The sequence below is a fragment of the Falco peregrinus genome, chromosome 2 (assembly GCF_023634155.1).
Source record: "Falco peregrinus isolate bFalPer1 chromosome 2, bFalPer1.pri, whole genome shotgun sequence".
In the NCBI taxonomy this organism is placed as follows: domain Eukaryota; kingdom Metazoa; phylum Chordata; class Aves; order Falconiformes; family Falconidae; genus Falco; species Falco peregrinus.
Window position 1 is genome coordinate 86,353,327 of NC_073722.1, and position 1,129,082 is coordinate 87,482,408.

Genomic DNA, 1,129,082 nt, shown 5'->3' on the forward strand with positions numbered 1-1,129,082 from the left:
ATCCTGTGGTCTCATTTACAAGGGGATAATACAGCAACTGTTTATTTTGTGAGATGTTGGAGTGAGGCAGGAGAAAATTACAGCCCCTATATAATATTAATAATAATCATCATCATAAAAATACTTTTAATAGGAAACACCGATGGTTGTTTTGCTCCATTAACTTGCACTATTGTTTCAGCCTGCCTGGCTGTCGACTCAGCAGGGCAGGAGGTGTTGATTCCCCAGGGGTAAAACTGCCTTCACAGCCACAACATCTCACAGCAGCTTCATGCTGTGGTTCGAGAGTTTAATAATCACCATGGCTGCAGCATGGCAGCATCCATGGGAGGATGTGCAGGGCCAGATGATAATTTACAGGGTCATGGAATGGGAAGAGCTCCAGGGGAGGAAGGAGATGCCAGGGTGCCTGGAAGCTGCTGGGAGATGTCATGGCTGATGTCCCCAGCCCAGAGGGGACAGGCTGGGGAGGGAGGTGGTGGGAGCAGCAGCTCTGCACTTTTTGGAAGATGCACAAGCTGCACCCTTTATGAAGTCAGCATGGTGCCGAGGGGGTGGAGGTGCAAGATCAGCCTGGTGTGTGCCCCAGCACCCACCAGCAGCCATGCTCCCGAGGAGAGAGAGCCCAGCAGATCCAAGGCTGTGCAGGGCTGTGTTGCCGCTGCTCCGATGTGTGCCCCAGAAAGACCCCACTGACAATTTGCATCAGCGCATGGCCCAGCGGGCAGGCAGCTCTGCTTCTGCACCACACCTGGACAGAGGTCCCTGTGCCATGACGCTGCCAGGGCAGGAGAAGGAGCCTCTCAGGCTGGCGATGACTGTAAGCCCAGCACTGCAGGCACTGGCATGGGCTCTAACATCACAAGCCAGTGACCAAGCGAAGCAGGTGGCGAAGTCTGTGCTGAGCGTGGCTCATTTCAGACTTTCAGCCAATTTTTAGCCATTGCAATAGAAGCCCTGGCTGCATCTTCCCTCATTCATGGGCTGCCCAGTGCTAGGGCTCCCATGGAGCTCTGGCACCCCATTCCCTCCAGCCATGGGTTCTAGGGAGGTAGGGGTTTGCAAGAGGGGCTTTGGGATGAGGGAAGGTCCTAAATACAGGAAAAATGCCGTAACTGACTATTTTTTCTGCAAAATAGATGAGGCCCATAGGAAGCACAGCAGCTGGGCGAACGGCTGTGTCGCCAAAGGCAGCTGAATGGGAAGGCAAGAGGGGGAAAAATAAATAAATACGTCCATACATCCCCATGAAATGAATCCCTCCCCATTCAGCCATTTCCCTTCATTTCTTCCTTTTAGAAGCAAGGTTATCAGGTCTAACATCACATCCAAACATTTCAGCACTAGCATTATACGGGATGCTCCAAGGTCAGCGCCTGCAGCTGTAAACTCATTAGTCTTGTCTTTTGTGACAGAAGAAAGCCTCTTCATTCCTCTCTCGCCCCCTTCCCCCCTAATTAAAATTAAAGTATTTCCTGGCCAAAAGTCATTTCTGCATTCATTCATCTCTATTCTTTTCTGTTTGGATAAACCACCCTCTGGTACTCCGAGGGTGTTATGTATACAAACTATAAACTCTTAATGGTCCTGCAGTGTGTTATGACTGGCCTAAAGAGCTAAAGCAGGCTCTGAAAAAAGTGGTTCTTGGCAACGCTGTATATGGAGTTCAGGCTCATCAGTCATATGCAATTAGAGATTAAAAGTGCTTGATGGACTAGAGGGGAGACCAGCACGGAGGGAGATTAGGAATGTAGGAAAGAAAAGGCAAACAAAAGCTTTTATCTTGGCACAGCAGTTGCTACTACAAAAGCAGCGATGGAGAACAGTCCTGGTTTTCCAGAGACACACACAGCCTTTCCAGGCTCTAGGGCCCAGGCGTTCGGATCACAGTGCCCCATCTCCATCACGATGACCACCCACATCTCAAGCAGGGCAATGTGAGTCCTCAGGGACCACAGGGGCCAGTTGCTCAGGGAGGGCACAGGAAGGCCAGGCTCAGGAGGAGGCTCGGGCCACAGCCCAGGCTTTCAGGATCCCGTTGCCAGCTGCCCACAGACAGTGCCTGGCAAACCCCCGCAGCTGCAGGCAAGGGCCAATCTGCCCAAAACAGAGGCACCTGGGAGGCATCAGCAGCCTGAAAGGTTTACAGGATGGGGAAGGAACAGTGCTTATTCTTTCTAGAGCAAAAGGATGTTTCCCAGTTGGGGTCCTGCTGCTTTGAAGGGGAGTATGTAAATGAAGTGGTATGTAAATGCTTTTGAAATGTTTGTGACCATTTATTTCCTATGTCTTGCTGAGCATGGGGGCTTACGACATAATGAAATGGGCCGTTGAAGCAAGGCAGCTCCCTGCTGACCACCTTGCTGCCTGGGTGCACCCAAGCACAGGCAGGAGCACAACACAAGAGGTGAAATAAGCAGCTGGGATTGGCAGGGACTGTTCTCCCCTCTTCTCTCCTTTCATACCTTCAGTCTATGCAGCCTCTCCAATTTTGGGCATGCTTAAAACATTGGGCTAATGTCGGCTACAGGGGAACACAGATACGCTTTTTTTGCCAGTACAAAAATTTGTGGGTTTGCAGTCTGGAAGAATGCAAACTTTTTTAGGTTATGCAGAGAGAGCTCAGCTGATCCAATGTTCAATACACTTTGGATGGGCCCACAAGACAATGCATTTCTCCTTGCAGTGAAACACAGTTGTTTTGTTAACAAGTGTTTGAGCTAAGAAAATGCTTGGCCCTCACTGGAAGGGATAAGCATAAATGAGGTGGGTAGGGTATCCTTGACCCCAAGCTGAAATGCAGACCAGTCACCAAGGATTAAGCACCCTCCACGCCACCGCAATAGCTGCTGGAGGCTTTTCTGCTCACCATCAGGACCTCAGGGGTTCAGAGCCCTTTGCTGGATCACTGACTCAGTGGCAAATTAGGGGAAGGGCTCCATCAGCTGAGCTGCCAGTGTGCCCTGGCAGGTCTCCTGTGGAATCACACATAAATGCCTCTTTATCTAGGGGCTGGATACTATCAATTGCTATCTGTAATTGTAATTGTTGGTATAATATGCAGAAGTTGAATTTGGTATAACATAGCAGTGCAATACAAGTTACGATCTACACCTAAAACTTTTTACAGTAATGTCAGACTGTAGTTTTCAAGACGCAGCCCATAGTGAGGTGGGGGTAGGTCTTTTCTCCCAAGTAACAAGTGACAGGACAAGAAGAAATGGCCTCAAGTTGGGCCAGGTGAGGTTTACATTGGATATTAGGAAAACTTTCTTCACCAAAAGGGTTGCCAAGTATTGGAACTGGCTGCCCAGGGATGTGGCTGAATCATTGTCACCGAAGGCATTTAAAAGATGTGCAGATGTGGTGCTTAGGGACAGGGTTTAGTGGTAGATTTGGCAGTGCTGGGTTAACAGTTGGACTTGATGATCTTAAAGGGGTCTTCCAACCTAAACAATTCTATGATTCTGTGAAACAAGGACTAAGAAACAGCTTAGTCTGCAAAATTGCATGAGACTTCAGCCCTTCTTCTCTGCATCTTCAAACACCTTTGTGCTTTGTGTAGGAGGAAGCTGTGAGACAGCTTTTCTGTGCACCATGGTCACTGTAGTCCAATAAAATGTTTCCTATAGTCTTGGGAGACACAGGTGAGACTTAGCACTTTGTGACCTTCTTGGTGATGTTGGCTGAGAGTGTCAACCCTTGAAAAACCAGGAGGTTTCCTTCCTTTCTCACCACAGCACACCTGTCCTTCCATTCATTTGCTTTTCCTACCCACAACTGGCAAGAGAGCCAGGGAGGCACTTTGCTGGCCCAGTCTGAAGGAAGGAGCTGACTCTTTATGGAGTTTTGTTACAGAAGTCTCAATCAGCCATTAGAGGTTCATTTAAATGTTTTTTCTTGAGCATTAATAGGCTACGGTAGTGCATTCATAGCCAGCTTTCCTCAGGTTTTGCAGAAAGTGGTATAAGTGGGTTTCTTCAAGTATATGTGATTGCTTATAGCTGCTGAAGTTGATTTGAATCACTTGCTGCCAGGCTCACCAATTTAGCCTGATAAATTGTGCGTTATTAAATGGGGGAAGGGAACAAAGCTGTGTTCTCCCAGAGAAGAAAATGGAGGATTTTTTATCAGTGAAGAATGATTCCTCTCATCAGCATAGCCTGAGAAAAGCCATAATGAACCATTTGCACTTGAGAGGAAAAGCCTTCAGTCTACCATATTCCTGATCAGCCCTCATGCTCAGAGATTCAGATATGAAGGGTTCTTCCCAGAGCCAGCCGTGAGGACAGGTAAATCCGATCAGCAGCACTACATGTGTAGCTAAGAGTATGCTTGTATCAGTGCTCCTTTGCCACTCATTAGACATCAGTCCTACCCTCTGTACAGCTGATGGTGGCTCTGCCTTTCTATACAGGAGCACTTGCTGACTGCAGACTGTGCATGGAGGAGGGATTCAACCCCTTGCCCCAAGCATTAGTGCTTGCTGAAGAAACAAACGTATTTGGAAAGCTTTCCTCTTTGTGTTGGATAAAAAGCATCTGCCATGCAGGAAATAACTGTCTGACTCTTTGAGAAGCTGGTCTTGCTCTCGCCCACACAAGCTGCTTGCCAGTCAACAGGCTCACTGGTGATCATGCATGAGGTCATGGAGTCAGTGCTGGAAAAGGGACTGGTCTCCATTACTGCAGTAACGAGAATACGGGTTTGGACTGATATTCTGAAATGCATTTTAGGTGATTTCAGTCCAGACAGCCCAGCCTCTGACCTCAGCTGCAACAGTGACTGGGTATGCAAATAGCCCACTCTGTTTGGATGACACTGAAGTATAATTAGTGTTTTTAATATACTGCATAAGTATGAGGCTTGCTGGATCCCACTGATCCATCAAGACTAGCATCCTGCTTAAGTGTCCCAGCATGCATGGGGCTGTATAATCAGGTACTACACTGAGTCTTCACGTAAGCACCATGGTTATTAATGCATTGCCATGTGACAGCCAAGTCCTGTGCACAGGCTGCGTGCTTTGTCCCACGGGACTGTGGGCACCGTGCATCTTGCTTTCAGCCTCATGGCCTGATGGATGGACCTGTGTTAATGAGCTCCGAAGGGAACCACATGGAGCCCTCCTTGCTGGAAGCACAAACCTCTAAGGGAGGGAGTTAAAAGGGGGCAAAAAAAGAACAGTAGAGAAAAGGAATAGACTCCAGATAGCTCCTTTGGGGATGTGAAGGTTGTGCTTGATTAAAAGCAGTGCTTTATGAAAATGTTATTTGTTATGCTTGGAAGATGACATTCAGTGCAATAAGGGTGTACAGCAAACCTAATGTGCTCCCTGTGGAAAGTGCTGGGGTGTGTGCCTGTGAATGCATCTTATCCTCTTGTCTTTGATCCCTTCTCTTCAGTAGCTCAGTTTTTCCTCCTGGTACTGGGAGGTTCCACTTTCTTCCAAATATGTAGGCATCCTTCCTCCATGGCAATGTGCAAGCAGTGGTGCAGAAGAGGTCTTTGATGAGAAGATTCACAAGAGCAGAGAGCTGCAACTGCCTCTCTGGGACACATGGATGACTGGTATCAAAATCTCAACCCTCAAATCCCATCCTGAACTCTCAGGGTGTATTTGTTTTGGATGCTGTCAGCTTGGCTACACCAGCACAGCTGGAATGAGCCTTTCAGAAGGTGATGCACAGATCTATTTCCAAGTAGTTTGCACTAGACTTTGTCTGGACGTGTTTGGTTTTTAATGCTTTCCCAGAACACTTGTAAATTTTTATTTCTGCTGAGAGCAGGAGAAACTAGCTGCTGTGCACAGAATAAAGTTGATTGTCTACAAAGTTTAATGCTGTTTTCTTGCTCTATTATTTGGCCATTCTGTGTGCAAAACTCTGTTTTAAAGCTCACTCAGAGCTCCTGGGCTGTGCAAGGAAGAGAAGGGGGAAAAGCTATTTCTCTGCTTTGCCAAAATATACAAAATTTTATGTACCATGATGGAAAGTTAAGGTGAAAAGGGCTGGATCTGAGACAAGAAACATTTCTTTAATTTTCTCTACTTTTTTTAACAGGATTTGCTGTTGCTTTGAAAGCCTCCTGCTATTTTACAGGCAATAAAAAAGAGAGACTGAAAACATTTATTTCCTGAGACTTGCTCATTTCTTGAGCTCTGTTAAACTGAGCATGCCTAGCAAAGGGAAGGGGCGGCATGAGCCCAGTGGACCCTTCATCCAGTGGGGGAGACCAAAATTTGCCTGCCTGGCCTGAATAACTGAAAGCTTTGTTCTGCTTTGCAGCCCTTGTCCTATGCCCTGTCCTGTGCAGCCCTGGGATCCCCCAAGAATGGGACCTGCCTCTTCAAAGCCACACAAGCTCCTGGGTGCTAAGAGGGCCATGCAGGTGAAGAGGCTGCCACTTCATTTTCTACACTGGTGACTGATCTTGGCTCACAGGTAAGCCAAAAGGTTTTACACAGCCAGGTGCTGGCTGACAGCAATAACATCCCCTTGCTTGGCCAACAATGTCATCTAGTGCCCCTCCCATGGCCTGATAGGGGCTACAGGTACAGGTAGCAACAGATCCTTAGGCCTGGCCCATCTCCCCAGCCCAGGGAGGCACAGGGGCTTTCTCCTGTGGCACAGTCTGTGTCCAGGGCTCCAGTGGGATGGTGACCCTGTGCTTGGCTTCTCCTGGTGAGTCTCAACTGTGGCAAATCCAGGATATGGATGTGGAGGTCAAAACCTGCAGCTGCACGTTAGGGTTCACTGACCATTTCAAAAGTATGTGCTGTAAATGAGAGGATGTGTGAAATAAAAAATATTTTCACATGATTCTCATACAGTTTAGCCTTCCTTTGACCTACAGCTTTATTTTTACTTACTGCCATTGTTTTTGGCTGAAAATTACAAAGCTGAAAGAGCATCTGTTCCAAATAATGCCGGTCAGGCTTCTGGATAACAGCTCAGCAGCTTCCTGCCAGGAGCAGTTGCTGTGGCTTCTCAATTACTCTTGAGATGTATTCAATATTTTGGGGAGGATAAGGGAGTATCATGAGGAAGATAGGAAATATTTGTTTGTAGAAAGCCTAGATACCAAAGGCCCAAACATCTGAACTAGGGCATGTTTAAAAACTATATAGTTCAGGTTAAATTTTGCAAGGGGAAAGAACATAATACAGTATTTAAAGAGCACTAAACAAAGATTAATTTTTTTTAAAGAAAAATTGGCTTTTGAATACTAAATGAGTATAAACTAGGTAAACAACTAGGAGGCATGTATACTTCAGGAATCCAGATCTTTTAATGTCTAATGATACCCTCTTAAGTTGCTGGTTTTCAGATGTGAGCCAACTTCTTTATTTGGTTTTGATAGGGAAATGTCCAAAAGTGAGTTTTCTTCAGCTCATACCAGGGCAGATATTAAAAAATTTCTGAGTTGTCTTCAGTTAGGAAGGTAATCCTGCTTGCCTGCACACCTGAACCTCAGAGGTGTTTTTTTAAATATCCTGTAAAGCCTTGGGAAAATGCCCTCACTGCAGCTGATGCTTTCAAGCCTGCCTGCTGAGCAGCAGGGCAGCTGACCTCAGTCTGCAGAGCTAGCCAGCAGGTTTGGCTCTTCCAAGATAGGCCTGGCTTGGCTTTGGTTGCACTGGTCCATTTGCCTGCCACACAGCCCTTCCCTCAGCAGAGGTGGGCAGGGTTTCTCAGGCAGCAGGAGGAGTGCTGGCTGGCACAAGCAGCCCAGCTACTTGTTCTGGTATCTCACTTGCTCACGAGGTCACTTCAACAGCAATACACTTCTAACTCCTGTCTGTTTAGGCTAGCCAGAGTGGGACCTCTGGTGGCTTCATTCTCCTTCTGGCAGTGCTGCAGGGCAGCTGCTGGGTTCCTGCCAGCCCCTGCCCTCTCCCTCCGCAGCCCTCCTGTGCTGAGCTTTCCTTCCTGGCCAGGGTCCAGCAGCATGTCTCATGTTCAGCCAACCCAAATCCCCCCGGATGCTTTGCTATGATGTTTTTGTTCACCTGTCCTCCTAAAATGATTGAAGGCTCAACCTTGTCTGTACCATTCCTCATGAATCCATCGGTGTTGACCTGTGCCCACCAGAGGCACGGGGCTCCATGTAGACCTTGTGTACCATCTGCCTTTCCTTTTAATTAAGTTTTATTTTGGGCAGAGGACAGGGAGGCAATCCCAGTGGCTGGGCAACTGCACCACTTCATGCAAGTGGAGGAGGTAAGTTCAGCTCCTGAGAGGCAGCTCAGACTGGCACATGCTTACTGTCCTGATGCTAGTGAACATCTTGTCCCCCTAAGCTGCACATCAGTTTTACTAGAGGCAAAACCAAAGCTTCCCATATCCTTATCTTCATATTCTTTTGACAGCAAATTCTATATCGTAGCAACTTCAGAAATTACATGATGGAAATTTTCTGTTTGCATGTGAGCAGGTGCCCTTTCACACAAGCAGGGCAGCGATGAGATGCATGCTACCATGTACACCTGAGCCTATTATTTTTTTCAGTCCTGAGTTTCAACAGTTTTAGTGTCTTGAAATTTCTAAAAATACAGAACAAAGCCACACCCTGACTTGGGGGAGGGGGTGGTAAAAATTAGCTGCCTGGGTTTTTTTCCCCCTTATCCACTCCAAGATATTTATTAGCAAAGATGACAGATGAGTACAGCCACAAGTTGTACAAAAGTTAAAATACTAACATTTAAACAGAATAAATGGGTTGTCAAAGCATGTCTGGCCATGCTCCTGCTAAGGTTCTTGGCTTCAAGTGACACAATCCTAAACTGAAACTTCCCTTTTAAGTAAGAAGGGACAATGGCAACAGCTGCACCTTTGTCATAGCCCAGTGTCTCATTGCTGAGTTTATGACTTGAACTCTCCAGCAGCAATAGCTGGAGGTTACCGAGCCTGCAAGCCCAGGGATTTACTGCTGGGATCTTGTGTACATAGATCCTGTGCTGGTCTGTGTTGCTGCCAGATGGAAATACACAGCAGGTTCCTTGTGTTTCCTGGGATAGGGTAGAAAGATCTGGGTTTGTTCTGATTTACTTGCCTCCTGGTTTCTCTGGTATCTTGGATGACTGTTGCTTGTGAACATGCCTGCAGGTTTCTGAGCATTATTTCTCTGCTTTAATTTAGTTCTGATTATTCCCTATCTCACAGTACTTTTCTGTTAACTGTTCAGATAGTTAAACAGGAGATTAAATGGAGTAAGAAGTTATTACACTGAAAAAAATGAAACTTCTAATTTTTTTGGCTGAATTCCCTTGACTAAATTATGTGGGTTTTTAATTTGCTATAGCAGGTCCCCAGGCTCTCAACTAACGTTGCAAAATGTTAATGGTTTCTCTCACTTCCCTGCATTCTCCCACCCACCCCCACAACCAATATCATGGTCTGTCCATCCTGAGTGGTTTGGGGTTTTTGTGTTTTTGTTGGTTTGGGTTTTTTTCTTTAAAGGCTCTGCTTTCCCACTGTAATAATATTAGTGCAGCTCCATTAGTACTAGCACACATGGGCCCTACGGTTACCTCTAGGCCCTCTGAATCTGTACCCTAAACTTCACAGCATGCAGATCATCAAAGAGGTGATAAGATTAAGTCAGCCAGATGGGCACACTTCGCTCAGAGAAGGTCACTAATTTACACTTATGTGTAAAGAATAAATATTTTCTTGCAATCATATTACTAAGCCTGAAGGTAGACAACTGAGTCTGTCAAGGATAAAACTGATATTGCAGTATTGGGCTATGGAACAGTACTACGAGAAGTGAATTCCTGGGATTGGGGGGTGGGGGGGGGTGGGGTGGGGGGTGCAGGCTGAGGCATGCCAAAAGGTTTTGTCCAAGGTGGATGCCTCTCATCTGGAGTGTTTGAAGTACAGGAATAAACAAAGCTTCCCTGGCAGAGACCAGTCGCGAGTTAGGGACAGGCTCAGGGTGGGAGAAATGCTTCAGAAGTTGCTTGCCCAAAGTACAATCCCCCATTAATTAACAGGAAGGTTTCCATGTGCTATACATTCCAAGAGGCTTTGCTTGGCAGCCCTGTCAATCATTCCCAATGCACTCTGAGAAGGGAAATTTGGGCAGTTTATAATTCTTCGTTGCCTGCTGTGTACTGAGCACAGACTTCTGCATCTGCCCTGCTGCTAGCATACCAAGCAAATGCTTTAGTGGGGCTATTTTGCTTTGTGAAGTGGGCACGTGAACAGCTGGCAAAGCTAAGCCATATTCCTCCCACTCCCATGTGCTGTAGAGGCCAAAACCTTGCTGAAATGTTCATTTTTCTAACATCCTGCAAGACACGACACAGCCCTGTGTTCTGGGGCCCATCATGCACAAGCCAGCTGCAGGTGCTGAGAGGGCAGATTACAACAGGATCAGTTCAAATCTTTGGGTTTATTCCCATACCAAAAAGCTGACAAACAATTCTCCCCTGGGTTTTCCATGAAATGAAGCTCAATGTTCACAAGGCAGTGAAAAGCAAAAAAAATTTTTAAAAAAGGGGGGAGGGGGAATGGTGACAACTTGTTATTCCTCAAACCATGCATTATAAATGTAGTAAACCCACAATTAGAGTTGCACTTTCAAGGCACTGCTCAGAAAAGCCTAAGAAGAGTACACACATAAAAAAGGTGATTGCATGGGTTTGACATCCAAAGCAACCTTAACCTGACCCTGTAGTGACCTATATCACGACGACAAATTTGTGATTTAGGCCTGATTACTTCAAACTGAGCTTTAAAGAGCTAATGGAGCAGTGGGGGGATTTTTTGTTTTGTTTCCTTGTCCCTTTGCTGCGCTGCTGTGGGCAGTTTCTGTGTGAGGCAGCTGGACAAAGTGGCCTGGAGGTGCCCTGCAGCCATGGAACATTTCCACGGGGACACGGAAGTTATCAGAGCTAAAAGCAGGAGCTCGCTACCACTGTCACAGGGTCAGCTTCTGCATGCTGTGCCGCTCCTGCAGTGTATATGGTACTGGGGTAAGGGCGTGCCTGATGTAACTGGGATGCATTGCTGAACATAGAGCTAAATCTGCAGTTAATTCAGTGATTTATAGGCTGTGCCAGACCCTGCACCAAAGGCTTCTGTGCTTTAAAGGAGCTGCATTCCTGCCTCAGTTTCTCCCCCACTAGTGCTACACTAAAGCTGAACAAATGACGCAATTGCAACCTTTACTCTTCAGGTTTTGGGCACAAATGTGAACTTCAAGAGGGGGCAGCTGAGCCAGCTCAGCTACCAAAGCATCTCCTGCTGCTGTAAGCACTGCCTCGTCCCAGAGAACAGCCTTCTCCCCATGCAGACCTCAGTTGTGCGAAGGTGGTGAGTGGCTGAATTCTTGTGTCACAATAACTCCACTTTTGTTACTTGAGCTTGTTTGTAGCCTATATAATCATAGCAATTAGATACAACCACTTTTAGCTTCATAGCTTAATTACAACTAATGCACATAATTTCAATTAATTTTAATTATATGGAAAATATGAAGAGTCTGTTACTCCATTGTTAAAATCATTTGGGACAAACAAGACTAAAGTACTAAATTTCGTAAAGGACCTAGTTATTAATTTTAACTCACTAATGAATGGATGTGTCTCTAAATTCTCCAAAGATGTAGTCTCTTCTTGAAGAGTCAGTGCTGTCAATTTATGGATATTACTGACTTGTACAGAGAGATTCCGTCCCAGCTTTAAATGCAAAATGGAAACACCCCATACTGCTGTCTCAAGCACTACTTTTACAGAAGTTATTTCATACTAATCAAAAGTAACCACCTTCAAATTAACATCCACTGCTGCTGAAATATCACTGTATTGACACTCTTCTGACAAAAGTAAATGTAGGCATGACCACTTACTTGGAATAATTTTAGCTTCTAATTAATCCAACAATTTTCTAAGGCACTGAAATCTACCTCATACTAGCTCATTTCTATTTAGTCTTTGAAATAAAATGTTTAATGCTCCTTGGGCAAGTTTGGAAAGTCTTATTTATGATATGTACTATTTTTATCTGCTCTTATAAATACCACTCCCTTAGAAATAAAATGTTTCTGGAGTTTGCTACATTAAAAGGAAAAGAAAACATAGCACAAACTTTGAGTCGTGTTTTAAAGCATAAAAGGGTTTATCTTATCTAGAGCAACCGGTACAGGATAACCAGTGTTATCTTATCAGCACATATTGATGTCAGGGTTTAAAAGGACTTGAGGCTGTTATGCTACACGGAGCAGAACTCCTACACTGATAAACACTGATAAAGCTGCAGTGCTCTAATCTAAACTACACCTTCTTTCTGCCCCAAATACACATGAGAAGAGCCAGAAGCTTTTTTCCTAGCACAGCACAATCCTCTGAGTAAGGGTGGGCTCCTTGGCCCACTAGTGCTGCTGGGGAAAGGTCCCTGAGTGTAGCCAAGGCTCACACCAGCCTCAAGGAAAAGACACAAAATCCGTCTCCAGGCTGAGCTTTGCCCATGGCTATTGCCAGACTCCAGCCTTCTGGGAATAGCCTGAACCAAAGGTTTTTGTCATAGGGTTTTGTCAAAGGGTGATGTTCATGTGAGATGGCAATGAATGGGCTTAAAACCAATTACCTTCTCTACGTGGTAGCAGCCCACACTTGCACTGATGACTGTACCAGCTTCAACGCTTCAGCAGCCTGGCTGGCATCATGTGTAATTTCTTCAGGAAGGGATGTGCAGCCCTAAGGCCTTTGCTTGCAGAAAAAGAGACACCCACAAAGTGAATCAAGTCCTGCAAAGTGAGAGCTTGTCAGGCGTCGGATGCAGGCTGCGAATCCAGGTTGCATACATGGTTTCTTCTTGCTCGAATAATGTGGATGCCAGTGACTGATGTTAACATAATCTTCCTGTGTTAAGCCATTGAATCAGCCTTCTGGAGGAACAGTGTGGATCCCAATTAACAACACACTGACCTAAGAGTGCCCATGCTTGTTAGAAGCATGTTAACAACCACAGGGCCCCCACTGTGCCCTGCACAGCCAGCTGCTGCACTCCAGTATTGCTCACCCACAAGAACACCAGGCTTCGGACGTTGCCTGCCGTTGGCCTAGGTTTGCCTGAGGGAACGGGCTTCTCTCCAGGCTGTGGTAAGGGCAGGGGCATGACACTGACAACATTGAGTATGTTGGAGCCAAGGGGAAACCAAGTCATGGGCAAGGCCCCTGCATCACTTCTGTCTGTGCACACACCTTCAATGGGAGCGGTGCAGTGCAATGAGGCAAAGGGCAGAAGGATGTACAACAGAAATAAGGATGTACAATACTGTTAACCAACATGAAAGCTTATAGCAAGGACCAAAGTACAAGGCTGAGATAGTCACGCTGCAGATGTTCAAAATGTAGTACATAGGGCACCCGCATAATCTATGCATGAACTCGGAGCTTGACACCTCTTGCCTGCCTGTACAATTCCAATTAAATTTGGGTGCATTAATCTCTCTGTTCTTAATAGAAACTCACTTGCTTGCTCTCTCTCACCTCCGTTTTCTGCCAGCTGCAGATAAAACACCCAGTCAGCCCTCTGCTTATTTGATCCTAAGGTGAAGTGATCAAACAAACTTGCAACCTCACTAAAGGATCACACAGAATGAGAAAGCGGGCTGCAAGGCAGACTAGTGAAATCGCTTCCATTACAGCTCCAAGCATGGGCATATGCTGTCTTGGCAAGTTTCTTTTACAACAAGCCTAACTTTCCTCCCTTTTCCTTCAGTTTTGCTGTGGTGTTTATGTCCCTTTCTCTAGGAACTCAGGATAAAACCCGACACTTTGGAAACATGGCAGACTTTAAAGGCCTGGTGTTGCACTCTACCACAAGCTGCACCAGCTTCTTTTATTTTGGTAGAGCTGCTCCATCCAGCTGTAGATGTCATGACACATACGGTACAACATACATCCTCTCTGTGTTACCTTGAGCTGACAGTGTGTGATTCCCAGCCATGTGGCAGCAAAGCAGTGGCTCTACAGTCCTAGGGACTAAGATTCTGCTCACTCTTGCCGCACTTTTTAATAAACAATAGGTGGCAATTTTACCAATTAAGCGTGTGGGGAAGCTAAGAGTTTGGATCAGATGCACACAGCAGCTGCCACAGCATGACTAGGCAGCACAAAGAGGCTTCAAGCACTTAAGCAAGACAGAATTATCATAGCACAAGATTAGTTCAGATATCATAAAGCACTGTTCCGCTTCCAACAGCTCTCCACCAGGAAATCTCCACCCATCCCTGCAGTTAAGATCTGTATCTGTCTTGCAGTGTTAATTGTGCTGGCCTGCCACTTTGCCATGGTTTATGCAGGCAGCCCAACTTAACAAACCTGGACAGTAAGGGCATTCCAGTGCTGGGGTGGATAGTCCAAAAATGAATAAATGTTAGTCATGTAGTTCTACTGAACCTGTGTTTTAAAGCTTCTAATTGCTAACTTTCATCTTTTACCAGCATAAATAATAAACGCGGCATGTTCCCCATTTTCCATCACCACCACATTATTAAAGCAATAAAACAATTTCAAAGGTGTGGTTATCATAAGCTAATGGCACCTCTAGGGGATTAGTAACACCCCAGGAGACTTCTTAGTCTTAAAAAAACCCAATACCCCCTGTCAGTCTCTATTAGCTCAGTTGTGTGAGAGTGTGTGCACAGAGCTCCCTGCTCATGCAATGCCACTCAGCACACAGGCCAAGTTAAGTGACACAACTGCAAGCATAATTAGGTCAGAGTATGCTTCCAAGCAGGCAATTAAATAAAAGAGAGCAACCCTGCAGTCACACACAGCTCAGATTATGTATACACACAGGTAACCCAGCTGCAGCTTTTTTCAGCCCAATTCAGAGCAAAGGGAGAGTCTCCCCTCTTATAGGAAGAAGTGGGGAGCAAGTGCTGCCATGCACCACCAATAGCATGAATGCAAAGAGCTCTCCTTGCCATGCACCTGAGAGCATCTCCTCAAGATCAGGCTGGTTGGGAGGGAGTAGGTGACTTTGAGAGAACCATTTGCCTGCCTGGAAGCATCACTCCATGGAGTTCTGCAAACCTGTGCTGACAGCAGAGGGGTCTGTGAAGATGAGTCTAATGCCTGCCATACCAGGTGATTTGGGAGTACTCCCTACACATAACTACTTTGTGGATACTCCTCCCCTACCTCCTGCCTCCCCACAGTCTCTGTAATCTTGGTGGGACATCGCTGAGAATTACAGTAGTTAGTTTAGTTTTAGTATCTGCTGGGGCGTTAAGACCAAGCCATTTAGCACATCAAAACAAAGGTATTAGCAAACAGACCTTCATTTAAGGTAATTATGCACCAAGGAGATTGCCTTATCTTTCATCTCCTGTTTATTTTGCTAACAGTCACCGAGATTCTTTAAGTAATACCTTCCCTGCTATCAGTTATCAAAGCAATGATGGAGGTGGAAGACAGCTGAATGCACTAAGCTCTAACACAGCAAAAGCTTCACAGGGAGGAGGAGGAGGGACAGCTGAATAAGGGTGAGAGAGGAGGGCTGTCTATCTCTGTCTTTGTCTGTCTGTCGACAATGCCAAGCTGGAAGCCCTGATCCTACAAGATTTTGCGCAGCCTCGAGCAGGGATGGGATTTGAAAGACGTGCTGCACTCTGTCACACCATGGAGGCTTCAGGTGAGCACAGGCATTTGCTAATTGCTATTGCAAATGATCACAGTGAATCTTCAACTCCCACTGTGCCCACACTTTGCTATCATCCTCAGTAAAGATAAAGGGGGCAAGGGTGGGATGATCTAGAGAATGGGTGTAAGCCAAAATGCAATGGTTTCAAAGATCAGTACCGGGCTAAGCAAGGTCTTTAGATAGACATTTCCATCCTCCCCCACGTGAAGGTTGTATTCAAAGTCTGTGGCTGCCAGCAGAAGGTACCAGTGTGACTAGTGCCTTAACCACATCATCCAAAAACCATGCTAGGAACTGAGCTTCTTGGTCCCACACTCGGCTTTAAAATAACAATGGACAAAGGAATCTTAGGAACATTTAAATGTCTCTTTCCACCACAGAATGGCTTAGTGGCCAAAAAAAAAAAAAAAAAAAGTCATGTCAAAGTAACACTGAAGCAATGGAGTGCTTGAGTTTGGGGAGAGGTATTGCAAACTGGATCAAACTGGATAGTCTTTGTTGTGATTGCTGTGAGGACCTAATTGGTCAATAGGGTAATTGTAGAGGTAAAAGTCCTCTTACTGTGACTCATCAGAAGGATATGCTACCTGGGTCCTGGTTCTCAAGTGTGTTCAAAAGAAAAGGGTGATGAAATGTCTTGAGAGAACAAGACCTCAGAGTAAATCATACTGCAGTGCTCAAATTGCAAACCTATCAGGAATAAGAGTGAACAGAACATGTAGAATTTGTCTCTCTACTAAGAAAAGAGAAGAGCAGAGGGAAATGGAAGTAGCTCTCACTGAAAGCAATGCTGGGATATGAAAAAAAATAATGTGTGCTATATAGCTATCATTGCTTTACCAGCAGGGAGCATCGCAAGTTAGCACTAAACATCCTTCCTCACTTCTTGGCCAAGCGAAGGTGTACAGACCAGAAACGTGGTTTCTCCTGCAGTCATTGGGATGCACTGGCTAGGCACTCTGGGCAGTTTTGCCATCTGTATGTCCTTCAGTGTAAGCTTTCTCATACACTTTAAAGAAAGTGAACTTTAGGGCTGTGGTAGCCCCAGCTGCTGGCACAGCCTCCAGCTCTGCTATCTGTTCAAGACAGTTTGCACAGCATTTGACCTCAGCATCAGGGTCAAAAAAGCAGCATACGTGGATGCTGATGAGGGGAAGTGTGTTTTGGGGACACAGTCTACACATGCTTTCACCCTGAATTCAATACACAGATAAAATGAGGGGCAGAAAACTAAACCCTTTAAAATTAATTCACCATCTCCTTTCATTCTGTTGTCAGACACAATTGTTGTCATTCAAAATTTATTCCTTTTATGGGCATATTTATAGTGTTATGTCCATGAATTAAAGGACAAGAAACATTTTCTGCCAGTTACAGCTCAGCAATGGAAAACTGATATTATATAGGCAGAAAACGGGGTGAAAATTAAATATCCAAACAGTTTTCAAACAGGAATCAATAGTGGTCTGGAAGTTATTGTAAGCTTACATTTAGTAAAATAAAAGAGACACTAAGGGGAAAGTCTCTTAACATTCAGAAGTTAATGTAACTGTGGCTGATAAGCAGAACAATTGGGGAAGTTATTTTGGTTTTTTATAGCTTTTTCATATGTGTCTGATGGAAATGGCAATTTAAATCCTTCTGGATATTGGCACAATCATGCAGATGACAAAAGCATGAACTGTAAACAAAGGACTGCAAGAAGTGAATGCACTGCGTTACAGAAGGACATCTAAGAATGTGTAATTCATTCATGGTCTAATACAAAGAGTAAATTGGGATACCAGAGCACTTTGCTGACTGCACTAAATGGGGAGATTTTGAATGCACCTGGAGGAATAATACCAAAAAAGGACCTAGATAGACTAGAAAGCAACAAAATATGGAGATTTAATGTGGAAAACCTGTAAGTAAATCTGTCTAGGGAAAACTAATCCAAAACACAGATGTTCTCCTGGAGAGAGAAATCTTGAAAGCAATCACATCAAGGCAGACAAGGAATGACAACAGAGTTAATGGTAAGTCCCTGATGCAACAGGCAGCACAAATCAGGATCGGGAGTTTACTTGCGTGTACTGACAGCCCACTGTTAGCCACTGCTCACTCCTGGGTAGCGCTGCTGTAATCTCTTGCTTGTGAAATGCTCAATCTAGCAGTGTGATCAGTGGAGAGATAACAAATTGGAGGCAACTCTAAGTACAACAGAATTATGACAAGCGTGGAGGAAAAAACCTCATATAACACATACCACCGCTGGGGTAAGGTGTAAGATAGGAGATAAGCCCATTAAAACTGAAATATTAAATGTTCCATTGCGTGGTGGATTTAAAAACTAAACAGAAAACCAGAAACCTAGCAGCAGATCATCTCTGTGTTGCAAAGTTTAGGGTGTCCTTTATCATTCGTCTTAAAATTTTCTCTTAAAAACCTGCCCATGACTGATAGACAAAACTCCATCCAAAGGCAACAACAGAAAAGGCTCTGTCTGTGCCTTTTTCTTAAGAAAAACACTCTCTTCTTAAGAAAAAGTCACTTAAGGGTAATTAATAAAATGTCCAGATACAAACCTTCAGAAATTTTATTCTGTACTCAGAAAAGGAAATGTTAACCTTTTCCAGGCAGAAAGGCTGCAGAAGACAGCTGGTGTTGGCAGTTCCTGGTGATGACGAGGCCAGTGCTTTGCTACCAGTACTGCATGCAGAACTGCAGGTGCATGTGGCCTGACAATAGCTTGGGCACAAATGCAACTCTAACATATTTTGCTGCCTGCAGATGAGTTTTCCTGTCCCATATTGTCTCCCACGGATACTATGGGTACCAGGAATGAGCAGGTTACGCTGGGCAGCAATGTACTGCTTCCCATCCGCAGGAATACGTGTTGCGGTCAGCACTAACCAGCCCTGCTGCTAGCTGCAGCTTTTATTTCCAGAGATGGATAAAATCCAATTTGGGAAAAGAGGTACTTGGAGGCACAGGTCAACGACAGCCACCGAGGAGCATTTCTTTCCACGTTTTGACTAGGGGACCGCCTGAGGTCTTACAGGGGTTACAGGGAAGGATGCAGAGAGGCGTGCAAGGATGCCGAGCGGTGCTCAGGGGTACCCACCCCCCGGGCTCCCCAAAGGCTGCCTTCCCACAGCTGCTGAAGACCCACATTGCCATCTAGTGCCAGAGGAGCACAAGCACAGCTGGGAGGCATTGCCTCCGCGCCGCGGGGCCAGCAGCGCCGAGCCCGGGACTGAGCCACTGCTCGCTCTGGGACCCGTAACTCCTCTCGCTGCGGCAGCTTAAGACGGAGAAGTGAATCTTCCGCTATTCTGCCAAACCCAGTAAGTCCTGTGCAACCCTGCCATAGGTCCCGCTTTGCCCCACGGGTGCTGAAGGGCATAAGAAACATGCAAATAGCTTTGCTTCAGCTCAAAACATTATAGCTACTAATGATCTCATCGTAAAAACGGTGCAGCTGAAGTGAGGTTCAGCAGTGATTTAAGTATCTAATATTTATATATTTCCATTGGGGTTTACATGCTGAGATACCTCCTACCTACATAACCTTCAGCCTGGCTGCTGCAGGTGCTAAGCAGGGCCGGCTGAGGTGCAGGCTTGGTGCCCACAGGAGCACAGAGATGCTGCAGAGGGCTTTGGTTAGGTATTAATAAACTGTGACTGTTCCGGTGAGAATCGGGGTGTTAACCTTATTGTCCTGGTCAAGATCCAGCTGGGATAGCTCAGCTCTGCCAGCTGTGGTTTGCCTGCAGGGAGAGGGCAAAGGGAAGGAGCAAGGCTGAGCAGGTTGGGTCCTGCCCATGTTCCTGCTGCAGACACTGTGTGTCAGTCCTGGTGGCATGCGGCTGTTCCTGAGCGGCCTGGAACAGCTGTTGCTCTCCACCCAGAGGTGATCACATTACAGTAGTAAATAGCTACCTCCAAAAGAATAAATTGTAATTGCAGTATTTTCTGTGGCATCTTTTCATGCCAAGCACTTTTATATATACAAAGGCATGTACTCGGTATTTTTCATGGGACTTCCCATTGTAAGAGATTGAACTTCAATCAATCAAGTGTTATTATATGTGCTACAAGAATACCTAGAAGCCGCAAGTGAGACAAGGGCTTTACTGTGCTCAGTAGAGTATACACATTTAATAAAACTCAGCCTTGTCTGTACAGAGCCAGCAATATGATTGGGATGGGACATAGAAGTGAGCAAGCAAAGTCATTTGCTCCACATCATAAAGCAGTTCCGTAGCTGACCCAGGTCTCCCAGCTTTCAGCTTGCCAGCCAGTCTTTTCAATGTAATGTTGTACTGTACATGGTGGAGTTTGTTTATTTTTCAGGCTGTGGTTATGCCCTTCTAACAAAGGACTCCCAGAAAAAAACAGCCCCTTCATGGTTTCATGGGTTCATTGATAGAAGAGAGACCCTGCTCACTTGCTTTCCCTTCTCATGCCAATTTACAGCACCATTTGGCAAGGACGCAGAGAGCTGGCACACTGGGCTGGAAAGATTCATTAGTGGATCCTGAAAACTATACCAAGCAACTTGTTGACAGAATACAGTTAGTAGACTTTGACAGTGAAGTGGCAAACTATGACCAGTAAGAGCTCATGGCTTTCCAGCAACGTAGATACAACTGAGCTTTGCCATGGCAAAGATGAGGTGTAGAGGAAGGTCAGCCTGCTCTTGCCACAGGAAGGGTGGCTGGAAAACCAATGTTTGAGGGCAAGTGTCCTCTTTGCAAATCTTGGTATTCTTTCAAGATACCTCATAAAGAAAAAGCCACGCAGAATCACTAACCTCAGTTAGTGTACTAACCTCACTGAAGTGTACATTGCTCTGAAAGTCACCTGTCAGGCAATGGGCAGCAAATGTGCTGCTTTGGTAGCTGAAAGTTTGTGTATGTTCAGAGGACTGGAAGAGCATTTAACCTATAGCCCCTTAAAATGCTGCTGCCTGGCAAGACAATATCCACTGCATCAAACTGAGGGCTTGTAAGCAGAACATCCTTCCATGGAGAGACCCAGTCACTGTAAGACCTTTCCCCCCCTAATACTAGTATCTCAGTGAAATCTCTCTTTTAGGCCCGCTGTGGCATAACAGATCCAAGGAGCTGCATTTTCTCTTGGAAAGAGGCAAGGTTTTGTTTAGAAATACTAAATCTTCATGACATTTAGTCTCAATTTCTGTACAAGCTTTTGAACTCTGTCTTTCTGATGCAGATGAAGGACCAGCTTCTTCCTCAGTATAATTCTGCCTAAGCCCATGCATTTACACTGGGGGTGAATTTTTTCCATAAGATTTGTGATTCTCAGGCAGAGGCTTATTGACAAGCACTGTGCTGAAGATATTTACATTCAGCAAGGCTCATAAGCCACTGAACATCTGTTCTCTCGTTAGCAGCCTCCTCAGCATTTGCCCTGTAGGCAATAATCTACAGGACAAGTTTCCCAGCACCTAAACTACTATAGGATAATTCTTTAACTAAATGGAAAGCAAAGCCCAAGGCCCTGGGAATTCGCTTTTGTACAATAATCTTTTGTGTGCGTACAGTGGAAACCAGAGGATTATGGAGTCAAATGATGAGAATTCAGGTCAAGTGAGATTTGGGGCGGGGGGGTAGGGAGGAGAAGATGACAGAAGCACCAGTGGGAAGGTAGTGATCCCAGGGGAAGTAACGTGACGCTTGCAGATAAGCCTGTTCTGCTGTCACGGTTTAATTTTATACATCGGTATTAAAATTTCTGAGCATTGCTGAACACCAGCTCTCCCTTTACTGCATAAGGTTCTTTTCTGTTGTGGTTTTTTTTTTTTCCTCTAGCAGCTGCATTATTTTGGAGTATCTCTGTGTCTCAGTTATTTTCTTGTGCCTTGCCTCCATTTTCTAGCTCTTTATTACTTTTTTGCAACCTGAGAGTTTGTGTGTTTAAATCTCCTTCCTCAATTCAGCTCCCTGTTATTTTTCTCATTCTTGCACACTTAACCTGGATCAAGGATTTCAAAGATCCTCTAGATACACAATGCAATTCATTTATCTCCCCTGGACATTTGCTTAATGAATGGAAGGAAGGAAGGAAGGAAGGAAGGAAGGAAATGTCATTAAAGAAAAGCACTATGAAAAATGTGATGCTGCTTTTTCTCTTTCTGGCAAGGGATTGATCTGGATATCCCCACCAACACCCAGAAACTGTATTCAAATGCCTGCCTGCTCTTCCTACAATGCAGAAAGACCCAGCTGAATCCAATCAACTGTTTAACATGATCATGGCTGGCGTAGGTTGTTAAGCTGAATGGAGGATGTGCTGTTGGGTAGTGACTGCTGAGAAAATAGTGGAATAGAAGATGTTAAATTAGACATAGGTGGAAGCAAAGGAGAAAACAGCATCCAGGAAAACTCGCAACTCTTCTGCAAAACGAGCAGCTGCACAGCTCATCTGAACGTATGGACTTTTCTTATCTTTTTAAGAAGATAGGCAATATGGCAGAAAGTTTATGTTCTACCTGCGGCAGAAAATCTTGTCTCAATTACCATGTATAAGACCTGGAAAAAAAATACCTTCTCTACTGCCTTTGTGAAGTCTAACATGCTAAGCAAGACAGGAGTAAGCCACTGCACAAAGCAGCTCTGCTTTCTGCTCTGCAGTAGTGGTGGGAGCAAGAGTTTCAGTCTGTAGGTATTTGGACCATGAAACTGCTGCAGGCTGGGAAATGCAGGGGTCTTTGTTGGGTTTGGGTGGTTCGTTTTTTTGTCACAGCATTTTAACACTTCCAGGAAAAGAGTATAAGAATCTGTCTGGATAGGAAATCTTCATTTTATGAGAGCCACGTGTGATTTTAATTATGAATTTATTCTACTTATCATACCATACATTTACTCACTGTCATGTTACTTGCATAGGTGCTAAGTCCTGTCTAAGTCAGCTCTATGCACAGGCTGTATCACTTAAGAAGAAGAGGAGATACAAGCACTTTTCTTCCCAGTCATCCTCAACAAGAGAATATAAACTTAAAACCTCTCATGGGCAAAAGCAGAAAATACTTTGTTAGTGCTTGTTTGGTTGAGAGAATGATGAACTTCTAGTCTAATAAATAATGTATATTATTGTCCTAAAGAATGACACAATCCTGACTGTTGCAAAGTCATATGTGTCAGTAAAGGCCAGAACTAAGGCTGTCCAAGGAATCATAATTCAGTCTTCCTCTGTGTGTGTTATGAAAGTTCTGAGCTGTGTGCCTACATACGTTTTTCTTAATACCTTTGAGAGAGTCCATGTTCTTGCTCTTTTTCCATTGCATCCCATTTTCAGTTGGTTAGTTCATATGTTCCAGATGAGTACAGACTGCATGATAGGCCAGGGAGGGAGGCAAGAGGGATAATATAAGTCTTTGTGGGGAGTAACCTACAGTTTGGACATCATATTTAAAAAGTGCAGTACAGAGTACAGATGTTATGGGTTGTATTAGCTTAGTCTGCAGGGAACTATATCCTGTATTGGATGAAATGGTTTGACCTCTTCTATTGAAATGCTAATGTTTGACCATTTCCTCCAGCAAAGTGAGTCTCATTATTTTTCATTGTAGCCTACATTTACCCTTCCTCCAGTCTATACCACCCTGACCCCAGTTTCTGCTTTTCAAATATGTGCTTAAAATTTGTCTGCTATGTGATCGTTTTATGAGGTGATACCATGAAGTATAAGTATGTGTTCCAGCTGTGTTAGTGACCCTGCCTATAAACCAAGGAGGTTGGCTAAACACACTCTTGCCCTCCCGCTTAATGTGACTCAAGACAAGAAGATGCAGTGATCCAGAGTGCAAAAGTGAGAGAGAGTGAAAAATCCAGATTAGACCCTGCAAAAAGGAAACTCTAAGTGATACTGACTTTTTATCTCCTTGTGTCTTCGTGTTGACACTACATTAGGAAGGCTGACATCAGATATCCCTAGAGGCCCAAATCCAATTTTGAATCAAATGTAAAAGACCAGCTTGTAAAGGCCAAGAATGAATTGGTTCTGCCAGAAGAAAAATTAGCACAGAAACAAGCTTATTTCCAGACAATCTACTGAAATAACTACATGATGCCTTAATAGGGATTGTCCTTGTCTGTTGTTTGTGGTTTTTTTTAAACTTAGTGAAAGTTCAGGCTTTGAAATGACTGATCTGTATAAGGAACACATCCATCTCCAGATTTGTTGCATACAGTAATCTGTAGTCAAGATTGCTAACTTTAGTTAGCATTGAGATGGGATGCCCTTTTTATTCTCTCAGTCTGTTTTAACACTAATCCCTGAACAAATACTTACAAGAGCTAAACAGATATGTCTGTCCTACTTGCTTCTATTTACATCTGTGAGAAGCTGCAGAGATTTTGTGCCGCTAAGCTGTCATGCTATTTCTTAGTGCCAAGTTCTCATATTGCTGCAGTTCTAGGCCATTTGCTCTTGCAGGAGAAGATTTAGGTCAGTGGTTTTTCAACCTTTTTGGACTTGTTAACCCCTAAAAAATTTACCAGCAGTAGTTAGTGCAGGCTCCTTTAGGAATTTCACATATGTAGGTTGCTGTCTGGCACATATGAATTTGGTTTTTCTCAATCACTTTTTTCAAAGTCTTTATAAGTTTTCCATGGGCTTGCCAGGCTCTGCAGACCGTAAGCTGGAAAGCAATGATTTAGGTGAGCTCTTGAACCATTACTCCTCCACATATATGCTGCTGTAGAAGATGAGAATGCCATAAAATGAGTAACATCAAGGCCAATGTTTTGGGGGTGTTGTGACTTTCAGTACTTTAGTCTGTCAAATCTGAATGCAGGGTGTTTAAGAAACCAGTGTTCACATATGAAAAAACATATGGTGATGGTGTACCAACACCCACATTGTCCCAGTGGCTTTGGATGCTGAGCTGTGGGTGTTCAAACAACCCCATAAATCATAATTGGTTGCCTCCAGAGCTTTAGCTGTCAAATTATATATGCTTTTTGGCTTCTCCATGCCTAGCCCAAATAAGCAATATAATTTCTTTAGATTGCAATCAGGCTTAGGAGGAAATGTGGGATAAAGTCCATGCATAAATCAACTGCGCTGCTTTATGCACCATATCATGAGCACTAGTACTTCTTCAGAACCCATCAAACCCTCTTTCCTGGCTGAGGGACTGCTAATAGTAAGCAACACCATCTTTACTGCAGTGGACTGAGCTCCTTAGCCTTTCTAGCCCCACTATTTCTACAATAGCAGAGTACTGCATCTTCTTCCACTCATCACTTTGCTGCTGGTGCACTGGAGGAGAACAACATCCATCAGCTTAGAAGTGAGGAAAGACTGGTGTTAATTTGCACTGCTATAGTCCCTCCATGCTTAAAGTATTGACCAGGTCTCTGCTATATGAGGTTTAGCACATGTGAAACAGGAACAGGAATAGTACAAACAAGATAGTGTATTAGCCTATGGTCTTGGCATGCCATCTAGTCACCCAGTAATAGGTGCTTTTGTAGGTATCACAGGGGAAAAAAAAAAAACTTTGAAGGATGATTATTAACTTCCATAGCTGTTACAGAACATTCCTTTGATGGAGGAATGGCAGTTTGGGAGAAAAAAAGCATATAGTAGTTGTGGGGGAAATGTAGCAAAGAGGTGATACAGACTGGTAATGTGACTAATCAGAGGTGATCTCTGACTCCCAAAATTGAATTTAAGACAATAGGCTGGATGGACATAGGTCAAAATGGGTCTTGGAAATTAAATAGTTTTTTTCCTTGCTGCAACAGAGAATGATAAATCTAAGGAGGGATGTAAATAGAATGTGATCTGGTCAAAGCAGGGCACTAGCTAGGAAAAAGAATGGGTCAAGAAATCTAATGACAAAAACAGAGGAGAAAATAATGCAGCAGAGGAGATGCAAAGAGAACCTAGTTAAGAGTTCCAGCTGCATGGAGAGAGAGAAAATATTATACATCTGTTCTGTCATACCGTAAGAAACTCTAAATGTGGATATTTTTTGACCAGGAGGGCCCAGAACAAGGTCCAAGTTGATGACATCTGACTTGTATTTCCTCTTCCTCTCCTTTACTTGGCATCTGTTGAAAACCTACTGTTCCCTAGCCTGAGATTGATCTCAAGGTCATTGTTTTGATTCTACTCTTATCCCTCCTGCCAAGAGGTTTATAGAGCTTGGTGTTCTTTATAATGAAACTATAGTGCCCATCAGCTGATACTTCCAGATTTTCAATTTTCTTTTTGGCCTCCTAAGGATTTAATATGAAATCTTCCATCTCACTGTCCATCAGAACTACTGCTCCTGAATTATGGCAGATTTCCTCTTAATATCCACAGCAGGGATTTTTAATAAATCAAATACAAAATAAAAAATGCTACCCCATCCCCCAGGGTTGATGGATCTGACTCCCTGCCAATAATAAGCCAGACAAGATGTTATGGGACCTTTTGCTTTTGTACAGGATGTAGAAAACAGACTTTTCCTTTTCTCAGGAGGCAATTCATTGTAAACCAGGTTAGTGTGCAAGCTTGCATCTCCAAAAGTAAAGCGAAATAAAAATAATAATGTGTCTCTAGAATGTGGCATTGAGAGAAAGCAAGGAACAAGATGAAATGTTCCATTAATCCCAGTGTCTAGTCTGAAGATGATGCAATTTAGGGCATGCTATCATTTACAAAAACAATGACTAGACTTCCAGGTATGTACTACAGGTGGTATCTAATTCTTATAATTACACAGTGCAATATGTAAAATAAAAATAAATCTCATTAAACATCTTGACTGTATGTTGCTTAGGCTGCTGTTCTATCAAACTGTGATTTAAAGACCTACCTCAACAGCTTGGGAGGAGGAACTGTACTCAGCCTATTGTTCCCATTTCCTTCAGTTACCTTTTCTGCCTCTGCATTCCCTTTCTCCATATTCAGCTTCAAAAAGGATTTGCCCCCTTTGTACCAGGGCCAGTACTTCCTGGTGTTGTTGTATAGCAAATGTACAACCCATTACAAAGAGATTCAGCTGAGAGGGGATCTGCAAGGCAGAGTATCTGGACGGGTGAGCTGCTTCCCCCTGAACTCCATCAAAGTGTGCTCTGCTTCCCGCAGAAGAGCTGAAAATTTCCAGCACCTACTCTCCAGCAGGAAGACTAGGAAAGTCTTCCCACTGCAGCCCATTGCTACAGCTCCCTACATGGTCACAGACATCACTACCAGCATTCAAGGTTTTGATCATTAATTCATTTTGCTTCCACAGGAATTCAATGTTCTGCCTGATCTAGACAAGTGATCATATTTTCAGCTGATGCAAAGTTGTTTATCAGTGATTGCAGTGGTACTCCACTGCTACATGCAAATGAGAATTTAGTGAGGTGATTTTTTTGCAATAACAAGCATCCCTTCTGCATCTCGGTACAGTGTTAACTGACAGCCCTGGATCTGAGATTGCCCAAATAATGATCAATATAATATTTAGGGTTTTTTTTCATTCTGACAGTGTCCACACTTACATGATGTTACAGATTAATTATGCTGGTTTTCACTGCTAGCGTTGGTTTCTGTTGCTAATCTCAAAGTAAGAAAAATAAACTTGCATTTTGAAATAAGAGGACAAATTAGGTATATAGTAGGGATTTCATCTTTTATTATTTGAAGTCCTACAGAAGTTTTAAATAACTATCCAGCAGAGATGTTACTGTCACACAGAGGATAATGAGGCACTCTTTCAGTAATATTTCTAATGTGGCGCGTGAAGGATCCAGAATAGCCAGACTGTGTGATTATTTTAACTGCTGTGTAGATAAGAGAAAAACATGAGCAGTGAATTGTGGAAAAGGTATATATATTATTATATTACTTCTCAACAATTTCCTTTTTCTCTTGCTCCTTTGACTGGGAACAGTGATTAAATTGATTTTTCTCATGGAGTAAATAGACTTCCCTAAGAGTAAAGTGGTCACTTGTCCAAAGCAAGGTTTCTGTTTTAAGTGCCAGTGAAACTTCTCCTCTGCTATAATGATGTTTACAGATATGCTACTTGGGGCTGACATTCCCTGCAGACCTGTAGAAGACCTGACGATATTCCTGACCATCTTTTCTTCAGCTTTTCTGCATCATTTTAGTTCTTGTGTCCAGGTTTCTGCCCTTAATCATAAGCTGGTTGAAGCTACATATCAGTGTCACTGCATTTGTAACTTTTTCCCTCCCCAAGATCTCTTTCTTTCAAAGGCTGAGATGGATGTATTCTTCCACTCAGACACTATTAAAGCTCTTTTCCAAGGGATGTGTCCTATCTGAACTCGGCAGAGAATGTGCATGACATTAATTGTAGGACCAGTCAGCACTGCTTCTGACTTCAAGAGAGACTCACAAGTGAACAGCTGAGAAGTTTCATTTTAAACACTGGTGCCTTTGGCTCAAGCTGAAGGTACAGTGAAATGTACAGTATGGACAGTTGTTATGTCCTTGACGTGGATAATTCATAATTTTTTTACTTTCCAGTGGTGTTAACTTGGCACCCCCTGGAGGAAATACGTTTTAAAACACTTAAAGGAAAGAAATATTTTAAAAATCCCTTTTGATGCAATTGATTCTCTAAGTAGACTTTAAATCTTCCCAATTATCTATGGAGAAGAAATCTTTGCAGAAATATTCATGTAATTTTTCTGTAGGCAGTTTTTCATCCTGAGATAATACAGGCAATTTTTTTTCTTCCTCAGACTAAACATGTCAATCTAAGATTGTGACTAGGGAAGTACTAGAGAGTTTCTCCAACATCATGAATTAAATGATCAAAAAGAAAACTCGGAATATCACCTACAAATGACAAGAAGAACCATTAAAGGGATCCATTTGAATCTGGCCCAAGATATATAAGAATCAATATATATACCAGGGTGGGCTCATGCCACATAAAATGGGGGAAGACCTTACTGTAGGACTGTGCCTAGATAAAGAAAACAAATCTATGTCTTAGGAAACCTAAGGCTATTAGAAATACTTCCATTTTGCTAATCAAGTGGAATTGCTTTCTTTGTTAGACAGAAATTACCATCTGCTGGGCTTGCAAGCTAGCTAAAGTGTTTGATGCTCAGAAACTAAAGTATGCCAAAGGCAAAAATTTAAACTGCTTTGCCCCTCCAGGCTGCAAGAAAAGAAGGATGTAAAAAATGCCCGAATGTGTATTTTAAAATTATATTTGAATGTAAGAAAATAACTGTATGTCAGTCATTTCTAAAAAGAAATGTCAACAGGTTTTTCCATTTTTATCATTTGTTAGGTCTCTGGGAAATACCTGGCTGCATTTACAAAGGGGTTTCAAAGAGAACTGAGAATGTTGTTTAACAGTTGCATCCAGTGAAGCTAACTTGTGAAGTGTGAACAATAATTGCATTATTTTTTATCTATGTTTGTCAGCTGAGTGCAGAGCAATCTCTTCATTGTTCCTTCTACCTCAGCAACAAGTTCAGCTGGGGTCGCTGCTGAAAGGAACTTCTTCCTGGGAACTGCATTGTTTGATTAACTCCTGTGTGCATGACTTTGGTGAGTTGGTTTTGTTCGTTTTCCTGGGAGATCCTCTGAATTTCCCAGGGAGTCCTTTCTTTTGACGTACTTAAACCCATTGCTGCTTAACCTTGTAACTCATGGGCAATTCAAAGGCTTTGCAGCAGACTAACGAGGAGAGTCACAACACAGGAACTGCTATGCTACTTTCCCCTAGATTAAAAGTTTTCCAAACACTAGCAGTGGTCAGTAATGGATGCCTGTATAAACAGCATAAGAAAAAGGACATAAATGATACTTTTCCTCTTCTATTCCTATGTGATGTCCCTGGCTGTCTTCCCTTCTCTACCACTTAATAAGGAGGAGATCTGGGGCTGGCTGCCTAACTCAGAATATCCTTCATGTTAGTAGTGCATTCTCATTTACAGCATGGCAGGACTGGGATATCAGTATTTAGAAAAATGCTTGACTAAAAGGCTGTCCTTGGTATGTTTTCTTTTGCACTACAAAGTTGTTTTTCCTTACCCACAGACAAGCAGCCTGCAATAGGAAACCACAACTGAAGATGACTGTATGATAACATTACTCTTGCTGGCTTAGGATGATTTTTAAATACTTTTCTTTCCAGGCAGAACACATAATTATTAGTTTTATCATGAAGCATGTTTTCCATGTTGTATTTGCTCGATCTAATATTAAGAACTTAATATTACTTTCACCAGAGGTGAAAAAAATTGCAGAGAAAATTAAGCAGCATCAGTCTTCCCAAACATTACCTATCACAGGGTCATAGAGAGCTCCAGACAGTAATGCAATACAAAAACATTTGAAATTTTATAGTAGGATTTGAGTAGCTGCCTTCAGGTCCTTTTCAATTGGATTGATTTCTATGTTGTTTTTTACCAGGAACTCCTAAATTTCTTTTGCTAGAACTGGTATCAGAGGTGGCAGTTTCTGGCTTGTATCCATCTGCATCATGGAGTATTTTGAAACCACTGGTATGTATACTGCTGTTGGTAGGGAAAAAAATAATATTTGTAGCTTCTTTTTCTCCTGAATCTAATATACGTATACCTACACAATTCAAAGCCTGAAAACTAATTCCATCTAGAATGACCTAGATTCTAGAAAGAAAGAAGAGGGGAGGTATACTGCTGAAGAAACATTAACTGATGGAACAGATGCGAATGACAGACTCTAGAAAAAGATCCTGTCCATTCTGCCCAGCTCAGGAGGGTGACAAATACAAAACAGCCCTGTTGAGGGATGGTTCTCTTGAAATGTCATATAAAACTACCTTGAGCTAGGAGGGAAGTGCTGTCGGTTTAACACTGAAAGCAGTTGCAGCAGTCTGCTGTTCCACTGCACATAGCAGCAGATCAGTACATCTCTAATTATTATTTGTCTGGCTGGCTAAGCAGCGCAGCATTTAAAACCTAATTTGTTGTATAATTTAATTTTAATTGAGTCTCCTATCCACACAGGACTCGTTAAGCTAGCTGTATGTTTCACTTGCTGTCTTTTTACATGGATACTGTGGGAGAGCTGCAAGAGCTGAACCAATCATTTGCTTGCACTGTGCTATCACCGAGGTGCAGTAATTCCTTGGTGCGATTGCAGAGGGATCTCTTGGCAGGAATATTTGGAAAATATGTTTTCTCAATGCCACAATATAACAAAACAACTTCCTCCCTCAGCTAATGCTACGGTTTACACAAAAGATTTGGTTGTCAGGCTTTTAGTTGCATTTCCCATGTGCTGATATTTTCCTCTGCCACTCAGAGATAACAATTACTAGACACTGTGAGCAGTAATAAAAATGAAGCACCATGACAATGCTTTTGAGTGATTGTAACTTCCACTGAAGCATCTCTCTTTGAATGTATAAAAGGCACTAGTCCTCAGTGAGGACAAAGTTGAAAGTAAGCTGGGTATTTTACAGACAAATCCTTTTGGAGGAATGCAGACACTCAGGCCTTGAACCATTTTTTGGTAGTATATTACTAAGGGAAGAGTTATAGACTAAGGTCAATAATGCAAAGCTCTTAAGTACATGCATCAGTTTTGACTTACATGTCTACTTAGGTTTTCTGCTCAACTAGGGCCCATGCAGCTGACAACTGTGAAGCAATACTGTGCATTAAGTATCAGTTAAAACTGCAGATCCACAACACTTTTGTATTTGAGTATTTTTGCTTGTACCAGTAGTCCCGTGCAGCTCTCCTGCGCAGGCTGGTACTGGTGTGAGATTAATGTGGGCAAGGGGATCTAGAGGGTTTCCAGGAAAGGTTAAGACAAAAGCAAAATCTGAGAGCTTAAGCCTGTGAACCAAGTAGGAGTATCAAAGCAAAGAATTGCAAATTATTTTGTTTTCAGTGTTTTGGTTCTGGTTTCATACCTTCTGATTTAATCCAAAATTCAAAATCATTTGAGTGAAGGGAGGGGGAAGAGGCTTACTGCCCCCATAGATGTTATATGACTAATTAAAAAAGCTAACCAGCAACCAGAAGGGAGATCCAGGATAGCTCGGCTTCTTCCTCCTGTTTTAATGAACATAAAATTGTTCAAGTCCTTCAGATGAATGTGCTAAATGAGCAAGTATAGGGTTGCTACTGATGTTGTGCAAAAGGCCTACAATACTTTTGCCTAAGAAGCCACTTCATATGGGGTGCTAACTGGCCTAAAAAGATTATGGTACAAGTGGTACAAATGCCCCAGGAAAAAAAAAACAAGTATAGAGAAACAGGCAGCTTGACAAGGGGTTAGCAGTGATAACATTTTACACAGAGAGAAAAGGCTACCAAATTTCAGGTACTGGCTTTCTCCATAGCTTTTTGGGGGCCCGGTTATGTTACCTGGTTTGGATTAGGCTGTGGAATCCTTGAAGGCTCAGATAGAGGGAAGATGCATATGAGAAGTTCTTCAGCAGGCTGTGAAGAAGCTCCAACTCTCTGGCAGTGTCTGGAAAATGGCCGGGCCCAGCCGAGCGGCCACAAGGGGCAGCTGCTTGAGGTGAGCTGGCCGTGAGGCAAAGGCCGCCTGAGGAGAGCTGGCCGTGAGGCGGCATGGAGGCAGGTGAAGGCAGCCTGAGGAGAGCTGTCCGTGCGGTGGCACAGAGGTGGGCGATGGTTGCCTGAGGTGAGCTGGCTGTGGGGCGATGGCTGCCAGAGGTGAGCTGGCCATAAGGCGGCTTGGAGGTGGGCGATGGCTGCCTGAGGAGAGCTGGCCGTGAGGCGGCATGGAGGTGGGCAATGGCTGCCTGAGGAGAGCTGGCCGTGAGGCGGCATGGAGGTGGGCAATGGCTGCCTGAGGAGAGCTGTCCGTGCGGTGGCACAGAGGTGGGCGATGGTTGCCTGAGGTGAGCTGGCTGTGGGGCGATGGCTGCCAGAGGTGAGCTGGCCATAAGGCGGCTTGGAGGTGGGCGATGGCTGCCTGAGGAGAGCTGGCCGTGAGGCGGCATGGAGGTGGGCAATGGCTGCCTGAGGAGAGCTGGCCGTGAGGCGGCACGGAGGTGGGCAATGGCTGCCTGAGGAGAGCTGGCCATGAGGTGAACGCCACCTGAGAAGAGCTTGCCAATGAGGTGGTGCGGAGGCAGGCAAAGGCAGCATGGAGCACGCGATGGGGGGACGGGGCCGCTCCGCGGGACTTCACACCGGCCTAAGGTGGGAGCAGGATGAAAGCAAGGGAGAGGTGATTTGTTTTCAGTTATTTTGGTGCTCTGAGGTGGCTCCCAGTGAGATGGCAGTGAGAAGACCAAGTGGGGAGCCAGGGAAGCGAGGGCAAGCATGATGGCCCCTCAGAGGCTGGGTTAGCGCCATGGGGCTGGGAGCATGGGCCCCAGGGCCACAGGAGATGGGGCTGCCATTTGGGAACCGATGAGATCTTTCCACTTGCAGTTTCAGGGGGTTTGTTGCTGTTTTGGGTTTGGGGTGGTGGTGTTGTTTGGTTTTGTGGGGTTTTTTTTAGCTAGTTTCTGTGTATTGTAGAAGAGGATATTGAAATGAGGTGGTTGGTGGGGCACAAAGAGTAAACTGACCATTCTTAAGGTGCAGAAAGCTCCACTGCTCTCTTCTGGCCCCAGTAACTGCAGGTTTTGGTTTGTAAGAGCCTTCCAATTACAGCTGGGGCTGCCCGCTCCGGGTGCCAGCTAGCCACCCACAGGCACTGATCCCGCCTCAGCGTGGCAGGAGCTTTCTTGCTAAAGCATGTTCCTGGAACAGCAAGTATGTGTTTTTATTTAGCCGCTGCTTGCAAACTAATAACTCTTCAACGTCGCAGAGTTAAACGACAATAATTTTTCCCTGTATGTGACCGATTAAACGACCTCAGCCGGCGGCCGGCACGCGCAACTCGCTATGAGGCGCTCGACCCGCCCGCAACAAAGATGGCGGGGAGCGCCTTGTTCCGCTGGTGAGCCGGCCCGTACCCAACATGTCCGCCGAGGCGCCTCCGGCGCCCAGGCCTCGTTACAGCACTCTTTTTCCCTATGTAGGGCGGCTCGGCGCGGCCTCGCCGGGAAATGCGGCGCTCTAGCTTGCGTGGCTCGGTGGCGGAGGCCGGAAGACCCGCCTCTTCCCCGGTGCGTTCCCTATGGCCGCCGTGCGCCGCCTCCAATGGCAGGCCTGGCCCTGCCCAGCCCTGATCAGCTGATGGTGGCAATGTCTGTTGACAGGAGCCGCCTCGGCCGCGGGACTGGGTGTAAGGGCTGGCGCCGGGGGGCGGGGGCGCCGGGCCGGAGGGGGGCGGGCGGAGGCGGCCGGGGGGGTGCGGGGGCGGTGGCGGCGGGCTGGCCGCCCTCCTCCGCCGCCGGGGAGAGAAGTGAGGGGAGGGAGGGGGCAAGGCCGCCCCAGCCCGCTCCCCCTCTGGCAGGGAGCGGCCCGTGGGGTGGGGGCGAGGAGAAGCGGGTGGGCTGGCAGCGGGGTGCCGAGTGGCCTAGGGGGAGGGTTCTGCGACTCCACACAAAAGGAAGCGGGCAGGGCAGAGGCCGGGGGAGCCCCAGGGGAGTAGGGGGCTACGGCGCGCAGGGCCCGGCCCCCGTGAGGGGGAGGGGGCTGCCGGCTCCGAGCGGGCCCTCTCCCCGCCGGGTGCTGTGTGATGGGGTTTGGGTTCGCTTTGTTTTTGTCAGATGTGAATCCAAATGGAGCACTCGGAAGGAGGCGAGCAGAGCCAGCAGCAGCAGCAGCCCTGGGGGAAGCTGATCCGGCTGGGTGCTGATGAGGCAGAGCCGCACGTCTTGCTGCTGAAAAGAGAATGGACAATTGGTCGGAAGAAAGGTGGGACAGGGACACGCTGCGCTGGCGCAGGGCGGTGGCCGGGGGACAGCAGCGATTCCCCCCTCCAGGCCTTTAAAATTGGATGTTGGACTGGAACTAGTTGGGTTTGGTGCTTTCAGCTGCTGGAGTCGCTTGCCAGGCCATCCCTTATTCCTAATTTACCTCTTGGCTCTGTGTTCTGTGATGACAAAGTTTTACACTGACGTTTTCTTTTTTACCAACTTGTGATACATGCACGTTTAAAAGTGAATATGCCTTTCAGGTTGTCTGTAAGAGTTTGTACAAACAAGAAAAAACGATTGTTGATTTAGAAGAGTTTCTGTGTATCAGTCCTGTTTACATTCTCATTTTGTTTCTGTGGTTAAAATAAATTGGAACTGCAATGCAAAATGCTTGTACTTCACAGAAAAGAAAACGCCCACATAGAGCCCTTAATTCTTCTGGCCGCATAAAGATTGCCAGCAAGTACTGAAAGTTGCTCTAAGAGTGAATTTGAAAGTGTTATTCCCAGAGTCTAGGGCTTTTACTACTTGCCTTTATTTTAAAAGTTTTCATGCTTACTATTTAAAATAATCATTGCAATATTTTAATTTTTTTACTTTGCCCTGACACCACTCATTTTTAGTTTCCTGTTCATCAGGTCAAGCTATTTGACTGACCAGTCACATTCTGTAAATGGTCAAACCCCAGTTTTATGAGAAATTCAGGTAATGTGTTGTAGGAAAAATATGTTGCTTGTTTACATTTAGATTGCTTATCATTATCTAAGCTGTAGGTAAATTCTTCAAACTGAGGTCTAATTGAGGATTATCTTGCAGAAAATAGATGAATTTTTGCATGTTCTGTTGCTTCCATAACTGTTTGCTAATGGATTAATAGAATGAGCGGTTACAAGAGTATCAAGCTTTGGGTCATAAGTATTAGTTAGAAAATCGTGAGGAGTTTTAGAAATGCTGATTGACAGCATTTTGTCCTTCCTGCTCCCATGTGAAAGTCTAGCTCCACAGAATAGAATGGAAATGTTGGCATGTTCCTGAATAAAATTTAGCCTACTTACTTTCAGTGGGCTTCCGAGCATGACAAGTTTTGTGGCAACAGTTAACTCTGTAGCTGTTGATTGCTTCTTGAGTAGTAGTAGACTAGTGATAAACTGTTGCCAGCATGGTAGTGGCTACTAGTTTACTTCTGGATAAGTTGCTTGCAGACTGAGATAGAGTGCACCCATAGTGTGAATAGGTGGAAGTGAAGCATGTTTGTTAATTATAACTTTTGTGTAAGCAAGTGCTTTGAGTCATTTGCGAGAGAGGTTAGTGGGGAACCTTGAGCGTTCCCTTGAACGTTCAATGTTAAAATGAAGTAAAACCACTAGATTTGCTCAGAGCCCTGGCATCATAGGTAGGAAGGTTTCTGTCATGTCAACACTGTCATTACACTTCTGCATATCCCTAAATCTTAGTCCAGGATTTTTAATCCCCTTTCAGCTTTATTAATGTAATAGTGCTGTCAGCAGAGATGAGGAAAATTCTCCTATGTAAAAACAATCAAAAGAAGAAGACTTAAAGGTAGAACAGTGATACTCTTATTTATTAACCATTGGTTCCTACTACTTTCCCCCAATATACCAGAATCAAGCAGAAGTTAAATCCGATGAAACAATATTACACTGATGTGGAAAAAGAGCTGGATGCTCAGTGGTGTATGCCTCTAGGATTTAGATTGAGCTTCAAGTACGTGTAAATTTATCTCTGTACCACTCTAGAACAAGTCATTGTGATTTGATTTCCATCTGTAAGGTCTAGGATTGCAGGGGGAATAAGGGAACTAAAACATCTTGAAGTGGTTGAAACAAGCTTATATCAGCACAAGGGGCTATCTCACTGCTTGTATTTATGTATCACATACTAGACTGTGTTGCTGCCTGTATACCAGTAGAAGTTTTGAACTATTGCAGATGTACATGAGTCATTTTGTTGTGCATTTATAGCCATGTAGAATGCTGATCTGTCTGTGTAATGTGTATTTTTAAGCACACTGGAAATTTATTTATTTTTTTTTAGGTTGTGACTTATCTTTCCCTGGCAACAAGTTGGTGTCTGGAGATCACTGTAAAATCATAGTGGATGAAGAATCTGGTCAAGTGTCATTGGAAGATACAAGGTTGGTTCTTCTATGAACTTCTACACTTACCTTTTTTTATAGTCTGTGAAGTAAAATCTTGTGTATTGCTCAAGGCATCAGTGGTAAATCCTCTTTTTTTTTTTTTTGTTTTGTTTCTTACACACACCCCCACCCCCCCCCCGCTTTTTCATTTTAGGTTGGGGTGGTGGGTGGCGGTGGCTCTTTCTAAACACTTTTTTTCCTCTACAAAGGATTTCATAGTCTACTGGATGAAAAATGCTGTTGATGTAGTAGTTTTGTAGCATATTTCTTTAGACTTGTGAAAAAAGTGATGCCAGCATTCTGAAAAACTCTAAGCACAAGTATGCTTCATTTCAGGCACTTATGTAGGGAAGAAAATACCTGCAGTGATGATCTCAAAGCATGGAATAGATGTGGAGTAAAAATCTGTACTTGTTATACATCTTTCTGGTATTCAGAATATCTGTAGCCCATATAGCATAAGTACTGTAGTAGTCTAGCAGTTGTGGTGGGCATATCAGATGGAGATTAGAGCCTATTCATTCTAGTTTAATAATATAAGGTGTTTGCCAGATTTCTACTATTGATACTTCAGGTTTTGTTTCTTTTTTTTAAACCATAATAATTATTTTCTGGTGTTTCTGTGTTAAGTTGGGTGTGAGAACTAAAGGTCTTCAACATAGAAAGGTAGAAGCACATACTTCACTGGAACTAGTGTTGAAACGCTAAGTAGTGGAACTTCTTCTAGTATATGAAGTTTAATTATGTACTACTTCATATACTGAAGGCCAGTGAACTTGCTATACTGGTGAGGCTATTTCCTATAGAACTCTAAGGCTACTGTGGGAATACAGATAGCACTGCAGGGGTTCTGGGTAGTTTCCAATGGATTTTAGTTTGTTTTCTAGTTTCCTTTATAAAATTTGAGATGGGAATTTGAATGCAAGAATATTTCTTAGGAGGAGACTGTAACCTTCTTCAAATTTCCGTCTGCTTAATTTTTGACAGGGGTTTTTTTTTTTTTTTGTCTAAGATTACCAAAAGCTTCTGGTTTATTAGATTTCAGGAACTCCATGCATGACATTTTAAAATGCTTCTGTAAACCACATTCTTTTTCTGCCAGGTTATTGCAGTCAGTAGAGAAACAAATAACACTTTTCTGCCAGCTCCCCCCCAATTTCTCATGTCTGGAAAGCATTTTACCCAAAGATGAAGAAGGCACTTCAAAATACATTCATGTATGTACATAAAGAGGAAATTTCATGTTTGAGGTTTTGAAGGTTATCATGCCCAATTCCTATTCCAACATACCAGAAGGCAAATATATTGTTCTGGTAGGGTTAGTATCAAACACCTGCTGAGCTTTTGACAAAAATCCCCCCAAGAATATTTTGGAAAACCTTTGAACTGTCTGAGTGGTGTGCACATTCTAGAGGGGCACTGGCAGAATGTATGAGCTTCAGCTGATGTTTTTCTTTCAGCAGAATTTTGGCACCTCTGTTCCTTTTCTGTCTCTTCATCAGTTAGTAGGTATGTTGATATTAAAAGGAGTCTTTTTTGAGGGTGAGGAACTCCCAGGTATTTACATGAGCTTTGAATTTCTTTTTATTTCCTCAAGTAAAATAGAACATACAGAATTATTCAGGTTGGAAGAGACCTCAGGAGGTCACTTTGTTCAAACTCTGTGAAAGACTGACCACCAGCGGGTTTGGACTAGGTTGTTCAGGCTTTCCTTAGTCAGGTCTCGAAAACCTCCAAGGACAGAGATTCTGTAGGCTATCAGGGCCCTTATTCCAGATCTTAATTATCCTCATGGTGATTTTTTTTTTTTTTCCCCTTGCATCCATTTGAATCTTCCTAGTTTCAATATATGAGCTTTGTCATCTCAGTAAAGAACTTATGAGAAAGTTACCAAGACGACAGAGATAAGTACTGGAAGGCTGCTATTGGGTCCCCTGCTGACCAGGCCTCCTTCTCCCAGGCAAAACAAACCCAGTTCCCTTAGCTCATAGGTCTTGTGCTGCAGCTCTCTGGCCATGTCAGTGGCTACCTGCTGGACTTACTTGAGTTTGTTCAGATCTTCTTTGTACTAGGTGATCCAGAACTAGATGTAATATTTTAATGTGGACTAATGAGTTCCCAGTAAACGGGAATCACTTCATATTCAAATAATCACTTCACTTGAGTTTCTGACTACACCCCTGTTAATACAGCCAAGTGTGCTGTAGACCTTAATCACTGCCAGGGCATGCTGCTGGCTTAAGTCTAGGCATAAGTCCAAGGAGTGTGATCTTATACTTAGTCATAAAATCCACCAAGAATCCTCGCTGGTTGGTCTCTAGCCCGTACTCTTGCAGATGGTTATTCCATCCCAGGTGTAGAACTTGGGGTTTGTCCTTGTTAAATGTCATGACATTGAGGCAGCCCAGGTCTGCCCCTGCCAGCTTGTTGAGAGTGTATTTCCTCTCCACTTCTAGGTTATAGCTAGAGAAAATAACCAGGATAGGTCCTTGGATCAGTCCCTGGGAGGCTTATACTCCCAGAAGCTGTGGAATGGAATGCTGAATGTTAGGGAAAAATACCATGTTCAGCTAGGAAATTGCTTATAATTGTCATTCTCCAATGTTATCCCAAAGTTCAAGATGCTTCAAGTGACAAACCAGGCCATGTTTGCCTACCATGGCAGTCTCAAGAGTGTAGCCGTAAATCTAAGCTTGAGAAACCATCCCTAGTTTCAGTTGCATGTAGCTGGTAGAGTTGGTTTAGACTGATGTCCTGATAATACAAGCTAGAGAAACGGTGAGTGATGCAGAAACATTGCTGCTTTTTTTTTTTTTTTTTCCTACCTCCCACCTCCCCCAAGGCAGAAGGTGCAGCCAGCAGAAAACTAGCAAAGCCAAATTAAAGTTCATTTTCTATATGATATATTCATGAAAAGGTGCGGCTTGTTACAGTGGTAGTGTAATAGAAGGGCTGCACCTGTGGACTACTACCAATTAGCTGCTTATACATGTTACGCTTCTATGTATCTCACAAAAAAGATTAAGATTCTTTTAAGTGTTCTGCTTGCCTGTGAGTCAGTATGAAGTGTGGTTACTGTTTGCTGAATCAAGAGGCTCAATGGTTGATACAACTACTTGCAGAAGACTGTTCTTCTGGGTCTTCCAATGTCTGTGCCAAATACCAGATGAACTCCAAAAAATCGTGCAGGCTGAAAGAAAATTTTTGAATGTTTCAGTTGGCAGTACAGATGTCCAGAGTCCCAGAAAAATACTGCAGTGTCAGCTTTTTCTTCTCTGAAGTGGAAAATAGTTTGGAAACATTGCTGTGGTCAAGCTCAGATTTTTCTGGTGAAGAGGAATGCATTGAAGGAGGCAGCTAGTGTGGGACAGCTGAACTGAGTGGACTTTGTTTCTGTATTGTAGCTAAACCAAAGAATATAATCAGATATGTATAGACAGCTAACATTGGGGTTTTTTATTTCCCTGGTAGCATAGTGAGTTCTTGGATTTACTTTTGGGAAGAATTACCATAAATTTTCAGGTGGAAGCAAATGTGTAGATAACTCAAAATTATTGAGTAAATAGAAGTTTGGATGTGACAAAAGCCAAGAGTTAGCAAATAGTACAATAAAATATTCACAGACTTGCCCTTTTTTGGGGTATGTTTCGGCTCAATTTTCCAAACCATGGGCTAGTTGCTTTATACTGCTTGAAAGAAAACAAATTATACAAGCTGACCCAACACAGTGGAGGCAGTAGTTGGCTTGCCCGAAGTAAAAGCAATTGTAAGATTCTCCAATTTTAAAACTAAATTTTAAATGCAACTAAGGTGATTTTTTTAAGACCTCCTCTTGTTGTCTTCTACGTAATTTTTTTTAGGGATTCTAAGTAGTAAGTGATGTTTCAGAGCAGGAAATTATTTACACAAGGCTGATACTCATGTGACAGGCAAGCAGATATTCCCTTTCCATGGGTAAATCGGAGGCTGATCTTCAGCTGGTGCTGGTGTCCTTTCTGTTATTAAATTCTCCGGACCCTACCAGTGAAAATTATTTCTGTGAACATTAAAAGAATGGAGGATGATACAGTACAGGAGGGATTCTGTAACTTAATAGCATTCAAAACTCACTTCTGTTTACAGTGTTTTTGGGATAATATGCATTTAAATAGCAGATAACTGTTAAAACTGTTAACCCAGAAGCTTTACCATAAATTACATTCTTTTCCTGGATGGATGCTAGTGATTTCTATAAAGTAACAGACCAGCATTTTTCTAGGAAGTATACCAAAGTATCTTAAAACACATAGATCATTCACTCACTTCAAAAGTAAGTCTGTTCTGAGTGAAATGTAGCTATTCACATCAATTCTGCACAGCAGTTGGGATTGGCAAGTAAAGGTAATATATGATTCATTAATCAAACTGTAGGGTCATCGACCATATTGGAAATGAGTCAAGGCCTGACTTTTTTTTTCTTCCACTCTTCAGAAAAGTGACATTGGGACATTTTGTAACATCGTGTTACAACACAGACAATTTATATCTGATAGCACTGTTTTTCTGCACCACAAAAATTATACAGCCAGTTGGTATCAATTCAATATTAAGTCCTAATGAATGGCCTTCATGTTTGGGATTCTCACTGTACTTTTAACTTACTTTATGGGGACCCTACTTTAATTGGAAGCATCAGAGGAACGTACAAATGTCAGAATTTATCATGTGTGTCTGGTTAAAAAATACCCACAACATTAATCTGTTATGTCACCGTATCTGTTAAATGCCTAACTTTTTTTCCTCTTTGATTATTGGCTTCAGTTTGCTAATGGATTTAAGAAAAGCTTATGGTTTTCTGTGTTAAGTGGTATCAGTTTATTCCTACTTCATTTGGGTCCATGGATGCCAAGTAATTCATCAGTCAGCTCTCACTGAAGTCTGTATAACTGTGCAGAACTGAAAAGATGTGGCTATTTGTAGTCAACTTGACAATTAGGGTCTTGGGTATCTATTTCTGCAGCTTATCTTGTGAGACCAAGCTTGAGTAGTTACTAGATGTGTGATGATTCTGGGTTTTTCCCTTTTTCAAAGAATACCTCACTTGAGTTACTGCCCTTATAGCCATCTTGGAACTTGGCAGTTGGGACAGAACAGCTTCATAAAATGACCATAATATGACTGACCAAAATTGTTTTTTCCTCTGAATTGCTAAATTTTGACATTCTCTTAATGATGTCTCTGTTCTGCTGGTTCTTTCGTGCTTATGTCTTTCAAGTTAGTCATTATCTATATGCCTGAGGTAAAAAGGCAAGCTTTAAATAGTGTTCTTGCTTATAGGAGAAGCTTGAAGATTCTTTAATTGAGCAAATACCAATGTGACCCAAAGATTTTTGTTTGTTTCTTGATGTTTAAGTAGCATTTTTATTTTTTTGTATTTTGTTATTTATGTTGGATTAGTTGATTAAACCATATAGATAGGGAAAGCAGTTGCAGAGGTGAGAGCAAGAACTGATACGTTGATGAAGACTTGCTGTAGTGATTCAAAAGGGCTTGCTTTTCCTTTTGACTTTTTGATGTAATGCTTTTGACTCTGTCCAAAAAGGTCACCAGTATGAAGTTCTAGTTTTCTTTCTCTGTGCATGTTACTAATGGCAGGAAATTTTCACAGGCTGCTTTTTATAAGAAAAATTACAAGAAGGAAAGGCGCTTTTTTCTAAAATAACCATCCCTTTCTAGACTCTAGAGACTAGAGAGAAACTGGGCTGTTTGAGGGAAGGCTGTGTTGTGTCCTGGGCACAAGTGGTGGCCTCCGGGAGGTGGCAGCAGAGGTTTGCTGTTACTTCATGCAGCAGCATGCTCTGCTGAGGGGAAAAAGCAGATTTTCATTATATATTTGGTACTAATTGCTGAGATTTTGAATGGCACAAGTCTGAAATGCTAGAATGCTGCAGCCCTGAAAGAGGCTTATTGCAACAGAGCTGGACTTATTCAGTACTTGAACAACCTGACTCAGTTACAAAACACTAATAGCTTGTGTATAAAACATCACCCATAGTGAAGGAGATACCTCCATTAATCAGCAATGCTCTGCATTTTCCTCTTCCCCAATTTATTTTCTTCCATGAATCTTGGAGTTTTTATCAATATCAAAATAATTAATTCCAACTCATCTTTTAATTATGTATAACTGGTTTTCCACCTTACTGACTTCTCACTTTTGAGTTACAAACAGTCCAACTAACCTCAGAATTTTAGTTTTTTTACTATTTGAAGCAAGAGGAGAAAAATTAATGCTGCATGTCATCCCTGACTGTACAAGAAAAGTTGCATTGTCGCAGAAAGTCTTAGGAGGTTCCCAGTGTTAATTGCAAAAATGTAACCTTGAACTTTTTGAATAGGACTTCTATTGTCCTTTCCTGTTTTATACTTAAAAGGTGGACATTATCATACAGAAACAATAATCTAAGTGTTCTGAGACACTGGCCAAAGGTCAGGGATCTTTTGTCTATCTGTTTGTCGGCTACCATCTCTTTACCAGTAACTACAAAGGAGAGCTTTGAAGTCCTAGTAGCTCTGTACTTCTGTCTTTGGGAGAAATTTGTTGTTTCTGGACTTTTTTATGAGTCAATAGTTTTTCTTCATCAAAAGTATCTTGTGTTTTCTCTTCCTTCTAATTATGAAAACATTTGTGGTAAGTTATCTTCTCTTTCTCTTTACAGTACTAATGGAACAGTAATTAATAAACTGAAAGTGGTTAAGAAGCAGACATACCCTTTACAGACTGGCGATGTGATCTATGTTGTTTACAGAAAAAATGAGCCAGAGAACAGTGAGTAAATGGTATTTTTAAATGGCATGCTTAGTAACATTTTGAGTTATGCGAGAAAAGAAATATCAGTACAATTAAAACAGAATTACTCAATTTTAAGGCAAATAATTTGCTAATGTTTAAAAATGAGTCTCTCTAGAGGAAGTCATGGATGTGCCACTTTTTACAGGGACAAGTCTGAGCAACTGTCTGAAATTAAAATGTGCCTGGAAGTAATTTTGGAGGAACTAATGCATGGAATGGTAACTAATGATGACCTGATCACATACCCGATGTTTCTTTTAGAAGTCACATTGCTGGGGTAGTTAGTGATACTTCGTGTATCAAATTGAAGCCATTTTTGGCACCAGAAGGAAAGGCTGCAAAAGGGTTTTGCATTGGTGATTTTTTTCTTTTAAAAGACGGAAGAGACAAAATGGAGTGGGAAGATGGGGAAAGCCCTATAGTGAAAGTAGAATTAGTAAACCTGGAATGATATTTGCATGGTCTTAAAGAAGAATCATGCCTCACGTGCCTAGAATTCTTTTCAGGAATTCCTTTCAGGGTGATGCAATTGAAATAACATAATCGGGGATTTTTTGGTTTTGTTTTGTTGTTTGTTTTTTTTTTTTCACATTATTTGTATCCTTCCTTAAAGATTTTTAATAAACCAAGCTACTGTTGAGCAGGAAGTAATGTTCTTTCATGTGTTAACTTGGTAGAAGTCAGGGACAAAGGTCCAGATGTAAGTGCTCAGTTTTTGCAATGGAACAAAATTAATGAATGATCTCATTAATGATCTGTGTCGTCTGTCTTAAAGATGTTCATGAATGATTTGGAAATAACTATTCAGGCGGCAGAATTTTCATTTCATGCCATTTCATTCAGTTATACAGGATGATTAAATCCAATGCTGGCCGAAAAAAATTTACAGAAAGAATTTAGTTACTCATTATTGCAAAATAACAGATGGAGTTCAACTTTGATAAACGAGGGGGAGAGAGAGAATGGACAAGCTCTTTTTATATATGTATTGTTGTGGCCCAGCTGACTGCTCTGTCCGTTAGCATGCAATTCTTCTAATAAGTGTGAAGTGTTGTAATATTTAAACTCTAGTAGAGAGCACTCACTTCCTGGGAACGACTTTTGATGAAAGAGACATTTGAAATGTTTGTTCTCATTACTGTATTGATAGCTCTGAAGCGGAACTTTAAGGTGGACAGGCTTTGTATAGTCATAAGCTCCCCTATTATTGTGAAGATAATTGGATGTACTGGGAGATGGGAGAGTGTAGTATTAGGTATGTTTAGAGCATGATATTTATGCTGTCTGATGTAATTGTTGCAAGAAGCAGTGATAAGCTATATTTGTCTGTCTGTATGGCTTGTTTATCTCACAGATCTTTTCTAAGATGATACTATTGCAATCAATGCTACTTGGAAGAATTTGCGAATGTTCTGGGTACTTTGTAATGAACTGAATCGCTGATTTCTATTTGGGTTAACAAGTATCTGAACTGCCAAGCCTCCAGTTTTGCTTTTTCAGCTTCTCCATCTTCAAAGATAAGAGTTTAGATTGGGCATGCTTACTTGGCTATTCTGAGTAGTTCCAAAGGAGACAGTACTCTAACTTTTGATCAGAAAAAGGGTTGCTACGAACGAAGAGAGTCTTACTTGCTTCTAGGTGACTGGAGCTGAGAAGTAGCATTAGAGGAATCTTTGGAACAGCATTAGGTTGAAGTAAGATGGAGAGGAAAGGAATATGATCCTGTTGGATTTATTAATAAATACAATTAGTCTCTGGATGAACCTTATGGCATGTCTTAATCTGTATTTTTGAGAGTTCATGTATCTTACAAAGAAATGAAATAAAATTGATTGAAGAAGTTGAGAAGTGAGCTCAGAAATAATAACCTTCTTCGAAGAACTATCATTCAAGTATCAGTAAAAATACAGTTTGTTCTGACACGGAGCAGATTTTAAGTTTAAGAAATTATTAAGCCTCCAGTTCTATGGCTGGCACAAGTTAAACTTCAAACAAAAGCTGCTCTGCCTGGTTTCCTGAGAAGAAAAGATCTTGCTGTGCTGTTCCTAATTGCCTCCTAAATAGGAGTATTAACATTGTACTATAGAGGTGACCCTTCCTTTGCCTCTTCCATTGTCAGATACTTTGGGGAGGCAGCCGCTTGTGAATGGAAGTTGTTTATGTGAGATTAAGCTTAGTGAATTTTTGTTTATGGGTTCTGATCAATATTTTTTTTAAATCTTTTTCAGATGTTGCTTATCTTTATGAATCCTTAAACACAAAACATGATGCAACTCAAGAACCAGTAGGTAAGGAAATAATTCAAGATCCTTGAAGAGGAGCTAAGCTCCAGTGACTAATTTAACCCTCTTGAGAGAGTTTGATTCCTTGGAAATTTGAAGTCGTGATGTGGCGACTGTCACAGTTTTTTCTTTGCTTTTCCCCCTTCCAACTGTAGAAGTTAATGTAGAAAACCAATGCCATGTGACCAAAGATACCTCAAGTACAGGAAGAAGTAATGATGAGACCCAAATTACCTCATCGCCATCAGTTACTCAGTCTTGCTATGAGGAACCACAGCCATCTACTTCTACATCTAACCTCTTTAATGCTTCTTCTACCTCTCTTATTGAGTCTGCATCTGTTCAGCAGGATAATCCTTCTACATCTGGTAAGAATTGTGTCAAGTATTTAGAGTTTGATATCCCATCATCTGTTACTGCAGATGAATTTTAACAGATTTATCTCTTATCCCTGTCTGGGTCTTTAGCATTTGTTTTGTAAAGTTCTAGTGAAAATACCAGGTGGATATGTGCATTTTAACTTTTTCCCTATGAGCAGGCAGGGTAAATCCTGGTGGATGAGTAAGGCAATTGTGAGAATTGCTTATGCTCAGAGGAGCAGAAAATGCACGCAAATCCCAAACTGTTCTATCTTTACAATATGGTTTTGTAGTGGAGCACTGGTTAAAACTTAGCAAATCTATGTGGTGCATATAACAAAGTAAGTAGGTATGAGTGCTTGTGTTTATGCAGTCACTCCAAGAAACTACTCTTAATTGTTGCTGTTACTGCTGCCAGTCACCCATCCCCTTTCCCTTGCTTAGAACTCCAAGGATGAAATGCACCACATGCGTCCCTAGTCTAGTATCTTGTATTATGTTGGCAAGTGTAATACCATAATGCTGTGTAAGTCTTAAAATAGAACTGGAACAAGAACGGCTATCTAGAAGATGGCATTTGTCAACAGTTCATTGGGACTTTAAACATGCTCCTATGAAAACAAAGTTTTGCCCTCTGCTGTGATTCTGACCTGTTACATATGATCAGTATTGCATAAATCCTCTGCCTGACATCTTTGTCAGGAAGACCTGGTATGGATAATAGCCTTATGAATAAATACTCTACAACTGAAAGAGGAATGGGAATTTTAAGTAGGGTTACACAACTAATAACTTGTTTTCTCCCAGGTCTTCCAATTAGATTAGCTTAGAATGCATTTAGTATATTTATGCAGACATTGCTTTTTTGCTCCGCTTTTTCCTGTTCAGATGTTTGGATTGTTGTGTGTGCATCATCAGTGTTTGAGTACCTTCTTGTTTTCACATGTCCCATATCTGTATGCAGTTACGTTCACGTTTCTGTTTTTATTTTGCAGGATCACAATCCTCAGTTTTCCCTCCTGTGCCTGCTTTCCCAGTCTTAGAATCTGTGTGTCTAAGAGCACTGCATGATGAACATGAAAAGCTGGATACAAATACTGAAACTTCCGCAATCCCTTCAGAAATCACCGACAGAGAAAAAGCAGAATCAGATTCTCAGACAACAGGGGAGGAGGAAGGTTTGGAACCTGCTAAGAAGAAACTAAAAGGAGGCTAGTATACTACAGTATTGTGCAATCTTCCCTGCACGCTTTTATTTCAATGTTATTGTTGAAAGTTAGTTTAAAAACTTTATTAGAAACTTAAAGCTATGTCTGTTTTTCATAGAAACTCAGTGAGATTAACAGAAACTTAAGGATCTGTGCTTTTTTTATTTATTAATGTGAAATAAATCCAAAATGCACACACGTCAAACCTAGAAGGTCTCAAAAGGTTATGTTAGTAGGGGATAAGTAACTTTTCCTCCTCACAATGTTATTTTATGTTTGTTAAATAAGAAAAGTGACACTTTCCTCTCATTCTGCCACACCCTCTCCCCCAAGTTGCGTCACGTCAGCTGTCATCAGTTCTTCTTCAGTTTTCTCCTATTGACTTGATTTCTGGTCCAGTAGAAATAATGTCTCCAGTAGCAGAAGCTGTCACATGTAAAACAAGAACCTTCAGTGGGATCATTGCCAGTGAACAGTGAATCAGTGTATATGTTTCTGGTCTTTTTTTAACACTTAAATAAAACCAAATTTTAAAAAGCTTCAAAAACGACATACTGTGGAATCTTCTGTCTTTGTAGATGAAGATGCTTGTCCAAATCTTTCACCAGCAGCTCCAAGTGAATGTGTAATTAAAATTGGATCTGAAGATGCAAAAACATCAAATGTGAAACCGGATAAGATGGAAGAAACATTAACTTGCATTATCTGCCAAGAACTGCTGCATGACTGCGTAAGGTATGTATGATTGACAAAAGCTCTAATCGTGGTAATAATATAAGAAGTTCAGCGACAACTGTTTCAGAAGGCCAGGATATTTAGGGTTTTCACAAGCCCTTTTGAGTCCCCTTCCACCCCACCCCCCAAAACTATGTAGTCATATCAATGCTAAAGAGTTTGAGTGTTATGATTGTATCTGAAAAATGAAAGATTTGTGTTTTGACTCCATTTCTTTCATTGTTTTCACGTTTGTATTTTCCAGCTTGCAGCCTTGTATGCATACTTTTTGTGCTGCCTGCTACTCGGGATGGATGGAAAGATCTTCTCTGTGTCCAACTTGTCGTTGTCCGGTAGAACGTATTTGTAAAAATCACATATTGAACAACTTGGTTGAAGCTTATCTGATTCAGCATCCAGGCAAGTTGAACAGTGTGTGTAACAGAATCTGATGTATTTCACACAAGCTGCATAATTGATATATGCACAAATTGTTGTCTATTAAATTCCTGTTTTCTCTGACATGGCTGTAAGAAAATAAATGCATTTAATAAGACAGCATATCTTGTAATGTTTCAAATACCAAGGGTGATTTAATGCTATAACTGAGTATGCTAAGAATTCTTAATTTTATTTTGCTACTTAATCATGAGAAGGATATCAGCTTTATCAAATAGGTCACACTGACTGATTAGGCCATCTAAATTCAAATACTTTTGAAAAATATACTTGAATATGGATTTAATTAACTTTGATCATGGCCTCTTGAAAACAGAACCTAAGTTGCCTGATACTACACTTCCATTAACAGAGAGGGGAATTTAACTAAGATCTTATAGAACTCTTACCCGAAAATAAGTTTTATGGAAACGAAAACACAATAATCATAACTGTGTTAATAAAGTAGGGTGGAGATAAGGGATATGAGGTGTTCTTTTGTCTTGAAATTTCAAATGTGGTTCTCATGCCAGATAAATGTCGTAATGAAGATGATGTACGTAGCATGGATGCTAGAAACAAAATTACTCAAGACATGTTGCAGCCCAAGGTGCGGAGATCTTTTTCAGATGAGGAAGGAAGTTCTGAAGATTTATTGGAATTGTCAGATGTAGATAGTGAATCTTCAGATATCAGGTATGTCTATTTAAGTTGTACACTGAATTAGATTTACTTATGTTTGAATGCACAAACTGACAAACTGAGCTAGTTTCAGAAACACTGTTACTGCTGATAGTGTTCCCATGATCATTGCCAGAATTATTCTTATTTTTGTCTTCAGGTAATCTTATCCTTAAAGTAATTATCTTGGCAATTCTGCTGGTGATCCTACTGAACCTTGAGCAGTCAACAAAAAATAATTGAAATCAGGAGTTCCTAGAAGTCCAGCAAGATTCACTTTATGACCAACAGTTCTATCCTGAGTTGTGCAACAGCTTCATGTGAGATATGTGGAATTATCTTTTCAAATTACAAGTTGGCTGTTGCTTTAGAGAAAACAGGGTCCTGGCTAAGATCTTGTCAGGAGATAAACAGTCCATGACCCTATGAGCTGTGATGATTGTGCTTGCTTATGTGTCTGGAATGCTGCTTTCACCAGGTTTATGGTACTGAAGCAGCTGATGCTTGGCTTAGGGATTCCCAGGCACCGAAATATCTCATCTTTATTTCCAGCAGCAAATGTTTTTTTTACTGTACGTCTAGAGGGAAACAGAAGAACTCTTTGTGTAGATAATTATTCCAGCTTTGTTCCTCTTTCTTGTTCCTCTTTCTTTGTTCCTCTTTCTTCCAGTCACGCTGCACTTTCTTTCTTTTTTTTTTCCCCAACTACTTGGGGAATACTATGAGTTACGAAGTTTTTATCTTAAAACTCCAGCAGTCCTCAAAACTGTGAGGTACTGAGTTATGTAAACTTCCATATGTTACTGGATGAAGAATTTCCAAACTTAAAGTTTGAAAGTATGACCAACCCTGTCTAGCACAGGGATATGAGTTATATTTGCATCTGTTGGGTGTGATTTCGTATGACCTTATTTTACTCTTTCAGTCAACCATATATAGTATGCAGGCAGTGCCCAGGGTATCGAAGACACTCTGTTCCAGCTCTGCCTGGCACAGGCCAAGAGACAGAAGCAGGAGGAATGCAAGCACTGGGAGATGCGCCATCTACATCTGCCAATTTCCCTGCAGGTCAGTGTCATGAAGTCTTCTCAGTAGTGTGATACCAAAATACTATAACTAATACACCCGTTATGAATTAAGCAAGCTTACTCTCATAGTACTGCAAGAGTAACACCACTTCACATAGGTGCTTTGCAGGTAACATGAGATTTGACCATGTTTTTTCTGTAGTTTTCCAAAACAGACTGCTAATGCTTGTTAGTTCTTAAGCTGTTCTACATATTGAAATATTTTACACGTGTACATAGTTTAGAAGTCCAAATGCCATTTTTCTGTGCTCTCTTGATCTTTATAAAAACAATACTGCTTGCTTGTTACTTTCAGATTTTTATGTTGCTAATATTCGCTACGATTCCTTGCCCAGATTGCAATTGTGTACATTGTTCAGTCTACCTTTTTTTTTTTTTTTTTTTTTTTTTTTCCTCCTGTTTGTAACTCATCTAGCTGTCCAGGAATATGTATGTCCTGCTCAAGGAAGTCATGTAATATGCACCTGCTGCTTTCAACCAATGCCTGACCGAAGAGCAGAGCATGAACAGAATCCTCATGTTGCTCCTCAGCAATGTGCGTACATTTTATTTTTTTTTTCCCCTCAATCTTGGTTTCAGAAATAAATCTCTCTTTTTTATTAAACTTAAGTTTAGTTTGAAATTTCTTTATTTCAATGTTCTTATCTGGACTCTTGTAGTGACAGCATGAAAGATTCTTCCTTTACAAAATTTATTATTTTTCTAGAGAATATATTTTAAATGAGAAATTTGTACTTTTTTTTAACCAAGTTTATAAGGGCTGTATTGCTACTGATTTATACGGAAAATAACTGTTGACTTTCATTGTATGCAGGTCCTTACAGGGATTTTCTTTGTTATTTTACAGGTACAGTTTGTCTGCAACCCTTCTGTCACTTATACTGGGGCTGCACTCGGATGGCATGTTTTGGCTGTTTGGCACCATTCTGTGGTATTGTGGAATAATCTATTTCTTATGAGCCTGTTCACTTTGCAATAATGTCTGTCTGTCTTGAACTTTAGGTAATTTAGAGAAATATAATAATAGTTTGTAGCACAGTTGTGCAGAAGGAAACAAAGGATATGTCCTCACATCACAAACATTAAAAATTCTTGAGTGGTATGTGTCTTAACTCTGAGAGGAGTTAAAAACTTGTCTTCATACCATATTGGGCCTGAAAACTAAGCTTGTTGAGCACAATGTTCTCCCTTACAAAAAGAATTACGGTGTATTTCAGCCTAGTTGTATAAATCAGTGCAAGAGCACTGAACATCTGAAGTTAACTGATTGGAAAAGGACGTTACTCTCTTAAACACGCAGACTTCTGAATCTCAGATTTCAGAACCTTTCAGAAGGTTTTAGATACATCTTTTTAATAAATTAGAACAGTTGAAATTACTTGCTGCAGTTTGCAGATAATCGAACATGCTTTAATAGCACTGTTAATTTGTGCAGCTTAGTAGTAGTGTTTGTGGACTAAAGGTGAAATTGTAAAATCTCAGTATCTTGCCTTGGATTGCCATGGGAACCTACATATCACATGATTTAGTATATGTTGAATGCAGTCATTTACTTGGTGCTCACGCAAGTTTGTGCGCATTATTTCAGGAAACAGAAGAACCTTCAAAAACGTGCTAGGGGCATGGGGCTGGGGAAAGAAATAGTAACTTTTCTTCTTGTTCTGATTAGAAATAAATCTTGGTGATAAGTGTTTAGATGGAGTCCTAAATAACAACCACTACGAGTCAGATATCCTCAAGGTATGTTTAAAAGTCATTATGTATGATGTGTAATAATAAATGTACAAATTTTAAGATGTACTCACTCATGAAATGGTAGTGATGTGCTGCCTAACAGTTACAGTGGCAGCATTATGAAACTTGCAGCACCTGATTCTAAACGGCAAATTTAATGAGCCCCAGATGTTCAGCTGGACCAAAGTTACAGTTACTGTGTCTAGATTGGGAGTATTTTGGGGCGGTAATTTAACTCTTTCAGTCTCTGGGCATCATATTCTAGAGGTGCATTCCATTTAGTATTGGCTATTCCCATACCACGCAAGTTAACAACAACAACAACCACTTTCACGCAATCCCAACGTTTAACATGTATGTCTGACAGGTGCCAAGAAGGCCTAAATTCTAGACATAACTTCTGAATTTCAGTTTAAACAACTGATAGACACAGTATAGAATTCAGATATGTTTGGCTCTTAAATCATAAAGGAATTATACTAGTATAAAGTATTTGTTAGGGAAGCCAGTTTCTACAATCTAAAGTGTAACATTCAAAATATTAATTAAGAGAAAAATAATTCACTAAAAAAATATTAGGAAAACACAGCTTGTTAAATATTTGTTCTTAGACAAGTTAAATTTCATGCTAAGTTGTATGGAGAATATTTTTCCCCATACCATAACTGGGTTATCTATATTAGGTAAACTGGGTGAAATCTTGATTTAAGGTAAATGAGAGTGTGAAAAGAATCGATTTGCATTCTTTAGGCAAAAGCGGGGATCTTCTGAAAAAAAGATACTGAGTGGAAGGTTTTATTGGTGATCTGAAAGTATCATGCTAATTAAGTTAAATATATTTTAGTTTTTACTTATAATCATCATCATCCCATTTTTAAAACCTAGTTAGATCTAAATTTGGAAATATTTGAGAGTAAATGGCTTGGTTACTCTGTAATGATGGACGTATTTCTAGATTAAACTCTGAAATTTGTCTTTTCAGGATTACCTGGCATCCAGGGGTTTGACGTGGAAAAATATGTTAAACGAAAGTCTTTTAGCTCTTCAAAGAGGAGTTTTTATGTTGTCAGGTATGTGATATGTATGTTCATGTATAACTCTTCATATATGACTCAGTAATTTTATCAAGAGGTTTGAAGTTTTGTGTACATAACCAGTACTATCATGACATTTTTGTTAAATCTGATTTCTCAAGCCCTATAATGTTATTATATATTGACATTATGTACAAACTGGTTTTCTCCCCAGATTACAGAGTTACTGGGAACACAGTGCTTTGCTACTGTTGTGGCCTTCGCAGCTTTCGAGAACTTGCCTACCAGTACAGGCAGAATATTCCTGTTGCTGAATTGCCAGGTGGGAATTGCTTCGCCCAGTAAAGGGGAAAAGATATTTAATGTTACAGTCAGTTTTATCCTTGATTTTTTTAGCACCTTCGTGCAGCCCAGTACAAATCTCTTTGCAAGATATAATATGCCAATTGCTTTACTTCTTGAAAAGAGGAATTCAGTAAAATCCAGAGTTAAGTCAACAGGAACTTGCTGTAATTTAATTTATTTTCCCATTTAAATACATAAAATTATGCACCTTCTGAACAATTTCACTTTTTACCAGCTCTTACCTAGAAAGAAGAATGTTTTCATAAATTAATTGTAAATCTGTTTGCATTTACAGGTTTAATATAAAATAACATGCAAGCAACTGTGCCTCCTTCAGTCCTAAATCTGTCGGGAACAGAAGCGCTTCCAACAGTGTACTTTCAAATGTGGCTTTTGTCCCTCTAGTTCCTGTTGTTAGCAACAGCTTCCCTATCTTTAACTGTTGAGAACGCTGCTGCTGCTGTGCATAAAGAGAGACCATCTGTCTACCTTGTTTCTCCTTAGTATTGGTTTTCATTTTAGTGTAACATTGCCTGCTGGGCAGCTGAGTTATAATGCATGTATAAGTGGGGGGAAACCAACAAACTCTATGCAAATTAATCCATTTTTCTTTCGTATGGAAACATATCTAGACATATACCCACTGTCTTAAACTGTAAAGTCCAGCTTTATTAAACTAAATGGTAAAATTTCACTTGATAGCACTGAGAACCAAATCCTTTCATCATAAGTTTATGTTAGCCTGATATTCAGAATTAATTTTTTGTCCTTCATTGTTTGCTTTGTTTCTAGAAAGGTAAACCAATATATTTTACAGTCATTTCTTGCCAGTCGTGTTTTGCTGCTCTGCAAAGCCTGCTTTGATGAGTAACTGCCGTTAGCAGTGACTTAATCTACACCACCCTATTTAATGACTTCTGTAATAAACATAGTATTTAATTTCCTCTTTTTCTAGTGACTGTCACATCACGTCCTGATTGCTACTGGGGGCGCAACTGTCGAACTCAGGTCAAAGCACATCATGCCATGTAAGTTAAACAATTTAGAAAGTGGTTTTCGGTTTTGTTTCTTTAAAAAAACAAACAAAACCCAACAAAGATAAAACCACCAAAAAAAGCCCAACCTTTGAAAGTGCCAGAAATTGCATGAGTAACACTGTTGCAGCATAGGCAACATTGGGTGAGTTTTGGGGTGTTTTTGTTACTTTTGGTTTTAATGCAACTTTGAAATGAGCCCTTTGTGCTTATCAGAAGGGCACCACTAGCACTTACAAATTGACGCAACCCATTGCTGACACTTCTTGAGTCTCGTTTTCCACCCCCAACTCCCCCTTCATTCCTGTTCTTCTCCCACTGAAGCAGCTTCTCATTTGCTTGTGTCTGGGTGCTGCTGAACGCTGTATATACAATAATTAGCCCTGTGTGATTTCCACTTGAAACTGCAACAGACTTTTCTAGTGAAGTGCAACATACTTTGAAGGGATAAATTGGTGGGAACAGTTCACAACAAGAGAAGCAAGAGAAGTTTGGAACGTGTAACATTAGAAACCTGCTGTGGCTTAGCAGTTCCTCATGTTTTGGAGGATTTTCTAGGCCTTATTTATACCTCTGACCCAAGCAATCTGGCATATGGTGAAAATCAAATACCGAGTCTGAAAAGAGATTAACCCGCTACTTTACAAGTGTTCTGATACATCTATGGGACATGGACTCCTGGTATCTGGTCATTCATGAGAAATGTCCATCCAAAATAAATCAAGGTTCTTGATTTAAAAAAAAAAATCACCCCACTGATACCCAATGCAATTTCATTCTTATGAAAAGATGCATGTGTGGTAAGACAAATACTAAAGACTGGTAAGACAAATACTAAAGACTGGTAAGACAAATACTAAAGACTGGTAAGACAAAACAAAAATTATCTACCTAAGAGCTAACTGATTCCAGGGAGCTTATAAAAATGCTTCTTGCTTTAAGAGCAATTCTCTAAATTCTCAGTGCAATTTAAGATGGAGGAGCTGTTACACCTTATTGAGAAATGGCTTTAATGAATAGTAGGTTCTGCAGTAACTTTCTAATGCTGCAATGAACATACACACTTAGCATAAATTCCTTTAATATTTCAGGTACTATGGGTTGAAAATAACCAGTCTGTACAGCTCAGGCAGGCAGATTGTAAAAAAGACTTGTAAAATATTCATGCTCAGTCTCTTTGGAAGTTGTTTTGTAAAATTTGTAAAATAATTCGGGATTTAAGTTGGAGATGTAAGTCAAAGTACCACTGCTGTCTGTAACTTCACATTACAGGACTGTCTATGTTTCCAGGGGAGATTTTGTTTTGCAATGTTAAAGAGTTAATTCAGTATCAAAGTACCGAACAGTTGTCTTTGTTCATATTGTGGTGGATAATTCCATCTAGAGCAGAAATGACTCGGGGGGGTGGGGGGGTGTGTGTCCTTTTTGTCGTCTGCATTTTTCTTTTTTTTTCTCTTTTCTTTTTTCTTTCAAGCATTAGCTCTTCCTAGAACATTACTGGCTGCTGGTGTAGTTCCTAAAATTCATAAAAGCAAACAATTCTGTCATACCACTCCTAAAATGTCTTATTACCTTTTTTTTTTATTATTGAGCTAAATTGTTTTGCTAAGTAGTTTGGTTATGTAAGCAAGGTTTCTTTCTAATCTTTGTTCTAATTCAGCAAGAGGGAGAAAATTTATGGTCTCACATCATCTCTTCCACATGTATATGTACGTACACACTCAATACCCCAACTCCTGTTTCAGTTACGTATTGAGGGATGCATAACACAAGTAAGAGAAAAAACAAATAATGAATAATGAGATGTTTCTGAGAACTGGAAGGAGGTGCCTCCTACATAATTGTGTTGACTATTTAACTCATGAAGACAGGCTTGCCTTTCCCATAAAACCTAAATATACAGAATGAGGAAAAATTCTTTTTCTTTCCAGAAGAAGATTCTAAGCCAGTAAAAGAACATGTTTATGTTGAAATGTATTATTAGCCTGGTTAATTCTAATTTCTGATGACTTATGTACTGCTGTCTTCTAAAAATTACTAATGTCTCACAGGGCAAAATTAGTTCACTGATTCCTGTTTTAATTGCCTTCTGGATTTGAAGTATGCAGAATTACAGAGAATTGCTTTTAATAACAGGTTTTCTGTGTGCATAATAAAACTGACAAGGGTTAGGCAGGAGAGATGTTGAAAATCCTGCTACAGATAACATGGTAGTAGAGTATGATCTAAACAGGTTCTGAAAAACAGAGATGCTGGTGTGTTAATACTGTGCTTTAGACTGTTTAACATTTAAAATACTGTGTGAAAGGTGCTGACTTTTTTTTTTTGTTGTTGACTGACTTCTGGGAACTTTGTTACATTTTAATACTTTTTGGTTTTTTTATTTCAGGAAATTCAATCACATTTGTGAACAAACACGATTCAAGAACTGAATACTTGTAGTCTGTAGAGAGGGGACAAAAACCTGTTACACTGCTTGTACAGTTTAAGGTTTCAGGGGATCTTCTCTGTTCCCCATAGCAGGGAGTCAGTAACTTTTGCATCAGGTAATCTGGTGTGAACTTTTTAATTTGTAGAATTTTACAGCTGTACATGAATAAGGTAGATTATTACTTTTTTTTCAAAGAAAGTCCAGCAAGCATTGCATTCCGTTCTCATGACTACAGTGTCCCTGTATCACTTCAGTGAAGAACACAAACGGGAATCACACACACAAAAACCAGCCATATCTTGGGAAGACCTAAGAATAAGGAGTGTATTTGCACTACTTGTGAAGAAACTAAGAAAAATCCTTAGACTTAAAATAGAAATGTTTTGTAAAAGTATCTGATGGATATTTCAAGAGCCATTAATATTTAAGAAGGAAATTGTCAGTGTATATTTGTAACTGCATTTTGCGGTAGTCTGATATTTTGTCGCTACCCATTGCATTTGGGCTAGAAACCACATTAATATTCACTTTAAAAAAAATATCCGTCCATTAAACAGCTGTTTCAACTTAAAGTTTCTTCCATATGTGCCGTGTTATAGTGGAAGTAGTTACAGTTTCTTTTCTTAGTTTAGTTGTGTTGATGTTTTCATTCACATTAAATTACAAAAATAATTGCACAAAAATTTGAAAATCAAATTCAAAGTTGGGGTAGTACTTGAAGCAGAAGAGACTTCTGCTAATATTACTTCTGTAGTGTTTTATATCAGGAGACCAAACAGTGCTTTTGAGATAGAGCAGCCAGTAGGACACACTGGTTCATTTTTTGTATTTCTTTCTTGGTTCAATACCATATGCTAAATATGTACCTCTGCCATGCAGCTGTTCTCTAGCATGCATACACTGGTGAAAATGTAGAAAAAGCTATAATTTAAAACAGAATATAGCAGCTTTACTGGAAGGAACAATCTTACAGAAAATAATTCAGTTTGGACAAATTGTAGCAATATGGAGGCATTTCTGAGTAGGAATAGGGATGATGAAGGGGAACATTGGTGTCACTGACATAAACGTAGATTTTATTTTCATGCCTTCTGCAGAGCTCCTTCAGAAAATGCCCCAAGCATCATTCACAAAAAAGAAAAAATGCCAACACGACCACCCACTCACACAAATTGATCTGATCTGATCTGTTTCTTCATAATCTGGTAGCTAATGTTGGCAAACCTCAACTGGGACCAATTTTTCTTTTTCATCATAGCTAGAAGAGCAAGACAGAATGAGAAGAAAGCATACCAAGTTACCTCTGTAGATACCATGTTTTTAAGTATGCCTTATTTTGTGAGGAGGATTTATACTTTGATGTTAGAAAGTGTGCACACAATATCTTGTGATATAATGGAGCACAAATGATGCAGCACATCGTGTCTACTGGTGTCAGTGAATTAAACAACTATTTCCAGTAATGCACATCTTAATATGAATGCTAATTAGAATGATGTATTTCTGTTTAGATTTTTATTTTTTAAAATAGCTGTCGCAAGGATGGGTCTGTTGACCATGCCCGTATGCTATTAAAAATACACTTTGGTGTGGACTTCTCTTCTTAATCTCTGGGCATTTTCTCCTGTGAGTAGGATTGAAATTGGATCTGGAATAATACTTGAAACTTCTTTTAACAACAACAGTGTGTTTCTGTCTTTTAGTATTATTAACAATGTTCTGTTGCTTCTGTATTTGTATTTTATGTTTTGATTTTTTTTTTTTTTAATGGTTATTGTATCTTCTCAGGACAACCATTCCCAGTTGTTTTTGATCTCATTTTCATCTCTGGCTGTGCATGTAGCAAATTGAGTGCAGTTGTGGAGATCAAGCCTTTGCACATTATATGCAGAAATGTGCTTTGCATTCTCATTCACCACTTCCCACACCCCAGATGGGCTTTCACCATAAACTTGTCACTGTGCTAGTGTTCAAGCCTCTTCTGCTGAATTTTTTTTGTTGGTCAAGAATAACATGTCTACAGTACTATGTACAACCTCGCTTGCACTTACTCAAGTTATGTTTGTATAGGGATGTATTATGTGACTTTAAGGAAAAAAAGAACAGGGGGCAGGGGAAAAAACAAACAACAAAACTCATCTATTTAACATCTAAACTACCTGTGCAGTAGAAGTTCTTCAAATTCCTTTTATAAACCCTTCAAATTCCTTTTATAAACTCCTCTTCCTTTTCCCTGTTACAGATAATTAATCTGCCTTTCTATGCATATAGGGTTGCGGTAGTGCAATGGAATGAAGGGATTTTTTTGTCATTTATGTTACCAGGAAGAGATGAGAAATTAACTTGCAGATGGGGAGGGTGAATAAATCCTGATCTTTATATGCTCTTAAGTAAGTAAGAGTATCTGTCATGGGTATTACATACTCTATACATTAGACCTTTTTAAATGTATGGTTACCAGGTGATAGTTAATGTGATAAATGTATGAACTATGCTTGGTGTTATTGTTTAAATACTGTAAAGGTGCAGCATATTTTTAACCTGTCTAAAGCACGCCCCCACCTCCTTTATAAGAGACGTTTGGAAGCTGAGCATGAAATGTGGTAGAATAGATGTTGTGAAAACCAAGGTGATTATGATAGGGTTTGATGTAGTGGTGACCAAGGTTTATAGTGTCTCTCTTGGAGAAAATTCTTTTATAAAGAAGGTGGAGAGTAGTTCTTCCAGTTCTCTTTTGTGACTTATTTTTTCCCTGAACTAAGAAGTTATTAATTAAAAAAAAAAAACAAAAAACAAAACCAACAAAAAAAACCTCACTGAACTTGTCTGTTTCTGTTTCTTCTGTGGCATGCTCTCATACCACAGAAATGCTTGTATGCAACACTTGCTAATGCTTGGTGAAACTATTAGCTATTTGAATGTTGAGATTTTACAACTAAGTATCATCCCTGAACTTGCAGTAATTGAGAATGACATGAGGTTTTGTATCTTTCCAAGAAATTCTCTTGAACTTTCTTAGAAGTGTCAGATGATAGGATTATCAGTATCTCTACAGGATTTATAACAAATAGAATTCATTTTTGTCAACAAGACGACTTTGAGATGCTAGTAAATAAAAGTTTTTTTTTAAAAAGAGGATACTATTTTAATTTCTTGCAGTATTATAAACACTGAAGTGACAAACACACAGCAGGCTAGAGAAAATGATTGTCATATTGTGTTCATCTTGACAATGATCTGGTTTGTGTAAATGATAGGTATTCAAATGGCTACTACTAATAGAACTTATTTGGAATAGAACTTTTCCCTTGCTGAGTAAATAGAACGGGGCACAGACAAGTCCTCCTATCTGAGGTGGAGTACAGTGATGGCAGAGTTGTTAAGCTTCAAACTCCAGTTTAACATCCTAGGATTTTTGCACTGCTGCTGTTCCCATACTTGAAGCTGGATATCCTTTAATGTTGTAGCTAATCTATATTGCTGTTCTTAAACCAGCTGTCATTTAAAAGATATTCAGACTCAAGTTATGTAATGTATAAGTGAAAATGCAGTGTTCTTCTGTATGCCATAAAGCTGATAGACCTCAAAAGTTGTAATGGTTTTGGCTTGCCCTGCACCTAACATTGGTGGAATTAAGTGTTTTATCCTCCATTATGTCAACAAATGACTTGTAACTAATTTAGTTTTAGGAAGCTGCTGATTTTGGATGTATGTGATAAGTGATAAGATCTGACACAGCATGAGCTCTTTTGAGCACTTCCTCTGTAAAGAATAAAGAAAGGTGGTAGCATGATTGTGAGAAAGAGTGCAATGTATGGCCTTTTGCAGCTGGTATAGCTGACAGCATACTAACCTGAACAGTCAAGTGTTTATCTGAGAGCCCACAGTGTATCTCCAGTATTTGAATCCATAACTGTGCAGGATAATTTGTGTTTAAGCTCTGATACTGTTTTCCCTTATTTAATAGAAAAATCTTGATATTTGATATTCAAAGATCAATCATGAGCTCATTCATTCTGCAAAAGCAACCCCATCCATTTTGTATCAATTTCTAGTCTTCAGTACAACTGTGTAGTGCAGATGGCTTAGCCTACAGCAAGAGCTTAGGGAAATAAGTTGATTCAAGTAAAAGGAGTTAGGTATTTGAGAGGAGAATGCTTAATTCTAAATTATGCTCTGAAAATCTGGTTTCTTACAGCCTCTTAGAAATTTCTGCTGGAAGGGGGCCTTATTTTGTACAGTCTGCCCTCTAAAAATAAACCCACAGCCCTGTGTTACTGGAAATAGGGAAAGGATCTCTTGATTTTTAAAAAGAATGTGTGGGGATTTTGCATTTTTTCCACATATTTTATCTAACATTCTTTCTGCGTGATGTTTGGAGGCTGAAATACCACTTACACAATTCCAAGGAATAACTTCTGAAGAAAACTAATTATACTATTTCCCACAGCAATGCTTAATATGCAAAGATTGCTTCTAAATCTGCTTTTCAGGTCATCCTTCTTTTCTTCACACTTCACCATTTTGACTTTCAATGAGGTAATTTCACCCTTAAGCTCATTTTATAATTCATTTCCTATGGAAACTAAAATGCTAAGTGTGCCATAGGAGGTTTAACATCAAAGACATTTCTAGACAGACCATGAATATATGTTGAAGCCCTATTTGGTCTCTGTTGGGTATTCTTTTCAGTGCTGCCAAGTTTCAGTTGCTTGCTTTCGTTAGGTAAGTGTTGGCTTAGGACTTGTTCTTTTTTTTTCTTTCCAATCCAAATTAATCTTGTTTAGAATAAAATCTAGTAACTGACTGGACTATTTGAGTCAAATGTGTTTTGTTATGGCTCATGTGCCCTCCTCATGAGGGAGGAAAAAAAAAGCACCAAACAATTGTGAGCTGGATGCTTTGTAACAATTGCTCATAAAGAAAAGTTAGACTTCTGAAAGGAAATTTCAGTTCATGTTTCTGCTAAGAAGTTATAAATGGATTTTTCCTGCTAAATGTTACTCTGAATCCTCAAAGTGAGGATGCATTAGCTGCATGTTAAATCATTTGGATTGTTTTTCCATTGAGCCTCAGTTTTCAAACATTTTAATTACCTGACAGTAAGAAACCTAGCACACAGCGTTCTTGTCAGCTTGTATAGCTTCAAGCTATTATTTTAAAGCTCTGTTTTATTTTAAAGCTCTGTTTCAATGATGACAAAATAGGGAATGCCCACATATTTTTGTCCTATTCAATCTACCTAACACATTGGTTAGAAGGATTGCCTAGTGTATTCCACAATATTAATTTTCAAAAAGTGAACGTTATTCAAATTCACATTTACTGAAAAGAATACTCCTGTTTGTTAGCTCCATAAGATTTTTGGACCTTTTTTTTTTCCCATGCAATTGTGATTGAAAGTGTTTTCCTCCTCTTCAGCAAGTGTTTAGCATGCTTATCCCATTTGCTGCTTAGTTACAGTATGCAAAATAGCACGGTGAACTGACTGCCTTACTGCAAAGGTAACACTAACTCCCAAGCCCATGCATGAGTTATGAGGTTTTCTGTCATTAAAAAGTGGTAGCATAACTCTCACAAGTAATATAGCTGCTAGAAACAAAATAAATGCCATAAGTAATACGACTTAAAAACTAATCCTAGTCAATATTTACAGCTGAGAGTATTAGAGCACTTCATTCCACCCAGAGCTTTCAGAATTTCTGAAATTTGTGTTATGGGTTATTTGAAGAGTATGGATAGAAGCTGTTTCTGTTCCTGGGGAGGTGGGGGGGGAGAATTTCAAAACTGCTCCTTCAGCTGTGAGAGGAAGAAAATACTTCATAAATTCTTTCAAGGTACAAAATAAAACACAAATACCTCTTTAGCAGTTAATTTTAGTGATCTGCCAAAAAAAAAATCACCACCAAAAAACCCCCCAAAACAAACAAACAAACAAAAAACCCCAAACAGGTCAGGAACTGAAGTCTCCTGTATGTCATACACGCGGCTCTTCAGGGCTGAGCGAGCGCTTTGTGTACCTGCAGCACGCACCGGCTGGCGTTGGGCTTCAGGGTCTTCTAGTGGCAGAACACATCACATTGGAAGAGTTTGGTGCGTCAGGCACATCTGCTGGGAAGGAGCAGCACTGTTCAAGATGGATGTATTCTTCAAGAGGCGGGCCTTTCTCAACATATATATGTATATAGTCCATGCTGAACATATGATACCTGATTTAGTGTTGCATGTATAACTGGTTATATACTGCTACAGCAGGCGATGCTGGAAGAGGTGCATGGTGTTAGGATAAGCAGTATATATATGAAAGGAAATGCAGATTCCCACGGAAATCAGCCTCTGGCAGCAGTCTTCACAGGTTTCAAAAAATCTGTTCTTTGGTTGCACAGCTAGGTGGTAGAGGGAGTCTGTAAACAACCACCTCATTATCTCAGTGGGTTACTGAGGAGGAATCAAACGGGATTTAACCTTTGGGGTTTGCTGACTGAATGATGCAGCAGCTTTAGTGCTCTTCCCATCACAGCGACTGCTAGGGAGGTTGTACTGGTGTGCACCACACCGTGTACTAGGGCTCTGAGGCAATCCCCATACAACTTAGTCTTTCAGCAAAATAAATAAAACAAATGTCATTACATTGTAGAAATGAATAGTTAAACATGCTTTTATTGAAAAAGCCACTTTTTCCAGCCCTTCAAATGTAGCTATTGTCAATAATTGGACACAAGTACTTTTCGAAAGTAGATTTTAGTGCTTAAATCTTCAGCAATGTAGTAAGTAACAGAACATTGACTCTGAATTACAAAGTATCTGAATTTAATGCAGTGGAAGTTATTATTAGAGTACTAAAGACTTCCAAATATTTTCTTAAATTATAAATATATTAACTCTTCCCTTTGAATCATGTAGCATTAATTTAAAAAAAAAAAAAAACAAAAAAAACCCAACAACAAACTTGGCTCCAGACTCTTGTGCTTCAAAATTACTCAACACGGTCTGGTAATGACAAATGCAGAGACTTGTTTGCTGTGCGTGTTTGAGTCAACTGCTAAAGGGCATATGTGGTTTTGCTTTCACTGGTGCCAGATGCAAGGCTTGTATGTCTACGTAGACATGTAAACACACACGAAATAGAAGGCAAAACCTACAATCTTGTGTTGCATATCAGACATTAATAGGTGGCAAATGGAAGCTGTAATAGCAGGTGAAATCATAAAAAAATCAGTTAAATATTTCAGGAATCAGACTTAAATGCGTTCATATAGAAGGATTAAGATAACTTAATGCAACACTGTAGCTAATACAGGGGAAGACTTGTACAGAAGATTTCTTTCTGACACCTGTTTTGTGACCTACTATTGCTTTAAAACATTGTGCTGTGTCATCTGCAAAATACAGCTTCACAGAGAATTTTTTTCATTTAAGAAAGCAAAACAATTCTAAGTTGTGGGCTGAACATGCAGGAGTCTCTTGCAAAGATAGGAAAATAGCCAGGAGGCAATTAAAATACTAATGGGGTTATTAAAGGCAATAGGACTAGCAGGCTTCCCTTTGGTTCAGTGTTCCATTGAATGCTCTGGATTTGTAATCAGGGAGGCACAGCCACTTAGTAGTTGATTTCTAAAGAAAATGAGCACTCAGAGTTTGCCCCAGTTAATTTTGTCTTCAAAGTCTTGCCTGCTAAAGGAAGGGAAATAGTTCTCTAGTCAATGTGCGTTACCAGCAATAAATAGCTGGTGGATAGAGGATCAGAGCAGCTGCAAATATCCAAGTGTTGGGTGCTGAAGACTATTCCTAGTATTTCAGTGTTTTTGTACACATGCTCCTGTTGCCATGAGGAGTCACTTAAAAATGTAGTGAACTGGGGTGTGTTAAGCCTATGTAGATCTAGCAAAGACAAAGCTACATTAGACCTTTACAGAACTAGCATCCTGTATTGGGTTGCCTAGCTTGTCTGTACACTTCTTTCTCTAAAGAGTTAGGATAAGAGATAATCATGGTCTTTAATATTAGAGATGCTAATGCTTGGTAAACTTTGTGCTAGAGTGCAGAAGTTATGAAATGCTTAAAGTTCAAAAAGCTGTATGCAGACATGCATGATTGAATTCTTACCCTTGGCTTGGTAAGGCTTGGATTGTACAGGCATAGCTATAAACAGAATTGAACTCATATCTCCCAACAGAAAGGCTCAAGTGATAGCACAGTGACAGAGGATTTACACTTCAGATATAAGCCGTGACGTAACCATCTCAGATGAATTTCACTTCTCATGCCAGAAAAGGTTTTCTGCAGGCTGAAGTACAATTTCAGAGGATGCTTTCTTGTATAAATCACAACAGAATTTCATGCAAAAGAATGAGGTTAGCAAGCATAAGGGAAGATAGTATTTCTGCTGTGTTATGTATCCTCGTAATCTCAATCCCAACGGGTGGGAAGTAAAGACCACTGCTAAGAAAGTTGCATCCATCTGTGACTGCCACGCTCAACTACTTGGCACAGCTTCTGCTCTGGTCACACCCTTGTTGCCTCTGTTTTTGTGAACTGATGTTTCAGTCTTTCTGAGGACATCACTGGACTGAAGCTTGGCACAGCATAGGAGCAGCGAGAGTATCACAGTTCTGTGAGGTCTCAGTAGTATTAACATTTATGGCTGACGAGCTCTGCTGGTCCCTGGAAGAGCTAGGGGCCTTCATGTGAGCTTTGTATAAACTAGGGGATTTCGCCCAAAGGGGAAGATTTGAGGTGAAGCTGGCAGAACTGCACCCCTCGGCAGGCAAAGCCACCAGCTGTTTGTCTGGCACAGCTGGAGCATACACAGCATTTTGCTCCGACAGATGATCTCCGCATTGACTGAGATGTTCTGCTAGGACCAGAGGCTGCTGATCATCCCCTTCTTCAGAAATAACAAAAACCGGTTTGTTTTTATCTGTTTCTACCATAAGCTCCTTTGTTCTTGAACTGTTGACCAAGTTGATTTTCATTGGGTTGGAGCTCTCTAGGTTTTTGGGGCTTTGGCTGTTAACTGGAGATGCTGCCCCTAGATGTCTTGAAGGATCCAAGGACCTCACATGTTTGCTGTCAGGGGAACTGGCTAAAAATCCAAAATAAGGATTCCCGAACCTGGATTTCTTCAAATTGCAGGAGCTTAGCTTCCGCTGCCTTTGTGCAGACAAGCTGAGGGGGTATGAGGCATTGCTGACAGATGAACCAGAATAAACTGTCTCTGATGCTCCCTCTATCTCAGTGGCTGAGATTACCTTTCTGGTTGGGACACCTTGGGATCTTGCAGCTGCAGGAAAACCCTGCACAAAGTAATAATGCATTAGTAGACGTGCCATGAAAAGCAGCTGAGAGACTTTGATCCCAAGGGAATTACAAGTTAAAATGCCTGGTGATGTTAGAGGTGAGATGCGTTCTTTAGCAAAAACCTATGTTATTTCCTTGAAAAAGAAGAAACGTCTTCTATTAGCTTTGTAACAAGCCGTTGGTTTGATGATTACAGTCAGTGAGACCTAGGTATCCCTCCCACACCTACGGATTCCTCGCAATGCAATAGTAATATGTCAGTTCAAATAAATTTTAAGGCATAACCAGGGGAAAAAAGGGAAGGTACCTGTCAGAGCACTCAATGAGATAATCTAGTCTGAAGGCACTTTTTAATGTTTTTTCTGGACAAGGGATCATTTCTTAACCAGGTGCTAACTGCTGGGAAATACAACTGCTTAGCACTTCAGGAAAGCCTGAATAAATGACAATGTATTTAGGCAAAAGAGCTTCCCACACACCAGGCGAGCTGGACTGACACGTGTATCGCATTGCGACTTGGAGAGGCAAAGAAACAGGCTGAGGGGGAAGCATGTCCTGCCAGCGGGCAGCTGGGTGCTGGGTGCAGACCTGAGCCACCATGTCCTCCCCCGCCTTGCAAGACTTACGCTGTTATCAACCAGCTTGGTGAAGGGACTGTTGGTGGTCCAGCTGCACCATTTTTTCTGTAGCTGCGGTATCGGAGCCAGGAAGTCGTGGAAAGTGCGGGCACTCCACGTGCGTTGTCTGGGACAGTGATTTTCCAGCTGGACATTCCCCTTCTCAGCAGCGTCTGCTCCTGCAGCCATGCAGTCAGGGGTCAGCCACTCGGACACAGAGGCTGGGCTTGTGACACTTCTTTTTAGGTTTTTGTCCTGAGAAGAGTAGAGAACGTTTACAGCATCTTTCGTGGAAAGGTTTTAAGAACACTTTTAAAAATACACTGTTAGTGCAAGAGACCAATTTCTTCAGTGGTTGTCTTCTCAGGACAAGACACAGGAATGCAGCTGCTCCTCACTGCTCCTCCAGCATGCTGCCTGAAGTCTGCTGGCATCCCTGAATGAAAGCTTTACCTGGCTTCCCTAGCTCCAGGTTTAATGCTGAACTGGGAAGTTTCAGTTACTTAAGAAATACAGTCCCACCATGCTCACTAATAAAATACGTCAAATATCTACAGCTTTGTTTTACTGGAGATAGCTGGCAGATCATAGTAAACCTCACTCTGAAATATAATTCTTCCACTCCCCTTGGCTCTTGGAAGGTCCAGATGTGTCTGTCCGGGGAAACAAAACTTCAAGGGGGATGGGACTTGCTGAAAGCAAACCAGAAGCAAGCAACAAGAGAATCGAAGTCTCAAAAATGCACAATTCAGGAGGGAAGACTGAAGTAAGTGGTGCTCTTTATCCTATGTTAGGGAAAAATTAAGGAAATCAAAAGAATTAAAAACAAAGGGACTAATCTGTTCTTGGTGTCTGTGGTGAACAGAACAAGAAGCATGAGACCCAGATTGGAGCCAAGATTTTCATTTCACATAAGATAGTGCTTTTCAGGTGGAAAATGTGCTTTAGCAGTAGAACAAGACATCCAGACAGGTGTAAACTTGGCATGGTTGGAAGGTGAGCCCATGTTAAACCATTGTTACCAGCCCTGTGTACAAGCAGAGTTGACCTAACATGGGAATGAACTATAGATGACTTCTAGAGATCTCTTCCATACTGACTATATGTTCTGATGTTGCATTTAAAATCACAAATTTTGTCCTTAATATAGATGTGGGTTTAGAGCCTGCAAAGTTAAGGGATCCCTGACTGTCCTATGAATCTCCTTTCATTCTTACTAATACTTCACCTGTTATTTATATAAGCCTCCTGTTCCACAACTCCATGTATATTTTTAATTTACAGCTGTGCCAATATGGTTGTCACGAGAAGAATGCAAAACCCACGTTCCCAAAGTTTCCATAGCCCTTAAAGACTTAAAAGTCTGAAATAAATCCAGTGTCCTGGATTTAAAAGTCCTGAGAAACCAGAAACTTGTCATTTGTTATTTCTGAGAAACTGAATCTCTCAAGTTTCTGCAAATCAAAGAAACTATTTAGTTAAAATGTCATATTGGAAACAAACGGGCAGAGAGGCAAGAAATTAGCTACTACAGCAGAAAAAAAATCTCAGTAGGAAGCCAGGCGAAGCTTCAGGCTCTGCGTAAATTTGTTTCAATATTAAGTTCTTAGTCTCAGATTTGATTAAAGTAACGATCTTTGTTTATAAGCCAGCTGTCTTCTCGTCAAAAGCCTCTGCAGGCTGCCTTAGGGTTTATTATTCTAGTAGTATTATGAGGACCTCCAAACTGGTGCAAAAGATAGCCACTGGTTTTGAGATCGATATACTGGGGGTAACCATGAAGGTGAATAATATATTTTCTAGATTTTTGGAAATGTTTTAGTAAAAAAATGTTTCTAAAACCTCCATGACAATACTCAAACCTTTGCATCTGAAACTTGTAATTTCTGAATAGAGGTCAGAGGTCATAGTCATAAGTTAGGCAAAGGCTGAATGATGGCTTAAACCAAAGAGGACTTAGAAAGCCACGACCCTCCTGTGGCCCTCCTGGAGGACACCCCAGAAGCCACCCGAAAGCCACCCTGCCCTCCACTGCCTCACGCTAGCCCACACACAGACACGTGTGTTTGCTCTCCTGGCTCTCGGTTCTTGACCGGGCGATCGGTTTCTCCAAATGGCTTTTAGAAGCTAAAAAGCAAAAGCCAGTTTATCACTGGCTGCCGCCCAGCAGAGCTGAGGCTCATGCTCCCCAAGAGCACAGGACCAAGTGACCAGCCACCATTTCTCAGCAAAAAAATGCAGATAATTTTTTTAATGAAAGCTCCTTATAGCTTGCTTTGTCTAGTCAAGCATTTTGGGCGAGGTGAGTCTGATGGTGTTACTGTACCATAAAGGCTCGGGATTTCACACATCTTTTCACATGAGGATAACTTATTAGCTCCTGCCAAGAGAGCGGCTACGCTCCAGTGGGCAACTCATCCCCTGGCCTAGTGCTGGCCACAAGAGCTACGCACCCTGCCCTCTGCGGGCTCAGGCTAAAGACAGGAGCTTTCTGGCCAGCTGCATTTTAGACCCTAAAAATACACATTTAGGAATTAAACTGTAAACATGTTTGTTTCTAACATCCAGTCACCCTGAGCAGCAAGTGGCCTGAGGAGATCAGCTGGAGGGCAGGTTTGTAATTAGCCTGCTGTGCTCAATTTCCACCCAACTTGGAGATGGGGGTGGAAGGACCCAGTGGTCCTTCAGCTGTGGGGAAGGACCCAGTGCTTTTAAAGAGGCCCTGCCACCCTTTCTAGGGGTTCTGCTCTTTAGGAAGATGGGTTGAGAGTATTGTCTTGTGTGTGTGCAGTACAGCCATCACCAAGAAGGAGATGCCTCCTGAGTTAATAATATGCTAAATTACTTTAATTCTTTGAGTTGCCTTCACTTAGAACTGTTTTAACATGGTGTTTTATTTATGTATATGCAGACATCTCCTCTGATAGGTTGCTTGCCTAAGGGGTGGCACAACAGAAGTCTTTTCTTTTAAGTGTATTTGTTTATTCTGACTAGAGCGGGAGAAAGAGGAAGGAAAATGAGTTTCCCTCCTGCCTAGAAGCTGTATTTGTATGTGACTGCCACGAGGTGAAGCTCTCTCCACTGGAAAGAAGGACAAAAGGAGTGCAGGTGTTCCAGGGTGCCCCATGCCGCAGGAGGTAACACCTTTGGGCAAGGGCACCACAACCGCTTTCCCTTCTTTCTTTAACTGTCTGTGAATCCGTGTGGCTGGCTGGAGGAGAAGCTCAGTGTATGTCTTGCACTAGTGTAGAAAAATCCTGAGTAGCCTGGCCTCCTGGCTGATTTCCTAGTGGAGTGCAGGGATATGGAATGCTGCTGTTTTGGAACAGTTACCAGAAGTGCTACATGGCCTGTCCTGGGGCACCTGAGCTCCTTGCACTGGTTATGTGTTCCTACTCTTGCAGGGGAAAAAGAGCGGGCACTGGCGAGGACAGTACTGACCTGGAAAAGGCCTTTGCATGAACATGTAATGGATGTGCCTGGCCAGGTACCGGGCTGGGGGGGGGGGGGGGGGGAGCCAGACCTGAGCCCTCCCAGCTGTCCTGTTTCTAAATGACTGGCTGCCCGGGGGGCGTGGGGGGATGGAGCTGAAGAGAGAACTTAAAGAGCTGACTGCAGTTTCTGTGTGCGTTGGAAAGGACACCGGTGCTTTCACTTGAAGTGCTTGGGTTTTTTGCAGCATACACTGTTAATTTTCATAGCAGCCTAGTGAGTTAAATAGTTAATGAACTTTCTGACCAGTTGAGAGGCTGAGTAACTTCCCTGTAGCACAGGTGGTAGTGGGCAGGAGCAGGTCCAGTTCCCCAGGTCCTCCCATTGCTACACATGGTGGTTTTAATGGAACGTCACCTTTGCCAGTTACCATGTCTCTGAGGGCCAGTCCTACTGCCTGCTGGCAGGCTCTGCATTGTCAGCTAGCAGAGCCAAGGTGGGCTTCTGCACTTGCTCTTCCCAAAGCTGGGAAGATACCAGCTGGGGGATCACAGCCCACATCATTCGATGGCAGCGCAGCTCAAGTGTTAGGAGAATTACCTGGCTCAGTCACTAACCTTTCTGGTGAAGGGGGCAGTAAGTGTCAATGGACAGATGTGACAAGTGCTGTCCAAAGAGGATGTCCCATAGCCTGCTAGAGATGCTGAAGAGCATTCCTACCTGTAATCTATAGGTGGTAAAGCTCAGGCCACTGGCCCCAGGTCCAGCAGAAATAATGAACACCTCATCGCTTCCGGTCTCGGTGGTCACTGCGGATATGGAGGAGGGCACATCTGGGTCCGTGTCCTGAGGAGAACGTTCTGTGCTGCCTCCGTAGGAAGTGACTGAGGGGGGGAAAAGGAAAATCAATGAAGACTGCTTGCAAGAGTCCCAAACATCTGTTCCTAACTCCTCCATGAAAAACCCTCCCCAGGCAAACCAGAGTAAGCTTTGGCTGTCCTGTCGCACCAGCCAGAACACAAAGCAAGCCAACAGCTTGCTCTCCTGCAATGGCAAGCTTCTGAAAAGAAACCGAAGGGGAGGAATGCCCTTGGGTCTGCTTTCTAGTAAAGACAGACCCAAACTGAAATCCCTTCTACTAAACACACACAGTTGTGCTTCAGATCAGAAATTTGCAGATTTGTTCAACTGCTTCCTTATTTGTATTTAATCATCTCCATTAATACTGGGAGCTGTGCTTTTTGCTTGAGCCCTAGAGATGCTGCTCCTGTCGGCAGCCTTGTGCTCTGGGACTGCCACTGGGGTGTGTGCCTGTGTGTCCCCCCAGGGCCTGTACACCTGGTCCAGGCTAGGAGAGCTCTGGCCACAACCTGCTCAATGATTTTTCTAAAGGAGGAGATGGGAAACTGTCATGGTTGGGAGAACAGAATGAGCTTTTGCGAAGAGATCCTTGTGAGAGCTTTGTGTGTAATGGCTGATGGTTTAGTGGGAAACTGATGGTGTGGAGCAGCTCCCTGTTGGCCTCCACCAGCCAAAAGGGACACTGATATGACTTGCGTGTTGTGACTCAGAATTGCAGTGAGGGACATCACCTGCAGCTTGGCTGGGGCTCCCTTGTTCTGGAAACACACTGTGATGTAAACATCATCTAAAACAGTCCCATCCATAAAACCCTTCAGAAAAAGTTAGCTCTGGGAGTCAAAGCTGACCAAAGCCAATGAAAGCATTATAAAACCCATCCTTTCTGGGCAAGGTCAGGCACAGGGCAGGTGAAACTCTTCCACAATTGATGGAGCTTTGTAAGTTGTTTGTAGCAGCCTGAACCTGACACATTTGCTCTGCTAACCCAGTGTCGCTGCAATGCCATGTGCTATGACAGCTTTTGTTGGCAGCGTCGTGGAGCTGTGCTTTTGCCCACTCCTTGCCAGGGGGATCACCCTACCAGCAAGGGGGGAGAGCCACAAGGGATAGCTCCCACAACAAGGGCTCTCTGCTGTGAAATGGCTCCCCAGCTGTGCATGGGTGAGATGGCGATGAGGACCGCAAGGAAGGAATGATCTGATTAACTGGCCCGGGGCTACGGGGTGCCCTGACCTACTGCGATGGTGCTCCTGCTGATGCCCCGTGCTTACCCGCCTGCTCCCGGCTGACAGAGTGGTTGTTGTTTTCATTCTCCCGACTTGGCACCACCAGCTGGAGCTCATTGATATCAGCGGCTGAGTTCTGGATCCTGTTCTACAACTCAGAACATGCCCCAGTAAACATTGTCAGATAAACAGTGCAACAGCCAATATGAAAGAGAGAAACAGAAATTGCTGAAGCCATTAGCACTAACCTCCTGGTCACTGCATGCGTTGGATGAGCTCCTTTTGGGGCACGTTCTCTGCCTGAAAAGGAGAGACAGCAACAACAACAAGCCCACGAGTGAGTCAAAGATCCACAGAAGGGAAGGTCTCAGCTGTGCTCATTCTGCAAGGGGCACCCAGCAGGTTGTGAGCTCTCCTGCCTGCAGGAGCATTGATAATACTTGCCAAGGCTCAGGGCAACAAGGCCTGAAGGCCAGGGGAGAAAATTACGTGCTTATGTAGTGGGAAGTCAGCTGAAGAAGGGAAGAACCTGCTATCTTCTTCCCATGATCACTGCAAAAGCAGGAACAGAGTTCAGACCTCTGCAAAGCCCCCCCAGGCTCCCCCCTGCCGGCTGCTCCCTCACGGCAGTAACCCAACAGCAAGACCAAAATCCTGCCTTTGGTCTGGGCAGTGGCACCATCCTTACCCTGTCAGGCAGAATGTTTCGTCTGCAGAGCCAATATTGTGTGCTGGGTTATATTTAGCAAGGAGAGAGCATCAGATGTTGTTCGTTTGTATGAATGTTTTATTAAAAGACAGTGCTAGAGTAGATGATGGCTGGGCAGATGTACCCCTTGGCTGAAGGGAGGTGAAAGCACGTTCTTAACCCATTTTTTCACATTTTTACGAAAACTGACGTTATGAAACAACTAGTGTTGTTTAGTGTTGTTTACTTTTGGATGAATAAGATTTAAATATGTCACAAAGAAAGGCTGGCGGCAATGAATGCAATGATGACTGAAGCGTGTGTGTTTTGTCTTTGTGTGCAGCAGTTCTCCACGGGACAGTGTAGGGACACATGGAGCATTAAGGTACTGGCCAGCAAGGATGTGACCCGTATTACTGGTCTCCCTACTATCTGTGCTGGTGGCTCGCATTTTTCCTCTTCTTGTTGGAGGGGTTGGCTTGTTTTAAGGCATTTAATTTCCTCTGTACAAGTTTGGGGTTTTTTTTGTAGTCATGTGTTGAAGCCAAGATTTCAAGTTTTCAGTCACCATTTCATTCCTGTTTGTTTTTAAGAATGGGGTCTCAGAGGCCACCTGATGAGGCTGGCCAGGAGCCGGTGTCTGCTCCCTCTCAGGCACAGTGGGTTTCATTCCTTCACCGTATCATTGGATCTCTTAAAAAAATGCTTGTTGGTTGACAAGGGAATTGAGGGAGGAAAAAAGACCCCATGATGCACTCACAGCGCTATTCCCAGTGAATAGAGAGAAGAGTACAGAAAAAGGGGAGAGCGAGTTGGCACTTGCAAATTTAATCCAAAAGCGGTCCAGACAGATCGCTGTTACCCCAGGAGGCACAGTGGCATCTGACACTGCCTGGGCTTCTCAGGGGAACGCGGGGCTAAAGTCGGGGAGACCCTTCCTTAACGCACTGGTTCAGGAAAGGGAAGCAGGGAAAGGCTCCCAGATAGGAGTGGTGTTGCCATCTCAAGCAAGATCAGACAGAGTAGGAAATTCTTCAGAATGGAAAATGTGTATGTAACAACTTCCCCCACACACCCCAGGAGCTCTCATTGGGCACCAGAACCATTTCAGCAGGAGTGACCTGACAAAACATGCCTCAAAATAATGAATTGGCATGGCGATCAAGGTATTCAGGTAGATGGCGGGAGGACCATCTGTAATTCCCTGATTTCTCCACATGGCATTCATATTTTTTTTAATCTCTTCCCCTCCTCCCAGATCTTTCCTGCCAAAACCCATGAGAAAAACTTAATCAAATCTGATATATTCCTGTGAAATACTCTTGTTTCAAATAACTGGCATGTTACAAGCAAATTTGTTTAAAATATTCCCACCCAGGGATTAAAAAGCACAAAGGAAATGTTCTTCTCTAAGAAAACACAATTTAGCACATACTTCTTCCACACTGAACATCAGGCACTAGCAGCCCAGTCTTTTTAGTTATCTGGATGGTCTCACTTTGGGGTTTATTTGAACTTTTAGCATGACTTAAATGTTTGAGTTCTCAGAAACACAAAAATATGTTCCTGGGATTCTTGTATACAGCTGTCCCACTTACAAGATATTCATATTCTCTGGGACAAAGCTGGAAAGATAAAAGATCCTTTTTAAAAGTATCAGCAACTGACAGCTATGGATAGACAGGGCAAGTTTTGCATTAAGAAACTGAGATGCCTTATGTTCGTTTGGCTCCTTTCCTTGTCATTCTTTATAAACATTGTGCTCTACAATATCTGCATAGGACACACCACAACTGCCTTGAAATCCGCGCTGCAGTTTGGCAGCATGAACCGAAGGGAGAGTAAGGTACCCCTGGCAAAGATGCTTTCTGTGCGAGTGTGGTAGAATAAACGTGAATACAAGAAGGAAGAGTCCTGTTCCTCCAAGGTTTAAATTAGGATTAAAAAAGGGTAACTGGTTGAAATCACCGTTTTAACTTTTTCTTCCCTCATCACACTTTGGGTATTGAATATCTGGTTTCCACTGAACAATTTAATTTACTGTTAAAAACTAAGACATGCAAAGGATAAGAGTTTCTAGATTTGGCCAACAATTTTGATGGGAACTTGAGGGTTTGGTTGGGTTTTTTTCTTCTATTCAGAGCTGCTGTCACAGTGCCTGGAGAAATGTGCTAGCTTGCAGGACTGGGGATCTTAGTCTTTTTTTAGCTCATTCTGTAGTTGGACTGCCTCTCCCGTGGCACGCTGCAGCACCTTGCCACCAAGGGGACCAGTGGTTCATATTGGTGTGCAGCTCACGGGTACAAAACAGCCAACATGCAACCACACCAGTTTCCACCATTTAAAACAAGTTGTAATTTTTTTTAGAAAATATTGCTTCAAACTTCTCAAGTAAACAAAAACACTCAAGTCTGTTGGCAGCTTTGTGAGGGTGATCCTGTGCTCCCTGGCAGACAGCTCCAGCTGGGTCTGGCTGTCTTGGGTTTCCAACCAAACCAGCCTGACATGCAGAGGGACAGAAACGGAGGACACAGATAGAACAGGCAGGGAATGGTTTCTGGGTTGTGTCTAATGTGAGGATGGCAGAGGAGAGGTCTGGTTTTAGCCCAGAAGTGATGAGGATTCTCTAGAAGGGCATTATATGACAAAGGATGAGCTTCACCCCCAGGTGATGGTCGGGCTGCAGGCAGTGACTGGCAGGGCAGCTTGCATGGAGAGAGGTGGCAGCACGTGACAGCTTGATGAAATAGCTGCACGTGGAGGGGGTTGTAATTGGAAACAGGTCATTGGCAGGCTGTGCAGATGTAAAATGCAGTTGCAATCCATGGGTTGCAACCATCGAGCAAAAGTCTGACTGCATGGGACAGGACTAAAATTAAATAAGGTGGACATGTCTGTTGTTCTTGGGTCTTGGGAAAGAAAATAAAAAATACCCCATTACTTGAGCCAGGCCTCATGGCCAAAAGTAATTAGAATTATTGGCCAACTAACAACTGAATCTTTCATTCCCTCCCCAAGCAGCAAACAAAAGCTGCAGTGTGGCAGAGACTTGGAGTTTCCCCAGCGAGCTTTGCCCTGGCTGAATGCAATGAGCCTGAGCAGACACTGCTGACGACTTGGTGCATTGGAGTGGCAGTAGGTGCCAAGCCCATCCCGGGCCATTTCTACCCCTGGCAAGGCAAAGCCTGCTACTTTTAGCTGAGCAAGAGCAGCAGATAGAAATGGGAGGGAGGGAATACAGCTACACCTGGTACCAGAGAAACAAATAGAGTACGAAGAGAAAAGGAAGGCAAATTTACAAGGCTGAGAGATTGGTTACTATTAGCATCCTTTGCAATGGCACGCTTCAGCCAGGATGAGGTTTGCCATGCCTCAGAGAGCTGGTCCCACTTCTGACCATGCTGCATTGGTAAAGCATCTTCCTTTCTCCCCTCAGCCCGCTCCTCACCACCCTGATGCTTTCCGTGGTGAGGACAGGCTGTGGCTAACACACATCTGGCACGTGATTTCAAGCCCGTATTCAGGGCAAGAAGCATAAAATAGAGCTTGGTGGGCTCAAACTAAAAGAAGTTTAGATGTGCTTAACAAACACTGCAGTCTTTTTCTGAGCTGTATTAAAACCCCATAGCTGGGAAGTATAGGCAAGCTCCGACCAGCGCCAGCAGTTCTGGGGCCAGAGACCAATATCCTCAAAGCAGTTAGTGCAGTAAAGAGGGGGGGAAAAGATGCTTCCAGTGCAATACAAGTGAGGTTACTTGGCACAGATCATGGCATGGCTTCCACATGTGTCAGATCTCACTTAAATGCTTCAAGTCTGACAAGAAATAAGGTATTGTAATCAAGGCCTCCCTGGGATAGCATGCAGGCAATGTAGGCATACAGCAGGAGAGTAATGCTCTGTCAAGAGGCTACAGGACTAGGGATAGTCTCCATTTATACACAGTCAATAGTTGACGGAGGTACGTCTTCCTTTTTTTTTTTTTTAAAAAAAAAAAAGTTCACAGAGCAATGAAAAGGCATGAATGCCACTGTAAAAAGGAGTGAGTGTAATCCTGGTCCTGCACCGTAGGACCCCTGGTAGGATGTGTTCACAGTGACCAGCACATAAAGATGTGTATTGGGGGAAAAAATATGTTCCTTTTTTTCTGTTGGTTGGCAAGAGCAGAATATTACTTTATTTTGTAAACATGTGACAAGCAAAAAGACAAACTGTGCATGTGAGCAGCATTGTCTGACTTTCTAAACAGGCTGTGCAGAGTAAACTTCAGCTAGTAGAATCTCAGATTGCCGGTGTACTTTTTGGTTTGAATAATACTCTGCTTCATGGATAGTTACAGTGAAATTAAATAGGGGTAATGGAGCAAGAACAGCCTACTCAATTTGTGTATCAGCCTAGACTGCTGCCATAGTGCAGGGAGCATGTTTCTGTCTCTCTTGAAGATTGGCGAGGGTATAAAAATAAAGTATTTGGTATCTGGAAGACATTTTCCACCAGACGTTTTCCTTTAGAGCTAGCAAAAAATTGTTGTCTAAATTAGTGTTCTGCAAGCTCTTTAAAAAGAAAAAAGGCTAGTTAGATGTAACACATCCAAGTTTAACTCTTACAGCTATGAAAAGCTCAGACCCTGAAAGCAGGAATTTCTATATACTGCAAGAGAGATTATATTTAAGCTTCACCACCTTGCCCACATTCTCTTGTACCCAGTGTGATGGCCTATATTTTGCATTTATTCATCAAGAGCTAGAAATGCAGCTTCCAAAAGGCCAAGGAAAACAAAGTTCCTCTACCGAACCAGCCTTCAGGGTTGGAGGATGTGCAATAGCTGAGGCAGGGGATGCAGGAGGGGAGCAGACAGACCAGTTGCACACTGCCACGGGGAAATGAAGGCCACTACTAACACCCAGTCGCCACAGTGGAGCCCTGCAAGGGACAGCATTGGTTTACCTGATATTTTCATTGAAGTCAAAACATTTGAAAAATAGTTTCTTTTGACAAAAGCCCAGGGAGCTTGGGCTCTGTTTTGAATTGGTTGGAAGGGGAAAAAAATAATAGTTTTCTACAAAAAAATTTCACTAAGGAGTTTGTAAGAAAAATGTGAATGTATGCTGAGGGGTGGAGAAGCTGTCTCCTGGTAGATATAGAGAAAAGAAACATACAAAATAAAAGCAACTGCCTGGAGAGGTATGATTTTGTCACTGGCTGGGTTTGGCTATTTAAGCAGTTAGCTTCAGGACCTGGCAAGCAGCAGCCCAGCTTGTGAGCTCTCTTGACTGTGACATTCAGATGACATTTGGGGACAGTCACAGGTACTGCAGCATGGCTCTGCCCTAGCAGTCAGAGATGTGCAGATGACTGCTTAACACATGAAGTGCATTGACATTAAAATGTCGGCACAGTCTCCTGGATAAAACATGCTACAGACTGGAAAATATTTCTTAATCTTAATTCTAACTGGTAATACTTTTGTTGTTATTTACTATTCTGCAGAGCATTAGCGATGGTTAGAGTCAGACTGTGGAATGCCTGTGAAAAGCCGCAGTGGCTGCCAGCTCAGCTGGGGACACTTGGGGAAGGGTGACCTTTCTGGTCTGCATTTATCCATTGGCCAGGCAGTGTCCCAAAACTGAGGTTCAAAGGCACCACTGCCATTGAAACAAAATACTGCCTGAGAAAGTCCTCACCCCTCAGGTATACCTGCAGGAAAAAGAAAATAAAGTGGTGGCACAAGGGCTGTCAAACTAGGAAAGGAAACTAAGGAGCCCAGGGCAGGAGTAGTGGCTAGCATTGATCCTCTGGTTCAACAAACTTCACTGCATTCAAAGGACACCAAGCATGACCAGAGCAGAGCAAACATAACTTTGTTTTCCCATCATTTTCCTGTATGGATAATACCACGCGCTTCAAAGGCTCAGATACATGTCATCTTACCTGCAAGCTATGCAGAGGGCAGAGAGCAAAGCAAGTGCAAGGAAGACGATCCCTGTTACAACTGCCAGCATCGTCACATTTTCTTTTCTTTCCTGCCTCACAGCATCTACAGTGTTAGGTTCGGAGATGTTCTTGTATTCGAAGAGCATTGCAAAGCCTCTGCCCCGGTCCGTGGTGGTGATCAGTTCCATGATAACCTCAACCATTTCCAGAGATGAACCGAAGACCATGGTCTTGTTTAAAGGTGAATTTGGTCCACAGAAGCGAGAGGAAAATGTGATGAGATCAGAAACATACAGCACATCATGGGGACAGACATCCACCGCTGACTGCGGGCTGGAGGAGATTTCCATGGGCAATACTGTTGTGGGAAGAGTCCAGCTCTCTACTGTAACTTCATCTCTCTCACTAGCAGCTAGGTGGGCGAGCAAGACTTTCCCCTTCAAATCTTCTTCTGTTTCCAGGCCACTGGTGTTTTGCCTCCACATTGTGGCACTACCAGCTACAGGGAACGGCAGTTCTGGTTGAGCCTTGATACTCGCCTTGGGTTCCTTCATCTGCTTCGACTGGTTTTCTTCAGATGCTTGTTTGGCTTCATCTTTTTTCGAGGCAGTTCCTGGAAGTCCGTCCAGGTGACTAGCAAGGTCCTTTGAGTCATCTCTGGTGCTACTCAGGTTCTGAACCACCTTTGACATCCAGGTCTGGAGAGAAGGTTTTGTAGTGTGGAGAGCAAAGTCCAGGTTTTCCTCAAGAGAAGGCATGTCCATATTTCCTGTTTTAGCAGGTGCTAGAAGGCCATCCCAGGGGGTTGGGCTTTCACTAGAGCTCTCAAAAATGTCAAAGTCAAAAATCTCCAAGATAAGATGGGTTCTCACGGGAATGAAAAACTGCCAGACACAGTGTGTCCCTGGGTAGTAGTTATTTGGAAAACCTGGTGATAAAATCAGGCCTCTTTCCATGGATTCCACCACTGCACCACAGGAATAATACACCTGGGAAATAAAACAAATAAGCATACATCTTGCCAGAGATTATATACAGGATGCAGCCTGCTGGACCTACTGAAGGTCCTATTCTTTTCTTTCCCTTCAAGGAGGTAATATGAGATAGTCTTAAGGAAGGGGAATTCATTAAGCTTGTATAAGTCCATCTTCTGCTTTCCCACTTGGAGTATTAATCGAGTATATTTAACATAGAAAGCCAATCTTAGAGACTACGGGAGCATGTGCTGAATGATCAGCCTCCACAGAAATTAACCCAGACAACTAATTCACATAATTCTCACTTTCTACTACTGATCATAGTAGCATCCATTTCTGCTGTTGGCTAACATACCACTTTTTGATGGCACAAACACATTGTCCTGAACAGCTGGTTGCATGATAAAAATCTTAAGAAGCTAAAGGAAAATCTGTCACCCTGGCATCTTGAACTCTGTGTTATTTTCATTGCAAAAACATATTTTTTTTTAATTTAAAAAAGCCCCTTGCATTGATGATTACCCATGATTCATCCATCCAACTCATCTTCTCTTTTGAAGACATTCAGCTTTATTTACCTCAATAAGCAGCAAAATCTAGGTGGTTTTGATTGGGTAAATTGTTTTCTCTTCAAATGCAAAGTCTCTCAAAATAGTGATAGCAGACACCAGCTCTCACTAGCAAACTAGCAATCAACATGCATTTTACCTAACAGCAACAGTCCCATGTGAAAGCTGCTGTTTCTTCCCTCCCTTTAAATAGCCTTCAGGCTCCGAAGAGGAGGGAAGCCCGTAAACGGTGGCACTAATGTGCCACTGCTTCTCGAAAGGTACATGGGGCTGCTTTCACACACTGTATTTACAACTACCTTCTCCCAAAGATGCTCTCACAGCCTTTTCTCAAGATTCTTTCATAAATTTGGAGAGCGCGGAGCCCTGTCTGCACCTCAGGCAATTGTTTTTGAAAAGGGGGAAAAAATAACTCAGAAGTGCTTAGGTCACAAGCCCTGTCTAGGAGCATGAGTTTACAAGCATTAATTGGAAAAGAAAGGGAATGCTTTGGGTTTGGTGGGGTCTTATTATTGGAAATGATTAGTCGTCTTGGTCTGTTATCTATTTAAACACAAAGGAAGCCTGGCAGTAGAACAAACAAAGCTTATGAAGTCCATATAAAGCCACAAAGATCAAAATACTCCAGATTTTTTTTTCCCTCTAAGTCCCTCCCCTTGGCTCATATTGAAATGGAAAGGGGAAAAAAAAATACAGTGTTAAATGTTAAACACCCTTAAATAAAACCAAAAAGCCAGACTTGTTCTGCAAGGCATGACCTCTATGTTTCAGCAGGTGCTGTTCATATTCTGAGTGATTTTGGGGTGAGTGGCAGGATGGCAGTAGAAGAGGACCAAAAGAGCAGTGTGGGTGGAAATTGTATTCTGTGTTCAACTTGAAATCCAGTCTGACTTTCAAAAATGTTGTTTTTGAAAAAGCTTATGTTATAGTGGAATGAACTATAGGCTTCTCATTTAAGGGACCTGGGATGGAGGACTTGAAGGTAGCAAATCTTCAAAAAAAAGTGTGAAGTCTCAAGTGGAAAAGAAACTACATTAATGTGTCAAATACATATTATTCTCTGTGTAATGCCTTAGGAGCTCCACAGCATGTAATACCAAAATAAATTAACAGAAATATACTGATCTTTTCTCTAGGAGGTAAAGTTTTGGGGTTTAGTCTGAATTAGCTAAGTCATGGTAAAAATCCAGGTGAAAGTAGCAAAACTTTATGTCCATTTAAGGGGCTACAGATCCTAACATTTAGATCTGTTTGCTAATACACATCAGAATTACATATTCATTTGTTGTCACTTGGATTTTACTGAAAACTAGCTGATTTCCAGTGAATACGCTCCTCTTCCCTCAGGGAGAGGGATAGCTACTATGGTTAGAAGAAGGGAAGAGGGCTTTTTTGTGACTTTTCTCATATTCCTTTCCTCTGTTCCAGAATACTGGTGCAGACTTGCCTTTGTCACATGCTAGTCTTTTAAGCTCACTTTTAAGTAAGATATTTGCATAGCAAGAAACAGTAAATAATGCCTAACATTTTGACTAAAATATATACCCAGTTTTGGAGCCAGAATGTGCACCAGAGCTTCTGCTATTGCGGGGTGGTACTCCTGGGTGTGGGAGGATTACAGATTGGCCCAAACCTCCCTAAATTGGCAATGATGGAGGGTTGAGATTTTATTTTGAGGAATATGTGAACTGATCTAGTTGCCTTTTTTCAGACACTGAGAAGGCACTTGGAGGCGTTCGCAGCTCACCTCTACTACCATAAGACTTTGTTAACACCCAAAAGCAGCAACCATCAGTTCAGTGGATCCCGTGGGATTAATCAACGAAGTGCTGAATGGGTAGGTGCATCCCCCCCCATAAATCCCTCAGCCCTGCTCTCAGGATAGGCTCTCTTTTCTGCCTTAATTTTCACTGGAACCTGTCATCATCTGAAGAGAGTTATCTTTCAGACCCTGTGTACATCCAAGGAGTCTCAGATCCAAACTCAAATACCTCTTGTTCCCCTACAAGCCACGTAGCCACCAGTTGGCTGCAATATCCAGCTGAATCCCAACAGGTACCTTGCATCCTCAGGCCCAGATGGGAATAGAGCGGGGGGGGAATTTGTGCAACATGTGCATTCCAGAAATACGGCTGAAAGGTCACGGCAGTGGGGGAATTATTCATTTATTATGGCTTGGGAGACCAAAAAGATTCAAGACTTGCTCCGAGACCAGGGGGAGAAACCCACAAGGGACAGGAAATGCAAGACAGATCCAAGGAAAGGGAGGGGAAAGGATTTCTGATGAATTTATAATCCACAACTGAATGACTGAAAAAAATGTTTAGTTCATTTGAATCTCCCATTATGAAGGCTGAGTTTCATCAATTAGACACAGATGTTCCCCTCTGCAGCAAGTTACAGACTTGTGGGCTTTTGACAGAGGCATGCAAAAAATCTGGCACATTTTTAATCTTTGCAAATGGTAGGTGGTTGGCTTTTTAAAAAACAACACTTGATACATGCCCACACCAATTAGGTCAATTATGAGCAGGGATAACAAGATTACCAGTCCTGTTCATCTGCTTTTCAGTACTTCCCACTCCGGCTAGGAGTCCCAAACATTTAAAACAGTTGTGTTGGTCTGAACCTGCAGCCCGGTGGGGTCAGACTGCCTTCTGATTTGGAGTAACTGGGGAAGAGCATCTAGTAGGTTGCAGAGAAGTAGTAACCCAAATCTCAGCTGTTGCTTCTTGCCCAGAAACACAATGGCTGGGTATTTCAGAACACATCAAGGCATTGCATTTCCCCTTTTCACACTACATAGCCAGCTCAGAAGCTTTAATCTGTGCCTGTTACTAAAAAAACACCCTATTGCCATGCACTCACTCACCCTCTCCTGTGCTGGCATTTGGACTCTCTAGATATGAGTAGTTAAGAATGTTACCAGCTTTGAGCTACTTATTTAAGATATGCATATGTAAGGAGTTATAAGGCCCCTACACCAGGAACCACAAGGCTAACGAGGACCCTGCATTAGTCCCTCATAGGGGATTCTGGCAGTGGTGCCCTAATGGTGGGACTAAGTGTTCTGCTGCCCTCTGAAGCACAGGTCTGCAACAAATCAGTGTCCAATGCAGTTGTAGAGAGCCTGGGAGTTTTGCTGAAACATAAAGCTGTGCTGGGTTGGAACAGATGTGGCCACCAGTGGCTGCAAGCCATCACTCAGAGATCTCACTGCAGGCACCAGCGCCTGCTTCCCAAGGAGCATCGTCTCTCAAGGAAAGAGCAAGCCCTTGATATGCAGGGGTGAGCATAAAGCCAGCATGGGATTTCTTCAAACTGGACATTATACACCAAACAGCAGTTTGGTTTGAGAAGTTTGAGAATCAGGTGGCACTGGTAAAAAGCAGAATTCTCATGCAGGAAAGGGGGAAAAGAATTCTTTTGGCCAGATGGGAGTTCATTATAAGGCCCAGCCAAGTATATGAACAGAAAGGATCGGAATAATGTAATCCTCAGCTCTGTTCTGTGCTTGCACAACACCTACAAATGTAGCCCCCCATAATTCTAGTAGAAACATTGTCAGGGAATCAATGCATTCTGAGGGAATCCTGCTCGCTATGAGAATAATTTAATTAACACCCTTTCTTTAATCACAGTTACTGCCAAAGAAGGCACCAGACTAGAGCTAGATCAGAGGCAGGTGTGGAAGCAAGCTCTTCATTTTGCCAGGGCAGGACAAGTTATTGTGGCAACTTACATCGATGCCAGGAGACCCTCCTCACTGCTTCCACCCAAGCCATGAACAACAAGTCATGGCAGCCTTCAGCTGGCCCACGAGCGCTCCTCAATGATGGCGACCAGCCTCTGTCCCAGTCACTAGAAGCAGGCAGGGCTGAGCTTCTCTGGCTTCTCTGTCCTGCCTCCAAGAGGGAAATGCTTCTGGCATGAGGTGACGCTGGGGGCCCTGGGGAGTGTGGGGAAGATGCTGTGACATGTAGCTGGTAAGAGGAGGTGATGTGGCCAGGTGGTTTAGCTTGTAAAGACATAAACCCTGCTGGAAAGAAGTGGGAACGAAGTGATGCAAGGTCCTGGCTAGGGAAATCCTCAGCCCATTTGTGCTCATAGGTTTTGCTGATGCTCAGAAAGTAGTAGTCACGACAAATCTTCTTCGTTCATGTTAATGCTGGTTACAAGGAGCTGGTGTTTGCCGCATCCTGGAGGACGCTGTCTTGCTTTCATCCTAAAGACTGTTTGTTTATAAAGTGTATTTATTTCAAAGAAGAGGAAGGAGGACATCCTGTCCTGATGTTTGTCATTCCTCCGTGAGCACAATCTCAGATTTTCTGGTTGGGACCTGTCCAATGTAGTTTGTTTTCTTTTATAACGTACTCACCCAAGAAATAGCAAATTCTCTTGGTGTGTACCCAGAGTCAGAGCGAAAGCCTCAGCAAAGGAAACTGGGAGGCACACAGCTGAGCCACTACGTTTCCAAGACATCCTCAGAGGCCAGGCCACACTTCCTAGAGATACCCGGTTGCAGGCTCATATGGAAATGATGTGCAAAGATCATAACCTACTTTGCCCCCTTATTAACGTCTGGTGCACGTAGTTCCTGTGCATTTCTCACACGTATTTCCAGTTTCAGGCAGACTTAAAAAGATCACTTCCACTTCTTTCTGGAAATGACACAGACTGAATGATGCACTACAGTTTAAACTGACTGAACATTTAAGAGGTGCTGCATTTATTTGTCTTTTCAGGAACAGATATGTATTGTCTCCTCATCCAAGTTAAAGGGCTTTTTGGTCTTTGCTTGAAGACCGTACTATAAAGATTTAATACTAGAATTATACGTGAAGGTGAGGATGGAAGCTGTTTATGCAGACCTTAGGCTCTTAAAAAAAAAAAAATCACTCTGAAGCCAAAATACTTGGTTACGACCCCGTGCTTTTGACCAAAAGATTATTTTGTTTTGTCCCTTCCTGTAAAATATCCCCACTATATAAATGATCCTTTACTATTTTTTTTTTTTTTAAGAGTAGGGAAGCGAGAACCTCTCCCCAGGTAGATCTTTTCTGCTTCCTTTAAAAAACAAAACACACTGCAGCTGCCTGGTGCCAGAGCAGGACTGCCGGTGGCATATGGCAGTTCTACAGTAGCCTTATCTTGTCTGCCTACAGCTGATTCAACAGCAGCCACAGAGGTACGCAATTAGTTTCTGGACAGAGGTGGATGCAGTCTTAGAATCCAAGGTTGTTCAGTCTGGATGACTAAATTTAGTCATGAGCTCACCATAGTATCGGTGGAGTGAAAATCCAGCAAGCTTTATTTAGGATCTCTCGCCCCTCCAAAATTAAAAACATCTTATGTGCACACATGCACACACATGTGTGTTTCTTTCAAAGAGCTGGCAATGCTTTGAGACTACCTCGCCAGCTCCTTCACATTTTATTCTGCCCCAGGGACCTCTTTAAAGCTCTGGCTCCACCAACAGCTTTGCAATCACTCAAAACACGCAGGGTGAGGTATGGTATCTCGCTTACTTCCTCCTGCTCCCCTCCAAGCATCAGAGGTTCATTCTGAGTTAAAGTTCACTTAGACTCACGAGGAGACTTGAACAGAGCCAGCCACCTGGGATGAGATACAAAGTGGCCCAAACATTCAGCCAAAGCAGAAAAAAAAGCTCAACTTTGGGTTTTAAAAAGAGAATGAGAATGAAAAAGGGAAAGTGGTCATTCCACGATCCCAGCTTAAGGGGGTAAAACAAAATACAAAGTCTTTGCTTGCTGACGTGGCTGGAACTAGCTGCCAAGCTCCCAGAAATACAATTCTTGTGGTTCCCAGTGAAAGCCCCAAGTTCTCCTCTCACAGTATTTCCAAGTTAGGGAAGCCTGAGCTTTTTGGATGCTTGTCAAATACAGGATCTGAGGAAAGACTATCCCAAGAGTAAGCTACAAAGCTCCAGTCTGCTAGCTTAAGAAGTGACCACACTTACTTCACTGGCTGACTGATCTAGAGATCAAAGCTGGTAGGACTTTTTCCAAGTGGAGGACAAAGTTAATCGGAAACTTTATAAAATTAGCCCTCTGCTTAATTTTGCATTTTCAACTCATCTTTGCACAGAAGGTTTATTTTCTTTCATTAGCGTGAGCTAGATACAGCAGCAGTATGTTGAACTTATTTTTCCCCCTGGCAGTACAAGAATTCCTGGAAGTGCCTTGGAATCACTGTTTCCCCCTCCGCCAAATTGCCTTTGCTGTTAAAAGCACAAGGCAACAGCAAAAAGGGAGACTTGCTTATCCTGTGTTAGGGCAGCTCTTCAAGTAGCTCTGGATGGTTGAAAGTAGCAGACGGGGCAGAAGTAGATCAGGACATTGGATTGACAGAGTATAAAAAAAGTTGCCAACATTTTGCTTAGTTATTAGGAGAGAGTTTTCCCTGTTGTCTTTCTCCAGTCCTGCACACGTGCTTTGTATTCCCTCCTTGCTCCCTGAACACATTCACATTCACAAGCACTGATCAGGGTCCAGTTGTGGGACTCCCAAACTGGCCCAAACATACATTTGTTTTTAATATCTTGCACTCATGCTTTTAAACAAAGGTCTAATATTTCTTGAAGTGCAACCTGCTGGATTTAAGTAAAACCAAACCTGCCTTTTTTTAGCAGATGCTCTGTTATTTCAGTGGTGGGTAACAGCATTTCCACCACATGAAAGTGATTATGGATATGACATTTCCATGCTACAAGTCCTGTTTTCAGGAAAGAACCTGACGTCTTATATTTCTTCTTGGCACGCCTCAGACAGCTTCACAGGGCTCCGTTTTCACAGCTATCACCAAGTTTTCTGATGTTTTTAATGGTTTACAGGACATTCGGAGAGAACAAATATGCAGGTGGGAAGGGAAGTAGGCTATCAAAGCCTGTTGATGCAGGAGACAAGGAAAATAAAAATACTGTCACAAGAGTAGGGGAGGGAAGCAGGAATGCAGTGTAGCAATTAGAGCAAAGAATGCAAAGTCTGAATGAGCCTTGAGGACTTGGAGGCCCAAATATGCCTCAGACTGCGGGCATGCTATTTTCACTTATTCTTCCCATATGTGACTTTGCTGCAGCTGAGCCCTGAGCTCAAGCGTCACAACAAGAGTGCTTGGAAGGTGCTGCTGTATTTCACTGGAGAACAGACAACTCCCTCCTCACTTATTTGGAAAAAAACAAAACAAAAAATGATCAGGGAGGATGGTCATGTTTGCATACCCTCGGACAAAGGCAAGTAGGCTCAGTCAGTATGACAGAAGGCTGGCAGGGCTCAGGGTATCCTCACCTGCTCTGGTCCCTGAGGCCAGCTCCCAACGCCTGCCAGTAGCTGCCACAGCTTGAGCAGCAGCCTGCCAAAGTGCGGCAGCCCATTGCCACAGCAAACCTCCGCAAATCAAAGCAGCTGCAGAAGAAGTGGCAGAAGAAGGTCAGCGAGCTCATTAGAGCCAGGAGGCCGGGGCCCCTGGCCACACAAGGTCCCAGCTTCACAGCTGCAGTGTGTTTTGATACCTGGCCTCAAGCAGATTGCATAATTGCACCATGAGGTCACCATCCCTCCTCCTTGATCCTCTCCGAGAACAGGATGCCGGGCAAAGGAAAACTACAAGAAAACAAACATGGGCGCTCGGACAACCACCAGGCACAGTGACGCGCTCCAGCTTCTGCGGAGAACAACAGAGCTCCTCATGGATCTCCAGAGATGCAATGCCTTTTTCTCCTTACAAAAAAATGCTTGTTCCCAGCGACACAAACAGGGGCTGTTTTCCAAACAATCACCCATGGAACAGCACAGCTTTCCATAGCATGATCAGCAGTATATGCTGTCTGGGCATACATTGTAACTTGACATTTTGTACTTGCCTTTGGAGCACCTGGAGGAAAGGCAACCTAATGCTCTGCTGCTTTGGGGAGGTTCAGGTGAGAAGCAAAACCAGTTTATTCTTATTCAGCCAGAGATGCCAGCCTACACTGTAGTTACAAGCAACGGGCAGAATTTTCTGCAGTGGCCGCAAATATTCTGAGTACCTGATGCAAGACTCCTGTGTAAGGCCATGAAGGAAGATCACCCAGCTCTGGATGTGGGGCTTTGCTAGCTAATCTGGCTCACCTGCCTCTGCAGACAAAAGCCAGAGTTGTGTCCTGTAGAGGGAAATTCAGAGCAGGAGTTAGAGATGGTCTTAAAAGCCCTCTGAAAGATTATCTCCCCCTCTCAGCAAAGGTGGGACTTTAGGAGGCTTACTGGCTAACTCAGCTTTCTAAAGGTTCATAGCTGAAATCTCAGGATACTGAAAAGACAATAAAACCATTCTTGCTCTTTTTTTCCCTGTGTCCTAAACAGGCAAAAGTTTTAGTTCTCCCCTTTCAGTTCTTAAGACTGAGTTGGGTTCACCTACGAGAGGTCTCACAAGATACAGCTACATTAAGTCTGGCTAAGCAAAGTTCTCTCTCCTCAGTCAGTTCTTTCTTTGATTTAGATTTTTAAGGCTAGAAAATTTTATGATTAATAGTTTTTCCTCTGGGCTTGGCAGCAGCCTGGCAGCTTATGGGTACGTTTGCTATCTGACAGCTTCCCGGGCTGAAGTTACCACCCCAGGAGTAACGCTGGCATTCGCTGATTACTTGGTAATTGCTGTATGCCAAGGTGTAGACACGCTCGTTAAGTGGACAAAATACTGGTAGGAGTGTGAAATACAGATAGAAATGCTCTGGGAGAGACCTAGGCCAAGGCATAGGACATTTCCTATATTTTCTTTGATTTCATTGACACACTTAGTTTCTAGTAGAAGCACTTGGATGTAAGTGACAGGTCTTATTCTTCATCCTTCACTGCAGCCCCCCACTGCAATAATAATTTCTTCATCATCATCTCAGTCTGAAAGGGACAAAAGCCAGATTGTTTCTTTATGAAGTGATTTGAAAAATCTATTTAAAACATGCAAATCCAGTGCTTGGAAAGACCCACTTGACTAGGCAGTGTTCCCTTGGGGACTATAACTATTGCAGTCATCAATTAGAACTATTTTAAGCAGAAACCTGTCACTAGTATCTCATAAATTTATCCTGTAACAAATGCAAGTGAGACATCATTATGAGAACAGTCTGAACATTGGTTTTCCCTTTTCATCCCAACATTAGCCTTTACGGCTAAGGAAGCACACAACATATCTAAGGTAACATCCACCAGGGAGTGCTAGAATTCACATTCACAACCAGCTTTTTTTCATGGACTTTTCAGTAATCCTTGCAGAGGACGGAAAAAGAAAAGAGCTGACTCTTGTGACTGGACACTCAGGAGACAAATAGATTTTCCAAGATGTAAGCTGCCATATCAAACAAGATCCTTCATCTATACAAAGCTGCTACCCCTGTTCTAGGGTTGTTGGTTGGTTGGTTGGTTTGGGGGGTTTTTTGGTGGGTTTTTTCCCCCCAAAAAATACCCTCATTCAAACATACAAAAAAATGTAAAGCTTTAGAAAGAGGAACAAAGGCATCATTTAGAGTGTCTCCTCAGGCAAATAATTGTGAATATGATGGGACCATCATAAATAAAAGTAAGGCAGTGTAATGAAGAGTTCAAGATGCCACGGCCATTTGCTTCAGGGTTTTAATAGGTCAGCATAGGTCTTTTTTCCGCTAGTGCAAAATCTCATTAACAAAGTGTACACAACATACCATAGAAAAAATTAACAGTAAACGATAGGGCTGGTGGGAACTAACAAGGGTGATGAAGGAATTTCCAGAAGATCAATCTGGTTTTCATTTTCTATAAATTGAACAGGCCAAAGCAGCTCAAATTAAAGACTAGAAAACATGGTCAGATTGTTTGAACTGCTTGGTAACCAGACGAAACATATAACAAAACAAAAGCTATAGCACGGCAGTAAAAGTTTGCTTGTAGAGTTCAGTATAAAAGTCCATTGAGCAACTTATGTATGTTCGTAGGCATCTGTAAAACTAGTGTTCCCAAATTAACTTTATGTATATAACCTCCCAAATACGTGGGGGAGACTTAGATGATGAAATCCATATGCAGCTTAGGTGCCCAAAACCACTTTGTTTTGTTTTGAAAGTACCAGAAACAGGAGAAAAGGGAACTGAAAGGCAATCACATGGAAATTTTGCTGGCCACTTCCCAGGAAATAAATCTGGATCTTTAAAAGCAAACAAAACACACACATATACGTGTAAACTGGCCTTGCAAAAAAGCAAGCTGTTTGCGCTTGGATTTCCAGCTGCATGACTCTATTGTTTCATCCAGACACTTCAAATGTTTCACATGTTGGAAGTCAATTGTACAAAACATATGGGGAAGGAAACATTCCACATGGGAAAGCCAAAACCTGCGAATATTCTGTACTGCCACTGGCATGCTGCAGAGCTGTTTGTTACTGCAGCTCTTCGAGACCCCGGTCCTTGTTTCACTACATGTCACTAGCAGGTGAGAGGGCTTATGCAGAAGACCCAGACAGTGATCCTTACAAAGCAGAAGGAAAGAAAGCACAGAAAACCCCTCCCCCTTTCATGCAATATTAGTAACCAGGCTTCTAAACGAGCCATTGCTCCTGCTGAGGCAGGCCATTCAGAGGTCTGTTACGGTCTGAATGCATATCCTTAGCTTTGGATGGTACACAAACAGCAGCTCTTTTCCCCACCTCGTTATTCCGGGATTAGTCTCCTCCTGTGCACTCTGCAAAGGGAAATTTCCAAGGCTCCACCTTTGCCAGGATTTCAGAGAGCAGGATGCTTGTAAATTTTACTTTACTGCCTGCATAAGGAGAGACCATGAGGGCACAGCAGGGAGGGTGTGGGAGAAAGCAGAAAAAAGTATCACAGATACTGCAGCCAGAGATAAAACTAAGCGCTGGGTTTGTTGTTACAGGGTCCCAACCGGTGAGCAGTTTATTTTTCCAAATAAATCTGCTTCGCAGACATCCTTTCTTCTTCCCCATTCAAGTTTCAACCAGAAAACCTGGAACAAGTTACTGTTGATTTTAGAGGCAAATCAAAGTGTTCAGCCTGCTAGGCTTGCATTTAAAGTTAGTCTTGATGAGCAGCTCCTTGGGGCTCTTGTATTCAAATAGTGAGCTCTGGGATTCACCTGAGCTGCCCACCCATGCAGGTCTGTAATATAGGCTCAGGACAAGGGGGTGCGCAGCCTGGGCTTCCAGCCTCAGTTCTGACAGTAAAGGCTCCACATTTTAAGTCAATTCCAGAAAAAAAAAAAAAATCCCTTTAATAAGAATTTAAACAGCCATTCATAACAGTGGAACGTTTACTAACTAAGACCAGGAAAGGGCTGGATTTAGGTAGAACAAGTGGATTAGATTTCCCATTGCTAATCCCAAATTAAGTACAGTACAGAGGAGGCGCACCCTCCTCGGAAAGGCTGAGCAACTGACTTTCTGGGATTGGTGTCAGGTTGGACTTTCAGAGGCATTTCATCCCGGCTCTCCTGTAACCAGGACACTGTCCTTACTGGCACCTCGCCCTTGCTACAGTCCCGCTGCTCCTTAACACAGTAACGAAAGGCAAACACTACGGGAACAGATCAGTAAGAGATCAGCAAACTTCCAGAAGTCCCTTCTCCAGAGCTGACGGTAGTTGTGAACGGAGGCTTCTACCAGCCCATTTTGTTTGGCTGGTTTGATGTTGCAACCTGGCTGCTAATATAAAGAAACGAGAACAAAACACTGGATGAAAAGGAGATAGCACAGCAGGTTATGGCTTGCATGTGGCAAATTTGCTTTTGTTCTGCCACTTTGAACACCACCCAGCCCTGCTTTATATTGAAGCATAATGGGACTGCCTGTACTCCCCCAGGACCAGGGATTTCACATAACTTAATAGTTTCTGTAATTAGATATTTGTGAAACTCTGAAATCCTCTGATGAAAGATGCTGTAGAGGTATTGTCTACTCTTCTACCATGAAAGGACTCCACCCAAACCCAAATACAGATGTTGTCCTCAATGTACAGCATTACTAATCCAAGCCAGTAGTACTTGTGGCCTGATTTAAATTCTCCTGGAGTCCCAGATGACTTCTGTAAATGCCAGTAGGCCCCAAGAATTCTAGAAAGGAAATACTGGCAAATTAGCCTTCTCTTCTCCCAAAATTGGAACCTCCTTTTCACTGGCAATGATGTGAGTAAGGATACTCTAAACAAACCAGAAGGTCATTTGCTGCTGAGAGCTTGTAATAGGAATTGCGATGTTCTTAACGCTGAGTTTGAGCGCCAAAGCTGCCGGTAAGGCTTTTTGCTACTGCTGTATAATTGTTCCACATACTAATGCAAGACCCTGTAGTGCCCCATCCCTACTCCACCCTCCTCCTGCCATGGATTTGTACAAGTAGAAGAGGATTATTTTTCTATTTAGTACTTCCCATACTCAAGGAAGTATTTGAATGCCAATTTGAATATTTATTATTTATAGGCCTGAGATATCAGTGCATAGTAATATATTGTAATAATAATAGTGTGTAATGGTAAGAGTTGCTACACCAGACCTGGTCTAGCTACACTACTGCTGGGTAGCCACTCTCTGGTACCAAACTTGCCATGAGTTTGGGGTCTTTTAAGAGAAAAGGGAGGCAGGAAGAGAGAGACTTGAACATTTTACCACCATTCCTGGTCTGTCATGCAAAGATGCAGATGGGGAGAATAGTAATTGTTTGTTGGTTACCACAGGAAAGTTTGTTTGCTGGGTCCTTCTAAACCAGTGCAACAGGACTGTTTGCTTCAACCTACTTAGATAGTAAAGAAACAAAAATGACTTCAGCATTCTCATCCCAAGGATCGTTGGCATCTCTAGTGGTACTGCACTCTTTTAGCTCCTTCCCATAAAGATGACCCACATTGTTCCAGAAATCTTCTGCCACTGGCTTACTTCTCTTACCTTGGCTGCTGCTTCCATTGCTGGCCTTGGCAAATGAGAGAATCATGGTTCAGCTCTACAAAGAGAGAGTCCCGTGTGCTGTGCAGGACTTGAGGCCAGCCTTGTCCATCTTCTCAGCTTTCAGCTTCTTCAGTAATTAGAATTATCAGGACTAAAACACTGTGGACATTATTGCTGCTTAGCGTGAAGCTAACAAGAGAGCGCCAGATTTACGACATTCTGGCCAGACAGAGGATTAAAAAAAAGTTACAAATCATTGCCCAGTTCCAGGATACGTACTCCAGGATCTTATTTCGCCAGAGACTCCACGTGAACTTTAGCCTCTAGGAGAAATCCGCCTGCATTTTTCTAATTGAAATACCAGTCAGACCAGTGGCGGGATGCAAACTAACATGCATGAAAAATAAAGGTTCAATGACCCAAATCAATTATGTTTTAGGGGCACTGCTCTGGACTGAGTAGGAAATATTTCAAACAGGAAAAAGAGCTAAATAGGATCATTCATTGAACTGACCTGGAAATGAGAGAGAATTTTGGTAAATAAGAAGTTCAATGTAAGCCAGTTTTATGTGCCAGCTGTAGTGGATTAAAAACAAACCAAAACCCAAGCCCAGATATTTCTTAGACTCAACTAATGTTTCAGATTTCACTGAAGTGAACAGTGCAGTAAAACAACGCAATTCTTATCCCTTCCTTGAGCACAGGCAGTGTAACAGTTTACTTCCTGACGTTAAAAAAGAAAAAAAAAGCAGTTTATGGAAATCCTGAAACTGCATCTTTATTGAAACAGGACAACCTGCAGGTCTTCTCTATAAACTAGAAATAATAACTTCAAGCAAAAACAACTTCTGAAGGTCAGAACCAGCTACTATGGTTGGATTTTTAAAGCACATACACTCAAGCCAGGGAGAAACAGCCCCAATACTGCTTCAGAATATATGAATGTAGCTGCTCCCCAGGTTGGCCAAATGTCCAAACCCTCCACACAATAAATATCTGCCAAGGTACATTGTAAACACATAGGATGCAGCTATGGCAATTAATGAAGAGACAAAGAAAATAGGAAAGACCTATCGTTTCTCTACTCCCAAAGGACACAGTACTTCCACAAACAGCAAAGAGATTAATAGATATTAAGCTCATTGCCATCAGAAGTTTCAGATTCTTTGAAGCTGCCTTATTTGTCTTTACCAGCTTTGTTTCTTGAGAAAGAAAGGCAGCCTGGGGTGCACTTACAGTGCTTCACAGGGAGTGACCTATAAAACAAAAGCTACCTGGACCTAAAAATCCCATTAAAGTCTTACTAAAATAACCCACACACCTGGCAGCAGCTGGAATTGGAACCAGATGTGCAGTACATCTGGTAAGAATGGGGCTGCTGCTAGCAGACACTGAGCCATTTGAGTTACATACTTTTCTAGTCCAGCAATTCTCTGGAAAGACTTGGTAAAAGTTAGATATTTTGCCTCCACTTTTAAGACGGAGGTTGACCACTAACAGTCCTATTGTGTGTCAACGTAAAACGTTTCAGAACTTCCATAGCCTCCCCCTGCAATCAGAAGTGCATATTTTGCTGCTCCAGTTGCATAATTTACTGATTCAGCTGCATGCTTGGTTGATCTGGTAGGAGACCAGTACAGTAGCTGAGATTCTGGATACATTGCCAATTGTGCAGCATGCTTTGTTGATCAGGGCCGTAGAATTTAATAGCTGAAATTTCATACACTTTACTAATCAGGCCACATTCTTTGCTAATTGAGGTGCATATTTTAGTAGTTGAATATTTTTTTTAATCCTTCACTGATCTTGGGAAGGATCCTCCTCCCTCTGAAACCAGCGGGAATCTTGCCATTGTCCTCTCTGGGAGCAGGACTAAGACTTTGACTGGAGGGTCTAGGATCACTGAGATTTCTTCTCTTAAAAGGAACTGGAAAGGCTTGATTTTTTTTCTTTAAGCCAGCAAGTGAACAGAAGAATAGCAGATGAAGGATGGCACTGGCATAGAGACCTCCTCCGTAGGGATCTGATTAAAGGGATAATATTTTAGGGACATTACAGAGACATAACTTTGACTACATTATTCTTTCATCAGGCTTACATTCTTCCTTCAGGATAAACAAGCCACTTATCTACATATCTTGTTCCATCTGATACAGACATGCAGGAGGAAACATCATACACCTTATCTTCAAATTTTCTTTCATTTGATCTAACTCCTGTTTTTATATTGCTGTAGTACTCAGTGAAGGATTCCAGAGAGAGCTCTGCTTTGCCACAAAACACATTTCAGGCATCCACACTACCTCAAAGTATCCCAAAGTTCCTCAACTCTTGAGTGGCAGAGACCACCTTCCTGGATGAAAAGAACAACTCCGTTTCCTATACCGCATGCAGATTTTGCCCTTGCCAAGGGAGTTTCTGTTATGCTTTTATATTGTTAACGCTATGCCACAAAGACAATGCATTTCTTCTAAGCCTTTGAATACCTTTTTTCAACTGCCAAATTGAGCTACATTTGAACCATCAACTTAGAGTGGGATGTGTATTTTTTTACTAGCATAGCAACACTATCAGAATGTAGTCAAAAAAGATAAAAGTAATGAAGCCTACGCAGCGTAGTGCAGTCCCTGATGAGTGAGGAGCAAGTGCAACTTACTGAAAAAAAAAACCAAAACAAAAACAGGGAGCAAAAAATGTACACACACATCTGTTTGCACACACAGATTTCACTGCCACATTTAGGAGGGTAAGCAATAGGAAATGCCTTAAGTTTCATTCTGCAAAAGAAATTGTCCAGTATGTTAAAAGGCTACAGACATCATGTGATCAAAAGAATAATTGACACAGCAAGAAGTCAAGTCTGGGAAAGTATATAGGATGCTGTTGGTTCTTCATTAAGGACGCAGTTTCTTTTCTTATAGTGCTGTTGGTCAATGCTTTAGTTCAGTTACTGCCTGATGGGAAATCAAACAGCCCTGCTTTCAGAGTTACGAGAACAACAGAAGTTGGGTAGGAATCATAGAAAAGAGAAAAATCAAGCAAAAATTATACAGCTTGCTGATGTATTCAGTGTCCCACCATGGCCAGGTGCACCCAAAGGCACACCACACAGCCAACACTCGGTCCATCTCCTGACTATATGGGCAAAGATGGAACAAAACTAGCACAGGAAGGATGTAATAGCTCAGGGCAGCAAGCAAGTTATGTAGATGAATAAGAGAAGTATGCAGCTGTGTGAGGGTAGGTTTGCAGGTTCCGCAATGCAATTCTGAGTTAAAAGAGAAACCAAAGACAGAACCTCACAACTCAATAGATTTGAGTGTGCAGTTAATATGTAGTACTAAAGTGCCAGCAACATGGCTTAAGACGTTCTCACTGTAGCTATCTTCACTAGGATGCCAGAGTGAGAGAAAACATCTTCGTTTCAACCACAGAGTTCTTGCTGTGTTCGTATGTGCTGTAGCAGGGACTGGTGTATCAGGCAGAGTTACAACGCTGTTTTCCACCAGGGAAAGCAACCCTCCACCTTTTTTATTTATATATATATATATACACACACGCATTAACAAAAGACAAGAGTGTATGGAATACTATTTTCTTATACTGTAGTGGCTCATGTTTTATAGATCTGAGAATCCGTATCAGAAGTGTCAAACCTTGCTGCTCTCAGGGTCCACGGGAAGAGTCCCGCTCACTTCGGCGGGGCCGGGGCTGCTCACCCTTCCCAGAGCAGAGCCACCGTTCGCTCCGCAGCTGCTCCTAGTAGTGGGGTACCCCGTGCTTCCTCCTCTGCCTTTCCATCCCCGCCCTGCTTCCCCCAGTGCTCCCCCAGCGGCTCCCAGGCGGTGCCAAGAGCCCTGCCCTCCGAGCTGGAGCTGTCACCGGCACCGTTTACCTGCTCTCCGTACCACGGGCAAGGTGCACGGGCCCGGCGAGCGCGGGGACCGTAACACCACGCACGGTGGCTGGGTCGCCCTCCGTGTGCCGGGCTGCCCGCCGCTAGGGATGCCTCCGGGCGAGTGCTCAGACTGCTGCTGGCTGGCCCGTTCTGTCGGTTTGCACCGGCCCTGCCCCGGGTTTCGGGTCTGGCTGTGCGGGAGGGGAGAGGGTGATCCAGGGACGGGCGCCTGCAGCATCCTGCCCCCGGTACCTGCAGGGCTCCGCGGCGGCTCGGCAGCCAGCCCTAAGGGGCCGCGCAGCGCCGGCCGCCGAGCGGGCAGGGGCCGGGGGATGCCCGCAGCGCCGGGCAACGAGGCAGCGCAGCCGCCCCCGCCCCGGCGGTCCCGCTGCATCCCCCCTCCCGGGGGCCCCGGCGCATTCCTCGGCCCGGGAATCCCGGGAGCCCCGGTACCTCCCGTGGTCCCGGCGGATCTCCCCCGCGACGCGCCGAGCCGCGGGGCACTCGCTCCCCGCCGCGTTTGCCGCTGCCCGCCGCCGCCGTGCCCGGGGCGGGCGGGGCGGGCGGAGGCCGCCGGGGTTACTTTGCCTCCCGCCCCGCCGGGGTTACCTTGCCTCCCGCCCCGCCGAGGCAGAGCGCCGCGGCCGCCGCCAGGACGAGCCCCGCGCCGGGGACGCCGCGCACCATAGCGCGGGCGCTGCGCCGAGCCGTGCCGTGCCGAGCCGAGCCGAGCGGAGCTTTGCGCTGCTGAGCCGCGCCGTGCCCCGAGCGGGCGCCGCTGACAGCGACCCCCCGAGCCCGGCCTCCCCGCCCCTCGCCCCCTCCCCCGGCCGCTCCCGGCCCCTGCCCTCCCCCGGGGGGTCACCTGCGGCGCGGAGCTCGGCGGGGCCCGGGCCGGGCGCTGGGGGGGGTGCACGGGCTGCAGGGGGGTGGCGAGGCCCTGCCCGAGCCCCCCCGCCGCAGGCAGGGCCGGAGCTGGGTGCCCAGGGCTGTACCCGCTCCGGGCGCGGGGGCCGGGGGCAGCGCCAGCCCGCCAGGCAGCTGCTCGGGGGGGCTCCTGCTGCTGGTGGGGGGCAGCTGGCCCGGGCAGCCCACCCGGCCGGGGCTCCTGCCTCCCGCCGGGCCCCGCCGCCCCCCGTCAGTGGAGCGAATTATCGGAGGAATGGGAAATAGGAAAAGGGCTCTGGTCTTTCTAGCAGGAAAAACCACCCCAGTGTCATCCGAGCACGAAGCAAAGGGCAGGGAAGGAACATTCCCGGGCATTCTAGGAGCCCAAGGAGAAGGAGCTGTACGTAAACTAGCAGCCAGGGTACGGCAGCCACTTCACCCTTTTGGAGAGCATGGGAGGACAGGGGACGCGCCTTGTTTCTGAGGCAGCTTTCTGGTTTCTGAAGTGAGACCCCCACCCACCCACCCCCAGTTGCAGCGCATGCTGCAATGACTGCGGGCACCCCACCAGCCCCAGCAACCAAAAATGATCCTGTCCTTGCAGGTGGTGGTAAACTTACATTGCTAGCTGCAATTCATTATTCTGTAGGAAGAGTTGCTATTACCTGTTTTAAAAGTATTTGACAAAGTACTGTGGTTTTACACTTGGAGCTGCTTTTTGGGTGCTCAGGTGCCCCCTCACAGTAAGCAGCACAAGCAGCCCTCCAGCTGTCTGGCACAGGAGGGGAGTCTGCCAGACAGCAGGTTGTTTGTAACAGGGTTTCTTACACCTTTCCCCCAAAATTCTTGTGCTGGTCACTACTGGACAAGGGATGATGGGCTAGCCAGGCTGTTGGACATTGCTGGCACCCCAGCTCCTGAATTCCTCTTTCCCAAAGAGCAGAGATTAACCCGGTTTTCAGAGAGCAATGTAATCAATGGAAAAAAAACTGGATAATGCCTTCAGCTGGTATCCAGGTGGGTGCATACATAAGCATGAAGTTGGAGGACTGGTGGCAAAGAAAACTTTTTTTTCTTTTTCTTCACAAATGCACCAATGTACTTTGTGTTTGGCTTTCCATATTGTCATGTCATTGTAAAATTTATGTAAATTGGATGTAACATCTTGAATTTATACCTTGTAATGAGAGCGGGAGAGGCTGGGCACAGGCACCAAGGCAGCAGCCTTGCACTGAATGCATGCTGGCGCTGAGCTCACGTGTCAGCCAGGGCTGCTCACCTACTCTGGTGAGCAGTTTGATGTCCTGTCTATAGAAAATAATGCTTGACTCCTAAAGAGATGACACACACATCCATATATTCCTTGCAGTGCTTGTGAGATGAGGCTGCCTGTTACCTTTTATTATACAAACAGGGGACACCTGGAAAATGATTAGCCCAAGGCTGAGAGGGAACCAGGGGCAGGACTCTAATGGCTCGCTGCCCTCTTGGACCATGCTGCCACCCTGGAAATCTGCATTTGCTAATGTAGAACTAGCCCTTCGATGGAACGGCACGTAAGGAGTATCTTGATAGCTTAATTGGGTTGTTTATACTTCTTGCACTGAAGGCAGAAGATGCAAATAATTCTTTGTGTGGCCAATTCTTATTTCAGCCTTCTCTTTTCAGGGCAGATTCTGTGTAAATGTTGTTCCGGGGCTATGACCTTGTCAGTTATTTACTGTGATTGTTCATGTTCACATTTACATTTTGCTCCTCCTGGGTAATATTTCTTGGAGTTACCTGTCAATTGAAAAAGTATATATCATAGAATATATAACCACATTGCATCTATTCTGAATAAATGCACAACCCAGGACACTTGGCATCTCTGGCAGGAGGGCTTTTTGAGAGTGAAGGGATTTTTCCAAGCAGAACACTTCTGCCTGAAGGGCAGTCTGGTCTCTGTAGCATAGTGCTGTGGTGCATTGCTTTTCTTAACACAGTAAAATCTCAGGGCGATATCACCATAAATGTATGTTAAGCTTTGAAAAATCCCTAAAACAAGAAATCCATTTTTTTTCCACGAGTCTCTGTGTGACAGAAGTAAATACAGAGATTCCATCTGCTGTTTCCTTATGTTAATGCACAGTTGTTGAGGACATAAGTCAAGAACTTGCTGGCAGAAAAGGGTATTCAAAAAGTGACTTTTTCTTCACTTGGACAGGGCTGGAATAGTAATATAAAAATATCTAAACGAAAGAGAGAGAACATGCCCAAGTCTAGCAATACAGCGCTCTTTTTTTTTTTTTTTTTTAAGGATCTTACATCCCTGTTATTTGGATTCCTTTCCAGGGGTCATCTGCGTGCAGGCACCCGTAATCCTTTCGAGCCAAAGAGGCCGCTGTGTGGACTATGTTGCTGTTCCAAGCTGTAGACCTTGAGCATGTAGCACAGACACAAATGTATGCTGATTTCTCATGTTGTGTTTGTTCTTGGCCTCACAAATTCTGTCAGTGTGTCTTTGTTCCCTTATCTCCGCTAGCAGGACCTGTCCACACAGCACTTCATCCCTATGGCTTAGCAGTGACATAGCATCTAGAATTAAGGATCAAACTTAACAGTAGTCTGCTCATAAGTATTTTCAGCTCAGCTTGGTGACCCTTTCAAACCAAAGTTCTTACGAAGATTACGTTTTGTATTCATGAGCTCCCTCTGTGAGCAGGTAGTGGGACTTTGTATGGGCATGGACAACTTCCTGCACCACACAGCATGGAAGACCAGGTCTCAAAGGTGTCTTAACTGCCCACAGAAGGTAACAGCCATGAAGACAGGCTTGCAAGTGGTGCACTGAGCCTGCAAGCAGGGCTTCTAATGCCCCTTTCCAGGGAACACTTAGCTGGTGAGCTACCCTCCCCCAGTGTCTGGCCCAGCTGCCCATCAGACAGCTGTGCAAGGCAGCTGAAGGTAGACCAGTGATAGGTTTACTGGAAGGCTCAAGAAAGGACAGAATGGCAAAAAGGACTTCGCTTCCTGCTTACTCTTTATTCCCTATTTTACACTCTCTACAGCCCCACCTCTTGCACAGGTCCCCCACAGCCCAGACCAGGGTTGTACCCCATGCCTACCATGCATCAGGAAAGGGAGACGCAGGTGCAGCTGTGCACATCCCTGAGAAGGCAAGGCCAAGCTTCTTCCACAGTTGTTGAGATGTCTTTAAGAAAGTAAATGTCCTGTTCTCTGTGTTGAGCTTCCTGTTGAAAAATTCAAGGTTTCCATGTTCTTTTGGCAAGTTCTTCCAAGGGCTGGCCGATGTTACCTACTGTTGTGTGCCGCTTTGAAGGCTCTTGAAAAGCTGAAGCAAGCACTATGTTTCAGTGGAACAGTGACATTTATGAAGTTAGTGGATAGGACTTTTGTGTGTGTAATGGCAGCACTTTCTTAACCAGTAGCCCTGGGCTGGGAAAGTAATTTCCAGGAAAAAAAAGAAGTAGAAACTTACTGATTCCAGGCTGGCAGCAAAAATCTTTTATTGTGGGAAAGCTAAGCTTGAAACCACTAATAGCCAGTAATTTCTATCCACTCTCTCTCTCTCTTTCACACACAGATACATGCAAAGAGAACTTTCTTAATTAATTTCCTTAAATATGTGAGGCATCCTGGTACCAAAAGTAACCCTCCTCGCCCAGGGAGACTATAGCGGAATGCCCCCCAGAAATGAATGCAGCTCTTAGCAGTTTCTGTTTTTCAAAACAGCTGGTGTGACCAAACTGAATCCATCTTTGAACAGGAGGAGGGCACTGGCAAGATACTTTCAGTAACAAGGCCTTAAATCTCGGTTTATTCTCTGTATGCCAGAGCTCTCATCTGCAAACCTTCTGGTTACACAACACAGCTTTTTATGCTTTCCCAGCGTTCTTTTACATAGAGGTTGATTAAGTCCATTCTGAGCTACGTTGTTATATCAGACATGCCACAGTTACATCTGAGTGTCTCCCCAGTTTATAGAAATGAGTCAGGAAAGTAACGTACCCCTGCTAGAATACACACACTAAAAATTGCTTAGGTGGAACACTGTATGTATGTTTCACATAGATAAAATTTGTAAGTAAATAAAATATATAAGCAAAATACTAAGGCAGTCTTCAATATTCACATTTCTGGAGACCTAAATTCTAGTTCCATAGTCGGTATTTCATATAAAGTTATTTTTTTCCTCAGTGGCTGTGAGAGGAGAACTGGATGCCTGAGCCTGATTACAGTCTGCCAGTAATAGAGCTATTTATATGTGGTTAGCACAGGTTTCTTTTTTAATGACATTTGTGTAGACTGAGTGACACCAAATAATAGAAATACGTAAGCAGAAAAACAGGCAATAAGCACAGGGAATTGGCACATGCTGTTGTCAGTGGTTAGAGAACAAGATCTCTGCTAAGGAAATATTTAGAAAAACATGTTTGTAGCTATAATAGTTGTAACTGGAAAGCACCACACACAGGCTCTCTGCTGTGCAGAGAGTGCCACCCTCTGCTTCTGCAGAGTATGGAGCTTTTCTCTCTTATCCGACTCCTTCTCCTACTAGTGCAAATCTCACACACACAGGGTGACTTACAAGAATACCCTGCTGTAGGTAACCCTGCAAATGGTCGTCATTCCCTGTTAATTTGAATTGTTAGCTCAGCTCTTTAATTTGGCATTATATGGGTTTGTTTTTTTTTTTTCGTTTTGTCAGAGCAAAGATTCATAAATTTTCCTTCCCCTTCTAGGGGCAAGGCCCCGTGGGTTCCTGGAAAAGGCAATTCCTATTTAGGTCTGAGAGAGCTTACTTGAAGAGAAGGCGGCATAGCAGCTCCTGCATGCAGCCTAGTTGCAGGGTAAAAGAATGCTATGGCTTGCTGTGGTTAAAGGACTCATGGTACCTTCTGATTTTTATATTTGAAGAATAAAAGAGTGCTCTGCAAAAGGAACTTGAATAGACTTTGGCATAAGCCATGGGCTCTTTCACTGCTGGAGACAGAGACTGCAGCTTACACAAACAAGTCTCCTGTGAATTTACAGGAACCCTTGCACTTAAAGGCCTCATTTGTGTCAGTGTTTGACAATTTTTCTGGCTTTTTAAACAACTGCTATGACATTCTCCTGTTGTGCTAAAACTTATGTTACTAATAACAGATATTTTTTGGTATGAAGGATTCTCTTTCTCATTCAGGCAGCCTGTTTAAGCCTGCTGCAGCTTTGTGGCATGCTTGGGCGGCAGTCTCTAAAGAAGTGGTTATTCTTACAGCTGTGGGGCTTGGTGCCATGTTGCAAACTAGTAAGTAAAAAAGAGATACTTTGGAGCTTTACCCAAGCAATAAATTGGCCTAAAGAGACAGGATCAAGGTCAAGAAGCAAAGATAGACAGATACTCCAACTGAACAGCTACATTAGTGACTCAACAGTTCTTGAGTTCTCTCTGAGAGGCCAAACTCCAACTTCTCACATTCTTAAAAGAAAATCAAAGCAACAGATTGAAAGAAGAGCAGGCATTCAAGTCTTCTTCACCATATTGTCCTTGACATCTTCTGTGGAAGAGTATCCAGCGAAGATCACTGCTAAAGAATGTGAAACACTGGTTCATACGCACAAGTTCTGAGGGGTTCCTCTCAAATCTCAGCAGAGGCCCATTCGGTTGGCGTCCCTCTCACTCAGTGCTCCTGCACCCATACACACCCTACGTATGGTTTATAAGCACAATGCCAAACACGTGCATCCAGCCAAGAAGGTCAAACTTCAGTTCACGTTGGTGCTGAGCCACAGCCTGGCATTGCCCGCTCGTACAGGCACCTGGCTCAGGCAGTGGAACAGCAGGGGGCTGCTGTCCTCGGAATCCAAATATACTTCTCCAGACCCTTGTGCAGATCCCTTACTGAGACTGTTTGTGAATTTGTGAAGAGCAAAAGGTGTTTCAGTCAGTAGAGTCTCTAAGAAGACAGTGCTGAGGTGCATGCTATGTAGTCCTACTTGATCGAGGTCATTTAGTGTCTGATCATCAGGCTTGCTAGCCTCTCATGTCATGCATTTGCACTTGAGAATAGCTCTCTTCCTGCATTAGTCTGTCATGTTCTCTTCCAAATCATGTCTTAAGGGCCACCTCTTCGTGCTGCGTGCAGGAAAACAGGTATGTCATTAGCAACATGCCAGGACCTTGTTAACAGGTGTGTCATTTAAACACTTCAGACTGGCTGATGCCTTGGGTTTAACTGACTTGTGGAACAGCCTCATGTCCTTCTAGAGAAACAGGTTCAGGTTCATATTAAGGGTAATTTGGACAGGTTGATAAAAGAGGAATACCTGGGAAAGCAGACTAAGTAAGTTTACCTGGCAGTTATATTTAGGGTAACAATATGATGTTAGAAGGCATTTTCATTATGAAAATAAAAAAGTTCAGAGTATGCTGAACAGGCGAGGGGCAGCGATCCTGTCACAGAGCCGTCTGGTTTCCCATGCCCGTTTACTAACCGGCGTTCTTATCTATGGAGACTCTAGCAAGGCTGGGAGTAAAACCTACCACCTGTAAACTCTCCAGCAACACTAAGTAATGGCAGTGTAACAAGATAAGCCGCTATACTAATGGAAACCAAACCAAACCAAACCAAACCAAAAAACCTAGAAAAGCAAAAACCACCCATATAGGTGTAGAAGCAAACAGCTGTGTGAGGTACCAGTGTGGTGGCCCTCTGGGAGCCCGGAGCCAGAAACACACTGAAAAAAAATTATTCTAAGGGCCGACTTATGAGGGAAAGGGCATCGGGAGCACTGGAAATTGGCACTAGCAGAACACGCCACTGAACCCCGCTGGCTGTAACCCAGCAAACGGTGGCCTTGATGCAGGAACCTGAGTGACCCAGATAACGAGGGCTGCGAGGGGGGCACCGCCTTTACGCACAGATTTAGTTTTTAATTTACGCACAGGTTTCATTTTCCATTATGCAGGTCGGCCGGCGGCCCCGCCCGGCCCGGGACGCCCCCGGCCCCCCGCGCGGCGGGCTCCCCTCATGGGCACAGGCCCCGCGCCGGCGTGACGGTGGCCCGGCCGGGCGGCGGCCCCGGCGCGGAGAGCGGCTCCTCCCCCCCGCGCCCGGAAGGGTCCGTCTGCAAAAGCCGCCGCTCACCCGCGGGCCGGGCGGCACCGGCTGCCTCTCGGCCCGCGTCAGCCCGCCGCGGCTGCCCGCCGAGGGGCGCGGGGCCGGGCGGGGCGGGGGCGGCGGGGGGGCCGCGGCGGGCCCGCGGCGGGCCCGGTCCTCGGCGGCGGTGGCGCCCGGCCGGCGGGGGAGGGAGAACCGCGTTGCACCGCCGCGCCCTCCCCGCCCCTTCCCGGCGAAGGCAGCGCCACGTCTCGGGCAGGAGCCGGGCGCCAGGCGGGCGGCCCCAGGTCTGCGGGGGTCTGGCCGGGCAGGGGGCGGCGGGGCGGGCTAGGGGGTGGCCGGGCGCTGCTTCAGGGCGGGGAGCGCGGCCGGGGCTGCCCACCCTTTCCACGGCCTAGCCGAGGTGCGGGGAGCCGCCCGGGCTGGCCCGCTGCGGCCCCGGGCCTGCGGGTGCCTCTGCCGGTGCCCCCCGGAGCCCTGGGCCGCGGCTGGCCGGGCGGCTTCTGGGCTGTGGCCGGGCGCCGTTGCCCTCCTGGTTGTTGGTGTTTTAGGTAAAATCGGTTGTTTTCCTACAGCTCCTTTCCTTGTGAGGCTGCTGCTGGGTTCCCGTGGGGGGTGTGTGTGTGTGTTTGTGCCTGTGCTCAGCTCAGAGGTACAGAGAGACTTTGACGCCAAGGTGCGCCAACCTGTAATGTCTGGGGATGGCTTGCACAGGGAAGGCCGTGGCTGGGTGTCGGCAGGGGTGCTGTGGCAGGGATCACAAGCCGTCCACAGGCTGGCCAGCTGCGCCGAGGTGCCAGCAGTCCCAGCCCTACTTGCCTTTTGTCTGCAGTTCCTCTTTGTGGCTTGTCAGGTAGCAGCTACTTGCAGTCTCTTCTGCCAGGAGCCTTGCTGTAAGCTTTATTATCCAGAAAAGCTTTTAAAATCAGTAAGAAATCACAGCGAAGGTATTAATCTTTCTGTTTGGTGGAGGTTTCTTTTTTAGAAATGTGACCCAGGTTTCAGGTTCCCTGCACGGCCGAGCTGCTGGCAGCCTTGCGCTGCTCAGGAGGTGCCTGGTGCTGCTGGGTGGCTGGCCCTTTGGTACAGCAGTAGTCCCACAAGTTCTTTGGGGATGTGGAAGGGATATCGCTCAAAATGTTTGTGTTCATATAAAAATGCAATGAAAATATTCCTGACTTGACATTCTCCCTGCAGCCCCCTCCTTTTTTTAATTGGGGATTTCTTTATCTACTACAGAAATCAAAACTGGGGTTTCTGTAGTAAAGAGGAGCCATAACGTTTTGTAGTCTGTTCATTCAGCTGTCGGTAGCTATTGGAACAAAATTTAAATGCTGGAAGTGACAACAGCTTCTGCCAGATTGGCTGGGTCTGTAACCAAAGGTAGGATCTGAATGCCTGGAGAATCATTTGTAAACTCTGTCTGCTGTGTTTGGAAATCCTCTTCTTGACGCACCATAGGACAAGGCTGCATTAAACTGCAGCCCAGGCCACATTCTAACTGCCAACACATGCTGTAATTAGTAGCTCAGGCTCTGTACAGTGATCCGTACTCATTGTTTTGCAGATAAGTAAATGGTAATGATGTCACTTAATTTAAAAAAAAATTAATTTTGAATTCCATACTGCATTCTAACTTAAGCTAGTGAAACTTAGATGGGGGTAGGTCCTTGAATTGGGAATATATGGTATGAAAGCCCAGGCTGTAATTTACAGAGCAAAATGTTTCTCTGAATTCTGGTTCACTTACTAAAGCAGAGGCCTAAGAGGCGTTTCCATAAAGGGGACAGTGATCTTAAATCAGTTGTCTTGCTGAATATTATCTTGTTGAATTATTACACTGGTGTATCAATGCTACTAAAAAAAAAAAATGATAAAAAAAGCTCTTAAACAGATCACTCCCTATACACGAAAGCCAGATACTTGGTTGTGTTTCGTCTTCTCTGTTATTACCCCGTGTCCTGGTTCTGTGTGTCGAAGTTGGGCTGGTGGGTGATCTGTGAGCACTGCTTTCTTTTTAACTCATGTTTTCAAAGCCCTAAGAAATGTTTGTAAATTTGCTACGTTTTGTTTCTAGAGGATGCGGCTCTGTGGTGACAGCTTTGGCTGTGAGCTGTTTTCATGATCTCCTGGAATTAGCGGCTGCCTGCTGCACACCAACAGCTGTAACACTCAGAACGGTGCTCCTGTGTAACATCTTGATGCTGTTGTTGCTGATGGAGAGAAACAGGACTTGGTAGTTCACCTGGTGGCAAATTATTCAGAAGAAAAACTTCCCAGGGATCTGGATTGTTTTTACCATGGACTCCTCGTCTGTCCAGCAGGACATTCAGTTGGAGAACAAAAGCAGCAATGTGGCCCCTAGCAGCTCTGGAGGACACTTGGATTGTAAAGCCAAGTCAGAATTGCCGGATACAACAGATGAAATGAACAGTAAGTTATATCATATGCACCATATAATTTCCTAGTCTTACCCAGGCTTCTCTACAACTATCTATTTTGTTGTTCAGGTGATGCTGAAGTACTTTTTTCCCAGAGGTCAGGAACTTCTTGTACAGCAGTTTAAAGCAAGTTTGGTGAAGGCTGTTGTTCTGTGTATGGGAAAACTGTCGTCTTTTGTTGCTTTTTTTTAAACTTATTCTTTCAGAACAAAACCATGCTATTAGCTTAGGTACTATTGGCTGTCAGTGGAGTGTGTGTTGTTCAGGGTGTTACCCTCTCTTCTGATAGCGTTTCCAAGAGTGTATACCTGATATTTTCTGGAACTACAAGTTATTATGGAGTAAGCTCATGACTGGAGTACTTTATTCTAGAGAAAGAAGTTTTCCTAATAAATTAAATTACTTAGGCAAAACCCAAAATGTACTTTAAAAGTCTCTTTAAACTTCCATTTATGGAAGAGAGATGCTGGTATGTACTCCCCAGATTATCTCAAAATAACTTTTATATGTAGATGAGCTCTATAATAAAATAATCATGCAGCTGTTTACAAGAAAGTTAAGAGGCTGATCTGAGTAGATTATAGAATTAAACTTAGCTTGGAAGGGGCCTTTGTGGGTCATCGAGTCCAACCTCATGCAGAGAGCACTGCACCTGAAGCTAGGTCAGGTTGCTCAGGGCCTTGTCCTGTTGAATTCTGTAAGTCTCCAGGGAGGGAGGTTCAACAGCCTCTCTACCTATTTAAGTGTTTAACTGCTTTCATTGTGAAAATCTTCTGAGGATATGTTGGTGTATAAGAATACGGTAGTAGATGGGTGGAGGAGGTGTATATGTTGCAGCTGCGTAGATACACTAAAGTACAGAGGTTCCTAACGTAAAAGGAGGTGATCACGTGATGGAAGTTGTTGGCCTTCCACCCTCCTCTTGTACCGCAGATTTGTCATCTTGTCACAGGCAAGAAAGCGGAGGCCTGAGACTTTATTTGCGTTTCTTATGCTGCCCATTATCAGACTGGCAGAGTGTAGTTATATGATGATTCATTCATCTTTTATGAAGTTGGAGATCACACCTTCCTGTCTTCCCCTGGGTTGGATATTGTCCAAACAATTGAATTGTGACTTAGAAATAAGTAGTGTGTCTTTCTACTGTTTTCAATCTAATTGCATCTCCTCCCGCACTGTTCTGAAAAGACCACAGTTGTATTGACACTACTACAATTAAATTACTTTAGTTAAGGCATTGTTTAGAGTCCGAGTGGCTTGTGGCCTCAGGAAGTTGCTGGGAAACCATTCCTCCAGAATTTTGCTCCAGCATCTCTTTTGTATATGTATACCGCTCGTGGTTGTGAGGATAAAAGTGTAAATAAAGTATAAACCTGGTGCAGTAATAGGTACGTTTCCTGAAAGATGGACAGAAACAGTATTTCTGAATGTGTGAAGTATCTTCTTACTTTGGCTTCCTGTGGCTATTTGTAGCACTGACATCTATTTTAAGTTTGTTTTTTACAAACTTTTGGTCTTAAAATACCTTAAACTCTAATGACTGGTTAGCCATTAAAAAGGCTGCCCTGTCTTTGCTCCTCCTTTGCATCCTTGTTTGCCCCCATCCCTGCCTGCAAGTGTGTTTGTGACCACACGGTGAACTGAATCAGGCTAAAATGGCCTGAAAATGTTCTCTGCGTGACAAATAAGATACTCGGAAGTGGTTTAATTCAAATCTTTAGAGAGCTGATGGGTTTTGGCAACCTAAGGCTGAAAACTTTTGATTTTTACCCACATTCAGTTTTCTCTGAGCTGGTTCATTGTACAAACATCTGTGCTGGGTGAAAGGAGGATGCACCACAGAGGTGGGAACAGATGGTTAGGGGTGGAAATTTGTCTTTCCCTCTTTAAATCACTCTGAAGTGAAATTTGACTGCACTTGAAAGGAAATCTCTTGCTTTCTTCAATAACAAAAGGGAAAACAATTAAGAAGTTCTACCTTCCTACCTGTGACACTTTCCTATATGGCTTATTTAATTTCAGGGTGCACTTTAATGTTCTCCATATACATGAAGGATAATAGCTTTATTTTTTAATTGTTTTGCTTTCAGAAATTTGTAGTGATTCATTATATGAGAGGGGGTGTAATAGCAGTATATTAATGAGCTGGTCTAAATCAGTAAATAAAGTTCTATTGAATTCTTGTAATCAAGTTCCTGGCTACAGAATATTTCTGCATATGCATCTTTAGAAACACTTGGCTTTGGGAGGATCTGTTTCTCAGTTCTGGTTTGTTTGGTGTGCCCCCCCCCCACCGCCATCATCTTTGAGCAGACTTCAAAAATACCAAACTGCTTATTCAAGTCTGTAGCTCTGAGAGGAGGAAAAAGTAGAAAGATGAAGCTTGATTTTTCCAGTTGCAAATGCTTTGTGATTACAATTGTTAAATATTTTCAAATATCTTTAGGAAAAAATAATGAAACTTTCTATATTATTCCAATGAGTTCGTTACTCCAGTGATACGTGGTACTGGAGTGAACAGAGAGACAGTGGCTATTTTAGTATCCTGCTCATTTGAGATCTATAATAATGCATTTAAACTTAAATACACAGTTTTGTTGCAACAGTAGTTTCATAAATATAAGTATTCCCCTGCTGAGTGACGTAGAAATATGTGAGAAAACCTCTGAAGTGTTAAACTGGTTTTGAGATGCGTGTTTTTTTTGTTTTTTTTTTTTCCTGATGGAAAAGAAAAATCCAGTATTAGTAAGCAGGGATTAGATTGGTATTAAAGTGGTTCTTGAGTTACCTTTTAATTGGTAGAATTATTATTTTGATACATGTGACCTTTGCTACTATATTTTTGATAAAGGCATCCTATTTGAAAAAATGTAACCTCTCTTTAAAATGGAGAAACTCTGCTTGGCCCAGGCTGGAAGTGGGGGTGACGGATGCTTTCTCCCCAGTGCCCAGCAGCATACCAAATAGCTGAATTATTCAGCATGGCCCGCAGTTGGTGAGTCTTATTTGTAGTAGGTTGCCACTCAGTGTGACACAGATCATGTTACTTACACTCAGTGTTTCATGCTTCTAAACCTAACAAGAGTTAAAAAAACATGTGAGGTTTTGAAAGTATTTTATGATCGCTTTTGAGGTCCTGCTTGAAGGCAACATAGTAAAGCAAATGAAAGATACTTATTCTGGTCTTTTTAAATGAAGAATCAAAAGTCCTTTATGAAGTTCCTCTTGCCAGTTGCTGCTGTTAGCAATTTTCATATTCTTACAGTCTAAAGGCAATAGTGGGTAGCATTGTATTTGGGTGGAGGCGTGAAGATTAATGGTGCGGCTTAAAGCAAGGCTCAGTGAAACTTTCTTTTCCAGCTACCGGAATTAACATCAATGAAGTGCCAAATGAAGTGGGAAGTCTGGAGATAAACAGTGAAGTGGATGCCTGCCAGAATGGGCCAGAGTTGCTCTTCCCTGACTCTCCTGTACCTTTTGACCCCACCAGCAGTGCGCAGGGTCAAGAGTTGTCCCCAGGTGTGACTGGTTTCCATGACAGCCTAAGGAAGTCTCAGGGAACTAGTGCTGAGGGCATAGTTCTTAGAAAAGAAGCTTTGCAGTCTCTCAAAATAAGTCTTCCCATGCAAGAAACTGAATTGTGTAAGCATCTGTTTATGGTGGTGCCCCTGCTTTCTCTTGCTGCATAAAGCTTTTTACTCTGAGCCTGGCTCTAGAATCCTATAACATCATTTAAGCTTGGACTAAACTTCGTTTTTGCAGTAAGCTTTTACTTCAGAACTACAATTAATTTTCTTTCAGTAAATCACCCTCTGCTGCAGCTAAGGCATGTGCCTTACCATTTAAAAATTTTTCTTACGCTGGAGGGGACACTTATGCTTTCTGGGACTGAAGCTATTCTAATCTTCTTGATTATTAGCAGTAACAGGTGACAAAAAAAAGCAGGTGATTTTAAGCTAAGTAATAAAGGGTGTTATAGGAGAGCAATAAAGAGGAGAGAAGGGGTAAGCTTTTATATTAAGGTGTCTAATGCTACAGGAGTTTTCTGAAATAATGTTTTTTTAAAATCCTTACTATGGGAAAGATTTGACGTGACTTAACAAAAAGAAAGGAAATGTCTCGAGGGAGCATCTTGCTCTGACCTGTAGGAAATGAGTGGACTGTGTAGGTCTTACTTAGTTTTATAATTTTAGTGCTGTCATGAGTGCAGGACAAGTGAGATTAAATGACAGCAATAGTTCTAGTCTTGCTGTGTAATCTCTGGTCATGTATATGTGGAGGAGCTACAGCATTTGCAAACTGAGTGACAGAAATACGCAGGCTTTATCAATGCTTACACAAGGATATATTAGAAGAGGGTATTCTGAGGTGCATGCCGATGGGCTTTCCTTGCATTCCTTGCTTAAGCATGAAGCATGTTGCTGATGGTAGAAGGGGCTTTTTCCTTTTGCATCAGATTTGCCTGTGTTGGAGCTTCCTGTTTGACTGTAAAGATACCTTTCGCTTACAGGCTCAGTGGAGTCTTCACTCCCATTAGAGAAAGAGGAACAAATAAGACTACAAGCAAGAAGACGGCTAGAAGAACAGCTCAAACAATACAGAGTGAAGAGACATCAAGAAAGGGTAAGTGTCTTGTTGAGAAGCTTGAAAACTTTATCCTTTCTTTGCACTAAATTATTATTTTCTCTGCTCTAAATGTTCAGTAGTTTTCTCAAATGTGAGAAAACATTTTTTTCTTCTGGATGTGCAAAATTTGGTTCTCTGTTACTTCATCGGTAATGTACCGGTTTGTGCTGCTTAAAATGCAGGGGGTGGGGTTGTGGAGCGGGGGGGTTGATCAAACGCAAAACTTAAAGTAACCTAAATGTTTAATTTTTCCTATATTTTTCAGTTAGCTTTTAGAGTCTACCTTGATCATTTCAACATGCATGTACTGAGCCTTGATAGGGTTGATTGCTGATGTAATTTACCTTATTTATAAAATGATGTATATATTTAAATATTAATGTAAAAATGTAGACCTTTACATATTAAGTTCTAAAGCAAAATAAGTCTTTGATGCTAGTCCAAATATAAAGTTCTGGAATTTATCATTGACTCTTTGCTTCTTTTAGTCGAATCAGTCTATGTCCAAAACCCGACCCTCCAGCACCCTAGATCCTGAGCTGATGTTAAATCCAGAAATCTTGCCAAGAGCTAGCACTGTAGCAATGACAAAAGAATACTCCTTTTTACGGACCAGTGTCCCCAGGGGGCCAAAACTGGGTAGCTTGGGGCTTCCGGCATCCTCAAAAGAGAGAAGAAATTCAAAATCTAGGCCCAGCAAGATCCGGTCCTTGGCTGACTACAGAACTGAAGATTCAGGCTCTAGAAACACTATTGGGAATTTTGTGGCTACTGATTTATCTTGTGGGACTCTGAAGCAAAGCAGGAGTGGTCCAACATCGATTGTTTCTGAAATTAGTCTACCATCTGACCTGGATGATCGAATAGAAAATTCCTCCTTAGCAGGAGACAGTGTTTCAGAGATTGATGGGAGTGAAGTGGGAACGAGGCTGGATGGAAATGAGAGTGACAGCTCTAACTACAGCAGTGTGTCAGGGCTGTATAACAGCTTACAGAATGCAGAAGGCAAACAGGGTGTTCCATATACAATAAACGGTCAGAAGATACATCCAGATGCAATGGGACAATTTCCTTCCATCAGCGAGGTGCTGCAGGCTGCAGCAGTGGAGCATCAAGCCCAAGAGCAAGAAGTTAATGGGGAAGTGCGGAGCAGGAGAGACAGTATTTCTAGCAGGTAAGAAAGATCACCCTACAGTGAGGCTGTTCCTAGGCATTACGGAATAAGCAGCCTATTACTCCTCCCTTCTACTAATTTTGCATCCAGTTTTAACTTAAATTCATTGTGATCAAATCTGTTTTTAACTTGCAGATTCTAAAAGAAACTGAAAGGTCCCTTTGCTTGCGTGCCTCTTTACTAAGTATATCTTTAGAGAAAGATATTCTTGCCACTGGCAGTGTGTTTTAAACAAGCTGCTAGCAGTTGCTTCTGTTTGTATTTACTTGTGAAGCAGACATTTGTTCACTGAATCCCTGATGTGGCATTGGTCTTTAAAGTCTGAAAGTGTGGAGTTAACAGACTCAGCAATATTTATTACTGTCCTTTTCCAGATCTATGCATGTGCCTTTCAGGCCTCAAATAGTGATGAAATGCCAAGGGTCTTGTCTATACTCCTCAGCCCTTTGGAATGAGATTTACTTAGTCTCACAAGCTTTTGTGTATGTGGTAGGTATTAAAGTGTGATTCGGTAAGCAAGTGGATGAGTGGTAAAGCCCTTAACAATGCAGTTGTGTTTTTTATCAGTTGTCTGTGGATGCATGTTTTATACATGCTAATTTTGAAATAACTTTTTTTCCCACCTTTGGAATAGAGTGTAACGGCCCAAGGTGTTAAGCTAAAATCAATTGTCAAAAATTATTCTAGCTTAGTCTTAATTCTTAAGGTAATGAGAGATGAAAGATCTTTTTTTCTGGACTCCTTGGCTGTACATCAGGGAAGGAGCATGAGGAATCCCTTATATCAAATACCTGTTCTTCCTTCTTTTGTAGCATCTGTTGGTATTTCTCAGGCAGTTTCACATTAAAGCAGACAGTTGCAGACAATAGTTGTAGAGGTTTTGTGCTCCCATTATATCTGTTTGTCTGCTTATAATGGGATATGCAGATACAGAACATAATGAAGTCAACCATTACGCTTTGTAAAATAACAAATAAATGGGTGCCACAGTAGATTCTAGTTGCTGTAAGTATAGGAAACTAACGTATAAAAATCTTAGTGTGAACATAATTTCTGGATCCATCATAAAGCCAGAAAAAACGTCCTAAATTCTAGGTCACACGTGGAGTCAGAGTACCTCTTCATTTCAGCCTCACTGTTTCACTAGATGAGTGTTGTATTCTAACCCTTCAGCTGTGTGTGCTGTCTCTGTCTCCAGTGTCTCTATGGAAAGCTCTATCGCAGGAACGCATGACGAAATGTTGCAGGTTCTGAAAGAGAAGATGCGACTCGAAGGGCAACTAGAAACACTCTCACTAGAAGCTAATCAGGTAGAAAATTCATTTGAATTTCTGTATTTAGCAAATTATAGTAATATGTTAATTTTCAAGAGTCTTCAATTCACTAGTCATTAAAACTGGGAATTGTGTTTTGTAAAGACCATTGTAGAATAAGGTACTTTACAAGGATGCTGTGGTGGGTTGACCCTGGCTGGAGGCCAGGTGCCCATCAAAGCTACTCTATCACTCCCCACCTCAGCTGGACAGGGGAGAGGAAACACAACAAAAGGCTTGTAGGTCGAGACAAGGACAGGGAGAGATCACTCGCCAATTACTGTCATGGGCAAAACAGTCTTGACTCAGGGAAATTAATTTATTACCAATCAAATCAGCGTAGGGTAATGAGAAATAAAACGAAATCTTCAAGCACCTTCCCCCCACCCCTCCTTTCTCCCCAGGCTCAGCTTCACTCCCGAGTTCTCTCCCTCCTCCCCACCAGTAGCGCAGGGAAACTGGGAATGGGGCTGGGGTCAGTCCCTCATATGCTGTCTCTGCCGCTCCTCCCTCTGCAGGCAGAGGGTCCTCACACTGTGCCCTGCTCCAGGGTGGGGTCCCTCCCATGGGGGATGGTCCTCCATGAACTTCTCTGGCATGGGTCCCTCCCATGGGCACAACCCCCAGGCACAGCCTGCTCCAGCACAGACCCCCGCGGGGTCCCCAGCTCGGGCTCCTCTCCATGGGGCCACAAGGTCCTGCCAGGAGCTCCTCCAGTGTGGGCTGCCCATGGGTCACAGCCCCCTGTGGGCACCCCGTGCCCCGGCGTGGGGTCCTCCCGGGGCTGCGGGTGGGGGTCTGCTCCCCCGTGGGCTCCGTGGGCTGGGGCACAGCCTGCCTCACCGTGGTCTTCCCCGCGGGCTGCGGGGGCATCTCTGCTCCGGCGCCTGGAGCCCCTCCTGCCCCCTGCCCTGCCCGGGTCTCTGCAGAGCTGCTCCTCTCGCGTATCCCCGCTCCTCTCCCCGCTGTTGTTCTCCCACGGGTGTTCCCCCTTCTCAAACACGCTCTCCCCGGGGTGCTGCCACCATGGCTGCCGGGCTGGGCCGTGGCCAGTGGCGGGGCCAGCTGGCGTGGGCTCTGTCGGACCTGGGGGAACCTTCTGGCAGCTTCGCACAGAAGCCACCTCTGTAGCCCCCTGGCTACCAAACCCTTGCTGTGCACACCCACAGCTGCTGAAGAGGATAAATAAAAAGTTAATGAAGTCCTCAAAGGCCTTTTTTAAAAAAAAGGTCTGGGTTGTTTTTTAATTAAAGTAAAATTGAGAGAGATGATAAATCCTGAGTAATGCTAGCACTGTCTATATAGCTGTATTTCCACTTTGTATTGATTGACGGTATAACACACATAATAGAAAGCATTCTTCCTCAAAATATGGAAATACATGTCTTATTGAAAATCCTGACATGGTTACTGAATTATAATCCTATATGTCTTGTCTGTGCTTTCTTCTGTATTTTCTTTGATATTTGAAATACCTGCTAGGTCACTTTGAAAGAGTTTTTTACAAGCTAGTGGTCTTTGCCTTAGCAAAGCCATTTTGTTGGGCATCTTCTTTAGTCAGCCATTTAATGTATTTTTCTCTTGAGACTTGTGCATTTTGATTTTTTTTTTTTCTGGATACTTTCAGGCTCTCAAAGAGAAGACTGAGCTACAAGCCCAACTTGCAGCTTTGAACATGAAGCTTCAGGCACAGATGGAGCACAGCCAAAACAGCCAGCAGAAGCAGGAATCTCTGAGTTCTGAAGTGGCCACATTAAAGCAGTCTTGCTGGGATCTGGAACGAGCGATGGCTGACCTGCAAAATACATTGGAAGCAAAGAATGCTAGTTTGGCTTCTTCAAATAATGATTTGCAGTTAGCAGAGGAGCAGTACCAAAGACTCCTGCTGAAGGTTGAAGATATGCAAAAAAATGTTCTCACCAGGGACAGCACAGGTGGGATTATGTAAATGTCAATCTTGAAGATTTGTTATGACATAAATCATTTAATTTCAACATAATTCTGAAGTCCAGGAGGAAGAAGGAATTTTGTTTCCTTGATGTCATACTAATAAAATGGTCTGAATTTTAAGATGATTGGTTTTTATTTTGTGTCACAGAAGTGCCGCTATTTACAAGCTGCCACTGCCAGCTTGGAGAGGGAGGCATAAATATTTAATCTAGTAACTGTTTGACAGTGGACTAATGTTTTTTAGAAAATTGTACAAATATTGGTTTGTAATGATGACTCTACGTGTCAGGATACCTGCTTCCTCTTTTTTAATTAGTTCGTATTTTCTCCCTCTAAGGAGCTATGAATGTTTACAGAAATTATTTATTTAATTTTGCTTATGACCTGATACTTTGAATTCTGGCTCTTCCCCTCACTTTTGCATGAAAAGCCAATCTTTATGTAATTAGGCATATATGGTTTTTGTTCCAAAAGAAAGAAAAGAGGGGGGGAAAAAAAAAAAAGAAAAAGCTACAAATATAGCAATAATCCTTGAAAAAAACGTGTGCATAAAAGTAGAACAATTAAGTGCACTGTCTGAATTCTTTATTTTTCTAGTTCATGATCTACGACAGCAGTTGGCTTCCTTACAGAGCCAGCTTCAGAAGGTGCAGCTGGAACGGACCGCGCTGACCAACAAGCTGAAGGCATCTGAAACGGAAATCACATCACTCCAAAACGTGCGGCAGTGGTACCAGCAGCAGCTTGTGCTAGCGCAGGAGGCCCGTGTCAGGCTGCAGAGTGAGATGGCCAATATACAGGTATTATGACTTACTTGCCTATAGGGCTGAGAATCTGTTCTTTATGTTAGTTGTATCCAGGGGACATTGTTCATAAGCTCAGACAAGGGAGCCGGTCTCACTTGTTCATTCTTCAAGTGGAAAGCAGGAGTGAATGGTGTTTTGCTTTTCATCATGAGGTGTTAGTTCGCATTAATGCTGAGCCATAAATGTAATCAAAGCACTTGCCTTCTGTGGAGGAAGATCTGCAGTGCCATGAAAGTAGTAGCTGAGATAAGGGAGAGATAGATTCAATGTGATTGTTTTGTTTTTTTTCTGAAACTCTAAAATTTGTTGGCCAGATTTTGACTGTTGATATTAATCTGTGATTTATTTTTTTTCCCTTCCTTTTAGGCTGGGCAAATGACCCAAGCAGGTATGTTGGAACATCTCAAACTAGAGAATGTGGCGCTGTCTCAGCAGCTGACCGAAACCCAGCACAGATCCATTAAAGAAAAGGAACGTATTGCAGCACAGCTGCAAAATATTGAGGTAAAGTTGTAGGTATCTTCATGAATTATGTTGTGCCTAGGTTTTGTATTTAAGTTTTGCAAACTCAAGGCTATTCCAGCAAAGTAACATAAAATTCTTATGAATTGATTCAAATGCTGCATTATAAAAACAGTAACTATTTCAGAGCAAATAAATTTGCATGACATGACAAGCAGTAAGAGGGAGCAAGGCCGTATGTCTCCCATTCCAAGGTGATAATTGCATTTTCAGCTTTGGTATTTGTTTTTCAAGGTGGATATGAATTTTCTCCCTTGTCCGTTTATGAACTTTTTCAAGAGAAAACTTAATTGGAAGTTAAACTAAGTCAGTAAAGTGCCGCTTAGGTGTGTAAAATTGCTCAGTACTCAGTTTGTCCTTCCTGCCCTCCATTAAGAATAGATGGGTGAAATCTGAAGTGCAGTATATTCACTTTCAAAGCACTTGGAACCTTAATTCCCATTGAATTTTAGTGACATTCCTGCTTCTAAGTCTGAAAGGGCAGTAAAGCAGCAGGTTAGTGGAAGCATCCCATCGCTGGTGTTACTAATAGCAGTTGTATAAATGACAGAAATTGCTGTTTCCTTGAGTAGCTACAGCATCCAAGGAATCTTTTGTTTTAGAATTTTTCCAAAGAGCTTAATTTTAATAAAGATTTTTTTTCTTTATGTCTGTCTTCATCAATTTAGAAAGGATATGATATGATTTAAGAGGAATTCAGATTGTAATAAATATACAGGACATTCACTGTTATTCTAAGGTGTCTGAAGTGTATGAATGGGTGGCTTCAGTAAAGACATACAGATGCGTAAGGCAGGCATCAGAATTATTTTTGCTTGTGTCTTTTTCCCTAGAAATTTTCTAACTTACGTTTTCCTCCCCCCCCCCCCCCTTCCCTCCTGCCCCTCCTCCTCCATGGAAATTGTAAAAGTTGATTCCTTGGTTTTTCTGTGCAGGCTGACATGTTAGATCAAGAAGCTGCCTTCATGCAGATCCAGGAAGCTAAAACCATGGTGGAAGAAGACTTGCAGAGAAAACTAGAGGAGTTTGAGGATGAGAAAGAACAGCTTCAGAAAATGGCTGATTCTGCAGCAACATTGGGGCAAGAATTGGAACAGGTAGACTATTGTTAGGCAACTTCCCCAGGGTTTCAAGTGGCATACTTATTTGGCTGAAAAGACAATAGTAAATAGATACTGAGCTTAAACTTTTTCTAGAACCTGAAAGATTGTTGCAAAAATGAAGTCCGTGTCAAAGTCGCTCTGTCCCAGGTGAAAAGGCTCCTTCTTTTTCACCCGTCTCAGCAACAGTATTCTGAAACTTCAGAACTACTGCCTTATAGATGTTGGGGGGTTTTAGTGAATTCAGGGTGTGATTATTCTAAGTATAAACAAGAAGTGTAGATCCACGTTCAAAGCTGTTAGGCAGTCAGGACATCGTTATATAACTTAAAGCGTAATATATCTGCACTTTGCTACAAGAGTCTTGCTTTAACCTTGTAACATTACGAAGGCAGCAAGTCAAGGACTGGAATGAGATGAAGTGTGTGGTAGCTCGGTATCATATTCCATGTAATTATATGGCATTATCATTATTAACACTGAATTTACCTGGTATAGCTAGTGTGGACGCATTTTTCAAATAAAAACGTAGAATACTGCGAATCTTAAGAGTATTTTAGGTTTGTCATTCTAATCATTGCTTAGCCTGTAAAATTACAGATGCTGCAGAAGGCAATCAATGCTATTAATACAGCAAATAGAGGTGGCCAAGGAAAGTTATTTTCACCTTCTGCTGTTTTCTCCTAGAAACTAAAACACTAGTTAAAATATTTTGATGGGAGTGAATTTTTAAGGATAACTTTTGTTTTGTACGAATTTAATCTTAAAATACTTCTTCTCAGGTCAGGTTGACTTTGCATCAGCGAGATCTGCAGCTTGAATCTTTACAGCAAGAACACCTAGACCTAATGAAGCAATTCACTCTGACCCAAGAGACGTTGCACACTAAAGAGCAGTCCCTGGATGACCTGCAAACACAGTATGATGAACTGAAGGCCAGGTTAGAAGAGTTCCAAAGTGACGCTACTTCTAAAGATGACATGATCCAGTATTTGCAGAATGAGAAGATTGTCTTGGAAGTAGCTTTGCAGGCAGCAAAAGCAAGCAAAGAACAACTTGATGAGGGAACAGTGCGCCTTGGAGAAGATAGAGAAGTAGCATCAGAAGTCTTGGAACAACTGAGGCAAGAAATGGCAATCAAGTCAAGCCAGGTAATGAATCTCTAAAAGTATCTTCTTTAAAGTAGCTGTTGCAGGGAAGTATTGCCACAGGCGCATGACAGAGGCAATTACCATGAGGGGAGGTTGGTACACAAGTTTGTATACACGTGTAGTTGCAAGATTCAGCTAGTGGGAATATTTTAATCAATTCTGTCACTTTTCCCTGTTGGTGAACTATCTGACACTTTACATCCTGTTACATAATTGGTGAGCTTACAGCTTAATATCCCTTGGAATCTGTATGTGCTTATGCATTTGTGTGGGATGGAATGGGAAGCTGGGGTTAATTGATCTTGTTCTGTCTGTTTCCAAGAGCCACCATCTTTCAAAAACTTACCACTTTTAAAACACAATAATTTTGAGTAGATCACATGTTTGAAGTAATTTTTCAGCACGCTGCTTTTCTATAGCGTTGTGGCCCCAACATCTTCCTTATGCCATAATTTGGTCTTGTTTAATTGTGCCTTTCTTCTGGAAACAATATACCAGGGTTTGCTTTTGTGTAGTGCTGTGTACCAGTTGAAGCTTTTTTTCTAGTCACATTAGGCTTGTTGTTGTAAAATAGTTCAGTATGTCCTTAATGTTTTTGTAGCTGCTGCTTTAATTTAAGGTGACTCTTCTTTCACACTTTCATTTCATAGTCATGTATGCTGTCTGTCTTTTAAAGCATCCAAGCTCCATAAGAAGAGCTTTCTTACTGAATACTGGTAACGATGAGTTTGTGGTAATCTTTAGAGATTTCTTTTGAAGATAATAATGGGACTTGATAGTATTACCAATAGAAGTACTGATGAATTATGGAAGTATATTTAACATAAAGATTGGGTTTTTTTCCTTCAAAGAACCAGCTGGTTTCTTCACTTGATCATGTATGTGTGAACAGGTGCCAGTGGGATACAAAATGTTTACGCTAATGGCATGTACTAAAACAATGGCAGGATAAGGGGACTTGATGCATTCCTGAGAGGGTTGACAAAGCTTGCTACATGGTGACCTGTGTGAATGTATTTCTGTATAAAATGTTGTGTTATGTAACAGAGCCGTTGAGATGCCTAGTCAGAAATGGGATCCTCATTAGGTTAAGCAATTGGTGCAGGCATAGCAAAAGATACTGTCACTGCTTGAAGTAACGTAGAATATGACATTTGACATGTACTGCCACTTGTTTGCTTTTTTTCCTTCTGGCAGGTAGAGAATCTACAACAAGAAAATGCCAGCTTTAAAAAACAGGTTCAAAAAGTGAAGGAACAGTTCCTGCAGCAGAAAGTAAGCAAAAGCAGACTATTTCAAAGAAACAAAACCAAGGAATATACTTCTTTCGTTTACAGTGAAGGCATGTACTTCTGAGGGGTTTGTGAGGACACGAATCAATTTTCTGTATCAAAGAACTTTGACATAATTATATAGTTTCTATATTTTGTACAGTTGATTTTTTTTATCTGTAATGTAAAAGCAGATCCACCAACAAATTCATGCTTTCATTGGACTTCAAGGAGTTTGGCAAATGATCCACCATATAAAATCTCTCTCTGGTTTGTTGATTAGATGTGCTGTTGCAAAAGCACTCGTGAAAATTTTCAAGTGTTGTCATTTTCCTGCAGCTTTGCAAAGTGGTAGTTGCTTCAGTAATTAGATTGAAAATAAGCGCTTTATTGCAAATTTTATACTGAATTACAGTTCTGAAACATTAACTTGAAATTGATATGCCATCAGTGTTGCATAGATTGACTTATGTATAGGGTGGCACCATTAATTTGCTGCTTGATTGCTTATTAACCTGATGCCAAAGGTGGTTTTAGCTTGTTAGGTTTAAGTTTGGGAAGGCTGTTTGAACTGTCAGCCATGGTTAAGCCCTCTTGTCATGGCAAAAGTTATTAACTGTGTATGGAATAACCGGTTAACTTTTTACATTTAGTTTGGTTAAAAAAAAGGCACATAATTAGTGCAGTTCCATAAAGAATGTGACAAGTATCTCATACTGCTATAAATGCTCTTACTCAAGAATGTCTTTTAATGAACTGCTGATACATAGCGGTATTTGATGTCTGAGTTTACATAAAAATCTTTGAATCAGAGTAAATATGTTACAGAAGATGATGCTGGTTTGTATTCTTTGACATGTGACATGCCCCCCTCCCCTCCCCCCCAAATCAAATAATATCAGTAAATATTTTATCATAAATTACTCTTACGCTTAGAAAGTTGTAACAGAGTTGACGTTGTCCTCTTGAAACTCTTGTGTCCAAGGTAATGGTGGAAGCTTATCGAAGAGATGCAAGTTCTAAGGACCAGCTGATTAGCGAACTGAAAGCTACAAAAAAGCGGCTGGACTCAGAAGTGAAAGAGATAAAACGAGAGCTACTGAAAATTCAAGCTGAAAAACAGTCACTTGAATCTGAACATTCAAAACTACAGAAGGAGGTATCTCGGGTTCAGCAGCAGATGGTGGAAATAGAAAATCATCTTCAGTCAGTGCAGAAAGAACGAGACGATATGGAAACACGTCTACAGGTACGGAAGGTGTTAAGCTTTGAGCTTTTAGTGTGCTACATCCAGGATGCATTGCTATTTCTATTAACTTTGGAAATAAACAGAATGACCACCTGCAAATCAAGGTTCTTCGTTACATATTTAATATTGTCTATAGATTTGAGCATATACCTACCAAAATTCCGTAAATACATGGCCGCTTATTAGCGTCTCAAAGTAAGTGGGAAGAAGCACACTGCAGAAGCGCTAGAGGTGTGATGTGGAAGCAGTTTCCATGGTCCCAAAGCGAACTCCATCTGAGAACAAAGACTAAGCTAGAACTCCAGTCATACATGTTACGGTGGTGGGCACAGAGGGAAGAATTAAAGAAGGGAAACGGAAAGGAGATGGAGAACGTTGGAACAGTTTATATTTTGAGATGGAAGTTATTTTGAAATTTTATGCTTACTCTTTTATAATCCAACATGCAGCAAACGTGCTTTTGTTCTTACACTCATGGGTGCTTTTTCCCTTCCTATTAAGTACTTGCAGTTCGATAAGGAACAAATGGCATCTCTTGCTGAGGCAAATCAGGCACTAAAACAACAAGTAGAACAAATGCAAGAAGAAGCAAAAACGTAAGTGTTCTTTTAGCACAAGCAAAGAACTACAGCATTTGGTTTTCATATTAATCTTTTTAGCAATACTTTCCTATTCCCTGGTCTTTTCTTTGGGAAATTTAGGTAGTCAGTGTCATATCCATGGCAAAGTGTTGGTCACATGCTACACAGGAATTGCAGCTTTTTCTGTGATTCATTTATGCTTGTAATCAACAGTCTCTGCCATATAACATACATACTGGAGCTAATCCTAATTACCATTCACTGAATTTTAGCCTTCAGTGGCTAGAATGCTGGCATTAATGAGAACCTGGGGTTTGGGGTATTTTTTCCCCACTGATGGTCACAGGGTTTTTATTTTACCTGACATATCCACTAAAGTTCTCGGGTTAGATTGGATACTTACTCTGAATTCTGTGTTATTTTAGAGAAAGTAGTATATCTTCTTTCATGCTAGAGTTTTAGTAATTCTGACAAAGACCTCTTAATTACCCTATTTTCTTAGAATGTTATCAAGTCTTCAAGAGGGCCTCGAGAGTCATACAGAGGGCCAAATTGTACCTTACCAACTGATGTCTTTCTCTGATGAGATGGGTGACTCTGGGACAAGGAGAGAGAAGTGGATGTTGTCTTTTCTGGGGCAATGTGAAAAACTAATTTTTTAGTCATGTGTTCAGACGGTTTTTGGTTTTACCTGATGTTTTCTTTTTCTTTCACTCCAGGGCCATTACTGAGCAGAAACAGAAAATGAAGCGTCTAGGGTCAGATCTGACAAGTGCTCAGAAAGAGATGAAAGCAAAACATAAAGCCTATGAGAATGCAGTTGGCATTCTTAGTCGTCGGCTACAGGAATCTCTCGCTGCAAAGGAATCTGCTGAAGCAGAGTTGAGCAAACTAAAAGCACAAATCACTGATGGTGGAAATGACCAGATTGCTCAGGTATGCAGATGTCTTTTAACGCTGTTCGTACAAGGGCAGAGCTATCTTGTTATTAATATAAGTCTTGAAATACTCTTTTACACTGAAGTGATCAAAATATTCAGAACATAAAGCTAGATAAGAACATGTTGTCAGTGTTCTGAGCAGAGAGAAGTTCCTTTTGCAAAAAGGCAAACCAGACTTCCGTTTGGTTGGTGGCTTTTTTTGGTTTTATTTTACTTGCATCTTTCAGGTCACCAGTTGTAGTCCAAGGTCAAGAGGATGATCAGCCTTTGTGCTAAATTTTCTGATTAATCGTTATTGTTGGTTTGGTTTTTTGTTTCGTTTTGGGGTTTTTGTTGTTTGGTTGGTTTTTTTAAAGGCTCAGCATCTGAAGATTTTTCCAAAATTCAAACTCTTACTGCATTTTTCTCATTGACAGTTCTTCAGGGTAGCCATAACTTACTCATACATGTTATGCCTGTGATAAGAAAATTAATTTACTAGGGGAAGCTCCAATTCTTTGGACCAATGGAGCAAGGTATCAAATATACTAACAGCAGTAGCTGCATGCAAGGGTGGAAAGAACCTCATTTAATACTTTCTAGAGAAGTAGGTGTTTTTAAAAAAAACAACTAAATTACTTCTGTAAGACAGGTGATATATTAATCACACTCGTGATCCCTTTGTCTTTAGGAAAGGATTCAGGCTCTGGAGACAGAATTGCAAGCCGTTAGCAGCAGTAAGTTGATGCTGGAAAAAGAGTTGCAAGAAGTGATTTCACTTACCAGCCAGGAGCTTGAAGAATACAAAGAGAAAGTGCTGGAACTTGAGGATGAGGTGATTGCTTGAATTTGCATGGTAGATCAGAAGGTGACAGTTATAAGTGCCCAAGAGGCAGGGAGAAATTTTAGTACTGTAATTTTATTCCAGCAATGCAGGAAATCAGAATCTTACATAGGAAATGTAATGTCAGTGACACTTGCTAATTTTGCTGCTCAGTGCCAGTTCTTCATGGTTTCATGAATCATTGTCATATAGGGGGAGAGAAAAGTAATTCCTGTGTTAGATTCCACACTGTCATGAGACAGTGAGAATGTTTGAGTCATTACCTTCTGAAAGTTTTTGGAGTCATGGATGCTCAGTGATTTTTTTTTGAGGGCAGAGTGCTGGTGTTCAGTTGTAGAGTTGCACAAAAAAATTACATGTATCAGCTACTCTTGATCTGCACGTGAACAGTGCTCCTGGATTCTGCTTTCTAACAAGCATTTTAGTCTTCCAAAAGGAAAAAGTACCCAACTGAATCAATTTTAGAATGTCCATTTAAAAAAGAAAAGAAAGAAATCACACTCTGGGAAAGCAAGACCTTTAATGAGTTTAGCTCACAGCTTTTTTTGTGGTAGTAAGCTGGAGTTGTTTGGGTTTGATTGTTTGATTTGGTTTTTTTTCTTCGGCTATAGCTTCAGGAATCTAGAGGCTTCAGGAAGAAGATAAAACGTTTAGAAGAAATTAATAAGAAGTTGGCGCTTGAACTGGAGCATGAACGTGGAAAACTTACAGGTCTTAGTCAGTCCAATGCCGCTTTGCGGGAGCACAACAATATCCTTGAAACAGCATTAGCAAAAAGAGAGGCAGATTTGGTACAACTGAATCTACAGGTATTTGACCTTTTGATAGAATATTTTCAGAAAGGAATTAGCTCATATTTCTGATAACAGGATGTACGCATCTTCCTCATGATAGAAAGTTGGTGCATTTTCTCCAGAACCAGGTCTCCCATGTGTTGTGTAACAGCAGTAATATAGGGGGCTAAACAAGAGACCAGAAATGAGACTTTGCTCTAAACGGAGCTCACTCTTTTGGAAAAACACAAATCACACTAAAATATTTGCAGTAGTGAAAGTGTGGCTCACTGAAGTTGGTTGGAACATGCAAACTGTTACATGTGGATTCATTGAGATGAAAGATTTTTATGCCAGTAGTAATATGTTCATGGGAATAATAGCAGTGAGCTACCATTTAACTGCAGCTACTTGGGTACCGTGAGGAAGGAGTTACCGGTGAACAGCAGAGGGAAGTTTTGCAATCCCTGCATAGGCTTGTGTTTGTATTTCCTCTGCTGGCAATTCTGGTCTTCCAGTGAGCTCGCACAAAATGTGTGTTTTTGTGTGATGTGATGCAGGTACAGGCAGTCCTGAAGCGGAAAGAGGAAGAGGATCAGCAAATGCAACAACTTATTCAAGCTTTACAGGCTTCCTTAGAGAAAGAAAAGTCAAAAGTTAAAGACCTGAAGAAGCAGGTAATGGCTCATCTTTTGTTCTATTTTCTTAAAAGGGGATTTAAATATAAGTATTTGAAAAGTAACTTGAAACAAAATCTACGCTTTATAACATCCTGCTTCCTGCAGGGTGTCTGTCATGATGGCCAGTAGCTGAAAGATCAGTTGATGTCGGTCTCTCCTGTTGTTCCCGGTGTTAAGCATACTCATTGACTACCAGGAATATCTCATTATGACTTATAATGCATGGGACACATCCTGAAGTGATGACACTTCATCCAGAAATTCACAATGAAGAAGCAGTCTGGCGAACATACTTCTTCCGTTATATATAGTTACTAACTGCCATTGGCATTAATAAGGATCACAACACTAATAATTTTTTTAGACAAAAAGAGGTGTTAACAGTTGCAGAACCTCCTTCTTGATTTCTTTTGTACCCCTTTAGTCTAGTTCCCTTTATGATTCACCTACAGTGATGAAACAAAGAAAAATTGCTTTTTTTTTCTTGTAGGAAGCAGCAGCCAAAGCAGATGCAGCACATAACCGCCGTCATTACAGAGCTGCTGTGCTTGAGCTCAGTGAAATCAAGAAAGAACTACATGCCAAAGAACTGCTTGTGCAAGCCCTTCAGGCTGAAGTGGACAAACTGCAGTAAGTAAATGTCCAAGTTCTTAGAGAATAGTAAATAAAACAAATCATCTGAAAAAGGCATACATTAGTGAATTTTTGGTTTTGTCAGTCTGGAATGGATTATGTTGAAATGTACTCCAGCTGAGCATGAACATAAGATGCATGTTAGGATTCTATGTGAATACTTGCAATTTTCTGTCTCTTCAAAATTGAGATCTGAAGTGCCCTGTGTTTAGGTTTCACCATCTGCTGTTTTTACCATTTCAACATAGATTTCTACTACTTCATGTTACTAGTAAAGATTAACACTTCATATATATACTATTATTCTTCTCTCTTTCACATCCCTGGGGAGCTACAAAGAGAATGATTTTTGATTGTTGAATATATTCCCTGGCACATTCAAATTAAATTTATTTTCTTTTATAGAAGATAATTTCTTGTAGTTTAAGAAAATATCAGATGTACATGAGCATGGATATAAGGTTAACGGATATAGAGGTTAACCCTGTTCCTCCTAAAAGAAAAGCAAAATTGCGAACAGGTTTTTTGATTTGGTGTGTTGATATTTTTGGGGTGTTTTTTTTTACTACATAATCTATTGTTTGTAACTGGACTATTACCAGTGCTCAAGGAATTTTACACCACCCCCCTCCCCCCAATATTTAATGATCTATTCACGCATCTGTTTCCTATAAAATCTTCTTGTGATTTAACTCTTGCTGTGAATGTGTTGGCAGAGCCTTCAGTAAAAGCTATAACAAACCAGGTTCCATGCACTGTCCTGTCGTTTATGGTTACACAGCTAACCCAGTGAGGTACTTCTTTTAAAGGACAGATTGAGTAACTGCTGTGTCTGTTAATTCTGCTGTGCAGGGTAGAAGATGAAAAACATTCCCAGGAGGTATCACAGTTTCAGGAAGAGCTGGCAGAAGCCAGGTCTCAGCTCCAGCTTCTGCAGAAGCAGCTGGATGACAAGCTTAGTGAACAGCCTGTAGTAAGCCAAGAGGTAAAACCTGCACATTTACTGTGTTCATCCTTATTTGTGATGCATTGTTTGACTTCATTTGTCTTTAATTCAGCATTTTTTGATGAAGTTTTGCTAGGTTTTCTTAGAATCAGGAAAGGTTCATGAGACAGTAATATATTTCTGATTTTGTGGCTGATTGCAGCTATATATAATTCTAAAGACACTTTCCCCCTTCAACGTGGTAGGTGGAAGACCTCAAGTGGGAAGTAGAACGAAGAGAAAGAGAAATTGAAACGCTTAAGCAGCAGCTGGATATGAGTGAACAGCGCAGTCACAAGGAGTTAGAAGGCATGCAAGTTGTCTTGCAGGTATTTAATCTAGTCAGTGGATGTTCTGATGGATAATGGTTATTGCTGTAGGGGGGTAATTAAAACAATATTTATATTGTTAGAAGCATAGATATACTTTCTGATACTTTTAAAAATACATTTTTATTCATAAAAACTTATTCACAACATGTTCTGCAGTGTCTCTACTTTTCTCAGTTTTACTTTGACTGTGGTGTTAGTGCCTTATTTCCTTGACCTTATGCCATTAAAATAGGCTGCTGCCTTTTTTTTTTAAAAAAAAATAATTTCTGTTTTCCACCAGGGCAAATTGGTTTCAAATAACAGTGTTTCTATTGTTTCTTTTTCTAATTTCTGCTGGAAATGATAAAAAATGATAAAAACATTAGTTGGCTGGAACTCTTGTACAGTTTTCCTTGTTTCATGGTGATTCCCTTCTTTTCCCATTCAGAATATCAAGACTGAGTTGGAAATGGTGAGGGAAGACCTGTCAGTGACTCAGAAGGATAAGTTTATGCTGCAAGCTAAAGTGACTGAACTGAAGAATAGCATGAAGTCGCTGCTGCAGCAGAACCAGCAACTGAAGTTGGACCTGAAGCACGGCAAGATGAAGAAGGTATTTAAATAGGAAGAATGCATGTTGTACGGTACTGGAAAATACTCCAATAATGCTCTAAAACTGAAGTACCAGAAAACACTCTGCTGCAGTAAACCTGGTGAAAACTCTGAAGTGAAATGCCTGCTTGTGATACAGACTTGCTGATGTTCTGGTATTTAAATGATAAATATAGGAACATTTGCAGGTAAAAGTAACTGCACTGATCGTGACTTCCCACCTTTTACTTCAGAAATCTTTGTGTTTAGCGTATTCTCTTACATTTACATTTTGACATAATAAAGCAAAAAAGGTAGCACTTAAATAATGAATCATGGGCGAATACGGAGTTAATATCTTCTTATAGTTTAATACCTTCTTAATGGTCATGTGTCTGTTCTCTCCATACTGTCTAGTTTTTCATCCTTCCACAGTTCCAAAGGGTAACTATTAGTGGTTTGAATTTTCTGATTTGCTGCTAGTACACAGAAAATGAAGCAATAGTAGATCTTTTGCTTTTTCCCTCCCTGAAGTAATTCTGTCACTTAGTGAGACAGATATGGAAGCCTCCATTTCATTCTTTCAAACGTTGGCCCTGATACCTCATCCGACAGGTTCCAGAATTTTCAAAAGTATTCCTTTGATTGTACTTAACTGATACTTCTTTTCCCTGAACTGTTCCCTTAACTATACTGAAAGAATTTTATTAAAATTTGTTGTGAAAATCCAACTAATTTTCTTTAAATCATTCCTGGTTTATTTCTTTAGTAGAGAGTTCTTGAGTAGATCCTTCTAGATGCTGTTTGTTTACTAAAGAGCATGTCTAGCAGATGACATGAGGTTAGGAACTTCTGCTTGTGATCCATGAGACTTAACAAGAATGTGCTTCTGATTCCAGCTCTCTAATGCATATATGTACCAGTAGTATGATGTGAGATACTTTCTATATGGTGAAAATTACACTGATGAAATAATTGAATTTCTGGCTCTTTTTTTTTTTTTTTCTCCTTTAAACAGAGGAAGGAACTGAAAGGAGAGAATAACTCTTCAAATCCTGTGACTCCAGTCAAGATTCCTGATTGTCCAGTGCCTGCTGCCTTGCTGGAAGAACTGTTGAAACCATCGACAGCTGTGAGCAAGGAGCCTTTGAAAAATCTGAACAGCTGTCTCCAGCAATTAAAGTATGACCTGTTATTTTCAACCATATCAAATAATGCTAAAAATGTTTCCAAGAAACCAGCTGCCAGCTTAAGGAAAAAAGGATTTGTAAAATGAATTCTTTTCCTTTTATTGGGACTATATTTAGGAAAGTAGGATGCTCTGTCATTTTAAGTGCTTGCTTATATGGTAATGAAATAGGGAAAGAAGCCTTTAAGCTAAACTAGGCAAAATGTCCATCCTAAGTCACACGCAGGAGAACAAACCAGAAACAGCTATTTCTAGTTGTTCTTGCTGGTGGAGAAGCTGTTGTTTCTCTCTTCACAGCATCAGAAAGGCTGCTCGTGATTGGAGCCCAGGCAGTGTGTTAATAAGAACTCTCCACAGAGGAAGTTCATTCTGCCAAAAATAGATTTTCAGATTTGCCCTTAAAAGGTCGCACATGAGATTCTTAACAGGAAAGCCACAACTTCAGGAAGATGGGGAACTCTGGTTATTGGGAGAACTGAGCTGCTATTACCACCTCAGTTGATGTTTGAGGGGGAGTGAGCCTGGGATGTTCTGTGATCCTGTACTACCAGGCTGGTCACTTTGTTAAGCTGGTGTCTGACTAAAGTCATAATGTGTTTATCTAGTTATTTTTCTGTGCTGTTTTCCTCGTCTCTAACTCCCATGTCGTCTTTTATACCTGCTTGTGTACCACATCCATCAGGTTGCAGTCACTCAGTGCCTTTACTGAGGAAACAGTGCTGCATCATCCCTGGCAATAAGTATGTGCAGCAAAGGAGTTTCTGCATTGTTGCCCCTTATTTTTGAGTTAAGCATATTGTGTTTGTTTTGCTTTTAAAGACAGTTCCTAAGGTTCCTGCAGACTACTTTCTTTTGTATGCAGCTATAGCTTAGATAGTCTTGGAGCGTCAAGGATCAGAAAAGTAATTCTCTTATCTTGCATTTAGCAGTTAGCTTTCTGCTTGTTAATTTTTGCTTTTTTGTTCCCAATACTTTCAAAAGGCAAGAGATGGACAGCCTTCAGCGTCAGATGGAGGAACACACCATTACAGTACATGAATCAATGTCTTCGTGGACTCGGATTGAAGGGCAGCTAATGGACCTTACTTCTGCCAGCCCTGCAACCGCATCAGAGCAGCAGGAGATTCCTACTGTAGATGAAAAGAAACAGAATTACAGTGTTAGTGACAAGGAAGCTTTGACACTATAACCTCCTTACCAGTTGTCTTTCTTCCTATTGCTTTAAGTATGTAAACAAATCTTTATCAAAATTATTTATTTATTTCATTTTTAAAAATGGTGTTCAGAGTTGTGCTTTTGCCTGTAGAAGCAAAGGGCATGGTTTTGAGAAACTGGTGTAATATTAAATGAGGAACATGTTGTTCCAAGGGTTGATTTGAAACGTTACCATAATGATTCTGTCATGTTGGGTGCCAAGTGGTAAATCTAGCTCATTTGGGGGTTTAGTAAGAGATTCAGATGAAGGTTTAAAATGAGGTCAAAAGGAGCATCTGGTTCCAGGTCTGTATTTGTTCAATCTGATTGAGTTTGTTAAGGAATGACTGTTAATTATGTAACATCTGGGTTGTGGTGAGTTGGGGTTTTTTTGGGGTGCGTGGTTTTTTTTTTTTGTGTTTTTGTTTTTTTTTAAATGGGTGGGGGCGATGGTGTGTTCTACCATCTTGGGTTGTATCCAAATCGCAGGGAAAAGTTCTGCTCATGTTCAGCCATTAGCAGTGGTTGAGAACTGGATATTCTGAGCATTCTTTCTCCTCCCTCCTATAATCTCTTATTCTTGAAGTTCAGATTACAGATACCTGTATTTAAAGAGGAAAATTTATTTGAAGCCATTTCTTGTTATGAAGGTGACCTCTAACCTATAGCAAAAGAAACAAGACTGTAAAGATGAGCAATGAAGAGCAGTATGTATCTTTGGCAGACTTGCCTGGGATGTTTTGTGAAGTATCAGTTTTTCTCTTACAGTCGCAAGCCAGTAGGGAGCTTTGCTTCACTGCACAAACACTTCTTGCACCTTTTTTAGGTCAACTTTTGAAGTAGACACCCTTGAAAAAGGTATGTGTGTAAAATAAATATATATATATATGAAAAAAATCATAATTTTCTGACTTTGAATATCTGTTTTAATATGCTTATATACTGTAAGCTAAGGCTGACATGAGGGTGTTTTTGTTACTGTCATTGTTTTAACGTTACATTTAAGTTCGCTTGTTTTTGACATACTGTACAAGTGGCTTAGGGAAATCATCCCCTAAAGCCAGAGCTTTTAGAAATGTAATTATTTTTACTTTAAAAGACAAAGTATAATGCCTATAAAATTATTATTTTTATTAGCTTTATCTTCTCCTACATACTTCCCCTAATTTTTGCACCCCCTATTACAAGGTGTCCACCATGAATGGAAATGTTGGTACTGTGGCAGCCCCTCTGCAGAGCACCTTGACTAGATTACTATTAAAGCAGCCCACTTTAGATTCCTTCACCTTTGGTCTCATTGCTCCATGTGGCTTGTAGTGCAGCGATAAGCCCGCCTTCTCCTCATGCAAAGATTCAGCGTGGAGGTACTGCTTCACCTAATGTGCTAAGTGCTAAAGCGCAAATCAAAATGTATGTGATATTATTTAGAAGATTTAGTGGCAACTCCTGTATTAGCATGTTTTTTGTCTTTAAAACACAAAGCAAGTCAATTATATCTGCTCTTGTTTGGCATTTTTTAAAAATCTACTAAGTACAGCTAGATTTAAGTGGCTGGGGAAAAAACCAAAAATACTAGTTTGTGTATTTTTTCCAAAGAGACTGTTGCTGCTTTTGGATGGGTTTGGTTGTTGGGGGGTGGGGGGGATTATTGCAGTTTTCTTAGCAGCAAGGCAAAAAATAAGCAAATAAACAAAAAAACCCAAACCCACCCACATTTTATCCTAAGTCTGATTTATCATAATTGCCAATTCAAGCCTTAGTCTAGTTGAACACTTTGCAGTTAGTCTCTATACTGACTGATTTCATGCCCCTCAGCTACTGGATTTTAACTTACATTTTATTTGGATCAAAGTCAAGTGATGCCAAAAGTCAAGGTTTTGAAATCTGTGAAGGAAGAAATGTGTCAGCGTCGCACTAGGTGCTGGTGTCCATCATACAGAATGACCAAACAATTCAAAGAGAAGTCAAAAGCTTTACAGACTACCTTAGACACATTAATGTCTGCATACTCCCGCAGTCTACTTTGCAGAGTAAATTGTACTGATTATCTCGCTGCTGTCATGTTCTTGAACTTGCCTGTATGTTAAGTTCAAAGAAGAAAAAAATATGCAGTATTGTTAAAGAACAAAATTAAAACTATGTAATGAATAATATAATTAGTACAAAAAATCCTGAACATTTGATAACTTTTTAAATGAAGTAACACTTGTGCAGTGTTAATGTTGCTGTTCATTTTAGTAAATACATTGCCTAGTTAAGAATCCATTATGTTTTAATCTCTTAAATTTGGCAGTGTTGTATAGATAAAGGTTTTATCTAGTATCAAAGAAGCCAGAGTTGTTAGAAACCTTCATAGTTCTTCAGAATGTGTGCTCTCCTCTTCTCTTGTATCAATCGTTATACTTCATTCCGTTTTCAGTGCAGTGCTGCATTTTCTCACTGGCTCCTTAAGACATCTGAGCTTGTACAGTGAAGTAGCTTTAGATGCACATTTCTCCTTTTTAAAGAAGAGGGAGCTGTTGTGAAGTGCTCGGATTACATTTCCCCATAGACCCACCTGTCTCTTTCTGAAAGTACCTGGGCCCTAGGTGTTTTCATGGTATATTCACCATGTGTTTTTTCTATAAGCAGAAGCACCTGCCATTTACTTAAATGAAGGACAGACGGTGAGACTTGAGGGTCTAAATCTGGTGAGGTACTAAGTCAATTCAGCTGTGCAAGTCACTGAGGAAGCCTTCTAGAAGGAGCATGCAGCATGTGATGAAAACAAAGTGCTTTTTTTTTTTAAGCTCATCAGCTGCACTTCTTAATTATCAAGAGAAATCGTTGCTGGTTTATTAAACAGCTTCACCCTGAGGCTGAGCATGCTCACTCTATGAAGCTTCAGGTCTCTCCTGTCCAGGCAAAAAACCAAATGAGCTGTAGGAATGAAAACTGCCTCCCTTTGCCTGTCACAGCACTGCCAAATACATCTGAGGAAAATCTAAAGAATAATCTCTTAAAATATTTTTATTTTCTTTTCCTTTTTCAAGCACTGCAACAGAATGTATTTTCTATGTCTTGTTTCTTCAGTGGTTGCTACCTACTAAACCAAGTCTTGTTGATGAAGGAGAAATGTCATTCTAATGTGAGAATGTTTCCCAAGCGATGGAAGCTGGTAAATGCTGCAGCATTACTGTTTCAGATGCTGCTGGGGTTTTTTGAGGACTCTTGAATAATTGTGCATTTAAAAAAAAAAAACCACAAAAAAACAACAACAAAAGCAACCAAAAATGCAACAAAAACCAGCAAACCCTACAGCGGAAAAAAAAAAAACCCCAAAGTTATTGAGTCTCTGGTGTTGATGAACATTGCATAATGCTCCATTCTGTTGTCTTCCAGATTTCTTGGAAATACTTGTGCACTGTATTGGGATCAGCTGAGCCCTTTATCTACTTATGCAATGGGAGAATCTGGTCCCATACTGTTTATTCAGGCAATATCCTAGCTGAAATCTGTGGAAATTTCACATATGTAAAAAGTAGAGTAATATCCAGAATGAAAGTTCTAGTGCTCATATTTTCACAGATTAGATATTCTCTCTTAGGGGAGTGAACTGCAGTGGCATAAGTGTGTTAGTGTTAGCTATGACAACATTAAAGGTGCGCTGGGGGCAGATAGTATTATTAATACCAATTTAACTTAAAGATGACATTCAGTCCTGGTGATGCAAAAGCTCGTGATTATACATTTTATTAACTTTGCCAGGGAAGTGTGAATAGTTGCATGTGACTTACTGTGACCAGAGCCTTTAAATATTTTCATGTGAAAGCAATTACAGTCCAAAGTAATTACTAATGCTCATCAGCTGGCATCTGATCACTCTTGTCTCCTAATAATATGTAACACTTCAGTCATGGGCAGTAGGGCAGCCTAATTTCCAGTACAGATGCACAGATTTCTAGGGGAGGGAAGGATGTTCTGGATATTATGAATGAAATCTTGTTATGTTTTCCACATGACATTCAGTAATGTCTGCTTAGGTGGTACTTGTAAAAATAGAAGTTAATAATTTCATGTTCTTGAGTGGATAACCCAGGGGATGGAGGAGTTACACTATGTACAATTAATGTTTATGATCATACATAGCATGTTGATTATAAAAATAATGTGCATAGGGGTTACTTTAAAAGTTTTGTGCAATAAACTATTTTTGGTAAAGGGCTCAATCTTGTTTCTGCTTTCAAAAAGAAATTGCTATAACAGTCTCTTGAGTTTTGAACATGCTGTGTAACCACCTTCAAGGAAAAAACCCTCACTTTAGGAGAGACTATGTTATTGCATATTGATTTTTCACACATCTAAAATTGATTGTGCTTGTGTTTCCATTATGCTTTTTCTCATGTTTGGTGGACAGGTCCGGAACAGCATAATGAGTGTCTCACTGCCAGCCCCTGCAGCCCGAGCGCTCAGAGGGGGCTGGATTCCGAATTAGCCAGCTGCGGTGATGAGGAGACATCACTGTCCCCTGCTTGTCACACTGAACAGGGTGAGTGAAGGGCCGCTGCCACCTCTCCCGGGGGCCGCCGTTTTGTCTCATCATGTGAAGCAGCTGGCGGCGCAGGTGTGCTGCTCCCGGGAGGCAGGGCGCTCGTAGCCTAGGGGCGGGCTGGCCTGCAGCTGGGAGCGGGCCCGAGCGCCCTGGGGGCTGCCTCCTGCGTGTCTCCCTTCTCTGCCAGCTCGGCCAAGGCCGCTGTGGTGTTTTGAGATTAATGCTTGGAGCGAGCCTTCCTTCGTGCAGGGCTTGTGCGACCTCCCCCGGCTGAGGGGGGCGGCAAGATCCCGCCTGCCTCGTCCCGGTGGCTGCAAAACGTCCCGCCGGCAGCGGGGAGCGGTACCCGGCGGGTAACGGCAAGCCGCTGGGGGGCGCCGAGTGGGCGGCCCTTCGCGCGCCATCGCCCCCTCCCGCCAGGCGCCGGCAGCGGCCCCCCCTTCCCGCCAGCGAGCGCCGCGCGCGGGGCGGTGCCATCCCGTCAGGCAGCGGGGCGGGGCAGCCGCGCCCGCCCGTCAGGCGGCGGCGGGGCGGAGGGACGGAAGCCGGGAGGCCGCTGAGGTACCGTCCCTGCAGGGCGGGCGGGAAGTGCCGGCGTGCGGGACGTGGGCCGGGGCATGGAGCGGTGGGTCGGGGCCGCCGGGGGCTGGGGCTCCCTGTGGGAAGCCGGCTGCGGCCGCTGGCTGGGCTGGGAGCTCTTGGCCGCCTGCGCCGTCATCGGCGCCGTGGGCTGGCTGCTGCGGCTGCTGGAGAGGAGGCCGGGCGGCCGTGAGGCGCCCGCCGCCATCTGCTCCCCGGCCCCGCTCTCCTCCTCGCCGCCGCTCTCTGCGGGGAGCCGGCGCCGCCGTGGGAGCCGCTCAGGTGAGAGACGCGGGGGGCGGCGGGGGGATGCCTCTGGCCCTGCGGGGGGCCCGATCAGCAGCGGGCAGCGGGCCCCGCCCGGCGAGGCCTGCGGCCGCTCGGCCTCCCGCCCCTCCTGCCGCCGCGGCCCGGGCATCTCCCGCGGGCGGAGCTCGGGGCCGGGCCCCGCCACCCCGGGCCCCTTTGTCATGGGCGCCCCCGCGCTCTCCCGCGGCTGCGAACGCGCGGTCGCCCCGTTCCTGAGGGATCGGCCTGGTTTCCCCCGCCCTTGCCGCGGCTTTCCCGTAGGTTATTCCGGGTCCGCCTTGCTGGCCCTTCAGCCGCGCAGTCCCTAGCCGTTGGCTAGTTTGGCAACAGGCAGCACAGAGCACCCGATGGCATAGCCACGGCGGCGCTGCCACGGGCAAATCCTGGCAGTCGGGGCACAACCAAAGGCGGGATGCTCTCTCACTTAATTCCTCTCTCGAAAAGAAAAAAAAAAACCAAAAAGAAGTCTCTTTTGTTACATCACATATTTACTGGAGGATTTAATGAGTAGTGGAATAAAATAACATCACGATCCTTAAAAGTCAGTTGTTCGTTCTCTCGTGGTGGTAGTCTTAATTTTTTTGGAAACAGATTCTGCTGTTTCATGCTGATGTGGTAAGACAAGGGAAAATGCATCTCTTACCCATTCTTCCAGATGTTGATTTGGAAGAAGTCTCAAAAGTGTAGTTGTGAAAGCACTTACTGATGTTTATAAAGCCACTAAAGAAGGTAACTTGTTAGACCTTGTGTGCTGAACCAGAAAAGGTAACTGCATCAGTGGTGGCTGTGCTCTGCATCACTTGAAGTTACATAAAATGCATTTTAAGGTTCAAATAATCAGTTTCTGCACCTGCATGCAGCACATGATTGAAGGACTATCTTAAGACTGGCAGTTGCTCTTTGTCAGGTTTGCAAGCCCTGCCTTTTGTTTTGGACAGATCAGGATAGGTGATGTGGTTAAAAATTAATAAATTTTTATTATCTGTGTCAGCTGAAAACTTGATGTCAGAACACACACATGTTTTGTGAAAATTCTATGTTGTTATTCCAACATTTTCCCTGTTTCTACAGCAAGGTTATTTTAGAAAACGCTCGGCGATAACAGTAGCTCCTAAATCAAAGATTGATTTCTTCACTGTTGGTCTGCTTTGTCGTTTCAGTTGTTGATTTAGTTGTGCCTGAGTTACAACGGACACATGAAATAAGTGCTTTTTCTTACATAGATGAGGAAGAAAATCTTAGGTGCTAAGTTCTATCAAAACATGATACCAGAGAAAGCACACTGTCCCGACATTTTTGACTTGACCACAAGCTAAGAAGAAAGATTCTGTGTGTGCCTGCGTATTCTTATGTATGTGAATTACACATATGTAAGGGTCTGCTCTTCGGCAGAATGATGGTGCTGGTTCTGAACCCTAAAAACAGGAGCATGTCCTGAGTTAATTCTTTAAGGTCTTATGTTATGTTGACTCTTGAAGTGTTTTCAGTGGGTTGTTTCTGAAATAAACTCCCTTGCCTCTGATTTTTTTCATCTTTGTTATGTTTTTTTAGTTAAGCAGTCTCAAAGAAAATCCTTACAATAGCAAATTTTGATATTTTTATAATTGACCTCAGGGCCACGTTTTATCCCTTGATTACAACATGCTGGCACCAAATCTATTTTAAAAAAACAGAGGATTAAGAATCCAAAATATGTGAGGAGATCTTTCACATCTCTCTCTGTGGTCTTGTGAGCAAGTCAGATAGTTGTAACAGTGAGGTTGCTTGGAGGTTCAGGAATCATAAGGGAACTAGAATACTCTGGGGAGGTAGCTCAGCAGCATCAGCTGTGGCTTTACTGCAGGTTTTTTTTGTTTTTTTAAGCTGCAATACTCTTCATTTCCCATCATTTCAGTAAGGTTCCTGTTAATATTCGTGAAATATTCAGTGACTGAGGTATGTTCTCTAACCACAAGATGTTTAAAATCGGACAGTCATAAAAAAGAAACAACTCTCAAAGGAAGCAGCCCTCCAAGAAAACAAACCTCCAACTCATGTAACTGTCAAGTTGTAATAATGTTTGAAAACCTACTTGAAGCTTGGTATTAACATATTTTTCCATAGTATTAGAAATGTAATATTTTTGAAGTTAGATTCTAATGAAGATTTTACTTGGTTATATTGACTGTTGCTCAAAGTTATTAAAACTGCTCTTTTACTACTGTATAATAATGTATAAAACTGCTCTGTGTGTTTGGTTTTTTTAATATGTGAAAAATTTAGTTCTTTACCAGCTTGATCCTTGCGTAATTTAAAAGGCAAAATTGTCATGTCTGTTTTGTTGATGTATTTTAGCAATACGTGTGGAAAAATAAAGGATTTTGACTATTTGTGAGGCTATGATGAAGATGCAATTTTGGAATTATTTCTGAGTTTGTACACTGAGACAAAATGAGTAATTAGGATTCAGTACTTGGAACGCTGCATCCCTGCTGTGTTAAGGTGCAGCCATTCACTGTCCAAGCCTCACATTAGTGTCCAAGACCAAGGTTCTTGCCCATCAGAGTGGGTGTTCTGACGTGTTAATGACTGCTCGCACACCCTGCTCATAAAGCAGGAGAGCTCATAAATTATGGTCATTCCTCATAACTGCCAGTGCATCCACAAATGATCTTCTGAGGAAATTTGACTTAAAATTACAGGTGATAATGACTTCCTACCTGGGAGATTGCTTCCTCCCTAACGGAGTAAGATTAGGAGTTCTGTTATTCCAAATCTAACGTGATTAAAAAAATAGAAATCGGTTCATGTGGAAAAGCTGCAAATGTGTGTTCTGGTAGTCTTAAGTCTCATAAACTGAGGCTGGAACCTGGAATTGAAAATAAAGTACTAAAAATGCCATATAAGCCTATCCAAACCAGTATAACCCAGAAAAAGGCTGGTGAGGAAGGAAGGGTCAGTTTAAGGAGGGGGTGAAAGCAGGCTGAAGGAATGTGACAGCCTAGTCGTTCCTGGCCTGAGGCTGTTCTTTCAAACTGGTGTACAGCAGGAAAAAGTCACAGCCTTTGTGGAGACACATGGATGCAGTATCTGATGGAATAACGTTAAAGCTTCCTATGTTCTTGAGCTGCCCAAATCCTGTATTTTTCAGTTGTGTTTTTCACAGTAAGAAATTTTGTGTTGGCATCGCATTGGTTTTAGTATCTTCTTGCTGACCAGTGCACAAGCTGTTAGTGTGTGGATTAGGTGACCTGGGGGACTTCTGGTATCATACCAGGGAGAAGGATTTTCCTTTGAAAATGGAGAAATACTTCTAGCTCCCACTTGTTGTGGGAGAGGGAACTGTGAAAAGATCAGCTGTTCTCGTCTTCTGGTGTTTGCTCTCAGAATGGGGGCTGGGAAACAACATGTTGTGTAAATAGTTCCAGCTTTGTATCATAGCCAGAGGTAGACTCCCATGGTTGCTGCATCATACTTATGCCTTATACTTTTGTCAGGTAGAAGTTCTTACGGAAATAATAGAAAGAGTGTTGTGCTTTTAGCTGTAGGTGTTGCCTAACTGGAATCTCTTACTGGGGCTACCTAGTCGGCATGTTCTTGTATTCCGTGATGTGGACAGATCGTGCCTTTCTTGGCAGGAATCAAGTATTTCTCAGCCTGTCATACATTTTCATGCGTAAATATTCTGGATTGATTTTTGACTTTAAAAGAAATTTGTAAAGGACAAATGAGAATAAAATGTAAACTGTACATATCTTTCAAGTAGTTGTGAGAGGAGGAAAGTAACTCTTGGTGTAAGCCTTACAGCTTAAAAATGTTTTTAATGTGTTGGTTTGAAAAGTATTTTGTCTTCTCTGCAACTGCAATAATCTATTCAGAATCAGAGAAATTGTTATGAGACACTTTTTTCCTTGTTTTTAACACAGTTTTTAAATAGCAGAAAAAAGTAGTGTTGTTCTTTACAGTTTTTCTCTCTGTCTTTAACCTTTCCTATAGGTGAAATAACAATGGATGCAATATTATCCCGATTGAAGCAGCTCACCCCTGATGAGCTTAGAGAAGAAATTGTAAGAGCAGGACTGAAATGTGGGCCTATTACCTCAACCACTAGGTTTATTTTTGAAAAAAAATTGGCTCAGTCATTGTTGGAGCAGCAAGGAGCGTTGGAGGAAAAAGGATCTGCTGTATCAGAGGAGGCTTCTGGAAATGTCCCATCTGATAGCAGCCAGGCAGAAGCACAAACGGGTTTGAAAACTGTGGCAGTGAATCACAACGGTCATGGAAGCGTTTCCGAAGATGTAGACTTTGGGTACTGTGTAGGTCTGAACCCTCCAGAAGAAGACTCCGTGATGCACACAAACTGTTCAGCTCCGGTCTGTGGAGCAGGATGTATTGATTCACAAATTAGTACTCGGAGCCTGTCCAAAGATCCTCCACTGTTCTATGGTGTTTGTCCGGTTTATGATGACATATTGGCAAGGAATGGTAAATATTCATTTGCTTTATTTCCAACGATAAACATTTTACAATCATGTCTAAATGGGTCTTCTGAGGTGTAGAAACAGTTAAAGACATTCCAGGTGTTCTGCAATAATAGTTGATAGACATGAGGATCCCCTGCTCCGTGTAGCTCAGCTGGAGAAAATTATTTCCTACTGCTACTCTCATAGACAATCCTGTGCCTTTAATCCCTCTCATGAATAAAAAGTAATCCTACAAATAAACAACGGAAGACCTATTTATACTGTCATCAGTTGAAGCTTAAATGATCTTTTCTAACAGATTTTGTACTTTCTTTTCTATCTTCATGTCAAATGCTATCTAGAGGCATCAGTCATTCTTCACATATTGATGAGTACTGCAATAAGGAATTACTAAATTACCTAGTGTCAGTATTACAGTAGTGCATAAAGGATCTTTTACTCTGAGGCAGTGGTAAATATTCTTTCTGATAAAAAGTATATTCAGATATCTTAATTTGAACAAGTTAACATTAATGCAAAAGGAGAGGAAGGAGAAGGATTTGATTAATATCTAAGGTTCTGTGTGGAGGTCTTAATGTTGTGACAGTGGATCACTTACACAGTTGACTGTGGGCGGTAGAACATGGAGAGTAATGCAGGGTGAATAAGCTCTGAGTTTGCATTTCAGTCGGGATGTTAAACACGTGCTTGTTGGAGCTGGCCCATCTGTTCAAAAGGGACATTCAGATACTGATGGGTACAAACAGCCAAACACTGTACACACGTACCACCTGATGTTAGCTGGAGTGTGTAAAATTCTTCTATCCGAGAGAGAAATTTTAGAAGGAGTTTTGATTCTTTTGCCATGTTTGGTAGAGAAACAGTTTGTTGAGGCCAAAGCTGAAAGAATTTTGTAGTCTCTTTCTAGGACCAAATCTGAGATTGTTGGAATAGCTTAACTTTGATTGTACTTTGTTGCAGAGAGAATACATGTTTATGAAGATAAAAAGGAAGCTCTCCAAGCAGTTAAGATGATTAAGGGTTCCCGTTTCAAAGCTTTTTCAAACAGAGAGGATGCTGAGAAATTTGCTAAAGGAATCTGTGATTATTTCCCATCTCCAAGCAAGTCCTCTTTATGTTTGTCTCCAGTGAAAATGGGACCATTTAACAGAGGTAAGTGAGGGTGGTCGTCTGTGTACAGTAGGTGCGATATACAGTCTGTTAACTTTTTCTGAGAGAAGCAGCAACAACTTAATAACTAACACACTAGTAACAGCAAAAAATTGCAAGGGTGAAGCATCTTAATAAATGAAGTCCCTTTAGAGTGGTGGTGTTTAAGATAAGCTGTGAACAGATGTTAGATCATAGCTCTAGAGCTTACTCACCACATAAAATTGCTGTATAAATAGATAGGACAACCAATACTTAATTATATTTTTTCTGTGAAATAAGTTAGAAACAGGCAATAAAAAGCATATCTTAATTTTTTTAATTCAGATCTGGTTCTGTTTCTGTATAAAATGATACTGTCACTGGAGAAGTCATCCTTAATGTTAATTGATGTGCTTTTCCAAGAAAGGAGCACCAAAGTCTAGATACAGAAATAAAAAAAAGAAGTAAAGTATGTTGGAGCCCTGCTATTTCCTTTGTAAAGAACTTCCACAGAAGTAAGTCAGAGCCCCAGCAACCTATGGAAAGACTGCTTTTTGTGTTTTAAAGCATAAGGTTTGGCCTTCAGTGTATGGTTTCTATGGTCTGTGTTACGATGAACTGGTTACTTTTATAAGCAGTTGTCATTGTTCTGGTTTGCATGAATTCTACACAAAAAGATGTTGCTATTCTTCTAAAACTGAAATATTGGTAATGGCCTGCATAGATGTGTTGCTTAGTAGTCCATGATTATATTTGGTAGGATTTGATTTTACTCATGGACTTCAGGTTTTTCAGGTTTAGTAAGACACTGATAAAATTGCACAGTATATTAAAACTGTACTTAATTGTTAAGTCAGTTCGTGAGTTCAGAAGTAAAATGGTAAACACTGATCATATTTCACAGTGTTCCCAGTAGCTAAAAGGACTCAGTAGTCATAGAACTGCAAAAGCAGTTTTAATATTCAGAAAATTCTTATTTCTTGTTGAATTTTGCTTTTAAGTTTGGATGGAAGCAAGTTGGTAACTAAAATTCACTAGTCCTTACTGAAGTCTGAAACAGTTTTACAAGATGATTAAGTTATATTCTCCTCCCTCCCTATTACTAACTACTAGTATTTTTAAATGTCTTGTCATTGGCCTCAATTTTTTTTACCTCTGTACATTAAAGAGCCCAAAGTTAATACATATTTTAGATTAAAAGCTTATTTTTTGTCTGGGCATGAAAATAGTGATCACTGAGAAGAATGTATCTAGAAACATGTTACTTGTGTTTTGATAGATGGCTTGTGCTCCCCCGAGACTGAAACTGCTAACAAGGAGAGAGCCAACAGTTACAAAAGTCCACGTACTCAAGATCTTACTGCTAAACTTCGGAAAGCTGTCGAGAAAGGAGATATAGCAACGTTTTCAGAACTTATTTGGAGTAACCCGCGCTATCTGATTGGGTCGGGAGACAATCCAACAGTTGTACAGGTAAAAAAACTAAAATGGAAAACCCCAGTTTCTGGTTTAGTGACTCAGCTTTGAGGCCTGACAAGCAGAACTGGAAGGAATGTTGTTTCCTACTCTTCCTTCGGGATACCTTGTCTCCCCTAGTGCAAAGTTTCTGACTGTTCATTGATAGTAGGTGAAAGCTAAGAGAAACACGGCAGTTATCTGTCTTGGGTAAGTCACCCATCATAACTGAGAGCTGGCTTTGCCTCAGAAGAGCTAAAGACTCTAAGTATGCAATTCTTTAGGGGAAGAATAGTTTTATCCAGTAGTGAAAGAATACTCTTGTCTTTATGCAGTATTGATCTCCTCCAATAAACAGAATAATTGTAAGGAACGGGGCAGTGCCTAGGCTGTAACGAGGTGTTCCTACAGCACTGCCTACCTAAGCACCACCGTTCCACTTCAAAACGTGCTCTGCATCTGCAGTCCACCTGTAAGGTATTGGTCCGTAGACGCTGGCGATCTTACTTTGACAAATGACTTCTATCAGACCAGCTTTGTGAAGTTGTTGGAATTTTGTATGCAGTATGTTACAGCAAACTGGATTTGATGTATACACACCCATTTTCCTGCTGTTTTTGCACATTGAACTTCTGATCTCCTTTTATTCTGCGCTATTTTAATATAGCTTTTTTGCCACATTTTTTTCCCAAGATGTGAAAAAAAGGACTATAGCTGCGTGTAAAAATAATTTTGTTAATTGTAAGAATAATGTAGGTATAAAAATGCATGTCTTTACGATATCATATAATTCACTGTTATGTGAATAGTTCTGAACGTAGTTTTGTAAATATCTTTTCCTGATAAAATATTAAGAAACAAAAATGTAAATGAAAGACTCATTGTGGGAACCTTTGTATTTTCACTGTTAAATCAGTTAAGCGTATGGGTGTAAGAAAGCTGTTTAGATTTCAGTTCATTCTAATGTTTGCCTTTTTTTTTTTTTTTTTTCCAGGAAGGGTGTCGGTACAATGTCATGCATGTTGCTGCCAAGGAGAATCAACCTGGTATCTGCCAGTTATTACTGGACACTTTGGAAAATCCTGAATTTATGCGACTTATGTATCCAGATGATAATGACACTATGTTGAAGAATCGCATCCAGTATATTGTTGACCTTTACCTTAATACACCAGATAAAATGGTAAGATTTGAATATTTGCCAGTTTATTAATATTATGGAAACAACTGGAAGGTGTTAAGGATGCGTAAGGGAGAAGAAAAGAGAATAGAAGGGGACATTTCATTTATGAGTTTTGTGGGTCTCAAAATAAAATACGTGGGATTGACTTTATCATGATTCCAAGTGCATGTGAATTTCTCCCTTTTTCCCCTCTGCAGGGATTTGATACTCCACTGCATTTTGCCTGCAAGTTTGGGAATTTGGACGTTGTTAATGTGCTTACCTCACACCCCGCTATTGTAAAAAATCCAAGAAACAAGTATGATCAAACTCCAGCAGAAGTAAGTCTCTCCATGTCCACAACAACCCCCCAAATGTTATGCCTAATCAATATTTTTCAAGTTCAAACATACTGCCTGTTGTTGATAGAAGGCTTGTAGTAAGACACTAGTGTCATCATTAGACTGTAAATCTTTGATTAACATTAAAAATATTTTATGTTAATTGTGTCTGGAGAGAAGTTCTAGATTTTATGATTCACTGCCTTTTCTTGACAGCATACATTTTATGGATGTGGATATATATTAGTGGTTTGTTCTGCTGCACATTAGAAGTACTGGGTAGGGGCCAGTAACGGGACTATTCAAAAAGAACACACATTGCAATTGATTTGAGATTGATGTCTTATGCTTTTTTAACAAACAAATTATATTAACAGGTCGTTTGTGAAAGAAGCAAGAATAAATCTGCAGAATTGAAAGAAAAACTAAGAGAATACTTGAAAGGTCTGTATTCAGTGTGTTGTACTGTATCAGGCCTGTATTTTGCTCTTGGCTGTCTTCTGTTTGCTTTCTGTAGTGTTCCTGGCTGTAAATGGTGCTACTGTACAGTGCTGTGAAAACCAAAGAGGAGCTCTAAAACTGACAAGGGACCTAAAACTTTTTGTCTTGTAAACTACGTGGCCAGAGCCCTTCCTGTGTGGTCACGAGGTTATCCTCATGGTTCTGTGGTGTAGGCACGGCCCTTATTTTGTTCCGCCAGCCTGAAGCAGAAAGTTCAATCTAAAAGCAAACAAAAGACCTTTACAGAGCACGAGATTTATTTGCCCACGCTGGGGAGTCGTGTAATTTCTGTGACACAGAACTTCTCGCTGTTTTGTCATGTGTGGGTTTAGGCATTTGCAAAAGCAGGTTTTGAAATTTGTTGAAGACCCTTAGCGAAGGGATATATGGATCACTGCAGGTATTTTTGTATTTGAGAGGGAAGGGAGATGTACTAAAATACAGTCTGTAAGCAAGCAAGCAATATTGAAACAGTGAGTTTGAATTACAAGTAGTTTTATTCATGAAATAAAGTCAGATGCTTAAGCGCACGGTGTATTGATATTCTAGGAAGAAGCAGCAGGCTAATGTAGCAAAGTTCTTAAGAAAGTTTTGTATTATTTATTTTAGGTCGATACTACGTACCACTGTTGAGAGCAGAGGACAATTCCTCAGCTCCTGTAATAGGTGCGCCGTGGTCACCCGATCAGATAGATGACAGCCCCCAGAGAACTTTACCTAAATATACTGGCAGCCCCAAAGACCCAGTGTTGTCGATAAGAGCTTTCGCAGGCCCCATGAGCCCCTCAAAGGTAAGGAGAGAGCTTTGTACGACTCTTAATGCCTATTTTTATCCTTTTTATTAATGAAGAACCATTAGAAGATCCACGCATGGTTCATTGTGTGGTGTAGTTTGCTCCTGTTACAGATTTTGGAGCCCTTTTTCTTGAAGAGGTGGATCTTCCTATAGAGAAGGAGACACACAGAAACGTGTAAATATATTTTATTGCTGAAAACAGAAACCTCTGGTATCAAAAAGAAAGTTGTTTTCTTTTTCCTATTGGAATCTATTCAAAGAGCACTCTTTGACAGACCTTTCATTGTCTTACAGATAATTGCTCTAACTTGCTAATCTGAAACAAAGGCTTTCCATGTGGCTACGAAACGGGTTTAAAAAATTCTTGACTATGTCTTTATCTCATTTCTAGAAATTGACATTGGATGTTAGAAGCAGTTTATCACCTCTGTTTGTTGAATTAATATATTTTTCTAAATGGGAAAACTGATGACCAGGTAGTAGGTGTTGGGGTGGTTTTGGAAAAGTATTGATTCTGTAGTAGAAAAGCAAACCCTTCCATTTTTAGGAAGGATACTTAGATACCAGTTAAATCCATTATAAACTTACAGGCATTCTTTGACTCCTTTGTTTAATATGAACATGCGGGAAGTATGACAGCTTTAGAAAAGGTGAATAAATGCAGTTGAGGACTTCCGATCGACTGATGCTTGAATTCTTCAGGACTGAGTTTTACCAAATTGCTTAATGCTTTTTCTTCTAAATGAGCTTGTTTGTCAATTCTCTGTTCACCTGACAGAAGTGTAAATAAATTTTATGCTCTGAAAAATTTTACTTAGGATGCAAACAGTGCATGATTTTGATTGCTGACAGATACTTTTAATGTCTGAATGTAATTCTTAGTCATTATTGCTGATTCTTGTCATAGAGAGTTTGGGAGTTTGCAAAAATCCATTAGTTGACTCCCTTTAGGAGGTCAAATTCAAACTTGGAAATAGCCAGAAAAAAAATTCTAATAATGGCAGTAAGCCTGTGGAATTAAATATATACATATAAAAATAATACCTTTGCATCCTAGAAACCAGTGACCATGGCAAAATTACAAGACATACTTCTGTTTTCTGCTGTACACAAATTAAAACCAGGCAGCATTGGCATCTGTACAGTTTACTTTAAGATGGCTTTACGTTATGGTATTACTCTTTTAATAAGTAGTTATGAGATCAAAGTAACCAGTAATACTGGGAGGAGTAACTTTAGATCCAAGATGAGATTTTTCATAGCTAGAGTTGAGCAATACTTGTGGCAGAACTTCAGTTGTTTAGATGAGGATGGCACACAGCTATATGTCTTCTAGACCTATAGGCAGACATTTAGCCAGCACTGAGTTAACTTCATATTCTGTGGGGGTAGGTTTTTTTAATTATTTCTGGTTTTTTTAAAGGCTGAAGAATTTCGCAGGCTTTGGAAGACTCCACCTCGAGAGAGAGCTGGCTTCTTTCATAATGTCAAGAAATCTGATCTGGAGAGGGGTGTCGAAAGAGTTGGAAGGTATCTAAAAGAGTATCAGTATGAAAAATTAGCAACAGTGCAATTGCAAAGACAAATTGCAGTGCAAGAGCAAAAGACTTGTGCTGAGAGTACAGTTACTGCTTACCGATCAGTATCTTGGGGCAAAAGTTACTGGCAGAAATACTTTATGAAGTATATTATAGTTGGATTTTAACTGTGTTTTTGTGTAAACCAAATGGCTACAATGTGAGACCTAGCTTTATTTCCAAAGCTGAGAAAGCTATTTTAACTGTTACTGATGGTGGGTATAGATAGCTTTTCTCAAACATGGACTTGTAAAATGATGCATAGCCTACTTTTGCTGTCAAATCGAGAGGTTGTCAAAAAGTGCAGAACAAAAAGATCCTAATACCAGTGTGCTGGTCTGTGAAGCTGTGTGTTGTGGTATGTGTCCTTGCTGTTAAAATACCGTGTATCAGCAAGACACAGAAAAAACATACTTTCTTAAAAGCAGATTAGAGTTCTTCCTTTAAAAGAACTGCTCATGTCTTCCTACCTTCTCCCATTCCCACATAGAAAAAGCTACCGAATGGAGAATCGGTCACATTACGCCTGCATCAGTGGGGGTTCATCTCCAGCTGATGTTTAGATAGTCAGCTTGAAAATAGCAATATGTGTGGTGTTAAGTGTAAGAATAGTAGATTAAATTTGAGCAATGTTCTAGAAGGAACCAGATGATACTGTGTTTGCTAAGGATGTGTACATGGCTTTTGTAGACTGTTGATTGTTGCGAAATTGTGTTGCCTAGTTGCACGTTTGTACTCCTATTAATAGCCGATAATATGTGTTCAGAAAAGTTATTGTCAAACTAATAATTATGTCTTCACAAATGATTTGTTTTATTTTATTTATTGCAGGGAGTTAGCTCATGAACTGGGGTTCCCGTGGGTTGAATACTGGGAATTTCTGGGCTGTTTTGTTGATCTGTCTTCCCAGGAGGGGTTGCGAAAATTAGAAGAGTACCTGAGTCATCGGGAAATGAGCGAAAAGGCTCAGCAAGAAACAGGGGAAAATGAAACCTGCAATAGATATAAAACTCCACATCCTTCTGGTAAGGAAAGGAAAAATGCTATAAACAACAGGTTGTACCTAGGGAGAAGAGGGAGCAAAAAAGCACGGTGCCCAGGGGAAGTAGTATTTCCCTGTTGTGGTTGCTGTTATTAATGTTATCCAAACAGCCTGATTGTGCTATTGAAAAAGTAGCTAACAACACTGCGAATGCAGGAGGATTAGAACAGACCTCGTTAGATGTTCTTTATCTTTCATACAAAGTACTTCATTTGACTGTAGCCCCCAGATGAAATTTCTGTAAGGAAGCCTCTGTCTTCAGTATGTCTTTACTCAGAGCACTTGGGAATTTGTCTTGAGTATAGAATTTTGTAATCCACAAATATGGAATAAATAACTTGTTAAAATAAAAGAGTAATTCTTTATAGCTGAGGGTGAAAGACACACTGAACAAAATCCAGGAAAGCTTTTTAGGCCACTGCTTGCCATGTGTTTATGGAAGGCACACGCTAGTCCCCAATCTTTGTGCTCCTTCTCTCCTGTGCGATTCTGGATCTGAAGGGGCTCTGGTTCCGGGATAAACCTGGCCTGCCAGGACCCTGAAGGATAGTCATCGGGCTCGTCGTCAGCCTTTGTGCTTTGAACGAGATACAAACTTAAGCTGTTCTGGACTAGTACCATTTTCCTGCTCTATTCTGCTTCATCATGACTTTGTCCTTTGTTGCTGGTGAAGGACTGAGGTGGGGAGTGTAGGAAATACAGTTCTCAGATGGATATAAAAGGTTATTTGCAAAAAAGGTAGAGCCGTAATGCTGTCATTTTGCATTTGTAGCTTTAGTTAGGTTAGTTCATGCTGTTGTGTAAAAAATGTAGAAAGGGCTTCAAGAAATAGCGTAAAGCGTCCTACTTTATTTGATTGGCGTTCTGTTGAAAGTCTTTTTATGTGTTGCTCTTCTTAAAATTGTTTACAGGCAAGAGTAAAAAGTGCTGCAATTCTATTTCTGTTGGCGCATTTTTGGATGAGGAGGATGATGACATGAGCTTAGAAGAAATTAAAAACAGACAAAATGCAGCACGGAATATCAGCCAACCTATTGTGTCCAAAGAACCCAGCATTGACGCTATTGGAGATGCTGAGTGCGATATCTTGTCGATGGAGCGTACAGCAAACATCATAGAGACGTCGGACCACCCCAGGCACTATGAAAAGGCAGCTTCTTCCAGCAAAAATGGATTTTGTAATCCTGTGTCCAGTGAAAGGGTAATTAGTGACAGAACGAATTTGCATGATGGAGATGAATGCTGTGTGTTACCTGTTTGCAATTTAATGTCAGAATTTCAAAGCCTGTCGTTCCAAGAACAAGAGGGTGCTGGAGAAGCCAATAAAATGGCTGGAAAAACTGAGCACAAGAGAATTCTGGCTGAAGGAATGAGTCAGGTGAGAATGCCCAAGGACCATCTGGATAAGACCTGCTATGCAGTTTCTCTGGCAAGTTCTGAGCCAAGTGTTACAGGTGAACCTGGAGAGACCAAGCTAAGGACAGAACAGAGAATACCACTAGAGGAGAGACTGTCCGTGGAATCTGGAATTCGGACTAACGAGGCACAACAACGTCAAGAACTTTCTTCCCAGAAATTTATTTTGAAGGTTTCATCCACAAATGACAATCCTAAGCAGTCATTCCTGCTCGGGTAAGAATTGTCTTCCTTAACATTTATTTGCCTTTTGGTTTCTGTATGCAAAACACAATGTTTTTTATATCATTAACAGCAAGGTTGAGATGATGGGATACTAAGCAACACTAGGTGCGCTCAGCCTTGAATGATCATCTTAAATGCTTCACTGCTTGTACAGTGGCTTGTACAGTTCTCTTGCAACTAGGTAACTGAATACATTCTCTAAAACAGGAGAAGAAAAGTCTTTGTTACCAAACAGTTTCAGTTAGCTTTGCTGTTTACCGTTCATCCGACAGGCTAGTGACTTCGGGATGAGCCTGACTTAGAGTAACAAAGTGTTTACTACACTCTTGGGATATCCTCAGATTAAATTTTCAGAACTTCTATTTTATGAGACTGCTGTCTAATAACGGAGAGTCATTTATGTGTGGGCCTGCAGGAAAAAGTTCATAGAGAAACTGCTTATGGAGGAGCACAGGCAATTTGTTTGCTTGTATCAAAAATAAATGTTTTGGGTTTGGGATGTTTTTATGGCCTGAACAAATCCATAGTTCTCTTTATATTCTAGGGAGTGGCCGTCGAAGCTGGACAGCGATGTCTTCGCAGCCATAGAAGCAGTAGAGATCGATCCACAGAAATACCCGACCATTTTCAAATGGAAACAAGCAGTGGAGTCGTACTCCTCCTCTGACAGGCAAAGGTATTTCCGCAAATTCAGTCGAATGAGTTGAAATAAAATCTTCAGCGGGTCAGCTGCAGAACGTTGCTCACAAACCCCTTGTTTTAAATATTCAACTCTTGTTAGCTATTCGTGGTGCCAAGGCTTGCTCGGTCAGGCCCCGTACGCTGTCAGTGCTACCTCTGCCACAGGCAAAGTGACACCCGAGAGTGCTCCGTGTGTCAGGTTTTGACTGCAAAAGTGAGATCTAACAGTAGATACCAGCAAGTCTCTCAAGAGACAGTTATTTTCAAAAGCTTTTCAATAAGCTGTGTGAGTGCGTGTCTTTCATAGCTGGGGGTGGGGTGGGGTTTTTTTACCTATTTTTAAAACCCTTGTAAAATATCTTCAGTTTATAGCATGTTTTCTGTGGTGGCTCGTCTTAAGAAATTGCCTCACTTATAAAAGAAAGAACTGATGCTAGAATCAGCCTTTGGTTATTCTGCATTCTTTATTGTCTTAGTTGTCTTGTTCAAGATAAGATTTAGAGAAAAAGGAAAGTTTTTTACAGAAAAGTGTTTTTAATTTAACAAAGGAAATACTTTGCTTTTGAATAAATTTTAGATACTATTTCTCATTGACTTAAGAAAAGCCTGACACAATATACAGAAAAATGGTATTACTGCTGTGGCACCCGAACACCGATACTATTTTTAAAAGGCGAGGGGAAGTCGCACTCAGCCACAGCAGCAGCTGCACGCGGACCCAGGTCAGGTCAGCTTCGGCCGTGATGCCCTTTTCTAAAGGGGGCGGTGGACTAAAATTGACCCGTTGCTTCACAAGCGCCCCTTCTTTTCTTAACAGTTATTTTGGGGCAAATGACATCTTACTGACGAGGGAGCATGTCTGCATGTAACACCGTGCGCTGTCGCTGGTTCTTCTTGGACCCGTCTCTTATCAGTTAAGATTTTCCCCTGCTGGTGCATTATTTCTGAGGTCCACCAGCGGTACTGAGCAAAAGCACTGCTCTCCTTATTGCAGCTTTCTTATCAAAACACAAAACGGCTTCTCGTTTCTTTCAGTTGGCCAAGTCCAGCGCTGAAGGCAAGATTTAAGTCCCAAACCATGGCTGCTGGCCTTCCACATGCTTCAGGAAGAAACAGCCCCGTACCAGGAAGTCCAGGAAAATACAGCAGTGCCGCCTCGTTCTCTGCAGACCCTGGGAGTCCCGGGCGCTACAGTCCGGCTTGTGTCAACCACAGGCTGTTAAAACTGCGCCATTTTTCAGAGCCTCCTGCCCACTGAAATACAATTTATCTTCCTGGAACTTCAATTATATTTTCATTGTTAGAGTGGAGGAAAAAACGACAATGTTACTGAAGTGACATGAGGTTTGTATTTGGCTATTTATTTTTCCTCAATTGAGGACAACTGTATGTTAAAAAAAAAAAAAAAAAAAGAATATATGTCTTTATGCCATATTCAGGATAGATTACTGGTGATACGCAAGAAGTTAGTGACAGTCAGTGCAGTTGTCCAGTAGCTATGAATTAACCCTTGTTGCCAGTAAGGCAACCTTTCCCTAGAAATGGTGGTATTTACTGTCACCAGTTGTCATTATCGTGATGAACCCGTTAGCCCTCAATTGTGTTTCTTCTGCTTGGACAGTCTGGAGGGAGCACCGCACCAGCGCAGGGAGATCCTACGGAGGGAGCTGAGGGCAAGAAGTAAAATGTTCTTCCACTTGCAGGGGGAATGCTCAAGGTGAAAAGCCTGAAACAAAGCCTGGGCGAGGAGGTGACCCATTTCCAGTGCTGAGTGCGAGTGTGAAAACCTGTGTGTAAACAAGGGCAGTGGTCAGAGCCAGCAGGGCGGGCAGACAGTGGAATACACACACACACACACACGCAGTTACATACATGTGTGTACATATGCATATATTTACACAGAAATCCTTCAGTCTTTGCTTGTTCTGAGGATGTTAAAAATGCCGTGATATACTGAGTGCTTTAGTAAAGGGGCACTATAGAAATGACTAGTATTCCTTTAAATGTTAGTTTGAAGATTAAAAAATATGTAAAAATTAGCTGGTCTTTTTCCCACAGAAGCTTTTAACATTAGCAGATTTTAATAGTTATTACACAGAAGCACATCAGCAATAATTTCAGTGAATTTACCAGCAAGATACCTTAACGGTCCTTTGTAATATCTTAGTGGTAGTGACCCATGATGTGGGTCCTTATTTCCTGGCTGTAAAGAGAGAGAGGAGTAAGGACTAAAAATATTTTTATTGAAATCTAAGCTTTTACTATGTCTCTAGTCTTGATGTGGTAATGAGTTTTTGTTACAGCAGTCAATAATTTTATTCTTTAGCCTTCTGTAAGAATGACTTGTTTCGACAGCACGATGCTGAGAGTGAGGAACTCGTTTCAAAACTCAAAGAGTTTTCCATGGCAAGCATTGCTTGCAAGGCAGCTGCCAGAAACAGAGGTCTCGGGTGTTGATAGCTCTTTAGTAAAAAAAAAAAAAAAAAAAAAAGAATGAAACAAAAAAAAAAAAAAAAAAAAAGAAAAACCTATCAATGGTTACAAGGTAAATCTGAGGAGAAAATGAGAATGTGCCGAGGCTGTGCTGGTAAGAAGGGCTGGGTTTGCAGTCGGGGCTGGCACACGGTACGCGAGGGAGCCCGCAGCCGCCCTGGGTGCCGCTGGGGCAGTGGGGCAGGCGGCCCGCTCCCAGCGCTGATGGCCTGATGGCCGTTGCATGCTGCAGTGACTCTCCTACACAAACTGCACACCATTCAGTAGGTTCCTGATTTGGTACAAACCGAAAAAACTGCACTTAATGCTTTTGCAGGCTTAATAGTGCCTTTTGTAACATAATTTTTTAATTAGATTTTTGTTCTTTTCAAAGTTTTTTAGAAAAAAAAAAGTGGCATCCACTTACTAAGGGCACATAAAATAGTTTTTCTCTGGGCTTTCTGAACGGAATGTATTTTCATGTGTGTGTCTCTCTCTCTAAGTTTGATTATTTGGTGCGATAGCTCTCCGCTGTGGGAGAGCATTCCTATTTTAGAAATTATTCTTTTTAAAAAAGGCTTACTTAGCTCTTTATAATTAAGCCTATTTCCAATGAGCTGGACATTAGAAAGAGCTCCTTTACACAAATGACTGTCATTCAGTGATATTCCAGACAACTGGCTGGGGGTGCAGGGGAGGGGGGGGGGGGTGTCATTCTTTAAGAGAAAAACAACCAGCCCAACCGTAACTGCTGTGTTACCAAGTGTATGGGCTTTTTCGTAAGGGTTTATTTGGTCAGGGGTTTTTGATGCAGCAGGTGCTGTAGTCTCGAACAACTTTTTTAGCTCCCAAATTCCTACAGTTTTACTTTAAAGGGTTCGTGGTTTTTTTCCTTTGGTTTTGGGGATATTTTTTTTTTAGTTTAGTTTCGTGATTTTTAATAATTTAATGTAAATTATATTTTTGTCATTCTGGAGAAATCAGTCCTATGATGAATAATTGCCTAATACCATGTTAAAGCCAAATCCGTGTGGTAGGGAAGTTGCTGTGCATGCAGCTGCCGTTTTCCACCTGGGTCCCTCAGCTGTCACACGGCACCTTTGCCCTTTTGATTGAAGTTTGTTACAGAGCCGGGAGCCTGATATTAGCACTCTAGTACTTTGTCCTTTTTTACCTTTATTATGCTTTGCTTTCTTTTTTTAATATTTAAATGTATAATACTGGTATGTACATGGACAGACACACACAACCCCACCCCTCCACCCCCCCAGCACCACCACCAGGCCCTTGCCTTTCACTTTGTAAAAAAACTTTGGTTTTGGTTTGGTCAAGGAATTATTTTTTTTTTTTAGCTGTGTTATATAACGTGCATTAGTCCAGCTGTACTGCATCCTAACAATAGATTTACTTCAGCTATTAAAAAAACCCCAGCAATTTATGTAGCTATTTGATTGTTCATGATTGCAAAGAAAGCTCTTCCAGGCCGAGCCTGTGGAGAAACTAAATCACATTGATATTGCCTGAATTGTTTTCTTGGCCAAAAGCTCACTTACAAAGGTGCAGGAGGTTAGTTGCGTTGGGGTTTTTTTTAGTTAGCTAAGTGTCATGTTAAAAATACAGAGTTACCCTGCTTTCTATTAAAAAATAAATTAGTAGCTAAAAGTGGCACACTGGTTAGTGTATAGGCGTGGTGCTAAGTAGTTGGGTTGACACCATGACTCTAATTTGTCAAATCACTAATTTGCCCAGGCCTTACTGACACAAATGCAGCGTGTGTGTGTGTGCACAGTGATTATGCCACTGAAGAATAGTCTCAATATGTTTGAGATGGGAAGTCACAATACTGTAAAAGTTATGTATGTACTTAATTTTACATTTCATACTTCCCTCCTACAACTGAAGTGTCACGGGAAGTGTTGTTAATGTCTGTACATGTGCAAAGAAGTGTCGTGTCCCCTCCGGCTACCCACTGATAACCTACCTGCTGGGGGGTGGGGAGTAGAGGGCTGTGTATGTGAGCAGATATGTGTATGCACACACACAAATAAAAATGCACAGAATTTTCATCTTACTATCTTTGGCGCGCCTGTTGCACGGGGTGGTAAGTGACACAGGCCTGTAACTCCTCTCTTGTACAGGTTTTCTGTAGATGCTGCTGAACTCTGAGCTGGCTACTACCTCACGTTTACATTTCAGGTACTTGGGAGCTGAAAGGACAAAGCTGGTAAATGACCGGTGGGCTGCCAAGGCCCTGGGCCAGCACTTCAGCCGTATGTTCTATAGGTGACAGTCACACAACTGAAGAGACAAGAAAGAGCAACCAGTTATTTTATTCAAAACTTTTAAAAAGTTAATAGACAAAAACTGGTAAATTACTCTCATTGTGTCAATGAGAGAGACATCACAATGGTTTCCTCTTGCCCCCCCAACTTGCACTAGACAAGGATCATGTTTTGTTCCCCTACTCACCCCAGTTCCCTTGAAATCATCCTGATGTAGCAGTCCGGTATTCAACTGTGTCACCAGGTTGTGTGCCACAGTTGTGCTTCATCCAGCTCTGACAGGAGCAAGTTTAGGGTCTCATCAGCATTCTTGGTGGTGAGAGAACCTAACAAGTTACACTTGCTATCCTACACAGTATGTGCTCTATCACCAAGGCACACTATGCATACAGGGTGACATTTTTCAGCGTTCCAGGTATGATGTGAGGCAGCTAGGTTACGCCGCCAGTTCAGGGGCCCAGCAGGCACCCTAAGGTGAAATGCACGCAGGCCCTCCCTGGTTCCTGGCCACCCGCTTTTTCCCTAGCACCAGTCCAGCAGTGTCAGAGCTGTGCAAAGGAGCCACCTGAGGTGTCCTGCCCAGCACCTGCACTATGCACCTGGCCTGGACAAGCCACCCCACCAGTATTTTTTTCACCATTCAGGCACCAGTAGGTTTAAGCAGCAGTTTGCCCCAACACCGCAGAAGCTCTGACACAAAGTACCACTACATTGAATTCAGTGGCTAAAAGCAAGGTATCAGCAAGTACAGATCACTGGGAGAAAGCACTCCAAAACTGTCAGCCAGTCAGGGACTGGCAGCACTTTCAGAAGATCGCTGCTTTCCTTTCCTTCTGTCTTAATGCTACAAACACCTCCCTACATCCTGGTACAGACCACATTTTAGTTAAAGGCTTTATGAGACCGAATAACATTGTTCAGAACAGCTTAAAAGTACTTCCTGAGGATGGAGGAACACTTAATAGAAGCAGCAGTTAATTCTAGCACCACAGCTCTGAGGCAAATGGGTTTTGACCCTCTTTGCTTTATGCTGGCAACCTCCTGTCAAGAGTTTACATGTGCTTTTGGGGGCAGAGGGGAACAACAACACAACATAAACACACCCTCAACAGCTGACAAAAACTGAAGCCTTATCCCTTTGTCCTTTGAACAGCAGAACGCCCTGTTCGTCACTCCTTCTGCAGGAGCTGAAACAAGCTGTCTCGCCTTCAGTTTTAGCCGCAGTGTGACACGAGGCTGTTCCGTCCAGTTCCCACACCAATTGCTTTCCTGCACAAGAAAAACATCCACAGGCGCAAGCTTTGGTTACAGAAATTCATGGTGGGGTGGGGGGACAGTCAGTGCTCTTGCAACAGCTGAGCAAACATTCAATCTCTTTGTATTCCACAGCTCAGCTTTGAGTTTTGGGGAATACTTGAGGACCGGACAGCTTCACGCTTACAAAGATTTCTTCTTTTCTGGACTGAGAGGCAGATATGAATACGTATGAAGGAGGCAAGGGGCTAAAGGACATTTTAAGACAGGATCACACCCCAACATAACAGATAAAAATCTAGTGGTACCATAGCTGAATGTACTAGTGCAAAGAGACTAGAGGCAGCTCCTGGACAGCCGTCAGTTTTGCTCATTCAGGTGCGTGTGATTTTATCTGGAGGCATGAAACCTGTGTCACCCAGTGTTCGAAGTGCCACTCTTCCATTCGGACGTATCACCAAGTGAGTTATACTGCCATTGTTAAGGGACATTCGCAGCCAGCCTTCCGGGGGGAACTGCAATGCTCTATTGAAAAAACCCACAAACATATTATTCATTCATGAACAGTTATATTAAAATGAGCTCACAGCATCACCACCTGTTCCACATAAGGGGAAGGAAAGAAAGAAAAAAATGAGATTGTTGGTCATTCTGCTGCTTGCATGCAAATGCTCCACAGTCAGCCTTGGAAAAAATATTCCCTTGTGCAACTGACATGAAAACAACAGCGCTGGACGGGACCAGTGCCAGCAGCGCCCTTGCATAAGCAGAGTCCAGCAGATGGGTATGATTATTGTAGCCAGGATTAATTCAGATCAACAGAAGGTAGAAGCTGTAACATAGTCAGGTTGCTGGGAGCGCTCTGAGCAACCTTGTAACAAACAGGACTAGACAGCATAGGTTTAAGTGAGTCACGGACACTGCAGCAACGCACACCCGCGTGCTGTTCCTGACAGGTAGGGAAGGGCTCACCGCCCCAGTGGCTGCCTCCACGCGCCAGCAGCGCAGGGGCAAACAGCACCTTTTATGCACTACTTTGGCCTCATCAACACGGGTAGGTACAGAACAGCAGCAGAGACAAGGATTCATTCTAGCTGTTCACATCGCCTATGGAAGAAATTTACCGCAGCTACCTTCCATCAGCTGTGTTGTTCCCCAGAAGTGGTGAGAAAAAGCGCCTTGTGCTTTTTTTGTAGAAATACAGTATCGTAGCTAGTCTCCAGCTATTCTAAAATTCCTAAACGAACAGCCTCAGGAGCTCAACCAATTGTAGTAAACAGCTGTAAAAAAATCATGTTGTCTCAAACATCTTTTGCCTCAGATACTGAGGAATAACTCCTTTTTGGCTCTTACGAGAGTCTTTTAAAAAGGCTAAGAAATGAAGTAACAGCTACAGTCAAGCTCTAGAGTCAAAGGGAATGCTACACAGACTGTGTTCAATTGTGCTGTCAGACAGCCTGGAATAGAAGGCACAGAAGTGAAGTTAAAAAGAAGAGGGAAGAAACTGCAAAGAGAAAAAACGTATTTCAGAAAAAAAGTATTTCAGGAAAAGCATAGGCAGCAGCAAGATGATCTTTTTTGGCACAGAAAAGAGTATTCTTTTTACCTGATCAATAACTTTAAGTATAGCAATTGTGAAGAGCTCTAAAGCAGTCCACTGAGCAGACAGGCTAGCATTTAACTAGCTCAGCTAAATAAAGCCAATTGAAATTGTTGTAGGTATTGATCAGATTAAAGTTTAATCACATCTGTCCTGCTCAAGACAAATTATCTTACAGACAGTGCTTTGTTGATAGGGAAGAGGAATAAAGCAGACTCGGCTGACTAGATACAGAGACAGGCAAAGATCCAGAACTATTTTCTCCTTTGTGAACAACCTTGATGTTAGCAGAAAGATCCGCTCTCCCCTTAATCCAATACTGGATGTATTAGTGTGTTTTTGCAGTAACAACTTGAACATAATATAAAAATTTCCGTTAGTAAAGAATTCCCTAAACTAAATCAATCTTTCATTATGTAAGATCAAATTCGTATCACCTCAAAAAGACGCATCCAGTCAGACGCTCTATTTGTTGCCTTTTCCAACAGCCTACACAGGCATTGTCCTCGGGTTTATGGGAAGCACAAGCGTATGGTATTAAAGAGACTGTTCAGACATACAAAAAGGTTTTGAGTCTCACCGATTCAGCCATTTTCACTTTGGAACTAGAATCAAAAGTGTTCTAATTCTCAAATGTGTCCTGTACCTGCAAATTAATCCTGTGCTGAAGCTGCAGAACCAGCTGCTCACAATACAGGCACCGATCTCCAGCTGCTTCAAACCAGCCAAATCACATCTTCTAGCTCAGCAGTGCCATAACCCAACACAATTTCAGTAAAACTATGACCTCTTAAACACCACCAACTGACATGCAGCCCAACACATACCTGCACACAATATAGCGGATCACGTTGGCATGGCAGACAAAGATCTCATAGCTGTCTTCTTCCTGCTTTGCGTCAGCTCTATGAATGAAGTTTCGAAAAGCAGCCTCAATTCGAGCTCCATCTTCGTAGTACTGCTAACAGCACAGAGTTCAGAATTAAATACAGCTCAGAGCAACACGTGCCACTGCCTGCCTTTGCAGATGGGCTGCCACCTTCTACAGAGTTCTTCTTTACAGAGATGCACACCTGAGGCTGAACTAATACTTAGGGACTGTCAAGTTATTTTAACTGTCCTGTACACTTACTGGGGAGGAGAAAAGTATGCAGTTATCTAAGGTGTGTGATAAAAAGCATCAGGTACAGACACTGCAAGTTATTACTACTGTCAACATGAAGTATACTTAAAAAAAAAAACCCCAAAACATAATAACTGAAGGAAAAAAAATAAAATATCTTAAAGTTACCACAGCTTCTGGTTTCCAGTGAGAGACCGGAGGGTCTGGTTCTATGGGTGCTCCCTCTCTCAGCAGATCAGTACTAATTTTTTTGACTCCTGAAATATTAAATACACATTCAGAAAGGACTTATTACTTCACATGCCACTGCAAACAGGCTCACAACTCTACAATTAATACATTTTTCATATTCTATCTTCAAGGAAGTCTTCCTCTCCACCCTAAAGACCATTTTAGTCTACACACATCCTATCAAGGGGTGTGAATCTCTCCAACACAGCTATTCTGTCATCAGCAAAACAAAGTTTATTCCAACTGAGAACAGCCAAACCAGCTTGGCAAAGCAAGCTGAGTCTTCCCAGCCTGCTGCACTTTGCAGAAACGCATTAGCAAGGATGTTAATCTAAAGATGTATGTCAGTTAACGCTTACTGCTAATTAATGTTAATGCTACACTTTTGATATTTAATATTTATTATTATTTAGGCCGGGGGGGTTGGTTTGTTTGGTTGTTTTTTTTTTTGTTTTGCTGGTTTGGGGAGTTTTTTTGAAGCAGCACATTTAAGAAAACAAACACAGAATGATAAGAGAACTGACATTCAGCCAGTCATACCTGAACATCTACTAAAATACCAGACAGAATTATGCATAGTCAAATACCTTTAGTTCAGATTCTGGTATGTCTGAACAGCAGGAGAAAAAAAACAAAATGAAAACCAACCAGTAAAACAAAACAAGACGACCAGAAAACCACAACCACCCAAACCCCCTTATAAACAAAGCCCTCGCGTTAAAAAAATCCCTACACCTTTTTGAGTGTGCTACATCTTCCCCTGCACACAGGACAGCGCAGCACACAGGAAGGGCCAGTTAACTAGCCCAGCAAGAAGCATCACCACCAGAACTGGTGTTTACGACACCCTTCTCTCCTGTGCTGCTGCCCACAGAGGCTGAGGACTGAGCCAATCCTGACGACCTGTGACAGACTGCTTTACAAAAGGTGTAAAGTGAAGAGCAACCAGCAGAGCTCCCCTACACAGCAGCACATGCAGGTAGCAGCTAGTCACTCAGAGGGGCAGGCCCCTCTGTATTTTTAAAGATGAACTGTAAACAAGCAGAATTAGGGTTGTTAGTTTCACACAGGGCTGGAGGTTGGCTAAATAACATCTTGACTTTAAGGACAAAATCAAATTTTTACTGGAAGCAGTTTTAAGGATCAGAAGACAATGCAAAATTAAGGGAAGTCACTCACCTGGGAGATGTTTGCTTATAATTTCAGTTGTTTCAGTTGCTCTAGTCATGGAGGAGTGGATAATCTGATCAAATTTTAATCCTAAGCTTGCCAGTCTGCGTCCAGTCAGTTCAGCCTGCTCTCGACCTTAAAAACGATACTCATTATATAAATTGGTGACACTCACATAAGCGCCTCACACAAACTACCAGAAAAGTTGTGCAGTAGACGTAAAAGGTCTCATCAATGTCAGGTTTTCTTCTTTTCAAAAAGTAATTGGAAAAATTTTTCACCATTCATTTACTTATTCAGACCAAATTTATTGGCTGGACAATTTCTAGTTGTATTTCCATAAGCAGGAAAAACTCAGTTTGTTGTTTGTTTTTTTTTTTAATTAAAAACCCCCACCCAAATACACATCAAAACTTTATTCAGAGACTTTCACTAAAGTATTCAGTATCCCTGCTAGCCCCATCCCAAGGGGGTCATTTCCAGTTAAGAGAGAGCGCTGACCCAAGCCAGCTGCCACCGCTGTTCAGGACAGTGCTGAACAGATCCACTCAGACCTGACGGTGCATTTTTCATCAAGGCCACATTGGCTTGGGAAGTTCAGAACCACAGTACGTGGGTATCCTAGGGAAGGCTTTACTCCATCTTTCAGGTAGGTAGGTGAAAAGACAAGAGTCAGTAATTGACCCAAGGCACAGGATGAGACAGGATTAAGATTATACCTTGTTACCAGTTTAAAATAGCACCTTAGTCCTGAAATTAGCATTTCACTCCTGTTTGCACACTGGTGCTTAGGACTGGGGGGAGGAATGTGTTTACACTAAACATTTGGCACCAGATTTCCAAAGCATCAAGCAGCACAGCGCAATAATAATTCTTCCCCCCTAGAAACTGTTAGCATACATCTCATCAAGAAAGTGTCTGATTAAGCAGGACTGATGAGCAGTATTCCCAGAAACAGTGCTTATTAGCAAGAGTGAGATATATTTTAATAATTAACACTCCAACTGAAAAGAAAGTCCAAGGTACTTTTTTTCCCCTTTATAAATCAGCAAACTAACAGAAACCTTTTAAGAGAAAGCTATCCCAAAGTCAGTTATGGAGCTAAGTTTACAAGCCTTAGCCCTGCGGAATTATGTCAGCCGGCATGAAAATCTGCTCAAGCAACCTTAAGATAACTGGAATTTTCCTTTGCAAAGCTCCTTTACAACTGAGTGTGTTTAGAACTCTATAAAGCACATTTTAAGGTTTGGATTTAGAGGATCAAAAATGGAAAAAACAAACTTATTCATGACATCTTTCTGCCACAAAGGATCCAGAAAGTGGATTAAATTTTGGCAGTGAGACCCAGAGCAGAGATTAATTACTGACCCATACTCATCAGGATGGCAGCATGTGAAAAGCAATTTTCCCAAAATGCAAAGTACAATGCTTCTAGTAATACGTACCAAGTGGGGTCAGAGTTCTGTCTTTATCAGCCCGGCCATCCAGATTATACTGAGAATGACGGATAAGGAATATGTGCCTGGTGGCTTTTGCCTTGCAGTGATCTAAGCGCGAGGCAAGTTCTTCTTCCCCAGTTTCCTCATTTTTCTTTTTGAGATTGATAAGAGCCAGTGGTTCACGTCTAAACAAACACAGTTAAAATGTCGGTTTTAGATAGGTGAAACTAAAAGGCAGAGGAATTTTACAGATGGGTAGTCTTGCCTTATTTCGGGATATAGTTGAAGTACTAAAATTGACTATTTAGCCATCTATATCGCAAAACTGATTCAAATCATTGTGCTAGAGCTATAAATAAAAGCCTGCGTTAAAAAAAAGTTAAAAGGTGTAACTGCCACAAATAAATTTGCTGTTTAGCAACAGCTATCTCTCAGTTGATTCTTGGAAGAAAAGAAGAAAGCAACAAATGCAACAGAAAAAGTTAAATCCTGATACACAGAGATGGTGTACACTAAAACATAGAAAGCTACTGTCTGTCCATCTGTCTGGATGAGATTATAAACACTAGCACACTTTATACTCAAATTCCTTTGATTCAGTAGTTGTTCTTGGGATTTTCACTGATTTTCAAGCATATGGGATTTCATGATTTCCAGGTATAAGGGTAGGCTTTTGATGAGAAAAATCTAACCATGAATGATACCCAGGAAAAGAGGAACAGGTTTTGACCAATCACAAAGGAAAGAAAATGTTCTATATCTAAAAGGCCCTGTGACAACACCTATAAAATTTGCAGTTTATCAATCATGTTTACATCAAATAATTAAAACACACTCCCCCCATCCAACAATATCTTAGAAAGGCTCCAACTTCCTTCAGCACACATTGAGAATTATTCTGTGCTTTAAACTAGGTCATATCAGGTCTCTCCAGTAACATTTTTTTATCTTTCAGCTTTATTTTTATCCTTTCATCTTTGCTACCACTCTCCCCACATGCCACTTTAATCTTTCTTCCCCTTTGTCACGCTGCACACCAGTATCCCTTTCCTGCATACCACAACTGTTCCTCTTGCACATCACCCAGACAGTCGACCCGGTTCCTCAAAACAACACCTGTCACAGTGGATCTTCACCTCCCTCCCCAGTGTCACAGATTAGTGCTACAGACTTCCCGCTGCTGACACCAGCACTGCACTGTCATCATCCACCCTGTCCAAACCTTCCACAGATCAGTCTTCTGGTCCCCTCTCTGCACTGATCCTCTACCCCATTAATATAAATCCTTTTGCTACAGTCTCTCCGCCTCAGAACTTTTCCCTTGTTCTCCTACCTAAAGAACAGTCAATTTATTTAATTCATACCAGACCTCACTTCTTCCATTATTATAATTAAACTTTTTTTTTTTTTACATAGATTTTTTTTAAACCAAGAGTATAATTTTTGTTCAGTTTGAGACGAGGTAATCTGGTCATAGAAAACCGCTGCTTCACATACCTATTCCTACAGTTCACAAGAAGACTGGCTTTACAAAGCCCTGCATCCATCTTGCCTTAGTAAAGACATGATTTCCATTAAACACTGAGGCTCAACACATTCCTTAAGCTCTTAACAAGGTTCAGCAAGACAACTGATTTGAAGAATCAGTCAGCAATATAGAGGCGAGCGGAGGTTATCGTTACTCGGCAGCGCTGGGTGCATGGGGATCGCTCCACCAAAGTCATGCACACTGAGGGGACTTTTCAGTCCTCCCTTTATACAAGCTACTCATGTCTATTCATTAGTTTTCCAAGAAATTGTTTACATATTCATTACAATTCTGAGAATTCATTTACATATCTTGTGCCTGTGCAGTGTCCTTGAGGAGTTGTCTCTGCGCAGACTCTATTCCTTAGCAGCCGTGTTTAAAGTCTCCATCTTCACCACGTTGCATGTACAACAGGAATCTAAGAAACAAAATGTCCCTTCTAAAGATAACCAACCCAAGGACTTAGCAGTCTGTACATCCGTCATGTGGCAATAAGGGTCCTTGGACATTGATTTAAAGAATCAATCACCAATATTTGAGTGAGTGGAGGTTATCTTTATTCGGCAGCGCTGGGTGCATGGGGGATCGCTCCACCAAAGTCATGCACACTGAGGGAACCTTTCAGCCCCCTCTTTATACAAGTCACTCATGTCTATTCATTAACTCATTAACATATCTCACACCTGGACAATTAGCATATTCCCATTCAAGGACCTGGTATATCTTCAAGTTAACAACATTAACATATCTCCTGCCTGGACAATTTGCACACTCCCTATGTCATCCATTCAAGGATTTAGTACATCCTCAAGTCAACAATAAGGGTCTCCTCAGATAAACATGAGCACACCGTTCTTTAAATAAATCATATATGGCCCCTTTTTCTAACAACTATTGTAAATTCTTTTACAACTATAAAAAATCACTATGCCCTATGATCATTCTTTGACAGCACCAAACAAAACGTTGAAGTAACACACATATTAGTATTCCTAAAACTATTACAATAAGTATTATAACAAAAGCATGTTTAACCATCATGTAAAATCTGAAACCTGTTCCATATCTTATGGATATCTGTTTCAATTTGATTACTTTGGTCTATGTATACATCCAGTAATCATTCCACCCATCAGATTGGGAACAAGTGTTTTGCCCTGGGTTTCCAGGACATGCTCCCCCTGTCTTGCTTTGAGCTTTCCAACGACAGTTATTATCACTTTTCATAAATATTGTGGTGGTTAGGCTTAATATTTGTAAATCAAATCTGGGACCCAAGTCATATGTTTTATCATCAAATAAGCAATATCCTCCACCATCGTCTGGCTTTTTCCAAAAGTCTGGCCAGGTAGGCCATTTGTCATCAAGATAATTCCAGTTTTGAGAGGCCATCCCGTACAGGGGTGTTGCCAGGCTTCCTTTAGGAAGAGAGGTACATATCCAGCATTCCTTAGCTTTGGTAGCATTAACAATCATTTGCAATGTTTGAAGACAGGTATTGTTTACCCACGCTTCAGTTTCTTAGATTCCTGTTGTACATGCAACGTGGCGAAGATGGGAGACTTTAAACACGGCCGCTAAGGAATAGAGTCTGCGCAGAGACAACTCCTCAAGGACACTGCACAGGCACAAGATATGTAAATGAATTCTCAGAATTGTAATGAATATGTAAACAATTTCTTGGAAAACTAATGAATAGGTATGAGTAGCTTGTATAAAGGGAGGACTGAAAAGTCCCCTCGGTGTACATGACTTTGGTGGAGCGATCCCCCATGCACCCAGCGCTGCCGAGTAACGATAACCTCCGCTCGCCTCTATATTGCTGACTGATTCTTCAAATCACATTAAAATTTAAGCAACAGTCTAATAACAAGAAGTTCCATTGCTCTTTCACAGGATACTTCTTTTGATTCAGTAAAAACTATACTGCTGGAAAGACACATTAGGAAAATAGAAAAAACACCTGAAAACTTAAAGTACATCTGTCAAGTAACATAGGGATTAATTCGTCCTATGGCAGAAACACACAAGAAACACCTGACTGCAAGTCCTGCTCTCTCCCTTCCAGCACCTCTGAAGTTACCTGATGGTAACATACTTGGAAAAGCAACAGATGCTTTAACAAGTCATGAGAAGTTAATCAAGCTTAACAATATTTTTAGCATAAGCTAGTTCTAGAAAGTTTAAGAGCAGGAAAACTTCTAATACTGCTAAGACTAAGTAGGTTCGTTTAGGCCACTGGAACTCATAAGCTGACAAATGCAGTTTTCTGCATTCTCTTACCACAAAAACCCAACCCACCCAAGACCATAGCTGGTCAGAACTTGCCAAAAAGCAACAGCAATGGCAGGGACCATCTTTAAACCAAATTAAAACAAAAGTATCACTTAATCCATGACAGTGCCCTCTTCACCTTTTTTCCAGGAAGCCCTGCAGTCACTGAAATGTAGTCAGCCTGACAAATGTCTGAATTCTTGCAACATACTTCGAAATCCAGATATTTCTAATAAACCTATCTGCAAGCACCACTCAGAAAATATAGGAAATTACCTGAAGCCCAGAAATTTTGTCAATAATTCAAAGCTTGTTTTTCTTCCCCTCCCACACCAAGCTTCCCAGTTAACAGAAGCTTAGTTAAGAACAGCTTTCAGATAAAGTATTTTACATGAATGAACCTATACCTAGCCTTCTCCAAGAACTGAGCTGTACAATTCCTGTGCAAGCGGCATACACCAATTCAGCATCCTAGGTGTAACATCATATCAGACCAACAGGGAGTCTGAAAACAAGACACTTGCATTCTTTTGTTTCAAACTTGAAAAGCCACCAGTTGTTAAGAATACTGCAATATCTGGTTATTCACTTGACTTTGTAAATCATTCCCTGCCCCCAAAGAGAAGCAGTCAGACGCTCTGTGTATAAGCCATTTAAAAACTTTACATGTTACAGGTTTTTGCCAACGTCATCCGAAAATCAAAATTAAGATTTCAATGAGGTGTAGCCAAAGCCATATCACACCAAACGGTAGACACTAAGCACTAACTGACCTGTGATAATACACTTCTACTGTTTGCACACTATGATGAAAAGTGGCATTAACTGCTATTAGCTATATTTGTTCAGGCAATTGTGACAGCTACATCCGTTACAGTACAACCCCTATTTCCTGGTTTGGGAAAAAAAAAAAATGTTACAGGAGTCCAAAAGTACTTTATAATCCCTGAAGAAAATCTGCCTTTCAGCAGAACCAGACAGGGAAGGATCAACAAAGTTAAGCCTGTTAAAAAAATAGCTTTAGTACTTCCCTCAATATAACTGTGTACCCAGATGTAAACTTGTTTAATTAAAAGTTACGTTTTTATGATCTGAGTGTACATGGCCCTGTTTATATGAGCATTTGATTCTGTAGCAGCATTGCAAAAATCAAAACGGGATGCACCATACAACAGAAATCTGTTGGCGCTTAAGTTTGGATTTACTGTGATTAAACCGGAGCCTGACATAAATCTCCCTGGGGAGGTAATTCTACCAGACGGAAGCTAAATGAGCCAAAGCTCAATACAGATATTTGCACATTCTAATTAATCAGAAAAAAAATGTAGTTAACCCTTCGGGGAATGCGTTTCAACACTATGAAGAACACAGCTAAGTTAGGTGCAAAGCAACGTTGCCTTCACAAGGATTTAAGAGCAGTAACGCGCAGTTTCACGGCGCAGGCCTACCACCCGCCTCGCACGTGTATTTGAAACACGGGAAATCACCCGTCATCAAAGAGCAAAATCCCGGTGCGGACGCAGCGCCGTGCCAAGGCCCCGGCAGACCCGCTCCGCCCGCAGCTCCCACCCGCGGGGGCTGCTCTGCAGGGGGCACGGAGCGCCTGCAGCGGCGGCCCCCCCCAGCGGCCAGGCGCCACAGAATTCCAACAGTTTTCAAGGATTTTCAAGACTATTCAAGAATTTCAACCCTATTCTGCTTTGAGCGCTTTAGCACCTACAGTTTTACCTGGAACTGCCTCCCGACTGGACGCCGGGGGGCGGGGCTGCCCGGCCGCCTCAGGGCCGCCCCCGCCCAGCCCGGGCTCCCCCCCCCCCCCCCCCCCTTCCCAGCCCCTTCCCGCCCAGCCCGGGCCCCCCTCCCCCGGCCACCCCGCCCCCTCTTCCCGCCCAGCCCGGGCACCCCCCCGGGCACTCGCCGCCCTACACGCGGCTCCGGCGGGGGGAGGCTCTAAGGGGCCCCCCCGGGAGCGGGGTCCCCACCCATGCGGGCGAGGGAGGCCCTGGCGCACCGACCTGTCCCAGTTGCTGTCCCAGTAGCTGCCGGTACCGGCGGGTCTCTCGATCCAGCCAGGGGCCGGCGGGCAGGAGGCGGCGGCGGGCGGCAGCAGCAGCAAACCCGGCGGCGCCGCGGAGGCGGGTGTAACGGCGGTGGCGGCGGCGGCGCTCCCTGGCCGCGGCTCGGCGTCCCCGCCGCGGCCCGGCTGCTTGCCCACGGCAACTGCGGAGAAGAGGACGGAGCCGCCGGCCAGCCCGCAAGCGGCCAGCGCCAAGGCGCGGCGGAACGACATGGCGCGGGCGGCGCGCCGCGTGCCCCCTCAGCCCCGGCGCCGCCCGCCGAGCGCCGCGCAGCGCGCGTCCCGCCCCGCCCCGCCCCGCCCCGGACGGAGCGCGGCGCGGGGCAAGATTCCTCCGCGAAGGCGCTCGAGGGGGCTGGGGCCTGCGGCCCTCGCGGGGGCAGTGACCCCTCCCCACCCCCCCTCAGCCGGGGCACTCGAGCCCGCCGCACGCCGGGCCTCGGGCGTAGTTAGCGCGGAGCCCTGAGCTGGCTCACGCAGGGACCCGTCTCAGAGCCAGCGCTGGCTTCCCGGCAGCGGGAAGCGGCAGCCTGGGCTGGGGAAGGGCAGGTGGCCCGCGGGGCCGGCTAGCGGGGGGCGCCCGCCGCTGCCCTGCACCGGGACCCCGCCCGCGGGAGCGGGAGCGCCGCCAGCGGGGAGAGGGGGGTGCGCTGGGCCCCGGTCAGCCGCGGTGCTGCCCTCGGCCTCGCAGCTGGGGCCCTGGGAAGAAGCGGGACGGAGCCCCTGTTTGCTGAGCTGACACCCAGAATTCAGCACCAGTTTCTACCTGTGCCTTGCAGAAATGCTGCTGAATGTGGGTCTGGGGGTGCCGGCAAGCCTTACAGATGCCATTATTCAACCTTTGCATATTGAATTATACACCTTTATCACTCCTGTCCACCTGTTGGAGCCTCGCCCCCACACCCACGCTCCCCACACCACAAGATGCACTGTGTGCGTTACGCCCCTACCACTCCAGCTGGATAAGGCCCAGCTGGGTTCCAGCTGCTGTGAGCAACTCTGGCACACCTGGCAGGAAAGCCTGTCCCCGCCGAAGCACAGGGAGCTGATCCTGTTCTGTGTCACCGTGCTGCTAACAGGCTCCTGCAGCTGCAGGACCCACAGCAGGACCACAAGGACGCTGTGCCTGCCCAAAAGACAATGAGCTTTCTGCTAAAGGACTTCAACCGCGTCCCAGCCTTCCCAGCTGAGTGGCTTTCCGCTGCCCACCGCTCCATGTCTCCGTCTCACACACGCGTGACACAGGCGACAAAGACACATTGCACAGGTCCTTGGGCTCTGGGACATCTGACAGATCAGCAGTGGCTGCCAGGGGTCAGACAAGTGAAACAGGGACCCTGGTGAAAATATGCTATAGACTAGAGGTTTTTTTCTCCCTCCTTTATCCTTCTTACCTGCCTTAATCTCTATATTTAAGGTCTTCCACTGTTTCTTCTTAGATAGCTTTGAAATTTTAATTTGATTATTTTTCTTTAGTTTATCTCAGGAGTATTATCCCTTATCATAGAGGCAAGCCTGTGTATTTATACTGTGTATGTTCTTTCTTATCAAGAGCCCAGAAGCAAAAAGTCTTATTTTCAAAACTTCCCATCCACTTGTAGCACGGTTCTTTCCTCCCGTTCTCAGACTCCTAGCTTCCTGCAAGTGACTTGTACATATTTTTCCCCCATAATGCCTTTTCTCTTTTATCCCTCGTAACACTCATTCTCCATTAACTGTCCCACTTGTACCCTACCTCTCCCCCTCCAGCCTGCCCTCTAACCCGAACCCCAGTTGCCGTATTTGACCTCCAACAACTCACAAAGGAAGGAACAAACTGCACCCGATACCATCAGTCACCTGGGGTCAGGCTGGAGCTGTGTGGGACTGATACTACAATTCCTGATAAATCTCTCAATGGCTTGAACTGAATTCTAAAATCAGATGGTTCAGTTTGAAATGCCAGTGCAATTCAAGGTGCATCAATTGCACAAATAATCTGACCCTTGAAGTCAAAATCCCAGTAAAGACTCAGGCAAGTTTCCTGAGTGAGTGACAGTGGCATCAACTTACACCAGGGCTGAACTCAGCTCACCGCTAAAAAAGTTTGAGGTTGTTGTTAAGCAACAGTCAAAACTGCTTCCTCAGCAAAAATGTATCACTGAACATCTGCGCAACCTCATTGCACTAGAAAATGAAAATGGATAATATTGATTGTTTGCCTCAGTGCTGCATTTTGGATGTCATTCTTCGGCGGCAACACTTCACCATCAGAAATTTCCTGTGCATATGCTCACATTCTGTTGTTTATTTTTGCTTGGTTTAGGTACTAATGCACTTATGCAATTTATGTGCAAAAGTCTTTTGGGATTATCTTAGCTTTTAATCAGTCAGTCCAAAAATGTTATTTTTAATTAGATTATGTTTACCATTTTGTAAAACTTGCAATACAATTAGGTTTAAAAAAAATCTCTTAAACCAATTTTTTGAAAGTTAGGACTAGCTTGAATATACACTCCTGCATTACATTAATTACTACTTAACTTCTCAGTCTTTGGGGTTTTTTTATATATTTATATTGCTGCTACTGTAATCCAGTTTTATTGTGTTTTATTTCATCTGTGAGCAGAAAATCCATCTAAGAGGATAACAACCTACTGATGGTACCCACTAACGGAATTATTCTGCTAGCTAAAACAGAAATGCTTGTGCTACCGATGCCATAGGTCCAACACTCAGGGATGATTCCCAGGGAGTTATCCCATTTCTGTGGCTAGATGCAGAAATACCTTCAAGCAAGGTGCCCAAGGTTAAAGTGGCCTCTGAACTATGTTGTGACCAGAACAAAGCAAAACAGAAATTAGAAATCCAGTACGGTTGACTGAAGAGTCAGTACAGACGCGGCCTGACAAATGGTGTTGACTTTCCCCTGGCAGGCAGAAAAACCTAGTGGCAGCAGCAGGAGCAATGGCAGCCCTTCAGGGTTAACTTCACCCCAGCAGGAATACGAAGAACTGTTTTCTGTGTGGGACCTGGATCACTACAGGGATGAGTCAGTGTCTGGATGTTTTACATTAGCTACAGGGAGAGCAAGGGCAGGTCTCTAGTCTACAATTGGCAAGGAAAATTTATGAACTTGCAGGCATTTTTTTAAAAATAAAACAATTAGAGTAATAAAAGGACAATTGAAATGACGAAAATGTGGGTTTGAAAAGCCTTTTCCATGACCCCAAGTGCATTTACTCACCATGTATCATCTTCCCAATATAAAATAAAAAAAAACCCCAACAACCTGAAAATTTATTCTCGAAGGAGACAAAGAAAGAGAGAGAGAAAAAGGAAACATTATGCCATTTGATCCAAATATATTCAGACATATACTGCGGACTTACTGCTGGCCTTCTTAAAGGAAATATTGATGTCATCCTGGCCTGCTTCAGACCCAGCAAAATTTGAATGATACACTAGTTTAAACTTTTGGGTGACTAAATGATGCTACTTAAGCTTACTTAATACTTTTTTGTTTAATAGACCAAGAAAGAATAATGCTTTTAGGCAACTTTAATTTGTATAACTTGACCAGTTAAAAAAAAAGATTCTGAAGCAGATACTGGCTTCCTGACCACATCTGACTGCATCGCTGAAGGGTAAGCACAACCACGCAAGTACTGTGTTGGTTAAATAATAGCACAAAATTTAGGGAGATTTTAGCATGAAAGAAAGTCTATGTATATATATGTTTGCAGTGATTCAGGCCTTGAATTTAATCTAGGTGTGGTGAATCACCCACTAGAGGATCCTTCAGATCTCTTTTGACCATAAACAAAAAAAGAGAGACGTTCATTTAGGATGAAAGACTTGCCCTCTTCCCCAAACACACTCTCTATGAGTATATTAGAAACTAGGCTTCACCTTATCTAAAGCACAGAAAGTCTTCATATCACAAAAGATTGATTTCTCAATTTTACACTCACAGTCACCAACTTTCTAAATGAAGTAGATTGAAATGTCATTAGTAACACTGGTAAATGAAGTATTTCAGAAACAGCTGTAAGGAACTGCTCTTCTTTCCCATGACTGAGTGTCTTCGCTTACTCCTTTGGTAAGGAGCAAGTCTCTTTAGTACACTGGGACTAAAGTCTCATTAGCGCTAAGAATTTTTTTAAAATCTTGCAAGGTCTTGTACTTACTAAATTGTCCCAAAATGGTTGAGACTGCAATGACAGGATAGCTCTACAACAAGTCTTGTCTTCTGCATATTGGTGTTATGAAGCCTTGCGTCTGATAGAAAGCACAAGAAATGAGCTGCTGCAGAGGGCAACAAGAAAAACGTCTAGAAAGCTCCTTCAGGGGTGGAGGGTTACTGCCCCATCTTCAGTAGCTCTTGAATCGCGTGAGTGCATGCCCTGAATGGTACAGGGCATTGGAAATTTATGAAAATGGATGTCACCCCATCACATATAGAGTATTGTGTTTTCAGATTTAGGTGTCTAACAATTTATTATCAACAAGTCCTCAGTATCACGGCTTTCAGTCATTTAAAACCAGAAGGTTTTACTGTACCAAACACAAACATTCAGAATTACAAATCAAAAAACACACCAAAAATACATTTGTGAAAGACCTAAAAAAAAAGTAATTTCTGAACTGGTAAACTAGTTTTATTAACACAGTCTCTAGCCCTTTCATTAAGTAAACACATCCATTTCTGCCCCTGAGGTCATACTCATGAAACTAAGGGTTTGTAACAGCCATACTAACACTACATTATCTAATGTAACGCTCTAATAAATACTGATGTATCACGCCAGAAGGGTTTAATGTGAAACAGATGGTCTAAGGAATGGAAACATAAGCAAAGTATTTTACTGTAATCACTACCCAGGAAACAAAAGGGGATTTGATATTATTGCCTCAAGGACCTCACCCTCCCCCCAAAAAAGTTTTTGTCTTAGATAATGGTAAACTTGTTATTTTGCTAAGGAAGCACAGGTGCTGCTAATAGCTCACAACAATGAAACAGAATTCAGGCATTCTTGTTGCTTTTGCAAAGTTCAGCTGATCTGTCTTTACACCATTTTCTTTACTTTTTTTTGGTCTGTTTTAGAAAGGGAAATAAATTTGTAGTTGTTATGGACTTGACAGTGTTGGCGGCTGTTGCATTTGATACTAACAGTCACTACTAAGAGCTTAATACCTAGGCACTGCAGTCTATGCCCTAAACCCAGCTATGCTTTTAGGTGCACTGGCAAACCATTAAAAGACCTATCTGCAAAATTCACTTAGCAGGAAGGAGAACACTCTGCTTGCAAATCATTTGAAGTACTGTGACGGACATAATTACACAGTTCAGGAGAATTCTAGTTTTAACGTTCCATTTAATGCTTTACAATAAATATAAAAGCAAAATTCGAGCTCACCCAAAATATCCTTTCCTATCTCTCTGTCAGGAGCTATTTCAGGTATTCCCTGCTTTACTTCAGAAAAATCACCCTAGGGATAGAGCTTGGCACAGGCTGTCTAAACCCTGCTGTTCCTTTTTTTGGAAACAAGCATTTAAATGCAGTGTTTCCACATACAAGCTGCATTGAGGCGGTGCAGGCAAAACCCTAGGATGAAATAGTTTTTGAGGAAGTGATGCTAACTACAAGTCTGGAGAACCTGCAAGATAGTCAGCCACGTATGTGACATTCTTTGCTGGCGATGCAGCAGAAATAGGAGCTGCAGCTCCAATTTAGCTAGACGAGCTTTCCGAGCACCGCTCCCGTTTCAGTGAGACTAAGGCCCAGACCAAGCAAAGCACTTGCTTAGACTGCACCTACTTTTAAATAAAGGAATCATCTTTCTAAGTCAGTGGACCTTGTCAGTGTTGCGCCAGTGTTTAGAAGCCCCGCTTTTTTCAGGAGAAATAATAAGCTTGGCACTTCTCTCAGATTTGGAGGGGTTTGGAGAGGGATCATTTTTGTATTTCAAGCTTTTCTCTGCAATGCTGAAGACATTTTTTCCCTGACCTTTTGTGAAAAACTCAGAAACTGCCATAGTCAAGTATTTACTTGAGACTTCAGGAGCTTGGGCCCTTAAAAATCCCAAGCATTGTGAGATCAGTCCAAATAGCTTGAGAAGTAAGAGAAAAGTTAATGGGATATTCAACTGTTAAAACACAGATGTGTGTTTTAAGTGTCTTACTACACATTAGTCACACTATCTAGTAAACTTAGTATAAAGCCAGGAGCTAAGAATTCTTTAGTATTAATTGCTATTCTCTTGACTTACTGTGTGACAAACACTTCAGTAAGAAATGGCCTGAGAGCATTGTCCTGGGTGCTCTACAGAGACTGGGTGACCACAGGCTCCTTTCAGACCCTACATGGATAAATTTCATATTGCGTTCGCTGGGTTTATGCCTCTAGGGAGAATACCAGTGGAAAGATCAATTTGTCCCAGTGACAGTATTTCTCAAGAAAAAAGGGATGTAACGTACATGACTGATGAGACACAGAAACAGCCTTGCCTCTGCTGACAGAGATGATGAGCAGAACATCAGACTGGGCAGTGCTGTCCCCTGCCAGCGTGGTCGAGAGCTACTGCTTCCAAGTAAGAGGAGTTAGTACAGTTTTCTATGTCTGTTCAGGGTTCACATTCACCTGAACACAAAATGTTCAGGACTGAGGAAACAGAGTCTAATCTCAGTTACAACAATCAACACCTGGATCCTGTGGAAGTATTCCAAACTTCCATTGGTGTAACTGGGCCCTGTCCTACAGCATAACAACACACTCCCACAGCCTGAATTTCCTAGGTGGGAGCAGCACATAATGATGTTACTTCACCTGAATATTTTTTTTTCCCTTCAGTCAACAAGTAGAAAATCACAGACAGCATCTTCTCATATTATGATACCTATTACCACACGTATCATCTTTCTGTTTCATTCCCAACACTAATAAGCACGGGACCTAATTATCCTAATTTATAAATAACTTTCTTCATTCTGTCTCTGTGCAACAATGCTTTGGCAGGCATCCTCAGCCGAAGATTTGAAATTATGTCCCTGCCAAAAACTATTGCTGCTGCTGAATCACAGCACACACAGTTGAAAGGCTGTGGTTGCTTTTATAAATATCTGTGCACATACATACATATGTAGATGTATGTGTGTGTGCATGTGTGTACAGCAACTTGGAAACACACATAAATCAGGCAAAATGGCACGGTGGCTTTCTCTATTCCAAATGATGTTACTGAGCTCATTCAAATTTCTACTAATGTATTCATGCATTTCCTAGGGAAATTTTAAGGACCCTTGGGTGAATATCAGTTTTCTCTATTGAACTAGTCTGACCACCACATTAGCTTAAGCTACCAAAGCCACCAGTAGTAGGACTCAAGTGATGATTTTATTCTTGAGCATGGAATTAGGCAGTTGTGGAGTGTCCAAGGAACTAGGCTTCAAAATCAACTAACGTCAGCCCAGACTAAAGAGAGCACTGCTTTCGCATCCCAATGCAGAGGATGGCTAGTAGCAGCAGCAGAATTAATGCTCTGCTAAAGGATACCTTTGTTGCATTTCTTTTGGTTTTCACAACATCCTGCGGCAATTTAATCTCTGCTTTCTTGAAAGAGTTCTGCCTTGTGTTTTCATTATGCTTTTTGGTAATTTAATGTAGCGCTTACTGTTTTATGGCCTGTGGGAAACAGAGATGCTCCTTCCTCGTTTGCTTCCTCCACGGCATTAATTTTGTCATTTATCAGCTTTAAACCAAGTGGGTTCAAGAGAGAGTTCTTGATGGGAGATGCTCCAGAGAGAAACTCAGAATAGAATTGCTTTTCTGTCCTAACTGATTTGCCACTAGTGCTTTATTGTTATAACCTGGTGTGATTTATCAGTGATTTTGCTTCAATAGGAAGGAATGCATGAAAATTACTTAGCTGAATCAAACTACAGGTTCATTAGCTAAAATAATTGTTGCTATTAGTAGGAATTTATGCAGAACTCTTTTTAAATTACTAGCAAAACCCAGATTCAGCAGCCATTGCTGTAGCAATAGCTGAAATACACAGTATACATTTTATACAAGTTTTTTGAATCTGTTTCAGATCTTCTGTAACATTTTACAGCCGCAAAATGAAAAGTAATAAGCAATTTACTGCTGCTCCAGATTGAATTTATGTTTTGTAATTAATTTAATATGTCATATAAAACATAACTTTGAACGGTAAACTGGCCTGGAAAAAAAAATTACAGATGTTTTCTTCTTGCTAACTTCAACAACTTGGGGAGGGGGATTACATTTACAATACTTCACTGTGGCTTTTTTACAGTGCATTTGACAGACACATGGCATTGAAAGACTGGTTGCTGCCTAAAATTAAAAAATACATTTTATACTAGAAGTGTCCCTCCAAGATAAGTGCAGAGGAATGTGGAATTACCAAAACCTAGTGGTTATCTTGTGGAGACAGAGACCCATCTGAACTTTCCCCTGCCAGCCTGCTTTCAGTACCCAGCCAAGGCTATGAAGATTTATGTTATTACTCTGCCTTATGTAGCCCTGCCTACATTACAACCTTCTGTCTTTCTGCAAAATAATGACAGAAATCCATCTAAGGCAGGAAGAAGAGATCTTCTATGTACTTAACAGCATGCTGCCTGCCCCAGCCAATCAATCCTTCATGCTGATAGAAACAGGAGGAAATTTTTCTTGCCAGCAATAAACCCAGCTGCCCCTTCCTGTCTTTTGACACTGCCTATTCCCTTTCATGTCAGCCAAAGATACTTCTTTTCCCTTTTTCACTACCTCGGTTTCCTCTTTGTCTTGAGCTAGGGACTGTAAGAATGCCCTCTGAAGTCCCACACCTCTGCCACAAGGCATGGTGTCCATATGGTCATCATATAGCCTCTACTAAGCAATGCCCTATTGCCAACAGATTTCAGATCTGGTGCCAAGGAACAGCCACATGACTCAACGCTGGAAGTCACTTAGCAATTTAAATCCAGAGGATCTCAACTTCTGTGTCATACTGGAATACCATCTACCAAGTGTGACACTGTGACCTTGGGAATGGCACACAGTAAGTCAGTGACACAGCTGGAAACAGAAACCGTGTCACTGCTTCCCAGGTCTGTGCCTCACCCTGACTGGGTGGCAGGTAACACATCCTGATTGCCCAAGAGAAGACCACAGAAGAGCTCTCTGCTTAAAACTGCAATGTTTAAGCTAGGAAGGAGCACAGACACACTGTACCTAGAAAGACACTTCACTGGTCTCTGCCTGAGGCAGGCAAAGCATTTCTGGGTGCACAGGTTGTGTTATGACTCCATCCAACAGCAGGGTGCTCAGATTCCTTCTGCTGATCAATCTCTGTGGGTATAAATAAAAATAAACCAAAACCAAGGACAGTGCACGCCAAGTCTCTTGTACCCAAAAAGGACTCTCTCCATCATTTGTGACACAGTGCTGAAATGCAGTTCTGCAGCATCCAGGGCTTTAGATGTATATGAAGATCGTCTGTATAGATATCTCTAGAATTTGTGTAGATATAATTAAAGAAAAAAATATTTTCAAAAGTAAATTAAAATGCTCATAAAGAATATTATAAATTCTGTAAAAAATGTGGGAGAAGTACACTGAATTACTATGGTATATTTTCTTATGAAGGTTTTACAGGTTTTGAAAAAATTATCTATTCTGTGCTTCAATATAGGTGGTAAAAATAGATTTATTTTGCCTTTACAGTTAAACAAACTCACGCAACCTCTGTTTACACATGGACACATCTAATCTTCCTATCCCTTAAAGCAGAATGTGCTTGCCTGTGATAAAAATCCCAGTGATTATTAATTTCTAACTCTTTCCTGCCCCTTTATTAGAAAGGCAGTAGTGAGTAAAAGACCATACTAGCAAAGAAATTATTTTGTGCACTAATAGACAACATTATTCCTTCTTTGATAATCTTCATGTACTATGAATACACTATTGTAGATAGACACATATTTCTGCAAAACATTAAAACAGACACAAAAAAGACAGGAATTACTAACAGTTTTCTCATGGCAACGTAGCACCATTAGTCCTTGCTCTTAAGAAAAAATGTAAAAGGCTGTATTTCTTCAGCAGCCCACAACAAGTCAATGGCTGCAAAACTCAGCTCTCGCTGTGTTCTCTGCCACAACAGCACATTGCAGTGTCCCCCCTTTTGGAGGTCACTCCCAACCTACAGCTATTTATTTTACTGTATTTCTGCTCAGTAATTTTAGTTACTATTATATATATGCACAACTATTCCAATAAGCAGGCAGGGAACAGTGGAGTTGCTTAAGGCAATGAAGCATATGGTCTCTTGGAATGAGGATTGTGCTGTACGGGTATTATGCAGAGGGTTTGGATTATAAGGAAGTATGCAGGATGTCAAGGGAATGATCAAGGCAGAAATGTCTTTCATGTATTTACTAAAACAGCTTTCCAAAGTCAGTGTGTAAGACCAAGACTACTGTCAGCAACACCCATCACACAAACACCCAAAAAACTTCTCCGCAAGAATGTGACCTGGAGTGGTGCTTTCATTTGAAGTTAAATATGCCCTAAATCTGCCCCACTGATCCTGGATACCTATGGGATGCATCTGCTTGGCTCCAGCTACACAGCTGATTGCAGAATGATAGGGTTCAAGCCTCTCACAAACACAACACATCTGTGAGGTCAGGAAGTTGCATCCCCATCTTACATGGAGTGAAGAGGCATGGGAAGACGTACAAGTCATCAGTAATTTGTATGGAGCCAGGAACTGCTGCCAGAATGCCTGGAGCCCATTCCTGTGCCTGAAGTGTAGACCGGGTTTCCAGCTGAACATCTAACTGGTACATCTCTTACTGACTAACACTGGGAAACTGCCAGCAAGATAGCAGTGCAAAGCATGTGCATTTTGATAGAGAAGATTGTGGCCAACAACAGAGCAGTTTGTCTGTATTATTAGTGGGTCTGAAAAATTAGTCATGACCAAGTACCACCTAACTACTTACTTCTCTGTTTTTAAGTCTGTTATTGTAGATACCTGCCAATGAGACAACAAGGGCTGATCCCAAGGCCAGATGGATTCATAACATTCAGGCTGCAAAAACAGGATCATGCTGTTACTGAATTTACTGAGACTCTGCAGTTTCTACAAGGTGAGTTTTTTCCATGAAAAAGTAGCATTGGTTTGTATTTATTAAAAAAACAAACAAACAAACAACAAAAACCCTTCCACCATCTGTTCAAATGACTGTACAAGAGAGAAAGCTGACAGTAAAGCTGTATTGTGCTAAACCACCTGCGCCCAGGACTAGAACCAGACTATAATGCCATTTTATGAGCTTCCACAGTCATCCCTGATCCAAAGATCCCCACGTGTTCTGCACCTACGGAACTGAAAGAGGCTTTCAACACGTATGCTCCATGGCAGGGAGGTGTGCTTTGCAACTGGCACACACAGGAGCCATCCAACTCATATCCACTGAAGCAGTGAATGCAGTAAGAAACCACTGCCCAGGAGCCACTTACCTGCACACCGTGTGCAAGGACAAGCCAGAGGGCAGAAGAGCACCACGTTGCTGCTTCACTAATAAACCCAAATTCCCTCTTGCTGCCTGCCACATGAAGACCATTTATGTAAGTTCTCTGTAGTAGAGACAGAAGCTTCATTAGAAATAGAGTTGGCCCAAAAATGGGATGTGCTCATGAAATTCCACTTTCCCCTTTGTTCCCTGTTGTGGGAAAAAAGATTACAAGTACTTGATTTGCTCCAGGTTAGAGGCTTGAAGTCCTAATGTCAATGAACTATAGCAGTGAGCTAATTCCTGTGGGTGCCGCTCCCAATGGCATGTTAAGTCTAACAAAGCATCATTAAAGGAAAAACTACCATTCATGAGCTTAATGTGTTGTTGTGCCACTCTGAAAACAGGAATTCTCATTTTAGGTGTGCATCTCAAGTATTCAAGGTTTGTGATTTTGGTGTTGAAAGCCCTACACTGAGTCCTCGTTGCTGACTGTGTGTGATGACATGTTTTATTGAACCCAAACTCATGGGCATGCTTTGGCTCCAAAACAACAGTGCTAACTAAACAACAATTCTTAATTAGTATGGAAGGCTACTTTTTCCCTTAAAGTGTTCCAGACATTGCTCTCCCTCCAGTTATTCAGACATATCCTCCCCATCATTTCTTTCAGTTACCACTGAGTTTAGTGGGAGGTTTTCACACATGCAGACAATGTTCAAATACATCCTTGAAAACCCTGTTCTTACTCCATCTTGCAGAAACAGATGGATAGTACAAGCCCTGCATGGAGGTTAGGAGTTTAAAGGTGTGAAATAAACTTCAGGAGGTAGTATATGGTCCCCATGGTTTTTACATGGCAGATGCTTTACAAAGTCTGCTGAAAAGGTTTTTTGAATTACTTGTATTTGTAAAACTGTCTTATTTCAGAAAAGGGATATTTTTTAAAATACAAGACTTAACTGTGGTACCCCTATTATTGTAAAATGTAACTAAACTAGAAAAGCTCATGAACTGGCAGAATCTGCCGCATAAATTATGCTGTGCGCTTCTGCCATATAATCTGATCAAACTGGCCTATGCCCCCAAATGCAGAAATTACTTTGATTAACATAGTTAGATAGACAGAGTCAATAGACAGAATATCATAGAGTTGATAGACAGAATATCTTAACGCAGTCTAGAAATATTGGTAAAACTCAGCATTGCCCACAGTGCTCACATAGCCTTGTATGCTGTCCATCTCAGGCCAGATATATTCCACATCTAATGCCATATGGATAGGCTATGTTAGTGCTTTAAGTTCCTTGCTAATAAATGGCAAAATTACTGTCTGAAAAATCCACACAAGGGATGCATGTGTAAAAGGTGAACAGGATGGCAATACAGCATGAAATAATTTGTAAGGGAAAGGAAACATGAATAATCTTCCTTACAGTCAGAAGATGAGAGTCTCTTCCACAGAAGTCACTCTTCTCTCTCTAGATAAGATCCACTGTCTGAAGCTCTGCAGAATTCCCTGTTCCATATCTACCTAGAGTCATTATTGCATCCCTGTTGGCAGAAAGAAAACCCAACACTTGAGGGGAAGGAGTTAGTGTGACCACTAAAAGAATTGGTGAAATACCACCAACGCCAGTGAGGCTGAAGGGTTCTTGTCACAGCCAAGAGCTAGTTTTCTTAAGGACACTTGTTCAAGGCAATTTCTGATGGTTCTTCTGAGGTCTCAGCTTCCCCTGAAAGACAGCCCATCCCTTCCTCCTGCACCTCTCCTTTATCCTTTATAGTTCTGAGCAATGGGGTGCTTTCAGGCATCCCTCAATCTCTTATATATTCCTCACTTTATCCAAGCTTCCATCACTGCTTTCCCTTCTCTCTGAATATCCCTTATAATGGGGGGGCCACCTACCAGCCTTCCATGGCCTGGGACATAACCAATGGCAGAAACACTGTTTCCAGTCTATTTTATTTGCTTGTGTTTTAGTAAGTATTTTTGGCTCTGGATTTTGCTGCTAATACAACCATTTTTTTTTCTATCAACACAGATCAGTTCCATTTAAAATACACCAGATAGGGACACCTGTAACTAGTTTTACGTGAAGATATGTACACAGTTATGTACAGATTATATACATATAGGCATTATATATACACATATATATATATACACATATATATAAGGCACTGTAAAATGTACCATCACTTCTCTAGGACTGTTTTTAATCCATAAAAGTAGATCATATTTCTTCATATAATTTGAAATGTCTAACCAAGACACTTTAAAAATGTTTCAGGGTTACAGACATATCAGCTGTGAAATAAGCCTTACTTTAAAATTCAAGTTATTGTGACAAGATGAACAAAACCTATTTTGACAGTAATTCTTATCTATTTATTATATAACTGCTTCTCTCTTAAAAGAAATTCACCTGGATAAATAGTTTCCTTTGTCTCTCCTTACTATGTTCCAAAATGTGAACTGAAACTTGTCCTGCAGAATAAAACCTAAAAATAATGGAGAAATTAATACAAACTTGGATAATTTATCCATTACTTAGAGACAGAAAAGCCAAGATTGCTGTAAGCCAAGATGTCTTCAAATAAAATGTACTAAAACAGATAATAAGCTTATATAATTCTGTTTGATGTAGCCAACATCAATGAAGCCTGGTGATTACGTTTTTGGCCATTTTATATATAAGGTAATCTCTGCCATGTGAAGACACGACAGCACAGAAATATCACTGGCATTTATAATGAACATGCTTGAGTGGACTGTTGCTTAATGTAATTAGCCTATATATGCAAATGATGGCATCAGAAATCTTGCAGCAGCTGCTGTTAGGAGGGCTTGGCAACCGTGTGCGTCATAAGCCAGTCTTACAGATCAAACGGACATATTTTCAGACTAGATAGAGACAGATAAGTGAAGAGAGATTAAAAATCATACATCTTTGGGATATATAAATCCAGATATCCTGAATAAAACATTGCAACAACTACCAATATAACATTTTTTCCATAGTTATTCTGTAGCAATGATTCACAATTGTGCTGGACCGCAGGATCCCTATTAACTCCACAATTTTAATAAAAAACAGTATAGAAAACTTCATTCAGTGTTGATCCATTGGTCACAACAATGAGACATTCTTTTACAGACTCAGCATATTTTCTACTCTACCATAAGCACCTTGAAAATGAGACTTGACCTGCAATCACTTCTTTTAGTGTTTTGTTACTTGCAGATTTTGCACTGGAATTGGTCTTTCCAGTCCTACTGTTTCAGTTCATGTTTTGCAAATGGAAGTGAAAAAGGGCAGCGCGCCACGAACCATGTCAGCAAAAGAATGCACCTGAGCCATAACTCATCGGGGTGAACCAGACACTTGAAAATACTGAAGTAACTCAAAGGTTTAAAAAATATATATGTATTACGAGAGCCACAAAAAAGGTTACAGACAGAGCTCCACAAAGCCTGCACAGATACATTCCAACAATTCAAGGTGGCAGAACAGGTGAAATACAGACCATAAAAACGGTTCAACATTAACTTTCCAGACTGTCAGAGACAGCAACCTTGACCCCATCTTTCCCCCCCACAAAAAAAATATTGAATATATATCTATATATCTATATAACTCTAGTCTGGACCATAGATATAGTCCAAAGAAAACCACATTGCAATTTCCACATTAGGCTTATAGGAAAATAGGCATCATCTGAGGAACATCCATTATAACACCCATGAGGTGATTATCTTAGGCCAAGGTGAGATAACATTATGCTTGGTTAGCAATTTTAGAACAGCAACACAACACAGTTCATTTGCTGCACATGGCTACTAACACATAGCTCTGTGCAACCCTTACAGCTGACTTTAACCAAACTAAGTAATTACATGTGTTTTGTTTTCTTTAATATAAAAAGAAAATGCTAATATAAGATATTAGGGCAGTTCCTGCTATGACCTTTCTTAAAAATTCAACACTTGAAGACTTCTTTAATGTACTTGCTTACAGACACATTTTGAGACTGTATTAACGACCTTCAGGAAAATATGCCACCCTGCCTGAGGCTTTTTCCTTTGTTCATTTCAGGTTATGTCTGCATCCAGTTCTGACATACGGGGCCAAATGCTGGTTGTATAACAGTGCAGTATTTGGCCCAGAGTTTCAAAGTCTTTGCTATTCAGACTTTCCTATGAGGTCAACGAACAAAGTAGTAAAAAAAGAAAACATTAAGGCTTCAAGTAAAAATATTTTCTCTCGCTCCCACCCATGTAGTAAGGTACATTTAACTTCCTAATACTCAATATATTATACAATTAAAGATACAGAGATCCAACTTTTCAAGGCAGATTTACTACAATGAAAACCTGGACACTAAATGGGAGTGTATGAACAGGGAACAAATGGCTAATTAAATGCAATATGCAATGAAGATTGATGCAAAACCTAAACAAAAACTATTGCTGTTTTTTAAATAAGCTAAAAATAAAAACATGTTGAAAAAATTTAAGACTCCTGAAACATGAAATAAACATGACAAAAGTAAAGAAGCTACTTTACAAGATGTGTTAACTTGTGCTGGATTTTCGTGGCTGATCTCCACCTCCTGTAAATTAGCATCACTTAAATGAGCTTTGATGGAGCCACACCAGTTTACACCAGCTGAAGATTTGGCCTGCAGCATCTTTAAAAACTGAGACTACCTGGGCAGAAGAACCTTACTGCTAATCTGTATACTCTTTGAAGAACTATACTTCAATATGGGCTGGATCCTGCTCCAAAATTAGATTTAATAAAGAGGTCCCCAGTCCTGCAACAGGAGCTATGGAAACAGAATCTTACATTTATGAGAAAATAGCTGCGCGTTCAGTGCCTTGGATGGAAATGAGGCTGGACTTGCTGCATGCAATCTCCGGCTAACAGTTCTGCTTAGATTATTCTTTCAGAAGATTTGAATAATTTACTCCAGGCTACGTGCACTGAATTATATGCAAACCTCAAAAGGAAAAAAAAAAAACCCCCACACAACTTTGGTACCATTGTAAACCTATTAACAAGTCAAACATCTCTCAACTGTGGGCAAAACTACTCACAAAATACATAATCCTTATATATGAACCTGTAATGACACAATGCATTCATTCCTTCCTCCCTTACCCCTTGTGAACTATGTCAAAATAACCCTGGATATTAGTGCTTTATACACACAATACTGTGTTTAGTCTTACTGAGAAATTCTCTCATGAACTAATGTAGTTAACTTCAAAGGCTCTTTGGCCCTTCAAGTTCCTCAGTTGCTTTTTTGTTTATAAATGCAGGAAAAAGAACAATCAAAGTGGAGCACCACTGGGATGCAAATCTCAGCTATTACACTGGTGCAAATTTTCAGCCTTGCTTGCATGAATTTCATGTACGTATTCAAAGACATGACAAAATGTGCCCTTGTCTCGCTCCCTAGCCCAAATTCAGTGTATCACGTGTTCCATCTTTTTCAGGGCTTACATATGGCATACATGATACTTTAAAAACAAGTAAATCTTGTGATACTCTATGCACCAGAGTGAATTCCAGTCCTTGAGGAAGTACTGCATCTTCCTGAGGAGTTAACGTCAGGGTAGAGTTGCAGGTTAATAACAGTTAAAGATGGAAGAAATCTGTAAGGCCATCTGGTCTAGCCCCTTGCCCCTGCAGGCTCACCTCTTACAGAATTTTTTTTTTTAATGACTTGTCCAAATATAGTCTGGCTGTTCTAAACAGTCTCCAATACTCTGCCTTGGAAGACTATTCCACTGCCCCTTCCCCTCCATCTTTTCTGCCCCCTTCTAAATGCAGACCATTGGTTATCAGTGACAACCTTTTGATTTACCTTTGGTTTTACATCTTTAAAGTAAAGTATTTTTAAAGTCATGATACTCAATTTCCACTTCATTGCTTAGCCAGTGTCATGGTTTTAGCCCTTTAAATCTTTTCATCAGCCAACCTGTCCAGTCTTTCAATATATATTGCTCCATCTGTACCTGATCCAGTTTGTCAGTACCTTTCTAGTACCATGGTGCCTCCAACTAAGGACAATATTCTACATGCCAGTGAGCAAATCGCATAGAAAGACTAGTGTTTCTCTGCTCTGTGATGTCCCTACAGTAGGCATTTAAGATACCACCAAGGTGATAAAATACACACTGATTTCTAGTTCACTCTCTCATAACTCTGGCCTATTGCAGCTGCATTGCTTTCCAGGTTTCTCCCTTCAGGCGACACTGAGCATTACACAGAGAGATGATTAACTTTCTTATGTTCTCTTCAACCTTTCTCTCCAAAAAATTCTGTGATATACAAGGGACACAATAAGCATGTATTGCAGCAGATGTTAAGATCTACCAAATCAAAAGATAAATTTTAACCAGGCAAAACTGAGGTCAATATTTGCCTTCCAGAATAATTAATATCAACATACATGAAAATAAGTAAGATGCTATCAACACATTATGAATTGCTACTAAATATCTGGAGAGCTCTCCATTATAGTCAAAGACTGAAAAGGATTCAATCTCTTGAAACAAATATCCTGAAAAGTGATTAATTTAGTTCTCTAGTCAAAACTATTCACCAGGAAAACCAGGTGGGAAGCCGAGGTTTTGTATGCTGACTGGCTCAGTGATAAATAATCATTTTTAGTGACTTTGGCAACAATTTCTCAGGATATTCTTAACAGCACACATGATCTGGCTAGTTAGCATTGGTCCAGATCTCAGTACTTTTGACTTCTGAGGTGGTAACTGCGTGGGAAGGAAAAGAATCCTTATGGAATGGAGAAAAAAACCCATTCCATTTGTCCCCAGATTAGCTTTGCCAGAGTTCTCATATTTGTGACAAAAGTAATGCACCCCCCCTTTCTTGTTTTTTATGGTAAAGCTGTCTTTAAGTCCAACAAAGTAAATGTAGTTTTCTGGAGACAGGAAAAAGAAACCTCAGAGTGTTGAGTAGATTTGATTGATACTATTTTAAAAAGTTGCTCCCTAGGGGAAAAAACCCCAAATGGAAAATCCTTTGTCTAACAGTATTGAAGACCAGAGGGAATGTGCTAGTAATTAGGCAGACAGAAAATTTATATCCTTTAGATGTATGCTTGGCTCAGTTACACACACTGTAAATTCAACAGATCATGATAACCTTGCTGCAGGATTACACAGATGGCACCAGGACAAGGCAGTAAACCATGTTATTGCCTAAATCCAACAGGTAAGGAGGGTGCAAGGAAAGCAGCTGATGGCTGTTTAAAATATGTTCCCATCCAAACATCTCTTTTCTTATCTGCTTGGTTTTGTTTCCGAGTCAGAGAAGCCTTTAAAAACCAGATGGAGCAAGAGGTCGGAGTGGAAGATCCTTACTGGTGTTGTGGTCCTTTTCCATGAGAGACAAACACGCGCACACGCACACACACAATTTCACACACAGGGAGGCAAATGGCAGACAGTGAGAAGCTGTTGCTATCCTTTCTCCTGCTCCCATCCAGGACCAGGGAGCAGGGAGGCTTTTAAAGATGCCGCGGCATTCGCAGCCCAAGTGCCCTTGCCTTGCTCCTTCCCAGGAGGAGGAACCCAACCTGCAACACCCGGGGGACACAGAGCAGTTCTCACACACGCAGACTGCCCAGCACAGGAAGCCCGCTTTCCATGTCGGTAGGAAAACAGCAGCCAGGCCTCTGACTCCTGCCGGACACATTGCTGGACAGAAGAACTGGGAAGGGGAAAAACTAAATGATCCTGGACTGACCATACTTTTTCACAGCACAACTGGTACAAAACAGGTTTGTTGGACAGACACACGCACAATGGCTTTAGCGCTCTCTTGCATGAAAGAAATCCGCTCTGTGGTTATGGTGTTAGGTCATAGCCAGTTCCTGCCTGTTGCTTCAGGAAGAGTCTGATGGACTGTACAATTTTATTCCCTTAAGAATAAGGCTGCAGCTGGTTTTTGGCCAAAAGATGAAAACAGAACAAACCCAAACAAGAAAAGGAGAGTGGCCGGCTGCTGCTGCTCCTTCTTTGTTGTTATTTGAGTCTTCACAGTGCTCCTAGCTTCATGGCTGGCTGAGTGGATGGCTCTTTATTTTTAATTAATTGTATTTTACACTGAAATTTCATAGGTTGTTCCACCAACTCCAGACACCTTCTTAACACTTGAGTGTCTAGCAGGGCTGACAGGTGTCCCCTGGGAACTTGATGTTGAACCCAACCTGGATATTCCTTTTGGCTGTCCATTTATTTTACTGTGAGGTGTCTTCAACTGCATGTCATCCCTGCATCAAAAGAAATACCAGAAGATGCATTGTTAGTAACTAAAGTGTGATAGCAGAATGGCTTCATTCAGGATAAACAATTACCCCTGTTACCCTGAGTCCCAGTGTTGCAAAATATTCAAGCATGGGAGCAACCTTGCTGAAGCCAATATATTTGAGGAAAAGCCACTGAAATGAGAGAATTCATTTGGCTATTAGGTCAGTGGATCAGACCCCAGTAATATCTGTTCATTTAATTACTTGTTTAAATGCTTTGTTGAACAAAACTAATTGCATAAGCATTTGTAGGACACAGGAGGGTTTAATTGTGACCACTGTTGACCTTAAGCCAAACTGTGTCTTACTATCAGAAATAATACTCAGAAAAAACACTGCCCAGTTAAATATCCAGTTAAACAAAATTACGTTGCTCATCTCTGAAAGACGTAAGGGAGGTGAAGCGCAAGACTTCTTTATGACAGAAGACACAAACTGAATCAAGTCAGAAAGCACTCTAGGATGTCTGTAATTAAAGACCATATTCCAGATGGACTCTTTGAAATAATATCCTTTCTTATGACCTACTGCCAGGGAGCATGGACAAGAGGCTTTCCTCAGAAGATATTTTAAATCTAGGCCACTACACACTAAAGTGTAATGTGTCTCTTCCCCAGGACTCACAAAATAATTAGATAAAAGCCTAGTAAAGAACTTGTTTATGTCCTGGAAGTGTCAGCACAACCGGGGTCTGCTGTATTCTCACATCTTACTGCTGCACAGTGGATGTCTGCTTGGGTTTGCCTCAGCCTGTAAGACTGGCTCATGCCAGCAGCAGTGACCTGGGGCTGAAACACCTTCCAGAAGGGAACACCACCTGTCTGCCTGCGAACCAGGACAGCCTGAGATACTTCAGACCACCCTGACTTTTTCTGGAGGCCAGAGGGTTTGATGGATTAACTGTATTCAAAAGGCAATTTCTTTCTTCACACGTGTCTGCAAAACAAAACAAACTACTCTAGACTTTTACACAGCTGTTGATAGGCTCAGAATAGCTCCAAACCTAAACGCACTTTTTATGTGGCAACCTGGCACTGACAGCTGTACCCTGGAGCTGAAGCAGCAGGTCCATCAGCTCACGCCAGCCTGGCTTCTGCTACGTGTTTAAGCTGTGTTTGCAGTAGAGAACAGAGTCCTGGATATCTGAACCAGCAAAACCCATATACATAAATGTATTAAAAAATTATTGTGTGGTTTTGTAAAACGCTGCTATATCCCCAAACAGCTAAAATATGCAGGGACCGAATTCTACATTTGTCTCACCAAAGTACTGCAAAAGCCCTAATTCAGTGCTGAAATTCTCCTGAAGAACACAGTCTGCCTCCTGAAACAAGGCAAAAAAGAGCTGGGGAGTGTTAGGGGAAACGGGAGAAGGGAAAGTAATTTGTAGCATGAGTGACAGGGAAAATGTGCTAGGTTTGTAAAGCACAGAGTGCCTGTGGGAGGTTTACTTCACCCGGTAAAAAACTTGACGTTTATTAAGCTATTTATTATTAATGTAGGTACTTGAGTTGACTTTAGGAACTTCAGTAAAAAAGATCCTCTGCAATTGTATCATATGTCTGCAATTTTCTTTAACATCTGATGGGACCTGTAGCTATTTTGATAGCTAGACCACTTTTGCCAGACGCTGTTTTTCATTACTTCAAAGAGTTGAACCAAAGTGAATTTACAGGCTCTACGTTTTAAATAAGCACAATGTAAAAGCAGTGGGACCAACAGGCTGACAGCATAACTAAGAACCAGAGACTAAGAAAAGGTAAAGACACTTTTCATATTAGCATCTTTCCTACAACAGCAGCTTATCCATCCAGGTCTCAAACAGAGGGCAAAGAGGCAAAAGAAGGTCCGCAGGTTCTCTTTCACTGAAACAGATTCCTTTCTTGAATACATATGAAGAGGAAAAAATGTCTGACTACCTCTTGAAAGTTAGATGTATCATCTTTGCAACTACAATTCACTTGAAAACACTGAGGAAAAACTTGCTGCCACTAAACTTTGGGAGACCTACAACAACGGTTCTCCCACATTTCAATAACTTTCCCTAAAATGCTGAGTAATACTGGAGTGAGAAACCTGTGACCTTAACCAGAGGACAGCATAGTGCAGTAAGTGCCAGATGCAAAGAAAACCTAGATATTTCTGAGCCCTCCAGGTCCCAACTTGGCTGAATTACTGTATCCTCAACAGGATCATGTAGCGCTTTCCAGACTTTCCAAGCCCTATAGTTTCCAGAAGGAAGAGAAAGAAATATAAGTGCATGCAGAAGCTGCAGCTGATGCTCATGCTCAGATACCACTTACTCAGGATCTCAGCACACCAAATCCTCTCTCTCTCTCCGTGCTTTCTCACAGAAAAGGAAGGAGGCAGCGAGGCCATAAGGTGGTCTGTGCTTTTATCACCAGTTCTGTACTATGGGACACTCAACACAGCTAAATACACAGCTCTCTATGCCAAGCACAATTTCCAGGATGGCCTCAGCCCATTTCCCTTAGTGCAGGGTATGCCTGCATGTACTGTGATCCCAGCTTTGCCTCTGTGTCCAAGCAACGGCTGGGTCCAGCCTCCTGTTAGGCTGCAAACTAAAACAGATCCACCCTTCTGTACTTAATGGCAGGGGTAATCTGCCCCATACCTTGCAAATAATTACCCAATTCAGCTAAGACACTGAATCACTATGATTTTTACAACTTGATTGACCACCTGCAGTTCAAGTTACAGTAAATGTGAAAACATTTTGTCATGATGAGGTTGCTGTGGGGGTGTCGCAGAACTGAAGAGCGCTGACAAACTCCCACCCTTGCTGGCCTACAGCAAACATGCAATCTGGGTTGTACCTCCAGCGAAGTGCTCTGCATCTGCTTGCAAACAGATTCACATTGCTAAGCAGCACCTAAAGCAGTACATACCTTTGTGCTCCCACTGATTGCACCTCTGTAATTTCCACAGTGTTTACAAATGAGACAGCCTTTGGGCCTCCATAAGAGGGTGACCTAGGCATCCCTGTGGGGGACGATGGGACCTGGTGGCCTGGGGATTTGTAGGAGCCATTGCTCACCCTGCCCTGTAGTGACTGATGGGACTGGACATTATTATTGGCTAAATCAGCTTGCAGAGAGGTTGTGGAAGTCCTTGGTGCTCTCGTCATTGCACTTGAGAGTGAAGACACTGAGGACTGCAGTATAGGGTTCCTTGTGCTAAAACTGGTAGCAGCCATCAGATTGTCTCTAGATCCGTATCTCATTGCCATGCTGCGTGGGTCTTCAGAGAGCGTGCTGACTTGCTGAAGGCTGTAGGAGCTAGGGGTGTCATAGACACCTGAATCTGCAAACACTGAATCAGGGTGCGAGTGGAGGAGCTTCTCCCTCTCTTCCATCTCCTTCCTCTCCTGGATGGATGCCATAATGGTTTTGGAAAGGTTATCATAGCGGACTGGGGAGGGGTCTCGCTGATGTGGAGCTGGACCCCCCAGCACTGGGCTGAAGCTCTGCGGTGGTTGCCGTTGCAGCTCGCTCCCCCGTAGATGGCACATTTTGGCTGATAAATATGGGGAGTGGTACCCAACAGAGCTGACTGCAGAATGGGCGATGCACTTCCTCCCCGAGGGTGACATGGGGTTTAGCAAACTGTCATATGAAAGACTCCCATTTCTGTTTGACAGGGAATTGGGAGAAAAGATGCTTTTGTAAGGGGTGGAGGCTGCCCCTTCAGACTTCATTGGATGAAGGGGCACTTTGTCTGTCCCTCTCCTGCCAGCAGATTTCAGGCTCAGGGATCGTGAATTGATGGCAAAGGAATCTATCTGCAGTGGGGAAGACTGATAGGTCTTGTGGAGGGAGCTCTTCCGGTAGCTGGGGATGTCCAAGCTGGGTTCAGACTGGTAATCAAGGCTCCTGCCATCCTCTTCTATCAGAGCCCCTTGAGTGTGTCCCTCCTGCATGGTGATCTAAAACAGAGGTGGATATGAGAAAGAGAAGCCAATGATAAGGAAGAATAGGTTTGCTCTCCATGGTGAGTGCACAGGAAGAAAAGGGCAGGAGGTCTTCTCTCAGACTCTCAGCCCAGCTATGACACGGGCTCGTTATAAGGAATCTCCTAATTCCTGTTCAGCATATGGATAAGTATGCTGAACACTGCTCCTTAGAAGCAAGGAGTTATTCATAGTAAGTGCCAAATAATATTGACAGTAATAGATCCGTCAATACATGGACACTGAAAATGCAGAATGAGAGACCTTCTCAACTGACACTCAAGTCTCGGCCAAGGTAAATCCGATTGTAATCTGATCATACTGCCCTTGGAGAAAGCACTTTACTTCAAATTTTCCACAAATAGCTCTTGAGTTGAGGGATGTCTGGTTTTGCATGCTGAGTCAGAAATACTTTAGGCTTCATTTCAACACACTGGGGACCAGCACACTCTTATCCACTTTACCCAGAGCTATAATGATTCAGTAATTCTGAATTTCTGGTCATAGGTCTTCAAAATTAAGCACCTAAGCTTAATTAAAGCAGAGAGGCTCCTTCCCACCATTTAGACAACAGTATGAAGCAATTTTCTTTTTTTTTATTGCCTGTGTAGGAGAGAGTGGCCACATCAGAGAAGGAAACAGGCCATAATTTATTTATGTGCATTGAAAACAGAGGACTTCGCTTTGTTTTACTTTATGAAAGACTGTTCACAGTTCTGTTCACTTAAAATGCCATTCTGTGCTAAGAAAAAAATTTTTGCTGTTATTTTTAAGGAATAGTTTGCCATAATGCCTAATAAATTGGATACATTGGTTCTGCAAACAAAGAATTAATTATCATTTGCATATTTAATCAGAGATGCAGTCAATGCAGTTCATTCTTTATCTAATTTCATTTAAAGGAAAATTATCCAAAAAAGCCTAACTGGCAAAAATCTGTTTTATTCAGAGTTTTTCTTTGTATTTTTTTCTTTGAGCTAGCAGATAGGGAAATAGGCAAAACAGCTCACTATCTTCTAGACCACGGTGCTAAATTTGGCCTTCTCTGGAAAAATAAGACCAAGTGGCAGCCTGTAAAGGAGGAGGAGAGAGCAATGACATAGCTTATGTTTGTGCTACTTATCCTTGTGCCCTGATCCCTCTTTTCTAACAGTTTTCACTGCTCAAAAGCAGAATTATATTGGCAGGCTGAAGAACTGATACAGAAGAGACAACATGGTATTCCCCACACCAGCTAGTCTCTTTCCCTCTGTACCTTATACTTAGATATGGCTTGGCAGACAAATACATGCTATCCTATCAGCTTGCCAAGTGAACTCATTTTTATAATATTCCCACTTGACTGCTAGAAAGTGGTGACTACTCTAAAATTGAACAAGTCCACAAAGCTGATTGTATGCACACAAGTCAGCCTATAATAACAACATCTTTTTAGGTTAGGATTGAAACAGCAACCCTCAGAGTGAAGATGCCGTACCCTGTTATCATTTCATAGCACTGTCCAGTCTTCTGGCCTAATCAGAACCTACCCTGTATCTTTATTGCATCTATGGCTACATACTGAATAAATAAAACAAGTTTTCCTCCCATGGCACTCTGACTTTTGGCATCATGACCCAAAACACTGTTGCTTACACAGCTCAAAATTGCTAGCTGATGCCTGTAAATATTTTGAATTGGATGCCAAACCATTTTTGATGTAATAAAGTGAAGATGATAGGATATGAAATTTTTTGGATACAGTGAGTACATCGTTGTTCTTATGTTCACTTTCAGCCAATCTTTTCTTCATTAAGTGGACAAATCCAGAGAATAAGATTTATAATTATTGCAGTAAGACTAAAACCCAAACTTGGTGGTAGCTGGAATTCTATCATCTATCACCATCTTTCTATACTAGAGAAGTTTTCTTCACAATTTAAGGAACAATCTGCCTTATTCCAGTGTTGCTGCAGTCTCTACCATATTTTCCTTTCCTTACTTATACCACCCCCTTCTTGTTATTGCTGGGGTGACATGGGAGGACCCAATGAAATTAACTGTTAGAAAACTGCGCTGTGTGTGGTATGTGTGTTTTAAGGGTATCTCCTCTGGTGTGTGAAGGCTTGGATATATATTGCAAATATACAAGATAGATCAGTGATTTTCAAACTGCTGTTCTCAGGTCCTGGGAGGCCAAGGAATATCTGCAACAAATCCATGAGAAATAAGTAAGAAAAACAAGTCTATCAGCAGTGGGCTTAGTTTTGCACTCTTCTTCCAAAGGAAACAGTGTAAACTGTTTCAAAACTCCTAAGCAAATGAGGAAACAGTCAGAGTTCCAGAGCAAGCCTCTCTTAATTGTTTGGACCTCAGTTTTCTTGCAGGGAAAGATGATGCCAAGTATTAGGAAGGAGGTTTTTTTCCCCATCTAACCCAAACATGCTGAGAAGGTGCTAAGGTAAAATGTGAGGAATCTTCCATTAATTTTAACTAAAATACCTCTTGGGATGCTTTAAAAGTTCCTTGCAAGCTGACAACTTGAGGAATCACAAGCATGTTGTCTGTTGGCTAAAGGGTCTGATCCAGAAAAGCGCTAAGCATGCCCAACTCCCTCTGAAGTGAATGTAAATTGGCACCTATGTCAGGAGAAGCCAATGGAAGGTGACACTTCTCAGCACCTTAGGATCAGGCTGAGACACTTAAAGCAGCAGTGCATGCCTGTCAGCAGGACAGACATGTCAAGCTCAACAGAGGAAAGCTGCAAAAGCAGACATGTTTTCATAAGGAGCATAGTGGAAAATATATACTATCGCAGAACAATGCCAAGTGTTGTTATTTACTTTTACATTTTGACTTTCACTAGAGCCCTGCAGTGAATTTATCCTCAGTTCCATGTTGCCTGGTGTTAGCTGGGAGCAGATTCTCCTTGGCTCACTCACCTGGTCAGCTGTAGCATGGTAGTGGACTTTGGGATTGTTGCTGAACGCTGGTCGATACTTGTACATGGCAGGTGTAGGAGGGCTAATAAGTTTGGGTGAAAGGCCACCTTCTGTAAAAGAAAAGGAAAAAAAAAAAGACTTTATATTAAAATGTGTGGACAGAAAGCTATCATCCCTAATCCCTTGCTATCCACAGTCCTCTGCAAACAAATCTGTTCTGGAAAGAATAAAACTTGCAGTGCTGAATTCCACCAAAAGCAATGGGGCCCCTGTGGAAATAACAGTACATTGCTGCCAGATCAGTGATGTAAAGAGAAGAAACAAGGTATAATACGGTAAGTAGCGTGACATATTTTGGTGAGTAGTAATTTTTCCAGACTGAAATAGTAGATATTTGGGTTGAATTAAGCTACTAGTTTTGTCTGAAAAAAAGAGTTTTAATAATAGTATCAAAGCTTTAATCTCACATTTTCATAAATGTAATAATTCAGTTTATAATGCCTAAGCATTTTATACTTAGATTCCTTAGTTCAAAATGACATTTTTCATTTTTAAATTAGTCAAAAAATTCAGGTGGTGTTTAAAATGGTTTAAAAACAGTGTGAAATGTATATGAAATATCCACCCTATGCTTGAATGAACACTTGAAGCTGACTTTTCTCTCCCTTTCCTGCTGTTTATTCCCCTGGCTCAGAATTCCTATAAATAGAAAAAAACGCCTTCACCCAGATCCCATTACTGTTTTAAAAAAATACCAGAAGCCTTTCAAAGAGGCTGAATTATTTTCTTAGTAATAAAAATAAAACACTGATCGTGCAACTATACCTTCACTGGTCCCCAGCTGCCCTTTTAGCTCAGAGTACTTGCTTGGATCTCCTTTTGGTGGAAGAGGTGGTTGCACATCCATACTTTTGTCCTCCAGGCCTTCCAGGCTAATTTTAGACTGAAAACAACCAAAGAATCAATCATTACCCACAGCTCGGTTAAATAACAGCACATGTCAGAGTGCTGGATGTACCAAACAAAAGCTACCTATACCTATAATGACAAACATGATTTAACATCCACTGCAGACAAGGACTGTCATGTGTAAAATTAGCATTGTCATAATAAGCCAGTATAATTTTATATGCACTGTCCTAGCCTACCTGGCATGCTAAATAACATTATCATCACACTAGTTAATACATGGTAGAAGACAATGGTGTTTTCTAGCATTTTTCAGCAACTTTCCAGGCAGCTCTCAGCAAGTAACTCTCCACAAAAATCTTGCAAGGTGGTTTCTTTTGAATCCACTGCTTTTTATATAACTAAACAAATCCTTCTATTTCATGTCAAGAGAAGCTGAAAAAAGACGACAAAAGAGAACTCAGTTTCTGAGCCAATATTCCTCTCACCAGATCACAAGCCTTCCCACAGTCTGGAAGCTCAAAACCTTTTTTTAAAGTAGAACAGCTGACCTGGTGGTACAAGGGTTCCCACACAGTGTTACGTTCATTAAAATTAATCTGAACACCAAGAGATGGCAACTCTTGGGACAGAAAGTAACTATTGCAAAGAACAGCCACCTCTTCCAAAAGATGCCCAGAGGCATCCTATTATAGAGCTGCAAAAAGAGCTGTTACTGGATCAAGAGCTGCTGTTACTGAACCTGGGTTACTTTCAGAGGATGAAGTATATGACAAGGAATCAACCTATACAATTTTCTCCTGAAAATGCATCACCTCCAATAAATTTTCAGTGACAAACTCATTCTCAGACTTGATAATGCTCAAGTCATGTTCTTCAAAAGCAGCACTTGAAGGCTGCCTTACCTTGCTCCGGTTGAGGTTGGCTTGGATCCCATTGTCACTGATCTTCACTGTGATCTGTCGCTCAGATAAATCAGGTCTGAGGAAAGGAGGCTTCACACTCACAGCTTGCTTTTTCTTGGGCTCAACTATGTACCTGAACAATTGTTCAAGAGTCATCATTAAAATAAACAATAACCTAAGAACAAGGCATAGAGACAATATCTTCCTGCTTCCAGGGTATGATTTAAGAATGTGTCAGAATCTAGGTAAGCAAACTCCATTTATTTCAATGGATGTAATAATTAAAAAGCAATAAAAATATCAGTTTCTTTTTAGTGAGCAAAAAGAGAGGAAGCATTAAAAAAACCCAAGCAAATTTTGAAGCCGAATGGACAAGAGCACAGTTCACATGAAGAGAGAAAAAGAGGCCTACCACCAATGGAAGCAATTTAATAGATCTTACCTAGTTAACATGAAACAGCTCCCCTGCGGTGGAAGACGGTGACTGGGGGAATAAGACCCAGCACACGGGGAGTTAACATGGAGAAGATGACATGCTGTCAGTTCTAGCTTACCACATGGTGACTTGTTTCTGTAGCATGTTTAGAGCGTTCAAATAAATGGAGGTGAAAAAGACAGGTCTATAGGAAGCAACAAATCTAAAGGGAAATGGCTGGCTTTAGAAATCTCATTTCTTTCCAGTGGACTAGAATTCTGCAAGTGCAATTGGGCAGTGGCTGTACAATGCATAAATATCAATACACACACAAGCCTTCTCCATCTAGTGAAAAGGAAATTCTAATAGTGATGGCTCAGTGACCTTCAATATACAGGACAATTTGAACAAGTCTTCACAAAACACAAACATTCTGCTTGCTGAAAGTCTGAGAAGAGCCATGATGATAGTACTCACACCTCTTAACAGGAGTGTCTCCCAACTTCTAATATCTGGCTCTCTAAGTATCTTGACCTGATTTTCATGTTTTTTTAAGTTTCATAAGCAGCTATTCCAGTATCTTCACTTTAACACACATAACAGTCTTTTAGGACTTATTTGCTGCATAGCGAAGGAGGGTAGTGGGGAGGAAAGGCAGATAATCGTGTCAGGGTCTAGAATTGCTCAATACCCTGAAAAGGCTCAAATAAGTCCTCTTATAGTACAATTATTAACATGTTTGCAGCCTGGACAGCTCAGCATCTGGGATATTTATACTCCATCTGATCTACTGAATTAAAATCCTGATTTCAAAATGTGAAACGATAAATCCATTTCCCCTAAAATAGAAAGCCATAAATAAAATCCTGAGTTCCATGATGTAGACCTCATTGAAAATCTGTTTTATGATAATGAAAGTGCCAATGAGATTGAAAACCACAGCAGCCTTAAATTAGGTTTAAGTCTTAAGGAGAAAGGCTGATTTTAGATTCCTTCCTTTTCTCCAGCAGACTAGAATGCCTGGACGTTGACTGTACAGTGCAAAAAGTCGTGTTGGGAATATGGTAACATATGGAAACTTACCTTGTTACTGAAATGCACTGGATAAACAGTTGGTGAAGACAAGGGTATCAGCTCTTGATGTAATTTGACATGCTCATGTATAAGGGTTATGAATTACATGAAGAAAGCAAATGCTTGGACAGGTTACAGCCATGCAAAAGCGAAGCAGCTATCACAGAGCTCTGCCTTCAGGAGTGCTTTGCTTTACCTCCCTGTTATTTCATCAATGGTCTTCCATTTGTAAGCCCAACCAAGCACATTTTCTGCCTCTTCCCAACAACTACTCTACCACCCTCATTCCCAGTTGAGAGAATTTCTCTTACCTGGGAGCCAAGGGGCTGCAGAGCACATGTTCCACATTACCGCAGCATCCTCGGGTAAAAGGATTCACTCCTCCACGGAATTTACCTGTCACCTGGAAACATATTCAGGACAGTGCTCAAACCTCTGGTTATATAAAAGTCATCAACCAACCCTCAGAAAGCCAAGAACAAGTATGCCTTGCTCTGACCCTACTGTCCTTCCCAAACAGATCATTTTACTTTGAATGCTACACTTCCTCTCTCCTGCTCTAACGCACCACCTCCATCAGCTATTTCTAGCTAGAAGGCACACCAACTAAAGGTCCCTTCCCCGAAGGGCAATGTGCTCAGTGTGGCTGGGTTTCAGAGTGACCAGGTTCACCTCCTCATGCTGCTCTTCGATTCACGCCTGCTGTTAGCCAGACATCCTGTTTTGAACCCTTTTATTCCCCCATTACTTCCACTCATCTGCCTTGGTAAGTCCCCTCCAAACAAACAGGAATGTCAACTCAACATTCATCATGTTGGATGAGAGCAATGTTTCCTCTCTATCAGCATCCCATTCGCCGCAGCAATCAGTATGAACCACTGCCTTATGCAGGCCTTATGCAGGAGGGTGCCAGGAACTCCCTGGTGATTACTATGTTTGCTTGGAAATGAGCTAGTTTAATAAAAGCCAAGCCTCATTAGACTGGCGGGATCCATTCAAAGCTTCATAAGCATTATAAAGGGTTTGTACTCTACAGGCAGACACTTGAAAGTAACCATATGGGGATAAATACCAATAAAGCCAGAGAGATTAATAGTGGTTGCCATTAAAAGCATTACTGTTGCTGTTTGCAAGTAATGCATTTTAATCAACTCATAGTTCTGATCTAGCAACAAGTTTACAGAGTACTAGAAATATTTTAATTACTTGCATATAAAATAATGACAATGAAATGATTTTGCAGTATATTATGCTGGCCTCTTTGATATAACATAAAACCCTTTAAAAGGCCAAGAGAGAAACGCTGGAAGTTCTGGGTGTTGGAAAAGTAACCTGATGACTAAAACATGGGCCTGGGACATTTGGCACATCTGCATTCATCCTGGGCTTAAGCTGACTTGTGCCAGAAGCTGGCAAAGCTCTTCATATCTCTGTGCCCATTTTCTCTCACACAATATGAAAATAAAATTTCTCTAACTCACAGATTACATTACTAATTATATCAATTTGGTTTCTAAAGTAGTTTGAAATCCACTGATAGAAAGCAGTCTCAGAAGGAAGGGTATTTATTTACTCTATTCAGAAACTAAAAATGCCAGGATATGAGCAGATGTTCAGTTATGGGTTATTTTGATTCCGTAAAAGACTTCCAGAGGCATTCAGAAAGCTCACAAACACCTAAACTCAGTCACTGCGCATTCCTAAATCAGTCTGCCTACTATGAATGCTCAAACCCAACAAAGTCCAGAATGACCAAATACCAAAAAATTACAGTAAAACACCAAAATGTCTGTACCACTGGCCTAAAAAATGTACTGGGAAAAGGGGGCAAGTGTAGCTGAACATATTGTAACTGTAATGCTGACAGCAGATAACCAACAGTGTGAGAAAAGAGAATAGATACTGAGACTGCAGGAGAAAAGTGAATGTTTTAAAACAATGGCAAAACCCAGGAGCAGATGGCATATCCATCACTCCTGGTCTGGTGCTCTAATTACTTAGATATGCTTCCTTTCAAAGGGACCTGAAGGCTGGGAACATCCATCGTCCCATTACAGATAGGCAGTACATATGACTAAACAGAAATTAAGACCAGATTATATTGAATTTTCAGAATGGCATGGATGATTTAATCTCAAGTGGTTTGGTAGCTCAGGAAACCAAACCAAGCTAGGATGCATTTTCCACTAGTTATTTCAATCAAGGTAAAAGTCAAATTCTCAACTGTCCTAAATGTTAGTGTAGCCACAAACACAAGAAGTTATTTATTTATTTATTTATTTATTTAAATTTCTCCTTCCTCTGCAGCCTAAAATTTCCATGGACAGTTTTCATCACTGCATGAAGACAAACCTAAGACAGATAATGATTTGGGCTATGAGACTGCAATGCTCTGTGTTTTATGCTACTATTGTTAGCACTAACACTTGGCCAAAATCAATTTTAAAATGAAAAGCAGCTGAATCCAAGCAGGACAGAGAAAAGCATTTAAAGATCTACAGCTATGGTAAGTCTGCTTTGTTCAGAGGCCATGTTAGGCAACAATTCAGGATGATGTCAGATTCATTGCTTATGTAAACCTCCCACACTATTCTGGATAGAAGTTTTTATTGTCTCTTGTGGGATAGGGGACAATCTCTTCCCAGTTTATGAAGGCCTGGCCTCAGACAGTTGTCTTCAACTCTTACAGTCTGCACAGCAGCCATCCAAGCTACATAAGCATGAAGCCATCAGCCTGCAGGACAGCAAGAACACCATACTGCTCAGTATGAGCTAGAGAGTGCCCATAGATGCAAGAGCAGTAAAAATGCACTTGGGAAAAAAAAAAAAAAAAAAAAAGTGAAAAAGAAGTGTGATGTGGAAAAGAAAGCAAAAAAACCCCAAATATATGAGGGGTGCTTTTGAGCTGGAGCTGTGAAAGGGTAAAGCACTGGAATGCACACAATTAATTAGCAGTGGGAAGAAAGCTATGAGCAGCTGATGGGCACACTGCATGACCCAGTGTCAAGCTTTCTAACAGAGCTATGCCTTTTGAATGGCAGGGGCATGCTATCAATTTTGCCACTACATCTCTATCACCGGTATCATACTATTGATATGCACATGTATATAGGTCTGGATCACCCACATTGGGGTAACTGCAGGGGAACTAATGTTTTACAGGCTCCTTGGCACAAGATCTCATGATTACGCTTGGTTTGGAGAAGCAAAACAAATTAGGTCCAATAGCCTCTCTATGTGCATGTGCACATACGCATGAGAACAAAAGAGAGTCAAAAAGAGCAAGACAAAGAGCTAGCTCAGATCTTATTACGACGTGCACTGTGGGTTAGCTGGGGTAGTTCAAAATACCAGGAGACAGGGCAAAAGCATGATTTAATCTTTTCCTTTCTTTTTCTTCATTCAGGCTCATGGTTAGTTCAGTCTGACTCATAAAGTTTTAACTTTTGGGGGTGACAGTACTTACCACATAAAACCTATTTCAAAGCCAAGAGTAGATTTTAAATGGTAAATAAGCCTGGGATGATCCTTTGTGGTTAGAAAGGGGAAATCTTTGCTTGCAGTGCATTCAAGTAAAAAAATTGAATTAAAAACTAGGCAATCTTCATAGATCTTCACAAAAGCTTTAGTATGAGTGTTACTGCTAAGATCTGGACCATTTCTTGCTTTACTCAAGCTGACTTGCTGACTTTCCTTCCCAACTCAACATCACCAACACAGAGAAAGAATTGCTCCTTACCTGTTCATTTGTTGTGCGCCCTCGGGCCACTAGAACGATGTGGAAGCCAGTGAGACCAATAACTGGAATAAAGAATAACCCAGCCACACACATGACAGCCATTCTGTATCCAGGAGTTAAAGAAATGGGGATGAGTGAAGGGAAAAAGAGATTATGAAGGGGAGAGAGAGGAAAAGGAGAAAAAAAAAAAAGGCTTGGAAATAAGGAGGGTTCGCCTCATTTTTAATTACGTCTAACTAAATTCTATCTCAAAGCTAAGCCCATCTGCTCCTAACTAAGGCCATTATCCTTGAGATGGTTAAAAAACAATCTGAACTCATTGATTCTGGCTCTAACCATCTTGTAAAGACCATTCTGCACTCATCTATCAACAGGGGCAGCACCCCCCAGAGCTAGCAGTTTGTGTATTAGCATGCAGGGGAACCTGTTTCCAGGGCAAACTCTGCTTTACAATACAGTAACAAGTGTTTTAAATACAGTAAATAGTAATAAAACCCCACAGTTTATAGCCACCCCCAACTGGCAGCAAAATCCAGGGAGGCAGCATATCCTTCTGCTGGGTTGTCATGACAAAGACTGAGATAGACAAAAGGTCAGCTACAATTTTGTGGGTAATCGATGGTCACACAGGCAAAACGGGTACAGAGGAAAACCTGCACTAAGCATTTACAGAGGAAGAGCAATGGGGGATCAGGAGAGGAGTGTATCTCCACCATTTCCAGGAAGACAAATCTTCAGATTCATTCTTTCACATTTTCCTGAAGGACACCTTGAGTCTTGAAAGACCAAAAAAGAAGGATACGTAATGGTAGTATGAGCTGCTCCCAGCTTTTCCATATGGTTTAGCACAAAGATGAGCCCAAAGGTGAATACTCCAACCATGTGTGTACTTAAGGACAGCAAGAAGAGAAAAAAATAGCGGTAGTTCCTCCGTCCTATGCAATTGTTGACCCATGGGCAGTGATGGTCAAAATCCTTGGAAAGAAAGGGAGAAATAGGGAACAATATCGAAATGGTGAAAAGAAATATTTTGACTTAGAGACACGTCCAAACCATCACCATGTAAAACTACATCAGGATAGTTCTGCAGCTTTACAACATGCTAGACTCTCTTTATAAGGCTCTTAGGACCAAGTGGTTTCTGTATCTATGGGTGGAGAGGTACTTGAGTGTTTATAGGGTTTGAAGAGAGGATATTAAAAAAAATAAATGACAGTCTATTTATCTTAAAGCAGCAGAAACACTATTTTTAAATTATCTTTAGCTTGAGGGGACAATTACAATGAAGTTATAATAACCTGGAATGTTTTGAAGATTCAATACTGCTGCAGAATTATCTGCCCTACATTTCTGTATTTATAGGTAGCTGAATGAATCCACTTGAAACAATGAACATCACGAAAGATACTTTTTACCAAGCATGTCCCCAAAGAAAAGCAATAGCTGGGTAAGAAACAGGCAAAGTTGTGCACAAGTTCATTAATAGTTATGAACCCAAACCTAACTATTTGTCTTAGTCAAAAGTTCAAGGTCCCTTATAAAGTTGGATCCATTTTAACAGGAGATTTAATAATGAGGGCAAGCCACAGACACCTTTCAGGTGCCTTTACACAGTTTTATAGGCATGTAAATCCACTGTCTTCAATGGGATTATTCTTGATGTGAAGACAATATCTGGTGCACAAAATAAACCCTTCTTATTTCTGTGTTCTTCAGAACAGATATTACACATTCATTACATCATCAAACGAATTGTTTTTTCTTTGTTTTGTGGTAATGCTATTTTTAAACGTTCCTCAATGATGACAAAGGGGTTTTTGTATTTCTAAGTTTTGCACAATGTATTTACCAAAAATTTACAAAGTACAAGGAAATGGATTAGAGCTTTCCCAAAGCACATAAGAAAATGACAAGAGCAATTTAATAAAGATCATTTCAGGCTATATCTGAAATGCTGACATAGCGTATGTCTATTATGCGAATCTGGTAGCATGCAGCCCAAAATACCTATGGATTATGAAACTATTATAAAGTACTCACTGCAAAGGCTTCAGTAAAGAAAAAAAAATCTGACTACTTTTGTCACAGATTCATTTTTGGGTCCCTCTTGTCACAGCAGGCTTTAGGTTTTAACTGATTTTATTTCTGCAAGTGTTGTCTGCTTTGTTCTGTTTGTTTAGCTCAAACGTTTTATATTTGGGAAAATAATTTTTATTACACATTCTAGACTGAAAGTGAAAAGATGTGAATTACAACCCTGACTGGGTTCCACATGTAAAAGCCAGTAGAGTTGCTCCTATCACTATCTCCAAGCTCTTCTAGAATAGACAGGTGAGTGGGAAATAAGCATCACAAGAATCAATAAAGCATGCTGTTTAAGACCATGACTTATTGATTTATAAGTCATTAATGCTTTTTGCCTATATTGCTCCACAGCAGTCATATTTTAATTATATAAGCAGAGCTTGCCCACCAGAACAGTAAGGAACACTCAACTATCTGACCATCAATAAAACTTCCGGAGAGCTAGGCAGAGTCACCTTGTGTTCTCCTATTTTATTTAGGTTACTTTTGGATTCTCTCCTATTTCCATTTCTGCTGCAGAACTGACTCCCATGGAGCCCTTATGGCAGCATGAAATTGCAAGTGTTTATACCAGTGACTTTTGGGCAATCTTCTGAAAAAACTTTGTTTGTTGAAAATTAATTTTCATGTTGGGCCACTGGGGAGAGTGGAAGATAGAAATTCTGTGGGACAACTGAGAATTTACCATCATCTAAACAATCCCTAGGATCTAGAATTAGTGAAAACATTTATGTTTTAAAACTAAGAATATACAACTGAGGTTTTCTACGAAAAATCCAGCTCTATTCAATAATTCACAGCAGTTTAAGAAATTTAGTGAGACAACTTATGAATAGCTGTAGCTATTCCCCTCTGCCCAGGGACCTTGGCAGCTCCTTACTCTCTGTCTTCTCAAATCCTGCATCCTTGTAAGGCCTTCCACAACAGGACAACCTTGTCCTATTTATCAATGTTACTAGACACAGCACTGCTTCCAGATAATTACAAGTTAGATCTATATTGCCCTGAAGGAGAAAATGACTGATACAAGATAAACCCAGGCAGCCTTTCCCTCACATGCAACTGTGCTGCTTTCTTTGGGACTATTCCCTTGCTTGTGGCAAAGAGGATTAGGACAAAGATGGTGTATACAGCATTCCAGCTGACTCTGGTATTTTTTCCCTTTCCGATTAGTAATTCCTTTCATTTTAATGGCACAGCTGAATATATTTTAGACATATTAAAGATTTCATCTTTCTATTGGAAAAAATAGACCTTGCAGCAGAAACAATCCTTAAGAAGTAGAATTTTTAGTTCAGCAATAAAAAATCCCCCCTGGCAATACACCACTGTGGATACAGCACTCCTACTTGCTTACAGTCTGGGGGATGTGTATAGCCCAAAAGCATAACTTACTGTATTATGGGGGTTGTTTTTGAAAAATCCCATGTGCCTCATTGAGACTCTATGGCTATCAAGAAACATGAACGTTCTATAATTCAGAGCGACCAACATTAGAAACATGAATGTGTTCATGCTCTGAGCTGGGGTGTTGAAACAAACATGAAGTTGTTCCATTGGCTGGAGGACCACTCTGACTTTTGTGTTTGGTTTTCCTAAAGCTCACACACCATTGTAGCTTCTCTGCTTGCCCACTGAAGTAGGCACCAGTTTGTTCCAAACTAAACAATGAGCCCTAAACTCACAGATGACAAGCTACAAGGGTTCACCCCAAATTTCCTGCTCTCCTGAACTCTGCCCCTTTATCAACTCTTCCATTCACTCCTTTTTTACACTCATGATCCCTTAGCTACTTTAAGGAAGACATAGCCAGCATTATAAATTTTTATTCTCATTATCACTGGCAACAAAGCTGACATCAAACATTATTGCATGTGTAACAACCATGATAACTGAGGGCTGTGTTTCAAATGGTACTAATTAGTAGGAGTTCGTCAACAAGACTACAGCTGGGAACTTCCAAGAACTGAAATACTGGAGGAGGCACCCAAATGCATGTTTTCAGTAGTATGTGCAATGTCATCACTAAGGCAAAGCCAACAGGTCGTGTAATCAACAAAAATGTTACCTCAACACAGTTGTCACAGACGCTGCAGTGAGAGCAGCGTGGAGGACGGTAGAAGTGGCAGGTGGCACACCATTTCATCCGTACTTGGATTCCTTTAATCTCCACATTCTTGTAGAGTGGAGCTCGGAAGTCATCATCTTTATCTTCATCTTCATCTGCTGCTCAATGCAAAACTAAAAGTTAGTGGAAATAACAAAGGTTAAAGATAAAAGAGCTAATCCAGTCGATGCCTTGGATACAGGGCCACTGCATGTCCTCTTGGGCTTGTCAGGGAAATAAGAGTGGTGGAAGTGATGGACTGTCAGAACAGGTTGTCAGGGCTGCAGAACACTTCGGTGATCAGGGCTCATAGGAGGGCTGTGCAACCTTACTCACCAGCCCCTGGACAAAGAGAGGTGTTTGAGTCTTATCTTAGCCATCACATACAACCCGCATGAACAAGATGAGCTGCAGACTACATGTAGTCAAAGAGGAGATGGAGATCACCCAAGCCCTTGTTGTGAGAAGTTCTGCTGAACAAATTTGGGATTAATTCAATGCTAGCCTACCAGCACATAAAGTGAAAGAAATTACTTTGATAAATATTAGAAGAAGGTTATGCTAGCTCAAACCCCCAAAATCAACCCAGATGACCTAAGCAATAATTTGTTCAACACTCTAGTGTCATCCCACAATCATCCCAAAGACCAGGGAGCGTGATGCCACAGTGAGATATGCCATTCTGAAGCAATTTTTGTGCCCATGAAAAGTCCTTGCATCAGTTCTTACTTCTTTATAGCACACTCCGTGCTCACCTCTTCATAGCATACCAAGAACTTGCTTTAGTAACAATACATAACTGGGAAGATCTCCCCTCTCTCAAAGGCAGCATGGTCTACTGATCCAAGCACAGGAATGGGAGTCAAGAAGTCCTGGATTCTAATTGTCTCACTCTGTGGCCTTGAGCTAGCCATTTAGCCTCTCTTTGCCATTAGTAAGATGAGGATGACAATATCGGTCATTTTATTAGGGACAACATGGAGGGCAGATGATTTATCATCTCAGCTAAGCACTGCCCTGTTAAGAAAAGAAGCCATTTAAAAATAAATGCACAAAATAAAACCCAGTCTATAATAGACAAATATATATTTAGAAGAAAAGGAAAAAAATGAGAATAATGTTCATGAAAGTTCATCCTTTATTCTAGATTCCTGTGATCTATATTAGTTTCCTTTTTACAGAGAAAATCTAAGAAGTTCACATCTATTTGACACCTGGTTAAACATTACAGTGCTGCTGGTGTTGGTTGACTGGCTCCAAATTTGGTGGAATTTGATAATGTTGTCCCAGTGGGGCATCAATCACTGTAATTTATTTCTATGTTAAATCTTCTCTAGATGTGTTATCATGATCTAATTTCCACTGACTTCAGAGGGAGTTTCTTCTTTCACTTATATGAGCTTGGAATCTGGCTCAGCTACAGTATTTACCTTGCAAGAGTATTCTCTGGATTAATGTTTGTGCATGGAAGCAGAGTGCTGTACTGGCACCATTCTCTATAATTTTCCTTCATTACTAGTCAGTGGGACCCAGCTAGACTCTAAATCCCATAGGCACTTCTATAAATACAATCTGTTGGTTCTTCAATAATATTATAAACTAGCCCATGTTGTATAATACATGTGGGCATGTGAAAACAAGACACTAGAACAGTCAAACCATTTAAGGTCTTGTAAAAAAACCTGACTATGCAGATGAAAAGTCTGTACCTTGTATATACCTACATGCATATAACACATCAATCTTGCAGAACTGACAGACGCTTGAGGAGTTTGTATAAAATAGATTCACATCAGAAATACTGGAAGCCAGTTTGTAGTTGGTATCTATAATTAGACAGCAATGAACGTTGCCAATCTCAACCCAGACTGTAAATCAGATTTGTCAGGGTAGCCCCAGTTTCAGTAACCTAATACTTCCTTTCCTCTCATTTTGGTGTATAACTGGCAACTCACCCGCACAGAGCCAATCCCAGTTCATACCAGAAACATTCAGAGAGCCAACAAATTAAAAAATTATTCAAACATGAGTAATGGATCTGGGAACTTGATTCAGGCCCTCTTCAACAATACAAGAGTGTGCTGGGTTTACTTACTCCCATAGCCCAAGTCCTATTTGCCAGAGAACCTGTAAGCTGATATAATATAGCTAGAAATGTGTTTTATTTCCAGCTTTCAGTGATCTGAGCAGAAGAATACATTGGCAGAGGAATCTATCTTACGGCACAGATTCTCATACTGACACAGGGCAGCCAAGCCTCAGGTTTTTATAACATATCTTACCATTTTTGGTGGCTTCCTTAAAGGAATCATGCAATTTCATTAGAATCTTAGCTTTTGTGTTGCTGATTTGTTCTTTTGGTTTTGAAGTTAATTTGTAACTATCAGAAATGTGCTAAGAAGCTTGAAAACAAGAAGACTAAACCTAATTTCAACATCAGAAAGCAAACAGATCTACTGTATATTCATTTTAAATCACTCCTACAATTTTTTAACTCCTTGCGCTGGCAGCTCTGCAGGTGGCGTGGGGTGGTGATAGCTTTTTTCACATGCACGCTTGTATCTGAAATAACATCTGCTCCTCTTTCCTCCCAGCACTGGTATTTATAGTGTTTTCCATCTTTCTTTTTCCTTATCAGTTTGATTCCTTCACAGAGAATCATAAAACAGTTTGGGTTGGAAAGAACCTTAAAGATCACCCAGTCCCACCCCCCTGCCCTGTTCAGGGACACCTTCCACTAGCCCAGGCTGCTCAAAGCACCATCCAGCCTGGCCTTGAGCACTGCCAGGGATGGGGCACCCAGAGGTGCTCTGGGCAGCCTGTGCCAGTGCCTCGCCACCCTCAGAATAAAGAATTTCTTCCTAATATCTAATCTAAACCTACCCTTTTTCAGTTCAAAGCCATTACCCTTTGTCCTGTCACTACATGCCCTCTCCAGCTTTCTTGTAGGCCCCTTTACATACTGGAAGATGCTACGAGGTCTCCCCAGAGCTTTCTCTTCTCCAGGTTGAACAACCCCAGTACTCTCAACCAGTCTCCATAGGAGAGGTGCTCCAGCTCTCTGATTATCTTTGTGGCCCTCCTGTGGACTCACTCCAACAGGTCCATGTCCTTCTTACGCTGGGGGCCCCACAGCTGAACACAGTACTCCAGGTGGGGTCTCCTGAGAGTGGAGTAAAGGGGGAGAATCACCTCCCTCAACCTGCTGCTCATGCTTATTTTGATGCAGCCAAGGACACAGTCGGCTTTCTGGGCTGCAACCACACATTGCTGGGTCATGTTGAGCTTCTCATCCACCAACACCCCAAGTCCTTCTCCACAGGGCTGCCCTCTATTCTCCACCCAGCCAGTGTCTGTGCTTGGGATTGCCCTGACCCACATGCAGGACCTTACACTTGGCCTTGTTGAACTTCATGAGGTCTGCACAGGCCCACCTCTCAAGCCTGTCAAGGTCCCTGTGGATGACATCCCTTCCTCCCAGCATGTTGACCACACCACACAGCTTGGTATCATTGGGAAACTTGCTGAGGGTGAACTCAATCCCACTGCCCATATTGCCAACAGGGAGATGGGAAGGGAGGGAAGGTGATGAGAATGTCCCAAAGTTTCTATTTGATCTCTTGGTGTGTTTCTCTTTTAAATGCAAAGTCCAAAATAAAGAATCTGTTTGCAAAAAAGAAGTTAGAGAAGTGCAAAGGAAAGTATGAATTCACAACACACTCAGTACCAACCACTCACAGGGCATAATGAACTTTATTCCAGCTCTCCTCCTACCAAAGGCAAAGACCATGGATGCTTTCGATAATCTCACATCTCAAGCATGTTTAATCGCTGCTATCTCTGCTGAGATGAAGGAACTAAAAAGTCCAGGAAACTTGTTTTAACAAGCTCTAAGTGTTTAAACTCTTTTGAAAGTCTCCCTAGCACCTATTTGTACCTTTAAGCACCTAACTCTGCATCACTTAATCTTGCACAAATGACTGAATCTTGTCTGTGCCTTATTTTGCCTTTACACACAATTATTTCCTTAAGTGGAGTGCTGCAACACTTAATCAGGGGTTCGAAGGCTGCAGCAGAAAGGAAAGGCAGGCAAATGCTCATCATCAGACCCTGCTATCTGGAGAAACATGGCACTTACCATTCAGGGAAGCCAGCAGGACAGGTACCTTGTTCTTGTCAGACAGCAATTCAAAATAGATATTGAACTCAGTGAATAGAGGTGAGAAAGCACAGCTTGCAGAAAGCACAGATCCATTGGTTTAGCAAGACTGCCTAGAGCAGTCTCTGCTCCAAACTGCATGTGAATAATTATTGGAAGACGGATAAAATGAGGTGATAATTCTCTCATTAGGATATGTTAAAAGAGATAGCTGCACTGTGGTTCCCATTACAAAAGCTGAGCGATCTTTATCCTATTTCATCAGCTGTGAATCAGTACTAATTTAAGCAGGCATATCTTTCTAAATGTAGACATTTTTAGATACTCTAAGGCAAGCCTTAATCATTATCTTTTTTAGTGTTCAGTGCTTCTGCATTTGTTTTAAGGCCTTTGGAAGGTCTGCTTTGATGAAGCTGTTTCAGAAAGTTAGCCTCTCCCCTCCACCATGCTCTGCTACCTATTGTGAAGACAGTGACTTAAATCCAATTTGCCAGCATGACACAGGGGATGGAAATCACAATCACATCAGTCAGGAGAGCTACTCAAGGAGAACCATTCTATGCAACCCTGTGCCCTCAGCTGCCAGTCTGAGCAAGTGAAAGGACAACTGCCACCTCCTAGCTCAGAAGAGAGATGGAAAGTACCCAGCATTTACTACCATCCCCACCTCTGCTGCCAGATGAGTGTAATTAATAAAGTCTACAAGAACAATACCAGAAAAAAAGGGATTAGTCAGTGAACAGTGTATTTGGCTACTTGACATCTCCTTTAGCTTGGATTTTCAAATCCCCCCCCCCAACAGCCCCATTTTCTGTTACCTCGTGGGAAAACTCCAGGGTCCATGAAAGTTGCCATGCTGAAGTTTGCCAGTACAAACAAGAACACGAGCCCATTGTACACTGGGATGGCTGGGGAGATGGCTTTTGTCAACCAGGGGCACCTGTGAAGAAGAAAAGTTATAGATAAGGGCTCTTTTGGCTGTAACATAGTTTCTTCTCATTCACCATCATCACACAGAGAAGTGGTCTCATCACCTCCCCACCAGCCACGCAGCAAGGCTGAATTCGCAATTTAACAACAGAAATTTCCATAAAGCCAGTTTCAGTGATCTAAAATACACTGCAGACACGCTTTGTAAAGCTGCTTTGTTACATAGTACAGAAAGCACCAATTGTTCACATGGCTCATAAGGCTTTGCAACCCTATTGCCTTATTTGCAACCTGGCATTTTGCTTCTTTGTGTAAAAGCCTCATCCCATTGTTGCATTTCTGTTTACCTTCTACATAGCCTCGTTGCAGCTGGTGTTATTTTCACTTTTCACTGGTGTAAAGCAGAATAGGATTCTTAAACCACTGATCTCTACAGCAGGTACAAAGAGAAGCACACTCACTTCTCACTACACTTCCCCGGGTGGTTTTCAAGTCCAAATAACACTCAGAAGCAACACTACAAAAACCTCTCCTTAAGGAAAGTTTAGATAGATCAAGCATGGGCTCTGCAGGTGTCAGCAGAATGTAAGAATGCAATATTGAAAAGAAAGTAGCTGGCATCTGCTATGAGAACACTTCAGGAACATTGGAAAGGCTTGCTGCCCACTTGGCAAATGTAACTGAGAGGAAGTGAAGATAAAGGAGAAAAAGTAGAGACTTTGGAAAAAGGATGGAGAAATGCCTGTTAGTTATAGGAAAATTGTTTTAGCTGCGAAGAAGAACACTTCCACCAGCAGAGGAGGGCAGGACCAAGCAGAAAACAGCCTGTCTCACAGGCAACTTCACCCAGAAAAGAGCAGTGTTTATTCACTTAGCCATTTACAGCCTCTCTAAAGCTTATCTCTAAACACTACACCAAATCTACTTGTCTGTTCTGCATAAAGAGATTTGGTGTTATAGGGCTGCTGAGGGGGAAAATCTGATCAATCTCATTAATGTGGAAAACATAAATAAGGAAAAAAGCAAGACAAATAATCTCTTTGAAAAAAGTAAGACCCCTGACTGACTGGGTCCTTAGATTTCCATCTGCCTTGGCAGCCAGGGACTCCTCCAAAGTTGCTAAGCAGACAGCCATTCAGCTGCAATGCCTTGCCACCATTAGCATAAATCATACATCGGACCACATACTGTGGATTGTATTTTGCCTGAATTACATCCACGGTTGAATCTGGTTGTCTGCCAGGCTGAAGCCTGCAGAGAGAAAGAAAAAAACAAACAAAAAACCCAAGCAGCCCTCTCCCAAATCTAATTTGCACTGGTTTTGCTACCAATATGCTGTTTTGAACAGCTGAGAATGGTGTTATTGACCTTGAAGGGATGCTGTGGAACACACTCCTGTGGCCAGCATTAGAAGGGCACTGTGTTTTCTCCTCTTTGTGAACAGGCAAGAAGAGACTGTTTTACACTCCCTCCTTCTCACAACCAGGCTTTTAACATTGCACTGCTGCAAACTGCTTTTAAAAGGACTTTTCCCTGTGTGTGCTTCAATCAGTTTGGCCTGGAGCGAGTAAAAGATAAGACAAATCCCATCCAGAGTGAATGAACTGTAAAGCCGAATGCAAGATATGTCTGTGGCCAGAGCCAAACCTCCAGGCTGACTAGGAGAGAAGGAAAAAAATCTCACTTGAGTAAGGATGCTTCGCTGTAGCCCACAGATGGGGATCAGAAGGATAGGGTTTTCTCCTGGGACTGGTCTTAGCAGGGAAAGGCCCAGGAAATTAACACCTATTAAGAGAATAGGAAAGGGCTGAGAGTTCAGTGAAGGAGACCTGAATGTGTCTGTTTCTCTTGCATTTGAGATCTCATCCAGGTGATTGTAGAGCTTGGGTAAAGCAGCAGGTCTCGTAGAAGAGAAAGCTGATGGAGATGAACTAGCTCAGAGAGGCCAGATGAAGACAGCTTGATTCCATGAGGTACCCTTATGTTTCCCAGGAGGTGGAATTTCAATGTGCAGCAAGGTCATACAGACTTGCTGCCATTCTCAGTTTTCCTCAAAGCAGCTGCTGATGACTGAAAACCAAGGCAAGGCAGAAGTTTCTCACTTGCCATGAAATGTGCCGCAGTGACCTTGCCAAGCAAGCTGCAGGCCTGTCACTAACAGTTTCTGCCAGATCCTTTGGAGGAAACTAAAGGAAATCCTGAAATAAGCAGTTATAGAATTAATTCTACCCAGGGAAGGTTCTTCCCTCTAAATTATAGTAAAATTACGATCAATAATGGCAATGACTGATTTGATTTCTTCCCATGAAGAAACTGCTTACACAGAGGATTATGAAGTTACCCATTGCTTGTCAAGCATGGGGGAGAGATTTCACTGGCAGTGAAATCAAGTAAGTTGGCAAATCAAGGGACAGGAAACCCTTTCTTACAGATAACTAGTTACTCCGAACAAGATTATAATAAGAGAGACTGTCTCAGATGATTAATGTAAGCATTTGTTAATGTTCTCATTTGTGATTTACTTTGTCATGTTCCCAACAAATACATCAAAATACTAGGAAAAGCTTTAGCCATAAGCTAAACTGAACAGCTCATTTAATGGGTAAATACTGCATCTGAAAATACTTCACGGAAGTTGAAATAGAGGATAGAGTGAGTCATTGTACATATTAGCCAGAAGGTCTGTTCACAACCCTTCCATTTTTTATTCCCAGAATCTTTATGCAGTATCATAGATAACATAAAATTACATGGGACAAAAGGGGGCTCATTTGTAAACCAGACTGGCTGATAAAAAGAGATCAAGTCCTGGCTTGTAACTGTACAAAAGTCTGAAAAAGAAAATAAAATTGCTACTAGGATTCTCCCCAAAATGATGCATCTTCCCTGTCCCTCCCCTCTAATGCACACATAATTTTAGGCAATGTAACAGAAATTCTAATCCAAGTCTGGCAGGTTGTTTTATCACTAATCCATCATACAAAAGTCTGGCTTCTGACCCTCTACGTTCTCTGCCTCAAGAGGGAAGCTGCAGAACTGTCTGAGCGGCACCTGTAGTGAGTGTCTTTTTACTTTGTGCGTATCTTCTCCCCAGGAGATCTGTTCCCAGCAGTAATAATGCCCATCTATGGGACAAATCTAGCTGAACTTTTCAGTTGCTTTTTCTAACAGAAGTCGTTATGAATCTAGGTAAACAACACATGGGTTCAATGCTTTCTTTGGTTGGTGAACACAAAATTTCAAGAGCCTAGTGTCTTGTGTCTTCAACTCATCTCACAGTGGAACTATAGAGCATGAAGTGTACCACAAATTTTATAGGGCCATATAAATTAAATAGAGCCAAGAGCAGTGTACAGTCCCCTAATGGAGCACCACCAGCACATTTTTCTGAGAGAAAAACTAAACCCTAAGATTTCTGGTGCACATGACACCTAGGAGCAAAAAGACTAAGTTTAACACAGACCTTTTCTATTACAGCTTAATTATCGTCAAAGAAAGCTGCTCTGTTTGCTGGAGTCCCTGCAGAAACACAGTCACTGCAGAGGTCAAAGGCAATATCCTTGGACCACCGAAAAGTTAAATGATGGAACACAGTAACAGATGTGCTATGACTTGCTTTTTGCATAAGCACCTAGACATGCCCCACCTGGCATAGCGGCAGCTCAGAAGACAATCTGTTTCCCATGGCCATTATTCCTCACTGCACAATCAATGTTTAAGTTCAAGGTAATGTGAAAATAAATGTACAACGGGTTCTCTATTCCAAGTTAGTGTTGACCCCTTGCTTGAACCAGGAGATCTGAAGGATAATATTGCTACATCAAGAATGGCTCAAGAGAGAAACCTTCAATGGTTTTGTTTACTGTAGAAATTAAGAGCCAGCATACACCACCGTGGCATACTAGAGATAATTATAATCTCAAATTCTTCTGAACGAAGCACACAATTACAGAGGCAGCATTTTCTTCCATAATTATACTTCTCCAACATAGAGTGATTCTGCTCATAACTCAGAGGAGAGTAATTTAGGGTGACAGATTTAATCTCATTTATCCTATTTGCTCTTGAAACCCTATCCTAATAAAATGGAAAGTTAAAAAGATTAACAAATAGGATCACAGAACTTGCTAGGTGTCAGGCAGACTTATGCATGATGAGCTGCCACCTTCTGCTAAATTAAGCAACAAATAATCCTTTCTGCTTTTTTACTTGATGCTTTGTAGCAAGACATGTTTGTGTCTTATAATCATAGTTCACCTATAATTAAGTAATTGAGTAAGACATTTTTCTTGATTCCTGCTTTAAATTAAAATTTGGTGGGTTTCATTAAAATCTTAACATGCTTAGAGAGGCAGTAGGCCACAGAGGATGGAACCTGGAATTTCAAGTACTGGCTTTTAGTCTCGGCTCTGACATCGGCTTGCAGTGTGACTGGAAGCCATTTGCTTCCCTCCACCACCCCAGTTAGACCTTTTGCAAACCAGACACAAACTACTGACAGACCATCTTCCCCACTGCACAACAGGCAAGGGATCACCTTTGATTTTGCAAACCTTAAAGCATCTCTTAGGGCCAGGCTGGTGGCCCTGGTGTTCGCTTCCTTGGAGGCCAGCTGCGGGCACTCACCACCTCTCCTGAAATGGGCAGGGTGTAGCACAGTGCTCCTGCTGACGGCTGTTCCCTGAGGATGTGTCTGATTTACCTACTAAAGAAGGCCAGTGGGTCATTTTACACTTTTCTGGAAGCACAACAAGTACATGTGCGCACAGGCTCCCTTCAGGGTGTTCCGTGCCTGTAGGCCAGAGGCGAGGAGCAGAACATGGAAATCCATGAGGCTCCAACCCTTCTCCTTCTAACAGAAAGATAGTGAAATCTGCTTGTGTAGTGCACAGAGATGATGTGGGAACCTCAGGAGTACAGACATGCACCCAAACTTTGGATACTTATCCATACCTAATAAGATGACCCCAGGGACTGTCTATTTGGCTGCTCAGCTGCACCTAATACTCGATCTGAGATTACCACACATCCTTCCTCTCAGTCTCAAACAGATGGCTGATATGCAACAAAACAATTTATTTCTGCACAAATCACAAGGCATGGGTTTATAACACAGAAAAGAAACCATCTCTTAACTTGAATCAACTTCCACCATTAGAGTGGTAGAACAGTAACACGAAATAGTTGATTCAGTGCATGCAAGTAGAAGCAGCTCAGTGAAGTAGGGACTAATTAGATAAGAGGGGTCAACCGGCAAAGATAATTTGACTAAGCACTGGTACTAATTTCACTGAAAACTTCCAAACTGTGTCCATAAGTCTGTAGCAGCCTGACCTGGTTTGATTCCTCTCCAAGAGTTTCTAGCCAAACCCTGAACGTTAAGAACATATAACAATTTGTGTACTGGAAAATCCCTGTAAAAATTTTTGAATCATCACCAGATGTGACCAAAGATTTAACATTTCTAACATCACCCTGATACCCAGCAACCCTGAAAACTGGACCCAGTGCCCTGGGCTGCCCCAAAGCTGCCCTGTCCCAAAAGGCACAACAGTCTGGATGGCCGAGATAATACGTTAGAGGAGACAGGTACACAGAGGTGAAAGTCCTCTTAATCCATCATTGTACCAGCTGGTCCATAAATGAAAGTTCTATCAACTGACTGATTCTGAACATCCACATTTTAGAAGAATTTCAAATTTTGTGTAAACATTGTACTGTAAAGCCCATTCCACCAGTGTGTACGCAGGACAGAGAAGGCAAGACAGCATCCTGAAGGCTGTACATTGCCCAGTCTGCACCACAGAGCAGAGAAGGGCAGAGCTCTCAGTCTTTAGCAGTGAAAATCTAACACATTCCTCACATATACCAGTCTGGGTAAGATTTTTCTATTTATATGCTCTTTCCTATCCTGAAATCACAGAAAATTACCTTTCTGGAATAGTAACACAAGAAAAAAAAAAAAGCTCATTTTCCATTTTTTGTCATTACCAAAGATAGCTCGGAGATTATTGTATATCTAAAAATAATTTCCAAGGTGCTAAGACATCTGTAGGTTTAACAAGGCATCACCAGAAACAGTCAGGAGAGAATGTATCTGAGCGTCATAACCAACCTGAAAAAGAATGACAGGTCTTGTGAAAATAGCAGGAGGTTCAGGATAGCCAGGTCCTTTCCTCAGCTCTGCTGCATCAGATTTTGATAAATGAACTAATTTCTGCACCATATCTTACTCATTGGCAAGACTGCAGATAATATATTGTTGCCATAGCACTACACCCTCACTGTGAGTACAGCAGTTGTACTGATAAAAAGTAACATCAAAGTAAAGGATAACAAATCCAAATGTCATGTAAAAATGGGGAAAAGAGAAGTAAATACTGGAGAATTTACTACTGAAAAACAGAAAACAATGAGAGATGAGTGTCACATGGAACAACTCATGCTGGTCACAAGTGGGAGATACCAAAACATCTACCCTGGGTTTCCAGGTGCAGTTATCCATCACAAGAGGCAAAAAAAATCACCCCAAAACCCTCATGAATGTCATGAGCCCCTTCCTAATTGAAATATAGCTGAACACTACAGACAGAGGCTCAAATCCATCACCTGCTTAACTGCATTTAATTATTCACAAGAAACGTGCTGGGCTGAAATTCACTCAGGTTTAACAAGAGCTGATGGAGTTTCAGTGAACTTTCCATTACACCCTGGACTCCATCCAAAGGCTAGTAGTTCATGTCTGGCAACGCACAGATCAGAGGAGCTAAATCAATTAAAAAGTCAACTTGACATATAATGGTCCTTGGTGAAAAGTCTTATCTGGGCTATACATCACCCCAAAGTAAAATACACTCTACCCTTTTCACAAAGCTGCTTGAAACCTCTGGAGCATGTTCCCTTCCTCCCTTTTTAAACAGCCTCTGAGTATCTGAGGGAAGACATGATTGTCATGTGAACTGATGTGGGAGAAATATAGAGAAGGAACATGAACACTAATAACCAATTCTGAGTGAGACAACCACGGGGTAAACCTGGAGTAACCATCACCCTCAAGTTCAGAAGCCATCTAGCCATCCCAGACCTACTGCACAGGCACAGACTGACCCTGCAGCCACCGGGCAGGACATACTTTTATGAGCTACACACACAATGTGACTTTACATCGTGTGTACAGTGAGCAGACAAGATTGGATTGATCTGGACTCAACACACGTGGCTTTGCAAAGATGTTCTCTGCATGCTCAGCAGCTGCTGGGAGTCCAGAAACCTGATAGAGCACCCATGAAAGTAGCAAAGACAATGGTTACTGCTGGGAGCTGCACTCAGTTGCTCACAGCAGCAGGGCTTGGGTAGGCAGGGACTGGGCTCCTTTGCAAATACAGATCAAATCAGCAAAATCCTTCTTTACATGATGCTTTGAAAATTGCATTGTCCTGCAGTGAATTAAGGACCTATGCAGAGCTGGTTAGTGCTTACTGACATACATGAAAGCCCAGGAGACAGTTTTTGTTTTGATATACTTGCAAAGGAATATGCTATAATAGCATAGCATCACTTGAAATACTCGGCTTTTTGTTTGCACCTCAAATTGAAGGCATTCATTGCACATTGATTCTAGGGTATATATAGACTAGATTTCAAAGTACACAGTAACATTTTTGTATTAGGAGAAGGATAATGCTCACATCAAAGTGAGACAGTAGGTCTTCACAGCACTTCAAGCATCTAATGGGCTGCAAGCGGAGTCACCCTGAGCAGTAGGAAACCCTCTGGTGCCTCATGGAAAGGATCCAACTTCCAGTTTATGGGCAAATCAGAGCGGACTCTGAGTGCAGGTTACAGAGTGAGCACACAGATCCAGAGACAAACCCCCTTATGTGAAGCTCCTGGGTTTTATTTCTAAGCCCTGGATTTTGCAAAGCCTAAAATTCCATGCAAGCTGGAAGAGGCAAGGACAAGTGTAATCCAGGGCTTCTCAAACATGCACCAACCTTTTATCAGTACTTTTTATCAACATGCTGAGCAGCTGGAACCAAACTCCATTTTTTCCATCGGCTAATAAGAGAGCTGAGTGTATGGGTGGTCTTTGGGTCACGGTAAAGAGGGGGGCAGTGAGGACTCACTGCAAAATAACCACAGCAGGAGAGACACTAGTTGCCCTGTCACACTGATAGTTTTAATCCACTTGGTTAGAAAAAGAAGGAACTGCTGCCCAGTAACATTCCTTTGCAGTTCTGTCTGCATATGGCTGCCACCAGCATCGCTGTACTGCAACAGCTGAATGACTTCCAGCCCATTCCAAAATTCACTTAAGGGAATTATCAAGCTGCAGAAACCTTGCTAAATGGGAAATCAGAGAATTACCTCCAAAAGATGCTGTGTGAACCAATAACTCATAACACAGGCGAGTTCTCAATGCATGTGGCTGCACTGCCCTCTCAGCCTGTGCTCCCATGTGCACCACTTCCAGCAATGATCACAGTCCAACTGTCCAGCATGGTGCTCAGGGAGGTCAAAAGATACTTCACAGTGTCTGAAAGGGATACACATGCTATGCAAGTTCAGTTTTTCTCAGTCCTTTCAAAGACACCATGTGGAATACAAACTTGTGCTTCTAATTTGTAAACACCAGAATTATTAAATTAATGACACACCTATTATAGCAGTGTTAAAGAGACAGCCCCTCATCTTGAGTCCCAGAGTCCTGTTTCCTTGAGTAATGACGAATGCAGCTTATTTGGGTTTTATACCACTAGTGACCCTCAGGATCTTCCAGACCTCTCAGCAACCTGTAACCCAAGTATCTGTTGGGTAGATGGAATCCCATGCCTCTTGATGAAAAAAATGCAGAGGATAGCCCCTCCCTAACTGAAGGCTGTTCCCGTGTTGTCCTCATCCTTGTCAATACATGCATGAATCCACCAGCAATGCTGAAACATCAGGTGGGCTGCTCCTATAGAGTTTCTTTTTAAAATAAGTTCAAATTTTCAGCAGCCTAACTCAGACACACTTGAGGTGATCCCAGCTACTGGCACAGAAGGATTTTTGCAGACTTTGCTCACTGTATTCCCCAGCCACATACTGGCAGAACACATCTAGTACACATTCAGTGTTTGAATTCAAGAGAGAGTACTGTAGTGGAAGCAAGGTAGCTCATTGCAAGTATGCTGTGATGAGAGAGAGAGGCAAGTAAAGAAATATTATGAGATAAGAAGAGGGGTGGTGACATCAGTGAAAAGATACAGTCTATATTACCCTTGTTGAAAAGTTAATTTGACATTTTAGATATCCCTTTTCCACATGAGCTGTGTAGAAAGAAATTAAATTTCACCAGATACCATCCCTTTACAGCTACTGGAGAAATTACTTAACTAAAAGACAGCATCTTACCAGATTAAAGTACATGCCACTTAAACTAACAATGAGCCAATATGCGTAAGAAACATTCAATATGAGGTCTAAACCCTGTGATCATGTCCTCAGTAGATTAGCAGAGAATGGGGTAACATAATTAGCTTTCCAAGACTCAGTGAAAAAGAAGAAAAGCAGAGTACACCAGCAGAGACAACCCAGGTGTCTGAGCTTAATTCTGGACAGCCTGGGTGCCAGGGTGCCCATCATGAGTTTGCATCAGAGAACAAGTTGCCTCCGCACTGAAAAGAGCCGCAGAGGCTGCTTGAGGTAGTGGACACTGGGAGGGAATATCTTACTGGAGGACTGGATTTCTCTACCATGCATGCCACTTGCTTCATGAACCGGCAGTGAGATGCCAGCTGGCCCTGTCAGGGATGTTGCATGGCCTGAGCTGGAAAGACATGAAGGACCATCCAGTAGCAGGCGAGGTCTGACACTGCTGCCACAACTCAGGTGTCTGAGGAAGGCACACACCCCAGTATCCAGCTAGCTGCCACAAATCTGCCAGCTGCTCTTTGCAGTGCTGGGGCAGCTAGAGATACTTGTACAAAGGAGGGGAAGGAAAAACCTGTGAGGCTGGCAATAGCAGTTAAATTTCTTCCATGACTTGACAGAGCTCTTCAGGAAATTTACAACTAATTAAGACCAGTTTCTTGCAGACTTGTCTGGATCATGTATTGCCTTTGAAATCTGGAAACGATACCCGTCCATGGCCTGAATAACATGCTTCAGAGCTGCTGTGCAAGTTCTTTCATCTATGCAATAGCTTGCTTATGCAGGGAAAGGAAGCCAGTCCTAATCTGAACTCTCGTTTGAATATTTCTAGACACACATGGAGCAAAATTACTACAGTTATTGCAAGGTTTCCCTCTTTAAACCAGAAAGATCAAGGACTTCATATTTTACAGAAGGGATGAGTGAAACAAACAGATAGAGGTACCTCTATTACAAATAGATACAGAAGATAGGGTAGAAAGTGTAAATATTCTCATATATCAAGTACTAGAGCATTTGCTCCAGCATATATTATTACACATTTATATAGTAATAATAATAAACAATAATGGGGGAAAAAAAAAGCCTCTTTTAGAATCCCATCTTTCATTTCATTCTGGAATATCCTCCTGAAGGGGTTTTATATTTATATAATGACATTTATATTTTGCATAGCTGGTATAAGGAGGGCCTAATATACTAAGATTTTAAACAGGGTGCAGTGGGGTGGGGTGGGGTGGGGTGGGCGGGGATCAAAATTCCTTTAGCTCAGATTTAAGAAAAGAAAAACGCACAAGATGTTCATGTTTCATCCTATAAAACTAACTTTGCATTTGGGTATTTGCATACGTACTCCCTCACCAAGCCATGCACTTTTGTGAAACCAAGTAACATTTCATGGCCCAGGTCTCTTCTCTGCAGGATGGATGCCAGCAACAGCAGGGCAGAACTGGGGTCCTCTCAAACCAGTTCACAGTCCTTTTCTGCTGGAGGACTGGGACTGTTTCAGGGCACAAGGACGCAACTGAAAAATCCTTGTTTCTTCCAGCAGAGGGTAGTGGGGGACACAGGCCAGCAAGCAAACATGTAAGATTATATTGCAAGGTAGAGCTGTATGCAGTTCAAAACAAAACTACGGGTGCAATAACAATAATAAAACAAAATGACACTGCTTAGCCCAGTGGAAATGTTACAAAACTAAATGCATTCTTCCATCGGCATTCATCAAATGAAGAAACGCATCAAACTTCAGCTTGTTCTCATTATCTCCACCCTTCCTTGGTAACATCATCTTCATTCCCCTTTCTAGTTTTGGGAAGGGACACCCCCAGGCAGCAGCAGGGTCAGAACAGCCTTTTTCTGAGCATCTCTACTAGAAATCTGTCTTCTCTTTCCCTCTATGGAGCTATTCTCTTTTCCTTGAGTCTCACCGAGAAACCACTGAAAACTTTCTGGCTCTGTTTCCTCTTTTCTCCCTCCCATTGTCCTGTTGCTAAATTAAATGACTGAGCAGCAACACACATGTCCTCATGCAGCAGAGGAATACTGTGCTATTGCTGCTTTAACTTGGGTGTGTGGCAACGCAAAGGCATTCTCAGGTGCCTCCACGGGTCTCACAACCCACGGGCAGATCTGCAGAGAAATGTCCCAGGATTACAGGCAAGGGCAACACGTGTAGGAAGTTCACGGCTGTTCCCATGCACTCCCTCAACAGACACCAGAAAGAGCCACTAAGGCAGAAGCACAGCCACAGTCTTCTCAAACTACTAAATGACTGTGACTCCCTGGCTTAGACTGAGCATTTCCAATTTTAACAGCACAAACCAAGCCCAAGTCCCAATCCTCGCTGCCTGCACGTCAATGACTGCAACATCTCTGCTCACCATCTAACAGGATTAGGGCAGGCTTCTGGAGGCAGCTTCTCCTGCAGGTAAAATCTTATTACAGTACCTATCAAAAACAAAGATCTTTTTGGGGAGCAATAAAAACCTAAAACAATCCACAGTGACTGTCACATTAACAGTCATTTTTTAAATTTAAATTATGAAACACAGCATCACCTTCTTAGGTCTAAATGTTTCTGTCAGCTTGGACAAAATATAAAGGGAGTCTTCCAATATTTGTTTTGGTGCACAGGTATTCAATTCAGGTTGACGGAAAACAAAATTACTTTGCTTAGAAAACATCCTAAGAGACGATAGCATCTTAATTACAGAGACAGGGAAATGGGATTCAGCCTGGTATACAGATTTGTTTCTTGCCAATTCCACTCTCAAGTGCAGTAAGACGCAGATCTCACTAGTAACCATAGTGGCAGGGGGAAGCGTCATCGCTTTACTTAGGTATTATTTGTTCTACACCAAACCCCATCATTTTAAAGACAGAAGAGCAACTTGCTCACATACTGCAGTGGACTTTGGATAGCTACTAATACCCCGCTATTCACTAAAAGCCTATGGGTTTTCTGATTTTGTGGGGTGTTTTTTTTGGAAGAACCACAAAGTTATCAGAAAAGGTACAGTTACGCTCTGGGCCTGAAGAAATAAAAATCTTCTGACTCTGTAGCCATAATTCAGGAACATAAGCCAGGATTACAATTACCAGAGATGCATTAACAAAGCTTAATACACTCCCAAGTCAAAATGGGACTATTAGCAGCTCCTGTACCAAAATAGAAAACTATGGAAAGGGCATATGTGTCACCATCTGCTAATGATATGCAATAGGCAAACCAATGCAGGGAAAAAAAACAACCACAACATAACTGAAAAAACCCCAAACCAGTTTCTTTATGAAACTTGTTCCTATTTCCAAGAATCAAAGTGAATAGTCAGCTTAAGCATTACGCTTTGCAGATTCCCAGCTGGAACCAGAATGAGAAGCATCAAGCATCTTATGATTTAACTGTTGAGAAATTTCCAGGCCAAACTTTCAAGCAAGAGGTTTGGATACAGATCTGAACTGTGAGATGTTTTGTCTGTGGAGTTCCACCACTGCTTCCAATTGCAATAGTTAGCATAACATACGCATACTTTTTAAATACCCAGCTGCTCCTGCACTTTGCTGAAGTTCATTAATTCATGAGTTTTTTCCCTTAATTTAATTTAAAGAGTAGAGACCATCATTTTGCTTTTCAGAAAAATATGAACATTTACTTCTTGCTGAACAGCTGTCACAGTGTAATGGAAATAATTTACTGGTCAGTTTTTCTGAATGAAGCTCTTATCCCTCCTCCCCTTCCTCCCTCGATATATCCTGAAAATCATATGCCACAAGCAAATTAGTTTTGGCTTTTATACTAGAAAACATCTAGAACTCTGGGATACTTTACTTTTCTTTACATTCCTCTTCACAAGTAGACAGTCTACCATAATGGTTAGGTGAAGTGCAGAGCTCCACAACACAGGAGAACGACCACAGAGACATAAACAAAACTTGCAAAGCTAGAACTGTGCTTTCGTCTCCTTTGATTTGGGGGGGGGGGGGGGGGGGGGGGGGAGTAAATGAAAAAAATAAAATAAAATCAAAGTATCCCAGTCACTACAGCCCTTTTCTGAAGCTGTTTTATAAATTTGTTATATAACACAAACAGCTCCAATCTTTCTGGTTTCATATGTCACTGTCAATATTTTTGGTAGGGATTTGGGGTTTTTTTACATGACTACTGGAAAATCCAAGCACAGAGCTACAATGCATATTCTGAAGAAAATTTCAAAGGAAACTCGTAACTCCTCAAAAGTTACTCAAAAGTAGTACACTGTACTTGACTCCAAAGGTCAACAACATGGTAAAAATGAACTTCTGGAAAGTTAAATCCCTGAAGTACCCTTTGGTGAACATGAAAAGCAATTCCTTTTTCACGGCCAAAAAAGTCCCTTTTTCATGTCATAATTAGAGGATGCACATTTGAATCCTACAGAAAATATTTTTTCACTCACCCACTGGAGTAAAAAAAGGCTTTTTTGCATTTACTTGAAGTAGTAAAGTCAAGTAGTTAGAGTAAGTGAACTGATCGAGGGCTATTTTTTTCCCCAGTTTTCCTATATATTCCACAATTCAGCAAATTTTTTACTCTGCGAACACCTTGCCTTTAACACTAACTTCCCTCCTCAACAGTGTCGGGAAGTTTTCCTCTTAAAAGAATACAAAGATATGTCAATAAAAATTAATTGGAAGGTGTTATAGCCAGTCTCAAAGGAAGTTCACCAACTAGGGATAGACAGAGATTTACTGCAAAAATGGCTGAAATCAGTGATTATCAGCAACAGACAAGTCAGTCCTTGAGAGATTTATGCTGCTGCAGGTCCAGCATGGAGATGCAGATGTGGAGTGGGGCCATCCTCTTCCTCAACTTCTATCACAGCAGGCCTCCCAAAGCTTCTCACTTGAGATGTTTATACCTAATTTTCTGACATGCTTATAGGCCTGTTTCCATACACTACAGTTAGGAAAAGAGCCTCTCACATTGTTCCTCAGGCATGAGTGACACACTCGTTTTATCAGCTCTTCAACAGTTGCTGTTCAACATCAAACACAGATAACAGCAGGGTCGGTTTTTTTACAATACCAGATCAATCAAGTAATCGACAAGTTAGCAAACCTGTTTTCTTTTCACAGAACTTTGCTTTGATTTTTTCTGATTAAACAAAAGACTGTGTGGATCCTGCCTTTTCTCTCAATATGGAGCGCTGCCCATACAGGCACTTTAACTCTGTATTTACTTTCTAAACCATCATATTCTCTCTTCTCCCTCCCCATGACAGCTCAATGCAAGCCACAGTCCCTGGGACATCTGGACATTGTGGTTTGAATGAATCCCTTTCCAGCCATGAACAAAAGAAAACATTTGGTGAATTAATAAATACTCAAGACTTCTTAGTATTTCTGAATTGCAAAACATTGCGCTTGCAAAGGCTTTACAGAAAATAGCCCTCCTTCAAATGGTTGTTAAAAAGAAAAGCAAAAGCTCCATGTTAGTTGCCTTAACTGTGCAAGATGAGCAAATGCATCTGCCTTGTGTCTTTAGTAATTGATATGCAGCAGCTCCTTTAGTATTCCTTGCTTCTCTTGAATTCACATAACCATGGCTTTAGTTTCCCAGGGACTTTTTGTGACTGTTGGGGGGGGGGGGGGGGGGGGCAGGGGAGGGGCAGAAGGCTAGACAGAATGATATGGTTATGCTAAAGGTACAGTGAACACTGCGAGCAAAAAAAATGCAAGTATCCTCATTCTGAATAGTAACAGACACCAAGACAGCAGAACCCAGCCTTGAACTGGAAATGTTTTAAATTATTCACGATTTGTGCCAGCAAGACAAGAAAGGGGTTAAAGTGAATCCAGAACGTTTTAATAGACATAGAAAAAGCAAAGAGTCTGTCCAGAGAGTGTGGTCCCACTGCAGCCTCTGTACCACCCCTCCCTACAGGGTGAGGGACAGCACGGCATCTGTGTAGTTAATAAAACTGCACCCTTCTTAAAAGTCAATCTGGGTGTGCACTTCTGGCAGAAAGGATGCCTGGGCAGCAGAGGGGAGGAGCAGGCAAGGAGAAAGAGATTCACTTTCTACAAGGATTTTGTTTCCTACAAGTTCGACTTTACTCCAAATGCTTGCCTTCACAAACACACAGGCATTGAATGTTCAAATTCCATATAACTGTGCGTTGCTCACTTATGACAGCACAACCAGCAACAAAGAAAAGAACTTAAAGTGCTCAGCTCCCTTCAAACAGGGAGAGAGCCTGCGGTGACCATCTAGAGAATGCGTGACTGGTTTTTCCACCACCCCATGATGCACAAATATCACACTGAGTTCAGGGAACTCTAGTGAAATTCTGCAAACAGGCTCTGAGGAATTGTCTGCAAGAATGTTAAATCTCCAGCTCCCCCTCCCTGAGCTAGGAGGATCAAGAAATCACAGATCACGAAAAGCAGAACCTCTCTGGAACATCTCTATTGCAAATTGTTGTAATTTCCCATCCGTCTTCAGCTTGGATGAATTTGCCGGGTCCACAGGGGATGATTCACAGCATTCGTTTTGGATTAAGGGTTCCTAAACTGTGACTCAGGAGACAGAGTAAATGGTCTGCAGCTGCCTCACAAAGCCATGTTAAATGGTGAAAGTGCCAGTCCCATGTGGCTGTGCTAGTGAGTCCTAAACAAGTTTGAGTCGAGCAGTTACCACCTGATCTAAAATTTTAGGAATGAACAATTGCGTCAAGTTGATTTGCAGACTGATAAAAATGTGAAAGATTTGTTGGATAACCTCTATTGCAAAGGACATGGTTTGTTCAGGCTTTTTTTTTTTCCTATTAGTGAAACTGATAGTCTGTCATTTGCTTTTGTGTTGAAAGCTGCTTCTAACACCACACCTTGCTTTGTGTGCAAACAATATTACAAACAGTTGTGTTTGGCTTGACATCTAGTCTAACTGCAGCGTGACTCCACAGAGCTTAGCGAAGGCAAACAGGCAAAATAAGAACTACATCCTCTGGATCAAAGAAGTTTTTTAGAAAGGCCACACCATTCACTCATTATTTCTCTGGCAACTTCTGAATTTGGAAAATTTCTGGATTTTTCAGTAGGCACAAAGTCCTTTTTTTAGTAAAGTCCTGCTTTACGTTTGTCTTTTACCATGTCTCTTCTGTATATTCAATGAAAGGCAACCATACAGCACCATAACAATGTGTTACTTTACCTTCCCCTCAATTTTCAGTTTCCATACTCTCACATTTTAGTCAATCAGTTGTGCTAAATTGTGTCCAGTGCTATACTAACTTTCCTCTATCATACCACTCACAAGTGGAGGCTAGACTGTGAGAGTCACCTTGAAATGTTTTGCTCCTTAAGCAACCCCTTACTGTTGAGTGGATACAACTGTACAGGTGGGTGCTGCCAGCAAGTATCAGGTAATTAACTGCAGTCCGGTAGAAAAATTGCATTAGCATAGCCAAGCCTAACATCAGTCTACTAGCTCAATGCAAATCTGCAATGCAGACGCAGAAGCCTATTTAGCCAGTTCACTTCAGTATTTTAGGTTCAGTAACAGAAGCAACTCCACTAGCTCACTGCTCAGCACCTTCCACACTACGGAAGATTCTTCATTAATCTGCTATAATTCTTGGTCACTGCGTGGTCTGAGTGTTGAAACACTGTTGTTTGAAACAAAAGAAGTCGTGCCTGCAGTGTTTGCAGACTGCCAAGATACTCACAACGCATGAACTACATAAGCATAAAGAAACAGAGCACCATTGGTATTATAATATTTTAGTGCTACCTCATCTCCTAACATCATGGCTGCGTGAGAAGAAAACTGTTCAAGTGAAGACACATGCCCAGCTTCCAGATACTCCCAGTTAGGCTCTGTCTTTATGTGACTGCACAGTCTGGCTCTTCAAAGCTTTTGCAACTAATAGCTGCAACTCCACTGTGTCAGGCTCCAGGTCCATTCCACATTTACATTTAAGCCAAATCACAACATTTACAATGTGGACTTTGAAATTCATTGATAATACAAAACAGACTAATAGACCAACACTTCCACCTAAGCACACAGGAAAGCAGTTTTTCCTGTGTATTAGTGCATTACTTCCTTCTGAACAAAGCTCTGACATGAACAGGATTGTAGTACCAAGGGAATCAAAAAACTACCTGCCAGCCCAGCTGAAATTGAGCACCAGCTGGAGCCAGCCTTGACTCTGGTCAAAAGGGAAGACAGCAGCCTCAAACCTTTGCCTTCCAGAGAAGATGGCCAAGCAACACTGTCACCAACATCTCGCTGTACCAGATGGCCCCTTCTACACAGCAGCACACAGAGAGGAAAGCAGGACTTTCACAGCTTTTCCTACTACATCCAATTGCATCAAGGACTGAACTAGCTAAATTACTGCTCCATGCCAGCTGATAAATTCTGTTTAGAAACCATGTAAGCATTTTGAAAAAGTTTTATTAGAGCTGCCTGGGGGCCTGGCAAGATGTAGGAAACTTATGTGACCCACTTATATTGCTGATCAGAAGCCTTTTCCCAGCAGATAGTGGGACTGTATGCGAGAACAGTCAGTGAAATTTCAGGGGAAAGCTCTCCACAGAAATATTCTGTATTCATTGTCTCCAGTCTCCAACTTTCATTACCATCACCATGTAGCATCACAACTTTTGGGGGGCTCTTGTCCACCAAGAATATTATAACTTCCTCATACAATTCCTCTTAACATTTGCCTTAAACTTATTTCCTTCAGTGGAGCTTTTTGGTAACTCTGAAAGACTTTGCATACTATTAATGTGTCAGGAACCCTCCCTGTACTTAAAAGAATTTACATGTTATGCACCAGGAATCCTTTAAAATTGCTTGCTTTTGACCAGAAAGAAAGCTGGGAAAGAAGCCCCTGATGGAGCATAGTGGCAGTGATGGTAAAGTCGGAGTGAAGCGCTGCAGCCATGAAAGAGAAAAATAATGTAGCTGGATCATGAAGTAGATTCTTGGAACATATGTCAAGGCCAGATCAAAACAGCCAATTGTTGCTGTTATCTACTTAATCTTCTGTTGTGTGGAAAAGGGAGTTAGGAAATTCTTTTCAGCCAACGCGACTGTCTAAGCCAATGCCCAAGGCAAATAATGCTCTAAACAATAAGGCATTTTGTTTAACTCTGCAATAAATACTAAACTTGCAAAGACAGCTGGTTGCAGTCTCTTCCTGCAATTTCCAGTTGATACTTCATATTTACATAAATGCATAACCATACCTAATGTCCCCACCCCCAAGTCTCAGCTCCGAGAGCAGACATGAAGTTGGAAATAGTGGCTTAGAAGTTTAATCCTTGCAACAAAAAATTAGGCCACTTCCTTGAGAGCTGCCACACAGTGTCTATTTAAAAAAGTGAAATTCAATAGGGGCACCACAGCACACAAGATCCATTTGTGGATTCTTACTTCCCAGTTATTGAAATCTTTTCACAAGATTGTCAACCATAGAACAGTTTAATTGCAGAAGGCTCTCAGCAGAAGAAAGAATTGACGCTACCAGCTCCTGTAAAATGGGCATTAAGGACAACTGCAAGTCAAGGCAGCAATCTGAAATGTTTGCTTTCAAAGGAACCCAGCCTTGACAAACAAGTACCAGCATCTGACTGTACCATGCAATGGTCCTTGATCTTTTACCAGCTATATTATTCATAGAGTAGATTAACTGATTATTGTTTGCCCTATCTATTGATTGTGAAAAGCTAATAAAAATGCAACTTTGGCTGAAAATGATACATGCAAATCTGTATGCATTCTTTATGCTGAAGATATCAGTACAATGAGTCAAATCCACAAGCAGAAACCTTAATTTAAAGGGACATTACCCTGAAGGTACATTTATCTTCCTGTATATACAATAAAATTATATCATCTGTCTTTGGCAGCACAGATGATTAGAAGCATAATATTCATAGGTTACAATATAGACCATAGAAAGACAGGAGTATATTCATCTAAATTTCAACATGTTTAATAAACCTTAAAATGCAGGGTTCTGGAAGCTCACATATCCTACTTTGCCAAGCAGAGAGTTACCCTTTCTTGCATCCCCACCAAACCCTGCTAAATTTTCCATTCCAAGACCACGGAAGTCCCTCAAATGAAATGAACGAACATGGCTAATTGCAGATACAGGAGCAGACAGACTAAGACTGCCTTTTTCTTCGCCACAAGCACACCCACCTATGACTAGACTTCTGCATGATGGCACAGAACACTAGGGATGCTCACCCAGTCACTGCTGAAGGCTCTGAGGATAAAGAAAGTTTTGAATCTATTGTCATCCCTCTGGAAAAAGTCATTTTTTCCTATATGATTCAATACAAGGCACAAGCTCTTGCAGTCACTGCGTTCAGGACAAGCACAAATCTTTAACTTGATCTGGATCTACTACCACCTCCTTTTAGAAGCTATTTTGCATATGGCCACTCTAAGGCTAAAATAAATACATTCTAATGTAATCACAAACCATTAATGGATTAGATCTACAGCCTGAAAACTCAGTATTTAGCAAGCTATTGAAATTGCAGATGCTTGAAACGTGTAAGAAAAAAGAACCTAAGTCCTAGTATAGCTCTTATACCCAGGTGCATCTTGCTTCCTCTTCCCCCATTCTTCAGCAGGCACATGGCCGATTCATTGACAAGTACATTTTCCCAGTTTGGTTTCCTGGGAGTCTCTATTGGCTGCACATCAAGCCAAATGTTCATTTTGCTATCGACATAGCCAGGGGGCTTAGAGATGCCAGCCAACCCTTGTTCAACTGGTGTTACTGTTTTACAACATGTCATGCTTGGTGATATTGAAAGGAAAAGCCAATAAAAGGAAAAATTAATCTTGTGATTAAACACAACACTTTGGATTGCTGGCTGCTGACACTGGCACCATGCCACCCTCTTGGAGGACAGAACAGAACCTGTCTGCTGTCTTCGACAACAAAAGGATTTTTACAAAATAAGGGTCTCTTGCTATGAATGATCAAAATGAGCAGCTTGGCAAAGAGACCTGGCCAATCATCAATTCCAGCTTTGTTCTATCCCAACTTAAAGCTGGTATTGTCCAGTTCCAGACTGAGATGATCAAAGTCCTGCTCTTACAGAATTTCTGCACACCATGTAAGTTACAACTAAATTCACAATATATGGAATTTATAGCACAATTATAGGAGAGTAAGAGTTTGAAAATTTGTTTTTAAGGTATTTGCATGTGTCGATACTGAGTACAGATTGTTTGAGATCTGAATCCTCAGGGCTTGCTAAGCACCTGCTCCCAGGCTTATGTACCATTGAAAGATGTGTGCTGGTCCTTTGGAAAGGGATTAATTCCTTTTCAGCTATGACTATTTGCATAGGATACTGTGTTTGTTATGCCAATGTCCTCTTTGATACTTACACTCAAGCATAAACAGTATTTTTTGTTATCAGTTCTACAATGTTAATTTTTATTCTGGCAAATGTTAAAGTTTAATTCAAAATCTGCTTAGAAGGTCTCCCTTAGGGAAATTGAGATATGCAAATACATTTAGTGAAAGCAAGAAAGCTCATAAGCATGGTCAAATCAGAACACACTTCTGAATGACTTCTCACCATCATTGTGTTAGAAGAATATGACAGAAACTCCATGCTATAAATAGAAGGGTCTGCCCTCTCTACGTTGTTTGCAAATGGAATACCCCCTCTTCCAGTCCTGCTCTCCCTCTTTCCACACATTCTTTGGTAAACCAGAAAATCTCATCACTTTACACATGAGGTATTTTCTTAGAGGTTTAACAGCATAAGCACTAGACAGCCTTTCCTGGTCCAAAAAGCTATCATCAATGGCAAATCATGTGAACAACCAATATAACTACCATCACCACCAAACCCATCAACAATACCTTCCAACAAGAACATTTTAAATATAAAGAAATCCAAACCCAAAGGATTCTAATTTCTTATTTCAATATGGTTGCTGATGTTACAGCATACCCATTAGTTTTGCAAGTATCAGCGCCTCTGAGCGGCTCAGTGTGATGAATGATGCTTCTTATAAAACAGCTTTCTAAAAATCAGTTCCATCCAACAGCTGTATATGTCTGTCTCCCAACAAGTGTGATGACATTGCTGCTTCCTAGTAACAAACAGTAAAGATACCACTGCTTCCCCAAACAAATGCTATCTCTATGAAAACCTCTCCATTTGTGTGTTTTATTACTTTCAGCCATTCCTAAACTGCATCAAAGGGGATACTGGGAAGTCTCACTAAGGGTTGTGAAGATAGAAATTTGATCAGAATAAAATTTTGACCAAACCTATGGTGATGAATAGCAAAACAAAAGTTTCTGATTCAAGGTCTATGCTTCAAATGCTTGTGGCAGACAAAAATGGTTCTGAGACATGTATCACAATCTCAAATGGAGTACAACCTGCTTGTTTGTGTGCTTCCCCTGCTGAAGTAACTGTAAGAAGGTGTTTTTCAGTTCATCAGGCAGGAAAAATCATGTGTTGATAGAAAAGTTGTGTAATGTAATGCTATGAATCTATAAAACTGATGAATAGCCTTGATGTTGATGCAGCTGGTGAGAAGATGCTGTCAGATCATTAAGCATAGCCAGGTGATTTGTCAGTTTTCAAAGATGTTGAATTTTCTGTCTTCCACTTCCTCCCTCAGACTCTTTGCACATGCATGCATCCTCCAAAGCCATCTTTCATTACAGCCTGAAAATCATATTTTTCCTCCTCTTCTCCCTATTCACCTAAAATATCCTCTAGGTTTCCAGGGATGATTTTCAGCTCAGTATCTCCTTTCTCATAGAGGATGGGTTTGTGCACAAACATTTATTAGCAAGTTTAGGCTAACACACTGGACTGTAATTATCACATTCAGTGTTCTTAGGAAATTCTTTGCTGCTGCAGTAGCTGAATGCAGCCATCCTACACGCGGGCTTTTTTTTTCCCCCTCCTGTGGCTACAGACAATAAATACTGCTTATGTATGCTTTTTACAGAGCAGCAGATTGGTGTTAGATTAATTCTAAAACATATTTTATCAGATTAATCTGATTAGCTTGGATTTCAGATCTGTTCAGCAAGACATGCTAAAAATCTCTCTCCAGTTTAAGTTCTTGGAGAAAAAGCAGTGAGTTCTCAAATGTATCATAACAGAGAAACAAAGCTCCTACTAAAAACAAACCCTGAAGCAAGAGGCACCCAAGGCCATGACAAATGGAAAGAGTAAAAGCACAAAGAAGCATCAGGAAAGCTCCTCCAGTAATACTCCGCCACGACCAAAGCGCCTATGACTTTGCCAAGTGGCACTGCAAGATCACATTGAGTTTTTTTATTAATATAAGCAATTCTGCCTGGGCCAGAATGACCATGCGTATGAGCAACCTGCCAGGACATGTATTCAGTTAAAGACCTCATGGTTTAATCCCACAGATACAGGTAAGAAGGTAATTGAAGCATTCTTCATTTTGTTCACAGGGTGAATGCTCTTCTGACTTAATCATGATGCTTGAACTGAAACCTCTCACAGGAGATGAGAAATAGACATAAGGTGTGAGAAAAGGATCTTCGAAAACACAATACAGAGAAGGCATTTTTCACACTTGTGCAACCAAGATAACTTCTACTGCAAAAATCCACTTCTGCTGTAGGCTAATATTGTGCATACAGTGAACGTACCCCTGAACAAGGAGATCTCAACTATGACACACAGAAAAGCAGATACCTTTATGTGCTCAAAGCTAGCTTTTGACTTGCTAGGGGAGGGGTGAAGACACAGCAACCTCATTTTTGTCCCAAGTGACTGATTTCCTGTAATTCATCAGCAGCTTTGCACTGCATTAATTTTACTTTGTAAATGCTCCGCAACACGGACTGGCTGGGCTTCAGGACAGTCAAAAAAACTCAAGTGGAATCTGCCTATGTTTGCTCAACACCTCATTTTCAGGCCACTCGTCATCTTGGTATTAACAATGCAATGGCAGTTCTACCGTGGAATAAATTCCTTATAAATATGGATTACAAAACTGAAATGCCTAGGTAATAAAGACAGCTGAGAGACACAAACCCACAAGTAGGCTCATATTTAAGACCGGTTGAAAATGTGACCAGACTGACAGCATGCAACTCTTCTTAACATCTTTATAAATCTCAAATATGAGAAATATGCATATGCATTTAAACAACACAGCAAAGGACAAAAGCAGCATTAGAAGACTCAAATGCAAGTTGCAGATACATAAGCACAGTATTTTATTATTGCACTACATTTTCAGGCTGCATAAATAATTGTACATATATTCTGTGGCTGTACTAAGCCACTGTGACAATTATGACTTTATTGTGGCAACAAAATGCCAAGAAATCCACTGAGATTTAGTAATATTTTCTGACACTGCAATCCTGCAGCTATCTCCACAGGCAATTAAATGAAAATGCTGCACTGCCTCCTGCTACATTCCAGAGAGCTATATCAGGTAACTCAGCCTGCCTAAGAAAAATGTTGAAGGTGTATAAACAGTGACTGACAACTGTCAATCAGCTCTAACATACCCACTGCAACTTCTTGAAATGGTTCAGATAGGCTTGCAAGAGAAATACTACACTGTATTCCCCTGAAGATGTGAAAAACATCTTCCAAACAGGTTAATCTTCCTGAAAAGGAAACCTATATTCTTCATGGGGAAAAAAACCTGCAGTTGTGGAACATTCCAGATTGCTTTGCGCTTTCCATGCCAACCCTTCCTGCCACCCCCACCAAATACAGAGAAACTGGGCCATGCTGCACTGAGATGGCAGCAGACACCAAGAATATCCCAAAGGGGAGATAGGCACCTAAGTCTAGTCAGGCACCCAGTCTGTTGCTATCAGCTACTTGCTTGGCCAGAGGAGCAGGGAGGCTTGCAGCTGGCTAAGACATGCTAGTGCTGGCATGCAGAAAAACCCTGGGAAGGGAACAGAAAGGATGTAGATGTATCCCAGGAAGTAAAGGCAAAAAGAGACTACCTTGCATTAAGTGTGTGAAAGAATAATAAGGAAAAACAGAGGGAGTTACCGAATGTAGACGAGAGAGAGCAGCAAGGAAAAGCGTACAGAGGACAGAAAGGAAAACCAGAGTAAAAGAGGTGGCAGAAAGTGTTGCAAGAAAACAATAACTGTTTTCCATGGTGCTACAATAGTGACATACTGAAGACAGCAAGGTGGTTTTTGTTGCAGCAATGGCTTAAGGGGAGACAATTCTTCCACCTTCAGTCCCTTCCAGTGTGATTCTCAGCCCACAGTAAAAATCCCTGCCTCAGAAGGGCTATTGACAACGAACTAAGCTTGTCCTTAGAATAAAGCAGGGTACTAACATGGAAAGGCTTGGCATTACACAAGATTGGTCACCAAATGCTGCTAGGAAGAAATTTAGTACATCCGCGAGCTCAAAGCTACCAAGGGCACTTCTACAGTAAACTTAGCAGCATTTCAGTGGTCAAGGTCAGAATCACAGATGAGTCTCTGAATCATCAATATAGTCTTTAGCTCTTATAGGTTATTCATACCAAAAAAAAAAAAAAAAAAAGATAACAAGTAGTTGCAAATTTTCTTTTTGGGGGAGGTTTTGGCTCTTTGTCCCCTATGACCTGGGCTAAACTTAAACAGTTGATGGCTGTGCTTTGTCATTCGTGAGCCGGAACACACAGAGATGCAGCCTGCATGCAGCATCTGTGCCACAGCCTCTTCCTCAAGTTGTTCAGATAACTACTGTGTCCACCACAGGACATGCTGTGCATCTGACACATGGGAATTGATTTTAACACATTACTCAGGATTTTGCCCGTTTTCATCATGCTTTTATATTACAAGCAAAATCACTTTCTGAAACTATTAAAGGACCTGGCAACAAATAAAGCAGAGCCTCAAATTCCTGCCTAGAGGGTCTATGCTACAGCATTTGTAGACTCAGTCATAAGGCAAAGTTTGCTGATAGACAGCCAGACTTAAACTTCATTTGCATAAAGTGTACCAGAAACATCCAGTAGTAATACAATTCTAGCAAACATAGCAATCATTTGTTCTGCTTGACAAAGGTCCCCAGACATCAGCCTGAAATCTCCCACTGAAGTCCATTTACCAATTCTGCTTTCAGTGGCAGAACCAAAGACTTAATTCACAATGAGCTGGGCCTCAATTTTTATACTGAGCAGTCAGGAACATTATGCCTTTCTTATACTCTCAATTTTAAACTTGTAGGGCATAACACTGAAAACCAGGATTAAATTTAATATGTTTTGAATTCACATGATCTCATTACAGGATGCATAACTGTGCTAAATGTACTCAGAGGCCCAGTATGTGACAACTATACACACAGCTCAGCAATTCTGTCTGGAAAGGAGGGTTTGTATAATTTTACTTTAAGAACCTTTTGATTTTAGTCTTAAGCCAAAATCCAAACCAAGTGGCAAATTCTGAACACTGAAGTGGCCTGCCACTGAATGGCGATTCCCCTTAAAACTATTAGATTTTATTCTAAGGTTCAAAAAAGGTATACACTTTTAAAGAACCTTAAGCTGGTCTCTTTTACTAGAGCAAGGCATCAACTGCTCTTACCTTGCAGTAGGATTTGCAAGGTAACAGCAAGTTGATACCTTGTCTAATTCTCCAAGTGCAGAGGTATGTGCCTTGTGTGTCTAATTAATCATGGACATTTCCAACTTTCAAAGGGGAAAATGTGATTTAAGTACAAAGACAGCTTGCCAGATTCCTCAAACAATTACAGATGTTTCTTATATGTCTGACCTAAGAGGGCTGACTGCTGAAAACTAGACTTACCAAACCACGACAATTTCCTCTACAAGCCATTTGTCTAGAGCAAAAGAACAAGAGGAGGTCTAGATTTATGGATCACGACACAAATTTATAAATCTTTGCTCTTAGTTTATGACTTAAAAAACATTTAAGTATGGAGTTTGTCAGCCAAAGTAGCTTTTGGTCCTTTAATCGTGTGTTCCAGTTTAATGGAGCAGAGGCAGCATTTGTGTTTCCCTGCCTTAACATACACTTACTGGTTTTGTTCAATGCCACTATCCACAGCAAGAAAGCATGTGACCAAACTTGCAGAATACTAGAAATGCAGCTGCTAATTCCACTGTGGGAAATATGAGAAAGAATGTCTTTACCTTGAGGGTGACAGAACCCTGGCACAGGCTGCCCAGAGAGGCTGTGGGGTCTCCTTCTCTGGAGCCATTCAAACCCGCCTGGAGCGAGACTGTGCTGCCTGCTGTAGGAGACCCTGCTCTAGCAGGGCGCTGGGCTGGGTGGTCCCCAGAGGTCCCTTCCATCCCCAGCCATTCTGTGATTCTGTAATAGCCCAGATGAGGCAACTTTTCGCCCCAGCCTTAAGACTTTGTTTTCAAACCTGTAGGGTTCCCTGCACATCAGAAGGCATTGCTGCTGGCACACCAACTATCGCTTCTCCAACCTTGTGAAGAGATTGCCTGGCACGGCAGAACAGAATGGCTATTTACAGCTCACCTGTCCAACACACAGGGTCTGTGGTGTGAATCAGTGTCACTTAGACTAGAGGATGGGTTTTGGTTTTTCAAACAGCTTGTCCTGGTAAGTGTGAAGCAGCCCCTGATCTGCTCTAGTGTTTGGATTCTTATGCTGGATTAAGTTGCCCCCAAGTTACTGTTGCTCGACAATTCCAACGTAGAGGACCTGTCCTCAGTTTCATGTAATTTACCAGACTTTAACCATTTGGGGTGACTACTCTGAACATAGAATTTTAAGTCTCTGTCAAACGAATTTTTCAGCTTTTTTAAAAAACAAAAAAGAAGAACACTTCTTGCCCCATTAAATTCTGGTAACTTAATCTCTGTGATACTAATGGTGATGATGTTTTGGGACTAAAATTTGGCAGGGTGTTGCCACTGACATTTCCTCAAACCAAAACTTTTAATCATACATTATCCCAATTTTTTAAATAGCTTTAGCTGGTTCAAAACACCACTTTTTTCAGTGAATGGGCTATTCAAAAATGCTAATCAGGGACCCATTTCACTAGGAGCTGTATAAACACAGCTGCTAGGAAGGGTCTGATACAGATTGTAGCATAATGGTTTGAATTCTGTTTGGAGAAGAACCTCACGGTGGCAACTTCAACATGCCAAACACGCTTCTGTGACCCCAAAAAGAAATGTGATGTGGTTTGATTAAAAATAAAGTGAAATTTAATACTCAAATACAAAGAGCGGAAGGTGAAACCAGAGCAATAGTGATTTAAGTTACGTGTATTTGCACAGAAGAGCAATACCACATGAGTAAGAAAGGAAGAAGCATAGATGAGGAAGAAAAAATAGCTCTGAGGAAAGAGAGGTGAAAATAACCTGAGGCAAAACCAGAGCCAAGGAGGCCAACTGAGACCTGCTCCACCTACCAGAGCGCTGCTAGCCCTGGCCACTGAAGCAACTAAGGAACATGGCCACTGAAGCAACTAAGGAACCACTAATCCTGCCAGGATTTAGCAATAACTTGCTGAAGATTCTAAAAACTGTATTCTGCTTCAGTCAGGTCATTTTCCTTCAAAATTATTCACCACCTTCAGGGTCCAGTAGAAATCCAGTGTGGAGCCAAAAACAGATGGGAAAATGTTTAACACAAGCAGACTGACTCAGTGCCACGAGAAAGCCCAAACGCAGTGATTCAGAGATAAGGCACTTGAGGCTACTGGTGGAAAGCACCGAGAGGACTGTTTCAGGTGGTTGCTTCTGCACGCTCCTGTGGATGCTGCAGAAAAAAACCAAATACTGGTTATACACACTTTGCTGTGGTTTTGGGGGTGGGGGTGGGGGTGGGGTGGGGTGCGGGATGGGAAGGTTGCTTTGTTTATTTGCTCAGTGCTGAAATAGCACTCAGTTGAAGCTACAGACAGTTATAATCCTAGCAATCATTTTATTGTGTCACAGAAATATATATTTGAGATAGTTTGGCTTCTATTTATTCGGTATATATAACAGTGGCAAGGAGTTTTCAAAAAGGGTTTGCAGTTGGATTGATGGACATGTTATCATTTTGGAAGGCAAGATGGATCACTCAAACTAGTGGGATAAAACAAAAATACACAATGAATTCTCCTTAGCCAAGGAAACAAAAGAATAAATGATGACATTCTACATGTACCTTAAGGTATTACAGGGGAAAAAAATGGACCAGAAAATTTTGCAAGAGAACTGACTTCAAAGAATATTTAAATTTCAATTTGAAAGGATTTCTAGTAAAGATCTTTTTGGAATGGATGTGGAATTCGTTATAACAAATTATGTAGCTTACCTTCTTGCTGGATCTTGAATTCTCATTCCTACGAAAGAAAAGGAACATATCAGTGTTGTATTGTCAGGCTGAAGCTGGGGGTGCTGTTAAGAGTATTTGCAAAAATACCTACTTACCTAACTCTGTGTGTCTCAGGTGAGGAAGGTCCCTATAATTTTGATTCTTTTGATCATCTTCAAAAAAAGAAAAAGAAAAAAGTGGGCTGCATCTCAGATTGCAAATGCTGGTATCACCCAACTTGGACAATCAGTGTTGGCTGCTGCAGTTGAAACTGGCTATGGCAAAGCAAATTGTGTTGCATAGCAGATGACTCAAATCTATTGTCAGATTGGTATTCCCACCTATACTATACAAAAAGAGGGCAACACTCATTCAATAACCAGGTTAGGTTGCTTGAGCTTTCCTTTGGGTATCTGTTCATTTTGCAAAATAACAGTTCTGTGGACTGGACAGTTCTGTACAGAATAAATAGAATTTTTTGGGAAAAAAATCCATAGTCTATAATGGGGTTTTTGAAAGGAACTACTTCCACTAAAATCTGCTGTCTTCTCTTAGACTTGCCTGCTGGCAAGGAAGGCATCATTGCCTATTCTTTGGATCACTCTTGCTTGCTTGTTTACATGAAGTGGTCTGGCCTTCCTAATAGATTGCACCTGTGAAAGATTTGCCCAAGCAGCAAAATCACTCCCAGGGAAATAGTTTTTAACCACACTCCTTAATAATGATCTCTGGGATGTACTGCCTGGACTGTGAATTCTAGCATGTTCCTGACTGACAAAATCTTTCTGTGAAATGGAGCCTTTAGTCTCATTATGAGGATCCTTTTTGCTGGGATTGATCTTGATGCTCATTTTCTTTATGCAGAGATTGCTAATTTGGAGAGGGAGATGGGGACAGCAGAGGAGAACACCAGGGGTCAAATCAAGGACAGCAGACAGGTTACTTGGCAGGGTAACTACAGATCCTCATGTTTTGCTGCAGTATATGATTTGTACATCATGCACTGCATTAAGAAATAAGACACAAAAGCTGCTAACTGTATATCGTGTTCAATTCTGGCAACCTCAGTGGGCTATAAAGTCCAAGCCATTAGGAGGAAGCTGACACTCTGTGTTTGACATATGTTTGTTATACAGCCTCGCCTTGTAATTTTACCCATGCACTCCAGTGTTAGACTGTACGGCTCCCTTTTTGAGTTCCGTTTTGGAAGGTACTAACAATCCTGACAGTCAATATCTTATTTCTATCAAAACAGTTATCCAGATTCTCTGACAGGACACAGGATGAGTTCATTCCAGGCATAAAGTGACTACAGGAAAATTATAAGAGTTTACTTTGCAGCTTTACTAGGAAACTATTGATGGATTTCTGATGCCTTATCACATCTCTTCCACTGCCATGTGGCTGACATTACTTTAAACCTTTAAGCAAAAAAAGTTTCAACTGCCTTAAGTATGAACCAAGAAATTATTTCTGGTGACCTTAGAGGATTGCTTACATGTCAACTAAATGTCTATAATTACTGGTAAGAATTTATCAGAGGTTGAACTTAATCAAGATTTCTGTTGATTATCCAAAGCCTTGGAGACCTCTTAACTTTGCACACTGTGTTTATTACTGTTACTCACATAAATCAGTTTTCTTGAGCTTGTAAGGAGATTTTTCTAGGATAGGTGTTGAGTTGGTCAGAGGTGCTTACTTCACAGTTCTGGAAGCTGAGGACTTCTACCTTCCCCAGTGCAGTAAAATACAGATCCAAGTTCAAGTTTCTATACTTGCTGTGACAACAGACATTTGTCACAATTTTTCTATACATTTTTTTCTGCTAGAAGAGTCTTTGCATGCATTCTCTATCTCTGTTGAGATTAAGTTGCTACCTAGCTTAACAGACAAAATTTAAGCCAGTAGCTTAGGTATGGCAAGACTGCTTTGCTATACAGGATTTTTCAGGAGGATAACGAAGATGTTTGTTCCAGTCTCCACCACTTAGGTGCAAGTTAAAAGCTCGGAAGCTTCTCTGACTCTGCTACTGACAGCATACCCAGAAATATTAGGCATGTATGGGCCTTTACAATGTATGATAGCGTAAGTGGAAAAGGTAAGACTTTGTGCCCACAGGCAAGTGCTTTTCCATTTTAATAACCTAGACAGAATCTAGTTTGACTGTTTTTTTTAAAGAATTGACCTAAGGATTTAGCTAAAAGACTGAGTTATATTATCTTCTGAAGTATAATAATGAAATTACAGTTGTGACACAGACTACATCAAGTTTTGATTCTTTCCTCATTTAAATTCCCTTGTCAAATTTTAATCAAAACATCATTTACATTGCACTATTTTTTTTCATAGTAGCAGAACACAAAAATAAGTGTAAATCACCTCAGAGTTCTTAAAATCACATTAAGCTGGAGCTTAAACACTTCTTTCTAATGTACAACTTGTGACTGATCTTATATTTTGATTATTAACAGTGAAGTTATTTTTGGAGAAGCAAATGTTCATTTCTAAATTAAGAAAAAGAAAAGAGTTGCTACTAAACAAGTTGCTCTTCTCAGTAATCAAATTCCCCCCATCAAAACCAAAGAACAACTCTCAAATGAATGATCTCTTACATTGAGACTCCAGCAACAACCACAGATAAACGGATCATTGTCACAACACAGAAAGTAGCAAGTCTTAAGACTTGTCAGATCTCTGTTTTGTAAAGTGCCTCTGCTGCTCCCATTTCCCATGAACAACTTATTTACCACTCCACAAACAGAGAAGGGATGCATTGAGGATTCACTATTAAAATACTTACCAAGTATGAAAGTAATAGGAATAAGTCTACCTTAAAATGGTTGTAGGCTAGCGCCCATAGCTGGGATTTATGCTTTTATGTCAAAAGACCTTGGTTCAAACCCACAAACGCTTCTGGGTTCACTGCATAAGTGCATTAAGTTTTCAAACAGAAAGACAAATAAAAGATTAGGTTCAATGGTCTGTTCTTCTTAATAACTAACAATAATAAAATTCTATGAATCATTCTCCCCTTCCTGAGTCAAAGCTTCCCAGAATCATATCAAAATTTCCCTCTCTCCAGCCTTATTCTAACAAAAATCCCTGGTAAAGGAAAATGAGGAAACTCAGCGCTTGTTTTAAGAAGTATTCCCTCCCATAGAGCAAGTGTTTTTTCCAGCCTTTACTTCCCTAAATGGAGCACTGCATTAAATAGATATCTCTCTACTTGAATAGGCAGAGGCATGAATTCCTCTTGTTTTGGAGAGGAGGGCAGCCTCCTAGTGTGATAACAGAGCCTGACACAGCAGGTGGAGAACGTTGTCTATTCACAACTAATGATTACCTCAGGTATTTAGTGACAGAAGTGCTGGAGCTGTGCAGCACTCTGCAAGGTAATTGTGCAGGCCAATTCCCCACCAAGTTTGTTCCACGTAAGCACAGTTGATTTCCTGGGAAACCTTTTATTTTGCTTCAGTTCTGATAGCATCTGAAACTCTTAATGGAGTATTTGACTCAGCCTTGAGATTATCAGGTGAAAAAGTAGAAAACTGTTACCAGAAATTTATTAATTTCAGCCTTTTCTCTGGCAGAAGACTAGGCAGAAACATAAATAAGTTTTATAAGACTAAAAATGTCAGGGAAAACCATCCCTGAAGGATGAGAGAGGAACTGGAGTCATAAAGACAAACACATGGTAGAGAATCAGAAAATCCTCCATTGGGTTCCAACTCCTAAATTAACAGTATATTCTGACGCACACTGGGGAGAGACAGCATTGAGACAATCTGGTTGTTCCCTTTATGAGACGGAAACAATCTCCTACCCTTGCTCAGCCTTTCTCAGTAATCACAGGAGGAATCACTCCAGTCTGTCACACAAGGAGTCAGGACACCCACACAACTTTTCTCTACCACTGGTCTTCCTCTTTTCTGCCCAAAATGGTCAGTCTGTAACGTTATGGCTCACTACTGAGCTCTTCTAGGGACCGCAGTGGATTTAGGAGACACATACTGTCGTACCTCCAAAACCACCTGCAGGGCTCTGACTCGTGGGAAGTGGAGGAGAGAAAGGTTTATCTTTCGACAGTAGAAAAGAAATGCAAACTTTAATTGCCATATAGCTAGTGCCTAGCACATGTGAATAGAGAAGATAAGGAAAATACCTATAGCATTTCAAATTGGGCTTTAAAGAGAAAGGGCTTAATCCATTTCTCATTAAGTCACCAGAAGTAGTGAATTGACACTCTGGCTAAATGTATACATACAAAAACAGCTGAGAAGAGAAGCAGGGTAACTCATCTCAGCACAAGTTAGATTACTTCTGCAATCTATAACTAATCTTTGGACAACAGTAACAGTGCCAAAACTCCACGTGGCCACTTTGAACTGGAAAAGAATCCAAAAATGGAGGACAGCCGTCCAAAGGGAAGACAAAAGCAGATTCCAGCAGCTTTGCTTACGGGCTTTATTCATACTGCTTAACTCTACACAATGCAGCCTGGCAGCACTTGCCTGATCAAATTAACAGTGTGTCCCTAACGAGCCTGCTTGAAAGTTCAGTGTGTTGTGATTAACCAAACAGTTGATGAGACTTCACAGTCCTCTCCCCACTGCCTGCCCAGATGACAGACTTGCCCCTCTCATTCACTGCCATTTCCTTAAGGACACATTAGTGACGTGTCACAGAGGCTTGTGATTTTTTTTTTTTTTTAAATGGTATTTTCAGTTTTCAGATGAACTACAGCCTTAAGCCAAAGAGCAGGGAAGGGGAAGTTCCCAAATCCCCCTGGATTTGCTATAATCACTTCTGGCCAAAGAATTGTGCATAATAAAAAGGTACAGAAGGGGAATACCACAGCACCGATCTTGACTCAGACACTGCTCACTTAGCAGCAGTACAGGACTGTGTGGCAGCTATGTACTATTGTGTCCTGACTCAGAGGTGGAACAACACTGTTAGCAGGTCTGATACTTTTTGCAAGGATGTCCATCTCTCCATTCACTCCAGTTTCCATATCCTATGTCAGATACTAAATATAAAAGCCATCTTACAAGCATTCCCAACAGAAAAGGAAGTGACTGGTAGTTTTGGGCCCTCTTGACCTTGAATTTTTTTAATGGGCACATGATTCAAGATGGGCTAGCACCACAATATTGAGCTTCAAATCTGAACTGTGAAGAGGCTTGGATAGAGTTGTTCAGTTTATTTAATTACAAACTTTAGCCTTTTGATACATGGTACAATGTGGATTCAGAATTCTGTGGTCTACTTCTATTCACTTCTTTCCTCATTAGTGTGTGTTCAAGGGCTCTTACACGCAAAATTTTCATGAAAACAGAACAATCAGTCTAAATGACACTTGATCAACTCTTCCAAATCTCCCTAAATGTGTACAGTGCAAATGCAGCATGGGAAGCTTTTTTCCATAAATTAGAACTCAGCTGGGTTAATCTCTAAAGTAGTTCAGATACAGAGTCTAAGTCTGAGGTTTTTTTACTAGGCTTCGTCCTAAAGTTGGCTCTTCCGCTGAAAGATGAAGTGTTATGATATTGCACTGCAAATTCAAAAGCAGGATACAGGGTATGAGATAGGCATTCAAAGTGCCTGCAAGAATCAAACATAAAAGATACTGAGCACATTGCTGCTTCCAGAGACATGAGAGATGATGGTATTTGTTCTGTGTTAGATGAAAATCTTCTAGTATTGGGTCAGCAATCACAAGACTTATGAATACCATAATGACACTTTACTCAGGCCTGTGCACTTGGATAGGCAATTGTGATACAGTAAGAAGACCCTCAGCTATTCCAAACTGCAGCCTCTTTAATTTGGATTCGTTTAGCTGCTTTCCAGCTTGTGGTTCTTTCATGATTTTTCAAGCACAGACAGGAAGAAGGTGCACACTTTCATGTAGGATGGAAATTGAAATAGCTCACTGAAATACACAGTGATCCTTGATCATCAAAATCCTTCAAAATCAGACCTGCATGTCTGCCTGAAACATAAGCTTCAATATGTCAAAGAAGAAGTTACCAGCTTTGTGGTCTTAGTTTTCCAAGAAACAAAGTTCACTGATAACAACTGCTCTTCCAAACCATGACTGTTGTTCATTTTCAAATCCTTGTTTCACCTCACTGACAAAGCAAATGTTAGTTAAGGACCTTAGAGGATGTCATATACAGACAGTTAAGTAGTCTCATGGAGCTATTTTTCATTTTAAAAGGCAGTTATATTCTTACATGTCTAAATGTTATGACTTCCATTAAAAAAATAAGTCACTCAACATTTTTACCTGCCAACACTATCAAAAATTTTTTTTCCAATTTTCACATTGTATATTTTTGTTAATTTCCCTTCAGCAGCAAGTTTAAAAATTAATTTGTAATGCAATTCTGGGTGGATAGAACTCTGAACAGAAGAAATTTCCCAATTTGCCCCAAGACTGGCAAAACTGTGACAACAGCAAAGCATACTACTTGCTTTGTCCAAATGATCCTTCTTTTCTGGGTTTTTTTTGCACACTTACTTAAGATGCTGTAAGAAAACCTGTATAGAAAAAAAAATTAAATCTCCTAGTACGTAAATCCCAAGTAATATCAGAAACAAGAAAATATTCCTTCAAAGTAGAGCTCTTAAAAAACCCCTAAAGAAATCCTTTTGGTTCCATTCATAGAGGAGCTTTCTAAAAAGGAAATATTACTAATGAATCTTATCCCTTATAAATTTATCTGCAATTAAAGCAGAAAAATCAAAAAAACAACAAAGGTGGCCTCTAAAAAACCTCTGTGATCCTCCTGCACTGCTGGTTCTCCAACAGCTAGAACTGCAAACTAAGGAAGTTCATGAAGGCAGCAGTACACGTTTGGTTTTGTTCTGAAGTCTTAACTGCCTTTCTAGCAAACAAAATAAAGCACCCCTTTTTGTTTAAGCCAACTAAACCATAGAATCACAGAATGGTTTGGGTTGGAAGGAACCTTAAAGACCACCTAGTTCCAGCCCCTTGCCATGGGCAGGGACAACTTCCATTAGCCCAGGCTGCTCAGAGCCCCGTCCAGCCTGGCCTTGAGCACCACCAGGGATGGGGCACCCACAACCTCTCTGGGCAGCCTGTGCCAGTGCCTCACCACCCTCACAGTAAAGAATTTCTTCTTAATATCTAATCTAAATCTACCCTTTTTTAGTTAGAAAGTAAACAAGTTTGTTTTTACACAAGCTCAGATAGCTAACAATAATGTTAATTTGAGTTTTATTTAAAAGTTAATTTCTCATCCCTATTGTTTGGGGGTGGGGGGAAGGGCAAAAGAAACTTCCAAAACACAGATAACATTAGTAAAAAGGATATTTGGATTCAGATTTCTCTGAGACTGGCAAAAGCGTAGCTGAGGCAGTAACCTGATCTCATTCTTCCTGGTTTAGTTGCATTGCCCAGTCTTGTTTTCTTCATCTTGACCAGCAAGATGATATGGGAGGAGATGCACATTTTTATTCCACAGTCTGCTACTGTAGACTTTAGAACAGAAAGAAGTTCAATAGTGGAGAGAGAGACAAGGTATACCCTGTACAACACAACCCAACACCACACAAAATGAAACCTTACTTAAGTGGGAAATTCGGATAAAAAGATGACTTGTTTAGCTCATCTGGTTTCTGTTGAGAGCAAAGCTTGCTTTAATTCCTGTCCTTTTTACTAATTATTCTGAAGTATACGTCTGTGCTTAGTGTTGCTAATCAGAGTGTGCAAAAAACAATACCCTCTCTACAGTTTGAGCCAAATTTAGAGGTCTGCTGTCCAGTTCATAAAGTTTAATGTTTCTATGAATAAGCACAATTAAGCCTTGGAGAATATCCAGGCTTCAGGACATAATTCCCACACAGAGCCTTTGAAGCAAGACTTTCAGCATCTTTCCTCCTGGAGACAAACAAACTCCAGTGACATGGCATCGTATTTTTTTCCCTTTAACCTGAGACAGATTAAAATGGAACATTGTTATTGAGAGGAACCAGCTCTTCCTCTAGGTATTTTGTGTATAATGTCCTGGAATTTATCCAGATCCAACATAAGAAAGCATCCAGAAATAAAACTAGGGAAAGAGAGTATGAGCAGCCCCAGGCAAAAGTGAATAGCACCTTAGCCTTGCTTTTTAAAATTCATCCCATGTACCACCAAACTGCTGGAAAACCTCTTCCTTCCCAAGCCCCGACTTCTCCCTGTCTCAATCACAGGTTCCCACTCAAGGCCAGTGACTAAACACCTCAACAGGGAAAACAGTCCAGGCTGAAACTCATACCCAACAGGATGGGAGAATGTTAAGCTCATTGCAAGGAGGAAGGAAGGAAAACCCATTAGCAGTCAGAAAGGAAGCACGTTTCAATAAGGCTCTTTTGTCTTTAGAAAAGGGAAAGCAAGCAGAGAAACATGTTCTTCCCTGCTACACAGTTGTGCTTACATAGGCTTCTTGCTTGGAAAATCTTTAATTTCTGCAAAAACTATAAAAAAGAAGAAAAATTACCAAGCTGCTTAAGAAAAGAAACCTCCTAACTAACAATAACACAGATCTGTTCTGGAAAAGATCTAATATTTGCACCTTTCAAGTAAACAGGAGGAGTCAAGGACTGTAGGTGCCAGATAAACAATATACACTCACTAATTTTTAAGGTGTAGCACTTACGCAATGACTGAACATCAGACTGGCCTTGCATGAGTGGCTGGGCAGAGACCTTGGACACTGCTTGTCTGCTGGACCCTCTTTTCTATCTCAAGAGGAACATAGGAAACAGCATCCCAGAGGTTTCTCTGGCTTCTTCTGAGATCCCATAAAGTTACAAGACTTTCTCATCGTGCAACTGTCCAGCATGAAATGGAGAATTCAGCAGGAAAAGAGAGCAATGAGGTGCTTCTGCAAAGGATGTAAAAGTAAACTCACTAGGACAGGGCCCACAGCATACTTCAGAAATATAAGACTGAGGAACATAATGAGCCTTTGATGGGTTTTTCTTCTACTACAGTGAGCAAATCCTGGGAACAGGCAAGCATACATCACTGAGAGCTGGGAGTAATGCCAGGCAGGTTCCTTTCTGAAATGGCACCTCCATGAGCAGCACGGGCTGTGAGATCACCCATCCACTGGCACTGAGTGGCAGCCCCATGCAGAACAGTAGTGCTGTGCTGCTCTCCCTGCTTGCAGCACACGCCTGGGCAGTTTTTCCAAAGCTGCAGCACCTTCTGCAGCTGTGCCCATCCATCTGTTTCCTGCTTTTGATGAAAACTCAGCAGCTTGGCTAGACTGGATTTGAGCCTTAACAGCGATTTATTTTTTCCCCTCCAACCCTCTCCATTGGAAATTAGATGCTTAAGCACAGCTATCTCTCAAGATCACAGAAGACAAAGTATTTATGGGTTATCACGCTAGGTCTTTTCTGTCTGACAACTCCAAGAATAGGAGCATTACATACCTATCATTGCCTGTCCCCACTGAACAAAAACCACATTCCTTTTATGCTTTCATTCACAAGTTTAAGCCAAGAAGAACAAGGCCAAAGCACCCCCAATTCAGGCAGTCCTACACCACCCAATAGTGGATGGCACCAGCTCAAGACCACAGCACCTTTGCGTGCACTGCAGATACGGCTTTGTCACCGTTCACACCACTGCACATAACCTGCTCTTCAAAAAAGGGCCAAACAATAGATGGTTTGTGAGATAATGTAGCAGAGCAGAGCTGAATACTCAACATTTTGAAAAATGCAAGGGACCGATGAGGCAAGCAGAGGCGCAAACACTGAACAAAACCTTTTCAGAGGCGCAGCGAAGCCTGCCCACACGTTACCAGCTACCAGCCTCCATGACAAGCATGAACTGAGGCTCAATTGTGTAATGCAAATCAGAGACTTTCACAAGAAGTCTGGCAAACTGAAAAGCTCCCTAAGTTTCCAGCTGTGGGGCTGTTAGCGGGAAGCTAACAGTTCATATGAACCCCCCCGCCCCTGCACCCTCCTCAGGAGCAACGATTTTCACAAAAAAAATCAACAGCCTAAAGATGCAATGAAGAGTGGGGATCAGCACTTCTGTGATACAAAACAGCTCCTAATAACGTCTGGTGCCCCTTTGCATTTCTGGAGGAGGCTTTTCCTCTGCATATTTCAACACTCCACTTTAGCTGAATAGTTTTTGGCTACAGAGGGTGTTAGCTTATTTAGCCTTATTACAATAATTATTTACCTTAGAGTTCATTCTCCTTCAGTTATGCCCAAAACATATTATGGCTTGTGCTCAGAACAGCAAATTGTCTTCCCAGACCTGCTCTGAGTAGCCAGCTCTGGTGTGGGACTGCTGCCCAGGACCTACTGATAACAAAGCAGCCACATGCTTGTCTGAGCAGACTATCCCTCCCACCTAGTAACCAGCACAGCTTCTCCATGGAGGCATCTGGAGCTGGATCTCCTGGCTCCTCCACACAAGCAGCCAAACACTGGCAGATCTATCCCTGACACCAGCCGTACTGCTGGGGCACTCTCTGCAACATGCTCCATGATCCTTGGTTGACGCTATGCAAAAAAAGACACCAGTGCTGATTTAAGAGCACTCTGGACTGCAGTTGTGGGAAGCAGGGAGAATATATTTGCCAAGCATCTCATCTGGCATGTTCCAACACTCCTCTTCAGGCAACTGCTACTGGCTACAGTCAAAGGCAGGACATAGGGCTAGATGGACCCAGTACAGCTGAAGTAATAGTTGCAAGAAAAGCACTGCGAGAGGAAGTACAAATCAACATAGATTAATTTTTTTTAGGTGTCATACTGGGAATAATTTGGCCTGCAGAATTTTGGCAACAAGGGTAGAGGCTGAGCATGCTGTGACTTTCAGATCTGCCTGCCTGACAGAGCTGCTGAGTTGAAGAGCAATTCTCATCAAAAGCCTCATGAGGCTACAGGCTTCTCTCTGGTCATTCAGTATGAAATACTCTGTTCAGAAGTAAAACTATTCTCAAGTTAAAGTAGGGGTTTTTAATTGAAAATCACATTTAAACCTAATGCTTTTTGGCTTGAAGCCATAAGTAAACAATTTCCGTTTATATTTATAGATCAGATTACCTCCTCACCATTCACACATCCACCTGTTTAAGAGGTGCATTTTCATTTATACCTTCTTAGGGAAAAAAAACCGAAACACCCAACAACCAAAACAAACCCCAAACCTTTTAATTTCTCCAAAGCCTTTCAGTGGCAATAACTGAAATTAACAGCGCCTACTTGAGCATGAGTTAATTTCATTCCTGTTTGGCATATAGACCTCCATTCTGCGATCACATTAGCTTAGCTGACAGCAAGTAAGGAATTAAACAGAATCCTGAAGAAATATGACTAAACCTGGGGTGGGTTTGGGCCATCTGATTCTGAATGAATTGGAAACTAAGCTCATGCCTGCAGTCACTACCTGCCAACACGCTGTCTGTGTGCACGCTTCCCACACTCCTACAGCTCCCCTTCTGCCATGGGTTAACACCACATCACAGGTTGTAAAATCCAAACTATGAAACAAGGAACAGGCCAACACACTCCTTTATGGCAAACAGTTGCTTTTAACAAACATTAGTTTGGATGCAGTTACATAGATGAGTTTTAAGGTTTTTAAGTAAAAGCTTGTGATCTGGAAACAACAGCCTCAGAGGCAGGTATGTAACACAAAAAATGTTTGGATAGTTCTCTATTCAGATGTACTCAAAACCAAGAATAGCCTACCAGTATCTCTTCACACACTCCTTCCCCTTTGCAGTTATCTCAAGACAGTTGTTGAATCTGGAGAAATTCAAACTTTAATATATGCTGCTATAGTAAGTAAGAATGAACCATGTCTCAAACTGAAATGTTGACTTTCACAACCATTCATGCTTTGGCCCAGATTTTGGAAGTTGCAATATAAATGCTGGCCCAAAGGTGCCCCTGCTGCCCTCATTTCAGCCCTGGAGCATAAGCCCCGGTACACCTGCACAAAGCAGAATACCCAAAAGAAAGTTCTCTACTAAAGCTCCTCCTAGAGCTACTGTTGTTCCCCCTTACCCACTCAGACCAAAAATCAGCAACATTGAAATAAAGAAAAATATTTACTTAACGCTGTAATTTTCTCAACAATGATTGTTCTGGAAAGACAACTAACGACAATGCATTGATCACTGCAAGCAAATCACTGCTTTCCAAAACCGGCCTTGGAAACCACACCTGCAGCTCACAGCACACCTGCCAGTGGGTTGCAGATGCTTAGTCACCTCCTCAACAGAGCAAACAAACCAGCAGCCATGTCTATGCCTGCAAGTGATTTCATTTGCAAAGTTACAGATGTGCCTACTCAAAAGCACACTATAAAGGCAGCTCCTCAGAACATTAAGCCCCTTTACATCTTCTAAATAATTCCAGCTGCCTGTACAGCAGGGATGTTATTTGTTATCCCATCCTTAGAGATTACAGTTGAATTACTTTGCTGTGCATTATCCTCCACCCAAATATTCAAAAATCATACTGACTGCTTGTCTGTGCAGGAAGTAAGAGTTTCAGCTTTATCAAAGGGGAGGAAAAATCCAGGCTATGTCTACAGTGAACCTCTTCTAACATCCCTCCCCCCACATCGTGCTGTGTGATTTCAATGTCAGCACTATTGTAGTTCAGCCAGACTGCCAAAGCCTACTTAAAAACTGAGCAATGGAGATTAGAGATGGAGTGGCTCAAAAATGAAGTTAAGCAAAACCTTTATGTATTTATCATAAAAGGATAGGCTTCATAGTCCATGAGGATATTACTTGGAAAACAATCTGCAACTGTGATGAATTTCCTTAAGCTTCTGCAAGCACAGGTCTGTACAAAATGGGATTAATTCAAAACCTTATCAGCAAAAATTCATATGGCCCAATTCATGGATCCTGCTTTACAGGGTTAAAATTTAAGCTATCTGGCGTACCACGGAGGAAAAAAATGTTTTTATAACCACACTTACGATTCTCAGAGCACAATTCTGCCCTTGAGCAAGTTTCTTATTTCATTGTTAATAATGAAACACTAAAGAAAAATCTCAAAGGAACTAAAAGGAAGAAAAAGAAATCTCAAACCATTTTTTGTATTTATCCGTTTTGCTGACATTCCCATTTCCCCAAAATAAATATTTATTACACTCCTTAAGCAAGAGAAGATTTAATCCATGGTTCAATTTTAAGATAATATTGAACATACTATGGATTTTAGTTCCATCCTTATTTTCTAGCAGTACAAGCTGTAGGTGAAAACACCCTGAACAAGTGTTTCTTTTGTTGCTGGTGTAGAAAATAAAAGCTTGGGCATCCTGGGGGAATTTTTTCAAGTGCGGTGGGCCACATGCCTATCTTTACAGTGATATGACTGCAACTGCCTCTCCCATCACTCACAGAGGCAGATACATGAAGAAGCAGCATGCTCATGGGCCACCAATTGGATTAATCCTGCTGTGAACAGATGGCTCTTCCTCACCCTTATAGCATGGCTACTTTGATAAAGACATCAGTAACAGATAATTCAAGTTATCAGAAGCCTGTAAAGGGTGTTGACTCCGTACCAGCTGGCTTCAGGAAGTCACTTTTGACATGAGTTTGTACTGTTTTGATTTCAGAACAGCCTTTCCCAATTCTGCTGAAGGCTAACAAGATTAGTAAAGACAGATTAAGATTAGTAAGGATGCAAAACTAAAATAGACCTGCTTTTAAACTCCATGCAGATGATCTCTCAGTGTAACAGATTTTTCTTTTGAAATTACAATTTCGTGATGCAGAATTGCAAAGAGGCAAACCCTTGAATACTCTGGAGCCGCTCCAGTATTATCTTCCAAGTAGAAAAAGCCATCTCATCTAATCGATTTTGCTTCTCCTCCCAAACCCTCAACATGTGTGATGTTAACAGTGAGATCCCCTTCCTAAGGTACTGGGTCCTGGGAAGCTGCTGCAACAGCTGCTGAACTTAAGAATCTAAAACAAGAGATCAAGCCAAACCCTGCAGTAGCCCTAGTTTAATCTTCGACTAGGAGGCCAGGCCAGTTTCTCCACTTGTTAAGGAGTTTAAAGATTTAAGAAATGCATGTTAAATTTAGCTAAGCTGAGTTGAGCATTCCTATCTGGAAACATTTATTAACATCTCTTTCCACTGAAGAAAACACAAGAAACTGGACTTGTGAATCAAAGTATAAACAATGTCATCAAGTACAAACACTGTCTTTACCAGAGAGGCTGACCTCTGACCAGCACTTGGAAGACAGGAGCGCATTACAAGAGTCACCGATGTCTAGATGGAAGCCAGCAGTCTGTGATCTATTTGAAATACTTTCCTCACACAACATACATTGCATCATCTTCGTATTTTCCAGTCTGTTTACAATTTTTAACACCATCAACTGATAATCAGTCTGTGATGAGTTCATTTTTAAATGTGAATCTCACAGTGCAGGGTAAACTGGATGCAGTTCTCCATGGTACCCAGGGGAGATGACTGCTAACTTCATGCTAACACTTACAGTAGGACAGCCTTGGCAACTGTAGCCTTGTTTGTCCAAGATCAATGTCGGACTGAAACTGAAAAATCTGCATAGGTTTCTATTAAAAGACAGGAATGCAACTAATGGCAATCTCAAGGGCTTTGTGATACTATATTCAAACAAACCTTATTTCTGAATTGAAATCACTGGTTTGAGTGGTAGAGTTAGTTGCGTAGTTAAGATTTTCAAGGCGTATGACTTAACATGATATTCTGACTACAAATTTGGCTCGTGTCAATAAAGCACATGTTAAATGAATTAAGCGTTGGCCAACTGACAGGTCTCAAAGTAGCTGACAGCACAAAGTCACTGGGGAATGGAATTGCTTTAGTTTGGGTTTGCATTAGAGCTAGCCACATGCTCATCCAGATCCATAAAAATGCTGAAATCTAGATGTAACAAATTCCTTGGAAAAACGTTCCACTAATACACAGATTCACAGAATGAGATATATATATATATATATGTATATGTATATGTAAAAGACAAACACTGAAAGTGTGCATACATTCAGTTGACATCAGTTAAAGTAGTCAAAGCCAGAGACAGAGCTACACCTCAGATAACACAATGCACAGGCAATAACTACAGAACAGAGGAAAGTCTTGAAGAAATTCAGGTTCCTGGCAGGTGACTCAAGAATAGTTTGCTTTGTCATTGCCACAACAAAATGAATAAATGATAACGCAGCCTTCAGCTATCTGAAACAAAGGAGCAGGAAGTCAGCAAGTGATTCTGTGGCACCACTGCTGCATTAAATTCAAAACTTTTAAATTTGGGTTGGAAACTGAAGGTGGCAGTAAAGAAGCCACCATGAAGAGAATTTGTGGGTTTCTGTAAGAGATCATAAACACTCTATCTGTTGAGAAGTGACAATTATAAACACAAAAAATAATCCCTATGGAGATCCGAAAGGGCTCTTTACCCAATAGGGAAGGCGCAAAGGGGTTCAATCTCAGAAGCCACTGCACAGTTCAAGCAAGATAAATTAGAAATATGGTACAAGTTTAGTGGCGAGGCCAACTAGTTATGGGAACAAAAGTGAAGAAGTGAGACAGCAAATCCTTCACTTGGCATCATTAGATCACAGCTATAAGCTTTTCAGAGAAAGGTATCAGCAGGATACTGAGTTCCTTGCTCAGCAATGTCAAAAATAAAAGTAATGCCTGTGGGGTTACAGATGGTGAAACAAGACGATTAGTGGTTCCTTATAGCTATAACTTTTTTGCATCTGAGCCTGATCCTACAAATAATTTCAGGTATACTTACGGGCATGCAGGCCTCTATCATGCTACTAGGAGTATAGAGATGATATAAACATTAAGTTGAGTTACTTTAATATAAAAGTTGAGAGTGGAGAGAAAAAAGAAAGTCAGTCAAGGCTAGGGTGATGAGATGGACAGAAGAAACATGAAGTAATGAAATTAATATTGATATTTTCTAGCCAAAATTAGCACTTGGGAATCACTGAATCAATATTAATCTCCCCTGAACATTACAGGATAAAAAAAGGGATAAAAGCCAGTTTGGTATTATGTACATATTTACATAATCTTGCAGTCATTCCCTTAAACCCTTATCACACTGAACATTTAAACATGAAGTTAAACAGCTACATGTTTTCTAAACTGCACATGCATTTGGAAAGCTTACTGCACCACAGCCTCTTCATTATGACTTTGCTCTATTCATTGTAAGCCTACAATTAGGTACTAAAACAAGTAAGAATGAAACAGGAAGGGAAGCAAAAGCCACACAGAGGTAAAACAGCAGAACTACCTCCACTCATTCAAAAAACACAGCAAGGCAGCTTTTATGCGTAGACTGCTTGGCCTCAAATTTCCATTATGAAGTTCAGTTCTTAATTGGGGAGCCAACGCAAGTAGTCAGGTTTTGTTTGCAGCTGAGCTAATTCCCAGCCTTTTCTTGGATTAGATCCAAACTCTAAAAAGGGCAAAACGGCCATCTCTAAGAAGGGCAAAAAGACATTTATTCTACTAAGGAGCTTTCAGGACCTGTCAATATCAGAGATCATCATATGTTCCTTGTGCAAGGCCCATCCAATATGACTCCTTAAGGAGTAATGGAAAAGTTTAAGGCTCAAGCCTACTAAACTGGACCTTTCACAAAGGAAAAAAAAAAATTAAAAATTTGAGACATTATTCCACTCATACTTGCCCTGGATATTCAGATGCAAAACACTGCTTCCCTCCATTTCCTTATTAAATCAGAAGTGGACTTATCATTCAGTTAAAACCAGATGCACTAATATTATTTCAATTTTTTTACTGCTTATGAAGCTTTAATGTCAAAAGCTGAAGCGACCCTCAATGCATGTCTGTGCAAGCATTTGTAGGATCAAGTTTTTAGAATTCATAGATGTTAAGGTCAGGAAACTTTAGAAATTCAAATTAATCAAGGAGGGAGGAGAGGCAGTGAACCAATAAAACAGCAAACAATTTACTGGTGAAAGCATTATCGCTCATAGCACCAAGCTTTAATTCCTTATTTGATATTTCAGATATTCAAAACAGTCACATTTGCACAAGTGAAAATTAGGGATGCCCTTAGATAAATGGTAGACTTAGTTGTTTACAATCCTAAACTTTGTATACATAAATTCTGATCTAGCCTTTTTCACATCCAGTCATGCCTTTCAAATAAAAAGCAGAATCTCTAGCTAAGAAACAGATTGTCTTGCAAAGTTAAAGAACAAACATTTTCTTTCAAAGGTGGTGTGTTATGAATCTCCAATCCATTTCTCTGGCAGTCTCCAGTTCTCACTCAAAATACAAGTGTGATTGATTAGTGTCTCATTTCCACAGATATTCTTTGATACATGAGCATGATAGAGAAAGAAAACATTTGCCAAAGCTGCTTGCCTGAAGAAGTAGAAGGGTTAGTGGTGTGTAGCAGACAAGAACAATGTGCAAACCATCAGTCCTTCAGTAAAGGGAGGCGACATGAGTGCTTTGCTTAGAAATTGCAGTCATCCTCCTTGGTGCACATAGGATGCATTACAGGAGTCCAGTCATGCAGGACTCGTCTTCTTCCTCTCCTCTGCTTCAAAAGGAGAGTATTTTCAAAATTCTTAAGAAAATAACATCTGTATCATATTAGAGCACAAGTTCAGCAGGCTTAGCCTCCTGTCTCTGACAGTGGCCAAAAGCAGATGCTCATGAAAAAAAACCTGTAAGAACTACTGATCCATCACATCTTATCTATTCTAATGTTCTTGCATCGCTGATTGTAAAATTCAGGGCAGACAGGACTAGCAAGATCATTATTTAGCACCAACAATAAAATCTTCCATTCATATTCAAAGCAAGACATCTAAACTATTAGGTATTTGAAGCAGTTCAAGACAGAAGATGAAGGGCAGGTACATCTATCAACTCTGCTTTTGGTTGAATGCGCTTTTTTCATATGGCTGGATTTGATGACCCATGAAGTTTCTCCCTGCAATAAGATCAAATCACACAGTACTTCGTTTTCTTTGACTTCAAGCAGTCAGATGAGCTCCAAAGAAAAACAACCCAAGAATCACAGCTATATTTCAGAGGAAATTTGCTTCAGGTTTGAGGTAGTCTCTTTTCTCTGTCTTAAGGTCCCTTCTAACCCAAACCATTCTGTGATTCTATGATTCGCTCCCATTTGACATTCTCACGTGTTTCTTACAGCTCTTCCCACATACTGTTTTAGAAATACATGTGTATATAGTTCATATATCAAGAGAAAACACAAGTAAAAGCCAAGCATTAAAGCGAAAAGATACTGTATGTCCTACAGTGTGCTAAGGCTGTATGAACCAGAAAAAGATGCTGCTAATGAACCAGTATCAATCACGCTTGTAGAGATTAGTCTATTCATGGGTGGACAGAAGCAAGTTTCCTAAAAGTTGGTGTTGAAAGAAGGGTGGAACAACTTTTGACTCAAAAATTATGTATAGGTGAAAATGAAAAATCTTCCACAGATTTCTGTGGAAGGGAAAATAAGTGGTTTCTGTTAGCAACCTCATTTCATAATCATGCTCTATTAGACTGCACAGAACAAAACTGAATTATTTACTTAGGCAATAGGGAAAACAAAACAAAACCCACAAATTACTTCACAGGCACAGAAGTGAAGAAGCTTGATCTCCTATTTGCATTCTTTACGCTCTCACCAATTTACCCCTTCCTTCCAATAACCCCACACATCTCTACAGTAATTCCAGCAGGCAGAGGACAGTATATGCCACAAGCAATCAGGAGTTCCATGGTTGTGTACTGACCCCCAGTCCATGCTGGCCAATTCACTGGTCAGCTGCTGCCAAATGCTGTGCAACAGCTGAATGCTGCTTGCATGCTGCTTTCTCCTGAGCAGAAACATTAATTTGTGTCAGCCTTCTATTTCAGAGAGAGCAGTGCTTTTCCAGCCTTCTAGCTCTCTTTTCAAATGTGGTTAAAGCTGACCAAAGAAATCAGAAGTTATTCAACTGACAGGGCAATCGCAAAAGCCTGGCATTTACTTAGGAAGCAGTCTAAAAAGAGTAAATAACCTTATATAGTATTCAGATTCAATCTGGGCATCTTTGGTTTGAATACCGAAAATAGTAAAGACAGATAAGAAGTTGCCCAATATAAATGTCTTTTTGAAAGCAGCAACTAGGAGTTTAACATTTGCAGATATCTGGAAAGTTGGGACTTGTGAATCATTCAAGCAGCATCTAAGCTCTAACCATAACGTTTAGTGGTTTTCACTGTCAGACCTCTGACAGGCTGGTCCTTATCATCAAACGATATCTAACTGGACACAGCTTGCCCTAACTTAGTAAGCTATTTCAAACCCAGCCTAATGTAATACCAGTTTCACACTTCTTCGAAGGTGAACTTTGGTTCAATTTCTTCTGCAGAGACAGATGAGTAGAACTTGCTCAAGAAACATTTTTCAGGTTTCTTAGCTTACTGATTTTATACATGGAGCACATGAAAAAATATAAACCAAAACTAGACTTTCTAAAATAACACCACACAGCATGGCCAGGTATTCACATCTGTAGTTTTCACTTCTTATGCAATTATATAGTCTGTTTTGTATGTTACTAATTAGGCAACTATTCTATCGCATTTTATGTAAGGGCAATTTATATAAGGTCTAATCTCACTAAACGTCAGAACTAAAAGCTCATTATTCTTAGGCAGGAAGGCAATAAAAAGATTGTAGCAGACAAGGCAAAGTCCTCCAGTGTCAGTTGCCAGAGGCCACTAACCCAGCACCTCTGCTGCTCTCCAAACACCTGAAACAATGCACGGTGTTCTCCGGAAACAGCTCTCCTCATGAAGGAAACTGTGCAAGGAGTTCACAAACTGATGGCTGCTGCTGGAGCTCAGTTTATCCATTCAGCAGACGCTATTTCTATTCTTTTCAATGAGATGAAAGAGATTGATGGAGTCACTGATTAAACCTAGAAACATTTTGTACTGCACAGTTACTATCACAGGTTGTTATTCTAAGATTTAGAGCACATAAGCAATAATAGAATACATTGATGAGCTATATCAAAGAAACAAAAACCATTCTTAGTGAAGCCTGTGATGAAGCAGCACCAATCACTTGTGATTGGTGAATGCCAATCAAAAAAAAAAAAGCAAAAAAAAAAAGCCTGTTTTTTGCCATGAATTAGGATATTGTTTACCGATACCTATCATTTCCACCTTTTTATTTCACAAAGATGCATGTTCAGGAGAGATTTAGGAAGGTATCAGGCACCCAAATTCTACTTTAGCTTACAGCTCAGCAAGTCAAGTATAGGTATGGAGGGAAGTTTGAACCCAGATGTTTATTTGTTTAGATGCCTCACTGTAATCTATGTTCTGGCATTCTTAAAGAATTCTCAAAGGTCTCAAATACCCACAGACACCCGAGCATTCAATCTTGCCTTTCACTACCTTCCTGCTGACAGACAAGGCACACCAGATGCGACCTCCAGAGCTGCTGTTTATCACATCAGTTTTGCATAGTGGAAGTGAGAAGCAGCTGTAAATAGTTCCATATTTTAAGTCCCATTAACAAAAGTGGAGGATACCCTCCACCCGCTTTGAGCATCCCTACTGACAGACAATGGCCTTGGAGGCCAATGTCATTTTGTAGAGTCAATTAGGAAATAAAATAATCAACATGTGATGAAACTTTGCATTAAGAAATCTTTCCCACCTCCAAGCCTGTATCTCGAGCACCAACACCAAACAGATTTCAGAATATACATCAGCTGTTGTACAGAGAATTCAGGCTCAGTCTCCTAGCAGCATCACTATTAATAGAATCCATTTAGAATAATCAGTTTCAACCCCAACGAACTCTACGGACTGAACTTCAAAAGCCAGTATTATATAGCTATCCATAACAGTTTTTTCTTCCTTAATGTTCTGCAACTGGTATATGTAATGTCAGAATTAAGTTTAAAGAACAACATCCTCATTAAGTAGTTGACTGGTCCAAAAGATGGGAATAAGAATATTTTACCTTGATTACAAATTAAGCAGGCAAAAGGGCCTTGTGGTTTTGCCAGTGTGCTTGTGCTACAGTAAAGGTGTTCAGGGATTGTCTAGTTCTACAGAGCTGCTTCTAGAATTAAAACAACTCTCTAACACTAGCGTGACGCCTTTGAAATTAAAAATATACACATGCTGACATGTTTTCAAACTTGTCAGTTCCCATCTGGAGCAGCATTCACTCATCTCTGCTTTCAGCATTAAAAAGAGTGCTGTTCCTGGAATCACAAATGGAGAAGCACTGCGTGCACAACCCTGGGCCACACAGCCCTGGAATGGGGTTCCTTTGAAAAGTGCAGCAGAGGCAGCAATTGCATTGGTATTGCACGGGAAGAGACTAACAGAAGTATGACCTCCATCTCCTGCCCAGGCTTCCAGACAAAACTCTTCCAGCTGCTCACTGATGCTCCCAACTCCCAGGACATGTGCTTCAAGGTACCTGGTTTTTAGGTCTTTGGGAAGCAGAGTACAATTGAGGGGTACAACTAATTACAAACACCCAGTTTCTACTTAAACAATTACAACAGATATACACAGCTGCTTCTTTCCCCCCCTAGGTTTTAAAGCACTCATGCCACTGTGAAGTCTTTGTTCCTTACAGCCTCTCTAAGTGTTTTTCCCACAGTCTTAACCAACTAAATATTGCTCAAAATCAGTGGTAACATCCCTTCACTTCAGCTCCTTCCCTTTCAGGTCTACCACACTTGAAAACCATTTACAGCAGCTAAAAATATACAAAGATCTTACTGTTCTCTGAAACAATCTCAGAGCTGCTTTTTACCTGCAGTCAAGCATGCAGGAGACTATCACGAATCTTATTTTGGCAGCTGTTCTGCTTATTAAGCTACTTTTACTCGTCCTACAAAGAAGGGCTTTCTCCCACTTCTCTTGTATCCTGAGCTTTGAAATATTGGTAGCCTCTGTGTCACTGTCATCACTACTCTGGAGCCTCTAAACTAGTGTTTTCAGGGAGAAGCAGATTCTGACCATCACAGTGCAAACTGCTTTCATTGCATTGCTTCTTATGCAGATGGATTTTTCATATCTACAGTGCTTTGAACACCTTCAAAACCCATCTATTCCACATATTATATCAATAATGACATTCTCATGGCTCTCTTGGGTGCTTTACATCTATTGAGCATCAGACGATTCTTCAGGGCAAGGATTATGTATTGCTTAGCTTATTTTACCTCTTTTAAAAGAGGCACTGGATAAATAAATTTTAAAAGGCCCTTCAAAAGTTTAGTCCGTTCTTAAATTCTCATGAGCCACTGGTATTTCTTTTGCATTCTTTCAGTTTTACACTCTCAATATCCAACTGCACCAAGCATACACTCACACATTAAGGATTCTCTCCTGGAAACTACACACTGGGATCTCTAGCTCCTGTGGTGCAGCAAGTCAAGCTGTACAAAAATCTTACATTCTTTTAGCTGGGCACTGGATCATAAATATAGAAATCTGTTTATTAGTTATTTTATAGCCATCCTTTAACGTTAAAGACAAGCCTTTCTGTAAGTCAATATTTATGTGAGACATTATGCAAGCTCTCTGAAGACTTTGGACGGGTCCTTTTAGCTTTTCTGGTCAACTTATATTTGTCATATATTTGCTATATAAGTCATTAATTCAAATATAAGGAAATATATATAGCACCTGCATTTTAAGAGGGAAAAAGCTTAGTTCTACGAGACTGAAACTGTAACTTGACACTAAAATATAGGTGTTTCTGAACACCCTCCAGCTAAAAGGCTTGACACTGACAATTTCAGTTTAAGCAGGGACACAAAGCACAGGTAGGTTTAAGCAGTCTTTACTTGGCTGCCCTATGCCCTATGGAGTCTAGGAAGTTACATGCTACGAACCACTTGCATGCCCGGCTGCATTGCACAGGCAGAAAGGAAAGATTAGAGAACAGAAAAGTACCCCACTACAATCAATTCCCATGCACTTCCTATCCTATTTGCAGTGTGCTATCAAATTTGCAGTGCACCGCTTTGCTCTAAAGAGGTGGTAAAATAAATCAGCAGCCACCTATACAGAATTCTGCTGCTTTTGAGCTCAGTTTGAAGCCCAGGAGATCCAGAGGAGAGGAACAGTAGTATTTAAACTGAAGAGTGAATCTCACCCTACATAAAGTTAATACACCCCAGCAGGTCTGACTTTTATCTGTTGTTGAAAAGATACTTGGAAGAGAAAACGTTTTGTATTTCTAACGTACCTGTTTAGTATTTCAAATGCATCTCAATTCTTTTAAAAGACCATGCAAGGCACGATGTCTCCCAAACCTCTCCACAAGAGACTGCTTTTCTTTACAAATCAAAATGGGGACTGAACTGAACCGAACCCTGGGATCTGGGTAAATCTTCTGGTCCAGACAGTTTTGGGTTTTTTTGCTCATAAGTAAATAATGTCCTGGAAAACTGGGATATTAATGCTTCGTATTTGCTATACTTTCACCAGTAAAGGGTTGGGTTTTTTTCTGTAGAGGAGGGAGGAAGGGAAGAAACACACACAACCCCAAAACAGGTGGCAAGTAGTAAGAACTGTTCTTAATAATTATCTGTGCTCAATAGGACAATTTGCTAGCATCCACTGGACCCACACAAATCATCTGAAGAGCTTTCAGGTGCTTACCCTCTCATGTTTGCTTCAGTTTATAGTATCTATCCTGTAAATTCTGTCCACTTAACTGAATACTGACACCCTTTCTGAACCTTTCACTCCTGTGCTTTAAGAGGAGTAAAAGCAGAAGAATGCTTCATAAAATCAACAGTTAATTACCAGAAGCATTTCACTAAGAAGTGGCACACTTGGTAGCAGCTGATTTTATGTTGAGCATAACCTACTTTATTAATAGAACTTCAAACTTCAACTTCCAGCTAGTAAGCAAATATTATTTTAAGAATGTTGGGTTTTAAAGACTCACTGATTTTTACCTTTACATCTAGACATTGCTGTTATGGCAGGAGACTTGGTACAAATCACCTAACCTTGAAAGTTTTGTGCTTTGCAGGCATGCTTATGGAGAATGAGGAATTAGGTCCACCATTGTCCTCACCATGCTGTCCCTGAAAGGAAACAGCTGGGGTAAACAGATAGACTGCATCTGATCACAACTTAAAGTGGATGCTCTTTTAAACCCCAAATTAATACATTATTTTGTGATTAGGAAAATAAGCTCTGCAATTTCAAAATGTAGGCCAGGTTTTCAATACTTGAAAGCTAAATTAAGGCACTCTGTTCTATATTGGTTCAGGTATAAACTCCAAAAGTAGAATATTCAATTATGCATATGATTGATATTTACTGTCAAAGAAAGTCCACTGGGTATTTTGTGGGTTTTAGAAAGAGATTTACAGTCTTTTACAAATGAAGTACAGAGATACACATTCTCTCTGGAGAAACTAATGAATGCTCTGAGTACTCCACAAGACTGAAGCACAGTGTTTTTGAAACTTTCAGAGCATCTGAGACAGTTAAACAGGATTTATTTAGCCCTTTTCCAGATTTCAAGTCCAGTGAGCAGGGATAGAGGGGGAAGAAGTAAGAAAACACGAGTTTTTCATTGTCATCATCACTCAAATGGACATGCAATATTCTGTAGAATCTTGCTCAGCCATTCTGATAAGTATCACTGGAAAATGGCCTAAAAATTCACTCTGATCTGCTTTCAGAGTTTAAATCTTTTTATTTAACATATACAGCTAGCTAAATAAGTGATAATTTTGGAGTCATGACTCCAAATCTATCACCCATTCACCTCTGAAACACCTGGGATCTCTTACCCTATGGTCTATGTCTCTGCAGTCAGACAGCAAAGTTAGAGCCTTTGGTCTGAATACGTTGGCTGTGGCTGACAGCAACTTACTGTCTGATCAGCTTTTCCCAGCTCTAATTTGATAATTTCCATTCAAGGAATGGGTTTAAATCTGTACTGTTTGAGATGGTTTACAAAAAGACAAAATAATAGCTGAGCTCTCAAGGAAGCAGAATTACTACAGAGACTAAGAAGCCTATGCAAGATCTTATTTTGTTCAACTGCATTGTAAATCCACCCACCATCCCGCAAAAATAACAGATTGCACTATTCTGTTTCTTGGATGAGATTTTCAAATGCTTTCTAGTTGGCCAAAACATGCTCCAGGACTTTTACTAGCAACTTTAACAGCAGAAAAACTGACACGCCTCTGGTAGCATTGAGACCAGTCCCAGTATGAGATGTATAATAAAGCACTCAGCTTTTCAGCCATCCAGGCAGTTAAAACTAACATTGCCAAATAAACATCTTGAATCTGTTAGCTTAAAAAACCCCTGGGCAGCAAGTAATCTACATAGAAAGGCTGGATGTTAGCATGAAGCTTGCAGATTTCAAAAGTATCCACAGGTATGTTTCAAAGTATTAAATTTCACTGAAAGTCCTTATTTTAAGTATAGCACTCCCTGTAAATAGAGCTTGCTTCCCACTCCTCTATTACATGGTATATCATAAAATCAATATACAATGTCTATTGTGCTAAATCATAAAGCATACATTTGATTTCCTGAACACTAAGGTCTGAAACCCTGGAAAGCTGGTCAGCAGTCCTAAACCAAACCCTTCCCACTAATCACACCTTCGTGTGCTCTTCTGCAGAACGTTGTCACCAGAATGAAGACACACTTTCAAAACGGCTCCTTTTTAAACATAGCATCTGGAGTGCTAGCCCCCAGGATAGGCCTGTCTGAAAACGTAAGAGTCCTATCTCTTCCTTAAGCTAGTCCTTCAGTACTATGCAGTGTAAACTGCAAACTTTTACAGAAATCTGTTGAAGAAATAACATTACTTGGTACCTAATCAGATCATGTATTTCCTGCTATTAAGTCAATTAATTCTTGTGTTTCTCCTGATCAAAAGGCAGCAGCTGGTTATGATGATCAATAGACTGAGATTTGTTTCAAGCTTCGTGCACTGCAGCCTCCACAGCCTAACACCTTCCCCTGTTTCACTCCACAGTCAGAAGATTAATATAGCATGCAGGGTCTCTGCTAGGTTAGGAAGCTAGAGTAATTACCAGTCATTTACTGCTAATACTATACAAACCCTCTGGGTACTTTGCACGCTGTCAGAAAAGGTATTAATTCAACTCCTGCTTTTTTGCTAACCAATGTCCTGTTACAGTCAAGAGCCTGCTTAAATCCCACTAAAATGAACAGGTCTAATGCACACCAAAGAGTTAAGCAAACTGAAGCCAGAGTTTAAAAGAAGCCCAAGGATTGCAGAGGTCTTCCTTTAATGCAGTTTGTCCTAGAAGGGTGATGACATCCTGAGAAAAACTAAAAAGCTGACTACAGAACAAGACCTGTAGAACCTCCCATCTCTAGAAATAAAGACTTCAGCTCAAAGCCTTGACGGTATCAGGGATATAAAGGAAAGAATACATGGAGTTTTTGAGTCATTTCCCACTCCATTTTGCCTTTTCTCCCACTAGATCCTGAGAAGTTCAAATTTGCTCAATGCTGTTCCAGATATTGCTTGAATAAAAACACATTCTTGCCAAAGCAGAAAAAATAAATCTTGCAGAAGATTTTTCTCTAGCTATAACTTTGCCTAGTATAATCATTATCACTTCAGTCCTGCCTAAAATTACCACTTGTGAAGCAATACCCTTTTGACAAAGGCAGTGTACAAACATATACAGTCTTGAGTGCTTTAGGACTCATTGCAAACAGTTTGAATGCTAGCCAAGAGTGATTGTTTTAAAAATTCCATTGCTTACTTGTCCTGTAGCATCTTGCATGCATGGACTCTCCTTACAACCATCAGGGGAATTTTATCACCAAGAGAATACTGAATGTAAGCACAAAGTTAACTACAGCCTGTGAAATAACCCGAGAGCAATAGCAAACTATCCACTGGAAAGTGTTAAGGCTAGTTAGCCAGAGAAGGGGAAGAAACTGAAGCTTTTTTGTATTGCATACAAAATGCAGTTCATCTGGGTCTACTTTGCTGCCAAGATTTTATCATGGCTGAGTTTGGGTTTTGTTTTTCTCTTCAAAAGACTAGTGTCCAAGCATATGAATACATGGTATTTGTTTTGCTGTCAAAACATAAATACCATGTGTTTCATCCAGCAAACACAGTACACTTCAAAGATTCATCAGAAATGGAAGACATACCATAGGCTAAGCCATTTGTGAAGTAGGCAGCAGTGGGGCAAAATTTCTGACTTCCAGCTCAATCTCTAAAGACTAGATGTTTTATAATCCACAAGAAAATACTGATACATTCCTCTTCTGTTGTTTGAGATCCACTCAAAGTCTCCCAGTGCATGTGTTTTCTTTAAAATTTCACCCGCATCCCCATCCCTAACTGCTTTCTCAAAGGGAAATGTCAATGTGAAGAGGCCCTTATATTTGCTTGATTTATAGCCTTTTATTAGCTCCCCGTGCATGTGATGCCAAAGGTTGGTTTTTTTGCCAAGTCTCTTCAGCCCCTGCTTAAAGCAGAAGCAGATGTCAAACACTGTCAGCACAGAAATACATGTTCTGATTTAAGCCACCCTATCCCATTATTTATAGGTAATTTCAATTCTTGCAGAAGCTTGAATATCACTTTCTCATGGATAGGGCAAGAATTTTTTAGGAGTTTAAACTGTCTTGTTCCTAGACTCTCATCTCACTATGAAATACTCCCTCCACACCTACTAGCAGCCCAAAACCAACCCCTCCCATTTCAGAGTACAGCTGGGTAAATTCTTCATTGCAGCAGGAGAGGATTTCCTCCAGCAGGTCAGCCCAGACTATTGCCTCTTCCTATGCTTCTGCTGAATGCTTGGCCAAAGCTCTGTCTTTTCAGCAAATACTGCACAATTAAATCGCAAGCCCATTGCACACACTGACAGATTAGACAGTATTAAGAGTTACCTGACAAATACCACTAAGTTGTGTTCCAGGTGCCCACTTTACTCTTTCTTTTACATATATAAAGAGTTCCCATACTTCCACTACACATTCTTCCTGCTAGAATTTCTTTCTCCTCCTTCAGGAGCGATTTCTCAGTCTTTGCACAGCACAGCCATGATGAACAGCATGTGTCACTCCTCAAGGACACTAGAAGAGCAAGTGCCATTCTTTTCCAAATACTACAAAATCCTGTTGCCAAGTAAAGCCCACAGCTTCAGAGCCAGCAGCAGCACGCAGCTCCTGGATTAGCAGTTAACCAGCTCCCAGCCACTGGTAGACAGCTTTGTGCTGTGTATAAAGGATATACATCCCTTGATCCTTCCCCCCAGCCAGAGACAGCGAGTTCACAGCACGTGCCAACTTGTGTACTGTTATTTCTCCTCTCTCCCTATATCCTTCCCATTCTATGATACAATTACCTCAGCTGTTAAAGAATGAGTAATTTGCAGCACGATCCAAAATAAAAATATTAAAAACAATTACTGGCTACGTCCAGTAACATCACAACCCTATTAGAACTTTCTTAGCTGAGTTTCCTATCCTGCATATTGTTCAGACATCCACATCTTCTTGGACCAAAGTCAAGTGGTACAGACCAAAGCATAAGACCCCGAACACACCTGTAACACTCTGGCATGGCCTCACTTAAAGATTTTTCCATAGGATCAATCTCAGTAATTCCAGTTGCCTTGACATAAATCTCTAGTACACATGCTTGACGCTTAAATTCAGAAAAACAGACCTCAGTCACCAAAATTCACCCTAGAGATTTTATTACTAATGAAAAAAAAAAAATACAGTTTCCTTTTCCAAGCCAAACAAAATTCTGGAGCAGTTTCAATACTCTAGTCAAACACCTGAAAAGTTCAAAACACTATCTCTCCTGTTTGGACATGGCTTTCACTCACACATCCCTCACACGCAAATTATTTAAAAGACTATTTAGGTGCAGCAGGAGGAGGGAACAATAAGCTGTGCTGGATCAACTACAGTAATGGAGAAACAGAAAAAAAAAAAAATATATATATAAATGCAGGTCCCTGCTTGATGGCTTTATAACTGCACAAAAAAAATAAAACTGTTGACTCTACTGAACAAAGTGTAATTGTCCTACTTCTCTTATGGGTTTCTTGGGTGTCTGTATATATACATACACACATATATATCCACACATGTATGTCTGTGATGTGTATGTATAAATGTATGTTAGTGCTGCATAAACCATTGAAAACACTATAGAGAGAGGTTGATTTTCCTGCTTCCCTACCCAGTCACCTTAAACCTTTACTGAAATGTCTTAGAAACCTCAGGAAACTGAAAGGCACCCAAAACGGCATTTTATTAAGTGTTCTGATTCCATAAATGTTAACACAAGAAAATGGGACTCACAGCCCATTTAAACCTCAAACAATGGATCTAGCAATCTTTTTTTAAGTGACAAGTGCCACAACGAGAGACAGGATCACTCCTCATTTCTTAGTAATATTGAGGCTGACTGGAACTGAGCTCTGCAGCAATGTATTTCAACTGATGTTTTATTGGCACAGCAAGCTATTTAAAGGTTTTGACAGTTACAAATTTTGCAGTAATTTTTCCCTGCAGTCTTTTCTGGTATTTTCCGCTCCTTCCTCTTCCTTCCCACCTGACTCCTCTGAACATCCCAGCAGCTGAACAGCAAGCGTATCACAAAAACACATTCATCTTAAACCTACCTAATAGACTCTCATGCAAGTTACTAAGAACAGTGAGTGGCTCAAAAGCAATAACCTTCAGCAATATAAAGTAGTGGTGTTTATGCAACAGTTTCCCCTCTAAGAGCATTATATAAACAGTGTTCACAAGCTGTCTGCATTCAGTGCCTGTGAAAAGAGTGAGGCATCAGCAGCCCTTGACTCCCCAATCCAACACATCTATAAGCTAATTTTACACCCGAGACTGTTTAAATCAAGAGTTATGACACGTGTGACAACATACACTAGTGTTCCAGCACTGCCTCTGATGCAGCTCAAACCTTATGGAATTCTAATTTTCAGATGCACTTTGAAGACCTGCACAAATTCAGACCCAAACCTCTTTGATTGTTAAGAGACTATTAGGAGTATGAAACTGGCAGGGTTAATCAGACCTATGCAGATAAGAAAATGTTTTCCTAAAACATGTATCTTAAAAACATGCTCCCATTTACAACATACTTGCAAAACAATCTGATATGAAGGAAAAGGATAACTCATTCCCTTAACAACCTAACTGGACAGCCTGCTTCATAGCTTTTTTCCAACAAGGGAGTAAATTGACAGTTTTGTAGCTACATCTGTGGTGTTCTTTGTTAGGAACGCTCCTTCAGTATCTCAGAAAAACAGCAACTATGTGAGAGACACAAGAGGCAGATGTTGGCAAAAACAAATTTTAAAAAAACACACTAAGAAATCCCAAACATGCAAAGTCTGGAAGACCTTATGTTTTATACACCGGTACTTTATCATGCTTGTTAATGATGGTTGTCCAAGAAGAGAGGAAGGATAGGAGTATGAAAAAAAATAGAAGCCTGGCCCACAAAGAGTGGGACTGAAGTCTATAATAAGGGAGAAGGACGCTACAAGAGAATCCAGATGTGGCCTTGCTAGAAAGAACTGACAGATGCTTAACTACCGCCCTTCATCATCTATGTGCTAAAAATATGGGCCAGATGCAGAACTCTCAAAATGACTGGAATCACTCCAATTAAATTCATGGGCTTTAGATCAGATCTTTAATTGGGCCAAAAGCAAACTCACCATTTGTTGATCAAAACCAAAGCTCAAAAAAAAAGTTCCTATTGAAAAGCAACAACCAAAGCATATTGCTGGCTGATTCACTGGTGTTCCCCCCTAACTATAGCTTGAGAACACACAACAAAATCTTTGTGTATCTTTTATTTAAGGGTATTTATTGTACTGTTGTCGTTAAATTGAACCAATAAATAAGAAATTATTAATGCAAATAAAATTTCTGAAAACCTAAACTTATAAAAATACTTTTTAATTAGTAACATATTTGAATTATCCCAATAAAACATTTCTCCAAGTAGTAACTTGGACAAAAGGCTCCACTTATGTATATAGTGGGTTTCCTTTCATTTGCTTAGAAAGCTTTACAACTATGGTCTGTTAGAGATCTTGAAAAAACAGCCTCCCCATAATGCACCTATTCACTCAATTTACAGTCCTACTAAAGCAGGGCCTTTTTCTGCAAACATATTCTTTGTGCTCCCATATCTAAGTAATAAAGTATTGCTGTAAATCATGCATGACCTAAGAAGAAACTGTTACATTTCCAACACAAAGTGAAGTGCCAAACACTAGACAAAATATCCTCCCAAAAAAGAAAATGGTCTTTAGCTTCCACAAGAACACAGAGTGAACTTTGCATAGTGGGCTGGCTGGCACAGAGGTGTATGGTCTCAGTGATATTAAAGTATTACCCCATCTCTAGTCCTTCCTCTAGAGGAAGATAAATAAATGTTGATGTGAAGTTTCCCTCCAGAAAATGCTTTTTAAAAGTATACTTTCTTAAAAAATGTGCTGTTAAGCCGTTGTATTTCTATAGCTCTGCAAGAGAAACAGCTCTTGCCTTTGCTCTTGTTCCCATGGTCAAAATATTCAGACAGCCTCAAAACGAGGGAGAGCGTCTTACCCGCACAATTTGTGCAGCTGTTAAAAGCAGTTCAAAGCTCTCCCATAAACATATGCAAGGTGAAACAGACTGGTAAGTTGGACTTGTCATCTATATGAAATGTCCAGTAGAATGAAGTATCCTCAAACCCAAATGGGAGATTGCACTAGCCTAATTTGGCCAACTTTTGAAAGAGATCATTTCACTAAAACCAGAGTCAAACCCTCTCCACACTTACACTGGTGAATAGCAACACAAAGTAAGACAGATCATTCCCCAGCCTTTGATGAAACCCTTTATTAGGGATACACTGGAAAGAAGTAAAGAAACCAGCATGATATTCCTTTTTATGTGACTAAGGGATTATTTTGCTGTTTCTCTAGACAGATGGGTTATAAAAAAGGGTCCAACGTTAGTCATGCACTTGTATAAAATTGTCTGATTGCCTCCTAATAAGGCAAATTCACAACTAGAGAGAAAAGCTGAGCTTTCTTCGGTCCGCGATGCTTTCAGTAACTTAAGGGTAAAAGAAAACTTGCACTGGTTAACCTACAGAGCAGAAACAAGCCGGAGAAGGAGCAGGGGACTGCAGGGTCTGAAAAGCAAAACCCTGCCAAATTTAGTTTTTTCTCAGTTCCAAAATATTCCAGTACTCCAGGGTTTTCACTAGAATAACTTATTTCAAATGAAGAATAGCATTCTAGCATTTTTATGGCCACACCTGCACACACACTTAGGAGGTCCATTTCCTGCCTTGCTGTATACAAGCACAGGGAGGCTCCTGATTTTTTTTTACTGCTCTCCAGACAGTATTTTTACACTGATGGAGAAATAAGATGTACAAAATGATTAAAAGGAGAAAAGAAAAGAAAAGAAAAAAAGAGAACTGAAAGTTGTAAATTATCCTAAATGCTGGTAGTTCAGGAAATGTCTATGATTTACAGTTAGGTAGCACAAACACTTAATGTGAAGAGAACCATCTTTGCCAAGAGTTAGTTTTATAATCAAACTGCCTGAAGCTTAGGCATTACGGGACCTGCAGCATTAAAAAAAGTGGCAGTCATTCAAAATACTACACAGCACCCAACAGATATTATCTTCCAGATGTATGCAAGTATCTTTTGCTTAATTCCTCCAGTCACTCAAGATTCCTGAAAAGAAAGCTGGCCAGAGGGAACACTGGTCAGGATCCTCTGCTGCACTCCACTGCAGACTCCGCCTGGCAGACTAACGTGGAGAAAGAGACTTCCTCCTTCTGATGGAAGAAGTGCAGCAGAGGAGCTGGACGTTGCCTTATGGTTGGAGGAAAGGGGAGATCTTGACTTCTTTTACATTCTCTTCATGGGAAAAGGGATTTCCCATGGATAGGATGCATAAACCAGCCTGGCAGCAGGGAACAACTAACTGCAAGGAAAAGCAAGGCTTCACAGTGGTGGAGACCACTCCCCCAGTCATGATAATTTAGATGCAGAGAAATCAACACCATATAAATGTTACTGCTTAGCCTCAAAGGAGTTCCACTGTTGTTGCCTCTCTACATTTTCAACCATGATTTCTTAATGCTCCTCCACTTGTAACAAAAATAGCTTTTAAAATACACCAGATATGCACGGCAAACATATTTGGCTTCCTACATTTCATTTTATATGCAAAAACTGAGGAAACGGGGATGACCTGTGACAAATGGTCTCACAAAGCACACTCTCCCTCCTGCGTAAATGTTTCCAGGAAAGGACACTATAGATGTAAGGATTTGGGAAAGGACATTCAGCACAGCATCAACAGAAGCAGATTTTTGACAACAGAAGTAAATGAAGGGAAAGATACTGACATCAAAGCTGTTGGCCCTTTCTGGAAAAGAAAATTATTACAAAGATAGAGAAAATTTCACAGTGAGACCAGCATCACAACTCAGGTTTGCGAGACAGTATCATTCCCTTCTCATTCGTCTTCTACAAACATATGACCATCAAGCTAATTGAATTCTATTAGATGTGCCTCTATCCCTGACTACCTGATTACCATGCTTTAAACTCAGTTAAGGTAGACATCTAGTAAGTTTTCTTTAGGGAGATTCAGCCTCTTGCTGCCCAGCTACCCTGCACTATTCTGGAAAATCACCATTGTCTTATCAGCAAGATGGGGTGAAGACCAAAGTAAAAGATATAGGAAAATACCCTTTGTGGGTGGCCGCAGGATTGACGTGAGCGTCTCTTCTCTACTTGAAATTCTATGATTTGTCTCGTCTTGTTTTCCACAAGCTCACAAGCCAGCTTTAAACTGAATTTCATGTCCTTTACTACTTATACAGGAAATACATGCCTCCAGCTGGTTAGTATTAACCAATTTCCCTAGTTATAACCAAGGGAAACAATCTCAGTAGCATAGCTGCATTCACAGTACGAAACTAGCACATCTTAATATGGCTCATCCCTTATGCTATTCTAAAAAGGTCTTTCCTTCTAACTTAATTACTTGGAAGTGACTTTAAGTCCAGCTCTCTCCAGTAAGCCTGAATTTGAAAATACTTCAGTCTGCTCAGCTGCATTTCTGGTGCTCTACAAGGCACAACAGGTTTTTTTTATAATTTCTGATCAAGTTAGAGGCTTCTTTTAACAGCAGACAAAAGAGTTTTGTAAATTGAACTGATGTTCAAGATCCAATAGACATCGATATTCAGCAGAAATACACATGAACTGTATTTATTCTTATCCTTCAATGTTGCTCTGTGCCATGAACAACCTCCCAGCCAAAAGGTAAAATATTTCCACTTCCAAAGCTCAGCAGTTTCCCTTCTGGATCGCCCACAAAGAAGTTCACACAATAAAATGAGCCTTTCCTTATGCCAGAGGAAGAGGAGAAATGTGAGCCCTCCCTTCAGCCATTCTACACAAGATTTGATTAAAATTCAGAAACATACAACCCAAGATAACTATTTTAAAATATTGAGGTGCACTGTTACTCAATGGGAAAAGCCATGCAATTCTTTATATATTTGGTACAAGTGCAATGATTATTCCAGGCCGTGAAATTTCTACACTACTCATTCCTGGAATGAGTTCTTTTAGAATAAAAAGTTACCATTTTTTCCTCTAGAGAAGAGATGTTTCCTTTAGCTGAATCACTTTATGATTGCAATAAAACACTCCAGGGTGTGGTGACAAACTGTCTAATAATCACCACACCTACAAATGAATGAAGTCAGTGTGTCCCAGCACAGATTAGGTGTGGCTGAATTGGACATCATCATCATATCCTGTTGTGAATTATTACTTAATAAAAAAAATGCATAAAAGGGGGCAGGGAGGGTTAAGCAGTGCTGAACTTTAAAACAACACTACACATACAGTACACAACATGGGAAGACAAGGAAGCAGACAGAAGGAACCATCTGCATGCTTGCATTTGCTTGAGAATGTAAAAGGTTTCTCAAAAAACCCTTTCCCAAGTGTAGGATATGTGGACTTTTTCTTCCCTTTTCCTCCTCTTCCCCTGTCAAAAGAGATTAGAATAACACTTCTTTGATGAGATGATTCAACACTTACTGGGCTTTTACATTTCCACAAACAAATTACATTAAAGGGAGGAGAGCAAGCATTAAACATGAGAAACAATTATAAACCCTCCTGAAGCCAAGGCAATGCTTAGTTTAGTTCAGTTTGGTATCTGAGATCATAATGATATTGACTAAATCTAATTCTGCTTCTTTTGCTGAAGCGAAAACAGGTTTTAACTGTGTATTAAATTTATCTTAAGACCAAGCTCCAGGCATGCAGGAGTCCAACTGAAAAATCCCATGACTATCAGAAGTGTGGCTTGGCATCTTACAGAATATCGTGCTTAATTCTGGAAGTTTTCTTTCCAAGAAAAGAAAAGCAAATTTTAAAACCTTCAAAGTTGCCCCACAGTAGAATTATTCTTCCCTGACTAGAGTTCAAACAATCAAAATTTGAACTATTTACCCATATCTATACAGAGAAAAGAAACAGGACTCCTGCAAGAGCAAGCATGATTTAAAACTCATGACTGCTTCACAAGACACTCCTAGTCTAAATGTTCTTTTTCAGTATCACATTTTTCATATGTTTACACTCAAATAAATGTAAGAGTGTTAATTTTAAGTGTAAACTTTGAGGGGTTGCTTAGAGCAATAATTATCTTTCAAAATAAATGGTCCAAACGTTTCCTTCTGTTCTTTAACAAGCTTTAAGCACATGGTTTGTTGCTCATGCAACCAGGAGACATAGAGGCGACAGCCATCAACACAGACAGAAACCCACAATTCTCATAATGCAAACCAACAAACATCAGGATATACAGAAGTCTAAATATCAAACAATTTAATTTTCTTGTCTTCCCAAGCTCTTTTTTGCAACAGAATAAAGAAATATTTATTACACTAGTCCAGGCTAGAACAGTACCACTTTCCCAGCAGCATGCATGTACTCCTGTTCTACTCATGTCCACCCATTTGATTCCAGCAGGAAGTACCTTTCTTAGTCATTTCTAAAAATCAAAATTTCATCAAAACCAAAATTGTGCTAGATTTTTAATCCATTTAGCCTTCTCACACATGCTACATCTTTTATTCTAAAAACCTTTATGAAGTTCTTTATGCAACGTGGGGAACTAACTACATTTAGGCAAGAAATCGTTTATCCTTATCTTGCAGTCTGAGACACACACAGTTTGGCCTCCCTCCCTGCCCCTAATACTTAGTTAAAAACAATAGAGGAAAAAAAAAAAGATACCTCAAATCTGTGCAGTAGGACTTTTAGGACACAATATCCTTGTTTTATTGTGCCACAAAAGCATGGTGATTACTTCTTCCCCCTCTTCCATCAGGGACTGATTTATTTAGTTGATGAATAGCTTTGCATGCAAGAATTTGAAATCCCAGTTATTTCTGTCTCAAATAGTTGCTATGCTTGTAATTATTTCAAAGAACAATAATTACTTTCACCCAATCTATTTGAAGTTATTAAAAAGAAAATAATTTTTTGAACTCAAATCCATAAACCCACAACTTATAAGGTCATAAAGGATTGCAAAAGAGTCAAGCTTGTGAAATATTACAAATTCTGTTCATGAAGAATGCAAGGAGGCCTAAGGTTTTGTTCTTAAAATATAAGACTTAAATTTACGATACTGCTTACTGCTTAATACATCATGCAATCCCCTTTTTTAGAAGTGAGAGATGGAACCATCCAAGTTAGTCTTGAAGAAATGTGACCACAACAAACCGAAACCCATAATTCTATTTATAAAAATAGACTCTGTGCTAAGATTAATAGACTTCACTGTAGTTTCTGGGGAAGCAAGCACTTTTCCTAATATTTCTGCATGCAGTAACATCTCTTACTCACTGAAATCAGCTGTGATGATTCCGACAATAAAGAGGTAAAATGCACTGAAACAACCCAGATCAATACAAGGCAACACAAATTGCTTAATAACATCTAAGTTTTTCTACTTTATAGATACAATATTAGATTTCTCACCTTCCCCAAACTAATAGTTGAGAAAAAAACCAGCCCCAAGCCCAGCTCTTGTTTTTGCAACTTGGCACTGGAAGTTCATCATCATATTTTTAAAATATATTAAAGTGACAACCTTGGCATAAAGCAAGTGCTCAGAAAATTGGACTGCTGGATAAAACTGTCCATGAATCTTTAAAGTCACCTGCACGTAACAAAGAGGGCCAGATTTAATCTCTTTATTGCCTCTGTTCCCTAAAGGGCTGCTGCTACTTTAAGCATGCTTGCAGAGCAGGTAGCTGTTAAGTATCATTGTACCCAGTCAACGTGTGGCCCCAGGCCATATTTGCTGCATGCTATGCACGTTCTGTACTCAATACAGAATTGTTCTCCTTCTGGGATGTTCTGTTATAATTAATTTCATATGAACATTCTGCTAACATTAACATTTTTCATTGTAACACCCTATGAGTTGTTATAATCTCTGTCTTTGTTTGATTTTGCAGATGGGAACCCAAAATATTGCGTGTCCCCAAGAACGTGACTTTTCAAGGACCTTGGCATTTTGCAGTCAGTGAAAGCTGCAATGCAAACATAACACGACAGCACTCAGACCTAAAACTCCTAAGTATATTACATCGCTCTTCAAAAAAACCAAGCTGGAGTCACTACAAACTGATCTGAAAACAGCTTACTGAGCTACTTCAGGCTCTTCCCCTTCCCCTTGCCCCCAACTGCCCACCATAGAACCAAAGAGGAAGCACATGAGGAAACGTTTCTGCTCTCATTTCTGATGGTAGCAAGTTCCAAAGCCTGAATGAAGAGCCACGTACAAGAAGTGTGCTAACTGCTCCATGTCTCCTCCACAGTGCGGAGAGCTGCCTCCTCAGGACAAGGCAGTCCTGCTGCAGGTAGCAGAGCCAGCAGGCTGTGAGGGTGAAGCACTAAGAGACTGTAGCAGTCAGCCACTGAATGCAACCCCCACAGCTCTTTGTAGAGATTTAAAAACTTGGCCAAGTTTAAGAAGATCTTCATGAGGACAGAAAAAAGCCTAGCACAAAAGTCAGCCTGCTGTCCCATTTCAAGTCCCTAAGGTTTACTCTCCCTGAACTTGAAGTTTCCAACAGGCAAAACATTTTTTCTTAACATTATTCTGGTTTACCCTAACCACGCGCAAAACCCCTCAGCATGAAGTGTATTTCTTGACCCAAACTGCTAGTTTCACAGAATTAAACCTAAGGTCTTACAATGGAAGTGTTGGGGATAATTACAATTAAGGTAGCTTGTCACTACAACCTGTAATTTAAATGACAAAACAGTGATTTCATGCACAAGAGAGGCTCAGGGCATAGTTTCACAAAAACTTTATGCCAACACCAGTGACAACTGCAGAGAGAGCAGTCCAGCGCTCTTTGCTAGTGGCTACACAGCAAACTGGATCGGGGAAACACATCTGGATGAAAACCAGCAGCACTCTGCCACAGGAAGACAAGTGCTGGCTCACAAAAGGAGTAAAGTGCCACTACAGGGGAGAAGGTATGGTACCTTTTTCAGAAGCGGCACAGGGTAAGCCAGCTTCTGCCAGTCATTAAATGTCCGACAACTGTTACAGTTCTTAGTAACTATTTCACTCCTTGCTTCAGTCTTCAAGGCTCAGTAGTATCCATTTTACTGCTTGAAGTCTTGCTTTCCTGTGTTTTTCCTCCTATTCACATAGTATTCAAAATGGCCTGGAAAGATTAGACTAGTCTGTATTTTGTTTGTTCGGTTTCCCCACTTCTGGAAGCTTTGCACATGGAAGTGAGGAAAGCAAGTCTGAGAGACAGGAAAGATCGACTGAGCTTGAGAAGCATCTGAAAGTACCTGCTTTTAACAGGACTATATTACAGCTATTTTTTTTTTTATTCCAGCAGTCCAAAGCTGGGCAGCTTTCTACTTCTAACTCAAGCCTTGGTGTCAACATAGAAATCTCCCATATGGACAGGTGATCTGCTCTACTTTGACAGAGCAAAATAAATAGAGAAGCTAAAAACAGTAAAAAGAGATGTTAAACCATCAGAGGGAAGGATCCCCCCCGAAAGTATCTTTTAAAAAGTAGTATGTAGAATGAATAGTGGCTTCCTACAGCTTTAGTCATCTGATTTCCAGACAAGCCTGCTACTCAAATAGAGGAATGAGCAGCAGAAAATTTAAGTGTCATTTCATGGCACTGTTGTTCTCTGAGCCCAGCTGGAACTCTGTATTCTGCTCCCCTGTGCCTGCATGCCAGTCCCAGGTGTCACTGGTTGAGGGTCTGCCAAATGAAGCTGCTTTGTAGGGCACACTGGCAGTTGGTAAAGTCCTACACAAACCAGCAAGTGAGGGAGCCAAGGTTTTACAAAAACTGTGAACTCTTTATTTTAATTAAAAAGATGCAGATCAATAGTCACTCTTCTAGGTATACATGGTGTTGGCTTAATTAAACCAATTGGTTCTTTTATTTTCACAGCAATCAATTAAAACCATTTTCATTGATTAACCCAACATCCTGGCTCTTAAGATTTTAGTGTAACACTGAAGCACTGAGCAAGCAAGGCAGTATACATGGGAGAAGAAAACCCACATTTTCAATCCATGGAGAGCAATTATTTAATTTGAAGTCCTATTTGCCTTCCAAACAAGGCCCTGCTGAAAATAAGTATGGGCCATAATATTTTTTGTTGTTGTTTTCAAGAGAACACTTGGTGCAAGAGCCTATCAAGGCCAAGTACTTACTCCCTTTTACCACAAAGCAGATACAAGAACAATCGTCCAGCCAAGTAAACTGCATTTTTCATAAAAAACATAACTTTTTGAGGATGTGCATTTTCAAATTTTGTAACTTGAATATAAAAATCACGCAGTACACACTAGTGATTGAAGAACCTGAAGATTACAACACAGAAATCCCCAGTCCTGGTCTCCATCCATACTAGCACCCGCTTAAGAAGATCGATTGTTCACACAGCCAGGGGAATGCGACTGGTAATCATTGTAGTGCAGTTTATCACTTAGGTTTTCTTTGTTGTACTACAGATGCAAGAAAATGGGGCAAATATATAAAAAAAAATAATTTGCCCTGTACTCATTTGCTGTTCAGTGACAGACCAGGTATGCAAACCCCCTGTATTGTAACTAGATCGCTTCTTTGTATTAAATACAATGACTTCACATTATTTTATCAGTCCTTCACATTATTTGCTTATTCAAGACTTCATAATTCTTTCAGGATGACACAAAACCACAATAGTGCCACTAAAATTCCAAATACTCCTTTGCACTACCTTAAATCAATAAAATTGCTTGCACAGAGAAAGAACTTAAGTCAGCAACAGATGCATGACAGTCCCTTAATTTTGCTCGTGTTTCAAAATAGCTAACACAGGACAGGCTTTTTATATAGCTTGGCACATGTGTAATAAACGTTTAAGCCTTAGGATCTGAATTTTGATTAGCCTCTTCTTTTGGACCTCTGACACAGTCCACCTGTCTCTGGCCACTCTAGATCATATTGCACCCCAGAAACAAAACAGGATGGAACAGGATAGGCTCTCTTGCTGCCCAAGGACTTCAAAGAAAGGTCTCTCACACATCATGCCTGGGGAGCAAAGTCCCCATTCCAGCCCCCTGAGCACCCTTCTGAAACTGCCAATGCCAAACAAAGAACCAGAACTGTGACCAAAGCACTCATTCACCTTACCTCTTGCTGCTCCTCCTCCCTCCTACGCAGGTTTGTCCTATAAGCCAGCAAAAACAACTGGTGTGAGGAACAGCACTGTCTGTTAGTTCATTAAAAGAGCACAGATTAAATACTCAATCATTCCCACACTGCTCCTGTGGGCCTCACCTGCTTAAGCAAAAACCACTTAAGTGAAGAGCAGGGATAGTCTAGTGCACCCCAGAATAAGACAACAGCCTTATGCATTGCCACACACTCAGAAAAAACGTCAGTTGTTTCTTTTTTAAGTTCCTGAAGTGGAACTTGGTACCCAAAGGTCACGTTTGGCTGCTTCAGGAAGCTGCAATTTCTGCTTATAATAGAGTAAGTTTAAGGTGCCTATGAGTCACCTCTATGCAATACTACCCTCCCTTTCAGCAGGTGATGCGTGTATCCAGCCATCTGGCTGTGCCTCGGAGAAGCTGCCACTCTTAAGTAATTTCAGCATGTAAAAAGAGAAGTAAGGAGTATAGTAGTAAGGCGGAAGACAAGCCCTATGCACCACACAGCTAATCACTGTAAAGCACCAGCCAGACAGTGGTCTATTAAAGGCACCCAGCATGCACACATAAGGACATTCCTTCCCCCAAAACCAAAACTGCTTAAACAATCTTCAGCCTGTTAGTAGAGAATAAGAATGTTCTTCGAAAGCAAAGGATGAGTTTGCTCCAGTAGGAGTTTTATGCTTTGCTAACAAGTTCTTGAATGAGCCAGCTAGACTCACTGCATCCAATTTGGGCTTCAAATATTCAATATATTCTTGGCAACAACTCTCCTACAGACCAAAAGGGCTACTACTCCAGCAGATATCAGTTCCAGTTATAATTCAAAGAAGTAGTTCATTAAAATGCTGTCATGGTATGATAATAGTGTTTTCAGAAAACCTGTAAATCATCTAAAATGCCTACATTCTGTTGAAATTCAGAAAGATTTAACTACTACTCCTATTAAGAAGGGCTGGCCAAAACCCTGACAAAATAGTTATTCTATACCCCAAATAAATTCTTTTCTCCAGCCAGCCTTAATAGTTCATTACTAATATTAGCTTTTTGACTGCATGAGATTTAAAAGCGAACAAAAGATAGGCACTTTTCAGAGGCACACTGGAAAACATTGCCATTTGGTTCCTTCCAACTGCACTGAAGCAAAATTCTCCATACTCTACGCTAGCTGCACTAACAGCAAACTATCAATTGCAATAAAGCTTTTGCAGTGGGTTTTTAGATTTGGGACAGCAAGGGAAGAGAATGCCAGCTTTTCCGTATCGTATGATTTCAGGTAGAAAGAGCTGATAAGCTCAATTGTCTGACCCTAGAGAGAAAAGAGAGAGTAAGCACCAGCTCCTTACAAGACACGAATAACTAGGCAGAAGATATTCACACGGACAGGGAGAGCAGAAGCAGCAAGTTTGACCCAAAGAACTTCAGTCTTACAACATCAAGACTGTCTGTTCAATGTTTAGCATAATTCTTGTGTTTCAAAACAAACTTCTATTTACGCTTCAATATCTTTCTCCCTGATGTAGAAGACATTTCTATCAAAAAGTGCAGTCCGCAAAACTGTCTTCCAGTTAATGAAAAAATTGTGCATCAGGCAAAATGCACTTCCTTTTAGAAAAGAATTGTGAAGAATAAGAGATTAAAACCATTGGATTACAGAGGGTGGAAAGCTTGTCAGAATGGTGAAGAGCAGCTTATACCTCACTTACATTTGCTCCAGGCACTCAGAGCACAGTTATAACTCCAGTTCAATGTAAATAACACTATTTTCATATACTTGGGTTTCTTGCATCTATAACATTAACCAGATTTCAAAGTTAATCTGGAATTTGTGCTTCACAGGTAGACAACAAATTAAAATGATTTCCCTTGAAGTCATCAAACTTAAACTCAGATGACCAAATATAACTGGTGAAGTTCCAACACAGACCAGGTATTGATAAATCTGACTACCGCAGAAGTAAATTAATGCTGCACTAACTAGGGTCATTCTGTATTATATGCTGAGGAACAATTGCAGCTTAAGCTTAGCTTAGGTGGCATTAAACATCTCTCATGGCATTAACTGTTAGCGCAAGCCAGAGCGTGACATAAATACATATTTAGAGCATCAGCTTTTTCTACCCAGCCATGAGGCACTGGAATCTTAGAGAGGAGCCTCAGCTCATTAGACTGTGCTATAAACATATTTCCAGCAGTCTGCATACTGTACCAAAATAAACAGAAGCATTAAAAGCAGTTCTCCGGTATTTTTAAAGGGGCCCAGGAAGGAGACAGTCAATTGGGTTTACATCCAATGTATTTTTTCTAATTATACAAGGAGGTGATCTGAGAACTTCTCTATATTAAGATGAAATAACAAATTTCATGAGCCGATGAACAAATGCCTCCCATGGATATACATCCTGCGTCCTTGTGTAACATCATCCCCACCCTGGCGCTGACTCCTCACACTTTTTACAACTTTCTCCTTTGTATGTTGCCTCTGTATACATACATAACAAAGTCTCCTCTACATCCTCCTTCAGAATACTATCCGATAACCTGAAGAGACTCTTCTTCCAGTTTCCCTTCACGTTGTTCCACTAGCAGGCAAACAAAGGAAATCGTACCTGAGACCTGGCTAAACAGTTTTCCAATAAGGACAGCAAACTTGGAGATCTGTCCAAATAAAAGTGTTGAGTTCACATGAAAGCTATTCCCTCACCAGGGCAATAATCCATGGTTTCTTTCCCATGCTCAGCCACCATATTTCTTTTATCGTTTTAAAGGCTTCAGCACCCTTATTGAACTTGATAGAAATGGGTAAGGGTTTTAAAAGTCCAGAATGGAAGAAATGGACAGACAAATGAACATAATAAAGTCTCATTTCTTTAGGAAGCCAGGCTACAAACAGTAGAAATGTTCAAAAAAATCCGGAATGCCATAACTGACTTCCTCCAGTTTCCTGAACAACAGTGTTGTGAAGAAGTAGGTATTTTCAGCAGGTATTTATACACGCAAGGTGAATCTGGCTATAGACACTAGTTAGGTTTAAAAATGTCTACTTACCTCTGTGTACCTTCAGCACTGAAAAACCGCTGAATAACTAAACAGATGTTCAGAACAACCCTGACAACTTCTCTGTCCAATACACAGTGAGCTCACCACAAGCAAGGATCAGCTGTTCACAATGTTCAAAGCCTACATGCATACCACAGGTTTTACAGCCAAGTTTCTCTACTGATACCCAACCCTGCCCAAGGCATTCGGATCAGATGGCTCCAGGCAGTCCCACCAGATCTCTTGGCATCAGGCAAAAACAGTGCCAAGAAGACATGCTCATGCATCTGTACAAGGAACACAGAAATCATTTACAACTACGTTACAGGACAATTAGCCAAAGGGGAAACAGTTAAAATATAACTGTTTGGCATTATCAATAGATTATGGGAAATAAAAATAAAAAGCTAGCAGACCAGGGCAAGTACTAGAAGATGGACACATGCTACCTCCATTCTGGCAGGGTGAAACACAATGCTGTCACACCCACTGAGTTTAATGCATAACAGTGTCATGTCTTGACAGGTACAGTATGAGCAAAGGCAATTATGATAGAGTGCTTCAGGGTAGGAAAAGAAAAAACTGTGAACTGGGCAAAGCTTTAGTATTTCTGCTCTGGAAACTCCATTCTTCACAGAGCTTTTGACCTAGTCACTTTTACTGACATTGACAGAAGATTATTATTCCTCCTTGTCCCGTTCTGTGTACTCTCCTCTCCAATAATAGGGTACAGCTGCCAAAGTTACCCAAACATATCCCTGGAAAGCTGTGGTAAATGTTTCTTATTTTGTCCCTCTGCTACATGGATGCTAGCGTATGCAGTGTCAACATCTTTAAACCTTTTCTCACCCCCAGAGGAGAGGTAGATATTTTCTGAAAGTTTGCTCTCAAAATCTCAGCCCTGTAACCAAAACCCAGCATTTAACAGGTGTTAAAACCAAAAGAAAACGTCACATTTTTTATGAGGTTAGCAAAAGCGACAAGGCTTTTAAGCAGCCAGTCAGAATTAACGCAGTTGACTTCTGAGGTTCCACAGCAATACCTGCAGCCAGCCCTTTTTTTTATTTTTTTTTTTTTTGGGGGGGGGGGAGGGGGTGGGGGGGTGGCGGGCAGTTTCCAGCCTCTGCCCCTGCTCTCTTCACCAGCAGCTCACATCTTGTGCTTGAATGAAGCTCCCAGCTCAGACTCCAGCAACCCCCAGACCATGACAGAGAAGCTATTAAGGAAGCTGTCTATGCAAATGGAAGATAGTTGAGTCACAACTGAAGAAGCCACATTAACATGACTCACAGAATCACACTGGAAATTCTGAGAAATTTCATAAATCTGAGTGAGCCATCACTGCACTCTCACATTAGATAATTTTCCTGAAGAGTGTTTGTTAAGAGCTACAAAAAACCAAGTGGTTCCTATGCAGAAAAAAATAACAAAATCCATTTCTCTTCCAACATGTTTGACTGACCTTGGTGATACAGGTGTGGACGAGGAAGGTCAAAAGGGCTTTTTTTTTGTTGTTGTCAGTATCATTGCTTTGTCACAGTCTCCTCCTCCTGCCTGTAAAGACTCACATAAACATGGAACTGCTGGAACATCGATGAAGAAGTTTTTATTTCCGGGGGGGCTTGTGTTTACACACCGTGGCAGCAGCCACGGGGCTGCCCCTGTGAGGAGAGGCCAGGGCCGGCTCTGAAGAGAGGCTGGGGCTGCCCTGTGGCAGTTCCCGCCTGTTCCCACCAGTTCCAGCCGGTACCTGCCACAGGGCACAGCAAGGCTGCTGGTACCTCAGGGAATGCACACTTAGAAAGGGCAAAACCTGCACAGTGTGAGGAATGGCCCTGCGAGCACCTGGGGGGGGAGCGGGAGAGGTGCTGCGGGCGCCGGGGCAGAGATTACTTTCCTGCAGCCTGTGGACAGCGCTGTGGTGGCACCAATACCCACACTGGGGCCTGTGGAGGGTGCTGTGGTGGCACCAATACCCACACTGGGGCCCATGGGGACCCCACGCTGGAGCAGGTGGGGATGTTCTGAAGGCAGTGTGGCCGATGGAGAAGAGCCCACATGGAGCAGGTCTCCTGACAGGAACTGCAAACCGTGGAGAGCCCACACTGGAACAGCCTGTGAGAAGGAAGGAGCAGCTTTTCCCCAAGCTGAGTCCATTTTGTCCATGATAGTAACTGGTAAGTGATGTCTCTGTTTTTATTTCAACCTATGACTTTATCATCTTATTTTCTCCCCTCTCCTGTTGAGAGGTAGGAATGTGAGAGTGCCTGGGTGGGCATCTGGCAGCCAACCGAGGTCAGCCCAGTAGGGTAAAGAAGAGTCTTGAATAGGAATCCATCCCACCTACTCCACGCAGGGTTGTAAACAGTACAGAGTCCTAACACAGCAAGCCTGCTTTATATTGATGCCTCCAGCACCTGGCACAGTCTGCCTGAACAGAATATTTCCAGAATCTGAAGCCATAAACTGGCAGCTCTATAGGAGGCATTACAACATGAAACATAAGCAAGGGTGCATTTAAAATTGCTGGCATCACTAGCTCTGATCTTTCAAGCTTTCAGCCTGACATTCACTACCCTTGCAATGCAATACTGAAGGAATGGATAGAGTAGTAACAAGAATCACACAAAGCACTGAGGAACTGGCAGTTTAAAAAGAAAAATATAAAGAAAAAAATTATGGTTAAAAATAAAAATAAGGAGAAAGATCATTTCATCAAAAATCAGCCAGCCAGATTTTATTAATCCTGACTATACTCTCAGGATCTAGAAAGGGCTATGGACTATTGTACTTCCTTACCTAATTGCTACAATCACATCTTTAAGCTAGAGACACCACACAGAGCGATGTTGCAGAATATTTTTTTTAAAGAGGGGGAAAAAAATTATTGGCTTCAAATTCATTAAAGACACTGGACTTTAAGGGAATCCAGGAAAAAGAGATGGGGGTGGGGTGTGGGGTGGGGGTGTGTGTAGGGCAAACCCACAGAATTTGTTTTGAAGACTATTCAGAATATTTTACATTGTTGCTGACCATAAAATGAACAAAAATAACCAAGAAAAATATTGCCGTATCAAAGTACCATGTTCCCATAATAACATCATATGCTGCAATAAAATATTTTAGCTGATCATTTCTTGTCTTTTTGGCACTCTGCTGACACACTTTTTAAAGTGTTAATTAAAAAAAAAGAATCAAATCAACACTACAAATTGGATAGACTTGTGCCCTACTAACAGTCTCTTCTGACCACTAATTTGTGGAGCTGGGGCTCAGCCAACTTCCAATGTATCTGTGGAGAGTTTCCAGCAAACTGTCATCGCAGCAGGATGCAGTTCTTGATAGGGTGATCATACATGGCAAGTGAAGTGATGCTGAACTGTCACTAAACAAGTCTGTTTTACTGTGCCTGCATCTTCTTTTAAGGCTCATCCAAAAATGGAGATGGGCAGTTTATTTCCAGATACACATTTATAATATAATGCGCCTAAAACCTCACAGTATCTTCATGGAAGCATGCTTTTTGGATTATTGTCACATTGTGGAAGAATGACAGAGAATGCTGGACTAGCTGTAGCTCTAGAACACAAGCAGTTTTAATTTTTTTTTTATATATTTGCAAATAAAATAGGCCATGACAAAAGACCTGAACATGCAGTACATTCCCCTTAGGGATTCTAATTTTTTTTCCTTTCTATTTTATTTAATTTGAAATAAAGAATTCAGATTTCAAATATATGGCTATTTTAAGCATGCCTAGTACAGCAATCATCCTGTGTTTATCTATCGATTATATTTTTAGGAGGCTATCTCCAAGATGTGATTAAATAAGCACAAAAAGAAAGCTAATCTGCATATGGAATGCTAATAATAATTTGGGAATTCAGTCTAGATGGACTTTTGACAGGTTTCTGTTTTCAGAACATGGACCCAGGCAAGGCTACTACAGTACAGAGTAAAAGTCAGGAGTGAGTTAGTCTAGGCCTCCCTTGATGTAGCTCCCTCCCACAGCCTTCAAAATATCACAGGTAAAGTCAGGGAAGTGATAGTCAAGCATTTTTATATTCTTGAAGAAACCAAAATCCTTTCTGTGCTACTGCCATGGGAAATCAAAACATCCCTTACCACTTCTTCCTTAGATACATTTCCTTTGTCTAAACATTAAGATGGGAGGAAAATTAAAGAAATCCTTGCCTATTGCAAGATTAATTCACAATAGCAGCATCTTATACTCCCCTGTCTTTCCATCCTGCCTCCTACCAATTAAACAAAGGCAGACTGGTAAATTGTCTGAAGTGTCTTCTGAAAGAAATAATTTAGTTCGAATCACTGTTTTCTGAACTCAGAAAAACAAAAAGTAAACAAGGCCTTTTTAAGACTGTCACCCTATGGAAGAAGCAGATTTAAGAGGACTGACTTTCAGAGGATAGACTCAGTACTTCTAGAAAATTACAAAGTCCAACTTTTGAGGAGTGAGGAGAAGCATCTAAAATCTAGCAGCCACTGGGAAAGTCAATGGGAGCATGTTCAGATTATCTGTTGATGGCTCTGAGTGTGCACAGGTACACAGCAAAGCTGCATGACATTCCATTCTAAATCACTTTGCCAAATTGATTAACTGATAGACTGCAGTGTTTCTGCTAGCTCTCTCCTTCAAGCAAAATAACCTGTCCCACTTTAAGGCTTTAACCAAAATGATTCAGTCATTTCCAAGAGGACTTTGAAGAATTTTTTTTTTTTTTCTGTTGAAAAGCTCATCACTTCGAGGTTATGGAACAGGATCTTGTCCTTAGGCAGCAGACAGACCTTGCAGAAGGGTAAGGACGTGCAGGATGATAGAGGCAGCTGAAGTAATGCAATCAGCCAGGACAACCAACTGCCCTTCAAGGGATTTAAACCAAGCATGCAGTCACTTGAATACCTCGCAATCATCACTTTGCAGTAAGATTTTACTTGGCACGTCAGAAGATCAGAATCAGATTTTCACTTTAGATGGACTTTGTTCCATCTGTATAATTCTTATACAGCCTCATCAAGTTATTTAAGCAGGCATGGTAAGAAAGAGTGAGAAGTGAATTGGATTAAACGCAGACTGTTTAATTAACTATCTCAATATAACTAAACTCTTCATTTAAAAACAAAAAATAAAAAAAAACCAACAAAAAAACCCCACCCCACAGTACATCATTCCTTCTTCAATGAAACGCCTTCCAAAAGAAGAGGCTAAACTAGGAATAGAAGACAAAACGTATATTAAAACCTTAAGTTTTCTAACTGAAGAGTTGGCAAGACTTATATGCCCAGAGGAATCAATCCCTCATCAGACATGCAAGCATCCATAGTATGCTGTTTTGGAGACATATCACAACATACACAATGGCAGAAGCAGCCCAACAGAAAAGTATTTCTAGGGGAACCAAAAAGAAAACTGGCAAGAAGAGATACTTTTTTAATGTCAAGTAGATATTACACTCAAAATAGCTTTTCCTCATTTCCAAAGCAGTTGAAGCAACAAAAATAAACAACCACTCTGAAAGATGCAAACAAAAGCACAAAGCATATTCATCACAAAATCACAGGATCCAGTGCATCGCTCCAGTAAACAGGGCTCTCTTGTGTTCAGAAGAGGACAATGTAAGTAGCAAATTGCTAGACTTCTCTTTCCCTGTTGACCAGACCCAACTCTGCTTACTTTTCTGGATCAAGTAAATTCACAGACTAAGAATACAGAACTTCTTAGTAGGGAAGATGATAGAAGTGTTGGTCAGCCCCTTTGGAGAGAATACCAGATGTGTGAGAGTCACAATAAAGATGCTGACCCACTGAGAGCACTTACAGTTTCAATACAGAAAGCATTACATTAACCCATAAAAGCCACCCCAGCTCAATAGATGAGAGTAGATTTTGAACTGCACCTCATAATCCTTAATCCTTTTCCTGTACTCTGGCATTTCAGAAGGCAAATGAGAGTGAATCGCCTTCTGCACATGTATCGGGCAAAAGGCCTTATCCACCTGAACAGACTGATCTGGAGGTCACCTGTCAAGAGAGACAGAGAACAGCAAAAAAACCCAGCATAAGAGCTGGACAAGAGACTGCCAGATAGCCCAGGAAGACCCAGAATGACTGTAAGGAGGATTCAGAAGTTACATAGGAATCAAGGGATGTACTGTATAAAGGGGTTGGGCTTAGTCCAGACCCATGTCTCTGAGGTGGAGAGTGGTTGTAAGTAGTTTCTTATGACACTTGGAAAACATTGTTCTTCTCTGTTTCCTTTTGCTGTCAAGCACCTCTGAAAGGGTAAACCACACACTCAGGTTATGCTGAAAGTCAAGGGTCATGGCAGTGGTCTGCTACAGCAGCTATGCAGTTTGGGGTCAGCGTAAGTCCTAGAGCCAGCTACTACAGAACATAAAGAGCCTGACAGAAACAATAGGTGAAGAAAACATGGGTCTGGTGACCACCTTCTTCAGGAGCACTCTAGGGCCAAAAATTCATAACCCCCCAACATCCACCAAGGGAAGAATTTAAAAATCCCCACCTAGACAGTAAATGGAGAGATGATAGCTGGCTCAGAAGTACATTTCTATTTTATTAGATATGAATTATAAATCAAACACAGCAGGCTAGAGACAAATTCATTAATTTTTCAGTTCTCAAACCACAGATATCATGTTTAGTTCTATCCCACCAGTTTTTGTAATATAATGCAAGAAAAATTCTACAGCAAAAGTAATTAGCCATTGTAGAATCACGTACAAATGAAAGTTTAAAGACTACAATGTTACCATTAAACTTTTAAAGACAGACAACAAAGCTTTAAGTATATGTATCTCCATATTTGTACATTTGTGCAGATTTAAGTGTGAAAGAAACAGAACAGTCTTGCTGCGTTTCACACCCTTGCGTTTGAGAATGGCCCAAAGTGACATTAGATGGAGCAGAAACTGTAGAATAACCCCTATTTTCAGAAGCCCTCTCAGAAGGACTGATGTCCTTTGAGTCCTGGGCTGACAGCCTGGAGTTGGCACATGTGTACAAAGCTTCCAAAACACCAACACTCCAATTGTACAGTGCCTCTCTGCCTCAGTTTCACTCTTTGAGGAACAGGGATGGTAGCACTGATGACCTAATTCACAAGTTACGCTGCTGGAGACCAGAAGGGACAGAGACTTCAACATTAGGAGCGGCACTGTTTTGCCCCAGCTAGCTACCAGCATAAGGGACAGCTACAGATAAAATTTTGCACTTAATGCAGAAGAAGGATTAAGCCACTTGTCAGAGAGAGTACAGAAAGCTTTTTGCAGAATTAAGACCTGAGCCCAGGCACTAGGCAGCCCTAATAATAGTTCTAAGCCCAGAATAATTTTAAAATACATATACACCCCCATGCATTTTCCCAGGTCTCTGTTGGTTGCATCCTTGCCCTCTGAGTAATGGTGTCTCCCAGGCAACTCCCAAATGGGAATCACACACAGCCCTGAGTAAGTCAGGAAGGTCCCATGAAGGTTTATGACCACGCTCAAAGCTTCCTACCAGAAAGAGCCCAAACGCAAAACAGAAGGTCACTATACTATGTTCTGTTTAGTTGTCTTCAGCTTAAGCATTAGAGAATGAAAGCAGATGTTTCCCAACCTGTTGAAAACAGTTCGTCATCATCACTAAATTCAATGTCATGTGTAAGAGCTTTCATCTTACTATCATTGCAATCTATCTGTCAAATGCCATTTTCTGAAAATACACAAAGATGACACAACCAGAAGCATCCAATTTCAAGGAACCGACCCTTTCACTCTTATAAACAAAACTTCAACCACCTGTCTTCCTGCACTATCCCCCAGCTTCTTGAGAGCATTGCTCATACAGACAGGCTTTATTTCAAAATTTAACTCTAGAAATGGATATATTAGGTAAGATGAGGGTACATTCTCAGTAGAGCTCTACCAAGAAGAGCTGAGGTTGTCCTTGCAATTTATTTTCTGATACAGTTCTGCATCTGGACATGGACTAGAAGCTCTGTTCTGCAATTAAAAATAATAATAAAAAAAAAATCACAGGGATTTAATGGCCACACCTAGCAAGTCCTGTTAGTTTAATCTTGCACTATCTTTGCACTTTGACATTTCTGTGGCAAATATTAATCTCCTTTGCTGCTGCAGGTGCTACAGCTTCCATACATGAATCAGAAGACAGCTCATCAGATTCAGTGTTTTCACATCTCCTTCTGTTTGACTCTTACTGTGTATCAGGAAGCAGCCATTTCTTATCTCTTACTACAAAATTATCAAAACTTGGTCATTTTGGGGAAAAAAAATAATCCAGTGCCTGTTGATACTTTTATTGTTTTCATCAAAGACTTGTTAGCCATTTACATGAAACAGGATATGTGCAAAGCTAGCCTATCTGTTCACTGATCAAATTAAAAACTATAGACAAAGGCTGTCACTTCATACAATGTTATTTTAAAATGCACATAGTATGAAATCTCTCTAGAGCTGTGTTACTATACAAGGCTGTACTTAGTTCTTTGCAGACTAATTAGCATACAATGTAAACAGAATTAAAGAATATGATGAGAATTAATGACCCTGTGGAATTACGATACTAAATTATAACTATAACTGATATATAACTATATTAAATTTTAACAGGGTTAGCACGTATGTCCTGTTCACTGTTATGGCTCTAGCTGTAGCAGTTTTTGCTAGCTAGCTTCTGCAGGCGTCTCAAACAGTTTTAAGCATTTAACCTGGTCCAAGGCCAGCTGCAGAAGTTATAACTGAAGGTGGACAAGAAATAGAATGGATTTGGAGGCAGGCGTCAGGATAACATTTCTCTACCAACAAGTTTGTGACAGTGGTGATTTCCAGTTGTCACCTAGATAGCACTTAAGCAAGCAGACAAGATTCTTTAACCAGAAGTGCATATACACACCAGGATGCCAGGGTTGCAGCAACATCTTCAAAGAGAAAAGATAGATGCGAGCCAGGCACCGTACAAGAAAGAAATGGATCGACAGATTAAAAATTAAAAAAGAACCCAGAGTTACTGGTCAAATCACAGATTTGACCACATGATCATACAGACATCCCCAAGTCCCTGTTCCCCCATAGTGCCTTGGAATGTGGGAGAAGCCAAATTAACAGTGCGGTTCCAGGGGGAAGTCTCTGGGCAGCAGTTCCTGAGCCCAGTGCTAGACACAAACCCCACAGGAGAGCAAGCCCACCTACACAACTAACAGCTCCTGCCACTTGGAGCCAAGAAACTATATTATCAAATGCTGGGGTTTGGTAAAACACAGGAGGTAGTTCAGCAAGCTGCTGACAGCAGACAAGGGCTAACCACAGCGTTATTAGATCACAGGACATCTGCAGGGTCTTATTGCTAGGGCAAACATTAATCTTCAGAGAAAGCTAAACATGCAAAATGAGATCTCAACATGAAAAAATTGAAAGAGAAGTTACACACAATTAAAATTATCCCAAATAACTTTTGAAACTGAACTGGCTGAAAAGGGGGAGAGGAAGTGTTTTTCCGTAAGAAAATACCTGCCCCTCCTAGCCGACTGGGATCAAAGTAGGCAGAAAAACTTTAAGTTGAACCTTTCTGTTTTGAAGCACTTCTGCGATTGACCCAAGTTTAAATTAAAATTATGCTTGTTTATAGAAATGTCCAGGCTTTCCTTATTCCCAGTACCGTACTAAAACTGTGTTGATATAGATATTACATTGGATTATTTCCCTGAAGACATGAAAGAGAGCTAATGTAAATGCCAATTTAGTTTTAAGAATCCTGAGAGAGTAAGGCTTTGTCTGACTTTATTTATGAAAGCCCTTATATATTCAAGCAGTTTCAAGTTTGCTTTGTTAGGCAGCAACTTTAAAAGTAATTTGGTCATTTAAGAATATTCTGCATACTGGAGTTGTCTGGAGAGCAGGCATTTCAAAGTGGCACATACAGACCTTATTTCCATGGGAATTACTGAGTAGTCTGCCTCTATGAACGCCTTCCTTCATCAAAAAATGATGCCATCATTTTATATGTGGTTTGACAAAAATCTGTATTTCATGTATTCCCATCTTCATACTGCCAGCCTTGCTCCAAAGAGCTTGCTGTTCTCTTGCACAAAGGGCAGCATTTCCCAATTATGTGACTTGACACAATATTAAAGTACGTAACAAAATGGTGCACATGTACACTGGAAACAGCTGCTTTGGAGTTTAGATCTAAAATTCGAGAGGTCTTTTTGCTGCACCTGGCTGCACTGTCCTTTGTTACTGGATGATCTCAACACACAGCAGTGAGGATAAGGATCTCACATTTGAAGTCCACAAATTCTGTATTTACACTTTCACAAACAGAAAACCATGGTAACCACTGCATATCTAAGTATGGGTTACTGTACAGTTTATTCCATAATAGCCATTCTGAGAAAAACAAAGAGTCAAGTACCCACTAATGTCTGCGTAATTCTGCCTAAAAAGAATTTTAGGCACTTTGTACAGCTTTGAAGCAAGTCTAGCTAAATTGCATTAGCAATTGCAGGAGTACAATCAGTGACTAATTAAGTCCTCTTTCTGGATACAGATTACTGGCTGAAGATTTAGGTAGCATACACTGTTCTGTGGTATACTCATTTGAATTGGTTATTGCAGTCACCAAGGATCCCCAAAGCTGAATTCTCCTAGGGTAACATAAGATCTAGGCTGATCGTGTTTTTCCAATCTATGGTATTCTTTACAAAAAATAATATAGAATTTCCATTAAACACTGCAGCATTACTGTTTCAACCCCCATGCCTCTTCCTTTTAATTTCATTAGCAGCTCCCACTGACAAATGATCAACTAATAGTAGCTCTGGAACAGTGCAGCCAAATTGAAGATTACTCTTGGATTAGTGAGAAAGAAGTCTTGTATCTACTGGCTCAAATCAAAGGACAGTAAATCAATGTTCCACAAGTGTAGCACTCATTCAACTTTTAAGATGCCTCTCCCCACTCCAGTATGCATCTATTTCAAGCTCTAAATTGGCTTATACTACCTTATTACTGTATTCCAGACATCTTTCAATGCAAGCTAGACAAAATTCATGGTTTCCCTTTGTAGGCCTTGAAAAGTTTCCTTGTAGCTTATACACTAAGAACAGAAAACCTGGTCCAGGTCATCTTTCCCAGGTCTCACATGTCACAGGGTCCTACAGCTGATTTCAGCTAAGAAGCACTAGTAAGCAAATAAGTTGTTTACACACAAATGTTAAGTGTATGATTAGCAATTGTCCCAGGTAATGAACCTCAAAAGTCAGACCTCCAAGGTCACCACACATACCTGTCTCTCAATTTAAGTTTTATTTGTGTTTTGAACAGTTAGCATCCCTTAGTTTACATTACTAACAAACCAACTGAGGTTCCATATAATTTGAATGATTTTATAGATATTGCTTCTATTTATAAAAGGATGCACATGTGGCATACTTGGACAAACATGGACATTATTTACATTAGCATCTTGAAAAGGACTTTAAACAAAAATAGAAAAAATGCTTGCATATTCATATACAAAGGCTGAGGCCCACCCCGATCTAATTGTGACACCCTCTCATTCCTATTTCTATATATCCTTGATCTCTGCTCATTAGGAAAAATAGAAATGAGGTTGCTACTGGCATAAATCACACACTGACTACAGCTGTAGACAGCCCATGCACAGGAATAACTTCCATTGCATTAGCTCTTCTGCCTTTAAAACTAGATCTACAGTGAGCATTGAAATGCCACTGTGATGGCTGCATGCAGATAGCTGTGCATCCCACAGCTGAAGATGCCTAGCTGTTTACTACCGTCAAAGATGGTTCTCTTTTTCACTCTCCCAGACTACAGTGAGAAAAAATATTCCTGTTGATAATAAACACCGTTTTTTTCTAAAGGAAATACACAGAAGTATTGCCAACTTTGCTGGTCCCCTTGGAAGCAAAGATGATAGAATCAACTAGTTAAAAGCAGTAAAACTGAGCTCTCTTCCAGCATTAAAAAAACACCAAAACCCAACAAACCTTTTCACACTTCAGTTAAATTGATTTTCTTGTTAAGATTACCTGTCTTTTTATCTTGTCTGACAAGTTTGTCTAGATTTTCTTTACAAAAATTATATACCAAGATGAAATCGCCACAGCTTAAAAGGACATCTCTTTGTCATAACAAGAATAAATATTTTCCAGAAGCTGACAGACATGACAACTGAGATGACTCAGGTCAACCTGGCAAGCCTTACCTTTTCTGGATGGCGAGTACAGCAGACAGGGAAAACCTGCCATTATAGATGCATTTAAGATGGAAAACATTAAGATATCTCAGGAGGCTAAACTGCACTACTTGAAATCAGTGTTTGTGAAGTCAGTTTTGAAATGCACCTGATTAAACTGATGCACACTTTTTTATATACCCTTTTTCCTCCATGTGGTGTCATCTGCATGGCTGCCGGTGAACGTATACTTTGTGAAGCTGCTCCCTACCAGTTCCAGCAATTTATTGATTTGGCATATGGGAAGAAAAATGATTTTATCTATTTAATTTTATTTAATTAATTTTTGTGCACCTACTTATCAGCATCCAGTTCCATTTCCTCTAGGCTAGTATAAAACGCACCTGTGTTGCAGATGAAGCTCCATAACATCTGTAGCATACATTTTAAATCACATTTTATCATTTGTTCTAACTGAAATCTGAACACTGAACCAGCAGAAGTTGAACATCTGGAACTGGAGTTCACTGAAGTCCTTAAAATACTTTAGGTAAGAAAAACATCTTTGGATACAAATCAAATTCACTAAAGCAAAGATAATCTTCTATTAGCTTGACCTCTGCTAGTGACTAAACAAACCCAAGATATAAAAGCAGACTATGGTTTCCCCTTTTTGTTCTCATTGGAGGAGAAGATCTGGTAGTTCAAGAATTTTAAGATACACAGTTACTATAGTTTTGAACTTTAAAATGCTATTACATATGTATTTCAGGGCTATTCCAGTGCAGAATCAGATAACTGGGTGGGTGGGTGCACGTGCACTTAAGATTCAAGAAGTGCGTTCATGATAATATAAGTGTATCTGAATTCATATACAGCTAACCTGGACGTATTAGCCGTTGCAGAAATGCCAAGTCTTTCTAGTTCATCAAATACTGTATAACATGATATACAAATGTGGGGGGAATAGCAAAAAAAATTTTAAGCATACATGAATGAAGCCAAGCTTTCCTCCTGGCTAAGGTAAATCCACCAGCCCTGCTACTGAGTACAGTCTACCAGCCATTCTTCCTCTTTCTGCTATCCGAACAGCAAGGGTATAAGCCATTTCTCTCATTTTCTTTAGATCCCTACTCTGACTTCAACTACAGTTGCTCTTCTACACAAATTTATCACTCCTCAGTTGTTTTCTGAAGGTTACAGATATTAAATTTCCCTGTGTCACAGACTGAATTCGAGTGCCAATTGCCTGTCTGTGGCATATACCTATGATTACTTCCCATTATGACTTCTAAGAACAAAGTTGGAGTCTCATTTTCAGTTATTGACTGAATGAGTTTTCACCTTACTTGTGCTTTCACTTCACCCAGAAAACCACTCATTTTATTATCCCAATGAAGGGAATAATATACAGTCACATTATTACCATTACATATCAAAGAAGTGCTGGCACCTGGACTATTGTTACGAATTATGTTTCTGCCATACTTCAAAGATGCTCAAGTGACTACATGCTGCAGAAGTCACAGTCTGAAAATGGGTATTTTATCAGAAACTTCTAGTCCACAATATTCAGTGAGAGAATAAAGAGCTTTTTTTTCTCCTTGCTGAAATGAGCCACGGTTTTTCCTTAAAGCCTTATGCTTTTAACTTGCGTTATAACCTACAGATACAGGCATTGCAGCTGGTAAACTAACTCAAGAGGTTCTCAGCATTAAAAACTACAGTGAGTAACACAATTTAAACAGGTGAAGAGAACTATTAGCTCCAGAATAATCACAGAATCATTCAGGTTGGAAAAGACCTTTCAGATCATTAAGCCCAACTGTTATAGTTCATTGGGTGACGTTATGTTTTACAGCATTATACTTACTGACAATTAAGCTATGTTATCTACTAATACTGAAGTTACACAAGCTAAAGTAAGGTGAGAAGTTCTCAAATCTCAGGTGCTTTGAATGACCACACTAAGGTTTACACCGTAGCAGTCAGTAGTCCAAGGTGTAAGAAGCCCAGGCTTCACTGAAATAGGTTAAATTGTTATCTCTAACAAAAAAGCCTTATGAGAAATATGATGAAAAAAGGTTTTGGTAGAAATAAGTAAGTTCAGGTTTGCTATAGCTGATTCACTCTGGATTCTGGTTATGTTAAGAAAAATTTTTTCTTCCTTCATGATGCCATTCTGTTTGTTCATATAAGTAAATTAACCTAATCATTACATATAACATTATTGACACATTCCTTCATAATGTTTAGAGTTGATGCTTGCTTACTGTCCTACTATAACAGATTAGACCACCTACTCACACAGTTATGTTTTATTATTAAATGAACACACATGGAAAGCTAAAAGCCTGTGATAATACAACTGCATTGCCTTTCCAGGCAATAATCTCTGTAGCTAATAGTTTAGTTCTCCCTCATAAAATCAGAAGGAATCTAACAGGGATGCAGTGAATCCTAAATAGCTGAGATAAAAGCATAAAGGAGAATCTATAATGGAATTTTCCCAAAGTATAAGTGATCAACACCACCATGAACTAACATCAGATACTGTGTATTTCAAACACTCTTTATGTGCTGCCGCTTAGCCAAGGTGTTTGGACAAAAGCTAAAAATAAAGACTACATTGCTAAAAAGCTAACCCTAGCCTTCAAGTTCAAAGAGCTTTTTCATCTAGCAGAGGACACTCATAACACGTGGCTTGAGTCCACAACCATGTCTAGGGAGAAAGCCAAGTAAGAGTCTCTGTTTTTCGTACGTTACTCAAACGTTTGCAGTGCCCTAGAGGGATTATTTTTTCTACTTAGTAAGTGGGTTTAAAAAAGTTATTATTCCATTTTTCCACATACATTAACCTCCATTATTCAGTTTCACCACACTGAAGTTGCTGTAGTCCCTGATATCCCACTGAGCTGATCTGCCCCAAAATTTGATATGTGAGTCCCATCCATCATCAGCTTCATGTTATTTATGCACAGGCTAGTTCATTAATAGACATAGCAGCCTTAAAGCTTAATGACACAAATAAGGAGTTAATAAAAACACATGTAAATCTTCATCTAATGTAGTTCTTGTGATATGAGAAGCAAGCATGGATTGTATCAATAACACCACTTGAAGCAACTTTAGGCCAGTGCCTCAACTGCTGCGTATCAAGAGATGTACTCAACATCAAGAGAGCTGTGCAAATCAACACCCGTGAAAATTCAGGTCTATCTCAGCCTTTAATAACATATCACAACGGGATCTTCAGGACACAAAACACTGCCCACAGGAAAAAAAAAAAAAAAGAAAAGAGAGATGCTCAGGAAAGGGGGATCACACACACAACACACCCTGCCCCATAAAAGACACTGATCTCATGCATACTACTTGCTTTGATTCTAAGACAAAGACAGATGTTACTAAAACTGCTCAGGATTAAAAAAACAAAACAAAAAACCACAACCAACAGCAATTCCATACAAATTTGTCCAAGTATTTTTGAATGGACAGGACTTCAAATACTGCCTGACAACAGTTGCTCAATTATGTGTTACTTTAATTACACACAAGACTTGGCAGCAGCAGAGAACGTATGTCTGGGACAGTCCTCAAAAAATTTACTAACACTTCAAGATCCACAGGCCAAGTTACAATATGGAGAGTTCCTAAAAATACTTCATTTTGCATGTAATGATTCACTGATAACAGAGGGAGCAGAGTTAAGTTTAAGATTCACTAATAGACTAAAGCCAATTGCTTATTCTGTACAGTAACAAATTCTAAAACAAACATCTCTGTTCATGTCCTGCTGCCAAAGGGATGTTTTCAGCAACAACTGTGTTACCAGGAAAGTCTTACATCACTAAGCAATTTGTAGCCCTACATTGGAAGTATCATGTGAAAACAAACATACAGCTTCCAAAACAACCTTAGCATACATCCATTTCTTAAGACCAAAAACAAACCAAAAAAAATGCTGGCATTAAGACCCCCTTTTTTTTGTCTACAAAACCATTTAAAAAAAAATATTCACAATACCAGTGTCAACCAAGTTCATCACAAAAGCCAACTTCTGTCTTGCCTTTGCCCGCGAGCGCTTAACTATAATTAGATGCCCAAATGATGAATGATAGGCTTATACTTGTACCAGTTCTTGGGGCTTGTACCAGTTCTTGAAACAGCATAATACCCTGAAAGGATTTACCAGTACTTCATATGAAATGCATTAAAAACAAGCAACAAGAAATCAAGTCACGTTATGTCAAGAGCAGAACGCTGTGTCAAAATCTGTTCCGATTTAAGAAACTGTTAGACAAAACAACATTTACATTTTATTCTGAAATCCTACATTAAGATTACCATTTTGAAACATTGAGAATTGTATCACAGCCCAGCCAAGAAGGATGAAAACATAAGATATAAGTTATAATAGTCTTCTGCTTTTAACAACTTCACTAAGCTCAGTTACAAATTAGTGATGGCAAAACAAGGAACATAGTTTCAAAATAAGTGAAACAATAAATCTTAATAGCCAACAGATGTCTTTTTACCTTCCCAAAAAGCAGCTTAGTCAAAGCTCATTTCAGAGCCCAGTTTTGTGGCATCTCTCCCGAAATACCAACACCGCCTCTGCAGGGAAGCTGCCGTTACCCCAGCATGGGAAGGGGCTAGCAATCCACATAATTCGAGTTTATGTAAAAGGAGAGGAAACTGAAAGCTAAATCACTACACCAGTCACATATTAATATAACTACAGGAGATATGCGAGCAGACCGCCAGAGCTCAGTTTTGCATTTAAGGGAAAAAGGAATGAGAGAAGAAGGAACGGGGGGGGGGGAGGTTCCCCCTCCCTTCCTTCAAGCAAATCTAAATTTGTTCATTAGATCCCCAAGCTTTTAGGGTCAGTTACATAAAAATATGTAAAACCTGTAACGCGCAGAACAAGACTCCTGCCGCTGCCCAAGGCTCTGCCAGCTCGGCCCCGGCACCCGCCGAGGCTCGGGGAAAGGCCGGCTCTCCCCCCGGCGGCCGAGGGGACCCAACCAGGCACAGCCCGGCTGCGCTCCCGCCGCTGCCGGTGCCGCTCTCCCGTACCCCAGCCCCGCTAGCACAGCCGGGGGGAGAGGGGGCTGCGGTGCGTTGGGCATTTCTGATGGTCACCGCCGGCAGCTGCAGGAGTCCGGTAAGGTTGACGTGCCACGAAATGGTGGCTCTGACCGCTACACACATTTTTATGATACGGAGAAATCGGGTGGCTGTGCAAAGCCGAGCCGGGAAGGGCTGGCGGGCAGCGGGACCGGCAGCGGCGGGGCCTGGAGCAGCTGTCAAGCCCGGCCGCCTCCCCCCGCCCAGCCCCCCCCTCCGCCAGAGCGGTACTTACGTGAAAACAAAAAATAAAGTAGTCGAACCCACTAATAAGGCAGCTGCTGTGGAGACAGGGATGTATTTAGTAGGTTTAAACCTCTTTCCAGTGCTGCTGGGCATCCTGTAGTTTACACATCACTGGGTAAATCCAACCCGAGAGGAGGGAGCCGGGAGGATGCGGGTCCCTCCGGCGCGGGGAGAGCGGGACCCGGGCGGCGGGGAGGGACGGGCGAGGGACCGGAGCAGCTGACCTCCAGCACAGGAAATCCCACCCACCCCGCCCGGCCCACTCGGCTGATGTCAGCAGCCCCTTAAGGTAGCGCTGCGGGGGGACGGGGCCCCGCAGAGCTGCGGGCCGGGCGGGGCGGCGGACCCCGCAGCCGGGGCACCGCTGCCGGGCCGTCCCGCAGCAGCCCTTGCGGACAGGGCGGATCTCATCCCCCCCTCTTACAAGGGGGAGGGTGGGGGAAGGCAATTTATCGAGCCCTGCAAGGCTCTTTGTGGGGCGTGAAAGCGCTCTCCCCGTTCGCTTTGCAACGCTGCTCTACGGCTTGACCGCAAAATACCTCGGGTCTGCAAGCAGCTGCACCGCTGCAGCACCCCGCGCAGCTGGGCAGGGCTCTGCGCCGAGCAGAGGGGGCTTCCGAGGGAAGCGGATTGCAGGACCGGGGCCTGCAGTGAATTCCGAACTAGTCAAGTCGGGCACAAATTCTGCGTTGCTAGCTCGGTCAATAAACCCCCTACATTTTATTCAGCCAAACCCTGATTCACGGTATTGAGAAAACTGCTGCACTCCACTAAATATAACTAAATCCAAGATGAGTAACTGAGTGCAAACGTAACTGAAACGACACCATACCCTGTTCTTTTTAAATCTATCTAGTAGCATCAGGAGGCAGAAAGAGGTAATTTAAGGTAACATAAGAAAGTTGAGCGAAACGGCTTTCTGAAGAGTGCTGTGTGAATAGCTGCTCTGTTCACGTTCAGGGGGCACCACCCAGCAGCTTCCCTTAGTCAGAAGGAAACCCTCAGACGGGAGCAAGGGTTCAAGGCCACTTGGAAGTTTAGAAATCAAGACCAGGAGCTGCAGCTTGCACCCTCCCTCCTGCTTTCTTCCTCAGCTAATCCCCCATTTGCAGTTGCCAACATACAGATAAAGGAACCACTGTGCAAAACAACAAAAGCCACATGTGCAGCTTCTGCTGGGTGTTCTTAGATGTAAGCTTGCCCTAGAAAGTATATACCTCAGTTTGGTTCTGAAAAGATGTTACTATTCCCCATCTTAAAAGACTAGATAAGCTCCACAGTCCTAGAGGTATTAAGAACAGGTAAAACCCAACACAAAAAAAAAGCAAGTAAGGGTCCTCAACTCTGCAGTTAACAAAAAAACCAAACCGTTAAAAAATTTGTGCACATCAGCTTTAATATAAGCAAAGCCAGCAAGTTTAGGCCTGAAGACATATGGTTATGTGATATCTCAGCTTTTGCTAACAACTGCCCCCGTCCAAAAACAAACAAAACTTATTCTGCAGTCTTCTGAGAACAACTTTAAAAATGCTGAGGTTTATCCAAAAGCAAGTAAAGCCAGAAAGCAACTCAAAATGAACTCCAGACTTAGGTTTTTGAGGAAAGGGAGGAACACCTACTTAAGTTATTTTTGAATGCTTGGAGGACATTAAATGTTTCCTATGCTTCACTACTCTTTGTCATGCCAGCTTATTGAAATAAATGATTCTTAAAGTCCTTGTAACTAATCAAAAGGTCAACAACTTTACACAGAACCAAACTCTGCATACTAATCTGAAAGCCTTCAGGCACATCTATGCTAACATATTAAGTTGGATCAAAAGTATACTTTGGAAGCAAATCTCTTGATCACTGTCACCATGGTTTGATGTATGTTGCTGAGTAGTCTTGAAGTGGGTAACTGGATTAGTTTTCAACAAAACTAAGCTGGGAAGATACATTTCAGGAACACACCTAATACACTCGGGTCATTAATTAGTTTAGCACCACTTGCATAACATAAGCAGAGACTTCATCACTTTGATCAGTTCAAGCCCTCCCCCCTCCTCCTCCAGCAATACTCTTGATCAAGAATTTCAGTTGTAAACCCTGATTATTTTTCCAGATATTTTTATTTTAAACTGGAAAATGTTATCATAAGAAGCATTATAGACTGTTTGTGAAGTTTGGCTAGCATCCTGTAATGACAGTAAGAGACTTACTCAAATGCATGTTTCAGGGCTTGAAAAGTAGTGAAGAAGTTAACTCTCAATAACGGTCAGATCTGCATTTTTAGCAGAGACAGGCAAGTTTCCTTTCTAGGTGAGCAACAGAAGCAATCTGCCAAGTTTCTAGCAGGTTGTTAGGGAACAATAAGCACAAGTTTATTTTAACATATATATTTGGAGGTTGGTGATTTACTTGAATTTCATCCTTTTTAAGGACAAAGCCTTCCTGGGACAGTAACATTCCTTGATGTGAATACAGGAGTTATTCTTAAGACGACTGTTCCTACTCTGTCCTCTGTACTTCGTGAACTTCAACTGTATTTTCCTATGAGGATCCTTACCTCTCTGAAGTCTGCTTCTTAAAGGCAGAATCAGTGCTCCTGCTCCTTCCACCCTTCTGAATGGTCTTCCCTTTATCACTCTGACACACTAATGCTTCACCAGTCTTACTTTAACAGCCCCAGTTTAGAGGGGCAATCTTTCAAGCCACTCTTGTTCTGAAGGGAGGTACTCAGCAGCAAGCAACTTTGCATATTTTTTTTAATCTCCCAGTCACTCAACACTGTGGAGAGGGTCACTAAAGATAGCAATGCAAATATGTAGTATCAGGGCACAAAGAACTGTAACTTTCACAGCAACAAAAAAGGCACATCTCCAAACCTCAACTTATCTTAAAGATGACTGTGCAAGTCTGGGCTGAGCTGCAGTCATCCTGTGGATCAAGACACTTAACGCCATGCAACACTGCTGTCATGCAGAACCAGCAGTCCCAAAAGAGGGCCGAGACATCCACGCTACAAGGCTACAGCATTACGCTGAATTGTGTTTTGAGATTATTTTTTTTGCTGCTGTGCATTGTAGACTACCTATCAGAAAGCAATAAATTACTGTAATTTGGTGTCCAGCAGTTTTCACACTTCACTTCATTCCCACTAGCATTCCAGTTCTTGAGAATGGTCTATTTCCAAGACAGCATAAAGCACTGCTGAGCAAAATTCAGCCTCGCTATTGAAAGGCAAGTATATTTGAAATCACGAGATGACTTTACCATTCAAACAGTAAGGATGTCTGAGGACTTGACTACAGCAGAATAAGCATGTCTCAGAGCTGGTCTCCTGGATTCACACTACCTTATCAGCGTGCCAGAAGATTCTGGCAGCACTGAGGTAAACAGCAACAGCAGCATGAGTTAGGAAGAGATTTAATGACTACCCAAAGAACAAATACAGCTACACAGAACAATCTAAAAATAATCTGGCAGAGTATGGCTAGTAATTGCATGTCTTTTTGCAAGATTTTACTCTGAGATTTTACCCCAGAAAGGCAAACCACAGAAGTTTTGTTGGAGCCGCATGCCAGGGTACCATTCTCAAAGCTGGCAAGATGAAAGAAAACTCATGACAGAGCTAGCGTCAAGTATTCTTGATGACCATGCAATTATCATATCAAATCATGGCACTACGTTAACTGGAAGTCTTAGCTACACGGTTAAGAAAATCCTTTTTATTTTGTACAATTGGAAGTACCAAAAATCCCTGGAATCTTTTATTGGTCACTGGGCAATTTAACTCCTAGCTCATACTAGCTGTTGTCATTAAACAATGACCAGAATAAATAATTCTACTTTTCTTACTGGATTTGCTTACTACAATAAATGCATTTGCCAGCCCACGTAGTTCCAGTGACCTGCAAGCTGTTCAGGGTCACTGGTAGGACCCTGAAGGATCAGCAATTAGGTGCTTAGTAAAAGCTGTTTTTCCCCTCAAACTTGCAGTGTTTGGTACAGAGGACATCTGGACCATCACGTGCAGCATGGTGCTGGCAGAAAATCCGAGCAAGGCTAGACAGCTCTGTGTACAAGCCAGGCCTACTTGCATGTAGTTATTCAAGTTTATTTCTTACTAGATCTATCAAGAAATTATTGCCTCATAATGACTTTTCAGTAGCCTAAACAGATATCCCACATCATTTTCTACTCTTCCAACAGATCTTTTCCGTGGAATAGCATTTGTTTAGAGCAAAACTCACTCATGTAACACATTTCCCAGCTGCAGCGATGGGGCATATCAAGTTGCATTTATTATGAGACTTTGAGCACTTTACTTACAGACTGATTCCTAAATCATCCCCACAAGGAACTACTTACATTAGGATAATGTAGGCCTCTGAACAGTTTTTTAAAGATTCACCAACCATCCTGTTTAAAACCATTAATAAAGTGTAATCCTCCTCCACTAGGATGGAGTATCACTCTGAATGATGCTGCTGAAACTCAGAAAGCCAACAGTGGTTCACGTACCAGCAAACAAATTAAGATATTAAAACTGATAAGCACTATTTATCTGAAGCAATGTAACTTTAATTATACCTAGTAGTCTTGAGAAATATCCTCCAAAGAATGCAAAATATTCAGTCATTTTAACGTCCACTCCATCTTTGTTGATGTTTACATAGCTGTAATTGCTTTTATGGAAAAACAGCATTAGAAAACTATATACTTTTAGCTACTTGAAATGAGGACAGCCAGTACAACATGAATAGGCAAGAATCTCTGACACCATTGGCTTCTCTGTTAACACATAAGTGAATTACACATCTTGATACAACAGTTATTATCTACAACACAGTGAATCAACTGATGTAAATTTGCAGCATCAAGACTTAACACAACAAAAAAACCTGGACTTCTCCAGCTTGAAAGTTCAAAGCAAGTTTAAGGCTATAAAGTTAATGAAACGCTTGCAGTAGTCAGACACCTTCCACAAAATAAGCTTGCTGTACATTAACATCTAACCCAGAATTGTACTAGTACCTTGTTTGTACTTCAAACATTCGTCCTTATATTTGTTAAAAGCATAACAAACTATGCCCCACAAACCTCAACTTCACCATTAATGCTTTAATGAGTTCTACACATGTTATTTATTTATGGACCTAATGTAGGTTGCATTTTCATTAAGAGACTATAGCAAACTAGTTACACACACACGTCTTTCAAATATGAACAGGTCTTAAGTCAGTGGTTAATGTCTAACATGACTGAAGTGAACAAAGATATTCCATACTTAAAATTAGCATATTAGAAAAATATACCAGTGGTCATAAATCCGATGCCTAGCTGTAGATACTAATAACTATTCGACCCTTAATATAAGGTTTGTTTGCTCCTGTGCTTGTCAGTTTTCTCAACTTTAAGAATTATTTCTTCATATAATTGCACAAGCTACTTAACTTGAGCACCTTGTTTTCACGTGCATTGAAGTCTGAGAAATCACTTACATGTACAATCCACTCTACAGCAGATTAATTCAAACTTTTCTTCAGGAAGCAAAATAATTCTGATCTGTTGCAGTTAGTTTTCCTCATCTCCTGACTCTGAAAATGATACACTGTCAGACCTAGTTAAGGTTAGTGAAAGACCGGCAATTTCTCTTATTTTAAAGAGTAATCAAGCTAAACCTTTAAAGTAAATCTGAAATAAACCATCATAAAAGCAAAACCAAAATTTAAAAAAATCCTTTTATATACTTCTCTTTACTAAAGTAGTGCAAGTTTACACATAAACACGACCTCAGCAATTTAAGAACACTTAGAAATTAGTTTGACTAATCAAAATTAAGACACTAGCTTGCCATAGACACCTTTTGGAGAGAGGTTTGGGTTTGTTTCAAATAACCATTCCACTGTTGAAGCACTCTGCATTGAAAGCTGATGGCAATCTGTACAGGTGATCAAAAACAGTATGGCAGTTTATAATGTTCTCTCTCGCACAATCTCCAGTTCTACACAAATAGTTGCAATATCAGTTGCAAGTAATCAATATCATCAAGCTGAGTTTTCTGAACTCTGAATGCGATAACTTGTCTTCAGAGAAAAGTTTTTAGTAACATTAAACTTTTTCATTAAGTTATTCAAAGGAATGCCTTGAGAGGTGAAGCAGCATAAGGCATAGCATTTCTATTGTGGGAGGTCAGAGTTTAGCACAACTCATTGTCAGCCATAAAGCACAGCATCCACCTTCTGGACCCGACATTCTCAAACTGGGAAATCCATACCCCTAACTGGTACAGCTGGGCTGGGCTGCAGGTGCCCCTTCATGGACAGGGAAGTGCTGCTCAGGCTGCAGATGCTTTCTGCACCAAACACCTCCCCAGCCTCCACTGAATACCAAGTGAGAAGAATTGGTATACCTGCAAACCCCACCTCTCTTCTGTACAGCCCTATTATAGTTCTTTCCATGATGAAGGTATAGGTAAAAAAATAATCCCTCATTTTTCAGTTAAATCCTTCAAAGTTTTAGATTAAGCAAGTTCCAAGACATTTAGTAACAAAATTGAAAGAAATATTCAGAGTCCTATTTTTGCCCTTTACATACAGGTATTTCTTGAGCAGGTTGCATCAAAAATAAAGATTCACAACATTCTTGTGTGTCTGCATACCTTTGAGAAGAACTCTAATTTTCTGAGGTTTTGGTATCACAGAGAACTTGTGTTTTATATAAGATGCCTTATTACGGGGCGGGGGGGAACAACAACATCATTTAGTGTTAAAATACAACAAATTAGGGTGTTTGCAATTTGTGAATGAGATTTGGTATCACCAATACAAGCTTATTCCTGGATGGAAAAAACCTAACCTATTCGTGTATCTTCAAAATCAACGTGAGACTTAGAGAGTACTGTTTTGAATTCATTTTTATAATAAAAAAATTGTCTATTTTTTTAAGACCTTAACTACCTGTTAAGAAGATACTATTTTGAGACTCAAAAATGTAACTATTTCTAAGTTAAATTCATTATTCAGGTGTCCTCTTGACACTCATCCATCCTGTTTTATGCACATGAAATGATCAGTGCCAACAAAAGCTGGGATATTAAGTCTGGCTATATAGCATCTCCCCACACTTGAAGAATTCGTACAAATTGCAGACGTTAGCACCTGACAATGCTTTACTATTTCTATGTTAGTTTCCTTTTTTACTGAAAATGGATTAAAACTTCTTAAAAATCTTCACTTGTATCTTCTATATTTGGCCATATTCTCAGTAACAGTTATTGAAGTTAGAAGTACTAAAAAAGCCTTATCTGTAGCCAGCTGCAGTAACTATATTCCCCATTATTTTAGACTGCTTTCAAACACGCTAGAAGTTCAACTGCAGGTGTTAAAACAGCCTAGAATCCAATTTATCTCTAGAATGCTAGAGATAAATTAAGTCTCAGCACACGCCTGTAAAATGCAAGATTCTGTTGATTTCTCTACTGTCCAAACAACAAATTAGGAAAGTTTCTGCATGATCCATTTTTACTGACACAATACCTTCAAACAGGTTCTGGCATTTGAATCACACTAAGGTTATTGCCATTTTAGAAACAAGTATAAGGCAACTGACATATTTTAGTACTTGCCGCCACAAATTCAGTAAGGAACTTTTGCACTGCAAGCCTGCCTGTTTGTCCAAAGACTACAACAATTTTTGAGTCAAGCTATTATTTTAAGATTCCCCATTGCCTGACCAGACAGGTCACATTGTATCATCTCAGTAACTTTGTTAACAGTGAAGATGGAGAGAAAGCACAAATACTGGGTGACCTGGGCAGGGAGGACAAGATGCTACATCAGCAAATACTGGGCGACCTGGGCAGGGAGGACAAGATGCTACATCAGCTAGAACTCTAGAATACTTGGTACACAGTAAGCTACAAAAAACATTTCAAAGACATCTCTTGGTTGTCTATATTACATATAGGGAAGTTTATAATTCAAATCAATTAAAGAAAGCCTTATGTCACCAAGATCAATTTTAAAAATACTTACTGCTTTTTAATTTTTAGAACAGCACACCTATAGCTTCTAAATGGACTAGAACATTGACTAATCATCCTTTAGTTCAGAAGATTAAGACATTCTTCAGCCAAATGCTATCCAGAGAAGTTTTACTTAGCGGTTCTTCGTAACTTTGCTCTTTTTTGAATGTAGACTTGCATTAAGGATGGTTGTAACCCATGAACTGTAAACATGGCTCAGTTAACCTAAACAGGAACGGAAATGTCTTGAAATCATTTAAGCATGCATGAATAAGTAAAGAGGGAAAGAAAAGAGGATAATAACATTAAACAGGAGTCATCAATATCTAAGATTAAGACAAATTAAGTCATTCAGGTGTTTCCTACCCTCTTCCATACAACATTTGACAGTGAAATCAAACTCACCCATTTTGCTGCCTTCATCACTTTGCCCCTGCAGGCTAAAAATGCATTCCCACTAAGTTCTTTAAATAAAAAGCAAACCCTCAAAATGAAAATTTATATTTATTTTGAAATTTTAAAATGTAATTTCTATCAATTTAGACACACTTTGACATCAGATCAGAGACTTCACAGTGACTCATGGATAAAGATTTGGCTTTTACATTCAAATGTTAAGTACTTCAGAATAGCTTTGTCTTGTTATTTCCAAACCAGAAACACCGAAGAGCATTTTATTTTGCCTTTCAACCATTTTTGTTAATTAACAGACTTTTGATATCTGCTGTACTTGAAGGGAAACATGCACAACACCAAAGGAATTACTCTAGTTTGAATGAAGTGAGTACCTTAATTACAGTTCCAGATTTGACTAATTCATTGTAGCATTGAAAGGCAGTGCCAAGTAGAAATACAAGATTTTTTAAAAAAATATATTCTCCTCAGGTAGACTGCAGAGCCTGACCTACTTTGGAAAGCCTCTTTATGAAGATGAAAAGGTCTTGCTCTCCAATGTTAACATCATACAGTCTTAAAGTTTAGCAAGTTCTGCCCAGTTTTCGTAACCATTTTGGAAACAGTATTACAGAATTCCATTGCTATCCTAACACTATTCTTGTATTAGTGATTAACAATGAAATCCAATTAATCTATCCAGACAAAAAAAAAAATGCGATTTTATTGTTTACTATAGTTTATTTTCCTATTCTTTAGCACTAACTTGAAGCTGGATAAACAGAAAACACTTGCAGGGAAGAGATTTGATCAATTTGCTCATTCTGGCAAGGAAAGTGCCCCTCAAGGGTGTACAACCTAACTAACTGTTCCAAAGTGAACAGTCAGACTGCCACTCTCAAAGAGGGACAGCCTCCCACCATGCAACTTAAAAGCTCAGAACCCCTCCCAGTTTCTAAAAACAATGCAAGCTCCAGAGCCCTGGAAAAAAGCTTCTAAGGTTTAGAAAATAACTTTTATGATATGCTGACATGGGGAATCTCATAGTAAGGTACTCAGTTAAGATTCCTTTGTATACACCGTAACCGGCTGCTGCTGCCTTCCGTCAGCCAGTAGCACGCCATGGAAGACCTGGGACCACAGCAACAAGTACTTTGTGCTGGTCAAGCATTTGCAATATTAACAAATTGGGGGTTGGGGGAATATTTTGTTTTGTAAGAGGAAAATACTTCTCAAGTCTCACGTAATCAATTTTCTCTCCCACTCTTATTTTCACTGTCTGACGGATCATCATTAATAGTATGCCTGGAATGCTCTATCACCCAATTCCAGAAGTCAGCTGTATTTCAAGAACCACAGGCACATTCCCTGCTCAGGAACACACAGCAGCAAGTGTGAAAGGTCTGTTATATTACAGTTTTAGAAGCCATATAAGAAACATGGATGCAATCTTAATCTTCCCTGTTGGTGAAGTCTGTTAACCTAGTTAATCCACAGGTATGATGATACGTATCTCAACACCCAATGAAACAAGTGTATTCATAAGCCTTTAAAGTATATAGAAAACTTGATTCTGTCCTCTGATGCTGTTTTCAAGTTTATTTTATTCACTCTTTTGGATGACTATAAATAAGTTTCTTTTCCACTATGGAAAAGAAAGTTAGCACAGTACATTTTCATGACTGGGGAATGGATTTTCTCAAGACATCTTCAAGAGGGCAAAAGCTTAGAAAAAACAACCTGAATGTTGAATTCAGTTCTGTATAAAGTCCCTTGTAAAAATTAAAAACAAAACAAAACAAAAAAACAACAAAAAAAGGGAAAAAGAAAAAGTGTAAAGGAAAAACTGCAAGGCCCAGGATGATTTATTGCTTTTCTTCAGCTTTTTCCTTGGTCTCTTTCTTCTCAGATTCTTTGCTCTCTTCCTTTACAGAAAGCTCTTCTAGTTTTTCAGCAACTTTATCAGCACTATCATTTTTGTCTGTGCCTGCTAAGAGATTGATTAGGAAAAAAGTTACATACAGGCAGTAATGGTTTTTCGTGTTACAGGGGGAAAGAGAAGTGGCAGGTGAGGGGGGTAGGGAGACAGGTAGTATTAAGAATAAGAACAAAAAGTAAGGAAATTCTCTGCTGAGCACTAGAGCGATTCATTCAATTTCTTTTCCTTTGGTAATTATCTCCTATGTCAGAATTCAAGAAATACAACTTGCATATTTTAATTGCTAAATGAGGCCCCAATTATAGTGACTGATAAACATGTAACACTTGGTCAGCTTTGCTGTTACCAGTAACTGACTCAATACAGTGTCCAGGCAAGTAAATGCCTCAAGTACCTAGCTTCTTGCTTACCTTAGCCAAAAGCCAAGTTCCTCAGTTTCAAACTGGGGAACAGGAAGTTCTTAAGACTGAAAAATTCCAATCTAAATATCCTGAAAAGCACTGACTGCAGATCACTAGTAATCTATACTTCAGAAAGATGGAAGTGTTCATTTTACATGGTGAAATAATCTTGTCAGACAGGCAATTCTACAAGGTGGTGCATTAATCTATTAAATGAAGAGAGACCTGTGAAGTGGTGCTACTTCATACACATTAACAACTAAAAATATTTAGTATTCTACTTGCAAGATTATGTATTTGTGGAATTTGGGAAGGGAAGCTGGAAGGAGGAAGTATCACTGTGGTTGCAGTTCATTTGTGTACCATAAAACAGAAATGTCTCCTTAGTAGCTTTTCTGAAAAAAGCTATGTCCCAACAGAAACTGTAACAGCCTTCCACAAGAAAGAAGGCAATTGTCACTCCTGTGAACTATTACTCTCGCAGACAGAAAAAGCACCTGAACTGAAGGCTGCAGTTCAGTACAGAGTGAGTCTGCTAAAACACGATGATACTCCAGATGGCTATAACCACTAAAACAGCTAGAAAAAGTGGCATGGTGCAGACTTTTAACCTTACCTTTCTTTGCTCTCTTGTCTACTTCATTCCTGCATTCTTCAAATTTTGCCTTGAATTTCTGAGCATCTGTTTCAGTAAAGACAGTATTTTTTTTCATTACTTTCACCTCCTTGTAATGTTGAATATATCCAGTCTTGAGGAAAGATACATGAGTTTCGTGTAAACAAAATTCCTAGGCACTTAAAAAGTAATCTAGTTTAAAATTAAACAAGATGCTATGAAAAAGAAACAGTTACTTTTCTTTAGCAAGTCTACTAAAACAGCTTATTTTGCAAAATACTTACAATGCGATTATTGTAACTCCCAGCTGTCCCTAGACTATACAATTAAGAATATGGTATCAGAGACTGCTCATATAACTATCTGTGAGCAAAAACCTGAACATCACCTTTGAATTACTACCATTGCCAGCTCCATTATACCCTAGAAAGTCTCCACATCCTTACCATAACTTAGGGTTTTAGCATCGAGAATGGAAGATAAAGGCTGTTTCATTAGTACAGCATTCAGAGTCAATACCCAAAAGCCTGGACTCAAGCTATTCCTGCCTACAACAGCTAAGGAAACAAAACCTTTGTTATATTTTGGCCTAAACTACCACTTGATTTAATAGTCATTCCAAGCAGCTGATCAAGTTACAACAGCATTTCTGCACAAGTAACAAGCCACAAAAGCCGGTACTTTCTAACACCAAAACTATAAAGCAGGTAATTTGGTATGCCAACTCGGCCTGACTGACCACATGAGGTCACTGTTGCCCCACAGGAATTCAGAAGCCACTCTGAAACTACTCCAGGAAGTATTTGTATTGATTCCTTTTCAACGATCTCAAAAAGGAAAGATACTTGATAAGTGAACAGACATGTGTGCCCTTCATCTGCTCAGTCAGTACTGCAAAGGGTAAACAGGCAAAGAGGACTAATCCTTCAAGACAAACGCTCAGTAAGCTGAACAACCTCTACCTTAAAGAGGGAAAGATTTTTCTTTCAGAGGTGAACAAATAGTTAACAACACCCTTTAATTTCCTATTTGATTAAGAAAGGAGCAAGCACTAAGGAGGTGAACCAGAAAGATTTATTTGGCTAAACAATACGATGCTGGAGACTTGAGGAAAAGGAAGCAAGATATATACTATCCTAGATGTAGGCAAATTCATCTAGTTTAAAAATACACAGCCACTTTATTAGCCATCTAGCATGTAGGGAGAAGAGGTGGCTAACACACTCAACTTGTGTGGCAAATGGTAAAGCAGGAAATGCAACAATTTTTCCCTTTCATTTTGCGTCCTTTTTCAAGAAAAAAATACCCCCAAAACAGTTCTTTGATCCTAAGGAGCTGGGAACCCTACTAGCTGATCCACGTGTAACTACAAACCTACTTTCTGTTCTGGTTGTCAACATAGTCACTCCAGAAAAAACCCACCAACTAGTGTATGATAGCTGGGTTTGACAAACACTTTTCACTGAGTGTTCCATTTAATCTAAACAAAAAAAGAGACTACCTAGTTCATTATTAAAAAAATAATAAAAAATACCACAAATCTCAGGTCACTATCTCCTTGCTTCTAATGCAAAAATGTAATCTTAACTACAATTGGGCACCCGAGATAAATGAAAGCAAGCTGCATGTATTAATCTCTACTACACAGCATTACTGCTTTTAGTTTTATTCTAATTGGCATTTCACTTGCATGAAATGGCTTAAGTTAAAAAACATGCCTAGGGCAGAAAGCTCTGTATTACTGCAGATCTAATTATTACACTGTTTTGTCAACACATACAATTAAAGTGATTAACCAACTTCTCTCAGTTAAACAGTAATTAGCTAACAGTACCATGCAGTAGTAAGATACAGTATATCTACAACAGTGGTTTACAGTAACACTAAGACGTTGAGTGTAATGTAACAGTATACAAGCAATGTAAGTTCAGTGCCAGTCCACTCACTCTCTGCATTTAAAAATCGGATTGCCAGAAGTTCAGGCTTGGGGCTTTCATCTGCAAAGTCAGCGTGTGTGTTCCACACCCATGCCCTGTCGCTCCCAGCGTTAGGCTTCAGCTCCATTAAGGGCGTGACTGAAATGAAAGCATTAGAAGATGTACATAGCACAGTAGTAAATGTTTTCCACACCAGCCTCCATAAATCTTGACAACTGGCTGCGATGGTTACGTATAGCACTTTACACCGAACTACTTTTGGATAAAAAGAAGACAATGGTGCCCATATCTATTTTTCCTTACATCATCAAATAAAATGATGCAAGACCTTTACTGTATAGAAGAAGGCTAGATACCCTATTGTTAAGAAACTGAGGGTTTGATTCAATTCTTGCTTAAAGCAAACGATTGTGGTACTAAGGGAGATGCAGTCACTAAACACAACTCTAAAGGACAGTCAAACTGTTTAGGAGGAAAAGGCATTCAGAAAGACAAGCAGCATTCGTTCTTCTTTTGCACACTGAAAATACTACATGCTACAAAAAAATATTTTAAAAAAAGTATGATTCCTACAATTAGTCATCAAATCAGGTTAATTTCTCGCCCATCAGTTTAAAGCTCTGTTACAAGTTATTATGGAATTCTGCAGTGCTGCGAGATGCTCACAACATACTTTCAATCCATTTGTTCCTTCCCAGTAAACAGAGCCCTTTCCCTCCAAGACACTGTAATTACTTCACCTGACTGGAAAACTTGGAATGTTACTTCTCACACTACTCTAAGACTTTTTACACTACACACACTCAAAGTTTAAGCAGGGTCTTTTTTCTCCCTGACCCCTGTGTTGTTTGTTTCATTTGAGAGCAATCTGAAGGGTCTACTCACGTCCTTGCATTTTTAAAATTTAGAGATCAATTTTTTTTTTCATTTTTGCAAAACATTAAATGAAATTATGCCTGTGAGCCAGCATAAATTCAGTAAAGGAATCTATACTTAAAGCATTTTTCCCAGGATAAAGAAAAATTTTACATGAACACTATAAACTCATCAATTTTGTTTTGCATATGTGCAACACATTTCCCTAAACAAAAGGTTTATTCTTATTGGTTGGTGATTATAGACTGCTTTAATATTTGCCATTTCATTTACTAAACAAGAACACCTGTGTCCTCTAAACAAGTCTGACTTTCTGAGATCTACCCAAACAAAACAAGAATTACTGCTTCTGACTTCAGATTTGTATTAAGCTATTTCAAACAAGTTATCTAAATGCAATTTAACAGGACAGACTACTATATACTCTTTGAGCAAGTTACAAAGTATTACCAAATTAGTCTACTTGTTGCTAGTTATATTGACTGTCTTGCCCTTTCATGTTTATTTTTATTCAAAGAGGATCAAAGGAACAAACACCTCCTGTTCCATCAGCCCCATTTTTCAATGAGTTAGCTGAATATACCGTGTGCATTTCAGTTTATTTCATAAGCAGAGAAAGGCAGCCACAGATTAGTTTAGCACCTCAGTATCTGTTTTCTGATGGTGAAGCAATCGCTTCTACCAATTCAAACACTGAGCTCTAAGTAGTAAATTACGATTGCTAATTTCTCAATTCTTTTATGAAAGCAAGACAACATACATTAACTTATTAGCCTAAACAGTATTAAGGCCTACATTTTCAGCACTCTATTAATCATTAAAAACAGACACACACACACTGGGAGCAACCACATAATGTCTCTCTGTTCATGCTGAATTTTCTTTACAACACTATCAGAGTCTGAAAGGAAAAAACTCCCCACTTTAAGACTCAGCCCTTGCATCTGATCACACAACCAACTACAGCTTCCTTCTGTTAATAAGAATAAGCACTCATTGTTTTTGATGCTTGTAGACTTGTGTGCAGAGCAAGAGATAATCATATTTACAGTCTAATATAAATTTGACACCTGTTTAAAGACACACAGCAATTCTCTAGCTACTACTAAAAAAGCCACCAAGCTCTTAATCTACAACGTATAATTCTACAAGCTTATTTTTTAAAACAAAAATAAGCAGTATAGCAATGTATAACATACTATAATGATTTGCACAAATTTTTAGGGTTTTATCCCTCCTCATGAGCAGACGAATTGTTCCCTTCTCCTTGTGTTTCAGGAGTTTTACATCACCAGTTCCTCGTTCTTTCCATTCGGGAAGATCATTTTCAGACGCAAATCGGAACAGCTTAGCCCGCCTTGAAAAAAAGAAGAATTTAAGAAGTTAGGCTGCACGTAGAAGCATTTATCAAAACAGCATACTCAACTGAGCAATACAGTTGTTTTTTTAAAAGCAACACACAAGAAAGAAAACAATTCCTTTGTAAAGTTCCCTGTTCTACTTCAGCATACAAATTTAGAAACTGATATGATAAATTTAAATTTAGTAACAAACTATTAGTAATTATGTAATAGCTATACTAAAATTTAACACATTCTGGACACACTTTTGGGGGAACTATCAACATACTTGGTGTAGGCAACCTATTTTAATTAAGGTAAGTAATTAACAGGTTTTGCTATAGCTAGAGTTCTTTATATATATAATTATGAATATAACTGCTCCATCTAACCAGCAGTATTTATTAATTTAAGAAACTGAGCAGCTTGAGGCCAAGTACAGACTCTTGTATAATTCAAGCCCAACGTTCGATCAACTGTTAAAGCACCTCACCCTCTAGTCACTCATTTCCTTTTAACTCCAAAATCCTAGTTGTTGCTATTCTTAAATTGGGAATAAAGGAAGCTTCATGTTGTACTGCAGTGCAACATACCTACTCCAGGTAGGTACTGTTTAATCTTCCAAGATGCCAGTGTGCCAAAAGACAAACAGGAACAGTTTTGGACTTTAGTCAAAACTGACCCAAGAAAGAGCTTGAGTTCTGCAGTGAGTGGTTTAAGACATCGCTATAGGAAAGAAAGTGCCTGCTCACACTATAGGATATCTACAAGAGTATACTTTTCTATAGAAGACCAAGGCACAGGGACATGTAACAAGACAGGTCCTTCAAGAGAAGGTGTCATGTTAGCGCAAGCTACTCTAACAGATGCTCTAATGCAGACAAACTACTTTGTTCAAAAGCAAGTCCTTCCTTGCAAGTCCAGCTGGCATTCAGTAGGCGATTCCCCTAGGTTTAGCTATCAGAACGACCAGCATTCAAAAAAAGGATTCCTTTCCTCCTTCACCTCTCTGCAGACAAAAAAATGAACCTACAGGCTGCTGGAACTTACACTGTTGTTATTTCCCACCTCTCCGTTTTAATTAAAAAAATAAATTCCTCTTTCCATCTGATACCGCACATCATGTGTGTGGAGGCCCAATGGTCAGAGATCTCACCATGCTACCTGTCAGAAACTGACCACTGCTTTAGAATCTGTATAAGGACAACTCGTATACCTTCTAGAGAAACAATAGCCTTCTGTGGTTAAGTAAAAATAGTATTTTTTAAAACCTGATTAAAACAAATAGATCAAATCCAAAACACTTCTCATGCCTATGTGTTTCTTCAGGCTGATCACAGATCTTGAGCAAGCTATTCTGATTTGACAATAAGCCCAAACTAAGGATAAAACTATGTTTAAGACACCAGGAAGGTACTGCCACAAATGCCCCAATACTGGACTGCATCTATTGCTTTCATTGTTTCAGTGTACCATACATGACCCTTTACAACTGGGCATGCACAGCAGCAACACTATACACGTCTCACATCTCACTTCCCCTCCCATGATACTTTTAACGCTGTGATCACACAATTTCAAACCCATAATTATTATCCAAGTTAATATTTTCTTTTAGGCTAAACAATACTAAAGCCAGATTCATCATATCAGCTCCTTTCTATTATTCCAGTTTCTTGGGGCATTATTACCAATCATCCCCCACTCAATCTCTGCCACCACAGCAAATAGCAACCAACTTAGATGAACACTTCATACACAGAGATTCCTAAGAAGTTATCTGGCTTTTTATAAGCCCATTGAAGTTTAAGCCTATATTGTACTTACATCTTAAAGAGCTCTTCCTCATCCTCTTCCAGAGTTTTTATTTCTTGCTCAGGAAGGGAAACTATGGGCTCAAACTGAGGATCATGGTTAGAATCATCTGCATTTTCAGTAGAAGTATCATGCTCCTCATGTGTTTCCTGAAGAAAAAAACCCACAAAAGTTACTATGTTCTTAAAATCTATACTCATATCTGTATTTAAAATGAAAACTTACGACAGCGATTAGATCTTAGTAACTGAAATACCCTGTAACAATAAAAGAAAAACTACTACAGCTGAAAAAAGAAGGCTTTAAAGTCAACATATAGTTATACTAAAAAAACCCCACCACATTAAAAAAAAGGGGGTTTTGGAGTACTAGATGTTTTAGTCCTATCACTCTTATCATGCAGGGGCCTGGCCTTGAAGCAACAGCTCTTGGTTATGGAAAAATAATTTGACTATTTTTCCTATATAATGTGGTTTATGCTATTAAACCACTACTATTTCTTAGTGGCTAATAACATATCATTAATGGGAAAAACAAAAAAAAAAAACCATAACACCAAAGCAATTAGCTAACCCAGCTTAAGGAACACACCACATCCAGAAATTGACTATTTTAGTCACGTGTATTAGAATCACCCACAATCAATGATATTTTTGAAGCACAGTTGTAACACTCATGAAATAACTTGGTTTTTTGCGTTAAGACTCTTTGGGGAGCTTTAGGTTATGTGTAAATGGCCAAAATAACAGTTCCTATTTAGTTATTTAGGAATTTGTCATAGCATTCGTTAAGCTTAAGAATTGTTTGTAGTATGTCACTAGTAAGTAAATGACAGACACCTCTAATAGTTCATACATAAGCACCAAGAAGTGTTGAGTAGAGAAGCCCAGAAGGGAGATTCATCTCCAAGTTTAAAGAGGCCACAAACAGCTATTTCAGGTCAAGGGAACTGATTTGGGGTTTTTTGTTGTTGTTTGAGTTAGAGAGAAAACAAACACCTTCTACAATCTTATTTTCCTTTACAGATGAAACAGTCCACTCTTACAGGCTCAATTTATCATACCCTTTACAGAGTAGATACACAGCACACATGTGTAAAGCAATTGAAGTGAAAGAGTTTACTATTTACTAAATAGTAAAAAAAAAAAAAAAAAAAAAAAGGAGAGGGGGGGCAAGTGGGAATTCGGTAAGAAATGTTGCAAAATCAGTCCTGATTATGCTTTATAATTAGCTTTAAATCCCCGGTATTCCACATCTCAGAAAAAATAAGAACATGGTTAAGGTCCATCTTGTGGAAGAGACCCTGGCTGAACCCCCCCAGGCCGCCTCCCGCGGCGGGGAGCGGCACGTCCCGCACCAGCCGGCCTGCGCTAGCCAACCCAGCTAACAGCCGTGAGCAGCGCATAGTCACAATAGCCGCAAGTGAGCGAGCGGATCATGTTATCACGATAAGATCCCGCCCCACCGCGATATAAAGCGCGCGGGGCCGCGCCTCCGGCCGGGCGACACAAGGGGTCGATAAGCCGGGCGGGGGAGGGGCGGGAGAGAAGAAAGGGGGAAACGGGGAGAGGGACGGCCCAGGGGCGCCCGAGGCGCGGCACCGGCCTGCCGCCCGCGGGGGAAGCGCCGCCGCCTCCCGCACCCGGCTGGGCCGAGGTCAGGCCCCGGGGACACGCGTGCCCCGCCGCACGGGCACCCCGCCGCGCAGGGCCGAGGCGGCGCTGCCGCTCCCTGCCCTCCGACCAGGCCCCTAGCTCGCCCTCCCCCGCCCGCGGGCCTCGCCCAGTCACGGGACCCCCGCCCGCGCTCCTCGGCCCGGAGGCCGTCCCGAGCCGCCGTCCCGGCAAAAGCCTGGGGGCCTGCCCCCGGCCCGCCGCCCCCGGCCGGGCCCCACCTGTTTCCGTTACCCTCCCGCCGCCATCCGCCACCCCAGGCCGCGCTGCTTCCTCCGGGCCGCGCTGCTTCCTCCGCCCGCGCCCGCCATCCCCACCCAGCGCGCCCGCCGCCCTCACCTTGGTGTCCGCCATGGGGCCGGGCCCGCCGCGCTGCGCTCGCCGCCTGCCCGCCGCGCTTCCTGCCGCGCGCCCCCGCCCCTCCCGCCTTTACCTCATTCCCGCAGCCCGCGCCGCCGCAAGGCCCGATGGGAAACACGCGCTGTCCCTCAGCGCCGCGCTCCCGCCCCGCCCCCGGCGCGCCGCGGCGGCCCCGGCCCGACCCGCAAGGAGAGGTCGCCCCGCCACCAGCCGCCACCCGCGGCACCGCCCTGCGTCCCGGGCCCGGCCCCGGTCCGCCCCGCCCCGGTAAAGGCTGTTTTCTGCCGTCCCGTTGCCGAGGCGCCTCCCATCAGCCCTCGCGGCATGGCGGCGGGCACCCCGCGCCTCGGTCCAAGATGGCGCTCGCGCGGTGACGGCGCGGGGCAGCGCTTCCGTCGCTTCTAGCGCTACTTTCAAGCGACGCGGCCGACCCGACAGACCTGAAGAAGTAGCGGTGAGGGGCGGACATTTAAAAAAACCCCAACAACCTCAAACCGGACCGTTTCTCCCCGCGCCCCCCATTCGTTTCGCGACGGCCTGTCGGTGACGCCACGGCCCCGCCCCCACGGCCCCGGCACGAGGGAACGCGAGGTGCGCGCGGGCCGCGGGGACCGCGGACGGGGGTTGACCTGGTGTCTGGGCCGAGGGGAGGCTGGCGCCGGCGGGAGCATGGCGGAAGGGGGCGGGCGGGGCGACCCCCCGCGCGTCGCGGCTCCTGCGCCGGAGGCTGGAGACGGGGCTGAGCTGGAAAGCAAGGCCGGTGGCGGCGGGGGTGACCCCGCGGGGAGCCCCGCAGCCTGCCCCGACGTGTACGGATACATTAAGGGAGACCTGTTTACCTCCGAGATCTATAAAGTAGAAATACAAAACCTCCCCAAATACATCGGGTTCAATGACGTGAAAAAGTTCCTCGCCAAATACGGACTCAATCCTCATAAGATAAAACTGTTTGGGAAGCAGACGTTCGCGTTCGTCACGTTTAAGAGCGAGGAGGAGCGGGACAAGGCCATGCGGGTGCTGCACGGGGCCCTGTGGAAGAGCCGGGCCCTGAACGTCCGGCTGGCCAAGCCCAAAGCCGACCCCATCGCCAAGAAACGCAAGCAGGAAGGGGAGCAGGAGCAAGAGCAGGGCGAGGCAAAGCGGCCCGCGCTCTCTGCAGCCAGCGGAGAGGAGCCCCTGAGCAAGCGCATAGCTGATGTGGTGACCCCGCTGTGGAGCGTGCCCTATGGGGAGCAGCTGGCCAAGAAGCAGCAGGAGTGTGAGCAAGTGCTGCAGAAGCTGACAAAGTAATTCCTGTTTGTAAAGCTACCGTAATGTTTGTGGGACTTGGCCTTACGATGGGATAGAGCTAAGTTGGCACAAATTGCTATCTCTAAAATAATTTAGAGGTAGGTCAAAACCCAGATCCCCTGACAAAGTCAATAAAATATAATCTCCAATGCTAGGGCCTAAAAACTGCTCCAGCTGATAAAACTTGCTATTGCTGTTCTTGGTCAGCCTCGAAAAACTGCTAAATGAAGGGCTGTTGTTACATAGGCCTAAGCAGAAGGATGTTTGTGCCCTTAAAAAAAGAATTGGCGCTGTCAAGTGGTGTAAGGGGGAATCCATCTGTAGAGATGGTACGTGATGGTTGGGATTTGCTATTCAGAAATCCACTCAAACTTTTATGTCTGGTCTTCGTAGATCAAAGTATCACTTACCTCTCTTGCTTTACTCACGTAGATAAAATCGGCATTGTCTTCATGCGTGGGTACGTTGCTAAGTCTAGTTCATACCTTTGTAACTACATTTAACTCTTATTCTTTCAGGTTACACCTCGTAAAAAGTTGGAGGGGGTTTGTTAAAAAAATCTTGCAGAAGAAATACTCTTCATCTGATAATCTAATACTTTTTTTATGCCTATGCAAAAAAAAAAAAGAAAAAAGAAAAAATGTCTCTTGCAGCTGGTAACCTCATTTTTTCTAAATGTGTCCTTTACCGTTTTCGTTTCTGATTTGGGCAGGGAAATAGGAAATAACAACAGAGCTTTGTTACCTTGGTTGTTCCTGCAGAAGCAGAAGTACAATAAATTGTGTTGCCCGCTAGAGGGAGTGAAAGCGTCCCCGGTGCAGGTAACTAACCTGGGTGATGTATGGAGCGGGGCTCAGCGCGCTTGCGGTTCAGTTGGTCATTTGGTGTTAAGAGACAGTGGACAAACTGAGTATTTGACTTCATATTATCATGAATGATGATTTTTAGACATCGTTGCCTTTCATGTAAATACTGTGTGGAAATACTAACAGGAAGCCGAAGAATAGTTACAATTAACTGGCTATTCTACTTTAAAGATCAATATGCTGTCCCTGCAAGCTTGTGTTGTAGGCTAATACAAACATTCTTCAACAGAGGCAATATTTTGCCCTTTAAATAACAAGACTTACTAATACTTTTTCATTATTGCTGTTAGTTCTCATACATCAAAATCCATTAATATCTTCCATATAAACTAAATGTCCTGTGTCCATCTGCAAATACATTTAACCATATGAGGGTTGTTTCAGGAGAAACTTGGCATGTACAAATAAGTGCTGTGTAAATATCTTACATAACTTTATTTTAAATCTAGACTGAATATCGCAACAAATGTGAGTTCTTGATTGGGATTGGTGTAAATCAAGAAGACAAAACTGTGGGTTGTCGTCTTGGCAAATATAAGGGTGGTACATGTGCTGTAGTGGAGCCATTTGATACTATTCACATTCCTGCTATTGCCAAAAAAGTAGTAAAAGCTTTCCAAGACTACATAAGGTGAGCATAAGTAAAATGAGTTATCCATAAAGGTTTTGATATCTTACTAAAAATATTTATAAAATTAAGTATTATGTAAAGCTTAGTGTTTGTTCTGAGCTTTAAGACTGAAGATATGCCACACTCAGTATTCAGCAATTCTTTGATGTTCGCATCTCGTGCCTAGATCACTGAGTATTTTCCCTTGCTCTTGCTCAGCTGTTCTGAGATGGAGGGACAGGTGCCAGCTGAACACCAGCTTTATTGCAAGCAGTGTATAAGTCTACAAGAAAAAGTGTCTGTTATTTGAGAGCTTCTTTCACTAACTGTAAAGAAATACTCAGAAAAAGGCTTTTTAAAAGAGGAATTTGAAGAACAAAGGTCAGTTGCTTCCTTGGATGAAGAATCATCCTACAACAAGGAACAAAACATAAGTTGTAAATTTAAGCAACAGTACTTTTTAGGAAAGGGAGTGGTTTCTTTAAATAGCAATTAAATCCTCAAAAATGGGAACCTCTGAAGAATCATGGAGAGTTTGAACTTGGTATGATGCACAGAAGCCAATTAAGGCATTATAAAAGGTTGTGTCACTATCTGAATGTGGTGAGAAGCAGCCTATATCCTATCTATAATTTTGTATGGGTTAAAATGGGTAAGAGGAATGTGAGAAGCGGGCAGAGATTATTCTGCATTAGGAGATATTATCTATTCATCAATCTCTTTTTCCCCTTTTTTCTTAATTAAGATGTGGAAGTCACTCTATTCTTGACAAATCAATGTAACCTCTCTACTTAACATTTTTCATCGCTTTGCATGAGGAGCTTCTTTTGCTTCATTAAACTGTTGAATATTATGCAAAAAAATAGTTCTCTGTTAAGTAACTGAGCTTCTGAAAATTGCAGGTCAACTTCTTACTCAGTTTACAGCCCAGAAACCTACGAAGGTCACTGGAAACAGCTCACAGTCCGTACCAGCAGGATTGGCCACACCATGGCCATTGTTTATTTTAATCCTCAGGTATTTAAGTTGATACGTCATGCGCAACCCAGGCACATAGCTGTAAAATTACATAAATTTGATTTTTATAAGTTGTGCGTGCAAAAGAGAAATAGAATAATTACTTGGTGTAGTTTACCTTGCATTACCGCTCTGCTATTTAGACTAATCTGATACATGGAAATGAACAAGTAATTAATATGCTTATTATAGAAGGCATACACTAAATCCTATCTTTAAGTCACTAAGATGATTCTTCTCCCTTCTTTCAAATGGAACCTTTAGAAATTAAGTAAAGAAGAGCTAGCTGACCTGAAAATCTCTCTGGCAACATACTTCACAGAAGGGATGGGAAAGAGCAGTGGTGTTACCTCTCTGTACTTTGTGGAGGAAGGACAAAGGTAAGGGGGTGAACTGTGCTTCGGGGTATTGTGCTCATGGCTGGAATTTCAGTGTTTGCAAAGTGGGTGGCACTTCCACATCATTATTTTATCTATTTCAAAAGTAGCAGCAGTGTTGCTAATTTGTTCAACAGTTATTTTACCTTTTCCACGAGAGACTCCTGAAATGTCCCGCTCTCCTGTAGTGTCCACTGGCTAAAGGCAGGTGGAGTTTCACTGGGTGAACCCACTACTGTTCACTGGCTGTCAGGCTGTAGAAGTGTTTACTGCAGTAGATGGGTATTTATTATTGTCAACAAGTAACTGCTGCCTCCTTTCTTCCCTATTTTACATGATTATTTTTTTTCATCTCCCCATCCTCTTCCACAGATAACAAGGCTCACATCTTCATCTAGAGACAACGTAGGTCCTACTGTTAGATTGATGGAACAAGTGTACACTGTTAAGAAAGAAATAGCCAAGAAGATAGTCTCTAAAAAGATATGATAAATGTTGGCCCACTAAATTACAGCTTTGTATGTAGTACTACAATTTTTAAGATGACTACAGCTTTGGTAAAAATTGTAACAAACATGTTTGTTGTCTCCCCCTCCGTGTCCCCCCCCCCCCTTTATTTTGTCTCCCTGTGCCTTTGCCCCCGCTGCCCCCTAGGAAATCTCCCAATCTAGAAGACTTGCCTTTGGAGCACGTGGCTGGTGATAAGTACATCTATGAAGAACTTCTTGGCCTAAAATTTAGAATTTCTCCTCATGCATTTTTTCAAGTAAGGATGTTACAAAGTTGCTAATTTAACTGGGTTTGCGTTAATGCCCTTAAGCTTGGCTAATGCTGTACAATAAGATGCTACATCTAGAGACTTAATCTTTTATATATTTGCTGTGATTAAATACTTTTTGAGTATTACATTCAGCTGTAAAAACAGTGAGTGTAAACTTGATGGGGGCATGTTGAAGACAACTTGTTTTTTTAAGAGTTCAGTATAATTTCCCTCCTGTTGAGTGGCAGCATTTATATATACAGAACGTGTAGTACGTATTTCAGGAATCTTTGTAGTACTAGTTTTGGTTTGTTTTTCCAAAACATCTTTCTGCCCTTCCAACACTTTAAAACCTCAGCAGGTACCTGTGCTGTTGAAAGTATTGAAATAGGAAGTGTATTATTGCTTGCCATTGTAAATACATGGAAGTAAACTGTATTTTCTATTATTTACCATAGATTAGAGGCTACTGGTTTTTTCCACATGGTGTGCTTTGCTTGCTCTCTTAAGACAAAGAATACGCTTGCTCTAGAGGCACGGGTTTAGAAAGCTTCCTTAGCCATAATGTGGAATTACAGCATTTACTTTAAAGCAGTATCACAAACAAGGTTAAAATAAAGCTTGCTGAATGTAGTGTCATGTTATATTCCCCTGGTTTTGTATCTCTACTATTTCCTATTCAAGGAGAGCAAGTATTTTTAAAGTCTGGACTTCACTTTGTTGCTTAGGATTTTGCTTAATTATTTTGTTTGCTCTCTCCTCTAGTTTCCAGACTTGCTCTTTAGGTACTGTAGAACAAGTCATGTTTTTACTAGAACACAGGTAACAAAACATTACTTTTCAGAGATGTATTTCTTAGAAACAAGACAAAGAAAACATGCTTTCCTAAGACTCATTAAAGCACATTGACTATTTATGAAGAAGTAGACCTGTTCAAAACCTAATTTTGCAGGTAAACACAGAAGCTGCAGAAGTTCTGTACACCGCCATCAGGGATTGGGCGCAGCTGAGCCAAGAGAGCACGGTGCTTGACATTTGCTGTGGGACAGGAACTATTGGCATTTCCTTGGCAAAGGCGAGTAAGCAGTTTCTCTTCCCGGATATAAGCTACTTTTTAACAGATGTAGATCTTTAGCTGTGTTTACAATAAAAGAAAATACTTGTACTTGAAATGCAACACTTTTATCTTAATTTTTAAAAATTATTTCTCATTAAACTGCCTGCAGCTGTTTTACCAAATTATTGCAAAAACTCACCCTTGTGTTGAGCAGCCTGAACTATGCTGAAACTATTTCAGTCAAAAGAGGCTGTAGTTCTGCAGGACAGCCAAAATTTACTAGAATCTATCCACTTATCTAGTTTGGGCTTTCTTAGAAAGCCTTGGATCTGAATAACCAAGGTTTCCTATACAATTTTTAGAGCAGAGCTTGCTAGACCATATAAGGGAGTCTGCCCCCCTCCCCACCCACCCACCCACCCCCTGCCCCTCACCAAAGAAAGACACCAGCATAACTGGAGTCTGTTGCATACCAGTTGGGATAAACGGCATTCATCCCACAATTTCAGTCTAAAAGTCCCTGTTCATTTGCACAGGTCCCTTCTCAGCCTTTTTTCTGGCTGCAAGGCAGTAATTCTCCAACCAGGTACTAGTCAACGTTCACGAGTACTAGCTAACGTTCACGAGTACTAGCTAATTGCTAATGCTACGAATAATGGTTAAACTTCCATTTACATACCAGATGTTTTTTTTTTTCTCTTGATTCTATAGAAAGTAAAGAAAGTGATTGGAATTGAACTCTGCCAAGAAGCTGTGCAGGATGCCAAAGTGAATGCCCAGATTAATGGTTAGTTAAGCTAAAATGCTAAGACCTTTGTTAAGAAGCATAGTAGTTGAATAGCTAGTTTCTCTTTACGTTATCTAAGCAGCTTGGAATTACATGTTGTTGATAGTAATCTTGTCCATTTTAAACACTTAATCTCTCTTGAAAACAAATACTGTGTTAGTCTGTAAGATCGGTTTTCCTGTTGACTAACAGCTAGCTACTCTTTTCTGCAAAACCAGAACATTTCAGTGTAAAAGTGAGGTGAAGTCATAGTTACCCTCATAAATAAAACATTAACAGTAGCTAGTTTTTGTGGGAATTTGCTTTAGTCCAGATAATGGAAGATGCTCAGATTACTGTTTAAATGATCTGAAGTACCAGTGATTTTATTTTTTGTATTTACACTGATGTCAAGGTACACTAAACAACTTGTAGTTACTAAGGCATCTGAATTTGATACCCAATTTGAATGTGCTGAAAGATGCTCTGACTAGGTAAGTATTCTGATAACATTTTTTTTTTTTTTTTTTTATATAGAACTGAGTAATATTGAATTTCACTGTGGGAAGGCTGAAGACATTGTTCCTTCTCTAATTAACATATTAGCTCCTCAGAACCTGGTTACTATTGTAGACCCACCACGAGCAGGGCTGCGTAAGTTTACCTTCTCTTAAGTCTGTTCTCCCAATGGGTGTTTGGTGGTGAACCTAAGAAAACATCAGTGGAATGAATTAAGGAGGAGGCTTCAGGTACAGCTTGAAGCAACAGGGTATTGCAACAGTTTTGTTCATGCTGGAGTATAACCTGGAATTTTTCTGCGCGTGTGTTCATGCACACAGCGCAGTAAACAGCCATCTTGGTTTTGATCATCTAGATTCCAAGGTAATTCTTGCCATTAGAAGAGCTGAACATCTGAAGAAGCTGATCTATGTGTCCTGCAATCCCAGAGCCGCAATGAATAACTTTGTGGAGTGAGTATTTCATGTGTTAAGCTGACTAAGAAATGCGGTAAGAAGCTGACTATGTGCTCTTGGGGGAGGGGGACCATGAGCTGCATTTACCTTTCACCAGAAACAGTTGACACCTGCCTCACAGCAGGATTGCAACTGTATTGCCCAGTATGCCAGTAACAATGGAAGTACTGGGGTGGTGAGTAACGCCAGTGTGGAATTGAGCCTTGGGGAAGAAAAACCTTTCTGAGAAGAGTAGCAGTGGTGAAGGGCAAACTGCGATGTGAACACAGTTCTTCCTCCCCTTTCTTCCCCATCAAGCCTGTGCCGGGCCCCTTCCAACAGAGTCAAAGGAGCCTCTTTCCGTCCCGTTAAGGCGGTGGCTGTGGATCTCTTCCCTCAGACCAGGCACTGCGAGTTACTGATACTCTTTGAAAGGGTGGAATATGCAAACGGGAGCTCTGCTGAAGCAACACCTGATGCTGCTCAAGGCCCAGCAGCAGGACATGACGCCGAGTGCTTGGATGGCATCAACCCATCCAACGCTGACACAAGCCAGACAACTCCTGAAGGTGCAGGTGCTGCACTTGAAGAGAAGGAATCTACTTAACTCCTGGGAGACACTTTGCAGAAACTACTTTTGCTTGTTAGACGCTTCAGTAACGTTGGTGCTGTAACATCTAGGTAATAAATCTCGGTACAACAGAGCGAGCTGCAAGGCTTCCAAGTGATTTCATCAAACTAATGTGATTTACATTTTATTACATACTCTTAGGCCAAATCATGCTTCTTCCCTCCTGCCCTCAGGGGGAAATTCAGGTGAGTGAAATAATACATCTGGTGGGCTCACTCTTTTAAACAGTTGAAACAGCTTTAAATAAGTATTCTACAACTATATTCAGACACAACTGTTTGAAACCTGGGCTGATCTCTAATGCAACACTATCCCTTCCCGCCTGAGTGTCATACACCACACAAGCACTAGTGAACAGCCGCTGTTCACCACCACCCAGAGCAGAGCAGTGAGGGCCCTGCCAGCGCGGTCTAGCTCCCTGAGCATGTCAGCGTGTTACAGGGACCCATCACCGTCAGCGCTGACTTTCCCCAGCTCTGCCCACCTGTCAGAATAGCACCCTGTCTTTCAAATAAGCTGGTAAAGGTTTAGCAATCTTCAACCTTCCATAAAGCATTCACGTGCTAGATCTTTGCTAGGAAGCAACAAATCTATATTCTAATAAAACCACAGTCTAAAACTGATTTATGCTGAGACTGTAGCGTCACTGACAATACAATAATGGCTTGCTTAGATCACTCTCTACAACGTACAAGTAAAGCAGTGATAACTTTGCTCTAGGCACACCCTCACCCGTGAGAACTTACTGCCTGAAGTTACCTGTAGACACCGGTCCAGGCCATCCTCCTTGGCAGGAAATTTTTCATTTTTGATAAAGGCTCATTTTCCTCTGACTATAGTAAAGTCTTGGATGCCTTCAGTCAAATACCTCTGATGTCACAATGATCTCTGGGAAGGCTGTCCTCTAGGAAGCCCCACAGAGGCTTTTTGATCCTATAGTAGCTTTAAGAGGGGTAACATCAGCCTTGTGGAAAAACCATTTATGGTGGAGTGATGCGTAATTCAGCCCTTAATGAAGAATGGGAAAGCGAGGGGAGCGTTCCCTCAGCTTACTCAGTGCCTGAGGTTATAGCTGAGGTACTGCGGACACTGTTTCTTTCTACCAAACAACTGCCCTAGGCAAAAGGACCTTGGCTCGGGCATCTGTCTTACTGTGAGCCCTGTGCAGGAAGAGAGAAAGGCAGCTGTACTCAATGCAAAACCTTAATGCAGTCAGGTCAGCATGTACAGCAGAGCCCCAGCCACGCCAGTGAACACGACCTGGTGATGGGGCCCAGCACCTTAAGCTACACTTCCAGCGTATGCACAGACAAACCTGGCCGAATCCCACCTCCCACCCTGGCACAGAGCTGCTCTCCCGCCAGGATTCGTGCTTCTGCACAGCTGCTCAGCTCCTCACGTCATTGTAACGCACTGCGAGCCACGCTAGAGACAGTAATACTGACTGTTAGCAGCGATCACAATTTTAAATCTCAAGCTACTGAACACACTTCTAATGTACGTTTAATAGGGACTGAACAAAAAATCTGCTGTCATAGCACACGGGCTTGCCGATACCCCCTCCTTTTTAGTTGGGTGGGCACGTGACAACAGGTATGAAACCCAGCAAGCTTGCATTGTGTCATTTCCAAGTGTGACATCATCGTTCAATTAAAAAATAAAAATTGCAATTCCAGAAAAGGTTCAAAATTTCCTTTCATTCTAAGCAATGTCTAAGGATGAAAACACTCAATTCCTTACCAAAAAGGAGCGATGAGGTAAGTACTTCCACAACCAATAAGCCTGCACTGATGTAATTTCTATTTTAAAATACCTACAGGACCTGAGGAATAAAAGTTCCCTTTTCTGAATATGCTTAAGCTATCACAATACCGATGACACTGGAGCATTTTATAATATCAAACTTTATTGCTCAAAACTAATTGTCTGAAAAATACACATGTAGTACTCAAAGACCAAACACATAGGATTATATGATTGTGCAGAAAAAAAGCAAGCAGAGGCTCAGTGAAAATGAGGCTTTAGAGTTGTACCAATTTAGCACTGGCATCAAGCAGCTGCACCCAACGCAGTTCCTACAGCAACCACTGTTACCTACTTGGGCAATAAGAATTAATTTAGTTGTGGTTATTTCACTGTCTCAGATAAACGTCAGAATACTGTAACTGATAATTTTATTTGGTTAACAACAGCATGGCTTCTTGCACTTCACATTGCTTTCCACGGAAAGGCAGGAGACTGTCGCTTCCTGAATTTTACTCCAGAACCAAAGCACAGTCTAGAGAATTAAGATAATCGTGATGCTTTTCAAGACCTGGATGTTACAAATATGTCTGTATAAAGCCTAACAGCATCACAGGAAAGTGGAAGTTTACATACAGCGGTTAAGTTTATGCATAATAGTCTTTCCAAACTTCTGAGTACCCAACTACTTCATCAGTTTTGTTTAATAAATATGTAAGAAAAAGCTGGATGACTGGTGTTTAAATAGGTAGCATCTGACTAGTCACTGGAAGTCACAGTAAGTTTTCCATCAGTACCATAAAGATTTGAATGCACACAAATTTAATCCTGAAAGTCAATATACCACACTTTTGTCGAGAAGCACATAATATGCAAAGCAAAAACTGGCTAATTCCCAAAGGATGGAACAGTTCTTAAAAATACCCTCCATCCCTATAAAAATACCCATCCTCCTCTGAATATAGAAGGGATAAATAACAAGTATCAGTGACAAAAGCAGCAGTTGTTTTATGCATTCATACAATCAAGATCTAAACCTTTACAGCCGATTACCTAGAAAACACAAGAGTTACAAGACAAGTTTAGGATACATCTTGAATCACACTGTAAGTGTTCATGCAGAAGCTGAAGTTAATGCAATGATCTATCCTCTATCACAGCAGCTCGTGCTTATGTGCAAATGCAAGACTGTTACACTCCAAACAATAGTAAACATTAAAACACAAGAATACTTCACAATGACATAAACAGCAGTTAAGTTGTTTGTTCCAGCAGTTATTGCGCTATTTTCTGGACATCTCTCCAGTTAAAGGCTGCAGCAAGGTCTAATACCATCTTTTTTTGTTTGTTTTTGTTTAGAATGCATAATAAACGTTCTAGGCTTTGGTTCACAATGAAATCTCTGGGTGTTTTAATTAAGGGCAATGGTCACCTTGTGATTCTGATGGTGGCAGACTGAGGTAATACAGCAATCCTCTTAAAAATAATGAAAACAAATTTGTAAGCGAGGCATCTGCGGATATTCTGCAGGTGACCTGCAAAAACATTGACATTCTGATTTCAGAGAAATAAAAAATATCTACGAGGGTGATTTGTCTTTTACAGTGCCATCCAAGTATAGATTTTTCTGCTGAAAACACATAAGCTGAAGTAAAACCTACCTAAAAGCGCAATACATTTAGGCATAGAAGATATAAGCCCTGTCTTTATGAAAACAAAACAAAAAGTAAAAAAAAAACTCAAAAAAAAAAACCAAAAGAGAGACAAACAGTAATCACTGCTTGTCACTACTGCACCAATATTATATACCCTTCAAAAGATGGAGATTTATTAAAGCTATACAAAAAAAAGCAGAGGCAGTGGTTTTTTTGTTGTTTTTTTTTGTTTGTTGGTTTTTTTTTGTTTTTTTGTTTGTTTTTTTTTTAGATAGGCCACTTCTTTAAATAATAGTTATGTATAGTCTTTGAACTACCCGTATCCTGTTACAACAGGATTACAACTCATGGAACTGAAAAGCTAAATACAAGAATAAAAAACGGGGTGAATTCATATTTGCAGAGACCTCTGAGCATATCACTCAAACACAGTAACAGGCAAGACTCCAAGACTCCTCCTGTTTTACCTCAAACATTATATGCAACATATTAGAAAACATTCGTTTGAGATAGAAATTAAAGTCCATGTATTTCCAAAATAATGGGTGATATTAAAAGAAGGTCTTGCAATACTGATGCCAATATTGTTACAATCCAGTAGGCACTAAATTCATTATACTGCAGCACTCTTGTGTGTAACAGCGGGGCAAAAACCCCAAACCAATAACCCATAAACAACGCCCTCCTTGAGCCCCCCGATGACTGTCCTGAAGTACCAGGAGCTGCAGCAATCACCAAGAGCTGACCCCTTTCACTCCCACAGGAGGAGTCGTCGAGTGTCAGACAGAGCAGTACAATGCTTGGGGACATCACTGAACCCTGCCACCACCTCAGTTTTTGCTCTCTTCCTTTAGAACAAAGAACCCTCAGGCACGATTCCAAGAGCAGACTTACCACCCAGGGAAGAGCCTCCTACACGGAAGGAAACCCGCAGAGCAGCGCTTTCACTACAGCCAAACTAATTCCTTCTGTGCTTAATTTCATAAAGCCTCAGATGACGCGGTGAGTACTGCCTGTTTTCTAAGATTGTATTTTATAATAGTTGCATATTTGTGATTTCCTTATTTATCAGTTGAACCTGTTATGGTCTCATTCTACTCATTACTCTATGTCATATTCCAAATCTACATTCTAACTTTCTTTGCAGAAGTTACACTTTTTCTTTAAAAACTAAAAATGTAATTAAAAAAGTACAAACAAAAACTTCTTAAAAAACCTAAATCGCTGCAGTTCTTTCAGATTTCTTAGGGTTGTGTTTGTTTTTTTAAAAAATTCCTTTGCTTTTATGGTGCAAATTAATTTTAAGACATAGCTGATCAAGCTAGATGTATTCTGACACCAAACAAATGAGAAATTGTGTTATTGCTGGGAGAAGGGAGTGGAAGGTGTTTAAACACATCATTGGCAAAATATTTTCAGACTGTCAACCATCCTCAGCTGTGTTTTGGCTCCAAGCTTTGAAAACAGCCTTTCAAATTACAGTTCTTATTTTAATCAAATAAATAGGGTCCTATTTCCCCCTTTCAGCTGATCTGTAAACTAACACAGGCTCTTTTCAATTAAAAGAAAACCCAGTAATTCTGGATATCCAGCCTGTTGCTCTTAACACTACCAAGTATACTTGTTCTTTTCAAGTAATAAAAAAATCTGCATACTGTGATCTTGAGTAACTAAGCCTGGCAGGAGACAAAGAAACAAAACAAACAGCATTACTGGCCTAATCCTATGGCATTAGGAGCATTGCTCATCACTTTCATGTATTTGTCACCAAAGTGTCTTATCAGTGCATATTATTATGTGCTGAAATGCAACAAAACTTTTCACAAAAATAGTTTTAGGCATGTTCATACAAGAATATGTACATATATTTATTTTATATATACATATATATGAATGTGTGTATATATATAATACCAGCTTCAACCTGTACATAGATATTCTGAATTTCATCCTTAAAACACATCCATTTCAAACAATATGGATGGCTTTCCAGGAAAAAGTGCTTGATTGATTTTATCCTGTGTGAACATGCCTGCCCTCTATGCATTTGCCCAAGTAGAGATCTTTATGATCAATCCTTTAAACGTACGTATCTCAGAGGTACTAAAAAAAAAAAAAGAAAAAAAAAAGAAAATAGGAAAAAGTAATATTGCCCTGATGATGCAAAAAGAACAATGCATAACTGAAGCAGCTTGGATTTTAGAAGTTATCTTGCATTCTGCAGCAAACAATTTTTAAATAATGGTTGAAAAATCTAGTTCCTCCATTTGTGTTATTGCTCCCCGCTTGTAAATTTTCTCATTACACGTCAACGGTACAGAGAGGTTCACTACCAGGTTGAGCCGATTCCACTATTGTCATCTTGGGTTTCTTTCGCGTCTCCTCCTAAAACGTTATGATACAAACACCACCACACAGTCATGAAGAGAATATAATAATAAAACATCGATTTAGAATCTTGAAAAATTTTAGCCAAACTTGCATCAACTGTTGTTGTGAAAGGTTAACTTGTTCTAATGTTGAAAATAAATTTAGTGAAGTAGGTAAAAGGTAAAATCAATTTATAAGCTGGTTCAAGAGAGAATGAAAATCACTCTAAAAGTAGCCCTCCCCAAAACATGAAGTTTTTAACAGCTCTCTTGATGCTAGACATGACATAAAACAAGTCAAAATTCTGATCGCCGGTAAGCCTGACCCATGGCATGTCTGTAAACACAAAGACCAGATACTCACTCTTTCTTGTGCCAGTTTTTTCATTTCTTCCTGTAACTTGTTCAGGATGTGCAGATTTGGCTTGTTCTTTTTGGCATACTGCTGAAGTTCTATCACACTTTTATCAGAGGTTTCCTATTCAACAGAACCATAAAGCAACAACAGATAAGCTTTTCTGATGAAAAAAGAATACTAAAATATGTGGAGCAGAAGCTTAGTATGTGATAGCTGTACTTCCTTAAGTAATAACATTTATTTCCATGAGTCAGTTAAATATTAATTAGGTTATATAATTTCGACCTGGAAGATGCAAGATTAACACAATTATTATTGTCAATGAAAGCACTCATCTTACGTTCTGGCAATAGCAAGGTATGAGAATCGATTCAGAAGAACTGAGAACCGGTCACCAATGCATACTGCCTCTACCGTGACAGGGAAGAACGCTACTATGCCGAAACAGACACCATTAAAAGTTTGCTGTAACTAGTTAAAAACCCAGAAAAATACAAAAGCCAAAATACAATTGCAAGGTAGGTTACAATCAAACAAAATCATGTTCACCTGTTTAACCATCTTGCTACTCTCTCTACCATACATACGCAAAAGAGAGCCCCAATTTTTCACATGTGGATGCAGTAGCTGTAGGATTTTCTGAGAAGCTAATTGTTTCCCCACTCTTTTATTTTTGCCTGTAAAATAATCATGAAAATGTGTCAATACTGGCACATTAGGTAATAAGATGTTTACTTGCATTATTCAAAACTGAGATAGCAGAGAAGAGTAGAATCAGCACGTAACAAGCTAGATAGCTGAACAAGCACCTACAAAATGGACAACAAACAAGAACAGGAAAAAAGGAAGATGTTATCAGAGGGCACACCAAGTACTGTACTTACACCAGCCTCGCACTGTGTGCTTGCCACAAGTCATTACATATTCGCTCTTCTGATTTTTACCAGGAATCACTTCAAACTTTATCGATGTATCACCCATTCCATGGTTTCTTAAGCACAAAAAAAAAATAATTGGTATCATATACTAAGTAAAATTACACTCAACTGAAGTGGTTGCAGTTGTCTTTGACAGACACTGCAATGAAAGCAGATACATTAATAATAAATTTTAAGACATTAATTAATAAAGAGTTCATTTTCAGATCAGTAACTTGACTTGATTGGAAAGGCAAGCCTGTATAAACAAAGAACAAATAGATCTGTATGTCCCACAGCTAAAACCTCATCTCAGAAGACAAGAGGCACGAACAGCAAATATGACTTGCAGGAAGATCCAGCATTAACCCGTTCAGCCCCAGTGAGCTGGGCCAGCCCACGAACCTCCAAGCTGCTGCCAGACACCGTGGGCACCAGCAACCAAGCACACAGCGCGCCCAGGCCCAACACCCGTACACAGCAGAATTTGCTTCTTATTCCACAGCCTCACCTTTTAAGGCACTCATGGAGAATCTGATACGGAGACAAGAGTCCAGCTTTACTGGTGAGTTCATATACCCGTGAGTCCTCAATACTGATATGGTTAAAATACTACAAAGGAATTGAAAAGGGTTACTGTGTTTTCGCACAAATAAGACCTTAGTAGCGTTCTTAACCCTCATTTCTCCTTTGCAACAGCAAAGAAACTCTGTGCTTAATACTTTAAATTTAAATCCATAATGGAGGCATTTACAACATCAATAAAACTGCCACACCTAATCATGTATTTGCATACAGAAATCTAAATAATTCCTTTAACTCCAATTTTACATTATACAAGATGGACATAAAAATGACAATCTTAAGAATCCTTCATCACTCTTTCTCACTTTGTTTTAACTAATTATGATATTCTACTTACCAAAATGCTATGGTTTAATAAAAGAAAATGTAACAACTATTGGAATGTTTTGTACTTTATTATAAAACAATGAAAAAAACCTTGTCTGTTTTCTTGATCATTTCAACAGCGTAGGGCTTACAACACAGTTTTACGTTAAAGCAAATGTACAAACAGCTCATTCTGTGTATTACACTTTTCAAAATTAAAACATTCCTTCCAGGCTTTTCCTTTACTCCTTACTGATGGTCTGTTACATGCTGAATTGAAAGCGAATGCATCACTGCTGAACAAGCTATTAAATATTTCCTGTACCTGAAAATACAGTGCACACTCTCCACTTAAAGAAACTTCTCCTTTGATTTTCTCAAATGCCACTGCTTAAAGCCTGGAATTTTAGCTGTCTGATCTGGCACTAAATAGCTTTCACAGGTAAGTAAAAACGCCTCAGAAGCCTGGACACTTTTTGTTCTTACTTGGTCTTCTAAGACAATCACACAAAACCTGACAGCATCTAGTTCTGAACCTTTCAGGGCATCAGCCAGATGAACCTGGAAGTCAGGACAGCACAGGCAGAGCGCTGTCGTGGAACATTTCAGGTCTTCCATAAGTGACCTGTTACTTCAACAAAGGACTAGTTCTCTGTATCACGGTACATTTTCTGACGGTTCCCATGGAAAAATAAGTATTTTGATTGATTGTCATAGATCTTGCTTTAAATGAAAAATTTCACATTTCTATCCCACTGAGAAAACAATGCTTTGAGTTTTTATTAATATTTCTGACACTGAAGGTGAATGTTTTTAAAACAGACTCCAATAATGAGCAGACTCCAGTCAACAAGCAAAAGCTCTGTACCTCAAGTTCTTCACTGTCTTTGGGCTTCTCCTCAGAGGTCTGTTTAACAAAGTCAGGAATAAGGATTTCCAGTGTAGCTCGAGCTGCAGAAAATGATTAAATATCCTGATTAAATTTATTTTAAGCAACACTTGTAAAGAACAACAGCATAATGAAGCACTCTCTTAAGCATGCCTCACATCTCCCCTAGAAATCTCCACTCAGAACAGAGAACAACTTTACAGATAAGATTGGCATCTTGGTTTTGTAAGAAGTATATTCACCTGCACTTTAAAGAAAAATATTTTTCTACTTTTTCAATTCTGTAATGAAAGTCTCACAACTAATTAAACTAAGAAGAACCTGTTTTTTGCAAATGCCTATGAAAGGAAAAAAAAATTAAAAAAAAAAATCAGGTCTCATTTTAAAAGTGATGTAGAGCCCTTAGGACCTAAACTTAGGGTTGTTATCATCCCTTAGTCGCTCCAGTCAAACCCTAGCCTGTATCACTAGGGCACTCAGAACCCCAGTACTGTACAAGAAGTGCACCCACGATTTGCCTAGATTTTTATAGCAAGACCCTTTTTTTCCATGCACAATTCTGGGCTGGCTTTTGGCAAGTTAGCCACAGTGATGTATTTCCCAAGTGCCACAGGTACACGACATATCTTTACAATTTTGAGAAGTTATTTTTCTTGATCTTTGTGCTAAAGACATTAAGGAGGTCTAAGGTGTCAGCCACATTCTCATCTAGATCTTAGTTATTACAGACTTACACAATTAGAACTAATTAATGAAGACAAGTACTTGGAAATCAATCACATAGTTTAGCGCAATTGTTTCATTACCAGAGAGAACCAAAAGCTTGAGGGAATTTTTTTGGTTTTGCTTTTAAAGAAGGACAAAGATTTACGTTTTGCTAAAATCCACCACCAGGTGTTTACAGAGCAGGTGACAGCATAAATACAAAGCCTCCAACCCCTTCTTACTAGTTTGATCATTATAGACACTTAGACCTCCTCAGTATACATCAATAGTTTACATATAAGTTTCTTCATGTTTTTCTCTCCCAGTACACTGTTGCAACCTAGGGTGGTCAGAAAAGTCTCTGCAACAGTATTTATCACTTTTACTAAAAAGACACAAGCGTACCTTCTTTGACTATTAAAATTATTCCTACTTACTATGAAAAATACGTCATCTTCAAAGCAGAAATGAAAACAAACAAACAATTCAGCAGATCGTATCAAGAAAGAAAAAACGTTACCAGCTTTATTCTTGGCAAGTTTTTTGCTGCTGGCAGTTCCTGCCCCGTAAGTTACTCCATCAATAATCACCGAGGCTCCAAAAGGTTCACTTGGGTTCTCTGGAAATGGAGGAGGAAAGAAAAAGAATGCTTTTCAGAATTCTAATGTAAAATACTCATGAACATGAAATACCACCCCTATCAAGGTTTGTTTTCTTCTTCATTTCAGCTTCAAGACGGATGGAAATTGTTTACTCTTCAGAAAGACTGAAGAATTGCTTACTCTAGTGTATGAAAACCTAACAGTTTTCCATCAACAGAAACTTGCCACCATGTCCTATGTTCTTCCAGATGAAGAACTTTGACGTTTTAAGAGATCATTTGTATAAGCAAATATTAATTGTGCACAGTCAGTAACACTGTAATTGCCCATGTCACTGATGCAACCTTTCAGGTGCAAATGAGCTACCCAAATCCATTTTCACTTAGGCACATAACTTGTACTGTTATTTTAAATATGCCTGCTGTTATCCTCCAAAGCCATGTTTAAGATACAGAACATGCTTCCTAGCAAGAATTTGACTCACAACAGACTTCCAAGACATTCCCTAGGAAAAAAGTCCATAGTTCAAATATTTTTTCCCCCAGATAACCAAGCAAGAGATAAGCCCCTCAAAACAGCATGTGGTCGATTAAAAAAACTTAACAGACTTACCACATTCAAAAAAATTGTAAACAGGGCGAACCTTTAGGACTCGTTGCATATATTCATGCAGTATGCAAACTTCAGATTTCCCATTGGGATTAATGACGAATTCTACAAAAAAAGACAGAGGGAGGAAAAAACAGCTAAGCAGTTTCAGTCTTTAAAATTTCTGCTACAAATAATTAAATGCCAAGCTCCAAGGGGTAAGTGCCCGCTCAAATCAAATGCAATGCTGTTGAATCAGACATGGATACTTATGACCTCAAAGTCCATTTTCTCTGAAGAAGTATTGAGAAATAAGTCTAAGAAATCTACCAACAGCTAGAAGTGCACTAATTATTATGAGCTAAGTCAAATATTCTGTGTTCAATGTTTGCAGTCCCATGGCCTCTGAACCTCTACACGCAGCCTTTTTGACAACTAACATCAATTATAAATCCTCCAATTTGCTCCTAAACATGTTTACCACCCTTCTAACAACAGGCATATAGACCTCAACCTGCAAACCAGATTCACTCTGGGGTTTTTTTTCCCCATGAAATCCTTTTTATTTGAAAGTTTGAGGGTTTTCCTGCAACAGTATTGTCAGTCAAGAGCACAAACCCTGCCTCAGCAGCTACTATGGCAGTATGGGAGAGAAAGATTTAGACAGATGAAGTGCAAGCAAGTTCTTAATTTAAATAGTTTCAATGTGGCTCTAACCCCAGAATTTAAGGTAAAGTGTATTAACTAAAAATTCCACTGCATTTCCCTGTCACAGGGAATGGTCAATACGCAACTTACAAGCTTTAATTCTGCTAAAGAGAAGAAACCCAGAAACACGACAATGTACAAAACAACAAGAAAACCCAAATCACAGGTCTACGGACATTTTAAATACCAGACCACAGTTAAACATACTATTATGGCTACACAGCCAATACAGCCAAGATCCAGTTCCCCCAGCTTCTCATCAGACATGATATCCACTCCTGGCACCACAGGACACAACTGCACGCACAGTTTTCTTAACAGTATCTCCCAAACTGCTTTAAATTTGTATTTTTAATTGTAGGTTTTAATCTGGATCAATCTGGCATTTGTAACCAGTCCCTAATTTGGGACCAATTAGAGCAGAGAAGGCAGTAGCACTGAACCACTAGGCATGAGTGGTTTTAGTAACAACCAAGAGTAACTGGTAGCTGAAGGTAGTAATCAGTTGCCATGACTGCAACCTGAAATAAAAATAATTTAGGAATTATTCTTTTAATAAGTAGTATATTTTTACAGCATTTTTCCTTTGCTATGTAATATGATGGATCCAAGAACATTAAGTTCTAGAACAAGAAGAAAGTGAACTTATTACAGGATTATTTTTTTTTTCAGTCAAGTTCAGAACTGTAATTAGTCTTTGATATAGAGTATTTGAACTACAGGTACACAAACTAACCTTTCTTTGTAGGTGCATCTTGGACAGACAAGGTAATGAGTTTCTGATTGGCAGGCAGAATAGGCCGCTCAGATTCTGCCTGCTTCCGCTTCATTTCACGATTGAATTGCCGTCTCTCAGCCCAGGTTCTGAATTTTTTTACAGTAACTTGTTCGAAGTCGAAACGCTTTTCTAGATAGCGTCTAAAATCTTCCAGATCTAAGAAACACAAGCAAGTTACTCTCTCTGCTTTACCACTGAGGAAACATCAAGCTTGCCATTCCCACCGTTTTAAATGTTATAATTACTTTTTTAAAATAGGAGCAAAAGTAGCACGCTCAAGGTTAAGACACTCTTTTACACTAACAAAACTAATGACAAGTTTTCCTGTTACTGGGTCAAATGCAAAACACGTACAAACTGGAAAACAAAACAAAAAAAACACATTTGTCACTTGAACAGTTTACTAAGCCCTAACCAGCATAACACCCAACACAATTTGTAACAAAACACTAGTAATTGCTCTACTTCATCACCTATTCACCTTCTCATTACCTGAAGTAAGGTATACAGTGAGTAAAAACAGTTACGCTATTAGCCTCAGTTTCCTAAAGCCAAAACCAACTATTGCTCCCTACTTATTAAACAGCATACCATGACACACTAGATAATGATGCTCTATGCACTCCACGAGTGTCTGCTGGCCTCTAAAGAGAATTTAACACGTTCATTTTCACACACAGAGTACTAAAAGGCTGCCCCCTTGGAGTACAGCTGCTTCTCCTTTACAGGATACTTCTGCAGATCATATCAGCAAAGGTCAACAATAGCATCCCAAGATGTAAACAAAGAAAAGCAAGCTGTTGGTATGGTTTCCTTCCACAAGGAATTCCAAATGCAAGTCACACACTTGATCACTCAGTAATTTTTTTTCAGTAATACAGAACAGATCCTATTTAAAGAAAGAGATAGACAGGTGAACTTCATGTAGAAAATAAGCGCTCACTGGTTTTAGTTTTGCTGCGAAGTATTGTGTTTGGGTTTTTTTTAATCCTTTGGCATGGCTTTTGGACTGAAGAGGACATGTGATGACAAGTTTTATGTTTGAACACTACAAAGGTAAATGGCAGCCTACAATCCCTGTCAGTGTTCTGAGCAGCAGCAATTCACATGGACGGTACCCGCAGGTACATAGCTGTGCTAAGTGGCAGATGAGCTTTCCCTCCAAGTTCCTCTGTAAGTTTGGCAGCGATTTTGATGTAACTTCTTTATGCAATTTTTTGTGTACAAGCCTTCAGACTTGCATAAATAACGAAGCATCACACCCCTCTGCATGAGTGCAATTACATTTGCATGACATATTCTGCTAGACTTGTGCAAATAAGCAAATTTAGTGTAACTGCATCCATCATCCATCTTAAGAGATCATACTGAAATAGATATAATTCAGCCAATATAGAGACCGCATAGAAAAGCCTATTTAAAGAAGCCACACAAACACACTTGACAACAATTCATATGTACACATTGACTTAATTGATTCTTAAACTAAAAGTCTACAGGACTAAACTTCCAAAATTTTCATTTTTGCATGCTGCACTGGACTCTCAAGTTTTCAGCAAAATCTCCACTGTATATTTTTCTCTTCCTATTAAAATTAAAATTGATTTCTAATACTGGATCTATTTCTCCAGATCTTTGCATATGAGAACAACAAGCAGAAAGACAACTGACCACTTAATCTCAGGCAAGGTATACACTCAGGTGCCAAGTCTGCAACAAAGCATATCTATCCCAGATGCCATCACCCCAACTCCAGCCAAGAAAAGACTCCACTTCCCATACATACCTACAGATTCATCTTTACATACTTCAACTTTGGCCTTAACTTGTCCTAAGGCTCCTTGTGCTGCATCTCCCCCTGAGGGGTCTTTGTCATCTAAAGGCCCAGAATCAGCTGCAGTAGAATCTGGTTCTTCTGTTTGGCAATCCAGTTCTGAAGATTTATCTAGGTGCTTTACAGGTGATACCTCCCCATTTGGGGTAATGTCATTGTTTTGTTCCCTTTCCTCATTTTCCTTCATTTTTTTGTAATGCAAGCAGGGAATGCTACTAAGGGGAGGATCATGTTTCTGCAAATGTAAAATAATACAGAAGGTTTCAGTACCTCAAGGTCACCAAAAACAAACTCCAAACAAAAAAAAAGGTACCAAGATGGAAGTTACTTTTATTTAGTCTAGGCTCAAGCTTCTCTTCCATCAGCAATCTTGTTCTGACTCCAGATCCGAGTACGTCCATTCCTAAGGTGTCTTGACACCGTGTAACACTGATACCAACCTTGGAGTGCATTTGCTGTTATAGATCCAAACTATATTTTGTTCCATTACATGCAAACACTACCTGCTTTCATAAAATCCATTGAGCTCTCTTGGGGTGTAAGCTCATGACATTAAATTCAATTTCTGCAGATTCCTTGGGTTCACGAACATCACATGCTTATTACTTCTGTAAATTTGGACCACAAGCTGCAGGCTCAGGCCTAGTTTATAGCTACAAATAAATGATCTAAATAAATTTAATGGTGTAATAAAAACAACATTTTGCAGCCATATGCTAGAACAACAAAGGCATGACCATCTCATTTGCTTTACCTGCCCAAAATTCATTGCAAAACCAAAGAGAAAAAAACACTGTAAGAAAAATCGTATCATAGTTTCAGAAACAGGAGTTTACTTTTCAAGTACCTTAACTCTAACACTCGAAAGAAGCCTGCTAGAGTAGAAAACTATTCAGCTATTTGCAGGCAAGAATCTAATTTTTTGATCTCAGTAAGAATTTAAGTAATTGACAGTTCTCACCCTTATGCTTCCTGTTCCCAAGAAATAAGGTCTAGACCAGGTAACAACTCTAGATTCTCTGTGCAGATATACAGGAATGCCCGAGTTATGGAATGTCATAATCCATCCATCTGGCAAAGGTTCTGTAGGAGGGCGGCCACGACCTTTAAAGCAAAGAATGGCTTTAAACTTGGATAGACTGCTTAGAAGAACAGAACAAGAATCAAGGTTTTTATTTTTTTTGCTTTTTCTGTCTCAAATTATAAACTTACACTGAAACAAGACTGAAGTTTTGTAGAAAGATTTCATTTTGCTTTAATAAAAAGGCATATGCTTCTAACCCACATTAAATCCTGCAAAATTACAGATTCCGTTACAGTTTCAACTGAAAAGCAACAGTAGCACTAACTTTTTATAAAGACCGATTTGTTCATTTCACCACTGAACTTTCTCTTCTCTTTACTTTTTCTAATGTATTTTTGTCATCACAGCACCACTATATCTAATGGAAAAGTTGTACTTGCTTTTGAAACAACTGAGTTTTCCATTAAAAATTTTTGCACCTGACACTCAGGGATAATTTGTACTGGGACACCACTAGACCCATAGACCCAAAGAGCAGCAATGACTCAGGCTGTAAGCTAAGGCTTTCCTATAATATTTTTCAGCATAAGCACAATACAAACCAGGACCAGATCTACAAGCCTCTATAATGAAATCTTAGCTAACAAGAAGACTACTTCTTCCAAAAAACAAGACTGAAATTAGAGTGCAATAAGCCAATATGAAGAATCACAGCAAAAGAAAGAGTATTGCTGTAAAATCTTATGCTCACACTCAAGTTAATATGTGGCCTCAGTCCTTTCTACTCCAGAAATCGGGGAACGGTTTCACTCCTCTTTACATCAGAAATCAGAGACCGGACTCATCTCAGCTGGGAGCTTCCCAGCAGTCCTGCGTTAGTATAAAATTTTGGAGGGAAAAAACTGTTTGGTTTCTTATTTCAGCATACAGTGAAGCTGTAAAATTCTCCTCCAGAGCCGATTCAAATTTTAATTCCTATTCAGACAATTTTCAGTTACATACTTCTGGATTGGTTCACATTCTCAGCTTTTCTTTATTAGTAGTTTGTAACATTTACATGATGAAAATGGGTAAATGCAAAGCCACTGAGTTACCTAATGATTTTTTTAAATTTAGTATTGCATGCATAAAGACTTAATGTAGAGCAGTTTCAACAACAGAAGTTAAATAACTTAAGTAGGAAGAAGTCTACAATGACCAAAACCAGCCTTCCGCTGGTTTAGGGTATTGGAGATAAAAAAAATAAAACAATATCCTCATTCACCTCCCCACTGCTGAAGTAACGTGCTTGATATTTTTTCACAAATCCACACACTAAAATACATTCTCATCACACACAACAGCTGAAGACCGAAAGCACTCCCCCAAAAATTGTATCCTAAAGAAAGAAGCCTTCAAACAATAAAATCCTGTACACATATTAACTACGTTGCGAGAAATGCTATCCCACACTTCACTTGCTGATATGCCTTTGTTCTAGAGACATACACCACATAAAAAAATTACAGATATTTAACAAACATTATCTTACTTTTAAGTACAGTTTTAATTTTGGTCATCATTGGCTGCACACTTGTTTCTCCATCAGACTGGTGATCACTTTCACCACCATATTTCTCATTTTCTAGTCTCCTTGTTTTGGGTGCTCGAAGACCCTCTTCCAGCAGAGCATCCACATCATTATCAAAGTCATCCTGAAAGAGACTCCATCAGACACTATCCTTTTGGGTCTGCTAACCTCCCTTTCCCCTTGCAAAGAAAAAGTATACATTTTTGCTATGTACTTCCATACAGAGAGAAACTAGAAATTTCCAATGATGCCAGTAAAAAGACTGAAAAATAAGAAAATAAGTTTTTGTAAGTGAGAACTGTTAATTTTCATGACAAAATGAGCTGTAATTGTGTAAAAAGCCTTTTAAAGGTTATTTTTAAACAGGACTATAGAAGCTGCCACGCAACTCAGAAGCTTGACCAAGATAATTTACAAAGGTCTTCGGCCGAAGTTCTGCCCCTGAAAGTTCTGCATTTTTGACAAGTACTGCACATTTCTAGAAGAGACTGTTTCAGTGAACATCTTTGCATATTTTTTTCTAGCCACTTGGACACCTCTTACCCACCAAAAACCTGTGGATTTACTTACCTCATACGAGTAATTCAAGGTTTCTTCATCCACTTTATCTCTTTGAACGATTGCTTTAGATGTGAACCCTCCTCCTTCTTCATCTATTTCCATCAAATTGTCGGTAAAATCTTCTAGCTCATCCAGAACTGCATATTCCACTCTCTTTTCCTGATCAATATCATTTTCATCATCCTTCTTGTCATCATTTTCACCCCCTACTCCTACAGCTTTACCATTACTACCACCAAAAGGACAAACATGCAAATCCCCATTGACATTATTAATACCAAAATCTGTATCTGCCTTATAATCCTGCTCAACTCCAGTGTACAGAACTTTCCTGTCTTTGCTTTTGCAGCTCTCTGTAAAGCTAACACTAATCTTTACATCTTTAAGCAACTTAAGATCTGGGGTGAACTTTCGAACTGAAGGTGCATGACGAGCAGTTCTTGGGCTTTGGTCACTATTGTTAGGGTCTATTATAAGACGACTTTTGTAGCAGGCAGATCCCTTTGTGAGAAGCTGTGTTCTGCAGATACTGTGCGTGTCCCCAGCAGGGGTATCTGACTGTCCATCACCACCAGAGCCAACGTCCATTACCTCTGCGTCACTGGACGTTTGCAGGGGAGGTGGTGGAGGCTGTTCATTAGGCGGCAGAGGTGGGGGACAAGTGTGATTCTCCACATTCATTTCTCTTGCAGGTTCTTTAGGGAGGGGTGGTACATTTTCATATTTCTCCATTTTTAAAATTACTGTTTTTAAAAAAACAATGCCTTAATAGATGTTTATATCTATATTCCTAACATGCATAAGTCCATCAAGATTGGTTTATCATGTTCTATTCAATATGCAACACTGATGATTCAGTTAAGCTGACTACATTGTTCTTTTCATTAATGTAGACAGCTTTCAGAATCACTGTCTCAATTATTGGAAATCACAATGCATTCAGCTTAAATAGCTGAAGACTAAGACTGCATCTTCATTGGACAAGCAGGTCTCTCTTCTTTCAACCTACAAGAAGAAGAAGAAGAAGAAGAAAAAAAAAAGATATTTGTCACAGAAAAGAAATAGAAATAGTATCCCAGGCAAAAAGAAAAAAAAATGTCACTCCTTCTGGCATAAATTTCAAGTAGAAGCGAGAGTGACATTTTACAGTGGAAAAAGCAGGATATCTTGACACCATTTTGAACAAGACTGGAATTAGACTCTATTTACTGCTTGATCTGTATACCAGCATTAGAATTTGCTAACACATAGCTCCCTGTATAATTTGTTGACTATCTCTGCTTGGTTAGCAGGCAGGGCTTTAAGCATGGTATTCGTAGAGACCAGACTAAACCCGGTGCATTTGGGGGGGATTCTCCCATTACTTAAAATAACCTGATATTCAAGCCATACTTACCCACACAGCAGAAAGGATAATTAGCTTACAGTTTAAGACCATCTGCAAAACCAACAAGATTTTAACAACTATGGTCTTATAAGACACATGGCTTTTTGCAAGTTTAAGTTACTGGATATTTTTGAAATCTCACTGGAAGTTTTAACAGGAAATCTTTACTAAAAGCTCACACAAAATGACTCTCTAGATAACCAGATACGAGACACTTGATCTTATACTCCATACTATTATGCAACTATATATTTGTTACGTCTGAGGAATTCAGGTCCAGATACATAGCATTAAAGCTCAAATGAATTCTGGAAGGCATTTAGAACCCAGTGTTTTTGGTAATTTAACCTGGCAAAAATAATCAATTGCTGTAGGAAATTTTACGGGGGGGGGGGGTGGGGGGGGGGGGTGCAGGGGTGTGTGTGTTTTGGGTTTGTTTGCTTCTTTTCTACATTAAGTGGGTTCTTTCTACCATGTCTTCAATGGCTTCTTCAATTATACTTTTGTCATCTGTGCAGGACTGTAAGTACCTGGGGAAAGGATGCATAATTTCTTACCTGCTATTTTGGTTTCTCCAAGTCCCTCCATGCTACCCCAAACCAGGCTTAAATCTTCCTACCAGCTAGAAATAAAGCAGCAATACTCTGCCTGAGACAGCCGGCTGGCTGAAGCTGCTCTGTTCAAAGTATTTCCAGGTAGCAGAGAAAGCCTACCCAAGTGTTCTAGAAAGATAAGCTCCAAGTACTTAGTGTTGCTGTGTAACATTTGAAGGCAACAGGGCAAAATGACTGGGTTATCATGAGTGACTTGGAGAAGCCAAATACAATTCTCTAATGTATCTCTACGCCAGCCAGAACAAACCAAAAACAATATCCAAACACCAACTGGGGGGCAAGGCAGGAAGCTGGGAATTGGGAGTTATAATGGGATCAATTCAAATTCAGCAGCATACAGAAGAAGCTACCTACCTGGAAGCTGGAAGAAAGCAAAATACATAACAAAGCAAACTATTTTAGTGATTTAACAATTTAAAAAAGTTTTGTTCAGGCAACAGAAAAGTTCGTATTTTGTGGATTTTTTTTTGTGGTGTGTTTTTTTTGTTTTTTTTTTAATATACTCAAAACTGTGATGCATTCAATACTCTAAGCTTGACATGTATTGGAGAATTGCTAAGGAAAAAAGACTCAATTTTGATAAACACTCTAAAATAATCCCATCTTCTCCAATACAAACATACTACTTTCCAGAATGAAAAACCAGCTCATTGACCAGTAAAACAAGTAGTTCTATACATTTTAAATCCATTCCATCCTAACAAGATGATCATACAATCACCTGAGCAGTGATAATTCCTTCTTCTTTCAACAGTTTCTGAAACACCTAATACAGAACACCTCTAAAAATATATTTGGCTAATTACCTTCCCCCTTCCTCATCTTCAGATTAAAAAAGGAAAAAAAGTGAATGACAAATTAAGTTCTTCACAATAAATCATTAGTGTCTTCATTGTTAATTTTGAACAAATGAATCAAAACTCACAGTACCAGGTTCACTAACTGCTGGAACCTAAATGCCTAAGTAATCTAATTTTTCCACCTTGGAGTCTTCAGAAAAGAGCAAACATAAATAATTTACACAGAAATGAAATACTGAAATTGGTATTCCAGAATTTGAAAGAACACTACCTTCCCATATGACCAAGGAACTACCTGGTCCAACCAGAAAGACTATGTTTGACAAGTTGTAAGACACAACTGTTAAATCAATTTTCCACATCCCTGACACACATGCTGCTCCTACGCTAAAGAATGTTTTAACACCACCAATGTCAAAACACAAGAAATTAATCTTTACCTGCCTGGCTTTGGTAGTTTGCTGATACTACACCTCCATCACAGAAGATGTCTTGTTATTCTATTCAAGTACTATTAACAATGACATTCTTGTTGTCTTCCCTTTCTTGTTGGCTTTGAAATAACGAACAGCATACCAAATCACTGCCAGGGACTGTCTGCTACTCAGTGCGCATACTGCGGCCAGAAAAAGTACCAGACCAAGATCAGTTTAAACTAGCTTTTGTCAGAAACCTGCCACATCCCTAGGGCAAGATAACAGTCTGGTGGCTCTACAGTTACAGTGGGCGACAACACCTTCCTATAAGCTACAAAAAGCCAGGGAGAAGCAGAGTAACACAGGTCCAATTCCCATCTACTTTCTTGCCAACTGATGTTACAATATGCCCTTTATAACAGAGGTTGGGGGAAAAAAAAACAACAGAAAAAAAAGACGACAACAAAACCAGTAACGATTTTCCCATAGATATCAGGTATTCTGAAAGAAAGACAGAATAGACGAAAACCAAAATTATGTTAGATGACCCAGTAAGTTAAATACAGCCAAACAGACCTTAGGATCAAGGGAACCCCAACCACCACACATACCTAAACACAGACCTAGCATAGTTGGTTATGTAATATTAAAATACAACCTAAGTTAGCCTGCCTATTGTCATCCTTAACTAACTGGCCCTGAAAGAACAGATCTTATTCTCCAAGGCTTCACCAAGTTCCTTCGACAGTTCCATAAAGATTCCTTAAAAAATACAAAACACCATTGACAGCTGCAACAGCCAGTACAAAACACCAAAGGAACTCTGGATGAACTGCTGAAAATATGAATACACAGCTCATGTTCTGCAGGTCATCAATACATGGAAATTTCTTACTTTTAATTGCTTGCTCTTACTTCAGCAGACCAATTTGAAAAAGTTTCATGTCACAAAGAAAACTCAAGAGAAACAGATACATGGTGAACACCTAAATGTAACACAGCAAACTGCACAGGCCCCAATAAAAGTAGTGGCTTGGCTGTCTTACAGATCTTTATTGAAGGTAGAGAGAAAAAAAATATCTACTACTACATTAAATAAAGTGTCACTGCCTATTCCTGCAATCAGAAAGGGGGGAGAGTACACAGAGAAAAAAAGTATCTTTTCAAGACAAGAAAAATTACAGAATCTTAAAATTTGTAACCAGCACTGCCCAAACTCAAAGAGAAACTCCCTTCACCGTACCACATGTTGGCAGTCTTTCAAGTGACTTCAATAAAGAACATTATTTTCTTCACGAATACCTGTAGCTGCAGTCAGGAACATGGAACAACATATACCACAGATTCTCTCTTCAAAAATTACTTTTAAAAATAAAATGTATTCCTTGTCTGAAACTGTTTATTTCACATTCAGCAGAACCCAAAAGGAAGAGTGGCACAGAGCAAACTCTCCTTATTTGCTCTCCAAATACAAAGTCCTCCTCCTCCTCCAGCTCCAAATGGCAACTCCGCAGAGCAGAATTTATTGAGGCAATGATTATGCTAAAAGATCCACTTATCTTTAACCCTTGTCAGTACAATTCCTTGCTCACAATTAACTACCTTCTTTTTATTATACTTATACCTGTTGTATCTTTGTGATATATACAGTCCTAAAAATAAGTGAATTCTATTTATTATCATCAACTACTAGAAAACCCCCAAATTAAGCAGGCTGATTTTATTTTCTTTAAACCAGAACAGGAAGACTCAAAAAAAATTTTCTCTAAGTTAACTACTAGATACAGGAACTGGTTCCTCTCCCGATTGTCAGCTCTAGAATAGAAAGATTCTGAAGAAAATAACCACTTTGTCCAAGTCGTCCAGGCAGTTTAAGAAAATACTGTTGGGGCCCGACCATAACATTATCAGTGGCAAATACAGACAAGGCTCAAGAACTTCTCTAGTTCGCAAGGCTTCATTGCATTTCAGAACGAACAGAGTACATAATTTTGAAAACGCACCTTCAGAAACGGCAAAGCAATTGCTGCTTTTATAGCTTGACTAGTTTTCTGACAGGGTTTAGATAGTTTCAATTAATTGCGTAAAACTGGAAACTTTTTCAAAAATTTGCAAATTGATGCCTTGGAAAAAATAATTTTTCCCTTCACATCACAAATAACTTCTTACTTGTAAAGAAAGACAACAGACATAAGGAACCAAATTCTCCTCTCGTTTTCTAAAAAAGCAAAATAATCCCGATAATTGAAAGGAGCTGCCCCAAAGAACTAGCGACCTAACTTATCCAGAATTAACAACAGGAACCCCTAAGTTTAATTAGCTAGACGAAAGGGAGGAGAGGTGCGCTCCTGAAGGTAACCGTAAAGATCTCATTTCAATATCTCTAACAACATGAAGGAGCAAAGAAATGGAATGGGTTCCCCCAGCACGCCCTCAAACTCGGTACGAGGGAGCGCTGCCTGGATGCGAGGGGGGCCGTGCTCTCAGTAGGCAAACGTGCTTCATAGACAAACCTTAAGCCTAGGGAAAAGAGGTGCAAAACAGAGAACTCTATCTTTCCAGGCAAAAAAGGTGAAGAAAGTTAGGAGAATAAACCTTTCAGAGACTGAACGAGGCCGTTTAAGAACATCTAACTGTCCTTCGCCATTAATAGAAGGCGCAGGCAAGGAGCACTCCGAGTGCGGGGCAGCCACACCACTCTCACCCCAGCCTGGCCGCCCCACCGCCCCAGGCCGACAGCAGCGCCCGGGCCAAGGGCCGCCGCTCGGCCGCTCCCTGCGAGGTGCGAGACACGCGCCCCCCGCGCAAGCGGAGGTGCCCGGCGGGACCCGCCGCCCCCCGGTGGGCCGACTCCGGCCACAGCTTCCCCACCACCCCGCCGACCAGGAGGTGTGCGGAGAGCAGGCTGGCACGGCCTTCGCTTCCCTCCTCCTGCCCCGGAGGCTGCAGCGGGACCGAGCGGCGGGCGGGAAACACCCCCCCCCTCCCCGCACCGCAGCTGAACCGAGCGCATCAGCTCTGAGGGAAGGACGCTCCCGCCGGGAGCGGGGGGAGCGCCGCACAGCAACCCCCGCCGGGCAGGGGAGCCCCTGCCCCCCTCCAGCTACGGGACGCGGGGGCGTTGGCCCGCGCTGCTCGGGGACCGACTCCGCGGGGCGCCGGGCCGGAGGCGGGGGGCGCGGCGGGCCAGGCGGCCCCGCGGCCTGTGGGGACGGAGGGGTGACTGTCCGCGCGGCGGCGGCTGGGCCGCGCAGCCCCACTCGTGCACGGCCCCCTCCCCCCGTCGCCCCACGGGGCCAGCACCCACCTGAGCCATCCCCGGTGTCCGTGCCGCTCCTCCGCGAGTGGAGGGGGGAGGGCGAGCTCGGCCACCTCACGAAAGCCGTCCCCCTCTTTGCGCCGCTGCCGCCATCTTTAAACGCCTGCTCCGAGCCGCTCCGGTCGCCCGACAGGCGAGACTCCGCGCTAGCCCAGCCAATTGTCTTCCCGGTCTCTGCTGTCACGGATTTGAAATCGTGGTAGCCATTGGTGGGTTCCCTGGCATGTTAACCCGCTCTGCCAATAGAGACCCGAAAAGCATCCGCCCTCACCGCCGCAGGGCAATGAGAAGGAGACGGGGGCGGGACCGGGGCGGCGGGAGGGCGCGGCCGCCCATGACGGGGAGCGGCGCCCAGCGGAGGGCGGGCTCCTTTGTCTGGGGCCTGGGGAAGCCGCGGGCGCCCGGCCCCTGGGAAGCCCCGGTCCGTAACAGCCCCGCCGCCATCCCGCCGTCTCCAGGGCAACCCGGCCGAGCGGGGCCTCGCCGGCGGCCAGGAGCGGCGCGCAGGGAGGTCATTAAAGGCAGCCGGGGAAGGGAGAGCGGCGGCTAGCGCCTGAGGGGAAGGGGCAGCGTCGGCCCGTGCCCCGCAGCAGAAAGGCCCCACCAAGGCTCTCACCCGCGGCCGTCGCCGCAGGCAGAGCCACGGCCCACCCTGGCCCAGGCGGCGGGCTCCCACCGCGGGCAGCTGCTGCGGCGCGACGGGGCAGGGGTGCCGCCCGCTGGCGCGCCGCGGGTTTAGTCTTCGCTTATCGTATCTTGCAGCAGAAGCCAGGGCTGGAGGAATTACCGCCTTTTACCGGAGCGGAACGGAGGGCCGCTCCAGGCCCTCACCCACTAAACAAGTTAGCTAAACCCAGCCCCTCTCCTACAAACACTGCTTGCTTTCTTTAAGCAGCAGCACAGTATTACCCCTCCAAAACTTTGATTTATATTTTTAATTTAAGTAGGACTATTTTCCATGCCGTATGTACCAAGCAGGTCACAGCTTAACACCGAGCTCTCAATGTTCAGACACAATTTTTAAGTACAGAAAACTTCTTATATTATTTACGTAAAATTACTTCTAAAGGGTTGAACAGTTGCTGTTCCAGTTCACTCCAATACTTTATAATTTGCCCCAACAGTAAAGAACTATAGTAGCTTTTACAGATATATTTAAAGCGCTGCCTCCTTCATCCTCCACTATCACACTGATTTGAAATCAACATCAGGTACAAAACATCATCATAATACATATTGGTTTAATCACTGACAATATAATAGCATTTAACTGAGATAAACGCTTTTGTTCGCTTCCATATGCCATTTCGGGACATTAGAATCTTCTGATATTTACCTCATGTCTTTGAGATCCCCAAGTACTGCTATGAAAGGTAACTAATATTTTAAAATTGTATTTTGAAGACGTCTGTTAGGCCTTTGTGTTTGTCTGACAGGACCAATAGATCTGATGATATGGTGGTAATTTATATGGAGATAATGTCATGGTACTGTATCAACACGTAATGATAAGGTTACTGAAATCAGTTTAAATCTTTGCAAGCTGTCCTCAAAACCTGAAAGCAGTTTCTGATTTTTAATTTCTCGTAACAGGCTTCTGCACTCAAGCCATTATTTTAGAGTGGTGCTTAAATTATGACAGCTTTTACTAATGTTCAAACAAACCACTTCAGAATGTGTATTTAATAAATATCCATGGTTTGCGAAACAGCCATTTACATCACACTTCAACCTTCAAAGCACAGGGGGAAAAAATCTCATGGTTAAGTACAGAATTTGAGTTGATGTTGGCATTTGCTGCAAACTAGATCTGTCACATCACCTCATAAAATGCTAACACTGTGACAGGAGAAGATTGTCCCTTTCAAATGGTACATGAAAATGCAAGTATCATGACTCATTTGCATCCAATTTATGTGACTCTGTAACTGCAGTATTGCACCGAGAGGATTGCACACCTCAGAAGTGGTTAAATTTTCTGTACGTACATAAGCAGCAACATTTCAGAAGAGGCAAACACACAGATTTTTGCATACTCAGAATTAAAATGCCTGCAGTGCTCTGAAAGTGAAAAGTCAGTATGCTATTTTTCCATTACACATCTTTCTTCACAATCATACTATGACTTAAAGCAATAACAGCCAGTTCTTTGAGACACTGACATTACAGAGAAATATACTTATTTTTATAAACCACCCAGTAGCAAAACAATGTTTTCATCAAAACAATGTTAAAATCATAGCTACATTTTTAACCCAGAAGGCCCATGTGACCTCTGGAGAACTACTTCTGATCTGCTTTGTCTAACGAGTTGCAAATTCACCTGAAAATTTCGATCACCTGGACTTCTGATGGAAGACTCCTCAAACATGCACAAAAATCTTGCCACCCACCCAGACTTCTGAATTAGAAATGTGCAGGTCCATCCGCATAGTGGAATCAGGATTTACAGTAGTATCATAAACTATCATTATCATCAGGAAAAAAAAAAAATCAGTTCCTAACGATAAGGAGATTTTCACATACAAAACACAGGAAGGCTGGACAAGGACTATTGCTGTCAACACAAAATACAGAAAAGAAGCCTATAAGGAAAACAACTATGACCTTCCTAATAAAGTTAACAGGCTGCATTCATCAGAATGAAAATTAGGTGGAGCCAGTGTCTTTCTTGTATTCTTAGTTACAATGTTAGTAACTGCGGCACATATGGCACTGTTAAAGCAGTGAAAGCTACTGGAAGACAAATTTCGCTCAGCTCCCATTACTTCAGTATTTCAATAAACTGTTTTGCAACTTTTTTTTTTTTTTTTTTGTACTGGTAAACTGGTGTTTGCATGCATTACATATTTTTGTGTGACACTTTGCTGAAATTTGCTCTCCTCAACCTAACCTGTCAGTCATCACCTGACAGCCATGGAAAGATGTCAAGAGGACCCCCGTGAGAAAGCTCAGATCAGTTCTCTGATGTCAAAAGAAGTGGTTGATTGCTACAGATAACTGAAGTAGACACATCCTTTGGCTCAACAGTACCGTGGAATTACTACACGGATGCCAGACGCAAGATTAGATTTAAGGCAAACCAAGTGCTTCTGTAAAGAACAGAGTTCTGATTTTTCTGTTGGAGGAACTTCATCCAGTTGGCTACTTCTCTAAAGTTTCAGATTGCTGTTAGCATTTCATCCAATAAGGCAGACATTTTTCTAAAGAGTATTACTTAAAGCAAGATATGACAACTAAGAGGTCAAATAAAAAGTAAGAACTTCAAAAAAACATTCTCTGCAATTGCCCATCGGACCTGGGTTGGTGCTATTGCACAGTGACAGAGGCTGCCCTTGCTTGTTCTTGATCCACAGAACAAACTTGTTCCTAGGGCTGAAAATCGTGCATTCTTAAATACCCTCAATTTATCTATGGGAATATTAGAGAAAAAATTAAATTACATCCATGTGGGATAGAGTACCAGCCTTCACACATTGCTTTCTATAGGCCCTTTCATCTAAATAGTTCAGAACACTTTTCTAGAACAGATAATATTTACCTGCTATTTGTAAAGATAAACTTAAGCATAAAAAAACCCCAAATCCTTTGAGGCAGCCTTGTGGCTGCTTTCATGTCACACACCTCTACCATATGCTGTTGTTTAGTTGTTAAACTAACCCTGCAACTTAATCTTGCTTTCAAAAAAGCTACAGCAGTACTCCATTGACAACCACTACTTCAGGCATTCTGTCTTCTAAACTTCTCCAAGCCCGTGACTTCTGCTGAGTGGCAGATGCTCTTGCGAGTCATTATATATAATGAAGTTTTAAATCCAAACCTGTGATAACAAAGTATAGTTTGTAGTTCCATAGGACTGCTGTGAAATATGGCTAAGAAGCCATTGTTCCAATTCCTTAGTTTGGTCTACTATATATACCGCTGGTGGCATGCAGACATGAATCAAGAGCATAATCTTTGGCTGCCAAAATCCAGGTGTAGCTGCACTTACACGAGCAAAGCCATAAATGTCAGTACCTTTGTTTTCCCCAACAGAGGAAACATAAGTTATGCTTCTGAAAGCACAATTGTGCTGGTATAGCTGGTTTTTTATGTAACTGCCATTCTGGGATTGCTTTGCCAGTCTAAACACATGCATATTATACCAAGAGTGTACTCACACTTGACTGGCACAATATATTACTAAAGAAAACAGAAAAAATTGCAACTGCCATATTGCAAGTTTACTGACACAACACATGCCTATCACTGCTACATCTGTACGTGATGCAGACCAACATAAGCAGAGTTCTGCAGCAAAACAACTGCTGCCAAGTACTTGAGCTCCATGCTATGTGCCTTTCAGACAGTTTTGCTTCAGGCTAAACCCATTACCTGCTGGGGTACACTTAGCACATTCCTGAAGCACAAGTACCAGTTCCAATCCATCTGAAAACAGCCCAGTCCCCTGGATCCGAGGTCACCCTGAAATGTGAGCCAAAGCACAGTAAATGGGGACTATCTGAAAAGTCATGTAAGGGCACTACTAATCAAACTATGGTACTAATGTAGACCCATCTGTAATTGAAAGGACAGTTAATTCTTCTCTAAATGCCAGCCACTCCAGTGAGACATGACAAACATGAGATGGACAAATGCATTTGATCAAGACCTTGGCTCTGTGGTATTTCCAGTAGCTGTGCACAGCAGAGCTAATAATGCAGGGAAGGGAAAAAACCTAGCTTTTTCATTCACCTTTTTCTTGGAAGAGCACATTCTTTTAATGAGAGGCAAAAGCCTCAGTTATTGAATACTAATTATAATGTTGTACCACAAGAAGAGACTCTACAGGCTCCACGTATTCTCTAGTTTATTATTTAATCTGTCTTAATTAACGTCTGAAAAGTGATGGGGTTTCCTCCACTGAACAGAAGCAATCAATGTGTTTACACAATCTGGGAAGTTACTGACCAAGGCTGGCTCTGTGCCTGCAAGGACTGGCATGTCAGATGAGATATCCATTGACAACACTTCCTCTGTCACCAGAGACAAGCTTGTAAGGCACCCCACTGCATCTGGCACTGTTCTCAGAGGCCACAAAAAGAATGAGTTTCATAAAACCCCCTCCATTCCAGAACATTTTACTGAGAATATTTATGCATATAACGATTATCAAGAATGTGCTGAACTCCCATTCATTTAGAGCAAGTTAAATGAGGACTAAATATACTAAGTCCTCATGCAAAGGGCAGCTTATACATGTGTTTAAATTCTTTGTTAAGTTACTACTATGTAAGCATAATTGGAGAGACCAAGCATACAATAGCATCATTTCATAGATATTATATTCTGCATATATTAATTTCATCAGTTATTTCTATGCTATTTAAAAACATATAAAGAAATTCAAATCCCATACCTATGTAACATAGTTTCAGTGGAAACTTTGTGATCTGTGCACAGGATTGTTCTAGTTCAGAGTGCTGCTTTTTTTTTTTTTTTTTCTTTTTTAGGGGGGTGTTGGGTTTTGTTCATTAGGTTTTTTTTAAAAATCAGAATACATCACTGAATACCATTTCCAGCTCAAACTCTTCAGGAGAAAGATCAGGACTTCACATACATTTTTATAATGTTTTAAGAAAAACAAAGGTTTTGCCTACCAAGACAAATATTTAATAATGCAAATACTAAAGTTTTAATAAGTAATGCAATCATTCAAGCTGCTATTTAGTAAAGATACCAAGAAAGACAATAAGATAAATCACAAAATGGAATGGAAATGAAAAGCATGCTGAGAAAGGTGTCATTTTAACAAAGATATTCAGAATATAGAGGTTCTTTTGTTTTACTCACTTGTTAAACCTAATGCCTCTATTGAGGTCACTACCAAGTATTCTTCAACTTTGAAATCCCACTTGCTCTTTTTTTTACTTTTGTGTTACAACCACTTTTAAGAACACAGACTCTCTAGCAATACACAACAAAACTCTCTATGTAGCATGACCTTTTTGGCATGGTTGAATGCAAGTTGTCATAGAACAGATACTCCATTCTGATGATGATTCTGAATTCCCCACCAAATGCTTCGTACATAAATTTTAGATATGTAAATATGTATAAACTACATCTAAAAAAAATATATAGTATATATTTATAACTATATAAAACAGTAGCTTCATTAGGCCACCCAAAACTTCACGTTTAGAATAAAGTGCCAGAAAATATTCCTGATGTAGCCTGGATATCTTAAAGCTACACTGTCTATCTTTGTCTACTCGTAAAGCAAGCCACTACCTTTTCCATTCCAGCTTCTGCAGATAACCTTCAGAACATCTTTCAATGTAACAGGTTTTCTTCATTATATCTTTTCTCTGTTAAATTAAGTATGGCCTTCTCTTCCACTTCATTTCTCCAACTTCTGATCTGTTTTTAGTTTGCATTTGTTTTTCTCCATTTATCTTTCTAGTAGAAAGAAACAAAAATTTAACAAAGCAGCAGAGAAATTCTCCTTTCTCATTCATATTGCATATGACTTAATTTGTAATTCTTATCTATCTTAATACAAAACTTTACATTAATTCTTATATTGCTTCCTCACCTAAGATTTTAAGTTCAGTCCTTATGCCTTCTGTTTTAAAAGGTACATTAAATTTGGTCTGATCCTGCTTCTTCATTCAGTTTTTAATTTCTAGATACAGGATATTCCAGAGGTAGTTACTTCATGTATGTATTTTATACATTCAATGTTTTCTTCACTCTGTTCACCTTAACTTATATTCACAGCATGAATCACACTGATGGGTTATGTAATTCCAATAGTTTATTCTATTACCTTTCCAGTTGATTACAATATGGATTCTATTTTCACCATTTCCTAAATCCTCAGAAAAGCTATCAACAAGACTTCTCAGCAGAAAATGAATCAGATGAAGAACATTAACAATATTCTATTACATGAATCTGAGTGATACAAAACTAATTCCTATTAGCTAATATTCCATATAAATAGGGATGCTTGCTAAGCCATAAATGTGCATTAAGATCCTCAAGCTAAATTTGAAATGTAAGATGCTTTAATTATTGCCCTATTACTGCTTAGTATTTCACCAGTTCGTTTTGAAATTACTTATTTCCTTATGATACTAAAAAAACAGTATTCCAAGTCTAATCAGTATTTTGTCTGAATATTTAGTTTGGTATATTTCATTTTTAACAATAAATATCAGTTAAGCTTTGAAAATACTAAGGACCTCCAAAGGCCTAACTCATTTTCTGGTCTGTTAAGAGTAGATTTATTAGAGCTACTGGTAAAAGGGATATGAGACAATTACATCTCCACTGCAATGTCCAGGTACAGCAGAAAGTTAAGTAGTCTTAACCTGGTCTAACAAGAGTGTCTCAGGTTTGCCCAGGATCTAGACTTTTTGCACAGTGAACCTGGATTTTTGCCTTTCAGTAGCATTTTGAGAGGCTCTGGCTTTTCACTAAGGAAGCACTGGGTTTGCTCTTTCCTTCCTATTATCTGTACTGTATCTCTGCTGCGATTATTACAATTTTTTTTTGGGGGGGGACGACGACACCTGAGCTCCTCAAAGTACTTTATACATGTATTTATCATTATACTAATTTTCAAGGTCCCTGATAATTAGTAAATTCTCTTGCCACAAACCTTTGATGCAATCACATGATTTCAAGACCAGCAATCCAGACCAAATTTATTTTGTTTCAGAGACAAGAATCAGCAGTGGCAACTTTAAAGGTTTGTGAGTTAATAAAGCATTTCCTTTTGCAGATTTTGGGAATTCCCCTAGAGGTGAAGATGGCAACCCAGATAACAATGACAATACAGTTGCTTGTCTTCTCAAAGTGACTATCGGTTTGAAAAAAATCACTGCTTGTAGAGCTAAAACTAGCTCTGAGGTGGCTCCACCATTTTATAGGCAAGAATATGCCCACACCTCTATAAGGGCTTGCTTGGCACATTCTGGTATTAAGATTTGAAGGATCCACTCCAGTCTGCAAGGGAGAAGGAGGATTCCACATACCCTGAGGTTAAGACAGGAAGAGGGATGCTCCAGACATTGTTTCAGACATTCAGTGTTTGAGAACCTTTGTGTTTTCTACCTGATCTTACTGTGCTTGGAGTGGAATGCAGCCAGGGCTAGTAACAAGAGGACACTTGCTTTTGGGAGGGGAAGCAGGGGGCACATAAGGGTTGTCAGAAGCTGGAGAGTATTTCAGAGAACTGATTACTTGGTCTGGGGGCATTCCAGTCAATACATTCTGTTTACTAACCTGAAAAACAAAGCAAAATGCCACAAACCTGAATTATTAGCTTTAAGGATATCTTCCAATTTCTTACCTGGATAAGACAAAAGTATAACCATGCAACAGCACAGAACTGAAAAAACACACAACAAACAAAACAAGTTACAGGCAAATTTAACAAACATATACGCAAAAATGCACAAGCATTAATGTTTGACTAATGACAAAGACTGGTCACCAGGTTGACTTTATTCTGATTCTAGTTTTGAACACACACAAACAACTACTATGAAACAATTTTAAGCAAAAAAATACACTCGAGTTTTTACAGATATTTAAAAATTTCTTCCACGAACATTTTGATAGAAAAAGACAGAAAACAAATATCCCTTGCAAATTTATGAATTTGAAAAGATGTTATATATAAGCAAACTTCGTAAAATGCCATGCAGTAGTTTCCTGTGGACATTTTTTTCCTTCATATCCTTTAAAACTGGTATTTAAAATCCCCTTTTATTCTTAAAAATATTTATAAAAATAAAATAATGTTGTTAACTTCAGCTACAGTTTACTGTTTCCAGTGGATTTATTGCAACTATAACTTGCACACAGTGAAGTATGCACTTCACGAATACGTGATCATTTCTATGGACAAGCACCTGGTACCTGCACTGCAGTCCTGATCCTGTTTTCACTGAAGCCAGTGACAAAACTCTCATGAGCTTCAAAAGCAGTTAATCCCCCCCCCACACACACACTTATTTGCTCTGATGTAACAAAAACTAACATCAGAGGTTTTGGGGTTTTATTTTAATTGTCAGAAAAAGCAAATCCCAGATTTAGAATTTTGAATCAAGCGAAGCAAACCGTGTTATTATAATCTGTTTTTACATCTAAGCTCTGACTTGCTTTTCTTTTGCCTATATGTAAAATACAAGAATAATTTTTCATTATTACAGGACTACTATAAAAACTGAGGTTTATGAATGCTTTTAGCTTGAAATGGCGGGCAAGCATTCTCCTTGCCCTTTAGGTCATGTCTTCAAAGAGAATAACTTGTTCAAATATACACTGGTAAATTTTTTCTTGAGATACAAAAAAGTTTGCCACACAAACTCTCAGTAAGAATAAGCCATGAAAGCAGAGTTTTGTTTTTAAATATGAAATAGTCAAATTAAAATTTAAGACAGCTATGGCTATTTCTTTGCATCTAAAAATAACAATACATTTTTTATTCATACAAATAAATGGTTTAAACAGTCATAACAAATACAAAAGGGCTAACTACTCCCTACTGCTCAGAAATATAGCCTGGAAGGCTCCAACTTTGAAACCACGTACAATCCAACAAGACTGCATTGACAGCTTTGCAATCAAGGTGGTCAGAAAGTCATTTATGTAGTACTGCATCAACAATCTGTGACTAGTCATGCAAGCAGTCCTAGTATCTAGGAACTATTTAAATATGCAAATACAAAGGAATTAATTGACTAAATGCTGCTTTAGCATCTCCTGGCAATTAGAAATCTGGGAATGGCCTTTCACAGTACTTCATCTCAATGGCAAGTGTAATTTACTGCTGCCTCCATTACAGACACACCAGTGAGAATGCTTGAACATGCAAGTCCCAGTACAGAAGAATAGCTGCACATCTTTGTGAAGAGTATCAGAAATCTTGCTACTTTGTCATAATTAATTAATAATCAGAGGCTTGTATAAAGAATACATTCAGCACACATAGCAAAAAATAGCAGTGATCCATTATTAACTTAATATTCAGCATTAAAAATAAGTCAAAACAGAACACCAATAGCAGCAAAATAACTCAGGGTTTTAAAATATCTCGGTATTAGCTAGAATCTTCTATCACCTACACTGGCACTGAATAATTGAAGAAAGCATGCATTTAAATAGCTTTTTAATTCACAGATGTTAGAACATATGCAGTGCATCTTAATACCCAACTTTTTCAGCAGTATGACTGCAGTAATTTCACCTTACAACAAATAGCTATCTTTACTAAAAATCCATGAGCAGTCACTTCAGGCTTTAACATATTATACCAATAAAGAAATTAAGCCAAAATTGCACATGTATAAACCAGATGATATATGTAAACTTCATATTCAGCTTCTGTTTGCAAACAGATACCTATTCCTTACCTGCCTGCTGGGGAAGAAAGTAAGTCTAATTAGCAATATTGGTCTATCTGGAAACAAGATGTCACTATGCAAATAATTTTATTCTGGTCAATGATAAGCAATTCTGCCTCCAAGATTTTTTCAGCAAAACTGAGGAAAGACTGAACTAAGTTTCCTCTCAAATCAAGTTTTAGAAATAAGATATATTGCTGTACTGTCTATAGGAAAACAAAGTTAAAGAATCCCCCTGGCTTTGAGCTCCCCAAGCAGAACACTACACCGTGATACCACTGAAAAGTTACTGAAGTACTTAATGCTACAAAGATAACATACATCATTCAACACACATTGCCATCAGCTATACAGTCTTAAAAACGTATGTTGAAGGGAAAGCAAAGTTTAGTAAAACCTTCACACAGGACGACAAAAGCAGCAAATGCTTCCCCTCCTTGGAAACGAAAACATGTTTAAGAGTCTATTTTTAAGATGTTTAAAACATCTTTAAAAAAACTAACCCAAAAACACAGCAATGACTTTGTCTTGGGCAAAGATGGCCTTGTCCTGGAGGCAGAGTGATATTTAAAAAATTATTTCTGATTACAAGTTGCTACTTAACGTAAAAACAATTTCTTCTTTTGGTTTTATCCAAAGGATTTGTAAGCCTGGTAATGTGCTACCAGTTTATTTAAACTTTTGCTTTCCTTGCTATTTTCAGCTTGTGGAGCTAGCACAAAACATTTACTAGAGCTTAATGGCTTGTTCTCTTGTTGCTGTTATTACAAACCATTCAAATGGAAAGTTGTTAAGTGTGCAGTTTGAATTCATAGGTGCTTGTTTTCCACTGGTTGACATCTGCATTGATCATATTGCGCTCTGTGAAAGTAACCTCTCCTTCCGAATCAATGAGAATGACCGTGTTAGTCCTGAAAGAACATAAGGGTAGAGGGTTAAGCCTTGTGTCCGTTACGTAAGTTTGCGGGGTCCCATCCCTCATCCCCAAAGGTTTTAGCTCTTTTTTTTTTCTTGACCACATCATCACCACGCTAGCAGGGCAGAAATCGCCCTAGCAAGTTCAAATGGGCATTTTGAGTCCCTTCTTCCATCACTCTGCTGCTCTGATTCCCCGATATACTTGCAGCAGCTGACACATAGCTGCTTATTTACAAAGAATATGATAACAGGTCAAACTTTTTCCAGTGCCAAGTGTTCCATTCAGAAGTAGCATAAAACCAAGTTTTTCTTCACAGCCTACATGTACCCCATTGGGTTATTCCTGTTAACAGTACTTTTTCATTCTTTCCTTTCAAATCAATTGTCCATTAAGATTTAAACATCGCTAATCATCATCACAGGACACTGATGCACAATCACAGAAGAAAACCCCTTTCTTTCTCTAGCAACCTTCCAAAAGGGAAATTTGTTTTCAGGAAAAGCAGATTCCATTCATGCATCTATGCCATTTTGTCATGTGTAAGCTGTCATTTCTCTATGGACACTGCAGTATCCCGCCAGAGAGATGACTGACAGAAGCTGGAATCTTTCACCATCCTGAAGTCATTTCACAGTTGTTCACTCATATAAAAAAGGGATTAATTTCCTCAGAAGAATATCTTGAGGCCTCATTAACAATTCCTATTCACTAACCCATGTTGCTAAGGGAAAGGTAAGTGTGAGCATACAATTACAGGAGGAGGGAAGACTCGAGATATAGTGTTAATTCACCAGTATGAAGTCAGTATTTCTACTGTTATCCCTGTTTCCTTTGAAACAGCCAGACTGCAACCTGTGAAGGAAGGGGAGGAAGATGCTTCTTTACCTTTTTAAATCTTCATTATCCCATATTTCAAGTGTTCTTTGAATACATTTTATAGAGATACTCTGGTTTTGCAATGGTTTCTTAGAATACCAACCTAACATACTTACAGAAGCACGTGCTCTCTGCTTATCGATTTACACCTACAGTGGAAACACTACAGCTGATACGCCAGAGACACCGATCTGACAAAATCATTGGCAAACTTTAGAGTAGGAATTCCCCACCAGCAGCAACAGGGTTCACCTATAATTCTTTCCCACTGAGAATTAAATGCAAGATACATTGCATTATTCTGTTGTTCTTGCAGCTTTGGTAGAACAGTCTGAGCAGAAAGTGAGAGTATCTCAGTAAGAACAGCAGCATCAGTTAGGGGAAGAACAGAAATACATGTTCTTTTGAACAAAAGTAATAGGTTTTTCATCTATGAAAATGGCAGCTACATATTACAATGAGATGCCTAAAGAAACTTCTAACTTAGCTGTGCAGGTGGCACTACACTTGGTCTTGAAAGAGAAATGTATTCTGTAATTCCACAGATAGCACAAAAATGCTATTATCTTCTCTAAAACCGTGATTGCAGAACTTTTCATGTTTTGATTATATCAAAACTAGAGATGGTCTGATCTGCTACTATACTGGGGAACCAGGAGAAGTGTATTACCTTGTCTTGGACAAACTGAAGCTATGTCACACTCCCCACCAAAGATGAATCACAAAGTGTGCTTAAAGTGCTCATATGTAGCAAAGCTAAGACACCAGAATACTGAGCAAGGAAATAATTTACTTATACTTAATACCTGAACAAATTTAAAGCAGTCACTATAGAATTAAAACCTTCAGCAGCATAACTTAGATTCAAGAGATGCTTTGAATCAGTACACATCTGGTTTTGACTATGAATTTTTTACCTTGTTCCATAACCTGGGCAACGAACACATACAGCTGCATACTTGTTCAATATAGGACGTACATAATCCTTCCCTTGGTCTTCAATCGCAGGGTCTGGTAATTGTCTGGAAAAAGTAATAAAAAAAATATTGAATTCTCCAATATTAACACATCCCTCTTGAACCAAGCTGTGTTGACTGAGTGGTTGATAAATAATCACTTTTTGAGAAGTAGAGTGTGAGTTGTGTGCAAAACTAAAGCATGAAGAAAGCCAGAAGATAAAACAGCTTGTAAAATCTTTCCTAAAAAAGATTCTTTCAAGCTCTCAAACTTTCACCTCGCTTTAAGAAATATTTTTCATAACTTGACAAGTTTTTCACTTTCCTTGTTATTCATTTCTGTCTTTCTCTAATTTAGTTTCAATTAGAACATTAATGATCAAGTAATTTGAGGTACATCAGATAAACCAGCATTTTTCCAGTTAAGACTCCAGAGTGCTTTCTGTGTCGAAGACAGACCTCTCTGCTTCCTTTGGTCTTATTTGGAATACCTGGAAAATACCTAGGACAACCCTCAAATAAAATTTGTGAAGGTGCAGCAGAGGACGTGAGCTGGTGCCCCAATTTCTTGAAATATATTCCTATCAAAGCTTGAAAGAGATTTGGAAATGTAATTTTATTATAAAGGAAATCAAGCTTTGTTTGTTTTAATTAAACAAGCATCAGCACCCCACAGAAGAAATGCTAAGGTCACAAATGTTACTGCAGCAACCCTACATCTCCGGCTTCCCATTCACACCACCAGAACATATTCTCAAACGCTAGCCACAAGTACAATTTCCTATTTCAATAATTACACTTTCCAATTTTATTTATCAAAGTCCAATTTAACTACTGTTATAGCACATTTTTGTGTTTGATTTTTAAGTTTCTTCCATCTTCAAGAAATAGATCCATTTCTGCCCCCCTGCACAGGCCCAGTTGTACCTGTAAAATAATAATAGTTCAGCAGCCTATCAGTTGTACAGTGAATGTCTGGGGAAGAGGGCAGAACAAAAGTGATGAATTCAACCCCTTTTTCAGAGCTCATCCTGATCTCTGGAGGAGACTGTGCAGTTTGTTATTCTGTAACCAACCTTTTAACCTAACTGGGATCACTTTCTTTGTTGTCATGGTGGAGAAGATCTGTGGATGTTTCAGGGAGTAGCAAGTGCATTTCTAGTGTGAGTGGAGCAACTAAGCTCTTCTGACTTCCATACTGGGCACAGGGCTGGACCACACCACAATGTTACAGCGAAGGCACACAGCAGGGCCCTTGAACCTGTGAGAGCCGTCACCTCTCATACTCTACCACTGGCAATTGTATACTCTGCACAAGAGGTGGCTCTCCAGCTTAATGACCCCAAGCAGTTTTAATGAGACTGGAAGGAGCTGCAGTATATCCCTGAGATCACAGTCAAAGGCAGGGCTGAGGCAGACGAGAAGGGGTAAAAGACAAAACCCTGTATCCAGCAGGAAAAAAGGGAATTCTGAGAGTAAACCAACCATTGCACTCACTTAATTCCTGTAACACACAGAGTGATCCTAAAGTAACGTGCAATAAGATATGTTATGCAAGTCCAAAGCTAGTGCATATCCATGTGTTCATATGATGAAAAGATCATTTCATCTTGAACTATACTTAGGACAGATTACGGACTTAGTTTTAAGTATTGCTTTTTGCAATTAAGTATTTCCATTTTATAGTCAGATGGTTTCAGATGAGATCATACTGGATTACTGACCATTAAGGGAAGATCATTTGGGCTGTACTATATCTTACACCTTTGTCTTTTTACTCGTAGAAAAGGTAGTAATTAAGGAAAATGGCTTGATCTGGTATCAGATTATAAAAGTTATTAGGATGGCTTCCTAATTACTATTCATCACTCAGATGTCTCAGCTCTTATACAAACATCTAATTTGAACCACTGAAAAATGCCAAACATGAATATTGGCACTAAAATTGATGAAGTTAGGAAACTGGATCTATATACCAGAAACAGCTTTGCTTCAACACAAATCACCCCCTAGAAAGGTAAAAGTCAGGCTAAACGCGGAAGTTACTGGACAGTGAAGAACTGTATTAATTCAGACCACAGCACCTCCTTTACCCTGCTCCATGTCTGGACATTGACATGTTATCAATTTCCTTTACTTGTAAACATCTAGCCTATGGGCTCATGTCACAAGCGCAGGAACCTCACTTAGATATTCAAACTCATCTCTTGGGAACTTCCTTATCCAGAGGCCTACAGCTGAACTGTGCTTTTACTTCCTCATCTACTTCCGCCACTTTACTTAAAACAATTGTGCTTTTGAGGAAGGCAGGTGGGTTCTACTTTGAAAACAGCTTCCTTCTCTGCCCTCTGCCTACATACAGTCTGGGAGGCAACAGAGAACAGCTAGCAGCTATAACACAAATCTGCTCATGTAAACAAGCACTTACCCTGTAATCAGTAAGAAACTGAACCTTATCCTACAGTGAACCTCCACACAGCTTACAGCAAGCAACTTGCACTCGTCACTCTTACTAAGAGAAATGCAATTCTTAAAAGGGCACAGAGAAATCAGTGTACAGTCTATGAGTACCAAGACTGCAGTAATAACATTTACTGTGTCTGCTGCTTAAAAAAAATATCAATATTGTTGAAAGTCAGTCATCATGGCGAGAAAGAACATTACTTTTGTCCTTCATTACCCAGCTTTAGTCAGTTAACGTAAGGCTGAAGTTTCTTTTCTGTCAAAATAGTTGCTATATGTAATTTTTAACTGGTTATAGCCAGAGTTTACTCAAAATGCAGTATGATGTTCTTACGGTTCTTGATTATTCATCACTGTAAGGAGCTCCTGCACCAAGTCTTCTTTGGTAAGGTCTTGACTTCTCTTGACCACGTCTGTGAAAAGCTGCTTCCCATATTGTAGCTTCTTCCATGGTGTATCCAACAAAGAATTACTCAATCCATATATTCCTATACATAAACACCACCAAACAAAGCCCAAACAACTTATTAAGTTTATTTTCTTTGCTCCAGAGCTTATGTGTTATGTAAAAAATATTGTAATTATCTTATCCCACACAAATCCCCTTCTCTGAGGGACAAACCCAAACACTAACAGCAGCTCCATCATGAATCTCTTACGATAATTTGCTTATTCATCCTATCGCCAGCTTTTATTTTGCCTCAAAAATAAGTGAGGTCAAACTATGTATCCAAGATGTATACCACGTGATAAAATAAATACAACACTCCTTCAGATAGTAAGAGTCTCCCAGGTGTGTAACTCAGAATAACATAACCATTTCTCAACAATTCTTCCAGACCACTACGTCAGACTGTTTCACTGGGGGGGGCGGGGGGGGGGGGGGGGCACAAAGCCAACACATAACCACAAAAAAACCCCAACATCCCCAGTTTTGAGCATCATTGCCTTAAGGTTACTAAAGTTAGATGAATTTGATTTTCAGCACTCTTATTAACACAATGTACACTTTGGAGTGAAATCAGGTGCAATATCAAACCCTTCCCCCCCCCCCCCCCAACACTAATAGAAACATTAAGGTATGATGTAAACCAAGTACAAAATAACTTGCAATCATGATATTTTTGAGTTTATTTCTGTAAAGCAACTTCTACCCTTCACACTTTACATGTTATGAAATCAATGAATTCTGTAATAAAAAAGGTGTATAGTAAGTTTAAGATTTACAAGCAGTAACATTCAACTGCTTACAGACCAGTCCCTGCAGACCTTTTCTAGCTGCATAGTGTCAACGTACTTACTAAACAATGTTCAGAAGGGGTGAAAGAAAAATATCGATTTAATCGGAAAAGGTATTCTGATGATTTGCAGTTGTCATTACAGATTTCACAAATTTTAATCCAATTTACATGATTCCCCAGCTAACCTTTACCTGCAGGTATGCTGTAAGACACATGCCCCATTCTTAAACTGCAGACTATAGCTGACATGCATCTTATGCTGGGCTCTGCTTAAGCACACTTCTGTGCTAAAATTCAGTTACTTTGTTTCAGTTTTACTCTAATCCGTATCTTCAACGGTTATTTTTAGTCTCTGGTTTGCTAAACTAGGAAAAAGGTACAACAGAATTAATGAATTTTTTTCAGTTTAGCTGTATTAATCATAATTTATTTTTGCCTCTGATTTTACTACTGAAAAACACTGCACAGCAACATCTGGTGACAGGAAGGAGCCTTCTCTTTAGAGGTACCCTGTATTTCTCCGCACAATCCAAACCAATAAGCACAAAGACTACAAAACCTCATTTCTCCCTAAAGGCAGCCACATACACAGGAAAGAAATTTGTTGTTGAGGCGTGGAGACTACCTTTGTTACAGTCTACAGATAACTCAAAGCTGTGATTAAATTTCTCATTACAAGCAGGCAGATTTTAATTTTTTTTTTTAATGTTTGCATTAAAACCTGTTTTGTGCTTGTAGCTGTACAAAAACTAACAGCTTTTTCCAAGAATTTATGCTGTAATTGCTACAGTAACTATTTGCCTACTGGCAGCAGCATTTTGACCATTAACCTAAGCAGGCAAAATAAGCCAGTCATTAACTGTTACCAACCAGCTACAGTGCTCAGAGCCTTCTTTGTGCCCTTGCCCATTTAAATTGGCTTTTCCGTTACGAATTCTAGAGGATTGTTTTATGTAGTTGGTTAGCAAAGGACCAAATTTTAAGTATTTTAAGTCAATCTGATAAAACAGATATTTCTATTTATTTCTTTTTTTATAGCCAACTCTGTCCCTAGGGGAGCACAGTCACACTTAGGGTCAAGTCCACAAACCTTTGAAAAGTCCATTCCTCAAGAGAGGCTTCTGTCTTTCAGTCACAGTTACTTAAGGAGCATCCCACTAACTGCAGCAGGTACACTGACATGGATAGAAGCTTGTTGATTCTTTACTGAAATTTATCAGTACGTACTTAAATTCATGTAAGATTTTTTCTTTAAAAGAACGCTGAGAAATATTTAGCAAAGACAATGCTTAAAAAGCTAATTAGAGCAATACAGCTACATTCTCCATTCTGACTCCTTTAAAATAACAAAAAGTAATATTCAGACCTTTCTGAAGAAAACCTACCAGCATTTAGGAAAACAGGTTCTGGTTCTCCTTTGTTTCCATAATAGCAAATTACATCTCCTTTGGTGGTACTGAAAAATATAAATAAGAATTTCTCCTTGAAAAACCATCAGCTTCTATATTTGATTAGGCTCTAATTTCACACAATCTTCAAACACAGCAAGATGTTTCTCCCACTGTTACTACTATGATACCACAGCCCAAAGATTAATTGGAGTTATGTTATTCTCCTCCTCTCAAAATACTGTATTAGCTGTACCACTGTCAAATAGTACCATTAACATTTTTAAACTGTAAAAAATTTAATGAAAAATCAGAACTTCTGCACTCGGAACTTAACAACAAAAAAATGTATGGTTTTGAGTAACTGGAGATTTAGTTACTCTGGGGAAGGGGTCACATTACACAACAGGACAGTCCAGCACAGCAAGTACTATTTACCCCATCATCTCTTTTGAATTGCTACTGCATTCTAAAAGGCTGGCTACTGTGGGCCATTTTATATGGCAGAACTGAATTTTTAGGCCCACTTACGGCAATGTCATAGGGCATAGTTGGGTCCTTTAAGTGACAGATATGCATTTTCAGGCTGTTTTCAGGTAGCTGTAGTTACTGTTTGTAAGCGCGCTCTCTCTCTCTCTCTCCTAGTGTAGGTACTGGCTTCAGTACTCCCTCTCTGGTGCACAGTTTAGCCGGGAGGATCTCAAAATATTCAAAGACAGCGTCCAACATCGCAAGTAACTCTTCCTTGGCAGAGATGGTAGCAACATATCAGATTAGCATGGATTTTAATGTACTTAGACCAATACTGACAACACAAATACCAAATAAAATGATAAGAAAAAAAAAAAATCAAGAATAATTAAAAAGCCTTGTGTGCCGAGGGGAAATATAGGGTGGGGAACAGATTGCCATTAGTTGGCTCACTCTCAGTATCCCTCACTCCTATCAGTTTACATGAGATAGCAATTCCTCAGATTGCTATCAGTTAGTGGTTTGTTGGTTTGGGTTTGGTTTTTTGTTGGTTTTTTTTGTGTTTTTTTTTTTTGTTGTTGTTTGTTGTTTTTTTTAAAAAAAATTGCCAGGACACATCCATAAGACCACATAATTCTGTATTTCACTCTAGTGATTTACCTGCTCACAGTGGAAGAGAGTATTATTTCAGTTACAAACAAATACATTCTGACTGTAGTTCAGCTTTTAATTTGTCTCCCAAGCTCTAGCTCCTTAGGCAGCAGATAAGACTTTTTGAATTAAAAAAACCCAAACACATAACTTGCAGTGAAGGTTGAATTTGGATTGAGTAGCATAATACAATACAGTACAGAAGCCATTTCCAGTTCATCATTTCTTCCTAAGATAAAGATATATCTGTGTCTTGATGGCAAGAAGCGTACATAGAATGCAATCTCATTAATTACATACTGAAAATTAAATTGCTCTGCATAAGTTCACATCCGCTACTCAAACTTTAATAACAAGAAAAACAGTCTTGATTTAGCTGTTTATATTCTTAATAACCATTCTGAAAGACATGCTACAGCATCCTCTGTAAGACAGCCAAATGAAGAGGGAAATATTAACTTATTAATTATACAAGTCAGAAGAGGCAAGAGGAAGAACACCAAAAAGAGACATAAAAGCAAAAATAAAACTACCTTTCCTCTTCTGGGAACTAGTCTTCCTCCTCCTAAACCCACAAAGCTTCTGGTGCCTTACAGAAAGACATCCAAGATGTTCACCGTAGTTAGAAGACAACAATTACTGCAGGTGGTATTTATGTATTTTTGCTTTTATTGTTAAATATCATAAAGCTGCTCTCAGTTATTCAATTTACAATTTATCTACTGCTAAAAGAAGCACGGCATTTTCTGAACTTGCCTCTAGTGGCTTAAAAGACATTTATTTTCCTTATCCTTGTTTTTCTTTTCAACATTAAGATCCTTGTTCAAATTTACCTTGTGCTGACCTCAAGATGCCTTACCGACTGCCCCAAGTCTCCACAGACAACTGCCCACATCAGAATCATGACAACTAGTGTGCGTTAGTTCCAACAGGGCACTGAACACCAATCACTCCTTTCTTATTCTTAAACACTGAATATTCTTCTGAGTCTCTGCTAGAGTTCTCATGTGAACGTACTACCTGTGATTCAGTAAAAATATTCTTAATCATCAATGATAACAAAGTATATTAGAGAAAAGGCCATTTATTTCTTTACTCTATTTGGAGTATTTGCATTGGGAATACCTAGACAGTCCATAACAAAAGCAGCTGAAAACAAAGTAGAAAGAAAACAGGAGGCATCATCAGTATTTTCTGCCCTTAATTTCTGGAGATGCAAATTTCTCTTCCGCTACTACAGATTAATTTCTGTACATGACCCATTTATGGAATCTGTTAAAAGAGTTGTATTTTAAGAGACAAAAGGGTTTTTAAAAATTATTAAACAGACTAAGGCAGAGAAATACAGGATCTTCAGTTAGTATGAGAAAGTGATGCTGAAAAGTACAGGTGGGAAAAAAAAAAAAAAAAAAAAAGACATTTCTATTAATAACAACCTGATCTTTCCTTTTCTTTCTTGAGACTCCTTCAAGTTCAAGTTCCAAATGAAAAGTTACACAGAGAAAAAAAGGTCCAGTTTCTTCATGAGCAGGTAAACACATCAAAACATCATCTGTCTTCACCAGACATAACATTTTGTTCATTGAATAAGCTTAAGCATTAGAAATAAATTATTGGAAGAGTAGAAAAAAAATCTCTCATGAAATATTCAGCTATTAGGCTGGTTCAGCAAACCTTTTTGTCAGTATACTTGTCTATAGAAGTATTTGTATGAGGAAAATGAGCCAAAGGTATATTTCCTGAAACTATTTTTATAGTCATGCCACATAAAACGAAGTCTTGACTTCTTCCTATTAGTAGCTCTCCTCCAGCTAAATTACCAAGATGTTCTCCTTTTAAGCTAGATTGACACTATTACAAATTCTCTAAAATTTCAAATATAAGGCTCCCATACATTCTTCCCTTAAGTGGATTCTGCCAGGTCTTCAAGGAAACAGGAAAAACTTTAGGTAGCCAAAGAAGTTAAGCCATACTGTACTTGGCTGCAAATACTAAGCTACATATACAAGATGCCCGAGACCCTACAGGAATAATAAGAAGAATGGAGTTCAAAGGATAAACAGACCTTCTAATGAGAAGATCCAGGTGTATGAGTTCAGTTATTCAAAAAACAAAACCTCTGAAAAATAGAATGAGGTTAATCATCTTGCACAAAGCATGCTATGGCCCTTGCAAAGACTTACATAAACCAAATCTAGACCCAGGTTTATTAACGTCTGGTTAAGCTCACCATTTTAGCAATGCCAGGTCTTTCTTCTCCTGAGCATTCCTTATATTATCTTTATGCCTAGCTAATTGTTAGCATGAAGTGATGTTAACATGTATGACTTCCGTCCCAGCTGCGTTTAGATGCTTTCCCACAAACCTGGTTCTGACTGGTACATTTAGAACTGGCACACAGTTACTACTAATACTAAAAAGAATCCCTTGGCAGCTAAAAACGCAGAGCATTGAGCTGAGCTGTCATTAATAGACCAGTCTGACTTCCTGGCCCCAGCCACACGCTAGGATACAAGTAGTCATATACTCATAAGAGTACACTGGCACACTGCATTTTCCACGAACAGCAGCATAGAAAATGCAACGGGCAAGTAAAGTATTTTAGGTCACCTCAAGTTACTGAATCACTGTGCTTCACCAAGCAATCTATTTACACTGTATCTTAAAAGCAAGAAGTAGTACTTTGAAAAATACAATCCATAAATAAAATCCAGTTGGAATTAATACAATACAGACAATGACTAAGCAGAGGGAGAACAAATGAATCAAAGGTAAAAAACAGTGGGGAAAAAAGTTGGCTGTAATGGCCTATTTTAACCTTAACATTTGGGTCACTAAAAAAATTAAAACTACAGTAGCAATTATAATATATAAATTGCTTATAATATATTTAAGCAAATAAAGAAAAATCATTAAGGTGATTATAGGGTGGGGTTTTTTCAGTTAACACAGCAGCAGCTACACAAACTATTTTATTGGTGCATTAAATCCTCTCCTTTCAAATTGTCAAACCTGTACCTGCTGTAGAAGGTCTACAAAAAGATCAGAACAATTATTATCACCTGAGGTCTCAAAAGACAGTTTTAAATGGAAAGGCAGACAAATGGCCCAAGCAAGCCCTTGAACACAGCTGTAAGACAAGTCCTGTCGTAAATGAGACTGCATGCTGAGTAAGTAGGCACCACTGACTTCCTTTAGCAACGGCTTTTTATGTGAAAGAATATTATCATCTAGCATCTGTTCTGAGATTCTTGTGACTGACAAATTCAGTAACAAGGTCCCCTGGAGTTTAACAAAAAGATGGGGAATACATACAAACTGCAGAGTCCCTAATTCTGAACACCTGTATCTTACTGTTTCTACATTCCACATTCACCCAGGTATGTGTTTTCCATTACACTTACCTCCACTGCAACACTGCTGCTGGCCTTCTGTCAAAAGGCAGCTGAAGCCTTCCAAGAGACTTCTGAAATGGGGATACTTCCAAAACAGTTCACTGTGCCAGTCAGCTACTCTTTCTTTTATCATTTGGCTTTACCTATTCTCTTCCTACTGTTTACAGATACTCAGTACTGAACATCAAGGCAGAAGTCAAGATTAAAAAAAAAAATCACTGTAAGCTTGATCACAGCAACAGCCTCAAAATCCTGGCCTGGACTCACATTCTGTTCCCTTCCAGCTTTACAAGTATAGATACCAATTTCACTGGAGAAGTAATAAAGGCATAATTGAAGTAATGACAATAGGACCCAGTAGACATTTTTTTAAAAACCCCAGCCAGAGCTGACAGCTGAAAAAACTAAAACTATACAAAAATTATGCTTTAGATAGATCATTCTGTCAAAAAATTTAAGCAGTAACAGATGTTCTAGGAAATATTCTAGGCAGCATAAATCTCAGTGGTAATAGATGCTTCACAGCAACATGAAAGCCATGCAGTTTGCTGTAATTATTGCTTAATGCTGATGAAATATAAGCACTGTCCTTCTGCACCCTTGCCCTGCTTCAACTTCAAAGTGGCTCCAAGTCATGTTCAACAAAAACACAGAAAGGAAAAGAAAAAAGTGTTAGGGTAGTAAAGCTTTGTAGGGTGTGGTTATCACCAAGTGATCACTCCCCTGGGCACTGAGCTCTAATCTTCCAACAAGGTGAGTATTTTACAGACAAGGACATTGGACTGTTTTATAACATGTGCATGTATTTTTTGTGCAAGGAGAAAAAAATGAAATTGGCAGCGTGAAATGCTCTAATAGTAGCTTCAACAGAATAGTATGGTTCACAGATTAATTTTCTTCTCTTCAGTGTTCACGAGATAATCTGAAAACTTTCTGTTCTGAAGCTAAAAACAAACACCAAATGACCAACTATAAAGCCCAAACGTTTTTGTACATATACTGCCTACATCAAATAAAATGGTGAAAAGAATACTGCCAGATACACACAGCTGACAAATTCTGCTTTAAAGCAGTACTCCAATTTTGTTCCCAGGGTCTAAACTTTTCTTTGGTATTGTCCTCATTTTTTGAGCCAGGCAGAAGCTGACACCAGAGGGAAGAGATAAAAAAGTTTTTCAGCTTTTTTCCTTCCCTCGACATTGGACTGTCCATCTCATTAGACTTTCAAATAACTAAGGATCTATGCAGAAATATTTCAAAGGTAGTACCTGGACACCTCATTTTCATGAAGAAGTCACCAGGAGCAACACAAATGTACTTTGCAGAAGGTGGTATTAGGACAGACAATGCAAGAGAAGAAATGGAAGTGAGCTTACACAGCAGCCACAACGACTTGCCCATTTACATTCTTTCCACACCAGCAGTCTGACCCTATCTCACTTTTCACTGGAAAGGCTCTTAAGCCTAATCTCTGGAGAGCAATCAAATCCCTCCTACATAGCCTTGTCTTGATAACCATACTGAATGAGACAGCCCATGTTTCTAAAATCTGGCCACAATATTCAGGTGTTTTAATCTTACGAGGCCCTGCATTATCAACAGTTCAGTTAACTCTTCTCCCAAACACTTCTTTTTCAGTTTGCCTTTTTTTTTTTAATCTCAGTAATGTTGCTACATGAACTAACCAACTGTAGATTTCCATATTAAAAAGGAAAAAATATATACAGTCTCTCTCTCTATATATAAACACTTTCAAACATGCATTTTATATTACATACTTGTGTATGTATTCCCCTCCCTACACACATATTCCAACCCTATTGTTTTGGGGAACTGCAGTTACAACTGCAACTCAGTCCTATCCATCATCACATCAAAGATAAAACCTATTATTAACCAAACTTCACTCTCCAGAACATGAAGAATACATTCTAGTACAATCTCTCTATTTTCAATGCATTACACCAAAGTAGTCAATACAGGTGATGGTACAGTTTACTATATTTTCCCTGGAGAGACTGAAAACTGCCTGTCACAGGAGAGAGCAAAAAAGCTGACATGAAAGGCCTTTTTCTTCAGCTCTCTCTCCAGCTGATTTGTTTACTAGGGGACAATTAATCTATTCCTGATGTAGAAAGCAATTCACTCCTATGATACAGAGATGTTGTTGCACATAAACAATATGGGCTCTAACTGACAACCTGCCTGAGACTCTAAATTGCTGGGAGAGTGACAAGAAGCTGTCACTTCAGTTTGTCCTTCAGGGCAGTCTGTATTACACACTTGGCAGTATGGAACGTGAGATGCTGCCACAACAGCCCTAACACAAGTCTGAGATACCCATGAAAGTCTGAGCAACTGCAGCAGCTAAATTCATTGCATATAATAAACACAGGTTTCCCCAAGACAGAAATGCTGTCCTGACCATCAACAGGAATTCACTATTACTTCAGATATTATCACGAAAAACTGTTCTGAATCTTAAGCTGCTATCTTCTTAGAGACTAGTCCAGCCTCTGATAATCTTGTTCCTCTCTAATCAGACCTACTGATAGCCAAGATTGAAGGAGCAGCAACAATACCTTCTTAGAAGCTAATTTTGCAGCCACACAAGACTCCAAACAGATACTGTTTGCCATATGCCATACATTCAACATAAAAGTACATTTAGCATAATGGGGTAAGTATTCATGACTCTCATACTCAGCAGGTAAAGCAGGACGATAAACTGAAAAGATTAGAAAACTACAAGTATGTCTTCCAATACAGTACTCTTATTGTAGTGTACTCATAAGTAGTGTTTAAATTGACATTGTGAGATGCCACAGAACAAACAGATTACACTAAAAGTGTCACAACTCATGCATGCTTAAAATAAGAGTCACACCAAGCTATGGAAACAAACAATGAGATTTTACAACCCATATGGTGGTTTCCAACTCTCCTTCTCACATCACTGCATCTGTACCATCTAACACACTGTCACTGTAATAGAAAAGATAAAAATTCTTTTTCCTGAAACGTGTACCTGAAGACTCAAACATTGTAAATCTCTTTCTAAATGTGCTGCTTACAGTCAGCAGTATCATGTGCTCAGATATACCCCACCTCAACAGTGCTTCACTTACACTTTCAAATTGAGTTTCCTCTCCATTTCACACCACTAAAAGAGCCAGAGCCCATCACTACTTGCTACACAACAGAAAAACATGTTAGGAATAGTCTTCAATCTTTACTTTGAACAGTAACATGGTCCAACAAAGTAGCATCAACTACAGTAACATTTTCAATTTACATAGAAAAGTAGCTTCCATTTATATATTGCATTTCTCTCAGGAGTACTTCTAATTTCCTAAAATGACAAGTTTACATATCTTACAGAAATTGCTCTGCATCATTAGCTTGCCAAGAATTTAATTTCATCAGAGTATTCAAGGCTAAGGACATGTCAAAATGGAGAAGTTAATCAACACATACAGCTTTCAGAGTGATACTCAGCAAGGAATTATGACCTGCATCACCACAGAAAGACTATTCAATTGAGCATTCAATTCCCTATCAGCCTAGCACGGAAGAACAAATAAACAAAACCAACACATGAATGACTGCCTTAAATAATGTCAAATCTAATCTACTTTAATAACATTATACTAGCAACCATTATGACTACTCTATTTACCTAAACTAGAACAAAGAAACTTACTTACTGCTTGCTAGGTCACCCCTTGAATATCATGTTTGCTTGAAAGCATAGTAAGACTATTTCTTCTGTTATGTTAGTTACAGATAGCCTTCCAATTTATAAAGGCGAGCCAGGCAGCAACATGCAGCAGAGAGCGCAAAAAGTCAAATTCTCTGACCATGGTAAAAACTAATTTAAGCAACAGAAAAATGTTGGGAAGTCTCTGCTGGGATAATAAACTTCGTAAAGTAGAGAGTAAAAATAAAAAGCAGCAAACCCTGTAACTGCTTAACCTGCTTCTGGATTAAAATTCTGGAAACATAACCTTTATGCTTATTTCTAACCTGGTACACCAAGCAGAAATACACTCCTGGTATGGCACGTGTCTGCCTTTCTGCAGTGATCCTTTTAGACTGCAATCACCTTTATGAGTTTCATTTCACTTTCCCATCACTTCATAGAAAATTAAAAATTGAAAACTAATAGCCCAGCAGAAATTGAAATAAAGGCCTTTCTTTAAAAAAAATAATGACAGAACACTTGCAGGAAAATGGGAAAGTAGGGAAGAAATGACTGGTAAGTCAGAAGCACCAGCTGAAGGTGGTCTAATACAGAACACGAAAAATGCAAACACAAGGCCAGTTAGTGACAGGGTGCTATTTTCACTTCAAAACAGTACACACTATGACCTTGTGCTTCATGTCTATGTGGGTTCCCAGAAACATGCAGAAAGGCTTAGTGGGAAAAGGCCCTGCACCACCAGGTTGTCCAGTAAGAGTAATGCTTCTGCAGGAAGTGTGCCAAAGCAGTAGCGTGCTCTTGGCAATTTATACCTGTTTATATTCATGAAGCATGCATCTCATTGAGAACCGATATATAGCCTGGAGATGACTTAGCCCTAGATTTCCATTCTTCTGAATCGGGCATAATGCAAAGAAAAATCAGCATATATACTTGTGTGCACACACGTGCACTGAAAAGGATTGTGCCAACCCCACTGACTATCAAGTATCCAAGGTCTTTTCATCAGCTATCGAAACTTGAACGTATTTGTTAAGTGCTGATTTTTTTTAGTGTTTCAGCAAAGATTAATGATACAGTCACTCTGACAGGACTAATAGCTTGAAAGCTTTCAGCTGTTCTAACATTGCCACAGCATGCCACCTCTCAAGAGGCAAAACAAAAAATACAACCTGAGACATAGAACCGAGGTTTTGTTTTGTCAAAACCACAAGCCACATAGCCTTCAGGGTAAAGATTGACTACAGCCTATTAGGGAAAGACTTGCACAAAGTTGTGTGGGAAAGCAAAGATCAGAAAACAAGATAACCCTCCAGTGTCTGAAAGATGAAAAAATAGCAAAGGAAATTATGACTAGAGTAACATTAATACCTTACATGCCCATTAGAAAAAAAGGAAAGCTCTAGCTTTAGTTTGTGACAGGCTTCTGTACTGTTACACTCCTGGGCTAAGCAGCAAACATCACTATTCTCTTTTTCCCTTTGACATTTGAACTGTGATGTTTTGTAGACTTACTTCAAGTCAGCTGCTAATAAATTAAATCCATTGTAAAGATGTCCTTCTACTGAAACCTTCTTCAGGTAAGAGTAGCTGTCCAGATCTGCAGTCAAGAAGTTTGTTACAAGAGCACCTACAAAAGAGAAGTACACAGAGCAGCCTGCATGTGTGAACTCTATTCTGAAAGGTTTGATAAAGAACAGTAAGACACAAGATTCCCAGTACCAACAGGGTTTAACAGTAGGGGGAAAACAAACCAACCAACCAACCAGCCTTTGAAAGGCTTACAGAATTGTACCGTGTTCACATTAAGAACTTGACTTCTACCCTGAAGAATTCAGTCAAAAGCTCTTAGTCAAAATTTCTACTGAATTCATATTTACTAACTCTTCTATACTGAGTGTGCCTTTCTCTCCTCCCACCTTGCCAAACTCTTTGTCTTGCTTCGTTTCCCTGATATACGACCCCAAAATGAAATACAAATGACATGGTTCATTCGTTTCTGTATAACACATTTTGCCATTGCAATACATTTCCAATGCAGTACCATATGACAGTTATAAACAGACCTATTTTTACTTTAGAAAACCCCCACAGATGCACTCTTCTGGAAGAGGTTTTTTTTCCTGTTATTTCTGTTCCTTTGATTTATCAATCTGTAGGGGAGAAGGGACTACAATAATCTTTTAGGTCATCCTCCAGCCTAATTGCAGTTGTGCCGTTTCCCTGACTTAGGTGTCTGAACAAGAACATATGCATTTAGAAAAGTTTACTGTAAACCAAATCAAGCTCAGTGCTTGTCTATTTGTTCTGACAGTTAACTAGATTACTTCCAAGTATAGACAGTTGGTGCTGCATTTCTCCTCTGAATGTAACTTCAGGCTCCAGGCACTACACATCTTGTTTTACTTTTGCCTGCTTGATTAGAATATTGTTATCCAAATCAAGTTGCCCATGCAGGTACTCAAACCCATCAGTTCAAAAATTCCTGTTTACAGCTCACAACCATTTTATCTGTCCATGAAGTGTTGTTAAAAAAAATTAATAATGCAATCATCACTATTTAACTGGGACACCAGGGCTTGTATGTCTACTTTCTTCTTCTTCTATTTCTACTCCTTCGTACCTCTTCCTTTTGCATTTTTATCAATCTTTGGCTGCATGTAGTTTGTCAGGGCTGCCATCTTGCCTTTCTTACTGATTCCCAGCCACGTCCCACCTTCTTTTCCTTCTTCCATATCCAAACCTAATGGAATAGGCAAGAGTTAGGTTATTACATTCAAAGAAAAAAATATCTGAAGCTTAAATCAGAATTTTTTAATATAAATCCTGAGTCTCGATTAGACTGGACAAGACGTAGTAGGTACAAGAACATCCCTCTGGATAAGTGGGATATGCCCTCTTAAATTACCTGCCCTTCAATTATGTACTATCAAATATTTCCCAAGCTACTGCAATAATAGATAAGCACTAATGAGAAAATTAAAAGTAAAAATTATAAGCTTTGCCTATATACTAAAATATATATAAAACTTTAAGCAGACTCAGAACGCTTGTTAGCTAAAAACAAAACTCAGAAGATTTATGGTATTTGCAAGTTTAAATTCACAAGTAACCAGAAAAATTCGTAGTAAGCCAAGTAATCGGTAAAAATCTTGGACTCTGGTAACAGTAACTTACATTGAGAATGAAGACCCATAAAAATGAAGCCCACAACCAAACCTCTTGGATAAGAGTAAGAGTTAAAGAAATCCCACTACCTATTTGTAATGAGCTCATGCTAACCCACAAGACTTTAATGGAAAAACAAGAACTAGTTTGATATAACATGTATACAGTTAGAAACCTTTTCATTCTGAACTACCACGTCCTAAGGTAACTTCCTACTAGAAAAATCAAAAGAACAGGTTTTGGATCCTTATTTAGAAACTCCCTCTTCATTCAGTATCCAAAACTTCAATATGGAGTTCTGCCATAACACATCTTTACACAGTACTTTTCTTACTGTTCTCTACCTTAACTGAAAGGCACACAAAAGAAAACCACATAGCTTTGTTGACCAACACCCAGTCATTAACATATAGCAATACCTGTTTTCCAAAATTGCTGTAAGTGCAAAATATTTTTTTTCATTTTTAAGTCAAAAAAAGAATAAATTTGATGTATTTTGGTTCAACTTACTGCTTTTATCTGAGATAATGATATTAACTCATAGGCATATATATTCATGGGATCTCCACAGACATCCCTCACCAGGTGAGGAATACACCAGTTTCTTACTGCCAAATACGGACAGAGCTGACAAGGGTATAAAAGACACAAATTCAGGGTCCTTCAGTTTATTTGACAGCTTTTTGTCTGTTTGTTTTAAACTGCTACGTAGCAGGGGAACGAGTAAGCAGAATGTCTGGCACACAACAGAAACATCAGCCAGAACTTCAGAAGCAAGGGAGTTGTAGTGCACGCAGAGTAATTTATCCTCACGGGCCTCCTTGCCAATGACAATAACACACAGCATCAACCAAGAGTGTTTGCAGAGTCAAAACCTTGCATTTAAACAATGCTTTGTCTTTCAAAGCTTCCATTCTTGTTTCTGAGAAAAGGCAGAAGTATTGATCGTACTTAGAAATGACTATAGATAGATTCCCTACAAAGGGGAACTAGACAGTTAAGTGACTGCAGTATCAGTTTAACAAAATGTAGACATGAAAGCTAATAAACTGATGGATCAATAACTAAAATTATTCTGCAGCCTGTAAGTTATTAACCCATAAGAAATGAGAAAGTTTTCACTTTCTGAAGGCTTGATTTAACGATTTCAAGTCACCACTACAGACAGTGAATCTGTTGAATAACTAATTCCACCTACTTTAAGAAGTATTTCAGTTTATCTGACAAAGGTAAAGTAATTGTTTGTGATGGACAAATAAACCTGATACATTTCCACTGCGCTGCTTGCACTGAAATCAGTTAAAGAACATAGAACTGGGGAAAAAAAAACACTGGATACTAAAATAAAAATAAGATCGTAATATCACAACTCTTCTTTCAGACTACTGACATGTTTTCCCCAGAAGTATAGGGAAGAAGCATATTTCTTCTTAGAAATGCAACATCACCGCTCAAAAAAAAAAAATCCAGACCACAACTCCCTTATAAATTGTGTGAAAACCTCTCAAAACAACAAGACATACATACCACTAAGGATCTCATTGCTGCTGTCCCAAAAATCTGCCGATTTGGATGGCCTGTGGTAAAATTCATCTCTATTAGCTGCTAGAATAAGCCTGTAGAGCACAGTGGGGAAAAAAAGATGCTATTACTTACAAATAGGAACTTCACAGTACGGGGCAGGAACAGAATCCAATTCTTGCCACAGCATTAGCTCATTTTAAGTATGAAAAACATCCTTTATCCTCCCATCTCACCTTTATCACTCAGTGTAAAGACTGAATAATATCTGACAGCAGCCTTCTTTCTCATCGTCTTGAGACATTCAGCAAGTTTAATCTTGTGTGAATGAGGCAGCTATTATTTTCAAAAAATAATATAATGCAAGAGATTGAATTAAGATCGCATAAGTAATCTTAAGATTCCTCAGCATATGAAGTTATGGCATAATGGAAGAAAATGTAAAGGTACCACACAGATTTACAGGTAGCTTGTAAAAAAAAAATCTGAAAATAAAGAGTATGATTTTACTGAATCATTACTTAGGACGATGTAGTCACAATATTTTTAATCTAACACCAACACCTAAAGCTCTGTTTATGTGGTTCAAAGACAGAAGTCATCTGCTTTTGTCTGTGAAGTACCCAGAACAGAGGTAAATTTGTGATAATCTCAATGGTCCAGCCCCACTGAAATTTGTTTGAAGAAACAACAGCATGCTGAAGGAAGTAAAGGGAAAAGGCATGGAGTTTTCTAACAACCAAGAGGTGTTTTGGTGGGGCTTTTCCCCCCCCCGGGTTTTTTTGGGGGGGTTTGGTTTTTTTGTTTGTTTTGTGGGTTTTTTTTTTTGGGGGTGGGTGGGCGGGGTTTACACATGTAGTTGCTTGCATAATCTGAGTTCTACCAGAACAGTAGGACAAATAGTTGCATCATTAATGGGAGTCAGCCCTTGCAGCAAAGGCACTAGAAGCAATCCCAGAGGCTATGCAACCTGGAGGTAGAATTAAGTTATCAAAAATGATAAGCAATTAAAAAATGCTGCTAGATTAAATCCATTATGTACATTTAGAAATAAACACATCGCTCCACAAGACCAAGTGCAGTCCTGACAGAAAGCATGCTACTGGTCTTCATGTACCATCTAAAATTTGGTCATTTTAAAAAACATGTACTTTGTACTTTGGTAATTATTGTAACTGACACCTGCAGACTTGGTCGAAAGACCAAGTTCAACATGGTATTAAGAAGCAGCAAACATACAAGATAGGACAGGTCTTCCTCAAAAGTTCCAGGCTTGTTAGCAATGCAGATCAGTCAAATTCAATGATAACACTACTTCAAGCCAGTCACTCTGTGAATGTAAAGCAGGTAAGATTAAAGAGTCAGTATAGCCAGACAGTTTCAGAGGAATTTAGAACAGTCTCTATTCTTGGCCTGTGAAAAGCAAAACCCATTTCTCTGTCCCTTTCATCCAGCAGAAGTCATTAAAACAAAGCAACTTATTCAGTGTACTCCCTTACAGATCACACCAATACTTTAGGGGGTGTATGTTACAGTCATTTCATTAGCAGTGTTAATACTGCAACACTAGAAAGAAAAGTCTAACTAATCTGACTCTGCACATTCATCTTTTGAGAGTGAGAAAGTTAACATTTTCTGTTATTCAAAAGCAATGGAAGAGAGCACCAGAATCTAAACGTAATGACTTATTGCAACATCAAATAGATGCAGGGTACCTATAAGTAAAAGCTTCAGTTAGAAGTGTTAGTGTTTCTGTGCTGAGAATCAGCAAACACTGCATTTTCAAACCTGTAGATAAGCTTTCATTTGATGCTGCTCTTCATGAGTCTTTTCTCAATCATTATTTTCAAATTTTTAAAAAAAATAAAAAAACCCAAATGGTTTTTGTTGGTAGAACATCCTCACCTGAAGAACAGATAATGGATTTGGCTGATCCAAGTAAAGGGCAAGAGACAACTATAACCCTGGGCAAGTCACATGCTGGAGACTCAGGGCAACAGGTGACTGCAGACACACTTACACAGAACTCCACAACACCATGCCACGATCCAACAACGACAGTTGTAAAGTCCTGCTCATTATTACCCATAACATGACTTACCTTTATTTCAACTGCAAGATTGTGAGCATCCACCATTCTCTCCAGCTATGTTCCTTAATATTTTATTTTAATGAAATGCCATCTTTCAGAAATCTGCAGATTTTCTTAACCAGTTTCCTATAACCTCAGTATCTTCTTCACTGTTAGTTCCTCCTACCAGCTGCATGCCAATTACATTTACACAGTAGAAGCCACATTTGCTACTGTAAACTGAAGACTATACAATTTTTGTTCTAATTTTTAAGCCACAACACATAAGAATCAATTCCAATGAAATCTCATTACTTAACTTAACATTCAAGTGTACCGACATTTTCAGCAAGTTTCTGGACTTTCCTGCAAGTTCATTTCTTCAGTGACATAATGCTTTAAAACATGATCATGAAGTGTCAGCTGCACATTAGAAATAACACAGATAAAGAATTACAATCAGCTATAGAGAAAATAAGAAAGGCTAACACTTCAGTGGTACCATTTCTGTAAGGAAGATGCTTAGTATTTTGGCCAACAAAGATAGCATCTGTTGGAAAGCACAGCATATGTACATTTTAATATTTCCAATGCCAAATAATCATATCATTCCTTTCACACTTGCATTATTTCTCTTCTTCTAGCTGATTCTAGTCTTCAACCTATAGGCTTTCAGCTGGTTTACCAAATTTCTGTCATCTTGCTTGAATATCCTTCATTTAAAGCATCCATCCTCCTTCTACAGGTTTTTATTTAAGCAAACATCTCTACTGTTAAAAACCAGTTTGGCTGAAGTGTGTTTCTCATTTCCTGAAGTTCCAATTATATTTTGCCTTCAGTAATTCTTGATATGAAACCTAGGTTTGTTTATAGTATCTAAATACTAAAAATAAGCAAAGTCTTTCTGGTGTGATTGAATATTTCCCATCTCAAGTTTAATACACAGACTCCTAAATTTAGCGCAGGGCTGGTATACAGGTTTGCTATAATGAAAACATCTTCATTTTGTCTTTTATGAAACATAATCATACTGGAAAGGAGCAGTATCAAGTGACCCCCATCTAATAAACTGCAAAAAGCCTATTCAACTATTTTTATAGCTGAAATATTTCAAATGTATTAGGATTTACGTATTAAGATTTATTTAAATGTTGAGGCAGAGAGATGAAAACATGAGAAATCATTCCATTAAAGCAATTTCCTACAAGGTAATTCAGTTCCATAAAAAAGGCTCTGTGATTATAGCTTTGAAGCTTGAAACATATTTATTTGTAAGATGCACACAGTATAGTTCAGAAAGATGTAAAGGCAGCGTGTTACCTTTGACAATACTAATAGACTATGGTAAAGTGTTACACTGCACTAAACTTTACTACGAATTTGCCTGTAGAGAAAACACAGAGGAAAAAGGGTAGAATAGCAAGTGGCAAAGGTACAGGAAGATAGATTCATTAGTGTATCACAAAGGTGATCTGTAAGCTTTTTGCTTAATTAGGTGCTCAGGAAAATTGGCCAGTATACTGCTCTAGAAATGGATGCCTACCTGGATGGAAAATTCTCCTAAGTGTTACGCAAAACATGTTTTAGTTTCAGAAAGTTTATTGATTACAGGAAAACGGTCAGTGATACGCATTTGGTCTTTTCAACTTTTAATGCCTACTTTAGACACTTTCTTTTAGTTAGAGATACAAAGTAGAGGACAGCTTAGATGGCAAGTTGCCCATGAGCAGGCAGTGTGCCCATGTGCCCAAGGCAGCCAACGGGATCCTGGGGGACATGAGAAGGAGCATGGCCAGCAGGCCAGGGAAGTGATCCTCCCCTCTGCTCTGCTCTGGTGAGACTGTCTTCAGGGCTGTGTCCAGTGCTGGGTTCCCCAGTTCAAGAGAGACTGGGAACTACTGGAGGGGGGCAGCAGAGGGCTACACAGATGAAGAGGGGACTGGATCTTCTCCCTGATGAGGAAAGGCTGAGAGGAAGAGGGGACTGGATCATCTCCCTGATGAGGAAAGGCTGAGAGAGCTGGGCCTGTTTAGCCTGGAGAAGATCAGACTGAGAGGGGGTCTTATCAATGCGTACAAATATCTTGAGGGCAAGCGTCCAGAGGATGAGGCCAGGCTCTTTTCAGCAGTGCCCAGCAACAGGACAAGGGGCAACGGGCACAAACTACGACACAAGAAGTTCCTTCTAAATATGAGGAAGAACTTCTTCACCTTGAGAGTGACAGAGCCCTGGCACAGGCTGCCTAGAGAGGCTGTGGGGTCTCCTTCTCTGGAGCCATTCAAACCCGCCTGGAGCGAGACTGTGCTGCCTGCTGTAGGAGACCCTGCTCTAGCAGGGCGCTGGGCCGGGTGGTCCCCAGAGGTCCCTTCCAACAAAGACCATACTGTGACAGTAAAAGTAATTGTAGATGCCTGTTTTTAGTATGCCTGCAGGTGCGGGAATCCCCATTTGGTTGGGAAAACTGTTTCAAGACCTCATCTTGAAATAAACTGAGTTATAGTATAGTGTAAGACACACAAGTTTTCTGGAAAAATTATGCTTAGCAAGAGACCAATATAGAGGGGTCTAACTTGGTCTAATGGCTGTAATACTGTTCAGAGAATTAGGAGGGCTGGGTACCATCCCCAACTGATACTCAAGACCTATGCCCTTCAGAAAGCTGATGCAAAGGTGAAAAAAAATCACAGCAACAATTTAAAAAGAAAAAACTTCAACATTCTTCCCAATAAAGAAAAGCAAAAATAGTTATGGTGTGTTAAGGAAAAAAAAAGGGGAGGGGGGACTGAAGTTGCACATCTGATGTTAAGATCTGACACCATGAACACTATGGCTGGCACTTACTGCCTAAACAGATGGTTCAGAGTAGTTTATCTCAGAGGTATAGAGGAAATTGTCGCTTAACAAAAGGTACTAAGAAAATAAAATACAATTAAATATTCCTAAATTTTGGCTAAACAGCATTTTTCTATTTTGACACCAACAGCAAGTTGTTTTCTGCTATAAATCAATAATTTCAATCTCGATGCAACTTTTTTTATAGCAAGAAAGCTATCTTAAGTTTTAATTTTAAATATTGATCAAGGCAGAAAGTTCCCTTGGCAAGCAACTACTGTTTACATCCAAAGGATTTTCCCAAGAGGCATCCAATTGATGAATCTAGTTTTTGCCAGCTAGCAACACAAAAGAAAGTCAGACCAAATAAATGGATATATTAATTCACCTCCAGTCACATCATAAACTAACCCCCTTTAGGCAGATTCCAGAGCCAAAAAGGAATGCACTCCATGGAAAACCAAAGTTTTGGTTCTTATTTCTATTGAACGGCATCTGCTTCTCAATACAAAAGGGCAGAAAACACGTCAACGTAAGGCAGAATGACTCACTGAGCATACTGACTGATGGTTTCTGGATGAATACCAATACCTGTACCACACAAAGTAATATGGAACCTATAAAGTATGTATAAATACAAAAAGCAACAGAACTTCACAGTCATCTTACTGGCCTGAATTGCTCTCTTTCTATTACATACTGAAGGTACTCAAAAGATACTGATGTTGAATATGAACTTTTAAAATTAAGGGCTGTAATGAGAGAGAATATTACAGCAAGTTTAATGTTTGGGAAACTCACTGTACATCATCATCACACCCAGTAAAACTTACCTAGAAGCATGGATGCTTATTTTGTCTGAAGCTTTTGGTTAAACATTTCATACACATGACTTATGTAATTAAAAATTAAAGTGAATTAAAGTTTTAGGTGATAAACTAAAATTTTAACATGACTGTCAATTTAATACCTAAAATTTTAACTGCAAGCAGATTTGAGGGAGGGAGAAGGCTAGGACACTTACTAGAAGTTCCTTACTCTCCAATTCATAGCACTACTTGTTTTACATTGATACAGGAGTATAACCAGTTTGAAAGCACTGAGATTTGATTTCCAGCATTTTCTGAAATTTTAAGTACTTAATTTTAGAAGAAACAGCAACTGAAGATCTTTAAGTACACCTTATCCCCAAAGCAAACTGATAGGCATAAATAACTGCAACGATACCTTGACCTCATCTACCCACACAATAAAAAACAACTGCACCTATTCACAAGCTAGCCATTTCTGTCAAAAACTTAGTGGAAAAGCAAGCAGTGGTAGCCATGGAAAAGAGCGCTGAACTAGGCAATGGACAAGAAGGTACTGTCCCTGGGAGGAAACAGGACAAAGTGGCAATTCAACATCAACCAGAAGCTACAGAAGCAGTTAAATTTCAGTATTAGTACCTTCTGGATTCAGCGCACTGCTCTCTTGGCTTACAAGTGTGGACCAGCACATATTAACAGAGGAAAAAGTAATACATAGGGTGGTTAACTGCAACACTTCTGCTTCTAGTACCTGCCCATTACCTTCCAGGCTAAATTCAAATCGTCAGTTTCAAACTGAAAGCCCTAAACATATCTACCCTACTGCAAGAAGGGTACAGCTACAACTGTGATGCCCCAACAAACATGATTCCTCTTAGTTTAAATGATAAAGTAGAAGGCAGGACTTTCAAACTCTGGATTATAATATTTAATGATTTATCCTATACCACATTATAGATCACTAGCAAAAGGTCCATGACTACAAAGCCCAGATCACCTGACAGCCTAAAAACAAAGGGTTCTCAGAAGATTACGTTAAGTCCTCCAATGGGGAAAGTCATGAAGTTAAACATTACAAAAGCATAACTGAACACATAATACTGACTTGAGTTTGTAATCCATATAATGGCTACAAAAAAAATTTTATTTAAAAAGTCATAGAAACAAGTCTGTTTTAGCTAGAACCATCTTTACCTGTATGCATTTTTTGAAACTGGTCGGGGGTCAAATTTGAATAGAAGGATGCACATTGAAGAACTGATGTTTAAATCTCACTTCTTCCACAAAGGCTCAGTGCAAGGTCATTCTGTAATAGCCTACAAAGTAAATAAAGATTACCTATTATATTGCAAATTATAAAAAGATAACCTTGCTTCTCTGCTTAAGTTGGAAGATGGCAATGTTCTCACTCACAGCTCACAATAACAACAAATAAAACAGGACTTCCAGAACAGATTTGTTTCAATGAATGGTTTACTACCAAAATTATTAAGGTAGTTCTTTCAAGGTTATGCTTGGCTAACTCAGATTTTTTAAAAAAAGACACAAGCATCAGGAAAATTCTGACTAAGTCTAGAGTACTAGCAATACATCAAAGAGACTATTATGTAATTTCCTGCTCATTATCAATAAAGTACCACTACTTCCTTCCCCACCCCACCCTCCCAAGCAAGACAAAACGCTTCTGTTTAAATAAAGGAGAAAACAGGACTCAAATTGTTGCAGAAGCTGGGAAAAGCCTGATCAAAGGCACTCTCAAACCTGTAAATAAAGTATACTTTAGGCCAAGCTCTTATTAAAATCCAGGAGAAAGTACTATTGTTTACTATTGGGGAAAACATCAGCTACAAATAAAAATATACTGGACCAGAGTGTACATTTTGATGAATAGTTTCCAGCACTTGCAATATGTTTAAAATTCTGGCCATGCTCAGATGGCATGACAAATGTGCTTTCTATTTCAAAACCACGTAACAGCTTTCAGATACTTTGTGCCCCAACGAGAATTTTTCAGTAATAAAACTGCATCCTGATCCTTACTTTTTGTGGCTGCTAAAACAATTATCAGAATGCTACCAACCAACCACACATTACCATGTTTTACTGCTACCAAGATTTTCTTCCATGCAAGTTTTCAAGGTAGGTGAAGAGGGGAGGGGGACAGGTAGAATTCAACACCACAGCCCTAAGGCCATCTCAGCAACTCAGTGACTGATGCAACTTCAGTTCAAAAACTAGGATTTTTAACTATACTTCCAGATATGTAAAAAGTGTCTCTCTTGCTCTTTAATTTCCATATAATTTACCATGAGAGATACCAGGAAACAGATGACCTTGACTACATTCCATATTACCAGAAGCCACCAGAAGCATTACAAGTGTAAATGCTACAAGTGCAGCATTTACACAGATTTTTTTAATTAACAGCTTGCCAGTAACTGCAGGCTCCTGTTAAGTCACAGTTCAGCACTAGAACTAGCCTGCTGTTGCTGTCATGGCACGAGTTCAGTCTTGCAATCTAGTATTCTGCAAAGAGTTGCAGGACTAAACAACTCACAAAGAGGTGCAACACTCCTGACGCACTTGCCAGAGCACAAGAAAACTAGTGCAAGGGAGTGCGTGTATATATCTCGATCTAAAGATTTTAAAGTATTTTAAATTCTGTTCTACGACAAAAAGGAACTTCCCTTCCAAGATTACTTCATAACCTACTAGCTAAGAACAGATTACACAGTAAGACATTAGAGAAAACAGAATTAAATCAAGATGCAGACTTGAATTTTGGATAACTGATTTGCCAGCCAGGTGTTTAAAAAGATCAATAGCCAGCTTTATTTAAAAAAATCTAATCAGATTTTGGAAGGTGTTATCACCCTTTTCAGGCTCCTATTGCCGAATTTTCAGCAGACTACAACCACACTGGACCCATACAACTGAACTACCAGTTCCAGAAGGCCTGGATCGTCTATATACAGATCTTGTTAGCTTTTCACAAAACTCAGGATCTTGTACCCCAGCTGTTTTATGTCACTAAGCATAAATAACACTGACCCGTTCATGCCTTGCACTCTAACTCTTAAAAAGAAACTGAAGCAAAACAAAATTACAGTCACAGTTCAAATCACAGAGCACAAATTTCCTAGAGCAACAGCTTATGAAATAGAGCACAGTGCCATTTCCAGGTAATATAAAACATAATACAGCTGTAGGTATTTTTGAAACCTTTTACATTTACTTTTTACTTTAAATTTCTGATGCTGTCCCAATATCCAAGCAGTATCTATAAGCCATAACTCATCTCAGTTTCCTTATTCAGGATACCATTTCTTCTTTCAGAAGGGATTTAAATTGCAGATCTTCCTATTCGTGATTTCTCCGCTGGAACACGACATTGTTTTTTATTCTGCACAAGCTACCTTTCTTTTAACCTTGTCTTGCTTTATGTCCTTCTCTCACCTCCAAACCTACTTTGCTTTGTCATTGGACATTTATTTTTCTGTCTCCAGAACATGGTAGATGTGTTTCTTCAGGACTCAGGCTCTTCAGCATGCTTATTGTGCAGCCAGAACATAGTCATGAGGATTATTATCTTCCGCTCACTCAACAGCGCCTTCCAAACAGGCCCCTGCCGTACACTTGTCAATCCAGCCAGCCTTGTGGAGGAACTACTCATTGGCTAACTGTAGGAACCTGAGGTATTGTCAAGTCTGGCAGATTTTCCCCATCAGAAGACTGGACCCCCAAATAATCCTCTCTGGGATGCACAATCCTATAGCACCGGCATCCAGCAAGGTTAGAGCAAATAACAGTCACCCCTCTTTCAGGAAAGATACAAATCTCACAGTGGTTACTGTTCATGTAACTTAGTGCACAGGCTACACAGAAATCAAACAGGAGATTCCACTCCCCACCTCACCCCTTCAAAAAGGGAATCTTTGCTGAAGTCATTACTGATGAGAGACTCTGATTAGGACAGACTAGACCTTTCAAGCCCTGCTCCCAACTTCACTGTTGGAACATTGCAGTAAGTGTCAAACTATGAACAAAGATTGATTTTAGCTGACTACTGCTCTTCTGTTCCTCAAGCAACCTTCTCACAGACAGCTCCACAATAAACGAAAACGGCACCCTGACCTTGACAACAACTTGACTGAACATAAAACTGGGAGCAGGAAGAATGTCAGTGAACAACTGTGCTGCACCAGACTCAGTGCTGAGCAAGACATCTTCCTTCCTGTTCCAAGTTCAGTAGGTGGGAAGTTCTGTACACAACTGCTCTCCACTCTCCTCAGCCCCTGATAGCTCAATAAGAGGTGCAGGCCGTGTTTATAAGCTACGTTGTAAAGATGCAAATAATATGCTGCACCAAAAAGGAAAAGCAAATGAGTTGTCTATTAACAGACTATGTTAACATTAGCAGTTAGGAAAGCTAAAGCTGGTAATAGCATTTGAAGAGGCAGTCTTTTGTGTAAAGTCATATATTTGAACACACAAACTAACATACGTTACTGAATCTGCTACTGCTAGTTGTGCTTGTACCAAAAAAAGGGCTAGTGATTTCAATTATGCAGATTTCAATTTTACAGTTCAAATCTTTGGTTTTCCTTCTCCCCCTAGTCTGCAGCCTACAGGGGACGTAAACTTTTTGTCTCTGAACCAGAAAGCTACTGGAACCAAGCATTAGCCAGCGAGTCATGTGAGACACTGATGATGCCGAAAGCAGTACTGCAGAAGTCTCCAAAAGCAGCAGTGGCACAGGACTGATCCTAATCATAGCTCTGACAATTCAGGTTGCAAAGTACTTCTTGGAAGCCCACAAAAATTGTTGTTGGAAGCCCACAAAAACAGATTATGTTTGCTAAAATAAATTACAGAATCTCAAAGAGCTTCAGTTTGTCTTTAAGAGATGTGCTGAAAAGTTATATTAAAAATCTAGATAGAGTGATTTCTTGCCTTTTTGTTGAGCAACTTGTTATAAAAATACAATAGTGACTTAAATTCAGTTTAATAAGCAGTTCCATTGTAATTACAACTTTGCATGTCCTCCAGAAGGTAAAGGGCTAAAAGATCTTCTTCCAATCTACAGCTGAGAAGTACCCATTTACAGCATCAGCACAAATATGGTAGGTAATCCTCAAAATCTTTTTTTTTCTTTGACAAAGTGCAAAGCAGCATACTTGGTGAAAGCAGGCATATAAAATACAATTTTAGTGGGCAACTGTCACTGACTATTCTTGCTGACTATGGAGATATGAGTCCTAGTATTCATTAGGTGTCCTGCCAGATAATCAAATGGATTACTCAATACAAAACTGTTGACAATCACTCATAAAGACTACTATTTTAATAAACAGGCTTCAGCCTCCATTAGCTGATTTATTGAAGCTATTTCAAATAATCAATTCAGTCCAGCTGTTTGTACAGTTACTGGTCAACATAAAGCTTATATAAAAGTGACCAGCCAGAAAACAGCAGCAGAGTAAGTTTGTCAGACTCACCACAGTTATCTACAGGGACAAATATTTTCAACACTTCAATGCCTTTCTAGAATCCATGTTCATTATTATGAGGTACTACTGCTTTAACAGAAGTATCTTTTTGTCACCCCATCAACCCTGCTAGATGTTATTACAGTTCTTTTAAGTTACATTTGGGCTTTGACTAACTACAAATACCAAAACAGCATTACTTATCTTGGGCTCAAGCGTAAGTGTTTATAGGTCCTACATAAACAGTCCAACTTTTTTTTTTTTTTTTTTTAACTCAGAAGTGTTTAAGCCAGCTAAAATAGAGCTACTCCTTAAAATAGCAGCGATACTTAATTGGCAAAGGATGCAACCAATGCATTATGGTATCTTCTTTAATCAAAGCTGATGTTGCATTTGCGACACCTGTTGTGTTTTTATACCCAGGGCTGGATGTTAGCCTTAAAATGCTTACATGAAAACATATTGTAAGTCAAATTCAAATTTGGATATTCTGAAATTTAAGACAACTAACAAACACTAAGAGGAAAACAACCTGAAGAGAGGCTGTCATAGACATAAATACATAGATTTTTAATATATAAAAAAAAAAGTCTTCATACAGGTGTAATTCTTTCAAGCTCATATTCATGTAACAGAGGGTGCTGCAACTATGGGAATGAGATAAGCGTATCGCACAGAGCTAGCATCACAAAGCAGATATGCTCAACTCAGCCTTCTTGTCATTCATCGCCCACAGATCAAGGAGAGGAGAGGATGAAAAAGATTAGGTCAGCACTGGTTTCCACACTTGCAATTTGATCCTACAGAAAGTCCAAAGCTTGATCAAAAGCTGACTTTCTAGCTCCATTTCAGCAGAAAATGTGTCCTCAGAAATATTCTTACAGACACAGGGGGTGGGTTTGTCAAAAAAGCAGAAAGTTCAAATAAAAAAGGCTAATTTGTGGCACAACACATGCCTTCTGTTTTTCTTTTATGAAGACAATACAGCCGGAATATACATACTGAGCAACATGGCAAGGCCTGCAGAATGGGGGAAAAAAAACCCCTTCACTCTAAGGCGAAGACACGAAAGATACTTTCTGGATAATGAGATTTTATAAGACAACAGTTATCAAGGATGACATGACAGCAACAATCTCCTATTTCCGTAATATGTTTCTCATTTGCTGTCTAACTTAGGCCTAATACACATAAACCAGCTTGACAAAAATTACAAACATCCTGTAATTAAGCGTTCTGCTCCAAATGGCACTGCTAATTTGGAAACAACATTAAAGTAACTAACATTCTTATGCTATGCTAGTGCACTGTTAGACAGTACAGTGTGTTGTTTTGCTCATTTTAACTATCTGTTAAAAAGCCCGAGTGGATCCGTGCCAGCATAAGGTAGCATTTAAAGGGACTATCAAGAGACCAAAACATGATAGATGGTGTATGTTCCTTTCATAGGGTTCTACCATCATTTGGTTGATTAGAAGCAATCAGTTCACAATTTGGCATAAAACCATTTTACTCTTAAGAACTCCCAGTAGCCGCCTTTGAAAAATGAAGCCATTTGTTATGTATTTTGTTTTCACAAATGAAGCATCATAAATAACATCTGTCAGTTACTGCAGTGATCTCAATTGCTTCTCAACTGATCCAAAACTGTTGTTTAGGTGCAGTCTAAGAGACAGCTAAAGATCATTAGTCACTGGATTCTGATAGTTTTATGTACCACAACAGTAACTTGTAGTCAGCAGAGTCTCAAGCTATTTTACTGCTTCTTTTGAATTTGTCCAAAGTAAACTGAGAACTACACACCTCAAATGCCCATGAAAGAATAAAACTGGAGGCATTTTCTTCCAGTAGTAGAATGAGATTTTTGGTTTTATACTGAACTTCAAAATAATGGAAAATAAGAGATGTTTGATTAGTTTTTAGAAGTACTCTACCTTTTTTTTTTTCCTCTCACAGAAAAGTGTCTCACAGATGCATTTTTAAGGCATTTTACTGATCTGCTTTTGTACTTCCTGTGTGTAGCACATGCTCCTGTGTAGTAATAATAATCATTCAGGATAAAGATGAGGTGGAATAGATAGATCCATGATTGGATGCCTTTCAGGTTGCTCTGTACAGAGACAATTTATAACGAACCTAGGGTTTGTAACCTTACCAAGGTGAAGAGTCAGTCTTCACAGCAAGAGACAGCAATGCAAAGTAGAACACTTACGAAAACAACAGAAAATAACACGTAAGTTGCATGCCATTTCCAAGTTTAATAAGCTAATTTTATTTGCAGCTCCTCAATTTTTCCTTCTGGTATCTTAATACACTAAATCCACTATACAGCTCCCAAGAGAAAGAAAGGCCAGTAAACAGCACCTTTCACCACACCATGTTTTGAAAATATCTGCAAGGGATGGAGTAAGGCAGCCTTTCCCCCAGTTTAAGACTGTTAGCTTCTCCTCTAACACAGATCTGCAGACCAAGAGTCTTTTGCTAGACAACTTCCTCCTTTTAGGCAAAGACTGATATTTTTAGCTTTCACAATTCTTAGGTTTTCTTCAACAATGAACTAGCCAGGAGTCCTTTTTTGGGGTAAGAAGCTCTATTTTCCATTCCTTATACACAGAAAGTCTATGTTACAAGTAGCTGAAGGACATATGTACTATAAGAATCATTTATCCTTTTTCTATCTACTCTTAGCTCTTCCCTAGCGATGTTCCGCTAGACCTTCCCAGAAAAAGAATACTAGTCTATATGGATCTTCAACCTGACCCAGTATGGCTGGTCTTACATTCTTAATCTTAACTTCCTTTGATGGAAGTGCTGCAATCACCAATTATAAGTGTGGGTTTATTCCCACTCTTCTTACCTTCATCTACAGTAACTCTGACCTTACTGCCTACTCTGAACAAAACTTAAGAGGGCCCATGGGCTGACACACACCCTGCAAACCTGTGGGGAAAGAAGGGACCAAGAAAAAAAACCCCACAAACCCCCAGAACTTAAGTAGATGAAAAAAGTCCTACAAGTACCCTTACTCAAAAAAAAATATTTCAAGACTGCAGATACAAAATGAACACTGTAACACAAAAAGAGTTTCAAAGCTATTGCTTTGAGTTCAAACAATCCTTCTAGGAGACATAAGGCAAGGACAATAGAATTTTATTAGTTCTGCTGTTAACAAAGTTATTTATTTAATTGTAATTTTAACGTACTCTAAAAAAAGCACATCCATAAAACTAATTTGGCTGATCACTATCAACATCCAGCAGGTTCACTTGGAATTGCTCTCACAGGAGCACCATTCCTGTCTAGGTCTACCAACTTTAATGCAGGTATGTTCTATTGTCTGATTGTTTCCACTTTTGAGAATTTAGTTGCTATGGTGGTAGCTGTCCTCCTACTGACTCTGGAACAAGCATAAGTAGTTAACAAGAGAGGTGGGTAACCACACTGAAGCGCTGCCAAACATACCAAAACGTTTACAAACAAAAATACTAGCCCACTCTTTAGCTGCTTCATTTAAAATTTTAACGGAGTATTTATAATGAAAATAGATAGCGAGTTGGCTTCAGTTAGAGCAGGGATACTGGAATCTCTGTATAGCCAGGATCAACTCAGTCAAACTACTACCAAGAACCGTAAGAAACCTGAAAACAACTCAACTAAAAAAGTTACAGAATGTAACTGAAAAATGTCAAGTTTCTGTTACATATTTTGACATTTTCAGAACAGCTCCATATACAGTGGAAAGCAAGCTGGTGATCGAGTGTGTCTTAGAGCCACCCGCATCCCGTTAACCTCATATAATCACAAAACAAGTCTCTCCAAAAACCTCGTGTTTTCAATACCTGCAAACGGAAACATCATTAGTTTTCAGCGTCTTTCTGTGACTATTTTTTGAGAAATTGCCACTGAAATGATCACCATGCATTAAAACGATTACGTTCTCAAACGTGACAGAACCGTGCGTGACACAAGCACCAGCTAGCCACCGCCAGCCCAACAACGAAGTGCCATCGCATAATTAAGAAAACAAAAAATGGTTGATAATTTAAAGTATTTCAGTAGTTGCTCCTGAGAAATTTAGGTGAAAAAAACGTTTTCTGAGCACAGGACGCGCAGAGGCGGCGTTCTCCTTGGCGCCGCTCGCTGAGGGGAGGCAGGCAGCGCCAGAGCACTGGCGCCCGGCCCGCAGGGGCCTGCCCGCCCGCCACGCAGCCCCCGCTCCCCAAACCGAGAGCCCCGCACCTCACGGCCCGGCTGCGCCCGCCGCGGGCTCCGGCTCCCCACGCGGGACAAGCAAAGCCACTCCAGGCTATTCTTGTCTCTGGCCCCCGCCCGTGCCAGCAAAGTACGAGCCAAGAGAGGCGCCGGCCTGCGTGGGACAAGGACTCTGGGCAGCGGGGCCGCACCAGCCCCGTGAAGGAAGGGCCCTGAGAGAAAAGCCCGCCAAACCCCGCACTCACCCAGCTCGCGCCGCGGGCCCCAGCACATCCCCAAAGCACCGTTTCCGGGAGCGCAGCCAGTTCAAAACAACACCCGGCCCTATTGGCTGCGGGCGCCTCGCCTCCCCGCGCGCTATTGGAGGGAAAGCAACCCCGCCTCTCCTTCTCAAGCTGTCATTGGCTGGTTTACACACACTGCCCGGTGGGTGCCGCCCGCTCCCTTTCCCCTCAGTGGCCCGGGCGTCGAGGGGCGCCATGAGAGGGGCCGGGCGCGCCATCACAGGAGCTGTGGGCGCCATGAGAGGGGCCGGGGGCTCCTGACAGATGCTGTGGCCGTCATGAGAGGAGCTAGAGGCGCCATGAGAGGCACTGTGGCTGCCATCACAGGAGCCATGACTGCCTGCTCCCTGCCGGGCCCTGAGGAGAGGCCTGCTGCACTGCCTGAGGGGAACCCGCCATGGGGTCCACTGAGAGGCGATGGCGCTGCATGCTAGGGGTCACCTCTGACACAGTCCCATATCCATGTCCACCACAGTGGTCTGGAGAAGTCGTTTCTGATATTGTATAGTCCATGGGCTGCTTCTTGGCACCTCAGCCTGTTTCCAGTATATTTTGTTTCCAGGTATGAAAAAATAACATCAAAGGCCTGGTCTGAGCTTCAAAGGGCTCGTACCTCTGAGAACTGATACACCCAGACCTGGGCTGTTGACAATCATAGCGAGTTTGGATGTAGCTACTTACCAGTTTCTATAATACAGTCTCTGCATGGGATGTGTGCTAACATGGCTAACTTCAGGAGAGACTCTGCTTCCAGAAAGGCCCAAAAGTCATTGAGCCCTGAGCTTGCAATGGCATGAATTCAGGCCAGGACAGCTTTCCTGAGGATTGAGGAAAACACAAGCGACAAAGTCAAATTTGCTTTCACTTATTAAGCACAGCATGCATGATCAGAACTGATAATTAAACATCCAGTAATTTACTTAGACCTGCAGATTTAGGCTGGGATTGGATCTGTGCCACCTTTTTGTCCTCTCATACTGAAATATTAACTTACTTGTGGGTTTTTCACACAAGATTTTGAACTTTATTTCTGACTTTTTTTTACGGGTGGCAACACAAGAGGGTTTCAGTGGAGCCTGTAAATTAAAACTGTTTTATGGTGAAGCCTATAAGGGAAGACCAAAAAAGCCTTGACAGCTCTTCTAGATTCCAACACTGATAAAGACAGTACACGCAAGATATGGAACACTAATGAAAAGAACTCCCAAGGGTATATGAGTGTGTAATGTGGCTTGTGAGACAAAACCTTTCAACCTAGATGCAGAAAACCTGAAGTCAATTGTTAGCTTTACCACCGCTCTGGCATATGACATTGAGCAAGTTCACCTCAACACTTTCTTTCTTCATTGTCAACAATGGAATGATACCCTTGACCTTTGCAAGGTCTTTTGAGATCTACTGATGAAAATTGCTGGGTGAGTATATTATCATCATTTTTTGTACTACTGCTTTTGAAGCACAGTAATAGATTGTAGTTATTACCTAAATATATGAACCTTGATACATATAATCCTAAACCACATTTGTTTTCAGGTACAGTGTTGTTATTTAAAACAGTTATCTGATGAATAAGCAAATTATAAAAATCTCTTAATCTGTTACACCAAAATTGGTAAAATGCATGCGTATCAAATATGACTTATTGTACTTTGCTGTCACTGTTTCTTGAAGTATAGACTCATCACTGTGACCAAAGATTATTTAGCTTCTATGCTTGGCACTCGTTAAAAATCTTTAGATTATATAGGTCTGCAAACCTTCAGTAAGAGTTATGCCCATGGGAAGAAGGTAAGCTGTCCATAGCCTTAAAACTTAATGGCATTAGTTTGTACCGATTTTTAATTTTTTTCATTATTTTTAATACATATGGGAAATTAGAGTAATTTTAAAACATTTTTAGGTTTCCCAAAACCAGCCCACTGCAAGGACCTGTGAACTACTGATTTGGTGGCTGTTCAGAGCTTCCTTCTATTTCTTGTGTCTACTTTTTGTTCTGCCGAAAGCAGCTCAGTTATTGTTGTCCCTTTTAGACCCTGTCCTAGGGGATCTGTGTATAGCTCCCACTGTTTGTCAAACTCCAGTACTCTGATCCCAAGTAGGCAGTGATTCTGTATCCACTTTAAGGATCTTTAATGAATTAGACAGTGGCACTGGCTTTCAGCAGTGCCTTTATTGGAGAAAGCTAAGAAACAAGCTGAAGCTTAGTGAAAAGCTTGCAGAATTGTCCCGAGTTTGTCTCAATAACCAAGAGTCCTGAAATTTGTTTTAAAACTTTGCTCTGTCTTTTAAGTGCTGGAATGCATGTTGTTTGGAATGTATAAAGCACACCTTAAATGCATTTAAGTAACTTTTCCCTCAGAGTTCTCAAAAAGTAGTTGCTAAAGAGATGTCAGTGACCTACGCAGAGTTTTCTAGAGATCAGTTCCTGCTGCTCTGATCCTACTTGGTATCTCTACCAATTGTCTAGATTATGCAAGATCTTTACTAGTAAAATCTGTAGTTTAGTAGACGAGTGGATAATTCACGACTGATTAGTTGCAGAATCATCTGATGTGCCCAGTTAAATCATCCCAGTCCAATATAATGTGCTTTTAATGTCAGAAAACACGAGCAAACATATCTGGAAATAAAGAATGCAGGGATGGGGGCTAGCTCTGCCAAAAGTACTTCAGAAAAGAATTTAGCTGTTACAATGTTTCAACGTGACCTCTCCAGGTAATACTGTGGTAAACTGGACTAAACTAGTCCTTTAATGTATAAAATACAGCATGTATAGGAGCGGCAAAGGAGTGCTTTTGTCCGAAGCACTGGTATCACTGGCACACTAGCACCACGGTTAGGGAGGGCAAACCCACTGGAAATCAATCAGAGAAGGAACATAAAAATAATGAAGGGGGTAGACAGTAAGGTATAAAAGAGGGCTGTAGGAAGCTCAAGCCATGAGGCTGAGAGGTGACTGGATCACAGCCCACAGACCGCTGCAAATAGCGAAAAGGGCAAGCTGGACAAATCCATAGGGACCGTGCGCCAGCATTTCCTGGCTGCATTGCACCTGACAAGGCCTCTGTCACAGCACGCTATGCAGACATCAGCCGGGCCTGGAATCTCCCGCCCTGCAGCTGTGCAAAGCACCGGTTCGTTCCCCAGGCGCAGCAAGCCTTCAGCCGTGCTGCAAGGCGGCGGGCTCAGCGCTGCAGGCCGGTTCGCGCGCTTTCGCGTACCCGTCCGGTGAGGTGAGAGCGGTCCCTGCTGCTCCTGCCGAACGCACATGGCCAGCGCCCCGCTCCCGCGGGCAGCGGCCGGCAGCGCCGTGTCCCGTACCCCGCTCCCGCCCAGGGCTGGCGGGCGGCGCCTCACGCTGCGCTGCAGCGGCTGCACCGGCCGTTCCCGCCGACCGCCTGCCGCGCTGCTGCCCCGCGCGCTCGCCCAGGGGCCGGGCCGCCCCGCGCGGACGGACATTCCCGCCGGCCAATGCCGCGCCGAGCGAGCGGCCAGTGAGCGGAGCGCGCCGGGAATGCACCAATGCGCCTTCAGTTGCTGGGCGCGATCGCACAGGAAATGCCCAATAGGAAAATTCGCGCCGCGGGGGCAGCGCGGCGGTCTGTGTGTCGGTCGCAGGCTGGCGGCGTGAGGCCGGGGTTGCGGCGGGGCTGCTGTGGGGGGGGAGGGTCGTGGTCTCGCTGCCTTCCTCGGCCCGCCGGCCGCTGTGGCGGGGGCAGGCGGCGGTGCCGCTTACCTTACGCTGGTACTTCCTCCCCCCCCGGTGTGAATGCTGAGGAGCGATAACGCCCTGCTGAAAAAAAAAGAGAGTTAGAAAGATGAAACCAGCACGGCCAGAGCGGGAAATGTGTTCCCTTCGCCCGGTGGGCCTCTCCTGAGGGACGCTCGGCCGGGGCGGCTGCGTGGGCGGTTATTTTCCGAAAAGTAATTTCGGAAGGTCATGCATTTTTCGGCGTTGCCCTTGGACCTTTTTTTGGAGCGGCCGTGGGGCTACTGGGCAGACCCTACTCACCCGCTGGTCGCCGAGCTGGGCTGCGGGAGCGGGGCCCGCAGGGCCTGATGGCAGCGGGTTTACGTGCTTTGTAGAGAAGAAAAATTCCCCCGTGTGCTTTAAAAACGCAGCCAAAAATCACAGTAGAAAAGGTAAATGCAAGAAAAGGTAAATGCAAGAAAAGGGTTAATAATTGCTTCCACCTCCCCCTCCTTCCCTCTTCCCCCCCCCCGTTTGGATAAAGATGGTCTTGGATACCCTTTGTAAATAGGAATGTGGAGGTGGGAGGGGAAAATCAGCCCGACTCCCTCTACTATGTCGTCTCGGTGGGTAAGAAGGTGATAGCGGGGCTGATGCAGCCCGGGTGTTCCCCCGGGGGATCGCGCGGGGGGACGGAGGCTCCTTCCGCGGGAGCCGGGCACCCGCGGGGCCGCGCCGGAGTGGGGAGGGCGTGAGCGGCGAGCGGGAGCGGCGCGGAGGGGGCTCCTGCTCCCGGGGAACGGGAAGCGAGAGGGGAAGACAAGGGGCTTTCGCTGATATGCTGCTCAGTGGTTGCTGAGTATTTTATTGAAGAGTTGTGTGTGTGGGGTTTCTTTCTTTTTTTTTTTTTTGTTTTCTTCTTTTTTTTGTATGTTTTGTTTTTTGGTGTGTTTTTTATGTGGGTACACCCACCTCCTTGAAGCCAGCAGAAGCAAGGAAAATAAGCTGAGGACAGAGAAAAAAGGGAAGACGGAGGAGATGGTGAGCAGATCATTGGGTTGGGGGGAATGAATGAGGCTGCCGGGCTATTTTCTGTGAGAGGTTCTTGCAGGGTGTAGTACGTTTGGGATGATTTTACATCACGATTGCAGACTGGCTTGCTTTGTTTGCTAAAGATTGCTATTTAAGGTTTAACAGCGGTTATCAGCTTATTGTGAGATATGCAACGAGGAGCTGATGTATATGAATGGCTAAAATTATATACGCAAGCCACACACACAAGCAACCCCTAAACAAATCAACATTGTATTAATCCTGTAATATGATGGGCAGCTCTTGACATGGAGGGAAGTCATTGCTCAGGTTATTTGTGGCATGCATAAGAGATGAATCTCTTTGTAGCAAAGCCCAAACAAAACTAACCTATTTCTTCACAAACGTGAAATCCATTACAGACTTATAAGCCAAAGTTAGGGGTGTCTTTTTCTTTTCATTTTTCCTGCAGTATTGTTATACATGATTAAAATTGAATGTTTGCAAAAACTTGATCAACTCTTTAAAATGATCACTTCTAGCATGCAAATAATAAAGACTGTCTTTCTCCCTTTCTCTTTCTTTTTTTAATGTAAGCACTTGTTTGTGTATGTGGAAGGGGGAATTATTATAACAAGTACTTTGTGTTTTACAGTGTACTGTTGTGCCTTAGGTAGGTCACAATACAAAATGTGATTCTTAGCATGTTGAAAAAAAAAAAAACCAAGCAGATTTTTTTTCCTATCAAGTAAAACCTGTTTTTATACTAATAACATCTTAACACTAGATACAAGTTTGTGGGAAAAAAACCTGCTATTTTTTATTAATGGGAATGCTTTATGGTAAAATCATGGTTCTAAATGACAGAATATTGACATTGGCTGATTGTATCTTCCTGTGGATGAAGTGCTGCAGTCTGTATTAAGTACATTAGCCCTGTAAGGTTCCATAAATTTAAACATACTTTGTTTACAAAATTGTGCAGGACTGCATGGTGCAGTAGTAAAATCTGAAATTTTAGTGGCTTTAGAAATGTTGCAAGGCACTGCAAAAGAGAAAAAATGCAGCTTAATATTAAATCTTCCGTGGAAAGAAAGGATTTGTTATAATAAAGTAGCACAGGATATACATGGTGACTAAAGTAGCTGAAAGGGCTGGATAGTTTGGCGTTTCTACAGGAAAAATAAGTTGTGAACTATGCTGTGATCTTTATCATGCAAGATATTTGGATGGATGGCAGTTATATTTATTTTAAGCAACATCTCTCTAAATGCTTGCCTGAAATATTTAAATTATATGCTCCATTAGGCAAATGGATTTATCTTCCCATTACTTGGCTGAAGGAATGTATTAGGAGGGCAGGGTTTAGAAGAACAATACAGTTTGACTGCATAGTTTCACTGCATAGTCCATCCTCATGTATTGTTCAGAGATGCATAGAATGTATTGTATTTGACATTGGTGTTCTTTATAAAGTTGACTTTGCTGATTTTATTTTTATGCCATAGTTGCTGTCAACATAAATAACTGAATTTCAATTACTGCAACCATACATTTGACCTACTATTTAGCTAGAATAGATGAAAATTAGTTCCTTTCTTTGATTTTCATCTATTAATTAAAAATCTCTGCAATGGATTTCAGTCTCAGCAATTTTTAGTACTGGAAGAACTGGTAAGAGTTACAAATATAGAGAGATTCCCATTATATTGAGTTAGGACGCTGCACTAGAAATGGCAAAATTCCTGCCATTTGCTTATACTTCAAATTTTGTACAAACTGCAGTTGAGAGAAAATATCTTATCCTGCAGACCATCTGCATGGATATTACAGTTACATAAAACGAAGCTTCTGTATTTGATTTTATGTAATGCAACACATGATTTCTGTAGTGATTTTGGTGGATTTTGGTTAGTGTCAGAATTGATACACTGTGAGGAAAACCTGTTAGAATTCTTGTGCTACTAGGTTTATAATTTGTTGCTGTTAATATTTTACTGTGTGAGTATAAATCATTGACACAGACATTGTAAACAAATGCTGTAGAAGCTAAGTGTGAGATCATATTTAGCTTATGTCTTTACAGTTTACCCAGAGTATGACAGTATCTTGTCTAGTGTGAGTGCATTCTATTCCTAATAGCCATCATAGTAATCTTCAAAGCAGAAATGTTCGGTCCAATTTTTTACTTTTAATGCCTGTCTCTCCAACAGAAGGAGGAAAAAGGCCAGCTCTAGGGTTGCGCCAACATGGATAGGGAAAGAATTTATCAGTTGTTGCGTGCCATTACCTTATTCAGACTTCATATGAGTCACCTGGAAATTAGCCTTGAGACTTCTGTTAAGATTAAAATCCACGTATTTTTAGAAAAAGTGTTCTTTCCATAATGTAAAACATTTAGCATATACCTGTGACTTGGTAAACATATTTTCTTCAAAGGCATTAGCAATATCATGGGTTTAAGCATTAAAGTAAGAACAAGGAGATCTTGAAGTATGCTGTGTAAATTCCAGGCAGGATGTGGGCTACGTGTGTGCTGAACCAAGAAGGTTAGCCACCTGAACATCTGAAAAAAGTAGCAACCATCTTCAGTAATAAAATGGTTTTAATTTGCCTCAGCTCACTTTTGTAAAACAAAGCCAGACCCAAAAAACTGTGGTGCAAGTTTTTTTCATGGCGTCATAGAATGATTTGGATTGGAAGTGACCTTAAAGACCATCTAGTTCCACTCCCCTGCCCTGTTCAGGGACACCTTCCACTGGCCCAGGTTGCTTGAAGCCTCATGCAGCCTGGCCTTGAGCACTGCCAGGGACGGGGCATCCACAGCTGCTCTGGGCAACCCGTTCCACCACCCTCTTCTGTTTCTCATTTGTCCTTTCCACTCCTCCCCTCACATTTTGCAGGCAACCCAAAACAAGCTGTAAAGCTACTTTTGGTTCTGTATGCTGAAGTTCTAGAGGTCTAGATCTTCTGCATTAGCTTAGGTTGTATTAATTTTAAACAGTATGTAAGACAAATAACTAATTTTAGTGAATCTCACTCTTTCTGTGTGTCTGCTTTTCTGCAACATTGTAAGAACAGGCAGCTCAATGTAGTTATATCCAATCTTCTGGAAGGCTGGCACTCCAGCCTTTAGCAGTCATGTTTTCAAGAAGCGGTGTTTTCGTTGTGTGGTGTGTAAATGGCTAATCATTCAATGGTAAGCGGACTGCATGTCTTTTTCATCATGAACTTATACAGACTACATTAAAAAAATATTTTGGAGTCCTGAATGAGACTTACTGACTGCCACTGTTTTTTCAGGATAGTTTGACGTTTTGGCCCACCAAAATATGTGCCTATCTTGGGGATAAAAAAATGTGCAAGAGACCTAGTAGGAATGTATACATGGGTGGCATTTTAAAATACTTTAATCTCTTGTAAGGAACACTTCACTTTAGTTAATGAAGCTTATATTTAGTCACTACTCGTTCATGCAAAGAGCATGTATGAATATATTTTCTTACAATAGCTGTCATTACTGGGAGCATACCAGTATTGAAACAAATGGTCTCTTTCTGAAAAGAATGGATCTTAACTAAGGCAGGCGCCATTATATCCCTGAAATGACTGGCTTTACTGATATAATTTTTTTTAAACTGCTTATCAAACTTTGTAAAAGTTTATATTGTTTATACCCTCCTATTTTTCTATGTAGTGAAGTTTTTGTTGTCCAATCTAGGTAAAATTGATGGAAATGTCACTGGGTCCAGGTAAGAGCCATCTGAAGTTGGTTCCAAGAAGCTGGCTACAGTGAAGTCAGGGGATCTGCCTAATCATATCTTTCAAAATCAGGCCCTCAGAGGAGTTGACCTAGAAAAACAAAATCAGTGGGTACTTCTGTAGATCTCTGAATCGGTATTTTCTCAAGCATAGACTTTTGGCACAAGATAGAAACCGTTTACTAGCAGTAGTACACTAAGGAAAGAGCCTGTGGGCCTGAGTATGTGCAGTTCTGTATCTCTCCACATACCTCTGTGTGAAGGATATCTTGGTCTGATTCTGCAAGTCTTAGTCAGCTGATATTAATTACCATGAGACAAGTTGAGTGATTCTGAATATAAAGTATATTTATAAAGAGAAAAATTGTAATATTTAGATCACAGATTCCAGGCTGAGTAGCCCAAGAAAGTAATTTTCATCCGACACTTGTCTAATGGTGATGCTGCTGGTAGCAGTATAACAAGGTACTACGATCCATTAAGAACACGAGCAGGATTGTGCTTCTCTGCTTCGCTCTCCAGTTTATATTGCACTAGGAAGACCTTTTTGAACTACATGCAGTATGCTTCATCTCTACAGATATGATGGCTTTCTTGGGCAATTTAGGATCTTTTTTCCATAAGGTCCTTTACTGCAGCATCAAGTCTTCTGTGCATGCTTCAGTTGATGATGCCTATAATCATGGTTTTCCTGCATCTTGGAGCATGTGCATTTTGTTTCAGAAGGTGCAACAGGGTTTCTGTGAGCTACTGTGTGGAAATATGTGAGTGCACCACTAATCTATTCGTTTGTGATTTGTAGGTCAGGGAGAAATAGAGATTTTGCTATCAAAGCAGTATCATCTCTTTGCTGCTTCAGTGCTTACATGACATTTCAAGTTGGCTGAAGATTAAAAGGATGTTGTCAAGGTAGCTTTCACAATTTCATTTTCATTATTTATTTTGTTTGCCTTGTTATTGCTGTCATAAGCCATTGGAAGCTTGAAGTCTAGTGCCTTGCCACCAGGCCTTTGTCCTCCAGAACAGTTACTGTTTAGTTGCTTATGGTTTATTTAAGAGTTGTGAAGCATTTACTGTCTTTTGAAATACATTACTGAAGAGTTACAGCTTAAACGTTGCAAGCAAGTGAGAGGGAAGGTGAGGATATTGATGTTGGGCTGGTCGTGACATTGTGTGGTTGTGGTAAACTCAAAAAATGTCATCTTTTCCTTATTTGTTTCAGAGTGTAAGGATTTGGGAGTAGACTTAGGCATCAGTGATTTCTTTGCACAGTCATCCTTGTGAGTGGGCTTTCCAGGGTATTGATACCAAGACCTGTGCTCCTAGTTGGATCTATTTTGAATTATGTGATATAGTATTAGAGATGCAGTGGTATTGACTGACTTTGGGGTGCTGAACAGTAGCTTGATTTGGAGTACTGGCCACAAAAATATCTTTGTAGAATCTGGGCTTTGTATCACATACGCCTTTTTTCTTTTCTAAACTTAATTCCCCCCCTTATTTCTGCTGTCATAAAAAGAGTGATAATGAGGGGGGTTTTGTATGAAAAAATGCTGCCTTAACTTGTTGCTGTAAGAAAGTCTTCTGTTAATTGATCTACATTCATTGCAATGTTTAGTTAGTGAAAGTAGAGCTACTGTTTCCATTAACTTAATTGCCTGTTCTTCATCTGCTCTGGCAGTGTAATTTCTACCCATGAGTTGGAAGCTTATCAGCACAATTCCTCCATGGAACCTTCTCATCACAGTAAATATTCTCTATTTAGTTTGGGTTATATAGTAATAAAATTTTAAGTAACTGCAAGTCAGGACAGTGACAGAAGCGATTGCACAGACTTTTACTGGATTATTCCTGTAGTCAAGAAACTGTATGGCAATGTTTAACTAATCAACTAATCAAGTGTCTATGTCTACTGGATTCACAGCTTGATGAGAGCTGTACATATTAGTGATATTGGGTAGACTTATTTTTGCAGGTTTTAAATGAAAAAGCAATAATTTTTGGCAGTATGCAGAGTATAAAAGGTTGCAGAGATTCCCCAGTGAAAAGTGAATTGTAGAGCGACTTGAAATACAGTTCATCAAGCACAGACTGTCTTGGGGAAGGAGATTCTGATATGACACTTGGGCTGGGAGAGCTACAGTAACTTCAGGCATGTCAGTTAGATGTCTGAGTTAGAAAGGGCAGCCACTTCTGGCTGCAAATAAAAACACTGGATAGAGACAGACTACTCTGGAGGTTGATTCAGGCTGTGAGTTTGAATCAAGTGTTTTAACTGGCACTTTGAAGGAGCGTCTCTCTCTGCTGAGAGGCAAATACATGGATAGTGTATGGAGATTGGCTTCCTAAATAAGGATGCATGTCAGGTGCTGAAAGTGAGACGGCATGGCTATTGTTCTTGTTAGGTACACATCAAATCTTTGAAGAACTTTCATGTGGTGGGTATTTTTTTCGTTCATTGATGGGTTGAATTTTCTTTTAGACAACTGTTCATGCTGACCTCTCAGCTCACCTGACCTCTGAGGTTAATTGTACGAGGTTGAAGGGGAAAAAAATAATTATCATTATTTTGTGCAGTTGTCAGAACCTTGAAAGAATTCGGTTGATCTTTGGTTGAGTTTCTTGTGATGTGTATTGACGTAACATCATTCATAGGATTCTAGTAGAATCCATAAGCTTGCTGCTGCAAGGTTTTCTGGTTTGCTGTTCCTGGGAAAGAGATGGAAGCCTTAGATAAAACTGCATATGGAGAGAAAGGTGGCATGAGTGTTACTTAAGGTGTTATACCGGGCTGGCTTGTCAAGGAAAATCCCTCTTAGCATGAACAGGAGATACATAGGAAATGCAATTAAAGTGTCTCACAAAAACAGTGTTCCTTTAACATGGTGTGGGTCTCTTCCACTCCCCACCCTTTGCTTCTCTAGAATGTGTAAAGAGCACTAATTATTGGTGTAGACATTTTTAATGATGTTCTGCTCTTTCCTTTGACACCTAATCTTAACATTTTGTTAATCTTCTACAGTGGTTGAAAATGATATAAAGATGACATTGCTGGTAATAGGAGGTCTTTTGTCTTTTGTATCTGGATCTGTTTCTCCATTTTGATAGGCCAGTGACAATGTGTGTTCTTTTATTATGCGTCTACTCTGAATTAATTAAAAGAAAAATGCTTATATATGCATTATATAATAGTAGTGTTTTATACAATTGCCATAATAACATTATCTATATTTCACTTTTCAGTACTTCACAGATCTTTGGCTTATGTTTTGTATTCTGCTGTTGTATGTTGCTGTCAAGATTTGATTTAGAAATGAACTCTATTTTAAAAAAGTGAAATAATATAACATTCCTTCTGGAATTCTTTATCTAATGCAAGGAAGCTTCAGTCATGTTGATCAGTAAAATGTCAATAACCATTTGTAGAACTTTGGTTCAGTTTTGCATAACAGTAACTGTATCCTAATAATGGTTCCAAGTTATTGAAAGCATAGTTTTATTGTATGCAGTAGCTATAAATTTAAGAGTTTTCCAGTATGTTGAAGACATTTACTCTTCTGCCTGAATAAATACCACATTTGACTTTATTTTATCAATGTAACGTCAAGTACAGTCTCAAACATGATTCCTAACTTAAACTGGCAGTGTTCTTCTTTGCACCACAGACTGGGTCATACCATGCTGGTATTAACTTGTCCACATATTTTTAGACTGGTTCTTCTTTAATTCAGTGTGACAATGCAAGTAGTGAGTTATTGACGGCAGCTAAAGTGAGACCATTATGATTGTGATCAATAACACACCTGCATAGAATAACAACTACTGCCAGGGACATATTTTGTATTGATTCAGAAATTTATGCTGTATCCACTACACTCAGTCTGCTACTTCCATAATTTATGTAATAAAATCTCTACTTTACAGAAGCTGTTACTAAGTTAAATACCAAGAAATGATGACATATCAAGATGTAAATTACATATTGAAGATTTTACTACAAGCAGAAATAGCACTTTTTAAATTCCTGTGGGTTCTGGTTCGGGACCAAGGCACTTCCTTACTGCAGGCTGAGAGATAATGGAAGTAAAAAACAGTGTTCCCTTTCCTGAGGCAGAATTCTAGAGGTGGAGGGTACGATGCTGTTTTTAATGTGATGTGGCGATGGGAGCTGATTAAATTCTGTAATCCAGAAATTTGAAACCTTGGTAGAATTTCTTTATCAGTAACAGTAACTCTTATTCCAGTTCTGTCCTTCAACTGGAATGTAATTTTCTCTTAATGCTAATACATCTCCTTTTGTGGGTACCTTCCAGCTTGAGGTATTCTATGATTCTATAGTCTTTCTGTGTCTCTTAATAGAGGAGGAACACATTCTAAAAGATGAATGTGATCCTCTGATTTTCTTTTCCAAGCCTAAAGTCAGTGAAGTTGAACAGAAGGTACAGGTTATGACTAAGAATTTGGGAATACCAGTGTTACTTGAAAGTAATACCTAGCTTCCTGGAGGTACGTTCTTATTCCCTTACTTGCTAGCCCTCTTAATTGTGGTGTTGATCTCAGATTAGCCATGAGTCCGATGGAAAACTGTATATTTATACTGCACAAAATAAAACCTCTTGGTGGGTTTTAAGCATGACGAGAAAACCTAAACAATATATCACAAATAATCTTGGTGTATGAAGCCTATGTGAAGCTTCCGTTGTTCATACAGATACATGTACGCTTCATTAATTCTTTATTTGAATGTCAAACAGAAAACTCATATTTGTAAGTATTGTATGCACTGTTTTCCCAGATATACAGCCTTCCATTTCTGATGGTGTTACCATCTTTATATCCAAATATACCCACAGTCTGTCAACAGGAGTAATCTCAGTGTATTCCAGAGAAACATGAATGTTTTCAAATTTACTGCTCTTCAGGTTATTAAATAAAATCCTAGTTCTTGGTTAACTTTTATATCTTATTTGTTGCCAGTCTTCTCTTTAGTGGCATTATACCAAAACTCTGTCTGCTGTAGGAACAATACAGTATAAAAGGTCTGGTTTGTGCTTCAAATGTTCAAGGCTCAGTACTAAGACGTTCAGCATCAGGCCTGTTTAGTGAAACACTTCCATACCAAGCTTGGACTAAATCTAACCAAATTCAAGTAGGATATTGTATTTTTTTGTGTAATAGTATGTTACATGTTGTTTTGTTGCTTAATGCTGAGATAAAACTCCCAAAGTATGACAAATAAGAATCCAGACAAAATAGTGTTCCCCAGACAATTTTCTCAGTTGGTTAGCTCATGAATGATATGCTAGCTCTTGAGAGTATGTTTGGTGCTGGTATTCTGCTCTATACAGAATGAGGATATTTCCTTGCAAGAATATTTGCTGCATTATCTTTTTTATCAGGGTTTCATGATGGTATTTTCCTTTAGGTGATAAACAAGAGTCTTCAGCTTTTACAAAAACTACTTGCTGTGTTGGCGGTGGGGTTTCTGAATCCCAACCCATGCTGTCTGTCTGTTCAAGGAAGTAACCACCTCATTTCATTTATGACACCACAAATTACTTTTCACTGTTTTGAAGCAGAGAAGCAGTATGATAATTTGGAATTTCAGGAGTTGTAGTTTTTAACGGACTGAAGAACTAAGGTTAAACAGAACTGAAGCTTGTTATATTCATTTAGCTCTTCAGGAAGATCTAACATGACTTGTCTAGTTGTATACAGCCCAGTAATAAAATTCGTGTTTTGTATTGTTAGAAGTGGTTTTTAAATTGAAAATGAACATAAACTCTAAATATTATTAATTGTATAAAGGCTAATCTCTTCACAATGCTAGGCAATTATTTGCACTTAAATTATCAGTAGATAATACCGGATTCTGTTTTCGAAGGGATTTTTCCTTCCTGAGTGTCTGAACACACTCTTTTCCAAATGCAAAATTTTGATTTTTCTGGACAATTATCATTGCACATTTTCTAAGCCCTACTGAGGGTATGGAAAACTCACAAAGGAATTTCTTGAGCTGTTGGACCTTCTGCTAACAACTAGCAGAGGTCTGATGAAGTTTGCAGCCTGGCTTGCTTAGATTCCCTTTGAAGGAAGATCAATGGTGATTGAATCCTGAGTAAAAGGAATATGTGAGAAGCTCTCTGTGATTTATAAATAAGTTGATACTTTGGCTGAGACTTTTAGTGACTTCTTAGGAATTTAGGTCCACATTCTTAAAGGGATTTAGGCACCCAGTGCCACTTTAATTCCATTATATTTCTTTACAATATTGTCACTGAAGCCAAGGGACTTAGGTTTAGGAATCCTTCCAAAGGTTTTGCATGTAGAAATTTCCTGGACTTGTATTTGTTATGTTTCAGCTTTGTTTTCAAATAAAGGTGCATTAATTTGGTAAGATGTATTGATAAGCATGTTTAAATTATTGCAGTTATTTTAAAAATGCACTCGCAGATCAATTTCTTCAAACTACCAAACTAAGGAGCATTTAGCATAAAACTTGATTTTTAAATGTAAAAATATAGATGTATATTTGTATACATTTGGATTTGAAAGACCTGAGGTCATACAATAAACACAAGGATTCTGTGGCCTTTCTCACCATGTTTGCGTAAAACTGCACTCGCTTTTGAAGGCATTTAGTACATTCCCAAACCTGAGTAAAAGTAGCAGAGGTACTTAGAAATGTGGAGAGTTTCAAAATACAAAGTTCCCATTTATAATATTGTAAACTGTGCAATTAAGTCCAATCTCCAGTTGAGATTGTAAAATTCAGAAGATATTGAACATACACAGTTGCCTCAGGCTGTCGAGTGGACTGTATTGCCCACAATTAAACAGATGAATGCACAAATAAGGATAGGCATCCTTCCAAACAGTTCTGGCTATATTTAGCAAATTCTTCTCATTTCCCTCTCTGTAGGAGGGTAGTGATGTTGGTAACATTAACATTGGCTGATAAAACTGTGTCTTAAGCCCTGTCCTACAAGATGTTTTACTTTCCTGTATTGTTTTGACCTTGTATTCTCTCTCTTTTGGAGAGATTCTGTAATTTTCTACCTCATTTTATGTATCAATATTTGAAGGACTACAGTGCTACTTGTTAAAATGCAGTAATCTATATATGTAGCATACCTTCAGAAAATACTGAATTCACACTTTGAATAGTTTTCTTAATTGATATTTGCATTTTCCTTTCATAAACTTCTATATTTTCGAAATACGTATTAAAGTTGATGCTATATCTGGCAGATTTGCAAGATACAGTCTAATTTACAGTATAATTTGCATCTGATCTGTCAGATCATCTGTTCCATCTTTTGCAAGATTTCTCCATCTAGCATACAAAATCTTTGCTTCAAACTGTGATGTTGTATGGTAATTCAGAGAGGAGACCTCAAATTTCATTCCAGTTCCCCTTCTGCTAATTCTAGGCTAAGTTATTTCACTTGCATCTTTGCTGTTTTTACTTCAGAGTACCGTGTTTCTCAAGACTTAACTGTTTAAGGGCAGAGATGCTGTTCCTGGGACCTCAGATTATGATGAACTGTATGATACTCATTTTGGTAGTGTAATATTTACCATAGCATATGTCATATTTCCTGCTTCAGTTGTACCTCCAAATTTTGTAGGTCTCGGACAGTAGTTGAGCTTAGCACTTCCTTCCCTTTCTTATACTTAAGGAAAATACTATTTCCTTCTCTTTCAAATATGAAGTTGTACAGATACCATAATCTCCATCTGCATTCCTACAGCCTGGTATTTTAGGGGAAGGAAGTAATATATAGTAATTACATCTAAAAGCATATTCTCTAAACTGCCAGCATGTTGCATCATTCCTTTGTCATCACAGAGACCTGAGCTGTAGAATAAGCAAATGATTTCACATCGGAAATTCCACTGCAGTTCAGCTGTGTGGGCCTTCCTTCAAATCTGGACAGCTCTGCTGTTCTGCCTTTGAAGCATCTTCTACATAACATCAGCTTCCTTCCCATGAACTGATTGTTCTGGTGGTTCAAAACTTACCCATACTTCAGCTTATTTATTTGTTTTTTATTTATCCAGTTCAGAGTGATCTGGTTTTGTGTTTTAATAGCTCCTCTCGTGCTCTTTTTCTCTCTGAGAATTTAATGTTTGGTATATATAGTGAGGACAGTATTGCCTCCTTTCAGCCTTTGTTTTGCTAGGCTAAATAATCCAAACTCTTATTCTTTTGCTCATGAAACCATCAGTCTGTTCTCAGGTAGTTTCAGTAGTTCATATTTATGCTGAGTCAGTCTTTCTCTAATGCTGATCTCAGGAATATCATACTGAATTCCAGATGCAGTTGTTCTTTTGTCACATACAGTGGTATCTGCAATTCCCTTCTTTTACTGAAAATAGTTTGCTGTTAGACCTTGGTATTATGTTGTCCTTTCTCACACACGGCTCTTCTGGTTCTTATGTGGTTGACTAATACTTTTTTTGTCTTCTCTGCTGAAGAAATCCAGGCTAGGTCTACAGTGTCTAAGCTTACTGAAAATGTATGCATCGCAAAAAAGTACTTTTTTGTTCTCAGACATAATCTAATACAGTGTGTTTTGTTGCTTTTTCCATCAGACTTGATGAAGGGGCTTGTATAAAGGACCAGGCACTGGAGATAAAAATAGTAGTTTAGATAAATAGGGAATATCCCAACTAATGCTCAAATAAAATAACTAAATTTTATCTAAAATGGAGTATACTGCTCATCTCCTTTTTTGTTTTTTTTGATTGGTTGGTTTAGTGGGGTTTTTTGGCCTTTAAAATGTATTTAATATTTCTCCTTTAGTGTAGTCAGCCTGAGAGAGGATTCCAGTAATACTAACCATTTCAGGACCCTGTGTCTTGGAAAGAGGGAGAGATTTATGTGAACTAAGAGACTATGCAGGGGCTGTGGGAGAATGCTGGTGTTCTAGTCAGGGAGTAGAAAGGTTGAGGTTGTTTTCCCCATCAGGAGATGGACATTAGTTGGACTGAGAGAATTGCAATAATTGGCAATAGACCTTTTAAGCATAAACAAGACCATGTTGGATTTGTCTTTTGTGCTACAGGCTTACTGCCTGTGCAGTAATGAATAAATACTGCTGCATTTTGAAAGGGCTGTGTTTTACTTTATTAAACAAGTTGGCTACTGATCCCAGTGGTGAAAGAACTTTACAGGTGCCAAATGCAGATGTGTGTGTTGCTGTAATGCAGTTGGGAAAAGGAGGCTGCAGGCTAGAGTTTTAGTGTGTATATGAGTGGGCTGTGTCGTTCCCCCAATGATGCAGAAAGCAAGGCCTGTGAGAGAAGCTTTTTAGCCCTTGAGAGGCCTAAACCAGATTAATCTAAGGCGTAGCGTGTCACAGTACCACAAAAATAAAAGGAAGACTAGCAAGAATTACAGAAAAAAACACAACTATTTCCACTGAAAAGAGGTTGAAGTGTAGGGGGAAACAGCTGGTTTCACAAAGGAGAGCCTGATATTTTTTAATTGTATTTTTTCTATTATTTTTTCTTTGAATCAGTAAACCAACATATTTTGGGATGGTAGAAGTTTCAAAAATAGTAATACAGGTGTCTCTGTTAAAGAACAGGGCTATTGTTTCAGGAGTGGACAAACTGTGGAGCTGTAATCTATAGGAAAATTACTGATCTTCAGAGAGTTTCTGACTGATTAAATTCATAAGGATAGGTGATGTAGACATCTCAGATACTTTACTGTCTGCATAGTAGCTCAGTTAAACTAGAATTTTGCACAGGATCTGATTTAAATGAGCTTTCTACTGTTTGTGATCTATTAAGTCTTATCTGCACGTACCCATGAGACTGTTACATAGAGAATATTATTATTTTGTACCGTTTTGAGATTGATGTGAATGAAATCAATACCAGTTACTTTGCTTTTCATTACTGAAGGCATCTGAAATGTTGACCAACCTTACCGTACCTGTGTCGAAGAGATCACAAAGCCCTGATATACACACCATTTGACCTTCTAGGACATTCTTCAAAGAACTAGCAGGCTTAGCATGTCACTTTTTTTCTCACTTGAGGAAATTAAATCTAATTAGGAGGATCCTACTAATACAATGTAGATACAGATTACAGGTGCACAGTGTGTGAAGAGTCTAGAATTAAAATAGCTGTAATGAAGAAGGCGGGGGGGGGGGGGAGGGGGAAGGGGAAGGAAGATCCTGAAATAGGCTGACTTAATTTAGAGTACAAGATTGATAATTTAGTGACTTTAGTAGCTGCACAGATATAAAATATTCACAGCAAGTTGGGAAATTCTAATGGGGAAAAGAAATCTCTCAAGGCATTTTCTTCTAGAGAATATAAAATGAGAAAGGAATTATGGACAAATATAACAATCACAGAATTTTAGTATTAGTGATTAACCACCTGATAATTCATTTCTGTCTTCTTCACACAGGTGTAGTTTGACTGAATACACCTGAATTATTTAGGTGTTTTGAGAGGAGAATCATGAACAGAAATGACTTCTCCTTGGGAAACCTTTGACGTTTCGCTGCCTGTTAGCATTGTCCTTCTTATAGCAGATGTCACTTGAGACTTTTGTAATAAAGAACAAAAAACTATGCTTGTGCATTCTTGTAATTTCACATGGAATTGAGCAACTGATTTCTAATAGAAATCTCAAGAGCACTGAGTTTATACAGGTTTCTCCCAGTTCCACCTCAGAGTAACTGCTTGCATGTATCTTTTGAGGCAAGGAATGTTAATAGTAGCTTCTTCGTGAGAAACTGATTATTTAAAATATCTTTGACACTATGAAATTGAAAGAAACTTATCGAGTGTGTACAGTAGCAAGACAAAACCCAGCTGGTTTAAAGGAGGTATAATATCCAGAAGTGAAAAATGTATGCCTGTTTTGTGTGTCCTTGTGTGACAGGGAATTTAGAGCAGTCGTTGGAAGATGAAGGAATCCAGCCCTCTGCATTATTGGACCCAGAGGCCATACTGTGTCATTACTAATGCATGCAGGCATGTTCGATAAATTTCATGGTTATACATCTCATTGTCATTTTCAGAGCTCATTGATTTAAGCAGCTTCCACTGATCACTGATACTACAACAGGCAACACAGTCTAATATGCTGATAGGTACAAAGTGGTGAAGTCTTATTTCAATCAAAAATGGAGAAAAAAAATCTACTGCTAGGGTGAACAGAACACTGGAGCAAGTTGCCCAGAGATAATGTGGAGTTTACATTCCTGAAGATGTTCAAAACCTGACTGGAAAATGTTCTGGGCAACTTGCTCAAACTGACTCTGAGCAGGTTCTGTGAAAGATGGTTAATAATTGAACATTTTTTAAATTGTTCTGTCTTCTACAAGGAGAAGCAAAGTTGTAAGGATCCTGATAATGCAAAGGGTAGAAAGTCCAGAAAGGAGTTTCAGGGATGCAAGACATTCTCCTTTTATGTTTCTCACCAGTGAGTGTAACCCTCAGTGACTCTCCCGACATGGGAAGAGCTGGATGGACAGAGCTGTGCGTCGGGCTGGGATGTGGCTGCAATTCTGAGGCTACCATTAGCAGCTGTATTTATAGAACTCCAGTTTGTGGGGTTTTTTAACCAACTTAGTTGTATCCATTTAAATTAACACTTAAGGTCAAACTCCTGCTTTTAGTGAAATAAAGAATTTTAAAAGGCTTATTTAAATGTAAAGGCTTCCAGTGTCACTTTATACATCTGGCTTCAAAACATGTTGAATATAATCTTCTAATGAATTTTGGCTTTGCCAGTAGATACATGTTTCTTCCATTATCTTGTTTGTTTCTGTTTGGTATTTTGTACTTTGAGTAATATTTGCAATTACTTTTCTACAATACTATGTTAGTAACAGCAGCAGGAAGCCATAGTTAGCTCAGCTGGAACATTTTGGCCTCTAGAGTTTTTATTATTGCATTCAGAGTAAGAAATAACTGCCTGCTTATCTTTGTGGTATTCTGATTCCCTTCTTCCTCTCATCCTTTTTTCTTGCTCAGTATTACTTTATTGGTTAGACTTAAGACAGATGGTAAGAATAGTAAATCCAAGTTGATTGTAACAGATATTGTCTGACATTGGCATGTCTGTAAGTAGGAAGATGAAAACAATGGGCAGTAAATGTTTTAGACAAGCTGAAAGAAGTTGCTAAAAGAATTCATAATTGTTGTGCCTGTTGTTTATGCAGTCCAAAGTTAAAATTATTTCTTTTTATTTATGCACCTTTCTGAAAAGCCTCAGAATTGCTTTGATGGTGTATTGAGCTGTATTTCTGCTTAGTACTCACTGCTTTTTGTTGGTATATTTAATGTTACCCATAACTTTCATCAGTGCAATCTTCCTGTTGAGAATGCGGTACTGTGGCACAGTGGTGGGACTGGAGATCTGTGATTGGTTTTCACCTCTACAACTGGTCTGCGTTAAAGCACCTTGAGGACATATTTGTAATATTAAAATAAAGGTGCTTACCCTTTGTTGAAAATCCTGTCTCTGGGGAGCTAGGTTACCTAATGAGCATGTTTTACTCATCTCATGGGGATGAAGCCTGAACTGTTAAATCTGTGGCAGCAAAATGAGACAATTTTTGAACCAAGTCATCATTTTCAGCATCAATAGAAGGTCATGCCCTTGTCAGCCAGCGCTGGTTCAACATGAAGTTCCAGTCAGAATTGGCTGCATTATGCTTAGAGCTGCTCTTTAAGAGACCTTCACCCTTTATTGTGTTTGGGATTGCTAATATGGTGGGTCTTTTGAATATTTATGAGACTTACTAAGATAGTCCTTACTGCATTTATTCAGGATATATACTCATTAGATGTTGGTAACTGGTCTGGCAGAAAGAAGTTTTTTCAAGCTCATGACAGACCACTGGATTAAGTGCCCTTTTTCCATCATTTCTTCTCTCCTTAGCATGTGTGAAGCCATGATACTTGTTTGGCAAGTTCAAAATACAACTCCACTTGTACTACTGCTGTAGTTTCAATGTTGGCTTGGTTCTTGAGAAATTCAGACCTTCTGGGACCTGGAGTTCAGCAGTCTAAACTTTTTAAACAAGGTTATAAGTGAAGACTGGAAATCTTGTTTGCTTGCTCTGCTGCTTGACTTACCTAGTGTTTTGCTCAGCTATATTGTACAAGGATATCCAAAATCACATTACATCCATGCCCCTTGAAATTTTAAGAGTATGTTGTTCCAAAAAGTTAGAGATATGTTTTAATAGCAGGTGATTGTTCTCATCAAGAATTGTACTAGTCTGATCTTTTTACAGTGCATGTAACATACACTTGAATTTCTTTTCCCATTAACATCTTCAGATGCTCTATAGTGATTAGTTTTTAATCAAGTGAAAATTACCAGAATGTCAAACACTTCTTGAGGAATGTCAGGCATACTTTTTGAGCTATATTGCTCAAAAGTGAGAGAAGTTGTAACATACATAAATGTAAGTTATAGAGAATTATAATTTCTTCCTGAAATCGTCCTTGGTGCTACAGGCATGTACAGGTAGCAGAGCACATAGATTTGTAACGGAAATGAGATCTTGATTTATATTGAAAACATAAATTAAAAGCTAGCCATTCAACTTTCTTCTTGATCAGTGAGATTCTTCTTTTTTTTTTTTTAATAAGCCATAATTTCCCACTTTTTTTAAGAGTAGAAGCTTTTAAAATGGCTTATACAAAATCGTCATACTTAAAAAGTAATTTTAGAAGGATCAGTTTTGGATTTGTTGCAATGTTTTAAAACTTAATCAAGCTACTAGTGGCATTTTAAAATCTGTGGTATTACCCCTCTGATGGCTGTTTAACGTTATTTCTGATTGTTATCAGTTCTTGTATTTCTTTTTGGTTAGGGGAGATCATATGTTCATTTTATTTTTTGGGAAAAAAAATAATTAAAAAGGCAAGCAATGGCCAGATTTTGCCTCTGACATCTGGATTGAATTGCTCTTCAGGCAAAGTCTGAATTGCTAATAAAAATGAAACTTTTGAGGGAAATTCTTGCCTGCGGTTAGATTTGTACTGATTCAACACATTTCTTACGATTCTACCTTCTCCATCAGTGCTGCTTCTGGAACAACATGACTCTTCTAATGAAATTTTATTTTGTGACAAACTGAATTTCTGTGTACATGCTCTGCTTCCTGGTATGTTTCATGTTTGTGATGAGGTTTCTCCTTTGTTCTGCAGTACTTGAAAGCATTTAGTTATCAGAGTTGATGATAAATAAAGCATCCTGTTTACTAATTAGATAAATTTTCATCAAGTGTCATCCTAAAGTCACTGGAATTACTGTTTTGAGACATAGTGTTGCCTTTTAACTTGTAAATTATGAAATGAAACATAAAATGTATTGTGGAAGGTGGAGGCACGCAGGGAGAATATATGGTTTTTGTAAGGCAGCCAAATGCTGACTGGCTTACAAGATTGGGGGGAAACCAGTGTCTTCCTCTATAAAAGCAGTCTCCAGATAGCTGTGTTCATATTTTTTAGATCTCTTAAATTGTATCAGTTTCATTGATATAAAAAGCAGTGCACATATATCTTTTGTGGTTCTGAGTATTAATCATTTTTTACTGGTATTAGTGGGTTCAGATTGGGCCTTGTGTGTGAGCACTCTTCTCTGAGGACTGTAAAAAAACAAACAAACAAACAAAATGCCAAAAAACAAAACCCCAGAAAACCCCAAAATAAAACAACCACAACCCACAAACAAACAAAACCAAGAAACCCATAACCAACAAAAAACAACCCCCCAACAAAACCTAACAAACCAAACCAACAAACAGAAAACAACCAACACAAAACCAAAACAACCAAACCAAAACAACAAAAAAACCCCACAAGCAAACAAAGGAAAACCCACAGAACAATCCACCAAAACAAACTCTAGTTATTTGTGATACTGACCACTTAAATTACTGCTGTTAGGGGATACCCCATATATCAGTGTGGTTGTTCTACAAATTCAGCCAGCAGTAGAAGGACCAATGGCCAGTGGTGCTTTGGCACTATAGTGGTGTAGCTACACTTAGGCATACATATATTCCTCTGAGTCTTGCCCAGTATGTAGTGATAATCAAGGATTCCATGATACTACTGTCTTGCTTTTTTTTAACTTCTGGAAATTCTGCAGAGGAGAAGGTGCGATTTCCAACTTGCAGTGTCTGTACAGAAACAGATGTATTTCTAGTTTGGAAGCAGGCAGGTAAAAAAACGTTTGGAAATTGATGCTTTGGGGAGTTAAAATAAGCACAGAGAATACCTACCACGACTTGGCAAAATGTAGCCGAAGACAGTGTTTGTATTCCCTGGGAATTAACACTTCGTTAACTTGATTTGAAAAATTTGCCCATTTCCTTGTATATTCAAGTATGTATGTGTTCTGTGGAATCTATTATTCTGTATATGTAACAAGTGTAAGGTTATGGAAATCCTATGTATGATCCAGAAAAAAATAATTTGAGCTAAAAGATAATAAGGAGAAACATTTTGGCTGTTTTGCATCTTGTTACTGTACACTTAAATGAGTTTTGGGTTTTGTGATCCAGAGATTTCGGTAGAAACCTGTCTGTATAGTAGACCGTTCAAATCAGGTAAGAAATTTCTGCCATGAACTTTTATTTCAGGAAGTAGGAACTCTAGAGGGTAATGAAAGCCTTGTTTTAGCTGTTTTGAACTAGGGATAGTGGTGCAGTTTTGGCAAGTGTTTGGGTTGTGAAGCTGTATGTAAAGTTGCCCCATTGCTCAGGTGACCAAGCTGTTTTCTATTCAGAGTTTGATCTGTCTCTTACGTTTTTCAGGGATATCCAGAACTGAGTGGTGCTTTATGAACAAGGAAAGGGGCCTAGCGACTCGCCTGGAAGGGTGGTAAGAGTTGTTAACATTTCCTTAACATATATGTTTTATTTCTTTTATTAATTACACACGTTGAAGTCTGTAAAATTTAGAAGGCAGAATTGTTACTAACTTAATCTGCCTTGCTATTTACTATTCCAAACAGTCTCACAATTGTCATTCTTTAGCCAACAATAAAATGATGAAAGACTAAATTAATTTTATAGTAATAGTCTTCATTGGCCTTTTTCTCAAACAGTAGGACTATTGAACTGAGTATGGCTAAAATATGCAAGAGTTTCAATTAGTCTGCTTGGAATAGCAGACCACTATATAGAAACAAATGCGTCTGTATAATCAAACTGTAGAACAGTTAACTGCATATAATGTAACTGATGATCAAGCTTCCAAAACTTTATAAATGGACCTTTTCAAAATGTTTTGTTCTGCTATCCTGCTTTTAGACAAGTGAACTGGGTTCCCACCTCCTAACTGCCTGCTCTGAGCTGTTTCAATTTTGTGTTCAGCTGTACCATCAGACTTCATTTGAGGTTGTTCTCTGAGCTCTCTGTACAGCAGTTTGTGGTGTGTGAATGTAACACAAGTATAAATTCAGTGGTTATTTACTGGTGTGATGGGATGTATGGCTTTCTGTAGCATTTGACCCTTCTGCTAACTTACTGGTTTTAAGTGAAGGGCTCTTTTCAGAACAGTACAGTGAGTATAGTCAAAGACTATATATAGTTAAAGCAATTTATTACTTTGTATGACTTCCGATAACTTGGAAAGTCATTCTTGAGAACTAACAGACAGAAGTTTTCTTGCACAAGGGAAAGCCATCTACACTGAGATAAAGGAACATAATTTTTAAAAGTTGGTCTTTTAAATGACTAAAACCAGAAGACAGCTGTACTTGCTAAATGAATAAAACTGATTGAATAATTCAAACTTTTAAAAGCCTTAATTTTCTATTTCATTTTTTTTCAATCGTCTCTTTCTAAAAAAAAAAAGTAAATTTGGGTTTAAAGATGGGAATGGAGTTTACACAGTAACAGGGAAAACTGAAAGTTATTGCTTGTTAATATCCTAAACTATATAGAAGAAGTGGGAGACTTCTTAGGTGGTTTGTCACTGTAACAATCATCCTGAGGTGAAATTTCTAGTATTTGGAGCAAAGGAAAATAATTGTAGGGGTGAAAGGGAGTAAAGTGTCAGGAGCTAGAAGGCATTATCTCTTACCATACAGCCTCACTACCTGTTGAAAATTAGGAAAAAAGTAGCAATCAAATGAGATGCTGTTTGTGAATACATGAGTAACCTATTATTATTCTGCAGCGTATTTGTGAAGTAAAGGAATTTACAAGTTCAAAAATGTTCCTGCATCTTTTACACTGAAGGAACAGTAGTAATTGTGCTATCATTACCAAAGTTCTTTTTTAACAGAGCTCATGTCCAAGACTGATTTGGTTATTTCAGAAGTGAGGTGTGCTCTGTACTCATTTTTAAGAGCATGTCAGCCTGAATCAGGAGTGCCATACATTTTTAGAATGATGGTGCTTTCAATATATTGCTTGTCAGCCCTGAAGAATGCTGTTTAGTTCGTTTACAAGTGCAACTTGTTGGCTGAGACTGCTCATTTATAAAACAATTTTAGATGTATTTTGATTGGTTGTTGGTTTGTGGCTTTCAGTGATAAAATGGAATTGCATTTTTTTGCAATAGACATCTTGGTGGAAAATCTGAAAAGTTGGAGGCATTTGGAACTGCTTTTACTCCCACTGAGGTCAGCAGTAGAATTTCCATGGCTTTCAGTGGGAGTAACATTATACTGTCTGAATGTGAAGACTTTTCCTCTTCTTTCAAAAAGCGCTTATAATAGTCTGCTGTAGCTAGGGTTACATGAAAACTAAGTAACTATTGTACTACTTGATTATGAAAAAAAGGTTTTTCCTAAGTCGAAGAAAGTAGTTTTAACCATTTCTGCTATGCCAGCATATTGATTAGTTTTTTTAATACTTACAGCTCTGAAAATCATTGCACCATAAAAATTGGTTATCTAAAATTATTTTGTTTATATCATCCAGAGTGTTGTACTGTATTGTACGGAGGAGTAGGTCTGAACAGACAGAGTGCCTTCTCATGAGGCAAGAAGAATTCCAGAATGAATACTTACTGGAGTTGTGTAGACATGGCCTAAATTCTACAATCATACATAATACTGCTCATCTAAACAGAGAATCTAGATTAGAGAGAAGGCATGCAGTTTTGTGAACAGATGTGGTTTTCAAAACTGTGTTAGTTCTCAACTCTTAACAGATTAATGTTATTAGTGACATTTTAATGGAATTTATGTGTCTATTTTTAAAAACCCACTATTTTTTTCAAAGGTGAATATTTCAGAAAGTGAGATACTCTATTTGCTATGCAATAACATTTAATAAGATATTTAATTCCCTCTAGGAAAATGCTGTTACAATTGAATTTGGCATAAAAGTTTCTAGCCAATGGTTGCCCCAAAATTATTTGTAAAACATTAAGAGTAACTGCTTTTTCAGATATTAATACTAAATAGATATTTCCAGAACTGCAATTGTGTAATTTGAATGGTCAGTTTTGATTGTAATGTGCAAAATGGAGTTGCCTTGAAGCATATTCCAGGCTGCCAAGTTTCAGACCTGAGCCATCCAGAACATGTGTTTTTTATCTGTTATAAACACTTTTTTCCTTGCAATTAATCTTTTCCCCCTAATTCATTGTTCATAGATTAATGTCTGCTTATTTTGGGTTTCTACTATATTTTCTGGAACACTCAAGAGCGACGAATTAATCTTGTTTAACTGATGGATTGCTATAGATTAATCAAACTCCTACTTAATGTGCTTGATATTTCTTCCAAGTAAGCTATTTTTTTAAAAGTTGTCTGTAGTTAAGTTTATTATAAAATAAAGTCCTGGGCAAGAATCTCTTGCCTGGGAAGTGCAAGATAGTCGAATTACCCAAAGAGAGCATTTTAGTTTATAAACATTTGCAACATAAACAAGTCTGAGCTAAGTAATTTTAGAAAATATTTTTTCCTCCGTGTGGTGTGTATTATATATAGACATTAATTAGAGATTTTTCATATGTAGGTCTTTGAAATTATTTTTATTTGATTAATCTGACAGCAAGTTTATCTATCTTGAATTTGAAGTTTTACTAGTGTCTCTTCATGGCATGATTTACAAGCTAACCTGATGACTTACTCTGTGTTTTATGTCTGAGAATTTACCTCTGCATGATTATCTTTACTTAATGATGATACAAATAACTTCCAGAATTGCTGATGAGTCCTAATTTTGCCTTGTTATCCACACGATTCTAGTGCCTTTGGTGTTGTTGAATGGATTTAAAAAGGAACGTGGGATTCTTATGTATAATAAGCATAGATTTAATTTCTTACATTTCTGGTAGTCTGATTTGGAATCCCTTTATAATTCCCAGTTAAAAATGGTTACTTGTTTGAAGGTGTGGGGAATTTACCTTGCTGCTGCTTATGACCTAGCATGGTTTATTGATGATCATGTGGTCCAGGCAGCTGGAGAGTTGAACTCCTTCTGTTAACCTGCATGAGGCCTGGGTTGCAAGCCTCTGTGATGTTGGAAGTTGCTGCCCTACATGCCTAGGTCTCCTCCTAACAATGATGACAGTAACACAAGCAAGCCTGGTACTCTGCAGCAGTGGTGCAGCAGGCTGTGGCTGTTCTCTTTCCTCCAGTTCACTGTTTGTGCAGCTACCTATGCATATATTACTACAAATAATATTTAATGGTTTGATCAGGTAGGGTTTAATAAATCATAATACACTTCAGGGAGCATCAGAACTACTGGAATATTGATTATCAAAACAGGCTGGCCTTTTTTTATGAGAGTGTAGTTAATCTTTTTCTTGGTGTGGCACATATAACCTGCTTATTAGCAGAATGTCTTGCAAAAGTACTTATCTGAAGTAGAATTTCATTGAATTGCCTGGATAAGGTTGGCCTTTAAAAGTGGACTTTCACGCAGCTGAATTCTGTATACTTCATTATGTGCTTTCTTGCTTTCTACTTCATGGCTTAGGGAAAATTTGATTCATCTAAAATGCATTAGTATTCAAAATCTGTAGGCTTTTCTGGACCCAAAAGACTGATAATCTGTAGACAGTATATGCGTGTGGAAACATGCTAATGTATACCTATCAAAAGGAGTCATACATCTTTGCAGACATTAGTATTGAAACCAAACATGTAACTTCTGATCCTTAAGATCTAACTGTGTTTCCATTCTGGTTAAGCATACAATGGAAGTCCTCTGTGATATCTTTCCTGGCATATTACCCAAAGCCATACTGCATTTGCCCATGTGGATCAAATTGGGAGATTAAAAGTTTAGGATTTAATCTGTTCTTTCATAGCAAGAGTCATGGTAGGCCTTCTTAGTATTCATTCAGTGATCTTGGAGACATCTCTGGCAATACTGGAGTAATATTGGCATGGTCTATTAAAACTACAGTGAATAAAACTTTAAGACCCAATCTCTTGATTTACATTTCTTATAGCAACATCTAATAGAATTGGCAAGGCATAAATGTTAGACAATTTTTCTCCTTTTATTTAGATCCATTAAAGGCCCTTCCAAGCAGATGAAGGAAACATAGAAGTTGAAGAGAATTAAGCAATAAATATAAAGCATTATCTTTGAAATACCTTAGCAGACCTGCCCTTAGTATGCCCCCTGTCAGAAATATATCCTCTTCAGTTAACTTTAAATTGCAGAAGGAGTACAGATGCAATTGAAAGGCAGCCATTTTCAATTGCTGCACCATGCCATGGTGACTGTTTTTAATTGTTGTTTCTTTCTTCAGGTGTTAAAAAGTATACTTTATAAAAAAGGATAGGGAGTTTGTTGTGGCTTTTGCTGCTTTCTTGATTTATTGTAATTCCAGTAGTATTCTTCCATTGTAAACTTTCACATTATGTTTTAGAAAAAGTTTTAGGGTATGCATTAATTAAGCACTGCTTTGTTTTTTCTTTCTTTTTTCTTCCTTAAAACTGTATATGGTCTATAAGTTGGTGCTGTTGGCTTCAACAGGGATGTTCATGGAACAAGTTTTTCAAAACAGAGTTGCCAGCTTGGTAGTAGAAACTTGTTGAAAATTGTGAATAAGAATTTTGCTAGACATTTTTTCCTCATGACTTAAAGGGTCTTCTTATTAAAGACCTGATGACTGTTAAATTTTGAAATAGGCTTTTAAAATACTTATGTAGTACTGTCAAGAGCATTAAACTGTTAGAAAACAATCACCTTTGCCTTTTAGATTTAAAGCTGAATTTTTCCTCCATCTGGAGGGTTACACATGAATAACTGTGGAGATGCATTGTCCCATGAGAAATCTGACTGGGATTGTTTCCCTGAAACAGTGCATTCAGAAACAGAAGGGAAATATGCCCTGATATATGTCGGAAGCTAAAAGCATTGCTTGTTCCTCCTCTCCTTCCTGACTGGAATTCCAGTAATTGTTGCAGCTTTAGCATAGCCCACATAAGTAGAAAGGGAGACTTTCTTGCAACTGCTACCTACCTTTGCTGCAAGGGAGCTTAGGCATTTTTGACTGGGGACATGAGGGCATGTTTATCTCATTAAAATGATTGTTAGCATATTCTTCCATTGACATGAGCTTCAGCATGTTCCTTCTAATAAATTGTAGCCTATTGTATGGTAATTCTTTTGCTTTCCTGAAGTATTTCTTCTCCCTAAGATAGCTGTAGAGCATCAGAACTGAGTTACTTCAATGAGCTGCATGACAGAACATTGAATTCATAATGCTGTAATCAATTGCAGCACCTCTTGTTTTGATAATTTCTTCTCTTGGTACTAGGCTTTGTGGAAATATCTGCTGGTATTTTTTTTTTCAAGTTTTGCTGTCTCTATATATGGGACGTTATTTTGGCACAAAGATGTAACACTTTATTTTGTGACAAAGGTAAAATTTGTAGCATTCTTGGAGGAAGTTTGGATTTGTTTGGTAGTTGCACATCACTGGGTATTTATAGATACAGGGGGCAGCACAAAGGCTAGATGCTTTCCTGCATGTGTTAATGCAATAGTGTATCTTTCAAGACTTTTTTTTTACGGAACCAAGTTTGGAAATATGTTTGAAAACAGCCTTGTCACACATGTCATCAAGGTCAGAAGGGACAGAAAGCAGAGACTTCAACATTTCAACTAGGTTTTATGAAAAGAGCACGGAAAGTTACTGTTTTCTAATTAGCGAACTAGTCTCTTCATGTCTCTTGAATGATCCTGCAGTAGAGATGACTCTGTTTCTCCTATTCCATGAAATGTTTAGCTCACACTGGTGTTTGGGTTTCCAACATTGAACTTGCAGGGAGTATAACTGATAAAACCTACTGGTGATGGATTATGAATCTGAAGTGTTAAAAGTGGTAATCAGATCAAAGCCTGGAGTGCACAGTGTGGAAAAATCTCCAAGTGAGGTTGGGAGTGTGGTGTGTGTATGTGGAAATCATCTACTTGTTGATGTAACTGAGAACAGAGATTAATTCATCCACTCTGATCATGGGCACTGGAGGCTTTTTTTGGCATAGCTGTAGTGCTCTGGAAAGGGGCTCTTCCAGCTGTGGTATTGACTTTATCATGCTTTGCTACAATCAGTTCTGAAGAAATGAGAACTGATTGGTGATGATGATGATGAAAACATGAAACATGGTTTCATGTTATAGCAATACAGTGGTGTGCAGTGAATACCAGATCATTCCTTTGAGTCCTGGCTTAAAACACCTCTTAATTTCAAATAAACATCAACTGAAAAATACTTATTTTGCTGAGCATTGAACCTGATTAACACCATCATAACATGTTTCTGTGCTTAGTAATTGAAGCTTATTACTTACAGTTTTGGGAAACTGCCATGTGTGTTGGTTGCACTTAGTTGTAAATTAAAAAAATTAAATTATATATCAGTTAGACTAATATTAGGGCCCCAGATCTGGAGTTATACAGCCTTATCGAAAGCAGAATTTCTAAAATAATCTTTGTGCACCAGTGACACTGTAGGAGAAATGCTGCTTTGTGTTCCTTTTTTAACCAAGAAAAACTCCACTGATTTATTGGATTTATTCCAGACTTAAACCACTGTAAAAGTATACTACTGCTGTGTAAACACTTTCTGCCAGCAGGTGGAAATGTATATGCAACTTATCCATTGACTTATTTCTGTCTTTGGCTGGCTTGTGTGTGTCTCCCAATCACCAAAGCTGAAGGTTTGTGGAAATCCTATTTAAGGTTTGCAACATAATGGATCTTGCTGTGCCAGAATTTGCAAGTTCAACTCCTTTATGAATGCCTAACTACTCTTGGACCTGTCAGGTGTTCCATCTCTCTGCTGTAGCATTATCACTGTACCTTCTGTATTAAATAAAAAGCAGTAATTGTTTCAAATGAACATAACAATACCTTCTATAGAAATAAAAGTGGATAGGAAAACAGTAATTATTTTTTAAGTATTAGAGACCAATATTCTCCTGTACAAAATACATTACTAGCAGTAATGGTCCTCAACTGAGTAGAAATAATAAAATGGAAAAGGGAATTGTGCCATCTAGAACCGAACAGCAGTGGATTATGGATGTCTCTGATGTTAGTGAATTTGAACTGTATATCAAGGCAGGTTAGGAAGAGAGCTTACCTGCAGAAGGTGAGACTCACAGTTACATGTATTCCTTCTTGTGTTCTCCCCTGTTTTCAGTACAGTTACCATTCTAGAACTTAGCTGTGAGTGGAAAGTATATCCTGAAGGAGGTGGTGCCAACACCTGAAACTCATGAACTGTTCCTAGGTAGTTCTGTGGTCAGGCATAACTCTCCTCGAAAGAGCGTGAGGATAAAGCATCTTTTATTAAGTAAAGACAACAATGATAAAGGAAAAGAAATACGTGTAACTGTCTATATGGGAAAGTTCCTTTGTCTATACATGGGAAAGTTACTATGAAATAAGCTAGGATGTGGACCTACATTATGGCAGTGTTTACTAGATTTTCCATTCTTCCGTGAGAGGTAAAGATAAGGGCAGTTTTGAAAATAGACAAGGCCAGCTCACACTTTTTTGGGGTTCAGAATGCCATGGGGGGAAACAAACTCACTGCCTTCTTTATGTAGAGAAGGTTGTAGGTGTTTGTATAGTATTTATGTGAGAAGCCATAGTCCACAATTAGTGTTAGTTGTAGCAGTAATAGTGGGAAAAAATGTATGGAGACTTATGCAGAACAAAAAGTTGGTACTGTTTAACAAATAACAGAATTATTTTTTGCTGTAAGTTTTCATGTCTTATCAATACTGCCTTAATTTTCAGGGACCGAAGAGTTGAATTACTAAGTTTTTCAATTAGTTCAAGTGCTGCCTGGTTTTCAGGTTCTGTTTTATTTGGTGTACGAGACCAGTGGACTGTATAATAGTTGTCCAAACCCCCTTTCAGTGAAGCTATCATGCAAGTGCATACAGTCAAGATAAAGAAAGGAAAAAGCACTTTAGAGAGGGGTGGGTTTTCTGCGGATCCTTTAGTCTTAGAAACATGATGGCAAGAGTAGTGTTAATCTCACTTGTTAATCCATATTCTCTCCACTGAAATTTTACTCCCTTAGCAGTGATTTAGAGGCAATAAGGACCTTTTACAAAGATGACTACAGGCAAAGCTATCTATAACAACATTACCACAAAACTTAACTTGTTCTGATCTTTAGATCCTGAATTAACTGCTTGTATTAAATGGGTGCAATTGTTCTTTTGTCATGATCTTCAGAAACACTTTTCAGAAAATGAATGGGCTAGCAGTAGTTACGCATAGTATCTTTAACAGAAACTGGAGACTCCAGACTTTCTGAAAGATAAGAGTATCAGAATAATGTGCTATAATACCCACTACACGTAATTAAAAGTTGTAAACTATGGCTGTTTATTGTATGTTCCTGAAATGATTTTCTGTGATACGAGTTTCTTCATTTGGCCTTGGAACTGTTGTATTGCAGTAAATATGCCTGTGTTAAAATACTAATCACATATAATGATGATCTTTGCCATGAAAAAGTCAGAGAAGCTTTGTGTTAACTACAAACTCATTGGCAATCTTAGCTATTTGGAATTCAGAACTAGACATGCTGTCTTGGCACAGTAGGGCACATTTAAGTGAAAATAACTGTGGAAGCAATTTCTACTACTTAGAGCTTACATAAGATCAGAATTGGATCCTAGGTTTGTATTTGAGGTTGAAATTTTCATACTATTTCCATTACTACATAACTATTATATAGTAAAAAGTCACTTTTTTTTTTATTGTGGTATGATGGGAAATCAGTTTTTCAGGTCCAACAAAGCTGCGAGATAATCAGCTTGACAAGGCACTGTGTGAGATACCTTGGATCCGGTTCTGAAGTACTAAAAGTTTGGTTGATCCCTGAGGAAGGCAGTATTTAAGTAAAAGACAGGAGAAGGCATCTTAGGGGTATTGATACTTGATGTTCAGCTGGAGGGAAACTCTGGAAAGGAGTTTGGAAGACTATTCTTTGCAGTGTGTGGCTGGATGGTAGTGGAAGCAAGTACATGTACAGGAGTAGTACGTCTGGACTTATTCACAAAATGGCTAGGAAAGCTGTTTATTTTTTAAAAGAGTAGTGACGCTTGCAATACTTATGTCATTCAGTTTGTATTAAAGTTATGCTGAAAGAAGCTAAATAAAGAAAACACAATGGATTTTGAAGCTGACATGCTGCATTTATTTATTGTCTTTAATTCCAACAGATACCAAGGATACAGTCTCAAATCTGGGAAAGCCTGCTAATAGATGTGTTGTGTTAGCCAACTTTCAGGCCAAGCAAATTACTGACTGTACTCAATGGGGTGCGTAAGTTTTCAGAAGTGGAAGGAGTTACATAGAAACTAGGGACTAGGCGGGGGGGGGGGGTGGGGGTGGGGGGGTGGGGGGTGGGGGGTGGAAATCTTTACTCACAATGGAATTTGTCAAGGAGACACAGGTGCCATGAAACTTTTCGCACTTGCTAATGGCTAATTGATTGCCTTACAGCTTGGTTTAAATGTGAAAGCTCTTGCCTTCCTTTTTCTTGTATAACACAACTATAAGAGAGGGCACTCTCTTGGTTGCACCATACCTGGTGTATTTGGTGTGTGACACTGAGAGCTGATCACACCCTGCTTAGTTATGAGGACAGCTCACAGCATAACACTGTTCCTTCCCCTGCTGCCTTCTCCTTTTTTCTTTCTTGCTTGGTAAATACTACAGCTATTTCTTTTTCGCCTGAAAGAAACAGAATTATTTCTCTGTACACTTCTGATCGAGAGATACAAAGGGCTTCTTTCTTAGTATACCACAGTGAAATAAGGTTATCTAGCCTCTCTGTGGAAAGTCATTTAAAAAGAAATGAGTAAGAATATTTTTTCTCATTTTTCTGAATAATAATGTGCACAAATTACGTTTTGCGTCTTGGTCCAAAATCCAATCAGTTCTTTTTATTTCTGCATATAATGTAATTTCTTGGCATTTTGAAGAAGACAGTATTAGAAACCAGTGCATATGTTTTGGGTTTGTTTTTTTTTTTAAGCAAGTTATTTTTGTGTAATGAATTAGAAGCCCATCCTCAGTCAGAAACATTTGATCAAATGTGAAATAAATAACCAGACTGTACTAAAGTCTGTGACTAAAATTGTAAATTTTAATATGATTCATCCAAAACAGTAGGTGTAAAATACAGTAGAAAAAAATTTATCTTGGTCCACTAGAGTCAAGGTAATTGGAAGAATGGCAGTGCAGGAGAGTGTGGCATTTTGTTTTGTCATATTGTGACCACAGGGTACTTCAGAGTAGTTTGAGTTTGTTAAAAGGCAAATTTTGCTGGAAGGGATAAATGCAGGGTTGTGTTTGTCAACTTAAAATAGGAGTGGAATTTCATTAGCACTACTATTCATTTGTGTTGTGGGAGGAAGAGTAAAATAGATCCTCATTGACTTAAAATGTCACTGTCAATTCCAGCTGCTGGAATTATCTGCAGTTTGTTGGCTGAATATGTGAAAGAAAATAGGACTGTGGGTCAGCCCTGTTCTCTCTAATTAGGATCCTTGGGGTTTTCTGTGGGCTTATACAACTACTACAACAAAAAAAAAAACAAATGTATAGCATTGTGCTTTTGTCTTTTCTTCTAACACCCAGGCGCTCTTTGCTTTCTTATAGTGCTTCAATTTTATTTCTGTAATGCAAACTGTCCTCTCAATTCCAAAAGCATAACTTGTTGTGCCTATACTTCATAGCTCTCTATCCCTGATCTCTTGCAAAGTCCTTGACACTTCTTTGCTTGGTCTATACAACATAGCGTTTACATGATTTTCTTGTCCAACTGCTGAATGTAATTTCTTCCCTGTTTCTCTCAAACTTCTCTTTATTCTCTACTTTGAAGAGTTGTACAACAACTCTGTGTACTCCTTTTCTCTCTTCACAGGCATTCCATCTTCTGTTCCATCTTTCTAAGCTTTGTTCCTTGTCACAAATTTCAGTATACTCCTTATATGGCATCATTTGAAATAAAGTCTGCGTACTGGCAGAAAGATGCATGTCATAGTTCTTGCTTTGGCTTCAACAGAAGGATTACCATCTCCACCAGTTCCAAACACAGAGAATTGCAAGCTGGCTACTAGATCCTAAACTTTTTGATATGAGGGCGTGCTTTTTGTTTTGTTTTGTTTTGTTTATACTTTGTAAAGATTACTTGAAAAGTAGTGTCCTCCCTGCTCAAAGTGGCAGATAATACTGATCATGGAATTTTCTGCTAGTGCTTACAAACAGCCTTTGAATTATGGCTGTTGTGAAGGTCTGTGTTAGCATGCAGTGAAGTGATTTTACAGCAAAGCAAATTAAATCAGAAATACCTTGTTATCTCACACTTAGAAATACGTTAGCTGAAAATCACTTTGGCCTCTTGTGACTTTCTGCCTCCTTAACCTGTGAAGATGAAGCATCATTCTCCTGCCATAATTTTCTGTATCTTGAAAAAGAAAAATGCGTAAGGCAGGCCCTTCATTTATAGCTGACCAGTCTTCCCATCAAACCTTGTCTGTAATAACTGACATTATTCCTGGTTGTTTCTAAACACGTGGAATAAATGTTTAAATTCCTTCTTCAAATAACCTCAGAGGAAATTGTATTACCTGGAAAAGATTTGTTGCTTGTACTCTATTTCTAAAGTCAGTATTATTCACTGATATTCACCACAAGTATTGAAGACCTCAGCTTTACAGGTCTTTCGGGGAAAAAACGAAGTGTTCCTTAAAACACTTTGGCACTAGTTCCTCTTGCTTCAGAGAAGCATTTCGTGTGATCATAGCAACAGTTATTAATGGTAGCATGCTAGACATGAGTTGTTTGGGTTAATTCCAAAACAGCATGTGTTAGACACAAACAATTAAAAGTACAAGTATTGTTAATCCCATACAGCTGTTTTATAGTAGGTAAAGTCTAGCACTCTCACATTTTAAATATGGCTTTAGTTCACCTACTGCTTTTCAAAATATTTCCACTTATCTCTGAAGTGATAATTATGGCATTCATCGTATTTGAATATAATTGCTGCACTTTGTATTCTGTTCAAGTTATGGGACTAAAGTAAGGAATTAATCTTAGATATTGCTGTTCTTGCTTACTGGAACCTGCATTTGGGACCCCATCTCCTTTTGGTTTTTATTAGTTATAGTGTAATATTTCTAATGAGGCTGTCTCATATGCATAGAGTATTACTCTAAAATGGAAAGAGACATTTACAAAATAATAAACAAATATTATGTAGGTGGTTTCTTATCAGTTGGACAGAGATTTCTGGGTACAGCAACTGCAACAGCTCCATGTTAATCCTGTTGTAGACAAATTCTCATAAATTATTCTACCTCTTTAAGGAATTAGATGGCATGATCTACAAAATGAGTAAAATACTATCTGCATAAAAAACTTAATTGATACCTGTCAAGTGTTAGAGATGCTCTGCTTTACAGAAGGTGTTGCTGGGAAGTTAGAAATATTTATTCTACTGGATGCAAGATCAGCGAGTAGAACAGACCATTAATAAAAGCATGCATCTTTAATATGTCCTAAAAGAATTAAAACACCCAGGGAAGAAATTGGAAAGTTTAGAGGCTTGTGCTCCTGGTAGATGAAACCCTTATGAAGCATCTTCAAAAGTCTGATAAGTGCAGTAAACTACAGATACATTAGCATGTCCATTGTGTGCTGCCAATCACAGTGAAATCAGGATGAAGCTTTGAAGTAATGTAGGACTATATAACTATATTACTCTGTGTGCCTTTTGAACGTATGACCGACCTCTTGAATGGAGTCATACATCCGCACTCTAAAGTAGATAAACTCAATTTGGAATTATTAGAAAAAGAGTTGCTAAGCCCAGTCCTTTTCTGTCACAAACTTGATGCTTTGTATATTTAAATGTATCAAGCTTCTTCCTAAAAAATAATTAGTGTTTGTATTTTGTCCCTCTATTTGATTTGGAGATGTTTCAGGATGTTGTTGCTCTGATGAGCGGGAATCATTCTGTTTCCCACCAAAACTAATGGCACAAATAGCTCCTCTTTTCAAAGCAATAGACTAATGACTCTGAAATAAGAACATTAGTGAGAACTTTAATGGAACCTGATGATGCTTGACCTAGTTGTACCTGCAACCCTTCTGTTTTTCTCATCTCTGTTGAAGAAGAGAAATTGAATTTGGGGAGAACTTGCTCACAATAACCTCCTCTCTTGCTACTTTCCCGTATGACCTGCAGAGCTTTGATGCTGGTGAGCTGTCGCTGATGGTCTCTGCTTTGCTCTGCAGTGACATTCTTGCTGCACACACTGAAAAGAAGAATGTGCAGATCAAAGACAGTACAACAGAAGATGGGGCCTGAGAGATTTTGGAGTGTTACTAGCTCTCCCCACTAGCCAGCCCAGGGAGGAGACAGGCTCAGCGCATGCTGAGCACAAACCACTTCGAGGTTCTATTCACATTTTTCTCCTCTTTTATCAGTCTTGTTACTGGGGTGCTCTGAAGTTTCTTACTCCTTGGGAATTGTTTCCATCTGCAGCCTTGCTACTGAGCAATGGTAGTAATACCAGAGTCCAGTTTAGCCATATTTCTTCAAGAGCTTGGGTCCTTGACTGATTTGTAGAAGACAAATGAAAAGAGCAGTTGCAAATAGGTTTCTGTGCTATTAGACCTCTAAACAGCCTTCCCTCTTGGCTGCATGTCAGATTATAGCTCAAGGGGGGGCAGGTGGGTTCTGAACCTTAAAAAGATTTACATACTTAAATAGAAGGTCAGGTATTCGTATCAGTGTGTATCTTGAACTGATCTCAGAGTGCTCAGCAATAATAATTTTGTTAAATATTTTTAGGTAGCTTTGGATGTGGTAATTGAGTTCCAAGTGTTTTGGGTTCTTAGATGGGTTTATCAGCTTTCCCTACAATTTACTTATACAATAATTTTGCTATAGAGCCTCAGTTTTTGATTAATTCTATAAAGCATAGTGACAGCAGGTTGTTGCGCTGTGGGGAAAACCTGTATCTAATATAGCAATACCCGCACAAACAGCTGGTAAGCTAGAGAATGAACCAAGGTGGGAGAGGAAGAGATTGTTATTGTTAAGGACTATTTAAAAGGCCTTCTCCAGGAGACACATTAGCATGCAACTTTCTTCCCCCTGTGGACCCTGTTTCCACCATTATTAAGCTATTTTAGGGTATTCCATCAATGCATAGCAGTAACCAAGGGAAAGGGAATAATAGCTTGTGGATACTATCCCGTAGCTCCTTGAGGCTGGGCAGCCTCTCTTCCCATACAAATATGTAAAACTTCACCTGTTTTGGAGCCACCAGGTCCAGCACACTGCAGCATTTGCTGTTCTCCTCCATGACAGCCCAGTAGCATTTTCTTTATTCCTCTCAGGTGTGCAGAAAGTAGTAGGCTTAAACTGACTTTGGCAAGAAGCTGTAATAGATGGATGCAAGAAGGCTGTCATCTACTAGTACAGAGTAATGGTTTCTATATGTGAAATCCATACCCTGATTCCTTTGCTTCATTTGCCATTTCAATGGCCATTCTTTCAGTTTACCACTGAAGTATATTTGCTTTGTTGTTTACAGTTGGTTCTCCCATGGCCAGAATATATATCTGAGCAAAATGATACTACAACAGAGGCTCCATATGTTGCCATGGGAATCTGTGCCTTGGACTTAGCAAGTAGTAGAACTGTGGCTGATTTATGACTCAGTGTGGGGAGAGCTGCCTAGTCTCTTCATTTTCTAATATTTCGTATACGAAAAGGAGATGTTGCCCACTATTCAAGAAGTGGGCTCATCAAAGAGAAAAGATAATTACAAATCAACATTAAAATTCTTCTTCGAGGATAGCTAGTTGTGAGAAATTGGAAGGAACAGAAGAATGGAAAAGTTTAAGGATTAAGTGCCAGTATCTCTGACCTCCTGTTTGAGCATCAAGCCTGCCTTGTATAATAAAAGCTATTTATAAATTGCTGCTCTGTTAAACGTGTTCAGAATTTTATGATGCATAAATTGAGTAACAGAGCCAGCAAAGGAACTTAGCAGAGTGATGAATGGATGAGAGGGTGCAAGACTGAAACTGTGTTTTATTCATGGATTGTAAGGTCAAGACTAAGAACTGCTGGGAAGGGCTGGCAGTTGAAGGAGGAAGATACAGAACCCAAGAGATAAAGAATCCAGTAATCTGCGTACTATCAAACCACGTTGTCACACTTATTTCTGGCAGTTTAAAATTCCAGGTAGTAGGTTTTTATTTTTATGTTTCTACATTTTTGTGAGTATTTTTAGTCTTTTCTCCCAGCTCCAATTGCACCATTGTTGCCAGCTGCTTCCCATGTCACAGCCCTAGTCCTCCTAAATCTCAGTAATTTTTTTCCCTTAGGTTTTAAGCAACAGGTAAGAAGAGGTTGGCGTTCTTTTCCCTCTTCTGTTTTGAGCCACCCACACACAGCAATTATACTGTGGGAGAGTATGTGATCAAGCAACCCAAGATCATAATCTTGATCTGGATCCTGTCTAGAAGTTCATTAATCTGTTCAGTTGGTTGTCACTGCTCAAAAGACCGTTGGAGACTGATAACTAATTAAACTGCCATTTAATTCTATTGATCATGCAGATATTCCTCAGCAGAATGCAGTTAAAGCAACTTAATTCCAAACAGATGAGTCAAGTTAAGGTCACTGGGTTGCAATTATTCTTTGTATTTTGTCACAGGATATGTTCAACATGCAGGCGCATTTTATATCCTTAAATACTACAAAGTGAAACAAAACTAGAATAGAACTGTTTTGGACCAGTGAATGAAACCTGATTTCCACTTGTGTTTTATTCCTTTCATAGATTTCTTGTAAGGTCTTCATGTACTTGATTTACCATTGGCAGATACATTGTTTAAGGATATGTGGTTGTACTTCAAAATGCATGTTTTTCTATCTTTTATGTGTTCTCTGTGTCTTACTTTTGTAAGGATTTTTGCCAAAAAACATTGAAAAGGAAATTAAAGAGGCACTCAAGATAATCATTACCAAGAGAAGAATTCCCTTATTGGGTAGCAAATGAGAATGTATGTCCTGCTTAGTTTTATGAAAGCAATAGCCTTTAGTTCTCTTCTGGTACCTTGTGGGCTACTTTCTTAAATAGACAGTGTAAAGGACTCGTGTTTGGGGAAACTGCAGCACTTTTTTCATGCAGAAAACACAGGAGATTAACTTTTGCAAGTCCTTGTGCCTTGACATACCCTTGTTACTGTAACCTTGTAATTCTGTAACATGATTTGTTTTTTTTAAAGCAAGCAGTATTAAATAAAAAAGTAGAAAATATTCAGTTGTGATTCTTTATAAACAAAATAAATGTGACTGTGCCTGTGGTATTGTTTTTGGTCTAAATTGTGTGTTGCAGACCAACAGTATTTGTTGGCCAGATTTCATCCTGCTTCTGGCCATCAGTATTGCTGAAGGCCTTTTCAGGGCATGAAGGAAGTGGGTTGAAAATGGATTCATTCTTTTCAGTAACATCTTTTGCAGTAGCATATTTTTCAAGGAACAGCCTATTGCTGTCCAAGCTTGCAGAATACATCTGCTGAGCCCTTAGGTTAGGAATGGGTGAGTGGGAGATCCTTGGATTCGCAGCAGTTATTCAGTAGACGGCACGCTGCTAACAGACCACTTAGAAACTCCTGTTCTCTGGAACTGCTTTGTGTGCTGCCTGGTGTACTAGAAAAACTAGCTATTCTCTGTAAAGTGCTTTTCCTAGCCCTACCTTTGTCCTTGCAGCTATCGAGCAATATAGCATATATCTTAGTCTGCTGGTTTTACCTACATGTTGAGCCAAATTCTTAAAGATCTGGTGCATTTGTCCTTGCTGATTGTATAGTGAAGGACCTTAGCTCAATGAGTATTCTGCACCGCTCTACCCTGCCCCCGCCCCCAATAGCAAATGTAATGGGGGGGGATATTAAAGTTTGTTTGCATTGATCATAATCCCTTGTGCTTGGAATAGCAGGAATGTCTGTTCTGCAAATAATTGCAAGTACAGCATGCACACTAAGTGAAATGGAAGGGGAGCATGATGATTGTTTTGTGAATGGTTCAAGAACTTAGCTTTTAAGTTAAGAAACTATTTGTTGTATTATAAAATTAGTGTCTTAGAAAAAGCAGATCTGTCAGGTTTTTTTCCAATAGTAATAACTTGATACTTGTTTTCTAAACTGTAAATGATGTGTTTCCTTAAAAGAAACATCTTTGCTAGATATTTATTTTACATGGTTATTTTATAGATAAAAATAATATATAAATATGTATTAAAATTATTATGATAGTACATAATCAGAAGTGGTTTTGCCATAACTCTAGATGGAATTTGTTAGGTTAGCTGCAAGAACTCATGTTTTAGTTTGCAAGTTAAACAAATTTTGCTTTGTCAATATGAAGTAGTAAGCATGGAATCTTATGCAGTTTTTCACTTTTTACACTTTCCAGAGTAGGAAACCATTTTAACATGAAATAGGACTGTGTTTAGAATAGTTAATAACAGTATCTTTTGGAAATGCTACAGAGATGTTATTGCTTGTTTCCCCGTATCACATTTGGCTCGCTAAGAAGCATGTTTTCTCTCTAGTGGCTTCACTAAGCAGCATATTTTCTCTTCAGTGCTTCTCCTGGCCTGATGTTGTTTCCTCCCTAGTATGCTGATGGTTGAATCAGTCCCTGAAAGTTGAGTACTTCTGTTGAGAAGCTAAGGGCACACAGGGAAGAAGTTTGGTTGAAATACTGGTGTTGGTTTATACATGCATTTATACATACATGTATACATAGTTGGATTGATGCACTGTGTAGTGGTGCTGCACTGTGATTGGCAAAATGATGTAGTGAAGATACTTTATTCCTTTAGTGTCTGTTACTTTGTGCTTTCTGTATATGGAATTTTTATGGAAATTAGAGCACATGCAGGATTGTGCATCTGACTTGAAACATGAAGTGGGAAGGATAGTGCATCATGTCTTATATAGGGGTCTGGGAAAGAAGCGCATTACATACCTGCCTGAAAAGAAAATGCTCATTAACTTGGTGTTTAACGTGTTTTCCTAAGAAAGCAATTACGTGTTTTAATCCTGATGTTTATGAAATATATGCATTACATGCATCAGTTTTGTATACATTGTTTTGTTTTCCTCTGCAATTGGCAAGTTAGACTTGTTTTGGACCAAAGCCAAATAATACATGAGGCAATTTCATGCCTTGGGAATTACTGAAAAGAATGTTTAGTATGTGAAACTTTTCTTCAGTTTCCTGCCTCCCCTCACATTTCTCTTAACCCCTTTGGGAATCTAGGTTTAAACTATCTTCCAGGGGCTCAACAATTTCTAAATGCTGGGTAACCATTCCAGTGGAATGGAAGGAATCTTAAATATGATCTCCCTTTCCCATTGCATTTGTCCCTTTCTGGATTGCAGTCTCCTTTTTGCTAAATCTGGATAGGAAATACGATAGACTGCAAGATATGCTTTGATAATTTGGTTAACCCTGTCACAAAAATCATTGTCTAAAGTTTGAATCAGAGGATGGTCAAGGCAAGAATTTGATATTTTTTATTCTGTATCTCTGCAAAAAATTTATGAACTATGTCGTGATTGTTTTCTTACTAAAGTATGTGTTTCTCTTTTGTGTGTACAGTCAAAGTTAGTTATGGGGCAGGACTGCAGGTTTTCTGCTGTAACAGCAGCATAAATGAGGAAGACAGGCAAACAAGTAAACTTTCCATATGATCATGTTGTTGGAATGGAATATACCTCAGATTTTGGTCATATGTGAACTTTTACAATAACTTAGGGCTAAATTTTGTTGCAAACAAGTCCAGTGAATTACATGAGTTTATTGTGAGATGAGGCTATATTACAGGAGTGATTTTTAAGAGTACTACAGAAGCCTATGAAACTTTCCTTAAAGGCTTCCCCCACCACCACCCTGCCATGGTCTGATAGCTTTCCTTATATTTCTATCATTTTTACTTTGCCAAGGTCTGAAATAGCCCATATTTTAAATGGGAGGAGATATGCAAAGGCGTACTGAAAATGTAATTTGTGAACCTCTTCGGAATTCTTTGTGATATAAGTAGAAATACAGAAAATCTGTTCAATCATTTTAAAGGCCACAAAAAATTAGTTTTAATAGATAGAAATTATTCATGTTAATTTTCAGCATCGCTCATAGATAAATATATTTTCCCTCTTTCCAGATAATTGTTATATAACAAGTTGAATGTATTGATCAAATCTTAAGAACCTAAGGTCCGGAATTTTCTTCACTTACATGGTATGCTGCATGGAAACACAATGAGATGGGCATTGCTTATTTAAAAGAAATACAAATTGTATTAAAATGCTTACCATCTAGAAATGTTTATATAGCAGTTTTTACTTTTCTCCTGTACGAGATGTTTTGTATAATCCCTGTTACTGATATACTGTAGGAAGTTTAATAATATTACAATTTTATTACTGCATAAATCTCTGTTATGGTGACATAAATCTCTTATGACAAACTTGAGACAAAATTGTATTAATTGTGTCCTACTGACTTGAGCTGAGTCACATCCAGATTCTTTGACAAAATTAAATATGAAGAAATAGAGAGGCTTCTTGTCAGTTATATCTATATAGACAAAGCTAAAAAAACTCAAAACAGGCGTTAACTGTGCTAACGCTTCCTGGACAGAGGACAGGTGTATAGATACTGATGAGTTTGACTCTTAGGGTTAGAAAGTACTCAGCCACACTTCTCACATAACTAGCTTTATTGTAGACATCAAAGAATCTAGCGTAATATTAACCATAGTAATTGAGATTAAGATGTTGTAGCAGGGAATCCCGGCAAGATGACCTGGAAGACGGGAGAAAAACAACACTTGTTCAGGTAGCATAAATTCATTCAGTCAAATCTGGATCTCTTCTCACTGTAGGTTACTGTCTATAGGGAATGCCATCACACGTTCCTCATGATGCAAATGGCAGCCACTAATATGAAGCTTTGAATCAATTGATTCATTTCTGACCGCAGTTGCTTAACCGTGCTGCACTAAAATGAGCTTATTTTCCATAGTGATTGGATGTAGGTGGGGGCAGTGTAGAGAGAAAAAAAACCCAGGAGGGATTATAAAGAAAGCAAGGGAGGTGATTTAAAATCCTTCATTTAAAAAGAGAGGCTTAGAAATGGCTCTTATTCCTCACTTCTTGCATGCATTTTTTTTAACTTTACTAGCCTTTCTGATTAACTAACTGTATTTTGATAGCCTTCAATATACATGTAGAGAGTTGCATCAAAGTGAGCAATGTTGCTCGCAAAGATTAAAATTTGGTTTTCCTTCTGCTCAGTCTGGTTATTTTATTTTTATTGTAATGATTTAGATTCTGAGGATAATAACCACAGTATCATACGGAATAAAAGCTCATGGGAAAGCTGTTTTTAACCATGGTACTAGAAATTACAGCAAATTATTGATAAATTCAATATCTAATTTGGCAAAAACTGATAATACTTGCCGTAACTGTTCATAAGCTACATAATAGGCTGTTGAAGGAGTTTCTTTAAAAATTAAGCAGAAGTAGCAATTTATAAAGGAAAACTGCAGTCTTTGTTGTTCTGAACACTGCTGTTAGGGTATGGATAATCAACTTGAGCATCATGAATAAAAACCTAAAACAAGTGTGGAAATGTTTTCAGTTTAAATTTTGTAGTTGTTATTGCTTGTCAGAAATAGCTTATTTGTTTCCATATACTGGAAAAAAGGACCTGTATTAATTGCAAATTCTTCATAATTTTATTGTGCTTAGTGGACATGTACTACAGAGGCTAGGTCTCATGACAGGCAGGCAGATTTTGAATGTGTCAGGGCTGAGATGTGGGACTCATGGCACCTTAAGGGAAGGATGTGTAAAATGGTTCTGACTTCTAGAGCTGGAGGCCATCAGTGAGCTACAATCTGTACCTTGTCTCCTGGTAGTGCTGCAGCTCCTAGTTCTGACTTTCTGCTGGCATGGTTCACCTTTACATTCAGGCATGCTGTCACCATTGAAGTATAATCTGATGTCAAGATACGTAAACTGTCTGTGGCATTGGATAAATCACTTGGTCTTATGAGGAGAAGAGATATTAATTGAGTAATAACGTTATTATCTGAAAGTTATGATAATTTTTTTTTTTAATTCCTCAGTTCAGGAATACAAGATGCATGAGCATTTAGGTATTTTTACAGAGTCCAGTGGGTATTCCAGTCACAAGGTATTTAGCAATCGTTTCATGAATCGTGCATTCTTTCTTCCTTTCAATATTTTATTCATATAATAAACAAATGCTGTTACCAGGTCTGAGCACTGTTACCTGGCTTAGCATTTGAGCAAAAGCAGGAAGTTTTCAATTATTGTTCTGGAGTTCCAGTTATATTCTGGTTCCTCCTTCCTCTTCCATATGAGAACTGACTTGTACTGTTCTGTCATCTTACTGGAAAGTGCAGCATGTCCTGAAAACACAAGATCTCAATTTGTAGTGCTCCTATTCCTATAGACATGGGCACTTCATCCACAAGTGAAATGCTGGGCAGAAATGATGCTTAATATGGAAGGTGTTATTACTACACAACGATTCAGGGAATGTTTTTGGCAGATAGGACAAATTCTTAAAAAATGAAATTACATAAGTTCTGGAACCATTTGCAAAAAGAGTTGAATAGTTCCAACTAAGAAAATTACTAAGTTTTGATTTACAAACCAAATGAGACATCTTTTTCCTTTTATCCAAAAGGGTACTGATGAGAGTGCTGCCCAGGACATGGGAAAACGGATTAACCACTGAGACTGTAAAGCATACCTCTTCCATCTCAGGCAGATGCTTACTGCAGGCTTTCCTGGCCCAAGCACTCTCTTTCTTTTGTTGCTGTGGTTCCAAGATAATTACAAGTCCCAGCTTGCTTCAAATCTTCTGTTTGAATTAACTGAAGACTAGATTTGAGTGGTGGGAGACATTTGAGTTTGGAAGATGTCTCAACTGCTTGATTCTAAAGTAAGTCTCCTTTGGTCTCTTCATTGAAGAAGGTTCACTTTGAATGCAGCACTTGATTATGGAGAGATCAGTTTTGTCATAGAACTAAGTTAAGTAGGTAGTGCTCCCTCTTCCTTGCCTGCTACCTGTGTTTCACAGTGGGAGCACAGGAAGGGAGGTCAGGATGGTTCTTTTCACTGCTAGGTAGCTGTTGTGTTGGCTTTGCTGTCTTATAGTCACCAGGACATGGGAAGGTGGAGGCATGCTGAGCGTTTACAGAAAAGGGAGCTCCTCTTTCTCCTCTCTGTTTTGTGAATCTGGGCTTCATTTCACAGCTTTTGTTGCAAGACTGAAACAGAATGTGTCGTGTCAAAATGAAATTTTGAGAGAGTTTGAGCAAGAGAAGGAGCTGTTTCAAATTCCGTTCGATCTGCCGAACCGAGAAATCAATTATTCACACAGCCTGAGTTAGGACATAAAATGAAATGGTACGTTATCTCCAGTTAACTTTTCTCTCTGTAGTTTTAAGCAGGATATTTGAGCTTCAGCAGTGGGGGATGGGTTGTTGTTGTTGGGTTTTGGTTTTATTGTGTGGTGGTGTTTTGGGTGGGTGTTTTTTTTTTTGTTTGTTTGTGGTGTGTTTTTTTCTTTCTTTGAGCAGCGTGATCTTTGTCAACTTGAATGTGTGGAGAATGTGCGGTCTGTGATGCATAGCTGCTGCTGACTAGATGGGAAGAATGACACCTGAATTCTCAAGGCAACTTAGTTCATGTCTGTCCAAGTATGGTGTGAAGCTGAAACCACTAGACTGATGAGGTCGTGGTCCAGGAGCCGACACAAATGAGTAGAACATAAGTACAGATATGCTTTCAGTTATTGATAAGCTGTTTTACTGTAAGAAAATAGGTCATTGAATAGCAAGAGGCATAAATATGTTGAACTACATATATTTCAACAAACATGCTTTTTTTTTCAGATCTAATCTTGGGCTCTCTTGATGTAATGCTGTGAAGTTTTTAAATTTTTTATTTTTTTTTTTTAGCTGCCATCCTTTTACACTGTCTCTGAAAATATGCATCGTGAATGAGTGGCTAACATTAAGGCAGTATATTCTGCATGCTTTGACTCGCATCAGGCAATCCAGATCCTAAAGCAGTATTTGACCTAAGGGAAAAATAGTGCAGCAATTAATTGGAGGCAATACATGAGACTAATGGTCCCTCTTAAGATGTTAGCGGATGCAAAGATGCTTTAGCAAATGTTTGCAGTGAGCAAGAATGTGACAAGTCACTGTCTGTCCTCCTGAAGACCCATCTGTATAGAGATGGAATCATCTTTATTGTCTTCATTCAGTTACCCCGGGCTAGAATGTGTCTCAAGCTCTTGCTGGGATTTAGTACTGTGGCTTCAAGCTTTTTATACTAGGATGGGAGGGAGTAAACTCTGTTCGTAGCTGGGCATAACTGGAGAGAGATATAGGGAGGCAGAAACGGTGTTTGGATTAGGATCCTTTTGCTAGGCAGTGACTTTTATAGCTTTTCAGCTCAGAACTGTCTTATTTGTAATGAACCTTCATTTCCCTGGTGCCATTTCTAGATCTTGTCTAGGACTTGTCATTCCATCATCAGTCCCTTTTCTTCCTGAATTTTTGTGTTCCATTTTTACTTTTCTGTTAAGAGTCTTTTCCCTGTCCATTTCACTCCAGGTTCCTCATTGGATTCTAGCTTTATGTCTGTCTCAGTGTTCAGTCCCACGACATAATTCTGTGTTTTCTGGTCTAGGGGTTACTTTTTGACAGTACTTTGCATGCCTTGTGCTTTTATCTTTGCATTATATTCCTAGTCAGAGGACATGGGTTTGTTGTTTTTGCTGTAGCGTATTATTTTCATTTTCAGAGAAGAAAGGCTTTAGGTGATATGAAGCTATTTTTTGTTAAGCTTTCCAAGATCTAAATACTCTCTGGATGATGATGCATTAGTTGTGCCATCTATCAGCCATTTTTAAGTTCTGGGCAAAGAGGAGTGTTACACTTTTCCATGAAGTTCCCATACTAAACTGAATGGAGGAGGGAACTTAATTTTATGTTTAGGCAATAATTCACAATTGTAAATGTTTTTGTAAAAAGGTCTGCCTTAATGTTCCCATATATGAATATACCATACCTTTAAAGATGCAACTAGGAGATGTAGCCAAATAAGAGAATTAAAAAGCTTTCTGTTCTGTTTATTTTACTTTTAGAATTGGCTTAAAAAATTCACTAGAAAGATCTCACTTATTCATTGAACTGAGTAGGTGTTCTGAAACAATTTCAAATCTATTTACAGAACTTAATAGAGATTATATCTGTTTATAGAACTTCAGAAGTTTAATGGAAAAACTCCACAAATGTGGTCTTATTCTTTCTTAAATTCTACATAGTTTTTCCATGAGAGATGTGTTGTTTTCTTTCCTTTTGGTTTTCTCTTACTCTTTATTTTACTAGCCATTGGAATGTGCTAACATTCCTAGCATTGAAGAGAACTAAAAAGTGAATCTAAAGCACTGGAAATGGTCTTCTGTCTTCCTTGTGCTTTATCTATTTACATGAAAAAGACTGGGTTATTGACACTGTATCATATTTATTGTTCCTGGTTCCTGGATCTTGTTGCCATAGTTACATTTGGTAGTCAGAAAGAGTTTTGCTGGGTTCAAAGTTATGCTAATTGACAGTTTCTTAGGGAGAATAATCCCTGAATTTCAGGGAATAATCATTCTTTCTTGCTGTAAAACTTGAGGAAACTTCTTAGCTTTCAACTACAACAACATTACCCCCCACCCCCCAACCCAATACAATACAAAGATTGTATTTAATTTTTCTCAGAGAACATTTTTGTTTGTGAATGCTTTTTGCTGTTTGATCAATCCTCCTCTTGCTTTTCTCATCTTCCCCCCATCTCAGAAAACAATAGCCCTTTTCTGATGCTGGTATAGGTTTTTCTGGAGAAGTGACAGGAATACAATGTCTATCTTGAGTTTCAAGGTCCTGATTATTGTGGGTAATGCAATCTATTGTCCAAAGAAAGATAAGCAAGGGTTAAGCCCATGGAAAAGCTAAATATTACTACTGATGCACCATTTATCTTTTACTTGCTTTTAAAGTAAATTGACTTGTCTCTTACAAAAAAAACAAACAAAAGCAAATAAAAAACCTCACCAGAACTCTATAGTTTGGTCCTGGGTTTTCTCTCATATTATTATCAAGAAAAGAGAAGCTGGTGTGTGATGTATCTGAGCAGAGACTTTGTAATGAAGATTCATTCTGAGCAACCTGTGGTATGTGGGAATGGTACCAAACAGGAAAGTTGGATCTACAAGACCACAAATGTACAAAATAGGATAAGCTACAGAACTCGTTAATTTAAATTGTTTGAAGATACAATCAAATGACATCTACTTTGAGATTCCAGCTTACATCAGTGTAAACTAATTTGTAGCATGGGAGAGTTTTATCTAGTTTCAAGCAAGGATAAACTATGCCTCCTGCAATTTTTGCTGCCTTACCTACGTAGGTAAAATCCTCTTAGAGTAAAGGCTTTATTGGAGCAGAAACTTAGATTTTATAATGGTAGTGTGTAACAGTACTCAGGCCTTGTACTTCCATCCTGCAGTAGACTAGGGAGAAGAGGAACAGCTGCTAGTCATTTCCTTGTAATGTCTTTGTAATACTTTATATTCAAGGTATTTTAAATTGAGTCTTCTAGATGATTTCCAATGGTTACCCAATTAAAATGTAGAAACTTGGGCACTTCTAAGTCAAAGTTACTAGAAGAACTTCTAGAACTAGATAAACTTTGTCTTTCTCAATGAAAAAGTGATTCAGGGGAAATTACTGCAACTATTGCATTAAACACTTCTGATGAAAGTCTAATTTAAGAGCCTTTAAATGCTTTCTTTGGACTGGTGATAACTAATATCTTTGCAAAGGTGGAGTTTTTACTGAGGAGCAAGCCAGTCTTTTGAACATGCCTTCTTGACCAGCCTGTTCAGACAGCTTAGGTTAGCGAAGGGTTAGTAGCTTGTGGCTAGAGCCTAGCACAGGACTGAGCAGGGACTGAGAGTAATTGCAGACTAGCTAAGAATCTTGTGCCACAGAAACTGTTGAGGTTTTTATAGGGAGCTCCCAGGGACAGAAGTGGGTGGGAAGTTTTGAGATGGTGTATTTAGGAAATGGGGGCTGGGCTGAGTAAGTCAGGAGTGATACCTTTGTAAATATTAGCTTGGATCTCCATGGCGGAGGGCAGGTGTTGTCTGGCTGCATTATACTGATGTGCATTCATTTGCCAGGATTGAACTGCCACGCTGCATCTTGAGTTTCTGCATTTTTCTGTGTGCAGTCCACCCTTTAATGCCCTTAATGCCTGCATCCACCCTGTTAAACTTCTGTTTTTAGAGTCCACTTGTCAGACTGCTTCCTGGCAGCCTTGGAGTACGCCATGGAGGAATGGGACTGCCCAAGGAATTCGCTAATGTTGGGGCTTTTCATTTAAAGCTTAGTAACTAGCTAGGAGTGCACAATGTAACTTGCTGAAATCAGAGACATGGTCTAGTGGGTGAGTGACGTGGTTTAGAGCCAGGAGGGCTGCATTCTATCTCTAGCTCTTCTATTGATTTGCTGCAGCATTACGCATTTCATTTATGCTGTATGAGCCTTTAATGAGACTTTCTTAAACAGAAAAAAAATATGGAGGAGGATAGCAGTGTTCGTTAAATGGGTCCCTTAATAATATTTAAGAGTTTTTATGTCTTTAAGTTTGTAGAATACTGGCAGTCCGTGTCTGTGGAAGTGGCATATGATAAATATATTTTTATTATAATTCACTGTTGTAACTTGATCCAGCAACAGTCATGTTCAGCCTGTTGAGATTGAGCGGGTTCAAACTGTAGTTTATATGTTCTCAGTGTGAATTCAAAATCTAGTCTCTGTATTCTGTCCTAAAGCTATAGTTCCTTTCTACTATTGTTTAGCATCAATTGTATGCCTGTCTCCCCTTATCACTTGTTCTGAAAGGCTGATTTTCAAAAGTGGATGAATATTCTTAAATTTAGTACCTTATTAATTTAAATTTCCAAGTATTTTTTTCTTGGTAATAACATATGATGTAAAAAATTGTATTGTATTTTTGCCACTGTTTTCTGTTAGCATTTGCTTGGGAGGGCACTTTTTCCTGCTCTTTCAAAGCAGTGTGCTGTCCATTTGCTCCAAAAAGCTTGTGATTTAGACTCGTATATGAGACAAATGTAGCTTCAGGATGGTGTTGAAATTATCTTGCAGTGTACCAGTCTTCCTCGGCTTAAAATGCTGCCTTTAGAGAGAACACTTTAGAGACCATTAACAGAATCCTCACATCCTAAAATGTAAGACATTTATTTGAATAAGTACAGTTTATATTTAGCTATGAGGTATTTAGAAAAATTACACCTCCTATAATCAGTGCAAATTTAAGATTAATATCCATTTGCTTCGTTATTTTGTTTGTTGTACTTGCTGCCAACTAAAACTTGTAATCAATTCTCTAATACGTGCATTCTGAATTTAACAGATTTAGTTCAGTCTTGGCCTTTTTTCCCATGTATACTCTAGTGCTGAGTTTTCTTTGTGTATTTACATAAAAATAAACTCTGAAGGCCTTGAGAAAGGACTATACTAAGAATGTCATGTTCCTAAATGCTTGCTTCTTAGGTCTTTAACTAGTGTCATATAAAAATCACAGAGAAATTTGATCATAGTATTGTTTTGGTTATGTAACAGAAGCACAGTCTTCCTCTTCCTTTTTTGAATGCTGTACTATGCAGTGACTTTTGCCAGAGACTACTTTTTTTTTTTTTAAGTAGTATTAAATTACTGATTTTCCACTACTGTGAAACTGTCTTCAGTTAAGCAGATTTTAGAGTTAAATAAGGTTTAAATCATGAGGCCACTGACTGTGTTAAAGTTGTGGAGATAGGGCTGAAACTTTCCTGAAGTTTAACAGTGTTTGAGTTGGGTATTTTAAGTCAAGCACATCTTTTGTCCCTGAGTTTGGCAGCAGCTAAATTGTGCTATATCTATTTCTACTCCTTCAGCGAATTGCAGGCATTTTTAGCTTTATTTTATGCCTCAGTTGAACATACTATATTTTTTTGGAGTGGGGGTAAGGGAAGAGAAGGAAAGAACCAGGCTCTGAATGCTCGGGCATGATACAATAAGCTGTAGAACACTGCTAATGAAGAATTATTACTGACTTCAAATAGGTGCTCAGTAGCTTCCTGATTTGAACGCTCTGTGCCTGGTAGCTGCTTTGAAAAGGTGGGTGGTTATATGTATCATGGTGAGCTTCTGCTAGCGAGACTATAGCCATTAGTGCAACATTACATGGAACATAACTTTGTTTGAGAACATGTTTGACTCTTCCATATGGCAATGCTCAGCTTAATTTCTGGAATTTTGTAGTTGCATATAAATAGAGTCTATCAACCTGTAATTAACATGTTGCTTTTTCCCCTACCCACTTTATAATTTTCTTTATGAATATGTGTGTGTGTTTATTATATTCCACAGGAAAGAAAAGTAAATCAAAACATTAATTGAATAAAAACGGTCAACCTACTGATGTTTTCAATATAAAGTGTTAATGTATAACTTAGTATCTAGATTTACAGTGTTCTGTTCATAGTCACGTGCTTCAGAAATTGTTTTGTGTGGCTGGCTGGTCATTTTCTAAGCCTGTTACAAAGGTCATACTGTCTGTCTGCTGGTAGAGAGAGCCTGCTGCAGTACTTAAGTTATGGGCTAAGTTTATATTGCACGATTTTGATGCACGATTATATGATTATGCAGGAAGCTACAGTGTGATTCATGAGATCCAGTTTTGTAGTGCCTGTGATGCCATTGAAGCTGGTGGTATGGTTATGGTTTTGCATTATGACATTATTTCCAAAACCAATTTTTCTTCCTTTTAAAATATTGCCGGTGTATATTCTTATCCCAGCTGATATTGAGGATCTGGTTGTGTCCTTAAATTGGCATTAAATTTACGTTTTGGGGTCAGAGTATTAAATTCTGAAAAGAGGAGTCATAAGGTAGAAACTTATACTGCTAGCTCATGTTGAATACAAACCCCTTCTTGGACAAATTGCGCAAAGTTTTGATACGTGGATGTTTCATTCTGCTACGTAAGGCTCCCAGAAAGTAAGTGAACTAACACCATAAATAATCAAGAACATGCCATCACTAAATATTCTACGGTGTATTTATTTTCACAAATATAATTCAATTTTAGTAATTTATGATTCTTCTTTTATGCTGTGGTATTCCATAAAAGTAGTGAAGTCTTCATAATATGAGACCTTTCTACAGTTCAGTCATTAAATCTTTGCTGAGAAGTGTGGTAAGAATTCCACATTATTAGTAGGAATTATTATTATTGAGTTTGGCTAATTGTATGGCTCTGTCATACATTTGTCTGCCTTTACTCTGTATACCTTCTGGACCAAAGACCAATTCCACTTCTCTTTTGTAGTTGTCTGCCACTGTGTAATATGCCCCTCTTAAAGGGGGATGGGGCAAAACAGCTGGACTCCCTTAAAATAAATGTTGGCAGAGGAAAATGACCACATATTGTCCTGCTCTGGATGCTATGCAGATTTCTTTCCTGTCTAGGAAATAGATTTCTACATTCCTGAAGGTATTCAAAAGACGTGTAGATGTGACACTTAGGGACCGGTTTAGTGGTGGACTTGGCAGTGCTGGGTTAATGGTTGGACTTGATCTTAAAGGTCTTTTTTCCAGCCTAAATGATTCTGTGATTTTTATCTGGTTTATGTGGGTCATTGCTGCAGACTTCTAGTGAAGCATCAAAGTACAACTCTATGAGTTCGTGATGTGTCTGTTATACTTGCTCTTAATATTCATTTAGCACTTCTGGGAAAAAAGTGCTCAAGAATTATATTCAACTTTTTTCAACTTAGACTTATGTTGTGAACAGTTGAAGCTTACAGAATGCATATTTGCTATAAACCTGAGAAATATGTTGCTACCCACGATACATATGATCTTCTGTGATGATGTAACGCAGTGAGAGCACCACCAAAAAGGCTTTACGTCTTGCCTTGTTTGATACATGTGACAAAGGCAGACATGGGGAAGTGTTACTGGTAAAACGAATGAGGGGAGTTTGGCAATTCTTTCCTGTTCTAGAAGCTATGGCTATGCAACTTAAATATAAACCCCAGACCATTTTTCTCAGCAAATCTGGTGTATAATATATATGGATATAAATATATTCTGGTACTTTCTTATCTGTAAACGTAATAGTTTTATGAACATGTGCTTATTTGTAGTCTGTACAACCTGCAGTCAAATTCAGTACCATTAAATTAATTGGTGTTTAATGAGCAAGTTCCATTTGGCAGACAGCAATATGTTTTAGGTTAACAGCATAAAAGGATGGGTTTCTCTGTACTCTTCATTTATAATTATATCTTTGCCATCGGAAAGTGCCTGTGTACATACATACAAATACCCAATATGTAAAAAATAAATGTAATTGGCTCACAGATTTTCAGGAGATTCACAAGTAATTTTATGTTAAGTTGTTGGGGTTTTTTCTCTAGAATGCATTAATCACATATATGTGAGTGTGTACATATGAATGCCATGAAATGATCTACACAACAGATCTAGAAACTAGTATAGATCAGGTATAACAAAAAAATAGGGAGTGAGGAAAAAAGTATATTTTTAAAAATTAATGATAATGTGAATTGCAGTATGTATTTGTAAATAGGGATATAAGATAAAATGTTCAGCCAGATTTTGGAAATGTCAGGTGTGCAGTTATGTGGAAAAAGTACATGTAGTATGTAGCTAATGTGATTGGGATTCAGGGGTTTGTTATGTAAGAGAGCTCAGGGATTTGTTATGTAATAAATGCTTCAGATGTGGTCACAACTGCAGTGGAGGTGACGTTTTTAAATAAGACACATAATTGTACACCACATTGCAGAATTTTTTTTGTGTGTTGCTCTTTCCTGAACAAAATCACTAACTAGCAATGAAACTAAGTAGTAGAAAACTTCTTATAAAGACTAGCTTCACGTATTTCAGTTTTATTGTAATAACAGCAACTTACTTTGGTTAGAAATATCCATATATGATTATATAGCAAATATATCTGTAATTATATAACTATATATTATGCTTAAACTGAAGGAGCAGGTTATAAGGAGGAGTTGTTCAGAAATCCACTGGACGTGGTTTGCCTTTAGTACAAGCCTGTTATCTGTTTATGATTTAATCCTTTGTCTGCTATCAATGGACCAGACCTAACCCAAGGATGTCTGTGTAGCCCACAGATATGTAATCTGTCTAATTAACACCATTGTATTTGTTGACTCATGGAGCAAGTTAAGGTCTAGGGCATGTCTTACTTTGTGCTATGTTAAAGATGTAAAGCTGCAAAAAAGATCTTGGGTGGCTCTCATCTTAATAGGGCATAGGGTTCTCAGAAAACTTCTTGAACCAGTAAAGATTGGGGTTTGGCCTTTTCTAAAACTCCCACCATGCGCAGTGTCCAAATCCGTTGTTAGTGATTTGATACAATTGCAAATGTCAAACTGTTCCTCAGATTTTGAAGCAGCTGTAATCCAATGCAGATGTGTTTTGAGTTGTTTCCTGGGAAACTTAGTTGAAATAAAATAAATTCCATTTGGCTTTCTGTGACTGTTTAAGGCAGAAAGCTCCATAATGTTGGAATCCAAAAGCATCTTACCTTAACCAGGTGACCTGAGTCTTAGTTTATCTAGGCATTTCTTAATTATGTCTAGCCAGGCATAAGTGAGCATTTTCTATTGGTTCTTTGTCTCAGACTAATAAGGGGAATAGGGGAACTACTTACCCACTCCCTGTAAGTCAGTGGAAGTTGGTGTTAATGAGGGAAATACAGTGCGGAACTGTGATGGAGTCCACTGCAGTTTTCCTTAGGGTATTAATTACTTGCTAGACAGGACTTATATTTGCTGATGGCGCCTTAGGGTGTGTTTGCACAAGCAATTAGGCCTCCTCTCCCCTCTAAACATGAACCAAGCCATGCAATTAACTTCACACTGACAGCACTTCTCTGCTGTCCATTCTGACTGTGCTGGGAAAGTCTATGAGGGCAAGACATTGGAAGAGCCAGCCTCTTAAGGGAGTGTGTCCTTCCTGTGTACTAGTTTGTAGCTGGGAGGTGGTACTGTGTAGGTGCCTCTGTGACATGATGTTTCTGTTCCTGCCTTGTAGGAAGTCAGGCAGGTTATTCTCCAGGAGCAACAGCACTGAGAAAGAACAGTGACGTGGTCCATGGTGGTTTTGGCAGGCCATACAGGTTTGCCAGTTGAGAACAGTGATGATCAATCTTTTCTCCTGTTTTCTCTTCTAGTTTAAAGTTTAGTGATGATGTGTTGAGAGGTGGCAATTAGAGAGAAATTATTCTCTCTCTGAGCTGACATGTGCCTGTCTCTGTCCTAACCAGGCAACAAAAGTTGGCTGGTGTGCTTGCTAGTCTGTGGCTAGGGCCAGTTGTGCAATGCAGAGATACCTTCCTTTGTACTTAGTGTTTGTGTAGTTGTACTTCACTCTACTGCTGTGACCCCATCTCTAGGATTACTGGTTATGGTTAACATGGTAAGGACTGGTCAGCTATGCAATGGAACTGCTTTGTTGAATGAGCAGGAAAGATGGTGTCTTGGTTGTGTGTCCTAGTCAAGGGAATGAAATCTCTGCTGGAAGTTACAGTCACAGTGTCAAGATGTTTTGCCAGGGAAGTTATCCAACCATATGCTGCAAGTCCTCTAGGAATAGTTTTCATGTCTTGGTAAGATCTAAGAAGCCAGTTCTGCTTTCAGATTTGTGCTTTTATAAGCATGAGAAGTATGAAAATTTTCAGGTAGCATTTTATAATTCCATGCCAGTTTACTCAGTGCAGATACTGGAAGAGACCCTGTCACAGGAGAGTATATATAGGGTATAAGTAAATATTTCAGGTTTGACATTCCTGTACGTGTGTTTGAATACCCTCTTTCAGTTAAAGTATGTGTCTTAACTTCAGGCACGTACTCTAGCTCTAGTAACACTAGATGGGGTTTAGGTACACAATTAAGTAAGTGTTCCACTGAAACTGCACTAGATCACCTAATTTCTCAGTCTAAGACTGTTACTTATGTATGTATTATTACATCATAAAATACTTTAATATTATGTGGAACAAACTTTTTTTCATTCAAAGTAAGAATACTGGCACTGCTTCCATTCCTTGTAGCTAGAAAAAAGGCAGGGCATGAAGTATTAATTTACTTTAAGTTTTTATAGGATAGGTGATAGGAAAATGAAAAGTTCTGATTTTTCTAAATCACTTGACTTTTCTAGTGCATAGTGGAAAACAGCTATAAGGCACATACTTTTTTATAGCAAATGTTCAAAAGTTATCCCAACCTTTAACTTCATAAATAGAATAATTTTTCTGTTATGCATTTTATGTATACAATTCTACTTTTTGGAAAGAGGCCTTCAGCCACTGAACAGTGGATAATTTAAAAGAAATTGAACACATTTTTATTTAATGTACAGCACATACTCTGTACAATGTACTATTTTTGGAAAATGTAACTGAAAATATCAGTACCAATTTCCTGTCCATATAAACTGAGGAATTTAAGGATAAATAAAACAACTCTGTAAATTGTCTTTCATTGTTGTTGTGTACTGTAGCCATAACTAGTTAGATGTTTGTGCACCAGGAAAAGTACACAATAGGATTACCAGAATAAAATTTTTTAGCATGTTTTCCAATTTGGTTTGATGTCTGACAGCCAACACTGAAGTGGAATCATTAAACAGTGCTGCTGATGAGCAATGTATATCAGTGTTGTACTGACATGGCTTCATTTTGATTTGTATAGAGGGAGCAACTGTATGTAAGTGTGATAAGGAGCTCCAATCTTCTGTTAGACACTGTTCAGTTGGCAGTGTCTTCTGAGCCTAGAGAAGTAAATTGGCCACTTCTAACCTTGAAAACATACAGAATGATCTGGTAGCAAAATTCAGTATGGTATTGCTGCAAGTTGCATGGATTTGTGGGTGGTCAGCCACAGGGTAATAACAGCAGTACTGCTTTTCTTTACAGCAGTGCCTCAGCATGTTGAATAAATTTAATTTATATTTCATTTCTAAATGCATTATCACTTTTGACCAAAAATAAAGATCGTAAATAAAATTAACTTCCTTTACTAGAAATTAAGTATGTAGCCTCTCCTTATTTAAAGAACGTTATGTTTGAGTTTTTCTGGTATTGGTGGGACACTGATTCTCCAGTCTGAAATTATTATTCTGAAAGTCAACATCATTGCTCAGATGCACTGCTTCAGTAGTGCTAAAAAGTTCTTTTGACACCTTTCTTTCTTTCTTTGGTATTGTAACAACAAAACAGTATACATAGCAGGCGATACACAGTCAAGTTACTCAGCTGCTTGAGCAGCTGGACAGCTATCTTTTTGAAATAGAGACCTGACCTTAAATACTTGGCTGTGTTTGACTTAAAAGAGTTGCTAAGAGGCAGGTAGACGGTACAGGCAGATTGTCAGAAGCACCCAGCGTACCAGTGAAGTATGTCATATCAATCTGGCAGTCAAAGTTAGGGGGTTTTCTCCTTAATGCTCACAACTAGGATCCTGGAAAGGGCTATACAACCATAAAATCACTAGAATTCTTAAGTAAAGTGTGTGGGTTGTAGATACAACAAGTTTACTCTCTGTGCATTTATAAGCCAGTCTAAATTTGATTGTACCCTGGAAGAGTTCCTTAGGTGTCTTGCTGCAGCTCCGTCTTTGCTGGCACACTAATTAATCTGAAAGTGAATTATCGGAGACAGAACCTAGAAACTCTAGTTGGTTTCTTCAAAAGTGTTTTCTGCTTATTAGCAGATATGCTTTACAACTTACTGGTCTTTCTTCTGTGTAGCTCTGCAGGAGGTTTCCCAGTCTGAAGTACAGCCTTATAATGGTTAAAAAATTTTAAATTAAATTTACTTTATTACAGTTGTTGGTTTGCCACTTTAAGTATTAAGAAGAGAATAAGCTTGGGATACGCCTTTCTTTTTCCTCAGTTTCAGGTACAAATGCCCAAAGCCTTTAAGTACTTATACTGAGTATCCATTTTTTAAACTTGATTTGCACCCCTCTTGCAAGTCCTGCTAAGCATGCTTTTATTAAAGAATTATAAATATGTTTGTATAACTTTGGAAATACATATTCTAAATACATATGTAACTTGAGAAGACTGCTTGTTTCCTGGCTTGCTATGTATGCCTTTATTCTTTTCATCTTTCCATTTCAGTGTCTCATTTTATCAGATGTCTAAAGTAATGCTCTGTATTTACGATGAGCACACTGCTTACCCTTCCAGAGGATTTTATTGAATTCAAAAGAACTAGTCACAGTAGTAAGCAGTGTGCTGAGCTTCTCTTTGTACACATAAATTATGAGATCTACAGCATTGGCTCAACATCTTTATCTTCTCTGTAGGACATAGCATGTGGCTTTAGCACCACATATTAAGTAATGGTGCTACCTTCTGCCTGCGGAGAAGGCTTTATTCAAGATACCTATGTGTTTTACTCCATCTGCCTTCAAGGCAATACCATTGGAACATGAAAGTAAGGAATCACATGAATATTAAAATACCAGCTCTTGATATGACAGGTACTGTAGCTTATGTACATAGTATGGTACTTACAGAATCTGAAAGCTATTTTTACATGAAAATGAACGTTGACTTTGTTGGCTGCTGACAGATTAAGGCTATTTTAAGTGGAGAATTTTTCAGTTTGGTGGCTTTTTTCCAGAATAGTGTTAACTCTTGATTTGCCACAGGAGACTAGAAGACAAAAGTGTGTTCTGATGCTAAGTTTCCGTGTGAGAGTTGGGCACATCCCTGCTAAACCCTGTTTACATGATGTAGAGGAAACAGTTCATATCTTGTCATGAATATCACAATAGTCGACTGCTGCGGGCATTTCGGGCGAGCGGGAGTCAGATTCAAATACTCACAGAGTTCAAGATCTGATCCGTTTATTGTACAAACCAGGTAGACTTTTATAAGGCATTCTATAAGCGTGCAATAATGTGGTTGGCTATTTTACAAGCGTATAATGATATGATTGGTTAACAATTGTTTACTGGGAAGATTTCTGTTTCTGCTTGTTCTGGCATGTAGGCTCCTTTCTGCGGTTTCCCAGCTCCTCTTATCACGTCCCGTTGGCCTTGGTTTTGAGCAAACATCTGCAATTTGCTCCTTTTTCTTCATCCCACTGTTCTGGCCGTAACCTCGTCTTATTTCTTCAGTATTTTTCCACTTGCTTCAGAGTTCAGTATAATCATTCAATACAGCAAGAGCCCCAACAGTCGACATTGCCAGAGGTGAGATATTTTAATTTCACTGGTAGGATGACAGCACTCTTTTGTAACTCATCCATTTACCCATCCATTTAAGCACAGCTGAGAGCCAGCAATTATGTTTTAACTATGTCAATTTACAGAAAGATGGTAAGCTTTAATGAAATCACCTCACTGCTTCAGAATTGAAAGTTACTGTCTCAAGGTTTGCTGGCTACTTTACCACAACTTTTTAAGGTTATGGATTATGTTCCTGTGATTCAAAAGGAATTTTTCTTTTCTTTCTTCCACGTACCTCCCCCCTCCTCCAGACATGAGATGCTTCTCATTTACCTGATAAGAACTATGATGCATTAGGTTGTTTTTGTTCTTGACTGCTGAATGAAAATCTTCCCTGATAGTTTCAGGCAAGTTATGTAGCTATACTCAGGTAAGTGACAGCTGAAGATTGCTAATCCTTGCTCCTAGCTTAGTGCTTATTTATTGACATGACAAAGCTCTTAACATAAAGAGACTGATTTGCACATTCAGCTGTTAAAATTTATTTGGTCAGTCATTACAGAGGAGAATTACTTCTGCATAGTAATAGTGCATATTCAGTAAATTAATTGAAAATACAAACTCATACTTCTGTTAAACCTCTAGAGTCATAAAAATTATGTATTAATTCCTTCCTCTAAGCAACTCAAACGAGAAAGCAGTATATGCTAGGTATAAACATAACTTTGGTATGTTTTCGTCTTGTTAAGGAGAGGCTTTTGGAATTTGCAATAGAGGATTTTACATTAAATCTAGACCAAACCCAGCATGTTTAGTTTTACCAGACCCTGGAATAATTTTCTTGAATAACTAGCTTCTTAAACTTTCAGGTTTTGATGGGTACTGATCTGAGAGCAATGTTTTCTGGACAGAATCTGGAGAACTGCTCCTTGTCTATGAAACAAAGGTAAATGATCTGTGACAATTTTAAAATGCTTTCAATAGCATTTTATATGAAAAGTTCTATGAAGATAGGCAGCATTCCACAAGAGATTGGAGAATTTGCAGTTGGTCTTTTGATCTAAACTTTTAAGATTACACTATTCATTTTGGTGGAAAAAATTGTAGTCTGCTTAAAACTAAATAAATATGTTTGATAATGTAAACTGATTTATTACAAGGATGCATCTGCTTGGTTAAGAGAGCTGTATTGAACAGGAAGAGAAGACTGTGCCAAGCCCTTGCCTACTGTGAGGAAAAAACTGTGTAGGAATTGCTGAAGGTACCACCATTGCCTGATGTTAATTTGCTGAAAAATTAATTCTACACAATGTGTCCCTAGAAGAAGTACTGCTTAGATGTTTGAGTAACGGCTCTGGAGCACGTTTGCCTATTAGCTTGTGGAGGAAAAAGTGTGCATTTTTCCTCTCAGCAATATATTTTGAACAAAACAGTTTACACAGTTGGACTCTCAGCAGGGAGAAAGTCAGAGGACTGACATGTTATTGTAATAATGGCAAGGTCAGCAGTGAGATCTGTAGTGCAGCACAACTGAAAGTTTAATAACATACAAATCTATTTTTAACATGAAGCATAAGATAATCTGCCTTTGGCTGTAGAATATGTTAGTAAAGATGGTAAAATTAAGGGCCTGGTTAGCTGTGAAGTTTCTAACAAGAGGGATCATATTTAACTGATGAACAGATTAAGTTTTGCAGAGATTAGCCTCATCATTTAATTGTGAAGATTTCTATCAGTTGAAGTACTCTGTATGAAAAATACATTTTAAAAGTACTTGTACTTGGTTGTCTGCTCTTTATTTAGGAAGAATGGTCTTAAATTTTTTAATTTAATTTAAGCTTTTAAATATATGTCATGTTGAATACATCTAGGTATGGGCAACCTATGGTTCTTGTATGGCTGTATATTTGTGAACATACATGCTGGATCTGCAAAAGAAGCTACATTTTTACTCAAGTAATTGAGATTTTTGTCATAAACCCATTAACTGGAAAGGAAACGGTAAATTCAAAAGTATCAGATCCATGGAAACAGTACATTTACGTAGAAAATGGAAACTTTCTTTCAACAGTACCCTTCCAAAGACCTGTTGATTTGATTTTGCAGGTTCATTTTTTAAACCCCTATTGATATGTACTTAGTTGGAGCCAGACTCTCTGGAAGTTTAATCAGTCTTAGAGGCTGATCTTGTTTTTTCTCCCAGCTGAAAGTGTGTCATGACCTCAGACTTCATTTAGACTGAATTAGGCAAACCAGAACTGATTAATGGAGCTATGCTCCATCATTTGGCAGCTCATCTAGAATACTGTTTTTGACATATATCCCAACGGTAGCTTAGAGAAGGGCTAAACAGTGAGATACAGAACTTGCCAAAAGTGGTTTTGAGGTAGAAACTCATGGCCATTCTTCAGTATTGAAGATTCTCATGCTTTCACAAAGACAACTGTTAAGATGCTTTACTAAAGTCAGTCTCAGTGTTTCTTTTAACAGATTTGTAGTGCACCAAGTGTATATAAAATTTTCCTTTATGATGAAGCTGTCTCAGGAAGCTAGTTCCTGGCCTTTGTTCCTATGCCACTGTGACCTTGACTGTATCACAGGGGCTGCACTAGGTTGTGAGACCTATCTGTGGTTAGAAAAAAAAAACAAAAAAGAGAAAAACTCTTTAGTTGACAGAGAAAAGTTTTGTGGGAAAGCTCTACTTCGAGGGGCAGCTGTAAAGGTTAATCAGCTGAGTTAGGCAGAAGGGAATGACTATCACACACATCTTTATCTTTCTTCTGTTGGCTGCTGCGGCAGTGATACTCCAGCCACACACCTTCTTGTGAGTATTAAAATAACAAGTGCATGTTGTTTGTACTTTGGATGTGATAGTTTATAGCATATTTTAGTAACTACAGTTGAGCTTTTTAAGTATTACACAAGAGATCAATTAATTTGTTTCCTCACTTATGACTGTGCAGCAATTGGGGCTGTATCTTACGTATTTCTGATGCAATGCAACTGTCTACTGACCATTCCTTATGTGCTAATGCAGATAACTAATTAGACCTGTGTCCTGTTGACATATTGTGATTAACAGAGCAATGAAGGACAGACAATGTGAATGTGCTGTAACTGGAGTCATGTGAACCTGTGAAGTTTTACCTACACAGACCTGATCCAGTGCAGTTTCCCTGATGTTTTGGGACTTGACCCCACACAGGCCATAAAAGAGTTTGATGCATTGAGTAGGATGTCAGTTTGTTGCATTCCTATTCCTTTTTTCCCTGCCCCCAATACATGATAAACAAAAGGCTTACTTGAAAAGGGGTTCTGCTCAGTATAAGTTCCTATACAGCTTTCTTCATTGTCCATGTCTGTCCACACGTGATAACTAATTTAAAAATTTAGTTTACATTTTTGCTAATATACTTGTTTTTATTTGTTATGTCTCATTTTCTTAGCTGTTGCTAGAGGTCAGATATTGTCTCATGCCTTCACTGGGTCTTGCACTGGAGAGAGAATAAGTGATGGGGGTCAGGACAGCATTTGAATTTGTCTTTTGCTTAAACTTATTCTGAAGAATACAGAGGAGGAGCAACTTCTGAGTTTTTAAGCCTGACTTGGTTAGTTTTCTTCAGTCTTGTTTAGTTTCACTTGTTTACAATTAAAGAAGCATTTTCTTCAGCTGACAAATTTAGTGTGCTCCTTAGAAGAAGTTTGGCTAGGGTTTTCACCTGCTGGTGCTTCCTCCTTCCTTTTTTGTAAAAAATTCTCCGATACTGGGAGCTGAACTTAGCAGTTTATGAATACTGGCAGCTAATGGGCTACATGATAGTCTCTTTTCATTCTAATAGTTGATTCTGTTATCCTTTAAACAGTTGATTCTATTTCCCTTTTAAATCTTATGTATACCAAATATGCCAGGTTGGGGTGGGGGGAAGCTATTTGAGGGCAGTTAGGAATATACGTGTATATTGTTTTCTCATCTGCATATTAGGTGTATTAAAACTGATCATGAGTTCTTGTTTCTCTTTGGAGTTTTGACATTAAAAAAAATAAATCCCAAAGATTTCCTTGCCCAGATTCCCACTCGAGGAAGTATATCAGAGAAAAATCTTTGGATAGTAGTTGGAGTGACTGATATGAAATTAGATCAGTTGCAATACTGCTGACATTGATTGAGAGGTTTGAAGTGAGGGATGGAAAAATCTTATTTGATCAAGATTAATACTTTTTTCCACCAATGCTCCTGAGATTCATATAGATAATTTCTTCCCTGTAAAGCTGCTTATAGAAAACTGAAGAGCTAAATCATGACTTGCTGAAGTCTGTAAGAATTCTGGACACACGGGTCTTGAAAACTACACAATGGTCTTAGAAGACTCCTAAAACTTTTAAATCTGCAACCTTAATTCAGCTGAAACTTCGCTACCATTTTAAGATGCTGAAAGCATTTAGTATTATGGATGCATAGCTTTGTCTTAAATATCCCCTTTTCTCATTGCACTGGGAAAACTGAAGGGGAAAGTAAACTTTTAAATGCTTGGAAATGATTCATGTTTTTAACTGGAAACCCACCCACAGTTTTCCCAAAGCACAAATGCAGGTCAGTGAATCTTAATGCTCTCTTAATCTTAAAGAGAAGGGAGCTTCAAAAATTGCCAAGGATATGGTTTGGAATCTGAGTGGAAATACTTACTTCACTCAGTGCTGATGAAGTTAAATCTGGTGTATTTGGCATGTAGTCAAGAACTTTCAAATACAGTGCTAATATTGAAGTTTTCCAAAAGCAGATTTGGTTGTAGGTTTTTTTCTGCAACAGCCAGAGTCACATGAGACTACTTATGTAAGTCTTGGATAACATGTACCACCTCCAACTCCTGGAAAAAAAACACCAAACCAAAATTTTTACATCATATACCATCTTTTTATCTTTTGATCTGAATGTTACTGTTGCATATAGCAGAAAATGTGTATTAACCTTGATAATAAAATTAATTCTTTTATTTCTTTGTGTATTATGAAAATAGGACAGGTTTTGCTGACTGCATGAAAATGCTCAAATACTGTCATTATCAACATTACTAACTTTCAACAAATGCCTAATTAAAATCGTGCTAATTCTTTCTTTAAAGAGGATTTTGCATCTCTCTTTGTGGACTTCCTGACATTTGGAAATCCTAAGTACATCCACAGCTCTTACGTACGTGCTTCATCTTCTTTCCCAATACCCAGTGCTTTCTCAAAGCACACTGGATTTTCCATGTGTGTTGGTAGGAGCAGTGTACGTACAGCAAATAAGTAAACACTGATGATGGTGGAAATGTTAGGTCTGCTATATGTGTGGTTTGAAGTCCCTGGGCCCTTATTTCTGTGAGGCAAATAATTGGCCATGCAACTCCCTGTGAGTTTTAATATATTTCTCTGTTAAAGACGAAACAGATGTAAGCAGGAAAAGAATTCTTCTGAGCGTGCTGCATTTCCATTGAAAAATAGACCATGTTCATGGCTGGTGACCATGATGACCAGACAGATTATAGCAATAATACATCCTCAGAAGATAATAGTCCATGATAAACCATGGGTTTTTTGAACCCTTGCTGTCAGAGAGGTTTACAATGTTTAATCCAAACCTCTTTGCTTCCACTGGAATTCTGCCAGGGTTGGGACTACTTGTCTGCTAAGACCAGGAGCTCAGAAGGCTTCTGTTAGTTCCACAACTGTAATACCAACAATGAGAATTCTGTTGGTACCTTCAGTGCAGATAAATCAATTTTGTAACTGAAAATCAATGGTGACTTTAAAAAGGCCTTTCCTTAATCCATGGTTAGCATTAACCACAAATTTTACTGTGGCAGTACTGCCAGTCTGCACTATTAAAAGTTTCTTTTAACAGCCAGCTGACCTAACTGGAATATTTGGGTTAAACAAATTTGGGAGTGGAGAGTGGTAGTTGCAAGTAATTGGACGTACTTTTGTCCTTGCTGATAAGTAGATTGGCATCCCTCTCCTAGTGTTCATGTGCAGTGTTATCAAGTGAGCTGTCCAAATGAACAATAAACTTTCGTTTCTTTCTTCAAATTGGATGAACAAAATGAAAGCATTTAATCAGATCCAAGATGGGATGGGAACTCTTGGGCATAGGTAACAAAGTATGTGTGTAGATTATATTGCAGCAGCAACCTGAAGCATCCCTTTTTTTCTAGCTACCAGGGATTATCTGTCAATACTCTGAGGCCTTAGACTTAAGTGTCTTGGGGTATGCTGATTTACAGAAAGCACTGGAATCCAAACTGCTGGGTAATTAAGCCCAAACTCCTACCAGTGGAGTGAAATGGCCTATTATAATGCTGTTAATTTCCAGTCTTTGCTTGACTGTTCTCTGCACTTTATTTCTGAAGGGATGAAACATTCTTCACTACATTATTTTGTATTTCCATATAATAGAATCGTACCCTGAATGTCAAGGGTTGAACAACTCTTAAGTTCATATGGAAGATAAATTAAGAACTTTATTTGTTTGTTTTTAAACCTAAATAATCTTGACATTCAGAGCAATAAATTGAATTTGTGGAGTGAGCTACATTGCTTCTGTTAAAGGCATGGGAATTTCAGATTTAGATTTCTGAGTGTCATGCTGTAAAAATGCTCCATGATATGCTTGTTCTGGATTTCAGTAGTGTAAATTATTGCTTGACATATATAAATCTGTTACTTTACAGCAATGGAACAATAGTTTTGGTACTACTTTAAAGTTGGAGAAGAAGCTCTTCAGAAAAAAATGCAATTACTGTCTATTTCCAGTTAAGAGAATTTTTATTTTGAGCTTGAATTGATATATGCTCTGCTCTTACCTACAATCAGATTTTAAAAAAACAAACAAATGTTCTTTTTCAGATAAACATCTACTTTGTCAGAGAAAATGAGAGATGTGTCACTCTGAAAACAAAAAATGAAACCCTGTGCTTACCCAAATGGGTAGAGCATGCATGTAACCTGTGCTCACTTCTATTAATTCTTGGTTATACTCATAGTATCTATAAACTTGTATGAGGGTAGATGTAGATAAGGATTATCATACATCTAATTCAGGAGAAAGCTACATCTGCAGAATCTGTATTCTACTGATCTATGAAAAGAAGCAGAATAAGGGAAGAGCCTGTCACAAGAAGCTACTGTTTACACTTTAAAAACTTTTTATTTAAAAAATAGAATGCTTCTGTTTATTTTAGTTCTCCTAAAATCTGTTGTTTTGCTGTCCTGTGTTTTTGGTTAAGCTGAAATGCCAAGTTAGCACTGACATTTCTGTTGCTAGTTGACTTGTTTACAACTCCTTTTTCTTCTATGAATAAGGCCACAAATTAAACACCGGCTTGCAGTATTATTTCTTTACTGTTAATTGACTTGATTTAGTCCCTTGCAGTGCAAAATTAATGCCTGTGCCTTCTCTTTTTTTGCAGTCTTAATTGTAGCAGAAGGAGTTGTTTGTTTTTTAAAAAAATATTTCCAAACAACCAAACTAGAGCAGCATTCTTCACAGAAAGCTACTGGAGAAGATCTTTCAAGATTGGGGTTCTGTGAAGCATATCACTCACCGAGGTGCAGGAGAGAGGGGACCTTGGGAAGAGGCAGGATAGCTTTTGTTCTAGTTCATAAAGAACAGCTGTGCTCCAGGGGTGGTTCCTGATGGTGTGCTGGTAGCTGTTCTTCTCCCTAGGTATAGTACTTAATGCCAAAGTAGTCACTCTTCATGTTGTAAAAGAGTGGTTGATACAAGCCAGGCTGCTTGCAGCAAGGAGGCCCTGTGATGCACCTTAGGCCAGTTGTCACCCATCTAGTGATGTAGGATGTAGCCTTCCTGTGGAGCTTCAGCAACTGCTCTGAAGCACCCCTTCGATGGAGGGCAGAGACAAGCTCCCTTCTTTTCAGAGAAATGCCTGAGCAAGTCAGCTTCTCCTGGACTCCAGAATAGGGATCAGATCAACGATCAACAGCCTGTTAGGGGTGATGATAACTGCTGGGGTTTGTTTTTCTTAGGGTGATGCTTTATGAGGAATGTATGATCACACAGTATAACAAAACACAATCCAGAGTATTTTTAGCAGTGCTGACATGGAATAGTAACTTAAACATGCAATTTCTGTAACATCATCATAGTTAATGGTTGCAAACCAAATTATGTCTAAATATTTATGAAAATTAGCCTGCAAAACTGGGTGTGAGGGAATGAACACATACCAAATTATTCTGATGAACAGAAATTACCTTCTGAAGTAATGTGAACTTGGGATGACTTTTTACTCTTTGTGTAATGAGGGGAAAATGGTTCATTTTTGCTCTGTAACAGATGCTGCCTTTGAATTGTAACAAGAAGGGGGGAAAACAGATAGTGATTTCCAGTGAAGTCTAATTTGTTAAGAGACACAATTAAGCTTTGAGATAAACGATTTAGCTTTTGAAACAGTGAGAGTAAAAGAATTAAACTAAATTCTCACCCACTGCCTGTAGGGTAGCTTTTTGACTTCTGTAAAAGGGAGCATTATGCATTCAGAAGAAATTCATTTTTGTGGTTGTATTCTGTCTCTGAAACTGTACATGTGCGATGACAGCTATTTTGCATCTATTTTAGGGCAGGTTATCTTACTTGATTCTTCTGAGAAGCTAAGCATGTTGCTATAGCTACTGAGCTTGTGGCTCTGGTGAGGTATTTTCATCAATTTCTAAATGTAATTGTTAAATAAGGCTGGTGTAAGGCCTGTGACATTCTGCTGTTGATTCCACTTGAATATTTTTTTTCTTTGTTTATTTAATTCTAACGGGTACATGGAAACATGTATATACTATTTTTATGTAAGTATGTAGAGATGACAAATGAAAAAAATGAATGTGCAGGTTTTCTATACCAGTATTTGCTTCAGAAAGCTCTTTTGTATTACTCTTGTTCAGCTTGTGGCTGGGTGTGGACTTCTGGTCTCCCGTACATAGTGTTGCGCTGTGAGATGCTGCTGAACGTGACAGCTGTGCGAACCATATGCTGAAACTCCATTCTTGAAAATGATCTTTTCTTTCTGGTGTACTACATCTAAAACAGATGCACTAGTCAAAGAACTGCTACAGTATATTTCAGATATTAGGTACATGTTTGTAACATATGTAAAGAGCCATTTTAAACAAGGTTTAGCTTGTCCTCTAATTTTAAAGGCTGCTGCCCATTCTTGAACCTGCCTACAGCACTTCGTGAATTGTTTGTGCCCTACAGTTGTGGTCCAATTGTTAGACTGTCTTTACTAATACCGGGCAATACTGAAAGTGTAGTATTGGATTTGTCATGAGTGCGTGTGGTCTTAGGTTTTTTCTTCTTTCATCCGAAGTCCACTAAAGCCAGAGTCCTGTATGATACTCGTGACAGGGTTGGTATCTTACAGGGTGTAGTTTTCCAGCCATCCTGGAGTATGGACGTTAGTGAAGCTCACCTGCAGAAGTGAAAGGTTTAGTGCAAACCTATTATGATGAGGGCAGAGTAGAGTGGATATTAGATGTTAATGGCTTTTTGTCAGGCAGCAGTAATATGGCGTGGAGAGAAAATAACCTGCAAAGTAGCACCATCATTGGAAAGCCAGGATATAAAAGGATGAACTGGATTTGCAAGGATATTAGGGGATCAAAAGATACAGGTAAGTATCCAGTAACATTTCTCAAGCAACTGGTGCAAATCAGGAGTCTAATGCTCACTGACTTGGAGAATAGGGAGCAACTCCATATTGGGTCTTTTAGTAAATTCCAGAACCTGCATATTTGTATCTTTAGGTGCTTTATTCCTGTTGTACATAGTGAATGCCTGAAATTTTTTGGTAGGTGCGGTAGGTTTGGTGGCTACTTGCTGAACCTGAGTGCCTGGCATGCAGTGCTTCTGAGCCACTTGGGACAGTGTAAAGTTATTCTTTACACAAATGTTGTCCAATTAAGATTAGTGTCCTGTTTAGTCTGCAATAGCTGTTACAGAGTAATTCAATCCAGAGCTTATAACTTTCAGAGAATGATCTATATGCAGACAATGTGATCCTGTTGGATAATATGAGATATTCCAAGAATAGGAAGAAAGTGTACTGAAGGGATTGTAAGATAATGAAAGTACTGAAGGTTGATACTGCAGACTCCTTTAAATAAAGACACGTTCGTAATAACCAAATGGTGTTACATTTTTAGTCTAATGAGTTGAATCTGTTGTGAAGAAGAATCCCTACTCCAGGAAAATCCCTTGATCATGAAAACCCTTCCCTGTTAGGCAGCCTCTTAGGCAGTCTTTATTTACGTAAGGCCAGGGTGGTACCAGTCATCCATGGAGTGGATGAGATATACATATAGGTCTGGTGGGTTGGGACCTTTGCCTGCAAAGTGCTAAACTGGATGTATGACTTAAGTTTGGTGCCTTCTATTTCTGAAAGAATAACTTCATTTTTAGGGAACACCTACCAATTCCATAGACAGGTACATGGGTTTAACCTGTTAGGACATTATAGTTGGCAGACAGCTTTTACGGTTAGCAATGATGATCCCTTTAAGGGTTTGGATTATGGGCATATTCCTCCAATTTTCTGTTGTTGCTTTCCTACAGTTTCTTCTCTCTTGCAGAGTAGTCTTCATTTCTCCTACTCATGATACTGAAGTATCTTTTTAGAAAAGAGCTAAGAAATAATTATGCATATAATCTGGGAAATGAACAAATGAATGCAGATCCTAGTGACCTAAGATATTTGATAAAATGTAATTGAGAAAGTATTTTTTCTGGTAAACAGTCATCTCTCTGATTTCTGACTACAGCATTTGATTTAAAGTGAGTAATCAGGCAAAACTTTTAAAGATTTATAGCCTAATCTTGGTTTCAGGTGAATATCTAATGGTCAAATCATGTAGTAAAAAATGCTGTCATTTAAGGTTGTCTCACTAGACTGTTTATGAAAAATATGTAGTGTCTATATGGTGTATAAATGTATGCGTACAGGTTGAATTCAGTTACACAGACAAATTCCTGTTTCAAAATCTCAAGTATTCAAATTATATTAGTCTGATTAATTGCACCAATATCTTTAAAAATAGTATGGACATTTACATGCATGCATAATCACTTAAGGTGCTTATCCTATAATTTACTGAGTGAGTGTGATCCATGACATGAGAATTCTTGGCTTATAAAAATTGAAGTTTTAATGACTACTGTAAAAAATAATTTGTAATGAGAGTTTAAGCAGCATATAAAATACAGAAGTGTTTAAAACCTTACTTTTGCTCTGTAGCCATCCAGGTGGTGTAGAATTTACTGGAGTGCTGCTGGTATGTTACAGTAGTAGCACTGCAAGAAACTAGTAATTTCACAGTAAGCAGAATTAAATGGGGAAACACTTTTTAGTGGCAGAATTTGACTAGGGTACTGAGTCAGTGTCTGTAATATTTTTTTTTTCTTCTTTTAAGTCCCTGTAATACACAAAACATGCATAGCAATCATTGATTTGCAGCTGAAGCGCAACCAGATTTGGGTGAAACATAGAAGCTGTTTAACAGCAGGACCGCTCTGTAGCTTAGGTCAGGAAACAAGGATCCTCTTTCCACTTGGAACTACTGGAGCTGTAACATGTTGGTGAAGCCTGTCTTATGATTTCTTAGTTGGCTGATCTGACTAGCAGAGAAGAAACTGCTACCAGCTCAGGCTAAAAGAATTACTCACTTCCCTCAAGTGAACCAGTGTTGGTGCTTTGATGCTAAAGGTGAAGGTTCAGTGCCCAGTGGCAGTCATTGGGGGTTGACTGTTGAGCATGATGCATTTGCTATAGAATTATCTGTGTTGGGATTTGTTTGTGATATTAGGCTTGATATGGTTTCTGTTTCAAAATCTGCTGTTTGATCACTGACTGTAAGATACCTAGTGTTTCAGATGAATTGCTGATTATTGCCTTATCCTTCTCTTGCATTTAGAAAAAGCTGTTTTACAGAATGAGGAGTTATTTTTCTAGTTCAAGGTAAATTTCCAGCTCTTATTCACCTTAATCATACAGGGAGATAAGAATTATTTCACTCCATTAATATACTCATTTGAATATTAAAAACTGGGCTTACCTGCTCTTTTTTTTTTAATTGGTTAAATACTGTAGTTAGGAAGTAGGTAAATGGACAGTGGTGCATAATGCACCTCTGTTACTGTACTAACAGAAATAAATAGTCAGTTCCTCAATAAAAAATGTTTCCAGTATCTGATCTCTTCCTCTCTATGTATTTTACTCAGAAATGCATAAAAAGACGCAAGTTGGTTTTAAACTTAGAGTATTGAAATGAGAGACAGACATGAATTCTGCAAATAATCCTCACAGAGCATCTCTGCCAGTAACCCTGATTCTTTTACAGAGATGGGAAATCTACTGAGTTGTCTTTGTGATGCTATCAGTGACAGTTTGCATTGAGTGACGCTGGTATCAGCAGTGGAAAGCTATAGCTTTACAGATCAGGTAGTGCTGCCTGGAATATTAGCTTGCTGTGATGACTTTAACAAGACGGCATCTACATTCTTCGGTTTTGTGGATCACAAGTTGTTTATATTTGGATCCTCTGGAATGAATATATCCTTCTATAAGTGTAACAACATTATCGTTCACTTAAGTTATTTTACTTCCCATTATTTTTTAACTCTCAAACTTTTTCTCCCTGCCATTTTGGACATAATTTTTGAGGATTCTCTGTGTATTGACACCTTATTTCCTTGTACAGTCCCTTGAAACATGCATACTCAGAACCTCTTTGGAGGGCCAAACCTCTTCTTTGTTCTGCTTGTCAGAAGGGCTTGTGATTTTCCTGTATCTCCAGTAAAGCTTGAAATCAGTTGTACACTGATGTTCTACTGAAACAAGCATGGGACTCAAAATTAACATGGCTTTTATTTGTAGCTTGTTGTGTGCATGGTCATAATCTATAACATTAGTAGCATATTGCTTGCTGCACAGGCTTTTTAAGGCAAGTCTATATGTTGGTTTTATGGCAAAGCCAGCTGTGTGGCACTGGTTCCCATCTGGAATCTTGCAGACATGTTCAGCATGGCACTGAGCCTTGCTAATGCAACTTCTTAAGTGCAGCTGAACACAGGTGTTAGTTTGGATCCAGTGTTATTGCTGTATGGTGTATGTGACAACATACAACAGTTGTTAACATTTACAGTCAGAAGAGCTAGATACTACTTGTGAATCATTGGACTATTATGCAAATGCTTTCATTGTCACTGAATGTACCTTAGAAATGTAATTGAAAGTCTTCATGTTGTCCTGGTGCTGCCTCAGTGTTACAATATAATGGATGAGAGAGGTTTACACATACGGCAATTGCATGTATTAGTGCTTGCATGAGTAGGATGGTAGCATTTAGTGACAAGGCAATAAGTGTATTATACTTGGAAGGGTTCGTCTGCTGGAGAGTTGTAAGGGTTATACAGTGATATTTTTTGGATTGATAATCTAGAACTCGGGAAATTCAAGCGGATCTACTGAAAAACAGAGGGGGCTTAGCAAGAATAAAATAATTCTTGCAAATTTGTGGTCTTTATTTTCCACTTTTGACCATAGTTCTTTCTCTTCCAAGTACCTGGTCATTCACTAGTACTGATTGCAGAGCCTACCTGTGTGCACAGCCATCTTCACTGTGTTTCAGGTAATATATATTCTGAAGTTCAAACATGGAAATGAGTGATTTCATAGAATGAAGTGTCAAGCAGAACAGTGAGCATTGTGTTGACTGCAGATGGGGTTTAATAGGTAGCGTTTTGTTGTTTGATTGGTATGACGCTGCTGCCAGTGAAATCTGGTACTTCATCTGGCTATAGCAGAGTTTCAATGACCCTTACTGATTTTAATTTTTTTCCCCTTCCTCTAACTCAAGGTCTTACTACAGTAAAAGCTGATGTGTGACAAAGAAAATTGTAGCAATAGGTGCTTCTGGGACTCGCATACCAAGCTCATAATTGTTCCTGTGTCTTTTTGAAATAGTTGCCTATCTCCAGCTATAATGATACACAAGAGGAAGAAATCAAAACCTGGTCAGCTCAGTACCAGAGTTTTTCTCTTAATCAAAAGAATATATGCTTGCTTCAGAGCCAGTTGCTAGCTCCAAGAAAGGCTGGAAATTGCTGCCTACCCCTCAGAAGCATTTCCCTGCAGGCATAGTTCTGATGGATGTATGAAGGGAATACCATCTGCCTTAGGGGTGGTAGAGGGAGCTGTGTAACACAGGGCTCCCAAGGGCTTACAAAGCTATAGGACATTTGGAAGTGTTGAGGAGAGAGGAAGGAAGGGCAAAGGGAATCTGTTCTGCTGAGAAACGGGTTATTGAAGCAAGATGTGCGTGCCCTTGCGGTTTTTGTGTCATCTCGGCACAACCTGGCTATTGCTTCTCAAGTTTTTTACAAGGCTATCTTCTTCCCATCCCCATAAGTCATTAGTGACTTACGATATAGCGTTCTTTATAGCCTCTGCAGGCTTAGCTGTAATTTAGATCACTGTACCAATGTGCTAATTGGCTGCTTCCTGCTTTTGTCATTTACAGACTATGTAGGTGTCCTTGCCTTTCCTCCTTCATGTGTTTCATGATTCTACAGTCTTGAAGGCAACTGGTTGAAAAGGCAGTAGCATGAATGCCTTGGCTTAGAAATGCCGCACATGTTCTTAATGAATTGCTCTCTCAAATAGGTTGTAGAACTGGCCTTTTTGACTGGGTCTGCTGACCATTCAGATCTTGGGGATCTCTGTTGGGCTTCATAGGTTTCCTCTGGGGTGGTGTAAAGTGGAACTTAAGCTCCATTTGATGTACTGCTACTTCATCTGCCCTAGAGCATCTGAAGCTTGAGGTGCCTACCGTTGAGCCCAGCTGCCTGAGAACATAACTTTATTCATGTCTGAAAGGAAATCTCATTTTAATAGGAAATTGTATAACTGGAAAAGAATAAATCAGACAAAAATTCTGTAGCTAATGTAAACACAGGCACAAATGCTGTGGAGTAACTAACAGTGTACGTGCTGGTAATGGTATCTGTATTGTGGTATAACGCAAACCCTAATCATGGACCATGTTGTATTACCTACTGGTCAGGAGGTCACAAGCTGCAATTGCCTGTTTGTGTAGGTCTGAAATAGACGAGTGGAGGTGGAAGCGATTGTGTTTGGGAGGATTAAAGAAATGCATATGTGAAAGCTTGAAGTCACTATGATGATTGAAGATTGTGAAATAGTGAAGCATTCGGGCAGTTTTCTCTGTCACTTTAGTACAAGCAGTCCCTATGAAAGTAATATTAATTGATATGACAGCTTAATAAATGAGTATTGTATATGTGGAGAGGTTTATCTATTACATCAAGACTTACAGCCAAATAAAATCAAGAATGATACATGTTCAGCTTTCACCTTTCATGCAGTGCTAGGTGAAATCAGCAGCAAGTACAAACATTTTTATTTTACATCAGAGTTAAGGGTAATGTTTAATTCATATTCAGATCCTTCAACCTTTAAATTTTCTTGTTTTATTACAATACCTCCTAAACAGACTTAATAAAAACCTCAATTCCCATGATTACCCCTTCAAAGATGTCACAGTGTATCCCAGTTGCAGAGGAAGTTCTGGATAGTGTTAATTATGCACTGAAAATACAAAGAAAGCACTTGACATTTTCCCCAGATCCATATTGTGTTGTTTCATTGTTAGTTTGGGGTTGTTTTTTGCCATTCTCTTTATTGATTAAAAAACTGGGTTTTGAAAACCTGTTCCAGAGCTTACTTTAGGTATATAGGATTTTCCGCACTTACAGAAAATGACAATAATAATAATAAAAATGTTATTTACTGTCCCTGAAGATTGTTTAGGGCTGTATCTGAAGGACTGTAACTAAACACAACTAATGAGATCATTGGCAATTATTTCCTGTGCTTTCTCTCTTGGAAACAACACAAACTGTAACATTTTGTTTGTCCATTGATTGCATTATTATAAAATAAGTAAATCAAACATGATGTTAGAACATTACTATTTCACACTATGGTCAGAAGACTATTAGATTTTGTAGTACACTCAGCAGGAAATTGTGTTTGGGGTCTGGCGCACACACAGAGCTTTAGCACCATTCATGGCTGGTTAGCTTCCTTATTCTTAATTCTTTCAGGAAAATAGAAAGTACTGTATTTTAAAAAATAATTAGGTGCAATAGAGATCAAAGTAAATTTGTTTTCTAACTACTTCTGCACAGGTCAGTGTGAGCTAAACCTTTAGGGCTGATGTTTTCACTTTATAAATAAGAGAACCTAAGGTACAGAAACAAGAACGAAGGTGTAAAGGCAATCAGTAGCAATGCCAGTGATAAAAAGTCACATCATCTGATACAAAGTCCATCCTTCTGCAATTCAGAGGAATTTAACTGCAAGAAGCTATGCTATGTATTTTTCTTTCTGTCTAGTCTGGAGTACTTAAAGAAGCAGCAGCAAAATGGAACTTTTCAATTTACTTTGAGATTTTATTTCTTGTGTCACAATAGATGGAATGATTGTAAGTATGAAATTGTTCTCTTAGGTGTTTTGTAACAAATAAAGAACAAAATGTTACCAAGAAATAAGAGGGAACCCATTCACAATTCCCAGCTCCTCCTACAGTGCAAACTTCCACACACTTGCCACATTAAGTCCTGTTCTGAGCAAATAAACAACCCCTGAGAGCCAGAGATTAACTACTTTCTCCTGTGGAGTTTCCAAAGCAGCAACATCTTTCATGGGAGCAATTTGTCTGAGAAGTTGGCAACATACTCTTTGTCTCAGTGATGTAGATCCTTGCAAGTACAGAGAGAGAGGGTCCTTTGTTGCCTCTATTAATGCTAGAATTATTTTGAATAGACATCTCCCATCTCCCTGTTGGTCTTGATCTCCATCTCTTGCAGCTACAGGCAGTAGTAACTGTGAGGGTATTGTGCCATGTCCAGCATGGAGCAGTATTCACTCTGTATGGAATTTCCATACAGAAATCTGATAAAAGGATGACAGTGGAAATTGAACTAGAATGTGTTACTTTTGCACTGTAATTGCAGAAATACTTCGGAAGTACATACTGTGCTTTGGGGCTTGCAAACAGATTTCATTTAAGTTAATTACACATTGGCATTTCAGTTAAAAGGTATCAGGAAGGATGACTCCTGCTTTGATGTCTTGTATTAACTATCCTGTGCTGCTGTTGCAGTAAGGTAAGTTAATTTGGAATGATCAGCTTGGACTTTATGTAGCCTAGACGTGAAATTAACAATGCTGAAACTGCTTGTTACCTCATTTTACTTTTACATAGCTGCCTTGAAAATAGTTTCACAACAGCAAATGTTGTGCATTGAAAAGCAGGGGGAGCTCTTTCTGTCTTTTACATTTGACGAGATCAGCGTTTGTACTAGTTCTGAGTAAAAATGTTCACAGCCTCTTGATAAAACTGTAATTAGTAGGGTGTACTAGCTCTTTTCTGTGAAGGTATGTAACTTTGTGATTATCCCGTGATTAGTAACTTATGGTTTTGTAAGTGGATAGGAATGTGGAGTGACGTTGAGGTAAGCCAGCCAGCCTTTGAGAGTGCTTGTTGTGTTCCTGTGCTCTGATTTTTGTGGTTAGTAGTAAAAGGAAGTGTTGTTTGTAAGGCAGGTCGATAGAGTGAAAAACCACGTCTGGTTTGGTGATGGAGATAGTATGCATGAATGCATGTTTGGATGGGAGAGAGTGAGTAAAAGAAGTTACACCAGAATTTTTACACCAAAGTCTGACTTTGTGTTCATAGTCACACTAAAATCTCTTAAGTTAAAACCCACTGCAGGGGTGAGGGGCTGTAATTTCCATTGACTTCAAAGGAATTGCTAATGCCCAATTTCTGTCAGCATTTGGCCTCCTGAAAATTCAGAGGAATAAAGCCTAAAGGTGTGGGTCCTTTTTGAAGGCTTTGGAAGCCAGAGTGTGTTTTCTCTTAGAATCATTGAATAATTTATGTTGGAACGGACTTTTGGAGGTCATCTGGTCCAACCCCTGTTCAAAGCAGTGTCTTTAAACCTTTTATGACACCCTTGTAAGACTGGGCATGCGTGAGTTTATTAGGTTTGACCAGTCATAAACCATAAACTATAACCCTTTTAGCTTGAGCTAAACAGTGAGGAAAAATCCTACCATCAGATACTGAGTGCTCATACTCTCTATGGCTAACATATAGTGATAACTTAGACACGTTTAGTCTTGAAACACAACAGTTACAGTTGGTATGATAGTTACTATGAAAGTTGTGATTCTTACCATTGCAGATTGACTAGGCAGGGGGCTGTGGCTTCTGGGAACAAAATTTCCAGTGGGAAGTTTTCAGATCACACACACAAAAAGATAAATAGCAAATGAATTCATTGCAAACTGGAATGCTAAAACAATTAAGATTTTTTCATGTCAGGATAGCTGAGAAGTATTATAAATATTGAGTAGGCCATTTTTGTACTTTTAATTTAAAAATTCTTACATTCGGGTCATTAGAAACAACATGCAAAAGTGTGAGAAGTAGAATCACTCTAAAAATAAACTTCAAATTGGAGTACTAGTGGCTGGAGATGCCAGCTGAATTTAAAAGACAGAATTGAGTTCAGGTGCTGTTAAAGCTGAGACATGCAGAATGCATGGAGCAAGACTAAATTTGCAGTTTGGAAGATTATTGTAGATCTACTTTATGCAGAGCACCTGTCTGCATTTGCCGTTGTAGCTACTGGCAAAAATTAGTGGTGTCTATTTCTAATCGTGTCATTAATACATTTGATGAAAGTTGTGCACAACAGTAATTTCTCCTGTGTAGGATAAAGAGTTGAAGTTTACTAGCTCGGCATAAGTTTTCTGAAAGCTATAATTTTTAAAGATCAAGTGTATAGAACATTATGAAGCAACTCTGGTCTTTTGCTGGTAAAGATACAGTAAATCCATATTACCTTATGGTCATATGAAATTAAGAATGGTGAATGTGGAACGCCTGTGGCTTGATATTTGCTTGATATCAATACTACAAATAGTTTGAAGCATATCAAAGGTGGGGTCCATAGTTTTTTGATACCACTGGCAGCAGCTGGATGATCAAAGGAAGGGAACTTATATTGCAAGGCCAGTAAAAAACGCAGGTAAATTTCAAATATTGGCTGAGGATACTGTATTAACTAGCAAAGATGTTTGCTTGCTTTGAGCTCTTCATGGTTTAGTCACACCCCCACTGAGTAATTCCTGTCTTACATTTTCCTCTTCTGTCAGGGTTTATCTAACCCTACTAACTGGGGAGGTCCCAGTGGACTGGAAGTTGGCAAATGTGATGCCTGTCTACAAGAAAGACTGGAAGGAGCATCTGGGGAGCTGCGGGCCTGTCAGTGTGGGGCTGCTGAAGGGTCTGGAGCACAAGTCTTATGAGGAGCAGCTGAGGGAACTGGGGTTGTTTAGGCTGGAGAAAAGGAGGCTGAGGGGAGACCTTACTGCTCTCTACAACCACCTGAAAGGAGGCTGTAGTGAGGTGGGTTTCTGTCTCTTCCCCCAAGTAACAAATGATATGACAAGAGGTCTCCACTTGCGCCAGCAGAGGTCTCGGTTGGGTGTGAGGAAAAATGTCTTCATCGCAAGGGCTGTCAATCATTGGAACAGGCTGCCCAAGGAAGTGATTGAATCCCCATCCCTGGAGGGATTTAAAAGATGTGTAAATGTCGCACTTAGCAACATGGTTTTGTGGTGGACTTGGCAGTCCTTGGTTAAGAGTTGGCCTAAATGACCTTAAGGGTCTTTTCCAACAGAAATGATTCTGTGATTCTCGTTTGTTTTCACATGCCAGAATTTTTGGCTCGGTGGCGAAGTGGAAGCATGTAAGCTGTTGCATGCAAGTTTTTATGATAAATCTGGCATTATTTTAAATGTATAGAGTATTTAGGTCTGCATCTCATGCAGTTGAACCATTTTGTGGTGAAGAAAAGAATATAAAATGAATACTTAATACTGATTTCCAAATCTGGAGTATTGCAGAAGGACCTTACTTGTAAAAGATAACTTCCTCTGTCAGCTGCATGGTCACCCAGTTCACGCAGTCACCAAAAGTAGTAGTCAGCTTTCTCTTTTGCCATAGGAGGGAGACTAGATTAGAAAGGGTATTTGATTGGAAAAAATAGTGTGCAAAACTGCAAAGTAGGTTGTGTTCCTTCTTACAGTCTGTGGCCTACCTGATACCTTAAACACACCAGTTTCAGTTTTCAGAAGGTGTTCTGCTCTGCATTCATCGTTCTTGAGGTGTTTAAGTCAGGCATTTGATTGCCCTTGACCTCTCATATGCAGAGTGTCAGCTATCTCTTCTAGGGTATTCATAACTTACACAAACATAGAAAAAGAAACTAATGGTACTTTTAGATTATTATCTTTGCTTAGTATTACTGTCACTTCGTTGTTTATAGGCACAGGTCAGATAAATAGTCCTGTGTACACTCATTCACATTCTGCAACTGATGGATAATGCATCTGTTTCCTCTAAATTGGCATGCTAAGATGAGAATGTGAGCAGCTAAGTAAGTGGAGTCAAGAATAAGCGCTTAGCCCTTGCTTGGGTAATCAATCTCACAGACTCAATAGGAGGCATGCTAACGGAAATAGCAGGGAAGAGAATCTGAAAAGATGTGGGATGATTTCTTTAGCGTAAATGTGGTTTCTTGTCACTTTCTTTCCATGACTCACTATATCCAATATAAACAATAAAAGGCAGAAGAGGACTGGCTTTCTGAGGGTGGAATCAAGTATGAATAAATTTAACAGCAATTTAAGCTGCAGAAGGCTCTAGTGGAACTTTTTTTGGGTTATGTCTGACACTTATCCTGTCATTACTGGCTGAAAAATAAATGCTTCAGCCTTTTTATTCAGCAATGCTAGGGAGAAGGGAAAAAAAAAAAAAAGAAAAGAAAAAAGGTCATTTTAATCCTCTGTCCCACTGTACGTAGTTCTTATTTTATGCTATTGTTGGGGTAAACTAAGCACCTTTTGGAACAAATAATAAATGTAAACTATGTCCCCAGGTAGAGGTAGTAACAGAAGCAGGAAAGAGTGGAGGAGTAAGCAGTAAAAAGCAAGAGTAAACAGCTTTATTTTAAAAGTACAATCAAGTCATGTTTACCACCGTTTCAATGCTTTGTCCTCACATCTTTCAAGCTGCCTACTAAAACTGAGGAATTTTGCACTGAGCATATCAGCTTGCTTGTCTTGTGACTATGTTGTGACAGTGCCTGGAGGCCTCAGCTGGGACTAAGACCATACTGTGCTTGGCACAGTACAAATGAGGAAAATTAAGTCAAGAAACTCACTAGAGAAAAATCTAGCTGTGATGACAGTTGTGGTTAGGTCTCTGTGGATGCATATTAAACTGAAAATAGTCAGCTCCTGTTATAAAGAATATGAAGTGCAAAATATTCCTGTTTCTGTTTTGCAATTGTCTTTATCTGTTTCAATGTATGATAGAAGACAGCAGAGCAATCCACTGCAGACTGTCCACATACAGAGCATACTTTTTTAGGGGTCTTGTGTATTGATAGTGATTGTGCTTGGATTTGTTTTTATTTATCTGGCACATACTGTAGTCAATTCTGTGAACATGTATTTTGTGGGTTACTGTGACCAGGATGGAAGGGCAGGCCCATCTGTGTGTTTTCTTGTTTCTCTGATATCCTCAGCATTTGGTGGGAGAGGGCTTTGCAGCTGGAGTGTTTTCTGACTGCAAGACTCCATCATTACAGGCTTTTTTTCCCAAAGTTATTCCTCTTTACATTCTGCTCTGAAATCCCACTGGGTGCCTGCTCAGCAGTGCTTTAACTTCTGAATATTGAAACCAGCAGGTATGGTGAGCAATGGAATATTTTAAACAGCAGAAGATACACTTGGTGCAGTGTGTTAATATCTGACTCTCTGTGTGCTGCACTGGAGAGAAAAGCTGTTTGAGTGTCACTTAGGGTACAACTGTTTATGGAGAAGTCTAGGGTGTGCAAAAGCTCTAAAACGGGAAAGTAGCGCAAAAAAAAGGAAACCAGCATCTCTGGATTGGTAACTCTGCTTTTAAGACAAGATGGATGTAATTCTAAATCCAAAAATTTTGCTTGGCAAGGGTGTAAGATGAGAGACATTTATCCAAAGGTAGACATTTATGGGTAAAGCATCTTATTTTAGTGCCTGTCTGCTGTATGGTGTGGAGATCATTATGGTAAATGGTCATCCTTTTAGATTGAGTTGTTGGCTGTGATATGCTTGGACTTTATTATGTTCATAGGTTTTTGTAACCAAGTGTGACTTTCAGCAGAAAAAGAAAAATGCAGTAGAAACTGCATGAGCATATAAAATAGGCTTGTATAGGTCAAGGAAGCAGAAAGAAGGGTGATTCCAGGCTAAAATATGATAGCCTGTTGTCAGGTCCCTGAATTAATGCTTTACTGGCAAGCAGGCATGCGTGCATGTGTAGGGGCATATGGGAAAAGAGTCCAGAAATCAGATTCTTGAGCAAGGTGTTCTTCTTTTTCTTGGATGGGAGAAATAGCTGAGTAGTGACTTTTCTATGAAGTCAAGAGGCCACCTTTGACATAAGGTCTCTATGGGGAACAGTACAGAACGTGATAGAGAAAATAACGGGGAAGGTTTTTCAAAAGGTCTATTTCTTTTTCTCAGGAGGGCTATTGAAATAGAAAACCTCCCTGAGCATAGCAGAAAGTAAATTCAGCGTAGTTATATTACTGATACTCCTCTGAAATGCCTTTCTCAGTTGTCTATTAACAAACAGGAAAACAAATGCTAATTCTGCCGGTAAGATTATTTCCTTGCTATGCTTAATTTCTTTGCATATTTAATTCACTCTGAACCTTAAAATAGCTTTCTGGTGTTTTTCTTGGTGGCCTTTTGTTGCTTTATTTGCTTTTGAATTGATTTGCAAGCTTTCACTCACTCTCTTTTAGCATGAAGATCTGTGGGGATAAGGGGATTGTATCTTGTCGTCTCTGTCCTCTGCTGTCTTGCTTCCTTTCCTTCCTCTCTAAAGCATGTTTCATGCAACGTTGAGTTTGTCAGCTGGCTTTTTTAATACTCCAAATGGAGGAATTCTGTAATGGGAGTTGGGAAGCAATACTGTAATACAGTTGGCCTGTATGACTAATCAGTTAGATAAAGAATTCAGGCTGCAGAATAGCAGAGCCTTCATGCTTGATTGATGATAACAGCAGCCAACTGACTTACTGCCCTTACTGCTAGCATCCCCCACACTATTAGAGAGGATTTCCAGCATAGTACAATAGATTTGTCCTAGTAAGCAAATGCTGGGTTTGTAGTGCATGACATCAAAACCAAAAGAAAAGCAGGTCAAAATGGATGGTTCCCTGAGTATTCTTAGAAAAGCAGGAGTGGAAGAGTCTGGAACTAATGCTTGCTGGTTCCCTACCTGCATACTTCCTACCAAAAGAAGTGGATTAGTCTCTGTACTCAGCACAGCATAAAGAATGTCTCTTATTCCTAATGACCTTTACCATGGAGCTTGTTTTTCTTTGGCAAAGCTCCCAGAGCATAGGCAGGGCTGATTTTTTTGGCTAGTAGAAGTTACTCTTTTTGAATCAGGGCTTATGGAACTGTCATTATACATAAGCATAGAATATATAGAGTGAAATAAAATATCTTTTATGGAACCCATAAAGATGGAAAAGATACACTTGTTTAATATAAATGCGTATTAATTCCTTTTGTCTTACAAGCTGTAAATAGCTTTCAGAAAAGCTTACATGCTGTGTGTTTGGGGTTTTTTTTTGTGTGTCTATTAATGTAAACTTACTGCACTATCCACAAAGCCATGAATCATACTGTTACATTGAAGCTGTAAAGAAGAACAGGTTGAGGTGGGAGAACTTTCTGTTGCAAAGAGAAAGATGGAGGTTTACCTGGATGAAATCAAAAACTGTTTATGAATCTCAGGAGAGCGATTCCACTCTCCTGTTTTATAGGAGAGTAAGGAGCCAAGAATATGGATGTTTCTAACACATACGCATAGTAATACATTTTATGGACGCTGTGAACTTATCAGGTGTCAGGTGTTAGCAGATTGATTGCATTCTGTGTCATTGCAGAAATCCAGCTGTATTTTTTCTTTTTAAATACTGTGAGCACTGTTATCATTATACCTACTAAAACAGAAGCAAAAGACACCTAAAATACTGTCCATAAACTGGATACTTGATTTAGATTGATGTAGATGATGTTTAGAGCAGAAGTCCACTGAGTGCATAAACTAGTATTTAAGATATTTCTGTAATCAGTTGCTGGATTGAGATATGTACTCTGATTTATAATCTGTACAAAGAAATAGTCTGAACTGCAAACAGCTGGTGATGCTTTCTGTCCAGATTTTGAGCTTTGTGTTTGACTTAGTACCTTACAGAGAGGTATTAAGCTACAGTACTGATGTTGATTTGAAGTTAAAAACTGAGTATTCATTGTGAAGCTGTTAACAGCAGGGAGCTGCTTTTGTGGAGAGCTAAATTAGAAGCTTTCAAATCTTTTATTACTAACAGATTAAATGACCTCAGCAAATGATTAAGTTTTTATTCCATCGCTGATTCATCAATAGTTGTCTTTCCTTTCGGAGTCCATTATTCCCAACAAAAAAATTTCAGTATGAAAGGGAACTTTACCTTTGCAATTTGCTGTCTCTTCCTGCTTGCTTCATGCCCTGTTGCCACAATCTAAGCCACAGAAATACAATTACAGTATTCAATGACTGGAATTTATGAGACAATTTTGTTTTGGAAAGTGAATTTGTTGTTTGTGCTATAGAGACCTGAGTAGCTGAAAGCTAGGAAGCTAGGTACCTATGGCATGAATGATAGACAACCCTTCCCAAGCAACTTTGCTAATGGGAATATTGTCAGTTGCTACGCTGTGTGTTGTCTACAGTGGTTACTCATTCTTAACAGTTTTCCTTTTGATCTACATGTCACATGAACTTAACATCTGAGGCATCCCATAAATACACCCAATTGCATCTCTTAAGCTTTTATGTTAATGTTCTTTATCTATGTATGTGTATTATCTAAAAGATGCAAAGTTCTCAAATGGAAAATAGAGCCTGCAATATCTACTCTGAAATGCATCTGCACCATCTATTTATAAGTGAGATTTGAACTGATGAACTTGCCTTAGGCTGTGCCTCCCAAACAGATGCCAGAGATAGTCAATTAGTCCAGTTACAGAGATATCATAAATCCGGTACAGCTTGAGATGCTGTATATTCAGTCTTCATCTAAGTCAGTAGTACTCACTAGCTTAGCATGGCAGGGTGGGAAGTCCTGGATTTAATGCCTGGATGGAGCAAAGGATGCTCTGGATATATGACCACTATGAAGGTGGAATTGTAAGCTGTTTTGTCCAATAGAAGGAATTGCACGATCTACTTAATACTCATTTTTTGTATTTTTCAGGCTAGGCATGTCTTATAAACAGCTCTGAATGGCAAATTAATTTTACTTTAGTCTTTTGTGATTGACTTAGTCTCCTGGGTCTATAAATCAAAACAATTGATGTTTAACTTGCTTGAAGTTCAATTGTGCCCAAGTTTTTGGCTCTGATGAGCATTTTAGCTGTAGAGCTCTGCACCAATGGGGAACAGATGAGGCAAGAAACATGCTGTCATTTTCATTTATCATTGGGGAAAATAAGCTGAGGAAAGGATTGTAATCTTCCAGTGATTTGGTGAAATGGATGGGTGGTACAGAACCAGAAAGCAGTCTGGAACAAGTAATCTCCTCTATCCAAAAAGTTACTGAGGTGCCCTATGGAAAATAAAGGGAGGAAAAAAGGGGCACAGAAAGAGAATTGTGCTGGTTGGAAAAAGCAGTAACACTTCACAACTCACAATGAAACATTATTGTGTGTTGGTGTTCCAGCATCTGCCAGGAACCAGTTCTTGTCCTACTGATCTCAGAGCAACGTGACCCTCTGCAGGAGCGGATTAATTTCCCATTTTTGTTTACTTGCTGTAATACCATATGGGCAAATGTGCAAACATGGGCAATGTCCTTGGGAAAATGCAGAAGGGATGCAGGAGAGGGGAAATAAGAGGGACTATAGTACGCTTCAGATAGTGTAAGATCCATTAAGGAGCTGTGACAGGTAGAACTCATGTCCGTTTACCGTTCCTGCACCTGAAGGAAGAAAATAGTCTTAAAATATTGCAGAGCAGTTCAACCAATAGAGAAATAGATAATTTTTTCTGTTATACTTACAATGTGTATTTTATATTTTGCCCATTTCACTTTTCTTCCACTTGTAGACATCTTTAAAAAAATCTTTGCTTGAATCTCTTTGCAAAAGTCTCTGCTTTAATCTTCAGAGAAACCTTAGAACCTCAAAGCCACTCCTTCCTGGTTAGTCCAGACACAGGTTGTTCTGCTGATGCCTTACTTCCTGAGTCAAGCAAAGGTATCACTTGTGAGTATTAAGCCTTCATTATCAGATTAGAGTGGACTTTGCACCATTTTTGGTGCTGAAAAGCATTTTATCCAGCAGTATGATCAGGAGGCATAAATGCATCATGCTCCTTTATCTGAGGACTTTAATTCCTTTATTTCTTCTAGGAGGTATCTTCATATTATTGTCTCAAAGTCCAGTGTTTTACAAGCCAGTTTGATCTATTTGCCTTAAATGGTTCTTAACAATGATGGGATATTTACTTTTAATATCAAGTAGTGCTTATTCACCAGTATCAGTTTCTCTTTGCTTAGCATCTGTCTATTTCTGTTCCATAATCACAGAATATTTTTAATATTTAAGCTGGTCTGGACTTGATGAGGTACATGTGCTATAAGATTCATACTTCATCTGTAATTTGTTAATGATTCAAAACTTGCCTTTCCAAATATGTTTCTGATTTTTACTCAGTGTTAGCATTTCTGTAAACATTCTTATGGAAAAATTGTTTGCCTGAATACTTAAGGAAGTGGAACTAGCATGAAAGCTACTGAGAACAATTAAGTTGCATAAATAGAGTCCCATAAAGTATTTTGAGGCAATTACTCTAAACCTGCTGTAATTATAATGTTAAAAGGCACAATACAAGTTCTGCTGACACTCTGTAAGTGCATTTCTCAAAGGATGGTAGTTTCAAAGCAGCTCTACCCAGATTTACTGGCCTGCTTAGTGGAACCTACTTCAGGGCAATAATCAATTAAACCTATGCTGTTTAATATTAAACAGCATCCCTTCTGTCCTAACCCGATTTTGCTTTTCTGTCTGCTCATGACTGGCAGAATTTTACAGAGAAAAGAGCAGCATGAAGGAGACAGTCCTTCAGTTGAGCTAAATGGGTACCAAATTGAATAATAGAAAATGTTACTTTGCTGCTTCAACAGGGTAGGGATATGAACCCTATGGGGTAATGCCCATCATTAAATAAAAATATTAAACCCAAGACACAGTTTTATATTCTGGGTTTTTTTTCCTCTATCTTGGTCCTCTAATGGACATTTTCATGACTAAGACTAATGTCTCCTAGCTGTCCTGTGATTTTCCCATATGTACTTTAAGGCCAAACCTATTCAAAAAATGCCAGGTTATTTGGAGTATACATATTTGGTGTATTTTCTACACCATTAAGAACAGTTCACCATACATGAATGTTGACTAGAAAAGTAATAATAAAAATCCTTTAGTAATGTGGGTTTGATACTACTAGCAGAAGGACTAGTTTTTCTTCGTCCAGGCAGGCACCAGCCACCGCAGAATATTGCTTGGATCTGCCAGGAGAGGGCACGTGTTACCCAGAGCGTCCGTGTCTCCCACTGCTGTCCTGCCTGCTGCCATACACCACGGGGTAACTCCAGAGCTGGAGCAATTTTAGGCACTAACCCAAAGAAGGGCTTGACATTTTCCAAGTTTCTAAGGTAGGTTGCTTGCTTTTATGGGCTGAAATTCCTCATGGCAGTTTGCCCAAACAATGTTGATTGCCATAAAATACAAGCCCTGAAGATTAGCTGCAAGAGTATTGTAGCAGAGATCCTGGGTGATCTGATTTCATTTGTGTTGTGTGGGGTTAATGGCTTGGCAGGTACAGGGATATTAATAAATAATTCTTAATTATAAGGTGTATTGAATTGCTAAAAGAGGAGATAATATCTCTTTATGACAGTATTGTGCATAACACAGCTAGCCTACCAAATGAAAAGGGATAAAATAACAATTTGCACAGTCAGATGTTTTGAAGCTGCAGAGGCAGGTAACAAGATTTGAACATCATTGATTCATCCATGAGTGGAACCAGGGTACAGGCAGTGAGATCAGCAAAGTGACCTGCTGGTATGTCAATTAAATCTCTCCAGTAAACAATCCAAACAAGTGAAATTCTGCTTTAGGCATTTTGCTGCCTGTTTCTATAGCAGGAGTTTATTCACTAATAGACAATTCTAGTGGTTAAATAGTATTTGGGATGTTTTTCTGTCTTCAAAGTACTATCAAGCAAGGATTTGCAGGGATTTACGTTCTATTTCTGAATTATCCTAATTTTAGAGAATCAGAATAAACAGCAAGCAAAATTTTAGATGGCAGGCAGAAATGGAACAGAAGTTGATGGTTTTCAAACATTTACCTGCTTTGACTGGTGTATCTTGGAGACTGCCTAAGATGGACATATACTACATAAATTAAAAAACCAGATGATTTAGCACACAAAAATCACAACGTGATTTTTATTTTCATCTCCCTTCAGTCATTTTGTTTTTAAAAATAGGTATTGTTATGAATGCCCCAAAAAGTGCTAGGTGAATTTTACAGGGGTTTTTATTGTTTGTTTTTTTTTTTTTTTCTAGCATTTCTGATGCCTCGTCATGGACCAGTACTGCATTTAGGTCTTAGAGACGGGGATTTATAGCCAACTGTTTAATATTTTGAAGTTGCTGTGAAGGCAAGGAGTTGAGATCTAAACTTAATCTCTCTGTGTCAGCTTAATTAAACTTGGTTCTTCTGTATTTACAGAAGAAGAAGGACTCAGTTCCATATAAAGGCATATTACAGGGGAGTGCCTTAGATTAGTTTCATCCGTGGTGAAGTGTGGAGCAGTCAGGGATATGTTTAGAATTTTGTTTCTATTGCCTTATGAAAGTCCCAGGTGATGTCTGAGATTGCAGTGCACCAATTTTTCTTGTCCTGGAGAACACCCAGAAGAAATCATCAGAAGCTGGATACAGTCAGAACAGACAGCTTTAGAAGACCCATCTGAACTGCAAAATACTGTAAAGACTGGGACTGTCTTAGCTTGTAAAAATAAATAAAAAGTAGTTTTAGATTACATCACATTAAAATATAGGACCATATGGCTTAGCTCTGTTTAGCTTACTAAAAATGCAGTATACTCCAAAATGTGCCTTAAGTTCCTCTTTGAAAACTCTGCTTCTCAGGTTGTCATGGGAGCTTATGACACAATACTGAGAAGAAGATTAAGAAGCAAAAAAGAGGGAGCTCTGGGCTCAGCTTTGTTATGGTGGAATGGGGGAAGGACAAATCCAAAGCAACTGCCAATTTCTCCATGAGAAAACTGGTATAATGCAGTACAGGAAATACGCAGAAAACTAATACGTTCCGTACTCAAGTGTTCAGAAGCATCCCACAGATCTGTAATTTGAAAACAGTTTTGGGCTGTATAATTCCCTGCCTTTTCAGTCAAGAGTTCTTTCTTGCAAGAAAGATTCCACATTCGGAGCTCTAATAGCGCAATACAGTAGCAATACAGTAGTTTGCCATGTTCCCGGGAGTTCAGAAGACTCTTCCTGTGCAGTTCTGTAGTATTTGGGCTGTACTATAGATGCTTCTGCTGCAGTAAAACATCTAAATTCATTGTCCAGGATGGCAGCCTACTTTCCTTCTGTGTGTAACATTATCCTGAGAAAGTACTACTGTAAGTTTGTCTCTGTACTTTTCCTTGGTGTCAGCTACTGACCACTGTTAGAGAGTAGGAGTCCAGAGTACTGGAAGAGCTGAAATATTTAAGGCCAGTCTTATACTTCAGTAGACTTGCACTGATGTTGAATTCATTCCAGCTTCTACATATTTTTAGATATTGTAGCATGAAATTTCACACCCCCCAAACCCTTGCTTCAGGGCAGTAGCACTCATGTGGCCAGTTTTCCCAGCTCCAGTAGGACTAATGACGTGAGTACAAGGTGCAAATTCTGCATCCATTCTTCTCTCATTATTTAATAAAACATGTTTACTGTTACAGCTTTGTTCTTCAAAGTAAATTTTGACACAGTCTGTACATTTCTTTATGAATTTCAAATACAAAGGGGAATAGTTTTTTGTGGAATGAGAATCTTCACTAGCACCTTTTGTCCTGGGCAGTATGTGTATTGATAAAGAGTGGAGAAATTTAAGTCCAAAGGCTGCTGTTGGTGAGTGATTCTGAGTAAACTGGTATAATAGACTGAAAGGAAAAGACAGCACTTAGAATGACATTTTTAGCTTTGTTCATGTGTTGCTGGATAAAGAGGATTTTTTTAATGATCTGATTTCTTTCTCAGTTGGACTCAGAAGAGCAGTTTTACACAGAGGAGGAATAATGTGAAGGTTACACAATTTTACAGTAGATATAAAACCTTAGTAGAGCTATGGCAGGGGAGTGCAATTGCAGGGTTATGACTGGGTAACTTACGTTACTAGATGTGATTCAAGATGAACAGTCTACCCAGTTTACCTCGTTTGATTTAACTGCATCTTCTTTAATGAAATGGAAACATAAAATTATCAAATACTCACTTAGGGATATTTTCCCTTAAATCATGAAAAAGTATTCCTCTCCCCCCTAAAATTAGTTTAATTATTTCCATTTAACTGTGATTTTAAGGAGTCCCATAGTTTCAGATACAGCTTGAGAGCTTTGATTACTTTTTCCTCCACCATTCCACTTCCGTAACTAAGTGACTTTATCTGATCCTACCTTCAGTAATAACTGTCTTAATTATGTGCGTGGGTAACTGTTTATCACTGCTGTTGTTTCCATCAAACCTTTAAGTGTACATTGGACACTCACACAAAAAAGGGTCATTTTTATGGAGACTTAATACAAAACAGTTTTACAACATGAAGTACTGGTGTACATAAACAGAAGGGAAATGCTGTGGCTGACTTCATTGTGAAGAGAAACACACCAGATATATATTTGCTCTGTTATTGCTTCAGTGTGCTTTCAAGGTAGGAATGAAACTGTTCTGTCAATTTTTTTAAGAAACAGTCAAAGTTCTGCCCAAAAAACCCTGAAGGAACACTGCCCCTCTTCATTTCAAAACAACCCCCAACAAACCAACCCCACAACCCAGCCCATGCCTGTTTCTGTGCTGGGTGAAATACTTGATCTAGTTAATGTGTTACTGTTACAGTGGTCCAATAAACAAAATCTTCATCCTTTTATTCTATTCCCAGTTTTCCAGATTTAGCCTGGGTGGTTTCTACAATCCAATTGTTTTATAGGCAATTAAGGTTCTCTAATTTTACAGCGAGTGAGCTGATGTGTTCTTTTTCATTTCTGTGATATGAAAATCAGTGGAGTTAGTGTACAAATTAAAAAGAATATTTTGTACATTGAAGTAAAGTGACTCAGTTTAAAGATACATAGAAACTGCAGGAAAAAAAATCTGTTCCTCTTCTGAAATTATGTAAGATTTCAGCAGTACTGTTACAATTTGGTGCATACTCATTAAAGTATGTAAGCCTGTATGTTTATCTGCCATAGCTGTGCTAGAGATGAAAAAGCTAAAATGTGCAAATTTAGTTTCATTGTTCTGCCAGCGCATGCAACAGGCTGAGTTACTGGTTCAATCTCTTGGCACTCACATGCATTGAAACTACAATTAATGAGGGCTATAGTTAGTGAATTTTCACAGAAGCTCTGAAAATTACTTCTGAGATGTTTGAACACACCAATTTTTGTGCAGGAAATCACAAATGCATGTGGAAATACATACTGTTACCTACAGGTTTGAATGTTAATGGAATTTTTTTGGTTCCCTTTTGAGCTACCCCATTCTTACGAGTCATCATGGTGATCAAAGAATAGGAATATGAATGTGAAAGTAAAAAAATACTTCTTTTATCCCAGGTTTTGCTGTGCATTTTACCTTGGATATGTTGTGGTGTGTCTCCAATAGCAATTACCGGTGATAACTTTACTTCCCTTGGAAAATACATTGAAGTCTCAAGTTGAAAAAGCTCTGCAAATGTAAAATCTTTGCATTACTATATGATTTCTTACTGATTAATGGAATTATTAACATTTCTTTTGCTTGTTTTGTATTCAGCATACTTGTTTTTCGACATCAGACAGTATTTTGAGTTTTTTTAGGGATTTGAAACTTCAGAGTTGACTTGACTGACAGCAGCCTGTGCAGCTTGTGAAGAGGACTGTGACAAAGAATTCAGTGAGTTAATTATCCTTCCAAATTATCAGTTTGGAATGTAGCAAGATGTCAGATCACTTTACTTAGTGTTTTTGCTTCTGGTATGACTGACTGATAGATTTCAGAAAGGGGTTAAAGGGAGCTAATATATTTCATGCTTTCAGTTCAATAAAGCTGGAATCTGGAGATGCTGTTTGCCACTGTATACGGTCTTCTCTATAATGCAGTTTTCTTTCTTTTCCTTAACATTTTGGGAGACGGGTGGATGCCACTTTTTAGACATGTACAAATAAATATTACTGCATATTCTTCAAATTCCTCTTCTTAAGTCTTTCATAAGTGTGGACTTGGATGCAGCTGAGAAATGAAGATTTAAAAAGAAATGCTAGAATTCTGTGTCTCTGGTATCACCATTGTATCCAGATTACATACGTTTATAACTTAATATAATTATATATACTCATTACAACAGCCAGCTCCTGAAACTGAGCTCAGAGTCAGTCTATATCATTTCTGTTTGCATGATTATGTCATTACAGGTATTAAGGACCAAGCATTCTCCTGACATTTGTGCTTTGAATTACTGTGAAAAGTGTCAGTAACTTCAGCCTGTAAAAAGGGTGGACTTTTGATAGCAGACCACTGTTTTTACAGATCTCTTTCAACAGCTAAAACATTTGTTAAGTATTTGAAGGTTCATGTGGTGGTACAGCACACACACTCTGTAATCCATGGGCAGCAAGGAACTTCTTTTTCATGTGCTGCATGGTGAATGTTTGTAAGGAACATGGCTTTTTGAATCCCAGTTGCTGACTAGCATGTGCTCATTGGTTTCTAAACAGTATGTGCTCCTTCTGTGATTTATTCACAATATTAATGAAAAAATGGAAAACCCAATCAAAACATGGGTAGCAAAACAAAAGAGGGAGAAAGGCTGGAGTTCAGGGCAGTAATTTAAGAACTGAAAGGTCTAGAAAAAAGGAGAAAAGGAAGATCTGGGAAGACCTATAGGGAAGCTTATAGGCTTCCTGTGTAAGTCTTCTGCCCTCCTTGGTTTTCTGTTTTCCTTTAGATGAGTTAGTCCTAGCTCCTCAACAGTCAGTGAAGATTTACGCACCTAAAGAACTTGATGAACTTGTGTCTGAGTTTCTTTGTTTCATCTCCCAGTCTGCAAAACAATGCTAGCAGCATTGCACTGCCTTACAGCGATATGCATCCTGTTGTGAGGATAGCCATAATTACAGATCATGGGAGATTTCTGAGGAATGGTAGCCCAGTAGGCTGGTTACTTGATTTGGAAAAGCAATTCTGACCTAACTATTGTGCCTGCTTTGAAAATCACCTGTCAAAGATACAGGGGTATTGCATTAATTGCTATTACAGGGATTACATTACTTCCTTGTCAAGGCGGTATATTAAGCGTAATATGCCTTGCTTATGTCTTAAATTCTCGATTGACCCAGTTAACCTAATTAGTCATGTTTGAGGGCACACAAAAACATGGAACTCTTACAGAATTGAAGTATACCCTGTAACATCCTGCTAGTTAAAATATGATCAGAATAATGCATGTTTTCTACAAAGAATTTTAGTATCAAATCCATTTAGAGTCTTGGCAGAGCACTCTGTCCAGCAGCACGGTCATTACTGTGATTCCATTCAGCTTAATATATGAAAACTAGACAGTTTCAGTAAATTGCAGCAATAAAACTTTTGTTTCAGCAGCCAAGTTAATAATTTGACTCTTCATTGGAATGACTGTGTGTTTTCATGACAATTGGATGGGTTTATGATTGACACATATCCAATTAAATCTGCCCTTCAAAACTGTAAATCACAGAGAGCTAATGAAAGCTTAGTCATATGCTTAAACAACTTTTCACAAAAAAAGTGACTTTTAGCACCAAAGGTATTACAGTTTCTAGGTTTCCACACCAGTGAATGCAGCAGAGTAATATTAAGATTTATTGTGGCCTTAGCCTTAGATTTTGATCCCACCTAAATGTGGACTTTTATTTGCTAACTGATTTAAACCTCTGTGGGTTTAGTGATTTCTTTTAATTAACATTTAAAGTGAAATTATGTAGTTCTTGCACAATCTAATATTCTGTTGCCTTCATATAGAGCTGTGTGTGTTTAACAAAAACTATTAGGTTATTTAACAATAAGGTTATTCATATACCAACTCTAAGAAAACATGTGCTGTAGCTTTACTGAAATATAAAAAAACTATGAACTTTTTTTTTATGATTAAATTTTATTTAATAACATAAAATTCACTTTGTTATTAAAACTCTGGTACTATTAATCAAAGTAACTTAATAGCAGGGTTTCAGTGGAGAGTATATTTGCTTCTGTGCTTGCTTTTAGTGTCTGGGCCTCTGGACACACAGAAGAGTTCATCTCCCTTTCTAAACTTTCTGAAGGATAAAAAAAGTAAGACTTAAATGAGGCCTAGAGGGAATAGCAGCTTGTCTTATTTTATTGTGGACATGTATTAGCATTACATGAGCAGCTTAATATATAGAAGCTTTGCAAATTTTTTTTTCAGCCCACTCAGGGTGATGACACTTTATTTGACATCAAGTGAAATATTTGTTCTGATACCAGAAATATTCATTTCAATGATTCTAGCAAGTCGCAGACAAGTGTATTTTTGTGTGATTTTGCAGGGCTGATACAGTGCCGTTATATCTGATACCGTATTCATAGGATCCATTTAATTGCTGTATGTTTTGAGATCTGAGAAGCACCTATGGCCTGTGACACTGTTGTGACTGGGAATCAAATTATCTTGCTGTTTTCCAAGATACTTGTATGAAATATATTTTCTTTTACTAATAAATAACTAGTTAATCTGAGGTTTTTTGAGACTAGTATTTCTGGCCTCGTCAATCCTTTGTTGCATTTTCTATACCACAGAAACCAGGGACATCACTGAATCATTCAGGAGGAATAATATAATGAGAGAGGAGAAAACTAGCATCTGAGCATTCATGGTCTGCCACAGCCTCCTAATGATGGAGTCAGACTGGAAGCTGGCTTGCAAAGTCCCACAGAACTGTCGTGACTGTAATACTTGCAGTTGCTTTGCTGCTTACATTAAAAGGCATGCATTCAGATTAAAAGAACAGATGTGCAGTCATATTCGGTCTCTTAAACCTGAAGATTATAAATATTTAAGATGCAAATAAGACTTGTATGAGAGTTGTTGCTTCTATATTTTTGATGATTAGGCCTGTTCATCAGTTTTATTGCACTTGGTGCTTGTTAAGAGGACACTGTCCAGGCTGGCAGAGCTAAAATTAGATCTGCCAGCTTTTTTACTGCTTTGCGGTTTCCCATGTCGCCTTACTCCCTGCTCTGCCGGCTCCATTCCTGTGAGCTTGAACTGTAATGAGCAGTGAGCTTTGATTAAAAGGGTCTGTAAGACACGATATCTCCATTACATCTGAGTCCAGGAGTGCAGCATGGTGTGTCCACACCTTCAAATATTAAGCCACTGTTAGTTTCACTGACCTCTTTTGTTCTCATTTTATTTCTCTTTGTTTTGGAAGCAAAAGGACAAAGGTTATGTGGTAGTGAAAAACTGATTCAACAGGTATATCAAATGTATAGTGATGAATAGATAAATTTTAAAAGCAATGCGACTTCACATTTATTAATCTTAGAAGGAATGTGTATTAATCAGGTGTCAACATGAATAGCAGGAACTATCGCGTGGTGCAAATGTATGTGAATTGTTTATCTGTTTATTTCTCTTCTGTTAATTGCCTGTTTCCTTTCCTGACCAAGTGGGAAGCTCGGTAGGACAGACTCAGGTTGTGCTTTTTTCACTGTTAACCTTATTTTCCTTGTTTCCCTACTTGTGTGTATATTTTTTTCTGCTTGTTTCTGCTCTGCCTGGCCCCAAAGAAAATTCTCTGTAGCCACTAAATCATGTGTCAAAAATAGTAATTAATATTAATTAGTCCATTGCTACTTCATACCTTCAAATGTTTATCTAGGCAAGTTACTACAGCAGCCATGTGAAACGCACACACTGAGAGGGGAAAATAAAATGATTCAGGCACTACTGACAGGCATACTGACAGTTCTCTGCTTTTTGCTCCAAATGCACTCTGGCATATGCTTTCATTGCCAGTTCACACTTGGCACTACTGCTTCTGTTTACAGTGGAAACATGGGACTCTCAAGCACCTTTCCTTGCCAGTGTTTCTGTGTTCTTCCCACTCACAAATTTATTTGGTGTCAGCATGTGTCATTGCTAGGATTTCTAGCATGTGCTGTACTCTTCAATGCTACCACTGCTGTATTTAGTTGGTAAATTTGGTCTCATTTTTGTCTCTGCTAGTAACAAAATGCAGCATTTGGGACTGAGTTCAGGCTGTCACTGAACTAATTTAACCAGTTCACTGTCATTGCCAAATTTCTAGTGATCCGAGTCTTCAGGTTTTAAAAAATAGGCAACTATTGAAATAAATTTACTACTTATTTTTTTACTTTTTTTTTTTTTTCCTTAATACTGGCTAGTTGTACTCTTTTTCTGTTTGTTTATTTTTAATACTGGCTACTTGTACTCTCTCAGGATCCTAACACCCTTTCCTCTTCAGGTTTTCTTTAGCACACACACCCCCACACTAATTCTTAGAGAAAGCAACAAGAAGTTGCTTGAAATTAGCAAGTTGTCAGTTTCAGGAATATGATTTACTTTAATCTTCCTTAAAAATAAGAATCTCTTGGCCTTAAAGAGAAATATAAAACCATGTGGATCTAAGAAGTTGTTTTAACTTTACAGTAGGATTGTAATAAATTTTCTGTGTCAGAAAAGCTACAGTAACACAATAAAAAGAGATGAGAGCAGTCACGATAAAAAAGGAAATAGTAAGGCAAAACAAGTAATTTTGCTTCAGAACTGCCTGGATAACCAAATTCCTACTGCTTTCATGTTTTAATCCTTTTAAAATAAGAGGCTGAACTCTTATTTTAGTGTTTAAAGACCAGATTAAACCCAACAAACTGTTACAATTCTACGACCCTTAAACTTATGAACTGAAAGCACTTGGAAACAAGCTATGTTAATAAATATATGTATTTAGCATGCTTCAATTATCATAAGATTTAGAAGTACTTACATAACCTTTTTACAAATGTAGAAACACATACTTCTGGAAGCTAGTGCTGCACATCTTAGCTGTTCTTGTTTGTCCTGGGAATTGAAAAAAAATGTAGCCAAGTATTTGAATAACTTGGTGTATCTTTAAATAGTCTAAGTAATATGACTGCCCAGTAGCCTGAGTGTATTGAAATGAAGCATACAGCTTGTAAGAGTTCTGGAACTTGGAATACAAATATTCTTCATATTTCCTTCTTCAGTAAGCTATCTCTGCCTTGTATGTAAATTCCCAGTTTGCCAGGAAAGGTTACTAAGCTTTGATCTGTAACACCTAGAAATGATTGATTTCTTTTATCCTTAGATATTCTTCGTAGGCATCTCTTTTACATTCATAGAGAGACAAGTTCAGATGCTATTTATATCTTTTCCTGGCAATTGTTTTTTTGTCTTAGAATACTACAGTAATTCACCTTTTAATTTTCACTTAGCTTTATTGAAGCAATTTGTATTAGTGATCTTAACCTGCTAGTGTAACACTCTTGTGTGCATGACGGAGTAGAGATCCTACTTTTTCTCTTCATGTGAACTTATCCCTTAATAAATAGAACTTATTAAATTATTTTTCAAGGAAGACAAATGACAACATTGTTATGCAATTAATAGAGTACACATAATTGTGATGGTTTCACCTCAGCCATCAACTAAGTACCAGGCAGCTGCTCGCTCTCTCACTCCCTCTTGACAGCCAGATGGGGAGGAGAATCGGGGAAAAAGTCAAACTTGTGGGTTGAGATAAGAACACTGTAATAATTGAAATACATGAAAATATTATAATAATAATAAAAATGGCAATAACAATTGTAATGAGAAGGAGAGAGAGAGAGGGAGAGAGGAATAAAATCCAAAAGGGAAAAAAACAAGTGATGCATAATACAACTGTTCACCACCTGCTGACCAATGCCTGGCCAGGCCCTGGCCAACTCCCCCCAGTTTATATACTGAGCATGATGTCCCATGGTATGGAATATCCCTTTGACTAGTTCAGGTCAGCTGTCCTGGCTGTGTCCCCTCCCAATTTTTTGTGCCACTCCAGCCTCGGGCTGGCAAGTCCTGAGAAACTGAAAAGTCCTTGACTGAGTATAAACATTACCTAGCAACAGTGTGTTAGCAACATTATTCTCATAATAAACCCAAACCACAGTTGTACCAGCCACTGAGCAGAAAATTAACTCTATCCCAGCTGAAACCAGGACAGTAATTTTTGTGTGAGTCAGACATGCGTCCACTCTTTCACTGTCACCCAGGTATGGATTTCCCATCTTTGCAATTTCTACTAGGCAAAACCTCATTAGTAAAATCAATGCTTCTATGGAACATAAAATAATAAATAAAATTTATTATTTAAAAAAATATTATTTAAAAAACATAAAATAAAAAAAATGGCAGTACATCTGAAATAATCTGACTGCTTGTACCTTTCGATTTCCTAACCATTTGCGTATAGTTTGTTGGTTTGGGGATACTCTTAGGTTTTGTTTCATACACATGGGTCCACTTCATCAGTTTTCTGGAAGATGTCTGCATCTCCTACTGTCCATGAGTGCTATAGATTCTGCAGGTTTGCTATGACACTTCCAGTTGTTTCAAGCTAGTTTTCTGTGTTCTTGTTTAAAAAATAAATAAAATAGAATCCTGCTTAATGTAAATAACCTTAAGAGGTGGCTGTGTGACTGAGGCTCGTTCAATCGTCTGCCTTTCCTAAGGACAAGAGGGAAGGCATCACTTAGTGTTAAGGATTAGTTTTGAGATTTGGGAGATTGGCTTCTCACTCATGGCTCTGACCTTCAGCAAACTCATTCTCTGTGTGGTTTCTCCACTCTTACCTGTGTTTTACATTCCCTTAATTTTGTTAGCAATGTAGTGCTAATCTGTCTATGATAGAAGGTCTTATGCTAGTTGCAGGGTTCAGGTACAATGGTAATAGGGACTGCTTTAAGTATTCTGGTTGTCAGCATAGTCTAGTAAGACTGTTCAGTACAAATGCAGATTTATGGAGAAAATATAGTTCTTAAGCTAGGCTACCCTATAATTTTATTCACAAAATATTGTTGGTTGTTACACTTCCGTTCAGGCTGGTTTTCTTCTTCCATTTGGGCACGGAGAGTGTGCTCAGAAAGAACTGGATGTTTTTCAAGTACATATTTTCGGTAAGAAATTTCCTAGCTTGACGAAATATCTGGTAGCTGCCTTTTGTTCAGAGTTGAGACATTGCCAGCTTAATTGCTAAGCCAGTAGATGTTAGCCACTGGCAGTCAATGCCGCATAATTAACATGCTAGAATGATGTCAGATCAACACAGAAATATCTGACAATGTTGACTGTGGAGTGCTTCTGCTTATTGTAATCATAATGAAACTGTTACAGCATTGTGCTGTCTTATAGCAGCTAATCTAGATTGTATGAGTATGGTGAGATATTAATTGTAAATTGCAGTTTTCTGAATTAAAATTGTCAACAAAGATTTCCTTTTTATAGTTCACTTCTAAAAATTGCAACTTGCTTTGGGAACCCCGTGCTAAAAGGAGTTACTTAAAGACACTCTTAACTTTATAGTTTGACTGTACAGTAAATGAGCTTAAAACCTACTAGAGTAGCCATGACACATATGTATTAAACTTCCCTATTTTCTCCCCCCCCGCGCCCCCCCCCCCCCCCCCCCCCCCAGTTCTTTTTGTCTACTGTTTCAATGAACTATGGCAAAAAAAATGAATAGGTTGCCTCAAGAAATGCAAATACAAACCCTTGGCTAAATTCTCAGCTGGAGTCTGCTGTATTTTATATCTTGCAGTCAGTATTGAACTTGGGTATTCACCCACAAATTAAACAATTTGCTTCTTTCTTCTTCTCTCCTTTACTTTTGAGATTCCTTCTCTCTTATTTTCTCCGTGTCTCCTTTGGTGTCTTCTGTCCTTCTACTCTGTATAGGCTGGTTCTTTCTTCTTCTCTCCTTTACTTTTGAGATTCCTTCTCTCTTATTTTCTCCGTGTCTCCTTTGGTGTCTTCTGTCCTTCTACTCTGTATAGGCTGGAGCCTGCTGATCCTCTGTGCAGGGGCCGTAGCTGTGGATTTGGAAGTCAGTCTCAGAAGCCATTTCCTACCCTCCACACTGTTAATTGGAATTCTTGATTGGTTAGGAAGCTGTGTAGTGCTGATGTTAAAAGTTTTCAATGAGTAAAGATTATTTCGCTTTTCATGATTTTTATGGTTGGGAATGGCTGCACTGAAAATTCATATTTTTAAAACTACTTTAATGGTTTTTATATCACTTAGAAATGTTAAAATTAAATTTTGTCATGTAAATTCACCGCATAAAATATTCCCAATTAGCAGGAATTTGATTATTAGTACTAGAAACTACTGGTTTATTTTGGCAACAGCTCTTCTGCAAAGCATGTTTTTCAAATCTAAAATAGTTCTTAAGAAGTAAAAGTAAAGTTTGTGAGTTTAATGTTACTCTTATATTTGGAGTTTAACAAGTTGGTGTAAAATGTAACGTTGGAAACGAAGTGCAAGCTGTAAGAAAAGAAATGAAACCTATGCTCAGGTTTTACATAATGGTAAATTAATCTTACTGATTGACTCTTTATGTCAAAATCTGTATTAAGTGTAACATTCTTCAGCAGACATATTTGAAAGAGGAATGATTTTTCACTGCCAGTCCTTGCAAAGTAAAAATGTTGGTTTGGGAGTTGTTACTTACTGGTGTTTGTATACGATGGGTGATTCATCCTAGATTAAAAACCAATCTGGATCTTTACTTATAGTCATGAACCTAAAGCTTTGTCTTCAGTGTAGCTCTGTCACCAGCACTTGCTGTTCTTGTGCTGTCAATTATTGCCTGGGTTTGCTTGACACCCTGGAAAGCTCTACTCATGCTTTAAGTATATTGTGGGCCAGTACCTCTTATTATTGCCTAGTAGGAGTTGGGCTGAGGTGTAGGAACCTAGCAATAATTCAGCTGACGCCACTGAATCCTGCAGTGGCCCTGCAGAGCTATGAAATGAAGATGATGGAAGTGTGATTTTTTGGGGTGATCATGTCCTCACTCACACACAACTTGTAGGAACAAAACCCAAAAGCATGCATATTCAGAGGGTCTTGGTGTTCAGTTAGTAACTTCAGTGCTGTTATCTTGGGTTTTTTAAGCAGCAGTTGCAGGCCTAACTGCAATTTCTATCCAGGCTAAACAGTCATGGAAGTGAGTACGGAACTGGGTCTGGCTTGCTTTATGAGAAGAATTTCTCCCCTTGGGTAATATAACCAGCTACAACCAGAGTTTTCTGCCGTTGTGAACTTTACTAACACTAATATTTTGTTATCACTAAAACTAGGATTTACATTTTTTTTTCTTCTTTTTTCAAGATAAAATTTCATTATAAATTCTTGGAAGATCAGCTTTGCGTCCCATTTAAAATGAATAAAGTTACTCCGTTTCTGTAATACATATAAGGTGACTTTGGTTACCCCATGAAAAGCTATCGTGTTCAATAAGGATATCCTTAGAATACTGGAAAATGAAATTAGGTAGTTCATAAGCTAAATGAAACTCGTTATTAGCATATAATGTAACAAAATTCCTTTTCAAAATTTACACAAAAGGTGATCAAGTGCTGTGTTTTAATTTAATTGGGTGTGATGAATTCCTATGCATATTAGGCTGTAAAATTTTAAACTACTTTTTTTATAGAAGATGATCAGCTACAATTTTATTGCTACATATATTCTTGAAACAACGTTGTTGGTAAAGTCTCACTTATTACATATATGTGTAATATAGATGTGTACCCGTATGGTATTAGATTCTGTGTATACCTGCTTGGTTTTCCATTCCTTTTTGTCTATGTGTAATGAGAAATATTAGGAAAACTGTACTAGCAGCTGTCAGCAGGTTCTTGGTTGGAAGATTATTATGCATTAACTTTAAAGAGTTAGGAATGTATAATTCATGGCTATTTGGTGGATTTTGCAGATCTCTCAGTTGTATACAGTTGCTAATCTGTATGACACGATGGAAAACAAGTCTTGGAAATACTGTTGTTCAAGTTCATGGCAATCAAGAAATGGCAGTTTTAATGCAGCTTCTCTGTTTGATGTTTAGGAGAAGATCCTAGTCCTGTATTAAAAACACTAAACTGTCTGGGCTTCTCTATAAATATTAATTTACCAAATGCATGCAAGTCTGTGACACTTCCTTCAGTAGAAAGAATTAGCTTTAATTTTACGTGGTTCTATCATAGCACATTGAAGTGAATCACTATACATTGGCTTTTGTAGTTCTGTATTTCATAAATTTGTTTTTAATACGCCATGTCTTTATCAACACACTAACATAGTTGAGGATATAGGTGCATCTAGTTTGCCAAAGTTAGTTCAGCCATCATTTCCTTAAATAATTTACATCACTGTTAGCATGTAATGACTTGAGCAACATTTTATACACTGTTGTACATTGTCAGTCCTGACATTTTAAAAAGCCGCTGTTCTTATCTATGACATGTCTGTGTACTGATGCATGAGCTCTTTACTGCTTCTGTAATATTTATATAAAATTTATTGGCAGTAAGTGCTGTTACCCAGAACATCTGTTTTGAAAGGTCTGTGTATCTATCCACATTGACTGAGCTGTTCATAGGGGTTTTGTAACTTTCTGGGCATTTTGCCACTGCTTCTGTCCGAACTTTGTCTGCATTTATCAGCTGGTTTAGTTAATGGTTGCTTGCTTGATGTTAACATGCTGATTTACATTGTAATTAAGAATGAGTAGGAGTTTCTAAGGGAACTCAGAGCTCGTAAGTAACACAAAAATAATGCTGTTTTAAATACATTTCTAAAGATAATTGAGTGTAAATATTAGAATATCAAACAGCTTGTAGTCCACCTCTTTTGATGGAAAGCCTTATAATGAGTGTACAGTATTGCTGTTGCATTGGGCGGTAGCTGGGTTTGCACCACATCTTTAAGTGGAGAGACCTCACTTCTCATGACTGTTTCATATGTTTTGATGCAAGCTGTGACAGCATATACCAAGTACTGAGCTATATAATGTAGAAACCTTGTGTTTGCCACCTGATATCTTAAGTGAAAGCAGAACTGTGTTGTCAGTTAGAGTATCTTAAGTTTCTCTGTGAAATAAAAGGGTGTAAGGATGTAAGGTGAAGGAAGAAGCAGCTTAGGGAAAAAATTTCTTCTCACCTCCTTGTCTCTTGGTTAATAGAATTAAGTCATAGCAGATGCAAAACAGCTCAAACAGCTCTGCCTGTACTTCTGGTGATTTATCCATGACAAAGCTCCTGCTGAGGAGAACATACAGTTGGAGGGTATGAGTTTCTAGCAATCCGTACAGGCGAAACATGGACAGATAAATTGAACTTTGGACAAGGGAGCTCTTTTCCACTGGCCTCTTTCCTATTGGTGTAGCTCTTGTTAGCTGAAGTTGTGGTGTCTGTGCTACACTGCTGTGAGAGAAACACTAGTTCTTAAAGTCTGCTTTTGGGTTATAAGTGGGCAGTGAGGGCCATAGCTATGAATCTGCAGGTTATTTTTCTGTTATCAAACAAATTGCATGATCCAATCTCTTTATTGGTTAGTTTAGTGCCAGAAATGCCAGAGAAGCTCATTTGAGTGACAGAAGGAGGCAAAGATACAGGCTTTCCATTCATGCTTTTGGCAAGATTTTGCAATATGTGCTTATAGTAGTATTGCAGTTGAATTGAAAAGTAATCTGCTTGTCTATCCATACCATTTTACTGTCTCATTTATTTGGGACTTTACTGCTTGCCTCACACTTGGCAGTTTTAATTGCACCTATTTCTATGCACAGGCGAGGAATCCACTCATTGCCACAAAATGCATTTCATTAGTGGTTTTGTATAACACTTGCCTCCACGTCACTAATGAGCAGGCTAGTGCAGTGTGAACCAAAGGCCAAACAAGTCCACTGAATTCAGCAGATTTACCCATGCTTAACCTGTCTGAAGACTGCTTCTCGCACAACTGACTGCACAGAATTAATTTTCAAGAACTGGGTGCATATTCAGAAGCTTTTTGAGTAAGGGACCCAGAAGGTATGATGAGTGGATTACCAGCACAGTCCAGGCTTAGCAGATGATGCAAAATAAGACATTAGGAAAAACGAATGGGAGGACAGATCGCTACAGTACTGTCCATCATGCTGTTTGTGTAAAAATACTGATCTGTCACTGCTGCATATACTTGTGATGGTGCAGCACCAAAATTTGTACCTAAGCTTTCCAGTAGTCCAATAGCTAGTCCATTAAGCTACTCACATTCTAACCACATTAGAAAGACATTTTAATAACTAATTATGTTCACTGGAGTAGGAAAAGAATGAAGTGGTTGTTGGCATGCAATTGTGGAACTTGCTGAATGGCAAGAAATTGTTTGCTGATAGATGCTTTACTTTCCCATGCATTCTGCAGTTTCAGTGTCTTGATTTTCTGTGAAGTTCCTTATTCTGAAAATATTTATCTTAATTAGTTATTATAGCTAGAAACTAATTGTGTAATTTCATTTTTTTTAGTCATTTGTTGGTGAGTGAACATAAAACTACTCTGAATCTCTTAACAGTGTGACTGGGGTAATTAGTTGCAAGTGAGAGATAACAAGCAATTTGAAAAGGCATTACAGGTTTTTCTCCACCTTTCTCATCTGAGAGCTGTAAGGTACTTGATTAAAATCAGTGATAAAAGTGTATCACTGGATTGAAGCAGGATTTTTGTAATGGTGCAGGTGTTTTATTAAATGTGGTCCAAGCTGGTGTTTTTTTTCCCCTCTCCCCTGCACTACAGGTCATGTTATCAAATGGATGGCAACCAAGGGCTGAAAAATGGCCTTTGCAATGTAGCCACGAGCCTCAGCAAGCTCCAGGCTTCCCAGGACTTCGGGCTTAAGCTCTCAGCTGGCATCAGCCAGTATAAACCAACACATGGTTTTCCAATGTCTGTTAGACTGCATCCATGCAAATAAGCTAAGAACATTGTGGTCTGTCAGCATCAGCTGCTCCAGTTGTCAGCCATACCCACGCAGCATATTGGGGACTGTCACTCACAAGACTAGGTAGAATAGTGCCCATCTTGCAAGAGGAGTAGCCCCATGCGGCTACTGTCACAACTGCTGACCCATCTCTTTGTTTTTTGCACAGTGTGGATGTGCCATATTGGCAATGCAGCCTCCTCCAGACTTGCCTTGATCATCTACTCTTACCTTATCTTACTGCTAAACTTTCTGATTTCACAGGGTGATGAATGTTTTAACAAAAAAATCTGCTTGAAGAATAAAATGAACCAATTAGATTTGTATTGAAAAGACAGGTAGTTTTTTCTTGATAATCGACACTTAATTTCAGACTATACAAACGTGATTATCACTAGAAGACCACAGTAATAGTGTGGGTGCTTCTTTTCTGAAGTACCTGATACCTCATAATTATTATATTTTTTTTAATGAGATATCGTGAAGTAGGAAAATGCAGTTTCTTTCCAGTTTATATGACTTAAAAAGATGGTTGAATAGCCGACAGCCAGACATCAAAGCTATAGCGTATCTAGGTCTTACTCAGGATGTCCCAAGTCAAGACAAATGCCTTAGGCTGCTTGTCTTCTTGACTCTGAAACCAACTAGATGAAAAAACAGAGGTGGAAAAGCAGACAGGAAAAATCAAGCAAAGTGGCTTCGGTGTTTTTTATCTGTTCTAGGTGACACTAAACATAAACCATGAATTATTTCTGGCTTAAAAATGGATAATACTTTCATAATATACATAAAATTATCCTACTTAGAGGAGGTAGTCATATTCTTGTCATGAGACAAAAGCTAAAGGAAATTAGTCTTCAGAGAAGCCATCATCTTACATCAGAGATGTGTAATTTTGTTTTAGCACCTGTTTGTTACAGTGAGTCTTCAGGGTTGAAGTGTTTTCCCTTACTGACCACTGATCTATTTATTTGGCCTTACTGTACCTACAGCCAAAGGAGGAGCAAAGGGGAAGGGTGTAATGGTGAAGGCATGTTGAAGGCTGGATGCGGAAATGTAGTGGCATGTCTGTTTTATGGGTAAATTTTATTTAGCCTGAGTGGAGCTAAGCAAGAGTGATCTGCCAGAAGCATCTACTTGAAATGTTCTTGGTCTGAGAAAGAGAGGAGGAGAGTGGGAATCTGAGAGAAAGGATCCTGCTTGTTACTTGTATATGAAATTTCTGGGAAAAGAAATACTGTGATACCAATACTACCTGAAGCTCAAACAAAAACTGAGATGTTGAAAAATGCTGAGTGCTTTCTGGTGAATTTCAAAGGTGAATGTCTTCCTGCCCTAATTTCTCTTGTTTTCTGCTGCTAGAAGAAAAAATGTCAAACAGGATGAGATGTACTTACGTAGCCACAGTTGACATTTTTAGAGTCACTATATGGTATTTAGACCTGGATGACTGAAAATGCTATGGTATACGCTTATGAAGGAAATATTTTTAGCTTTTATATCTTTGAATCAATGGGAAATTAAATATATATTGGATTAAATTCTAAGTTTAGAAGTGTTTGATATAAACACATGGGTGGCACTAGGACAGAAATCAAGAGGACTGGAAAGCTAGTTAGCCAGATGAGCTCTTCCAATGGAGTTTACTTTCTGTACTCTAGTTCTGTGGGATTTTCTTGTAGTTTCAGGTGATGGTGGAATAGGTGTTGGAAGTAACACTTTTTTTGTACACCAGCATGACTTAGGAAGGGAAGGGGAACCAAGAGGAGATACCACTAATCATTTCCACTGTATTATGTAAATGTTATCAATTATTATAAAATAATCCCTTTTTCCTACTTCCCCTAGATGAAATAAAAATGTCTTTTTTTATATGTATCTTTGTTTCTATGACAGTTATTATCAAACCAAGGGAGAATTTCTGTCTTAAAGCCACTGCAAGAAAGAACACTATAAAAGGTACTGTGTTTCTGCAGTTGCTCACCAAATCTCTTGATTATTTTGCTGCTTTGTCATTATGTGTGTTCTTAAATTATTGTTCTTTTATTTTATTAAGTTTTCTTTACACCGCTCAGAAGTTAATTCGTTTGCATGCTATTGAAGGCCTACTAAAATTTGTTTTAAAATAGTGGTAGAATGGTTGAGGGGCAGAAAGAAGGAAATACCCATGATAAATCTTAGAACTGTGGAAGGGGGAGAGTGACCTCTGTAATAATGTATTGTGTAAGCTGAGGTATCAGTGAGGGTAAAATCCGGGTGCTAGCTGAGGAAAATGGGAATGACAGTTTCTCTTTCGTGACTTCACACCATCTCCAATCCATATCCTTTTCCTCCTTCTACCATGGAAATCTTCATCGAGTTACATTTTACCCCTGACAGAGCAGGGCATGTCCCTTGCTGTGTGACTTCTTCCTATGGCCACATTTACAGCAGGTGGACTCTTAAGCATTCACTTCCCATCCTGTTCTCAACTTGTGTTCTTGTTTTCCTAAGGTTTTTCTGTACCTGAACAAGCTAGATTAAAGGCTATGGTTATGTCTTGCATCCCACATTTTTCTGCATTAAGGGTCATACTCTTATGATGTGTCTTCCTCTCACCATTCTGTCCCTGCCGACTGTGTCTTAGCCTTTCTTGAGATGAAAAGACCAATCCTCTGGTTGCTTAGAGGATGACCACAAACATTTTCAGCTGCTGTGAATTCACCTCAGTACTTCGGTGTGTCTGTTTTAAATTTCGGGGCTTGGTGGTGAATAATGGGATTAAATATTAAAGTACTCTGTTTTTCTGAAATACTACTCCCTTCTGTGTAACGCTTTATTTTTCTCAGTGTAGGTGTCTTACAATGAATTTTAGTCAAGTGTTTTTTGACAGTAATCCTTTGCATAGCAAGTATCATGTTACTGAGTTTTATGAAGTTTCCATTTTCATTTGATTATTTTTAGATTAAACATTGTCACTTTTATATATGTCAAAACTGAAAGTGTATATAGGGCATTTAAAGTTTCAAAGCTGTTTGTAAGAAGGATTCTCAACAGAGTTTACATTGTATTTACTGTCCAAATTGTTTGCTGCTTACCTCTGTTACTTATATAGTGTTTATTATAGCTGGAATACATTCCTATTTATACAGTGCAGGATTTTCACTATGATACAATAGCAGGAATTAATTTTAAACATTTGAAGTGGCTAGACAGTTAAAGCAAAATTATTGTTTTTCCCACCCAGCACAGTTATCAGCAGAATGGTTATTTAAAAGGGATGTTTGAATAGAAAGTTGGTTCTTGGAGCAGATCTTCACTGATCTGGAAGAAATATTTCTGGTTCCAAATAGCTATAATTAGGGAGTAGTGATAAGTGCATTCCTGGAAAGAAGAAATATTATTGATGGGTGATATAAGCTACAAAAAAGCATTAAGATGTAGTTGAAGATACAGAAGTAGAATAGCCTTGGAAGAGATGAGATCAGCGTCTAACTGTAGCTATCTGGAAGCAAATGCTCTGTCCAAAAGATGATTGATGGTGACCCCCTAAACCCAGTACTTTCCCCAGTTCCTACTGATTTTCAGATCAGGGTCAACCTCAGCATGGAAGATGTAGCTCAAATGTGGATGTAGTTTAGTTGTCCAGTGGAAATGGAGGCTTATGATGAGGTCAAATAGAGAACAGGTTTCATAAGCAGGAAAAGAGGGGTATGGGTGGGAGGTGTATTCCCTGGAGGTTCACTGTGGCTGCTGGTAAGCTGGCAGTTCCAAGGCTGTGGTGATCTCCACCACCCTCTCAGCTGCATACAGAGCTGAAGGGGGACGCGGTGTCCCTGTGCTGTGCTGGCAGCTGTAGGGTTGCTGACTGATAGCAAGCTGCTTGACTGCGTCTTCAGAGCCGCTTATGGAAGAAACTTGCACAAAAATTTCCCTAACTGATATGAAAAACAGTCAAATTATTCTAGCTGAAGTTTTCCTAAAAGAGAAATTCAGCCTGAGGGAAAGATCTACAGGGGAAAACTTCAGCCCAAATGTTTAAATTTTGATAGAGCTACAAGCCAATGAATAAAAAGCTCTTATAATAAAGATATGAACCTTAGTTGTGAAAATTGCTACTTGCAGTGATGTAATAATAATTTTTAGTAAATGTATGAACATAACACTTCACTGACTAAGCACAGCACTGCATTTCTGTTTCATGCAAGCGAAAATCTAAGTGAGTAAAGAATGCTTGAGTCTGGACTAATCAACGGGCCTACTATGGCATCTTGATTTATCCAATGATATGAATGAGACATGTCCTGAACATTATTCTCTGCAGGCTATTTTGACTGTCAGTTTAACCCCAAAGAAGCCAATGTCCTTGGCTAATAGAGTAGAAAGTGCTTCTGAGTCATAAAGATTTCTGCTTTGAAGATTCAGCAATGTCTTGCACCTGAAAACAGAGAAGTCAAATTGGCAGTTCTTGTGACATTGGTACGGCCCCTGAAACAGGCAGCAGGGCTTTGCAGCAGGACGTTTTTACAGTGTGTCACAGAGAGTGCTCTGTTGAGAGATGCTGTGTGCCAAAATCCATCATATGGAATGATGAGTCTCTCTGACACTATCATTGAAATGTATCTGTTTTTCCGGCCTTTATATGTTTATGCATGAACCGGATGATTATTTGAGACATCAGATGAGCTAAATACTTTTATTTTCTTCAGGTATGATTTATTAGTTCTCAAATGCATGTTTGCCTTGTAACACTAAAAAGCTGTGGTGTTAATCAGCAAACTTGGATTGCATCCTAAACTTACAAGGGTATAATGAACTTGGATTGCATTTTAAATTTACAGATGCTGAAACAGTGATGAGTGTATCACTGCCATCTTTGAATCTCCACATACAATTGCAGAAAGCAGATACTATAGTTTTGGTCTAATGGAGTAGGTTTGCTTAGTGCCTCAGGCTTCCAAATTTAGCTTGGTGAAAAAAATACTTGATTTAGAAAGAGACAGATGTTACTGGAGAGAATTAGAGCTAGTGTGCCTCATTCTGTTTCTTCTCTCTTTTTGTATTGCTTTAATCTCTTCATTGATACTGTTCCTGGTTTAAAGCAGTGTAAAGTCAAAATCTGATTGTTTTTAATGAGAGGGGTTGAAATATGGGAGAGTAATGCAGTAGGATTGGTTGGTAAGCAGCTAATAAAATTGATTTGATTTAGTAGCTTCAAGAATTGAACATGAATATTGACATTTTTTCTTTCCTGTTTATAATAATGTTTTCAGTTCCTTGACAAAGCAATAGAGCAGCCACACAACCCACTAGATATGACACTGAGAGTTACATGTGACACAAATTTAGAAAAAGAGGAGAGGGGTTGTGGTTGTGGTTTTGTTTTTTTTTCCTGAAAGCAGTAAGAAAACCAAACGGAAGATGCTTGCTCTGAGCGCTTCAGAACTGTGATTTTTTTTTTTACATTATTTTTTTTTCCCCTGGCAATGCCAAGTTTTTTATTGGGATAAAATGCTATGGGAGATAGTAAGTATTTGATTCAGATGAGTTAAAAGATCTATTTCCTTTTGATGCATTTCTTTGTATTAATCTTAAGAGTAGTAATTGGAAATACCCTCATAAACCCTGAGACTGGAGCCCCAGAATTAAAAAACATTTGTTATTACCCAGGAATGTAGCTATGCAGTTTTATTAGCCTTTCTTCTACTGTAATCTACGGATCTCATTTAGCTGCATGCAGCCCTGTTCTTCTGAAACATAAAAGGAAGGAAATCTCTCAATAGCCTGAAATCAAATTATCTCTCTGTGTTAATCTACATGTAAAACACCCAACCCCACTTCTTTAAAGGAAAATAGTTTTACTGATAAGCAAAACTAGACTGTGTGCTTTGGATCCAAGAATTAAGTGGGGTGGGGTTTGGGGTGGGTTTTTTTGTCTGCAGAGTACTATTTATAACATCAATTAACTCCTTATGGTTGGAGCAAGTCATCAGACACATCTGTTGCTGAGCTTAAACACTCACTGTTCTGTGGGGTCATAGTTGGATTTTTTTCCCTCTCAAACTGTGTGGTGGAATGATGATTTTCTAACTAATGGCAGTTAGTTAAATACACTGTCTACTGATGCTGTTGTTTTAGCATTTGGAATAGATGTCGCAGGCAGCTGTTCTAACTGCATAGCTGACCTGATCTTTGCTTGCCATTTTGTTATTTATCTGTTAGAAGATAGCACAATGGTATCTTTTATGAAAGAATTATTATGACCATCTGCAGGATTTTCCAGCCTTCCTGTAATATTTCAGTTATTCCATTTTGCCAATCAGAAACCAGTCTGACTATGGAAATTGCTGCCTACCCACTGACTCTCTTGCTCCTGCTTTTTGTGAAATGGAGATTTAATGCTTGTAAATATATGGCTGTTCTCAGCTGTAGTTCCCCACGTACAGACATTTTGAGACTACGTTCCTGTCAGTAGCTGTTCTCTTAAAATGGAAGCCCTTTTAGCAAAACTCAAAACACCTAGAAGCCAAGAAAAAGGAGGGTACTTGTTTAGTGAAATCTTTTAAGTATTCTTTGGAAGTAATTGCATAAAGTTATAACAGTTTATGTGATTGGCTTATTTGTGGTCAAATTGGTTTGCGTATTAATGAAAACAAGCTTTAAAATACTAGGGGAAGAACTAGGGAGTGAAGTTATGAACAATGCTGCTTTTGATCTTTATCCTTTTCTCTTTCCCATTGAAATAGCCCTGTTCTAAGAATAGACATATTGATTTTTTGGTGGCTGTGCTTGCAAGGTAGCCTCTACAGTAGCAAAGTATTTCTGTTGTCAGTGAGATCAGATCCAGCCTTTCCACGCAACCCTAAGCAGACAACACTGCCTTGATAGTTGATTTAATGCCTGATAATATCTAGCAGTTGCATAAACGGCTTGAGGGTTTTTTTTTTCCTAGCTGCTTGGAAGACAGTATTCTAGTAAAATGGCTGTAGTAGAATTTTCTACTCACTACAAGTTTGCACAAATTGTTTCCACTCGCAGTGGAAGCACAGTGGCTAAAGCATCTATCGATGGCAGTGGGAATCAGATTGGGGTCAGAGGAAGTGGTGAAGCTGGGTACATATAGTAGCTTCTGCTAAAAGCAGTGATGAGAATACTTGGAACCTGAATATACATGAATCAGAAAGGGACCACAAAGTGCAATCCATTTTTAAGTAGAACTCCTTATTGATTTCAGTGGGGGAGACCTTTGAAAATCAATGACATGCAGCAGCTTTAGGATGCAGTGACATGTGTTCTAGGGTGTTAAACTGATTGGCCTATGAACTAATCAAGGTTGTAGCAGTCATGTTTGGAAAGTTCCAAGGCAGAAGAAAAGGTGTCAGAGGTCTGAGAAGCAGCAGACTTACTATTCATATTCCAAAAGAGATAGCAAAGTGTATCTTGTTCATTCTAGCTTTAACTGTGAGGTTGAATTGTATGTCTATAGAAAACAAAAAAATATAATGTATAGAAGTTTCTGGGGATATGTAAACATAGGCCTGTTCATCATAATATACAGTATTAAGCAAATGGAATTGCTGAAATCATCAAATAATTCTGAATTTTCCCATGAGATTTGTGTACATCATTCGGCTCAGCTGGGTAGTTCAAACTTGGTTTCTTGATCTGGGGAGGGAGGTGAAGCAGGGGCAGGGGCAAGTGCTGTCCTCCAAATGCTACCCAGCTAAAGTAGATAAATAGGAATTAAGTTGTGCAAAACAGTGATTCCCTTTATGTAGGGAATGAAGTATTTATGATGCTAATATTTTCATGGACATGGCTGAGTTGACAAAATTAGCACTTACTAAGATAGAACAATAGCAAGGGATTCTAACTGTCATGTTCAAGTCCAGCAGACACATACTAAAGTCAAAATTCAGCCATCTCTACGTTGTTCAGTCTTTTGATATTTTCAAGATTTCTTAAAGACCTATTCCACCCAGACACACACTTGAAAATAAATGGGGAATGTTTGTTTACACAGAAAATTTACAGTGCACAGTGTGAACTTATAGACTATCACATACCCCATTAAACCTTAGTGTGGACACTTAGTTAGGTGTGAGGTAACGTGATGCCACTTCGCTGTACTGTTTTATGCTTAATTAACTCAAACACTGATCTTTGAAGGAAGTGTGGCATAACGAGTGCTCTGTGACAGAAGAGTTCAGCTTACTCAGTGTAGACAAGTTCTTAGGTCCTAGAGAGCAAGAACTCTGCTTCAGAAATGTGCTGTTATGCTGTCCTGGTCTATAAATGATAAATTTCAAGGAGAAATGGAAATTTTTATGTTGGGTAAAAGTAATCATAGTCTAAAACATTTACTTAAAAAATTGCTCTTGCAAAAATTTCGATTTGAAGTTTAATGCATTATTGAATTATTTATGCTATTATACATATGCAGTTGCTAGAAAGGTGTTCTATATTGCTCTAATTTATTTTCCTTTCCATTTGGGAATACAATATAGCAATTGAAATGTATTTTATTAGGGAAACAGAGCTACAGTATAATTAAAGCTATGTAGGCACACTGTATCACCAAGCCCTGAAAACACTGCATGAAATTTTGGAAGGAAGACCTGAAAAATTCCTTGTAGCAAACTGCTGAAGTGAGGAATCATTATCAAAGGGAAGCTGTCGAAAGATGCCTGGTGTCACTTAAACATGCATTGATTAATCCACAAGAGAGATAGGATTAGATGTAAGAAAATTGTGTATTCTTTTTTGCTGAGAACGGTATCTTTTGTAAGGTAATACAGTATAATTTCAGTGCCTTTAACTAAGAGGTTAATTAAAGTATTAGTTTTTTAAATGGACTGGGAACCATTATGAAAAGATCAGAGATGCTTTGGTGCTACTGACCAGAGCCAGATCTGTAATCAGTGATGTGTTGGAACCGTATTGCACGTTAAAAGATGTGTTTGTGTCTGGATTCTTTTGTTGGTTTTGCCAAACCCAGATTGTAGTACAATATTCTGAAAATTTATTTGCGGAATTTACTTATTTCTTCAAAATGATTCCTGCTGGATAATCGGATCAAATTTCCTACTGATGTAAAACCTCAAATATTCCACATTGACGTTTCTTATGCAATAACAGAACTGGTGAGCAGCGGTGTTCATTGCTACGTCCTTAAGATCTGAAGTTCCTTCTGAAGGAGTTTTCCTCTTAACATTTCCGCTGCCCTTGTTCCTTCACTAGTTTAAGCCTGTTTCACAGACTGCTTCTGTCCAAAGCAACAAAAAACCCCTGACCAGCTTTGGTTTTGTTTGTTTCTTTTGACACCAACACAGTATGTCTGCCTGTGCCTATGAGAGAACTATATTGAAATAGCTTGCTTTGTGGATTCCTCATTGATATTCATTGGTGGAGATTGTCACGTAGGTGTCAAATTAGAACTCAGTCAACCAGAGCAGCACAAGAGGAGGCAGGCTCAAGACAGATTTCACCTTAAGGTCTGAGAAAGAGTTTATTTGGAATTTGTTGTGTGCAATATATATTTATTTTATTTTGTTTTCCAAAGTGTCGCTCTCTTGTCTGTGTGCTGAATTATGCTTAATTTATTCCCTCTGGTCATTTACTTGAGTCTTTCTCTTATTCTGCCTCCTGACTTTCTTCTTTGAGCATATCTTTACACGGTTTTGTTATATTGGGTAAGTTTTGAGCATAGAATTTATTTATGTTAGTTTAAGGAAAACAAGTTTTCTGGCATGATGGTTCCATGGCCTTTGAGATTGGATCCATGCAACAAAAGGATCATATTTCTGGTAATTTGGCTGAAACACATGAAATCGTGTTTATGCTGGCTTCAGGAAGGCAGACAGTACCTGGTCAAGCACACAATCTGCTGGGGCAGAATTACTTTCTGAAAACGTTCTAAAACATTTGAACCAGCAAAGTGAGTTTGTACTGGCTCCACATTTCATGTCATGTGGTTACAGTATTTTTTATGTGGTAGTAGCTTAAAACTGGATATACTGCTTCACAGAACCATACCTTTGTGAAAGGGATTCTGTTCTGTATGTTCTCTGGTAAAAACAGGTACTAAATTTGCACTCACTGACCCAGAGAAGTTTTGGTGCTGAATATTTTAAGACAAAACAGATTAGAGATTTACAGAGCTAAAATGATGATGTAATATCCCAAAACCTACTTTCACTTGGGTTTCATATAGGATTAGTTTACGGACAGGTGGAACAAACGAAGTGGCTGTAAGCTATCGTGTAGTGTGAATTTTTTAGAAATGAGGTATCTATGAAATGATCTTAAGCCATTCGGGGGCTTATACATCAGACATAGGGCTTAAAGTTGCATGCCTAAATACTTACTCTGATTTCTGAGAGCATCATGTTAGGTTTCTGTGTTTTAAAATGTTTGGGTACAATATCCAGTTTTACAATACTAAAAATGCTCATTCCAGTCCAGAGTTTTCCCTGATTTAAGACATGAACACCAAGTCTTGCAGGAATATGCAAGTATTGATAACTGATTATAAATCATATTAACCAGTTGTGGGTGTGGGTTTTTTTTCCTTAGGAGTTTCAGGATTGGCTTCTCTGAATATTGTTTCTTTTTCTTCCAAGTTAGGAGAGAAACAGTATAATGAATAATTTTTTACAACATAGTGAGGAAAACCTGGGAGATGACTGTGTACAGAAGAGGCTGTAATACCTTATTAACTAACTGTCTTCTCTTTCCTCTCTCTTGCAGCTGGTTCTGCTTGAGGCTGCTCTCCTGCTTTGTCTATACTTTTTCTAGTCTTAGCGGGTGATGTCACGGCAGCTCTAACATTCAGACCCCACTGATCCACGAGGTGTGTACTGCTTGGTTTTCTCTGCATGCTTTCCAATATTGCATGGGGGATAACAGTCATTTTATGCTACTCATCTCTTGTGGCACTTCAGGGTGAAAATAAAATTAGCATGTGTTACGCTTCAGTTCCATAGATTATTTAAGCCCCATTTTTGCTTTTATTCTGATGGTTTTCTTCCCTGTAGAAGAACATAGCTACTTTTTGTGCATGCTCACAGGCCCTCATGTTTGCTGCTACAGCTGCTGATCTGCTGTATGTACAAGCTTCTTGTTGCTCATCATAGTACCATCTTGTCAGCAGGACCTAGTAGACTTGAACTGGGCAGGGATAGAACAATAGTGGGACAGCTGTGTTCAGTATTCAGATTGTTAGACCTGAGAAATCTCCTGTGTGCCCTGAGAACCATTTCCCCTCCCACTGAGAGAAGTCTCTGTAATGTGTTCTGTAGCTGGCTGGTGGACACTGCTGTCTTCAAATGCAGCTCACTGAAGTGCCTGATTGCCTTAGGCAGGCAGAATACTCTGAAAAGTGCAGGGGATTTGAGGCTTTCCATGACTGTTAGGATTTAGGTGCCCAGATCTCACAGAACTTGACCCCTCTTAAGCTCAAGGGCTCTTTAAAAACTCTTGACTCTCAGCTACATCCTACATTAGCAAAATTAGTGCACAGTTACCTCACTTTTTTTGCAGAGTACCAAGTGACCCTAGGCACATCGATGTTTCCAAGACACTTTAAACTTGGGCACGAGCTAGGGTATTAGTAGTGAGTAGGACCCCCTTTTCAGCTCTTTGCACAGGGTGGTTTTCATCCCCATTGAGCACTTAAGCTGTATTGACTTCTAGGAAGCCTTTTGATGCACTGGTTCTTCATAGGAACAGTCAGAAGAAACAGATCCTCTTACTTTGCTCTAATTCTAATGCGACACTAATATATTTAGAGTCACGTAGGCAGGAGAAAGATTGCTGCTGTCAGCGTAGCCTTTGACACTTTCTAGGCAAGTGTTTGCTGTGTTTAGAAGTGCAACATAAGGAATAATCTTTACCTGGCTGCTATAGGTCTTATATTTTCATTTATTTGTACCCTTTTCAATGCACTTTCTTTACAAATGCTAGTAAATTGCAAGTGGCACCCTGAGTAACTAACTCATGAGTCAGTACTTCTATTTTTCTCCTCTAGTCTAGACTGCTGATAATGTAAATTGTTGAAACCCTGGATAAATAATTGGGAGTGCAATCAACAGCAAGCAAGTATTTATCTGCTAATAATACATCTGAAATGCAGAAGTCTGTCTTTGTCCAACAGTTCTTAAAAGGCAGTTATTGGTCCTGCTGCTGTTTCTGCATAGCAATTAGGATTTTTATGGTCACTAATTGTACATCTGAAAATTTATACAGTTTATATTCTGCCTGTGTTTCTCTTTGCACAGAGAAAAGAAGCACAATATTTATGGTTGTAAGGAGGTTAACATATTTTCTGCAGGGAGATCTCTGTAGCTCTCTAGAGATTTGTACCATTTATAGAACCCAAATTTTCTAGGTTCTCTCATGTGTGGCATCAAGGGCTTATAGCTCATTAACGATTTTCTGAATGGGATCTTTGTCACATTTTCAGAATGTGACTTGAAAGTTATATACCAGCTCAATCATCAACTGTGACTTTTATTATTAAAGCTGTTACTGCTTCAGAATCTGTATTAGAGGAGGTGCTTCTCAATTTTTCATGTGCTATTGGTAATGCTTTTCCTTAGAAACTTACATTATATATTCTAAACGGAACCTGTTTCTTTTAAATATAGTTGCTGTAGTTTACATTTTTTCATCTTCCTATGTCCCCACTTGATTCACTTTTTGAAATTAGGCCATAGAAGTAACCAGCCTCTTGGGCCCCCAAAAGGTAACAGCTATGTCATATCATAGTCACATGTGAGACAGAGCTTGTTTTAGCTACAGACAGTGAATTGCCTGAAGGATGGGCCCCTGCAGGGAGTGACTGAGGAAGCTTGAGTTTTTCTGCAGCACCTCTAACGAGACTGTCTCCATGCATTAATCCCTGACCCGTCCAGACTCTTTTTCTCTTGGCCCTGGAGCATCCCCTTGTCTGAGGTGTATTTGGATCTGTGTGTCAGTCAGACTATTCCTCTGCTCTAGCATAAGGGCAGTGATAATTGGTAACCAGGTAGCTGTCTTAAAAGAAGATATAGTTAGAAATGCCCCCCACCCCAACCCCCATGTGTGTTTTTCCCAAAATATGACTAGTGCCTGGGTCTGTGAAGTCCCACTTCTTTCACACTCCCTCTAAGGAGTCTGTGAGAGTGTCTGCGCTCCTGGCAGGAAAGACAACAAACAGAGCTGTCTCCATCTGTGCAAAGCAGGGAAGCACAAAAGCAGAAGCCTGCAAGTTGGCTGCCCATCAGCCAGCGTAGGTCCAGAAAGTCTGGCTGTGTTTATGTGCAGCTGTGCCAGGGCTAAATCATGCCGAGAGGCAGCAGGTGAGTCACGCGGTCCTGTCCTGTGTGGTACAGGCTTCCCCTGAGTCACACTACCCTTTTGGATGGTTGTGATTCTCCTTTGCAGAAACCAATGTACTTTGAAGGGTTTATAGGCTCTTAATAATCTGGCAAAACAAGGTTCAGAGTGGAAGGTCACTGAAGTGGACAGCCTGGTCTGTATTTGACTAGTTTGTGACATGTGGAAAACCCTTTGATGGTTTCTGGTTTTCTTTCAGAATCTCAATAGAAGTGAAATGTCACTTCTTACCGGTCTGAAAACATGAAAGGCTCAAATGATGGTTACATGTAAACTTTATAAGACTAATGCATAGTACTCCTTACACTGTTTCCAACGTAATTTCATATTACCCTGATTCCCCTCAACAGCAACTCCCTAGGAGTTAACAGCGAACCACAGAGCTACTGGCAGGTTATTTGCTGTGAAGTCAAGTTATGTGTCGTTGGGCTTGGGTCTGTTACTTCTGTCCCAGTGCCTTTGGGGCCTGTTGGATGATTTCAACCATATACGACAAAAGAAGGGAGACCTTGGGCCTACTTAGGAGTTTCCAATAAACTGTGAAAACATGCAGCTTAATATCGACTAATATCCCTCTTTTGGGAACATGACAGTATATGACTTGGTTATCATTAGTAACCAAAGAATCAGCACAGGAGAGACACCTGATAAATGTAACAGTCCTGGAAAAAGCATCAGCTGAGTGGGTGCATCATGTAAAGGCACTGAAGGATGAAATGCAAAGCTTCAGGAAACCAGGGTTTGGTACTATCAGTGCTCATGGAAATCCTTGTTGATAGATGGAAAACAAAGAACCTCTGGCAGCAGGAAGAATCGCTCCCAATTTGCATGTCAAGGGACAATTTCTAGGGACTTAACTCTCAGCGCAGAATGTGAACTATTCTGGAATTACAGGAGCTGGCCAAAATTCTGCCTCTGTGTTCATCTCAGAGGTGCACTAAGTAGTTTAGTTGTAGACAGTTGAAAGGGTTCTGTTGAAGCCACCATTTAAGCTTATATTACATTGCTGATTTTATACTCTTGGGACTCGTTTTAAATAATGTTCACATTACAGGTCTGTGGAATCAGTAGGCAGTTTTGCTGCATGCACCATATAGATGGAGATAGGATTTTAAATGGAATACTTCATAACCCTGGTAGAGAAGGCATAAGGCAGAAGATACATCCCACCTAGCTGGTTTCTGAGTTCTTTTTCCTGCATTGAGACAAGCAATCCTGTGTGTTTTCCATGGAAGATGCTTGATTTTGGCTTTTTCATTTGCATTATTAGCAAACGGCTGCATGAAGGACTGTTTCATTGGCTACCATGCTGAAATCATCAAGCACATTTCAACTGCAATTGCCCTGTCTGCATTTAAGAATATTTTCCATATTACAGTGTACTCTTATAATTTAAAAATGAAACCTATTTCAGCTAAACTTGGGGGGGGGGGGGGGGGGGGGGGTTGTCCATTTGCTTGGAAAAAAATGGACACAACTGGTTTTTTGTACCGTGAATTTCCTGTCTTGAAAAATGTTAAACTTGTCATGCTGTTAGACACCTGGAATTTTTGTCTTTAAAGTGAGAAAGATTGTGTTCCTCATTCCTTCCAAAGCCATATCTTTTTTTATGTATTTCTTTTAAGTACATTATTATTTGTACAGTGAAATTAACTTTGCAAGAGGGATGGAAACCTTTGTCAGAGCAAAAAAGATCAAAGAATTACATACAAATTCTCTCCAAGGTGAGCATGTGGGTTTTTTTCTTTTTTGAACAGGGAAGCCTTGGATTAATTACTTTTAATTTAAAATCAAATCAGTGGATGAAAGGAAGTCTTCAAAGAGCACTGCAGTTTGCTTCTTAGAGTGAACAGTATTTTAGTAGGGTGACTAACGATGTGCATTTTTATTTTTAACCTCTGACCTGTGCCCTCCCCACCCCTCTACCTAACCCTTTCCATTTGCCCTGGTCAGTTAACAGGCAGGAGCATTTGAAAACAATCATGGATGACTATGATATCAGGTCTGCTGCCAGCATTTTAGCATCTGTTAAAGAGCAAGAAGCTCGTTTCGAGCGGCTTACCCGTGCACTTGAGGAAGAGCGGCGCAATGTCTCCTTGCAACTTGAGCGTGCCAATCAGCCAGCAGACCGAATGAGCATTTGCAACATTGGCAATGGTCAGCCACTGGCAACCGCCTGGCAGCAGCTTGTACTGCAGGTAACAGCCTGCTCATTTTACCTGTTGCTAGAGTTCATCTATACCAGAATTTCCCATTCCAGAAAGTCAGGTGCATCTTGTTTGTCGTCAGCATTTCATTCTGTAGCTTATCTTCTGATACCCCAGAGTTGGTATGCTTCATCAATTAATTTGGTAGCTCAGACTTCAGAGCCTTGACTTAAAAGTTGTTCTTAATTCCTCTTGGCTCATGGGATACTTTTAAAAATGCATACATCCTTGAGTATTAAACCCTAAAGAGAAATCTTCCCACCCTCCTGTAAATCTATGCACTTGCTGTAAGTATGGTGATGTGCTGGTGATTGAAAAAGAAGGCTGAATCATCTCCATAGCAAACAAAATTTCCATTAGAAATAGTTGGGAGTTTGAATAGAGGGAACAGCGTGAAAAGCAGGGATTTCCCTCCTGCGATGTCTTATTGTTTGTGTAGGGAGAACTTCATAATTTGTTTCTCATGTTTATTGAACTGATAGACTTTATTTTAATGATGCAAACTGGCTTTGTGGTAGCCTTAGGTTTCTAAATACTGTTTTGCTTGGTATGTGTTTTTTAACTCTTTAAACGAGCAATGATAAACTACTTACGTCTCTAAATTACTTTAAGCTCGCAAGTCACTCTGACATGCAAGGTAAGTCATGCAGAAGCAATAGCACCATTTGTGAAGGCCTGCTTCCTGAGAAAACATTGTTCAATTCAGACAGAAACTCTAGGCTATGGGGATTCTAATAGTTGTTTCCCAGTTATACCAGGGTGTTTTACAATTGTACTTGCAATGAGCTGTATTCGGGCAGATTTTACGTTATATTAAGTTAGCGCAGCTTTTCTATTAACAACTGCCATGTTTCTGTGTGTGTGTATGCTTGAATATGGGATGTCATGTGAAAGGAGCAGCCCACACTGGTTAGGCTAAAAGCCTGACAGTAGCTGGTAGGAGCTGTAGGTTGTTACCCTCTGATTAGCAGCTGGGCTGGGGAGAGGGAAGATGTGTGCTTATGTATTTTTTTTAATAGAAAAAGGACAAGTTCACCTTCACTTTTTCTGAATGACTTTGCGCAAAGTGCCTGATTAATAGCTCCAAAATGAAATTCCTTATCCAGAAAACTGATGAAGCATGAGTTTTTTGCAGTGTTATGGCTTAAGCTCTAACCACTTCCAAGAAAACTTAATGAAAAAGTTTTAAGTTACTGGGGTCTACGTGACTCTTATGGAGAAGCAGCCCCTGTAAGTGACCCTAGACTGAATCTGTGTACACTTAGCTCATTGCCAGTGGGCGAGGGGTGAACTCCAGTTCATAAATAATTTGTGTTGAGGTTTTTAGAGTAGTTTGTATATGAAATAAAATTGCTAAATTTGCACAGTGAAGAATTAATGTAAGGTTATTTATGTGAATTTTCATTAAATGTACCGAGGGCCAAATTTCTGCCTGACTTACTAGAATTCATGAAAGTGTTTGAATGAAGGATAAAAGCTGTACATTCAGTCTTATTCAGAATACATAATGATTTAATCTTTACTATTGTATATTGCATTTCATTGTTAAGAGTACACAGAGCAAAAGACACTGCTGTCTGTAAGGATTGCTCATGCACTATAGTGAAATGCAACTGTCTCTGAAGCTGTGTTTCAGCGAGGACTGATTTCTTATCACCCTATTCAACCTTTTATTGTAATATTACAAAATAAGTCAAGTAGTAGCTTTTCCATTTGAAAGTTCTGTAGGTGATTATACGTAATCTAGTTGTTCTGAGTAGAATTTTTGGGGAAAAAAGAGGGTTAACTCCATTTTATGAGAATGCCAAATAATCTGTAATGATCTCTACAACCAGGCATCAGTTTTCCGTGTTGCTTGATTGTCAAAGTGGAATCTGTGAAAGGGATTTGTTAGGGAAGTGTGCATAGTCAGGGCTTTGTTAATAGTCTCTCAGTACTTTTTTGTAGTATACTCTCTCAAACTTATTCCCATCTTGGGAAAGAAAACTAAGCTTTTTTATTATTATTATTTTAGAAAAAGAAAACTAGTATATAGGCAATGTGCCAGAAGCATAACAGTTTTCTGAAGTCCTCAAAAAACGAAATCAAGGTCTTCTGCAAATAACAATTCTAATAATTCATTCCAGATTTTTTTGCTGGTCTCTCTCTTGTTTTTTGTTTTAATACTAGCTTCAAACTCATTCCATAACAATACCTCCTTGTCCTAGGCAGCCCATTTAGCTACTTCCTTCACTTACTGGTCAGCGTGAATTCAGAATACTTGAATGGAACATGTGAACTGTGGTGTGCTTGTTGACATTTGCTGGGAGTGTATATGGCATCGTGTTTTTTGCCCCCTGACAAGAAATATCAGATCTGCAAATAAAGTCAGGGATGTGCTGCAAGTGCCCCAAAACATGTACATGGACGACTTCACCTTGAGGGTGACAGAGCCCTGGCACAGGCTGCCTAGAGAGGCTGTAGGGTCTCCTTCTCTGGAGCCATTCAAACCCGCCTGGAGCGAGACTGTGCTGCCTACTCTGTAGGAGACCCTGCTCTAGCAGGGCGCTGGGCTGGGTGGTCCCCAGAGGTCCCTTCCAACCCCAACCATTCTCTGAATTGGTGATTCTTAATTTTACATGAAGAAAGTATGTAGGATTTTTCTAAAAACTATCTTAAAGTTGTTTCTCGTGGGAGAAGTTGATTACTTGGACAGTCTAAACAAATCATTAATGTATTTTTTAATTAGATATTAATTAGAAATAGCTGAGATTATTCTTTCATGGGAATTTTTCCCAGAGGTGAGATTTCTGGCAGATACTGTCCTCACAATAAGAGGTCCTAAATGGTGCTGAAATGTCTCCCATTAATATTAGAGTCTGTTATTAGGTAGTGGCCAAAGCATTTGTGTTTCCATAGCCCACTGTAGAAGTCAGTGCCTGCCAAGCCTTCAGGCTGTGCAGAGGTTTTGTACCCATCTCTCCTTCCTGCAAGAGGCAATAATCAGCTACTGCCATGTGGATAGCTAGCTTCAACCAGCACGCTTTCTGGTGAAGAGGGATAAAAGTGCTGTGTGTGGTTAATGCTGTTGAACAAGTGGGTAAATGGAACTTCTGCCCTATGTAGCGTCCCCAGTCTTTAAAGCTGATGTTGATTAGAATTTGTTGCCAAGTATACAGCCAGTGACTTGAATTAGGGTATTTCAACTTCTGAAGATGTGCAACGTTGTACATGCATTACTGTGGATTTTGGAGTGGCCAAATAAAGTGCTCTTCCAGTCTAAGAACCGTCTGGACAAAAAGGTCATTAGTTACTCGATGTAAACCATTGCATTACTCTGAAAAATGCACCACTTAATGAAATTTTAATCACAGAGCTTTTATCCAGTTAATAAAAATCTCCTTCCAGTTTTTAAGGATGTTCTTGACTCTTATTTCCTATTCTGTCTTTGAGTGGTAGGAGCCACATGGCTGGCCATTGCTGTTTGTTTCTGAAAGCGAAAATCTGGTTGTACTAAAAAGAGCAGAGCTGTCTCTTAGTGTGTGTTTGTGTTTGTGTCTCTAATTTTTGCAGTGAAGAACGTAAAAAAAACCCAAACAAACCCAACCTTTTTTTTGGTTCTTATAATATCCCAAGTCATGGGAGTCTTGGCAGTCTTTGCATTTTTATCAATTTACCAATGCAGACATAGTCCAGTAAGCTTCTTGGTGAGTAGTACCTCACATATAGTGTGTCTTATATATGTTAAAGTATCTGTTTGATAGTGCTTTTTACAAGTGTGATAAATCTTAGTAATCTTCATGTGTGGGCTATTTAATCTACCTGGTTCTATTTCACTTCTTTTCAAATCAGCCTTCTGCTGCTTTTCACAGTGGGAACTAAAGTTGGACAGGGAGGAGATACGAAAGTGCATGTATAGGGCACATTACTATAGTGGGCTGAATGCACAAAGCTGCAATATTGTCACTGGATAGCTAACCATTCAGAGCATAACTTCTTAATAATAAAGAATTTTTTTTTTTTACTTTTATTAAAACATCAGACATGTGAAACTTATTAAACACAAGGCTCTATCCTGAGCTGGTTTAAATTGGCATGGCTCCATGGGTTTCAGAGAAGCTCTGTCAAGTCTGATCAGCTGGGGAGCTGAACAACAAGGTTTGCATTCAGAGATTGTTTCCCTATCGGTACACCTTGACAATTTCCATTCCTGTTAGTGTTTCATAACCAAAATCAAGTATAGCATTCAGTAAACCTCTTTTGCCTACGAATGCACTGTAACAGTGCTTTGACTTCAGTGATTTTGCAGTGACCTGTAGGGCTTTAAGAGGGGTTCGTGTTATAAAAAAGGTAGGTGTTATCCCCCTTCTTACAGGTGGGAAAGCTGTGGGAGCTGCCAAACCTCACATGATGTAAATAACAGAAATCAGCCCTTTGCATGCTGGTGCAGAGTCTTATCAGGTTGAGTCATACCTGTAGGACGTAACATAAGTTGATCTGAGAAGTCTTTGTATTGACAAAATCATCTAATAATTAAAAATTTATTTAATTTGACTGTTGTTTCCATTCATTTAGGTTCCCTGTGGTGGGTTTGTTGGGGTGGTTTTATATTTGCATTTTTCTTAGATATATCATGTGGTACATTTGGCTAAGGAGGTTCTGGAATAGATTAAACCCAAAGTGGAGACTGTGTGTGCATATGTGTTAGTATAATAAAAATATTCCCACTTGGTTTTTCCAAAGCCTGTTAGTAAAAAAGCTCATCAGCGTAAATGCACTCAGGTGTAACATTTTTGTCTTAGAAGGATATTTTTGTTTAAAACCGAGTGCCGTTAAATTGGTGGTCTTATTGCAAGTATTATGGAATTCTGCTGTACTTTATGGAATATAACATCATACGTATACATATGGAATACAAAAATATCATACATATACACATCAAACAGTAGTTCATGTAAGAAGGAAGCTCTGTTTTCATCCTGATACCACAGAACCGGTAAAGGCTGCTGAGGAGTAAATACTGATTGAATGACGGCTGTAGTGTTTATGGTATGCTTTCTAGCAGTCTGTCAGTCAACATGTGCCAAGAGATCTATGATTGCAACTTAATCAGTTTTAGTTACTGGTTTCATCCCCTAAAAGGAGCGATAAAATAGCTTATTTTGTTTTCAAAAGCAAAATACAAGGTTTTGATCCTGTTTTGACTTAAAACTTCAATCCAGCCTGCTTCACTGATGAATTTTTGACTCAGCATTAGGCCAGCAGCTTCAAAGGTTTCATCCTGTCAATCTGTTTTGCTTTTTCACACCATGTGAGAATCAGGCTTGCTGAGATTCCTAATGGTTAAGTGTGCAAGTGCATTATATGGGCTGAAATTTCTCATAATCAAACCAAGCTGAATTAGCGTGATGTGATACAGATGAATACAGCTTAATATCTCGTATTTATGTAGCTATTACAGCTCATAATAGACATTATTGTACAGGCTTCTCACTTGTCACTTGTAAAGCCAGCCCTGGCTGGCTTGTGCGTGATTGTGCAATGGCAGTAGTTAACACAGCATGAATATGGTGTTGGAGGCAGAACTGAGCTTGCTTGTACCTTTTGTAATACTGTGCACAATAATTCGGTCCTTTAGACGTGACTGAGACAGACTTCTCTGAAATAGGGCTTGTGATTATTCCATTTATAAAGGCTTACTAATTATTCACTGAAGCCTGCTTTACAGTCATTTTGTACTAGCTTAACTGTTTCACTACAGGTTTGGATTTTTTTCTCACTGTTCTTTAAACTGAAAGAATAGAATTAGGGTGATGCCAGGTATGGTGAATTACACTGTTACAGATACATCTTGTGTAAGTCCTCTTAATGGATTGTTCCCCTTTATGCATGGCCACCCCAAAAGTGGTAAAGTCAGAACAATGCAAAAGCTGTTGCTTCTGAACTAAGGAAATACACACAATAATAAATAGCTTAAATACAAGTCAGGAAAAACCAAATAATTTACGTGACGAGGTTTTTGAGTCAGTCTTTTTTTTACTGCCACCGTAATTATTCACTTGTTAAGAGGTATGGTCATAAAGACAGGCTCAAAATTCTCTGTCATGTTTAATTAGTGTCCTATCTCTGTAACTGGTAAGAGCTTTTTTCATGTGATTTTCCAGGTCTGACATATGTCAACCATGCTTTTTCATAACTTGATACATAGTTTTGGTGCAAATGTTCCCTAACTTTGTGTTTAACCAAGTTATTGACAAAATAGAGCTGAAAGGAAGGCAGAGAGGTAAGTGGGAATGAAGAAACTTAAATCACATACTGTTCTGTGGAGTTGGGTTTTTTTCTATTAACAGCCTCACCAAAACAGACCCACAAACCCCCTCCCAACAAATAACACCCCAAAAGGCCATCTTGAAATTAGTCAAGACTACTTGAAAGTAGTCAACCAAGTTAATAAAATTTGTTTTTTCTTCACTTTGCAAATATGATTATAACTGTTCAAGGAAAATTGGCTTATGGAAAAAACCTACAGAATATTTTGAATAATGATTTGGATCATAACTATTTCAATTTATGCTCCAGAGAAATGACACCTGTTTAAAAATTAACAAACATATTTTCCTTTGTTATTATTTTTTAGGCAGATATTTTGTAGCCCTAAGTAAGCACCAGTATTCTTCAGTCTTTATGTTAATCTGAGAGGTACCTGTGACTTACGCCAAAAATGACATTTTTTGAATTGAGGGTCAGTTTCAAGTGGAAGGTGAACTCTAAAGCACACCAGAACACATGGTGAGAACTTAAAAAAAATACAGGAAGATTACCTCAAATTGCTTTTCTAAGAAAAAAAATCAAGTTAACCTTTCTGAGTTAGAGTTTGGGCAACAATAACTCTTCTGTCTGTATTTCATTACTTTTTATTTAAGAGTCTCTGCTCCACACTTAACATAGTGCAGACTGTGTAGAATGTAGAAACTGCTTCCACTGCTTTGATAGTAAGAATGTGGGTGCATTAATAGTGTGTGTATGTTTGTACATATGCAGAGAGAAAGCAAAAGTGGGTTCTGAGCTGCACTGAGTCATCGGCTTACCTTTTTTTCTCCTTTCCATCTCATATACTTTGCATGAAAAGTTTTACGCAATTAGTTCTAGTTTGTAGTGCCTCTTGGCTTCTGTTGTTATATAGCATATTTGTGCTCCTATTAAGGGACTGACAGCATGGAAAATGACCTTTTTAATTTTTTTTGCCTTACAGGTAAGGTCAGTTACAGACAGCAGTGCTGTGGGTTCATGACAGCTCTCCCCTGTTATAGTACTATTTCCTAGTACAGTGCCAACTACCCAGAAAAAAACTCATTGGTAGTTAACCCATGCATGTTCTGCTTCTGCTAGTACTGAGTAGATGGCAGAATGTTGAAATAATTTGTAGGGATAGTCCTAATTCCTTTATAAAACCAGTTGAAGCCATAGAAATGTAAGTTCTGATTCAGGGGTATGGTATGGTATGGTTTGGTGTCAGTCATACCATGCCTGTTCTCTAGCCAGCTGCTGGTGTCCCTGCTCTCAGCTCCCCCTCAGTAATTCAGCTCTTGCGTTCTTTTGGCCTTCAGGTCACTGTGCAGTTATGCATGCACTAGCTATGCCATCAGCCTGATCCTGTAAATTCAGTATGTATGAGTAGTCTTACTGAATTTCTAGGAATGACCTGGGTCAGGTTTCAGCTTCTGCGTATGTGCAACTATTCAAAGGTTCTGGGGAGGGGAAGGCAGGGCGGGGGGCGGGTGGAGATCTGGGAATATGATTCCCGTGGGAGAGTGGGTTCTTAGATCAGAAATCGGTGTGAGCTGAGAGAGATTTGCAGTACCTGTGAATCCCAGCACAGTTAGGAACTGGATCAGAAACTGTTACTTAGCTACTTTTCAGGGAAACTTGTTCCCCATGCATGAGGTATGATCCCATCCCTGGCTTCCTCTGTGCTGGAGATGATAATAGTTGTTTGCTTGGAGATTGGAGCTTTTGCCACCTTTTTTTATGGACATTGTCTCACATCTGTGAAAGTATCAACTCCTGGTTTACTGTGAGAGCTGGGTTCTTTTGCTGATAGCTCAGCAACAGCAGAAGCTGGAAGCAAGGAACTGGTGTGACTCCAGGCCAGAGCACTGCAGATGGCTTAAGACAGTGTTGCTAAGCCAGCCTGCACCTTACATGAATTCAGCCAAAGCAGTAGCTCCCTTGGAATTACTGCATGTGTTTCAAATAGAGACTTTCCAAAGTGACAGTGTGGCATGCTGCACCACTGTGAGCTCAAGGAGCTCCTGCTGTTTGCCTTTCTGCTGGGATTACCCAAATTCCGAAAGAAATCGTAGAACTTGCTTCCTGTATTACAGAAGGAATGCAATAGCAGGGTTAACAAAAAAAGAGAGCTCGTGCAACAGGCATCATGGTATATATCATATAAGAGCCTCTGAAAGATGGCTCAAGTCATATTCCTGCAAGAATTTACATTTCCTGGTTCTTCTATTCCTTGTCATAGCTTCTCCCCTGTGATTGTTCTTCAGTCTTCATTTAAGGCCTTAGATGGTAAAAACATGGATACAAAAGTGAATGGAAGTATTAGCATCTATTTAAGCAACAACTCAGATTTGACCAGCTGCATCAAAAGCTGTGAAGTGCTTTCCAGAGGGATTTATTTGATAACTGGGGTTTAGGTACTTTGCTTACTAGTTATTTGGGGCTCAGATCTGCTGGCATGCAGCAGAATCTACTCAAAATCTGATGTGTTATGTGAGAAGTGTTGTATAAATCTTTGTCAGCAACTCTATTTTTAAAAATTTTTAATGAATCCTTTGGGACCTACTTTTAAAAAGGGAACTGAGGAACTGATCCTCTGTCTGGTAAGGAAAGAATTCTTTCCAACACAGTGTTCTGTTTTTTCAGAATTTAAATATATGCTATTTTATAGTTTTTCATGTGTAGGTTGAAAAATACATCTTCTAGCTCAAAGATGCATGCCTTTGCAGAAATCTCACTTTTTCTAACATCAACAGTACCTCACTTTAATGTCTCACACTTCATCTCTTAAGTATGTGCTCTGCAACTTTATATGGGAACTGCTAAATTCCAAAGTGCCATCTAATGTTTGTCAGCAGGACAGCAACTGGTTTATGCTAATGATTATAATAGTGCAAAGCAGTGACCACATTTACCCTAAGCATCTCAGAAATATTTTTGCAGTTTCACTTGCCTTGAAAGTCTCAACTTCTTTTGTTTCATGTGAATTTTTATTAAATGAGGTTTTGGAAGCAACTGAAAGGCAAGGATTTTCTTATTTTGTTCACCAAGATTTGTGAAAGAATGATCTTCCACAGCTGTTAACCTTTCTGGCCTGGAACTGTGTCAAGTTTAAATTATTTCATTTGAATGACAAATTCAGTTTCATAATTTTCTATGATTTTACATTGCTTTACTAACAGAACTGTGTTTTCTTCCAGAAGTACATATAGGAAAAACACATCAAAAATAAATTCTGCTTGCTGCATGTACCTTATTATGTAAACTGGCATCTAGGTTGTTCTTTGCATGATGTCTCTGAGTGTTGCAAGATCAGGTACCTGCAAGTAATTAGTAAAAACGTCTTAAAACAGGAACATTCAAATGTAAACATTAAAGAGTAGTATCAGGTTTAACAGGACTTTTGTAAAAACAACTTTCTTGTCGCTTTTACTACATTTGCTTCTTGATAATTAACATGAAAACTTCTTACATTTTAAAGTTGTTATTTATTTTTCATGTTCTGCTGCTTGTTCATTTCTCAGCTGAGACAGCAGAACATGATTTATTGTACTGGTGTTTTAAGATTTTTTTTTTCTCTTACATTTTAGTTCCCAAGCATACTACTGTACTAGTTCAGCTGGGATGTTGAGGAAGAAAGATTTAAACCTTCACAAAACCTTTTTGCACTGTATCTCTCATTTTTATGAAAAGATTTTGTTACTAATACAGGCCTTGATCCGTATGTGTACAAGCAACGCAGACCTTTATCCCAACATGGCATTGCACAGGAGTCGGTCTGTCTTCGTAAGCCTCTACTCTTGCAGATCCACATGTGGCCACAAGAATGTTTTGCAGAAACTTTAAAACCGGCAAACAGGCAATTTCCGCTTCCCCTGAGCCCTCTGAGATTTGGACCTGAAAGGTTCAACTTGGCTTTTAAAACCAACAATTTTCCACAATTGCATTTCAGCTGTCTCCAGTATCTGTAAACTCTTGCAAACTAATGCTGAAAGAGCCCCAAATGAATGCTGGGTTATGATGACATTAACAAATTACTGAGCCTTTCGCTAGTTTAGGCCATCTTGTTAATGGTTCAAATTATGCTCTCGCTTGCTTTGTCACAAATCTGGCGTAATTCACTGAAGTCATTGGTGTGACTGAGAACAGAATGGCCAAAGAGGACCATGGGCAGCCTGAGGCTGTGTGCCAATTATAATTAAAGCCTTTGATTTAAATAAATGTCACAGTTTAAACACTATTTAAATATATCTTTTAAAAAAATCATCAAAAAACAACAAACCAAAAACCAACCAAAACTGCTTTCCTTGTTAAGCTACCAAATTACTAGCTGAAGAGAATATTTTTTTAACCATAGTTGTGGTGACTGGGAAATGCTGTAGAATACTGCCAGAGTTCATTTTAGGGACTTAATCTAAAATGTATCTTCAGCTTCTGGCAGAGTGTTTTTAGAATACTGCAGTTAAAAGTTGAAAAGAACCATAGTCTCCATGTTTCTAACCCATCTCGATTAGCTCTTCTTACTTTTTGCAGTCTTATTTTCATATGTATTTCAAATTCAAGAAACTTGCTCTGCAATAAAATTTCATACAGAGACCTTAATTATCTCTTCAGAAGAAAATCCAAAACAGCTTCAGGTTTTGGTTTGAGGAGGTTAGTAATTACCATAAAAATCAGTTGATTGTACAGACGGCTATCAATCCAGTGTGTAATGGCAAACCACATTTTTGCCCTCTGGGTGAGAGAATGACATGTTAAGCTGGTATCTTCTGAGCAAGTGATTGTGATGTGCAGCTTCAAATACAGCACAAATCATGTGGAAAATCCAAAACTAAAACCAAATCGAAGAAATGAAAAATGGTTAATACTGCATATGTCTTTCCTGCATTTGAGTGTCTTTGTTTTCCTTTCCAATAACTACAGCATGAAATTATGGTCACAGTACCAACCTTAAATTTGATTTGTTTTCCTTGCTGTTGTCATTCTGTTATAAAAGTAATGGTATTTTTAAATTTTTTTTCTTCAACTGGAGGAGGTTTTTCTGGGTTTATTCCTGTAAAATTAGTTGATTCTTATCTAAATCAAGCTGCTGGGAAGAAACATAGGTCATTTATTCAACTGCGACCTATATGCAGTGACATGTAGCTTCCTCTGTCCTTTATTTCTAATGTAAGCAGTGCTGTCACCAGGCTGTCCTTGTTCTCATCCTGTCATATGACAACTTGGATGAAATGGAGTTGACTGATATTAAAGGTAGCAAGATGGAAGCTGTGTTTGTATACAAATGAAAAACCCCTGAACTTACTGAAATACCTAATGGTGTCCCTCTGCAGAAGGTGTGTCTGCTTCCTCTTTGCCATGTGGTTCTTCAGTCTTGTGATCCTTTAGACATCTTCTTTAATACTGGATTCTTAAAGAAGGGTGGCACATAAAATCATCCTCCATTTATACACAAGTAGTCCCTGATTGAGGCAGTCTGGCTTCATCTCCATTTCTAACCTTGCAGTATGAAAGCAAAAACATTGTCAAAACTACGTTGATGGAAGTGTTAGAAGTATCCTGGTGGATTTGTCCTACTAGAGTCACACAGCCATTTTGGAGCAAGTATGGATGCTTTGAAAGGGTTTACATAACTTTTCAAATATATTTAAAAATTATGGAAATGGTAACAGGAAAACCAATTTCAAAATGTATCTTGGAGATACAATGTCTGTTTTCATTTGTCTGTATTAGAATCGTTACAGTAGGGCACACTGACACATCATGTTCTTTAGTCCTCTCACCGTGTATATTTGCTGCTTGAAATTCACAGAACGGCAACAAAATACCCTCAGCGTGGAAGTACCTATATGAATGTAGGCTATCTAATTCAGAGAGTTGCCATGGATGGTTGTGGTGTTTTGCCTATATGGTTAGCTGGGATTTTTGATTCATCTTGTGCCTTCTTGCTCTGTTGGGTTTGTGGAAGTTACATATCACTGAAGCCATATGTTATGTTTCCAGGCAGAGCTGTAAACCATTTCATTTTTACTGCCTCTGAGAGCAGATCAATCTGTAGTGCAGCACTAGTGATGGAGAATTTTTTAAAGGTAATGGGAGAAAATAAAAAAAAAGGGAGCTTGGCCCAGATACTGTACTACTCCGTCTTGCAGAGAATTAAACCCTTTCCTATTTATAAGATTTTAATTTCTCAGAAGAAAGGTTTTCACCCTACTTTTACAGCTGGGAAAAATGTGACAGATTAAGAAATTAAGGTTCATTTAAAAAAAGGGGGGCGGGGGGGGAGGTTGTGATGTAGTCAGCAGTCTGATACTAATGGATAGAGTGTTTGTTGCCAGAATTTGGAAGTTCAGTACAATGTTAGGGATCTAATCCATTACTCTTATTTAGGTAATTAGTTCTTTTACTTCAGCACTGCCAAGTCCCAGCATTCAGAATTATATGAGCTGGTAAAATATTGCAAGCAGCTAAGGAATAAGAGGGCTTGAGATGTATTTTGCCTTTTTAAAAAAAATAATTATAAAAAAAGCGTTGGCTTTGAGTCAAAACATTTTCAAAATTTACTTTACAAGCAGAAAGCCTACAAACATCTCTTATAGTTTTGAATGGAAAATTATGTTTTTAAATAACAACCTAACTCCAGAAGGTGGGACTTCAAAATTCAGCAATGCTAATGTTGCATAGCTTGGACAAATACCTGTGGGTTTACAACATGAGAGACTTCTTATGTGAGTAAGAATTGGCAAGTCCATCCAGGAAGGTTTTCAGTTTCATCGTTTTGCATGCAAGAGTAGCTGCTTCAGTGCCCTATAGATACAGACTTTATAACGTTTTTTTCTTTGACAGTGTATAAAGGTCTGGCACATATCCATGTGCATGCTTAAACTGAATGGTACTTTCAATGCCAGCATGGCCTCAACAAAAGTTGAGCTATTTTCATTTGTTAACGAAGAAAAGTTGGACAAGGAGAAGGGGCCAGGGGGGGAGAGTGCTGTACAAAAGTCCGGGAGACTCATGCAAAATGTGTCCCTTTTGCTTTGGCCTTCAAGTATTTTATTAATGGCCACTACCAGTTGCCTCTGAATCATTCCGCTGTAGATAGAGCATATTCTTTCCCTCCAGTGAAGCAAATAACTTTGCTTCAGCTAAACCTTGTGGAACATCTACTATTGCCCTTGTCAACCTTTCTGGCATTTATTTTTAAACAAATTAGGATTGGAGTTGGGTAACACAGTTCTGCCCTGTTCTCTGCCCCGAAAATCAAAACCTTAGCTCTAATGTTTGGCTGGAATGCTGACACTGGCAGTAACAGGAAAGCTGAATTTAGGATTAAATAGGTCTGAAACCTTCCTTCTGGTCTTAAATGTCAGTATAGGAGATGCCACCTTTTCATGTTGACCTGGTAGGATGTTAATTAACATGTTAATTACACTGATACTGGAGGCACATTTTAGTATTTTCAGGGAACGTGAAGCTGGGAAGAAAAGACACTGTACAAAGGCACCTATTCTGATAATTGAAGAAGATTAAATTGTAATGTACCTTCCTTTTTGCTTTATGGCTGGTCTTGCTGTCTCTGACTAGCCCTGTTTTCCAGAGGTAGTCTCTATGAGTAGCTTTCACTCCCTAATTACCATTGTCCAGCCACCAGCTGTTTCAGGGGTGGATTTATTTATTACTTTGGTTCACTGCAGGACCCACATATGGAAGAGGAAAAGCAACCCTTACCCCTCGGCCAGTGACTGCAAGTGGTGCTGGTCATTTAGTGCTGGGGAGGATGGAGCCGGCTGCCTCTCAGGCCTGGCTGACTGTGTACAGCTGGAGGCAAGGCTTCGGTCCTGGGCTGGGGAGGCATGCCCACCTGCCCCGGGTGGTCCTGGGTAGGGGGGGTGGGGGGGGGGAGTGGGGGGAAGACTTCAGATGCTGGCAAGATTGGGTTACACCTACCTACCTAGGTCTCTTCAGACTTGATGCCTTAATCTATTTATTAATACCTACCCTTTCTGCAATTTCGTGGAAAAGGCATCAAGAAGGATCAGATCTTCAAGTAAGAAGTATGGGAGGCTCTCCTCCTTCCCAGCAATTTCATGGAGGCTTGCAGTCTGGCTGCCTGCTGGAAGATGGAATGTTGAAGGCTGGGTACTTCCAGTTTACTAGCAATAAATGAACGTGAAAGCTGTGCTGTATCACACAGTGAGGTCCCAGGTGTTGTTGCAGAATGTGGTGACTGCAAGGTACAGCACATCTGGCATTCATTTTGGTGATGAGTAATTTATCAAGACAATCATTTAATGAATGCGGGCAGGCTTGTGGGCAGGTGAACTCTTAAAAAATGAGGCCAGTTGTACTTTGTGCTGTAAGCCTCTCTGCATCAGTGTAAGGTGGAAAAGGGAGGAGGCTGTGGTGGAAGATTATCTTTCGCTGGTGTAGGTGCGTTAGGGATGTATTAATCTCCAAGTGCAAAAAGTAAGCAAGTGAGAGGATTTCCTTTCTTGTGCTGTCTTGTTAGACCTTCCTGTAATTCGCGAGGCAGCCGCGCTGGGGGTGCAGACGGCATCTGGGGGCCTCTCTGTCCCCCCCGTCGTCCCCCCCCAGCAGCAGGTTCGCGGGTGTAGAGTCGCCGGTAACAGTCGTTTCGCTCGGTGACATTTTTCCTCTTTGTCTTCGCAGCCCGGCGGGAGCAGGGCGGGGGACGGGCCGGGACGCGGGGAAACCCCGGGGGGCACCGGGCGGGCCGGTGCCGGGGGCCCGGCAGAGGCGGCCCCGCTTCTACCGCCTCCCCCGCCGGGCGGCCGCCGGGCGCCCCCCGCTCCCCGGCGCGCCGGGCGTGGCCGCGCCCCAGCCCGCGCCGGCTGCGGCTGCCCGTCAGTGCCGCCCCCCGGGACGGAGCCGCCGGGGCCAGCCATGTGAAGGGCTCGGCCCTGGCGGGAGGCAGCCGCCGGCCGTGCTGGGGGTTGGCTTGGCGTTCTGTTTTGTGCCAGGGGAGCGGCGCGGTCGGTGGTGTGCCTGCCCTGGATGGGCTCTGTCCGTGGGGAGGCTGCCGAGGGGCTCAGCGGCGAGGCTGCTGGGCGGGCTACAAAAGGAGCGGGCTTGCCCGAGGAACGGGGCTCTGGCGGCTGTCAGAGGAGAAGGTCCGCGGAGGGTCTGCAGGAAGCTGGAGGTGTGCCCTGCTAGGGACCGCGCAGCCGGCACCGGGCATAAATGCCTGCGGAACTCAAACAGGTTAGTGCGAAACTTGCGTCCTTTCCCCTCGGGCTCCGGCGGTGTGTGTGGCCGCGTGTGCCCGGCTCCGCTTCTGGGCGAAGGAGGTGGCTCTCGGCCGGTGGAAGGGGCTGTTTACTTGTGTTCTCATTTTTTAGCGAAGAACTAAGAGCAAAAGCTGAGCTGCTCTTTCTAACAGAGCGTTCGAGAGAGGTTTTGCTTTTGTCTCTGGTGCACTAACTGGTGAAACACCCGAAAAAGCAAGCCATTGTTTTCTTTGACCTTCTCGTCCTGTTCAATAAATCTAAGGAACTCTCTGACATGAACTGCTAGAAATAGTGCTTTTAAAGAAGAAAGCTTTGCTATTGTGTATTCGTTAAATGTTTGCTTTTCCCATACAGCGTTCTGTTGCTTTCTCTTTGGTTTTGCTGTTGAACATACCAAAGAAATAACTTCGGTTTTGCCCTCAAAATGTTATCTTAAACGAAGAGCCCTCTTGGCTGTCACCTGAGTAACTGTAATGGACTTGTAGCTCTGTGGGAAAAGATTTTGAATATTATTCTTTACCTTGGAGTGTCATTGGGCTTTGCAGAGTAAAGCTGTTGCAGACTAGATTTAAATAAATAGAGATCATATAGAGTCCTGTAATGTATAGGTGCTTATCTTGTTAACCTCCTTCATCTACCTTGTAAGCCTCAGGAAACCCTATAAATTCAGGTGATGGCAGGGTAGAGCTGCTCCTCAAACTAGGATGAGGGGTTATCTTTTTCTTAACCCTTCTTTTTCTTCTGTGCCTTTTTAACTTAAAACACAGTATTTTAGGATAAGAAAATGCAACAATAATGCATTACTGAGAATACATCTATGAATTTGTTTAGGTTCAGTGCACAGGAATCATTAGAGGTGCTTCAGTTTGGTGTGATCATGCTGTGTTCTACTTGTCCAGCTCGGTAACAGAAGGCTGAATCATTTCTTGATGCAAATAGGATGTTGGTTCCCTTGAGGGGAAAGTAGCCCTTTCAGCTGGGCCCTTGAGTGATCATTTCTTTGTCTGTAGGCAGCCTCTGCAATCACTCCCTGCCTGCTAGAGGTGACTGAATCCTGGTTTTGTTTGAGTGATTCTCCGTGTGCATGCTACCTGTGGACTTCTTAGAGAGGAAGGGATTTTCTTTGTGTATGTGGTCCTGTTTGTACTTCCTCACGAGGAGTTGCTGTATGTGTCAAGTTCCATGCAATAGGTTGTCAATTTTTAGGTAGGTAGATGTTGATTTTTAGATAGATGTAGTTAGCATCTGTCTATCTATAGGGATTTTGGTTTTTGTTTTTTTCAGTACAAGGAAAAAACCTGGAGGTAAGGAGCAGAATGCTAACTGTAAAGAAGGTGTGTTTGATGTCTCTTGACCTGTGCAGTAGGGCTGTGTTCTTGTTTTCAGGGTTTTCTATTTTGATAGGAGGAAGAACTTGAGTGAGAGTGGAGGATTATAGTTCATCACTTTAGGTCATGCATTTCAGTTAACTTGTAAATTCTTCTTCCATATCAAAACAAAAAACCCTTCTGGATATAATTTTCAAGCTGCGTGTCATAGTTGAAGATCAGACAGAGATATATTATTTTATCTTTCTTAATGGAGGAAGGGCTTGATTCATTCTGAGGTCTTTTTGCAAAGTAAATGATCAGTCTGATGCTGCAGCAGTGTATTAGAGAATGCTTTGCTTAATGAAAGACAGTAGTTTTAAACTGTGAGCTGTCAGAGAAATTAATTGTGCAGTTATAGGGCCTCTAGAAAGTAATCTTTTAGCTTTAATTATCACAAGTAAAACTAAGCCAAATGGCTAAATGACTTTGAGGTGAATGGCAAGCCTACACAATCCATACAGACAAAAATGGGAGAGATACTAGAACAGACTTCTGCCACATTGACTAAAGACCTAATGTGTTTAGATAAAGACGGTTGTGAAATAATTAAGAATCACCAAGAGTAACTTACAACTATGCTTTTGGCTTCTGCTGGGAATAGTTGCGCTTTCTGAAGTTCTGGGCCACAAAAGCAGCGTTGTACCTGCGAGCACTGGTCGAAGAAACAAGTGCTGAAAAACCAGGTGGTCACCTGCTTGGTGTTCTCCCTTGGCGTTCCCCGTTCCCCGTCCTGCTGAGGGATAAAACTCAGCACAAACTTCAGCAGTCATCTGCAGTCTGCCTTTCTGCAGTGGCCCGAGAGAAAGTATTGAGTTAATGAAATTCAGAAGGATCTTGAAGTCTGGAACTGTTAAAATACATTTGGTCATATGACATACAGCTTTGATCTGGATCTGAAGTGTTAAGCACTGGCTTGCCTCAGGGCCATGAAGTTGTGAAGGAGAAAGGAGTCCCTTAAAGTGACTTTTGCCAAAAGCTCTTCAGCTCTGTGTTACTCCTGCTTCAGAAAATACTTGGCTAACGTTCCAGATTCAGGCACTGAACTCAGTAGGGCTGCCCTTCCTCAGCACTTTGTCCCTGAAGCATTTTGCTAGAGGATGATACTGATGTGAGAGAGTATGAAATCTTAGATCTGGCAGGATGAAAAAGTAGTTAATGTATTAGTGACATACCTGACATGAGTCTGTACTAGTGATGGTAATCTTGTGGAAGAAATGTTCATGGAGGTGCAGCATGCAAAAGCGTCATCATTTGCCAAATGGTTGGGCAAGTCATACTAGAAAAAGCAAGAAAGAAGGGAGCTTAACTTGTAACGTGGATCAGGTTCACCCATGGATTCTCATATATAATAGACCTGAAAAAGGTCTGACATGCTCTGTAGTCTTGAAGAGGTGCAGCAATCACCCTGCTCCCCAAAGTAAAGCCCTTGCCAGCAGTTGGGACCTCTGTAGCAGAGCTGGGCAAAGAGAATGTGTTTCGGGACTCAGTTACTGAGAAGTTGAACTACATCTTGGAGCAACTGAGTGGAGGCACACGTTCCCTTCTGCTAGCTCCTGCCACAGAGGCAGTAGTTCCCCACAGGAGGGTGGATACACTAACTTTTTAGGCAGTTACTGCCTAACTCAGGTGCTGAACTTCAAAACTGAGGTGTCTCTGGATCTGCTTTTACCTCTTGATACAGGGGCTTGCACAGTGAGGTCCTTTACCGTCTCTGGGATGATCTGGAGCTGCAGCAGGACACAACATGTAGGTTGGGAAAATGCAGGTGTTCTGTTTCTGAAAATGTTGTTGCAAGAGCTATGTTCTCCTGGAAGTGCTGTTGTGTGCTGGTGGAGTGTGAGGGTTTGTAATGTCCATCTTGTGTGTCTGCCTGCTTGTATACAGCTTTGTAACAGGGACAAGCATACCAAACAAAGCATTCCAGCAGTTGCACTTCCCAAGGCCCTGTTGCTCAGCCACCTGTCCCAAAGGTTGTGAGGTGAGCTGGTGTACAGGGAGAATCAGGCTGTCTGCATTTTTTGCTTAAGTTACACTGCAGTTGCTAAAAATAGAAGGTATCTTCTTTGTGGTTTTTTTTAAGAAAAAAAGTATGTATGCTCAACATCTTTCATAACATAGAAATACACATTATGGAAGATAAAACGGGGGGGGGGAGCATGTTCAGCAGTTGCATTTGAAACTACACAGGCTGGACATCTCTAAGACAGCTGTTCACAAACATTTAATCTCAAAACGGTCTTCTCTGAGGGGTTCACTTCTGCCATTAAATTAAGGTTTTGATACTGACTTTGGTAGGAGTCAGGTCAAGGCCACTGGGTGAAAGTTGTATGTCTGTATTTGGGTGTTAAATAATAGGGCATTTCTCTGTGAGGATTATGACATGTTCTCAGTGTGGCTTTACTTATTCCTGCATCACAGGGGGACATTCAACTATTACTCAGTTGCTCTGAGTTAATTTCTTCTGTGATAGCAAAATTGTGCAAATATATGCAGGGAAACTTCTAAAAAGCTCCTGTTTCATTTGCAGTATGCCATAAAGGTGTAGGGAACATAATGTAACTTATTTCTCTTACTGCTTCTTCCCACCCTGAAACTTTTGAAGTGCCTATGCTAATTTAAGGAAGTGTTACTTCCTCCCCTCACCCCCTAAGATACCACTCTGAGACACAGAATTAATATTTCTAAGATAATGCAGATTAATTAAGGAAACTAAAATATCAGACTGCACCACTGCTTGTTCTCCTTTCTGGAAATATTTGTGGGTATGGCTGTGTGAGATGGGAGCTTCAGCTTCACTGGGTTAAGAAGGTCCTATCTTTTTCTGCTGCTGGCTGTTGCTTTGCCAAATTATGCAACAGTTGCCCTCTTGCTTGTGCAAACACACATTTTCAGGGCCATTCTGTGGGCAAGACCAGTGAACGGATCCAGCTTAAAAATTGAAGCAAGGCTTACATGGTTTAGGAGAAGAGGAGTGGCATCTTGAACAAGAATGAGGCCCTTGGAAGAGCTGTACCTTCCTCCTGGGGGTGCAGAAGCATGTGCATAGCATCTGATGTAACTACTCTTGCTGGTGAAACAAGACAATACAGGGTTTTCCTGTCTCAAATGACTTGGCCTGGGAGCTCCATATACATTTGGCTTGCTCAGATCTTCCCGAGGATGGAGCAGAGCATAAAAAAGACCCTGTTCTTCACGTTTTTGAAAACTACTATTGTTTCAGTAGCATCTTCAATGCGACTGATGTTACTCAGCAAAGCTCAGCTGTGCCCAGCAATGACATTGTGGGAGAAATGGCAGAAAAATTTAGGGATGCATATGCAGGTTCATAGCAGATGGAAACTTTTTTCTGCTTAACTCTGCCTTCCAAGGTAATTTTGTTAATGGGAGTCTTCCTTGTTACTTCATACTAACCTATGTATTTTTCATAGCATTGCACAGACTTTATACTACAGGAGGTAAGAGAAGGAAATTAGTATTGCAGTAGCTCTAATAGTCTTAAGGATAGGATAGCAGAGATGATGCTTCGTTTATGTTCAAAGCTTTTGTTTCTGGTGAGAAATGGAACATAGGAGTTTGTTAAAAGGTTTTCTTTGATTTTGTTTTTTCCTTTTAAGAATGAGGAGGGGCTGATGATTCGTCCCTGTGTCCCATCCATGGAATAAATAGCAAGAGGAGAAGTTTAAATGTGAATGCAGTTCCTGAAATCCTGAGACTAGAGAGAGCATATTTCAAATACTTGGATAAAGGGAAAACTGAACCTCAAACTTTGATAGTTTTAAATTTCGTGGTGTCCTTTGTGTCTCATGTATCTCATGAGGTTGCAGCCAGGCTTTGGGATTATTTTTTTACTCATTTGTCTGCATGCCTGAGTAGTGAACAACTGTAACTGTACCTGAGAGAAGCTTGATGAGCATGCAGGGGCTAAAATCTTTTTCTGGGGAATCATGTTTTTTTTATCTCTACAAATGCCTGGGCAAGATCTCTTCTGTCTCACTCAGGGGTGGTGATTCCGCGGACTCAGTGCTCCCTGTATACTGCAGTAATATGAAAATTCATTACATTCAGTGGCGTTCTCTGCCTCTTTGATGAGTCAAGCCCACACCTGCTTACAGCAGGAAATTGAAATGCCTGAGTTTTCCCTTTTGGCTAATCCCACACATCTATCCTTAGCATCACAACACTTCTCTTTGACGTTCAAAAAATAAAGTGAAAACTGTTCTAAGTAAACCTGGAGAATTTTTGAGCTTTGGAATTTCTGCCTCTGCACGCTAAATAACTTGGTACAGCTCTGAACTTTTATTTTTAGTAAAATTTTCAAAGCCAGTCTACTGTTATGTTCAGAGAAAGAGGTGTTCCTGAAAGCCTGAAATGAAACCAGAATGTGACAGCTTGTTTTTATACTGTAGAGAATGTATTTTTGTGTGTTTTTGTGTGTGTATATATATGTATAAAAATACATATATGGAGGAAATGAGAAGGTGATATAATTTAAGTAGCATTACTTTGGATGTGTGTAGTGTAACACTGATCAGAATCATCTGGAATGTTCAGAAGACTTCAACTTACAAACTTGTAATTCATTAAAGCTGATAAAAGATATGCAGCACAATTTGTTTATGGATGGTAGAACCCTGACGTGTAAACAGTTCCTCTGTGTGATCAGTGTTATTCTGCTGTTTGAATTGTAGAGGTTTTTTCAAATAATTCTAGCAAGTTTTGCATCTGAAGCTATTTGCATCCCTCTCTTTAGATGATACAATTCTCCGGCAAATTCAGTGTTATGGGAATAAAGGCCTTTTTGGCTTCTGGGCATGGCAGCATGTGGGCCTTAGCTAGTTGGTGTTGTGATGCATTTAACAAAGACATAAACCAGTATTTACACCAGAATGCTATGCAGAGATGAAAGATTTCCAAGTTTAAATAAGAGAGAGTTATTTGGTTAAGGAGTTTAATACAGGCTCTTGAAAGTAAGTTAAATTGCAAGTAGCTGTGGAGAAAGATTTTATAAGGAAATCAGTGTGTAAGGCTACGTGGTGTACTTCACACCATACTGCACTACAGTAACGCAGAACAAATTATTTTGTTTTGAATGGACAAAATTACTTATAGAACAGATTATGCCGGTGGCTGGATTTCTCCATCAACGCCTGCCTGAATCCTTGTTAACCACTGGTAAACCAGACCCTAATTCTTTAAGCTGAAATGGTAGCTAGAAGCTCTTCCATGGCACCACTGTCTCATACTGGCATAAATTCTTGGAGCAACCCACTGTGGTTCTGCATCAGGTCATACTGATTTTCTCCCAAATACATGTTATACTCCCAGTCACCTTGCTGACTTCTGTTAGTATTTTGTCCTCCTTAAACCTTCTTCCTAATGGTAGCAGTGGTGACCAGAATAATTCTCCTATTGTTCGTATATATTGAATTAGGAGGAATGTATTGCCGTTTAAACTTAATTCAGCAGATGCTTTATGTGGCTGGCCTCAATTACATTGGTTATCAGCTCATCTGTAAAACCAGCAATATGGTTTAGGAGACCTGTGTTGCCCAGATGGGCTGTCTTGGTGATCTCTGCCATTCTAAGTCTGTGATGAATCGCAGATATGGTTTTTCAGTAGCTTAAGCGTGCAACATTTTGTAGATCATTTTTTATGATGCTCTAATGAGGGAACAGTTACAAACACTCTTTTCCTGGGCTGTAAAAGATTTCAACTTAAATGCCAGATGCTGTGAAAGTAGAGTGACTTTGTAAATCGTATATATTTTTTTTAAATAGAGTATGTGTTGATGCTGCTTACTATTATAAAATCTCACTCTGGCTGCTTTCACAGCGTCTGGCCATGAGATGTCCCCTTGAACTCCTGGATTACTGACACTTTTTTTTTTTTTTTTTTTTGTGCTGGTAACTTCAAAAGTAGTATCGTTTCATTACTTCCTCTAAATGCTGCTTGGTTTTTGTGCATTATCATGCCTTAGTTGTTTTCTGTTGAGTCAGTAATATTTTGGAATTAGCTGGTGTGCTGCAAACAAAATTCTTCACTATCTAGTTGCTTTTTTCTTTTCTTTTTTTTTCTTTGTTTTTTTTGCTACTAGATCTTATAAATACAGTCATATCTCAGTATTTGAGAAGTGATCCTCATGTCACATGAGGGTTATGGGATTCTTGAATGCTCATGAGAGAGATGGCTGGACTTCATGGGTGAGGTATTTCCCTCTGGGTCTTCTCACTCATTGCTTATTTGGGTAAAGAAAGTGAGCGGGTGAAGGCCCCTTCTAAAGCAGCACTTGACTACCCAGTTCCTGACAGCGTGAGACTGTAACCTCACCTTCCTGGTGCATCAGAATGGCAATACTTAAAACATTCCCAAAACTTAAGAATTGAAGGTGTGCCTAATGCGTTGGTTTGCACATGCATGGAAACCTACATAGCCATGACTAGGGCTTCAAAACCGCTTTGCATAGTTTATAAGATGTTACAGGAAAACCCTGTGGCTGGTTTGCAAAGAGGAGGGGAAACACAAGTCCTGTCTTCCTCCCCAGTCAGGGATGTAGCTTGGGCGATGAGAGTGGATGCCAGCTACCACTGGTGGCTGGGTGAAGTTAAGCAAATGGTTTTCTGGATGAAATTTCAACGCATCAGTTATGTGGAAAACTTGTTCTTGCCTTCTAGCACTGGCAGGCAAGTTAGTAGATATTTAGTAAAACACATGGAAAGCATCTTAACTCTGCTAGTTATGGCATTAATTCATTTCTGCAGGGTGTTGTGTCCTAGCAGTAAGAGTGTTAGAACCTGATGTTGCAGCTCCTGTCTCTTTTCTCTGCACCTCCTCCTCTTTCTCCCCCTCCTCTTTTCCCCTTTTCCTTCTTCCATCCCCTTTTATTCTTGCCCCACCCCCCCCACCCCTGGCTTTTTAATAAACTTAGTAAGTTCTTTCTAGTTCTTCATTCTCCTCTTTGCCCAAAAGGAATGAACTATGGTATGTTTACAATAGTTTTAAAAAATTGTATTTCTCACATTAGCATATGTAAATATGAGTAAATGTATGCTAGATGGTGAACATTCTGCATTTGTCCTTAGCAATTTCATCTCATCTGGGTCATTCTTTCTGTTTCTACCATGACATGTTGTTTTATTACCTGAGGCTGGAATGCATCTTGGTCATGGCGACACATTTATCTTGTATTTTATGATGTGATCTTATCACATCCCATTTCTTTTCTCTTTCCTGTTCAGCTTTTCATCTGTCAGTGACAGTCATGACACCAGGTAGTGGCATAGCAATAGCAGGGCTATGTATTAGTGCATACCGTTGGCAATTTTTAAGGGTAATACTTTGCTTCTAAGGTACAATATTCTTTTTATCAGGTTATTTCTGGAGGGAAGAGCCATTTGTAATTACATCAAAACCAGCAGCCATCAATCACTTTAGATGTAGGAGACAGCAAAAAAGGTTCCTCGGATAACATTCGGTAAATGTGAAGCAAACAGAAGGTGACACTGCACCCTTCTCCCTTGGCTGCAAGAGTACAAGGAGGTGGAAAGAATTGTTGATTTGTTATTTGTGTAACAGTGACAGACAGAACTTTGTTTGAGTTGCAGCTTCTGTATTTAACATAAAAGTAAGTATATTCCATCAACTCTATGAGAATGTGAAGCGAGAGGGGGAATGTTGTTCAGATCCATTGCTGAAGAGGTTTTGGCCCTTTTTAATATGTTGGGTTTAAAAGTGTATTCTTCCCTACCATTTCTTCAAGGGCCAGATCTTCAAAGAGAAAACTGCTGCTATATAAGCAACAAAAAATGAGGCGACAGACTTTCAAACCTTTCAAGCTAGTATATACCAACTCCAAATATGATTGGAGATTAATTAGAGTGCTGCGTCAACCCACTGAACAATTTTGAAAATCTGGCTGCTGGTTTTGGTGTATAAATAGGAACTGAAACATCTGCCTGCAAGTTGTTGTAAATCTAGTGTGACACACAGTTAATCCAGTAAGTTTTTCTGCTTCTTGGTTTTTGAGATTCCAGTCAAAATCATCTTTGTGTTTCCTTTACATGGGATCAGTTTTTGTTTATTTTTCTTTTTCTTTCTTTCACAAAGCTGACACTGCAAAATTTCAGCTTAACAGTGCCAACGCAAATTTTTCAATACACAAATAAAATGTAATTTTATTCCTTTCTGCCTCTACCAAGAGGCATAGCAAATATTGTGTAACACCCATCCTGAGCTTGGCCGGGTTTCAGAAACTTTCCAGAAAAAAAGACACTGGTAAAATCAGCATCTGCCACGTACATCAAGATAGTTAAGGAAGAGTTGTGTCCACAGCAGCTGAAGAGCTGTGTATGCGTGTATAAATATACTGCAAATGTGTGGGAGTATTTAATGAATTGTTGCTCTTTGAATTTTCTTGTTCGAAGAAACTTGGCCCAGGTACGTTATGTGGATACTGTTTTGGCAACTGGAGTCACAAAAATATTTACAAAGTCTCTTGTGTTCTTCCCCCATGCTCTTATCCCCCCTTCCTGTATTTAAAATTCCCTGAAATGTTTTGTTCTAAAAAATCTACAGCTTTTTTATAAAATGACAGGGAGAATTAGCTTTCTCCTGGTTGTAAATTATAGATAAAGATGGCTTTAAAATTTAAGGTAATGATGGAAACAAAACATGTTACTTAAACTGTGTTTGTTTTTAATATTTCTGTGGATTACGAAGACTGTATTTTTGGGTGGCTCACAAATTGGGAAAAAGGTACTTTTGTTCCCTCATAAAATTCAGCTCCATGTTCTCCTGAGGAAAAACGTCAAGATGGCTTTGTTGGGCACTTCACACAGGATACCTCAAGTAGAAGCACTGTTTTGTGGCTCTGCTGTACTGTTATTTCTCGAATAGTGGTGGGAATGCAGTACTGAATGCCCAGAGGGCCCTGTGGGCTCCTGTTTTCATCCAGAATGGATGCAGGCTCTGAACTTTGCTGTCAGGCATGGTTGGGAACAGCCTGCGCACACGGTTACTGTGTGGGAGCTAACGTGAGGTGATGTAGGACAACTACTCTTACTAGGACAAAATAAGGTAAATATTTGCCCTGGCAACTGTTGAGGACAAATTTCTCAACACCATTGCACAGTTTGACTAGTTGAGCAGCACACTTCAGCCTGTTACTATGCCACTTTATGATTATTTTTTTTACTGGTCCCTGGAATTCTGGATTTGGTTCTGATAGCACTCGTAGCAATTTCTGGCTTTCTGGCACAACTCATGTCTCGTTAGTTGTGGTAGAAATACTGTCACAGTGTGAACTTAGGGCTTCGGGCAGGATAGGTCCCTGTAGAAGTCTTTGGATTTAGTTGAGAATTGGAAGGGAAGGGAATACTGTCATGAGGTGATCAATTGCATTGGAAATGAAAGAGTTAAGAATGGAAATCTGATTGCGCAGCTGAAATCTCAATTTGAACTTGTGGTCTCTTGAGAGAAAATGCCATTCAGCACCGTTGCACAGTTATTTCATTCTTAATTTTAATTGACATATCCCAGAATGCAACCTGCTCTTACGAATTCTTACAGTACAGAGACGCCTGTGAGTCAGTGTGTCTCTGTGTGGGCGAGTTCTGTGTTTTAAATTCGGGTCATTGTTAATTTCCCTTTTGATACCAGCATCCCTTCTGCCTACCTTATTCACTCAGTAGGTTTATGAAATTTGAATGAATCTTTCCCTAAATAAGATGTTGGTCACCTCCTGGGATTTCTGCTTAATGATGTGACCCTGCTTCTTTTTTCTCTCCCCCACCCCCACCCCCCAGATGCCTGTTGAACAAGTAGAGGTGATGCTTTCATGGAAGTGTTGGTCTCTTGCCTTGGTGACAGTGGTATCCTGTGCAACATCAATAACAGAAAAGTAATTATTTTGTTGTTGTAAAATGGCAGCAATGTTTCAGCTTTATTGGGGGGGGAGGGGGGAACCTCAAGCAAAAACTTGTTCTGGTGTAACATCAGTCATTCTTCCGAGTTTAATTCAAAACCAGTTATTTATAAATGCAGCATTAGCAGCAGAACTGTTTCGCTCCATCCTGTAGTAGTTGTGAGGACCAGAAATATCGGCCTAAAATATTTTTTAATATTTTATATCTCCAGTATTAATCACATTTTCCAAGTAAACCGTGTGATCGTCCAGATCAGGATTATCCTAGAACTTAGTTAACTTTCTTACAGCTTTTATCTCTGTTTCGTATCTGATGGGCATCAGTTTAAAGAAACACTTTGCAAACAGCAAAGAGCCTAAATGCATACAGTAGTCATAAATCCAGTGGAAATCTCATGCTTTAGAACATCAACTTGTGCTTTAATTTAGTTTTAATCTGTAGATGAGCAGATGAGGACAATGGCAGGCAAATCTAGAACACAAAGTTTCATGGGAGTGTAGACTTTGATGACCATTTGAGCTTATAATGGATAGGGTTAGTGTTACAGGTCTAAAAGCCTGGAAAATACACATTTCTGGAGTAGAACTTGTTTCTAGTTACATTGTTATATTTCCTGTTATTTCTCTTCTTCATAGCTGTTTTAGCTCATACAGGATTTGCTAGCATACAACGTGTAGTAGCTGTGATTTTGGAGAACAGGGTCTTCAATATCTCTTGAGTTTTGTCATAACATAAACTATCGCAGAAACCATATAGTGTTCAGATGGTGATGATCAGACTGACTGCATTTGTACAAGAATGTTTTGGTTTATGAAGGGTCACTCGTCTTAAAGACAGTTTCTTCAAGGGCCAGATCTTTGAAGAGAAAACTGCTGCTATATAAGCAACCTCAAGACTTTGTTGTCTTGAATATCCACTGCTCACCTTTTCCAGAAAAACTGATCAGTAGTAATGTAGGTAGACTAAGTAGGTAAAAGGGCATGATACGGTACATTTTAATAGTTTTTCCCTCTGACCATAAATAGGATGTGTTTGTTTTAACGTGGGAAGTGGTTTTGTATTGTTGTTACTGCTTTATCAAGGTTGAAGTAAGCTGTTGTGTGTGAGTTACTCTTCCTAGTAAGACTGATCATTGCTGCTCTTGTAGACTCCCTCACTTACTACAAAAAAAAAGAAAACAGTAGCCTGTGTTGTGGCTGTCTTCTGATAAGATTTGAATGCCTCTTGATAAAAGGAGACAAAGCTCCCTGTTTTTTCTTTACAGCTGACCGGTCAGCTGCAGTGTAGAAACAGGGCAGTTCAACACCACATTCCAAGTGACGGGTGGAGCTGAGAGCACAGTTTATGGACACTTTTCCTGCTTCCTACTTACGAAATGCCTGTCCCTAGGCTGACAGTAATTTCATAAACTCATAACTAGAGCCTGTAGTCTCCCATCACATCTTTCTGTCAGTCTTTTGCTGTCACATACCTGTAGCTGGAATATTTTTGTGGGTGCAAGCTTTCCACTGCTGTGTGGTTGGTAAGCAAGTGAATTTTACTTCTGGTGTGCTGTATGAGGTCCCGTAGAATTTGCTTTTGCCCGATTTTGGTCTATTTAATGTAATAGAAAGGCATGCAAATGATGATGATCTCTGGGTGTTTCTTGGTGGAAATTACTTTTGCTAGCTGAGTTCTGGGGGGGGTCTGCTCTAGGGTTTGGAGTGGGAAGGCAGCCTACCTACGCTTTGTCCCTCGGTCACTTCCTGAATACGTGCTGTGATCAGATAACCATGTGATTCAGGAGAAACTGAATTTGTGTTTACTTGGTCATCTTTTGGTATTCTGCTTCATTTTGAAAAATTCCTCTTTGAATTTTAAACAGGTGAATTAAAAATACTGGTTTTAAATTTAATTTCATAATTGATAATTATCAGTTATTAAAGCATGGGCTTGTTTGGGTTTGTCCAGCTTCAGTGCAGAACAAGCCTGCTGAAGTTGCTGACTGGAGGTAGGTATGAGAGCTTTGTTCCCCAGCAGAATTGTTTCTTTTGTGCATGTTTCCTCAAAAACCTAAAGGTTGCAGAATCTATTGGTGTGTATATGTGCCCGTTTCTAAACTAGAATGTGTATAATGTTAAATACACTTTACAGGGGCTGTGCCATAAAAAGTTTGGAATGTGTTCCTGTGTATGTGGTTTGATTTGTCTTTCTTAAACTTTCTTTCTTTCCTCTCCCCCTGAGATACTGATATGCTAAAGGTCTGGGGAAACAAAGCATTGTTTATGTGCAGCCTATTGTTCAGTCAAAGTGTACTGAATAGATGGTCACATGCTTTCCTTAAATATTTTATAAGATCAGTGTATAGTATGCTAACCCTGCTTTCGTTCTGTTGTCTGTTTGTGCATTTCCACTTAGTTAGTGATCTAGACAGGCTTGAAAGATGTAAGCTTTTAGCAGATATTTGATTTCAGACATACTTTGTTTTGAAAGTTCCCCTTTGTTGTGCTGAAATGAGTGAGCTTTGAGTAGTAACAAACTTTTTTTTCTTGTGTTCTGACTATACAATGCTGAAGTAATCTTGCATCTGTAAAGAAGGGTGTCTCCTGTCCCCTCATGCCTCCAACGTGAAGGAAAAGCCATGCAGGTTCATGCCAGTGGGATAAAACATAAAAGCATGTTTTAGACGCTGCTTCAACATGAGTCCTGTTGCAGCTCGGTGGGGAGTTCCATTAGGTATGTGTGTCCTGTGAAAGGAAACTCTCTGCACAGCGGTTAGTGTACAGTAGTAATGTCTCAGGCGTATGACCACAGAGCTAGACTTCAACACTTAACAGTAACAAAACAATCTGAAAGAAAGATGGTAAGAAACTCGGATAGGGGAACTGAGCTTTGACTGCATGTGCAGTTAGCGTGGGGCAGGGTCTGGCAGTGAGCCACACGGAGGTGGGTGCTCTGCTGTACAGGGGGGCTTTGTTCCCTTCGTGCAAGGAAGAAGTGGCTCCGGTGCTGTTCACCTCCCTGTAGAGACAGTGGTTGCTGTTCCACTAAATGGTTTTAATACAACTGCTGTTCTTAGCAAAGGGATTTTGACAGGATCTGAGCTTGGACAACTCCCTTGCATTGTTGCTAAGAGTTGAGAGCAGTGCCTGTACTTAGGATCAGGCCACAGAGTAGGAGAATAAAGAAATGCCAAGGAAAAAACACACAAAAAACCGAGCTGTTGGAACAAATCTTTTCCTGGCACTGCGTGGAGAAAGGTCTACATGCTTCCTTCTTCCTGCTCCTGAGTGCAACGGCGTATGACTGCAGCTGCTCTTTTGGTACTTTTGGCCTGAAGCAGAGAATGAAGTACTTGATCTCTCTGCAGATGGTCTGCTTTCCACTTTTCTCTTGACATTCACAATCAGGTGTTACAGAAATTTACAGGAGCTTTGTCACTACATGTGACAGAAACAGGTCTGGACCATCTGCAGGCTCAGTAGGCGTTAAGACTCCTGAGTACAAGTCCACGGTGGCTGATGTTGTGAGCAACAGCGATTATCCCTGATCATTTTTTTTAGTTGGTTTGCATTCTTATTTGGGCCGGAACTACTACTTGTTATTATGTCAGGGTTGCTACCCAGGGCATGAGTGAAAGAAGCTTATTGCTTGGGTTCAAGCTCCAGAGTTCCGCTGTCCAGAGCTTTGGGTTTCTGCCTTCTACCCATCCAGGCAGATTCAGTGGAATGGGTTTTTGATTCTTTGTTGGTCAAAGTTCTTTTAGGAGCATCGTTATTACTGAGGGCAATTTAATTTACAGGAAACGCATTCAGCTTCTTGCAGTGCGCGCATCAAGAAAACTTGAGTAGGTAATTAATGAGGAACTGAAAATTAATTGGGAGGGAAATTGTTGCTTTAAAGATGTGCTAATAATCACCATTTTACTATATTTAGCTGTCTATTGAAGTAACATAAGATGTAGAGAAGATAAACATTTCTGTATGGCCTAGTACTCCTTATTTTGGAGGGACAATACAGTACAAACAGTCAAGTATTTCTTCTTTTAAGTAATTGGACTGTTGTAAATGCAGAAAGCTAGCTGTCAGCTATCAAGGAAGTTTGGGAGCTACTGGATGCCTGGCTTGTTGTAATGTGGTTTTGAAAATTTCAGCTTATTTCATAGTTTTCCAGAACTATCAGGTCATCCGTGAGTACATAAGTACTTCATAGCGCTGGGGCTTGGAGGCTCTGCTGTTCCTTGGGTTCAGTGATGGTGTCTGAGGAATGGCCATGGGAGTTGTGTGACCCTTCAGGACAGTCAGCTATACTTCCTGCCAAGTTGTCTTTGAAAAGCAGATTAATCTGTAGCAGTGGCAAGGTATCTCTGGGCTCTCTCAAGGGGTAGAATAGAACTATGAAGCATTTGAAGACGTGTTTCTTCAGTTTTCTTCTGGACTTGGCAGTAGATACCCAGTGGTAACCAACCACCATTTGGTGTGCTTTGAAATCACTACTGAGTGGAAAATGCAGAGTGATGTCAGAAGCATGTTAGGGACATGGTAGTGCTGTTTAGGGTATTTTGAGGAATTAGATGCTTTGAGGAACAAAACACAACTTGCTTTGGACAGCAGGTTGTCCATGAGCCAGTAGTGTGCCCAAGGCAGCCAACGGGATCCTGGGGGACATGAGAAGGAGCATGGCCAGCAGGCCAGGGAAGCGATCCTCCCCTCTGCTCACCCTGGTGAGACTGTCTTCAGGGCTGTGTCCAGTGCTGGGTTCCCCAGTTCAAGAGAGACTGGGAACTACTGGAGGGGGGCAGCGGAGGGCTACACAGATGAAGAGGGGACTGGATCATCTCCCTGATGAGGAAAGGCTGAGAGAGCTGGGCCTGTTTAGCCTGGAGAAGATCAGACTGAGAGGGGGTCTTATCAATGCGTACAAATATCTTGAGGGCAAGTGTCCAGAGGATGAGGCCAGGCTCTTTTCAGCGGTGCCCAGCGACAGGACAAGGGGCAACGGGCACAAACTGCAACACAAGAAGTTCCTTCTAAATATGAGGAAGAACTTCTTCACCTTGAGAGTGACGGAGCCCTGGCACAGGCTGCCTAGAGAGGCTGTGGGGTCTCCTTCTCTGGAGCCATTCAAACCCACCTGGAGCGAGACTGTGCTGCCTGCTGTAGGAGACCCTGCTCTAGCAGGGCACTGGGCTGGGTGGTCCCCAGAGGTCCCTTCCATCCCCAGCCGTTCTGTGATTTTGTGAGGAAATTGCTTTTGCTTGATGTTGCATTCTCTTTATGCTCCAAAAGGCCTTGTAGGTGGCTTAAATGCTATCATCTGTCAGACTAGACCCAGGCCCTGTGCTATCTTTGGAGGTTTTTGCTTTGGGGGCCAGTCGGTTGCTACCAAACAAGGAATAGGAGGCTGTTAAAAGGAGGGTGTTGATGGCACAGTAAGTTATCTTTGCTGGTGCTGAGTTGAACTTTCAGCCGTCTGGTGATAAAGGTGTCACTCCTGAATTCAGTCTTTCCTTGTTAGAGAATTTTAATTGATATGTGATGAATAAAGATTGTGTGCAATGTATTGGTTGTATTTTTGTGTCTGACAATGGCAAGGATCAATTTAGTGAGAAGCACATTAGAGTCTACTATGGATACTGATTTAGAATCTAATTGAGGACCTTTTTTCTCATGAAGTGGCTGTGAATGTCAACATATAATATGGGGCAATGTGTCAATACCATAGAGACGGAAATTATATGGAATTAATTCTAGACAACAGTGGTGTAAAGGCTAAACAAGCACCGAAGAGTGACAGAGCAAGTATTTGTTATGGTATTAAGAATATATTGCAGATGTAAAGAACACATGAGAACATGCCTCTTTAACCCACAGTTGGGACTGTGTGGTTAAGGGTGCCTGGTTTAAGGGGGTTGATTTGCAGGATGGGAACCTCAGAAACCTGTTCTCTAAATAAGTCAGGTCACACAGGCAGAGAGTGGAGAGGATTTGTAATTATGATTGACAAAGAGCTGGCTTTTAAAGAGCTTTTTAAAAGAGGGAGCGTGGAGTGTATGATTGCATGCTTTGGCTTCTTAGACCAAACATGTTAGCAGGATAGCAGTAGTGTGAAGGTGCACAGAGATGGCTAGGCCATCTGGTACAGCTGGGGAGAGTGGAAATGAGAAAGAATGGGCAGGCCTTAAGGACATTTCTGCTTTTCTGGACAACTGCTAAAACATAATTTTGAAAGATTCTTTTGCTGTTTCACCCAAGGGAATTAATTCTGGGGGGCTTGTCAGCACTGTGTTATTAGACAAAGGTAAGTGTTACGGTTCCTGGATGCTGTGCTCTGCAACGAGGAAATAAAGGAATCTAACTCTGGGGTTATCTGAGGGAAAACCTCAGTACCTCTGGCGTTTTGTGAAGTCTAACTTTCAGACCCTACCTGAAAGTATATAGAAAGGAGTAGAGTTACATTTTAGACTCCGTGAAACAGCTATTCAAGTGAATTTCTTGTTCTAATCAGTATCACTTCAGATTGTGGCACATCAGCTTATTTATTTGGACAGACACATTGTGGATTGAGTAGGTATCTGCAAGACAAACTGTTCTAAACTCTTCCTGTCTGATTTTTGTATCTGTATTTGTCTGTTTGGTGAGCAAAAGGAAACTCATGATATTTTGTGTCACTGCAGTGACAGTGCTGACTGAAGTCTGTTTATTTAGCCTCGAGTTAAGATGATCATTACTGTGCATGCATTTATAGCTGCTGCAGATTTGAATGTGGGGGAGGCAATTCGGAGGAATTCCAGAGGAACTGGAATGCAGATTTATAGTTTCAAAAACAGAAAGGTGTGTTTTGGTGGCGAAAGTGAACAACAGAATTTCTGAGTTGTTGAAGTTGGAAGGGACCTCTGGAAGTCATCTGGTCCAAGCTGCCTGCTCGAGCAGAGCTGCTTAGAGCTGGTTGTCTAGGACCATGCCCAGGTGGCTTTTGAGCATCTCTAAGGATGGAGACTGCAGCTTCCCTGGGCAGTCGGTGCTGGTGCTTAGTCACCCTCATAGTGCCAAGGTGTTTTGCTGATACTCAGACAGAACCTCCTGTGTTTCAGTTTGTGCCCATTGCCTCCTGTCCTGCAACTGGGTGCCACTAGAAAAAGCCTGGCTCATCATCCCTGTACTCTCCCTTCAGGTATATATTTGTATTGATAAGATCTCTGATCCATCTCTTCTCCGGGCTAGCACTTCCACTCATGCCCAGTAGGACTCCCAATCCTTTTCTGCCAAGCAGCTTTCCAGCTGGGTGGTCCCCAGCAGGTATGGGTGCCTGGGGTTGTTCCTCTCCAGGTGCAGGACTCGGCACTTCCCCTTGTTGAACTGAAAGTGAAACCTGATTGACACTTGTTGAAGTGAAAACACTTTGACATATCTTTAGACACTGTTTTTAAACCATAACCTTTGGTCTGAAACACTGGAAAAACGTGCTGTGAGTATGCCAAAATGCTGAAAAATCCCATTTAAAAAAAAACGGTGTGCAGATCTTAAGCTCAGATGATGCTGTTAAAACCAGTCAGCTGATTTAGATTAACGTGTGTTTTATTTCGTGCAGTTGGGAGCAAACAGAATGCTGATTTTGATAGTATTTTGTTTGTTGCCAGAACCCCTCTGTTCAAGTGACCAGCTAAGAGGAGGAAGGTTGCACGGCATATCTGCTTGAGCTTTCAGGAGATGCAGTTCACTGCTGCCTGCTGTCTTTTCAAGTAAACTACTTATGGTTTCTACTTGAATATTGTTTGTTCAGGGAAATCTAATGTAAATAAATCGATTGTGAAACGTGGCCAGGTTTTTGTTCTGTAGTTCTCTTGATGCAGTTACAAGGATCTTCTAGAGAAACTGCAAACAACCTTACTTTTAGCGCATCGACTTTGAGAATCGTAGAAGGGTCTTCATTTCTGCACTTTGGAACTTGTTCAGTTAGAGAAAAAATGACCAAAATTTTGAACACTTTGTATAAAAAGAAATGTGGATGGGTGTGGCTTGAATCACTGAACTCGGAACCTCTGAATGAAGGTAGGTGTTCTGTGTCTGTTGGGAAGCCTTGAGTGGCGTCTTAGCAGAAAGGAGTAAGTACTCCAGAGGCTAATCATCTCTCTTCTGAGGCTCTGTGCTCCCTGAAGGCTTGCCATCGCTGGGAGGGGCATGCCTGCTGGTGCTGCTGAGCTGCTCATCGTGTGCAACCCCACGTGCCAAAGTAGCCTTGGTGTTGCTGCTTTTTTTTCTTCCCTACACGGTACAAATGGGGAGAGAGTATGACCGAATCAGGGGCAGGTGAAACTTCAGTAACTGTTCGTAGGTGTGTGGAAGAGCAGCAAGGTAGGAAGACTAAGCAGCAAGGTAAGTTACTAAACTGTAAAAACTGCAGGAGATAACTTTAGTCATGATTTCTTATTTGACTTCTAGGGAAAGGTGTGAAATGTAGATGTCCTTCTCATATTTCACTTCCTTTCATCTAGATGGCAAATAAAATAAAACAGCACACTTTATCAAGTTTACGCTTTACTCTTGATCAGTAAGTGTAATCATTGTGTGACTTCTCTGAAGGTGGATGTCATCAGTGCCTTAAAGTCTAATGCAGAATATTACTTTTTTTTTTTCCCCTTGAATATGGATACCCAGCATGTGCCCATGTCAGGATTCCCTCCCTCCCAAATTAAAACAGAATGGTTTACGTACTCTAACTTCAGAGAATGATAAAAAACCTTCTAAATATGGTTTTACTTCTACTGAAGCAAGCTGGAAAAGGGTCATGAGTTGTAATTGGAAGCAGAGACAGAAAATTCAAGCTAAGTGCTAATTTTATTTTTAGTGACAGTTAGAATTAAGAGGGGATTAGTCTTGAGTTTTCAGCTCTGAGGTTGTGTTACTGACATTAGGAGTTTGATTCAAATCCATGACAGTGATGATTTTAAGGCCAAGTGCTGCTGGTTTTGTTCTTGTACAGTGATAGTGTATCCTTATCATAGGATAAAACTCAGCATTGTACCTGTCTGATAGGATATCTATTAGATAATTTCTTTTTTTTTTTTTTTTTTTTGAGTGAGAAAAGGATGGTTGTTGTTTCAACAAAAGTTGCTCCGTCACATTTTTTATTGCATCATTAATGGCTTTGGGCATCTATCATGTTGAACCTATTTTGTCCTCCCCAGGCTGTTCGTGGCCCATCTCCTCCACAGACATTAATGGGATCTCTAAAGTACAAGGCCTGTTGGGCTGCTGTGGGTGCTTTAGTCATGGGGTCAGTAAGAGTTCGGACTGGAAGCCCTTAACTATGTGAATGATGAATCTTCCTTTCTGTTCAGAAATGTCTCATTTAAATTAACTAAAGCTGAAATTGGATCAGAATTGCTGTAAGCTTACAGAGGCAGGATGCAGTTCCCTTTGTCATTAGTACTGATTTTTTAATTTTATTTAGAGATTACTGCAGAAGGTGGAAGGGAAATAGCACCAAGATCATTTGAAATAACCTGGAATTGTGATGATAAAATACAAGAGTTTATTAACAGTAGGAAAATGGAAGACATGTCTTCTGCTGTAGTGGCTGCACTGGCTTTGCTAGCTGCGTAGATTAGTATCTAAAGTAGTTCTGGTTCTTTTGCTTGCCTCTTCTAAAGTTTTACTCTGTGTTCTTTCCAGGATAGACATTTTGTGTAAGCCTCATGAACCATGAGCTGGAGCAATGATTTGTAGAACACTGTAGAGAAAGCTGAGCATATTTGTGTACCATTATTTTGCCATATGTGGTCTATGTGTTGGATGCGTGTTCTGTGTGTGGTTATGACCGCCCCCCTCCCCCTCTTCTGAGTTACCTATTTATGCATTTTTGTGCTGTGGATTTTATTGAAGATGAGGACTCAGTTAATGGTAAGGTCTGCTCTAGCACTTCTTGAGTATGGGAGATGAAGGCAGGAGGCAGTTGTATCAGAAGGACATGAATTAAGTTCCTAGGGCCTACTTATATCCAAAAAAAGGATAGTTGGAGTGATAGGAGAGCCTTGAAGATGAGTGTTAAAAGCTTTTATGAGAGCTAAATTCATTGTGCTATGCCTAGAAAAAGTCACTGTTCTGGTTCAGAAGGGGATACATTTAGTTACAACTATTGCAAACTTCCAAAACTGACTATTGCCAATCAGAGAATGCAGTGCTGGAGGGGCATTTTTGCAGAGGGAGATGTTGTACAGTAATTGGAGGACAAACATTTGGTAGTGCAGTGGTGTGGCTGAGTACAGGCCAGCTTTTAATTGTGGTATGTGGATCCTGCTGATGTTTCCAGAGGCATTTGGAATGGCAGCAAATTAGTTAGCCAAGCGTAAGAGGATCATTGCAGGGTGAATGCTCCCTGTAAAATTTCCAGACTTTATGGGAACGTAAAGGGGGGTTTTTTTGGTCTTCCTTTAAATGTGACAGATGCCAATCAAATTGAGAAATGTTAAGGCCTCTTTTAGTTTTTTCCTGGATTTGATGTGAGATTTCCATTCCAGTGGTTTTGGATAATTCCAACTCTGTGTTTTTTACCTGCCATGAAGAGAATGTGGCATGATGCTGATGTACCAGTGATGTTCCTTAACTGCACCATGGTTTCTGGAATGTAGTCACTGGCGTTGTCACCGCCCAGATGAATCTCTTTGTTTTTCTTTCTTGCACTTGAAAGGTCTACAAAGAACATTTAGAACTTCCTGTGCCCTAAGGCTCCCTGGTATTATGTATTTTTCTAGAGAGAGAATCTGAAAAAAAAGGATCCTAGGTTCTGTGATTTATTCTCCCCCTCTCCACCTTCTATGTTGTATGCCTTGGGTTTTTTAATTGAAATAATGGTGAAAAAAGTCCACGCATACATAAGGGTAGAGCTCCTTTTGCTGCCAAGAGTCAGTAGGAGCTCTGAGAGCCTGTCATCAGGCTGAAGAAGGGATTGGCACTGGCTCTTGTGTTGGGAAGCCCTGCTCCAGTGTGTTACTTACAGGAAAGTCTGTTAGCACAGCTGTGGGAAGCTAATTTGGCATCCTGTGTGTTTGCTTCTGTGAGAAGAGGATATCAGGAAAAAGTTATTCTTTGAACACTGGGTTAAGTTAACCAACAATTGCAGTCTCTTCCCAGTGAATGACATGATTTTCAGGACTTTTAGGTGCAAAATCTGAAGACAGTATAAGTATTAAGTCTGCCAATTTGAATCCTAGATAACATGGAAGAATTCTTAGCTAATGAAGTAGCAATATAAAGAGAAAAGGTATATTTGGACATTGTGTAATATCTTGCTCTGTTCAGGGACCCAGACCAGGGAGGTGTGCCCTCCCTTTTCGCTCCCCCTCCATGTCCTCTCTAAAGGCTCGGGGCATTTGCCTCTGCTGGAATCTCTTCAGCTGGGCACACTCCTCGCAGAGCAGAGAGGAAAAGGAGCTATAGAGGTTTCTTGCTCTTTCTTTATAATGATTAATTTTTGGCCCCTCCCCTGCAGGGAAGCAAGTGGACAGTCCTAGGGTAGGTTACATGTCCGAACATTTTGGCAGAGTAAATAATAGCTGCCCAGCGTGGGCTTGGCTGAAAGCAGGCTCTGGGGCTGAAGATGGACCTTTAGCTGTATCTGTGGTGCCAGCAACAGTGATGCTTCCAGAGCTCATACCTGTGTATTCACTAGGTGGTAAGAGACCTGGCAAGTGAAACATACGTAGTAAACACTGCCCAAAAAGTACAGGTGTAAGGAGTTTCTGCACACAGGTAGGACGTCTGACCTATTTCTGCTAGATAGTAAAAAAATACATGAGAGAAATTTGTAGATAAATGCGTGATGCTTCTGTGTAGCAAGGCCTCCTACCTGCTTTCTCTAAATCCATCTCTCCTTGGTAGATAAAAAAATAATAGTAATAATAATATTCCTCTACTCATCCTCTCCCAACCATCAGACTTCTGTTGCTCACCTCCGAGTTCTTCATCTGTCTTGTGGCCACTCCTAATTTGGCTCCTCCTTCATCTGTTCTTTCCTTAGACTTTTGCATCTTTCCCAGATTGCCCTTGTACTTGCTGGGTCTCAGCCCTTGCTTGTGAGCTTTGTTGTGCCTGGCCATCTCATCTGGTTACCCTGGGCACAAGAAGACTCCATGATTCCTTACTGGAGTAAGGAGAGGGTGAATCTTGTTTACTGCTACTGATTACCTTGGTAATCATTAAGAAGGGGAAGATAGGGGACACGCTCAAAGCTGGAAGTTAGGTTGGCCTTAAAAGAGGCTTCACAGTCCCTCTCCAGCAGGGTGGCAGGTGGCACACCACCTTGTATAAACCTCTTAAAGAGCAAACCTTTGTAAGCTGCTGTTTCATCACTGAAATGCTGGTGAAGACTCGAGCAATCACAGGAACTGTTCATAAGAGCGCAGTTTTAATGTAGCTTGCTGGAGATGGTGTCAGATTGCTGTCCTGACTGCTGCTCGTTGGGTTTTCTGTTGGAAAGATGTCATTTGAGTGCCACGGTACCGCTCTTCTCTGTCCATTTTCCTAGTTTATTTGGTAGTATGCGTACATCAGAGCGCTAATGCATGTAGCTCTGCGCAATCGGATGTAGCCACGTTAGGTCCCCTGGCAGTTACCCCTTGGATACCTGAAGGGTTTACTTTGAAAGAGCGGGCAGAAGTGTGAATGCTGTAGAAATTGTAGATACACCAGCTGATCCAGACGGTTCCTCTGGTTGACAGGGAGCTTTTGCAGGCAGCGTCTTCTGTTTGCAGGCTGATGTGAGTTGCCTTCTCCCTGGAGCAATTACTTCCCTTGTTGGGGTCTTTCATGGGTCTTGGCCTTCCTCTGGTGACCATCAGGAGAAAATGCGATAACTTGTTGAGGGAACTGGTGTGTAGAGAAGGTGCGGTCAGAGAGGTTACTCACCTTGAGCAGAGGCTTGCCCCTATGGTCTTTGTCACTAAAACACCATTAGCAGCCCCTTAGGAAAGAGGATAATCTGCTGGTGCTGCGTAGGTTGATTAATGCAAGACATCTTTTTGGGGGGCTGTCTTAAGGTTGTGTGATGGAGTGATGTTTTTGAAAGTCTGAGAAAGGCAGATTTATTTGAGTTTTGAAACTGTAACTCTTCTTAAATCGCATTAAACTTATTGATTGGTGCATCTTAAACTCTCATTGCTCTTCTCTATGTACCAGGTGTTCCAAAAAGTGAAGATTAAAAAAAATGGGTGCAGGTTCAGGCAGCATTTGGTGTCTGAATGGCTCACTGTCAAATTTGCACCACAACCTATCAATTTTCTTGCTTGGTGGTGCCATGAGAGTGGTCACACCAAAACAGGTGTAATTATTTACCTGCAAATCTCTTCTAAAAGTTGATTTGTTAACTGGAAGGGTTGCTCTTAGAAAAAGAATGGGAGGGGAGGAGAGGGAAATGCTTACTGAATGCTCTCAGCTTCTTGCAAACAGGAGGCATTTTTTACTTTATGTAAGCCCCTTCTCGGTCTACTGCGTAATTTCTGTCATAATTTTTTTTGTTTTTTCAAAGAAAAAAAAAAAGGCAAAAATAACTTCAAAAGAAGGTGACTTTAGTGAATAATCTTCTCCCAGTGATGGTACTCTGGATTACTTGAAATATGTGTCCCCAATACTGAGTTTTGGGTCTGTGTAATAAACTGTATTGATTGCTTGAAATGGATTGGTTAGGGTGCGGGTCTCTGGTAGTGGTGTGTCAGCTTAATACGTACTCTAATGCTCTTGGCTAGGACTGAATGGAAGTTACTCAAGTGAGAATTTCCCAATGACACTAGAGCCTGAAAATTGACATTGTGCAATATGTCTGATTACAATGAAGCAGCTTTACTGGAATATAACAAAAAGACTATGTCCTTAGTTTAAAAAAAACAAAAACAAAAAACAACAGATTTAATTGTTTTACACAGGTGATTCAGAAACTTGAAGTTCTTTTTTTACATAAAGGCTATTAAAGTATCCTTTTGAAATCGTAATGAGCAATTCTTACATAGCATTAATAGTTATCCCAATGAGAACACACAGACTAAACCCACATATTTAAAATTCCTCCATCAATGCTATATTCTGCAGTAATGAGAAAGTCTGGATTTACTGGAATGGACAAACTTCATCTGTACAAAAGATAAATGGCTACCAAAGAAAAAGCTAGGAAGACCTTTTAATAAGATCAAGACATAGGAAGAAAAGATTATGAAAAGATTTCTGGAAAAGGATCTTGCCTGTTTTGTAATCAAACCCATATAGGGTATAGCAGGAAGAATCAGGTTCCCAAGACAATACAGCTGTTGGGATGGAATGTTTTGGTTCAAGACAAAAATTGAAAGAAATGGGAATTACTTATGGGAGATAAATCCAGTCTGTGTAAACTATTACTTGTCTGGCCAACCTGAGGGCAAAGAGAAGTAATGCAATAACCAGTCTGTGGTACTTGGTTCGTGATAAGTAGGGCTAGCAGGTTATAAGGTCCAGGTCTGGGCCCCTGCTGGTTGTCTCTGACTCTTAGTTTTGCTGGCTTTTACCATTTTTTACATGCTCTTAGAGAAATATTTGCTTCTTTCATAGACTTGTAGACATCTTTGATGTTACAGTTATTTGCAGACTTTAAATAACTCGGATATTTACTTTAAGACTAAGGACGTTAAGTCATGATTCCCAGAAAGATTGAATGAATTTAAAAGGAAACTGGGAAACTTTCTTGTTCATCAAGCTTATCAGCTATTTAGAGAACATAATTTTCATACGCATATGACTTCTATTAAAAAAAACAAAAAAAAAAAAAAAAAAAAAACAAAAAAAACCCACAACAATAAAAAAAACCCCAGACTAGTAGTTGAGAGAGAGCTTTATGTAGCTTTCAAATTTCTGGACTGAATTTTTGTCATTCTGTGCGATGATGTGGCAATGCCAGTCCTTACTGCTCTGCAGGCTAATTCTGCTGAGCAGAAGCCCAGGCCAGGGAAGGTAAGTGACAAAACTTCTGAACCTTGTCTGTCTTTGAGCAGGGTTTGCTACTGCCTCACGTCTGTTTACATCTCAGGAAGGTAGGTACCCATATTTAGATAGTTACCTGTAGCTTTTATACCTCTTTAGGATCACTTTGAGTATTTATAAACAAGCGTTCTGGGGCAGTGATGTTGAGTATTGGGGAATGCCTGGAAGGATCTTTCTGTATAGTAGTTTATCACAGATGCTAAGAAGAAAACATTAAATCCTTATAAAGGTCCAAAGTGCTTATTAGCTGTCAATGCTGCATTCTGGTTTTAATCTTTATATTTGAGAATTAGTTAGTATGTTTAATCCTAAAATTTACTCAAGTCAGAATGCTCTGATTGTGTCTTTATAGATTATATAAATTTCTTGTAATCTTTAAAGAGGAGAGAAACTATAAATAACTCAAGATTTATTTTGAAATATACACACCTAGCTTGCGAGGGAACTGCTCTTTGGGAGCAGTAGTAAAATATATCATAAGGGAGTAAATTATTCAAAAGTTTTTGGGTTTCTTTGCTGTTTCGTTTGTTGGTTGATTGGTTTGGGATTTCTTAGTGTAGTGAAGAACTGTGTGTGGTTTTGGCTTCAGTCAGCTGCTGTCAGGCCCTTCATATTTCTGATCATATTAATTTTTTATGTATGGATTAATTTGGTTTTGTCTTGATACGCTTATTGATTCCTGTGTTTTCCTGCAACAAGCTCTGATTACTCAGTAGGCACAAATGATAGCAGGGTTCCCTGTTTTCAGCAGGCTTTCTTCTAGCAAGCTGCTTTTTTCTGGAGCAAAGAAACCACCTTCACTAGGTCAGGAAGAGTTTTGCCGGACCTGTTTTGCTACTTCATGACCAACCACTTCTGCTGCTGCTGAAATCTTAAAACCAGCCTCTGATCACATCAGCAACACACAGTGTTTTCCATTAATGTTACTATGAAATTGAGTCCTGGTGATCCATCAGAAATTGTGTATTCAGGGGAACGTTACTTTTATTACTCTGATGGTTTGGTTTCTGCTTCACTTAGAGACTGGCTTCATTCTTGTTCTCCCTGTCCAGCTAGAGTCACTTTGGTTTGGGCTGGCAGATAAGTGCTGCATTTTCTAAGTGCCAGAGGACTGTCCAAAACCAGCTTTTCACTCCCCTGGACGGCAGGAGAAATTCTTCTGACAGTTCTGTTAGGGATGGGGGAAGCTTCCAGGGGAAAAGCATGTATCCTGTTTTGTTGGAGCAGCGGAAGGGTATCACCCTTGTTCTAGTGTTAGAGAGACAAGGATGTCTTCGTTTTGCTAGCTTGAGAGCTGAGCTGCACGTTTCCAGTTCATGGCAGTGCCTATGTGGTACAGCTTTCTTTAGCAGAAGGCTTACAGAAATACATGTCCCTCTCTGCTTCTGAGACTTCTCATAAATGAATAGGACCTGCTTCTGTTAAATTCTTTAACTTTTAAACGTGTTTTTATTCCCCCTTGCCTTCTGTCTTCCTTCCCCAGAGGTGGCCCAAGTGTTTTAGAAACAACATAGTCAACTAGAGCTCATTGAATAATTCAACTGTTGCCTGAAGTGATAGTTAAAAGAGGACGACCCATTTAATAAATCAACCAGAGCTAAAAGCTCTGTGGTTTGTAAAAACGTTCATCTGCCCTCCCTTTGAACTACCCGAATTTCTGTTCTGAAACACATTTATTTCCCCTCTCAGTTGGATTTTCCCTGCTCTGGAAGGGTGCCCGATCTACCTGCAAGTTATTCTTGCAAGCTGTTTCTGTTAAGCAGATCTTACTCAGAGTATACCAGGGTGTTGCTTCGGCAGCGTGGGATGTTGTGAACCATTCTCTATCCACATTCCTGCTAGCTGGACGTCCTCTCATGGTTGCTTCTTAGTGTTCCCTGTTAAGGGCTTCTGAGAGATTCTATCAAACCCACTGCTGTAGCAGGAACTTGCGAAGAACTACCAGTGTTGCCTCTGGCATTCCTTGACCATTTTTAACCCAAGAAATAAAAATATTTTGGGTGCTACTGAGGTATGCCTTCTGAAGCAATTAGAAGTGACCTATCACTTTCATATATGCTTTTGGTTTTGTTTAAATAATTAAGAATTCTCTAAGTGCTTTTTAATTCTTATTTGTGCGTTGTGCCTCTTATCTAAAATGGATCTAAATGTAAAATAGTGTCTTAAAAGGGACATTGCACACAAATACAGCCATCCAGGGAAGTTCATAAACTTTTTGCTAAAGACATGCTTCTGTCTATAGCCTGTGTCAGACTCATTTAATCCCTTTGGACAGTTGCTTGCCAGTACATCAGTGTGTTACTGTATAAATTGCTTTTTCATTGTTGCTGTAATTGTAAAATAATCCCTCTATTATACCCACCCAATGATCACTGCATTATCTTTCTGCTGAGCTGCAACATTTCTTGGTGCCCGATGGTGTCGTGCCTGTTGAAACGAGAGGTATTTATTAAATTGGCTTTTCAGTTGTGGCTTTGTTGAAAAACTGGCATAGTGATCAGTAAGAGGGACTTGCTGCACATGCCTTGAAACATCATCATCTCCCTTGTAGTTTATTGCCTTTTTTTTAATGAGTCCTACTTCAATCTGTATCTAGGTTGTGCTAAGCACATTAGGTTACTTACTGAGCTTTGTGTTTGAGGGGCTGCTGGGGGTGAATATGTGAATATTGCTGTGTATAAATAAAGGATTTTAGGTTTAAAATCGAGGTCTGGGGAGAAATGATCTGTTTGATTCTCTTGCCTGTTTTGACTGGGGAGTTGAATTAGCAGCTAAAATGTGTGCTGTGATGTGTTAAACAGCACTGAATAGGAGGCTACAAAGATAATCCTCTGGGGATGGGCCATTGAGGTTGGTACCTTCCAGCACAGAACCCAGAGCAGGCTTTGCTCTTCTGTTGTCAGTGCTGAGGTGGTGGATTTTTCAGTAAGTTTTTGTATCCTTTGATGTATCCCAAACCTCGTCCTTAATCAAGAGGTGCAAGGTAACACAAAGCTTGATGATTTTCAAGAGTATTTGGCTATTTTTGTTTTCTGCTGTGTTTATTTTTTTTGTAAATTGTTGGGTTCCTCACTCTCTCTGGCTGTAAGGCCAAAAGCTTCCCATTGCAACATGAGGCTTCTTCCCCAACCCTTCTTGCAAGTGTATTCAAAATTAAATAAAAAAATAGCCACTGGGTGTTCCAGTTTCTCTTGAAGCACAATTGAATTCAGATGACTTACTCCAGACATAAGCTAGAGAGACTGAACAGCGTGTCTGGATTTTGTTGTACCCTTATCTTCTCTCCAGGTTGAGATCTGCTTGTGTGTGCTGGTTGGTACGCTCTGTCAGTAACCTGGGAGTTCAGAAATGACCCAGGTCCAGAAAAGAAGTTGACCTGACTTTGAAGAGTTAAAAAAGCACAAAGAAATTGAAGCATCTCATGTTTCTTATTATACTTTATGCACTTGAGCCTTGAGAGAATTTAAGTTTTTGGTTTTGAAGCTCTTCTGTAGCATCATCAGAGTTAGAAGTAACTCAAGTGAGCACTGAGCTTCTCTAAGAGGCGCCTCCTCTAAGTGGCAGCTGGTGGTGTGGTCCCTTGCCATGCAGAGCATGATTGCAAAAGTCATAGTGCGAAAGTTGCTGGTGTCCTGGCTGTGTGATCGGGAAGGATTGGGGAAAGAATGATTTGTTGCAAAATAGAAAGCCAGATACCATGCATCCATGCTTTACAGACTCCTTGACTTAAACCACCTCCCCCTCCCCTGGTAAATTATTATCTCCTTCCTCACACACACACAAAATACTGGGACTTTAAGAGGGAGGTAATAAATAAGGCAGGATCAAACTGACATAGGGAAGACATGAATTACTGGGTTTTTTTCAGTTAGTAGTTCTGAAATGAAGCTTCCACTGGCCATGTTGGACTGTAGGAAGAAAGGACAAGTGACTGAGCACCTCAAGGCTAATTTCATGTCTACCATCAGGAATGGTTTGGAGCCCATTTCTTGTTTAAGAAACTACTTTAGAGGAAATATGGCTGATTTAGAGGTGTTTAAGAGTGTATTTTCCAAAGAGAGGTCAGAGATTTTTTTGTGTTGTTTTAGTTCTAAGCTCTGTTTAAAAGTAAGCCTGCCAGTTTCCATAGATCAGCTTTAATTTTATTTTCCCCACTTGCCGTACCAACAGCAAGATATGTTATCAAATGTATGACCGGGCCAAGTCAATAAATTCTAAATGCATCCGAAATTATTTTCTGTCTGCCTTGCACATTTTTATGAGGTTATTGAAAGGCTCACTTGATGCACCTTCAGATGAGCAGGGGAAATTATTTCTTTCCTCTTCCCTCCCCATGACAGACTGATATGCTTTGGCTTGAAATTACAAAATGTCTTTTAAAGGTCTCTGAAGTAGACAACAAAATTGGTCTCAGTGGACTTTTTTCAAAAGAATGTCTGTAAATGCCTTTTTTCTATTCAGAAACTGAGAAACATTTTTTTTCTTTGAAATCTTATTCTACTACTGAAAGACTGTCCTTGTCCTGATGGAAAATACTTTGTGTTAACTATAGGACAAAACATTCTGGGTGTGTGATTTTCATACTCTATTATCTTGATGCACCATGTTAAGGTAGTTGTCCTCTGTACTATTTTTGCGTTACCTTATTGAGGAATCTGGCCCCTACAGGCTTAAGAGCATCAGAAGATTATGTGTTTCAGTAAGTGGTTTGCTGTTGGTTGTGTTAGTACAGAAGCTGGCTGAAGCACAAGCCATTCTTAAGCTCCCAGTGCTGGGTGTCAGCGATGTGTTTTCTTGTGCGTGCAAATCACTATAGGCTGCTGTTGTGGAAGCTGGTTCCAAAACGCTTTGCTTCATCTCTTTGCACCTCCTTAGACCATGGTTGCCCTGTTCATGTTTTCCTCTGCATAGGAGATGAAATCTGTCGTTACTGTAAGGTTTGTTTGTTTGCTTTTTACACACAAAATAATGGTTTTGTACTGTAAAGGGCTGTATCTTTCCAGATACAGATCTCCTTACACTGATGGGGGAAATACTGGGTGCCAGCAGAACTTAGGTGCCTTGAAAGTGGTGCTCCACAAACTAGAAAGAAAAATTTTATGCTTGAAAAAAACTTAAGCCAGTGAAACTAGGGCTTACCTAGTGACTGACTTCATCTGCATCAAATCAAAGAAATGTTATGGGTATCATTCAGCTACTACATAAATAATTTATTTGTAAAGCCACCCTTTTGGCCAACAGAATGACTCTGCTGTAGACACCGGTCCTGGCCTGCTAGTCTGTCAGACTGACTGCTGCTCTGTGCCTGCCTTTCCAACAACACAGGGGAATGTTTGAGTGGGTTTCTGTATGTAACCCCTGACATCCTTCAAACATAAGAACATTTCATTTCAAACCTTGGGATATACCTTCATGCTAAGGTGGTCGGGTGATTTGGATGGCTCAGTTGGAGACCAGTTGCTCTGTTTTTGTGGGAGAAGGATATGGTATTTTTAATGGAGAAGGATGATGATGATGTTAGGCCAGCAGCTATTTGGCTGCCTGCCTTGCAGCCTGCCAGCGGATCTTGTTGCACAAGCCAGCCTCACCAGCGCAGCAGATGGCAAGGCCGGTGCTGTGGTGAGCCACATAGTAACAGGGAATGATTGCTTGTAGTGAGCCACATCTATTGATGAATTAACACGGAAATCAGCAACAAGAATGCAAAGATGAAAAAAGTTTTCCCCAGAAAGATCACTGTAAAGTAAAGGTAGGAGTGAGCTGAAGGTACAAAAAGAACTGAAGAGGCTTTGTAAGAGAAGTGCGTAAGCACGTGTACAACAAAGTTGCAGATTTTCTAGTCTTGCAGCCAGAGTGATGCTGTGTTTTCCAGCTGTTCATCTAAGCAGAACTCATGTTCACATGACTGGGAGAATTCTTTAGGCCTTGTTACAACAGCCATGCTTTTCTTCATATGTCAATGTAAAGAAATAGCAGGGTTTGAGATTTTGACCTATTGATGTATGTAGAGCTGAAGTCAATTTAGAGACTAGAGGAGAACCTTTCTGAGAGAAGGGTTTTTAAAAAGCACATGGATCAACTGCAAGAGGAGAAAATACTTGAAAAGTTCATATTAGTGTTGAGATTGAACTGCAGGACTTCCAATTTAGTGGAAAAGGTGTCTCTATGTAGGAGTGAGAAATGTGGGACAGGGAGTGTTTCTGAAATACTTGATCTACCTTTTGTAGATAGGAGTTTTCACGTGCTTGCCAACTAACAGGTAAGAGCTTCTCTAAGCTGGATTGTTGTCTCCTTTGTTGTTTGTCTTTTGCCTTACTTTGTTGTTAGTCCATATTAAAGCATCCAGGAGATGAGTGGAGGAAAGAAGCTGCTATTAATAGGGCAGCTTTGGGCAAAAATCGAAGTTAAGCTTTGCGGAACTGGAATTGAGACTTTACAAATAACCTGAACTTTAACACTTACAGGTCATAAAGCTTCTTGTAAAGCAGATAAACTTATCTATTTCCCTGTATAGATGGATGCTGTTGGGTTAATCGACATACATCCCTGTTCCCCAGGGTCTCCTTTGTGCTGCTGGTGGAGTCAGGTGTCCCACCTGAGCATCCTGTTCCCTATACTTCTCTTACAATGAGCAATCCCTAGAACACAGTGAGAAGTAGACCCAGGTATGCTAAGAATGGCTATGATGGACAGCAGGTTGTAGGACTCATAAATGAGATGGTTTATTTTGGCCCAGTGCCTTTGATTGAAAGGGGCTGGTAATAAACACTCCCAGACAGAGCTCCTGTGAATTGTAAGTGATGGTTGTAAAAGGTTGTTGTGAAAGTGAATCATGCATGGGTTGAAGAGCTGGCTTTTCAGAGTTGCTAAATGGGAGGCTGAGTGCTTCAGGCACATACTGAAGGAGGTGGATGTTGGGTGTTGTATGCTAAGGTGGGATAGGGCAATGCAGAAGCAAATGAGAGAATGATGTTTGAAAATAGTGAAGATTAGAACCTACAGAAATGGTAGCTGGTGTTGAGAATTTAAAATTGGGTAGATCCTGAGGACAGCAAGAGCTTTTGGCATGGTGAATGCTTAGGAAAGGTTTACCAAAAACATCTGAACTGGAGCTAAATGGAAGGAAAATAAGTATGAGGGGAGGAGGATGAGATGAGGAATGGCTTCAGTGCCCTAGCCATACGCATCATGCCAGTGAACTTCAGAAGACTATAGAGTTTCTTGCTTTGGTCATTTCACTGTTTAATGCTAGTATATTCTCATTGCCATGAGAGGGAATTGCTGTCAATGTTTGTGGGAGTTCTGCAGTTTAAAGTCCTGTGGAGATAATCCTTCATATTTGAGTCAAACAGCATTTTGCATTTTAGCAGGAGCCTAAAGTGATTTGCAACATCTGTGTAGAGCATTGCTGAAATTCCTGATAAATGAGTTCCAGAGGCAACGTTCCATTTGTGGGACTTGTCACAAAATCTGCTGCCCAGAAAGAATGAACTTCATCAGCCTAACTCTTCTGTGCTCTGGAAAGTTAAACTGGTGTCTCTCTTTGGGTGATGGGAGAGACAGGAGTCTTTGTTAGACACTGATGGCTTGAGACTTAATTGCTGTTGCTGACAACTAATGTGTCAGATAAGCTTAGCATAACTGGAGGCACTGAAACGCTAGGGGATAATGTGCTGATAGTCTGTGCCTCAGTTTCCTCTTCTGTGTAATAAGTAGCCTCTAAAAGGAATGCTTGTTTTGAACTTCTCTGTATGTAGAGAAGGTCATGACTGTGAACTTTAAAATGGTATTGGAAGGTGGTTGCATTATTCCAAGTTGCACAACACAAGTGAAAACAGAGCCTTTATTTGCATTGCAGAGCTGTTGCTGTCCCTTCTTTGTAGCAAGGTCACTTCTGTCAATACCATCCAGATGTGTATCCTCAGGCTTTGTCTAAACGTGGTTTTCACTGTGTGGCGTTAATAGCTCTTAGGCTGGTTCCCAGCGGGGTCCCACCCTTGTGCTTTCACCTCCATGTTTATCCAGTGTTGCTGTCCTCCCATGGCTTTCTGTGTTTTTCTCTATTCAGCTGTCCTGATTAAACAATTTTGGGGGAATAAATCTTGCCTCCTTTCCTCCTACAGGAGAGAAAAATAAAAAACAAAGTGAGACTAGAGAGCCCATTACAGAGAAATGGTGGATAGGAACAGACCTGAAAAATCTCTACCTACCCTTGGGAATCTTTCTAGCAGCAGAGAAGTGGTGTAAATTTTGGAATAGATAAAAAGCAATGCAGTTAACCATTCCGGGAGTCATCTCGTATTAAGACGCTTGAGGTTTTTCACATGGATTGGTTTGAATGGCAAGAAGCAGGAAGCTCAGGGCTCTGTGCATATTATAACTGCATGGTATAACATGACTGGCAATACCTGCAGAGACAACAACTACAAGTTGGATGTTGCAAGAGAAGGAGATTCAAGTGCATGCTCTAAGATGGCATTTGTCTGCTCTGCTCTTGCTTCTGTTGACAAGCACCAAGCTCAGGAGAAGGTTATGAAAGGTTTCTCCTCTTTGCTGGCAGGTGAAGAAGGGACACTGTGGATGTGCAGATGTGAAGGGATGAAACCAAGCACAACCTGTTCAAAATGTGGAACATGATAGTGTCATTGCTCAAGGCATTTCGTACTGAAGTCGGTGTAGGAGGTAACTGCTTCAAGCCAGCATGGCCATAATCCAATCAAAACTTCATTTTTTGCCTGATTGTGTTGGCCTGAGCAAGTCAAATGTTACCCAATTTTCTGACCCAGTTCTGTTTTGTGCCTTCAGGACAAACTGTGTTATATGCTTCTGTCTTTTCAAGTATGTGTTTTTGAATGTGTTTGTGTGAGTTCCTGAACCATTTCAGAGGTAGGTAGAGAGTAGTATAACACTTAAGAAAAAAATTATAGAAGCTCCCAGTTGGATTTTTTTTTTCCCTTCTGGCTTTTGTTTTCTTCTGATGGCTTTATCCTAGCGGAAGCAATGTGTTCCTTCATTTGTGCTGTTGCGAAGACATGGATTTAGCAAAGCTGTGCCTGAGACACGCCAGTGTAGGTGATAGCTAAATGAGGCTTCCTGTTGAAAGGCATCCTGTGCCACTAAGCATTCTGCTCAGGTTGAGCTTTTCATTTTAGAGTATTTTCTGTGGTATTGGCCTGAGTTAGGCTGCTTGAGATTGCTCAAGAGATCTTTTAAATGAGGTGTTAAGAAGTAGACTGAAAGTATATCCCATGAGTTCATGAAAAATTAGGTTTTTGAAAGGGTAAAAACAGAGTACAGGAGTGGGTTAAAAGGACGGGGCTTGACTCTTAACCACTGCTGATGATGTAGCATTCAGTGTGTAGCTGCCCATCTGCAAAATGGGAAGTGTTCACACTTTTTCGCAGTTTTGTGCAGTGGCTGAGAATCTGTGGCTTAACTGTGATGAAATTGTAATTCAAAGATGCCCCTTGTCACTCTGGTTTATTTATCTGGGTTTATATCATTCAACTGAGATATTTCTGTTCCTTCCAGCATTTTGTTCGCCTGGTAATTGTGCACTGGCTAGATGAGCAAAACTTGGCTCTTGACTTAAATGAAGCCACATTCATTTAATAAGAGTTACACTGTAGATGAATTTTCCTCTTGGTGCTAAATCTGGGACGCTGGTCAAGTAGGTTCTGCTGGCCTAAACGTATGCTAACTCCTTCATTGCAAGGTTAAAGGTTTGCATAGAATTGTGTGTGTGCATAAGAGCTTTTTTAATAACACAGCTGCTCTAAATAATGTGCCTACACAGCAGCTGGGAGGCAAAAATTTACAGACCAAGATGGTTGGCTTTTGTTTAACACTTCTAAATGGCATTTGGTAGATGGTGCCGTGTAAATTTGCCCTGGCTGTCCTAACAGTATTTGGCCTGATTCAAGTCTTCACACTCTTATGCCCAAATTACTTAAATTTCTCAGAAGAGTGTATTGTTTTATATAAAGTCTACATACATTGTACAGCTGTATTTTTTTGGCTATATTACAGTATAGTTTTTTACCCTCTGTATAAATCTTTAGGTGACCATCCCTGGTGCCTGCTGGAAGTAATGATCTGCATCATTTCAGGTGTTCAGTAAACAGTCAAGAGTAAACCATTTGGCAGTTCCTATATTACTGCTAAGTGGAAAATGAGTTTCATTGCTTTTTAATGCTTTGATTTATTATTAGCTTAAGCAGCTTTTATTTCAGAAATGGAGAGATTTGTGTCTCTAACTGGGCTATAATTGCAGTCACAATGGTACATATTCACCCCTTCTCAGAGCTCAAGTGATTCCATGGTAAAAACTGCTGTGCAAGGAAGGGCAATTAAAAGGAGTTACTTAAATAAACAGTTTCTACTGAAGGTTGTAACTCCCCACACCCACCCGCACTGACTGCTGTTTGGAAATACTTGAAAACACCACTCCCTTAGTAGGAACTCAAGCGTGGCTAGGGCTTGGTTTTGATTTGTTCCAGTTGTGTTTTGCCACTTGGAGTGAAGTTGTCATGGACTTGTCCACCAAGTAAAAGGCCCGCAGACACTTATCCGTTTTTTATTTTTCTTCAAGGCTCCAGCTATTGCACTCTACTTGAAGATTAGATCACTCCTCAGGAGCGATCTCTTGAGCGAACAGTGCTTGAACTGTTAATACAGCCTCTCAAGCCAGTACATGTGCTAACTTCAATTACCATCTCCAAGAAAGGTGAAAGTGCTCCTATTTGGGGCACACTTAATCATATGTCAGAATTGCCAGGAAAGGTATAGTTATCCTCTGAGCTATATAAATGCCAAACTGGAAGGAAACATAGAAAGGTGAAATACAGTTTGTCTTTTTCTTAAGGAAATCACAAGTGCCATGCCTTTTGGAAAGGGAGTGGATGGAGGATGTAATGGAGGACACGTGGGAGGTGCAGTTGCAATTCCTCACGCCCTCTCAGAGGTGTGTTCTACTTGTTTCCCAAGTGATCTCTGCTGTGTATTTATAGAGATCCTGATTTTTCCAGAGGAACAGTTGTTGTTGCAGCTGTATGCAAAATAATGAATTCAAAAGCAACAGGTGAGAAAAAGGAAAGTGGATTAATAATACAGCAGTTCACGTGTCCTCTCCCTTGGGGAATGATGCCCTTATTTATGCTGGAGGGTGACCTTTTTTCCTGAAATAAAATGGAAAATTGGGTGCGACCATCCCAAAAGTCCATACAAAGGCTATAGAGGAACTGAAGTTGGAAGAGACAGAAGAAGCTTTCATAAAGCTGTGCTGTATTGAGCTGTGGAATGACTGACCAGTCTCAAAAGGGTTAGAAACCCAGTAAAACTGCTGCGTGAGACTGCAAGGAAAAGAGCAACAATGAGCAGAAGGTTAGATAGTCTGAAAGGGTGTCTTCAGTGTCTCTGATCTCACCTTATCCTGAATGAGCTTATTTGGATGTTCATAATGGATTAGATAAACATGAAATAATTAACAAAGTAGGCACTCAAATGGTTATTGCAGGTTTTTGAGCTGACTTTATTTAGATGAATGAGGTAGTTCATTCTAGCATTAACTGCACCATAGTAAAAAGGATTTTTTTCCACTTTTAATGAATAAACACCACAGACAGGAAGTGTAGTGTGGCTTCCAGTAGAAAGACAGCACAATGGTTTGCTTCCTTTAGAGGGGGCACATGAGAGACTCACGTGCAGCTTCTGAAAATACTTTCTTGGGTTTTTGTAAATGTCAAAAAATATTCAGGTTCTTTGATACAGTGGTAGAGATCATCAATTCATCTAACGTTGATATATGATTTACTGCCTAAAGATTATGTCTGTAACACAGTACTGCAGGTACTGCTAAGAGTACACATAGAAGTCTGTCTACATTTTTGCCGTTCTCTGAGCTGCTGCTTCTTTTCCCTCAACTAGTTTTGAGGCCTGAACCATCAGTCAGCAGAGTAACTTACACTAGAATGCTCATGGATTCTTGTTGTAACCCCTGGTCTGCTGTTGGACTACAAATATTTTACACCTGGTGACTGGAACCTAAACTGAGATCTTTCATGCTGGGACTTCTGGCAGCGTTCTAATGTCTTTTCCTGGTCAGTGTATGTCGGCTTAACCAAACCTGTTTAAAGTCTCTTTGTGTGTTGCATGGCTTTTATGATTCTTACACAGTAGAGAGAGATAATTTAACAAGACTTGCAAGCTGTTTTGCTTTAGCTTTCATTCTTTTACACACACCATGTGTAGCCCACTGCCTCTTCCAATGAAAAAGAACAGCAGTTACCAGTGGTGTAAACTCCTGACCTCAATTCTGCAGGTTTTCTCTTTATCTGTTGCAATACAGCATCCTATCTGTAAAAGACTCATGTATTTTGTGAGAAAATGCAAGGGAATTCAGAGGAGTGATTCAGATTACTGCAAAAGCTGACCGAGTTTCTGATTCTTTAAGGTATGTCACAGATGTGATCTTTTCCTCTCTTCTTCTTCTTTTTTAAAGAACAAAGGGAAAAAGACTTAGGAAGTTGACTGTGGCTCTGCAGACCAGTATTGGCAGTGGATGCTGCTGTATGTACTCTGTGTGGTTTGGGTTTCGTTTTAAAGGTGTAACCAGAGAGGCACAATGCAGCTGTCCTACGGAGCCTGTCTTGGGAGAATGTTATTAGTAAATCCCTAGCTGTGAATTGTTCTTCAGTGACATTAAATCAGATTGATGAGGGTATTTTTATTTCCCTGTCTTCTTTTGCATGGTGTGTGTGCACATTCATCTGGCCTTCTCTTAAAACAGTCCAGCCATTCGGTATTTTGCATTTCTTAGTCATCCAGCTATTTTTTCTAAGACTGTTACCTTGCACTGTTCCCAGAACACCTCAGAGGTCTGGAATGGTAACTGGATGGGAAAAACACTTTTGTTGTCATCATGGATTGTTCCATCAGGAGGCAAATTTCAGGCAGGAAACAAAGCATAAAACCATGGTAATCATTAAGGTTGGAAAAGACCTTTAAGATCGAGTCCAACTGTTAACCCAGCACTGCCAAGTGCACTGCTAAATCATGTCCCTAAGTGCCACATCTACATGCCATTTAAATATCTCCAGGGATGGAGACTCAGCCACTTCCCTGGGCAGCCTGTTCCAGTGCTTAAGAACCCTTGCAGTGAAGTCATTTCTCCTAATACCCACCCTAAACTTGCCCTGGTGCAACTTGGGGCCGTTTCCTCTTGTCCTATCACTTGTTACCTGGGAGAAGAGACTGACACCCACCTTGCTACAACCTCCTTTCAGGTAGTTGTAGAGACTGATAAGGTCCCCTTGAGTGCATTTAAGCACAATCCATAAAGCTGCTTGATTTTACTTTATTTTGTATGAATGATCAGAGAAGCTGTGGATGCTCCATCCCTGGCAGTGTTCAAGGCCAGGTTGGACAGGGCTCTGAGCCACCTGGTGTAGTGGAAGGTGTCCCTGCCCATGGCAGGGTGGTTGGAACTAGATGATCTTCAAGGTCCCTTCTAATCCAAAACATTCTGTGATTTTCCTATATATTTTTCTAAATTCCTATTACAAACCTTTATATTTTCTACAGGAAAAAATTCTGTGAATCTGGACAAAGATGTGTTAGGATAGCTGTGCTGGTTTGTGTAGTCAATTCCAGTGTAAATTTTATATATTAGTTATTCTTGCATGGATTTTATTTTTATTAAAAGTGGCTTCACTCCTGAGTAGTTGCTGTGTTTTACCAGTGGTTTAATTTTATTTCAGAAGAGCATTGTTTCTCCTTCAGAACAGATTATTTGTATCAAGAGCTACTCTGAGAATAGGTAGCTGTATCTTTCCTACGGTCAGCCTCCAGGTGACATGCAACAACAAAAGACATCAAGGACTCCTCTGACAACCAGTACTCTGAAAGTGAAAGTTGGAGTCAGAAATTTTTTGAGCATTTTTTGTATATTTATATCTTGCAAGAAGTCAGTAGCACTTTTTGTCTGGGGAGATCTTTGCAGGAAGTTCCTTTTAACTCTTGTCTTGAAAAAACTGAACAATGTTTTCAAGAGCAGAGACTGATTGGTGAGGCAAATCTAAATCAAATGGTTCCACTGACTGCACAAACTGTGAATTTATAGATAAATGTAGCTTTTTCCCTTTTCACCTATCCCTAATTGGTTTTTCCCCCCCTCCATTTGTCAGATGCTTTCCTGTTCTGGCAGTTCAGACGCATTAGCTTCTCATCGCCTGCTTGAGTTAGCTCTTCTGAAATACCTTCAGAGCAAGAACTGTCTGTAAGGGTCTGAACTGGTGCTTAATGAAGTGACTGTGTCTTACTTCTGTCGTTGCTTGCCTTTTGGGCTGTTTAGCCATTCCCCAGGGCTGCAGTGCAGACATGAAAGAACAACTAAGACATCTTCTGAAGGACTGGGCGTGGGAGTCATGGTGGACGTAATCTTTCACCACCAACTGAACCTTCATCATGGACCTCACATAAGTCCTCGCTCACTCCCTGGTGTCTGTGTTCCTAGGGGTGAAGCTGGCAGTACAAATCACATCTTCACATCTTTTCACCTAATCTGATTTATATAAAATCCAGTTAAAATGTTTGCACATTAGTTCGTTGTATAATGATTACCTTGTGTGACAGAAGACAAGATTTGATCTGGCATGCACTTCATGTATTTGAAATCATTTCTCCTAATTCATGGGTTTTGACTAAAACCTTTTGACTCCCAAGCTATTGTGCTGAGACTGAAAAATACTGCATTTTTTTTAAATATCTTTAGCCAGGTTTTACATGATGTTTATGTTCTTTTTTCTTTAAAACAAGCAATGAGGAAACAGAGGAAAGCTCAAGAGCTGTCTATGTTTGATTTGCTTGGATGTTATTCATTAATGTCTTGTAGGTGGACAGCAAATGTTATGAAGTCTTCCATATCCGCATGCACCATAGTGAACCAAAACAAAGTGAAGTGCATGAAAAAGGTCCCCTTCAAGCCTGAGTCCTTGAAGAGCGAATAGGAGCCTTTGGGAACAGCTCAGTCAGTACACAGGGGGGTTATTGAGGTTATACTGACATGATGTTGTGGGTGCTGTGGTTACTTCTCCAAATACATTGTGTAGGCTTGTGCTGCATCAGAGTGGCTGGAAACTGAACATTTATCATTTTTGTTGCTATATGCTTTTTACTAGCATCTGAAAGAAATCCCTCCTGCTAAGTGAAACGTCAAAGGATTTAATCATTGGATGGGGCAGATATTCTGAATTAAAGAGGAGCATTCATAGCTTTCAGAAAGATTCACCATCTCTCAGAAAGATGAAGTGCTGTACCTAGTTCTATCTGGCATGTTGCAAATCATTCAGAAACAACTCTCCCAGACAGGAGGAATCTTCCCACCTTTTTCATTTGCTGCATTCCTAACCACTGCATTGTGCACTAATGTTTTATATGGATCACTTCACAAGTCTAGCTTGTCATATGCCCAGTATAAAATGAAAATATGTTTGCCAGACGGATGGCGTAGATCCTGCTGATTCTGATTTGCAGCCTGCTTCACAGCAAATGTTATTCTCTGAAGGTAGCTTTAATTTTAGTTCTAATTATTATGTACTTGCAAAGAAATTATTATAAGCAAGGCCTCTGATTTAGGAATGTGATTTTTAAGCCTTTCTACAGCCCTTTCTCCTTCTTGCCAGCAGGACCTGGCAACATCTTCCCAGGTAGGAAGCTAGTTTTGAACACACTGTGATCACAGCTGTGTGTATTGATAAGTGTTTCTTTTGTGGCATGCTTTAACCATTTCTTGCAGCAGAATTGTCTTGTTAAAGTTCTACAGCTAGGCTGTCGTCAAGTCTTAAGTACGGTATTAGTGCTGCGCCTGAGACCTTTCTGATGTTGCAAGAGCAGTTACTGTCTAAGCAGTGGTCAAACAACAGGTCCTTGGGCCTGTTCAGCTTGCAGTAGATGGTGTGGTGCTGTGCTGGTGGTATGGTTGTACAGCCTTGGAATGCAGTATTTTAATTTAGCTGGGACAGTGCTTTTCTGCTATAGATGTCAACTTTAGAATTCATGTTTCTGAAAGGGAGCGGGGACAGCTAGCTTAGTCTGTGTCACAGATGCAGTTGCTGCAGTCTGAGTTCACCGCTGGGTGTGGTAATTATAGATGTTGTTGTTCAAGTTTTTGAATCGGACTAAGTGGGTATTGCATATGTGAGGGAATGCTGAGATTGGAGACCTGGACTAAATAAACATCAAAGGCTTTGTGTCTGCTAGAGAGCCTGCTGTAATGGGTGCTCATCCTCCCTTAACCTGACAAAGGGTTTTGGTGGCCTGCACGCTGTGTAGGTGCATCCAGGGGGCTTGGGAGAGGTGGCATTGCAGTGGAGGAGGAACATCTTGTGGATGAGAATGCACAACCTGTGTGCTAGCTCGTGTTTACAAGAGGATGGTTGTAGGACTGCTGTTCCTCCTCTGCTACTACGGCCTGAGCTTAGGCAGACAGTGGTGAAGGATGACTGCTATACCGGGGTGACCAGAGTTGTGGACCTTGCCAGCTGACACTAATGTGTCATGAATAAAGTCTCAGTGAGATTGATAACTTTGCAAAGATGATGTCATTGTACAGAGTTGTGCCAGATGTAGTCAGAATCCAAAAATACCTTTCCTGCACTGATGAAAGAGGGAGTAGGAGGAGAAGATATGGTGGATGTAAAGATTAGCTGGTGTAAGGGTAGGTGTGTGAAGGGAACCCCAGGGTTGCTGCAGGAAATGGGCCACTAGATGAGCCAGTGGCCTCGGATCAGCATCTTTCTTCTATTCTTCTGCTGTATGCCATACTTGTGTCTGAAGTAAGAGCATGTGTTAGCTTTTTTTTGAAAGTGAACACGGGTTGGAGATTTTAAATGCATTTTGCATGACTTCTACATAGATGGAAACACACAGAATTTGGTGAAAAGAAACAAGTGAATTATTTTACTGGATTGACTGAAGTGTCCTGATGAACTTCCTGGGTAGTCACCACACCTGATGCCTTTCAGTAATATTGAAAGGGCTGCAGTCTTAGAAGCACAGCAGAACATATGGGGAACCAATTAATTCAGTAGATATTAATTAATAAACACTTTTCCTCTGGGGAAAACATTTTAGTACATCCCCTGTTTGGCCCAAGATTGCATGCATGCATGCATGAATGGATAGTGAACATGCTTTCCTGAATTGTCACTTGTTATTTCTCTTGATAGGCTGGGGACTGCCTCCTCTAGACTACTGCTGCCGGGCTTTTAGAAAAGCAGACTGCAGTTAATGCTTAAGCTGTCTCTCAGCCACCAGCGTTCTCACATACAACTGATGTCAACACATGCCGGTTTTCACCATTGCCCTGTGGACTGCTTCGCTGAGTCTGGCCAGCTCCCGGCAGTCTATGGTCTCTTTGTTTTGAGAAGCACACTTCATTGGTGGTGTGTGTGTGGAATTATCAGCTCTGAATATGGCTATTTTATGTATTGAAGCATACATGTACACTTGCAAAAAAAAAGCTGCTGTATGAATGGGTAGTGTATTGTCAGTGCCTTCCCCTTAATGTGGAACAGCTTTGTTTGCATCTGTATATGGTATGGCACTGACTTGAGCATTGTAGACTGAATAGTTAATAGACACTGCAGGGCAATTCAGCTGAATTACAAGCCTCCATTTAATTTATCCTCTTTCAGAAATAAGTCCATTGGTCTGTCATCAAGAGACAGAGCTCCAAGAGAGGGGGTAACTAATGCTTGTGTTGTACTATGGTGACTGATGATGAAGATCTTAAAATCTCTCCACCTGGTCCTGACAATGAATTAGTTCTCTTGTGAATATTTTCAGTAGTAACAAAATACAAATGGTTTACAAAAGCTATTTGCTACTGACCATTTGAACTAGCTTGACTGCTGAAACTGCAGAATGCTGCTTAATGCTATAAGCAGTGGATTTCACTGACGATTTCTTCTGCTGTGATGTTGCTGCAGGTGTGAAGGTCATGTTCTTGAAGCAGTTGGCTAAGTGATTTGTTCTGAAGTTTAACTGTGTAAAATTCCATTAGACTAATATGGATTTCTATTGATACTTGCTTTACTTCCTGCTGAGTATATATAAACCTATTATTGGAATGCAAATACGCTGTGATGGAGAATCACCTTCACTGCAAAATATGGTAGTGCTTTGGAATTGGCAGTGTGTGGAGATGTGACTTCACTGGTAGACAATTGAACCAGAAATGTTTGTTAGCCTCCCTTTATGGTTGCTCGGGTTCTTCTTGTTAAATGAAATATTCTCCATTTTTAAAAAAGTTTATTTCTTCTATTATGTGTGCAACTATGAAAAAGGAAAGATTTCTTCATTAAAATCTGCAAAGAATACAGACTTACCTGATGATCTTGCTTCCTCTTGGAAAAGTTACAGGTATAAAATGCATTTATGATGACAAAGCAGTTTTATCAATTATGTCTTAAAAAGCAGTAAAACTTCCAAAATATTTGAAATGTAAACATCCTGTTTGAACTTCACAGAAGAAATAGCAAAGTGCCTGTTCGGTGCGTTTTCACCATGTGTGTTTAGATGGCTTTTCTTTGGGCAATTTCAACACATCATTAGTACAGGATAGCTTGACCTTCTTTTGCAGGTAAAATTAATTGTGAATCTGACTGGTTTCGTGTGTTGTAATGACTGGCAGAATGGAGGCAGTAGGGCTGGATGCAAACGCTGTATGAAGAGTGTACTTCCCGGCAGCAGCGTTGTATTGTGCGTTCTGCAGCATACCTTCTGAAGTTGTGCCACTCTGATACAACCATGGCTGCTCACGATGGGTCAGAAAAAGTAGAGAGCTCTGAGTTTGAATGTCTCATCTTATAAAGAGCAGCAGATATCAGGGTCAGAGAAAGAGTTACTTCAGCAGCTTGTCAAAAAGTTTGATATTTTTGGAATTAATTAGTTGAGAATAAAGCATCTTTTGTTAATGTTTGGATATTTGTGGTCATGTTTAAATTAGTACAATAGAACAGTTGCCACATGCCCTGTTCCCCTTTCTCAAGGGAAGACTTTTGGACTACACCTATAAATAGTGAATAGTAAATAAATGAGAAATTATTTGGTTATTTCAGAACATGATTTAATGTTCTAAGCAGTGCTGTGCAGTATTCAGTCACTTCAGGGTTGTTTATGGGCTTCTCACTTTTTCATGAAGGACCTTGTTTTTTCATTAGTCCAATTTATATTTAATGTCTATGTATAGTCAAATTTCATCTATCAAAATGTTACGAGTCGTCTTCAGACACATGCGTAACCTTTTCCACTTAGTACTTGCAGCCTGTATCCTTAGCAGGGAAAATTATTAATCCCTGATGAGTGCAACTGAAATGATACATGAAGTCAGCAGAAATCTTTCTATCCAGTGAGCTGGCAGGGCATGTTTTTAAGCCAGCAAACTGCAGTGCTTTGCAAAATATTATGGATCCAAAAGCACAATGAATTATGCCTACAAGGTTTACAAAGCTAGGATTAAGAATATCTGTAACGTCTATGACTGAGGATATACAGAGCACGTTATCTAGTATATTTTCTGGGTTTCCAAACACTTTAGATGTATACTAAAAGGCTGTTACAATACATTGGGTGGCTTTTGTTAAGTGAATGATATGGTTATCCTTGAGTTTCATTTCGTTTTCTAAATGGAGCTGTACTCAGCTTAAACTTCTGGGCAAAAAAAAATTCTGGCTTGTTTTCTGTGATCAGAGTTGCTGATGATTCCGTATTCAGAAATTGATTTAATTTCTGCATGTGTGAACTGATAAATGGTGGGAAGCTGTAAATACTGATGTGTTTGGTCATTGTTGACATGTATAATTGAATTAAGTGTAGAATCAGGCTAGTTTTTTGCCTGTGGCGTGTGAGGCATTCATTGGTGTTAGACAGAATTTGCCATTCAGGATGGATATCTTTTGTCTTTCAGATAACTAGATTGTTGTATTTGTTCTTCCTGATGTGCTAACTGTCATCCCTTGTAAGCAAGATTTATTAATTTGGCTCCGTCTTTGTGTTGTGCTCTTGCGCTTCTCCGGTGTGGGTGGCTCAGGACGGCACTCCTCCCGGCCCCGAGCTCCTGTCGGATGCGGTGAGCCAGCCTGCTGGCAGGCTGCGGATGGTCTGGCTGGCACATGAGCTTTTGGGGTGGGAGATGGGTGGCAACGCAGCCGGAGCTGTGCTCTCCAGGAGGGTCTCTAAGACCCTTTCCTAAATGAATTGCTCACACACCAGTATGGAACAGTTCAGGCGTGATCAGCTCGTCCTGAAGGTACACAGAAGTATCACCAAGTCACAAGAGAGGCATTGTACTGCTGCTTGCGACTGTTTGCTTGTGTTAAATCAAATGCTGGGCTTGTGCTCAGGTTTCTTGTATTTTATAATCTCTTCCCTGTTGGTAAGTACCAGTAGAAGATACGCATCTAATTAGAGCTTAGCAACAAAAAACTAGTCTAGGCACAAACCACATAAAAAGCCAAAGAATGACATTGCCTTGTTTGGAAAGCCTTAAAAAAGAAGCTTAATATACTGCCGTGTGTGGAGAAAGCTACTGTTTGTTATAAGATTTATATGGTGAACTAAAGCAGTGTTAATGTGTTGAAATTAAAAGACTGAAATATTTCTCTCGTATTTCCCTCCTCCCCCCTTTTTCTTAACACTTTTTTTTTTTTTTCATGTGAAAGCCACTGATTTGGTTTTCACATGACACTCTTCCCATTTATGGGTTCTGTCTTTTCTCATTTTTTTTCCTGTTCTCCCCCTCCCTTTTCCCTGCCATGCCTTATTGTTTTGTTTTTCCCCTCCCTGGATAGACTCGTTTATTTAGTAGTGCTTTTCTCCTCTGCCCATCTCTTCCCAGTGTGCTTCTGGCTCCCAGCATTGTTTTTGCAACTTTCTGCCGAGCTTACTCTTCCATGCGTATGTTTTATCTGCTGATAGCTATCGTACTCTGATTTAACAAGTTGAGCTGTGGAATATTACAGATTTCTGTCAGACTGTTCCTGAGGATGGCTTCGTTTGTTAAGGATATAATTTTGAATGTTGGGTTAGGCCAGATCAGCAAACCTGACTCATGGGTTCAGCAGCACCTTTTTGGAGATATTCTTGTGCTGCTGGGGACTCCAGGAAGGGATTAAAAGGCACTGTTCCCATCTTAGAAACCGGGTGAACCCAAAGCTGAGAACCAAACAGGAATAAGCCCTGCTAGTGTGTGTGTCTGAGGAAGTTTCCAGCGTTGTGCTCAGGGTGAGTCCTGGAGGCAGGAACACTGTTTATGGCAGGGTGTTTGTTGCTGGCAGTGAGCTCACTGCTGCTAAATTTGTACTGATTTGAGTCTCTTAACCTGTTTAAAAAAAGGTGGGTGGGATTACTGGCTGTTTATTCTTTGATTCTTTGTGAATAGTTGGAAGAAAAATAAAACTACTTCATTTGAACTTGGAAAAATAAAACAACTTCTTTTATGAGAACAACAGCTGTGTGTACAGACGATACAAGGATGGCTAATGCTTTACAGAGAACGTTGTTCGTCATGCACTTACAGGAGTTTCACTGTAAAAAACGGTTTATTTCTGCCAAAATTTTAGTGGGTGGGTCTTACGGAAGCAGTTCCTTTTCTTTTATGTAAAGGAGAGAAGGCAAGGCTGGGTACCTGGATGCTGCATGTTCTGCCAGAACAGATGAAAATGGCATATCCTGCACAATCCTAAATAACAAAGGGAGTCCAACACAGGAGGCTGGTTTGCGTGAAAGCAAAGGTAGTCAGTGAGGTAGTCACTGCTGCCAGCGTTTAAGTAGGGAATTAGGCACTAGAACAGTTCTGGCCTGGGTATGAGGAAACTGGCTAGAAGTTTATGAGCACACCATATCCTGTCTGCAGCCTGAGCTTGGCAGAGCTCCTCTGGAAAAATTAAAAAAGATTCCCTTTCATGGCATAAAACCAAAACCAGGAGTGGGAGTGAAACAGCCATCCTACCCCTGGGTTGAAACAGCAATCTTGCAGCTTGTCTTGCCAGCTGTAGGGAAATACAGCATTCAGAGCATGAATCTCGTTTTCTGACTGATGCTCATTAACAGCAAGTCCTTAATTTCATCCTGTATGATCTCTTATTATCTGTGTGTGCTTAATTGAGAAATGGCCCTCTGAAAAACCCTCTGAGAACCTGTTTGAAAGTGACTTAGATTGCTGGCTCTAGGACTGCATCTTGTCTTAATCTTTATCATATTTTAATTCCATTGTGAAGTGTCAAATAAAAGCACATCAGAAATAATAATACTAAAGATACTATGTAAATAATTGGGGTGGTTGGCAAATGTGATTGGATTTTACAATTCAGATGCTTTAATCCAGACGTGCTGACTGTATACACAGTGCCAATAGGAGTGGTCACAGAAAGGTGGGGATTTCCAGCAAGCATGTGGAACACAGCAAAATGAAAAAAAGCCAAACACATTTAACTAGGAAATTGAGAGCTAATTTTACTTTACCAGTGAAGATGTTTACCTCTGGGCAAGTGACTTACACCTTAGCTTATATGATTTTTCCTTTCTGGGATTCATGCTCATCATGCAGTAAATAGCAGTCCTTGCTAAGTGGCCTGACTGTCAATATTTAGCATTCTTCTTACACACTGAATAGACCCAGTGGTTTCCCGTGAATTTTCTAGGTGACAGTGCGTGGATAAATGGTCCTCATCTCTACTTATTTTTCCTATTACACAACCATCTCAGTTACACTGGCACAACAGGTTTTAGGAGCTGTGCTGTGGATGGCAAAGGTTGGGGGATGGGACAGAGAGTCATTCCTTGGTGATGATGGTTTCTCAGTTGAGTTGATGCACTGCTTTGGTTTGTAGCTTGACCTTACATGAAGTACTGCTAGCCCAGCTGTGAAAGGGGATTCACCATTGCTCACTGGTGGGAGGAGAGGGTACTCCTTCAGGCAAAACCATTGTTAAACAGGGAACCCTTCATTAGCCCCTTCCCTGCCTGGCAAAAATCTCTTTATTGCATTTTAAGTATGATTTGCTGGGTGACTTGGCAAGAGTCCTTCACAAGCTTTAAATAATTTGTTCTTAGACTGAAAAGTCTTCAGGGTGGTGTAGCAGTCAAGTGGGAGTAGTTGTGTGCATGCATATGAGCACCTCTCCATTATCAGGTTTGTGATTAAATGGGAACATGTTTATTAAAAATAAATAGGTGCAACCTGTTAAGTGGTTAGCAAAATTTTAGCATGTAAGCTTCTTACTTGCACCACTCAAATTTGCTGTCTAAAAATTAAAACAAAATGTGTGCATGTCTTGTCAGTCCTCAGCTTCCTGACATTGGGACTAGTTAAACCTTTATCTGTGGGGCTCAAGAGCTCTCTGCCAAATTTCCATTATACCTTTAGGCACTTAACTGTAATCAAATTGCCCCTTGACCTTCTCTTTGAGGTAAATAGCTTGGACCTTAGAGCTGGCTGAGACACCTTTCTGATCCCTCTCTTTGGCTGTTCTGTTAGCAGTGCTCTGAGCCTGCTGCAGTGTATCAACATCCTTCCACAGCTACGCATAAGAGCTGAACAGGTTGTCCCAGTAGTGACCATGCGGATGCCAAACAGAGATGATGAAATGTTCTTGCTCCACATTTTCCCTAATATTGAAGTGCTGTCGTCTGTCTTTTTTTTTTTTTTTTTTTTTTTTCCCTACTGTTTATTGCTAGTCTAGTGCTGGTGTGGCAAGCCTGCCTGCTCTCTTCCCAGTCTGAGGACTGTCCATGTACAAGTAAGGGTTGCAAGCTCAGTCTTACAAAATAAACAGAGAATCTGTGAAGTAAACGGACTACTGGGAAAAAAAAGTCATTGGTGAACTCTCTTGGGTAGTTGAAATAGCACAGTAACTGCATCGAACTTGGGAAAATTGCCTTTCTGCTGGAATCTTTTCCATTTGGAAGATTTACAGCAGACAGAGCAGCTTTGTTGGATTGTTTGTGTCTTTTGGTGTTCCAATGGACTTGCAGTCATCCTGGGACTTCCTGCACAGTTTCTTCCCTGCCGTCTTGGTTTTGCTGTCTGGGGTTACGTACTGTTGAGAGCTGGGCCTCTGGTGCAGCAGGAGGCGTGTGAACAGCCAAACCTTCTGTTCTGGTGTGGGGCTGGGAGGGAAGGGGCGAGATGCAGAGGGAAGAAGTAGAATGTAATTTAATGTGGGTAATCTCCAGGGGAGCTGTTCGGACTGAAGCCGTGCTGCTGTCTTGGTGCCAAGCAAACCTGCTTTGCTGCTTAATAGTGGCAGACACTGGCAAGCACATTCCTTACGAGACGGGTGATTAGATTTATTGCCAATCACTTTGTATTCCCTAGAATGGGAAATAATTTATTTAAGAAACGGCTTTCTTGGAATGTAGGCTTAAAAATTAATCAGTGATCTGTTTGTTCTGTCTCCCTCAAGATTATAAAAGCTTTTTTTTTTTCCTTTTTGTGTTGTGGCAATGTGTTTTGCCACAAAAAACATTAGTGTTGCGTAGTTCAGATATACAGGCAAGATTGTGGGTGTGTGAGGAGGTTAGTTAAACTTAACGCTGATCTGATACGGCTGCTAGGACACCCAAATAATGTTCCGGTCTTGGTCATAATTTGGAGAATGCAGAGATGGCTTACATCTGCCTTGAAGTTAAAAAGCAATTCTTTAAGGTAGTTTTGTAGCAGTGCAAGTAGGCGTTCATGTGTTAGCCTAGATCTAACATGCTGGGTCTGGCAGATTCTGGTTTAATGCAGTAGGGATGCATTTAAGTGGCTGGGGTAGAGTCTGGGGCACACAGACTGTATAAAGAAACTTACTGCTGTAATCTGCCAAACTGACGGTTCTTTTTTTTGTTTTAGATGAAGGACCTAGCTTGTACTTCTGACTCCAATGTGCATGTAAGTTTGTGGTCTTGATATCTAGTAATACATGCATCAGTTCAATTTATGACCCAAACTCTGTGGGCCAAGAAGAAATGAAAGCTGAATGCTTGTCTTGCCAAAAGGAATGTACAAATGAGTCATCCCACACCACCCTTAATGCCAGCATTGTAGAGGCAGCAGGTGGAGGTGAAGGAAAAAGCTTGCTGGAAAATTGTAGTTCATGATTTAACCTCATCTCACTAAAAATCTCCCTAATTTAGCCTTGGTTAGTTCATCTGAAAGACTCCAGAGAGGAAGCAAGTCAGGTTTTTTCTGGGTTTGGTCAAAGATCAGGCATGCAGATTTGCATTGTCTTTGTCTTTGGGAGGTAGTTCGCAAATCACAGTGAACTCTGTACAAATCTTCATGAGAAACAGTCATTTCCTGCTCATTTAGTATGATTTCCTCGGGGGCAAACTTTCCAGATAAAAACTAGCCATGCTGTTGACAGCTAAGAGAAATAGGGCTAGCCCTAACCGTGTGTGTGCTGGGTGTTCTTTTTTTTTACCTTTATCATTTTCACAGTAAAAATAATAGTTTATGCTTCTGTTTTACTATATGACCTTGTTGAACCCCTGGGGGAGAAAAAGAGCTTGTGACTAAGGGGCTGGATGGTGAATTGTGATACCTTCGTCTAGTTCTGGGTTCTACCACAGACAACTTACATCAGGGCTCCGAGGCCTGGATCCATCCCCCGGCTTTAATGCTTTCTTGAAGTGCTTGATGTTGTTTCCCTGCAGGGTCGGTAGCCAGAGCTGGATGTGCGTCCAAGGAGGTGGTTTAGTCTGTGCAAGATCTGAATTGTTCTCTGAAGCTCCTATTGTCCTTTTTGACTAAAGAGGAAAAATAAAGTTACTGTGCATTTAGATACCTCACAAGGCAGCTTGAAGACAGGTGCTGTGAATTTGAACCTATTACACATCCATTTGTCTATCTGGAAGGTGTGTATCCTCACTCATCCCTCCTAGGAGCTCTTTAGGTCAGCAGACCGCTCTAGCGCATTGCAGCAATATTGCTGTTTTGCAGTACAAAAGCTACTAGTGATTATTTTGTTCTGAAAATCAATGGGCATGCATGATTTCCTGAGCATTACCTTTAGCGTAGCGGCACTGATTAACTCGTAAGCTCTAAGCGTATATTATCACATCTGTTGAAGTTGAGTGAGATCTAATGTCTTGACATCTTTGGTTAACACCCAGTCAATCTGAAAAGCAGGGCAAGGCAATACAGCGCCCTGAGAGACGTCTTGTCAAAGTGACAGATTGGCCTTTCTGATTCAAAGGACCAGCTTGCATGGCAGAGCTAAGTAGCTCCTGGAGAAAGGGGAGGAGAGCATGGGAAAAATACCCTATTTGTTTAGGCCTTCCCCTGTATTTTTTGTTGTTTGTTGCTCTGAGTTGAAGCTCTTTGTTTTCCTTCATCTGAAACAACTTTAACAGCAGGTTGAGAGGAGCAAAGCCTCTGGGATTCTGCCTCTCCCACTTCTCGTTCTTATAAACTGTTTACAATGTCCTTCAGTTTTCTAGCTTTGTATGGAAAAGTTCAGTGGGTCAGCTTTCCCTTTAGCTTCATCCATCATTCCAGTCAATTAGAAATAGTTGAGGGCCAATTGCCCGGTCTTCCATTAACTGAGACACTTCAGATTGTTTAAAATAGCATAAAAGCCCTCTTTGTTGACCGTTGGGCAAGCACTGTAGATTTCCCTGTTGATGGGCAGTTACCGTGTGGCTGAACAGAACCCCAGTGTGTCTTGCAGTACTTGAAGGATGAATATTACTACTACGGGCCTTGTCTGGGTTTTGATTCCTTCTCCTTCACCTCCGCCTCTTGCTTTCCCTGAAAGGTGTGATGCCTTCAGATGGTGAATTGCCGTGCCTACTTGCAAAAAAAGCTGCTCTTTGTGGCTTTTCAAAACTTCTGTAGTTGAGGGTTTTTTTCAGTTGCTGAAATGTTCCTTTTTAACCTTGGTGCTTTAAAAGCTCTTGGCATTATTTGTTAGTTGCTTGTCGTGTGTGTTTCTAAAGGACAAAGGAAGTGTGTAAGCGTTCAGGAAACAGTTAGTGCATTGTGGTGTGTGGCTGAGTTCACTCTGGTAGCCCATGCCAGGACAGCCTGCTTTCATTTAGGGCTGACATTTTCCTTATGTTCTGAACTGACCAGCCTTAGGATAGAGCTGCTGTGGGAGCTCTCATAGAGAGCTTGAAGCTTGTCATAGGTTAATGTGTTTGGGTTCACACTGAAGTGAGCCGAATTCATTGTATATATACATCTATATATTTATATATCTAAAATCCACATTTTGTTTCACATGACATTTAACCAGAGAAGTAGGCTTACTAAATGGAGATCAGTTTATCTACAGCAAAGTAGATATTTATGTATTTCTATCTTAAAATCACTGTTCTATCTTGCAAACTCTCCTTCCAGTGTTGGATATGCCTGGGTTCCAGTATGGGCTGGTCCATGTGCTTTTTGTTATTCTGGAGCTGTTTTGCCTGAATGTGTCATCATTTGATGGCAGCTGTGCATCAGTGTCCCTGATTGTGAAGAGTTTGGGTAGGTATGACTGAAGATCTGGACCTCACTGCATTTTTTGAGCTGGAGGAGTGCAGTATTTGGCAGTCCTTGAAAATGAGGCCTCCATGTTCTTCCAGAAGGTGCCCTGCCTTGCAGTAGCGCAAGCACTGCTGTATGTAAGGGCTTACTTGTTTCTCTGTTCCTGAAGCACAATCTAGAAAGAGTAAATCAGTCTCCTGTATAGCTGCCTCTCAGATGGTACAGGCTCAGTGGTATGAATGTGCTGGGTAGCTTGGATTTCAGCTGTTGCGCTGCTGAGAGGCACAGAAACCTCTGGACAAATCCAGGGCAGAGAGCACAGCAGGGATCTTCAGGCTGTGATGAAGGAGAAGGGGGTCTGACAGGGCAGGAGGATGTGATAGTAATCAAATTTGAGAGGCTTTAGCTGCTGGGGAGCTGGATCTTTTACTGGAGAAAGATCTGCCACAAATACATGCGGTTCAACAAATTCTACCAGTAGTTTTCTTCCTCTCTGGTGTCCCATTGTGACACCAATCTGATGCAGACTTCAAGACAGAATTTTTCAATTGGTGTGTTCCTGCAGGCTTGCCTTTTTTTCCCTTCCTTTCTCTTCCACTTGCCTTCGGCAAATAACAACTTGAGGACATGACTGAGCTGGAAGTGCAGACCTAAGTTGGAAGGAAACCAGTGGGGCAGAATGTCAGCCTGAGACTGGACTTTGGCAAAAACGTTATTTGCCTGCTTTGCGCTTACAAATAATCTCATGCTTTGCAGAGATTGAAGCCTTAGTAAGTAATTTAGAGAGTACAGAGAGAATCCACATTTAATTCAATTAGCATTGTTGTCCAATGCCATTAATTATGCCCAGACTTGTAATGGGTTTCACAGGAGTTGATACACTTGAGCTTTGTCTGTGCTGGGGTCAACTGAGGACAAGTATGTCCACTGGTGTAGAATATAGCCTTTGTGCTCTGCAAAAAGCCTTCAAATCTGGTATCTGACAGTAGCCTGGAGTATGCAGTAGCCTGAATAGCCTGCATTACAATCTACTGAACAAAGTGTATCTCTGGGAGAATGATGATTCAATGTACATGTTTTCAGTGTTTTTGAAGAGGGACTGTTTTAGTGGAAGTAATAATCTCCTGCAATTTTATATTGTTTCCAGACTGTTTTCAATTGTTTCATAGGCAGAGAATAAAGAACTTCGTTCACTGTCTTAAAGTAGGATGTCTGATCCTCCTGGGGGAGGTTATTCTTTTATTAAAAAAAGATATAAAATAGCTACTTTGATGGAAATATAACTCCAGGAATTGAAGTGATGATGATTATAGAAGCTGTAGTATTTTAATGCAGAATAAGCCCTAGGAGATATGCGCCCTAAATGGTAAATCACTCTGTTTTTTAACAAAAGAAGAATTATTGTTATTTTATGATTCTTGCTTATTTTACAAGGTCTTTAGCTGTTTCATCTGCACTTAACTTTTACAGGCTGGGGATAAATGGATTGTTGTTTTGCTTTTTAAATAGCTTGGCTTTTTTGAAGCGTACTAGAGATGCAAGCACAGTTCAACAGGATAGGATTCATTTGGTACTCAAAAAAGCAGGGAGAAGAGCCATGACTGCTGACACCGTATACAATAACTGGATTGGGATCTGTTCTCACAGTGTGGTGGTGTTTTGTAATCTTCTTGGAAGGAGCCAAAGATTGTTATTTGAAAGGGACTTCATGGGTAATGCCTAGCAATTTGGGGGGGGTGGGGGTGGGGTGGGGGGTGTATCACCTTGCAATGTGTGTGTTTATTGCAAGAGAATTTCTGCTGCCATTTTAAAGGGGCTGTGGGGATCCCTCAGGGCACTGACAGACCTCGGTGACCCTGACTAGCTTCACGTGAGGCTTCTGCCCAGAAGCTTGGGAGCTCTGTTTAAGCTCAGCCCTGAGCCCTCAGTCCATGCTTGGGCTGCGCTGAGGAGTACTGCTTTCTAGCTGAGCTACAGCCATGCCTGTGCCCCGGCCGTGGACCCTACTGATTCAGACCCCAACCTACAGATGGACTTCCCTGTCTGACCTCAGACCTGGCTCATCACTGTGGACCTGCCTTGCTGTCACTGGGCCTGATCCGAACCCTGACCTGCAGATTTGCTTCCTAGGTTGACCTTGAAGGCCCCCTCGTCACCATGACACTGCCTCTTGGTTGGACTTGGCTGCCTTCGCGGGTGTTCCCTGCTCACCTCGCTCAGGGGCCAGCGAGGCTCCTGCCCAGGCATCCAAAGGGTCCCCCTCGGCGCCATGTCCCTCAGGGAGCTGCTGGCCCTTGGTGCTCCTGGTGACACGGTTCCTGTAGCTCAGCTGTTGTGCCTAGAATGTGTCAAAGGGAGGGTCCCTGAAGGAGGAGGGTGCCATCCTAGAGGAACTGACAAGAATCCTGATAGTCTCCTATTGAAGAGGACTGGAAAAAAGCTCCATTTAGATTAGGTCTTCCCAGATGCTCAGCTGGTTGCTGTGACATGGTAGATGCCTCTTCTGCTGGGGAACATCCTTTTGTTTGACCATAGGGGAAGAACCTGCAGGATCGTGGCCAGCGTGATAGGAAAAGAGGACTTGTCTGGTTCCTTTTGCTTCTGAAGCCCCCAGCATGGTAGGCAAATGAGTGTGTGCTGTCCTAAACTGGAATTACCTACCTCTAACAGGCAGGGGACTACTGGTAGGATTATTCATTAGGGATGTCATGTTCCAGCTTTCTCTGGCAACTTGTGTTTTACTTTGACTAATTACGTTTACCTGCCACATGTTTGGAACCTGAGATGTGTTTAACAAAAGAGCGTCCTAAATACAGACTTAGAAGCTGAGCACAGAGGAGCGTGGTTGAAAGAGGTAATGTGTCCCAGTTTCTGCAATTTGTGATGACCTAAAATTCTTAATGATGGAATCTAAAAACAGATAACAAAACCTTTGCATCTTTTCTACATTAAAGTTAGCTTGTGACAACCCCAAGTCAGTGCTGTGGAGAAAGTACTGGTTTTGGAGATCAAAGAACCACCTCCTTAAACTAATTCAGGGAGTAAGCTGGATGATATGCTGTCCTCTTTGCTCACTGCATTCCTCAGTAGCTCACATAATAAGAAGGAAGACACAAGCAGATGCATTCTGGGTATTTGTCTGTGTTGGGATATCTACCTTGAACTTCGCAAGCTTTTATTCTTTCTGATGCTTAGGACAGTCTCTTGCTAACAATAGTTTTCTCTTGCAGGAATGCAGATCTGTGCCATATCTCCCTGAATCTTCATTTTAGAAGCAGCCGGAGGATAAAAACCAGCGCAGTGCTCATTTAAAGTCAATATGCTCTAGTTTGCAATTTGCTCGTGTTTAAGTGCCTAGCTTTAAAGGTTTCCTTTGCCTACAGGCAGTCTGAATACAAAGGGAGACCTTATTTTTTCATAAAGAAAAATCTTTGCAAAAGCTCGGAGAGCAAAATATTTATTTCTACCTTCCATCTCCTCAGGTTTGTTATCACTATGCAGAGTTTGCTTCTGAAGAATCCAGAGGGGAATGAAGAGATGTAAATTCATGCAGTTACCCCAAGATGCAGCTAGAAATGAGGGTGATGGATGAGATGTGTGTAGGCACATATGTGTGTGTGAGGAGTGAGAACGTCCCACCTTGAAGCAGTTTTGGCATTTGATGCCTTGGAGATGACAAGGAGGTTTACAAGGACAAGGTGTAATGGAAAAAATCTCTACGTGTAACTGGTTTCTTTGCTGTTGGCAAGGCTGGAGTTGCATGAAGATAAACACAAGTTCTGAGTCTTTACTGTATTGCACTATTGCGTAAGTTCTGCTCTTTAGAGGGAAGCTTTACTGTGGCGTGGGGTAAGGGGAGTTGTGGTTAAAATACAGTATTTTCAAGAAAAGTGAAGGGATTAATGTATTTATTACAGGAGCTAGTTTCCCTTCTGAAGCTGTGGACAGAAGACAGAATGTGACATCTGAACTCTACCATAAAGGATTCAGTATGTGTGTATCATAAGTTGTTGGCCATATAATGATTAAGTACTGCAGATTGGAAGGAGTGATTTTCTTCAGGATTTCGGAAGCCTTATTCTTGTTAATTGTTTCTGTAGCCTGAGTTATTCCATGTTTTTAGTAGAAATGGAAGTAGTGTCTGCTTATATCACCTCTGGTGATCCAGCATGTGTTATCTTTGAAGGCTGTCCATGTTGTAACTTTGACTAAGATGATCACCTAAGGCTTATTGTCGTGGTCTTGGTTAATATTAGTGCTTACCTGAAAATGAAAGTGGCTTCCTTTCTGAAGTCCAGGTTCCATAATGTCAAAATACAGCTGTAAATAAAGGAAACTGAACAGGGGCATTGCAGCTTGTTTCAAAGGAAATCATGGATCATGCAAGATTTAAGTGATACTTTTCACTGTAGAGCTTAAAGAGACCTCAGTACCCTGCTCCTGCTCAGCAGCATGAGGTCACTTGGAAGGATGCCGTCCCTCAGGGCTTGCACAAAACATGGCGCAACAAAAGGGGCAATCCGAAGTTCAGGGCTGGGATGAAATGCAATTTTTCTAAGTAAAATGTTGTAGTTCCCTGGTGATGAAGCTGCTCAAAGGTAGAGAACGTTTAAACCTCTATGTAATTAGACTTAGCCACCTGCATGGCAACAGTTTCATCCCAATCATTTTTTTTTCAGGTGATGTAGAAAGGTATGCTGAATTTGCCCACAATGGTTCATTTTGCAGTTCAGGGCTCTGTGTCACTCCTTCCTGGTTTGGGTTTTTTTTGTGTCTTCTTTTTTTTTATATGAAAAAAAAGTGTGACTGTGTGTGTATATTTGTGTGTGTGTATGTATTATTCCTTAATAAAGGATGTTCTTTTTTTGTGTGCCTATTTGACAAGATGTGCAAATAGAAGCTTGCTTTGGCTTTGAGACCTGTATAGCCCAATACTTCCAGGGCATATAGCAAAATGAACAGTCTGTCATATCCTTGTATGTAGTTGAGGATTCATAATGCTGGGGAAAAGTCTGATTTCTTGGTATGTAAGCTGGTTCTTTATTGGCCGCTTGCTGTGAAACCTCTGAAGTACATTCATCTACCAAAGGGGAGCTTCTCTGATGTCTGTGCTGGGACACACAGTTGTGTAAGGGAAAGGAAAGTTCAGACGTTAGTGCTGCGAGATGCAGAAGCATTCTCTTTGGGCAGTTATCTGCAAGAACAGGCTTTTGATGTGTGTTCTTTCTGTTTAGTGTTTCTTTATGTTGCCTATCTGTTATAAATTTTAAATAAGCTTATAGCCAGTTAGATCTTACAGACTTAGGGAAGATGTCAGAAGGGTAGCATTTCACATAATTCAGCTATTAATCTCTAGCTATCCATTTTTTTAAATTATCATCACTTTGGACAGTTTGAGAAAGATGTCAGTTTAATAATAGGTGTTGATGGTTTATAGCCTTCTGTGGTCTGCAGCTGAGTGTATTTTATCAAATGGAGATAAACTTCTAATGGTGTGCAAAATTAACTGCTCTGAAAGCCAGTGGTCCTGTTCATTGTGGAACTGAGTGAAAACTGGGTGAATGTTTTGACAGAAATTCCCCTCCTCCTACACTGAGCATTGAAGAGAAAGCTTAAAGCAGGTTTAAATACAAGGTAGCAGTTGTTAGTCTGTAGTAGGTTGCCTATAAATATAAGGTCCTTCATAGATGCTTCACGTGATTTCCATTTACTGAGCCGAGCCCAGTCATAACAGTATAGTTGCAGCATGCTTTTTTGAGACAGTCAATACTTCTTTTTCTGAATCTCTACTTGCAAGATGTTGGTTAAAATCTGTTTTTCAGTTGAGAAAGCTGAAATCAATAGAATAGTTATACCGTGATGGTAGAAGTGAAAAGTTTGTTGGTTTTGTTTTTTTACCTGCTTCTTTAGGAACAAAGCCCCAGTAACCAGACATCAATAGCAATGATGCAAGAGCCTCAAGAAATGGTGGAAGAGACAGTTACTGTGGAGGAAGACCCAGGCACTCCCACTTCCCACGTGTCTATTGTCACTTCTGAAGATGGAACCACAAGGAGAACTGAAACCAAGGTGAGAGGTTAATAACCAGCGAGGAAAATAGCAAAATACCACTTAATCACAAAATAAAAATAGCAGGGAGTAGAATGAATGACAATTATGCTGCTGTTCAAAATCACTAGAGATCACGTTCTGCTTGCCAGCAAAGCTGAGTTCAGGGCTTCTTCAGTTTCACCTCTCTCTAGTGTGTTCCACATCAGCTGTGCTGATACAACTGTTCATGGGTCTGTGAAATGAACAGTAGAAATTATCCAGGTTAACCAAACAAAAACACTAGAACCCCTTCCCAGATTGTTTATTCTTTTAAGATTCATACTATATTACTGAATCAGTTCACAGCATTGCCCTGCAAACACAGTGATACAAGAATTAGATGAGTTGGTAGGGCTTGGAGTATATTACTTTTGCAGCTGAGGAAAATGTGCTTGGAAATATGTCTTCACATTAATTACAATCTATAATAACAATATGTGATTATGCATTTGTCCTTTTGAACAAGAAACATCCTACTTAAGTAGCACCATAGCATTTAAATTCTGCAGCAATCTTGTGAATGGAATTTTGCTCCTGATGCATGGGGAAAGCTGGTTGTGTTTTCAAGTACCTGTACCTCGGTTTCAGCTGCATTACAGGTGTTGCATATGGTATGATTCTTCTGATGTCTTTTTGTTCCCTTGTGTAAGGTAATTTTGCCATCTCTGAGCAGGTGCCATATGGTCATGGCTGCCTTGCATGCTGTCCCGTACCTCTGGAACATTAACATGTCTTGTCATTTGGGTCTTGGAAGTTGACCTGAACTCTTTGTTAGGTTTTGGTGTTGTGAAAGGTTAAGGGTCAGTTCCTTTTTACAAACTTCTAACCAGCACCATTCTTGGGGGGGGGGGAAGAGACTGTCCAGCTGCTTTCTATGTTAAAAGGAGTTGAACAGAACTCACTGCATAAATCAGAGTTTATTTTTACTGATGTTCCAGAATTGCAGTCCTCTAAGATGTCTATTTGGGACATCAGATCCTCAGGTTGTGAGCAAATGAACATTGATTCCCAGAGGATAGTGGGCCTGCACACATTTCTATAAACGGAGTATCTGGTTTAATATTTGTTGCCATTACTTGGAAGGTAAATATAACTGGTCTGTTTTCTCATTGTTAGAAGGAGATGAAGGTCTTAATAAAACAGGCATACAAAACCCCCCCCCATGTTTTGATTAGCTCTTCAAATAATGTATTTAGTCTGTGACTTATTTGAAAGAAATGCTGTTTTCTTTCTAGTGGCAGCAACAACAACTGTTATTTACAGGAAGGAAGTGATAAAATTACAGTGGTGATGGACACCTTTTTATCTGCACTAATAGCAGTGCATAGTTTTAGAAGACTAAGTGCAGCTATGCAAGATAGCTACGACTGTAAAAATAGAGGTGAGGCCATGCAGTGGTCCCTAGATAACAGGACCACATGGAATGAAATAGCTTGTCTGAAATAGTCATGCCACTGATAAAGCTGCATGTTTGTCATAGTGTAAAAGGTGTGTAGTAGTTTCTCCTTTGTGTGGTGTACCTGCTATTTTTCCATCTTCCCACGGAAAAGGACAGTAGCAGCACTAAAACAGACATTGTATCTGAATATGGGAAAAGCAAACTGAAAAAAACAGCAACCCTAGAGCTACTGTTCCATTTCAAAGAGCAAGGCTTTTCTTCTGTAGTTCATTACAGGCACTGAAGTGTGTCCAGAACCTGGGGGGGGGGGGGGTGGGGGGGGTGTTGTGCGTAGCTGTCTTGCTTTGTATTTACCTTGTTGCAAATAATGCCACCAACTTGAACTTACATACCATCTGGAGGTGTTTCCTAGTATTCCCTTGCTAAGAAGACCAACTCTTTCAAAAAAAAAACCAAAAAAAAAAAAACCCAAATTGAAAAAAAAAAAACAAACCAGTTGTTGAGAAAAGTTATTCTGAAGTGTCAAAACATAGCTGGGGTTGGCTTAGCCCTAACTGTCAGAAGAGTTGCTGTGACTTTGCTGAGGTGGTGATTGTCTCCGAAATGGTTTTGTTTGGAATTTTCCTTGCTGATAAAAAGTGGCATAGTTTTAACAGCTCTTCGATATGAAACTGAGGTCAGGTTTTAATATTTTTTTAATCACATTGGTCTTCAACTTGTTTTATGTTTTGGTAGGGAATGTGAAAATGAAAACTATTGTTTGGGGGGGTTTAGTAGCATCAGTTAAGTGTCATGGAGTTAATTGGCATCGACTTACTATCACTTGTAATAGGTATCATCGTAGCACTTTCATATGTCATACCATTGTATGAGAGAGCCTTACAGAGAAAAATAAATTCCCTGGTACTGTGCTTTGCAGTGGCAAAATACTGACCTTGCTGCTGAGATGAGGAAGGTGAAGGAAAGAATTTCTCTGGGATGAGGGATGCAAAAACCTGTCTGCTGGGCATGCACAGTGCAGTAGTAGGATCTTTGCTGAGCCCAGAAACTGCTGTTCTGTCTCTTTGCCTATTCCTTCCCAGATTTAAAAAAAAAAAACAAACACACACACACACACACACAAAACCCCCACAAACCCGCATGAATCTGCCCTTAATCTAAGTGTCTAAGTACTTATCCTTGTAAAGGAGCCACATTTCCTATGATGAGGACCCTCACATCTATTTTCAGTAATATCTAATCTGTTACTTAATAGGGATATTAAAAGTTGAGATGATCACACGATGTTCATTAAATGTTAGAGGGGTTAGATTTATGCTCAGATTTTTTTTTTTTTTTTTTTTTTTTACTTTGAGTGATCTGTTAAGTCAAGGTAGTTAGGAAAACATAGAAATAAAGTTTTTTATGTTCTACATTGCTGTGCTTCCTCTAAGCTTCTTTGAGGAAGGGTTTAGAATCTATTTTTGTTACCTCTGTAACTAGAAGGCTGTACTAGAAAATGCCAGTCACAGTCTCCAGTATATTTGCCTTGCAAAGAAAGTGGCAGCACAAGGTACTTCTCCTGACAGAGTAAATAACACAGGTCATGTTTTTTTAAGAGCTAGAGAGACCAGAGATGTTTTCCAAATATATGCATTCTTTGCTGGATAGCTTATGTGGGGTTTAGGCAGCCTAATGCCATTTAGTATGCTTTTTTTGATTCTTCGAAAGAAGATTGACATTTATTTTTGCTAAATTGTGTGAATCTTTAGCTTGCTGGAGAGCAGTGCCTCTGAAATTCCTCCCCTTGAAATGAAGCATAGCCAAAGTTGTAAATGTGTATGCTGCTGTTCCTTTATTCCCCCTTCCCCCATTGTTTCAAAACCATAATTTATAGAGGTTATTCTCTTCAATAGTGCATTAAGTAAACAACCTTAATCTAGAAAGATTGACAGTTTTGCTATGCTTTTTCCCACATCTTTGAAGATGCCTGTAGCAGTGAAGCGGGAAGAAGACATAATAGAATTTAATATTTGACATATTTTAAATAGAGAACATCTGCGTTTTCAAAATGAGATATCTCTGAGTAATTTTCTCCAAACTGTTATTCTCTTAGTGCTATACTAAGTCCCTACATAACATTCACTGCACAAAAGATGTACCAGATAATACTTCATTTCAACTTTATAATCTCTCTGGAAGCCAAATACCTATCGTGTTAAAATAGTGAAAGTCACCTTGGGGAGAGACTACCACTTCTTGCCTGTCGGCTGGAACACTGCCATGTGTTACAGGGAGCCTGTTTGTGAGTGGCTCAAGAACTCAGTAAAGCAAATTAGATGTGTGTGTGCTTGTGTTCATGTTTGCTTTTTTTCTTTCTTCAGGCACCTTTTTTTTTTTGTCTTTGAAATGCTAAAAGACTGGAGAGTTTTGGGTCACTTTCATTCATTGGAAATGATGTTTTATGATCACAAACTGTGAAATCAATCTGCATACAAAATTGTTTAATATGTAGTCCATCCATTTGCCTTGTGCTTTTTAATACTCAGCAAGGCCAGATCTTTCCCAACTGTGTTTAACTGCTGCTCCCAGTTCTTAGCACCAGTGATGTGAAAGTGCTTGTGACTGAAATTCTTCGGCTGTGGCAATGCCAGGTACCCCGAGATGCCGTTCTTCAAAACTGCAGAAAGTTCAAGGGAGTTAGGTAATAGAGCAGGAATGGATTTCAGCTGAAGTTGAGAGCCCTTTCAAAATGTGAAATGTTAAGCTTAAAATTGAAGGGGAGAAATTTGAGCTGCTGTTTCGAAAACCTACGGGGCAAGTTCTTACACAGTATTTATTAGAAAGGTAATAGCTTCAGCCTGCTTGGGCTGATTAATTTTTATAGTCTGTAGTTCAAAAATTAGCTCTCAGAAATGTCAGAATGCTTTTATCCTTGTGTGTTACTTCTCACCTGTTTTTTGTTTCATGACGTAGTTTCAACAAAATTTTTAGACCTGTCAGGCAAAACAAACCCAACCTTAATAACAAAATGGAAGAAATTATAGGTACTAGTGAAGATGACTGCATTTGACCATAATAGTCAACTTCAACTGAAATGTTAGTTCTGTCTTTCCTCCTCTGGTGTCTGGGTACTGTGCACTTTGAGGGATCTACTTGTACCATCTGCACATGCATCCAGTAAGTCCAAACTCTGGGTGTTTTCATGTTTGTTATCCCATCCTTCAAGACAAATAGAAGGATGAGGGACAGAAAAATACAGAAGCTGCTTGAAACGTGTGAATATTTCCTTTGTATTCTGTTGGCAAAAGTACTTCCAGAAATAGAGCTAGTGAAAATGTTATCTGTATTGGGGCCTGTAGGGGTATTTTTTAACAAAATATTTGCTATCTGGGGAGAGAACAAAGGTTAAGGTCTGTAAACCTAAAATGTGCTTATATTCTGGGGTGGGGGGAGCAGCGAGGACAGTACTAACTGGCATTCGCATAGGATTTTGGTTGCAAAAGGTCTGAATAACTTGGTATGTTGAAACCTTGGGGGTTTTTTTCTGTGGTTGAAACCTTAGTATAGTTTACAGGGAGTAAAGAATGGCAAATATATTTTAAGCATGCTCCAGCAACCTCTTCATAGGGAAGCAGTCTGATGCCTTTGTCTGGTACTCTGAGATTGTAGCATTGAAACAGTTGAGCACACTGGATTGGTAATTGGGCTAAAACCCCCTCTTTAAACAGGTTTTCTTTAGAGATGGAAATTAAATAGACAAAGTCAAATTACACTTTCTCAAAGTAACTTGCATCTCTAAATTTTTCATTAGAGCATATCTGTAGTGAAGGGTTCATGCTAATAAATCTTTCTCGAGATCGGGTGCATCTGGAGGATGAGGTATCTCTCTGATAAGACAGTCTGCTGGGACTCCCATTTGGAACAGCTTTGTTCTCTTTGGCTAATGTGCCAGTATTAGGGAAACCACAAAAATTATGGGAGGGAAAGTTACTGGGCTGTCAGCTGCTCAAGACTGCCTGTGTTCTTTTAAGAAATACAAATGAAACATTCCCTTGAGGTGGATTTCCAGAAATGATTATGGGGGGTGGGGGTTGGGAGGGGTGATGGTGGTTGCTTTGGTGTTGCTTTTTCTTACTTTCTTTCTTGGAAGCCTAATAAATGGACCTTCCTCTGTGTGCTGGCTTAATTGCTTCCAAAAAGCTTCCCTTTATTGTTCTGTAGGCCACGAAGTCTGTTCATCACATGATGATAAATCTTCCTCAGTGCCTACCCCTGACAAATGAGGCGTGAGTGCAAATGCTCCCTCTCTCTCAAAACATGACACAACTTGGTTTGCCTCACCATAACACCTTGAGCATTATTGAATGCTTTTCTGCTATGAGAAATGTGTGCTTTAATGCTTGAGGGAAATGTTCCTTTTTATCTGTCTGACAAGGGGGTTTTGTCCTGACTCTTTCCAGTTGTTAATAGGCGCAGCATTCAGAAAATAATAGAGATGAAGCTGTGCTAATGTCGTAAACTTGTTCTTACATGTGCTGGCTGATGCTAAGTGTGTCTTTTTAACTAGCCACAGCCATTGAAAACTTGTCTGTGCTAGTCTCAAAGACAAGAAAGTAAGGCAAATGGGGGAAAAATTGCAAATTAATCTCCTGCATTCTGTGTTGATCATACAAAAAGAAATTCTCAGTAAATACTCTGTAGAGTACTAGTGCATGGTGAAAAAATCATTAAGTGTAACTGTTAGGTCACAAATTGTCTAGGAATTTATTTTCAAAGTATACTAAAATTATGAACTGTCTTCTTTGTGTACATGTACCGAATAGTGGTAGGCAGTTGTTGTTGCTGTGATATTCCTGTGTTGTGTTACCTCGTCCTGTTTGATAATAGCAATGACTCTCAAAAAAAAAAAAAAAAACCTCACAAAAAAAAACAAGCAAGGAAACACAACAGTCAAAAACTAGCAAGGGTCCAGAATTGGCAGTGGGAATGGTGGGTAAAGATGTAGAGCAGCAGTTCTCTTCTGCAAAGCCTGTGTCCAGAGATTCTGCAGGTCAAAGCCTGTTCCTTCTTTCGTGATATTACCTCAGCCAGAGGTGGTATATTAGCTATCTTGCAAAGATCTTGAAAACATAATGAAAAATTTTGCATAATAATCTATGCATGCATGGCACCATATGCCTTGAAAAGCAAAATTCAGGGTTAGTTTTAGAATATTTGGCTCCTGAATAGTGCTGAAAGAAAGGGCTTTGAGAGGTTCTAAGAGTGCTCTCCTTGGCAGCTAGTAAGCTGCCTGTGTGTTCCTTCCTGGTCATAAGTATCAATTTCTGATCCATCGCACTCTTGAAACACTACCTTACTACCTGTCCATCCTCTTACTGGCTCCCAAATCCAGGAACACAGTGGCCTGGTGCTTTGCATCCGGTTTTGTCATTGTTTTGCACAACTTGCGTATTTCAGGCCTGAGAAATGTTGCTTTTTTTACTCTTAGAAGATCACTTGTGAACATACTACTTTGAATAAAACTATTGTTTCAGACTTCGGTAGAATACAGAGCTGTGTTGCCTGTGTATATCCACTTTACAAAGAGCTACTGTAAGCTACGCCAGCTCTTTCTTCTCTAAATGCCGTGCAGTTTTATAAATGCTGTGACAGTAGTCATGCTGATAACTGAGTGAAAAGTAGAAGTATTGTGTGCAGGCAATAAGCAGAAACTGCTGTTGGGTTCTATAGCATGAAATAAATGCTTAGTTTGTAGTTTCCTTTCTTGTAGTTAATAAAACGTGTGTGCTTTTAAAAAAGGGAGGGTGGGGGGAGAAGATTTGCAGGTGTGGAAGCTAGCATCTTTCCTGATGTTTACTTGCTAAGGAAATCCCTTTGTGTTGAAGAGGGAAGGTCTTTTAGCTCGGGCACAAGCTAGTTACTACAGTCATGTTGGTACCTGCCTCTGCTTTATTCAGCACTGTGATGCTGTTCAATTATGCTGTTGGTGGAGAGCCATTTGTGCTGCTTTGTCTTGCAGGATTTCATTACTTCATTAAGCTGAAGTATCATTCGCTCACAGATGTCTCTAGGAAAAGAAATGCTGTTTGGGTGAATTTTTTCTCTTTGGGGTTTCTGTGTGAAAACATCTGGCTAAAGGACATGTTTGGAGCCGCTTCAAGAGATGTACTTAATTATTTTGTTTTAGCAGCAGCTTGGCTAATCTGGTGCCAATCTAAATGTTTAAATCAGAGGCTATAGGTCAAAATATCTATTTGGACTTCAGAGCTAGCTACTGAGCAGTCCAGGAGTACATGTTACTGTTACTGTTTCTCTTGATGTACACGTTTCATTCTGCAGCTTACATGAAGAAAAGTGTCATCTACTGACATCTACATCTACAACCTCTGTATTACTTTAATATCTCTTGACAATTTTACTTTGGGTTGTGTAATACTCTCTGATTCTCTCTCTCTCATCTTTGTGCGTGTGCCATTTGTTGCTGCTTTGTCATTTATTTTTTTTACTAAGGTCTGAAAGTCTGTATTTACTAGGGTTAGGGTAGCTTTTTATAAGTTAAGTAACTTGATTAGGGCAAGGGTAACCAAGGATAGATTGGCATCTGTTGAACTTAGTGTTCTGCCCGAAAGAGCTTTTGCTGGTCACTCTAGAAGATGGTACAGAAGTTGATGGACCCCAGATAGCAACCAAAACAGAAGGTCCTTTGCTAGTCTGTAAATAGTAGTGGCTTTTGTCTGACGCTGTCTTATGCAGATTACCAGACCTTTCCCATGAAGGCAGAATGCTCTTGGAAACTCTTGAGGAGTCTTTGTTTGTACCTGTTAGCAAGAAACCCTGAACACAAGTGCCCTCTGGACCTTTAACCATTTCCATTTTTTGTCAGTTATGTGAAATAGTCTAATTCTGTCTGTGTTGAAATTAAATGTGATTTATAGGAAGAAAATATAAAGATGTATTTGTGTACAGCGATTTTTTTTAAGGTTTTAAACAAGCTTGTCTAGCCCAGTATGTTTAGTGTAGTTGCAAAAGCTGTGTGGTGTTAGTGTTCATTATTGCAAATTTGTTAGTCACCAAAATAACGGAATGACAACAGTACCTATTGGGCTTGTGTGGTGATGGTTGGGTCTAAGTGTATCTTAAAAGAGAAAGTAGCTGTGCTGTCTAAAAGCTTGAAGTCCAAAACTTTTCCATTTGAGATCCTGGTTTCCTAAATACTACTGCCAAATTTGAGCTCCATCAAGTTACACAGCAGTACAAATTTGACCCAGATCAGGCAGGAGCATATTTCTGTCGAACTAGGCAATGTGATGTGGTATTTATGCTAACTGTGGGAGGACAGGCCGTGGTTCCTCAACATCATAAAGTCTGCCTTTGGAAAGGTGCCTCCTGAAAGCATTTTGGGCAAATTTGAACTGTGATGACTTTGGACTGCTTCCACACACTGTTACATAGCTACAGTGGTTTTGACTTGGTAGCAGAAGCCCCAGAATGCGCTTAACTCTGCCTCTATAACCTGTCTTTTCAGCCTTTTGTAGAAATGTATCCCCACTATTCAATCCTAAACTCAGTAGGTGAGCTCAGGAGTATACTGGTGCTTCCGTTCAACAGGCATGTCTCTGTAGTGTGCTTTGTGATGCTTTCCAAACGTTGCTGTTCTAGCTCCCTGATGTCTCATCCCATTGTGCAGAAAGGAGAAAGCTAACATATTTGTTCACTACTTCTTCACAGGTTACCAAAATGGTTAAAACAGTCACCACCAGAACGGTGCGTCAGGTGCCGCTTGGGCCAGATGGCCTGCCATCCATGGATGGCTCGTCTCCCATGGGCAGCTACACAGATTCCATAGACAGAAGGTACATGAAGAATGGGGAGCGGTACATCACACCACAGGCATCATCCACGTTAACCAGATCTTACAACAGCTACAACGATTCTTACCCTGAAAGCCACGAGGGCCAGTATCGCCCTTATATCAGTCATGATGGTTATGGAGATCTGTCTGATAACTACGGCAGCTTGTCTCGTGGTGTCAACTACCGTCCCCGCTATGCCTACGTACCAGGAAACAGTTACAGGCCAGATGATGGTAGCTTCACTTTGCCAAGCAGAAGGGATAACTACGGTCCTGTTGCCCAGCCTCAGGTGCCAGTGGGCAGCAACGTTGACCTGAACCGCTCCCAGCCAGAACGCTTCCAGCCAGAGCCCTATGGACTGGAAGATGATAACCGCAGCCTTGGAGTAGATGATGAAGGATATGAACTGGATCCTGATTACTCCACTGTGAACCGGAGGACATCAGCAGGTGTGCCAGAGAGAGGAAGACCTCACAAAGGAAGGTAAAAGCCATTTGTCTTTTACAGCGCTAACTTGCAGCTCTTTTGTTTATTTGAATGTGTACGTTTGAACTTCTAATGGTCTGGTAAGTTTTGGAATTACTTTAAAAACAGGTAGAACCCATCATTTCATTGGCCTGTAAATGACTGCAAAACACACATGAAATGAAGAGGGGACTAAGGGCAGTGCTCAGGAACCCTTTTCACTATGTTTTTGGGCTGCTTGGTTTAGGTTGAATTCAGAAAGAAAGAGATTATCTTGTAGAAGAGGGCTAAGTGACTTTTTTCCTCTTCCTGGGGAAAAAAAAAAAAAAAAAAAAAAGAATTGTGACTGCATTGTGTTGTCCCAGAGCCTCCCCACACTAGCAAGGTGAAAAGAGGAATTTGTAATTTGTGAGACTTCTGACAGGTCTGGTTATGCACACATCTGCCAAACAAACCTTGAACAGCTGGTTGGGGTTGCAGGCGAGCTGATAGCTGGTGGTGAAGGGATGCCTTGCTATATAAAAGCTGTCTTGTGAGGTGTTTTGACAGCCTCAGCTCCTGCTCCTGTGCTAACCACACACCCTCAGCGCAGGTTGTGCTGAACCTCACTGAAGTACCTCAACCTTCTGTAAAACCAGACAGTACTTTGTCCTGTGCCTGTATAAAGGGGAGATAAGAGCATCTCTGTAGCACTTAATGTAACTGACGTGACCAGTCACAAATTACTTCTGGGTCAGTCCTCTTTCTAAGGGATGTTCTGGTTTATGTTATGTTTTCTGATATTAGTTGTTTATGCTGGGCTCACAGCTATCAGCTCTCGCATTTGGGGGGGGGGGGAAAAGCTTGGGAAAAGAGTCTTGTTACTCAGCTGAAAGTCCTCTGACTGAACCTGAAAAACTTGTATACTTTGTTTTCTGAGCACCGTACAGGCTTCTACATGTACCTGCATGAAGTCATATCCTCATGAATTCATATTTGTTACGGATTTAGTTCTCATGATTTTCCTTCTAATTTAGAGCAGCTTACAGAGCTGTAAAGGGAGTTTGGAACCCACCTGCCTCTGTGTGTGTAGATGCCTTTAGACTTAATACTTGCGACCAAAGGTATCACTTCATCAGCAGTAGTTGGTGGTGGGATTTGGGTAGGCCTTTTCACGCTCTTGTCTTGGAGCACTCCTACTCGGAGATGTTGTATCATTCATGGTTTCATTCATACTTGCGTAGCTCTATCTTCCTTCACATTTCTGGAAGTTCATTTGAAAGCTAAATGGAATCAAGCACCTGCAAACTGTCATTTATATTAAAATAAAAAAATGAAAAAGAAAAGAAAGAGAAAAGGTATCAAGGCATATTTCCCAGAACCCCCTTTAGGTCCCAGTGACCTCTTTGATTTTGCAAGTTTACCACCTGGTGGACCACATGAACATTTCATAGGGCTGAAAGGAATAGACGCAGCTGGTGGGTGCCAAAATAGTGATCAATCCACCAAGCTTGAACCAAGCAAGTTTACAGTTCTTGTTAAAAACAGCCAGGCAGCAATGCTTTTAAATTTTTATTAACATTTTTCAAACTGTGTGCACAATGAACAATTAAATGTATTCTTAGAACATACCTATTTGCATTTTCTAAAAAAAATTATTAAGCATCCCTTTGATTTATTGTTCCTTGCAGTTTGGATAGGATCAATTCACAATTTTTGTTTTACATTTCTTTTGTTGTGAGGTTTTTTTTCTGTATTTAATATGATCAAGAGGCTTTGACAAGTAATTAGCCTGACTGTGGTAGCAAACTTTAGCTGGTGAGAACATGAGAAGATTGTGAGGGCCCTTCATAAGTACTTACTTTTTGACGTTTCAAAGAAATACTTGAACAATTCAATAAACCTGCCTTTCTGATATGCTACTGATCTGCAAGAAAATAAAGACTACAAATAGTGCTTTGTACTAGATGAGGGTAATTACTACCTGGTATTTCTCTCTAAGATTTTTAAAGTAAGTTTTTGCTTTTGAAAATGATTAGATGAATGTGATAAATTGGTGTCACTTTAACACTGTTAGAAGCTTTTCTGCATCCCACCGACTTTCAGCTTGGATATCTTCGTTGTGTCACAAACAGAAATCTTCTGTTGGCTGACTTGCTGTGGAAACTGAAATTATTCTCTCATTTTCTTTCCAGTAAGTGCTGTCCTCATTTGGTAACAGTCTAAAGATAAAATAAGGATCCTTCCTGTCACTTCCTCTTCTTGATGCTGTTCTGTCTGAGGGGACTAAATGGAGGTTTCTCATCTGCATCTCTCCTAGTGAGTCTCACCCCCTGTGTGAGAAGGAGGCAACCCAGCTGTGTCTGGAGGAGATCGTAGGCAAGGGGATTGCAAGTACAGATTGTTCTTTCCATCCCTTCAGTGCTCCATTTGATCACCGAGATAAATAGCTATTGTGCTTTCCTTTTGTCATCACCAGTCTAATTTTAAGCTACTTATATTTCAGTTTAAACTGGGGGAAAATGTGCCTCCTCAAACATTACGAATCCAGACAAGTGTACAAGGCAAATATTCCCTCTGTTGGCTCTTCAGTGCTTGTGGTTGGGATTGTTTCTTGTTTTCTTTCATACAGAGTCTCTGATGTAAGAGAGATTATTTTTTGCAAGAAGATACCTGGTGCTTAATGTTCTTTTCCTCAGCGTGTGCTCTGGTTTGGTTTAAGTCAGATTGCATAATAAATTAGGGTGAGAGAAAGGCATTTAGGGTATATAATACTGATCTAATTTTACTCAAATTCACTTGGGAAGATACTTACACATCTTTAATTGGTTTTATGCCCCTTTTTTCTTCATTTGGTAGGTTGCCTTTATTAAATTAGGAGGTTCTTTACTATAGTCTTTAAAAATATGTAGTCTTGCCATGTTGCTAGGCGTTTTATATACAGTCCTTTTCGAAAGAAAAGCAGCAAGTACTGAGTATCTGTCATTCACAAAAAGCATCCCTACTATTATTTGAATATTTTTTTAATTGTTAAATTGATGTTAACACAAATGAGCAGGAAGAAATGGCAAGTCATAATTGATTTTTTTATATATTTTTTTAATTATCTTCTGTTCAGCTTCTCATTTCTTGCCTCTGTGGTAATTTCTTTCCAGAGTGGATCACTGCAGTTTGCACTTGTACTAACATTTGTGGGACTTTTTTCCCTAAAAACTCTGGAGCAGTTATTGCCCGTGTTACTATTCCAGACTAGACAAGATAAGAATTTTTAATGTTGACTAAATCAACAACAAAACAGCTTTCTGCTTTTAAATTTTCTGTGGCAGAAGCCTCATCTAAGAGACTAAGACTGTATTTGGTGGTCACTTCATGGTCCAAACTATCATTACCAGGAAGTGAGCCAGATTTTAGATTAAATAACTGTAACGCTGGGTATCTCTGTTGCTTCTATTACGTATAGGCAGTGTGAGAATATTGGTATCGCATACCTGCTAGTCACATTCTACTTTTGGTGTCTTTTTTCAGTCTAGACTATGAAGGTTTATATTTGTAGATAAGCTTTCAGTCAGCGCTTCTGGCCTAAGGACCTATTTCAAGCATGGTCTTGCAGCAGCACCCATGCAGGCGCCTCTAAGGCTGGGGAGATAGCTGTGTCTGTCGCTGTAGACTGGTCACTTTGGTTTAATGACCAACTGTAAGTGTAGTCCCGATGAGTCAGTCCAGTTCTGAATCTTCCTCTGTGTGTTCCGGTCAGGGAAGAGAAGCTGGCAAAAGTCGGACCACGTTCCGCATAGTCGTCAGATTTAGTCTTCAGTGTTTGGCATGCAGTTTCCTACTGAAATCCCAAGCCTTTCTGGTCTTTTATCCGAAGCAGACAGCAGCTTCAAACTGTTACGAATGTAGCAGTTGTATACATCGTTGAGGATTAAGTGTGTGAATCCTTCACCTGTATACTCAAATACACCTGTGTTGAGCCACAGGGAAAATGATAAATCCACAAGCTCTTTCCCAGTTTTTAATCTATGCTAGAATGTATTTAGATCAACTCCCTGAGACAGGTGATTAGCAAGACCCACGGCATCCTAAAAACTGAGCTGCCTTGCTACGAACAGATGGAAGGCAAGATGCTTCTATTCAGCAACTCTGGCATACCACCAGATCTCCTCAGTCCCAAGAGGGAAGAGCTCTTGGCCTCCTGAGCACAGGGGACTCTATCTGCTGAAGCTCTCATTAGTCCTTCTGTGTCAAGTGGCTTTGCTTTCCAACATAGCTGCTCTGGTGGGGTGAAAGTGAAAATTTGCATTTGACCCCCACCAATCCCACTCAGAAAGATGATATTTTTATTCTCTTTGTGTTGCTGGCTTTACTAATTTGTCTTCAGAAACTAGGTGTGTTTAGCTTCCTGGTAGGTACTTGCTTTTTACTTCGCTCTTTGCCCAGCCTGCACTTCCCTGGCCCCCAAGCCCCTGCTAAAGGAGGGGAGGTGGGACCTGAGCTGGGCCAGACCATCCTCACTGGCACAGAGGGTGGGCATCTCCATCTGCCCTGGTCGGAGGCGTGTGGTAGTTCTGCGTGATGCTTCTGATGAGTTATTTTGCTCCCTTGCAGGTGAGCTGTTCGGTATACTGTTTCCCTTCAATGCTGTTAAGCAATGGCAGAGCTGATACTTAGAGCTTCTCTTGTAAAATATTTCAGGGTTCTTTTCCTTTAATTACAGCATGGGTTGCTTGGGTGGGAGTTTTTTTCTGATTTTTTTTCTTTTCTTTCTCCCAACTTGATCACTGTGTTTAGTCATGTGAATCTGAATTGGTGTGATACTTGCCTTTGCTGAGTTTTCTTGTTCAGCTCAAGTTCAGACCAGGATCTCAGAGTTTGTGGATTATTCAGGATCTTGAAGAGTCGAGTGTCCAGATGTTGTCTTTGCTGCCAGGTACAGTCATCAGGTTTTCTTCCTGGTGCGTTAACCAGTGGTACTTGACACTGTTTCATCCTGCAGAGGAGTGTTAGATCTGGCCTGCATAGGCTTATTTCAGCAATAGGTTTTCTTGTGTTCATCCTTTGTCAACAGATACTTGAGAGACACTGTCTTGTTTCAAAGTGACTCTCTTTGTGTACTAAAATAGTCATGTTACACATGCAGTCATATTTTTTCACTAAGGTTTTGTGTACTAAAATGGTGATGTTAGAGGTACAGTCATATTTTTTCACTCAGGAGGCAGTCCAGCAGAATCAGGTTGAGATTAGCAGGAACAAAGTTGTGAGTGGTTCATGTGAGAATGGGACTGTACGAAAATGCCAACAGTTGTTAAGTCACTTACAATTCAGGGTCTGTTACTTTGAGGATGCTTTGCTTCTGCTGTGGGGATGGGATTTCATCAGAGGGATCATCAAAGCCTGTTGGCTGTCTGTGGTGCATCAGTAGCTTTGTGTCTGAACAATGAAGAAAAAGCTCTTTTTAAAAAAAAAAAAATCTTTGTAAGAATAAGTAGCAAATTGGGATGCAAACTTTTTTCTTTAATGACTGATTAAAGAAAATCAGGTATTCATACTTGTATTAAATGAATAGTGATTGATAATTAAAAAAATAGTGTTGTTGGTACAAGAGTTAAGTGGTGCTCTGTGTTGCAGTTTAAAGTCTTAAGTCTGAAGTTTTATTTTGGGCAAATGTAATGAAATCAAGGAGCTTTCTGTGGCACAGGGGAGAGGAATACAGCATGAGGAAGGTGGGCCCATCTGTGTGGTTTCGTGGAAATAATGCAAACAAACAGCATCCCGAGACAACAATTATCTTTGTGTATTTGCATAGATGAGAAGGAGAAACTGAATCGTGCAGGTGTAATTGAGGTGGCATACAGTTATCTTGTGGGCAGCTCATAGGACCCAGGCGTGCTGAACTGTGAGTTACCAAGTCAAGCAAGCAACAGCTGTGCAGAGGGTAATTATTAAAATTAATCTTCTGCCATTTTTCTTTTATGCAGTCAATAAGAATTTAACATGAGGAAGATGAGTTTGAGAAATGAGTTTTTATTACAGTTTTAATGCTGGTTGTCCCAAATTTACATATGTAAAACCAGAATTTTGTCTGAGGAATAGTCGAGGAGGTCTGTTATTACTTCTGCCCTGTGTATATGCACAAAAGTAAACCTTTTCAGTGTTGTTACTTTCTTCTTGGAATGATGGAAACAGCTTTGTTCTGTAACAGAAAGTCCAACGGCTGTCCAGACACTGTAAATTACTGTGTAAAGGAAGTAATGAATTATACATGCACAAATAACTGCATCGATAAAAGAATTTCTTCAGACTCATTCTGAGTTTTGGATACTGGCCCATTTTTATCCTTTCATTCAGTTTATGGTTTAGAACAGCAATTAAAGCAACTTAAAGTCAGTAGAGGCACTTTTAATGTTAAAAGTGTTAATTGTACGAGACTAAGTTCAGTCTCCACCTCCGGTTGCTCTTCTCTCCAGAGTCTAGTTTAATTAGTAGTCCCTTTAGGGTAACAGCAACTCCGTTTTCTTTCTGAGTTCTAATGGTCTGTACTTCAGCGTGACATCAGAAATTGTTCAGTAACGTCAGTCAGTGCTTGAAAGTTTTCAAGAACCATTTCTTAGCAATTTAAGCTTCTTGCTCTACTGAGATAGTAGCTAATCGGAACAGGAGAAAACAGTAAGGCAAAAACCTGCTGCTGTTTAAAAATATACATTTAAAAGAAGTCAGTTTATGTTAACATCTGTTAAGAGTAGTATTAGAGGGAAGGGAGGATGAAAAGGAAGAACCTTCTGGACTTGAGGTTTAAAACAATGGGATTAATTGGAATTTTGATTCAGCTCCCGAGTGTGTCACAGCTCTTCATCCTTCTCAACCAAGTTAGCGAGTTGGTGTGAGCCTTCAGGGCAAAGCCTGAGAGAGGATAGATTGTGAAGTGGACAGTGTTTGTGGGAGTTCGTAACTGTTAGGTGCAAGTCACTTTATTGCCCTGTGGGCTTATTTGCATATAAAACAGAAAAATTTGTGACCAGCGGATCACTGTGTGCAAGCTTTGGATTTCCATTTGTAGTTCTCCTAAGGACTTCAGTGTTACCTCCCAGGTGGGTGCACCGCATATGCACTGAAGCTCCCCCCCACGAGCTATGCATGTTCTAGAGGATGAAAGTTGTCACGTTGAATAAGGGATGAAGTAGATCAGTGAATCTCTAAACAAATTCTGAAGTTTCAAGTGCTTTTCCTTACAAAATGCAGCTAGTTGGAGATGGTGGTGTGGTATTTTGGGTGGTTTAGCTTTTTTTCTGGAGGATAGAGGTTATAGTTGCAGTGGTGGTTGTTAAAGAAAAAGAAGTATTTGTCAAATTTGTGATTTATTTTTTTTTTTTTTAAAGAATATGGACATTTGTAATGTGAGAATGTACTGCGTTAGAATTTTTAGCTGTTGATTGTAACTTTGCCTTTTCTGTGAACTAGCGCAGTAATATCTAAATAGGTGTGTTAGCCAGTTGTGACTGACCTTACCTCAGTTACACACAGTGTAACATAACCATGGCACAAGGAGATGAATGGCATTCATTCTCATGGTGTAAATGATCTTAAGAGTGTCTAACCTCCAGGTTAATTGCAGATCTGCGAAGGAAAGCTCAGAGTATGGCACCTATTTTGGATGTCCAGCAAACTACTCTGGTGTTAAAAGTTGGACCCAGGTCTCTTGACCATCAGCCTCTAATCTGCATTCCAAATGATTCTGTACAATATAAGACTTTTATTACATGCTTGGGTTCAGGACTTAGGTTTTCCATCATCTTTGACATTGTTTTGTATACAGTATACTTGTATGAACATCAATGTGGAAATGTAGTGGAACTTCTCAAGACTTGCTGAAAAGTGTCTGTCATCTCTGTCCAGGCCTTGAATGCCTTTAATTAGAGTTTGGGTTTGTTGCAGAAGTAGTGGTATTAATGAAGTTCAGTGTTTCCTGCTAAATTCCCATCATAATTGTTTTGCTAAGTGACCAAAATGAAAGCAATCTGTTTGACTTGCAGTTCTGTCATCGCTTCATCGCTAGCCAAACAAAACTGTGCTGTAGCCCCATCACTGCTGGGTACTCAGCTATGGTTAATTTTCAAATTACTACAAACAAATTATTTGAAAGTTTAAATACGCTACCCCTAATGATGTTTGGGATTTAAAAGGTTTGCTCATAGCTGGAATCTCCATACTGACTCAGAGGTACAGAGTGTTTAAATGTGCTTTTTTTCCCCCCCCTCCCCCTTTCTTTCTCTTGGGACTGTTGCTTCTTACAGGGGCTACGATGACCCCATCGAGACCGAGGTGGTTGAAGAGAGGATACCTTACCTTCATGGTGGCTACGCAGCGCCACTGGCACAGCCAGAGAGAGGAAGCATGGCTAGTATTGACCGTTTGGGGAAGCGCTCCCCCTCTATTGACAGCATTCGTAAAGACCCCAGGTGGAGGGACCCTGACCTCCCTGAAGTAATTGCCATGCTCAGCCACCCTATTGATCCAGTCAAGTCTAACGCCGCAGCCTACTTGCAGCACTTGTGCTATGAGAATGATAAAATCAAAAAGGACGTGAGGCACCTGAAAGGGATACCCATCTTGGTGGGCCTGCTTGATCATCCGAAGCCGGAGGTGCATCGTAAAGCCTGTGGGGCTCTCAGAAACATCTCCTATGGGAAGGATAATGAAAACAAGGTGGCTATAAAGAACTGTGATGGGATCCCCGCATTGATCAGACTGTTAAGAAAAACAAATGACATGGAAGTCAGAGAGCTAATTACAGGTCAGTGTCTGTGGTTTCTTTAATGAATTATTCTGTAGAGGAGTCCTCTCAGCTTTAGGAACAACAATTTCTGAAGGTTAAAGCATCGAAGGAGAATTTAGATCACTGGCTGCAGCTGTTTCTTTAGCTGCACTGTGTTTGTGGTGTGAGAAAGCCTAAGGCAAACATGCCCGTCAGGAGGAAATCAAGATTGGCTGAGTATGTTGCACACTCGGATTTCCCTGGCTGCGGAGAGATGGATGGTGCTTCTTGGATGTAGCATGCAACTACATGTGGTTGAGTTACTGAAGCTGAAATGAGTTATAGCAACTTCACTGACAGGTAATTTGTAGTGTGCTTGCCCTCAGCATGTTACAATCATGAGGTAAGATATGCTAATCTCAAACTTTCCTTGTTAATCTCTTATAAAACAATCCTGCTGCATGTTCCCACTCCTTCTTATTGATAGAACAGCAGGTCTCCTCAGGCTCTGTGTCTGTGCCATCCTGGAAATCTCACATTTTAAGGAGTGTAGAGTCTACAGGTGAGATGCTCTGGACATGGGGTTTCCTTGTTGCAATAATCAGAAAAGGGAGAATTACATTTCAAAATCACTGAGTTTGTGCACACTTTGCAGGGAGTTTTCAATCACTTATAACTCCGTTATTCAACCTGTTTTTTATTTGAACTTAGTCTTGGACATCTTCCAAAAAGAGTAATAAAGTATATGCCAAGTTTCAAAGTTCAGCCATTAAGTGGAAAAGGGTGGAAAAGTAAGTCAGTCCTTAAACTAAGAAGAAATATATTGTTCTTCAGTCTCCCATAACTCATGAGGAGTGAAATGGATTTCCCGTTCCTTCTCAGAAGCAGCAGGGGATGTTTGAATGGAGACCAGGGCAGTTGCAATGAATTTCCATGCCAGAACAGAATTTTTCAGAAAGTTTTGTGAGTACAAAGATGTGTCCAAGGCTGAAACTGTTTAGCTACCTTATCAGTGTTAGATTCTCCAGGCAGACCCTACTGCAAACATGGATTAAGCCATTAGAAGCAAACATCATAATTTGTTTGAGGCAATTTTAGAATTACAGCAGCTCTCCAAGTTTTTACTGGTAATCATGATTCTCCGAGATGAACAGTGACCTGGGTGTTCCAGCTGTAAGAACCCCGGCCATTATAGGATATTTAGCAAACGAGGTCTAAATATACAGTGTAGAAACTAGCAGGGTATTTTTCCAGTCCTTTTCCAGCGAGCTGGTAAAGGACAGCTGGCTGTTTTGTCAGAGATCCTCTAAGTAGCGTGTGTTGGTTGAGCTTTCATTGCTCTCTGTGCTTTGTTTCTTCAGATGGAAACTCTGTAGGTAGTATTTATATTCCATTTGTTGCACTCATTTAGTAGGATGGCTGACTTAATTTTTTTTTTTAAAAAATAAAGAATATATTTGTCTACTGTTCCAGTTTACTCAAAACTCATTTCTGGAGTGCTGAAAAGGAATAAATTTATTTCTTTAGATTCAAGGAAGAAGAAGCCAGTCTATAATTTACTGTGAAGGAATATTATTATAATGCTAAGTGGTAATCAGTCACTTTTGAAATGGCAAAAACAAACTGGATGTTTTCCCTTTTCACTCTAAATGGCGATTGCTTTGATTTCCTGTTGATTAATTAGTTTTACAGTTCAAATGCATTCTATTTGACAGTAGCTGCTGCTAATTAAATGTAGTATTTTTATTCCACTTTGGGTTTTGCTATTTAAAGCTCTTTGTTTCCCCTTACTGAGAAACACCAGGAATACTGAGGGCATTAATCTAAACAGATGCCCAGTAACAGGTGATGTGCATTTAATCTGCACCTAACCAGGAATAATTTCATTCCACTTCTAAAATGATACCACCAGATCCGGTGTGAGACATTCAAGCATCAATATAGAAGACAAGAGTATTCCAGCAATGCCCCTGTGACTGATGCTGGTGGACTTGCAGTCAGCGTTCAAAGCCTCGGCTGATAATGTGGAATTGTCCATTTGAAAAATGATCTCCAAAAGTCAGCAGAAAGAAACAAGAGCCAACTTGAAGTGCAAAGGGAGCGTTCAAGCTCCAAGCATTCAAAGGGCTGCCACAAAAGGACTGTTTTGTAGCCTCAAAAATTCAGTTTGTAGTTCTGATGCTCTCATGGTAGAAATCTTGGCTTCCTGTCCAGGTACTTTTCTCTAATGATAAACCGAAGTCTGCCTTTGCCATGAAATTTTTTTAGTCTGTCTGAAGTGAAATCTCTGGGGGCTTCTGCAACAATGCAAAAAAAAACAAAGGGGGGTGGGGGGTGGAGAAAAGGCAACAACAGCATGCAAGGGTGCTTGCTTTCAACAGGCTGCAAATTCAAGTTTGGTATGACACATGGACTTTTCTGTGGTTTAATATTTCTTTAACTCAACACTGGCTGCTTTTCAAAAGTTGAATAGTAATCATCAGCTGGACAACTCAGATGTGGATGAATAATTATCCTGCTTTCTAAAGACACTTCAGTATTTTAAAGAAATTTGAATAATTCAGATGTCTGAATTCAAAAGCACTCCAAGTCTTGAAGTTTTGCTTCTCTGGGTGTGGGACACTACCAGCCTGCAGGGCAGCAGGTACATGGGAGCATACAGTAAGACTCATTATCTACAGCTGGAGAGGGTGCTTTCTGGCAAAAGAGAGCATCATCCTTGTCTAATTTGGGAGTCAGTCCTTGGCTGTAGTACAGCTCCGTGGTCTCTTTATTTACTTGGTGATCTGATGCAGCAGCCACAGCTGTCCAGAACAGTATGAATCAGGCCAGCCAGCTGGGGTCTGGTCAGGGGGTTAATGGAGTGGGAAAAAAGCCACACCAATATGTTAAAAATGCCGAAGAGGTAGGCGCAGTAGCAAGGGAGCATGAGGGGGGAATCGTATATGTTTCACACAGCACTGAATCGGTGAGACTCGATGTGTCAGAAGTGTGTTCACTTGACTGCTCCCCAGAATACGGGTTTTGAAGAGCACAGGTTAGTTAAACGTGTTGACATGCAATTTTGGAAGCAGGCTGAGCATACTGATAAAACACTGCTGCCAGATTAAGCAAGTCTGCAGCTTTTTTCTTTCAGATAGCACTGGTTATAGCAGAATTTGAAAATCTTCTCTAGGTTAATGCCATCTCTGTTTTACCAGACATTCTTGATATATCTGCAAATGTCATGAAAACATGATGTTCCTCCAGTTAAGACAGATGTGAGGTGTGTAAAAAAAACCACAACAAAAACCACCTTTAAAACTCAAGATACGTTCATTAAATACCACAGATCTCACTTTTTGTTCTTTTTAAAGTGTGGAGTTACAAAATACCTCCCATCTACTGCACTGAGAAAAGCCTGATTTAACTGTTAGAGAACCTGTAAATAAATCATGAGTAGAGTTGTGATGAGAAATATTCCACAACATTCTTCTTGCATCTCTTTTCTTGAAACTTTATTGCTGAACTTTCAGTGGATCATTTTCTTGAGAAATTGAGATAAATGAGGATTAAGGTGGTAAGGAATTAAATCTATTCTGATTGGGAAAGCTGCAAAAGCTTTATCTTGAGCTATAATGTTTTTTTGTGGAGGAAATGTTCCCATCAGATATGCAAGACCAAAATTCTGTTACATTATTTGAAAAAGCAATCAGAAGTTGTTAGCTTTAATGAATAATTTTGGTCTTTGGGAGAATATTGCAAGTAATTTTGTTGTTTAATGACATTGCACTGATTTTAAGTCATGCAGAATGTGATTTTTCTGTTACTATATGTTGCCGAACTGGTTTTAATTGAAAAATGACTGACCTTCAGAATGCTCTGCAGAGGAAATATTTTGATCTAATACTACAACAGAAACTTGCAGATTGATCAGCTTGCTCAGAATTCAAATCTCATGGGATTTATGTATCCTAAGATCCTGTTGGCTGATCAGACACCAACTTCTCATTGAAGTACCATGCTGCCTTGAACTTTGTGAGCTTCCTCCCTCCATTTTCTGTTAGAAGGCTTGTCAGAAGAAGGTCCCTTTTCATGGTGTATTCTGTGAAACAGTAGTTCATATGAGGTTCTCAACTTGACCACAACCTAACTTGAAGAAGCCCAGCTTCCATCTTCAGGACTTTAAATGATAGAAATGAGTCTGTGGAAAAAATGTATACAGGACTGACAAGTCATCCTCAGTGAATATAATGCAGCGTGTTTTATTTTTCCAAATTATAAATTACTTGATATGGACCATAGATAACGAATTAAAAAGCTTCTTCTAATTGCTTGGTGACATTGGATTTTTGCAAGTAAGTGTGCACAGCAGGAAGAGATTTCCCTTGGATTGGAGAAGATAACAGCATGTCTGTGTTCTGCCACAATTTCTTTAGAAATCTTCCCACAGCTCCGAGGAGGTGGAGATTTAGGAAATAATGATTTTGGCCCTACTCGGTCTTAGCATTACATAAAACATATAGCTATGTTTATAGCTTACAGTGATTTTTAATGTATTTTTACAACAATCAGTACTTTTGAAATAAAAACTTGTAACTGTGCTCCCTGCTTAAGATGCTGAAAGAGTAGAGGTAATGGTTATAGTTAGAAGTATATATTACAAATAGTATTTATGAATAAAGATTGATCCTGACGGCGATCATCTTCTGAAAAGCAATAGTTTATTGTCTTTCTCTAGTCCTAAAATTCATGCAAACTGTGCTTGAAAAGGCCAATACTCGTAGTGAAAGAGCATTGAAAATTCAGGTAACTTCATTTCCCTTATGCTGTGTTGGTGACTAGATTTCTCTTGAGTGCTATTCATTTGACTTGATTAAACCTAAGGTTTTAAAAACAGTGTTTCTAGCTTGTTGGATCATTAGTGTGTTATGCTAATAGAGAATGATTTTTAAAGACGGATGTAAAATTTACAGGGATGGGTTTTTTACTCATACTTCATACTGCTAAAACCTACAGTCTGATCTGAATTTGTTCACTTCTGTTTTTTTCTGTGGCTGTCACTAGTGGTGTCTTTGCTATGGAATTTGCTTTCTCAACAGCTGAAACAGTGCTGGGATTTCAACCTTTTTGTTTCATAATTTTGAATAAGAAAAATGTATTTCACTGTTTATTTTCTGTATCCTTTCTTGTGGTATATTTTCCCCATGAAGTCAATCTTGAATCTGAATTTTTTTCTCTTGTCTTTGGAACCACAAGATTCCCTGATCCCTGTTTATTTTAGGGTACCTTTCTGTTAAGTGTGGTGCATTTTCTTTCAATTAATGCTGTTCAACAGAGGAATTTTTTTGTTTTCCTCGTGCAAGCGTCAAGGAGAATATTACAAACAAGTGGTTTGACATTTTTGAATAATTTGAAGAGTGTGCTTTTCCTATGGTAAGACTGTCTTTTATTCTTTGCAGTTTGGGTTTTTTTCTGTGAAACATTTGAAAGATGGGAGGCAGATGACAAATTGAAAAGCTTGTAAATTGTTGTGTTTCTTTCTTCAGAGAGGATGGGGGAAAGGCATTCTGTTTAATTCCGTTCCTGTTGTCCGGTAGCCACTCAATGAGATCGACAGTCAGAATGCTTGCCTGAAATGGTTTATTGCATAAATTGCAGTCAACCTCTTACGAAAAAAATTCCGGATGAGTATGTACAAGAGATCCTTTTGTGGAGGCAGGTAGTTCTCTCGGTCTGGATGGGGTTACCAGCATCAGCAAAGCTGATGTGTGTGGTAGATTGGCAGGTTAGTGCTGTTTTTTGTGTTGCAATCCAGTTAGAATACTATCTAATCCCAGTTGCATTTAGTCTATTGAAAGAACTGTTGGTGAATGAGACTATCGAAGAGGGAGTTTAAAGCTGATGATTTTATTTTAAACATTGGGGTTGAAGGTATTGAAATCTAGACACAAATCTCTACCTCTTAAAACAAACAAAAGATTTGAGCACTAGAAAACTTTTGTACAATCCTGTAATATTAGAGATCTTAGAAATCATATAGTAAATCTTTGTCTTTGTAATGATGTGTTTCCCTGATTCTTCTTAAGCAGTGAAATTTGCCTTTGCAGTTTTACTAGACAGATAACACGTTACGTCACTCCTCCAGGAAAGGGGAAAAGGCAGAATTTCATTTCAGATGTAAAAGTAGTATGTGCATTTAAGTAAAGAGTTCTGAAGGGCAGTCAGATTTTAAAACTGAGCTCTTCTATGTACAGATGGTTTTAATCCTCTGTGTTGTTTCCAGTTGCAATGTCTTGCAGTTTCAAGAGAACACAAATGCAGGATCCTCACAAATGCTGTACGAGGTTCCTCAGTTGATGCCATCTTTTCCTAATAGTGTGAGTTTTGATGGCTGCAAGTGCCAAGTGCTCCATTTATGATACTCTGAGGAAACCCTGACATAAGCAGGGTATTCTGCACCCCCGTTCTCAGTTTGGATCTAGGTTTGCTCCAGAGATGATTACCCTGTGTAATTTCCTGGGATGTATCCATTTCATTCAGCGCTGGATGTTTGGATTTTGTATTTGAATTTAGAAGTACTGAGCCAGTTAGGGATTTAATTGTAATTATTATTTTTATATTTGATATGCATAAGCAGTTGGTGTGCAATAACTGAAAGAAAGACTGTCTAGTGAAGTATATAAAATTAATAGGGTAGCCTATACATCAGTTTTTCATAGTCTTTATTATAAATATTGAGTTGCGTTTTGTTTCTTGTTTGATCTGTATTTTTGAGCCAGTTGGTTATGAGAAGTAAAGGCTTTCTTCCATAACAGAATGGGGCCACTTAACGTTTTCTGCTTGGTTTGGGGTTTTTTCTTATTGTCTGTTGTTTAGGGTTTTGCAATGATGAAGGGTGATTTATTGGAATGGGTACAAAGAGAAAATTAATTCATATTTCACCTATACAGTCTTGTTGGAAAGCTAAAAAAAAATGTTATAAAAATCTCATACAGTGTGGTGTTAATGGATGGCAAGGGCAGTAGGCCAAAAAAGCAATATTTTTGTATAGTTTTAGAAAAAGACTGAAAGAAACATTACCGTGTTCATTCTGTTGTCTGCCTTAGTGGTTTTTTATTAACTAATACGGTCTCCTAAGGCTGAAGAGATGCCTGGATTTTGTGAAGATCACTTTGAATAGGAGACAGCATAGCAATTGGCTTCTGAGGGCCTGCTAATCATCAGCCTTTGTGGTTATCCTGTAAGTGCCAGTCACTGCTCAAATGGAGGTAAATTCCCGTTCTGACCTGGCACCTGTCATGACCCTGTATGGATAATACTCTGATATTAAACCAGGACATTTGGCATTTGACACTTGTGACTTGCAGCAGTTAAAGCCTGAGTGCAAGGGAGGTCTCCCATGAGAGCGCTGCCTTCACTTCTTCCCCGGCAGCCGTGGTGGCTGTGCAGGTCTCCGCGGCACGCTGCATCACTGCTGCGTCCCTCCCTGCTACGTGCTTTCCATTGACTGGCAGGCTCCAGCAAGTGTGTGTGTGTGTGTGTGTTAGGCTGTGTGACAACAGTAACAGATCCAAAACCTTTTTCCAGTCATTTTTAAAGTTTGACAATTGCAGGTTTTAAACACGGAATGGTTGAGAGGGACGGAAACAAAAGGCTTACCTTGGTTGTTCTTTTGTGGTTTTTATTAGATAACACGTGAGTGTCCACAGCTTGCACTGTCACATGCACAGATTCACAGCTGTAGTAACCCAGAGAGCCTCAGGTTGTTACAGTATCCACTTAGAAAAGGTTTCCTGTGTGTGCGGGGGAATCTGGCTTTTCTATTCAGGGTCTGAAATTTTGCCAGTCTTCACGCTTTCCCTTGGATATCAAAAGTGTGCATTTGGCTCCTTCCAAGTTTGTTACCAGGCTGAGCAAATGCAGAAATGGTCTCTGAAGTGAATGTCCTGTTTCAGACCTAAGCTAATGAGCAATTACTGTTAGGGGACTGCTACAGGTCTGCTGACAAGTTGTATCGCTTATCTAAGACTGGGTATTTTTACAGTTGTAAGACTGTTCTGTAATGTTGTTTTGATGTTTGGCTCCTGTCTACTTTGTCTCATAATTGAGGTAAAAATGGAAAGATAGAGAAGTTTTGGTTCTCAGCTTCTTCAAGGCATCATACGTTTGTGGCAGCAGGTGATTTGAACACAGATATTGCCTGTGACAGGAAAATGTGGAAGTAAATAATAGAGGAGTCTTGGCTGAAATATTCTCCTGTGCAGAGGGTAAGCGTAAGATCAATGATCCCCCATAAATTCATCCTCATTTTTAAGACTTGCTCACTATACTTGTCTGCTGCACTGGATGAATTTTTACTTCTTGAAGCATAGCTAGACTTAAAAGTGTAAAAAATTTGTGTATAGCAGAAAAGTCCTATTAATCTCAAATAGCACATCACTTTCATGGCTCTGTTGTAAGACTTGATTACTTCAGCAGTATCCATGTCTTCATAAAAGTGCCTCCTTGCTTTGGAAAATGTTTGTTGCAGCAACTGTGGAAATTCCCCTAAGCTGTGTGTTAGTCTGGCATCTCATCAAGTGGGTTTGCCTTTTAGTTTTATGACTAAACCTTCTAGTGATATACTGTAAATCTAGCGATTCTGTTTAATCTAGAGATTTTAAAGTTGTTGTTCTCTTGTTATTTCATAATCACTGTTTCCCCTGCAGGTACCCTGTGGAACTTATCATCCTATGAGCCCCTGAAGATGGTCATCATCAACCATGGTCTGCAGACACTTACCAACGAGGTGATTATACCCCATTCAGGTTGGGAGAGTGAGCCAAATGAGGACTCCAAGCCTCGTGATGCTGAGTGGACAACTGTCTTCAAGAACACTTCTGGGTGCTTACGGTAAGGCAGGAGTGTGGAATATTTTATCTGTTTACCACGTCCTGTGTTTAGGAATCTGATAGAATTATTTTGATGTGAAATTAAGTATCATATATCTTTCATTTTTGCAGAATGTCTCCATTTCAGGGGCCACAATATTAGTGCTTGGAGGTATTTGCCTGCCACAGACTCTGTTGTTGTAGGACTTGTCAATGTAGGTCTGTCCAGTGGGGTCAGTGTGAAGAGGAGGTCATTTATCCAGATTAGGGGGAGTGGATCTGTATAGGGTGGTGTGTGATATGAAGGAGAGTGACCCAGGGAAGGCTAACTGCCAAGCTACATACAAAACCAGCATTTTGCAATGCAAACTGTGCCACAACTGCTGAGAATCATGCTTTCATTTGTCTATTGTACTGTGATCAGTGGGCTGTTTCTACAAATTTTGAGTACCTTCTCTGCTTCCTTTGATGGCACAGTTTTTATTTATTTGAAAAGTGTGTTTTCAAACCAGTCCCTTCTTGGTTTTAGGCCTTCTCCTATCAAAAGGCATTTATTTGCAGATGCTGGGGAGCTGATTTTGTGGAATTACACTGAGCCTGAAACACGGATCTAGTTTCAGCCACAAACACTTTTATGGGCACACTCCTATTTTAAGCTGAAGTGACTAAGGACCTGTGGGAAATTAGTTAAGAACCTGAACTACTGACCCATTTAGGAACCAATTTCTAATATTGCTTGCAAAGGAGCCTTTTCTGGTTAAGAATTTGTATTTACATTTCTGAGAGCACCTTGAGAGTAGGACAGTACATGCTGGAAGCTGGAGTCCAGAGGAGTCCTAATGCAATCTGAAAAACCTGAAGACCCAGTGTTCCCTAAATAGAGTCTCTTTTCATTTTGCTTTTCTTTGAGAGAAGATAGTGGAGATGCCCTGTTAGCCTTCAGCATTATGAAGTCGTCAATTAGTTTGAATAAAAGTAATAAAGATTTGGCATCATAATTTCTGTTGCTCTGAAGTATACTTCTGTCAGACTTCTACTGATTAATGCATCTTCAGAAGTTGATTCATTTCTGTTTCTTGGACTTGTGGTCTCTAAATGGCAGTAACTATTCCCCTGAGTCATTTCACAAGTAAAGTAAGTAATGAAAAGTGTTCTGAAAGGGCCCATTTCTGAAATTATTTGCAGTCCCACTGGAAACTAAGGTCCTTTTAAGTAGGCTCCAGACATCACAGGTTTTTACTTGCTAGCGTCTCATTTTCTAATGGTGTTTTGCAAGAGGAAATTAGTCAGGGGTAGGGGGAGGAGGATTATCTGAAGGAATATGAGATTCTTCAGTAAGTGTAGACAATAAATTAATCATTAGTAGAGTAACCTAATGCACATCATAACTTTTTATTGGTGTGTGGATCTACTTGAACTTCTACATTCCAAGATAGCTTTGGGGTTTTTTTGGTTGGTTGTTGGTTGGGTTTTTTTTTTTATTTCAAAGCAAGGTACTGGTTTTATGGGACATGAAAAAGCTTGTGTCACTTCAGACCCTGTGTTCTTAAGGCTAATGAAGAGTGATATGGAGCATAGTAGTACTGAGAGATGTTGAGTAGAAAATTTGAACTTTTTGTAGTTAAAAGTGGTCCTGATGCGCTTCAAATGCATCAGGACAGCAGCCAGTGAAGAGCGACTGCTTCTGTTGTTGAAGTGGGGAAATGTATTTCAGTTTTTTCATGTATAGTCTCTGCTGTTGCAGTCAGGTGGGACTATGTGTTTCCTTGTGGAAAATTTGAAGCTTCAGTCGGGTGTGGGGCAAGGTGATTTCATACTTGCAAGTAGTTGGTGAAGGTAAATGGAGATGTGATGGCAGGTAAGCAGGGAACGGTAATCTGGAAAAGGTAGTTTGTCCAGGTGTCTTTGTTGTGCCATGGGGAGAGGAACCCCTTGCCTTGAAAGGAGGGAGAATTGTCTTGCTGTCTCCTTACTTCTTGCAATGAGATAAAGTGACTCCAGGACAACAGAAAAAATGCAGGAGTAGGTGAGATCTGAGCTGTCTTTCCGTTGCTTGTAATTCTGGTTACAATGTCAGGGATACCACCTATCTTTTGTAGAGCACTTCCAGATCTAGGGAGAAAAATGGACATATCAAAAGTAATTACCATTAGTACTGCTGGAAATCATTTTGTGTTGTTTGTTTAAATCCTCTTCAGCTCATCCTTAAAAGCACCAACAAGATAAAGATGGTTAACACCAGCAGAGAATAAATTGTTGCAGCCATCTGACTGACAGACGTCCGTGTTTTAAAAACCTCTTTGCCGGCTCTTTTCTTGTTGACACAGTAGCTGGTCCTGGAAATTCAATTTTCCAGGAATGGAGCTTATTGCAGACCACAGACTGTTCCCCAATTTGATATTTAATTGGGAGGTTAGTCTTCCTGATGGTGTGCCAGCCTCCTTTGTCCCCTTTGGAGGTGAGCCTTAGGTGTGTGCTGCATGGTCTTCTAAAAAACTGAGGGAATCTTTGAACTTCTGAGGTTTCGGATGTCCTTGCAGTTTAGGTATCTAAGCAGAAGACAGACATGCATGCAAGTCAACATTCATTTCAGTATCATTTTTTCAGTTAATGAAGTTTATCAACAGATGTGGGCGAGTTTGAAACAAACTGTGATTCACAGCGTGAACTGTTTGCCCTTTTTTTTTTTTTTTACACTGCTTTCTCATCTTCACTTGGTTCTTAATCTAGGTCTCTCCTTTGATAATGTGGAGCATTGAAAACACTTATTTCAAAATAATTGAAACCAAGTAATTTTAAAAAACAAAACAAAACAACCCCCTAACCAATACTTATTTGCCTTTACCTCTTCTTCAAATCCTGATCCATCCCAGTTTCCTTTTCAGTCTTGTCTTGTCAATAATGCTCTTGTTTCCCCTGTGTAGTTTGTAAATCTCTCTCCCTTGTCACTTTGGGTGTTAGGGTGCTGACGTACATCCAGATCTGAGTAGGGCAGGGTGAGTTGTAACATGTGTGGTCAGCTTGGCCTGCGTGTGCCTAAGGGTGGATTAACAGCTGGCATTAGCAGCACAGATATGTCCTGCTGCGAGTATATGTAGGATGCTTTAGCAGAGGGGTCAGTAACTGTGGCCAATATCTTAGCAGACATCTGTACCTGCACCAGAGTTGCTTTACTAGGGAATGTGCAAGATAAGAGGCATGATCCGTGCAGTCTTTTGCCCCTTACCTAAAGGTAAGGTAGCTTTCTGACTTTGTATAGCCCTGATTTCTGCCCACTTCCTGAAGTAACAAAAATCCATTTGTGATACTTGGTGTTAATTTTAGACTATATGACCAAAGGGCTTGCACTCAGAAATGTATCTGTCTGAGCTGCTGTTTGAGAAAGCCCTGTGTGTGATACAGAGTAACATTGGACCTCAGTTTCCAGCGTTTGCAAGCTAGAAATCGGAGAAACTGTGCAAAGTTTGTTATCATAAAGGTGGCCATTCAGATACTGCTCTCTCTTTCACCATGAGTTAAATAACTCTGGGATCACCTGTGACACTTATTGATGTCCATACCAAACTACCATAGCTAACTGACAATGTATACATAGCCAGTAAGAATCAAAGGAAAAAAAGGCAACTGGTTAAGGTTTATATTGACTTTGGAGGCCAGTGTTTATTTTAAGGGCTCCTTCTAAATCAAGCTTTCTCTGATGGTGGTGGCCATTGTAAGCATCTTTTGCATGCTAGTATCATCTGGAATACAAGGAGTAAGTTCTTAATGTCATCCCAGTCTTTTTTGACGTGCCAAAAGCTCATTTCAAAGAAATGTTTTGGGAATCCTGTATTCCCCTTTGCAAAATAAAGACTTGGCAGCACAGCCAGTTTGCAAACTATGATCTGATAATGAAATTTATTGCATGCTTTTTCTATAATCTTTACCAAGAACCACAAGAAAACTGAAGGAACTAGTGCGGATGATGGTAATTTTGTCTCCATTCTCATCCTGAGATCAGGAAAAAGGTGTTTCCTCTTACATTGCTGTGTTTTGCTTCTAGAGGCAGACCCAGTACGATGAATGGATTTGCAATATCTGTAATTATTTTACTAATTAAATTGGTCACGAGCCTTGTGATAGATGCTACCTTGGGTGTGATTTTATAAAATAGAGGTATTTGTATAGCCTGTTAGACTGATTGAGGGAAATGGGTACGGTGGAAGTCTGGAAAGGAGCAGTAAGGAACAAAAAAAAAAGATTGATTTATTGAAATTAAGTGGATTTTTTGGTTATGGAAAAGTAGGCTTGGGGAAGAAGTAAGGAAGCCATTTGCTAGGAGAATCATTAAAGGTGCACAGATGTTCCTTTATTTCATTCGGAGTGCAAGTTTCATGTCTTCCCATTGTATTTTATTCTTTTAGGTTTGTGGAGAATGTCTCTTCTAGTTACTGTCTTTTTATTTTTCTTTAAGCCCCTAAATCCCTACTGGGATTTACGATCTAAAAGCATTCATTTTTAAATTGTACTTTCCTCCAGTTTAAATAATGTAATGATTTGGTGCATCTTAACAAGGCCATTTCATGATCCTTCCTACAACTCTGACCCAGACACTAAGGTGCTTTAGAAGAGTACAAGTTCAGTTGCTTGCGGGATTGATGGCGCTTAAGGCTCGGTCACATGCACCCAGGCAGCACCAGGGACCTTCACTGTGTCTCCGTGTTTCTCCTAAGGTGCTTCCCTGCTTTAGAGGGGAAGTGCCACATCTGTGGGTCAGAGAGCACTGCTGCAGTCACATTATCTTTTTTCTTTTCTGTGTAGGTACCTACCATAATTCCTAGTTCTCTGGAAGCAGCAAGGATTTTAGTGGTTTAAAAATGAAATTCATTCTGGGCTTAATTGCTGTTTTCTGCCTAATTACTTTTAATTCTCCCTTGGATTTTTTCACTTCTAAGAGGACAGAGTAGAACTTAGTTCCTAAATTGCTAACTTTCTACCCTGATTCCTGTGCTAAACTGACCTGCTGTCAACAAATGTTAAATGAATTAATTTGCATAGCAAACAGATGCGAAGTGCTCCTTTTTCCAGGGTACCATCTGTAGTTGCAGCATTTCTTGTCAATTCTCCAAGTACACAGAAATTTGCATTCACAAATAGCCTCAGGGTTCAGAGACCTGGCCGTGGGTGTATGAACACAAACAAACTGCACCCACTTGACTTCCACTAAAAACATGCTTTCTTCAGATCAAAATTGCACAGAACAGCTTGTCCAACATCAGCTCCTGAGAAGAGAATGGACAGCCTGGTGGCTAGAGCTGTGACAAGAGACTTGAGAAGTGTGGCTTTAATGGCTGTTCTACTACTGTTCTGACATAATTACAGGCATGATTAATGGTATAAACCTTTTTGTGGTTTAATTTGTAATAGCCGTACCTCATTCTGGTTTTGGTGAGATTCAGGTTCTTGAGTGCCTGGGTGGATCTGGACTTCAGTCACTCATCTTCACATTCCTGTCTTTAATGTGGGATTGGCACCTCTGTCCTTCCCTTCCCCTGAAGCTGGTGTATGGCAATAGCTCAAGGATTTTTGGAGTGGTTGATCCTAGAGACTACAGCTGGGAATTAGCACCTCCTGTAGGTATAGACTAAGAGTTTGGTCCCATGGAATGAAAACCTAGGAGTTTGATGGTAAAGAAGAGATACAGTGTTTGAAGAAATGAGATAAGGAGTTGGTAGATTCAGAGCTACAAACTCCACCAGGATGAGAAGTTATGTGTAAGTGTCTGCAGGCTCCTATGACTTTTACGTACTTCAGAGGAAAGAAGGCTGCAGGTGTTCGGTGGTAAATCATTAATACTTAGGATGTGCCAAATAGAGTTTTTCTATGAGAATGTTTTAAGCCTTTTGCTGAGGGGGACAGAGCATTAAGGACGTGCATGTACATCTTGTCCTGCAGATGTAACTTACAGTGCTTCGGGCATATGTAACACTGCTTAATGGTAATGGACTCATTCCTCAAGTCCCAATGTCTTTATATACTTGTGCATATATATATGTGTGTGTGTGCAAACACCTACAGCAGTCACCGCTTGTAGCACAAGTGTGTGTGTCTGAGAGGCACATGAAGGTAAAGAAGCTTTTAGTCAAACAGAATCTATAGTCTTGGCAGAAAAGTTCTCTCCTGCACCCTGAAAACGACTGTATCAGTGATACTGGTGTGTCCATTTTTTCTTTCCATCTCTGCATGCTGAATTTGAGGAAAGGAGAGAAGAAAGGCTGTGAAAGCCAGATGCTTATGCCCTCCTTTCTTATTAATGATTAATGTATGGCTTTTCTCTGAAGAAAAGTGCTTGGGAATTAGAGTTTTCAAAGTGAATTGCCTTCAAGCTCTATCCATCTTTAAACCCTGCAGGCATGGTAATAGTAATGGTGACAGTCACATAATATTTGTCCTACCTGCACTATCATGTACTTGAGGCAGCCTTTTATCTCCATCTGACTGAAGTAAGAAGGCACTTGAGTACAAATCTTTGACCTGGAAGTGCTGTCTAGTGAAGAGCAGGACGCAGGAGGTGAAGCTCAGGTGATGCTGCCACAGTACTGCCAGCCCAGCTGCCCTTGGTGTCAAGGGAGCTTTGCTTATTGAAGCGTCGCAAGACAGAGAAGATACATAAATGTGACTTCTCAGGTGCTCTTTTTTATCAGCAGCAAATTGGTAATTGAGCTTCATGAGATGAGCCAAGCATTAGTACAGAGCCCTGCTTGCAGCAGCTACATTTCTCCCCCACTCCTAAAAAGACTGACAAAGTCATTTGTTTGAGTTTTCCCCTTAATCGGTGTGTTCCCAGTCATAGTTCAAGTAGCCCTTTTGTTTGCTGTTGCAGGGCAGTTGTTTAACCGCGGAGGCCTGGTAGGACTTCTTAAAAAGCTGAATGCTTCCCTGTCCCAGCCAGAGGAGATGAGGGCAGGTGCTGCCACATCTGTGCCCACCCACCCACCGTACCTGGAGGCTGGTGTACTTGTAGTGTCTTCATACTGGGTACAGCTCTGGGGAGGTTGCTGCTCCCGAAACTGGAGCCAACGATACTTCAGTGTTTTGTTGTGCAACAGGTACTTGTGAACTGGAATTTCAGCAAAGGAATAGTTTTAGAAAGAGATGAAAACTGAACAAAAATTTGCCTGTAAGTCTTCACTTTGGTAGCAGCAAGGAACATGGAAATGGGAGAAGCTTATCTGCCCAACCCAGACTGGAAAAAAAACAACTCAAATTAAAAACCTACACAATAGAGAGGAGTGAGCAAAGGCAGTTTCTTAATTAGCTTACTGATACTGTGCAGGATCACAGCATATGGCTGTCCTGGGGCTTATATGATGAGCAGAGCGTTTAATTCGTGCTAGTAAGGAGCTGTTAGGGTTCCTCCTGACAGTTCCTGATGTTTAGCTTGTAATATAAATAAATTATGCATAGATTTTAGCAGCAGAGACATAACCTAGTTACATGCAACCTTAATGCTTTGCAATCAAATCTGAAGTATAAATTTAAAGTTGTGCACTTGCTTATTGCCTCCTGTCATTACTTAGGAACAAATCTAGGTCCCTTCTCCCTTGGCTGTCAGTGAAGGGAATCTACAAAAACATCTGTTGCTGTGGTGGGAAGAAGAGCAAGACTGAAACAAAGCTCACTGCAGTCACTGTAATGGACATAGTTTGCTTTGGAAGGCATGTGAGCCATGATCCTTTATTAGATAAATACAGCCCATTTTTTGTTATTTTGAGATTCTTTCCACATGGCAGCAAGCATGTGTGATAAAGCAAGCAGAGCCCCTTAGCGTGTCCTCCAAGCTGGGACTGGAATAATAGGGGAGCTGAGTAGCTGCTGGGCATCATGGAATTCTTGTGTAGTGTGTTTCTGCATCGTTTTGCATTACAGGAGAGCAAGCTAAGGACCTCCAAGTAGGTCATGCAGGAGGTAACCAGTCAGCATTTTACTGAAAAAGCATTACATGATGTTTTGAATGTAGAAAGCCACAAACAGCAAAGGATGGACTTGACATCTGTACCTTGTTAGACTGTACTGCTGGCTGTTACACTCCTGCTTATTGCAGGGAGCTCTTACAGACAGTGCTGATACGAATATGAGACACGTGACAGTGTGCTTTCTAGATCTCTTGCTCTGTGCCAGCGTGGCTGGAGCACAGGCTCAGCTTGTGAAGTCCTTTTCCAGGGGTGGCTTTTGGTAGCATTTTGGTAGCTCTTCAGAAGCATTTGACCAACTAAACAAAACCTATCCCTTTATTCAAATAGCTGGAAGGGTTTTACGTGCAAGGCAACCAAGGCTGCTCGTCTGCTGCTCTCTTTGGTCTAGCTGGTAAGTGAATGCTGAAGTGGAGCAGCAATTTCCAGTGGGATCTCCTGCCCAGATCTGATACACACCTTTTCTCAGCTGAACAGCTGCTCTTTAATACCTTCAGTATAGCTTCAGTATAGCTCCTCTATCTTTCTGTTTATTTCATTTGGAATTTGGCTTTTTCCTATTTTCTTTGCTATATTCCCTGCTTCATTTCCAATTCAGCTGTCTGCTGCCACACTCCATTGTGTTGTACAGGGCTCTTTGACCACTACTGCCTGGATCAGGCTCTCTTTGTGTCACTGGCAGCTTCTTTCTTATTCTCTTTTATTTTCAGAACAATGAGCTCAATACCAATTAAACTCTCTGGTATTTCATGTGAACTGAAGTATGGAATTCATTTGATTTCTGCATGAAATGATGGAATGATTTTAAAATGTTGTATATTCCTCCTTTGGGACATTCAGACCTAGAAATACACTAGGAAATAGAGTACATTTACTGCAACTATTATTTATCAGTCTCCTTTGGCTGACATCCAAATAAAGATTTCTTGGTAGTGAAGCCAAGTATGGGTGTGGAAGGGTGTCTTTATAGCAACGGTTCTGACAGAACAGGTGGATAGAACAACTAATGTATTTAAATTAGACTTGTGAGAACCTTGTAAGTTTTTATCAGCTTAAGTATATAACACTCTGTGTCTGGACAGCAAAGCCTCAGTGATGGTGTTAGTCAACATCTAGCAAAGTGTACGTATTGCTTTTGGGGTAACTCAGCCCCCTTGCAAAGCGTGCACTGAACCCAGCAGGAAACCCCGGTTGTAGCTCTGGTTTGTAGTGATCGCAGGTATCCTTTTCTTCTTCAGCAGTGCTGAGACAGACTATATAGCAGGCAGTGTTACTTTTTAGCCTGGTAATACAAAAATAGCTATTAGAACGTTGTTTACACCAGTAAAAAGATTCATTTGAGCAATCTGAAACCCCACAGTGTGCAGAAAGAGGCTGTTGGAAAGACCTCATCACTGTCTCAGCTTCAGCTGTCAGCCATGCTTCTTCCAGAGGAAGGTGGAAATGTTACTAGGAGGATGTCTGAAAGAATTCTGGTTTGGCTTTTGATTTATATAAAAGGCAAAGTCCCCAACCTGTTGTCTTCATCCTCAGCTGGGTCTCTAAACAAAGTGCTTTTTACACCTGCTGAACTGAAGCAGGATGGTAAGTGTTCAGTAATACTATAAACTCTGGCTTTCAGCTTCAGCTGCAGCACAGTGGGGTAACAACTGATGGCCCTTTCCAGCTTGGTGGCAGACACAGCCACAGTCTTGGAAATACTGGTTTTATGTTCAGAGACAAAAAAGGTGCCACTCTGATGCTTGTATTTTCAGTTTCTTTTCATCATTTAGAAAAAAACCTCAAATGTTCTCCACATATCCAGTCTATCAGATTGTTAGGGAGAGCACTGTGGGGGTAGTGCTACATGATTTGCATTGAAATAGTGCAAATTAAGTGCCATGCATTTAATTACTTTTAAATCTTTTCTCTTGAGGATAATTTTGGTGCATGGCACAGATAGTAGTAACAGCTCACCTATCCTAGAGGTGATGAATGCCAACTCTCTTCTGCAGATGTAAATGTTACTTTCAGACTTGCATGTTATTAAGAAGACTATTTGGTGATAATGATAACCTTATCTAAAGCATGAACAGATTTCTCAGCACATTCCCCACCATCTTCTGAAGTCTTTAATACCAAGACTGGATTCCTAGCCTGATGTGTTTCTATGCTGGTAGGTATTTACTTTTATTTAACATTTACTTAGGCCTCTCTGTTTTGTTTTCTCAGGGAAAGCATATATTTGAACATCCTTACAAATCCTCTTTCACTATTCCTGTCTACAGTCTGGGCTCCAAGAATTTGAGGAAGAATCCAAGTTGCTTTTTCCAGCTAAGGGCTGCTGGGGATTTAAAATCTCTGGAATGAGCCTTGTGCTTTACTGTTTTACATAAAATCAGTCATACAGTTGGTTTCCTTCCTATGTACTTTGAATAACATGGACAGTAATTCCATGTCTTGCTCCTAGAATTGCTCTTTTGAGTGTGTTGTATATATTTACAGTAAGCACACCATGAGGCTTTCTATTACCCTTTGCAGTGTGATGTGAGAAAGATACTATTCTTGATTTTATAATACACTTTTTCATTTAATGGACTCTTGGAAAAGCATTGAAAAGCAGGGAAAGCAGCAGAGGCCTCCCTGGGGATGAAGAGACAAGGGAAGGGAAGCAGACTGTACAGAACACCAGAGATGAATGGCAGGTATCATTCATCACTGTTCTGTGTAACGGTAGTTCAGGTGGTTCCTCCTCCCCATTCCCACCCATGTGAACAGGCAGTCAACTTGATTTTTGTTTGTAACAGGATTTTGCCCATCATCAGTGCTACAAAAGTGCTGCAGAGTTCCTGTTTCAAGTTGTTCAAACATAAAAAGTATCTTTGACTTCATCTATAGGGGTTCTTGATACTAAGCTGCCCCAGCAAGCAAGTCACTGAGAGTGTTTTAACTACAAAATTTTGGGGCTGTTCCAGTTGTTGCATGGTAGCATAGCTCCTAAGTAAGAGGTAACAAGCACCTCAGGTAGGGTTTTGGCTTCCTTTTCTATTCAGTGTTTTTTATCAAACACACCATCCATGAAGCATTAATTTTCTTCTGCTATAAAATGATGCTTGTATAATGTGTAGAAAAGTTTAGTGAAAAGCAGAAGCCTCTACTTTATTCAAGTCTGGGTGCCATATATTGCATATCTGTTGCATGAGTTTCGGGAAGTTCCTGCCCTGGGCAAGGCTTTGCATTCCCTCTGTGCAGTGTCACCCTGTGTAAGACAACTACAAGTCCTCCATTAAGGTTTGCTGGAATCTCTCGCCTGTTTGTTGATTTTCATCACTCTTGAAAGAAGGCTGTTTAGAAACTTCGCTTTTAAAGTTTCCTTAGTAACATCTTTCATTCCATAACACATAATAGATCTGTAAGACGCATCAACAACTCCAGTGCAGATATGAAATTGGGAGAGATTTTTCCTGACCCTGCTCAGTGGAGCATCAGGCTGGCCATTCCATTGCAGTTTCTGTCCTTTTTAATGACCAGTATTAGCGCTAGCTCTCTTGTCCATGTAGTCACTTTTGTCTCCATGCTGCCATGGCTCCTGAAGACCCAGGATGTGGCTATGGCTGATGACTGCCGGGTGGTATTTTTCAAGGAGGTAGATAGTGTAGAGTCTTAACATCCCAGGGCAGAAATGCCACCTGGCATTTTCCTGGGTTGCAGGAGCTTTTGAGGGTTGCTCTGGATCATGCAAACCAACCCTGGGAGCATTTCTCTTGGGATTGCCAGATGAGAAATTACTCAAAGCATGCGGTCTTCATTTTCCCTGTGCCTGCCTTTGCTTAGTACTTTGGGATGTTTGGTGTACTTGTGCGTGTATCTGAAATGTAAATATTCCCATGGGAATTGGGAGATCTTTGCTGCCTTTTGCATTGCTGGAGCAGCAAAAGAGCAGATGCTGTAAGGCAGGTGATGATCTCCCTGGGCTGAGTCTTTTGAGAACTGTGTTGCCTGGACTTCTGTGGAGAACATGAGCTGAGCTTTCCAGTAGGTTGGGGTTATAGTTACAGACAAGGAAATGCAGGAATCTCATTACCCAAGGAGGGAGGACTAGCAGAATCCCACGATTGTTGGGTGTTTATAGAATAAATGTTTCTCCATGAGATGCTCGTAAGGTTATTTTTTTTGATGTGTTACAACATTAAGACTGCAAAGTTTGATGCCTGGATAACTTATTCATAGCATGCATTAGCTATTAATTTGATCCTGTAGAGTGTTGATGCCTATTTATGTGTAATATAGGTGGGAATTTTTTCTTGAGGCATTAATTTTCAGTAAATTTTTCTATAGCTGAAGGTAAAGCAGGTGGTATCAGCTAGCCACACTGATACACTTTTATAGTTATCTTTTTCAATTATAACCTTATTGATGTCTACCTTCATATTAATCCTAATACAGATGAAGAAATAAGAAAGCAGGATAAAAAATGCTGTGATGCTGTTGATAACCAAAGCAGTAAAACAAATGTGCTACAAGTGTGGTAGCATAAATGGACCATAGAAAAATGTCTTATGAGTGCGGCAAGAAAGGTGTGAAGGATTTTAAAAAAAAATAAATTTGCATTTACTTATTTTTGGAAGTCTGCAAGTGTTCCTTATGTATTTTAGCCCTCTATTTCTAAAACTTAATGAGGAAGTAAGAAATGTGATACACAGCTCCAGATAAGACCATTTTTAGTGCATTTCTGTCACCCTCAAGCTGAGTAAGTGATGTTCCACTTGAATAGATGTGCTTGGAGGTGGAGCTGCTATCATTTATTGTTACAACTTCTGAAAGGTATCACAGAGAATTTGAATTCTAATTTCAGTTTCATAAAGACTTTACGTTAAAATTCACATTTGGGCTTTTGATAAAAAAGGATTAATACAACTGGTGATGGAAAAACAGCATGTAGAATTCTCACTTCCATGTATGCTGTGGAATCATATTTTAATATCCACTTTACCTGCCTTGTATAAGCCATTGCTAGGGGTGAGGCTGCGTGTTAGGATTTGGGGAAAGAATTCATTTATCTGTGCATTTCATTTGCGTTCTTAATTGAAAGCTAATGTGCTGTTACAGCAACCAGCTCACAGTCAAGTGTCTTCAGATTTTTAGAGGTCCCTGAGAAAATGTGGTATTTTCCTAGGCAACCAATTAACATACCAGCCTGCCTGGGTGATGGGGGGACATGGGAGGGGACCATGATTGATTGTTAATTACTTGGAGATTGGCAGTCCCCCTAACTGGTAAAAAGAAAAATTGGCTGCACAATCCTGATAGTAGAAGGTAGTGATTCTGTCTTGAGCTTTTGAGAGCTAACCTTAGTGGAATTCAAAGACCCTGAAAGCTGAGAGGTCGGCTGTGGTGGTGTTGAGATTAGTGGGTTTCAGCTTTCAGAAACCTTTCCATGTAGATTTTGCCAGTGAGCACTATTACAAATCTTCATTCCCCACCACCACCACCACCCAAAAAAAAAAAAGGGGGGGGGGGGAGGGGTAAGCGGCATTTGGAAAATTTACTTGAGTTTTATTTCTTTATTGGGTAATGGCAAGTTGATGCTTATGCAAGGCTGGGGCTTCAGTATTATGTCATGTGCATGCTTGCTGGACAAGGGGGGCTAAGTTCATAGCTCCCCTCTGACAGTTTCTGCAGTAATTGATACATGGAACTTCCAACAGCTCCGAGTAGCTTTTCAGTGCTCTGTCTCGCATCTTCTACCTGTGCCATTCTCTTGTGCAATGTTTTGAGAAAATTAAAGCCTTATAAGTGTACTGAATGAGTCTTTTACTTCATAAGCATGACTGATCCAGGCTTTGTGCTGAGACTGCTGTACACAGTGTGAAAGGTGGCCTTTACATGTTCAAAACGTAGGATTTAAACTGGGTGGCAGTAGCTTCCAGTTAGAAATCTGGGGATACAGAACCAATTTGAAGAACCTTTGAGGAGTCAAGGAGACAGCATTTGTACAAGGTGACTCCCATCTGACTTTTGGAGCAGATGGGGGCCAAAGAAAGCGAACAATTTTGCATATGGATAGATTAAATACAGCTTATTTGACCCCTGTTTTTAATCGTTTTCATTTTTCAGTTTCTGTGGTCATGAATACTGCTGAGCAGTCTTGTGATTTCGCATGTTTTTCTTGAGATGGTGAAAGTATTTTTGAAATTAAAAACTCTGACTGTGAAATTAAATTTTTAGTTTGCATATTGGTCACTCTGAAAATTCCTGTCCAGTTTAATGTATATCACTGACCCACCAGCAACTCAGAAGAATGTGTGTCTAGGCACCTCTGAGTGTGTTCCCCTATTTGTTCAGATTCAGGGAGTTGTAGATATGTATTGTCCATATTTTACTGAGATATAATAGGTTTGTCAGACTACTTTGCCTCCAAATTGTTCATCCGAGGTAATGAGTTCTTAATAATTGTAGTATAAATCGACACACCTTCAGCTTTATGGTGAAGGTTAGATGCCTAAATTTTCTTTTAAATCTCTCCTGTTAGGAACGTAAGTTCCGATGGAGCAGAAGCACGCAGAAGGCTAAGAGAGTGTGATGGCTTGGTGGATGCCCTTCTTCATGCTCTACAGTCTGCAGTTGGCAAGAAGGATACAGATAATAAGGTGAATTTGAGTATTAAAATTTAATGGATGTTTCCATTAATTTAGGCTGTTGCTCTGGGATCTGACGCTTATCTGCTAGTATCAGAAGGGGATTGTGCTTACCTCAGAAAATACAGTAATTATTTTCCTCTCATCTCTGTCATGATATCCGTGCTAGTCCTGATGGGGGAATCAGTATGATGCTGCTGTGTTACCTTGTGTGGCTGATGAGGTGAGCAAAAGCAAGTGGTTGTGATAGGTGGGGAGAGTAGTCCTTTATTATTGCCAGTGATGTTATTGCTATTGTTCTGCATTACTTAATTGACATTTATAAGTGCAGTCTCCAAATCAGAATTGAGTCCCGTTGTATTGTGCTTTGCACAATACCAGCAAAGGAGTCAGTTCCCATTTTAAAGACTTTATTCAGCACCATCTCTTAACAACTGTAGTGCTTAGACATTAAGGTATGTTGTCACACTTGCAGCCCTTTCATTGTGGCTTTTTTTTTTTAAGTGCAGATTTTGATTAATCTGTTTTTATCATCATCTCATCCTGTGGCGCTTAAAAGCGTATTTATATGCATAAGGAATATCATACCTTTAACCTCTCTAAAAAAGAAAGAGTACGGTATTGCTTCATAACACCAGTAAGGCTTGTACAGCATCATTATTTTATTCGAGGCCTACCATGCGATGGACTGTACAAGGGAATTATAAAGCCCTGTCACTTAATCAGGTGATTTTGGAAGTGGATTTTGTAACTACCTCGTGGTTTCCACTGCAACCTACAGAGCATTGCTCTTGTCAGAACCTGATGTGCTGTGGATTTGCTATTACTACAGGTCAACGTGTGTTCTCATTGAAATCCTCACAAGGCCTAGGTTTTGACCCAGAGAAAATTTAATAAAGTGGGCCCCTTGGGGATCTTAAAGGTTGGAAGAATGAGAGAGAGGCTTGTATTAAAATAAGATCCTTATGTGATCACTTTCTGGTGTGTGTTTTGATCTTCTGGTGAATTATATTCTTTATGTAAGATCAGGTGGTATTCTAGATTAGAGAGTTTTCATTTTGAATGGGTGCTATTTATGAGGCACTTCACTTTTGGAAGAATAAAATTGGGTTTAGAACAAGAATGAATCTTAATTTTAGGGGTCTTGGCTAAATCTCCTTTGAAAGCTACATTCTTTCCCTGGGGCAGGTGGGCTTCTTTTTAATTCCCTGAAACCCTCCACTGTATAATATAATGGTTTGCAAATAAGAGGGTGCAGTACTTACTATAACATAAATTTCTCTGTAACAGTCTGTGGAGAACTGTGTGTGCATCATGCGGAACCTTTCCTACCATGTCCACAAAGAGGTCCCTGGAGCTGATAAGTACCAAGAACTAGATGCCAGTCAGACTACAAGCACGGGAGGCTCTCAGAAGAAGAAGAAAGATGATGCTGGTTGTTTTGGTGGAAAAAAAGCTAAAGGTAGGTGTTGCAGAGAGCTCAAGAGCTGGAAGTGGGTTTGAGCGTAAATTTTGCTGTGTAGGCCTGCTCTTGAAAGCACATTCATCATACTGGTCTAGAATGTTGTGGTTCTTGGAGGTATGTGTTTGTAGCGTTGTGGCATGTGTTCATCTCCCTTGTTGCATTACTACTAGATATTTGGGAATTTTTTCCGCAATTGCTATAGTTTTACTTGGCTTTAAGTAAGAGTGCTGCATGCTGATAGATGACGCTCTGCTGTTGGACAAAGGTGGATGTGCGCTACCTCTCCTCTGCATTGTTGTGTTCTTGCATCTGTCAAATCCATGCTTAGTCCACTTGCTTGGCTGCACAGCATGTGTCACTCTGGAAGCCAGGCCAGCACGCGTTCATCCCCATGCACTATTGTCTTTCTTGTCTGTATGTCTTCCATGCCTCCGGTCTCTCACATTTGAAAATAAACTAAAAGCCTACCCTCCCACTCGCAGCCAAAACGTACAACCTCCCAATTCTGTCACTCTTTCAGTAATTTAAATTGCAAACATGATTTTATAGCTTTTAATTGTCAGTCACTTTTAGACCTGTTCTCTCCTCTGGAGCACATGTGTTGCAAATTAATTTCATTATGAGAGAGGATTAATGGTCTCAGTAACCTCCTTTCCATCTTTCCTTTAGAAAGAGACACTTAAATTACATCCATTTTCTTTGTTGTTTTAAAGGAATGACTATTCTAGACTGAATTCAGAGATAATTAACCCATTTTCTGTCTAGGCTCCATTCTCCTCATTCATGTGTACTCACACCCTGGCTTACTATTTAAGCCAGGTCTAAGGAAGGTTTTGGTCCTGAAGAGCTAACGTGGAATTGTTTGAACTTGACAGACTGTGCGCTGCATGTTACTCTTCCTTTGATCTGACCTGTGCGTGTTATTACAATGTTACGTGTTTCTGTGTGTGTTATAGGGAAGTCATCACAGTGTGAACTTGCTTTTGCAGACTAGCCTGTCATCAACTGCATTTAAACTGTGTTTAAAAAAATAATAAAATAACAAACTGATGGGAATCTTTTAATGTCTGGGGGGAAAACTGAAGAAAGAATTTTACTTGCCTGGCCAGCCTGTTCTCACAGTGAATGACTAAAAACCTCAGTGTGATATCCTTTGGAAACCTTGAACATGTGCTGACTCAAGCCTGTTCCCTGCCACTTGCAGTCCCTGTTGTTCTGCTGCTTGAGAGCAACACAGTCAGTGAAAACATTTTTAGACATAAAAGCTATAAGTGTGCACTGTGGGAGGAGGAGAGGAGCGTGCTGATTGAGAACTGTCATCCTCCTCCTGATGACAGTGAAGAGAGCGCTCTCAGGTGGCTGTCCTTTGGCGAGGGGCTGCCTGCTTCCTCAGGGGCCGGCCTGTCTGTACCTTCTGTGTCCGTGTGCCCTGGTAGGTTCTGTTTATCAGCCAAAGCATCTGATCCTGTCTTTTTGGGCAAATCGATTTCAAAATCGTATGACACTGAGGATGAACCTGTGGATTTCAGCAAGCAATGCAGGCTCTCCATGACAGCTTGGGTTTAGCTCTCTGTGTTCAGCAGGAAATGACAATTTCTGAAGTATATTTTAACATATTTGTTTCCCCCTCTTTGCAGCGCTCTTCTTAAAGTGTGCTGTTCTCTAGAGGGGAATCAACTGGTAGTAACGCTGAGCTCACAGCTGGTAGTATGTAGATCAGAAGGATAGAAGGGGACAGGCAACTGTTGTTTTTAAAAAAATAAAAATCCATTAAAAAATGTGCTTTTAAAATCATAAAAGAAGCTTCCTTTTCTCACTGTAAAATCTATGTGAACACCTGGTCTGAACCTGCCTTAATTTTCTCAGTCTAGGACTTTAAAATAGATCAGTTCTCTCCACCTCTTTTTCACTTAATCTTGCAGTGTTTCCATCTTTATTTTATTTTATTTCATGGTCATTGATCATAGCATTTCAAACACCTCTGCAAAGGGGTAGTCGTCCTTCTGTCCCCTCAATCCTGTGAGCACCTTTTCATTTAATGAAAAGAGGAAGAAAAGAAAAAAAAAAAAGGTGTGCAGAGAAAGATTGGGCTTTTTTTTCAGCAGGAACAAAAGGGAGAAAGTAAAGTATCTTGTTTTGGTTTGGTTTTTTAATTGATGAAACTTCTGTAGTATTCTTGTACTCAGGTTTTGAACCTATTCTGTGAAATTCTGCATCTTTGTGACTGTTCCTTTGTATTTTCTTCCTTCCTGTAAATTTTTGCTGCTTTTCTGGTAATTAGAGGAGTGGTTCAATCAAGGTGAGTCTTTGCAATACTTTTTCATCATCGCCATAATATGCTTTGTTCAGCTTTTACATGCAAGGCTAATTACTGAGATCATGGTCTCGTTCATTCACCTTCTCCTCTACTCCTCCAGTGCATCCTCCTGTTCATTTCAGTAGGCATGGAAGTCCTCTGACTGAGCGTTTGCAGTTTGGTCTTCCCACACAGACAGCAGAAAAGATAAGGGTTTATTCACTCCTGATGTGCATGAAGTAAGGTAATCGATGTGCAGCTGGCCTGATAACCCCATGAGAGAGGGAACACCTAAGTGTGTGAGTTCCCTCAGCAATCTTAAGTACCACTTCGATGGCTGGTCTGGGTAGCAGTAGCTGTGAAGACTCAGCAGCTTGGGATGTGTATTCTCAGGGATCCTTGGTATTTTGTCTTCTGGGGCAGGTGCCTGGGCTGCTGCATCTTTGTTATTGACACTCAGACTAGCTAGATGAAGCTATCCCCAGTAAATGCCTCAGGGGATACACCCCTTGGTTTCTCACCCCAGCACAATAAGTAAAATTGCACTTGGAATACACAAGGCTGAGGCTAAAGTTTGCCTCCCTAGCTTCTCGCTTGGGAAGTTGTTTGGCTCTGAGTGTTACTGAGACTGGTTCGGGAGTAAAGGCAGGGTCGTTTTCACTTTGTGACACTTCCTGCAAATCAGTGGGTTCTGAAGGGTTGAGCCACAGGAGAGATGTTGGGGCAGGGGGGAATCACTGCAATTGCTCCACCCAGAAAATAGTGCTCAGTAGTGATCCGTGTGACAGGGGTTCCAGGTGTGGCTGGTGAGCCTGGGGAGGGTGGGCATGTTGGCAAGGCGGAGCTCAGCCCTTGCTTTCTGTCACTCCGCTGCAGTCCGGTTCAGTGGGGGTGTATTAACGAGTGCAGTGTTGGCCGTTGCAGGGGGGAAGAGGGAGTTGTTAGGAAGACTCTCTTTCCCTTCAACTATTTTTTTAACTAGAAAGAAAACGTTTGGGAATTAGTACTTCAGCAAAAATGGTCTAGCTGAATAGCTGTTTTGATTATCCTGTAAAGCAAAACGACATTTGACAAAGATCAACAACATTAGTGGTTAATAATGCTGGGTCATACTTCAAAGTCTGTACGGAGTTTCTGGCAGATTGAAAATGCCGAAGGTCATGTTTTGGTTGTTTCTTACATAATGAAAAGTAGTGGGGGGGAGAGGGAAAGAATTTTAATCCCACTGTTTCAAGACTGTAAATTGCATCTTGCACAAGCAAGCCTCATGTCAGGCAGTTTTCCCAAAGCAGAGTGCTGTGCCAGTTCCTACAGCCAGGTCTCATAAAACAGACCTGTCAGCAGGCATGTTCAAAGCTGTCTGTCTCTTGGCAAAGTTTGGAGCTATGCTTGATCCAACAGCATCGTCTTTGCTCTGGCACAGGCTGGAAAACTTGGAAATGAGGGAGATGCATAGAAGGGCAGAAACTGAAATGTACAAAACCAGGGTCTTAAACTTCTTTCCTGCTGCTGGTATGGTCGCTTCGGCATCCCCATGCACTAGCATTACTGACAGGCTCGAGTGGCAGAGGAGGGTGTTCAGACCTGCAGAAGCTGGTTTTCTCGTTATATTGGTCAGGCCAGGGGATGGCTGGTTGAGAGGTTTGTAATAGGTAGGCTCTTGAACTTGCTAAATTGTTCACCTTTTTAGAAACTCCAAACCAATATTTGTTGGTCCTGCGGAAATCAAATGGGAAAAACACCTGTTGGGCTGCAGATTGAAACTTTTCCCTTCTAGATGGATTTCTTTTGGAGTCATCTTACAGCTTGATAGCCTTCTCTCTAGAGGATAGCCCTGAAAATGTAGGTGCTTCCAGTATTTCTGAACTTGGCCCTTGCTCAATTTGATGAAGCAAGTAATTTGTAGAGTTGAAATTCCCTTGGTCAGAGCTCTGTGTTTGGAATTGCTTCCATTTGTAAACAGCTGGTAGCTTCTGGTTTGAACAGACTGGTTTTGCCTGTGAGGTGGGTTAGTTTCTCAGAGGGCTGAGAGACAAACTAGCGAAGGCTTCATAGAAGATGGCCAATATTTGCAGTCTGGCCCAGAAATTGAGACACGGCAATTGAAGATCCCAGAGCACAGGTGGAGTGTGCTGTCTTAATGAAAGATGGCTTAGTAAATAGGCAGCTGCCTCTGCACTGCGAGCTCAAAAGATGTAGCAGCCAACACTGCTCTCCTGGACAATCTCTTCCTTAAAAAGTTGTGCACAAATACATACTGCTTACTAACGTTGCACTAGAAAGAAAGGAGCTGTTTCTGTGCCATGTCAGTTCTGCAGGGCTAACAGAAGAACCAAACTCCAACCTTTAAATTATAGAGTGAAATTCTGAAATGAGTAGTTCTGTTGAATAAGCTCTGGCTCTCCCGAGTAAATGTTCAGAGGTTTGAACTAGCTAATGCCAGAGACATGAAATTCAGGGTCACATGGAAAAAACAGTTTGTCCTACTTGTAGATAAGATGGAGTCACATTTAATGGTCTGCCCTAAGTCTGTAATCTTTCCTCAAGACTGACTGACTGACTTCCTTCAGTGCTTCCTCCCCACTGCCCTGCTTTTTCCTGTCAGTGCTCTGAAGGGTCAACAAGGGTTTGCAGCCAGTAACTGGGTTCAGCTGCCATTATGAAATGCAGTGTCCTTTGATGCACAGCATGTTTTCTTTCTGCTGTTTGGTTCCCAAAGCAATGTGTTTCTCATTCTTCCCTGGAGTGAACACTTGGAGGGCTGCAAAGTGCAGCTAGTTCCTGTCCCTTCCTTTAGAAACGTTTCAATGGAGTGGCGTGGTACCTGGCTGCATGACCTTTTGGCAGCTTAGATGGGCTTTTTCATACTTCAAGCAAATTACTTCATCTGAACAGAACTAGACGCATGTTTTGTTGTGCACAGTAGTTACAGTTGGCTGGTATTCTCTGTTGACATTTCAAAACAAAACTGTGTGCTATTCCTGAAGGGAGGGGATGGAATACCACCTTGAGGTTTGGGGTTGATTTTTATTTTTCCCCCTCTTGATGTTATTTCTGAATATTCATATCAGTATGTAAAAGCCCTATTTCTTGTCTATAAAGTACCGCATTAAGTTTGTCCTTTTGTCAAGGGGAAGGGCAGAGCAGCCCATTGAATTCACTGTGCAGATGCTGTACTGGCTCCCTGCTATAACAGGGCAGGGATTGGCCTTTCCCCTTTCATGACATATTCCCAGTCAAGAGTCAGACTACTCTCCATGCTGCGTTTTCAAGGACCATTTTCCTGTTTGCTTTTAAGTATCCTGACTGGTGGAGACTTCTGCCTTTCCTGTAAACCTGCACTGACAGCCTGGTAGAGTCCCTGTGCAAAAGCTACCTCTGGCAGCTTAAATTGTGGTGTTCTGAAGTCACCCCGTTGCACCTGCCTTCCCTGCTCTTGAGGGAGAGGGACTAAGTAACTGGAATTTTTCACCCCCTCAAAATAATTTGGGAAAGCGAAATTGTACACTGCTGTCCTCGGGAGCCGTGCAGATTCCTGCACTTCCAACCCTCTGTCTGTCAGTACTTCTCTGATGGCAAGGTGCTTGCCTGTCCCACAGCATCACTGCTGGCTTACCCAAGGCAGTGTGTCTCCTTGCTGGAGAAGAGGGGGTGGAAACTAACCCTTCCCTCCCCAGCTGTTTACAGAACCTTGAATTCCCAACCTAACTAAAACTGAAGTCCAAGTTTTGTTCTGCTTTTTATGAAGGATTTCACAAATTGAAGCTGACATAGTGGTTTCAAACTATCTCTTAGCAAAAATATGGAATTATTTCCATTAGTTTCTAATAAATAGTCAAAATGTCACTTTATTGATTGAAGGGCAATTCAAGGTTAAGTTGTTGGCTGCTGTCTGTACAATATATTAAATCTAGGACTTCCTGCCTGATAGTTGCAATGAGAATAGAGGCTGCAAAGCAAGCCTGTTTTTTTCTCTGCTGCTCAGTTTATGCTTTAGCTAAGCTTCAGATCAATATTCCTCTTTGAAAATAACAAGTAAATACTGGGCTTCTGAGGGAGAGGCATAGCTTTGCCAAGAAAGGAAATGGCACAATTTTCCAAGATTTTAAGCACTCTTAAGACCCGCTGAAATGCTAGTGCTAAGCGTGTTTGAGGATCAACCAGAAAGTAGATTGGATTTTTGTCCCTGAGTTGCTCATGCTAAAACCACAGCTATGCAGCTGGATTGCAAGTCAGATATGTACAAATATGGGTAATGATCTGTGATTTATATTCTGAGTTTATATCTTCTATCATCTTGTAGATGCACATGATAGTAACTTACCTGTCAGTATGCTGACAGTCTTTTCCATATGTTGTCTTTCTTTTTTTGCACAGGAAAGAAGAATGGAGATTTGGACAGGAATTTTGATACACTTGATTTGCCTAAACGGTCTGAAGCAGCAAAAGGTAATGCAAATGTTTGTGATTTTGGAAATAGCAAGTAGCCAGGGAGCTGGGGGCTCTTAAAGGGGACTTGAGACTTGAGCATATCGGGCTGATCTCTTTCTTTTGTATTCATATAATTGAAATAATGGATGTGTCAGTGCTTGCTGTTATCTAGTTCTCAATAGTGGATATAACCAGCTTTTATATAAAGCTGCTGAACTGGTGGAATCCTGTAGAAATCCATCTCATTTGCAGTTAGGAGATTGTAACTCCATAGAGGAGTGAGTGCATACTCTCTTCCTTTACAACTCCCATTTGCAAATCACCAGCCCTAGCTGCGAATGTGAGGAGGTGTGAAATGCATTAGGTGAGTGTACATGTCACTAACCTTTTCCCTTCCCTGGCACCTCTGTAGTTCTTCATTGTTCTGACAAATTGGAGAGTAATGGCAGGGAATGAGTTCAATTTTTTTTGTCTTTGCTGGCAGTCTTCTGAATACAGTATTCCTCCCTGTCTGTAGTGAGTAGTAGTTGTAGTTTTCCAAAATTTGGAGGTTCACAGAAAACTCTTCTGCATTGCACTTTTGTATTTCAGCTCTGACAGAGGTGAAGCCTTTCACAAACAATCTGTATTCCCTTCCTGCATGCATGGTACTCTATTTAATTGCAGATTAGGAGGTGATTTGGGATCTCATCAGACTTCGTGCAGCATTGGACAGTTTGAGACTTGCACCAGTTTTCATTTGAAGTGCAATGTCATTGCAAAGATTCAGCCATTGTCATGGCAACTGCTGCAGTACCACAGGTGCCACCCTGTCAACAGAGCCTTGCAGGAAAAGCTCTCCCATAACAGTGTCACCTTAGTGATCTGTGAGTACCCAGAACTACCTGAGTATTCTTCAGAAGGAAAATCTTAAACTCTTTCTGCATTGCTTGTACAATTTCAGAGAGTATAAAGAGACAGTGTGACTCAATGGAGATTCTTGGACTTGGGATACCTGAGTTATGCTACTTCAGAGATCTTGATTGAATCAACTCAGTTGTGCTTCAGTTTCCTTACTGTTAACTAAGGGCAGCAGCAGAGGCCCTATCTAACATCCTTAGACATGTACTCATAGTAATGGTTTAATAATTATATATATAAAGTGCTGCATTCTCATTTAAATTCATGGGCAGTGAAGCTCTGATGATAATGTAAACTAATCCTAATATATAGATGGATCAGTTTACAGATAGCCTTTACAATGGGTACAGTTTCTAGGCTAATGTTTAAATACAATTTTTCATCTGGTGCATTATTGCAGAAGATACTGAGGCACTTCTTAGAAGGTGCAATGCCATCCTGTTTGGAGAACAGCAGGAAATTTCTCCCAACCAGCCTTCACTTCCATGCCAGCAGTTCAGGGCTGGGCATTGATTACATTGCAGAGCAAGGAGACATCTTAAGGTTGCAGAAAAAGAAGGAAACAAAATACAGTGAGGGCTTCAGCACTTTCATTCATTCCTACATGTGATCAGAATGCAGGTGCCACTAAAGGGGAATGATGGAAATCGAGGATTTCTGCAAAGAAATAGAACTTGCATAACTTTAAGATAAAAATCTTTCACATGGCTCTGTTAGTGGTGCAAGTGTTGGGGCGTATCTGATGGGAGATGGATCTGTCTGAGCTTACACAGCTCACTATCGTGTTCAACTGCTAGAAGTCACACACTCATGAAGAGGTTCTGTTCAACAATTTTGAGATGCCCTCATTTGATCTAAGTTGAATAGACTACATATCTCATGCTAGTTTAGGTCAGGAGGTTAATCACACAGCATTTTGAAAGAGCCCCTTTGGCATGGAAAAAGGTGTGAAAAACTATTCGCTTTTGTGCTAGGAGTAAAAAATGAATTGTGTTCACTTTTTTTTTAATAGTAGTTTACTGCTAAGCATCTGGTTTACATAAGGGTTCCTGGATACTAAAGGTTCTAACAACATTGCTAGGACTTTGAATTGTTCAGTAATTACAGAAATTCAGTAAGAATTTCAGTAAGAAAAATAAAATTGCAGTTTTAAAACCCTTAAAAGCTCCGGTCAGATCTATGCCATAGAGTATAATTGGCTCTGATGAGATTAGCTCTCAGCTGAAACAGAACCTCATTCCGAAGACTGAAAAATCATGCAAGTTTTAATGATCAAAAGCACTCAGTTTGAGTGACACAATGAAGTGCTATTTCAAAAATCAACAATTATAGATTAATCTCTTTCATGTATTATTAAAGCCATATTAAAGTGAGTTTTCAGCTGGAATCTTTGTGGGCAAATGAAACTGCAGTAATAAGGTTTGCTCATGCGACACAGCAAATTAACGTTGCGGTAGTTAACAAATATTGGGATGCAGTGTTGTTAAGTTTCTTGTAATCTTATAGTCAGCATCCATGGTGCTTATCAGGTGGATCTAAAGATGAGGTTTCAAGAACCTGACATCATGATTTTGTTACAAAATAATCTCGGGTACAATCACTGAGCTTAATTGATTGTGTGCTTATGATCACTTGAACAAACACAAACTAGAAGCATGAACCAGTTTAGACCTATTTTCTATCATCTCTGGAAACTTTCTTTAGTCTCTAAATCACTTTAATTGCAGGAATCTCTGCCTGTCCTGTAGCCAAACAGCATAAAAACAGAAGCTCCTGTCGTTTTTAGTTTGGGGGTGGGGGCTGGTGGGTGTCTGTGTGGGAGGCAGAGGTTTCCTCAGTCTTTGTTCAAGACAGCTGAGGAACATGTTCAGATCCTGAACAGTCCAAAAGGTTTTCTGAGTTACTACCCAGTTTAAATGCTAGGGTTTTGTGGTGGGTTTTTTGGGTTGGTTTTTTTTTTTCCCCCTGGAATTGTTTGTGCTGGAGAGGAATGAATGAATGAAGGCAATTCCTTTTTTTCAAAATGATGAACTAGAGTCTCCTTTTCTTTTGATTGCTCTTGGTTTTTTAATGGAAATCAGATTTTACTGCAGCACACCATTTCAGCAGCCCTGAAACCATTTCTAAGCCTTTAATAATTTTATGTGCTAGGCATTCTGGCAGGGGAAAGCTCCTAATTCAGGGTTGTTATCTGTGGTAAACTGGATAATATCAGATGGGAGAACTTGCAGTGCTTTCAGAAGCTGTCTCATCTCATATTAAAAAAAAATATATATATGCTCTGGCAGTGTCCAGAGTACTGCTGTCCTCATGAGGAAAGATTGTGGAAGAGAAGCTTCTTGCTTCCTCTTTGTTGAAAGGAGCATATTTTTTTCTGACAATCAGAGAGAGAGGATACATTTTGGGGGGAAATTATAAGAGCTGGCGTAGAGCCATATGAGAACAGGACAGCACTGACAAAAAATTATGAACGCTGTCCTCGGGACCTTGCTAAATTTAGTACTTTCAAAAATTGCTGCTTTTGGTGGGGGGAATGTTGCTGAAATCCCTTCCCCAATATAAAGTAGGTCACGGGTAGCGGCATTGACTGTCTCCTCTGCAACGTGTTCTCTTCTGCACTACTACAGTGTGAATGTGGATTTCTCCTGTGTACACATTAAATAACATAGCACAGTACAATCCCTTTGCTGTGTTCGCAAAGTCCTTATTTCTGAGCAGGAATAGTGACAGGAGGCTTGTGCATTGTGGGGAAGATCAGGATTAATCATATCTGTGCAGTGGAAAGCAGTGTCTCAGATGGCAGACTGTGCGATAAGGTTTTCTGAAAAGAATCAGCATTGATATGTGTCAGCCCTCTGAAGATGTTATAAAGGTTGTAACATTTAATCTTCGTGATGTGAAAGTGTTGGATTGTCTGCCTCTGTTCATCAGTGCTGGAATGTGAGAGAAGAAAGTCCAGAAGAGCAAAACAGTTTTTTATATGGAATCAGCAGGTTATTACTAATTAAATCCAGACCTCTTTGCTATTTGGTTTAAGCAGATCTCATGGCTTCTTGTTTACACACACATAAATCTAATGGCATAAAAGTAGATCCGTTAAGGTGCTTTGGGTGTTGAAGTTCAACTGTGATTTCAGTTCATATCATTAGGGGGTTGAAAGTTTTCAGCCATAAGGAGACGTGCAGGTATGTTTCAGCCTAGTGGATGAGCTAACTCGTTCTCTCCTTTAAATCAGTTACTGAAGTGGTTATTCATCTGTCTTTCCATTGTGATTATTTAATCTTACTTCCATTTTAGCGCGAACATAAGCTTAGGAGAGAGTCGAGCAGAAATGCTGAACTAGTCCTAAAGCTGCTTCTAGTTGAACAAGTCTATTTTGTTGCAGTAGGGACCTCACAGAAGAGCTGAATTTGTCTGAACGCTCAGCTTTGTGTGTACACTTACCCTGGTCAGCAGCGTATGTAGGCAGGGAATGAGATTTTGGGTGAACTTGTCAGCAGGTGAAATTCTTCTTTCTCTGTTGTCTGAAATCCTCAGTCGCTTTCCATGTAGCCTGATGCTGATGATGGATTTTCTATTCCAGAAGGTGAGTGTTTAAATTCACTTATAAATCTTTGTGGTACTGCTACAGGAAATTAGACTTCCTGGCACTGTCAGGGTAATGACTTTAACTTAGTACATTACAAAAATGCTGACAATTTGTCTTCAGTTAAAAGCAATGTAGTTGGGGGGAGTGAAAAAATTCACTAAAGCTTTACTCTGGCTTTAAGGTTGTAACTAAGATTACCTGCTGTTCTCATTTCACTGCTGTTTTAATATGCTTTCTTTAAATCATTATAAGTTGACTCAAGCACTCACCTGCCCTTTCCAGTGCCCTTCAATCATTAATTTTGATTGTCGTATTGTGAGTAAGTGAGTAGAACTGATTGATTAATGGTACCGTCCACACCCCTCCTGTGCCAGCCAGTGGAAACTGACCGACTGAGATCTTTTCTGTGAGAGCAACACATTTTTATATTACCATCTTTTAAGTATCTCATTCACGTTGAGAATTCCAATCAGAATTATTAAGTATCTCTTATTTCTCTTGCTTTACTGAGCAGAGTGTTCATTTTGGTCCCGTGTGTTTTTCATAATTTACAAAGCACTGAAAGATTCCTTGTCTGTGTTCTGGTGCTTTCAGTCAGAGAAGATTTATTGCCTTGAATAGGAGAATTCCCATATGGAGCCTGCCCTTGCCAAACTTTCTCCAGCCCGGTACCTGTAAATTCTCATTCTTTTTCCCAACATCTGTGAGGATTTCAGAGCAGGCACCTGTGGGTTATTGCAAACACAGTCTCTCTGTAGCTGACTACTAATTGTTCTGGAATACTCTGCTTTTATTGTCATGATCTGCAATTCTGATGTTGAGCCGCTTGTTTATTCAAAGCTGGGTTGAAATGTGGCCGTCGGTTGCTTCTTGGCCCGCTCAGCTGTGATCTACAGGTGGAAACTCTGATTTGTGATCTTTAGGGATCTGTTAGATCTGTTTATGTAGAACATAAATTGTAAGTTTAGGGCTGAAACTGAAAGGTTTGAAAAATCGTATGGGGAGATGCAGCTGGAACATAAATTGGAGGTCCAGGAGTACTATTACATCTTTCTCTTGTTTCTGCCCTCACATATTTTCTTCCAATTAAAAGAATGAGTCTGAAATAGCTTCTTGATGTTCTTAACATGACAACTCAAGCAATTTGAACTAATACCTAGTGTATTACAGAGCAATGATTATTTTCATTTCAAGCAAACTGGCCTAACCCTGTAGGAGGTTTGGCCTGTATTGACAGCTTGTGACACCTTCTGTGTTTTAATGTGTGCGCTTCTTGCACCAGTCAGATGTGGAGAGGGTTTAATGGTTACTTCGCATGGATTTTAAATGGAGTTCAAAATTCTGTCACTAGCAGTTAGCTTGATAAAACTTCCTTAAAACAGAAGATCCTTCCAGTAGGAGTGTTGTTCTTTTTTATAGAGTTCACAGACAACACAAGTGCTCTGCAAACTCAAGGTGAGGTGAGCAGTATTGGGTGGGGGTGACTCACCTGCAGAGATGAGAAGGTGGGGATTTTGACTTCTGTCTTAGTCCTAGTCCCAGTACATACTGCAGGGTACCTAAAAGGAAACTTGCTGTAGGATTGTACCTGATCAGAAATGTTTTGCAGTTCTAGCTTGAGAAGTTTTATGTAGGCCAACAAGCAGGACAAGGAACACGTAGAAGGGTCTTGAAACCTGTTGAACACTGCTTCATTGTCCTTGATGTTCCCTGTCACTAGTTATCCTTAGTTCCTGCTGCTTGTTGCCAGGATCAGTAGGGTCTTTATGCTAGTTCTGTCATACCCATGCAGAGCTGCTGGACTTCACTGCTAAAGCAGGCCTAGTAGTTAGTGATTCACCATCTTGTCTTGTGATAAGCTCACCTTGCTGCACAGATGTTGCATAAAATAAATCTTTAGCAGTTTTAAGAGTTATTCCTTCCTTGTTGCTTTTGTGCAAGTAGTAAGCCTTGAACCGCTTACTTGGCCTTTGACGGATGCTGTCCATGGAACAGCCTCTGTTTCCTTCTGCATAACTCAGTGACATAAGGTTTAAAAAACCAAAACAACTCCTGCCTGTTTTTAATTAGCTGAACAGTTAAAGCAGCAGATTTTCCCCACATTAAGATCTCTTACCCACAGGTACCAGTGGTGAGAGATTGTCATGCAAAGTGTTAAACAGCAGCAACCAGACAAAAATCTTTTGGGCATTTATCTTGGTGCATGCTGCCCTAACAGAACTTTGGCAGGCATGTGAAAGGCACAGGTCTGGTTTTGTATTGCACTGTATTGCTGGAATCTGGATTCAGTAAAACAAAGTGCTCTGTGTAGGAGTCAGCAAACCTTTGTAGAGGGATGTAAGTTACATCACTGAACATCATGGAGTGTCTGCTTGTTTATTACTGGTCATTTCTAGGCCAAATGTGGTTTTGTTCAAGAGTTACATCCTTGTAGCTCTCTTGCCGTGCAGGTGGCTTAAGTGCTGTTTGTAGTTCAGTAGTTACCTCGGTATGGCAGTGTTTGTCAGTTGCCAGGTACCTTTGTTTTCCACTGACATATGCGTGTATTGTCAGGATCAGCATCGTCTTGAGGTAGAAGATGCATGTCTAATCTGTAGTTTTACTGTCATCATTGGTGGGTGTGATCACTTGGATCCATGTAGGTATTTAATATTGTATGTTTGTATTAGTTATTTTTGCAGGAATACTCAAATGTCGGAGGACTTGCAGTGCAGCCTTGCTTTTTTCAAGTGCATATGACCTTTCTGAATTCTTTTCGCTTGTTAAGATGATTCTAGCCTACACCATTCTTTCTGAGGAGACTGTAAGGGAATAAATATTTTTCTGGGAGAAATACTAATGATACAACTGAAACCCTACACAGTAACTGTGTACAGTAGTGCTGCTAAGAGTCTCACAACTCCGCTGGGTGGGGTTTAGTTATTCCAGCAAATCATGTGAGAGGAATTTGAGGCGGTTACAGGACCAGCTTTTATGCTGGTGTTATCTGTCAGCTCAGGAATGTGAGGAATAGTTTTCTCTTTGTGTTCTGGTAATTGCTACCATGTTTGTCAAGTCGTTGCTCTCTCCTTTCTGAGAATGCCTTGACTTGGTAGCTCTGAGCTGTGCTTTCCAGAACCTTGCTTCGTCCGTAGGGACATCCAGGCAAAAACTGTATTTACAGATGAGACAGGCTAGACTCCTGGCAGAGGTGGAATGGCATCTGTGGAACAGAAAAGCTCCTGCAGCTGTAATAAGTGGAAGCATGATGTTTGTGTGACTAGACTATCCTATAAATTGCCCAGTTAAGGGAAATTGGTGTCAGGAATGTTTGGGTTGGGGACTTTAGGAGTTCTGCTGCATGGAGGATATATAACCCATGTAAACTGGAGGAGAAATTTCAACTGTGATACTTAAATGCCACAAATGCCTACCCATCCCCAATACGAACACTTTGTAGCGGGAATATCTTTTTCAGGTTTAGGTTATGTAGCTTTGAAGTTTAAGCTGAGGGAGCAGTGGGGAACAACTGCTGGGATGGGGAGGCAGGAGGAGCGACTGTAGGGTATGAGAATTTCGTTTAGCTCTATATTTATACAGAGTTGGGAACATGAAGCTCTTCATGAAGTCATAAGGTGGTTGTTCTTGTCCATCACTTCTTGGCTCTGTTTTAATTTCCCTAGAGCTCCTCTGTACCTTTGTGTTCTACCCCTGTCTTAACAGCTAGAGGTGGCAGGCAAGATGAGTTAGGAATATAACTTGCTTTCTGAATTGTTTTGAACTCTTCCTTCTGAATGAGAAAAATCCGACTCGCCTCTAAGGTACTCTGCTTGTCCTGGAAATACTGAGCTAACATCCACAAAAATTTCTCCTCTTTATCCTTCTCTTACGTTCTTGAATGTTCAGTCTTCCTCAGTGCATGGAGGTGAAAAGCTGGCACTTGGATAGGGAGTATCTATCTTGTCTTCACCTTTAGGTCCTCTCACCTGTGGATCTCATGGGACTATAAAATAACTCCAGTAGTCAGTTCCCAGCTCCTGCTTGCCTGAGGCTGACACCCAAGAATATAGATCTATTATAATAACTAGCAGGATCTTCAGAAGACAAGAATCCCAGGTGGTAAATTCCCTTTCCAACTTGATGTGAATTTGTGACCAAGTTATAAATGCACAGAAAATGAGACTTACGCATGTGGTTGTAACATCTTAAACTAGAACAGCCTATATATACTTGCATAATAAAGTAGCCTATGAAAAACTAAACAGCAGGAACTCCACTCAAGCACATGGTAATTACAGCAGCTACTAAGGAGATGGAGTGATTTGAAGCTTCAGCAAAAGACAGAGCTGGAAGTAAGAAAGCCTCATTTTCACATTCCAGCATTGCTAGTGACTTGCTGAGTGGCCTTAGGCAAGTTAATGGCGTTCAGATGCCAGGGCTATACTGAACTCATGAAGTGTCTGCTACTTCCACTGCCTTCACTAGGATAATTGCTGGTATTTTCACTGCTGCTATGATAACCAGCACAGATGGAATGTACATGATATGTTTGTAAAAACAGCAACATTCTGCCAAAGTATTGTGTATCACAACTGCTGCTAGCACCACAGTGACAGAAAAAGGAAATAAAACCACAGTTTCCGTTAAAGGTAGATGGTAGTGACTTGTCCCAGTGGGATGTTGTCTGATTGGACTGAGGAATTCATGTTGCAGAGAGTATTTTGAAAATATTTAATACGATGAATTGCTTTGTGTTCTTGCTATGCATATTATACTTACTGTGTATTTTTATGGAGAAGTTCAACTGTATTATTTATGATGCTCTGTACAGCCAGGTATATACAGAAAGCAATACCTAATTCCAGACCTTGGCAAGTTTTATATCCCATCTACAACACTCACTTTAGTTTTAGCGATGTGTGCTCTCTGGCAAAGCAGAATCTTAACCCTTCAACCACTGATTGGATTTCCATGTCCTTTATACTTGGCTAACATTTCTGATGATAAAATAGTTAATGTTAGAAGGTGATAGTTGTCAGTCATATTTTTCTTCTCACAGCCTTCCCTGTGCTGTTTGCCCCAGCTAAGAATGGTTAATACTCATCTTTCCCCACCCTTCAGTTTGTGGATGTATTTTTGTATGTCTCATTCAGCATCTCTGTTCTACAAGCAATTCTAATTGTTACTCTAAAGTAGAATGCCTATTATTGCAGAGCACAGCTTATTGTACAGATGCTGGTTAAGGACTGTGTATAAAATGAGAATGTGCCAAGAAAGTTTGCCAGGAGTAAAAGCCAGAGTTGGTGGGGAGGTGCTTACCCTGAAGATACCGTGAGTGTAACCGCCTCAGTCTTGGGACTTAGTCACTGCAGTCAAAAACCCCATCCATCCTTCCATCTGTCCATCGCTGGCGTTACATCAGACTTCTGCCATGCCACGTTCTCTGTTTCAGTTAAGAAACAATATCAATGAAAGCTCAGACTTTTTTCCACCCTCTTAGCATAAGGGTAGAAAATGATACTTTGAAGAGGGGTGCAAATCAGAAGTTGTCCTGAGTGCCTAGCCAGTATTATTGTGAAGCGCAAGGAAGAGGAACTCCGCTTCTGTCAGAATTTAGAGATTAAATTTCATGTCAAACTCAATTACAAAAACCTTGTTGCACAAAGTTATGGTTGTCTCTAGTGTCCATCAAAAGTACCACAGCAAAGTTCTGCTGACGAAGCTACTTGACAAGTTAAGAGAACAGCAGAAAGTTTCAGAACAGCTGAGGCAGAAAAATGGTGTAATGTTGATTTAAATCCCCTGCCAGTTTTCCAGAAATAGTGTGTGCATAAGTAAAGGAAGTAGTTATAGCTCCAGGTGAGTGTTATGAAGGCTGTGCCTTTAGGAGTAATAGGAACGTGGATAGCTTTCTCAGAGGCCTCTGTGACTCAGATGCTTTCAAAACTCAATGCTAGACATACATCTCTCAAATCCTACTTAAAGTGTCTGTCTGGGATACCCTGGCTGTCCCATCTGGGATTATTCTGCTTGCAAAAGTGCAGGCTAATGCCCCATAATTAAGCACTGGAACAGGTTCCTCAGAGAGGTTTTGAAGGGTTCTCTGTCACTGAAGGATTTCAAGACCTGACTGGACAAAGGTGTAAATAACTTGTTCCAAATTGAGCAAATTGGGCTTTGAGCAGGAAGCTGGCCCAAGTGACCTCCCACACTCTCAACTTAGTTGAAAGTCTTGTTAACTGATTATTAAGTCAGCCAAAAAAAGTCTGTCGGAAAAAAAAAGCACATTTTTTAGGGAAAAGGCTTTTCTAAAACAACTTAATCTATGACAGCTAGTAGAGAATGCCCGTTTATTGGCCTGTGGAACCTGGCAAGGGAGCATATATGCAAAATGCATCTTAATTGGTAGATCTCAGATTAATTGATTTTTTTTTATTGGGGGGGTGGGGGTGATCTCTACACACACGGCTTTTTAAAAAGACAGATACGTTTTTACTTAAAATACATACTTTCCCTGGGGGCAGCACATTAAACCATGGAGTCCTCACAACACTATGTTAATCAATCGTTGAGGGTCTGCTTATAACTAACGATGGGGGAGAGAAAGGGGAATAAAAATGAAATCATTGTGTGATGAAGAACTAATTGCAAATTGAGGTACTACAGATCAGGCAAGGAGGCCTTCCTTATAATGCAGCCAAGACAGGGGAGGTATGTGCAGTAAGGTGTCTAGCATTTTTTCTACTTTTGCTTGAACAGTATTTATTACAGTTAATGGAGAGCTTTAATCATGGAGTTAATCTGAAAATTAAAATAAACTGGAATGTCAAATAACCTGTGCATTCTAAATTGCAGAATTCAGTGATGCTCATTAGTCAGACTGAAGCTGCAGTTGTGTTTTGCAGAAAGGCAAATAAAGAGAATAAAAAAATTAAGACTTCTGTTTTCTCAGCATTAATTTCTAGTGCGTTTACCTACACAGCTGCTGCAGTCCTATTATCTGACTCATTACTTTGTAAACCACCTTCAGATACCTCAAATGTGAAAGCTGCTATATAAAGTCATATTTATTTCTATAACCCTGAGTGCTCTGCACAGGCTTAAAAGCTCCCCCCTTCTGCTACACGACAGGGGAATGATATGACTTAATGTGCCATCTACCTCAAACTGTGGATAGAAGAAAAATGACCTTGAACTGAGAGGCAGGCATTTTACATTGTAAAGCAGACACTTAAATTTACCTGTCAACTGGAGGCAGGAGGAATCTTACCTCTGCATGGTTTAGAAAGCAATGTCAATCCAACTGTTCATTGCTCTGAACCCACTGAGAGCTTGATTGCTGACCCAGGTGTTTTCAGGTGATGGGTGTGAGTGTTGATCAGTGTGTGGTAGGGAGGAGAGCGTTTTTCTTTCAGCCCTCTCAGGCCATTAGTTTCAGCTGTGTCTGGGTCATACAGGAACCCAGAAGTCTGTAATAGCATGAAATGTTGTCTGTTTAGGAATAGACCATGGTCCAGGCTTATCTGGAATGAAGATATGCAAAGAGCAATCCTTCCACCTCACATCCAGTTCAGTCATGTTTTGCACACCTTGCAGTCTCCTTACTTTACTGAATATATTGCTTTTGTAGGAGACACTTAGAGCAACTTCATATTCTTTTTTTACCAGTAGCCTCAGTGAAGTGTACATACCTGACACACTGTGACAGTCTACTTGAACAGGCCGAGTCTAGACAGGCAAGACAGAAATAGCGTGGGAGGGGGAAGAGGGATACAGACTGCTGAAGTGAATTGTGCAGTTACACGGCATTTCAGTGGCAGAGCTGGGAACAGAGTTGAGGTTTCCTGACTCCTAAAGCAGTATCTTTCTTGCTGGCTCACGCTGACAAGCCAGGTAGCAAGCCCACTCCTTTTGGAAATGTCAGTTATTCTTGTCCCTTTCGTACAAAGCCAGGAAGAATATTTATCTAATTACTTCTGTTTTGAGACCTCTGAAATTGCAACCAGCAAATCTGTAATCATGACTGAGCATATAACTGGATCTTGTCCTGCTGAGAGCTTAAAAATCATGACCAAGAAAAGCATCTCTAAAGACTCATTCAGAATGTGAGGGGACAGGAATAAGATCTAGAGAAAGGATCTGCCTTAGCTGGAGTGTCCCCAATGACCTTTAAACACTTTGGAAATTGGAAGTCTGCATTCCTTGCAAATACAAGTTTCCCGCTCCCCTTTTAGGGATACTTTGCTCATTGAGCCATAAAACGTTCTAGTGATCACTGCAGAGCGCAAAAGGCAACTTGCAGGTGTGCAAGAGGAGAGATGAGAAATGTCAAGGACAACTGAGGTGTTAGTTGCATTGCAGTGTGTTAGAGATTTCTTAAAGGATGTGAAAGTAGGGGTGTTAGGAGCACGAGACCTAATCCCATTTATTCAATTACATGAGCACTGCTTTCAGGAGAATCCTTCAGGTTAGTGCTGGTGTCTGAAACTTCAGGCTTTGTAAAGGCTTGCATGACTTTGATTTGAGCAGTTCTGGAAGGTTTTGCTTAGTAGTTAAATCCTAACAAGCAGGTCCTTTCCAAATCCTGCATACCTGCTCGCTGAAAGCAACGCTGAGGTTAAATCCATCGAAGCGAAACTGCACTGGCAGTTTTCTGTTTGGCTGGATCTTATCTTCACTCTAACACTTAAAATTTGGTGCCACTCCTCTGGCTGCAGTCTGGAGGCCTATTGCTAGATCCAGCAAAGGACTCAGACGGCCCATGAGAAGCCATCAGGGCATTCGTAACACTGCCTTGCATATGTGAGTGATGAGAAATGGGTGTAGGTTGTAACATGATGGAAATACTGATACTCTTGAGGAAGTATCTCACCTTGTTTTCACTTATGCTGACCTTTTCAGAGTTTTCTATAGGCATGAAAAACCTCCACAGTAAATGTCAGCTTCTGCTTAGAATCTTTTACATGGGCAGTTTTAAGTTCAATTTTTAATTGCATAATATTACCATAAGAAAGCTGCATTGAAATTGAAAACTGTCCTAAACAAAGCGGCTGTTGGGTTAGGGATCTTTTCACTGTTTGAACAGCAATGAGGTGGTTTCAAAGAAGCTGTCAGAGTTGCTTTGAGGTAGTATCTGCTGTGGCTGTGTTGAAAAATTTCTCCTATGGCTTTCTGGTGGTTTGTGAATGGGGGCCGTTCCTGTAGGGTGGTAAAGATGGGACCAGGCTGTAGTTGGATGCTGCGTAATGTTCCCCAGTTGCCTCTTGAAAAATGTCTCTTGTGTTTCCTCTACTAGTTTTAGCTGTCTCATTCCTTGCTACCTGCTGAGGTCCTGATCTTTCTTCTTTTTCTTTATTTTTTTTTAAACTTGGAAATAGATTTATTTATGGTTGTAGAATGTGTGTGTGTTTTGTCAGCTAAGGCTTCAGAAAGCTACTTCTGTCCAGATGATGTCATATTTCACATTTTGGTCCACATTTAAGTTTAATAGCAAGATTTGTATTTCCAGGAAACCTGTAATTCTATGAGCAGAGCTGCTTTTGTTTCTATTCTGCCTGTGGTTATCAGATACTCAGTCAGTGCATCAAACAGCAGACATGTTTACATTTAATACAAACTTTCCTGTTGTTCTAAAAAGCTGCAGAGCATGGTTGGCAGACAGGAGGAGAGTACCCCTTCACTCCATGCCTTCAATATGGTACATCCCAGTGTACCATTCAAACAAGGGAGGAGCAGCAGCAGCATCTTGTCTTGCTTCTCACCATCTGTAGTCCCTGCCTGGTTACGGTGCTTTGAGGATGGGTGGAAAATCTCTGTTCTTGAAGGCATTAAGGTTTCTAGCTTATGTTGAAATCCCCGAGAAATAAGTACCCAAATATTGTACCTTGGAAACCTGGGCTGCAAGGTCCATTTTTGTTAGAGAATTTGAAGAAAAACTTATGTTCATGCTGCTTCCACTCTGGCCTGACATTTATTTGACATTGAAAACATCACATTCTTTTTCCTGGATGCTTGGGAGATACTTAAGTTGTCTGACAGCAGCATGGTGACTGTAATTGAGACAGATTAGAGGCACTGGGCTGCCTTTGGGTGCGTGTGGCAGCTTTCATGAAACGGAGAGAGGAATTGAAATGCACTTTTGACTTTGGAAACTGTAGCAAGAACTAATTAGCAATTTCAGGACACAAACAGGATTAGAGGAAGTGTTTGGGTTGGGTATAATAATAAATTATATTTGATATATAATATGAGGGAGTCTTTCCATATGGCACTTGCTTATAAAATGCTTATAAAGGCAAGATTGCAGGAGTCTGCTTGTAATGGACCAAACAAGCTTCCAGTATCAGTCCTGGCAATTAGGAATCACTGACCTTCCATTTCTCTGTGCTAAGACTGGACCTGCTAGCTTATTCTCAGCTTTGATTCTGATAACCTTTCCCCCCAAAAGGTTAGTCATTTATATCCAAATATTTCCTTCCTACTGGGAAGTATTTTGAAGTGTTTGACATTTCTATAAGGGTAGACTCCCTGGAGAATACAGATTTATTCTTCCTTCTTACTCGAGGAATTCGAGCTGTGGAGTTCTGATGCCTTTCTCTGCCTTAAGCAGACAGGCCTCTAACAAGCAACTCAATTGATATGAATAATACCTGTGTAATGGCTTGTGACCATTTATGAGACTTTATATAAAAATCATCATGAGAAGTGGAAGTAGACTTGGTGAAGCATGAGTAACTGAGAAAGAGATTTTCAAATTGGGAAATGGGGTTCCAATTGTAGTTCAGTGTGTGTGAGCTCTGAAAGGTATTTTATTTTTTTTCTTGAAGTTGTTTTTCCCTTGGCACTGAAGATAAAACTCAGATAGGCTGCAAAGGGGAGAGCCTGACAGGTGCCAGCCCAAGTGGAAATATTGTCTGTCGTAGCTCTAAGCAGCACCCATTGCTGATACATCCAAAGGCTTGTCAGGAATGTGTGTGGGCTTTCAAACCAGAGCAGAAAGTCCCTCAGCAGCAGGACAGTGTTTTGATGTGCAGACAGTGGAAACCCCCATAGTCCCATAGCTGACAAAGCAATGCTGTTTCTGTAAATTCCTGAGTGACAGAGGGTTTGGTTTTGCCTTGCAAGTTAAGATTCAGTGCCAGCACCCCAGCATGCAAAGGCATAGAGGGGCTGATCGCACAAGGTGCTGTGGTTGCCCCCCACACCCTGACTCACCACAAGCGTGGTGGAGAGAAATGGCATTGTTCTGGAGGAGCGTGACCACTGCATCCAGGCAAAGCACTGGCCGCTTGGTGCAGTCACCCCTGCTGGCACCAGCCAGGCTGCCGGACCCGCTGGCTGCTGCCTTTGCTTAGCGCCAGCTCTCCAGTACCACCTCTGGGTGGGTGAGCGCAGAGCTCTCCAGTCTGACAGCTGGTTCCCACCTGATGCTGGATCTTACAGCTTTGCACTGTATAGCCCTGGCCTCTCTTCCTCTCCACAGCCCCTTACGAGCTTGGATTTATTGGCCTACTATGTCCAATATAAGTCGTATAGTAGGGGAGGGCACTTAATGGGACCATACTCAGCCTCATCATCCAGTGGATTTGGTGCTGTTTCTTGGAGACAGGGAAGAAGATGTGTAGGAGGTCTGCAGAGGTAAGAAAGTTTTCTGTGCTTTTTCCACCTTTCTTGCATAACTTAGTACTTGATGCCTGAGGGTGTGGATATTTCAACTAAATAAGTACTACCATGTATGGGGTTTTTTTATTTTGCTGTGCCGCTGTCTTCTGTAGTGTTTCTTTGCCTTTTCTGTGCTTCCCTACTTGCTGGGGTTTTCTGACAGTAAGTTTATAAAGCTGTTCAACATCTAAACAGTTCTGAATAATGGCAGAATCTTTCTAATAAAATAAATTTACTTAGGTGGCATCTGGAGCCAAGGACTAATGCAGGATTCCTTTTGCAGTAAGCTTTTCTCTGCAGACAGGTTTCTGCTACTGAGCTGGGAGGAAGCTAAAAGCTCGTTAGCTTCCTGGAGTCAAAGATACTGATTGGCATCTGGAACTGCAAAGCTGAATTTTACAGGGGCTTGAGGCCAAAAAAGATCCATTTGGAACACGTGATCCTTAGTTAAACACACACAAAAGACCAGAAGAAAGAAAATGGTAGGTCCAGGCAGCCATAAGTCAAAGGAAGGAGTTCTTTTAACAGTGCTGTTGATTTTCAGTGATGACTCCATTTCTGAGATATTTTTGTGTTATAAGGCTGTTGGACGTACCGTAGAATCACAGAACGGTTTGTGTTGGAAGGGAACGTAAAGACCACCTAGTTCCACACCCCTGCCCTGGACAGGGACACCTTCCACCAGCCCAGGCTGCTCAGAGCCCCGTCCAGAACACTGCTAGGATTGGGGCACCCACAGCTGCTTTGGCCAGCCTGTACCAGTGCCTCACCGCCCTCACAGTGAAGAATTTTCTCCTAATATCTAATGTAAATCTACTCTCTTTCAGCTTAAAACCATTCCCTTTTTCCTTTCAGTACACACGGTTGTAAAGAGTCCTTCTGTAGCTTTCTTGTAGGCCCCTTTACATACTGGAAGATACTACGAGGTCTCCCCAGAGCTTTCTCTTCTCCAGGCTGAACAGCCCCAGTACTCTCAACCAGTCTCCATAGGAGAGGTGCTCCAGCTCTCTGATTATCTTTGTGGCCCTCCTGTGGACTCACTCCAACAGGTCCATGTCCTTCTTACGCTGGGGGCCCCACAGCTGAACACAGTACTCCAGGTGGGGTCTCCTGAGAGATTATGGATATATCTTATTGGAAAGATAGTAACAGCAACACATTGTATTTTATTACTGGACATAACTGCGGTGTGATTTTTTTCTTTAATGGGCTTTACTTCAGGGAATCACTCAGTATCTCTCTAATAAACACATTTTATACAATAAGTTCAAACCTAACCATTAGGCAGCTGCACTAGTAATGGCAGTGAAAAGAGTCTGAGATCTCAGGTCTGTTCAGCTGCATTACATGGCAGCAATGATCAGAAAAGCGGTAGCATGCTTTACAGAGCTGTGTGTGGGTTTTATAAGGGAAATCTTTTTACCCAGATTTGGTTTCTCTTCAGTTTAAGGAAAAGTCCCTGAAAACACACATGTTCTGGCATGTGTGCATGAATTTACAGTTGTAAAAACACTTTTGTTTGTATAATGTGAAAAGTAGTAATTTTCCTCAAGTTCCCATTCCTCATTAGCTTTGCCAGCCGTGTCTCTATTCTTTTGTTCCTTTGGGAAAGCTTAGCTAAATGGAAAAGGCTTGCAATATGCTCCAAAAAGCAGTGAATTCAAGCCCTACCAAGGCAGAGAGTAAGCAAATTCCAGCCTAGAGATTCCTCCATTTAAAAGCTTTCCCCATTTAAGAAGAGAGGTCCGTTTTCACACCTCTATGTGTCAGGTGAGGCTTTCAGTAGTGTCACCTCATTACTGTGTCTTTCCAGAGTTGCAAACAGGGAATGATCTTTGGCTGGGCTGTGGCTTTGGGGATTATTGTGGTATCCCCATGTGTTCCCGGTTTGTGCTTGCAGCTCTGAGTACAGTAAGTTGACACCTCCCTGAGCTTCCGCATTTTCTACTGGTGTAACTGGCCCAAACGCCAGAAGCCAGAAAAGCCAGGCAGGCTGGACAGTGTTCTTATTTCTAGCATGGATTCTGCAGCCCTTGCAATAGCTATCTGTGGCTGAAAAGGAGGGGTGACAATACAGAGCTGTTTGGTGCCACTCACAAGGAGACACCCCTCGGGGCATGCGAGCGGTCACCAAGCACTACCATCTGGGTCCTTTCAGAGAAGAGGAAGAAAACAAGTCAGTCGTGTAAATCTGGACTCTCACAGAGACAGGAACAGATGTGTCAGGAGTACCCATGGTCAATAGTAGCAGCAGCAGCACTGAGATCTGAAAGAATAAGCATGCACATTTAACCTTGTCCACTGTTGTTCTAATATTCCTGTTATGTAGCAGACAGCATCTGGAAATTCAGGTTTTCCATCCCAGGGAAACATAACATGATTGATTACATGCTTGGTATTGATCTTCTGTGCATGGGCCAAATTGCTGTCTGTTTAAGAAGTCCCCAGTGCAATGCACATCATCACTGTGTCCAGTGTCCTTTTAGTATCAGCTGTTGGAGGCATGAGTCCAACCTGAAAGCTTCAGGAGGAAGCTTCCCTGGCTTTGCCCCCATCTAGGAACGTTTGCATTGCTGCTCTCCTGACATATTGATCCACTGTCAGTGAGATCGCCAGCCTGATAAGCCTAATCTTTCTTTTGTCTTAAAATACTGTAGTGGTTGGGGCAAGAGTGAGGGACAACCCCTACGATTGCTGCAGACATAGAATTTCTTCAGACAAGTGAGTGTTCATCCCCAGCTTAGGTCTCAGGTGTGCCTGAGCTGCCAGGAGTACAGTACCCTTGCACAGCTAGCAATGTCGTGCTGTGAAACCCTGCAGAGCTGGCAGACCTTGGTTGTGAATTAGTTTCCTATTCACTTGCGTATGTGAGCCAGGATTTTGAACCAAGTCCTATTTTAAGATTTTGCAGTGCTGATGCAGGACCTGGAGTGCATTCTGGGAGCTTGCAAACACCGTGGTAAGCTGGTTAGGGGCAAAGGGGAACCTGTACTTCCAGACAGGTCCTGTTTGATACATAGCTTACAAAGCAGAGACTCCACGTGTGTTCTGTGTGTATGAGGGAGGGGGAGAAGGTTATGTAGTGTTTGATTTTTAGGTACAAATTGCATTTCAAAACAGACTTATTTGGGAATAATGTGATTGTCCTGTTCCCTTTAGAAGAAAATACCTTTGGTTATCACTGTGAAGTAAATGAAAATAACTCTGGATTAGAGAAGCTGGCAAGAGAGCAAGTGTTAACGTTTCACGTACTGAAAGTTACCAAGGTCAGATGCGGGTCTTCTGGGACTGGAGTTAAAGGAAGTGATTTACATGAACTGTCCGTTTTAATCATTCAGCTAAAGTGTTTAATGTTAACTTCAAGTCCAGTGCGCGTTGTTGTTTGTAACAGTGGTGTTTCGCAAAAACAGACAAAAAACACTGGAAAAGGTGACCCACAAATGTTTAAATGTGCTGCAGTTCACATACAGGCTTCCTTTCCCTTTTTCAGGGGCAGGGTGGACACACGCCTTTTGGGGGAGCTTTAGTAACTCTCCCTTCTCTGCATCATCCTGGCAGCCTGGTATTTCTTGCCCATCAGTTACAGGCCCATGGGGACAGTACATTCCCCTTTTGAACTAGTAGCTTGGGTAGTGCTCTAGTTATCTGCAGCAACTCTCAGATCCTTATTAAGTATTGGTCCTCCAGAGCCTTCGCTACTGATTAGTGAACAGAGGAGAGAAGGCTGTTAATGGAGTATCTCCAGTTGCCAAGAGACTTAGCTGCATATGCTTGAAAAAAGCCTTTGTTACTGGGCAGCGTGTCAAACACTGTTGGGAGAAACACTGCTTGCAGGCCCTTTGGAAAGGCAAGACCGTATTAGCTTTAAAACGTCTGCTCACAGGAAAACAGAAGTGCTGGAACTCACACAAGGCCAAAATGGGTTGTGTTTAATTGAGCCATCTCTTTGTTGAATTGCATATTCTGTCTTCAAGAGAAGTTACTTTGATGACAGCTTGTGGAGCTTGGGAAATGTAAAGAATAGAAAATGCAACAGACAGTTTGCTTTCCCAGGCATTCTTATTTCTCCTGCACTGCCTTGCCCTCCCATTTCCTTTCCTTGCTGACTTTCTGTCTTCCCTGCAGTCAGCGTAGCTCCTTGTGTTCTTTTTTTGCACACCTCCTGGCTTGGCAGTGCTGGTAACATTCCTGTTACATCCTTTGGGGTGGGGGATTGCTTGCTTCCCTTTTTAACTGGCATGCCAGTGCCATTGCTTCTTTCACTGCGGGAGTATGTGGTAAGCTGGGAAGTGTTTACATGATTTTAGAACTTGTGTGTGACTTAGTAGATTAGTTGGAAAGGTCACACACTTTGGTGTTCATTTTTTAAATAGAAAAACTTCTCTGAAACATTCCCTCAAGCCTGATTTGAGTCTCATGTGTCCCGTATTATTCTGGTTGTTCTTTTCAATACTATTCAAAGGCCGTTCTGTCTTCAGAGCTCCTGCTCAGTGGTGGATGCTGCATTCATGATTGAATCTCTGCAGTAAGCGTAATACCTGTCCTGACTTGTACTGTACCTTGAAGTGAAAGCTATAGAGACTGTTCAGAACTTCCCACCTCTTTCTTCTTCATTCGTTGCAGAAATTTGCTATCCCTTTGTTGTATGACACTCAGTATTCTACGTGTATCTGCATCAAGCTGCATTCTCCATCGATTATTCCAAGCATTTGGCTCTGTTGGAGCTGGCTGCGTTTTCACTACTGCTAAGCCTTTCAATTAGAAGAATCTTGCAAGTTTATGTTGGCATTCAAGCTGCTTTGTGCACCGGGTGCTGAAGCACAGCATACAGATGGAATCAAGCTGATGGGTTGGTTTTTTTAAGGATCTGATTACTGTTTTTATAAAAGTAACCAGCTGCCTCCCCTCAACTTTCTGTGGGGTTTTTCATGTAGCCTGCTATAATACCATACTGTGGGGTGAGCTGTTCCTGGAAAGGGAGGATTGAACTACTGGACTGATTTGCTGCTTACATGTTCTGAGAACATTTCTGTGCCAAATAACTGAACTCTGGTTTACAACTGTTTGACTTGCAAACAATGAGCTACACAGGCTGTAATGAAGTTACCAGCTTATTGTCGGCAGAGGGCAGGAGTCCAAGATCTGTGGAGCTTTTCTTTATTCCAGAATTAAAATTGTTCACTTCTTTTACTGGCATGATTCTTTTCTTTTTTTTTTTTTTTTCTTCATTTTTTTCTTCATTTTTTTCTTTTTGCTCATAGCTTCCTACATGCTTAGGGAGCTGCCTTTTGTTCTACAAAGTCAGTTAGTGTCTGACCTTGTGGAGAAGTTGCAGTTCGGGCTCCTCTCGCTCCACCTGCTGGTAGCTGTCACATCTTGTGCTCGGCCAGCACAGCGGATGTAGCTCAGGGCGAGCAGATCAGCCCTTCACCTTCCATTTCTGGTCAGTACTCCCTCGGTGTGGTCCTGGAGTGCATCTCTTGGTTTAGTGTCATCCCAAAAGGAGTCCAGGTGGTGCTGCACCTTCTCTTGTGTTGGGAATCAAAGTGCAGTAAGTGGGAAAATTGCTTCAAAAGCAGTCCAAATCAACACACTAATGGAAACATGTCTGTGGACACTGCAGGAATGAGTAGCTGTCAAGAATTAATTTTAGTGATCTTGTTTTTCCTTAGGGTTAGGTGTTTTTTCATTTTTCCTACAGCATTGCCAGCCAACTTCGTGTGAAATTCGCCTCTCTTTTTAAACAGCAACCCAGAGTTTCTGTGTAGATAGAAAATGAAGCAGCACATTTCTGCTGCAGCAGTAGGAGAACTCATCTGACCGGTATCCACGTGTGCACAATTTCCCTTGCCTGTAGGGGGAGAATAAATCCTAAATGGACTGGTGGTGAAGGGAATAGATTTGGCAGCCTTGCTCCAAAGAGAGTTGTCTGAATATGGGATTAAGCTGGTGTATCAGAGATAGGCACCCGGTGCAGTATTTTATGTTATTGCCAGAATGTAGCTAAGTATAGGCACGGGATCAGCATTGCCAAGATGAAAACAAATAGGTTTGTGGAGGAGATAATCCAGGAACGGCTGCATCACTCCCAGCACAGGGACTGAGGTTTGTATGGATTGAGATGACTAATCAGCCCCAGTTAATTCCTCAGGTGTTTCCCATTCAGGATGGAAATTGCTGTCTCTACTGTCACTGTTCTGTGGGCAAATAAGCGATAATCCACTTGGCACCTCCTGGTAGTGTGAACTTCACACAGAACTAATCCATTTGCCAATTTTGAGCAACTCTGCTGCAGAGAAGCTCATCTTCCTTTTTTTTTTTTTTTTTTTTTTTTTTCCCCAGAAAGGTAAGACTACAGCATGTTGGTGAAGATGAGTCTCATGTGGAAGATCTTTCTTTATATTCATGCCATTAGGTGGGGGAATGCTTAGGTGCTGTAAAATGTCTGGTGCTCACAATGACATCAGTGTTAGAGGCGTTTTCTGTTTCTCTAAAAGGCAAAAGCTAATATAGTGAACTTCTTTACTTTGCTTTCTGCATTGGAAGAAAGCAATAAGTGACTTATCCCCATGCTTTTCCAAGAGGAAATGGTGTAGAATGCAACTCAGTGCAAATCCATAACTAATGGAAAAGTCTCATTTATTATAGGAGAAATTATGTCTTTAAGGGCAGTGCTGAATCTGGGCTATAATTATAACGGCTTTTTAAAGAAAAAGAAAAACAGTGGATGTCTTTCTTGTTTGATCTATTACCTATCGCTAATGACCCTCTTTTCTAATTTCCATCTAAAAATCGGATATAAGCAATTAGCCGTATATTGCACAAAAGTAGCATTACCTGAAAAAATAATTAAGATGATCTTGAAATTAAGGAAATCAGTTTTGAAGAGAAGCAGGTGCTTAATGGAGGTGAGACCAGCTGTGCTTCCCAGGAACGTGCTTGAAGCGCTTCATGGAAAAATGTGTGAGGCCTCCACGCAACACTGGAAGGAAATTTATAATAATTCAGACAAATTGCATCCTATAAATAGCAGATCTGGATTCATTAGGACAGGAGGCAGATGGAGAAAATATATAACTTGTTTGTTTCTTTTTAAGGGACTATAACGCTTATGAAAAGTGTCAGCTTGCTGTCAATGAGGGAAAAACCCTCCGGTGTAGCAGTAACTTTTTCGCTGTTAGGTTCTCATCTCTGCTAATGAGCAGCCATCCATGAGGGGCATTCATAATGCTTTGTTTTAGCAACTCCTGCCTCCCTTTCCCTGACGTAACCAGGCTGACGCAGAAGTGCTGCAGTGCTAGAAGCATGCAGCAGTTGAGGTGAGCAGGCGAGACATGACAGAGGACCAAATTTCATGTACGGTGCGTAGTGCTTCTAACTGTCTAAAAGAGATGCTAATGAGCCAGAGGCATAAATGTAGTTGGAAAGTGGGAATGTGTGGAGTGATGTGGGACTCATCCACCGGACTGGGTAAGGAGTTACGTCCCAAAGCAGGAATCTAATGGTAATTGGAAGAGGAAATGCTGTGCACTATTGAAAAGAGAAGGTGAAGGCATTTTTGAGATGCTCTTACATTAGTAAGTAGGAAAAAGGAGAGGCTTTCATGCATGAAAAGAAGTAATGACAGAAAGCGGGTGGGAGGTACGGGACTGGAATGCAGCTCTGTCCGTGGGAGGTAAGCAGAGGTGAGAGGGTTGTTGCATCTTGGTATTCATTCCCAGTGAGGTGCTGCGGAGAAGGAGTAGCGTCCAGCCAAAAAGGAATGTTCAGGCTGACAGAAAGAGCACGTTGCAGACTGCACTTAAATAACAAGAGAGGGTGAACGTGTGGGGCTGTTTCCAAGTACGCTGAAATTATAACTAGGCACTTTAAAACAAAGCCAACAGAGAAGACTGGCTGAACAATTTTGTGCTATTCAACCACAGGCAGGTCTGAGCTCAAATACAGGAGCAGTAAATGTTCTGTATGAGTATTACCTGTTAATGAATCTGCCTTCATCTCTTTGCTGATCTGATTTACATTTCAGCAAAGCTTCCGTAAAAGATAACGTGGTGTCAAAATTCCAGTAATCTATCCTAAGAGATTTTTTAAGTATTAGTGTTCAGGAAAGGAACACTGCATGCCTATCAGGCAGCAGTACTTTTTCTTGAGGAGTTCTTAGATTGCCAATTCACCTTGTGAAGTGGCAGAGGAAAAAGGTGAAATGAAGGTCATATTGGAGTCAGAGAATCACAAACTTATTCAGGGAATGAAGAAAAGCTATACAACTGTGCATGCTTCATGTATTAAGTAACTACAGTCTTTCTCAGCATTCAATATAGAGGGCAATGATCCCAATGCAAGAAGAGGACACTGGAGAAGAGGAAAGCGGTATGGATTGGCAGAATGCCTTTGGGGATTGCCATCTGTTGCAGCTTGCACATATCTGTAGGGTGTCATGTAGCAAGCAAGTGGTAGCATTAAAACCAGTCGCAGACATGGAGCAGGGTAACTATCCAGTCATTTGAGAAGAATGCAAGCGTGCTGGGATGTGTGTGAGAAGCTGAGCAGGGAAAGTATGAGCCAGCACGTGGGAGCTCATGGATCCTCATGCATGGATCGGGTTTTTGGAGCAAAGAAACCCTTGGCTGATTAAGTGTTTTCTCTTCCAATGGGATAAGCTCTGTATATCCAGGGGATTGACAAGGCCTGTGTTTATGGGTAGCGTTATACAAGGTTTAAAGTGTTGAGTTTTGAGGTCTTGACTCAGCCCCACAGCAGTAACTAGTATGAAAAATATGAAGGAAAAGGTTCTAAACGTAAAGCTTTTTTTTCAGAAAGCCTTTAACAACAGAGAATTTTAAAAATAAAAACAGTTACAGGTTATCCACTGGATAGGATAGCATTTTTCAGTTTTCTTGCTTCTAGGTTTGATCCGAGATGTCTGAAATATGATAATCTGTGAGATGTGCTGAAAAATACGGGTATGAGAGATGGGTGATTTTGAAAAGAGGAAATTATTTGTGTTTGTGGTTTCCAGTCTTGCTAGTGGAAAACCTGCTTTGAATTATGCTGTGCTTCTGGGGCAGCATCTTATGTGAAAAACAGTCTTTTAACTTGTACGAATAATTTTTTAAAAAAGTTTTCCTGCTCAAATCAAGCTTCAGACTTCCTCTTTATTCAAGCTCATTCATATGCTGCCCAAAAGCCACCAATCTTGAAATATCTTCTATCTGCAGTGACTGCAGATGAGTCTGTGTTGACCGTAGGTTGCTTGTGCCTTCCTGCACTCACCAAAAACACTGTTGGGGACTTAGGGGTTTTTATTCACACAATCTGAACAGCACCATGATCTCTGAGATCCTGTTTGTTTGGCAAGTCCTTTAACTGGATGCTTACACACTCTTCCCTCGTTGATGCAGTGTGTCATGTCACACTTACTGAAGAAAGATAAAAAAAAAATTGCTTCAAAATACACAACAATTTGGAATGATGGAGTTCTTGCCTAAGACCCCCTTTCTGATGTGGGTAGATAGATAGACCCTAATCCTATGGATGTAGAAGTCAGGACATGGATATTACTGTCAGTTACTCAGCATCACAAAAGGAAATTCATGGCAGAGCTGGGAATAGTTCTCATTCCTGTCCTGCTTAAAGCTGTTACAGTGACTCAAAGGGATATTTAGTTAACATATGTGTCAGTTGCAGTCTCCCAGTGTAGTACGATGCTGGTGTATTTCTTTTCCTAATATTTAAACTGGAGACAGTGTTTCTCCCTGCCCCTACCAACTGCGGATTCTAGTCACTTAGACAACTTGCATCTTTTTTTTGTCACCTAGGTGTGAGAAGGGGGTGGCTGAACATGGTTGTGTCTTTGGTGTGCTCTCTTTGGCCCCGTTGTTTGTGTGTCTAAATGTACGGAGATAGACTCATATGAAAACAGGAGTGCAAGGTGAATTTGCAACCCAGTCTAGAGATGTAAAGTAAGAATCATTGCAGACAAAAATTGTCTCTTGTTACCTTGTTGTTTCATGCATATGCTCCGCCTGCTAGGCAGTATATAGCATAGCACAGATTTCAGAAAGAATTGTCAACCTGAAGACAAGCAAAGGGACCTTCAGCGCAGGTGAATGTCCTGTGCATGAGTTCCCATGTGCACCATTTTCAACAACTGTGGACAGAATGTCCTGGCAGAAGTCCTTCTTTCTGTGGTTTAGCATTCTCTTGTCTTCACTAAATCGCGTAAGAGAACAGCCATGTTATGTGTTTATTAATCCATTCCCTTCTCTGCCTCTCTCTGTTCTGTTCTCCTCTTCCCCCACCTGCAGGCTTCGAATTGCTGTACCAGCCAGATGTGGTCCGACTGTACCTCTCCATCCTCACTGAAAGTCAGAACTTCAACACTCTGGAAGCTGCAGCAGGGGCTTTGCAGAATCTCAGTGCTGGCAACTGGACGGTGAGTGCAATCTTCTCTTCAGTCTCATTTCCTTTGTGTAAGTAAAGAACCCAGCTATGTCCCATTGTAAGTGCGCTGTTACTTTGTGCATTTACATCTCCTTCAAGAAGAAAGGAGTTGGGAACTCTAAAAAAATTATTTCCATTTTATTTGCCCACTTAAGATCTTTTGCATCTTCTGGACTGATGTTTATGTAGTAGAAGTGTCACTGCGCTCATGACAATTTAACTATGAGCACGTTTTACTACTTAAACCACTTAACCATTGCTTGGCCCATTCAGAAAAGCCTGCTGTTAGATGATTAAGTGTCCTGAATACTTAATTCATTGCATTGTCAGATTGCTCAGGAAACCGCACTCCAAAGTGTCTGCTGATATCCTCTCTGAAGCATCCGCAGCACTAATCAGGCATTTCTCTCAAAGGTATGCCTGATCACTTCTAGAACCACGTGGCAAAGGGACTGATCAGCAGCCTGAGGGTCAGCAGGGTGGTGTTTCACAGCTGTCTTGAATACAGTTTATTTTAAAATCAATCATGAAACAGAGTAAAAGCATGAAATTGGAGGTGGGGAAAGATAACAGATGCTTTGGATGCTTTACTGTTCCCTCCAAATGACCTCTTTTTTCCTAATCCAGAGGGATGCATTTTCACACTGAGGTGTGTACAGAACAGATGCTGGCGGATGATGCTCCTTTCTTCTATTTCTGTCTTCTTTCCCCAGCAGCTTGCTAAGCTGTAGGACGAACTTCTACATCCTTTCTTCCTTGGTGCTTGATGAACCTGAATGATGGGTTAAGTTATAGATGCATCAGCACACACAACCTAAGTAGTCTTTGCAGGGAAAAATAATGAATTACAGCACTGAAAGAAATGCCAGGGGCAAGGAAAGGGCAGGTATATGAACTCACAGTACTTTGTGGTGTTTCTTTTCCCTTGTGTGTTCTGATCAGTGGTCCACGTACATCCGTGCAACAGTGCGGAAGGAGAGAGGCTTACCAGTGCTTGTGGAGCTGCTCCAGTCCGACTCTGACAAGGTTGTGAGGGCTGTGTCAATTGCCCTGAGAAACCTCTCCATGGATCGTCGCAATAAAGATCTTATAGGTATCTTCTGAACTTTCCTAACCAGGCTGGGATCTTGGATACCCTTGAGAAACCTCACATGTTCTGTCACTTGTGCTGAGGATCCATTTTGTATGCAGTTTCCGACTGCGATATGTAAGATGACTCTAGCCGCCAAGTGGAGGGCTATCTCAGAATGTATTTCCAGCCCGTTCAAACAAGCTGCTGTTTGAGGAAAATATCTAACTCGGGAGTAAAAACAGATGTAAATTTTTGCAGGAGAGGAGAGTGTATGTATGTGCACAGAGGACTGGGTGGGTTAAGAGATTTCTTGTCTGTCCCTTAGCTCTGGCTGACATGGCACTTGTGCTACTAGTTGCACATGGCGGTTACAGAGACGTTGCTCCTTAGGTGTGCTATTTAGATTAGGGTGGGAGTCTTGCCCTTGGCATGTGGAGCTAACCTGGGGAAGCGCAAAAACGCAGTGGGCTCTCAAATTGTCCCTTTTTTTTCACTCCCTCCTTCCCTTCTCATCCTTCTGTGTGGTAGGTACTTGTAGAAGCTGAACACCAAACAACTCTTTCTTCAGGTTAGTTCTTCAGCAGTCTTTCAATAGCTTCTAAGCCAGGAGGTAAATAAGCATTCACCTGCCCATAAGCAGGAATCTTGAAAGATTCAGCTGAGTTGAGTTTTCCTCTGGATGCCTCTGTATTTAATGCTGTATTTTTTTAAACTATAACCTTGTCAAGCCAGGAAATACTGGTCATGCGTTTAGGGCCATCATCAGCGTTGGTACTAACAAATAGCAAGGTGGGATTCTGCCTTAATACATCAGGTTCTTTTTAATATTTCAGAGGTGTAGCTAGGCAAATGGTACAGATGGGCACCTGGGAGTGATAAACTCTGGGCTCCTTGCTTTTTCTGCAGCACCATACTCTGAGAAAGCTAACTGCACCCAGGAGAAAATACTCTTACCTTTGCTGGGGGAAGGTTAATAAATGCATGGCTGCACACCTTGCCCCAGAAGGCCTATTACAAGGCTAGGTTGAGTAAGCCATGTGCGTGTATTAGCATGAATATGTGGTATTAGCAGCAGCTACTGGATGCTTTTTGCCTCAGGCATTGCAAAGGATGATAGATGCTGGCTGTAAAATTCTCAAAAAAGATTGCTTTTTTTTCCTCCCCCCTCAATACCTTTAGCATTTATGATGAAGGACTTTGTCTTGGGTATCAGCTCTCGATCACTGTGAAATAAAGAATGATAAATAACTGTTAAGTTACAGTCTTGAGGTTCAAAACACGTGCATTATGAATTTTTTTGACATGGCAGACACCCTTGAGTCTTACCATTCAGGATGGGGATCTGAAATTATTATTAGGGCTGACTAATGGTGTATGTTCCCCTTATCTAGGTAGTTATGCCATGGGTGAGCTGGTAAGAAATTTGCCCAGCAGGCAGCAGAGATCTGCAAAGAACCTGGAAGAGGATACAGTGGTTGCAGTGTTGAACACCATCCATGAAATCATTACTGACAGCTCAGAAAATGCAAGGTCTCTGATCCAGACACAGGGCATTCAGAAGCTGGTAGCTATCAGCAAGTCAAGGTAAGTGACAGTTGAAAGCAAATGCATAAGAACTCACTGCAAACATGAAAATATCACTAGGAACAGCACCTTTTGCTTTGTGGAAGTATTCAAGCATCCTAACATTCCAGAACCCTTAATTTCAGAGCAATAAATATATATGTGCTAAAACCAGTCAGCACCTTTAATAGATTTATTGTTAATTGTAATTGTAGTGGCTTCAGTCATGTTAAGACATGCTCTCTGTCAGATACATCTTAGCACCATGTATGCATTTAGCAGACATTTGCAGTAAAACGGTGATCTTTACTTTTAGCGTGGGAGGCCTTCTTCCTGTGGCAGTGTTCTGTTCCTGGAATGCCATTGTTGACATCTGTTTCTTTTAAGTAAAATGGTTAATGATGTGCAGTAATCGTTCTGGCCAAAGGACTGGTGGTGGTAATTTGAAGTGACAAATTTTCACTCTGCAGTTCCGTTGAAAACTGTGCTTTGACCACTTTAGACAAAACTTTGGCTTGTATAGTTCAGCCAAAAAAAGTGTGCTTTCAGCAGACTTTTGGGAGAGCAACTGAAGGCTTTGTTGGGTTGCATTGTTACAAAATCTGAAAGTCAACTAAGAATCCAGCCCTGTATTCTTTTATAAAGGGTGCTTGTGTATTGACTTAGTAAGGAATGGATAAAATTTTATTTTCTGTTTAAAAGGAGCATATTTTTTGCTGACCCAAATTGCTTTGTAAGGTATTCTCAGGTATTTGTAAGCAGCTTCATTGAATTGTGAGGAACAGATTAAAATGGGTTGAAGGTTTGAAAAGTGGATTAGGACTTGGGTTTTTGTTGTTGTTTTTCTCTAAATAAATCCAGGCAGGATGGATTCTATCTGGTTTTTTGTTAGTGGCAGCTACAAGACAAAAGAGTCACCCTGGTCTCAGTGCTTGCCCAGTAATACATGTAAAAACCCAGAAGTCTGCACAGTTTACAACCTCTGGATTTACCTATAGGTATGAAGAGGTCACTGAATGATTTCACATATATCCTGTAGCCTGCTTATAGGTTCAAAGAATAGCTGTATGGAATACTAGCTATCTCCTAGATATTGTTTGGTGTAAAGAGGTCAACGTATGAATAATCTTATGTTGCTTGATACTCAAGGTCTAATTTTATCTTGCAAATCAGCCAGTCTCCCAGAGAAACAAAAGCAGCATCTCACATTCTTCAGATGATCTGGAGCTATAAAGAGCTACGAAATGCCCTGCAGAAGGATGGGTGGAACAAAACACACTTCCAGGTAAAGGTGCTGGGTCTTAGATTTAGTTGTGGAAATGCCTGAGTGGAAAGTGTCCTAACTTAGCCTGATATTACAGTGTGATCGATGGTGGGCTTTGGTTCTGTTCTTCTAGGTGATAGAACTATGTGTTGCGTTCTATTCGGTCACAGCATCATGCATATATACTTGCTGGGTATGTCTCTCGGTGGTCTGTGAAATGTAGCTCTTTAGGCTTTGCAAGTATGCCACCGTGTATAAGCCAAATGCCCGTGCTTTACTGGAGGAAGGATTAGTATGTCTTTTCTTAGTTGTTTCTCATTTGAAACATTCCATCTAGCAGCGTAGGGCAGCCACCTGTTCTTGACATGCAGCCTTCTCATCTTTCCTTTTATAAAGGTTGTACTCCTTGTACAGACCAACAGTGCTGCCATTTAGATAACAGGAAAAAAATTCCACCAACAAATCCATATGAAACTAAAAAAAATACTCCAGTGCCATATTATCAACAGAACGGAGGCTTAGCAGCATTCCTTAATTGCTCTCTGTACTGTTGGTTTGTTTATTTTTCTTGTTCAGTTTCCCTGAGTAGAAATTTTGTGTTTGTGATTTTTGTCTCCTAGTCTGTTTCTGCAACTCCAAAGGGTTCCAAAGGTACTGCTGGCAGGTCTGGCTATGATGACAGTACTTTGCCTCTGGTGGATAAAAGTCAAGGTCAGTTCTGCTCTTTATCACTTTTTCTGTTGTGCTTTGCTTGCTTGTTTTCTGGATTTCACATATCTGTGTTATGGCATGAGGGGGTAAAAATATTTATTTGCGTGGTAATTTTCAACGCATAGTCCAAAAATGATCAGTTCTATTAACTGGATACAGATAGTACACTTTCCCTGGTGAAAGGTACAGTACTGATGTTTTCTCAGCTTGCATGCAGCGTAATCATTTACATCTTCCTGGGAGAATCTGGGATAGAGGTGAGTTAGAATTTCAAAAGAGGGAGAACATCCTTGTTTGACAACATTATATATTAATAAATCTCACCTTTGGCCAGGCAGCGGGCCTAGCCTTACCCATATCCAGTGCTGGAGTCTTTTCCTTTCCAAATATACATGCCTGGTTTTGCCGTGCTTCTTCCTTTACTGTGCAGGGTTTTTTTTCACTGGAGGTGGGTTTATCCAAACTTCAGCTAAACTGGTCTGTGCATTTTCATGAGGGACAGCCATACCAACCATGTGATGCAGCCATACCAACACTGGTGTAGCTCCAGCTTTAATTTCATTATGATTGCTTTGTCTCTGAATCTGGCTCTAATTTCTAACACTTAGATGCAGAAACTCCTTTTCAGAAATCTTTAGTCCCCTACAGCAGGGTTTGCCATGTTGCACTTCACCTGGTTTAACTGCAGATTTGTGCAAAAAATCACAGCCCCGCACTGCCCTGCCTGTTTCCGCCTTTGCTGTCTTTGATCGGATCTGGCAGATTATGCAGGCAGGGGATGACTTGAGTCAGTTTGCTGAACTGACAATAAACTTTTTGTGTTCTTTGTGGGTTAGCTTTCTGTTGGCTCAGCAGGCTGCTAGATTGGATTATATGTGCCATGTGGAGCTGCACCCTTCCTTATTTTCTTTCTTTTCTATTCTGGAGAGACCGAAATGAAGCTTGTTAATAGCGGTAGGTAGTCCAAAGCAGAACTGTGGTTTCTGTTATCAGTTGGAGAGAGGGAGTTGTATATTACAGTGTCAGAGCGGAAAATACAAGGATTACGTGTGCTCTCAGAGAGCTTAAATCAAACTTCCCTTTCTGAATGGATAACAGTTGAATAGTTGGGGGGGTTCTTTTTAACAGTCTCTGCATTCAGTACTTTATGGATCTCTCTGGTCCTGTGACTAATTTAAAACTGCCAGGATTTGAGAATAGCAAATGTAATGCAAGTTGTTCCAATGTTTCTATTTTATAGATAACGAGAAGGCTGGGAGTCGTGATATGATACCTATGGATGAACTCGGCCCAGGTAAATTCAGTCATAGATCAAGCTCTCTGTCTGTTTCAATAGAGCACGCTGTCACTCACGGGAAAGTTCAGCTATTTCTCTAGGAGATATTATTTCAGATGGGTAAAGCTGACATTTTAAAATAGAACATTACCTTAACGAAAGATTGGTCATCGTCTCCCCCACCCCGTCTTTTTTTATTATTATTATTTTAAACACATGTAGAGTGTACGCACCAATTTCCCCACTCCTTTAAGCATATATTGGAGATACACTGAGCCAGCTTTCGTTCTAGTCTCTGGCCCTTGAGGCAGCTGCGTTCCCTATTACAGATCTGGAAGTCTGGGGATTCAAAAAGAAAAAAAGGAGTTGAGAATTTACTTGAATGTAATGCTTGTGTTTAAATCCATTCTGCCTGTGTTTTCTATGGGTAATGCCAAAAATAAGTTCATATGTGTAATATTCTTGGCTCCACTTTTAATTTACCTACATATAGCCAAGCCTGGCTTTTCCTATAGACTGAGAACAGCCACCTGCTGTCAATGAAGGGCTTTGAGATTGATAAGCTCTGTAGTTTAAGGCTTGTACAGGGGTTTTTTTTTCTTTACTGAGGTAGATAAAGGTGCTGTGTCTCTTGGGAATTTGCTTTACTTCTTCCAGTTGACGTTATTTTTATTTAAATATTTATCTTAATACCTCCAAATCAAACAGTTTGATACACTGCTATTTGTGATCATAGCTGAAAAAAATGGCAAGTTAGAGCCAAACTGAAAGCCAAGCATGTTCAGAAGTTAAAATAACAGGTATATATTACCTTTTGTATTCCTAGAAAAATGAGATGCCACCTGCCATGAATCAACTGTCCATATGTATTTTGCCTAAGGGAACACTGAAACATTTGTTCTCACAATGGAAGAAAATAACTTCAGAGAAGATTGCCTGGCAGGATAGCTGTGTGCTAGCAGGTTCTGCAGTATGGGCAGTGCTGACTGTTTATAGTCTCAGTATTAATCGTTGCCTTATGCTTTCAGGAGTTACTGATACGGCTCTGAGTACAAAAGGAAATGCAAATTAACAGTAAATGTACAATATCAGACAGATTCTCTAGGCCGTTCTGTTCCCCCATCTTTTTATCACTATTAGATAAAATCTGTCAAGTTTTCCTGACCCCAGCTCTTGAGTGCCTTTTAACTCCAATAGTACTCTAACTTTGTGCTGTTTCAGAGGTCAGCTGAGAAGGGACTAAATTAATTTATCCCGTTTACTATTCTTAATTCCAAGTAAGTGGAATAACAACTTAGTATTTAATCTCTTGCCTTGAGACTCTTCCAAATGCCATATGTTTTTTGTCTTACGGGCATATTTACATGAGGAGTTAGACTGTATTTTCTGATTTTAACTTCATTGTGCACTGTTGTATTCTGGAGGCTTTGTTCTTTTTCAACTCTGGAGTGAACTGGCAGATATACAGAGCAGAATATCAATGTGCAGTCCTCTTGGGCTTGTACCTCCAATAAGCAGCTCTGTTATCCCCACATAGTCCACACTAGGCTACGTTGAGCCTCCAGGAGAGACTGGCCTCACTTACATTTGCAAATAAAGTGCACTACAGAGTACCAGAGAAAGTTGTTCTGCATCCCAGCTTGTATTTTTGTTTCTTTTTACAGCAGAAAGTCTTGTGCCCTGGTTTCAATTGTGTGTTTTTCTCTTGCCTTCCTCTCTTTCTGACTTCACTTGTCCGAAGATCTTTCTACTTTGTTCACTGTCTTTTAGGGAATTCTCACCTGTCTCCAGCTTTGTGTTGTCCATTTCATTTTAATTCGGATACTTCTGGGTTGTGTAGTTGTCTTTCTGCTGCACTGCTTTGGTACTGAACTGTAATTGCCTCAAACATGTTAGAGCGTGCCAGTGCAGAATTCAGTGGATTTCTGTGCCTCACGCATGTTAGAAGTACCCATCCGCTCAGCCAGGTCCTTCCAGCCCAGAGCATTTATCCTGCTCCTCTGCAGCATACAAGACTGCTTGTTCCAGAACATCAGCACCTGTCTGCTGCTTATCTGTTGCCTTCTTTTGTCAGGGTTCAGTCGTCTTGGTGCTTAGGCCTTTACTGTTTACCCACATGGACTCTTTCTCAAGATTGCAAAAAGAAAATTGCTTATTGGTATTGGCTCGTTTGCTAATGCTGTGGGGGTCATCCTTCTCTACAAAGGAAAGTAATTCACTATCAGTGTGGCTAGGGCGGCAGAAAGATACGTTCCCCATCAGCTGGCAGTACTAGACCAGTCAAATTCCTGTTGTCTGGAGCAATGGGAGGGCCTGGGAGGTGGAAGAAAACATGTATTATGAGTTACCATGGGATGCGCTAGACAGCCCCGTGCAGAGATGGTGCAGGTCTGTCAGACTTTATCAGCTTCAACCAAGTGGCTCTGCAGCGAGTACTCTGAAGATCATCAATGCTTATTGTCACAGTGCTGCCTGAGGGTGGCTGTGACCCTGAGCTGTCTGTAGAAGCAGCAGAACTGTGATCTCAAGGCTGTATGCCAGACTTGTGAGTTCTCTAAAACTGTATCTGTGCCTCAGTTAAGCTACAGTCAGTCAGATGAGAGCACCTGGAGGTTGAAAATTGTTCAGACCAGAGACACACAGTTCAGATGCCCCTGTCCTACATGACCATCTTCAGGCAGAACTTTTCCTTTCTCCTCCTCCCCTTTTTTGGTGGGTCTGGACATTTGATCTTTGTAAATTGAGAGGTGCGTGAGGGCACGGATGGGCTCACACTTGGCAGGCATTTGGTCCTGTAATTTGTGATGACGTAAAAATGTTTCTGCAGAGTGAATGGGAGGTGGTCAGTGAAGCAATACAGAAGACAACAAGCAGAAAGTTGAGAGAGGAATAAACAAGCCAAGAATGGGACATGCCTCTATTGACCAATATAGCTTTTGCCTGTACATTGGATTGTATTAACTGAGAATAACACACTTACACCTTGGAGCAGTAAGATCTGTGTAGGTCTCCTTTAGGCCACAGAAACAGAGTTAATTCTGATCGCTTTTTAGAATGAATCTTAAACATGGGAGAAGCAGTATTTTCTGCTTTCTTCAGAAAGCTATGGTCCTTGGAGCACTGGGGTATTACTTCTCTGACGCAGCATCCTTCAAGGTTTGTTTTTTTCTTAGGTCAGATCATGAACTTCCTATCTGCTGCTGCTTATCTTGATAGAGTCATAGCATAGTCTGTGGTTTTCAGAAACACGTAATCCATTAGCAGAGCTGGTGTGTGCGGCACCGTTAGCATGCAGACCACGCAACAGTGGGTGACAGTATGAATTGTAAAATATGTTGGAACTTAAGATACGAAGAACAAAGTTCTTGACTGTTCTTTGTTGTTAAATTATTGTCACTGACTAAAAGCATGATCTACCTGTTGCTGCTGTCCTGGGTAAGCATGTTTTTTTAGGTTTTTTAGTAGTATTAAAGATCTGGTTTGCTTTTAATATTTTTTTTTTTATTACAGTCCGACCTTGCTCCCTGGGAAGTATCACAGCTGCAATACTTCACTTAGTAGCTGTTGCTTTCTGGGGTTAGGTTAAATGTTTCCTTTGTATCTTGGCAATTAATTTAAAAGTGCAAAAATGCAAATTGATCCATTACATCATTGTGAGTATAAATAATATTGTAATAAGCTACCACTCAGTTGTTGTGAATTTGATTTTTTGGGAAGTTGGCATGTTTTCATCATTTAAATACACACCTGTGTGAGCTGCTTACTCCTCAGTAAATGAAGAATCTTTAGATTAGGGTATGACTTACTGGCAGTATTCATGCCTGTCATTTGAAGGAGGGTTATTGGTCATGTGTTCCTCCACAAATGCTGGCTAGGTAGCTGGGTACAGTTGGCAGGCTCTAGGTTTTTTTTCTTTTTTCTTCAAAAGGAATAGCCAAGAGTGTTAGGCATCTTCATTGTCAACAAATAGCTGTAAGTAAAGCTCTGTGTAGCAGTTATTTCCATGCTTTAACATTTGTGTACTACATGTTTAACTCTTAAAATTCTGTAGTTATTTTTAGGCAGCATGGTTAAATAATCCGCTACTATCCACGATGTCATAAATATGTGTTAGTTCAGGTGCTCATTGCAGGTCTGTGTGCACTTGGATTCTTGAGATATATGGGAAAACTACAGCTCTTTTAAAACTGCTGGCTGTGGCCAGCGTAAACGTCATTTAGGGCCCTGCTCTGCAGCTGTGTTTGGTACAAGTCAGTCTAGTTGTATGTGCTTCTGTCATGTGGGCAAACAGTGCCTATTTATGCCATGGGAACCCAGCAAAAAACATTACTTACTTTTTCTTAATGACCTGTTGCAGGCAAGTAATAAACCAAGAGGAGCGTTTTGACAGTTCATGTAAAACCTTGTGGTATTCTAAGAACCCAGTTTGTCAGGACATGAAAACATTAATGATCCCTCAGTTACGCTTGGGAAAACAAAAGCCTACAGGAGCTATAAATTTGAGTGTCATTTACTCCAGATTACAATGCTGTCAAAGCAGAGCAGGAGAGGATCTATTTGTCACTGATAATGAGGGAAATTTGATGCTTCAGGAAGATAAATTAAGATTTGCATTGGCTGACAATGATTCAAAGCAAAGGTTCTGAAATAATTAGTGCCATTTCTTTATAAAACCTTCTCACACTTCTCTTCCGTGTGTTCACCATGCTTTCATATTGTTTCTTAGTTGTCAGGAGAAAAAGCAACAACAGGTGCTACTTGGTAATGACAGACAGTCCAAGCACAGCAGGGTTTGCATCAAGATTTCTTCCAACTTGACAGGCCCTTTCTCTCAGTGCTCTGAAGGGGACTCTTCCAAATTGTTGTCATGTCCAGCTAGTAGTCAGGCTCAGGAAGAGTGGGAACATGCTGCAGAGCATTCAGAGAATGAACACAGCCAATTAATCAGGCTGCTAAGCAAGGAACACAAGATTTGGGCTGAATTTGGAGCTCATTAGCCTCAGGGCATGAGATGACAACTTGCTGCTTTCCTTGGGCACGCTAAAAAGTGCAGCAGGCTGGGATGAAAACAGTGCTGCTTGCTAATGAGTGCCAGCATCTGGCAGTGATATAAAAAGAAGGGTTTTCTATTTTGTTTTAAGCTGGTAAAAATGAAATTTCAGAGCTGGAGCACATGTGAAAAGCAGGCTGCCAGCATCTTTGGATCGTGATGGTTTATTTCCCCGTTTCTTTGCTGAAGAATTCTGCTTGCATCAGCTCCGTTTCTGCTCTTATTTGTGCTTTGTGCCTGACTGTCATGTTATTTCTCCTCAGATGGGTACTCCACCATTGATCACCGGGACAAGGAGCGCAAATACAAGACCAGTGATAACACAGGGGATGCCTCGGAGAAAGAACCTTTAAAAGTGAGCTTCCTCTTAGCCACTGAATGCTAGTTAGTGCCCTTGAAAGAAAGGAAGCCTGGTGTCCTCAGCAAAAAATGTAGGGTAGTTATTCACCAGGGGGCTCTAAAGGGCTTTTTCTATTTTTTAGATAAAGGCGCTGTTTTGTAGCTTAGCACTTGGCTAACTAGAAACAAAAAAAATTGCTGCTTTCCAGTGCAAGAGCAAATGCAGGCAACTGCTATATTCTTGTAAATGGATGAGGTTGTAAAAATAGAAAGTGTTTGTTCTGTCACCCTTGTCCAGGCAGCATTTCCTAGCCCAGTCCTGTGCTCAGACTTTGTTCTGAGAATAGTCACTTCAAACTGTCGCCCTGCTTTATTGTTTTCACCATGAGAAGTAGGTGTGATGCTGTGTGGCTCTGTGCAGCAGTATGGTGAACAGTGTTCATTTCTGCAACACTCGTTCACAGTCCTGATGGTGGACTATGGGCATGGGCCAGGGAGGGAAAGACATGCATAGTTATGTGTGTGCCTTCTAGAAACAAATTTAGACAACTTCTTAATTTAAAAAGAAAATAAATCTTCACAAAGCTCTTTGTATTGTGCGTTGTGTGCAAATGTGACTTAGTAGGCTCTGTGTAATTTCTGTTGCATTGCTGTACCTTTTCAGTAGACCTTTTACAAAGTTGATAATGCTGTGGCCATCAGTTCTCCCTGGCCTCAAAGCAAGCTTCTGGTTTCCCCTGGGGAAGTAATTTTGAGGAGGAAGAGGAGGATTCAGTCTGTAGAAGGCTGTCCTTAATAACCTTCAGTGCGTTGCTGAAAATACCAGAAGATCCAGGTGATTCATGTTGAGTGGAAACAATTAAACTTCAGTCAATTGAAAAGAAAACCCACTGTTATTGAACAAGGGAAATAAAAATGTGATTTGTAGAAAAATATTTCTATAGATGATGCATTAGGAAGATGTCCTGCTGCATTGGTCTGCCTGTATTAACTTTACTGGTCATGCATTTTTTGCTATGCCCTGCCTTGCCGTGAAGGTGTACCTGCAGAATGGCTTCAGTGCGTCTGGGCATCTTTTTACGCACAGACCACTCTCTTCAATTTGCCGGCTCTGGCTATAGGTGCACCCCGTTGGAGGCTGCCCAGTTAGAATTTTTGGTAGAGGTGGTTGTGCTCCCTCATTTGGTTTTGGAACTGATAAAACTGAGCTGATTACTCAAGTCATGCAGTGTGCCGCCCTGCTCTAGTGTGGCAGGAGATCGCCCTGCCGGAACCAGTGTCAACAAAATAAACTTTCTAGTTCCCTCATCACAGTTCTAATTTGTTCCGCAAGGGTGCAGTGGGAATGGATGCACTAAGTGACATAAGACTGTTGCTCAGTAGGAGCTTGACAGAAAAAGTCTTTCTATGGAAAATAGTCTAAGGCAGGAAAATTAACAAATACTTGTTATTTTTGCCACTCTGAATTCATTGAAGTGGTCTAATACAACTCTCAAAATTGCATCAAGCAGCCCAAACTCCAGTGTATGCCTAAAGCGAAGCACAACCCAGAATTCAGTGAGTAGCTGCTTTGCTTTAATGAGTAAAGAGAAAAAACATTCCACCTTGACCATGAGTTCTCCCATAGTCTGCTGCCTCTTGGTTTTAAAGACAGAGGGTAACCTGAATCCAGCCTGCTGTACACGTCAAAGGTATGCTCTGCCTCCCCTTAGCAGGGCAGGGCTGAGTAGCTGCTACTCATCCTTCTCCGTGTGCTGTGAAACAGAAATATATCTGTGGGGTCTTCTGACTTGTGACCTCTTTGATAACCATGGCTCTGAGGCTCAAGAGAGGCCAAGAATTGTGAATAATGATGGCAGGGAAGTGTGGCCTTTTGGCTGTTGCAGATGCTTTTGTCAGTATTGTGCCTTTGCTGATCTTGTTTCTTTCTCTACCGCTAATTTTCCCTTGTGCTCCTTTAAGCTGACTTGTTTGGTGGTTTTGTTTGATTAATCCGCTCTGTTTTGCCTTTAACTCCTCACCCTCTGCTGCAGAATGACACAAATAGGAAAAACATTAACAGGAGTAACAGGGCTTCGGTGAATCTGGTGGATGCCCGTGACATTAAACCCCAGCCTGTTGACTCCTGGGTCTAATTTGCATGCATGGTAGGTCCTTTTAATGGTAATTGGTGCTAGTGATTAACTTGTCTTGTGCATGATCTGTATCACTGTGGAATCTCTTCAAGGCTAACTGCTAACAGGGTCCTTTCAGACAAATGAAAATGCATTTGAAAAAAGGGTGATGTTTATATTATTCAGTGTTATCTTTAATGAAATGCAATCAAACACCACCGTTTGATTAAAAAAAATAGCCTGTCAGATAACCAGGCAGAAAATTAATATCGTGAATGATTGGTTGTCAGCTGAAATGAGAAAGATTTCTGCTGTTAGGCCATGGGAATGAATTTGAATAGCGTGTTCTTGCTTCCAACTATTTTTTTCCCCTCTATGCTCATTATAAGGATTAGCCTGAGACTTAAGGAAAGCATACCCTTGACTATTTATGGATGTCCCCCGAGGTTCCCATGAATTACACGGCCCTGCCCATCTGCAGGAAAGCTGCTGGTTGTACACAAGTTACTTTGCAAGGAGAGACAATTTTAGTTATACAATAAACGTTGACGCACAGCTCCCACTTCTCAATTCCTTTTCTTTTTTTTTTTCCTGTTGCTAAACAAAGGTGCCTTTTTGTTCCTTTCTAGTTCTCTGCCTTTGCCTCTTGCCAAGTTCCTCAGTAATGTCACTGGCCTTTCTTCACTCCTGCCACTGCTAATCTGTCTCCTGCTGTCTTGCTAGACAGCCCTCTACCCTGGTTATACCTTCTGGCACTCCCATCAGATGTGATGCTACGTTTGGAATGGCAGGTTCTGTGCCCCTGGCTATGACTAAAGGAAAATCTTAGCGACTGGGAAGCTTTCCCATCCCAGTGGACAATAGGCCTTTAAAGGCCTAAATTCCAAAACATTGGAGCATCATCCGCCCCCATAATTCTATGCTGGAATCACTTGAATTAGTGAGAGAGAAAACTTTTGTATGTTTTTGGGTAATGTTGGATTTTTTTCTTTCTCCTCCTTCTTTTAAGAGTCTAGTATACGTACTAAGTGTTTACATATTGTTTCTGTTCCCGGGTTGGAAACCCTTGCCCAGAGCAGTCTGTCAGCATTGCCAGTGGAGCAGACCCTAGCACCCTTGGCTTCCCACAGCTGGTCAGCGCTGCGTGGTCAGCCTTGTGGGCTCAGCCGAAGGGCCAGAGATAAATGTATGTGTGCAGTGGCTGTACACTGAACTCCTGCACTCCTCCTCTGAGCAGTGAGGGCTTACAGGTGGGGTACAGGCTTCAAAAAATGAACTCTGCTCATTTTCTCCCAGTCCTACACTTCAAGGAACCCATATACAGAGGACAGGTTGGCATTTTCTGTCACTCTCCTGCTGCTGGGTCGTGTTACTTGCTGGTATTAATTGGTTTTGACTTTATTTTGCAGGGCTAGAGTCCAACCACATTTTTTTTAATTGAGGGGGAGAAGCAAACATTGAATCGACACACAGGATCTCATCAGTCACCACTGCCATTCAGATTTGGAGGGCGCTGCATCACTGACCAGGCTGCAGATTCTAGGAGGATGTGGGGAGAAAACACAGCTGACTGCCATTGCCAACCCCGGAGCACCATGCCTTACAGCAGGACGATTTGCTATTTAACTCAGTTATGTTCCCACCAGAAATAGCCACCGCCTCCCCCTCCCTCCCACTCCTGCAAGAAGAAAGCAAGCAAGCGAGAAAAGAGAATCCAAGCTTCCATCTAGCTAGCTGCGTTCTTATGCGACTCTTAGATGTGGATGGTGCCAAGTATGATAAGTGAAGTGAAGGTCATGTGGCAGCAAAGATGACAGCTTCACAAGTGAAAGAGAAACTGCAGAGTATTTGAAATAATATTGTAGGTGTAGCCATGAAGATAATAGCACTTTTCTGGTTTGGGGCTCATTGTTTTGTTTTTTGTTTTGGGGGATTTCTTTTGAACTGTGAATCTTAACATTTTTAAAGGCTTTTTGAAAAATGTTTAGGTTTTCTTTATTACTTCCACAGAAAGTGCAGGAATGTTGAGTGGGTTTCTTGGATTTCAATGAAGAGAGAAAATGCAGAACAAAAACTATTAAATGCTGGTCGAATGAACTGGAGAGTCGATGACAAAATTGATGCAAGCTGTATAATCTGCTTTTAGAGTAAGCTATATAAATCACAGTGCTATATTATCATTATAATCTGGTGTACAATACTTCTGCCTTTTGAATTCTGTAATGGATCTGTTTTTATTTCCACATATTGAAAAGCAGTTTATTGAAGGTTTCAGTGTCCCTGGTTCAGAAATCTATGCTGACAAATGGAGTTGGCTGGCTTTTTATTTTCTTATTCTATTCAAAGATTGCAATAAGGAGCTTTTTACATTTTAAATGTACCAGTGTTGTATTGATGATGATTAACAATTTCTTTTGCCATAGCTGTTCTCACATTGGAAGTAAATAGGAGCTTTTCTGTGGGATGTCTTACTTTGAACATGCTATAAATTTTAGATGGGTCTGTCACTTACATTTGATGGTAAATTCATCACTGTTGGATCCGTGTTTGCTTTGGGCTGTAGATCCCCATGAAAAATGCCACAAAGGAATTGGTTTGGCATTTTTTAAGTCATTGTCATGATTTCTGTGCTCCTTTGGTTTTGTTTTGAGATAACATATTTCATTTGGTGTGAAAATCACCTGTGTGCAACAGCTCTCCTCTAAGATGCCAGGGCCTGCTTTGTGTAAGGGGGAATTTTCACCTCACGAGAACATACTCTACATATCCGGTATCTGGTAATGCTGTGAACTAAACAACTTCAGATCACTGATTTTCTCCAGGCATTGGTCAAGGGAGGGCAGCAGATGAGAATAGGAAGCAAATGTCTCACCAGTAGCATCAGAGGACTTTTGCTGATTTTATTTGGTTGCCACTGTTCTTTGCCACATTTAGTTTTAAACAAGCTCCTAAAAACGGTGTGACTGGAAAGCACATTTTTTTAATCCAGCAAGCATCATTTGCGGTTTTCAGTGCCTGCCATTTCCTTTGTAATTAAAAAGGGGAAATATCCAACAACCTCACCTCCCCCAAAATATTACTGTAATAGTAAACATCAAAAATTTTTGTAAAAAAAATTTAAAAAGTTTAAAAAAAAAGGAAGTACCAAGAGCTTTGTATCTTCTTGAGTATATTAAAAATTTGACATGAATACATATATATAAATAAATTAAAAAAATCTATATATCTATATATATATATTGTTGTGCAGAGGATAGGTTAACAAAACCATGTAAAGTAGTTTGCAGGAGAGGGAAGCATTTGTTGATTCAGGGAAAAAGACTTGATGCCAGAAGCTGTCAGTGATTTGGATGATACATGTGCTCCTTCACACCCTCCCTTTTTGAGCCTCATCTTCCACGTATGTTGCAGTGGTTGCTTCTGGATCCTGGGGAAGGTGAAGTTGCTTGGAGCAAATTAAGATAGCAAAGATTTGTTTTTTCACCTGCATGAGATTCCTATTGGGCCAAAGATGCTCAGCAGATCAAGGGAAGCAAAGAGATATATCCATGATTATCTGTGTCGGGGCAGTGTGTCTCTATGTGTAGACATTAAGTGTGGCAATGAAACCAGATACATAGTCTGACTGTATATTATATCAATGGTGCTCTTTTCATACTTGTTCTGCCAATACGTGGAGACCCTTTTAACCAAGCTACACAGAAGAGTTTTATATCACTTTTGGTTATGTACTTGGTGTATTCTTTTTGTATATGAAAGGATTTTTTTAAAAACGTTCAGTAATTAGCAATGGAACCTGCTTTGTAGCTGATTAGAACAGTGTAAGAGAAGGGCCGTGCTGTCAGTCTGTCCCTGATCTACTTCAAACCATATATTTACCAAAGGAGTCTGAGCAAAAGTTCACTTAAAATAAAGACCTGACTGTTGAAAGGAGTCTCTGCTAAGACTTTGTGATTTAGTTATTGTACAGATATTTCAAAGCCAGCAAAAGGTTAACAGAGAAATCTTCAGGAAGGGGGAAGCAAAGTGACTGGGGCCAATTATGTCCATGAACTCCTATCCCAGATATCCTGTGGCTCTCAGTGGGACACTACAGAGACACACAAAATCTGGATGGGAATCTGCTTTGGTCTCTGTCATTAGTGGGCTAAAAACACTGAGGAGTATTTGAGAAGCAAATTCAGACCCTATCCCACTTTCCCCCAAAAGTCCTTTTCGTATTTACGCTGCATCTTGTGATAAGCAAACCTCCCTGTCAGGTTAGATGGCATTGGCTGCCCAGGGTCATTGTAGCAAACTGTTCTGTGTTTTCCTGGAAGTAAGTGTTCCTGGCAGCCAGAGTAGTTGTGAGCTGACTGCAGAAAAGATGGTATATCAAGAAGTCAAATACCAAGTCCATGGGCCAAGACTTCCCCTGGAATCACACATCTTACCCCTGCCCTTCCCACGCCTTACGATAATGACTGATTCCCAAGTATGTAGCAATAACCCATCATTTACATTACTGTGTTTTTTTTCTTCTCAACAAACTGCTGTTTGGATACTGGGGAAGGAAAATGGATTGGGGGTGACTTGCATGTGAGTCTATTGCTTTGTGTAATCATCCCACCAGCTGAAGTCCAAAGCAAGATACTGTGAACCAGGTCTGGTGATTTCATGTCGTTTTTCTCTCTGGCCACAAGCTCACTGCTGGGATGTGTGCCCCCACCTGCCCTTCCCTCTCCCCTTGTTGGTGCAAGTGTGAATGGCTGTTTGAGCTGTTCTGGGATGTGGGTGGATGAACCCGTAATAGTTGTACTTTGGCAGCAGGGACTGTATGTAAAGAAGGGGAAGTGGCAGTGTGTGTGACTAAAGCTGCAGTAGGGTCTAGAGTCTCCTGCTAAAAGGCAGGCAGTGCTTTTTAAGGATCAGGTATGTGACCTTCTCTTTTCATGTTGGCTCCATTGTGAAAACTGGAGGCAATTGGCCTGCAAAGGGCTGGGGTAGAGGAGATTTCTATCTGCAGAAGTTCTAGTGGGAGGGATGGTTGTGGAAAGAAATTATGGTGTTGCAAGACTCCTGCTAAAGAAGGGGGAGGAAAATTGATGGACCGGTGAGGGCTGAGATGCCATAGGGGAGAGGGAGACTTCTGATGGCATGTAATTACTGCAGAACTTTCTTCCCAGGGATGTGGCTTGCACATCTCCCAGGCATCTTCACTAAGCTGGGGAGGTTTAAAAAAAACACAACCATTTGTGTGTCAGGACTCCCCTGGAGAAGCATCAGGTTTGGTTGTTGAGCGTGTGAGCAATTGTGCTTGCGGTTACAGCTTCCCAGGTTGGTCGGCCTGTGCGGAATCGGAAGAGGAGAGTGGAAAGGCAAGGCTTTAGGACATTTTGTTTCTGTCTTGGCGTTAAGTAGCAATTTAGCCATTAGTGCAACTTGACAACTCAAGGTGTGTTGCCAGCTTGAAATGCTCCCCAGAGGACAGCTTGGGCAGCCGTAAGTCCTGATCTTCAGCGACTTCTGGGCAAAACACCTGCCTATCCTGGTTCCACTCCTGCACACTCAGACATGCCAATGCTGCGTGTGTCTGGATCAGGAAACTAAATCTTGTCCCTGTTGCCAAGGCATCACAAAAGGCACCGAGCTGGGGACTAGGAACTGACTTTCTGTAAGTGACACATCAAGAAAGCAAGAGGTGGTGTGTTTGGCACAGCAGATGAGTACGTTCTTGCCAGCTCCAAGGAGCAGTTTTCAGTAATGCTTTCTAGCATGCAAGGTTTATGCTAGGCAAAGCAGTTTTCACTCCTAGAGCAGTCCCGTGAGATTGAAGGTGGTGAGTTACCTTCTGCTACTTGCCTTAAAGTTGAGCGTATAGGCTCAGCTACCTGTGAGAGAGGCGCACATGTTAAACCCTTTAAGTAAGCAAAGCTTCAGAAGCCAAATGGGCACGTTAGAGTGGTTGTAGCCTCTTCTGTTGTTCGACTGCCCACTCAGTGAAAACTACAGTGTGCCAACAACTTCAGCGAGCATTTTTGTGCTGTTGGGGTGGAGTTGTGCTCTCACAGTTTTTGAAGGTGTTTATATAGGCAGTTTCTTGCAAAACCTTTTTTTTTTTTTATTTAATGCCCTTAAAATCTGGTGTTTCCTTATCTTTGACAGAGAAGTTCTCTGATTTATTGGTACAATAACTAATCTAGTGCATTTAAGGGTAAGGCATTAAGATCCTTTTTTTTTCTGTCTTAAGTTTTACATCAGGGTAGGATGTTCTGAAGTCCAAGGTGAGGAGGAAGATAGCGCAGATACTACAAGGCCTGCCAATCCAGTTCTTACTGTTCAGAAAAACAAAATAACTAGACTAAGAAGCTTACTGGTAATTAGTAGCTAATGTGTTTGTAACTATCATGTGCCTTAAAATTTTCATGGTAGGAGAATAAAAAAATCAACAATGTGTTTTCTGTAATACTGCTCAACATTCTCTCTGTAGTTTAGACTGGTGGGATTTTGCATTGTATTTACACTGTACTATAAACTGAAACACTTAGAATGGTTTGATTTTACAAGTATGGAGAGGAAAAAAAAAGGTGGATTATGCTTTTCATAGAACAAATGTTACCATGACAGAATGTATTATTATTATAGGATCTTTCCATAATGCAGACAAGTAGAATGCTTGTTAGAAACCAGGTATGTAGAGTAACAATTTGGTGTGTTTTCAATAAACCATGCCTGGAAAGAACACATGTGCCATTGGTTATCTTTTCGTTACATCAGGTGTCACAAATATTCTTTGGCTTTGCAACAGCCATTTTCTGTGGCAGGGGATTATTGAACCCTAGCTCAGATCAGCACTCGGTGTTAGTAAAAGGTCAGTGGCAATAAGGGCAATTCCGATATCCTTTAAGCTAGTATAGCTGAAAAATTTTTATTCGTTGCCATATGCTGGAGTTGTAGCGTGACCCTGGACTGTATGTCATGGGGTTTTTTTTCCCTTTTTAATATACAAGTATATTTCTGTGGGAAAAACATCTGCATCACTGTTCAAAGGCCTGCACGTTTGGGACCACAAGCGTAACTTGCCGATGGCTTTTCCATTTGGGAAGTTACTAACCTTTTCCAATTTAGTCATAAAATCCATGTAACTTTACAAAGACTTCACGTTTCTGAGATATGTGCAAGTGTCATAAATGTAAGTGTGTAAGAATAACAGAAAATCTGTAAGTTTATTGCAGCAATGTCTGAGGTTTGGGGATGTGCCAAACAATTTACATTCATTGCTGTGTGAGGGAGAAAAATCGCGATACTGTCAACCGTGTTTTTCAAGTAACTGACAGATCTTAACTCTCTTGAGGACTGCCCCTGCCTGTGTTGATAAGACCAGCAGGGAGACTGATACACCTAAACACATACTTACCACTGTGCCTTCATGAAGCATGACAAAACCCAGTACATCTTGACTTAAGTGTTCTGCAAGGTCTTACACATAGAGTGGAGGTCAGGTTTTCTGTGAGTGAAAGGTTGATGAATCATTGCCAGTGACAGTTTGCCATATGTGAATTCCTGATTGTACCATTCACAGTACTATAAGGTTCCACTTACTTGCGAATGCTTGCAAATAGCACTTGGAAGGTCATCTTCAGCTTGCTTTCCCTCTTTATTTCAGATGTCCTGAATACATCCCCAGGAGTTTTGTAAAATCACGTCCAGATTCTTTTCTTGCAGCTGTAGGATCTAGTTTCACAAGTGCTGTGGTAAGATGTGGGCTCTTGGCCTTAGCATCTTGCTCCTAGCTATCACCAGTGTTCCATTGCAATGAGGAATCTGATTTTTTTCTTCATGGGTGGATGCACTAATATGGCAATTAATAGCAGATGCTATAGGTAAAGTACTGAGCTAAACCAAATGCATTGTTTCTACAACTGACCTTTCATAGCTGTCAAAATGATTTCACTTCCAGCTTATCACAAGTTGGTCAAATGGAAGCATTGAGTCCTGCAGGTGAAAGGTTAACCTGGTAACAACGGGCAAGAAATACCATAGCCCTCATCTGTTTCAGGTTTCCGCGGTGTCTTGGGGGAATATTCTGTCCTCATAGGTCTCTTCCCCAATGTCTTACTGAGGTCTCTGTGCAACTGAAGCACAGCAATGGCTGAATTTCATTCAGTTATGAGCCAACGGGATTTCTTACAATGGGAAGTTGTTTTATAATGGGACCATTAACTAGCTGCAGAGACAGAAGTGAAGACTAAAACTCCTTTACTATTTTTAATGTGCATGCACAGCAAACAGAGCTTTTATTCATAAGATAACTGATTCCTAATTGATTGACTATTCAACCAAATAAGCATGCATCGCTGTCCTGGTGGTATCACCTTTGGTGGCAGAGCAGTCTCAGTGATCTCCCTCTTGCTGCTTTTCTAGGGTTTCTGTATGTGTTCTTCACTGCATCTGTCCTTTGACTCATTGCTCAAAATTCCTCAGTGGGATGTTTTTCACTTCCTCATACCAGTAGGAAGAAGCACTAGTTCCTGTACAAACTTGTGACGATTACTGTTTGCTCTGATAATTTCTGCTATAAGGATTGCTACGTGGGTGCTGTTATGCTCAGTTTGGTATTAAATTAGGAAGCAAAAGGGACTAGTGTTGCATTTGACTTCCTCATAAATCCTTCTCATGTACACTGATTTAAAGAATCAGTTCAATATTTGAAAGACAACATCATGTCCCTTTGAGGTAATGGAGAGGCTCTGGCAGAAACCAGACCTCACTTTCACATCTTGCCTGAATCCATCACTAAGGCAACCTAGAGAGGAGCTGTCATCTGGAGAACAGATCTCCGTTACCAGTATTCGGTGGAATCAGCCATTTGTGACATGAGTTGTGAGAATTTGCTGAAAGCTGTGTGGTGTTTTAGGGGAGTTCTTTCCATTGGGAGCTTTCTGTCTCTCAGTGGGCAGTCTTTAAACACGTGCTTCCAGATGCACAGTTCCGTAGCTGTTTTGTGCAAGAATAGGTTGTGTCTTCTGATTGCAGTAAGCTGATGTTACAGTAACACTCAGTAGGTTTTTAGAATATATTTCAACTAGAAGATCCTTTGTCTATCTTTTGCTGCTCCCAGAATTCAAAATACGCCTTTATTTTGAAAGGTAACTCTTCTCCCTGGGAGATTTCACATTTATGTGTCGGTGACTCCAGATCATATTTTCTCAACAGACCAAAAGCCTTTTTTCTTAGTGTCAGTCATGCAAACAGAGTCAAGCTTTTTCCTTTTCATCCTTTGCCACCAATAATTAAGAGCATTTCAGAGGTGCGGTCAAGTGGAAAAAAATTCCTTGTGTATGGAATTCTGTAAATAATCTGATGATACGTACAGTGTGCTTCTTTTTACAATTGGCCATGTGGGAGATCCTTTCTAATAAATTAAAATACCTTTTCTATACTAAAAGGTGGCTGTTAATTTGCACATATACTACACACGCATTATTCGCTAATGTATCTTTTGAAATATCCATGCTAACTCTACAGATTTCCTCCTTCCCTAATTTTCTTGACAGTCTCTGGGACAGTAATTTTGGCCATTAACTAGCAGCAGGAGTGTATTTTTCTGATCATCTCTTGTAAAAGGCCAAACAGTCCTACCTGTTTACTCTTACGCATCCTTCAGCACGTGTCTGAGACTTCAGTTTGTTTATCAGTGTATGTTAAGTGCCCTGCTATGGCAGGAGTGTCTGTTTAGGTGCAAAGGTGTTTAAAGCTACAAACAAAAAAGGATTCTTTGGAGTCGTGACCTTAGGTGTACAGAAAAAATTTCTGTTCAACTGTATGTATCCAGATTTTTCAGTGTGCTCTAGAAACTTGTATATGCCAGTAAATGGGATTGAAGATTATTTTCTTTTGCAAATTTTGCCAAAATTGCTTGGAATCACCTGAAGGATTTTGGCCCAGTGACTTTGAGTTGAGCCTGAATACCAAGAGGATGTGCTGCTAAGCAAGCTCATAGAATAAATCGCTGACTTACAGTGTGGGATGGATGTGTTAGAACTCAGGGTCTGCTCCTGTGCAGGACAGCACGCAAGTCACGAGGGGCTGTTTATCCATAAACTAATCCAGTACAGTAAATCTTGTATCTTTCTTAATGTGACAGAGTTTAAATTGTTCAAGAAACTCTTTAACAGTGTTGCCTTCTCATATGCCTGTGAAATGCACGCGTTACAAGCTGACTGGGTCACCATGGTTTGCTTGGTCCATTTCTAAACCAACTCTGTCACTTTAGCTTGTTCTAGTTTTCTTTTATATTGTCAGGCAATTCTCTGCTGTGCTCATTATTGGTGCCCTGGAGGTGGATTTTCTTAGCACACAGGCCAGGGTAAATACCACTTCTGTAAGGTGGGCTATAGAAGGAGGAAGCCAGTAAGAAGTCTGAAAGAGTCCATACAGAACGTGAAAGATGAGAATGGTTATCCCTGATTTTCACTCTGATTTTCAACTGTTGGATATTTCTGTGGCAGTTCCAAGGCTGGAAATCCCAAGCGCAGTGCAGAATTCATGGGAAACAAAGGGATTCATATGCCTGCTGTATTGTTTTTTTAGGTTTTATTTATAAATGCAACCATTGCCTCATTATATAATCACAGCAGGAAATGCCAGTGGATTTTTGCATTTTTCAGGTGAGTTAGAGACTTCAGATTTGGATTTGTATCTTCTCAGTGATAACCCTCACTATTCATATAGTGTTAACAGCACTGAGGTTAACCAGGGTGTGCAGGACCCACCTCGTAAAAGCCATTCTCTTTTGTCTTGATTCTTCTACAGTGTCTGAAACATACACAGCACTTCAGCATAAACAGCTTGCCCTGCCCCTAAAAAGCACCTACTATGTATATACAATATAATGAGATGATAAGTAAATATCAGGGTATAAACAGCATTTTCTCAAGGTCTCTGATACTATAGTTTTGGTGTTCTTTTGGAAAGAGGTTGCTCCTTTTGTTATCTGTCTGTTACTGTGTTTATTTTAATCTATTTACTACTTCAGTTTTCCCTACCTCTGCATAGGTAGATTAATTTTTTTTTTTGTCTTCTGCAAAATACTGTTTTATTTTCTCATCACTGCATGGGTCTTTCTTCTTTCAGTGCATGCTCTTTTCTCTCGCACAGAGATTAACTTTTGCAGTAACCATGCAAAAATAGATCTGATACCACAGTAGAAGCCTTCACTGCATTAAGTGGCATGCGAGTAATTTAGCAAAATCAGGGTTCCTGAAATGGTCTTTTCTTGCAATGTGCATGCTTTTTTCCACTCTTGATATCAATTAATCTGTTTAGCCTGGGGACACAGGTCTTCAGAAGTTGCAGCGATTTTTTCCACCTCAGCTTAAGCCCAAACTGTGGTGGTTTGAGCTCAAAAGAACAGACTGCATTTTCGATGATAAGTGTCAAGGCAAGGCAGTGTGCATCACCTTGGGTTTGCTGAATTATGTGAAACAATGGAACAGACCATTGGGCAGTTACCCTTCTTACTCCAGACCTTGTTTTCCACCTGGTCTAAAACGATCTCCACTAGCGCTTGCTTTAATTACAGGCTCCAAAATACAAAAAAAACCCCAAAATTTAAAGCATGGACGAGTTAGCCTCTGCAGTTGCATTTACATAACTTGAAACAATGGTTGAGTATTAATGGCTCTCTTTATCCCAAAAACACAGCCTTTTCCATAGCATCCACCACTTTCATATATTCCAAATGAGATGGGTAATTAGTGCATTGGAAATGGGGGTTGTTGCGGATATAATTAATGAATTCTGGAGCTCCTGGGACGATGATATTGTCAGCCAGAAGAACCGAGCCCTTCTTCAGCAAGTTGCATTCCTAGAAAGAAGAGAAATTGCTTCATGGTGGCTGTTAAGCAGACATTGGCTTGAATGTAACATGTTTTCATGTTAACCATGTTGTACTCAAGCACCTGCATCCAAAACCCCATTGTTTTGGAGGGAAGAAAAGATGTAAGAGAAGCTGAGTAACTCTCTGATCCTTTGTGGTCATGTTTAATACGCTGGCTTTTTCTGTTAACCCAGTCACTAGAACATGAGAGACGCTGATACTCTGTTGGGTCATTCAGGTTCTGAAATAGCAAATCAAGTGCAGTGGAGGTGTGCAGTTTGCTTCTCAGATTTTTTCCAACTATGTCTACATAACCTTATGGTTTTCTTTTAGCTCTTATGCCTAATGTTTGAAAACTTTTAATATGGGATTAAAATGTTGTAGTAGCTCAAGGTCGTCTGAGAGACTGAATGTACCAGTTTGCTTTGGCTAGTCTTGGTCAAACTCCAAAACCACTAAATGAATAAAAGAGATTTTCTGTGCTTGTTTTCCTTTCATCCTGTACAACTTTCTGCCACTTTGTTCAGAAGCTGACCGTGAAGCAGGGTTTGTGCATGATGAAAATCACTCTGACTAATTTCCACGAGGCATAATTAACTTGCCATATTCACTTCAAGTGCAATGTTCATGCTCAGTAAACCTACCAACCTAACTTTTACTGGTATTTTTGTCTAGTAGAAGTGGCTTATCTGAGTTTACCAGCTGTTTTAAAACAGAAAGTCTGAAGTGAATCAGACTGGTTGTTATCCTGTGGTTACAGAAGGCAGTTGCAGCCAAAACAAGGGGTGGGGTTTGTTGCTTGCAGTATATTAGAGAAGTCCTGTTGAGTGTGCTGTGGAGGCTGTTCAGCTTACTACTTTTGCCTCTGGTGACTGAACACCAGTCAGCACTGTAGAAGGAATTTTAGAGACATGGCAAATATCCTCCAGTCTGTTTCTATGGCGCAGCTTATAGAAGCCAACAAGTGACAACATGCTGTATTTTCCTGGATTATCCTGCTGTATCATCGGGATTTCAGATGCTCTTTGTGTCAGGCTTTTCTAGAAGTGCACGAAAAGGAATGCTGTCTGAGCCACTTTCAATATATATGTAATCTGAGTATTTTTTATTCATATTTCATATTCAGTATTTATATTGCAATACATGCCAGAATTGCATGTTAGATTGTTTGTAACATCTGAGAAAATGTGGGGATCTTTTCTTCATCTTCCTGTCCTTAATTTCACAAAGGTTTTTTTAGGCAAAGCAACTTTGTATCACAGTTGCATCAGACTGATCACTACGATGGAACTAAACTACCTGTTTGTTTTGGCTGTACTGGGAAAGTTAAGCTGCGATAAGGATGCACTAGCTCTTCCCAATGAAAAGAGCTCAGTCATCCTTACACAACCAGTTTAAAAGAAAACATTCTCTGGGTACAAAATAACTGTAGGGAGTGGACATTTTCTTCAGCTACTGCTGCGTAAGTTCAACACCGGCTGTTCATAACCCCAAACAAATTTTCTTTTCAAACTGCTATCTTGAGGACAGGGCTGAAATTAAAAAAACAGAGAGCCTGGATGAGAACATAATGTAGTCCTCAAGCAGGGGTCAGGAAGTAGTTGGCAGGTTCTCAGTGTAAGAGGCAGCCTCAAAAAAAAGTGGACTTATTTGTGAAGAAAATAATTGAAAAATGACACTTCCATACAACCAAGCAGCTATAGAAAATTTTATCAGTCTGCAGTTCCAAAACTAGAAGAGTATCTGTCTGTGCTGTATTGATAGATAGAGATGTTGTCAGTCTGTTATTTAACATCTGAAAATACCTTCCTATTCAGAAGCCATCTAGTAGTTAATTTACCTACCATTGCCTACCGTTGTTACAGCCAAAACTGTTTTGTAATGCTAAAAGTAATGGTTAAAGCAGGTTGGGAAGAAATGAGCATAATTTTTCCACGTTTGGGGCTGGGTATCGAGTTAGACAGCACTCCCCTAGCAAGTGCCTGGCTGGGGCAGTCTGCACTCCTCCAAAGGCTGCTTTGCAGTCAGTTGATTAGGTGGAGTAAAAACTCACAGAAAGACAATACCCAGCTGTGCTACCAAAATACTATGTCATCAAAAGGCTCTGCTGGCACCACAGATGCAGGCAGGAAGAGGGGTCTGAGGAGATTAGAGAGGTGGAGCTGGGATATATAGGTCCTAAGTCTCACCTGCTCCCAGGATCAGGGTGGTTTCAGGTCAAGTGTCCCAGTTAATGACCATGCAGACACTCCTTCAAAGGAGTATAAGACACAGACCATGCACTCCTCCAGCTAGGATTTCTGCTGCAGACCCATTTGTTCAGGATGAGCTATGTAGTGCTGGCACCTATCCCTAACAAAAGCTTGGAATCCCATCCCCCAAACCCTCTTTTCTTGTAGGGTTGTTATTTTGGCTGCCATTCTTCATTTTACAGAGGATAAGGTCCTTCATAAAGAATATAGGCCTCATAGACATCCAGGCATTTGCTACTTTACCTTTAAGACTGGAACTGTGCAAACTGACCTGGAGCAGGATGGTATCTGGTGTGTATCTGTCTTTCCAGTGGTCCAGGAAGACAAAATCCAGAGTATCTACTTCGTATTTTTTCTTCAGCTGGGGGATAATTTCCTCTGAAGGACCTTCTAGGAGTTTTACCTGAAATGCAAATCCATTTGATGAATTGTGAAAAAATAATAGCAGAAAAACTGACTTCTTGTTTCTGTTGAATAATGCCATTCATTACTCGAGACATGGAAATCTCCTGTTGAAAACAGTACTTTTAATTACTTTTTTTTTAGTTACATCTCAGTTGAATCTTCTAGTCCAAGGGATGCAAATAATACAGAGGACAGGTTAGTTTACAATAAAGCTGGAGGCTACAGTATGTAACATTGATATAGCCAGTAAAGAAAGAGGCAGGACAGAGGCTGTTGAGTCTTCCTTGCAGGTTTATTTGCCCAGGTACTGTTAAACTGAAAGGAGCCACTGCACATTGGTTTGTAAGCAAGTGCCATATACTATGAGTGGAGGAAAAAAGTGGTAAGGGAATCTGTCTAGGTTATGACTCATAGCTGATCAGGAGATCAAATCAGATGGGAAAAATACAATTTTAGATGTCACTAGTACTTTAGGTTCTCTTCAAGAAGTTAAGGAACGAATTAGAAGATCTCATGGTGGGATTTATTTCCTCTAGTTTTATCATCTATGTCGAAGTGAGTTGTCTAGTCGAATAGACAGGCACTTGTCAGGCATGAATCCCCTGACCTGCTGTCTGCCTTGGGCTGAGACGGATCATAGACTGAAAATACCAGCATCTCAACCAACTGTACAGAGTCAAGACACCCTCAGATTGCACAAAATTTAGGTATATGTATTGTGACCAGCTAGATCTGAGTAAGTACATCTCATCTGAAGTCCGTTGGCACATTATGCAACTGCTTCTTATGAGCTTTTGTAACAAATTAGACTATGAGTCAGTTTTCTGTTGCTCAGTCCCATTGCTGATTTGAACATTTTAGTTTATATAGAGAAAACCAATATTCTAGTCTAGCTTTTGGGAGGTAACATAGCGAAGTCCTCAGCTGTACTGCTGTGAGAGGTCAGGAACTGTAATTAGACATGGTGCTAGTTTAATTAGTAAGGACTGTGGGTCCTTAAAAATTACAAAATGTCTATGAATAAATGTCAGATGGAAGTCATGGAAAGGCTTCTGATTATCAGGCGAAGAATCCGTGGGGCAGTCTTGCAGTTCAATAATAGCAGCAAATCTAACCAGTTTGCAATAGTGGTTACTAATTTTATGAAAAGGACTGTGTGTGCTGATGTCCTGTCACTGTAAGTGAAATAACTGACTGGAGGCTCCCTCCAGGTCTGTATTATTCTTACAGTCACTATGGGTTTTGAAAGCTCTCAGCAAACGACTTGTCTACTGTACTAACCAGTGAATAGTGAAGATGCCAAACTGGAAGATGAACTCTAAATGCTTTCAAAATGTTAAGGAGATATGGATGCATATGATCGTTTCTGGTCTTGCCCCTCTGAATCTTCATCCTGACTTACATAGCAAAGAACTTAGGAGAACAGCCCTGATTGTTTTGTCATATACACGCACATCTTGACAAGCCTCAAACTCTACCGTGACTCTCAGCTGGGTCTGCATTGTACTTGGACCCCTGACTGATGCTAACAAATCTAGCTCACTTGTGCTGTATATACAAAAGTGCAGATGACTTTGGTCCTCTGCATGGACACTAGTAGCTTTTCCCTGCTATCAAACCTGATGGTTTAACGCTGCATGTTCCCAAACACTTAAGGTGTCAGACTTGCTTGACAAGTAAAAAACAAAATTTAAACCTCTTATTGTTGTTTCTATGGAAAAAGTTCCACTCTGCATATGTTGTTTCTTTCCGCAAACCACAGGCAAATGGTATTTACCTTGTCTTGTACTCCAGCAAACTCAATCATCTGTTTAGCTATAGCAGCAAATTCTGGGTTGAATTCCACAGTGAGAAGACGAGCTCCTGGCTTCAGTAGCCGAGCAATCCTAACTGCTGAGTAGCCACAGTATGTTCCTAGCTCCAGTGCAACTGATGGATTGACCTCTTCCAGTGTCTTGTCTAGAATTAAACCTGAACAAAATGGAAATAGGTTAAATTTTGACAAAATCAATCTGGTTCATACACAGAAGACCAAGTTAGTGACAAGAAACTTAGAAAGTCAATGTACTCAGTTGCTTAGGACATTGAAAAATTAAGTCGAATGTTGATGTCAAATTATATAGTGTATCCTTTGCGAATTGGCTTATCCATGATCAAGTTGATCATGGACATTCTAAATTGCAAAATGCAAACTTTCAACTAAAAAAATCTTAGTTTCACAATACAAACATTTCTGAGTAAGGAAGTGCCTGAATTGACTAAAATATTTATAATGTTACAAGGGAAAGATGCAGTGTTTTTTTCCAAGAGCATATTGCAGAAACTGACTGTATTTGTGAAATATGTAAATCCTGAATTTTGAGTGCTCATATTTGTTGCAAATGTTACATGTAGTAGTCTGATACAAAATTTCTTATCCTAAATACTTGGTTTAAATACTAGAAAAGTCTAGTTATAAAGTTGCAAAATATCTGGATTCACTAGACCGATTTGTGAGATGGAAAACATTAGTCAATTGTTAACAAGAAATTGTTACCAAAAAGAAGTGACAGTGTACAATATTCAGTCTTTCTGAAGAAAATGATTTATTTGTGAGAAAACTGTCTTCTCTTACTTGTATGCCTAGAAACTAGATAACTAATCGGAAAAAGGATCTGAAGGGATTTTACACTGAGCCATGGAATTTTTCAATGTATATATACATTTCATTAGGTTTTATTTTCCTGGGTGTCATTTGTTTTGAATAATGCAGTGATGATGCTTGCATCTTGAGATCATGTGGTCACTCTTGAAATCTTAGGAACTAAAGATGTGTTAACTTTGATGGCTTTTATCTGAGGAAAGGTCATCTTGTCAGAACAAATCTGGAGTTAAATTTTTAAGAATATAATCCCAAAGGATCAAAGTTTACAATTTTAAGAATTCTTAATCAGCCACCACCTACTATTCCGTTGCCCTAAGCACCCCAGGCTCATATGCAAAGGAACTAGTTTCACAAAATGCATCCATGACAGATAAGCATTTCAGTTACAGTGCTTACAGTTGTATTTCATTAGCTTTGTTAATCCCAGATGAAGAAGATTTCCCCTGCAACTTCCATCAAGAGGTACTTTTGTGTCTAATTCATAAGGGAACATGTTAACATTTTGCCATTACAGCTTTTTGAAAAGATTGTCCCTTTCCTGCAGCTAGGAAAAAAATGTTTTGTCCACCTATTTTCCTTTAGGAGGCAAGAACAAGATAATTTACTTCATAAGTAGCAACAATTGTCTAATAGCTGCTTTTGCGTATTACATGGTTAGGATTTCTCCCTTCAACAGTATATATATAACTTATGCTTGCATACACAAAATTCATATAGTTTAAAATACTTTTTTTTCCCAATTTACTATCTTTCAGTTAAGGATCTGAAAGTGCTTAACATAGTGAATTATGCCTTAAGGCCACCCTGTATAGGAACGGACGTATAACATAGCCCTAGGTTTTCCCCATGAATTGTCATCCTCTGCTTACACACTTGCAACATAAACAACATACAAACCCAGGCTTGGTCCTACGACTTCCTGAATTACTCACTGGACACCCCTCCTCAAAGACATCTGCACAAGCATGCATTACTGTTTACAGAACCATTCTGCTGACTACACAGCTGATGTGGAATTTGGTTTATGTTTTTTTTCCAGCATATGGAAGTCACTGTGTGAATACAATAAGATGTCCTGTACTGTGCTAGTCTTGAAGGATCTTTCAAGTGCTGATCCCTGCTGCAATTACCTTTCTCATCACCCACATTCATGGCCCATTCTTTCTGGGAGCAGTACTTATCTATAGTGTCCAGCACACTACAGGGATCTCCTCGGACTGCATTCTGCAGCACAAAATTTAAAATCCTCTGTTCTTTGCTCTGATTCATGATGAAATTGGTTATTTTCTCCCGGATTATTTCATTCCAGATAAGGGCAGCAGTGCCGTTCTTCCTGATGAGCACCAGAAAGAGCAGCAAAATGAAAAGCAGAATGAAGACGAACAAAAGGACTGAAAAGCTCTCCAGCATCTGGAAGGAAAGAGAAAAACAGCCCAGGGTTAAGGTGGCACGGGAGAGAGCTATCCGTTTTGTAAATATTGAGCTGAAAAACACACAACCAACAATACAGAACAGGAACACACAAAGTTTAATTATGATATTGTCCAGAGTAGCTGAAAATTACTCTCTATCACTTGGTAATGGATGGTACTCTGTGGCACTCCCTTTAGAAGCCAATTTTACAGGCAGTCAACAAGTAGCTTTATTTAACGCTCTGGTCCCTTCCCCCACACAGCTACTCAGTCCTGGCTCCAAGTATGCCACTGCACAAGGAGCATCTCGGCATCAAATCTGTTCTATTTTTCAAAGGATTTAAACTAGGGTCTGCACGTGATCCCACTCTCCTAATTTTTGAACACTGGGAAACTTCTAAGCTGACCTTGCTAAGAAAATAGGAACATCTCACCCTTCAATTCTGAGCACAGTTTCAGCAGAAACTGGGCACCGTTAGGTAACATTCTGCTTCAAATCAGTCTGCATGTCTTGAGTTACTACCTTGCATACGGACTTCTTTGCTAGCACCTGTCCTTCTTGCATGCTCTGCAGAGAAGCTGAGCACAATGTTTCAGTAGGACTTGACCTGCCTCCTTCCTTTCAGGGCCTGCAGTGGAAGTACCCAGGTGGGATGGTTTACATAAAACCTTTGACATGAGCCATCAATCTGATACTTTTGTGAATAAAAGATGTGTTTCCTTTTATAAAGTGCGGATGTTTTCTCGCTGTTTATAAAAACATAAAGCTGAATCCCTGAATCAGAGAAGAGCTCAGGCTCATGACATTGACGAGATTTAACAAAAGGGCACATTGTGCTTTTCTGATGGGCCAGCTCAAATTATCTGATGGGATTGTGCCTATTCTCCCCCTGACATTCAGTGTCATAGCCGCACGTGCCTATGTGTGTGCAGCATGGGTGGCATGTGTTTCTGTTTTGTGAGTTTAGAGCATCTGAACATAAAGCTCAGCAGATGAGATGCATGTCACCCTGTGCAGCTCAAGCAATAAATCCCATCAAAGCCATTTACTCTGATGGATTTCAGACAACCCAGTATACAGGAAGGTTTGTGCATTTATTTCCATGCAGGAGTCACAGCACAAAAGACCTGATAAAGGAAGCATTCTTAAAATTAAGCAATTGGCACTCTCCTAAAGGCTAAATCAAAGAAAGGGTTGTGGTTTGCCTGAGGATTCTCTCTGCATGTGAAGCTCCTGCTGAACAACCCAAAACACACCTAATTTATGATGATGTAGCTTATAACACCTCCACTTTTCCACCTCTGCTTCCCACAAGGGAGGGGCTGACAGTTGCACACTGGGAGGAAAGCACAGGTTGGAATGTGTTCCAGTTAGTATTAGGATGAATGAATGCCAAGTTAATTTGTTCTTTAAATCTAATTAGCCATTTGAATACAGGTCTAAAGGATTCGGAACCAATTTCTTAACCTCAGCAGGCTGGATTGAGTTGCACTGTTTTTTAATCTGTTGTTTTTAAAGAACATGACACAACTGTTCCTAGTCTCTGATTCTTTCTAAAAAGTCTCTTTCTCTTCCAGCTTCCTAAAAATGGTGAACAGCTTCCACTTGCACTTGTATTAATGTTCACCTACCTGGAGTTCAGCAAAACCACTGCTCCAACAGGAGCTACATCATCCTCAAAAATTTTGCTGAAGTTGCCCAAGACCAGAGGTAAAGACCCTATATGATTAACCCAATATTCCCCCAGATTTCTTCCTAACTCTTCTTGCTTCCCTTTTTTGTTTTGCCCAAAATTGTCCCAGGAAAATCCTGAATTTTATGGGTGGTCAGACCTCTGTTTTGTAGTGGGACTTGGCACATACACATTACACATGGGGAAAATCTATCCCATTGCTTTAAAATTTGAATCATCAAGCAAAACACATTCTGAGTTCAGAAGATGACTGAGTTCCCATGGAGATACACTCAACCTACAGTACAGCTGATTGTTTGCTCACCCATCCACTTATCTTAGTTGCACAGCAAGTACAATCTATTTGGAGCAGGTAAAAGTATATTACTTTTAAGTAGTCACCAATGTTAATACTTACCTTCAAGGTTTTTCTTACAAAGTCGACCTGAAACATTTCCTTTTTGGGCTCACCAGCATTATTAGCACATTAAAATGTTGCCTCTTGGACTTTCTTAATTTTGTTTCCTAGCTAATAAGAACCTACTTCTTTACCTCAACAGGATCATGAGGGCATGGATGTAAATTTTTCTTTTTTCCTTCTATGCACTGATAACTCTACTGACCGGGCCCAACTGTCCTGCACCTTGCAGGTGGGACTCTTGCTCTTTCTAGTTCTTCTACATGAAGATGTTCCACATTATCTGTCTATTGAGAACTTGGACTGGACTATGAAAATATCATTACTTTAACACAAAAATACCTCTCTAGCTTCACTTGGCTTGTCTTCGCCTAGCTTTCATGGCTTAGTTGATTGTATGGTCATTGTTGATGGATTTGGATTACTAATATAGTTGAGAGAGAAAAATTCTGAACTGCAATGAATGGATGGAGCCCAGAAACCATTTACCAGCACCAGCAGGTATCTAACCTGCCTGCCTCTGTGAGCCCTGCATATCAGCGATTCACTTGGTGGCAGTCCAACCATATGCAGGTCCCTCTAGAACTGAAGACTGTTGGCATTCAGAATTATTTCAGACAACCACCAGACATAATCCTCTGGTTACAGTCGATACTTTAGCATCCTCTGAGTACAACTTGCCACAGCCTGTTGCTTTGTGCTATGAGATTCTGCCAGTGTGTTTGAGGCTGCCCTTCAAAGATCTGTCAGACAGCTAGGATGATAGCTGCAGGATGAACTAGGTGGTATATTTTTTGAGGAACAGCTTTCCTCCTTCATTGCTTAGTATAGATATGAAACCATTTGGTGAGGTTTCTCTAAACAGAGGGAGGTAGTATCTGTAGGTTAGCTCACCCACAGTTCCTGTCCTGCAGGAATGCTGAGACCTCTTTTTCAGACAGGGAACAGACTTTGAAGACTTCTTTTTATACCATAACAAAAAGAACCTGCTTGACAGAAAAATACTGTCCTTCCATTTTCATATTGCTACCCAAGCATGGAAGGGTATGTCAGCAAACCAGATTTCCATTGTCTTATTTTCTTACACTGCTACAGGCTTCATACACCAAAATTACAAGACACCACATGCTCAAAAGCCCATGTATTAAAGAAGGACAGCTTCTTCGTCAGCAGCCTGTGAAATGCAAGTTTCTTAATGCATCTCTGTTACCCAGAACAGAGAAAACCACTCAACTTGGATTAGACCTGCTGATTTTTAGTAACTTCAGCTGATCTCAAACAAAAAAATACTTTACCCTCATCCTAACATGGAAGCAGTATTCTTTTAAAGATTTTGTTGTTTTAAAAGAGTGCACTTTATGCAGAGGGTTTGAGATGTACATGCCCTACCTTTTCAAAGGCATAGATTGTATTTAGGCTTCTGCAACCCACCACAGGTACTGCATGTAACATCCCGATAGCAAGATGCAACTAGCTTGACAAAAAGGTGTAAATTGGGATATGATTCTGAAGCACACACCTGTAGCCTTCTGCCTCATCTAGCCGTTCCTTATACAAAAGCATGAGCAGACTGACAGCCCTTTAGTGTGTCTGGAAGGACAACAACTGATAGTTTTGCTGGGCCATCTGGGAAACACATTTTGGATCTTCAGCTATGAAACCTTATCCTCTCTGAAGGTAAAATACTGACCTTGTGTGTCTTTTTGGATCTAGACTGGTGAGTGGCTGTTAGCAGTGGTTTGCACTTCTTTTCTGACATACTTGTCAAGAAGACAAAAAAAGCTGTAATTTTAAGCTCAAACGTGTGATTTTGGGATGGTCTTAGATCCAAAACTTAAGCAAGGAAGCAATTCAGCTTGGCTGTTTCTATGATCAAGTGCTTAGAAGGATCCATTTCCTACAGTGCCTCAATTAGTTAGATCTTTGCACTTCTGAGTCCCACATGAATGCTACCATGTGTAACAGCAGAGCCCACCTGCCTTAGATGGTCCTTAGATGTTGCTCACAAGCAGCAGCAACCTATACAGTATGTGCTGCTTTTTTCCACTCCTAGACAAGTTCATTTGGTTTTGCTGTATCGAGGAATGTTTTTGAACTATTGGGGTATCATCATCATGATGATTATTATTATTGTATAATACCCTAGTGTCTTCATAAACTGGCAGTATGGATTGTTCTTAGTAGAGCTCCTTTAGGAGGCAATTATCTTAAAAACCACTTCCTAGAGAAAGTAACTTCTAAAAGGAGCAAAACAGACATATCTTGGGTTCATTTTCTTTTTTTTTTTTTTAAGTTTTTCTAAGTTTGTTCTTAATTTCTGTTGTCTTAGATGTGAAAAGAAATTTAGTGATCACAGAGGCTGTAAAAGCAGTCTGCCATGAGCAAGATGCACTGGTGGTGGTAATGCACCCAGAGGGAAAAAATAACTGTACCAAAATAGGTAATTGCTTTCATATTCTTAGCTGGAAAATATCTGATATGAAAATTAAGTGCATAATTCAAGCAATTTAAAAACACCACTACCTAAGAGACAGTCATGACAGCTTTAGAAAATGCAACTGTAATTTTAGCTTTAATGTGGATTCATGAGATTCATTAAATATGCAATAAAACTGAACTTGCACATGGTCAAGTTTCCCATAACCACTTACTACAAAGCAGTTGCTCTTATTATTTAATGCTTGTACTGGGTTCCAAATACACAGGTTAGCACTGCAACCTCTTCTGTGCATTAGAAACACCATGGTAAAGCAAGCTTTCTCTTTGAAAGCTAAAATTTGAAGTGGAAAATAGTAGGCAAAAGTAAAAATTGAGCAAGGGAATAAATAGAAAACTGGAGGGATGACATTATGGAAAGGAATGAATAACACATATCCCTAAATCTTTTTTTGAGAAGACAAAGTTTAAAAGAAAACATATTAAAATTTCATGCCCAAACCTGTCAAGCTACTGACAAGTCTTTCTAAAGCTCTGGGTTATTTTCTTATGCATCTAATCTTACTCATTTTGGCAGGTTTCATAAGACCAAATCATAACTTGGTAATGCAGTTCAGCAGTTTTTCCCTGATGCAACCCATAATCAAACAATCAGCATTTGGATGGGATTACCTCTGTTTCATTTTACATAAATCTAAAAAGACACTTCCAAAGAGAGAAGCAAACACAAATTGTGGGAACCTGCTGCCCCAACTTACCTGCCATTGAAGATAAAATACCCAAGTCATTCTAATGACTATAAAAGAAACCTCAAGGGACTGGCTCAGACTGGGGGATCTATTATTATAGCAATAGTTGTTAAGTTAGAGGAGTCACTATGCCCTTACTACTATATGATCTGCAGTTCTTCTAAAAACATAAAAACACCCATGTGATGGAGCACAGAACAGTATATCCTAGTCTTTATTCCTGTACAGGTAACTCCAGCCATTTCACCAAGGGTTCCAATAAGGATCTTTCAGTAATGCTATTTATCAGTCCTTCTGGTACTTTTTTCCAAGTAATGTGAAAAAATAATTGGTCTTGGAATTCCCTGAAGTGAAAAAATAAGGATTAGTACAATTGGTAACATCAATTTTTAAGGTAACTCCAAGTAACCGGATGAATTCAGAGACTCTTCTCAGTGTTTCGTGAAAACTGTATGAAGTTTTCATAACACTGTTAGAGGAAGGTGTATGGGGATTTGATCTGAACTATTGATTGCTACTATTTCTCCCTCAGATTACAAAACAACCTCCCTCTGATAAAAACTGATATTTACTGAGAAAAATAATCACCATGTTGAAAGCAAGCACTTTAAATGCTCTGAGTTTTAATAAGGACGTATGTCTTAGTGAATTTCACGCTTCGTGGATTAAAAAATTATCAGATTTGATTATTTAACTATTCTGAAACTTACTTCATTACATTATGAGTAATTAACAAGACCCCATTTCCTACAGATGCAAAAATAAGAGATGACAGGTATTAAAACACTTGAGAGTTTGAAAACTGTTGGATAGAACATTTTTCTAATCAAGGTGAATCCTTATTAGTCTTAGTACAGAGCCCCTCATTACAATTTTAGCTTGCATAGACTGGTAATTTCTTTGCTTTGTACTGAAAATGAAGACTTAAACATAATCACAAAAAAACCCCTCTTCTTCAAAGATGACATGTACATTACAGTGGTATTCTCCAGAACTAGAATGAGAGTAAACTTTGTGATCTTGAGTCAGGGGACTTAGGTTTGAGTCTCATTTTGGCAATATTTTTCTGATCTGATCTTGGGTGAGCTGTCTTACCTACATCTTTGTTGCCGCAAGAGTAAGTTAAAGTTACTGCTAATTCTGTAACTTTCAAAGAGGTGTAAAGCTGAATTAATCTTTGTCAGAAAAGTTCCTGTTATGGCTATATGGATAACACCTGAGGAAAGCCAAAGCGATTTCACCTGCCATTAACTGAAGAGATCAAATTTGGGATGCCAAGACAGCAAACACCTGTGTGACATTATTATTGAGTTTATGAAGAACAGGGAAAATGTGGAGGCAAACAGTGCTTCAAACACTTTCCTTAAGTGATTTCAGCCTGCTGACAATTCAGGCCTCTAAGGAAAGATGGTGTTACATCCAATCTTGCTATAATTTTTCATGCATTTAATCTAACTGCCAAGTACTGGTTGGTTGTTTAAGAGTTTATTACGAGTCTCCAAGCATCCAGACAGTACTTTAGCATTCTGATGCTAAAGGGTTTATAATCTAATTTAGACTTTATTAGCTCACATAACCTGGTGAATGGGGAATGCTCAAAAAATTTTTACCATTCACCCTTTTTTTCACAAAAGAATCTTTCTATTGGTCCGATGGTATAGAGGATAATAGAAATGGTCGACAATAGTAGAGTGCCTGGGGACAAGGGGGCCTAACTCATTGCTGTGACACTACTGTTAACTCTGCAGAAAGATGGATGTTATAATGCAAACAATTTTCTGGAGATTTCATTTCTACATGTATTTTAACGTCTGTTGCTCTGCACTAAGCCAGAGGAGATCTGTGCTGTGCCAGGACTGGGAGTGGAGTTCCTGACACTTTGTGCTATGCTGTCTTGAATGAGGCAATCTCCGTTTTGTAGCATTTTGCTTTTCTTGATCCTTTCCCAGAGCAAGAAAGGCAGAGTATTTTGGTGAGAAAGTCTAAAATAACTTCTGCCAAACATATTGTATCGTGTTGCTGTAGGCAACACAATTCAACAGCTTCATATTTCAGTACTTTTAAAGGTCAAAAAAAATTGTTTAACTCCTATTCTTTCATTATTGTTTATGTATTTTCAAATGAGTGCAACACTGTGAAGAATAATCGGCATATTGCCCAATGTGAATAACTCTTATTTCAATGGAAACTTGGTTTGAGAGTTTGACATTTAGATTTTCCACTGACATCATGAAAACAAGCTGAACAAACTTTATATATTTTTTCACTAAGTATATCTTGCATGAAATCTAAATTTCCCTCTTCCTAGGTTTTTTCAAATTACAATTTAGCTTCACTACCATGACTACAAAAATTCTGACTTCTATAAATGCAAAGTTCTGATGATTCTCCACCCTTCACCTTTGTCTTAGCTTTTTCCCTCTCCTCAGGTTAAAAGGAAACAAATACTGGTTTCTTCTCACTGACTGAAAGGAAAAGAACAGTAGAGTGTCTATTGTCTACTCCTGAAGCCCCTGAAGCTTCATAAGAGTGTTTAAATCCATTCTTCCCTGATAGATTTTAATTTGGATAATTGCTACCCATTTCAAACTCCCTTCACAGTAGCCATTGCCGAAGTATTCAGTACTATCACCCAAAGGAAAAGGTTTATATAATGGTTATGTGCCCCATAAAGAAGAGCAAGGTTTAGAATAAACTGGCCACACAGAGAGGCCTCATCTCCATCCAACAAGCAGGACAGTGTGGATCTGTGGTGTTCTGATCCAGGCTAGCCTAGTGAACACACCGCATGATTAAAGCCAGAGTCTGAGGTGCAAGAATTCTTCAAGGATAAGAAATGCACTTTACTAGGCCTTGAGCAAAACCAGCTTTTCAGGAATAAGGTCCTTTCAGATGCCCCTAGGAATCATTTATTTCTGATAGTCCTTATTCCCACTCCAGAATTCTAGATGCATTGGTACTATATGTACTAGTGTTTGGGGCCAGTGGTTGGTGTAGCTCAGCTGAACTGTACAAATCCCACCTGGGAGGCAGTGAACTGCTAAAAGTAGAAAGTGCTCTGCTCTATCAGCATACTAGGAGCTGGTCTGTAAAAAGTTTTCTCAGCTGAGATTTTCAGGTTCCCCAGTGGTAAAATAAGCTCCTATTGAGTTATTTTTGTCCAAATGGAGGTGGGGAGAAAGGAATGGAAGAGGAAAGATCAAAATGGCTAGTTGTCCTCAGCATAATCACCTGTGACAAGACCTATTTCACATTCTCTATAAATCACAAAGATCAAGGGTTGAATCTTCAGTGTCCCAAATCCCCACTGTGGGCTCTTGCCTTGCTTCCAAGGCTACAAGCTAATCTGCTGTAAATCTGTCTCTCTCCCAGCACAGCTTTCTGCTCTCCACAAGCTGCTTTTCAGGCCAGGGGGAGTGCACAACTGAAACAGTAGTGAGGACACTCACTGAAGGATCCGAAAAAGTAGGAAGGAAATTACTCCTGAAATGACAGCTTATTTCTATGGAAATTAACAGGTCTAACAGGTTAGGCAGGCAAGCTGGGATCCACCACAGCACAGCAGGTAACTAAAGTGCTGTGTGGGAAGAGTCAGCCTAACTAAGACAGCACAAGGCATGAGACCTTGGTCTCAAATTCTGAGTGAATGCCCTCCCCAGAAAAGTAGCCAGAGTGGGCATAAAGTGTCTCTTACTTTAGATAAAAATTGCTTTCTGAGAAACCTCTCCTGAGAAAGTTTTAGCAAAACTGGTATGGATGGCCTCACAATTAAGATCTGGTTTCAATGACTGCTGCCAAAATTATGTTTTTTCAGAAAATTCCCAGTCAGTTCTAATTCCAGTGATCCTGAAGGAATGCTGAAAGACAACAGTGTGAGACTGGCAGAGATAAACCTGATACCAGCTGCAGGCTACTAAGAAATACTGCTAAATTTGAGTGACAAGTAAATTGTGTGCAGTGTTAATGTGGTTAAACTTTTCCACTAATGCAAAGTAAAGCTGTAAATGAGGAAAATTTTCTTTTGCATTTAAATACTGTAATGCTGTGCAAATGCATGAGATTCTGAACCTCTGAGGGCTTTATTAGAGGAGTCCATATGTTACTGAAATCCAGGAATAAGACTCCTTAATACCAATGTAGTATTAAGAAGCAGACATTATTTATTGCGGCACCGGATGCACAGGGAATCGTTCCACCTAACGTGCATATCTATTTCGTGGGTGCCGTTTTATGTCACATAGCTATACATGTTCATTACATTTCTTGGAAATATTTGCATATGTATGAGCCTTCCTGGGACCTCCATTAATGTCTTTTCATGCCAGGGCAGTTATGCCTCCAGGAGGTCGTCCCGACGATCTGGTGGTCCCTTATCTCCTCTTCACTCCTCTTCAACCTGTAGTTTGCCCCATGACTCCACCTAGGTTCTTGCACATATCCCTTACTTAGCACTCCTTCACAAACCCCAGAACTAGCTCGGCCTGCTTTTTCTGCTGCAGACCCTCTCTTAGCATTATCTATTGTTTCCCGGGACTGACTCCCTTGATTAGAAATCCTCTCAGTCATCAGTTGTGATGACTTGAGATGGTGAGTACTTGAGCATTAAAACGACTTGAGAGGGTGGGTCAGCTTGACCTAAACTTTTCGCGTTTTTGTTTAAATCAGAATTTGGTAACTGGGGAGTTTAGTAAACGCAGAGCTGAGTAAGCAGAAAAAAGTAAGCTTAGGTGCAGAGATGAAGTAAAGGATGTTTATGGAGATAATTTGTGTGAAATGTAGTTGACAGTATTGGTAAATATGAGTTTGTTTTTAAAGGACAGAAGGTAAAGAATATCATTAAAGGGCGTCAGAAAGATACTCTATAAGCAGCAACAGGGCAAGCAAGCAAAAGTACTAGCTTTTTGTCTGCTCTTCACAGACATTTTGCTGTAGCAGAACTCCCTCTTGAGAATAAAAACCCCCATAAAATGAAGCTGCAGCAACATTTATGAAAGCAGCTATTCAATCAAATATGACTGAACTGAAGCTTGACTTGCATTCAGCTTTTTCTTGAATACAAATGAGTACCGAATTCCAGCATAGTTATAGCCATAAATTAAATTTTCAATTTAGTCAGGGTTATCTCCTCTTACTTATATCAACTGTCAAGGTTTACAATACAGTACAAATGCATTACACACAAATATGTCCTACTCTTCCTCTGTGAAAGCTATTGCTGCCCACCGACTGGCTTCCTGACAATGAGTACCAGTCAGAATGTGGAAAACACTGCTTCTTTCATTTCACCACTGTTTAAAATAGTGACATTATCTAAGATAACAAATCATGTCAAGTCGGAGAAATAAGAAAATATAAATATGTACCTTTCTCAGTAGAGCAGAAGCTGTTCCCTCCGATCTTTTCCTGTGCTGCTCTGCTGTGGATTTTATAGAATAAGAGTCCAAGAGCCTGCAGTATTCAGTCACATTCGATCACATCACAGGAATAGCTTATCAGTTGTGTTACACAGACTCTAAAAGGAGCGGTGTCCTTTTCCCCAACTCGTCCTTTCACAGATTTCTGCACTCCTTAAAGGTGCTCACTGTTCTAATAACCGTAGAGAAAGCTATTCATCTGTCCCTTAATGACATTGTTCTTGTTACTTAGTTACAGCACAGTGAATGCTGACAAAGTCAGGTATGAGCCAAATCTGTGCTCAGTGTAAATGCACTCTGTTCAATCAAGCAACTCCAGGAATGAATTTGGCCCAAGGGATTTAGTTCTTTTTTCAGCTCAGGCGTGGCATGCTACAGCCGGTGCAGAATTCGTAGAAACAAGACCTAGGCGTGTGGGTTAAATATAGAGTGCTGTTGGAGGGAGGGGAGGTATGTACAGCAACTTGCTTAAAGGCAACTACATTAGGAGTTGTGATCAATACATTGTAAATAGTACATTTGAATTTCTATAGCTTCTAGTAGGAAAAATATTCTGCTACAAACAGCTCTAAGATAAAAGAAGAGGCTTAGAAACCTTGTTTTTGGCTTGACTGTCTATATTGTTTCCTTCCAGGTGGAAACAATATAATCAAGCTGCGATTAAATTGCACCATAAAAGAAAATAATTAGAGAACCCAAAAACTAAACACAATGTGGGAGTAGTTCGCTGCTGTATTCTCACTACAAAACTCAGACCTAGAAAGCAAGTATTTAAAGCTCTAGCCTAGAAACTTTTAAAAGGTTTAAAGAAGGGGTTTGTATGAAATGTGACAGAAACAGGAGTGGAAGATCTGAAAACAGGCTTTGTCACATGACGGGGGAGGTCCTTGGAAGAATTAGGTTCTACCTGAGAGCATGACAAGAGAAGAATTAAAAAATTTTAAGTGGATGAATTGTATAAAGAATTGTGGGGAAAAGAGGTAGGTGAAGATTGAAGTAGTTTTAGTAACTCTAAACAAAACATAACTAAAACCCTGCAACATAGCACAGTACCCAATGTTAATACAAAATAACTTTAAAGTATCCCTTACATGTATAGCAGAGCTTTAGCTCAACAAATATTTTTTTATAATCCAGACATCAAGCAGAACAGAGAATGAAATAAGCAATACTGCACTCCAGCTTCACTGACAGTAATTTCCTGTCTGGTGAAAAGCTGGTTGTGAAAGCATGACAGGTTGTGTCTCCACAATTCCTGATGCCACCCGCAGTTAAAATTAATTGAGAATTTCGTTTACTGCTGGGCTGTGGAGAAAAGAACTTAAACCAGTAAAACTTATACTATACACTGACCTGGTTCTGTAAGCATACAGCTGTTCTTTGGAGATGTCTTTGCAGTTAACTATAGCTAGTTGTGAACTGGCCACGTTCACGTAAATTAATGTGAATTAATGCCAAGACTTACCAGGTTGAGCAGTGTCCTTTGACAACACTTCTAAAGGACTTCTAACTTTGAGCTGAATCATATTTTTCAGGCTAGAAGCATGGGAGGAGCAAACTTGCTTCCGCCTGCCCACAACTGTTTACTTGTATGATAAAGGCCATGCCTACAAAGTAACCCTTTCTGCTATCTAGATACTTCATTACATAAGTAAAAATGGTAAATGGCAACAACTGCAAATTAGGAAAAGCCAGAGTTTCAGTTAGTTAAACTCCCCAAACTGCGTGATCATATCCGTAAGTTACTTCCAAGTTAGCAGAAAGTTTAAATCTTGTAAAACGTTATTATGGGATAATTTTTTTCTCTAAGTTTCTTTGGTAGGCTGTTAGACATTGGCTTATGCCTTTCTTTAATTTACTTTTTTGCGCAAGACAGGGCCTATACACATATGGGTATTTTTGTAAGTTTTTACTAACATAATAACAATGCTACAAACACCAGAGTGCATAAATTTATACACTATTCACATGACTCATCCTTGTCTAGATATTAAAAATTTACCCTGATATTAATACATTCCAGTTAGAGAACTGTGGAGAGCTATAAATGTATTGGTGTAATATGATTTTTATGTAGGGACAAGATCTTAAAAGATGGATTTGGTATTGCAGAACATCAGGATACTGCATTCGCAGAGCACATCTCTGGGAAGATGTAGACCCAGGGTGCCTTAGCCTGGGAACATCATCTCATGAATGGCAACACATCAGAATAACCGGCTAGTTCAGACTGACTCACCCTGATAGTTGACAGTTAAGCTCAGATCTGTCTGCACAAACTTGAGTAGACTGGCTCATGTACAGAGCTCCCAGTCTCAAATGGAGGCTACCCAGCTGCAATCACATGATGCAACGTGGCAGTGCTATCCCCACTTGCTGTGCATAGCACAGAGCTAAAGCTTTCCCAGTAAATCCATCCCTGGCATAACAACAAATGGCATTCCCTTCTTCTAATAATCCTGGCCAAAGACTGGTTTTTAAAAGCCTAAACAAAGGGAGACAGGAGAGCTAGCACGTTATCATAAACCCCACAGATCATGTGAAACACTCAGTGGAAGAAAATTCTTTTGAGCTTGCATTTTCAGAATAGCAGGAGGGCTTTTCTTTTATGTGAATTTGCTGTTTTCCACTGTCAAATTAGTTTGTCTTGCTGAGAAACATGTGAAACAGGAATTTTGAGAAAGGAAGCACCAGTCGTATGAATCGGGAAACTGCCTGGAGATATCTAAAATAGGAAACAGCTAAAAGAGAAGAAAAGTGGCCAGCAAAATTGTACTCTAAATTTGAACAGATAAGCAGTTAGGTTATTTTGTGTTTACTAAGCATCTTAAACGGTTACCATGTAGACTGAAAAAAGCTTCCTGCTTTCAAAGACTTTTAAATTCCTCAAATTCCTCATTGATGCTTAGTTAAATATACCATATTTCTGTCTTTTCTCCCCTCACTTTTTTTGTAATTCAAATGTTGAAGCACTTGGATGGTCAAGAACTTGTGTTATTTGAAGCTGCATCTGTTTCTGTTGGGCTTTTTCCCTCACTTGCAATCAATTAGTTGTTTAGGACAAACTATGAACAGAAGATTCTCTGTAAAAGAAGGAAGGAATAAAATGGCATAGATTAAATTCTGAAAAACAATGAGTTCTACTCTCAGAAAATGGGGGGGGGGGGGGCAAACAAAGGGGGAAATAGCAACAAAGCTGAAATGTTAAACCATTTCTGTTAGTTTCTGAACCTATGCACAAATGTTTCCAGCAGAGGAAACACAGTTAGCTGAAGGATGTATTCTTTGTAACAAGATGTCTTTTTGTGGCACCTAGCATATATTAGAATGGTTTATTTTCTTTTATAATTACATTTTTAAAGGGAGTTTAAATTATGACCTGATTTATAGTAATTCTGGGATGTGTGTACTTTTCTTAGTTTAATCAATGTAGTTGTTTTAGATATATTTACAGACCTCACATAAAAAATCATTAGTTAATGGGATATATTTGTCCCATCTTAAGAAAATGTAAACTTTATAGACTTCACATCAATATCTGATCACCACCTCAATCTCATAAGCCAAAATTAGTAATTTTCTTCCTATATCAGTTTTTTAACTCTCCTAAAGATTGATCTATCAAAGCTCTTAAAAGTGGATATAAAAAATGCAGAAAAATACAGCAGAGTTGGGTTGCAAGCAAACAGCTAGAGATTCCTTCATGCCAATGTAAAACAACACCCAACAAAAAGTAACACTAGAAAATTAATTATTGCTAAAGAAGTCAGTTAGGAAGACTCAAACTGAAGTGGAAAAAATACTTTTGTTTACCCAGGATCTGTGTCTTTGAACAAGGGTTGTCACTTGTTTTTTTTTAATACCAGGTATTGGGGGGGGAAAAATGCTTTCACTACAGAAACACAATGCTTCATGTAAATGATTCCTGGTACTAGAATGTATTTGCCACTAAAGCACTTAATGCTTGCTTTTATGAAAAGAAATTAAGATGTAGATTTTATATATGTATATATATGCAAAAAAAAAGTCTATCACTAATTTTTCTGACCAGCTCAATGCTAACCACAAAATAATTAAAATAAGGGAGTAGAAAGCTGTAGGACATGAGCCAAAGACACATTAAAACCCACACCTGATAACCAGAATCTGTCTCTGGTGCCTGAGAAAGAGTTTTGAAGTGCAGTGCAGACACATCTGCTCAGTGCTGACTGCAGCAAATATCAGTGGCTACTCCTCTTATTGATATTGTCACCATGGTCAAAACCTACTCCTCATTGCTGGTATTTACCTCTATTGGTCTCAATGATCAAGCTTGTGAGAATGTGCAAGAACGAGTGGGATGGCGTTACACGACAGCCTGTGGAACTGCACAGTGCTTTATATAGCCAGAGGGCTAGTGACACAGCTTCACACAGTCTGCCACTGGCATAGCAGCAGCTATGGATAGTTCTGGTTCCCAGATGACTTGAGAAGGATGCCAAGGGAAAGCAACTGACCCACTTTCAAGCTAGAAACGAGATAGTATGCACTGATATGCTTAGGAACAGTTGCTACAGCCTCATCACTGCTGTGTAGGCTGTGGTTCACTTGGACTCTGAGCTCTAAAATAATGAAAGCAATCAGTAATGCTAGTAAATGATGTGGCTGTTGCAACAGGCACTTGGCCAAGATCCTATCCTTAGAAGAGTTAGAAGCATTACTCTAAATTCATCAATTCTTTCCTAAAGTGCCACTGTAGGTGCTGTTAAAAGGTAATGTTTTCTATCAACAACTTTGCTACCTTTAAGGTCCTGCTTTATTAGCAAAATACCATAATGCTACATGGACATTTCTTCTCATAAACTTGTTTTGTGTTTGAGGAGGTTTAATTCTACCCTTGATCCAATGTGTCTGAACTAAACGCTGTGTGAAGAGCATATGCTCAACACTGCCTGATTCAATTCAGGATAACAGCTAAAATGAACAGCTAAACCAGCTTTGCATGCATGTATCTGAAAAGCATAAAAGATTAGTATCTGAATATGCTTGAGGTTTCTTTAATTCAAAGGCCTCTCACTATGCACTAGTCATGTCTTTCTACTGCTGCTACAGTAGGCAAGAGTGTTCCTAGTGATTTATTGGTAAGTGCTGCAGGAAGCAACAGAGAGGGGGGTTGCCTTTTTTTTGTAAACAGCAGTGATACTGGACACACTGTCAATCCATATACAAAAGTGATAGTAATTTCTGTTTCATGTATTTTCAATCATTAATGGAGTGGAAAAATTAATCAGACCTACACTGGAGGTGATGGTAGTTCTACAAAACTATTTTTATTTTATTTTCCCGCTATTTTTGATTTCCTGCTACTTCTCGACTGTGGGCCAGATAATTGATGGTTTCTGAAACAAAACGGTTGGATGCTGCCCCCTTGTGAGCCAGGACCTTGCTCCGGAGCCAGCTGAAACATGATTGCCTAAAAATTCTGTCACCAGCTCCTTCTCCCCAAGAAAAACTGGCTGATTGTTTGCCCCAGACTCCGCTACGGTGGTATTTATCGCATACAACACTACATACAGCAGCAGCCAGGGTTGCTACTGTGCTTCAGTAAAGGCCAACAAGCAGCACTTCTGAACAAGAAAGACCTCGTTCCCTGTGGTACTGTTTTGATCAATGCCTACTTTGAGGCATTTTACCTTAGGCTGCCAGAATACATTACATGCATTAATAGCTCTCAGAACTCCCCTCCAAAGTAGGTCAACAGCATCGTCCTTGTTTTATCAATAGCTGGCATGTGGCACAGTGATATGAAATGCCGCCAAAGGCCGTGAAGCAGCGGAGGTGCTTCCAGCTGGTCATCCTGTACGTATATCTGTGCCACCTCAGTTAAACCACGTTAAAGCTGTTTGTGCTGGCCTAGTTCACTGACCTGTGTGGCAGACGTCCAGCTCCGCCATTTTGTTTGAGGAAGGCCTCTTCTCTGAGGCCTGTCCCTAGCGCCTGTTCTCAACGCTGAGTGTATCTTAGCCACGGGAGTTCCGAAGCGATAGCATGCATTGCCTGCAATACTTTTTTGAAACCCGTAGTTTCAGTAGTTTTTTTTACTTTCAGTCTGTGTCCTGCACCTGATGAACGGGCTGTGACAGCCCACCCCGTCACCATCTCTGTTACCGAGGGATGTGTGGTTTCAGAGGGAAAAAACAGAGCTCTGAATATTGGTGAAGGTTCTGGGCAGTCGTCATGTTCCTCTTCTTTCCCAAAAGGCCTTCTCTGAACCTCTTTTCAGCAGCAGCTCGGGGGAAAGCCTGTCAAGCAAAGCGTGAGGGTTTTTTTCCCTTCCAAACCGCTGATTTTAAAGCAAACGCGCTTCTCTAAGGCCAGAGTCGGTGCCTGCCTTCTGAAAAGGCCTCTCGCAGCTTCGCAGCAGCTCCAGAAGCCGGAGCGCAAGACGAGCGCTCCCCCGGGCGGGAAGCGGCCGGCTCTCCTCAGCACCGCGCGTAGGGCCGGTAGGGCGGGCAGCGCGCTCGCGCCCTTCCTGCCCTCGGCGAGCCCGCGCGCCGCCCTCCGCTCAGGCGCTGCGCGGGCACCTCGCGGGGGGCCTGGCTGGGCGCGGGGGCCCTTTGCCGTACAGCATGGCGGCGCTGTGGCAGAGGCGGGAGCGTGTCCTGGGGGTGGCGGGGCTGTGCCGTACTGCACGGGGCCTCTCAGGTACGGGGTGCCTGCTGCGCTCGCGCCTGGCGGGAGCCGCGCCTCCGCCTTTCCCCGCGGGAAGGAAGAGGGCTGCCTTCTCCTGACGCGGCAGGCGCCTGGGGAGGGTCTCCCGAGCCCTGCCTATCACCCGCACGGCGGGGAGAGGCCCGTAGCCGCGCTACTTGAGCGGAGACTGCCTCCCTCCCCTCAGGCGGCTCTTCCCTCCCTCGGCAGCCGAGGCGGGGAGGCCGGCGGGCTACCTGCACCCGTAACGCCTTTTGGAGCCCCCCTGCGCCGGTGCCGCCGTCGGCGCCCGTCTCTGTGTGCTGAGCGAGGCATGGGCCTCAGCTGGCTGCGAAGGGGGAGGCCTCCCGCCCCCTTGCGGAGGGGCTTTCTGGAGGGGTAGCGGGGCAGCCCGAGAGGCAGCCAGACCTTTTCTCTAGGCTTAACTCCAGCGACCGGGGGGAGTATCAGCCACCCGAGTCCAGTTGCCCGCTCTGAACTGCCAAAAAAAGTCCCCCAACCGTACGGTGGCACGGCTGATGCTGCGGACTGTCCTCCCCGCGCCGCTGACAGCTCCCTGAGAGCTGAGATTGACCTGATGCCCTGGCTAAGAAACGAGTTACTGCTCACCTGTGGGCTTCTCCCGCTACTCCAAAGCTGCTCTGGGAGACAGCTGGGCTGAGGGGAGGCCGAGGTGGTGGAAGGGGCTAGCTTCCCTCCGGCCACCCCGCTGCACCCCTGCAAGGCCCGCATTGCCACTGAGGCTTTGCCAGCCTGATATGGTGACCCTGCTGAGAGATCCCTGTGCAGAACTTGCTGCTGTAATGCAGAACAGAAGACCTATGCTGGATCCAAGCTGCAACTGTCTGATCATACAGCAGAAGCTTCATGGGACATTGTGTAAAAATCTATTTCCTCACTTCTTTTGGATTGCTTTATTTTCTGTATTTCATTCACAAAACCAGAGTAGATAGTTTAACAAATTTTGGAGAACACCTTGGGGCACTGAAAAAACACAGTGCTCTAGTAAAGAAAACCCAAATCAGCAATAGTAAATTGTAAAAAACAGTGTACTTTTTGATATTTACCTTTTTACACACCTCTTCCGTTTTCCTTGCCTGTTTCTCTTTTTTTCACGTCCTCTTCACAGGAAAGAATGAGTATGATCTTCTGGTAATCGGTGGAGGCTCTGGAGGCCTTGCTTGTGCAAAAGAAGGTTTGTATGTATAAATAATAAAAGTTTTCATTTAGCTTAAAGCTTTTAAAGAAACAGCATACGTCAGTTCCTGCACATTAATCGTTAACTCTGCTCCATATAGTTAATCTGTGAATTAATTCACACCCTTGGGTGGGGTGAGCTTGTTTGGCTTTCCTATTAACCTGTTAAAAAAATGTTTCTTCTTTTGTTATGGGAAAATCTAATAAATTTTTATTTCACTGTTATTGTAAAATACTCTGAGTGCCTCCATACAGACTGTATTTTAAAAATTATAATGTTTCTTATTTATGTGTTGAAACAGCAGTCCCTTCAGACTGTTTCCAAGAGCTGTTTAACTGCTGTAGAGAACCTTGCCCCTTTGTAACTCAATGTAATGTGCTCAACAGTCCATAAGATTCTTAAACATCTCATCTGGGGTCAAATTGCATTTTTAGGGTTGGTGGAAGCTGCAGGCTCTAGTCTGGGTTATTAAGTATCTTCTGGAGAATCTGCTGACTACGTAGGCAACCTGGGTCCCTATCTTGAGTTAAGACAGTAGATACCACCAGCTATCATCTCCTGTACATCTGTACCTGTGCTACTAAAAATGTTTAAGCTTGTGTGTTTCTCCCTTCTTTAAATACCTTGTCTTGCTTTTTGTTTAAAGCTGCTCGGTTTGGAAGGAAAGTAGCTGTTTTGGATTATGTAGAACCTTCTCCACAAGGTATGGAAGAGAAATACTAGGATAATGTTTGGACATGTGTGTAAAATGGTTGCCTGGGTCAGCAGATTGCTTCAGGCAGTGAAGTGGCCAAAGCCACACTACCTACTTTGCTTGTAGTAAAAGTCCTTAAGCCCAGCTTGCTGTACTGCTCATTCCTTCCCATGTCCCAGCTCTGACAGTTCCTGCACATTAATGTTGTTAGCAGTGTTTGAATGCCACCATTTGCAGTAGACTTTGAACTTAAATATGTGAGAATATTGTCTCTGTCAAAATGTCATTTACAATTTCTAAAAACCATGAATCATATCATGTTGAGGCTTTTCATGTATAATATGTAAAATAAGATCTGCAAATGCAAATAAGCAAATGTGATTATGTAGTAACTGGATCTTCAGAGCTCTGAGAAATATCTTGAGATGGTTTGAATTTTAGAAGAATAATATAGAGATGTTTTTTATTAAAAAAATGACCATAAGCAGAGTTAGAAACTGATCTGTAGGAGAGAGTAAACTCCATGTTGTTTCAGGACTTTTAAACTAATTGCGTGAACAACCTAATACTCTTAAGTAATCCAATTGCATTAAGTTATGCTAACCTGATGCATTTACTTTTGTTTTCTTTTTTTTTTTTTTTTTCTCCCAAGGAACCAAATGGGGACTTGGTGGAACTTGTGTGAATGTTGGCTGCATTCCTAAAAAGCTTATGCATCAAGCAGCCCTTTTAAGGAGTGCCCTTAAAGATGCCCAGCACTATGGCTGGAATATAGCCCAACCTGTTCATCATACATGGTAAAGATTATTGCCCATATCCACTCCTATGTGCTGCAAATACATAACAACCTTTCCCAGTTGGTGTTTATTTAGGGACAGTTAGGGAAGTTAATTTTGTGTGAAGCTTTTTAGACTGCTCCTTGTTTAAAACACAGAACTGTACTTACTGGTTTATCAAGGCAGGTACAGTGTTGACTCAGACTTGGTAATTTACTTTCATAGCAAAAACTAATGTAGAACACTCCTAATTTCTAGCAATTGCCTGTATCTTTGAGTTGCATAGTCTGAATTTGTGATGCCGTGACTTCATTTTCAGTTTCTTGTTTTGCGATAGGTCTGTGATGGCACAAGCTGTTCAGAATTATGTGAAATCCTTGAACTGGGGACACAGAGTGCAACTACAAGACAAGTAAATAAGTTTTTTAATTTCATCTTTCTTCCCATAGTCAAGGAGCTGCTCCTCTCCTTGTAGAATTGCTGAATTTCCTTTAGAGTTTCTCATTAGAGCTAATATTCTGAGTTTGCAAGTCCTTTCTGCTCAGGACTTTAAGTACCCTTGCCAATGTAAGTGATTTCCCCCCACCTCTTTCCCCCTTTTCTGGGAAGTAGTAGTTGAAAGTGACCATATGTGAAAGCTTTCTAACACCGTAGTGATCAGGGAATGCCCTCTTTAATCTGGAGAGGATTTGCATTAATATGAAGTAGTCAGGGTTTCTCAAGGTAATTTCAAGCTTGTCTACCAAAATTTATATGCCATACAGGCCCACAGATAACACTATGCTAGCAGCTGGCTTTTTTTGCTTTCAGTGCTGAAATGGTTCTGAGTTTTTCAGCATGCAGTTCATTTTATAGAGAAATTAAATTAACAGATAATTTGACAGGTTCTAGTCTTGTGACTCCTACCGAGTCACTTTTGAATGCTTTTAAATGAGATCATTCTCATAAAATTCTTACATAAATCATGCTCTCAAATAAGATCTATAAGTAATCTTATAGAAAGTAACAGTAATGCTATGCTAGTGGAAAATGTGTCATTTGAAGAGGTCAATAACCTGATCCCAAAGCATATTACAAGGTTAGGTACTCTGATGTATAGAGGAATTAGCTATGACACAAGAATTAAGTGACTTAAATTATGTGACAGAGTGGCAAACCAACCTGTGAAATGAAATGCTTTCTTCCTTTTACTTTTCTATGCCTTTTTAGCACTTCGGATATGGAAAAAGTAATTGATTGTATTTAATTCCTATTCTTTGTTAAGCGTGCATCACGTTGCTGTTTTCTTTTAAACAGGAAGGTGAAATATTTCAACATGAAAGGAAGATTTTCTGATCCGTATACAGTCCGTGGTTTAACAAAAGCAGGTAAAGAGGTGAGCTGCTGGGCTGATCTCTTCAATGTCATTCACTTCAAACATTTCAGGTCTTCATGTGTTGATTTTTCAGGTCGACTGAGAGCTAGATTGTACTGTTGCATTGTGCTTTAGGTATTCATTATCATTTTGGTAAGGAAGTTTTGCATTTTCCACAGAGAAGATGTTTATGAACTTGGACTGTTGCCTGCTAAGTCCCTAGCCTGTAACCTGTCAGTTAAATGCCATTGCTTTCTCTCTGCAGATACAAGAGCTGAGACAAAAGATATTTTTTTTTTCTGTCAGAGTCATACTGCTTTGGTAGACACTTACAAAGATGTAAAGAGGGCCAACATCTCCTTGTTGCTCTGAGCATTAAATCAGTCTGAGATGTTTTCCTCCTTCAGATGAATTGTAAGGGTGATTAGCTCTCTAATATAAGATTGTATGTGGGAGGCAATTATACTGAATGCACAGCTTCAAGCAACTGGGTCACGTAACAGAATGGTGGTCTTTTCTGCATATTTAACAAGACACTGAACATGCATTTTTAACACCTCTTTGAGGGAATCAAATAATGTTACTGGTTAATACCAGCTTGAGACAACAAAAGTTTTTTGGGATAGATTTTGGCCTAGCATTTTCTGAAAACATGCTACTTTTGAGGTAGATTAACTTTGGACTTTGAAGATAGAATTCATTTGCTGTGATTTCTGTGTGTTTTGTCCTAAGCAAAAATTGATTTTAAAAAGCCGTTGTTCATGCACAACTGTTGCTTCCAAGTAGTCATCAGGATCTTGTCCAGTACAGGAGCAATTTCATTAAAACAAAAAATGGTAGAGAATGTGTGGGAGAAAATTCTGCATGTATTAGTTTATTTTAGCTCCATCCTTTTTTTAATGCATTGCTGATTATTATATCATATAAATAGCAGATGGTAGTGCCAACTTTCTCATTTATCACTTATTTGTACATAGATAAAATCTAAAGACAGATAAAATTATTTCAAATGCTTGATTTTGATTTTGTGTTTTTATTTGTAGACTATTGTTACTGCAGAAAATATTGTCATTGCTACTGGAGGAAGACCAAAATATCCTACACAGGTAAGTTACACTTGCCATCTAAGAACGGCTTTACTAATTTTGTTGCAGATAATGAAGAACATTTGGGGGATAAATAATATAAAATAACACATGAGAGATTTTTGTACTTGTGTTGTGTGAAAAATTGTCCTTTATATAAAGCACAGGCTTTTCAGAAATACATTTCCACAGAAAATATTTTTTATCAATTTAGTATGTTGATGTTGCTAAGAGCTGTAGGATAATTAAAGTTGAAAGGGATCTCTAGCAGTCATCTAGTTCAACCTTCTGCTCAAGGAGGTTGGGGTCAGTTATTGAGTCAGCTGTGAGGTCAGACTGTGTTGCTCAGGGCTTTTTGCAGTCAGAGTTTGAAAATCTCCAAAGACAAAGGCTGGATAACATATTTGGGAAACCCTAGATATATTCCACTTGACCTACTGGCTATACTTCAGCTAATACAGCCCAGGTTACTACTAGGGTTTTTTTGCTGCCTGGACTTGCATTGTAGATTCAAGATCTTACCTGTGTGATCATAGGTTGCAGGCGCACTGGAGTACGGAATTACAAGTGATGATCTATTCTGGTTAAAAGAATCTCCTGGAAAAACGTAAGTTTACCTTACCATGGCTTTAACAGATGCTGGCATTTTCTTTATGGCAAGGTGAAAAATGTTCAAAACTGCCTTTTATATACCAGATTTTCTGTCCTTCTGTTTTCCTTCTGAGAATTTGTTTTGCTGTGCATCAGCATCACACTACCAGCCTTCATTAGTAATTAACAGATTAGACACGCACAGCCCTTAAGAAATTTCCTTCTAAAATAAAATTAAATACAAATTTTCACCATCTTTGCTGTAGCCATTATACGTGGAAGTCACGAGAGGGCAGCATAAACTTAAACAAAGTCTGTACTGTTCCTATTCTTTGCTACTGAGGTATGTGAAATTGCTCTTCAGTTATGAAAGAAACTCCAACATAAAATTATGTTCTTTTAAGTGGTGGAAGTTCTGATAACAAAAGAAAATATGATGAGACAGTTGGGTTACTTTTGCCTTTTCTTATGTGTTGGGAGCTATTGTTGAACTGAAATACGAAAAAATTGGTTTTAATGGAAATACTAAAATGCCATAGTCTGTCTTTTTTACAGCACAGAGTACAGTAAAATTCTGAGTCAGTATTGCACTACAGAGAAATGTCCTGATGGAAATAATTGTGATAGGAAATGCAGATATGCTAGCATGAAAGTCAGATAATACTAGGCTTTTTTTCTTTTCTCTATGAAGCAAATCTAGAAAAAGTAAAGTATATATAAGAAAAGAGGCTTGAAGCTGTAATACTAGTGTTTTGAAAGAAAACAGTGCTGCCATTCATGTCTGTGACTTTCTAATATAAAAAAATGCACTGTGTTAAGCTAAACATCAAATAGATAAACAAGGCTGCTTGGTACAGTTTAAAAAGGAAAGTAAATTTGCTGTTGTTTGTACTATATCAGTCACCTCCTGAATTTTGAGAGCATGATTTATGTGAGGAAATTTAAAAAAAACCCCAAAAAACCCAAAAACCAAACACAAAACCCCAAAACCAACAAACCCCCCCCACAAAAACTAAACAGAAGATTTATCCCTGTAAGATGTTTCTGTGAAAATGTGGCTTTTGTCCAGTTGCTGGTAATGCAAGTTGTAACAGTGTAATGTGGGAGTCTAGTGTTTATATGTTGCATTCCTGAGATTTAGTCAAAATAAGCCTGCAGGGGCTACAGTAGCATTTCTGTGCTTTATCAGGCTGTGTCCTAGCAAATGAGCTAGGGAGTTGTTAAAGGTTTGTTTCTGTCAGATTTGTTTCTATTTTAAATGTTCCCAAGGTTCAGTTTAACACCTTTTGTTTCTAGTCTGAGCTGTGTTGTACTTATTCTTTCTTTCCTCCCTCTCCAAATGTACATATCTCAGCTACAAATTACATGCCTGGGGGTTATAGAACTGTCAGTCCCACAGTTATTCATATAAAATAAAAAAAAATTAAAGAGCAAACCATTAACCAACTTAAAAGTCCCTTAGATATACAAACATTGTGAAGAAATTCTTGCTACTGACATGAAGGGGTTTGGCAGAGTGCATTAGAAAAGATGCCTTGAAATATATTCAGAATGAGTGAGAGATTGAGCAGGTGTGAATGAAGTTAGGTTCTGCTTTCTGAACTTTTCTGTTAGACACTGACAATACCCAGGAACCCTCTACCTTGTAGAAGAAATTGTGAATAATGTAGTGCTGATGCGATGAATAACTGCCAGCTGGCATCTATTTTTCATCTAATGAAAAAGAACGGCAAGCATATGCCTAAATTACAGATATTCTCATTGTATTCCCTGTGAATGTCCAGCAGATATTTCTTTACCGGCAGTGTGTGGCTTTTTGCAGCACGTAGCAGGAGATACATGCTAAAAAATGGGGTGATCATCCATTCACAGATAAACCAGATGCCCTAATGCTGCAAAAATTTATTTCTCTCTATGTTAAATTGTTTGCCAAACATAAAACCCAGACTAGCAGATTTTTATCTCTTTAGCTCAACCTGTTCTCTGTACGCCTTCAGAAGTTGTATGTTTTTATTATAGGATGGATAGATGTTATCTAGGGTCTTTTGTGAGAAAACATGTGTTGTACTGACTCTGCAATCCCTGGGGCTTAAAGAGCAGCAGCCCCCATGTCTGCACTTTTCAGAAGTTTAAAAGCATCTCATTTAGAACTAGGAGGTGGTGCAGATTGGTTTAGGGTAAGGTATAGGCCATAAGACAGCATTTAATTTTTGCTCTGCTTTCTTAGCATAAGATACACTGTGTATGAAGAGTTTTCCAAGTATTGGACTTGTTTCTGTCTTGCAGTGTTGGGGAAAAAAACTTTCCTAGGGATATGTGACTAGTCAGTGGCAGGGCCAAGAGAAGCCAAATTTGCTGTCTACAGAGCTTCATTATGCCTCTAACATTTGTTTTTAGTTGCCACACATGTTCACATATATTTTAATTTTCTAAGGCTTTTTATGTCCTATGAAAACATTTCTGTCTTTGTAAGCATGTATACTGATAGTTTTTCTGGTAACAGGGTGGATCATTGCTTTGTAAATTTTAGTTAAAATTGATGAATGATACCTCTTTATAAAGAGAGACTGCAGTGCCTGCACCGCTTTGTGTTAGCCTTCCGTTTGTGTGTGTTTTTCCATGGATTTAAGAGTCTATGGTACTGTGGTCTGGAATCAAGCAAAATGTAGAAGACAAAACAGAACAATGGGATTGAGCACACCCTCAGTATGTTTGCAGATAACACCAAATTGGGCAGGAGTGTTGACCTACTTGAGGGCAGAAGGCTCTGCAGAGGGATCTGGACAGGCTGGACTGATGGGCTGAGGCCAGTTGTATGAGGTTCAACAAGGCTGAGTGCACTTGGGTCACAACAGCCCCACACAAGGCTACGGGCTTGGGGAAGAGTGGCCAGAAAGCTGCCTGGTGGGAAAGGACCTGGGGGTGCTGGTCAACAGCTGGCTGAATATGAGCCAGCAGTGTGCTCAGGTGGCCAAGGAGGCCAACAGCATCCTGGCTTTTATCCAAAATAGTGTGGCCAGCAGGACTGGGGCAGTGATTGTCCCCCTGTACTCAGCACTGGTGAGGCCACACCTCAAATCCTGGCTTCAGTTTTGGGTCCCTCACTTCAAGAAGGATGTCAAGGTGCTGGAGTGTGTCCAGAGAAGGACAATAGAGCTGGGGAAGGGTCTGGAGCACAAATCTGATGGGGAGCGGCTGAGGGAGCCGAGGGTGTTTAGCCTGGAGAGGTTTAAGCTCAAGGGGACCTTATCAGTCTCTACAACTACCTGAAAGGAGGTTGTAGCAAGGTGGGTGTCAGTCTCTTCTCCCAGGTAACAAGTGATAGGACAAGAGGAAACGGCCTCAAGTTGCACCAGGGCAGGTTTAGGGTGCGTATTAGGAGAAATGACTTCACTGCAAGGGTTGTTAAGCACTGGAACAGGCTGCCCAGGGAAGTGGTTGAGTCCCTATCCCTGGAGGTGTTTAAGAGATGTGTAGATGTGGCACTTAGGGACGTGGTTTAGCAGTGCACTTGGCAGTGCTGAGTTAACAGTTGGACTCGATGATCTTAAAGGTCTTTTCCAACCTAAACAAATCAATAATTCTATGAATTTCAAACATGCTTAACTTCTGTTTGTGTTATGTTTTCTTAAAAACAATTTCAAAATGTATTTAGTAATTAAGATACCTCTAGAAATGTTAAGATAATGAGTTCTGACAAGACTGCTGCATGTCTGTGTGTTTATATGTTGTCTCCTGTCTCAGAGGCAATGGTGCTGAGACACCCTGTAGAGATGAGGCATCAGTAGTAATAGGCACAGGGGGAGACATCTGTCAGTGTCTAGTCCAGATATTTCCAACCAAGGTATGTCATAGAACACAACTGAAATACTTGTGATGCCTCTTAACCTTGCTAGTTTCTCTGAGTTTTTCATGGCTTTCTTCACTTTAACTTTCAGGGTATGTGTTTATATGTCTCTTTACAATATAAAAACAATTCCTTATGTCTTATAGGCCTGTTCTTTTTTAATCTGTTAATATAATAAACCCACATGTTATAGTGTTTGTCTTCGTTGGAGTTGGCAGGCCATGCTCTTTCTTCCAATCTAACAACATCAGATCCGCTCCTCAAACCTGTAATTTTGTAACTCTACATACTTTAGAAAATATTTTTTTTAGTTGTGCAGAAATATGCACAAGCTCATTCTGCTGCTTTATTCTTTTTTTCTTTTTGTGTAACAGGTTGGTTGTTGGAGCGAGCTGTATCCTTTGAAAAAGCTGTGATGATTTATGATTATAAGCAGCATAGTTGTCATTCCTATGAAAGCTCAGTTTTCAGAATTCCTTTGCTCATGCCCTGTAGTTGAGTTGGTAATAGAATAGTAACAGTTTTCTATGCAGTAGCATCATGGGAATTAAGGTCAGTTGAGGATAAATTCTCAGGATTTGAAAAGCAATGTTTTCTATGAGGAAAATATTCTAAGCAAACTAAAGATGTCTGCGTGAGAAGAAATTGATACCTCTAGGTAAAAAGCCCACTTGTATACTACCCTTTTATATTGCATTTATCTGAAATTATTGTTTATATTTCCTTAACTCATGCTTCACAAGATGTTTCACTTGAATGTGCTGGTTTTCTAACGGGCATTGGGTTGGACACAACAGTCATGATGAGAAGTATCCCACTTCGTGGGTTTGATCAGGCAAGTACAGAATATTTTATATCTCCTTATATATCAAATACATTAGGAGACAAAAATATACTTTTTAAAGTGTTGTTGGCTTCTCCAAACATTTCCTAGTATGTGCTTTCTAAAGAGAAACTAAATAAATATTACCTAGTTTTCCTATCTCATCTCTTGATACTGTACTCAGAAAAGCAAATCTTTTTTTTTTTTCCTCCTGCTTAATTGAAAACAAGATGGAAAAGTTTGGGAAGCATGGGAGAGATTTATGCCGCTGCTAAAAACATTAAACAATCTCTTTAAAATAATCCTGAATTTCTAGGAGTTACAGATAATGATTTTTAAAATAAATTATTGGACTTAACATGAAGTAGTACAGTGTGGAGTTCATTATGAAGAATGTAAATAAATCAGTAAGCTGAAAGTTTGTAATGACACAGGAATTGGCAATCTTGACCTTATCACTTTCAAAGCAATGATGGTTATAACTAGGTAAAAAAAATAATACAGTGATTTCAGTGGAACTATCAACCCTAAGATGGAGAAAATTAAATGCAAAAACTTTCAGGCAGGAAAATTTAAAGAGAAAAAACGTTTCAAAATCGGGAAAGATTTTGAGGAGTTTTATTTAAAAGTATAAGTGGTCCTGACTCTGCTGACAAAATAGAAAACCGTTTGGGCCAGTAATTCATTCCTGTGTAAACAGACTAAAAGCAATTGGAAATAACAATGAGAAAAGGCAACAACAACAAAGGTTTTATACAGGATTTGTGTAAAAAAGTATAACTGCTTAAAGAAGCAACAGAAGGTAGTATAGCAACTTTGGGTTAAAGACAAGTTACTGGATCCAGTAAAAAGGCATTGCTTGGATGTGATTTTGTAGCTTCTGTTCTACAGGTTAGATGATCTCTTTGAGGGCCTGGTAGTCCTTTTGGTTCATAGATCTTTAGAGAGGGTACGTTAAAGGTGATTATGAATCTTCTGCCCCTGCAAGATTTGATGCTAACACTACTTTGAAGGAAAAGTTTCTGTAATGCTCTTAAAACAGCGAGAGAGTTCTGGGTTTTCACTCAGTGAACTTTTCCTTTGAAGTTTCCAACAAATTTTTTCTCAGGCAAATAACTTGGGAAAATGTTAGCCTCAGGAATGAAGCCTGTCATGTTAATTACTTGAAAAGAGTGTTTTCAGATTGGGAATGAATGCACATTAACTTAATTATTCTTGGGATTGTGAATTAGGATTTTTTTTTTTTAGTGCTTAATTGCAATAGTGCAAAACACTTCCAGGCCAAAGTTGATGAAAGGGTGATAGAACCATGGGTTTGTTTTTGAGAACTGCTTTGCACATACAGTGTGTAGGAAAATTATTTTCATGTGTAATAGCACAGTTTTTGAGGAGGGAGTGGTGCTGTTAGGAGCAGCAGTGACAAGTACCACTGCAGGTAGTGACAGCTCCTGGTGTGTGCCAGCCACTCCCACTTTGAAGTGGCTTCCTTAAGACTAGTGGTATGTGTACCAGAGTTTGCAAACGTTGTAGAAGAATGTGTCTTGGAATTTGCAGTCATCATTGAAGAAATCTACACCTGTAACAGCATGAGATCTGAGCAAGCAGGGAATAGTATTAAATGTGTGTGTGGCACTTCATAAAACACAGTAGGGCTTTCTCTGAGAACTTGATCCGTTGTAGGCATGAAGAGCAGAATAGATATTTCAGAGTTAAGAAATTATTAATAGAGATAAAATAATCAGTCTGTAGCCACACTGAGTCTGATGGAAACTGGTTAGTGAGCTATCATGTTTCTGAAGAGGTATAACCCTGCTGTTGCTTTCATATTAGTTAGTAAAAAGTTTGAAAATACAGTTTTGTAAGCTGTGAGCTTGCATGTAGTTGTTCTGTGTTAGTGGTTTTGTGATAATATACTTTAAGTTATAAACATATTCTTTGACGAAAGGCAACCTGAATTACTGCAGTCAAGAGCAATGACATTTTCGGATAAACCTATCAATGTGACACTTTGCTACTTGACTGTGGTGTGACATTTTTTCAAACAGGCTCTTAGGACAAAAGCATTATTTCCCTTTTGTAGTAGAACTTTCCAGAAACTTTAGTCATTTATAGTCATTGCAGAGAAATGAAAGATGTCATGGCAAAGGGAAATATTTTTTCTTCCTTAGCTTTATGAAAGTATTTAATTCTCATCAAGCTGCCAGAAAATGGTAATTATGGTACTGTTAAATTGAATATATTCTGGCTGCTGTTATTGTGTAAGCAACAAATTATTTAAAAGCAACAGTTTTATTCATATACTGTTGTACTTTTTTGAAAAGAATTTGAATATTCAGATGTAGATGCCTATTGGAATGGAGTTGCAGGTCATACTGGCTCAATAAATTGTCATGTGTTGACAATGCATAGTAACTGACAAAGAACATTTGAAATGCACAGGGTATTTACTGGATTTTCAAGAAGACAGTTGAAGGAGGGTTTTACATTTAAAAGGTCATATATCTAAGAATAAACATTTTTTTTCCCCCCTACTCAACAGCAAATGGCATCTTTAGTAACGGAGCACATGGAATCTTATGGCACAAAATTTCTAAAGAGATGTTTCCCGACAAAAGTTGAAAAATTGGAGAGCAATAGATTGCAAGTCACCTGGAAAAATACTGACCTGGGCACAGAAGAAACAGATTCCTTTGACACGGTCATGTGGGCAGTAGGTAAACTTGATTATCTTAACAATTATTTGCAGTGCTTTCCATTCTGGAAATGAAGTCCCCTCATGTTGTATGGGGCCAAACAGCTCCCCCCCTTTTTTTATATGAAATATTTTGTGACCTAAACATTGTTATTTTTAAAAATTGTTTTCTTGCATACCTGACTTGTTCACTTACCGTCTAAAAAAACCCAAAAGTTACAATGAATGGAAGAAATCTGTGGTAACAGCTTTCGCGTGAGCTGCAATAAGTGGGAGACCATTTAGTCTTCCTCACATATACTAGAGGGTGAGAGCATGAATTCCATCAACCTCTGTGGTGCAAATAGTGTTTTCTAAGTCCATACTCTTGACTTACTCACGAAGCTATTCACTACCAGTTCTTATGTATCCAGTTCAAGCAGCTGCCATTTCTTCTAGGGATTTTTCTGAACTGTGTTGCTTGTGTTTGTTATTGCAGCCACCATCCAGTTCAGAGAAAAAGAAGTAATTGTCCCCAAAAGTCCAAGCTTGTTGCAGGGAACCTTGAAACTTAAGAGCTTTTTGAAATCTGGTTAGGAACTTTCACGTATCTCAGACCCTTCAGAACTGATATACGATGCCTAAGTCAGAGTATATCATTTAAAAAAAAATAATTTTGTGACAAATGGCTATGAGCATCATCACCAGAAATGGGAATTATGTTTGGGTTTTTGCCTCCTTTGAGTCAAATGCTACTTCTTGTAAGGATTAACACACTAAATGATGTATAGTAAAAGGCTCCAGCCCACAGGAACAAAAATACCCTTTCTGCATTAGCTCCCTAAGCTACTCATTTGTTGCTGTTACAAGTCGATCCTCAGTTCCTATATTGGTTAAGATGGACTGCAAGCCCACCAGAATAGGAGACCTCTTGTCTTTTGTGTTTATAAAGCTTTGGAGTATCTGGAATTCTAGATAAATAATGGATGGCTAAAGCTGGTAGTGATATTTGGCAAGTGGATGATATCTGATGAACAAAGTAAATAAGCTGAAACTTACTGGCCAGGAAACCTGTTTTGTTGCAGAAGAATACTAGCAACTTTAGCAATTCCTTTTAGCTACTCCATTTTTATGCTGTTCTTTTTATCTGACACCACTGTTTTAGAGTAGTGGGGAATATCTTATATTTGTTGATAACAGATGAAGTTAGATTCTTGTGGTCACAGAATAGGTCCATTAGAGGAAATGGGAACAGATCATTTACAGCATTTTGTATTTTGCCCAGTGGGCTAAATCTATTGTCCTGTTGTTCCTTTCCCCTGGTTAAGTCAGCATTGTATTTTCCTAGTACTGCAAACAGAGCAGGTTGTGTGTTTTGACAAACATTTTCTTTTGCTTGTTGAGATTACTGTTGTCTTAGAAGTGCAATAGGTTTCTATAAATTGTGGAAACAGCCTATAATAATGGATTATACTCACCAGAAACAATTAAAGACACTAGAGCTTGCCGAGAGCAAACAGGTCATGCTATCTGGAGATGTGACAATCCTGAAAACCGTAGAATAATGTTCCATGAGGTGGAGTGAAACTGTTTCCAGAAAGTGGGTTTCTAAATGCTGTATTTGATTTTTGTCAAGCTTTCTGGTAAAAGTACAGTGAGGTGGAGTCACACCTGTGAGATGTCAAGTCAACTTGTTTACTTTTGTCTAAGGTGGAAAAAAGAGCTATTAAATTGAAATAATAAGAAAAAAATCTTGATTTAGTGATAATTATAATGGAATAAGGTTGCATAATATACTATTGCCGCTCACTTGTAATGTGACTCCACTCACTGTTTTGATACAGAGGAACTAAGTGTATTATAACTTTTGTCATACATTTGAGTTACAATTCTAATTTAGAAAATGCAAAAGTAATAGTTTGAGGGTTTGGGGGTTTTGTGTTGCCTTTTTTTTTTTTTTTTTTAGTGTTCAAATTGGCACTCCAGCCTTAAGGATGAAACACATTAACAGTTAAAACTGGTTAATTGATGTGCAGTTGATGTGATTCATTGTTTTGCTCTCTATCAACACACCCACATCAGGTGTCTCAGGTAATATAGGCTGGGAAACTTGGTAGTGTTGAGGATTTCCTGTCTGCAGACGTGCCAGTTACAATACTGATTGAAGAAAGTCAGCTTGTAGAGTTAGTTAAAAAGCAGCCGCTATTGTTAGCTAATTGCAGCCTGAATTATAGTAGATTTTTCCTGAATTTTTGTAAGCGCATTGTGGAATTTTAGTAGGATTTTATGAATAATGTTAAAAATATTTACTGACAAGGGACATAGTTTGAGTTTGGTAAGGTACGGTATTCTCTCTTAATGTAGGCCTTTTGCAAAAATTTACATTGTGTTTCTATGAAGAGTTTTGTTTGTCTTTGGGAATGTGTAATTTTCTGCTTGTATGGATAAGCCAATAAAAGCAGGCACAATGATGTCTTTGCTTTTCTGGCAGCTTTTTGAACCAGTCAAAACATTTGAGGTGAAAAAAATTATCTTATTTTGAAACCTTTTAATGTAATTCAAAAGTTTCAATCCAAAGCTTTTGCAGGTAAATGTTATTGGCCCGTGTTACCTTGCTGAGTGACTACGCTGTAATATTCCAGATCAGTGAAACGACTTTCTTGACCTTTATTTGATTCTGTCTGTCTAGTCCTGTAATGTCCTTGTGTCTTTTACTAGTGCTGGCTTCTGCTTTTGTGCAAATTCTCCTCAAATTATAAGCTTTTGAGATTTTTTTTCATTCAATATTGTAATATTATGTAGTATCCCCCCTGCCCTTAAGTACACAAAAAACCCCTGTGTATGTTAGCTGCCTAATGTACCTGAGCAATGGTGAGTGTGTGCATGTACAGACTGAGCATAGGGTCTTCATCCAAAAAAAAGGGTAGAAACTGGCAATTCTATAAACAGATGCAACCACTGAGCTACAGGGCAAAGTTGCAGATCAGGCCTTGTAGAGTGGGTTTGTTTCAGCTATTGGAGAACTGAGACCTGTGGATTGAATGCTGCAGTTGTCACACAGCTAATATATAAAAAGAAATGGTGAGTAGTATTTCCCTTTGAATTTGCAATAGATGGCAGAAGATCACTGCTGTAACTGGAATCTGATTATTCACTAAGTCCTTAGAAAAATTACTAAGTTACTGCATATCTAATGGGGTCTTACTGTGTAGAGGAGCAATGCTGAATTAATGATTAAACCAAGCAGGTGTTTACAAAATATCCCAGAATTAGTCTGACAGAGAAAGTGAGGTATTGCGCTCCGTAAATTGTTGACAGAAAGAGCAACAACCAGCAGCAGATTTTAAGTTTGGCTTTACAAAGAGTTTTCTCCATGATCAGAGCAGTGGAACAACCATTCTCAAGTTCCTTTGCGTTCAAAAGCACTGTGTCTTTGAAATAATAACATTTTTGCTATAAAAAGGGATTACAACTTTAGCTTGATGTAAATCTGAACAGGTATCAGGTGTTGTGCATCATGTGCTATCAAGTATATTGACCTTTGTGTTAGACTGGGTGCTTGGCAGATGTATTTTGTAGTGCAGTAAAATAAGATCCTTGCTGTTCAATATTAAGAAAGGGTTAAGTACATACCTTTTTTAGTAATGATAATTTTCTTCAAGTCTTACAAAGAAATCAGTTTGGATTAACTAAGAAAACAGAAATTTTGTTTAGAGATCTTTGAAGAGCCCCATATGGTAAAATATTGCTGTGGTCTTCTGTGAGCATAGCTCTACCAGCTCCTATATAAAAGGGGATGGGCTCCATATTTGTCTTTGTGAACAAAATCTTGCCATCCAGTTTGTAACCTTTGAAATATTCAGTGAAAAATAATGCATCTTGGTTGATCTCAGACAACTGTTAGTGCTAATGTGATGTAGTTTGCTGAGGCTCTGGGTCTTTGTTCTGAACTTCCCATGTCTCTCATTAATTTAATTCATTACTGTCCTGGTAAGATGTGGTTTCTGCAGTCCTAACGAAAATTACATTCCTGTTACATCGGCCAGTGCTTTTAGGTTGTTTCCCTATCTAGTTTTAGTGACATTGAGTCACACTTTATTCAAGAGGGCTATTTTTAATGTGCTAGTAATTTGTTTGCACTGAAAGAGGCCTGGATGGTACTTTTTCCTTCTTTTATTTAACTCACTCATAAACTTTGAGTGTAACTTTTATTTTACATTATTTATTTTACCAGCTTGTAGCTACAAAGATCACTTTTTCATGTTGAGGAAGAGTTAGATGCTAGGCTATGCCTCTAATCTGCGTGAGAGAATGTTTTGGATTCATGACTGTTTCAGCCCTAAGGTGCTATTTGAGTTGATACATGATGGCTAGCTTTTACCTGAGTGGTGGTATAAATAAATTATAAAAAAAATGCTGGAAAATGCTCCAAAGTAATCTCATGAAACCAAGATCATTACTGCGACACTTTCTCCAGAATACAGGTTCTGTTCACCCATAAGCATCTAGGAGACTAAGCCAATGACCTCACTTGGGAATGGTGGTTGGGTACTAGTTTTTGAGATGTCAGATCCATCCTTCAAGGGTGTACAAGACCTTTGGTTAAAACAAGCTTAATGTGGGAGAATTAATGTAAAGGTGAACTATAGCTTTCTTCTCAGAATATGTTTCTAGCCCACTTTACCTTGTGCAGGACCTTGAGAACAAAGCAAAAACAATTGTTAGAAGTCTGTTCCATGCTGTAAGGTTTTCATATGGTTGCATGTACTTGGAGTTGCTTTTTATTTTTGTTTGGGTAGGACCAAAGTGACATGTCTCCAGATGCAAGTAACGTCAGATGTGCAGTGGATGGTGATGGCCAGCTATTTACTGATTGCACCATAGTTGCCACAAGCTTCCTGCTGAAATGATTGATGTGCGTAACAACTATTACTTGTCAATGTTACAAGAGCGTACAGCTTAGCAGACTTGGCAAAGAACCAGTTACTCCCCTGGCACTAAGGGTCAGATTTTTTTTTTCAGATTGTGGCAAGCATGCTGAAAGTTTATCAGTAATGAATGAAACGTTCAAAATCATCCTTGTAAAATTGGTGCATGCTGCTACCAATGTAGTAAAGGTTCTGAACCTTTTTTTACCTTAGTTAATCTTACTGTAGTGAGTATTTTAATCTGGAAATTAGTTACACTGTATTGGTCTTTATTAGTCATTATCTGCTGGCTATGTTTTAGTGAACACCTTGTGGGTTTTGAGGAGGGATTTGAAGGAGGAAAGGGTAGTGGTCTTGAAACTAAACTGAGGAGTGTGTCAGACACCCAGAGCAAGGTGAGAAAGAGTATCAAGACTAGGAACACAGATGAAATTTTGATTAAGGTCAAACTGGGTAAAGTTTATGAAGTGATGTATCAAAATAGGTGAATATAGGCGAGATATAGGGAAGAACTGGAGAAGACTATTGGGCTTTAGCTTTACTCCAGAAAAAATGTTCTGTCACTCTGCAGTATCCTCACAGCGGCCATCTGCAGTGTCATGCCTGGTAATAAACTGCTCGATTGGCTCTAGTTTGGCTTTTTCAAATGCTGGGGGGCAAACAGACATTCCAGCTTCTGTGATTAAGGAACTGCAGAGGACCCATTATAAAATTCTGTTGTCAGCTGCAACTTTATCACTCTAGGAAGTCTTACTGTATGCAAGAATATGCTATCCCTTGTTTATTGCTGCTACTTACCTGATTATGCCTATTCCTGTGGTTTCTTCTCAATTTAGCTGTTTCAGTCTCCACTGTTGAAGGTGCTGCACCTGAAGGTCACAGCAGCCTGATACTGCCTTCACCTTACTCTTTGTGCAAGTGTGATTACCAGAGCCCATCAGTAGATGATGGGACAGAAATGCCACATCAAAATATAATCAGCATAGCATGTATCTGAAATAGGTGTGTTAACCAGTCTGTGGTCACTTTCCATAGCTAAGTTGGCTGGCAGCCCTGTTAGGAAGCCACGCTGTTAGATTTCGCAAGAAGAGATCAAAAAGCTGATTTTTCTTTTAAAGTTAAAAGCAGTTGGGGGCAGGCCCTGAAAGCAAGGATCTGTGTGTTTTTCACAGCTATGTGGTTATTGTATGGGTCTATTAAAGATGAGACTATAGTGCTGCATTAAAAGTGCAGGGGGCAGGTAACCTTTTAATGGTCAGGTTTGAATTGTCACCTTTCTTCTAGATGTCTTATATCTTGCTGTTTTGAATAAAAGCTAAATCTATCTTGTGTCTTATGCAATCATCAACTTCTTGCACTGTGGCAGTTCCAGGGCAGTGGACATCTTCAAACTAGAAGCACGTGTGCTGGCTTTAGGGGAAGAGGGGCTGGCATCTCTGTGTTGCATGCCTGGTAGGATTTGATAGAGTATTGCCCTCTGGATTTTAGAAATAAGCTGTAAACTTAACGCTTTCTTGGTACTGTAAATGTAAAATAACATGAAAAAAATGTTCTTCTAATTCATTACTACTGAGAAATGGTGAGAACTGATTCTATAATATAACTGAGTGAATGTTGGGAAATATCAAAATTTCCTGAATTTGACATTAAAACTTACCAAGACGCTTTGGATAATCATGAACCGAAGCTACTGAATTTGATCAGTAAGTGTAAATTCTGGTTTATGGAGGTGAGGCAGCATGGGGCTAAAAGCCAATAAAGCTTCAGTTCAGTTTTTTTAAGTTTTATTTTTGCTTTCAGAAATAATATTTGGGCAGTAAAGTTGAGAGAGAAATTTCACTATGAGTAGCAGCACTTTTTTTGTAACACTTAGCTATTAATACCAAGCTGTACACGTGTTAAAATAGACTGGAATTGAAAGGTTAAGTGTTATCCTGCAGATTTGATAAACTCAGCTGTTGTTGTCACAGGTTTTTAAATTACTCTATTGATAGTTTTTCTTTTTTTCCTCTTTCAGTGCCTGCCATTGCGTGCTAAGCTTTCTCTTGGCTCTGCCTGGCAGGAAAAAGGGGAAACTAGAAAACCCCATTAGTTGTCCATTTGCAGAATATCCAGGCTTTACTCTCAATACACAAAGAAATACAACGGTAGGAAGTTGTTTCACATCCGAGCCAAGATAAGGTCCTGGAGGTTTATTATTTTTGTTGCCTGATAGCATCAGGACTGGGGAGCAAGGGGCAGAGAAGGAACAGCAGATCAACATCCCATGGGGACAACAGAAGGGAAGACAGACAGATAGCCAAGTGCCGACAGCTTCAGTCAGTACTCCCAGAGGAAGTGTTGGTTTCACCAGATGAAATTAATACACAGAAGTCTTTACAGAGGCATTCAGATGTGACATTGTTTGAGGGGCCTGGCTATATGGCAGAAGTATAAAGCAGTGAATCATATGTTTACATATAATTAGGTCTGTATTGACAGGCCAGGTTTTCCTTTTGTTTAATAATTTCCTACATTGACATCAAAGAGCTTGTTTTTATAATGAAAACACATTTCCCTTTTTTGCTTTGCTATAGCTCTGTATTAACATCAAACACAAAACCATGACTCACGCAAAGGAGACCTATATATGTAGATGGAGTTACATCCAAATTCATTTATAGCCTCTAAAAACAGTTGCAGTTTCCTTCATTTGGATATGTTCAGGTGATCTGTGTGTCCCTACAAATTTTGGGAGTACCTGATAATTTCACTATGCTTACTAACCTTCAAACGCATTTGAAAAATGGGATAGGAGTTAAGATTTCAATTTCTGGGCCAGGAATTGCTTTGTTAGATATTCTATAGAAAGCTCAGTGTAATATTATCAAGAATTCAGTGGTCTAAGTGGTAACTCTATGCAGAAAACACTACAAAAATACATATTTTAAAGATGATAAAATAAAAATTTTAAAGATATTTTAAAGATGAGATAATAAAATCATTGGAAGAGGAAGCTGTGATAAAATCCAGGCTTGGTAGAATTTGCTTCATTTGTTTTTAAACCCATTTAAAATAGTGTTTCTAAACTCCAGGAATAGTGTTTCTAAACTCTGCAGAAATAGCTCAAACACAGATTGAGCTAAATGTCTTGGCATTAAGGATTTGAGAACGAATTCAGTAAACTTTTTCATCCAAGCTGAGGGAACTAAAAAAGCTTTAAGGTAAGTGTACCAGATAACAAGAAAAGAGGACTTCAGGAATGCTAGACATTGAACAGCATTTTCAATAATTTTTGTCCTGAAGCGTGCACAACAGGCTGTTTGTTAGTATTGAATACTATTCAATTAATTTTTATTGGAAATTTTCAGTGTACAAGTTGCTTAGTTATTCTATGTATATTCATGCTACATTAGGAAACTGAATTCAGAATGTGTAATAAATATTAAACCACGGGGGTTTTGCACTTCTTGCAATGGATGTTGTCCTGCACATTTTTAAAGGATAACTTTCACTGAAATATTCTGAGTGAAGGCAGTAGTAACAGAGCTCCTTTCACAAAGAAATCCATATCCATACTTTCCACCCTTGCAGCTTTTCCAGTAAAAGTTTTGTTACATTTCTATATGGCCTATCAAAGAATAGGTTTCTTGGAAACCTACAGTGGAGTATGCTAGCTTCTTAAATTAACACTGCTGAAGTTTTCCAATAGTTCTTAATTTTTTATTTTTTTTTTTTTGCTTAAGGCCGAGCCCCTGACACTGAGACTCTCAATTTGAAGACAGTTGGAGTGAAAACTAATTCTGAAACTGGAAAGATCATTGTTGATGCCAGTGAAGCTACTTCTGTTCCTCACATTTATGCAGTTGGAGACATAACAGAGGTACTGAGTCTACATAAACTATTTTACAATAACAGGAAGCCAACTTTGTTCCTGACTAATAAGTAGTCCCTAGATGTTGTCATGCACTAGCATATATCTTAGTGTTTTGCTCTTTTTCATTTTGCAAAGCTGTAGTGTTTATGCCAGCCACCTGGGTCAGTAATTTCCTTCACATGGATCTTGTTAAGTATCTCAGCATTAGAGATTATTACTGATGTTTATCAGGGAATGCATTATTGGTCAGAGGCTAATAATAACGTCTTTATCACTTCAGTTATCTTTCTAATAATGTTTTTATCACCTCAGACATATGACTTCATACTGCCTATGAATGCTGACTGAAAGCAGTTTTTACCTTCTGGAGTTAAATACACATAACTGGCAATGACCATGACAGGTTCTGTAATTAACCTCCAAAATACTAAAAATGAATTGAGACTAGTGACAAGACAGCATTTCTGCTCCCCCATGCAAAATGCTTCTGACAAAAGTATCTTCCTCTAGAATAAGAAAAAGTAATTGCTGCAAATATAAATACGTTTGATTTCTATTCATGATTTGTGAAAGATTATGCCAAGTAAACATGAGGTGTAGCTATTTGTTTGTTTGTTTTTTAAAGGAGGGGAAATTATAACTTAAGCAAAATAAACAAACCCAGAATTCTGTGATCTTTATCTAGTGCTATTGATAATCTACAGTCATCTATGATAAGAATGTCTTGTCCTGATCAAAGTGCACTCGGATACTTGCAACCCCTCAATTTTCAGTTTACAGAAGAACTCAAGACTATCTACTGTAAGTTAGGTATCTTCAAATTTGTTGTCTTCATAAAAAATAGTGTTTGTCTGGATTCTGAACTGTACAGTTGCAGGAGAATGTTTTCATCAGCTGCCTGCTGTTCCTGAAAAATCTGGGCCAGTATGTAGAATATAAAGGCTGGGCATTGCAAGACACAGAATTTTCTCACCTGTTCTTGAGCTTACTGAAATTGAGTACATGCATTCATATCAAGATTGGTTTTGATATAGTGAAGGCATCAGTTTTAAAAGTGGTAGATCTAAATACTGTAGCAATATTCAAACACCATATATAGTATAATTTGAGAGACCTTTAAAAGATTTCTCACTTTGCCATGTTTAAAATCTTTTACATGTCTCAAATTTATAAAACCTACAGGTGCTCCGAGTTTTTGAAGAGATGTAACAGGTTACATAATGTCTTGGGAACAGTCCAGTCCTGCAAATTTCTGACTGGACTCTGGAACTGCCAGAGACACTTAAATCTCATAAATCTGCTGACCATTCCTGACCTCTGCCCCTGTATGTAGACATGTGTTTCTTCCTGTCTGTCTCCATCTTCATGCGAATGACTTGCCATTTCCTTTTAAATGGTGTTAAAACTCTTTCCTGCTCAGCTATTTCACTGTTGTTGTTTTTTTTCTTACTCTCTGCAGCTTCTCTGTCCTGTCTAGTCACTCAGAGCTTTGGGATTATATACAGTTTCTCTCCTTTCTTCTCTCTTCACATACAGGTTCCCTCTGTACTTGACACTTCTTGCTCTAGGATATTTCCTGAAGTCATCTTCCTGCTCACAATGGCCTCATACACCTGCTTGTCCCTGATATATGCCTTGGTTTGGGCCTCCTGCTTTCCAAATGTGTCTTTTTAATTTCATTGAAGAAGCAGTTGTTAGACGCAGTGCTGGCAGGGCCTTAGATTCTGTTGCTTATTTTGCTGCCAGTTTACAGTGTTATTTGGGCAAATAATTTCCTTTTGGGTGCTTCTTGTTTTCTGCCTTTTGAGGATTTAGTCAAGTAAGAAATAAAGTTGGAGGCAAGATGCTCTCTTCTTTACTACTCTGGATCTAGAAAATCAGGTCTTCATTTATTTGTCATTTTAATTTTGTTGTTAAAACCTGGATTTCCTTTTCCTGCTTTTGTCCTTATTAGTGCATGTTTTTGAACTAGACTCGTCCAATAGGCACTTCTACATGCGAGTGTTAAAAAAACCCCCACAGTTCCATACTGTATCCAGTGTACAATTGGTGAAAACCTGAACAGTTAAATCAGTGCTCTGTAGAAATATTCTCTTAAGGTTTTATCTTCATATGGACTCAATATAGGGAATTAAAGAAATCACAGTGTAGTACTCATGCATTTATAGAGTTTCAAGATAGAAGGAATTATTGCCATTATCTTACCCTAGTACAATGTGAGCCATGTATTTCCACTTGCTGAGCAATAAAGTTTATTTATTGGAATACTTAAATTAATTTGGTCTTTTTTAAAAAAAGCAGAATTAATTTAGGTAATAAATTTCATTGGCGTGGGAGCCAGCTGTGAAAGAAAGTAATGTGTTGGTGCACATCTCCAAGAATACACACAGAAGAATCAAATGCATCCTGCTAAGAACCACAAAGCTGTAGATCTTGGTGCGTGATAACTTCTAGATGAGACCTACCAAAAGAGCAGAGGAAGGGGAATCTTGTTTCCTATGAATGAGCATCAATGATCTGTAATATTGCTTATAATAATAAGATTATTTTTTTCCCCCTCCAGTGTTCCTGCTCAGGATTTCTCTTTGCTTTGCTTTCTCCCTGTCAGAGTCTTTTTGCTGCCATAAAATGCTATTGCTCATATCTTTGCAAGTAGTTCTCAAGTCTCCTCCTCCCTCCTTTACCATGCCATACTGAATATACACTGAATTGTTACCAAATAGTAAGAACTACTCTTTAATTCAGTGCCCTAGCTGGAAGGGGAATGAGAGTGGGGAATGGCAGGTTTCCTGATATGCTCAGAATAACTTTTCATTTGGGAGTCGTACCCAGCTGGCACAAATGGGAAACTATGTGTGCGTGAGTGTCTTGTTGCACGCTTGTATGGCAAACAGAATCCTAATGTTATCCAAGCTGTTCATTTGGAGAAAAGGTGGGGAAATAAACTTTCTGGAGGTCAGTCTGTTTGTCTGCCCTCAAGTAAAAGTTTTTCAAGGTTTGGCAAAATACTGTTTTCAAAAACAGGTGAAATTTCATTTAGGCTTTTTCATCTTCTGTAATCAGGATGAGGAAGATCAAGCTGGAGTTTTAGTTTGATCCCCCACACACACACACTGGTGCAAACTCTGTTAAAATTCTTCCTGCAGTGGTATCCACGTTGAAAAGCATGGCACACACTATAAAGAAGTTCTCTCAGAAGGAAGTTTATCATGTGATCGTGCCACTATACATCTGTCATATTTCAAAGGGTGTTATAACAAAGATTTGTAGAGAAGGTGGAATGTACAGTATGTTGCTTTGAATAGAAGTGAGACCAAAAAGAGTTGTGTTATTACTTCAAAGCTTTTTAAACTCTCTTAGGAGCTATCTCGTTTAAATGTATAATACATTGGAGGATTCTTATGAACAATTCGTATCCATAATAATCAGCTGAGTAGTTCTACACATGACTGCAAAGTGAATGTTCTTTTCAAATATTTACCAAGGAAGGTCTTTAAGTCATTGTTTATGAGAAATTGTGCTTTATCTGCATGGATGTTTTAGTAATTAGTTGGGTTTTATGGAATGCATGGCAGTGCTTTCACAATTTTATCTCTCGTTCCAATCTTCTATTCATTTCTGGAATGCCAAAACAACATCTGTATTTCCTGCAGCAGAAATGATTGACAGCCATGTTTCAGGCAAATGTGTATAAGAAAAAACAAATGGCAAATTTAATCTGGTAAATGACATTTACAGACTTGAAAGTCAAAATGCTGGATTTGAAAAACCATGACTTGATGGATCTTAGTGGGGGAAAAGGGATAGACTTGCAGTTTTGTGATTTGTCATGAACTCTGGTGAAAAATAGGTTAGTATTCATCAACAATTAGAATTGTAGATTCTGTTATCAGGTGAAACATAATGTTGTTTCAGTTTTGATTTTTTTGCAATGGAAATTTTAACTTAAGTGGTTATTAGTACAGATAAAAGCATAAATGCATATTAATGTGCACATAATTGATATGGTATGTGTACTGAAGTAAATGGTGGCTGTTACCATGTACAGAATCTATCTAGCAACATATAGAAAAGATAAGCTGGGAAAAAGGAATGGATTCCAGGAAATGCTAAAAACCCTTAGGATAATGAAAAAAAGTTTCATTTGTTTGAATGTGTGTGGTGAGGATTCCTTATTTTATTTGCTGCTGAAAACTGTTTTTAAGGGCTTATTGGATGGCTGCCTCTAAGTGGGGCTCTGCAGGAGTGTGACAAGTGTTGTATCTGGATAGGACCTGTATGAATTAGAACTTCACACATTTTATAAAAGATTCTGTGTTGTCCCTCAAAGGTGTTTCTCAGTTACAGGTTTCTTGTGTCTCCACATTCCTTCTAGATTTGTTACCTCTCTCCTTATCTCAGACAAGCATCTTGATGATATGTCTTGAATGAACTCTTAAATAATACTTTTACTAGATCTATGAAGTTTGTTAGATCTTATGAACTTACATGGACTGTTCTTCCTCAGACTTCAAAAAATTCCTTTGAAAATGCCTCACTTAAATTTGCAAAACCTTCCAGCACCCTTAAAAGTAGCACTGGGGTTCTGATGCTCCAGTGGTATTGCGCCAGCACTCAAAATTAGGGTTCTGGCACACTGCATAGTCCTGTTTGGATATGAAAAGTACCTGGGATGCATGGCGTGAACTAGAACATGTCCTGATCATATCCTACTATCATTCCTTTTCTCATTTGCAGGAAGTTAGCATTTGCCAATAGCAATCCTTTTCAAGCCCCTCTCTAATACCAGAGCCTGAGATTAGGACCAACTCAACCTACAGGTTGCAGTGCTAGCAAAATAGTGTTCCAATTCTCTGATCCAGGACCAACATAGGAAATCAGTAATAGTGCTACAAACAGCTAAGTTTTGTGCCTGTGTTCTGTAAAAATGAGACAGACAACTTTTTTTAAAAAGGTCTGATGTTATAAAAATACTGTTGCTTTGTATTAGGCTTTTTCTGCTTTAAAAAGACCATTAAAAAATTTCTTAATGGCTTACTATGGAAAGAAAGGGGGAAATGAATGGTTAGCATGTGAATATCCTCTGCTTTTCAAGAGTGCTATAAGATTTTGACACATTCATTGCATGTGTTCCCCTGCATTAAGACAGATACTAAACTCAGAGACTTAAAAGCATGTTTAGACAGAAATTATTACTGACTTTTCTCTTTGGAGCCCTGGCTACTAGACTGGAATTCCAAAGATTTGGCCTTCCTCTGACCATTGTCCCAGGAGATATCCTTGGATGCTACTTCTCTCTGTTAAAACAAAGCTTTGTGCTCTCTTCTTAGGGCCGTCCTGAATTAACACCCACAGCAATAGCTGCAGGAAAACTGCTGGCTCAGCGTCTTTTTGGCCAGTCTTCAGAATTGATGGACTATGACAATGTGAGTTTTTTTTTTTTTTTCAATAATAAAACCCAAATCTTACACTCTTCCCCTTCCCTAGCCCCCCCCCCTTAAGAATTTTAAAAGGAATTGCATTTTGTCATCTGGAATCCATCTTTGACAGTAGCCAAAGTAGATGTGTGTGACAGAGTTACACTTCTCAGTCATGCAAAAGTCTACCCTGTATCTGCCATGCAGCTGTTTCATATGGTTCAACAGTAACACTTTCTGTCTTCTCGCAAACAGGTACCTACTACAGTTTTCACTCCCTTGGAATATGGTTGTGTTGGACTGTCGGAAGAAGCAGCTGTGCAATGTTATGGATCAGATAATATTGAGGTATGAAAACATTTTTGATTTTATAGTTAATGTCAGAGTTGCACTATGAAAAGACAGAAGTTTCACTGTTGAGTCAGGCAAAATTTTTGGTCCCCAAACTGCTATGTTTGCAGTTAGGGAGTTGGTGTCTTCAGAAAAGCTCAGGACTTCAAACGTGTTGCAGCAGGTCACAATGGAAACTGTTACCAAGTGGGCTTAAAATTATTGATAGGGTGTGACAGTTTTAGACTAGCTGCCATTTTAGTAAGTTATAGTGTGCAGCATCACCATATAGTGATTACGTTCCTTTTAATTATCAGAATTGCTGCTCATATTCTTTAGTCTAAAGTTTTAGGATGTCCCCAGAAAGAGTCACAAAAGCTGCTAAGTGTCTTTGTGGCTAAAAAGTCTTGATATAATATGCCTGGGCATTGCATATTGAGGAAGAAATCTGTTATGGCATATGTTCACACTCAGCCTGCCGATATGAGGAATGAGATTAAGGCACTCATGGTGAAGAAATTCACAATCACTCTATAATAAGACAAAATCAAACAAGTTACCCTTGAAAAAGTATGTTGTGTTACCTTTATTCACTCTTCAAAAAGACTGTCAGCATATGACTTGGTAAGCTATGGAAATATAAAATGCAATATTTCACTTCATGTCCAGTCAGTTATTAGTTTTGTCTCTTACGATTCTGAAATAGTTTATACTTCGGAAATTGTCCCAGAACTATTATCTTGGGTTTCTGGATGCTAGTGCCATCTAGAATGATATAAATTACTGTAAAACAATTGTTCTCATCTGATTAAGGCAGACAATTGTGTGTGTGTGTCATAAGATGCTGATGTTATGTATGTATTGGAGAGTGAGTTCATCTGATGGATTTAGCTTGGAGCCCCAGGCAAAATCATTAATGAAAAAATAGGCATTTACTATTAAGAATGCAAAAATTGCAGTTTGGGTTGTCTTGTGGTATAAATTTTTATAGATATGAAAAGCCTCTTGGATCTCATTATTTTTGGTAAACAAGGGAGAAGCTTAAATAAACAAAACATTTTTAATTAGGTGTACTGGTTTAAGTAACATGATTATGTGTGATTTTTTTCAGATTTTTTTAAATCAAATGCTTCATCAAGAAAGGCTTGTGTTAAACTCTTACGGTGCTTTCTATATTGTTCTTGAAAACAATGAACAGGTTTTTTCTACAACATTATGAATACGTATTAATAGTAATGATTATAATACTAAATAGCAAGTTTTGACATAATAGTACTCTAACGCAAAATGTTTTTGTTTTCTCTACCAGGTATACCATGCATATTATAAACCTTTAGAGTTTACAGTGGCTGAAAGAGATGCAACTCAATGCTATATGAAAGTGAGTGTTGTAAGCTTTTTAACTTGCTTTTAACTTAAAACAAGAGATATGGTACAGCCAGCTTTAAGGAGGACTGTTTGACAAAAAACCCTCTGAAGATGGATGATTTTCTTGGTGACAGCCTGTTTCTCTAGTGTAACTTCAAATGTTTATTATTCATTACATATCCCATTGCATCTTGAAATTGCTGTACAGATATTAGCATTTTTCAGAGCTGACATTCTGCTGATTGAAACCATCTTTGAACTGCTCTTAAGGTCCTAAGAAATATTCCAAATTCTATAAAGATTAATCTCTGCTTCCCGCACCAAAGTTTTTAACTACTTATATGTAATATCTGAGTTGCTGTCTCTTGGGTAAAGTATGCTACCTTCAAAAAGATGAAGCATAAGGCTTACAAAACTAGAGTAACTATTCAGTCTTACTCATGAAAACAAAACCCTCTTGGCTTAGACCAAAGTGTTGGACTTGAAATGTGTCTTCTCCTAGAGCAATCCAGTTGCTTCAGTGTTGAAAAGGTTTTTGATGCACTTGCCCATAGTAGAGGACCTTAGATAAGGTGTAGTGTTTGTAGAACGTATTACAGTTCTCTTTTTTTATTTTTCTTTTCCCCTCGGTATCAAGGAACAGTCTGTTTTGAATAAATTAGCAACCTCTGTAGGTCCATCAAGGTTGTTATTATTGTGTTGTATAAGGAATATCCCTTGTCAATAGTTGCAACCAGTTTTTCTAACTGTATTTTGTCACAACTGATTTGTGTTACGTGCCTTTGTAGCTTGCATTTCTGTCTCAAGTACCAGTGCAACTAGGATGATGCTGCTACTTTGTAGCTATTCCCTTTAAATTATGTCAATGAAAGTAAATATTTGAGGGTAAAGTAGTAATACCATAGTAGTTGTTACATGATATTGAATATAATCCTTACTAAACTCCCAAAACACATGAAAAAGCATTAAATATTGAGGAGTTTTAAAGAAAAAACCCTCTTGCAATAGAGTTTGAAACTCCAAAGTTTTAAGTACCACATCAGGATTGCTGCTGTTCTTGGGATTCCTAAGGAAAGAATCCAAGCCTTTACTGAATAGGAGAACCTATTAAATTAGTGATGATTTAATGCTTGATGGGAGGACAAAGGGAGAGACTGACTTTCTTTTCATAATTATAAAGATGGTGTCCTTAAAAGAACCAAAAAGTTTTCATTAAGGTCTCTAATAAAAGGTAAGTGTGCAGTGACTCAGGCCTCACAGATACTTATTAACTTCATCTTTGGCTGCTTCTAAGGCTTGACTCCTTTTCGGGTTATGGGGCTGATGTGGTAAATGTATCTCACCAGACATGCTGCTGTGTTTACTGACTGAATCACAAAGCCACAAAATATCCTTGGTAGCAGTCATTGTTGGAAATACAGCTGGTTAACTGCTGGGAATAACTGCACAGGCTTGGAGAACTGCTAAGGTGGCCATTCAGTGTCAAAATAACACCAGTGTGGTTGCTAGGCTACAGGAGGTATTTTGAGGATTTCATACAATTGACAAACAACAAAGTATCCTATTTACCAAAAATTATCATTGTCAGTGGTTCCTTGAAGTCCAGTAATGAAGCTTCGATTCAGGAAAGTGCTTAAGGACAAGCATAAGACCTATTGAAGTCAGTAAAACTTAAGCAAGTGCGTAAGTTCTTGGCATATTGGGAATAAACAGCTGAACTAGGGTCTTGGGGTGCTTCAGTTTCATTCAGTTCACTTCATGTCTTATCTTTAAATGTTCTAAGAAAAGATCTCTATGTAATGTATTGTTTTCAGATGGTGTGCTTACGAGAGAGAGACCAACGAATACTTGGCCTTCATTTCATTGGACCAAATGCAGGCGAAGTTATTCAAGGATTTGCTCTTGGAATCAAGTAAGTACAAAAGAATGTCTCTAGCTTCTAAAGCCTGCTTTTTAAGTTATTGTAAGATTATAAAAGATAGCTGCCTAGTTTTGGCAACACTATAAAGAATCCATGCTTTTTGTTACTTTTATGTAGTATTGCACATATTTCCACTAAAAATACTGCAGTTCTTCATTAAGATGTACTGGATTTAGTTACTGTAATACTGGATATAGTTAAGGAATAAGTGAGGAAAATATATTGTTGGCTTGATATAGTTAAAGCAAAAAATGAAATGCTGCATTAACTTTAGTAATGTTAGGTTTTTTCAGAGTGTGGCTTCTTTTGCATTCTGTGCACAGGATAGGAAATCATACAGTTTTGCAAGTAACTATTTAAAAAGTGTACTTGTGCTTTTCATTACAACTTTTCTCTACACCTGTCAAGCATTACCTTTCCTAATCTCATCTTTAAATGTGCACAGCCATTGCTCCTCAAAAGCTTAGCAAGGACTTCAATGAATTTTTATATTTCTGGGGTATAAGCTAACCATAATATGATAAAGTAAGAAAGAAACCTCTGTAGGATGATGGGAGAGGGGAGGTACTTTTTGTCTGGAGCTATCTGATCATTGCAATAACTTACCCAAGTAGGTGAACCTTTGTAGTCTGATCTTGTGTAAGATTTTTTTCAAATATTTATATAGAAGTCCTCCCTTGGAAGGAATAAGGAATAATTCTGGGTCTTCTCTGGTTAAATGGAGAATTCCTGCTATGCCTCTTGTGTGCTATAATTATTTCTTAGTTGGTTTTCCATTTCCCTTCTTATTGCTGATTCACATCTTCAGAAATGTTGATTCGTGTATTTACATTACTAAATTACGGTTCTTAACTTGTCTTTGAAGAAAGTAGGCTGGTACACAAGAAATCACCCCCAGTTTTAGTGTTAGTTCATTTTCCTATCATCATCGTTTTATTGCAGCTTTAGTCTTAGATTTGTGAGTGACTAGCATAAATGAAAAGCAGAAAGGATTAAGAAGGCAGGACCGCAAGTATCATGTGAGGAATATCTTGGAAATCACTGATTGCAGTGTACCCTCAGTACACGTTTTCAACATGTGTTTGTAGTCCATTAATTGCCAGTGGTATAGATTCTAGAACTACATTTTTAGGATGTCATTGTTTTGAAGTTTTATCCAAAATAACCAGTGAAAAGGAAGCACATGAAACTGGAGTGCTTTTCTGCCTTGCCTGAGGGAAATTAAAACTTTAGCCACAGTGAGAGGTATTCAGCAGGTCAGATTCTTGTATTGGTTTCTATTGTATTTCACAAATCCAGAGCTTTCAATGTGGAACACCCGCTGTAAAAGCTGCTGCTCTCCTTTGTCAAATAATAGGTCTTACTTCAGGCTCACCAAAGGATGATTTTCCATCTTCCCTTCCCACTTAGTACTCCAGTAACATCTTCTGCTCAGCAATGACTTTTTGCTTGGTGCATTTTTTGGATGTAGGTGGGGACACCAGGAGACATCTATGGCTCTCTTCCCTGTATTTTATAGAGGGAGAGAACATTATTCCATAAAGAGCTTGAAACAAGTCTTGAATTCAGGGCCATTTCAGCTATTCTTACAACATGACCTGCCAGGAATAGCAGCTCAAAGGAAAGTCATCAAGTCTAAGAATGTTATTGAACAACTAAAGGAATTAAGCAAGTGGAATTTTAACTCAAGGGGGTTTTGGTGGTTTGTTTTTCTGTTTTTTCAAATGAGAGACTTTTTCCTCCTGCTTATAGCATTGATAATTTCAGTGTAAGCACCAGACTTTCTCTAAGATCATGGAAGAATATTCTGGTATTGCTTCCTTCAGTAGATCCTTTCCAGCAGTCCTAATTAAGATTTTCTTCCTCTGAATATGTGTGTGTTTTTCCATCTGGAGTCAAGGTTAGTGAAACACATGTATGCACAAGAAAAGCTGAAGGCTGCAGTTTTGTCATATGTTTTTGCCATAGGCTCAGTTGTGAGTTGGGGTAAATTGCTTAATTATCTCTGTGTTGACTCTTATGACAATTCTTCCGTAACTAACAGTGTTGTGAAGTTAGACATTTAAATGATGTTGTTTAAGTGCCTGAGAAAAATTGACAGCATTGTTAGGAGAAGAAATGCAAGGCCTCTACCTGATAAAGTGGACAAGAACAGAATTACTTTGATGTTTTAGGACTTTTTTTTTTTTTTTTTTTTTTTGGTGTAGATGTGGTGCTACGTATCCTCAACTAATGAAGACAATTGGCATTCACCCTACCTGTGCTGAAGAAATTACCAAACTGCACATTACAAAACGTTCTGGCTTGGATGCAACAGTCACAGGCTGCTGAGGTTAAATACCATCCCTGGAAAGAAGGAAAAAAAGCACAAAATGTATTTGTAAAGAAAAGGGGCACTTAGAGCTGAAACAGCTTTAACGGTTCAAGTTCCAGGAATCTTGTTCTTGTTCTCCCTGTAGATGGCTTTTCTCACAGCCAGACAAAGAAATTGTGGTTGCACCATCACAGTTCTAAAACCAATGCAGTCCTGCTGTAACAAATCTCTCTCTTTCAAAATGCCTATAATTCTCTGGCTGGGAGCTAGAGAATAATCAGTTTAATTTATATAGAGATAACTGAAGCCAGCAACATCTGAGGCCATCTACAAATTAAACAGTTGTCATTTGAGTTTCTCCATTGGCATGACTGACTGCCAACAGAAGTATCTCACATAATGCCCACACGGATGCTAGGAGTGGACAGGGCCTCCCTTAAGAGTTTTGCTGATGATACTTTCTCCTAAGTGCTTGGATAGCTCATCACCTGATTCTAATCTTGAACACTGAGACTGTACTCACTAGTAGAAACAAGTTCCCAGAGTGTGTAACAATGGCTAAACAGTCATCTTTGATTTTTTTTTTCTTTAAGATACAATGTGTACAGGAATTTAATAGAAAATTATTTATTACTGAAGCTGTGCTGCTACTGGATGAATCCCAATGGATTAATCAGTGGCAGCTTGGTCATAACATAGTGATGGCTAAGAATGAATGAGCTCAGAGGTGCTAAAGAAAGAGCTGAATTTTATGGTGACTTCTCTGCCTACTCTTGACATTTCTAATTCAGTTCAATTCAAAATAAATTGACACATCTCACAAATTGCTGCTTGCTCACCATATATTAAGCAACGCTGACAAGTAGAATCAAACCCACTAATAATCCAACTCATGCAGCATTTTGTGTTTTATAGAATGCGGAAATCTAGCTGACACAATGATAGATTTTGTTGGTTTGGTTTTAAGATTTTTCTCACTGATGAGCTGGATACTACATCTGAATGGATTTAGGTCTGACTTTAATAAAACATATTACTGAAGGGAACTATATTAAACAGCTATCTAGAAAAGAAACGGTCCTGCTCAGAACAAAGATAGAAAATAATTATCTGCAATTATTTTTTTTTTCATATTGGCCAGAGTAAGAAAGCCTTAATCTGTTGCAAATCTCTGCTTATATTCCTGCTGTCCAGAAGGGGGAGATGCTGGCTAATTTGTGGCAATAAAGAAACAAACCTGACAGTGATGCCGTCCTCTTTTGCAGAACCCTGTTAAATAGGTAACCTGACAAAGGCAAACACAAACTCCACTGAATATCAATCCGAGTTGTCAACATAGTTGCATACTGTACCCTTTACAGTAGAATAGTGAGTACATGTAGGAAAAGAAGAGATCAACTCGAGGCGAAACAAAATGTATCCTTTTTGCAGTTAATTTTTATCAGTGGTTTTGTGTCTGCAACTTGATATTTTCATAGCTGTCCTGCTGGTTCCATAGTATGGGAGAATAGTCTGATGACCATTTATATATGTCTTTGCTGGTTTTAATTTGATTGTTATTTCACTGCTGCAGCATGCAACACAGACAAATGGTTGATTTATTTCAAGTGTGAAATCTTTTTTACCACAAGAATTGTACCTGTTGGGGAAACTATTAGAAGGAATTTCTGATCGCTTTTTGTCTGAGGTAATAACTTTTATCACATCTCATTGATATTGGAATACTTCATTTTCAAAGATTTGTTTTTACTTAAACAACAACAAAGGAAATCTTAAATGCTTTCTTTAACAAGTTTTCAATTTTGGTCTGTATTTTTGGTCCATAAAACAGGAAGGAGTGATACAGTTTGACTGCAAGTGGCATTCCCTATCAGATCTGCTGATGCCCATTCATAAGCTGTAGTTGAAATTAAATACTTTGAGTGGAAGTGTTACTTGAAACACTGCCTGAATATTGCAACTGCCTTTAGGAAAAAAAATATGAAAACGTTATATCTGTATATAAATGTGTGCATTCCTGCAGATTCAGAAGTTCCTGTTTCTTTTAATAAACATCTTATAAGTATGATACAGCCAAAAACCCTACTAGATTCCCCCAGCTGTTTACAAAAATAAGAGTTCGTAGTAAATTATGGGGTTCTTGTAATGTTTTACTTACTATTTCAAAACATTGAGATACTGAGTGTCTCGATCTACAGAGATTTTGTTGTGAGAATCATCCCACATCTGACTAAACTGTGATGTGTATGCATACAAGAATTTTTTTTTAACCTAGTGATTACCTATTATAGTTCCTTTTGTACCCATAAATGAAAACACTGGTGTTTAGCCACGTGAAAATTGCTTCTCTTCTCTGTCCTACCAGTGTATCCACCAGACTGAGTTGTCTGCCCTTACAGACAAATCAATGGAAAGATGAGCTAATTTCATTCATCATAAAGTTCAAAATCATGATTTAGGACAACAAGTAAAGAGATCTCAAGGAAACGTGTCCTCAGTGTGTAAGGGGTGTGAAAGTAAGGTATGTTGTCATTCTCAGAAGTAATAGAACTCTTTTGGTTTTAGAATTGCTGACTGGACTGCATGAAAATTGATCCTGTATCTTGAACAGCAGCCTAATTCTGTTCCTTGTTTAGTGGAAAATATTGTTGCCCCCTGAAGTAAAATTGAACATACATTCACACCTGTATAATGCTAATGTCAGAATACGACAACTACAATGATTGTGCTTTTTTTCCTGAAGGATTTCCCAGGGATAGTCCTTAAGAATTGTTTATAAAAGCCTGACTAAGGTCAACTGATATGACTGATGTACGCTGATTATATGTGAAAATGTAAAAATATAAAAAATATTTAGTCAGGCTTCTTCTCAGGATGCCAGCTGATGAGGGCTAGTTTGTCAAACCACACCATGGTGCAAACAAGTCTGAGCATTGCTGGGTCCCTCATATGTATGATCCTAATATTTATTGTGTTGTGAATTAATGAATTAATAAAGACTTTTTTCCTAGTAAATGTTTGATTGTATCTGTTTAATTTTGTACATATGACTTCTGCTTAGAAAAGATTTCTTTTTTGATCTTAGCGCTGTTTTTCTTGGTTGAGGTATGTGTTAAAGAAATGCAGAAGTAGACAGACTCAGAACTTTTAATAAGGAAATGTTGATACTTCTCTGTCTCTGATGTGTAAACAGAATAGCCATGGAGATTATTCCAGGTTGGATGACCTTCTTATTTTAAATGTAAGTTAAGAGAACCTCTAGACTTGGTAAGTATGGTTTCAAATACTCCCCTGTTTATTCCAGCTAATGAGGTCTAACGAGTATTTTCACAGTCCGTGTGTGTTATTATGCTTCTTGAAGAGTAAACTCCCTTCATAATCAGATAATAATAATCAGAATATTATACAGGGCTAAAATATTCAACATTAGCTGTTCACTTTGTATTTTAAACTAGAACATGTTGTGGAAAAAAAATGTACTGCAGCAAAGTCAATAGTAGCTATGGGTACAGCTAGGTAAAAATGTTGGAAAATTAATTAGGAAATGATTAGCAAAGTATTTGAAAACTGAGAAACTTATTTGTCAGAAAATAAAGGGACTACACTGTTCAAATTAATCTCAATTTTCTTGTATTTCTTTAAATCCACTTAATTTGATGAAAAGTTCCATTAAGTTGGGTGATGCTGAGCTGCTGAAACAGACTAGTTTAATATTACCTCAGTATATTCCCTGGATTTGATGCTGAGAAAGAATATTGACTTTATTTAAAGGCATTTTTAATCTGTTTTAATTTCCTGGAATATTCCATTGCAGGTTCTAACTAATTAGGATAGCTAGGAACAGCGGCTAAAAAAAGGGATGAGGTAAGCATAGTTCTTGATATATTTTTTCTCCTTATTTTCTTATACCACTTAATCCTGAAGCAAACAGGAATAGCAGACCAGCATATAGACGATAATCTTTATAAATTAGGAATTGAATATACTGCATTATTTATATTATACTTAATAATATCTTGTTCTCAGTTCTGAGGAATTGTGTACAATTAAGTTTTGCCTTTTCCCATTTATACATGCACTGTATGTCATTGTACCTACTGGAAAATGTTTCTGCAGTTTAGATTGTTCCAGACCAGGAGCTGGAAAAGATATTTCAGTACAGCAGATACACTTTTTTTTTTTTTTCCCTAGCATAGTTATTCTGATAAAAACATAGATGCCATAGTGCAATGTATTTCTAACCAAAACAGTTGCACGTTGTACAGACTTTTAAGTTTGAAGGCTTCTTTTCAGAGACTCATGCCTATCCAACGAAGTAGGCAATTTTGTGCCTGTATAAATTGCCATTTGTCTAAATCCCAGGGAAATCAATGTACTCAAAGTTAATGTTAACCATTATTTCATTGGGATGCAAGTATGTGTCTTAAGTGCTTTGTTAAAGGGAAATCAATATAAGCATATGCCAAAATGTCTTTCATTATTACAGTTGGGGAACAGACTGCAATTATGATTCAAAACATAAAAGGTACAATAGACATCTATGATTAGGCAATGAAATATGCCTTTAATAAGCATAGTGCAGACAGTTTGTTTTGCAATAAGTAAACTTGTATAAAATTCATTGACTTTTTCATTCTTTCAGATATGTGTGCTCTCTTTTAAGAGAGGTTTTTTAGTTTTATGCACAAAGTTTTCCTGATGTTCTTCCAGCAGAAAGACTGGGTTTGCATGCATTTATTCTAGTGCCAAACTGGGAAAAGAGGAAACAGCAGAGCAGACTTTTTTTTTTTTTTCTTCTTCCAGGCTTCATGCAATAGATATGGTGTAATTACTCTAACTAATTTTTAAAAAATGGAGTATTTCTGTCCACTGCATGTCAAAGAGCTAATTTTGTTTCTGTTGTGGCACTCAAAGTCAATATTGTCAGCTCTTCTTAGTTCTAATCCTCTACATTGAGTTTTGATGGGCCAGGTGAAATATCCCCTTCAGCACCTTCCTGCAATTCTTGTCAATCATCTTGCCATGAAAAACACGCATATTACAAAGGCTTTGGCAACACTGCATCTGATTTCAGTCTTTAATCTTATATGCACCTTAAGAAAACAGTACTCCAACTACTGATGTTCTGTTTGGAACATGAATAAGATCCTGTTTGCTGTGGAAACAAAAGAACGTGGTCTAATCTTTAATTAATATAATGGAACTTTTTTACCATCACAGTATAAAGGCTTAGAATAAAACTACTGATCTAGGAAGAAAACAGGTAGGATAGTGAACTGGTGCAGAAATTAGGCAGAATATCTCATGTGAATAAACAAAAAAAGACATGTATTTATTCATCGTGTAACTGTAAAATACTTCGTTTTGAGCACTGTTGGACTTCGGAGAGTGTCTTGTAACCCCCAGACGTTCTTTGCAAGGAGTACTGTTCACTGAAGTCCGTTTCTAAACATGGTACTGTGCATGCCATTTTTTGTTGTGGCTTACAGACAAGATCTAGCACATCTAAAATCTTCAGGTCCTGCAATGGAAAATTAACATCATTCGTAAGAAGCTGGAATATAAACTAATAAGGCAGGTTTCCAGAATCTGATTGCATCAGTCAGAAAGATATAGTATGAAGAGAAAAGTGGATGTTCCCTGGGGGGTAGTGTGAAATGGAGACCAGTCTTGTTTGAACAAGGTGCTTTGCATTGTTAGCTAGGTAGAGGTACTGGGAGTTGCAGCCTGTCAGAACCAGCATCTCCAAGGAGGGGGTGGGGGGAAATTTTTCCAGGTAAAAGTCTCAGTAGCTTGTGGTAGACTATGTCCAATATACTAATATAATAATTTAAGGAAACCCTTTATACTCCACGAAAGATGAACTGTAAAGACACTCACCCTTTCCTGTGCCTCCTCCCTTATTTTCCTTCAGATCATACGAAGACCTGGAAGTCTGTTGGGTTTTTTCCATCCTTCTTCCCTTTAAAGCAACATGGGAACGACGCTTGTTCTTCCATGTTTCGGCATAAAACAAAACAGCAAGATCCCTTCTTAAATCTTTCACGAGGAGACTTCTTTTTCCCAAAGCTGTGTGAGGAATTAAAATTAGCTAGGTGGTAACATAACTCAGATCTAAAACAAAGGTCTATAGATATCTGTTCAGTCTTTGTCTATTAGAATAGTATGCAAATCCAGTAAGATAAAATACCAAGGAAAGAAAACAGTTAAAAAAGACAGCTTTTTAGGCTTTTAAAAAAATCAATAAATAAATAAAACCTTTCTTTCTTTGCAGGCTCCCTGTGAGGCAAGCCCCAAATATATTATTCCATGGTGTACTCCTAACAAAACAGAACTGAAGGCTTTTTTTTTGTTTTTATCTCTTACTAATGTATGAATAAACTGTAATGCAGCCAACCAGTATTCTATTGTCTGTCAGAGCAACAAGTTACATAGCAGCTTTTAGCTTTATGCAGGAGGTTGAGCTGTTGTACATGACACCTTAGTTTGTAACGCAATTAGTGATGAACAGCAATCTTTATTTAAACACCTTTGTTCAACAGGGACAAAGGATTGAGCCTTGGCATTTTTATTTAATCTTGATAATCTTCCTTTTTGTGTGTGTCTCAAAGGATCAAAAGGAAGTGCATTAATTTTCAACTTCACACAAAGGCAAATTGTACAAACACAGCTGAAAACATCAGGAAGTGCAAGCATTTTCCTTAGAGAAATGGAGTCAACTTATGTTCTGCTGGCAAAAGACTCCTAAATAACTGGGAAGATGTTGTTAGGCACAGTAGTTTGGGCAGCAGGGTGTTCATACTCAGATAGCACTGTTCAGTTTGGCTAGCTTAGATGAATGATTCCTGTACCATAGAAAGCAGACATTATTAACCATACAACAGGAAGCAATTTAAAGAATACAGGCTGCTTTGGAGACTTAAGAAATGGCTCTCAGATTGTCAAAGGATTTTTTTGGGGGGGACTTATTTAATTTACAGCAGACTGGGAAGTAATTAAATTATGAGAGTGCTTTTGATTTTTGCCTCTTTAATCCTCATTGAGTTTATTTCTTAGACATAATTTCAAACAGGAAAAATAAGGAGAATTCTCTTGACACTTCAGACTTGCTTGCATTGTTTTTTGGCCTGGTTCATTCTACATGTATTCAGGATACCTTGAAGTTTCAGTTCTTGTCCTTAATTAGGGATTTAATTTTATTCTTCCTTGCTCCTCGCATTTTTCTTGTTCTGCTTTTTTTGCGAGTTGCTCATTCTATTTTACTTAGCTACTTTTAGCCCTGCTTAGCCCTATTAAAATGTTATTAAGTTAATTCCCTTCAGATGGGGTAAGAGTCCATTAAGAGAACATTTCAGGATCTTCTGTTTGCATCTTCCTTTAACTCCCTTGTACTTTGCAAATCTGGAAATGCCATAGCTCCAAAGGAAGCAGTTGTAAATAAGTCCCATCCTCACTGTGGTATAGTCCCTGTTGAAGAATAAGAGACCAACCATTTGTGAGTGTTTACAGTTGGACTTCTGAAGGGCATCATCTTTCCTTAATGACAAAATGCATCAGATATACAATATGTGACAACAGCGCCTCGAGGTTTGTGAAATAGAAGGCTGCCTTTTCTGTCACTGTGGCTCCTGAGAGCTCTTAGGTCGCATTTTGTTTCAAGTAGTAAATTCTCAAAGTGCAGAAAGCTGCCCTGGAGTGATGAGATTGTCCATGTGCGGGGCTTAAACATCCATGTGAGGCCACCTCATTGTCTTACGCTGTAGTTCTGGAAGTCCTAGTATTTCTCAAGTTCACAAGTTGGGTGAACATTTGCTTCAAGCTATTGAGTTGATGCCTAAGAACAGCAGAGGGGGGTGCTCACTTGGATCTACGTTATTGATTGAAGCACTCTCCCTCACTGTACTTCAGTGAAGTGTAGCCAAGAACAACAAGATAAGAATTAATATAAGTGACAAGGGAGTTTCTCAGATTGTGCCGGTGCACATTAGCCTGGCTGAAGAGAAAAAGAAGCTGATACTTGAGTCTTTTGAGTTGCGAAGGGTCTGGTCAGTCCTTGAAGGGGAAGCACGTGAATGGCCCAGTTGTCATCGCATTTTATTTTTCCTCCAACTTTGACTAATGGTGCATTTCCTCTGGCCTCCCACGGCCGTCCGTGGCTGACTTGCTTTGTCACTCTTCACGTCTAGTCGCTGCCTTTACTGTCCACGCTGTTCCCATGGCAGGAACCCGGTGTCCTCTAAAAAAATGCACAGGCACAAACCATCTGTCATTCTTCCCACTCCTCTTTCAAGGGACCACTTCCCATATTGTGTGGCCTTGCAGGCTGAAAGCAGTCTGCCTCCCCTCTGCGTGCCTGGAGTACATGCCAGCTCTCTCCCCCCACTTGATAAGGGACCTCCCAACATTCTGCCTGTAAAAATACTAATGGGCATCTCCCTGTTGATAACCAGCTCAGCCTTTTTATTGTGTTCATGGAGTGATAAGTTGTCTGGATCAACAAGGAATTGTCCCTTTTGCCGCTTTGCAGGCAAAGTTATTAGGGTCAAATTAGGTGTGAGCTGTGAAATTAATCATTGTAACCACAAATAATTTGCAGTGTGCTATGGACAAAGGAGAGAAAGAAGCTGGAGAATGGAAGGGGAAATCATTGTAGGGCACAAAAGACCAAAGTGATTGGGAAAGAGGGAGGAGAGTGGCTGGCAACACTGTACAGGACGTTGAGCTAGGCCTGTAGGCTGTGCTGGGTTTCGTCTCCTGCACCTGCAGACTGTGAAACCACAGAACAAGATAGTTCTTTAACATCATTTGAGAGTCCTAATTAACCCACACCCAAGGTGTATTAGGGAGAAGTAGACACCTGACTTTGCACCAGGAACAGTACTTTTATTCATGTGTTAGTTGATGATAATCCTTGCACATCTCTATATGTGGCCCCACCAGAGGCATGCTGATGGGTCTTGTAATAGGTGCTCTAGGAAAATCTGCAGCTATGGCTGTTGATGCAGACCAGTCTGTGCCTAAACGGCATCTGTCAAATGGGCAACACTGATAGTGTAGTTAGATATTCTTTTATGCTTAGAAGTTACAAAAAATAATCATACAAGCACTTTTTTTTGTATGCTTAGTTAAAAAATTTGGAGCACTTTTGTTTCTTTTTTTTCAAGTATTGGCTTGTGGAAGATGTAGTCATCTGAATTGCTAATCTGAATTACATGGATCTAGTCTGCTGGAGGTGAAGTCCAACAGATCTAAATTACTGTAATTTCTAAGCTAAAAATCCCATCCATTGCTGAGGCAGCACTTGACAATATGCATGTGACCTACCTCTAGGAATTATGTCTTCTGAATCATGCCTATTTCTACAGTGTAGCTTAGACTCACTGCTTGAGGACACAGCTTCTTGGGTCAGTTGTTGCCAGGGCTGTACTCACAGCAGTATTTAAGAGTTGATTAGAAGTAAGCAATGTAAATAAACCCTTCAGTTTAACTGGCATGACCATGTTTTTCCAGAACCATTAACGAAGTTTGAGAGAAGGAAGATGCAGCTTGGAGGTCAAACCTATGAAAGCAAAGCCTCTTTGACAGACCAGGAGCTCTGAGTGAATCTAATTCTACCTTCAGAAACGGGGGAGCTGTGAGGGGACTATGGGAAGAGAAGACAGTGCAACACCCTCTGAAAAGCTCCCATTTTCTTCTCTGGGGTGAGAAGCCTGAATTTTATGCCTAAGATACATAGCTGAAGGTGTGCTGAATTTGCTTGGAAATGCTGCAAAGCTATTCTCATTTCCTGTAACTGTTGTAAGGTTGGCATTTTTCCATGGCTAAGCCGCAGGTTTTAGCTAGCCAGAATGAAGTGGCAGGAGAAATTCACTCTCTCTTTCATCTTATGGTGTATCTAGGAAGGCAAGAACCAAGACTTTGAACCATTAATTCCTAAGTCTGTGGCTTGATTTGCTGCAGTAGAAACTGTTTTAAGGGTTTTGTCTTCTCTTACCAAAGCTAATTGTTAATTGCATCTTATTTTCTCTAGCCACTGCCACAAGGAATGACTGCCTTCTGTGCTGATGACAGATGTGCTTCTCTGTTATCAGACACTGCTCCTTTGCCATCTCAGTTTCATAACAATTGCCTCTGCCTAGGAGCCAGTGGAGCAGTCATGTTGGGCAAAGCACTTCTCTGAGGAGGAGAATGATCGATGATGGAGTGATTCCCTTTGACATGGCTAGGGCACTGAGGTTGTGCTAATTTTTTATCCCCCCCGCAACATTCCTCCTTTCCCTGCTCTGAATTCTTAAAACAAATTGTGGCATTGCCATATGAACAACACTCAGAGACAATGCTATAGTAACTTAAAAAAACATGCTTTATGGCACTGCTATATGTCACTTTTGTCAAACTTGTCAGGAAAGAGATAATTGCTACAGGTGGCAGAGGCTGGCAGGTGACCATCAGAGGGTACACAGGGAATAAATTTGACTGCCTCTGCCAAATTTCTAGCCAGCAATAATGCGTCCTTTTTTCTTATTAATGTCATATATGTTATTTTGCTACAGCTTGCATACTGGTCTCCCTCCTGCACACAAGGAAGAAGCAGGTCTGTCACTCATACTGTGCCAAGGTTCTATTGGGCCCCAGGTGATAGGTTTGCAGTGATGCAGTTATACTGGCACAAAACTCTGGTGATGTTGTACCAGCACAAAGCAAAGCTTGTCTGGAAGCAGCTTGCTCTGAAAAGCATCTGCAAGCAGTACAGATATATGTCCTCATGGAGATGGGTTCTCAGGACTGGATCTCAGCTGTACTGAGAATCAGCATTGTATTCACGTACTTCCCTGAAATATTCTCTAATAGTTGGTTTGAACAGTCTTTAGCAGAGATCATATTTCTAGTTTGGGATTCCCTTTATACATCTTTCATTAATACAGGGATTCTCCGCAATCAGAGACCAGCACCACAGAACAGCTGGATCTATTTTGGCTTGACAAGGGACATGGGCATTTTTTTATATATATTTATGACTCTTGTGAACATTCAGAATGCTTTTTAGAAATATTAAAAATAATCAAGGGTTCTGGAAAGAATTGATACTGTGTTGCCGTCATCTGCAGGAGTTCTTCCATCTTCCTCTAGAATATGTATTACTAGCTGACACTGTGATCTAACTGGTCCAGTCTGGGAATTTGTAGCTACAGCTAGAGGAAAAGGGAGGCTGTGAAGGGAATTGGTATCTCTTGATCATCAGAGAGAGAAAATATAATACAGGCGGCAGCCTGGCTGCCCCTGGAGCAAGTCAGAGGCAAGAAGCTTGCAAGCAGGCACCTCAGAAAGCTCCCTAGAGTTTTCCTCTGCCTGCTGCACCCGCTGTGGTTACTTGGTAGGTTGCTTGCCCTGCTTGTCTTGAGGTAGCTAGAGTTGAAGCACATGTTTTCCATTTAGAGCTTGGAGGATGCCCAGGTCTGACTTGGCATGCTGTCTGCACTGGGCATCAGCAGTACAGATGTGGAAACCACAAACCGATTAATATGAGCCTAGAGTAAAAACTCAAATAAGCTTATAAATAAAACCAGACTTGCAGATTATTTGTTTCCATATTAGTCTATAATAGACCCTACTCAATATGTTTGTTTTATTTGGTTTGGTGACCGACATAGGTATTTATTTTTCCAATAAAAATTTAAATCAGAATACAACAGATGAAGTAAGCTTAAATTATTTGTGCAGAAGATGATTGCAACTGTCTGAAGCATGTAATTCCTTACATGAAATGTTAGCCTGCTTTGAACAGAGATGTGACAAACTCCTCAGTATTTAATTTACCATTCCATCATAGCTCCAGATCCTACATTTATATATTAAAATGGACTCCTAAATGCACTCTAATCCTCAACGAACAATCCAGAGGTGTTGAATGGCTTGGTGGATCTAATTCTTGGTATAAGCCACATCTGTGTGATCCTGGGTGAGTCACTAAATGTTCCTTATGTCTTAGCTTCAAGTGGTGACTGGTTTTTTTTCCCTTGCCAGCCTCCTGCTCAGCTCTGGGCATGCATGAGGACCTCCAGTGTTTCTTTCCAGTGCAATTTCAGCTGCTCCAGTGCAGGTAATGAAACCATCCAGAGAAGAGAGTTCCAAAGAATCATCTGAGAAGATTCTTCGACAGTGCTGACAGATGTTTTACTCAGTGGAGATCTCTTCCTGGTAGCTGCTGCCCCTTTATCCAAGGTGAGATCGCCTTGATTCAGCTCCATTTAAGGAGAGCTGTACCAGAAGAAAATCTATGGTTTGGCAGCAGTAGGGCATCTAGTTTATTTTACCTGTACTATGACACTTAAGATGGGACATCTGCACAAAGCCTGACAGGTTTTTTAAGTGAGATTTGTTGTACCAAGGCCTTGTACACGTTTGTGTTAAGTAGTATCTACAAGTGATCAATTAGGGCTACCTAGCTTTCAGACAATACCAAGGTGACGTAATTGGAATTGTGCTTCTCCCTTAGACTTTCTAAATAGACAATAGAGGGAAACAAGCACTTCCACATGCTGGTTTGGATCTCACATAGGCTGTCAAGGGAGCATGCATTTCTTGCATCCCAGTGGGATGAACCTGAGCCTTGGATAACTGTTTACTGTGACTTTTTTTGTGCTAGTGGGGTTCTAAGACAAATGAATAAACAAACAGCGCTCTCTTCCCATTTTCGTCTTGTAAAAACATAATGGAAAAAACTCTCACACCCTTTGTTAGGGTGTCAGTGCCAGAGCAAAGACACTAGCAGTTATTCCATTCAAGTGTCCAGTTTTTCTTTCCAATTGTTTCTCTGGGTTCTTTTTTTTGTTTTTTTCCCCTCTTCAGCTGGTTGAGCGATGGCCTGTTCTTATGAAACAAGTTTTCACCTTCACAATGGTCCTGACTTACCATTGTTTGAAAGGCAAGAGGGTCACTCAAGATAAACTCTCTTGTGGTAGATAGTGTTTTTCCACGTGGAAATGTTGGAAGGCCACTCTGTGCTGTCAGCCTAGAAAGCACAGAAGATGGCTTCAGACTCCCCAGGTGCCTCTTGTGTTTGTTTTCTACTGTTATGGCACATACAGTATCATTAATATTATGTCCAAACCTTGTCTTTTTAAACAGAGTCAACACATCTAACCTATTAGTCAGCTACAGGGAAAAAGGAAAGGATGAAGTCAACACTGTAAGGAATTAACCCTTTCCATTGTCCAGAGAAGAAATCAAAGATGATATGACCTCCTTAAACTGCAAAAGAAAATTGATTTTCTCTCACAAAGTAGTAGAAATAATTCCTTTTACTTTGGCATTCAGATGTAAAATGCAACAGGAATCAGAAAAGACTGGGGACTTACAAGACATCATTCTCTTTCCCATGGTACATGCCATTGAAGGGCAGGAAATTTCCCTCCCACCCACCTTTTTCTTTTTTTTTTTTTTTGATTCTCCATTTCCCTGTGGCCTGCCTAGGGTACTGGGCTAGGCTTGGCATGTAGACACAATTAGAAATATAGGCCAGACTGCATGGAGCAAAGTGTCCAAGTGCTGAGTGAGTGCCCAATGGGCCGTAGCAAAATGCACAACCAAGTCAAAGAAAAATGGAAAATATTTCATAAAGTTCATCTTTGCATCCCTTTTTCCTCTCTTGATATATGGCCCCTTACTCACAGCTGCCCGGGCCCTGGCCCGTGTGTAAATATGTCAGTGCACCAATGAGACGGAACACGGTCACAGAAACGCTGGCGGCTGTTCCCAGATAAAACGCTGAGCTGGAGCCGAGGCGTTTATTGTAAATAAAGATCAAGGCAAAGCAGCAACATTTCTGTTTGACTTGAGCCTGCCAAGGTTGCTCGTCCAGCTCCTTTCACGACTACCATATGTCTACATGGATTTCCCCTTCCAGAAAGTGACACGTTACTCTTCTGACAGCTCTGCAGCCATTGCAAGTTCCTCGATACTTTCCATGTGTTGCTTTACAATAACCTGGAAACACTAGTGGCAGATGGGGCAATGGGTGCATGTGTGGGCGTGGAGGGGAGAGGCAGACTTCCAACTGTTCAGCTGTAATACTGCTGTACCTGAACAGTAACTTTGCGGGGTCCGGGACACGTTAAGGTTTTTTTTCGTTCTGCTCAGTAGAGGGCACTGGATCCTATAAATAGGAATTGCTACAGTGCAGCACAAAGGGCCTGATAGCTTTAGCAGATGGACTAATCTTTTTTCCTCTAGGTACTGGTGATGTGGAAGAGAAGTCTGCGGCTTTCTGCTGCATGCCGATTGACCGAGAGACGACCATGGCATGTGTTAGCAGGTGATAAACCTGTGTCTTTTACATGCATTTTTTATTTTAATTAAAGTGGTAGCTACAAAAATCAGCCATCTGGAAATCAGGTTGGCTAAAGTACTAGCCATCTGGCATCCTTCTGAACAGCAACACCAGCCAGCTGACACAACTGGGGGGAGATGCAAGCACCTACAAACTAGAGCCTGAACAGCCAGGCTGGGGTGGAAACTGGTTGAATTGTGCAGGCTTGTTCCTGCAGGCTACGGGGGAACTATAAGAGTGGTCTGAGCAGGGTTGGCTGAATCAGGGCATTTAGCCCTCTTTGTAGCCCTTGATCCAAAGTCCCCACATTTTCACTACTAAGTTATCATTTTTTCCAATGAGCTTGTCTTGTTGTTAGCAATATCCACAAACAGCGCACTGTCAATCTGTTCCATTCTCTCTCTTTCGTCACTAGGCTCCCTTTGCTGTGTGCTAGGGTTAGCATTTTCCTCACTCATGGCTCAGATAAGCTGTAAGCCAAAGGGACTAACAAAAAATCCCTAGGAATGTAGTTTTTTTCAGATGCTTTCTTGAAGTTTAGATGGATCTTGTGCATGTATGTTATAACATAATTCTTTTAATAATAAAAGTTTTAATGCTAATAAAGAACATATATTAAAAAAAACTTCTTAAGCCTTCATCTGGCACTAGTCTAATATGTTGAAGATTTGGCACAATTTACTCTCATAATTCAAGAATAAGAGCTGAAATTACTCATTCTCCACACTGACAGATACTGACCTAAGTTCTGGAGCTGACCTAGGATGCTTCACTTTAGATGACAGCTCCAAATGCAGGAAAATTGAATACTACCACAATATAAGCTTTAGCTCTGCTGAAGAAAACTACAAGGCAATGCTGTTTCCCAAAAAGCAGTTAGTAAGTTATTGAGGATTTTATACTTCTGTAGCAATGCATCTCACCACACCCTAGCAATTGCCGGACCCAAACTAGGGGTTAAATGTGCTGGAAAACATGGCAGTAGCTTCCAGCATTTGCTGATTCCTGAGCTTACTGGGACTCAGGCATGCCTGCCTTGCACAGCAGCAAGATAAGTCTCTAGAGCTGGGCGAGAGGAGCAGCTTTTCTTTCACACACCCTCTCACAAGTCTGAGCTCCTGCCTTTGTCTTGGCAATGCAACTTATGGTTCAAGAGCTGCCTGTGCATCACAGGTGGCTGGCCCTTGGCCTGTAGTGCTGTGCCGCTGTTCCCATTTAAATCAGACAGAAACCATGATTGCTAAGGATTGTGGGTTTGTTTTTTTTATTAAATAGGTCAGCAGGCCCTAACAGTTGGCAGCCATCTCCAATCTGGGAGCTGTGTGATGAAAGGCCATATTATGGCAGGCTCCAGTGTATCTTTTTATCTGTCCTACTTGGTACGGCATGTTCCAGGTGGAGACTGGCAGGATGCTAGTGCTAAACCCTGCCCTACTGCCGTTCCTTCGTGACAACAGCAGTATCCTGGCTTCTCATTCTGTATTCAGATCCAGATCCCTTTGACTTCCCTGGAAACTACTGCTCCCATCACAGTCCTTTGATTTGATATGTGGAGATCTCCTGATCTCCACGGCACCGTCTTCTGGGAAGGGAGATTGATCCCTTTTAACTTCTTTCCAAACAGATGTGCTCTTGAAGTGGTTCCTGTAGTCTCTATTAGGCTAAACCAGGTATAAGTTTTGTAACCAACTTCACCTTCCACTACAGAAGCCTGATACTGTACCTTCATTCCTGGTACTGTAAATCATTATTCCTTAACACCACTCAGTAGAGAAGGATGTAGATCATAAACTTGGCCATAAATTTGTTCAGTAGCAATTTCTCTTAGCAGTTTTAAAGTGTGATTTTTAGAATATCTTTTTTACAGTTCCTTGACAGGTTAATGGGGTACGTGGACAGGAGACTTTTGCTTTATCCCCTGAAGCCCTGACAAATTGAGGTGTTGCCTGGCTCAGCTCCTAGGCATGAGATGAAGGACTAACTTGGACTTCTCTCCCGTGATTTCCTGATGCTCACTGGTGGAGAACAGACATGATTCAGTCCAGAAGGTACTGCAGCGTGCTCCTGGGTATTTGATCTGCCAAGCAAGGCCGGTAGCATCAGTTCCCGTAAGATTTCACTCTCCTGAGGCTGGTGTCAGCCCCAGGTAACTCTCAGAGGCCTGACATCAAACTGTGTAGTTTTTTAAGAAGCCAACTGAAAACGTGGTGCTGTTATTATCTGACACTGGCTGAAACAAAAGCCAAATGTTGATGAATGTCTGATCCTAAAAGTAAACAGCTTGATTTTTTTTTTCTTTGCAAGTCAGGGGCCCTCTAGGGTTTATCTGATTTTGGCAATCTCCTGCACATTTTGAGGCCTGGAGCATGGTTTTAATTGTTACATCACAAAAGTTGCCAAATAACGTTGAATGCTCCTTAAAAACTCTCTCAATTTTATGGAACTTCTCAACGGCTTGACTAATACAATAATTGCTGGAACTCGGCTATGTTGCCTAGTGGCAAATGGAATTTTTTCATAATGATCCTGTCTGTCGTTAATAGCAGGATTTGTTCTTTCTCTCAGCGGGAGAGAGGCCAGAAAGCCGTGGTATCTGTCTTTTTTAATGACAGCCAACAGCAAACGGATAAAATAATCAATTATATCTACAGATAGGTAGATAAAGTATAATTTATCATGTCAAAAACAAAAATGTTTTTAATTGGGCTGTTAATCATTTTGTAATTTTAACTAAAGGGATGGGGGCTCTACTTTGTGGTCAGACATCACTAATATTTCATACAACATTAGCTGGTCTTATTATAGCTTTAATAATAGTATTTACTACTAACTGTCAAAATATAAAATGCGATTTCTGTTCTCATTAGCTGAAGCTTTTGCAATTATAAAGGGATGCCCTTCCCTTTTATTTTTCTTCTTCTAGAAAGGTCCAGGGAAAAAAAAGGGGGGTGGGGGTGGTGTTCAGCTGACTAATCAGCTGTAAAGATTTCTAGAATATGCTGATCTTTCTGTTTGATTAGGAGTACCCACACAAGTTACCAACAAATGTGTTACTGAAATGATGATTTGTATTTTTATTTTTTTACAGCAAAGCATATAAGCAGATTAGTATAACACAGCAAAGATTGGAAGCTGGGAGTTTTGATTTCTAGTCACACCTGTGTTGTCTTGTGGGAAGCTGGGCAGATCATTTAATCCCTCCTGACTTGCTTTCCCTGTCTGTAGTGTAGGTATTAGATAGCTGCCTCATCAGATGGCTATAGAGTATGTAAGTGTTGTAAGATTCCTGAAAATTTGTAATAAAGATGGCAAACATCTGGATGGATGGCTGCAATAGCAGCCTTTCTGACAGCTAGCTCTTTGAGGAAGGAAATGGGAAGTTTATGGCTGGACCTAAATCTTCCCCATATTATAACTGAAAATGTTCTCAACAATGCTGCCTGATTTCAGGATCAGCAAAGAATAATCTAGCAGAAAAATCTCACAGCACTGGGGTACTTTGGCTGTCTACTCTTTTGTTATTATTCCTATTGATGTCGAGAGCAGATGCCCTGTGCAGGACTAGATCTCTATTTTACCTATAAATTCTACATTTTAAAAAATGCCAGCCATGCTAGGAAAATAAATGTGACTGTTGAGCACCCCTTTGCCTCAAGTGCACTGGAATTGCTTCCCTGCTCCAGAAGTGTTTTGCAGAGGCAAATTAATCTCCATTCCTCTTAACTTGGTTCTCCTCTGAAAAGCTCTACCTGCCTTAAAACAAGAGCCAGACCAAGTATGTGTTTGGGAGCAGAACATGCACTTAGCATTGTCTGGCAACAGCAGATTTCATTTTCAGTGGTACAGTGGGTGGTTTTGGCTCTAGGCTTAATTTTACATGCATAGCATCTCCCAATGATGCATGTAACACAGAGAGGGGCAGAACTGCCCTTCCTGTAACTGGATCTTCCCTGGGAGCGGGGGAAATTTAGTGGATTGAGTGGGTTTTTTACAGGTCTAATGGCAGGATTGAGGCCGTATTCGTACTGGGAAACAGGGAGGAGAGGCTCTGGGGCTGGCTTGCCCAAGCATAAATAAATTGGAAGTGCACGAACATTCAAAAAAATTCCCAGAGAATCACGTTGCACAACTTAATGCGCCTGGTGCCTTCACCTGTGCCAATTTTATGTGACTCTTAACTCTGGCGTTAAATAAAAAGGAGACTTGCTCTAATGACATCAACAGCCTGCGGTGAAGAAAATATGCCGCTACTTTGATACAGATCCCCTTTTAAGGAGGACACAGTAGACAGCAAAGGCTCTCTTTCCCATCTGTTAGGTGAATGTTATGATTCCCTGCTCAGAAGGCTCTCAACAACACTCTTCTGCTTTCAGTGTTACGCTAGATAATTTTTAACAAGAACATTGTTATCTGCTGCCTCTGTTTTTGCCACCTTGATTTTACTCTCCTTCTCCATTACATGAAAGGATGGAAGAGGGGGACATGCATTGGCTGAGGTAGGGGAGAAAATAACATGGGGAGGGCATTAAATGAACCAGCTGTTATGTGTGAAGTATCTGCTTTCTAATTGCTTCTGTCGGAATTCAGGGGAAAAAGGCACTGGCTACACTTAATTAATAAGGCAGGACTCACATAAACTCCAGCTGTGAGCGCAGGACTGGTCTTTAAAGGCTAAGTTCAGGAGGTGGGGCAGAGAGTTCAATTTCCTTGCACTAAATCCCATCCCATGCTGCTGGTAGTGTGTGTGTCTGCTTAAGCCTTGTGGTTGCTCTGTCTGAACCAGACATGAGGTATCTGTTGCTGTCCACGTGCCCCACCCCAAGAAAAATGATCTGTCCTCAGAAATCAAAGGTGTGAGGCTGTGTTTCAAGCTAGGTTGAAACCGCTGTGTTTTCACTGGAGTTTGGAATCCCTAAAAAGTAGGGATGTTTGGATCAAAGGGTTTTGTTCAGATTTAACAAAAGCATGAGCTTTTGCAGCTGGACCAAGATACGGGTTTGCCCCTTGGTCCTCTTTTCTGCCTAGTTCCAGAGGGTTTGGATTTGGCATCTGCCTCAGAAGCTTTGCTGCAAGGGTAGCACTGATGGGGTGGTTGTGCAGCTGATGCCTCCAGACCGTGTCCAAAGGCCATTTTCCAATGATCCCTTTGAGGAGAACAATGCCTAGTTCCTCTCTCTTTTTTGGAGAAGGGCTCAAAAAGATCATCAGAAACTTTGTGGATTTGCAGACCATGCCCCTAAAGCCCACATGAAAATGTGAATGCACAGTGTTTCCCCATTTGGTCCTGCTCCAGGTGTCACTGTCATAGGATGCCCTGCATGACCAGTGCAAGGTCTTCCCAGTCACAGCACAGCAGTACTGGGGTCTGTGCTGAGACCAAAGTCGTCTTCCACTTCCCATGGGATGGCATGTCTGGATTTCAAAGCTTGTTTGTGTTACGCTAGGAAACAGTGGAGTCAGAAAAAAAGGTGGAGGGGATGTTCCCGTGTAGTTACCCTGTTTTTCCTCACTGGCTGTGGAGGGAAATGAGCTTCCTGCTTAAGGTGAGGTGTCATATGCTGGATGGAAACCTTTGTGTCCCTTTTTTCTGACCTTTTGCTGCCACTGCTCAGGGCAGGTCTCTTCCAGTGTGATCACTCTCCTTCACAGGCCCTTTCCTTTCCTGGTGCTGTGCTCCTGCCTTGCATCAGTCCTGACGCTCCTCAGATGAGTGCTCCGGTCAGCACAAGGGAGGGGACATAGCCATGTGGCTGCAAATAGGCTGGGAAAGGAGGAATGCTCATTTTGGCACAGAGAGCCCAGCTGTTCGTTCTCACCGCACCCTTCCTCCCCAGGCTGGAGCTGAGCAAGTCTCCATTTGACATTGTCATGCTCTTCCCCCCTGCTCTGGCCCACCCCACCCCCCAACCCCGCTTGGGATCACCCACCACCTTCCATGAGCTCAGAAAACGCAAGAACCCTTCAGATTCCTGGTCAGAGCCCTTTGTTGTTTTGAAAGGTAAAATAATCCAAGGCTTAAGCATCAAGAAAGGATTCAGGTGTTTTGCTGCTCCTGGTTTCAGTGACAGCTAGGCCTGGTGTGGGACTAAACACACAGATACATCAGTAGCCCCAGTCCCTTGAGGTAGCTGCATGGAACTGGACTTCCCACCCAGAGAGAAAAACAATTCTTGGGTGTTACAGCATGTTTCCAAGCAAGCAAGGTGGGGCCTCACTTTGCAAAGTTCTATAAAGGGCAGCTCTTTGTCTCCTCCATTTCTCTTCACCCTGAGCGTGTTGCTATTTTCAAAGGTTGGTTTCAAAGTGCTGATTCACAGCCACCAGCTGTATTATTTTATCTGAGGAGATTAGGGCTGAGAATGTCGTGGTTTTGTAGTAAAGACTCCATTGAAATAGCAGCGTATTTGACATGAGACTGTTATTTATGCTCAAATAACCATCTCATTTAAGGATACTTTTTTTTTCTTTTCCCAAGTTTAGATCAATCATGTATGGAGACAAACTCCCACTCAGCCTCCCTTGGCCCCTAATACTTTCATTTCATTCTTCTGCTTATTATTTTATGATTTTGTCCTTGACTGGAACATTTATCTCTTGTTCTTCCTTACATGCACCATTAAAGAGGGAAAGAACCTACATGTAAAACTCAAGCCTTGTGTAGCTCTTAAGCCATAAATAATGTTTTATACAGATTCTAAGATTATTAAATCCTTCTAGTTAGCCTCCCTCTTACTTTTACAGCTCATCTGATTAGAGGGGACATATTCTTTTGAAACTTGTCTTAACTATGTCTATTTCGCTTTTGCAAGCAGACATGAGAAGACAGGATCTGGCTGTGTGCATTGCTGATCAGAAGACTTGCCATAGGAATGCAAAAAAAGTTTGCCTGCAAAAAAACTGATTGTTGGCATGGAAAAACCTCCAGTGAAGCCCTGTAATTCTGAGGTGTAGTCAACTTCCCAAATACAGGTAACTCAACAACTGAAATTGAAATCTATCTGGGGATGGAAATGCATTCAAAATAGACTTCTGGAGAGGGCTGACAGGCATATAATTAGTGACTGGTATGAGGAGATAGTTAAGCTCCGGTAGTAACTGATTTTGCACAGCTGTAGGAATTAACCCATTGGGCTCTGTGTATCATCTCCCCATAACTACATGTCCGGCTCCTTTTGATACTGGCTTCATTGAGCCAGGCATCTGAAGCTCAGCTTTTCCGTGCAAATGCAGCCAAACTAGCTGCCACAATTTGCAGAGATCCTGAGACTAGCGCTGAGCTGCTCTTCTTTCTGCTCAATTAAATCTGCTCAACTCAGACAGTACCTTAGGGGTATGGCCAGTTAGTCAGGCCTTGCCCATATTACAAATTATGGAGCTGAGCACAAAGAGGAAAAAATATCCTTAACAGAGATGTGATGAAAAGCCTCACAGTAGACAGCCTACACAACAAAAAGATCTCCTTCAATTAGTCCATGGTCATCAGTGAGGGCAAACATCTCTGCCTCTTGGGCCAGACAGGGTAGTGTTTTAATAATAGGCATAAATCTCTTGTGCTTTTCTCCTCGTGACCTAGCATATTCTGTCAGGGCAATGCATACCCCAGAGGAGGAGTAGAATTTATGTGTACAATAAAATAATAGAGCTTCAGTGATATCAGCTGTTTGATGAACTTTAATATACATTTGCTATAAAACAGGCAGCAACTACGAGAATGTGATACCCAAATAAAAATCCATGATCCATTTGCACGACAGATCTTCAATTTACTCACATTCATGCAAAAGAGACACATAAAAATTATATCCATGCTTAAAATCACTTAGAAGCAGTCTGAAAGACCCCACAGTTGCAAGTGATACTGCAGTACTTAGCTAATACTCATGTTTCGATGGTTTTGCCTTCATGATTCTTCCAGTGGTTCCTTTATGTTTTCTGGTATTTTGCCAAACACCTGTGAATCAGTGTACAACAAATATTCCTGCCATTTAATTTAGCCTTGCACAGAAAGGCTATATTAGGCCTGATGCAGACCTAATCCCAAACCTCTAAAGAGGTTTAAGGTGCTCTGGTTTCACCTAATCCCGAAACCTAAACCAGAATCATTGAAAACCTCCATAACACCACAGGAATGGGCAAATAAAGGGTTTCCACTATGAAATTATTAAAAGGACACAGTGTATCTTTTGGATTTGAGACCTAAAGCTTTACCTAAGGAGCTTGGACTGTCTACAATAAAAGTGTTTATTTTGAAGATAGGAGGTTGAAAGGTTTATTTGTCTAGAGGGCTTGATTCACACCTCTCTCCCGCCCCCCCCAAAAAAGAGGGGTGATTCCCTAGAAGAGTGAAAAATGGGAAAAGGGATGAACAAGTAACAAGGCAGGGGTAGCCCAGCAAAGCAGCCAAAAATGAAGCCCAGGTTCCTGTTTAAGCCTTAGTCATGGCCCCTGTGAGAAAGAGGGAGAGCACAGCCCCTGGTGCACAACTGGGCTGTTGTTTGTTGCAAGGAACTTCAGGAACCATTTCCATAAGGAAAGGGTTATCTGTGATATAATAAATACATTGCTGCTGTTCAAAATTGAGAATCTGCTCTTTGGAGATCTCTTACTGATGGGAGATAACATGTAAAAACATGCACTGTAATGGAACTTTCAATTACAAATTGCATCCAACTGTAATAAATTTGATCTTGCATTAATTCATGTTAGATTAATTGGATTCTGTCATTCTTGAATTCTGGTAACCACTTTATCTTGCCATATAACTCGTTACCTTTGTGTTGTGAAAGGGGTATTTCATTTTCAAGGTGACTGTAGGGAACGTTAACTGTACCATATTCTAATAAACATTTAGCTCCTAACAAATTAAAGACCTGAAAGTATACTGCACATGTGGTTTCATTATGCAAAGCATTTTATAGCAATGATCTGCTGCTCTAAATCTCTTAATTCAAATAATTTCAGCAAAACATGTAGGTATATATGGGGATATATTTGTGTGTTATACAATACTGAAGGTATTTACTTATGCTTAGGATATTCCTAATAATGAGAGGTATAGCCTCCTCAGTGTACTGCATTTTCATAACTACCAAGTGCTGCGTAAGAGCCCTTTACAGCACTGATTTTGGAATCAATGTTCCTACTGATGACAGGTTCGATATAATTTGAGTAGAAAAGCAAGCCCCAGATTTACCTTCACAAATTCACAAAAAATCTCCATGCCTTTGTTTGCATCAATAGAAGTGGAACAGGATAGCACTTACTTAACAGCACTGTGGTACCCTAGGTGTAATTTAGCTTTGAAAGACTCTTCGACTCTATAAGCAAAAATGGCAGGAAAACTGAAAAACATTAGTTTTATGAGGTACCGATCTTTCTAGCTGGAATTATAGCAGTATAGCCTTCCAAGAAGCTACATAAATGACAAGGCTTTCATCTCCTAGCCAGGTGACATAAGCAAATGATGGTTTATTTGCTTTCCTTGAGCAAGTCTTGGTGTAGCTGGAGAGCAACAGGGGGTTCTTAAGGGGGGAGACTATGCCTTTCTGCAGTGCTGTCATGTGTCCGTGCCTGCGCTGAGCTTGCCATCGCCTGTCTGAGGGTGGATGGGTATGTTAGCAGGGTACAATTCCAATCCAATGGAGCAGCATTTTTGTTCTAGTTGCAACAATGCATACTGTGTTATTTAACTGTTGCCTGATTTAGTCCAATTACAATACCTAACCATTAACTTTCATTTGGAACCTTTTCAGGAGGCAACTGTCTTCTCTAAAGAAGCTCTCCTGCTGGACAGTATCTGGAAAATAAAGTGTGGCTGTGTTGCACTGACAGACGGGGGTCTGCTTATTCCCGAACAAACCCTGATTGGCAACAGTTGCCACAGAGGCAGGTGAGTTCAGGAAGCCGCTAACCCTGCGCTCAGCAGAGCTCCTGGCAAAGCAGTGCTGTACAAGCAGAGTGGCAGCACGCCCAACTGCCTAGCGCTCACTGCACCGATCAGGCTTTGTAATGAGCTACGGTGAATCTCTCAAGTGGCACACCGATGCGACGCCTGCTCGGTCCAAGCCCTGCCTGGCACCAGCGCCGCGGCCTTCCCCGCTGGCTCAGCCCCCGCCTCAGCTCCCCACTCCCCCAGGCCTTGTCCTTCGCGCGTTCCGGTGCTCCTCCCTGGCTCCACAAAGCGGTGGCATGTTTCCCAGCGCCGCCTGGCCCTGCCTCCCCGTGAGGGCAGGGGCCTCCGGGTAAGGGAGCGGGTGGGCCCAGAGCGGCCGGGCGCGAAGCCCCTCGCCGCCGCAGGACCCGCAAAGCGGGGCCGCTTACCGGCAACTGCACTGCCTCCCGCCGCCCTGCGGGGGCCTCCCTTTGCGGCCAGATCGCCCCGTGGGCACTGGGGGCTGGCGACGGCCCACCGGCGGCCGCGCCGGGCCTGGCTGGCCGCGATGCGCATGCGCGCCCCCTGCGCCACCCGTGACGTCCGCGGGCATCACGCTGGCGCTCGGCGCTCCTCTGCGCCTGCCTGGCTCCCGGGAGGCAGCCTTAGGTACAGCGGAGGATCGCCGAATCATCGCTGCCACGCTTCCTCACCAGGCGGAGCGGCGCTCGGTGAGAGGTGGCGGGGAGGCCGGTGCGGGGGAAGGGCAGGGAGGCGCGGGGTGCGGGGAGCCACCCTGCAGCCCCGCCGCCGTGGGAGCCTCCCCGCTCGGCTGCCGGGGAGGCGCGAGTAGCGCCCGTAGGCGGAGGCGGCGGTAGCCTTGGGGGGGGCCGCCCCCGGGCAGCGGCGCCGCCTCCCGCCTCTGAGGCCGCGGGGCGAGATGGGGGGAGCGTGCGCCTGCGCGCGGGCGTCGCCGCGGTAACGGCGCGTGCGGGACCGCCGGCAGGGAGAGCCCGCGCAAGGCGCGCGCCGCGGGACCGTTACCCGCCGCCCGCGTCGCGTGCCCCCTCAGAGGCGAGGGCGGGAGCGGCCGCCTGTCCGGGTGCCTGTGGTGGCTGCGGCGGGGGGTGCGCGGAGCCTGTCCCGGGCGGGGCCGCGGGCGGCGGGACGGATGGAGGGAGAAGTAGTGCCTGCAGCTGACGAGGGGCCTCCGCTCGAGAAAAGTAACGTTTCGATTAGAGTGCGCGTCCGCTTAATTGCAGCTGGGCCGCTCTGAGGTAGTTTGCCTGGGGAGTCCCTGTGCGGGGGCTCGACTGGCGGCTGTAATGCTAACGCCTCGTGCTTTGAGTTCAGAATACACCCGATCAAATGTTTAATATCAGCGAGCCATAAATACCAAACCGAGTTGTAATGGAGCTTACAATCCTAATGTATTGAATTTTACAACTCTTCCATAATAATCCTAGTGCTTTTCTTTTATGACCGACAGAAATGAATGTTTTTAAGGTATCTGAAAGTCAGTGGTAGTGGGTGAGCTTTCGTGAGCGCTGGCCCCCGTTCTGTTCCATGGGGAGCACAGCCTCGGGTGGGTCGGGCCTTGCTCCGGGCCTTCCTCCTGCCACCTACGAAATGGTGGTGATGCTCCTCAGGAGGCTTACAAGTGCTTTATATACCTTTCAGTTGAAAGCATTTGCAAAAATAAAGTCTTATTGTTAATAGTACATATATTACATATGTTAACATACATACATATGTTAATAGTACACAAGAAAATAACGTGGTATTTATTAACTCGATAGAGCTCAGACCTGCTTGGTCTGGTCTCATAGCTGGCCCCACCTTGAGCTGGAGGTCAAACTGCAGGCCTCGAGGTCCCTTCCATCCAGAGTGCGGCTGTGACTGGATAATTAGTACACTGTAATTTGGGAATGCAAACTCCTGTTCAGATACAGCCTACAGAAAGCCTCATTTCAACACACTGACTCGAATCCCTAGGTTTTTACTTACTTGCAGAAAGTAAAGGAAGTCTTGCCTTAATGGATTTTTCGCAGACGGATTCATAGAAGGGGAAAGGAAAAGGTGATAACGGTCCTTTGCCTGCAGGCAGCCGCCGGCAGGGCGCTGGGGCGGGGGCCCTGCGTGCCCTTGCCCCCTCTGCTGGCGGCCGGGGCCCTGCGCCGCGGCCCTGGGACGCCCGCGGCCTTACAGGTGTTTTCAGCGTTGTTTGCAGTGTGGCATTCGGTGGATCTAGCTGGCATTCAGAATGTCATCCTGCAGTGTCTGGCTGACATCTGCGTACTGACACCTGGCATTTGGATTCTTTTACTCTGTATTTTCTTTATAGTACTGGTTGTTTGAAATGAAGAAAATGCCTTATACAGCTCCTTTATATGCCAATTTACAGTAGGAAATAAACTATTCTCCGAATTCGGTAGCTTCATTTTGAAATGAACAAGTTAAAAAATAGGCATGGTGTGCTCTGGAAAAAATAGAGGACACAAGAGTGTTTTTCTATGGGGATCGCTCTGATGAGCACTTTTAGCACAGTGTCTTTGTGACCTGTCATTCTTCCAAAGATCCTTCCACCCCCCACCCCCACCCCAGTTTTAGTAGCACTTCTGTGAGGCTTTTAGAGAAGGATCCATGACTGGGAAGCATTTAATTTATAATTTGTCCTGTCTGCATAAGTTATGTGGAATATAAAGGACATTTTATTTATTTTTAACCAAATTCCTATGTTTTAAAGAAACTACTTAAGTAACTACTTTTGGTTTTTTTATGATTCCCATTTTCACTGATTTACAGGTAAACTAGTTTTTTCTTGTTGTTAAAATATTCTGCAATCAAGAATCAGGAAATCTAACTGTTTATTCTGGCTTGGATGTGTCATTATCAGTTATAAAGATTCTGCAGATGGAAATTATGTTGGTGCATGCACTAGAATAGATGCCAGTTTCTAATATCAGATAGTCTGGTTTTGGTTAATTGGTGTAGAGACTTACTTTGAAGCATTAGAATTACAATATTAGAATTGTAACGTATTAGGGAGCAGATCTGTTGACTAAGTATGTTATGCCTTTTCTAACCCTGTTGACCATTTTAGAATACTATGAGTTTCTTTTTGAAAGAAATGCTAGACTACTGACCCATATATGTTCTTACATTCTGGAGAGACAATTTTTTTGGTATTTTGGTATTTGCATACCATTTAATTTGAGTACTGTTTCTCTGCAAGCTCAGCTATAACAAGGTATTATTTCAGTGGAACAGGAAGAACTGTAAACCAGTCATCGCTAATTAGCTTATGTGGGAGATTTAATGCTGAAGACTCTGGTTTTCCAAAATTATGTTCTATGAAGCACTGTCTTCATTGGGGAAGACAGCTGCTACAGCTGCTCTTTTGTAATGAATTGTTTTGTTGTAGCTATTTTGGATTATAGATGTATGTCAGTGAGATTTGAAGACAAACAGTAATGGTTTAAAAAAAGATGGTTGAACTTGCCTTTTTGGACACCTCTTCTGAATTATAATGGTGATACATTAATTTTGTAAAAACTTGAAATTTCAGTACAGTATTATGTGTTTGTGTGTATGTCTTTATAAAGGAGAAAGGTAAATTTAGTAGCAGTAATAGTGTTTTGATCCCAGAAATATCTGTGTGGATAGATTTATGCTTTCTTTGAAGAATGCAGTTTGACTGCACTAGAATATACTTGGTAGTATAATTGAAGAGTTTCAAATTAGTTATAGTTTGAAAACTACTTTAGCTACTGTTTTGGTTTTTCCCCCCAAACTATTGGTCTCTGTGGAGCAGTAAAAGTGATCGCAAAGCAATGAGAAAGAAATAGAACTACAAAAAAACCTGCACAACTTTTGCCCATGCAAGCCAGCTTCTTTTTGAGCTCAGTGCTGGCACAGCTGTGTGATCAAAAGTGGATTGCTGTTCATAAGCAATAAAAATAATGTCACAACTGTAATGAATGCACTTCCTATGTTACACTTTAATTCTATGGAGCTAATGTGGCATAGCTCATAATTTCAAAAATTGTTTTAATGGTGTTTATGACTTGGTGTAAATGCTCATATGCCATAGGATTATGTAAAAGAACTGGAATTTTGAGAGACGTCAGGTTTGCCATGTTGAGAAAAGTGAATTATTAAACAATAGGTGCCAGTTATCAAGAATAGATTGAAGAGCATGTTTAGGCTACAAATATTAGAGTCAACAGATTTACTTAAAAAAAGATGTATTACTGGATGTAATTTAAAAGGGCATATATTAGCCTTGAAAGTTTCCGGACCACTAAACTGGAGAATCTAGGCTATGTCATGATTCAGAAGCACTTAAAATACAAATCAGTCTCTTCTGCACCTGAAAAGTGAAAGTTACAGGGGAAGCCACCTTTTCTGTAAATGGACTTACCAGCACAAGTCTTCAAAATTGTAACATCATACTGTAAGCAAATCAGGAGTCTTAGGAGCAAAAAATCTTTAAAGTCAGCAAATTTTCTCTTTCATGATTTATTTTTAAAGGTCAGAAGGTGACCATTACAGTCAAAAAATAGTAATTTGTACAGGAAAACCTTCCCAGATGAGATGCAACCCTGTCCTAAACCTCTGAGTTTGCAGCCTAAGTTTCCCAGAGCTGCTGGGTGACTGTTGGGCCTGTTCTGGACTGTTCTGAGCAAGAGCTATTTGAAAAGAAACATACACTAATGTTTAACATGTTTAACATTTTTAGTTATTCCATAGTTTTTCAGTAGAAGCTAAATTTCTTTGATTTAGGGGAGGGAAGGATTCTGCTTTAAAACATAACAGATAGGAATCTTAGGACAGACTTTTTGTACTCAGCTGGAGCAGCTGTAGATTCCCCACTGAAATGAAAATGCTACAAGTCAAGATTTAGAAAGGCAAAAAGTGTGACCAGAGCATTAAATAGAAGGGCCATATGATACCAAAATTAAGCTCTGTGTTTATTATAAAGAAAATCCTAGTTGTAGAAGGGGAAAAAAATGAACTTGTTCCACCACTTTCTTTTTTCCTCAGGAGAAAACAGAGAATATATCCTAGGTAATAAATCTGTTTTATGGCTCACATGAGAAAGGGTGGAGAAACTCCCATTATTTTCTTCCCAGAAATTGAAATACACATGAGCTAACATGGGAGACACTGGGATTTTCATCCAACAAATGTGCAGCTGGCTTCTGCTTTTATTATTTTTCTAAGCCTAATAATTTTTCATTTGATTAGCTGGTGGCTGACAAAACTATCACTTGCTCCATGTTTTGTATGTTTAGTAGAGTAGGTGTGATGCGAAAAAGATACTGTAATACGTATCCAGAAGCATAGTTCAGCTTGTTTGGTTGTTCAGAAATTTCTACTTGCCTCTCCTTAAAATGCAAGTTTCTATCATCAGGATTTGAGTTTGAATATTAAGAAAGTAACTTCTTGAGAACTAGAAACAGGAGAATTGTGTAGGCATTTGAGGATTTTTTTTTTTTTTTTTTTGTAAATTCACATTGTAGAATTGCATGATGCTCCACACATAAATAAATTGTCAGAAACAAGTTGGCCATCCACAGTGCCAGTTTTGCATGAGGAAGTGGTGAGACTAAGGGAAAAAAGTCCTAGTTGGTGTTTGGAGGTGGGAGTAGGGCTGCAAACAAGATATGTCAAGGATTTTTAGTGCTGTGGAGAAGACCCATGGGCACACTTACTGTGGGGGAAAAACCAACAAACCCACCCAAAACAATGAGAGAAAGTGAGCACAGACATGAATGTGGGAGAATAGGAGCCATCTAGGAATGAGGCTGCTCAGAGCCATGTCTGTGCAGAGATCTGTAAAGCCATGGATTCTCAATTTGAACTCAGGAAGGAAAATGGCCTGTCGCAAAACTTCTTTATGTGGCTTCTGCAGAATAAATAAAACATATTCAAGAACCCTGTATCCTGGTCTGTTTTGCATTGACCATTAATACCAGGGACAAAGCATATCGGTTTATTCTGTATTGACTCTCCTGGTGTCATACGATCAAATTATAGCTACGTTGCTATTTTGTTGTCCTGGGCAAAGCAATTCTAACACCTTTGCTGAGTTAGCAGAAGAGGAAGAAGAATGAAGTTTTATCCCAGATTGGTGGGTCTGTGTTGTCCAAATGTTTAGTGTGTTTCTAATCGTTATTTTCAAAAATTCCAAAACAACTTAATGTATTCTGGAGGCAGGAGAGAATGTGGGCTATCTGCTTCCACTTGAATATTGTGTGATATCTTCTCTGGTTTTAATTTGTAGTCATTTATAAATGGTAGATGTTCAAAACCATATAGGAAGTTTTTTAGTGAAATGACATTGAAGCTACAGGGTCATTACAAAGCCAAACCAATACCTAACTTGAGGTCAGTTTAATGTCCTTTTATACAGTGGCTGGTTGGGCGACGAGTGATTTTGTAAAGACTAGTAGAATCAGCATACTATTGATCTAAGATCTGACCTAGCTCCATTGCACTCACTAAATAATTTTTGACAATTTCAAGCTCAGTAACTAGAAAGTTATGACTTTGCTAAATGCCATGAGCCAGTATATTTTCACACATAAGAAAAAATTAATGGAAACATAATGAGACTACTGAAGTGGCAGATCATCATGGGAGCTCTCTTTTGATTGTTTCTCTCTTAGAGACCTGATGTCTGCTAGGGATCAGAATACTTGGTGTATGGGACTGTTGCTTGGGTCATGGAGGCACATGTATCAGTGATGGCTTGTTCTGACTGGTTGTTGCCCAGTGTAAAGGCCCATGCCTCAGTCTCTCCAGAGGAGGTGTATAATCATTGCAGCCAACTTCACTGTCTGCCTCCTTTTTCCATAGTCTGCCTTGTTAGAATTTGCATTGCTGGCCTGCCAGTATTTAGCTATTTTCTCTAATAAATTTTCTTTTCTATGATGGGCCTGTTTGACTTTCTGAAGTCTTACTTTGAATGCTGCACCTGTGTTAGACCCTTTGATTCTTTTGTCCTCTGACACATGAGATGATGCCATGTTGGTTCCCAGCTGGGCAAACATGGTACTGTGTTGACTGTAGGGGATGTGTTCCCCTCATGCTGCTGGTTAGTAAAGGCCCTTGGAGGGTAAGTGCCTTGCTGTGGTGGCACACACTTTTCCCGCAGTGCAGCACTGTGGCCTTTCTTTGGCACTCTGTTCCTTTGTTCCAGGTGCAGAGGGCTCTCCTCCCAACTTGCAGCAGGTTGCAGAGAGGGAGAGAGTCCGTAGTGCTGTGTCACATAAACAGGTGATAGACACGCTTAACTGTAGAAAGGTCTCTCTAGCCTGGTAATGATACACAGCATTTATGCACTTTACATGAGGCTTGCCATGTCTGCTGCTGGTAACAGTTTGACCTTATTGAACAAGGCTCTCAAATTAGACAGTAATTGGGAACATGTGAAACATTCGGGACTTTTTTTTTTACTTTTTTTTCCCTAGTTGTGTGTTTAGGCCCCCCACCTTTAACTTCAACAATTGAGGGTGTTGGTTACTTCCTCCTGTGTTTGTGTAAGAAAAGCTTTTTATAGTCCGTTTTTCCAGTTGGCATGTGTACTTCCTCCATTGCAGCTTAACACATCATTCTTCCCACTCCCTCCCAAGCACTGAAGCTAATGGAAGACCTTTGGGGTTTTTTATTTATAATAAAAATGGAGTTGTGGGGTTGGAAATGGTTATTATTCCTGCTTTGAAATGTGTTCTTCGACAAGTTGTGTTTTGTTCTTGGTAAAGAAGCAGCATGAAAGGAAGCAAAGAATAATCAGCCTTATTTAGTTTACGGGACATTTAGGTGAAACTGGACGTTTCCCGTTTGCCTGAAAATCTACCTAGAAAAAAAAGTTTGTCAGAAACGTGAGTGGAAGTGGGCCGCATTCCATTTTTTTATGTAAAAGTTTCTTAATGTAATGCCAAATGTGAAGAATTTTTCAGTGTCATCCATCCCAACTTCTGCAAGGGTCCCAGCTGAGGTGAAGGCAGTTTAGGTGCTCCACATCCACCCATTATTTTGGCCTGTATGGATGAGGCTGGCACACTGACAGCACTTGAGCCTTGCAGATTTGGAGCTGTGCTGGAGGTCTTTCCTTTAAGCAACATCAGTTATGCCAAAAAGGAAGGAGCCCCTTCAGTGGCTGGCAGAGGTATCTGTCGAGGACAGCATGCGTTGCATCTTGCTTAAGGACAGTATAGCACCTGGTTTACCCATGGCTTCACTCCTGCTTGCTGGATGTTTTTGTCACCATTTGTCCAAGACTGTTATTTAGCTCTGAAATAGAATCAGTAATATTTAATATTGCAGTCTTTTTCCCCCCTTCGATGACAGATAGCTTATTGAGAATATGTACTGGGAGTATCTTTTGTTTCCTATGTTTTGGATGATATTTCTCAATAAAGGTTATGTTTTGGAACTAGTTTTCCAATTAAAATTATTTTTTTTAATATGATCTCGCAAGGTTTTCCAACAATAATGAGCACAGCCCAGGTCCTTCAGTGGAGAGGCATGTGCTGACATGGCCGCTGTGGACTGAACTACCTCACTGCTTCAGATCTTTAATATTTTTAGTCTCTGTATAAGCCTTTGTTTTTCCCAAGTGACTAGTTTTAAGGTGACATAGTAACTCTAAACCCAGTCAGGGTGGGAATTCACTCCTCTCTTTTTCCATATACTAGCTCCATTTCAAGCTGGCAGCAAAGAAGTGGATCTGAGGGATGCAGAGCTTCACTGTGACACTGGGCCTGAGAATCATTGCACCTTAAATCTCATGTCTTGCTATGGGACTTCTAAGGTCCTGACAGGTCATTTTGTAGCTCTTTCCGTATTCTGTGATTAGTCTGTGAAAATAACCTTTTAAAGGCACTTGCTTACTTTATTGCTCCACTGCTAAATAATTGAAATCAGCACTTAGCATTTAATTGTAGTGATTTTTATACCATAAATATTGTATAATGCCTGATAATATAATTGGGCATTTATAATAACCCCCTATTTTTTAAAATAAGGGGAAAATATCTGAAATTCATGCCTTCATGCTTGTGCCCATTAAATGTGGTTATCATTATGGAGTGACGACATATGTTCTTCCTAACAAGGATTCTCTTCTCCTTCATGCTGATGCTATCTCCATGCTAGATTATTCCTGTCCCTAGTAGCACCTCAGGGCAGGAGTGGGAAGTAAATGTGTCCCATATGGTTGATTTAGACAGGAGTTTTGAGTGTGAGGAGATGGGAGAGACAATGGGGTCTTATGGGGTCCTTCCCTCATGGTCCTATAAGTAGGGCAAGCAGAAAGGGAACAGGGCCATGGCTTTTTGTACTATCAAGCTAGTTAGGTGTAACGTGGGAGTACATTGCATTCAGGACAGGGTGAAATTATTTGTTCTCCCATGCAAGAGGAAGGGAGCCAGGGAGGAACTGTGACTGTGAGTCACCCGTTCTTCCTGGAGCGCCTCCTGGGGTGGTGCCGCTACATGCAGCCCTATACAAGACTGAGCCTGAAGGCTCAAACTAGCTGATTGCAAATATTTTACAGAAGTCTTATTTTCTGGTAATTACTTTAATATGATTCAGTGTTTTCTCTTTTGTCTGATCTTGTTGATGAGCCTTCATGCCTGATCCTTTCCCCGCTATCGTGGGAGCAGGGCAAGCATTCCCATACCATCTGTACCATTCCTGCTTTTTTGCCTCTTGCTTTCAGTGGCTGTGAGTAGGTGCATTTTAAAGTGTTGTTGCTTTTTAATGCAGTGGACCAAGAGTGTGTCCTTGCAGAAAAATGGCTGATCCTGGACCTACGAAGCCTTTGAAACTACTAAGCTGATTCTGATATTGGGGGTAGAGCAATTCGCAGAATTGGGGTCCAGGTACTGTTTGCCAGTTCACATTCCTAGTGATTCCTGAAATTGGAGCTCCTGTGGAAACCTGGAAATTCACTTCTGAGGCAAGTGTTGTGTATGAACTGAGTCCAAAGCACCCAGTGTTCAACAGATACATGAAGAATGGCTAGGATTTAGGTTCCAGTGGGTCACCAACAGTATTTACTGGAGACTAATAATAACAGTGAACAGACTCATTCCATTCACAGATCTCTAGGGTTTTAAAAATCCAGCAGAACCAGCAAAATACCTAAAGCCAAGTCACTGAAATGCAGCCAAGTTTTGTAAAGATTACGATGGTAGCTTCAATTAAATATAAAATATGCACTTTAAATATACAATTTATTTAAAAGGAGTTATTTTGCCAAATCATAAATGTACCAATAACTAAACCAAGAAATAACAGATTAAGAAATCTAGGTTTATAAGGTTTAGAAAAAACCTTTCAGATATTTTTTATGCTTTTGTTTAACCATGTGATTCATATTTAATGCTAGTTAGACCTAATTCATACATATATATCTTTATAGTAGACTGTACACTTCTCATAAGCAATTGAATGGTCTGTGTTATCACATTTGTTCAACGCGGGTGGGGGCAGAGAGGTGTAGAGTACAACTTGCTTGCATAATCTTTTGCATGTAGTAGAAAAAAATCTGTCTCACATTTATACCTACAAGAAATACATGGGTGCTCATAATTCATATTATCCCATAAAATTTAGAAGAGCATTCAGAGACTGCAAATGAAGGTAATTTATGTATAAAACCTCATCCATGAAGAATTTATTGCCATAGTAGGTATAATATACTTTGGCACAGACTTCTTCCCTGAAAGTAGTACTTGCAGACTTGGAAAAGGAGCATACCAAAGACCTTGCAGGTTAAACTATAGTCTGGTTTTATACAAAGCACATTATTATAGACTTTTGTGTTTGAGAGAGCTAAAGCCAGTTGCTAAGGTAATGTTCCATGGCTGTTGTAGATGTGAGTGAACATCTTCACGGTGTGAGCAGTCTCTTTAAAATTAGTGTTAGTTTAGTGGTGTTACCTTTGTGTAATTATTGATGTAAGTATTTTGGGCCTTAGTGGAAACTGCAGAAGTACATTTATATAAAACATTCTAATGTGTAGTATCTGAAAATGAATATCTGCTTTGCAGAGGTAGTTTGCCAGCAATGTCATGAAATCCAGATCTCATTTCCTCCTGCAAGGGCTACACTGGGAACATGGGGCCTCATCTTCCTCTCTGCACTTGGGCAAAACTGCCAGATAAAGGCAATGGGATCCATCCATTTTGTTGCCGTTTTGAGACAGGCGTTTCTGGGTGACCACAGGGAGAGGTGGCTTCCGTGTCCTCATAGATTCTTGCTGGTAGGCTTGGGCATGTGGTGGCATAAGCGAGGCCATGGTAGCGCCGAGGTTACACTGCAGCAATGTTGTGCATGGTTTTGGGGAGATTTCAGTGCTGCCTCCTCAGTGCTTGGGTGGCTCGTGCAGCTGGAACAAAGTTACATTTCCTTTTGTTTTTCCTACTGGCATCTGATTTTTCTTTTCTTTTGAGATTACATCTGCACGTATGCTTTTATAAATGTTGCCTCTTTTTGACCCAAACACTTTTACTTCCGTGGAAGTTAATGACATGAATTGAAAATCAAGGGAAAAGACCAACCCATTACCACTCTAATATTTCCGTATAGTATGAAGTAATCTTAAAATAGGAAGGATCTGGTTTACTGTGAAATATGTCACTTAAATTTGTGTAGGGGGAATGGAGAGAAACAGCTGCTAGCATGATGTATTAAAGGGATTTTCGTCCCAGTCAGCAAGAGAAGCTACAGGGCTTATTGCTATAAAAATGGACCACAGCTCTCAAGCATTCATGTAGAGCAGATAAGACCTTTAAAATTCTTCCCCGAAAAATACACAGTGGTGTAGGGAAGCAATCTGCTAGGCTTGAATGGACAGAGAACATTTTCAGTTCCTCTGGGATTTTAACTCGTAATTCCAGGAAGTCTACATGTTTTAGGAAGTACTATTAAAATATTATGCTATTTCTTCCGGATGTAGATCCTTGGACAGTACCCTTACACTTAGCCTTTTCTCTGTTGGCTTGCCCTGCAGCAGAAATCTTAAAACTACTGAGAGCAAAAGTATCTTCTTTGCCAGGTGTATTAGCTGGAATTAAATCTGTTGCAGAAAGAAGTAACTTCTCTCTTGAAAGTGACATGTGATTTTTGGGGTCGGTGAGGATTTATCGCATCAAGAATGTCATTTTGCTACTAAGGAAAACCTCACTGGGCTTGTATCTGAAGTGCTATGCTCAGTTCTCTGCTTTTCCAGGTAGGTTTAGTGGAGTTAGAGATGGTGCAGAAAAAGGCAACTGAAATGATCAGGGGAAATGGAGTAACTGTTATATGAGGAGAGATTGAACAGGTTGGTACTCTTTATGGAGAAAGGCACATATTTATCACTGAGATTTACAAAATCATGAAAGTGATACAAAAGCTGGATGTTAAACTGTTGCACTCCAAATCCTGCAATGCAAGGGCTAGGGGGTACTCAGTGAAGCTAGTAGATCAGGTTTAAAACAAATAAGATAATCCTTCATTTTCTGAAACTTCAGATAGGCAACGGTATCAGCAGGTTCAAAAGAGATTAGACAATTTCATAGACAGCAGGACTACAAATAGACAGTGAAATTATGTGCCCTGTAACATCATTAATAGAGCAATTGTGCATGGAGGAGTATGGGGGGGAAATGCACTGCAAAGGCAGTCGGGTTTCTGTCTTTCCCCTAAACAGCATCTCTAAATAGCATGCCACTGCTGAAAACAGTATGCTAGGCTAGATGGACCATTTCTTTTTTTTTCTCGACAGTCACACTGAGTCTTCGTATGACCCTGCAGGGCTTTTTTTTCTGCAGTACTAGAACCATACAATGTTTTCCTTTGAAATGTTCTTATTGTTAGTACACTGAATTGTCATAAGGATAATGAAGAAAAAAATCGGTATCATGTGTTAATACTGCATTGTTAATACCTGAAATATGAATGTATTTTGAAGTCTGATCCATTGATAGTCAAATGCCTGCCTGTTACTGTGCATGTTACTAACATGGCATTTATTTGGAAAATGTACAAGTTGGAAAATGAGTTTTAAGTTTGTATGCTTATTTTTCTTGGCAGTGGTTTTAGTTATCTCTAAAGTGAAAAGTTATCCAGGTGCAGTGAAGCTGTATGGTGCCATGAGTACTCTAGCAGGAAGGTATGCAGGACAAGTATGCAGGAAGCTGGATCAGAGTAGTTTCTTCATGCTCCAATACTGTGTGCTACTGAGATGCCTTTGTGCTAGTTCCAAGCAGGCCAAACTGAGAGTATGAGACAGAAGGGGGACTTTGGGCGGACCACATCCACAGATCAGGGGCCCAGAACTTGGGATGTGGTCCATGTTCCAGGCACGCTGCTTTAGTGACGCCACAGGGCTACAATGACATCCCTGAAGGTTGGAGCATTGTCCCCATATACCCTGTTCAGTGCCTGCACAATTCCTGATCAGTCAAACCCTAAAAATTTAGGCTACTGCTTCTAATATTGTAGCTAGCTCTTTTATTATTTATATATTTTTAAAATTACTTATTTAGATATTGGGGGTTTTATCAACATTTGTAGCATTTAGAGGAGATCTGCAAAGAGGGAAGAAATATCATTAAATCACTTAAATATAGGACAGAGATACGTTCTTTAATTTTTTTTGTAAAAAAAGTCTCTTGTATGCTTTATTTTTTGAAATATTAAGCATATAAACAAAAATATTCTCTATTTTAATTAGAGGATGTGGGCTTTGTTCACACATGTAGATTTCTGAATATTTGTGTAGCTGCTCTGCTCTGGGCACAAGCTTTTAGTTAGATACTTATACAAGCTGTAAACGGTACCAGTGCAGCTCCAGTTGGCTCATTGTGTCTGAGGAAACTGTTAGCACTCTGCTGTTGATGAAAAATCCAGTGTAAACAAATCTCCACTTAGTTGTCTCAGATGTGCTATTGGGAAACATGTTTGGCTTTTAATCAAAAGAAATTGAGTGTTTGGTTCTTAAGAGTATCTCTTTTTTTCTCTTGTTTCAGTTAAATAAATGTTAACACAAATGAAGATCTTAAAACTGTCTGACTAAAGCCTCAGCTAATTGAGCTTTGGTTCTGTGAGAGTTTCAGTGTCATCATCCTTTTTGTTTTCCAGTTTTTGTGGAAGTACTTCAGCTAAGGCAAAAATAAACAAAAAAAAACCCCTTCTAAATCTTCTTCACACAAATACATTTATGCATATTTTTAGTTAGTATCTGCTTCTTGCAAATTTATCTTGATCTGAAAAAGTTTCAGATGTATTGTTTTCCTAACAAAGATTTGACCTTCATCTTTACAGACACAGTTTCACTATTTTTCCTATCAGCATTTAGTTCAAAGGACACTTCTAAGCACGCAGGCGAAAAACAGTTCTATTGTATAAAATAGAGATGTGTGTTTTATATCACGGGAGTTTAGAGAACAATGCAAAGGTCAATTGTGTTGCTTGCTCTCCTGTCACATGATGTGGGTGTGTATATGAATGCATCCCTGGAATTCCACTGTGGGATCTGCATCTTTGAAGCTGATGCTAAAATTACTGCCGAGGCTCTTCCAAAGGCGGATACTGATAGAAGATTCAATGAAATCGAAGGTCGCCAGTCTGGTAGGCGTTGAAAGATACCTGGCTATGATACTATTTCTGATTTAATAATGCGAATGGGAGGCTAGCCCTTTGTAATAATTAGGACTAATTACTGAAGAGGTGTTGACAGATGGGCTAAGAGGAAACAAACTGCCTTTATCCAGTGGCTTAGAGTCAGATTACTAGTCTTGTGTTATCTGCTTCTCAGAAAGTAGAAGCTTCAATCATTCACTAAGTCTTCAAAGGGGAAAGGGATCCTAACAATATACGGGATTTGGGATGAAGCTATGAAACAGGTCTTTGACTCAAAATGGCTAAATTAATCTCCTTTCCGTAAATTATCATACTTTTAAAGTTTGAGTTACAGATGGAGAATCTGATTGTAGTACTGAAAAATATGTGAAATCAATATTGATGGACTGTCCTGTCATTATTGTTGTCACTGCTCCTGCTCATGGACTAGTCTAAACCCAGTTCCTTGCTGTTAATTATATTAATATGAATTCTTCAATTCCCTTTTATGCCATGCTTGCTATCCGCCTGAAATGGAGACAAGGGAAAATATTTAGTACTGTCACGTTCAGTGTTTGTTTTATGCAGATGTCATATCTGCTCAAACCGCAGAAAATACATCTGCCAAACTTAATTATGGTTATCTACCTTTTAGGAGACAAGATCATGCATATTTTAGGAAGAAAACGAATTACAGTATAATTGCATTATTGAGAAATTACTCATTGATAAGGATTTTGTTAAAAAGTATTTCTTCTCTTCTTTTGGATGTGGTATCCATCCAGTACATCTGCATGAAGTAAGTAGATATGATTGTCCGATATGAATGGAGTTAGCAAAGACATTCAGGGGTTAATGCTTTGTCACTAGAATGAGCTCTCAGTGTGACTTAATTTAGGCAAATGATTTAAAAGTCTAGCAACCCTCCTCTTCTCAAATGACTGCTTTTAAGTGCATTTCTTCCCACTCTTCGCCATATATAGGTCTTGTTTTTCTGAAAAGCATGAGAAAAATATGGTTGCATTCAATAGCATTTATAAGAAGAGGCAGCTTTCAATTATTTATTTACTTTTAACAAAAGAGGCCTTTTAATTAGTGTTTAAATATTTATAACAGTTTTATTGTGCTGTAAAATTGGTTATACTTTGATCTAGATTTTCTGGTTTGAGATAATAGGGTTGGTAAAAGTTTTCCTAATGAATTTGGTCAGAACATGACATAATCTGATTATCTGATGAAAGATTGACACTTCAGTTCCTGCCAGCATAAAAGTGCGGTACAATAGGGGGCTGTTCAGCCCACATTCAAAGGCTGGGAGTTCAAGTTCAGGTACTGCAGAATTGTTCAAAGTTTCAAATTTATGTGGTGAAATAGTTCTGCATTTTTCACTACTGTTTTGGTCAGGGGTAGTTTATCATGGATGAGAGGAGCCATGTGTACATGTAACATAGTGTCACAGCGTAAACTATGTAGCTCTGTTTGGTAACTTTGGTCTTCTCTCATTTGCTAAATAGTAGTTAGCTTTACTCCTATAGAGAAACTAACTGTTCGGGACATAGGAAATAGTCAGTACTAGAAACTGGGGATTAAGCATCATCAGTATTCAACCACTGTTAAATGTGGGACCAGCTTTTCATTAATATCCCTCACAAACAACTAAATTGTTAAAATTTAGCAGTTTAACGTATGGCTACTCTTGTATCAGAGCCTTGGAGATGAGCATATTTAACTAATGCATCCTACGTGGTTATGCAAAGTGGATATAGACTTACATGATCGAACTGGCATGAAGGAACGATTGTTGGTTTGTATCTAAAGTGTAAGCTTAGCCTAAACTGTTAAAATAAACATTTTATTTGATATTTAGGTAATATTTGCCCTGTAAATGTCATTCCTGTTTGCACTGGAATTATAATGATCCTTATTAGATTTCTTGGACTTACTTGCTCTCCAATAACTTGGCTTATCCAAATACTTATGCTGTGTTGGATGGGAATCCTAATATACAAATGACACATACTATTAGTAATTAAGCTTGAATTTTGGGGGATATTTCATAGCATAAAAATATAATCTGTAACTTTGACTCATATATTTAAAAGTGACACACATAACAGTAAGTCTTCCCTTTTTTAAATACTGAAGGGGTTCTTGGAGAAAATAAAATATAGGTACCAAATGGTGTGGTCTTTACTGAAATGCAGTTGCTTCTGACCTTGAGAGTTCACCTGAATGAGGATTTGAAGTTTTAGCCTAATGAATTGATGCAGATTAAAGTACTGTCTACATTACTTTGTTTCTTAAAATACTGCATGGCATGTGAATCTCACTGGCCACAGGCAGAGACTGGCTGTGCCTGGAGTCAGTGAGTGGAGACCTAACTCCGGTTCTAGTGACTGTGCCACCTTGGGAGGTCACTTATGTCCCTGCATCCATTTCTCTATCTACAAAGAATGACCCATAATAATGCTGGTCTCAGAGACATGCAGTAGTTTACACAGAAGCAGAAACCTTCCAAAGAGAAAATGCTTCATGAAGTACTGGTACAATGAATGAATCCTGCAAAAACGCTTCCTCATTTGAGCAGCCTCAGCAATATAATCTAGCAATTTGGGTGGGTGTAGATCAGATCCAAATTCAGAATGTAAAACAAGAGCTGGATACAAATAGGAATCACTTCTGGTTATTTTTCTTTCTGTGTTTATGTCAGTTTATCCTGTTTGCTATTTGCAGTTTCAAAGTATATTTTTTTTAATTGTTATGAAACAAATGTTTAGAATATTAAAAAGGGGGTTAGGAAACAGGTACAAATTCTGATGATATAAATATCATCTCCCACTATAGCAATGCTGGCAAAGTACTTAGCTGGTTCAATTAAGTGCAGAATATTTTCTCCTCTTTTAAGAAATATGTATTTTGTGAATGTATTTTGTACTTGTCTTCTTAAGTCTATGAAATGTAAACTGTGTGAACAAAGTGAAAGGAAGTATTTTGGAAAGCACTGTCTGAGCTCAGCTTGCAGTGCATTTTAATTTAATTGGCTGCCTCTGCAAGGCATCTCACTCTTGATAAGGCGTATACAATAGGGGTTATTTCATAATAATAATGCAGAAGCAAGCATATAGACAGGAACACCAGCAGAAGTTTTAAAAGTACGTGAAAAGTATATTGCTTCATTGTGTCTTCATTAAGAGTCACTACTGGGTGTCTCCTCCCATGAAATGTGCAAGAACTGAATTTTAGGAACCTTCATATTCAAAGGAGCTTGAGGACTTCTGACTGTAAACAGCAGTCATTTTTACTTCAAGTATGGCCAAAACAGAATAAAATACAAACCTACAAATTCTGTGTGTAATAAAATACCTGTATATATTTCTTTTATTGGAGTTTAATCGAAATATAGTATTTGTAGAGTAAGAAAAGAATTCATATACTTTTGTTTTAATTAAATCCAAGGTAGCCATGCAAAATTAAAATGCAGTGTCTTCTGAAACTGAGACATGGAAATGAGTGTAATTTTAAGATTAAGTATGAAAATGGGTTTTGGTCCCTTTCTCCCGTATTGCTGACTGTATCAGGCCGGACCCCAAGCAGAGCTCAGTATCGGTGGCAACAGCTCCACTTCTAGGAGCTCTGGACATGGCCCTGTACATCAGGAATCAATTGATTAGTAATTGTATGATGTATTTTAGAAGCATAGGTTAATTTCCTATAAGTTATATTTTATTATGTAATATCACGTTACATATACATTTCCTTAATACTACAAACTTTTAAGTCATATTTGAAGAAGAAAGTATAGAAGACAAAATGTCATCCGATTTGTACGGTGTTTCATGTTCCTATGCCCTGTGGGAGGAAAAGGAAAGTAATAGAACAGACAAATAAATAAATGTGGTGTTGAAACTGGCATGACAGTTTCTGTTCTTGCGCAACGGAACTGCAATCAATTTATTGTCTTCATTGGTCAAATGCCAGAATAACAGTATAATATTATACAAGAGTAGATTAATTAAAGTGTAATTAGAATGGAATAAATTAAATAATCATAAAAGTTTGTCATGGGAAAAATATGTGTTTAGAATTAATTAGTTTTCAAATCAAGTGATATTTTAATTGCTCAGAGTTACAGAATCCTTAATTGCAGACATATAATTCTGGGCCAAATAACTTCAGTTGCTGTAACAACTTGATATATTTCTTCTCTGTCAATTCTTTTTAATAGTTTGTTACTAAACAAGATTATTGCAGGAATGTCTGCTAAAATGTCTGCAAGATGTTTAATTAAGCCCATGCTATCTGAGGACATTATTAGCTCTTGGAACCAAAAGATTTGTGGCTGATGCTGCACTGTGCAGCACCCCTAATTAAGGAGGATGGGCAGACAGAGGCCCATGGCTGACAGATTGCTATGCACGGCTGAACTAGAGCCTACTCAAAACAATCTTTTGATGGTCCTTGGCTTATCAATTTTCTGCTAGACTACAATGATTTATAAGTGTACAAACTTAAATTCATTTTAGGTCTGATGGTACGGTATAGAGAGACTGTTTTGTAAATACCTCTTTTCATTTATGTTGTACATTTTCATATTCTTCAAGTTTGCAGAGTGATGAAGCATTTGTTGGCTGTTGGGGGTTTTTGCATTAATTTTATGGAGAGTGTGTTGCAGAGCTGAACTACTGTGGGCTTTTATGCCTCCTTTCTTTATCTAAACAAGGTTGTCTGTAGTTATATCATCGCACTTTACCAAGCAATTAATGGTTTCAGCCAGAACAGATGTGTGTCTTTTCCCTCATCTGCAAAATGAACCTGTTTATGAAACACTAGTATTTCATCTGTTTCAGCTGTATTCATGTTGTATTTTAGACTCCCTTATTAAAAGCTAGTGCAATAATGTGAGACAGGGGCTCTCATGTTTTTAGACCCCATATTTTTGGTATAAAAGTATCCATGATATTTGGCTGTCTCCAAAATGTTTACTTCAGTAAGATTTCGAGTGCCCAAAATGTTTAACGGTGTTAAAAAAGGTCAACCAGCTGATAGCTGAAGGCGAATATGTCAGAAAGAAAGACTGAAAAAAAATTATCAGTCCGACACAGTGGGAGTATTAGAATGATTAATGTTTATGTTAATTTATGGCTTTTACATATTGATTAATAGCTTTTTGTTTCAGTGACCAAAATGTGTAAGTGGCAATGAGATCCATATGCTAACTCAGTGTCTTTCAAATAATTACAATCATTCTTAGTTTTGTTCCCATGCTGAATCTATGTTTTCATACAGAAAATAATTATTGTACAGTGACTTTTTTAAAAATTGCAGATGGAAGTATTTGAAAGTGAACCTCAAGACATACCTGGGTTCCAGTGTTCCTGAAGGTTACCCACTGACATTTATATGCATTTTTCTTGCAAACATCATTACTTAAAATCGTAATATATTGTGGTTTAGCCTGATACAGTTAGGGGATGCATAGGTGTTAAGGTGCTAACACTGTGAGGAGCCATTACCTGAGTGGAAATCATTAAAGATGTGTTGCATTGCATGATGGTTATTAGTCATTTTCTTCTCTGCTCCCATAAGATTTCTTGGCATATCACCAATTGCTGATAAGCAGTTTTGTTTGCTATCTGTCTATTGACTGTTACAATTAAAATGTGGAAACTTCCATCATTCATTGTCTGAATGTCAGGAGAGAAGGTAATTTTGGGGAGCTCCTGAGAGAGGATGAAATCCTGACTTCCCTTGAAGTCAATGGGAAATGGAGGTTCTCGGCACTTCGAGAAATGAAGCTTTTGAAGTGTTTTTCTGTGCAGGCAGGAATTGTTGGTCATCAGAAATTATTTGGGGACTATTTAGAATGAAAGCTCTGACAGCATTTAGTGTTTCCAACCTGTGAAAGGAAGGACTCTTGCCAATTGTAATGTTGGCTGTGTGGCAACAGGTTTATGATATCAGTTAATAAAGGACTGTATAGCTAGGTCATATAAAAATCATTGCATTCCCTTTGACATTGATGTGTCTCTAACGAGCAAGTTTTGCAAGCAAGAGACTTCTATCTAGAAATCTATCTACAGTACCTAGATGCTGTGTTTTCCAGTGCAAGCACAAGCACACTAATGAATGCTCCCAGTCCACTGTTGTGATTATTTTTTTTTTTAAGATTTTGAAAGCACATATAAAATACAAATACAATCACTGCTTAGTCTCTACTTTGGTAGTCATAGGTAGGTAGTAATGTGAAAAATAACCAATTTAAGAGAAAGTGTCTGGCTGTTCTTACTCCTGAAAATTAGGAGTGTTTTATTAGTACATCTTACTGGTTAAATCAGAAGTCTCTACTAATTCTAGTTTCTGCTTGAAATAAATTTCTTGGTTTATAGATTTCTACTGATTCCTAATTTCCACGTGAAATACTTTTTAAATTAGCTTTAAAGAAATCCTAGAAGTATAATACAGTTTATACCTGAATTTAGCACCAAAGATAGCAAAGGGAGCTTTAAACTGAAAGCTGTGGTGTTAGTTGACTGATGAGTGAATGTTCCTATATTCTGGGGCTCTGACCTTTGCAACTATTTGTGTAGCACTCCCACATCTCTTGATCTGTGCAGGCAGTTGCTATACGAGCTTCTACTAATTCTCCATTTACTAGTGCGTGTTTCTGTTTGCACACAACAGACATAGCATGTGTTTTGAGGGACTGGGATACGAATGCAAAAAGCAGGCTGCCTGACTTACGGATTTTAGGTTAAAATTTTGGATTTTAACCTAAGTGGCAGTTTCGTTCTTCCCTAAGTGTTTTGTATGTGTTAGCTGGTTACAGGGCACAAAATGGTATTTTATTGTACAGTCAGTTACTTTTCACCTTACGTGCAAAGAGATTTCTTCAGACTGTCTCGCAGCATGCCTTTCTATAGCAGTCTTCCCTGTTTCAGTGTGTTCTGTCATTTTTTTGATTTGTGCATATAAAAGGAAAAGCTGGGCTTAAAAAATCATCACAATGTGTCTGAAGAACTATTTGTTTACCAAACCATATACCTGCTTTCAGACCTTTTGTAGTCAATGACCTATATTTTGCAGTCAGTTGACGTGAACTTTAACTCATTCAACTTGTGCAGATTTGTCTGGCATCACTTTTAATTAGGGCTGCGAGAATCCATTTTCATACATAAACTCTTGTTCTGCGCTTGCTAGAAGGAGCCATATAACCAGGCAGCCTGTTTTGTCAACCAGGGATGTCCAAGGTGTTTCCAAGTCCCGCTGTGTTGTGGCATAATTCAGAGGCAGGTTAGAGGCTGGAAGCACGAGGATATTGTGTTTGGAAAGCTCATGCTGCAAGGGCTGCCTGTGGAATTTTAACATTGGAGATTGCAAATGTAATGGAGTAAACAAAATTGTTTGCATTGCACTATTAATTTGAGGGAGCCTTATTTCCACTGACTTCCTCGGCGGTTATAGCTCGGGACCCACTTTGAAAACACACTAGAGCTATGCTGCACAACGTGACAGAGTCACAAAACCTGTGAGTGAGTGCAGGTAGGCACAGAAGCATGGGCTAAAAAGGGGTTTTTGTATGAATGAAAAAGAAACAGACTGGAAACGGGTAAGCACAATTTAGTCACATCTTTCTCAACTCGTTCTTTGCTGTGATTTTTCCTTTGGGAGGGTGGCACCTGGTAGACTAGGAATTTTCAAAAAATAACAGGGATTTCATATATCTGTTTGTGAGCACACCTGGATGTGTTGAATATTTTGCAGTAGTAATTATGTCTGCACACCTGCTGGTTTCAGTCCCAAATCAGTTTGCCAGACATGCCTAGAGAGATTTATTTCTCCTATACCTGAAAAAGTTTTTACCACTGAGTTTTTACTACTCTAAATAAGCCTAAAGAAAAAAAGAGGAGGATTTTTTTTCTTGTCTTTGCTTGAGCCATTGGTATCTCAAACTGAACTGTGGAGTTTGTTGGGGGAGGAGGGTGCATGGATGATATTTTAATAGCAATTTGTTTTTGCTTCAATGTGTGATAGAAATACAAGTGACAGGAGTGGGAACAGGAGAGTTGCTGAATTCTGCTGGAATTTTTCCTGTGGGAATTTGTTAATGTTTTTAATTCTCTGAGAGATTTTTCTAAGGTAATCCTTTTGACATTTACATATTTTAAATGACTCTCATTAAATAAAAGCTTAACTTTTTTATATCAAATGCTGAAGTGATGATACTGGCATATCACTGCATAGAAATTCAAACGGTTTGAAGATTATTCTAATTGCAACCTAAGCAAAGCAAGTTTTGTGAAGGATATTAACAGTGAATTGTTCTTTAAAATAACATAATTTTGAAGGAAATTCAATTATTCTGGCATTTTTTTAGGCAAACCCCTTTTTAGTACCTATAGCGTGGTGTGCATAGCCGTTTGCTAATTGAAACACTAATTTGAACAGCTGGGGTTTCCACTCCTCACTCACATGGAGCCCGACGGTTTGCAGTGCACCTTATGGAAAATACTTTCAGTTGTCTCTGTCATATCTGAGTGTAGCTCAGCCCCTGAAGGAGGATGCTGTTACCAGTGCAGGGAAGGCTGGAGGAAATAAAGTGGAGCATCTTTTAAAAAATAAGAGCGTGATGGTGAGGTGTTGCATCTCTTACTGGTGATAACCTCTTGCAAACAAATGCCATAAGCAAAATGATTCATATATTTTAACATCCTTTCACAGGGGAAAGGAGTCATAGCATGAGGATAACTCGGGAACAAACATAATCTAGCCCTGAGATGCTTTTAAATGAACTTTCTTCTGTAGGTTGTCCTTGGCTTGTTCAAGCCCTTGAGCCAGATTTTGCTCTCAGACCAGCCTAAATGCTAAGCAAATTTAATTAAATTTGCTGCAGATATCCCCAGTTAACAAGAACAGATTGGTCCCCCTGAGGCTAGATGGAGTTAACAAGAAAATAAATGTTGTGCTAATTAGATAACTCATTTTCAGACACCTGGGGTGAAACTTTAAATAAAGTCCTAGAGATTTGGGATTGAAAATTTATTTGAAAATGAGTCTTAGGCTTCTAAATCACATAGGCACTTCAGAAAAATTTACCCAGGGGCTTTAACCATTGCACAGTCATGATATTTAGCACGTTTGTGGCTGGCTGCTTAGCAAAGCACGGTATAACCATTATCTATTAGAATTAGTGTAACACAATGTATTTCATTATCCCTGTAAGTAAAGCAGAGATACTGAGCTACCTGGTGAGTTGAAAGTAGGCTGAATGTCATCTTTTTGAGGATGCTTATGTGTCAGCAGGAAGAGATGGATGCTTTCTTGGAGGTTTTAAGGCACCACACTTCTATTTGTGATCTTGTGGGACTTTCTGTTGATTCAGGTACCTAAGAACTTTTAATTAAACCTTGATCTTAAGTGACTTGTCCAAGCTCATGGATGAAGAAGACAGCACAGATGCAATTTTATAGTTCAGCACTTGCTGGAATTAAAATAAGATGCTTAATACTGTCACACTGCCATTCATCTGCTGAGTCATGATAGGAAGTAATAAGGAGTCATCTCATAAGCCAAATAAAAAATGACATGGGTTTAATATTAGGCCAAATTTCCAGATTCATGTAGCTGGTGAGCAAAAAAGCAAGCAAAGAACCAGGCTCCAAGAAGCAAAAAGTCCCTTCATTTGCTTACAGCTCAAAAGTATGCTTTCAGTTGTTGGGTTTTTTTCCTGTAGCCAGTCTGAGTATTTTTCTGAAATATTGTCCTTGTAAAGACATGCATTAGTGTAGCGTCTGTTTCATGCCAGGTAAAACCCTTCCCACAGCCACGCACACACTTGCTGTCTGTCAGCAAAAACTTCTGTGTCAGTAATTAGAAAAATGCTATTAAAAACCTGCCTTGTAATCCCAAATAGCCTCTGGGTTGACTCAGTTCTGTTTTGTCTTCCTTGCTCAGCGCACTAACCTGGGATTGTTCCACTGTGACGACGGACCCTGCTTCTCTGCCAAGCTACTGTTTATTTTATTTATGTGGTTCTACAAAGCATCATTTTGAGGACAACAGCATATAGTTGTAGTGTCCCAAAGAGGTGACCTTTGGTGACAAAATCCTTAGTCTAGCTGGTTTGTAACACAGGTGAAGCATGTTACAGATGGGCACCTGGGAGCTGGATCTCACCATGGGGGCAAACCTGTACATCTTGTAATCATCTGAAAATTTACTCCAGCCTGTCATGAGTCTAGATCATCAGACATCATCATATAAAACAGATGAGTCAGGGCACTAAAACATGGAGGTTATCCACTGAGCTCATTATTTTCATACCTAATTACACACTGCTATTGAGGGAGAACTGCGCATTGTGCTGAAGAATCCTGTTTCATCACTAGTCCTAAGAGGTAATTGCGTTTAATTAGAACCTATAGATACCATGGTGATTGCTGATCTATAAACACTCACGGTAGTCCTGCAAATGAAGTGCAATTGCAAGTACATCCATTAAGTACAATTCAAAAGCTGATACTGAGGTGAGATGACTTAAAATTAAAAGTTGAGTGGTTTTAATTTACCATGTAACTTGTAGCTCTAGTGCTCTGTCCTCATTCTCTGCAGTTCCTCTGCTGTGAACCAGCAGGCAGAGAAACACCTGCTCATCTTTCCTTACTGAATTCAGAGAATTTTTTGTTTAACCTGGTGTAATATATGCATGAGTGGGAAAGCATGATGAGAGCTGATGTATGTAGTGGCAAAAGCTGTCCTTTATGAGGTCAGGTCCAAGAGGAAGAGGCAGAAATACAAGCATGGCTCATAATGTCACAGATGAAGCAGTAAAAACTTCTCATGGTGGCAATATTTTTGTAATGCACGTTATAATGCATTTTCCAATGAATCACAAATTGTACTTACAGTCAAAGAAGCTGCTGGTTACCTTGTCCCAGCACAGCTCGAGCGGGTCACTTGCAGCAAGTCAAAACATGGAAAAGTCATCCTTGTCCTTCTCTGGTGCTTGTGCACAGCTGCCTGCAAAGGTGCTAACGTGAATGGAAATCTTGGCGAAGGTGCAGATGAGTGGGAGTGTGCCTGAGCAGATCACACAAACCGTCCCCACGAGTTCGTAGTAAATTGTCCTGCACATTTCCCGCGTTGGACAGGGCAACAGGCTTCCCCCTGTACTCATCCTGTTCTTTGCTGATTTGGACCACATTTGAACCGATGACATAGAGCTGAAAGTGTCCATCTTTATTGATCCTTTGGGGAATAAAACCTCCTTGGAATAAAACATTTAACGCCGTAATCACTAAGTTAGTGTGAAATACTGCGTTTCAAGGTTTCAAGTAACCTTGCTTGGAACCAAAAATTTGAACACTTGCAAGTAATGTAGCATTGTTGTGTAAAAATGATCATAACTCTGACCTTATCTGATTCTTTTCAGTTGATGGGTTTGCTGCAGTGCTCTTCTGTAAATGGTTGTGAGTGGAAAGTACAGTAGTATTTTTATGGGGTGGAAGGGGAAAGACTTGCCAAGGGGCTAAGTGGAATGATAAATTGCTCGCCCACTGAAATTATGGGTGTCCAGTTTCTTGCATTTTGTAGGTCTTCCTTTTTGCAGCAGGGAGCACAGCTGAAAATTTTTGTATTTACAAATGCGCAAGAAGTGTGTCCGCGTGGTCAGCTCAGCATTCACTGTGCTTGAAAAGGGATGCATCAAAAAGCAGATCTGACAGCTGCTTGACCAGTCAACGTTAAGAGGAAATACTTTACACTGAACTGCATGGCAAATAGAAATAACATTCAATAATGATAATTCAAAGAATAAAGTGACAAGGAAAAGCAAATGTCCTGATCAAATATATTCAAAGTTGTCATTTCACTTTAGGCTGCCCTGCCCTCTAATCTGTGTCGCTCTCTCGCTCCCCCGGCGCGTTGCTCGGATGGCTTTGCCCCCCCCGGACCCACAGTTTGTTCTCAGAGGTACCAGTGCTGCAGTCTACACTCTGCACTTCTCCTGTGGAGGCCAAGAACCTGATGTCCCCATTCTTTTCTCTGGGTAAGTAAACCAGGATTTCTGGCTGAGGTGAGCATCATGGGGACATTTTTTACAGCAAAGTGTATTATTTGCATTAATTGTATCCGGAGAAAACGACAAAATACGTGGTTGGTGAGTGGTGGGTGTGTTGTCTTTGTACATACAGCTTCAGTTTTGGGGAGAAGGAAAAAAAAAAACCCAAACCAGGCTGTGTGCAGTGGTCACACTAAAAGCATGTGTTCTTACTGCCAGGTCTCAGAATGGGTTTATCCATGTTTGGAACCTGAAAACACACAGAGTGGACACGACACTGGATGGCCACGGAAGAAAATCGGTCTACTGTGTGGAGACAATGGGTGGTAAAAACAGGCTTCTCAGGTTAGTAAAGCAGGCAAACCCAGTGAGATCATTCTTGTCTCTGTGGTGTACATGACTGAAAAAGAAAAAAAGGGGGGACACACACAGGGGGAAGGAGTCCTTTATTTCTGGAGTCACTGAAAGTCTCTCCAGCACATATGGAAGTTGTACAGAAGTACAAAAAAATACCAGAAAAACTGCAGAACAAAAAGTGGGGGAAAAAATAATTAATTTCTTTAGGGTATATATATGTGTGATGACATCACAACAACTTGGGGTCCATAGTGTCCTTATTACTGCAGTGAGATCTGGTGAGGTCTTTGGGTAAAGGAAATACACTTGGATTTGAAGTCGACAGATGCTTCACTACTGGTTCTTAGGGAGGATCAAAATTTCTATAGAGATTATCAATAGAGGGGAGAGGGAGAAAAGGTAAGGAAGGTGGAGAAGAATCAGAGATGGAGAATGGAAGACTGAAAATGAGCAAGAATGCTGAGTTGCATGCCTTTGCTTTGTTGCAAAATATCTTCTGTTCTCGTTTAGCAAGGGAAGGTTGGGAAGATTTGTATACTTTGGATTAGACAGGTGATCTAGAGTAGATGCCAAAGTGTCTGTATGACTAGGAGGTGTTCTGACATGTTTATCTAGAGAAGACATCTCTTATAATACACAGTGGAACTCATTAGCATTTCTATTTATTATCTGCCTAAGTACCATTATCAACACTCTCCCCCATAAAATGATAATGAACGAGCATTGTTTGTATAATTATAGAGTTTTTCCACACCTCTATTTTTTGCTGGCTAACAGTTCACATAGCAGTGCAATTTTAGGACAGCAGTTACCTGTATGTTTTGGTCCTCTGTTATAAAGCTAAGTCACAGATATTTCTTGCAGTACCACATTGTTTGTATGCCCAGTGCTGTAAATGTTTTGACAGTTTGTTACTCAGCTGAACAGCAGATGGGAGTTTCTGTATTGATGTTGAAGTCCCAACAGTCTAGATTTGCATCTACCCCTGGTTTGGTTTCATACTTCATGGGGTGATACTGCTAATTTAAATAAGAAACAGATAAGGGATTTTTGATGACTCCTTGTCCCGGGTGATAACATGAGGATACATATCCTGTGCTGCTGTAGTTTGTGGCTTGGAAGCTTCTCCACAGTGGTACTTTGTTCCAGAGCCAGTGGGGCCATGTAAATGTGCAGCAATTCATGCTGTGCCCTTTGTCTGGCCTCCTTGGTCCTACTGGGACCAACCGCTCCTGCCATGTCCCCACACATACACAGTTCTCTGTGCCCTCCCTGTGGCTGTGGGACCTTGACCACTCAATAACTGTAGCTTTTTATTTATTTCTGATGCGCTTTTTGCTGTCTTGCCATTTGTCTTTCGGCTGTCAACGCGCCTGACATTTCTATTTCATTGCTAGGGTGAAAGAGTGTTAAATGTGTTACTCTCTGGATACTCTTGTTTCCTTTTAAATTAGATATCCATGGTAAAAAATAAGTACTTTTATTATGAGTATGTTCAAATACGCATGAGACTTCATACATACATAAGCACACATGAACAGCCTAACTGTGATGGAGTCTCTCTTCACAAGCAAGCATGGCTAACTGTGACTGCTGTGTATCTGGCCGGCCCTCAGGTCCTCCCTCTCCTGGTACCTGTGGAACCCCTTGGCCAGGTTTGCCACCAGCAGAAAGTGGTGGTTGCGGTGACACCAAGTTCCCACACGTCTCAGGAAAGACCCAGTGAATAACCCCACAGCAGCTGTATGAAGCTCGCCAGTGCCCTTCCTGCACGTTAACGACCCAGCTCTGAGACACTGACTTGCAGGGAGCCAGGCTTTTGCAGAGCTGCTGCTCATGTCACTTGTTTTGCTGTAACAGTCAGGGTCGTGACCAGAGGATCTGCTTGTGGGATTTAGCAGAGGGACGGGCTTCAGTGACGGACTCTGTCTTCACGGAGAATGTGGGATTCTGCAGATGCTCTCTGTTAAAGGTGGCACAGGGACGCTGGCTAATGGCCATGGCAGCCAAAGCGCTGGAGGAGGTAGGAAGTGTCTCTTTTTCTGGTGCTTGGGAGGTTGCTTTTGGTTTTGCAACGAGATAGTTCAGAAGGGGAAACATCATTGCTCTCAAATTCTCTGCTCAAGGAACAAGGAACCTTTGGGAGTTCTAATCACTGACTTTACCTAGTAGAAAGACAACTGAATTATATAACTCCTGCTCCAACAGCAAGGATACCACCCCGAGATTTGTCTGACATTAAGTATTTGCAGCTGCTGCTGGTCTTTCACGTGCAGGAGTTTTGAAAACTCTTCTGGTGCTGCTGAATACTGTTAAAGGGGAACAAAAGTCCTTCTGGGGAACGAATGGTCAGAAAGTCTGTCATCAGACGGAGGTACTCATCTTCCGCCTGAAGCTTTGCTGAGAGAAGGGGAGGTGCAGGTGATTTGTAATGCGATATGTGGTCTTTCACCCCGGGCTAATTCTTTAACTGGTACTTTGGCTGGAAATAGTTGAATTACTATTAGTGGCCAGAGGTTTGCTCAGTGTGAGATAATTGTAGGGTCCGTTTCAGTTCCTACTGGGTAAGTCCACATCTAATACCCATTATCACAGCAATCACTGACTGACAGCTTCGTTGGCAATTTCCACTTCTGCTTCGCACAAATTGTATTTTTGTTTCTTTGAAGGACTATTTGAGGACATCACACAAAAATAATTTATTTGAAATACTTGATGTCAAAATACCAAACATTTGAAAAAAGAAAGAAGTGGCATAAATATGAAAAGAAATATTGTCGCCAATTGCAAATTGTTCATTAAAGGTCACATGCTTTTCTGGACTTATAGGATGTGTATTTTGAAACTGAAAGTTGCATATTTTATATACGAAGTAATAAGTGGGAATGGTGCCTCTATTGCAAGAAAATGTGAACTTTTTATTATTCAGAAGTTAAGCACATATTTAAGTACTTTGTTGGCTCACAGCCAGAACGTTCAACCTTTTACAGAACTGAGTTAAGCCTGTAGACACATCCACTGTACCAGCAAATACAACCATTCCGAGTCCCATACCGTGTTCTGATCAAACAGAAAACTCTCTCCATTTTACAGCACTGCTTAATAATATTTAAGTTAAACAAAATTGACAAGCGCATTCTTGTGTCAGCCCAAGAAGAGGTTTTGTGTTAGGCAAAGAGTACACACACACACATTCTGGTAATGAAGAATTAAATAAGCATCTGATCCAAAGAGAAGACGTTTACCCCAATGTCTCTTACAACTCATCTCTGGTTTATTTTCATTTGTTTGCTTGGGCCCTGCAAACTGATACTGATTTGCTGTCTCCTGAGGTAAGAGAGTTCCACTCCGTGTATGAACCTTTACATTAGAACTGTGTCAGGTTTCAGTAAATTCACATAAGATCCCATAATATGTCGTGCTTCCAAATAGGCAGCACTGTGTGAGATACAGTACATTTGCAGCTTATGATTAAAATTAAGACTTAATAAGTGTTTATGCTTGGCTGGTGCCCAAAAAAAGAGTAATTTTGTCTTAAAGCAGGTTCAGTCCATAAATAATGAGATCTGAACAGGCATTTATTTGTTCATGATTGCATTTAAATCACCAATTATGAGTTACATGCACTTTTCTTGCCAATTTGCCAGAAACATGTTAAAAGCTTTATTAATGTGAAAAAGGGTGTGTTTCCTTGTGGCCAGTTTTAGCCACCCAGGAACACTATTAACCTCAGGCAAAGGCAAATCTTTCTCCTATTAAGCAAAACCAATATAAACACAGAACTTGAAGTTTTAGGTTACAGTTGTCAAAATATATGAAATAGTATTTATTTCTAAGGCTCAGTTGCCTCTAATGCAGACAGTCTCTGGAAATGTCAATCCACCATAGGCAGCTCATGCCTGCCTACCTTCTGCAAAAACATTTTCTCGTCTTCGCATTTTATGTTGTCCTTTGCGAGCCCAGCTGTAGCCTCTGTACCAGTTTGTGCATTTTTAATCAAGCTAAAGTGAAGGAGTTGTGCTTTTTACCTTTTAACCTGCAGAAGAGCATTTATCACAGCGCATTTACCTTTCCTCACTACGTAACCATTGGAGTTTCAGTCCTCTCTAGGAGGCAGTGCCCTTCGCAGAGCCAGTAACATCGCAAGCTGAGAGCAGGTCATCTTCGTGTTCATAGCCCATTTCCTGTAACGGCTAACTTGGTCATTATGTTGATGGCAAGGAAGTTGCCAAGATAAAAGCATCTTTTGTTAAGAGTGTAGCTCCAAAGAACCAGAATTCCCAGATGATCAAACTTTGATCTGTTCATAGGTTTGATCTAGGGATTGGGCAGCTCTTTGCTGTAGTCTCCATTCCTCAAATCTGGAGAACGGTTTCCTGCTCCATTGCGAAGTGGCTTTAGAAAGTGTTCTGCGTATTGTGCTTAGTGCATTGTCGCCTTGCAGCCCTAGAGTGCAGCTGGCTTTTGGCAGCCCAGCTGACAACCTCTAGAAATAGGGAGATGTTCTGGCAAGCTTTGAACTAAAGGTATGGGATCAGAAAGCCATCGCAGCTGCTGTGGTCTTGACTGATAGCTCCCAGAGGAGCCGTATTTGTGTAATACCTCATCTCAGATGCTTAAGGAAATTTGCATGACTGGGGCTGTCCAACAGCACTGTTGGGCTTTTGCATATTTTGAAATAGCCTAGAATGGCTGGCGATGTTGGATTTATCAAATTTTTGAAGTCCTTTAATATTACGAAATACGCAGACCATTGTTTATTTAATTAAAACAAAAGATCACCTTAGTGATTAAGTATGCATTTGAGAAACAGCGATGTTCCTGGCAGCAAGCTTTTGATACCTAAGAACTCTTTCTCCATAGTTCCAGGCTTGAGAATCAGCCCAGAGCGAGGCACTTCTGTGTCAATCAAGACTGAAAACCTTCCAGTGCCAGACTGCAAAGGAAGGCTCCCCGATCTTGCCTCCCATCATCCTGAGGTGGAAATGAGCTGCTTCCTTGGCAGAGGAAAGACTTGCTCAATGCTATTAAAAAAAAAAAAATATAAAAAAAATCAGATCCACAGTTCTTTTCCATCGCACAGTTCATTACTGTCACTACAAGTAACAGTGGCAGCTGCTATGTAGACAGACTGCGTGTTTGACACAATATTGCCTGACCCTGCTTTGAATAGCGTCAGGCAATATTGTGTTAAAAATACCTGTATGCCATCACTGCTCCAGCCTGCATTAGCAGGCAATTCTGGAGCGCAGTCAGGCACTAAATAAAAAAACCCACCTTAGATATATATATTGCCTATTCCACACAAGTTCTGTGTTACCATGACAGAACAGAGGAGATGATGCAAGTGTCCACAAGTGAATATAACTAAAACATTAACAACAGAGATGGAAAACGGGGAAGGGGAGAGAAAGGAGGGAAGTGTTTTCAGATTAAGCAGTATTACCTAGTGCATGCACAGTATCACCTACAGGATGGAGGGAAGACTAATACAGCTGAAGCAGAAAAGTGGAAGAAGATGTGTTCGTTCTCGCAGTTTGCCTGGTCTTTCCTAAAACAATGCATTTATTTAGACGGCTGTAGATTCCCCTACAGCTCCAACTTAACATGCATTCCTCAGTTTCCTCCAGACAGTTTTTACTAGAAGAGCTTAAACAAACCTTAATCACCTTAAAAGACTTGTGTTTTTAACAGCAGAATTTTGACCTGGAGCCTGACCAAATACTCTTGTTTTCCTGATGTCAGGTTCAGGTTCTGGAGCTGCCATCCAAGACGTCAGTCTGTACCTTGAAGCCAGAGGTGGGTGCCAAGCTGGGCATGCCCATGTGTCTGAAGTTATGGCAGGTAAGGCAAGAGCGCCTGCTAATTGTGAAATGTTTTCCCTGTGATTCATTTTATATGAAGCACATGAATCTTTCTTCACTTGGATTTTGATTTATTATCAAACCAATCAAGTAATTATACTATTAAAGGGGGGAAAGATTTGTGAACATCCTTAATGTAACTTTCAGAGCTTTCCAAGCTTTAATGGAAGATTTGCAAATGTTCAGGGAAAGCTTTGTATCCTTAGGAGAGATATGTTTTTTGCATCAATCAAGAGGAAAGTGAGTGACTTACCAAAGCCGGTTGTTTGATATGGTTTCTCACTGCATTAAGAACGATGAGAAGTTATTGGGTTACTTAAAAACAGTGATTTTAATGGCAGGTTGCGTTCACTTCGGTGCCCTCAGGACAAGGAAACACTCTATGAACATTTCTATTCCAGACGTACAATAGGAACAAAATATTTATGGTGGTACTGACTTTGGACAAAAAGGCAAATAAAAGCAGTTAAAGAAAAACACCCCCGCATTCGCAGAGTATTCAGCAAATGATGTTTATGGGGTGCCAGCAGAGAAAGACAAGTGGTACAAAATGGTGGCAGTAGAGGGAGGAAAGAGTTGAGGTGATTGGCCCTTAAGTTGGTGGCAAAGCCGATTCCCAGTTTAAGCCCCTGACTGCAGACTGTTAGAGGTCCGCAGTGCCATCCGTGCTGATTTCAAGTATGTTATTCCTGCAGGTTCAGCTGAACATTAGTGTTGGTTTCAGTTGAAAAAATTAATCAACTGGTTGTGAATTCAGGGCCTTAGTGTCTTCACTCAAGGTTCTGAACCAACTGAAGTCCAGAGGAATTCACTTGCTGGCTTCAGACAAAAGCAGGAGAGGCCACAGTTCAAGTCCCATGCTGTAATTAAAACTTAGAAGAAAAAAAAAAAAGGGGGAGGAATTAAATAGACTGATTAGGCTGTTATTAAACAGAAAGTTTCTCCTAAAAATGCAATCAGTGTTCAGTACTCAATGAGATGAATGAGGCTTTCTGTCTCCTGGACGTTTTTTAATAAGATGAAGATAACTGAGAAAATGTTCAGTGTTGAAAATGTTGCCTGTATAAAAAGTCCTCTGTCTTGCCATATTTTCTACATGCATTAATATTGCTATTCCTCCAAGAAGCGGAGCAGGTGCAGAGTCTTAATTTTATGTAGTTTTTAATTTTGTTGCCAGTAGGGAAAAAACTGGACTGGGAACTGGGAGAGGTAAATTATTCCATGTAGATTCTGGCTTTGGGAAGTCACCACAACTTCCTAGACTGCAACAGGTAAGGAGAAATAATCCCTTACAGTCTCACAGCTGTCTCTGCTCTTTTACAAATGTGTGCAACTCGGTTTAAAAGCACAGGGGAGAAGGATACTCTTAAGGGCAAATAATTATATGTGGCGTACCAAAGGGACGCTCTGCGTTCTAGTTTGCGGTTTCACTGGAAGTGGCTCACTGAGTAACCCTGTAACCATAAAAGCAGGAACACAAGCTAACCCAGCTGCACCCCTTCCTGAATAGAGGCCATCCAGGATTTCTTTGTACATGACTCTGTTGGGCAATATCGACATACCCAGGAGGTGAGCACTCCCCATCGCTTATGGGTAACGTGTTGCCTAAGAGACTATTTGATGTTGATTATGGCACAGTAAATTAACAAGTTGAAACAGAAGCTGACATGGCGAGATGGTCTGAAGGAAGTATGCTCAGGGTTGTTGTCCAACAAGACTTTGGGGGCTGCAGCCATGTACTATCATATTTTTATGAATGCCAATAAAAAAAGATCCACGTGGCAGGGAAACAATGCACATGAATTAGAAACTTTACTATAGCGCAGAAGGAAATTGAGGCTTAGGTTAGGCTTGTCGATTAAGCCCCACTGGCTTCGCCTAAGCAGTTGAAAAGCTTGCAGCTGTTTATTTTGCTGTTTTGGAACTTTTTTCCCTCTCGTTTTACCAGATCTGTCCTTAAATGTTTTAGTTCATTCAGTGGGGTTTTCCTTGTGAAGGTTCACATTCTTAATTGTCCCTTCAGCTTCACACCTTCCTGCTATTACTAATTGGGTGGAGTAGGATTTGCAGGAGTTAAGGATAGTCTTCCCTTACATTTTTTGCACTCCTTGGGGAAGGCATCACGTTGCGTAACGGTGCAAACAAAATAATTCAACAGGAATAATACATGTAGAAACTGGAAATGCAGAGTTACTACTTTATATAAACTATAGCAATTATTCCTGTTGAGTTGACAGCAAATCACCTTCTCTTCCTTCCTTGACAGTTATCCAAATGCAACAACAAAATGTTCTGCTTAGGAAGAACAATGATTTATAATTTAATTTTTCCACTGAAACAGAACATGAATGGTGAAGACTTTTAGCCAGGAGTGTCCGTTATTAGGCACTGAAATAAACAGGCCATTGTGAACCACTGCTTGGTGAGCCCAGGCTGAGAGCTCCCCTGATCTTTCAATAGCTTTTATTGTTTAAGAATACGTACTTATTAAAATATTACACTTCATATGGTTGGGGAAAGTCAGGAAGAAGTAGTGTGGGAGACCTTCATTTCATAGAACACAGTATTTTGTTTTTAAAATGGACCAATGTTAACCTCACTTGCAAATTACTGGGTTTCAAATCTAAGCTAAGATACCTACAGGAAAAAGAAAGGTTCTACTTGGTATTTCCTGTAATGCTGAGCACTCATCTGTCTCTCCGACCTTAATGAGGGTTATGAGCACCTAGGAAAATCTGGCCATCCCATTTGGAGTGAGGCAGAGGAGCCGACCCTGCCCATCCACCTTGTCTTTCCCTGGCTAATGGAAGCTATGGCTCCTGTGGAGGAGTCCTGTGCTCTTAGAAGAGCAGTAGAAATAATTGTGGGGGGGTTTAAGATGCCCATTCTGGGGGCTTTTTTTAAGGTTAATTGAAGTACCTATGAAATACTTTATTTTGCTTTGAAAGTTTTACCCTTTGTTAAATATAAATCAGATCTGGAATGTTCATTTCATTCAGATTTTAACTTTTCCCCGGTATTAAAAACCAGGTACTCTTCATTCAAAATACGTGGTAAGTTGACATTAATTCACGTATATTTGACACATATTCATTGCTCTGATGTTATTTTAGCAGATCAAAAATTTGACAGAAAAAAATGTGCACAGTTCTGGGCATTATGAGAGACCTTCTTTGCAGGCCTTTCTAGCCAGAGCATGCTCCCTATCTTAAAGCAAGGAATGAGGCTCCTGCAGGATCCCAGGTGTGCACAGACCTGTTCAGAAAGATGATGTAGGGGATTTCCCCTTTGGTTTCCTTCTTATAAGGGACAATTTTCTTCTCTGCTCAGTGAGATCCGTTCCTCGTTCAAGCAATTCTCTAGGCTGAATAAATCTGAGAAAGAGCATGAGGCTTTTACTCAGCAGTCTAATAAGACTTAGACCACCCATCTCTTGTTAGTTTAACTCCCCCTAGAATAAATAACAACCAGTGGGAGAATAGTCTGGGCCATTTAATAGAGGCAGGGAGCCTTTGGCCACTGCAGGCTTGTATCATGACATTGACGGCCAGCAAGTTGGAAGAATGTCATTCAATAACATGATACCAGTAAAAATTAATTCTTTATAAATGTCCTTTACCTTTATTTGGATTGAATGTCAAGGAAACAAATCCTGTAGGATCAGATGGCGTTTGGAAAGAGCTGAATAACCTACCAGATACTTTTCTTAGGTGTGCCTGCATGAGGTGGTTGTAACCCCAGTGTCTTATTTTGGTGTTTCTTCTATTAAAGAAATAACTGGCATTAACAGATGCCTGTTTTTTAGTTGCTTTTCATTAGGGATTTGCATCTTCACTCACATAAGCAGTTACTGCTTATGGGGTCATTAGTCTTTTGGCTGGAGCAATGATGAATACTTTCCTTAAGTGTGACATGTAATCCAGTAATGTTCCCTTCTTTGAGTTATTTCAGAGGCTTAAATAAATTAGGTGTCTGCCCAGGGTGCCATGCCCTTTGGCCTGTGACATCATTAATCAAAATAGCTTTCAATTGGCTACAGTGGGGCTCAGGCGCCTGTTAACCCCTTGGTGACTCGCCCAGAGATTCCTGACAGAGGTTCAGTGTTTACCTTTAAGCACTATGGTGTGCTTGGGTAAATGATCCCTGTGTGTAACCCTACACTTGGCAAGGTGAAACTGAACGCTTGAAGCACGGCACTTCTTTCAGTGTCCATGCGGGTTTGTGTAGCTTGAGAGGAACTCGGCTGCTCCAAGTAATTTTTTTTAAGGAACGCAAACCAAGTGCAGGCCATGAAGTAAAGCTTCTGAAAACTTCAGGCAGCCTTTTGTCAGGTGTTGTAGAGGACATCAGTCTGGATTTTCAGAGAAATTTTCCGTATGTATGTGTGTATATATGCGTAGGTTAGATATATATTATATAAATACAGAAATTTATATGTAGGTATAAAAACCGTAAGTGTATGTCAGCAGTTACTTAGTGATGCTTTTTGTAAGTGGATGGACTATCAAGATTTGAGATTCAGACTTCGGAACTTTTCACTCCTAAGCCAGTCAGCGCTTTTGTTTTATTTTCTTGGTGCTTGGACTGAAACCTATCTGGGGATGGTAATTTTCCTAACGGGCTATTTACTTCTCAATTTTACTTTTCTCTTGATCAGCTCAGCTGTGGGTCACAACCTTTGCTTCTGGCTGGCTATGAAGATGGATCAGTGGTCCTTTGGAATTTGTCAATGGGAAAAGCGTCAAGCCAACTTGGTTGCCACCAGGAGCCAGTGATGAGCCTTGACTTTGACTCGGAGAAGGCCAAGGGGATCTCGGGCTCATCTGAAAAGGTGCTTAGCATCTGGAGCCTCAATGAGCAACAGAACCTCCAGGTCAGGATCATTGGCCCTCTAGTGTCATTTATCCCACTTTGCACTAACAGTTTGATAGACTAAAAAAATATTTAGTCATGAAGAGGAGTTGTTGCAGATCTCTAGCTAATTAATCACAGACTGGTTAGAATGTCTGTGCTATGTGACTAGACTTAGAAAAAGATGGTGAGGATTTAAAAAAAAAAAAAAAAAGAAACAAACCCTCTCACATGTTTCTGGTTTTACCAAAGTTGCAGCAGGCACACAAGCCTAGCATTACTCAAGCCATTGCCTCCGTATCTTCATTTATCACGTTAGTAGTATTCAGCTCTCAGAATGTCCTAAACATTATAAATGACTTATAAAAATGAGAAACAAAGGATTGCTTTTCCAGAGGTTCTGCTTGAGTGGATAGAGCTTTCTTTCCACTGTGGGAAAGACAGAAATACTCCATAAAATACTTCACAAAACAAAAAGAGTAGTAGCCCAGCTAGCACCAAGAGGACATGAGGTTTAGGCAACCAGCTTCCTCTGGCACCTTTAGAGCCCTAGCCAGAGACAAAGTAAGTTAATTGGATGTATCTCTTGTGTCTGAGCTACGCGAACCTGGGATGGCTGGTTTAGAAGGAGATCTCATCATCACCAGCTCAGACTGTGCTAGTGAATGGCAATAAATATTGCTTAACCTAGACAACTTTATCAAGTGTTCCAACAGTGCCAAGGGGTTAAGTACGTTTTAACTGGGTGTGGAAATGAAGTGCATAAAAGCTCATGAAAATTAAAATGGTCCATGCACAGCCTCTCCACTACCGAGTGCTTTAACCTTTTTTAAAGTGGCAGTTGTCCCCTGCACGTACAACAAAGAGGGCCTGAACCAGCCCCTGTGTGCCCCCATATCACCCCTGAGAAGAGAGCTGCTGCGTACACCAATTCATGGAAGAACGATAATCGTTTTTCCAGCTTGCAGCTTTTGTGGGGAGTTTTTAGGTAGTGTGGCAAGTTAATGCTGTTTTCTGAATGGTGCTACGGGAAGAAAAGCAAGTGCTTGGACATCCAGCCATGACTCGTCACCTGGGGGGGGCACTGTGAAGGTACATAATCTGTTAGGCCTCACCACACAACCAGCATTTATGGAGTGGTAGGGCACTGAGACCCCCGTGCACGTGGTGTAAATGCAACCAACTGAGATGAAGTTACACAGCACACACTGAGGAGAACATCCGAACTTTAATAGGCAATATGACACGAAAGGAAAGAGGCACTCCAGGCTGAAGAAGTAGCAAAGGTGTTCTAAGCTAATGTGATAAAGAGCGTTAACAAGTCTGATACATAGCTGTTGTGGTTTGGGGGGTTTTTGGTCATTTTTGCCCTTCTCCTGCCTGGGTCTTTCTGGCACTATTGGCACACATCTGCACCTCGTCTCCTTAGCTCTGGGAAGCAGAAAGGAAAGTGAGCAGGTAAGTCCCAGTAAGAAACTCGGTATTGAGACTAGTTTTCTAAGGCCCAGAAGTCTGACATCATGACAGGCTTCTTAAAGCTTCAAACACTCTGGTGTTGGAGAGGAAGCTGTTTCTTCATATTAATTATAGCTTTTTTCCTAAATTCAAAGGAAATAATTGTTTTCCACAGCAGATTTCAGTTATGAGTTAACTGTAATGCAGGGCTACAGGTATGATTCATGGGAAAAATAAGCAGTTGTTCACCCGAAATATTCCAAGCATTGTTTTCCACAGGGTATTCACATTCCCAAGAGATGTAGGGTCGGTTACATCTTCAGCACGTCACGCTGATAGTAGCATTTCTCAGCAGAAATTTAAATGCCAAGTATTATAAACTATAAGTAATGTTTCTGTGCTTCATGCATAGTGTGAATGCCCTAATAAAATGCATCTTTCACATAAGCACTAGAGATTGTCAAGGACATAGATTAAGTTTTTTTCCACTATTGCCTTAATAATATAAACCAGATGGGGATTTTTTTTTCCCCTGACATTCCAGGCACCTGAGGTAATGGTAGACATTGGAAAGCCACTCAGTGGCACATTATTTTTATTCTAAAAGGTTTTAATAAGTGAATGTGGTACATAGCTATCTGCCGTTGGAGAAATAATGACGCAATGATGGTACTTCAGCTCTGTTTTAAGTGGCAGTGTTCCAAAGTGTCAGTGAATAGATGATGAAGGTAACTTCATGGTTTATTGCTATGGGGAAAGTTTGGTGTATTGTCTTCTACAAGAAAGTTGCTGAAATCATCACTGTCAGCAAATGACTGGATTGGGTATGAGCCTTCTGATTTGGATGAGATAGTGTAATTACGTGATGATGTTTGCGGTAGAAGGTAGGAGGTAAACAGCTTCTGCAGGTGAATAAACAAAGCAGAACTAAGGAATCTGATAATCACAGCTCCTTTATAAATAGACAAGAAAAGATAGTCTATAAGCTGTAATGTAAGTAAGAGCACAAGCTCTGTTGTCTAGGTTGCTGAGGCTTTTCCCTCAAATGCCAAAGCTAAGGCTGCTGCTATCTTGGCTATTTTTCTAAGAAGAACAGGGCTTAAAGACACGATTTAGGTGTAGGAGAGGGAGATTTTAAAAACAGAAAACTCATAGATAGCATGTGTTAAGGAAGAAAGGAGAGGCGGTTATCTGTTGGCCTCAGCATGTCAACATTTCTTAATGGATCTGCTAGTAGCTGCAAGTGTCCTGGTCATGACTGGCTGGAAGCAGCTCACCTGTTCTTACCTTTTTTTTTTTTTTCTCTTAATTAGAAGCTGGTTTTCTGGCTGGGAAATGATGTTTGTATGCATTTGACTACAGTAATTGCCCCTGAGTGACTGGATGGCACAAATCCTGGCACTGGGATTTTACCTGGCTGCATATACCTTGAGCAAGTTGTTTGTTTTGCTCTCTCCCCTGTTGTATTTGCAGATCATGCACAAATGCCCACTGTTCCCTCATGTTCCATAGCCAAAAGGCATCACCATTACAGGCTTCATTTTCAAGTTGTAGCTTGCTGATGACTGCAACTTCTCCCAGTCGCCCTGATTTTGCTGTATGGATCTTGCCCACATAATTGACAGTAATGATGGGAAGCACCACACCCAGGATTGGTTATAGCCATTAGCTAATAATCTCAGTTACAGAGTAAGGCCCATCGTACATTTGCCAGACTGGTGATGTAAGTAATAAATCCTTCCCTTGCCAGTATGCATTCGCCAACAAAAATCCCACTATTTGGTGTAACTGGGGAGTTTGGAAGAACATACGTACTAGCAAAAAGCACAGGTTTTACAATAGCAGCCCCCCTAAAAGGCCCACATGCAGCCTCTTACTGCTCATCAGGCTTGAGCAAAACTTGCTGTCCTCTGTTCTGAACTAGTTGTAGACACATTTATCAGGTCCTGTTTAAGAGAGGAATGTATGGAGTGTTTAAGCAGCATGTCAAATTTCATTTAGCCTTTTTACTCAGCAAATTGTGCATCTCTTGCTGGTTTGAGTAAGTAACTGGGTAGTTGTTATACAGTAGAAAAATCATTGCTTCTAGCTTTGTGCCTGTAAGATTCAAAAATGTGTCCAACTGCATCTGAAGCCAACTCTGACCAGCATTTCTGCAGGTTTTGTTTTCTACATCCAATATTGGAGGTAAAATTACCTGCAATTAATATATTCCTTATAATCCTGCACTAACTGTGCATCATGTTAATCCCTTCCTGCCTCAGAAAAAACAGCAAACAACCTGCAACATATTAAAACATACATGAATTATATTAAGCTTTGGTACAAGATAACTACAAATTCAGTCTTTAGTAGATGGTGACATTAATGTATCATTTCCAATTGTGCTTATAAATAACAGCACTTCAAAGTCAGCACACACTCAGAATGTGTTTCCCATATCGTGACAAAAGCTAGGCAATTCCCATACGTGGGCACGCATGCACACACACACTCTCTGGTGCATATACTCCATGTGTTTGAGAGAGAGACTGCTAAGTAATGCAAGTTACCCGAGGTGAGAACGGAGCTTTTCCTCTGTGCTTCAGGGGAAATGCTGCATGTCAGTGAAGTGAGAACTTTTCTTTCCAAGGGCCAGGTCCTGTGCAGCCCCAATGCCTCCTAAAGATAAATTCCTTCCCATTTAATTGTACCCCTCAGAAACTTGTGCCCCGGTAGTCTCCAAACAGTAACAAAAGGCTTCCAAGATTGAAATCAATAACTCGGTCATAATCCCCTTCTTGGAATTTGGTGTAAATGAAAGTCTCTTGGGAAGGAGTACTAGAAATACAGATTTCCTGACACTGTAACCTAATTCCTGGAAGCATTCCTTTCTCAAGACTGTGGTAAATGCTAGCACAGCTTATTGGGGTTTTTGTGAGGGGCCACAGTAGCAGAAATAAGTAGCAGGTAGTTTAAACATCAGCTCAGAAGCTCCGCATGGGAATATTGCAGAAGCAGGGGAAATACATGGCCATAGCTCTGAGTGTTGCAGGTCATGCAAGAGTAGCTGGAAGAAAAGAACAAAGCTCTGTAGTCTGGTTCTCAAAACCTTGACTCAAAGAGTTTTACTTGTGGCAGAATATAAATAGCTGTAAATGCAACAAACTAAAAACATACAGGGAATGCTTTTATTTTTAGAGAACGGTGCTGGAGATAGATGGGCTGAAGTTAAGGTCTTTTCTATCTCTGTCTAATTGTTCTCGCTAAGGCATCATCTACCATGTGGTGAAAAGCTCCATACCACCTGTGTGATACTAGTGTGTATGGGTGGGCACTTACACCTTCTGAAATCCCCAAAAGTTCCTCCTTTGCTGTTTTAAACAATTGACACTCACCTGTAATTTTCTCACATAGGTTTACAAAACACACAAACTTGTCAATGCTGGCATATCTGATATCACCATTCGTCCAGACAAGAAGATTTTAGCAACAGCAGGGTGGGATCATCGCATCAGGATCTTTGGCTGGAAAAAACTGAAGCCCTTAGCAGTGCTGGACTACCACACAGCAACGGTCCATTGTGTGTCCTTCTCGGATCACACAGACCTCAGTGAGAGACTGCTGGCAGCTGGCTCAAAAGACCACCGCATCAGTATCTGGTCAATATATACATAGACGTGACTTGTTCTGCGCTGTCATGGACTAAGAAAACAGCACTTGTGAAGCAACTCTTTACACTGTAATTCAAACCTGGATGTGGGGAAGCAGTAGAATGTATTTTCCAGGCTGAAGTAAGAGTCCTAGGTTAATTCTTAGCTGCTTGTTCAAGCTGCAAGTTTTGTTTTCCAGAGAGGGAGGTGGATTTTTAAAATTCATAGCAAGCAGAGCAAGGCCAGTCACAGACAAAGACACAGAACAAGTCACTTTGAGTTCTGCTGCAGGTTTGTTAACAGCTTTTCTTTGGCAGGTTGCTTAGATAACTTGTGCCAATATCTTCTTTTGTGAAAAAGAACTGGAATCCCTCAGACTGCAGTGGGGGCAACATACATCTTGTTTGTAAGTCATTTGTGTATCCAAGAATCTGAATCTGTGTAAAATAGTACTCTTTCTTGAAAATTTATACCCATTAAACCACCTCCAGTGGTTTCTCATTGTCAGTTACTTTTTCTTCCCCATAACTGAAAGGCTATCAGAACAACCTTGATTTGTTCACACTTCTGTCAGTTTCTAACCTAAACCAACAGCCAGGAATGTGACTAGGGACGGCCTTTGGCATTTATGAATTTCATTATGTCTCCTGTCACCTCAAGCCTCACAATTAATCACAGGAAAGAAAGGGAAAAAATCTTCCCCTGCACTGCACTGCAAAGCTATGTAAAGCTTTTACAGAGCCAGTGCTAAATCCTTTCCCTAGACTGACTAGCTGAAGGATTTAAACTCGGCAATCCAATTAGCACCCTTCTCCTTGGAGAGTTAGGGCTAATTTTCAGCACGGCAAGTCTGGGATTCAGCTACACAGCTCCCATTAGCATTTAGGGGAATGGCACGGATAAATCCTTACCCACATAGTGCAAATGGCTCCATTGACTCGTCATCTCTACAGTCATGGAAGCTGAAATTCATTCATGAAGGTTTTTTTTGTTTGAATCATGAAGCAGCATTTGCATTCTTTTAAAGCATATTAGACATAAAACTGTTTGTTCGTAGACATCCTACTGTTGTATTCAGTCACAAAGTTGCAGCTACAGCTGTCCCACTGAAGCAAGGTGTCCTGGAAACTAGAACTCAGCTTCATAAACTGCAGTGTTCTGTGTCTAGGCTGTGCGCTGTTGATAGTTTACTGGAAATTTGTTTCTGCCTCTGTGAAGAGCTGGACATCAAAGAAAAAGTCGACAGGATTGTAGTGAACAGCAACATCAAAAGAATTTAGAAATTATTTCAGGGAGAACACACAAGCAAATTAAGGTCCAGGTCTGCTATCCAGCTGTGCTGCACAGGCAGAGGATACTGTTAGACTAAAAGTCTTACACACCAAGCCCGATGTTCACTCCATTACAACACAGAAACGCGATACTGTTGCCAGGCTTTTCTAAATAAAACTTGGCTTTACATATTTTGGAGTGTGATGACACTTTAAATAATGCATTTATTTGATTGTTTCTTTACTATTTTGGCAGCTGCATGGAGGATCACATTGCACTTGAATGTTAAAGCCCAGTTTTGAGTGATCCTGAGTCAGGGAGAGGTACTGGTATTCACTACATCTACTAGACAGTTGCACAGATATTAAGTGCTTCATCTCCACCCCTCACCCACCTCCCACACAGAGGAGGAACTACCTACGCTGTACAAGAGGCTCTACCAGCAGCCTTACGGAATGGGACAGGGTCCTTCTCCACAAACCTGCTGCTAGGAGGAACTTTTTTCTTTCTCCTCTTTCTTAAAGTAAGTCAGAATTGACAGATAAACAAACAAACAAACAGAGCAAACCCTGTCATGTGTGGTCCAGGGACCCATCACAGGGAGTCTGCAAAGAGCTTTCCTTCCGGCTGGCCTGTCTGTGCCACACCACACACAAAGCCTGTCAGGCAGCCTTGAAATGTCTCCTGTTTGTCTCCTGCTTGCGTGGTGCTCTTGAAACAGAACACAGTGAAATTCTGCTGTACGAGAACAATTTCACAATCACATAATATTTAAAAGGACATACCCCAGTAGATACATGCTTGGGCTTTAGTCTCCTCACCACTTAAATTATTAATATTTAACTCACTTATTTATAATTTAAGACTTGTTTAACTTATTTATTTATAAGTCTTCACCCTGCTCTGTGCTTTAACCTAGGTAATCACTGCACCTTTCTAATCAACAACCTTGAAGTGACAGCTGATGAAGGCCTGTGCCCTAAAAAGCACTGTCAAGCTGGTAGATGAGCACTACCCTGAACTGAGGGGGTGGGGAGACACACAACCACAACAAAACACCCAGCTCTGCATCTCCTCAAGCATGGATCTAGATGTCCTGTTTCAAAAACTAGCATTTTATCACCCGCGCAGCTCCAAGGTACAGGGTTAGAGGCACAGCTGCTACCATCACTTGGCATGGATCATGGATCAAGACCAGGAAACACCTTGGACTCCTGGTACAACATGCATGGGACTGCTCACTGCTGGAGCCCAACTTGCTTTGGGGCTATCTGAAAACTTAGCTTCCAAGCAAAATTTACGTTTCCACAGCTTATCACTCAAAAAAGCCCAACCCAACCCAAAACCCAAAAAAACAACTCCAACTGTCAAGACACAGTCAGTCCCTGCATTGTGAACCCATGCTCCGTCTCCTCTCTCAGCTGTGCATCCCAGCTACTAAAAGTTCCTTTTTCTCCTCCTTCCAGATGGACACCAGAGCTGCTCTGCAGTGGCCGGGGGGGGGGTGGCCTGCAGGGTGCAAACCTTCCTCTTCTCCACGGCAGCAGCCTACACTGTTGGGCAATTTCCACAGAGTTGAGCTGCAGGTTTAATGCTCATGCAGTGGAAAAGGAAAGGAGATCCAGGGTTCACCCACCTTAGGCAAATGGTTATTGTTGGAACGAAGAAGGACTAAGCCTGGTGCCCACAGAGAAGTCATCGCACTCTCGTCCTTTTGGCAGGAAAAAGCAGAGGCACACTAGAACACAGTGTAAGCAGCCAGAAGCATTTCGAGAGTGGAGCGAGGACTAAGATGCAAACTCCTCCAGCACTTCAGGGCAGCTCCACAGTTCAGCACACCCCTGTTCTGAACGCCAGTGATAAGCAGCTAATGAGGCTCTGAGGCCCTGATGCAGCCTGGCTTCTGGCAGAGCTGGCTGATGGGCTGGCTCACAGCCCACCCCAACGCAGGTCCCAAAGCAGTACACAAAACGTGTCTAATGAAGGCCTGTGTGTCTTATATCCACTGTGAGAAATAACTGTTGGTGCAAATACTATGATATTGGCACAGTGGCAGCCCCCTAGGAATAATGAATGAATACCTCACGTCTTAATATGAGTGCTATTAGATCAAAGCCCGAAAGTTAAGAACTCCTGTATTACTTCCTCTGAAAAATGCCATTTACTGTCAATGTCAGTGTCTACAAGTAATTATGGAGACTTAGAAGGGATGTTTAAATTTACTAATAGGTCTTTTGGAAGATAACTCTAAAGAGTACTATGTGCCTTCACATCCAACTTAATGCCCTTTGCTGGGGGTTAAATATTAATGTTTGTCTGACTAGGTAGATTTAAAAATAAACCCAATCATGCAAGCACAAATTGAAAATGAGGGCATGAACTGCATCTGTAATCTTACTAGCAGGCAGACACAGAGGAGTTTCATTGGCTTCAAGAGGAAGGACACGTTGCAGAGCTGCCTGCAAGAACAGACCCATCCCACACTTACTTACTTCCCACTACCAAAGCACATGTGATACTTTTGCACATTACGATTAATTCATTAATGCTTCACATCACTACTGATTGTATTTAAACACAGTAAGGGTATTTTTTCCCCACCTTACAGTTTCCTTGAAATGAGCAACAAGACTACATTAGTTTGATTTAGAGTTGAGCCTAAATGCCATAGGCTGAATGTTGAATTACAGTCTTATAAAAAAGTTTATTTGCATAAGGAACTGACCTGGACTTCCCTAAAGTAGAATGATTTCCAACAGGAAGGACAGTCTATATTGCTATAGACTGTAAACTACAGCTGTCTAATTGCATCTAGGAAATTAAAAATTACTTTTTCTGAAAAAAAAAAAAAAAAAAAAAAAGCTCTTTACAGTTATAACATGAGTGTGGTTATCATTCAAGATTTAAGCTGATGTGCTAGCGGGAAGGTTGTGAGTGAAGAGCCACCTTAAACTGCTTGGAGTTAGCTCTGGAATCTCACCTGCCAGAAAGGCACAGGGCTAGCCTGTACCTGGCCTAAAGGATTCAGGAGTGAAGGCGATGACAGCTAAATTATTACAAAAGGCTTCCTCCCAAGAATCACTGTCTTTGGCACTGTGAGAGGGAAGAAAGCAACTAGCATTTGTAAACTAACAGAAATAAATCCCAAACACTAGCATTTGTGCAGCAATTACATGGAATATTTATCACTACTGGAATGAATGGTGATCTCTGACCCTCTCACATTTTTTTGCAAATGAATCCATTAGTTCCAACCCCTTTCTCTTATCAGTACATGAGCTATAAAGCACTGCAGTCCTATGTGTAGATGAGCAAGGAAAGAGGAGATTAATTGAATTTGTAGTAATGAGTGAAAAAGGAAGTAGGCTGGGGACTGCAGTGTGACAGTTGTTAAATTTAGCCCTATACAATGCAATTGCTTCAGTAAGCGGATAAATTACTCTCTGCAGCTTGACTTGGATTGTTGCAAAGGTTTGAGTTTTAAAAAGCGGATTTTTATACTAAGTCAACACTGTCTTCTGGACTGCTTTGGTTTTTAGCACATTTAAGATGCATCTACAAAGCCAACTTACAAATTAATAAATCTTTGCTTTAATTCAGTCTGCCAAGAACAAAGATAGAACACTGACTACTGCAGGAGCCATGTTAAGGATGTAAACCAAAGGACTGGGGATTAGACAAGGATTACTGAGTGCTAAATCAATGTGTTTCCTTTTCTGGCTGTGTGTCTGTGGTGTGAAAGTATGGATCGTTACATAAAACATGGCACATGACTGCCTGGATTACTGCTAGACAACGTTACAGCAATGCTGAGACTCAAAGTTTGATGTTTAAGCATGACCAGTGTGCTACTGAGAAAGTGATGGCAATGACCAAGGAAGAAGGCATGTTTTTTCTGTTATGTGTAATATTCTGAAATTCCAGCCTGGGTCCCCCTGCTAGATGTTTCATCTATGCTGTGTTTAATCCATGCCCCACTCTTCTGGGCCATGATGGAGGTTTCCTTCATAATGTGAAGAAAACTATCCAGAATTAAGATCATACTGGGGTTTTTTGGCAATGCATTTAAGGATTTTACACTATGAAATTAAATGCAAAAAACCCCCATGTCTGCACTATCATATACAGCAGATTATAGAAATGTAACTTTTTAAATAGACATAAACTGAAGCATCTCGATTGTGAAACCTGCCAACAACATCAGTGTGGAGCGAACAGCCACATTCTAGATACCAGATTCTTTATCCCCTGATGTTACCATGTACTCTCATCCCTTCTCGTCAAGACAAGACCAGCAGCCAGAGTTTGGGCTGGTCAGTCACACAGCCATTCTTGTGTATGGTTTTATTTACCACCACCCCCTATCAAACACCACAAAATACAGATCTGTCGTTTGGCTTGAGCCTTCTGCTCCCCTATGCATTTTTGAAGCTATCAGCAGCCGCATTTACTCAGCTTAAGAATTTTGTTCCTGAGTAGTGACACCCCCCCATATACATTTAGTAGTTATACACACCCCCAAATGCTCATATATTAACCTAATACATGCAATTAATAATATGCATTTAATTAATAATTATGTGTTATTAAAAAACATAGTTGGGACCATAGCAACATAATCTCTCAGCTGCGAATGCTTTGCTCCTCTGATCAATGGTATGAAATATATCTCTATGTTGTATCAGTGTACTGCTTTATTCTGACTTATCTCGGGGGGAATTTGAATTACAGTTTGCTATTAGAAGAGGAAAGGAGGGAGTGAGGTGGCAAATCAAAACAAAGAAGCAACTTGCCCCTCTAAGTCAGGTGACACAAAGATTCTGGAAAGCACAAGGGACCTTGAAGCAAACCACCTCCAGCAAAGCACCAGAATCCTTACAGGAAAAGGACAAGGATGGCAGGGAGGAAAAGTACCTGGAGTTAGCATACAGTGATAGGTCTGTCTTTTTAAACTCGTACACCAGCTCATTTCAGCTTCAGAAGTCTTTGCTTTTACCTCCCCAGCATCCTTTTTTAAAGGTGTTGAACACTAGAAAATCCTGTAAACGGCAGCCTACACCTCTAAATAAGCCTGTGCTCACCCACTGGAGCATATATTTATTTCTCTACTATGAATAGTCATAATGCCAAATGTTACAGTGCCACACGCGCTGCAGAAGAACCATCCCAGACCAGTACTGACTATCTCCTTACAGGAGAATGACATGGCAGTGGAAAAAATACTAATTCTAACAATTGTCTATTACAATGTTAAGTTTAATTAAAACAAAACTGTTACATTAGATGGAGATTAGAGCTGGGTGCCGTTTCCTCCTAGTTTTTATTCACAGTATACATAATTAGGGCAGCAAAAAACTACGTAAGTCCTTCCGTACTCTGAACGGCAACAATCTCTTACCTACCAGCTGCAGGGCTGATTGATCCCGATTACGTCCAGATCAGGGAAGCTAGGGAGGATGTTAAAATGCTGAGCTGTTATTCTGCTCCATAGCTCTGGCACCCCATGCATGCAAAGGTACGTTTTTCCAGGCATCCATGACACTGCCTGCTATAAACATGTTCTGACATAGGTAGGAGGAAGGTTGGTGCGTTGGGCCTATATAATAACTTTAAACATGGCAGAGAATGTGGACATGGCATTTGTCTTGACAGTAATTAAAAAAGTTGCTGATATGAAATCTCAGTGATTCATGGATACATTGTCTGTTCAGAGAAAAGCATCTAGGCTGCTTTTAACATAATACTTATGGCAAGTATTGTCTCTTCAGAATTTTTTGCGTCAGATATTTTGATGGCATGCAGACTTGGCATCACACTAAATAGAGACATTGAGTCTTTATAGTTTTATCTCTTGAGCCCATCTGGTTTGAAGTAATTGACAACAAGCAGGAAAGGAAATAGAATGAAAGACCCACTTCATGTTTGCCGAAATAAAAGAAATGTGTAAGGCAGTGCTCAAATAAAATCAGCCTGGGAGGAGGGCTGCTGCACTCTCCTCTCACCACCCCTCCTCTACCCTTTTAAGATGTCTGGAACAGGACAGCTTCACCTGCAAGCCCTCAGCTCTCCATGCTAGCTCGCACTGCCTGCTGTTGGAGCTCAACCGCCAGCTAAAAGGCGGCCGAAGCAGGCAGGCAGAGCACCGAGGGAGAAGGGGAACCGCCTGCCCCCCAGAACGAGGGACAATGGGAGCACTAAGTGAGCAGAGTAAAAAAAAAAGCAAACGTGCAGCCCTTGTCCAAGCTAAAACTTCTAAAAAAAATAGTATCACAAACACATCATGCAAAGGCCCTTCAGTAAGTTTTACATGTTGTTTATTCTGTTTTTAACTTCCTTTTGTAATTTACAGATACAGCCCAAGGATTTCAGTCTGAGTACCTGGGCACTTGTGCAATTCCCCCTGGGGCGCGCAGGTACAGAACACAGCAATAGCAAGCACCCTGAGTGTCCTGCCCTGCCCACTGAAACAACCCGCGGGTAAGTTACCAGAACTGGCTTCAGTGTGAGCATCTTCGGTTGCAGGAAAACATACCCTCTCCTCTCCACCTACCAATGACCACCAAGAGCTGTTCACACAGGAATTACAGAATTCGGTAACTGGAGCTCAGGCTACAACAGGCGTTAAAGGGCACTTGCTCTCTCAGTAAGGCACAATATATGAAATTTTTGTCCTCACAGAGGTGAGGAGAGGCTATCCTTTACCAACTACAGAATCACTCTGGGAGCGTAAGATGGAAGTTGCCATACAAGTTGTGTCAATTTATACCATGTAGCAGCTAGCCCTGAAAATGCATATGCTCTCTTTCCCTCTAAGCTGCTCTGCCTCCTTATAGAATTAGGTTCTAAATGTGACTTTTCTGGCTTTTATTCTTAATCACTTTGTTACTAGTTCAAATGTATAATTTTAACCTAAATAGAAGTGAGTGATTTATTGTAATTATTTTGTATAGGCTGCTCTTCTAAACTTTTTTTTAAGAAATCTGGAAAAACATTTAATTTCCCATATGGAAAGAACACATCTATCATACTTTACTCGGATATACTTGGCTGACTATTGCACATATATGCAAAACATATGTGACATATTCAAGGCTGAATTTCATAAAACAGAAATGCTATGAAATGTGATATAATAAATATATTACACAGACATATGTGGCCAATTTATAAAACTATGGTATCTTTGGTAAATTTATAATAGGTCATTTCTGTTGGGGGGGGGGGGGGGGAGGTGTGTGCGAGCGCATTTTTCTGGCATATGCAACACATACAGTACTTTACATAAACTTCCTGAAGGGAGGTGAACCTTTGGAAAGCACACATGTACGTGTACACACATAGTGTATATGGGACACATCCATATTTTTCAAAATTTATGTGTATCTTCAAAACCACCTCTTGCTATTTGCATTGATCATGTGTACTACATACTGGGCAGGGAAAAAAAAAGAAGTATGAAATGCTATTCTTGGAGATTAGCAAACCTCTGATACTTAACTAGCTTCCCACAGCCAACAGGTGGCTCTCACCTTAACAGAGAGCACATTTTATAAGCACACGCTGTGCTTATGAAAATGGTCAGTAATAGAAATCTTTAGGTATGGTCACTTTAATCTAGTTGTGTCAAACACTCATGTAAATTAAATATCTTACTAATAAACTGAATTATAATAATTAAATGAAGGAAAAAACTGCGTATGTTTAGAAAAAGGTTACATACATACGCACATACTAGCCTCTACACTAGTAGACTGGACTCTTCATAACACCAGCTTACAGCAACAGCTGAATTATTGCTGATTATCCTCGAACTATAACTCACAGACTATTGTCCTTCCTTATTTGTGCCCGTGTGCTTCAAAGCTCAGTTCGTTGCTTTATAAAACACATCTACATTTTTCTCTCAGGCGATTGCCTGTTTGCAAGCTCTGGCACAAGTTCTCTAAGGTTTCATTTTCTGCGTGTGCGTGGTCCAATTCGTGCGATGCCCAGGTCTTCCCTCTGGAGGGAGCCTGCTCTTCAAGCACAGCCGGGCAGGGGGCGCGGCTGCCGCGATGCCCATGCGTACCCCGAGCTTACCTGCCTGCACTGGCAGTTCAGCACGAACGGCGGGTCAGACCGTTGCACCCACTGTCTCACAAGGAAAAGCAACCACCACCACAGTGTGTATGTGCACACACACACACAGAGTTTCCCCACCCTCCACCCCTGCCGCGTTCAACAGGCTTACAGCAGCTTTTTGAGCTCCTTGGACGATGGTGTTAAAACTTGCTTCGCAAGTACTGCTGCGTTAGCTCTTCCGGCACTCCTCCGGGCTGCGTCGCTCAGCTCCCGCCCCCCCAACCCAACCTGTGGGTGCCCAACTTGTTTCTAACCTCCTTTTCTTATTCCTTCCAGACCAGATCAAGGAGCGACCGCCCCTTGGCCAGGGATCCTGGCATCACAACCTGAGATCTACCTGCTGAAGAGCATGAGGTCTGTTTGGAAGGGGGAGGACGGCATACCAGCTGAGGCAGCCCTGAGCCATGCAGCCCCACTAGCCATGCACCAGGAAGCCCCCAGCTCATGGGAGACCCACACTGTCCCCCAGTGGCCTGGCGGCGGCAAAATGCCTTTTTATGCTTACTGCAGTCCTTGGGTCATTCTCCACACTGCAAGCCACTGTTACACAGACAGTAAATAGCATAAAAGATGCCGCAGTACTAGTTCCCCTGTCAATGGCCGTGTGTATGCATATTTGAGATTGACTGAAGAGATGCCAGTGCCCCAGGATGCTGAGAGGCATCTACCGAGGCCCACTTCCACAGTTCCACCCAAAACAGTTCTAAGGTCTCCCTGAACAGGAGAAAAGATTAGTAAGAACATCCATGAAGTGTGTAAACAGCGTGCAAGAACACTACAAGCACACATAAGTCTCATCCCCATGCTCCCATCCAACACTGAATTTTGTCAGATCCATTAGCAAGGCAAAAATAAAACCACCACCACCAAAAAATCATTCCTGAAAACCTGAACTATCCCCAGTGTTTGGGGTAAATGATCAAGTGAAAGCCTGTCTTGTTTCACCTGTGGGTGCCTAATCCTATATTTACCCACTGAGGTAAGCGATGCAGTTCTCAGACCTTTGCAGCAATCAGTAAATTCAGCCTGTACCTCTGGAAAATGGAGTCACATGGCTAAGTTACACTCTAGCCCTGTTTGGAAGAGACAAAGGGTGCTTGTAACCTCTGTGCTTGGGCCTGTTCTACCAGCAGCTTTTAAATACACAGTGTTATGCGTGACTTGAGGTGACCATAAGTGGAAGTATTGTCTGGAAATGCTGCAGACTTCTTTCCGAGTGTGTGCTATGGACCTTGGTGACAGCATGTACTGAGTGAAGTTTAAACATACTTGTAATCAAATCATACAAAGTCATTTTGCAAATGAAACTGCAATGCATCTAGATAAGGCATGGCCTATACATGATACATTTTGATGAAACTGGCTGACAGGTAACATGAAATTAAAAGTGTTACAGATTTTCTGTGATTTTCAAAAGGCTTCTGCTAGTCAATGTGCAGCATTATGGGGTTTTTGTTTGTTTGAAATGGATTTTTTGCTGTGATAGAAAAACAACCCTGCTTGCTTTCCACAACTGCAACACTCCCATCCAGTGAGACAGACGCAGCTATACAAGGAGGAATCACTACTCAAAGGCCGGAGGAAGCTGGCTTAAGGACTAAAACACAACATGAAACAGACTGCTAACATGCTTAATAGTAACGTAGATAAGCACCTTGCATGTAGATGGCCTAAAACCAAGGTTAGAAATACCATTTTCATGGTTAAAACTGTAGTCTTGATACAGCTCCATAGGTCTCTCGTTCCCATTCAGACACAGGACTTCTGCAGTGGTTCTTCTAGCACAGAGGATAGACTAGTGATCCTGAGGGCCCACTGCCCACAGCCATAGGCTGAAGTTCTGTGATTTTCTCTACTTTTAATGGAGATAAATTAAAATTCCTACAGTCAAGGCAAGGACCTTGTGCCACTTTCTATAAGAGCACAGTTTAGTCCTGGTGTCTTGGGTCATGCAGTCCTCTCAGCTCTTGTGCAGTAAAGTACGTTTGAAAAGGTGCGTGCCCAGTCTGCACTGAGAGCCAGTGGCACTTGTTGCAGCACTCTGTGTATGTTTAAAGAAAGCTGGTGCTCACCCATACAAATGGAAGTGTATGGTATCCATTTCAACCTGGGACCCAAACCCCACAAGCTGTTGCATAATGACAGATCACTATACCCACGGGCAGCTCCAGCAACCAGGGAGAGAGAAGGGAGGGAGCAGTCACCTATCGAGATTCACTATTTGCTCAGACTAAAAGACTCCAGTTTACTATCCCTCCTTATTTATATGATGTCACTTTGTAAGGAAAGTTTAGACTTCAGAGCAGACAAACTCACAAATATACCCAAATAATCAAACAAGAAATAAAAGGAAGAAAGAAGAGGAAAAACATTTATAAATGTCACTGTCCAATGTCTTTTCAATTTAAATGAATTTAAATGATTATCTACATATATCTACAAATATCTACACGTATCTACACTGTTTGCAGATATGATTCTTTGGTTGTCTTCACTTTTTTCCTACACTGCAACTATCAAGAAAAAAAAAAAAGGTGTTTGCATAATCTTTGCAAGAAATAATAAATATAATAACTTCATTAAACGTTTGACCAAAGCTTTGGCACTAATCAGTTTACAGATAACAAGTCATACTGAAAACTCTGAAAGAACAGCAGCAAAGCAACAGAGCACGTCTGAGAGCCATTTCCCACTAATAACAAGCACAAGGCTATTTCACATCAACCTTTCTGAGAACATTAATTATGGTATAGTCAGACACTAAGAATCTCACAATTCACTGCAAATGTCAAATAAAATACGTATTTCTTGCGCAAGTTTTTTCATGGATCCATATATATATATATTTTTATAACAGAAAAAAAAATTACATAAAATATTCATGTTAGCCTGTATCCCTTCATAAACCCTTCCAAAAAGTTTTGGAAGCCCAAAGCCCACCGCCAGAGACAGAATAAACATTGCTATTAACACTGCCACCTGCACAAGGGAAAGATCATGTTTTAAAAGGTTTGTAGTGAAAATACACAAACATGGATGAATAGAGGACTTGGAAAAAAAAACCACGAAAAAACAACCACCCTCTTCCTTTCATAGAGTCACGTGGAAAAATCAGAAGAGTGTTCATAATACTGTATACCAACACAGCTGAAGAGCTGCTCAATACCTTCTCTGAACACAAAGGGACTGCCTTTCAGTGAGCATCTGACAAAAAAACACAAGCCAACCATTAAAAAAAAAAAAAATCACTGGAGAAACCGTGATGAACAGGCCCATCTTTTCAACAATAAGGAAAGACTACTGAAGTCAGATATTAAAGGAAAAAAAAAAGAAAAAAAAAAAGAAGAAGAAAGTACTTACCAGCATTAAGAGGGAAGATGCAGCAAGCAGGTAGATGCAGAATAGGTGCTTTGGGACTACTGCAGTTTGGGTCAGCCAAATACAAGGGGTGAGACATTCTCGGGGAAAAAACCCTGAAGTTCCTCTAATAGGCACCTCTCAACAGGTGAGCTTCAAGAGCTCAGGAAAGGACGTAGGAAGGCAGTAGTGTGAGGCTGCCTGTGAAGCAGCCGATTTACAAACTATTGCTGAGAATACACAGCCTAAACTCTGCAGGTATTCACCCCACCCCCAGGCTGGTTTTTAAACCTTAGCATCCGTTGCTGTGAAGCTGTAGATGGCTGCGCTCTTGGCCATGGGCTCTCCTCAACAGCTCCAGAAAATGCTGTTGTGGTTAAGCTGCCCCAGTGAACCCCAAAACTCACGAGGGGGTCAGGACCAAAGGAGAAGTGGACAGTTTGTTCTGACAGTGAAGACTCAAAGTGTTCCCTTAAGCTAAACTCTGCTTCCTCTCAGTCTCCTCGAAGAACCACCTGAGCCAACTGCGGACGAGGCCAAGCGTCTCCTTAGCATCGACACGTGCAGAATTAATTACACTCCATCCCTGTCGCCGGGGGCTGGTGCCCGTCGGTACTCACAACTGGCCCCGCAGACCCCCCTGCTCGCTGCTAACGCTACACATCCCGCTGGGGTGGGAAACACCCGTGGCACGGCCAAAAACGGTGGCAACGGCAAATCTCCATCAGGAGACCCGGCGGGCGAGCGAGAAGGGGGCAATTTACCTCACCGCTGCCGCTTCCCCGTCCTCCCGCCGCTTCCCAGCGGCCCTACGGTCCTCCGCGCCCGGCGCACCCGTGGGGCATCCGCAAGAAGGTTAGGGAGAAGGGAGATAACGACATATGGCTTCATTTATCAAAGTGCAGCTGCAGGCCACACCGCGACAGGGCGCACCCGTCACGTCCCGGGCCCTCACCACACGCCGCCACTGCCCTCCCTCACGGCCCGCCAACGGGGTGGGGGAGCGGGGCGAGGACCCCGGCTTCCTGCGATTGGGCTCTACAGTTGTCGATCAGGTCAAGCTGGCCTATCAGCTCACTCGTAAGGCGGGAGGAGAGGGAAAGGCGGGAAGGGGGGAGGACGGTGCTGGGGCGCGGGCGGTGCCGTTATCTGGGCCCGTAGTCGTAGTTGGCGGGCGCGCCGGCCGACGAGTACATGTTGGCGGCTGCCGCCGCCGCTGCCGCGTTCATGTGGTGGTGGTGGTGGTGATGGTGGTGGTGGTAGCTGTGCCCGCGGATGCTGGGGAGGGGGTAGGGGGCGGGCCGGCTCTTCGCCCCCAGGTAGTGGTCGTAGGCGGCGGCCGCCGCCGGCGGGTACTTGTAGGGGTGGTGGTGGAGCGGCTCTGAGGCGGTGGGCTCCAGGCGCAGTTCGTGGTGGGGCGGGCTGGGCCGGCCGCCCCCCGCGCCGCCCAACGGCACCAGCCCGCCGGCGCCGCCCGGCAGCGCGGGGCTGAGCACGCGCGACATGAGCTGCTGGTGCGCGGCCTCGGCGTGCAGCGCCGTCCCGGCGGCCGCCTCCCGCTCGAACTCCCGCCGGCTCTCGGCAGCATCTGCGGGGGCACACAGCGTCAGCACGGCCGCCCCGCGCCCCCGCGCACACACCGGCGGCGCGGAGCTAGCAAAGCCAGCCCTGCAAGCGAGGCGAGCGGCAGCGCGGCAGGCACCGCGGCGGTGGGACAGCACCTGCTTTCTGATTGGGATGCGTGGAGCTGCATTGACTGACGAGCTGGTGCACGCCTGACATTTTTGCAATTGTGTAACACTAAACAAATACAGACTTCCCTTTATTTTGCAGGCCCGGAGTGTAGTGGAAGAAAGGCCCTTGGCTGTCTTTGCAGTTGTTTGCTCTGTGTAATGGAAAAGGAGTCAATGGGCAGAGGTGCTGTTCGACCTGACTGCAGCTCCCGCATGGGAGCAGGGCGGCCCAGAATGCACTGCCGAGCTGCGTTAAAAGGGCAAAGTGAGGAGAAGCCCGTGGCCATTGCTGCATCCCTGCCCGAAAAGCTGAACTTGCCACCAAAAAGTCAGAAATGGGATGCTAAAGGAAAAGGGCAGTGTTTTTTTAAAGCAGCAGAGTTGCTTAAGCACAACAACAGTGAGTGTTTGAGACATAGGAAGAATGAATTAGACTACACAGGTGCTAGTTTTGTTTAGAAAGCAGGTGGTAGCGCTAAGCTCATTAGCAGGGGGGCTGTATCCACTGCAGGTGGCTGTGCAACAGCATGTCGAGCAAGGACAGCCCCAAGCAAGCATGCACTGAGGCTGGCTGTGCACACCAGCAGGGCCTGGAGGTCAGGCTGGCCCGGCCACCGGGTGCTCTCACCTTTCTCTGTCCCATTCTGATGGGCTGGAGAAGAGACTGGATTCCGGGATCTGGCAAAAGCACTCATGAGAGGAAGGGCCCCTGGCCTGTGATTCCTGGGCCTGGAAGGAGAAGGGGACAAGTGATACAAGCCAATCATCCAACAGAATGAGCGCTTGGAGTGTTGCTGCTATGAGTGTGGTGCCCCCTCCCCCAACTCTGTGCGCATGTTGTGCAAATGCAAGCTGGGCAGGTGCACGTGAAATTAGGTGTGAGAGTGGGGTGTAGTCACAGTCAATAAAGACACAGCCTTACCAGTCCTCAGGGTCACAGTCTCTGAATCCCTTGGCAAATGGGTTGCTAGCGATCTTCAGCTGTGTGATCTGTAAGGAGAAGCAGGAAAATGTCTCAAAGTGGCACACATGGGGCTCCCTGGCCAGACCGTGAGCATGCCACTGAGCAGGCTCTGGGAGCCAGCAATGCCTGGTGTACCAGAGAGGGCCCAGGTGGCTGGTGGAGCCAGGGCATGCTCTGTCACAGAGCACAAACATGTGCTTTCCCTCTGTTAGAAAATGTGGGCTAATACGCTATCTAATATGAGTTCAAGGTGAAGGGAGAGGCAGCCCCGGTCAGCTGCAAAAGCTGTGCAAATGCACTTGTAAGAAAATGCCACATTATATGGGTCACCACCCGAGCAGCTAAGACAAATCACTGGATAAATCATACTTATGTATTTATTTAATTCGCCGGGGAGAAGGCAGGACATTTTCTATATTTAAGCAAATCCACGGATAAAGTATGTGATTGTGAGTTTCCGGAATGGGTTGAAAAACAAACTTTAAGCCCCTCAGTGACAGTTCCAGCCTTAGAGGTCAAACTGATTGAAAGCAGGAGAGAAAGAGCAGCTGTCCAGAGCCATCAGGCAAATGCCAGCCGGGGAGGGACTCCGGAGCCCCTTAAAGGCACAGCCCTGCTCCGGCCCCGCCGCCTCCCGGGGGCGGGGTGCCGGCCCGCCCGCAGCATCCCGGGGGGACCCGGCTGGACCTGCTGGGAGCCGCTGCCGAGGGTGGCCCCGCCGCTGCTCGGGGACAGCCCGCGGGCGGCTCCAGCGGCGGCTGCGGCAGCGGCGTGGAAAAGCCCCCGCTATGAAATCCTATTTGCACTCGCGGCTGGGATTCTTGCTCTTTACATTACACTGATGCGATTTAAAGAAGCGATTGGATTAATTGCTGCCCAGAAAGCCGCACCAGATTAGGGGGAGTGGGTTGCTTTGTTTCGTTTTGTTTCGTTAACATGTAATTCCATTCTGGGGAGGAACAGAGCTGCGAGCTTAGAGAAGTAAAATCGCAGATTTATCCAAACAAATTGTGAGTGACGTTTCGCAGCGGGAAGCCTGTAGTTTCCCAACTAGCCCCAGCCTCGGGTTTACATAGGTAATGAGGTCCCCCCCGGGCGGGGGGAAGCTGGCGATGGGGCTGGAGCTCACGTCTCTTCCTCGGCAAGCAGCGATGCAGCTCTGCGCAGCTCCCCGGCTATCGGGTTCCTTGCGCTGCCCCGGAATGGGTTCAGCAGATGGGAAGGAGGGGGGCGGGAGACCCCCGCCGGCCAGCCGCAGCCCGGGAGCCGGACGAAGGGGCTGAGACACCCCCGGGGCGACCCCGACCCCCGCTTTTCGTTGCCCCGAGCCCCGCGGCCGCCTCACCCGGTGGTTCTGGTAGGCAGTCACGGCCGTGAAGCGCGTCTCCTCGAAGACGAAGGTTTTGAAGTTCTCCTCTGCGTATTTCTCGCTGTCTTTCCGGGGGTCCACGTAGACCACGTGAAAACGCGGCTGGTATCTGTGCATGGAGTTCAAAATGATCTGAATGATAAAACGAGCAAGGAGACAATAATTGATCCAGGCGGAGCATGGAGAGAGGAGAGCGCAGCCCCGGCCCTGCCGGCTCCCCTGCCCGGGGGCAGCCGGGGCTGGGGCAGGAGAGGGGTGCAGAGCCCCTGGGGAGGGGTGTGGGCAGGGGCACCCCACGGGAATCGCGGCGCTGGGGCTTCCCTCTGGCACAGCCCCGTGTTTGATACCCTCCCCCGGGAACACTTACGTGCCCGTTGTCATCCAGCAAATTGTTGGTCAGTTTGAGTTTATCGAAGGAAACGATCTGCTTCATCCACTGCGCCCCTTTTGCCGGGGAGTCCGGGTGGTAATGCACCCTCCCGGGGGTGGCGGGGTCGGCTTTGCCGGCCACCAGCCAGGAGGAGCTGTGGAAGGCGTACCTGCCGGGAGGGGAAGGCACCCTCAGCCACAGCCCGGGGGCTCCTGCCACCCTGCAGCAGCCCCACAGGATCCGGCCCGGGAGGGTCCCCCCCGGCCAGGTGAGGGGCAAGTGCCGCCTCCCCCATCACTCCTGCTTCCTATGGCAAAGAGAGGCATGAGCTCTTCTCCACAGCCACACTCGGTGGGGCGGGGGGGGGGGGGGGGGGGGGGGGCGGACACGACACATTTTATCAGGTTGCCAATGGAACTGGTGGGAGAGAAATCTGCAGGACAAAGGAAATTTTTAGCTACCTGCACAGACTTGGGAGAGCAGCCACAAAAGATCCCACTTCCTCTAAAAAAATAGGGTGAAAGGGAGCCCTTTACACAGTAATGTTCTGGCTTTAAGTAAAGAGTTAAGGAAAGTTATGTGTAGATTAATAGCAGGTCCAGAGTTTAGCAGCCTTGTTTCATTCTTTCAAAGTACATATTCAACAGTAACATTTAAAACAGAGAAACCAATCTTCTATCCACGTGTTTACTTTTAAAGCCAGTGTTTGCACAGGGGGAATTAGACACCATTGGACTCGAGCAGAAACATTACTTTTTAAAGATATACTCAATTGGATGTTATATATCCCACTTCCCTTGACAAGCAAACATTTCTAGGACGCCCTGAGAATTTGGATATCTGTCTAAATATTTATATATCGGACCCTGCGATTCCTACGCGGGCTGCCTGCTTAGCGTCCTGATCTGAAGCTAAATACATAATGCGCCTTTCACTGTCTTTAAATTAAAGGGGTTCCAAACCAGATCGCATCGCTACCTTGCGAGCCGCTGGTTTCCAAGGCCTTCCTGCGCTGCTGCTGGAAACAAGGGCAGGGTTTTGTGGCTCAGATGGCTGGGTGCCTTTCCAGAGCACAAACCCCACTCTCTTCACCCAAGCACCAAGCAGGCACGGCACAGCCCTGGGACACCCGTGAGTCCGGCACCACCAGACCACCTGCCCCAGCCAAGAGGTTACAGCACCCGAGGAGCACTGGGGGGGATTTTTGTTAGCGGGTAATGAACATTTCCCAGGTGGAGACGTGGAGCAGCAGGACAGGGAGAGCTTTTCAGGCCAGGACAAGGTGGCTCCTGCACTGCTGCCCCACAGAAACCTGCACTTCTGCCCACACCACCACCGACCTGGCCCTGGCCGCTGCGGGCATTGTGCGAGAAAGCCAAGGGGGGCCCTGTGGGTCCATGCCCTGCGCAGGTGCACTGCTCCCAGCCCCAAACTTATTGCAACGGTGTGAAACAGACCCCAGGCAGCGGGCAGCTGCATCCCACAGGGCTGAGCACCACGGGGCAGGCAGGGTATTACTTGCCGGTATCGCTTGTCATCCACAGGGACAAAATCCATGAGGAGCATGTAGTCAGCCATAGGGTCCATCCCGAATATCTTCACCTGGAAGGTGGGGAACATGCGCCTAGCAGAGAGAGGAGAGAAAGGAGAGCTGAGTGGAGGTGCAGCAGGGAGCCCTGAGGGGCCAGTGCAGGTACGAACACCCTCCCCCTCTATCCTGGGGGTGCTCACGGCCGGGTGTGGGAGTCCTGCAGCCTTCCTGGCCCTTCCTCTCCAGCTGCCCCAAAGCCCACTCAGCTGCGATGTCAGGTCCCCTTGCAGGAACCGCCAGCCAGAACAGGAGGAAAAGGCAAATGCGGCCAGGCAGCGTGGGGAGAGGGGGTGCCAGCAGCATCCTGAAGGATGAGCCGGGGCAGTGCTGTGTGACCCCGGCCTCTCCCACCAGCTCTGGAACAGTTTGTGTTGGACACCTGAAATATCCTGCCGCAGCGGGATGCAGAGGCTGGGGGGAAATTAGCAGCACCATCGCCTTTGCCATGGGGAGACAAAACTGAAAAGAATTTCCTCCCTGTGCTTTCCCCATCCTTCCAACAGACCTGATTTGAGGCAGATGCAAAGCATTATCCTGTCTCTGCACCCACACCTGAGCTGGGGGCACAGCCCCAGGAGGCTCGAGCAGCCCGGAGGGGGGGGGGGGCACATCTAGAATCTCCTGTGGGCAATGTGAGGGGAGCGAGTCCCACTTTTGCAGCTTCTGCTCCCCCACAATCTGTGCCCATTTTAAAGCAGTGGTTACAGCAGCGGTTTGCTCCCTGGGGCCAGCGGACTACCTCCTGCAGCCTGGAGGGGCAAACACAGCCCCTGGCAGGCAGGGAGTAGAGGGCAACAGGGGTCTCCCAGCAAGCCCCCTCCCAGCTCCACTTCGTTGCCAGAGCCCGGTCGGGCTCACGGTCCCCGCAGCTTTGCGGGGCAAAAGGAGAGCGGCAAGGAGCCTGAAGTCCCGAGCAGGAAGGTTGGCCCCGGGGCTATCCCCACCACTCTGCTCCATGGAGGCTCCTGGAGACCCCAGGCTAAGCTAGGGACGAAGGTCCCACGCTCAGGGAGGGCACGATTCCTTCGAGGAGCTGTATTGGGGGACAGGCTAAGGGAAGGGGCCAGGGAGGCCCCCCGTGTCCCTCCCTCTCTCTGTACACACCGAGGCCCGGAGACGGGGCCTGGTCTGCGGCTCCCTGGCAGGACATGCCAAATGTAAGCCCTCGCAATGGGGCTCATCGTGGCTTCGGTTTTGGTTGATAAGTTTCTTTTCCTGAGTAGGAAACCAAGCGAGCGACAGTGGGTGGTATTTCGGGAAGGGGGTCTGCAGCCGTTGAAAAACCAAACTCCAACCACCCCCTAAAAAAACAACCCAATCAAACCTGAACATGGAGAGCCCCCCCCCCGCCCCAGCTCATTCTTGGGGCGCACAGCCAGCTCTGCTGTGCATCTTCCCAGGGCTTTTTTGGTTGTGTGCCCTTGCTCCCCGCCGAGGGAAGGCTGCCTGCCGGGGCGATGGGGCGGGGGGACTCTGGCCCCACAACCCCTTCCAGTCCGGGCCCGGTACTGTCGGGCGGCATCAGGATCGAGCGGCTGCATCTCCCGCTCTGTAACGCTTTAGCTAACTCGGGAGGATGTTCCCAGTCGGTCCCTCTGTTATTATTATTTTTAAAGGTGTAAAAGCCCCCATTAGCTCCAGTTCCGGTGTTTCTTGTTTTAAAACTTAGTTTTAAAACAAACAGCTCGAGATGATAAGACCACCTAGACAAACAGCAGGGCCAGCCCAGAGACGCTGGGAAAGAACAGGCTTTGCAGTGCCTTCCCTGAGCTTTTTCCTGCTGATTTTACCCCGTTTTCTCCAGTTTTCACCCGCCTGTCTAGAGATTTGTCGGTGTCATAAAATAAACGAAGAGAAGGGCAAAAAAACCCCTGATTCAAATCGAGCTGGTTCATTTCCGAGCCATTCTGGAGCAGGGCAATTGCAATCCTTTCACTGTCCCGGGAGAGCGGAGAACGTCAGATCGAAATGCTCCTGTTTGCAGAGAGTCTCCGCCTGGAGCCTGAACGACCTTTTCCGCTAAGGAAAGCAGCGCCGAGCCCGGCGCCGGGCTGAGGGGCCGCGGACGGAGTCAGTGGACTGCGCGACCCGGCGCCGGGGCAGGCACCGGCTGCGGGAAATCACGCCCGGGGTCCCGCAGCGCAGCGCCGGCTCCTCCGCCGGCCTCCGCGGTGACTTTTTGTTTTAAAAAAATCAGTAGATCGCTAATTAAAAAAAAAAAAAGCAACGGCGTATATGTAAATATATTTCATTCTTGCAGCTTCTCGACCCTCAAAACCGCTGGAGGGAGAGTGGGAGCGCACGGCCGCGGTCATCCCGGCGGGATGCACCCTCCTGTCCCGGCGGCGGCACAACCCGGAGCTCCAGCTGCCGCCGCCGTCTCTGCGGCTAACTGAGAGCAAGCACCGGGGGATTTGTTGATTTGTTATATTTTCTTTTCTACCCAGCTGGATCGCTTTAAATCAAGGGAAGAGAGCAGCGCCCAAGCAATGCACTCGCCCCCCCCGAAGGAAGCGTTTGCCCGGAGCCTGCGCGGGGAAAACTCCGGAGCTCTGCCTGGGCCGCCACGGCCACGGCGCTTCCCGGCGATCGCAATCAAATGCAGTAATTAACAACGCTAACTGGGGCTCCTCTTCCTCCCCCACCCCCCCGTTTTGCTCGTTTCTAACGCGGTCGCATCAGTCGCCTCCTTTGTTCCCTGGCCGCGAGCCGGGTCCCGGCCCGCCGGCGGAGCCGTGCCGCGGTGGCGGGTGCAGGGCCGCGGAGCGCCGGCATCAGCCGGGCTCGTTACTCGATAGTCGGGAAATGCAACAGTACTGGAAAACGTTTGAGGGCGCAGAATTAGGGTCTGTTTGCGTCCCCGCCGGAAGGAAAAGATCTGCCCGTGCTAAAAATCAATTTAGTTGCAGGTATTGCGCGGGAGGGTTTGTTAGCTTTTACTTTTCCCGCTGTGCCGTTGCTGTCCGCGCCGGGAGCACCATGTCCTCCGCAAACGCGGATCCCAGTCCCATGCGGGATAACCGAAAGCCGAAGGCGCCCGGCGGAGCGCAGCTCCCCCGGGCCGGGCCACCCTGCCCGCCGCCCCCCGCACGCCCTCGCCTCCGGCCCGCAGGATCGCGCACTCTCCTCCGCAGCACCCGAGGCCTTCGGCTCGCAGGAGCTCGCACATTTCTCCGCGGGAGAAGCACTAGGATCGAATGACGGCAACCGGCGGGCCCAGCCGCCCCGCAGCTAGCCCTTGGTCAGCCTCGATTGTCCCCCAAACCGCGAATGCAGCCGCCCCGGCTCGCCCGGGTGCCCGCGGCCGGGGGAAGCGGCTGGAGAGCCGGGGCCGCCCGGGGGCTCCGCACTGACCTGCCGGCCTTGGTGACGATCATCTCGGTGCCCAGCTGGTTGAACTCGTCCCACAGCGCCTTCATCTCCAGCTGGACGCTGACGTTGGCCACCTTCGGGTTCTTCTTCACCGGCGCCTTGGCCGCGACGGCCGCCCCCGCGGAGCAGCCCGAGACGGTGGCCGGCCCCGCGGCGGCTCCCCCGGCGCCCTCGGGCGGCTCGGGGCCTGGGGGCGGCGGGTTGGCTCCGGCCGCCGCCGCCGCCCCGCCGAAGGGATAGCCGTGCTGGGGCTGGGGCGGCGGGTGCGGGTGCTGCTGAGCCGTGCAGGGCTCGTAGTGCGGCGGCTCATGCTGTCCGTACGGGTCCCCCGGGGAGGGGGAGAGGTGGTACCCCCCGGAGGCGTTCAGGCTGCTCAGGCTGTTGGCCGTGAAAGCTGCAACATCGCAAAAATGGGACAGCTGGGTGAGCCAGGGGCTGGAGATAGCTGAAATCATTCCAAAAACAGGCGGTCAGGGCTCCGCTCCGGCTCCCGCTTTCCCCCCAGCTCCGCACCGCTCCGCGCCGCGCCGGCTCCGCGGGGTGCCCTCCGCCTCCTCTGCCCCGCGCCCAGCCCAGCGGGGCGCCTCCCCCTTTCCGCTTTGCTTGGCCCCAGCCCCGCTCCCCCCGGGGCAGGCGGGGAGCTCGCTGCTCCCGCTGCCTGCCTGCCTCGGCTCTTTTCTTTTTTTTTCCTTCTTTTTTTTTTTTTTTTCTTCTTTGCAAATCCGAGAGATCTGCCAAGAGCCGCGGTGCAGAGCCCGTGCTATCTCTGCAGAAGGCCTCCTTCGCTGCAAACGATTTGGGACAAAGCAAACTCCCGCCTACCCTCACCATCACCCCCACCCCCCCCCAAAAAAAAGAGGGGGGGGGACACACTCAAAGAAAGAAACCAGTTCTTATTTCCGTGTAGCTAGGGTGCTGCAGGTAGCGTCCCTAGCTCTGGGGCGCGGGGCCGTGGCTGACAGGGGAAGGCGGATCTGGTTTAGCAATCCCCCCATCTTTCCATCCGCGGGCGAGGGAGGGGGAACACACGGGGACCAGAGGAAAGCTCTGGGGCCGCGCCGAGGAGCACCGGGACGGTCCCGGCTGCGCAGCCCTCGGCCTCCAGCTTGAGCGGGCCCTGCCGCGCATGACAGGCCGCCTCGGGGAACAGACGGCTCCTTGGGATCCCCTCCGGTGCTGAAAGGCTCCTCAGGGTCCTGGGAGGCTCTTGACTTATTTCGACCGCGGCCCCCAGGCCGGAGAGGGGCTGCAAGAGCCGGCAGGAGCCGAGCCCTGGCCTGCTGCTGCCCTGGGCACGGCTGGTGCTGTCGGAGGATGCTCCAGCACCTCCAAGGAGACGCGGGGTCCAAGCGGCGAAGCCGTCGGAAGCCGCCACCGGGGCACGGCAGAGCCTTTTATTCTCCAAGGGAGGGCTGCGGGGTGCCGGGCGCGCCGGGGGACACGGCGAAACCCCCTCCGACCGCTGCCGCGGGCAGGCCGCGCTCCGTGCGCTCCCTCCGGCCCGGCCGCCGGGCCGGCACGCGTGAAAACACTCCGAGACCCGGTGGCCGGGGGGGTCCCGTCCCCGCAGTCCTGCGGGGCCGAGCACGGCGCTCACCTTCCATGTCCCTGGTGACAGTGCTGAAGTGCATCTTCTGCGGGCGGCAGCGGGGGCGGGCGGGCGCGCTGCGGCTGCCGCGGCGCTCCTCCAGCGCTCCCTTCCCTGCTTGCTCGGCGGCGGCGGCGACTGAAATCAGAGAGGCGATACTGAAAGCATTTGCCTTGGGAGACAGAGGGCTGTTTTCGTCCATAGGGGAGACACCAATGCAGGAGCAGCAGCCGCGGCAGCCTCCCACCACGAGCCCCCCCTCCCACCCCCTCACTCCCCTCCTTTCTATCGCACCATCCAGGGAGGTGCGAGCGAGACCCCCCCCTCCTTCCAGACAGGGGGGTGTGGGAAGCTTAAAAAAAAAAAACCTGCAACAATAAACAACCCAAACTCTGTGCCCCCCCTCCTCGGGAAGGGCGTTGGGGAGCAAGAAACTTCCCCGTGCCCCTTTGCAGCCAGCGCCGAGCGCCGCAACGGCCGGATCGAGCCCTGTCAGCCACAGGGGACCGGGGGTAGGGGTGGGGGGATAAATAAATAACCCCACGAATTTCTTCCCTGGGTTTTCAGTTTCTCAACCCCCAACTTCGTTCCCTGCGATTTATTAATTTATTTTCTCTCTCTTCCCTTCCCCCCAACACCACCTCCTGCTTCTGCCCCCCCGTCCCTTCCTTTTCTCCTGCACGTAGGGAAAGTGGCTCCCTTATAGGCGCTTTCCCCCATTCAGTGGCTGGGAGGCGTCACATGGAAGCCGGGGGTGTTTGCCTGCAGAAGCGGCGGCGGCGGCGGCGAAAGCGAAGTGAAACTCCTGCCGAGACGGTGTCAAAGGGCCGGGGAGGCCCTTCCCCGCCTCCCGGGCACAGCGAGCGGCCGACGGGGAGGGATGGGATGTGCTGCGGGGCGGGCGGAGGGGCCGGCGGTGTCAATCACGGCGGCGGGAGCCGGCCGACGGGAAGGGAAGAGCCGAGCTCAGCCGAGCCGAGCCCGGCGTCACGCTGCGGATGTCCGGCACCGAGAGGGGGTGATTGCTCCCTTCCTCCAGCCCGCAGCCACGGCGGGGCTGCGAGCTGCCCGCTCCGGCCGCGGGGGCTCAGCGACTGCGGGGACTGGCAGCCCGGGCCGCCGCGGCAGGAGAGGGCCGGGCACGTCGGGGTGCGCTGCAGGCGCAGGTACCGCCGGGCGCCGCAGGGGACCGGGGTGGGAATCCCCAGCCGCGGGCCACCAAGCCCCCAAAGCACCCGCCGGCATTCGAGCGTTTCCTTCTCCAAAAAAAGCGGAGAAAACGGAAAGTAACCGGCGGGGCGGCAGGCGAGCCCTTGACCGGCCCGGCGTGAGAGCCCGCTCCGTCGGCAGCACCTGCACGGCCCGCCTGGGCCGGGGGCCGCGCTCCCCCGGCCGCCGGGGACGGCCGTCCCGGTTCCCCTCCCTGCCCCAGCGAGGGCGATGGGCTACTCACCGCCCGGCACCGGCCCCTCGGAGCGCTGCGGCGTTCCCCGGGCCCTTCCTCCGCATCGGCGCGGGGCGAGGCGACGCGCCCGCCCCGCGGGCCCAGCCCGGCTCCGGCCCCGGCCCCAGTCCTGGTCCCGGTCCCAGCCCCGGTGCTGGTCCCTCCGGGAGAGTGGCTGCACCAAGGTCCCGGGGGGAATGCCCCGACGGGGCGGGAGGAGCCCGTAGGGCGCGCCGGTGGCTACCGCCGCGATGGGGGTTGCATAACCCGAGCGATGCGCGGAGAGCCGGAGTGAGCAAGCGGGTTATATATAGCTGCCCTGTCTGTAGCCTGCGGGGCTTGATTCTTCTGTTGAAATATTATCTTTGGATGTGGTAAAAATATTTGCAGAGAAAAATCTAGACTACTCTTACATATTTGAGCATATGTTCCTGCAGCTAACGGCATAAGGGCAGAGCGTGACACGATCGGTGTTTTGTTTCTTTGCTGCTGCTGCCAGCTTGGTTCCCGGCCGGGGCAGTTTCTGCCCCCAGCTCAGGGACACGTCACGGGGAAGAGTGTCTCGGTGCTGACCCGCGCTGCTTACCTGGCGGCACTGCAAAGAGGAGGGGAAGGGATTTCGTTAGGGCACCTCGGGGCAAGATCGGAGGAAAGCGAGGAGCCGCGGCTGCAAGCTGCAAAGCCGCCTCCGGGAGCTCAACAGCTGATGCAAGCGGGACGTGGGGCGCCAGCCCCTTCCCCGAGGTGTGCCCGGCTCTGGGCAGCCTCTGCACTGAGAGGGAAGAAAATACCCCCCACCCCTGGAAATTAAGCAAACCCCCGAAACCAAAGCCTTAGCAGAGTCGGGGAGCTCGGGGTTGCTGTCTGTGCCTTGCTTGCCCGCACCGTTTCCCAGGTTTATCCCTTTCTCCTTCCCTGTTCCTTAGGTATAGCCCCAGCTGGAAGCGGCGCCACGTCGGGGAAAGCCCGGGCGCGGACGGGCCCCTCGGCCTGCGCGCCCGCCCAGCGGGGTCGGGCGGGAGCGGTCTCTGCCGGGGGTACGGGACCCGCCGGGAACCATTGCCAGTCGGCTCCCGCGCGGCAGCGGAGCAGGTGCCCCGCTGAGCCAGGGGCTGCACCCCCCAAATCCCTGAGAGAAGCCCCCGGGGCCCCGCTCCCGCGGCCCGCGTCCGGCCTCGCAGGGCTCCCCCACGCGTGAACGGTGGCCGGGGGGAGCTGAGACGACAGGAGGGCGAAACCGCCCGGCTCCCCCGCGGCGCTGGAAGCCCGCAGCGGCACAGCAAACCCGAGGGAGCGGGCGGCACGGCGCTGTGCCGCAAACGGGGTCCTCCCCTCTCCTGCACCCCCAAAGAGGGCCTAAACCCGGAGGCCGCGTTTGACAGGCGTCTCGTCCAGCACCGCGGGCGCTTGTCCCGCTCCCCAGGCGCTCCGCATCGCCGGTGCGCTGCAAAGCGCATCCAGCCTCGACGAGGGGTTACTAACCCCGCCGTTAGCGGTGCTGCTCTGCCCCCGGCTCTGCCGTCGTCCCTGGGCCGGGGGAGGTGCGGGGCAGGGAATGGATCGAGCCCGGCCGCTGTCGGAGGGATACCAGGGAGAGGGCGAGGGGGGTTCTCTGCTTCCCCCAGCTCACACCTCGCTTGAGCTGGTGGGAGGGGAGGTCGGGGTTGTCCCGCCGCCTCTCCGCCGGGAACCGCTCTGCTCTGCGGAAAGGCTGAGAGCTCGCCGCGGAATAAGGGCAGGACCTGCCCAAGGGCATACTGCTGCTTCGCCCCGAAACTCTCGGGCCCCGGCCGTGCAAAAGCCCGTGGCGGCACCGAGGAAAGCAACGCGTTGCAATGACTCTCGCGTCCCCCCCGACGGCAGCCCCCAGCCCCGGCGCGGCCCCCGGAGCCCCAGCCCGGCCTCTCCGCCGCTCCACCATCTTTCCCGGCCCCGGCGAGGCTTCTGCCCGCAGCAGGTATCCGCTGCCGCCCCGTCCCCCGTTTGGGCCCCGCGATCCCCCAGACCTTTCAGGCGAGGCGGGGGGGACAGAACGGGCTCCCCCGCAGGGATCTCCCCGCCGGCACCGCTCCCCGCAGGCCGGGCCAGGTGCCCCCGGGCCGCTCCAGTGCCGGGGCCGTGCTCACACCGAGCCGAGGTGCTCGGGCCCCCCCGCGCCCCTGAGCCTAGGCTGTGCTGCAGGTGTACCGCGGCCCCGACGGGCTCTCCCCGCGCCCCCGGGGCCCGGCTGGGTCACAGCCCCACCGCCCGCCGCCTTCCCTCCGTCTGCCCTTTGCACTCACCCCTCTGCCCGCATCTCTCCTCTCGTCCCTCCCGCGATCCCTCCTTTCTGCCCGCTCTCCCGGCCCCTGCCCGGCCCCGCCGTCCCTCCCGCCCCCCAAGCCCTGCGACCCGACGGGCCCCCAGCGAGCCCGGGCTGCGGGTGGGTGGGGGGGGCATAGACTCTGCAGGGGAGCTGGGGGCGGCCCCGCACGGCCCGGCCCGGGCTTGGCACGGCAGCCCCGGCTCCCCGGTAAGCCGGTGGGCAGCAAATAATTAGCGGGGGGACAGCGGCAGCCACCCGGGGCTGGGGCCACGCAGGGCCGGGGGGTCTGTCACCGCACTCCGCGCACACGTCCGCACATGCTTATTTCTCCGCACACTTCCCAGGTGAACAGCGCTGCGGCGGGGAGCCCGGGGCTGGTCCCCACGGCCGGGCCGGGCGGGGGGAGCCCCGCGGCCCCCGCGCTTCCCCGCCCGCCGCGGCAGCACCGCCCGGGCGCTGACAGCGATGGAAGGGAACGGGGCGGGAGAGGCTAATGCTGCCGGTAGCGATGGAAGGGAACGGGGCGGGAAAGGCTAACGCTGCCGGTAGCGATGCTGCCGGCCGAACAATAATAATTTGTAGAGGTTCAGCTAACGGGAGCCGCGGACATTTACGGATTCGTTGTAAGGCGGGAGAGAAAAAGGAGAGCGGGAGATCTCGGCAGGTGAAAAAAGCCTGCAGTTCCCGCGGGTCCCGGGAAAAACGGGGATTTTCTGGCGTTTAATTTGAGACCGTTATCGATAAGTACTGTTATTATAATTACACTCACCCTCGTTATTACTCCGACTACGGCGACTATTAGTATTATTGTGCAACTGACGTTTGAACGATAGGAACCGAAATCAACGAATCCATCTAACAAATCCAAAAATCCAATGTGTTAACCAAGTTTCACCGAGAAAGACAGACAGAAAGACAGAAAGTAGGGCAAGGAATACAGAAATAAAGAACGAAAGAAAGAAAAACCAAAGAAACAGACAGAAAGACCGAAAAGGAAAGAAAGGAAGAAAGACGGAAAAGAGAAGAAAGGTTAGAAAAAAAAGAAAGAAAAAGAAAGAAAAGAATGGACAGACAAAGAAAGAAAGAAAGAAAGAAATAGAAAGAAAGAAAAAGAAAGAAAGAAAGAAAGAAAAAGAAAGAAAGAATGAAAGAAAAAGAAAGAAAGAAAAAAAGAAAGAAAGAAAAATAAATAAATAAAGGAAAGAAAGAAAGAAAGAAAGAAAGAAAAGAAAAAAGAAAGAAAGAAAAATAAATAAATAAAGGAAAGAAAGAAAGGAAGAAAGAAAGAAAAAAAAGAAAAACCAAAAAGAAAGAAAGAAAAGACAGAAGGAGTAAGCAAAAAGAAAGACAGCAAAGACATGGGAAGGGCGGCGGGACCGGTCAGGACCGAGGAACCAAAAGCAAGGCGGGGAGGCAGCGCGGGGGGCGGCCGCGCTCCGCCGGGGCAGCTGTGCCCACCCGCTCTCCCGCAGCTGGGGCGGGCTGGGCTGGGCTGCGGGTGCCTGCACCACGGCCCAGTGCCAGCCGGCGCCCCTCGGGGCTCATCCCCCACTGCAGCTCGCCGGCTTCTCCGGGGCGCCCCGACCCCGCTCGCTCTCGTTGCGCGACCCCCCAGAGCCCCCGCACCCGTCCCCAGCCGCTCCCCTCCGGTCGCCGGGACGTCCGAGCGCCGGCGGCGGGTGGCACTGCCCCGGCCCGGCCGGCGCTGAGCGGGGGCTGGAACCGTCCCGTCCCATCCCGTCCCGTTCCGTCCGGCGGCAGGTGCGCGGCCCCGCGGAGAGCGGCTCGTCCCCCTGCGGCCACGGCCTCAGGGACGCGCGGGGCGGCCGGGACCGGGCACCTGAGGCCGCGTCGGGAGCGGCTCCTTCCCGGGCCGCCGCCGTCGGGGTCCGCGGCTCCGCACGGCAGCCGCGCTGTGCTCCGCCGGTGGGCGCATTTGGGGCTCGGGAAGGGGGGGAAGGGAAGGGATGAGAAGGAAAGGGACGAGAAGAGAAGAGGAGAGAAAATAAGAGGAGGGGAGAGAAGAAAAAAATGAAGGAAAAGAAAAGAAAGGAAGGAAGAGGAAAAGGAAAAGGAAAAGGAAAAGGAAAGGAAGGGAAGGAAAGGAAAGGAAAGGAAAGGAAAGGAAAGGAAAGGAAAGGAAAGGAAAGGAAAGGAAAGGAAAGGAAAGGAAAGGAAAGGAAAGGAAAGGAAAGGAAAGGAAAGGAAAGGAAAGGAAAGGAAAGGAAGACAGAGGGAAAGAAAGAAATAAACAAAGAGGAGTGAAAGAGAGAAGGAGAAAATGAAAAAGAACAGAAGAGGGAGAAAGAAAAAAGGAACAAATGAAAGAAAAAGAACAGAGATAAACACCTTGCAGAAGAAAGAATCCAATAGTAAATAATTATCATTATAACCAGCACTCATGAACAACAAACATTTTCTGGCTAACAGGGACAGCGATGTGCCTGGGAAAGCTGGGTCTGGTGGGGCTCTGTGGGCTGCCTGACCCTGCAGACAGGCACGGTGGGCAGCCCGTGGCTGTAGGTGGGGCTCTGCTGGGCCCAGGGGCGTAGGGATGGGCTGCCGCGCCCCCCCCCCACCCCGGCTCGCACTTGCCAGCCTTGACTCCATGTTATTTGCCATGGGGATTTTGGGCTGGTTTTATGGGGTTACTTCCCCGCAGATCCCAATGTAGAGATCATGCACAGAGAAATTCTCAGAAATAAAACTGTCAGCCTCTCTCCCCCAGCACACAGCCGGTGGGATTTCTCCCTTTCCCCCTCTTTTTGACTTTCCTTCCCCCCCCCCCCCTCCTTTTTTTTTTTCCCTTCCCCTGACAACTGCTCGTGCTTCTCCACTGTGATATCCATGCTCTCCTGCAGTGCAGCTGCCCTGTGTGGCCCACAGTTTGGGGCTGTGAAGTCTTTGGGACCCTGCCCAGCCCCGGTGTGAAGAGCTCCCTTGGGAGCTCCAACATGGCCTGGGTAAGGGAACCTAGTGGTTAGGGTCATTGCCTGGGGCTCCCCCCAGGAGCCCACCCCAGCTCAGCTAGTTTTGCCTGCACCAGAAGCTGTCTCTAAAACCAGTCACTCTGTCACTCCTGTCCTCATTATAGTTCATTAATGCTGCCAAAACGGTCTGTACTGGGGTGCTTCTCTGCTGTCTGGGGCTGACGCACACGTCTGCCACTTCATATATGTGAGCAAATTTGTGCCTGTCCCCTCTGGCCTGACCCTTTCCTCACTTGCACCCCGGCTCCAGCAAGGAGGGGGAACCCAGCTGCCTGCGCTCCCTGAGCACGGATGGAAACAGGGCTGCAGCTACAGTGGAATGAGGCACTTTAAGTTTGAAAGTAGGACCCTTCCTTCCCCAGCACTGAGGTTCCAAAAATGGGTCAGTTGAAGTGTTTCCTAATTGCAGCACAAGTTTGGGGAAGAGCGGTGAGGAGCCCTGCAGAGTGCAGGAGGACACTGCCACTGCGCTGCATCTGAAGGGAAAGCAGCTGCCTCACTGCTGCTTGCTAGATCCTTTCTGTGGAGCAAGAGTCGTTTCCAAGCCATCCACTTGCAACCAAGTCGCTAGAGGGAAGGGCAGGCATTTCTCCATGACTCGGTTGTGGTCGTTGCACCGAGGGTTTATATTCACTCAGTCCCACAGCAGCATCCTGTGCAGACATTTATTTTGGCTAAAGGCAACCCGGTTCTCCTGTGGATGCAGTCACTGAGGCCTGACCCACACAGGCACCGTGCGCCCACGGAGCCGCTGCGGCCATGCAGCTTGGCTGTGCGGGAGTTGGCTGCCACTCGGTGGGGCCTGGGTGGTGCCACCCCGCATGGGGCTGCAGTTAGATGGGCACAGTCCTCCATGGAGGGACATTACAGAGCTCAGTCACTGTCAGGACACGAGGTGTTCCCCAAAGCTCCCTGCCTGCTGTTGCTGTAGACTGTCCTGTAAGGATTTTTAACTTGTGAGGAGTTATTCCTTTTTCTGTTAGGCCAGTAAAATACCCCTGACATTCCTTGTCATTCCACATTGTCCCCTGTCACAGCAAAGAACAGATCAACATCACTTGTTCTGGAGCTCATATGTTTTCATGGGGTTTTGGTGTAGCAGATGATGTTATATATTAACCACTAACACAACACAGTATGTTAGCACAAACAAATTAACACAAACAATAAACTGCAGGGCTTAGCATGCTAAGGGGAGGCTGTACAACCTACAGGGCTCCCATTGGGATAAATCACCTCCCTGCGTTGCCGGGTATTTCATCAGACATGTTGCAAACTTAACCCAAACACCATAAGGAACGGAAGCTTCAGCCGACGTCAGCTGCTTCTTCAAATCCAATCCAGCATAAAAACTGACTAACTCCATCCCAGAGATTTTTCTTCTTGCGTCAATGCTGGAGCTGTACCCTCTGGAACGCATCCAGCTGAGAGGCACTGGGCTCTGCACTGTCACCCAGGGCAGCTTGTGCATGTTAAAGTCATACGGGAGAGTGCAGCCTCTAAGAGCAGAAACCAGACCTGAAGATGAATCCAGGACTCTTCCTGGAGCCTGTGTTTGTTCACAAAAAAGCAGCGTTGCTTCCACCAGCCTGCTCCACTACTTTCTCTTCTCCCTTCTTCTCCTTCTCACTTTACCCCCTTGTGGATGTGCCTGTTCTCAGGGGATTTTGTAACCTGTGGGTTGTTCTCAGCTCCATTTGCTATTTCCTTGTGCTCTGGGGGACACCTTGCCCCTTTTGGGAGCATTGTCATGGGGCAGGTGAGGCAGGAGTGGTGGTCCCTTCTGCCTGATTGCAGACCTGCACCCATACTACTGACAGCACATCCCTCTCCCCAGGCACAAGGAATCTGAGGATTTCAGGACATTGCTCTGGCTCCTGCTTTAACCACCCCATCAACAAAGGCAGACACCTTGCTGAAGGTGCTGAGGTCAGGCAGATTGTCTCTGCTGGAGATCAAGGTTGCTGGTGGCCAGCCACTATGGTCAGGGCCTGCCAGGCACAGAGAGCGGCTGGATGGGTAGCCAGCCCTGCCCGCAGGTGCGACATGCTCTGCACCCTGTGTGCTTCTGCCTGCGGAGTCCTGGCTGGAGATCTGGTACCCCTTAACAGGCATCTCATGGAAAAGGAGTGGCAGGGACTTCACCAAACACCAGGAAGCCCTTACAAAAGGCTTTACAATCTTTGCACAAGCCCTGTTAAAGGCAATGGTGTGTTACTAAACTAAATAAGCATAATGAAGCAGAGCAGAGTGGGGCAAGGCTCAGTGCTCCCAGTCCTGCCTCTGTGATGCCTCAGACAAGCTCAACACGGGGTGCCCAGGGTCGCTCAGCACATTTAAATCCCTTTGCTAGTTGTATCTCAATGTCCTGTGCAAGCAACAGTGATGATGTTTAGTCAACTTGGGAAAGCTGTTTGGCTTTGAAAAGGATCCAGGATAATCTTGGCTTAGATTTTTGTAGAATCTCTTTATTGTATTTTTAGGATTTGTTGTATAAAATAACACTGCACCATTTCTAGCTTTTTTCTGATGACATCTTAGTTTGCTCTTGTTCCTCCTACTCATTAATCCCATTTCCCCCTTTTTAGTTCATATGCCAGCCTGGAACTGGTCAGGAGTCCACATTCCCATGGATTTTTTACATTTCTTGTGATTCTCTCAAAGAGTATTTCTAATGAAAAAGAGTATTTGAATCTAACCTGTTCTCACACATGTGGCTGATGCATGAGGAACACCCTCCTTCTTGCCCTACTGGGCTCAGAGACAGGGTTGGAACAGACATGTGAAGGTGCACAGCCAGACTCCCCAGAGATGAGAAGCAGCACAGCTGTTCGCTTCCTCATGGCTTTTGCTGGAGAAAACCTGGCCCTGATGAAGCCATTAGTGGGACCCCTATCATCTGAGGAAGGCACATGTGTAAGGGAACCCGTAACACCCCCAGGGCCCAAGCTGTGATGGCCACGGGCTCTGTGGGGCCCCCAGCTGCCACTGGCCCTGGAGATGAGGTCTCTCCACCTCCGCCACGCACAGCTCACTGCGGTCCACAGGCGCTTCCCATCCCCGCAAATAGCACACACCAACTGGCACAGAGGGGTGGTTCTGTTTCGGGAACTGCCAATGCTCATGCCTTCCTCTGCGGAATTAGCACAAGGACAGATTAAAGAAAGCCAGTTTCCTTTCTCATCAAATCAAGTCCTTCTGGGGCAAACAAAGCCATGAGCGCAGCGCTCTTGTCCTCCCGTGATCTTGTGGTTTGCTCTGGCTGGAAGAGGCAGCTTTGGAAAACCTGAGCCCATTTCCTGCTCTGTGTGCTGCAGTGTATATCCTCGCCTCAGCCCTGGAAACGCTTTGATGGATATTATTAGGCCCGGAAAGCATTTGGAACTCCTTTCTTCCGTACAAGCTAACCAAACTGCTACGGGATGAAAAAGGGGCAAATTGGAAGGGTCTGTGGATGCTGTCAGAAGGCTGCCTCGCTTAGGGAGCCCAAGTTGCACTGCTGCCTGCGTTAGGGACCAGACCAAAGCAGCTGTTGGGCCAGGGTCGCTGCCAGCCCCCAGGGAGAAGGGACATGTCTTCTATACCCTCCTGTCAAGAGACAGAGCTGTGATGGGTCACCACCAAACTGATGCCAGCAAAGCCTGGCCTCTCCTGGCTGCATCCAGCCCCATGCAAGGCACCTTAACCTCTTCTTAAATCCATATACCAGGTCCAGCAGATCCCATCCCTTTCTCCAGCCCACTCATATCCACACCTACAAGCGAGGGGGACCAGCCTTTTGCCCCTCTTGGCCATTGCCCACCCCAGGTCTGTGTGCCCACATGCTTGCTCAGCCCTTTAGTCATTGGGGGCAGGAATCTCTCACTGCTTTGAATGGGAAAGTGGCTGAAAAGGAAAGCCAAGCAAAACCTTCACTTTGTGAGGGACTGGAGCTCTGATTGGTGTTTTGCCACTAACACAGTCAAGAAATGACATTGCGGAAATATCGGGGAGCGAACAGCACTTGTGGTTATTGGTGAAATCCCATATTAGTAGAAAGGTCTGGTAAATGGAAGCAGGAGTCGCTCTGACTACAGCATCTGTTGGATGTGGAGAGTGGTTATGACTCTCTCCAAATACAATGCACATGTACTGGGGAAAATGACTGCTACAATAACAGGAATAAATCTTAATAGAGACTTGGGTGATAACAGACACCATAGGGGAGTTATCAAAATGAAAAACATATGGCAGCGTCTCTGCCAGACCTGCATGGAAACCCCTTGGAAGGGCTAGCAGACTTTGTACCTGAGAAAGAAAAAAGAGCAGGGGAGGCAGTGACAGGGGAATGGGGCTGCAGGAACAAGATAAATCCTGTCATCGTACCCTGCTGAGAAGCTAGAGCATCAGGGGTTTGGTGTCAGCATCCTGCTGCCTGTCTCCCTTCTGCACAAGCCTGGGTCTAAAAGCAGCCTGATTTAACAGACTCTTCCCCACTCCCTCAGGTTTGGCAAGGCAAAAGGCTGCAAGTCACGCTGGACAGGGGCCATTATTGACTGTGTTCAAACAAGACCTTGACCTGGATTGCTTATTAGCATGAGATCCCATTTTCTCTGTCTTTTGGCAGCAAGCAGGGCAAGGCTGGAAGAGAAGGAATAGTGGAGGAGCAAACTCAGGGCCCAGGGAAGTTCAGGCACAGCCCTGGGCTGCAAGGGCAGGATGGATTTGTTTTCCTGCAGTTATAGGAGTTACAAACTGAGCCCAGACTTCATGGTATGGCAAAGAACAAGCAAACGGGAAGCTTGGCTGGAACTGACAGTTTCTTGGCAGGAAACAGAGAGAGACAGGACAGAGGGACGTTAAATGAAATCGCACCTTCTTCCAAGCACTTAAATGTCTTCAGCAGAGGAGAAACCACAGATTAGCCAAAGTGCAGAAACCCAGCTTTGCTTTTCTCTCCTCGAGAGCAGCCTGGCAGGTGATGGATAAACACGAGCGCAGCAAATACAGAGCAGGCTGGAGTGAGGTGAGGGTATTGTTTGTCCCTTGGGTTTGTAGGAAGGGAGCAGGAGGTGTGAAGAGCATCCCCAGGATCCCTGGGGCAAGGGAAGGTGTCCAGCTTCTGCTGATCAGATCCCAGACTTTGGGGTCAAGAGCAGGATATGCTGATAGGTTAACTGGGAGGTTCCCCACCACCACGGGGACCAGCCGTTGCTCCTTCATTCTCTTCAAAGGCTGATCTCACACCAGAACCTGACTGCACTGACCCCCATGGCCATACAATAATGGGGCAGAGCCCAGGGGCAGAGGGAGGGTCTTGAGCAGGGACCGTCACCTCCTCCTTCACTCTCAGAGGAGATTGCAGGCTACCATCATCCAATCCAGGGCCAACTTGACAACTGGGGATTAAATAGTGGAAAATTCAAAAGACAGCTGAGGAAGGGGCTTACAAGAGTCAAGACATTCTAGCATTAGACAACCAGGGACACCAGCAGTAAATAGAGATGTTGTTATGGTAATGGAAACAAAGCTGGAGGGAGGGGGGACCACAGAGCAGATCCTAAGTGCTTAATGCCTCTAGATTGTCAGGGGGTTTGCCCCTGGCTGTCATTATTTTAATTGCATCCTAAATCTGCAGCCTTTGGTCAGAGCAGGTGTCTGAGGACATGTGATGGATTGACTCTGGTGCCTGCCACAGCCAAGACTGTGCTGAAGAGAGAGCTGGATGTGGTCTTGGCTACACCGATCATCCCCATTGATATAATCCAGGATTAATAACCCCAACAGACTTGTCTGCTTACAGTCAAAAATCATCCCTGTCCAGGGATCAGCAAGGTAGAGCCTGAAACTTTGAGCTGGTCTACTCCAGCAGCAAAGGAGCAGATCCAGCCCTTGCTTCCCCAGCTTGAGACTCACTCTTGCCCACAGCTGGGATAGCCACTGGGATGAGACTCTGTCCCAGGGACGGACAGGGACTGTCTGACCCCAGACGGGCTGCAGATGCCTGGTTTTGGCTCAAACTAACATACATCAGGCAAAAGAATTCAGAGATCAAACAGCATCTTTATGCCAGCCCCAACCAGAAGGTTTGCTTTATCATCTGCTTAGTCATAATAAACTAGCCAATAAAGTAGTAATAAATGGTCACCAAAAATTATTTCGGAGTCAATAAAACAAAAGCGGAGTTTAACAGGGAGAAATGAATTGTTAACACTCCTCCTCTTCCCTGTCCTATAAAACATGTCAGGTTTTACAGGCGATGGGCAAACGCAAAGCTCCCTGGTCTTGCAGGACAGGCAGTGCCCGTCCATCAAAACCCCTTTGTCCTCACAGCCCCAATTCCCACTTCTGCTGGTGGCTGGGGACCCCTACACGAGGCTGTGGGCTCCCCAGGGCTGCGGGATGCAACCCATGCCCTGTGTTTCCCCTCCACCGGTGACGGGGAGTGCTGCGGTGATGCAGCCTTTCCCTGCAGCAGTCACAGTGCCGAGAGCCAGACAGTAAAACTGTGGGGCGCTGAGCTGAGCTCTCGCACTGAGCAAATAAGCCTTTCTAAAGGTTTAGAGGACCACCTTCATGAGCAGAATGACCCCCCATGTTTAAACCAAACAATCTTGACCTCTCTATGAGTTTTAACCACATAAAAGCTCACCTTTTGGACTCTCCATTAGGTTTTATGATGTGCTTCCATATTTAAATGGACATGACTCACACCAGGGTTTCTGCCGTGCATGTGAAGGAAAGAAAAGATGAATGCCAGATGTTATGTATGAGTTACTTCAGAGGGAAAAAAAAAGGAGAGAAAAGGAAATTAAATTTTGGGCTGGGCTTTCACAGCTCTCCCTGCTCAGGTGAGCAGCAGGCTGGTATTTGGATTTGCTTTCAAAATGCAGCCTTCTCAGCCTGGATGCACCCTTGGCTGCCCTGCAAGCACACAGCCCTCCCAGCTCGCCCTCCTCAGAGTGGGGGCTTCAATTTTCTGTCAAAAGTCTTCTGACCAAACCTGGCAGCTGTCAGCACCTCCCTGTTTATTTGTGGAGCAGGAGCGGGCAGGAGGGGGAGCGAAGGCAGAGGGCAGCCCTGCTTTGGGGTGACACATTCCCTCACCCAGAAAAGCCCAGGTAAGGCAGCCGGGATGACCATGTGATGCAGAGGGGCTGCACAGGCAGGGCAGGGCAGGTTTGGGGTGCAGATTCTAACCAGTGCAACTGGAAAAGCACCTGACAAACTGCCAGCCATCCCCACTGGTTTATGGCTGCTTTCATCCGGGCTCCAGTGGCACGGGGAGGTAGGAAGGGCTCAGCAGCAGACCACCTTGCAGCCTTGCTTCTGCCTGTCCTGTAGCTCTCTGAAAGGACCATCCGTGCCTGCATAGACCCCCTGAATGTCATTGCCTCAACCACTCTGCTGTCCACAGGCTCCTGTGGCATAGAACTCACATTCCCAGCTTGAGAGGATGATGGCAGAGCCTCCAGCCAGGCAAGCAAGAAATCCCCAGGCTTGTACCACGGGTTGGTCCTTTCCTGCACCTGGTGCTGTACACACACGGAGCACAAAGCACGGCCATACCCATGCTGAAATCATGGGCACCAAGTCCTGCTCTCAGAGCCAAGATGAGAGCACTGAGGCTTCAGAAAGCTTTAGCACCACTCAAGGTGAAAGAAGGACCGCTCCACCCATTGCATCTTTTCCAGCATGGGTGGATACAACCTTAAAAACCTAATCAGCTATTCACACTCAGCCCTTCTCAGGAGCCTCCTCATGGCAGGGCTCGATGTTCCAGGTGGCCTCTCCTCCCTGCAGCTGGCCAGGGGACCGGCATGTTGACATGAAAGGGGTCCTGCTGCTCCCAACCAGGGCAGGCCGTCCTGCTGCAGGCAGATGAGGCTGAAACTCCACACTAAGCATGTGTAAGGACATTAAGCTGTTGGAACTAAAGGATAATTTGAAAAGTATTTTTCTTAATACTGGCATTAGGTTTCCCCAGCTTTGCAGTTGGTAAAGAGAAAAAGAATGTCCTTACTAAGGGAAAGCAAGTGAAAGCTGAACCAGGGAGGAATTAGGGAGTGGTGGATGCTTGGAGCCAGGTCCCCTTGCTTGGCTCAGGGCTGTGATCACACTCAGGGCAAGATGAAGGCCTGTTCCCAGCCCAGCCCCTACTGCAACACCCTAGGGGTCACTGGCTTTCCCTCGCTGGCAAACTGCAACGAGGTGAGAGGGAAACAATGAGGCCACACACACCCTCCCATGAGCAAGAGCATCCGTGCTGCATCCTGCCTGCACTGAGGATAGGGCTGCACTCCCACTGAGGCCCTGGAAGCATCCAGGTTAGGCAAAGCCTCTGTTTTACCAGAAGGGATGAACTGAAAGATTTTTCATCTTCATATCACACAGAAAGTCCCCTTGGGTACCTGCTGAGCTCTGCAATTCCTTTAATGACCTGGTCATGAATAGAGAGCACAAAACTTTGCAATTTCTGTTTCCCTTCACATTTTTAGACCTCTCTCCTTAGCCGGGTAAATCAGCGCAGAGTCAGTAGATGTGCAGTTACAGCAGCTGCAAGTGGTGTCTGGTGGATTATTATAGTTCTCAGCACTATCCTGTTCCCTGTCTCTGCAGGGATGGCAGCTTTTCCTGATGCTCCAGGGCTGGCAAGTCATGGCCCTGTGATGCTGCCTCTCCACTGCCTCTCTGCATTCCCACCTCTGCCCCTGCAAAAGGTCCTGGGGATGTGGTCTCTGCGCTAGCCTTCGCTTCTGCTCCCTGCCTCTGCCACCAGAGGCCAGGGCAGTGGGTGGGATGTGGGGCCCGATGCTGCACCCCAAGCTCCTGAGTGCAGGAAGCTGGTAAGTCCACAGCTTGGTGAGCAGGGGGAGGTATGGCGCTGGCTGTGGGGCATCAGAAGACCCCACGTCCCTCATAGAGGAATTCCTGTGCCCTTGCAAAATACCCGTGTGAACGGAGGCAGGAAAATTTGCTGCAATATGGCTTTTTGTGATCGCAGAGAAATTGCAAAAGGAAGGAAAATAAAAAAAGGTTCTGTTTTCCTCTCACTCCCCTTCCCCACAACACTGGAAAGGCTCAGGAAGTGCCCAGCCATCAGGAACAATGTAAAAAATACCCGGTACCATTTTCCCTGGTGAACCTGGCGGGATCCCAAGCAGGCACTCCAACACCCGGCTGGAGAAGGGCTCCCTCGTGCCCCTCGTGGGGAAATGAGGGCTGGGTTCCCTCTTTTCATTTTCCTCTTCTTCCTTTGCTGAGCCCTGCTGCCATGTCCCCAGCATGATGAGGAGGGATGTCTCACCCTGCCTGGGCGTGCTGAGGGCACGTGCAGCAGCAAGGGCTGGCAGGGGGTCCCCAGTGAGTTCCCTGTCTCTGGCCTGAGTGAGAAACAGTGGCTTGCAGAAGGACACATGCTAAGTCACTCCATCAGCCTCTTTATCTTCCCATCTCACCCCCAAAATGCTTTTTGATTGAGCATCAAGGCTGCCCAAAAACTGTCTCATCCTGAACCACTCATGTCAACGTAGACATTGTGGCTGTGCCAACGTGCAGGACATGTCCCCAGGAGCATTCATCAAATTTTGCAAAAGCTGCAACCACAAGAGTGTCTGGGCAGAAATGAATTTACCACAAGCCACATTCCCTCCCTGCCTGCCCAGCCCATCTGGCACAGCTAGGGGAAGAGGAAAGGCAGGACCTGATTCCCGGGGTGGCAGCCCTGGTACATCCTTCATGGAAGTCTGCAAAGAGGCCAGGCCCTGCCACGTCCCCATGTTGGGTGCGGGGAGTAGCATCTGTGCTCCCAGGCAGCATGATGCCAGAAGTAGGCATCACAGGCTGGCCTCCTCCAGGGCCTCGCGCATCCCCTGGGCTTGTGTGTAAATGCTATGCTTCCTCAAATAGATGCTTTTCTGGGAACGTCCCATGGTCCCACAGAAGCTCGGCTGGTTGGCATCGGATGACCAAAGCTGTTGCATGCTCCCATTGTTCCCCAAGGCGGTTATTAATAGAGCACCGTAATAATAGGAGATATTTATAAAACGCCTCCATGCCTGGGAATCTAGAGTAATCTGCAAACTTATGCAGGTCCCCCTGACAGCGCCGCAAGCCACTCTGGTGATTGCCACAAAGGCAAAATTAACCTTAAACTCTGTTAAATGGTATAAGAAATGCATGGGCTGCAGGGGCCACTGCAAAAGTCTGCTGCGAGACATGAGCAGCAGCACTGTGGTCCTGCAAGGGCACAGAGACAGGGACACCCCAGCCCTGGCCACCTCCCCGTCAGTAGAGCAAAACAGGGGAAGAGTCGGGGTTCTAAATGCTGTTTTCTTGGTCCCAGCTGCAGCCCAGTGCTTGAGGGAAAGACAGATGTTACTAAAGAAATCAAAACCAGCATGGTCTGTGGCAGCCCAGCCATGCCCAGGCTCCCCAGGACTGCCCACGGGGCCAGGGTATGGCTGGCGAGGAAGGCTGCACTGGTGCCATTGCCTTTCTTGCAGGGTTTGGTTAGAAGGACTCATTTGCTGCCCTCCTGTGACATCTGGACTACAGTGACCAGGACCAAGCTCTGGGGACAGGCTGAGGGCCTGCAACTAAACAGCAGAGTTTCACACCTGCAGGAAGTTCGACAAATCTCCCAGGCCCTGTACAGAAGACGCACGAAAAATGCACATTTCTTATAGATGAAAAAAGTAAAATAAGGCACAGGATTCAGTTAGAGCAAAGCCAGCCTCTCTGTGCTTTACGGGCTGGGGCCAGGCGCAGTGCTCAGGAGCTGTCAGGTAGGTGTCCCAGCACCAGACATAGCCAGGATGGGGACTAGATGGAGACGCACACAGATAGCCTTGCTGTCAGGCTGTTCCACCAGGATCATAAAAACCAAACAAATCCAGTCCTCCCTCTGGCCTCGCTTGAGGAATTAGAGAAATGAGGCCATTTATGTCTTCACACGGGCGACTGAGCCTGGCAATGACCTTTGGTCACTTCGGAGCGGGGCTGGATTTGAAATGTGAACCAGAGACCAGGAGGTGAAAACCTCCATATCCCATTACAAACCCCTGGGGATGCCCAAGGCTTGTCAAGTCACAGTGCTTTGCTGCTTATTTATTACTATTTGTCTACGGTTGTAGCCATTGCCAGGGCTCGCGTTACTGCTTGGGCAGTGGTCAGCTGCCGAGTGGCCTGTGGGGCCAGCCTGTCTCCCAGCAAGGCCAGAGGCTGGGACCCTGGGGCTGGGGTGGCCACTGTGTCCCTTCTGGCTGCTGGGAAAACACATTGGTCCTTCCCTGGCAGCAAGCAGGAGCATCACCGTGGGTGACACAGTCCCCAAGCTGGTGACACCCGTAAGGAGATGAATTCACCCTTTCAGATAAACAAGTATACTGGCCTACACAGTAAGGGATCCAAGTAAAATATCCCTGAGCCATACTATTGTGAAATTAATTCGGCACATTATATATGTAATATTGTATACTGGCTTATTCACAACCAGACAGCACTTGCTGTTGGATTATTAATGCTCTAAGATAGGAAAATTCTCTGTCTGCCTTCAGTTCCTCCTCTGAAATAACAGCAGAAGACCGGCGTTTATGCAGCAAGTAGTTTGACTGACTTACATTTTCTTTTATCCGAAGAGATCTCTAACTCATCAAGTAACCGCAGCTTCATGAGAAAAGCAAGTTGGAGACAGTGTGCATTTCTTAAAAAAAGTAATCTCTCTATAAACAGAAAATTCCCTTTCATCCCTTTTAAGCCTGCTTCACCCTGCTCCTCCTCACTAATCATCTGATTTCTACTTCTGTGGTCTAAGAGGTATCAGATCATTTTGTAGAATGGGGGCTAAGGCAAGCCCCTGTGTGGTCAGGGGCAATGTCACCAGAGTGACTTTACTGGATCTGCCCTCCAGACAGAGGGGCAGGTTCCCGTAGCCGAACAACGGGAAACTTCTTTTATAGAAGAAGTTTTAGCACCCCTGTGTGGCATCACTCTGCTATGTGAGAGCTGAGCAGCGCACAGAAAATCTGCCTGAAGCTTCGGGGGGTCCACAGCAGCCTGTGTCTGCCGATGGAAACGTGAGTCTGCTGGGAGGCCAGGCCCAAGTGCCTTCCCCATTAACAGCTCAGCCTCCAGGGAAAGCCACAAACCTTCCTCACAGCAGGGATGGACACCACAGGGCTCTCTGAGGTGGAGTGCCTTAGAAGTCAGCAAAAGCTCTTGAAACAGGAGAAAAGGGTATGTAGAGAACACACAGTGATAAACTCACATAGATCCATCTGTGTGGCTGTGATATTAAATGCCTTACAGCAGAAATGACTATAATTGAATTGCTTATGATGTGGGACAGCTGACAGAGGTTGCTGAAGCTGTCAAGAGTCAGTGAGGCTGCACCGATTTCCATGCAGCTGCAGGGGCTCTGCCTGTTATACAGGGTGGGTTACTTCCCAACAGGACCCTGGCAACTTAGGAGGTGTAGCCCCATTTTCAAAGGTGGGAAAGTACTTCAGTGCATGTGTGCTGAGTACCCACAGGTTTGCCATCCGAAGATACCGGTCAGTGATGGAGAGAGAGAGAACAAAGACCAGTAAAGATGACTAAATCGGAGCAATACTGGTCCTGACCTCTTGACTGGTTTATTAGTTTAACAAGGCACTATATGCATTAAATAAGAACCCTTACACACTTCTGCAGATGTGATGCAGGGTGCCACAATGCTTGTACTCTCTTGAAAACACCATCCTGAGCCTCTCTGTCTTTCGGTGGGATTTATGCTATTAAATCAGTGCTGGAAACACCAGCCAAGCAGCATGCATTTCTTCAGGGCCCAGCTGAAGTGCATTACCTCCAGGTGCCTGTAGAAGTGAAAAGCTGCTCCAGCAGCCCAGTTGATGGGAGGTAACTTGTGTGTTGATGGTGTGAGAGTTTATGTCTATTCTCAGTCTTTTGCTATTGGGAAGCTCCTTTCCCTGCAAGGCTGTCCTGCTTGGTGTTGCAGCACATCTTGTTAACAGTCCCTTCTGCACTTCTGAGCAGGTCTCCAAGTCCCTGCTTCCAGCAGCAAGAACCTATGAGGGGTGGAACAGTGCCGAATGCCTGCTGCTCAACAGACCAAATGTATCCTGAGGGTTGATCATCAAGAATAAAACTACAGAAAGAGAAATACAGGAATATAAGAAAGTGCAGCACAAGTCTAGTTCTGAATAATGGAAATTCCCAAGAATGGTGGCTCTTCATGCACAAAGTTAATCCAATAAAGTGAATTGTCCAGTGCAACCTTTCCAGTACAGCAGCTGATATATGGAATAGGATTAACTTTGGGCTCAGAGCACGTAAACACAGCTTTGTATTCAATGCTGAACTATTCTGCCTCAAAGCACCATTGGAGCCTGAATTTCTTATTTTCTATTTGCTGTCTTTAGCAGCTGCATATTGTGGCCTACTCAAAATGATAACCTTAGTGAACACACAACAGAAACTTTTAGGTTTTGCTGAAACACAAGTTAGTCAAGTATAATGTTTATGGTGTTTATGATCCTAAAACTTAGACTGGCTTCTAGTTAAAATTACATATCTGTTCCAAGTGTTTGTTTTTGTTACTTGTGTCAGGAGTAGAGTCCAAAATACCTACGACTACATAACAGCTTTGGGAATATCACATTTTCAGCCCAGTGGCTGGGTTGTGCTGTAGTGATTTTAGACTTCTTGAAAACATGGACAAAGGATAAATTTGCTAGGTAGAAAAAAATTAAATGTAAAACCTCTTCGAAACAATCAAAGTATGCAGCCATTGCAAAATAACCTGCAGAAGCCATGCTTTTCTTGGTGTTGCTGTGCTGAGAGCACTTCCACTTCAATGCCAGGTTTTAGCAATTTCTGCCTTATTTCATGCTCTGACAAACCTGTGAGAATTTTGCCTGGTCTGAGGCAAAGCTCTGTGCTGTGCCAGAAGAGGCAAGCAGCTCGGAAAGCGAGTGGAGGCAGGAAAACACGCTCAGCGTTTAGCACAGCGTGCTGTCATTGCACCCAGAGGGAGATCTTGGTGCAGGACAGTTTTCCATATGGTTGCTCTGTGCCCAAAGGCTTGTACAAACCTCCCCTTCGGCTCAGCAATCGAGCCAGCTTTGGGCTCCTTTCCTGCAAATCTGCTTCCTCGCAAAATCTTTTGTCCAAGGCAGATGATCACCACAGAGAGCCTCCAGGACCCACAGCAGCCTGGGCATCAGCCTGCCTTGCCCTATCTGTGGAGTAAATGAGGCTTTAGCAGGTGGCCAAACTGATGTTATCAAGCCAAAGTGTCAAATTCCCAGGGGAGCAGCCTGGGCCCGGTGCTGCTGTCACCGAGAGCAGGTTTTTGGCTTAGCGAGTTGGGCAGGCATCTGGCAGGTATTCACAGTGTCTGGGGGGGGGCTGATCCAGGCAAATTTGACCTCCAGCACATAGAGAGCATCAGAGAAGGGCTCTGCTCTTACTGCCATATCCAGTAGGAAAAGCTCAGTAGTTTTGGGGGGCAGACCCTGTCTTGCACCTGGAGCAATGTGCTGTGCCCCTGCAAGCAGGGGTCTGGCAGGGAGGGCACAGCAAAGAGCTGCTCAGCTGATTGCAGCTTTACCTAATGACCTTTTTAATCAAGGGAAATCCAGGGGACAAATGCTCAAGAGAAAGCAATGGTGGCTGTGACTGAAGAGAACAAGACTTTGTGGGAGTAGTTTGAGGCCCACACTGAGGACCCTCATGCCAGTTTTGGGGGGGTGCAGCAACGCCCCAGGACAGGTCCCACTGCCACACTCACGGTGCTTCCCCCACAAATCCCCTCCTGCAGATAATGGGAAAATAGGTACAACTTAGGGCAATGACAGATTCCCAGTGTATTTCTGAAACTCTTGGTTTAACTTCTTCTGCTTTGAATTATCAGGGCATCTTTGGACACGGGACTCTTCATCTCAAGTGCTCGCACTGCCTCCAGCAGGCAGGTGAAGAATCCCGGCAAGGGAGGGCTGACATGAAGCACGGCGGCTGCTCCTCACAAACAGAAACATCAGATGCCATCTCAAGGCCAAATTTAAGTATGGGTAATTACATTTCCCCATTTAAACTGCTGGCCAGTCTCAGCTGGATAAAACGTTCCCTTCCTAGCTGGAAGTGTTGCTGTGTCCTGGGAAACAGCTGCTGTGACAAAGTCAGGGGGCAGCTGCCATGCGGAGAGGACTGATGTATTTGTGGCACATGGCTGCCCGAGCCCAGGTACCCGGTGGCAGGAGGCAGTGCTTGCTGAGGGCTCACCTATGTGCTAGGAGCCTCAAGAGCCTTTCTGGGCTTTGGTATAGCTTGAACCAGTGCCTGGCTGGGGAGGGAGCACTGGGATAAAGAAAGGCTCAAAGCAAGTGGGATTTGCGAGGCCAGGTAAGGAACCATGGTTGCCCGAAGCCCTGCCTGCAGTGGAGCTCTTGGTCTGGCACAGGGGCAGAGGCCTCTGCCCATCTGGGTGCCCATGCTCCCCATAGCACGCTGCCCCGACTACATGATTTTGATCCAGGTAGGTTTGCAAACGAGAGCGAGCCCAAAGACAGCCGAGTCAAAGACAAGCTCAGTCAATGGCCCAGCTTAGTGAAAGCTGGTGAAATACAGACTTTGCCCTTTTCCTTCCCTGCAGCCCTGGTGAAGTGCACAGTTTCTCAAGTAGGTCTTTATAAACGATCAAAGCGTCTGTGTGGCTTTTCAGGGGGTTGAGCTTCCACTCACAACCCAAGGTCCAGTTTAATAATGTAGCTTGTTAAATAAACAAGTGGCTATGCAGAGCCCCAGCACTGTGACGATGGAGAAGATCCGGTGTTCTCTTCCCACTCCAGCGCCAGCTGTTGATGGACATCTGTCTGTAAAACATTGGGCCTTTTATTGTTTTTAATGCAAGAAATGCCTTTTCCTGGAGACCACCACCGAATACTGCTTTGCTAGAAAGGCTCCTTCACAATCCAAACAGAGAGCAAGTGAGCATAGAGGATCCATTACCCAAAAACTCAACAAAATCTTCCTCACCCATGAAAAGTGTATGCACAGCAAAGGACGATCTTGGGGATGGGGCTTGGAGGAGGGGGGAGGGCGGCGTTCTGGGACTCACCAGAGGAAAACAACTTCCATTTTTCTATCCGATAACTCTACTGCCTGGCTAACAAAAATAATCCTTTATTAAAGATAACAGGAATCTGGTCTGTATAATGCATTCACAGAGATGGATGTGCTTCCAGTTTTCAGAGTTTCTATACCTTCAGAGAATAAAGGCTACAATATCAACATGATGGTGGGGACAAGCTCTCTTGCAGACAGAATGTGGGTTCACGTTTTTGCATGTGCATTTGAATTACGGGCTTAAATTTGATCTCAGACACCAAAATACAGTTGTCAAGGTCTTAACCTGCGTGAAATGGTGGCCCATTCAGCCCTGTACACACCAGGGAGTCGAGGGAGGGGGTGTGTGTGTAACAACCTCTTTTTACCAAGGGCATGGAGCCACACTATCTTAATTCTCATCCTTTTATTAGACCAGAGATTTGTTTTACTAAGAAAATATGGAAAATGCAAATGCCAGTAATATGTTCCTTTAACTGAGCCAAATTCCACATTCCCTTATGCTCTCAGATACCTTCACCAGCCACATTATTTTGTCTACTGTGCAAAAAGTATGGCAGGCTCTTAAAGCAAGAAAGCTCGGCAGAGCCACAGCCACTGCTCCCAAGGGGGTCTGCCCCAGAGACCCCCTCTGTGGGACAGAGGCAGCCAGAGGGTTACAAAAGCACCGTGCTGCCACAGGTCACCTAGTCACCTCAATGTTGGCACACATCCCCTGCATCTCTTTTGTGTGGGAAGAGGTGATTTCAGCCTGACAGGTAAAATCAGGCATTCTTACAGATTGGTCCTGGAGGAGTCATCGGTGGTGAGATAGATGCTAATTGCTAATGAGAAATGGTTCATCGGAACTGGCAATGGCCCCAGCTCTGAGGTGGTAAATAACCCTAGTGCTTTTTTGGCAGTAAAGCAAAAATCTGTTTTTGTGCAATGGTCAGCAAAGGAGAACTCAACCGGAGCAACCTGGGGTATGCAGGGGGGCTCCCAGGGAGAAGGTTAATCCAGGGGTTGTTTTACTGCCTCACAGGATTTGTGATCCATTTTTGTGCCTGGAAAAGGTTTACTTCACTATAGGAAAGTTCCACCCGTCTCAGAATAGCTTTGGTTTTCCGAAAACAATTTGATGTCATCAAAGATTATTTCACCCTTTGCCTCTTCAGGGGTGAAATTGCAGCTGAGTGACATTCTCACGTTATGCAGGGACAAGCGCAGCAGAAATTCCTCTGATTGAGGAGCACTGAATTGCAGGGTCACCTTGTCAGCATGGTGAGGAGATTCCCGTTTGGCTCCCACTGAAGGCAGGTTTGAGGGGGGCTTCGATCTATGGGGCCCCTTCCCAGGCCTTGGCTCTCCCACCCTGAGCTCCCTGTGCAATGGCAGGACGATGAAAGCGCAGCGCCCGGATGTCCATCTCCCGGCTCCTTTCATTCCTGTTTTTCACAGATGAAAAGAGTGGTTTCCTCCTGGTAACACCCAGGAGCTGGCAAGTTTCAGCCTGGAGTGATTTCTTTTTTTCTTTCTCTAAAGAGCTGTGATAAAAATAACCCCCGGGAAAAAAAAAATCAAGCACTCAGACCCTTGAAGGCCTGACGCAACCTTCACTCACAGGATCACTAGGACCAACAATACCATAATAAAGATCTGAGGTATCACCAAGAAAAATAGGAAGCAGCTAAAGAAAAAAAAGGTCACCGCAAGCTTGCTGTAAACACCCTTGCTCTGCACGTATCTTGGCTTTGCTGGTTTGATTGCCAGCAGGCGAGAGTGTGACGCTGCATTTTCAGTGCTACAGGTATTTATTTTACACTCTGGCTCTGAGTCTGAGCCTCTGAATGTAAAAACAATCAGAAGGCTGAAGTGTAAATTCTCCCTGCTGATTTATTTACTGTTGTGTTTTTATAGCACCACATGGCTCTAAGTTTGCACTGGGCCCATTCAACCAAAACCCATGTCATACACTTCCAGAGAAATGAATGACTTTATAAATTCTCTACAATAATAATCCCACGTACAGGAATGCATGCAGAGAACACCCAGACGGGGCTGGAATGTTTTAAGAATATAATATTGTGCTTTTTTGGTCAGGGAAACACATTTCTCTCAGGGATATGTGGTGTGGCCCAGGCTCCAGCCCTGTCTGCCTACCACCTGTAATAAGCCCTTTGGGAGATTTTAGTTCAGGCCACCCAAACTGTGAGCTGGGCAAAGAGACATCAGTGCTACGAAGTTAACAGCCTTAATGAAGCCCGGCCCAGAGGAGACTCAAAACATCCACAGCAGGGAAAAAAAAAGGAAAGAAAGAAAAGGCTTTGATAGGAAAAACATCTGATCCATGTTCTCTAATCTTTGCTTTGTTAGTTAAAGCATCTTTAAAGGGCTTAAGACCCCTGGAACAGGGACCTCTTTCTCTCCCTTCAGAAACACCAATTAGAAAAGCAGGAAACTGCTTCCATGAAGGGGGACTCTTTAAAAGAAAATTTAACTTTAACTTGAGGGATCTGCTTGCCTCTTTTTCACAAGCTATTTTTTTCCCTTGTGTGGCTGAGCAACGGCTTTCTAAGATTTTCAAGCAGCACCTCGTGCTGATCCTGCTAATGGAAAGTGAACACAGTGGGGCAAGGAGAAGGGAGATTCAGGAACAAAGGGACAAGAAGACTAGAGGATTTCTCTTCTAAATACAGCGGGAATGACACCCTTACGGTGTGCAGCCTGAGGAGCAAGTGTGCCACACGCTGGGAGGAGGGAGGCAGCGGGCTGGATCCCAGCACTCACGCTGACCCTGCGCCCAGTACCCCAGCCACCAGCCACGAGTGAGATCAGTGTGGCCCCTCCAGCCCCAGTGCTGGAGGCAGTGAGGGCTCAGCTGAGCAGAGGTAGTGCTGATGGTCACAGATTACATTGTCTTTGCCCTGCTCTATCCTCTCCCATCTCTTCCCTTCCCCAGGGGGTCTCGGTGTTGGGAGTGTGGGGGCAGCACCCTTTCCCTTGAGAGGGCTGGCACAGGCACAGTCCACAGCTGTGCAATGCAGTTGATGTCCAAGGGGCTGCTCGACACAGGACTCCTGGTGGCACCCTGGGCCACCCTCACCCCTGCCCCAGGGTTTGATGGTGGGAGCTGAGATGCCACTGCAGCCCGTGGGGTCTCAGCCAGGTAGCAATCACCTGGACAGTGGTGGCTGCTGCTGCCATGGGAGCAGCCCATGCAGCCAGGTTGGACTTTTGATGGCTGTCCTCCCTGCTGGCCACCCTCCCTCCGGGCTGTCCTCCATGCCAGGCCATATTGCAGCTTCACTCCAGTCACAGCTGCTATGAATGATAAACCCTCTCATCTCCACAGACCCTGTTAACCCAGAACCTAGAAGGGAAACATCTGAACAAGCTCCTGGCTCTGTTGATGAAATTCCTGGACATAGTCCATGCTAATATCTTTTTCTCTCTAGCAGAGTATTTTCCTTTGGACCTCAGGGATGTTACAACAGCTGTTTGTAAACAGTCTGCATCCAAAGTTAGCAGAGGAGTGAACAGGGGAATCACGTATCAACTCTGTCCTCTTGAACATCTTAAAAATGTTGCAGCTACATTGGCACTGCCATTACAGATTTAAGAAGTCAGCCGAAAAGGCCAGTAGCCATCAGGCAGCTGCCCATGCCCGCCTCTGCCTGCGGACACACAGCCAGGCTGGAGCGGGACTGTGGGATGCAGCCTGCAAGATGCCTGCCTGCTGCAGGCACGAGCTGCCCCTGCTCAGGCTGCAATCCACCTCAGAGCCTGTGGCCAGGTAGAGACCAGCAGAAGGAGGTGTTCTGGGGAAGGAAGGAGGCAGAGGCTGGTAGGAGAGGTCGGAGCTGAGAAGCTGCAGGGCAGGCAAGTGCTGAGGAGGCTGAGAGTGATGAGCACTTTGGAAAACCTGGTGTCCCTCTGCAAAAGGCTTAGGTGGCTGTGGGGTGGCATAAAGCTGGGCTTGAACCCAAGCGCTGACCCCTCTCCCTATGCTCCTGAGCCCCTCGCAGTATCCAGCCTTGAAAACAAGACACAGACCCTGGGTTGCTCCCTGTCCTCTTTTCCACCATGAGTCCCTGCTCAGAGCCAGCTGAGTTAAGAGAAAACTTGCAAAAATATGCCCATAAACATCCTGTACCATAATGCGGGGAAGGATAGAACTTTGTCATTACTGCATAAAGGATTTCTGGATTTTAGAAAGTTTTTTGCTTTCCTGTACAGCCTGAAATGGACTGGCCCCTGGGACACCTCAGTCCTGTTGTGTGAAGCTGTTGCAGTGGTGATCTCTGGAGACACCTGAGCTGGTGTGAAAGGGGGGCTCTATAAGACTGTGTGGCCCTGACACAAGACCTCAAATCTAGGACAGCCAGAGCTTGTCACCTTCAGGAAGAGCTGCAGGGGTCACAGCACCAGGCGCCACAGAGCTGGGGGGCATGTGCAGGCCATCTGTGTTGGCAAAGCTTTTTCTATCTCTTTTTCTTCTCAGGGTATGCCTGAGATTGTGTTACTTGTCATCATTTCTGGGAACAAGTGTATTTTAAGAGACATCTTTAAAAATACGTCTAGTGACAGGCTCCCATTTGTACATGGCCCAAAGTGCCTTTGGGTAAATCGAACCACAGCTTTTTCCAGGGCAGCATTTGCTCCCTCAGGCTTTTCCTTCTGGAGATGCCTCAGCTGCCCAGCTTCTCCTGCTGTCACAGGCGGCACAATGCCTCCATGCTCCTCCCTGCCGGTCCTGACTGACCAGCACTCTGTGCTGGCACAGACCAGCCATCCTGACAGGTCCTCAAGTGTTTTTCTGGATGTGATGGATTGGCACAAGCCATCAGCAGAACCCAGAATTTTTCTTTCCATCCTTTGCTGGCAGTCTTTCAGCTGATGCTGGAAGGACCTTATTTGCTTCCTTCTTCAACTAACACTTGCCCTTGGTGTTAAAAATATCGTCAATGGTGCTGACACTGGCAACAAGTCCAGAGTATTTTTTCCAGCTCCAGCGAAAAGGTGAGTTATGACTCATTGTGCTCAGCCTGACACCAAATAATCCTGGGTGTAGATGTGTGTTAAGATGTGAAAGTGTTTTGTGTGCATTTGCTGGGGCTGCTGCTTGTTTTCTGATGCTATTCAAGGCAGCCCAAACCAAAACACAGAAAGATGAAGTACATGACCTCTGCAGACCTCTGGCACACAATCAGGTGCAGGAACTACCTGAGATTGGGCAAGGGGTTTTGTGGATTACTGCCCCGGTGCCAGGTAAGCACCAGGCATTTGCCATGGAGGGTCACTGCAGTTTTCACCACAGTGCCAGATGCTTAGCTAAGGATCGAGCCACATGGTCCCAGGTACAGTCCTGGCTGCTAAGGCTAGATTAGGATGTAAACACATGCAGAGACGCTTATGGATGTCACACCCTGAAGCAAACTGACCAACATGTCCATTGCAAACAATTGTTCAATAAAAGAGGAGAAACAGAATGTGGAACCGGCCTTTGGGCTTTCCCATAGCATGAGGCAGTGGCAGGGAATTATTTGTATTTGCTGCCGACCATGTCCACCTCCTGCTTTCTCCTTTCTCAGCCACAGACTCTGCTCAGTACCAGATGCACTCCTTCCACTGCTTGCTGCCACTCAGATGCTGCCTTGCTCTTGCTGCCTGACCCATCAGACCAAAACAATACAGGACATGTTTTACAAGGTACTTCTGCAGTGGGGAGGGAGAACTTGTAATTTTATGGAGCTTGTAAACTGAACTTGTAAAGTCCTTTAAAGCCCATAGCTTGGGCATTTCATCCTACTGGTGCTTAGGGATAAAGGCCAGCAAGGGCAGAGGCGAAAGGGGCCAAATTCATTGCTGAGTGGAGCTTACACAGGGAATGCGTTTGTTTTTGTTTAACCATCAGCTTTACAAAATTAGCCTAGCTTGTCTCCCTTGCAGCTCTTGAGAGTCTCTCAGAGCTAGTTATATCCTTGTGTGGATAGGTGAGCCTGAAAGACTTCAAGCCAGTGCAGCTGAGACGTTGAAAGGACTCAAATGAAGTGCTTTTGGTTTGCACTTCACCAAATACAGTGGCACTCGGGTAGACAACTTACACCTCTGGAAAGTTCTGTTTATATGCCTCAAAGGTTGGGGTGAGCACCCCTGGACTGTGACACCACAGGAAAAGTCAGGTACCTGCTGAAGCAGCCCCTGAGAAGAATAAATAGCCATCTATCGCAAAACACCAACCATGAATGTAATTGAAGGCAAATGATCATAACGGTGAGTGTAACTGCTGGGCTTCTAATAAAGCCTGCTCTGTGTCCTGAGCCGAGTGCTTTACCTGCCACTGTGGGCTCTGCAAGGTAGTTATTCCATGGGCAGCCAGGATGATTGATGGAGATATTCATTAAACACAAACCTGACACTTTGCTCTCTAAGCCCAAATAATCCGACCAAGCTGTCTCTGAATAGGGCACCCTCCTCTCGGCAGGTTTTAATGGGGAGTTTCAAAATAAAACCAGCAGTCAAGCACCAGAGCCCAGACCCAACAGGGGGATCCCAGCTCACTTCTGAGGGCCGAGGGCAGGTGCTCAGGCCAGAGCCAGCTGTGCACACACAGACCTTAAGCAGAGAGTATTAGGTTGTGACAGCTGCAGCTGGCTCTGAAATAAGCACTGAGCATGAAGAGATTATGATAGATTTTGCTTGTATTATGAAACTGATTTTACATCATATATGAGGCAAAAAATGTCTGTCTCTCAAAGGGATGGAAATCCTTTTGCAGGGCCAAAGCTGCCAACAGAGCCAAGCTCAGAGCTGCTGGGCAGGGTCAGGCTAACGGAGCATCGTCTCTGCACAGTGGCTGGCCTGCAGTGTATGGCACAGAGAAAAAAAATCTGTATCCAACAGTCTGGCTTTGGTTTGAGGGAGAAATAAACTGTCTTTTATTCTTTCTCCTCTTCCCTCCTCTCCTCTCCTCTTTGTAAAAGCAGTTTTCAAATTTCTTTTGCTATTTTTGACCAAGAACCAGGCTGCTTTAGTCCAGCTGTTTTTGTCTGTAGTGGCAAAAGTAGGTGACAAGGTAGGAAGGAAGGACTCCTCTCTTCTCTCTTCATCATCACCAGCAAGGGACATCATGTTGTGTTTGCATGGGGGGCTCTAATGACAAGGCTTTGGGCTGCTGGCAGGAGCTGTCTGTCTGTACCAGGGGTGTCTGCTTTACGCAGGTTTGGAAAGAAATGGCCTCAGAGCAGAGAGTAGGCTGAAGTGATGGGATCTCCAGTGCAGCCCAGCCCAGGGGCCTTTCTGTCATTCCTCCATGAGCCACGACCACGAGGTTTGGTCTGTAGTCAGCAATTCCTTGTGCCATACAGATGTTAAATGCTAATTCATAAAGAGATCAGTCTTACAGTGCTGAATAATATTAATGGCATAACTAGTACCACCCTGTTAGTCCTCTAGTATGTGCCCCTCAGGAGAACAGTGTTTAAGAGAATAACAAAATCCAACTTCTAAAAAATACTCTCTAACTTTTTTACCAGTATCTCTGCAATTACTAAAATGTCACAGTTGCTAGTAAAGGGCTTCTGTTACTGGTAAGAGGTTGTACAGCTGGTTGTGAATTTTTGTGAGTATATTGAACTATGTGATCTGGGAGCAAAAGGGATATGTAATCATTTCTGAAGCAGATAATTTTTCGGTGACTAAAATAGTACCTAGTTCCCCTTCAGTTAATATCACAAAACACCATCCATGTCAAAACTGAAGAAAAGCTTTATCATATCATAAAAGCATCAGATTATAACTTCAGACCTTTTAAAACCTTGGCTGACATGTCTTAACGAAGTGCCAATTTTGGACACTGTGAAGTCCCTGTAAAATGCTGTCAGTGTCTGCTACCTTCACCTGAAGTTAGAATTTTTTTTAGTAACTGCTGGGAACTGGCAACAAGCATGTCTTGGGCAGTGACCAGGTCCCAGGAACACTCTAGCAACAGCTCTCTAGGCATCCTTTCCAGGAGCAGGGGAAAGGGCTCATCATGGGCAGGTGGGAAAGGAATCTCCGTGGAGCAAACAGACAGGTTTGTCTAAGGATGGATGGGGTGCACCAGCAGGGAGTCACAGAATTGGAAAGTGGAGATAGAAAATGATCCAGAGGAACATGTCAAGTGGAGATGCCCTGATGAACCATAAGAGGTTTATTTGATTGCTTAGAAAGATTCAAGGAGGTGTCTTTCCAGATGATCCATCAAGCAACCCTGCTGTGTGAGCAAGGACTCTGCCACAGGCAGCTCTGCAGCTGCTCCATGTGGTCTTGCCCAGGCCAGGGCTCCTGCTGCTGTGATACAGCTGAGTGTGGCTGAACAGACTGGAGCTGCAATTCCCTGCCATCAAACTACCAAGAAAAAAACAAGTAGGGTAATAGGACTGGAAAACCGGAGCTTGTAAATTCCCTGCTGGATATGGGCAGGTATTTGAAGCCTTGCCTGTCACCTGAATGATGCTGCTTGGACCACCTCTGGCCAGGACTGTGGTAATAATCTTGTCATTTGCTCCTAAAATGATGTGGATGTGAAGGACCAGCTTTCTCTGTGGCCATCTTCATTGTCCACAGAAAACCCCCCCTTGCTTCTGCCCATGATCAGCAAGTGGGGCTCCTCCCTGCAAGCCTTACGCAGGGCACAGCAATCCCCAAAAGTCTAAGCAGCCATGCAAATAATTCAAGTGGAAAACCTGCAGTTTACACAAAGATCACAGGGAATAAGATAAACTGGGAATTTAGAGTAATCTGAGCCGCAGATTGTTGGGCAATAGGGGTGTTTCTGGTGCAAGCTTGCCCTGCCCTTTCCCAGGCATCGGCCACTGTTGGAGGCAAGAGGTAGGCTCTGGTGGAGCTGTGGTTGGACCTAGTGCTGTCGCCCTGCACCTTGCCAAGGCCCTGACTAGCAAGGGCAGTGGTTGGGAACCAGGGTCTCCAGGCCACTCTGCAGGGCAAATACTCCCAAAGCTGGATGTTTTCACTTGCTCTTGACTCCATTTCAAAGCCAGTAAAAGGCTTGTGGTTCCCAGGGTGCATTTGACCCTTCTGGGATGGTTCCTCACTTCCTGAATGAACCAGGTGTCTGCTGTGGTGCCTTGGGAAATCTGCATGGGGAAGCAGGATGCATCATGGCTTCAGGCTCCCCTCATGGCATTATTTAGTCACTGGGGTTATGGGAAATAGCGCGAGCTATCCAGGAACTGACAGTGGAACCCCATCCTGTTATCATGCTCTATGATGGCCCATCAGGAAATGACATAAATACCCTCGTTACTCTGTATTTTATTTTTCACCATTGTGAAGCACCTTTTTTGTTTTGTTTCTGCTGGCAGCAGGTGACCAGTTGCGGTGCCCTGGCTCCCCACATCCTGCTGGGCAAGGTCTGCCTCTGTCCCTCTGAGAATCAGGCAAAGGATGTGCCTGTTTGCCAGTGTTTTTTCTTGCCGCCTCAGTGATGTTGCCTAAGTCAGGAAATAAACCTATTTGGAAAGGGGCAGGAAGGCAGGCTTTTATTAAGCTGCCTGTGTTGAATGTTTCACAGCCAGATGGGCACCGTCTGTCAGCTGGGACAAGTGCTGTGACAATATGAGTCCACACAAGCTTGGCTGTTGTGATCCAGAGTGACTTCAGGTTGCTGACTCCTAGCAGCTGACCCCTTGCCTCTTGGAAACCTGCAACTGCCTGGAGTGACTTTTCCCACATTTTTAATTTAACTTTTGCGCTTTGCATCCTGCCTATTCTGAGAAGAGAAGCTCCCTTTCTTTGCATCTTTGGTATATTAAGTATTACTTCAAGTTAATTGCCCTCCGAGAGTTATACACTCAACTGCTAGCCGGGGGGAAACCAGCCTGCCCAATGAATACAGGAAAGACATCCACCAGCTTGGTGCTATTGCGCTTCCCTGCTGTGGTCACAAGCTCTTTGAGGACAATATGGATACCATGGGTCCAGCCAGCATCTTGCACTGAGCAGGCATCAGCCTGAGACCTAGGGGAGAGGAGCCCGCTTGCTGTTGTCTTCTTGTCCTGCTCCAAACAGCCTAACACATAAAAAGCCATGGAGAATTGTCACAGGGTGATTTTCTGATTTACAACAGGACTGTGGCAGAGTATTTCTAGTTCAGTTAACAGCTGTTTGGTTAACTCCTAATTTCTCCCATAATCTGTATATTTTTGTCCCAGCTAGGGCATGGTCTGTGATATATGATGGAGAGCTTTGCCATTAATCATGTGCAAGTGAAATTATAAACTGGTTTTATTAGTTTTCAGAGTGCCAGGTCACATAAATTAACTGAGGCGTGTGTTTAATCTGTCCCGAGCAGTGTCTCCTACCTTTCCTGGTAAGACAACATGTTGTATAGGAACTTGCTTTGTCTGCATTGATAGGTAGCAGGACCACAGACTCTCTTGTGCTACCCTTAGGGTGACTTTTGCCAACACTGTCACACTGGGGTTTTGTGGGGCAGTAAGACAGGCACCCTGGATGTGGAGATGTCCAGGTGCTGTGGGGACAGGACCAAGCACAGGGAAGGGTACTGCTGAGTGACTGTCCATGCCGGGACATGCACTGGTGGGGCCAGGGCCTCATCACTGCTAGGACCCCAGGCCATCTGTTTGAGGTCCACAGCAAAGGGCAGATGCCACAGAAAGGCTTCAGATGCCTAGGCGGTGTTCGTGTGCTACTTCAGCAAGCAGTAGCCAGGTCCTGTTTGCTGTGGGGCTCCCCTTCCTCCTAGCTCTCATCATCCGCCGTGGGGATGAGCTGGTCCCCACCGTGCTTCTAGATGGGACATGAACACAGGGCTGCAGGAGCAAGAGGGTGATGGCAAAGCTCAACACAAATAACACACACAATCTTAGCAGCAAGTTCTGCTAATGGGGACAATCTCACAAACCTTAGCCCTAAGGGGAAGCCATAAAATTGCTGAGGGTCAGCACCCTCCTCTTCTCAGCTGGGAACTGTGTGGTGACACATGTGATAAGGTTGGCGTGGGTAATGTCTTGATGCCACCCCAGGGGCCATGTGTCATGTTTAGTTATCCTTTTCCTATACAGGGAAGAAGGGAGGCAGATGGGAATGGTGTCCTGCTATTGTGTTTCTCAAGAGACAAAAATTTTCTTCATTTAAATTGCAATAGCATTGCTGGGACTGTACTGGCACTAGATGCTCTATTTGCACTTAGGGTGGCCTGTTTATCCATGATAAAAGGGTTTTTTACTACTACTAGAGATTATAGATGGGGGAAACTAAGGCAAAGTGAGAAGATACAGTGGGTGCTCTGCCAGTGTGTGCAGAACCAGGAGCACAGTCTGTATCGCTTGAGTGATACTTGAGGGATGTAAATGTGAGACTAAGGAAAACTTCCTGAAGTTATTTCACTGCAACCCAGCATGCTCCTGCTTGTGAAAGTCAGCTGTTTAGAGGAAAGCTGTGCTATGAAAAAAACAGTGACTCAGCTCTTTACAGGTTTCACTACACTTGCATTTCCTGTGGCACACAGTGAGTATCCCTCCAAGGGCTTGGGTTTTTTTGGAAGGAAAGGGTGTAACCAATTCATTAGCTGACCCCGGCATCCCTGATTTGTATAGGATGCTTCTGCTCTGTAACTCTAGAATAATGGCGGTGATTATAAACACATGACGGAGAGGGGCGAGGGTGGTGAAAACCATTGTAATCACACATGGGCCAGTGTGCTGATGGATGGGCTGTGGTTGTAGGATCCCGGGCTCTGGGCAGCCTGTTGAGCTCCCACACGCCGCAGGAAATCCCCTGAAGCGGCTCGGCAGCTTTTCCCGCAGGAATTCAGCTGCCCCTACAAGGGTCCTTCCGACATGGAGCCGGGTGTCAGAGAAAATTTTGGTGGTGTTGGGTGGCAGAGAAAATATAATATTGCCTCTATGAAATGTTGTCATCCAACTCCCAGATCAGAGCCTGTGATCCTGCACATGCAGTCTAGACAGGCTGTGTCTCAGTCCTGCAGTTCAGAGCCCCTGGCTCAGCAAAGCCCGGGCAGCTGGAGCACAAAGTGGCCACACCGTTTTTGTGTACTCCAGGCCCTCAAAGGATGCAGACACTGCTCAGGTTCTGACACAGACTGGAGCCACCTTTGGGCTGATCAAACCCATGCCAGCTGCCAAGCCCCCGAGCTTCATCTAGTATCATAGGTTGGCCCATGCTTTCTTGTGACCTCAAATATCCTCTCTTGATCTTATCTGGATATCCAAGTTTTGCTGAGAACACCTCCCATTCTTCATAGTGCCATCAGAGGAACCTCAGCATGAGAACCAGATGTGGTACCTGCTCTCCTGTCACCCATTCACTCATACACAGACTATTAATCTGTGCAGGGGTGTGTTATAAATGGTTTGATATGCATGTAAATCCCAGAGCTAGAGTGTTGTTCTTGGCAGCCTCTTCCCATGTGCTGATGTGCAAAACCCTTTTATTTGAAGTCTGCAAACAATTTGCTGGATCTCAGCACCTTCCATACAAACTTGTGGGGACTCAGCATGAGAGAGATGGGCAACACCAGACTAGCCTGCCCCTTGTTTTGGGGTGCTGTTAGATCTTTCTCCTCCATTGTTCCATACGAATGTGGTTTTCTGGTTTGCCCCAGTTGCCCCAATGTTCCCAAAAGAGCTGCAGATAAGACTCCAGTGACTTCATTGTCTTGCCCTTTTGAGGAGTTTTCACCGTGCTTTTTTATTATTCCCTCATTTTGTTCTGCATTTGTCTTCTGATTGCACTTGCTTAGACAAGCAAAGTGAGAGAAGGGATATATAGCTTTGAGAGAAGAGAATATGGTCTTAAGTTCTAGACTCCCTGATGCATTTGGATTCTCCTCTGCTTTTCCCTATTAATTGAAAGCTTGCAAACACAGAAATAATTTACATTTAGGTTACTAATGCCCAAAGCATTAGCAAGAACAATTCCCACCCCCCCACCCCCCCCCCCCCCCCGGATATTTCAACCAAGCCAGCACATATTTAGACAGTATGAATTAGACCATTTATTGTCTAATCCGGTACTTTATTTCTGATGCAGACAAGGGGTAAGCAAGAATCCTTTTCTCAGATTAAAAAAATAAAGAACTGAATAGTTCATATAGAAAGGAAGATTTTTTTCCTATTACTGGCAATTAGCAGTTAACTTTTATGCTTTAAGGCATAAATGTTTGCTAGCATTCATGCATTTATTGTGTTTACTTATCTCTGCCCTCACTCAATAAATGTAACTATCCTTCTAATACATGAAAATCTTTGTGTTGTTGATATAAAATGACCATTTATTATCCTATGGCACTCTGGTCTCCAATGGATCTTTCAGGAATTATTTCTGTGATCTAACTGGCACAAAGGAAAAAGATTTCTTCTTATCATGTTCTTCCTTCTGCCAATGGAAATAACTAACCTCTCACATCCTTAAAAGATCTCATGTAGGCCCTTCGGTTACTCCTGTGGGTTTGGGAATTATTGCAATTTCCTAGCTACTGACTCAGCGCTGTTGGATACTTTGCTGCAGAAAATGGGAGGGGGAGCGGGTGCTCCTTACTGCAGGTAGAAAGGTCTGAAGAACTATTTGAATGGTTACTTGGAATTTGCTCCAGTGCTTAATACACTCGTTTCCAGCCTGCACCCTGTTTTTCTCAAAAAAAAAATTCCCTGATTTGTAACCCATCTGCAGGTGCCTGGCTTTTTGTTGGCTGGATGTCCACGTCCCGAGATGACATCACTGAATATTTGAGGATTTGCTCCTTGCTTTGAAAAGACCCTTAAACTTCCAGAGCCAGAGATCCCATGAGCATGGGTTGCTGTCAGGTGTGTTTTCACGTGCAGAGGAGGGGGATGCTGCAGCCTGGCTATTGCTGGAGGCTCGCACCTGACTCTGCTCTGGTGGGTGCACGGGTTGAGATCATGCTGGGTAACTTGAATTGTTGCCAAGTTGGTGTGAGAGAGGATCATCTCATTTGTCCTTTTTTGACGCAGCTGTTTTCTGAGATCTGTCAGGTGTTTGTTCTATCAGGCCTATCTCTGTCTGGCTCACACACCAATGCTGAGTACCCTGGCCACATCCCAAATACATCCCTTCTGTGTGGGAGGCTCATATTTTCATTTTTATGAAGTGCTGTGTCTACTGGGACTTTTCTCAAGTTTTCAGCCCATTTATGACTGAGAAAGACTGTGGTTTAAGCAAGAAAACACCTCAAGCTTCTCACAGGACTTCATTTGTGTCTGCTGTGGTCTTAATGATTTGGGCATGGGGTGACTGCTTTGTGCCAGCTAACCTAGTGGTCTTCCTGGCTGCCGCTGTACCGTTTTATCTCTGGAGGGGAGCCTGTAGCAGTAATTGCTGTTAACTTTGTCCTTCCATAAACCAGCCAGGAGGTACAGTCAGTGAAGAACAGTCTTCCACTGTTCGCACCAGGCTTTAGATGAGCTGTATACTCCTCAGTTGCGGGGAACCCAGGACCCACCCAGATGTATCTATGTTCAAAAATTAGGGCCTCAAAAACTCCCACCTCTTCAGTATTGTGTCAATCCACCCAAGTTCCCTGCAAAGCCCAGATAAGAAACACGGATATGTCTAATGACTTCATGTCAAAACTGTCCCCAAACCTGGAAACCCAGTGAAGGCACTGGCTCTCTCTAGGAAGGATGTTCATGCGTACAAGTGTGTCACACAACGAAAAAGAGATTACTGAACAAAGAGCTCTGTTAGCTTCTTGCTTTTCAGTGGTTACGTGTTTGACAGACTTCTAGTCTATTGTCCTATAATTCCCCTCAGTAAAGAGGCTTATTTTAACCAAATAGACCACAATTTAACTTGTTTTTCTAAGAGCAAACCATCTGTGCACGAGGGAAGTTTTTATGGGCTATGAAGGAGCACTTGTAGGTGCAAAATATCAACATTCCTGAAAATTAAATTAATTACCTGTCGGGAACAAGGATTCTTTTTTCCCTTTTTGACTAAAATTCCCAGGTCTGCCCTCCAGTTCCCTTCAAAACTGGGAACTCAATCAGATTAATCAAGGCTAAAGGCATTTCCGCTTGCTATTCAAAACACCGCAGCTCCCCTTTGTCCTTATCATAGTGCTGTTCAATCACTCCCTGCCATAGAGGAATGGGCTTGGCTGGGGGACGAGGCAATGTGTGTGTTTCCTTTGACTCAGATCTACCTTCCTTCCCTTTAGAGGCACTGTAGCACCTTGCATTGCTCAGAGCCCAAAAGCAAAATCTCCTCCATAGGGATGCAACGAGATGGTCAGAGCTGGCAAACGTACTTGCTAAGGCAATGAAATCTAGATTATAATTTCACTGGCTCATCTTTCCTGTCTAAGAGGTCTGTGCTTCATTTTTGCCCTTCTTCTCTGAGTATGATGCATGACTTTCCTATCCTTCCTTTATCTTTATATTTCAGGTGGCATCAGCTATAGCACATGGGCTGCCATCACATCCTTTCCTTTTGTTTGTAAAGAGTCCATAGCCCACCCCAGCAGATAGCTTCACTTTGGCAGGAATATGCTTAAAATTAAGTGATGAAGCGTAAAATGCGTTGGATATCATGATGTGGAAGGAAAGAAGGGATGTAAAGCTCCGCAGGAGACTGCATAAACCCAAGAAGCCACTTTAGTTTAGAGCTGGGGAAAAGTTTCTTTACAAAAATCAACAAGTTTCTCAAAAAATATACTCTCCTGCTCCTGACAGCAATACAGACTCAACAGCTGACTGCCTAGTTGTCATTTTGCAGTTCTGAAAGCCATTTTAAAGTCAGAGGAATTTCAGAAGCAGCTCATCAGTCAGTTTAATCACTTAACCATAAATATGGAGGAATCACAACCAAAATGGTGAATCCCTAGAAAAAACTTTCCTGGTTGTTAAAACAGTTCAAGGATCTGGATGGTAAAAGCTTGGCCAGTTTAGCTTATGTGGCCCACTATGCAGCAGCTGTCTGATCACAGTCTTCATCAGCATCTCTAGAAAACATGCATGTGAGAACAGTAACTATGAAGATGGGCTGACCACAGATACGTACCAAGTCCCCAGGATAACACACTCTTCCATACTGCAGCCTCAGGCACCAGAGCAAACCCCCCGTTGTCCTCACAGCAATTGCAAGTTACAGCCATTAGAAACAGGTAGAAGTACTTAGAGCTAGAAGTAATATATTTTTGCATTCTTACAGCTGGCTCTGGAGTCTTTATGTACCTGATTCAGGAGATCACCTACATTAGAGGTGGAGAAGACTCCCTGTGTGTCCCCTCAAGTCCCGCAGTACAGAACCCTTCCTTACAGTCCTATGTGCAATTGGTGCCAGCGGAGTTCTAAAAGTCTTGGACAGGGGGTTTCTCTCACTTCTCTTGGAAGATGCTTAGACCCCATCAGCTGGATATTCTTTAGTTTTAGCTTATTATTTAGCTTGAGCGTACTCATGGTGTTAGTAGAAGTTCACAGCCAGATGTAGACATGGATCTGAGCTGGCCCAGCAGGAATTCCCTGCTGAGATGGTCTGACTGGGGAGTGGACAGTGTTGGCATGCAGCTCACAGGAACTCGGCACCTTTAAGACAATTCTGTGGCTGTGTTCGTGCAGGAGGAGGAGTTTCCCCCTTTCTTTTTGTCCATGTGACACACACACTGAAGGATCCCTGAAATATTAAAATAAACAGAAAGCTTGACTTGCAGAACCTGTCTGCTAAGCCAGGAATCACATTTCTTGCTGCAGTTTCAAACCGTCATCCAGAGACTTGTAAAACATTGACAAAAACCTCTTTGCCCCCAGAGCTTTCAACAAAAACAACAGCCCAGTACTTGCACCCATCCCTGAAAGAGCAAATATATTAAAGTCTGTTCCTGCTTCACTCTCCTTGCTTTTACCCCTACAAAAGGAGGAGCTCTGAGCAGACTCTCCTTTGTAATTTCAATTCCTTTTCTACTCTTTCTGTTATAGCTGATTTAAGGATTAGAAGGCCCCAACATACCAGATGTGGGGGAAGCAAGCTCAACGGATGTAGTAAAAGAAATGTAAGAAACCCCTCTGATCTAAAGGCCCATTTTCTGCAATGCTCACCACAGCCTGCATTCAGCGAGCAAATGAACACTCTCTTGTTTCACAGAGCACTGCTAGCTTGTGCAGTGGGACTGCTCTGAGGCTACCCTACTGCTACCAGGTGTAGTAGAGAAAGCCCAAGGTGCCCATGAGATACAGAGACTTCTAACCAGCTTACAGATGGATCTAAGCAGGTATTACATATATGCTGGCTACATAAGCTTCCTTCCTCAATGACCTGCTGGACTCAGCAGCCACCACATATACACAGAAGGACAGGGCAGGGTTAGTTTGTGAGTCAGCCAGGAGGTCTGTGGCACAGCCAGGAACTGAACCCAGGTCTGAAGGATGACTGGTTTTGTTCTGCACAGTAGACATGCCTGTTTCTTCATCTTCATTCTAATAACATGCCTGTTGCAGTCTCTATTGTGAAAAGAGAGGGACTTCCCTGAATGACTGAAAAAAATGAGTCAACAGAAATCATGAAGAATATTCATGGATGGGGTTTGAGCTTCATAATAACTGAAGAATTTTTTTTATCTCCCAACATTTCTAGGTACTATAGATACCAAGAAGGATGCTGGAAATGTCTTATTTGACTGAGACTCTTATAAGTTTATGTAGGGTTTTCAGGTGATGAAGTTTTATGGAATATATCCAAGAGCTTTCTGTCCTTGTGTTTGGAGAGAAGTTCAGCTTATATGCTACCCACAGGAGCCATCAACTCCCAGGTTGATAAAAAGACTGAGTCATTTCCAAAGGATTTTGGCATTCTCTTCTACATTTTGCCCCTCAGCTATCTTAAGTAGTGGGATTTGAGAAGATATTTGGTAGAAAAAGCAATGTAATTCTACATCCAAGCAAGCCAACTAACACTATCCCACCAACTAGGACCAACAAGTTTCATAGCAGCTGCTGGCAGAGTATCCCAGATTAGATGTCCTACCGCTTCTAGCAAGCCACAGCCAGCAGCCAGTTTTGAAATGGGTTTGCTTGATGAAGAAATATCAGTCTTACAGACAGATGGGCTTTTTCCAACTCTGATTTTCTTAGGAAATACTCTTTCAGGTGTTTGAACACACAGATCTTGCTCATCTCAGAAGAAAGGTCAGCAGGGGTAGAGAGTATCCTTCTGCTGCCTACCCACCCAGCAGGCCACAGCTGGAGCTGTTGGATCCCTTTGCAGAGCAGGAGGAGCATTCTAGGATCTCTCCGCGTTGTCAGCCTAGATGAACTCTTAAGAGCCTGATTGAAAAGTTGAGATACACCTAGACAAGACCTTCAGTCCTTTTGGTGAGAGGAAAGACAGAAAGGTGCCACACAAAAGATGCAGCCTTTCTAAAGCAGCGGAGAGGGAGAAGGCAGCTAGCTGGGCTGCTGTGCTCTAGGTGATGGGAGACGAAACCATCCAAAAAAACATCCCATGGAGATTGGTCCTTGACAACTCCTTGCTGGGAGAGCACCTCAGCACCTCGCAGTGTTTCCATTCTCTCCTGTGTTCCTTTTCTTTTCCTTTCTCCTTAATCCTCCTTTTCCTTTTCCTTTCCTTTCCAAGAGTGTGTTGCTAGCCAGATTTTCCTATACCTTGTCTGGCTCTGCTTCAAATTCTGTTGAGCTCATTGAACAAAAAGGCTCTAGCTGCTTGGTGAAGAAACCTAGAGAGGCTGTGGGTACCTGGGGCCTCTGATCTGAAAGGTCTTGACCTTGCTGAAAGCCCAGGATTTCACTGAGAACCCCTAGCTGTTCATTGCTTCCTTTTTGCTCAGCTCTCTTCAAAAGCAGAGCCCAGGGCTACAGCTATCAACAGGTAATATCACACGTCAGTAAGATCAGACCTCTGCTCTAGGTCTTCTGCTGTACAGAGTTCCAGTGTCTACAGAGAAGGCTGGGTGGTGACACCTCCTTGGGGACTTGTTCTCTGGGGTTTCTGCCCACATCTGCATGATACTGTGCCATGCACAGCAGAAGCTGAGTCCAAGCATAAGAGCTTTAACACCAATGAGTCCAGTGGGTGACGTCGGGAACTAACCTGGTTTTGGCAACAGGTATAAAGCAAACCTGGTTTAGAAACCATCTTACAGTCAAGAGGCTCGTGAGAACCAGTTGCGAAAACAAGTGGTTTTGTCACATACAGAAGTATTTACAGGTCAAATCAGGCCAAACAGTCTCTACCTCAGTGGCAGGAGCAGCAGAAGCTGAGAACTGGGCTGGATTTCAGCAGTAGAGCCATGGTAATCTCCTGAATGGGAAAACTTGTGCCTTGGGGCTGTTTGCATTCAGTTTAAGATACAGGACTGCCCATACAAGCCCCAAGGACTGAAAAGGCCAGAAAAGCACAGACTTCACATCTCAACAACTCACAGAGGAGGCGATAGATGGTAGGACAGAGGAGGGCATAAAATTGTAAGCTTTTTTTAGGTGTGGATGATAACAAACCTTTTTGCTTGTAAAAAAATTTGCGCTAGGCAATTTCTGTGTGTTTGGTGTCCCAAGAAAACTGACTCCAGAGCTGGCACCTAGGGAAACAAGCTCTCCAAACTGTAAAGCTCAAGAGAATGTAACTCAGCTCTTTCTTTATGGAATGCTGCAGGAGATCAAGCATGAGAATTTGTTTCACCTGAATCAGCAAATCATTGCTAAGTCATTGCCTGGGCTCATCTACACGCACAGCAAGAGTATCTGCCTGGCTCACCAGCCCCTCTGAGTGCTGGCTGGCTGGTTTGCAGCTCTTCAGCCACAAGTGCTGGGAGCAAGGTGTGAGATGCTGTACTGAAATCGCCAGCTGACAACTTCCAGGGGAGCTTGGGAAGCTCCCTGCAGCCTGTTCCCTCTCACACTCCCTGACTCCCATGACCTCTCCACAGATGTGTAAATGGCACCTGAGAGGCCTGTGTGCAGAGCTGGTAATTTGTCCTCACCCACTCTATCCCCCACCGGTATGCAGAAACATGCTCGATGTGAGAAATGTGTCCTTGGCACAAAGCCAGGGCCCAAACAGACAAAGAAATAATGTTTACCCCCAGGGCCTTTCTGACAAACAATAAAAAAGCAATAGAGTCAAGATAGATTACGCGTCAGCTAAAATATTACCTCTTCCTGCCAATTCTTATAAAAGGAGGCAAAGCTGCTCTTCACACTGAACTAAAACTTCTGTTAAAATACTCAAGGAAAACAATCATTTAGACAGCATCTTTCTTTCTGGCCAATTACAATAATATTCTTGTTAAATCCTTATTGTGACAGTCTGCTTTACGGGATGCAGCAGGCAGTCTGCTTTGTTTGAATACAGAGTCGCACAACAGGCTAAGGGGACTTACAGCCCGAGATGAACGGTCCAGTGGTAGCACCTTTGCAAGCAGAGGAACGGACTAAATCCACCTCTGACAGGTACAGAAAGCAGATTTAGCTTGGTGGTTGGCTTCTTTCTGCCCTGTGCATAACCCACTCTCAAAGGCGCCAAGGAAACCATTGTCACTTGGGCAGCAGAGGGTATGAGTGGGAAGCTGAGGCTGCCTTCACCCATGCCAGCAGCAAGCAGCATGCCAGTTACTAAATGGATGCCTGTGCTCACCTGAATGGGTGCTAACCACAAGCAGATGAATAGGCACCGTGTGAATATTTTATTCAATAAACTTGGCTCTGCTGTTGTGTGGAGGGTGAGGCATATGATTTATTACTTACAAGAATTTGGACAGCCCCTGGCTTAATGTGAAAACACTGGCAAGTGTCAGGAAATTCATGAACTTTACACACATGATTATCAATGACTTTTATTAGCGAACAATTCTGGATATCCTCCCTTTTGAAACAATGCCGCTGGCCAAGCAGAGCAAAACACTTATGTGGGCCTAAGCAGGCAAATCACACACTGTCATTTGCAGATAACCCATAGTCAGAGATTTGTCTGGGTAACATCAGTGAGAGACAAACGTTCTGCTTAGGAACAGATTAAGACTTCTTCAAAGCCTGCGTAAGTTTTCAACATGCACCACCTACAGCAGTGTTCAACACAAACACAAAGCCCCATCGAGCCATAACTCTCTCCATTCACTTCGATGAGCATCGCTCAGGGTCTCTGTGGATGTCTACACCACGTATGAGCTGACAAAGGAGAATCACACCTTTTACAGTGAAAAATACGATCAGACAGATGAGATAAGCTTGAGAGAGCTTCCTTGGCTTGGCAAACCTAAAACTTCCTGTTACAGAAAACTACTCTCTGCACTCAACAGAACCCAATTTTGAATACTGGGCTTCCATGTTGGTTATCAGATGAAAATAAATGTTTCTGTGAGTCAGCCAGATCCTACTTACAGCACTCCATACTTGTCTAAACCCACAGATCTGGCAGTGAGACAAAATGTTTACTCACAAGCATCTGTACCTGAAATTAAGGGTTCAAAGTGGCATATATAAAGTAAGTATTTACTATATGAAGTAAGATCGATTTCAATAAAAACAATTGAAGCATGGAGTCCTGGCTCTCCCAAAGCCCATGGATGGAGTTTGCACAGTGGAGACAAGCTATTACAATGTCATGCTCTGCTGACACTGGATATTAAGTTGCGCAGGAAGAACCAACTCCTTCTGCGTGACACTCCAACACTTGCTGGTGTCCTGCTTTGGAGTTAAGAGATTGTTCAGATCTTAATTAAGTACTTAAACATATGCTTAATCAAAGCTATTCAAGGACAAACTGCGATGCAAACGAAACCCTTTCAGTTTAACGGTGCTTAAGAGTGCATGCAGTTAACTGGGGTTATTAACATAACCACTGTTACCTGGGGTGAGAGGAAAACTACAAACTGCCTTTCAAAGCGAGAACAGTAACGGAAAACTAAGAAATATATCCAGAAGTAATGAACCCCCTTACAGCCAAGTATGACCAGTCTTTCAGTCAGGAAGCACTCATAAATATTTCTGTTCTTAATTTGAAAAGAAAGAAAAGTGGCATATTTCTGTCTTTCAGTGATAATGACATCCTCTCAGTGCCATCAGAAACCAGGGAGACCTTTCAACAGGAAGCAGTCAAGTGCTTTAAGATCAGCAAAGCTATATGGCCCGCTACTGTTGGTTTTAAGGAAATTTTGGAACATGAAATTCCACGACACTGAAAAGAATTGCAAATTGTGCCAACATTTAAATAGGGATAGATGGGAAACTCCAGGTGGTATTAAGCCAGTTAATCTGATATTGATTCTGGGTTCAGTTGTGGAAAGAGTGATACTGAATACAAGCTCTGAAGAATTTAAAGGTAGCATATTTCATGATGGTCAGCATAGTTCTGTGGAAAATAGGTTTTGCCAAACTAATATTATATTGGTTTTTGATGGAATTACAAGCTTCATTAATAAAAATGCTTGTGTTGATATAATACAGAGTTTCCTGTAAGGCATAAGGTTTGTCTGCAAGACATTCTGATCAAACTAGTAAGCACTCTACAAAGCAGTGTAGCATTTCCTAAGTTGATTACAATTAGGGAACTCACAGAACACAAAATAGATGCAAATGAGGAACCGTGATGAAATGGGGCCGTTTCTGGTGGCGACCTAGCAGGTACTGCTCTTGACCAAATACTAGCCAGTTTCTTTCTTAAGGATATTGAACCAAACGCAAATTTAAGTAGGGATAGCACCTAGAACTGGCTCAAGAAATTAATGTGGTAGTTAGTAACAAGGATGAAGAGCAGCTCCACAGACTGCTGTGGAGCTCTGGCTCACCTGATCAACGTGCACTTGAATTTGATCACAGGGAAAAAACAGCCAGTGTCAAAACTGGAGGTCCCATTTCTAAGATGTGAAGCCCTGAAAACATAAGAAGGGACCTGGGGAGCACAAAACCATCAGTGCAAAATTACAGCTAAGAGCATTTGAACTCAAAAAGAAGAGACTATTGGGGGAGATGAAAATGACAGTATCTTTGCCTGAGGAATTGGTGAGACCACTGCAAGAAAATTCTGTCCTGCTCTTGGACCTACCTTCCAAAAGATGTGGAAAAAATTAGGATGCACTTAAAAATGTGTACCTAAATGAGGCAAGGTTTGGAAACTATGAGAGATAATAAAAGGCTTAAGGAACATAATCTACATAGTTCGTTGAGGAGAAGCTGAGAACAGACTTTGAGGAGAGCTGCAACATTTTCTGTGTTCACTTTTGCTTGGAGTGAAACCAAATTTTAAAACCTGACATCTTTCATGAAATGGATCTCCTGCTCTCTGAGCTGTTCTCATCCCAGTGATCCTAAACTCTAACAAATCCTATGCCAAGGGTAACATGAACTGAATTTTAACTGGAGATTGATTACATTTCTTTCCAGGTAAATCATTTGCTGGTGTGTGCCGCTACAGAATTACACACCCTGATGTCATGAACAATTTCTCCTTGCACCCAAAGAGGCCATGTGGCTGAGAAGTGGTTAAAGAAGGCGAGGACTAAGCTGTGAGCATCCTGGGCTCTAATCCCCCCTAAGCCCCTACCCAACATCTTGAACCTGAGCAAGTCATTTAACTCCCTCAGCCTCCATCCAGCTGTAGAACTGTGCAAAACCCAAGACCTTCCTGAAAAACAGATGTTGCATCTCAGCTGAGCTTTACATTTCTAAAAAGTAACTAAATGAAAAGACCTGCTGGGGAATGCAGGCAAGCGGATGGATGGAGACTGTTGCAAATACTGTAAATTCGCATTATTCACATGGATTCTTAGGGATAAAGTGGGAGAGGCTTTTCTCTGATGATCAGTTTATCCCAGTAGCATCCCCAGCATCAAATTCACAATGATAGCACATACAGTGTTGCCAGCAGCTGGATCTGAATTTTGTGGATTGACAGCCTGGGCAGTCCCTCCGCCCCAAGTGGGGGTGGCAGATGGTAGGCTCTTTCTTGCTACCCTCTGGTTTGGAGCAGACCCACAAGCCCTGCCACTGGAAAGCCCTCTTTTTCAGATCATATTTATCCACGTGCTCGTTTTTCTTGTTTGGTGAATGTTGCGTGTCAATATTTAGTCATTGCTGTGGAAACAGCAACACACATGCAAAGGGAAAGGAAAAAAAAAAAGAGGGAAAGAATAGAAAACAGCATTTTATGGCACAAGCAAGTTGGCTGTGTTTGCCCATTTGACTCAGGACTGTGAATTTGTTTTGCCCAAGTGCCTGCAAAGGGAAACAGGAATTGAAAAGGGAAGTGGTACCACACTGTTTACTTGAAACTGGGCAAGAGTGTAAGCCATCAGGCATCCTCTGTGTGTGTACAGGTCTCTCAAAGAGCTGCCTGGGGCCAATGCAGCAACAGAACTGTTGTGTTTTCAACCAGCTCCCCTTCTCTCCAGGGCTTATGGGGTAGCCTGACCTCCTCTCAGAGGAGTTCCCCTCCTGATGCTAGGGCCTTGGGCAGGCTAGATCAGAGCTGAGGGTGAGCATCGAGGGCCAGACACATGCAGGAATCTCAGGCTCACTGGATTGGATGTGGAAGAAAATAACACCACTCACTCACAGGATAAGGTCCTTTCCATAGCTCGTCTGCTTTTGGATGGGTGATGCCTGCAGGGGCAAACTGGAGCAATGCCAAGGCTTCCTAGGTTAGATGCTGGAGATCAATACAGAGGAGCTGTGACCACTGACATCAGCTTATGTATCTGCCCTGCCCTGCTTCAATGCACATGATGCTTGTGGACTGTGTGTCTCCTGAGAGTGTTTCTGATCAAAGCTATGTAACTCTGAGTGGTGCTGGAGGGATCTCACCATCCATCAGCAGCAAAGAGGCAATGGAGCTCTGGGGCTCCTGACCTTCCTGTTCAGATGCAGCTTGCATTGAAAAAGCAGTGACAACAAAAAGATAATACTCAAAAGGCTTTTGGTGATAAGACCTATGAAACATTGGTTACAAATGAAGTTTCAGTGAATAATATAAAAAATGCTCAGCATTTTTTAAACTTCATTTAAATTGCTGCTGATAATATGTACCTGCTGCATAATAAAGCTTAATGACACTGGGAAAATACTGGATTTTATTTGCAAGAATGGGCATGAGGAAACTCTGTAAGTTTTAGATTTGAGTTATATTCAAATTGAAAAACTAAACAAAACAAAACAAGACATGGTGACTGTCATCTCCAAGGAATATTACTTGCTTCATATATACCAACAAATAGGGTAAGTCGCCTTTGTTTCTGCTGTTGAAAGTGGAAGGGGTGTGATTTGGAGGAAGAGCCATCAATACAGCGAAGAGTAGCTATTATCTGTTGCACTTGGCAATGGGTACATCCTGAATAAAGATACAGGGATGTGCATGCAGAGACTTGAGGAAAAGTCTAACCTGAAAGAAAGGTCAGCTTGTGCTGCCAGTTAGGGCTGCAGGGTTTGTTCTGCTCAGGCTCTAGTCTTTCAGTATGACATTACCCTTTGTCAAATAATGCCTAGTCTCAGTGAAACCCTGGAGAAAGGGGAGACTGCAACACCCCCCCAGGCCTTGGCAATAGTTATAGAAAATGTGTGTGTGTGTGTTTAGATCCTTGATTGCAAAAGAAAAATGGCATTAAGTTGGCACAAGAAAGGAATTTTATACCTGTCAGTTTTTGCACAGGTCTGTAAATGGCAGACACTTTTAACTTCTGCCAGAAAAGCATCAGGGTTCCAAGACACAAAGCCAGAGAAATGATATATCTAGACCAAATACAAGAATTTGATTTTGATTTCAATACAATCACTCTGGATATAAGAGCTGAATAAGTTTGAAAATACTTGATATAATGTTAAATGGAAATAATTCTTGGTATGGAGAGTCACATTTTACATTTCTGCACTCAGATCAGCCTGTAGCGTGTAAGCATCAACATGAGCCTCTTTAGGAGATATAGCTAAAGGCAACATTGACTTGTAATCACTGATGTTTGGGAAAAGTGTAATTTGACCTCTCAGGAGCCAGAATGTCAGGACTGGAGACCAAGTGTCATTAAGCACAAGGCAAAGGTGACCTGCAGTTTCATCCTCCCCATACAAGTGCTGTCCAGGTTCATATGATGTTATTTGTGCATGTTTTGCTTTCTGACGTGGGCAGGGACTAGCTTCCCTGTTTGGGCTAAGTATGGGATGCAAACCTCAGTCATCATCAAAGCTGACCTGTTGGCTCTAGCCCAGCAGTGCACGGTGCCTTTGATGCATGGTCCTGGAGTGGCCTAGTGCCGAGGAGGGAGACAGAAAACTGCCCTGCAACAGATGCATGGTGGGATGCCCTTTACATGGGCTTCAGTGTCAATCTCATTCTAATAACTCAGGGTTGACCCAAATCTTCAAGTCCTTCCACAATTCAATAACTAAAGATAACTGAAGATAATCTTTACACAGGTGCCAAGCCACTTACAGGTCTTTCTAGGATTCAGACTAGTGCTGCTGGGTCCCAGGTCTCAGGAGATGTGCAGGTCAGGCTCCAGGCAGGTACCTAGGATTGTCAGTCCCCTAGTCTGCTCTTCCCTGTGGCTCTCCAATTTCCATCGAGAAACTGTAGAAAGCAGCTTTTTGGTTTCTGTGCCGTGTTCCCATCCAGACCAACGATATCCTTTCTTGGAGAGGGTGTGTAACTTGTGCCAGGTCCTCACTGTGAATGCTGAGTACATGTAGTCCCTTTTGAATCACAGGAAGTATGTAGGCTTTGGAGATTATCAGCCCATTATTAACATTTCAGAAAAATATAAAGTGGTTTCCGCTTTATCTGTTTACTCTGTGGCTGATAAAATATTAACATTTTTCAGCCTCCACTGAATAATCCCTGGTCCCCATATTCCCAGACAATATGGTGTGCGGCTTAAACAGATCACCCCAAATGAAGCTGTTTCTCTTGGCTACTGTCATACAGGAAGCTGGTGAGAAAAAGGTTGTTTGCACAGGATTTAAGCATTTTAAAAAAATTTATGAAAGCGTGATGCTGAGGAAAACATCAGGCAAGTAGTAAAAGTGCTCTGCATGCGCGCAGCTGTTTCCTGGACATTTCTTTCTATTGCAGGGGCACTTGGTTTACAGGAAATTCCCATTCACATACAATGCCAGTCTCCCCATTAAAAAGGCTCTGGGCTCAGCTGTATCGATCTGCTTTGTGCAACTGGTGGTGCCAGGGGTTTCACCACCTGCATGCCCACAGGCAGCAGGGATTGTTTTGATTCGATCCTAAATGATTTGTGGGAAATAGTAGTAAATTCACCTCCATCTGTTTTATAGCAGGGCTGTTGTTTCTCATGGTTAGTTTTAGACCTGCCCAGATTAGGTATTGGGCCAGATATAACTTAGCACCTAAGCTCTCCGGTCAAGTGGCTGGCTCTGGGCTTGTGCTGTGCATGACATGAAGCTGTACTTTGGTGGGAACTCCACTGGAAAGAAGCAGAACTGCAAATCCACAAGCTGACGCACTGGCACAGGCTGAGGGTCTCACATCAGCCTCCCCTGTACACCCAGAATTTGTATCAAGTTCAGGCATCCTGAGAAATTTGTGCTTTCTACCAGCTAAGCTTTCTGAGCTGTTTTTGCAAGTCTAAAATAGTGACAAGAGATGGGTACAGACTCCAGCAAGCCCAGGTAAACTTTACATGTTTAGCATTTTCTGTTGGATTGAAACCCTAACATGCTCCAAGCACTGGTATGGCTCATCACATGGCAGACCCAGCCATGTTCAGTTCTCATCCGGAGGTGCTGGGAGCAAGACAAGTGTGAGCAGGGTTAGCTGGAGTTCCCATTCTGCTGAGTTGGCAGAAAGCCTCGTAGCAGCAGATGCAGGGGGACTGAAATGATAAATGGACTTTGGAAAGCAACCCAAACATGTACATACAAATTAGTATTTAACATACAGTTGCTATTTGCAAATTATCCCCTTGTGATTTAGCTCTTGAATGAAAGCAACTGTGTTAGCTGAACAAACAGTAGCAGAGAGAGCTGCAAAAATGCACCTATACTCCCACCCACAGCCGTACCCTGGCAAGTCTGTACGTCAACCCCATACATGCATTCACATGAGGCACCCAAACCCCTTCCCAAGCATGTTGTGAGAGCCACCCAGCCCTGGTTTCTTCTCCCAGCCTACCAGGTACTGTAAGTCATGTTTGCAAGCCACTAGCCCGAGTCAGGCACCTGAACTGTGAGGAGGGGGCTGATGGCAAGCTGCGTTGTCAGCATGCAGGTCGCTGGTGAAAGGCAGGCAGGAGGCCGGGCGTTTTGCCAGGTGCTTTGGCGGAAGACAAGCTGTGTCACTAGCCCAGGTTTTTAAAGGGAAGTGATATCATGGCAACACATGAATCATAAATAATTCGACACCAAAAGGAACAAGCCACGGTGGCCCAACACCTAAGCACCCGCCTTGACATCCGGAGTGATGCAGTGGGCTTGATGCAGCAGGCCAAGCTCTGACGTGTGTTGTGAATCCTCCAAAACCCCACAACTCCTCAAAACCTCAACCATCAAAGCCAGACCTTCCCAGCCTGGCCTGAAAGTCCCTGTACTGACAGCTTGCACCACTCGTGGGCCTCTGGGAGGGACAGGAGCACAGGTGAGGAAATCCAGGCTGGGCAGCACAGTGAGCATCCTCTGTGCACGCTCGTGGTGCAGCCAGCTAGTTAGCCTGCAAAGTGTTGGGACAGCATGTCTGAGCTAAGGAGCCTGCTTGTGTTCAGCAAATATGAAGAGCTGGTGAACAGCTGCCTCCTGCTGCTGCTCCTGATGCCGTGTGCTCAGGGCTGTGCAGGGCAGGCAGCCCATGTGGCCGAGCACCCAGATGAGCGCTGCCTTGACTGCACTCTGCAGGGACCTACCAGGAACGGCACAAACCACCATCCTCCCCCTGACCCCATGGCAGGGCTGGAGTTTTGAGGTACCATAAAGGTGGTATTACTCAATGGCCCACATTTTGCAGGTCAGTTCTTTCCCAGCCAAAAAAAGAGGAAAAGGATTACATTTCAAAATAGTTTCCCTTCCCTTTGGAGGGAAAAGTCAGAGGTAGAGCCAAGCAGCTGCTACTATGCATGATTTAAGGAGATAAGAAGCAGCAGCAAGAGGGAGAGACCAGAATTTATAGTATCAACCCTAAAAATAGCTGTTTAGAGAAAGTCTAAGCCTGGCAAAGCCTCATCGGTAGTTGCCCCATACACAATGGCTCAGCTCAGCGGATGGCATCTAGGTGGGGAAGCTCTGACTCTGAAGTGTTTGTCTCCACCAACACCACTTTAACTTAAGGTACCACTTTACACTTGCGGTCAAGGCGGCTCAGCCCCTTGCGCGGGTGTCCCTGGGAGACAGGTCATGAAATATACTAAAACAGAGCTGTCAACACGGCAGCTCATCCTAGTTTATAAAAAGAAAGTTCAAGTGAAGCCAATATAACTTCCCCTTGGAGCATCTCTGAGCAGGGAAGTGACTTGCCCAAGCAGGCTGGTGGCAGACGCTAGTGTGGAGAGGGGCTCTCCAGGCTGCATTTACAGCCGAACCCGAATGACATGCCCAAGCTGGCAACCAGGCCTGGAAAGATTGTCTGCATGTTGAGTCTAGTCCTCTGTAACCGCAGACAACCGTGTCATATAAAACCATTTAACTTTGCTAACTATGCTGCTCATCCCTTCAAACCTACCAGGAGTGTTTTTAGACCCTCTCTTGTCTGCTGGCGTCTCCGTGCTTTCCTTGCCAAAACGAAAGTCCCTAGGGCAGTGGGACCAATAAATACACATTCCACACCCAATCAGGAAAATCCGTCTGCTCTGAGAAAAGAAATACAAAGACAAACCCTAGTGAGAGTGAGATCAATATATATCAGAAAGCTATCAGCTCTTCTGCTGGAGATGAGCTTTCTACTTGCGTTTGCACTGAATGTCACCCACACACATAAGGTGACACTGGTGCTGTTGCACAGGCACATATTAAGTATAAAGTATATTATACATATTATATAAAGTATGTATTTATATAAAGTATCTGGTTTAGAAGTTCTTAGGAGGCTGATCTGCTGCCCAAGAAAAAATACTTTTCTGTTTTCTTTGAAATCTTTCTTTTGATTTTTTAAAACAATTAGTTTCTTTTTAGTGACGGGAGAAGGGCAGATACTCTCTAAGGGAAATTTTGATGTAAAAAAAATTTAAAAATGTTGCCTCTGGTGATTTCCAGGTAGAGGAAAAAAAATCTATTTTCCACTAAAGGAACATGAAGGCAAAATGTTTGATCCATTCTGTGTTGGGGTGTCTCTCCCTCTCCACTCACTAATGATGCTGAGCATCATGTAACTCCAGTCTATGCCCTGAACTGGCCTGGCTCTGAAGCTGTGTCCTGCCCAGCTCAGCCAGAGCCTATGAGGATGTGCCAGCCATAGCTGCACGCCTCATCTTCCCTGCTGGCAGCAGCAGAGGCACGTTCATAATGCTGGTTTTGCTCAGACTGTCCACATGCTGTTTCTAATAAAACCTGGTCTTGTTCCTTTTGACACAGATGACAGGAACTGGTCCTGGTTTAAGTCACCCTGCTGGAGAGCACACACTACAACCAGCCTACGGTAACACTGTGGAACTGCGGAGGGGGACTCAGGAAGCAATAAATCAACTATGCTGAGTTATGACATTGGTGACAAAGGAATGGTTTCTCCTCCAGCAAGCACTGCTAAAGGTACTTGGTCTTTGAAGGCACTGTAGGGGCTGAGCTGGCAGGCCCCACAGCCAAGCAAAGAGTGTTTATTTGTCCTATACGCTCTCTAGAAACAACCAGTGCTGCTGTGGGTGGTTTACATGAAAGTTTAATAAATAGCATCAATAACACTGAAAAATTCATTACTTTGGTAACACTTTGAGGCCCCACTGAAAGTCTGTATGTCACTACACTAGGATTATACAGCCTCCTAATAGGAACTGGTTCACCCATAAACAGGGAAGGTGGATGAAGAGTGAGGAAGGCAGCCAGGGAAGAGAGCAGTGGAAAGATATTCAAGGTCACAGAGCAGCTTGTTGGTTCAGCATGTTACTCGGTGCTCCTCACTAACCCTTCTATCACTATTCACACTATGAAAGTATTTGGTTTTGAAGCCTCTTCAATATTATTCGACCATTAAATCCCATGATGGAGCAGAGACAGGAAAAGTGAGACACAGGGAAGCCAGAACCAGTGTCCTGAAAAGCTACGGCTGGTAGAAACAGCCCCTCTTGAAAATGTGTTCCCAGAGGAGCCACAAGGCTGGTGCTTGGCTGGGCAACATTATCTGAGCTCCACGTACACTTTGAGCAACCACATCTAACAAGTATAATTTTTCACTACAGCCTCACGGTACTTCCAGGAAGGAAGCATTGTGACAGTAGTAACTTCTCTGGCCAGGGAAAGGAACTAGGATTCCAGGTTGCCAGGCATATTTTCTCCTTGATAAATTAATCCTCCTACCCCAATCAAGTAACAAGATGCCCATGTAGTGCTGTGTGGCATGAGAGACTCATCTGCACAAGGGGTCTGCAACCAGAACAAGGAATCTGGGTGGAAAAACTGCAGCAGGGAGTGAAGGCAGACAGGCCGGTTTGCCTGCACACAGTCACAGAGCTGTGTGGCTTCTAGGAACAAACCATGGAAGTACAGAGTGATTTCCTCTACACTGCCCTTACTGGAAAGCTGAAGGGTCTGGGCCAATGTAACACCAGAGCTGAACCTGCTCGCCCCGGGCCAGGCTGTACAGAGCATGGCTCCCTCCAGGGACAAAGCCTGGGGTAATACACCATTGGTCTTGCTTGTCTAGTTTGTCTATGGACTAGAAAGCAAATAACTAAGCATGCATCTTGAACTCAGCTTGTAAAAATGTCATGTCCCCCCTGTTTACAAGAGATTTCTCTGTGATATTTGCTCAGACAGAAGGTAAAGTCACACCAGGAAAGCAAACAAGAAAGGAGAAGGAAGTCACACAAAGCAGTGAAGATTAAGGTCCCAATTAGCACAGGAGAATGGAGGCTGTCCGATATGGTCATGCCACCTCCCTCCCTCTCTCCCATGCATCAAGTTATTTGTGGCCAAGGAAATCAACCATTTTAACATAGGAGGCCTCCCAGGGAAGCCTGGTCTCAGCCCACAGTGTAAGCCATGATTTCTTGGTCATATAGGTTCCTCTTGTGGAGCTAGGAGGACAGCACGTGCCTCGTCCACCCTGGAAGAGGAGTGCAAGTCTATGCACAGAACACCAGAGCTGGGAGTCCCTCCAGTGCCCTGCACAGCCTTCGGAGGGAGATGGATGGTGCTGGTCTCCTGGGAAAGGCGGAAGTTTCCGTGCAAGCAAGGGGAAGCTGGCCAAAGGCTGGCAAGGAGATTCTTCTGCCACTGGGAAGGATTCCCCGCTTGGCTCCTGTCTGGTCCACAGACAGTAGATGATAAATTGAAAACATTTGACACCACAGAGAAAATTCAGAGGTGACGTAAACCTCAGTGTGGGTTACACGTTGGGTGAATGTTAGTCAGAAAACAGGTGTAAGTGGCAAAGCACAGTGATTTGGCATGCAGCAGATAATGCAGTGTGTAACTGACCCCAGCTGGGATTCTGTGGGAGCCCTGGGAGGGTGCAGAGATGGCTGTGGCTGCAGGTGGAGGTGGAGGGCTGTGTGGTGATGCCACACTTACTTAGTGCTCTTCCTGTAGTATATGGCATCTCTGCGGGTGTGGGAGAGCTTTGCATACCCACTGAGTGCCAAAACCCAGTGAGACACCCTCACAGCAGCTGTTTCCTGATGAACTTATCCCAGTGTGTAACTGACACCATGGCTTTGCCTTCTCCACAAGGGATGAGGGTCAAGGTGTGGGGAGACAGAGGGAATGAGCCCTGTAACTTGGAATACCACCATGTTTCCCAGGTAGGTTCTCTCTGAGATCCATATGTGAAGAGCCAGGCCCCTGGCTGTCAAACTGACTTGTTTCACAGAATCCAGTGCGCAGCAGTCTACTACTGGGCAGATCCTAAAGAGCCTGTTCTCCCAGGGCAAAAGGAAAGTCACAGAACTGAATTCAGTACGAAGATGACACAGATCTCTATGAAAGTTGGGTAGGGAACTTTTCTCATTTACACCACTTTGAAGCTTGTGCAGCAGTGTCCATGTCACTACGAGTGGGGAAAAACTAAATATGGGTCTCAAATCTGACGCATTTGGGTCAGGCAACATCACTGCAAGACACACGGTACCACTTACAGGCACAGAGTGGGCCCTGCTTGAGCACAGCAGGTCTGCTGTGCTTAACTGTCCTTCTCTGCCCAGAGCACCAAATCCCCCATGCTCCGTTTGTCCTGGCTCTGCACATGAGGTCTGAACTGCCCAAACCTACATAAACAGCCCCCTTTGAAACAAGCCTTGCCTTCCATCTCCCCTGCACAGGAGATTGATCCTGTTAGCGTCTCAATAACTATCCACAACGTTATGTGCTACACAGGAAAAGTTGTTTCATCAATTCAGGAACTTGTTTATAAATAACTTTAAAAGCAAGCACATGGGCAGGCAGAGAAGTAGAAGAGGCATCTCTACCCCTCAGGAACTGCTGGCTCCTGTCCATGGGATTTTCACAGAGCACTTTTATCTCATTAAAATTCTGTTTTTTCATAAGCCATGAAATGATGTTCTATACATGGAAAGGGCTTGCAGTGCTCTCAGCTCTGAGCAAAGGAACCCACTAAGGATGGCTGGGAGAAGTTGATGCTACACCTGGCCCCAGACAAAAAAAAGGGAGCAAGAACAAAGCCACCAACTCTGTGGTACCTTCAAGGGAGATACTAGAAACACCAACCCCAACAGCAGGATTCGGGGTCACCAGACAGGCATCACTTACGGCTCCCAGCTCCAGCTGACACTGAGTGTAAGGAGCAGCAGCACCTTGTTTCCCATAATGGGAGCCACTCGCCTCACCCTTCACTAGGATTTTGGGGTGAGCTCGCTGAGGAGGGAGCACACCCAGCCACACCATTTAGCAGGATGAGAGCCTGTTTCTTCCCTGGGGTGCACCTAGCATGTGACTTCAGGCCCCCTATATATACCCTTGTGCTGGGGGCTGGCATTGTCAGACACAACCTGGGGCAGAGGGAGCTGCCCCATGCCCAGAGCTTCTCTCCATTCCTTCCAGCTGTCTCATTTGCAGAGCCAAAGGCCCCTTTCCAGTACCCTGGAGCTGCAAAGCTCCCCGGGCAGAGCCAGGGTCTGCTCTTCAGCTCTATGGAGCTTCCACTCCATGGGCTCCAGGAGTGTTCAGCCCTCTGGAAAAAAAGTCTAAATACTGCTCATTTGGAGAAGGCACAAGCCAGAGAAGCGCCTCTTCCCTAACCCCTACTCAAAAGGAGGATGCTAATGCTCACCTCCCTGTGCTGCCTGCCAGCCCTGTGCAGGCTGGAGGCCCTGTCAGTCCTCCTCCAGTCCCTTGTCAGCAGCTTGGTCCGTCACTCAGCCTTCAGCACCCTGCCACCTTCCTCAAGCTGCATGTTTTCACACCCGCAAAACTGCTCCCAGCAAAATATTTGAACAGCTCCTTCTCAAAACATCAGGAGATTAATATGAGGCACGTGCAGTGCTGTGGAGACATCTCTCTTAGCACAAGTAGATGAGGAAGGTACAGCAAGTTCTACGCGACTAGTAGCTACCTCTGTTCTCCCAAGCAGCTATGGCCAGGGCGTATCTCCCAGCTGCTGCTTGGGAGATCTTAATGTTACATATAGATACAGCAGCTAGACTGGACCCGTCTCCCAGGCTGTGAGCTTAACACTGTCTTTAAAGGTTTGGATGGGATCAGTCCCCAGCAGGTGATGGAAGGGCTCTCTGCTCGGCTGCTCCATGCAGTCAGTCCCCACTGCAGCCCATGCCCAGCACCGTGTGCTGCATACACACCTGTCTGTGGCCGCTCTGCCTCCCTTTCAGCCCTTTGCTTCCTTCTCCTGTCTTTTCCTTTAGGGGGGGTGTTGATGTTGGATCAAGAAACACTTCTGATCTGCTTGTAACAAATGAACACAGTATTTTAGCTCCAAGAAACTTTGGAGAGACTCACGCAAGGCTAGAATTTGGCTTTCATTCTGAAAGCCAGGCTGCACAAAAAACCCCCTTTGAGATCTCTTTACTATTACCTGGGTTAGTTCTTCCCACCCTTTGGCAGGAGGCTACAGTGCCAGAAAGTGTCAATTTACTCTCGCGACTGGGCCAAGAACATCCCTGGTACAAATTTATTGCTCTTAATAGGGCTGGGCCTTTAATTCTTGGTGCATACTTGTGAAGAATTTTGGCTTGTCACTGAGGAGCAGGAATTATTTTCCTCTCTACAGGTAGAGGCAGGCCCTCCTTTGGCTGAGGGCTTGACACATCCTGAGAGGAGCATTACTGCAGTGCTCCCATAAAGGGGATTTGAAAACCCCATAAGCACCTGCCTCTGCTGAAAGTCAGAAGCAGAATGGCTGCTGTTAAGCACATGGGATTTTTTTCTTATTCCTTCCCCTTTTTTTATTGCTCTGCTACTAGTTGAAGTGCTACTGTGGGATCAATCTGCTCCCAGTCCCCTGGGGAATTGGACAATAAAGGACTCCTATAATGAAGACGGGGCACTTTTGCCATTAAAGTCACTAACAGCTGAAGCTAGGACTAAGGTTTCATGGCAGATTTTATGACTTCTTCCCGTTTGTAAAGGGATCTGGTTTAAATGCTCACCAGGCTCAGCTGGCTGGGGTTTCTGCCATGCTCCTCTGCACACAGTGCTGATGCAAAAGCTGCTGCTGGTGGCTCCCAGACACTGATGGAGGAAGTGGCCACCAATAATGGCAGCCCATGACATGTTATTCCCTGATAGAGGCTTGCTGGCAACTGGAAGGAATCTGCCTCCTGCATTCCACCTAACTCAGTGGCCGTAGGACGAACCTGGGCTGAATACAGATCTTTTCAGATCACAGAAACATATGCCCCACATGTAGCAAAAATCAGTCTGAATGAAAGCAAAGCACAGAGATGAGTAAACTGCCTGTATGTGCCAAAAATCCTGCCAGCCTGCTGGCATGTCACCTGCCACCCACTGCAGTGTCCCTGGCAGTGCAGTCTGGGAGAGAAAAAGAGATGTCCTTGAGCAAATGCTCCTCTGCAACCCAGAGGGCAGCCAAGTTGGCCAGGCCAGCAGCTCTGCTCATGGCTCTAAGATAAAACACCAAAGGCTCAGCCCCAAACAGTCTACCTGAGAGCACAAACATCAGTGACTAGAGAGATGTGCTTCCCCCAGCTGCATCTGGCTACAGCTTCTCCTTTACAGGCGCAACCAACTGTGAAGACTGTGTGCCTTCAAACAGCAGCAAAGGGCTCTGTTACTGCAGTCCATTCTGTAAGGGTGCCTCTGCACTCAGCTTGGCAGCAGAAAGAGTTGTACACCACTGCTAAACCTGATCCTAGTTTGCAGTAGATTCCCCTTTTGACATTTTTCCCAGCACCACCAGTAACTTCCTCCTTCCCTGGGGGTTGTTACCCTGTGAAACCATCACCACCAGCACACGGTAGCTTGCAAAGTCAGGTGAAAGAGGGGATTTTGTTTCAGTTGTTCACATTACTGAAATGTGAAGAAGAGATGCAGATAATCAGCCACTGCTTTTCTTCTGCAAGGAACAAAAACCAGTCTCTGCGATCAAAAATCCTCTTTGGATTTCAGCTAATCAGTGCTCCAGCTTCATCAGATCTACAAAGGAGGATTTGTGATCGTTGGAAAAGCCCAAGTAAGAACATATGGGAGAATGGAAAAACAATGCAAATTCAAATGTCTGCCTTTATCTCCCTATCAGCTCCTCTGGACTCAGTCATTGTGGAATATTTGTGGGTAAGTGGGTCTCCATTCTTACAAAACGAGATGATGCTTACAAGAGTACCTGTTGTTCCAGGACAGGGGCTTGGCAGATCTGTCCCTTGCTCTGCAGATCCATTTCTGCTTTTTATGCCTTTATGCGTCTCATGATGTTTTGTGTACACCTGAGAGTCTGCACAGACACTCAAGAAACCATTCACCTGAGATGTTCATTTCATGGATATAATGTGAACTGGTCTCCAGATAGATAAGGTTGCAGAGGCTAAATAGCTAGTTATAGTACATAAAGCTTATATACACTGTGCCTAGATGAAGCTTTTCCCTTGTTTTCGGTGCTGTTTTCTCTTTATGAAGAAGAGAAAGATGACTGCAGACACATCCCAGCTTTACAATACAATCCTAGCTTAACGGTAATAATACACAAAATCTTTCTTACTTTACAAACAACTGCACCTCACTTCTGTAGAAGTGAGAGATGCTACTCAGCATGCAACGGAGACATGGTGCCTGTGTCTTGACAATCTGTTAGGCCTAACACACTGCCACTTCCCTAACTGCTTTCCTTATATACCAATTCCAAATTAGGGTTTTCTTAAACACAGCTTCTCTAATTGACAATATACATTACATTATGGACTTTGAACATTTGATTAAAATGATTATTAGCTGGCATTAGAACACGATTTTATTTTCTGGTTCATCAGATGCAAAATTCTAAAAACATGGTGAATGACGCAAAGATAAAGAGAGCTTCTGTGACTTCTGCGACAGCAGGACTTTGGGGTAAGAGGCTCAATCACTGCCCCAGCAGGGAAAGGCAGGCAGCGCTCGGCTACAGTTACTACAGTGTGTTTGTGTGTGTGTACAGTTACTACAGTGTGTTTGTGTGTGTGTACAGTTACTACAGTTACTACAGTTACAGTTACTACAGTGTGTTTGTGCGAGAGTTAGGACAAAACCACAAATCTGAACCAAGTCTGGTTTCTTAGTTCTGCTACTCATAGAATAATTTGTTAGTAATTATTTTTGTTGCTGTTATGGAATATCAGAACTAAATCACAATTTTCTTCCCTATATTCACTGTTTGAAAATTCCTTACTGCATTGTCTTTCATATTTTATCCCTAATGGAATGAACTTGTAGAACTGTAACTTTACAAGTGGCCCTTACAAAGTGAACTGCGTTTCAAAACTGATCTTGCCTTGTACATTTGGAATGTCACTCTCAAAATCTAAGGTCAGGTGTATCGGGATTTTCTGTTGCAAGGTGCAGTCCCGCAGAATGCAAGGCGCATTAGGTTCATCTTGCAAATTGGTACAAAGCTGGACAACAGAAGTAGCACAAACAACTTTCATCCTAAAACTTTACTTCCTCTATTGCTCTCAACAGGGGGTTGAATATGCCATCATGGCTTTGATTAGCTGAGGAAGCACACAGATCTGCTGAGCACCTTTCAGCACTGAACTCCCTCTTTAAGCTACCAGACCTCTGAATCTTTGCCTTAAAGCAACTGACTGAGCACAAGAGTAAATATATGATACTTTATCTACAGCCTCAATTAGGAGGAGGGGATAAAGATCAGCTCTGGGTTGAGATAAGTGTAATAAACCTGATAACTGTCAACAGATAAGGGTAGCAGGGCTGCCATACCTTCTAAATTCTGCAATATTAACTAAAAGTTTCTAACATATTAATGATCACAGTCAAACCCACCCATGCTCTGAGCTCCGATCAACATGAACTGAACTCTGCTGTTAATCCAGAAAAGGCCAGGCAGCTCTCTCCTTCCCCTTCTTATTTCTAAGCACGTTTCTGTTGTTCAACAGAACATGAACAAAAAATGAACAGAGCAACACACTTCATCTTGAGGCATTTGTAGCTCAATCAGAAGTGTGGGATAACAGAAACTTGCAGTCCTCCTGGGACTTCTAACCCAGTTTCAGGACCCAGGAGACACAGAGAAAGGGGATGGGTCAGATAAGATTAGCATTAATTTCAATTATTTCCAGCCTTTTGCTCCGTATTAATAATAATTTACCTCTAGCCAAGTGATTACCATTCTAAAATTTCAGCATATCTCAGCATTGTCATGTAAGTCAGCACTGTTTGCTTGCTAAAAATATAGCAGTTATTTTCTTTTTCTTTACTCTCTTTTTTTAAAAAAAAATTCTGAGGTATTCAGGCAAGGATCTCAAACTTTGGAAAAAGAGAGATTATGTGAAATGCAGCATGCTGGAAAACCTGTGGTAGTTAAGTGGTTGCCTTGGAGACACATGCTCAGAAGATAAAGGAGCTTAAAGTTAGAAAGTTCATGGAAGGTATATAATGAATTGTTTTTGTCTGAGCCTCTGTGTGTATGTGTGTCCTTTTCTGCTGGAGCTGGAAGAACTGTTCCAAGATGTGACCTCCACTCTGACATGAGACAATTTTTTCATTATTTTCAAAGAGCAAAAGAAACAATTTTTCTTAAAAATGGACAACAGAACCTGTAACAGTGTCAGTACAGAGCAACCACCTAGCTGGGTCAGCTCACTGGGGAAAATGGCTTTGAATTTTTCCCACATAGCAAACTATTGATGGGACAATCCACAAGAGATTTGGAGGATGGGAGATATAAAACTCTGAAAACCTGAGCTGTCTGTACCTGCAGGGTTGGGCCAGAAATCCCTTTGGAAACAGATTCTGCCAGGAGTCTCCAGTATTTTCACGCTGCTCTTCTGTTCAGGACAGAGCGACCATGAAAGAACCTCCTGAGACTTCTGCCTCAAGTCCTACCATAGTGAACAAGAGTTGAAGATGGGAAGCAAACTTTTTTTTTTTCCAAACTCAAAGGCAGGTTTGGCTCCTTCTCCTTTGGTTTGGACCAGCAGGGAGGCTGACAAATTCCCAGCTTGTCATGGCTGTTCCTGCAGAAGCTATTGGATGTATCTTTGCCAAGGGAGAGTTATTAGCAGTGTGACTGATATTGTTATGTCCCTGTAGCTCAAGTGAAGAGGAAAAGCTCTGGCTTTACTAACAGCAAATTATTATTTAAGAGTGTCATCAATGTACATATAGTTTTCTATTAAAATATAAGGTCACAGTTCCTTGTCCCAAAGTCATGGAGCCATACGTTATAAAGTCAGTAGACAATGACATAACATGGGACAGAAATAAAAATGACCGTAGGCTTCATTTTCTGTGGCATCATAACAATTTCTTTCTCCTCACTTTTCACTGTGGAAGACCTGTTGGTCAGGAACAAGCACAAAATTGCTCCTACTAGGCAAAAAGAGGAAGAAGCTGAAGGCCTGAGAGGCTTCACTCTGGGCTGAGTCTGGATGGCTCTGCTAGACATAAAGGGCAGCAGCAATGAAAAACAAATTGAGACATCCCTATGGTATGTCTTCTTTCCACTGCCAGCTTCAAAAATTATACTGATGTAATTACACAAGCAGTCACAGCAGCGGGGTGTAAGGCTCAACTAATGTTGAAAGCAAGTTGAATTTCTTTGATGGAAAGTGCTCTGATTATTATTATGACTGGGAAAAGCGGTGTTTAAGAAATTAGGTTTGGAGGGGAACCACGTCTGTCTAAAAAGTAGGCTGCGAATCTTACTAAAAAGGTATGATTTGTGAGAGTTCATTGCCTCAGGCCAGTAGCTGCTTCTGAGAGGGTCCAGAAAGTGAAGAGGAATGAAAAGGCAGGTCTTAGAGGCCTGACAATCTTAGATTTCAGACTTCTAGTGAGATGAGCAAGGCTAGATGCAGCAGAGATCCAGAATCTGTCCCAAGAAACTGAGTTCTGCAAGTAATTTCCTTCGTTTCATCAAATGTACATAGAAAGAATGTAACTTCCTTCCTGCTGTGAACTAGTTTTCTTCCAGATTTCATAGAGAACATCTTTGGAAGCTTCCACACTTGATGGTTGATGACTCATTTAATTTCAAAAATTAAGAATACTTCATAAAGTAAATACCATTACCAGATACTCTGTGGTGGCCCTGATGGAGCTACACAGTCCCAGGCAGCTAGTGTGCCGTCATTCCTTCCTCCACCGTGCCAGAAAATGCCGTCTCTCTAGTGTGAGCTGGGGACGTCCCAGGAGGAACAATTCCTCGAGAGGCTCACTAGTTGGTGACTTGTTCCTACCCACCATCTTGTCCTTACTTGGTCTAGTGCAGAAAGTGAGGACTTTTAAAATTACTTAGGAGATAGTTGAATCTAATCTGAGCAGCAACCTTGATTGAATCTGGACTGTCTACTGACCATTTTCAGCCATCTCCTCTACAAAAAGTGTTTTTGTTAATAACGATCCCTCTGTGCTCCACTGCAGCATACCCGAGAGCAGTGGCTGTGCACTGGACCATGGCACGCTCTCATCTGTAAATAGATGTGAGGAAGCAAAGAATTGCAAGGCAGGAAACAGCCACTTGGCCCAATGAGCCTGGCCCTTTAAGTTTATCTCAAACGCACCTCCTTGCTTTGTCTCTGCATCTGCAAATCTCCTTTCTCCTCATAAAAATGTCTAGTTGTCTCTTAAACCTATTCAAAGTATTTGCTTAAGTGACCTAACTTGGCAGCGACTCTATAGCATTTGGGCCGGCCTGAGTGACATAATGCTGCTAGAATCCCCTGTTTATTTTTCATGTTGCCTACAATCCTGCTGTGCTGTGCTGGGATGCAGCAGATAAACAAGTCCTGTTCAGCCCACAGGAACCATCCACAGAAAACCCAGGGCTACCAGAAGTGGCAGTGCTGACTCAGCATCCAAAACACTTCCCATGAAAACACTCTGGAGCCAGCCTCTCTGGAGCTCAGGTAATGGTGCTTGTGGGAGCCATCTCTGGGCGGACTTTGAATTGGCTTTAGCCCGCTTTCAAGGACCGATGGGGAGACTTTCTGCCACCCTCCCATCTTAACTTCTCTTTACTAAGTATATTGAGGAATCTTTAATTCTCATGTGGTAGGTAGCTAACATTAAACTGAGTTACAGTTAAATAGTGAAGATTTTGTGATGATAAGTTTTTGTGAGCTCCTTATAACTTTTCTTAGGATAAACATCCACCTGCTTGTTCTAACCTGAAACTAGCACTGCCGTTTGGGTCATTTACCATGGTTCCTGCCTCCCTGGTGAAGCGCCAGCTTCACCCATCTTCTTAAACCTAGTGTAACTCTGCCTCCCACTGGAGTTTACAGCGGATAATTTTTTCCCCTATGTCTGTTCCTGAATTGCTCTTACTGATGCTGCTGAATTCATACTACCCCAAGGTCAAGTTTTGATGATACAGCTGATACAGTGTATTCGTACCTATCAATCCCACCCAGTGCTTTTCATCCATTTTTGCCTGGCAGCCCCTCCAGCTCTCTCTGTGGGACTGCACACCCAATAGCACAGTGAACTGAAGCTAGTGAGCTTGTAATCAGCTTTTCCTAGCTACATCTCCTGTGTCCTGGGAAAGACCCCAGGCTGAAAAGCATTATCAGGGAGAAAACTTCATCAGAGGATAGAGAACCTCAACCATATGCACCATTACACGTGTACCAACGGTTATACATGTCTAAAGCCTCAAAGTCACTAAAATAAATACTTCAACATCCAGCCTTTTGTTGCAATTCATATTCTTGAGCACACTGTGAACAGCCAGCACTGTTCTCCTCTATTAGCTGCCTGCGTGTTTGTCAGTTGAACTGCAGCAGGGGGGAGGTGGGAATAAAAACCTCCAACCGTAACCTTTCTGCATACACTATATTCTTAGGTTACAAGATAATCCTACATGTTCTTATAAATGTGGCCTCACTAAGGCAAAGTGATCATTGATACGAAAACTTGTCTGGAATATTAGGATCTCTTCAGTTCTGGTTATTTTCAAGATCCTGTAAATGGTTGGCACATGGGAAAATCCCTTTGCTTTTGATATAAATGCCATTCTCATAAACATTTGAAAATGCTATTATTCCAGTATTGGGAATAAGAACAGACCTTTAAAGCATGTATAAACAGAATCAGTTTTTTTAATAAGCTTTTTTGCCCCCTTCTAATTACTTTTTGTATCATTTTAAATGACAGGGTTCCTGATGTATCCCCTTCTACCATCACTAAAAGACTATACTGTTATTTGACTTTTTTATTTCATGTATTCTGAGCATTGCTGATTTATTTTATGTCTAATGTTTCTATCCTTCTACAAGCCTGTGCCAATCTGTTTTTTCATCTTGTTCTTGGGTGCACCCATCACTTGTAAGATGGGCACCAGATCCTGCTTGCCCTGGAAAGCTTAGTTCTAGCTCATTTAATTCAATCTATAGTAAAACTTACTTTTAATTTTCCCATCTGACTCCTACTTCAGTTAAGCCCCCATGTGTACTAGGTTGTGCTGACTACTTCATTATTTGTCTGCATACAGAATATTCTGTATTCAGAGAGATGTACGCAATGCTGCAAAACACATTTCCCTGTTGAAGAGTAAATCCCAATTTGTGAAAGTCTGGATGAGTTATTTGCCATAGCCTCAAGCTGTTTCCCAGAAACCGCCTTTCATTCCACCCTGCATTTGGATTCCACATTCACTTCACCCAGCCTCTTCCTCAGCCTGGCAAACAGCTAAAATTCACTCAACAGCTCAATACCAACTAATGCTTCATCAAAGCAAATCTAAACCTCATTCAACTGTGCGTAGGGGGATACGAAGGCTCTGAAGAAGACTAACAATGCGTAGCTGCTAGCCCGAAGAGTCCCTCTCCACACTGCCCTAAGCCTGAGCAGCCTCACCCTCCCCACACATCTTTCCCACAGTTAGAGAACTGCAGCTGGTGCCACCCTTTATACACAGCCCAGCCATCCCAGGGTGCGCTGCTGCTCCCCTGTGTGCAGCTGCAGCCGCTAAGCCAACGGGCACCCAACTGAGGCTCATACACTCATTTAGCTCATTAGACTCAGACAGCTGTAGATTACACAGAGAACAGCAAGAGAGACAAACCTGCTAGAGAAAACTGAAGAGAAGGCCCCAAGGATGGCTGTGTTGTAGTATTGCTTCTCCTGTTTCCACCCCACCATTTTTGGCTTGCTTCTCTGCGTCTAAGTATTTCTAAGAAGAAATCTGATCTGCACATTTGGGTTCAAAATGGGCCAAGTTCCTGCTATAGCACCGCATGTGTTTGGTATCCAGATTTGCATGGGAAGGAAGCTGCCTTCCACAGCAGGGGATCTGAATACCTCTAGTGGATTTAAACATCTTGGCCTTTGTCATGGAGACTTGACCGTGGCTTCACATCCTGTGCAACCCAACTGCAAAGGGCTAAAAGCAAGGGGTGGACGGGAGAAGGGAACAGTCTTTGTAGAAGAGCTGGAAAATAAGAGAGGCAGACTGTGCCTGGTTGGTACATGTTTTTTTCCACTGATGATGGCAGATAAATCACCGCCCTCCCTCATGTCCCCACGGCAGGTGTGTACCGAGCAGCTGCTCTTTGGGCTCTGTTGCCCTGTAATAATGGCACGTGTATGTTCTACCTACACCCCTGTCACAGCTGCTGTGAAATAAATCAGCCCACTGGAAGGTGGATTCCCCCATCATGTCATGGGGAGAGGTATTTTCACAGGGAGAGGAAAGAGAGGATGGGAGGAAACAGGGCTTTGCAGCAAGAAATGTGCAGAACAATATCCAAAGTCACAGTCCCGTCTTGCCATCCAGATGTTTCTAGAGACACCAAACCAGTGCATACCAAACTCAGGGCTTCTCATTCCCACCAGACAGGCACTGCATGAAGAAAGGATATGTGCACTGTTTAAACTCATTTATTCCTTAGCAACCAAAAGCTCCCTGTATTTTCCCATCTTGGGGGCTTATGTGCGGATCCCCATTCAGTGACATTCTCCCACCATGAATGATTAAGGAATCTGAATCTTTAAAAATTGCCAGATCCCATTTCTATTCTTAAATACAGCCATATAGAGAGAGATAAGCCTGGGAGGCCAAGGAATTTTAGTTAATGATCCCTTTTTATGGGGCCAAGAAGCAGCACTATGAAAGGGAGGTCTGGGGCTATTTCTCCCCTCTGTGTCTGTGCTTTGCAGAGATTTATACAAACATTTTTCATGTTTTACCTAGCTGTACTGTGTTCACTAGGAAAGTACGCTAGGCTTTTGCCCTGGGATGTATCGCACAGCCATGTGTCAGGTTTGGAAGGTATGTTCAACACCGGGCAGTGCTAATGGGAAGAGAGGATTAACATCTTAATCCCTGGGTGTAGCTGTGCCAGCAGTGACATCCCAGCAAAGACAAGGCAGCGGACAACTACCTCAAGGTGGAATCAAATACAAGGCTAATTTGAAAAGGCTCCTCCTGAGAGAGCTGCCCATTGCCTTGTCTCCCCGTTTTGGGAATGAATGGCATTTTGCCTCTCATTCATTAGTAACATACTTTTATCCTAATGAGGGCAAAGTGTGGAGGGTTAACTGTTAAGCAAGGTCAGTGTTGTGCAGGACTCTCCTTGCCTAATACAGCTGTTGAAAACAGGTTTATTTGAATGGTTTGCTTCACCTACCTGAAATATTTCCCATCCCGCACAGGGCTGATTGTGCATATTTAAATTTGTGCTTAGGACCAACCCAGTGATCTGTCCACTACAAATAAGGTAGATGAGTTTCACTGTCTCATTATCTGTATTTTCCTGTGGGAGAAGGTGGGATTACAAACCATGTGGCAGGAGAAAAGAGCCATGGAACACGGAACGTTCTTCGTAGTGCTGCTTGACCTTAGAGCCTGCAGGCTTAGGCAGAGGGGAGTGTAACCAGCAGAGCCAGCAGCTGGAATTCAACTACCCCAGCAGGAACCGGAAACAAATGAACAGACTAACTGAAATATACCTTTCCCCTGATCTCTCTGAATCAACACCATGCTATTTACAGTAGTGTATAATAATATTGAATCAAGATTTGCATGGGACAATTTCTATTCCACAGTACAAGATAACTTCCCAATAAGTTTTCTTCAGAGATGCAAAAACATTTACTTTAATGATAGTGAAAATAAAGTCAGTAAAATCCCTTTGTCCTGTCGTTTTGATCAGATAAACCATATCTACCAACTGTTAGAAGGAGGATTAACTTGGGTTGACATTTTTTTTAATGTACTATGAGAAAAGCCCTGGGGCCAAAACATTTACAGGCCAGGTTTTAGTGTATGTTGATCTAATAGTTTCTCTGAAGAAAATGTCTTCAGACCTGGCAGGTGTGTATTGGTTTTCATTACTTCAAGTGTCTACTAGCAAAGTTTTAATTAACAGGGTTGTACACAAAATATTTCCAGTGTTGTAAGAGTGAGGAACTCAAGAGTAGACTCCTGGGTCCCTTTCCAGCTGCTGAACACGTCATGGTAGACAGGACTGTAGTAGTCTTGCCTGACTATCCCACGGCCCTCAAGCTGGTGGGACAAGATCTCCTTTGATATCCAAGTGTTCCTCTGATGTATTATTTGCAAGACCCCAGTCCTGCTCTGTCAGGTACTGCCGGAACTGTCTCTGCTATGGACTAAAGGGAAGTACAGGAGATGTGCCAGGAGACGGACAGCCTTGGCTGAAGTCACCCAGCAGGTCAGCAACAGAACCAGGGACAGGCCCAAGACCTACTCACTCACAGGACCTAACCATCCTGACCTGGCCATCCACCTCTCCCCATTCCTCTTGGGGAGATGCCCACTTCTGAGGTCTGTGTAAGAACAGAGAACAAGCCTAGCAAGCTGCTTGTCTAGTGCAAATGTTAACAGGAGAAAACACAGCATTTGCTTTGCCTCTTATCAGAGACGTTAGACCGCAAGAGATAATGTTATTAGCAAAACCAATGCTGGTGCTCCAGTCAGACAGCAGAGGAGATTGACCACTTATCAGCTCTTTTATGAAGGCTCCCTCACTGTTACTATAATTTTCTGATCATTTATATGCAGAATTAATATAATTTAATTTTTATCCTGGACAGGTTCTTTTTGCTTGCCCTTTTCTAAACAGGTTGTCTTTCTTCCTCTTCCCGTAAGTGGATACTCCCTCTGAAGTTCTCAGTTTGGCTGCTCCTTTTTCCCTCTTTTGGCTCTGCTTCATCCCAGTTCCAGGTTGTTTTGACTGCATTTTTTTTACAGCCCTTTGCCTTCTGTTGTCTCTCTTTCAACAGAGATGCTGGTCTAGGGGATAGGTTTTCAACAGTGACAACAACAAATGGGACAATTTGCACTTCATCCAAAACTCCATTCTTCATCTGATAAGCATTTATTTAATTTGGATTATATAGTCCCTTTTGTGTACTTGAGAAAGAGCAACTTCACGATTTAGTTTCTGTGCATTTTCACCAGATGATTCCCCAGGAGAGGAGGGTGTGCTCCCACTCTGCAGGTACACAGTTAGGTAGAGATCTCCTTTCCTTGTCATTTCTACACGCAATGAGACATTGAGAGTTTGTAGAGAACTTGACCTGGAGTCCAGGACCATGCAAACCCAGCTGCCAAGGCAGCCTGACTACACTCTTCTGTGTCCAGAGATCCATAAACCTTGTGCATGTGGAATAGTCCCCAAATTCCTTCTTTCTCATCAGTATCCCCGTTCTTGAATGCACTCACATTTTCTTCTGTGAATATCCCCAGCCCCAGCTCAGAGCTGCGCTGCTTGCTCCCTGTGGCACTGGAATATGATTCCTCCGCACAGGGTGCCCTCTTTGAGACAGACCTCCATGACACTGCACTTGTCTCTCTGCAGTACTCTGAATGTTAATTAAAAGTTTGCTTTTATTAAGTTACACAAAATTAAAAGAATCAGCAAGCATCAGAGACCTCTCTGGTGACCTGCTTGCAAAGGCAAGCTCCTTGAACAGTCCCTGCTGTAGGGTTTTTTTTTTTTGACATTAGAGTTCATGACTCTGAGAATGCAAAAGCACCTTCATACAAACAAAAATGAGGCCCTAAATTATGAAGTGCTGATCCTGTACCACTAAAATTAGTGAGAGATCAGTTACCAGTTTCAAAGGGCATAGGGTCAGGCTCTACCAGAAAAACACAGTCACCCTCAATTTATTGTGCACGTTTTCATAGGACAGATTTTGAGATGCAGTGAAGATCTCAATATGGCCAAATTAAACGGTATGTGGAAACCCCCCCATTAGAACCATCTGTATTCTCCTTATCGTGCCATACACATCACGCTGAAAATTTGGGTTGTTACCATGCAGATTATAACTAATTTCATACATATGATTTTGAAAGAGATCACTTTACAGGGCCTTTGCACAGGGATTACTTGCAATCCTCCTTGAGGGGTGATCTCAAAAGTTTTTTCTCAGTATGATAGATTGATTTTTCTCTTGGCCATTTGGAATGATTAAAGCAGAGATCTTGACAGGTCCTCCTACGAAGGGTCAAGTCTTGCTCCTGGAAAGATGGGAGTTGGCATCTGGTAGCCTGAAATTGGGACAGGCATTTTAAAATCCAAACACTTGGCCATGGCATTAATTTAAAATGTCTGGACGGGACTGTGTTTGTCTGCCTGCGTGGTTCTCATATACACTGTTTCCAGGAGTTGTCCTTCCTAGAATAACATAAATCTCTGAGTGATGCTGTTTGGCTGCCCTCAGAGTACCTCAGCCGGAGTAGGACATATTGTCTTAAATCATTTTTAATTCCTTCCCTTCCGTGGTGTATAATGCCTTGTGTATGCTGCTCTGTCACACTGGCCTCTGGACTTACAGCCTGGTGAGAGGCTGTATTATTGTGCTCATTAGGGAACTAACAGCTTGGTACATTGTTGTATTTTCTTGAATTTTTATCAGTATATGCTTTAATGATTTTTTCCTGTGATACCCAGATACATCATAGAACACATGTGAGTCCTATACTTGTGGCAAACTAAGCATTAACTGAAAAGCACAGAGCAAGATATTTTTTCCTGATCACCTGAGTTTCTCCTTTAAAAATCAAGAAAGGGACAGACCTTCCCCAGGAGCAGAGCTGGGGTATTCTGTTGCAAAGGCTGGCAGTGCCTGACCACTGCACTCTGCAATCCAGCCTGCCTCCTTCTTCATTCCAGAAAAAACATGCAGTCCTCAAAAGCTTGACTTTGTCAGTAATGTGGTTTCTCCATAAATACTGGCTTTATTTGTGATGCTGTAATACTGGATCATTTTGGCTGTGTTTCATATGAAGGTCCCATTTATAAATGACTTCTAAAGAGAGTGTAAATGCTCAAACCCATGCATTTTATACATATAAATAGGGTATACTATGAATGGTTACAACGAGATGAGAAGAAGATGTCACAGAATGTTTTGGAGGACCTCTTGGATGCTATAGCAATCACTAACGATCAACTGCCCTATCCGTCATTTAGTAACAACCTACATTGTGTGTATAAGTGGAAAATACAGAAGAAAACCAGGTTTTCTTTTTGGTGATGATTGCAGTCTGAGGAATCCTCTATTCTAACTTGCTGGATCCCCTCAAATACCCCAAGACACACAAGTAGGAACGGTAGCTCAGATCCATTTTCCTTTCTCAGCTGAAATCACAACCGTGAAGCAAATGAACTGTGACACACCGAGCAGTTTGGGGACCTTTTCCAGCCACTGCCAAAAGTCCAAGTAACCTGGAACATGTAGTTCAAAACTGATATACTAATGCTTACAGAGAGGTCTGAGATATTCATACATTCCCTGTTGAAAGTGCAAGAAGAATGTGAAGGGGGTATCTTAAGTGAAATGCATGTCTTTTAGCTGTTAAATAAAAGTCAAAAGTATGTATTTATCTGATAGTGATGCAACACCACAATTTCTTAATACAAACTGAAATACCTTTTCACTGAACAAAATGGTGGGAAAGGGAAGCAGAGTGACACTACTTGGTAGAAGAACCTAGCAGTAATGGGTGCTCAGGCACTGGTCAGGCCAGCTGCCTGCTCTATGAGGCAAAGAAGCTTCAAGTCTTGGAGTGAAAATGCATCCACACAAACCCTGTGGGTCCGTGGTATTTTGGTCTCCAGTGAAAGCAGAATCACGTTGACTCAGCTGCAGAAGCACTTAGGAGTTGTGTGGGAGTCCCCCAGAACACATAACAAATCATGAAGTAACAAAGGGAATTAAAAGGTGGTAATATGATACACAATTTAAGAACATGGATTAAAAATTGAATTAAGCCATACTCCCCATTCAGCCTACAGCCAGTCCCTTCTTTGCTATAAAATGACACTGGGGGCCAAATTCTGCTTCTGCATTAATGGGAATGAGGAGGAATTGCACAGAGTTATGTCAGAACAAGCCTGGGATGGCAAGAGGAGACTGAAGCCAGGGCAGCAATGTGGTCAGGGCATGCCCAGGAGGGAATGGGGTGAACAGGTCTCCTGACACAGTTGTCAGTGTAGGCAGACAGGCCCTAATTGGTCTGATCTGATTACTTTTTCCAAAAGCTTTGAACTTTGCATAGGGTGCCTCGGGCCTGCAGAAGCCACTGCTCTGGTGGGGAATTAGCACAATGGCTGGGCTGAACTCCCCCCCCCCCCCCCCCCCTCAACTGAATTTATTATCTAACGGGCAATGGTTTGGTGATGAATGACTGACAGGTGTGATCAGCTGATGGGAATGGCTGGGGATGGCACACATACACTGCAATTTTACCAGACCATAATGTATTCTGCAGTAGGCCAAGGATAAAGCTTGTAAAACATTTGTTTTAAGTCTTAAAATATCAAATTCCTCATAACTATGGGCTTCCTAAAACTGGTCCTGGTAATTACAAGTGTTGAGCCATGAATAATTTCATGCTAGGAGGTGCATTAATTTTAAACTTCTCCCGCCTCCTCCAGACATTGTGAAAGCACATTACCAGTGAGGACAAGTTTATGATCTTATCCAGGACAACTGGTGCAATAATATGAAATGAAAACCAAGACAAAAATGTCATTGTCTGCACACTCTGTACAAAGGGATCCTGCAGAAAGCTCCCTTTGCAGCCTGAGACCAGGAGGAGTGCTCCAAAGGTGCGAGCAAGATTTATGGAGCCTTTCCAAGTACATGGCTCGGACCCTGCCAGATCTGGCCATGAGCAGCCTGCTGTCTAGGGACTTTTTCAAGGAACAGTGAACACGACTGTCCCTACAAAGGTTTGCATTTAAAATCTTCAACCATACTTTCACAAAAATCCACCGAGACCCGGGACCAGGTTGCTCCAGATGTAGCATGCTTGGTCCCAAAAGAATTACCCTGCAGTCTGGGGTACTTTGGGTTATAATCTCACTGTCATTAAGTTCGAGGCAGTGGCATAGGATCTATTTGGCAAGCAATCCCTGCGTAACATCTACATATTTCTGTCTGTTCACATTTACGGCAGCAACCCCATAGTTTCACAGCTCACTCAGAAGTTACACCTCAGTCGGAGAGGAAACAAGCAAGTCTGGCTGGAGGAAAGATCAGAGATATCTATCTTGGGCAGGGCATCCCACAGCATATTTACCATTCAGGCTGTGTCAGAGGCTGCACTGTCAACACCATTCTCAAGAAGGATGTATAATACAGATGTTAAACAACAATTATCCCACTAAAGATCAGGTAAAGTTAAATAATGGCAAGGGTGTGATACTTAACATTGAACAAATTAGGGATGATATTCTCTCCCTAAGGTTCCCAGATGCCCCTGTGGTAGCTCTCCCTCACCTTGTACTACATCACACTGTGTGCTGTTACAGCAATGCATGGTTGCAAAGTCAAAAATTGTCTTGACGTAGCATTTGGAAGCCTTGGGGTTTGCTTCATAACCTCAGTGCAAACATGCTGACAATGACATTCTTAGTTGCTTCTCAATCCCTTTGGACTGAGTTAAACACCTTGAGCTAAAAATATAGGCAGTCCTGGCTTACATCAAGACATGACAGTTCAGAAGTCATCAAAGTTGTTGGGCTGCACAAGGAAGAATTTAGCTTCTATGTCTCATCTATGACTCTGAAAAATAAAATCGTTGGACACATTCATGATTGTGCCCCGTTTGCCCTTCGTAACAGTATAATAGCACTGAAGCCAGCTATAAGTTATTTTCTTGGGATTTTTCATGCTTCCTTTTTAACCTTTAAGAAAAATGTATCAGTGTGCCACTATTACTAGGATGAAATTTTCCCCTGGAAATCAAAGCACAACGAAAACTCTTTATCAGTTTCCCTGTTCTCTTCAGAAAGCTGTGGTAGCAGATGCTTTAAACTCTCTCGTGGGCGAAGGGGAAAGGTTGGATTACTGAAAAAACAAGGCAGACTTCAGAGTGTGGAGGAGGCATTAGGAACTGCTTAGGATCTCAAACCTGCAACACCTTGAACCCATCACCAGCCAGAACCGTGATGGATGGGAGAGGATAAAGGGCAGTCTAGCTGACCCATGATGCCTTCCAGTGCCCTCCAAGAAACAAGAAGAAAAGAGATTCTTATCACTCTGTGAAAGAACAGAGGGGAAAATTATCATTAAAATGCCTTCCTAATAAAACTAACAAACAAGGGCTTTTTTTCTTTCAAACTCCATTCTCTTATCCCCTCCCTACAAGCTTCAAGATGGCCATGACTTGAAGAATTTTAGTCTTGGGGTGAACCTTTCCTAAGTAGAGGTCACATCCTTCTGCCTAGACTTCAGTTTTGTTAGACAGTCTTCTTTGAAAACCTCAAGAAAATAATTAATTTTGGGTGTATCTTTATAGTCATTAGTGCATAGAATCACTATGTAGAATTATGCTAATACACCAAATTGCTGTATGTAATAAAATTTCTGTGTTTGTGAATCTGAATTCACATCCTATATCACCTGCTGGAGAATCACTGATGAAACATAAATGAGTCACTTTATTTCTCTGTTTGCTTTAGGTCTGGGAATTTTGCTGTCTCCTTGGTAAAGTGCTCTAGGATGATGTCAAGTAGTGGAGAATTTAGGCATGTTATGGAAACCAAGGCAGTTACGGACCCTGTAGCAAAGCATTTACAGTATAAAGCTGGCCATTTAAAGTTAATTTTCTGTAATTGTTTTCCCCCATAGATTTTTGCAGACTGGCACTTGCAGCCCACTGAAACCCATCTATTCTCCTCTCCAACGCTTCCAAGCCCAGATTTTCCTTTGCCTCTCTACCCAGCATCATCCTGCACTCCAGGAACCTGACTGACGACTCATGCTCCAAACATCTCCCAGACTCTCTGCTGCTCATAGCTCTCAGGGGAGAAGAGAGTCTCTGTCTCTCTTCTCTGTTCCCAGAGCCCGCTCTTCTTAACCTCTCTCTCCCTCTCTACTCCCAGGGCACTGTCCCTCTCAATTTTCAAAGGCAGTCTTTGAACTAAGTACAAATAAATTCAAAAGCCAAAGAGCAGGAATTTATACGGACACGAGTGTGTTATAAGCTGGTACCTGTGGTTCCCTAACATCTGGTGCCCTGTAATCCAGTTTTATAAAGCCTTCTGGCTCAAATTCCACCTGTGCAACAGGTTGCTTATTAGCAGACACCACAACTCCATGAAAAACAGGCTCTAGGAACCAAACCCCAATCCAAGAAATCAGCCGTTCAGCTGTCCTGTATTTGGTCATATACTAAACACTCCAAAACATTTTTTTTTGTTGTTCTTTGAAGCCAAACCTTCACCTCAATATTGGCTTTATGTTGTTAGTCAATATATCATGCTAATCCCCACAGACCTTTGGAATTTGTTCTGTGAGTCAATGACTACATCCCAGGTGACTGGGTGGGAGGAGCTAGGAGAGATATATTAATTCATAACAAAGGAAATTCCCACCATTCCATGGCTGAGCTACCATTTGTGAAGGATTCCTCAAACTCCTAATACAAGCAACAGAGTCACCCCCCACTATCATGCTGCTCAGCCTCTCTTGAGATATACTCAAGAGTATTGCCTGAAATAGATCTTATACCCGGGTGGGAAATTAGAGCTCAACCTCCCAGAAAACCCACCTAATTCTACAGGAGAAAAGGCACAAAGCTTCGCTGAACACACTCATACCTAGTAACCTGGTGGGACCTGCTCTCTGGTTCTGTCTCAGAACTGACATGTAACTCTGAGCCAGCAAACCTCTACTCTACTAATTGAAAAGCTCTTCCCCCTCATCCTGTTAATCCTTCCCCTTCCTTTTTGCACTCTTCAAACCAAGGTTCAAGGTGTACTTTCAAAGCAAAATACCGTTCTTGCTACACAACTGCTCCATGAGAGCACAGTGCTGTGCTCCCAGCAGCACAGCCATGTTTGAGCCTCTCCCAGACAGCCAAAGGCATTTGCAGAGCTCATGGGAATCTTTAGGCAGCAGATCTCCCCAGAAGTGGCATGTTGCTGCAAATGTGCTTCTGCATCATATCTCCCTGGTACTCTTAGGGACTGTTAAGGCAAGGCTGCAAAGCTGAGTGGATCTCTGGTCACTCTGTCCAGTGTCCAGCTACAGGATGCCTTACAGAGTCTGAAGTTCTGGATAACCGGAATCAAAAAATGGCATGTGAAATTCAGCTGTTACAGCCCAACAACCTACCCACGCACTCTGCAGCACACAACCAGGGGCTAAAATGCACAGAAGTTTCTTCCCCTGTTCCCTGAGAGCTGCATGTATGATCTGGAGCAGCAGGGCTTTAAAATTTGGGGTTTTTTTTAGTTAATACTAGGGTTCTGGGTATTTGAGGGAGTCACATAGATCCCTGATCCTTTCCTGAATCCTTTGGCACCAGTATTGTCTGAAGGCCAGGAATTGCTGAACAGCCAGTGCTAAAACAGTGTCAGGCAGTGGGGATCTTGACAGAGACTGTGGACTTTCTTTTGGCTATGAAGCTGGAAATGTTTCCCAAAAGCAGCTGTGATGTGGTGCCACAGACTGCCTACCTTGGGACATCGCACTAGAACGAAGGAAGTGGTTTGGGATGCAAAAAAAAAAAAAAAAATCAGGTCACGTAGGCATGCTGGCAAAAGACTTGCTTTAAGTGTAGCTAAACCACCAGAAAAAGGCTCTTTAACTTCTGTGCTGTCCATCATCCAGCACCTCAGCCTGGGTATGACAGCCCCTCCACCTGGAAGAGCTGCTCCAGTGAGCCAGGGCAGAGGGGCTAACATCAGACACTATAAAAATGTGTGTCTTAATGAGTGCCATCACAACTCAGGCTTTAAAACAGCCTTGCTGCTGAGCGCCCAACTTACTGAACCACCCCAGATCACTTGTAAATCTTGGCTCTTCTCCTCCAGAGCCTGCCAAGTTCCCATGATCACTGAACTGGGTTTCTCCATTAAGGGTTTATTCCTAATCCTGTCGGTTCCTATCTCACAATGACATAGCTTGGATCCCCCAAACATTCCAGTAATTCCTCCCTTTTGAGCCGGCAGACACAGCGCTTCCTTGGCAAGCAGGCGTCCCGCATTCCTGGACTCGCTTCCCAAGCTGTCTTGCCCACTCCTCAGGAATGGCTCCCCGCAGGGACTTATTTCCTTAAGGATGAGATGTTTTCATACCCTGGCAAGTTTCCCACTGCCTATCATCACATGTATCCCATGCAAAGAGGGAGAAGTGCAGGTTTCTTCTCAGTTGTTTTGAAGTGCCCAGACACCTCAGGATGACAGGCAGGTGCTTGCCGAGTGTGCAGTCCCTTGCTTCGACCTGTGACACCGTTGGAGGGTTGCTAGGGGCTTTGGGGCACACTCTGCCTGAAACATGACAAAATACAGGGAAGAGCCTTTCAGAAGTGACACATAAAACTCAACGGACTTCCAAGAGGTGCTTCCAGGCTTACAGCAGAGTCCAGATTCCCTACAGTTATCAGCACTGAGAAAGCTGGTGCTGCCTAAGGCGGCCTCACACGTATGAGCTCTCCAGCTACACGAGAATATCACAGTTTCTAAGCGTCTTTCTAGATCAAGCTCAGGTGACAGTGTCTGAACATTAAGCTTTTCTCCAGGAACAGCTGCCAAATTGTATCTGGGCTGAATTACCACCCTGTGTGTTGTGTTGCCTTCTACCTTGGTGCATATACGCACAGTGTGGAACAGCAGCACCTTGCATCTCATCATCTCCCCTGGCCCTGCTAGCATCCTGCCAGTGCAGGGCCTTCAACACAGACTGACCGGCTCTCCTTGACTGCCCAGGGTCATTCTGCCAGCCTTCTTACTTACGCAGCCTTCTCCTCTCCCCATGAGACCTGTAAAATTCTCTCCCGTTGTGGCTCTAGCCACCACTCTCTTTATGAGCCAGAGTCAGCCTGCAAAGAACACGATTTTTTTCAGGCATTTTTAACACCACCAGATGCACAGAGCTGAACACTAGCTAAACACAAACTGCTGGGCTGGTTGTTACAGATCATCAGCCAAGAGGCTATGTAGTTTAATTTCTGTCTCCAAATGCTGTTAGCTACTTGTTTTCTCATTTGCTTTCCATCGCTGGGCTCCCAGTGGTGCTGCCAACACATAAATATATTCTGTATGAATTTCAGTTTATTTAGGAAAGGAAGAAACTAATTTCCCATTGCTGAGAAGTCTGGTGTTACAAGGGAAGGTGGGCTCTGCTTAACTCCTGTTCTACCAACCTAAATCTACAGGAAATATTTCAGACAACACCGCGTCGTCCTACCTGTTCTACACGAAGTTTCCGTGTGTGTTAAAACCAGAATTGCCGCAGGTACAGCCCAGCAGCCTCCCGCACCGCTCCAGCTTTGTCCCCACCATATACCACGAGTCACCACGATCGCTGCTGCGCAGCACACGGAGACACCTAGTGGGGAAACCCCACGGCACGGCACGGCACGGCACGGCACGGCACGGCACGGCACGGCACGGCACGGCACGGCAAAGCCCAGCCTGCCATGCCACCACGGGGGTCCCATTGCCTCCCTCCGTGTTTTTCTCTGCCTTGTTTTTTCTCGGTGCTGGGAGGCCAGGAACATTTTTTTGCAGAGCTGTTGCCAATAATGGGATTTTTCCCATTTTCCCTGAAAAATCTCCATTGCAGATCTGGTTTCAGGTCCCTTGCCACCTTGTACTGAGTCAAACGCAACCTTTAATTACTTCTGTCACAATTTGAAAGCAATTATATAGGAAGATAATGTAAAAGGCATTACAATTTTCACAGTATCTCTGCTGAGGAAGAACTTGGCAGCTGTGACTACAGTATGTGCCAGATTCCCTCTCCCTGTCCAGCCCCGCTGGCCCCAGGAGTCACTGTCCAAGCCCAAATGCAAGCAGCGCTGGACCCAGCATCTTAAAGTTCAAAAGGCCAAAGCTGTTAATCTGTGCAAGCCAGGGAATAAGTGAGCGTGCACGTGGCCCGCAAGAGCACCCAAAGCCCAGCAGCAGCACAGCAAGCCAGGCTGAAGGCCAAGGGCAGGAACACAGTCAAGTCTGCTGGCCAAAGCAGATGCTGTAAAATCAGTATTCAAGGAGTTGTCATTGCTGTAGGAGTCCAAAACACAGATGACCCTGGGACACAGCCTTCTGTTCTACACAGATAGGGTGTAAAAGTTCTCGTTCTTAACACTGAGAAAAGAGATGATGCAGGACGCTGCATATACAGCTAAGGAGTTCACCATACAGGTTTGTACTTCATCCATATGCATCCAGCCAGAACACCTTGGGATCTGCAGTTTCTTTACCAAATGGGGCAAGGTGATCACCCAGTACACGGCTGGTGAGCGTGCACACTTGCTGCTGACACTGGCCGTGTGTACATCTCTGCAGCAGAGCAGCCCGGATCCCCATGAAAAAAAAACACCGGGAGCCAAGACTTCTGATGCTGAGGAGCTGCTGGGAACTTGCTCTACTCAGGTGCTTTGGTTTCCTTGACTTGAAAACAAGGTAGTAATATATGACCTGCAAGGGTGTCATTATCATTGCAGAGATCTTTGAGGTCCCTGGAAGAGAAGTGCTAGAGAAATGCAGCCTATCAAAAATGCAGTTTTCTCCTTGCCAATTCTATTCTGCTTCAAGGAAAGTGGCTTTTGCAATGACAGCTGGGATGAGCTGGTTTTGACAAGTCAGAATATGCAGATTTAGATGGAAGATTTAAGTGAAACATGACTAAAAGACTGAGACGGAGTACAGTGCTTTTGCTGTCCATGCCCAAGTACTTCACCTTCCCTTGAAACAACCAAGGCAGGGTGTGCTGAAGTGTCAAGAAAGCCATGCTGGATTTCAGCAAGGCCCCAGCAAGTCCAGGAAGCGTGTAGAGTATGTTTGCTCAGATAAATTCTCCAGTGTATTTTCCCACTGGGCTTCTTGCTGGACCAGCCTGGAACTGAGTCAGCTGTGTCCTGGGTGATAATCTCAGCTCTTGTAACTCCCTGTAGATTCCAGGTAGTGGACTTCCTACAAGGCAGATTCTCACACCTACTTGCCACTTTCTAGAATTAATTTCTTTGCTGCTAAAAATTCTGTTTCTTTTATTTTAATTTTAAACCAAGGGTGGGATTTTCCTCCAAGTTTGACTCCTGCACACACACCTCTATGGGAGCTGCACAAAGCCACCCAGGGCAAGCTGAAAGACCATCCTTCCCTGCTCCAAGTGTAGGTCTTCATCACAGCCAAGAGCCTGGTTTACAATACACCATTTAAAATAAAAAAATTGTCCCCTATAATTCTGGGGCTTGAAGCAAACCTTGGGTGTGCCCAGGTAAATAGCAACAATCTTTTTTTGAAAGGGACAAGGTTTTTGGTTTGAAAATTTTTTTCTTGGAAACTTACCTGACTCTCCAGGGACCAAAATCTGCACCTAAAGACAAGACTCAGCAATGCAAATGTGTGCTTACTGACCGCCCCAGCAGGGTGTGGGCAAAGCTGCATGCAGAGATTTTCCCTGCCAGTGCCCTGGGGGACACTGCCTGGACTGGGGGCTCCGATGGGCTCTGCCTCATGGACCAGAAGAAAGGAGCTGTGAGGAGAGGCTGGGTGCATTGCACCCGTCCTGATGCGCTGGGAAAAGCTGTGCTGGATGCACCAGTTAGTCGCAGGGCTCTGCTGACAAGTGCTGGCGTGCACTTCAGCCTGCTCCCGCGCACAGGGGAAAACATTCAAGAAAGGTTATCCTGATTTTATAGCATCAACTGACATCTCGGGCCACAACCTGGAGATTTTGCCAATATGTTAACTTTTAATTAAATCTTAATGCCTTAATTAATGCAAGGAGGGCTTAATTAAGGACTTAGCTAAAATTTAATACTTTAATGGGACTAAAGACTTTAATTTATCACTGGGCTGAAAAAGAAAAAAAGCACAAGGGCTCACTCTGAAAGGCACATATGCACACCAGCCAATTATGAAAGAATCCTGGGGTGTCAGGTTCATCAATCAGAGCAAGCTGCACACAAGAGGGAATCTGCGGTTGTTCACATTTCCATGTTACCTGCCTAAAGCATAAGCATAGGTTGAGATCACTGCATTAAAAGGTACATGGTACCTTCACCTCTTCCCAAAGAAGTGTTTGTGAGCTGATGAAGCCCTGTTTCTGGGATGTCTAACTCACAGTGCAGCATCATTCTAGGAATGAGTCTGGAGGTGTCCTGGTGCACCTGCAAATGCACAGGCTCTGAGCCTACCAGCTGCCGTTTCGGGGCAGTGTGTGACTGAAGATGCCCCATCACTGGCACATGGCCCACAGCTCCCAGAGGACCAGAGAGCCATGCCCAGTGTTATTGCAGTGACAGGAAGGCATTTGGCTGGCTCTTAAAGGCCAAGTTTTCATGGGCCTCAGACCTCCACACCTCCCTTCTTCCTCAGACGGGATGTTTATCTACTTCTTGGTATTACTTGCGGCTGGGAAATACGAACCCAAGCCAATGAATCTCACTTTCAGCTCTTCAGGTGTGCTTGCATTACATAGCAATGCTTGTGTCACAAATAAGTGAGCTTCGAATCATTTGCAGTCATTTGGCTTTCCAAAGCTTGTAATCCAGTGCATCAATTAATGTAGTTACTTGAAAAGTAATCAGGACTACTGACAAGCATGAGAAAAGCTACCCTTTTACATTCCCTTACACTGTGGTTTTGCCCTCTAGTATTTTCTGCAGCTGACCTTGAAAATCTTCTGAAAGATCAATAGGTATTATTGTGATTTTACCAGCAGAGAAGTTGAGGTATGGATGGGGCAGTAAATGGCTAATGCAAGATCAGACAGTGGCCTCACAGATATTTTGAAGACACTTCCCCACTAGGCAGTGTGCAGCTGCACTCCTTTGAAGGGGATTGGAGCTTAAAAGGAGCCTTAGGTTCAGAAAAAGCAGCCCCTCTCCTGGGTGTAATGTGATACTATATGGGGCTTGGCATTTTGGTCAGACTGTCATTTCTTCAGAAATCTGCCCAGCCTATGGAGAAAGGACACATATGTTTCCTATAATGTGACTGTATGTTATTTTTCATATACATGGGAAGACTATAACATTTGAGAAGACTCATTACTTGCTATCCATTCATATCTGCAATTCTCTATGGAGTCACATAGACCTAATATGTTAACTACATCTGACACACAGAGGGCCAAAGCTTCATCTCTGTCCAAGGCGCACAGAGTGCAGCGCAGCGCGGCAGGACTGGTGGGTCAGGGTGCCGAAAACGGTCTCTGTTTCTCTGCCCACCTTCAACAGGAGCAGAACAGTCTCCCTGCAACCTCAGCAACGCTTTTGGCTGTTACTCACTGTCAGAGGCAAGACTGCAGCCCAGAGCAGTGACGCAGGGCACGAGGCTGCCGGTAGCCTGGACACATCCCCTGTGCTTGCATGCTACGGGGCACCAATGCCCAGGGAACCTTCAGGAGCTCTGGGTGACTTTGCTACCCCCAGGATGTGCATAACCATGTGCAAAGTAGGGACAAGTGTTTGGGGAGGCACAAACATCAAATGCTCCCCAAAACCATGTTAGCAATTTCTCCCATAAATCAAGAAGCTGTGATGGGTTCTGCCTGCCAGCACCCCTCGCCAGGATGCACGAGAAGCACCTTCCTTGCACGCTTGGCTTGCTGAGTCTGTGGGCTTAGCCCATGGAGGCAGCCTGGGGGTGAGGGGCTGGGAATTTGCCCTGTGCACTACCAATAATTATTCCACTTTGATTCTTGCTCATCTCTGGCCTATGAAATCAAGGCCAAACTCTGGAGCGTGTGCGGGGGGCGAGGAGATGGAAGCTGGGCCCAAACCGCCTTAACTGGTTCCACAGAGCCGCTGCTTTCCGCAGCGAGCAAGCCAGAACAATGTCATCTCAATACCCTGTGCTAATCTGGGGGAAACTGAGCGTGACCGACTTCACGCATGACAGCCTGGAAGCCAAGCATGGGAGGTCAGCACCAGCCTCACTCCGAGCTCCCGCGCAGCCGGCTTGGAGAGACAAGGCACATGGACAGTGTGCCCCACCCCAGCGCCCCGTCACTCTCAGCATCCACTGCCACTGTCCATCACACTGAGACCCCAGTCCCCACGCTGACAGCCTGGCTGCGCTTCCAGGGTCCCAACTACCAACCAAGAGAGGCTGGTGCAAGTTTCAGGCGTGCTGTCATTAACAAATGAGGCACAGCGCTTGATTAATTCCACAGGTTTCTTCCATTAGGAGCCACTACATCATTGCTACACGAGAGCCTTCCTCCCCTCAGCACTGACCTTCCTCCCACAGCTCACCCATGTCCCTTGGCTGTGGAAGTTATTACAGACTGGTTATTTGAAAGACCTGGAAACCGGGGCAGCCGCTGCTTCCTTTCATCTCCAGCTCTGCTGCTCCTCACTCCTTGGCAGTTTGGAAGGATGATGGAAGTAATTAATGGCTGGGGAGGGGAGGAGGAGGTGCTCCTAAGAGGGGAGTCAAAAATTCCTCTTGACAATGACCACATGTCTGAGGCTTGGCTACTAGTTCACCTGACAGCAATAAGGGTCTAATAGTCATTAGTCACCACTGCAGACACGCTCCATGCACTTCTCTATGCTCTCCCCCCCCCCCCCCCCCCCCCCCCCCGATGAAGCCTGAAAATAAAACAGCATCAGTCACCCTGGTGCTTTCAACCACCTTTTGTTATCTTTCAGGGAAAAGACTGGGGAACTGATGGCTCAGAAAGCGTTGTCAGCATGCCTAGCCAAAGGTAGGGGAAGGATCTTCAAGCAGAGAAGCACGTCAGACAAAAAAAAGATTAAAAAACTCCACCTAAATTCCACCAGGAAATAAGACAGCTGGGAATGGAATACCCAATAGGGAATTCAGGCTGATCGATATGGAAAGCTTGTGTGGCTTGATCCCTCGCGGCCTGCAGCTCCCAGTTTACTCTTTCTGTTGAAGACCCTCTGTCTCTCTTCCTTAGCCACCTCTCCCATACCTCCCTGCCTTTAACTTCTCTCTGCACCTGATATTGGGTTATCTAAGGGCTTACTTGCAAAGAACTTTCTTCCTGAGGTGCAAATGACAGGCATGAAAATATAGTGATCATAATACAGTCCAAAACCAAGCGGGGAGCTTGGCTCTGTGACATCGTGTTCCGGGCAGTGGGGAGCAAGGGTTAGACCCCCAGCCCTGTGCCTGCCCTGGGTGAGATGTTGAGGCCAGGAAGCCTGTGTGCTGCTCTCCCTGCTGACTTTCCCACCCGCTCACACATGATAATATCTGAGGTTTTGGCTCAGAGTCACCTGTAATTAGAACAAAACTGGCAACTTTCTGAGGCTAAACTCTAGATAAAATTGGTTGTGAATGAAAAAATAAAAGAGAACGAGTGCTGTAAAGTGGAAATTATATATCTGAGAGCTGATCAGAATCTAGAAGAGCGGCGTGGGTATGCTAATACTCCTCCATGGAGGATTTGTATATTATGTTTTGGACTGAGTACAAAACCAAAGCATTTTGAAACAGGGAGTGTGGCTCTGGATTTTGGCAGCCAGTCTGCTTGCCAAACTGTCCTGCAGCCACAAGGCACGGAGAAACCTTGGGGCACTGCGCCTGTCCTAGACCTACTGACTCTGCGAGGCCGGCCAGCTAAGGTACAAACCCTGCATCGAGCCTTGCCCACCTATGGGCTTGGTATTGTCATCCGAGCGTGCTGGCAAGGAGCAAGTGGGCTTGCTGGCAGTGCTCTGCACAGATCCCCACCTGGGACCTTCCAGCCTCCCTTGTCATGGGGCTGCTTCCCTGGGTCAGCTGGATTTTGGACTCTTAAAAGCCTTCCAGAGCAGAGGCTGCAACTTTGCTTTTCTGAGAACTCTTCAGTTTTTCTGTTTTATGACCCAGCACCCTGAATTACCTGTCTCCCCAGACCTCTGCCAGACAAATTAATCCTGGCATCCCTATTTTTCAACAGGAAAACAGGGGCATAACAAATCACAGCAGCCAGTCCAGGGCCAGACAGATCTGACCTATTGAATCCAGGTCGCAGAGTCCCTTAACCAGGGCCTTAATTGCTGGATATCTATTCTTCCATTCACAGCTGTCCAGGACAGGAGTTTTCACCCAGAAAAGAGGGTAAAAGACTCACTAGGCCCATCTGCATTTCATAAATGTCTTTGCCAAGTTTTTCTGCCCTATTTAAGAGGGTCCAGGCATGCTTTATAAAATATAAGATGGAGAGGTCTAAGATAAAACCATTTTGTTTTGTGCTGCTCAGTATGGTACGTGATTTGGCTGCATTGGAAAAGCATTGATTACTTGCAAAAGAGTTCTCCTACCTGTCTGACCTAGACATCAGTCATTGTAAGTAATTGTCATATTACTTATATGACGTATTACTTATCTGAGAGAAGAGCGGATCCTTTCACCAGCAGAGCAGCCATATGCTATACTGTTTCTGAGGAAAACTGCGACAAGCTTGACTGGTGCCCGGCTGCCATGCAGAAGTTAAACCAGATGAGCTGTGTCAGCCCAGTGAAGGCAAATGCATAGTAGCCGCTCCAAAACCCACTCTTCCCCTAGATCTGTCACTGACTGCATTGTTATCTGCAAGGGGGCAGAATGTAATCAGAAACACATTTTTGAGTGAAGGACTGACCTCTGCAGAATCACCAGGAATTTCTGAGGCTGTACAGCTGTGCAAGTGCCTTCCCATCACTGCAAGGCAGAGCCATGCCCGCTTTCGTTTCAGTGCTTCAAGCTCTCCTGTGGTGCTGAGCAGCATTTCTTTCCACCTTAAATCCACGCACTGTGTTTGAAATATAGCCGTGGAACACTGAGACATTTCAGAAGATGGCAGTTTTATGGAGTCAGAAAGAATCAGCTGGGAGAGTCAGAGGCTCCAGGCAGAACCTCTCCCTACTCCAGCATTTCACCTAGGTACTTCTACAGTGTTCAATACTGTGAGTATGACCACTCACTGCTTGCATCTTCCCTTGATTTAAGAAGCAAGAAACACAAAAATGTATACATAACCGTGTTCTGATGATTAATTATTCTCACTGATGAAAAGAAAAAAAGTGCCTAATTTATATTTATTTGGCTACAGCTTTCAGCCGTTAATTCTTGTTCTGGCTTTCCACTCTAGATTAACAGCCTTTAGTACCTGGTATTTTCCTTCAGAAAAGTTGCTCATCTACTGTAACCAAGTCACCCCTCAGACTTTGTTTTGGTAAGCTGGACAGACTGAGCTGTTTAAATATTTCACTCTGTTCAGCTTGGAAAAATTTTTGTAATCTTCCTTGTACCCTGCCCTTCCTCCCACCTCCATTTTTAAAAGTGTGGAGTTAACCCCAAATATGGGCCAACCAGCAGGTCCTAACATCAGTTCCATTGGTGTAACAGTGCCAGAACCCCCTCCTTACTGTTCCGTGCTGATCCCTTTTCAGAGCCTGAGAGAAACCCTAAGGCCATCCCAGGACACAGTTCCCACTCCAAAACTATTCCTATGAAAGCAAAACTCACTTTGGGGTCAGGCATACAAGAGCTCTGGAGACTCTGGCCTTAGTCTCCAATGGGAGCAATAGAGGAAATTCTGCAGCAGCTACTAACAGCCTCAAAATGTAATTCATTTCCTGCAAAGTATTTTATTAATATCCCCTGAATAGCCACATTCTCAGAAATGTGCAGTCCCCCTAGGTGTTCAGCATTGCAAACCTTTGAAAACCTGTCCCCAGGGCTCAGTCTGGAGGGTGCTGAACACCTTCGCATCTCATTGAGACACTGGGCACGGAGGTGCTCAGCACCTCCAAGGCTGTGGACCTTAGCTGTCAGTCAGAGAGAAAATCTCTCCTGAAGCTAAACATGCAACACGCTGTGCCTGGAGGCTGCATTTGCGTGCAGAGGTGATGTGTTCAGCGTGCTTGCTCCTGGCAGCAAGCTGATCACACTTCTAATGTTTCTGAGCAATGTGCGCTCTCTGTGAAGCTCCTGTTGGCTCTCTGGGAGGGAAACTCATCTTGCAGCCTCTGTAAATGCACCAGCTTCAGGCTTTGAGATGGAAAGCCTGGGAAAGACTGGCTGGAATACTGATGACAGGAGCTTACTGTAGCAATTGCTGATAAAACTTCCTTCACAAAATAAGAGCTATGCTTTCTTTGCTCTCTTTCAACTTTATTTTCAGGACTACATGTAGAAATGAAGTGCAAAAATCCTTTATACTAAAACTGTAAGGATAATAACAGGAAAAGAAATGGAATAAAACCACTTCATCATTGCTTTGTTTCCTTAATTTGTTCTCATTTAGTTGATTTTTCCCTAAACCCATTCACAAACTGATTTCATTTCCAAAGAAAGGATGGATCAGTAGTTCTAATGACCACGTTAATTTTCCAGTAATTTAGAGGTGACTGGTATCAGGGAGCAGGTGAGCTGAACATAGGGTTTTTCTTCTAATTTTGCAAGTAAGGGCAGGCCTCACAATTCTCTTGCATACATAAATCCCATAACTGCCTATGCACCTCATACACTGGATTAAAACCTTTTCAAGGTGAGAAGTTGTAGCCACAATGCTGTGGTTGGAAAGCTGAGTCTTCACCTGGCATTGGGACAACTCATTCACTAATTCCTGATCTTGACAGCCAGCACTGCACTCTGCTAAAATCAAGTTGAATATTTTCAAAAGCACTCCCAAAAGTTAAAACTTCTATTTTAACAGCCAAAATAAGAAACAGGCCAAGTCCAAAAGACTTGGCACATAGCAGTGTCCCTTTGAAAATCTCCATAGCCACTTCTGTGCTTTTTTATAACATCTAGCACCTTTCTGCCATGTCCAACTTCTGGGTATCAACCCCCGTGACTTTTTTGCAGCTATCACAGTACTTGCTCTCTTTCTGTCCCAAGGCTCAGCTGCCGGATCAAAGTCCCTGAGCAGCAGAGCACTTTGCTACTCTTCATGGTTGCTGGGAAACACCTAAAAATGCAAAACCAAACGTATCTTAAAGGCTTAGACGCCAAAAGGAAGATTATATTTTTAAACTCTTAAATTTTTGGCCTGCTGCATACATTTTGATCACTGGGGGTTTTGCAATTATGTAAATGGCTGGAAAGCCCTCTGAAGCTGTGGCCGAGCTGGAGTACAGACCAATATCTGTAATGCAATCCCATGATGACTTAGGAGTGCCACTTCAGGCAAATACTCCTTTCCAAGATAAAGAGCAATAGACTATTGCAATAAGCTGGGTTCTTTTCATTCTTTTGCCTTCCCAATGTTTGGCCCAAGTCCAAATCCTCTCTGCTCTCCACCCACCCATAAGACATATTCTGCTAAATATCCTGTACTCTTGTCATTTTGGCAAAAAATAAACTATGCACGAGAAAGAATTATGCCTGTGAGGCTCTCATAAAAAAATTCCTGTGAACAATAAATCAAAACAAAATAATAATTATCACCAGCCACAGGACCACATTTATGTCTCTCATATTTTCCTCTTACTTTTCGTAGATTATCAAGTCTACACAAGAGTGAGAACTAGATTTTCCTAAAGATACCGATATACTGGTAATCTCCAACTCTGAAACTGAAGCTCACCTTGTCTACAAGAGACTTCTCTATGCTATTTACAGAGAGGGTTAAAATCTTCTCTTAGAATTAGAAATGGTACATTTCTGTCCTGGAAACAAGATGCCTTATTCTTTTCTATGGCTACATAAATCTTCCACAGTCCCTGTGCTATCTTCTGACTTGCATTTAATAAATAAAGAGTACTTATAAAGGGATTTTTCTTCATAGACTCCCAAAGGCATTGACACATACACACATACTTTGTAGATGAGGAAATGGAGGCACAAGAGACTTGCCCAAATTCACAATACGGCTGGGTGAAGGCATCAGCCTCCCAGACGCCTGATCTCACCCAGCAGGTGTATGGCCCTTCACTGAGCAGCGCTGGCACAGCAAATCCTTATCAGGCTTGGGACCACTGAGCACAGGGAACATCCAGCCCTGCAGGAACAGTGCCCGGCACAGAGGTGTTCTCCAGCCATGCTGGGGTTGGGGAACACAAGTGGGTCTGAGACAGGAGTTTCCTGCTCCTGCAGAGAGGGTTGAGCTGTATGAAGAGGGGAAGGGCCAGTGAGACCACCTTTCCTCCCCATTTGCCAGGCACTGCCCCGTTTTTGGATGCTGGGCTTCAGTGTGATATGGGCCAACTGGACAGAGTGCAGGTTTAGAAGGAAACATTCACTAAAGAAATGTTGAAGGAATCAGCATGGTTAGGTCTAGAAAAAAGAAGGAAAAGCAATACTCTGCTGTTTTTCCTAGTAAGGCAAAGTACTAATGGCTCACAGTACCTGAAACAATTTGGAGTTGTGGCAATCAGCACCCAGAGCTAAGGTGTATAACCTTACCTTTCGTTCTCCAACAGCCTTGGAGCTTGAACAGAGCCAAATCCTCCGAAAAGCCTAAGAGCAGATGGAATTAATGTATGAAATCCCAACAAAATAAATGTGTATGGGACTCTTCCTAACACCTCACAGAAGCTCAGACAACCATCCAGCCCTTGAGTCAGCAACTATCGGCTTATTCCCACTCCCAACAGGCAAAAGGAGCTGTGACTCGGTGTGCTCTTACAACAGCAATTATGCTCATTAGAGAGGAATTAATTCTTCTACTTATCAGCCAAGTTCAGAAGACTTTTTTAAACTAGTTTGAAAATACATTCCCCCATAGGAAAATATACCGTGATTCTACACTTTTGCTGTATTGCAGCATTTCTGGAACTTAACTCCACCTTTTGCTGTGTGGAAAAAAAAGAAAAGAAAGAAACGCTTGTAATTGCTAACCAAATCCCCTGAAAAGGGGCATTGAAATAATAATTTTTTGATGAGCTCTTACTGTCAGGATTAAGTAGGAAATGATGGCAATGCTTTTATGTTAATACCTCAACTTTTGTGTCAATACATTAGCTATGCTAAGTGTCAAACAAAATCCTGAAGACAAACTGATGTAATATGAAAAAGGTGCAAGCCCAGCCAGATGCAGAGCAGTTACCACAAGTGCTGCATAAGGATGACCCTCACTCCCCACACAAGCCACAGTAATTAATGTGTAGCCATACAGTTAACAAAAGATAATTCAAGGCATTGGAGATTTACAGAGAGAAACAGCAGGCATCTAAGCTGTGGCTGGGTTCCTCTAGTATGTTTGCCCTGTGGAGCATGGTACAGATGCTGGAGACCACAGAGACACAAGCCATTAAGTTCAGGTTCAGCACAGACCAGCACTTCTGATGCCATGATATGCTGTTTGTGTGACCTAAGCACTGCATACAGGCTAGTAAACCCTAAGATTTATAGGGCTAATGCAACCAGATTGCATCCAAATCCAAGCTGATTTACATCTAACCGCTTCAGGTATCCCTGCAGTATGCTCTCCTACTCATCTTGTCTGCAGGTATCAGAGTTTGGTCCCTCTGGCAGACCCTAAAATCTTACTTATGCTCAGAAAACCAAGCCCTCTGAAAGCATCCACGGAGGATGACTAATCACGTAGCACGGTGAAATGCTACGAGAGAAGGAGCTGAAGAAGGTAATACACTACTCAGCTCTGTGATAGCCTGAAGGTTTTCGTGTCTGCTACATTTTTGATGACATGATGTTTGGGAGGAAGGGAACAAAGGGGTGACATGTTAGCAGTGGACTTTCTATCCATGAATAGCTTCCTCTTACAGAAGTGTGTTCTGAGTGAGCCCAGGACACTCATGCCTTGTCTCCTCCTGACCATGTACCTGGCTCTGCAAAGGTCTCTGCCTTCCTGCTCTCTCTGCTGGCAGTAACTAATCCTCAATCAGCTGATGTGGAAGAAACTTCATAAATGAAATTTCAATATGCTCTGACTTTGTAAGTTTTCTGCATAAATTTGGGCTAAATACTGATTGTATGAGTTGACCAAACACTTCAAATATAGGAAAAACAAACACTGAGAGAGAATACACTTTCCTGGCTGCTCACAAACTTAGAAACAAACGAGCTGCAGAGTTGGAAGTCTCTGTTCTATTAATAGCTTTGTAGACCAGCATGGCTGAGAAAAAGGGTGTCTGCACAAATGTACATCGCTATCATGGGACCCACCAATAGTCCATATAGATACCTCATGGAATATCCTAAACCTCTTCTTCCCCATTAAGTTTTGGTTTGGTTTGGTTTTTTTTTAATGTAGAAACAGGAGATGCTGCTATAACAAGCAGGGCTGTAGATTAAAAAAAAAAAAAGTCTTAATACTTGTCCCTGTAGGAAGACCAAGAATGCAATGCAGTATAGGACAAACCCAGGAATAAATAGTGTAGTCTGCAAAAATGAACACCCTGTGAATTGTGGAGAACTCTGTTGTAGTAGAGGCAGTGGGACACTGAGTTGGGGTCCAAATGTTATCACTGAAAATAATCTGATACCACTTGGTAGCACAGGGTGTTTCTGTGGGACAGAGTGAGCAGCATGTGCTGGGTCAAAATACATTTGGAGGGTCACAGATTTAAGGCCAGGCTGACATCTTACGTTGCTTGGGCCAAAGAGCTCCTCCTGTGACTTCTACACTCAGTCATCCATGGCAGGGTGTTAGGGGGAAGACTGAGAAGACACATGGCAAGCCTATTAGTTTTATTTTCGTAACTACAGTCTCCCAAATATAAAAGCCAAACAAGCACATCACAGGCCTGGCAACATGAGGCACAATCTTGGAATGTGACTGCATGGTAATGTCGAGGGCAAGTTTCTAAACACTCCCCACCCTTCCCTGAGAAATGCAAAGACACGGGCTATTAAATAATCTCTTCATTTTCGTAATTTAGTTGCTGTTTGTACAGTGCTTTGAACGTGCACAGTGCCACAGCACAGAAATGCTAAGTACTGTGTCATTTAGCTGCAAAGCCTGTGATAATCCCTCATTATGAAATAATAATTAATCATCATCATTTTATTCAAGAGCTCCTCACCCCCACCCCCACCCAAGCCCTACAGGCACTGACCAAACTCTCTCCTGGAGCATGTCTGGACAGGACAGGTTGGCTATGGATGCAAAGTTCAGGTATGAACTCTCCCAAAGTTCAGGGCTGTGCCTACCTGCGCGTCTTACCCAGCCCTGTGGAGGGACAACATTTCCTAATCTCCAGCGGAGGATCAAAGCTGCAGATCCACCCAGCCCAGCCATTCCCATCATCCTCACTAGTCCAGAGAGGGAAATTGAGACATTCAAAGGGTAACTGAGGACTTTGAGAGGTTGCATCTAAAGGAGCTCTTTCCATGAGGGGCAGAGTTCCTGACTCAGCCATCTCTGTGGCATGTGTAAAGATGGGGCAGATCTTCCAGGCCTACCTCCCTGAGGGCCAGGGCTGTCCTGTTTTTAGGGACTGCGCAGAGCAAGGTGAAGGGCATTGGGAGGCTGTCTGGTTTCAGAGTTAGCTTTATTAAAAGCAATTTAAATTTAGAGTACCACAAAATAGCACAAAAATACAGTCATGGCTGCTGCAGGCAGAAGAAAGAACAGAGCCTGGACACGTGAGAAGCCAGAAGGGATGTGCTACAGCAATGCTGGAACATGGATCTGGTCCCTAGCCACTTCCACCTGCCGTAAAGCCCCAGTGCACTTAACAGCCTGGGTGAGCACCCCTGAAATGAAGAGGCAATAGACAGGGCTTGGTCATCAAAGAGAAAGATGCAGGTCCCTCCTGCTGCTTGGGACCCTGAGCTCTCCCCAGCAGTTGGCAGTGCAGATGGCAAATAGCTAACCTGAGTGTAAGACCTCTTTCCCTCCCCATCCCACCTCTTAAAAGACCCATGATTCTCACCAGGCATGAGGATGTCATATCTCTTGTGGGAGCTGCTCTGCTTTGTACAAATACACTGTTTCAGGGCAGATGTAGAAGTTCATGTGGAGATGCGCATTTGTACGTGTTTGAAGATTTGGGCCTAAGTGTCCTAACTTACCTTTAATTTGCAAAACACAACTCCCCCAGCATTACAAACATCCTTACGGCCAGCAGGTCTCCCACCAGCCCTGGTCACCCTGTAAAACTACCTCTTAGCCTTCTCCCAAAACTTTACTGAAGAGATGTCTGCAGCTGCTCCTGTCTACTTTAAAGCTTTATTAAAACTAAAGTGAAAAATATTGTGAGATGGTTCATATTCCATCATGCTTTCTGGGGAGAAAACAGAATTAAACTCCTAGATACTGAAACAAGGACAAGCTTGGGGTGAGCAAAGTTATTTCTGAATGCCAAACAAACGTGAGCCATTTCCAGTACATCCTCACAAATACGCAGCACTCAAAGGCTGCTAGTTTAGCAATTTGTCATTAAGTTGACCAGTAAAAAGAATGGCTGTGGCTGGGGATGGCTGCTATGAAGGGTCATTTAGACACAACACTACTGGTAATCCTTTGGTATAAGAAGAGCATGGGAGAGTCCAAAACTGTGGTGGGTAGTACCGTTGAGGTGGAGCTCCACTAATTTTCGCTCTTCACCTATGAGAGCTACACAAAGTCTCACTGTGCCATTGCTAGGGTTCAGGTATGTTTTAAGAATTAATTTTCTTAGTTAAGCTTTTCTTTTGCAACTCTGCTTCCAACTTTACAGTCAAGCAGCTGAACTCTTTTTGATGAAAATTAAATATATACTAATTTTAGGCTAGCTCAATATTTAATATGAAACCACTCCCCCTTCCTGGAGGTAGCAAACCTAAATAAATCAGAATTGCTGACATGCCCCTTTAAGCTACTGCAGCTGAGCTAGGAATGGTGGAGCACTGGTATCAGGCAGCACCAGGTAAAGGGAGACCCCCACCCCTTAGCAGATGTCACATAAGACTTTCTGGCATGGAGCAAACAACAGCAGGGCAACAGACTGCTCTTGCAATGTACCCCTTATTGGCGCCTCTATTCCTGTGAAGTATTACAGTGATATTCATGATACTGTGAGCAAAAATAATGCTAACAAAAATTCGTGCAGGATACATTAAATAGCCTGAAACCACTTCAAAGAGAGAATACAAAATAAAATAATAATTAAAAAAAATTAAGAGGCTGGGATCTGGGGAGTTTTTGGAAGTATCCTGGACAGATGTATTCTTGTGCTTTCGGTTCAACAAGCTTTTCACTATTCTTTTTCAATAGCCTGGAAGAAAATATAGTACCAGCATTGGAAAATAAATCCAGAGAACACTGGCAGCAAATTGGACTAGCTTTTCACTCTTAGGAGTCTTTTTCTTAGGAGAAGGCATCCTGAAATTCAGCATATTTAAGCCCCAAGTAGATCAATTAATATGAGAAAACAGACCTGAATTTCTAATTGTGAATGGTATTCACAACTGGAACAGAAGTGGCTTCTCCATCATTCACACTGTTAAAATGTCGAAGCAGACATCTTTCTGTAGTAGAGCAGGGGAGTTGTTATGTGTCCATAGATACTGTTGGAATTCCTGCCAGAGCTGAAGATCTTTGGTCTGCAGTTAGAAAACAGGTCTCTTCTGCCCTTAAAATGTCACTAATGAAATTGGACCAGGGCTAAAGCTTGTTCAGAGTTACACTGGATTTAATCCAGAGCAAATCCATGAACCTGTTCAATATGCTCTAGGTTTACACCAGCATAAGGAAGAATAGACTTTCAAGCTCTCATATTTAGATTTTTACTTTCTTATAGGAAAACAGACAACACAAAACCCAGACAGCTTTCTTTTCAGGGATTTGATGACATATAGTAAGATACTTTCCAAGTTATCTTTGCTATGCATCCAGCTCACAAGCTGGGACTCTCACTCTTTCTCTTTGCTCTTCAGCGGGTTTCCATGCAAATCAGGTTGTTTGCCTCTTGGCCATAGATATTTCTGCAAAAAACAACTCTCAAGACAGGCTGACATTTCCAAAGTGCTTGGAGGGACAAATCTGACCATGCTGTTGTGTAGCCATGACACAGTATCAGATACTGACCCAGAGGGAAGATTTTTCTGCTGAAAAGGGAGTTAGAAATAGATCCTTTTACTTATGTCACAGCTTCCTGACAGTAAAAGATGAAGTGGGATAGAAAGGGACACTGGGGAAGACTGGCTTCACCACAGAGCCTTCCTCCAGCCAAGACTGACAGTGGGTTCACTAAGGAAAAGCAAACAGCAGTTTCCAAAGCACATAGCCCCTTTTTCCATCCTACAATGGCAGCAAAATTGGCTCCAGCTGGGAAGACAGGAGGAGAATGATGAGGACCTGGACTGTATCCCTGACTGAACAGTTGTGTAATCCCAGACAGGTCATGACAAACATCCCAGCCTCAGTTTCCCCATCTCTGAAAACGGTGAGGTGATATTTTGGCATGTCTATTAAGATAGATTTGCAATGGAAAAATTTGCAATAATATTAAAAATATGATCACAGAGCGCTGAGATGTGCCCTCCTTTCTTCTTACACCAGCCAGGTTTGACAACCCAAAGGGCAAGAGACATGGTGGCACAAAACAACCACAGCAGCTGAATAAAAACACACCCACTGGGACCTGATTTTGTTCTTACTTATATGGGTACAGAACCAATGTGGCAATGGAATTACGTCCATTAAGGAAGAATTTTTATTTTTCTGAGAGATTAGTGGTATTGTTTTAGAGATTTTCCTCTTTGTTACAACATTTTATTTTGAAAGATTATGGTCACATTATACCAAGACCAGTAATGAACTTCAGTGCTTCATATGGCATAATGAAATACCAATCATAGCATTTTGTCTTTGCATACCCATTGAGTGAACAGCCGCTCTCCAAAGCCCTCTGGTGATTACACCATCTCATTGGTATCTACCCTTTTAAAAAACACTTGAGAAAATAAAATAAAAATTGTGCTGTAAGCTTCTTCCCATCAGAAACCACGGGGATCTTAAGCTGCAGTAAGAAAAAAAGCCTTCTCTGGTGCCTGACAGCAAGTTGCATTCTTTGCCGAACGGGAGGTCAAGAGGTGACCTTGCTCCTGCCCGACTTCCTGATCCTCCCCGGCTGCCAGCGCTGCGCCTGGGAGCCCTGAGCTGCTCCGGGCTTCCTCGCAGTGCAACGGCTCAGCGCAGCCGGCACCAAAATGGCCTGACAAGGCTGAAGGGAAAAGGAAGCTGCTCCTATTCCCACAGCCTGTTGTTTGTTTTTAATGGTAAATGGCAACTCCATCACTGCATCCCACAGGTCCCAGGGAGGAGAGACATGGCCTGCGCAGGGACTGTGGGCTGGTGAGCAGCGCAGGTGCCACCACCGCTCCAGCTCTGCAGGGGTTCAGACAACGCTGCAATGGGCAGTGGGTGCCTGGGAAGCATGGGATGTCAGCCCTCTGGTCTTACCCCAAGACTGCTTTGCTTGGTACCAGATTTCTAAATTTCTCTTCCTTTGCTTCACAGCCTCTTAAAAAAGAGCTGACACGTAGTATCAGGGCTGATTTTTTGCTTATTAAATAATTAAGTGAAAGTTACCGGAGATTCTTGGAGTAGAGGTGTAAAGAACCATCATTACAAAAAGAAAAAAACAGAGTAAGTCATAACAAATAGAATGTATTAGTGCATTTGCATGAAGAATTTGAAAACTAGAGGACTCATCAAAGCAGATGTTTTTGTAGAAATAATCTGAATGCATTGAAAAGGCAGCAAAAAAGTCCAATTTAATGCCCAGTTCAGGAAAGCATCCTTACCCAATAAAGAAGCCTAAATGCTTGTATAAAAAGGTTAAGCATATACTTTAATTTCTGACTCATAAATTATATTTCATTCATAGAAAAAAGGTATTTTCAGTTATGTTCAGTGCAGGGCTAGAGATAGTACCTTCGCTCATAGGACTGTAGCTGTTTTGGGTTTTCATTTGGACCTGAACTACTGCCAGATGGGACACTGCAAGGTCTTCAGGAATGGGAGCTCTGTGGAAGAAGGGACAGGACCAAAGCACATAATTTGTATGATGCACAAATTCAAGCTCTTTTTCTAGTTGCAAACATGCCACAGAGTAGAGGCAGCAGCTGATCAATGCACTGTCACTGTATTACAGTGGCCCTCTTAGACATCTCAGTCCTTCAGCAAGAGAGCTGTAGCAACAAAGGAACAGTCAAACTCCATCACAAATGTTTTTTTCTGGACAACCAGGAGCACAGACTTTTGCTTCCGAGGAAATGTCTGTGAGAGCAGGCAAGGGAGATATGCAGGAAGCCCAGCACCCGATCCAACTTGTCTTTCTCATGTTAATCACTTGTCTGTCACAGCACAACAGGTAAATCTCATTGTACAAGCAGGCACTTGGAAGACAAAGGCAGCCGGCAGTATGTGAGGCTTAAAATGACTGGCAAGTACAGAAAATCATCCTACCTGAGACAATTACATGCTGGTCTGCAAGTTAGCTTGGGGTTCCCTGTTTGAGAACCTGGCCTTCAAAAGCACTGCAGACATACAGTGTTTCTTTTGCAGAATAGATGTGTTTTGCTAAATAAACTTGTGCTGGCCTGGCTGTATCATAAATTCTTTGAGCTTGAAATTCTTTACAAATACTCTTGGGCGTTATGGGAGTTAGTGGTTTTTGCATAGCGCTGTAGTAATACTGCTGTCTCACCTGACATACAGCTTCTTGTGAGAACATGTTCTTCCCAGCTGACTTCTGAAAATGAAACTTAAGAGGAGTTTTACAGGAGAGATTTCCAGCACATGGAGCCATATGGAGGGCTGCAGCCTCCTCAGTTTTTCCAAATCATCACTTGCTTCCAGAAGAAAGGAAGAAATTGTGAATACCATAACTGACTCTCCTAGCTTCTTTGCAAAGCTGCCTGTCTCTGCTCTTCACTGCAAAACATCACTTGCCCCTGGTCTGCCATAGCTTTAGCTGATGTCACACACACATACATTTAGCTGATGTAACAATACATGCACAGGTGCACTGGCAAGAGAAGTCTACTTTATGGCCACATCCACACTGGCACTGACCAGCGTTAGGTTATACCCACATCCCACAGCAAAAGTTATTATACACTCACTCACGGCTACTGCTTTGTGTTTGATTCTGCTCTGTATAGCTGTTGTACCCTTAGGATTTAAATTGTCAAGCAAAGAGCCTGCTCTCTATTTTCTTTGCTCTTGTTCTGTGTCTGCTTTACATACTGATGGAGGATTACGCTGGTTTTACCTGCTTGTCAGGCAGCTATTCCACTAAGTACTAACTGCATTGTTCTAAATCTCTCACATTTCTTGACTAAAATTCAGTTTACTTTTTTTGTCACAAGAACCACATGTCTGATTGTCCTGGGCTCATTCTCTTTCTCTGGTTTTCCTTGTCTTTTCAAAATGAAAAGCTTCCAGAAAAGCTTTAACTTGAGCTAATGGAAGGGGAGATTGTTGTTTTTAAGGCAGATGTGTGTCTAAGAGCATTTTGGCACAGCAGAAGGGAAAAAAAATAATACAGCCAAAGCAAAGGCTTCAAAGAAAGTCAGTCCCTGCTGTCATTATTCTGCATGCTGTACAGCAGTTGGTGTTTTGCTACGGCATGGAGCACAATGACCGCATATAATCTCTTCTTTGTGCATCTATTACACACACACCTCACATTCGATACGTCTTTAGGTCTCCCTTACTAATGTACCTCCTCCTCTGTCACAGGATAGTCCCTGGGTGCCCCAGCTGTTGGTGAATGTGGATGGGAAGAGACCCAAAGAGCAGTCAAGACATTTCAAGAGCATGGGCCATACAAAAGTAATGGTTTGTTAATGGGGAAATCTAGGGCCAACTTCTTAGCCAGGGTTGAAGCCGTGGTAGGTGGGCTGTGAAGCAGCAGGGGGACATGGAGAGGAAGGGTGCCTGGCCAGGGCTCAGCAACATTAAGGGGCTGGAGAGTGGCACTCATCCAACTTGCTCCCATCTTCTGCAGCTGCCACTGCTGGCTTAGGGTTTCTGTGCTAAAGCACTCTGCTTGGGGGGAAGGGGAAGGATGGTGTGGAGGCAAGTGCCAGGGCAAAAGGGAGACAAATATTTCATTTGTTCCGGGGCCTGAAATAGCTCTTAGAAGCCCTGAGTGTGAGAGTCACGTTGCGGGGAGGCAGGGGGAGGTGGGTGCCAATTTGTTAGCAAAGCCGCTTCAGAGTTACACCAAAGATTTATGAGCATCTGGATGGTCCTTCCAGCAACAAAATACTGCTCAGGGTAGGTAAGCCTCATGCTCTGGAAGGATAACAGAGCTCAGACACATTTACTCAGTCTGGCCTGGCTGGAGAGCACTGTTACCCACACGCTTTCAAGGTGGCATCCAAGGCCCTGGAGTTGAAAGCTGCCCTGGGGAGTCACTTTTCCCTTGATGTTCAGTTGCAGTTGGCCATCAAGTGCCTTTTAAAATGTCAGCCAGAGGGTTAAGGGACAGACCACAGTCTGGTAACAGAGCCAGGGAAGAGCCAAGACAAGAACCTGACCTGTGGACTTTATAGGCACAACACCCTGGGCGCAGCAGCTCTGAGAGGCTATTATCCACATTTCTGATTCACGCTGGTGTTTTAATATAAAATATGTTTGTTTCATCAGTTTTGATGTGTGTCCTAATGAAAAGAACAAGGCACCAACCTGCAGGATAGAAGTCCTAGATTTTGGCCCTGAACCCCTATTATTTCAGAAAGGCAAAAATGAAACCAACAAACCAGTGCAGTGTTCTTTGACCTCCTTAGAAATCCTGACAGTGACCAGTGCCCCAGCCCAGCCTTCACAGCACTCACTTGTCCCTTAAGTCCCCTGCAGCGTACCCAGCTCCTCACTGTCCCAGGTGGAGCCCAGCCCTGACAGTCTACCTGGAGCTTTGAGCAGCAGCACGAAGGTTTCATTGCGCTCCTGCACAGGCTGGAACCAGCTCAGATTATACATACAAACAGCCTACACACAAGTCTGCGTGTGTGAGGTGTGTTATCACCCAGGGGGACACTGTACATGCTCACTTCAACTCTGCAGAACACAGAACAATTCTGATGTGCTGCAGATGAAGTTCTCGGAGTGCATTTAATAAGCTTAGCTAAAACCAGATTGGTTTTAAGACATTTTAAACTGATTAAACTGGTCCATGTGACATCATTATGCTTTCAGGTGGAGGTGAGACCTTAAATTATTATTTTACCTCTCAACTCAGAGTCCCCCTGGAGAAAAAGGATAACTTCCTAAGATGTGATGGCCAAACTCCTCCAGGAACCTAGAAAGCACTGATGTGAAAATGCATTACGCACTACTCAGGGCCGGAGGACTGTGCACTCCAGGCCTAGATACACTGTCTGGGGCACCTGAGGCAGAGACAGGCAGGAGGCTGATCCCCCTGAGAAATGCTTTGCTCCCCTGGCCAGACAGCTCCCTTCAGAGAGCAGGGCTGTGGAGGAGGAGCAATGCAGAACCTGACACTGGGATGCCTGGTGGCACCACTGCTTTGCAGCAGCTGGGAAACCACCTGGCTCCGATGCCAGGCTTTCAGGATGCCAGGAAAGTCAGTATCAGGCAGTCCATCAGCAGGACAGAATCAAGTATCTGAACCTCAGCAGCTCTGATGCACAGAAGCAGGCACGTGCCATGGGCTGATTCTATGATATGATTCTCTGGTTCAGTGTAGGATCTGGGATGTGCAGGGTTTATAAACATAAATAGTTTCCTCAGTTAATGGAAGGTGAGGAACAAGACTGAAGGGAGCCTGAAGAGGTTTTAATGACAGTAGACTTGTGAGCCTATGCAAAGGGCAGGCTAAGACTTCCTGGCTTGAGAAACCCTGGTTGGCACCACAACACAACCTTGTGGTGTGGTTAACGTTTCCTCTGGGGTCTCTGACACCAGTCCTTGTTGCTGTAACCCCAGCAACAACCACCACAAGGTTTAGGTGACACCTTGCAGTCATGCAGACACAAAGCTCTGGTGGCTGAGGGATCATTATTCTATATCACTGAAAGAGCCAGTCACGCAGGGAGCTTACAAAAAGATAGACAGCAAAACTGCCACCAACCAGTCATCTGGGCACCTCATGGAGGTGAAGGTAGCAGAGGTTTAAGTCCCTGATGAAGAGCAGAGACTTAAATATGTTCCTCCCATTTCTGTAGAAGGCCTGTAACTGCTGAGCTGTTCTGTGTGGCTCAGACCTGCTTGTCTTAACAAGAAACTCCACTCTGAAACTAGGCATCTTTCTGTTTCAGGAAAAAAAAATGATACTTTTCTTAAAAAATCTCATCTTTGTTTAAAATTCCTGACCAAATCTACCCAGAAGCTGAAACTTCCAGGTCACTCTCTTGCTGCTAAAGCAATTATCACTAGAATAAACCTAGAATATGCTTTGAAAACAACAATTTAATTGAGAGAAATACTCCTATTGGACTTCAAATTCAAGGTGGCCTTCAGACTTTAGGCTGGATTTCACAGTCACAACTTGAGCTATGTGGGATTAATTGAGCTGAAGTCAGCCGGAGGAAAGGCAGGACACACTGCCTGGGTGCAACGGCATCCTTCCACCTCGGGGAAAGGGGCACAGGCACGGCCCTTGTCAGGAATATTTCAGGAATTAAGAGCAGACACAAATATTTTTATGACATCATTTTAGAAGAGTTTTTAAACCTCCTGTTCCCTCCTGTAACACAACAGATTTTTGAAACACAAAACCTCTTTTTTCTTAGCTCGGTCACTGCAGCTAGAAGAGGCAAGTGGTGATGCACTGTGTCCTTGGATGTGTCTCAGTGCATCATTACAGTGAAGGGGAAATGCAGCAGGAAGTGCCCTCCAGCAGGGTCTCTGCTCTGGGATACCTTGTTCTAACTTAAACCTCAGCATTTTCTCCTTCCCCATGCTGGATACTAACCTGGGAAGGTATATCTTCCCCTCAACAGCATCTTTCTCTTCAACACCACCTGGTGCTGAAGCAGAGGGTCAAAGCATGCTCATCCAGCAAAATGAAACAATGCAAACAGCATCCCACCCCCAGCTGAAACCCCAAAATCATTATCTTTTAGGAACAGCTGGCCCTCAGGCTGGAAAGAGGAGGGGCTGAGGGACCCACAACCCTGCACAGCTCCCACTGCAAATTTACTGGCCTCCTGTCTCATTTTAACAGAATGAGGTCGGGGGAGAGAAATACCACACATAAATTCGCACCATCAGTCATACAGGGGGAGAGAAAAAAACCCACAGTCGTCTCCAAGATTTACGAGCCCCCCTGAGCTACAGCACAGAAAAAACAAAGACACACACACATACACACAAGAAGTGAAGGGAAACGTGATCCCACTTGCAGCTTTATTCCTTTATCACATTCCCTGACAGCAACCTGGACTTGGGCTGTACAAAGAGGAAGCATACAGAAGGTGTGGCTGCGAACAGCAGAGCAGCAGCCCCCAATTAGTAAGGTGCACATTACACTTGCTTAGCACTTTTCCTTCTGGATGATCTCAAAACACCACAGAAATCTTCCTGTCCCCCTCTGACTTCAATTAAACTGGAATAAAATGAGTCCGGCCATCCCAGTCAACAGGGTTGCTGCAGACTCACCTACCATAAGATGGGACCAAGATGTGTCCTGTCATTGCCAATGCTTTCCCTGTTCCCTGGGATGTGCCCATATGGACACGTGCTATCTGCATTTCTTATTTCACTTGCAATTCTTCCACAATTTTCAGAAAAGATATGCTTTAACAAGGAAGGGAGCTGTGTATGCAGATCCTGAAATAGGTATTCCTATTTTGGACAACTTGGTACCTGCAGAAATTAGATCCCTTTAAACTTTCTCAGTTTGGGCATTCAAAAATGGAAGCACTAAACATCACTTTTTGCAAAAAACTTGGTTGTGGAATCTACTGTTTTTCTCTCACAGAGACAGTAAACGGTACATTGGTAAATGATACACTTAAAACAATCTAAATCAAATGAACATGACAAGAGCTTATCATCAATGATCAATCACACTGCTTGTTGCTACATTCCACCCAGCTCCTTACAATATTATATCATCCATGTAGGTTGCACAGTGACAGGAACATTCCCCTCTTACATGTGTGTACAACACCTAACACACACCTCCAGACCCAGTCCTGGGGTATGACCACTGGGGAATGCTGCCTCTGCTCAGCTGCTTGTAGGAGTCAAGGAAAGGAACCTCTTCATGCAGATTAATAAATTCGATTAGGATTTCCATGGCCTGGTCATTGTCCCTGAAGTTTCCAAAACCATAGTGAACATCATGTCCCTGAAGTTAGAAGTTTGCCTTCAGCAAAAGACAAAGGAAAGAAGAGTGGCCAAGTACCCCACAAGGTCTGTAGCAGAACTTTGAAACCATGGAACCTGGATCTCCTGAGCATCAGCTGAGGGCTCTGTTAAATGTCCATTTTCAGTATTAATTTACTAAACGTTAACTTAAATGTTAACTAAAATCCTTCCACCACTTTTGCACCTTTCTCCTGCTACTTTCTGACCAGGTTTAAACCCAAAATTTTAAACTTCTAAACATCAGGAATGCTCAAAATAGAATCAGATCTCAGTAGTCAGTTTTAAAAGCTTCCTCTTGTAAGTTTACCTTTAACAAACTCTAGCTGTCTGGATAAAGTTCATCTAAGCATATAAGCAGAGGTGTGATGCAAAGAAGCAGCCCAAAAGCACTGTAAGTTTTCCCACTACTGGTCCTGACTCCAGCACAGAACCAGCAGCTGGTTTACACCTATTTCCCCATTAGTTGACATAAGCAGTTTCATATGCAACCTGCTCTACTACAAAGACTTAACAGCCAATGATTCCTTCTCTTTTCAATCACATCATATGAACATGCCCAACAGACATGTTTGAACAGCTCTCCCCCTCCCAGACCACTGGGTGTTAGAGAGATTATTTGGGTATGTTCCAGTTCAGATACTTTTTCTGAAGTCATTCTGTGGCTTTTACATTTGTAGCTCTGCTATAGGCAGAGATAATTTATAGCGTCTCCAAACACCAATGCTCAATCCTTCAGAACACCTGTAGAAGGGGAACAGCAGGCAGAGGGAAGAACAGCACCTGGGCCAGCAGATGATCTGGGACCCATGCCCCAGCTATGCCACTGGCTGACAGCCACTCAGTGCATAGTTTTTAAAAATAACACAACTTGGGAGCATGAGCTGTCTTTGGAAAAGTCACTGATGAATTTTGGACTCTAAGACCCAATGACTTTCCCCGAAGCCTTGGCTCCTAAAAGCCGTATTAGGGCACGTGGGTGCAGACTGGCCCCAGGAGCATGAAGCCACAAACAACCCGACTGCATTTGGAAGAGGAACTGGACTTACAGCAGAAATTGAATGGGTCCTTAATGACCAATGCTAAAGCCCAGCAATTAAAATGATCCTTTTCCTATACTGCCAAATGTATGTTAAATTTATGTTCCATCTTTATGATATAAAACCTGTGGTACATGAGGCGTTTGGGATTCACTGCTGCATGGGTGAGGCTAAGGGGCAGAAGGCCATGTTTTGACAGAGCCAGAGACGTGTAGCTCAGCTTCCTTTGAGAAATGAATCTGTGTGTGAGCATGCGGGAGCTGTGCACTAGCCCATGGGATGGTTTTGCTTGCTCTGTAACAGATACTGCCTCCAACAGGATTTCTTCAGGGGGACGAGGCAGGCTGGAGGGGGACTAACAGAGTGCCCCAGTGGCTGTGGGATGATGTATTTGTGCCTTGCCATCACACCTGTTAGGGAGCTCAAATGCACTTTGGAAAAAAAGTCCAAACCTCACTCCAACTAGATCTCATGCAATCCAAATACTCCACTCTCCTACCTCCCAAAGCTTTTGTGCTGCACTTTCAGTGCAATTACATGCTAAATATCTGTCTGTCAATATGCTGGATCCCCTCAATTTGTATGACACGCTTTAACGCAGGCCTAGCCAAGCCTAATGGAATGACAGCTATGCCCTCTAACCATAGACTGAGTGCTGCTGGGAGAGTTTGCCCAGCTCTGCGAGGAGCAGAGGAGGGGGAGGACAGAGGAAAAACAAATGCCACCAATTAGCTGCCACACTTGGACCCCTGGCTCAAAGAACAGAGATTGCTTTCTTCTTGGTTGCTGGTCTTGATGAAGTATCAGAGAGGGAATGCCATGTTGTGCATGTCACCTTGCTCCAGACAGACACACAGGCTCTGTTGAGGGTGGTTTGCCAGCAGGTGTAAACCCTGGGTAGCTTGTACTGAACTTTACTGGGCGATACTGGTTTACAGCAGCTGAGGATTAGATCCCTTGGTCTTTGCACTGATCCCATGTCATGGGTGTTTTAGTCATGCACACCAGGAAAGAGTCAAAACTGGAAAAAAAAGTTTTCTTTTTGAAAGAAATCCTTAAACCCCCGGGCTAATCTTCCATAATATCGATGAATCTCTCCAAGCTTGTTTTTGTCTTCATGTCCAAAACAGCTGGGAAGGTCCTTAGAAATTACCAAATCCATCATCCTCTGGTAGGAAACAAGAAAAAAGGGCCAGAAAAACTGCTTAACAACCAGAGAGAATTCTATTTGTTCAAAACTTGGTACAAGGGGAGAGGGAAGATAAAATGTATCCCAACTGCATTTTGTCAGGAGGAGAACAAAAACCGACTCGAGGCACACGGCACTAAAAATAATGATTTTTCAGCCAGCAGCCAGACAGACGTCTAATCCCATATGAATAGAGACATCACTTGAATAGCACCCGTCAATGTGACTGCTGATGCTGATTCCAGCTGGACAGGTCTCATACAGCCCAATAAACATACCTCAATCCTATGCTTGAACTAAGCTTTTTTTTTTTTTCCTTTTTAACTGCTTTCTTTCCTCCACCCTTGTTATCTCTACTGTAACCTAAGATTTTTTTTTAAAGTTATAATAAAAAAGTTATAATGAAATCCACATATTATTAACCCTGGCATTTCAAAGGACTGCAATGGCATTTGGTTGCAAAGGTGTTTGTAGCTGGGCTGTGGGACTGTTCCTTTGTGAGATGTTTCACAACTTCCATGGTGCCACATCTCTATTTTACAGATAGAGATCATTGATAATTTCCTTCTTACCATCAGAAGCATTTAAAAATGCTTCTCCGTATATCAAATACCAATCCTTTGCCTGGAATAACAGCTCTGGACAGAGATTGAGCTAGTCTGTATTTCCCACTCAACAGGGAAAATTTATTCATTTTAAATCAATGCAAGAATTTCCTAACTTATGTTTATGGAAGAGAAGACAATAAATCAAATAAATACAAGGCAATTCCTGCCTCCTGGTAGGAGTTGTCAACTGGAGCTCCCAGCCTTCCTCTCCTTGCAGGATCCATTGGGCCACCATTGGGCTATTGAATGGCTGCAGCCCAGATATATCACCGACACACTAGCTCAGGGGTTCCAGTCCTGCAGCGGCTCTACAAGCCAGACAAGCTGTGCGTTGGTGGTGCTAGAGCAGGACTGTGTGGGCACCAACAAACAATGTACAGCTGGACATGCATTGTATCTATTCCTCAGTGCATGCCAGGCCTGGCCAGTTTTCTAAGGATAGCCTCTTATTTCAAGACTTTCTTTGTCCAGCCTAATGGCCTGTCAAGTAGGCTGATAACGTTTTGTTGCACATTATAGCAATGATTGCCACACAAGTGTGCAACTCAGCATCCCAAACAAGGTATGGTGGGGCTGAACCCATGAAACACTAGCTCAGTCCTCCTGCTTTCATAATTATTTTTATAGCCTTGAAACTGAGTGGTCCTGTTAGCTCACCACCACAGGGCATCAAGGATGCTTTACTTTCTGATTTATGTGATCTTTTTCTTGTGTTCCATTAGTGTTTAACTATGTCTATGAAGAAGCATAAACCAAAACCATCTACTTTGCTTTATTATGACAAGAACAACAGAAGACCACCCATAGGAAACAGCAGCACCTGAGAAGTACCACTGCTGCACCTTTTGTGTCTTCTTCATTCCCTCTCTAAAGCCGATTGTCAAATCCTTTTAGTAGTCATTATTCCTCCCTTATGTGGAGTTTTGCTGCCATGTAAATTGTGAAACTATAAACCACATCAGAACAAGAACAAAGGTTATGAGTGAGCATTTAAATCTCATGTTCAATGCATTTTGACACTTGGGTAATCTTTGACTAGTCTCAAAGGGTAGGAAATGAAGACCATCCAGACTAAAATGTCCCAGAATTAAAGCACTCAAAAAAATCAAACTCAAACATGGTTCAAAACTGCCAAGTAGCCTGCTTTTTACAGAGAGCTGAAATGAAATTCTAGTTCCAGGTTTCCCCTGGGGCATCCCAAATCTGGACCCGTGGCACCATTCTGCATTTTAAGCATGTCTACTGAAATACAGAAAACACCTTTGCTCTTTATAAGTTCAAACACACTGTAGACTAAGTGACTCAGAAATAATACCTGAAGTAATGTCAACAGAGCCAGATGTTTAGCATTGTTAAAGTTAGTACAAAACACTCAGTCCAGACTTTCCAAATGCTCAGAAGCAAAACATCCCAAAATATTTTCAAACATGTCAAAGTCAGAAGTCCTTGGTGAGGCCTTTGTGGAGAGATTTTTGTTTTAAAGTCAGCTTTATGGTTTTGTTTTTTGTTTTTTTTTCCAGGCCTGAATAATGATGCAAATCTGATGAGAATTAAGACAGTAAAGGAGCCTACAAAATCCTTTGGCTACAGAGCAATAGAGAGGGGGTCTCCAGAGAAGGAAATTTCATCTGGCTGCTTTGCTGACAGGAGAAGGCTCAGCGTGATAAAAGAGATCCTGCCACTTGCTCTGAGAAAGCCCGCAAAACTCTGCGCTGATACATCTCTGCTGACACCTGCTCCAGCTGGTCCTTCACAATTTGACAGGGCTGGAGGGCTGACAGCTAAAGAGGAGGTGGGCCAGGTTCTGAGAACAAGCATAACATTTCATGTGTTTGATCTGGCCCTTTGCTGTTGCAAAGGCTGAAAATGAAAAAACCCAAAATATTTGGGCGACCGTCCTCTCATGCTGCCAGGACAGAACATGCCTCTGATACATTTCCTAGCATATCACTCAAGCTAGTTTTCACTTTCCCCATTTCCAGTCTCATGTACCTTGCTTTATTGAACATGTACTGCTATGCAGGCTAAAATTTCCTCCTTGAGAATTCTTCTCATGTATCCTCTTGTGTTGTGCTATGCAACCTATTCTCCTCTGATGTTTCCCTCCTACTGTATGCCCATTTCTCACTACAGTATTGCTAGACACTTTTTTCTTTTGCCTTTTAAACGTTTTACCCTACAAATCAATCCTATGAGCTCCCTGTTCTTTACACTCCTTGAACCTGTATCTGCGCAGGAAAGCACTGTATTGTATATCCTTCTCTAGACCTCTGGGGACTTTGCTGAAATCACCACCTTGAGAATGTGAAAATATTGACGGTCACTGGCTCTAGAGTTCACAGCCAAAAAGCCTCAGAGGGTGCAGGAGACTTGATGCAACGTTCCGGATGTGTAACGTCTTTCTCAATTTACACGAAACATTCAGTTGCAAATATTGACAACCCACAAACTGCTGATAAACCACATGCCACACATTACAGAACATATACACGTGCCATAGCATGACAACATCAGCTAATGAATCTATTAGTAAGTCTTAGAGAAGGGTTTTCTATAACAAGGCTGGCTTTTGTAGCTCTGTTTCCAGGGCTTTTCTGTCAATATGATTGTTTGAGGCTATGATATATCTCAGTTTTTGACTGGGAGGAAAACACTAAACGGTCTGAATCTCACTGGAGGGCTAATTTCTCAATCACACATACTGGCACTGCGTTTAGTCTGTTTAGCCTTCGTAATTCACAAAACAATTGACAGGCACTGACTGTGTTGTTCTGTCCTCCCCTTATAAATACGTCATCCTGATAAGTGTTATCTGCTGGAAACACCAGCCAATTTGCTCTTTCCTTTAGAGATAAGATGAAGCATCTTTTTTTTCAGTGAAGATGAATAACCCAGTCAGACCATGTTACCTGGAGTAAGGTTGCAGGTGCCTACCTGCTGCACATCTCTAGCCCACTTCCCCCTGCTGCTGCAGTTAGCATTTCTGCTGAAATGATCCCAGGTACTTCAAAGAAAGCTGTGGGGTGAGGTTGAATGCAGTATTTCCACTCACTGAAAGCATAAGCCTTGCACAGTGGTGGCTCCTTTGTGCCTCTCATCTTGAAGGAGGAGTCTATGTTTGGCCTCAAAGCTGATGGCATGGGCACAGTTTTATTCCCCAGCAGCAGTGTGATATTTTCCCATGTTATAACTCAGTTCTCATAAAGTGGTGCTATCATAGCAACAGAGTATGTTGCCTTCATTTCTTTCCCTTTCAGTCCACCAGTGTTTACAACCCATCCTGTAATCACTGAGCTTTAGTCTTCTCTACTAAAAAAGCAGTAAGAACAAAAATCACGAAGGATTACACACCTGCAAAAAATGACTTTAAAAACCCACTCTGATGGTATTTCTTAAATGCTGATCCAGGTGGAAGACTTTCAGCTAAGAGAAAAATTGGAAAACTCCCATCTCTTTGGCTGAATGACTGCAAGCAACTGTAAGTTCCATCCCACCAACACGAAAGGCAGTAAGAGGCAGTTCATAAATTACACTCTGCTGCAGCCATCAGGCACGAGTTACCAACTTGTAATTTTGTAGGGATTATGCCAAAGCCATGGGCAACCTCAGCCTGTCCTGAGCTCTCAGAATCTCTGAAGCTTTCTATTTGTCTGAGCTTTCTTCTGTCTTCTCCATCTCACAACAAGTGTTGTCTTTTGCTTCAGATTGCACTAACAACACACAGAACATTTTTTTTTAATGCCCTCTGCATTGAGTTGTGACAGGACAGTGTCATTCCCGTAGCACAGGTAATCTATAACGCATGTCCCCTTTTAAGGAAGCATAGCCCAAAGCAACACCAGCCATACTGAAATCCAGAGCTCCACTTTGCACACAGCAGCATGACGTCTGTGAGTTACATCAGTTCATATGAATGCAAGATGGATTTTCACCTATTTTGCAAAGTGAATCAAAAAAGGTAGCAGAAGTTTTTAACACCTTAGTAAAGTTTGGTCAAATCCAAAATTTCTTTAAGTATTTGGTGACTAACCACTTGACTAAAGACCTAGTAGGAATTTAGGCAACTGTTCTGCTCCAACCTGCTTTCATAGGCAAATGTAGTTTCTGCAAATGTTCACCAACTGATGCAATAATCTGACTTTAATGCAATTAAAAGATCTGCCAGTGCTTCCCTGTTGCCTGCCCCCATACGATTTACCTCTGCATTTTCCCTTTCTGGCTTTTCTACACACACCCTGCTCTTAATCTGGATCCCTGCCCAGGGATCCAGCTTCCACTGGAAGGAAGGGATCCCTGCTTCCACAGAAACAAGTGTCCGTGCTGCCTCTGAATCTGGTAGGCCAAGGTTTCTCCATCTTGGAGGATACTGCCTTCTCTGCCCTGTGGTGTCACACTCCTATGTATTCATACAGGTCTGTAAGGGAGGGATTTGCTTTTTGATGACTTTGGCAGGGTCTCGAATGCTGGCCCAGTGCATAGCATGATAAATAGGCTGTGTACTAAGAGGGTCTGAGGAGCCCATGGAAGGAGAAATTAATCCTCTCCCCCTAGACAGTGTAACAGCAGCTAGGCTTACCCTTCAGCTACCACTGCTGAGGGTCCAGAACCCTCTATCTCCATCCTGTGCCTGCTGCCCCTCCCCACAGGGAGGTGTTGTGCTGCCCCATAGGAGCAGATACCTGTAACCAAAACCAGTGGTCCCACCACCCCTTCACTCCTGGAAACCTCGCCATTCTGCAGTGCAGTATATTACATTAGAACTCTGCATAGCTTGTTACATCCTCCCCATCAGAGCTACTCTTGCTTGCAGCTCCACCAGGCAGAGGCCCTGGTTAACACGTTAAGCTTTCTTGCTGTCCGTGGCATTACTGTTTTGCACTTCTGGAGTCCTTGAGCTGACAGCGGTGGTGTTGGGGAGAGACAGCACTGGCAAACAGAACAGCCCCATAAACACAGACCAGCTTCCTGGGACTCAGAGGGAGCCCAGGGAAACTGCAAATCCCAGTGGTGTACGAGGCACAGCCTGTCCATCCTCCCTCTTTAGGTGGCATAGAGCACTCCCATACTGAATTTTCTTCCCAAAGGAGGGAGGGAGCTGGTGTCAGATGAGGATTTCAGGGTCTGGCTCATCAAATTCCAGCAAAATGACCACACTCGTAACCCAAAACGGCCGCTGTGTTTATAGTAAACATAAACGATAACCGGGTGGCCTTTGAAGCCACCATGTCCATTCCTGGTAATTATGGACAAGTGGATACAGCAGTGATGATCCAGAGCATTTGTTTAACATTCAGACATAATTATGGCCATTATCATATTTCTACCCCTTCAGCAAAAAGGAGGGATGGGGTCAATTGTCCGATACCACAAGCAGAAACAGCAAAGGAGGGGTTTCTTCCCTGAGAAACTCACACTGGATAAAATTCCTGAGTACCACCTGGTACAGTGGATGCCTTCGGTCTGACGGAGGCAGGTGATGATGGAAGGCCCCTTGGGCACACCAGCCAAATGGATTCAACACCAGGGCCTCCCACAGAGCTGTCCCAGCCCCTGTCCCTTGGGTCCAGGAGACAGGGTAGTTCAAACACCAAATACATGTCTCGGAATGTCACTTCTTGAGTGAGGGGAGAGGGCAATGGAGGCATTACTAATTGTAAGGAGGTATTGCTTGTGTGTGTCAGGAAGCCATACCCCCCACAGTGCCACCCCCATCCCAACTCACACTGACTAGTTTCTGAAGGATGCTCTCCTTTCTTCTCCTAAACATGCCAGCTTTATGACAGAGGAAAATACCTACTTTGCAAAGGGTAATTCCAAACACCAGACCTGACTACACAAAGCCTTTATGGTGGGAATATGAAATGACCCATAGTGACAATTATCAAATAAAATCCCACCAAGAATGTCAGTGAAGAAGGATGGAGGGATGGGGGATGAATTTTACCTTTTCAAAGTTGGCAGCCTAATGCTAGGATCCACATAGCATGTCTATTCCCTAAACAAAACTATAGGATTATACAGCATCTAAAAATTATCCAGAAGCTGGCAGCAGCTGCAAATACACTCCGTCAAAATCACATAATAGCTACATGATTGTCTTACTCTACATGCTGGTATGAAAACATTGTCTACTCCGCACTTCAGTGAAAAGCGCCATCCACAGACACCTGGGCAGATTGGAAAGAAAAGTGGTGTGAGACCTCAAAGTGTGTTACCTGGCTCGGAGGACTTGGAGCTACATCCCTGTGCAGCTGAGCCGCACAGCTGCCTTGCACAGACACAGCTTGTTGCTGAGCAGTCTCAGCATGGCTGTGAGACCATGCAGCACAATGTGGAGTTACAAGGTGGACCATCATCCATTTCCTCACTTGCAGCAATTCCTGGCACAGACTCACACCCTGATCAGCACTCCTTGCCCATCTGCAGGGACAAAACTACAAAACTCTGGTAGGTCAGAGGGGCTGGAGGGATGGGGTAGCTGCTCTCTTGGGAACTGGTCCCTGAGGTCAGGGCTGGGGCACAGTGCCAGAGCAGCACCAGGAATGATTACAGCTCTCTATTCAGAGGATAAACAGAGGGCTGAAATCTCTGGGGTTGTTAATCTGTCACCTTTCCCAGCACTGAATTAATTTTTTTAATGTGTTTTTAAAAGAAAAATAAATAAAAAGAGAAAACAGAAGAGATGATAAATGGGTCCCCTTCTATTCCCTTCATCATTGGGCAATACCACCCAGGTATCTGGCAGGGGCAAAATATAAAAAGGTTTCCCTGCCTGGCCAGCCCTGAGCTCCATTTGGATTGACAGAAGACCTAAAAATCTGTGTATCCCAGATTTTCTCTCCCCTTCCTGCAGCTACAGGGGTTGCAATGAAGTGGCCCTGCTGGGCTTTGATGAAATTCTAGATTGCGTGAACAGTGCCGCTCAAGTAGAAAGCTGATTTAACACCATGCTAAGCTGTTCCAAAAAGATTCTGAGTTTCCATTGAGCTACACTGATTTTCCTACTAAGAGGCTGGAAGAAAGCGTCACATAACCTGAATCTATCCTGTGCAAAGTTTGCAGCTGTTAAAACAGCAAACTATTTCCCAGAGGGTGCCTGCATTTGATGTAGAACAGAGTGCGAGGCTGCCTGCTGCACTGGGCAGTGCATGGGCCTGGGACCCACAAGACCCAGAGGCTGGCCCAACTCTGACCTGCTGCATGACCTTGACCACATTACTTCACCTCTTTGTACCTTTACTCCCTTTGCATGACTTTATATGGCCTCCCTGTTTACCCTGTCAGCTCCTTGTGCTGGGGATTCAGCTAGAGCCCAGTACAGATGATACAGGCAGGGGCTGATACCTCTCGTCATAATATTAACATTTGCTAGCCAGTTTTTGCACAACTCCTCACAATGAAGCGAGGGATTGTCTTTCCACAGCAGACAGTGAAACCAGGTAAGAGCAAGTACAGACACTGCCATGACCCATGAACACAGGCTGCATGACACACAAATCCTGCCAATTGCTGTCATCTTATCTCTAAGAATCACTGCTTCTACCTTAGGGAAGGCCTTCTCCTGCAGCCCAGTGCCTCTATAGCCAGGTGCTGTTGGCCTCTTAGATGAGAGGTGCTTTAGGAAATGTATTGCCACAGGGAAAACTTCCAGAGTTTCTTTCATTCTATTTCTCTCTCTTGAAATAGTAAGTAAAGCAAGAAACTGGCAGGATGTGCCAGTAGGGGAATATGCTCCAGAGACTGTTGAAGTGCACAGAGTCCTGGTGACAACAGTGGTCTTTGGAGCACAATACATCTCAGCTAGATTGTCTACTTGCTTCCTAACACAGCTGCCTTTAACCAGGCTGGATCAAAAACTACTTCAACCCCTGTAAAGAGTACCTCCATATACGCACCATCTCTCCAAGTAACAGAGCCGAATGTTTACTTGAGGCTTGAGCCAATTACTGCTGAAGACGCACCAACAAGAGCTGGTTCAGCAGGAGACATGCAAATGCATCCTGTAGCATAGGGTTCCTGTGACGGCATAAAGGCTGCTGCCTGTGTGGTGCTCCTCTGAACACGGCTGTAATCATCTCTAGTCCAATATTTACCTTTCTGAAGAGAGCAGTGACCAGCCATCCAACAGCACCTGGCTGCTGTACAAAGCCCCGGTGGAGCTGCTTCCTCTCTGCTTTGTTGTGAAAGAGGAGGGGGGCAGCTAATCATTTTTTTCACTAGCTGTATCTCACAAGTAATCAAACAATTGTTGAAAGTTAGGAAGGGAGGTGTTTGGGCAGGAGGGGGGGAAAAGGACCATGTGTTAACCTAAATGATAAGCTTTGCCCAGCCACAGCTCAGCCTGCCTTGCAGACGGGGTGATGGGCATGTAGGGTTTGTCCTTAGTAGTTCACCTGCTGCTGGCTTTCAGCACTTTTTATTCAGTTATTTTGTTTATCTTAGAGGCCTATTGTCATCACCTCCGTGCTGCCAGGACAGGCTTCAGGTGCAGAGCGGTCCACGGGAGCTCAAGGTACAGCCACTGCAGCGGTCAACAGCCACACTGGGGAGGGGGGCTCTGCTCCCCGCTGTTTATGAAAATTGCTTCCTTTGCTGATAGTGATAAAACCAGGCAAACAAACACTGCGCAGGCTATTGAGCTTGTCTTTCTCCTCGGGCCTTGAATTGTGTGGAGTGTTCAAAGCAGTATAAATAGACCTAATTTCCAGTAATGAAGCTGGAGCAGACACCAGCAGGTCTGAGTACCACTTGATGACAGGTCCTGTTGTGGGATTATTGGATGAATGGAGGTGCTAAGCACAGCCATTGTTTTCAAGTAAATTTAAAAAAGACTGCTTCCCATCTTTTCAGATCCCATTTTCAGAAATAAAAATCCTGCCTAACTGAGCCAAATACATTTTCATGGAAGTTTCACTGTCCCAATTATGTACACAACACAGAGGCTTAATGCACAGGGGAAGGAAGGCATCCTGCCTAACTCTGTTTTGTAAATGTTCTCCAGAATGGGGGTGGGTGGGTGTGTAATTGAGCAGAACCTGTGGATGTGCCAGAAGACTTTAACCATAATAAAAGGCATCATCTTTTAGTGAATACATCATCTGCTTCCCTGGTATTTACTCCCAGTGTACTGGCAGAGAACAGCCACAGACCCCTCATTTATTCTGCTACACAAAATACAGATTTCATATATAAGACAAATAGTACATTTTTCTGATCATTTTAGAAGGCTTTCTCTGTACTTCCTCCAGTCTGAATCTACCTCTTCTGGGTGTAGGTCAACCAATACTTAACACAGTATTAAAGATGGGATTTCCCAGGTCTCCTAGATGACATTGACACTTCCCTGCCTCTGCTGGGAATTGCTTCCAGATGCACCCAGGAGTAATAGTGCCCATCTCATGGTGACAATGCACTGGTGGTTTTCACACCATTAATGACATAGACTGCTCCCGGCTTTGTGACCACTGCAGCAGCTCAGCTCAAGAGACCATTGCATGGACAGGGTAGGTCATACCAGGAGAGCTCATCTCATCATCATCAGGGGCAGCCGCACCACCAAGTACAGGCTGCCAGTGCTCCAGCCCTAACCAATCCAATATCCTTAACAGCACCTCCATCACCACTCACGCTCTTCTCCCCTCTGCCTTAGGCACCTTCCCCTTTCTGCTTTTGGATACACCACAAGAGTGACTGGCTCTCTGGCCTCCTGTTCAGATGCACAATCCTGCAGCCAGCCTAGACCACAGCTGCTCAGCCATGCCACTCAGGGATAGCAGTGTGCAGCTGCCGAGCCTCACGGCCAGCCTCAGAGAGCCCTGCCATGGATTTTAGTGGGATTTACTGCACTGAAATGCAGAAAATGTCATTGCCTTTAGGATTAGTACCTTCATTTGCACATACAGTAGTGCATGCTGTCTGTGTCTGCTTCCTTGCACATGGTGCTCAGTCCTTCAGTTACCTCCACCAGGACTTCTGCCTGCAGGACACCCACAATTTTAATTCCTTCTATCAGCAGTCACTGCAGCTAGGCAGTTTCCAAATGCTACTGGAGCACAGACCATCAGCAATTTTATCACGGTCAACCTAACAGGTTAATTTGTGATTATGAATGATACCAGGTCTTCCAATACAGACTAGTACAGGATTTTTACAGTGTCTTTGAACTAAAAAGTAATTATTTAATTAGAAATGTTTTAAGTTTCCATTATAAATGGTAAATAACAAGGCTGAAGCAAGGTAGGCTGAGGAAAGGCTGCCTAAGCACGAGCCACACAGCCCCCAGTCTCCTCTGGTCACCAGAGCCTCCTCTGTGGTCACCAGAGCCTCCTCAGGGAGCACAGCTGCACTGCAGGGTAGCATCCCACAAGAATAACAGATAAACACGCACATTTCACAAGCCACCGGGCACTATATTTCTTCTGATGAGAACCACCCATTATTCTTCCATCCTCCTCTTTGTGTCACATTAGGGAGAGGTTTCACAAAGCCAGTCTGGGGACAGGTTTATTTACTCCCAGCTGCGCTGCACGGCACCCAGGTTCATTGGTATTGGTTACAAATGACCTCAGGTCTTCCATTATGGGCTAATGTCTGCAGCCCTCTGACCTCCGGAAGTGCTTAAGGAAGAGCTGCAGTAAATCAGAGCAGCACTTAGTTATGGAGGAGGAAAGTCCCTCCTTATCAATCTGCCAGCGGGAGGGGAAGGACTCCAGCTGGGCTGCTGAAGGGTTATGTGCTCTCAGCTGCTCAGAACACTCTGCAGGCAGAAGCGGCCTTTGCATCTGCACTTTGCCGCCAAGGGCTGTTCGAGTGATGCTGGAGGGCAGCAAACCTGGCTTCGTTTCTCTCTCAGCCTAGGGTGGCAGGGGAAATCCCGCTCATGTACCAGGGTGTGCACAGGTTGACTTCTGTATCAACCAGCGCAAATGTGGGCTACATCAAATACGGCCCCACCGGTACCAGCACATGTTCCTCTGCTTTTGGGTTAAATGACACTGGTGCCAGCCCCACTGCACGAGCCTGAAGAGAGCTGCAGAAGCTGCTGGAATTGCATGGATGACAAGGTCTGAGGGCTTCTTCAGGCTGCTGTTACAGGCAGTTTTTCAGGATACCATCTGAGGACCAGTCTTTGTGGTGGTGAGAATGGCCAATGTGATTACTATCCTAGCTAGAATGACCCTTTGAGAATCAAGGAGCGGAAAACTGACAATGTGCATATCTCATAAGCCAGGCTGGGTCAGCCACTAGCTCACTCTGGAGATGTCTATGCAGGCCACTGCTTGGCCCAGACAAACTCTTTTACTGATTTCATCTGAAGGATGTCTGGTCTCACACACTGACTCTACGGCAAAGTGAAGGCTGTATTTCAGGAGCCTGCACTAAGGTCTATAATCAATCCTTACCACTTGGCTCCTTACCAGAGGATATGAACAGTCTGTGCGGTCTGAGCAAATTAGTAATTGGGGAGTCAACCTGAGGATGCTATTAAACACCCTGTGTGCCACACCATTACAGGAGGAAGCAGTAATGTAACCACAAAACATCACACTTGCAAATCATCTTAACTACAAGCAGTTCTCCCTGTGAGGGTGGAAACAAGAAAATTTGCCACATCCTCCATGCGGACAAGTGGAGCCCCAGGAGAGGGCACAGAGGGGGGAAAGCGTGTTACTGAGAGAAGCTCCTGTCCCTGCAGGTCCTGAGGGGATCTCAAAACTAGTAACAAGCAGCTCATGGGGAGGCCCAAAGAACATTGGGATGGGACCAGGTACTTCCCTGCTCTGGGCAGGCAAAGAAGGGGAGATGATAAAGATCTGCCAATGAGAACTTGACATGCACAACTCACCCCTTACAATCAGGGCAAGAGGACCCTGAAGAACAAAAAATCCCAAAGGTGCCAATATCCTTTCCTTCCCCATTTATCTCCTATACAGTTCTAGTCTTCATCTCTTTCTCAGAAAGCCTGGCTCAGTCAGATCACAGGAGCTCCCTATCCGAAAGATAATTCAGAAATTATCTTTACCTCATACAGAAATAATAATAATTTTAAAAAAATAATTCTGCTGTCCTAGAAGCAAATGAAAAAGCAGCTGATCCAGCCTGCTCAGCTCTGGAGAAGCCTTGAATATCTGACACTCCGTCCACATCGTCCATCCCAGGAGCAAGAACAGCACCCAACATAAAAAGCAATGGAAAAAAAGGGAACATAAGGATTTTTAATGTAATCAAATGTGTCATGTGCCTAAAAAGTATTCTGCTTTATCATATACATGCATACATAGATCACTTTTTATGTGTTTTTTTACTTCTGCCTGTCTCCAGAACAAACACTGCAATTTTACTCTCCCATAACTGTTTCTTGGCTCCTTCTACACATTCCAGTACAGCAGCATCACAGATTCACTACAGAAAGGACTTACTCGACCAGCTGATCTAGTTCACTGCCAAACTAGCATTATTCTCTGTTGTATGAGGGCTAACTCTTTGGGGAAAGATAGGGTGTAACATCCAGCAAAGGAGAGGCTCTGTCCTTCAGGATGTAGGAAATACTACCAGAAAAAATACTTTTTTCCAGCAGAGCTTAAGTCCAAGCCATACAAGAACAAGGGCCAAGGGTGCAGAATCACCTCCTGATGACAACTCACTAGGTCACCCGGAGAGGTTTTTTGTGGCTTATGTGCTTTGGGGTTTTTGTATTCTATTGCGAAAGGAAGTTTACAGTGGGGAGGTTTTTGTTCAGCTACAGTTACAGACAGGCCCAGACCAAAACCTCGTAATTACAGAATCCCAGATCTTGGAAATGTCTGCAGATGTATTCACACTTCACAGTTCAGACCCAACTTTCCACTGCGTAAGGATCAGTAATTGTTTTTTTTAACATGCAAGTATTAAGCTCAACCAACCACACAGACTGAAGAAAGAGCAGCATGTTTCTATACATGCAATGCAGACAAGATTTTTTTCAAAGAACAACATCCATTGTGAGCCTGGATTCCCAAGTCAGCCTGAACACAGCAAACATGACACCCCATTTCTCCACATCTCTGTTTAACTGCTTGTTTGCTGTCCACTTGGTGTTTCAGAAGTACTAAGCCACAAGATCCAGTCCTGCCAATTCTGTCACTTCTCACGTGACAACTGTCCCTCTTCCACATGGTGATAACAACTTTGAAATTCACTTGGCATTTCAGTTTCCTTCCTGCTTCTCTCAACAGCTACACAAATGATGTCAACACATACAGAACAATAGCATGTCGTGAGCTGATAAAAGCACATAGTGCACAGGAGCATGTGTCCTCAGGGTGATTCCCAAAAAGCCACTTACATCCATTAAAAAGCGTACATAATCAATAATTCTTACAGAAATAAGGGAGTCAGAATTTATTGCTCTCTTCTTTTGCGTTGTAGGTCCCCGATATTGATGGGGTCAATGGTTAGAAATGATGCAGACAGGTCTTGTAAAACGGAAAGCTAAGCTAGGTAGACCTGAGCTTTCTAAAAGAGAAAACTGAGCTGTCCCACAGCTGCATCTCAGTCGTCACAGTCACCAGGGGTTTTACCTTCTGCTGCGCCTCAAAGAAGGTGCAGGACCACAACCCCGCTCCACACCAAACACACATATACATTATGTGACATGTATACTCCAAGCCAGAGTTTCATACGTGCATACAGTACCAAATCTGTGCGTAATGATAGCTCATCTCAGTCCTGTAAGACTTTCCCTACAAATCTATCATAGGATAAATCACAGCAAAATACCATGTTCTTATTTTTCAGTTTCTTTATCTTCCTCACTACCAAAGTGGATTCAAAACTTTCTCTAACAAAAAAACCTGAACAGCAAAATAAAGCACAAATAAAAACCAAGCGCTGTTTTTTGTAGTGGAGACATTTAATGACAGTTTCATATTATGGCAGCCCAGAATCCTGGGACTGCCCATGAAGACACCATCTGAAATAAAATAAAATTTGTGACAAGTCTGTACTCCAAGAAAAGTATCACCAAGGCAATAAACTCATGGCACACTGTCTTTGGCAGTGGAGAATCTTTGCTTTTCACTGCTTCATCCTGTTCCTGGACTGCTATTATATGGAGCCTTGTTTTAAAATGAGGGTCACTCAATGACCAGGTTTGTAGCACAAGGAGCCTGGGAGAAGAGTGCAGGGGAAATACACACACTGCCTAATGCCAGGCCACCACACCAGCGCCCATGCAAGGGAACCCAGCCAACACCACCCTGGGGAAACCACATCAGACACAGTGTGCAGAAAAACCATGCTAAGGATCTTTTCAGGCCTCCTCCATAAGCACTGATTAAACCCTCTCCCCTTTCTTTTTTATCTTTTTTTTTTAAACAAGCAGTTTTCTTTCATGAGCATACCCATCCATCAGCTGTTTAACAGCAAAATGTGGACAGTTAATGGGGGCACTTCAAACACCAGGGGCATGTCAGCTTGTGTTAGAAGTTTAAGTCTCTGAAATAGGTATAAATGCAATTCAAGTGTGCAAAGTAGCTTTTCTATAAATATGAATAGGTTGAATTTGAGAGCTTTGAAAACTTGACAGTGCCAGTGAAATCCTGCTACTATGAAGACAACCAGGCTTTGCTCCCTCCCGTATTAAATCATTTTAAAACCTGTTTGCTGACTGTTTTTACAGTTACTGTAAAGTGAGAAAACTTCCAAATTCACACTTCCCCTAGTATTTTTTGCCACAGAGAATCTTAGTGCAATTAGTCTGGTTTATAATGGAAAACAGATGAAAGTAGAAATTAAATCAAAACCTTGCCACATATCTAAGGTGTTTTCATGCCATGCATCCCAAGAAGTTTTCCCAAAACCAACAACATTAAATTAAAAGCTCAAATATTTCTACCAGACCCAACAAATGCAGATTAAGCTTAAATTTAAACGGGAAGTGAAAAGATTTTTCCTTCTTTTCACCTGCCAAGCCTTCAAAGTTCAGGGCTCTGTGTTTCTCTTTCATCACTTAGCAGCAGAAACACCTAGGGTTGAGTGGAGAGATTTCCTCCTCACACTGGCATTATTCATTATTTCTGAAGTGTCGACAAATGTCTTCAACACTATACAACACATACAAACAGAGAGTCCCTGCCCCAACGAATTTACAGTCTGAGGCTGTTATCTTTGTTCTGCTTTGGTATATCACCACAAATTTCAACAGGGCACCAGATGAGACCAATCCAGCTTCCACTAGCAGTTTCCCCCTGCTTTTAATAGGGCTTGGACCAGTCCCAGTCAGACTAAATTATAGAATTAGCCATTGGAGGAGAAAGCTGAGTTCTTGGCATGCCTGCAAACAGCAAAAAACCTGATTCTCAACAGGTTTTTTTTTAAAATTAAGTGTATATTTGAATGTTTTCACACATAATACATTTGGAGAACTTAAAGAGCTCCCTTTCACTTTATCTTTCAACCACAGCAGTGCTACAGATCAACCAGCAGTAGGCAATTTCTGAACCAAGGCAGACGGGCAGCTACAGTAACAGCTCCAGCTGGTGGAAGTTGGTGAAAGTTTTGTTTTGCTTTCTGGAATTTTGTGCTAAGCTTTCTGCCAGGACATTTCACAGACTGGAAGCGTGTATTTTCTCTGACACTTTGAGAGCCTCCTATTGTTTCTGCAAATAGCTTAAGAAATTTATTCCAAATTCAAATTGCCACAATTTCTGCATATCCAAAATTCTGCACTGAGTTGCTGCCCATGCCTTTTGCCAGCTGTATCTTGTGGAAGAGACTGCACACTCTCACAGTCCTGTGCACTAACACACACAAAAGGCACATACACCTACCAACACCCAAAAGGTCATACGAGGATAGTACCACCCAGATATTACCCTTCTGGTTTGTGCTCTAGCTGGGGCATGGGTCTTTATCTAAGCCAAACGTGATTTTAAACCTGGTAATAATTAATTATTGTAGTTCAAGCAGTGTTTGGATCCACAAGGGAAACACGTTCCAACTAAACGCAGGATGGACATTACTGCATCTAAAACCACAACATGTCCTAATTACTACTGATTCATACCATGCCAAAGCCCAGCATCACCACATACAAATGCCACAGGTTACAACAGACTGACCTCACCAGTCCATAAACCAGACTAAGTTCAGGCAAAGACTATGTGAAAGAACTGAAAAAACTCCACAACTCACAGAGCATCTTTGAAGTCACATGCCATCAGTGTCCCCACGCAAAGCCCTCTCCAGCCTACCTGCTGCCGTCTTCAGGTAGAGGGGGATCCAAAAGGGCTTTCTTGCTTACAGCATTTTGCTGGTCTGCTCTCTGTTCCAGACGGGACATGGCCATTAACATCCAGGCAAGATGCTAGGCGTTCCACTCCTCCTGTCCTCTAGCTCACAAGTGCTTCTTGCAGTTATCCCTGGTTTCAAGTAGTATTTTCCCAATTTTCTCAGAGATGTCCTTCTCCCTCCAAGACGAGAAGTCTTAAGTGCCTTCCATCTTCTTCCTCAACCACTTGGCTCAGTCACCCAGCCACTCTGGAAAGCAAAAATCAAGATCATGAGACTTTTGTGCAAAAGAACAGCCATCTAGTTCACCATAAAATGTGAAAGTACACTGCAAAGGATAGCTATGGCAATTTCTATGTTCAACCCAAGCAAATTGCTCTCTTATTCTTTTTAAAGGTGAATTTATTCTGTTTTATTGGTATTTTCAAAAGTTCCAAAACAAACTTAGGCATAAATAGCTTTCATTAGAAAGTATCTAGTCTACTTACCTGGAAACACTGCTTGGGTATTTAATAGTGTAACTACTTGTCTCCGGTGTATCAAAATTAATTTCCTGAACAGAATTTTTTTAGTACTTACTGAAGTTTTAGCTTGTACTTAACTTCCTTGTTTTGAAAAGCTGAACCTCAGTTGCTTTCTCTCCTGTAGCATCACCCCACTGCTGCCACACTCCATTCAGAGCTGACAGGAGCAGACACAATGCTCAGCTGTGTTCAATGTATAATTCAAGATAATTTCTTTCCACACTGAAACTATCTGTTTACTGTGGGACCACTCTAGGATACAAGCCTAGCATTGGATTGGTTATTTGGATAAGAAAGGGGGGGGGAGGGGGTTTTGCCACATCTTTCCAGTGGGAATGGAGTGTTCCAAGATGTATTAGACTTAGGTTATTGTGAAAAAGGGATCCACTGTGAAGGTCATAAACAAGCTTAGTTTCTGAATGGTTATAAAATGTCAGATACTCAGGTTCAGAGCACAAGTCCAAGTTCTACATAAAAGTGCCTTCAGCTTGAAGGAAATAAGGACTCCTGGGGAGCCAAAGACTAGCTGATTTCCTTTATAAACCCTGAAAATTCTTTGGGGAAAAGAGACTTACATGGTCTATGCTTTCACCATCTAGAAATAACCTCCTCTCACTCTCTGACTCCCCTTTTGCTGTCTGCTTCTACCTCCCACTCACCCATTTCCCATAAAGGTTTTCTGCAGCACAACTGATTTGAAAACTCGGATTATTCTGTTAAAATTGCTGACTTTGGACTTGGGACCCCAAGCCAGATTGGGACAATCCCCTCAGGTCCTTTCTCCAGCTAATTTATAGCAATTTTTGTTGAAACAAGGAGTTACGGTCTGTAAAAGGCTTGCTGTCGGCCTCTCATAAAACCCCAGCACCCTGTCAGAGAAGGGATGGAGCCTGGGAAGAAAGTTTCAACAGTGATCAGCTGGTTTCCAGATGGGTGGCCTTCTACACACTGTCCAATCCCATGGGTCCAATAAACCAGCCCTGATTTTGCACTTTAAAAAAACAAAGATACAAACCCTCCCCTACTCTCAGTTAGGGTTTTATAAACACGCTCCCAGTCTCTGTGTCAAATTTATTAAGAAGAAATTCATTCTGCTGTCTCTGCCCCTCTTTCTCTTTGCATGCATGTGGCAGCCCCTTTTGCTCCGCTTTCTCACTTTTACATGAGATGGAGAAACTTGCATCATGATTTACATCCTTCTGAGTTGTTTCCCATCAGAAATAAAGGAGGAGGCAAGCAAGTCTGAAAGTTGAGGGATTGGCCTCCAAGGTATAAAACCACCCACATGAGGCAATGTTTGTTCTCAGTCTGGCATAAATTCTCCTCTTGTTCTGTCCTCTCCAACAAACCAAAAGTGCACATGATCAAAGATGTAAAAGGTTGGTCAGCAATGCTGGTAGTTGCAATAGGCGTACGTACTCCTGACTAGGTGAGAATGCTGCCTCTGAAACAGCACTGCCACGGAACCTACTGCTACTGCTCAGAGCACCTGACTCCGCCTCGTGCAGAAAGCAAATTACGTGCACCTACAGACATTGACTTCAGTTCCCTTCCAAGTAAGGAAATCTCTATCAGCCTCTAGACAACTATTTATTCAGCTAATATGTCTGTCTATATTAAATGTGACATGCATAATTTTCCCTGTATTTAGCCCAAACTCCCCTTTTATTTTCAGCTCATTACTCTTACTGACATCACTGACTTCAGCAGTGCAAGGATTTCAGACCTGGCATTATCCTGAAGGGAACCAGAGATGGCTGTTGTGGTTCTTGTGCCTGGCAGATGTCTCAGAGCCAATATTCAGGCTTTGGACTTTTCTTATAAAGCTACAACTTTGAAGCCAGTTTTGTTCTTCTCTAAACTCTACCTATAAACATTATTACTTCTACATAGGAACCATTAGGACTGTTCTCTCAACTGTCCTATCAAGGTGATAACCCTGTTTATAACATGCTCAGAGATTTTAAAAAGCACAAAAAGAGAAAGGATAATTGTAGAGGGAGACTGTCTTCACAAAGAGTGGGTAAATGTCATATTTAATCAAGAAGTAGAACTGAATTTCTGGGCATCATAAATGTCTGCTCACTAAAACACATAGTTATGGGTGATCCTGGAATTTGAGTACTTAGACTTGGTCTTTTACTGAGGAAATTAGTGGAAACTATGCTAAGGAACAGACTTAATTGCATGGGTAAATATGTTATAATGGTACCACTGATAGCTTAGAGCTTTCTGAAAGATTCAGTGTGTATGGGTAAGCATGATCTAGTTTATATCGTTCAAATGTTGGGTTTTTTTAAAGAGAAACCTTCAAGAAGGACCCTTAGCAAAAATTCCTGATGTCATCATGGTGTGAAAAGGAACCACCTCTTGTAAGATTAGTAACTGGTTAAAAGAAAGGACACTCATTTTTTACAGCAAAAAGGGTTGTTAAAACACTATTCCGAAGGTCTGTCCTGCCATCTCTCCTGTACAACTCATCCATAACAATGCAGGAAAGGGGTGATTAGGAAAATGACATTTGCAATTGATTCCCAAATCATTCACGATTGTCAAATCTGAAACTGAGGGGGATAAGGTGTAGTGAGATCTCAAACAACTAACTGACAGGGTATGAAGCGCCAGATTGAATTACATTTCAATAACTACAAAGTAATGCATGTGTGGAGAAACCCAAACTCCATAAACTCTTTGACATGTCTGGGTGAGGTATTAACACTGACAAAAAGAGATTTAGAAATCCCTGGTGATATTGCACTGAAGACATCAACTCAGTACTTGTCCTTGGCCAAAAAAAATCCCTATAATGTTAGAAATTGTTAGGAAATGGACAGAAAATAGAATAGAAAACTTCCTTATGCCTGGATGTGAGCCTTGACCACTGCTTCATTCCCTCTAAAAGGATACAAGAGACACAGGAAACACAGAGCAAATGGCAGTAAGGACGAACAGAAAATAGCTTTCATGCAAGGCAAAACTAAAGAGATAGGACTTTTCAGCTGGAAAGGAGAAGAGTTTGAGGGGATATAGTAGAGGACTGCAATGAATTGACAAATGTGATTTACTAATTAACCAGGCAAAGCCGGGGGACATTCTTTAGCTTAAATTAAAACATGTGACTCAGGCAAGGCTCAAGCTCTGCCTGTTTTTAGCTCAATCCCCCTTCCCCACCTTCATCTTTTGGGTTTTACTAAGGTCAGAAAATGGTAACAATCTAGCCCCCTTTCGTACACTGTTTCTTGTGTGGTAGCAGGATGCAGTAATGTCTTGGTGACTAACACTGCCTGGTGACTAACATTGCCTGTGAACACTCCTACGCACGTAAATACTTTTCATTGAAAAATGATGTATGCAAAGGCACAGATGCCAAAATACTTTTAGATCCTTTGTGGTACAAAATGATTGTTGGCCTAAAATATTTGAAAAGCTTCTTTCAAATTCCAAATTTATATGCACAAGGGGAAAAAATATTTCCCTCCCTGTTCTCCCACTATGGCAAGGCAATTTATAAACCAGAGGCACATTTTTGTGAACAATCCCAGGTGTAACATTTTCCCATAGGAATAAATCTGCAAATGTTGATGCATTTTGCTAGTGGTAATTGTTTGCAGCATTCAGAGCATCTGAAAACTGCAATCCTTATTTGAGGGAAAAAACCACTTTGCAAAACAGTGAGACCTCTGCCCATATGAAGACAGAAGGTCTTTGGGAGGAGCCCTGAAATGCATTCACTCCTGGGAGACAGATTGTAATCAACTGGCAGTGGGGATTTCTAGACCAAACCCAAATCATCATCCAAGTAATTATCTTTGTCTCTATAATGCAAGGCTTCTCTGTAGTAGCCACATGTCACATCTTCAGCAGAAGGCAGTTAATAACTTCTCATCATTTCTTTGATATATCCATTACAAAAAAATCCAGATTTGCTTGCTGTGACTTGCTGCCCCTCTGAAGGGTATGACCAGTTTCCACTGGACTTCAGCGCAACCAAGATTTCACTCTCAGATATGACCAAACCTTTAAATAAAAACATGTCCCACAAACAATTACAGCATTTTCAATCAACACAGAATTAATCAACCTCAGCAGCACTGACAGTCTTTCTTAGAACAATGAATTTTCAGTGGGAGCTTACAGGAACCTCAGGATGTAGGATCAGGGTTGTTACTACCTTTTTAGAGGTATAAAATTCCCTTATTAGGTGCACTGAAAACTAGAGCTGCTTCACGGAGGATTAATGCTTTACATCCACTATCAACAAGCTTTCACTGCTGCGGTTCAGGATAGCCACAAAATGCTATTATCTATCTTCCCTGTGCAACTCTGCCCATCTGCAGTATTTGGCACAGATTTTAAAGTACAGTAAACTCAAGTTTTCCAGGGAGCAACCACCACTCCTGTGCTCCCTCTGGAGTGACTACTGGAAGCCAAAAGCATTTAAGCAAAGCGAGATAAAATCAGCAGCGCCCAATGTGGGTTCTCTCTGGTTTCCTGCAAGTAAACAGACATGTTTACAAGGGGCTGTACATTCACATCAATCATAAGGTGACTTTGTTTACATTAGAGGAATTTCCTGCAGGCTTTTGCTGTCCTGGTTTCTTTCTCTTTGTATTTACTTTTGTTCAAATGCAATTTAAAAAAAAGCCATAGGTACTCCAGCTCAATTCAAAACGTGACACACTGAAATCTGAAGCAGGCTATAATTCATGCCCAGATTTAGTTGTTCTCTTTCTTGTTTGTTTGTTTAAGCTAACACACACCTCTGCATTAAAAAGCCACTTTTCTCTACCCATCCAATTCACCTACACCTGGCAAGAAAGCAACTCTGATTTGTCTCCCCATAAAGAACTACTTTTCTCATCAAGCCCAGAAAACATCAGAAGCCCACCTGACACAGGGATTGGGCTTTTACTTCAGGCATCTAAGAGATTTCTAATTCCTCAGAGGAATTAAAGTCAAAATGTTATTGAATGCAACTGAAAGACTGGCATTAATAGCAGCTGAGCAGCCAGGATTAAGGAGTTCTGCTGCCATGAATCAGAGTGAATATTTTCTCCACCCCTTGACTAAATAAAAATTTCCTTCAATGGGGATTTAATTTTAAGAACTGCTGCAGAATTTGGCTGCAAAATTCAGAATTTGGACAGGGAACTGTCTCTCAATAGTAAGTTCCTCATTTTCTATGAAAGAAGTCCCAGACCCTCTAAAGACAGAAAGTCTCCACTGGAGCTTTTTATCTGTACTCACTCAGCAATGAATACAGCCCAAATCTGAATAGAAGAAGCTGCGTGGTCACTTCTGCATGACACTGAGTTAACATGCTGCAGTGAGCCATGGGGCAGGAGGGAAGCTGCAATCCTCTTGTCTTCACTTTTCCTCTCTGGTCTCTCCCTACAACCCCAGCTGTGCCCAGAGAAGCAGGCCTGCTGCTCCTGATGCACAAAGACGAGTGAGGCACACAGCAATGAGAAGCTCCATGGTTCTTGTCTACAGCGAGCTTAAGCCAAAACAAGACACAGGGCTTTGGTGGGCTGGCAGCCACCTGCAGTTACCATGCTGTCTCTGGGCTGATAACTTGGGCGTTCTGAGATACACATATACTTTGATAAAAAGTCATGAACTAAAACTTCAGTCATACTTAAGCTACTGCGTACAGATAAGAAAAAGCTGCAGCACTTAGACACACATCTCACCCACAACGAGGGCACAGATCTTACAGTTGCTCCATCAGCCCCTGAAGTTATGTGCTCACTCCAGCCTCTGCTGCCTGAACTGTACGCCCTCTGTTCTGCTGCGTGATGTGACCATGCGTTAGGTCACTCTGGTTTATTATCCCTGAGTGCAAGTGAGCCTTAAGAGGTCAAACAGAGGAAGTGCCAGGAAAAGGTGATCCTTTAACACACAAGCTTTAGAAGGCAAGGCATATATATCACATACAAAAGCTAGAAGAGCAAGAATGGGAAGTGCAGAGCCAAAGATCTGCCAAGAAGGTAGATCACTATTTCCAAGTGGCAGAAGAAGGAAGTACCGCCCCCCTTTACCCTTCCAGGTGAGAGAGGCTTGGCTGCAGAAACCTGAACAGGGACTCCATGAATATAAGATTTCAGGAATTTCTTGCCAGTAGTTTCCAATTCACAAGCCATGATCCAGCATAAAAATCAGCCTAGTAAAGGCTCTCTTTGTTAGCATCTGTTAGCAAGAATGTCAGCTAATCAATACATTTTTATTGCCATATACCTACAGGGCTGGAAGATACACTATTTCTGACACTGTTTTCAGTGTTCTTCTTACAACTCATACTCCTGGAAGCAGTTTTCCTTCACCTTGTGTGGCATCGTTACTCATCTTCACCGACGATGTTTATCTAGCTCCATAAATCTGCAAATGCCCGTCCAGAGAGCTGTGTCCCTCTGGACAGTCTACCAAGCTTATGCAGCCAACTCTTCCCCTCCCATCACTTCATCCTGCCAGACTGTAACCCTCAGCAGGGTCAGGATTCAGCACTTCGTGGTGGTGAGCCCTCCCACTGCTGACTTGTGCTGTCTGTCCCCAGAGAGCAGGTTCCCTGCTGTAGGCAATGAGAGGGAACAGTGGGGACTTGGCAATACACAACAAGCAAATCTTCCCAATCCTGTAATCCAATTTACAAAGCAGCACCTCATACCGCATTTGTGTGTCGCAGGTGAATACAGCCATAAGCCATATCTGTTAGCAGCCCTTGCTGCAACCATAGACATCTACAGAGCTCTTTGGCACCCTGGAGAATACATGTTAGCAAGCCTGGAACTGCCTCCTGGAAACTTCCCAGCCTCTCGCTTCTCCAGACAGACACCTCTTCTCTTTTCCCCGGTATCCGTGTGTTTTGCTCTCCCATACACTGGCAGAGCCCTGGGTTCTTCAGTGCTTTGTGCTTTTGAGGAATCCCAGCTGCACACACACAGGGCAGAGATTAACTGGCAAGTGGTGCTAAGCCCCAGGTGCTTCTCTGTACCACAAAGGCTGCCTCCCAGGAGGATGTGTAGCATGGAGAACAGGTACTCTGAATCAACTGGGGAGCCCTGTAATATCCTCCTGCCCCTGACCTCTTTGCTTTTGGCAAGTCACTCATCTCTCAGGATCCCGTCCTGCACCTTAGCTATTCAACTGTCTCCACACAAACTCCAAGCTTGTACCTCAGCTCTGCTTTTCAGATTTCCTTTGAGACTATGGCCAAGTCACAGACTTTGTGAACCTGTGTCCTAACCCGGACATAGCAATTCCACCTTCGGCATGGAAAAGCATGTGGTTTGTGACACCACAGTAGGAGCAGAAGGAGGCAGCCTCAAAATTTTTTCAAAGATGCCCATCCAGGGCATACAAGCTACAGAGGGCAAGGTCTGTCTCGTCCCACATGCTTCTAAAACCAAGCACCCACCACGCCATGTCACCTTGCATTAATGCACTGCGCATAGTAAAGTGTTGGTTTATGGGCCAGGGTGAATACAAGCTTGCAAAACATACTCAACAGAATAAGTACCAAGTATATAAGATATACTGTCTCTGGTTTACTGTCTGAAGGGAATAAAATTAAGGTAAAAGTCATTTATTCTCATTTCCAATCAACTGAGTAAGGCAATATCAATTAAAGGAGGGGACACACAGCCAACAGTACCATGCATGCTTTGGGAAACACATCAATATCAACAGTATCTTGGAATAACATATTTAAGAGAATTAATTTAATTCTGAATACTGTCTTGCCTCGGGACCAGTTTCTATTTGTCCCAAGACATGTTGAAACAATAAAGAACATTTTCTCACCAAGCCCCTGCAAAAAATTTTCTCTTAAGGCTTTAAAAAATTGGCAAAAAGCCTTCTGCAACAAAAATGGAAATCCTCCTTGTCGCATAATCATCACACTGCCTCAAAAAGTTCATATGGATATTGGTAACTTAGAAGAACTTACCTGTTTAAAATGAGATCCTTTTCTGGTAAAGATAACCAACCACTCCCCCTTTAGCTTTAGAAAAGGACAACACCAAGTAAAACTTCTCAGAGTATCTTCTCAAAGTAATGAGCAAATAGATGATTTCTGTAAGTACTTAGAAACTATACACTGATGAAGCACATGCTGTACTTGACAGGTAGGCTGTGTGTGTTTAGTTGCAGGACAATGAGATTCTGGGGCTTCTAGGTGCTAATACAACCCAAAGGCTCATCAGGTATTTTGATGCTTTAGAAATAACCAGGACATCACAATAAACACCCAAATGTTTGGCATTTGCCTTATTTTAACCAACATAACAGGTCATCTAAATATACCTGAATGTACATAAAACCCAGGTGAGCTGATCAAAATGGGGAGGCTGGTCAAGATGAGGAGCTACTTTGAATCATGTCTGGCTGCAGGTTTAAATTTTTTGAAGGAAAGTGGATGAAGTATAAAAGAGGCTTACTCCTTCTGTGAACCTCTTTAAAGCAGAATTTGCCACACAGAAGATACTGAGGGAGAAGGAACATGTCCCTAGCATCTCACATGCCCTGATATTCTGGATGGAAACACTAGGTGGTAGCCTGACATTCATCACACTTCAGAAGGAAAAACGTGAGTTCCAGCAAGTTCTTTTTTAAATGACTGTTCTGCTGTGGAGATCGTAATGGCTGTTAAGCAATATACAGGGGTATTATGGAATAGCACAGGATAAAAGGACTTGCAATGGATCTCTTTGGTAGCTCTCAGCTAGCTCAGAGCCAACCGGCAGCAAGAGGAGGAGGAAAGTGAATTTCATCAAACAAATTGTATCAAACAAAGACCCTGAAATTGTTAACATCCTGAGGCATTGCTGGTACAGAGTGGGCTCACTGCAGGATAAGAAAAAGAAGCAGAGTGGAATAACTCCTCTTGCATCATGTACTCAAGACCTACACATAAAACACAGCGAAAGCACCTGCATGGTTTGCAGCCTTCTGGAGGCACCCTGCATGCAAAGAGGAGGTAGTTAATCTATCCTGTAGACATGTACAACATGCACTAGGGATCACGGTAATAGGGAAGAAAAATGATTGAACCCAAAGCAATGCAGTCGCTGGGAAATGGCTTCCTCGCCTTTGCACCCCGTGTGAGGATAAACAAAGTCTCTTCCTCCCTTTATTCATAAGTAACTTGGTGAGCTTTGGTTACTTATTTAATCAGAAAAGGCACAACCTTGGCCACAAGATAAGTGAGCTACAGCTGGGGGTGTTTTTCATGTCTAAAGCCCAGTGGGCAGCAGTAGATACCTAAATGCTTGGTCTTTCTCATCCCTGTAAGAAAAGGGTTTCTACAACTTTTTAAGAAAAGCAGAAGAATCCTCAGCATTCTGGTCTCCTTGACATTGTTCACAGTGAATATTTGTGTAGCAAATCCTGCATACCTGAAATTTCCTTACCTCGGCTGTGTGCATGCTCACACCTGACAGCAGTTCTGCTGTATCTGCTGCCATAAGGATTCCTTGGCAAACATCAGAGGTACAGCAGCAAACTCAGCCATCATTATGTTATAAGGAATCTAATCAATTCACATGGTTTTACTTAAGCTAATGTAAAAATTATTCAAGTGTTCTTCCCTTCCCCACCCTGCTACTGATTGAAGGTTATGATAAGCTTCAGAGACTTCCCATCCCTCTCCATCTAGTAAAGCCATTTGTCTAATGCACTGGTACAATTCAGGAAAGTGTTTTAGCATATGATTAAGACTCTCTGAGGACAATGCCAAAGCTAAGCACATGTCCAAGCACACTGCTGAGCTGGTTGTACCAGTGAATCAAGATCTTGAGCTGTCAGGTTTTGAATGAGGATCTTGACCCCCTGCACCAATGGGTAAATTATTCTGCCTTGGCATTTGGTGATGCTGCAGCTTTAATCTGTTGGTAACTCCTACGGTTGGTACATCCCTGTCTTAAGGCACAGGCAGCAAATAGAAAGTAGGCACTAGGGCAGAGCAGCGCTGATGAGCATCAAAGATTAGCATGAGCAGCTAGGGACAAAACTCGTAAAGATTCAAGTCATAGGATGAAATGTAGATATCAAGAAACATCACAACTAACAGGAAATGTCTGAAAGGCTCCTAAGTATCAAGACAGTGAAGAAAGAAAATGCTGATGGCCTGCTGACCTGGGAGCAGGGCTGTCTTCCCTGAGCTCAGAAGCAAGAAGTGGAGAAGGGAACAACTGGTCCAGGGCTCTTCTAACCCTCATGTCCAGGTTGTCCTGCTGCCACACAGGCAAGCTGATGTGGCACAAAGGTGCAGTGGAGTGCACTTTGGAGGCAGTATTGGGCTCCTGGCAGGGAGTGGTTACCCCAGCACAGAAGAGGGTCACTCATGTGCTGTGCTGCCAACCACTCCTGGGATACCCGTGGAGCTCTGTCTGCCCTGTGGCACTAAGCAAGTCTGGCATGTGAACTGATGTCTCTGGGCATCACATGCAATTCTGTGTCTGGGTGGCAGGCTCTAGGGACAGCAAATACACTCCCCCAAGCAGCAAACAGAATGGGAAAGTGGATCTCCACTTGAAACCTCCTGATGTTAAGCTGTGACAGATTCTCTTCATGCAAAGCCATGTGCCATCCAAAACCAACCCAACTGTCCTTCATTTTGATCTTTACCAGGAATTATTATCACCCCTCCAGGAGAAAATCCATCTCCTGTATTCTGTTTCCAGCTGGCTCCAATTCACTCATGTTCTAAATGTCCCACTAGATTCTGCTAACATTTTATAGGACCGCAGCTTAAATTCCTGTAATCCATGGCCCCAACTATGGCTATTAGCATACAGTATGAAAAAATATTTGGGACAGAGGAGCCAAACTTTGAAAAAGCATCCTCTAAATATCACTGTGGCTTCAGAAATGAGTTTATAAATGTCTGGAGATTGGGCTACTCACATGTAAACCACGTCACTTAGATACCAGATCTCCTGATCTGATCACATCTGTTGAAGCTTGAAAGAGGTAGGAAGGGGAACATGTAGAGCTATGCAAAGCCTCCATTTGCAAGACTGCCAACGTACATCTATATTGAATATGTCTTGAGTAGGAGAAAATCTAATGGAATGCTCTCCCGTGTCTGCTCTGCTCAGAAAATGGTAAAGAGTGGCACAATTTCTCTCTATGAATTCAGACTAACAAGGCTTTTGCCCCAAGAACGTGGAGGATTTGCTGCTCTGTAAATGCTGTTTTCTAATAGCAATTGGTCAGCTAAAAGATGAAGGAGCTGATACAAGGATCATTTGATGCAATCTGGTGCCCTTTTTTTATGTTGGGGGTGGCTGAGATGGCCAGCTGGCTGGTGACTTACCTCTCCTCTCCATAAGCACCTCAACAAACTGATTTTTAAACAGCTCTGGGTTAATAAATTAATAAACCTTGCCTCAATTCTAATCTTTCCAAATTGGGAGTGAGAAAAGGGGGGAAGTTCAAGTCTGGATGAAGATCCAAGTATTACATACTGAATGTAATACAACAGAACTGAGTGAAGAACTAGATCAACCTAATAATGAACTAATAATTAATAATAAATCTGTCATACCCTAAGCAACAACATATCAGCTGCCAGCAACATCAGTCCCAAATGCCATATATACAAACCCCTCCAGCATGTTAGATTTTGATTTCTTCATTTACCATCATGTTCAAAAACAGTTGTCCCTGAGACTATCTTATCCCAAAGGAGACCACAACTTTAAAGTGCATGTGATGAGTATTCTGATGGATATAATGATTCTCAGCAGCATTTGCCATTACAGCCAAGGTCATTTTTCACTAGCTAGTAAAGGATCCTTAGTGATCTCTAAGTGCAAGTCTATTACAAACCTGTAGGTCTTAAATGAGCTAACAGTACATACCGTCTCCAACCTTTTAGGGTAAGTGTGAAGATGCCTCTTAGATCAGATCCTCAAGATAGCCTGGGGATACTGCTGCATTCAGGTTTGAAATTCATGCCAAAAGAACCCCAAATAAAACGGCTGTGAAAAAATCCAGTCTCAGGCTGTCTAGTTGGTACATGAGGGTGCCAAAATCATTTGAGTTATTTTGCTGGGAACGCGGTTTTTAGAAATCACAGGCTCATTTAAGGGGTGCATGTGGGACTCTTAACCCTAACACCCTTCATTATCAAAGAGTAGACCACTGGCAAATGCTTCATGTAAGATGAACCTAAGAGTGTATCTCCTTTTTTTTATTTATTTTTTTATTTTTTTGCTGAGAGTAACATGACACAGTAGTCTTAGGGGACACATTTCCCCTAAGTATCCTGGATTGCACCTTTATACTCTAGTGCATGGTTATTGCATGAGCAGTATTGTATGTGCAGCTCTGCCCATCTGGGTGCAAAATCTGCACTTGCTATATTTGGAGGCAGAGTAGAAAGCCAGTTGGCATCTCCCCTCCTTCCCTCAACAAGATGCCCCTTTATAGCCCAGGAATCACCGATTACTAGACCATACCTTTAACCAATCACTCATCTTGATTCAAGTGTTTGTAAGGGTTCCCATTAGTCCATTTTCCCGTGTTTCACACCTCCAGCATTTGAGCTGTCATTAAACTGAACCAAGGAGACATTCAAACATTACAGATCATCTCAGGATACTTTATATTTAGAAATCAGCCTCAGGCTACAACAGTTCTTGAGATTCCTAGCTCCCTTCAGACCCAACTATATAATGTATCCCCTACAAATCACTTCAATTACAAATTAATATTTCATAGTCTCCAAAAGACACAGCAAAGAATGAGGCTTACATTGAGCCAAAAAAAAAAAAAAAAGTCAGAAAATGGAAGACATGGCCCTAACCACATGTAAAATCCAATCAAAGAGTTGTTCTGGTCACTGGAAAACTGTTTTTACAAATAATTAGGTCACCCCTTCATACATTTTATCATTAGTTGCTTGCCTTTATTTCACAAAATATTTTACTTATACACTGGCTTAAAGGTTACCCTACTCTGGTCTAACATGAGCTGGCAAAAGATAAACATGAGCTGCCTACAAGATAAATCTAGAGAGGAACACACTCCATAGTAAAATCCTCCATTGCATCTGTTCACTTCATATGAACAACTGCTGCAATCTGGTATTTCTGTTCCAACATATTTTGTGCGTTTCATACATCAGTGGTAAGCAATTAGGCAAAGCAGTCCCAACACTGCAAAGAGCTCACCAGCTGAACCGTGCGTGTGTGGGACGATCAGCTGCCAGTCTGAATCCTCACGGATTTTGTTACCTGTTGCCCCTATGCAACACAGTAATCAATATTAAGGGATTACACTCTAAGAACATGAGTGGGGTTCAGTTTTCTCTAAGTGACCCAAGCACATGCTCAACGTGTTTGTATGAGGAGATCAAGTGAAAGATCCATTAGACAATAAAGCAGCACAAGCCCACGTTCCTGTGGGCTGAAATCAAGGGCACATTTTCAAGCTCTGAGTAGGCTGAAGAAACCTGATGCCATCTGAAACAGCACTCAGACAGTGTGTGTGTTTGGCTGGATAGAAAATTCTCATTATCTTCTTATCCTGCTTTGTACCTTCCTGTTTTTTTGCAATGTCTCAACAATAAAACAGCTATGTAGCATCCCAGAAAGAGAAAATGAAGCGCCACACAATGTTTTCTTTATGAAGTGCTTCATGTATTTGCCTCCAATAGCTTTTTCATAGAGGCTAAGGATATTCTGGGGAGAGGCACAGTGAAATCAATCTGTGTCTGGAAAAGTTTATATGCTCCTTACTTGTTGTAACCTGAAGCTGTTGCCTTCTTTTTTCTCGCCCTGCCACCCCCCCCTTCCTTTTTTTTCTCTCTCTTTTTTTTTTTTTTTTTAATTACTGGTACATATTTGAGACCTGAGCCAAAATGATATTAGAAGGAATTCTGCTGTGGCTTTGCTGAATCTTTGAACAGGTCCTTTGACAGCAATAAACACCCGTGCTGATAGCAGAGTATAAGGCAAATTCAAATTAGGCCATAAAGCAGCAAAACCAAATGAGTGCTAAAAATAATACCTAATATAAGTGCATGTGGTGATCTACTACTGCAGCGTAACACCTGGTGCTCTGACAACTCCTTCTGGTTAAGGACGTTAGAGTGCTTTAAAAACACTCATGAGCTAAACACTGCATCATCCCACGGAAACAGGGAGGTATCCTTCACTCCACTCTGCAGTCCGGTAAAGAGCCAATGCCTGTTCCCAACCCTGTGGGGTTGGGAACTCTGATCCCAGCAGAATCACAGGATGCTCATCCAGCAAGCCACTGACAGCACTGGGACTCAACCTGCAACTCCCAGCCTTTTTCTTAGCCAGGAACACAGTCCATCCTCTAAGATGAAGGAAGAAAGCAGACAAAGATAATGCTGATAGGCTAATCTGAGGACAAATGCTGTACTAAATTTCCACATTAGACAGTGATGGCAAAGACTTAATAATTTCTATATGGAATGCACAAGAGGATCAATAATGCATTTTCTTTTAATAAATATTTAAAGTATAGTCACATAGTGTCAAACCCAAGCACCCAATTTTAGGATTTAGTCCCCAAAACCACGAAATTAGTATTAAGGTAGCATAACTTGGTGGGTTGTTTTTTTCTTTTAAATTTGCCTCCTAATTTCTGAGCCTTGAGTCCTGTTTTCCAGATTTGGTTTTTTTTTCCTATAACAAGGAGGGTTAGAAACTGCCTTGGTTTTTGAAAGCTGAGATTCTCCCTTAATTACATGCATGGCTCTATGAAATACACCAAATATCACATAACTTGGCATTCTTACTGTGCTTCATGTTCAAAGCACTTTTCCAAACCTTGGTTAATGAATCTTGCTAGCACTGGCGTATTTGGAGGCAGTTAACAACTATCACTCTGAGCAGGATTTGGGACCCTGACAAGGCTCACTGGAGGATCAGGCCCTAAGCAAGCCGTCTCAGGGTCATTGGAGGACTCCTAACTGGGATTACAGCTTTGGATTCCCCTTGTCCTGAAAGCACACTTCTCTTATAAAGATATTAGCACTCAAACAGAGCCTCATCCACTCTAGAGCACCTATTTACACAGTCTAGGTAATTTTTACGTATTTATGTAACTTGCCCTTCTAGCCAACTCTGCAATGGTAAAGCAGCATACAACATCAATAAATACAATGTACAGAATAGGTTTCAAAATAGAAATACCACACACCTCTGTAAAACCTGGGAAGCAGCAAAGCACAAAATGCCAGCTCATGTTTCCACACCTGCTTGCCTTCCCCATCTAACCACCCAAAATTTTAACAGGAGTATTTATTCAGTAAAAGAAAAATCAAAAGCTAATAGATAAGAGATGCACACTGAGGATTCAAAGGGCCCTGGTCTAGGGACAGGGAAGGTCTCATTACACCTGGAGAGCCCTTTTTCCTTTCACTGCTAAATCCCACTCTCGGGCATCCCTTCTGGAAGGCTTTCTGAGGTTGGCAGTATTTGCACTGCTTTGAAATGCAAGTCTCTCCCGCTTTGTTTGTTTTTGAAATGGTTTGAAAGGGAGGAGCAGACGTCCTTGGCTACTAAAGCTGAGCTTTCCCAAAACACAAGCTGCTGCTCTTTGTTTGCTTCTCGTTAATTAGCTGTGTGTCTAATTAGTGACAGGTTCCCTTTGGCTTTCCTGAAACCAAAGCTGCTCCATGTCAGTAGAGGTCCATCAGGGGACTTGTCAGTGCCTGAATGGTTTCCAGCTGCTCCATTGCCCTCCACCCAAGCACACGTGCACGCACACTGACACTTACCCACTTCAGCCAACAGATTGGTGGCAGCCCTGCCAGTGGAGATACAAGTCACTGTCTGCCCTGAACCCCTGATTTCCACCAGGTCCAGTCTCTAACATCCTAATTCACCATACAGACATATTCATGGCAAGACAGAAAACAGCATCTTGGCTTCTAACCTTCTGCTCTAGTCCGCTTTCTCTTCCCAGTGTTTTGCTCTGACATTTTGGTTCAGACTCACCTCACGGTTACTGTGGTCCAATAACACTAATTTCACCCAAGGGTGAAAACTACCTTTCAGCTGCACAGAGCATCACTCAGCTTTCGGGGCACTCACTGTAGATTGTTATTGCAGTTTGTTTATTTAAACCGAGGTGAGCTTGGCCTGTTACCAGCTTTAAATTCACCTTTTTAGGGACTCATTGAAAAAGCCCTTCAGCTGTACACGCTGGTGTGAGAAAGAGGAAGGACACAGACTTGCACCATCCCAGGGGACCGCTGAGACTGTTCCTCCCCCATGCACACGTTTCCTGCTCTTCTCTGCTCACTTCCCCCCTACGGGTTTCCATCAGCAGGTCCCTAAAGAGAGAGGAGTTTATTTAATTCCCTACTGATGTCAGATCCTGTTGGTGCCAGAATGATTGATGGGCAAGCCCCATGACTGACAGGAAGATGCGCTTTCAATTAGCTGTGTGGGCTGTTTCCCTCTCTCTGCCCTCACTCCCCACAGTCCCTCTGGGGCAGTGCCCTCATTGCAAGGTTTCTCTTCGTACCAGGGTTCTGTATTCTCTACTCTCTTAGATCAGCAGCACCATTTTAAACAAACATGGCTTATTTTAAACTGGGCAAAGCTGAACATGGAACTCTCTGTCTTGGACATAAAACAACCCCAAACCCCATCAGCCCTGGGCCACCAGAGAAGACATTTCTCCCACAGTGTTCACAGCATTTGATTCAAAACCTCTCTGAAACCCAGGGTCTGTGGCAACTGGCAGGTCACAGCTCCAGGGAGTCACAGAACCAGGAGAAGCAGCATAATCGTTACATCATTTTGACTCCTATTTTGCAATAACCACTCTAAGACTGGACTATACACACACCCTGACATCACTCCTAAGAAACACTACCACGTGTGAAGGAGATGAGAATTCATCCTCTTTGTTCTGCAGAACATGTAATATCTCAGCTCTTGCTCTCATTCCTGTGTAACAAATCCAACCCCTAGCATGGCCGCTTGCGCAAACAGGATGGCATGAGAACATCAAAAGAGTATTTTCACTATGTCCCCTTGGCATTAACTTGAGCCCATCAAATTAAAACACCTAAACCAAAAAGCTTCTGCAAGTGTAATAAAATCAAGACAACCTTCAGCATTTAAAATCATCATGGTTAAACAAAAACATCCTTTGACTCTTCTATATGATCTTGCATTAAACTGTGACCAAAAAAATTCCCACACAGGATCCTGAAGTAGAGTGTTAAATCATGTATTAGTGAATCAGTGAAGTCCCTTCCACAGCAAGCATCCAAGGGACAATCTGCTTCGACAGCATCCTGTCGTGGCAACTATTTACCTTGTAAAAGGCACTTTCTATAGCAGAATCTGACTCTCACTTATGAGTGAAACACAGTTTTCACAAAGGTAACATACTAGTGTTTTTTTCCAGGTTGCACTAGAAGTAATATAGTTCCCTGGAAATATTTTCCTGCACCAAGATTTTCCATGAAGAAGAAACAGTACAATCTAAACATTGACTCCAGCCCAGAAGACTGAAACCACTTTCCTGTGTCAGAGTTTTAGCAATAGCCAGATGTGGATGAACAGCAGGTGCCAACAGAAAACATCAGCTCTGAGCTCACATGCTCTTCACCGGCCAAATCCAAAGCATGAAGCTAGGTTATTATTTGACTTTCCACAGTATAGGGAATCTAGTCAGTGACAACTGTGTGGAGATGAAAGAAATCAGAGCAGTAATGAAGAACTATACTATTCTGGGACAATCAACTCCAGAAAAAAAACATCAAGCTAAGAGTGGAAGAGACTTATAGACAGACTTTGTTGGTGATGCAGTGAAGATATAAATATGTAAGACCTGCTCTCCTGATCAAACAAAGCTGTTCTGAGGAACTTACATGAAACTAAATCATGGCCAGTGAAACTTAACCTAAATCATATGTGATTGGTTCTCTATGCCCTGTCCCTCCACCCGCAAACACATTCCTGGTTTGATCCACATCCAGTAGATTTATACAGACCACATTACGAAGTACACTACTCCCAACCCACCGGCTCTATATATTTCCAGAAGCACTGTTGTCTTCTGGAGTTTACAGAAGCATCTTTAATTCTATTCTGGAAAAGCCCATCTAGAGATGCCCAGTGTTTATATATAATCAATTAATTTGAGACAAACACTTCTGTACTAGTACAAAGATTCCTTACTTACACAAATTAAATATCGTGCCAGTATCAATAGCAATTAAACAGTTACAAATTCATCTGCCATTTCCAACACTGAGCCAAATCTTTCAAGTTTTAGTCAGCCAACATAACTCAAAGTCAGTTACATTAAGCTTGTACTGTTTGAGGAAGAACACTCCAGAAGAACGGAAAGAAATATTCTCTAACAGAGATCCTTTCCCAGATTTCCATGTGGAAAAAGAAACCTCCAAGGAATGGCTCTGTTGTAGCCTTCCAGCCCCTGTTGCTTTTCTACTTCAAGCTAGAAAATGCCACAGTACATAGAAATGAATGAAAAAGAAATCAAGCACCTGAGAGATTTGGTTTGGGATTTAGGTGACATATGAGCAGATGTGTGAGACTTTTTTGTATGACTCCTTGCTCATCCTTGATCAACTACAATTAGGAAAGCAACAAATGGAATTAAAATGGGACAGAAAACTACAAAGAGACAAAAGCTGAGACATCAGTCAGCCTGACCCCAACCTCAGGTACAGCACATGAACCTTGAATAAGTCTGCTAAAATCAGTGCCATTCTTCCAGACTTAGATAACATGAAACAGAGATTAGAAGGTAGTTCTGACAATAAATCAGGAGGTGTGCCATATCATCACTAGTTTCACTGCAGCTGGTATACTGAAACTCATACCTCTCTGACAGGGGGATGCTATAAACAACTGAAGCATGACAGTCAGAACTGGTTTGGACTCCAAAGGCTCAACTGCTTCATTTGGATCACACACTGAGGGATGGCAAGGCTGTCTACACACGGCCTGCCGAGCAGTTTGAAATGAAAAGGGAATCTGGCTTCACTCTCCACTGTTCATCTGTTGGGAAAACAGTTTGCAGAAAAGAAAGAAAATTAATTTCTTTTTAGCTTTTACCAACTTTGTCTGCAATTACAAATGTTTTAGATCTAGTGCAAAGCAGGGACCAGGGAAAAGGGAAATATGGTTGTCTTTGCAGAAGCAGCTTAATTATGTGTAACGTGGAGCCAGATCCTACATTAAAAAGGCCATACAACAAGGAGTACAGCAGGCCATGAGGGAAGTAAGAGTTTGAGATGTAATGAAATCAAGGAAAAAGGAATGTCTTTTTAGATACCACATGCTTTTAAAATCAGGGCAAGAAGGCTGTAAGGAATACCATTAGAGCCAGTGAGTGCAGCACGTATGGCTTCAAAGCTGCCCTTGCAGCACTGCATGCGTTTTTTCATCTGTGTCTGTAGAAAAGAGCAGTAAACAGTTCTAGTACAGCTAGATGTTTGAAATGGAGTTTGAAAAAGCCAAGTGAAGGTTAAGTAGGAAGCACTCATACAGCCAGTGGTAACTCTTAAATTGCCTGTTCTCTTGATCTAACGGAAATTTACATGGGGAAATGCAGAAGAGCTGTGCCCCGATCCACAGAGGTGTTGTGCTGTGTAAAACATCTCCAGACCACCTGAAGCATGACACAAAGGAAAAGCAGAAGGATCTGATGTAGCCACTGACCCTGTCAGCATTTGCTTCAGCCACCGGCAGCAGAGATGAGTGGGGCATGGTCATGTCCATGTGTATGAGCCCCATGGGCAGGCAACATGCCTCAAAGTATCCTTTAGTGGGAACAGCCCCTGGAGCCATTCCTCCAGACTGGTTGACTGGAGTGAGCAACCGGAGTTGCTGGGATCCCCCTGGGAGACATTTCTATCCAAATGCCAGAGAAATCTGCCCCACAGCAAGATTTCCGCTTTAACTCACCTGGTCGCCAGTGGAAGTGGCAGCGCGTGGACCCAAGGGCTCTCTCCAGGTCACTGGTGCCCTCTGCCGACCAGTTGGAAGAGGGTCAGCCTGACGGGAGCAGCGAAGGGGAGAGAGACCCCGGGCCTCTGCCAGCCCGTGTCGGAAGGCCGCAAACATCACGTACAGACCATCCCTTAGCGCAGGAAACTCCTTCCCTTTCCCCAGTCTGACCGGGTACGTCAGGCAGCTGCACATCTGCCAAGGGACAACACGCTGGTTGTAAAATCACACATATGGGATGACTGTGCGTACCATTCTGAACCTCAGCATCCCTGTCGCTCCCAGCCCCTCTCCAGGGCTGGGAAGGAGGTATTTAAAAGATCACCAGCATCTGTGGGTTTGTCTTCAATGAGCAGCTGCCTCAGCACATACTGAAGTGTATCAACTCCTATATTCCTGCACTACAATGGGGCAGGGGAAGAGCAGCACAGCCCAGGAGCACTCTATTTGTTCTGAGTGAATGAGGGGATTATCTGACAGGCTAAACAAGTGCCCTGAAAGTTCAAGCAATGTCCAAATTCAGATGAAAACAAGTTATACTGCAGCCACTCTGATGGCATAAGATAAAGGGGCTGATGGCTTAAAGAAAAGGGCTCATTACACAGGAGAAGTGAAGGGTAAATTGCTCTTTTTATTTCCTGCTCATGTCAGCTGGTGATGAATTGGGAACACGGATCCCTGCTGAAGAGCTCCCGTGAGCCAACCGGCAGGCTAATTTGGGAGGTTCAGCTCCGCAGGGACCTCGGGCTGCTTTGTCCAGCAGCATGCCGCTCCAGACACCTGTGGGCTCAGATTTTCATCACAGGGTGGGTGAAGAAGCAGGAGGTGTCTGGGGACTGCTGCTATGACCGGCAGGGCAGCTTCCCCCAGGAGGGGATGAGGAGAGAGGAAGAGGGGCTCTTTGCTAACGGTGTGCCAGCCTTTGAACTTGGACCTTTCCTCTGGGGTAGGGAAAGGGCCAGTGCAGCAATATGCCAAGACCAATATGCTCTGCTCACTCTGGCCTGACTGATCTCAACATTTCTTTCCACCATTCAGACAAAATCTAAGTTCCAAAATTAGTTCTTATTTCCAGCAAGGCCTCTTTCTAAAGGGGCTCCTGCAAAAAGCAGTGTAAAGTAGTTTAAAACAAACAAGGCACAATTTCATCACAGGGCTGTAGTGCAAATACAGTGCAAATGACATCAGACACTTGCAAGACGTGTCTTCCTTCAGAAAAAAGCTTCCTGAAGCAAAGAGGATTTGATCTACAGCGCTCAGTACCAAGCCTGTGCAAGACAAAGAAAGCACCAAACTATACCTCTGAGGCCCAGAAATGAGATTACACATCCTACAGACAGAAAAGCTTACTGAGATTGTACTCAGATTTTAAGAAGGGTTCATGCATGCAAAGCTTTTCTGTTTTTCCTAGATTTAGCAGTGTATCTGAAAAAGGACGTTGATCATCCCTAGAAACCCAGCCTTCTTTGTCAAACTTTAGGATAGCATTATGTGGAATCAGAGAGGTGGGCTAGGTGATCCCTTTTAGTAACATTGGGATGCAAGGACATGGGGATACTCATCACTGGCAAGCTCACCTTCTTTTGATTTCCATACCTGCAGCATATGGCTGCTCTGGCCCAGTAAATTCAGTTGGAATTTACTGAATCAGCCATCCATGGAGTGACTGAGTGCTAGGAATGAAAACATGGTACTTGCTCCATACAAGTCTCAGAACAGAAGAAAACCTTACAGTTCATCTGACAGCATCTTTTCTCTCTTTGCCCTGCCCAGCACAAACCAGGCTAAAAAGGCCTTCCCAGAGCAAGGGTCTCCCTGCAAAGGGCAGAGTGGCTGCACAGTACTATTTCTGATATACACATGCTGTAAATAGCTGAAAAGAAAGAGAGTGGCATATGTGTTTGTGACAGAGCCAGTCTAGCAAGAGAAATTGCTGTAGCTTTGCCCTTGGCCTATCAGGGGTTTTTACAGAATAGAAACACTGCTCCTTTAGCACAGCTTCAGTGGAGACAGCACACAGATTTCATGCCCCACTAGCTCAGAACCAGCAGAGATGCTGGCATCCTTTCAGCTCCAGCCTGTCCCTGGAACTAACGGCTCAGAAGCAGCCAGAGCAGGCTCGGAGCACCTGCGCTAGGGGGTTGTGAAAAACCCCACAGCCATGATGCTGTTTCCCACACAGGAAAGGGTGAACCAGCCCCTTCAGATCAGCCCACCACCCTCCAGCTTATGACAGGCTTAGGCCCTTGGCCGCCCACAGCAACATTATGTCCCCTTTGTTTGCTAGGGTGGTACTGGGCTGAAGAAGCACTTTCCCAAACCTGTCTTTGAGCCAGCTGACCTGGGTAACAGCCCTGCTTCCTTGCCTGCCTCATCGCACACATTCTGCGTGTAAAAGTGCATCATTTGCTGCATCCCACACTTTAGGTGCCAACAAGGAGAGCTGGCCTTGGTATCTGTTCTGCAGGCCCAGGAGGTGTGCACTGAAAGGCAACTGCTTTCAGGCTATGGGAACAACTCTATCAGGTCTCCATTAGAGAAGGCGATGACAGTCGCACTTATACAGGTGACTAGGTTTCACCTGTAAGAGACAGCCAGGAGGGTGCTTTAATGAACGACACACCAAGAAAAAGCACCTTCTCTTGGTTAACCTCTGCCCCCCTGGTCCTTGCCACCCACAATGAGCTAAGGATGTTCCCTGAGCCAGAACAACCAGTCCTGGTGGCAAGAGCTTGGCTTGCTGTCACAGAGCAAGGGCCAGATCTTGCAACAAATTGTTTTATAAAAGCACTTTCCCACTTGTTTTCCCTTTGGTGGCACTGCAGCACCTCCCCTTCCCAGGTGCCCTCTCCTGGACTAGACCTCAATTAACTCACAGCCTCAGGCTATAAATCAAGACAATAAAAGAGGCTGTAAAATAAACATGAACAGGTCTTCCCCTTTCCATTCAAATGTACTGAAGTGGCAAAGCCTTTTTCCAAGCCCAGCTTAGACGCCCTGTGCTTCACTGACCCCACAAGAAGGAATCCAATGTGCTCAGGTATTAATACAGGTGACCTGTTCACTGGGATGCAGGTAGCACTAAGAAGTGCCCCATGGCTTGGAGGTCAGCCTTAGGTCACTTCTCCAGAGTTTCCATAGGGTGGACAAATCTAATTTACAGCTCACAAGAGCCGGAAAAGACGATTTTAAAGATGGAGGTTAAATAAGCAATGTTGTTGTTTTTTACTATATGGCCTGGCCTACCAGAACACAAAGGCATACATTTTATCTAGCAGACCTACTTGACACCTCAAATAAGGAAGAAAAGTAGATCTTCATCCTCAGAGCCAAAATCTGCTCCAAGGGATGGCCATGGGGTCAGGAAAATTGGCTGCATGACACTATCAACACAAAGGACTAAATTCTGCTGTCAAAGCAGCAGCTGTGAGAACTGTGGCTTTTTTAAAAAATTTGCAGAGGAAGAGAACAGAGTGTCTATAAACCATCGTTATTTGTAGTGCTCCAGCGTCTAAAGCTTCCAGCTGAAAACAGGGCCACAACTTGCCAGGTGCTGTAAGCCAAAGTGAGAGAAACACCTTGTTCTGAAGTAGTGAAAATCCTTGCAAGCAAGAGGCGGAAAGGATGGTAAAGCAAGAAGAGCAAAGCTTTAGTCCAGTTCTCCTGGTCCACCCGTGGCCCTGTATTCTCTCATTGGACAATGGAGCAGGATACCCCCTCCAAAGGCTGTCGGGAACAGTCCCCCATAGTAAGATGACCAAACTTAGGGAAAGTTCTGCCTCGACCTCCTGCAGAGTTCAATCAACTTTCCACACCGCCCAGCAGCCTCACTCACCTGGTCTACAGAAGAGAAACCAGCTTTACTACCCTACATCACTGCCAGTTCCCTCCACGTTCCAGAGCCTACATCAAACTTTTATAGCTTTCAGAGCCATATCATGTATAGCCTATCAGAGCATTATCTACCTTCCTGGGTCAATAACACCAAAGTATCAGTAATTCCCCAAATCTTTGCACTACCACACCCTTTGGAAATCTTCCATCTCCCTTGTAGCTCATAATCCAGCCCCAGGGAGTATCTAACTCATAAGCATAACTCATAAGTTTTCTAGGAGCTAAATCCTCAGTATATTATCACAAAGGACTGGATGAGGCAACTGCAGCCCGTTTTCATTAGCAGAGGGTCCAAAGCCTATTCAGAAGAACTGAGCTGCTCCTTGCACTAGGAAGTGAGTGAGCACATGTGTACACATCTGTAGTGGAACAAAAGGGTTAAAATCCTTAGGTCTGTCCTTTTGTGGCCACTCCTCCTGTGTTGATTGTAGGTTTGCAAATAAGTGTTCATTCAGAGAAGCAGGTGAGACATCTTTAGAGTCATGAGATGGATCCGAAGATACAGAAAAAAGAGTTCGAGAGGAGGAAAAAAGCTGAAGGGGACTGAAATCTTCCTTCAAGTCTTTGTCCCTCCTCTGTAAATGGGGAGCTACGACAATGCTCCTGTAGTTTGTCCAGTTAATTATAGAACAATACAAGGAGGAGAGCTGTGATGGATTGGTGATTTACAAGATAGGGGTGTGAGAGCCAGAGAACGGTAATTACACGAGCGCTTCCACGCTGCCTATACAACTGACCGACTAACAAAAAAGAATCCCTCGTATCTGCCTTCCCCTCTCTGATAAGAGCCGAATGCCACACAGGCCCAAGTAAACAGCACAGTTTGGCTTCACTCAATCTCAAGAGGATGCCCGTTGTTCTTTCCCCCGCCCCAGTCCTGGAAAGGCACCTACAGAGAAGGCACCGGTACTGGCAACTGCTCACCTTCGCTGCAGGGAGTGGATGCCCAGGGCAGAGATAAGAATCACTGAAGCAAGGCCACAGGCAGGGGACAATGGCAAGGCTTGGGCCACAAAACCATCCATCACATGGGAAACAAAGCTGTTGTCAGCAGGGATGGCTGCATCCTCCAGGCATGTCAGTTGTCGAGTGAGTTGGATGACAGACCTGTCAAGGACTGATGAGGCCTCCAGGGAGATGCCAAGATGAGAAGAAAGGCCATACAGCAACTGTCATGATCCCACACTGATGCCAGGAATGGCCACGGTGCTTCACAGATTCCTTCCAGGTGAAGAAAAAGTAAATCTCTTTATATCAGGCTTCACTTCTCTTAATTGAAAGTTTTCTTCAGTAGCAGATGATGCAGGACATTTCCTTGACACAAAGAAATATTGCAACTGCACAAAATAAAGCCCTTTACATATTCTGACCAAAAGATCCAGGCTCAAAATATTCAGGGATTTTTTTTTTTCACCCTCTTTTCTCAACAGTGTGGAGCCTTTCCCTAGTTAAGAGTTTTTTAACACTGAGCACACACGCAAGAAACACCACGTGCCTTACAGTTCAGCCTGTATCTTCCGGCTCTGTGACTGGCAACTAAGTGATACAAGCTTTGCTGCAGTTACTCCATTAAAAATGGAAGACCACAGCAGGGCACTAACTGCTCCACAAAAGGGTTGCAAAGGAAGAGATCTGTTAGGTGGTACAGATGTCAGTCTTTACTGTCAGGCACATCCCACGCCGTTACTTAAGGCTTGCCTCAGAAATAGTTTTTCTGATGAGCCCCTTCAGTGGCTACTGTTATTACAGACTAACATAGTAGCTCAGTTTGAGTTCCCGACCCACTCCAGCCTAATTGCCCCATGTAGACAAGCCCTTGCACAAGTAGCTTCTTGCATCTGTAGTTCCACCAAATCATCCACCTTGAGGGAAGAAGCCAATTTCCAGCAGGTCTGGCTTCCACATGAAAGTAATACCAGAACAGCCTTTCTAAGTTCAGTTTCAGTACTGGCCAGAAAACAGGAATGAAACACATGTTTCTGATCATTTCAGAAGCTCCAAAAGAAGTTTGATTCAGAGAATGGGCAAGAGTTTGAAGGGAAGAGGGGAAACACATGTCCTGTTTGAAGTGTAAGGTCTCATTTTTTTATTAAGCCATCTTAGCCACTCTTAACACTTGGATGTGAAGTGTCAGCCCAGGGCAATGTGCAGAGTAGCTCATGATGCAGATAGTAGAAGTTAAAGACATCCCAGAGCTTGGAAACTGCTGAATCCAGCAACATGGTCTGAGCTCATTATAAAGAAAAGTTAAAGTGGAGATAATCAGACTCACAAATATAAAGAATTACAGTGGGGTCCATCTTGAATTATGAGCTGCTCTCTCTCCTTTCTTTCTTCTCATTGCAGCTCCTGGGACTTTCCTTCTCTGTGTCATGTTTGGTGACTTTTTGCTTATTTTTCTGCAGTTGGGAGAGATGCCACAAACCTGGAGCTGGGCCCTTCCACCCATTAATCAAAAGCTACAAGTGCTCTGCAGGGAGACAAAACCTCTGTGTGTTTTCTCTGATATTTCTGGAGCACGGCATGGAGGGCAGGGGGGGGCTGGGCCAAGGACCCCTAGTTAGATTAACATTTTATTCAGAGACCTATTAATCAAAGTCAGAAGTGGCATGAAGCAGCACCAAGGGAGAAAAATAGCTGGACAATCAGGGCCCTTTCAAAAAAAAAAAAAACCAACCAAAAAAAATGCACCCTCTCAGCTTGTCCTGATTTACTGCAGCTCACTCACAGAATTAGATGGGTGAGGGGGGATTTGCAGCCTCTATCCAAACAGGAGTGGACCATACAGGTAAATTCTGGCTTTTTTCACATTAAGCAAACAACTCTCCGTATCCTGCCCCCAGCACCAGTGAAAAAGGTCCCTATCTTTCTTTCTCCAGAGCATAACACGCTTTCATGCAAGCTTATACTTTTTAATTATTATTTTTGGAAGACATCATGATTAGACTTCTTTTTCTTTACAAGGAAAGACAGGCTCAGTTAACAGGAACAGGTCTGGCCAGCGTTCTGCTTGATCAGGGCCTTTTGGAAGGGAGCATTTTGCCTCACAGGGGAGGCGATAAATAGCCTTATAGAGCATGATACCAGCGGGAGTCAGGCATGTAGGTGTTGGGAGACTGAACAACTCAGTATTTGTTCCCACCAGCACTAACCCATCACGAAACGAAGCACAGTGACACAGGTGGTATGAGCCCCAAAACACACAGCTGCACCAGGCACAGTGCAAAAGGGGCATTTTGTTTTAAGATAAAGATCAGCCAGGGAAGAATTCAATACTGATCTCTACAGTTTGCCCCAAGAACTCAGCTGCTGGAGTCCAGCATGTTTCAGTGAGAGTCCAGTCAATCCTTGACTTCTGCCTGCACGGGCTGTTTGGAAAATGGCATCTCAAGGACCTCTGAAACCTCAAGGCACAGAAAGGAATTGGGCCCCATGACCCAAAAGGGTAACACCATTAAGAACATTATTTTGCAGGGGTTTGGCCAGTAGTACCATATACACTGAACAGAGCCCAGAGGAAAAGCTTGTGCTTTCCTCTGAGGGTGGGGCAAGCCTGCTGGAAGAGAAAGGACAAGGATTAAGCTGGAGAACAACATTATGACCAGTCACGTCGAGCAGTTCCTAGGAAACTATGGCAGCTGCCTTATACAAAGACTGCTTTCCAGCAAGGAAGAAGAGACCTGGCTCTTTCTCAGAGAAGACGGGGAAAGTTGCACATGTGCATCCTCTGCCCAAGAAGAGCCAAGTCATCTCCAGAAGCTTTGGGTTGGTTTTCTCCCATGGTGAGTTCCTGGAAGCTGCTGACAGCAAGGAGACTTGGGGAACTTGATCCCTTCTCTCTTCCCCAGGCTTCTGCCCCCTCCAATCTCAAAACACAAGTATATGGAGGAAGAAATGGATTTTTCTTGTAGATATGCAAGACGCCAGGCAAAGAGAAGCTTGTGGAATGCACAGCCCAATGGATCTAGTTTCCCAGAAAGACTGGCCTGGCCTTAGCAGAAGGTTAATTAGCTCTGGCAGCTGAGGGCTGGAAAACATCCACTTCATGCACTGGAGTGCCTGTCCACGGGTGAAGAGAGGGCCAGGCAAACCATAGGGGCAAAGGTCCATCTGCAGACATGTATGAAAAGCTTGGCTGGGCTTACGCCTGGGTCCTGTGGGAGGAACACAAGAAAGATTTAGCCAATTGCTATAGTCAGAGCAAGGTCTTGTGGGTGCAAGGGGAGAACAACAAAACCACAAAAAAGTTAGAAAAACACAGCCATGCCGGGCGTAGGTGGAGACACATTATCTTATGGGGCAGGCATGCACTCTGCACTCCCTTCTCTGAGCATCACAAGTGCCTTTGCATCTCAGCCTCCAGGAAAAATGGGAGGACTTGAAGACACATCCCTCAGTGGGTGTTGTGGTTCACAAATCAGGGAGTCCAGTGCATCACTGTGGCACAGCAGAGAGAATTTAAGTTACACCAGGACCACTCAGACCTGATGAAAGCAGGATTTGGCTTCCCTTACACACTGAAAGAGGACACTGTCCCATATTGTGCACACTTAAGTGAAGTGTGTTTGGGACTGGAGACCTCTGTTCCCACTGCTAGTTCTGCACCTTGCCAGACTGCAGGATACATTTCATGCTCAACAAGACCAAAGTTAAGAGAGATGTCTTCCCAGTGCAGCAGCTCCCAACTGCATCACACATGAAAAAATGCCCTTGTTCCCCATGATTCCTGTAACACCCAGAATTTGAATATTTTGAGAAGACTCATGGCAGCATTTTATAAGACTTTGGTGAGGTCACAGAAGGTGCCCATCTAAGCACAGAACCTGCAGACAGACAGTGCCCTCAAGACCCTGGGGTCAGCCTGTAACACCAACTCTTCCAGTCTCAGACTTAATGAAACCTAGAGGGAACTTGATGATTAACTTAACCATGAAGAACAGGGGAACACAGTCCCTCTTCTACAGTGTGCAAATTATTGAGAAGCAAGGAAGAGCTACATGCCAGACAGCCACCTTGGGTCCTGCATCCTTCCCTCCCACTTCCCAGGCAGCCAGTGTGAGATGCAGGGATGTTCAATCCCAGCTTTGCTGCTGATGTGCTTGGTGAAAGCAGTCATGTTCCAAAACTTTCCCTGCTTTAGTTTCTTCGTCTTTGCAATAGGTGTAGCAACTGGTATCCAGCTTGGCAAATTCTTCTGTTGATAAGAAGTATATGAGACAGATTATTTTTTTTTTACCATTTTTACCAAGTATGCTTCCCACACTTCCTAAAACAACAGGTTCATCACAAACTAGGTAAAAGGATGAACAGTGCCTGGAGCTATTTAAAGTGTGCCACTGTCCAAGAGGTAGCAAACCAAATCTTCTATACTGTGTTAGGATGGAATAAGCAGGAACTGGGGAGCTTACAAATCTGCTTGGCGTAGCAAAAGGAGGGTGAGACATTAACACAGAATTTCTGTGATTCCTTGGCTTGCTACTCAAGATAAGTATCATAGTCTTAAATATTTGAGGGAAATACTAAACCTAAACAAAGTAAAGTAAGGTTCAAGCTGAATTGTTTGCAAAGAATCGGGAAGGAAAAGAACAGGAATAGAGGCCAGGAGGCATTGGACAAGCCAAGGAAAACATTTTTAGAACACCATGCCACTTAGTGCAGTCAAATGTATTTCAAAAGCAAAGAAATAGATTTTCAGAAGTTATTGCATAGCCAAGCAGTAGGCAGGAGGTATATCCTTGCCCCTGCTTTGAATCACAGATACACCCTCTCCTTCTGCCCAGCATTTTTCACTCAGAAATCTCAAAGCACTTACAGATGTTCAAACTTAGCATACTTCCAAGATTAACTTTCTAGGTTAAGTTTCATGATAACTCTACTCAATAAAATGAACTTCAGCCTCTTCATTTTGCTCATGAAGTCCCTACAAAAGCTGCTTGGCTGTGAAGCTACAGGGTGCCTCATGGCAGCCCACAAGTTCTACTGGTTTTCTCTCCACTGCAAGCTTAAGTACAGCAGCTCCAATATATTTTATGTTTTATGTACAGCTTGGCATGCAGCAACTCCAACAGAAGAGCCTGCCTTTCCTGCCGTGCTGGACTCTGAACCAGGGCTGGATTAGCCAGAAAGGTAGGAGAGCCGGGCAGCAGGAGCACAAAGCCAGCGCCAAGACAGGCAAGGAAACCCTGGCATTCCTCTCTGAGCTTGTAACCAGATCCTCCCTCCTCTGTTATTCTTGCCACTCACTCTCCATCTGTAGGAGCTGCTGAGGATACAACTAGGCCAGCTCAGGAGGCAACAACTGCTTCAGCATTTATAAATACTCAGTAATTGACCCAGATCAAGCTCCTTGTTGCCAGGAAACTGCCCATCAGGTCTAGCTCCTTTTCTCTGCTCACTCCTCGTTTTCCTGGTTGTGTGCACAGACTTCATCCTGAGGGTTGTCTGCTGTCAGCTTGCTTTAAGTTTCAGTAGCACTGGTGCTAAACTCTGTAGTGAGGTTCCTCCTCCCTAGCTGAGTGAGGAAACCTTTTCCAGGGAGCTCACAACAGCAAATGAACAGCCAGCAGTGGAATGCTCCCACACGCCTGCCAGGAACCTCTTCATCTTTGCAGCACTCAGCTGAGACCTTCCTTGCTCAGGGAAGCCAAGGGGAAAGAACTCTGAGGACAGCTTAACGTTGGCCACCCTGGGCAACTAGTGGCGATGCCCCAGCCATGATGCCGTCCAGCAACCCTTGTGAACTCCCTGTGGCATTAGTCCAACCCTGCAACCGCCAGGTGGAGAAAAGCCTGTCTCATTTGATACGGAGAACACTGGTGAGTCCACTCAGGGCCCAAGGATTCAGAAATGCTCCAGAGAAGGGTACAAGATAGTGCCCCATACTGTAGTAAGTTATCTCTTCTAATGAGTGGTCATTAAAACCATGGCAGTTTACACAAGGCTTCTGACTTTATCAGCAGTTCCACAAAACCTCTCGGCTTCACACGCTTCTTGCGCTGGATACAGATGCCCATCTCCATACCAGCCTACTTCAGCACTGAGTTAACTTATGCCCTGCTGGTGCCAATGCACAGGGATGCAGGGATCTGGCAGGGTGCAGTGGTCAACTGGGCTCAGCTTTGCATCCCACCCGCTTCCCCCATCAGCCGCCAGAATACAGCCTGAGGAGACATCAACCCAGCACCTCTGGGGCTGCAGCCTGCTCACAAGGGGCAGCTAGCCCAAGGCCCTTAACTGGATTAACACCAGGCCATCCCTGTGCTAGATCAGCTGTCGGGATCCCTGCTTGCTCCTTTCCCTTCCAAGCAAGAGGATGCCTCATGCCCTGCCCTGCCCTCCTACCCAGCAAAAGCTCCTGTTTGATATACACTCCAGCTGCTTCCCAACAGAGATGATGTTCCCTCTCTGACTGACATATCCTTTGAAATAAGAGAAACACAGCAGGCGCTGGACTCCCAGTGTGTCAACACAAGCAGCTCAGCACTTCCAGGGGTCCTGGGAGCCTTCCCAAGACCTGCTGGACTGCTGTGGTTAATAAACTGTCAGCCTCCAAGCAACAAAAGCCTGCTGCTTTCCAGGGGAGAAGCCCCAAATGCTGTCAGTCCTGCACTGCTTCCATCAGGTGGATCCACTTGCACAGCAAAGCAAAGATAAAGTTGTATCATAGGCAGGATCCAGCCCCTTAAAGGAAGATTTATGAAGTTTGGCTCCACATGGGACCAGAAGCCACCTCTCCTCAACCGCAGCAGCCCACTAGGCCATGAGGTAGGTCCCTGGTAGTCTAACTAACAAAGATTGTTTACCCCATTCTCCCCTTTCTGTTCCTCTTCAGTCTCACCACACACAATGAAAGACACTTCAGCAGACAGACCCTCTTGACTGCGCAAGATACAAAGCTGGTGGAAACTATTCAGTGAATTATTATTTTAATATGAAATCCCCAACTTGGCAAGACCAAGGAACAGTTGGTATAAGTATCTATTTTTAAAACATGGATTAAAAATACATATATAAGTCAGTGGACTTGCTTAGATGTCTGTTTTCCAGTTCACAGATACCAAAGCTCCAATTTTTGGATTAGAGTAACTTTTCATTTAGAAAGTCAAGTGGGTTGCTGGTAGGCAGGAGGGTAAGCATGAAGATGAATGCACCAGTTGTATGCCCTGGGTTTCAGCTGAATCATTTCCAAGACAGACTTTTTCCCCCCCTATCTAAGATGGGAAACATCTGAGATAATTTCCCATCCCACACAGATTTCACAATTTCCCATCCCTGGGAACATAAAGTGCCTAGCACATGGGGCCCCACAGAAATCTACAGATAAAGGCAAGGAAAGGTAGGAATGCTGGAAACTCACAAACAGGGATTGAAATTACATGCTAATTTTTCCACAGCTAATTAAGCACTGAAACAAGTTTAGGGGATACAGTACCCAACTTTCATCCCAATTTTCTCTCATTTTGACAGGGCTCAGATGCTTTTGTACATGCTCTGTATTCTACTGTACATAACTAATGTTACACTACCAAGACATGCATAATCAAGGGCTCTTGCCCCACAGCTGTGCTTTCCTGCACTGGATCTCACGAAACAAAAGGTTCATCTTGGCAGTTTGTGTGCACAGCCTCGCACGTTCTCCAAAGGCTCCTTCAGTGAACCCTGGCTTTACTGAAGTCAATGGCAGAACAGAGCAGGGCTAGGATTTCACTGCACTGCCTTCAAGTTACACACATTTTCAGATGTTGCACCTCCACATCATTTCCCCCCGCCATCTATAACAGAGAAATAGGGCACTGGTTTATTGCAACACACAGCAACTTACCCAAAGTGTGACTTCTCCCAGAGTGCGACCACCACCACATAGTTCAAACCACACTGCACTTAATGCTGAGCCTTCTCTCAGATCTACTCACAAAAATGTATCTCATAATATATATTCAAATTACAGACGATGCAATTCCCATTCTCTCCATCTTTACCTTATGTAAACACATCTCTTTTCCTCCTCTCTGTGTGCCTCACTCACTCCATACAGAAATAGAAAACATGACAGTACTTTTTTGGCTCAGGTCAAAACCAGCAATGGACAGATTAAAACACTATCTGAAGCACTGTAGGAAACTGCAGGGGAATTTACACACTGAAATTCAGACACTGAACTTGGAGGGAGTTTCCCTTCATTTAGAAGTAGGCAGCACAGAAATGACAATACTGCTTCTTGCACACTTCAAGTCTCAGGCAAAGAGGAAATGCAGGAAAAAGATCATTAAAATATTATTCTTGATGGATAGTGGCAGAGGGGATGAGAGGAGAGAAAGTGATCAAGAACACCAATGTCTTGTTTTCAAAGCCTTCTGTACTGGATCACCAAATCCATCAGTTTGATGGTTTTGGTGCAGCTCAGCTGGCAAAGGACCAAACATGGGAAAGCAGCAAGTGCTATTTTATGTACAATTTGAGAAATACTGACAGCACTGGGAAGGGTGAGGAAGAGCAGGTACCAACAGAACAGGCAGCAGTTCACAGCAGAGCTGGGGATGAGGCAAGAAGGACGGGACGACGCCAGCTTTGGTTGGAAGTGAACAGCCAGCCTAGGGTGGAGGCTTTAGGCTGGACCTGGAGAAAAGCATTACAAGGCAGAAAAACATGTACTGCTGTGCAGGGAAACTGTTCTCTGCTTCATAAGTTTTAATGCAGATAATCTTGCTGCACCACATGGGAATCTATGAAAACTAAATATGAAGCCCAAGTCCCACTGACTGTCATTTTGTCTCATGTCCCCATGGAACAAAGATGTCATGCTTTACCTCCCTTCTCTCTCCATGAGATCTATATGAAGAGCAGCTGATCTAATATGAAGATTCACCTGAGAAAGGTACAAAACAGCCTGGGGAAAAGCCTTCATTTTACCAGGAGGTTCATTCACAGAGATCACGACACAGCACATAAGGGGGGCATTGTTTCTGGAATAAAATCTCTATTTGAGCTCTCTTCTTTGGCCACAATCAATGGGAGGGAATTAAAGTCTCATCCTGAGAAAAAAATTAGCTTGCTAACACTGTGTTGAAAGATCAGGTAATGGAGATGCAGAGCAAGCATGGGCACCCACATCATCTCTTGGTGAGCTTGAGAATGCCAGAGGTAAAAGCCCAGTGAAAAAAGCTCTCCAAACATAGGCACAGCCCTTATCATATCCCATGACAGACAACCAAGTTAGGGGCTATGATTTGTAACAGGAGATATCAGTGTTTCACAGTACTTTAATCCAGACTTTGGCTCCCCACAGCTCCTCCCAGTGCAGGGACATTTAAATTCCCTGGGTGCTTACATGTTTACCTGTTCAGCCTCTGCATTTTCTGTCCCATGGATGCACAGAACCAACCCCAAAGAATCTGAGCTGTTCTGCATCTCTGTTTTACCTAGCACCAGGGTACTGTTAGAGCACTTACCTCCCACCCATCCTCCAGGTACCTTCCCATCTCTTAACAGGTCCACCAGCAGAAACACCCCGCTCTCACCACTCAGTGATGATGGACAAGTTTTTTTCACCCCATCTGCCAAGGAGTGGATTATTTCAGTCCCCCAAAGCTCAACAGGCTAAACACCTCACAGAGAACCAACACTATTTCTGCCACAGTCATAACAACACGATGACCTCCCTCCTCCCCTCTTGGTTTCAGTCTGATGTTTCAAAAGGCCAACAAGAAAAGGATTGTTTAAACTAGGTTCAAAAAGTAATGTCTGCTGCTTGGGCAACTAAGTTTGGAGCATCACTGTTAGTCTCTGGGCAGACACACATCACACTTGCCGTCATGCTCTTCCAGGCCTTCCTCTCACGCTGATTTTACGGTAAAAGCAAAGAGGCGATGAAAAGCTATTTGCTGCCCTCTTCCGAGCAAACCCCAATTACACGACAATATGGGTAACGGCTCTGGAGAGAGTCTGTCATTCAATAGGCAGAGCTCAGCTTCCATGCACAATGAATGACACTGATAGGGCACAAAACAGTTGTGACAGGGCGGGGTAGAAGCGCTCAGCAGCTATTACAGACGAGGACGGTAGATCAGGGCTACACAGCCTAAACCATTAGGTATCCATAGGGGGCATTCTTGGCATTTTGGTTTCATAACTCTTGGGTTAATCCTCCTCTGCGGAAATGCAGAGAAATAGCTCCCAACGTATTCTGTTCTCAACAGTCACAAACATTTCAGAGCAGAATCAGACCACGAGACATGTAAAGAATAGGAAAAAAAACTACTCGTGGATTTAAGAGGGTGATTTGGCTTTTTTGGTTTTTGGACTAAACCCACTTAAATCTTTTATGTCCCCCAGCAGTGCCCTATCCTGTCCTTCCAGGGAACATATGCCTTTATCTAGACATACAGTATGCATGCACATACTATCTCCAGAAGAAACCTTAACACTGCAACCTGCTGCTTTCAAGGCATTTATCCAAGATAACTAATCATTCACGGAAACCTGTTAAATTAGACTGCATGCTCTCCATTAAAGCCCTCTAAAATCAGGCTTAGGAGCCTGAGGGAGCCGCAGTTTTCATATGCAAATTTACAAAAAAGTAAAAGCCCTTTCTAAACATGTCTAAAATAGTTCTACTCCCATGTAGCCTAGGACAGACAAGATGCCCCATGATGTAGAATCAACACTGCTTTTCTTGGCACTCTCTCTGGGATGCCCTGCATAATTCAATCCTGCAGGGAAATGAGGGGTTTGAAGAAGGCCAGGTAGCCTCATATTAATGACCATGAAAAATGTCTTTTTCAATTTGTAAGCAAGGCAAGAGATCCCAGATCAGGCTGCCACCAAGGCATCCATTGAATGTTCTCACTTGAGCACACACACAGAATCCAGCTATGACCATGTGAGACAGGGATATGCCACGCTTCTCCAGGACTTCCCTCCAAGCACTGTTTAATCTCCAACTTGCAAAAACTGGCCTCTCAGTGACCAAACCCTGCAGTGGATTATAAAAAGTTGTTCTTTATGTGTACTGATGTGTTATTTTCATCCCACACGTGAGGGTACAGAAACAGTGAAAGTCTATTTAGAACAACAGGGGCACACTCCCAGGTGTCAACAATGAATGATGTCATTCCCAGGTGTCAACAATGTAAAATGAACAATGTACAGACGATCTGTAAACAACCACCTGCAGCAATCTTGAAGCAAAACATTACCACTATCACCATAAGGTACAGGGACTGAAAAACTTATTCTCTGTGGGATTATGGGCTAAAATTCTCTAGGCTCCAAAAGCAGCTTGCTTTGCTTTCAAGACTTTTATTACTCTGCAAAGCATGCAAAAGTCATGCAGATACCAGAAAAACAGGGCATTTGAAAGAAGGAAGAACCAGTGTGCCTTCCCCAATGTCATCTACCTCACTTTGGTCCCTCACTTTGGAAGCGCTGACCTGCTTTTCAAACACCTCAGGTTTGGTTTGGAGCTCTGCATCATGGAGGCTACAAACACACTTTGGTTTGGCTTCCCAGGGTTTTTTAACCTGGTGTTTTTCAGAGAAAGGAGCTGCTTGGAAGCACTGAATGTTTGGCAATGCAGCAGCCTGTCCAGCAGGCCTGGTAGCCAAATCCTGCATGCCCAGGGGTTGGATCAGCCTCAATACTAGGAAGTTATTTGCAAAACAGCTTAATAGCTTGCATTTATCTTTGCTGTATTCCACCACTGCTTCCCCTTTGAAGCCACTGTGCAGCCTTGGACAGTTCCTCCCTTCAGAAAGTAAGCAGTTTCTCCCTTCAGTAGCACCACAGCAAATCTCCTGCAGGCCAGTGGAACAAGAAAGCATTCGTGACATGCAGCTTTCTGAGCCAGGAGAAGCCAAGACATGCAGGCCCTAGATTTATGGATTAGACATGCTGCCATGGCATACAAATCACTCTGCGCTCAGTGCAATTCATTATCACATTGCTATGGCTGGTCACATTCTTCACAGGTGCAACTGATGCCAAAAAGGCTTTTTACCTTTCATGTGCCAAGACTTAATGATGCAAAGTCAGGACCCCTCCTGCCTCCCTGGGGAAGTGAAACCCAAGTCAGCAGTTGTTCTGACTTTGTGGGCACACCAAGTCCTGAAGGTTTTCCAGCACCCCATGGCAGTGCTGACGGGCAGGCATCTAGGCAGTCACAGGGCTGGGATCGTGCCTGCTTTCTCAGTGCAGCCTCTCCCAGAAACTGAGCCTGTAGCACTATCAGTACCTGCCCACGTGCACTAGCAACATCCTCTAATCCAGGTAAATACAGCTACAAATCTGCAGGCAAAACCAGGGATTCATTCTGCCACATTAGCACGTTTTTCAGTAGTATTAAGAAAGCAAAGGGCCTTTTACATCCCTTGCACGTACCAGTAAAGGGACGGGACTTCAACAACAAGCATAAAACACCTAAAGTAAGTGTAATTCATCTAAAGAAATGAGAAGGAAGGGGTGAAGGGAAGACAGTGGGTTGTGCTACTTCCTTACACATCTACACCTTGATTCTGGGAAAAGGACACTGGGGAAGAACAACAATCCAGAAAATTGGCTTTCTATTCCTATGGGAAGTTCGATCCTCAGGGGGAAAATAAAAATAATACAACAGTACTTAAACATCAGAGATCTCAAAGCATCAGGAGGCTTCGTGGAGCATCAATTTGTGCATATCCACAGAGCAGACTCCTCAGTAGGGCCATGTCTCCCCTTGGAGGCCTCTGTCACTGGTGATACTGCAGGGGATATCGCAGCCTCTAGTGAGAGGTGCATTAGCTGCAAAGTCCAGCAAGACCCAATCCCCAGAAGAAAAAGCAAATACGAGCCATTTCCTTGGGTGCTACACTGCAACATCTAGCAGGCTACCGCCACAGAGGGTTAGCGCTGGAGGGAGATGAGGCAGAGAGAGGAAAAGGAGGAAAGAGGTTCACCAAGGCAGAGCCGTGTATCACTTACCTCACATCAGGATGGCCCAAGCGCACACAGCATGGCGAACGTCTTCAGCCTGCGACAGGGCCCACCCGGCTGCAGGCCAGCCCTGCCTCGGCACGGCAAGAGGCCTTACGCTGCACACAGGCCCGCACCTCCCCCTCAGCCTCCACCCAAGCACCTGGGGGCTTTTGCACCGCAATGCTTCGTACTTCTGGGACTATGACAAGATCTGTGAGCTGAACTGAGCCGAGGTGAAGCAACCTGAAGCAGAGAAGGCCCGGGACCCTCCTTTCCTCCTCAGCCGCCCCCCTGAGAGCCCCGACCAGCCCCTTCCCGCCTCCCCTCAGCGGCGGCACCCGAGGGCGGCCGGGGGCGGTTAGAGCCGGCGCGAGGCACCGCCCCCTGGCGGCTTTCCCGCCACCCGCCCCCCGGCCCGCGCCGCCCGCGCGCTGGGGGCTGCCGCCAGCTGATGGCCGGGGGCGGCGGGAACCCGCGCACCGGGCTGGGGAGCGCGGGCACGGGGCCGTCACCACGTGCAATAAGCAGCAACGTGGTGACACCAGAAGAAACTCCCGGTCAGACCGGCCCAGTTCAGGCCCAGTTCAGACCAGCCCAGGCAGCAGCTGCCACCGTTTAACCCCCTGAGGAGCTGCTGGTACCATCCGCCTGCCTGCTGTAGCTGCTTTGCTCGGCACGGTTTGAGCACTAGAGTGCAAGGTGCCTTGTGCCCAAAGGAAAAACGAGCCCTCCACGCCATCGCGCACCATCGCTTTATTTCAGTCTCGCTTTGTTCCAAACATAATGAAGGCAGGGCACAGCCAGCAGCAGGCACGTGAGCGGGTTTCGCAGTTTGAACTCTGAAAAGCCCAGATGTCTTGTGCTGGGTTCCAAGAGCCAGCAAGAGCCCCTGGTCTCAACAACTCTTGGCTTAAAGGGGGAATTCCCCTTGAACATTCAGGGCCCCAGTGTGACTCAGTACATGTTGAAGTCAGCATTAAAACCCTTAAGCAGATTAAAAGGAATGAAGATAGGGTAAAATGGGTAGGCTTCTGAACATTCCCTCCCTCCCTCCCCCAAGAAAAACACCGGAAAAGATGCATCAAGCAAGAAGAAACATCCTTTCCCTTCTCCGGATGGGAAACTGAGCTAGAAGAAGATTAAGTCACTTGTCCTAAGGCCGTCTGTGGTAGCACCAAGGAAACCGTATTTCTCCACTGTCCCAGTCCGGTACCTTACTGCCCGCTGGCCACCTCTGTCCCCACCCCACCCAACGCAACCAGCAGCATTGCAGAAAGTATGGCTGAAATACTCCAGCACAGGAGGGATCAAGCACCATTAGCACCTACAAGCTTATGAGCAGTTTGAGTCAGGTCTGGTTGCTGTAGTTTATACGATTTCCTTCGTCTACCAAACCAGCAAAGCAATCAAGATCATGCTAAAGACTTTAAAGCATTAAAAAACACAAGATCAGGTCCTTGGAAATACAGCAAGTGTCTGATCAGTTCAAGTCCTGCTTCAGACTGCAGTCAGGATGCGATGGTGCGCTGAACTGTCCCCCTTGGCTACCACAAACCACATGACCTTGGCACAGCATCACCCAGGTGGGAGGAGGGTCTTCAGTCTTGTGATGTTAATCACTGTTGTAGGAGCATCTTGAAGAAGATGCCCAGGCATCTGCATGCTGATGTAGATCTTGGGTGGTGCTCCGGGCTTCAGCAGTCATTCTCCGAAATTTCTGCAGGTAGACAATGATGAAGATAACCAAGATACCCTGGAGGAGAAGGAGTACGAAGAGACAGAGCTGAGAGAGGAGAGCCAGGCTGCAGTACCAGTACTGGCACGTAGAGATTATCTCATCTTCTGTCAGATAGGCAATGATGCGGTTCTGCAGGTGAGCTGGGGAGGTGCATCTCACATCCCTGTATAAGGTCCGGTTCTGCTGCCACTGGAGCCAGGAGCGCAAGTACAGGATGTCACAGTTGCATTCCCAAGGATTGCCCTGCAGGTAGACTACCTGGAGGCTCTTTAGGTTGTCAAAAAGCCCACTGGGAATAGAGGTGAGCCTGTTGTAACCAAGGTGGATAATTTCAGCTGAAGGGCGGAAAGCAGCTGGTAGTTTTGCTACAGTTAGGCCTTTTGATGTGCAGTCAATAATGTTGGTGGCACACTTGCATGGCGCAGGACACGTGGGTGTCACAAGTGGGAGAAAGCCAAGGAGGGACAAGAAGAGAATTCCACTGTTCATCTTCACCTGCAAACACTCCCCTGGTGAAACTGGATGAGGTGGAGACCAGGTAAGTGGACACCACACAATCTAGGACTGACACCACAGCCCAGGTCTTCTGTTGGTTTGTTCCAAGGATGAGTGTCTAAAGTTGGGTGGATGTGGTGTTCTTCACAGGAGATGCGAGAGCTCTGAAAAGAACAGAGTTAAAAGAGGTGTGCAAATTCTTGGTCTCTCATTACAGGATAGTGAATGCTCCTGGTCTTCCAACCCTGGATCTGAGGAGGAGTATGAACAGATGGCTACTGGGAGGCTTAGCTGCAGCCATCAAATTCATTTTCAGTAGTCCTCGTAAGTGTACTAGAGCTGCTTGTATTTTTGGCATTACTGGAGGCACAGTACTATGGTACCCAAGAAATTTTATGTCAAGGAATCAAAACTTTGAATACGAAACTGCTGATGCCTTATCATAATAGCTCTGAATTATATCTGTAAGCAAAGCTTTGTTCATGCAAACTGCAAGAGGATATTCAGAAATAAATTTACTGCTACTACAAGTTAAAAACAGCCTTTTTAGTTTTGTAAAGAAGTGATAAACAGTCCTTGGCCAGCAGAGAGGGTGCTGACCACTGAGGGTGGAGGTCAGCGGAGTTTTCCATGCTGAATAATCAGAAGGTGAACAATGTCCTTCTGGAGCTGTGACCATGCTGGGAGACATGGGTCAATAAGCCGTCTTTGTACTGTAGTCTCATGTCACTGCTGAACACACAAGCTGCTACAGCTTCATTAGGACAACTACATATACCTGTAACAAGGCAGTGCTCTTCTGTGCAATCCATCAACCAAAGGAAAAAAAAAAGAAAAAAAAAGAAAGGAAAAAAAAAAGACAAAACCACCCCAAAAGGTAGCTTTGTTGACTTACCAGAGCAGTTCAATCCTTGCTTTCTTGCTGGTTTTACAACACAAGAGGAAGGTCTTAGGGCAGACCAGCCAGTGCAAGAGTGTTTGCAGCTGCATAGCTGAGCTCCCGGATGATCCCCTTGCAGCTGGCTGGCAAGATAAGGGTCAGGCTCATCCCAGGGACACCTCCCACACGAGGCCTTCCTGCAAGTTTGCTGCATGTCACCGGAAGCTGAGGCTTCATTGAGCAAGTCTTCCAAGAAATGGGAGCTGACACTGCTCACAAGAACACGTTTGCTGGGAGAGACGCTGACAATACTGATAACTGTGATTCTGGACCCACATGCTCAGTCCAACAGAAACATCACAAAGGCTCAGTTGCAAGGCAGTAACTCAAAATGCATTTCTCAACATGGATTGCTACTGGTTTCTACCATGCTCCCTAAGCACTGTGGCTTTTCGCTTCCTATCTCATCAGGAAGACTATATTTGGCAGAGCAGGGAGATCCTAGTGCTTGGCAGTGTGTCGACCCTGAGGTTTCCCTTGAAGAAGTAATCCTAATTAGCAGTGGAAGATCTGCTGAAAGAAGTGAACTTCCAGTGACCACAGTGGTGGCTACAGTTGAGCCAAGGAGAAAGGCACTTGCATCCTCTCCTGATTGTTACAGGGGTAAAGCACAACTCTTGGTGTTTCACCATCTAATTAAACTAAACTAATTAGATTCACAGGAATGATGGCAGACTGGGAAAGATTGTGCTCCAAGGGACTGCAATTTTGATAGTCAAGTGAACTGGCAGCTCTTGATGAGTACAGCTTGCACTTACTGAGAAAGACTGACCACATCCTTTATTCAGAAGTTGCATTACACAAATACTTAAACAGATAAGCCCAAGGGTCAAAAATACATTTAGGTAGAATTTTGTCTTCTCAAGGCCACTGCACCTTCTCAGACATTTTTCTGCCATCAGCCTGACTCTAGGCTGTGCTCCTTAGGATAAGGCCACCAGAATTACATTGTGAAACCATTGCCCCATTGGGCCCAACTCTCCATTACCTCGTACTGTGCACATTGTACAGAGCAGGAATGATGACTTGTTAAGAGAACTTCAGGTGTTAACAACAGGAGAATTTGGTCCTAAGTCAGGGAAAATCTCTGATGCTCTAAACAAAACAATTCAGCTGTAAATTTCTAGAAAGTTGGAACAGATCATTCCAATTGTTTCACTGCGGCAGGCAGGCAGGCAGACTGGGAAAGAGGTCTTAGGCTAACAAACGAACCCAGTTTTTCCTGCAGGGCCTGCTTTCCACTTGGGAGCAGCCTGAACGACTGCAAGACTACTTCTTATGCATTCAGTGCTATGTTTATTCACAGGCAGGTGTTTAGGCCAGGTGTGCCACAGAGCTGATCTACAGCCAGACCCATTCTGGCTCTACATACAGCACAGACTCAGCAATGCTCCTTTGGCTACTTACAAGCTGGATTTTCTGGGACTGGATCCTGCCCTGCTGCCCACTGCTGATTTAGACACCACTCCTAGGGGAAGCTTAAAGACAGAAGAACTTCAAGATCATCTTGTCTAGCTTCTGACACAAACAGGCCAGGAATCTCATGCAGGAAGCCTTGCCTGGCGCCTGCTCTGACAGAATTAGATAACAGGAGAAACAGCATCAGTTTTGTTCTCTCCTGCCCATAATGTATCACCAATGCTGCTCAAGGGAACTGAAAATTAAACAGAAAGAGGTTGGGTTTTTGATGTATTTATTTCACTGATCAATTCAGGTAGTAAACATTAATAATAATAATAATAACAACAATAATCATTTAATAAAATGGATATGTTTTAAAAGGTTTCATTTTTCTTTGTTCACAATGACAAAATGTTCTAACAGAAATTTACAAAAAAAAATATATAATAAACCAACAGATGGACAGGAAACAAAGAGCCTAGGAAAGGAGCAAGGGGTGAGGAAGTCACATGGTGGGAGCAAGCCAGCATTAAAGCACAGCGGAGTTTGTGAGGAGAAGCAGGGAATGCCATCGCAGAGCACGAAGAGTGGGACCCCCTCTCCTCTGAGGGAAGGCATGCGGGGAGGCAGCAAGGACTGCACAGGCAAGACCAGTACAGCAGCGGCACATAAGGAGTTCATGCCACGGCTCCATCCCTAGTCAGGCACAAGGTCCAAGATGTTGTACCGACAGCCCCAGCTGCAGCCTGGGATAGCTCTGTGGAGTGGGACACGCTCCTGCAGTCACTCAGCAGGGTAAAGCTTGGCAGAGGCGTGGGAATGTGCCTGGGGGCGCAGGGGTCGCATGTAAGGCTGTGGAGGGTTTCGTGCAGGAGGTGTTAAATTACTTTCCTATCCACACTTCTCACTGCCAGAGCCAAATGGCCAAGCTACATTTGTTCAGGAGTCTTCTCCGCTTTCCCTGCAGCTCAACGCAGCAGTACAAAACACGCCTCCTTTAATAAACAGATGCCACCTTCCAGGCCAGAGACCAAATCCCTGGTGTCCCCCACCTAAAGCCTGTTTCTAATCCTTTTCCAGGCAGCCCCCAAACTCTGGTGCTCTGGGCAGGGAACCTCCTACACAGAGCTCAGCAGTACCACTGCCCCTCTGTAGAAGCCACCTCTGGTGTCTCCCTCCTGTGCACTTTTTTCTAAGCGCAACTTCAACCACCTTTGCCAGCTGGTAGCCGAAGGCCTCAGCTCTCTGTAGGGACCATCTGTGACTATGGACTGGATGTAGGAGCCGTGCGCACTGAGCTGATGGAGACTTCCTCACCCAGAGGAACAGGGGCAGACTGGCCCCCAGCAATCCCACCTGCCTGTGACCGGTGCACCCTGTGCTCTCACCAGCACACAGCACTTCTGCACACAGCCCAGCATAAAAGCCGTCAACTCCTTTATGTCCAGGCTGAAAGGTAAAGGTCTCCTTCATCTTCTAGGAATGTTCAGTAGAGGAACATCTCCAGCTGGACGGGGCTCATTTGCAACAGAACACCCTCCTCACAGACAAGACTAGTTTATGGAAAGAGGGAACAGGTGCTGCAAGGTGTTTCCCATTATACTAGCACGGATAAAGCTCAGAACTCAGCAGTCTTCCTGCTCCGGACAGCAGCAAACCAGCTCCAGAAAACCTGGAGGAAGCTCCTGTTTCCAACTACTCCACTGCTCAAGTAAGCACATCACACAAAGAAAGGCCCTGCATATTATTGAAGCCAAGCTAAACTCTTCCCCTCTCCTAGCCTGGCACTGCCACTGTCACTCATGAGCCCATTATAGGGGAGAATGAAGGAAAAACCAACACTGTTGGACACTGCTCTTGCCCAGCCTGTACATTACTGCCAAGGGGCTTCCACATTTCTGCCAAGGGGCTTGCACCCTCACTTTGTCCCTCCACACTGTGCCAGGGTCTCTCCCCTGCCCCTACAGCCCCTGTTCTGGCTAAGCAGAGGCTCTGTACAGTGAATAACTGGAACCAGCCAACCTACTCACCAGCTGGACAAGCCCCGATCAAGACATTAAAGCCCCAGAGGGGAATCAGACGAATGCAGTGCCCGGTAACTGAATTTAGGGCCTGGCTATTCCTGGCCAACACTGTGCTTTCTACCCAGGGAGATCTACTGGGGACAGCCAGAGATGGAGGAGCAGATACAAAAGGGGAAAGGGGACAGAGGAATCAGGCCAGGAGCCAGAGATGCAGAAGGGCCCAGCCCATGGCAGCATTCCCTGGAGTTGGAGGGAAAAGCCAAGTGTCTCTCCCTTCAACAGCCCTGATTCCCTGTGAGCGCAGCAGGGTTGCTGGTGAGGCCAGCCCTGTCAGGCACATAATGCTCCAGCTCTGGCTGGACTAAGTTAAAAATACTGCAGGAAGCAAGAACAGGACAGAAGCTGCTGCCCAAAGAGCGCTCTTATCTCTGCCTGACAGATCCATCAGCCTTCCCAGCACTGAGACAGGAAGAGCCTTGGACCAGGGAGGGGAGAAGGGCTGAGTCGCAGGGGAAGGGCAGGGGAGCAAGTGCCAAGTCTGCTGGGCTGTGCTCAGCCCCATGCAGTGACACTCCTGCACCTGCCACACTGCCCCAACGCCTGTCTGGACAGGCGGCTTGTGGATCTCTGGTACAAGCCCACAAAACCTGCCTCTTTCCCTAGGAGAAGCTCAGAGCCAGCAATGCACTTGTGGGACTACAAAGCCTAGGGACAGGGCACAGCTCTGCATTTGGGGTTGGATTTCTGCCCTAGGGTTTCTACCCCCTCCAAAGCGGTCCTGCCAAGCACTCTGGCTGCCACGGTGCTTTTCAGAGCAGACACTGGAGACTGCAGCTGGATGACCAGGGCTAAACCATGAGATACCCTCGCCCGGCTACTGCAGGGCCCTGGGGTTCCTCTACCAACACCTCCAGCCTGCTACGGGAGGAAACTATGGCTGGGAAGGTGCTCACTCCCATCATCTCCTTGCAGGCAACAGTCAACAACTCATACTCTCTGCCAGAAGGACATAACAGAGCAGCAGAAAATGTTTTCTTCTCACCAACCTCGAGAGACTCAGTCCAATGATCCTGGAGTTTCTTGATAGGAAAAACAAACCCAACCAACTAAACAAAAACCCCAGAAAAACCCAGGCAGGAAACCAGGCAAACATCAGGATCCCTGAGCAGGTCAGTGCACACAGAAACCCCAGCCCCAGCTCTCTGGGCCAGGGCTGGCCCCAGGCTGAGGAGCCCAAGCAGCACAGGTCAAACTCACAGGAGGGTATGGCTGCCTTTACAATGCTTGTGCTGGCCCCAGACAAGGGGAGTCGGGAGTGGGGCACAGCACCTCAGTTGGGAGTAAACATTTACGTGCATTGACACAGATAGTCTTCAAGTTCGTACACCAGAGAAACCAGGACTTTAAATACCAGAGCATTCCCAAACAAGAGATTAGTACGTGGGAAAGGGAGATCTTTTTCTTTTCTTTTTTTCTTTTTTTAGGATGCCTTAGAGACATACCAGGCTATTTTCTTAAAAAAAACCAAAAGAAAGAAAAAAGAAAAGAAAGAATAATTATTAAAAAAGAAATACACATCAGTAAACTGTTAAGTGAACAGCCTCCTCCACAATCCAGCTGACCGCAAAGCCAGCATTGCTGCTAATAAATTAGAGGGTGCGGGTGCAGCTCTTGCCCACAAGTCTCTATACAACACAAAACCTTTTCTAAACATCCACAGCTCCTGCCAGGCCTCAGCTGGTCACTGGGGGATTCCCTCTGCCCTCTGAGTACCTGCCTCTCATTGATCCTGCATCTGCTGCTGCATCTTCTGCAGCATCTCTTGCATCCGCCGTAACTGCACAAGACAGAAGAGATAATCAAAAAGGGACCTGTTGTGGCCGGGAGCTGATGATCTGCACTGGGGGTAGTCGCTTGGAGCTGGCAAAGGGATCCCTCGGAGTATTAACTCCTGCTGAGCACAGAGGGATCTGTGTCTGGGGTGGAATGGAGCCACATTTCCCTGACAGAGGAAGCCACAGCTTTCACACCGTGTCCTCCACACCAGGAGCCCATGATGGTGGGAGGCAGGAGTGGGAAGACCCAGGGCAGCCTCTATGGGGCAATCCTGGCGGAACTCCTCAGATTCCAGCTCCCACACCAAGCAGGCCCAGGCAAAAACAGGTCTCACCTCCTCATCCTTCATTTTGATCAGCTTCTCTGTCTCAGTGTCCGGTGTTGGGAGAGGCAGGATAGGAATTGGGCTTTCTATTCTGTTGTCCTGAGTCAGCTTGCTAGAGAGATGGAGAAAAGGGAGAAACACAGTCAGTCGTGGTTCAGGCTGGTTGGCTTTTGTGTCCCCACGCAGTGGCTGTCACTCATGACAGCAGACCTGCCAGCAGTGCAGCAGCATGCACCCAGCCGTGTGGAGGGGCTGTGGGGCAACCTAGCCCAGAGGTGTGGGACGTACGCAGATGCAGAATGAAACAAAGTCAATAGAAGTTTTCAACACAGAACTGGTAGGCAGCTGACAGAGAAAATCCAACCAGGCTTACACTGACAGCAAACACAGAAAGGGCTGACGTTTCTGACCACCTTTTGTGATTGCGTTGGCAAGCTTAGCAGAGACATTTACAGTATATTTAGCTGGTGTCCCTTGGCTCATCTCTACATGAGCCTACTCATATACACAGCACCAACACAAACTGTCAGCATCCCTAAGGCACTACATGCTCACCATGGTTCTTTTATTGTCAGGAAGATAAAACCAGGGGAGCAGTTTAATCACTGCAAGTCTGATAAAGTCTGCCCTCATATTCAGGAGGTGGGAGACACGAGACACAACAGGCACGGCACAGCAGCGTTGTGCATGAAGGCTGGGGGTGCACACAAGTGCAGGCAGGGTATGGAGGAAGGAGGTGACTTTCCTCCAAAGGTCAGAGGAGCTCCCAGTAGGGGAGGAGAGGGTGGTATTGGCCAGAGACGCCTGGGATGAAATTGGGAATTCAAGATGCCACTTGCAGGTGTTCACCACTTGGAGTCACCATTGGTTCATTATTGAGTCAATCCCAGCCCTGGAGCTTGGGATCTCATCCCAGAATATCTCTCTAGAGAAGGACTCTTATCCCACTGCTAGAAATGGCCACACTCTGGTTTTATGAGACTTGTTCACTGGCAAGGAAGTAGCCATGGCGTGGGAAACTGTACCAAACAAGCTTTTCTTAAGCTCAGCAACTGCTTTTTCATCGTTCTCTTCTTTTAATAGACACACAGCCTACCTAAGTAGCAGCTGTGACACTTCTCACAGATCTCCAGCATTCACGATAGTTATATTGGGACTCTGCACTCTCACTGTTGAAAAAGACAGGCTCATCTGCTATGTGAAAGTACTGAGACACATTGCGTGTGAACATTATGCGCCAACCTGCACGTCTGCACACACGCAGGGCTGTTCCTTGAAGAAGCACAGCCATTTCTGCTCTGCAACGTGGCAGCACAGAGCTGCCTGCCCGGCCCCTTCAGGCAGGAAGTGAAGGGGATGCTCTACAGCAGACGAGCCAAGACCTACTTAAATCCAAAAATCTGTCACCAGTTTTTCAGTCATGGAAGGCAGAAGGGAAAAAAAAGAGAAGCCTGTGAATGCGTTCTCTTCCATTTTCTAATCATTGTGATTCAAACCACAGAGAATCAAATGCAATGGGAAGACAGTGCAAAGAAATCTTTGGGGATGTGTTAAGAGTCTTGCTAATTGCCTGGGCTCTGTTGTCTGAGAAACAGCAGCATCCCAAGGGTCATGCTGTCATTTGGACAGAACAGCAGAATGCCTTCTCTTTGGCCATGCACACAGCTATCACCCACCAGAGAGATGGTTTACCTCCCATTTCATTAGGCTGAATATATTTCACCCAGTACTAGAAAGAGCTCTTCAAAGGAATCTCCAGCCCAATTTCCCAAGATCCGCACAGGGAATCCTCAGACAGGAACGTGGACTGTCAGAACTAACCCCACCACGGGTTCAGGCTGTGGGAGACGCACTTGGATTTGCTATTTTACTTCCCAGTGCCATTCCCCAGGCTGCAGCCCAAGTGTCCCCAGCAGACCCACAGCCTCCTGACCATTGTGAGGAGCCATTATGAGAGCAACCCCAGCTCAACAAAGAGTGGGACAGCCCTGCTGCCTCCGTTTGAAGCAGCAGGGACCCACCTGGTCATTTGCTGGATGCACTGAGCTCGGTAGTTCTCGTAGTGGACATCGCAAGTGACGTCCTTCAGGTCATGCATGTGTGTCCGGATCAGCATGTTCCGCAGCTTCACAAAGTCGCAGTGTGCCTGGTTTTCCACTGTGGAGGCAACAACGGGACAGTGCTTGGATGGCACGCCTCACCAGCCCTCTCCAGAGCCCCTTTTCACTTCCCAGCACCCAGACTGAACTAAAACTGTCCCCAGGGCTCCTTTCTCACCATCCTCCCACCCCCACCCCCCCGCCACTGCCTGGGGCTCTCCCCCTGGCCCTGACCAAGGCCCTGATGATGCTCTGCGGAATGCCGAGGCCAAGCTGCTGAAATCACTGTGCTCCCAGAACTTTTTCTGGGTAAGGGGATTAATCAAGTGCGTACAGCAGAGCCTTGAAAGAGGATGCTGCTCCCAGGTACATGGCGTGTCACTGTTATAACCACAGTGAGCACAAGCAGTGCTGGAGGCAAACTGCTGGTCTCCTCAGAATTTAGGACTGATAAAAAGGCCCCTGTAGGCAAAATCAGACCCTCAGGGGAAAAGCCATGAGTAGGCAATGGTCTGGAGAGCTGAAAGAGCTGCTGTTACCACGGGCAGACAGGCTCCAGGCAGCGTGTGCTCTGCAGGGAAGCATTGTGCTCAGCAGCTGTGCGTCTGCCAGGGTGATCTCCATTTACCTCTCTGCAGGGCTGGGGGAGGCCAGCTGTGCCAGGCCCAGGGTCTCACAGAGTTGAGCCCACTGCCAAAGGCCAGCACGCCAACAGGCACAGTCCCCTCCAGAGCCAGCGAGGGAGGAGAGCCAGCAGCTGGGCAGCCCAAGCATCCAGCACCAGCCCATCAGTGTGCAAACTTTTGGGATCTAAAGCTGCAAGACCTTCAAGCAATGTACCGCATGGGGGATTCAGCAACAGCAGAAAAAGCCATTCCAGGGTTTTTCTGCCTACAGGCTTCATGAAATTTCTCACTTCAGAAGGGAAGAAAGTCAGAGACAAACACATTGTGAGTCAGCACAGCCTCCAGCCCAGCAACTCCAGCACATACAGGAGGAGCAGCAGAGGAGGGGGTGCAGGAGGGTTTGTGATTCAGTTGAGGGTACCAGCTTCTCCCCAGAAACTGAACTGGCAATGCCCAGCCTCCCCACTTAATAAGAAACCATATCCTAGCACATTAAAGCCCAGGCACTCTTCCATTCACAGTGGAGCCCCTCTTCTTCAGTCTGTCATGGCTTCAGAAGCAGGGTGATTGCTACACCCCCAGTAACAGACCTCCTGAACCGGTCCCAGTGCCTCTGTCTTCACCCTGCCTTGTCCCCTACCACATGCCATACATGGCACAGTCACTCAAGGCTGTGCAGAGGTGAGGTCTCCCCTCCCATCCCTCTTGCAAGCACGTGTCTGTCCTTCCCCTGTCCCTGCTTGCCCCTTGCTCACAGTGCCGGCTCCCTGCTTACCTTCCACAATGCCCCAGGGGTAGAGCCGTCCACGGACTCGCTGGCCTTTTGCCTCCACCACAGTGTTACTGCCAATGACAGCAAAGGGAGCGCTCTCCTGCAATGAGAGGCAACACTGAGCCCAGCTCAGTCCAGGGCTGCCCACAGATCTCTCCTCCAAGGGCCAGGCTCAGGCAGAGTGGAACAGGAGGAAAGTGCTGGTAGGAAAGGCACAGGGACATCCACATGTGCCACAGTGCTGGACACCACAACTCAGTTGCAGAGAAAAGCCTAAGGCACTGGGATATCCACAGGCAGCCTAATTCCCAGCCTGACCTTCTCAGCTGTCCTGAGGGAAGCTGTCTCTCTGCAGGTGCCTGCATCCCTTCTTTGAGGGAAAGCTCTAAAAGTAAGCCAGAGCAAGAGAGGCTGGGACACCAAGCAAGTGGGACAATGTAGGCCAAGAGCTTGTCCAGGCAGGGATGTACAGGTCGTGCTCCTCTCTGCTCAGAAGAGTCAGAGCCCATTGCACCTCTCTGACAGGAGAAACAAGGCCATACTGCATGCATACACAGGGCTGGCTCAGCTTGGGAGAGGGTCAGGCTGGTGCTGCTGGGGCCTCCAGACAGGCCTGTATGATCATGTTGTCTTCCACCATGCAACTAATATGTCACAGTGGTGTCTCATCACTTACAAATTGCTCCTTGCTGATGGCATCACTGAGAAATAGGTGGTTACGAATGCCGTACAACCCAGTCTTCATCTTAAAACAAATAGGCTGGGGCAGACTGAGGAAAGACTGACACTGTCTGGTGGGAGAGCAGAGGCACCACGTCTTCACGTCACACTCTACTTCATAGCCCCAGCAAGGACATCAGCACCTTCTCCAGGCCATCTACCATGTGAGCCAGCACAGGCTGTCCCCTGAGTATCAGTAGCACAGGCCTTTGGCACACACAGGGCAGCTCTGGCTCCTTCTGGAGAAACCATCATACCCACAAGCCTGACTTCCCAGTCCCCTGCTAAGCAGGTTCCATACCTTCAGCTCTCTGTCTTGCTGCTTGAACTCCTCATCTTCATCAGAGTCACACTCAGGAAACTGGTACACTTTAATACCAAATTTGTCAATCTCTTCCCGGATCTGTGTCCATGCAAGACAAAACCAAAAGGATGCAACACTGAACAATACAGAAACGCTGGGTTTATTCCCTGTCTGTGCAACCATGGGTTTGCCATAGCCTATGGGTGGTGAAAGGATTTGATATTTCTTCCCTAGCTGGCCTTTCTGCAGACACCGCTTCTCACAGCAGAGCACTGCTGCAATTAGACTTGCAGATACTGTGTGTGTATATACACCCCCCCACCACCCCGTATACATATATACATCTATCTCCCCTGCCGCCTCAGCCCCTCCCCACCACCACACCAGGTACACCCCTGCCGAGAAAGAGCATCTCACCCTCTCTTTCAGCTTCCGGATCTCGGAGGGGATCAGGCAGTCGGCTTTGGCAATCAAAGGCACGATGTTGACCTTCTCATGCAGAGCCTTCATGAACTCAACATCCACAGGCCTCAGCCTGCGTCAGGAATGAGGAGGACACAATTAGCGAGGACACACTGGGCAGCTTCCCCCCAGCCTCTCTCCCACCCACCCAGCATGGAGGGAAAAGGACAGCACTGCCACAAAAGCCTGCGGCAGCACTGGGACAGCCCTCAGCTAGTGCTCTGTCTTCAGGAAAGCTGTCCTGTATTTTAGCTGCTGAATGCCTCACACAGACACAGGCTGGGTATTATTTGCTCCCTTGCGGGCCAAATACTGCCCAGGCCACAGCCTCCCTCCAGCTGCGCTCTGCTGCGGCAGCCAGCACAGCCCCTGCAGCTGCACCAGCCAGGGGCAGGCTCTGAAGGCAGCTGAAAACTCCCTTTCCTACCCATCAGTCAGGCTTAGCTAGATAGGAAGATACAAGTCTGTGTGGCATTATTTCTCCTGATTTCCAAAACAGGATGTAAGGCCTGAGGGAGACCCACTCTGCCCAGTCACAGGCAGTCTGTCATGGCAGCGAGGTGGAGGGAGGCAGTGTGATGCTCAGCCAAGGGGAGCATCCAGACAGCTCTTCTCCTGTGCCAACAGCCCTGCCAATGCACAAGCTGCTACAGGGCAATCCTGCAGCACAAGGGTCTCCCCTCTGGACTGAGTCACACTTGGGTGCAGGAGCAGGGGCTCTCACCCGTGCCCAAAGGGCGAGATGAAGTAGAGGCAGCAATGCACTCGGTTGTCCTGGATGTTCTTCCTGTTCAGGCCGCTCTCATCACGGAAATACTGTTCAAACTGCTGGTCAATGTAGTCAGTGATGGGCTTCCAGCTGGGGAGGGCAATTAAAACAAAACAAAATCACACGTTTAACAGGACAGTGTCTCCTAGGGACTATGAGGCAGCATCATCCCCTTCCCGCTGCCAGGCTCCCTTCTTGTGAGACACCCACAAAAAACAGATGTGGCCAACAACTAGGAGGAAGGCAGCAGTGGCCTGCTCACCACTCAGTGTTGTTAACAGCATCTCCAAAGCCCGGTGTGTCCACTATAGTCAGCTTCAACTTGACACCCTTCTCCTCAATGTCCACCGTGTGCTTGACAATCTCCACTGTCTGGTTGATTCTCTCTTTGAACAGGAACACGTGAGTTAAAGCCAGGCAGTAGCACCGGGGATCCCCACTCACACCCACGACAAGCTGGCTCCTTCCTTATCACTGAGCACAGGGAGTAACACGGGTTTCAAAAACCCCTGATCATCCTCGAAGAGGCCTCAAGGGAGTGGTACTGGGGGGGGGGGGGGGCAGCAGCAGGCAGGCAGACTCTCAGAAGACACCCAAATCTCTGAAGTGCTCACAGCCCAGCAGTGCTGAACATTTTGTCCAGTCACTTGGGAAGAGGAATCTCTACCACACTGCAGCATCCAAGAACAACAGACAAATCTCAGCCCAAAGGGCTAGTGCTGCTCTGCGGCCTCATCTTCCCTTTGGAGGGCAGAAGAGCCCTGGCAAGCCAAATCCCTTTTGTGTGAATACTAGTGCTTCTACAGCCAGCAAAGGAGAGCAGAGCAACACACAACAGGGCAGGGATAAAGCCAAGCCTGGAGCTGCTGCCGAACCGAGGAACCAAAATACTAGTCCTTAGGACAGTCTAAATCTGCAGGCACAAGGACCGCTCACCCCACTTTGTCCCCAACTTACCCTCTGCGTTGAGGAGCTTTCTGTCTTTGTAGAGGTCTGTCAGGAACAGGCTATTCACCAGCGTGGATTTGCCCAAACCCGACTCTCCTAATTGACAGAGCGCAAAGAGGAGGAGGGAAGAGCAAGTAACATGACCCACTAATTGACTTACAAATGAAACTCTGAACAAGGCTTTGAATCCTGAGCCAGAGGAAGTGAGAGAGACGAGCTGTCAGAAGCTGTTTATTGACATTATATTTTTCCAGCAGGGGGAGGACTTCTGCTGCAAGATGTCTCAATCCTTGCACAAATGTGATCTCCCAGCTCCTCCATCCTCCCTCTCCTTCCTTTCCCTCAGTCCCTGGCTGGTCCTTCCTTTGCCACCCAGACCAGCCATTCTGCTGGAGGAGAAGCTTGCTTGAGTGCGTTATGGATGCTCAGGAGGGACCCACTCCTCCTGGGGAAACTGTCTGACTGCAATACAGGCTGGGGAGCAAAGGAAAGGCTGAGACAAGGACCAGAACAGAGAGAGGGGAGGATCCAGATCCTAAGGGAGTACCTAGAAGAAGCGAGGAGAGCTGGGCCCCTCCACGCACCCACCATGTGGCCCAGCCACCTTCATCCATGGGCGGTCTCACCTGCGACCATCAGGGTGAAGTCAAAACCCTTCTTCACGGATTTCCGGTGGACCTGGTTCGGCAGAGTGGCAAAGCCCACGTACTGCTTCTCATGGTCCTGCAGGGCAGAGGCAGATGGGAGCAGGTCAGGCTGTGCCACCCCTCCTGCTCCACAGCCTTACACAGCGACAGGGCGCTGGACTCAAAAGCCCCTGAGGCAGAGCCAAGGGTTGGAGGAGAGGTCCATCCCTGTCCTGGCAGTGGTGTGAGACAGGGCACGAACCCCCTCTAGACTCAGGGACTTCTGCCCTTCCCACAGGTGGGCATGGAAGGCCACCTCCTCCCAGCCGCAGCCCCACTTGGCTGCTCTCACAGCCAACACGGCACTTCACTGCAGCCCCCCAGCACTGAGAGCATCCCGCCATTCCCACCAGAGAGCACATGTGGAGCTGCTACTGACACACAACCTTCCTCCTTGCTTCTCCTGCACAGTCACAGGCTCCCTCCACAGTAGGGTCACCTCTCCCCAGGTCTTTCAGAGTCATTCCTACATCTCTCCCTCCAGAGGCCCATGCGGAACATGATGGAGAGCTTTGTAATCAGCACCCCAGGGCTTGCGGTGTCTACAGGAAGGCACAGTGGCTTGGCTTCTGCTTGACCTGAGAGGGGATTATTTCTTGCTGTGTCACAGCCACTCCTGGCTGAGTAAGAGGAAATCCTGAATAATCCCTAGTGTTATTTCTGAAGACACAGAAGTTCAAGGAGCATGGGAAGTGGGAAGATGTGGAAGTACTGACAACACAGGTGAGATGCTTTTAATGAGGGTGTTACTTATAGTATTAGTGGAGTGGTAACTACGGCCTAACCACCCCCCAGACACAGCCCCCCATCACTGAGTGCTCTCTTACAGCATAAAAGCCGCAGCCACCCCACAAGCGCAGCCCACGCTCTGTACAAGCACACTAAGTGCACGCCAGGAATGACAAGTCCGATGGTGTGTTTCACAAGCACGCAGCACTGCATCCCACAGCCAGGACCAAACATGCAGCCTGTGCTGCGACCCCTGGGCACACACCCTGCTTGTGCAGGCTATGTCCCAGAAGGTGAACATGACTCGTCTAGGGGATTCACAGACCTGCTCCAGGTCCTGCCCTCGGGCTGGGCTCTGCACATGGTCTGATGCTCACAGCTCAGGTGGCTGTGGGTAACTGTGGGCCACACAGCCCGGTTGCTCCAGCCAGCCTCCCCCTGAGCACCCCTGGTCTTTCACAGCCTGCACCCTCACAGCGTGTGCTCCCTTCCCCAGGCCCTATTGCAGAGGAAGGGTGAGCACGGACCCTGGCAAACACCTCCCTTCTCACATACTTTCCGAGCTGGACCAAAGGCGAGGCAGCTGTACACAAACACCTGAGCTAGAGACATCACAGACTCCGCTTTTCAACATCACTTAAAATAAACATACCCCTGGGATTCACACCACAGGCAAATCCACGGAGCCAGGAGTTCCTCAAAACCAGCCCCAGCTCCCACCCAGCTATGGATGCCCTCAAGCTGTCCTCACCCCACAGCTCTCTGGCACTGGTTCTCCAGGCAAACCAGGAACACCTCTCTTCCTAAGTTTAACTATCTCCATTCCTGGGGCTCACGCTCAAAGAAACACAAGTTACAATCCAGTGTGCTGAGCTTAGGGCAATGCCGACTCGCTCCTATTGCCATATTGCAAGTGGGCAATGCAGCTCCCAAGCAGCCCTCTGCAGTCTCTGGCTGCACATCCACACATGTGAGCATCCTCAGCCATGCAGACCGCAAAATCCTGGTAGGGACATACAGCAAGGAGGACACACCATGTCCTTCTCCCAGTGTATGGCTGCTCCAGAGCTGCCCACTCAGATGGGACAGGCATGGCTGATGGCCACTGCAGCCCAAGGACTCTGTTCTTTAGCATGGTCACTGCCTTCTAGAAATTTAGGTTTGGTTTGGGTCTCAGACTTGGTCACTTCAGTCCTGACAGAGTGACTGTGGGCTCTGGTCTCCCTCACTTCACCCCCTTGCTAATATGACTGAAGCAATGCTGTTTCACCACCTCAACAGTCCAGAAAGGCAGGAAGGGTCAGAGCAAATGAAATTAGAGAAGTGGGGAGATCAGAGAGTGCCCAAAGCACTCCACTGGCAGCTGTAATGGCTGAGCTAAAGGCAGTGGCATCCCAAAGCAGCAGTGCAGTGAGCAGCGGTGAAACCCCAGCGTGAAAAGTGATGGCAGCTCTGACAAGCTGCAAGCAACAAAGCAATGCCTGCCTGAGGGACACTGCGAACTGCCACCCAAAAGCCTCAGTAAAGGCTAAACACGAGATGTACAAAGCAGGGTCAGAAATGTGACAATGGCAAGATCAAGAAAACAAGACCAAAAGGTCGTTTCCAGCCAGTGTCCCTTGGTGCTGTGGCTGCCTCCCAGCTGCTTTGCTTCCCAGCGAAACAGATCCACAAACACAACCGAAGTGCAGCCGTAACAGCCTGCGCCTCACAGTGCAAGGCCCAGTGTTGCTCAGCGAGCAGCACAAATGTACAACACCCTTCCCGTTGCACGTCTCATACATGCAAGCTTCGGAAGAGACCTGCCCCAATCCTTACCACACTTTGGAGAGACAAGGATCACCTGCTCTCTCCAGTGACTTGACATGTGAAACAGGACTAGTAATGTGCTAATAAAACCATAGCTGAAGCTCGGGTGTGTTTCTCATTTTCTTTGTTTTTTAACCTGGATGACTAAGAGCTGACAATAGAGACACTGGGGAGCTGAACTCTGGTGCTTACTTCAGCCAAGTGTATCTGGCTGAACCTGATCCCTCGTTTCTGTTCAGCTCAACCAAGAAAGTGTGGATTTACTGTACCTCTGGTTACCTCCCCATAGCTCAGCAGAATCACGGCATTTGAAATGAGCAAACCCTGGCTGGCTGGTACTGCTTCCTTCCTCGCAGTAAGGTCAGTGCTGGGCGCAATACCAAGAGAAGAGCTTCCCGCACAGTGGGAGCCAGCTGGAGCTGCAAGGGGAAAAGCCCGGTCCCCAGCCACGTCTCCCTCTGACCACCCACGGACGCACTACAGCGGAGCCAGCAGCCAGCATATCTGCCAAGGGTAAAGGCAAGAGATACAGGGGAAATTGTGGTGAGGGAACCCCTTCTTCTAACAGCCTTCTCTCAGAACAACAGCATGGCCCCTGCACCACAGCCAGCCTCGACCCATGGCTCCTCATCTTGGCTCTGAGACACCCAACTTGAGCTCCCATCCTAGCCATGTTCAGGTACTGCTACAGGGATACGTCACCATCTCTGCTAGCGCACCAGCATCAGCACCACACTTAAGGAGACCAAGTAGCCTCCTAAGCCTGGTGTCTGCCTTGCTCAAAGCCCTACACCACTCACCATCTTCGTTAGGACCCAACATGGATGCTATCTGCAGAGCAACTATGCATGGGATGGAGAGTGCTGAAGGGGGTGTAGAAGGCTGTGAGAGCCACTGAAGGAGGCAGGTGACTTTCAGGGTTATGAAAAGCTAAAATCCATTAATTAGATGAGAGACTTGGACCGAGGGAGTTCCTGAAGGCATCACAGCCCCCTCCACATGCTCCTGACCCTTGCAAGCCAGCTCCCCTCAAGCTGACACAAGCCAGGACAGCCAGTCACTGCACCGCACTTCCCTCACCAGCACCAGCTGTCAGGAAAGGGCCCCAGGAGCCCCTCTCCGCACTGCCTCCTCCACACACTGCCTTTGTTCCCACATACCTGGGAATATGCCCCCTGCACGGCAGAAGAGGCCACCAAGGAATGTGGCTGACCTCTGGGGCCCTGTTACAAACCAAAGCATCCCAGGCCAAGCAAAACATGTCTGTACTCTCCCTCGGCACACACTGCTGGTTCACCAGGTATCACAGCAACACATCATGTCCTCACATCCTCCACCACCCAGCCAAGGTGGCCAAGACTCTCCCTGGGAGTTCAAGCCAAGGAACAAAGCACTGGTGGGTTCAAGTCCTGTTCCTATTGGGGGTAGAAACATTCAGTCATCCCTAGTACTGAGGTGCCTGCAGGGCTGTCTGTACCTCCAAGGCACAGTACACAGCACAGCCTCCATGGCTCCTGTCCTTCCCAATTCCTTCCTCCAAATCTCTCCAGTGGATGTGCTGTTTAAACCAATCCAGGTCTCGTGTGACTTCACCATTCAGCCTGGGATAAATGGGGCCTTGCTGGGTATATTCGAAAGAGCTAAAATTAAACACCATGGGACCACAGCAAATTTGAAGAACAGCCCCTATCCCAGGTCTGGAGCAAATCTCAGAAATGATGGAGCTTTTGCTGGGATGTCGGTGCCCCTGCCTCCACTTCTTCGGGGAGCGGCCCCTCCCCCCCCCATGTTACAGCCTCCAGCAGAAGCTGCCCAGCTCCCTCCCGGGTGGCCCTTCCTCCAGCCATCCCCCTCCGGCCAGGCACGGCCACCACATCCGCATCTGCACGCACCAGCACAGCCCAGCCCCAGAGGACAGGCAGACCCTTCGCTTCCTTTCACTGCCAGAAAGCTGCATAAATTAAAAACACAAACAGTCCCCGGGGCATCTCCCGCATACATCTGCCACCTTGGGCCTGGGGCTGAGCATGGGAGTATCAGCAAAACCACTCACCCACCAACGTTTGCTGCAGCAGAAGGGAAACCGGCTAGTCCAGCCCAGCATTAACATGGGAACACAAACCAGGCTGTGTTTTGGCACACAGGCAGCGCTCTCTCCTGCCCTGAGCCCCCCCCAAGCACGCACACGCCATTCAGAGAGGGAATCACTGCATGAAGTAACCACACAAAAATATGCTGGCATCTCCCAGCTGTCCAACATGCCCGTTGCCCCTCTCCCCCAGGGGCTGCTCCCCTCCTTTCTGTCCCCACCATCTCTCCCTTACCAGCGTCTTTCCAATCCTCTGCTCCTCAGAGGTCTCATCTTGTGCTGCACACGTCTTCTCGGGCACCATCCTCCCCCCCTCTGTCCCTGCTGCTCCCTGGCTCGCACAGTGCTATAAATACATCCCTGTACCTTCAGCTTGGCCGGGTGGCTTCGCTGTGCCTGCGTCCGGGGAGAAAGCAGCCGCTCCACTAACCGCTCCTGAATAATGATCGAATCCATAACCGCGGCCGGCAGGACGGACTGCCGCCGTGGGCCAAGAAAAAAAAAACCCAACCCATGTGTTCCCTCCCAGCTTCACTAAATCCATGCAGCAGCCCCCCCGCCTACGCATGCACACACACACACAGGGCTGGCTCAGCTCGCAGCAGCCTGGCGAGGCAAGGCGGAGAAGAGGCGAGGCGAGGAGAGGCGAGTGGGCTCCCACGGCAGCTGCCCGGGATTTCCTGCCTCCGCCTGTGCTGCAGGAGGAGCCTGCCAGCAAGGACAGGACAAAGCCACCGACAGGCCAGCGGCAATGTCTCTTGCCCTGCCAGTGTCCCGCAGAGAGGTTGCGCATGTACCGGATGCTGTCCTGGCCCTGAGTCCGAGTCCTTTGTCAGATGGGTTTTGTCAGCGGGACGATTTCTTAGATATCCTGCCTGACACAGCTGAGACAAAGGCTGGCTGCAAGGAATCTTGCTCTCAGCAAAAACCTTCTGCTTCTGGCTGTGTGTATGAAGGTTTAAAGAGTCCAAAAAGCTGCCCAAAATCAGGGTCCAAACTCAGCCCCCAGACCGCAGTCCTGGTTGACATGGATCTGCCTCCACGTGGTGCCGGTCCCTCTGTTGTCTAGTCCAGGCCCTATTGCAGCCTCACATCTGAATCCAATTTGAATAGCAGCTGATGTGTTCTGGGCCTTATAGCAACCATTTAATCTTCGAAGGCATTTCAAAATAAAGAGGCATCTGTGTTTGTTAAGCATGAGAACCAAGCTCAACAACAACCTAGCGTGCACAGAAAAGTCATTCAAACCTCCAGTTTGGGTTCTGAACCTATGCACAAGACCCGCTTTCCAGCTTCTCTGTGCAATCACAGAAACTGAACAGCAATTTATCTGAAACAGACAAAAGCTGATCATTTCATATAATCACATGATTCCAGAAATTGGGGAGGTTAGTATCACAGCACTTATAATAAAGTCATATGAGATGGCAACACTGGTGGTGCTGGAGGAACCTGTCACTTGCCACACGGGTTCCTGAGCAGCTTTCTGCTTGTGCATGGGGAAGGATGCCGAACCACAGCCTCGTTCCTGCCTTGCTCCCAGCCAAAGCTCCCGCTGTTTCTCTGGGAACTGCAGGCAATGGCTCCACAGAGCACCTGACCAGCAGGGCCTGTGCTGGTCACCCTCAGGCCAAACCCAGAGCCTTCACCATGCACTGCAAGTGGGGCTGACACCTGGTTCTGCTACGAGGCACCAATACTGCAAGGTCTCCAGTGAACTGAAGCCTGGGGGCAGCTGTGAGAGTCTTAGAAACACACCACAAGCTGAAAAAGAAGGAAAGAAGGAAAAAGAATGGTGGTTTACCCATGCTGCCAGCCTGCAAGCTGAGGGAAGATGACCTCACAAGTTGCAGGCACAAGGTCCTAAAAACTGAGAGTTGGGGATGTTCAGCCTGGAGAAGAGAAGGCTCTGAGCAGACCTTGTAGCGGCCTTCCAGTACCTAAAGGGGGCTTAAGGAAAGATGGGGACAGACTTTTTAGTAGGGCCTGTAGCAATAGGACAAGGGGTAATGGTTTTAAACTAAAAAGACAGTAAATTTAGATTAAGTATTAGGAGGAAGTTCTTTACTGTGAGGGTGGTGGGACACTGGCCCAGGCTGCCCAGAGCAGCTGTGGGTGCCCCATCCCTGGCCATGCTCAAGGCCATGCTGGACAGGGCTTGGAGCAACCTGGGCTGGTGGAAGGTGTCCCTGAACAGGGCAGGGGGGTGGGACTGGGTGATCTTTAAGGTCCCTTCCAACACAAACCATTCTGTGATCCTATGAAAAATAAATGGATGAGAACTGGGAAACACCCCCAGAGCAGGAAAACTCCTGCCACACAACAGCCATCATATAGCACGCATGAAGCCCTTTTCCAAACCACCCTGCTCTGCCAGCAGCATACTAAAATTACATCCATCCAGTTTTGCTCCCAATTATTTTCGCAAAGTCCTGGACTGAGGTCCAGGTGTAGCAGGAATTGCCACCTCTCAGAACACATCCCGGCTCAGTGGCTCTGCCCCTGCTTTGCAGCATTGCTCCATTCCTCAGGAAGCCGGTAAGCCTTCAACAGCCTCCCAACCCAGCAGTAGGCTTGTGACACTGCGCTTTTTTCTCCTAGATTCGTAATACCTAATCCTTGCTTTCCTGACTGGAGGACACCAACACCAGGGTCTGCAGTTTGCATATGACCAAAAGGCAATGAAGGTACCACACTGTCTGCACTGGGCAGCGAGAGCAACAGTTTGTGGCACACCAAAGATGCATTCAAACTTACTTGCGGTAACACAGAGGTCTTACCAGTCCTTCCACAGCATAAACCACAATAGTTGCAAGCAAACTCTCTCCAACCCCCACGTATCCTCACAGCTTGGTAAACCCTTGTCTGAGGACCACAGGCCACAAGGCTACCAACCACAAGCACCTTCCAAGGGCACATGGAGACATGCTGTGTCCCCACAAGCCCACTACACCAAATCAGAGCATTCCTCTGAGCTGGGATCACAGAAGAAATCAACAACGATATGGTTGCAACAAAACCACAGTGCTTTTATGGCCGCAGGAGCCATGCTGACAGTGCAGAGAGGAACAAGGAGCTACTGTCTCCTGAATGCCTTGAGCTCTCGCACATCACACATGCTCTCAGGATTGGCAGCCAGGGAGCAATTTCATCCAGAAGGCCACGTCTGGAAACACACAGAATAGATTAGGGAAAGAAACCCAGAAGGGTAGGTCTTGGCTACAAAGAACATCCTGAGGCTGAGTGGCCAACGCTATGGCTTTCAAAATGTGAAGGAGGGTTGACTGGTCCCAGATTCAGCCTCCTCTGCCTCTGCTAATGATGTATGACATCCTTGAGAGGAAAAATAGCACACAGGACATTCATCTGAGATGCGCTGTGCGGCAGAGCTCAGCATGGAAATGCACATCTTTGCCCTTTCAAGATCTAGAGCAAAACCAAAGCGTTTCTTCTAATGGCTTGTGGGCCACATGCACCTCTAACCTCCTCTCCAGGCAGGTGCCAGCAGCAGCAGCTCAGGGCTGAAGCTGGCAGCAGAATCCAGGTTTCCGACAAGCCCCAACCTGCTGAGCACTCAGTAAAGGAAACGCAGGCGTAGGGTGCACCAAGCCCACCTCACCTCACGGACCAGCTCTTTGTCAAACTGTGACAGCAAAAGAGAAAGACAAAATAATCATCAATGAGCGCTGCCTGGCACAGCCAGGCTCTTTCACATTGCTGCTGGGTTGAGCAGTTGCTCACTAGCAACGGGGCCAGGGCAGAGCCAAACCATGTGCCCACCCTTGTGCAACACCTCTCTCCTTTGGCTCACTGAAGCCAGCTGGGGGCAAGCACAGCCCCAAGGGCTGCTCTGGGCAGGGGACGCAGTATGTGTGGGTACAGCTGTGGCTGTGCACTAGCAGCAGCAGAGCAATGTCCTACTTTTCCCTTTGTAAGAAGGGATTTCTAGCCTGTGGTGCTGAAGATGGGCTCTGAGAAGAAAAGAAAAAAACGCATTATTTCATGGTTTTAGATGTAAACTCACAGAAGGCGGAATTCAGCACTGGGCAGCTGGCTGGAGCACAGGAACAATCCCTGAGAGCAGTACCTCAGCCTTGCAAGGGCAGGCAGGGGCAACCCTCCTCCACTGCACTCCACACCACCAGCCCAGGGAACAAGGAGCTGTGCTTGTTCCAACAGCACTAACCGAAGGCAGACACAGGGCTGTGCTATCGCACAGCCAGCAGAGCTGGAAGCCATACACCCATTTAAGAAGAACACCCAGTGCTCAGGACCCAGCTGCAGCAAGCGGCAGAGATCAACCACCCAGAGCCCAGCACAGTGGGTAAAGGTGGCTGGAAATGTGACAAGCAAGGAGCAGAAACGACACAAGGAAGAGTGAGGAGAGACCAGCACAGATCAGAGATGGGGGCAGGGAGAGGGAATTCAGTTCTCAGCTGAATTGACACTGTCCTGGCCAGGTTCCAGCCACAACCAGAACAGCCCCGCACACCTTCCTCCCGGCAGCCCCCAGCTCACACCAAAGCGGGGCTTTCACCTCAGCAGCCTCCATGCTCAGCCTGTTGGACGCTCTTAGCTGAGAGGCTCAGGCCTCCCGGTCTGCCCAGATGGATGCAGATCAGAGGTCACCACACTGATGCAGCTGTAACATCCGTCAGATGGGGGCACGAACACATTTTTTGGCCTCTTGGCAATATACTGTCAATACTGGACGGTGATACGAGCTCACTCTAAGCCCCAGCCACCCAGCTTTTCTAGTCTGCTACTATGAGCAGCAAAGATAATGTGAATATAGGTAGATCCAGAGGTCCAGCCATGAAGAGCTCTCCCCTTACGTCACCCAGAGCATCCAGGGGAAGGAGAATAAGGGGAAGCATCATGGTACAGGGAGACAGGGCCCCAGCCAGCTCAGAGGAGAGGTCCCCCATCTACCAGGCAGTGGTTTCTGGCAGACATGCTGTCACCTAAGGACTGCAGTGCTCAGGCTCCATCCTTGATGAACAACCAGGAACACATCACAGAAGGAAAAATCTTCATCCTGATCCAGACAGACACTTTTGAGCAGCACAGAGCCAGGCAAAAGGGTCCCATCAGGAATGCACCCAGCCAGTCTGGCCTGTGCAGGGGACTGGTGAAGCTCTGTGCATCCATGGCTCGGCAGAGTCAGCACAGTCACATCATAGCAGCATTTATGGTTTTTCCGCTGAGGCAGATAAAGTTGTTTTCAGAATTCCCCACAGAAGGGGAATTTGGTTCCTGGCTGTTTTCTACCAGGGTGGGAAGGGCAGTTCCAGAGGAGCCATTTGCTCAAGCTGAATAGGAGCAGCAGCAGGCAGTAAACCTATTCCCAGCTTGGACCAGGGCAATGGAGGCTGAGGAGCTGTCGATGTCTTCCCTGCAGGGGTGCACAGCCTTCTCAGCTCAGTTACCACCTTCTCCTCCTGCTGCCTTCTCTCCCACTATGCAGAAAGTCAGTGCTGACTTCAGGCAGATGAATCTCATGGGTATTTCATGGGTACTGCAAGGTTTGGACTCTGCTGCTCCATCACCGCTGAGCTGCACACTCACCCTGAGGCTCCTGCTGACCTGATCCAAGCCAAGATGCCTTGCTGATCTAAACTCTGATGATTAACCTCGAGCTTGCAAGCAAGGCTTTACGTAAGTGGTTACTGGGAGCATCAGAGCCCTGACACTTTAGCCAGGCTTCATCCTTTTGATGCAGAGGCAAAAGCAAGATACCAGACCAGAAATGCAGAAATCCCAAAGCACATTAATCTCCTGTACATACAGTGCATACACAACACAGTAACCACATCTCCTGTGTCTTGTCTTTTACCTAACCCACAGGTCAAGCATTAATTTCCACTCTAGGATCACTGCTGCTTTGTCACATAATCCCTCCAGAAATCTATCCAATTCCACTTTAAAGGTATTTGTGCTCTCTGCTTCCACTTGAAGCACCTCACACTTCCCAAGAGGCACTGTGTGACTCACACAATGTCTCCACTTCCAGCTTTGAAAAAGGACACATGACTTCAAATTGCCTCTCGCCTGTTTAAACTTGTGACTCCCCCTGGAGCGAGTTCACGGCTCTTGTCACACCCGGCTCCTCTGCTCACAATTTAGGATAATGTGCAAAAAGTAATGAATTGGGCAGATGCGGAGCTGGCTGGAACTCTTCCACCAAAGGCTCGGCTGCCCTCCTCTCCGCAGAAGCACAGGAGGAACCACTTCCAGCCAGACCTTCCCTGGTGCCGTACCGACAAGTTCCACGCGAGGGAGAAGCCAGCCCGCAGATGAGTGGGTCCCACGGGGGATGGGAGCTCCCACGCAGCTTCCCCTGGCCAGGGCCAGACAGAAATCAATTTGCAGATCAAACCTGCAGCTTTGATGCTTCCACCTCACACAGGGTCGCAGTCACTGGCACCTCCGATTGTGAACGCATTCAAAACCTTAACAAAGGACAAAGGTTTCCAAATTTAGCCTGTTCAGAGAGGAGAAACCAGGCGTGCAGGAAGGTCTGCAGCAGTCTCTCGGCTCATCCGTCCCCCTGCTTCATCCTCCAGCTCTGCAGAACAAATCAGGCTTTAATAGATTGCCTGCCTCTCATCTCAAAGCCACAGCTGGGAAAACCAGAGAGAGGCAGAGCAGATCCCTGCCAGCCCCGGGAAGCTAGGAAGAGGAATACCTGGGAGACAAACAGGTACACATTGCTCCACGGCACAGAAGCTGGCTGGGCTGTGAGCTGTTTGGTGAGAGAGGGTGGAAAATAATGGTGATTTATTCTTCAAAATGGAAAGGCGCTGCTTCTCCAGCTCACAGGTTCTCCATCCAAATGACAAGAGCATCAGCAGTTTTGGAAGCTCTTGATGCATATTAACATGCATGAACTGGAAAAGGCTGGGGCCAGAATCCTACAGAAGGTCCACTTTAAAGTTACAGGTAGTGGTCCCAATCCTGCGATCCTTACTCACCGAGTAGTCCCTTTGAAATAGAGACGACTGCTCACGTGAGTAAGGGATGCAGGATCAGGCCTGTCTACCAAAGAGGCCGAATCCTGAACCGGAGAGGACATCACGGCCCCCGAGTATCATGAGACACACACACACACACGGTCCAGCAGAGGCTAGTCCAAGGGCATCACCAGGAAAGGCACTCCAGGCTAGGGCACCACTCCTTCAAACAGCGCACCAAGCACAGACCATGGAGAGCAAGGCAGTGGACAAATAAGGCTGGAAAAGGGATGCTCCACCCAAGCAGGGATGCTCCTGGTTCATCCCCAGTACACTCGTCTCACATACTCCCAGCTCTGCAAGGAGCTCTTTGTTAATGCTGCTGTCCTCCCAGCAGGCTCCTGAAAACAATACTGGGAGAACAAAAGCCAACTGTCTTGGGACAGCTCCCAACCTCTGTGTGAGTCTTCCAGCTACAATTAACATAACTTTAGGGAGTAGCTGATGCCCACAAGAGAGTAGAATAAGCCCACTTTTAGATAATTTTTAATTCCATTAGTTAAAGGGGAAAAAGGCAGCTCTCTAAAGCAACCTTCAGCCCTCGGAGGCACCAGGGAGAGGAAAGCCAGCCTCAGCCGGTGTGACAGATAACCCCAAAAAGCTCTGCAGACTGCACCCTTCCAGGCCAGACAGACTGCTGCTTTCCATGGCAAGGAGGTAGATGTACCTCCTCCTTCCTAGGTGGTCTCCTGCAGGTCTCCATCCAGCGCTTAGACCCCCAGGCTCCAGTCTCCCACCTTTCCTGCCCCGCTGTCAGCTTGCCCCCATGCAGTCACGTTGCAGTAACACCAAGCACAGTCCTTGTGCACGCTCGCTGAGATGGCAGAGGTACACAGGGATCTCCACCTTCACCCCTGGACTTGCACCACAGCCCACTTGACTGAGATGAGGCTGCTGAGGGGGTGCCAGGCATTTACCCTCTTCCCTTTACACATGCACAACTCTGCCCTTGCTCCACCTCGACTGAGACATGACACAGCCGTACCTGGCTGCAAAGTGCTGCCCCTTGGAGCCTAGCACAGGGCAGCGTCCCTGGCAAGTGCAGCCATGTGGCTTCCAGCCTCACCCAGCTGCTCGTGATGTATGCTCAACTATCTGCCACCCAAGAAGGGACCCCCGGGAGCCCATTTCCCAGCCCTGCCATACGACCAGGCTCTGGAAACCTCACTGCCCACATCAGTCTGCTCAGGGCTGGGCCCTGCATCTTTGCAGATGGATAATTAGACTCCCCTTCCATTTCCTCCTTCTTCCTGATGGTTTCTCTGGCTGGCAGTTCCCCCACAGCCATGCACAATCCAGCAGCATTAGTCAGAAGGAAATTCTGCTCCCCTCCTCACATGGCTGTTGCTTTTGGTTCAATATAAACAGCAGAGTGAACTGCGCAACAGTTGGAGTACTTCGTTTCAGAAGCATTTGTCCTTTTCAGTCTGGCAAACAGGGTTTTCCCTCACACACCTGCACCCTGCCCCTTTTCCCCAAGTGACACAGAAAATATGCATGATTAAAGTGAATGGGATGTTGCTGGCAATTGGAAGCAATTAGCTAATCAGCAGGAATAAGCAATCAGCTGGACTGCGATTGCAGCACACCTCCATTTATGGGCAGTGGTGCAAAACACTCCTTTCAGGTAGGGCCTAAAAAACCACACCTGATCATCAGCAATGGTGTGAGATGCTCTCAGAAAAAGATCCTAACACTTTCCTGCAGGAAACCTGAGGAAGAGATGGAGTAACAATTAAATTGGGGTAAATCAACACAGAGCTGCCTCTCAAAGCTCCCAGAGAAGGGAAGAAGCATGTGCCCAGATGAAGTATCCACAAAGATACTCACTGAGCGTACAAGATGTTGGTCCTCCCCTGCCACTAAACGGGCTTTCTGGGAAGCAGTACTGGTACCGAAAGCCCTGATGACTGCAAAAGCATCCCCAGGACCTGCACAGAAACACAGACACATTACCTCCACCTGACAGAGGACAGCAAAGGAGTCACCCTGCTGGGATCACACAGATCACCCCTCACAGGAGATGTACAGACTGAGGTTTGCAGAGATAATCCATCAATTCTGACTTCTTGTACCCTGTGATATACCGTGTTCTCCACGGGCAATATCCCAAGCCCACACGGAGCACTGTGAGTCCCACAGCCCTCCAGCAAACCATCGTGACTTCCAGCAGCTCCACATCACTGCCTGGGATGTGTAATTTCTACTCCCCACTGGGCTGCAAAACCCAAACTGCCGCTTGCCCCATGGAGGGAGCTTTGAAAAGACTTCTGGAAGATTTCAGGAGCTTGCTGCTGACTCTCTCCCCCCAAATTCGTGCCAGCCCATTGCTGGCTGCCCACCAAGTCCCGGATGGAGTGTTACCCAGCTGTGCTGCTGGCAGGCTCGCAGGCCACGAGGCCTGAGACACTGCAGTCATTGAGCTGTCGGTGCCTCTTCCACCATTTGTGGCCTGGCCAGGCTTCCCTGGGGCCCGGCACACCGCACACACCAGGGTCTGCGCAGGACCAGCGCTGCAGCTGCATGGCAGCAGTGTGACATGGTGTTCCCAAAGGGCATCACAGCTCCGGCTGACCCAAAGAGGTCCCCAGCACAGCTGTGTTGTGGGCCACCGACACAGCTGTGGGACCAACCAGGCAGATAGAAAGCAGAGCAATTTGCTGCACAAAAGAAGAAAAGGTAAAGCTGCAGGGCAGCAAACAGCTGTGCTCATCCCATATTTCAAAGACTGTCGAAAATTTGATAGCCCAAGGCTTGCGCAGCTCAGGCCAACGGAGACAGGCTGGGGACCAGGCTGTTCCCCAGTTCCCTGTGGCTGTGTGGCCATCCAGCATTCACACCAGCTCCTTGTACCCTGCCAGCACAGATGCCCAGGCCATAGCTGGGTAGGAAGCCATCAGAATAATCAAAAAGGGAATCAAGGGATGCTCTCCAACACCTTGCTCTCCTCCATCTACTTGCTCCAGCAAACAACAAGCCTGGTTACACCTGCACTGCACAGCTCACCACTTCGCTGTGCCCTGCAGTGTTGACTGGACATTCACATTTTGTTAAATGCTGTGACAATGGGAGAAAACTTCAAGTCAGTGAGTATATAAAACAAACTATGCTGTCAAAGGGAACATAAAGTTTCTTCCAAGCTTAAGAGTAATAGTCAGTAACTGCTGAGTGTTGCTTCTCCTTATCAGAGATGCTGAACAGTAAGGAGAAAATGAGAAGTTAGTCTGAGTTTTCAGCGAAACAGAGAAAAAGACCTTCTTGAATGGAGAAGTATCTGGCTCAAAGTCCTAGCAGGGAATGTGCTGGATACCAGAGAGCTACCCTTCCATAACGCAGGTGTGATATGCAAACTCTGGAACTCACAGCAGGGATAACCATACAGATTATTTACCAAGACTGACGGACACTGACGCATCCTGATGACTCTGTGGTACTCAGATGAACACCCTGCCTGAGGCTGCTACAGGAAACACTGCAGCTTGCTGGGCTGGGAGGTCAGCTCAGCAATCGCAACGGAGAGGCGATAACAGGCAGAGCACAGAGCCGTGAGCCAGCATACCCCGGCAGCGCAGCAGCCTCCGTCTGCTTTGGTCCAGCCCCAAACTTCGTTAGCAGTTTTGCAGCAGTGAGAGATTCCTACTAACCACTGAGATGCTGCCATCTGTTTCCACTTACATGCTGGCTTGCAGAAGCAGCTACAGAGCAAAGGACTCCAGAGAGTCTTTGCTCTCCTGAGTGCACAGGGACTGAACAGCCAGCTGGTTGGGATAGACACAGTCTGGATTCGCCCTCCCCAGAGTGACCTAGTACCTCCCTTCTGTACAAAGTACACACCTAGGAGGCACCGCAGCCCTCCCACTTCGGTTTTGCAATCAAGCTCCATCATACACCCACCCACAGGCCACTTCCCTGCGGGCACAGAGAACTTGCTCCAGCAGACAGCACAACCACACTGACCTACTGCTCTGCATGCCGCCGCAGCAAAGGAAGGGTTCTCAGCTGTTCCCACATCTCTTTGTCCAGCCTCTACAAACCCAAAAGGAATCTGCCTCTGATAAGCCAAGATCCCAGCATAAACAGCTACCAGCCCCTTCATTCTATATCAGGGTCCTGCAGAGATCACACTGCACAGAGAAATTTTTACCCAGACACCGTTTCCATGTATTCATTTTTCTGTACGCATTGCTTGGGGCAACCACATACCTACTTGCCCCCAGAATGGCACAAGACACACCAGCGGTGCCTGCGCTCTCCCGGCCAGCACAAAAGCACAAAGCAGACAGCAGAGAGAAAGATGGCAGCGTGTAGCATGGGAGTGCCTAGGCGGCTTCTGAAAACGGTAGCAGGAGGAAGAAATGGATAAAAACAGGAGGCACCCTGGGTGGGGAGGGCTAAGGAAGTACTGGCCCTGTCTAGCAGCTGAACTGCAGAAGGACTCTGCCACCTTGTTTTACCTGTCACACCTGCCTTACGCAGGAAAACAGTCCTCTTGCTCAATAGGAGGTTTCATGCTTTGAAACCGATTGCTTAATTTTTGGCAATTTGAGTTTGGCAACTAGCCTTTTCCTGTGGTTGCTGCTTCCTCTCTGAGCACACACAGTGTTTTTCAGAGCGAGAAGTGACGTTATGCTCCTCTCAGCCTGCCCCCCAGGCCCTGCAATTCCCCTCAGCAACTCCTCCCTTTGGAAGAGCTGGTGCCTGTGGTGCATTTGCAACCATGGCAGGGAGTGGCAGAACATGCTCCAAGTTCTCCTTTTCTTCCCAACAAAATCTTCATAGTCTTGCCTGGAGAGAGCTGAAGAACAGTGCTCTTAGGTGTGAAAGGATGAAACATCAGAACACACCATGAACAAAATGCAGCAGCACACTGTGATACTGCAGCAGCAGTGACTAGCTGGACAAAACTGATACAAAATCAAAAGCCCAGAGCATCCTACACAGCTTCACAGAGAGGATCCTTCCCAAAATGATCTTGTCCTACTGCCCCTATCCCACCACCAGCTTCTCAGCTCATCTGTGGTTTTACATACCCCACCGCCAACCACACTGCGCTGGAGAGGGCAGCTCTCAGTCACCCAGCAGGCACAGCCACGCTCAGCTCCGCACCAGCGCGGCACTGATGCTCCAGCCAGAGACGGGAGAGCAGCCAGACCTCAAGTCCATTCTTAACAGCTGAAAACGACAGCTTTCTCCAAAGCATATCCTTCTGTAATGAGTATATCTAGTGTAACACCCCAAGCATAGGAGTTCCCCTCACTTCTCCAAGCTGACTTTGCTTTGCTGTCACATACTGTCAAGCAGTCCCACTCAGCCCTGCTTTGCTGAACTCTTCCCAAGAGATACTTCTCCTCAAAGCCACAGATACAGTGACATTGCCATCCTGGTCCATTACAGCCCTGTCACAGTCACCGTGAGGCCGCTCCTGGCGACTCTGCACCTTGCAGGGAACACACAGCCTGGACGCACAGCCCAGAGCAGCCAGGCTGTGCAACACTGGGACCTGGGAGGCCAGGGGTCCTGCCCCCTGCAGCCACGCAGCCCACCGGGCAAAGCCGTGCTCGGGCAAAGACCTCCCACAGCAAAGGAAGAACCAGTGACCCTGCCACTGGGCTGCTGGTTAGCCCTGAGCCGGGGGGAGGCCCTGGGCAGCACAGCCGGGCTGGGCACAGATCCCCCCCACATTAGCAGCCCAGCTCCAGAGCTGACAAACCTCCCGCTGCAGGCAGCGCTGGGCACAAAGGCTCATTTGTTCCCCGCACACGAGCCCATTCCAGGCTGCCGCTTGAACACATCTTCTTTATTGTGCCCTCCTGACTCCGGCAACAGGCAGGGCTCAGGGCTCAATGGCCCCTTTCTGGGATGCTGCTGCAGCTTACACACAGGAGGCCAGGGATGGCAGGGGACTGCCAAGACCCTCAGCCCTGCCAGGCAGCGAGCACTGGCACTGCACGCCCTCCACCACCGACAGCAGCATTAGCCTCCCCCGGGGCTCCGCTGACCCAAACCCCTGCTCACAGACATGGCAGAGCTCCTCTGTCACCCAGCCGGTCAGTCACTTTGTCACTATGCTCCAGTGTCACGGGCACAGCGGTGGGGCGCTGAGCAGAGGTGACAAAAGGGACAGGTTTTGTGCAAAATTCCTGCTTGTCCGTGCACAACAGACAGATTGTTCCATCACATACAAGCATGGAGACAATGCCGAGGCAGGAAGGAGGAAAATGGGACTGTAAACTCTGTTCCTCACCCTGACACAGTTATGATGGGATCTGTTCCCAGTTCCTGCTCCCAGTACAACAGGGAAAAGGGGCAGGAGAGCTGGGGAAAGTCTCTTGCTAGATCCCACGAATGGTTAAACTCTCCCTATTTAGCAGTGGTGGGAGGGGATTTATCTCCAAGCAAGCTTCTTGATACCACCTGGGATGAGGCCAAGCGAAAAGCAAATTCCTCCACTGAACTAGTAGCCCTCCTATACTGCCTACCCAGCTACAGAACCACAGGGACATGAGAAAAGGCAGCTTTTATTTTCCCATCCATGGCCCTCCACAGCCCAGCATCTCCTCAAGCTAGAGCTCGAGCCAGAAGACAACTAGGCTTAAGGGGAAGCCGTTGGAATCCCCCCAGTGGCTTGCGAGACAGCACTTGGAAGCTGTCCTTACTGGAGCACACTGTTATTTACTGAAGTCCAGAGCTGTGCCTGGCAGACCAGCTCCAGCAGCCAGGGTAGAGCTGGGCTTGCTGGATGCTGACAGAGTCCAGGAACTCCAGACTCCAACTGTGGAAGAGAAAATTTTGACCATCTCAGAGCAGCAGACATCAAGGGAGGAGGAAGAAGGGTCCCTTGCCATGTCATGAAGGAGAATTCACTGGTGGTTTCTGCAAGCTGTGTCTGCCTGTGGTCTCCCAAACTCCCTGCCACTGCCTGGGACCTGGAGCTGACAGCCCAGCTGGCTCCCACCCCACACTCCACATCCTCAGTGCTCCCACCATCATCTCTGCTCCTAGAACACAGAAAGCAGAGCCTCCAGGATGGCTCTAATCCCCTTTTTCACTGATCCACAGGGCCCTCAGACACAAAGATCCCAGCAGGGACTCTTCCATCCCTGCACATACCTTCAGCACCTTCCTGCACCAACACACAATTGCAATGAGCACATTTTCCAGCCAGGCATGGCTCAGCACCCTGCAGGACAGTCCTGAACTTTTAATCAGGAAACTGCTCCAATACGTGCCATTTCCAGAAAGGCCTTCTGTCCAGCTGTGTTTTTTGGACTCTGTTCTGTCATCTTCTCCCTCCTGCTTCTCCCCTACTCTAGCAAGTAAAAAGATGAGGACAGAAGGAAAAGGAACCCTACAACCCTCCCCACTTCCCACCCTACTTGCACAGCTGTACCACCCAGCAGCTGGGTGCTGCCCCTCAGTTGTGGGGTTGGGGAGCACCATGCTACAGCCCAGCACCCAGATACACCCCTTTCCTCAAGCAGGCGCACAGGGCTGGTTCCTAACACTGGTACTGCTCCTCCACAGGGCCATTCCCTCTACCAGCACATAAGGGGTCACATCACAACCCCTGTTCCCTCCCTGCCAAGGTCACAACCTTTGGAGAGAGCAGCACAACAGATCAGACATCACCAAGGAGCCTTACATCCTGGTAACAGGGGTGAGGTCCCTGGACCTCACAGGGCTGGAGCTGTGTCTTACCAATACCCACGCTCAGGTGGCTGGCAGACTGCAGGACGCCCCAGGGTGAGACCCTGCCCAGCACATGCCAAGAGCATGCAGCTAGGTGGGAAGCACAGGGCTCTCCCTGGAGCCTCAGCCCCTCTCCTGCATCGTTCAAAGAGCAGCAGAAGCTCTGGCCATGGCTCCAAATGCTGCTCCACCTCAGAGCTGGAGGCAGATGAGGTCACCTCCAGGCTGAAATCACTTCCGTTCTCAAGACTGTGACACAGATTAAAAAGAGCGGGATGGGTGGGGAGGGAAACCCAAATCAGCGGAGCTTGTTCCCTGTTAAGAGCCCAACACTTTATTAATCTCTGCCACCCAGTCGACTGCCATCCAAACCCTCCACCCTCCCTCCTTCCCCTGCAAGAACAAACCTGGCAGGAGCTGCTTTAAGTTAACAGCAGGGTACGGCACCAGCTGCATGGGGCTATGCCTGACCCCCAGCTCCCCAAATCCCCAAGCAGCAGTGGGGAGAAGTTGCTCCTTGGTGCTGTCAGACCAACTCAGCCACATCACTCCACCTTGTGCCCAGCTCCAACTGCTGGCCTTCACATGCCTGCACTGCAGCAGCCCAGCTCTTTCTCCCTGCACACAGTATTGAAAATGGTTTGTACTGGAAACTGATCCCATTTACACAGCACACGCAACTGATCTTATTCATGCACCAGCACCGCAACCCTGTGGCCTCTTCAGCGCAACCCCATTCTCCACTGGTCAGGTGGCCACACTGGGCAAGGTGGCTGCAGGATTCTCCCACCTGGATCATGCAGAAGTTAACCCAATCCCTGAAAACCAGGCTGAGCAGGAGGATGGAAATTCAGGTCACCAGCACAGGGGAGTCCTAAGGAAGAGAGCCTTGCAATGGTCACACTTGGCCAAGAGAAACCAGACCGACAGTTTAGCGGCATAATTTTAAAAACACATTGACCACAGATGAATCAGTGTCTCATTCTTGGAAGCACTAAACTAACCGCAGTATCCCACAGTGCCTCAAGCAGGAATGGCCAAGACACATCACTGTCACACAGTTCTGTCCTATACAGTCATGGTTTTTTTCCCCTCACCCCAGATTTTGCACTACACAGGAAGGCCCTGAGGTTTTGCGGGTCTCTTCCAGAACTCCCTGTTGGAATCCATACACTATTTGGAGCCAATCCAGCTGTAGCCCATGCACATGCCTTGGCCTCACACGTGCCACAGCATTGACTGGCCAAAGCAACGCAAGGCATGATACCTTCTTAGCACCATGGGGTAACGGGACCTATTGCACATCCAGTTGACGGAGGAGCAAAGGACAGTGTGGAGCTATGAATCATACGCTGCACATTTCTAGGACTTCTTTCAAAGAGATGGAAGACTGGAACTCAGGACCATGTGCACTGCCAGTCCTGTGCTAGTTTCTCTGGATCACACCACACCCCTAGGGCTGAACAGTGGGAGAAGTACAGCGTGACTGCTTCTCCCAGAGAGGACCTTGCTCCTCAGCCTCTTTCCAGAGGTCACCCCTCGATACCAACAGCCAAAAACACAGTGAAAGCAAAAACTTTCTTCTTTGTGGGCTTCAACCCTTCTAGAAGCAGTGGGTACCAGAGAAAGGAACTTCTCTTAAATCCTGGCACCAGGCACAGACGTGGGCTGTACAGGTGGCTCCTCTTTAGCACAGCCTAGGAATAAACACACTGCGGGACAGACATTCCAGTAGAGGAAGCAGCAGGCTGTTCCCACCTGGCTGCATTCCCACCAGCTTCTTTCTGCCAGTTCTGGCTTCACACCTGTAATTTGGTTAAGATGCCAGCAGAAGTCATCAACATAGTGAGGACCCGGTGGGGAAGCAAATGTCCAACAGACAGGTTGCCTTGTCAGGGAAATGAGAAGCCACAGATCTCCTACAAGGCAGCGCCTGTTAGCTCCAACAAGCTGAGCAGGGCATGCTTCACAACCCACCGCATGAGAAACATCAACCACTGCTTGGAAGGAACAGGTCTGAAGTTGAACATTTGGGCTAAGGGGATTCCTGAGGCTCAAATGCCTATGGGAAGCTTCAGTTGTGGTGTGATTGCCTCACAGAGGAGCGGAGCCATTCCTTCAAAGTAGCTGCTGCGTATCCCCTAAAAATCACAGCCTCCAGACAGAAATGCCTCTAGACAGAGGTGTTATGTCCTGGGCTTCAGTTCTGCCGCCTCTAAAACAGCAGTGAGAACTTCACTACCAATGCCTTGGCTGGGCCAGTGATGCCTGCCAAGCCTTCAAAGACCTTGGGCAGGAAGGCATTCAGGAAGGGCTGTGCTCTTCACCCTACACGCAGCCATCCTGGAGAGCTCTGAGCCATGTTCTCTGTCCCCAGAAAACCCCACCAACACTGTTTTAAGAGACTCCTGCTTGCTATTAGCTTCACGCTTTCCCAGTACTTAACTGCTCTTCGCATGCAGGAATGGACAGCCGTTTCGTCCATAAACAACAGTACATGAATAATCCTGCAAGTGAGAGCAGGCACGCACTAACACTCCCACAGTGTTTTCCTATATGTTGTTGTTCTGGTGTTTGGGGTTTTTTTTTCATTATTTTTAAATTGCTCAATATACAGGTAAAAGCCATTCAGACTGAAAGCAAAGGCTTCCCTCAGGGCAGCCTAATAGGAATCAGACTGTACTGTAGTTGAGGAACTCACAGATAAGATACAAGTAAACATACAAACCCACACCCTGTATTTCCCAGAACTATAGGCTGGAAAGATCCACTGAGGGACTGTTGAATATTCTGGACAGCAAGATCTGAGGATGTGGAAGAGATGCTGTGCAATCATTAGTATATTTAGAGCAACAGAAAGTAACCTAATTCAAGAAAAAAAACCTCTCTTCCCAGGCAAACCAGGCTTCCTCTATGCAAAGGAATTCCATAGACGTAAGGACACCAGGGCCCTGGCGGAGTCTGAGATGACGAAGGTTATATTTTCCTTTTCCAGTAATACTTAGATTTAACTATATAAACTGTTCCCCTGGGAGCAGATCCTGTTTCTTGTTTACACAAGAGCCTTAGAGTTGGATTTTAAAGGTGAAAGCACCCACTCCCGAACTGCAGGGAGCCCAGTCAATACAGATGTTCTTGCTATAGCAAACAGCTGCTTTGTTGCATTTATCTGAAATTCTTGGCCCTGCCACCCTTGCTGTCATCTGGCACAGCCAGAAAGAACAGGGCACAGGAGGAGTTCAGCCCAGCAAGAACGGCCTCAATTATTAACACTGCACAGGGTAAGAAGAGATGTGCAATAGCAAAGCCCGCATGAGTTTTTCATGCTGTGACCAGTCTAGGTGAAGCTGAGACAGGCACACGGGATGCAGAAGCATCCAGCCTCAGGGCAAAGCACTGTCTAGCTCTTCAGCCCCAGTTTTGTCACCCAGGGAGTGCACTGCCATCAGCTGCACACTCCCAGAGAGCGCATCCCCACGTGCAGGGTGCTGAACTGCAGCACAAAGGCAATCCCAGCGCCAAATCCCAACGAGAAGCATACAAGAAAACTAACAGGCGCACAGATCAGTCAGAAAGCAGCACTACAGCAACTACCTACTAGCTAGCTACTGCCAAGTACACTCAGGAGGGGCTTAAGGAAGAGTTTGGAGGAGGATAAAGAGGACAATTTTCTAAAGAAACAAGGTGGGATGAGATGTAAAAACCCACTAATCCACAGACAGCATCTCTGCCAAACAATGTCCCTAAAAAAGAAGCAGCACTGTAGATGTTTCAGTTTAAATAAAGAAACCAAAATGTTAGATAGGTCTATCACTCCTGAGAATGGCCGTGATCCTTTCAAAGCCATTTTCACAGACCTATGGCTCTTACTGATTTTTTTGAGACAAAGACGAAAGGGCCATTCAGAGCAGCCTGGAACCCACCTCCTCCACTACCTTCCCATTTATTTTCCTTTGCGAGCCCCTTTCCTGGACCTAATCCATGGACCACGGCGCATGAAAGGCAACTGCAAGCCTGGCATCAGGTGTGTGAAGTCCTCTGCAGCAGCCTGTTCATGGGAGATGATGGCAGCTCTTGCTACACAGCAACCTGTACCAACCAGAGCGATAATGGGGGGAGAACAGGGGCAAGGCTGGTCATCAGAGCCAAGTTTATGAAAATACAGCCTAGCTCCTCTCAGTTTCAAAGGACTTGGGCACTTTCATCCGTGTTTAAAGAAAGCTGGCCCCTGGTTTGTATAATTGCCAACTGCCTTAAAAATTTGCCTTTAAAATAACTACAGTGTACAAAGGCCTTTGTGGAAAAGTTGATGTTTTGGCCTATTGCCTTTCATCTCCACACCACCCACCACCCCAGACCAGAGGAACATGTCGGCTCCTTGGTTAATCCAGAATATGCTGACGATCTCAGAGGCACTGCAAGCAGGATGGCTTAACTGGGGCAGGCACAGCCCGCAGTTCTGGGCTGGCACAACATGAAACTGCAGGGCTGTGGCCCAGGAGAAGGCTTTCACAGATGCCATCAGCATACAAACACCCCATAACCCTGCCATGGTGCCATGAGGCCCCACTGAGCTTAGCACTAGGAACAAGAACATCAGAGCTGCTGTTACAATCTTCCCCAAAAGGCATGGGTTTTACAACCCAACCCTGCCATTTTGGCAGATTTCACCAGTGATAATTCGGTACAAAATACTGCAGCCAGACCAGGCAACTCAATTTGACCAGGACAGACCTGGAATACTAGTATTGTCCTGGCAAAATCTCAGGGATGGTATTTTCCACCAGATTTCAGAGTGCCATTTTTCCTCTCCTCATCAAAAATCACGGCCTTAGGAACAAACCTTAGTATCCAACTGGATTGCTGGAGACAGAGACCAAAGACCTAAATCTTGAAGAGCCATTAAAGGACACATTCTAAACCATATTGCCCCACTCCTGCTAAAATCCTTTCCACCTTAAGATAACAATTTGTCCCCTGAAAAACTGAGTGAGAAAGCAATCACAAAAGGTTAGCGTCCCAAGCTGAATAATTAATGTCACTGCATCAAGGACACAGCCCAATCACACTGAACAAATCAGGTTCTCCATAACATCTGTTCTTTGCAGATAACGTTGCTGTGACACTGGTGTTGCTATTTTAGTTGTGATTTCCACTATAAAGTTTATCCAATCAGAGTCATCAATATAATCTCTACCTGCCCTGTAGCAAAACTGTTAACAGTGACTCATTAATACAGTCCTGATCTGAAGGAACAGATAATTCTAAACTCCTCACTTTTGTGGATTTTTTAGTGGTATTCCTGATCTCATTGATTTCTTTGTGGGCTCCATCTGAAAATAACAAGAATGGTAAAGTGCATGAGATACAAGATGAGAGATGTTAACGTAGCAGGCACTGGAAGAGCAGAGTTCATGAAATTGTCACCTTTGAAATGATTATAATGGATTTCTTGAAGTCAGAGCAATGAAACTGGACTAAAGAAGAAATCAGACGTGACAAAGTCATTTGACTGTAAGCACTGTGGTTGGTGGACACACGAGGTGCAGCAACACCCAACCTTGGAAAGAACTTGGAAGCAATGGAGTGGAAGAACCACATTTGCTAGACTGTGTTTTCCTACAGGGCAACCCGAAGGAGATGGCAACAGCCACCATAAGTAAGAGCAGAGCGAGGCAGGACGGGGATGGAACTCTCAGCTCGGTCAAGGGGTCAGCAGAAAGCCAGCATGCCCATGCAATGTCAGCTCAAGCAACAGCTTCAGCATGCCAAGGGTGACATGTCACTCAAAGCCCTTTATTGAGAACAGGGTGCAAAATCAGATTAGATTCCCATGAACAGCTCCTGGGACTTGCAGCACAGCATGAAATCAAACCTTTATATTTTTTTAAGAATCCAAAAATAATAATCCCCAGAACCAATGTCACATGTAGAACAGGGAGGGATTTTCTTGGTCCCCCAGCCTGAACTCTACCTCGCCAGGCCAAACGGCAGTCTCTTGGGATTTATTTTCTGGGATTTATTCTCTAGTCATGTTTTGCTGTGGGATCTCACCCCACTGCCCCTTGCAGGCCTGTCAGAAACACACCATCCCCTCACAGACATCCTAAATGTCTCACTGTACTGGCCGGACTAGGCAGATTCTGAGTTCCCAACCCCTCAAAAAATCTGCTTAACCCAGAGACGCAGCTCTGCCCCTGACGTGGCAGTCGCTGCAGCTCACAGCAGCCTCATGTGCCCTCAGACTACACAAAGTCAAGTTCAAGGGAGACCTTCTCTTCTCCAGCCTCAAGGGGGTAAGAAGGGAAAGGTAAATCTAATGTGAGCATTTCTAACCTCCAGTGCCAAGGGACAGGGCAAGGATGGAGGAGTCTGGTTTGATCTGCACAAAGGGAACGTGCTTCCTCACCTGCACACCCCTGGCACAGACTATGCCTGTTGTACATGAGCAAATCAACAGTGTCAGGCCAAATTCATGGCCCAGCTTTATGAATTTTTGATGGGACTCTTTTCTGATGTAACTTTGCCATAAGTGGGGAAATTAGTTTCTCTTTTCAGGCTCGTTTGTAAACCATCACTTTACAAATACGAAGCAAGACCTGCTTTCCTCCAATGTAGAAAACACACGCTGGCCTATTACTACAGGATGCCAGCCAAGAGGTGGGTGGATGCCCTAATTATTTTGGGTTTTTTTGAGAAACAAGAAAGAAAAATAGTGATTTGTCATGAAGTAAAAGCCCTAAACCCCTAAGGGACAAGCTCTAGGTGCCCAATACACACGGATTCTCTGATGCCAAGAATTAGCTCAGCCCTTGGGCATACGTAGGGTGTCTGAGAAAACAAGAACCGGGGTCTCATCCAGACGTTTTCTGGATGTCCGCTATCATTAGTTTCATGATAGATGGGATCCAAGTCCTTCAAAATGCCCACAGCTGCTCTGTGAGCTCTACCTTGCAGGGACACACTTCAGTACCAAACACACCCAAGTGCAAAAAGCAGCACAGGAACTGCACACATGAAGAAGCATCCACACACTTTGCCAAGAAACATAAGATGGTTCATTAAGCTTTCAGACTAACAAGCCCCATGATATCCCTTGTTAGCAACCCCATGCACACACTGTGCTGCTGCTACATGAAGGGCAGCTCCCATAACACCATCACTTGTTTACCAAGAGAACAATTCTGCTATTGACTGGCACCTGCCCATGACAGCGCAACCAACGGGAGGAGCAGGGAGATGTTCAGATGAGGACTGACCATTCAAACGAGGCAGCAAAACGCCTGGCACTGGCCGGAACCTCCAAGCAGCTGCTGAGGACCAGCCCTACCACCTCAAACAGAAAGGCTTTCACTGACATTAATGAGAGCTGCTGAAAATAATGCCATCACACAGCTATGAGATGACATGCAGCCTTTCTGTTCAAGGACCAACAGGCTGAACAGAGCAGGCACTGAGGAAGAGGGACACTGGGCTCCAACCAGTCACTTCTGGTTTATTTAAATTGCTGTGAAGTCAAATGCGTGAACCTGGTGTGAGCTGAGTGTGGCAGGGCAGGGCAGATGAGGTTGATCCTAACAACAAGGGGACACACTCCAGCTGCACAGTGATGGTTAGCAGGATCCCCGAGAGATCAATGGATAGTACTGGGGTATACACAGAAAACTTACCTCTAACTCGCTTACCTCCGTGGGTCTGGTCTGAGCTTCTGAAATCTCAGCCTCAGGGCTGCCAGTGGACTAGAGCAGATCCAGAGCATTTGGCTGCTCAGTGGACCTGGAGTCCTTCCCAACCATGTGCCTGGATTAACTGCCCAGTGAAAGCAACAACTTCTGTTAAATAACTGTCATCTCTGATACCCACTTCCCTCACAAATACACGCTCTGCCAAGGGCTCCCTTCAAGGGGATGAGAGATCTTTAAAGTATGTAGATGAACATCAAAGCTATTAATCTTGGGAGTGAGACAAGAGCAGTTTCCCTTCTGTGTGCTCCAGCTAAGGGCTACAGAGCAGTGCTCCAGCTGTGTCGCAGAAAAACATCTACGCAGAGTCGGGACTGTAAATGCAGCCACTGGAACACGACAGATCATCTCAGACAGCATCTCTCTTGCTGTCCTGATGACACACTCTTGCTCATCTCGGCACTGCGCAATCACAGCGGCAAGACTTTGCTGTAGGCCAGCTGCATCACTTGAAGTTTAACCTCTGGTGCCTCAGTTCAGCCCACTGCCTACAAAACCAGGCAAATACCAGCTCCTGAAGGCCGTGACGCTTCTTCCATTACTGTCAGATTCCAGCTGGCACCAGCTCCTCTGAGCAGCAGGAACCACTGAGAATCTACAGGATCTTAAAAGCCATAAACCTCCCTGACATTTTTTATGGCAGGCCTTGGGCAGACGGAAATGACTATGAGTCCAGATGGGACTATGTGTCCAGATGGGCACTTCCAATACCACTTATCCGTGTTTCCAGGACTTCACATCACTTAATATCCAATGCAGAGACTCAGGAGAGCTTTAAACTAAAAGGAAAGCACAGCCAAGGGGACCATCTATGTAGGGCAGGCAGATAGCAGATGCCTTTGTGACTCATATTTCACCTGAATATATAATTAATGTAGTATGTAATTTATTTGAAAATAAAAGTGGATATAAGACTGCAGGATCTAAAGAGACTTCATGTATATAGGTATCATGGCAAGAATGAGCTCAGTGCGGCAAACAGGATTAGAACAGTTCCCACACCGAGGAAATAGCCAGGAGACATTACAAAAGGCTGAAAGCAAAGTGTCTGGCCTGGGAAGCAATCTTAAAAATAATTGCAATACAAACTAAAGCAGTAAAAGGCCTAGCCTGCCTTCTCATGTGTGTTCACACAGCTCCAAGCACCAGGGGTCTGCAAGGAAAAATGAAACATAGTCACAGGAGCACAGACCACATCTGCACTGCCACAGGCTCTGCCTCACAGCAAGCAGAGAGGAGATGTTAAAAGCCCTTGGAGCCTCTTTTCCCACAAGCCGAACTGATCCTTTTGCCCCCCCTCCCTCACCTTTGCACTGAGAATGTCCAGAGGTCAGTGGGACGGGCTTGCTCCCCACGACCAGTCCGAGGAGCTAGCACTCAGGATCCTGTGGTTTATTTGCTCAGCTTGCGCTCCTAGCTCCCGGTTCCCTTGCCAGGAGTCATCCTGGGGGAAGAGCACCAGCTGCCCCGGGCGGGGTCAGGCAGAGACAGGTCATCCCAGCTCCATGCACACACCCTGGACACACTTGATAACAAGCTTCAAAACAAACAGGGCACTCCCAAAGTTCCCAGGAAGAGCAAAGAGCTGAGCTGAACAAAGCTGGCAAATGAAGGACCTCAGCTCTCCTGCTCCTTGGCTCCCAGCTGTGGTGCAGCACAGCCACCGCAGTGGCACACAGGGCTGGCTCAGCCCCCGCGCTGCTTCTCTCTCCCCATCAGCTAACTCCGGGGTGAGCGCTCTGGTCCTGGCACCTGCTCCTACCGATGCCAGCTAGTGCCACCGGGAGAAAAACAGCCCAATTTTAGTAAGTGTGTGTGAAAAACTAGAGTTCACTTCTATTAAAGGCTTCCCATCTCTGACTGACTTACAGCAACACTAGCTCACACCTCATGGAGTCCCGCAGCTAGCACGGACCACAGGCCAAGCTCCTCCAGCACGCTGCACGTCAGTGTCAGCCCTGAGCCGCCCTCAGCCCTCGCTGCGGTGGCCCGGCACCAGGCTGGGGCAATCTGAAGGCTACGCAGCTGGATCCAGAGAGGTTTCTGCCATCTCGAGCACCCCTGCACTGTGCTGCCTGCACAACATCGCTACATTTCTTTTCTAGAGCCAAACTTCAGCCTCAACTTCCCTTTTTTTCTTTTTTTTCCTTTTGACTTCAGGACTGGACAGTTGTACTAAAGCCAGAAATTAAACAATTCTCCTCCCCCTCTTGGCATTACACCCTTTGCAGATGCTTGTGCACGGTTTCACTTCCTCTTCAGCTCTTGGCCAACCCTTAGCCAAGCTTTGCTCATTAGCAAGCCAGTCCCTGCAGCCTTCCAGCATGCTCTTCCCCCGCCACTGGCAGCACCTGGCTGCTGTGATGCTACTGCGGGGACCGCTACCAGCCACATGGGGAGAGGCTGGGAGTGACAGACAGAGAAGGCACAGCAAGCTAGAGCTGAATGTTAGCAGGCCATAACAGATTTCAATTAATGCACTGGAAATACACAAGAGAAGGAATTAAGAAGATTAACCCATTCAGCCCTCAAAACAGAAACGTCTCGTTGAGTCAGGAACAACAGATCTCTGCTTTCTGTAGCCCAGCCCCTATGGGTAGCAGCGCACATGCAAATCCTTCCTCTCAGCACACGGGGGGCCACCCTCCACTATTCATTTCAAACAATGTTTCAGGGATACCAAGTGGTAGATGAACAGCAGCATACATACTGAGGAGAAGCACATGTTCTGGGATCTGATCTCAGCTTTTCTGATGCACCACACACAAATCCAGCTCCTGAACACCCCTGTGGGAACAAGATGACTGCAAGACTCTTCACAGCTCCAGGGACAATTCTCTGGGAGAAAAGGAATGTGTAACATCAGACGAACATTTTTTCCTGCGCTTTGAGGCTAACCACACTGTAGACATACACGCGCACGCACACACAGACAAAACCCAGCCTACATGGGAATTACTCCAGTATGCTATGAAAAAACTTGCATATGCTTCACAAAAATCTGAAGTCACACAATATATTAGAGATGCCATATGCTTCTTTCACGAGTATTAGAGGATTATTCTGTGTGGTTTCACTGTCTCAGGGAAATCTCTGCCTTGGGCAAGAAGGGCGACAAAGGCTTAGTGTTGGTCAGGCAAGAAAGCTCTGCAGGTAAACAAAGAAGGCGCCCTCCAGCTCATGCTTTACTATCTAGGAAAAAAGTTACACAGAATCTACTTGAACAGGAAGAGAAACATCAGGAAAGGAACCCTCTTGGCTTAGCCAAGAGGTATCTCAGCAAGAGGTGCCTAAAGTATTGAAGATGGAGCAGAGCCCTCCAGGCTTGATGGTTTCAGCACACAGGAGCAGTAGCTGCATCATGGTTGTAAAGAGTCACTGCTGTGGGAAGTGGGGGGGTCCCAAAACTGCTAGGGAAACCCTTTGGACTGAACATTTAAAACTAATTTGGCAAAGCTCTGAAAATACACAGCAGGGACCCAACCTGGCCTGGCACAGTAGAGCAACCAGCTGGCTCAAAGTAGAATCTCTCCTGGATTTCCCAGATGTCCACTTTATTGGGTATTTAATGAACAACAACTTAGACTGAAACTGCGGGTGGGGCACTATGGGCTCTAGAAGGCACTGAACTCCAGATGTTTCTCTTTCTAGACTTGCCTTTCCTCAGCTTTTGCAGGGAACTGTCATAACTCCCTTATGTTTATTACTAGAACAATCAGATGAAGCCAGCAGCATGTTAAGTGGCTGTAAGAGACTCCTTGACTTTGGAAACTAAAAGCATCCAGGGACGGGATTTCTCCTTTGTTCAGATGGCAGCAACTTTTTCACCTCTGCAATTGCGAGTTGCCTTTTGTAATGCCCCAGCAAGCTGCAACCCAGCAGCTGAGCAAGTGTCACAAACATCTCTCGGGGTTAAATGACAGTTGCTCCTACTTCGTTAGCATCAGCAAGGATCAGGCCACAACATCAGCTGCACTACACATTTGGCTAACAACCCTGTGCAACTCACACCAAGAGCAGCAGAATTTTGGACTCCCGCACAAGTAGCCGAGCAGTTCGTGGAAATTCAAGGAACAAAAAACCCTGTGCAGGAAAGGCTTACTTCTCCTTTTCATAAACTGCAGATTGCTACTTGCACTGAGAGGGCCGAACTCTCCCCTGCCCTGCACTAACAACCATTTTATCCATTTGGAGCATAAATAATTGAAGAGAGACATAAGCAGCAGCAGGAGGCTGCAGATTCTGTGCCCAGCTCTCCAGCAGTTCTGTTTCACCACGTAGTCCATGTGCTGACCTCTTTTTACAGCCCTTTTCCAAGAAGCCAAGCAGACAAAGAAGGGGGAAAAAAAAGTCAAAGTGCCCAGGATGGACTTCCCTGCCCAGCCCACCATTCTGACACACGGGGCCCTCCTGCAGTAGGACTGTTTAGACAGATGCACAGCAGAAGGGCCGACAGGGCTGAACCTCTTGACCTGCTGCAGTCCCACCCATCCCCTGATACACTGTTCTGAGCACGGAGCTTTTGCCCAGTTTGGAGGGCAAGGGACCAACGTTGTCTTTTGAAATGGGCCAAAAATAATTGATGAGCCACACAAGGTTTTTTACAGAGAAGTAAAAGCGTCCACTCCTATGCTGCGTCTGGCCAAGATACACTGGGACTGCAGAAAAACAAGCAGAGATGTGCTGCTTTAAGAGTGTTTCCAGTATTTACCTCCAGATTCTGTGACTAATTTGCTACTCCCTTTCTGGCAGGCGCATCTTGGTAGCCAGGATGCAAGACCAGAGTCAGAAAACAAGGAGGTTGGAAGAGACATTAACATGGGGAGTCAAAGAGAAACAGTCTCACCCAGGGCGATCTATGACACAGTGAGAGACTATCCAGCTGTAGCGAAATAAGCCACTGGCCAGCTGCAAACGTCATTTTGCTTCCTCTGAGCAAAAAGACCCTCACCACAACCACCCTGTCTGAATTGATCCAGAGCATGACTGACAGCACAGGAACACAGATCCACATTGCCACTCCCAATGACTCAAAGAATCACAATTATAAAAACATTGGTTTAGCTCTGAGAAAATTAAAAAAAAAGTCAGTGGTACTCTGTTCCCCTTCCTGTTTCCATGCTTTTCTGCACAAGCAAAAAGAACTCTCCTTTATTCACAAGATTACAAGAACTGTTACTGTAAGGAAGATGCTTCCGTGAAAGATGGCAATGCCACAACCATGTAACGCAGGGACAAATCCTCCAAGCTGCTCCAGTGCAGACTTGAGGGGATTCTGTAAAGACGAAGATCTGCTTCTCGTCTTCATTGTACAATCGCTGTACAGGGGAGCCTACCACTCACCTGACACTTTTCATATAACTCAGCTAATCAATTTTCACCACGTAGGTACAGAAACTGAGGGTCACATTAAGGTCATCCTCAACCAGCTCAAGACACAGGAATCACCCCTCCTCCCTCCTCCTAATCTGCTCTTTGCCAGCAGCAGCTGCCTGCACTGGAGTTGTTCTCAGTGTGTCAAGGGCAGTATCTACAGGTATCTTGGGTACCTCTGCATTATGCACTGCATAGCTTTTTCAGGAGGTACGCTTTCCTATAAGCCCATCTGGGCTTATCGCTCCATAAGCACAGCACAGAAAAAGGGAAGGTGGTTCAGCACACATTAACATCGAACTGGGGGATTTCCATCAGCCAACATCTTCTGGTAGGCAAGGCTGTGCTTGAAGGTTGACCTTAAAATGATGCTCTGTGCTGGCATGGTTGCTGTTTTAGATGGAAGTCATCTCTGCTGTTGCAATATCTACTGTTCCAGAAATGATGGAAATGTCTGCTTCTTTCTTTTTTTTCTAAGAAAAAAGCAAAGGAGTTTTAATACAGATTTTTAAGACATAAAACCCAGATCCTCAAATGTTGAAACATGAAGGCAATGAATTCAGGAGTTCTCAATGCCTTGCAATGAAACTATTCCTCCAATCAAACCACCTTTTGCACAGCATCATCTCTACACACAGCATCCCCCAATATATATTTTTACTAACAAGCAGGCCACTTCAAGAATATGCTGAAGTAGAAAAAAGGACCAATCTGAATGCAAAAGGCACAGCCCTGTAATTTCAAACCCACTGAAAGAACTGGATCCACCAGATAGTCTCTGCTCCCACACCCAAACAACTTTGCAAGTTGATGGGGTGGAGAGAGATCAACTTGTGAAGGAGAGGTTCCCATCCTCTTGATTTAAAAAGAAACAATGACTTCAAAGAACATTAGAGACACGGGCCTGAATGAGCAGAAGCCAGCTTCAGAGACACGGCAGGGTAACACCCCAAACAAACACAAGCCAACAACACGAACTAGGAGGCATGTTCTGCAGGAGTGTGCCAGGAGACTCCAGTTTAACTGGGTATTTGGGAGGTTTCACCTGTACTCCTCCCACAGCAACACCTCAGGCTTTGGCAGAGCGTCCATCTGCTGCACTTGCCCTGTTTGATTCTCAAGTCAGTACTCTTTCGACAAATTGCTAGGTTTCCCTTACATGGGGCCTACCCTTGTGCACATGGGACATCAGTCACGGCTTCATTTGCCTACCCAGCTTCACCACGAGAATCCCTCTTAGCGCTCCCTCAGCATATAAACTGCTGGGTGAGAAACCATTCCTCTCCGAGAGGTGCTGAAGCAAGTATGAGACTGAGGAGCTTAGTCTCACCAGGCAACCTGCTGTAGAGCTTCAGAACAGAAACTAGTTCCCTCCAGTCCAGGGTCTTGGAAACCCATCCCCTTGGAAAGCTGGATGTTCTGCACAGAGACACCAATATCAAACCTCTGCTGACTTCAATGGCACATGGTTTCAGTGCCAAACACACCAGTTAAGAGGTTGTTCCTTGGAAACCTGAGAGGTGGAGAATCTACCGTTATTTTTCCTTCATAAATGGTAGCAATTAGGAGTCCAACCTGCCAAGCAGAGTCCCCTGGACCCAGACAACGCATCAGTCCTGACTACGCTATGGGGGATGATGCAGACACATCCTTTGACACCATGCTGTCCCATTTTTCGGACACAGTAAGTCATCAGTATTATTAAGATTTTACTGAAGGCTACCCTACTTACATGCAATCTATTGTGCTGCCCTCTCAGAAGCCCACTTTGTTTCCCAACTATTTATAAAGAAGAGTTTTTATAGTAAGCTTTGAAAAATTGGTTCAGGCAAGAATCACAACTTTAGTAAACCTTTTAAATTGTTACCTGCTGCCAGATCTGAGCAGACTGGAGCAAGGCGGCACAGGAAGAAGATTCCTGCTGCTCTCAAAGGATGCTAAATAAAAACCATTTGTCTTTTTGTACGTTCATTTTAATTTTAACAGATTGCTTTGTATTCACAGCTTGGTTTTTATTCACCATCCACAAGTTACATGGCTGGCACAAATTCATAATGAACTGTGCTCTGTCATGCAAGACTCACTCTACACTCAGCGTAAGAGACACTGCTACACGCGCACACACCTACGCATCTGAGGAAAGACCTTTGCTGCAGCAAAAGACTACACTCTCCTGCAGATACGAACTCTTTGGGGTGCAGATTCCAGCCCACTTTTGTCTATATGGTGTGACAAGGCCTTCAGGAATTATGATAATATCTACAACAGGCTACTCTGATCTCTACCTCGCTTCTTCCCCTGGGGAAGGAGCAGAAAGGAGCTTTATACATAACCTGCTTCCCTCTTCATATAAAACCAAATGAACCAAAGAACAGCACATTTCTGGGTGGACACAAAGCTCCTCTCCAGTTCACAGCTTACACCAAATTTTCTACAATTTCAGAACACATTGTGGATTGTTTTCCTCCAGAAATAAAACAAGAATTAACAATAATACTCACAAATAACTACAAAATACTAGCAAAGCTCTAAGTAGCTTGAGAAAAATGCACCTGATGACCCCATTATCACCCCTGGATTTATTTTGTTCCTCTCATCACTGTAACCAGAAGCTCACACAAAGGCACAGGTGCGTTTTCACAGTGCTCAACTCTGCATTATACACAGAAACACCGTCTCCTGCAGCGGCCAGGTGAATGTCCAAGCTGCTACAATGCCAGTTTGCCTCTCAGCGGCCCAGAAAGGTTGCGTAGTACCACCATCTGGAGAGGTAAGGTGTTTGCTGTACATGGAATTAGAGCCTCAGAGAAAGACTGGACCCAAAGGCAAAAAAGTGCCAGCCAGGCTGGGAGTGGGTGGACTCTTCCCGCTGCAGGGACCCATGGCACTGCTCTGCTGTGTTAACCACCGCCTCCATCCCCACCTTTGTGAGACAAAAAAGCTATTCCATTTACGGCAGACATTGCCTGCATCAGGGTGATGGGTGCTAAGGAACACGTGGGACTCTGCTAACCCCCTACCCAGACATCCAAGCCCAGCAGAGAAGGATCCTTCTTCCTGCCGAACACCCTCAATCCCTCCAAATGCCAAGGAACGAACAAAAAACCCTGTCGATGTCATCCGATTGCATCACATGCCCCCCCCCCCCCCCCCCCGCCCCTCTCTCCAGGACTCAAAGGCACGTCTCCAAACAGCTATTTGCCTTGCAAAGCAAACCAGATGTTCCCCAACGCCCCAAGCCCGGCCGGCTGCAAGCTGCTGCTGCGCTGCACCAGCAGGAGCGGCAGGATCGGGCCCGTGCCTGCGCATCGCTGCTGCGGCGGGGCGACAGGCGCGCTCCCCAGCCGAACGCCTTCGCCTGCCGTTCTCCATCCTAGCCCAGCGGGCACAGCCAGCGGGCACAGCCAGCGGGCCCCGGGCCCGGCGGAGCCAGGCAAGCCGCCCGTCTCCCGGGTGAATCCGCCCCCCCCGCCGCCGTGGCCAGGTAGCAGCGCACGGCCCCGCCGCCGCAGCAGCGCGGGGCGGCTCCCGGCGGCAGGGCCGGGGCTGCAGCCAGCCTAGCCGAGCCGCCCACCTACCTGCTTCTCCTCTGCGGCGCACATCGACGGGGGCGGGATGCCCGGGGCGGGAGCCGGCGGCGGGGAGAGAAAAGAGAGAGTGAGGCGGGAGGGCTGCGGCGGGCCGCGGGGCGGAGCGGCCGCGCGTCCCCGCCGCCTCACCTGGGTTGACCAGCTTGCTCTTGTACCGCATGCCGGTGCTCATGGTGCCGGCCGCCCTGCCTGCCCGGGAGCCGAGCGCCGGTGTGCCGGAGGGTGCGCGGCCCGGGGGGCTGGGGCTGTGTGTGTGCGCGGCCGGGGCCGCCCCAGCGCCGCCCGCACCGGCCAATGCCGGGAGCGCGCCCCGCCCCGCCGCCGGGCCCGCCCCGCCGGCCACGGCCCCCCGCCGCCGCCGAAACCCTCTGCGAGGAGCAACACCCAGGAGAAGGCACAGACCATTAATAAAAAACACAAAAAAAACCAACCAATACCAAAACCCACCACACGCACAAATGGAATAAATAGGAAACGTGCTTCCAGATTTAGCGCCTCAAAATCCAGTGGGAAGTCCTGAATCAATACTGCAGGCATACTGGGTGAAGTTAGGGATATGTGCTTTGTTTCCATTAGAGCATTTTAAAGAGGTGATACGGAAAGTTATTTTAGGTAAAAGCTGTCAGAACGACTTTCTAAGACAAGACAGGAGAGCTCCCAAATTAATTTTAAAAGCTCTGAAAGCAGCAGTAGCACACGGTCTGAGAACAGCTCACAGAAACCTCAACCCAACAGTAAAGGAGGAAGGAGAGGGGGACGCGAAGGCTCAGGACACACAGACCCTTCCCCTGACCCCACAGCTGCAGGGAGGGCTCACACCTTCCATATCACACAGGCATGTGTCAGACTTGAAATGCTTCCGACCACAGGGCAGGGTAAGCTTGGCATGGTGGTGGCTGCACACGTGCAAGGCCACTCACCTGCCTCAGAACAAAGCTGACACGGATGTCCCAGCACTAACTTTTCAAATCCTTGTAGTCATCACAGCGTTTATCTTGCCATTTCTTCCACCATCTCACTGAAAACATCCCTCGTATCAAAACAAGACGACACTTCCAAGACTGGAGTTTGGCAATCGCAGGCACATACATTTTAAAACCCCATTAGCTCATCCCAAGTTCACTTTTAGCCATTGATTCAAAGCATCAGAAAAAAATACAAGCAGGTAATTGTCAGCATATTTGCTTGTTTCTAAGTGCTAGAGCGCCACAGACCATCAGAGACTACACTACACCACAATTAAAGCACCAACAAGCCAACCAATCACCTTTCATGAGTTGCTTTTATAGTCTGCCACAGTGTTTTAAATCTAATGAAGACTAGAAGAACCGCAGTCAACTGCTCCCTGCTCTTGCTGCATGGTCACTGAAATAGTTACACATGGGCACTTGGTCCCAGTGCTGGAAAGTGTCAGCCTGGAGAAGGCCAGGGTGGAATTCTGAGAAAAGGACTTGTCTTCCATGGCCCTAGCACTGCCAGCACCAATGGGAGCCGAAATGCAAGGTCAGAAATGAGGCTCTAGCCAGGGTCTTCTCTCCAGAGATCTCCATGGCAGCAAAGGCTTGGCCTAACAATTACATGTTCCCCCATTAAGCTATGAAGTATTTCCCAAAACCAAGTTCAAATTTAACTGAAGATTAACATCAGACAACATCAAAGAAGTAGTAGAAGGCACAAAAATTAAGCCTGCATTGAAAGGAAAGCACTCTTGTATGGTATCAGCAGTATTGCACGTCATTCTTGTACAATTAGTAAAACAGAACTCAGGTTTTGAACCAAAATGCTCTAGCTGGAATCCACAAGCCCAAAGGTGGCAGAAGCTATCAACTGATAATCAACATCCGCTAGCAAAAAATCTGTTCACCGAGGCTTTCCACACAAAAACTGTGACCATGACTTTAGGTGCCTCACTTTGAAAAGGAAGGGGGTGGAGAGCTCTTGTTTTTAATAAAATGAAGACTAGATGCTTTTGAAAGCCTGCTTCCCCATAGTCCTATAGTTTGCTTTGAAAAATTAACCTTTCATGTTACCTTTGTTCAGAGAGAGCTAATCCAGTATGTAACTAACGTATGTAACTATTCTCTGGGTTTCTCAGGAGGGGTGTGGTAGTCCGGACTTTCACAAGCATGACTGGACAGCACATCATTTTAAGAAGGTTGCAAAATACGATGCAAAATTCTGCAAGAAAATCAAGAAAGGTGCACATAGTCACAGACATTAATGAGAAAGTGTTTGCTGTTAAATTTCTCACCTTGACCCTCTCGACAGAGGTGTTTACAATTAAAATCTTCATAAAACCTGAAGAGACTGTACAAACACAAATCTGTCACACCATTTCTTCTTGCAACTTCATTATAGCAGCCACTGAGATAACAACGTAATGTCCATTTTATGCAGTTCAACTCCAAACACAAGCCAAACATGCATCACTGATGCAAATAGTTTGTTAATCCTGATTAACCACTCATTGCTAGACAGCAAAATGGGGGCTAACCATTACATGGAAGACACCCCAATTTAGTAGAGAAGACAGGGTCTCAATCCCATACCTACAAAATAACTTACGCTTATGCATATGTAATACACACAAGACTACAAAAGCATGCAGAAGAGAGCTATGCACTCAGTAATGACAAAGGAAATTGCAACATTCATGAATCTATAAAGTAAGGTGTGCAATCAGATTTTCCAAGGTATTTACCCACCCTAAAAGGTGTCAGTAGGTGCCTAATGAACTTGGAAAAAAAGTGGATGCAAAGTCTCACCACCTAACTTCCAGCAAAACTTTCAAAATTGTTTTGAAATGAAATCAAAGCAGTTTGTATGTAGACAAATTCTAGAAAATGCATTCATTCCCCAGGGTAAGTATCACAATTCCTTTGAATATGCACTGCGCACGGCACCATTACAACACTTCATAGATGAGCTTGAAAGAGCAAAAAATCCAAAAAACAACAAAAGCCACCCCAAAATTCAACATTTTCCACATTCATACAATTTATTACAAAACTTCAATGAAAATTAGTGTTATGGTATATAAAAAAATCGAGTACATGCCATCGCTCAGCTGACAGATAAAAATGCCTGTGACAGAAATCCTTGCAATCAATACTTGAGACCTGAAGACAAATCTTCAGAGGCATCTGCAGAAGTTGTTGGCATATGTAGTGTTTATGGTATGTTAAGGCACGATGATTTAGAAAAGTCAGCTTCTTTGCATCACTGGTGAATCATCAGTGTTTTGCACATTTTCTCATACATCACACAAATATAAGTCACCAGAGATGAAGCTTCAAAAGTAACCAAAGCACAGAGGAAGTTATGCCAAACTGATATGATACACGACTTTGAATGGCAAGTGAAAGTTATGATACTGTGCAAACACACATACATTTAACTGTAAACAGGCCACAAACTTTTAGTATCAATCACAAAACTGTTCAGAATAACCTAGCAGGTACACGATTAACTCCTTAAACCCATCACAATGACTAGTCCAAACAGTGTACTCTATCAGTTTCCGTATAAAAAGGTATAGGAAGGATAATAAAACCACGTTTATAAGTATGAAGACAGTGTTACCAAAAGAATCAAAAAAGATACACTATAACTTGATTAACATAGATATATAAACCAAGCCATTTTACAACACAATCTTCAGACTTTGTGTTTGTTTTAATGCAGGTCTTGATCTGCGGCATCCAGCTTTTGCATTTGAACGTTACCATTCGGTCAAAGAAAACAGAGCACCCATCCACTTAGAGAACCGTATACTGCTGCGAACAAAAGTGGAAAACAAAGCATTAGAAAGGACAAACTCTCAGCACTGTCAGAGCATCGAGGGCAGTCTGAGCCCCTCTGAGCAAAGCAGCATAATCCAAGGAACAGGGCATTTCAGTTACTGCATCACAGGGACCTGCACTAGAACTAGATCAGCTGAGTCAGATGCTGTTTGGCTCAAAATATTTATCACAAGTGTCTAATAACAGCACATAAATGAGAATTTATTTTTAGTTACATACTTTAAGCACACATTGCCCTCTCCTCCATCTGCAAGAATACAAAACTGCATTACGGCTCATCTCAACAGTAACGCACACAAGACTCCAACCTCAGCCTGTTACGTGAAACATTCCTTCTGCTGAGGAAAACAAAACTGACTGACTACAACAGGGCTAAAGTAAGCAACAAGTCTGATGTTGTGCACACTTATGACACAGTTTACATAAAACAGGAAAGCAAATAGGTTTTTCCAAGCATTCCTACAGCTGAAAGAAGAGATACCAGTCTGTAATTTCAAAAACAACTATGAGGTTTGGATGTCCCTACAGCTACTTGCCAATCAAAAAGGCTGCTACAAAGAAAGTAGTATTCCAGCTTTCCCTGAAAATTGGGCCCTGCTTAAGCTCAGTCAGATTTGGAACTCTGGATGTACCCCAAGTTCTCCAGTCCCAAAAATACTCATTCCTAACCGGGAAAATTAGCTTAATCTAAATGTTCATCTAGATGGAAAAAAGAAAATATTCTGGAGAACACTGTGTGTCAACTTGCTTGTACAGTGCAACACTCATCCAGACTACAGTTGTGATAAGGAGCAAGGAAAGCTGACAACAGGGTCCTTTGCTATTTGCCATTCTCACAGTGAGAATTCCATTCAACACAATTACTAACATTTTAAGGAGGTCACCACTTCCCATAACAACCAGAACCAACAAGACAGCATTAAGGCTTTAAAGCCAGAGTCCATACATTGCTAACTGAATTCAATATTCAAATTCAAAATTAACTTGTTGTGCTACAGTGCTACTTCAAGTATGGAAAAGGATCTAAATTTCTGCCACTGCCTGCCTAACTCTAATCTGTTACAGAAGATACTTCAAGGAGAAACTGTAACTGATGTTTCAGACTCACAAAAAGACTGGAATTTCCAATAAACATGAAAGCTCGGGTAATAAGCACAGCTGCGCACTGTGTTACCAGCATAGCAACACAATATCCGCATTTCGTATGTTCATAGAACATACTTGGACAAAGTATGTTTGTGCATTTTCAGCATTTCAAATTCATTTCACTGCTCGCTCTTCCTAATCTCCTTTTGAGACAATATTTTATGATATAATAGGTTTATACCATTCTTTACAAATTTGATCTCCAGTTTTATTAGACTAACCTTACAGTCCCCCTACTCCTTTCACCAATACATGGCTTTAACAAATGCATCCATCTGCAATGTGAATTCATACCATGATTTAAGAAAGATGATACTTCTCCAGTGTGCCATTAAAATGACATTTTCTCTGTAAGTAGTACTACAAATGCCTGCACCCTGACGCATGTAGTCAGACAGCTCAGAATCCTACATTTGTAAAGGTTTTGAACGCCTTGCATTTGTCTCCCCGTCAGCTACTTCTAAGAACAATTCCACTACAATGCAGGGCAATTCAACATCTCTCCACGTGCACTTCCAAATTCCCAATGAGAGAAATTTGCTTTATAAGCAGTTACATTTTCTCACTGACCTAAATTACTATTCTTCAAATAGCACCCATTTATGTTGTAGCTATAGGCCTTTGAGTGCCCAATCATTAGCAAGAACTTTAAGAAATGGCATCTTTCCTAAAGAAATGCGAGTACTGGATGACACCAATGTCCTGTTGATAGCTACTTTTGACTCATTTTGTCACTCATTTCTAATTTTGGGTTTCTGGTATTTCAGTCCTCCTCTGTTGACTTGGCTGCTTCAGGTTTGCTCCCTTTCCTTTTGCTAGTTTCTAGTTAACACCTTACACTTCCCTGTAGCAAACGTCATCACCCAAGTGTATACCAAATTACAAAACTGGCCTTTGAACCTGCCTCCCAATGCTTATCACTTCATATGCTAATAGGGTTGATATGCACTGACTCACATATACCAGGTTCCAAGCTCCAGAACTGTAATAAATGTTCTTCTGAACGTGTTTATTCAGCAAAAGGTGGCCTGAAGCATTTTCAGGTCCCCTGTGATACCATGTCAGGCTTTGGCATGTCAGGGCCTGGTAGGTCTGTGCACTCCACTGCTCAAGCTCACTAATGCCTGAGAAATTCTGGCAGCAGGCACCTCCCCTTACCCCCTGCATCCCACGGATCCAAGAGGTGTATTGGAGCAGTGTGTCAGGGAGATACAGGAAGAGGTGGGATATGTCAGTTATACAATTGCTGGGTAATTAAGCCTCTCAGGCACAGAGTGCAAGGTGCCACTGCATGTATTCACAAGAATTGAGAGTGCCACTGTAGACTTCATCCTTCCCAAGACACCGACAGATTAGCGAAAAGCAAATAAGCACATAAACATATTTTCACTCATCCCTGACATTTCCCCACAGAACATGATTTCTGCAGTGACCCATTAAGAATTTTGTATCCTCCTTGTTTTATATTCTCTGGGATCACTTGGCAAAAACTGAACCACTGTTCTGCATTAATCCATTTACTGCCAAAATTTATTGGGATACAGTTAGGGCAATTATGTGAAAATATCAGAAAGACTTGCCATTGGGTGTTTCAATCTTTTTCATTTTATGTTCTGCAAACATCATGCAATTCCTTGGAAACCTTTTAAGTCTGCAAAGTAGAGGGTGTTTTGGGCTTTGGGAGGTGGGGGGCTCATTTTGCTCTCCTTTCCTCTGTAAGCATACCAGTTCTGGAAACTGGTCTCAATGGGAACGTGCTTTTCAAGATGCATAAACCCAACAACATTAGAAATTATACACTGCTATTTCTAGAGGAGAATTTCCCTTACAGAAAGAAGTCCTGACAAACTCCTGGAAACTTTGCATACAGAAAATGCAGACAGACAAAAATCCAAGCAAGATTCTTTAAGAGCCAGAAGACTGACAATATTTAGGTACAGGAGATTTACAGACCTGAATGATACTTCAGACTTGCCTATCATATTAATGACATTTTTTTCTGTACAACGCTTTGAAGATGACAACTTTAACAACGCGCTACCTTTTTCCTATTGGGAAGGGCTGTACAACTTGTTTTCTATCAAAGGCCACAGACAGAAATGCTGTGGAACAGGCCAAGGTCACAATCCATGTATATCATCGTCTTCTATTATGTTCTACTTACAATCCAGGAACATGACTGTTTCACCAACTGAGAGGAGTACGGACTAACAGGGAGATGCAAGGTATTATTTTTAGATGAACAAACTCAAATGAAAGCATTATTGTTCTATACATCCAAGATTAAAAGCCATACCATGACTCACCTGGTCTACCTAGCTGTCTGCACTTTATACACAAGGGCAGGTGGGCACCAGCTACAAGGTGGCTCTTGAGGGCTCTGCTAAGATCTTTCTATACAAGTTAACTTAAAGGTCCTATAGAGCTGCACAAGTTCAGCACTTCAGTTGTACAGCAGCAGAGGAAAACCAACAATTTCTATCAGAAGTCTGCTCTCTAAGGGAAATGAAATCTTGTGCTAGCCCATCAAAGCAGTTGCTGAACTCCTCCATGGTTAGAAGAGCTGAAAAGAGCTGGAGAACGATGGTGCTCTTCTAGTCTAGTTTCCAGACAGAAAAACATCCACTGGCAGTGCCAGGCAGTTGTTCCAAATACTACAAATTCGCCCAAGCTTCACATTCTCTAGGCTCACAATTTCAGCTGCCAAAAACTACAACATGATCTTCACTTCCTCAAATGACATTTCTCATTAGATCAATTCAGCATTCAGCAGCATCGTTTTAGAAGGCTGGTTGCTATGACAATGCTTTGTGTTGTTCTGTTAAATGATGTCAATTCATTGACAGAACTAGCTGTTTGGTGCCTTTAGATCTTATCAAGAATCAGAACAGTGTTTGTGAGCTCAGGAGGCTTTAAAATACTTGTGGAAATCATGAGCTATACTAAAAGAATTTTCAACATCCTACAGATATTTTAAGTGCAAGATGCTTGGGTTTATTTCTGAACACATTTCCCTAACCATAACTACATTTCCACATTTCCAGCTGGCTATATTTGTTTTCCATAGCCTGGCTTCTGTTACTGGTTTGTCCCGGTATGATCCTGAAGCTGGGTGGAAGACAGACAATCCAGATTTGTAAGAATAACAAGAGGAAAACAGATTGCAAAGAGATGCATTTTCAGAAACAGAGAAGGAAAGGGAAGAAACACCCATCAATAAACATTGCATTTGAAAAATAATTCCAGCTTTTCGTAATAATTGCTCATCTGAGATGGACAAGTTCAGAAACTAGTAAATGTGATGTTGGAATTACTGCAGGCTTATTTCAAAAGCATTTCATATTGGAGTATCTAAATTAAACTAAATCTGGTTTTGATTTTGGTAACTTATTCCACTCCTCCATCCTCTTCCAGTCCAATCATTCATTTCAACTGTCAAATACAAGAAGCCGTAAGACCCTACACTTTACAGCAGTCTTGCATTTTAGAAGAAAAAAAATCTGAAAAAAACCCAAAGCTTTTCTTGAAGTCTTTACCATGTTTCACATGGACTTTTAAGATTCATGTATCAAAAGTTAGGGTAAAAAAAATTGTTCCCACCTATTCCAAGAGTATTCTTTTGTCTAGCTGTGCTCTCAATGCCTGTTACAAACTTCTCCACATACACTGGTGTTACACAAAAGCTACAAAATATTTAGAGGAAACAAGTGTAGGTCAACACATCTTCATTAGGTCTGGTCTCAAAAGCTCTTAACCACCACCATCTTGTAGATTAAATCTGTACTCACAGGCTTTTGCCAAAAACGGCAGTTGGCACACTGGTCACTACTGTTTCCAAAGTCATCTTCCTTTCCTACCTCTAGCCCAGCCTCCATCAGTGCTGCTCTTCATCGCCTTTCAGGTTTCTGCTTCTCCACAGCAAGAAATCTGTCCCTCCTCTTTGGAAACTCTGAGCATATTCCCTGCATACAATCTTTGCCTTTGTCGCTCCCTTTACACTCCTCTTACTTCAGCCTTGAAAGCAAAGGAAACCGCTTGATGTAAATTCTCTCTTTGCTCTTTCCATAAAACCTTTAAAGATGCCCCTGTTCAAAAGGGATCAGGCAAACCAGACCTTCTGGTCAACCCATCTCTGTAGCACTTTATGGTAATACAGACTTATCAGTCTTTTTGGCAAGAATTTGAGTTTAGCACTTCTTAATCATTATTCAATGCCAAACTCCTTCCAGAAAAACCCAAAGCATTCAGCAATCTTCTCCCCACCCTGAAACAAATCTGAAACCAGAAGTGGGTATTTCACATATTTGGATATTACCACATTTCATTACCCTATTGTTTATTTTCCAGCTTTTAATGACAGAATTTGCACCATACTTCTTTTTTCCCAAAGTATCTGAAAACATCCTTGTATCTTTATGTGCTTTATGAAGAGAAAAATATTTTAAACTACTTTTGAAGAAAATCAATACATACACATTTATTCAAAATAAAAAGAGTTAAACCATTATTTTTTACATAAATAATCTATAAAGTTATATATTCTTCTCAGCACAAAGATAACTAAGGGTACAAAAAAGCAATTGCAGGAGACACTGTGCTTTCAATAGTAGAGCTGATTTTTCAAAGTTCTTGTGAAACTAGAACCTGAGAGATGCTCAAGACAAGCTGTGATAGAACAAAAAGATTAATACTGAGTACATTTAAATTCGTTGGCAGTTTGGTTCTGTTAACTACTGTGTTAATTACATGTTTCCTAGTTTCTCTGGAAATAGCGAGTTCAATAAAATACAGCAAATAAATCTGATGGGAATGCTGGAGGTTGAAATCGTCATTACTTCTAAATGGCAAAGTCTGTAAACATGCATGAGAGAAACCTGCCTAAGGCTAAGTTCTAAGCAAGTATTCACTTCAACATGCTGACAGGATCATACAGTAACACTCTGGTTTAACAGGACTGTAATTGCAGTTCCCACTGTGCATATTAACCAACAAATTATGCTAAAAGTCTATCTATCTATCAATATCTCAGGGTAATAAAAAAGTTCAAAAGTCTCTCAGGAAAGAAATCAAACAATATGATTCCCATAGCAGCTGCAGAAAGGTAGCTTAGCAGATTCCAAAGAAACAGCAGGACCTCCACATAGAAAGATCTCATTCAAATCTTTCTCAAATTTGTTCACGTGCAGTATTTCAGACCAACCAACTTCAAGATTTAGTTCAAACTAAATCACAACATTATCATGTTAAATCTGCAAAGCTCTCTTGTTAAACACCTGTAGTGGTTCAAGATGTATTCCAGATTAGCAATGTAAAGTACCTACAAAATAACATTTCACTTGGATGCACATGAGCATGCTCAGAACTCTGTTTACTTATGTATCCATGGCTGCAAATTCAGCCTGGGACAAACCATGCTCCAATTCATTTTTATAAATACCAGTATTTATAAATCCAGTATTGCCAGAAGCTGTGAAACTCAGGAAATCTGATGCCATTACTAGCTAACCACTAGTGGGAATATTGTATCCTGTTAGCCCTCAGATACTGATTTCACAGCAAATCCAGTATATTCGGAGCTCTTTTTTCAGTTCCTAGATATTTGTACCATTTGCCATCCTACGCTTTGCAAGCTACAACTACAGACAAGCCTATTAGATGTAAAGTGCTTTTTTTCTTACCGAATATCAGTTTAAAAGATGTCATATGATTAAATGTGATTCATAAGTTGCACAAAGAATTGAGCTCCTTTGCAAAAAACAATAGTAATAATTTACACTACATAAGGTTTCTTGCATCAAACAGCCATTTTAACAAGTGGTCAGAGTTTGACCAACATGAATACAAAGTCACAATGAAAACTTGGGACCTCCAGTTCCAACTGAAGTATTTTATAGGCTGCAAAATTACGAGCTCTGGGGAAATAGGAGCTTTATGTCAAACACTGCTATCACATACACTGCATGGTCAGCCACAAAATTATCCTCACTGTTTAGATTTCCAACTCTGGGAAATATATACCTTAGTACGGAGGTTGGAAGACATGATATGAAGACTCCTCTATCTGCAAAACTTGGTATTGTGACAGTAAGAAACCTGAGCTTGAATTACTTTTTTCCCCGTAACTGCTTCACTTAGAGATCACAGTGCATATACCAGTAAAGCCATCAATGTCTGCTTAAGTAGGAATTCAGTGAATAAGTTTATTCCTAAGTAGACTTTTTTCTTCTTCTCCCCCCCCCCTTTTTTTTTAAATGTAAACAGGAAGACTGAAGGTTCAAATAAAGGCAACAAAAAAATCTCCTTATTTTAGACTTGGAATGTTGGCAGCGGCCACAAGGTCATAAGGGATAATATAATCCATTTTATTCAAGCTTTACATTCCAGAAGACCAGGAATCACAACTGGAGTATTAAACTGAAGTATTAAGCAACAAGACTGCTCATATCCTTCTGGGGTTTATTTTTGCGTTTAAAAGAAAAATTATATCAGAAGAGATGTATTCTGAAGAAAACATGTTTGCTACAACAATTTTTTCTTCACTCACTCTGATCCCACCCAATATATCATATATATTGTGAAGGAAGTCTGTATTCAGTACACATAACCAGTTTGTCTAAAATTTTGTTTGGTTCTTTGAAAAAACTGCTATAAATCCAGCAGCCTTTGCACCCAAAATACCCTAACTTTTTTTATATATAGTCAAATTAATTTTCGGAGTGGCTTGTGCTAACAGAAACAAAGCCAGATGATCCAAAAATAAGGCACTGAAGATAAGCATTTACAGGTCTTAAAAACAGCTGGAAAGGTAACATCTGTATATATCTTTTTTTCTAGTCTACCCACAACATCTCTCATTTTTTTCTGTAAGTACTGTAAAAACAAGTCCAAAGTGCAAAATAAACAATAATCATGAAAAGTCTTATGTAAGAGGAGTAAACAAGTAGAAAAGTAATACCTGATGCATCTAGATGTTAAGCATCTTAATCATCACCAGGTTTCATCCTCATTTGGGCTTGCATCTGTGCAATCATCTCCTGCATGCGACGCAGCTGTAAGAGAAAAACACCCACATTCAAAAAAGAATTTCATGAGGCATCCAAAATCCAAGAAACTGTAAATCTTTATCCTCCATGGCAAAATGCAGATTCTATTTGCCTCTTTATAAATTGGAAATGTTTGATTAATTCACATAATTGAATACTTCGGTTTTCCCATCTCAGATTTATTGCATTACATCTAACTTTCACAAAAGATTTGTAAGAACATTTATAATGAAAATTAAGCAATAAAATTAAACCTTTTGAAGCTAGCTATGTTTGGAGATTTGTGAATTAAATCTACAATAAGGAAAATATGCCTTTTAGGGGTGTACAGATGCACTGCTTGAGTGACCTGAAGGAGCTTTGTTCTGATACAAGTGCTCAAAGATTAGTATCATGTATGAATATTCATCTTGCAGCTAACCAGAGAACTCTGCAAATTTTTAGCAACAGTAGAACATGCATACAGAATTAAAAAGTACTTCAAAAGCAAAAAAACCCCCAACAGTTTACAAAATTTGGAAAGACAGACTAAACATATTAAGCATCAATGTTTTTACATCTAAACATCAACTTTTCCTGGAAGTAATTGTTTTCTTAAGGCATTTTCTTATGACACTTAAAGTTACCTTCCATCTCATAAAAGGCCAGTTAAATGAAAGTAGGGTTTTGGGTTGGTCGGGGTTTTTTTGGGGGGTGGTTTTTTTTTTTTGGGGGGGGGGGGGGGGGGGGAATGCATTATATATATAAATAGATGTTCCTAAGAAAGAATAACAAACACTTATACAGATTCTCAAAACGTATATGCAAATACCTCTAATTTGGTTTACAAATGACTAGGTATTTCCTTTCATATGCAGGTGGAAAAGCTCCACATACACAGTTGCAAGTGCCCAATCTTACAAAATCAGAAAGAAATAGGCTGCAATTTCCACATACATTGTATAAAATATGAGTCCATCTCAACTGGAGATCGTGTAATAATCTGAGGCTTGTATAGTATGTTTTCATTATTCTAAGAATAATTGTATCATTTGTAACATATCCAGCTTTTATCCCCCTTTTGGAAAAATAGTTAGATAATTGCTTTAATGTATTTTTGGGTGGGTTGTGGGGAGACAAGGGAGGGAGAAACTCAAACTCAAAAAACACTATGCTTAAACAATTCGATATTTTCATTCAGTCAACCACAGTAGCTATAGTGATACTAGTTACTCCATCAGATTCAACGCAAAAGAATCTGTGATAAATGTTTCACTACATGTTGACCTCTTAATTTTTTTAAAAAAACCAACTCCACAACATAAAGAAACATCACAAAAGAGGGGAAAAGTAATTGCAGATGCCCGTTACCACTTTTTCTTGCCTGGACTTAGATACAGGTTTAGGAAAGAGTAAGCAACTGTAAAATAACTAAAGAGTAAAAAACCTGAGATTGCAGCATTGCCAGCATAACAGCTTGCCTAAAAGTAGCTGCCTTATATACTGGTACTTATCCTCTTGCTGCAGCAGCGCAGGGATCAGTGGGGGCTAGTTCAGGTTCCTGTGACTGTAGCATAGATGCACTCCAACAAAGGGAGATTCACACAGGAACAACATGAGACACAGCTAAGTCTGTAATGATCATTATATACCCATCTACATCCTTCTGCTAAACATTTAAACCAAAAAGCTTCCAATTAAAAAGATGGCGTACGGCTGTAGGAAAAGTCTCAGAAATGAGAGCTGCATCGATTCCATGGTCCAAGAAAAGAGAAAAGTTTCAAAGATCAACTTGTAAAAATGTAAGACATTTGTAAAAATATAAGACCTGGTCTTTTGAACTGCCTCTCTGCAGATTTACCATCAGAACAGAACTAGCTTTTTTGGAAGCTTGCTTACTTGAGCTTTCCCAAGAGCACTCCAAGCTGAGCCATGAAACATTCCCAAAATAGAAACCATTCAGTAATCACAGGGGAAGATACTGCTGCACATGTATTATGGTGATTGCTCAAACACAGATTTCTGCTAATAGCCAACATCATATTTTAAGACTTAAATACAGCACTGAGTATTGCATTTTCTTAACCTTAATTGATAAAAATATGCCCACACCATGAAAGAAATCAGATACTGCATATGACTCAAATGTAAGGTAGGACAAGAGCACTAGGAAACCTACTCTAACATTAAGATTGTAAGATTTTCCTTTTCAATTTTCACGTGATGTTTTAGAAATCTACTGGTAAAGTGATCCACTAGCTCAATAATGGCAGGTTTCTGAAGCTATTTTACCATAATTTGGTAGAAAACTTTTGGGCACAAAGCCTGTTAAAAAATGACACATTGTTGTCACATATGGCCCTTAGTAGGTAAGAAATCACTGGAGTTTTGTTTTCATAAGGGAAGTTGGCAAAAAAGGAAAAAAGGAAAAAAGAAAAAAAACGTACTCAAGCACACCTATCTTTTTCACTGCACCCTGGGCTACATCAGCACTTTGGTTTGTTTTTTGTTGAGCACTTGATATGCACACAATCCAGAATGGCTGCTTTCTGCTGTAACACTATGTCTTCTCAAGAGCTCTAATCAAACTCACAACTATCAGCTTTGTAACAGTTTTCTTAGCAGACAACATATGAATAACAACAGACACACTAAAACCTGGCAGCATAACTACAGGGCTAAAGCCAGAGGTAATAAGTGAATTTTGGGAGAATGCACACAAATACCTTGGAGACGAAACGGTTTGCACAGTAGCAATCCTGACAGCTCAAGTGTAAAATTAAAAAATAAAATAAAAATCAAGCTGTATTGTACTCAACCTGCTAAACATGTCAGCCTCTTTCACAATTCTTCTTCAAGTAGAGAACAGGACCTAAGAACCATTCCTACACAGTACAATACAAGCTAAAAAACTCGTATGTGTTCACCTTACTAGACGTACCACATACACAGAAACAATCTTTGTTCTTAATAACAACGAATGTAAAAGACCACAAAGAAGACTGAAATTGATGTCATATCAATGTCTGTGTTCCCTTCGCTGTTGGGGATTGCAAGAATGAAGGGCACACAATGACTTTGATCTGGCTCGGCAGCAAACCCTCTCACTTGTAAGAGCAGCAATAATATGTTCTACAGGGAGATGGCATTTATCCCCTAAAGAAAGGATCTACAGCATGACAGCAGAGGGTCAATGCACATGATGAAAAAGAAAATACAAAACAGTGTTTGTAAATCTGTTAAAACAAATAGTTCCTGTTAATTCCCAGATAACAAAAGCCAAAAGAGTCAACGTAACCTTGGTATAAGTTCTACCTAGCTTACTTATGTCAGGACTAAAATTTAGTTCAAACTATCATGTAACTACTAGGTAGTGACTACACGTAACTACCATAGCAACACAGAAAGGAAACAGGTATTTAAGTGAGAGTTAAAGTTACAGACTTTAAAGTGAACTATACAGCTTCTTAATAGCTTCCATACCATTAACAGAACCCGCAGATACACAGCTCTGCTTCACCTACAAGATTTAATCTGTAGTATGCTTTGCCCAGAATACCAACAAGTGCTACTCCTGTCTGAACAAGGCGAGTGGCTTCTCAGTGACAACCCCACAGATATCACAGGAAAAGCAATGTTAAAAACATGAAGAATATCTACTGTGCACTGACACACTTCGCCTCCCCACGCCAGGTATGATTATTTCTACCCATGCCTTTACACAAGAAAGTTCAAAAGGGACAAGGCAGCAAGAACAGGGCAAGATGGACATTATAAATAGCAGAAGTCACTATGGTCACAGCCATCACAAAACATGGGCTGCAAGTAAGTATTGCTCCTTCAAAGAACAACTCAAAAGGGCAAAAGCAGCAATTACTCTTTAAAAAAAAAAAAAAAAAAAGTGTTCTTCATTCTAGCCTCTAAGGGATTCCCATTGCTAATTGCTTACTAAGGGTCTTCTCAGGATGTTCTCCCAGGACTAAGGCTGTATCACTTTGTGAAGGAAGGTTGAAGCATTCTGCCCCCCTGCACTGGGCAATAACATCCCACAAACAAATTAAACTTTAGAGCTGTTTTTATTTCCCTCAGGTCTGCAGGCCTTCGTCAGCAGTCATGCTGTCTCTCCACTTCAGTTTTCACCTTATCTTTTAAAATACTACTTAGGCAAATACCTGGAATACCAGGCAGTTACCTGCCCATGTTCATCACATCCTCACCTTCCCACAGGTCTGTCAGGCCCCAGCCTGGCAGCCCCGCCACTGCAGGCTGCCCCCCCCCCCCCCCCCCCCCCCCAACTCCCATACCAAACCAGGGTTCTGCATCTCATCTGCGAAAGGGTTAAACACATTCAAAAGCAGAAGGACAGAGAGAAGATTTCAACATTGCGCTTAATTCTACTATATTCAGCCTACTAATGACCAACTCCACTGAAGACAGGAGAGTTAAGGGATGTGCCCGAAGCCTCAGGGTAGCTCACTGGAAAAATCAGAGGAAGTTTGTTCCTTGCCGTCTTCATGTAATCACTGCCCTAACATTTTTCTGGAAGTATTGCCTCTCAAAACTTTGAAAGCTTTTTATTATGAGATACTTTCAGAGTAGGAAGAATATGGCGCAACACTACAACCTAAGTTTGTGCCCATCCACACTACAAAACCAAAATAATTTGAACTGCAGCATATTTACAGTAAAGAACATTGATACCTTTATTCTTATTTTCACTTTTCAGCTCAAAAAAACAGGTCATCACTTGCAAATGATCAAAAATCACTACCAGACTGAGCAATACATCCAAAATGACAGATTAGCAATTCCAAATTGCTGAACTGGGGACCACATCCTTTGGCATAATAAAAGATCATTTAACAAAAGTGATGCTGTGATAAAGATGATCCTGGCACTAGCCCAAACATTCATTCCTTCCAAGGTTATATAAACCTCACAAAACTGTAAATAGAACTTCAAGCACCGTTACTGATGGGAATGCAAAACAGGAGGGGAAATGGGTATTTGTTTTCTCTGCAAAGGCTATGGAATGCAAGCCCATTTCCTCTGTGCCTCTTTCCTCCTCAGATTTTTCCCAGTCTGAACCTTAGGGATGATACAGAGATGAAGGGACTTCATACCAGCTTATCTACAGAAGATTCAGCAAAGCCTCTTGATCTCTTTGGGACAATAGAACGCAGAAGTTAAAAATCTATTTGTTTTTTCAAGTTCTAACCTAATCCTCTGCAACTTCAGCAGCAGTTATCCAGAGATATTAGTCCCAGAGGAAACTCAGAGACTGCCCTCCAAGAAATTAAAGACTTCATCCCTTTAGCCACGTTATATAAAAATTACATACATATGTATTTATAAATACTATATATACATTCACACAGAGTGGTCAGAATAGACCAGTATATAATAATGTCCCTGTCATATCAACAGTTTCCACGGAAAATGGTTATAAGAGATTTTTCTTTCAGACGTAAGCCTTAAGAAATAGTTCTATAAGGATATCCAAGTTTCTACTTAACGATTAGACATATACAACTTATACAGTACAAATAACGGGAGAAAGAGTTATGACTTCAATTCTCTAAGATTACTGCCTGAATCTTGGAAGCATTAAAAGAAAAAAAAGTAGTAAAAACCCACAAAACTTTTTCAAAAAATGCTCTTGACATTTTCAAAACATCTAGTATTCCTGACTATCAGATGATGGTCTACTATTGTTTTGCACACACATCAGTAAATGGTACAGAACGCTTGTGGAAGTTCTGCTCTCATAAGTGCCTGGCCATCAAGTACACTTAAATTGCTGAAATGAAGTTATACAGTGATAAAGATGCAGCTCATTTAATCTCCAGTAATTCACATTATTGACTACTAGTTCTGGTGCTAATAGGTTGCTGCTGCATTTCCTTTTAGGAAAATTTTTTGCTATTTATGTCAAAATGCCAGGGTTAGCCAGTAGCTAACCAGGGTTAGCTATTTTTAAGTATAGATGTTATAAAAGAAAAAGGAAATGCACAGACTAAAGTAACAATATTTCAAGAATTACCATGTATGGGAGTTTGAATCTTTCACCTCAGAAACACACAAAACTGCTTGCAGTTTTTTATTTCTTACTCCAAATTATTGCATATATGCATTGATCTTAAATCATGCCTTCCTGCATTTATGGACTTGAATCCAAGCTGAATTGAATAAAAAAAAGGATAAACAGAAAAAACACTATCTTCCAATCTGCAGCAAGTCTTAAGTTTTCACAATGTAAGCAGTCATAAGCATTGGCAGTGTACTACTTGAATTCAAATACTAGGCTAAAAATCTCTGGATCTTTAGAACTTTAGTATAAAAAAGTTAAATCGAAAGGTCTAGTAATAGCTTGGAACCGGAGTAAGAAGTCAGGTTGAAAACTCCAAATTCATAAATTTACTGGTATAACAGAAATAAAAATTTTGCTGTACGTCAAGATTAAGATGAAAAAACATACAAATTAATTATATCATGGGATTTTTAGAACTCAGCCACCTTTTTCTACGCCATAGACACCAGACATAAGGAGAAATTTACTGGTAACGTGTTTGTAGTAAGCCATGCACATCTGAAATGACATCAGACCACCAGTCTACCCCAAGGTACTATGTTTAAAGCAGCATATGTAGCTGACAAACATAAATCGATTTCAATACTTTAAAAATAGCAACTATCCTTATGGAAAATCAACATACAAACTGGAAGTGATAAATACCCTGCCTACAACCAAGAGTCCACATGCTACCTACCATCCACAGTATGCAAGTGACTATATAAACAAACCACTTCGTATGGGCAACGTGCATGTTTGGATTAGGGCTGTTTTTTACAATTCCAGCCTTACACTGGTAGGCAGTAGTTGATGTAGAATACTGAAATAGGAACATAGCATGTTATATTAAAGAATAACAGTTTTAGAAGCTCCCTCTTACCTCAGCCTCTTTCTGCTGGAGGATTCTATCCTTGTCTACCACTTCTTCTTCAACAGGCCTATTGAACAAAACACATTGATGATATAAGTTACAGAAGTAAAAATCTCCAAGAACACGTTCAAGGCTCATATTTCAGCTAACACAACAACAAAAAAAAGTCTACATGCTTCCACACGGGAAATTAGGACATTCTTAAACCCATGCTTCCCTTTTGTAAAACACCATCTTGACCTCATAGACTCCTGTTATTCACTCCCCATTTCTTAAGATTTGATTTCTTTGCTGCTATGGGGATTTTTTGCCATTTACTCTAACCCAGGTATTTCCTCTACTATCTATCCACAGTACAAAAATCAACCATTAAAAGGCTGCATAGGTTATTTTCTGTCTTCTTTAAGACCAAAATGCTTGGCTGAATACTTAAAGAACAAGTAAAGTTGGGGACGAGGATAAGTTGCTATCAAAAAAAGATGCAGCACAGGTAGACAGATTTTTTGCATTAAGTTGTCAAGGACAGAAACCTTACCAAGGAAAAAAAATCCAACCACCACAGAACATACACATTACTAAAAAAGATTGTTTGCTCTAAACTTCCCTCTCTATCTATCTATGAAGGAGCAAGACAACAGCCACCACAGCAGTCCTGCAAGAACTGGAAAAGCAACACCCTACCTAATCAGATGGGCTGGGTTCTATTTAAATGTGCCCACTACAGTTTATTTTTTCCAAGGAGACATCACAAAATAAAAACCTGTCCTTCTTGCAGCCCACTACTTCTTTATGCACATTCCAATTAAAAGCATAGAGAAGAGGGAATGGATGCAAAATCAAGAACAGCTGTTTGTAAGCACAGCACTTCACTAGATATTACTGCTCTTCAAGAAGAGCATTTAACACAAATTTCAGTAACTCCATAGACTAAATATCATGAGAAATAATTAGTTACAGGTGGGATTAGTTAGGAGGAGGAGCAAGTCCAATGTCACAGTGGAGAAAGAAGAGACTGACAAGCAGCAGAGCCCAAAGGCGCACATGTACTTACTTGCCAGTTCGTTTTAGCCTCTCTGAACGGAAGTTCTCATAGTGCAAGTCTTGCGTCACCTCCTGCAGGTCCTGCATGTGCGTTCTAGAACATGCAAAGGGCTATTGAAGAACACTTTGCTCTTCTTGTCAAAGGGAAGAAAGACACTCTTATCTTATATTTTTGTTTATATAATGGATGTATTTAATGAAAAAGTAACCCTTACAGCCCAAGCCTGCCATAAAGCTAGTCAGAGCTCTGCTTTCATGTTTATTGGTCTTCCCTTAATTCATATTTAAGGGCCCTCCCACAAAGATTCTTCAGAGACCTGAAATACGCTGTCATCCTCTTGTTCACTAATTGCTTGCTACGAGTTGTTTATACCAGTCTTGGCAGCGTTAAGAACCTTGCAAAGACGGTTATTCAGAAAGATACTTTAATTCCTGAAGTATTTTTTGTCTTTTAAGTGCTATTAAGTATAATTTGTAACTGAGAACTAGGTGGAGCTCCTTGGCTCACGTAACAGCTGACATAATTGCCCAACAATTTCCAACTGTCAAAAAAAAAAAAAGGGGGGGGGGGGGCGGGGGAGGAGCGTGGACAAAAATGCTTGGTACCAGTGACCAGCAGAGGGCAATCCCTGCCCAGTATAGACTGAAATCAGAAACACACCAACAGCATTACCGACAGCATTCAGTTCCCCAACAATCACACAATGTCATCAGAAAAACCACTTACAGAAGGGCAGCGTCTCATATTTAACATAGGATTTCCTATACTGCCAGAAAATTGAGTTTTGCCTTTAGAATACTACTCAAAGTGATTGATGAAACTGAAAAGTAGTTTGAATACCTCTCTGCCCCACCCACTGCACTATTAAGAAAACTTTAATTTATATGTAAAGCCATCAAATTAGTTCACATAAGGCATAAAACTGATCACACATCTGGCAATGTAAAATACAGAAAATAATTTTTGAAGTCAGATCGGAGGATTACAGTAGCAAAACAAGCTGCAGGGGGCTAAAAAGACACTCCACACTGCCATCAGAGCTACTTTTGAATTAAGGAGTTCATGTTCTTATAACTCTCTACTCATTGTGAAAGTTACATCATCATTATCAGGAGATGGGATAATTTTACCATTACTCACACCAGCATTGTGCGCAGTTTAAGGAAATCATTGTGCTCTGGATTTTCAACTTCAACAACTCCCCAGGGATACAGACGGCCTCTGATTTTTTTCCCTTTCACCTCAATAAGTTGATTGGATCCAATAACAGCAAAGGGAATGCTAGCCTAGTTGAGACAGAGCAAAACAAGTTACTGTTTTGACTGGGTCCTTTTTTTGTGTTTTGTTATGTTTTTTCCTTTCAAAGAAAGTGCAAAGACTTTTAAGTAACAGACAGGAGAAAGGGGGAAAGAAATGCTGACAAAGCACTACTAAAATCCTTCCACATCAGAAACCCAACAAGTCCCTATTAACACCTGTAGTTTTGTTAGGATCTCTTTCTCCTAACAGAGGCACAAAAGGAAATGATGCTTTGCTTTAAGAACACTTGACTGTTGTTGAAGTACAGTTTGGGCATAATGTGTCATCTGACATAACATCATGCATGGAAAACAGCCAACAGAAGCATGCTTCAGATACAGATTGAAGTAGCTAAAGAGAGCATTTCAGCTCCATTCTCCAAGCACCTTTGCAAGTACCACAGCACAAAGAGGAAATTACTTCAGTAAAACCTTTATTATCTGTTCTAATGAGAGGAAAGTTGTTAATTAGTATAGCAACCATAACACACACACATTCTTTCTCTTTGCTTGCATGTTACATGGTTTGAGTCAGAAAACACACTGCAAATCACAGATCTTGGTGAAGAGCTGCTTACGTTTAACAGAGAAAAGAAAAGAAAGTCATGACACACTACATTTGGAATTCTGATGAAGCAGAGACTGGAATAAAAAGGATTATAATTCAGAGTCAACATCCAAAGAAAATTTGAATTTCCAACACACTATAAAGGAATAAAGTACCTTTAAGCAATACTGTAACCTTGAAGAGCTACTGAACCAAAATAATAAATTAGGAATGAAACTTGCCTTTAAAACTCTAGTTTGTTCTTTAAACTCCTCATCTTCATCAGAATCTGCATCAGGGAGCTGATAAATCCTAATGCCATGTTCAGAAATCTCATCCAGAACCTGAAATTTACAAAAAAGGGAGAACAACAAATTCTTATTTCATTGAAGAGGTATTAAGTTAAAAATATATACAATGGATTTACTAGTCTGTCACATCTAAAAAAATCAGAATGTTTTCCTGCTTTAAGCAGTTTGACAATGCTTAGAAAAAAAAAATTAGCAGAAACTGCCATGCTTTGAGTTTATGTACTAACAAACTAGTTTATGTCCTGCAAGACAATCTTACATTGCATTAATTTCATCCTACCTATGAAGAAAAAACCCCAGCATTTTTCATTTTTTCTTCATTCAACAGACTAGAACCTCAAGTCCATAAATATCCTGGAAAGAACAGTACAAGGTATAAAAACACTCGGCAAGTGACCTACATGTTTTGAGATCTAAGAAAGGAATACTAAGTGGGAAGTCAATCACACCCTTAAAATGAAGAAAGGAAGCCTACGCTAAACCTGGTTGTATTATATAGATTTTATTTTACTATTACAAAGAAAATTTATCTTAAAAACATTGCTGAGATTTGCTAACTACAGAGGTTCTCCTTTAAAGAGCTTACTAACAGGCATTTTAAAAAGCCAAAACATTTGCTAAGATTACCTCTGAATTAAACTGTTTGTAATCTATGATACCATCTGCAAAATCAGAAATGGCTAAACACTAACAGCAGCTCACCTGCCTGTTCACCCAAAAAGAAACAGATTTACTGACTAAATGCATTTTGTGACATTCCTAATGTATGTTTCTTTCTGTAAGACCTTAACTAGCATATTTTTGTGCAGTGATACACAAATAAAAGATTTAAAATAGGCATATGAAGATGCAATTAAGGCCTTCAGACAACACTTGGGGAACAAACAACAGAAGTAGAACACTATTTGCTACAAATCTTAGCTGCATAACTAATAAAATATTTGTAATACAATGTACTCCTGCACAGCACCTTTTGAAGACTAACACACATGCACCTGACTCAATGTCCAAAGTGCCAAATAACACAGGCACAAAGATTTTTTTAAAAGGCACAAAAGACAAACACATTTTTTGAAAACATAGCAAGTAAATAATTAAAAAAAACCCCAGAAGATTCACATGGAGCATAAAACAGAAGCAGACAAAAGTAAAGTGAAGTTAATGTGAAAAAAGTAAGTAAAAGCAATGAATTTGGCAGCAGGATTCATTAGTTACAGCATCAAAAGCATGCAGCCCATATCAAAGTATATTTTTGTGTATTTGATATGTACAAAAATTTTAAAGGCAGTGCCTATTGCCTCTTGAATCAAAAAGACAAAAACTTCACTTAAAATGAAGAAAGTTATTCAAAATACACTATGAGAAAAAAACATCCATAAACAGTTTCCTTTACTGTCACTAATGCCTAAGATTAACATTAAAAATACTCTATCTGTATTCCTGTACACATTCTTTTCCTAATGAAATCACTGCAGGGGTAAGCAGCTAGCCTAAGTCCAGGCCTCTGGCAGTTTCAAAAGGTGGTATAAATCAATCCTTTCTTCAAAACTGAAGAGAATGCTTCTACTGCCATACTATTAAAAATATTTAAGGCAGAAATCCCATCAAATGCACTGACAAGATTTTCTTTCACTAAAGGTAGTGGTATGGAAGCACAAAGAATGCCGAGATTTCACAATAACTCTTTTCAAAGGGGTCTTGGATGTCACAGCAGAAAAAAGGTTAGCTGTGCAAACTTCCTAGGTTAGTATTCCCTGACAAGTTGCAACTGTAACCCCACAACCAACACCTGAACCAAGCAGCAGGAGGATGTAATGAACTTTTAATAAGCAAAGTCTGGGCAAAATCAGTGAGGAGGGAGGAAGTTTGAGGTAATTATAAAAACATTCAGAGAAGCCCCTGTAAGGACTTGTGCTGTCATTACTACATATACAACTGGACATATCTTGATAATACAAATACAACCGGACTTCAAATAGACGAGAGGTCTTAATGAGCCTTCTCATAGCATTGTTGGGTTCCTCAATCCTCTGTCATGACGGCAACCAATAGCTGTGGTATAAATAAAACTTGTCCAACCAGAGCTTGATTATTAAACAGCTGCTTAAAATAAAACAATCCTTCAGACCACTAGAAGAAGAATGGCCATGTATGAACCACAACTACTCCCAAGAGGATGTTTTCCTGCCAGGTACATAAACATCCCCCGCACTCACACACGCGTGGGCCCACACTGAATAGAATATTATGAGCCCTCACCTACACAAAGAGCAATATTTTTAAAAGAAAAAAGAAATTTGGGAATAAGCGTTGCCAACAAGCAACAGTTATGTTCACACAACTACATTTAAATCAATGCACGTTGTTACCACTTTGCAACATGGAAGACAACTAAATTGTCACCAAATGATAACAGAAGATGCACAGCTGGGATAGGTGGGGCAGTGCAATGCCTTTAAGTAGCTGCCTAAAGCAAGAAAGCACATTTAACCTGGCTGAGATCTTAGAAGATAAAATCCAAGTGAAACAATAACGGGAAAGCCAACAACAAGGGGTGCTAGAATAATATATTACAGCTGTTAAACCTAGTGCTTTCCTGAAAGGAAAAAGAATTGCAATAAAAACAAACTGTATTTTATGGACCTAACAATGAAACAGCATTTTGCTGCTTCAAATCTGAATTTTATTGGCCTCAGAGGATTCTGTGTTCTTAAAGATTAGCCTTCCCATGGGAAATTTAAAAAAAATGTCAAAATATTAGTTCCCCTCTCATGAAGTCATTCTTTTGAGCAGGTTTCCTTAGCAGCCTTGCATGGCACAGCTTGTGAAACTGCCTTGCATTTCTTCCCACTCCAGAGTTTTAAAAAATAACTTTGAATTCCAGAAAGACTAAACAGGAATTACTCCAAGCTGGGTTTCCTTTGCAAGCACCACAAACTGATCTTGCTGCTTAGTCCAAAGCAGTGAAACAAAAACATTTTACTTTAGATTCATGGCCAAATGGCAGAAACATCTAAAAAAAAAAAAAAAAAAACCTCAAGCTGCGTCAGCAAAGCAGGATTTTGATTCTTACTCTTGATTAGAGATTCTGTTAGCCAAGATGCTTTGAGTTAGAACAATATACAGTAGCTAGGACTTTCAAAGCTTTGGAACCACATTATACATTTGACTTGGTATAAACTCAGTTTGTAAAGTGACCTTTGCCAGCAGTACAAAAATAAAGACAACTTGATTACCTGTTTTCTAGCCACTCCCTCAGACTTCAGCATAAATGCCATTCATCTCATATTTAGCCAACGCATAAATGTGGTGTCCATATATCTAAGTCAAAACTGTTTTAGACTAGTTAGTCAAAAGTAACTTTGCTCAAACTAGAAAGAACTAGACATGGATTAGCACTGAATATGGTCAAGAGAGGCTGCCTTTAATCTGTTCAATCACAGGATATGTAAACAGGGATTCATCTCCCTCTTCCACAAGAAATGTACAGCATAAACTCTAGATCTAACATCACTTACAGAATTGTACTGAAAAATAATTCCAAATTCACACTGGGAAACACGTTTACTTGTGCTACTGCCATGTTTCAGCTAAAATCCGGTGTTAGCGACACACAGAAGCAAGTGTCAAACGGCAGGTGCACTATGCTGTGCTTGACCTTAAGAGAAGCCACCAAGCAAAAGATAAAAGGAGCACAGATGAAAGTCCCAAAACAATTACAGCAAGTACTGAAATCTGGTAAGAGTCACATTCCTCTTCATTTCACCCAAGAACTGCTTTTGTGAAAGATGAGTGTAGCTAGAACTTCTTTTATATCAGTTTATTTTATGTATTTGAACTGACAAAGCAGAACATTCAGATTCCCAGTGAACTATATAATAAAATAATTAACATTCCACTTAAATGCCTGCTTCAAATCTTTCAACATCATTCTGCTACCAAACGCTGAACCAAAAAATAACCACCTATGAAAACTGAGCCTGAAGTACACTGCTGAAAAATCAATTACAGTTTCTTTATAGAAAGTAGCAGCTCCACAAACAATATTACTACCAGATAAAAATCTTTAACCAATACAATATAGCCATAGAAAGAGAAGTGATAAAACCAGCATAAACAGCCACATCTCTGCTTTGTTACTTCCCTGTCAGTTCTTTTAATTTGCCGACTGAACCTGTCATGTCCTCATAGCATTTGTGGAGGAACAAAATAAAAGCTCAAAGAGGCTGGACAGAATTTCTCCCAGGAAGATCCATAAGTCTTTTTTAACTCAATGAATGACCTTTTTTTTTTTTTTAACCCTTCTCCCTTTCACCTAGTTCATCATAAAGCTGGTCACCTGTATAAATACCTCTCCCCTCTTTCTGTGAATTTGTCTACGTTGCAGACAAGGTTCATACAGTCACAACTGTCCCCACTTTAAATGTCCTCAGCTACAGAAGATTTATTCAATTTATTGAGCAAGGTTTCTTATACCACTGAGCTTTATGCAAACACATTACCAGTGGCAGCAGTACCTCACCTTGCCAAACTGTAGTTGCTTACAAGCCTACAAAATCCACAATCACACCTTTGTGGCACTGGTCCACCCAAAAAGACCCCAAACAAATCCTCTGAATTTAGGTGGAGTTCAGCTAATGTGCTGTTTTTAACTTCAAGCATTTTAACTACACTATTTTTCCAAGTTAAATAAAGCTGTACTCCCTCTCCAAAAAACCCAGAAAATACCCTCACACAAAAAAAGATCCAATAACCATTCTAAAGGACTACTGGAAGCCAGAGGAACACAATCAGATCATCTATCAAGCCCTCCATAAAAATAAAAAAGTGGCACTATAAAATTATATTAAGATATAACATAAGAGATTAAGATATAATCTTACCATGAAAAAAGTTTGCATACTCTGGTGCTAAGTATAGGCTGCATTTTAGAAGTACTAATTAACTCTATACTAAAGGAATAAGTTATTAAACTTGTAAAACTTCACAGGCTTTGTAACGTTCGAATATGTTAGACTTTACAAATGAATATACTGGGTTTGAGTCAATAGAACCTGAAAAAAGCTTGCCATCTCAATAAATTTTACTGAACACCTGTGAGCACAATACAATCTCACCGCCTACCCATTCCTTTCTTTTAACAAGGTGCACAAAGTCATTCTGAATCAAAGACAAACTAGGAAAGCTAAAATTTTTACATTCACTCACCAGATTATTCTATGATGAGATTAAATGGAAATTAGATTTAAGGTGAAAGACTCATACAACCACAAATATGTACTTTATTCCAGCAGAACTCACTATAATGTCACATCTGGCAGAGGCTGGCCTGTCTTGGAAAGGTTTGGCCAAAAAAAAAAAAAAGTTCAAGACAGCAAGTAAATCTTCCAATACAAAAGCATTTATTTTAGTACCACTGTCTGGAAAGACTTTCTCCAATGCAATCCTGATTATGCCCTGATATTTCACATGAACAGATAACCTAGTAGGAAATACATATACAAGACAGCGTACATTTTTCCATAGCAATGGAACTACAAAAAGCATCCTGCTAACATATTAGCCCAACTGTCCTGCCTCTATATTAGTGTTTTAGTTTGTATCATGGGCGCACTTACTAAGCAAGTTTGAGTCACCGTGACTTAACCACATTTTGCTACAAAACATTCAGCACAGCTAGAGTACACAAACCAAGTTTCTTTTGGATGAAACTAAACCTAAAAGATAATGCTCTCAGAACATACCTCACGCACTCACATTAGTGGGCATTCACTCCGCCAGACTAAATGACAGGTAGTCTGAAACATCTACACTACATGCTTTTCAGGATGATTTGAGCCCTCATTACAAACAGTTTTGCTCAAAACCTGCTCTGTTGGGGTGCACTGCTTGCTAAGACAAATGAAGCCAAAAATGGCCAGATTTTCAGCAAGCGTAACTGGTAAAGCACATCAGACTTCCTGAAGATTAGGTCCTTGGCCAGCATCATTCACCCCTCTCCAGTCTGAATTTACTTTGTATTTGGCTTTAACACTGTATGGGTTGCATCGTTCTCATGATCAAGTGTTAGACCTACTCTTCTCTTCAGCCTTTCTCTTTCCTTCAGCGTCAGTGTGTCAGCCTTGGCAATCACAGGAACAATGTTGACTTTTCCATGAAGAGCCTTCATGAATTCTACATCTAATGGTTTCAGCCTGCCAACAAGTAGAAAAAAAAAAAGGTGTTTTTTTGTTTGTGGTTGTTTGTGTTTTTGTAACAGACCAAATGTATTAAAAAATATTTATTTCAAGTATCTACATAAATAGCATTTCCAAAATAAATTAAGCCAGAGCACTTGCTTATCAGCTTGGTTGTTTAAAGGTCAAATTACCATTAAAATTGGCACTATAAGATAAATTGGGTATTATAAGCTTTTCTGTTTCTGGGTGATAACCAATGTAATGCTGACTGCTTCAAAACAATATTAAATGCCAAAAATGGGGACAAAGCAGAGGAGAGCATTAATCCCCAAAGACAATTTTAATTGCATTGGCTAACTGACAGTGTGGGAAGTAACTCAATTACCATTAAAGTTAAGTTTCCAATTCAAGTAATGAACAGACTTACAAACAAGTTATAATGCCCTAAAATACAAGGGCTCAAGAGCTTTTTCTTACCCATGCCCAAAGGGAGAGATGAAGTAAAAACAACAATGGACTCTGTTGTCTATGATGTGGCGCCTGTTTAGACCACTCTCATCATGAAGGTATCTTTCAAACTGGTTGTCAATGTACTGGATAATTGTTTTGAAGCTGTGGTATGAGGAGGGGGGAAAGAGACATCTTAGATAAGCATGAAAATAATAAAATAAGAAGTATGAAAGATAAGAACACGAGGAGAATCACACTTTCATAAAGAACATTTCTGTTACAAAAATTCAACTTCCTAGCACTGTATCTACTACTGAGAAAAAGTATTCTGATAATGCAAAAAGATATTTTCATAGCAACCAAGTGTCTATTTATGCCTAGAGTTACTTTCAAGTATTACTCTGTCTACGGATAAAAAGTTCAAGTGCAAGCTCGGGGGTGGCGCGGGAAGCAGCACTCAGTGTTGAGACAACACAGACAGGAACAGAAGACTGAGGATTTCTCTGCGCTTTTTTTTTTTCTGGGGGTAGAGGGTAAGGATTTGTTTTTAGATCAGCTGAAAAATGACATATCCCGGATATCCTCTTGATTTACAACCCTGACCCTAGAGCTAAGTTTCTATAGTTACCTATGAAAATTCTGGTATACTAGTCTGTTTCAATTAAGTACGAATACATTTGCAAGTCATGCACTCAAGCATCACATGATTTATTAAGCTATTTTTGTTAACTTACAGAATTCTTTTTTGCTGGCAAAGAAAAATAATTCCTACTTAGTTCAAGGCAATTTTAAATATGCCCTACAAAGAAGTAAAGGAACACAAAATTTGATCACAAAAATTCATGAAAGCAGTGACTAAGAGAGAGAAAAGAAAACACAATGCATTACTAAGAAGATTGTTTTAAGATATTCCAGAGCATGCAGACACCTGCAAACAACATTAATATAAAAGGACACTTTATATTAAGTACTTCAGGGGAAGGGAAATGAACACACTGATGAAGATAAGATTAGGCAGATTGTGTGTCATGAACATATCTTAAACTACTTGTGGAAAAACTGAGCAGAAAGCTTAACTTGAAAAAAACAGTATTTTTCTTGTTGAGAAAGTGCAAATTTGATTATAGGAATTTAAGGAGGAAACAGACAAGAGAACACAAATAAAACAATCAGTAAACTAGAAAATAAACACACAGAATGATGGCAAATACTGTGACAGGCAGCAAAGTTCAACCCTGGGCTGTGTGGCTGTAATGAAGATAATGAAAGAAAGCAACGAGAATGATGGAAGAGATCCTGGAGGGAATTTTGTTTTCCAAAGTTGAGTAAGCTTTTGGATCTAGAAGGAACAAATCCATAGTAGAATATATATACACACGTTTATATCTTTGCAAGATTTACACCGTTGTAAGTCACGCTATGGAAGACAACACAGCAAAGAATCGAATTTATTGGGTTCTGACCTTAGTGCTACTCAAGTCTTTAAGAACTAGCTTCTTAATACCTAAATGTGTTGGAAAAGGGCAACATGGTTTATGTTCCTGTTGATCCTAAACTCTCCTCTTGGCTGGTGAAAGGTAACAAGACTGAAGACATACAAACACTAGGACAGAAACCAAGCACAAACAATGGAAAAGCAACTATCACACACTTCTCTGGCAACGTAATTAGTTTACGTGCAGTTTTCTAGCTTTAACAGCTATAATTTTCCCTATAAATACGGCGTTAGTGTCCTGTACCTCCTGACTTCCGGGAAACACCTGGCTTATACCACTGTGCTATCACTACTTAGGAGATAGCACATCCTGTGTTGTAACAGCAAACAACGCAACCTTTGCATTTAAGCCCACCGGGGGAAAATGAAAAATATTACCAAGCTGCCAAAGCCCACAAAATACAGCTTAACGTAAGCCAGTAAAAAAAACAACAAACTAGCAGCAGCCAGAAAGCAGCTATCAAAGAACGACCTGCCACACTGCAAACAAGATGTAACGAGGCATGTGATTGGCAGTGTCCAATAAGTTAATCTGTAGACTGGTTTTTTTTAACCATTCTTTTGAGTCTAGATTTGATCCCAAATCAGTGCATGAATCAAATTTTTTTTTCCCCCTCTCTCTCTTCTCCTTAGATCCTTTCACTTCTGTCTGATGAAAGATGTTACTTTAAGGGCATGCTTTTCTCCTGATCCCAAAGTCCTTTTGCATGGAAGACATGTTCTATGCTTCAAACCTCCCACCATAAAGAGTTTTGCTATTCTACAAACACATGTCTAAACTGATGCCAAGAGCACTCCTAGGTGTAGTCTGATTCTAGACTACAGAACTACAGCTAGAACTAAAGCTTCACACAGAATCTAAAAAACTATCACTAAGGTTAGCGGCCACCTTTTCTTACAGGCTGTTTTAAGTACAGTAGCATTTGGAAAAGCAAAAGTAATCTACTTTAGAGAATATGTTGTACTAAATCCATAACTCATTTCCCAATCCAACACTGTTATTCTTGCAATTCAGGAGACCTCCTGGAACAACTCCTGAGAATATGCAATCCTTACTAGTACTTCTTCTGTGACGGAAAACACACAAAAATTGACCCCAGCACCCAACCTTGAAGGTCAAGCTCTAAAATTAAGCCTTTTTGTTAATGCAAAGACAGAAACAAAGTCATTACAAAAGCTTATCAGGAGAAAGATATTTGAAACACTGTCAGCTACTGCTACTTCCTAGGGACATTGTGCCAGTTTGATTTACCCCTGTTCAAAAATAACCTCAGTAAATTTCATCACCCTGAAAAACAGGTAGTGTGCACAAACTGCAGCTTTCCCAAAAAAGTCCTTTATAAAAATTGGATCAAGATCAGCACCATCTACCAGTTAACCATAATTGCAGTAAATGCTCCTGAACACAAACATAAGTTCAAGAACATGAACTTGCTGCTTCCTCTGAACTGAGAAGGAAGGAAGGTGGTTGCACTGGGTTAGTCTTGACTACAGTTTGAAACAAAGAGTCTATCCATCCAAGTCCCTATGACATCCTGTAAAGGCTAACAGACTTCTGTCAAAATGACACTCGTCATGGCTCAAAGTCCTTTCATGTGACATGAGAAAATGAGACTAGAGACAATTAAAATAACTGCACCTTTTTATTTTGTAGCATGTAAGTACTGTTTTTTCCCCATAATCTATTTTGATGTTTAAGGTTTGTCACAGAAAACCAAGTACAAACCAGTAAATTGTTCTACTGGATCTGAATCATCATAGAATGACTCTCTTTTCGAAGGCTTGCTAAGTAAAGGGGAAAAACATGAACACGTAGGTCTCTAAGAAACATCTTAACAGAATAAACAAAGGCCATTAAAACACAATCAACAGGAAGGGCTCTATGTAACACAATACACAGGCTGCAGAGTTCTGAGCTCCAGCGGAAGGAAGCTCTAGTCAACAGTGCACAAAAGAAGCAAGACCATGCTGCAGTCCAGAAAGATGCCTTTGTGTTATTCTGAAAGTTCAATTTTTTTTTCAACTTAATAAAGTAGGAAAAGTGGGAGGAAAATAAAAATCCCACTACAGCTTCACTTTCAAACTTTCATTATGTAACTTCACTGCCTTCACTTTTGCTGTAAGAAAAAGAAAAACCATGTCTGACAAAAATTTTCTCCAGAATGCTCCAAATAACACAGCATTCTGTCAATAAAAGATTACAAAGCAGTCGATTAGCATTGCCTCCTTCCTGATCTTTAACTTATACTGAAGAATTCAAATCAACTTGTTTTGGCTTTATGCACCTTTTCTCTGTACAGCGACACTTTGATTGCCTTAGGATTACCACCAGCACCACAAAAAAGTGTCAACAAAAATTAATGGCCAAGCAAAATAAATATTATTAGCACTTTTTAAAAGACAACCACATGGAAATTCAAAATTTAGCTTCTAGTTGCACTGGAACAATTCAGGCATCCCAGTAAGCACATTAATATATCTCATCTTTACTTGAAAGAAGTTATCACAAGATGTGTAGTTATCCACAGTTAAAGTGCATTACTATGATGCTTCGGAAATTACATTTATGAACAAACTTATTAATTCTAATTTTGTTACTAACTCCCCAGTTCCTTCATAGATATTTTACCATCTTCTTTCTTCACAATCCTTATGCTAAAGCAACTATATATGTTGTCCAATGTATCTCAGACAATTACCTCAGCCACTAAAGATTATCAGCAATATTTAGGCTGGAGAGAGCTAAGTAGTAACTCCATCATTAAAAATAACGCAGTTCTATCCCAATTGCTAGTAGTACATATAAAGGACAGGGAACGAAAAGTAGTGTCTAAAAAACATGGAAACTGCATGGGCTAGAGACACAGAAAAATTTCCCTTAACCAGAATTCCACCCTATCAGAGCAGCTATGGAGACAAGAAGTTGACTTCAGTTGTCACAGAAAACCTTACTTGGAAAAAAGGCAACTAATTTTGAGGGAGAAACAGACAGCTTAGAGAAACTAACCAAACCTTTCAAAAAAATAAAAGAAGTGTTAGAAAACTGAAACAGAAGTTGCATAAGTAATAGTTTTACTAGAGATGTGTACTTTAGGCAACAAAAAAATATAAAGAGAAACTTTATTGGAAAGCTCACACAAACTAAATGATCATGTCCCTGATGATATGAAGACAAGCACCCAGAATGCAGAAGTGCTTGGAAAATTGCGCTTAACTGCAAGGACTCAGAAAACACCCTCTACCATGAATTCAAGATAACACTCCATTAATGTTAAGAATTATGTAAAAGGAAGCAAGAGGTTCATTAAAGCTATCCAAAGACCACCAGCTGAATCACTTAAGTTCAGAGACACAGACACACTGGAGTACTATTTGTGTAAGATACAAAGTCTACCAAGCACAGCAGTATTTACACACATACCAGTCCTGGCTGTTAATGGCATCTCCATATCCTGGTGTGTCAACTACTGTTAAACGCAGTTTCACACCTCGCTCCTCTATTTCTACCGTAGAAGCTTCAATTTGAACTGTTCTCTCTATTTTCTCTAAAAGAAAAGGAACATATTTACTGTTATTATGCCTATCAGTTGCTGCAGAAACCCCTGCAGGAGAGAGCAATAGAGAATGAAATGCAATCTGAACCGTATTGTAATCTACATGACAAAGTATTTTACAGGAAAAAAAAACCCACAAGCTAGCTAGTCAAAATTTAACAATACATTTTTGTAAATAAACAAGAACCAAAGAACTAAAAAGGGGGGATTTACTCATGACAATATGCAGAAGTAAAATTTTACTACTCAGAAACATGCTAGATTCTTTGTCAGAACGAATTTACACCTCTAACCAGGATTTAAGTCACTACAGGCAAAAAGTATTAGAGGAAATGAGGATTAGAGCAAAATCACATTTAGGTATATTGACACCTAAAAGGTTGCGGGGGGGGGGGGGGGGGGGGTTTAACAATTACTGAAGAAACAACAAAAGCTGAGTCTTTGAAAGGAAATATAAATGAGAAAATGACAGCACAAAAAATAATTTGGAAGATTAAAATACATCTAGATAACATGAAGAAAGGGTCTCACAGGTGAAGTTAGCAGAATGAAGCAATGTTAACTGAAAGAACATAAAATTTCATAGGATATATGCTGGAGGAACTGCAAAACCATATTTACCTGCAGCTCCAGGAATATAACGTTCTGGATAAAGATCAGTCAGGAACAGACTGTTAATTAAAGTGGATTTTCCCAAGCCAGACTCACCTACAAACAAAATAATTCAGGTTATTAAGCACATACACCTTTTACTCTTAAACTTTTTAAAGCACCTCTTTTTCCCAAGTGCATGTTATGGAGGAAAAATAATTTGTTCATCAGGATCCACCCTAGCTTTTGATATAAAAACATCAAAGGCTCAGCTAAGCACTTTAAAAACACAGGAAAAACAAGCCTCTAGTGTTTTTATAAATGTTACACGAAAATGAGAAGTTTACTGTAATATATTTCATAATAAAAGCTGAAAGGTCATACAGCGCTTTGACTACAGATCTAGAGATAGCTTGGTTACCTCAAGGAAATAAAAGCTTTTTTCCACTTAAACTTAAAAAATCAGGAGCTGTAACTCTCCTGCTGAAAATTTCTGAGAGCTTTAAGGTTTTTCTAAGCTAGAAATTGCACCTTGAACACTGTTAGGAGGGACAATGAATAAAGAAACCCCAAACTAACAGTTGAACTTTGCACCCTTACAGTTAGGCTATACACATCCTATGAAACATGAAACAAAATTATAACAAATATTATTCAAAATTCATCTAGAAAATAAATCTAGAACCTCATTTCATAAAAATTTTGTCCTATAAAATAATAAAGGTAAGACCTGTAAATGTGATCAGTAAACCTGAATTTAAAAAAGTAACTTTTTTCCTAACCCAAGCAATCAAAGGAGTCAACACTTAGAACAACTAGCCGTGATATTTTAGATGCCACTAACTTCCATCTCTGTTATCTGTATTTATCATCACAAGCTACGTGAAATAAAAACACCTCTACACTTACCAAAAACTACCTATTTATTTCACAGACATGGCTGAAAACTGTCACCAAATAATCCCAAACAGTACTACAGAGCACAGAGAATAAGAAGTGTAATGCATCTCTTCTCATTTTCATTTTTCAATAACATGTAATTTCAAGGTAACTATGACAAAAAGGTGGTAAGTACTATGGATTCCCTTTGCATTTGTATAACATTAAACTGATTCAATGTAAGTATCATTCAACGTGCCAAGAATAATCTCTTAAAACGGCTTTGTACCTGAAGGACTTTCCATCAAAGACTCCTACAGGTGCCTGTTCACAGAACAGGCAAATTCAAAGTTTAGTTCGAATACCAAAGTGAGTCAGGATGGAACAGAAGAAAACAGAAGAATAGCGTCACCATTTCAACAGGAAGATATTCACCATGTGCATTCATGCCTTCAGCTGGGGAAATGGGAGTCAAAGAAAGATTAAGCAACTACCCCTACCATCTGATGATGAGTCAGGAATACAAGAATGTCCTGTTGGCTCCAAGTCATCATCTTTAATCACTACAAATACTCCCTCCTACCAGACATGACAAAATAGTGTAAGATTTAATTACAGTGCACGGAAGTTCAAAGCTGCTTCTTCTTCTGTGTAACGGTCAGTTGCTAAGTAGGAAGACATATATGTCTATGTGAAAGAAATTTGTTATTGTATAACGATCAAAAATACTTAAACAAAGCACTTACCAACCACCATCAGTGTGAATTCAAAGCCCTTCTTCACAGATTTCCTGTGAACTTGGTTGGGCAGATTAGCAAATCCCACATAGCCTGCTGAGTCGGAAAACTGACAAAAAACCAAGAGTTGAGTATAAATGAGATCTCCTTCCCCCTAAGAAGTTGAAAGAGAGTTCAGCTGATTCTAAACAATAAAGTGCAGAAGTATATAAAGCACATGGAAAAAGAGAATGAAACAATTTTTTGTTGCTATAGTAAGGCAGACCTTGAAACAGACCCATTTCCCAAGCAGTCTAATATAAATAGAAATCTAATAAGTACTTTAGGCTACAGATAAACCAAGATCTCCCCTTTGTTAAAAAAAATAATCTGCAAGCTTGCATGAATATGCTATTATTAATCTGAAACTGTAAACGTAGCTAAAAATCCCAAAGATCTTAAGCTAAAGGCCAAAAATATCTCTTGAAATTTGGTATCTGCTGCTACTATCTTCTATAAGAGTAAATAATGCATACACTCACACGTAGAAAACCAGGTACACTCTATAGTAATGCAGAGATTACGAAAACATAATTACACAGAGATCTACCTTCTGCTTGTTAAGCTGCTCACCTATCTTCTAAATGTTTAATTTCTAACACAAAAGCAGGAAAAAGAAACATGCCTGAAAAACTTATCAAAGCTATTTGGGCTATAAAAAGGGCAGTTTGCTTCACCATCTGTCATCAATTGACTGAAAACCTAATAGGAGCCTCAACAGGAACTGCAGCCACTTAATGTAGGGACCTATGAGCCAGCTGGAACCAAATGTTTTCTTCACAGATGAGTTTATGGTGAGAACAGTTTTTATCCAATGCCAGACCTCCAGTGGGGCAGGGGGAGGGATACAGGGCCATTCAGTTACTTCCTAACAATCCTTTTAAAACTGACCCAGATGGGCAAAAACATTAGAAATAAAGGGTTGTAAATTTCCTTAGGTAAAGGCACCATTCTAAATGCACAAGCAAACACTGAATGTCTGGCAAATATCTGAAAGCCCATGCAAGCTCTGTTGCTACCAAACAGTTCCTTTTCAGAAACACATCTGAAGCAATAAGGTATCATTTATTCACTATTTTACCACCTCAGTAAAACCACAAGTAATTTCAGAAGCTGAACAGATTCTAAACACAATTTTAGCTATGCAGGCGCTTTCTTACCTTTACTTTTTCACCAGACTGAGACATGTTTTGTCACTTCAAGTTTCAGATACTGGAAAATAAAATCCACAGTGCATGTTAGCTGACTTGAAGGTTACATTAATTTCAATTCTGAACTGATCAATTGCATATAATATTCACATTTTTTTCTAGTAGAATAAAATGTCACATAGTCAAAGATTAATAAAACAAACAAGCCATAATCAAAATGGCTGCCTCCGCAAAGCTAGTCACAGGAAAAAAATTACACAGAATTATCAAAATCAGAATATTTAAATACTTAAAAGTTTTAAAATAGAAAGAGTCCTTTAAAACTCAGAATATTAAAATTCTGCATCCTTAAATACCTTTCACCCATCCTGTCTTTAAAGAAGGAAAAATATCTACTGAAAGCTAATGCTGAGTATGCAAGGTACTCCTGAAGTTTTGTGGGGTTTTTTTATGTTCTCTGATTCTGTACTTAGCTAATAAAACCTGAAATTCAAATACTCTGTTTCCAACCCCTATAAAGAATAGCATAAGGAGGTCCTTTCTCCTTCCATTTTTACCTTTTCCACTTAGGAATTATATTTTTCTTAAAGATGATTTACAAATTGGTGAACATAATGTAACTGTTGTCCAAAAATTTGAGAATTACTACCACATACAAAAACTCTCCCACAAACGGGACACCTACAGGATTTCCAGGTAAAGGTTCTAACATTATTTTCAGTCGCTTTGAAGTACCATCACTGAATACAAACGCTACACTGAACATTAGCACTTGGCTAACCCAAGCTAGACATGAAAATTCACCCTGATCTGAAGGATTATCAAAAAGATTTGTTCTTTAGTTTCAAACACCCAGAACAGCTGGGTTTTGGCAAGCCCTTATCTTTTTACTCAAGAATGTTAGTTGTGCTATAGATTAATTATCACAGCAGTAGCGAGGCCCTTTTATTTAGAGCAGCCACAGAGCACGGACAGGAAACGCAGAAGTGGCAGGAGCACTTCACAGCTTGGTTTGTTGACAACACAACTCTTGGCCTGGGAAAGCAGGGAAGTGACCTATGCAGGCACCTGTGTGTTCAGACAGAAATGCCTTCCTGTTGGGTAGCGGAAGTCATTCTAGCAGGATACAGTCCAGTTTCTGACACCAACAGTCTGACGGACAAATCCTAGCAGAGACAGATACTAAGCTTTGGGCTAAAGGAAAAGTCTAAGCTAGCATAACTGCAACTTGGCAGTTTAAAAAAAACTATGTCTTTAGCTCACAGGGCATTTCATTTGCCCTGAAGCAGGCATTTCAAATCCTGGCAGCTGTGCAGACATCAGCCACCTTGTAAGCTAGGAAAGCTGTTGGGTTGTGGTTTTTTTTTTTCTCCTCTAACTTCTCCCCTCCACCCCCCCCCAGTTCATTTGCTTGTTAATGAAAGCCTAATAGGTTCATTGCCTAGAAAATAAGGAGGTCCTGATCCTAATCATCTTCTGACAGCCTTTAACAGGGTATTCCTCAAAACTGCCTGGGAAACACCACTTAAGAATGGTTTTGAAAAAACAGAGCTCCTTTTTCTTTGACCGATACACAAGTGCTCATTCCAGCCTCCAGCCAACAAGTGTTACAGATCTTTAAAGACAGCCACAGCCTCACTGACAGATGTAACTCACCGCTCTGCTCTGCTCACATCTTGTTTCTACTTTTGCAAATCTCTCCTGTCACCTTGTCTATAAATTCAGTGACATAATTCAAGAGTTTAGAAAAGTTCATAAATAGTCATTGTCCGAGTGCTAATGCAGATATACCTTCTGGCCCATTTCTCACAGTAATGCCACGTGAGAAGCCACCCAGAGAAGCTGCCTACAGCTAAAGGTGAGAAGGAGGAACAATCCAGATTTAAATATGTATTTTTTAAATTACTGAATTACTTCTGCTTTAAACTGACAGTACAGTCACATCCAATGTAGCATTACCCAAGCTACTTGATTAAAAAGCAGAAGAGTCAAAATCGTCAACTGATTATGACACATTCGGTGTGTCATATCATAAAAACCTAAACTTTACAACAAATCATTCCACAAATAAAATTCACAAAACCTGTTTCCTACCAGGTAAACCACATTCACCTTGTGACTTACTCTGACCAAAAAGCTGCTGTAGCCAAAGCCACAGGACAGCTGCTCTGATCCCATCATGACTGCAGCACATGCTTAAATGTTTGTGTACAACCAGCATCCAGTTAGTTATTTCCCACTGTATTTTGTTAGAATAGAAATATTCTAACTAAAAGTTAGCTGGACAACAACAACAGAAAAAAACCCCAAACTGCTGATCCGCAACACCTAAAGAAGGCACTGAGGTTCACACAACTCCTCAGTTACTCTGCCTCAACACACCGTGCAATTCGTAACACTGCCCTCAGGAGGCTTCCGAGAAAATTTAACCCACCAACTTCCCCAGATGACCATGAGCTGTCTTCCTGAAGCTTTACTATACTACTACAAATCAAAACCTTAAAATTAGCAACATACCGTATGTTACATCTTCCTACAGCACCCAATAACGGCACCACTTACAGCATTGCTCACAAGTGATAACTTGCCAACAGACCAGACTACATTACAGATCAATGACTGCTGAAATCCTGAAGTCTGTCTGCATGTAACTGAAACAAGCGTTAATATAATGCGGAGTTCAGTGTCTGGCAACACTCCAGATATTAAACATTACAATTTCTAGATGTGGGACTTTTTCATCGATTTTCCATAGTAAAATTAAATATTAAAAAAAAGCCACAAAAAAACCCTAAGGCAAAACAGAGCAAGCCATAGCTGTTCTGCTTTCTTTAGATTTTCAAAGGGCTGTTTTCAATCATTATGAGACAAGGAAAGCAGTACACGAAAAATATTTCCAAGCAAAAGGAACAGATAAGATACAATTGCATTAGCTTGCAAAACGCAGTGAAACTTTATTTGTAAGTAATTGTGGGTCCCATCTAGCAGGTTTAGCAGAAAAAAGGGACACTCTGCTATAGTACAGGAATGCCCAAATCAGTTTTTGAATAGTGAATAACGTAACAAACTTTCATTTCAGATCCCAACAAATTCCTATCCTAAACAACATGCTGTTCGGCGAGGGGAGCAGATCATCCCTAAGTTCAGTTGCAGTTGCTGCCTCTACAAATAGTGAGGCCTAGAACGTGCCATCCTACCGCCTTCTGCTAGGAACAGCATCCCAATAAGAGAGAATGAGAGGGGAAGGAAAATGGGTCATTTCCTTTGTTCCTGTCAGGATGCAAGAAGTAAACTGTTAAGAACAGGCAGACTGGGAGCTTCTTAATAGGAACCAGCACAAAATGCTACGGAAAATATACAAAGACTGTTTCCATATAAGGATATTAAACAACATGTTAAAATAATTACTTTAGAGTGACGTTAACAACCATCTCTACAAGCAGAATAGCCCTCCTGATTGATCAAGTGAGGCTTCTTTCTTCCCAGTAGAGGTTATATAACTCTGATTATTTGTTTTTTACTACTTTCTGTGGTTCTTTGTTAGGTTATTAAATACTTTTTAAAAATTAAGTAGGTTTCCAAGTGCTGGGAATGATCTCAAAAGCATTACCATTCTGAAGTGACATTTTCAGACTTAAAGCAGACATAAAACCACCAAAAAAATGTAAGTAAAATACCAATATTTGAGATTTCTCACAAAAAAGAACTACAAAAACCCACAAAGAAATGAGTCAAGAACCGAGGCACATAAATAATAATTGAAAAAAATATTTATAACTCCCCCAAGTGTCTTGCATACAGGAAAACAAGGAAGTTACATGAAAATTAGAAGTTTCCTCACTGTATTCCAAATTGGATATAGGGGTGTTAAAATACAAAACAGTTAACTTTTTTTTTTTTTGTAGCTTACGCTATCAAAGTTGTATGAATCACCCAATTCTATCCAACAACAGCAGGTCCAGCAGAGCCTGTTCTCTGTGTCATGCTTTGTTCATAGCACATCCTCACCTCTGTGGTTGGAAACCACCTCAGTGAAGCTCCCAGGGAAAAGCATCACTCCCTCTATATTAACATCCCAGATGATTCCATTTTCCTCGTTAAAAACAAAAGGTATCAAATGAAAGAATTCTCTCTTATACATGAACAATTGAATACATTTCTGCATTACTCTTACTCAGGAAAATGACTGTATTACTTCCACTAAATAGAGAATTTAACAGCAAATGCCCAGCTAAGGTATCTGCAGGCAGATCAAGCTAAGTGTATGCCACTGCTTTGTCTTTGAACTAGTATTCAGTGTTCCTAAGTTTTGCAGACTGTTTTGATAATGCATTCGAACCAATAACACACCATACAGATTATTACTGGGAATGCACTGCTGTTCATCACAACTTGTAACATTTTTGTGACTTAAGAGCACACCTAGGCACCGCAAAGGCAGGCAAGGACTAAGCAAGTAAAAGAACCATGTATGAGCACTGTTCTTAAAAGGCCTAGAAAAAGCAACACATGAATCTAGAGCTCTAACCCTGAATATTTTATTTAAAGTTCCATTTCAGTGTTAACATGCTATTCTAGACAAGTTCTTTTCTTGCTGTTATTACAATGAATAGTCACTTAAAAAGCACAAAGGTGGCAATAATACGTTGACAACCACTTTTAGCAACAATGTGCTTCCCATGCAAGCAGCTTTTGATGGTATTTTCCCAAAGTTACTGTATCTGAGAAAAATACTGTACAACAGGCCTGTAAATCTGAAAATCAGGGGCTTCTTTTTAAATTAAGAAACTGAACATATTACCCATGATCACTCATCAGGAAATAGGCAGCTCTGCCTCACACCCACAAAGCTTACGTGTAACTGTGTACATACTGGCAAACTGCAGTTAGTATTTTCAGTCACTTCCAAATCATGCTTAAGTCCCATGATACCATGGGGTGTCCAACCTGCATATGAACTTAAGCCTAAAAAAAAAGTAAAGCACTTGTTCCATCTGCTGCCAAATGAGGTATACATCCTTCTGTACAGCAGTGGGCTCTGCATTCTGCTCCCAGCAGTTGGCCACACTTGGTGTTGCAATTTTAGAAACATCTGAGGAATGCCCGATGGAGACAGAGCTTCCTGCTCCATCCTCGCCCCCCATCCCCAGATGGGCCAGACCTAGCAGCACTGAGGCCTTGTCCCCATCTCAAAAGCAACGCAGGCCTCGCTTTAAAAACAAATACAAGTGCACTTAAACTGCCCGCGAGCCGGCTGCGGGACTTCGCGGGTTCTGCCCTAATAGGCTTCTCCCCCCTCACACCTCAGCTTCAACAGCCTCGCCCCACGCCGCGGGGCAGGCCGCGGCCAGGCCGCTGGGCCTGCACACGGAGCACACACCACCGCGGGCGGGCTCCGGGGACGGGACCGGACGGGACCGGGCCCAGCTGTGGGGCGGAGCGGTATGCGGGACGAGGCACCCACCCGCCGGCCAGAGGTGGCGGCCCAGCCCCCCGGCACTTACCTGAGCTACAGCCGCTTCCGCCGGTGCCTCCCTGCCAGGCCGCGATTTGCCACCTCCCCCGGCGGAGCCCGCCCACACCCCACGCGCCAACGCGGCCGAGTGCCTATCTACCCTCCGCGCGACTCTATGGTCCAGGCCGCTTCCAGGAATAGCAACGAGGCGCGGCCCCGGGACGAGCGAGAGGAAGGGTAGAGCGTCTCGCCCGCCCCGCCCGCATGCCTCAGTGGCAGCGGGCGGTAGCCGGGCTGGGCCGCGCCGGCGCGGTGTTGCCATGGCGACCTACCCGCAGGGGCAGCCATCCCGGTCGGGACGGCGGGATGCGGCTGTGGGAGCCGTGACCACACGCGTGGGTTCCGCACTGGGCCGGGGAATGTGGGGGGGGCAGCAGCCGCTCCGCCGTTTCTTAAGGCGCTCCTCGCTCCCGCAGGAGGGAGCGGTGCCACCGCGCCGCAGCCTGCTGATGTCCCCGGGGGTCCTGACCCCAGCACCCGCGGCTGCTCTCCTCTTGCTTTGGCCCTGAGTGCCCTGCTCCAAAAGACGGAGCACCTCCTGATCCTGCTGGCTTCCCAAAATAAAAAACGGGAGAGAGAGGCTCACCTGGCAGAGCCACCCCGCAGGGCAGGCACTGCACCCTGGCTGCACGGCGTGGGAGCCAGTGCTGCAATGGTAGCGCCTTGGGGGTGACACAAGTCTGCCTTGTTACCCCAACTTCACATCCCACCAGCCGCACACTGGGGCATCCATTTTGTACAAACTGTCCCGGTCGGGAGCTACACACATGAGTTAACCTTCAAGAATGAAATATGACCAGAGCCCATTCTGCTTCAAACATCCCCTTCTCAGATTGTTTGATTCCTTTTTCCTACCCGAACACCGCTGAGCTTGGAGATTGCCTCACCTACAGCATTGGTACTACTCACAGGGGAAAATCTTTTGGAACAGTAGCTGTGACAGCCAGGGAGAAATCTAGCTTAAACTTTATGCTGTTTGACTGTAATGCAGTATGCCATATAAACCTATTTGGGTTTCAGCTGTTTGTCCACACATGAAGCAAATTTCTCTCCCAAATATTGTACAAAATCCCCAATGTGATCATTTTACTTACACTATTGCTATCTTCTCTTTCATCACGGCATTCCCTCTTGGTTATGTGAGAGCATTTTGCCTTGGTTGTTATCGTCACTTAAGGGATTCTTGCCAACAAGTTCTCTGAAGTATTGGGGACTCCAGCGGACATAAATCCCAAGTGTAAATGATACCTGCAGTCAGACGACAGAACCAGATCACTTTCTCACGGTGAAACAGTGTTACATTGCTCACACGCTCAATGCAACACTGAAAAGATTACAACAGAGTATCGGCCGAAGTTTGGGGAAGGCTTTTTCCAACCTTTCAGCTGCAACAACTGTGTTCAAGTTGTTCATAATCCACCTGAACATTTTGCAGAGGGCAGTTTATATGCGTGACCTGGCAGCGAATCTTTTCACTTACAATTCTGAATACCAAGACACATTTCTGTTTTGTCTGTATTTCCATCCATTAAGCAAACAAGGTTACAGCTCACAACAGGAAAATGTGGAAGTGAAACAAATGCCGCTGAAGGCAGACTGGCATTATTTGCTAATTCACATTGTGCTTATACTATCAACTGAGCATTGATGTGATCTGAGTAAGAACAAGACAAAAGCCAATGAAAGCACAGCCAAGTTCTGTTTCCTAGGACAAAGTGTAATGTTGTAACACAAAGTACTGTTATACACTACCTTCTTGGAAGAGCTAAAAGATGGCATTTCAGTCTTTAGAAATTAAGGTCTTATTTTAAATTATTCTATGGATATCCATATAAGTGTTTTTTACTATCACCAAAGCAACAACAGTGGCAATTTTCCTTTCTTCCACTAAATCAGAACATGATGATGGACACAATAGTTTACACACATAAACTGCTATTGCAAATAACTATTTAGCACTTGAAGAAATTATAAGAGATTAGCATGGACAATGTCAAACTACAGACTGGCATCAACATAGAGTCTAGTGAAAGTTAGTGCTTTCCCATGATTGCCTTTGGCAGGATTTAGTGCAATGGGTGAAACATTCTCCAAAAACTTCAAATTCCCATTATTGAGGCATACCAATAATTGTCCCATTCATGGCTGAATCAGATGGCTGACCAACACAAAATGTTCAGGGAAGTCACAATCCTTCCAAAACAGTCCCATTATGCCAGAAATTAACATAAGCAAGGGCACTTTGGGTGACAGCGAAGGCCAATTCTAGCTGGTGCCCTACCTCCGCAGTGCCCAGTAGCAGATGCTTAGGAAGAGATAAAAGCAGCACCGTGTGTGTGTATGCTCCCAGCTTCCGGTAATCTGGAGCTCAGCAGCTTCCTGAGCCAGAAGTTTTATCTTGACAGTTTTCTCTTCCATGGATTTTTCTCATTGCTTTTTGAACCCTTCTCAACTTTTGGCATTGAAGAGCATCCTGTGACAATAAGTTTTACAGTGCATTCCGCACTTGGTGAATACGAACTGTTGTTACTTTTGAAACCTGTTGTGAGACTTGTTATGAAACCGCAGTATGCAGGATCACTGAGCAGCAGAACTGGAACTATTTGGTGCATGTAACTGAGAAGTGCTGCATTGCAGACACCTACAGAGAATGCAGGCCCACAAAAGATGTACTGCATCTTTGTTATTTTCACATTGGTATTAGCAGAAGTGCAAAAAGAAGAAATCATATTGAAGAACACTGTTCCTCCTAAATGGTTAAATAGTCTAGAAATGCTAATGCAGTGAATGGCAGTCTGGCTGTGAATCACTCATTCCCATAATTATTATTTCTGAAAGAATTTTGTTTTATTCTTCCCTTGGAAGTTCAAATGCCTTTTATAAAAGTTCCTGATACATCCAGGTTTGCATTAGCAAAAGTACAATTAGAGTCCTTCCTTGAATTCAAATCTTAACTTTGTGTGGAGTCACGTCTTAGCAAGTTAGAAATACCTCATCCATTCAGCAAAATACATTATGCATCTTTTGTTCTGCTCCTTAACAGAGAAAATGGTATGATACTGGATACTGATTTCAACAAAATAAATGCCACCATATAAGTGAAAAGTAAATTGAGGATTGATAGATGAAACAACCCCATGTTCCCTGGCATTATTTCTACTACATTAGAAAAAAAAAAAAAGAAAAGAAAATATGCTGCTTAGGCAAAATAAAAGTGATTCTTTTCAGTTATGAGATCCCTTCTAACTTGATTCTCTTTCAATTGAGTCTGTTCCTCACATAGCTGAATATTTGGAATCTGAGCCTAAAATTATGTGTGATTGTTGTAATGGCTGCGCTATAAGAGCAATTCATGGAGCTGTTCGCTCACTACCGTAAGACACTGAACATCTTGATCTCTCCCAATCTTTCCTAGAGATAAACTTACTTGGGTTCTGATTAAACAACTTATTCTTAAGCATATGCATAAATTCTTTTCACCTGCATAAGATTTAATACAATACATGGCTCCAGGACCAAACTTTTTAGAACTAGGTATGTAAGAGCTGCACACTGTGGGTGACATCCTCTTTTACAGGATTACCAGGAAAAAAGCACTTTGAACATAACTAGTGTGAATGATGGATACTTGAATTTCGATATCCCCTGGGCTAATGTTTAGTATTTGGGTTGGTAATAGACAGAAATTTAAAGGCGAACTTCCCATTCTCTGTTAGTATTTGTTTAAATGGTGATTTGATGAAAATACTCTTCTGTGTAGTGCTTTACGCATGGAATCACTACTGGGGTGAATCATTCTAACATCTTGAATATTCTATGGTTTTGCAGACCTGCTGCACCAGGAATCAAAATTGTCAGGTCCCCTGAAAGCTGGTCTCACTGCTGAGCGCTTCTGAAGTGTGAAGCTCAGAGCTGGAGCTCCGGTAATGTACAAACAGGAAGCCAGTATTTGTGGATGCACCAGGACTTATTGACACTAGTTACTTCACAAGTTATTTAGCAATCCATAAGAAAATCTGCAACAGATAAGTATTTTCCCACATAAAAACAAACATGCATTTTTAGCAATGCACTACAGGAAATGAAGGTTGCGTTTGAATTATAACAGCCTCAGAGGAATAGAAACATTTCTTTGGCATTTACAAGCACGCACAAGCCCATCTTTTCAAGATGCTTATTATGGCAATGAAGAAGCATTAAGAACCCCAACATTTTCTCTGGAATAAGAGACATTCTGCATCTTTTCACCATAACAATCATCCTTTCCCCTTACTGGAAACCAACTTCACTCTTAAGAAGGGAATCAGAACTGGCAAAACAGATGCATGCTATTCCCAAAGACAGGGCTTGTCTTAGTCATACCTTGTTAAGAATAGGGACAGCACTGCTGAGAATCACTCTCATAATCAGAGGAGGTGTCCCAAACTGCTCATGTATTTTCAGAAACGCAAATTTCCTGGGATGCTAAATAAATATAGCATGTTTCCCATCGCTAGCCCTAAACAGTTTTCAGTAACTTCATGGTCATATCTTTACTAATTACTTTCAACATCTGCAATGTGTATTTAAAACAATAGTATTTGTCCTTGCTGACGCTGTTCTTTACAAAATGACATCTGATGTGATTTCTCAACAATTACATGGGAAAGAGGTCTACCAGGATCCTGGTACACCACAATCTGTGGAAGGAGGCTAACTCTGAAAGAGGACAAAATTAAACTACAGTTCTCCTGATAGGAAATACGACCTAGAATGGACCCTTAGGCATGAAACAATGTATATTTCCTATAGCTCCCCCCCGCCCCCCGGCCTGTCCAAGCTTTAATGCATTCTCAAGAGCTGTCCATAGCATTAAAGAGAATTAGGTGAAGCGACATGCCCTAAGCATATATCCAGTGTGATGTCTTGGCGAGTGGGATAATGAGGCTGCTTAGATGCTCATCTACAGACGGGACAGTCTAAGCTTTGGGAAAGGGCCATCATTCACCATATGAACTGCCCTGAAACAAAGTTAATGCAGGGTTATGGCTGTCCAGTGACACTGCAGTTTTCTCTCAAAAGCCAAATTCAGTAAACAAGGTGCTGATGAGTTAGGTGAACAGCACAGCTCACCAGTGCAGCCCAGCTGGTCCTGACAGTGGTGACTGGAAATGTTCCTGTCAAGGGGGTGCTTTGGTAAGACGCAGAGACATGAAGATCAACTCCAACCAAGGTGAAGCTTCAAATGCTGATCCAGAGGTTTGTCTGTAGAGGCATTTGAGCAAAGGAGGTGTGGAGCTCAGTTCTAATGATGGTTTAGCACAATTAATTTCTTCATTATGTGAGGAAAGTGCTCATAACACTCTCTCAGTATTCCCACCTTGTGTAGCCCAGCCAGAACTCCCTGCCTCTGGCTCCCTGGCAGTCCCAGTGGGCAGTTCACAAAAAGAAGTCCAGGCAGAGGGTGTGTGTGTAAAGTACAGACACTGATACAGGGCTAGGGCAACTTTGTTTGGAAAGGGATATACAGCAGAAAACATATGAAGGCTGGAAGCAGATTTTTAACCTCTTTCACTGTTTTTTCAACTAGATATATCTGTTCCCTTTCTTTTACTCGAGTCTTGTCACATCACCACTGAGGCAGAAGAGTAGTGTGGGCATCTGTTTCCCAATCCTGAAGGTCACAGCAACACTTGTACTAAAAAAGGTGTTGGATCCTATGTCATTAGCACCAGTCATGGAGCATTACTGGTCTTCCTTGCAAAATTCTGGTGTGGCTTTTAAGTCACTGCTTCTCTTTGTTCAAAAGATGAACTAAGAGAGGAAGTGAAAAATTTCATGTTACCCACTTCAGCTTCTTTCCAAAAGAAATGACCTTGAGATAAATCCTATGGTGAAATTGTGCACTTTCATTTTGTAATAATCTGCTCATTTGACAAGGACTCATGCCTACGTGCCAGTCTTCTGATGTGTCACACTGGTCTGAAGATGTGTTGGCCCTGCTGACATGCAGGAACTTCATGGAGGCCTATCTCACTGTGGAAGACGGTATGTGCACTCATGCACCAACTAAATTTCTTCTCTTGGGAAAACCAGTTGCATTTTAGAAGATAATTCACAAAGTAGTAATCTTCATGAGAAAACTCAAGCTTTCTAAATAAAGAACAGTCCCCACCTAACACCTCTGTATTTGTAAATCTCCTCGGCTTTATTTCAGCACTAATTAGAAGACAAAATATGGCACAAAATCTGTCTCTGATAGGATTCCTGATTCTTCACCTTTGTGGTAAGCTGTCTTGAGATCACTGGGCTTCTAATTCACCTTTTGACTTGTACTCTGTCTTATTCACACAAACAACACTAGGTTTGTACATAAGCTTGACACCAAATGTTATTTTCTCTGTTTTCCAGATGCTTAACATTTTAGGGATGAGAAGGAGCAGAAGAATGTAGGTAAGGGACAGTCCACAGTTATAAACAAAGCATGCTCTGTAGACTACATTTCAGGTCCCAAAAGGAAAATCTCTCTAAACATTGCTGGCAGGATGCTTCGGGGCTGAGCAGAGCGCTACCAAGACTGGAGAGCTGGGCACAGCAGTTCTTCTGTGCCATGGTGCAGGGCTCATACACTGGGACAAGCAATGCTGGCAAGAACCTGGACCCCCCTAAGCAGCCCTCCCAGTAACTCTGCGCCTGGTATTTGTCCTGATTATGTCAGGAAAGGAGTGAAAACACGATCATCTCTAATCCCAAAGTCCCTCTTGCTACAGTATGGCTTCTGTGCAATTGTTCTTGGCTTGAATACCACTTCCGCCCATTTTCACAGGCTGCAAAGCCCCCCTATGTATCCCGTCTAGAATAATTTAATAAATACACAGCTGGAGAAGTATGTAATGACATTAATGGTCATTTGTTAATGAGTTACTTTGTTGCAAGAACATCATGCCTTTGAATTTAAAGGAATCCAGACTTTACCAGCAAGGGTTTTATTTATAAGTAGTGATTTCTTAACATCCCAAGTAAAATATCATGCTGGTTTGTGTTTCTTTTCAAGAAATTAGAACCTTTTTATTTCTGGAAGTTTGAATTAATTCCTACTGTTGTGACACTAACACCACCAGAAGCCATGATGTGCTGAAGCTGATGGGGTCCTCAGGCCCCCCAGCAGCTGTATTAGTCAAATTAAAGTAAGGCAAGTAAGCAGAGCAGTGAGCGCCATGCACTGATGGGCTCATTAAGGGTAATCTGTGCAATACACTCACTTTCAGGATCACAGAATCATGTAATTAAAAATGGAGGTTATTGCCAGTAGCCAGGGTGAAAACTAGTATCTGGGGTAAGGAAAAGAAACAAATAGACGAAGGTGAAATACCAGGAATGGAAATGCCTCTAAGCAGAAAGGTTCATTTACCCTGTGATTATTAAGAATGTATTTCCCCAGAGAAATAATTGCCTTGGATTAAGTGATTTGTAGGAATCAGTTGCTCGGTAACAGGTAGCAAGGGAAGGTGGGGTGAGGGCTGCAGAGGTGCAACAAGCCGTGTGCTGGTTTTCCTTCTCAGCCCAAAGAGCTGGGCAGCAGTGCAGGCCCCATGAGTGCCTCCCGGCCGGCACACAAATACACACAGGCCATTTATCGGAGGAAATTCAGAGTTCCGTGCTCCCGGGCAAGTGGCAAGGGTGGGGTTTTCCTGTGCTTATGGGCTAAGATAACTGGCATTTCTCCCCCTTTTTTTAATTGTTCTTCTGTGCTGTTTTCTATATAATCATTATTATCATCATAAATACAGATGTTATTCAGTTTCAGCTTGTGTTCTGGGTTTCTTCCTGTTCACCTCTGAGACATCTCTGTCTCTGTGGTTGGTTCTTTTGCACATTCTCCTCTCCCTGACACCAGGGACTTTTCTGAGTGATTGTAAGCTGCCTCAGTTTGACATACTGCACAGCCCCAGTCACACATTCCTCCTGGACTTGCACACTGGAATTTACAGTTTCAAATAACTGAAGTAAACTGTACGTATTTCATATACAGCTGGAAGAGGAGACAACTCCTCTTAACTCCATTTACCAGGCAGCCTGTTAGGAAGACATTTTCCATGCTAGAAATGTTTACAGCTGCTCAGGCAGAGATAATCAATGGGAGGCTGTCCACAGTTTCCCGTGTGTCAGAATGCCCACACCATGATGGTCCACAAGCTGTTGATGTTCTTCTGTTTCTTTTTTTGGTTGTCTTGTGGTTAAAGTTTGTCTTCTGGTTGGAAAAATAAAAGAAGTGAAAGGCCATATACAGTGTGCTGTGACCTTGTTGTCACACTCCTGTTACCAGTGCTCAGGTCCTCTGCAGAAGAGTCATCAGTGCCGCTGCCAGGATGTAAGCAGGGCATTGCTCAGTGTTAAGCCATTGGTCATGTCCTCGGCTGTCGATGCATGTGATTCCTTTAACCTTTGTTTATCATACCTTCTGCTATTTCTGCTTCACACATGGACTTTTCCATTCATGCTGCATTCATACCAGTCTTAGTATTTCCATCACAAATCTCTGCATGCCATAATATATGCTGTAAATTACTGTACAACAGCAAAAACCACTTACATAGGGGCAGGAAATGTGTTATTTTCAACTCTGTGCTTTCCTGTACACTAGAAGGATATTTTGGGCTAACTGAAACCAAATCTAGCCAAACCAGTTCACAAGTCAGTGTGAACTTTCAGTTTTGTCTAAAATATTTAAACTTATTTAGGATAAACCAAAACAATCTCAGCTTAAATCCAAACAAGCATTTCTCAGGGCACCCAGTGGAAAGCCCCCAGACCACAGCTCCTTGTGAGTGCCGTGAGGTCTGTTCTCTTTCTACAGCAGCTCTAACAGCAAGCGCTGGCACCAAACACAGCTCGCTGCATCTGCCAGCCTGGGGGGGGGCTGTGAGCTGCTGTTGGCCTGCAGGAGTTGAACCAAGGTTTCTTCACAAGAGCCATCCAAGGTGCTGGCAGTCCATGACGAGACTGTAGCAATGACAATGGCTGTGTGGCCTGACGACGAAACCTCTTGCAAATGTGCTCTTTTTGATATGGGCACTTAACTCATTGCCACACCATAAAGATTCGAGATATACTTGAGCAATTAAAACAGTAAAGTGGAGTTTGAAATCTTTGTGGCAACATATTTAAATAGAATGCCTTGCTCTTGACTCTAGTATCAAAAGTTTCATGCTGCTGTAAGCTAAGAGTGATTATTTTTCCTAGATGGAATTAAGAATCTGTCCACTGGTACTAACAGATGACGTGCAGATGCCATACTGAGAGCTCTCCCATTTCCAGGGTAGTTCCTAAGGCGTCTGGTGGTGCTTGCTGACACTTTTGCCTGTCACAGTGCACAGGAGACAGATGTCCAGGCTTAGCCTTTTGGGAAACAATCAATTAGGCTCGGATAATCTGGACGCCCACACTGCTGGGACCTCTCCGAGGGTCTGGCTGTGGATTTTATCAGCAAATAGGAAACACACAAATAACCACACCGCAAGGAAGAAGTCCGAGCGGCCAAAAGGCGGGCCGCGATTCCTCCAGCGCCCCGCTTAACCGGGGGCGGACGGGGGCGCCCCTGCGAGCTCCGGCCGCAGCAGGGTGCCGGCCCGAGCGGCGGGACGTTCCCCCGGCTGCGGCGGGAGCCCCCTCGAGCAGCGGTGGGGGCAGCCGTGCCCTCGGCCCCACTGCCGCCCAACAGCGCCGTGCGAGCCCCGCGCCGCGGGAAAGGGCCGGGCCAGGCGGAGGCGGGCGGGGGCGGGCGCCCCGCGGCTCCTCATATAGCGCTGCCGGCGGCGGCGCCGCTCAGAGCGGCGGGGCAGCGGGGCAGCAGGCAGCCGGGCCGTCCTTTTTCCGGGGCTGTGCAGGGGCAGCGGCGGCAGCATGACCTCGGCGGCGCTGGAGATTTTGGGGCTGGGCCTGGGCATCCTGGGCTGGGTGGGGGTGATTCTGGCCTGCGGGCTGCCCATGTGGCAGGTGTCAGCCTTCATCGACGTGAACATCGTGGTGGCGCAGACCATCTGGGAAGGGCTGTGGATGAACTGCGTGGTGCAGAGCACGGGGCAGATGCAGTGCAAGGTGTATGACTCCATCCTAGCGCTGCGTCCCGAGGTGCAGGCAGGCCGGGCACTCACCGTCGTTGTGGCACTGCTGGGGCTGGTGGCACTGATGGTGACCGTGGTGGGCGCGCAGTGCACCAACTGCATCCGACCCGGCAAGATGAAGTCCCGCGTCGTGATCGCCGGTGGGGCCATCTACATTCTCTGCGGGGTCCTGGTCCTCATCCCACTCTGCTGGTTCGCCAACATCGTCATCAGCGACTTCTATGACCCCACCGTGCCATCCTCCCAGAAGCGAGAGATGGGGGCTGCGCTCTACATCGGCTGGGCAGCCACGGCCCTGCTGCTCTTCGGGGGCTGCCTCATCTGCTGCTGCTCCTGCTCCCAGCGCGACGAGACCTCCTTCCCCGTCAAGTACTCGGCGCCGCGGCGGCCCACCTCCAACGGCGAGTACGACAAGAAGAACTACGTCTGAGCGGGGCTGCCGCGCTCCCCCGGCCCTGCGGGGACACGGACAGAGGGCACCGCGCCGGGAGCGCCTGCAGCCAGCTCCAGCGCTCCCCTGCCTAGCGTCCCTTCTTAACGGGGACCCCCCGTAAAGTGGCAGCCCTAGGCAGGGCAGCGCCCCGCTGCCCCCGGGCCCGGCTCCCCGGGGGGCTGGTGGCTCCGCTGTGGGCAGCTCCGCGCTCGGCGCCGCCGGGGACCCGGTACTGACCGCCCGCGCGTAGAGCAAAGCCCCCCTTCCCCGGCCGCACGGTGCAGCCGAAACGGCGTCTCCCCGGCCCGGAGCGGGGTGGGTGGGAATGGGGGGGCCCGGGCGAGCCGCGGCAGCATGCTCGGGGCCGCCCCGTCTGGCCGCCGCCTTCCCGGCCGGCTCCCGCCGCAGCTCCCGGCTTTTCCCGGTGCTACCGTGGACGCCGTGAGCACTTCACCGCCCACTCTAGGGGCTGGTGCCCCTCGGAGCATCGCCTGGCCGTGGCACCGCGCCGTCGGGTGTGCACTGGTGCCGAGGAGGAGCGTCCTTTCCTCGTTTTCTCTCCTGAAAAACTTCATCTGCCTGATCCTGCTGGGACTTTCACCGGTTAGGGATTGGGGCTTTTTGTTCTTCTGTTTGGGTAACTAAGATTCTGTGTAAAGCACGACACTAACCTCAGTCCTTACTCCTGCAGGCAGGTGACTGTCTGGAGAAAGGTATTTGATTTTTCTGCAGTTGTTTCAGTCCCTCAGAGAAGTGCATTGGTCTGTGTTCCTTTGAGACCTTTAAAAGATTTCAGGTTTCAGAAAGATTGAAAGGTTTCAGGTAGCTGCAGTTGTTCAGTAGAGTACAAACCAGATGACACTAGGTTGCCGCTTGAGGTTCTATATTCCCTTCTCCTTGATCAGCTTCTGCTCTATTTTTACTTGAATATCAACTCATTGCCAGAATTACGGGAGGACTAGATTCAGAGATCTAGGAGATTTGTATGTCCTGGCTCCAGCAGGCATCCCTCTGGATCCTCTCATCTGCATTACGGAAGACTGGAAACATAAAGATTGCCCCTGATGCTGATGGCTGGGGGTACGGACAGCTTTCATGGCCTTCTTGCCAAGCCCTGCTTTCTGCCAATTTTGAATTGTGTGTTCAGCTGAATAGGCACTCAGTTGGCTCCCCACCATAATTTTGTTAATGTACTTTCCTTCATGTACCAATTTGAGCAAAGAAATTGCTAAAGAATTTTACCAAATATCTTGACTGAAACTTTATGCAGGCTAATCAGGAGATGTTAAGTCATGACTCTCGGCTCCTCTGTATTGCCCTGATAACACTGTGCAGACTGAAAGATGCTCTGGGCAACATAACTCTCATTTTCTGAGTTCAGCACCTGCTAAACATTGCAAAGTGTGGAAGATTAGCATATACCTTTCCATTTTACGCTGCAGAGACAAGCTTTGTTTTAAAGGAGGGGTTAAGGGGTGGTGTGATACACTTCCATGTGAATTATGTGTACTTTTAAATCAACACAGAATTCTGCTATGGACCACAACAGCGTCCATATCACCGTAAGGAGACTTCTGCCAAGACTTAACAAGAAAAGTGCTCTTAATATTCCTTGGTGTAATGCTATGATCTCATGGGCCCCTCACAACCATGTAGCAATACCCTGCCCCCCTAACCTGAGCATTAACTCTTACAACTTCCTAATAACACAAAGACTTATGGACTAACCATAACTGGGTTTGTGACAGATTTACATGGACTGTGCTCTTACCTTGCTTAGCAAACTTAAAACCCCAGTGGTATTATTATGTACACAGACCTGAATGAGACACTAAAGCCTTGCCCCTGCAAATTTTGATGTGGACTATTGAGCATGAGATTTACCTTTTTAAAGACAGCTGCCTTCATTTTTAAACACATAAATAGCAGGGTCTGAGCCCATCAGAAAATACAAAAGCAGAGCAATATGTCTACAACTAGTTTTGCTCTATAACGAGGTGCAGTTCTTATACTGTCTGCATTTAAATAAAAGCTATAGTATTGTTGTTATGATGTGATATGTAGTTTTGGTACAAGAGTAAAATATTCCGTATTTCATCATTGCAACTTTTTTAAACAGTGTAATCTTGTAAACTGTAAATGTATTTAAATGCATATATTTTGCAAGAAATCTACTGAAGATGGCCATGTTACGTGGTTTGGCACTTTTGTTTCATGGTCTTTATTTTTTGTTTTAAATAAGTGTCCAACTGTATTTGTCATCCAGCCCATAGACACACTACAGCCTTGCTCAGCATTCTTGTGTCTAGCAAATAAGTCAACAGGTATTAGCCCAAATCCTGGACCTCATTCTCTTTTGTCTCAAAGAACTATAAACAAAACTCCTGCTGACAGACACACCTGCATGTACCTGTACCGTAGAGCCTTTAGAAGCACTGCAGGATTTGGACTCTGACCAAAAGATGAAATCTTTCTGGGCAGTGCATCACTAACATTTAAAAATCTCATCAGAACTGGTGACTTGGGGAAAGGGAGGGAAACCCATGCCTTAGAAGGGAATTTATTTTTTTTTTTTTTTTTTTTACAAGCCAAACATCTTGATACATAGCTTTGTGTCATGGCAGGGCTGGATCCTCTGAAGCTATTATGCAAGACCTCTTGGAAGAAACCAGCACTATCTGTGCATGTACTAGCAAACAGAGCATCATCCTACTAAAAACATAACTCGCTGCTGATGTAACAAGGTTTTGCTGAGGTCAGTGGGGAAGCACCCAACAACTCTAGCAGGAAGTAGGGCCCATTTAAAAAAATGTTATATTTAATCTCATCCTTCAGTATACTTACTTGCTGCTGTGCTTTAAAAAATAACCCAAGAGAATGCTGTTACTGACATCACTGGCTTCAGGGTAAAAGTCTTAAGCTGGTTTTTGCTACATTTGATTTATTAAAAGCAAAGACCTACTCCTGAACTTTAAGGCTTAGAAGTGCTCAGGATCAGGCCTGAACCTCATCCCAAGGAAAAGAGAAATCTATAGCACTTGTTTACTATTTTTATTTTGTATTTATGATTTCACATAAAAATAAAAACTTCTAAACCAATCCCTGAATAGGGGTACTGTTTTTTGTGAAAGGCAGTGGATTGTTTGGACTCAGGAAGATGGGGTGTGACACTGGTGCCCAAAGGGAAATCTTTACCTGGGCTACCTTTTTTGGGGGGAAAGGTGGATCATCTCTGGGGAAGAAGGACAGACTGTGCCCTTACAGAGCAGGCAGCCTCTGCGCTCGACACTGAAGCCTCAAACAAAAGAGCAAGTAGCAGCGGCTGGTCTTGTGATGTGAGCAGCACATTAGGAAGTGGAGTGTGAGTCCCAACTATTTTAGGAACAGCTCTAAGCATGAAGCTTTTCAAGCTTTCAATTCCTACACGTTAAACTAAAAGGGAAAAAAAAATAAAATCCCACTGCAGCTTGGATCAGCCCCAGCCTGACCTGATACCCTAATCCTCTCTGCCACTTTTATTTATTTATTTATTTTAAAGTGCATTCAAGCTGGGGAAAAAACCCACATTTTCACAGATGCACCAAAACAGAACCTGTGAAAAAAAAATGGCTGTTAAAGGAAATTACAGAGGCTAATTGCTAGTGGGGAAATTTGCCTAAGTTATATGACTGCCAGGGAGGTCTTTCAAAATTCTGCAGATTTATTTTTTTGCAAGATTTTCAATCTTTTCTAACAAACTGTTACTTTAAAAATGAAGAAAAAACATCTTCAAAGACTTCATTTTGCAGCATTCTTGCCAGCTCGGTTGAGATTAACAAAAGCTCCTTGCCACCCTCCCATTGCTATGCACATGCTGAGCTGGAAAAAGGGTGTCTGCCGGCTCGGCCTTTGTCCTGCTAAACGAACCATTTCATAGTTATGAATTTGAAAGTAACCTACAGTTCATACTCTGCAAATCTGGTTAGATCCTGTCTGTGCAAAGAAGGGAAATGCACCAGAAGCAGAGGGAAAAGGAAGCTCAATCAGTCACGTTTGCTGCAGGATGTTTAAGGAAATATTTCCTTTTCCTGCACAAAGATGTTTGTTGGGCATCTGCTTTTTGGAACATACTGAAACATTTTACTCTTGGAGTGAGAAACCAGTGTAACTCTAGATTTTTATTCATAAACCTATTCCCTGACCAAATATTACGCCAGGAATTTGTTCTTTTTCCTTGGCCGTCTTTCAAGCCACAAATCTGCAGGTGAATAGTCTCTTAAACATACTTTCCTCAAACTGAGACTGATCTATACATTTGTAACACTAAATGAGAATCCTGCCTGTCAAAAACCATACACCCCATGTAAGTGCCATATTCATGCATATATTCAGCAATATATTAATATAGTATTCAGTATCAGATGATGCCCACAATGCATCCTTTTTTTGATTCATATACTAAAGAAGAAAACGACTGGTTAAGTACAAGTGTGTGAGGATCTGCTTTTCTAAACCTGCTTGGTAAAACACAGCAAATATTTCTGCTGTATTAAATTATTCGGGAGATAGCAGGTGAATTCTCTTTTCAGGTCAAATATTGCATTTGTTTTACGTGTAGACTGATTGCGATAGGATAAATAGTTCCAAAAGCAGAGCCTCAAGGGGGCCTCATATTTATGTTTTGGAAATAATCACGTTTATAATTTTTAATTTGATCAGACCTTCATCCATGTGTCTGTGTGTATGTGACTGCTCCAGACTGTTCCTTGCTGTTTCCCTGCAGGAACAGGCTCTCTGTCTAGAAACCCTCCTCTTCTTCCTACCAAAACCTTCAGTTATAAGAAAAGGACAATTTCAACCACTGCGTCATTGATAAAACCTCCCATGGCAACAAGTGAAGGCTTTACAGTTGCTTGGATACACAAGCCTTGCTTCACCTTTTCTTTTTATTAAATACAAATTGAGACATTCTGCCATGAATCAATTTAACAGTATCCTTTGTCTGTGGCATTTTGGGATTTTGTTTACAACCCTGGGCTTACCTCTCCCTTCCAAAGCTCACCACGTAGCTTCAAATCAGAATCTGGCAAGGAAAGGTAGCAAGTAGCAGGACTTAACATGGAAGCACGTGTGTTATGTCAAAGGCATGTGCCCAGGGCTCATGCTGATCTCATCATGCTCAATTCCAGCTGCAGCCTGGCCACTCTTACATTGCCCTGAGGTATAGCTTTGCCTCACTGAAACTGGCATCTACTGTTTGGGCTGCTGATCACCCCCAGATATTCAGGACCCAGAAGATGTGCCAAGCCAATCCTGCAGAAACCACCACAAAGTAATTGTTACAACTGATTCCACATGTTGTGGTCTTGATCACGTCAGTGTGGTCACTAACATTCTCTGTGCCTCTTACTCATACATGCACACACAGGGAGATTCATGTAATCCTTTACAAGTTTGTAAAATAAACACAGTATTGCACACCCATATTTTGATGGACACTTGAACAGGGTAGATCCTACAGTCACTCTTGCCAGCACCACTTAAATAAGCTCAGGATAATGCGGAAGCATATCACACAAACTTTACCACTTATAATTTAAAATAGACTCTTACCAATGAGTATCTTCACAAGTTATCTAGGAAAATTAATATACCAATGAGCTAGGATATTAAGCAGCCTGAATATAACTAACTGATGTGTTTGCTGAACTACTGGCTTTAGCTTTGTGTTTTGAGAGCAAAGGCATCATACTGCATGGGGAACTGTACATACAACATGGATATTCTTAAAGCAAGAAGAGTAGTGAGCCTTGAAACTACTATTTAGCTGTTTTGGTTTCAGTCTACAAAAGAAAAATCACACCTCAATCCATGACCAACAGAGCTGTTGACAAGGCACACCAATCTCATGGCGTTAGGAGAGTAAATTAAGAGATGATCTCCAACACCCAGTACAGAACTGTACAAAAGGACTTTGACCAACTAGAAAATCAGGCAGAAAATAAAATAAACTGCATCTTGTACTTTGATCCTCCTCACAGCATCTTGAATGGCAAAGGCCATTCACGTTCACTAAAGCCCTGGCAGCAGCTGGCAGAGTATTCATTCATAGCAGGTACCAGATGTTCCTGGAGCCCAGGTGAGATGTCATCCACAGAAGTTAACATTTGGCAAAAATATGCTTAGTTTAGACAGGCTGAAGTACCTCAGTGCTATTATGTACAGCAATAGAGGTGGATCCATTCCTTAATACACCTCAGCTCCAAGTCCAGGGAAGCTCCCTTCTGGTGGATCCTCCAGGCTGCACTAGCCAGGCTAAGAGTTTGCACGACACAGGGAGGTGCTCTGGTGTACACAAACATGACAGATGAGATGAAGCCAGTTTGTGTTTATTTACAGTGGAGAACAAAAGTAAATGTTTAAAATAGCTGATTTTTACAAGCAAACAACAGATAACCCTCTCAAAAGTGACCCCGATCCATTGAGCAAGCTGCAAACTCTGTGCCGGTTGTAACATTGCTATGCATCGCTCATGGCAGGCTAAGTCCCGCAACGAGGTAAGTTACACATGTGCCGACTTTAGGTCTTGGCACCTTACAGCACTGTGCTGGCTGTGGAATTGGTTTGGTGGTTTGGTTTTTTTAGATGAGCAGATTTTCATGGTTAAAAAAAATGCACCAAAAGCTAGGAGATGCACAATACCAAATCCTACAACATTGTATTTAATCTGGTAGCAAGAAGTTTGCAATTTTAAATGCATTTTGAATTTCAGCTGTGTATGTTCCTGAAGTTTCAGCCAACCAGGTTGGCTGACAGAGATCTGACAGACATTAATCTCAATCTCATACCAGGTACTACGGCAATTGATCTAACTATATGTGGGTACCTATGGGCACTATTCCCACTCTCAAACACATTCTGACCTAAATCGACTCCCCTCTGTTACACTCATACATAACTCATTAGCATTAACAGTACTTGTGATCAGAACACTTCCACAGAAGGTTAAACCTTGAGATACTTTAGGCTTAGGCACAAAAGAGATCAGTCAGGACAGAAAAATAGGCACTGCTTGACAAGAGCATACGTGAAATCTCAAAATGGTACAATTCAGTTTCAATATAGCTTCACATATTTGAAGGATCAGGAAAAAAAAACAACCAACAAACACAATTCTTATCAGCTCTAACAAGTGCCTAGCACGGCAGAATTCTTGTGCTATGTATATTTTTAGATTACTCTTCCAGTTATAATGTTCTGTCCTTACTGTATATCTTTTGTTAGAATTAGGATATCTGTTGTAGCAGCCTGGATAACCTTTAGCCTGAGCTACAAAACCTTTAAAGTTTCCAATTATAACAGCAATCTTTCATTCTGTAATACAAATAAACCCAAGTGTTATCTCAACACAGAAGACTCACATGAATACCCAATGACTGCAGAATGATTTCACCATTTTTTTTCCCTCTATAATTTCCTGCTATTATTTCATTGGAGGTGACTGCCAAAATCCAAGCAACATAATACATGTCACTGTTTACATCTACTTTATTTTTGTTATACTGTTGACATGCAAGACTGAAGTTTTAGAAATTTAACATCTACTTTGAATTCCATTATGTTCTTGGACCCCCAAGTTATTTTTCAACTCTGACATTTTCTCCTGATTTTATCATCTTATACACTTGAAAATGTCTATGTGCCCCACTACCTGCCAATTTTAGAAGTCTTAACTCCCACAGCTTGTGCCATGGAAGAGGAGCTTCTATTGTTCAAAAAGGTATAAGATGCATTAATAAGAGTACCTTTGCAGATACATGGAAATAGTTTCCCCATAAATATAATCTTTGTTTACTTTAACAACATCGATTAAGCACCATTTTAGAGAAAGTTAGTTCCACTGTGTGGTGTAACAAGAAACTAAACAAAGACATTATTAAAACAGTTGTTCTGCAATAGATACTGGATTTTCCCAGAAGCCAATACCATACCAAGAGTGTAGGGCTAATGCTGTTGTTTGGCTAATACCAGAAAGAGACCCCCTGTCTGCCTGGGGTTATTAACGACCACAACTATTCAAGACATCCATATCATCATTAGTGTCCCTCCTAAAAGGAAAGCTATTATCAATGGCATCCTGCCCAGATTCCTCCAGAGCTGATTACATTCTTTATAACCTGCACTTTCAGTTCAGTACAGCAATCTTGACTTTATACCTGGATGGCTGTATGGGCTCATTTCATGCTCTGAAGCAGTTACTGCTATCTGTTCTAAAGGCTGATAATCAGTGGTGGAAAGACCAATCCCTCTGTCTCCTGCCTTTCTCACAAGATTGTAGATTTTACTTGCTTGCTGTCTGCAAAATGCATTCATAGCCTTGCAGAAATGGCCCTTTGGCAGATTGCAGCACTAGTATTGAGTTCCACTGGTGTGTAGAAAACAAGTCCACATCAAAGGCAGGGTGGGAGGGGTTGGTAAATTGTAAGGCAAATTTTTTTCCCCTTAACAGAGTTACTGAAGCCTGAGCCACGTCACAATATGGAAATTGAGAATTTTAGTTTTAGTATCTGTTGCTATACAGGAATTTGCATTATGAAGAAAAGGGCAAATTGCAATTTTTCTTCTGAACTAAATATCTTAGACCTATCCTAACCTGATATTGCATTTTGTCCCTCCTACAAGGAAAGGATGGAGATGGGCACACAAAGAATGAAACTCAATGGAACGGGTATTTTAGAGATCACTTACGGATCAGCCACACGGTTCAGCCCCCTCCCTTGCACTGGCACACATTAGGAGTGAACTGGTTAAGAAGACTGAGCTAGCTGAGAGCAAATCCAGTAGAAAAATAAGCAATGGTTTTCTTTTTCTAGCCACCATCTTGCTACTCCACGTAGTAATACGGGCAGGCAGGACACAGAAGCATTTAAACTGCTGTGAAACTTCACTTTGTGACCTTGCAAATGAGTTAGAATAAAACAGAAGGTCTTAGTTCAGATGAAAAACAAAAGAAAAAGAAAAGACATAATGAAAGTGCTTTATACTGAGCAAAGATGGGGTAAGATACCATCCTGCTGTAGGCACCAAACTAAGTGAAACTTCCCCCTGAGCTGTCAGTGAAAATACAGACATTGTACACTGACAAATGGTTAACAGAAATTAGTCTGGAAATGGAAATGAACATATCCAGGGTAGAAGCAAAGAGTTCAATCAACTTAAAAATGTAAATGTAGGACTAAAATTAACCTGTTTCAGAACGCCTAGAATTCACCAAGTTGAAAGTAACATAGGAAGGTGGAGTTTTTAACACATACACTAGAAAACAGCATAAATAACACCTCTCTACGCAACGTGGCGAGTGTCCTGGACAGCTAGAGGGCTCTAAGACTGATCTCAGTAATGTACAAGTTTTTTGTTCTAAAAACAAAGGGATAGAAGTAATACGGTGACTGGACACTGGATAAAAACCAGCACAAGTTACTAAATATAGATTGCATCCAGTGAGACCTGATACTGCTTATCTAATAACCAAATGATCTGTCACAGTACCATCCTTTTGGGTCTCCCTGACCATTTGAATCAGAGGCACTCTTATTCAACATCCACCCTGCTGAGGGGAGAAGGTGAGGCAAAGAGGAAATAAACAGTTAGAGGTTTAATGAAATAGAAGACCACAAAAAATGTGCTGAATAACAAAAAAATGAGGGGTCATCACATTTTTTTTCTTAAGGGCTGTAATCGCGGAGGAGGAGGAGTAATGATTCTTAAGTAGCTTCTGCCAAGTCAATGCAGTACTCTTGGAACCGTGTACAGTATTGCTATCTTTGAAAGGCTGAGACAAAATACCCTTTCTAAAAAGGAAACATTTATTGGTTATTTGGAGATAGTGGAACAGATGAGTAAGCAGATACATATGTATGTGGAGACTAGTCAGAATGGGATATTGGCCAAGAACACAAACAGTATCTACGTTTACTGGCAGAAAGTCTCCACGAAGAAACAGAGTTGAGAGTTTATGAGATAATATGGGGACAGAACAGACAACACCACACAAAAAAGACAAGTTATGAAGACAAACAATGCCGGCATCATCTCCTAACCATTTCAAAGAGAAATATCTCTTCCAAAAAGATCTTGTTGGCTCCTATCATCCATTACTACAAAGAGATGAGGATTTTCAGACTGGGTAGATGGCCCCTGTACAGCTGTGCTACATTTGATTCCCTCTTTTGTTGCAGAGACAGTTTAGTGGGACACACTCCCATATCCTATTCCCTTTCCTTCGTTATTCACAGCAGAACCTTTCACTTAGCATTTCTAATAGCGCCATGTAGTGCTGTCGTTTCAGGAAATGCCTGGCTGTATTCCCTGCTAAATCAAGCAGGAGTCGTGCTGGCAATTCAAAGAACACCTCATCAGTGGAAAAAAAGCAACTGCTGCTGAGCTATTGTTTTCCATTTCATTTCACACACTCAAAAGAGCTCTGGTGACCACCCAGTGGGTGCCCTGAAATACAGATTCCAAGACACCTTCCTGAGCTAGAAAGGCAAACCAAATTTACTGCTTACTCTCTATTGTTACTCAGTCTCTTTTTTCCTATTAGGACTTATTTTCTATTTTTGTATTTCACCCTGTCATTTTCAGTCCTTTTCAGGTTCCCTTCTCAGTTTTGCATGCAACACTTGGAAAGCTTCCCTGTGACAGGGCATGCTATGCTCAAAGAGTTTGCTGAGGGGATATTCTACAACAGGAGCCAGCAAGACTGAGTCAGAATTCAGTAGCTTTAGCAAGGAAAAAAAGCCTCATATAAAGGATATGTTCATTAAGTTATTGTTCTAACTACTCTGTCCTTAACACTGATATCAGCTAATCTATTTACACGGCTACATTGCAAGCGGAACCAGCTGAAACAACAATACTCTTCCCCTTCTTCATGTTCATGAAGTAGCACACACTGGATTTGCAAAGCAGGTAACCATACACCAACACCCATGCATGAGCAAATGCTGTTTTTGTGGGTGTGAGCACACTACAGCCAAGTAACAGCATCAAGAAACCTAAACACTGAGGGGAGATTCAGACCTCTAGTAGGAAGAATGGGAAGCAGTTTAGCTTAACATTGGAGACAGGCAATGCACAGGTAGAAAAATTTCACAAGGAGAGGGAGTAGGCAGGCAGAGAGGAAAACTGCAGGATAGTTTGGCTTTTCTCTTCCTCAAACTGTTTTAGGTGGACCAGGCTTCCCTTCCTAGGACACATTTGGGAAACTCCACCAGTGCTTTACAGTGTGTGCATACAGGTCTTTAAATGATTGTGCTTAATTTTTCAAAATGTAACTTTTACATAATCCAGAAATGGTGCTGTTCTGATAGCATACACTTCCAGAGTGCCATTAACACTAACGGGTAATGGATTTCACTGACAACAAGTATAAATAAAGAACCACCTACTGGAGTGTATTTTTAGAAGCAGAAAATCTTTTCAGCCCTGAAGATTTTGTCAAGTGAGAAAGTACAGCTAGAAATGACAGATACTACCTTTAAAGTCTTAAACTTCCTAAGGAAGATACCACTATCAGTACTAAGTGCTGAACCAGTTTAGTACTAGATAGTTACCTGAATGTTCAATTACAGATAAAATTAAACCGTGATATTGATTTAATCTAATAAGCAATGAACATCTAATTAGTCAAACATGGACGGTGTAAATGCACTAAACCTCCAGATCTATTTAGGAAGCAATAACTGGAGACAGTTGAGTATGGCACATACCAAATTGCACACTGTAGAACACCACAGAACTCACCTAAAGTATCAAGTTCCAGAATTACATTACAGCACAAGTCTGCAACTGTAAAGGTCAAGATCTTGTTTCCATTAACCTATTAATTTTTCTAAGGGCTCTAAGATTTGCAGGACACCCTGAGTAGCCTGGAGACCAGGCTTGCATCATGAGACTGTAGGGCAATGGTTTTTCAAATTTGAAATCATGTAAACAAAAACTGCCAAGATGTGGTCTGCCCCACAAAGAGTGATTAGTGGGAAGCAGCCAAATACTCTTTTGGGTTTCTTTGAAGTGGACAGTTATCACTGGAAAAACCCAGAAAAAAACAGCTTCCACATAATGTAACAAGGCCCACTTCCCGTTAAAACAGACTTTCCTGAAGGAAACAGCAGCCTCAAGTAAAAATTCATATTGGTAATTTCCTTAAAGATGATTGTTACCCTGTACAATAGGCGGAGGAAATTTTAGTCAGTGTGTATCTGAGAAGAGGAACACAGCAGAGGTCCAAGAAGGTCATCTCATACCTCAGAGCATACTCGACCGCAGTGCATGCTGCTATTCACAGAATCTGTTTTGTGGGCATAAGCCACACATCCCCACCCAGATCCAGAATGGCATACTTTTTAAAGGAAGATTCTTCTCCATCTCTTTAGAGTTTTGTACTGCAAGCTACCCTAGCTCTAATCCTGTGACCTCTTCACAGGTGACCTACTTCTGGTAACTGTAACAGCAGATACAAGACAACAGTATCTTACAGGCACCAATGGTTTCTCACCATCATCCTTGGAAGCAGAATAATTGAAAATATCCATACAATAGGAAAACATTATAAGATAAATCACTGCTTCCTAATATTAAAAATACTCAGTGCTGACGAGATCTATTTAGGCAGTATTTGAAACTACAGACCAGGTCTCAAGAAATGACTAGTGCAAGATCTTTGCTTCTTTCAGTTTAAATTCCTGTTTATTCCCCACTCTCATGAAATGCTTTATTATAACAGCCTCACTCATCTAAAAGGAGATTTTCCCAAGCCACAGAAGGGAGTCATGCCCCTCCCTCCACCTCCGTTCATTTTAGTCTGTATTCATTTAAAAATGAACTTATTTGGAGCCAAAAGTAACTTTTCCTTCAAGCTCTCCAATGCCACATTTAATGTAATATACAAATATTTAGGAATGTGACAATCCCTTAAAAAGCTACAACTTCAAACAATCAGGCAGATGGCTAACACAAAACAGTTGCCATAAAACAGCATAAGAACCTGACGTGTATTCTACACTCCTGTTATTTGAATCGTGAATTACTACATTGACCACAACAGTGTTTAAAGAAAATACCATTTTACATGCCCATTCTATATAGGCTACTAGCTCGACTTTCAGATCAGACAGGAGACAATTACGAATGGCATGCTTATTTCAGGAGCCCCTTGGTGACTTCTTTCAGCAAAAAGAAACATACCAAGAGCTGAATGTCCCTATGAATTCTTTCCAATTCAATGGCAGGTGCCTCTGATTTTCCACTGACATGCTGCAAATGAATGATTAAATGAAAGTAAATTCCACTGAGCTAAACAGTGGAAAG

The 1,129,082-nt window shown here is 42.0% G+C and overlaps 19 protein-coding genes, 1 long non-coding RNA gene and 1 other non-coding gene across 67 annotated transcripts; 8 read left to right on the top strand and 13 right to left on the bottom strand.

Annotated features, from left to right (window-relative positions):
- The first annotated feature begins 33,728 nt into the window (after window positions 1-33,728).
- On the top strand, window positions 33,729-58,354 carry CHFR (checkpoint with forkhead and ring finger domains). Of its 2 annotated transcripts, XM_055795972.1 has the most exons (18): window positions 33,729-33,845; window positions 34,273-34,420; window positions 36,478-36,577; window positions 43,279-43,388; window positions 45,641-45,700; window positions 45,850-46,062; window positions 47,049-47,264; window positions 47,840-47,996; window positions 48,241-48,395; window positions 48,947-49,109; window positions 50,020-50,162; window positions 50,598-50,717; window positions 51,030-51,113; window positions 51,852-51,922; window positions 52,899-52,986; window positions 53,165-53,272; window positions 54,251-54,323; window positions 56,719-58,354. In XM_055795972.1, the coding sequence occupies exons 2-18, from the start codon at window positions 34,285-34,287 to the stop codon at window positions 56,759-56,761; spliced, it is 2,040 nt and encodes a 679-aa protein (XP_055651947.1). In that variant the 5' UTR covers window positions 33,729-33,845; window positions 34,273-34,284; the 3' UTR covers window positions 56,762-58,354. The 2 variants fall into 2 exon arrangements, with proteins under 2 accessions (XP_055651947.1, XP_055651948.1); XM_055795973.1 differs by lacking the exons at window positions 33,729-33,845; window positions 43,279-43,388 and having other exon boundaries at window positions 34,282-34,420.
- Window positions 58,355-65,321: 6,967 nt separating this feature from the next.
- Window positions 65,322-97,958, bottom strand: LOC101920165 (uncharacterized). Its single transcript, XM_055795072.1, has 7 exons — window positions 97,787-97,958; window positions 78,814-79,805; window positions 72,445-72,496; window positions 72,242-72,344; window positions 70,830-70,993; window positions 66,687-66,932; window positions 65,322-66,056 (listed from the first exon to the last, which is right to left on the bottom strand). Exons 1-7 carry the CDS (start codon window positions 97,862-97,864, stop codon window positions 65,322-65,324), a joined length of 2,370 nt encoding a protein of 789 aa, XP_055651047.1. The 5' UTR covers window positions 97,865-97,958.
- A 7,359-nt stretch (window positions 97,959-105,317) lies between these two features.
- GOLGA3 (golgin A3) lies at window positions 105,318-135,683 on the top strand. 3 transcript variants are annotated; one of them, XM_055796609.1, is made up of 24 exons: window positions 105,318-105,458; window positions 107,249-107,604; window positions 110,973-111,131; window positions 112,123-112,235; window positions 112,727-113,412; window positions 114,611-114,722; window positions 116,353-116,659; window positions 117,273-117,475; window positions 117,848-117,985; window positions 118,939-119,100; window positions 119,886-120,254; window positions 121,452-121,529; window positions 122,511-122,774; window positions 123,276-123,370; window positions 124,075-124,291; window positions 124,967-125,110; window positions 125,731-125,928; window positions 126,453-126,569; window positions 127,063-127,202; window positions 128,058-128,190; window positions 128,397-128,519; window positions 128,950-129,114; window positions 130,111-130,274; window positions 131,263-135,683. In XM_055796609.1, the coding sequence occupies exons 2-24, from the start codon at window positions 107,472-107,474 to the stop codon at window positions 131,468-131,470; spliced, it is 4,428 nt and encodes a 1,475-aa protein (XP_055652584.1). In that variant the 5' UTR covers window positions 105,318-105,458; window positions 107,249-107,471; the 3' UTR covers window positions 131,471-135,683. The 3 variants fall into 3 exon arrangements, with proteins under 3 accessions (XP_055652584.1, XP_055652585.1, XP_055652583.1); XM_055796608.1 differs by having other exon boundaries at window positions 105,333-105,458; window positions 107,251-107,604; window positions 110,973-111,254; XM_055796610.1 differs by lacking the exon at window positions 110,973-111,131.
- An 820-nt stretch (window positions 135,684-136,503) lies between these two features.
- ANKLE2 (ankyrin repeat and LEM domain containing 2) lies at window positions 136,504-156,227 on the top strand. 2 transcript variants are annotated; one of them, XM_055796612.1, is made up of 13 exons: window positions 136,504-136,567; window positions 140,870-141,358; window positions 142,318-142,509; window positions 143,768-143,961; window positions 144,938-145,126; window positions 145,324-145,446; window positions 145,824-145,890; window positions 146,557-146,738; window positions 148,167-148,273; window positions 149,152-149,345; window positions 150,274-150,994; window positions 151,548-151,679; window positions 152,720-156,227. In XM_055796612.1, exons 2-13 carry the CDS (start codon window positions 140,881-140,883, stop codon window positions 152,940-152,942), a joined length of 2,802 nt encoding a protein of 933 aa, XP_055652587.1. In that variant the 5' UTR covers window positions 136,504-136,567; window positions 140,870-140,880; the 3' UTR covers window positions 152,943-156,227. The 2 variants fall into 2 exon arrangements, with proteins under 2 accessions (XP_055652587.1, XP_055652586.1); XM_055796611.1 differs by lacking the exon at window positions 136,504-136,567 and adding an exon at window positions 136,594-136,867.
- Window positions 156,228-156,470: 243 nt separating this feature from the next.
- PGAM5 (PGAM family member 5, mitochondrial serine/threonine protein phosphatase) lies at window positions 156,471-169,408 on the bottom strand. 2 transcript variants are annotated; one of them, XM_055796615.1, is made up of 6 exons: window positions 169,073-169,408; window positions 163,262-163,440; window positions 161,826-161,951; window positions 160,584-160,672; window positions 160,120-160,250; window positions 156,471-158,217 (listed from the first exon to the last, which is right to left on the bottom strand). In XM_055796615.1, exons 1-6 carry the CDS (start codon window positions 169,345-169,347, stop codon window positions 158,067-158,069), a joined length of 951 nt encoding a protein of 316 aa, XP_055652590.1. In that variant the 5' UTR covers window positions 169,348-169,408; the 3' UTR covers window positions 156,471-158,066. The 2 variants fall into 2 exon arrangements, with proteins under 2 accessions (XP_055652590.1, XP_055652589.1); XM_055796614.1 differs by having other exon boundaries at window positions 160,120-160,253; window positions 169,073-169,406.
- A 7,709-nt stretch (window positions 169,409-177,117) lies between these two features.
- Window positions 177,118-302,701, bottom strand: ZDHHC8 (zinc finger DHHC-type palmitoyltransferase 8). 4 transcript variants are annotated; one of them, XM_027780792.2, is made up of 14 exons: window positions 302,473-302,612; window positions 241,053-241,109; window positions 240,937-240,964; window positions 240,206-240,393; window positions 212,095-212,216; window positions 207,079-207,236; window positions 203,728-203,900; window positions 202,926-203,028; window positions 199,498-199,589; window positions 197,698-197,830; window positions 196,709-196,826; window positions 195,884-195,993; window positions 191,902-192,938; window positions 183,655-188,956 (listed from the first exon to the last, which is right to left on the bottom strand). In XM_027780792.2, the coding sequence occupies exons 5-14, from the start codon at window positions 212,129-212,131 to the stop codon at window positions 188,785-188,787; spliced, it is 2,133 nt and encodes a 710-aa protein (XP_027636593.1). In that variant the 5' UTR covers window positions 212,132-212,216; window positions 240,206-240,393; window positions 240,937-240,964; window positions 241,053-241,109; window positions 302,473-302,612; the 3' UTR covers window positions 183,655-188,784. The 4 variants fall into 4 exon arrangements, 3 of the variants coding, with proteins under 3 accessions (XP_027636593.1, XP_055652588.1, XP_027636592.1); XR_003552731.2 differs by lacking the exons at window positions 240,206-240,393; window positions 240,937-240,964; window positions 241,053-241,109 and adding exons at window positions 177,118-182,200; window positions 183,076-183,151 and having other exon boundaries at window positions 185,500-188,956; window positions 302,473-302,701; XM_055796613.1 differs by lacking the exon at window positions 241,053-241,109 and having other exon boundaries at window positions 302,473-302,600.
- An 8,278-nt stretch (window positions 302,702-310,979) lies between these two features.
- On the bottom strand, window positions 310,980-322,548 carry RANBP1 (RAN binding protein 1). 2 transcript variants are annotated; one of them, XM_055797686.1, is made up of 6 exons: window positions 322,474-322,548; window positions 319,824-319,960; window positions 317,856-318,013; window positions 315,790-315,918; window positions 313,844-313,909; window positions 310,980-312,877 (listed from the first exon to the last, which is right to left on the bottom strand). In XM_055797686.1, exons 1-6 carry the CDS (start codon window positions 322,513-322,515, stop codon window positions 312,753-312,755), a joined length of 657 nt encoding a protein of 218 aa, XP_055653661.1. In that variant the 5' UTR covers window positions 322,516-322,548; the 3' UTR covers window positions 310,980-312,752. The 2 variants fall into 2 exon arrangements, with proteins under 2 accessions (XP_055653661.1, XP_055653662.1); XM_055797687.1 differs by lacking the exon at window positions 322,474-322,548 and adding an exon at window positions 321,824-321,960.
- LOC114011051 (small nucleolar RNA SNORA77) lies at window positions 313,631-313,763 on the bottom strand. The gene has a single exon (XR_003552793.1). It is a non-coding gene; the product is annotated as a small nucleolar RNA SNORA77 (small nucleolar RNA).
- On the top strand, window positions 322,514-330,244 carry TRMT2A (tRNA methyltransferase 2 homolog A). Of its 2 annotated transcripts, XM_055797684.1 has the most exons (11): window positions 322,514-323,130; window positions 323,847-323,955; window positions 324,450-324,631; window positions 325,513-325,627; window positions 325,892-326,007; window positions 326,659-326,770; window positions 327,717-327,839; window positions 328,533-328,608; window positions 329,125-329,241; window positions 329,462-329,558; window positions 329,859-330,244. In XM_055797684.1, the coding sequence occupies exons 1-11, from the start codon at window positions 322,514-322,516 to the stop codon at window positions 330,145-330,147; spliced, it is 1,953 nt and encodes a 650-aa protein (XP_055653659.1). In that variant the 3' UTR covers window positions 330,148-330,244. The 2 variants fall into 2 exon arrangements, with proteins under 2 accessions (XP_055653659.1, XP_055653660.1); XM_055797685.1 differs by lacking the exons at window positions 324,450-324,631; window positions 325,513-325,627.
- A 1,813-nt stretch (window positions 330,245-332,057) lies between these two features.
- Window positions 332,058-354,166, bottom strand: DGCR8 (DGCR8 microprocessor complex subunit). The gene is made up of 14 exons (XM_055797683.1): window positions 353,888-354,166; window positions 347,373-348,368; window positions 346,764-346,926; window positions 345,170-345,312; window positions 344,161-344,443; window positions 342,333-342,530; window positions 340,913-341,014; window positions 340,219-340,317; window positions 338,973-339,055; window positions 337,725-337,825; window positions 337,181-337,287; window positions 336,846-336,973; window positions 336,303-336,416; window positions 332,058-335,954 (listed from the first exon to the last, which is right to left on the bottom strand). The coding sequence occupies exons 2-14, from the start codon at window positions 348,093-348,095 to the stop codon at window positions 335,871-335,873; spliced, it is 2,328 nt and encodes a 775-aa protein (XP_055653658.1). The 5' UTR covers window positions 348,096-348,368; window positions 353,888-354,166; the 3' UTR covers window positions 332,058-335,870.
- An 8,208-nt stretch (window positions 354,167-362,374) lies between these two features.
- On the bottom strand, window positions 362,375-404,147 carry TANGO2 (transport and golgi organization 2 homolog). Of its 5 annotated transcripts, none has more exons than XM_055795800.1 (9): window positions 403,970-404,147; window positions 401,430-401,566; window positions 385,058-385,146; window positions 382,986-383,105; window positions 381,878-381,992; window positions 372,140-372,210; window positions 369,848-370,001; window positions 367,012-367,116; window positions 362,375-365,210 (listed from the first exon to the last, which is right to left on the bottom strand). In XM_055795800.1, exons 2-9 carry the CDS (start codon window positions 401,453-401,455, stop codon window positions 365,090-365,092), a joined length of 801 nt encoding a protein of 266 aa, XP_055651775.1. In that variant the 5' UTR covers window positions 401,456-401,566; window positions 403,970-404,147; the 3' UTR covers window positions 362,375-365,089. The 5 variants fall into 5 exon arrangements, with proteins under 5 accessions (XP_055651775.1, XP_055651774.1, XP_005233348.1 ...); XM_055795799.1 differs by lacking the exon at window positions 403,970-404,147 and adding an exon at window positions 391,958-392,079 and having other exon boundaries at window positions 401,430-401,567; XM_005233291.4 differs by lacking the exons at window positions 401,430-401,566; window positions 403,970-404,147 and adding exons at window positions 391,958-392,079; window positions 400,710-400,803.
- Window positions 404,148-404,410: 263 nt separating this feature from the next.
- Window positions 404,411-695,505, top strand: ARVCF (ARVCF delta catenin family member). 12 transcript variants are annotated; one of them, XM_055795786.1, is made up of 19 exons: window positions 425,097-425,114; window positions 518,555-518,657; window positions 523,136-523,380; window positions 598,601-598,759; window positions 607,890-608,497; window positions 616,750-617,249; window positions 625,901-626,084; window positions 640,526-640,643; window positions 641,922-642,093; window positions 648,770-648,841; window positions 675,260-675,387; window positions 676,338-676,488; window positions 677,859-678,051; window positions 679,204-679,315; window positions 679,915-680,005; window positions 681,246-681,299; window positions 686,595-686,686; window positions 688,704-688,817; window positions 690,194-695,505. In XM_055795786.1, exons 3-18 carry the CDS (start codon window positions 523,165-523,167, stop codon window positions 688,803-688,805), a joined length of 2,952 nt encoding a protein of 983 aa, XP_055651761.1. In that variant the 5' UTR covers window positions 425,097-425,114; window positions 518,555-518,657; window positions 523,136-523,164; the 3' UTR covers window positions 688,806-688,817; window positions 690,194-695,505. The 12 variants fall into 12 exon arrangements, with proteins under 12 accessions (XP_055651770.1, XP_055651769.1, XP_055651766.1 ...); XM_055795795.1 differs by lacking the exons at window positions 518,555-518,657; window positions 523,136-523,380 and adding an exon at window positions 404,411-404,891 and having other exon boundaries at window positions 425,048-425,114; XM_055795794.1 differs by lacking the exons at window positions 518,555-518,657; window positions 523,136-523,380 and adding an exon at window positions 405,051-405,065 and having other exon boundaries at window positions 425,048-425,114.
- Window positions 695,506-699,342: 3,837 nt separating this feature from the next.
- Window positions 699,343-719,627, bottom strand: COMT (catechol-O-methyltransferase). Of its 5 annotated transcripts, none has more exons than XM_005233289.4 (6): window positions 719,513-719,619; window positions 717,997-718,081; window positions 707,076-707,355; window positions 705,079-705,272; window positions 703,168-703,299; window positions 699,343-700,632 (listed from the first exon to the last, which is right to left on the bottom strand). In XM_005233289.4, exons 3-6 carry the CDS (start codon window positions 707,353-707,355, stop codon window positions 700,453-700,455), a joined length of 786 nt encoding a protein of 261 aa, XP_005233346.1. In that variant the 5' UTR covers window positions 717,997-718,081; window positions 719,513-719,619; the 3' UTR covers window positions 699,343-700,452. The 5 variants fall into 5 exon arrangements, with proteins under 5 accessions (XP_005233346.1, XP_013151275.1, XP_013151276.1 ...); XM_013295821.3 differs by having other exon boundaries at window positions 717,997-718,049; window positions 719,513-719,615; XM_013295822.3 differs by having other exon boundaries at window positions 717,997-718,049; window positions 719,401-719,523.
- A 4,984-nt stretch (window positions 719,628-724,611) lies between these two features.
- TXNRD2 (thioredoxin reductase 2) lies at window positions 724,612-819,059 on the top strand. Of its 5 annotated transcripts, none has more exons than XM_055797111.1 (27): window positions 724,612-724,731; window positions 725,867-725,932; window positions 726,582-726,638; window positions 727,282-727,426; window positions 727,743-727,817; window positions 728,702-728,780; window positions 729,803-729,865; window positions 730,381-730,451; window positions 734,657-734,676; window positions 735,026-735,117; window positions 737,645-737,819; window positions 746,430-746,566; window positions 751,891-751,986; window positions 752,233-752,325; window positions 753,617-753,688; window positions 755,490-755,587; window positions 761,725-761,774; window positions 767,421-767,611; window positions 769,935-770,132; window positions 772,143-772,224; window positions 774,107-774,287; window positions 779,052-779,208; window positions 781,992-782,841; window positions 808,687-808,775; window positions 809,007-809,132; window positions 814,890-814,988; window positions 816,167-819,059. In XM_055797111.1, exons 1-17 carry the CDS (start codon window positions 724,656-724,658, stop codon window positions 761,729-761,731), a joined length of 1,422 nt encoding a protein of 473 aa, XP_055653086.1. In that variant the 5' UTR covers window positions 724,612-724,655; the 3' UTR covers window positions 761,732-761,774; window positions 767,421-767,611; window positions 769,935-770,132; window positions 772,143-772,224; window positions 774,107-774,287; window positions 779,052-779,208; window positions 781,992-782,841; window positions 808,687-808,775; window positions 809,007-809,132; window positions 814,890-814,988; window positions 816,167-819,059. The 5 variants fall into 5 exon arrangements, with proteins under 5 accessions (XP_055653086.1, XP_055653088.1, XP_055653085.1 ...); XM_055797113.1 differs by having other exon boundaries at window positions 816,186-819,059; XM_055797110.1 differs by lacking the exons at window positions 761,725-761,774; window positions 767,421-767,611; window positions 769,935-770,132; ... (6 more) ...; window positions 814,890-814,988; window positions 816,167-819,059 and adding an exon at window positions 757,804-760,925.
- LOC129783908 (uncharacterized) lies at window positions 779,893-782,688 on the bottom strand. The gene is made up of 2 exons (XR_008746002.1): window positions 782,560-782,688; window positions 779,893-782,035 (listed from the first exon to the last, which is right to left on the bottom strand). It is a non-coding gene; the product is annotated as an uncharacterized LOC129783908 (long non-coding RNA).
- On the top strand, window positions 782,009-825,442 carry GNB1L (G protein subunit beta 1 like). 5 transcript variants are annotated; one of them, XM_027780739.2, is made up of 7 exons: window positions 782,009-782,128; window positions 808,605-808,775; window positions 809,007-809,132; window positions 811,005-811,167; window positions 814,890-814,988; window positions 819,666-819,881; window positions 824,711-825,442. In XM_027780739.2, the coding sequence occupies exons 2-7, from the start codon at window positions 808,660-808,662 to the stop codon at window positions 824,969-824,971; spliced, it is 981 nt and encodes a 326-aa protein (XP_027636540.2). In that variant the 5' UTR covers window positions 782,009-782,128; window positions 808,605-808,659; the 3' UTR covers window positions 824,972-825,442. The 5 variants fall into 5 exon arrangements, with proteins under 5 accessions (XP_027636540.2, XP_055653091.1, XP_027636541.2 ...); XM_055797116.1 differs by lacking the exon at window positions 782,009-782,128 and adding an exon at window positions 782,707-782,841; XM_027780740.2 differs by lacking the exon at window positions 782,009-782,128 and adding an exon at window positions 796,604-796,743 and having other exon boundaries at window positions 808,650-808,775.
- Window positions 825,443-836,885: 11,443 nt separating this feature from the next.
- On the bottom strand, window positions 836,886-972,207 carry TBX1 (T-box transcription factor 1). 4 transcript variants are annotated; one of them, XM_055797109.1, is made up of 9 exons: window positions 971,937-972,207; window positions 848,693-848,821; window positions 847,078-847,540; window positions 843,655-843,756; window positions 842,130-842,301; window positions 841,739-841,894; window positions 840,352-840,419; window positions 840,058-840,158; window positions 836,886-839,284 (listed from the first exon to the last, which is right to left on the bottom strand). In XM_055797109.1, exons 2-9 carry the CDS (start codon window positions 848,724-848,726, stop codon window positions 838,842-838,844), a joined length of 1,539 nt encoding a protein of 512 aa, XP_055653084.1. In that variant the 5' UTR covers window positions 848,727-848,821; window positions 971,937-972,207; the 3' UTR covers window positions 836,886-838,841. The 4 variants fall into 4 exon arrangements, with proteins under 4 accessions (XP_055653084.1, XP_055653083.1, XP_055653082.1 ...); XM_055797108.1 differs by lacking the exon at window positions 971,937-972,207 and adding an exon at window positions 850,137-851,125; XM_055797107.1 differs by lacking the exon at window positions 971,937-972,207 and having other exon boundaries at window positions 847,078-847,489; window positions 848,693-848,932.
- Window positions 972,208-1,011,052: 38,845 nt separating this feature from the next.
- Window positions 1,011,053-1,015,020, bottom strand: GP1BB (glycoprotein Ib platelet subunit beta). The gene is made up of 2 exons (XM_013295787.3): window positions 1,013,443-1,015,020; window positions 1,011,053-1,012,711 (listed from the first exon to the last, which is right to left on the bottom strand). Exon 2 carries the CDS (start codon window positions 1,012,539-1,012,541, stop codon window positions 1,011,927-1,011,929), a length of 615 nt encoding a protein of 204 aa, XP_013151241.1. The 5' UTR covers window positions 1,012,542-1,012,711; window positions 1,013,443-1,015,020; the 3' UTR covers window positions 1,011,053-1,011,926.
- Window positions 1,015,021-1,015,163: 143 nt separating this feature from the next.
- SEPTIN5 (septin 5) lies at window positions 1,015,164-1,064,671 on the bottom strand. 6 transcript variants are annotated; one of them, XM_055794405.1, is made up of 11 exons: window positions 1,064,524-1,064,671; window positions 1,026,400-1,026,496; window positions 1,025,783-1,025,869; window positions 1,025,088-1,025,211; window positions 1,024,781-1,024,915; window positions 1,024,012-1,024,129; window positions 1,023,592-1,023,693; window positions 1,022,574-1,022,670; window positions 1,021,095-1,021,230; window positions 1,019,083-1,019,185; window positions 1,015,164-1,018,749 (listed from the first exon to the last, which is right to left on the bottom strand). In XM_055794405.1, the coding sequence occupies exons 2-11, from the start codon at window positions 1,026,407-1,026,409 to the stop codon at window positions 1,018,693-1,018,695; spliced, it is 969 nt and encodes a 322-aa protein (XP_055650380.1). In that variant the 5' UTR covers window positions 1,026,410-1,026,496; window positions 1,064,524-1,064,671; the 3' UTR covers window positions 1,015,164-1,018,692. The 6 variants fall into 6 exon arrangements, with proteins under 6 accessions (XP_055650380.1, XP_055650377.1, XP_055650379.1 ...); XM_055794402.1 differs by lacking the exon at window positions 1,064,524-1,064,671 and adding an exon at window positions 1,062,482-1,062,542; XM_055794404.1 differs by lacking the exon at window positions 1,064,524-1,064,671 and adding an exon at window positions 1,042,554-1,042,622.
- Window positions 1,064,672-1,065,465: 794 nt separating this feature from the next.
- Window positions 1,065,466-1,105,333, bottom strand: LOC101915780 (septin-2). Of its 2 annotated transcripts, none has more exons than XM_027780673.2 (13): window positions 1,105,186-1,105,333; window positions 1,099,691-1,099,742; window positions 1,098,501-1,098,600; window positions 1,096,906-1,096,992; window positions 1,096,152-1,096,275; window positions 1,091,263-1,091,397; window positions 1,090,683-1,090,800; window positions 1,084,538-1,084,639; window positions 1,083,591-1,083,736; window positions 1,082,460-1,082,543; window positions 1,081,418-1,081,475; window positions 1,074,398-1,074,491; window positions 1,065,466-1,066,266 (listed from the first exon to the last, which is right to left on the bottom strand). In XM_027780673.2, the coding sequence occupies exons 2-12, from the start codon at window positions 1,099,715-1,099,717 to the stop codon at window positions 1,074,423-1,074,425; spliced, it is 1,050 nt and encodes a 349-aa protein (XP_027636474.1). In that variant the 5' UTR covers window positions 1,099,718-1,099,742; window positions 1,105,186-1,105,333; the 3' UTR covers window positions 1,065,466-1,066,266; window positions 1,074,398-1,074,422. The 2 variants fall into 2 exon arrangements, with proteins under 2 accessions (XP_027636474.1, XP_005233342.1); XM_005233285.4 differs by having other exon boundaries at window positions 1,065,466-1,066,269; window positions 1,105,186-1,105,332.
- Window positions 1,105,334-1,115,002: 9,669 nt separating this feature from the next.
- On the top strand, window positions 1,115,003-1,118,831 carry CLDN5 (claudin 5). Its single transcript, XM_055797225.1, has one exon. It carries the CDS (start codon window positions 1,115,079-1,115,081, stop codon window positions 1,115,727-1,115,729), a length of 651 nt encoding a protein of 216 aa, XP_055653200.1. The 5' UTR covers window positions 1,115,003-1,115,078; the 3' UTR covers window positions 1,115,730-1,118,831.
- Window positions 1,118,832-1,129,082: the final 10,251 nt, after the last annotated feature.

What these genes read in the sequence shown, in the direction of transcription:
- CHFR (XM_055795972.1), top strand. Translation starts at nt 34,285, where the DNA reads ATGGAGCACTCGGAAGGAGGCGAGCAGAGCCAGCAGCAGCAGCAGCCC. An exon ending in ACGAGTCAGATATCCTCAAG is followed by an intron (nt 51,923 to 52,898) that starts GTATGTTTAAAA and finishes TTGTCTTTTCAG; the next exon opens with GATTACCTGGCATCCAGGGG. An exon ending in GTCAAAGCACATCATGCCAT is followed by an intron (nt 54,324 to 56,718) that starts GTAAGTTAAACA and finishes TTTTTATTTCAG; the next exon opens with GAAATTCAATCACATTTGTG.
- LOC101920165 (XM_055795072.1), bottom strand. Translation starts at nt 97,864, where the DNA reads ATGGTGCGCGGCGTCCCCGGCGCGGGGCTCGTCCTGGCGGCGGCCGCG. An exon ending in ACGCATGCAGTGACCAGGAG is followed by an intron (nt 72,345 to 72,444) that starts GTTAGTGCTAAT and finishes TCTGAGTTGTAG; the next exon opens with AACAGGATCCAGAACTCAGC. An exon ending in CCAAGCTGGTTGATAACAGC is followed by an intron (nt 66,057 to 66,686) that starts GTAAGTCTTGCA and finishes TACTTTGTGCAG; the next exon opens with GGTTTTCCTGCAGCTGCAAG.
- GOLGA3 (XM_055796608.1), top strand. Translation starts at nt 107,472, where the DNA reads ATGGACTCCTCGTCTGTCCAGCAGGACATTCAGTTGGAGAACAAAAGC. An exon ending in AGAGACAGTATTTCTAGCAG is followed by an intron (nt 113,413 to 114,610) that starts GTAAGAAAGATC and finishes CTCTGTCTCCAG; the next exon opens with TGTCTCTATGGAAAGCTCTA. An exon ending in TGCTGGAACTTGAGGATGAG is followed by an intron (nt 125,111 to 125,730) that starts GTGATTGCTTGA and finishes CTTCGGCTATAG; the next exon opens with CTTCAGGAATCTAGAGGCTT.
- ANKLE2 (XM_055796611.1), top strand. Translation starts at nt 136,624, where the DNA reads ATGGAGCGGTGGGTCGGGGCCGCCGGGGGCTGGGGCTCCCTGTGGGAA. An exon ending in CCGCCGTGGGAGCCGCTCAG is followed by an intron (nt 136,868 to 140,869) that starts GTGAGAGACGCG and finishes CCTTTCCTATAG; the next exon opens with GTGAAATAACAATGGATGCA. An exon ending in AAGCAGTCATTCCTGCTCGG is followed by an intron (nt 150,995 to 151,547) that starts GTAAGAATTGTC and finishes TTTATATTCTAG; the next exon opens with GGAGTGGCCGTCGAAGCTGG.
- PGAM5 (XM_055796614.1), bottom strand. Translation starts at nt 169,347, where the DNA reads ATGTCGTTCCGCCGCGCCTTGGCGCTGGCCGCTTGCGGGCTGGCCGGC. An exon ending in TGGGACAGCAACTGGGACAG is followed by an intron (nt 163,441 to 169,072) that starts GTCGGTGCGCCA and finishes GTGTTTGTTTAG; the next exon opens with ACGTGAACCACTGGCTCTTA. An exon ending in TATAAGCAAACATCTCCCAG is followed by an intron (nt 160,673 to 161,825) that starts GTGAGTGACTTC and finishes TTAATATTTCAG; the next exon opens with GAGTCAAAAAAATTAGTACT.
- ZDHHC8 (XM_027780791.2), bottom strand. Translation starts at nt 302,576, where the DNA reads ATGCCCAGCAGCACTGGAAAGAGGTTTAAACCTACTAAATACATCCCT. An exon ending in CCCTGGAGTTTTCCCACGAG is followed by an intron (nt 207,237 to 212,094) that starts GTAACAGAAAAT and finishes TGCATTGAGCAG; the next exon opens with CAGATGAAGATGAAGATAAA. An exon ending in TGCAGCCCCTTGGCTCCCAG is followed by an intron (nt 197,831 to 199,497) that starts GTAAGAGAAATT and finishes ACAATTGTTCAG; the next exon opens with GTACATAGTTGAGCCCAAGA.
- TRMT2A (XM_055797684.1), top strand. Translation starts at nt 322,514, where the DNA reads ATGGCGGAAGGGGGCGGGCGGGGCGACCCCCCGCGCGTCGCGGCTCCT. An exon ending in TTTGTGGAGGAAGGACAAAG is followed by an intron (nt 326,008 to 326,658) that starts GTAAGGGGGTGA and finishes GCTGCCCCCTAG; the next exon opens with GAAATCTCCCAATCTAGAAG. An exon ending in TTGGCATTTCCTTGGCAAAG is followed by an intron (nt 327,840 to 328,532) that starts GCGAGTAAGCAG and finishes TTGATTCTATAG; the next exon opens with AAAGTAAAGAAAGTGATTGG.
- RANBP1 (XM_055797686.1), bottom strand. Translation starts at nt 322,515, where the DNA reads ATGCTCCCGCCGGCGCCAGCCTCCCCTCGGCCCAGACACCAG. An exon ending in AATTTGTGCAAATCATTATA is followed by an intron (nt 315,919 to 317,855) that starts GTATGTTATACA and finishes CTTTCATTTCAG; the next exon opens with TCACGCCCTTAATGGAGCTG. An exon ending in CCGATTTTTAAATGCAGAGA is followed by an intron (nt 313,910 to 315,789) that starts GTGAGTGGACTG and finishes TTACTGAAACAG; the next exon opens with ATGCTCAGAAATTCAAGGCA.
- DGCR8 (XM_055797683.1), bottom strand. Translation starts at nt 348,095, where the DNA reads ATGGAGAAATATGAAAATGTACCACCCCTCCCTAAAGAACCTGCAAGA. An exon ending in CCTTGAATTACTCGTATGAG is followed by an intron (nt 346,927 to 347,372) that starts GTAAGTAAATCC and finishes AGTCTCTTTCAG; the next exon opens with GATGACTTTGATAATGATGT. An exon ending in CTCCATGAGTGCCTTAAAAG is followed by an intron (nt 337,288 to 337,724) that starts GTGAGGCTGTGG and finishes TTTGTGCTTAAG; the next exon opens with AAACCATGGAATGGGTGATA.
- TANGO2 (XM_055795799.1), bottom strand. Translation starts at nt 392,013, where the DNA reads ATGTGCATCCTTCTATTCAAATTTGACCCCCGACCAGTTTCAAAAAAT. An exon ending in GTTTCAAAAAATGCATACAG is followed by an intron (nt 385,147 to 391,957) that starts GTAAAGATGGTT and finishes TGTGCTCTACAG; the next exon opens with GCTTATTCTAGCAGCTAATA. An exon ending in GTGATGAATAATCAAGAACC is followed by an intron (nt 367,117 to 369,847) that starts GTAAGAACATCA and finishes TACTTTTTCCAG; the next exon opens with ACAATTACCAGACCCTGCGA.
- ARVCF (XM_055795786.1), top strand. Translation starts at nt 523,165, where the DNA reads ATGGATGACTATGATATCAGGTCTGCTGCCAGCATTTTAGCATCTGTT. An exon ending in AACACTTCTGGGTGCTTACG is followed by an intron (nt 626,085 to 640,525) that starts GTAAGGCAGGAG and finishes CTCTCCTGTTAG; the next exon opens with GAACGTAAGTTCCGATGGAG. An exon ending in TCGCAATAAAGATCTTATAG is followed by an intron (nt 676,489 to 677,858) that starts GTATCTTCTGAA and finishes CCCCTTATCTAG; the next exon opens with GTAGTTATGCCATGGGTGAG.
- COMT (XM_013295821.3), bottom strand. Translation starts at nt 719,573, where the DNA reads ATGATTCAGCTCAAAGTTAGAAGTCCTTTAGAAGTGTTGTCAAAGGAC. An exon ending in GAATGTGGGTGATGAGAAAG is followed by an intron (nt 705,273 to 707,075) that starts GTAATTGCAGCA and finishes CATTTTGTTCAG; the next exon opens with GTTTAATTCTAGACAAGACA. An exon ending in CAGATACCATCCTGCTCCAG is followed by an intron (nt 700,633 to 703,167) that starts GTCAGTTTGCAC and finishes TCTTCTTTCTAG; the next exon opens with GAATGCAACTTGCTGAAGAA.
- TXNRD2 (XM_055797110.1), top strand. Translation starts at nt 724,656, where the DNA reads ATGGCGGCGCTGTGGCAGAGGCGGGAGCGTGTCCTGGGGGTGGCGGGG. An exon ending in TAACAAAAGCAGGTAAAGAG is followed by an intron (nt 728,781 to 729,802) that starts GTGAGCTGCTGG and finishes TTTTATTTGTAG; the next exon opens with ACTATTGTTACTGCAGAAAA. An exon ending in AAAGAATCTCCTGGAAAAAC is followed by an intron (nt 730,452 to 734,656) that starts GTAAGTTTACCT and finishes TTTGTGTAACAG; the next exon opens with GTTGGTTGTTGGAGCGAGCT.
- GNB1L (XM_027780740.2), top strand. Translation starts at nt 796,619, where the DNA reads ATGCATCCCTGGAATTCCACTGTGGGATCTGCATCTTTGAAGCTGATG. An exon ending in GGTAAAAACAGGCTTCTCAG is followed by an intron (nt 809,133 to 811,004) that starts GTTAGTAAAGCA and finishes TTGCTGTAACAG; the next exon opens with TCAGGGTCGTGACCAGAGGA. An exon ending in TGTGTCTGAAGTTATGGCAG is followed by an intron (nt 814,989 to 819,665) that starts GTAAGGCAAGAG and finishes TCTCTTGATCAG; the next exon opens with CTCAGCTGTGGGTCACAACC.
- TBX1 (XM_055797106.1), bottom strand. Translation starts at nt 848,885, where the DNA reads ATGGACGAAAACAGCCCTCTGTCTCCCAAGGCAAATGCTTTCAGTATC. An exon ending in ATCGTCACCAAGGCCGGCAG is followed by an intron (nt 843,757 to 847,077) that starts GTCAGTGCGGAG and finishes TCTCTCTGCTAG; the next exon opens with GCGCATGTTCCCCACCTTCC. An exon ending in GTGGATGACAAGCGATACCG is followed by an intron (nt 842,302 to 843,654) that starts GCAAGTAATACC and finishes CCCTCCCGGCAG; the next exon opens with GTACGCCTTCCACAGCTCCT.
- GP1BB (XM_013295787.3), bottom strand. Translation starts at nt 1,012,541, where the DNA reads ATGAACAGTGGAATTCTCTTCTTGTCCCTCCTTGGCTTTCTCCCACTT.
- SEPTIN5 (XM_027780670.2), bottom strand. Translation starts at nt 1,031,239, where the DNA reads ATGCCAGCATATTTTTGTGTGGTTACTTCATGCAGTGATTCCCTCTCT. An exon ending in TGCATCCAGCAAATGACCAG is followed by an intron (nt 1,019,186 to 1,021,094) that starts GTGGGTCCCTGC and finishes CCATCTCTCTAG; the next exon opens with CAAGCTGACTCAGGACAACA. An exon ending in TCAAAATGAAGGATGAGGAG is followed by an intron (nt 1,018,750 to 1,019,082) that starts GTGAGACCTGTT and finishes TGTCTTGTGCAG; the next exon opens with TTACGGCGGATGCAAGAGAT.
- LOC101915780 (XM_027780673.2), bottom strand. Translation starts at nt 1,099,717, where the DNA reads ATGTCTCAGTCTGGTGAAAAAGTAAAG. An exon ending in AGTCTGGTGAAAAAGTAAAG is followed by an intron (nt 1,098,601 to 1,099,690) that starts GTAAGAAAGCGC and finishes GTTTTTTGTCAG; the next exon opens with TTTTCCGACTCAGCAGGCTA. An exon ending in AGGCTAAAACGAACTGGCAA is followed by an intron (nt 1,081,476 to 1,082,459) that starts GTAAGTACATGT and finishes TTTGTTCAATAG; the next exon opens with GCCTGTTGAAGAAGAAGTGG.
- CLDN5 (XM_055797225.1), top strand. Translation starts at nt 1,115,079, where the DNA reads ATGACCTCGGCGGCGCTGGAGATTTTGGGGCTGGGCCTGGGCATCCTG.